The 1,153,433-nt window shown below is 36.5% G+C and overlaps 2 long non-coding RNA genes across 2 annotated transcripts; one reads left to right on the forward strand and one right to left on the reverse strand.

Moving 5' to 3' along the window:
- Window positions 1–47,470: 47,470 nt before the first annotated feature.
- Window positions 47,471–54,295, forward strand: LOC112981641 (uncharacterized). Its single transcript, XR_003258766.2, has 4 exons — window positions 47,471–47,800; window positions 50,606–50,652; window positions 51,466–51,670; window positions 54,075–54,295. It is a non-coding gene; the product is annotated as an uncharacterized LOC112981641 (long non-coding RNA).
- A 23,329-nt stretch (window positions 54,296–77,624) lies between these two features.
- Window positions 77,625–588,516, reverse strand: LOC135325021 (uncharacterized). The gene is made up of 7 exons (XR_010386241.1): window positions 588,448–588,516; window positions 588,098–588,205; window positions 327,141–327,213; window positions 271,822–271,929; window positions 186,900–186,943; window positions 80,631–80,679; window positions 77,625–77,711 (listed from the first exon to the last, which is right to left on the reverse strand). It is a non-coding gene; the product is annotated as an uncharacterized LOC135325021 (long non-coding RNA).
- Between the last annotated feature and the right edge of the window lie 564,917 nt (window positions 588,517–1,153,433).

A 1,153,433-nucleotide genomic window follows, 5' to 3' on the forward strand; every position in this document is an offset into this window, starting at 1 on the left:
CTTCAGGACATGAGAAATTTATTCACAACTCCAGTATGTGTGAAGGTTCCACCTGGCTCCTGCAAGTCACCAGTTTCTTTTTAATTTAAAAGCAAGAAAAGTGTAAAAACAAAACAAATCAGCCTGATCTTTCAAGTCTGGGCTTTGCTAGAAGCACTTGATGTAAATAACAAGCAATAGAGGAGCTGAAAAGTCTCCTTCCTCTTCTTCAAAAGCAATATTGACGGCATTTATGTGAAGACTTCTTTAAACTTAGCAGGAGTTCATTTTCTAAAGCAAACTCCATAAGCTGCTAATTTTTCTTATTTTAGTAAATCAACACCAGATTCCTGAGGAAAGAATATATTTTCAACAGGTGTTTAACCATAGGAGAGCACAAGCAGCCCTATAAAGCCTTATGAAACAGTGGCCTGAAACCAAGAAGATTTTTAAGGATGAAAGGTACTATTAAAAAAAATTGTTACCTACATTTTGGAGGCATTATGGGGAAGGTTCAAGAACAGAATAGCATTTCTGAGCCATATATCTGTGTGATCTTGTGAATACTACTCATCCAATTTTATCAGCAGAAAAGCTGGAAACAATTGCAATGGACAAGCATACACCAAACACAAAGAAAAAGCTTTAAATTAAAACTGAAAGCTTTGAATGGTAATACAACAACATTTTTTGATTGCCTATTTGATAAATCACTTGGAAGATGCCTAAGATTCTGTTTCAGTGATTCATAAGAGAACCTATTTAGCTGTTATGAAGCAAAATTCTGTAGTATTTCAAGATATCTGAACAGTCACTGCTTTAAAGCTATAGTCATAGAAAAAAAATTTATGGGCTGAAAAGTATTGCTACTAATTCTTGTTTTTGCATTTTATTTTAATATATAGTGACTCTTACCAAAAACACAATAAAAGTTTTGACATGGCTTTATATCACTAGAAAACAATAATCTATTTATTGAACAAGCTTTGAGAGATCTGTGATGTTTAATGAACATCTCTCCTTTAAGTCTTTCAGAAAAGAAAAGCAAAATTGGTCAAAACCAAAATTTGAATCCCATGTCATGGAAGAAGTCTTGGAAAGTTCCTGTTTTCCTCTATTTCAAATCAATTGCTGAAGTGGTACACACTCCAAAGCTTACTGGATCATTGACCAGTTTGGACAGTTTCCAGCACATGAGGAAGAAAAGCAGCTAATGTGGTCCAAGAACACAGAAAATAAAAGAAGTAGAAAAACAAAAATTAGAAGAAAGCTGAGAAGTTTCATAAATTGTCTGCTGCAATTTAAGATCCTTTTTCTAACACAGGAATATTATGAAAGGTGTGCTGAGGATGCTTATGGCAGCTAGAAAACTGAAGGTCTTGGCTTCTATAACAGAGTGTGTGGGTATATAACTAGGAGACTGAAAGAATTCCTCAGTTTATTAGTATAAAGTCTGCTGCTATTACTATTGTGTTTAGTTTTCATTTAGGCAAACACCCTTGCCATAAGAACTCTTTAAAGAGAAAATATAGCAAGATGTTGCTGTATTGTTTTTATAAAAGAGAACATGAGGCAGTCTAGTTACACGGCTTGTTATCATCTCCTTTGTATGGATAGACGGCCCTTTTTCAACCAAAACACTGCAATAAATCAGTTAATGATATTTACTCTAATCATATAGGCTTTAATCAAATGCAAGGACTTTTTTATTAGGTGGTCACAAAATGAAATAATACACGTATAGTAGCAAAGAATGAGAGGTGATTCAAGCTTGCCTTCTGACAAAAGGATCCTTTTTCCAGTAGACCTACAACAATCACACATTTTTAGTGGGAGAAGAAAGATCTCATTTTGAATGGGCCTTTTCTTTTACCATGTTACAAAGGTTGAGAAAACAGATTCTAAAAGAGTTTCAGCCTTGCCTTAAAATTCTGAATGGAGCAGAATATTTGTTTGTCTAGTGCAAAAGGAAGGTATCCTTGTCTGGCATCCTTCTCCCCCCTCCAAACGGTAGGCACGCAAAAATGAAATGTGATTTTTGCTAATGGTAGATGTGGGAAGTCATGCTGACAAATACATCCACATGGTAATTCCTTATCTAGCCTTATCTTCCAAGCTAATTACATAAGCTTTTTCATATTCTTTTTTCTTTTAAATCATGCCAATACTGCCAATACTGTCATTACAATGGACAAAATGCTAAGAGCACTGAACCCTCTCCTAGCCAAATGTGCAGCATTTGTAACAGATAACATAGCACTAATGTGAGAAAACCACAATGGTGTTCTTGAAGGAGTTCAAGATGTTAGACCATATGTTCATAGACATGGGATGTGCCTTGTCATGTAGGTCAGTCTGTTGCCAAGAATAGCACCATAGCCCACAGAAAATATGATCCAGAAGAACTGTGATTGACTAAAGGATACTGAGAGAGACAGGAACATTTCCAAAAACTCTGATAATTACTGGAGGTTCAAACACCAGGGAGTTTGAACTACATTAAGAAAATTCGGTAGCTGACTTAATAGAACTGCTTGGAAAGGAACTTAACAATATGCAGTTTCAGGTTTAATATGCAGCTAAAAAATGTAGGAAACTGTGTACCAACATTTCTGTCTATTTATATTAACAAAAACCTGCCATCTTTGTTCACACTGCTCTTCTATAACAATCTATTGCTTATTTCCAGGTTTCCACATTCAGCTAGGAATGTGAATAAACCTAAGAGTAAAAAGCATATTCTGTTTTAGGTGGTGGGATCCCATTGGGATTATTGATACAGGTAAGAGAGGCAAACATTCAAAAGAGAGCAAAAACTGTAAGAAGTCTTTATGAGTTATTCAGCTTAATAAGATCCTTCCTCAAACACATTTTCTTCTCTCTCCTTTTCACCTTCACTTTCCAAGACTTAATTTTCCTCAGACAGAAAGCATAAAGACCCCTAATTTCCATGAATGGAAATAATACTTAATGATACTTAATGAGCCATGATTTAGGGGGAGCAGGGCGGGGGGGGGGGGGGGGGGGCAAAAAGCCCCAAACCTCTAGAACTGGTTCCGTGGAGCTATATCTAGGGACTGTGGGAACGAAATGAGAACAGAGGTTATTTGATTAGTGATATCATCATGTTTCTGCCTTATTTTATTTTTTGGGATTATACCATATTTCTAAGAGAGTAAGGAATGTCTTACTAATAAGAATTTTGTCTTGTATTAAGGAAAAAAGACAGCAAAAAACAGAAAGAGATCATTCTGACAGCTTTTACAGAAGATACCACAATCCAGTGTAATTAAAAAAGAAAGGAAAATTTAATACAAATTAAAACAGTTTTAAAGCTGTTGTTGGACCATTCTGTTCTGACAGAATTATCATAGACATTTCTGGGTATCTGTACTGTTCTCCAAGAGGACAAAATTGTGTTGTGTATGTATACATGTATATGCATTTTAGCACAAACTGTAATATGAAAATTAAGCCAGAACTACCTGCAAAAGAAGAGTATGTATGTAGTCAATGCATTATTAAAAAATATTTAAGGGAATCTGCATAACATCTATAATACAGTAATCATAATGGTGTTTTTTTGAACATTTATAAAGAGGTACTAGTCTAACAACCTTCCACATTTGCAGAACTATTGCTGTGGACCAAAGAATAATTTTGCAGATGCCTATTGTTTTCCATTTAAATGCAGAAGATTTTTTTTCCCCCGAAATACCTTAAAAGTGTGAGTTTGATTTGTATGAAGAATTTTTTTCAACTTCTGTAAGCTACAATGCATAATAATACGTAGATGAAAAGAAATAACATCAGTTTGCAAAAAGCAAGTGAAATTTTAATTATTTACTACTATAGTACAATTGAAGGGCAGTTCCATTAGAACATTAAGAATCACTATCGTAATAAATGAAAATTGCATAAGAGGCATTAGATTTGATTTAAAAATACATTTTTGTTATCACTGAAACATACAAATTCTTCATAAAAATATATTTTTTTGATTTTGGTCCTGTTTGTCCTAATAAGTATGTTTTTGTCTTAGAAAGTTATCCATCTATACTTTTATTTGGAGCCATGTGAGAATTAGTCAGATTTAGAGGTCAACAACAACAACAAAAATCTAGGCTTAGAAATGGAAGCTGGATAAGCCCTGCATGTCATCAAGTTTGATATCAAAGGACATCAAAGAAAAACTCTGGGGATTTGTATTTCCCCCTCAAATCCAAATATATACAATTCCAAAATAATGGGACAACAATGTCCACAAGACTTTTTCAAAGCTGAATAAAACATTCTAAAAACTGAATCAGCATGGGTAACACTACGTATTTACAGATGAAGATATGTTTCTACTGATTTGCACATTGCCAGCTCAGATAAATGTATACCCGATGCACACAGTCACAGTTCAGAATTTTGTTCTTTTTCTTTCAAACAGCCTCATGCAGATTATCATTTTTATTGAAAAGAAGCAGAGTTTATGCATAAATTAATGACAAAGTTGTGGGAAATTTCGTCTACTTAGAGGACAAGAATGATGACAGTTTTTCTGACAGTATCTTGACTTGCAATCAATTCACAGGAGGATGAGATGACTTTAGATAGTGATTTTTGACTCCAAGGTCATTTTTTCTGTCACGATGGTTGTACAAGCTGTCCTACTACTTTGACCAATGACTTCTGAAACTGCTTGTCAAAGTTGGAATTTTAAGGACTGGTCAGAAACAGTTGCAATTCCCCTCTTCTCATCCAAGCCTGCAGAGATGAATTTGTGATGGGTTGTGGGGCTCCCCAGGAAACTAGAGCTATTATTCATATTCAGGGAGTGACAGTCTTAGCTAGTCTAGGAGCCAAAGCATGGAACCTATTACCTGTCTATAACGGAATAAGACCTTTATTGCTGCAGGAGTGGGATAGCTCTTTGAGCCTATACAGGGAGACTATGTTTAACACAAAATTCCTATATTGCCAAAAAACAGAGGAATTTGACATCAGCAGTCATGGTATTGCAGATCTTAATAAAATTAACCTTTTAAGGTTAATTATTAAAGTCATATTTGCATTGAAAATCCTTCTTTAATTCTGTGAAGACCTGATTCCAGAACCATGGATAAGCAAATCTCTGACTGAAAGAATTTAAGAAGGAAAGAAGTAAACCTTGTCCTTTGTTTTGATACAGATGTGTATGGTGGGTTCAGTCTTTTGTTTGAAACAAACACAGCATTTGTTACTTTCAACCAGAAAAGTAAAACCTGACCTTTGAGATGGACATAGCAATATAAAATAAAGTATTTGTTTGGATGGCTTCACTCCACCTATAGCTCCACTATACAGTCTTTCAGCCTGCCGCACCAAGACTGACTAGTTACTAAAACTTCTTTACTTAGCATTGGCTTTCAAGAAAGTCTCATCTCCTAACACACGAACACACGAATAAGTACTTCTGAGCTCCACTGTCCCCAGCGGACAGGTGTGTTGGCTCATCACCACGGATGTGAGTAGTCCAGCTAACGATGGCCAAATTCCAGCTCAACCTTGGGATCGGAATTAATAGACTGGGGAAGGGACTGATGCATTGCACATGGCATGCCAGGACTTGGAGCTCCCAGCACATAACAGTTGTTTGTTTCTCCGGGCCAGCACTGAATGGGAGCTGAGCCATTCAGAGGTATTGGAAAGGCCTAGAGAATGCATTAGATAGAGCGGGGATGCCGGTGAATAAAATGTGGCTGATAGGCTACCAAATCCCAAAAGATATCAGATGGTATTCTTAGCCCATCAGTAGAAAGTTGGAAGTCTGACAAATTGTTTTCCAAAATACAAGTATGTTATGCACCCTTCAGCCTAATTTTCCCTCGTATAAGTTACAAAAAAAACCACTACAGGCACTAAAATAGTCTAAGATTCTTTCTTGTTCATTTAAAAAAATCTAATGTACATCTACTGAAAGACAGAAACTCAGATCAGGCATTATCCGGGACCAGAGTGAAACCATTTTTTCAAACAGCCAACACACCCTATCTTTTTTCTAGTGGATGAGTAAGTAGGATGTACAATGTAACCTGAAGGTGAATAGATTGAAGATTTTGAAAAGAAAAGTGAGTTATCAAATCAAGAAGGAACTCTACCAGCAAATCCCTGTCTTGTTCTACTCTCTGCGCTCTCTGCAATTGCAAGGCATCGAAGAAAAAGTAACAGCTTCCTGCTTAGGCAAATCCCAGTCCATGGTCTTACAGTACACATAAAGACACTAAAATTTACTGGGCAACTAAAAGATAGGAAGACAGATCCAGAGACCCATGTGTGCTATTATGTGAGATTTCAAAATCTCACAATAAAAATAAACTTCGGAAACAAATTTTTACACATTCACTTAGGTGCTAGTGTCAAAGAAGATATTATAATGAAACAAGTTTCGCTTGGTAAAAATCTGTCTATAGCTATTTGTGATTGTTGTTACAACTGCCTTTATTTTTTCACATAAAACATTCTTATTTTTTCCTTATGGTGACTGAGCAGTAGGCACTATATGAAGTTCTCTCTTGCCAAAAGCTGTCAGCTCATATATTGATATGGTCAATGTTTCACACAATGTTTCAGCTCCATCAAGAAAAACAATTGTAATAAGAGAGCATACTTTATCTTCTAGAAAGAGGAAAACAAATAATTTCTCAAAGGCAAGCATATCTTTAGTTTTATATTACTCCAAAGATGATGAAATAACTTCATTTGTAAATTAATTAAATTGTAATTATAATCCTATTTACAGCACAGGAGAAAATGTTTTGGAAAATACATTCTATCTTATTTGTTATGCAAGCTATACAGACATTATGTATATACTATAGAATACTTTCAATACATATATGTAAAGAGGATACTTTATCTTGTTCTTACTGCTTTTTTCTTAGAGTATGCTTGCAAGTGTGTATTTTCATACATGGAATTTGATGTTTAGTCTATGATTTATTTATTCATAAGAGCTTACTTAAAATTTCCTGATGTAATGTATGTATAGCAAAGTTTCTTATTCACTTGTTTTTTTGCCTTTACTGTGTTGGTGTTGACAGAAATAATGAACTCTGCCATGTTTTTAAAGAGCTACTTCAGACCAAGAGAATAAGAGAAAAACCCTGTATGTATCAGTCAGTAGACTCCTGGTCTAACCAAATTATTAATTTACTATAATATATAAAAAGTATAACTCTCTTCTAGCTTGATATAGAATGAAATTACATGATACAGAAGTGGGAACAAAAGTTAAATTTCAGAATCGACCGTAGTCATACTTTGTTAAGCAGTAGTGGTAGAACACACATAGCACTCCAAATGTTCTATTCAGGAAATACAAAAACACGACAGAAGACATTTTCAATCTTTACACATTATGTGCAGCCTTGAGCAATAAGTTTCAGTGCTTCTGAATTGGTTCCTGCTGCTATCATTCTTTATGGTTTATAACGGATGATGGAAACACAATATAATCCAACAAACCTAAAAATAAAGACATCATAAAATAATAAAGTTATTAAATAGCCTAATCCAAGAGGCACAAAGGACTTTACAAACCAACTAGGGCAATAGTTCTTCTGCAATAGAGAAAAGGAAGAGAAGAGAAAGAAGAGAAAGAAGAGAAAGAAGAGAAGAGGAGATCTTGCTGCTAAACTGAAGGATTACATTCTCACTAATTTACTCCCAAAAATTTACATAAGCCAATTGCTTATAGATTCCAAGTGAAAGGAAAGTTCTTGATCACATGCAGAATATAGCATTTCCCAAATGCAGGGAAATCTACAACAGGATGTACATAAGAAAGATATTGATGTAATGCGTTGGATATATAAAAGATTTAAGGGCACTTGACCGGCACTGCAAACTACTTTCTTTTCATTCATAAATGGTAAGACAGTGCATGGTGTATGTCTGTACTACATATTCAGACAGCCTCACCATACTGGGTAGGGAAAATAAGGAAACATGACTGACAGCTGAGTAACCTTAGTAAGGTTACTCAGAGTTTGAAAATAGCAAGTGTCTTCAAAAGGCCTCACTGCCCCTGGGAGTAATTCCTCGACAGCATGCTGATTGAGGAATGAGCTTAATTCACAATTTGTCCAGCAGGAGTGCTGTTAGGGAGGAGGAGAAATTCATACCTTCCAGATTCCCATCAATATAAAACAAGACTTCAGTTAAACTATGAATATAGTTATGTTTTCCCCTTCTTCACACTTTTCCCACCCACCCTGCATCTATACCTATGTTATATTTTAATGGGTTGCTGTCAAATAACTTCATGAGATTAGGTAATATACTTGAAAAAATATCAAGGTTCAGTGGGTTTCTTCACTCAAATTCAATAAATACTAAACATGTTGAAGAAACAATCAGTTGCTCAGATAAATGAAGAATTCTTCTGAAGCGGAGGTTAGTGGCACAAATCAATAAACTGAAATATGCATTCTGTCTATATGTCAGTAATACAACATTCATAATTCAGGGAATATTTACCTTACAAATTGTAAACTGAAAGTAAAGCTACTGAAAAATATAAACTGAACACATGCAAATGTGGAACACTGGATTTTCAGAACTGGATAACTCAAATCTGTCTACTAAATCTTTACCTTAGAAAGTGCTGAGTTTCCACTAATTTCAAAGAAAATGAACCCATTTATATAGATATAAAAGTAAGGATCCCAAAATCTTATTTGGCAAAATCTTCCCATCACTTCACAATATCAAGATACAAGTGCACCTTAGTTTCTTACAGAACTTTCTTCTAGATTTTCTAATTCTGAAGGATATAAACTGAACACATGCAAATGTGGAACACTGGATTTTCAGAACTGGATAACTCAAATCTGTCTACTAAATCTTTACCTTAGAAAGTGCTGAGTTTCCACTAATTTCAAAGAAAATGAACCCATTTATATAGATATAAAAGTAAGGATCCCAAAATCTTATTTGGCAAAATCTTCCCATCACTTCACAATATCAAGATACAAGTGCACCTTAGTTTCTTACAGAACTTTCTTCTAGATTTTCTAATTCTGAAGGTGAAGTAGAAAAATCTACAAAAATTTCTGTTTTAGAAGCCTCAAAACTCCCAACAGTTCTATGCAACTAAGATCAACACTGGAGACCATTCAGCCATCTGCAAATATGCCAGTACTTTGCGTATGTGCAGCTGAGACATGCCTATGATTAAATAAAGCATGCACACGTACATGATTAAAATGTATGCACACAACTATATGTGTCTAACTGATCCAATACATTTCAATGGTCTGAACATGAGGTCTTTTTTTGCTTGTAAACAAAACTGAAGACTCTACTTCAAAAAAAATTAGAAAATATTTTTAAATAGAAAAGGTTATCTGTCAAGTGGCAATGATACATTAGCAACAATAAAACTCCACCAAAATACTGATTTACTCTTTGCCCAAAAGACATTCAAAAAATTAAGACTTTTTTTTCATAATAATAATGAGAGACACAAAAATAGACCCTGTCATCACTCCTGTTTCTAAAGGCAAGAATTTTTAGAGATTAAGAAAATGAGATTAAATATCTATATGTATAAAAAAGAATAGAAAGCAACAACTGTGTCACCAGGCACAAACCTTGGCTTTTGTAGATGTTTACATTATATAGTCCTTTCCATGGGCTTTTCTATCATGTCCTTAAACTAAACCTTGATTTTTTTTTCTAATGCTTAACAGTTTTGATCTTAGTATACTCTACTATTTTTACTTTTTTTAAAGTATATCCACACTTACATTTTATTCATGGCCAATTTCTCCATTTGTGTTTTTTTGCAATATTGCCATTCAAATTCAAATTGTTCTTTTCTCTCTCTAAACCTTATGCTGCCTAATGCAAAGTATTTAGAAAGATCAGCTATATCTACTCTTTAGAATCTTTCTATACAAGATAAACTAGACTCCAATTAGACCTCACCATCGAATTTAAAAAAAAAACAACTTGTTTTATAAAAAAGAACTAAAAAGTTGCAGATAAATCACTGATCTTGCAGAAGAAAATACACAGATAAACAAAAGAGCCCATAACAGTGAAAAAAAAAACCCAAAACAGAAAAACAAAGATATAGTTCCTTCTAAGAAACTCTGAATATTTATAGAAAATTGTAAAGCTAAATTTGCTCTGACTGAAACTCACATTTTATTTCATGAACTTATTTCTTCTGATAAATTAGTGGTCTCACCCAACACTAATAAGAACCTACTTCTCATATGAAATAACTATATATTATCTGTTAAGGTTTGTGAACTCCTCCCTTTCTTCATATTTTTTTTATTTTAAGAAAAAGAAGAAAGGAATAAAAAGCTTTTGTATACTCTGAAAAAAAAAAAAAAGCCCTCACTACCTGAACTGCATACTTACATCATAATGCTCCTCCCCAAATGTTTTCAATTCTTCTTGATGAAAATATGAAATATTGTGCTTTATAATTGTACTGTAATATATGCACATTCTGAAATATCAGTGCATCACAGATATGAGGGGAATCAAACTAGCTTGACTTAGGTAAATAACTTGACTCTTTGCTTTAGTATCTCTCCTCCCTTCTAGAGAGCAATATAGGACTTAACATCACCAATCCACAGCATGAGAGAGTTAAAATCTCCACTCACAAATACGGTAATGATAATAGGCACCATAAGGTAGGCCTCCTCTTGCAGTTCTGCTTATGTTGTTTGATTTTGAAACATTGCATCTTGTCATGGGCAAAGTTACGCCCAAGCCTGCAAAGAGAGTTTTTATGACTCATATGTGCAGAGCCCACTGCAGTAGAAGGTCCTAGAGCCTAAACTCATCTGTTCAGTTGTTCTGTTCCCTCCTGAGACCGCTAGCAGTCATTAATCACTATTAATACCTACAGTCAGCACCGAAAGAAAAGGGGAAAAAAATCCCAAGTCCAGAACAGTTCAAACTTTTCGGCAAGAGTGAAACAATGCTATATTACAGTTATACCCTGTTCTATCACCTCAGAATTATAACTCTTACATTCAGTCCAGATCTTTGAGATGTTCAAAATCCATGATGTCTGCAACTATCTTTCATTTTAAAACTTGCTTTTTAAAAATAAATCATAAGAAAACAACTAGCCTTTTTTTAATCCTAGCTCATCATGGAAAAAACACACGTGTTCTTATTAACACTGACAACTTCGGACATTGAGGACGTTCATGATCTCTGGCATATTTAAACTGTTTGTCTGAATTTATTGGGGTGTGCTCCTTTGTTTTCATGTAGGACTTCCCTGAGCTCTGGGTCATTATAACATTGCATTTTGGAGAAAATAGTTTGGGAGCCTTCACAGATTTTCTATGTTTTTTTCCTGTTTTCCACAGACCCATTGTTTTACTTCCATAAAACCACGTTATGGAAATCCCAACAAACAATAAAAGATCTTAGTGAGGGAACTACATAGCATACATAGAAAACCCTCGAAATGAAGCTAGAGCTCTGATTAAGAAATATGTCCTTTCAAAAACAGGTAAGTACTCCTTAAAAGGAAATGCATGTATCTGGATTTGCTAGTGTATATACAAGGGATCTTTCACTATGTTTAGATTGTTTCTATTAGTTCTGTCATTGGTGTAGTATAAACAAAGTCCAGGATATAAGCTAGACTCTTGAAAATACTCACTAGAAGGTTTTTTTTTTTTTTTAAAAAAAAAAGCAGAAATGTGATAAGTATTTAGAAAACTGTAGTATGAGAAGCCTAATTTGCAAGTGCTTATTACTATGAATATCTATTTTCAAATAAGATCCTTCTAATTTCAACTAGAATATGAAAAAGTATAGATATTCAGATTTGCGCATCATTGACCTTTGGTTACTTCTAGCTACAATGAACCAATCCACTTCACCTATCCATAAATCCTTAAATAGAAGTTCCTTTAAAGTACTGGTCAATTTTTGACAGTCTGGTATGATATGAGAGCGATAAAACAATGTTACATAAATATTGATTCCAGTTCCAATAAAAGTTGCAATTAACTTTTCAAATTTTTGAATAGGGGTAAAATTGAAATGTTGGCGACTATTAGAAGGGCTACTGCTTTCACTCATTTCTTCATCGAATGGCTCTGAAAGAAACCACACACCTTACTCTCTTTAAGAAGTCTTGATAAGAGATATAAACATTGTTAATTGCTCTGTAAAGTCACAGGCTTTAATCTTGAAGTCTGGTCCTTTCTGAACTCAGATTGGTATTGATGTTTACTGAATCAATCCATAATTTTCCATTATGTAAAAATCAATATCAATTTTCCATGACAACAGTGAATTTGTGTAAAACCTAGAGAGTTTCTTATACTGATCAAAACTTTCCTTTTGTCGGCCTATGCAAACTATGCAATGAGAGGAAGAGGAAGGAAGAAAGAACTAAGCAACTATAGATTTCAAGTTTCAAAATCATCAACAAAGGGTTAATTTTTGGACAGAGAAGGGATAGACAAGCAAGCTATATTTATTAAGTGATCGAGCATTACTGTGGCTTTTAATCATATTCGAGCTTCCTATAACGTAAGAGAATCTGATATATTAAGGCAAGAGTAAGCCTGATGTGTTCTTGGGAAAGCCTCACCTTAAAAGCTGGGACTAGTATATTTGGTTAAGTACATTTAAACTTTGTACTTAATTTATTGACTCTGAAAGTCTCTGTCTTTTTTTCCATTAAAAGAAATGCAAGTTGTTTATAGACATTAATGATGAATACTTGGATACCGTACTGCTGACTCCCTTGTTGTTCTCCAACTGCTTTATAGATGCGTGCTGCTGGCCATCAGTTGTTGACACCCAGGAGTATGTCAGTCAGAACCTCACTTTGCATTTATTCCTTTCTGTCATGGTGTGTCAAATACGCTGTTTCACAAAGCACTATTGAGGCTGACAGGAGCAGAGTGAAGTCTGTATTTTGCAGCCGGCAGGACTGAGGGCTGGAAGCTGTACGGCACAGCTACTTGAGCTGGATGGACCCTGGCGTGTCTGGGTTGGCACAAGGATGACGTCAGGGTGTATGGCTGTCTAGATGATTGAGAACGAATGTTAAGTGCTGTCATCATGTTGCATCAATCTTATATGATGGATTTTTTTTTTTCTCACAGATTTACTTTCCCTGAGTCCTTTTTTTTTTTTTTTTTTTTTGAGAATTTAGGTCTTATTAAGAAGTCTAAGTTTCTTATTCTCATAGATGCAGATGAAACTTTGCTATTGGGTTATGAGGACATGTAAAGAGCCCTGAAGAGGTACAAAAACATCCTGTATTTTATTGTGAAATCTAGTGTTTGTCCAGAGCACAGTAGTCTTTCTTGCCTTGAGATTAGGCAACACTGGTAGATGACCAGAGGTTGAAACATCTCTATGGTGGGCCCTTGGGCCACACATGACATAAATATAGATTGATTTTTCCTGAAAATGGCATTTCTTTGGGATCACAGCAGGCCTAAATGACTGAGCAGCCCAGCTGAGGTGTAGTATTCAGTTATCCTGACTTCTGTCCTCTCTGTCTGATGCTACTGCTTGCATGCTGCTGCCTCTTCTACCTTCAATGCAGAGGTCATCACTGGCTGCTTTTTCTCATGGGCAAAGTAACTGCAGATAGAAGTGCATCAAGACATAAATCCAGACTGTTTAATACAGAACTTCAACTGGAGCTAGAGGAGCATAGGTGATCCTGAGTGACATTGGACTGACCTGTGGGAGTGAGGAGAAGGTGAGGACTGACATTCCCTGGGAGAGGCTTGGCATTTTACAGCCTCATGCATTCAGTGCAGCTACAGAGGAAATTAACACTGAGGAGAGAACAGTGAGAGATACAGCTCTCTCTTTTTCTCAGGAAAGCCAATATGAGACAGGAAAACCATTTGCTTGGTAGTGTTACATATGGAAAAGAAAAAAAAAAAGTTTCTGTTAATCCTATAAAAGTAGGAATAAAAAATCAGTACTCTTGAGGGAAGAATAGACTTTTACTGCCAAAAGAAGACTTTCTTAGGACTGCGATGATGCTATTACAACTTGCAAACTGACAGTCAAGCTTGTAGAAGAGCTTATATTGACCCTGAAATGAATAGCATAATTTGAAAATTTGCTGATGCCTTTTCTCCGAACCTGTTTTACATGTCCTTCTGTGGATCTTTTATTCTATTGAATGATATCAAAAGAAAACCTTAAAATACAATCCCCTGGATCAGCCTAAGGGTTAAAAAAGTATTAAGTGCATTTTTGGGTTTGCATTGTTCGGTATTGTATACAAAATTTCTACCACATGCCCTAGCAAACAACAAAGCTGCTTCAAACCTGCAGAAAAACAGACTTCAAGTACATTTCAGAAGATCAATTATATTTCCTGTGGCATCATAACGAAAAGAGTACAACCAAGATAACATAGATAATCAATTTTCAACTTGATTGTTAACTATTCATTCTAGTATTGAAGCCAATGGCTTGCTTTTTCGACTTTATAAACTGTATTCTTGAACACCAAATTGTCAGCTAATAACTGTAATATGCACGTTTAGAGGGAGTGACAACTATCACCAACAAAACTAGAAAAATCTTTAAAAAGATATTCCTTGAAGAATTCCCATCTGAATTTTAGTTCATTTAAAGGTATTTCACAATTAAGTGGATGGTTAACGGCAGATTTGTATACACAGATTTGTATAGAAAGTTCACACACAACTTAAATCAAATGTAAAACCCACAGTATAAAGCGAATATCAAATCCAATTTATTACTGTCAGTAGTTAAACATTTAATAACTTCCTACAGAGAGATTTAGATCAATGCAATAGAAAAAAAAAACCCAAAACAGTGTGTATTGGTTCAAGACCAACCATCTGGCCAAGTACTTAGACTCTCTCTGTCCCCCTGGAACAAGAATGCCATTTTTAAAGTTCTTATCAGACTTCAGTGCTAGAAAGCAGGTGAAAAAGATAGGCGTCATTCCGCTCAAATTGTCAGTGCATCCTCTGTCCGTTCCCCGGGAAAAGATTTTCTCTGCATGTACAAAATGCGTTTCTTGCTTAACCAGTCGCAGTCTCTTTGGAGCTGCAGCACTTGAGGTGCAACTGGCTCTGACTGCGCTTGGCTTGGCCTCAGGGAGTCAGGGAGCTTACAGGACTACGAACGGATGCTGCCTCAGTGCGTGTGCTTCGTAATTGAAATACTGTCTGGAGTAATGAAAAAAAGGACTGCTAACTCTCTGGAGGGAGGGAAGCAAGCCTGCCTGCTTTCTGGCGGCCACCGAGGGGACTTGGCTACAGATGGGACTGGGCAGGAGGGAGAAGCATTCATATCTTTGCTGGAGTCATGCAAATCTGCCTGTGGATGAAACCTGCAGTATTCTTGAGAGCCTGCAGAACTACAGATTCTCAATCACTCAGAACTTCCTGAGTGGAGTGTATTACTGAATCACATTCATAAAAGATGTGCTTTTAATTACCATGGCTTTAAATCATCCTTTGTTTAGAATCAAACATGAATACATTGACAACTCAGAGATGCTAAATCTGCTGAATTGTCTTATACATAATTCTGCATTCATTTTTCAACCTTTTTTTAAGAATTCTGAAGTCTGAAAGAATATCTTATGAAAAGAGAAACCATCTGATAATGCATTAATGTAAGATTTCAAAATGTGTTCCAAAGGGGGAGGTGGTGATATAAAAAGTCAGCAGGGAACAGCAACACTTGCATCTCAGTTTGTTTATTTTTTCCTGAAGCTCACTTGATTTAGATGCAGCAGCCATGCTTATGCTGCTCTTTGCTCATTCACTTGTTCATTCATTGCCAACAAGGGGCAGATTCTCCAAAACTGAATATGTGGGACAAGTGCTGAAAATTCTATTGCATGCATTTGCTTGGCTGGAAATGTATGCATATGTGCAATGTAAAATTTAATGACTGTGCTAAATATTTAAGTGTTAGGAAAATACACCAACACCTGCCTCCTCCCATATAGTACTTGATGGCTTACATATTGCAATTCTTGTGTTTCCTAAAGCACTTTTTATAAATACTTTTTTAATCACAAAATAAAATTGAGCAATCGAGCATCTGAAGTAGCCAGCCTGGTTTTGCTTTCATTGGCTTTATGTAATTACTCCTGGTTTACTTTAAAGTCACAGTAGAAACAGGCCAATTACGTTTCATGATTTTCTCCTTTCTTTTTAGAACTATGAGTGGCTTACAAAAAAAGTAATGTGCTTTATGATATATATACAAAATGAAGGAAATTTACCTCAAACAAGAGTTACTAAATGTACAGATTAATAGTAGAGGGTGTAAACTGCACCAGTTCCATTATTATGAGTCCAGCTTCCTCCAAGAAAAGTCCTTTTAAGGAAGTTTGACTAAAATATCATGTTTATCTGTCCTGTCATCTTCAGTTTCAATTCATCATAACTACTGTAGAAAATATATCTTATAATATACTTAACTTCTCTTGCAACTTTATTTGCCATGACAGGAGAAAGACTTTGAAGAATGCCTACCTTCACATAAGATATGTTAGAAGGCTTTATGAATGGGTATGAAATTTACACCTATGCCAGTAAGCTTTGGTTCAAGGTAGAAGGAATGACAGTAGTTGCAATATGTTGATAACCAAAATGCATGAGGAAATGCATTTGTACACTCACAGTGATCCTCTTGACTCATAACCCATCAGAGAGAAAAATGAATTTTAAAAATGTTTACATTTAGACTGTGCATAATTAATAGATGGATCATACCATTTCAAAATGAAAAAAAAGAAATCACACTGAGAAGTCGTGAAATACTTGGAAGAAAACACTGTCCTTTCTGGAGAGCAGTATGGCACACTCGTTATTCATTTCTGTTTTATAAAAGAAGTGAATAGAATGTGGGAGAAGACAAGAAGGAAACCTGCAGCAGGGAGGTCCTAAGCACTTGTAGTATAGGGCCCATGTGGTCTTACATGGACAGGATTTCCTACTCCTTCAACTCCTTCCCCTGCACCACTCTGTTCACCCATTAGCCCTCACCACCTATCCACTGGACATCGCCTGGAAAGGCGCCCATTCCCACCATGTTGCCTTTGCCCATCCAAGCACACACATCAGACAGGGGAGGTGGTGGGGAGCAGCTCGTGCAGCACGGTGCAGCACGGTGCTGCGGTGGGGCAGCGTTCGCCGGTCCCACTCTGTGAGATCGTGCCCATGACACAATCCGACAGAGGCACAAGGCGGGAGGGTGTCAGTCACCTTTCTGCCTGCTTCCTACTAGAGATCTGCCTCTGCTTTTAGTGATGCAGCTTCAGAGCATTGCACTGAAGAGTGATGTCATGCTTGCACCATCCTCTCTAAAATTAGTATCTACCTTTCTCATCTTCATATATAAAATTATTCACAGAGAAGCATCCAACCTAATGTTTCAGCTTCCCATTAACCTGAGGTCAAAATGCCAGTTACCTTCATTCTTTCCACACCATCTTGTATGGCTGTATCAGGAAATTTGGACTAAAGTGTGTATACCGGCTATTTTACACATCATTTTTATGCCTTTCCTTCAGTCCTCCCTCTTTGCTCATGGTCAGTTGCTCGGCCGGAGCAGAGACATATGTGCCTCTGCTGTGATGGCATGCCACGACTCCTTTCCTGGTAGTCACCCGCCTGCGCCTTGTGCGTGGGACCACAGGAAAAGCCTGCCATCCTGGTTGCTGCGTTACCCAGACACTGGTTGGAAATTAACCAGTGGATGAGTATAACGCAAAAGCCTTAAACTCTGTGCATGAGCAAGTGCACAGTTCTTCATGAACATGCTATTGAAGCTGCTTACTGATGGTGAAGTTCTAACCCAAAAATATCAAACCCCCAAATTGTCTGTCCTGTGACTGATTAATTTGCCGCTACTAATCTGTTTGAGATCTATCTATTCTGGAAAAACAAAACAAAACAAAACAAAACAAAACAAAAATACTCTTATATTGCTGAATTCTCACTGCTTTTCAGAAACAAACCCACATGCAAAGATTTTTTTTTTTTTTTTTGACAGCCTTAGAAGAACGTAAAAAAATACTGGGGGGAAATGTTTAATGCAAAGAGTGTGTGATATTAACATGAGCAGGGTTCAAACAGATACCACTATACTTGTTGCAGTTTTGTATGTTCATCATCAACAAGGTATGGAAACTCTTAAGATGTAAAAAATAGCAGACTAAAGCTAAGTAAAAAAAAATCACAGTGAATGATCCTACTTAACATTTTCACTGTGCAGTGGAGAAAAAGTTTTACTCTATTGTTTTTTTTCTTTAGTCATCATTTTGGTCAGAGGTACTGGTACATCAGAAAGCAGTCTGACAATGCTAAGTCATATCCATTTATTTCATAGGAAGAATATATTTTAAAAAGAATATATTTTAAAAGAATTTGATATTGTGCAAAAGGTAAAACACTGAAACAGAATTAAATGTTATTCTAGCCACAAAATAGGCAAAAGGAACTAGAATAGTTTGATTTACTTCGACTTTTCATAAATCTGTAGCAATGATATGACACAGTTCAAAACTTTGTTTACATTAACACAACTGATTCTAAACCCCACAGCTGTTCTGTGCTGTAAGTAAAATGCAGGCAATTGCATGTGCTCTAATATGTTTAGGATTCTGCTGTGCTCCTGCTTATGGCTCCTAAATTCACTAAAGCCACAGTTCCTGAATGTTTCAGCTCATTACAGAGACAAATATCAGTCAGTGACAGGTAACTTTTCATTTCAACGCGCCTATGCCACTGACGTCTGTGCTTCGGAGATATTCCATTTTGCACCTGAAATTAGTTTCTGTGTTACAGCTACGACGAGTGATAAAAAAAAAGATACTGTAATTTAGATAAACCCCACTAAATGGCTCAACAGAAACAAAGCCGAAAATGAAGGTATAAATGGCTGAAGTGATTAAGACTGTCAAGTTCTCTTGGGTACTGCTAGCGAATGAAATAGCTGATGGATTATTATTTATCCTTGAATGTGAGTTTTGGGGATTTAATTAAAGATGTTCTATTATATTTTTCAAAGCCTATTTGAGGTTGTAAATCAAAAACTGCAATAACAGAATGTGCTACTGTTAATGGAAAAATGGATAACTAGGCACTTCAGAGATGTCCATCTTTGAAACTCTTTAATTTTGCTGCTTGGATTTTTTCTCTATAGAAGTCAAAGAAACAGGTGATTTGTGAATGTCAGACTTTTTCTGAAAAATGAATCTTTTCTAGCTACTGTGAATACAGCTTTGCTCACTGACCACTATTGTTACTGTAAAAAAGAATGTATTTAAGTTTATCCTAAAATAAATAAGAAAGGCTCCTTACATTACACAGATCTCCAACAGCTGCAAACAGGATAAAAAAGAAAAAAGAAAAAAAGAAAAAGGAAAAGATTAGTGAAAAAGAAAAGTTCCCAAAAACCCTAAAGTACTCATAGTAATGCAGTTCTTGAACATGTTTGGAATATACAAATACAACTGAAGCTACAGAGCACCATTCCAAAAGAAGCAGAACTGACCCACTTTCCAGTGAATTAGAAATAGAAATAAAACTTTTTGACCAAGTTTACAGATTAAAAATGACATTTTTCAGAGGGTATAAAAATGTACTCATCTGAAAAAGAATATGGCAAACAGCTGTCTAAATGCTGATGGTAAACTCCTCCTATTTAGCTTAGCTGAACTAAGCTAAAGCAAACAAACCATCCAGCATTTAGGTCCAAAAACCGATGACCCAGTTAAGGGGGGCTAGGTGTCCCCCTTTATAATTGTTGTGTTACACTGAAGAGTAGATCTCCAAATGCAGCTCATTTAGTTACCCACATGAAAGGAGTATGGGGAGTTTGTGTCTATTTTAAGAGGTCTACAAGTAGAAACAATGGAAAAACACAGCACTCGTAATTTTAGGGAAATACCGTCATGCTGTTCTGTTGTACCAATGAGTGATGGTAGGTAGGTTAACTGAGGTAAAAGAAGCTTCATATAAAAGTACCCTTGAGACCCCACAGGGGAGACTTATTGAGCCAAGTGGACCTCTGGTGGAGAACAAATTGGAGTCTCTTTCTTCCTACCGATCTGCAGGAGCTGGGCGAGGAAAGACCTCACGGCCTGAAATGCACCAAGCCCATCCCCATGAACTCAGACCATGCACACTGCAGCCCCCCTAGGACAGCCTGGACGATATTCTCCCCACGTCAGGAGCTGTGGTGCTGGGTCAAAAAGCTGGTGGGAAAAATTGTTGGAGTTTCCCTTGAGATCCAGGAGAGGTTCTAGAATTTTTCTCCTCCTCATATTTATCTTCTCTTGGACACCTCTTGTGCCTCCCAAATGGAGCAGAACCACAAAATCAGTGTAAAGACCAGGCTACATCACAGAGGAATTTAGCTGAATTAAAGATATGCCTTTAATGTCTGCAAATCTTCCTTTCCTCTTGTCAACCTGAAGATTGCATTGGCTACCAATGACTGCAGCCTGCACTGCTTTGGCAGCAGACAGTTCTGGAAAGGACATAAATGGAAATTCCTATGTATAATTCAATCCAACTGTCCCCAGATACTTTGGGCAGAGGAAAATGTTCATTTATGATAACGTTTGCTGACAATGAAGGGAGAGGCTACAAAAAAACCCAATATTCCGTATTTTGTGTATCTATCTTCTAAATCCTTATTTTTGGCAATAAACAAGCTGCTTTCTGCCTCAGTTTTCTAATTAGTAAAGTACTTAAAGTAAGACTCATTTATCTTTGTAATTTCAAAAACCACAGGGAAGAAACTCTGACTATACTGTAAGTTCTTAAACAAACATAACCTATGTAGGAGTAATTATTTGTCCAAACTTACAAAAAGATTAGCAAAATACATTGCATTAAATTGCTCTAATCAGAACCTGTCATTGCTTTTTTAAACTAAAAAAAACCCCAAAACTATATAGATAAGCTAATAAATTAGAGAAAATACAACGAAAAAAATGTAGGCCTCTATCTATCAAAATATTTCAACACACAAGCAGTCAAATTTTAACCAGAGACTACTGGCATACTTAAATTTAAAATCCTGTGTGATAGGAGCAAAATTTTTGCTATTTTGAAGAGTAAACTTTGACATATTTAATATTTGATATAAATAAAATGCCTTTTTTTGTATGGAAATAAAAGGCAATTTGTGGTGGTGATACCAGCTGGATTCTTGTTACAGTTTTAATTCTCATTATTTGATTGTGCAATAATACAATAGAAATCAGCACCAATAATGAAAGCTGATGCTTCCAGTTCACATGAAATGTACAAACTTATATTTAAAGTGGCTGACCAGTATTACAAGTGCTTGCTTCAGGAAGAAACCTAATGGAAAATTTTTCATTTGGAGAATGAAACAAATACCTGTGCTAATTTACACAAATGACATATGCCCCTCAAGTAGTTTTCCATAAATATCTTATGCCCCTTAGTATTACTGCAAAGAGCACAATCAAAGGAGGCTGTTCAGGGGAGGCAAAGAGTACACAGCACCTCAGGAGCTCTCAATCAGAGAGAGCAGGCTTTTGTGTTGACTCAAAATAGGTTCGCCGGCCTTATTTTTCTTGAACCATGAGGTGCCATCACAGATAAATAAAATCTAAAAAGGCTGCAGTCCTGTGAGTGCTCTTGGTGAAGACTTCCAGGTGCTGGCTATGTGTCACAACCCACTGGTGCTCGCACCAACCTCTTCACTTGGGTGGGACTGTGGGACCTGAAGGACATGGGGAAGAAACTAGTAACAGTGTAAACATAATTATTAATGAGGCTTTCCTATGTTAATTTGAACAACATAATTTGAACAAATTTGAAGAGTGTGTTAGTATTATTGCAACTTGACCAACAATAAGTCCTTTTTGTTTTTTTGACCAGACCTTTAAAATTTGTTATCAATTACCTCACAATAAATTTCTGTCTCATTATATATGGTGAGTTCCCTTTTGCCCGTGACAAGAGATCTAGGCCCAAAATGCAGAGGGAACTGGAATGCACTGTCAGCTGCTCCCTGGCACTCAGATGGAAAAAGAGCTAGCCAGCATAAACTGCTTGTCTCTCCTACAGCAAGTAATAGGATGCATGGAGCTCATCAGACTTTCAGGAAAAGATTAGTTAAGAAAAGGAAAAGATTTAGCATAGAGTGTGCATGTATATGGACCTTCATTTCATCTTCATGCTATCTGTAGTTTCCCTGCACCTTTGGGGTAAATTAATAACCACTTCTTTATTTTTAGGAAGCCAGGTTTAAGGCCCCTTGGCAGCCTCTCTTAGACCTGGAAGGAAAAGATTTGTAGATGATGTACATACATAACTTTTAAGGTCAGAATGACCCCTGAAACTTTGAGGTTCCTTCTGGGAGCTGAAAGAGATTAAAAGTGTCAGTTTTGCCCTCAAAGTGATACAATGGTTGGTCAAAAGATTTTGAAGTCCATCCAATGTATACCATTTAACAAGACTGATACTGTTAGAATTGTTTCTGTGATGTGTGATTACATCTTCCATGGCTTCTACAAACTCTAAATTAGATAGCATGAGCAACGAAAGAATTCTGAAAGAGGGCTGTTTTATATATATATATAGAAATAATTTTAAAAAAGAGCAAAAAAAAAAAACCCACAAGGAGCGCATAGTTGTTAGTGTACAGTGCAGGCTCCTACATTTTTCCTGAATCTCCTGTTATAACCTTGCAATAAATGTGAAGACACGTAGAAGAAGACTCAAGACATTTTCAGCTAAATTTTATTCATCTTTCATGGCGATATATTCTGAATACTGTTAAGATGCCCAGTGAACTGAAACAAGGTTACTCAAAGACTAGAGAATGTAATTATGAACAAATAGCTTTAATTCTGACTGAAACAAGAAGAGTTCCAGAGAAGTTTAACTATTCTATTACATATGCACCTGCCATGTAATCAGGTTAATTCATAGGACTTCTGTAAGACCTGAGCATTCTGACTTCTCAGAAGACTTTTTCACTTTCTGGGAATAGTATATTAGGAATTTAGGGTATGTTAAAAAAAAAAAAAAAAAAGGAAAGAAAGAAAGAAAGAAAAAAACAGAACACATGCTACATGTGAGCCTGCTAGCCAGAACAGTAAACAGCATGTAGTCAGTACTTCACAACTGCTTATTCATAACCTAGCAAAACATGAGCCATGTTGAAACAGAAAAACTAAGTATGCATAAAGTTATGGACTTTAGTCACAATCCTACCTTTTCCCATTTCTTTTACAATAGGGGTGAAGCCAATCTATTACAAAAAATCTTATAGTTGGTAAAAAACAGACAATGTTGAGGGAAAGGTAAACGACAAGCAGAGACAAGTATCAGATCAGATAAAAGATCCAAATTGTTTATGCATATAACATAATTTTGAAGACATACCTCCTTGATCTTGTTTTGCATGTTTGTGCTAGAAGACTCCTATGTTTTCCTTTGGTAAGTTTTGTGGTTGTTATTTTGGGGGGATTGCTTTGGTAAAAGATTAAGTTATTTTGCTTAGGAAGAAAAAAACATAACTAAACCTTGATATACTTATATGGCGGCTGGTTTCCTCCTTCCTAGTTTGGCCCCCTACTATAATCAGCAGTCTCTAGTGGTCATATTAGATCAATACGTGTTTATAAGCAAAGATTTTCCAACGTAAAAGGATGCTGTTACAGAAGCTATCACCTAAATGCAATTTTAATCTCTCAGAACCAGCCTAGCTATAGGCCATATCAGTAGCATAAAAATGGCAACTAGTTTCTCAAATGAACTATCTAAATGTGCATTAGTCTCCTTCAGGTACAACTCTCAGGGGCACTTAGTACTAGCTTAATGCTGCTCCGCTGAGCATGAGGATGTCTCCATGGGACCAGAGTTAAGGCAGACTTAAGCATTTTTGCCAAGCCCACCCTATAGCTTATTAAAAAATATGTTGCTGAAGCATACAGCAAACCCAAAGCACTGTGTAATAGAGAAATGGTTCACAGACTTTTAGGCCCTAGGGAACTTTTCTAATCATCTCGTCTGAACTCCTACATATCACCAAAGAATTCAATTCATTATTTCCTGCATGAAGCCCTTGTCTTCCAATTAAGCTATAGAAGTTTCTTTTTAGAAAAACCGCTGGTCTTGGTTGAAAGGCTACTGTCTGATAGAGAGTCTGCCCCAACCCTTAGTAAACTGTTCCAAGGTTTAATTTCCCCACAGGTCTGCTGGTAAGTAAACAGATTTGGCTGAAGTCTTTCACCGTCAGGTAGGTTCTCTAAAACACTCTAAATTGTGGACATTTCCCAGATAAGCTTCCTTTGCTAAAGGTATTGCTGCAAAATACCTTGTAAGCAACCATAATAGTATGTTGCTGGTTTATGACACCCCTTCCAGAATATGTAAGCAGACCAGTACACCATTGCAGCAACAAACAACCTGTTTAAAAAGTCTTGGTGTTACATGATGTTATATGATTTTACTCCACATGTGGTGTGATGCAATAGCTTTTATCAAGCATTATCTATAAAAAAGCTGCAAAATGAAATACAGCTGGTTTTTGTCTCACTGATGAGCAGAGACACTTCTGTTCCTGAAAGTTAAGTCCTCACTTTTGTTTAAAAACAAATATCAAAGATTATATTTTTTTTCCTTCCTAGTATGCACTTGTATATGAAACATGCATTATAGGGAAGGGAATTTATGCACAGACATTAAAAAAGACAAACAAACAAAAGAAAAAAACAAGAAAAAAATCGATTAATTGAGAGTCGACTGATTTAAAATACGTTTCTAAATGTGCCAAGATTTTCACAATGGCATCTGCATAAACTCTTAGGATGGTGGAAGCAGTTCTGTAGAGTCAGTAAGGATGTGCAAATGTCTTTTATAACATGCTATGCTTTTTAAATGAACATTGCATGCAAATATTGCCTGCAGAAATGCATTATATAAAAGAAGCCAGCTGCAAAGTCAGGGAATCAAAATTTAGGAAAAACCTGGATTAAGATTGCCAGTACGAATCTACTTTGAAATAGGTGTATAAGAGAGAGACCATCTTTTCCTTGACTAACTGTATAACTGGAGAAAATATAAAGATACCTTTGCATAGCCGAAGATATTCAGGTGCTTCCTTGTTTGCTTTTTTTTAAAAAGCATATCAGGTATGAAGAAAGATTCCATGCTTTAAAGGTTTTCTGTTTATTTCCATTTGTTATCAGCTGAGCTTAAAAAAGTTACTGTTCAGTATTTTATTTTTCCTTCGTATTTCACTGGCCTCAGTTACTGAACTTTACTCAAATTTTCCTCTGAAGGCAGAATTAGTAACTCTCCCATGGACTTTTCTGTGATGTTTTCATCGTAAGACCTTCGTTCTTTACTATCATTAATTAATTGATCTTCAGAATACCCATATGGGATGAGGCAGTATTATTGCCATTTCACACAAGGGAAGCCAAGGCAGAGAGATTACAGTCAAATTATAAAGTATCTGCTAATTTTTGGGTGCTCAATTTGTAATGCCCATGGGTTTATTTTTCAGAGTAATTAGAACTTTTTGCGCTGCATAGGCTCAGAACAGAGCTCCTACTAAACTTGGGGGTAGGTGAGCGTGCTCAGATTTCTGCAAATTAGACCCAAGTGTCTTGTGCTGTCAGTCAACAGATAAACAACACAGAATCAGTGACCTTTTCTGAAAAGTGTAATTAAAAGACATGCTCAGAAATGAAACATTTGATTATGCAGCTGAAAGCTATTTAAGACATATGTGTACACACATACTGTACCAGTGCCAAATTTAAGTTTTACAGAAAACTTAACAGACATTTCTTAAGTTTTGGGGCTCGACTTTACAACATGAATGATATATTTTAAATATTGTATTTTAAAAAGTATAAAATATATCTAAATCTGGAAGAAAACATCTGTGCCTGCCTTGCTTGCCTTTTACTCACAGATGTATTTCCTCTGAAGGCTTTCTAACTCTCAAATACTTTCAGAAGCTTTAGACAGCTGCTACATGTTTAAATTCAATCTAGGAACAAAACCCACTTCCTCTTCTTCCAAAGAAAGGAATAATTTTCTCCAGATTTACACATGGTTAATGTCAAGATTCAGACCTACATTTTTATATGTACAGATGCTTTTCTTTTCGCATTTAACAAGTTTTGTCTTAGAACATCTAGAAATTAAGCTGTTGCCATGAAGTTCTCTGCAAGCTCCTCAGATTGCATCTGCTAAAATCAGATTTATATATATATATTTAATTTATAAGAAAATTATTTAAAATTATTTTTGAAGATTTTATGTCTCACTTAAATTCCTGGGTAATTGGATCCACTGGGCTTACCTCTTTAACCAAGTTGTCAATATTGGTTTTGTCCTAGAATTTAGCAGGAAGAAAAGTAAGGTAACCTGGTAATTAAGGTAAAAAAGAAAGATCTGCTTTACAATTTAAACATTTATTTCAGGACTACATATAATTTTTCTGTACCTCAGATTTAACTAGTGCTTAGTATATGAGACTTGAACAGACTTCAGGAGGTGTTAAGTCTTAAGAATTTCACTGGCACAAATTTGGGATGTTGTACATATTTCACTTTCATGAGCAATTCACAGACTGTTGTTACCTTTGTAGATATGCAAAACTTCTATCAATTTTCCAGGTACTTCAAAAACTTAGATATTCCCAAGATGAAACTTTAGTTGCGTAAACAGGCATTTCCCAGTATTAAATAAAAATGAAAATGGAAATCCTGAGATGCGTTTCTTTATTTCTGAGCTTTCTGCCTAACTTAAAATACAGATAAAATTTGGAGATTCTGAGTATATCCTCATACAGAGCAAGACAGTGGGATAAACAGAGCATCAGCCTGTACATTCAGTCACATTGTACCTCTCCAGGTACAAATCCATGAATCTACTTCTTTAGCCTCCCTTGTCCTACACTGCTTTAATGTTTTAACAGGCTGTTTTGTCTTCCACATCCGGTATATCACTGTCGTATCCAATTTTATTTTTGCAAAGTTATTAATATTCAAAAGCTGCATATATGTCTATATCATGTCATATATGTCAGTATCTTAATGTTAACACTTGCAGCACATAAATATTATAGACATAAAATATATAAACAAATTAAAAGTAGGAGACACAAGAAAAGGAGGAAAGAAAGTTACAAAGCAGCTGCAAAGTTGCAATATTGAAAGGGGAGAACAGCTGCAAAAAACTGAACAAAAAAACAAAAGTGTGTTGGAGGTGGTTTTCTTTCCTGTGAACCACCTTGTGTCCAAATGCTCAAGGACACAGGCTTGGAGAGCCTTTGTTTATAGCCGAGGCAGTCTGAATGCATCCGAGCTATAGGGAAGTCTATTTGGGTTGTCAAGTTGCTCATACACAACTCATAGCACTGGAAACATAATGCAGTTTCTTTTTGATTAAAAAAATGTGACAGAAAATCTGTAATGTTGAAATATTTCAAGGGAATATATTTAACAAATAAATTTTATATAAAATGCATTTCAACATAAATAACGAATGACTAGCAGTTTCCAGAAATCAAATATATGCACATTAATAAACTGTGAAAGCATATTTTGATATAATTTAGAAATAAATCAATTTTCAGCTTTCTAACTTCGGGGATTTCTTTGCTAGAGCAATCTGAAAAATGGTTAGACTTAAAAGGAAAATATCAAAGCAATCATTTTTATAGACTATTTTTTTACAGATAATCAATAGAATTAAACAAGCATTTTTTCAGAAAATTAATTCTTTCCACCAAGATTATTTAATATAAACATGGAGGACATATGCCTACAGTGAAGCAATACTGAATAGTGATCAAAGTGATTACACTAGTATGGCAACTGATGTGGTACACAGAGAAATACATAGTAAGGTTAACTCAGATTCTAAGTGATAAGTTCATTTTCTCACCTAATGCATTGGTAACATCAACATATGAATATGAGATCGTGGGGTCACTGGGATATACACACTGAATTTGACTTGAAGTTTCAATTTCTATTTCAGGCCTTTTGGAATTATCAGAACAAAAATTATAGTGTTAAATGAAAGCTGAGCCTTTATTTTGCATGCATACCCCATATTTGTCACAACATATAGTTTTATAACATGGCTTCAGCCATACAACAAAGTACTTACTATCTAGAATGCAACACAGTAGGAAGTAGAAATCTGAACTTCTGCAGTGAGATTAGATTATATTGGCAGTCTACAGTCTCCAAAACACGAGATACTTTTAAGTTGATAACTAATCTACCTTCAATTGTAGAAACATTTAGAATCAGACTTTGCAGTCTTGATCCATCAGCAATTCATTCTGTTTTCAAGAAAATAATTTCCTTAATGATACATTGAAGTTTCTTTAATGATAAACATGTTAATTGGCATGATCTTACTGCTGGATTTACAATCCATCTGCAAATTCAAGTATTTTATTCACTGAAACACATCCAGCTATAAAACTCAGTTCATCATGGGTCAGAAAAAATATGGGCTTTATACAAGAGTGAAAACTGTCCATATACAAATGGACATATATACGTATAAAACGTATAAAATAATCATATTTTCAAAAGACTGTTCAATTCATGTGAGACTAGACAATTTCTTTGTGGTAAACACGTAATTTGTTACTATTTTACAATTTTCATACTGTCATCGTGGAGCCTTATATTTGCTCACTTTCTGCATGGGAAGTTAAGATCTGAGGTTCTCTTTATTTACTCTAGGTATATTAATAAGTGTAACTGCAATTTCAAATTACAAATTTCAAATTACACAGGACCTCTACACTGCATAATAAGCCAAACTAGATCAACGCAGCCCCCATCTTGTACAAATTATTCACAAAATGTTAGTCATGAAACGTTCGTTTTGGGGCTCGCATGAGGTTTACAGAAAGCTGGCCCTACCTTCTTCGCAGTGGCAAATATGAATATGTCAGAACTTTTTCTTTGCTTTAACACATTTTGACAGAAAGGACTTGCTGCTGTCCCTGTGCACCGAAGTTAAGAGATGTGTCAGGAACTTACATTTCTTACAGCAGGGACATCTCGAATGCTCCTATATATTATGTGAACTTTAATGTTCACATTAATTAAACATCACACTCTTCAATAGTCCTTTCTATTTGGCAAACAAAGAATAGGGATGAGGACAAGCCATTCTTAACAATGTGAAGTCTTTGACAATAACGTTGGCCCTTTGGTTGAAGCAAAAATTTATTCAACAAAGGAAAATAAAATGCCCTAAAGGTGAGCCTTAAACATAGTAAAGCTGAATAGTAAACAAAACTATGCATAGAAACTGCTTTCCTGGGCCTAGGCTTTATCCAGGTGAAAAATTATCACAAGGCAACCATAAGTAAGATTAATAACAATTTTATCATTGAGTTTATGGTCTAAGCAAGACTTTAATCCATTTCTCCAGATGTGGATGCATGGTATAGTAATTCAGCTCTAAAAATGACCTTCCCACAGCGGCCATCTGAAGGTACGATTGTCCCAGAAATAAAATTGAACAAGGAAGTCATACAGTATGAGCCTGTATTTTAACTCTGAATATCAAATGGCCATGAAGACTTCCTCACTAGCCTAAAGAAAATTACAGTAGCAAGTTTTTTATTTCCAATAACATATTGGGTATCTTTTCCATTCTATACCAGTATGGTTACACTGTGCAAAAAGTTAGGCTTACACAAACAAAACAGAACAAAACAAAACAAAACAAAAAACATAAAAACTTGCTGCTTCAAGGTAGAAAAATCTTGATATTTGCATAGCAGTGATAAGCACTTAAAGGATGCACTGAACATCCTTCTTAGCATCAAAAGCATGTCTACTTGGTAAGTTTAATACCTATCTATAATGCATTTTAGATATAATAAAATGTAATCTAGATATTGAAGGGGTGGAAATTGAAATCCTCACTTCTTGAAAACATATGAGGTACATATGCATATGTACATAGCATTTGCACATATCTGGGTGAATCTAATGAAAAGGTATTTATAACTATGCTTATGTGACTCTGTTCAATCAAGTTTCCACAAGTGTATTTTACAAGATCTTTTGTGAATATATGTTGATTTATATTTTAAAAGAAAAAAATATCACACAGATATACTGTGTGATTCTATCTACTGTGATTCATTTGTTTTTATGTATATGAGCATGTTCATACCAAAAGTAGTTTCACAGCCTATCCAGCGAAGGGTATTCACTGTTACCTGATGTGGAATGACAAGACAAACCTGCATGTAAAGTCTACTGGCAAATAAATCAGTCAAGTCTTTCAAAGGTCTATTCAGGCATAGTTCCCACTAAATACCTACTTAGAAAATAACTCCTGCAACATGTGAAATGACTGAACAATGGCACATAGAATGAATTCATACTAATGCTGAAAATTTGAAAAACATATTGAAAATGTGTTTTAAAGCCAAATCTACAGGTTCATAATACCTGCACTGAAAAGCAAAAAACCAAATGAACAAATAAACCCCCTTCCCAAAAAACCCTGTGATTTCACTAATAGTTAATATAAGCTGCACACCATAGAAACATAGTATCATTTTAAGAGGCTTTCATTTGTATTAGCTATACAGAATGAGAAGTCAGAAACTTCCACACAATTCTTAAAAAAATAAATTAGTCAAGCAAAACCTCTTTTTTGGCACATGAACATTCTTCTTTTCCCAGTTTGAGTGCACAGTGAAGAGCCACTAACTTTATAAAATAGAAATGAAGAGTTTAAATGTATCTTAAATGTTGATAATAGTAATCTATTACCATAATCTATTACACCAGATCTACATCTTCAGTGTGGAAAATCACTTACAACACTACAGTTTATGGGAAACCCAGAGAATAAACTTGTGATATGGCACTTCACATCGTGACTAAAGGACATACTAACCTATGCTGCTCACTATGTAAAAGGGATTAGTGATTACAAGGGATCTGGCTGCTTGTTTCACTGAATCTTAAGAAATCAAAAAGCACACACCTCTGAGGATTGAAGCAAATGGAAATAGTATTATTACTTAGGCGAACCAACCACAACATTTCTTTTGAGAATGGTAATGAAGTGGGGAATCATTCTTCCTGTATCAAGATTGAATTCAGAAAAAGAATTTCTACATTTAAACTCTGTCTACTTGAGACAAAACTGAAATAGACACTCCCTGTAGCATAATGCTTCACAGTTTTGCTTTTGATCCATTACCACCTGCTGCTACATATATTATCTCACAACTACTGGACAGGAACACTTAATATCACAGACAGCAAATTCAATTTCAAGAACATTGTTGTGGCAACAATGGTGAATAGAACAGCAAATGAGAATACGAAATACAGCAATTGGTAAATATTCTCTCTCTTTCAAGACAAAATTTGGCAGTTCCTTTGCTAAGTTACCCAAAGCTCTATCTCTTCTTCATAAGCTAAATACTAGGTCTGCTCTTTGTAATTTGTGTCTAAGTCTCCCAAAAGATTTTTAAAGGACATTGTTATATTTAATCTAGTGCCATAAATGAGCCAAAACACTGAGCTGCAGCTCTTGGAACTTATAACCAGAAAAAAAAAATCAATTGATCTGTACAATGCAGAAGAGAACATGGATTCCATATAGCTGCAATGCTCCACAGATATCAGAAACTTCTTCTAAGAAAACAGGACAGGGGTATAATAAGCACAAGGAAAGATGGTCAAAAGAACAATCGGTAGAAATAGCTGTGATTCCAAAGCCTCAGGCAGAAAGAGGATGATGTCTATTGAAGGAAAAGAGATATGTACATGGCAGAGAGGGAGAAAAGATTAGTGTAATTTTCTTAAGTTAGGCCAATCTTGAGGGAATGGAGACAGGACAATGAAAGGACACACAGAGTACTCCTTAATACTGAAGAGAAGAAATAGCTAAGACAGGTGTCAGGATTTTACATTGAGGACGAAAAGAATGCACTTGATTTATTAGGGAATTGGCACTGGAATAAAAGGAAAGAAGGGAAAAACAGTCTTAAGTTTCAAGCTCATGGTTTTTGGCAAATAAATTAGAATGGTGACAGAATTAGAGAAAAAGATGAAACAGCATGGAGCAGATCTTGTACGTATTCCACAGATGAAAGATGGGACATCCTGGAAAAGATCTCAAAAGGCTGGCATTATGGGATGCTATGCAGGAAATAAGAAATCAGAGGTGGAAAGGTATCTATGGTGCAATCAGCACAGAAATGGTAACTCAAGATTCAAGGAAGAGACTCGAGAGAGACGACCTGAACAACAAGCAGAGACCCCGTACTGTTAATTTGAAAAGGGATTAGTGGGAAACAGCCTCTCCCAGAAGGAAACACTGGTTAATACTCAATGATGTAATAAATATACATATAAATAGGTAACTTTTGAAGTCCTGGGATGAGTGTAGGGGGAAAGAAAAGAAGAAAGAGGGAAGACAGCCAAAAAATGAGGACATCGTCAGAAAGTTCAGTCAGATTGGTTGAGAGTGAGTCGTTTCCAGAGTGATTCAGAGAATCAGCATAACTTCTAGTGTCTTGAGTATCTCCCTGGAAGACCCTTTCATTTTTTCTATTCATGTAAAAGAATTGTGGAAAATTAACCCTGGGCCTTTACACAAGGAACATAATCACCCCATCTGCTGATTGCATAAAGAGAAAAGTTGGATTGCGGAATGTCAAAAACTGACCTATGGAAGCCAATTTCCAACTATATTTATATATATACACCTATTAATGTGAAATAAGAAAGAAACTCTTCCCACAGAACATTTACTTTCCCTCCCTTTCCTGAGCAGCTGCAATAGAAACATCAGTATATTACAATGTGAGTCAATGCAGTATGCAACGTTAAGGATAATAAGGCTACATTAATAATAATAATGCTATAATAATAGACTATGAGAGATCTCCTACGTCTCTGAATCTAATCGGCTGCCAGTGTAAGGACCTATGTTGCATATTAGCCCTCAGTTAACTAGTATATGTACTACAAAATCAAAATTATCAGGTTGCTTACACGGGTTTTATGAATATATAATATTGTATACAATATTGTAAAATAATCAGCAATTTCAGATGTAAGCATCCGTCACAGAACCTACAGTTAAGAAATTCTTTTTGGTATATTCTTCTCTATGAGTGCCCTTAGCCAAGTTACCTACAGGATTTATTGCTTTTTCAAGAGGAATTTTGACAGAAAGCATAGCAATCAACCCCCTCTGCTAGTCATCCAAATGGGATAGGGGCAGGAGAACATTCAGAGGCATGGACATTACTTGTTTAGTTGATGATAAAGCAATTGGGTGGCCAAGTTAGTGGCAGGAGGCATGCTGAAAGCATAAACTACGTGTATAAACCATTTAAATCATGCAAACACAAATACCTTCTCTTCGTAAGCTCATCTATAAGTTTAGAATGGGCAAACAAAGGAACACCAGTTTTTCATGCCTACTGGGTGATACTAACTACAATGAAATTAGCAGAAGAAATAAGAGGGGTTTTTAATAAAAATGTATTTTAGGTATGAAATTAAGTGGGAATTCTCTCAACAGTCATAAATGTATAAGCTGAGAAGTTTATTTCTAGTCTTTTAAATTGTACTGAGAAATGAAAAAAATTTAATGTGCTGAAATAAATTTTAAATAGCAGTAGATGGTTTTCATTTGATCTTTGCCATCTGAACCTACCCAAATTACAACCCTGATTTTGTGAAACAATAAGCATCTCTACATTCAGAAAGCATCAGCAAATGTACCAAGAACATCTGTTTCAATAAAATCAATAAAATTACTCATATATTTGAAGCTCTGAATATGCTTAAATGTTTTGCTAGGTTAGGGACAAAAATAAAAGACTGCAATAGGTATAATGTTCTCAGTGTTTTTTAAGCAGTGAAAAAAATATAAAAGTGCTTGACACAAAAACATATTTTTGGATCAAATTTGGTATAATATGGAAGAATAAAATAAATTAAAAAAAAGGCCAGTAGTTAGATCTTGATTTCAGAGGTGGAAACTTTGGGCAATTAGAGAAATTAACAAAAATTTAAATAAAGAGGAACCTTGGATCTCCTTAAAACAAGTCCCAGGTCTAATTCTGATTGAACATCAAACCTCAGTCTCTGGAAAAGATGCACTATTTTTCTGATTAGATAGATTTATATCTTCTTTTCAATCTCTAGTGGATACAATTCTGAAAGAAATGCATTCTCATTGATGCAAATTAATCATCAAAACACTTCTTCCTCTTATCTGCCTGTTCTCTGGCCACATGAATTGAATATACTTAGAGAGAACTTGTTCCTTGTGGAGTCAGGTGAACACAGGTCCTAATCTGTTTCATGAACTTGTTTTGCAAATATTATCCTATTTTCTCTTTCTATTTATAGGATTTTTAAAATTTCTTCCTTACTTTCACACTAGGTTTTAGCTGTTGCCCTTTAGTGACTTTCTCAGACATGTTCAAAGACAGCTGAACTCTGGCACTTAACTAAACTTGAGTCCAAAGGTTCAACACAATGTTTGTGATAACAAAGTTGTGAGTCGGAGGGACACATTCACATCAGAACATGCAGTTCAATGCCATCATAAATGTTCCTGTGAAATGTTAATATAATTCTGTTCAGCTACCATAGTTCAGTTTTTCTGAAAAATTTAAAAATGGTAACTGTGAGATGTGTGAGTTCGTATGACTTTTGTGCATCATTCTGTAAAATATTATTAACTCTTCATAGTTTTATAACTACAGAGGACAAATCATTCAATATCAGTGGTTTAATGAGTGTATTTTTGCTGGTGACTGTGCCATCATTCTTTGCTTTTAGGTGCACTTGAACTTTTAAAAGTTAATAACCTTGTAACTTCCATATATCATTGTGCTTTACGGTATTGGATATTAAACACTTATTTCAAATAAATGACTTCTGGTTCAGAAAAAGATTACTAATTACACAAAGTACTTTTACAGTAACATGGAGTTTACAGTCTTATAAAACTGTGATATTTGGAGGCTGTAATGTTTTCCTACAGAGCTACTTGACATTTGTTAATAGAGGAAGAAAGGTTAACTCAAAAAGAACTTAAAGGGAAGCCTAATGATAGGGAAATATATTTTTGCCAGGAATGCTTACTCTAAAATATTTTCACTTTTATGGCTTCATTCGTTTAAGAAAGATATCAAAGAAAAACATCAAGATAACTAGCAACTCTGTTTTGCAAGAGGTGAATTGCCCCTAGAATAAAAAGGTTTTGTGAGCTGAGCTGACTTGCTCAAGGCCGAGAAGAGTTAGAAATCTAAAATCTGAATTGGACTCTTTTTTCCCAAACCCGGGGGCATAGCTAGAGACTATCCTAAAAGCAATATGGATCTATCACATAGGAAGCCTATTCAATATGTTTCATTCAGCAGCAGTCTTTAAGACTACTAGGCTGTCTGTCTTTGCATGTATGGAGCTTTTTTTCTTTACTTATCTTTCCAGTGTTAAACACCGTGGCATCTTTAACTGATTTGAGGACTCAAGGGGAAGGAAGAAAGTGTTGAATAAACCAAGGAGAAACACACTTTTATCAGCATCATTTAAAAAGAAAATATATATATCATAAAGTTTGGGATATTTAAAGTATTTGGTCTTCTTACTGACTTCTCGAAAACAGTCTGGGAAAGAATGCTGCAACTGCACAGAGTTAAAAATAATAGAATAAATATTTAGGTATAACTGTATAATATTAGGTAAAACTTATATGCTACGCCTCTGCTGTATCAATTCATCTACTAAATCTTTTCAAGGAAGGTTTCAATATACTGATATATGCAACATTCAGTGGCTTTGTGGCAGAGCTATAAATACTTATGTAGAGAAAGGGGTAAGGGAGAGAATATTTGCAAGAACCAAGGATTATGGCACATCTGCAATCATCTACAACGTCAGCATTCATACAGTAAAAAGGATGATGATAAAAACCATACACCTGAGGGGAACACATTATCTAAGACTAGCATAAGCGGCATAAATGCTTCATTACCATGGAAATTGTGCACAGTACATGACAGCAGAGAAAGTCAGTTGAGACAGGCCATTTTAATTTTTATTGATAATATGATCACAGGTGTGCTTTTAATCATTTCACCACATTATGTTTCCCATCAACTGTCACTAGTAATTTCATATGACAAGCACGGTGCCCTTGTGACATTACAAATACCACCTAGAGTTACTTATAATGCCTGCTGACTGGGAAGCCACCCCTTCTGTGGTCAGAGCACAGCTCCAGAAAGTCAATGGATTAGTAAACTAAAGGTCATTCACCTTTCCATGATGCCCTGTGGCACTTGTTTTTTATGTAAAGTGTGGCTGAAGCAGGCAAAAGTTTTCAAAGTTTTCTCCCAGAGATACAGGAGATGATTCAGGAGATTCTTAACCGCAACAGATGTGGAACCAAATAACTCCAATATGCAGTGACATATCACTAAACTGAAAACCGGAATAGTCTTAATCCATAAAGCCAGCTGACTCCCAGATTCCTTGTGCTTTTAAGTTTCAGAAAATCCCAGTGCGTTGCATGCCCCAATTTTACGCTAACAAGACTGACTTGTCTGCAGTCTAGTTATATCCAATGATGTATGATTCAGGAAGAAGTATTCATAATAGTGAATAACTACTGCATTGTGAGGATGCAAACACACTGAAAGCAGTGTGTACTGCGTTTCATGTACTACTTTGCTCATGAATCACATGTATGTGTGTATAGTGCTTTTCTTCAGAAACTTCACATCCTGTGCTTCTTCACCCGGTACACTTAAGATAAGTCTTTTAGATTCAGGAGCTTTAAGGAGCAAATCTGTTGTAAAAATATGTCATAGTGTTGTCATATAGATCTTTTTTTCCAGTAGTCATGGTACCACTAAGATATCTATGCAGTTTTCAACAAAAAATACTACGGGGAAAGCTAAAGCATGAATTATACCTCAGTCTACTGTTGTCATCTATGAAATAAACAATTCCACCATAGTATATATGTTAAAATTCAGACCCTGTAGAGGGCTAAAATACTCATTTTAAGGGACACATGACGAAAAAAATCAACGCTTGTCTGACTCTGAGGTAGAGCTTCCTTTAAAAAATTTTTGATCTTCAGAATTAACTCAGTCAGGACTGCATAAACACTAATAAATGATCTATTGCAATATTTCTCTATAAAATGTTTTCACATTAATTTTGGAATACATTTTTTATCTACAAATGGTGTTTCTAAAGCAATTCTGTAAAACTCCAGTCTTGAAAGGAAAGGGGAATGCCACATTTATAGAGGACAATGTTGCTTGCCTATTAAAGGATCAAACTGAAGTCTGTAGAGATCCACCTGAGCCATCCAGTGTCACCTATTTGCTCTGAATTGTACTGAATGGTATAACTAAGACACTAAGTGATCAGAAAATCACTGACCCAGACCAGGTTGTTTCCCATAAAAAATGCTGCATGCATCTTGATTGCCATTTTTATGCCTGAAACCTCTTCTGCACTGAAAATAAACTGATTTTACTATTTTTAGCCTCCCGTATATCACAGAATTGGTTGTTAGGTAATACCTTAGGTAGATTTGATCCTGCTCAAATGAACTTATTCAAACTAATCTGGGAAATTTATCCAAACTTATTCAGTCTATTGACTGCATAGACTAGCCCTAGCAATCCTTAGCTAAATGACCATATATTATACATAAAACAGGCAGAAATTATATTCCTTTCTCATGCAGAAGTAGATTATAACTGATTTTGCCTTGTTCCAGAAATCTCTGTTTTCAGAGGTTAAGAAACTGACTTAACATAGAGAAATGTTTTTCAGTTTTACAAGATGTACTAATACTAAAATTTAGTAAAATTTTAATACCAAGTTGTAATTTAATACTAAAGTGTAATTTAATGTAATTAATTGAGCATTAGCTAATTAATGCTAATTGTAATTTAATACTAAAAATGTAATACTAACATTTAGTAGAATTTTATTTTAGTAGTGAAGGTCCTCTATGTGAAAGGTAATTAGAATAATATAATATTTTTATATATAATATATAATCATAATTAGAACTAATATTATGTTACTCAATAATATAAATGACGACACTTGATTTACTAACATCATACTCGAGCATTAAATCAAAAGCAAAATATAGCATCTACAGATAAAAATTCTTCAATGTCTGTTTTTAATATTACATGTGTTTTTGTTCAACCACTTTTTTGTTTTGTTTTGTTTTTCAACATCGTTCAAATGAACAATGAAATTTTATTGTAAATTCATATCCTTTTCAAAATAGCACAATAGGAATCTGATAATCTAATAAAAAAGCAATCAGAGGTATAGGTAACTGTAATTGCAGCAATTTAAAGAATACAGAAGTAAAATACTATTTTTCCTACTAGCTAACTGCATTACTCTGTAACAGTTGTAATGACACCAGAGATAACATGTTAGTATAATTTTTCCTTTCTTAAAATATTTTGCTTTAAGCTGACAGTTATAAAAATGGGAGCAGCAGGATTTACACAGTTCCATTTCAGAATATTCAAACATTTTTCATGTACTAAGAATTATTTCCCTTGAGAGAAGGATGAACAGAAGGAATATACTCTCTTCTGCTTCCTTTTTGCTAAACACAGGTGTCAACTGAAGTACCAACACGGTGAACAGAAGGGAAAAAAGCTTGGCTTCACAGAAGTAAATGGCAAATCTCCCGTTGTCTTTAACGGGTCAGGGTTTTTCTCAAACTATTTTTAAAATCACAGTTGCCAGAGTGTGAGACACCACTGAAGGGCCTACCTTCTCCTTTAGTATGAGATTAAAGCAGATTGGATGTACATGGTAGTCAGAGCAGAACATTGAACACTGCCACTTCATGGCAAAGTTAATATGCTGTAGAGTGAGGAGCTCTTCCAACCAAAAACAAATGCATAATTTGCTTCTTTCATTTGACATTGTCTCATAAATAAAAGATAAGAGAATGATGCATTATAGTTTGTAAACACTAGCTCCAAATAATAATCATTGATTGCTAATAAACTACAATGAAAACAGATTCATACAAACTACAAGTTGTACTGCAGCAATAAATATTTAGGAGGGCACTGTACATTAATAACAACTTTTATGCTGGTTATTTGGATATTAATTTATATTTGCATAGCTTTTGGCTAGAAAGCAATGGGAAAATATTTCTCCAACAGGTTGAAACAAATAAGCCTGTCAACCATTCACTTTTCTGCCATATCTTAAATTCAAAAAATTCCTGATTTGTCCTGAAAAATTACCCAGCTTGACAAATAAATGCAGAAGACTAGAAGTTAAAATTAAATGTAGTGTTATAAAAAATTAAAAGTATATTGTGACAGCCATTTAAAGTGGGTATTACATCAACACTGACAAAGTTTGCCTTGTTCCTTCATACTTACTGTTTTCAGAGGGCTATTTCTCCATTTTAGAAAAACAATACTAGTGATATTGGTTGGTATTAGACACTCCACGGAATGGTACAGTTTCTGGCAGCTGCGTGTGCTATAGTGAATCCCATTGTCTGAGCAGTTCAAGCACACATAATTACCACAGATGATGCAACTTCTACAGTAACTACAGTATTAGAATAAATGGGAGCATGGCAGCATGTGACCTGAGAACTCTCTGGCAGTACAAAGGTAAGTTTGCTTGTGGCGCACAGCTTTGTCTAAGTCTTTTTAAGATAGTTTCCAAGATTCTACTACATAAGTAGCAACAGATCAGCTTTCAGACTCTTTCTTTGTTTCCAAGACAATAGTTGCATGTTTTGTGGCTTATTAGAGTTGTTCATGATTGTCTTATCAGGTAGGGGAGTGGAGAGGAGATAGGACCCAGTGCACATGCAAAAATTTTCCTCCTCTGTACTTCCAGAAAAGAGATCCAGATAATGAAATTCAGAACTATAGGGTTGCTGTATTTCTATTGAATTTCTAAAAAATTATAGATCTTTGACTACTTTCCCTTTCCCATCTCCAACATTTCATCTTTCCCAGGACCTTCAGGTACAGTGCAGTTTACAAGGGGTGACCAGAAAGCCCCAGAGGCATGGCTTTCCTTCTCTTTGTGTCTTTTTATGGAAACCTCTTGGAACGCCTATAATGACGTTAAATCACACACTACCAAGAATATACATGATTCAGCTTAAATCCTAGTGATTACCCACTTGTGTAGGTTAACTTTAAGAAAGCCCATGACCTGTCACAATCACACCTATTAAGACTATATACCTTTTCAAAATCTTGGATATGTACACTACAAAAAACAACGAAAAAGCCCCCTCCTCCTCACAAATAAACCCAAATGAATAGAGATTCACTTCACGTGTATAATCAGTGCAACTGTCATAGCAAAATAATACCTTGTATTCCCCTGCTTACTTGCAGAGCAACAGAACCTGTAATGTAAGAAGAAAAAGTCTGCACAATTAGTTAGTGAATATATATATATATATGTTTATACACACACACACACACACACACACACACACACACACACAAACACAGTATCTTTTTAAAACTAGTATGCATACTTCTGGGACAATGTAAAAATGGATATCAAAGAAACTGAGCAGTGAAATATTCCACCCTTTCTGTCCATATGTCCCCCAAAACATTCGTAAAGTATAGTAAGTAATACATTGACATTAAATGAATATTGTCAGATTCAGCTAACTATCCAGCCTTTTCAGACTGGCAGTTGCCAGCCTCCCTTTCTAAGGGCTGGTGAATGTTTTAGTGATCAAAATGCTTTGGTTTTCATTTTGGAATATGTTCCAAAAAAAAAATATATGATGTAAATTTCTTGAGTTGCTCCTGTCTTATATGCAATACATATTGCTCTCCCTAGAAACAGAATAAACAACAATAAATAAGTATACGTGGAGAGCTTATACTTTTGTCATTACTACTGTGGCCTAAACAAGTCCTAACCATGGATCAGGACCAGTCTGCACTAGGACCTGGGGAAGTATGGAAGGAAGATAGACATGAAGATCTTAAATAATCAAGAAAAACCTACATTTCCCAACACAGAGGGCTCCCATTCTACATGGGCATTTCAGAAAGCTGGCTTCTTTTAATGATGTGTCTAGTTCTTTTCTATTTCAGATGAAATCATATGCAAGTCCATTCTATGTGTAAGAAATTATGCTTTCCAGACTTCAGACAAATGGTGATGATGATTCTAAACACAACATCCATAGCTATGTATTCATATCAATCACTTTCAGAGGTCTACAGTAGTTAAGAATAAAAAATAGACTTTCCATTTTTAATGACGACATCTGTATTAAAGAGCAACAAAAAACAACCCCTCAAACCTGAAATAACAACAACAGAAATAAAAAAGTCTTTTCTGATGGAAACTGAGCTGCCTATGGTGAGGCTCATTATGACTTCAAATTAGTGATCAAATTTTTCCTTTACAGGAGACTGATCCTATCACCATCTAAAACAACGAGACACTGTGTCCCTGATTTATTTCCCATTACATAGCAATACAGTGTATGACTAACACTTTCTCAAGATATACAGTGAAACACATTCAACTAGGAACTCCAACAATATAAAACAAAGTGTGTGACATCTACTGAAAAAAAATATAAGTGCTAGGGTCTTACTTAGTATAATAAATTCAGCACACATGGTCCTGCACTGATGCTTGTACCTCCCAGTACAAGACCAAGGAAAACATCTCCTAGCACATATTGTCATTTCCAGAATACACTATAGATATATAAAGAAAATGTTAGAAATTTTTCATATCTGTGAATAAGACTATGGAAAAGAAAACTATTCTCTTGAACCTTCATTGTAAGATGCAGAGAAATAAACCCACAGTGTTTGAAATCTAATAAATAACATTCCATTTAAAAAGCTAGTCATTTTCCAGCTTCCAGAAAATTTTAATTTGACCATGTGGTTACCATCATTCTCAAACTAGTCAATTTTAAGTGAGGACACCAAAGAACAAAGAGAGAGAAATGTAAGAACCTTACTGGAGACAAAGTGCCAGGATGCTATATAAAAACAGGCTTTGCAGACTTAATTCTCATTCTCCTGTATACTATGTCCATAGTATTATTTAAATCTCTTTTTCTTCACCCCGGTAACCAAAAGGGATTTGGTATATGAGGCAGGACAAAAGAGTACTAGCAATGCAGACATGCAGAACTGTAAAGATCTATATTCCTTGCAAGCCCTTTGAGCATGGGCATGAAGTTAGGTGCTTTTGATTCTCATTTGTAGAATTAAGACACATTTTACTCTTTTTCAGAAAGCAGGACAGAAAAGAAAGCGGGGCAGAGAGAGTATATTTTGGTTTGTACATTTTCACACACACACACACACACACACACACACACACACACACACACACACACACACACACACACACACACACACAGAGTCCAGATATCCTAGACATTTGTGATGTACTACTGATACTCAGTATCTGAATGCATGTAAAATGCACACATTTGATTAGAGCCAGAAAGATTTTCAATATGCATAATGACACAATAGAGTACATATCCAACAGGGAGATAAAGAACCATAAGTCACATAAGATATACTCATGTTAGCTATGAAAGTCATTTTCTCATGCAATGCTGATCAAAAACATATAGACAAAGAAAGTGAAAACTTCTGGAAAAAAAGCCTGATGCAAGTGACACCTCATTGCATAGTCTGTGGAAGAGAAGGAAAGAAACAAAATCACAACTTCACAACAGCTGCTTCAACCCTACAAATAAAATTAATTTAAATTAAGTACATAAATAACTTGCTATGCACATATCAACAGAATCAATAAGCAACAGACTCCTAATCACAACTGTCATTAAGATTTGCAGTGAAAGATAAGAATAAAGAGATAATTGCAATCAGAAAACATGCTAAGTGGAAATAAATTACAGTGGATTTTAAACAACATTAAAGAATGGGAATGTAACTGTGCAAACAATGTTCAACAAAAGTCAACCACACCATTTAAAATGCCAGGAAAAACACAAGCCTAACTGCATCTTCATCTCCTTGTCTATCACCACTGCTTTTCCAAAGTGTGAAATCCAAATTCCTTTTTCAGGCTGAATGGCATTGTCGCTTTGCTTATAAACAGAGACAAATGTAGACCTAGACCTGCCATCAGACTCAGACAGAGTTTCTGAAAGGGAAAAAAAAGTCCAAAGCTTTATAAGACTTTTTTATTCTACTCTACCATATCCTCAATTCTAGTTCTGCCATGGTAGATGTGATTTCTCTCAACTTTTCAAACTTTTCTTCCACACTACCTCCCAATTCCCTCTTTTGCTTTATTTTTGCCTTTCAAAGATCTTTCTGTAGTTCATCACAACATCACTGTTTGTTCCTTTTTGTCTTCTTTCTACCCAAAGTACACAGACTCCTCCTTTTTTCTGATTTTCCTTTTTCTATCCCTCCTTTCCATATTCCTCTTAGACTACTCTACCTCTAGCTGAAAAGGTTGCCATATATCTCTCCTACCTTTCCCCAAAGCTCTCACTTTTAATCTTTCACTACTGTGGTGGAGCTGGGACAAAAGGCATTCTTAAGGGGTATTCCATAGCAGAAACCCATGCATTAAAAAAAGGAAAATAGACAGGATTCCCAAATTCCAGGAGATGCAAAACTATTACTTAGAAAGCAATATAAACCATGTTTTAGATAAGATGATATGAAAAATATCTAAGGCCTTTTCCAAACTGATTTTCAGAAGTGGTTTGTTTTCCTTCTGTTCTTTACCCTGCTCCAATCTTTATTCAGTGAATCATTCCCACCATCTTCCTTTCAGTCTCTCCTCTCACTTTCTTCTCTCCTACTATGGCCCTTCCATCTTTATCTCCTTCCTGCACCAGACAATGTTAAACTAACTCTGTATTATCCCTCATTTTGCCTGTCCCACCAAATTATAATACATATCTTTACTTTATTTTATCTCAGAAATTAAGAAGTTGTCATTATTCCTTTTTAACTGACTTTTCCTCAACCATCACTCCTTTCCTTCTCTTGAATTCATAATGTTTTTCAACCCTAGTCTTTCACTAGGGTATCAATTGAGGATAGCTGACCAAAGGCAGTGAAGGACAGGACCCTTTGCTGGTAGTCATTCACTGTGCTCACAGCAGGCAAACTGAGGAGTCATCCACTCCCCTCCCATACCAGCCCAGATTCATGTCTACTCAGTTCCCTGCTCTTGTGTGAAAGCAACACAGGAAGACTATGTTAAGGGTCAGGCTGATTCTGGAATAAATATAGCTCAACATCAGGATGATAGTACACGTTTTTAACAGTTCCCTGTCCAGGCCAAAACTTTTCCCAAAATTATAGAGCTCATGGCAATAGCAAACTTTGATCTCAGCAAACAGCTCTGCTCTCCAGCAGTTGCCTAAAATGTCACCTGCATGTTTTCTTCACACCTTAAACTCCCAAAACAGCGAGGGGTTTGTGATTCCAAGAAAAAATAGGGCTGGTTCCCCTAATGGTTTATGCTTGAGGAGACAGTGACTTGTGACATAAACAACTGGGGTGAAATTCTGCCCTTGATTACTTATTGCCCAAGGAGTCTAATGACTTTAGTAGAAGATATGCCTGAGCATTCTAGGGTACAATTTGTTTCCTACTGTTTTGTGTTTACTGAGACTGAAGATTACTCTAGGGAAGATACAGTATGTGCAGCAGGGAAACTAATTATATCTGAAAAATATGTTGATGGATCAAGAATAAATAAGCAAAGAATTGTGTACATATTCCAGTAAAGAGCTTAAGCTAATGTAAATATATATATGCTTAGTTCAACAGTGTCGAAACCATAGCATGGTTGTGAGACTCAGCCAATATGTTATCATCCCGAACATGCTATCTATTAGGAACTTAAATGCTTCCAGCAGCTTGCAAATTATTCTAGCTTCTTGACACCAAATTTTGGATTAGGAAGTCAGAGACAAACTGTGACACTGAGTCAAGAAGTGATAGACAGAGCTACTGAAGAAGAAAGAGAGAAGCACTTTTCCCAGGTTGAATACCTCATCACAGTCTTGACATGAGGGTATACCCCCAAACATGACGATGCAAACCAAAATTTTTCTCAATGGGACACCACTGGCATAAAAACTGCAAGCATATCTTGATGTGTTTCTTTTTTCTTCTTGAAAAATTCTATACTGTAAATTGGTCTAATGTTTTTTTCATTTATGAATCAACAATACACCATTACTGATCTGTGACAAAATAAAATATAAGCTTCTGTATTTGTAAATGGCACCCATGTAACTTCTCTTAGAGCATGCATAGATGAAAATCTACTATTACGTACATTTATCAGCTATAGCTAGTCTGTCTGCCAACTAAAAGATTTAATAAAACCTTTCATCAGAGGAAAACTCAGACAAGCTAAACACTCCATCATAAACAAACAAACAGAAAAACAAAACCCCACACAAACTCAGTGTAAAGAGCTACTTTCTCAGTTCAGTGAGTGGAAAGCATGTTCCAAAGTTCCTGCTCTTTTCTGAGTCATCACAACTATATATAAATTACTCTCAGGTGAGCTCACTGTGGGAGAGAGTAAGAGAAGAGAGAGAGAGAGAGAGAGATGGAACAAAATGCAAAATGTGAATGTCAAAATTATTTACAACATTACATCATTTGAGACAAATATAGACTCTTACTGAGTTTACTTAACAAGAATAGATGTGATTTTCTTGAAATTTTGTATTAATCAAAAAAGGCAAGAAATGCCTTAATATATTGGTAAATTTCTTTCTGTGATTTGACTATGAACAGTTTTCTGCAAACATAGTGTGTAGACTTTGCTGACTACTTAAACTACACATAAATGACAATTTTTTTTGGGGGGGGGGAGTAGCTTAGCTAACTTTCAACAGGGAGAAATAATGATTCACAGCTTTTACTCACTGGATCTAGTAACATTCCCCCCAAAACACTATTAAAGAAACTGCTTGCAATCAGCCAGTCATAAGATAGATAGATTCCCCGGATGAGGTATAAGGAAAGGGCCTTTTTCTCCAGAAGTCTCAAAGCATATTCCAGAAAAGAGCAGCTGTAGCAATAGCATCGGAGCAGAGAATTTGCTGCATGGAATTGAAAAGTCACAAGCTAAAGAAGAAGAGTGAGGGGCAAATACAAAATAGGCAACCACGATGATTCAAAATTATCATGGGGTAAGGTATGAGATCCTACCCTTCAAACTGGAAAATTTGGCCTACCTAAGAAATTCCCTTTAGGAACCCTACTTAATCCGTTAATACTAATGCTTCCTGTGCAATGCACATGCCATAAATAACAGTCCTTCAAATATATGTGGACCATTATTGGTGTCAGAGGGAGAGTACTGTCAGACAATTGTGTCTGCAACACAATGACACACCTGGCTGCTATACAGTCTGTTTACTTCTGGTTTGGGACTTCAGTGATGTTATAAATATCTTTCTGCTGATGCTCACTGGTAATCAGTCAGGCCTCTGAGGAAGTAAATGTATTATAAAAGGGTTTATTTTATTTTATTTTTTTCCTGTGCCATGAACCGTCTTCATAAATACATGAGCTTAGTACATGTACAGTGCATGCTGACACACTATGTAGGTTTCCTCCATGTGCCTTCCATAAGAACCAGCATCTCTCAGGACTGGAAGAACTGAGAAGAGCTACCGCAGCTTGACCCTTTTAAGTAGCATCTCCAAAGAGGTGACCTCATTTCATGCCTAAAGTGGCTTTGTCAGAAAGTTAAAAAAAAAGAGATGAGGCCACGTTGTAGCTTTCAGTCAGACCATATCTGTACAACTGTAAAGTTTTATCCTCTGTTAGATGATAACATTGAACTCTAACCATAATAACTAAATCATTACCTATTGAATTACAAAATATGATATCAATATATTATAGAGGAATAGCTGTACACTTTGCTTTTGATTCAGAATGGAAGTGTCTCTTACTCCCACACTTCCAACACTCACACTTTGAAATATACGTGTGTGTTGAAGAATATGCACGATGCAGAAGCATTTCCAAAATGACTACTTTAACTGAAGTTATGAAATGCCACATAGGAAAATATGGAAGTACTTTGAAAAAAAAAAAAAAAAAAGAAAAGAAAAATAAAGCCTAATGCAAACCATCTGTTCTGGGGATGAAAGAAAATTAAGACTAAGCCAGAAATATCAGAAAATACTGCAGAACAACAACAATAATGATTAAGAAAAAAAAAACCATAAACCCCAAAATATTTACCTGAAGAAAAGGGAAAGAGGCAAGTTCAGTGTTTGTAGGTGCCAGTATAAATACTGCTTACTAAGTTGCCAGGCAACCACTGTCAAGCTCAGAATCTCACGATCAAATAACAGTACATTCAGTAGAGAAAAGTATACTGAAGAAAAATGAAACCATGGATTCAGTGTCGATTTACTGAAGAATGAGAAAGAAAAAAGGCTAACTGAAAATGAGCCTTCATTATTGGTGAAAAATCTTCAATCATGTCCATTGTTCTCTCTGGCAGGCTAGCTCTGACTATTAAATAGTATATTTTTATAAAATCACTACAGCATCCTGAAACTGGCAACATCAACCTACTATACAGGACAAAACTGTTTGGATTTTCAAAGGGGCTGGGGAGAACTGCTGATTTGCACAAAGGCATTTTTATCTTCAGGATCCCTGGATGCCCTGTGAACTTTAGGCAAGTTTAAAGGTAAGTAATACACCACACTGGATGGGGAACGGCATGTATAAATCTGTGTCTCAGTTTCACCTTCTGCAGAAAGAAGAGGATGTACCCTCAGACAGGATTCTTTAAAAACAGTTTAAAAATTGTTTCATTGTTAAACAAGCAGATGCCAGACTAGTATGTATTTTTTATTCATGAAACTGTACATTGATAAAACCTTAAGCTGTTTATCACTCGGCAACAACGTAGAGAAAGCTAAATTTATTAACCAGAAGAGAACAGATTTTTGCAATTTTTCCAGTATTTCAATCAACTCTAGCCACTTTTGAAATTGTAACTACTAGACAAGTTCTAAAACTTAAAGTTGTTTGGGGCTGTGTTTTAAAGGAGAAAACCTCATTTTTGTTGAAAAGCTTGCAGAACAACAAAAGCACAATACACATCTAATGTGTGTGTGTGTGTGTGTGTGTGTGTGTGTGTGCTGTTTTTTTTTTAAATAAAACATACTTGCAGTTTTTATTTTCCTGAAGAGATAGTTTCTTTACTTTTTTCTTGGTTTCATCACTCTTTTGCTGGAGTGAGTATGAATATCCTGTGTAATTTCATTGAATGGTTCACTCAGTTATGAGTATCTATGGGCTTTTTACTTAGGGAATGGGGAAGAAAGACTTTCATTTCAGTAGCCTCACACATTGTTTACCAATGAAATCTAAAGGAAACAAACAAATGAGAAACCCCTCTAGCTACTAAGAGCCAAAACATCCTTTGTTTGTACTTTATTTTTAATAATGTACTAATAGTAGAATCAAACTTTTTTTATATGGTGGGAATGCTTTAATCCTCTAAAAAAGCTGCTTACTTATACTGGTAGTGTTACAGATTTAATGTACTAGATACGGTTCATAATACATTTGCTTTTAGGTTATCTATTAAACAAAAAAATGACTTTCAGTACTGATTTCCAAATAAAGCATAGATAATCTTCTGTTGCACTTTCAGCATTAAAAATATAGGTCTTAATGCTTGTTTTTCCTCCTTAATGATCCTAACCATCAGCACAAGATGGAATTCCTGGTTACAGGCTCACTGGGTACTACTCCTAATGTACTACTACTACAGCTACTACTACTACTATTGAAGTATAAGGGAAATTTAAAGCAATACATATTTCTTAATGTAAATTAATTGAAGGAAATAAAAAACACAGTCAAACTAAAGCAGAAATCAAAGCAAATAAGAATAATGAATTAGTGCTTACATATATATATATTATTATGTTACAGCTCCACCAACTTATGTTAAAATACAAATCTTTACAATTATTCATCCAGATAAGTATTTAGTTAAATATAAAAATGGACAAAGTAAAATTTTAGTCCTCGAGAATTTGATTATTCAAATCAGTACTCTAAAGTTTTGAAATGCTTAGTGAAGAAAAGCAAGCTCAAACTTTAGCTCTACTTGACTAAAAATACCAGTAAGCAGATTGTGAGGACAATATGTTTCAAAGCACAGTGAATTTTAGAATCAAAACTGGAGTTTTGAAAAGTTGATAGAACACTGCGTTATAGTACAGAAATAATGTTAGAATATATGATAACCCTGTAGAGAACGTTATATAACTTTTTTTTGTGAGCCTATCAAGTAATTTATATATACTCCCCTTAGATTTCTATTTTTTAAATCTATTGATATAGTCCAGGACATATGAAATGATAAATTACTATAGATCTGACTGTATTTTTCTTATATTGCTTCTTTTAAAAATGGAAATCTAATGATCAATTCTCTGTATTGTGAAATCTTACAGCATGAAATTACAATTCATTTCTTGCAGAAAGGATTGGATGTGCATTCATATTAAATACAACAGTATAATTTGACAGATCTTACTCAGTTGCTTATTCAGTCTGTGATAATGTAAATTATAAATCATGTTTCTTTAGAATCCTGCACCAAATGATATTGCATATACGTCCATAAAAAGAGACAGATTTTTTAGGACCTGTTTAAGTCATGAACATCCTTTTAATACAGTAAGTTTTGAGACAACTAGCCTAGCTTTCAGTGCATCCCAGCATCTACAGTACCTTTCATTTGAGTTGGACTGTGTGAGCTATTGTTGGGCGCCAATTTTAAACTGATTGTTCTTTTTAAATGTACACAGACCTTTGGATTTATAGAAAGTCAAAATCATTGATGGGAAACATATTAAGTTACTACGGAAATTGGTTTGAAACTGGTATTCCTTGGTGCTGCAACTCTTTGCTTCATTACTAGCAGTACGAACAGAGAATGTAAAACCAGGAAAACTACTCCTAGATGCAACATGACATCCTGCTGATGTGAACATCTTTCAGCACAAGAAAAAGAGGTGGAAAGGATGAGGTACAAGAATGAAGCAGCAACTGCTGCATGAGAGAAGCAGAAGATTTAGAGAAGATGCAGGTTTGAAGGTAGCTTATTGACAAGACCTTAATCATGTCTTGGATGAATATTTTCCGGCCCTAGTGATGGTGTCTCCAGTACTTCTGGACCCAATAAAGCTCTTCTGCCAAGTAATGCTGTTATGTGTAACAATAAACATTTTTTCTGTAGGCCAGACATTGAAATTTGAAGCACTAGGAAAAAGATTACATTATTTAGAGTTATTATGAAAATATACAAGCAGATGCTGCCTTCTAAGTTGTTGGTCAGGGTCTCAGGTTTAATATTTTTCCCTAATTTATTGCAGGATTATTAAAAACAAATTCCACAGAGCTCTGTTACTAAACGAAAGTAAAGACTTGGAGCTATTCAGGCTTTTTTTCTTGTTCTTGTTTTAATTAGAAACGGCTCTGAGTTCTGAGATATTCACTGGATCTCTATCAACTCAGGTAAGTAGCAATTAAATATTTTTACTGCTAATTTATAGGAAATAGATTGGTAATTCCTCAAGTCCCTGATGTGTTCAATACCCAGCAGGGATGCCAAAGAGAACATATATAGAAGAAAGACTAAACAAATTTGAAGAATTGAATGAGAGACATTAACAGTAAAGTCCAAGAAATTTTTTTAATAGTAATCTCTGCATTGCAACTGCTCTGGTCATATGTGTAGGATGTTAGCCTTCAAAGATAGAATTGTAGATCCAAAGGGGATGTCAGGTAGTGAGTGGCATAGTCCATGACTCCAGTAAATCCAAATGATTTTATTCAGGCAAAGATTTGTCTAATTTTCTCTTAAAGGTCAAAAATACTCTATAATGTCTATACTGATATTTCAGTTCAGTCCCTTGGGAAAATTATGTTTCTCAGGGAAGATGTTTCCAAGCATACGAAAGAGAAGAAGTTGATTGGGAAAAGCTAACATAGATTTACCAGGGGATTTTCCAGAGGATTTATCACAACCGGCTCAGTGGATGAGGGAAGACCTGTGCAGCATCTAACTTGATTTTAGAAGTGTGTTTGACCCAGTTTCCTGCAGTATACTTGTTGGCAAGCTGGCAATATACTGGAGAGATGGAACACAAGATGGGTGGGGAATTGGTTAAATGTCTGAGCTTAAAGAGGCATGGTTAATGTCTCAAAGCCAATCTGACTGCCAGTCACAGGCAGATTTCCTCAGGGGTCTGGTACTGTGTTCAATATTTACTGTTCAATTTCTTTACAAGCAGTCTGGATGATGGGATTTAATTTGCCTTTTCCAAGTGAATGAAGACACCAGACTTGAGATACCACACAGAGACGTCAACAAGTGGGAGGACTGTATGAAGTTTAACAAAGATAAAAGTGAAGTTCTGCACCTGGGATGGAGTAGCTCAACTTCAAGCAACAGGACAGACTGAGGTCTGGCTGGCCAAGGAGCAGCTCTGCTGAGAAGTCCTGTCCTGTGCTGGTGGACAACAAGCTGAGTGTGAGTCCTCAGTGCACCTTGAAGCTGTGAAGGCAACCTGTGTCCTGGGCTGCATCAGCAAGATCATAGCCAGCAGACGAAGGGATATGACTATGCCACTCTACTCAGCACTTCACAAAATCGCAGAATGGTTGAAGCCTGCAGGCACCTCTGGAGTTCATCCGGTCCAATGCCCCCGCTCAAGCAGGGTCAGCTACAGCAAGTTGCTCAGGATCCTGTCTTGTCTGGGTGTGAAGACTCCACAACCTCTCCAGACAACCTGTTCCAGTGTTTGATCACCCTCACAGTACAAAAGTTTTTCTCATATATAACTGGAAGTTCATCTGTTTCAGTTTGTGCCCATTGTTCCTTGTCCTGGCATTGGTCACCACTGAGAATGTCTGGCTCCATCTCCTTCACCCCCTCCTCCCTGCCCCAGGTATTTATTCACATGGATAAGGTCCTCCTGAGACATCTTTTCTCCAGGCTAAACAACTCCAGCTCTATCAGTCTCTCCTCATATGACATAGGATCCAATCCCTTAATGACTTGTTAGGCTGCAGCTGGAATATTGTGTCCAACTCTGGTCCCACAGTTCAAGAGAGACACTGAAAGATCTAACAGTCCAGTGGAGGGTCACAAGTATGCTTAGGGGTTTGGAAAACTTGGCATATGAAGACTTAGGGTTTGTTCAGCCTGGAGAAGAGGAGGGGTGTGTGTGTGGAATTTAACCACAGTCTTCCAGTTTCTAGATGGTAGTTATAGAGATGTAGGTACTCTCTGCAGAACGACACATGGTGAAATGGCAGGGTGTCACAGACATAAGGAAAAAGTCTTCATTGGAAGAGCAATCAAACACTGGAAGAGGTTTCACAGAGAAGTGGTGGAATCTTCCTTCCTGGAAATATTCAAGAAGCAGTTTGACAGGACCCAGGATAACCTAAGGCCCTGCTTTCAACAGGCGGTAAGACCAAATGACCTCCAGCTGTCCCATCCAATCTAGACTTTTCAGTGATTCTGTGATATCCTCAGGATGTTTTTCCTCTGGATTACTGGAATGATAGTAGCAGAGTATAAGGAGCTGGGTTTGCCACCTATGCTCACATAGAACAGTTTCCTTCTCTACCACTGATCTAATTGATATGAAATGGCTTCCATTGCGTGCTCTGGATTTGACAGTGCTGACTATTTTTATGGTCACAAAACATTTCCCATTATAAAACATACCAGCAGTTGCTTGCAACTGGGCAAAAAAAAAAATTAAGAATTTGACGTAAACTTTTTTTCACTCTGTGCATTTCTCTCAGGAGGTGTTTTGGGGGGAATAATTCTAGTCAACACAGTTCAACTTTTCTAGAAAATAGAACAATTGCCAAAAGGTGAATTAAACACATTTACATTTATGTTAAAACATCCAGATGATCTGTTCTTCAAAGTGTGTTCAATCACCCAGCTGAAGGCATTAAAGACAGTCTGTATGTCAGGGATGTAACTTTGCTTGGTGTTGTGAAAATCCATTTAAATTTGGTCAATTTCTTTGATATTCAAATTTTTTTTCATAACGAAAGATGACTTCAATTTTAGCAGCAAAATCTTTGATGAACTTATTTCTCACTTAATTTCATACTTCATCCTGTCATGCTGCTAGCCCGGTCAGACCTATTACAAAGAGTTTGTTCTGCTTTGTTATTGAGAATTTGATCTTGTGACTTGAATAGCTTTTAAGTACAGCCATTGCTATAGTTATTGCATCAGACACTTTTACATTCAAAGTGAAACAATGATTTGTTACTCCAAGTAGCCAGCTGTTGTTAAGAGTAAACTTCAGAAAAGGGAGAAAGGAGTTCAGCCACTTCTCTGGCCTGGAACACCAAGCAAGGGACCCTGTGTATTGGTTTGCATTGGTTTTTATTTTTTTCTTTATTCATGACTGTATGATGGATATAGGGGCATATATAACTGTTCCAAATAAGTCAGCAAGCAACTGTTGACATCTATTTATGCTCAATGCAGGTATTATATTCAGCAATACTAACTTGGATCTTGAAAGCCGTATGATTCCATCTATATAGTGTCATACTTGAGGTAATAAGCCCTGCCTTTTTTTCCTCAGCTATTGTAAAATTTGCACTGTAAGTCAAATTTGTAGAACTGGTCTCTGCTGGAAGTTGTTACACACAACACATCTGACAAAAGCAATGCATGTTTAGATGGGATTTAACACCATTAATTTCCGGGAGGAGGAAGAGTTTCTTGAGGACTTAAACTTTTATCAGCTGAAAAAATTCAAATTGCTTTTGTTTAAAAGGCAGTAAATACTACTCTAAAGAACACTTATGTCTGAACTCAGAGCAGAAGGCTGTCAGCTCTGAAAGGCAAAACACTGGAGGTAATTAATTCTTTTTTTTTTTCTCTCTCTCTCCAGGAAAACTGAAGATAGAGCTACAGATTTGGCAACTTATAACAAATTTTAACTCATCAGACTTTTCTTCAACACTAGGAAAAACTTAAGTCTGTGTTTCTCATTTCAGTGCTTTGAAGATGAGGAATTTTTCCTATTTTGGTCAAAATAAAGTTTTGTTTAGGATATTTTAAAAAGGATAAAACATTTAAAATAAATACAGAACACTTCATTCAGAAGTTTAATTTCTCTCATTTTACTGTGAATTATCCAGAACTAATCAAACTTTAATTACATGGTTGCTGTTAAAAAATAGTATTTTTCCCTAGTTGATGCACTTCTTTGTGTTGGTTCTACCATTACCTGTTTAACAATAATCAGACAGGAAAATATGACTAACCACACATGAGCATCAATGCTGAAAGAATAAATGTGATCACATACACTGAAGAAACAAAAAAGAAACATTGTATGCATCTTAAAACTTTTCTTTTCTCAAATGAACAAAAGCTATTCATATACAATATATATTTATATACACTATACTTATGATTCAGTTCGAAAATTCTAAAGACACATTTCCTTTTATCAGAATTCTTACACAAGTATTATAGCTTCCAAAAGCTACCGAGAAAAAGGCACAGGGAAATGGTGCAAACATATGCATGATATACATTTGCATATGCATATTATATATGCATACACATAGATTAGTCCTCTCAGTTTACAGACAGATTTGCACTTATGAAAATTTACCTTTCTGTTGAGACCCGGTAACTGCAATGAAGTACCAAGGTTTGCCAAAATTGATGAAACTGCAGGAATTTCTCAGACTGAAATGAGGCTCCAAATTGGGAAGAGATTTGAAGGAGAATTGTATGTATTTTCCTTCACAGAAAACCACTAAAATGACTTTCCACTTCTAAAGTTATCATTCATTAGAATATAAACTACTTACTTAAATTAAATCATGATTTTTTTAAAAATAATTTCGGATATAAATTCAGATTTTCTGGAGGATGCAGGCTAAAACAAAAGAATTTTTTTTTTGGGGGGGGGGGGGAAACAACTGTTTTGTTCTTCCTAAGCCCATCTTTCCTTCAGCTGCTCTTTCCAGATCATTTCCAGATCATCACAATGACTTCCTGGACTGAGTGAATTTCAGGAAGTCCATTTTGTGTCTGTAGCTAACTACTTATTATCAGCTCAGCAGCTGACATCTCAGCGACAAAGGGAAGTGCGGGGTCTTGCGCCTGGGGAACGATGACGCCATGCACCAGCAAACGCTGGGGGCCTACCTGCTGGAAAGCCACTCTGCAGAGAAGGCCCTGGGGGTCATGGAGACCATAAGCCAGCAATGGGTCCTTGTGGCAAAGAAGGCCACCAGGGTCCTGGGTTGCATTAGGCAGAGCATTGCCAGCAGCTCAAGGGAGGTGATTCTTCCCTCTACTCACCTCTGGTGAGGCCATACCTGGAGTGCTGGGTCCAGTGCTGGGCTCCCCAGCACAAGGGAGATGTGGGCATACTGGAGCAAGTCCAGCAAAGGGCCATAAAGACGGTGAAGGGACTGGAGCATCGCTTGTACAAGGAAGGGCTGAGAGGACTGGGACTGTTCGGCCTGGAGAAAAGAAGACTGAGGGGGGATCTGATCAATGTGTGTAAATGTCTGAAGGGGGGGTGTCAAGAGGAAGGGGCCAGATTCTTCTCAGTAATGCCCAGCAACAGCATGAGAAGCAACAGCCACAAACTGAAACGCAGGGGAGTCCATCTGAACATGAGGAAAACCGTCCTTACTGTGAGGGTGACTGAGCACTGAAACAGGTTGCCCAGAGAGGTTGTGGAGTCTCCTTCCTTGGAGATATCCAAAAGCCGTCTGGACAGGATCCTGGGCAACCTGCTCCAGGTGACCCTGTCTGAGCAGGAGGTTGGACTGAATGATCTCCAGAGGGGCCTGCTGGCCTCGGTCACTCTGGGTTTTGTCTTCTAGGAGGTGGCACACATGCTGGAATACAACAATTAGAACAAGGCAAATCCACAGACTTTCTCTATGATGTCCACTTCAGTCTCTTTTTACTAAACTATACAAGGCCCATGCATGCACAGAAAACTGCAGGCAAATAAGAAATATCCCTTATATTTAGTCACAATAGATGGATAACTAAGAAATTCTGCAAGATAGACATATTTAATAATTTATATATTATTCATGTCAAAGCTCAAAACTGTTTTAACTGTAATTTCATTTTTGTAATGTTTGAGAAATTGATTGTACAGAGATGTTAAGCACAAAAAAAGGCATTTAAAATGTAAAGGAAATTACAAAAAAAAAAAAAAAAAAAAACACCCTCCACCACTAATAAAAACAAGCTATTATTCTTGTTTGTCTGTTCTTCCTTCCACCAGCTCCAAGCAAGCAAATGCATTTCAATTATAGCCTCTGGATTCTTTTATAGTGTCCTTTTCAATTAGCAAGAATGCAAACAAACAAGGATTCAGATTGCTTCTGTTCTGCTGCAGATGTATATTTCCTGTTACTCTCTTCCCACAGTGTTTTATTCTGTTTTTAGATGTATGATAGCATTGCAGCATTAGCTTTTTCCCCTTTGATCTAATAACTACTTAAAGTGTTCTGAGCGACTGACAGCATGTGCAATGACCTTCAGATAGAAAAGATACATTTTTAAAACAAGATTTATTTCAATGCAATTTGTCACACCTGATTCAATTTCCGTTGGTTCATATATACTTGCAAATCCTTTGCAGTATTAATGACATTATCTGTCTTAGTGCATTCATTGGCAATATGAAATCTTGTGTGCTTTGTGGGTCTGCTTTGAGAGTGTCCAGGTAGGTTGAACAAAATTTATTTGGTGGAATGAGAAGAAAGTAAATAGTCTGAATTAAATCATACCCATGCAGTAGCACCCAATATTTTCAAATTTGCAGTTATTTTATAACTAGTTAAAACCATAAGAATAAAAATTCAAATACAATTTTTAAACTGGTATTCCAGCTGTGTAGTTCTTTTCCTTAGCCACCGTTCTAGCCAGAAGTAAAAACAAAAGTAGAAACACTCTTTATATAAACAATCAAATGCAATCATGAGCTTCAATTTCACTCAGCAAACAGAAGTTTTAGCTATAAGTGATTTTTATAGGTCTGCAATCCATGGAAGTTTAATGTTAGCAAGTTAATGTATAAAAACATCTTGTAATTTCTTCATAAATTCAGCATAATTACTTAATTATATTGCTAATCTGGCTCAAAAAAATCAAGAAATAAGAAACCAACGTTTTTCAGTTAAAAAAAAAGTGAATTACAAATCTGAAAAAATTATAGGGCTATTGACTCATTAGCTAGAAAATTACAATTTTCTGATGAAATTTGCTTAGCAGTAAGATAACATCATCAAAGGAAAAAGAATGTCAAAAAAAATATATATTGTCTTTGTACTAATAAGGAAAGAAGATTCAGATCAAAGAAAGTATATACAGATTTAAGGTGAAAGCCACATTTACTGACCCAAGATGTAATAAACAGGATTGTATCTATCTATGGAAGAATAAAGCAAGCCAATTAAGACAAAAATTAACCCATTTTTTAAAACTAGCAAGTGTTAGGTCCACACAAAACCAAAAATATATATGATTTGAAAGGCTTTGTAAATCCATGGCTTTAACTTTTCTAGCCTTTCCATTAGATCTATCCAGCAGTCACATTACTCTAAGGTAAATGCTTAAGGTGAGCTCTCCCTGCACCAGTACAAATATTTCATGGATCTCTTTCTTCTTGAAAGACAGTCACCGATACCAAAGGCTTCATCAAGAAATGAGAATTCAGCTGCAAAGGTGTGTGAAGTAACATGCATGACACAAGTGCTTGGCATAGGTAATAAGTGTCATGGCTATTAAATATATACTTATTAATACATGCTATGCATGATAAATTGATTGATACTTCCTGCCTTTTTATCCTAGATTTGCTGCATTAGCTGGTTTGTCAAGTAATGTTATATTGCAGCAGCAAAGCTTAGGAATCAAATTGGATATTTTAAATTGAATTTTTCATCACTTAGATCTTATTTTAATCGATGTTTTTGCTTGATTTTAAAAATGTTTTTGTGTGAAAGAGAAAATGAAAAAAACCCCACATCCTGTACGCTTTTCTATTCCAAATATACACATATCCAAAGCCTATGAGAAAAGAATGAAAACTTCATTTTACGGAAAAAGTCCAGAGAGTGAGGCAAATGACTGGGGAGAGAAAACCCACGCCTGACATCAAATTGCTGTGCAGCTGTAAAATTACTGACTTCCCACATGCCTCAGTTTTGACTGAGACGAAATGTAGGAAATGACAGGGTGTCTTCCCTCTCTCAAGGCCAGCGGAGAATATGACAGATTTTTTGTCACAAAGAGAATTAAGGGAGGGGCCTGAGAAGATCAGACAGAAATTATAGCAAATGGGTGATATTTAGATTGGCATGGCATAGCCAAGAGGACTCTCATGATGAGAGACAACAGAGGTACAAAAATAATCCAATCCATTTTCTGAAAGAACAAGACAGACTGGAACAGTACAAAATGTGACTTCAAACATTAAAACAATTATGCTAATTCTAATTCAAGGAAGCTGCGATTTTAATGTATATACACACTTCGCATCTAAGACTTGAATATAAGATATGAACATCCCTCAAATCTTGTACCTCCTGCACATACAAACCCCCAAACAATGACTCATCCCACAAAGCATTTTCCTGCCAAAAGGGATGACGAGCAAACACACAAGGAATCACTTATTAACGGGAGGCGCTACCACTGTCTCCGAATCCTTTATATTCCTTGAGCTGAACTGGGATGAACCTTTTTGCTATCAGTTCATTTCTTCGTTAAATGCCGGGGAGCTGGGCCCTGGGAGATGATCCACTGTGTGCCCGAGCGGAGGCACCCATCACGTCTCCCGCGCGCCCGGTGCCGTCGTCGCCCCGGCCATCTGTTCTGGGCTAACTCTGTGCTGGTAGGTGCCTGCGCTCGGTGCTGATAATGCACCGCTATCGCGTGTCAAAGCCACAGGGCTCAGTGACATATCAGTGCTGCAACCTCCACCAAAAGCCCCTTCTCATTTAGCTGCTAATCTGCTGGTGCCCTGTGCGAACCTGGCAGCCCGGTTTCAGTTAAAACTTCCTTGCAGCAAGGGGAAAAAAAAAAAAGTCTGACGTGTGCCTTTGCCTTTTTGGGTAGCAGTCAAAGCAGGACGGACCTGAAAGGGTAGGGAAGAGACTGGAATATTTTCCAGTCTGTTAAATGTCAGATGCGTGTTTGTCAGACAGGAATTGAACAGGGGGTGCCTACACCTTTCAGGAGCTGTTTGTAGGAGAATAAGGGAAGGTTTGCTATCAAAATGAGAATTCTCCTGTGCAGCAAGACGTGCAGCAATGCACATACTTGTTTTGGGAAATTTTCCATTTTTCTGTGTTAATACTCATATCTACCATTATTAACAGAAGAATTGGAAGGGGTTAGGATGAATGCCAGTGCATTTAGTCCTTTCAGCAGCAAGAATAATAGTCTCAGTAGGTTTTCTAAAGCCATGCTGGCAAGTAATCAGTCTCTGCTTTTAAGTATTTTCTTTCACTTTTGCTGGTGTCTCAACACACTAACCTGCAACATCAAGTTTTTAGATTGTTATTTGCAAAAGAACAGTGTACTCTACTTCAGGGGATAAAAAGCTGATTTTGCTATTTTAGAGAGCACTTACAGTAATATCCACATAAAGCTGTTAAAAATTTTGGAAGTAACATTTCCCTTTAGGCAGGCAGCAAGTTTTCTGACAATTTGTCTCTTGGACAACTATTATGTATAAAGAGTGGTTATTTTTTTCTTCTTTTTTCACAGTAACTTCTACTTCCCTTGGTTCCCTTGAACACATTTTTCTTCAAAAAGCTGTTTCAGTGGATTGGCTGCATATCAAAATACTGTCCTCTATGTAGTCACATGAGTCAGCCTGCCATTACTTGATCGATCAAGACTTGGACCAATGAAAAATGGAACATACGGCCTATACCCCAGCAAAACTATGTAGAAAAATATAAATTTAGAATTAACATGGGCTAGGACAGGAAGGCTATTATTAATTTAGGTTACTGTAATGCAGATAGAAAGGCAAATATTTTAAAGTTTACTGTTATGCATTATTGTGTAATATCAGCATTTCCTAAAGAACAGAACAACTCGTACAATATTTATAATTTACAGGCAAATAAAAAGCAAATAGTTAAAGAAGCATATTCATACTTAATAGCTAAGTTTGCTATCTAATGCAAAATAACTCAAGCTCTTAGAAAGACTGAATAGCTATAATAACATATTTAATAACCAGTACCACACATTTTTCCCTCTGAAAGCATTTGCTAACTTATATTTAATTTTAAAACACAGAAATAAAATTGCTGTAGTTAGTAATGCATGAAATATTTAAAAATCTGGATCTAATAATTTGTGGTAATTTAACATTATCATTTTCTTCCTTTAAATACTTTTTGGGTATGTAAATTCATCATTCTGGGCAGCAAGATACAATAAAGTTTGCTTAATAAATTACTTCACCCCAACATTTTAGATGCAGGCTGTATACAATTGAATAGAGACCGATGCTGCTTAGATAATAGTTTCATTGTATATCTATAGTCTTGGGGCAAGTTTTATCATAGAAGCATCACATTCTGTGTCCAGTACTATCCACTGCTCCAGATTTGTTGAATACTGGTTTAATCTGTTCTCCAGAAGGAAATTTATCTTCATTGTTATCCTATCTGCATGACATAATACAACGTTCTTTGCTCAGGATTATATCAGAGAACAAACTGCGGACATTTGTAAAAACCTTTGAAGACATTATTTTGTACTGTTCTTGCTTTATGATCTACCAATTGTTCCTCTTTCTTCCCAAACTGCAATTTAATATTCACTTAGAAAATTAATATATCTCTACTTAGCAGTGCTTGAAAGTAGCCACAGTATTTATAATTGATAGGCATATATATGCATATCAGCACCTATGAACACGAATGTAATTTAGGACAAACCAAGGATATACACTTTAAAACAATTTAATTTTTTTAAAAATGCATCCCATATGTCTATTTGGTTACTTTATATGGTAAATTCAAGCATACTTGACAAGGCACATGAAGAGATACCCTGAACTGCATAATATGTTGGAAGAGGAGAGACTATAAATGTAGTGTGAAATTAGACCTAATTGCCCAGCTCCCGTGTTGTGAGAGGAAGAAACACTTGCAATACATAAAAGAAGTCCTTGGGTGTTTTGACATACAATGACTTTACTCAGATGTACAAGAGGCAGAAAATGCAGTTGAAGATTAGCTCATCCCAACACTGACCATGTGTACTCCAGCCACTTTTGTTGTTGTTGCTGTCGTTGTTGTTGTTGTTGTTGTTGTTGTTGCATGTCAATGGGGAACACAACTGCTGCAAAAGTACTTATAGAAATTCGATGGAAAATTTCCCTTAAACTGAATTTCCTTGAGCCAGTTAAGTTGGCTGAACTGCACTGAATTGTATAACAAGAAGACAATATGTTATGATGCAAGTCTGAGACCTACATAACGTTATGTCCTTCCTGTGTCACTTTATTCTGGTCACAATAATGAATGTTTTCAGACTCAAAGGGGGACATTTCATTTGGTATCAGTCAGAAGAAGCTCCGTTTCTGCCCTGTGTCTCTGAAGCTGTCTAGGTTTCAACAGCCATTAGGGCCTCTCTACTGCAGCAGGGGCAAGCTGTTGTGAAGAATCTTGCTGACCAGCCAGAGGATCAACTTTGTAAGAGGGGCACTGATTACACTTTTGGCTTCGCTCTTGGCTCTTCACAGTCTTAAATCACAGTTTACGTGTGGTTTTAGCAGAAGACCTAAGATGGAATCTTTTTCTCAATTTGAGTTATTCATAAGTTTGGGTACCATTTTTTGCCATCCAAGTTAGTGCAGTATTCAGTAAAAACAAAAACAAAAACAAAAACAACCCCCCCCCCATCATTTTCAAAGACTTATCGACAGGGTTTTAGTGGTCTACATGTGTAGACGAGAAATCTTCAGAGTTTTTTGGAGACAAAATTTCACGCTTCTGTCCACATGTATTCCTTTTTTCCTTTATTGTCTCCATGTCTGTTTGCAAATCCATTCTTATTTAATATCTGTTAATAATTTTAGCTGAGATTAAGGAGCGTTTTAAAAGGAGGAAGAGAATTCTAATAACAACTGAAGACAAGGACTTAAGGGAGGGTGTCACTACATTTTAGAATATGATAGATTCTGAGGATATTTTTGCAATTAACCATTTCCTTCATCTGATTTGCTATGAAAACTTATGCAGATTTTAAATCAGCTTATAAAGGTATATATTTATTATTGTTATAAGCTTTTCACAAGGGCAAATAATCATATTGTACTCATGGGGAAACTAAAGCACAGAAATTACAGAAACATACATTATCAGATTCAGGATAGATATCATGTCTTCATGATGATGGGAAATGGCTGTTCACTAGAGAATCTTATATCACTCAAACATACACAAGCTTGAGTTATACTCATTAGCTAAAGAAGGCCTCCTAAGTGCAGTTTAGCGATCTTTTCATGGCGGTATTTAAGACATAACTTTCCCAAGTTAGTTGTGAGCAAAAGTCATCATAAATGTCTTGGTGTGAAAACTAGTGACTAACACCCAGAATCACTAAATATTTTGGCTAAGTGTTGGAACACTGCCGAGAAGGCTGTGGAACCTCCAACCTTGGGGATTTTCAAAAGTCAAGATTAAAAAAGAAAAGGGAATAAGCCATGTTTTTGGATATTGTGCAATGACTTTACAGATGATGGCACCAGCAAATGTTTTCAGGACGAAAGCAACCCAGAACCTTCTGATCTACAGAAACCTCCGGTACCAAGAGGCTGAATCAATAAATAGGTTTTCCATATTTAATAAGACACAAGACTGTTTAATGCATAATTTGCCTTTCTTCATAACCTACTTTTCCAGAATTAGTTAGAACTGAACAAACTGCCACTGTCCACACCCTCAATACTCTAGTATTTTCCTACAACCAGTAAGTTCCCATATATTCACAGTTATGCAAATCAAGAAGGCGATATCTCAAAGGAAAGTTGGTTAGCTCTCTGCAAATCCAGGGCGCATATACTCCATGAGGAGTTTTTCTAGCCAGTTCCTTCTCAGTGCATATTTCTGTTCACATACAAGCTCAGAGTGCTTCACTCACATAATTCAACAACTCTGTGCTAAACTGGTAGAAAGCAGGAACGGAAAAGTGTGATAAGCGAAATGATAAACACCTAACAAAAGAAGCCTAAAAAAGAACTAGAGCTTTTTGAGTACTCATGCCAACATTCAATCACAAGCTAATGTTTTAGAAATAGGATCTCAAATATGCATTTATTGCATACTTCTAAATGTTATTTCATAAATGAAAAGAAAAAAACCCACAGTCCCAGAAGGAAAAAAAAGAAAAAAACTGTAAAATGCCCCCTTTTTTTAGGAGATAAAGGCATCAGGTGGCTGATTGTGCAATCTTATATAATTGACAAATGGAGTTCAAAACCATAAAGCCTCCAGCAAGGTGGTATAGCAGATAAAGGTCTAATCATTCATTTGGGAGAACACAGCTCGAATCTTATAACTTGTGATCCTGTATAAAATGTGCTACATCTCAGCTTCTTCTCAGAATCTCAGGTAATATAAAATTGTGTAACATGGTTTAGAGACCAAATTCTCTGTAGAGGGCATCAGATGAGAGCCCAACACCAGATGCTGTCGTTTATGTGAGAGACAGACAGTGAGAAAATATCTAGAAAGTAAACGCCTTAGTTATTGAATGCATTTTGGAGTACCTAAATATATCTCCCTGTCAGTCTACCTTTATTCCAACATGTAAACACATCCACTATACACATTCATCCTAATTTAAGCATCCTCAGTGATCAACATGACAAAGACCCACGTTTTTCTTTTGCTATCCACACTACATGTGGCAAAATGGAAAAGGTCGTCTTTGCTTGCTTGAAAGGATAAGACACATATTCCTTTCTCAAGTACATAAGGACAGCCCCAACAGCCCTTTTGCGCAGGTGGATTGCCCAGTTCTTGCTTTGTAGCACTGAACAACACTGCAGACATGCACATTATTATTCTGAAGCAGAACTTCTTAGCAAGTGACTTCTCATACTCAAGGTTATTTCCATTTAAATTTCTTTAGACTTGTTGAATTACCCATTGTGAATTTGGAATGTGACATAAGTTTCAATATGAGACCAAAGCTTTGTTCTGGCAATTTACTGCACTTCCTAATAAAACTGAGAAAATAATTTGCTGACAGCAAACTGGTGGCAGGTGTGTTTTAGTGTTGACAGCTGCATTTCTGACATGGATCACAGAGAAACTCTAGTGTTCATGCTAGAACATCTGGAACATTTGGTCAAATTTCAAGAGCTAATTTAGATGGGTTGTCTATTCTCATTTCACAAAATAAAGGGAAGTAGTATTTTGGTGCAGTGTTCATATTAGCATGAAAACAATTCATTAAAATATTATCTGAAAATACAGTAATGCACTTAACTAAAAGAGATGTATACTGTAAGAAGTAGTCAGTCAAATACCACTAGGTTAAAATATGTATTTACTATCACGTAGTGCCCAGAAGCACTTTTTGAGGTTGCTTTTAGGTAAAGCAGAGCAAAAAACCCCTAAAAAACGCATATAGTATATGGTATATAATATAGTATATAGTATATGAAATATCATATATAGTATGTGACATATAGTAGGTAGTTCATCTCTGAATTACACACATTTGTGAAGGCTGGGACTGTTTCTCAGCACAACAGTGACTAAAGTCATAGGACTCAAATTCCTTGGGGCATCTGTTGTTTTCTTTCAGTAGAAGCAATTAAAATAACAGAACACAATGAGAGAAAGAAATATCAAAAGCATGACTGAATGGCTACATGATAGGCAGTTTGTCATCCTTGAAGGCCACTAAAATGAGAGCAGGCTTCCCCAGATGCATAACTATGATACATTTACAGATCTGTGTATGCACACATGCACTAGTTTTTGCAAGAGGCATTAGAGTGAAACTGGTCGTGTGCAATGTTGCAGTACCAGGGCAAGGATGAAATGTTTAGCTGACTGCCTGAGCTGGGGAGGAAGTGTCCATCCAGCGTGGCACTGTGGAGTTTTCAGAAAGCTCTCCTGCTTCACATCAGGAGTTTCCAGAAGCTTTCAATTTTGTTTCCTTGTTTGTATTTTGCAAAATAACTCAGAGCGGCAGCGATATGCACCCACCCCTACCACACACAGCACCTATCAAACTGTAGCAAGAGTTTCCAAGCACCACTGTGTGTCTGTCTCTCTCTCCCCCTGCTCCAGGCTCCATCTCTTTCCAGCTGCTGCCACCTCTTGTTCGTTGCTCTGCTGCAAGGGCACCCACCACCCTGGAGGGTGGCAGCAGCTGCCAGGACTCCAGCACATTTTCCTTTACCTGGTATATAATAGGTAAGACTTTCTGCCTCACCGTGCCCTAGCCCTGCTAAGCAAAGGCTGGTGGTGGGAAACTCGGCTAGGGGAGTTACTCCCAGATCACAGCCCCGTTTTGGCACTTTGACGTAGTCACCACAGTGCTCTGCTATCTGGAGCGTTATCTTGTTTAGTCTAGACCTTCCTGACTGTTCTTTTGCGGTTGCAAAATAATCCCGAATACAGACTAACGGTCACCTAACTGCAGTGAATGTGGAGGGATTAAGAAAACACATTAAATGAAAGTAGAGCTGTAGGTAAATTTTCCTACAGAAGCATACATGTAACTAGGAAGACTAAAGAAGACAGCGTTTCTTTAAGAGACTTGTATAAATAAGGTCTACTTCATCACTATATATGAAGCACATTCAGTATTTTAAGGTGCATGTTTGAAGTGATTTGCATAAAAGCCATGAAACACTGCAACACTGTACCTACATCTGATAATAAAATCACTCAACAATTCAAGTATCAATTATTATAAATAAAGTAAATTCATTGATTGCTTAGCATATTCTGTGGTCATATTTACCATTAATGTGGTGCAGGACAGTACCATAGGAACCTTTAAATATTTTATATACATTTTGCATTCATCTGATGTTATTTTAAATGCTTGCAGTAAAAGCAACTGCAAACAAACAAAACAAAACAGAAACACCCCCCCTCTCAAGACCAAAACAAAATAAAACAAACAAAAATCTCTAGGTCATATGTAAACACAGGAGCAAGAATATCTTAAGAAAGAATGGTTAAGTGAGTTTAAATAGAAAGTAAATAATTCTCCCTAACTGTATAGGTTTTGCAGTGCAAAAGGCTAGGATGTTACAGACTTGATATTTTTGTGCCATTTTGAAAGCCTTGAAGGTTTGGCCTGAAAATGAGCTATAATATTTATTTAAGAAAGATTCCTAGTTGCTTAAATAATTAACTAGAATCTCAATGTGTTGTACTTTGTATTGAAGAAAACACAGGGAGCCACTGACATACTGACACACAGCCACTATGCCAATGGAGAGCTGGGTGCTGGGTGCCCTGCTCCCGCTCAGGGCAGGAGTGTGAGCTCTCCAGACAAAGCGGCTGCAGGGACAGAGAGTAAGTGACAGCTTCCTGGCTAGCCGTTACTGAGAACTGTGTAGTTATTTGCTCTTTGAAATTATTCTGCTTTTGAAGTTTTGCCTCCCATTACAGTCCTTTTTTGGGTCATTCTGTAAAGAAGCTACAAACATAATCTCAGTTGGAAAGCAAACATATCTTGATTAGATGACAAAGAAACAGATAAAAGGGTTAAATATGCCAGACTAACCAGAACTTTGCTTAATATTTATCACCATTTATCTGCCAGATACCATTTATGAGAAAATAGGCAACCAACCTGAAAGAATGGCCGGTGACAAGAAATTATTCATGAAACAATGCCTAGGGAAAGTATCACTAACATTCAGCAACACTACAAAGAATGCAAGAGAAAAGCCACTCAGAAACATACGGAAGGAAGAAAGATGAAAGGAGAACACAGCCATAAAAGCAATGCTGTCCAACTGCATTGTGAGTTTTCTCCATAACGAAGTCCTTTTGAACCTGCTAGGTGTGTGGTAATGACGAGGTGGAACCATGGGCCAGCAGGGGCACAAACACACAAGACTTGGACTATATGAAAAACTGAGGCATATGTTTCTTTTATTGATTAAATTTATTTTAATACATACTTAGCATAAATAAAACATTATTGAGGGGAATTAGAACTGCACTTGACAAATGTTTACTGTTCAGGACTTGTAAACAACAGACTGGGATTACTGAAAGGACTATCCAAGGGAAACAAGAAAGAAGCTCTAGCCTACTAATTCATGGCAATTTCAGCATTATTCTCGCTGTAATTAAGTAAAAAATATGTTAAATCTTGTAATTCTTCTGTTTGAAAAGGAGGTAGAATTCTTCAGTTTATCTCAAACCTATCCTTATCATTATGGCTTAGCGCCTCCCTTTTCAATGAATGGTGCACAACATTCTTCTAAAGTCATACTTCAGTTCCTGATAGACATTCTTAAAACTTACATAGAATAAGCACCAAAGCACAGAAAAGTCAAAGAATGAAAATGGAAGCAATCTATTAGAGCAGGGTCTTCCTTCCCTCCTCCAAAGAAAGGAGGAGGACACCTGTTTCATCCAAATTTCACATTTAGATACTCAAAAAGTTTACCCAGACATAACCAAGAACTGCCTAAATCCTGATTCCTCATTTAGGGCTAATTATTTGGGGGTGAAAAAAAATCCACACTAAACACTGAGTTATTTAATATAATTTCCCTTTGTTTAAATAACTAGTTATTTCTTTCTGCTGCTGCTGTTTGATTGATTCTCACCTGTTTCCTGCAGCATCGTTCCTTTCTAGTTTGTAATGTCAGTGACACCAGTGTTCTTAAGAAAGACAGAGAGCATTTATACACAGAAGCAGAAGAGAGTGAAAGAAACATACTGTAGCATTTACTACAGTTTCCCTGATATGCTTAAAGATGTTATGAAAGGTACAGGAGTGAAAAAGGATTAGTGCTGTTCCTTATACAGCGGTGGTAAGAATGCTTGTGTGTCTTCATGCAGAAATATATGTACTTCAGTGCAGACATGACAAATATGCTGTACATTCATTCCAAGAGAGTCTTCATGGTCTATAATAAGGAGAATACCATTTTCCAGCTGTTATTGGGCTGGGGGAGTTGTTTTACCATCTTTCACCCTATTCATGGACAGTTGTACGCAACATGCTTTGTGCACAAGGTACCATGCCAAATCTTATACTATCATTTTGCTGTGATGGATAACTGCAGTCGTGTGGCACATTGTTTATGACAGAATCATATACTAATGCGCAAGAACTGTAGTTAGTAAGATGTGGTTTGCTGTGTTGACTTACTGGTAAATTGCCTCCTAAATCCACACTTAATATGGTAACTAGTATAGCCCATATGAATCTGGAGGGTCACTCCTGCCTCCATATATTGTAACCTGAGCATTTATTTTCTGTTTGAATAAGCTTACAAGCCTGAAAAACACAGATAAACAAACAAAAACAACAACAAGAAAAACAAAACTAAAGGAGGAGTTTCTACTCCAGCTAACAAGGTACTTCTGGGGAACTGTCACTGCAGCACCAACATGTCAAACCTTTCTTAAGGAAAGAGGGCTGCCTGAGAGCAATAATGATCCATCAGACTGAGCTACCGAAGCAAGAACACAAATCAAAGTTATTCATTATAAATGTCTGTCCTATTTCTACAAAAGAGTAGATTTCTTGGGTTGGAAAGAAACATGGATATGGCATGACATAATCTCATTATGGTCTGATATATTTTTACATAAAGCACTTCCTGGGCTTTGTTTTTGTTTTGAAAAGGATTGGCAAATACTACATTGGCTCATTTGTCCCAGGGGAGAAAGTTACCACAACAGAAACAAGGGAAAAAGCATGTGCTTACAGAAATAGTAGGGAGGACAGTGGTCTTCTGTCTTGTGATCAGGACGTCTGTATCAGAGAAATGATATACATGACATCTGTCACAACCTGTATTTACATTTTGTTAGGTTTATCACCACTAATTGGTTCAGAAATAGCTAGGAAAATGAGCTGTATGTCTACTTAAATCTATAAGGAGGGGCAAACCTCAACCAACGCTCACCATGCTGCAGTTGAAGCAGCTCATTAAGAAGCCTTTGAGAAAGGGATGCACTCTCGTGTTGACTCTGCTTCATGGTTTTAGTTGGCAAGGAAGGAAGAGTCAAACTGAGGGCTCTAAAATCCTTTCAGAAACAAGCATCTTCTGTGGGAATACGTCTCCAGTCAACATACGCTTTCTCAGATTCAAACTCTCTTACTTTAGGGAAACAAAAAGAAGAAAAACTGTAGCAAAATATTTTACTACCGTATCTTTAGGTTTTTCTCAGGACCTTTAAAGATCCTTGCCCAGAATACATCAGTCACTGAAGCTAGCAAAGTTCTGCATTAAATCTGCCCCATGGACAGCTTGGAGGTCTCTAGACACATTAAATATTAAATGGTTAAATAAGTTCTCTGCATCCAGTAGTATTTGGGTATTTTTATCCCACTGTTTCCCTGTCCACAATAAAAACTAGAAGATAGTTCCAAAAAAACAGCAAAGCACTCTTGTGAGTTTTATACATCAAAACATCTAGAAAATGAAGAAATTACTTTAAAAAGCAGCAAGTTTTCCTCCCATGATTCCTGTTAATTATGTATGAATATCTAATTCAGATTAATTCTCAAGTGGGCAAATACTAGACAAACTGGACAAAAAAAAATACATTTTTTTTTTTAAATGTAGGTGAGAAAGTCTGTCCAGCTACATCTGGAGATGGTAGTGATTGACTCCATCCCGAGGGAAGAAAATCTCCAAAAGTATAGAATTATCCGCCATATGAAAGCAATCAGAGGAACTACAGAAATATAAAAAAAGTGATGCTAACGCCTAGCTCTTTTTAGTGCATTAAAGACAGATTCTGTGTGTGAAGTGTCTAGATATGGATAAGTATAAACAGAGCTGCAGTGTTATAGTCAAACACATATGTGCTGAATCTCAAAAAAAACGTAGCAAAACGTCTCATATTTTTCAGTCAGTGCTTCTCTAGAAATTAAACATGCTTTCAGTTATATGGGAAAGAAGAATATGAATTCAAGAGTTACCTCTATGGAGAGCTCCGAAAGAATGTAATTTGTAGGAACAACAAAAGGAGCTTGATAGAAATTAGAAAGGTTTGACGAAGTTGCTCTGAAGAGCGGAAGTGAATGAAAACCTTTACAAATGGTTTCAAAACCATCTGGCAGACTTTGAGAGAGAATTATATCCAACTATAAAATGCAACCTTTCAAGTCTAGTCTACAGGAATTATCCACAGGTAGATGTTGCACATTGCTGTAGCTATCGATGTTGCAGTGAAAGGAAAGCTATGCATTTTGGACGGTACTGACCTTTGGAATTCAAAATTACCAGCACAGGCTATGCCCACCAGAGTAGTGAAGCAGCCCCAAGGGGTGGGAAAGTATCACCATCCTGCCAAAGCTCTACGACAGGTCAGCAGTGGCTAGTACTGTCCGTGGACAGATATAGCCAAGGTATTAGGTGGAAATGTTGCCCTAGTCCCAAGTGTGCCCCAAAAGCAGACTCTGGTTAGTAGAGACTTTGAGAGTCTTAGTGACATGAAGGTCTCACACTGCCTCCAAGTCTCTTGCAAATTTGTTTGAACAGGCCACAATACAAATTCCAAATATGCTTTTCTGAAGAATAAATGGACATAGCTCCGCCAGACTCTTGCCAACAATGTGAATTTCACCAAACATGTATTGCACTCCTAGATCTTCATATATTATAAAAAGGGGGTATAGATGAAGGAGGTGGCTTCAGCATACCTCCTTGCATAGCAACGCAGAGTTGATATGAGCTGTTACCTTAAAACTAAAGAGAAGTATTTTTTTTGGCACAAAAGTAATGGAAGTGTAAATGATCTTCTGAGGATGTTCTAATTCTGCTGTTCTACAGCTCTCCTGTATAACTTAAACGTTTCCATTTCTCAGCCCAAAGATGAAAAAGCAAAAAGCAAGGGAAAGGATATCTCCTAATTGCCCTTTTGGTTTTATCTCAGTTTCAGATGGTTTCTTCAATAACTAGGACTTACAACCTGGGTTTCAGTTTGGGAGGGAGATGTTGCTTGCTTTCTCCCAAGACAGTCCCTCACAGAAGTTTCTCATGAATTACTTAGACACTGTTTGTTCATCACACAATTAACCTTGAAATTTTTGAGATTTGAAGACAGAAGAGATACATCCAAAATACAAAAACCTTCCCTAAATATGGTGGACAATACACACAAACATACAACAGTAGAGGCCTCAAAAATATATAAAAAACGCCCTTGATCTTATTGTGTAATAGTTCCAGTCTTTACTTTGTAACAAATTTTTCTACACAAAGGGATTACTGAGTTAGCTGATATTTCATTGTACAGTGTATATCACCTATTTGTAAGATTAATACGTTAGGAGGTCCATTTCATTTTTTGTCATTGCTGGAACTGATCAGCAAAGGGATTAAGTGGTTTCTGAGGGAAGGAAAATGAGTTAAATTATGACAGAAAGAATTTCTTATCTGGAATATGCCTATTTCTGTCTGTTTTAAGATGGCTGACCTCTACTATCTGCTGGAATTTTTCTATGAACTTTCACATATTTCCAGGTACCAAAATACCCCCCATCTGCTGCAGTGTCCCGATCCAATATCAGGGGAGGGGGGGGGGGTTCGTTATGATCCCAAGGACAAGGTGAAGATGCTAAAACCGGTCAAATATCGTACAACCTTTTAACTTTATTTTCCACGGAGTGGGGAGAAAGGGTGGGGAAAGGCGAAGGGGAGGAGAGAGAGAAAAAGAGAGAGAGAGAGAGAGAGAGAAAGGGATATCACCACCCGTGGATCCAGCGGCGCCCTGTTGGTCCTCTTCACCCTGGGTGTAAATTTTAGCGATGCGCGTGCAGTAATTACAACTCGAGCAGGGTCCGACCCTAGGTTCCTGCTGAAAAGTTCGGAGCCAAATCAAGGCAAATTAAAGAAATAAATTGTAATGACATGCGTGCAGTGGTTACAGCTCGAGTTGGGTGCCTCCGAAGAGGGACCCCAAGCAAAGAAATCCCTGGGCAATTATACTTTCCAATCTAAGCTCTCTGCCCTTCACGCAGTAGTTTGGACCAATAGTAATATCTAGGTCTGGGGTCTCCTGCTCCTTACTGGGTCCCTAGGTAGGTTGTTTACTGTTGTGGTTTCTGCTGACAGATGCGTTTTCGTTCTTCGGGTCTTGCCCTTATCTCTCAAGGCCCTGACAAATTATTACTTCCCCAGCAGTGATAGTAGGTGTTATTTCCCAAGGTCCAGACAAAGGGAATAAAATCTGGACCCCAAGATAGCCCAGACCCGCCCCCCCCAGTCAGCGTTGTTTTCGCAGCAAGAGGAGGCCCTGCTCCCCAGGGTCCCGGCGCCCAAGCAGGCCTCACTTCAAAGCCTTGACATCCTTCCTCCTGGAGCGTGAAGCATGGGAATGCAAACTGCTGGTAACCCCCTTGTCTTTCCTGCCTGCACCAGCTCTGGGGCCCTTTCTCACTGAACTAGGGAGTGCGGCCTAAGGCTTCAGCAAATTTAGCTACTCATGCTAAGCAAGTTTTATGGAAGTTGTGCTAAGCGGCAATAATTTACAGTCTGGGTCCCAAAGTCTCTGCCCCATCGTGGTCTGGTTCAGTGCAGGCTCGGTGTGTCCTGAATGGTCGCAGGGAGACCATGTCGGGGGTCACAGCAGCTCAGTCTTGTTCCCGCCGGGAACAGATGGCTTGTTCGGGGTTATGGCTTGCTTGCACCTTATGTACCAAGAAATGTTTAAGGAAAAGTTCACTCATCTGTCCGCCACGTGCAGTCCTCATTTTCTGAGGCACATGTTTCTTGAATATACTTGACTTGTATGTTCACGCCCTGCTGGTATTCAGGAATATATTAGTTTAATAAAATGAAGGCCAGTAATTATATGACACAACAGCGACGTATTTTTTGTGTAAAAAGGAGAATAATTGTCTAGAGAGTAAGAAAGTGGTCCAGAGAGAAGGAACACTTGAGAATAAAATTCTAATCTCAACTTCAGAAATGGCAGTCACTGCAGACTGGTATCTACCGATGAAAGTGGCAGTTTATTAATAATCTGTCATGTAGAGCTGACATATTGGATGCTGAATTTTGCTCAGCTACACAATGAAATCTTATCCATTTCATTTCCTCTAGTATTACCTTCTTTCCTCTGAAAGACTTTTAGAGGCTTAAATATTCTTTAAAGTTATTTTCTCAATGCAATTTATTTTTATTTTTCTTCTAATTCCTCATTATTGATAAGACAATTCAACAAAAACCTAATCTTGATCTTCCAGTATATCCATAGTCCAAATAAATAACAAGCTTCAGTCCAGATACAAAACCTTGATAAAACTGATAGGGTTATCAGCAGACAAAAGGACAAATCATAGTACATAAATTACTTCCTCTTGATATGGCAGGGGAAAAAAAAAAGACAAACAGAAAATTATATCCTAGAGGTTGCATGCACCCATGCAGATTGTGCATTCAGGCATGTGTTGCAAAGTCCTGTGTAATTTACCAGTATGCAAATATGACTGAGTTGGAAGGAGATGGAAGGAAGCAGCAGTACTAGAAGAAATTTCTTGGACTATGGAAATGATATAATTTCCACTTCACACATATTCACAAATATCTTTTCTAGCAAGTAGCCTTCCTTTTTACCCTCGTTCAGGGGTAAAGTTTAATTTTGAAATTAAATCAAAATTTCAAAGGGAATTTAATTCAGAATTGCAACATTCCCTGTGAATTTTCTGTAATATCAAGTGGATTTGATACATCATGAAACATGAGAAATCTTACTCAGCCTAGTTACTTATAAAGTCTAAAACCATTAATATTTCATATGATTTCAGTTTTTTTCATTCCCCTTTCCTGTTTTGCTGTTTCAGTATAACAGGGACCTGAGTGGAACTGGCAGCCTGACTGACAGAAGCTGGAGGCTATTCCAGAAGAGGAATTACCGAAACCTTTACAGCCATCCACTACCGGAAAAATCACGCTGAGCCAGCTGTATCTTTGCCCTGACTCAGAGTCCCAAAGTTTATGTTGTGTTCTTTAAAGTGTTTACAGCATCTTTGCTCTCTGGAAATAACTAATTAATTTTAATTGGTTTTCTGGATTAATATCACTTCAGACCCCCACCTTTTCAGGGCTAATATTGCATTTGGTTGTCTATAAGTTATTTTCTCCTAACTGAATAAAACCTCTGAAGTACTCAGCTAAGACCAGAGTTTACTGCAGTTATTGACCAAGTATATAGGAGAAAGTATTGCCATCTTTGCAAATGATGTTTTTTCCCTAGCTATATCTATGCCTATGGGAAAAATCATGTACTTCGGGGGACCCACTATCTCGGGTGAACTGGAAAAAAAGACTGTTTTTCCCTATGCAATTTTTCTGTGTCTATTTCTATACAATTCCCTACTGAATATGAAAAACTCAAAAAAAAAAAAAGAAAAAAAAAAGCAAAATCTCTTCCACAGTACTTGAATTGCCATTTTCTACACACACAAACACACAGACACAGACACACAGACGCACACATGCGCACACACAAAAGAATGAATCATTTCTGTGAAAGGCAGTGGGATTATGTTTGTACCTGTTATTGGGCCAAAGTTATGAACTATTGCGAAAAAGCTCATGTTGTTGAGACAAGGACTTGATATACAGGTCGCTGACATCAATAGCAACCTTTTCACTAGGTTTTGGGAAAAGAATCCAAGAAGAATAATTCTCAGTTATTTAAAAACTGCAAAATAGTTTAAATACATCATTGCATCATTTTAAAAAAAGAAAGCAAAAGGAAGAGTTAGGTTTAGTGAAGAAATTCTTCAAAATTTTCCCTGATGCAACGTTATCAATGACTTCAGTGAGGTTATATGAGTCATTAATTTTCTCTTGCAGCATTACGACATGCTACCATGATATCCTTTTGGTCTTGGAAAAATTCCTTCCTTCAGGGAGTTAACAGACTTCTGCATAAGCAAATGGAAAACTTTTTGCTATGCTGCATTTTAAATCATTTGTGTTTCAGACATTCAGTAATAATATTGAAGGCTGGATGAAAGAAATAATTTTGCCTTTAACTTATAATTTACATTTCCAATTCCACATGCTTTGTAAATGTGAGTAACTCTGAGGTTACGATAAGCAGATACTGACATGGCCTTTGAATATAAGGTAATAGCTTCAATTTTTTTCCCCTTTCCTGTAACCTGACAGCAACTAACAATAGTGTTTAGTGGGATGGCTGTGAATTATCAAAGATCAAAGATATGGCAGGGAATCAGTCTAAGAACAATTGCTAATAATCCATCGGTGATGGTAGCCTCGAGGGTGTCCATTACTAGTGATTTTTGTTTGTCAAGAAAGGCGTGCCTGTCTCCTATCGGATATCTTAAATAATGCGTTACACATTAATGCCTAATAATACATTAAAAGAAATCGATTCCAAAATTAATGCCTATTTGGCAGTATTACACCATCATTTCTTTCTTGATCGACTTTGTTTAGTTTCTAACAAATCATTATCTTTAGAATTTGCAACACTGCATGACAGGCCCGTCTCTTGGTCCACGCAAGGTCTGAAGGTAAGAAGTGATTTGTTCCCTGCATATTTAGCGCCATCCACCTGAAAATGAGATTCTAGCTGCCTTTTTTTATAAAGCTCATTTTAACTTCAGAAATAATCATACTCCCAAGAGATAGAGTGACATTCTTAGAGGTACAAAAGACAGAATATCATCAAGATTATATAGCATCATTCTAATGATAATTTGCCCTAGGCTGTAGCCATGGTAGGACTTTTTAATCAATACTTTCAGAGCATGCATACTAGAAAAGGTAAGCTGTCTTCAGTATAAAAGCATTTTTTTTTTTCAATTTCACAGACATTTTATGCAAGCTGGTTAACTTTTCATTAGTGTTATTCCTTAATCAAAAGTAAATTGGCGAATACATGGTGCTTCAAATAAAAGAAAAAAAAAATTTTTAAGGTGATATATTTTAATCTCTCAAAAGGACAGTAAGAGTTTCAGTAAGAGTAACTATTTTGTGAAAATCACGAAAGCAAAAAAAAAAACCCAAAAGGTTTTAAATTATTTATTATTTAAATTATTTAAATTAAGGATATAATCCTTAATTTACACATAACCTTTTACTTACACTGTGGCATGACCTGCAAAATGTGTAGTCATATACCATTTCACACCCTGGTGAATCTGCTACAAAGAGTATCAAAAGATAATTTTGCTGTCTTGGCTTTTTCTTTATTGTCACACTTATCATGCTTGAACTTTACAATAAAAGAGCAACTGGCTAAGCGCTTTCGCAGTGCTTTTAAGAAAATGTTGCCTGTCTCATTGAAAATATACATATTTCTGCATGTATTTCTACCTATAAAGCACATGCTTTCATATAAGGACCGAAAAAGGTCAAATACAGAGAGAAATCATAAAGATTTAAACACACACACTCATATATTTATATATGGGTGTGTTTGTGTCTATCTACCTATATAAGGATTAATAGTTAGTAGTAAAGATTTCCAAAAGTAGTGCTATACATGGTATTTAACAGTAGGGTTTTGCCAGTGAACATATAAACATATCTGAAGTCATACATCTGGCTGTTTGCATTATAGCATTCAGAGACATTTAGAAAAACAGCATTTAAAATGTATTTCTCTTGCAAATTTCATCTTTAAAAAGATTACATTATTATTTTAAATTAAAAAAAAAAGTTTTATGCCCGTTCTAAACCATATGATCTGACTCAGTAAAATACAGAAAACTGTTGTATTTCTTGGGATGATACATGCTGGGCAATTTTAGAGATCTGAGACCCAGAAAATGATTTTAAGTGCCAGCTAGTGGGAAAAGGCATTACAAGGTGAATATACAAGAAGACTGAAGACCACACCCTATGTCAAGTCCCTTCCTTGATATTGATTTCATTGACATAAAACAGTTGATATCACGATCACTCTGACAGGAGACAACTCTGATCAGTTATCAGGATCCTTTTAGTTTTTTAGCATCCTAGAAGTAAAGACATCCTTCAAAGCTGGTAGCCATAGCTGCATTTGTACACTGGCTTTCATGGACTCATCCCAAACCATACAAAAGACAGGCAGGAGACAGATTTTTCATTCTCTCTCCTTGCATATTTTTGTAACTTATCACAGCATCTATATGGCTATTAAGCAAAAACAAAATTGCTTTTGGCAATTAAGGCAAAGCATCTAAACTGGCTGTTTAACATCAATGTTCACATCTTCCAGAGAGATTAGAGACAGCTATAACTGGATCCATTGGTTCTGTATCATTTTGTCGTTTTTTTGATAAAGCATTCTTTAAAATGATGAAGTTGCTCCTAAGTCAAGGAAGAAGTTGAAAGCATTAATTTATTCAAGTAATGCTTTTTAAACAAATATATAATTTGATTTTATGTTTTTTAAAACATGATAAGATATATAAAATCAGTACTGTTGTTTCAAAAGTGCCAACATTCAAAAGTGCCAGATTCTTCCATCCCCCTTTTTTAATAAATATTTGTTATAAATAAGTAAATTAGGCATATCATAAGCATTCTTTTAAAATTCTGTCTCAACAGAGCACTATTTTGTGTAGGGGATCATACCTCAGACCTGATCCAAATTTCTCATGGATTCCTCAGTGCCTTATTAGCTGTCTGCATAATTCAATATTCTGCTTTACTCTTCCATATCATTTTTATGTGAACCTATTGTAGCTCAGGAAAATCATTAACAAGTCAGCTATAACTGAAGTTAGCTGTACATCGCCAGAGAAGAATCCCATGTCTCATTTACATCATTTAAACTTGGACAACTTATGCAAAGAATGAATTAAACTGTTTTTCCTTTTACTTTGAGTATCTTGGAAAGATTATGGAAAGATTATGGATTATGGAGTATAGGAAGTGTGCATCTTTCATTAGTAAACTCCTATGAGCTATATCTTTTAGTTGCTCCAGGTACATTTTTTCAAAACTTAATAAGAAATTCACATTAAACTTATGTGGTTGCAGTTTTCTTTCTATTGGACTTTCCTCAAAAGAAACTTTTAATTTCTGTCCTCTACTCTTTCATTGTTGTGGGTTTTTTTTTGTCTCATGTGAAAACATGTTTCACCATTATTTCATGATATTTAGCAATTAGTTAACGCAGTCATCTCAGCTAACACTTGATATCCCTAACTAAACTCAGTTAGCAACGCTTTAGTAAAACAAGTACTCTTTGTAAGCATGAGATACTCATTAATTTGTTATTGCTGAAACCCTGGAACTTCAAAACATGAGATATGGTTGTTTTTCTATACTTTTTTCTTCAAACATAAAACTTTACTGTATATGATATACATACACACATCCATTTTCATGTGTGTATATATATATTTTTATATTTGTGTGTGTGTGTATTATATAGCAGGAGTTACTGCAAAACATAGGACAGAATCTGTCACCATGAATTTCATATTAAGTGATATAATGGTATAGTAATAAGAATGTCCCAACAATTGCTCCAGTGTATTGTTATTAAACACTGTTAGTTTTTCATCAACAATTAGATGTTATCAAACCTAAAAGTGAAGATATCGATACAGCTATGAGTTTTGACAATACTCTAGGTTGCTTACCATTACAGTTCTACAACCGTTGGACCTTTACAGAATTTTGAATAAGCCACATATCCCTGCATGTACTCCAGTGTGTTTTACAAAGAGCTAGATTTGAGGGATTTGTAATCTGAAGGTAGATTAGAGCCTTATAACAGACACCCCTAAATCACCTGTGGGTCTGCTGGAAGTTTCTGTAACAGTGCTATGCAATGTGCCAAACAGCAATAATCAACTTTGCTCTGCAGAGATGATGAGCAAGAGAGCAAGAAAGAATTTTATGGGAAAATAAAGGAATTAGGAAGGAAACAAAGCCCACCAGAGCTGTTAAAATACTAAGAAAAACATTTTTGAGAGGTTTTAAATTGCTATTACTGAATTATAAATGTTAGGCTTTCACAAGCAGTTTCTGAAACAGAAACATGATTCAGGCCTCCACGGGCGCAGCACATTACCAAAGAAGTAATAAAAGATAACATTACGTCTGCTGTGATGCTTTTCGAACTGCAGCTTTCCCACCATCGGTGGGGCCACAGAAGAAGGCCGAGAGGTCTGTCCTCCCGGGCTCGGGGCGCCGCTCCGCAGGGGCACTGCCTGCCGCCTGGGCGTGCAGGGCGCGACAGCGATTTTGCGCTGAGCCAATGGAGTTGCCTCGTGAGCCTGACCTCAACTGCATGCTAACCATGTTGTCTCCTGTTATAAACAAGCACTTGACTTTGTTATGTTTAATATTACGAAACAAGCTTAAAATGCAGGAGAATAGTTTGCTAAACTGTTTAAGCTTGTTTGTCTTAATATCTTCTACTACATTAATTATTAACTGATTTCAGCCACATGCTAGAAGTCTATACCATTCATTCAAATGGATTTAAACAGAAGGTTTCCCAAAATGTTTAGTATAGCTAAAATACCAAACAACAAAGAAGCCCAAATATGAACTACATAAACCTCAAGATTCCAGTAATTTTAGTTTTTATTCCAATAGTTATGCGTCTTTCATTTTGCTTCCCAAAACTGAGACATTAAACTTGTGTTAAGAGGAAACCATTTTGATAAAACCCAAGACTTGCGATAAAGTGAGTTTTACTTTCTACTGCTGCTTGGCCCTTATTCACTGGCGAAAGATGCTTTCTTGCAAGGGATTTAATAGATAAAATTACAATTTATGTCTAGAGAACTTCTTCCATTTTTACAAATCATTGCCTCTCTGATTCATATTATCTATTTCAGTGTGAAATTATGCCAGCTTCTTGTATCTTATGATGATATTAATCCTAAAATGTAACACAGTCAAGTTACACAAATGTAACACCACCGAAGAAATACAGTAACATTAAAATCTCTTCACTTAAATTGAAAAACCCAGCTCTCAAACAATTTTGATTTTGGTTTCCTACTAAGAAGGGGAAAAAACCCAAAAACTAAAAATACCCTTTCAGCCCCACAATTCCTTGGAGGAAAAAAAAAAAAGAGAGAGAGAGAGAGAAATTAATGGCTGATATTACCAGCTGACATTATCATAGACTGGAAATGTTTGTTTGTTTCTTTATTTGTTTTTTTAACCGTGCTCCAGGAAACATATTCACATGGTGGAATACAGATTCTTACCTTAACCTCCAAATTAAGGCTAAAGAAATAACAGAAAATTATTACTCACCCTGAGCTTGCAGGTTTGGAACTCAATCAAAAATTCTCTATCCTGAGACCTGAAAAATAATAATAATAAAAAAAGCCCTCTGTCACCACTGACAATAAATAGCTATACATTAGGTATACAGTAAAATGGGAAAATGATTGTTCAGTACTTTAAGTAATTAACAAACACATATATTATCGGAAAATCAATTGACTTAAACATTAAATAGTACACTTTGAATGAAGCACATTATGTGTCAGAAAAGCAGCCCAATAAAAGCTTAAATTTTAAAGAGTAATAACTCTTTTTTTTTCCCTCAGTGATTGGACAAAAATTTAATTTTAAACTCACTCCTAGAACTGAGAATTTATGAATTTCCATGGAGACCAATAAACTCCAGATATCTGGATAAAAGAGGTTCAGACTGTGCACCACAGCAGTTCAAAGTATGACTTATTTGAACATAAATATCTCCTTTAGAAAATAAATTACTTCAGCCTTCAGAAGATACTAAAAAAAAGAATTTCAAGGTACATTTTAGGATTTTGGTTCTAAGAGTAGGAAATCAAAATAATAATAGATGATACATATTTCATGTCCAAAAGGAATAAAAACGTTCTGTGACAGCTGGTGAAAGAGCATCAGTGTACAAGCAAAAAAAATCTGACTAGGGTTTGTAAATCTGGTGATGTGAAAAGGGAATTTCTTCTAAAATAAAGAAAAAAAAGAGGAAGAAAATAGATTAGGACAACGAGCCTCCTTTATGAGCATCAAATACAAATGATTCATCATTGAATTAACATTCATTTCATGGAACTGGATGCATTTTTTTGTAATTGCTAAGATTTGTTAAATTTATCAATACTATAACCATGGTTATTCCATTAATAAGGCTTGAGGTTTCCCATTAGCTTAATAAGAACAATAAAAAATTGATTTTCCTGCAGCAAATTAGTTTCCAACTTTTTGTCTACTGGCATTTTTCTCTTTTCAATATAACATTAACGAAGATTAATGCTTAAAACCTAAAATCTGGCAAATACATATTAGAAAATACACACAGTCTAAAACATGCCTGAATGTACTATTGCTTAATTTTTGAATAATAGAAAAGGAGGATGCGTAATAAAAATTCAGCATAAAACTAACATTAAATTTATTTTGGTTTTATGCTAACCGTAATTAACACAAAAATGGAGTAGATTAAATGCTATAGTGGTAATCTGCATGCTTAGGATGAAGTTTGTATGTCTCTGTAATCTTTTTTTAAGATTATATAAAACATCCTATTAACAGATTATCCATTCAGTGCTTACAATGTTGCCAAGTTCCAGTAAGTTTCCACAGTGTTTGGCATAGATAAATTATTTTTCCTCTTTTGGTGGCTCAAGGAAGCACAGATTTTTTGCCAAAACATTTTACAGATGTTCAAGCCTGAGGGGAGAGAAAAACTGGGGCTTTCTTCAACTTCAAAAAAAAATGAGGTATAAATTTTCATTTTAAAAGTTTCTAATGTAAAGTTTTGAGCTGAACACTTAAAAACTGCAAATCACGTGGGTCCGGTAGAATCTCATCAGTGTTTCCTAGTTAGAAACTCCTCAGTGTCCCACACAGGAGCACAGTCAGACACAGGTGTCAGGACACTGAGCAGGCTGTGCTCTGTCACCACAAAAGCTATTATACTCTACTGACATTACATTTTTAGAGAGAAAAATAGAACAAAACGACTGTTATCTTAAGAGTTTAAAATACTCTTATCTCTCCAAATAAATTTTCCCAAGACATTCTTTTGTATTTTGTGACACCCTTCCATTTCCTTTTCTTATAAAAGTAGTAGTATATGATTATTAACAACAGTGCCACAATGCAGGTGAAAAATTACTTCCTAAACCAAATATACTTTGCAAGCAGTTTGTCTAAAAGATTGTAAATTCATCTGTTGTTTATATCTTTTTTTATTCTGTTATTTTGAATATGCAGGGAAAATTATTCCAGAGCATTTTGATATATATTAATCACATTAAAAACAAACAAACCAACAAACAAACCTTATTTAATTTGATTCAAGTCATTATAAAGACACTTTTATCCTAGAATAAGATTAGATTTAATAATATTGATAAGATTTTTAAAGCCAGCTACTAGAATGAAGGTACCCATACTTTCACCAAAATAATTGAAGAGGTGAATTATAAGTTGTAATAAAGCATTTAAAGTAAGTAAAAATAGCATATTAAACATATTGAGAGTTATGAGAGACAGGATGAAAAAACAGGGAAAGTAATCTCTAATTAGTGAGCTACATATCTGAACACAGACAGAACTCATACAGAAGTATGCAGCAACACAAATTGTTAGGTAAAGTCGCACAACTGTCAGGTAACCTAGCAAGTTCAACTACTACAAACTGAAAGGATTTGTGAAGAATTCAATTATTAGAGAAAAGAACGTAATTTTTATAGTGTGATGATTTCCTTTTGCTTCTATGAGGAAATTGTATGTATTTTTTACATAAAAAAATTAGCCATGCATATAGGTTAAAATTATTAGTTACATCTTCCTCTTCAGCATGTCATAAATGTTGCTTTTAGAAACACAATGGCAGGGGAGATAAACCATTTGCCCATTCTGGCTATTCCTTTCTAATGGTCACATATTACATCCCAACTCTATTTCAGTTCGTGTCATTTTTTATGAAGTATAAAAAATGATTGACAACAGACTCTTTTTTTTTTTTTTTAAGACATAGTCTGATAGCACAAATGGGACAAATTAAGAGATTATAAATGCCTTTTTTAAAAGTGACAGCTATGCCAGCTGTTTCACTCAGAGATCACACTATGTGAATGCCTAAATTTTCAATCCTATTTTTTTGGTGTGCATATAGGAGTTTTTATTTTTTTTTTAATTTGTCCAATGCATAGGAATGCTTTTGTAACACATATTTTTAACACTATAGATTATATTCTTTGCACACATCAAAACACATTTCAAAAGGAAAAAAACAAATTCCCCAAATCCCAAATGTGCTTTTCAAAAAAATATCTTGATCTTAAGCTAGAATGTTCTGCTCAGCAGTTCTGAACAGTCATTTAGGCAGATCACTGTCAGGGAAGGAAAAAAAAAAAGAAAGACAGAGAGGAACTCCCCCCCCCCCCCCCCCATGCTAATAATCATTTCCGGCTAGGAATACCAGATGAAAAAAATCTTGACAAGCTCCTTTTCAGGTAAAATATCCTAATCTGATATAAGTAGGAAAAAAATAAAGTAAAATAAGCAGACACTGTAATCATGAAGAAGAATGGATCTAGTAAATCCCATCAGCCAGCCACACTATGATTTTACTAGCTATTTTTGAGTATATCCCAATTTAGTTATAGTCTCTGTGTGACACTTCAGTTAAGATAGTCCTGATAAAAATTCAAGAACTTCAAAACACTACTGTTAAAACTGAATTCACCCAAACTCATTAGTTCTTTATGTGCCACATTGGGGAACTCCACAACCTGAACTTCACTTATATGGTTAACACTTTATTTCTTCTTATCACAACTGTTAAGAGATTTACCAAAAGTTTTTACCCAGTAAATGCTTTGTCTATTCGTAATAAATCTGAGTTCAGTAATTCACAAAATAGTGGTCTGTGGAGAATGGATGTCCGCCATTCCAGAGTTACATGCCATTGAAATTGGGTGCAAAAACATAAATCTTGTTAGCTTCACTTCAGACACTCTAATACTTACATAGAAAACTTCCACAGGCTTTAAACCAGGAAATTGTAGGCTAACAAGCCTCAAGCATAATCCTAGTTCTGTTGTGAACTAACATATTGATTTAGATAAGTCACAAAGTCTTTGTGTCCACACACTTTCCTCCTCTGTAAAAGAGTCTCAGGATTTCCAGTGTCTTTAACTCAAGTATTGTGAGGTTCAATTAACGTTTCTAATGTGCTTTGAGAGCACATTAGATGAAAAGTGCTGTTTTTTTGTACCTAGTACTATTTCTATGCACATAAAAATAAAATATCAATAAAATAGTTCATTATTTTGTCTTGCCAGTAGATTAATCATACTCTTGAGAAAACAGAAACTGTATTTCCTGAGAGTCATTTAGTTTTCATTTAAGTAAAAAGTGATTTATTCTCCAAGTCTCCAAACTCACACAAGTTGGGGCATTACTCAGCAACATTTAAATGTTTAGGTAATTCCCACTTTTTAGGATGTTGCTTCTGACAACTGTTAACTCTTTTAAGGATCTTTTTTTGAACTTCTTTAAAACTCACAAGACCTCTATTGTCTGCAATCATCAGAATTTTAGAGAACGCGCAGAAGGCTGTTTTCAGGTGATAATGCTTTATTGTAGTGACAACAATTAATTAAAACTTGGTCATAAGAATGACCATTAACTAACAAGATTATTGTATTTTCAGCTCATTTCTAATAGCCTCTATATTAAGCAAGACAGCTGCAATGACTGCGTCATGACTGAGTGCTGGACAGTACTAGTACATCATTCTTTCACCTGATCAGAAAAAAAAAAGAGATTAAAATTCTCCTTTCAATGCCTTTTTGCACTCTGACTTTAAACTACTTATAATAAATCAATGTAGAAAAACAAGCCCTACTAGTATGATGATGATCATCAAGACAAGCAAACATTCCAGTAGGAATACAATTTTCATCACCTAAATTTCCAATAATTCTCATTCCTTTTGTGTGAAGGCTGAACTAGCCACCAACAAGCAGATATTTCTTTCTCACTGACACTTAAATATGGTTACAGGAAAAAAACTTATCCTGAAAATTTTTTTTCAGTCCTATTTTGAATAGGCAAAGTTATTGGCAAATATCCTATGCATACCAAAAAGAAAGTAGAATTCAAAACTGAGAGTATTCCAAGTATTCTGTGACTGAGTAAGGGTTTTGTGACATTTCATTCAAGTAGAATTAATTTTTTGTCAGCAATTTCTCTTTCATTTTGTGTATGTCTAAAAATATTCTGCTGCTTTTGGAGAGGACAAGAACCCTCTCTCCCCATTTTCCTTAAAAATTGCTTGTATTTTTAGAGAAAGAGAATAATTTAAAAGAGGCAGTTGATTGTTTTATAGGTTATTCTGTCAACTAATCCCTCCATAACTGGAAACAGATTCAAGCACAACCTAAAGTAAGAGTGCATTCTGTTTAGGGCTGTTGCTGCAGTCATTTCAGCTGATAACTGTGTTCCCATTCATTTTGGAAGAATAGTCTAACTCTATCCCACTATGTTTGTATGTTTGATCCACGGACTTCAGTGATCACTGTTTCTAACTTTCAAACAGTAACTATTTCTCAAACTCTCTCTATTCCTGCTATCAAAATCTTTGTCAATCTGACCAATTTTGTTGAATGCTCTCAAAAATACTTTGCACCTGCTCAAAGTATCAGAAAGTTCCATGAAAATGTATAATTCCATTTTCTTAATCTTTGATGGAATGTTCTGGCCTATGGCAAATTATAGTCTTATGGAATATGTATATCTTTATGGAGATTTTCTTCATAATAAGTTACATAAACTTCTTGGCAGATACTTGCATAAAATAGCTCTTTTCCCTTTCTTTCCTTCTCACTATTTGCTCTACTGAAAAATCCAGCTCTGTTTCCAAAATATGACAGTTTAAGCTTCCCTAACACAGCATAGACCCAATATTTTACATGACATTACTATCAAATATTTTCTAGTAGAAGCTGGGTTTTTTCCTTTTTTCCTTTTTTTTCTTTTTTTTTTTTCCCCACATACTTTTCCTGTTTCGTTTTCTGAAGGGCTACCTCTGGACTTCAGAGCAGGTGCACTCTTGTTTACTGCCTGTGGGCATGGTCCCCAGGTGCACAATGTAGACTATATTCTCGTTATGAGGAGGAAACCTCATCATGCACTTTCCCCTCAAGAACTTGCCAAAAAAGTAAACTCAGGTACATTAAGAAGGCAGAGAAGGAATCATGATATGGTTTCCCATGATTTGGGAACTTAAATAGTTCCCAAATTTTGGATGATTAGGGAAACAGCAGTGTGGAGTCCATTACAAAATTAGCCTGTCCTGTAGTGGTTCAGGTAATTTTAGGCTGTGCCTATTTTTGTTTGTTTCTGCTCTCTAGCCAGTTATTTCTGTTTCGTATCTGTGCATTTTTTGGCCTTCTTTTTGTATGTGTTTTTGCTGCATGTTGCTGATTTTTGATAAACTATTCAGTCTGCTAAGATCACTGTAAATTCTAATCCTATCCTCTGGGGCACTTACAATTCTTCCCAGCTTTCTGTGAGCCACACATTTTTAAAGTTTATGCCTTCTTCCATCATTCAGATCTTTCTGTTTTTTAAACACTGAAAAGTAACAAGGCCAAAACAGACCCTGCAGGACCTCCCAGATGAAATGACTAAGAATGATTCCTTGTTAACTGAAAGCAATTTTTCAAACAGTTGGTGGTTACATCTGATCCATATTTTTTATTGGTCTGCTTAAAGGAATGTAATAGCAAAAAAAAGAGAGAGAGAAAAACTAAATAAAAAAGTCATATTTACTTCTTCCTCCTCACAGAAAAAAAATGCTTTAGTAATCCATAATAAATTTGCCTTTGGGAGACAAAGACATAAAAAACATTCCATAAAAAAAATTTCTTTTTCTGTAATTAGTAACATTTGAACAATTTGAGTTTTCCTCAAGCTGCAAAGACATTAGCATTTGCTTTCAGCACAAAATTGGTAATTAACAGACCAACACAATTTAAAAGTCAAAGTTGCAGGTGGCTTGCCACTTTAATTACACATCCCTTTGTAAGGGTTATCAATAAAGCATTATTACAGGTTGAGAATACATGCATAGGTATCAGAGTAGGAGTTATATTGTAAATATACACTCATTATTTCGTGGTAGCTTCTTTATGTGCCTGTGTTCATGGAACTGATTTAAAAAACAGAGCAAATTTAAACTAACATGACATAAATCCTTGTGTAGATACTCTATTTTATTTTCAATGTAAGAGTGGTTTAGTTTGGTTTAGTTTAAGATCTTCGATGTTTGAGTCAAGGTATATCAAAATGAGCAATTGCTACTAGGAAACTGAAATCAGAGGACCTGCACAGGTTCTGAACACAAAAGGGTTGAAGTCCGAGTGTATTTAGACAAAACCATGCTTTGTTTCTTCTCTTGGTCTACTGTGTGAATTTTCAAACTTGTAACTCTATAAGTGTGTATGAGGTAGGCGGGATAGCCAGTTATGTTGCCATCTTGATAACACACAGATAAAACTAAATTTGAGATTGTCAGTTTATTAATAAATAGTCATAATTACCTTTATAAGAACTGCACATGAATTCAGATGAACTGATAAGCATAATGAATGAAACTATTGAGATGAGGGTTTTTTTACACAGAAAACTGTTATTTTAAAAAGTGTAGGATATAATTTTATTAGAGGACAAACTACTCACAATTTAAAACTTTGTAGTGGAGAAATAACTGCTCAATGGAAGAACTGAACCCAACTATTTTAGGAACCAAAGGGGAGCTGTCCTAGCTCTTGGTAATAAGAAATGCCTGCCATACTCATAACTATCCAATAGATTTTACAGGAAATGCAACTTTGGAACCTCAGAACTGTCTTTTGTGTGTAACAGGAATGACTATTATTACTATGATTAAGTCAAGTAACGTGAGTTATTAATGCATCAGGACCTCTCTACCCACAGTATCATGAAATCCACTAAGTTCTCTAAAATAAAAATATGCAATTTGAATTTTTGATTTGAGCTTTCAGTTTACATTCTGATCAGGTTTTGAAGCTGTTCTTTACAGCTTCTACCACCAATTACAATAAGTCTTAAAAGTTAACTATGTAATAGAATTTCCCTCATGTAAAAGAAAATAGTTGTCACAACTTTTATGCATTTAATATTTTTCAAGCAAGTGTGAAACTTGATTGTGTTCAGAACCTTTTTGCCCTTTCTCTTAATGTCAAAATTATACTTTTGATGTGGTATTTCTGTGGCTGTTGACCTGTTTCCAATTGAATCAACCTGTCCATGAAGCAGAGACATGTACTTCAGGCAAGAAATAAGATCAGCATAATCTAGTGGATGACCATATAAGCAGGCCATCCCCCATCTCTGACTCTTCAAAATCTTGGGCTTCTCTTGTGAATACAATCATATCACTGAAATTTACATTCATGGCTAATTTGTCTCACAAGTTTTGCAACAACTAGGAAGCCAATGCCTGTAAAAAATGTAAAAACCTAAACTCATTCACCTTAAAACAAATCACCAAGGCCCCTACAAAAATCAGTTAGTATGTGGGAAAAAAACAGTATCAACAGCCACATTTAATTGTGTTGTCATCTTGATAAAAATAACCCACAATCTACACAGAAAGTTGACTTTGCACTGATTGTGTCCATCTACCAGTGACTGATATTTGCAATATTATGTACGCTATATCTTTTAGAGTTTCAACCATATTCAAGTATCCACTGGTCTACACATTTTTTAGAACTGCAAAACACTGAAGACTCAGGCAAACATCACCTCTACACATCCTCTACAAACATTAATAATTTTAAAAAGTAATATTATTTTAATAAGTAAAAAGAAAGAAAAAAAAAAGAAAGAAAAGCCTAGATCTTTGTCAGGAGGCACGCAACCAAGGCTTGGGATGATCAACAAAAGAGTAACAATATGACTTGGATATCCAAGGTATGAATCAAAGCTGAGTAAGTAAAAGATGGTCATGGATGAAAGTTGTGAATAACTGGTATAAAATCTAACTGATTCCACAATTTATAGAAACCACATGTAATGATGTTCTTTCATATGAATAGATATACCAACATTTCATACCAACTATTTCATTCCAGCACTACATTCTTCTCAAAACGAGAGAAAATAAAATCAACTCTGTATACAAAATTAGAATCTATGAATTCTCAGGAAAACACCTAAACTGCAATTTCACAGAAGGGTGAAGTCATATGATGTGATTAATGAAGCAGAAGAATCTTATCCTGTCAACTATATTAGTGCCATTCGTAATGATCCTTTATAAAAGTAGTTATTTTGGGATCACCACATATATTAATATATGACTTTGGTGGTTGCACATTCTTTTAATAACAGAACTGAGAAAACTTAGGAGTCTCCATTATTTTCTCCAGGGCCTCATCCTGCCTGGCACTATAATCCTAGCTGGTCCAATATGTAAAAAGTTAATTGAATTGTCTTGGTTGCTTCCAGTGAAAACTTGTTCCACATAACCAGAAGGGGAAAAAAAGCGAGAGAGAGAGCAAGAGAGAGAAAGGAAGGAAGGAAGGAAGGAAGGAAGGAAGGAAGGAAGGAAGGAAGGAAGGAACAGACACACAGAGAAACGTCAGCCAAAGATATTGGAAAATTATGAGGCCAAAATGAGTGCATTCTTTTTAAAGAATCCAAACTAAAGTATTTTAAAATCATTCAGATCTAAGCTTGAAGAAATATAATTTATACTAAAGACAATGCAATGATGTTGTCTTACACAATATATAATCTTTCAAAGGACACCATAGGACCATATATGTCCTATGTTTTATTACCATTTAAGATAGAAGAAAGATGAACCAATAATCCATAATGCAGCTATTAGGGGAGGATAAAAATCAGAACTGATCACAGGTGTACACCATGTAAGCAATTACTCTTGGGAGCACAAAAGTGACAAGAAACATCTATTTTATGGTATAACTTGATACTTCTCTGTAAAACTCTTATTTTACTCTAGGTTATAGCAAGAAATATTCCTTCTGTCAACTCAGTTTCTTGAGGTTTGCAACTGAGTAAGAAAAATGTATTTATGAAAATCTGTTTACTATGAGGTCTGAAACAAGAATTTGAACAGCTGGAATTATATTAGAGTCATTACTGTTTTTGGTTCCAGATACACTGGAGCTACTAAACAGCTAGAGTACTTTATATTTACAGGTGGCATCAGTATACTCAAAGTAACTGTTGAAAATATCTAGCAATGCTGTAGGATGCATGTCCTCTTTATTTAACTTACTAAAATTTGTTTTTTCTTTCTTTCTTTTTGGGGGTAAGTGAGACCATTCATCAAATCATATCATGAAAATATTTGATCTGCAGATGACTGTTTTGGGTGAAGGAAATACTGTAGTTAAAAGGAAAAGTAAAAAGGAACAGAACTGTGGACTATGGTAGTAATCACTGCTCATTATTCACAGCTGCCAACTTCAGAGTTTTTGGTGAGGCTTCCAGTCAGACCAATGCTTCAGAGCTCCCACTGGAAAACAGTAACGTACTTCTAATACAAAGAGGTTAATGATTTGTCCTTTACAATTTTACTTTACAGAATCTGGACGTCAAAGGTTGAAACCCTAGTTCATTTCAAGTATGCATGCGTCTGAGAAAACAATTTTGAAGAACGCAAATTTGAGAAACAGGCAGGTCTGTTTTCATCTTACAGAGATAAACAGAGAAAAGACTCAGGTTAAAAATAAATTGGCTACAGAGAAGTCCCACCCAATAATTTTTGCTGAAGAATTTCAATTACTGGGGGAAACAAACAAACAAAAAATACTTTGAGAAATATTTGGGCTTTATGCCTGCCATTTTATTATGAATTCATTTCTCTTAGTGAAAAAACTTCATCATTTGAATAACTACAACATACTACATAGACCTAGACAATCACACTTGGAGAGAAGAAAATGTGTTCTTAAGGTAAAACCATTTCATAACAGTATGCATTCTAAGGATTCATCCACTGTGACTGTCTCAAGCACCAACAGGTGCTAAGAAGCTGGTTGACAGTAGTGATGATTCATAAAATAATTACAACTTAGCATTTTTTGTCTCATTACATAGAGAGCTACATATAATGGCAGACTGTTCCATGAAAGTGGGACATGTTCTTTAAGTGTGTTTAAATGATTAACAATAATGAGATTTTAGACACAGCTGTAGATGATATATCATAACTGGATTTTATAATTTTGTCTTTTTGAGAATAACATTTATCATGACTACAAACTGACCTAGAACACTCATCTTATTTTATCAAATGTTCGTAAGAACAGGTAGAAACAGAGAACGATATTTTATGGAGTTGTTGCCAACAAGGCTTGGGAGACTGTTCTATCTGAGAGAAAATGATCTGTAGCCTCCTGACCAAAAGGGTTAGAGATCTGGAGGTTAATGCTCCAAGTTAGAAAAACGACTTAGCGTTGTATAAGCTTTGACATTTGAAAATCTGGTTTTGTTCTGGGACACAGAAACTTTCTTTTTAGTCTAGTGGTTAGTTTGTGGGAATAGCATGCAAGAAACAAGTTCATGTCATTGCTGCAGTCAACTTCATATATAAGTGAATGAGGCTTTGTTAGAGACTGACAGGTACAGAATGAGCGAGCTCACATCTCCGCTTTGTCCAGTTCAGAGTTACTTGCTATGAACAGAGACTCTAAATCCCACTGGGAAGGGCTTGAATTTGAGTCCCTCTTGTCCCTGACCTGTTCCTCAGGTGAGAAAGTAAATCTTTCTTGGTAACTCTGAACAAACATGCACTTTGAAAACCCACAAGTTGCTGTGCAGCAGAATACCTGTCTCCTGGACTCTCATAATTCATTATGTTTTTTTGTGGAAAATTAAACATATCACTCTTTGTAATCAATTGTATATTTCAGGTGTTTCGTGACAAGGAAGATTTTCTGTTCAGCTATCAGGGCTTTGGTCCTAGGCGTTTGTTGTCATCGAATGAGGACTACCTGAAGGCACTGCTCAGATAAAGGAGACCTGGACTATATTTGCCCAGCTTTAGCTGACTAGATAAATGAAATATGAACTGCATATCAAATAAGCAAAAGATGAAATTCATCCTATAACTGCTACAAAATTCATACTTTTGTAACACATCTGGTGTGGGAGGCCAGAAGGTGACAGAAACCCCAGACAACTGTGGTGACAACTGCTGATGGGCCTTAGATGGGGAGAAAGTCAAAGAGATTGGCTCAGAGCCAAGTCATTAGCAAGGCCATCAGTGGCATACCCTGACTGCCTAACATACACAGTAATAAATAATGAAAACATTAGTCCCTCAGAGCAGTGGACATATCCACAGGTATCCGACACCTCATCGAAGGCTGAGCCTGAGGTGGAGCCAGGATGCACCAGGGCTGGGCTGTCCAGATGGCTTGGACATGCTGGCCATTGGCAAAAGTGTCCTTTTTCTGTGGTCTCTAGTCCCGGGCCACAGTGGGCTGGAGCAGGGGCCTTGGTCTGGGTGAGTGCGAAGTGTGCGAGTCTGTCGTGGAATAGAAACCCGAGAAGAGAAATTGCTGTCCACTCGCTATAACCATCCTGCTGAGGAAATACGTGTCTGATGTATGTCACTGAGTGGTGCGGTTCTCTTCCTGCAGCCACACCACAAACGCTCCCTATGAAAGCACTAGGGAAAGACATGAAGCAAATAATCCATTTTTCAGATCTTCCTAAATAGTGAATGTTCTTTTAAACAGTCATGATTGCTGATGACGTCAAAGGTAGGTCAGGAAATGTCAATTGTGGGATGTTTATGCAATCATTGCCCTCACCTCTAGCCTTCATTTTGGCCTCAGATTAGCTAAATAGCTTTCTCTGTATTACCTCTTAGGAGTAGCCCATGGTTGTGACAATGATTATCTACACAGAAGTTACCCATATCTCTTGTGTCACACAAAGTGTGAAAATTACTTTGCAATCCATTATCCTTAAGTGCAAAGGAATGATCTCCTTTTTGTTACTACGGTTTCACACATGTGCATGGGACTATTATCCCAGGTCCTAACTTTAAGGAGTAGTCAAAAAGTAAAGTAAACTATTCCCGCTTTCTAAAAGACAGGCCAAATCTCTAGATTTGATACCAGACGAATGCCAAACAACTATCTTTGGTCACAAGAATTCATTTATATGTCTGTGGTTGCACTGTATCTAGCCCAGTGTATTTCTTCAGCTGTCAAGAAAGCTTCTAAACACTGCTGCAACATTAGTAACAGAGCTGACATTACAGATATCTCTAGTTAAAGGTAGTTTAAGGTAGTCAACTCTGAAAGATGTAACCACAGCAATGAAATCATAGGAAGCACAAAATCATAGAAACATTGAGTAATTTGGGTTGGAGGGGCTCACTGGAGGTTGTCTAGAAGTGCTCTTGGCAGGTTGCTCAAGGTCTTTTCTGGTAAGGTTTAAATATCTCCAAGGATGGAGGTTCCAGAGACATCTGGGCAACATGCAGCAAAAGTTCGATCACTCTCAAAGTGAAAAAGATTTTCAGTGTACTGAATCAGGATTTCCTGCGTTTATAACTGTGCCCTTCCTGCTCGGCCTCCACTGTCCACCTGTGGTAAGTTTGGCCTTTAGGTCGTTGTGGACACCAGCAAGGTGCCCCCGGAGCCGTCCCTTCCCCAGGCGACCGAGCTGCTGCCTGTTCCTCTCCCCAGGCGCCCTGTGCTCCAGCCCCGACCCCTCGCTGGCTCCAGGGACTCGCTGCAGGACGCCGGTGCCTGTCCTGTGCGGGGAGCCCCGTGCCGGGCGCAGCACCCAGGGCGGCCTCGCAGCTCCCGAATAGCGGGGCCGGAGCCTGCCCGGACCTGGACCTGCCAGCGGCACTGTGCTGCACAGCCCGGGCTGCGGTGGCATCTCTGCTGCCCGGGTGCTGCTGGCTTAGGCCAACCCGGCATCTTCAGGTCCCCCAGGGACCCCTTTTTGGTAGAGCTGCTGCCCAGCCACCAGCCCAGCCTGTCCCGCTGCAGGGTCTGTCTGTCCCTGGGGCTGGGTGCTGCGTTTGCTCATGTTGTATACTTTTGCTGATGCTTTGATTAAGATAGAAGTTAAATGATTAGTGCTTTACCTGGGAGACTGAATATAAGAATTTTCTTTTTATTGACACTATAACAATGCTCTCTTCCTGAGATATATAATTTTTATGTATTATATCTGAATATATGTCTTTTCATATACAGGGGACATTTAATATCTTCAGAAAGACTTATTCATGGATTTTTAACTTTTTATCAAAATCTACCTATTAGTCAATATTAAGTGATGTTTCTTGGCTTTAATTCACTCACCTTTCTGCTATTTTTTCCTTATTGAAAGGCTTGGATGATCAAATACCATATTTTCCTTCTCCTTTTCTTTTTTTTTAAGATCCAATAGAAAAAAGTGATACATTTTTGGCAACAGGTAAAGAGAAGCAAATATTCTTTTTTTTCCATCAAAATAGTATGCAGGACTTCAAATTCCTTTGTGTCTCCTGAGACTAGACACTCTGAATTTAATATTTGTAGAAATGTGGATCTTTAGATTGCATCTTAAAATACTGCACTTAAATACAAGCTTTTTCCCAGAGAGTATATTTGAAGAGAATGTAAATTTGAGAGCAAGAAGCAGTTGCCACAGAATGCATTCTGCAATATTTTTCCATCAGTTTAAATTAACAAATCATGGAAAATAGTTTCAGATAAAAAAGCATCATACAGATTCTTTTTTGAGATGTATTCCAAGAGACAACAATTGACAGAACATGTGGCAAATGTTGTGCTTTAGATATCTAACACCAAAACACACAGCCAAACTGGTGAAATAAATGTCTCTACACTTCACTTGTGTGATTTAATAATACCTTGACCTGCACTAGAAATCAACGACAGATGGCTGAAAAGTATTTTCCACTATCAATCTACAAGTTCTGTGGTAGATATCAAGGAACTAGGTGACAGAAAAGCTCTTAGGTGCATGTGCGTGTGTGAGAGAGAGGGAGAGAGAGAGTGAAAGACCCATTACAACACAATATAACACAACCGTTCACTGTAAACTGAGACAACATGTTTTCCATCAGAACTGTACAAGTAAGAAATGTTAGATCATTCTCAGGTCACAAACCAAAGAAAGAATTAAGAGTTCCTGGGTGCAAAAGAAAGAGCAAGCTACTTTGCACTTCTTTCTCTAGACAGCACACAGTCTTTTTTGCCCAGACAATCTTGGACACTGAAAATTTATTTTGGGAAAATAGCTTGGGAAGATGGGGCTTGGTCTTGTAACTATGCCCTTCAAGAACTTTTTATGAAAACTTTTTAGGTTTTTTTCTTTCTTTTTTTTATAGATACCCAACTAAAGGAATAAAGAAGCTAGCATGATGTAGTGCCCGCTCTGTGCCAAACCTGGTTCTGATTCACCATGTCATCTCACCAGACTGCTTAAATTTGTGTGTATCCTAGAATAAGCATATGACAGGCTTGTTTTCACTGTGAAAGAGTGCTTTCTGTGTGAATACTTACGTAGATCCTACAAAGTCACATAATTAAATATTGATAGGGGACTATGATGCTAAAATCTGACCATGGCTGGTGTTAACAGTATGCTGTAATTTGCATGACCACAGTTGCTTTTAATTAAAAAAATACTTTTATTTCTTTGCTGAAGAACAAAGCTCCAGTTCATTTACTAAATGCTATTGTGATAAGGGAGGCAGTATGGTCTCATGATTACATCACAGGAGAGCTAGATTCCTTGCTTTGCCACTGATCCATTGTTCACTATTAGAAAAGTCTTTTTTGTCTTTAAGTCTCCTCATCTATAAACTGGGAATAATGCCTATGCAATGACTTCCTAAGATCAATAGTTGTGAAGTGCTTTGTGCATATAAACACACAAGAAGTTCTAAGTATTACAATTATATTTTGTCAAAGCAGAGAGAAATTGTCCCTTCCAAATTCTGTTCATTAGCAGAGAAATCTCAAAAAACAGAAACAATTTAGAGAACACTTTTAAATATTTCTATTGCCATGGAGTTTGCAGAGAAAGCACTTAAAGAACTAACAATGATATTTATCTCCATAGAAGGCTCGGTAGCATTTTTAAATGGGAAATGGAGACCATATAATTTGACACAAATTACATACATATTGAGAACTAGCATAAACCCAAGGCGGGGGGGGGGGGGGGGAATGTTGCTTTACTAGAGAAAGAGGGTGACTGTTCTCTTGTGCACTTGTTTATTAATCCAGGGCACGAATCATGTTCATGTTACTAGATGAAAACAAACTCAGTCATGCAAATTTAGGACATACAGTGTCTTCTTAATTAGACATAGGCCAAAAAGAATAAGGTAAGATGACTGAACAATGTGTAGACTATTACAGAGAGATGATTCAGCTTCATGTCAAGCCAAAAACTTTTATAAAAACTAGTGAAACATTAGTTTGAGCTGAAATTATCCATTTACAGAAAAAAAAAAAAAAAAGATAAAAGATGCACACCCTACTACTGTACCATCATCCAGGTCAACAACATCTGCAATACATGTGCAACGATGCACAAGCGTTTTTGTGCAAATAACAGTCCTGCCAGTAAAGATGAACATATAGTTTCTTTATTCCATTTCTGTTTACTTGAGATTAAACAGCTACTACTTCCAAATTCCTTGTCAAAAGTATTCAACCTTTTTACACCAATCAGGTATTTCACTTGAACTCTCTCTTCGAAGATTTCATCATGCAACCCGTTTTTGGAACATTTTAGTTATGTACAACCAGGCTATCCTATGTTGATTTTAAATGTAAAATTAATACGTCTGATCTTCAAACATGACAGTTTTTTCATCATGTCTCACAACTCTGCGGTGGGGGGGGTTCATGGAGTTTTTCTGAGATGTTAGTTCTACTGTACTTTCTTCAGGAATTGACACAACGTACAGTGTTACAGATATCCATCTCATTTTAGAAGCTCTAACAAAGATGGCTGAAGTTTTCAGACATCCCTTTTTCAAAATCTTGAATTAAGTAGTTTGGTAATTGCCTGTTCCAAATTCAAAGCGGTTTGATTTAAAGCTCTCATTAAAAGGGGGGAATCTGATGACATAGCTCTTGTGTGCTATCATTTGAATCTGTAGTTTGCATAACTAATGGTTACATATCATACATGGTCTTTTAGAGTTTTTGTTTCCAAAAATTTGCTGCTTTTTACTTTTCTTCTGCTTATTGTGTAGCTATTAGAGTGAATTCTTTTTTGAGGTTGTACAACCTGAGGGTATCTCTTTCCAGCAAGAATAACATGTTTGGGTTTTTGGTTTGAATTTTTTATAAAGGCTCCTCATTTCTAATGGAATTATGGAAATTGATATAGGTTAACTGACAAAAGGAGCCTAAATAAAAATTTTCAGTTTTTTCAAGTCTTCTATCATCTCCTTCCAAACAACACCCCAGTGTAGGCTTTCATTTCCTCCCCCATTACACATACTGAGAACCAGTCTTTTCTGAGTATTTAAGAAAAGCTGCTGGATGGATAGTTTTCAGACCTTCCAGCTTTGAAGTGAACCTTAGAAAAGCTGAAGATATTCCCAAGGAAATTACTTCCAGTGACTTTAAGCATTACTGGTATCAGAATCACAGAGAAATCTGTCAATATTCTAAAAAATATAAATCGGCAATTAAACCAATAAGTGTATTAGAATCAGTATCAAGCACAAAAAATAGAAGATTTGAACACACCCACAAGGAGCATGAAGAATCAGCTGCTTCATAGTGTTGATATAGATATTCCCTACTTTAATTTAAATCCTTGTAGACACTAGAAACATGTAGATATATTTTTAAAATATCTTCACACTGTAGGACAAAACACTGTTTTTGGCGTGTTTCAGATAGAGAAGAGTAACGTAAATATAAACACAATATTTAATAATAATTCCTGTCTTAGAAGTTTCTACAATTCTCCTTTTGTCCCTATTTTGTCTGCAATTCACATGAAGAGCAAGATTACCAAATGGAGGCATCCACAGAGGCTATTCAGCTGTCCTAGGAAGAGGGGAAGGATGAATCAAAGAGCAGCACTCATCTGGCCATTGCTCTTTCCCTTGCGACTGTCCTATAAGTCTATTTCTCACTTTCCTCACTCTAGTTCTTTCTGGCAATTGTCTCACATCCCCCCACCTAATGATGCTTTTCAGTTTCACAAGTGTTGCTTGTTCAGTACCAGAGAAGTATCATGACTGAACATGATGTCAAATACAGTTGATAGATACTTTTATTATGAACACTTAATTATATCTAGGAATTAGGAGATTTTTCTTTTTTCAGATAAAAAGTGCAACGGATGTAGAAGGTCACCTCAAAAGTACCGTTCCCCCCTTCTACCCACCAGTTATTCTAGTTTAGGAAGTAGAGCCTAAGATGTGAGACTGCACCATTTTCTCCATTTACCTGTTTCCCTGTTATCTGTTTCATGATGTTTTACTTAGAGTTCATTCAGCCATTCCAATTTTTGCCGTGATCCAGTGCTCATATTGCATTAAGCAAATAAGAAAAAAACATAAATAAGCATCCAAAAGCAATTATGAAAATACACTTAGGCAATGGAAATGAGAGCCACGGGTGTGGTACTAAACTGTACTTCTGTAATTACAACATTTTAACTATAACATTATTTCCCTGGGATTTTTACATGTATGGTCCATAATTACTCCTCCTACTATTCCTCTCTTCCATCCAGTAATGTACAGAAACAGTACTCATTTTTAATGCATTACTTCAGAGATTCTTTATATTTCTTCAAATGCCTGCCATACATTCTGTTTATAGAAATGGAGGAACATTATAAAAAAGTTAACTTTTTTGCTGAAGGGAGTCAAAGGTTACAGTTAATACACAGGAATGGTTGCTCTCCTCACCCCATCACAGTCATCTCATATATCACTCGTGACTTTTGGCACATTTTTCTGGAAATAGAAAAATGTATGAGGTATGATTGATTTCCAATTCTTTCAGATGATACAGTGACAAATAAGAAGCCAGAGCAATTTCATCTAAGGTGTCTGTTAAATATCATAGGATTTAACTTGTTAGAGAACCAATACATTCCCACCCATCTAATACCTAAATTTATCTTTACACAGTGCTCATGTAATAGCAGACAACATGACATATATGTGTATTAGCAACTGATAAGTGAAGATTCTTCATATTTTTAGTATCGTGGTAGTCAATGTTGTGCCATAATTTCAGTTTTCATTACTATTCTTGTATGACTATACTTTAAATTTGATAAAATACAGCATGTGTATCATTTCCAAAAAATGCCTTCTTGGGAAGATTATGGTAAAATAAAAGAATTATCCATGGTTTTCCATGTTTTTTAATGCCTCTTCCTTTTTTAAGAGAAAGTGTGACTTCCACTATAACTACCACTGTCCACTGTGACTAACAGCATTTTAATTAATAAGTATTTCACTGCTTATAAGACAGCTTTAAACACTTTTTAACAAATAAAACATACATAAGAGCTTCACCCAAGAGGATGTAGTGCTTCTCCACATTATAAAAAGTTATGAACTCTGCTGTCCTTACAGATGCAAAATAGGAGACAGGCACTAACATGTGTAATGCGCATACATCAATGAATACTTAGTTCAATTTATATATATGTTTTAAGTTTTCCTAATAAAGTTTAATGAAACAAAATAATGAGGGGTGGGCAAGGGGAAGCAGCCAGCACCACCTGTATGAGATGATAATTCCAACTGGCAAATAAAAGTGCACAAAAGGGCATTTTTGCACCAGCACTAATAGTATACATTGTCCATCTGTTTCAGAGATGCACAAGAGTGAAGTAGAAACTAATAATAATAAAAAAATTCTTTACAGAAATGTCTGCAAAACAAAAAACATAATTTCTAAGAGCTTGCATCTCTTATACATCTGAAGCAAAAATTTCCTTTCCTTATAGCTGAATGGGAACTCTGTGGTGGAGATTAAAGCAACCAGTTCAGTTACTTATTCTGTACAGATTGTCTGATTAACTAAAGTTCAAAGTGGACTAATGCGAGAGTCAAGTAACCTGGAGGGAAACCTTCTTCTAAAAAGTTTCTTTTAACATTAACCTTCTTTTAACCAATCAAGGTCACATACCGAAAAAGAGTGTACTTTTGCACAAACATATTACAGAAAACCAAGATGAGATTTGCCTATTTATTTAAAGATACCTTTGGTTCAGTGATCAAAATATGAAATATCTGAAATTCTTCCAAATCCATTCACCTTATCCTCCAGGAATCCTGTCTAGGAACATTCTGAATTTGTATATAATAGCTTAAATTGTGCTTTATTTTTCCCCATAGTTTGAGCATCTTTTTAACTTAAAATAAATAAATAAATAATCCAAACTGTGATTAAAGTCCATATTCAGACCTCAGAAATTTCTTTTTCACTGAACTCCAAGTGCAGAGAGTTAAAGAATTCACATGTGAAACTCACACTTATAAACCTTCCGCATATTTCTGTGTTAGTGGATATTCTGTCTATGATAACTTTCCCACTGCACTATTTTATCTTTTTTGGCAAGTGAAGGCAAAAGCTAGTCTCTGTGATTAAATGTTCCCACAACATTTCTTAATAACATCACATAGGTAAGAGGAGAAAAGCACCTTAAGTGCCTTAACCTATCCTTAATCCAATCCAAACACTGGATTTGTTGTGAGCGTTTTCTTTTTTCCTTCTCTGATACAGGTTACTCTTAGAAAGATGGTCTCTCTACAACTTTGGAAAAACAGGCATGCATATATATATATATAAATATATAAATATAAAAATATAAAATAAATAAATAAATAAATAAATAAATAAATACATACATATATATATATATATATATGTATATACACACACACACACACACACACACACACACACCTTACCAGGAATCAGTATGTGACCAAAAAGACATATAAATTAATGAGAATAATTTAAATCACTGTGCTAATTGAAGACATCACAGCATCTCAGGAATGTGGGGGCAGATTTTTGCATTATGGTCAAGAAACATTGAGCATAGCCAACAGGAGACAGAAAGGTCACTGTGGTCATTGGTTGTGACTCCTTGCTGCCTGCACAGTGGATGTCACAGTCATGACACCTGAACTCATCATGAGTTAACTCCTCCAAACTCTTTCATATTGATGCAATCTACAATTTTATTATAAACAATTATACTAAGCTTTCTAGATATCATTATTCTAAAGTTAAACTCACGCGAACACAGTTTGAAAATACCATGTATCACACTCAACTATTTCTCTATAAATATGTTTTAAATTCTCAAAACATTAAGTGCAAAAGTAGCTACACACATTATTTTTACTGAAATGAAATGAAGTTTATGGAGTATTTCTGCTATGGAAAGAACCAGGTGGAAAAGGTCACTTCTTCATTCACTATGATAATATATAAATAGTTTTCTGCAGAAGCACTGAGCTATGCTAGTCCAAGCACACAACCACGTGACTCCATAGATAATCTTGCTGATTTTCTTCATTTTGTCCATTACTTCAAATATAAGAAATAGAAATCAAAAAATCCTTGGATTATGCCATGTTTTCTCATAAAGAATTGAGAGCAACAATATTTACATGCAAATACACCGCTGTGGAAGATTAGAATTTATCATTGGAATATCTACTTTACCTATTACTCTAGAAAATATATGAATTTTTTTCTTTGAGAGAGAATTCAATAAGTTTTTCCAGAAGCAATATTATCAGTATTATTTAAATGATTTAAAAATATGCTGTGCTAAAAGCAGACCATTATGTGTTATTAAACTGATGCAGCTAAACAATTTTTGCCTGTTTCTTTTCTTCCAACTGTCTTCCCTTTTTCAAAAATGTCCAAAGGAAATCATAAGTCAAAGAGCTGAATTTTGGGAAATCACAAAATTGGAACAGAATAGATATTTCAATGTTCTTTAAGTGCATGTTTCTAACTGATGAAACGTTTGTATGTGATGCATTATAGAATAATGGCCATTACTGATGGCCACTTATCCTTCTATGCAAAAAAAAAAAAAAAAAAAAAAAAAAAGAAAAGAAAGAAAAGACAAACCCTAGCAACCCTAGGAAAAAAAAAGAATTGTTTAAAAGTCCAGGAAATTCTGCTGTATTTCTGAGTAAAACATGGTAAAGGTCATCATGGATGGAAATATAAAAGTGGATGCTTCTAGCCAGGCAAATGTCAGTATTGTCAGCAATTTGTTTGTCAATAAGGCAGCTATTCTGCTTTGTAAAAGGACAGTATTCTGAATAAGAATTATGAAATGGCTTAACCAGTTAATATACTAAATGCTGTGAGTGATCAATGTCACATTGCACATTATATCATTTTAAGATAGTAGCAATTGCTACCTTGCAGTAAAAATAGAATTAAAAAAAAAAGCCGTCCTTAGGCCTTTAGTGCAAACTTACATCATAAGAAACATATTTTATGTTTTCTGGCAAGAATAGTACTGATAATACAGATAAGAATGTGGCTGATTTGTGATTAAAAAAAATCATAACATTATTAATGAGTCTAAAAGACTTTGGGACCTAATAAATCATCAATAAATTTGTAACTAAGAACAAGTGATACCCCAGTTATATCAGCTGTTACTCTTCTCATAATTAACTTCCATGAAATAAAGTTTTGCAGTATTTAAAGCCTGATATGTTTTATAATATCCAGTATAATGTTCATGCTCAGTGTCTGTAGCACACAGAAATGATCAGCTGGATTAAGAAGCTTGTGCAAAGACTGTAAATGTTTGCCCACATGAATTATCCTGTGACTCCAGCAAGAATACCCACAGAAATATGGATAAGTAAATGCAGGTGTATGCTGCGGATGTGGGCCATCCATTGTTTATAAGGTAAAAAATGCATTTGCTCATGGATTGTTTTGCAAATAACAGTTCTACTCAGCTTCTAGTTAGGCATAGCCATCTCCTGTAGTTACTAAGCATAGCTAAATGTATTTAAGAAGAGAAAGCATAGCTTCTCAGAGTTTGGCTGGTAGTCCTGTTCAGAAAATGCTTCATGCTTCTTGACGCTGTTGACATAGTTTTCTATTCTGAGTTTTTTGTCCTTCGCTTTGGTTCAGAAGTCTGACCATCTCCTAGTGACCACTGTGGCATGTCTTGTCTCATAGTACCTGATCTCCTCTGCAATTTGTTGTCCAGGCATCTGTTAAGATGCTAAGATTTATGTTTGCCTCATCATTTTTTTTCCATATGTAAGCTCCTTGATTCAACTATCAGTTGCTTATTGTCCTATGGAAAAAAATGATTAGGAATTGTTCTTTTGTAAGTTTCTTTCTCCCTCCTTCTTTTTCCACTTTTTGGGCAAAAGTAGTGAACATTTCAAAGTGAAAGGGGTGAAAAATTGTTTGGATACAGTATTCTGGATTCTTGTGTTTTATTACGCATTCTATTTGATTTACATTTTAGATTGCACATCAAGGACAATAATATTCAGCATGGGAGGTAAATATTTGAGGGTAAACAAACAAAATTCTATTTAAGCTCAAACCATACTATACTGCTCTGAGGATTAATAGGTTAATACAAGATTTAGTTACCAGATGGTAAAAAGAGATACGATTTATAAGTGAGTAGGTACCTAAAAAAAAGACTCAAATACAATGCAGTTTTCATAAAAATGGTTAGATCTCAATGCAAAAATATGAGAATCCAGACTGATACAGCATGCTATGACTCACACAGAAAACTAATAGGCCAAGCAATAATTCAGTAATAGCATATTTTAGGTTTTCAGAAGATATTACTCTCATGTACCACAAACAAGTAAGGAGACTTTCTAAAGCTGAACACAAAAAAAGAAAGAAATAATTTTAAAAAAGGCAAGTAACCTTTGCCTTCTTCATTAATTTAAAAGCCTTTGCATTTATAATACTTTGTCTTTTGAAACAGTGTTAAATGCATGAAAGCATTTTTTTTCTCCATATTTCTGGGGTCAGAAAGGATCAGAATTATCCAAAAGCACAAATGCTTGTTCTGGGAGTATTTCCAAGAAAGTAGACAGAAGTACAATGACTCTTACAAGTGGATTTTTGGATTTTTTTTGTTCTGTTTTGAGAGAGAGAGTTTTATTTTCCCATTCCGCTGACTAAAAATGGTCTGATTAGCTCTGAAAAAAAAACATGCTAAATTTTGCCCAGATCCCCAATTTTTGCATCACTTTTGGTGATGTGCTGAGATGCCTGTATTGTGAATACTTGATTTTATTTATGCAATTTATCTATATTGCTATATTAATAGCAAACATGGCTAAATACTGCAGTCTAATTCTTGTCATCCTGCTGAAAATAAGAGGCAACCAGTTTTTGTACTATTATCATGGTAAGTCAGTATTATCACACTTTCCATCTTGAAATTATAATAACATCTTACGAAGTACACATATCCTTAACACACAAAGGTAGTCTTGTAATACATAGGAATATGATTTTCTCCACAGTGGCACTGTCTGAAATTGAACTCAGGCTCTTGGGAATTTGGCAGTGCCTCTGCAGACTGTCTTTTATATATTTGATCTGAAAGAAAGGGGAAGGAGGGGAGCATCTCTTAGAAAGAGGCATGGAAGCTGTCATCTTGAATGTGTATCTACCTCACATTACCTTAATGAGAGAATTAGCCAGCTGGCCCAGAAGTTTGAAATTCAGTTAAGAACAGGAGCATCTCCTTCTCCTCTGGGCTTTTTTATTGCTGCTTTTCAAGCTTGTGTTATACAGTTTCACTTAACATTTTAGGTAGCTTTTAAATACCATTCTCACACCATGATAGCCTTCTGGTTTACTATTGGCTCTTAATTCATAAATTTCCTGATGGTTTGCTTATGCACATGTGTTATTTCTGTCTCTTCCAAAAAACAGCGCTAATTTAATAGGAAGCTATTATAGTATTTTTGAGCTGAAGAAATTCAACAGTTTTCACATCTTATGATTTCTTCTCTAATGGTTAGATAGGTGACTCTTTTTTTTTTCTTCCCAGTTTTCATCTTCATTCTTCAGCACCTCTTATTCCATTCAGGTTTTTGCACAAGGAGCAGAATGCAGATGTTTAGACTAAATCCGAACCCTCCTTCTCAAGCATTTCACAGTCCAGGAACAATGTGAAATCTGCTTTTCATTCCTGCATATTTCATCTTGATGATTGATGATTTCCACATCCCTGATGAGAAGGGCCTTTTCATGAGATTGAAAAGAGAGAAATTGTTTCTGAAAAAGCTTGCTGTAAACTCACGGAAGGCTTTATAGATTAAAATGAAGCCCTTGAATTGCTTACAGAAGCTAATCTGGAGTAAACTGAGGGCACAGAACACACAAGAAATACTCTCAGTAGTCTATCTATTAACAGCAAAGGAAATTATCTATGGTGTAGAAATTTGAGATTATCTGGTTTTGATAGTAAACTCTACCAAGGCAGAAACATACAAGAATATCAGAAATATATTAGAATATAGATGCAATCAGCCAGAGGGAGGTAGAAAGGGGTGAGAAGATTTTCTCATTACTATGTAAGTAATAACTATCACCTGTTCTGAAAGCCAGGCTGCTTGCTTAAGGTTTATTCTAATCCTTCTCCCATTGCCATAGCTTTCTAACCTTTCTTGTCTGCCTCACCAGATTAAACCACAACGATTTTCCTTAATAGGAACAACATCACACAATTTGGAAATGAGATAGATAAGCCTCATTGAAGTAGTTGTTAAAATGAAAGCTGTTCTTCATTTAATTTCACTGGTCTTGCAGTACAGAGGTATAAATTATGTGTATCTACCTTGACATTTTATTAAGCTTATATTAGGGAACCTCAAGCTGGTGAGCCTCACCTCTGTCCCTGGAAAAGTTATTGAGCATGTCTTCTTAGAAGCTATTTCCAGACACAAAAAGGACAAGAAGGTGAGTAGGAACAGTCAGCATGGATTTACCAAGCATAAATTATGACTAACTAACTTGACTGCCATCTGTAATGAGATGACTTGCTCTGTGGATAAGGAGAGAGTAGAGGATATTTTATAACTTAAATTTGACAAGACATTTGACAGAGTGTCCTATAATATTCTTATAGTCAACTCTGTGAGATATGGACTGGATAAGGGGAGATTAATGTGGGTGGAAAATTGGTTGGATGACCAGGCCAAAAGAGTTGTGATGAGTGATACGAAGTCCAACTGGAGGCCACTTACTAGTGGTGTATCTCAGGAATTGATTCTAGGGCAAATACTGTTTAATATTTTCCTCGATGGCATGAAGGCCAAACAGTGCTGAGAGGTCGACAGTGGAAAGAAGAGAGGGCAGGGACACAGAAAGCAGGAAGTCTGATTAAGCACAAGGAAAATGTTTTCACTATGAGGGTGGTCTAACACCGGCGCTAGTGTCATGCTCCAAGCTTGGACTAGACAGTCCTGACCAATCTACTTTAGCTGGACCTGCTTCGAACAGGGAGTTGGACTAGATGACCTCTAGAGGTCCCCTCCAACATATATTTCACTGTATATCATGTTTCTATCACTGTATGATTAACAAAGCTTCTGAATTTATAAGATCTATATTGTTTTATGGAATGAAACAAACTTTAAAAAATCTGAAACACTTTTGACTTTTGTACTTCTCCCACAATGTCCTGTTTTTAAATGACACACCTCCATAAGTCTAAACTGTCACTGTGCTCTTGCATTCTACCTTCCTCCATCAATCACAAACCTTTCTAATGCTATTCTGCTGCCTGTGCTTAGATCAGTTTTCCAGGTGTACTTTTCAACTTTGTGAAATGCTCCCAACGCTTCTAGTAAACTGTAGTTTTTGTCTTTTCTTTCATTAATTTTGTTTTCATAGGATCACAGGACAGTTCAGGCTGGCAGGCACCTCTGGAGGTCTCTAATCCAACGTCCCTCCCAAAGCAGGCTCAGCTGTGGGGGCAGCTTAAGTTGCTCAGGGCTTTACCCAGTCAGGGCTTGAAAACCTCCAAGGATGGATGTGGCACAACTTCTTTGGACTGGCTTGATGATAGCAACGTGTCTCCCTGGCACCCACTGGAGCCCCCAGTGCTCCTCCTGAGCCAGCTGTCCTGGCCCTGCCCCGCGTGGGCTGTGCCAAACCCAGTGGTGTCTCCCCGCCCCTGTGTCTGTGGGTGCTGGGGCTGCTGTGAGGTGCCCCAAGGCCACCACTGCTCCCAACAAGCCAGCCCCAACCCTGCAGCCTCTTCTCACAGCACTGAGCTCCTGTCCCCAACCATCTCGGTTGCCCCTGCTGAACTCACTCCAACTTATCCACACTTTTCTTGTATTGGGGGTGTCAAATGGGAGGCTTCCTGGGGAATGCCTGGCGAGACTGGGCAGAAGAAAGCACAGAGTACTTAACCTCGTCTGTGTCTGCTGTCACTAGATCACCCATCCCATTCAGCAGTGGGACTGCTTTTTCCTTGTTCATCCTTTTGCTACTAATGTAGCTGTAGAAGCTCTTGTTGCTCTTGATGTCCTTGGCCAGTTCAGAACCTAGACAAGCTTTGGTTTTCCTAACACCAACCCTGCATGCCAAAGCAATGTTTCTAAACCCCTCCTTTGTAGCTTGTCCCTGCTTCCACCTCCTGCATGCTGTCTTTTTCCATTAGAGCTCTGCCATGAGTTCCCCACTTAGCCAAGATAGGTCTGCTTGTCTTCCTGAGTATCAAGGTGGACTACTCATGCATCTGGAGGATGCTGTCCTTACAGCTCTGCCGGCTTCCCTGAGATCCGTTGCCCTTCAGAGCTGCCTTCCACAGGCTCCCATCTACCAGATCCCTGAATAAGCCAAAATCAACTTGCCTGTAGCCCTGCGTCTGTGCTCTTTCCTCAGTCTTCTCATGATCTTAAACTGTGTTAATATGTGGACACTACAGCCAAGACTACCACTGATTATCATGTCGCCAAACAGTTCTTCCTTGTTAGTGAATAGCAGATACAGCTGTGCATCACTTCTAGTTCATCCATCTAGTACCTGTATTAAAGTCATCCCCAATGCCCTCCAGAAATCTTGACTGCGTGCCTCCCACTGCGTGGCCCTTGCAGTAGATGTCAAGGAGGTTAAAGTTCCCTGTGAGAATGAGGGTTTGTGACCTAGAGAGTTTCTACAGCTCCTTAACAAAGGCTTCACCCACTTCCTCGCCCTGATTGAGTGGTCTGTAACATGCTCCCACCATGGCATCACCCTTGCTGGCCTGGACCCCCAGGCTCTCACCCCATCGCCAGCCCATACGGGAGCCCCACACATCTGAGCTGCTCCTTCACATCTGGGGCAGCCCCACTTCTCCTGTTCCCTGCCCATCTCTCCTGGAGAGCCCGTCTCTGTCCATCACTCACTCCAGTCGTGTGACCTGTCCTACCACGTGTCCCATTGCAGCAATGCCGTAGTTTTAGGGCTGTGCTAGCCGTCCCTGTTCTGTTTCCCAGGCTGCACGCATCTGCGTACCTGCACTGGAGCAGGCGTCCCTTCGCCCTGTTTTGCCATTTCTGAGGTCTCTCTCCCTTGTCCCCACCACCCGCACCCTTTACTTTCCACCCCACCCCTGTTTCCCCACATGACTCTGTGTCACCATCTCCCTTCCCATCTCACCCGGTTCAGGCTCTCCTCACCAGGCCATCTCCTGGCCGTGGTGCCCTTGCCCCACTGTGCCGGCTGCATCAACCACCCCCCAGCAGTCCTCCCTCCTCAAAGCAGGTCCTGCGGTCATCAAAGCCAAATCCCTGCCGTGGACGCCAGCTGTGCAACCGGCTGTTGATCCAGAAGGTAAGTTCACTCCTCCCCCAGCCCATCCACACCTCCACAGGAGCAGGGAGACACCACTGGGTGCTGGTCCCTTGCCCCAGAGCTGTGGGGTCATGCCCAATACCCCCAGGCCTTCCCAGCCGTAGAGGTGATGCCCACGAGGATGAGCAGCCAATGGCAGGATCCCAAGGGCTGGACAAGCCTCGGCAGCATCTCCAGGAGGTTCTGGACCTGAGCCCCCAGCCAGCAACAGACGTCCCCAGCAAGCACACTGGGGGCTGGGAGCCATGTCCTCCTCCACGTAGGTCCGGGTCGTGCTGTGGCCATGCCAGGTAGCAGCCCGGCTGGGCGCTGTGGTACATCCCCACTGCTGCTGCACTGGGGCATGGTGCTGCCACCAGGCTGCAGCTCCATGGTGCCAGACCCACCGCCGCCAGGGAGCTGCCTCCTGGACGGGCAGTTGTTCCACTCTTTACTTCTGCTCGGAGCAAAATCAGAACACATGCGGCGCACAGCCCACCACTGTTCACCTAAAATACCTCCTGTGCGAAACCTAATCAGTTTCTGTATTTGGAATAGTTGTCAGGCAGTGCTTTTATTAGGTTCTTGCCAAAGCAAAGAACTCCAGTAAAGTTCAGGATATTGTTGTAACGGAAGGGGCTCAGAACCAGAAAGAGACTGCCTGGATGAACCTTGGTGTTATCAGAAAATGTTTCGATAAGCTGAAGAAACACTGAACGTTTGTCTCATCCCTTCTCCATATAGGAACCTTAAATATTAAAAATGATTGCAAAGGAAGTGTTTCACAAACAAGTGGGTTCTTTATGTCAGCGTATGCTTATTAAGATTAGAGATGGTGACATTTTTTCCATCAAAATCTCTTTCACTGGAAAAAAATATGGAAAAGAACTGATTTCAGCAAATTACTGCTTTAAAGATGATGACAAAATATTTTGAAGTAATTAAAGACAAAATATTTTTATCTGGAACTTCATAGTTATTTTTTACTTTGATAGAAGTGATTTGTGAAATGTGTAATACAGTTTGGTATGAAAAATTAAAAACAAAACAAATGGTAAAATGAAGATTCTGAGAAGGAAAAGGTAACTCCCAGACCAGTCCATTGGAATGGCAACAATATTTCATACCAAACCTATAATAGGGCTTAATAGTTGATCACCAAGAAGATCCTAAATTTCCGTATTGGCAAGCACTGCAAATACACTTAAAGCCTTGCATTCTACTCACAGCAGTAGTACCCAAAAACTGCACTTGAAAGTTCTTTTTTATAAAACAAAAAATACTCTATCTTTACAATAGCTTTTTGTGTTTTGGCAACTTTGAAGACAGAGTGTTTTTCTCATATAAGCATACAGAAGAAGAAAATATCCCAGTGTCAGCAACATAATTTTTTAAATGTTTGCCAGTAGAATATGATTTACTGCAATACTGTACCTGATATATAAATATGATGGAGTGTTCTCCTTGAAGAATCTGTTTATATTCTTTCCTCTCACAGCCCTTCCTTCCTCATTTCTTTTTCTTTTTTTTTTTTTTTTGGTCTAACCACGTTTTTTTCACTAGTTGTTCTAGCAGAGAAAAACAAGCACCATCAGGAGACAATTTGTCACCTACAGGCTATAAAGGGAGATTAGAGGACTAGCTGGTAACTTTTAGATGAGGAAAATCCTATTCCACAGCAAAGAAATTCTGCCCTAGAATATTCAGTTATTTTAGTAATTTATAAGTAAATCATGACTTTACCTTAATGGAAACAAAGAATGCTGGAATTCTTTCTTTATAGTTAAATTTGTGACTGCTATGCTTCTGAACTGTTCTCATTTTGCTCTTGCTCTATGAAACCAGAAACATACCTAAGAAAATAATGATAGTGTTGATAAAAGGGGATTAATGAGTAAAATTGTGTGACTTGTCCAAAAAGAAACTAGACTAGCAATTTTCTCTCATACTAGAGAAACTGCCATAACATAGGTATAAACTTGCAAACAGATGTAACCTGGACAATTTTAGGACATCTTTTGAAGAGGAAATGCAATAGATGGTATCTCATTCCCTTCAGGGATCCCAGCATTCATCCGCCTGATGCTCAGCCTGATGGTCTCATTTACAGGACAAGTCGTAACCTACTGCTGGTTACATCTGCAGGTGCTCCAAACACAGCAGAGTTTCCTGGCTAATCCCTTCTCTTTAGATTTTTAGAAGGACAGAGTAGAAACTGAAATACTGAACAGGATGGCAATACTGGAAGTAATAAGATTAAAAAGAAAAAGAAAAAAATGGCTATTTGAGCCAATCACTTTCTGCAAGTTGCTTGGGCAGATTAGGACTTTTTTAATATTTACCCTTCAAATATGTGGTGCTAATAATCCATATACTGGAAAAAGTAATTTTTCTGTCTGCTACAATGCAAAGATAAATCAGCAATACACTCTCTGCTTCTTAAAGACTTTTTATTTTTATTTTTTAAGAAACTCTCCTTACACATCATATTTAATAGCTGTTGTGTAATTATTTCTGCAGACAAACATTTCAAGAAGACTAAGAGGAATGGTCCATGTGATACTGGCTACATTTTAATAACTTTTTATTTGCTTTTTAAAGATAAGTAGTGCCAGAGGACTGGAGAGTTGAAAAGATTGATAATGGGATGCAGACACTTTCATTAATGGGTCAGTGGTTCAAATCTACTCTAGGCCAAACATAACTGAAAATTAACACCTGATGGCAGACACTGAGTGGTGTGAAATGTATTAGTTATCAGTCAAGTCAGTGAGGAGGTTTCAAGATTACAAAAAATTACATTTTACTTTGTAAAATGACAATCAGTTGGCAGTGTGGGTATTATTAGGGTAACCAAATGTTGACTACTTGAGAGATTTTTCCACAGATCCTCCCAGTGAAGACAGCTGATAGAAAATCAGCATGTCAGCTTACTCTAATATAGCGAATGTATCCTTTTACATCTAAGAGATACCAACAGGCTCATTTTCAGCTGTTTGATAGACCTTTAATCAATGACAGGAGTTAAACCTTTTGGGGTCGGAGATTTTCATTTTCTTGTACATTATGTGTCACCCAAAGCAATAAAATCCTAGTGCATGTGTAAGGCTTCTGGGAGCTGTGAGAACACAAATACTTTCTAGTAGCTAAAACTACTTTTTCATCGTTTCCTGCAATATAAGAAATAGTGGTATCATAAAACTGTGTGATTCAAAATTCTTGTAGAGTCCCCAGGAGGATGAGTAATTACTATGGATGTTTAGGGGACGATCTAAGATTTTCATCGAAGTAGTGAGCTTGATTAACAGGGATAAGTGGACACCAGCAGAAAAATATGCTAATATTATCAAGACAACAAGTCTGATTCTTATCCCATTTATGTTTAATAATTCCGGTGGAATAAAATTCAAGTTGATAGAGATATGTGTGGAAATGGAAGAATAATTACAGTTCAGCTAAGTCTCATCAGTTGGTCACTAGAAATGCGAAAAATACAGAATTGTGTAGAAAGACAGTTCTAAAAAGCAGGCAAAAGTAAAGGGCCTGATACACTGTACTTTTAAGAGAATTTAAGTGTAAAGTGAAGCGTGTCTTAGAAGTGATGCAATTTTTTATATAGCAGACACTATTGACAGCTCAGGGTGGCTTGTCATGACATGATGGAAATGCTGTGTGTGTTGCCAAGAGTTTTCTGGATAGTGCTTTTTTTTTTTTTTTCTTTAAACACTATGTTTCTCTTGAGGGCATCGTTAAAGTGAGGCTTCGAAAGCCTTTTAGACAAGTGTCTCAAAACTGTGATCTTATTCGCATGCAGTAATGCTATAAGCAAAATACCATACGACTCTCCAGAGGGGAGAGAGGGGAGAGAGAGTGGGTGTTAGGGCAAAGCTTGATATTTTTGAATTATTACTGTTATGTCGGCTGTACTCAAGTTTAATTTCACCTGTTTAGTTCTCATTAAACCCATCATTCAGAGGTACTGTCTGCCAAGATAAATAGGTTCATTTTCTGCTTTTCATATTTTGTCACAAGAAGATATATATATCATGAAATGAAATAGTAATTTCAGAGTATGTCTTCGTAGGTGGAATATTTCAGCCTGCGTATATCTCCACAAGCCTAGTCTAGATCGGTTCTTAGCAAGAATAGAGAAGTATAAAGACCTTACTACTACCCACACTGTTTTTTATCAAGGAAACTTATTTTGCCTGTCAAGTAAGTTTTTTATTTAAAAGTAAGTTTTAAAGAAAGTATTTACTGTATCATTTTTAGGATGATAATGAGTTTTCCAGATTTCCACTTCTACTTCAGTGGTTGACTCTCTGAAGAGAGTGCCCAGAGACTATTCTGAAAAACTGGCATCTTATTTTCTGCTGAGGTTGGTATTTCTGAAAAAAGATTAGGCTTTGACTTCCCCTGTGCTGATACCTACAACACAGTTAGGGAGATGGAAATACTCCTCTAACTCTGCAAAACAGTATAGAAGAAAAGATAACAGGTTGTTTAAAGATGAGACAGCACAATTTGCAAACAATATTGCTGTCAGAGATGATCAGCACTCTAAAATCTAAAAAAGACTGTTTCATGGTTTCAATTTTTGCTTGCACATCCTCTGTTGTGAAAGAAATAGCATTTATGAAATCACATAAGAGGCCAAAATTTGAAGGGGCACATATTATCAACTAGTCTAATAACAGATCTTTGGAAGAAAACAGAAGAGTATTTTTCCTTCCTTCCTTCCTTCCTTCCTTCCTTTTTTTTTTCTTCCCCTCTGCTACCTGATCTAGTAAAAAGATACAAAATTTGCTGCATATGTTTAGATGCTCACAGCTTACCGGGTGATTACATACCATATAATCAGATTATATGTTATGATTTCCTTTCTACACTATATATAGCTATGTTGACTATAGTTCAATATATGCATACACATGTTAATTTTTAGTGGACAGAGAATGTGGGAGGTGTTAATAGAAATGCTTTTTAGGTTTGGGAGGAATGTGGGAGAGAACGAGAGAAGATAAACCCTATGCTTTTATATCCTGGCCTCTGTTTCTCCTGGAAAAGGCATATTCCCTGGACAGTAGTCAATAAAGCTGTCTTTTCTGACTACGCTGTTTAAAGAGAAAAAAAAATGACAGATGAATGAAAGTTGTTTGAAATAATAATTGCTAATAATACTCAAAAGTAGTTAAAAAGTGCCAATGTAAGGAAAGCATATGTTAGAATGAGAGATAAGTTGTGAGGAAAAAGAGAAGAGGAAGCTGGGCTATGAAATACACTTAAAGCCCATTACAGATACAGAGTATTTCTGGCTCCAGTGATAGTCCAGATACTAACAAAGTGCAAAACACCTGAGGAGCTTGTAATAATCTTTAAAGAGAGAAGCAGTACTGCAAGTGGACATGTTATATGAGTGGGAAGAGTAGAGATCACCATCCTCTTCTTCTGTCAAGGTAGCTAGGCTTCAACATTTGATTGGCGCCAAGTGGTTCTCAACAATGTAATTGTATAAAATATTCCCTAGAAACAGGTATTAGATATTAAGCCATACAAATGCCACAAGCTAGACTATGAAATCTCCTCTACTCTTCGAGACTGTAATTTTGTAGCAAGTGATATTATCAACTTACCTTTCTTTCTCCATTCCTGATATTTTAATAATCTACTTGTTTTGTTCGTTAGCTAAGGACTCGTTCTAAAACCAAATCACCCACACTTTGTATTCACACAGGGCTGATAGAGACATAAGACATAGACATTAATAGACCATTCATGAAGGGCAGTCTCTTGGGGTGTGATTACATAACAATCTCACTTCCAGTTTAAAAATGGGAGTTAGGACTGCAAAGAAATAGGACCAGGCAACTCAGCCAAAATTTGGGGGTCTTCTGTCCTTTCCCTGGAGTTAAGAAGGGATTTTTCCTCTGCAGGGAAAGGAAGTGCTAAAATACTCTCCTTTTTAAGAAGAGGGAGAGGCTTTCATGGTGGGGTAAGGAGGACACAAGTCATGAAGAGACTTTCCGTAATGTAGTTGCCCGTTTCCTTCAGTTGTCTTCATCCCACGGTATGTCTCCTGCCTGCTCACCTGCCCTCTTCTTTACCTTCTGCCTCTGCTGAAGGCCTGCATCTCCCCATACTGCTGAGCCCACTTCAAAAAAAGTTGAGTCCTACCCTGGGTTACCTTTTTATCTGAAAGTTTCAAACCAGACAGGCCCCGAGGAAAGGCAGGCAGCTGTGGTGTGGAGGAACGTGGCCATTACCTCTCAGCATCTGCACTAGTGGTCAAGGGGCTGGATTAAGAAACAGAAGTACTGACTCTTTTCCAGGCTGTCTGCTTTGCTCAGCAGTGTTAAGCAAAAGCAGTGGTAGAGGCTTTAGAAGTAAAACTAAAGTTTAACTATGCTTAAAAGTCTTTTTTGTTAGTGTTTCCAACTTAGTTTCCAAATGGATGTAAAACGAACAGTCCAGCTTTCTGGAACATGGATGGAAAAAGGAAAACTGGATTTGCAACACAGAGCAAAGTTTGCCAGAAATGGCCTCCAAGGCCAATAAACATGCAAACATCAGGAAGAAACAAAATATTTTAAAAGGAGTGTTGTGATCAGGAACGTACTGTCCAGATTGTACAGGACAGCATTCTCTCTCTGACAGATGTGACAAAGGACATTTTAGGGAAAAGACAAAATTAGGACAGTTATACAGAGATACTTTCCCCATATTGATATTACCCTCTTGGCACAGGATAATTTTTACCTAAAATACCGGTGAGTAGAACATGTAGATCATTGCACCTCCTAGCCCACTATAGTTCTTTCTTGTGTGAATTTGTTCAGTCACTTTTGGAATCTCTTTATATTTCTGACAGCTGCAATATCCTGTGATGATGAACTGATGACATGTTACAGGTTAGCCAGTACAATAGCCAGGCAATGACAGGTCTTTCTGAAGGGCATTAGAATGCAAAGTCTTAAGTGTCCACATCCCTTAAGAGGTGGTAACTCTTGAAGAAAGTTACAAGCATAATACATGCTAGCTGTCCTTAAGGCAGCATTTTTAAAGCAAAGTGCTTTAAAATGTCACCATGTGCACTAGCACAAAGCTAAAAGGCTTGTTTGCCTCAGGTCCTAAACAAAGGTTCTTTCAGAATTCCACATGGGCTCTGAATTTAATTCCATTTCAGGCTGACGGAGGGTTTAATGCTAATGTTGTAGATATGTAACTTGTTCCAGGCTGTTAAGATAGCATTAGGAGAGGGAGAGAGGCCAAAGGATTTGAACCTGTGATTTACATTTCACAAATGTGCTTTTATGGCACCTAGTATGAGCCCTGGATCTAAGAAAACTGAAATCCAAAAGCAGCAGGGTAACATCACCCTAAAGCTAGCTAATAATTACGATGGGAAACAATTCAAAGCTATGATTCAAATCAAAAAGACAAATGGTTTTGCTGGACAGCTACAAAATTCCTTTAATAATTGAAAAACATAAATGATAATGGCAAATTAATTAGGAAAGCCTTGTTTATTTTTGACAATTACATCTTAATATATATTTTGTAATTTTAAATACTTAGTTGAAAGAGTTTGCTTTAATTTTTGATATAAAAGACTGCTTTCCTTCTTTCAGACGTATCTTTTTCTTCCTTATTCTAAAAACAAATCTGTGACTTTTCTAGGTGTACCCCTGGTTACTTCTCCAGGTATTCTGTCTCTGCTTCTTCTTTTTCAGACACGTCCTTAAAACACAGATCTTCAGTCAAGTTTTCTTTTAGTTTATTATCAGTAACCTGCGTAGTATCTTTCTCAAATGTTAACCCTTGAGTAAGTTCTCAACAGTCATGTTTGTCTTGTTCAGGTCTTAGCTTTGCTAAGTGAAGACAGCTAAGGGTTGTGGGGAAAAGCTGGACATATATTTTAGTTGACATGAAACATCATCTGCCTGTAAGGTTGTTTCAGCCATCCGGAGGTCCATGGGAGTCCAAGAAGAGCTCTGCAGACACGGACATTTGTTCACCTGTCACTCACTGCAGGCTGATGGCTATGTAAAATATAAAGAATGTTTCTGGAGCCCCAGCATCAGTTTTTGGTAAAATATATAAGGTCATGATAATTACATCAGATGACCTCTGATATTAGTAATGACCTTTTTCCAATGATAGAAGCTATCAAAACACAGCTTTTTGATTTACTGCAATTTATTGCCTCTGTATTTTCATGCTCCTGTTCCACTACTGACTTTAATGATAGCTACCTTGCAGTGATGGTTAGAGTTCACCTTTCAGAGGCACTGAGCAACAGTATTTACTACTAGAATTTTTTGGAAAAAGAAAAATGTATCAGAAAACTCAAATCAGAAAAAAAGAAAAACATATATGTGCGCGTGCGCACACACACACACACACACATATGACAGCCCAGATGAACTGAAAGTATTTATTCACGAGGACATTAATTTTAGAAAGATATTTCCAGAAATATTTTTCCAGAAATAGGGAAATTTATGTTTCCTATTTGCTAAAATTGCCAGATTCTGAAACTATTAATAATGCTGCGGCTTTTTCTGTGGCAATATATTTGCCATAGGGGGAAAAGACATGAAATTTGCTTAAATACATGGCTTCCTCTTCCATCCATCAAAAACCGAACCAAACCAAACAAACAAACAAAATCCCCCAAGAATATAAGACAAGAATTAAAATATGGAATAATGTACTATAAGGATCTTCACAGCCAAAATGAGCATAATCGGGCAGTCACTCAGAACTTCCAGCAGTAAAACATCACTTCCTTTCTTCTTCTTTTCTCTCTAGTATACATAAAGACATAAATGAAGATGCAACATACATGAAGATAAAACATTCACTTCCAAATACATGTTTTATCCACTAGATTACCTATTATTAATATGTCTAACATGGTTTTATTTTCTGGCGCTCTCACAGACTTGCTGTGTAAAACTGAACAAGTCTTTAACTTTCCATGCCCAGCATTCCCTTCCTGAGGAAAATAGCTAATGCCATCTACCTTAAACTGATGTTATAAGTGTTATATTTATGATTTTCCACTATCTGATAGCCATGTACATTTCTTTTCCTGAAATGTAGTCCTTCCAAAAACTATGCAACTTTAATATTCTTTCTGTTAAACTGCCTTTTACTGATGTGTCAAAGAAAGGTCTGTGGACCAATGTCTACTTTAAATATTTATTACCATTTTCTTTTCCCCAATGTAGCTCTATGAATTACACAAGCAGTTTGGGGCAGTATGAATTTCTGTAAGGAAAACATACCTTTTAAGTTAATATTTTACAAAGACATTAAATTGCCAGATGCATAGTATTCAATGTGTACATTTTTTTGTTTTGTTTTGTTTTTTAAGATGTCAGTTTCATTAAGTATTTGCACATTCTGAATCTGGTATTTTTTTCTTTTTCTAAACGTGTTCATTGCTTATTTAGAAAAGTACATACAGAAGTTTAAATGAGTTAATGGTCTGGGTGTTAACTTTTTCCAGCTTCAAGTTAGACAACTAAAGAAATGATATGAAAAGTCACAAAATATACATTATTCTTTTATTTTACTGGAATCAATAAAAAAATTAAAGTCATGCTCTATGAAGACGTTTCCTTCTAATCAACTGTTATGATTTCCTCAGCAAGACTACATGTAAATTTCATCCATGTAAATAACATCCTTGAAACTTCTAAGATATATATGAACTTGATTCAGAATTCAAAGTGTTCTCTTAAAATATTGAACAGGAATAATTAAGAGAGACATTTTGTATGCCAATTAGAGTTCAAACTAGTTCACAATAGAGAAGACACAGCTTAACTACAGGACACTTAAACGCGGAAAAAAAAAGCAAAAAAACACAGCCAATAAAAGCTACAGTGACATAATGTCAGAAACTTGCAGTTGTTTCTTACAGAACTCAGAATTAAAATTTCACAGCTAGAAAAGATATATCCCAGATTTTATTTGCTCATAAAGTCATGTTGTCCTTCCCTGGTAAAAATAGAAAAGGGAAATAGACCAAAGCAAATTAGGCAAAGTAACAACCAAAACCTTCAAACAAAAATTTCATGTCTAGACAAAAAATTTCATGCATTGTGCAGAAAATTCTTCTGAAAAGTTTTAGTTTACACGGACTTTGGCACAGAATACGTTTTATTTGTACTTCATCACATTTTTAAGTATTTTACTTTTTTCCTCTCTCAGCTAGAGCAGGTAACTATTTCAAATAAAACAGTAAAAATCTGCTTGTTAATTTTTCATACACCATTAAATTATATGGCTTTTAGAACAGAACCGGGATGAAAGTAACAGGGCTTTAAAATTTAAAAAAACATGCTGAAGTGCATAGGAAACTTGTTAACACATTCATTTCAGTGGGAAAGAAAAATACGTGTGATTTTATTTTAGCCACACTATTTTTTTTCAATGAGCTTTATATTCTTTATCCAAGTATGACCAAAAAAACTTACAGGAAGGCCATAATTTACTGTAACACCTTCCTCCCTTTCCAGAGCAGAGGTGCCCTTGCAGTACCCCCACACCAGCCGTGCGGCTGTCACCAGTGTGGGTACATAAAAATAGCGGGAGTCCCACACAAGGGTTTCAATTTTGAAACAAATAGCTAACCCTTTTTATTATTATTATTATTTTGACCAGGTTTGGGTGTTACATTGATCTATGTCTTTCCCTTTCTGCTTCTACTGGGATCTAACACTAAAGAGCATTTGTGCATCCGGAGAGGGGTAACAGCCCCAGGGCTGAAGGAGGCACAGCTGCAGCGGTGGAAATCCAGTGTTTTCAGCACAGCTTTTAGTAAGGACTGGGATGTCAATACCCTTAGGTACTTCTGCATGTAAACAGCGTGCTCGTGAAGGGCAGCAGTCCTGTTGTTGCAAAGAGGTCAGAATTTGGGCTGAGTTAACAGGAAAAAAAGATATTCTGAGTTCACAGCAACACAGATCTGCTTGGGGGAGGTTCCAAAATTCATTTACTTTTCTGTGCCTTGAGGACTCTTTTCTGGCAAGATGTATGCTAACAGCTTGGTATAATTCACACCTCATTAGCAACAGCAGTCACGTGGTCTCTTCATCTTTTTTGTTCTCTCTCCCTGTACCTGTCCCACCCACTATAAATTAATGAAAAATTGAGAGAACGTGTCATTATAGATACGCAAGAATTAAAAATCTGGATTTATATGTCATGGAATATCAGTGTAAAGTTCCTCTTTCTTTACTAAGGTTCTTTCAAATTTAGCTTATGTGCTTGGACATATGCATTTTCAAATAAATATTTAGATAATAATTGTTTTCCTTAGAATGAATTTCCCTGTTTTCATCTTTTGCAAGCCAGAAACACCATGCCTACACAGACAACTACCTGTTTTAAGGATAGGTAATCATGAAACTAAAGTGCTCTAAAAGAAACTGATAGCAATAATTATTCTTAAGTGTTTCAATAAAAGGGTTTTCTTAATCAGGTTACTCCTACAAAAAGTTATCTGTGCTTCAACTGTTTGCACTATATGTTGTTTAATTAAATTAATTCAAATAGCACCCCTGTGCATAGGGAATGCAGTAATGGTAACTTGATTCTGTCACATCAAGATTACACTGAAGAAGCACAGAGACTACATGAACAATAATACAAAACGCTAAAGCTGTGGGGCAATCCTTTACTTTTTCAGCTGAAGATTAGCAATATCATGAACTCAACAAGCACGACAGAAAAGTGAGAGTTTTGTTGGACTTCTTGGACACAAATCTATAAGAAATTTCTAAAGTGATCTAAAAATGGTAACACCCAATTGTTATCAGTTCAGTGGAATGTATGCATTTAATTTCCTCAGGCTCCTTCTGTAGAAATTTAATGCAACCTGTACCTAAGTATTGGAGATATATCTAGACTGTAGCAAATGTCATCTTTCTAACTTTGTAGAAATATTAAATTATAAATACTCCAAAGAAACTTGAACAGTTAAAAAACTTGAAGTTTAAAAATGTCTCCAAACTTTTGGTCTATTGATGAGTGTGGTCAATTAAGCTCCTAAAAACCAGTCCTGCTAAGTAGATTTGAATTTGGGAACTATATTAATAGCTATCATATTAATAAGAGCAATATAAAATTCCTTAGTTGTGTCCAGCAACATAATTTTTATTCTATACCTGAAATAATCTGATGAAAAGATTAATTACTCATGACTTTCAATATAAAGTTAGTTATTGATAAAAGTAAGATTAACTATCTTGCATTTTCTTATCCTAATATAAACTGGGTATTTGTTATAATCTTTATTTGATTAAAAATAAACCAAAATTTATATTTTTACCTTTCTATTGCCTCCTAAATTGACTGCTGTCTTTATTCCTCATCTTGTAAGTCTATACACCCAGTATGATTCTTAGTGTGGGGAGTCTTTCAAAATAACTCCATTCAGTGTAATTTAGGACTATGTAATGGAACAACTAACACAAGTTGAGGGAATTAAGGGCATTTACAAATATGGGGGGAAAGGGAAGGAGTTCTAAGTTGCGATCTCATCAAGGTTACGTGTAGAGTACTGCTGGCTGCACACACAAGAAAAGAAACTTGACCCAAGATACAGAACTATTGTTTGTAATCTTAATGATTTGCATTAATCCTTTACTTTCATACCTCACAAAATTCAAAATAGAAATACATACAAAAGTCACCAATTAAACAACTATTACAGGATCCTGAACCCCTGTAACATACATTTTTAATAGAAGTTTTCAATACCTTCACCGGAAAGAAAGAAGAAAAAATTCTGTAAAAATAAGGGGTACAAAACAAGGACTTGAATTAAGGTTAGACTGGGAGACAAGAACAGTAGGCAAGCTAAAATATCTCTGTAGAATAATCAGCTGAGGTAGTTTATGGACTTCTGTTTTGACTGTCTGTACATCTTATGGTAAATTTATTGCTGTAAATACCATGGCAAATTGCACACATGTAAAGTAATTTTTACAGTCACATACCAAATTTCTCTAGGAATAACTGAAAAACATTTTTCAGGTCCATTTTCTTCATAATCATCTTACAGATACACCTAATTCAGCAGTAATACTACTTAGAACTTCTTCATATATTACCAAATCATCACAACATACTGTCTTTTGTCCTCTTCCATAGCAAAAAGAGACACAATTTTATTTCCTTGCATATAGCAATTACCTTACACAATAACAAAAACATATTGGCTTTCCACTTCTTTCTTGTCAATACAAGCATAGAAAGAAACTCCCTACCACACCCTGCCCCTAAGCTCAGGCCAACTCGGCTGTGGCTAATTTGAAGAACTACAGGTGCTGCAATAAGCACTCAACAGGAACTGACAGATTGTGGCTAATTTTGCAATGTGAAACACCTGAAGCACTTTAAAAAGCTTTTCTTCTTTTGGGTAGTTGCATGCATAGAAGCAAGGCAGTGTATGAAATGCTTCAATAAAATTTATGGAATCCACATTTTCAAAAACTCACTACCACAAATCCTTGTTTTTGTGAGCACATGCTGTTTGCCACTAGTAGTGTCACTCTGTGTATTACACTTGCATGGGCACAGTGTTATTTTATAGTAATTCATGAATGTAGTCACTAACTTCAATATCAGCATTTTAGGAAATAAGAGAGAATAGTTACCATACCCTCTAAAACCATCCCTTAGTTCCTGATCAGCATTCCTGTTAAGGATGTAATTTAACAATACGTTAATTCTAGCTCTCTCGTAGTATGTGCTCAAAAAAACCTGGTTCATAAAGTTTAAATTTAGTAAAATCTTATTCTGTCAGTTGAGATTTGCTATAAAAAAGGACTCAAATTAACATTATACTGGGCAACTTTACACAACTTGTGTTCTGAGGAGAGTGTAAGCTCTATATTCTTTTTTTTAGACTTTCCATATCATTTGCTCTGTCTAATCCAGTAGAAATGTGGTTTTGACACCTGGTCCACACTAAGTTTGTGATTTAAACAGGTAAAATACAAATACTGAAGAAAACAGTCTTGCACTGGAACAACAGAATTAACAAAACAAAATTAACAGCCTGGTGTGAATATGGTCCTACTTTATTTCCCTATTTCAAGCTCTGCCTCCCTCAACCCTTCCCACACAACTCTGGACAAGCTTTCATCTCCTGTTTCCAAATACTTCTCTCCTTCCTTTTCTCTCTTATCATAGACATTATTCTCCATTTATCCTGTTAATGCTGTATCCTGTCAGTACAAGAGGCCACTTTATCCCACCTCTTCAGAGTAGCTTGACCCTGCATCAGAGAGCACAGTGAAAAAACCTGGAGAACTGAGTATTTCCTGAGGTTTAGAGAAGCATGAGGAAAACTTGCAGCAACAGGTGTAGAAAGTGTGTCTTTTTCTTTAGACACGCCATCTGTGGTTTCAGAGTGAGCCTGCTATCCAGAACCTCCTCCTATTAGTAGATATCTCTGACATATCTTGCACAGAAATGAGCAAGGTTCAGGCTCTTTGAAAATGTGCCTGGAGAGAAGGGCTGGGATGCATTTCACCAGAGCAATGGGATAGTTAGAATATTTCACTGAGACATGGGTGTCCAAGACCATTAGAAAAAATATACGAAAGATTTTTAGGGAAGAACCTGAAATCTGAAACCTGGACCTCTGATTTAACCACAAGAAACAGCGTTTTCCCTTTCTTTCTATTCTGGGCCCTAAGAATATGGAATTATTTTTCGCACAGACGCACTGTTTCAATAGAAGGCAGGGGAGAGAAGCCTCTAAGCTATAATGTTGCACGTTATTTGGAGCTTCTCTTACAACAGCACTTTGAAACTGAGTCTCTTACGTCATGAGTGAGTGGTCTAATCATTTGGCAGTTCCATAAAAGAGATTGGCAATAATTTATCCCCTTTTTAAAGAGTATTTAAAAAGTTAATAAATTATAACACTTAATGGCTGTCTAAACTTCTCAGCAGGAACTTTTAATTCCATTATCATATGTGGTATGTGACCTCCTTTCTCTAAGTGATAAGACTTTCTAGTGTTTTAAAATTATCAAGTGGTAAAACTTTGGGGGCGGGGGGGAACTCTACAAAATATATTGGAAATCTTCTTACACAGAATTTGGCATAAGGCTTAAACCCAAGAACTATGCTGTCTTTGTGAAACATGATTTACAGCCATCAGTTTGCACATAAGGCTACTCTGACTGAAGAAACAGATTAAAAAACGTGATCTTAAATTTGAAATATAAAATGTGAGAACAAATGACTCACATATTCAGACAACTCTTTCCCAAGTACTAACAATACAGAATTCCTTTCCTTCTAGTGCGCATGTTCCCAGGAGCTTAGGTTTGAAGAGATGTTAATATAACCTTCACTGGGGTACTGAGGAATAGCATGGTCCTTTTATAGGTACGTGGCCGGAAGCAGTGGCAACTAGAAAACAGCCCCAGGCAGGGATAGTCAGACATAATTGAAGGTAAACCAAAATCTAATCTAACCAAAGAAAATGCTCATGGTTTCATTTTCATTTGGTAGCATAATTGTCCTACAAAATGTCCTGTTTTTTAACAAAATTAATTAAAACTTCTGCTCAGACAATCCTGAGTGATATTTCTGCATCAGCCGTACTTTCATTCACCTGAGTTCCAAACACATTATTTGACTGCAGTGGTATATCTGACACTGGGATTTTCCATCTTTATTAACAAGTGAAATCTGTTTTTGTATCCATATTCATATGATGTAAAACAGGGTTATTTCCCCTGTCTAAAAGCTCACCAAAAATTTCCTTGACTGAGTTCTAATATTTTCTAATTCCTAAATTAGGAATTTAAGAGATTTTGACACTGAGGCAAAAACAAACCAAATGGGTGACTTAGGCTGAATATTAAGATTTTACATCACCTTTGTCTTTATGTTAATTGTCTTTGAGGATGAGGTCTTGATTCACATCTCTGCTGCCTCTACTCAAACCGGAAGCAACAATATAGTGTTTATACCATCATTTTGTTGCTATGGAAATGATGGTGAAACCACAAATTCAGAATGATAATTTCACAGAAACATCTTTTGCACACACATATCTGTTATCTGGAACAGGAATGGAATATTTTAAAATGTAAACAGTGAACAAAAATGGGATTTAGTGCCTCTTAAGACTGAATTATTTTCCTAACAGTAGTAAAGACACATTTAAGTATCAGGCATCAGAGTGTGCAGTTCTACTCTTTCTGAAGCGATTTCTATTTTTTTATGATTAGCAATTCTATCTTTTACAATATATCATTTTCTATGTGGAGCACTTTTATTTTATGCAATTTAAAGAATAAGAGGAGAAGATCAAGAGTTTTCAAAATGTATTAAGACAAGTATATTACTTTCCTAGACTTATTTGGAAATCTGAGATTTAGTAAATATTGCTATAGAAACAGAACCAATTCCTAGACAGTCTTCAAAATACTTATTCTCTGAACTTTTTTGTTATATTTGTACTTACTCTAGGACTCCAGATAGTTGCCCATGGTCAACTATCAAACAGACACGCAAATAAGAGAGAATGGAATATTCTTTTCTCTTTGCTAACCTGGTATTGTTTAATTCTGTTCTTTATTAACATAGACAACATTTGAATTTATTATGTATGAAATTACTACCCTATTTTATGGCGTGATTTAGCTCTCAGTACAAGGTGGCTTTTGTCAATTTATTTGGACAAAGTAAATCTGAGAGAAGCCAACTGGCTGAAATGCAGGAAAGCAGCCCAGAATTGAGTCCTGGAAGTTGCTGACTGGAACAATAAAGGTAGCATTGTAATGAATGCCTGACAACACTTTTTTATAAAGACCAATTTAAACAAAGAAAGAGAATACCGTCAACACAAAGGATGGGTGTTACTTCTTTAGATAACTTTATAAATATATAATGGTAAGAAGGGGTTGCAGAGTGGTCCCTAAGCTAGTCTGTTGATGTTACTGAGAAAGTGCAGCTTCTTGAGTTGTTTTTGTTTCATCAAAATCATGATACTCTTGAGTGTTGGCAAGGAAATATGAGGTAATGAGAATGCAGTGAACATGCTTTTCATCAGCTGAAAATCTTTAATTGTAATTGCAGCATGTAATGGTGTAATTAGTTGTCTAAGTGACAGGATAGGCTTGAATCTTTCCTACTGTTTTTCAAAAAGACCATTAAGTTCCCAGAAACCTTTCTTTACACTACATGAGTGGCAGTGAAAGATTGAAGGAATTTTTTAACCCTTGAGTGTCTACAGTAATGGACTTAAGTATACAGAATCTCCAGAAAAACTCTGTGAAGACACAGTGAATTATCTGGGGATATTTGGATACCAAATCCTGTCCCAAAAATCTGTGAGCAGCATTAATTAGAACTGATAAGAGCAGCATTGAAAAGGGGGATGCAATGACTTGCCCAGGAAGCAGCAAAGGGGTAGTGTTTGGAGAGCATTCTTTAATACTCAGGAACAGTTAAGACTGATTATTCTTGACTGTTATCATGAAAAAGTGGTAATGAGATCAACACAGAACAAGCTAATGGAACATATCCTTTTTCACTCATTAAAAAAGCAGTCAGCCTTACTGCCCCACTTTACCGTATGATTTTATGGTAGGCCCAGTATCCTCAGTTCATAGTACTGTTGTTCTGTCTCTTGAATTTAAATTTAGCATTATGCTGTTGTGGGCACTACTGTGTGTTTCAATCAAGGATTTACTTTACATTCCCTGCTATATTCAAGAACGTGTTATGCAGGCTGGGCACTCCTTAGCATTTGCACCTCCTCGTTCCTCCGTAACTCCATCATCCTACTTCAGATGGAACTGGAGAGGAGGACGTGGGAACCACAACTCAGACTGCTGGATCAATAAGATATTATATTATATTATTATGTATATTATTAATATTTATACCTCATGACAAAAATAATTGATACTCTGCATAGAATTAAAAATCTTGAGGAAAAGGAATGAAGCTGCTGTTATTAATTTATTGAACACAGGTTAACATACAAAACTATGCACTTTTCAACTGTAAAAAAATGTTTAAATAGAACATTTGTTTAATCTTAGTTTAGTGCAATGTTAAATCAAAGGCAGAATTTTAATTACTGAATTAGTATTTGACTGGTATCTCTAATTTTGTGCTGGCACATCTTTTCATTTTATACCAAAAGCCTCAAAGATGATCTTTTACTCTGTTATAGGTTATGGCAGAGGTATAAACAAACAAACAAACAAATGAATACCATCCATACAGGCAAACAAGCATAGCATTCTGAGAATTCAAAGTTATGATAAACGCAGAATGCAACTTCTTCCACTAAACTGCTTCCTCTTTTTACAAGCAGAAAATCAGTCTAATTCCTCAATGTATTTAGACAGACAACAATTCTGGAAGCAAATAAGGTCTCTCTTCAACTCTGAACAGCTTAAAAGTCTTAGTAAACCATTTTAGCTATTTCATAATAGCGTTACCCATGCACACAACTCCCTGTGCATTTCAATAGTTTTCTATTACCTCCCAATCAGATTAGAAACGAAAAAATGAAAACTCTTACCATACACCTTTTTAAAAATAAGCATTTTAAGCTGGTATATTTTCCCCAAGTAAAATAACCTTTCTGAGGATCTTATAGCTCAGTATTCCAAAGTAACTATTACCTTTGTGTAAAAGCTGCTATAGGGACTCTTAGTAATTGTGCCAAAGTCATTAATTTTAACAGGCACATTTGTATATCACAAGGAAACGATTTTCAAAGCTCTCTCTTGAAAGTATTTTTTTTCTTTCTAATATAGATGTACATTAAAATATTTATTTTTAAGCTACAAGTTTGGTTGTTGAATATCATTAGGGATAATTACACTTTATTTCTGTCTGTTTGGAAAGATTTACTGTAATATTTTGAAACCTTTCACCTCACTAGTTAAGTGCTAATTGTTTCATTGTTTTATAATGGTACATGGAGCAGGAATTCAGTTTAAGTCTCTGCTAAATATTCTCTTTCACCACTCATTCCTGAATGTGCCAAAGTAAAAAAAAAAAAAAAAAAAAAGAAAAAAGAAAATGAAAAAAAAAAAGAAAAAAGGAAAGAAATTAAAAAAAGCTTTAAGGAAGAGTGGGGAATTTCTGTGTCAAAGGTTTTTATAAAAAAGATTATACACTTGAATGATTCTGGTTCTATTTTAACACGCCAACAAACTACAAGTCCCAATCTCCAGTAAAAAGGAACAAGATAGCTTTAAGTATGTAACTTCAGAAGTTGGAATCTGCATGTCACTTTTCCAAAGCATAGTTGGCTTGTGTTAAAGGACCATTTCTGCCAAGCTTTCAAATATCCAGGCCCTTAAATGGCATAAAACTTCGTAGCACTGCCAGTTAATGTATCTGTGACAGCTTACCCTTTTGGGGATAAGACCTTCAAAACTTCCATTGTATATGGATTAGCAGCCTGTAGAGGTCTAGCATGGCAGGATAGCCTGACCCACTCCTGTGAGCATTTTGGTTGGTTAATCTGTTTTGTCATAAATATTCAGACTATCACAATGTACATTAGAATTAACAAGCCAAACCTCCAAACCCAAACACCCCATATTTCCCTAATTTCTTTCCTCGATCCTTTTTTTTTTTCATTTCTGTGGCACTAGCAAGGTCTTTCTTTGGATTTCAGGCACTCTATTCTACAGTTTGTCACTGGTATTACGTGAGCAGTCTCTTGAATTATGCAGCATCCATTGCATTTCAGCAAATTCTATAGAGGTTTAGGGATTCACTACAGTTGGTTTCAGGACACAACTGGGAATTAAACAATTACTTTTCTAAAACCTTCCGCAATAAACATTCTTTTTCTCCATCAAAATGGAGAGTCCAATAGGACTTCTTATATGAATTGTGGCAGTGCTGGATTTCCCCTGTTTAGGCCGTATATAATTACTTAAGAAAACAGTGGCCGACTGAAGACTTCTTAATTTTAGTGGCTGGCAGAATTAACATGATGAACAGGCAGATGAGGGAGCATGCAGATATGTGAGACAATAATTGCAACAATATTTAGTTGTTGTCCCTTCCTTTTGAATTCTGTGTGTCTCATTTTGATAATCTCTTGATGTTCTCATTCAAAAGAAGTTAAAATCTTACAAGTACTTGTTCTACAGTGATCTGGAGACAGAAATTTATGAATCTGAGTAAAAGGCACTAGAGAGAAATAGACTATTACCATTTTCACAAGACTCTGATCTTTGTCTTAGACCTACATTTCTCCAAATAAAATAAATATGCCTATTGTAATAAAACTCAGGCATTTATTTTATAGTCAGGATACACTAATCTTGTGCAAGGTACTGTTACAGTTCAACTTTTAATTCTTATTGAAGTGTAATTGTTGCTGTCCCATCATTCCAGATTTTGGCTGTCAAAATGGCAAGCTTGACTTACATGACTACATCCCACAGTATAAAACCAGTATTTGACTGTGTTATAGCTGTATGGACTGAGGAAATTCATACTCCAAGAACCCAAAAGTTGCTCGGGATGAATAGTTCTGAGTATGACTGCAGATATTATATGGCAGTATATAAAATGGCTTCCTCACCTGCAGCTGAACTGTAAAGAAAAGATGAAATAACAATTGAGTTGGACTGAAGAATATGTCTTGAGTATGCTTTTTTGCCAATCTGGATGTTAGACAGGAAAATAAATATTTACCCACTGTCAAAAAGATATAATAACTCCTCTGTGAAATTTTCTTCTAAATTTACAAATCGATTTCCAGAAAGAAGCAGTCTTTTTAATCCACAGGTTTAGTTCTTGTGGGAAAGACTTGTGATATAAATGGTTTACCAAAATGAGTTAATTTCATTTTAACTAAAACTCTTTGACACATGTTCCACATATGTCATTACTACATTATTTTGGTGAAGAGTAAAAAGAAAACAAAATTTAAAAAGCATCTAAAACATGTCAGAGCAGTCTCATTTGGACATTTTCTGATGGAAGCTATATCAAATTGAAACATTTGCTATAATAGAATCATCTTCATGAAAACAGAATAGCTGAGGCGGGAAACCATCTCTCATGATTCCTAGTCAAAACACCCAACCCAAAGCACTGGGACAGGTTGTCCAGGATTGTGTCCAGTTAAAAGGGCTGTGTCAAAATCTCCAGGGATGTAGACTCCACAACCTCTCTAGGCAACCTTTTCCGGTGTTCAACCGCCCATTTCTGAGATGACGCTTTTTGGAACTGACAAAGGGTCAGTAACCCCACAATGGAAGGGGAGAACCCTTCTGGGATCAAAAAAACCTGCCAAGTATTTTATGTGGGTGATTTTAAAACACTTTTTGATGTTTTTATAATCATTATTTTCCTGCCCTTGCACCAAAGTTAAAGTCTATTTCTCACATGAGCATGCTCTGCATATTTCAGTCACTGAATATTCTGGAGAGGAACAGCTCATTTGGAAGGACCACAGCTGTGAGTGTACATTGGATTACTTTTCCTCCTCCACATTTTTCAAAGTATTGAAGATGTCCATGAAAAAGGTGTTCCACCTTCCTCAGTTCTTCCTATGATCTCTAGAGGACTATGCTCCAAATATAACATTAGGTAAAAGGAAAAGAAAAGAAAAAAACCCAAAAAATACAAAACCCCAAAGAGTCTGATCATACAGGATTCAGACGAAACATGCCAGATGTTCCTCTTCAGTTTTCCTCTGAGTGTTCTCTCCACACATCCACATGTGCACCAGCAAACCGGCCTCCACCCGTTGCTTCAGAGGAGTATGATTTTCCTACAATCTTATATCATATCTGCCAGCTCCAAGAGGATGTCTCAGATATGCCTAGAAGTCTAAAGGGACACTACATATGAATCCATTTCTCCTCCATATTTTAATCAAAATATGATTTGAGCATAACTCTGAATCAGACCTAAAGAGATACGGACAGTCTTTAGTGTGACTGATGGAAATATGAAGTGGTGGCTTTATAGATTTCTGCAGTATTATGCCTCCCTGGCAGGCCAGTGCAAGCTACTGTCATTTTACAGCACTTCTACTGCAGTCTCTGAGGATATGAGGTGAGAAACTAATTCACAGGCCTCTTGCTAAAGGGAAGTAGTGTTTAAAAAGATAAAAAGCTGTTTTAATTTCATGCCTTGGTGTTAAATATTTGGGAACTGCTTGAACTTTGAATACTATGTGTATGTAAAGAGAGACATTTGTTTAACACATAAAATAAAGCTTTTCTTTTATGTACACAGGATTTTGGAAACAAGGGCAAAGCACAGGTATGTTTACAGACTGTTTAATGGGTATGTGTCTGATCATCTAATGGAATAATCAGAGATCATTTGGGAAGATTGCCCAACTAGGTAGGTTAGGGCAGGGTGCTAACGTGCAGATCTTATATGGACAGAAGTACCTTCATACATAGCTTCCCAGCCAACATACCAAATGGTGGCTGTCACTGTGAGGTGCTGGCCTATCCCCACTGTACATGCAGGGAGGGTAGTCAGGGTTTTGGAAGGATACTAAAGCCTAAAAGTTAGTGTGGGTTTATTTGTTCTTTGGTTCTAAACAGCTTTAAAAATCTGGGCCTTTGTGGTTGAGGCATACCTGGGGAAAGCGGGTGAAGTAGTAAAAGCCTGCTGAGAAGGCAACTCAGTGGTATTCAAAGTGGAGGATATTTATATTGAATATGAATATAAAATATATTTCACATTCAGAACTCGTGAGTTTAGCCATCCCCATGAACAGTCACTATGCATTTCTGGACATCATTCAGTTTTCACATTTCACATTTACATTTAAGATTTATCCTTAAGAACTCAGGTGCTTGTAGAAAGTAACTTTCCTTTTCTGTTTGTTCTTGGCAGGGAAATTCCGTATTTCTTCATGATTCATGCAATGGCACTGTTAAAACCCAGACAAAATCATGTGGGTCCTATATATATCAACCATTATTGAGGTCAGATTTATCAACTTAACAAATTCTATCTATATATATCGAAAATACACAGTGATTACTGTGCAATTTTTCATTTTCTTCACGCAAGAGAAAAAATATAAAAACAGAACATTTATTGAATTACTATCTCAACACAATTAATTAAATTTTATGATGAACTAATCCCACACATCTGTCTTTGTTACACTTCATAATCACAGCTGAGATTTCATAATGCAATGAAGTATTTATGCATTTTTAAGCTCACAGTGAAGTATGATGCTTATTATTACTAATGATTATTCATTTTCTCTCATGTAAAATCACAAAAGGATAATATGGATTAGGATAAAAGATTATATCTAAAATTGCTTTTTCCTGACTGCAGGAAAGATGGATATCTACATCTAGATCCTATGCAGCTTAAATAAAACAGTCTTTATGAAGAGTACATTCACATAATTAGGGAACAGTAATAGCTCAGTCATTGATCTGATGAAGCACCTTTGTGCACCCACACAAAAGACGCTATCTATGCTTGCTGTAATACTCACTATTGTCTAAAAAGGGGAAAGAACTAACATAACACATTTCTTTTATGAAGTCCTGATTGAAGAAAACATCTTTCTTCAGAAGATAACATACAAACATGCTCAAATACTTTCTTAGACTAGCACCTGATCTAAGTGGTTTTTAAGTTTACGTTTTCTGTCATATTTACATTTTTCAGTTCCCAGGAACAGCTTCTAAATTACCCAAGGTTTTGCCAGGGAAACCCTGTTGAGAAATTTCTTTCCTTGGGTTTTTCTTGATTCTCTAATGCTGCTGGTGATACAGTTTAGATACTTCCTTCTGCTAGAACAAAAGACAATAAATTCAACTGTTCCTGACCAACATACATTTACTTAGGGTAAATCATGTCCAACTAACCCATCTATAATGAAGTAACTGGCTCTGTGGACAGTGGGAGAGCAGTGGATGTTGTTTATCCCAACTTTACACATGGACCTAGACATGGACTCCTACAGAATCATTAGAGTCAAATTCGTGAAATACGGACTGGATAAGAGGATTACAAAGTGGGTTAAAGATTGGCTGGGCCATTAGGTTCAAAAGGCTGTGATGAGCTGTACAAAGTCAAACTGGAGACTGGTTACTAGCGGCGTAACGTATCAGTGCTGGAGCTGGTATCGTGCAACATCTTCATTAGTGGCCTCAACAGTGGGATGGAGTGCACTGCAGCAAGTCTTGAACATGATCCCTAGCTGGGGGAGGAGCGGGCAGTGTCCTGGAAAACAGGGCTGCCATGCAGAGGCATGGGACAGCCTGGAGAAGTGGCGGACAGGAACCTCCTGGAGCCCGACATGAGCAAATGCAGTGCCCAGCCTCAGGGATGGACAGACCCTGCAGTGGGCACTGGCTGGGCCAGTGGCCAGGGAGCAGATCTGCCAAAAAGGGGTCCCTGGGGGAGCTGGGAATGCCAGGTTGGCCCTGAACCAGCAGTGCCCGGGCAGCAGAGATGCCGGCACAGCCTGGGCTGTGCAGCACAGTGCCGCTGGCAGGTCCAGGTCTGGGCGGGCTCTGGCGCTGCTATTTGAGAGCTGTGAGGCCACCCTGGGTGCTGCGCCTGGCGCAGGGCTCCCCGCACAGGACGGGCACACGTGGGCCTCAGGGAAGTGAGGAAGGGTGAGCTTCAGGGGGATCTCAGCAACCTAACGGGAAGGAGTCAATAGTACTGGATGACCTCTTGGAGGTGCACAGGCCAATAGACACAAGTTTGCAATGAACAAAATTCAAATTAGATATTAGGACAAATTTTTTACTATGAGTGGTCAGCCGCAGGAACAGGTGTCTCAATGTTGTAGACACTCAAAACACAACTAACAAGTTGCCTTCCAACCTGAATTATTCTGTCACTGTAATGTCATGAATTCTATTTCATTATTTTTGTCTCTCCCTTTTATCGTTACTGACCTTACCTATCTGATAACCTGCTTCCTCCTTTTTTTTTTTCCTGCAGTGCACCACAGTGTCCTCTCCACCTAGCACATTCATTGTTTCATTTAGAAAACAGATTCTACTTTTACATTTATCTATGCTTCTGGCTTATACTTTCTAGCATCTTTTGCCCCACAACTGATACTCCCACCACCTTAACTCTCTCTAAAGTTCACATCCATCCCTTGCTGCTTCCTTCTATTTCATGTCCCTACTTTGTAATTCTCTCCAGTCAACAGCGCTGTAACTGATACTCCTCACTTCTAGATTTCCCTGTTGCTGCTATCTGTCATTCACTGGTTTCGACTGGATACTACTTCTCTTTATAGCCTAAACACTTATCTTTAATGATTTGTATTTCTGTACTGATGCCTATATAACACCTTAGCTTGCTTTCCTTCTCACAAGCAGTGTCATTTCAATTCCTCTTTCCCAGCCAAAAGGACTATTTTCTGAGAATCTGTCTCTCTTTGAGCTTCATTTTCCTGACACTTTTTGGGGGGAGTGGGGGGTTGTTTGTTTGTCTCTTTGTTTTACTCACCTCCACCCATGGCTTCTCCGCCAAAGGCTCATGGCAGCATTCTAGTTCCTGCTTCTCCCTCATGTATTGTAGAGCCTCTTTAGTGGACTAGAATATTTACCTGCACTGTAGGTTTATTTTCCTCTTTCAGGTCTGTCATATTTCTCATTCTAGACTTCCAAGTGAACATCAGCTGTCTCTTCTCTACCTTGATTCTTTTCTCATTCTTATCCTACTTTTATTTCTCTTTTCTAAACTCATCTGCCTAACTTCTTCCAGGAAAACAAAAGGCAAAATATGACACTATCTTGCTCTTGCTTTCTCTTTCCATGTTTTTCTCCTCCTTCTTTTCTCCCTCCCTCCACTAATCTAAGTGATCTTTCTACCCCCTCTTCTTTGTTGTCTCTGCCCTCATCTGTATTTTCCTTATTTTTCTCACCTGCTCCTCAATGTCTTGCACTTCCATTATGCATGCTTAGTGTCTTCACGTTAAAAAAGTCCATCCTTCAACATTGCTTTATTTTCCACCTACTAGCTCCTTTTTTTCTTTTTCCATCTCTTCTCCACAGTTTTTCTTGACTTTCTCCAGTCACTGAGAGGCATGTGAAAACATTTGCAAATAATCTTTTATAGTCTCTTTTAATAACTTTGTATCTAAATCTTGGAAACAAGCTGCTACCCTCATCCTCTTTGACCAAGTAACACCATAGGAATAGTCAGGCATTCATTTTTCCTTTTCTTCCATGCCTTCTCTTGACTAATCGCTATTTCTATAATCCTTCCTTCCACCGCAGAGTTCTCATCACTCTGTCTGTCCACAGGGGTCCCAAAGTGCTTTCTAACCTTAGTACAGTTCTGTTTTTCCATTACAATTCCTATCTAGACAGTCTCATCCATAAACTCAACTACCATCATTAGGCAAAAAAGATCTAACTTTATCTCCCTATTCCAGGCCTGTCTGATTACATTGAAATTAAATCTCCTAGTCCATAGATAATGATCCTCACATCATAATCAACACTGCAAATAGAAACATCTTGGCTTCTTTCCTATATTTGAGCTCTGCACATTTCTCTTTTTCTCAGACATTCTGAGCACCATAATTATGTCTTTTGCTCTCTCCTTGCTTTAACTATTCACATGATGTCTAGGCTCTAAGATATATGCTCTTCTTTCTATTCATATGCAAACATTTTTATTCAGGCTGTCATCTCATATGCTGAAACCTTTATCTTGAACACTTCCATTGGTTCCCCTTCTCTCCTGTTATCACTTCAAACATTAACCACTTGTCTTCACTTTCAAAGTTCTTAACTGTTGATCATCTCTATGCAGTATCAGGAGGATATTTTCTACTTCTCATTGGCTCATGATGCTAATCCTCATCATCCTCTTATTAAATTTTCAAATAAACATCTTTCATGCTGTCATTCACACTTGGGAGGAATTCCCTGTAACCATCTTCAAAGCTAACTCATTATCTTTCTTTAAATTCCTCATTAAAACTCTGCTTTACTCTGATCACTAAAATCACCCACAATAATGCTTATAGTCTTGATGGGCTGTAATACCATCTGTCATGCTGACCGCTGTGGTCTCATTACTTCCCTGTGTTCGTCAGTGTGCCTTTATCCATATGTTGTCCATTGTGTTACAGCATTAGCTTTGAAGAGCACTGTCCATCTTTTGGTTCTGTGCTTGTACAGGACCCACCATAACGGGATTTCCATTCAGGACTCTCTTTTCTATGACTAATAAATATTTAATAAATACCCACCCTAAGAATAGCAAGAAAGCAACAAAAGTAGAAAAGTAACAGAAAATTAATCTTCATTTACTTATCCACATGACGGAACCCCACAGTGGTTCCAAGAATCGTCTCTAATGATGTACAGGAACAATAAGTGTAGGTAACCTGAACTGATTTATTTTGGTCCTCTGTAAGATAAATGCTGCACACTTTTTAAGTTTCAGAGAAGAAGAGAACTGTCCCAATTATTTCTCTTTTCTGCAGGAACAAAACTTAAATAATTTGATAAAGATTTCTGATTGTATCAGACACATTCATGGGAAGTTTTTGTCTTTGGAAATAATGCAATAATCTAATATTAAAACAAAACAAAACAAAACAAAACATTCAAAGTCAACTATAAATTGATAATAGTCAACTGAGATTTGGCTGTTGTTGCAGTCCTTGCCAACTCATTTGTTTTTCCTCCCTGTTAAGAACTGTCTTATTGTGAGCACCTCAGGGTCAGAAGCATTCATTTTTTATGTTTTTACAGGACTGAACATAATGTTCTGTTGTCAATTTAACCTTATGCAATCATACAGTTATAATGAAAATATAATTTTAAGGTTGTCAAAGAGTGAAGACAAGTCCAAGCCCTATTTCTGTAGTTCCTAAATTTGAGCAATTAATATAAAACTTAAATATTCTACTAATTTTTTTTGATGGAATAAGTATTACGCTTCACAGTACTTTGAAATCATTCCTCAGAAGGTTTTTTGATAACAAAATCATGCTCTATAAAGCCACTGCAACTTAAATGTAAATAAGAAAATGCATACAAAGGTATTTTTTCTTCTTGAAATAATAATGCATTGTAATTATAAAGGGTAAATGATTATACATGAGCACAGGCACTCATGTAACTTGTCACACTGCTCACTTGATGAGTTTGAAATGAAGGATTTTATTTTCTTCTGATGTGTGTATATAGCTTCAACCATACATCAATAGAAGAATGTGCCTTTAGACATAATGAAACACAAAATAAATTTTATGTTGTGTGTGGGGTGCAGATATGGAATCCTGACAATGGACTCTGGAATATATGATATTTTTTCACCAGACTCTCTCTCTCTTATAATCAAGCCTTTCATCTAGCATAAACTGCTTGCTTCCATGGCAGCTGTAAAATTAACTCTGAGGGTGGTACATTTTTACTGGCTGTCTTGCTCCACTTAGAATCCATTTTGTTTTGACTCACCCTTGATCATGCAGAGTGCACCCATTTGTGTTCTGGTTTTAAAAAACATACTTCTCATGAAACACTACTCTATTTTCTACTCTATTTTCTGCTCCAGCATATAGAAAACAAGTATTTTAATATATATACTGTTTTTAATGTAGAGTCTTTTTAAAAGAAGTTTTTTTAAAAAATTGTTTGTTTTTCTGGAGAATACAACTGTTCTCACCATCTTCTCTCACTAAATAGCAAGCTTCCTCATAACAGTTCCTTAGAAATACCTGGAGTGCTTGAGCTCATGCAGACACATGTACATATTTCGATGTGAAACTCCACATACTTGCTGTTAGCATAATGTTCTAACTACAGAAATTACCGCCGACTTGCAGATTTCAAAAACAAACACAAACTGTAACTTCGGTCCCACACTGCGTTAAAAATGTCCTGAGAATACTTATGAGAAAAAACAGAATAGATCAAAAATTTCAGCATACCTGAGTAGAATAAAAAGCAAAATAAAAATTACTCCTATTTCAGTCTTTAACATAGAAGATAATTTTATTTATTTTGCCTGTATCCTATAGCTGCATTGTAATTCCAAGAAAAACTAAATTTGAAAAATTAAAAATGATAATGATCATGCCATCATTCCATAGCTAGGGCCTAATCCAGTTGTAATCAACTACCAGAGCTGCTGCTCTGTTAAAAATCTTATCCTTTTGTGGTAAAGACTAACAACCATTCTAGCACAAAACTTTCCTCATCCATCAAGTGAATCAAACTTTCCAATCTGGGAAGCGACTTAAAAAGAAAAGACTCCTGGGCCTCCAGTTCTTTCTCCTAATAGTTGTCTGATTATTTGAATAGGAGATTAAGACAGAAATTTGATGCGTGAAAGTTATGAATAATATTCTTCCCTTTTCCCGAATATCTTGGTTATTGCTGTTTTCCAGTTTTGGTATTTTTATGATCTTTATATTTTAACAATAATTCAAGAGAGATAGAGTAATCATACGTCATAGTGGATTAACCAGTTTGCTGCACTGTTTAGCAACCTAGTCAGTAACCTCACTAAAGAGTTGAAGGACTAAGTAGGATCAGGATCTAAAAATTCCTCTGTTTACTGGATTTAGCTTAGTCTAAAATGGTTTAGGGGGGAGAACGAGGTCTTTTGTACATATTTCATAGATTTATAAAAGGTTCTTGATCTTTAAGTTTGCTGGACTGGTTGCTAGATTCCTATCATTGCTTTTAATCTTGCCTGAAATGAAAGTTAGAGGTCTTTTTTGCAGCCTAGGAAGAGTTTTAATCTAGTAAACATAGCAACAGCCTCTCTTAAGCCTTCTCTATTAAAAGATAGGAGGAAAGACGCGTTATTTCAGAGGATCAATGTCCAGAACATTCAGCCTTAAAAACGAATAACCACAACCTCATGCAGAAGTGAAAGGGGAATGGAAAAAAAGACTGCACTGTGTGATGTGCTTGTGGCATTCTGCCTTATTCATAGCACAGAGGGCACCAAACTGCAACATCCATACTCCCTCTAAAAGGAGTTGTGTGGGATACTCTGTCCCCTTCACTCAGTCAATAAGAGAGTAAGTATGCTGTTTAAAAGGCAGGGGAGGATCATAATGAAAATCAACATACACTGATGCCCAAAGCCATCAAAATTTAGTTTTTTCTTCGTAACCAATGAATGTGAAATAATGTACTTTCTTACAATTCACAGTTTAAAAAATATTTTTCACATCCCTAGTTCACCTTTGATCAACTCCTGTTGGTACCATTCTTGCAAAACTCCACTGATATCAGCAGGATTACACATGTGTAAAGGGGAAGAATTTATCCTCTTCTAGAAATAAATTGCATTTTTAGGCATTCTATCACAATTGGTCCTGATTTTTTTCTTCTTCTGTTTCTTCCTTCTAGGCTACTGTCTGTGCTATTTTACGCTACACTTTACAGTCCCTTTTTGAGTGCCAAGAAATCTATTAACATTTTGAAAAGAAGTCTTATTTGAATGGTGTTTAGCTAATTGGTATTACATACAAACTTTTTTTATTTTGGCTTTGATGTAGCCAGAATATTATAGACTTCAGTTAGAACATGATGAAAAAAGATTAGAGATACAGAATTGAAATCTCTCAAGGCCACTATCTTGGACAAAAGACTTCATCTGAAAATAATCTACTTGTGTCCCAATAATTCACTGTCAGGAAGGAACAGATTTTATTCAACTACGGGCTACATTATAACTGATTACTTGACAATACTGTCATGCAGCCCTGTAGGTTATGATCTTGAACTTTTACATTATTTTCTTCTCTCTAATTTCACCAGTTTTAGTGATAATATGTTAGTATGGAACTACACGGAAACATCTACAATTTCAAGCCAGTCATTTTTCTTATTGTTCAACTCAATCTAAAGAGAGTTATTAGGTAGCATATATTTTTCCTTTGGTAAATTTTTAGAACAAAGAAACAACACATTATTACATTTTTAAATCCTCTTGTGCTGGGAGAAAAGAGTAGTGCCTTTCCTTTAGAACAATATAAACAGAAAAAAACTACTGAACACACATCCTACAAACCAAAGAAGTGTCATAAGAGGAGCTGACCAATAGTCCCATTACCCAAGCTTTGACAGTGGCCTATTTCTGATATTTCTCAGAAAAGTGCAGTCTTAACCCCCCCATAAAGAACCTAATTGAGCATTGTTATATTAAGGGGTGGAAATTTCATCTCTATCCCAGTAAAATGGCCAGTTTATGCTTTGAGACAAGAAGATTGATATCCCTTGTAATTTTATCCTAGGTATTGAAACTGTAGATGTAATTTTTGCTCATAAAAGTGGCTAATACACTTTTGAATTTAAGCTATGTGTTTCAGCAACATCTTGTGACAGGATTCTCCCCAAATTAATTACATGTTGTGTAACTTGGTACTTTTCTTTTCTAATTTGTTAGTTTTAAATTTTTCGAAGTGTCCCTTTTCTCCTTGTGCAATGAGGAAGAATATAAATAAAAATGAGTGATTATAATAGCACTTGACATACTACTCATTAAAGTATGCTTTTCACATCACTTATCTTCTTATCAGTCTGACCCCATTTTTTTCCAATCTTCCTAATCTCTTCATCTTCAGGAACATCTCTACCTCTAATACTGTTTGTTTACTTTCTCTAAGAGAGACAGAATTATCATAATTAAATACTAAATCATAATATTAAAGACAATTTTTTTTACAAAGCGATTTCTAAATGTGGATAAAAAATATCATCTGACAAACATGTTGACATTAGACCTCATAATCACCAGCACAGAACTTGTTAAATTGAGGACTAGTTCTCTATCAATTGACATATATACTCTCTGTTGGTATTTTAGAATTTATGGAGAGTACTGGATTCTTCGATATAGATTTTTAATCTAGATTAACATATTGTTTGACTGTTGAACATGACTGCACTGTACTAATTGGAAATCTACTAGCAGACAAAACAAAATTCATACACTTTCCAAATACCAACACCTTCTTGTTAAGCACGTTGAATTTCATCTGCTGTCACGTTGCTAAGTATGCAGGTTGCTATGTCTTTTTGAAATGCATCTTTCCTTTCTTGTCCTTCTGTTAGAATCATTCTTCAGTCTGTGGTCACCTCCTTTTAACTGGGTGTATTAAACACCTTTTAAGACAAGAATTTTAATGCACTTCAATGTGAAAATCATTTCAAATTTTTTCCTCATTTATTCCTGTTTGCTTTTGAAAGTCATAAATGCACCTACGAGATGTATAGCACTGGACAAAATTCTGCTTTATACTATTTTATTTATAGAAAGCGTACATGAAAGCACAACTGTGAATCAACAAGCACTAATTGTGATGCATGTCTGTAATTGCAAATGAAATCATAGTTCACAGACACTTTTTGCCTCTATACATAATTTAATTGACTGAAACTGTAGATTGAAACAGTATGTTTTTTATACTCTAGCCTACAACTGATTCTTGATCTTAGGATTCACTTTTAAAACTATTACAACATTAACAAACTTAAACATTCCTCAGAATCCCCAATAAGAAAATTTTGGTCCAATCTTATATTACCAAAGGAAGAATTAAAGGAGATGGAGGATCTGGAAATTTGTTTCAAAACTAAACGTGTATGTTTCACTTTCATTTTCAAAAAAAAATCAGTATCCACTTTGGGATGAAGCATAACCTTTTAAAATAATTCACTAAAGATATTGAGATGCTGCCTTTAGTATTTGTGGTTAGGACTAAAAGTTATGCCCAACTTCTATTTTTCTCCTATATGATGGGAAGCCTGATCAAATGCATACTGGCAATTTTAGCAGGGCTAGAATATGGGACTAAGTCTTTTAAGCCAGATTTGAAATAATTTCCTCAATTCAAATTTAATTAAAACATTATGTATTCTCTCAAAAAAGCTACAAAATCATTTAAGCAAATTCAGATTTGCTAACAAAACTATTTATTAAAAATAATAATTGTTTTTAAAGAAGCATTTGTATTTCACTGAATGTTTTATAACAATAAATGAGTAATGAAAGCTGAAAGTTGTTCATTTTTTATACTCAAACTTTCTTTTTTAGTATAATATTATAAATGAAAGTAGTTTCCGCCAAACCTAAGGGGGAAAAAAGTAATTTCATGATTCATAGATTATTACTCTCCACCTATCTGCCGAGGGTTATCAACTAAATTTGATTGCACATTATTTGCACAATATTGGAATTGAAGACATAGCTACATGATTATCAAAAAAAGACCCAAACAAACAAAGCGTGCTTTCAATATTCAAATTTGAAGACAGTGACAAAATTTCTATAAGGAATGGTATTTCCAAAATAATTTTGCTACGTTATATAATTTATACAGTAAATACATGCTTTCCATTAACAGAAGCATTCTTAGCTATAAATAAGCAATATTAGGTGGAGCAAATCATCTATAGTGATAGCAACACTGTTGTATGCTGTTCTTTACAAGTTTTATGAAAGAAAAGCATTTTCTTACTCTGTTTAGTTATATAAATAGTATCAATATGAGGAGAATGAATACAGACTTTCCAAAACTATTTCAGTGCATGGTATTCTATGCAAAAGTGTCTACTTCTCCATAGAACACATGCACATCGTAAGCAGTGAGAACTTGAAGCTTATAGAAGGCAAAGACAATGAGATAGCTTTATAAATTATAATCTGCACACCATGAATTTTAGTTGATTTATGTTATCTCTTTATAATTAATTCACTGTGAAGACCTAGTAAATCCTACAGTTTCGATCTTTGATAATTTAAAGAATATTCTCCCATAGTATGCTTCTTGTATGACTATCACAATTCTTACTCTTTTCCAGCACAGTTATACACATGGCTGTAATATTCTTTCAATATATTTAAATAGGATAGCTTTGAAATCTATTGCCTTATCAACAACGAATGAATGAACGAATGAACGAACAAACTAATTAATTAATAAAGTAGAAGATTCCCGTGCACTGTATAGAAATAACACAATTCTTACTGCAGCTCAAGATGGCTCAATGAAACCAAACAGTTAATAATAAAAATAAAAGTAACATATTTTCCAGTATGGGTAACTACTTGCTATCTTTGTAACCTTTGAACTACGTATTGTTATCAGCTGCTCTGTCGCTCTTGAAAATATGCTCCCTCTAGCATATGCAGTTTACATAAATGTAAAATTGAGAAAGAATTGGAGCCTGAATACTTAAGGGTGCCTAGGACTGCTCTCTGCTCCCAAATGAAGCAGAACACAGGACAGATCCTACCAGCAGCACTGAAAAACCCATTCTATAATGGATAGAAAGGGCATACTAAATTTATTAACTGGAACCAATAACTCATGTATTAACTCATATGAGATGCAACTGAAGATATTAATATATGATTTCTTGAGGCATCATGACTTTGGTACTCACTTTGGAGTGGTGAGGAGTCATATTATAAATTTTGTCACAGAAGAACAGGAGTACAATTTAGGTTCAAGTCTGAGAAGAATTTTTGTTATTATAGCTATGCAGTCAATATGGTTTATATTTATATAGACATATGCTAGCAAAGAAAAAAAAAATAACGAGACCTAAAAAAATGTTGTGTTAGGATTGTCAAAATATCACCGTTTTAGGGCACTTACCAATTCTACGCAACCAAATAAAGTCTTCTTAGATACTGAGAAAAATGTTCCTATTCTGTTAAAAAATATATTACTTTCACTGTTCAGGCCTCTTATACATATGCCTTTGGTCAACCTCACTGTCATAAAAATCTTGTGCAACTGATTTCAATGTAACGTTAGACTTTTATGAGCTATGACACATTCCCAAAAGCTTTGCTACAACAAAGAGAGGGAGAAAATACATAACAAGATACAATTGTATAGATCACGTAGAAAATTGGTGAGTTGTAATGCTGAAGTGGAACAAGTGGAACAAATCATAGCTTTAATGCAATTGTCCCAAGATGTGTTTGAGGATCAATGGGCTTAACCTAGTGCTTTACTTACAACATACAGGAGAAAACTGCGGTGATCTGGAACTAAAACCACATTGCACCAAACTATCTATCAGTATTATTTCAAATGAGTTCTTTCTCATATAACTATGAATCTAGGAAAGAAATTTCCTGATTCATGTCCAACAACATCTGCTGTGAACTTATCAAGTAGCCAAAACACACATTTTAGAGCAAAGTAGACTGGTGTGTGACTGGGCACACAGATAGATATATAGTCAGTTTTAGTGAAAGAATACAAACTTATTTTGTAACTGCATTGTCTCATACATTTTTATATGCATGTTAGCTGTTCAACATTATGAAGTAATAGTGAAAATTTATGCTTTCTACTTGCATCTTTTGCCAAAAGCAGGTTTTTCTCTATTTTGATGCATCAGTTAAAACATGCATATAATAAAGCCATAAGAAAGAAAGACTGAAATGAATAATATCATTTATAGCAGCTACCTGCATTTTAAAGCTTCTGAAGCTATGCAATCCAAAAATAAATAAAAAAAGAGAGAGAGATTTTAGCTATATTTACTTGATTGGAATGTGTAACTTGAAGTTTTTCTTACACCATATATGAAGGTTGTTTATCATAATCTTTGTGAAGCAATGAATACACATACGGGAAGATACAGTGTTTCAAACTAAGTATAATAACATTAAAGAAAATAATCATCCTACCAGGCAGAATATGAAAAATGGCATTCTAAGAATTATACTCTTTACATAGAAATATAATAACCTGAAATTAATTGCATACCCAAAAGAAATAAACATCTGTTTCAACTCTAATATTCGTTATTTCTTCATTATCTATAATTTACTACTAGTAATAGTGCCAGTCAGTAATTTATGTCTATATGAACTCAAAAAGCAAACTTACACTCTTGTGAAAACAGCTAAGTGTTCCCTTGCTACATTAATTTAATCTGCTTTTACACATTTTTTCTCTCTCATAAAAGTAGTCATACTATTAATACAACTCTGCTAACGCTTAATTCGGTGAAGAATTTATACATACAAGCTATTGCAATTAACTATTCCAGGATTCAATGTACATAATGGGGGAAAAATACATGCTTGTTGGAGCATATTAGTTTAAATAAAATAGGCTGTAACATTCACAATATCATAAGCTCTGCCAGTTTGCTTCGCATTAGTTTATTGAACACTTCCATCGAAATTCAGGCAATTCTTTTTACTAGGGAAGAGCTGATCAATAAAAGAAAAAATATGAGCTGGTCAATAAAAGAAAAAATATATCTTTAATGCATGGATAGATAACTGGATTACTCCTAATGGGTTATGGGTCAAACCAAAGCTGCTTTTCAAAGACTCCTGAAGTCCATGTCATAAATTATTCAAGCAATCATTTTTACCTTTTGTTTTTTTCCTAAATAAGAAGGATTATTTCCTGGAAATCTTTTCTGAACTACTAACGTCTATCGTTCTGTAACTATAACACACAGGAATAACATGAACCTAAAAGGCTTCATCTGACAGTTAAAAAAAAAGTCACTGATTTCACTTGACATTTTTGTGAGTTTATAAGTTAGTAGGCATTCTAGTTAATGTAAAATAATTTTAATTTTAAGGGGAAAACTCCATGCCATTTAATTTCTATTTTTCTGGATTTTTCTGGAAAACCTCAGCAGTATGAAAAACGCTTGATGGTTCAATAATATTATAAAATTTTACTAAGTATTTGTACTTCAGTGGAGATTTTCAATGAATGCCAAGTTGAATGTACAGCTTTCATGGTAAGGACAAAAACATATTTTATTCCTTTTTAATGAGATATTACATCTAACAGCTGCAATGCAGTACCTATAAAAATGAAAAGCAATGACAAGTTTGGATCCACACAGCTGTCACTGAGCAGATGATTGACCACTATTACAGAGCACTAGAACAAGGGTAGCAAAGAGGTAACTTATCTTCTCCTCAGCTCGTTGGTAAAGGTATGCGGTGGTGGACACTCAATAAATAAGCACGTATTAGTGCATAGTCTTACATGCAAAATATGCTGTAGAATGAAGAATACAGGCCATTATTCTTGTTCCAAGCCACTGCCTTGTTAACAAAACAAGAATTTTGTCTGCTCTCCACCCCCCTTTCCACCATCTCTCCTTTGCTCTAAATGAGACTGGAATTCTGTGAAATAATTTTTATGTGATTTAATATTTATTAAAAATTGGGTTATAATCCAGTGGGGTTCTGGGGTGACAATTAATGTAGGAGATTCAACTTTTGTGGCTCTCAAAGTGGCAAATTATTCAAATATTTCTAGCATCCTGGTGGACAGAGATGCGTCTTCCCACGTTGACTGCACCCACCTTCCTTCAGAGAGGTGTTGTTGTTTTATAAATCCCGGGTTCTAGTGGTACTAACATATTTTCAATGGCACAGCAGAAATTTCAGTTTCTTAAATATCTCTAATACACAGAAAGAAAAAAAGGATTTTTATAAGTCATTTCAGTGGATAAGAAATATACTGAATCTCTTACAGTCATAGGTAAAATGAATGTAGAGTTTCCAAAAAAAAAAAAAAAACCTATTTCCTCTAACCAAACAAACATAACAACATCTCAAATCCTGTTAGATTAGATGAATAGATCACCGATCTGGAAATTTTTAGTTTGTTAGCAACCAATGATAACCTGAATACTTTCAGTAAGGTCAAATAGACACGAATCAAAACCAATAATATATACACTCGAAGTGGAAAGTACAAGTGAATTGATTGTTGAGAATAATTTATATAGGGAGATATAATTGTGTTTAAGAAAAGTTTACTATATGGCCCAAAAGCCCTGATTATGTGATAAAAAAAAAAAAAAAAAAAAAAAAAAAAAAAAAGACTCCAGAAAGAAACTAACTCTGTTTGAAAGTATCCTGGAGGTTATCTGCAAGTGTATCTGTAAATTTAAACTTAGTTTATGATCTGCGGTTTGCTCCTTCTGAGAAGGGGTAGTAGAATTAAGTGCTAGTTAGGTGGTTAAGAATTAAGTGGTAGCAGGCTATCAGCCTGCTTTCATAAAGTACCATGCTTTGTAGGTGGTAAACACTTCAAGACTTTACTTCAAACAAACAAAAAAAACCCAAAAAACTTTCAATGGACATCTGGTTTATAAATATTACTTACATCTCAGCCAGTTTTGTGGCATTTATTGTATTTATATTTGCTCTTTCTTTGTTCCAGAGGAAATCTGTTTAAGCTTTAAGCTCGTTTTAGACTTAAACTCCCAATAGCCAATAAAATAATAGAACTAGGTAAAGTCGATCATTTTAGCTAGTTTCCCCACAGGGAATCATAGATCTCCAAAGGATCAAAGGCTCCATTATCTTCATAATCTAAACTGGAAATTTTCATTAGCTATCTCCTTAAGGATTCCTCGCAAAAGCCTCCTGCTGATGCAACAATACAAAAGTTCTGTAAAATTTTTGTCCTATTGCTCTACAGTGGAGTTTGAAATCTCTCTGCTTCCAAGGGTCACACTGCTCACCCAGGGAATGCCATGGAGCCAGGGTGTGTGCGCAGTGAGGCTGGCGTGTAGGTTGTCCTCTGAAGCAATTGCCCATTCTGTACAAAAGAACTGTTTAGAATCTTATACTAAATCTTTAATCAGTGAAGTGGTGATTTGAAAGCCTGAATATTTGTTAGGGAACTGAAGGGACCTCCACATATTCCAGTGCAGATTGTCAGCAATGTATGAACACTTTTTGCTGAAACTTTGGAAGAGATATAATGCAAGTTTTAACTTGGAGAAAAATTTAGCAAAACAATAAGCAAATTAAAATGTGAGAAATCTAATAAAAATTTCTAATGATAAAGCTTAGCTACATACAGCATGTATTACTCGCAGCTGTATATTAATTTCAATTAATGGTATGCTTGCATGCACTTTTTAAAAGTTTTTGTTTATATTCCATTCTATTTCATTCAAAAAACCTCACCCTAACTGAACAGACTCTTTTCCTCTGAAAGCACATTATTAGTACATTACTATTTCAAAGTCCAAACACTATCTTAAGAAGAAGAGAGAGTGGTCAAGCATATGGGCTCTCTGGGACATATTGCGCTGTGTACTATCACCTATAAATATCATCTGTATTTACTAGATACCTGAATGTGAATAATAATAACTCTGTGCCCTAGAACTCATTGAAACACACAGTTTCTGTCAGTCTTCATGTACATGTCAAGAAGTCATTTCTAACAGAATCTACCCTAACATGGTTTCCCAACACAGTTCAAAAGTCACAAAAAATGCCAACTCCTTTTCTGCAAACTGACACTTCTTCCAGCATAACATTGACAAAAGCAGGAAGGCACAGACATCTAGGGAGTCAATATAGCAAAATAGATGAGGAAACTAGTGCAAACAGAGGCATCCCTATGATGCAGATATACGAGTCACGAGGTCACTTCTGAAATGCAACATGCTAACTTCAAAGACAACCCTTGAATATGAGGTTATTGTTTTTGTAAAAGTCAATATACATTTCTTTTTTCTTCCTTACAAATCTTTAGACGGATTTTAAATTAGGGAAACTTCAGTGAGATTATTTGAAATAACAGACATTCTGACAGACTTGTGTCTGATTTGAAGATATGGATTATTTTTATATTTAAATAATTCTGCAGGTGTTTAAGTACAGTTTCATCAGAACTATTTTTCAAGTTAAAATGTTGGAAAGACTGTGAATTCAGTGGTGCATGAAACTAAACAGATCAGCTCATGACATATATGCTACATGGAAATTTTTTTTTCCTCTTTTCTCTCCTAAGCAACACTAAACATCTGGCCCAGAGTCTTTGTCAGTGTTAACTAACACAATCCATGGAGCTTCCACAGGTGGCCATATGGCACCTTATTGATTATCATATATAATCGCTTAAGTGCTTGGTGAGGACATTGAATTCAGAAAAGCGAAGAAGATTTTTATGTTACTCCCACAAGTCTCTAGAAATGTATTTTCACATCTGTAATTATCTCGTCTTATATTTGAATGGAGTAAATAACATTCATTAATAAAGTATTTTAAGAGACTGTATATAAAATAATTTTAGATATTAGAGCTCAGATTAAATTTAGGAACTGAATCCCAAACAGTCTTTTATATTGCTGAGCTAAATTTAAATCCCTGTGAGCAAAATATTGCTCTCTGTGGTGCTGTCTTTTTCAGTTCAAGGATAATACAATATTAAGCACTATTTAGGGGAAGTTGTAGATCTCCACGAGGTCTGTTCTTCATTTTCCTCAGTCTTTATCATCTGTTTCATCTGCCTCTTAAAGTGAATGATTCTGATGAATTCAGGCTTTTATTATAGGCATTTTTGAATGCCTAGAGCCACAGTTATAGATGTGCAGTACAGTGACTCTTAAAAAATAATAGGCATTTTGTTTCTTGGGGAAAATGTAACTTGAAAAGGGCACAGTTTAAAAATTTCCTTTTCTCCTTTTGCTTGTAAGCTAACTCTTAATCATAGCAGCAAAGCTTATAGTAATGGAACATTAGGCATCCAGTGCCTTAGAGCAGTAGTTACAATTTGTGGGGCATATGGAGGAATCCTGGATAAAGGGTCACAAATGGGCAGCTCTTTCACTAAAAGGCTCGAATTGATGGTTGTTTTCAGGAGCTATCCAGAGGCCTGAGATTAGGTCATAACCATAGTCAGCCAATCAGGAGGAAGCAAGCGATCTCCCCTTTGTGCACTTGGCAAGTTTCAAAGCGCGTTGTAATTTCAAAACATCGTGTCTGAAACCCAAACCAACTTCCAGTCACTTATGAGGTTCAGAGACCGCATCAGGTAGATCAGCTTACTTTGCATGTGCTGCCCCCATAAGTATATGTACACTTGCATATACAAGCATATGTAAGTACATTCATACATACACAGTATATATAAAAATATTTTGCATTTGTGCATACAGACCTCAGAGACCAAATCCTTATTAATGCTAAACTCCTGCAAAACCTGTCGGCTCATATGCGAGCTGTTCACTTTCTCAGCAGGTAGACAAAAAATAATGACATATTTAAGGTTGCACATTTGAACAAAATAAGTTAATATACGTATTGATTTACAGTATATATTTACTAATTGACAGTGAAAAAGTGACAGCAGTGACACTGGAAAGAAACTTCATCACACCATTCATAAACTAGATTAAATTACTACCTGAAGCATAAGAAAGGCTAACCACTCTTTCTTTTACTGGTATTAGAGTACTAGCTTTTGTGTTCTGTTTGGTAAAATGCAAAGGCTTAAAATATGCACTAATATCTATTTTTTCTTGTTACCCCCTTTTTTTTTTGTTTGTTTGTCTGTTTTTTGTTTTCCTCAAAACAGCATTTGCATGGAAATAAGAAGACAGGAGAAACAATTGAAAAGTCCTGTTTAACCTTAACTGCCATACTGCTTTAGCAACAAGGACAATGAAAGTGATGAGAATAGTAGCTATCAAAGTATGTCAGAGGTCCTTTGACTTTAGGGGAAGCATGTCAGTTTGTACCAAAAGAGGACCAGATCTAAACATTTTACCATTTTATTGTTATCTTTGATTTCACAGGCTCTTCCAATGCTTTACAAACAATAAAATCACACTTATGAACATAAGTACCATTCTTTTGCAGTGAAATATGGATTAGTGTTAAAGTTTCCATTTTACACTGATGATAAGTAGAAGGCTTGAAAAAAGAGGAAGGCTTTTCCATGCATAACTACTGCATACTTAGGCAAAGGCAAGTCAAACTAGATTAAGTGGTCCAATATGTTCCTCTTCATGTATCACAAAAGTATGTATATTGTTCAGACATAAGACAATCTAAACTGTCATTATTTTTACTATCACGCACATCATGTCAAATACACAGATTGCAGTGTTAATCTTGATAGACAAAAGACTACTTCATTAGATATATTTATGCTCCAGGGACTCTTGTTTTAAATAGCAACTTCAGTCGAAACTAAGTGCTATATAACCAATGATCAAATTACCAGGTAACAACCACCTGTGTCAATTAAAACTCATCAAAATAATGGCAACTCTCTTAAAGGCAACTGATATGGCTTTTGAAGTTTTCATCAGATAGGAGGCAGAATCCAAACAAAAAGGACTGAATTCAGTGGAAAGCAGAGAACATTTCTATTTTACCAGCAAAACAAGCCGTGCGCTGTCAAATTGTGTACAATTATCTGGTAAAAGAGCTAAAAGTCTATTTATTCTATCTTGAACTTTATGTGCAAAATAAAAAATAAGAATAAAGCTGATCTGCTGAATTTTGACTGATTTTTGGTGAAATCAATAACAGCCTGCTGTTTAGGTTTTCTTTTTGAGTTTCTAAGCTTTTATCTAGCATATATTGTTGTGTCCTTTCTTTTTATAGATACAGAATAAATGAGTTAGACCAGTCTGCAGGTGAAATTATTTGTACTGTGGTGAATAAACAGAACCAAAGAGGATTGATTTGCCTTGGATTTTCTCTGTTCACTCGTATCCACAATATGTAAACATTGTAAGTATCTCTATGTTCCAAATAAAATAAAGATAAACTAAAAACCTCTAACAACTGAAATTATAAAAGAGCAAGAACTCCAGTAATAGCTTGTCATCACATATCTTCTAACAAAGCCCGCCCAGGAGAGGATAGTTTTTTATCCCTCCATCTGAGAGGAGGTCCCTCTGTGAGGTAGTGAGAGTTTACCTTTTCTTCTTCTTACATCTTCAGTATCCTTGAAGAAAACTAATCTCTGTAGTGTTATCCCTTTGCAACAGGAAACTCATTTTAATAACAAGAAGCTGCATGTCAAGTTTAGCAGTTACCTTAATTAAGGTCACCCGAAGATTGCTTTCTTTTTGCAGTATTGACTTTAAGGCTGAAGATAATTGGCTTATGATAACCAGCAGAGGGACGCCACTGAGAGGAGGTTAGCTGTACAGAGATACTTCAAGAACTAAGTTTTATAATTTTCAGTGGCAGTAACTTATATTCATGCCTGTTTGTTGTTATTATCATTCTGCACCTTAGCAAAGACGTCACCTTGAACTTTCTTCCTGATGATTACCCATTTTCTTTTCGTGACAATTGACAAGCTTGACAAGTTCGTTATACTGCCGAATTTATAATTTGCAGAAGACCTTACACCAAAGCACCTGGATAACAGCAAAGCAGCTGCATAATATGAAACTGGCACACTTTTTAATGCAAATCTTGTCTTAAGCCAGCTGCTGGCCCAGCAACAGAGTCTTTCACCCGTCATGGAGAAAAAGAATATAACAAGACACAAGGAATACTATGGCTTTGATTCCTATCTCTTTCACAACTTTCGCTCTGTCTAGCCTAACGGGTTTATTCTCAATTTATACCATTCAAATGAGGCCAAATAAAGCTTTCAGCCTGATCCTAAGGGCTGGCCCAGTTCTTCTTCCTGATAGATATTGTCTTCTACACATAAGAATGTAAAAAAAAAGAAAAAAAATCACTACATGCACACTGATAAACATAGAACTTATTTTCCAAAGTAGGCAACCTTATGCTATAAGTTACATGTGCTTGGTCAATGAACTTAGGACAACAGTCTAAATCAGAATTCATAAATGCACTCTGCTTTGAAAATACTGTAAGTGTTCTTATTCCGATTCCACAAAGTCCATATTGTTAACTTTTTGCAAGACATTCTTTGATGCAGCTCTGCCGTGAAGGCTTTGGATCTGAGGGAAAGAGAACTTATGGTACAAAGAGAAAGCAGAAAGTACTGGTAGATTCGTTTCTTCATGTACTATTTTCTCTAATGTACTATTTCAATACTCTATTATGTACCTTTTAATATTAATATGACCCTGAGATTTCAAAATTTCCTAAAAAAGAAAGCATGGGTATACTTGAGGTCCAGGATTAAAGTGTTGACATGATCAGCACAATGTGATATGCAATTGCATCCTTTTAATCAAAAAAGAAAGTAACCAACATTTTAAGAGAATTGGAAATATGTGATCAACATGAAATTGTCATCCCTGGAACTTATCCTGCAGACAGTACAAGAAGCCTAGCCATGGAAAAGCAAACAGAACAATGAGTAAAGAAAACTGTCAAGAATGGAGTCAAGGAAATTTCCTACTATCATCAGATCTAGCTGTATTCACAAATACAAATTTGTTGTCTTAGTGATGTGTTTGCTAGCTAACCTTACACATGCAGATATATGTATACTTGCAGAACACCATGGTTAAAAATAATAAAAATAAGCATCAAAAATATTCAGGGATCGAAAAATAAAGATACAGTTAGTGATCACTGAGTTTCTTTAATGACCTTCTTTATGTATGCCTTTGATTTGTTTTTTCTAAAGCACCCTTCAATTAATCTGAGTCCGCATTTTCTTGCCAGAGTTATAGACTAGGGAACTTGAATGCAACCTTCACCAGAGGGTCATGTCTGTGTCTGTTTAATGACAGACAAAATACAATTACGAAATATCAAACAAATGCTGGAGATCGAAAAGGAAGCAAAGGGATAAAGGGGCACAACTATTCACAAAGATTACCATTTTAGAACATTAATATTCATAACCATAAGGACATGTTTCACACGAATATAGGCCAAGCCTGATCTGCAAGACACAGATGGAGTACTCCAGTTTTTTTAGTCACTCCCTTTGATTCTAACGACATATGTTAGTAAGGGCAGAGGTGGTTGACTTTAATGCTGCTGAGTCCTGAATACAGACACTTAAAATGACAGAAAGTGTCTCTGCTTTTTAGGTTAATGGGAACATAATAGACCTCAATAAACCCTCCTTCCCATCAGCAAAGGCCAAGCTCACTAATGCAGCACACGAACAGAGTATTTACCAAGTTAGCAGGAGCTTGACTTAACCAAGGTCAGACAGGTTAAAGCTGCCTCTTTTGTGCCAAGGAGCAGCTAAAATATTCAGCATTTTAAAATGTTTAGAGGTTTTTTTTTTCTTTAAATGCTTATCTTTGCTCTGTAGGTAAACCTGTAGGTTATTAAGCCATTGAAACATGGTCTATTTTTGTAGATCTAAAGCACATCCTATTTAAAACAATATTTTCTTTCTTTTTTTTAACTTAAATATTGAATGGCTTGTGTAGCTATGTAATCCTAATCCCTAGAATTGTCTAATAGAATGCCTATTTAACAAAAGGAAGGTGTGACTGCAGCCTGTTCATGGTGGTCCTGTGCAATTTTTATCTACCTAATCAAGGCAGGCCAACTACGTGGAAAGACAGCTTTAGCACAATGTGGAAGCACTGCCTAGTTTGCATGCTTGAGGCTGCTGAAAAAGAATGATTTTGGCACTGCAATTTTCCTGCTACTTTTACCCATTGTAGGGGGATGAAGTGTGTGCAGGAATGCTGTAGTAACATCTCTGTTTCTCTTTGAAGGCTTACACCTAGTCTACGGCCGCCTGAGGAAAGAGCAGGGACCGAACGCGCGCATGGGGATTTGGTGCTGATGTGAAGTGCTAACACCTCCTCTTCTATCAGTGAAGGGATGGCAGACTGCCTCACCACGGAAACACAGCTCAATACTTGCAAAAAGTGTATGACCAGCCCATAGACCAGCACAGCCTTGTAGCAGCTTCCGAGACACTGGTAGAGGTTAGAGCTTAAAACCAATTTCTTAAGAAAAACAACCCTTTCTCCATGACTGAACCTCCCTTAACTATCATTCTTCCACTGATAACATAGCCATGTACACAATGAGTGATTGGAGGTCATTTGCTGCACTCAATTCTGCTCAGAGAAGAAATAACTTCTGCCCTATAAAGATGTAGATGTGGTTGAGGTCTAAAAACAAGGGGACCATTTTAGCTCATAAGTGAAATAATTCCATCACAGTTAAGAAGATGCTCCTCTGAAAACTTGTTCTGAAATTACAAATACGAATGGCAAGGAAAGAAGGATTCTGTTTCATTAATAAAAGGTTTAAATTTTCAGTTTTGCTCAGGATTGAAACAAAGTGAAGATATTTTACAATAAAAAGTGAATGAGTCCTCGTGCTCAAGATGGCAGTTGCCAAATGTATACATATGTATATATTTACACATATTCATGTACATGTATATGTGCATTCACAAAATACATATATGAACTATCAAAATAGCTTCTAAAATAATCCTTCAGCCTTCCAAATTATCCTAATTTACTCTGCGGAGTTGACCTTGATGTATTTTTGTCATTCCATCATTGTTTTCATCAAGCTTTATTTCTCATACTCTTGGAGACTACTGAAGGAGAGGCTGAAATACCACATGATTGAGGAGATGTTCCCTATACACTCCTGCTATAATTTCTCCAAAATTTTAGTTACTTTCTGAAGTTACAACATTTTCCTTGTGGTTCTCATTGTACAAAGCTTCATACATGCTGAAAATCTGAGTAATGAACGTAAATGAGAGTATTTATGGAAAGTCTGAAAGATACAGAAAAAGTTAAAACATGGTTGTTTATAAAAAAACAGCAAGTTACAGCAGTTAGAAAATTACGCAGAAGTAGAAGCAAGCACTTGCAAAATGAATGACTCATGAATGGGCAAAGGTGGGAATTTAGAAAGACTTACAATTTTGGGGAGATATGGTAAGGAAAGCTTATAAAACTAGTAGACCAAAAAAAATCTTTCACAATGAACTTTTTCTTTTTTCCTTTTTTTTTTCTTTTACAACTTATTAACCTATGTTATACTTTGCTTTCAAAATAACAAAATACAAATCATGAAGTCCTGGAAATTTTTCTCACATTTCTTGAAGTAGTTTCAATAAGGTTTCATCTATGGGAATGTTATTTATGACTGGATTATATTTTCCTTGTTTTCTCTTGTGAGCATAAGCAAAGTTTACATGACTTCTATTAATAAACATTTCTGTGTTCAATAACCCTTTCTTACCTCAGCAAAATCTCTGATGTCTTATATCTTACATATTCTTTCTTAAAGTACTATGCAATCCTGTTTTTGTTTCATATTTAACTACTTCATATTTGACTGTGCATTTTTCTTGTAACAGTATTGATTTTTATAATGTGTTCTGTTTTTATCTGTTTCTTCATTATTCATTCCATGACTAGGAGATCTTCTATAAAAATAGCATAACTGTGCCTTACTGTTCACAAATTCACTGAAATCACCAAGCAAAAGAAGTGATGGATTCTCCTCTTAAATTCCTCACACCAAGATTTTATGTATTTCTGAAAGGAATTCATTTGTCAAAAAAATCAGTGGGGGATTAAAAGAACTATGCTGTTGCTATATGGCACAATCAGATTAAGTGATAAAATGACCTAAATGATCTATTATGACCTAACTAATGTTAAGCAATCTTATACTGCAAAGTTTTAAAATATTTTTATTGAAGATGACTATTTATACTGAACATGACTTTTCAATGTATATTTTAATCATAGTCATCCTTATATGTATAAATGTATATATCCATATATTTCGTAGTTTAAAATTTCACATCTCAAAGAAAAAAAGGAATAATAAATATAACAATTCTCATTTTCCATTTCTAACACAAAGAAGGTCATAGAAGCAAGGCCTCTGTTTGCTATGAACCATGTTTCCTCTACTCTTTGAAATCTAAGGAACAATTAAAGTTGCAGCAGTTAAAAATTATCCATTAATTAGAGCTGGAAGCAAGCACCCATGAAATACAGGTGATAACCATAAATCAGAACAATTAGTCTGTCTAGAAAAGCAACATGATCAAATCAGAAACTCTCTACCAGCTGCTCATTTAATCTTAGGTTGCAGTGTTTTTCTGTTCTGAGGAGACAAATCTGTATGGGATGATGCTGAAATTTAACAACTATGCATCTCTCAAGGTTACTCCTTGCAAGAAAGTACAGACTGTGTTCCCACTCCTGCTAAGATTTTTGCGTATAAACATCTTTAAAATTGTGAGCAGTTTCAAAGAAGCAAAGCACATGAATAAAATTAAGATGTATTCAGGTTTTTGTAAGACTAAGTGAAACAAGTTAATGCAATCACACTTCCTAAATTCATTTAAATATATATCAATATTCAATGCTATGGTGAAATATAATGTAATCATTAGAAAGAATCATAAGTAAAAGCGAGAAATGAAAGCTAGAAGTAGATCACATTAATAATCATAATCATAATAATAAAAAGGGAGACCTTATGTGGATCCTCAAGACTCCTGCAGTGCCATTCATACATAGGAAAGGACAAAACTAGAGAGTCAAAGGAGCATATCCCTTTTATATCTTTACCCTAACTGCTGTGCCTACGATGGAAGGGGAGTTAGTGATGTGCCAAAAATTCTGTTAGCCTATTTGTTTTAGTAAATATCCACTCACCTTTCATTCAAAATCAATTCATCTTTTGTAGGTCTCTGTAAAAAATATTAAACAAAATCTTCAAGGAATACCTCAGATATTTATTTGCTTCAAAAAATTCAGAGAAAAATGGGAATTTCTCACAAAGAAATGACTTGGCCATAGGGTCTTTGAAGAGTACATTTATCCTTTCAAGGAAAAACAAAACAAAACAAAAAAATAAAAAAAAGAAAAGAAAGCAGAGTTTGGGCATATTTGGATTATGACTAATTATTAGCATGCTTACTTTTCCAGCTCCAAACTCAGTGAAACCTGTGGGTTTCAAAATAGAGACAGAGGCATCAGCCCACACTCTATTGCTATCACAATTCACTCATTAATGCTTTCTCTTCTCTCTGATTCTTTGAAAAAGAATGATAGAACAGAAAACTTCTGCTACATGCAAGAAAATAGGCAGGATACTGCAAGCCACCATCCATTAGAAGCCCTCTGAAATAAAACAATAAATGTATAATATTAAGTAATTATTTTTTCTTTTCAGCAAGACTCAGCAAGGTTGCAACTGTACTGCAGAGTAACCATTGGCTGGTACACTGATAGGAGATTATTAATCAAAGTGACTAGGATCATTTCAAAATCCAAACTGGAAGGAGTAAAAGAAAATCAGAGAATTCTAGGTAGCAAAATTACCCCCCATAGTCCTCTTAAATTATTTAAGATCAACAAAAGTTACAAATATATGAAAATGTCAGGACTGTTTGGATATAAATGGTTGGAAAAACACTGAGGGAAGGTTTGATGTAACAACCCTTAGCATCTTTGCTCTCCCAAAAAGGTGGTATATAATCAAAGGCAGAAATGCACCTAACTTCCTTCTACCATCATTTTCCAGTCTTGAAAGATAAAGACAATGATCTAAATAATCCTCAGAGTTTTTAGCGTCACAGGAAGAGCTATTTCTTTCATTTACTTTCAGTCAAACATTGCAGCATGCCAAATTATTGCTAGTAAAGCTGAGATCAGAATCTGATCCTAACTGAACAAAATCTGATAATAATTTATCAGAGGATGACAAATACTCATCCATGCTTCATCTAGAAAACACCAGTATAAATGCCAATACAGTCAGGTCAAGAGTAAAACTACTCTAACCAAGGTTTGTTGTATGTGTATTTCATTTACTAGAATATCATTCCATGTTGGTCAAAAGCAAAAGCTTTTCAATTAGTGGTGGCACTTCAGAATCACAATTGTCATAAGGGATCTGCAAATTCAGAGGATCTAGAAAAGGTAAAAAAGATATTCTACTATATATATATGTATTTTTTGTGTGTTGCTTCTTTTTCTTTTTCTCCTGGCAATCAGTTTGAACATTTATTTTTTATGGCACAGGAAGCCCTTTGTAAAGAGCTGGAAATCCATCTTACACACTCAGCTGTATCTTAGGTCAAGTACTGCTCAGTAAACATTCATAGAATTGCATATGACAGCTAATATTTCATAATAGCTTCTTCAGTTGTAGGCTGCCCATTCTTTAGTGCTGAACTACTATAACCGAATTAGTATTCAGCTGAATTTGGAAATGTATAATTATCCTTTTTACATGAAAATTAATTTAATTATGTGGGGAGCTGAGCAGAGGAGCCAAGGGTTGAAAGTTCATGCTTTAAGCTGAAGACAAAAATATTTTTAGAGGTTATGTACAGAAAAAGAAATATATCCCTGTATTTTAATTCACAACACTAATATGTACTTCAGTATCAGTATTAATAATCATAGAGATAAATAGTAACATCAGTCCACATAAATCCTGTTCAGTAGCTGATTGATTGTTGTGCAAAACAAATAGCAGCTCTCTGTACTTTGCCATCAGAAGCACAAAGTGATATAATTTGGTCCATGAAGCCTCATGATGTGTTTTTACTTTCAGGAAGAGGCAACACAATAAAATCTGAAGGCTGCAGCTTGCATAGCACATGGTAACACAATACACACTATTCTCTATTGCAACTGCACCTTCTGCAGCCACTTACCCCTGTGAAAACTGAGGTACAAAATGCTGCCAGATCAGAAGTGGAGTTTTTTTCCACCTACTTTGTAAGATAAATTGCTACATGATATACAATTGTGTATAATCAGGTCCATGATTACTTCTCTTTACAGGACAATATTGTCAGAGATGAGCAATTACTCAGAGTACAGTTCCAGGATAAGTTTTCTTCAGGAAAGAAGCCAATTTAAGAAGCTCCTTCTTGCCCCTGTGAAATGGGGCTGGCCTTCTGAATTTCACTGAATTGATTGTTTTCAGGGTAGTGCTTCATAGCTATCCCCAGGACATAAATGTAATAAAGCTTAAAAATGCATTAAATGCATAAATGTGATAAAGCTTAAAAAGTATTACTGTTAAAAATATTACTATTTTTTCCCCTGATCATTTCATCCATCTGGTTTACAGCCCATCCCACATACAACTGTTTTAGCACAATGAAAGGAGCAGCAAACTGAGATATGAAGACAGAAACCAATGAAGCAGTGGCAGAAGGAAAAACTTTTATACTGGCTCCCTCACCAAATTTCATTCTTTGCTTACCAGCAACATCACTGAAATAGTCCTACCAGAATTAGAGGAAAAGCTTGGGTAAGTAACTGCCTTTGCAAATTAGGATCTCATATTTTTCCCTGCAAAATCCTTTTAGTTCTTTAAGACATCAGCCTGAGCAAAATGCCACTATATAAAGCTGAAAAATCTACACCTAATGTAATAATCTTGCTGAACAAAGGAGATGTACCAAAGACCCTAAAACAGAATGGCAATAGTCCATCACACTTACCATGAAATATCAGGGATGATATGATGTAAAATTTGCAAATAAGGGAAGTAGTGAAAAAAGGTAATTCTTAATGTTCATAAAATCTTATTGCTTTTCTAACTTGCTTCAAACAAAATGGGAACATGACTTTTCTTATTTGTAATTTTTCAGTATACTTTGGGCTAGATATAGTACAAATACAGAGGATAAATTTCAAGATTCACAATGAATGCAATCAACAGCTTTGGTTAAGTATATAATCTGATGGACAGAAATCAGATAAAATTTTAATCAAACAGCTTCTCACATTGTGGTCTAAAGCTTTCTAGCCTAGGGCACATACTTCCTGGAAAAAAAAAAAGCATTGCTACTGAAGGGAACACTAAATGAGAAGGGAACTTTAAAAACATGGAAGCCTTGCCAGAAAGCTCTTTCCCTACACATTTTCGTCAACCAGTCCACCTGCTATTTTTCTAGCATAGCTTTCATTTCCATTAGTATAAATTCTATAATCTTCTTTCAGAACAGGACGGTTTGATCGTCACAAAGGTCCTAGGTCAGACAATCTGTCAAACAGGCAAAACCAAAACCCCAGACCTTCTCTATCTTATTCCAAAATTTTACATCTCAGTGCCACTTAAAAGGAGGTTCTACCCTCTTACCAGTTCCCTCCTTCCCCAGAGCTCGTGGTTTGAGTATTTATATGGTCAGTCTCTCAGTGCAGGAGAAAACTAATCCAGATGATCTTGAATTGTCTCTTTTTTCAGAGCTTTACAAAAATATGCCTCTACCACTGTTGTATTTGTAAGGATTGGCAGAAGAAGGTGACCTTGAGAAAGATATTCAGAGAAATTATATGATAGAGGAATTTATTTGGTCACTAGCTTTTATTCAGAGTGATGAATATTTAGTTATTGTATAGATACATCATTAAATAACAGACTGTTTTAATCTGATTCTAGTTGAGAAAATAAATAAAATCTCCTTGTACAGTAAGTAGAAAAAAGTGAAACTGAACACTATAGCATTTATCTCTCAGAAGGAAATCTTTCCGATCTGAGCTGTCTCTTTAATACAAGAACCACACAGAGATGCATTCAAAGAACAAAGCTGAGGATCTCTATTGTAAAGAAGGAAATGCCATCAGTAACTGTCTATATTGCACTACATATAGTTCCATGGGGAGTCATTGTATTTCCAAAAATAGAGATGATCTAAATTAAAAAAAATGCAAATTATTGTTAAAATTGTCATGTAAATTTCATTTCTTGTCCAGATTTTTTAATTATTATTATTTTTCAATAATCTTACAAAATATTATAAAATTTGCAATACTTTACCTTCTTTTGCAAATGCTTTACTTTATTTAAGGCAGAAACTGACACTTGTGTTTCAATGTTTATGCTGCTTTACCTGAATAGATGATGTAGATGCCATAGTGAGGGAACATAGGTCAATTTTCATAGGTCTTATTAAATACTTCTCTAGGTCTGAACAGAAATTGTTATTCTAAAAAGAAAATTCTACAGCAAGAAGTACTCTAATAGGATAGGATTACACACACATGCACACGCACACACACACGCACACACATGCATATACATATATGTAGGAGGAGCATCATTCTCCTTTATTTTATAAGGTACATTTAAAATGAATGCAACAGAGTCAGAAGAGCTGCCTAAAAATAAGGGATCTCAGTATTTGGGCTTTACATTTATGAATATGGGAACCAGATTAGCAGACGCTAGCATAAATTAAACATGATGACCTATGTATTAAGCCTGACTGGCTGACTAAAATGCAGTGGAACTTTATATTCCAACTCATTGCTAGAGAGATGCATTTCCCCAAGAAAATTTTACATATTGACAAGGATTATTTATTACTGTATGAAGTTCCTTCCTCTCTTGAAACCTAGCATGAGACGGCTGCATCTCATGTCGTCCTATATGGCTTATATACCAAAGAGAAATCCAATCGTAATTAAAACACATAAACATAATCATATATGTAACAAGTATTTGGGCTGGGAGATTTTCACCCCATTTGCAAGATAAGCTTGACGCTCTTCAGGAGCATATTGCAGGCATAAACAGCCAATCTTTCCTTGTGGCCGAAGACAGCTAAGCTGCAGAAAGAGGCTCTGGTCTGGGGAGGGTTTTGGATTCTGACAATCTGTTTGGTAGGTGAAACTTGCTCTCAAGAAACAATTTTACTTGCAACTAGCACCAGCGTTGAAATTTTTGCGAGAGTTTGTCAAGCCTTCACCAGCTATCTTTTCTGGCAATTTTTTAGAAGTCTTGTTGCTGTTGTTGTTGTTTGCTTTTTTTAAGAATATTTGGAAAACTGAGCAGATATTTAAATCCTCTTCTGGTGACAGCGTGCTAGTCAGAGGTCTTAGGGATTGCCTTTGTCTGTTTATGCCAGCTGTCTCAGAGCAGAGAAGGAAATCCATTAATTTAGTAGTAATTCTTTAGCTCATACAAAAGTGAGCATCATATCACAAAAAAACAGCGATGAAGTAAAAGAATAAGTGATATAAGCTAGATATTGAACAATAAAAAATAGAAGTAAAACTGATAAATTACTGTAAAACAAGGAAATTGTAATGAGCTATTTTGATTTATGATCTTCATTTTCATTTCACATAAGTAATCTATCTTAATACCAACTCAAAGCCTTGCCTCCGCTTTATTAAGTAATACATTTCACATTCCATGGCTTTAAAAAACAGAAAAAAAAAATAGGAGTATTTGGGTGATGTAGCGGATCATTTGCTTCAGATTAGCACAAGGTGAAATTTAAGCAACTTTCAAAGAGGTAAAGATATTACTATTGCTTTTTCAGTGTGTTTGACTTTAGCTGGAGCGTTAGTTCCAATATTGAAAATTATAATAGACAGATACAATGTATAGCATTATAAATACATCATAATATGACTATTACTTTCTCACCTTTGCATAGGCAAAGTGATAATTTCAGATAGATTCTATCAAAATGAATTCATGTGCTTGTGCACCAAGATCTTTTCTTGTGCTGACTGTGTAAATAACTTCAATTTTTACTTCAATACTTCAGTTTTACTTAAATGTCCAGAGTATATGCTACACGTATAAAACATTCTTCCTACTAAAAAAACATAATGGCTGAAGATGATTTGTTCACTGAGATTCACTATGCCACTTTTATTCCAGCCAATTCAAATCTCTTAATGAAACTGTTGCTTTAATAACTGTAATTTAAGGGACAAGTTCAGGCTACTGTTGTGCCCCCAGGCTGGGGAAAGCAAGGCAGAGGCAGTCTCTGGCCTTGGGGGTGTCAGATGATGGCTAGCAGTAGGCTGGAGAAGTCAAGAGAGGACCTGTGAAGCTCTCCCACAGATACACACATTGCTCACCATGGTAGCAAACTGCAAGGGTCTGATGACTACCTTTACAGTTTTTTTTTTTTTTTTTTTTTTTTTTTTTTTTTTTTTTTTTTTGCCTAGAGTGTTAAGGAATAGAAAACAAAAAGTAGCATAGAGGAGGAGTTTTAGTCAGGAACCACAGGTAGATTTTAGCTTCAGTGCCACAGATCCTTTTCAAAATACAATCAATACCTGAATTCAGAATGTTATTTATGACAAATGCTGAGAGACATAGGTTATTGAAAGATTACTAAGTTTTGGGGATGTGACCAAGACTATGGAATCACCAAATGCCATGGACTATTGCAGTGAATTTGTAAACACTGTGTACATCTTTATGAAGCTGATGGTGATTGTATTCTTGACCTGATAAGATGTTTTTTGAAGAAAATAAATTTAATGAGGATTGAATGCACTTTCCAGCACTGATCTAAGGCTGACAAAAATCTCATCCATGAAAGGCACATGGCTTTGGCCTAGTTAAAAAGCCCTAATGTTTCTGGCACTTTATAAAAATAACAAGTCTCGACCTGGAAAAGGGAAACATATCATGAAAACTAACAAACATAAGGTTGAGATATAGTCTTAGAATTTTCTGTTCATTCCACAATTTCTAAATGTCGAAAAATGTGTGGTTTTATGAGATTGAAGCTGTTTCATTTACTTACTTTTTTATTTTTATTGCAGAACAAAAAGAAAAAAAAACCCTTAAAGATGAAAAATAAAACTTTTTTTAATAAATACTAGAATGCATTTTGAAAAAAATGTTTTATCCAAAAAACCCTATATATTGAACTTTGAAAATATATAAACACAGCATTTTCTATTTATAAAAGCTATTAATTTCACTATTATTCCTTGCTAAAATGAAAATTTTAGTGAAACTGACACATTCCTATTGACTTCAATGGTACTGATAGGCAATCAGGAGCCTATATTTCATTGAGATCTCATATTTATTGCCAACATTTATGCTTTCCACTGAGAAATATTTTCTTTCCACAAGGTAATTTGTACTGATATTTTTTAAAGTTTATTTCTACTGGAAAACTCCTCTGTAATAACAAAAGGTTGAGTAGTTGACATTGAATTGATTCTGCTGAAGTGGCCAACTATAAATTTGAGTAAATCAATTTAAAAGGACTCCTTTTTTCCCATTTACCAGACAAATCAAACTCATAACTGGAAATAAGATGAATTCAGGAAACTATTCTTTTATTCTTTGGTTGGAATAATAAACATAGGAGATGAGACATATGACAAAGCTTATAGAGACTACAGGAAAGCCTTTTTCTAGTATAAAATACTGTGTGTAAAATTTTGGCTCTTCTGTAGTTAATTGAACAAAGCTATTGATTTCTGTGGCACCATTTCACAGAGACTGGAAAATGTCCTAGCAGACTACTGCTGAGACAATGTTTTTCCATTTTGGACATAAACTGGATACTTTCTTGTGTTAAAGTATGTTTTAGAATTTGCATTTTTTTATTTTTTATTGGTTTCTCACAGTGAAGTAAAATAAATTCCACATTCAGTAGTTCTGGGAGCAGGGAAAGCTTTATACATACTGCTTTAGTAGATGTAAGGACACTGTATATCATTTAAGCAGTCAGCACTCACAATTTTGTCAACTTCCAGACACCCAAAACATGGTCTTCTTTTAGTCTAGATATATGCCATAAGGACTAGTCATAAAAAGTCAATTATTCAAGTTTTATGTATACACTTAACAAGTACCATCAGCACAAATCTGAATAAGGTCACAAGATTTCTTAAAATGACTTACACTTACTGGGGGAGTGTATATGAACCCACTTATTTAACAAGAACTATGCAATATATTTTGATGGTTTGTCAAGACTTTCAGCACTAGTTGTATTGTCTCTAAAACATCTGGAAATAATACTATAATAAGCTAGAAAAATTCATCTTACCAAATTAGATACTATATTAGAAGAATATAATGAATAAATCTAAGAACAGCTTTTGAACTGCTGTCACAAATATGACTAATTAATCAGCTAAGACTGAAGCACCCAAGACTACCTGTAGAAGACTATCTACAGAAATGTATGTTTGACTTTCTCTTTTGAACATATGAGATTGCATTTTTAAAATTTTGTTTTGTTAACATAACCAGAATTCATGCAAGATTTCATTACAGGCTGCCTTGGGTTGGCAGCAGTAATGTAAAGATGTAATAGTCTCTTCTTTTTTTATTGTTATTATCCTTCTTGACTTTCCTTCCTATATCTGCATATTAGATGTTTCACCTGAACAGAAATTCCTGAATCAGTATTAAAGGAAACGCATAAATATTATTATCTTCCTAGCTCTTAGATTATTATAGCAGTGGAAGATGGCCTGCCATCAAAACAGCTTTAGAAATCATGCATTTGGTAGAAAGATGAAACCTCCAGTCATCTTGATGAGCTATTTATCTGAGTAAGAATGAAGGGCTCAATCGCTCTCCTCCTGTGGAAAAATTCTGGTGAAAAAAACACTGTATCATATATTAAAACAAAAATTCTTAAAATGACATTCATTCCTGCTCGATAGTTCTTCTGCCTTATAACTCTCAAGTGCATTGGAGAGGAAAACTTTCCACACAGATGTATAAGCTTTGGGAAGCACTCCCGATCTCTTCCTCTCTCACTATGCTGTTATAGCAATAAAGCTTCTTGTGCAGAAAGGTGTCCCAAGACTTCTCTCAAAGACTTTTCTAGCCTTAATGGAAAGGTTTGAAAGTCTCAAATTATACACAATTTTCCAACTATTCTTTTTTCAGACTTAAAAAGAAAACACATCCTTCCTCTATACTTGGCTTAGCCTTTACATACTTAACAGTTTTTGACCTCTCTAAAGGCTGCTGACCAGAGGGTGGCAGAGCCTAAGAAACATAATGCCACCAAGACATTTATCCTCTTCTTGCTTATGGGAGGTAAAAGCCACACACAGGTGTCGGAGACAGATGCAGGCCTGAGTGTCATCTTAAATAATTTCCTGTGAAACAGCAAATGGGGCAGAAAGAATTACTGTGGTTGCTGAACACCCTTCCTTTCTGCCAAGACCCGTTCCATCCATTTCCTCAGCCTCAGTTCCTCACAGCCAATGTTTTTTACGTAACTAAATTTTTATGATGAGATTTGTCATTTCTGTTTTGTTCTGGAAATTTAGCAGAAAAGCACAAGATTATTTCATTTGGCATTTTTGCACTGATTTACTGAAGTAAAATTTTGCACTGACTACTGAAGTAGCAGGGTCAGGGGACAGAGCAATGAAGGTGATGGGGAGGTGTAGAATAAGAGAAGGTGGAAGAGAGGGAGAGGAAGAGGTGGAGAAGAAAGGGCAAATATTTCCCATAGCGCTTCATTTGTGAAGTTTTTGCTAAGACTATACTTTTTTTAAGTACATAAAAGTGCTAAATGAGGCCATACGTTGGGAGTAGGACATCACAGTGACGCTTCATTTATGGAAGGGAAGGTCAGATGAATAAATTTAGTATGAAGTAGTTTTTCAGGCAAAATAGCTTCAGGCAAAAAGTGGCCATTCTCACTAGTGCTAAAGAACACCCAGAATCAACATGGAAAACTTGGAAATTGTTCAAGTTTACTTGCCACGGAGTATGACACGGGGGGTCAGGAATTAGAACATGAGCTCATAGCCTGGACACTTACTCTAGAGGCTGAAAATAATGGTACATAGGCCATATCCATGCCCTCTTTCACATTCCCTGCAATGAATTGTTCAAGAAGGAACTGCATGTGGACAGTGAAGACAGTTTTTGTGCTGTTAGAGACCTTTATTGCATTGGAATCTCTGATGAGATAAGATTCCAGTCTCTTTTGCATCAGTCTGACTCAAGCTGCCTCCAAGTAAGAAAAACAAAGAAAAATGTATCATTTAGCTACAACATATTGATATGGATAGTGAAAAGCAATTAGATATTGCACAGCGTTTGAAAAAAACAAGCATACAAAATGTATCCCCTTGTAAAGAAGGAAAAAACCTCCCAAAATAATACATTTATGCAAATAGTTTCACTCAAAAGTGAAACTATCTAAGAGTCATAGTATATGTCAGGTAAGACTTAAAAAAAATAGGTTTAAAAAGAATTTCCTGGATTTTTTTCGTTTTTCCCAAAGGCTGCACTCCACTGCCACCTGGTAACTAAAGGAATCTGTATGTGCCTATTCTGTGCTAACAGCTCTCTTACACAATATTAAAACAAATGAAAGTGTTCAAATATAATATTTATATGACTATGACAGAGCATAATACTTTTTTAGAATTATCTACATTAGGAAAACCTGTATTTGGGTCAAAAAATGCATTGTTATTTTGCTGATTGTGTGTGTGCGTGTGTGTATGTGTGTGTGTGTGTAAAAATATATATAAATTGCTTATATAGATATTTGTATACATTGTTATTCTGCTGATTGTTATATAAAATGCATTGTTATTTGCTGATTCATTATGCATATATACAATATCATTTAAGCATTTTATATGTGTATATATACACATCTATAAAAAGCAAAATAATACTTTTATGTAACAATCAGCAAAATAACAGTGCATTTGCATATATAAACTATGCATTTATTTCTCTCTCTATATATATATACATCTATCTGTATATAAGTATATATTTGGCAAGTACAGTTAAATGAAAGAGAAATGTGGGAGACCACTGGCAGACACAGCCCCAAACAAAGACAGAATAGGATATGTTGGAAAAGTTTCCCTTTAGTTGCACAGAAAGTAGGGACAATTATTCAATAATCTTCTGGCCCTGCAAGCTATAGACAATCTAGTGGATGACTAGAAGAACAAGACTGTTTGCCTTGCAGTGGATGGAAGCAATTATTCTTATAATGATAAACCATTCCTTTTGGATTATCAGACACTTCATTTATAAGAAAGAGATGAGAACATATGAACTGCTTGATATTGTCATCTGTAACACTCCCACAGGAGAGAATGTATATTCCAGAAGACCAAAAAAACCAATGACAAGAACAGCTATTTGCGGAAATAAAAGTTCATTTTTTTTTTATTTTCTGCAGATAAATCTTCAGTTGTCATGGAGGTCACAAATCGCAGCTTTATGAGGACAGAATGAGAAAAAAACCCTCATGCATTCACAATTTTGATATGCCTGCCACTCTGTGCGCTACTTCTATAAATTAATATCTTCAACAAACATATTAATTTTAAGCCTTGTGTTAGATAGTGATAAGGAACGAATAGCTATGAAAATTAATTAACTACACTTTGAAAAAGTATTCTGAGACAAAAGGATAGTCTCACTGTATTAGGATCAAATGTTATAATCCTGATTCCAAGCAGGGTGAATACAGTGAAAATTATTGAAAATTCCAAACCTCTCACTTCCTAATTTCCTACTCATTGTGATCTATGGTATTTTCTTATGTTTAATCCAGAAGTTCAAATACAGCAGGCAAAATGCTACACAAAAAAAAAGACATAGACAACTTTATGGTATAATGCAGTAACGTACAAAACCGAATTAGATAAAATATCAAAAATGTTACTATTGCATTTTGGTATGTTATTTATCTAGTGAAAATTGCTAACTTGCTAAGAAATATGTCATCCTAGGCACATTTCCATAAGGACTCTAAGCTGCTTTATGCCGTGCGAACATAACCCTCTGAGTATTAGATTCACATCTGGTGAAGCTAGCATTCATATCTGAGCATCCTTGAACTTTAGTATCTGTACTTCAGTTGGTCACCTTAGACCCCCAAAATGCATGGAATCAGCAATAAATATTGATCCATTTTTTCACAACACAAACACAATATTTGAGATATTCTGAACTTCATGCTCTATGAATTAAGAACTGGCAGAACAGCAATATCACTCTAACCCTGCTGTGAGAGCAGAGCTGAGGATCAAATCCTTTCTCATGCTAGATCCACAAACAAGGATGTGTGAAACAGGTCAAAATACATCATAAATTCTATTTCCCTTCACTGTAGATGTAAAAGCATTCTTTATCCAAAGGGCAGAATTGGGATCCTCAGTAGGTAATTAAGTAGTGTATTATAGATCTACACTTCTTTTCAAAGTAGAACAAAGGAAGGATATTCCACATTTCTGTGATGTGAAATTTCAGAGGGTTTTGAGGCACAAAAGCAGCAGGTGGCAGACACTGAAGCTCTGAAGTGAGGGAATAAGTGAGGCCACAGGCTTCTTCTCTGGAGCTGATTAAGATCTTGAGAGTGATGGAAAAATAAAATTAGCACAATGTTTGAATGACCCCAAGTCACAGCGATATGTTTCACCTGCATTTAATCCACATTTTGCTTGACATTTTCACTAGCCTGATACAGTATTATTCCTCCAAGAGTCACACTGTCTTCAGTCATTAATGTGAACAGAGTTAGACAGTTGGTGTGTGGGCTACTCACAACTGATTGTAATCTACCGAGCTAACGCATTAGGATATGCTCCTCTAAGACATAGTTACACCAGTGCTTCTTTTGGCAGCAAAACTGGTCTTGGAAATCTCTTTCTACCCCTAACTACAGGTATGAATTCCTGCCTCTATGGCATGCTGTATGCTGCCCCACCGATTGTGCTGGTGCAACTTCTGATGAACCATCCCCTGAGCAGGATCACAGAAATGATCCTGTTCAGGAAAAGTAAACATTCCCACCCTCAAAGCTTCCCCCATCCTGAACTGCTGCATTTCATACTTTTACACAGTAAGAATTGCAGGAGTTCTTTTACCACAAGCTCAGGAGAATCAGGGCATGGGCAGTTCAGTACCATTCAAGTGCTGGCTGCACTGTGGCCTTGATCAGGTCCTCAGGCTACTTGTTCTAGCACAGAAATGGAGAGAAAACCAAGGAAGAACAGAAATGTAGTCACAGCTACTGCAGAAAATTCAGCAACAATTCTGACATTATTAACATCTTCAGTATTCAGAGCTTATGATCTACTCTGACGTTCTTTTCCATATCATCCATCACAGACAGACATTAGAGAGGTGGAATTCAAAAACCCCAAACCCTTTGTGTTGCCTGAGGGTTGTTTTTTGTTGTTGTTGCTGTTGCTTTTGTTTTCTCTCAGTTTATTGCTGTTTCATTTTTAACATTTGAACTTGTGACTAAATAAACTTCTCAATACACACACGCATGCGCACACATACACACACACACGCACACACAGCACAAAGTCCAAAAACCTGGTGGGAAAGATTTCTTGAGGTTCCAGCCAGCTAGAAGCAAAAACAGCCTACAGCAACTTCTACAGCTCTGTGTTATACATGAAGTGGGGTAGATAAGGTGTAAAGTGAGATATAAGGAAAAGGAGATCAGAAAGATGAGAGTACTTGCTACTCATCTTCAGAATTTTTGCCTCTAATTCTACTATTTTTACCTTTGAAAGCTCTCCTTGCTTCTCTCATCGCTAATTGCTTACAACCAAATAAACACAAAGCTACATGTTTCTGATCCCATCTTTCCAGTCACAAAGAACAAAATTTAGAGATAGACATCTCAGCAAAAGATGGAGCTGCGCTAGATAACCTAGTGAACAGCATTGCCAGCTCTTTGATCAAGAGTGCGGAAAATTATTTTGTGTTTATGATTATCTTGCATTTTGTTTTGTTTCCTTCAGAAAGCTTCCTTAGATATAACAGAGACATTCTCTGTAATAATTTCTGCAAGGGAAGGAGTACAAGACTATGCTGGTATGTCCTTGTTCTACAAGCAGCAGATCCAGTTTGAAAGGTGAATGACACATTTTGATCATTAGCAGCTTTTTCCCAGCTCCCTTCCAGGTGGTTACTTCCACCTCAGTTGCTTCACATCAATTGCTTCTGTGGGTTTTTTTAGAACAGATCGTGAAATGACTTGAATTTTTTTAAAGTTCTAATTAAAAACAAGGAGGGGGTCTGTTTGTGTTTTAAAGACAGGTCATTTCAAACATCCGTTACAGGTTGATACACAAGCAATTGAACCATCACAGCTGAATCACTGCACATGACAGACGACTGGCAGGTGGAGCACCAGGAAGGTTACTTCTTAAAACGGAGTTATTGTTATCACAGTACATTTTTTTTATTTTTATTTTTTTTCCTTCTTATCATTCCTAACATAGAAGATCACCATGTAGTTTTCCAGTAGCTGTGGAAAGCAGATGTCAAACAGCCTAGCTACTGGTGAATTATATAGCTGTCTTTATGCAGCAGGTGGTCATTTCTCACCCTCTTTCCTTTTCTTTCTAGATTGATTCTCAGTTATGTCTGATGAGCATGGGTAGATATTGTAGTAACTTTAGTAACTGTGATTACTCACCATAAAAAAACAAAATACTATGTCTGCTTCAAAAAAACTTTAAGAAAATAGTTTAAAAACACCATTATAATAGCTACCTAGGACTGGAACAACAAAGTTATATCAGTCTATGTGATTTAAGAACCACATATTTTAATGCATTATAAACAATTAGAATTTTCAGCTTCTGGCTGTGGTTTTGTTATCAAGATCTCAACAGATGAACATTCTTGCTGCATAGTTAGGAGATAAGATTAAATTTATATGGTGAGATGAACTGCACTAGGGCTTAAATGACAGAGATGCTGTCCCCTGGTGCTGCTGATATGTGGAAGTTGATCACGTGCTGCACAGCAAAACATTTCAGCACTAATGATGAATAGGATGGTTTCTAAAACGATGCATCTTTTTCAAATGAACAAATACCATTAACAGCTAACTCAATACCCAGGCACTAAACTTGACAAAGACTTTTTGTGAGGTTTAGTTCTAACCGGACAGAACTAATGACAGCTACCTTGGCACCAGCATTCACAGAAGTGACAAAAAGCGGAAATGAACTTCAGAAGAACTACAGATCTGGATCAATATGGGTCAGACCAAACCCTTCTAGGAGCCTTCAGCTTTCAAAAATGCCCTCCTCACTGCCTTTCTGCATGTCAGCATTGCCACTTGCATGTCCTGGCTATCACTGATGGAGAAAAAATGTGGTTATCACCTTTCCTCTCCCAGCATCTGTCTTTATTACCAGGCCAGGTGACATTGGAGGGGTACACCCTTTCACCCCTAGGACAACCTGAAGGAAGTGCTGCAAAGCTGAGGTTTCACACAACTCCCTAAACATAGTTATTTCTAACTCATGAAGGAAATAATCTCAGCACTCATCCAACCAACATATGTGAGGCAAAAATTAATTCCTCTGACCATTCAGAAATCTACTACTTTTAATGGATCAACTCAGAATTTCTTTATTCACTGAGGGACAAAACTTCCTCCTTCTCCTTTGGTGACTGAGTGTGCACCTTTTATCTTGAAGCATCCCCTCCATATCAGTATGTGTATTTACCAGCAGAATTGATAAAAAAAGAAAATCTAAATGAGATAGGTTGGTATCATTTTTTCACTTTGTCTTAACTAAAGCCAAACAGGACACAATCAGTCACTTTGACATGAAAATGGGCTTTGGACAATTGACCATCCTCATCTTTCTTCCAGGAGTACTGTAAAAATCTGGCATACTCCTAAGGACGCAAACGTTGTTTACAGCTATACCTTCTCTTACCTCGTGAGTTGCTATGCCAGCCAGAAGTGCTCTCGTACTGTAATGCCTTTGTAGTGCCTAAACACACATTTAGATTTACATGAGTATCTCTGTCTTATAATACCTTGTCCCATGTGAACACGTCCTGAATTGCAAGCACTGGAGAACAAGTGCCATTTCTACTTCTAAACCTGAGTTCACAAATTAAGGGAAAAATGCAAAATAAATCATCTAGCAGGATATGAACTACTTAAAATCTATTTGACCCAAGAGAAACAGAAATTCTAAATGGTTTAGTACAGGGATAAAATCCAGAGAGTTATTTCCATACTACTGACAACTGTTTGAAGAACTAGCAGTGCTTTGTATGCATTATAAATTACTTGGAAGAAAAGTGATTCTCATTTTTCAGTATTCACTGCTCACAATTTAAGAAACAGGGTAGAATGATACAGCATCATAGTGACAAAACACTACAGATGATAAAATTAAACCAAATCAGAAAACTTAGAATTCTTGGAGTTAAGGTTGCATATCAGCATAATATTTAAAAATTGTATGTGTACCTTTTAAGGCAGCATTTACATTCAGACAAAACTTATCAGTCTTAACACTCTCCAAGACTTCTGTCTCCTTCTCTGCGCATCATTTCATTTTTTATGGCAACAAAAGGTCTTAAAAACTCCTCACAGTCACATGTAAGCATCAAACAGCTTAAATACTTATTTCAATAAGACAAAAGACTTGTTCGGATCTTAATCTTTGTAATGTAAACTATGGAAACAGAAACAGATATAATCCATCACATATTTCCTTTAGAAATAAAATTATTAATTAAACTAGACTCTTATGAAAACATTAAAGCAGTATGTTTTAACACTTTTTTTCTTAAATGATATATTTTTAAAGTTGTCATTTTGTTTTTAAACTGTAAGATCGGATAAATATGGTGCTTCCTACTGAAAAACTGAACAAGAATAGAAAATAACACTTTCTAATCAACCCTGTTCCTAGTATTCTACACTCAAGAGAAGCATCTGTCCTTTCTCAAAATGCTCCAGGTATTACAGTGTCCTGACATTTAATTCTCATGTATTTTTATCATCAGACCCATTATTTAATGAGGCACAAAATGCTGTGTAACATAATGTTACCTCCAATATTTTTCTCTTCATTCTAGAGTTTTTCACATCTTTTGTACATTGTTTGATGAAAATTCTTTATATTCTGACTGTTTGAGGAAACATCATATATTGCATCAGCTAAAAGATTTCCTCCACTGCTCTGGGAAATCTAATATTTTAGCTTTTGGGCATTTGAGTCATTAGGGAATTGCCATGTTCAGTACTCTGCAACAGATTCAGCCTTGCATAATTCAAAACAACTTCACACCATTTAAGGTAAATGGCCCGTGCAGGAACCTTTGTTTTTCTTATTTGTTCCTTCCCCTTCCTCATGGCTGGCTTTTTTAACCATTTTTTTCATTCTCTTTCCTCAGTTAACAGCAAAAGCTAAATTGGCTTCAACTGATTATCACAGAAAAATGACATTGTTAAAAACAATTCTGGAAAGTTACATATAGCTGTCACAGCTTTCTCTGAGTAACTTATCTCCATGCTAATTGCCTAAGACCCTGGCTGGAAACATTAGAGTTGGACAACTTCCACAGCCGAATGCAGTACCACCACAATAAGTTTGATATGCTTGCTGCTAAAGACGTGGATTCTGTCTGTGATTGTTTAGATAGAAAACAATCTTGGAGAATTATTATTATGGATTATTAGGCAAAAATTGAAATGAAAATTTTATCCTGGTTAGCAAGCAAAAACCATTCCTAAAAGGGTGTCCAAAAGAGAAGGAGGATGGAAGAGATCCCAAAGGAGTCTGGTCAAAGCAGTAAGTGAAAGTAAGAAATGAGACTATACTATGGATGGGCTAGCTGACCAAGCTTTTCCATTTCATTTTTGCGGTGCGAAACATTCAAAATCAGTCAGTAGTGAAATTAGAGATGCTTTAGAATTAAAAGTGTGTTAAAAATCAGGAGATCTATTACTGTTTGGTGATGATATTTTTTATTGTATAGCAGGAGCCAATCTTGCACTGAGTGACACAAGAGCTGACACTGACACTGACAGCAGGCCTTTTCTGTATCTGACTGCTATGTAACTGTAAGAGAAATTCAGACATGAATGTAGCCTGCTGTAAATTGTACTTGCCTTTTATCCACTTATCAAGCAAATTTCTCTACTTTATATATCTTTAGATTTTACTTGGAACTACATCCAGTTGAAAGAGGAGCAGAAAAAGATGATTGTAGCCCAGAAATACTCATTGAGTGTAGCTATTAACCGAGTGAAAGACAAAAAGATCCAAATCTATTTTGACTTTTTTTTTTAGCTTGGACCTCTAAATGTAGATTTTGGGGGGATATAAATTATATGCACAATTAAACTCCAGAGGCTAAATGAGAAGCCATGTGTAAGAGAATACAAATTTCATGTTAATAAGTAGCTATCATTACAGGAAAGTCTGAGGAAAAACCTGATGTAATTTGCATGCTGAAATAAGTTTAACAAATAAATATCTTATTAAATCTTTCATAATTTGTCTCTGAATTTTGCCTGTCCTAGTTTTTTGGACCTGAATTCCACCATTATTGTTAGCATACACATCAGAAAGAGAGCGCGATTTGCTAGAACATAAGTATCATTTATTGAAAAAAAGAAAAAAAAAGAAGATGAAAATGAGGAAATCACAGATGAATCAGTAAAATGTTAGTTAGAAGGGGATATGCTCTTGGAAACATTCTAAAGCACTTGGAGAAACACCTGGGAAAGCACAGTCTGATTTAGGATTGCTACTCAGGCGGGGGTGTTCATGCTTAATTGCACAGCATCCTTTGAAAAGATTTCTGTTATGATAGATAAGAGAAATTCTCCAGATTCTGTAAAATCAGTCTTTCAAAATGTGTCTGAGAAGGTTTCATGCCAGAGATGAGTGGCTAACATAAATAATAATGCATGTAACCAAATGTCCAGAAAGAGTATCCACTCTACTAGATATTACATATCCTCCTTCTCTTTGAATCCCGTCACCAATTTAAGATTATGAAGCATATGAAAGAGAAGGCAATAAAATGTAGATTCTCTTCTACTCAAGTGCTTTCACTCCTCTCAATTGTTAAATAGATCAAAAGTGAAGATAAGATTCCAGGAGAGACTTACAATTTAAATTGATGTCAGAAATGGGCAAACTCTCTCCTTTTAAGTTAAAGAAAGAGGTAGGTCTGAATTAAAGCAAATCTTCCATTTTATTAACAACTGCTGAAAAAAAGAGATTTGTACGTCCCTGTTTGGTTACCTTGTTTCTTATTTCCATATTTTTGGGGGAGCTCTGAGGCAAAAATTCTCTCTCCTGTATTTATTTTGTCAGATTTTGACAACCTTCTGCAGACACTAGAAGTAGCAAAACAGCACTGTAATTATCACTATTGCAGGTGGGATGTCATAGTATAGAGAGAACTTCAGAACTAGGGTTGTTGTATAACATTATTCTCTTAAATTAGTCCTAAAATAGCTATTCCTGTTTCAGACCATGACCAATCCAAGCTAAGATACCACTTTTCTAAATGTGCATAGCACTCAGCACAGTAAGACTGTATTCCCAAAATGAAGAGAGAACTGTTTTTGACAGAGAAAAGCTTAAAAAGAAAAAAAGTTTTTCAATTTACTTTAGGAAACTCTTTCTTTTGAAGCACATCCAGGTTGTCTCTGATGACAATAACAATTCTAATCATTTAACAAAATCTCAAGATTTTTTGGTGGGATGGGCATTTGTGTAATCACCTCAAATGTAGGAAAGTCATGATGTGTCATTATGCTTGTGCAGTCAGAACAACTGATCTTGTTTCACATAAATTGAGAGAAATTTAATGGGGAAAAAAACCAACACATGCCGCATGAGCTGTGAACAATGTGATTTCTTTAAAATTACTCTCAGTTGTGAATAACTTTGGGTACTACTAGGCCAGTGAAGAAGCTTTTGTTTTTCAGGGTGCTGTTTTGCTCCTCCTTCACTCCTTTGAAACCAGGGTCTCAGAAAGAGCAGCTAATCTGGAGCACTCCTGAGGCAAAGGAGAGAACAGTATTGACTGTCAAAATATCTTCAGCTGTAGAGGAGGCTGATTAAGAGTCCAGAGTTATCTCTGTGAGTGTTTACTGACATAAAGGAACTAACCAAACAGAGTGTTTGCATATAACTGTGTGAAGTAAGATCCATCGGGTTAGACAGTCTGGTATTTGTCTATATTTGGGAATGTTATTGAACTTAATACAAAGAAATATAAAGCCAAAGGTGTGCTTTTCTATACATTTTTATTGACTATTTTTTTTCAGATTTGTTTCTGGAGAGAGTTAAACAAAAATTTGGTTAATCTGGGAAAGAACTTGATTAAAAATGATAAAAAGTCATTGAGTACATAGTAGTCACATCTACAGATGTAGAATATATAATGGTTAGCCTTTTGTAGCTAGCATGATGGATGAGTCAGAAAACCAAAGTTGCAAAGACCACTCCACTCCACTTTGGGAGGACAGCAGCTGAAATATCAAGCCACTTTCACAGAGACAAAAAAGTTTTAGAGTATGTATAACATTCTTAAATAAGTTACCTTTCTTTTTCTGTAACATTTCCTTTCTTTTATATAAAGGTGTCACTGGAAACAAGCTGTCAGCTTTCTGATGGGCAGAACATTCAAGAAGTTTTTAGAATTCTTGTCCACACAATATTTTATACACATCGATAAACAAAATATCTCTAGGCTTATTGCTTATTTCACAGCAATACACGAAACTCATATAGCTAAGTGTTGGTTAAAACTCTCCTACTCAGTCTAAAAAGATATTTCTGTGTATCAGGGAGGATCTACTAGTAAGGTGAAAACCAATATGGACAAATTCCAGGCAATAGCCAATTTTCCAGAAATTAGTGTGGAAAGTTTTCTAAGTGACGAAAATGTGTAAATGCAACAGGCATTTGTAGAGTTTTACCTGTCTGTGGATGGTGTGAATCTGCCAATACAAGAGTCTTCTCACACTTCTGCTGTTTTCCTATCATTTTCCTCTCCTTTTTCACAGTCTGCCTTTTTCCTCTATTCTCCAGTAACTTCTCCGTGTGTGTGAGCAAGCCCTGTGCTCATTTTCCTCTTTTCTCAGAAAGCCCAGTTTAACTTTCACTGCCTTTTTCCATCTTTGCCTCCACTATACCTAATAATAATAGTAAATTAACAAAAAAACCCTTACAGCCCACTGTCAACTCAAAAGCAAACGAAATCTTGCTCCTGTGATAAGTAGCCTTTCCTCAAACTAACTGTTCGTGATCTGTTTATTCCTTTCTCTTGCAGCTGTCGCTCAGGGTTTCTTTGGCACTGGCACTGGTAATCGATGAAAGCCGTGGCCTGAGGACCTGGACCAGAAGCCATCTGACCTGCTTTGCCAAGAGGAGCCCAGCAGGCAGGAGGTCACGGCCGGCTCCAGGGCAGGAGGAGGTCCCTGCGAACCCAGGCAGGGTGGAGATGTAGCTCAGAAGGAGACAGGCAGGAGCCTTGCTCGAAGGGCAAGGGTGTCTGCAAAGCAAATAAGCAAGCACGCAGACACAATTTTATTCTGTTTACAGAAAAACTGAGTTCTCAAGAGATTCTTATCTATTCCAGGAACAAAGCAGGCGGGATCCTTTACTGATCAAAAGACTGCCCAAGGTGAGCTGTGGTAAACTAGATGGGATGGAAGGAAGGTCCTTAGAAACCTTTCCTGGCAGATGCTCGAAAACACATATTCATCATTCTAAAAATAAACAATATTTCATTCTGGTTCCCCCCACCCCAAATTAGATACCTTTTGACAACCTGAATTCTGTTATTGACATTTTAAAGGATTTGTCCATGCTATTTTACATTGAACTTACTTTAAGGTATGTTATGGAGTTAAATACATTCTCTGGATAAAGAAAAGTAGCACTGAAAGAAAGATGATACTTTCCAACACTCCTTTCTCTGGGCACCATTTCATTTTAGTTTCTAAATTCCCTGCATTGTCCCCAAATTCATATATATACTACACAACCCAGAAAACTGTAATCTAAGAGTTTTTCACTTGCTTATGGGACTTTAATGAAACAAAAGAAGTTCAGCCTTTCCTTTTTGGCAGAGCTTATTTTCCACCTTCAAAATGGAAAATTTTAACTGTTTTTTGCTGCTAAAAGTTAATCATACTAAATACCATATTTTGACTACCTATATTATGGCAAAACAACTGGAGCGTCTACAATAAGATTTCCTTTTCAATCTGTGGGAGTGGATATTGAAAGATGGACATATTGGAAGATACCTGTCTCTGCTTTATTTTTTTTTTAATTGTCATAAGTCATATTTTTTACTTCTTTGAATTTGTTCCTACTACATTAATGCTTCTTCCTATTTTTTCCCCTTCTTAAAAATTCTAATAGTCTTCAGCTTTACTGGCATTTATTTCCCTAAAGTAAATTCGTAGAGGATATTATAATGACACAAATAAAAAGGTTTTAATTTCCAAAAGCTATTAAAAAGCTGTCTCTAAAAAAAAAAGTGTTTGAAGTTCAAATGAAAGACAATATCTGAATAACACTAATCCCCAAGAGAACGCATGGCACCTGCCAGACACTGTAAAGGTTTTATAAATGTTGTCTTCTGCAAAGTCGACTGCAAACATCATAAGGCCTTTGGTAAATATGTCTACCAGCCTCTTTGTTTGAGCAGAAATATTGAACTTCCTACCATTATGATTATAAAGTAGAGAAGATTATTTTAGATTCTTTTAAAATATTTGATTAGTGGTCTCGCTCTTTTTCCTTGGGATCAAGTTTCAAATCACACATAGATTTAAGTGTTTGAAAAAAAAAAGCCCTTCCTTAGCAATACATGCCTGACAAAACAGTCTGTTTAGAAGGCATTTATGAGTAAACACATAGAAACAGTGAGGCTGGAAAAGAAAAAAATGATTTGTCTGGCTGATTCACAATATCACAACACACAGATAAAATTGTGCACTTCAGAAAAATAAAATTGTTATTTATATTGCATAATGCAAAATGTTTATCTCTTTGGCAGAAGCAAAATGTCACATTCAGTATGTGTACAATTATCTACTGATAACTGGATCAAATTAATTTTATCTGATTATTGTTTCAAGTATAATTTTTACAGTGTTAACTTTTTGTAAAGAACTCCAAAATAACAACACAGTAATGAAAATCAGCCAACAGCTCAGATCTCAAAATCAACACAGTTAAAAGTGTTTCAGTGAATTATATTAGGATATATGCTATGGATTTATAGAAAAATCATTATTAAGACAACAAAACCTCTACTATACTGACATAGTTTTGCCCCTTTGTTGCTATTATCACAAAACACTCAGAAAAGGGAACAATATAAAACCACTACCATTTGGATAATGACAAAAATTATATTGCCTTACTTTCTTCCTAATCAGTTCTAATTAATTTTCCTTTACACTGTTTGTTAACAGGAAGAAACACTAGCACAGACTTGCCACTACCTCAGGGAAAAAATAAAATAAAATCCAGATAAAAGCACTTCAGTTATATTTCTGACCTCCTCATATGCAAAATTCAGAGAGATTTCCAATGAGTATAAAAGTGGATTTGGATTTTTGGCCCTACCTAACACTCAGATTATCCAAAAATATTTGATTGGAAATGCTCTGAGTGTTAGAAAAGGAGAAAAAGAAAACTGTAGAAATCTTAGCTGCAGACAAGACTTGCTCTTGACTGCTGTCCTGGAGCCAGAGGAGGTGGCACAGCTCGCTGCCTGGACCCAGACATGGCACAGCGGAGCGCTGAGGGCAATCCCTCACCTCTTTTCTCCCACGATGCAATGACAGAAGGATATAGAAAACATTCATCATTCTGGGGATATACCAACTAAAGCAGAGATTTTTTTAGAAGTTTAGTGATTCACTTTTTCTTTCAGTGTTTGCTGCCTATCAGCCATCGCAGACAAAGCTGTGGCTTTCCTCAATCAAAGGGGATTTTGTCACAGACTACTATAGATCCGAGATTTCTGCCCTAAACCTGTAAAAGCAGAACTGGTTCCTCCCTCCCTTTCTGAGCAAGGCTTAGCCTGAAATGTTTTCACAAGCATATCTCATCTTATGAACTGCATGTAAATTTAGTAACAAAACAGTACTTATAAATTGTAGGAGTACAAACATACTGGAAAATTGTTTTGATTTTATATGTCCATTTCACATAATAGTCACATAATCCACGTAGTCCTCATAGCTGAGAGAGTTGCTAAAATAGAAATACAAGTGCTTGAAAAAGAAAGGTGTTTTGGAAATGCTTAAAAATTACAATTCAGTTTGGTTTTAGTAAATCTCCTGCATAGTCAGCCAAAGAAGGACAAGAATTTTTTGTTTGGGGGATCTTATTTTACGCCTTTCAAACAGGACTTAATATTTTATGAAAATTATTAGACTTCCATACCTGATGAAAATAACCATTTGCAGTGTTTAGTATGTTTAATGTGTAGAATTGATTGTGAAATACTCTTTTCGCTGGTTGTCTTTACATGGAAGTTGATAATGATATAGTAGCTATAGTATTTCACTTCTATGTTGCTCTGAGTTTTCATTAATGTATCAGCACTGACTACAGCTAAGGTGAGTCAAGACCAAAAGCTTTTAGCTTTATCATTATACTTTCTCCTTTTTAAATTGCTTTTGTATGAAGTGATGTATTGCCACAAGAAGATAAAATGCTGATGATAAGCTGCAACACTGTAACAACATATTTTTTATTTGCATTATGTTATGCAACAAAAGATTCCTCTCACTTGCTGACCTCAAATATAAAACTATATAAAAAGGGAAAAAGAAAACCTTTTCTTTGTTCATCTTTGTCTTTCTCGTTACATAGAATAAATGAGAGAAGTATTCACCTCAAATGGCAACAATTTTGGTTTAAGTCCCTTCTGAAATTTACCCCCAGAACTGACCTTCTGGATTTGCACATAATTACATACTACTGCCATCACTCTCTTAAGTCTCTAAAATATTACATTATTACTTAATATGTTAAACTGAATAATCAAGTAATTCATTAATAGAAGCACTGTAAAGCCATAGTAAATCAGCCACATCAAGCAAAGCTTGTAACACCTTCAGTACCAAAAAAATGCAAGAAAACGACGAGTCCAAACCCAAATGTATGTGTTCTGCTTCCAAAGTCAATATGTTAGAAAAACTGGTAAATGAAAACAGGCCTTTGAGAAAGAAGCATAAGCAGTTTACTTAATGGCTGTATTTTCCACCACAGAAAGATACTGATATGAATAATGAATTTAGCATCATCTGACATGTAAGTTTTTGAAGGTACTCTCGAGCTAGTTTCACTGCTACTCTGCACATGGTATGTTCCAGCAAAAATGAAGAACCTGGTGAATTAGTCATGTCTGGAAAGGACAGCTGATTGGGATTTTTTACATGGACATCAGCAGCTCATACTTAAAGAAAAGCTAAAGTAGAAAATTTGTTGTTGTTGCATATCAAGGTAGTGCTAACTGCCTGTAGGCTTGTCAACATGTGGGGTTTACAAAACTACCATAATGATAAAACCTCTTGCCATGTTGCCTGTCATATATCATAAAGCATTTAGGAATTCATGCCAATCAGTTAATATGCCTGAGCTCTTCTGTTTGTGCTTTTCAGCGAAGGAGGTTCCTATTGTGGAACTCAAAATTTTGCCTTTTTTCATTCATGTAGCATTTTACTACACATTTTTCAGTTTCTAGCACATTTAAGACTGAACGGGCTGTCTTACCATCTCCTTCATTTTCACTTGGAAATATCACTAATTTCTTTCTCCTAATGTGGCTGTGTTAATGAAAAGTATGAGAAATCCTGATGCAGGTGGATAAAACTAATGATGTCATATGCTTTGTCTAATAACAATCTAACAACAGATTCTGGACAACACTTTTTGGGATGAGCAATGCAGATTTGCTGACACTGCTTCTTTTTGAGAAATTGTCTTTTTTAGACTGGGCATTGTGTTATAAAGGAAAACAATTATCTGCACTTTATTATTTGCTTTATGTATTTTGTTTATGTAGATATATTTTGTATGTTTAAATTTGTTTTATATCACATTAATTATAATATTGTATACTATAGTTGTGATAGCACCTTTATCTTTTACTTACAAATAAAAAACATAAATATTCTCTCTTGCAGGCAAACACTTCTGCTGGCTTTGAAGAGGAAAGGAACCAGAAGTGAAGATGCTTTTTAACCCAACATTTTTTCAAATGTTAGCTGCCTTTGGTCAACAATAAGGTGTGATTTTATCAAAAGAATGACAGAGACGAAAGAGAGAGAATTTCCTGTCCTTATACATGCACTCCTTTTTTTAGGTACCTTTTAGCCCTGGTATTTTTAGAAGGATAAATTAGTATTGTTGCTAGAAAGAACGTCTATTATAGTATAATAAGGGGAATAGGACTTTGAAAACTATTAGATGTTCAGTGTCTACAAACTCTGAAGCCCTGGTCCAATTCAAAACCATATACAAAATAATGTTAATATGAAAATAGTATCTGCTTCTAGGCAATAGTGCTTAAACAAAACTTTCAAAAATGTATACGTTAAATTTCAATGGAGTTTTAGTGAATATCTTGTTCCATATTATCTTGTTTTAAGAATCTCTGACTGATAAATATTCAAAGCAAATATTAAACATTTTCCACTTGATGGGACAGAACAATACCATTTTAAAAGTTAATTTCAGCTCCCCTGGTTTTGTTTCTCTGGAAGAAGACATGGACCGTGTTTTGAAAGGAAGTTCATCACCCTTTTCTCCCATAATCTGAAACTAGTCTGTTTTTAAGCATCTTTTTTCCTTCTTTTATTATTAAATTTCTTTGGATTTAGGTGCAGTCCTGGATTAACCTGATGAACTACATTTTCAGTATGCAAAGACCATCATACAGCTGTTGTTGACATAATGTTAGCTTAACTCTGTAATCTGAACTGAGTGCAAAAACACGTTTATTCTAATGAAACCTCTGCTGGCACAAAACAGTAATCTGCAAATTTGCCGACCTATTTTTACCTATGTGGCATATGAACCGATACAAGTGAGATAGCAGCAGCAGCTTTTGCTCAGACACAGACACGGCTCAAATACGTTCCCCGTGGTCACTGCAAACCAGTGGATGTGGGCACTCTGTGCTTGGTCAGACCAGTGCGGCAGTGAGGGCTCGTCCTTGGCAAGTGCTGCTGTGACTGGTCTTTTGCTGCCCTGGGCACTCTTCCTTTGAAGACTAAACAGCATCATGTTTTTCAGGAATTTTTTTTTCCATTTTTTTTTCCAGCTCACACACATATTGCTGAATCAGAGAAGCTAAGAACAAGAGAGACTTATTTATTAATATGCTATTAGGTAAGGGAGATTTTTCAGTCTCAGCAACATGATTTATGTGTTCATCTTTTGTTTCCTGATTATTGTTAGTTTTGAAGCTGGTATCTTTGTAACACTTGTCTAGCACATTGCTGAAAGAACACTACAAACAAATACAGCTGTAATACATACATATCTGGAGTGGGTAAAATGTAGTAGGACATAAATACTCTACTGCACTTTGGTATTTGAGGCAAAATCCTGGTTTTAGGGCATAATGCTTTTGCATTTCCTTATGTGCTGGCCCTTTTTCCTCCTACCTGGCCAGAAAGAAAGACAAAATAATGTAAACTACATCCATGGAATCTTCTGTCTGAAAATGTCTTCATTTAGGAAAATATTAGCTCTCTTTCAAACATCTAAATATCCAGTTCAGACTTTGTTTATGAATTTCATTGCAACATAATAGCTTTAACAAAATAAAACAGCATTTTCTCTTTTTGGCTTGCTTCCTTCCTTTATGTTAACTCTGCTCGTCTACTGAAAATATCCTGAAACAAGACAGTGCTGAAGCAAGCAGGCAAGCAAGAAGGCACCAAAGTCTCAGTAGGCCTGAAAGCAGCACAGCTCCAAAGCCAGAGGGTTTATGCCAAATGGCTCTTAGAGCGCCTTGCGAATGTGACTGGAGGTATAGTATATGCTCACAAAACGCATCAATGATAGGGAAAAAATGAAACTCATTAACTGAGGTAATAAAGATTTATGCTCAGGCAGTGACGTGGTGAAAATTAATGCCACTCTGCTGAATGGAATGGAACTGCACCAGCTGAAATGAATTGAAGATACACCTCAAGTGACTTCCATGGCTGTAGGAGATTGCTTTTATGTTTGGGGAAAGGAAAAATGAAGGATTCTCCCAGGAGTCAGGCAGAGATGATCCATTCCTAGTATTGCTCCTAACTTCAGCCCACTACATCTTTCCTTGTGCAGCAAAGCAAAATTCATTCTCCTGGTTGGAGAACTGTTTCTTTAGGCACTGGGGCTGGTCCTTGGTCTGAAATCCAAGTCTTAAACTCATCAAGCCAATGGCAAATTCCAAGTGAGTTCATGTTTCTCATTTACAACTATAGTAACTTCATATTCTTCATACAGACACATTTTGTGGCATCTTTAACACACAAAAATAATGGTTAGCATCCATCACTGGAATGTAATGTCATATCCAGTATCTATAATACTGGAAAACAGTATTATTTACACCAAAATAATTCTGATGTTGTTTTTTATCCAATATAATCAAGATCCAATGTAGCAAAAACACTAGTCATTCTTCCAGTACCTTGTAGCTCACATGCACAAGCATGTCTGTTTATGTTCAAGCTACGGCATTGACTGTCACTGGCATTTGAGCCCATTTCTGTTGGGATAAATGAATGAAAAATGCTTCCATTTTAAATCTTATGAATTCACACGCTGTGTGATAGAGAGTCATAAATTCTGTATTATCCTTATGTACATTTTTACAATAAATAGTACTACAGAGACAACGGGCATTTCAGGTGTGGAGAAAGGAGACAGCTCGGTGGTTAATAGGTAAGCTGTAAAAATACAGGTAATTGTACACATAATCTTTTGGAAGACGTACATGAAAGAAAAGTCACTGATAAATGTCTAACCACTTTTTCTTTTTTAGTTATATATCTAAGGATAGCTCATCTTCCTTTGGGATGCAAAAGAGAAAATACCTAAGCTGTTTCTCTACCTGTAGATTTTTAGACACTTCTGAGAAATACAGCTCCTTAAATACTTGACATTAACTTACAAAAACCTTGCTGATATTAAAATTTGGTGTACTCAATATGACAATATTACACAGGAAGACCCCTGCTGAAATCAAGGTGAACTCTGAATAAACAGTGCAGGACTTGGTAAATAACAATCAGTGGGAGTGGCTTGCTATTTTTAAAATTCACGCACAAAGGACTCATTTAATGGAAACTCAAGACTCAGTATCTAGCTATTATTAAAAAAAAAAAAAAAATCAAGAACAAAGCATCGTTTTAACTTACTCTTCTCCAAGGCACATCCTGTTGTTGTGTCTCAGGACAGAGATCTGAAACAAAAAAAGAAAAACAATATTTAATATTACTAGTAATTAGATTCATTATCAAACACCATGTTTTTGTGCATACACAGGATTTTATCTGATGTCATGAATAGCCAGAAAGAATTATTATTCATGAACATTACAATATCTGACATATAACTGAAAAAGACAATTAGTGAATAAGAAAATGAAACTATGCATCTATAGTTCTTTCTTTTCCCTTTTTGGATATATCTAATGTTATAAATTTTTTTAAATTAATTTCACACCACATCAAATTAAAAAAATCTAAATTACAGTTTTCATAATTGCAAGTTTAAATGACAAATCATAAATGAAAGTATAAAATGATACACAATTCAATATGTGTACTATGGGCTACCCTTTCCAAATGTATACCTTTATAATTATTGAAACTTTTTGAAGCAATCGCTTTACAGATTTTTAATGATATTTAAGAACCAAATCAAATAGAAATGTTATAATGTACTTAAATGCACTGTTTGCAGGCTGCTTACAATATTCTATTAAATGTTATAAATTGTCTCCATTTTTTGGGGGAGAATAGAATTCTTGATTAATGATAATTAGAGAATGATAATAAGGGTACACTATTAGTAATAACTGCACTGTTCCTACACCTGAGTGCTTGAAACTGTTGCAATGAAAGCATTTGTATGTATAATTTCCGTATGCCACTCTATAAATATGCAACACAACAATAAAGTATGAAAACTTTATTAGATTGATTTGAGAATTGGCAATTTATCCATAAGTGGTTAGACTGCATGTGTTATTTATCTCTATATATCTATATTTATCCATACTAACATCTCAAGTGCATATCTCAAGATCTTCATATATTACAGGGCAGACATTCAAAAGCTTCAGAAAGCTTTGATTTTCCCCACTCTTTTTTTCTGTTGGTACAGGTATTTGCCTTGGTATACACCCATAGCAAGAAACTCATATACACAATGCTCACAAAAGGCTTCCAAAAAATGTTCCAAGTGCTTCCATTGGAGGGAAAAAAAAAAAAAAAAGTTTTTTTGGGGTCTTACATTGTGAGGAGTTCCAGATGTAAAGCTAACAAGAGATACTATTGAGAAGCTGAAATCCCCCATACTGGTGGCATAAAGATCTGGTTTTTATTCCTGCAGCAATTAGAAATGCTGAACCTAAGTATTCAAACAGAGGAAGATTGAATTCCACTTTTTGGACAGAGAAATAAATATTTTTTAAATCATTTGACTTTTATAGGTGATGAATACCTGAAATTAATCTGTGGTCAAGAGTTTTCAGATATATTCCTGGGAGTACAGACAAGTGGGCAGAGAGTAAATAACGGATTTAAATAACAAGTCAAAGGTGGAATCAGGATCACATTGCAAATAACATATGGACAATTTATGACATGACTGACTATTCAGTTTATGGCTTCATATATGCAGCTCTTTGTGTAAACAATTATTGAAAATTTGAGTTTCTCTGCCATAAAAGCTATTAAGAATCCAAAGGAATCTGACCAAGGGATAAAAATACATTTTTTTCCAATTTGTGTTCATGCTACTATTAGGCTCTGAATTCAGTTATTTCAGTAGTTTACCCCCACTTCAGTAACATTTTGACCCTTTTAAACTTTGTAAGTTTAAAGTTGTAATTAGCAGTGACCTTAAAGTAAGTTAGTTACTTCCTTCCCTCTTTAGATCTGTACAAAATAATCTAGGTACTTTAGAAACCTTCTGCAGCTGTCCTTTAAGAATAGTGACTGATCTTGTCACTTGTCAGATTTGTTGAAATGTTTCAAGCTAGGTTTGCTGATCAATATCTATATGGAGGACATGGGAAGGAGTACATCATATTCTGCAATAATTTTCTAGCTGACTTTAGAGATGGGGAATGTCTTTGAAGTGAAAGAAAAGGCTACTGAATTCTTTAGATTCAATAACCCCCTGCATTTCTTCTAAGTTGAAAATCTGTACAGATCAGTGAGAGCAGACAGGACTGTTTCAAAGTGTCTAATTCACAGTAGCTTAACAAGACAAATTAGAGGAGAGTACGAGTTTCTTTCACATGGCAAGTACAAAACTTAGGGACACCTTTCTCTAAACAGTGCAATATGCAATAGAGCATGGAGCATCTACACGTGAATACAGAAAATCATCCACCTCCTGGGGGCCGCAGCACTCAAGGGATGTCGTTTTGGCAGCTGAGAGACCAGAAATGCCTCCTAGTGAAAGAATTGCTCCCTTCTGCCACCCTTCCCAACCCAGTCTCCAAAACACCACAGCATCCTGAACACCGACTTTTGTACGGCATGCCTTTACTGCTTATAGCCAGAGGTATGTGACAATGCTCCGTGCAGATAATTTAGTAATTAGCTTCCAATAATAGTCCAACCTCTCCTCATCCCTGCCAGTTTTCCTAGACTTGAAGCTGAATTATGGTTTATCTGAAGGATTAATGTTTACATGAATTCCAGAAATAATGAGTTAGTGTCAAGAAAAGTGACAGGAATTATCTCAACAGAGATCACAGAATATGTTTTGAGCCTTCGTTGATCATGTAAGAAAACAAACTGGTTTCCTAGTAGCAACAGAGTGACCTACATGATATTTGGGCAATATGAATTAATTCCTTCTTACCTTACATACGTCAGTATCAATCAAAAACTAGGTCATGAAAGCCAATGTGTTACAATGATGAAAGTATGCACAGAAATTACAAAATTTCACACTGAAATAGCAAAGTGACTTGATTCACCCACTGAAGTCTATAAGAGAATCCTTGTCTTAAGACAATTTGTATTTGAGCAAAGAAAAATATGCATAAATATAGACTAACAATGGGAAAAACATAGCTCAATCTTTAAACATGTTTTCAAGTGGTTTGTGGCAACCTGTGACTGATGAGTTTAAATCTCATTTGCCTGAGTTTTGGGAAGGTTTTTGTGAATGAAAGGTGAGGGGCTGTCCACCCACTTCCTATCCAGCCAGAAAAAAATCTTTCCACCCATTCTGCCTGTTCAGGTATTACAGCCCGGTTGAGCTACTTCATATTTCTGCTCTCATGATCAGTGTGGAACCAAAAAAAAAGAGGTAGGATCTTTGTTCTTCAAGGAACACGCAGTATGATGATGCTCAGGAAAAAATATGTTTATTGAACAGCAGACCAGTCATGCTCTGAACACCAAAGCCTGTTTCTGACTCTTCCTATGACCATGACATACATCACATATAAAAGAAACTGTTATTCTGGATATTACACTGCTCTGTTTAAAATTTCTTCAGAAATTCAGGCACAGTTTTGCCTGGGTTTGTGTTATGCCATCTTTCGCTTTTGTTATAACACATGCCTAAACCCGAGGAATTTCAAGAGGAATTTCAGCACCTTAAAGATAGACATAGATTTGCAAAAAAACACCTAATCTTCTCACTCTCATCAATGTGATTTCCAATAGCACCTGTGCAAGTTGGGTGTCCAGGAGCTTTTCTATGTATGCTAATTCCTTTGAAAATACAGTCTGCAATCCTTTTCTCATAGTTCAAAATTAAAGACGTGTTGCCATTCCTAGACAGATGTTAATGATCTCAACAGCTATCCTGAGATTTATTATGGAAGCATCTTAATCAAGAGCCTCTGATCCTTCTGGTGGGACTAGGACTGATGTGAGACTTATGGTCTTAGCTATTACAGTACAGATGATGTGTGTGTGAATGGACATAAGGCCTCTGAGTAAACATTAGCTTTATTTATGGAATGGTATCTCTTAATAAAGTTGCAGCTGGAGGCCTTTAAACTAGATCTGACAATTACATACTTCCTTGTGCCAACTGTGAAGTGTCAGACAGAAGTATGCAATATTTACTGTTTCAGGCAAACAGTAGTGAAATGGAAAGGGGAGAAAAAAAAAACTCTATCAAAATTAAACCTCTCTTGAAAATACACTCAATTACTATCAAAAGGCTTAAAGTATTTAACCTTTAACGCATGAATATTTGCCTGGTATTGATTTATTAGGAATTACAAGCTAAGAAAACATGTGGTATTTCAGTTTGTTGATTGCCTTCAAGGATCTTCTTCTTTACAAAGGCCAGATAGCTAGGGAATACCTAATTCCTTGGAACAGCTTGTCAATTACAGGCAAATATATACAGTGAAAAAGCAGGAGGGTTTAGAGTAGGACAGTTAACCAAAGAATTATTCTGGATTTCAAAATCTTTCCACAAGCTGAGAATGAAGTGGCATTAGCAGAAAAAATGTGTACTTTAAAAGCACCTACATAATGTAAATAAAGAGAATAGCATTTTCCAAGACACTAGTGCATAAATATACAATTAATTCACAGCACAGGAAAAAAAAAAAAAAAAGGGCAAGGGGGGGAAGATAAATTCCAGTTGTTGTCTTTGGATACTATCTGAAAATTCTCACCTGCATTATGGTTAACTTCATGTCTATGTAAATGACTTTCCTTATGTCACAGTACGTATGAGAACACAATTTGTTTTCTTAAACTCTCTAGCTGGATGTAGAATTAGAACTGAAACAAATCACTTTTAGGTATAATATATTACTCTCCAAAATCCTCCTCATATATTATTGAAAAAAAAGGTAATTTTCAAGTATTGCTGTATCTTTGGAAAAACAGAAGATACATTCTCTTTCTCTTGCAGTTTAAGCACCTATTATTCAAGACAAGTATTTAACATTCAGTCAGAGATATTATGTCTTCAGTTATCTAAAGGATGTTCAGAACAAAATTAAACAGGTAAGAAAGTTCAATAAAATACTGTCTTTCTCCTCCCTTTTCTGATTCTAGAAATAGAAGAAACCACTGGAAGATCTTGTCAATATCATCACCTACCTTGACATACTGAACAAGAAAATAGCAGTAAGACTCCAGCTAAAACTTAATCAAGACTTGTATGACTCTTTTGTTGTGTAAAATAAACAAAATGACAGAAGTTGCTTTCGGTAGCTTTGTTTTTTGGTAGTCTTGAAATTCTATAAGGAAGAACCTAAGTTTAACTCCTTTTTTTCTACCTAAGCAATATTTAATAATTCTGCTTGGTCAAATTCCAACATTTTCCATTATTACCAGGCCCATAGAAAGATTATTAACATTTTCATTTACTAGCTTCATCAGTAGAATTTTCCAGATATTTTATACTGTTTTGCTATTTCAGCCTCAATTTGAACACAGCCTTAAAGCTAATGGTCCAGAGCTGAATAAGTCCACTGGGGCATGCAGATTAGGCACAAGTCACTGAGTTTGTTTATGTTTGCTACAGTTTGTGAAGAATTTCTTAGCCATAAAGAGGCAGAAACTTTAAGTAACAGTGAATGTTTCAACTCAGGAACAGTTATTTTTTAAAGAAAATGTGCAATTTTCTGTATGATCGTGCTATGTGTGGCTCCCATTTTACTCTTTATACATAGGCATTCACAGTCATACTTTTGACCTAACCAATGTGGTAGTTCTTCATCATATAGGCATTGCATCATATTCTTAAAAGCATGTTCTTTCAAAATCACTGCAGGAGTCTGCCGCAGCCGAAGAGAGTAGCTATATTAATATGCAATGACAGCAGTCTCAGAATTATGCCCAAACTGATTCATATTAGTTCATAAAAGAGCATCAGAACCTCTGATTGGGGTAGGGGTCAGAATACGTGTAAGTGGCCTGTATTACTTCTGGCAGCTGAATTGCATCTGTGAGTGATAAAATGGTAATTGTACCATATTATCAGCCTGCAGCACTGATAGTAACATGTCACACCACTACATTATTACATGGAAGGAAAGGTAATATCTGTCTTTGATTCCTTTTTAATTTTTACCACAGAAAATGTTGTCTGCACAAGACGTGTGATGTAAAATGCAAATGCTGGAACATTTCTAACATTTCTTCTATGCTATCTATCTTATAGATACCACAGTTATATCTTCGCACCTGCCTAATTTCTTTTCCTCCATGAGCTTTATTTTGTGCTTTGCCTTTATGGGAACCTACTGTAGTCTTCTCAACAAAACCACGCACAGCACACCCACATAACATCCACCAGTTATGTGATGTGTCCTCTTGCTTTCATCACGGGAAATTTATTGTTTCCTTCTCCTACAGTTACCCAGTTGCCTTCCCAGCTTCACTCCAGATCTTCAAGCCTATCTGTTTTCCAGTCTCAGATCTCAGGTCACTACTTGTCTCAGAGAAGAGCCATATAATACACTAATTTTTAGTACAGGGTTAAGGTTAATGTCAACATCTTCAGGTAAATTCCGTTACTGTCTTTGCATATCTGTCTCAGCTTGAGTCTTTCTGGAAGATGTAACCAATGAGCAGGCAATCCTAATTAAGGGAAGGATTGTTTACTGGTAGTAAACCATGTTAAAACATATCAAAGAAAAAGATACTAAGTGACCAGTGTTTAAACATTCTCAACTTCCCTTAAGTCTTACCATTTTCTGTACATGTAGAGGTACTCCATTGCTTTTGTTAGACCTGTCTTTGTATTTATGTCAGCCTGCTCTCTCAAAGAAAAGCTCACTGACAGCTTTACTTTTATCTGCCTCCCATCTGCCCCTTTTCTCCAGACAGACTTAACTATTCCAGTATTCGGTTCCTCTCTGGCTTCTCAGCTTTTGTAAAACAGCTGTGTAGTGTAACACATTAATCACTAGAAAAATGACCTTTTTTGTAAATGTCCCCAAGCATTTCTGTGCAAGGTGGCTTATTTAAATCTATTGTTTTGCCAGCAATCCAAAATAGCTTGACTGGTATTATCTCCTCAACTAGTTCACACTTTGCATTAGTAATACTCTTGGCAATGTACAATATCACTAAAAAGCTTTCACTTCTTCACAGAATCTTTTCTATTGCTAGTATTATTGCTACTTCCTTCTGAAGAAGTCCTTTGGAGGCAGCATGCCTCAGTCCCTTGAGGGGAGAGGAATTTTCTTCTCCACCTCTCAGCTGCAAACATTTCTCTGTCTGAAAAATTGTAGACTGAAGGTGATCACTTCTAAGGGATGCTTCTTCTGAACCTGAATGAATTTTGGTATTACATTAACATCTGTGGGGTTGGCTGTTTGGATTACTCGGCACAGAATGTGTCAAGGATGAGGAGAAGCCCCTTGCAGAATAAAAAAATGTATTTTTTTATGTTAATGAATTAAAACATAAATCTATTAAGAGATGTCCTTATTTGGAAGAGCATTCAGTAAAGAACTGGCCAAAGAACAAAAGCTTCCTTCAGTCAGCGTATAAGTGGCAATATGAGTAATAGTAAAGGGACAAAAAAAGCTGTCAAAACACTAATAGCAGGACTGTGCATGGAAAAAAATGTTTCCTACCAATGCTAGCTTTTAATGTTACAACCTCATTTTGTAAAACCACTCTTCAACAAATTACTGGGTTTGAGTTTAGATGGTCCATTACTTTAGGGTTTGTGCATAACACAACTTACGAAGCCCTGAAGAACAACTGTGCTGAAGGAAGTGCACTGATGACACTTCCTGCTGAGTTAGCTTTATTCTGATGTTGTCACGTAGTGGACTTTCTTCCAAAGAGGCTCTTCTTTTGTATGAAAGATTTAAGTGAAATGCTGATGATTTGTAGCACAACGACAGTCTCATTTCCCCTCTCCCTCAACATGAAAAAGAAAAGAAAGGAATGTATGTTAACCCTCTTATTCTGGACCCTTTCCAGTTTGGATAATTGCATTCTGTCTACCAACAATTCTCCTGCAGTTTCAATTAGATGCAATGTTCTTTTTCACTGTCCTAAACTGTTGTGCAGTATTGCTGTTCAGTGTTTAACAGCTGCCACATTTCACTCAGGAGGTGCTTGCATTTCAGTATTTAATGAGATGAGCCCTATAACAGGGTTTTCAATTAGCTTGCATTGTAAGTTTTAGGCTGCAATCTGTATCAGAAAAAGTAGATGCTGGGCAAAGGTAGGATTTCCTGGGAAAAGTTAAGTTAGCTTGGGAAAGAGTCTGTGGCCCTGTATAATATCAGGAGGCAGAGGATCCCTGAAAATCAGGGTTTCCATCTTTTCCACTGATATAGCCAGTAGGCTAGCAAATCATTCTCTCCACCTTCCTTTGTTTAGCTCACGAGATTTTTTGTATTCTGCACAAAACAGAACAACTTGTGCAGGGGAGGTTGGGAATGCCCTCAGCCCACAGCTATTAACATCTCCACTTCTCAGAGAAAGAACCACATGTGCACCTGAGCCCCCTTAGATGAAAAAGAGAGGTGGAGACAGCTTTATCGTATTGTGAGTGAATTTTCTCTGCCCCACTGGGGTGGGACAAGGAGGGAGGTGTGACCATCACTGCTACCTGTTGTTGTTAGGGAATTATCTCTGCTAAAAGAAAAGCACCAGAAATCTTCAGAATATGGTTTTGAGCAAAGAACTGAAAGAGATACCACCCTCCAGCAGTTGGGAAGGTATCTGAATGCTGGGGAAAGGTACAGTTTAAGAAATGCCTTTGTCCTTATTGATATCTATGGCTCAGCTGCAGGTGATTTCTCAGCATGTTGTTCTTTGCAGATTGCACTGCTTAGCTCTCCACACAACTGCAAGACGTACCTAAATCAAGCGTTGAATGCTATACACACATATTAAAAGACACATGGTACAAAGCGGAGTTCTCACTCAGTGCTGGGGACCCAGCATCCACACACTATAAAATTCAAGCTGTAGCCTGATGCTCAGCACTGAATGCCCACTAGCAGTTGGGGCATATTAGGTGCACTCTTGAAGCACATTTCCCACTTCAGCTTCGTCTGAAGGAAATCCAGTTCATGGCTCCTAGGCTGTCCCACAATGCAAACCAAAACATGGTCAGTGGAGACAGCCAGAAAGTTTGTCTCAGAAGCCCACTCTGATCCTAACTAAAAAGTTTATGTACACGCACTCTTTACTATTACCGTAACCAGTGTCTTTGTGAATCTTAAAGTAAACAAGGCTAGTTTTGCATTTGCAGATGCTGCAAATAAAAATGAAAGACAAATGAACAAGACATTCATCCAAAGATCTCTGTGCTTGCACAACTCTATAAAGAATATTTCTAGAATACTGTTGTTTCTCAGATGCTCAGCCATATGTCTCTAAAAATGTCTGCAAAGGAAGAAAGCCATAAAAGTAACACTGAGTTATTTATGATGTCAACAGATGACATGATGTAGCAAATTCAGTAAGAGCCCAACAATAGATAGATCTGCAAAGGTACCTATGCAAATTTTTGTAGCGAGATAAAGAAAGAATAGGTGTGATTATTCTTAAGCCAAATTATATGAAAAAAGTATGATAATCTGTATTCAAATCTCTTTTTAGTTTTAATCAGTTGCCTATCAATGTGCCTCTCTTCTAGCTTGCCTGATTTATTTCCCTTTATTAATTTTTAAGATGCATTGGCTCTAGAGAAAGGAATTATGGGAAGCTAGTGACAGAAGCTATGCAAACACACAGGTGTCAGATGTACAGACAGACATTTCTTGAAGTAGTGAGATACACATAATTTCTGAGTTTACCCGTCAATCTTGGCCAGATCTATCTTGGATCTTCATGAGCACCATGAGATAAAATTACAGAATATTTACTTGTGCAGCACCAACCACTATCCCTGAATGAAAATTCCTCTAGCAAGGAATTAATTTTTTCACCTTTTTGCTTTTCAGGCTGAGAAGCAGACAGCATTGTAAAAAATATGACAAAATACATATCAGAAAAATGAGTCTTCCCTGCATTCCTGTTTGATGCAAGTAATCCTGCATATAAAAAGTATTTCATAATATGTTCCATAAGGTTGAAATCTTCCATTCCTTTTTACTAATCACTTCACCTTTCAACAAGCTTTGTTAAACCACTGAATCATGACGAATGGTTCTTTACATGCTAGGATACTCAGTTCACACTGATGAACTAACAAATTAAAATGTAATATGAAATGATGACACTAAGAATATTAGGGACAGTCCTTCTGATGTGGGAAAGAATCCATAATTAGACCAAGACTTGCCCTTTAATTAAAACATTATCATACTGATAATGCGGAATGAAATGTAGTTTTGAGGAATTCAGTGAAATAACATTAAAATGACAAGGAAACTATCACATGTTTTTTGTCCTGAAGCAGCCATATTTCATTACCCAGTACTGAAGGTTAGAAAGCAATCAAGTGTGTTTTGCCATCCCCGTCTCAGGCTAAGGTAATTACTAGTCTGAGGGTTTCTCTCTCTTTCTCTCTTTATTTTTTTTTTTTTAACTGTGCTTGCCCAAGGGGAAAATGAACCACAATACTTATCAGCTCAATGCATACAGTAGTGATACTGAAGGCAACTGACCACGACTAGAGCCATAGGTTACTTCCAAACCCATTAGTGATTTAAAAAAAAAAAAAAAGGCTTGCAAATCTAGGCTATAGCTGAGTGATAACTGTAGAAAAGTCACAAAACATGACAACGTAATTTGCATTAATATTGGATCAAAAGGGCAAGTAACAGAGGTGAAGAGTTACCCATAAGGGGACTGAAAAAAGGCTTTCAAAAATAATAATAATGAAATTAAAATGCTTCAGTCATGTATTTATTTGCATTCAGTATGAATAAAATGATAATTTTAACTAAAAAACTTGCACACTAAGGTGAAAACTACCAAAAGAATATTTAAAAAAAAAGTGTGGAAAATAATTTTTAAAACTTCTGAATTTATCAGTAGGAGAATGACCTTAACTAATAAAACACTATCATTTCAGATTAAGGCTTGTAGATAGATAGAAACTTTTTAAATAACCTGTATTTTATATTTGGTTTTATTTATTATAGCCTTTTTAGTTCTGTTTTAGGTTCAGATTGTGTGCATGTGGTTTTAATAATTTTCACCATCTTTTTTTACCGTTCACAAAAATCTCCATATTTTCAGGTGTTAAAATTGTTTTATCTTTCTCCATTAATACCTTGTAGCTCTTTTAAGGTCTATATTAAAATTTCAGGAGGGGCCTATTTCTAAACTTATAAGCAAATACATTTATTTTTGTATTATATAAAAACTTGAGATGATGAATTTGATTAATTCTCTCCCTCTTCCAGTCAAATGCACAGGTCACTTTACAAAGGTGGAGGTAGAACTTTCTTGTGTCGTTGAACTTGAAAAAAGAAAACAGTCATTTAACCAGGAATAATATTTACCCAGCAATCATGCTTCCACATTGTCATTATTAGTTTAAACATTTTGATTTAAATAAGTATATATTTCTGATCTCCATCTTTTATTGAGTATTCATTTTTATCATAAAAATAGTATTAAAATGTGATATCCAAATATTAATGCTACAGGAATAACTGAGACTGACAATTTCAGCATATAGTGACTTCACTGAAGGATCAAACGCAAATTCCTGTGTGATGGAGAGCTCTTATTTCAAAAAAATCAACCTAGATTTCATGAAGTAATTGCAAAGTGAGTATTAAATACTGTAAAGTGTAGTGGCACAACATTTTTTTATAATGTCACCACTTACATCAAATATGAAACCTAAAATGAAGCTGTCCAAGACTTTTATAAATGCTGGTTGACAAGCTTCATGAATTAAATTAACAAATTCATTTAGAGTTGATGTAATAAAAAGTAGGTATGTGTGTTTATAAATGTTGCAGTCTTAACATTGCATCTCAGCATTTATTTCCTTTCTAGGAAGAATTAGAGAAAGCACTGGGTTCAGTGTCAACAGTTGGGCAACCTGCACTAGGTGACCCTGCTTGAGAGAGGGCGTTGGACCAGATGATCTCCACAGGCCCATGCCAGCCCCAACCATTCTGTGATTCTGTGAAACATTTACAAATAGAATAGAGATTTGTATTTTTCTACAGAGTATTATCATCTTTGTGTCTGAAGGGATGCAAGAATTGGATTTCTACTTCTGTTTAGAAAATAGGTGTCAGGAACATTAACATTTGGATGTCGAAGCGTTGCTTGTGCACCACTCAATTCAAATACTAGCTTTTTTGTTGTTTTCTAGTCCTTTCCATGTGTGAGAAAGTGTTTTCCCCTCCCGTACATTTCCCCCCCCCGAGTATTTTAAAGTGTAGGTAGGTTATATTCTGCACTTGTTTCTGAGGCAATTTCAGTCAAGATAGTAATAGACTTGATTTTTACTGGTTTTAGTCCAAAATCGCTGCATATTCATCTGTTCTAAGATAAGACTTTTCTTCCTTCTTTCGGAGGATATGTTCAGTCTTTACTCCAGATGCATGGTAAATGCTGGAAAAGCCTAATTAACAGCTGAGCATCCAGGAACATGAGCATAGTTCTCAGTCATGAAAGCTTGGGAGCCGAGATTGAAAATTCACTGGCTTTGATAATAAATACTAGCTTCTCTTTCGAAATACTGAAACACTGGCATAAGGTGTATTCTGTGTATAGGCAGCCTCCCCTTTATTCTTTCTCATGGTGCTCATGGACTTGCAGGGCAGCAGAGGCACGTGTATGTACAGATTCACTGAGCTATATAAAACTGTACATTTAATCTCAGTCCCTCAAACGAAAGGTCTTTCACCGAAGTCTGAACATGGGATTTTTTCTTGCTATCCTCTAAGTGTTGAGAACAGTGGATCTCAAATGCACAAGAACAGACAGAGCTAGGAAAGTGCTTTTTACTCTACTACCTCTTAGAGAACGGATATGGGACATGATCAGAAATCTTTTATTAGACTATCCTGCCAAAAAAAATCTGTACTGGCTGGTGTCCAGCTCTTCTTAGAGAAGCCCTATTATGTCAGACCAAAGCCCATCTAGCTAAATACTCAGATTTCAGCAGTGGGCAGTAGTAGAGATGAAGGCCAGGATATAAAAGCAGGGCATGGAGTGTTTCCCTGGTATACTTTCTTAGTTTCCAGTCTGCAATATTTAGGTTCATGCCAGCCTTTTATGTACAGTACAGGTGATAGAAGGCATCTCATTGTGTACCTATTTCAGTGTTAATTCTGAAATTGTATGTTAGTACAGTAAGAATTAATAAATATTAAGTTCTTGGTTCTCCCTCCTACTCCTTTTGAAATTAAAATAATACAAATGATATTAACATTAATATACAAATAAAACTGGGTTGTATGTCAAGTGTGAGCACACAGCCAAATATATGGGTCTGTTGTAAACTGCTCACATTGTAACTGAAATACTGACTGACCATTAAGTAAAAATATTATTTATTGTTTAATTGTTATATCATAAAATATTTCCCCTGTCTAATTATCTGTCCACCAAGATGTTGAACAGATTTTTTTTTTCTGTTTACAATAAAGTCTAGCATAGCCAGGTTTGTTTACCTATCCATTTGTGCATTAACAGTAGTTTTAATTCCATTTAAGAGTTTGAAAAACTGGGGTGCTAAATGGAAAACTAGCAACAGGGGGATAAACAGATGTAGGGATTATATGCAGTGAATGAGTTTGGCATTGAAGAATGAAGCTTAGTTTATCATAGAGAAGCACAAATAAATTTACCAATCTATGTTAGTTATTGACTTATGTTCCTTCTAGGAGTATAACATGGAGAAAACATGTAAGTCATAACATCACAAACCACATCAGCCTTAATAAATGTCAATTACCTCTCACTTATGGGAGGTTCATTGTAATTGATATTCCTATAGTTTTGTCATGTTAGCTGCTTGTCAAATAATTGTCCCAGAAGAAGGCCCAGGAAGGAACAGCTAATTTGTAGTACAAACACACTGTGAGTTCTACTGAAAACATTCTTTTTTTTCCCGAATAAGACAGTGGCGGATTTAGGAAGTACTGAGCAGCCACATGCTATTTTCCATTAAGCTACAACTATTTCAAACAAATCTCATTTAGACCCTAAATTTTGCCTCTGTCATCTTTTTAAAATATTGTGAATGGTCTCCACATTGCAAAATGATTTTAACACGTCCAATGCAAAAGATTCAGAAATGCATTTTGGAGTATTGTGATATTACAATAGTAAGACTGCCACAAGAACAAAGAGTTTTGTTTTGTGATATTTCTGTTCTCATTGTTCTGAGATTGTCATGAAGATGGATTCTATACAGTTTTCTGCTTTATTTTTGCAGCCTTTGTTATGAATATGGTCTGATTTTGTGCCAACCTTTGTCACTAGAATGAGAATCAGAATACATTATGAAAACTAAAATGTACCAAGCATTAAAATTCGGTGATAGCTCATTCTTGTGACAAACAGATCACAGAAAAAGAATGACACAAAATTAATCAATTATAGTGACAGTCTCACGATTGTAATAAGAATAGAAAGTGGCACTACATTTTGTACATTTACATAACTGAGGAATGCTTTAAAATTAACTCATTCAGATCTGAACATCTGTCTCTTTCCCTGAAAAAAACAGATCTGTGGTAATTTGACTAATGACCACGGATAGTGAAAATACTCTGAAATAAGAAAATTTACAAATTCCACTCATTTTTCAGTCATTCCCTAGCATTCTTATGATTTATTATTAAACATTATTTATATATTTTTCCTCTGAGAGAAAAAATAGTCCCACCAGCAGCTTCCCGGTATAGGTATATAGCTATAGTCTCTGAGAGAGTCTTTGAAATATAGACAAGAGAAAAAAAAAAAAAGAAAAGAAATGCTCCTATTCAGATTATCTCACCATTCTTTTGTGTCTCCTGACTAAAAAGAATACATCCAAAAGCAATTAATTGCAGGAATATTGGAAAGCATAAAGATATGGGGTTTTTTAGAAAATTCCCTTTGTCAAACTGTTGGCTCTGCCTTTTTTCCTGCGTATGAAGTAGAATTACCAAACTTCAGCAAAGAGCCTGGGTATATAAATCAAAGGCTGGGGCCTCATGATGGATTAACCCACTTAGGAACCCCATTTAGGCAGATTTTTAACAGCAGAAAACAACTGTAACACCCTTCGGAAGTCAACAGGAGCTTGACATAATCCACTGAGCTGTGGAAGCCGTGAAGAGCAGCACCCCGGGTGTCTTTGCTGTGACCAAGCTCAGCGAACACTGGGCAACTCAGACGATGGCAACATCTAGCTAATTAAGAAGAAACTCTCTGGTATGCAGGCTGCTGAAAGACTGCTGCTGGGAAGGACTGGGGGTTTGGGTAGGGATTTTTTCAGTACTTTTCTCAATACCTTGTGTTTTCCACTTGCCGAGGACAAGATGTTGCACGAGAGGGACCTGCTGATCTGACTCAGGTCACAGTGTTTCTGGCATCGGTGTAGGCCCTAATCATTACTCAGATATGTTTACATTTAAAACTGGTTTTGGACTGATGATTAAAATGATACAATATTCTTCCTGGCTCTATCCACATCTTTTATAAAAATCACAGAAAATGTAATGTTCCTTAGTTCCAGCGATCCAGTTTCATCACTAGATTTGTGACCGTGCAACTGTGAAATGTTACAGAGCTTTGCTTGTTAGCTGGAAATGTAACAACAAATAATAATGTTCTGGAGATTTCTCTCCTACTATTTGAATTCTTTCCCTCATAGAATAGTTATGTAAAGCTGAAGGTGGGATCTGATTTGAAATTAATCCTCTTTATGGATAAATGCGGTTGTCAGCTTATTGCAGTGGTCCATTTTCTCTTCATTAGAATTGTCTTACAGTGAACAAATTATACAAAGTAGGACTTTAATATAACAAAGCATTCTTATACCTTTGGAAGTAGATTCCTTTCCTTCTTCCCTCCAAAGTTCACACAACAAGCAAAGATACAACACTGCTCAGGGAAGTGTTGGATCCCAAGCAGTTATTACATAAATGGGCATAAATTCCAGATTTATTTATTTATAATAGTTCTGAATTAAGTAGAAGAAGAAAAAAAGGATTTATTACTAAAATTGTTCTTCCACCATTGATCATCTTCTTGTTAGGTCATTCACCAATACAGAGAGAGGGGAAAAAATATATATTATTTTTTATATCAGAAGTACTAAATGTGGTCAGGTACAGAATTTATTTTTGCCACATAATCATTAAAATTAATCTGAGCTGCATTTATTTTACTTTAAATACTTGTACAACATAATCGTCATGACAGTACTGTTGCTAAATCTGTTTTTAATCAAAAAATTATCCCAATAGTAGCCGTTAAAAATAATCTTTCCATCAGTGAAAGAGAGGAATAAAACACAGAATGGATCAGACAGGAATCATCTTATTCATTTGGAACCCCGGAAAAGTTTTAACTGAACATGTCCAGCCAAATTGTCCTGTTGCATTTCAGATGAGAAATGGAAGTCAAAACCATGTATTATTTTTCATCTCTCCCTATTTTTTTTTGGATTTTGGGGGATTTGGGGAGTTGTTGAGGGAACTCTTTAATAATTGTGGTGAATAAGATGATAGTTTGAAACTAAATTACTAAAAATTGAATTTCATTGGCTACTTCTTCATAATATAACATGCAAGTAATCATTTAAAGTAATAAATATACAATATTTAAAAAAAATCTTGGTTTTTCCAAATTCAGGAATTTTTTTTGTATGCTGTTGTAATTTGTTTGTGGATCAGTAAGCTATGACCTGATTTCTCATGTATCTCATGAGGAAAGATAAAGATGTTGCAAAAAGTGATTTGGATTTTGACAACAAAAAGTTAATGAGAGCTAGGGGGTGATCGTGTGTTCACCCTGATAATAGACTATTTTGTTTTTTATAGCATTAGGAACTAGTGTTAGAAAAGATTATTTCTTGGTTTGGTGAGTGAACTTAAATACAAGATTCACTTGCTCAATAAGAAGTTAAAATTAGGAGTTTTCCTATCTTCATACACAGACCTCCTAGCCAACGGCTTCGGGAGGGAAGTCTTCACCTTTAACAAATAAAGTATACAAAAAACCCCCCACAAAAGTGTAGGTGTTCTGTAAACTAGCTGGAAATAGATTATTTTTTTCTGAAACAGAAAAATGTAGTTAGAATTTTAATCTTTAAAATATGTAATACCAACTGATAGTCCATAATACACCCAACCGGCAGAGGAATACAAGTAATTGCTGCACAGATGCTGTTCTCCATTGTAAATTGAAAAGAGGAGGTATCTTTTATTTCGTTTGCTTTCTGGTTCAAATCAGTGCAGCTCTGAGCCCTGTATAACTATCTTTGAGTAAACACTTAACTGGTTGAGAATTAAACTTAAAATAAAAGGCAAAACTAATAATTTTCCACCAAAAATACCAGAAATTATCTATGTGTTTTGAGAAAATTACAACGGTATTTACTATGCATTATTTACTGTGTGTGCACTGTTGTTTTTTGTGTGATCCCAGGGTAGTTCATTAGGTTCTCAAGGATTCAGAGAGTTAAACACTTGAGCTTAATTTGCCCATGGGAAATAATATGCTAAATAATAGTATCATCCGATTAAACCTTCTCAGGCAAAACATGTGCTTGTTGGCCATAACATTCCAAATTAAAGTCCCACAACAAAATTAAAATTCAGTGTGATTACCTTAAATGATGATAATGTGCTTGTGGCATTTAGTCCACCGAAGCATAATATGGTGTCCTGAACATCGAAGTAAACCACTTGCCAACATTAATATTAAATTCAAGAGAAGGTGATTTCTGCTATTCTTAATACAATCACACTCTCTCAACACACATTAAGGAAAATGTTAAAACACCAAAAATGATAGAAATTTTCTAAACTTTTGGAATATCTGTTGGAATTCTTTTATTTAGGCTGAGAGCTCTCCCTCTGATGCATTAGTGGCTTACAGGGCTAGAGGAGTGCCTCATTATGAAGATTCATAGGATCTTCATATTTTGAACAGTGAGGAAGCGTTAACATTTTGGATTTTTGATTCAGGTTCAGTAACAATATTTTACTGCATAAACACCTCTGGACCTGTTATTACTCTGAGATGTCTTCCTTTTGTTTTCCTTGAAGATAGATAATGGTTTCTCCCTCTTGGCATTGCTGGGGCAAATTTGCTGCCACTCTTCCTCTTTGGCCCACACTTTCTGGAAAGGCAGTAATGAACTCACAGTTCCTCCACCAGAAATCCTGACAAACACTTCTCTCAGGGAAGAGGTAAATTTGTGTGCCCTGTCCTGTTGCCTTAGACAGAAATTTTCATGCTGTAAGACTGTTTTCTTGAATTTCTGCCCACTGGGATTAAAAGTGGGGTAGAAGTGTCTCAGTAAAAGGACCACAGAACATGGTAACAGCCTATTGTTACACTTCTGAAAACAGTATAAAAATTTTCGGGAGCTGGGAGACCTCTCTCTCCCTCTCTGACATTTCAAAAATCATTTTATGAGTAGTGATGTCATGAAATTTGAGCGGGAAATGGAACTTGCCAATTCCCTCATATGTATTTGGAAGTAGAAGTTGGCTGAGGCTTCTTAAGAAATGTATCTTGGGGAAAGTAAAATGTAGGACCAGAAGGGAGAGACAAAGAATAAAGGATGGATTAACTTCTGAGCACTGAGCAGCCTGAGAATGTTTGTAAATTTGCCATACTATACTGATAAAGATAGAAAAACAAATATTTAAACAGTCTTAATGGTGGTTGGCAGGTAAGGTGCTCGGGACTGAAGAACACGGTTAATAGTAAGTAGCTTATTGGATTTGCTCAGGGCTAGTGCTGTCCATGTTAGAATATAGCATTTTGGTAGCTGAACACAAATTAGGTTTGTTAGCATATTCCTAAATTATTCAGTATAGGCTTCTTGCTTTCTTTTTAACTATGATGGACTGAAGGAAGGATGGTGAGGAGTCTGAAAGCAAATGTCCCTTTTCTAAAAACACAGACAGAAATAGTCTGAGATCATTAATCAAACTAACTAACATTTCTTTTACCCCATACCTCCCCTTACCATACTGAGATTCCTTCTTTTTGTTTGTTTGTTTTGAAAACAGGAGTCTTTGGCAAGAAGGAACAAGAAGGAGAGATGTGGTCCAGTGCATGACCCTTGGTTTGATGATTTATTATACAGTTTTGGGACAGCCGGTGGGATGAAATTCAGGCTGGAAAGGCTGGACAGGCTTCCGGCACCGGAAGTCTACCAGTCCAAGAGATGTTACATGAAAAAAGAAATTTCTTTTATCATCCATGTGCTGAGTACACAAAACAGAAAAAAGTGAAAAGTCACATTGTGGAAACCCTTCTGCCCTGCACACCTGCCAACTCTTGTTCCCTTTTTCTCCCTCCAGCCTACCTGCTCCCAAAACACATAATGCTAGAAAACAAGTCTCAGGTGGTCCATTTGTGTGCTTGTGTGTAAGTACAGGGAAGAGAAGGATACATTTCTAAATACTGGTTTCTTTTAGACTTTGCTGGCTGTGGAAGGGAGGATGTCAGAAAAGGGCTTAGGAGTGCACAGAGAGTTGGGCTTTTAAATTGAGCTTGAATCTCCAAGAAACTCAGCCCAAAAGACCTCCAAAGCCAGGCAAAACAAAACAGTATTGTTCGCTGCAGTTCTATTCTCCTGTGAACCCCCTTGAGAGCTCAGCTTTTTTCTTTATATATATATATTTCTTCTTCTCTTTTTTCCCAGACATTTCTTTTTGTTATGACACTAGTCTCATCCTTTCTTTCTTCTCGTGGTAGCATAGTTCCTCAATAAGAAAAGTTAGCTGCTAAATGAAGTGCTATAATAGCTCAGACAGGGAAAAAAAATCTTAAATAGAGGAGAGAAATGAGGGAAGGTCTAAAATGGATAAAGTGGAAGGTAGAATAGAGAAAAAGATAGTGAGAGAGATGGATGAAATAGGAAGAAAAATCTGAAGAAACCTGAAAAGAAAAATGACCAAGCAAGACATATCTATGTTCCTTTATAAATCTAGAGGGTTACCCATTGTTGCTTAAATAGGACAAGTTGTTCACAGAGCTACAACACACTCTTCTCACCCCAGCGAGGATGAAAGAGGACAAAACTGATGAAGTGAGAGTAAAAGGGCTTGCAGAAGGTGGCGGCGAGAGTGATGGTTTTAGGCTTTAACCAACAAAGCCTGGTCGTTGCTGAGGGACCCGGCAGGTGCATATGGCCTTGCAGAGAGAGGAGCAGCTCGAGGGCTGCCGGAGCAGGAGAGACTCCAGCAACGCTGGGCAAGGCGCGGGGTCTCAGCCTGGCCGCAGATACTTCCCTAGTGCGCTCCAGACCTGTGTCTTGATGGAGGCAGGCTGCTACCCATTTTCAATTGCAATTTGAAGGGTTCAAGAGGGAATTGCCCTCATGAGGTGACAAAATCCCAGTGCAATCCTAACAGCAGCACTGTCTGGTTTTAAGCATCTAAGATTAATTCAGACATCTAAAGCACTGAGTAGCTTATGCACCACTAAATTGCTCATGGATTATATTCCTCTACTCTTTTGACTGAATTTATTTCTGACCAGTTCTAATCCTAACTGACCAAGAGAGCACTTTTTTTAATCTGATTTTAGCAGATTTATTTTTCTATTTGCTTGCTGTTTTTACTGATACCTAAACATTCCCTGAAATATAGAACTTACCAGTTAGATGGTAAACCAAAGAATTACTACTTATTAAGAAGGCACAATTGTTTTACAGGTAAAACACATGGATAATTATTTCTAATTGTTTTTAGTCTAATATTTTTAAGATGAATAAAAATTTTTACTACTGATACCTCTAAGAGCTTGTGCTGAGGATTTGTATAGCTCTGGCAAAATACAGTTTTTGGCAGCCTTTACTCTGGTAGCATACAAAGCTTTTTTTTTTCCTTGCCTGCTTGTTTGCCCTTTTTTTTTTTTTTTTTTTTTTTTTTTGCAGTGAATGAAAAGTTACTTTGTTTATAAATGACTATACTTTTATACTACCCCTCACATCAATGCAAATAAATTGTGAAGAAAATGAATATTAATTTCAGCAGTTCAGTAATGGAATACAAAAGCTGTTTTACAGATCTACATAAATGTTCAAAAAAGTGCTTAAATACAGACAAATGTCACCATGACAGTAGGCTGGCTTTACTTGCTTTTTGTAGCTTTGTGATTTGTATAAATCAGTTGGGCGAGAAAACTGCTAATCCAAAGGATTAATAGCAAAAAATTCACTGCAAATCTGGGACTGAACGAGGTTTTAAACATGATAATTTGACTTGAAAAAGTGAAGCCCATGATTATCAGTAATGTGTTGTAAAGAGAGGAAAACAATATATGCAGTTCTGAACATTAACTTGTCCTCATTTTTATTTAATGTAATTCTATGGGATATAAAGGACCTCCGGTTCTAACTCCAGGCCAACAAATTTTCCTTTGTTGAAATTCTCTGCACTTTGCAAGATGTGACTTTATAGTAATTATTTTGTAGAAGGAAAATCATCTCTAAAAAGACTTCATATGAATACGTGGTCTGTATCAAAATTGCATATTTGGTATTGATCCAAATTTTTCATTATCCATCTGCACGTTCGGAACTGAGTAGGAATGGCCAAATGCTTTCTATATGCGTATTTTTACTGCAGAAACAAGATCAAACCTATTGAATACATCCGAGAAGAACAGGCAGGGAGCTCTTCTCCATCTGCATTTTGGTGATACTCTTCATATTTTTTTGAAGATATTTTGAGAAGCTGTTGGGATGATGCACACTCTAAGCCTGTGAAGAATCCACTGAATTTTTCCACATCTGCTCTGACTAACCTTTAGTCTATGCCCAAGTAGGGTGCCAAGGGAATAGGATTTATAAGTTCAGGTTGTTTGAATGTGTTTCAGGTTTGGAATTGCTTTCATGTCTGTGTATGCGTGTGTGTGTATACGCACGTGCACGCGTGTGTGTGTGCGTGCGTGTGTGTGTGTGTGTGTGTGTGTGCATGCAATCTCTCTCCTAATGCTAAAGTTTTAAAATGATTTTACTTTAAGAAAAAAAAGAAAAAAAACATTCTTTTAGCAGTCTGTTTAAACTATGTAACATATTCATAACTGAATGTCTCATCCTGCTTCTGATTAATATTATGGAGACTGCATATTTAACATATTTTTGCATATTTTCGCTATGGCTTGCCAGAATCTCTCTTTGCTTAAAGTCAGGTACTAGTAAAGAAGATTTCATTTCTAGGATTTTCTGTCTTTTTAGTCACTAACCTAGGTTGTTTTATGTATATGTTTAAAGAAAAAAAGTTTCCTGTAAACACTGAAACTGTTGCCATACTATGTTCTCCTACCTTGGAAATCAGCCTAGAAATAATAGTTCCTTTTTCTTTCTCTGCTTCATTTAAAAATAGTTGCGACACTGCCACCTTATGGACAGACTAGATTCTAGATCTAAAAACTCATCCCCTTCGAGCTTGTTTCTTGCTACTTTGGAATTCATGTGGTTTCTACCTTATAAGCAAGGAATCTTACTTAAACCCCTCTGAGGTACAGTGAACATCCCGAAACTCAATTTAAACTAAAACATAGCTGCCTCACTGGCTTTGTGTCTTAAATTGAAAGAACTGAATACAAGCCAGCGTACCCAAGAACTTTAACATTGTGTGGACATTCAACATCTAATCTCACTTTTATTATAATACAAAAATATATGAAAGTCTTTAATCAATATCTGCTCTCCTTATGTGGTTCTATTTGCCATAAATTATGAAAAAAAACACTAAATGAAAGCCAAATCAATGAAATATGCCATTTTTATTCCCAGTGCATCCCTGCAACAGTGAGAAAGGAAAATATTGCATATACCCACTGTATGCACAAATCAAATTAGAAAGGTGACCCAATGCCATCTCTGGCAGCGTATGTGGTTTCAAATACATACAGATTCCTCAAACGCATGCAAAATTTCTTGAAATAAAATTTTGTATCACACTATTTAAACAATTAAATATGAAACACATGCCCACCAAAGCCAAAGCTGGATGTAAACAAGTAATTTACATTTACTTATTATATTAAGAATCATACCAGGTGACCCATCAATAACATAATAATCAGGTCATCCTAAGTATCCAATATTTTTGTTCCTTAAATCCTCTAGGCAAAATCCTTACAAATAAGTTTTTGGGGATCAACAGGATTCTTTAAGAAAGAGCAAGAATTGATCCAAAACAGTAGCAGGCAGTGAATGAGGGGATATTAAAATATAGATATTTTGCATCAAATAATATGTTTGAAAATTTTGATGGAAAAGTATGCAAACATTGCCTATGCATTTAATTCATTTGGGTATTTTTACTATTATTATTTGCAAAATTTTGTTTGTACAAGCCTATAAAAGTCCAGTCCATGGAAGTGGCTTTCATTGTCCTACAGTAATACTTTCTCTTTTCTTTTTTAAACAATAATTATTTCCAATATTTGCAAAGTATTTGCAAATGTTCTGCAAGCAGTATTTTAAACAGTGTTTTAAAACAGTGCTTTGAAAAAATAACATTTGTGAAGAGTATCTAAGCATGTCTGATAATTAAATCAATGTAACTGAAATGAAAGATTTCATCCTACCATTTGTATGATTTCAAATCTTTGACTTAGGCATCACATGAGATTTTTGACAATTACTCATTTGAAATTCACTGTCAGTCAGTATTCTCTGACATTTGCTTAACATGTATTCTCTTGCAAATATCCCTGCCAGGCAGTGCATTTGCTGAAATATTGTGGAAGTGAATTCAAAAAGATTTTAATAGACTTTTTTTTTTTCCTGCAGTATTCATCCAGATATAGTCAAAAGTGTATAAGCACGCAGAAAAATGCCAGTAGCAAAAACAGTCTTTTTCCCCCGATGGTTTTGTGTGTGTGTGTGTGTGTGTGTGTGTGTGTGTGTGTGTGTGTGTGTACATACACATATACATATATGCTTATATATAAATAAAGATAAAACAGCTGCTGAGTATAGTAGGAAAGTAGAAGATGGGATTTCTCATGAAAAAAATCAGTTAAAAAATACTACTAAAGAACAAAACAAAGAAAAAATATCCTGAAAGCGAATCTGTACTAGATTAAACAGCCCGAATATACCTCCATGAGAAAAAATTTCCCTGGCAACAGGACGACTTTTATGCCCCTTCCCCCATCTGATTGCTGCAATAGATGGAGGCTAATTGAAAAGATATAAGAAATAAGATATACTTTAAGTTGGTTGTACAGAGCTAGGAAAATTCATTCACATGGATTATGTTTGAAATGCTCAATTCTAATGTTTTTCTAAAAGTGAATATGAATATAATATATATAAATACATATGAACATATTTACTACTATGAGAGTATCTAATGTGTGTGCATAGTATAATCCTTTAGTAGCACTGAAAAAATCTATCTTCTTTATATTCTAAAGATAAGGAGTATTATTGTTTTGTTTACATAACATTGTGAATAATATGTAGCACAACTATTTACTTTTAAGAAAAGTCAATGGAATTAATCAAACTGTATCTTTGCTTGTGCTGAGAACCATTGAAGTGATAATTTGGGTGTTTATTTTGATTTTTCTTATTTTTATGAGACATCAGATTATATTTGCATAACTGGAAGAAAACTCAGTTAATGAGCTAAATTCCTAAAGAAGAACTGGTGGAAAACATTCATTGACTAAAGGAAATATGCCATACTTGCAGTCCAAGCAAGCTCAGCTCCTTTTTTTGATGGACGCTTCAAACTTATGTCCGAATACCGTAAATAATATTTACAGTTTGGAGACCCAAAACTGTATCTTGTTTTCTTTTTATACAGGACAGTCCACTGTTTTCTATAAATTCTGGTTATTTCAAGAGCCCAGACTGTTGTGTGCACTGAGCAAAAGAGGTACTAATTACAGAGGTCTGCATACTGAACACTAATTCCAAAATAAATAATCTGCTGTGTCCTATTCAGTTCTTGTGAGTAAGGTGAAAATGATTTACTTCCCCATGTAGTTGTCTCTGATGCTTTTTTTATAATCTTGTGTCATTGCCCTTTACCAGCAATGATTTTTTTTCTCAAAAACGCAGTATGGTAAACTACTATTACCATTCATATTTTACAAATGGAGAACAAATGCCCAGAGATTTAAATGCATGAAGTATATATATTTGGGGAAATTCAATATATAGGACCTAGAATGGACTTTTTAATGAGTACATAGAAATGCATACATAATTTCCCGGGCAATAAAACACCTCTAGGTCCTCAGTGTATTGATACAGTAGCTGAGGCATAATTTAGAATGAAAAGGGGACAGGACTTTTCTATTTGTTCAATCCTGGGAATATTCAATGCTTCCTTAAATTTACACCAGGAGTTCCAGCCCCGGTACCCAGGGAATGAATGAAAGGAACTATGCATCTCTGTTAACAGGGCAAAGCAGAGTAGCATTTCATATATAATGTTGTATAAACTTTATACACAGTTTATAAGGAATAGAGTCAATGTTCCCTCTCTAAACGTAGATCTCAAGAGTAAAGGAACATGCGTAACAATGTGACTAATACGGGAATTTGAATGAACAGCAAATCATATGCTGTTGCATGATATTGATGTAGACAAAATCCAAGATAGCCAGCTGTGGAAATTTTTGTTCAAGTAGTTTCCCAACAGCACATTGGAACATTTGGCGAAAGAAGAGATTAGATCCAGTTACTCAGGGGGGCATTCCAGTTTCTGATTAGTATGGGGTAAATAAAGTAGAGGAGCAAAGGAAAAGAGAAAAAGAAAACACTTTTCTTGTGATCCCTGCATTTAACTATCACACTTTTTTTTTTTTTTTTCCAGCAAATGAACAGGAGTCTTATGATAATAGCTTTGTTCACTATACAAGTTTAATAAGTATCAGAGTACACAGAATGAAATCTGTTTCCCACATAAGTGTTTCCTAACCTACTTTTCTGATTTTAACCTAATAAATATAACATTAAGGAGAAATTCTATTCTGAGAAGTAACATAGAAAAATGGTATCATGTGATTCCATGTTTACAACATCAATTATTTATAGATCACATTTTCTTGGTGCATAAAGGGATAATTTTCCCAACAGCTAACCTCTCAAACTCAACAAGAGCTTGGATTTTTTTTTCTTATATCAAATCTAGAAACAAACAAACAAACAAACAAAATATTCTATAGGAAAAAAATGGCATACATGGAAGTTGCATAATCATGAATAATCAAAGGCATCACTTTCCCCTTAGCATTTATCTGTCACACTCCTGCTTTTTCAGTCTGGTTGCATTCATCAGTCTTGTAGGTTCCTGTCCCCATTGCATTGATGAGGGTATCTGTGCTAGTCTAATCTCAGTAGTACAAGCAAAAGTAGTAGTGAAAAGTAAGTGTCACTAAATGCAGCAACCCCTTCCTTGAATCCTCAGGCTTCTGGCACATCCTGTCACTACTCCACTGCTATTGCTACTTCTTTTACTCAGTTTAAAATTGGAATTAGCATGGTTGAACTGCCCACTTTTACAATCTTTTGCCTGCAACTGATGAGCTGATCTTAGCTGTTAATGACAGTCTTCGATTTGATTAGTAGTAACAGTTATTAAACCTCCAGAACAAACTGGAGGTCGGTGGAGACTACAAGAGTGCAGATTTCATGTTTCCACATGGTCCATATGTAAGCTCAAAGGCCAACACGCAAGCAGGCAGCTTCATGAACAAATGCTGAAACTTCTAAACACAACCCCAGCCACAAGGAATGCAGTAATATAATTTAGGAAATGATAGAAAGCATAGATAAATGAAACAAAATTACCTTATAAGGAAAACCAAACCAAACCAAACCTAAAAGACTGCAAAAAACCTCACCAAACCCAAGCTCTCTTTGTAACATGACTTCTTACCTTAACTGTTTTTTATCTCTTTATATACTTTTAAATGTTTTCAGTAATGGGTTTACTTTGTTTTAGCCTTTTATCCATGGTATGAAATGAAAGTTGTGTGAGCGGAATCATTCTTGAAAAAATAGGAACCCGCTATATGATGCTTTTGATGCCACAACTAAGTAATTGAGAGTTACACAACTGGCCTCATAAATTATTTCCAGTCTATAATGACATATCTGAAGTTAATACATAACAAAAAACAGGATGGGACGTCAAAGGAGGATAATTAGGGATGCAAAAAGCAAAAGAAGCTTCATTTCTCTGCATCTGAGACAATTAACAGGGAAAAAGGGCCCTTCAAACAAAGGTTTGTATCTACTATATTTTAAGATCTAATATGGAAGCTGTAAATAAGCAAATTACCAACTGTCAGAAAAAATTTCACTATTAAATTAAATGAACATCCTTTAGGCAAGCTAACATTTTTTTAGCCTGCAGGCCAGTTCCACAATGAAATGCAGAGTATAAAAATGCATAAATAAGCGGTTAATTTCTTTTAAAGTTCATTCTCTATGTTTGTACTAATTTGAAAATCAACTGCCAAAGCCAAAGCACAGTGTTGGGAAGAATGCAGGGACAACATGATGAGTGACTTCCCTGTACAATACATGATTAAACAGATCCTTGTGCAGATTCTTGTGCTCTTTCTTTAGAGGTGATTTTACGTTGTAGAAAATCAGTTACAACACGTGTGCAGTGCGAAGGTCGAACTGTGGAGTGCTTTTATCAGGAATCCAAGGCAGATAAAAGCTACTCTGTGATTTATGTTTGTACACTGTATGAGATGTCAACTGTGAAATGTAACCTTGGTCAGCTTCTCAAACAAAACTGACTCGGAGGTGCCCTCCATGGACAAAACCACCACTTGTGCTCTGTAATTCATAAAAGATTGTGCTAAAAGTGTTTTACCTCACACTGCCTAGAAAAGGAGAACACTTAAAAGAGCACCTTCTTGCACTGTATTTTGAGCATGTCTATAGAGTGCAAAGGAGAGCGGAGAAGAGACACCTAAGTTGGCATCTATCGGCTCCTTTGTCTGGGTAGTGAATTGCTGCACTGCACAGAGATCTAAGGCAGGGCATAAAAAGCAGGATTCTGGGCTAATTATGCTGTCATATTTTGGCTACAGTTCACATAACTGGCAGAAGAAGAAAGCTCCATGTTTTCACCATATACTGACTTATGAAAATGAATTTTTGTAAAATCATATAAAAGTTACATGTTTCATGTGTTATTTTTCCTCATTCTCATCATACTGTGACCTATTTTGGAAAATGAGTGGGGTATAAACATTGTGTGGTGGAGCAGCAGAAAAGCCCATCATGTTGCTGAACTATCAATCTAGTCATCCAGCCACTGCAGTACTCTAACAGAAAACTCAAGCATATATGTAAAAAAAAAATATACCATTCCAAAGGATCAAGTTTCTTTTAAGTCCACAGCAGATGATTATCCTTACTTTCATAAATGTAAGGGTTTTTTAAGCATGACAGGCTTTTACACCCCTAACTCACATGACAGTGGATACCCTCAATTTTCCAGAAAAATATTTAATATCTCTTATTAGGTTCCCAGTATAGATATTAATATTCTAACACTGGACAAAGTGTTAGCAATGTAGTCATTACTGTGTTAACTGGGATGTGCTGCTTCAAGACCTCAAATTTTCCAGACTGTGCCAGACAGACCCAGAATCCTGAGACGGGCTTCCCAGCAACTCGTAAAATATTGAGCCACCTCTACTAAAATCCCAGCTATTTATAATTGAGGGGAAGGTGTATGGCTTAGATGTAAACATCCTCGAAATGATAGCTCTGAGAGTGAGGAGTTAATTTCAAGGCCATAGCTTGAAGTGAAAAGTGAGTGGGAAAAGGTAGCCAACACAGACAAATTATGATACCTTTCCCTGTAAAGGGGTCACCATCATTTATTTATCCAAAATGACTGCTGACATGGCTAGCTGCCTGGAACAATCTCCACTTTCATAGTTCTCTAGAACTCTTCAACCAAATATCACCAGAACTGTATTTTCTAGGAGGATGTGCTGGTCTTGTTCAAGAGACTTGTGCTCTTTTAGAGCAGTAATAGTACAAAATGTTAAACAGTGATTTGTACTCTGGATATAAGTCCAGACTGATGTATAAACATCAATCCTTCTTTGAAGTCAGCTTTTAAGTCAGCAAATAAACAGCTTCTAGTTGCGCAAAAATAATAACAGCCTAAAGTATTGTAGATAAAATCCCCTTAATTAATTTGCACTGCCCATAAAGATTGCTGTGTGAAATACAGATACTTGTTTCCCTCCTACAGGGTGTTTTTAGTGCTCTGTTGTATTTTGACAAATGTCATTATTTATTTCACTATTTAATGCAACCGAATATGATGACCAATGTTTTCCGTAATTACACAACAATTCTTCTTTGAAGAATATTTGGAAATATTCTCCACCTCTGGAGAGTCTTTCAAAAATAAACAAATTGCTGGAGTTTATTAAAAAGGCTTATACTCACATTTTCTACTGAGGCAAAGGATAACAGAGCAACTAAAGTAACATTATGAAAAAGACTTTTAGACAGAACTCCCATTTTCTTCAACATATATCTCAAGAAAACAAGCTTTAGAAACATTTTGTTTCTGGTGATTTTACCTGATTATAAAGTTCATTTACAGTACAAAAATAACAGTTTTTACTGAGGTCTGCATATAAAATTGTGATAAACAAAAACACTCAGCCAAATAATTTAAGCCAGGGCTTATCTAGAGGCTATTACGCATTTATAATAAACTATATGAAAGATTTACAAAGCCACAGGCTTATCTGAGACTGCTGTGAAATGCAGCTCTCTCCACTGGGTTTAATGCAGAGTCACGTGATGTGCTCAGAGGGGCAGACTTAAAGCTTGTTTGTAAACCATATCTTAAAAATACATAGTTTTACATTTATGTGAAGAAAGAACAGGGAATAATACTTCACATTAGCTGTAATTATGTCTCATAGTTAATACCCTATTAGATTACACAGACTTCATTTTTAACCCTTACTCCATTAGTTACATGAAATCCTTAATAGCAGCAGATTATGCCTTCAGAGTTGTAATTAGTGCATTTAGTCAGAAAACAAATTTTGAATTTTTTTCCCTGTATTTTGATGAACCTTCATAATATTACTCCTTTCAATCATTTTACAACAAGTTTTGCTTTTCTGTCTCGCTAACAGATCACATAGAGCTATCAGTTTTATTTTTTTGTGATTTTTAAAAGAACAATGACATTCGCAGTGACATAAAGGATTAAAATTCAGCTCTTCAAACTCACACTACATTGATATAAATAGTTGCTTACAGAACAGCGAGAGACAAATCAAACCATAGATTCCATCAGATTTCCACCTCCATTAACAGATTTTTGAAATTTTCCTAGTTCATTGACATAATAAGGTATGTTGGGAATAAATAAAAGATTTTAGGTGAGAACTTTCTCATTGGTATTTAGGATTACTTTATAAATAGAAAAATTTTCTAAAGTATTTTTTTCTCTTTTTCCTTGCTTTCTAGAAGGATAATTAAGGATGAAGGGACCACAGAAAAGTGGAAGTCCCCTTTTCACAAATCACCCTGGAAAATGTCTTCTGAGAGAATTTATAATTCTGTTTCTCATGCCAAAGCCTTTAAATGTTCCATTTCCTATAAGCAAAGCAAAGCTAGTATATGAGGGAGAAGAAAGAAAGTAGCAAATTTTTGTTATATGGGAAAGATACCATTTCGAAAACGTGCAAGGAAACAGACTTGTCGAGGAATAATGCACCAGTCTGTCACAATGGATATATTTTACGTTTGAAGATTTAGTTAGTGCTTTGTGGGCATGCCTTGTGGGTGTTTATGGAGCTGGAATTTTATCAGCCAACATTAGAGTAATGACTTACAAGCATTTGTACAAGAACACCTATAAGCACACTAGAACGGAGCCAGGAAGAGCATTTGGAAGGATTACTCCAGAAAGTGATGTCATGCAGAATTAAAACACAGGAAAATGGTATTAAAGAGAAAATTAGTGAATGTTTACAGAAACAGTGACCCAATGTGCTATTCAAATCTTACACTGCATAGATAATAAATCCAGCCATACAAACCTAAAAAATCTGGCTCTCACTAAAATCTGAATCAGCAAAACTAACAGCATGAGTCAGTGATCAGGATCTCTTCAATGATTCTGCTGAGGTGCAGGTCAGGCAGGGTCTTATACTTTAATTTTGGGTGTTAACAGCAGCAAAAACAAACCACATCAAAGGTAGGATGAGAGACGTTCTTTGGACTTAGATTCATACATTACTTGTGTGAATCAGCAAGTGGCTGTAGACAAACACCAAATTATTCCATGTAGCTTTTTTCATTACTACAGCAATAGAACCACTTCACAATTCCCCCCATACAATATAGCAATAATTATTTCATGATCAGAACTGTGTTTTCTTCCTCAGGTAATCATTACTGGGTGACACTTTGCAATGCTGAAGTAAATTCATCATTCCACACTGTGTGTCTCAAAAATTGTATGGGAACATCTATCTGTAGCAGACTGCCCTAGATCCTGGTAGAAATGTGCCTTCTCTAAAGGGAAGGCAACAGTGCACTAGATGAGATAAAGAGTTGTCTAGCATTTTCAGCCAATGGCTAAATTGTCTAAATCCAGAGGTTTTTGTTTGCAATGTTATAAGGCATTATTTATACCAAAGTTTGTCAAGAATTTTGAGTGGAAAATTATACTTTGCTATACTGCACTGTAGTACCGATATACCAAATACACAGTACTGACATAGCAGAGATAGGACAACACTTGTTCCTGACCAAGATTAATGTTCAACATAAGACAGAAGAGGATTCGGTTGAAAAGAAAGAATAGAGATAACATGTAAGATCCAACCAGATACATAGCAAATGCCTAGGTATCCTCATGAAATTTAGGCTATTACTATAGGCAATTGGACACAGTATTTATCACCATCACATGATCTTGAAGGGCTGGGAACTTCTGAGGTCAGCTGTTATCACGAGTTTTTTCAACAGCTTAGCCCTAAATCACATGAAAACTTTCCTAAGCAACAGCTAGCCCAGGAGAAATGAAGTTTCTCTCCAGCAAGAAGGCAAAACAGTAGCAGCAAGTTAGGATCTGGGAATTCATAAAAAAACAGTGTCTTTTGACATCTCTATGTATGAGATGCATGTAGTAAAAACACTTTCTGGCATCTGCCTATTAATAACCAAGCAAAAGGAATGTGAAGGGCACTTTTACTACTTTCCTGTAAAAATAGCACAGCTATACACAAGCATGCATATAGCAAAAGACGGAATGGTAAATAGGGCGGGTAGGGCACATTGCCAGATATATCCATCACAGCAATCTATATCCCTTAACTTAAAGAAACCATTAAATATAAATGCCCTAGCTGAAGCTTAGCCTGCTGGAAGAGCAGAAGCAGAAGGTTAACAGGTTATAACAACCAGTTCAAGGGTGATCAGGTGTCCTGGAGGTGACATCTTGCTAAAGCTCTTTGGACTGGATGCTGAATGTATTCCCATGGGAGTTCCCCTCTAGCTGATTAACAGGAATGGCATTATCAGTGTCCTTGGAGTAGATGGTGCATTCTGCCTGCTAAGGGAAAGTGGGAATTCTGCAGATATAATCAGAAGGAAAATTGATGGTGTGACAGTGCTGTCATGTGTTAAAGTAGCAAAGAATGTAAGAGAGAAAAACTAATAAAAACAAAATATGTTTGGTAGAGTGAATGATGGAATGCAGAAAGAGCATGGACCAACTAATAACTACACAGCTCATTCTTTAAAATAAGATTTAGATTTTAAAATACTTGGCAAATTGCTCTTTCCAAGCTATAGCTTTGCAAGCTAAAGGAGACTCTAGTCTCCTTTATGTTTCCGAATCTTGATAAATAATCCAAATATTCTGTAAGCATATGCTGGAATTTATACCACAGTTTTGTTTCAAAAAAATCCTAAATATATTTTCTTTTTGTAAAGACAGTGCATGATCTTATTTTCCTTTTCTGTACTCACTTTATAAATCATATTTTTAATGTTTTTACAGAAAAAGGGCCACTTAGTACAGCTTTGTTGCTGTTGGTCCAAACATGCAAAAAGAAAAGATCAGCCAACCAAACAAACATCATCAACATGCATTCTTCTTAATTTGCAAAATTATACAGTATATTTGATTTTTTTTCCCTTCTTGAGCACCATCTGCAGTATTTCAACCATGTAAAATGCCGTTTAGTGCCATAGGGGGACTTATATAATTTGCGTTGAGTTTCCCTGAGAGTAGTACAAATGGTTTATTATGACACATTTGATCAAGTTAACTCTTACTACCTCTTAAGACTAGCATCAAACACAGTGAGAAATCTTTAGTCTCACTGTAGTTTGGGCTAAGTTTAATGGAAAAAGCTAAGTTTTACAAAATGTATTGGGACTAAAACCTGAGGTAGTGGCAAGACCTCTGGACAACATAGCAGGCCACGATGCTAAGTCTTCCACAGACAAGATCTTATATCATAAGATCATCAAGATACAGGTAAATGTATATAATCTTCAGAATGGCATGGATTCAACTCATCTGGGCTAACGGGAACAATGATGATAATTTGTTACGAGAAAGCTCTTGAAGCAAAACTGAGCTATTAGTATGATGTGTCTCTCAAAAACAAACAAGGGTGATACCTGTACACAGAAGAATCTGTCAATGGCTATGCTAAAGTTTTCAATACCTTAATAAAAATTCAGATTAATGTGTATTTCTTCTGCTTTATGAATAGGCAGAGCACTATACACATGTCAAGCAGAATTATGTATCATCATGGTAGTAGTTCTGGTACTTTATGGTAGATTTTGATACTGAACCATGACTAGAACAGAACCCACAGAGAAGTTGTTCAATAGCTAGTAAGTACATTCACACTCAGTTCTCTTGGGTTTTTTTGTTCCCCCTCCTCTCCCTGGACTTTCGATGAAAGTCCTCTCTTCAGATGAAACCAGGATGAGCTAAAAATCTGTCTATTTAACAGGATACTTCTATACACTTTGAAGGACACAATTTTCTTAAATGAAACCTTAAACAGTAAGCTTTACAGTAAAGGCAAAGTTGAGGGCTGTTTTCTTTTGTATTGTTAGAGGATATCCACAGTGTACTATGTGCTTCTCAAAACATAGAAAAGACATTAAATATTTTCTCTTTTGAAACACCTGAACCCGGTAAGAAGCAATTTAAAGATTGTTCAATACCCCTTTTCCCTCTAACGGACCTAAGCATTAAATATTAGGTAATATAACAATAAGCTGGGAAGCAAATGATTTTCCTGATGCACAGAACTACATTCACATTGAAGAGCCACGAGCCTCTTCTCAGCTTTAGTGACTATATATGTAAAGTTACCAAGAGAGAGAACAGCAGGTATTAGATTGTCAGGGTCCCTCTTGAAAGTCGACACACTAGTTCCAAGCCACTGTGCAAAACCAATCCAAATACCAACTTTTACCCTCACCTTCTTCAATTCAGTAAACATCCTATACGGAGATACACATATGGGTCCCCCTTTCTCTATCAGACAACCTGTATTGGAAGGGAAAGCTTTTTTCCAGCAACTATTATTAAAAATGATATGTTCCTGTGAAAAGTTTCAGTTTCAACAAATATCAAATTTCCTCTGCAACCCCTCAAGGCCTCAGACAACAATAATACATAGTTTAAATTCTATGAAAGTTTTGGATGTAAAATGCTATAAACAAAAATTGTAAATTAAACTAAGCCCTGACCCAATCAACTTGCATATTCTTTACTAGAATTAGGTAAATGCTTTCCTGTTTATCTTCATCTGCCAGCAACTATCACTGTATCCATCATCGTGGCCCACATGATACAAGTTTTCTGATAAAAACAGCATTGGGAAGTTATATTATAGACAGGAAAGTATGATGGTCTGCATTTATAAAACAAAAGAATTATTTCTGCCTACATTACACCAAGTATGCTTGGAAATTCAGTCAGGCAGCATTCAAAAGTTTACTCCTTAGTTTATTTTTTCATTTAAAATCAAAACTTCCTAAAAAAAGATTTATTTCAAGACTAATACTTCTACTACCACAAGGACACTAAGCAAAAAATACAGCTGCATTCAGTGTAATTATATTTGTGCTATGCAAGATTAGTGAAACATATTTTCAGATACAGGAAATATTTTTGATAAAAACAGTAATCCAATTGTACCTTTAACCAAGAATTCATCTGATTTAAATCTGTTCCAAAGCTACTATTAACCAATTAACCAGTCCAACACCATTTACCCTATTCAGCCAACCTCCTTTGAAAGGCACAAGCACTGCATTTGAAAGGCACAAGCTAATTAAAATCTTCTCTGAAGTGCTAAGACAAAAATATGAGAAAGTATAGCACTATTGTTTAATATCAGCCTTATTTGATTGCTTAAGAAAACATATTTTTAATAAAATAATACTAGCCACAATTCTTCTAAGTTCTCTTTTTGATGCACCAGATCTTCCATCAAATCTGAATAATATAGGATGAATTCTCATTGATGCCTCCTTTGCTTCCAGCTGCAAGGTAAATGACATGTTATCTCTTACTGCTTTTCAATTAAATCTGTTCTGCACATGCATGAAGAATGCTCCTGTGAAAACATATTAGAGCTCATCTGTGTCTGCTTTGTTGGACTCGTAGGACAGGCTTTAGCATAACATGTAAAAGATGAGATTTTGTCTATGAAGGAGAGTAAAGAGAAACATGTCCTAATTGCAACATTTTAGTTAAAAATACAGACAAAACTCTAGAAAATCTTTTAACTGAAAAGATCAAAAGGCATAGCACTTGCATTCAACAGCCCTGTTATACACCAATCTGAGGTATTTCATCAAAATCATTACTACCAAGAACCCTAATGAACACTTTCCAGAAAAGTTTAAAAGGAGTGTCTTATACACTTTCAGTTGAGTGGAATTTTTCATTTTTCTTTCTCTCACATTTCAATCCTTTTCTGCACAGGGTTAGTTTTTGAAGAAATGTTTTTTGTTTTTGTTTTTTGTTTTTTTCTTATGATAGAGCCAGCTACATCTATTCTATTCCAACTGATGAAAGGAATAATGATTCTCCCTTTTTGCACTCCTCCAATTTTTTTTGTCCTGCAAGGTTTTTTGTTTTATATGTGTCTAGTTAAGTTCAAAATTACCTATGCTCACATAAATGTGATAGAAATTTATAAGTTGCAGGAACATAAAATTGTGAAATCTATCTTACTAGAGAGAATTGCCAACATAACTTTTTCTATTCTACACTTCACATTTCAACTCATTGTCATGTATTTTGAGCCACATTCGGACCACCACAGTTTGTGAGCTATAGAGAAGGAGCACTGAGCAGGAGACGTGACATGTAACTTTTCAGTTGAGGTTTACCTGTGACAAATCCATGTATACAGATTTACATGAGAAAGATGACTTATACATTCTTTGGACAAAGAAATGACAGAATAATTTTCAACAGCTACGCTGCACTCTGATTAAACAAAAGTTATTTAACAAGTTTACTTTTCCACTTATTTATTTATAGTATTTGTGAATGTCCATTAGAAACATCTTCAAATGTAATTACTGGCACTACTCTTTTTTTAGAAACATTAACATTATTTTACATTCATTAGCTCTGACATATGCTATCTGAATAAACCAAGGGCAGGCAGGACAATACAAAGGCCAATAATGCAGTTGTAGCACCTCAGAACTCATCAAGGGCTTCAAAATCCACCTCAGAAACTGAGAACATATTCAGCGGCTCAGAACATCACTGGCTATCCAGTGATGGTCTCTTTACTGTCTCAGATCTTCTAATAGAAATGTTCACGACAAGTTTTAAAGTGATTGTAAAATATGTGCAGTGGGCAACCAGACACCTAAATGACAGAACTGCTGATCTGCAGACTAGTTGGTTTACTGACTGTATCAGCTACTTTTCTGTTGAAATCAGGGTGATGGGGAGAAAGACACCACATTCTTAGGCATTTATCAATAATTTAATCTGGGTTACCAGGGCGTCCTCCCTCCATGTGACACTTCGAGGCTCTACCAAAAAGTGCTTGGAATACACATTCTGTCCACTAAAGAGGCAAACTACTGTCCAGGGAATTGAGATAATGTCACATTTGTAGAAAAGTGACCATGACAATCCTGCTGGTTTTAGTTAATTTTAGCTAAACATAGACTGCCTAATACAAGTGTTCATACAGTTATTAAGCACCATTGTCCTTTCTCTCCTAAGTGTTCCAACTCTGGAACCGTTTGTAAACTCTGCATGGTGTGACAAGTTGTAGCAAACCAAGGGTGGAGCAACTACTTCCATTGAGTTTGTAGGGGCTTGAGTTAAAAAGTAAACTGTATGCAGGTTAGCAAATATTTAGCATTGTTCTCCTTGTCACGGGGACTGCATAGAGAGCTCACAATAGTATAAACAACATTTCCTGACACATCAGGCCAAGCATAGTTGGGTGGGAGACTTAAGTATGAGAAGAGGCATCACACAAATTTTGTAAAATTTGAGACTGCAAAACATATCTTCAGACAAAGTAAAGTCAATAGGAAGTGCAAGCTCAGCAGCTCTCAACAGTTCTACACACAGCAGTGTTGAATGCCGCCTTACTACTTTGCCCAAACTGATTCAGTTCTTCAAAAATAATCCCTTACTACAGTTGGAAAAAAACATGCTGCCACATGGCATGGATTACAGCATTATTTGTTTTCTTACACCAGCACCATGTGTTCTTTCATTACTGTCAGCGTCCAAAAACACTTCAGTTACTGAAAAATAAATGAACTTGTAAGGAGTGATTGACCACATGAAATGTATATTTCATGTTGCTGTGACACAGAAAGTTCTTCCAACTTTTGTGAGGAATCAGCTTAAAAGTCTAACAGTAAGAGCAAAATAAAACATCATAACTAAGTATCAACAGAAGGTAAGTTTTTAAGAAAAACTAATTCTCTGAATACATATCTACTAAATATGTATCTTTAATAAGTAACATACTATCTTTTACACATGAAAATTACACCTATTCTTTTGTTAAGGAGAAGATTATTTTTGAAAGCCTTTTTTTTTTCCCTATGACATCTACTTTCAAGATGAGATCATATGAATACCAAAATCCAGGACTTTGTAAGCCATGATTATCTATAGCAATCTAAGCAATACATTTGTCATTCAGCTACAATTACTAGCTTGTCTGACCGAGGGAGTCACTGGCCTTGGGGCTGTGTCCTGCCAGGGGCTGCCTCTCAGGTCACAAGCCTTGTCTAGAGCCTTAAGCAGTCTTGCTTCAGAAAGGCTGGTTGTAGGATGCCAGGCCAAAAGATCAGCACTAGGACAAGTGTAGGAAAACGAGGTCATTGCTCTAATTGCGATCCATCCAAGCAGAGGAGAAGAATTTGAGAAACTGGGTAGTGGAAGTGGAAAATCTTGTCAACCATGATTCCCAAAACAGGGAGGCTTCTAGGCCGTGGGGAAGGACACTACCACCCCATTTAGAAACCTGTTCATCAGGACTGCTTCAGCTAGGGTTTCTGATTACAGGGCTGTCAGGCCTCCTTGCCATCAAAGACTGCAAGCACCAGTCCTTCAGGATGGCTTCCTTTAACTGAGAGATTTGGGAGATTTGGGAATGAGGCATTAGGTGTCTCCTTGTTACTAAGGTACTTGTTGCTGAGCACTTCTCGATGCTGAGTCAGAAGAACAGCTCTGTTTATCGTGGTGTTACTCAAAATAAATCTTCTAGATTCACCTCTGCTTCCCTTTACAGACTCCTCCCTGAGATTATTTATCTGCTGCTGAAAATATGCTACTCTCCTGGCATAGCTGACAACAACTGGTGGGAGCACAAATGTGAGGCAGAGCCCATAAAAAAGGCAGCAACTGATCTGCCAAATGTTTTGCAGTGTGGAAATGATACAGCCTCAGGAACTACCTTAAGAACACTGAGGATGTTTAATCACTCTCAGGGCTGTGGGATAAGGTTAAGAGGACAAGGAGTGCAGATGAGGAATGTAGATGTTACCCAACACGCTTACTCAAGGGCAAGGGCTTGTGGCCACCTCTGCTTTCTTTCCTTCCAGATACCTTGACTATCCTTGGTCAGACATTGGCTATTATCAAATTTCACAGGTCAGTCTTGTTTTCATGACAATGCAGGCACCAGTATCCCTGATGACATTAAAGATTGCTACTTGCATGCAGTCCTGTAAGTGTCAGGACTGACCATCTTATTCAAGAGCATTAGAAATGGAGCTGGAATTCCTCCTGTTTAGCCAACTTGTCAGTGTTCTTTTACATGACAGCAAAGTCAATGAAACTTAGAAATCTGTTTCCCCTTATTAAAATGTCCGGAAAAGAGCCATTACAGAGACTAGCTGCCAGACTGTACTCTGCATAGCATCTCAGTATAATCTCTGTTAATGGACAATTTGGAAAGGGACATGGAAACCACTAGCTCAGTCCAAATTTTCTGTGACACAGAAAATTTGCATTGCATTAAGGGAAAGGAAAGGAAGAATTTAATTTATGTATTTCCTCAGTCTTTCTCTCTTCATTTTTTACTGTCATTCTTCCTTTCTCACTCAGTTAAGATGAGGGATAGGCATACTATTTGCAATATCTATAGCTAATGAAACCAATAAGGTTTGTTGAAATTGCCCAGGTACAAGCACCAGTGCAGTTTTTATCACTGGTAACAAAGCATTGCAGTACTCCTAGCACCTTTTCTCTTACTAAAACTCCCACTATTAGTACGGATTTCATTATCTTTTTAAAATTATAGATATTTTACTGTAAATGTTAGCCCTTGAGAGTGTACAGTTGTTCAAAAAATAGATCAAGATTAATTATGATAGATTTTTAAATAAAATAAGATAATATTTTTAGAGATTTTATAGAAATTCTAATACTAGAACTTCAAGAACATAATAGAGTATTGGAAATGCTGATTGATGTCTGGAAGATTTAATGTGCATTTAGATAGAGTAGTGAGCCTCTCAACAGGACAACTACAATTCTATTTTAATCTTTCAGCAATTATTGAAATAAATCTCTGCATATAACAAAGCATGCCTGGTGTGAAAATACTTGTTAAACCATCCATACATCTTCAGCAATAGGATAGGTATGAGATCACTGCATTTCACAGAGTTTACTGTAGTAAATATTGTGCATCCTAAATGGAACTATTAGGTTTTTTTGGAAAAAAAAAATCTTTATAGATTTTATATTTATATTAACTTATATTATTATTTGTATTCATCGTGACTATTAAATATTCCTTACATTTGCTATGTTTTTACAAACACATCAGGAAAATAAAATATACAAATATAAGGATGTGATGCGAATCAATTAAATACAAGAAACTCAAGTGGTATTATTCATAGACTTCTAAAGAAAAAGCATTGAGAACCAAAGGCGAAATTAATCATCTGCATAACGGAGGATAATGTTAAAAAATACGTATATATATATATGTTTTGTTAAATATGAAATGAATTTAAGCTAATAAAGCTTAGATTTACCAGGTGGCTAAAAAGCAGTTTCCTGCTCCTTTCCTTCACTGTCAACTGTGGTGTAAACCCCAGCATTACACAAGATGACTGTGAAGATACAGTGTGATAAAGCCTGCATATGCCTCCATAAAGTACAAGTCTTGTTCACCTTGCTAATTGAAGCAATATCACTGAAATCAAAGAAGAAACAGAAAAAAACAGAATTTGCAGCCTGCAGTCCTCCAACAGATATTTGGAATTCCTTTTCTCATGGACTTCAGTCTTATTTATAACTGAGAGAACTGTGACTTGTTCTTATTTATATGACAACAGTGCCTAAAAACTGAATCAATGGCCTTTTATAGGAGGAAATTGTAGAAAAAGTAAATAGTTTCTGTCCTAGAAAAGCTTGTGAATAACAGATAGAATTAAAACCATGAAGAAAAGAGATGCTTAAGGAACATGGAAAGATTGACATGATAAAAGTAATTGGTTACAATTAAACACAACAATAAACCCCAGTGCATTGTGAGTATAAGCATGAAAGAAAGAAGCCTGTATTCATTGCCAGCATGACCAGAATATCATTCACCATAACGGTCTGCAGAATTTAGCCACTTGATGAACAAAACTGAATTTCCTTTGGCTAGCAGGCCATTTTTGCAAAAACTTATTTTTAGCCAGATTAAGTGGTAAAAACTGAGAAGCCATTCTAAATATGCCACTTCCAATGAAACATTTTAGTAAACAAGTGGACTCTCAACTCCAAGAATAATTTCTGGTGAGAGGTATCCTGCGGGGATCCCTCATCTCCTTGGATTCAGGAACTATTCAGATATTCTCTCTGCACTATTAGGGCACTATTATTGCAGTCCATTGCTAGCATTTTTTGTGTATATCCTAATTCTTAGGCTAGAGTTGCTCCCTTTTGCATATGTGAGCAAACTCTTATTATAGCAGAGACTGCAACTCCACCTCCTTGTGTCACTCCTGCAGTGCTCTGATCCCCAGATTACGGTGTCAGACTCCCTCCAGGTAGCCCAGTCATTATCCATGGAAATGTCTCACAAGATGGGCAAGGAAAGACAGAGATGAGTTGCACAGTTAAAAGGTAAGGAGTGGGATATGGACACAGCGCACTGGCAGTGCCCTTGCCGATCTTGGGTATCTGAGCAACTGACTGCACAAAGTTTCATAAGACCTTGACCTCTGCTTGATGGAAATGGAACAGTCTTCCCTTTTCAAAGAACGAGAAAATGGAATCTTCTCAAAATTTATAGTCTGATACCTATGCTGAAATGACTAATCATTTCTTAGTGTTTTCAGTTTAAAATGTTTAAGATTTTACTTTTCCTTTTCTAGGACAAGAAAGGCCCAGATACAAATTAGCTTGTATTAGAAAAATTTTGAAGGTAAATTAAGTCTTTAGCCTTTTATAAAACAGCATCCATAATCACTGCTCATAACACAACTGTTGCACATTTGACTATAGTGAAGCAAGCAGCAGGTATTTAAGGGATGGGACTGGTGAAAATGGAAGTTGCAAATAACTTTGGGCACAAATACTGAAGGGAACATTTTATAATATTCAGCAAATTGTAGACTATATTTCAATGAATGATTCAGAAAAGGAGAAAGATCAATGGAGAGCCTGAAAGCTGATCACATATAATAATGGATTTTTTCCAGAACATAGATCAGCAGACCTGATCTTTTAAATGAGCAGTATCTGCTTGCAGATGTGAAACATTCTCTGTAAGCTGTAAAATACACAAATATAAAAGTAGTGTGCACTCAGAAGTGACTTTTTTTGACTGAAAAACAGTATTAGCAAGTACAGCAAACTACATCATCAGAAACTACTTTGAGCAGAAACTTGGGTTCTCTGACAGTATGGAAAAACATCCGTAATGGAAGAAGGTATGCCATCTAATACAGACAAATTGCACCACAAAGAAGCAGTCAAATAACTGAAACCAAGCCAGTGGAGGATGCTATATGTGGCATGTAAAACTCATATTGTTCTGAAAGTTGTGGCAAAACCTCTGATCATCACTAACATATGGCAAATACCCGCAAGCACTGAGTATCAGTCATCCTCTTCAATGCTTTTTCAAGTATGGAAGCCACATAAAACATTCATGAATTTTCATACATATTTATAACCAAGTTATCTTCTCTTCACAGTGATAAGTTTGACTACAAATGTAAAAATAAACTTCACAGTAGTTTCCTCTCTTCTGCAGTCTTTTCCATGTGAAAAGGTGTTCACAGTGAGACTGAAAACTGTACTATCAAACTCACTGGAGTGCGCCAACATGTCAAAAGAATGTTCTTGCTTAAATATACGAAGGTTCTTAATTACTTGTGGACATTTCAGTGTCCTCCTGACCTTATGGATGTCTAAGATGTTGAAGTCATGAAAGGAAAAAATGGAAATAAAGATCAGGGGAAGGAAGAACAGATAAACCGCAAGGAGCAAGAGTGCATAGCTAAGGCCAACCCCCTCTCTGTGGGAACGCTGTGCTTCAGTTATATGCTATAAAATAGTGTAATTAAGAAAATAATGTTAATAAGTACTTGTAGCTATCTGCTTATTTCAAGCATGTAAAAAAATAAAAAGATATTAACTACATGACTCTTCTGGGTCCTTTCTTTTGACAGGCATTATTTCTTACACACATGGACAATGGTTATTATTGCGGTCCATTTCTATGGCTGGATATCATTTTAAGCAGATGCTATTTAGTGCTGAGACAGCTATTAAAACCAGCCATGCATGTAAGTGTTTCTGTGGATCGATTAGCCAAGACTGCTCACTGTACTGATGACTCTGTGACCTTTGCTATGAACTTCTTTCTCTTTTGCATGTCAAATTAGTGTTTAGAATACCTTCCTGACTATGTTGAGGGATTGTAGAGTCCAGCAAATAGCTGAACTCAGTCTCTGCTACCTTGCCTTTGCTGCTGCTGCTGTACTGGTGCCAAATATCGTAACGCTCCTAGAAAAATTTAGAAATCTAAAGACAATACATTTTCATCTCAGTCTACTTCTGTTCATATACCGCATATTCGTTGGTGTAGATGTAAGCTCTCTGTATAAATCATTTTACACTGAACAGGTTATAGATCCACAAATGACCAGCTCTGATTTACCATGGATTTTCAGAACACACCCAAAAAGCCTAATAGCACTGTATTTAAAGTGGTGTAACTGTAGTGCATGGCTTTTGGACTCTAGAAGCCATCATACCACTTTAGCAGTAGCACAAGAACAGTATAAATACAGGTTTTTTTCCTATGAAAACTGAGTAACTATAACAGGCAAAAATTATAAAATGCTTTTTTAAAGGTTCCTAAACACATACACACCATACAGACTTTTGCTTTTACCTCCTTCTTCAAGGAAGCAATAGAAGTGTAATTATATAAATTATCCTGCATGTTGGAAAGTTGCTTTTAAGAGCAGAAGGAAGACTAGGACATATATCATTTCCATATTGAGAATATCTTTAATTTAAGCTCTGATTCTGCACACTGATTTTGTCCACTCAATTTCCTGCACTAAAGAATCCAGTTACTGGACTGGCTTGTACAATAGGAATTTAAAGAAGGTCTAGTCCTTTGCATATACATAATTACCAAAGAAATCAGGGATGATATGCAAGGAATACAGAATTAGGTCCAATTGTTTTCTGAAATCTAGTTTCAAGAAGCTGGAATCAAAACTACTTACATTTGAATGCACATTGCTCTCCTAGATGACTGCTGGATCAGTCCTTATTGAACATTGAAACCATAACATAACATAACAAAAAGAATTCTTTTTAATATTTTGTTTTACAGCTTCCAGTACAAAGCCCTGTCTGAATAGAACAAAATTAAAGTTGGCTTGAAGTGAAGAAAATCTTGCAAAAGATGTAATATGTCACACACAGCATTAGACAGAATAATTCAGGTAGTAATAGGGAAGCCAAGTTGAAATCTATGATATTTAAAATACTAAGTGAGATATTCCCTATTCTTACACTCAGATGTCTGGGTGTTTTTTTTTTGTTTGTTTGTTTTCTTTTTTGTTTTTTTGTTTTTTTTGTTTTTGCAAAACTATCTATAATGTGACTATTATCCCATTTTTTAAAAGAAACTGTTAAATTAATGCTTCTTGTCAAGTGGAAAACCAGAATGAAAACAAGTCACCCCAAATACATATTAATTTTTTTGCTTTCTCTGAGAAATCTTTCTTTTTTTCTTTTTTGTACTGATGCATGTTAATTCACCATTATTCCTGTCAATGTGCCTTTGTATAAAACACTAGGAAATTTAAAAACATCCTGACAGGTATCACAGTTACACTGAGCAGGGACTAAATAAAACTCCCATTGCCTACCAGTTTCAGTCAAGCTTTCCATTTAAGAATAGTCTTCCTTTTTAAGCTTTATGAGAACCTAAGTATGCATATACACACATTGCACCTACAAAAGAATATCTGGAAGGGTCAGCTATCATTTTTAATGTTCTTTTAAACTATTTCTTCCTTTCCATTTTCATTATTTTCTACTGCCTTGAGTATTTTTACAATGAAAAAAAAAAATCAGATCCAGAAAAGTTTCTGTGTTTTGCTTTCATCAGCCAGAATGGCCTAACTATCCTTTCTGTCAACCACACTCTGTACTTGCCCAAGATCTTTCAAAGTAAGAGGTGTTGCTGGGCCAGAAAGTTTTCTGTGCAAAAAAATGTGGTAATGACTTTCATTTTAATGTCTCTGTGAAACTCTATAGAGCTAAAAGGAAGAGCTCTATGATACCAAACAAGAAAAAATCCAAGCTTGCCAGTGTTACATGGCCATAGTCTTTGAAGAATTCAGAATAAAATGTGACAGGTTTAATGCACAGTAAAATTATTCTGAACATTTTTAGAATTTATTATGGTTCTTTCTGGGGCCTATTATAAAGACTTGTAGTAACTAAAACCTCTCATTTTGCAGGTCCACGAATAAATAGAAAAGTCAGAGTAATACATTTATGTGTCTAATGCATTTCTAAATCAGCTTTTAATAATATCATATATCAGTATAAAGTACATGATATGACCTCAACTCTACTGAAAGATTTTATCAGTACTCCCTTGAGGTAACCTGCATAATTCACAGTTCTCCAGCAATGGAGACAAATCACAGTGCAATGGCTACAGGGGTCTCCATCTACACATAACACTAAATGGAGCTAACCTGAATCTTAATCTGACATTTTCAAAGGGTGAGAACTGTTTTGACTATTGTCCCCAACAGTAACTATTGGGACAGACCTTGACATAAAGCCAAATCTCTCCTCTGTTCTTATCCCTAGAGCTGATATAAGTAAAAATTGTTCCCAATCTATAGCATGAACAACCAGTATTGTGACAGTATACTTCCAAACAGTTGGCGATAATGTGTACCCAAAATTCCCAGGCAAATTGGTACACTATTGGCTACCCCTACTTCCACATTTCTATTCAGAGCAGTATTGAGATTTGCAAAGAGACCCCAGTCTGTCAACCCCACTTGACATGTTTTCTTCATGGAGTGCACACCAATTTGATCATTTTCATTCAGGGGAAATGAATCCACAGGCTCCAACCCAGGTGAGAAACAAATAGACTCAAAAGCTAAGAGGGATATAAAGGTTCAAATTGATGATAAGACCTTTGGACAATTTTGAACTGCATGCCTGGTGGCCGTGTTTAGTACAACGAAACAGATTATTCCTAGTCCTAAATACCCCTCTCTCACTCCAGGCCACATGCAGAGTAAAGGTAGAAGCCTCAGCACTAGCTTCTTCTATCTACTGATCCTCCCCTATTGCCCTGCATTGCAGTCTAGCACAGACATAGCCTTTCTACAACAGGATGTGAGACCATACTACAGTATGAATTAGGAGAAGAAAAATGTGTTTGCAGGACATCTAGTTGCTGCCAATACTAGTACATTTAACAGGAAACAACCATAGCTACTAGCAAAATTAACTAGCAATTTTCAGAAAATTCTTCATCAAACTGCATTAGAAATCTGTGCCATGTTTTGTAACTCTCATTATTTGTCATGTTTCTTCTGTTCTTAACAAGATTAATTAAAGAGAACACTGATATCATGCCCACATATTTTAGGATCAGAAATGACAAGTGATGTAGAATTTCTACGTCATTTTCCAACTCACTGTCCTTAATTTTGAGATTAGATACAATTAGGTTAATATTCAGGTAAGAAATAACCTTACCTTTTCCTTTTCCAGTCATTTATTTTGCCTATAATGAAAATATCACTCGCTTATTAATACTGGCATTGTCTTGATACTACACTTTACAATTCCCATTGACAGAGTCATATGGTCTGATCTGGCAAAAAAGAAACCTTTTATTTGGCCTCGTCAACTTTTAGTTCCTTGAATTCTAGCATCTGCCTTCCACAACACTTCAAAAACATAAACACTTGCAATAATTCCCTTAATCATCTAAGCATCCAGTAGAAGTATAATTTCTTTCTTTCAATCCTCCACAGATTGGCTGTTTTTAATCCCTTCTGTTTGAACAGCACTGTCTGTTTTAATATAATTTTGCTGCCATTGCTATAAAAGTTTTCTTTGAATTTTCTGTCATCTCTAACAGCCTGCCTGCAATATGTCATATCACCTCTTTTGAAATCTCGTCAGAAAATATGTGCTTTCTACCTCACATAGATCTTTCAATTTCTTTATCCTTCAGTTAGCATTCAGCATTTAGAGTTTTTATGAATACAGTTTTTAAGGAAAAAGAAAAAAAAAACCTTACATAAAATAAAGTAGAACTGATCTTGCTCTATGTCCATATCTCATATTGCATTTTTTATTCATTTCAAGTCCATGATATTGTGGAAAACCTGGTATCACAGTAATGACTCTAATAAATAAAGGAGGAGGTGGCCTGAAAGTCCAAGTGAAAGTAGAGTAACTGTGTTACTATATTCAGTTCTTAACTCTACTTTTAATCTGCTAAAGAACAAGCCAAGGTCACACTAAGAGGTGAAACACATACAAAGAGAAACAGAAAAAAAAATATAACGGTTGTTTTCTTGATTATTTCTGAGCGGTTTTATTGACACTGATTCACTGGTATAAAACTGTAGTAATGAAGAGTGGATCACTAGCTGCATGAGAATCTTAATGCTATATAAGATTAATTTCATTAATATTAGTATTTCCCAGACCTTTAATGTCTCATTAGTTATTCTACTATTAATAATATATATTGATCATGACAAAAAAATCATACTGAAATTTGTAAATGTGATTAATTATCATGGAATGCTACAAGAGTTTAAAAATACTCTGTAGTTTGACAGCAATAATTTGCACTTTTTGTAAACACATCTAGATAATTGTAACAGATTCCCTGTGCTGTAAATGTAATTTGCACCATTGTGTAATACATAGCAATATCTCTCTTTCTTCTAACATTTCTATAGACAAAACAAATAAAACAAACAGACAGCAGCAGCAACAACAAAGAACTATTAAACTATCCATAGCCAAACAGGGTGAAGAGGCAAAGTTGTTACACGGATCATCTACCCTTTTGCTACAGATGGACCAGAGTGCAGGCCCAGAAAAATAGTGTTGATCAGGCCAGTATATATTTTCCCAATCAATCGGAAGTCGAAAGCTGTGTCATATAAGTTTTGTGAGACTGGGTCATTTGACTGAAAGCTTATCTTCATGTCTTCAGAAAATTGACGCAGTAATCTTTTGCCATTTCCAAAGTTGCTTTTAAAAACCATTTAACATAACTTATAGACACAAATTCTCTCTCTCTAAAAAAGAAAATACTGTTTGATAGCATCTTATTTTCATATCATTCTCACACTTATAAAACCCAGTGACTTTCTACATAGGGTCAACTGCTAATGGAATAATGTAATCAGGCCTAGGGTGTGTGCACATAGTATTCAAACAGTGCAGATTAAGCTAGAATTGCACAAAATAAAGAGACTGCCTTTCTGGTAGAAATGAAAGCCAGATGGTCATATTAAGAAAGGCGCTTTTCATTCCCTAGTCAGAAAAATATTTTTGTTACTTCTGTTACTTTTTAAATTCTTTCAGAAGCAGTATAAATATTTTACAGATAGACTTCATGCAAAATGCAGCCTCAGAAATTTTTAAATTACCAAGATATGAGAAAAATTATGAATATACATTATTATGAATTTCATAGTACTCACATCCCCTCAAAACTACACTATCCATGTAAAATTTTCTATCTTAATGTATCCTCAGAAAAATAAATATATAAAAAGATTTATACTTTTTTACTTTTTAGTGAATAGCATATTTTGCCAGTTCTTGATATTCAATGAAATCTAGAAGAAGCACAATTCTGATTTTTTTCTTCATATGTTTTATCCCCTCTGCAGTTATGCATAAATTTTGTATTGTGTCTAATGCAGAAGCCTGTGACACCCATAAATTATAAATGTGCTACTTGGTGTATTTATCAAAAATTAACACACAAAATGCACAAATCATTGCAGTTATTAAAAACTAATAATCATTAATTAAGTTGCTTTGAAACAGAATATAAGTGTACAAAAATTATATAACTAATGACAGCATTTAAGTATTTTATAACACTGTTATGACATACTCAGATAGAATTTTACATAAGGATGGGGTCACCAAAGGAACAAAGGCATGTAGTTGCACATAAAAAGCGTCCGGGTATTAAAAGCTGCCAGACAAAGGCTAAGATAAGCAGAAGGGCCTGCCAACAGACAGGACATGAGAAGACACAATAGACAGTACATGTGAAGGGTGACTGCAAGACAAAAGAAAACAAGATAAGCACTCTCAGGAGCAGAGGATGTCTCCCCTTGGGGCAATAACGCAAAACTTCAGGCATAAGCCAGGAAAGCTGGAGAAGGAAGAAGACAGTTTTCCTCCTTGGCTTCTCTCAGCCCTATGGCCGATGGCCATGACGTGGGCGATGAGGGCCCCAAGGACCACGTGAGAAGTCCTGGCAGGTCCTTTGCAGCAATAGTCACTAGCACTGTCTATCTGGCTCTTGGGTGTTATATACTCACAACTACTTTAGAATATGATTGTGAAAGACTAAAAGATTTGTATATGCACTGCTGATGGTTAATACTGAATAAGAATTGACCACTTGCAGGAAGTGTGCTGCTCCTGAATAAATTTAGTAAAGCTTACTATATAAACCCGGCCTGATTTGTCAGTCTTCCATCACAGCTATCTTTAATTCCCTGATTTATTTACAGACATATATTCAGTTGCAACAGGATCATTAAACAAGAGATTTGATAACATTTAGGAAGCATTCAGTTTAAGAACCAGGATTCATGGTTGAGGTATTTTGCAGTTAATGAACAAAATCAGTTCTAAACTTTTCAAAGATTCATAGACACAGACATGCACAAATAACATATACCTTGTCTCTGATGATTTACAAAAATAATACTTCCATGAATTCAATACTAATCAATTTTAGATACATTGTAGAATTCTGTCCTTAAGGTTTTATTGCAGATTGAAGAACTTCAAAATATCTCTCACCGAAGTTTGATGAGATTTGTGCATTGTATCTAAATTGACAACTTGGGAATCTGAGAACCTAACTGATTATTTTGGGGGGGAGGGTGTGGAGAAAATAGAAGTTTTCTGCTCTGGAAATCTCTAGCATATTTTATATATTTTGTGATGGCTTATTGAATTGCTTAGGGGTTCTAATTCTCCATCCTCCCTACCCCAAAAGTGTTAGCAAAATGAAACTAAAAAATGAGTTTTTGAGTTTGAGTTTGAGTTAATGAAGCATTATTTCAGCTCTCAACTCCCTTTCACACTACTGCATGGTGAAGCATTCAGGGTGGATTCCATACCCTTGCCTTTTTACCAGTATGAAAAATAATGAAAGAAATATTAGAGTAGTCCAAACTAGCTGATGGATGTAGTAGTTTTCATTGTAATACAATGCCTGTTTGTCATGTGGCTGTACGGCTAGTGAGTATAAGTAGTACCTTGCTCCTAAAATAAATGATGGGAATCTAAAAGATCAGTTTGTCACACTTAGTCTTCTGCAAACAAGATAGATAAAAGGCTTGGGGCTTAGTTGTTTCTATACAAAGGCAGATTCATTTCATTTCAGCTGCTAGTTTACAAGTTAAAGAACATAGCAGAACTATACAAAAATATTTAGGTGATGTTGTTATGGGCAAAAGTGAGAACTGCTTCATTTTCCACATTTTTCCAGATGTTGGAAGAAGCAAGGAAGATTATTACAGAGTAAGAAATTATATTATCTCAAATTAACTCTTAGTATTAGATTATTCCACAGATGATGAATCCTGCAATTTGGGCAAAACTTCAACATTTTCAAGTTGTCACAGTTTGATCATGCTTACAGTTTTTTGCTTTTTGTTTTTAACACGGTGACTGCAAAGCAGACATCCAGGTATTTAAGGGGGATAGAGGGAACACAAGGCAATGTAAGACAATCCAAAAGTACAACAACAAAAGTAAAAGACAGAGCAATATATATGAAAGAAAAAATAGCGGTTTGACATGTGTGGAATCTGACTAGAACAAAAAGCAGTATCATATAAAAAAAATCCCAAAATAATATAAGCTAGACAGTAAAAATATAATTACATGATCATTGTCTTGACACATTTGTTTTATTTCACTGTTTGACAGAAGTAAAGCAAATAAAGATACAAAAACTAGTATATTATATCTACGTAATACAGAAATTTAAAACAAGAGGATGGGATCATGGTAGATTCAAGGTCTCAGGGTACAGAATCAGCATAAGAGAACATTTATACATTTTTTTTAATTTTTTATTTTCAAAAAATATTTACAACACAACTTCACTTGTCTTCTCCTTTTAAATCAAAGGGAACATTGAAGTTCTGCAACTAGCAACTTTTACTGAGGATAGATGGTTTGATCATGATGTTTCATACTCTCTTTTCTGTTTCTCCTAATCAGGAAAACAAAACTAAGAATGCAATCTCTCTGTAGATCACTTTTTAATTTTTTTAATAAATCTTATGTTTAATTCTATTAAGCTATACAAGTTTATAATAATTATGCTGGCTTTTTTTTAATAGTCAGATACCACATTTTTCCAGTGTCTTCAACAGGACAAAAAAAAAGAAAAGATTTTCCTAAATTCAGATAATGACTCAAATGAACTCTCTACAACTGGGATTTGCTATGCAAGCACATAGAATCAAAATTGATATCCTGTTATTCAGAGTTACTTTGCAATCTCTTCATTTCCTCCGAGGATAAGTCTAAAGTTATACTTTTCCTGATCTATACACTGCTTGCCATGATCCTGGTTCAAAGCAGCCAATGGGTAGGAAACATATGCAAAAGGACCTGGGAAAACTTTGTCATTAATATCAGCACAGCTTTCAGATCCTCCATAAAGTCACGCCATGGAAGGGACGTTGTGAAGTCACAGAAGACGGTTTCATAAGACATTTAAAACATTGTGAACATGACAATATGCTCATAAGACGTTGTCTATCTGAGATGATAATATGTTCCTTTAATCAGAACAATAAAAGATTTCAGATTATCAAAGAATTTTCTCTCACTTTCTGATGGGGAAGAGAAAGGAAAGGAATAAGCTGATAAAAGTGTGGAAAATTGTGCATTGGTATTGAACTGTGTGTATGGAGTAGGGAGCTGCTAAGAGCAAGCCCTGCTCCAGTTGTCATGTTGATAAATTAAACAAAGAGTGTGGATACTCTTGTGATGACATTTTAAGGTCATAAAAGAATTATGTAAAGAGCAGAAGTTTATTTTAAAGCGAACGAATGTTGTTCCTTATGATATAATGGTAAAACATACATACTTCACTAAACAGGATGGGTCTTTTTTCGGTAACATGGCATGCTGATTAACTTTACTGTAAAAATCATTGAGAGCATCATTTCCATACACTAACACTGATTCCACTGAAGTGATTAAGTAAAATGTTTGGTAAAGTAAGTATGAACAGATCCTTGGCCATAAACAAGCTTTCTTCAGATTTCCATGTTAGAAAGACCCCTGAACCACAACGAAAACACAGAATTATCCCAAAATAATTCTGTTCATTAAAGTTATGAAACAAAAATTTACTACTAAGGACTGGAATTTAATAATAAAAAATGTCACTTTAAAAGAGGTGAAATGAGTTAATAATTTGAACTATACTTACTAAATACTTTTACAGTTTTCAGAATGTGATTCATTTCAGATATCTAGATTTAATCTACATTAACATTTTTTTCTGTATGCAGCTAATATTTTAACTGCAAAATGTAATGGTGAGGCTGTATTCAAAAGCTGTGACAACTTTGGATAGTCAAAAAGAAAGTTTACCCCTTTAACTCAAAGCGTAAATGTAACTCAAGGTTGTCTCTTGAGTCTCACTCAGTCAAAAATAAAAATGCTTAGTCCAATGGTCCATATTAAACTTCATAAGGTTGCCTGATGCTTTATGATACTGTTTGCAATCACTAGGGAGGGAAGGCAGGGGGATAGCATTATCCATAGCCAAAAATGTTATTTGGATATGTCTGTCCCTTTGTTTTCTTTTGTAGAAAGATGTACTGTATTTATCAGCAAACTGAATTGTACAATGTTATTCCTTGTATTTTTATATTGCAATAAAATGAATGGTAGAAACAACTGTGAGCAGACAGATTATGATTATCTCTGGAATAAAATCGCACAAAATATGATCAGTTAACTGCATATGAATAGCCTTAAAAACTACTTAATGACAGAAATGTGTAGAACATAGTAAAAAATTAAATACATTCATATAAGACAAAAAATGTGAAAATCAATACAGGACAATCTTTCAACACTATAGGATACAAAGGGAGTAGTACAGGCATACAAAGATAATATAGTTGATTAATTCTAGCTCCTTTACCTGTGCTTATGGAAAATCTATAAATTAAAAAAAAATCTAATGTCTTCCATTTGTTCTAAATCTATTATATTAAAATCTTTAAAAGTTACTAGGTTAGAATGTCAAGGTGATGGAAATTCACTAATCTTTGAAGAGTTGCTTGTCAGAGTTCAAATTTGGCCAAAGCCTTTGAATGCAGGTTGTTTGCATTAAGTGCTTTTTTGTTTGGTTGGTTTTTTCCTTCCCAAATTAAATCATTAACCATAGATTTGCATATTTTTGTTTTTATGGCATCTTTTAGGCATGAAACAGTACATGTAAGAGCCATAACAGGTTATATTAACTGAAAGAAGTGTTTCTGCAAATGCAGTTCCCTAATATAGAGAAGTGTCAGATATGGTTTCCTAATGTACAGAAAGCTTCCCAAGAATGAACCCACCTCATTCTTTTGAATTGCTAAAATGTTTTTGCTTTCTTATTCTGGAAGATATTTTTCTTTAGAGGGAGCTGTTTTATAGTTTAAAGTCCAAATATTCCCATTTTGTCTCTGAATATAGCACAAGAGAAATTTTAGATGCCAGTTTAGCACAGCACCTGCAAAGTTTTGAGCTTTATACTATTTTCTTAAAGGCCACCAGCTGGTAATGTTTCTCAGCAGACCGTCTGCCAATGTAGACAGCCACAGTGCAGCAAATTCTGATTGTGCCCCCTTGCTCTGTTTCCAAAAATGTTCTTTAAATCCAGAGGGATGGCAAATAACTTGCTGTGCTAACTCTGCACTTGCACCTTTTTCCTAGCTATATTGAGCAATGCTGCTAATATAAAGGAAAGAGACCTGAGAACCTGTTTAAATTTTTCAGGTTTATATATGATTACTATATCTCGTTACAACTGTAAGTGGCTGTACAGTTCTAGTGTTACATGAAAGATATGTCATAGCCATGAGTTATCAACTAAGAGAATTTTAGGTCTATTAACCTCTCAGATAACTTGATTAGGCTTCCTGTATTTCAACTTCACCATTTGTGATTTATCGTCAAGGTGTGATAGATGATCTACGTGCAAATATTTTTAAAACACATGATAAAATAGTTCTTAAACATGAATTTAAACTATTCATTGTCATTTCTACTATTCATGTATCTTTCTAAAGTGAGCACGGTAAATGAGTATTAGTTAAATTCAAGTATATAATCTAGCTCAGCTGAGACAACCCCAGAATATAGGCCCCTTTCTTAGAATCTCTCACATCTTGGGACTTTCTTTTTCCCCAAATGCTGGAAATCCTTGTCAGTTAAGGGAAAGAAAAAGCGGCCCCACAGCACAGAACAACGATGATGCTGGACTTCTGTCCAAGGGCTATTCAAATGGATATTCCAGCAGGTAACAAGTGCAGGGGCCATGAGAAGTCAGGGAGAAGACAGATGATAATTTTTGCATTACTGAGAATTGATACCCTCTGCTGAAAACAGGCAAAAAAAAAAAAAAAAAAAAAAAGGGGAGAGAGAAAAAGAGGTATGAGAAGGCACAGTTCCAACTCCCATCTTGGCCAGAGCAGCTTTGCCTTGACATTCCTAAACATGTACGTTGTGTACAGTTGGACTTGGTAGATGACTGTGGAAGGGATGAGTCAAAGGAGGCACTAGCTGTGAATTCAGACAGGTTGCCCAGGTTGGTGCTGTGCTACTCCTGTGAGCTCCTGACAGTCACTGGAGCACACACAGCACTACCCCTTCACATATTCATAGCTCCATGTTTCCACACCTCCACTTTTAGCCCTGTCAGATATGTTCCGCCAGTCTGTCTGACATACCCGTTTTAATCCATGAAAGATTTCCTTAAATAACCAGACCCACTGTGGTCAGACATGAAGAAGACTGAAAACATTTTGGTGGACACAGGTTTGAGTTGAACCTGTGTTATTTGTTTATCATATTGGGTGACCCATCACTCTGTCAAAGATCACGCAGGCTATCTGATATCTTAGGGTGCCTTCTGTCTTGAACAGGGTCACTGGGAAGATATTTCCTGCCCTTGTGAGTTCATTCTTCAACCATTCTTACTAAACTGCAAGTGCTACTTGCAACTAACTGCCTGAGCAGGTTGAACGACATCCAGCTGATCTTCCACCAAGCTCATCCATACATACAGATGAAAACTTCTTTAAGTGCTTGTGCTCTAGGTGTTGCATCTCCTTTCCCTTTTGTTCTGTCCAGATACAAGATGATAATATGTTTTGGCTTTATAATAGTAAAGAAAATGGTTTCAGGATCATTCACTGGCTCTGAGACCTACCATCATGTAAAAGCCCATTACCAGACAACTGAAATATCCTGCATTCCAAAAGAGGCTAAATGCATTCGTGAAGCCTGTTAAGTATGAACCCTGCTTGTGCCAAATTCTGAACCATGCTGGCAGTTTGAAAGCATACTGTTGGCAAAGACAAAAACCATGCCAACTAATCTTCTAACAAGTTGACAGCACAGTCAGTTGCATTCTAGTGCCTAGGAACATTTGCTGCTGTTGTTTAATTTACTAGTGCAGTCTTATAGCAGGGAGCTGTGAGCATGATAATGATTAGGCTTGTTCATGATGCAGTCACCAAACGCATCTGAGAAACCCAGAACCAGAGAATCACAGAGGCCAGCAACCAGCTCTGGAGATCACCTAGTCCAACTGCCCTGCTCAGAACAGCGTCAGCCACAGCAGGTTGCTTTTGGCTGTGTCCAGTCAGATTTGGAATATCTCTAAAGACAGAGACTCTACCACCTCACTGGGAAACCTATTACAGTGCTTGGCAACACTCACCATTTTCTTATGTTAAATGGAATTTATCGTATTTCAGCTAGTGCCCCTGCTCTCTGCGCTGTTCACTGGAAACCACTGAGAAGAGCCTGGCTCCACCTTCTTTACTCTCATCCCCATAAAATGTTTATATACATGAATAAGATACCCCTGAGCTGTCTCTTCTCCAGGGCGAACGATCCCAGCTCCCCCAGCCCCTTCTTGTATGAGAAATCCTCCAAACTTTTAATCATTTCCATGGTCCTTTGCTGAATCTTCTCACATCTTCAAGCACCTGATAAGAAACTGCTCAGGGAGGGTAGGTCTGAACATCTTTCTTAACTTTTATCATGCTACATTGGGAGGTTTTTTCGAAGACATTGAATATTGGGCAGAAGCAAGCAGCTGAATCCACAGGCGACTTGGGCCTTTTAGATTATGTGGTGAAAAGCTCATCTGCACAAGCGCAAGGGAGCTGGGGGCAGAATGGTGAGGAAGGACCCATATAGCCCCCTGCCCAACTACTCCCACCCCATCACAGGAGGGCACTCGGCCTGCCAAGGGCTCATCTTCACAAGCATGTGGGAGTGCAGAGGTACAACAGGGGGTGGGCAAGGGAACCTGAATTACCTAGTCGGAAGAACAGACACCTTGTATGGATCTTTTAAGGCTGTCCCAGGGGAGCATCAGCCCCTGGGACCATGGTCCAGGGTGAAACCCATCCAGGTGAGTCAATGGGGGCAGCTCTCCGGAGCACCTCGCAGACTGAGGGGTCACTGCCTAGGGGTTTGGGACACGTTGCGGGATGCAGGGGAGGAGCATTTTGGGACTGCACAAGACTTGCTGTGGGATGTTTAGGGCAAGAAACGAAGGTGGAGAAATGGAGGGCTCCAGGTGATTTGGGGAGGAATAAGCATGGATAAACATAGGAATATGAGGATAAAAAGGGGGCTGTTTGCGTGTGAGCAGGGCTGGTCAGCAGGCTTGTCTGGCCATGCTCTGCGCCTGATGAGTGCAGTCTGCCCTGTCTTCTTGCTAATTGCCTTTCTGTTTTTGGAGGCGGGCGAACGATTTCGCTTCCACACACATGTGTGCGTGGAGGTCTGACTGCCAGGCAGCAGAGCGACCGTGGATTGCAGGGCCCCACGTTTCCGGCGCGGGCAGCTGGAGCAAGCGAGGGTGCGATGGAGAGGGGGCAACCATACCAGGGCGGACCGGCCGGCGAGCCTAGCACGGCCATTATAAACAGGTGCCAAATCCTTGTCATGATCACATCCAAAAGGATGTATGATCTTCAAGTTATACACTGAAAAAACTGATTCATTTACCAATCCTGACACTCTTACATTTCAGAGTTAGTCTTTATTGTGTTTCGACAGCCCTATGCTAAATAGTTTATTTGTCTTATCTATTGTCTGCATCATTCATTTAAAATACAGGTTCTTTCGTGTGGTCTGCTTCTTACTACGTTTTAGTTCTGTACTTTACATAAACAGAATCTGATCTTTCACCTGGGGCCTCTCGTTGCCACCATAACACAAAGAAGTAAGAAAAATAATGTATTCTGCTACAGATTTAATTAAAATTGCAGTTAAGAAGTAATACAGACAATTGGTAATATTTATTGCTTCCTCACATGTACATGCATGTTCCTCTGCATATACAATCAGACTTTCTTGCCTTTTATCTACAATAAAATTCTGCTTTTAATGTCACTATCACACAGTTTTTAAAACAAGATAAGCTTTTATGGTGTCTTTTGTGATCATTTTAAAATTCAGGATTGATGCCTCTGTATATTTCAGTTATAGTAAGCTCCTGATTACTCATAGGGCCCACAGAAATTTTTGAAGGAGAATTAAAGTGCTTTAGAGTTTGCTAGATATTGAGCATTCAGCCTGTCACTCACAGAGAGATGTAGACATGCCTGCCTTGTTCCTCGGCTGTTTATTTTGTTGTTTGTTTTGTTTTGTTTTGTTTTAAGGCTCTGTTAATGCTATGGAAACAGGGAAATAGTGATTACTGCAAGCTGCTCTTAAGTTTGGAAGGTTGATGTAATTCCTGAATAGTAGATTGGGGTAAAGCTACATGATAAATGCAGTTTATCACACTGTTCTGCAATCCATCATTAGGATATTCTTACATAAATTTGGACCACATATTAATATAGGTCTAAACAGACATTTTTGTTTAAGCGTTTAACTAAGTCCTTTTTATGTACAGCTTAAGTCATCCATTGCAGTCCTTTATGAAGCAGTGCTTTTTCACATGACTTTGTCATGTGAGATAGCTGCTGAGTTTTGTTCAAGGTTTTACAAATTTACACAAATACAATAGTTTTTGCTGTTTGCTACACTTTTCAGAGCTGCAAAAATCTGTAACACTGTAAGACATGGCTATAGGTTTTCAAAATATGCTAAACCATATTTTGGGGTCATACACAAAACTGAATTATAGACCTTTAAGAAGTCTTGAATCCTATGGGATATGTATTTAAGAAAAAAAAAAAAACTATTATGGAATGAATACAATTTTTTACAGTTTAAAATTCACACTTGTATAGAGAATTTAAAGAAACAAGCACAGCACCAAAACTGCAGTGTGAAGTATGGAATAATAAAATAAATGCAGGAACATGTAATGCTGTGACAAAAATAACCAATATCCATGCCCAATATTTGTGATATGATTTTTTCTAATAAAAAATTCAAGTCACTAAGGATCTGTTTGAACATCACATTAGCCACAGCCTAGTGTATGCACAAAGGCAAACAGTGAACAAACTGACAAAGCTAATAGTTTCAGAAGGCCATTATGTAATCAAGGGCCCTGAGTTTAATTTTTTAAAGGTGGGGTAGGTATAGAGGCATCATTCAGCTCAGAGGCGACTGATAGTCATTCTCTTCCCCTGATTTGTTATGTTGGTTTACTTGACTAAAATCTAGCCAGTAAAAATCCATATTTTGGCCTTTAGACATATGACTTACATTTAATGTTTTTTTTTTGTTGTTGTTGGTGGTGGGGTATTTTTTAACAAACACTGGGCCACTGATTTCAAGTGCTCAGAACTTAAAAATCAGTCTACATTATTTAGCCAAACAGTTAGTTTGTTTTAAGTGATTAATCTTAAATATCCAAGATGGCATATAGAATCAATAGCTTTAAAGTGGAGTATCTTATGTCAAGTATATCACCTCTCTCCATATATTACTTCAGGTATGGCTGGACTGGACAGATATGACAGAAAAAAATCTATTTAGTATATCAGTTAAGAATACCCTTCATCTGCAAGGTAAAGTAACAAAACTAACACAAACATGTACGGGCATGTACCCTACTAAATTAAAACGAATACTCAAGATTTCTACACAGTTTTATTCTCATGTTGGGTATTCTGTAGTTCAGTTTTGATTTATTCACTGTAGTTCTTTAAAGTTATAGCTAACCACTAAAATATTCAACGTTTCTGAAAGTAACTAAACGTAAGAATCAGCCCAGGGAAGCATATATTTAAATTGCTTTATTTAATGTTTACGCTAAACATCTTGAGACTTGTTTCTCCTTTTCTAGGGAGCTATTTCCTGTTCTTTGTCTTAGAGTTTGTACATATCATATGAATGTTTTGCATCAGTACAAGCACTATGAAGAATTTCAAAACATTCAAAACCTTTTACTAATTTCTTTTTTTTCACGTAATTACATTTATATTTCATATATATTAGCTAACTCTTTTTCACTGGGGATAGTATCTATCAAATTGTTACTCCAATCATCTAGGCATCAGGTTGCTTGTCGAAAGACATGATTCATATACAAGTCAATTTTCAGAGCCCAGTTGTCTTCCAATTCAGACATGAAATAGGGGCCTTTCTAGGAACTGCTTTGAGATGGATCACAGAGGGAATAAGAGATACTTAATTTCTCTGGGTTTTATATATATACATCATATTACAAGTGGGTTAATAGTAAATGAAGTTAATCTAGAGATTCTTGCAGGTTGTCCAGCTGATGTCAAGATACAACTCTTTATGAACATCATAGCATTTCAGAAGATACTGTATATTTTGTCTGGCTTTCTGCCCCAAAATTAACAAGATATTAATCTGGCCAGTGGCAAGTAATATATTTACATCTAGATCGATCAATGTTAAAACCAAAGCATGGATATCAATTAAAATAACCTGCTCTAATTCCTGAGAGAAATAGTGAGAGAGCTTATCAACTAAAATAAAGCATATGTGTCACTTCTAGATATGTAAACAGCTGTGCACACGGATGCAGAAATAGCTGGAGTCACTCATACAAACAAAACAAAAACAAATGGACCAAAATGCTTTGTAGCTGTAAAAAAACACAAAGGAAAATAATTGTCCAGTTTTAAAAGATGAAGAAAGACTGTCACAGAGAGAGAAAGTAACTTGCCTATGACGTTTAGCAGTGCAGTCTCCAAGACAAGAATCAAAACCAGTTTCAGGCAAGTTGCTATCCTGTATCCTACAGAGTCAATACACTACTGAACTATTAAAGGAGAGAGGCCTATCTGACAGCATTTTTTACAGTCTGCCTCCTGGGAACAACCATTTTCCTCTTTAGTCTTTTTGCAGAAATAAACAGCAGACCCAAATGCAAAGTTCAGCTTCTGCTTTTACAGACTGTAATAGTTTTTGATTGCTGATGCACGTACTTTGCTCATCATAAATTAAATAAGGGAGACAGATTTCTACCTGAAGAAGCATGTCTGTCAAATGTGTGGTTAGCATGGTGTTTTTCATAAAATTCTGCTATGGATGGCTAACATGCTGATTAATGGATTTTGAGGATGAGTTTGTAGTTGTGAAGGATAAGTACTCTTTCCAATTTAGCAACCAAAAAATTGTGAAGATTTTTCCTTCCTGCAAATGTATGCACATTTATTTAGGGCTGGTATATTAATAAATGACAACTGCTACAGAAAGTAGTCTAGCATTAAATTAAATACATTTCATGACCTGCTCACTCAAAATGCATTATCTTTCAATATATTATGCATGCAAATATAATATAATGACACTACCTAAATGACAATCTTAAAAGTCCCATGCAAAAATGAAAGCCTGTTTGTCTGATGAGTTAAAATAACCTTGAATTATTTTTTTAAAAAATCACCGTTTGATAATATTGTAGAATTGAGTAATCATTTTAGCACTTTTCTTCAAAGTCTTTTCTTTAAAGTGAAAGAACAAAGACTGCTTGACTATCCTTCAGAAAATATCAGCAAAGGATAATTGGGACATTTTGGTGCAAGTTATAGACCCCATCATAGAAAACAAATCTGTAATGGACCTTTTAAGCCATTTCTTGACCGAGTACTGTATTAACTATGTCATCCATGCTTTTTAAATCTTTTCTTACACATCTCAAGTTATGGAGATTCTACAGCCTGTGCAATCTATCTTTACCATTAAAAAGCTGTACTTTTGGTCTAATCTAAATCTTATATGTATTATAATTACTTCTGCTAGCCACTATGGACAAGAATAATCAACCAATTATTTTACAGCATTTCACTAGATATTTGAAGACTCATCATTTTGCCTCAGTTCTTTTACTAGACAACCCCAGTTATTTCAACCTACTGCCATTGATTAAATTTTCTGGACCTTTTATCTTCCTTTTTGCTTTTCTCTAGACCATTCAAGTGGTCACTTTTCTTTGTAAAGTGCAAGTTCCAGAGCTTAAGTCAGTAATTCAGATAGCTCTTCCTCACTGTGTATTGCTGGAGCTTTTTATTCCAAAGTGTAACTTTTTAAATGCATTCATGCTAAATTGCAATGTTATTTCTAACATTTGTCACAGTACTTTAATCCTGCACCCCAAAATTCCTGAAACCCCTCACAGCATGTTTTTATATGAAAAGTGATAGTCCATATTTTTAATTCCAGACTGCTGGTTGATTGTTTAAGAATACTTGACCTGTAACAGCCTCACAATGAAAGTCACTTGATATCTGTTTTGAAGATAAGTAACTGATAGCTATTCTTTGGGTAAGGTTACCCAACAATTTTTCATCTTTGCCATGAAACTTTCACTCAGACCACAATGTTCCCTACTTTAGCTTACAAAAATATCATGCAAGACAATGTCAAAAGCCTTAATAAACTGATGATACTGACATCTACTATTTTTCTTTTTCTGAAAGATCTGTTAGCCTGCTCTACAAGGAAACTAAGTTGGCTTGACGTAATATGCTTCTAATAAATTCAGGTTGGTTGTTTCTCATCTACTTGTTTTCCTTCAGGTGTGCATATACAGTTTGTTTTATCATCTATTCCATTTTTTTTTCCTGAAAACTGAAGCTAATGTGACATGCCTATAATTCTTCAGCTCCTCTTTCTTAAAGCCTGGAAATATATTCACCATTTTGAATCTTCTGGAATGTCCTCTGTATAGACCTTTGCAAAGAGAAGTGTTAATGAATATAAGAATGTTCAGATATTTGAAAATACCTATTTTTCCAAGTCGTTTCCAAGTGTTTTCCTCTTATTTTAGCCTGAGGGCTTATACCTATGTGTTCACGTTGTGTAACTACCCATGCAATTGACCTTCAGAAGGAAAAAAGTAGTGAACAATCCTACCTTCTCATTACTGTCTATCAATACCTTTTCTTCCCCCCCATTGATAGTGGACTAATATTCTTGTTTTTTCTCTTACTACTGATGAATTTACACAGTTATTTTTACTACCCTTCATATTCTTTACTAATTTTGTCTTATGCTGTGCCTTTGACTTTCTCATCATCAAGTTTTCCCTTTCTCTTATACTCATGTTGGCTTTTTATACGACATGCTTTTGTGCTCTGGTTCCACTTCCTATATGCTTCCCTCTTTTGCTCCTAGAGAGTAGGATTTGCCATTGTGACCCTTCCTACATTTTCCACCCCTTTTCACATCAGTGCATTTTCAGCTTCTTCCCTTAATAGGGTATCATAAAGGTTTTGGTTTTGCCTCACACAAGGTAAATAGACATTGCTTATCAGTGCCTTGAGTATACTGCAGTATTACTGGTATTACTTTAATTACTCTGAAATTATTAATACAAATTTAAGCCTAAGTAATCTGATACTTAGTTTTGATTTACCAAATCCTACAAAGTGATAAGCCTCAAAACTTTGAAAAACTGTATCAGCAGAAAATAAACAAACCATTCCAATAAAAAATAACTATTTATTAAGACCACATATCAAGACCAGGGGAGACAATGGAAGGCTTCTTTTTAATTTCAAGGAAGTCTGGTTCATGCACTGAAACTGAGATTGCTGAGGGAGCACAGTACAATGGCTGGAAATAAGTGCTTTTTAGAATTTACAGCCCTCACAGCTGGTGACTATATTCTCCTTCCCTACTGCTCCTAAACTAGAAGTCATCACTCTTCAGCACTGAGATTACTTTGATACCTTGGACTAGGAACAAACATAAAGTTTAGGAAAGCAGACTAGGAACTCTTCACACATAGTCAATTACCCTTATTATCTGGGCAGGGAAAGAAAATATTCAAGCATAAGAAACAGTGCGTTGTCATTATCCATAAATGGAGAAATGTCATAGTTCGGATGTTTGGATGTGATAATTTGGCCAATAAAACACACATATACTGACAAAACCACACATTTTCCTAGAAGAGCAATGGTTCTTGAAATTTTATGCCAATTATTCATTTTATCATAATAAGCTTTAACAAAGCTTTTTTTTTTTTTTTTCAATAAAAGTGTATCCTAAAATCTTAAGGAAATTGTTTTTAATAGGTTTTGCTGCCTAGACATTTAGGTATTTCAATAGTGCAAGCGATAAATTAAGTGATTGAGTAGTTTATTTCTAAGTTGAGAGAACTATGCAAAGCCATCAACATTTTTTATTTATTTCCATTGTAATAATGTACTTGTTTAGTAGTTGGGATACTTTTTTAAAAATGCAAGTTATCACTTCACATCATTTCTGAAACTGTACTGTGCCATATCTAATGACTATTTGGAAAACGAAGCAATCACATTTCAGCTAAATAAAAGTGTGCTAAAAAAAAAGCTATGGCAGTTTCTTTTTCTTTTTTTTAAGACAAACTAAAAAGCTTTCTCTATATATATCTTTTAAAAAACAAGTATATTTCAGTTATATTGCTTTCTAGGGAATTGCTATCTAACAATAATACTTTGCAAACCAGATTTAAATGAACTTTCCATATCCTTGTTTTTACAGCCTGCTCTATGCAACTGTACCTTTGCTCATGCATCAAGTCAACTTTATTGAGCCAGTAAGCACTGATTATTACAACACACAAAATAAAATTGTTCAATGTTGTCTAAGAAGTTTAATAATAGGAAGTGTAAAGAGAGGGGCAAGACAAATGATCAGGTAATAATCTGAGGCCTCACCAATATATCTTCAATGTACATAATAAGTAGTGGACAAAGCTAATAAAACAACACCCTAAGACAAATTAATCACTTTACAAGTTGTTCTTTAAATTAGAATTCAAAGGCAACGGTTGTATGATAGTCTTTATGCCTCACTCAATATAAACAGGACAATTCTTCTTTTGCAAATCTTATACTTCATATTAAATGACACAAGCCTTAAAAGCATATAAGCATTCATCAGTAATAGTTCAACCTTTACAGAAGGAAAGTGATACATAAGTGGAAAAATCCTAGACAGTATTCTGTATTTATATGTTAATCACTGTGTTAAGCATTTGTTATTCAGGGAGGAGCAAGGATCAGGCAGCGTTTGTAAAATCAGAACTGCTTAGAATCAACTCAGTCATCAGGAATTTGAAAACCCATATGTTAGTGATCACATTTAAATTATTCATTGTTTTTTATTTCTCCGTTTTATATTAAAAAAAAATCTTTGTCACATGGTTATAAAGTTACAGACCATACATATTCCTCTACTTACAAAGAGTCAGTCATCAGTAGAAAGGACAGACAACACAAGTTATAATGTACTGATGAATATAAGGAAAAGAGGTAATAGCAACAGAGATAGTGCAAGCATGAGCGCAGATTACAGGAATCAAACTACAGTCTCTGTACGACAAATCACAGTGGCAACAGTCCTAAATTGAATCTGTTTGTTCTGTTAAGTTTATTGTTGTTCCCTCAGCACTCAGGTGTCATAACTCAGATCCTCAGTATCATGTGATATAAACAATAATCAGTTTGATATACTTTGCCTGTACTGCCTTTACGACTCAAGTTTTCATTTCATTCAGTGCAACCACGAGGCTGAGAGAATTATTCTTTCAAAGAAAAGAAAAAAAAAAGAATCACAAAATCAATAGACTCTTGTAGATAGGAATAAATAATTATGCCAAATATTCCAAAAGTTGTCAACATTTGATGTCTTATAAATGTATACTTTCATTCAGGATTTGACAGGTGACTATGGGCCTTTGTAGTGACTTCACTGGGTTTCCAAGTTCTTAAAGAAACAAAAAAGACCAATAGTTAAAAGAGGGAGTAAGAATCAGTATTAGAAGTTTATAAATCAATAGCCAATATACTGATAGAATGAAAATCAACAGAAGAAAAAGACTCCTTTTTCTTGAACTGGTGTCAAAGGCTTATATTTAGCTTAAGATAATCAGATAGAAATACTAGTTTACTCCTTCCTTCCTTCCTTCCTTCCTTTCTTTTTTTTCTTCTTTTTTCTTTCCTTCTTTCTTTCTTTCTTTGGATCAGGACTTTTTGAATTAATTGCTTTGCAAATATTTTGTGAAGAAATGGAAAAAGAATATCTTATGTCTGAAGGCCTGTGCTGTGTACACATACTCGGTTTTTAAAGGCTGATAATAGGAGAAGTTCTGATGACATTATAAAGACCTTTCCTCAGGATAGCAGTGATTACCAGGATACCTAAAGCAGCTAGAAGAGAAAAGCCTGCAGAGTAGTAACCTCTAAAGAGAAAGGAGGAGTCAAGGGTCCGATAATATTTATATTTAGCTGTCAGATTCTCCTCATAATCCCAGATCATTATCCATCAGAAATCTCCCCCAGCTTCTTTTTTTTTTGATATAGGGATGAGAAGAATCAATAAAAGACCTTACAAATCAGAGTCTTATCCTGAAAGATAAATTTGTGAGCAGCATAAAACCTTCAGGTGGCTGTGTATTTGTGGAATTTTAAAGATGTGCCATAATTACATGCAGTCAAGTAAGGACATGTCTGCGTGTAGCATATCTGTTTTCCTGAATGATGATGCACACACATATATCAGACCTTTTTCACTAAGTGATTTACAGAGCACACTGTGGAAGGAAGTAAACAGAGGCCATGCTGCCATTATACATATATGTACAAAGACTGCACAAACAGTAATACTTATTTAGCTACAAACTTGCACGGTTTGCAGAACTTCACAGTTTACAATAAATGAAGATTTGTCACCTGAAATACATTTTTTAGAAATTCCACTCCTAATTTCTTTGTTTGTTTCATTCTACATGAAGCATGCATGGTTTCAAAATTGTTTAACAATTTTAATACTGCATTTCTTACACCATAACTCTCTGACCCCTTGACTTACAGAAGTATGTACGGAATAAGAAGAAAACATCTAGCTTCTGATTAGGATGGGTTCAGAATTCCGAACAGTATGAATAACAGACCATTATCATCTTGAATAGACAAAACAGGACAAAATGATAAAATAACAGTAAGCTCATATATTTGAAGGTCTATAACTATATGCCAAAAAAAAAAAAAAAAAAAGTTCAAATTCTGGATTACAGCTGAATTAAGATGAAAACCCTGAGAGTGTCAGGCAACTAACATTTGTTTTGGAAAATAAAAGGTTCCCAGACTCACAGGATATGAAAGGCACGGCAGTAGACAGTGGAGGATAGTGAGAATGAGGGAGGGACATAATGACCAAGTTATCATGATCATGCTATCAGTTTGTAGCTGAATGTCTGACCTACTTAAGAAGAGAGAAGCATAATTTGACTATGAGAAAGAATGAATTTAAACAGGCTTTCCTACAGAAGTCTTGTATGTTGCCCCAAATATATTACTGTTATTACTGATTTCAAGTATTATTATCAATTATAAAAGGCATGGTATATGCTTTATCTAGTAATCTGTGGGATTTATTCTACTTTATTCCTTGCGACAGCTTTATGATGATAGGATAAGTTCACGTGGACTTTGCATCCCATTTGAGACCACATTTTTGATATAGGATAGTATATTTTCTGTCTTTAGAAAGAAAAAAGTACAAAAAATATTCAGAAGCATTTTCTAAGTATGTGTATTTTTCATACTCAAATCTGAGTCATGAATTAACACAGAGCCAAAACACCAGCTGTTGCATTTATGAAAACTTTAATTCTATATTTTTGAAATGTAAGAAGTTAGTGGATAAATCCAACAGGTACAATATGTTCAACATGTCTGTTCTACAGCAATTTAATAGATTTCCAGTGATTTCTACATATGAATAACTGAAGCCAAAGTCACAGAAACAACAGCTGACTAATGTTACAAATCAAATGAGAGTGAATGGGCCATAGTAGTAGAAAATTATGCTAGCAGTGCCATGCAAACAAGAATAGCAATATACCATGGAACTCTCCTGTTTTTGGAAATCCTTATCAGCAAGCCACTTTGATTCAGCAAGTTCAGGTATCATTATCCTAGTAACTTCTTTAACATCCATTTTTTTCTTTCCCCCTCTGTAAACTCAGAATACTTATAGTGTTGTGAGAAAAAAAAAAAAAATCCTATCAATCTGCCTTCTTATTATTACTATACTGAACTAGGTTTTAAACTCCCAAAATGTACACATAAGTAACATTTAAAGGACAATTTCTGCCACAGAGATTTTAAAAATCATTTGGAAATATGTTTTTTGGTGATACTTCAGTATATTAATGTAAAAAATAGCATTTGAGTGGGAAAATGTCAAATAAAAATCTAATTAAAATGATAAATTACAGACACAGTCATATCTTTTAATTAAATCACATTGAAGAAGCTGATCCAAACTTAGTTAACTTTGAGGTGCCACAGTGGAAGTTCCCTAGATTAAGCAGAAGATCAAAGAAAGAATGGAACTGCACTGGCTAGTAAGTTACTTAAAAGCTGTTTTGATTAAAGAATGTTAGCTAATATTGAATTTAATTGTGTTAGAGGCAGCACCCCACTGATAATAAAGCTTGGAGATATAGTTAGCATGTCCTCTATAAGTTGTATCTACATTTGATTGAATTTATGCAGTTGTGACACAGATTTGCACTACAGAGACTTGGGGGAGGGGGGAATCTAACCTTAATTTCAAATTTATGCATTAGAAAAAAGCTTTTATTTAAAGAGAAAGAGAAGAAATAACAGGAAAAAAAAGAAAAGGCTTTCAGATTATAAATACTTTCATCTTTTTAACTTGATTTTATCACCAAGATTATCTGCTTGTTGACCATTTTTTTTGAAAACATTAAAACAAGGTAACCACTCAAAAATGAAATACATTTAGCACGAGAAAATACTCTCACTGGGCTTTCACCATTCTGATTTTCTGTAACAAACTGATGTTAAATTAGCTCAAATGTAAGCAGCGTATTTTTTCATTTTATTCACTATATAAGTATTTTATACTTATATACTTATAAGTATATCACTATAAAAGTGTTTTAAGAGCTGTGTAAGAAGAAATAATATTTTTATTAGACCTAGTGATAGAGCTGGAAAAAATCGACAAGCTTCATTTTATAGAATGGTAAGTTTTTACTTCTGTTTTGTCCTATCATATCTTAGCTTGCATCATCTGAAAATGAGTGATTGTATGAACATATCAGACCAAAAGATACCAAACTGATATCCAGGATTTTCACTTTGTAAAGAAGTGAGTGATATCTAAAGTCTCTTTCTCTCCCTCTCCATCCTAGGCTAAGTTTACTTAAAGTAGTCAGAGGAGTACACACTCCAGTCATTTCACTCCAGGCATTTCTTCATAGCTTTCTTGATATTACAGAGGACATTGATGCTATCTAGGCTTCTTCTTTTAGCGAGGACAGAAGATTGTTTCTCCACATATCCTAACTTCACTGGAGGAGCAGAGGGAATGACAAGAGAACCTCCTTTTTGGGGGTAAACTCAAGAGATGTCCACTGATGATGGGCAGGAGAAGCCCAGGTCCTCCTGGCTGTGAAGGCAGGGGAAGGTGGGGGTAACGAGCTGGCTACTCATTGTTCTTGCCTTAGAGGTCATGTTTACCATGTTATATGACTGAGATAAGGGGAATTTGGGTCCTTTCATGGTTTGGTTAGTAAATGCGGAAGGAGGGGAATACATCAAATATTGCAGACCTGGTTCCATCGCTGCTTCAGATTCGGTTCTAACATTGTGCTGGAAAGCTCTTCGGTCTGAGAGTAGCTCTGCTGATAGCTTAAGTCGTATTCAGTCTGAGTGAAGCACTCAGAGTAAGTTTCCTCTAGTTGTTCCTAGGACATTTTGTTTATCTCGTCTGCTTGCAGAGTAGCAATCACAGATTCATCCACACGCATCTCCCCAGTCTGCTAAAGGCCTGGGCAGACCTTTGTCTCAGGGCTAAGAATCCCTTCAAGCTTTGGAGATCAGTTTACTCTTTCCCCCCCCCCCATTTTGTATAATCTACCCTGAGTCCATTTGCACTTTCTGTAAGGCTAACTATGCAAAAATAACTTAAAAATCAAAAGCTAATCTTTGAAAACAATGCACAGGTCTTGTGCATGCCAGTAGTAAAAGGAATTCTATCATGACTATTAGCCCCTATCACTTTGCTTAACATCAAAGAAAATCTTTGTATAAAACTCAGAGACCAGGCTTTTTAATGTGTAAGAGGGCGGCAGACTCCATTCTTATTACAGTTTTTTAAAAGTAGCGCTTTAAAATAAAAAGGTATTAAAAGAGACATTCAATACAGAAAGTCATTAATAATCTCAGCAAGAATGTCTCATGCTCTTAAGAGCATCTTTCCTAGTATCTAGTGAATTATAAGCAAACCTTTCTTGAAATATTTTGTTGAACTTAGAGGAACTAGCCTCAACTGGCATTGCTGAAGGGGAAGACAACAGAGTAAGGAAGACGCTTGATTTCTTTTTTTTAAATTCTTTGTTATTTACCTTTCAGTTTCTGATAACTGATAGGAAATGGAACAGCAGGAAACACATTACAAATTTATTAACTGAGAGCTTTATTTCCTCTTTTTATTTCACCAGGTGTCCATAATCCATAGGGATTGATTCATTACTAAAAAATAAATTAATAATAATTTATGTTGTTAGAAATTTTATTCAATCTTTCAACATCACACTTTCTATTTACGTCACTTTATTTATAATATAATATACATTTTTTTAGAACTTCTACTAGAGTGGAAATTTCCATCTCAAGAGATTACAGTGTCTCTAATAACTCCTGTAAGATCAGTACTGTGTAAGGCTGACTGACATGAAAATTGTTTATTTTTGTTTTTCAACCTTTTTTTTTCCCAGAATCTTCACAGACTTAACTTTTGCCTCTACTATTTCTATATTGACCACTAAAAAACTAATTGATCTTCTGCTTCAGAATTCCTGCTGTTTCATGAGCTCTGTTACAATTCAACATAATCTATTTCCCACTGATGCTGGAAAACATAATAAGGTCACAGCAGGGAAGCTTTAGCTTCATTAAAGCACATTATAAAAAATAAAATGATCTAGGGTAAATTGTTTTTGTCCTTGTGGTACAGTTTGCATATATCCACATTAATCTGAGCATATAAAGCAGCAGTAAATTTGCTAGCCCTATTACATTACAAATGAGCGTCCTTATCTTTCATTTCACCATGGGAACCTCTAGTGGCAGATGGAGATGTCAATACTTCTTATTCCAGGGGATGTCTACCTTTGTTAGATAAAAAGATATCAAACCGCCCTGTAAGACCCAAAAAATCCTAGTCAATAAAAAGGTTTATTTCTGCCTCTAAACTGGTTTGAAGACTTTGCTTGTGTCCAGCAGATGCGCATGTCAGGATTATTTAAAGGAAATGAGCAAGCAAGGAAATGAATTGAAATTTTGATCCTCTGAGACTTCCATTTATCATGGAAACCCATAAGAGAGGGACTGTGCACAAGGATTTAAGATAGGGAATCAGTGATTGTTCTATTAATCTAGTTTAACTGATACTAAAATCTGACAGGGCAAATTACAAGTTGCAGGCAGTAAGGCTTATCAATTCATTACTACTTTCAAGGTTCTCCCTTCTCTCTTTCTCTTTTCCTGCAACTGCTGGCAAAGGATAGGCTTTTGCAGTTCAATTTTTCAGTTTATTTTTGACTGCTTTTAATTAAATTTGATGGCCTGCTTCTGCACCAGTGAAGTTATTGGAGTTGCAAAGCACTTTGCTGTTATAATGATGGCTCCCTTGATGTCTGTTCATTATTAACTGCTTTTCAAAAGTGCTTCTCTCAACTCTCATTTTATAAATATTTAAATAACTGTGAATTTCTATAACATAAATATCTGGGCACTGGAGATAGGAATTCTATTGCCTATTTAATAGGTTTTACATAGTAATATGATTTTTAAATAAAGTTATACATTATAATGTTAATTGGGAAAGTGTTGTCCCTAAATCATGTTGCTCGTAAGTCCCAGCACAAATTGTAGTAATATTTCAAAGCAGCAGTAATCGATGAATTAGTCAGTAGTTTATGAACTATTGCCTATGTGGATATATTTTTCACATATCTTAATTAATCAGAGCAACAGACTATTAAGTAAATAATACAAAGCAAAACAGAATACTTCTGATTCTTGCATTACAATGTTGAAATAATATTACTCAAATTGATTTCAATCCCTTCTGAAACAAATTTCTGCCTTTAATACAAAGTTACTGGGAATAAGATGGTAGGGCAAAGGAAAGGAAAGAGTTATTTAACTACTAATACTTTGGCGAACGTGAGGAAAGAGGCTGGTTACAACGCTAAATCTGGGGAAGAATTTAACAATCCTAGAATCTTCCGACAGACAGACTTTTAGCTCTTAAAACAAAAGACTTTTCTTTGTTGTTTAATGGGTCAGCTACTTGCCTCATCTCCTGTGAGCAGGGAGCCTTAAAGCAATATCATATTCCTCTAACCATCAAAGAACAGGATCTGCCCACCCTTTCTTATGCTGGAGTGCCTTGTTCTGCAAAGAGTTTCACTGACTTCACTGAAAATTCTCTCAAAGGACAGCTGTGTTCAGTATGACTAATAGAGGCACAATGTGGCATCGCGTTATTCAGTAGCAAAGAAATTTTGCCCTTTAAATGCAGGCGAAAAAAAGCAGAATAAAAGATAGGTTGCCAATGCAATTCTGGAAACTTACAGTTATCTTAGAATATTGTATTTTAGAAAACAGTTATTTTAACCTGTAAACTTGTGCCCCCCTCGGCAAAATGTGTAACTTCCTGTGGATTTTTGTATTACATAGAGCTGCAAGATCTGTAGTCACAACACCTGTGCAAGGAAGTACAGCATGTTTTTTGCTTCCGCACAGGCTGCTCTCTGTTCTTATTTATAATTTCTCCAGTGTTAGGGATTACCTGATGCTGCAAGCTCCTGCACTTAGCTCTTCACCTTACTAGTCATCTAAGTGAGCAATTTTACTTTCTATACCTTTAATGAAGCAAGACAATAACCGTATCTGAAACCAAGATGGAAATTATTATTGATTGGATCTATACATTATGCCACCAAAGTACACACATATACACTTTTGCCATCTACAGTAATTCTGAGGGCACCTCTACACAAACACACTCACAAAAATAAGTAAGAACCCTCCAAAAAGGTGAATTTAAGGTGCATCCAATTCCTCTAGAGATACTCTGAAATCACATGGCCTTGGCTGAATTAATTTCTTGGAGTTGTAAGTGTACATTGGGTGTGTTCCCACAATAACAGAAAATAAAAGGCAGACAAAGAAATTCTTCTACATGACAACTGGAGAAGGTAGTGAAATAGTTGTCCACTACCAGCACCTCTAGGAAGCCATAGGTTTGTGACTGTAGTACAGATAGGCATATTCATATTAGGTTTAATCCTGACAACTATTGTAAATGTCTGGCCTTAAGGATGTTGGTCCAGTCTAATAACACTCCTCCCTGCCACCTGCAATGTCCCTTCTGCATTTTTCAGGACTGTGGAAGAACTTTCAAATGAGTCAGTTCTCCTCTGTTCTTTCACCTTTTTCTAAATCTGAATATTTCCTGAAATATTAGAGAAGCAAAAGATGTGATACCCTTAATTGACTCTCATTACATAATTTCCTATTTTCGATACTGCTAATCTATAGCACCTTAGATTCCTCAGCAGATGGTATCCCATCTGTTACACACTAGTTTTCCAGAAATCTCATACTTCTGCAGGAAATCTGTCCATCATGACCCAGCTGTCCGTTTCTGCAAGAAAATGGCCAGTTTTCTGTCCCTTCTGACTCTACCACCTTCTACAGAAAACTATCTTAAACACTCTGAAGAATATAAATAAATTTGGGAACATTCTCACACATTAGTTACAGTTAGCTGGGAGTGTTTCTATTCTAAGCTCAAGCTGCTGTGTAGTGTTTTAAAGGAAGAAAAATCTCTCCTGGCCGTTCCCTACTAAAACAGCAACTTTACATTTGAGGCAACTGTAATGATTTTAAAGTTTCAAAGAATCAGCAAGTCTTCTTAATTACTTAATGGACGATTTTGTGTAAACAGCTGCTCTCTTTACAGCTAGCAGTGCACAGCCTTTCCGGTTAGACCAGAGAGGGACATATACTGCTGCGTCTCTTTTACTGTTTGATTAGCCCTACATAGCGAGCCTGGTCTCAGCAGTATGTCTGTGCGCGGTGGGTACAGGCCATGCAGGATGCGCACCTCGGTCTGGCTGGGCATGCCCAACGGGTTTGCCACGAGCTGTGTCCTTTGCGCGCCGGAGGAGTAGAAGACAGCATCCGTAGTGAGCCAAGGAAACTGCAGTCAGTGATGGCATGTGGCTCCACTGCCTTTGTGCAGTGGAGGTTAGGTAGCTATTACATCACTCCTCAGTCTCCTTTTTTGGCTGGATTATGTGAGGCCTAACCTTTGGAACCTGGAGCAGACACTTGTGTATCTGTCTAAGGATTATACCATGGTTTGCCACAAACTAAAAGCTCAGCTTACATCAAACCTTTCAGTGATGATGGAGCAAGATGACACTGAGCTGATCTGTCCTGAAAGAGCTGTGTTTTCAGTGGAAAACCTGAAACACATTGGCTTGGCATTAAGATTCATACAAACTTCAGAAAGAATCTCAAAAGACCCAGGCAAAACCAAAAAGACACATTAGCTCCGTTACTGCCCTCCTGGAATACTGCTGAGCTTTTCACAACCTTAGCAAATGTTTTGAGACTAGAGAGGGATCAGGTGCTATATTTACCACTAATATGCTTTGAAGCAATGAATGTTTAAACATGTGATTTTTGCTTTGGTAAGCAATGATGTGTTTGTGTGTGTATGGGCTGCTTGCCAGTCTGACTGGCACTGTTTGAATGGTAATGATTTATTAGAGAACAGGGAGTCAAATTTAAATTGTTTTTTAATGATAAATAAAACATCTAACTATAATGGTTTGGGAGTTTTTAAGACTGATCTAAGATAAAACAGAGAGAGTTATTCTAGTGCAATATTTGTTAGTATGTTTGATTTGTAACATTAAGATTTTTAACTGTGAACTGAAGAAGTTTTTTCCTATGAATTAATGAAAACATACTTTAACAAAGAAAGCTAACTAAACTTTCTTTTAGAAAGACTTAAATGAGCAGACATACTGCTGTGGGTAACACATTTATTTATATATGATAATAAGAATCAATACTAAGAGGAAAGAAAGAAACAACACAGTTGGTTTAAGACTATGAATTTTAGATTTCATTCTTTTGTGATGTAAATATTTGGGTCAAAGAGAGCTGTAAAAAGATAAGATATAGAGATAAGAATGTTAATTTTTATTTTGTATTCCAAGCAATTCAAACCATTTTGCTTCAAATGAAACATATTTGTTTATTTTAGAATATTTAGATGGAAGCCACACAATTTTGTGGTTACGGTATTTTAAAAGCCGAGGAATGAATAAATATTTTTGATTAAACACACTTCTCTGAATTTTTATAAAATGCATTACAGAAAAGTAAAAGGAGAAGCATATGTAAAATGTAAAACCTATGACAGAGAGCAGGAGTTTTCCAAAGGCAAAAGAGAGCATCACTTCCTTTCACAGTAAATGCAGACAGGTTGAAATAAAATAAAACTTTCTAAAATGCGTTGAATTATTCCATAATCATGTTTGCATCAATTCTGATATTTTTAAACCTCACAGGAAAGCAATCAGATTGGTAGAAATGAATAGATCACACTCATTTAATGCTAACATTCTATGTTAGAATTTTGTTGTTTGTTCCTCCTCTGCATTGCCTAAGCGCCAAATCAGAGAACACCAGCAGCCCAGAGAAGATCATCTCTCTCTCAGTTTCAATATTAACACTGTATCAGTCTTTAATTACTTGGACAAGCATTGGTAGATCAAGTCCCACTCACTTTGATGCAGTAAATACAGTTTCATCATTGTTAGTAACAGACCACAAATTTGTACTGATTTTGCAAGCACGCAAAACTAAGGACTGCCAGTCTTCTTTTCTGAGGTTGCTTTCACCTGCCTTAAACTTTCATTTAACTTTTTTAGGTGTAATATCATTTTTTCTCATGACCAGGTGGCTAGGCCTGATTTATTTTCTTTATTTTTTTTTCCTTTTGTAAAAAGTTCTATATAGAATGAAATGTCTCTGATTCTAACATAATGATGTAGTCAAGAGGAATACAGGCCTGGTATGATAAAAGAGGCCTTGAAAATGGGAACAGGTTGAAGTGTAGAGGAGTAGGGGTATGAGATCATCAGAAAAGGGGCACAGCCTTGCACTGAAGACCCCAAGGCTGTTAGAAACTCACAAATGTTCAGTTAAAGAAGTGCAGACTTGTGAGCTGGACAGAACCTATCTTAGGCATTGCAAAGACAATAAAGAACATATATTTACCGTGTGGATAATGGATCATGACCAACTCAGTTGCACCATGACTCAATTTAGTTGTAATGTGGGCTTGTAGAAGAAATAAGAAAAGGTCATGTTCATGTTTAGTAAATACAAAAATGATGCCATGTAGATGGTAGAGTGAGGAGGAAGAAGCTTTGCACATCAACATCATACTCCTCCCAACAAAGGACCCCAGGTGCTGTCAATTCTTTATACATGCCTCTCTACCCCGATCTGAAATCATCTATCTTAGGACCCACAGGGACTGTCAAAGAATATGCATGCTACCACAGGAAAAGGATACTAGGAGTGTGTGCATATCAGTTTTAACTGTATTGTTATTACAGAGACTTTTCCTATAATAGTATTTTTCCCTTATTTATTCATCTTTCCTTCTCTGTAATAATTAGGTATGGATTAGTAATAATTTTTTGTTAGACTAGATAAAGATTTCAATTAAATAACAATAAATTCTTGGCTTTGGAAACAAATGTGTTTCCTTTTTGCCCATAAGATTTTGACTATAATAACCTTCACTTTAGCACACTGGCCTAAAGACTACATGACCACATGTACTAACAGTTAGCTACTGGGATGTTCTGCATGAAGATGACAGATGCAGGATTTTACTGAGGACATGCACAGAGATTTTCAGGGGTAAATGACTGAAAAATCTGGCAGCCTTTGCTAGGAATGGAAGCAACACCAGATGATGGCCTTGTCAAATATCGCTCCATTCTCCACTGACAGAAGCAATAGTTTATCTTGAGGAAAGACCCGTACATTTTTAAAAAAATCACGGACAAAATAATATATTTTGTCCAAGCCACATCTAGGAAATGACTGAACAGTTTTAGCTAAAACTTAAACATTTGACTCAAGGCAAATACACAGCAGGAAAACTGTCAGGTGGAATGCTGAAGTTCGGCAAGTGAAAAGTGGCTGAAATCAGGGTTTTTCCATAAAATGGAAACTGAGCAATGCTTATATACATACATCTAATCATATGTAAACATACATCTAATTATAGGTAAAAAACATGCATCTAATCATATGTAAAAAATGTATTCCAGACTGGACTCTTAACAACAGAATAAGATTACATTAATATTAATTTCAGCTGTCGTTCTGTGCATGTTTTATATCTAAGGCTATCATACATATAAATACACTTATCTGGCTGTTAGCTATGTATTGCATATTATTTCAAATTAGGAGTGATGTTCATAGTCTTCACCCTATCAAACTGAGCAGACAGTTTCAACAGGAAGTGTTTCATTATAAGCACAGGGATTTCAAGCATGCCAGTACATGTCTACATGAAGTTCTTCTGAAATCGACAAAGCTATGAATAGATGACAATATCTGCCCAAATCCATAACGCAGCAAAAATCAGTCTAGAATATTACCTGACTTAACGTATACAGAAAACTCCTCAGATAAACTTCTTGTGATGTGCATCATATGAAATCCATATAGAGTTTAGCCTGATAATGATGCAAATTTGTACCATGTGTGGAAAATTCATATTCAGATTTTAACAAATGGTTTCAAAAGGTTTGTTTTCCCTTTTCTAATACAAAATTGTGCAGATGAGATAGAAAGGAATGGGCCTGGTTTACTTGTTTTGTGTATTATAGACGTCAAAAACACAGGCATCAAAGGACAAGTTGCTTATCAAGTCCATTCCTGTCTTTCTTCAGATCAGTCTTCTTCCTGTCTTTCCATAAATTCCCTATATAATACTGGGGAAAATATTTGTTCTTTATGTGCTTCAGTTTCACATCTGCTTAAGGGGAAGCATAGTTCCACTTCACGGGATTATGAAAACAGAAGTTGTGAGGCTCCTATGTATCTGGTAATTAGAGCCTGATATGCTGGAAAAGATTGTTCACATGCCGTTGCTGTTTGGTCTGCTCTTAGACTGCCCCAGTGAGTAGTTTGTATGTCTGGTATAGTTACTGTATAGCTACTGTTAACCATCAGCAAATTCTCTGTATTAAGTATGCAAAACTACTTAAAATTCTATCTCTGTAGATGCTCTGGTTTCAAACACTTTCAAGAATTTGTTATTTACATAAACATGCTATTATTCAGAAGATACTTTAAAAGTTATGTAAAGTGCTCTCAAGACTTAATTTTAATGCATTAACGGTCCTTAATTTAAGAGCTGCAGATAGGATTTTCATCATACTTAATGGGAATCAGCTTGTTGTTTTGCATATTTATAATTTTAAAATTTCTTCTTGATGACCAAATAGGGAATGGAACTTCATACTCTGCAACCAATATCATGTAAATAACAGCTGCAAAACTAGCAGTAAGAACTACTGCCCATACCCACTACTTGCATATTCAAAGGACCAGTAACTAGAGAAGAAGGAAGGTTCATCTTCCTTTGAGCCACTGTTTCTAACCTTAATCAATCAAGAGAGAAGCCATTAATACAATTTCTTTTTTCCTGTGTCTAAGGGAACTGTCAGTCCAGCTGGCCTCCAAAGTTAAAGAGCCCTCTTCACATATGTAACTTCAACACTTGTAAGACTTTATAAGATGAAGAGACAAGTTGTATGGGAAAGTGCAGAAGAATGTCGAGGAGATAGGCGATGGAAGCTAGCCAGACCCTTCCGTGGGAAAAGGAGCATCAGCAGGGCATGTTGACCCATAGTCACGTGGTTCAGCCTGTGCCAGGGTGGCGCTGCACCTGGGCTTTGAACCGAGAGTAACAATGAGCTCAACATGCTTACTGCGCATGTGTATAGTACATAAAAACTTCATCTAGTGCACCCCCCTACGGTGTTCCTCACCCTGGACCGACGCTCAGCGGTGCCAGGGATCCCCCGCTCCATTATTGCCTCGATCGGGAAAACGCCGGGGAACCCCGTTCAGACGCAGAGGTAATAAATGTTCCATATCGACCATCGTATGCCTTGTGTTTGTGTATCCGTCCCTGCGGGGAGTCCAGGCGGTGCCCCCACCTCACCCTTACACAAGTCATAGCTAATTCTACTTTGTTAAATTTTTCCTCCATATGGGACTTCATGTGATCTGCAAAAATATTAACCCAGTCCTTCAGAAACTATTAAAATTAGGCATAATCAGTTGTGATTAGATGATAACAAATGTGCTCTCTGGGAGAGGAATAGGAAACCTCATCCTATGGCTCCACTAAAATCTTGTGAAAACCTGATTCTGACATTATCCAGACCCAAAGCTCTAACTTTTCTTAGAGATAACAGCTGAAGCCACAGAGCAGAGCTCAAGATAAACGAGTTCCATTTCTGGCTTAACAAGGGACTCCTGGTGTCAAATGCTAACTTTTATGTGTCTTGTTTCCCAAATGTTAAGTGAATAAAGTAATGCTTCACTTTCTGTTGTCTTCTATCTACTATAACTGGGTAAAATAATGGCCTAAAATGGCCAAGACCAGCACGAAAGGACTCTGGTCTCAGGATATTTTGAACTGCTGTAGCATAATAGCTCTTGTTCTCATATCCTTAGTTTTACTGGGATTTATTTGTGGTCATTAAGACTGCAAGTGTTAAGCTAAGGTGGTAAATATGACAGAAATTTTACTTTTAATCTAAAAATATCTGTTGCTCTCGTACTCTTGCACTATGCTGCTGAAAGTACTTGTTAAAAATGTGACTATTAGGTTGCTCACTCTTCATCTGATTTCTTGCATCATTTATAAAAGGTTGCCAAGTCTGTTACAGTTTTGTCAGACAGTATGTTCAATTTTTCATTCCGTAAGAGTCTTTCACAGCATGTCAGGGATGTATTAGGAAGCATTTGAAACATATATGAAAACATGCCAATGTAGAAATGAATCTGGGATGTGCTTAGTTGTAGTCTGGAGCAATATGCAGTACTTTCACATTCTAGTGAAAACTTCTGATCATTTTACTTAAATTTGGAGAACTTTCTGAACAGACTGAAGTTACATTTTCCCTCAGAAAGGTTCTGCCTCATATCCAGGGTAAAATAAGGTCAGTATCTCACAGTAAGGAGATGTCTCTAAGTGCATCATCTCTATTCCTCCTCCAGTGTAGGAATTCCACAATTGAATCTCTGAAACCAAAGGGAGCAGAGTCAAGCTGATGAACTCTAACAGATCTGCACTTCTTGAATTAAAAGTCAAGCCTGTTAATGCATGGACTTTCTGTGTGTTTTTTAGTGTATGCTGTCACAAAATCATGGAACAATTTATTCTGGAAGAGACCTCTGGATGTCAACTAGTCTAAACCCCTGTGCAAAGCAAGGCCAGTTAGAGAAGATTGCTCAGGGCCATGTCCAGTCAGGTTTTGAATATCTTTGAATATCTTTAAGGATGGAGATTCCACAGCCTCTTTGGGCAACCTGTTCCCATTTTTGACCACCCTCACAGTCAATCTTTTTTTTTTTCTTATTTCTAATCAAAATTTTTGTATTCCTGTGTCTGTTTCCTCTTGTCCTTCCTCTGTGCACCTCTAAGAACAGACTGGGTCTACCTCCTCTACACCTTATGTCTCCTCTGCACCTTATGGCCTTTTCAGATCCCTATGAGTAGCAGCCCTACTCTCCCGCAGATTGACCTCTCCATGAATTTTTGGTATTGTCTGCGAGCTTTCCAAGAGTGAACTCCATTCCATCATCCAGGTCATTAAAGAAGTAGTCAAACAGTATTGGTCCTCTTATTGGTCCCTGCGGATCACTATTAATTCTTTGTCACCAGCTGGACTTTGTATCACTGATCACAATTTATTGAGTCCAGAAGTCCAGTCAGTTTGCACTCACATTATTTTGGGCTTATCTGGTCCATATTTCATCAGTCTTGCAACAAAGATACCATTGGAAATGGCATCAAAGGCCTCTACGAAGTCAAGGTGAACTTGACTTCAGAAAGGCCACATCCGCTGCAACTCTGCTTGTCCATAGTCTTCTCATCATCAAAGGCTATCAGGTTGGTTAAGTACAATTTGCATGGACCTGGATTCACCTTCTGAATTTGGTAATGATTGTTTATATCATCTAGAAAAATCTACGTGCTACAATCTACAGAACGGCTTTAAAACAATAAGATGCTGCCTACCTGCCTACATGGTTGTTGTGATATTTCTGTAATGTTTCTAAATTTATCATTTCAAATTAAATGAATAAATAAATAAAATAAAACCTCTATGAATGACTACGTCCTCAAAGGGATGTGCACACCATTCACATCTCAGGTCAAAAATTGAGGTTTTTTACCATCATTATATTTATTAGCTTTGATAATTTCATATAATCTTTCCCACCTGAAAAGTGTTGGATCATTTGACTCACCACATAAATATTTCTGTTGGATGAGAGATCATTTCTCAATATATAATTAAAGTGCCAAGCATCTAAATCAACTAAACATTATGAACATGCTTACTGTCTATGACTCCCTCCTTTTAATGTGAAATTGGGTGATAAGATTCTTCCTGCTTCCGGCATTACTTAGATGTTTCTCTAGTTTAGCAAGTTGTACAAAACACAGCACACTGCCCAATACAGCACTGTTGAGCCAAAGCTTGAAATTGCTTCCATGCTGCTAGCTTAGAAAAGTTCTTTGATCTTAAGATGAGCTTGCAAAATATGTAATTTTAACATGATGATGTAAAAAGAACTGATGAAGCATGCAATAATAAATAGTATGTTGATACAGAAGTACTGGTGCTAATTTTGCCTTGCAAAGGAGTCAAGAATACAAGTAACCTCCAATACATTTTTCTGCTTGAGAATTAGAACAATTCTTGATTTCTTTGACATCATAATATTAAAATATTGAATAAACAAATATCTAATGTCTTAAGCATTGTGATTTTGAATAGACAATAAAAACATAAATTTAAAAAGAAATATTCTTCCACCAAGCATTTTCAGTAGCTAAAATGTCAAAGTTTAGTAATTCAGGATTGCTTTCTTGATACCTGAAGATTGCTGATTCATGCCAGAAAACAGAAGAAAATGAATTGCCTTTTCTAGTTAACCTTTGACAGGAAACACTATTCCATTACAAGCACCAGTTGTAAAAGCTTAATAAAACAAAAGGAATTATGGGTAGAGCAGAAAAATAAAAAAAAAAAACTTGGGAAATCTGGCAATTAAAAAATCTACATCTATTAAGTAAGTCCACAAATCTCTGGAATATCTAGGCAATAGTTTCAGTCATTCTCTCTAGACTTAGAAGGGTTAATAAGGTAATATTATCTAACCTGAGATCTCTTGCATGAGATTTTCCCCCTTTAGGCATGTAATTTCACTCACGGCTGGCCATCGGTGAAGATATAAAAAACTTAGGGAATTACTGTCAACACTTAAGGGCTATTCTAGATACTCAGAACTCTAGGGAGCTCTACCGTGTACTCTGTATGAACATGATTTATTGGCATAGGATGGACCTCATTGTCATCCTTATTTCAGGATGCTGCTTTCTGTGAGTTCATCCCAAGACATCTAAGCATTTTCCTTCATCTTGCAGCTGTTTCACCTCTGTCTGTTAAAGACTGCTTACATCCAAAGGTCTGCATTGTATCTTGAGAATGGTGGAAAGTGAGGCTTTTAACAGAGCGCATTCCTCCACAGGTGCACTGCCATTACTGCTGGCAGAAGATAGCTCAGAGACCATTTCTCTTTCTAGTTTTTGCTAGGCTCCCATAGCAAATCATATTAGAATTATGATTTTGTAAGGCTGACTCCGGACTCAAGATATGTGAGACAGTTCTCTTTATTGCACCAAAATTTTAGTCATTTATGTTTTATCTAATATGCCACATTCTGTCCAAAGCAAATGAGGTCTTGTCTGTTAGTTGTTTCCCCTCATCCAGCAATCAAATATCAACAAAGAACTCTCCTTCATTATCAAAATAAAAGGACTTTTACGAGTTTTCAAGCATCTTTGGGCTATCCTGCTTCTTAATCAATTATCAGTAATAAATTTCTTTCAGGCTACAAGTTGTTTTTGTCTTTCAAAAATTCCTATAGATGTGGAACAAATAACACATGTACACATAATACAGGAGTTTCCTAAATGCAGCTATCAGTCATCAGATTGCTCTCACTCTTCCAGAAAGTTTCACATGTCATATATCAAACAGTCAGAGAAACTGATATTGCTAGTTAAAACTTCAAGTTTTTAAAGAAAAATAACCCTTCGCATCAATATTATTCTCAATTTGAATTATAATACACTGCATTAAATTCCTTTCCTGTCTATACATGATCAGATAAAAGATCACAAAGAAGATAAACACATTTTATTCTATACATTTGAGGACCTACGAAAAGTCATAGTTCTTTTAGTTTGTATAGTGTATGAGTCATGGTCTGTTTGGTTTGGCTAGCAGCGGATGAAGCAAAACAAACTTCAGGTTGTTTGAACAAAGCATCAGTTCAACTTTATCAGCTTTTCTAACAAACAGTTAGTGATTCAAGATTAACCCCACAAGAGAATGGAATTTGACTACTCTATTACACTGTCTCTACACAAATATATCTAACAAGATGTATTTTGAATAGCTTCCAAGCTGTCAACAACTGTAATTATAGAGCTAAGCGTTTGCTTCGAAGTGACTTTAGTATATTTCCATAGATTCAGTATTTTTTACAATATCATATCTTGCTTGTCACAGTGATATATGAGCATCTTTTACTCTCCCCACGACCATCTCTGTTTCTTCCGCCCTCTCCTTTTTCTCTTTTTTAAAGGCTAGTAGTATCCTGCAGGTTTCTTAGCAGTTGATCCAAGAGGACAATAGCCTTTTACTGAGAAATTACACTGTAACACATGTTAAAAAACATGTGCTGACAAACTAAAAACCATCCTGTATTTGTCTTTTCTGGGAGCTCTGATTTGCTATAAGCAAAAAGAATATGTTGACATTTACCAGTACCAATATAAGGAAAAATAAAATATTCTAAGTTGAACTGAAAGTGATAATGGAATTTGGTAATAATAAAAATCTGAGACTACAAGCATGAAATGTGTACACAGTTGGCACCTTCTGTGTATATTGTGACACATTTCTGTAAGTAGTGCTCTTAAGAAATTATTTCTCTGTATATGGAGCTCTTTTCATTCATGGCATTACTAATGTTCATCAACTTAGCTCCTACATGTGAAGGACAATTTGTGGGGCACCCTCAGAAAACATAGTTGGAGAAACAATACTTCTTTTTCTGTCCGTCATTTGTAATTCTCTCCCATGCTTTTTCTCCAAGAAAAACAATAGGAAAGGTCTGTTTAAATAATATAAAAATAATGGTCCTGACATTTTTTTTTGCCCAAATTTATCTTCTACACCAAACATATTACTATTTATCTGTATTTTCTTGATTGCTGAGCGTATGCATATACATTCATGTTTCAGAATTTTTACATTTATTTTTATAGTAATTTGGCATTACTTTCAGTGAATGCTTTCAATTGTCTAGAAAGGTAGATACATCAAAATGTGATGTTATTAAGTTTGCAAAATAACATTATAAAGTGTTTGAATTACATTCTGTTTTAAAGATGTGTTTAAATGGGAAACTCTGAATTCCACAGCATGGGGAACAAAAGTGCTTTACAATGTGTTATGAATTACATTTTTAATTTATTTTTATTGTTAGAAATCAGCAAACTTTGTAAATTTAGTCTTTAATGAAGTTCCAAAAGCGTAAAACTTCACTTACTTGGAGTTGAGGCTGATCAGCTCTTCCAGGGCTGGTGCCAACATTCTGTCAGTCAAACACTTAACTAGACGGCAAAGGGCCAGGAAAGCAGTTGCCTTTTATTTCCACCTGGAACAAAATATTGTATCAGCCACCTTTTTCATAGTCTTCCAAGTGCAGTAAGACATTCATTATGTTATCTGTGCCTGTCACATTAGCAGTTCACCAGAACACTCCTGCAAAGGGTTGAAGCATAAACTATTCCACTCTGTGATTTTCTCCTGAATGTGTAATATAACATATGTATAAATAAATTCTCTAAATGATACTTTATTTTATTATAATAATATCTAATAAAATGTATTATTATATTCATTTTCAATAGTTAAATTTAAATAAAATATTTATTTGCAAAAGTTATATATTTCTAAATATTGGTTCCAAGGAAACCAAATTAGAATATCTAACAGAAAATAGGGTTGTTTCAGAGCAAAGTATTTTAATACTACTCTAGTACTTTAAAACCTTAAGTCCGTATCCAAAGAGTAAAAAATGACATTTAATTAGGTCTTAGAATATTACCCATTTTTCTCCAATTTATTCACTGTATTCACCCATTACCCTTTGAATAAAAAATCTTCAAAATTATGAGAAATTCTTTTTAAAACAGAAGGTCAATCTTGTTTTCTGTCGTGTATAGTTGATGAAAAAATCCCTAACTTTTAGGCCACACTCTGTTATCTTTGAAAGGCCATGGAGATGAGGGGAAGTCCTGACTGACTGAAAAATCTACATATATTACATCCATCTACAAAAAAGAGTAAAAGGAGGATCCAGAAAACTATAGATCAGTTTCACTTTAGTCCCTGAGAAAATTTTGGAGCAGGTCCTCTTGAAAGCTATTTTCAGGCACAGGAAGGACAAGAAAAAGCCAACACAGATTTGCCAGTGGTAAGTCATGCTTAACCAACTTGACTGCTTACCAGTGAAATAGCTTGTTCAGTGGATGAAGGGAGATCTGTGAAAGCCATGTATTTTCTCATGCTTCACAGTAAAAGTTAATATTATTGATGATGAAATACAGAATTTCTCATTTCTTAAATAGCTATCTGATTATACAACCAGAGCCCCACAGCTTCCATACCATGGTAAATCAAAAAGAGCAGGGAGATGTATCATGGTGGTAGATGTAGAAGGAAGAATACAGTGGAAAAAAAAATCTTTGCTTAGATATATAATATTAAAATGTTCATAAAATGCATAATATTAAAATATTAAAATAGCGGTTTTACTCTGTCTTATTGACCATGTGATATCTCTGTAGTTGAAACTGAAACAGCACCAAGAAAACCTGAAGAGAAATCATCATCACATTATACCTCACAGCTGTACTACAACACACGGAATGCTCATCTACAGAGAGCAAAATTTTTCACAAACTCACTATCCTGAAAGAACAACTTTAAAGAGAGATTGTGTGCTATGCTAGTTCTGGAGACAGGATAGCAATGTTCATAAAATCACATATAAGATGTGGATCTTTATCCATCAATGTTCCTTGCTCTACAGGATACACAGCTTATAAATCAGTAGCAGGTTATAATAAGGTCAGATAAGAAGAACGATTAATATTATATAGTTGGCTCCTTAAACAAAATAAAGAAACACTGGTCATAGAGTCACTACAAGTATGACAAATTTTTGACCTTCTATTTATAGTGTAACCACCTGGGAGGACTACACGATGTTATGTATGAATGCTATTTTCTTGAAGATAAATGGTATACCTTTATTTCTTCAGAAAAAAAGTATATTTAAGGAGAATTCAGATGAAGATTACATAATAATAATGTAGAAACAAGTATTTTTGAAATGTTGTAATTATCCACTGGGGGGGGGGGGGGGGGGAAGAGCTTTGATTGTGAAGAATCCAGGAAACTTTGATCCTCTTTTGTATTGACATTGTGCAATATAATTTTCATGAAGGTATTTTAGTGTTAGTGTTTACAAATTAGAATAGACCAAATTTTAGATATAATTTTTTAAACTTTTTTTTAGATAGAAAGGTCAATTTCAGAACTTCATCCTTCCTTTCTCACAAGGCTCCAGTATGAATACCTAGCAAAATAATTCTATGTGAAGAATAAGAATTATGATTCAATGAGAATATGCTCTGCATCAATTATTAAGCATAATAAAGAATGCTGATTTCTTGGTGTATGTGCAAAACTCAACCTGAATTTACCACAGAGTTTCTACTGTGTCTTGCTAAGTCATAGTATTAATAACAGAAAATAGGGTATTGATATTTACCCAGATAGTGATTTACCCCTTCCAATAAACAAACAAACAAACAAAAGCTGCAGAATTTGAGACTGAAGAGCTAACACGTCTACATTTGAGTTTAGATGTCTATATTTGAGTTCAATTCTTGCAGTCCAAATTTAAATTATAATAAGAATATATAAACTCTAAGTACGCCATATGAAATTGCAAAGTGATCCAAAACCCATAAAATCTCAATGACCTAACTCTTGTCCTCTTACTAGAGAGTGAACGCACTGCTATATTATAAAGAACCAACATAATCCTGTAAAACTAATACGACATAATTTCCTAACAGCTGAAAGCTCATTCTAATCTGTTCTAATTCTAACATAAAGAGCTAACTCCTCATTCTAGGAATTATTATAATTGCTTAGAATGCAATATCTAAATTTTCTATTACATAGACATTTTGTAATTTCAGACTGAGATGATCAGTAAATTCGTTGTCTCAGAAGCCTTTTTCCACTCTTTCCTTCAATGTAATGAAGTTATGCCTACATAGGAATAGCCTTAAGCATGGATGAATATAGTTCAATAGGCTTACAGTGTTGAACATGGATACCTATCTGGAACAGAACTGGTCAAGATTTCTTTTTCCATCCATTGTAATGTTTTTGAATTTCGAAACTTCTTTATTTGCACAGGGAGCATTCCAAAAGCTTTTGAAAACTTTTGAAGAAAACCAACAATCTTTCCAAAACAAGATAATACACACATTTAAGGGTGTCTCCCTGACACTTTTAGATTGGTAAGGCAAATAGGCTGAATGCAGAAGAGAAGATGAAATCCCTCTGAACTGCTTCAGCCATAAACTCTGTCATGTCATATGTATGATATCAGAAGTTGGGTTTTGCAAATTAATATTTTCTAATGAAAAAGTCTTCTAAATTTCCAAACAGCTCTAACCCGGAATTCCCCAAGGAAAAGAGCAGACCAGGAGGCCTTTACTTAATTGTGACAATGAACTGTGTGCTGAAACACCATCTAGAGGCAGAAATGTCTTCTACCTTTTTTGACTTGGAGCTGAAAAAAAACCTCGTGTTTCAATGGAATGGTGAGAAGTTCTCCCACTCTTCGACTGCTGTAGGGAAATAAACTGCATGCATATTTTCAATTGCAATGAAGTAGCCCCTCTCTCTTAGACGCTCTTTTTCTTCTTAAATTCTTATGTTTTCTTTCAGTCTTTTCGTTCTCTGTCTTTACCTATGTTCTCTCTTTGTCTCTTTTCTCCTCTTGTTTCCTAGAACTCATTTTCCCTTTCCTGTATTCTCCACATCTCCACTTCTCAACCTCAGCAAAGCTATGAACACTCTCATCACCTTCTTACCAATCAGCCCAGCAATTTTCTTTTCTTTTCTCTGACACGGATATAGTTGGCCCAAAGTTATTTTTGCCCGTACTTTGCACTTGTTATCAGTTGGGAACAGAAGGAAACATCACTTCTGTTCCTGAATGAAAGCAGCAGATAAGCATGAAGCTTTGGGCTGTCTGCTATTTCTGTTAGCCACTACAGGAGCACAGTGCATTATTGTGTCTCTCTTCTATTATGTATGCTGAGATTCCCTGCCAGGAGGGCTAAGCCATTTACATTTTCTGAGAAAAGGGGCCCAAGCAGCCAGATGCCAATATATAGTTGACAGTGTTATAAAAAGGTTAAACTTCAGCATTGACATTTACATATATGCTTCTGGCCACAATGAATTCCAGTGTATTAAACTCAGCCTTATGACACTGCTGCACAAAGACAGAACCTAGCTACAAAGGCAAGGCTTGTAAGGAAAAAGTAATATCTCTCATTTGATCTGTTGATAAAACTGGAAAAAAAACAGACAAGATGATGGCACAAAAGCGTTTTTCGGCTCAAAGAATACAGGGAAGAAGAATTCAGTTTTGCTGTCAGATGAAGCACTGATAGTATGACTCATTTGAAAATTACTTATTAAAATAACAAGATATAATACTACCTCCGTCATCACAGAAATAATATACCAGCGATTACGCCCTCCTAATGAATGTTTACATAATACTCGTGTGATTTTTGAGGATGAGAAAGCACTTCCCAAGTATATTAGCAGCAAAAGTTGAAAGGCAAATGCTAAGTAAAAATGACATGATAGTCTTTCAGCTTCTATAAGTAGCTGTAATAACACTGAGTTCAGTGATTTCTAGGTTGATGACTTCCCTTTAAAGCAAACGAAAGCTTTTTCCTATTTCCCCTCATTCACACACGTGGTAAACAAGCCTACATTATATTGTTTGCCCATTTAATGCGTGAGGAAATATTCTTTCGGCTAATTATAACTAATCTTCATTTACTGTTATGTCAGCTTTTATAACTTCAAAATTTCATTTACAGTGCATCTTTTACCCGAGTTTTTGACCTATAACATATCTGGGGACAATTCATGTTTGTATTCTCTTTCATTACATGTGGACACACAGTATCAGGTTAATAAAACAAATAATGTGAGCACACATCATGCCTTTAATGAGTCTCCTTGAGTGTGAAGCTCTTTAAGAGTCCTTTTTTTTCTTTCAAAGGGACAGACTGTTTCTTACCCTTTAAATATAGTTAAATCTTCATTTATCTATGTACTTGAAAGTATCAAAACATTCACCATTGGATCATTTCTTACAGACATAATGCTGTTAATGAAAAAGAAGAAGAAAAAAGAAAAGAATGAAATAATAAAAAAAGGAAATTCAAGTTATTAAATGAAAACTCTTTAGTCCTCAAAGGTTTGTCTAGATTAGGTTTTTGAAGTTCTTCACCAATAATGCCATAAACACAGCAATGGTAAGAATCACTGCACAAGATATTGAAGTACAAATTTAATTTGTGTCCAGGCTTGAGCACTGTGGTCCAGTTTCTCAGTGTACAATGCTATCTTTTTAATCTAAAATCGTAAGCAACGATTGCAAGGAATTTCTTTTCTTGAAACATGTCACTCAACAGTGTAGGAGATTATTCTTGTCTCTTGCTGCCCTCCTAAGATGTGCATTGTGTGTCCTAGATGTGTTTTACTGACCACTCAAAACACATTTTCCAAGTTTTGTTGATCTAACAGGAAGGTTCTCATTAACTGCTTTCAGATAAGACTGCAGGTCTTCACCCCACAAGAGGTGTCACACTTGAGATTGGCAGAAACTTGACAAAAAGATGAGTTTTCAGCCAGGGCAACACAGAGAGAGGAAATCTCTTAAACATCTTCATGGACTATAAGAAGCTATTAAATATATTGATCCTTGTCTTAAGAACTTACTAGTAAGTGGGAACCCCATATTCTGCTTTTTTAGATCAGAAAAATTGGCTATTCTTTATTAGGTAAAAATAAAGATAAAGCCATTGTCTGAAGCACCTTGTGGTAAGAGCTGATTTCCAAGCACAATTCTTACTTCTCTGATCTTTTCCAAATTTTAATATTTTTGTTGACTGCTCAAAGTTATATTAACTAGTATTTTATATTGAAAGATTTTTTTTTACCATTTTCATTACAACAATGCAGAAGTAGTCATATTTATAAAAATCTGTCTGCCTGCTTTATTTTATTGGGTCCTAACTACATGATCCATTTAATTCATTTCAAGTTTTGTAGATTAATTATACTTTGGATATAATCCATCCAATTTCAATTTGGGCTCAGCACGGTTGTTTTATTTTGTTTTAGGTATTTTGAGTGGATGATAGAACAATTCAGGTTTATAATAGGAATCTGACAAAACCTTTGCAATGAAGAAATTCTCCTCATTCCTTAAACTAGTCATTTTTTGTTGTATGGGCAGCATCTCATTTTAAGAAAAAGAAAGCATGACAGTTATATCATTCTTTAGGAAAAAGAAGTAAGTTGGTGATGTTAGGAGAGGTGAAGCATTAGAATTTCCTTGAGGCTCATTATGCTTTTACTTAACTAGAATATGTTAGCTAATTAACTCGACCCCAAGTTTGCAATGTTTTTTCAAAATGAAACACATTTTTCACTTTTTTTTTTTTTTTGGTCTCAAATAGATAATCAATATTCAGGATTTTGCTGAGTTATTTTTATGACCTGATTTTAAATCTGTTGAGACATTAACAAAGGATTGTTTTCTAGTTCAAAAATATGCATCTGTATGCATCTATCTTTTCAGCAATATTGAGCCAGAGGGGCTATCTCTTAGCTTCTCTTTAGGCCACTGTCAAAACTACCTCCTTTTTAGGGTGGATTTTCTTTTGCTGTCTGTATGTCTTATGAGATACACTCACTAATTTCTTCATAATCCATAATTGCAGTAGTTTGCAGCGAAAGCCCTCAATTCACATGAAAACCTTTCACAGGCTTTATTTTGAGCATTGTATCCTGCACTAAAGAGTTTTGTTATTTGATGAACCCTTAGAAACAACCACTAAATATCTCACCTTGTTTAGACTAAAATAGTTAGTAGAAGTGCCAATCAAATAGAACCTGTTAGGTGAAATGAAGGACTCCTGGGGGTAAATTGCCATTACAGACAAAATTCCATCACTTACTCATGAACATCTTTAACGTTCTCAAACAAGTTTTCATGCCCTTTGAGTTTTTAACCTTAGATCTGTTGCAGCATTTGATTAAACAAACTTTTCTTTTTGTTCATTGCATAACTCTTTTAATTCCAAAGGGATTTAGGAGGCTTTGATAAGAAATTACTTTGAGGGGAATTACGGAAAAAAAAAAAAAAATCACACACAGATACATACGCACAAACCAGGCAGATTACCGTAATGGTGTTTAAATATCTTAGAAAAATGAAATTAGAATTAGGGCTTTACTCTTCAATACACAATCACATATACTTAAAGGCAAAATTTTTTAGAGAATATTGTGCTCCATTTCACAGTTCTCACTGATCTGATCTGATCTGATCAAGTAATGATCAGACTGACATCTCAAAATATAGAAATGTAAAACCAGATCAATCAGGATATGAAAGCTGATCAAATATTCCAAATGTATATTGTAAATTTCAGAGCATGTCCCAGCATCTCACAGCTAGGAGGAATTATGGATTACTTTAGAATTCTATTTCTAAATTCTGAATTCTAATTTCTTGGCGATAGAGTTGATTTTAGCAAGGTGTGGTTGTCACTAGCTATGCTCTACAGCTGTCTGCCCCCCAGCCAGAAATACCTGCCTGTGGCCCCTCTGCAGCCAGTCTTGCAGGTCAGGGAGCAAGCAGCTTCCATCCCATCCCGTCCCGTCCTGTCCCATCCCGTCCCATCACAGGTGCCGGACCGGGCTGGGCTCCGACCTTGGTCCCTCGCAGCACCCTGCAGCCAGCCGCAGCCCAGGCTGCTCTGGCCCCGGGGTGCAGGCTGCCAGCCTCTTGACGTGAGTGTCACAAGGGCTGCTAGCACCCTTTTTCTTACCAGCCATAGTTATAATGATTATACATGTTTGTCCTTGGCTAGGTCATAGCATGAAGGGAGGGACTGTGGGGACTCCTTCACGCCAGTCCTCTAATAGTGGTAGGACTTTTTTTTTTTTTTTTCAATGTGAATTATACCTAGATACCTCATTCAAAACTGAGCTCTCCTATGGCACTTCTTTTTCAGAAGTGATAGTTTTATATTTACTCTGACTATAAAATGCAGGGGCTGAAGAACCAGCCTTACATTACGACACTTCAGGGGCTTGATCTGCTTGCTTTGCTGTGAAGAAAATTAAGAAGATGACAGAAATCTTTCAAAGTCTCTACCAAACAGATTTGGGGAAATTTCCTATTTGAATAAAAATCTGGTAATCAGCATGACCTTGAGCATGTCATCAGATACATCAACAAAGTATCTAGGAAGTATCTTTGCGTCTGTTTTACCTGCCAATCTATAGTTGCAGCCAGTCTCCGATTCTTCAGAGGAGGAAGAGCAAAAACCGTGTCTAACCAATTGCTTATCAAGGAAATGTACTCCTTCACTCTGCTGATGACTGACTAAAGCTCTGAAGCATGAAATTTGATTTTGTTGCTACTTTAATGTATAGATGCAAGTGCTATGAACATAAAAATGTCAATGCAGGAAATCCTGTTTTCCCCAGTAGTCTTGAAAGATGATGAAAATGGGAAATCAGAGATTAAAAGATTTCAAGGTCCAATTGAACCAAGGCAGCCCTACATCCATAAAAGCCATACATAGAGGTTATATTTTTTTCTGGAGTAAAATATATCTTTGAAAGAGTTGTGTAATCAAACGATAGTAAGCTGCACTACTCTGCAATTATTTAACCATCTCACAACTAGGACATTTATTTCTTATTTTAATATTCTGCTTGTCTAAAAGCTGGCTCTCAACACCTGGATTTATGTTGAACTTTTGTCTTCAAAGCTGAGCAGCTGTCCTCTCCTTCCTATTGTACTTGTGTGCATATACATATATACTCATATAGGATTCGTCTTTCAATCTTCTCTCTGATTAAGTTAGACAACTTAGTCTTCAGAGATCTAGCATTTTAGGCTTGCTGTCCAGTTGCTGGATTCTATTTTCAGAATAAAAGTTATGTCTTCCATCCCTGACAAAAAGTCCCATCCTTAAGCCTCATGGCTGAGTGAAAAATCATCATTCATGTATGCTGCAGTTGGGTGCAGAGTCATTTCTTAAATAAATTGCCCTAATTTTAAATGTGGAGACATGTACAAGTTAATGCATATGGCACAAAAAATCACTGAAAAGTCTGAAAACTGCTCAGACAGCTATTGCAATAAAAAGTAATTTCAATTCATGTTAGAATACTACAGACCCTTTTTATTATGCTCATAACAGTGAACAAATTGCTTATAATTACTTACGAGGATAAGAAAGCAAATTAAATCCAACAATTCCTTTAGCAATCTTAACCTGCAGCCCTAGGGCCAGCTTTGCAGTTTGTAAGCAATGAAGTCTGCCAAGGTGAGATAGCTACAGAGATGGTGGATCCTTACAAAAGGGAGGAAAAACAAAATCAGAACAAACAAAATCAGAACAAAAAGATGAGAGACATAGCAGTTTCAGCATACTGCCAAAACCATATTTAGATCATATTTATTTACTAATGTGAGAGAAGTTTTTAAAAATAGTGTTTGTTACACACAAACAAAACACAAGTGTGTGACACATGAAAAAGAGGAAATAGCTGTGCACCTATGCACCTGAAGTAACTGCCTTCTAATTTGCTGGCATGTAGCATTAGGTGACAGGAGTCAAGGACAGCTGGCAAGGAATTCTCAGATAAAAGATGTTGTCACGGGAAATGAGCTTCGAGCAGAGAGTCACAGAATCATAAATAATTTAGGTGGGAAGGGCGCTCTGGAGTTGTCTTCTAGTCTGATCCTCCACTCAAACAGAGCCAGCTTAGACTGGGCTGCTCAGGTTGTCCCTCCTGATGATTTTTGGATGGAGGCGAAGCAGAGAGCTCCAGAGATACCAGCTCACAGAGCCTGATAACTATAAAAGCCTTGGATTTAGTAAAGTTTAAAATGTCTTACTAGAAACTGGTACCCTGTAAACCCTAGCAATTACAGAGGTGAAGGGAAACTGAGATCCTGCCAAAATCAATTTTGATTTCAAATTTTGAATGCAAAATTTTCTTCCTTTGAAAGTTTGGCAATTTCTGTAGTTCCACCTTTGATTTGAAAATGGAAGGCTCCCCTTGCCCTCCCTCTCCAATATCCTGTGCAGTCCAAGCTGTCTATTCAAAACTCACAATTTTTTTTGGTATTTTTTTCTGCTTGCACATACAACAACAAAAATGGACATGGTGTAAATTTCTCTGTATCTCTGATGCACATGAAACAAAAGATAAATGGGTAAGTTTTGCTTTTGAGGGCTATGTACAATCCAAGTGTTAAGAAAACATGTGAATTAAGGAACAACAAGACAGAAGAAAAAGGCAGTATATTCCCAGATGTGGATACTGTTATTTAAAGGTTCAGGCTTTAGGAGTGCAAGGAGACATTGACAGAGAAGGGTCCAGTGACTGTAAGACAATAGAGACCATTAAAAATTCGGGAAAAATCCCTACTGACTCCTTATGACATCTTTTTTTCCAGATGATTCTGTTTTTTCTCAAAGGGATGATATGATGCACAAATACTATAACAGATAATGTTATCTTAAACTTGGTTAGATCAGTTTAAGCTGGATACTCTAGATAACCAATATTTTGGATATTTTAGGACCTAAAAGAAGATCTGACCAATATATAATATCGAATGTGGCAGAATTCTATGAAATCTATGAAATCAGTGATGGTGGTACAAAGCATTGGGCATCGACCAGACGCGGCACTCACAGAGCTCAGCTCTGGCATACTCAGCAATGCCGAAGTGGCCACCAGACAGTAGTGGAGGCAGGCTGAAACCAGCCTGGGCCAAAGCAAGCCCAGCCAGGCCCTAAGACTCTTCACTCTCAAGCTCCTGCAAAGCCTGCTGGTAATGCCAAAAATCATATTTACTGGGCTATGGGGTCTGAAGGAAATATGTGCATTAGGCTTTAGAAATTCTTGTAAACATTTTCATTCAACCATTTCAGTTTATTTGCCATCAAACAAATACCGTTTGGGGGTTTGATAGGCCTATGTATCAAACCTAAAGTTTCAAGTGAATTTCAACTATTTTGCTTCTGAAAACACACAGTGAGATAATCCTGATGACAATTTTACCAAATCTTAGTGAATATCAGAGTAAGCATCCAAGTTCTTTGCATAAGGGTAATACTTGTTACAAAAAAATTCTAGTACTTCTGAATACATTGTTTACTTCTGAATACATTCACTATTCATCCTAGACAATTATGTGTATTTTACTTCCTCTTCAGTTCACAAAATATGTTCCTGGAACCTGCTTGTGAAATCTGGTCAGATGTACTGGGGTGCTCTAACCTCCCATTTGGAGAAATAATCTGTTAGTCTTGTTCAGAAGGCGTGTGGGCAGAGAAGGACGCCATGACCAATAAATCCCAATTTGGTTTCAGAAACTTTTACTGTACATAGTAAGTAAGCCCCAGTTAAACAATGGTTGTGCTATTTAAACAATAATTTCAATACACACACAAAAAGTGGGATAAATCAGTTTTCAAAATTGAAAAAGTTTCCATATAGGTGGATTTAATTAAGCTTGTTTCTTTCTATGACATCTTCCAAAAATAGTAAGGTTACTGGACTGTTATCCATTTATGTAACAATTAGGTAAGGAAGTGATCAATAAAATATACATTTATTACTTTTAAATGCCCTGTTCTGAAATTTCCTGACTTGTGGCCCATTAAATGTCACAGTAGTAGGCTTAGTATGTGCCTAACAGTACAGGTCTCAGCATCTGACTGGGTTTGCGATGGCCTGGGTCATTTTAGCTTAACAAGGTAAATATTGTCTAGTCTTCAAATGACCATTGCCAAACGTGCCTGAATCTTAGGACCCAAGGGGACATTGGAAGAGTGAGCCCTATACCAGAGAAAAAGGACTGATACTTGGAAAATCTTTTTGTGTAATAAAGTGAGACTTTCATGTGTTAATGAGATAATTTGGACTACTGAAATATTAACTGTGCTAACAATAAATAGTTGGCATCTTATATGTGATATGTTCCCTTTTGCCTATAGGAAGATTTGGAGGGTAAAAAATTGATGGAGAATGGGGACAGCTGGGCTAAGTCTTTAAGGGACTGCTGAAAATCTGAGAGAAAGCAGAGAACCGATGTTTGAAAATCTTCTGTTTCTCTTGAGGGGAGGTACTCAATAAATTATTTTTAAAAGTCTTTGGCCAAGGTACAGATATGCCTCAGATATGCTCCTTAAACCTCACAGGAGGAGAGGAAACATACAGTAACCCAGATCTCTAAGTCTTCTCTCTTACTGGAGGAAAAACACTTTGAATTTATGAGAGGGCTAATAAGTATAAGGGCTAAAAATCCCTATAAAGGGATCAGCCTTTCTGGCTGAAATACACAATATCAAAAAGCATATGAAGAAAAGCATCAAATAGCCCATGTAATGAATGAAAATAAGAAATTAAAAGACAACACAACTGTCTGTACACAAGTTGTGGAGGATGATCAAGGAACAGTCTGAGAACTACCCTAAAAGTGAAGGGTGCAGTTCACCAGGTTTGTAAAGAAAGTTAAAGCAGGATTAGGACAAAGGCTTTTTAAAGCACCTTATCAAGGGATGATGAGTCATGGGGTTAGGACACATGGTAGACCTAGATGACAATCTCCCCACAGAGGATTTTATAAGAGTAGTAGAAGGGTATGAGCCTTATGATTTTGTCCTTGAGGCACTGGAAATATTTAAAGCATATCCTATATCCCTCATCATTACTGCAGATATTGTAAAAAGAGTGAAGTGGAGATAGAAGGTGAAATGGGCAGAGCCCAGCAGAGTTATTAGGGAAGAAACAACCACTACTGAGAAGTTGACCTCAAAGCAATTAGAACCTTTAGCCTACCAATTAAGTCCTTCAACTAAAGGTATATTTATTGAATTGCTTCTTAAATTAGGAAAAAAAAAACAAAAAAAAAAACCCTGGCCTAACCATGAAAGAGGTTGCACAAGCATTTTCCAGTGCTTCTTACTGGGCAGCTGCAGAAGCTGAATTGAACATAGCCCCTGCAGTAGCAAATGGTTATTATAAGCGGATGTCTCACACTGCAAGAGTTTTAAAAGGAAAGCCATAAACAGAAAACCTGTATCATCAATTATGTCATCATAGGGTGAGCACAAGCCAAATGAAAAGCATAGGAAACTTATTAAGCTCTGTCTGTGGCTTTCTGTAGTGTAGAAATGGATGAGGCCCAAATTACAACAGGTAGCATTTAAACACCTTCATGTGAATAGCCTGGATCCAGCAGTGCATCTCCAAGTCTGAGGAGAGCACGGAATGGGGGAACAGCCTTGATAAAAGAAGCAGGAGTGGTCTGGAGGAAAATAAATTAAAATAAGCAAAAGGAAAAGCCCAGGGGAAGAATGACTTAGAGGTTGTACAATTGATCATTTTTGCTTGTTTATCTCCCAGTACCCTTCTGTAGGAGAAGTGGTAACAAGATGGGGTAAGATAAAAAGGAACAGCAAAAAGGAAAAGAAAAAAAATAGTTTGAAAGAGAGGAAAACTAACTGCCATAACTACTTATGCAGTCCTAATTACCTTGGAATAGAGTTAAAATTGAAAGCTAGAAGTTAACACTGCAATGCATGGTTTTAACTGATGTGTTAAAAAACTACATTTATTTTATAACTAAAGAGGAAAAAAGGGAACGGAAAAGATCTACATATAAGTGTAATGGCACTGTTTAAGTTAAAATATAAACTATCATCATTTTGTTATAAAGAAGGGATGGATTCAATAAAAATAAAACAAAAAGCAGAAGCTATAGTTCTCCTATTTTTAGGCCAAATTTCATAGCTGACATTAAAATTAAGACACTAACAGGATAAACCAATTAAAAAAAAAAAAAGAATCCCCTTTTAAGGGGTCCCCATCTTGAAAAAAGAGAACCTTTTCTCTCAGTGAGTTTGAGTGTATGATCTGTTAATCGTGGTCGTGATCACAGAATCACAGAATAGTCAAGGTTGGAAGGGACCTCTGGAGATCATCTAGTCCAAACACCCTGCTTAAGCAGGGTCACCTAGAACACATTGCCCAGGGTCCTGTCCAGATGGCTTTCGAATATCTCCAAGAAAGGAGACTCCACAACCTCTCTGGGCAACCTGTTCTGGTGCTCAGTCACGCTCACAGTAAAGGAGTTTTTTCTCACGTTCAGATGGACCTTCCTGTATTTCAGTTTGTGCCCATTTCCTTTCATCTTACCTCTGGACACCATTGACAAGAGTCTGGCCTCATCCCTCTACATCCTCCCTTCAGTTATTTAAGCGCATTGATAAGATTCCCCTCTCAGTCTTCTCTTCTCCAGGCTAAACAGTCCCAGCTCTCTCAGCCTTTCCTCATAGGAGGGATGTTCCAGTCCCTTAGTACCCTTCACTGGACTCACTCCAGTAGCTCCATGTTTCTAATGGGAAGCCCAGAACTGGACCCAGCACTCCAGGTGTGGCCTCACCAAGGCTGAGTGGAGGGGGAGGATTAACTCCCTCGACCTGCTGGCAGTGCTCTTCCCAATGCAACCCAGGATACCATTGGCCTTCTTGGTCACAAGCACATGTTGATGGTTCATGCTCAGCTTGTTGTCCACCAGGAATCCAGGTCCTTCTCTGCAAAACTGCTTTCTAGCAGGTCAGCCCCCGGCCCATCCTGGTGCATGAGGTTTACTCCTTCTTGGGGCAGGACTTTGCATTTCCCTTTCTTGAACTCCATGAGGTTCCTATCTGCCCATCTGTCCAGCCTGTTGAGGTCCTTCTGAATAGCAACTCAGCCCTCTGGCGTATCAGCCCCTCCTCCCAGTTTTGTATCATCGGCAAACTTGCTGAGGGTGCACTCTGTCCCTTCATCTAGGTCACTGATGAATAAGTCAAACAATATTGGACACAGTATTGACCCCTGAGGGACACCGCTAACTACAGGCCTAATCACAATCCTCAATTCACCTCACCGTCCTCATTTAGCCCACACTTCCTGAGCTTGCCCATGAGGATGTTATGGGAGACAGTGTCAAAAGCCCTGCTGAAGTCAAGGCAGACAACATCTACTGCTCTCTCCTCCTCTGCCCAGCCAGTCATCCCAACATAGAAGGCTGTCAGGTTCATCAAGCGTGATTTCTCCTTGGTGAATCCACGTTGACTACTCCTGATCACCTTCTTATTCTTCAGGTACTTAGAGGTGACATCGAGGATAAGCTGCTCCATCACCTTTCCAGGGATGGAGGTGAGGCCGACTGGCCTGTAGTTCTCTGGGTGCTCCTTGTCCTTTTTGAAGACTGGAGTGACACTGGCTTTCTTTCAGTCCTCAGGCACCTCTCCTGATCTCCATGACCTTTACGTAACTGAAGAATAGTCAGAGGGCATTATATTTTGATGAAACCTTGCCATCTGTGCTGTGTGCAAATTGTCAAGGCTCTGGGCCTGACCTTGCTGCCACTGGGAGCTCCCAATAACACCAGCTCCTGTGAAGCCTGGACATGTACCATGGAAAAGGAGGTCACGAGAATATTGGTGTCTGATGAATCAAAGTATGTGGCAAGAGTCTGGATGTCTTATCATCCATTCATTACCTTCTTTCCCTCTTTTCAAAAGGAAAAGCTAATTTTTAACCCGATGGTTCTCCTAATAAGCTAGATATAATGGTCTGTTTTCAAAATCCTCTTTGCTAACTTCAGCAGGGAATGAGTCAATATAAAGGAACTGAAATCATTTATGTAGTCTGGTCAGAACTTGTTACAAAGTGAACTGCATAGTCAGTATACTAGATGAATACCCAGAATCACCAGCTGCTTCACACTGTTTTCAGGTGTGGAATATGCTATGGATCACTAGGCTGTTGCTAGCCCATTGCTTAGCAATCTTCTCTTTTGTGTTGTATGTTAGCGCATTTCGAAATCTTTTTAAAGAGCAAGTGATATCCTGCCAAACTCCATGTAATAGCATGTCATCTAAACTGGGTAGGGAAGTTCAGTCTAAACATTCCAAATCTGCTAAAAGGCATATGGCATTAATTTAGCAATTCTAAAATGTGTGTGTGATGCTTAAATAATTTCAATGTAGTCATATCTACAGTCTACGCTTACTGAAAGCCATCTATTCATGGTTATATAGGTGCTGAGAGAGACGCTACAGTAGCCTGCGCACAGTATTGTGTAACCACCCACCTTTCATTTGGTTTTGAATGAAGTCCCATTCTGCTGGCAAACAGTCATCTTCAGATAATTATGATGGCCAGCCCCATATTCATCCAAAAGTCTATAATCCCTTGACTAAAAAAAAGGTGGAAGATAGAAATGCACGTCTGATCCAGACTGTAGTAGTGAAAATACATTTTTTTCTCTGCTGCCCAGTCATAATGTTTTCCCAGAATACAAAAGAAAGTAACAAACCATGAACAATCCCTTCTGTATCCTCCAAACTCTGGCATTGTTCCTTACTCTACCTTTTCTAATGTTATCTAAGTTAGTGTCAAGATTCCCAAGCTCATAGCACTTCAGTCACCTTCCCTAAGGGCTTTATCAAAGTCTAGCTTTCACTGAGGAATGTTTTTCTGATATTTCACTTCCACCGTTTTTCTCAGTTTAATTCAGTTACTATACTAAATTATTGGGCAATACACTGAAGGATCCTTAACATTTTTTACAGTTATGATTGTGCTCCTTATATAGTTATGGTTCCACAAATTCATCTTTTATTTGTTTCTTTGTAGTTTCCAAATCGCTTCTGTTACTCTCCATCTAACTGTTTTGTTTTGAGAATATCTTCTTGATGCTCAGTGCTGTGTTCTGACCTCCCATTGGGAGGAAACTTCACCCTGCATAACATGGCATCTCTTTGTACATAAGGAAGGATGGAGAAACAGAAGAGAGAGGTCACCTTCTAAGTTTTGTGCCAAGTCACAGTTTTATGTATATACTCTGGAAAAATACAATTAATCTTACTGAGATACTTTCAGATTTTAGAGGGCATCTTCCTGCAAGTAGAGTGGGAGATAGCAGAGTGCTGCAATCTGTGTAAGGTAGTGAGATCTTTGTAATATTCTACTTTTTTTTTTTTTTTTTTTTTTTTTTTTTTTTTTTTGGTTAACTGCTGTGTTCCCCACTGACTCAAATTTTAACATTCAAGCTATTTTTAGTGGGATTCCCCATTCAGGCATGCTTTCTTAGTTTGATTTGGAAGATAAGAGATTAGATTCATTTGAAATAAAGAGTCCAGTTAATCTGGTGGTGTGTTGTGTCTGTGGGGCTGACATTATTTACAAAGGTGTGTTAAACCAAGAAGTCATCTAAGGAAAAAGAGAAGTAACCGTTTTTCTCTCTTTTGATAACAGAGGAAGGAATAACAAGAGGATGAAAACTCTTTGTCAGTCTTTACACATTCTAGTCAACAGGTAATTTAGTTGTAGATCTTATATGTTTGCAGACACTTGGCTTTTATGATTCTGTACTAAATCTGGTTTCACATCAAATGTAATTTTTTGGGACTACTTTCAATGCATGGTCCAGTTATTAATGTTACCAAAGCTGTGTTATCATGGATACTGGCATTTGAACTTGCAGAAAAAGAAAGAAAAAAAATAAAAATAAGCAGCCAACTGTGTGAAGAAATTGTAACTGCAACAGTTTGAAGATAAGCCATATTTCTCCTTATTTGTTTTGCCTATGGTAATTTAATTAACAAAAAGATGAGTGCTAATTCAATCAATCTGGGCATTTCTGAAATTATAATAATATATTCTCAGTAGCCTAGGCAGCCGATATATACATTTATAATCTTTTTGGTCCTTAATGCAGAAGATGAATATAAACCCCAAAATATGAATCTGTAACGTTATAGGTGATGCTTATGTATTGCACATCCTTTCTGCTTAGATAAACACAGAGCAAAAGGGAAGTACAGTGTTATGACTACACTCAGATTTTCAGCAAAGAAGCCTGCACTATGTTACAGCAAATCAGATCTTAGAATGCACACTTGCCTCAGGCTTTAACACAAAGTATAAATCCTATGTCTTATACAATGCAAAACTCAGCCTTCTGTGTTGAACATTATGTTCTTAAATTGTTTCACTTCTGAACACTTTAAATTACAAGTAATAAAGAGATCAAAACTGATTTTTTCCTTAAGCAATTCAAATGCAATTCTGCTTGTTAAGTACGGTTCAAATCTACTTGGCTACATAAAACTAAAGAATCAAATATTCCATTGGGTCTTAGTCTCAAATCACTTTATACTCAATAAATAAAGGATTTGCTCAAATTTTCATCATAAATCAGGATTAGCATGCAATTTCCTTCTTCTCCTTACTAAAAAACTATTGTCAGACCCCCACAATGTACCTACAGGGCTATACTATTGAAATGTAATACAGAGTTAGCCAGCACTTGTTAAACCTAGTCATTGCACTTGTATTTTCAGAATCTCACTTACACCTTCCAGAATTCTGGCAGACAGAATTATTAATCTAGTGAGCAGAACAGGGTTTTCAGTATTTTGTTATCTGTTATTTCACTTTTGGTCAATTCAGCAGGTTATATTTTCTGTCAGCAAGACTAACTATGCACAACCATTCTCCAGAATTTCATGCTGCTTTTAACGATCTTTCACCAAATGATAACTTCACTTTTTCATTTTTGTCTTGCCAAAATACATCTAATTGTGGTTTCTTTCTAAATCTACTATTTTATTTGTCCACGAAGAAATACAGTGTATGCATGTGTGTGAATGTCACAGCACAAAACTATCAAGAGCCCTTTTACTTGAACAGTCATAGGAAAATCGTTCAATGTTCATGATCAGTATTATTTACTAGGTTTTTCTTTTTTTATGAGTCACAAGTTTTTCTAAGAAACTATTATGATTGTAATGATTTTTTTTTTCCTCTGAGATTTCTTAATGACAGCTAGGACAATCTGAAACCGTAGCCCACTGTATGATTTCTACCAGGACTGGTGTAAAGGCACTGGTACGGTGCTGCCCCAGGGCAGGGACACCCCAAGGAACTGCGGCTGTAGGGTGCACGTGACAGAAACCATCGACACACCACCACAACCTCCCACTCTGCCTGTCACCTTGCCAGAGGCATTTTGACATATTGACAGTAACCTGCCATGCAAATATAGAAAGTTGAGATTGGAGAGGGAAAAAACGTTTATATAACTGTTTATATGTCCATGCTTTGTTTTTCAGAATACCTGAATCAATGTTTGGAGGTTTGTGTTAGCTGTCTGTAAAACAAGTCAAATACAGTTTCCTGACTCTACACTGCTTTACACAGATCACATGTTTTTGAACATTTCTAATTCAGAATATTATTCTATCAGTAGTGGAAGCAGTGCTACTGACACCCTGTCATTCTTAATATATTTTATTAGACACTGTTAGTATTTAATTATAATCCATATTACAAAATACATTTCAAACATGGAAAAAATCATTTTAATAATAAAAAAATGGAAAGATAAATTGTCCAATACTGCTAAGTGATTGTTAGTAAATTTTGCAAATTAGTAAATTTCACCTTCATTGTGCGAAGAGCTTGTATTTCAAATGAGGAACTACAAAATATCCTAAATCCTAATCCTAAAAAAGATTTATACGGCACATGAATTTTGACCAAGGACTGTTTTTCTTTTTTTTTCTTTCTTTCTTTCTTTTCTTTTTTCTTTTTTTTTTCTGCTGCTAATTAACAAAATAATTACAAAATCTAATATTCTAAGAGCAGGGGTGTGTATGTGTGTGCTTACTCTCTGCTTTTTCTTTTAAGCTTGGATGAGTCTGAAAAACCAAATTTCACATTGTAAAACCCATTAAAGCTAAATTATAACAGGATAGAACAAATGGAATATATTAGAAATTCAAATAATCAGAGACACCGGGGTAGACAAAATATGTTTTCATCCAAAAATACAAAGTTTAAGTTGAACTGGCTCTAGAGTTTGTTATTCCTCCATGTTATGGGAAAGTGGAGAGGCATACCAGTGAAAGAAGAGCGTATTTCTAAGAGTCTGATCAAGTTTGCAAAAGTAACTGGTTGACCCAAGCACAGTGCAGTAATTACTGTGAGCTAGTATCTCTATGCAGCACTGTGGAAAGCAATGTAAACACACAAGTTTGAGTGTTAGTTCAAGTGCACCATATAATTTAAAATTGCCGTAATTGTCCTTTGACAAGCCTCCCTAAACTGGAATTCCTTTCTTTCTTTTCAGTCTCAAGTTTTCTTCAGCTCCAACAGTATAATACTCTTTCAATCACATCACTATATTTATTTTGTACTAAATACTTGCCTCTAAAAAGCACAGGAGAAGAGAATTTCTTTAAAGGCAATGAGTCTCCATTCAAGGCCAATATCATTATGTTTTATTTAACAACTGATACTTGCTTAACAAATACTTGGAGCTGCACTCCGAAATCCTCAGAGAAAATAAGTTCCTAAAAGCCTCGGACAATAAGACCACCAAAATAAACACTCCCTTCTGAACCAAAATTTTAAAGATCGGTTAAAATAAAGCAGCTGAATTACAGAATCTGACATGGTAACAGCAGCATTAGTACAGCAGCTTCCTGGGGAATTTAGTAGCACATTGTGAAACACCACACCGCCAACAAGCAATATTTAAAAACTAATTCAATAAAAGAATGCAAAAATGAAAAGAATTACTCAATTCTTGCCACAGATTTGTGTCAAGCACAAGGACAAGCTCTGCTCCCTGCTATTTCCCACACACCATCAATGCTGCTGAAGGAATTGCTGGACATCAGCTGCTTCAGTTCAAGAAACTACTGCTGCCTATTGAAATTAAACCAAGGAGGATTGAAAAACCGCTCTGTTGTGACCCTCTTGAAGGTACCGGTCAAGTCTGTGCACGTGTTTTCTACTTAAGAGTAAGAAATTGCACCACCAATTGCACTAACACTACTGTAGATGGTTAAATTCAGGGGGGAAGCCAAGATCATCCTAGTGTAGTGCAGAAAGAGCATTGCTAAAGTTTAGGCTAGAAGTTGAATGAAGGTGCCAGGGCAGATGAGGGGCAACTGCTCCCACACAGGAGATGGGGCTGAGGGCAAGCACAGCCAGGCCGGGCAGCACCTCCCCGACAAGGACCAGGACAAGGAGATGGTGGCCAGGTTGGCCTCAGGCACACTTGCAGTAACCGATAAGTCCATGGTACTTCAGGTCTTGTAGGAATTCAGTCTTATCCTAATTCTACAAAAACTCATGGACGTGTTCAGTTTCCCAGTATAGACAATGACCACCATGATCTTTATCTACAAAAGTTAATTTAAAATAGAAGTCAAAGGACAACTACAGCTCTATTTAAAATTCATTAAATGTGTATATGCACACACAAACATATATATATAATTGGTATTTGAGTTTGTGTATCTGTTTTGATATCTTTTAAATACTATCTCCTCTAATCACTATTAGTTTAATTTATAATTTCAACACTGTCTTGTTCTTTTTTACCTTCTATTGCCCTATTTGGAAATGCTGTTAATGTCTAAATGTCAAAATTGAGCGATTAGGAATATTCATTGTTTTGACTGAGGTGTGATCAATTTGAAATACTGTTTTAAGCTCTGTCTTCGGATTCTAGGAGACGTCTTCAAAAAATCAAGAACTTGCAGCTGATTTTGAACAGTAGTTCATTTTGAAATTCTAGATGAAGACTTATACTGTTGGCTTCTTGGGTATGAGTACCTTAAAATCCATAAAAGGGTGATAGAAATCCTGAGATTATTTCCTCTCAAAACATATGTGAATACATAATTGTAAAGTGTTATGCCTTCTCTATATACCTGCTGTACATCTTACCTAAACAAAAGAGGTATCTACTGATTGGGAACATCTTCTAGGTTATGGCTGGCATCTGTATCCATATCCTGCCATTCCAGAAACTAGTTTATGTGCTGTCGTGCTAGACTATAACTAGAATGCCCAATGCTAGCCAAGGGCTCTGTGGAAGAGGTGTCACTGTGCAAAGATCCAGAGATTAAAGGCCACACCACTCTCTGGAAAGGATGTCTATACATTGCAAGCTGGAGAAAACTAAGCAGAGACACATAGAAGGTTTTAGCACTACAGTCCTGAACGAAGCTAGCAGCTGAGTAATTGATTTCTGATAACTCCAGAAAAGTGTAAAGGACCACAGGGTGCAAGCACCTAATCACATCCGTTATGCGATTAGTATTTCTCTACCAGCTATATTTTTAGCTTAATTTATTAAAGGCCAGCCAAAGATAAAATGTGTGAGGAGTCTGAAGTGGCTGATATATTGGACAGGCAGCAAAGAGAATCTTATACTGTCACTGCTGACGATATATAAAGCTGATACATGAACAATTAGGAAAGTCAGTAATAGAGACTGTCAATACAACACTTTCCTCAAGCAGTAAAATCAATAGAGTAAAAAAAGCACTCTCTGACAGCACTAACTGATTTTATAATTTTCAGCCTCAAGAAGACCCCTGTCTCTCTCAGGAGTGGGAGCTGAAATGTGTTCCTAAATTTTCTTGGGAGGGCTACCGTTCTGCGAGCTACAAGAAAAACTCACCCCTGAGGAAAGCAGAAAGGTGTTATATGATTTTTTTTCCAAATAGGTAAACAATTAATAAGCCAGAAAGGCCAAAAGAAACAGATGGAAAAATGCAAGACACCAGTATTATACTTAATAATCACAGCAGAGTACCGTGCCAGCCAGCTTTTGTAAGTGAATAAATTTACTTTTGCCACAAAATCACATTACTACAAATGCAAAACACCTTACTAACTGACCAATTCCACTCCAGGAAGAGGATAATTTTATTCCATCCAGTTATGCAATCACAGGCCAATTTAAGGGACCCGTGCTTCATCTGTATTTCATACAGCTGTCTTGGATGTCTTCAGCATGTAACTGACCATTCCCTGTTGGGACTGCTTCACAAATCACATGAGCTCTGTGTACTTTCTTGAGTTGCAGAGGTCAAATTTTAATCCAAACAGCACCAGTGATTTAGATTTGGGCTCAGAATACATGAAATGTATAAGAATGAAGTAAGAAGTTTGATTCTGGATGAAAATTTATCTATGTTTACAGATCTTGTTGGATATTTCATTCCACTTGTCAGTGGTACCTCTCACATTCTGCATTAAACAAGAGGTCAGAGTCTACCCTATTTGCTTTTTCATATGAATGAATTTTGTACCAAAATGTTCTTATCTAACAGGAGGAGAAAAAAAATAAACAGATTCTCATACACTGAGATCATGATTATTTATTACTTGTACTGGAATATCTCATCTTTACTGCAAGGTACTGTAATCTATGGAAATTTATTGCTACTTATATTGAAAGCTTTTTTTGGTTAGAATTACGATATGCTTTAGTGATTCAAATCAGTTTTGGATGATTTTTAAAATGAACAATTTTTGTATGTAAATATGTTTTTTAATCTCTTGCTTCCTTTTTGAGGTCTGCAAGTGAACTAAATAGTCAATAAAATTACCTATTTGTTTAGGATTTCAGTTAAAAATAGAACTGTTGTGTCTTTACTCTTAAATATGGAAAAAAACTAAAAGGTAAGTTTGAAGAATTTGGAAACTCAGCACAATAGTGTTTCACAGAGAAACTTAAATTTTGTAACTCAGTTACTTCAGAATATAAGCTCTTAGATCTTTATAGAATGAAACAAATCTTGGATGTAGATTCATCTCTATAAAATGCAGAGCCATCAGGTTTGATGCCTCTGTGATAGCAATGCTGATACATGAGGAAAGGTGTCAGCAAGGATTTGGGCAGGAATCCAAGAGAAATACCAACAGAAAAATTTAGGACTGACTAGCAATGACCTATGGCAAAGAAAAATAAAAGCAAAATGAAGTAAGAACAGGTTCAAGAAGATGGAATTAAAATTTAAATGAGTCTTCTCTGCCATATGGGGTCCTGCATGTGGACTGAAGAGTCGAGAAGGAGTAGTTTGCTCTACAGGCAGTGTGAAAACTTCTTATTGTTGAGGGGAAATGGGAGATGGAAAATAAGTACCAGCAGCCAATGAAGCTGAGAATCAGGCCATTGTTCTTGAAAGACTATTTCACTGGACATTCACTGAAAGATTTTCAACACACTGTGAAGGTTCCTGACTCCTGCAGCATGATAGCAGCATAACTTGCAGGCCACAACACTCTTTCAGTGAAGCAGACATGCCTGATGAAGAATATCTTCATGGACTGTAATTCTTCCCAACAATCAGATAATTAAACAAAACACTTTATTTAACTGATCTGGGGTTTGGATGATTTCTTGTACAAGTTGGAAGATCAAAATCTGAAACTTTCAAGCCAAAGTCTGTTAAAAAAAAAAATTCTGTAAAGTGGATTGCCATCATGCCCCAAAATTAGATAAGCAAGGAAGAGGCAGAGTACAGATTAAAGAAAGGAAGAAATACTCATCTGCATGCTTCCATTATCAGAGCATCCTTGGAGACGACAATGCTACATTTCAGTGTTTCCTACAAATACTCTCAGTTGTTCCGTCTGCCATCATCTGTGTGGGCTGCCTTCCAGATGCAAGCGTGTGGGAAAGCGCAGTGTCTAAGCTTCGTGTTAGTCGGGGAGTTTTGCCAAAAGTCTGAAACTGATAACTGGGACAAGGGCCAACAAATTCTTGGCTTTTGATACGTGATTAGGTTTTTGGGGAACTAAGCCAAGGAAATCTTTATAGGACTCCTAGGGCAAATCCGCCGAATGTGTTCTCAATAATGCTCTCACTGTACTATCGAGATACGGTGAGGGCTGAATGCAGCAGTCCTTATCTTGGTGGAACTCCCTTGGACTTTTATGGAGGTTGTATCGAATAGAGAGTGTGGATTAATCTCTCATTGCTAATTTGAATGTAACATATGAGGTGAGAGGGTTTTCCTGTTAAGGTTTGTTTACAATGCCTCTTTTTCAAAAAGAACTTTGAGCTTGGTGTTTATCACAGTGAAATGAACTTAGACACAATTCTGTTTTTTTAAAATCATGAAGGCACTATTGTCTAAAACATATTTTTTTTTTACCTTCTGTACTTCAGAACTGTTATAATTTATTTAAGGGAATGTTAGTAGACAATAATATACTGGGTTCATGCACAGACAGCTCTCCTCATTTTCAGATTTTCCTGTGTTCCGTGGTATAGTTTACTGTGAAGACAGCCCTACTAGCATAAAAAGGATCCTAATAATGCTGTGACTGGCATTTCCACAGGAAAGTAAAACACATGAAGGATTTAGACCTTTCACCATAATGTGAATTGAAGAAAGCCTAAAATAATTAGTAATAGTTGATAAAGTATAAATTTTAAACCTGCATGGTGGAAATATTAAAGCAAAACTATTTAGTTGTGAAAAGTAATGTTCTTAGCTAAAATTGCTTTCACACTTTCACCAGTCAAAACAAGAGCTATCACCCAATTGACTTCCTGTGAAAGAAAAATGAGTCTTTCCTGTCCTTCAGCCTGCTTACCCAGCTTTTGCCTCATTTACTCTATGTTATCTTTACCTACTCCCTCATGGAAGACATTTTTCCTTTACAGAAAGTCCAGCTTCACCAGCAGCTTCATCCAGGATTTCCTCTGGTGCAGAGGAAACAGAATGAGTCATGGTTGCTCTCTGGCATTGCTCTATTTTTCAAAAAGAGGCACAGTTCTGATATGGCCAGTATAATAGTGCTAAAGGGCTTTGTACCGAGCTTTATCTGGGGAACTAGGTCTGGTTGCAACTAACAGCTGCTATGACGCTTCTGTTATTGAGTCATGAGATGCAGCAGCCCCTACCTGAACTTTTTACAGGTACTTACAGGAGAAGGTCACACAGCCTATTTTGCTCTTCTCATATCCCTCAATAAACACAGGCTGTCCAGGATGAGGAGCTGTTAATGTGGATCAAAACGTGTACATTCAAATTGTAAAGTTTAGAGAATTTGCATAACTCTGAATCTACTGCATAGGTCCAAGTCCTAAGGTAAAAATTACTTTTTCCTTCTTCACTTTTCATATTCTCTAAAGAATCTACTACCACACTGCTGTAAAAATAAAAGGTAGAATTTAACAGAGGGTCTAATAAGATAGCATACAATTCATAAGAAGATAATTTTTGAAATGTACCAGAGCAAATGTTTCTAAACAGTTTTGCATTTCTAGTCTACCTGAAATGCCTGATATGTAACAGTTTGCAAAGAAATTGCTAATCCATAAAATTTATGACTACAAATGGGTGGCATTTTCCAGATTACTATTTTACTACTGATAGCGTTTTGATTGTCATCATTTTGTCTTAGTCATTTGCCTATTTCTACCAAATTTGCCAAGAATCCAAAAAGTCATTTTTTTACTTCAACAAATTTTCTAAAATAAATATTTTGATATTTTTCCTTTGATATAATTAACTTTTTAATCTGCTCAAGGTGGAGAGGCTTTAGAGTCAAAAACCAAAGACAGAAAACAAAGTTATACATTCCATTTTACGTTAAAAATGTTTTAACAAACCCAAAGCACACTGTGGGAGAGAAAGTAAGGATTATTATTTTTTTTCATTATTTCACATCACACATATGTGAAAGTTTTGTGCTTTTAGTTCATTCAGTGAATGATTCATACAACTCTATAGATATCATATACTCAAGAGCAAATGGTACATTTGTTGACAAAGAGAAGGAGAAGGAAAGATTTAGGCAACACCTTTCTTATAAATCTTAGAAATAATGCAGGAAATAACCCGGAAAAAGAGATCATCTATTCACTCTGGCAGGACAAAGAGACAAGCATTCATGCTTTCTATCCTTTCCAAAGTGGAAGGAGCAGTGCTGTAGGAACATACAAGTTTAAAATCCAGTAAGAGCTACTTGATGCAGAATTGAGTAAATTGTCAGAAAAACATCACACCAGTATCTTTCCAGTAGCTTCTATACAGATCACCATCTTACCACTAGTCAGACTGATCACCTGGCATAACACTTAGTTTTCCCATTGACCTGGGAGTGTGACAGTAATGGAACATATAAGGAAAGTATCTTTTTTCTCTTTAACATGCTTAGATGGTTTCTTTGGGGGAGGGGGAGAGGGAGGAAATCACCGTCTTTTCTCCAAAAAGCAAGGAACTGGTGCTTTTCTTTGTGTCTTTTGATAATCATTAGTGCTGTACAACAAATTCGTCAGGGACACTATGTGTCCCACCTGTTAGCTGCGTAATCTATAGTAGAACCTTGTTATAAATGAGACAATTATCGTGCATTTTGAAAATATTGGTAAGGGTGAATTGACTACTTGCTGATACTTACACATTGGAAAGAGAGAAATGCAAAGAGCATTTCATTGTGTGAGACTTGACACTAAGAGTTCATCCTGCTTGTCCAGTACTATATCAAGCCAGCTCAGATTGATTCAGCTTCCCAAATACTTCATACATTCCAGTTCAAATCCCTCTTCTTCAGGAAATAGCTTCAGGCAAGCTTTCTTATATATAGATCTAGCAGCAGCAATGGAAAACTCTTGCCTCTAAATCCAAGGTTATATCTAGAAGGTGTCGTGACAATTTGTTTCTTCTGCAAAGAACCTACAGTACTGCAGCAGCAGTAGTAATAGGTTTCCTGAGATCTTTAGCAACAGCATTGACAAACTATCCTCTCATTAAAGTTTCCTCAGCCTAACTGTACCAGAAGAAAGGAGAAGGGAAAAGATCTGTTCACTCATCACTGACATGGAGATATGTTGTGATTACAGGAAAACATCTTGAGAGAAAAGAATTCAGCTCAAAGTTTCCAATTAACTACAAGAACAAAAGTAGATGCTGTTATTTGTAAAGACTGGAGCAGCAAAGATAATAAAGGAATGTACCTGTAATGATTTACTGGATGTCAAAGAAGCACCATCACTAAATTGAACATGTCCCCTAGCTAGTGTCGTGAAGCAATATAGCATGATATGTGGTAGTACATTCAAGGTCACCTGTTTGCTGCGTTGTTTACTCACTGAAATGTCAGGCTGAGGTGAATATCAGTGCATGTTAATTTATATCTATTTTAAATATGACTGGTGTGGATGATCTATATAAAATGCATTTGTCTTGAATGTATAAGATGTCAAACATTGCCAAAGTCTTCATGTATAAAAGCAGTTTCAGTGCAGAAGAGCTACCAAGTTCAAATATATTCAGAATATGCAGAAAAGAATTATAAGTTTTGTACCTCACTGTCTTAAATTAGCCCTGACATTTTACTCTAATCAGCTCTAACTTCCCATATCAAACACTACATTGCTTTAATCATACCATCACTATAAACAATTTAGTAAATCTTTAACTTTTGGTTCCATTTCCTTTTTCATGCATGGATTATTTAACTCTATACCAATGCATGAAATAAATCTTATCTTCCCTGTAGGATCTTTCTTTAATATACTGATTGCTAAGTGGAAGATAACTGCTTCACTGAAGCTCATTTTTCAGTTTTTCACAGCAGAAATGTTATTTACTGTAATAGGTAATGAAATCCAACAACATAGCTCTGGGGTAACATTAAACTGACAGATTTACAGTTACAGCATTTTCATTATAGGAGTGTCAACACTTTATTTCTTACAAGAGACATCAACAGCAAACTACAGCAATCACCTGCTTTCACCAACTCTTCTTTGAATCTGAAAATATCTCTCCTCCTAACATATTTGCTATTCATAACACCTATTGCCATATTCTACAATTAAAGCTTGATGGCATATTTCTGTAACCGTATGTAACTTCTGTAGAGGGCTTTAGGGAGTGAGAACAATGATGCTTCATTTTACATGTTTAGAACAACATAAAAATATAAGGTTCCAGATTAAATATCAGACCAGGAAACAGTTTATACATAGTAATATCAAGTTATTTGACATTGATCTATCTGCAAAATCTATTAAATTCAAATATTTTTAATCTTTTTTTTTTTGCCACTAGCAGGGTCAGAAAGTAAATCTTAGGTGAGTATTGCTATTACACATTCCAACTCTATAATCTTTATTGAATCAATAAGTTCAAAAATCACTGACTCGGCAATGATGCAGGTCAAGCTGCATTTCTGAGAGCAGGTGATAAAAGCAATTCAATTATGCTAGAGATAACGTTCTTCATTTTTCAAACCATATTAATAGGGCAATGAAGAACGTATTTCTAACCATTAGCAAATATAATATCTGAGTCTGCCAGTCATAAATATAGAACTATTTGTGCCTATATCCTAAAAAGTTTCATCTCTTTTCTAGGAAAATTGCTCTTCATTTGAAAAATGAGCAATTAAAATCTAGACACAGCCACAGAGAAAAGTACAGCTTGAAAGGATAGACTTTGCTTTTCCCAAATTGCCTCACCTCATCTTGACGCTTACATATTTTTTTCTGTAAGAAGATACTACAGTTATTAGCCTGACACATGCTTTCTCTGTGCCCCCTGGCTGCTCAAGCAGAAAAACCCATAAGAGGGGACATGGAGATTAACTTTGTGAGAGTCTTTTACATTTCTATAGAGCTAATTTTCTACAACTACTTTAAAAATAATCATATCTAGTATTCATTTCACCCAGAAATGAAATACAGCAACCTCCAGGGTGAAGGAGAGTAATTGCTTGCTACTACAAAGTAGTACTATGTGGTATTAGGAATAGGAAATAAAGAAAACAACTCAATATAATTGAAAATATTGTGGGAGTTCATAGGTGGAAAAAATGTAAATGGTCTTTTGAGATTTAAACAAAACTCTTGAGTTAACTTATATTTTGTTGAAATGTATCCTGAAGCCTTGTGGGTTTTTTTATTTGTTTGTCTGGGTTTTTTTTTTTCTGTCCCCCTTCCCTGCACCTCCCCATCCCCCAGAAGAATGTTTCCTAGGGCAAACTGTTTCAATTCTATTAATTTCTTCTGTAAAATTAAAAATTACTATTATATTTTGTAACATAAGGCTTTCCAATTCAGGTCTAGATTTTAGCTTGCATATTCTGGAGAAGGCCAGGATAAACAAGAGAAAATATTTGCAGTAAATACCGTTGTTTTCTCATGTTATGACATGAGACAGACGGGAATCACATATTGCACTTAGGTAAAAGTCTCTGCTTTACAATTTAAGGATTTTGTTTTCCAGTGAAATAAAGCTGCTGTCACAATATCTGGTCCTTCATATTATTTGATTCTACCCTGTTCTCAAAATTAAACCCTTTCACCAGTGATTTAAACCAAACAAGGACACAGTCCTTGATATTGTAGTTTGAAATTGGTGATTCCTTTGTTAAGAACTCTGTCTTCTACAACCTAAACTTCAAAATTAAATACCCTTGGAGGTTTCACTACATTATATAATAAGCAAATATTTGGACTACTAGATATAAAAAGAGGTAAAGAAAAAAATGTTCATGTTTCTAGAAATAGGAAGCAGCTGGTGATCACTACCGTGATTTATTCTTACCACTGTGAGTAAAATAGTGCTGATATTTCAATAATGAAAATCTTCAAAATGTTTTTACAGTTTAAAACACTTAAGAATGTGACAAATTAAAAATGAGTGTTTTAAATAAGATTCAGTATATTTTTGCTACCTGCAGTCAAGAAATAAAAGTAATCTGCTTTCCACAAGATGTAGGAGTAGACATTTGAGATCCATACACTGTGTTTTCTGACTTACTGTTCATGTTAATACTTTTATGTTGATAATAATTATAGCACTGAAGAGGAGTTTTTCATTAAAAAGTACTCTCCTCTCTTTCAAAAATATAAAAAGAAGCCTGCCCAAACACAAACATTTACATTCAACAGGAGTTTGATGCTTGTCTTCTGTGCTCTGGAAGTTTAGCCCTCAATTACCAATACCTGAGTTTCTAAAGGATGTCAAAACATTTATTTTCTCAGCTCCTACTGAAGGTCAATTACTGTTGGCAGCACAAAATCCAGGCCTTGTTTCCTTCCCAAATTTCACCCCCTTGATTACAAGCAGGAGAGAGACACAATCAGGGGTACAGGAAAATTTCCATATAACTTTTATTTATGAGCAAGCATCTTCCAGTTTTGACAGCATCCAAGTTAAAAAAGAATAGCCTGAAGTCCTTGACTACAAAAACAAAACAAAACAGAACAAAACAAAGTAAAACAAAAACAACAAAAAATCAGATAAAATATGAAGATTCTACAGGTGTTCACAGGTTGAACTCAACAAGCATTTTGTTGGGGTACACTCAATGATAGAAAGAAAGACGTCTATTCATTGTTTCCCATGATTTGATTTTAAATATTTTGAACCATATTTGGTACGAAAGCAGATCAAAATGTTGTGACTGGAAACCTGTAATCGTGTTCTCTGTCAATCACAAAGAAACTGCATATGTCAGTAGCTTGAATGCTACCTATAAAATATGTTTTACTAAAACCTAATATTGAGTAATCTTAATGGATAGCTTTACAACAGATCACTTCTGCAAAGCAGTTAAGAATTCAAAACTGTAACCTATGTCCCCAAGGCATAAGTTGATTAAAACAGAAAACAGTGGAGACAAAGTCCTCATTTTTCGAGTCTAGCTACTACACTACTGGAATCCAAAAGGATACTTGCCAGTATCTTGCATTTGGGTAAATTAGCTTGTGCATTTTGACTTTATTTTCTCTGTTTCTTAATTTAAAAGAGGAAGAGAAATAAATTCAGAAATAAGAAAAATCTAGAACTCTGGGGGGTCCGTAGGTCTAATTTCTAACATTAATACAAAGGGATTACTTGAAGTTTTGATCATCTTGGTCATTAATAGTTTAGCTGAGTGCAGGTTTAAAACTAAGAATCTTAGAAGCATCCTGTTTGTTGTGTTGTTTCTTCTTCTTTTTTTTTTTCAGTACATTTTCAGCATTGGTCAGGATATGATAAGATACTCCAGTATGGAAGACTCAATTATTATTGTTCATTTTATGAGGAGATTCTGAATTCATCAGTAAACATGAGTATCCTATATAATTCTACTTTGTAGTTTACTGATATTCTCCTTGGTCTAGGTATACTACTACCTATTTAAACCAGTGACTTTACTTTGTATGAATAATACTCATGGAATAAAATAGCTCAGATATGTTGTATAAAATCATTAAAATTTAAAAAGTACATTTTTCTTATATGTCACCTTACTAATTTTCTGCACAAATAAAATTTAATGATTTTGAGAAAAATATTCTTCATTTGAATAACTTTGCTTTTACAAATAAAATCAAACACAGCATAAAAACACATTTTTACTTTATTAAATAAAAATATAACATCAAAGATAATTAAATTATAAGATTACAAATCCCCTTGTATTGCTAACTCACAGAGAAGCTCAGTTACAGAAGCATACTCTCCAGTCTTTTATATTATACTACGTACTAGACTAAGATTTAAACTGTGAGCTCTGCTGCTATCTTTTAATTGTTCATATGGAGATTCTATCTCAGAAATAGTAGAAAATGTTTTAGCAGCTGAAATTTCAGGTTGATCAAAAGGAAAAAAAAAACCAAACAGAACAAACCAAACAGAAATTGAAAGAAAAACTAAATGTAGTACTAAATATTTTATCCACTCCCCCAAGTCATTTCAGTTCATTGTTTAAAAAAGCAAACCAAGGAAAATAAATGCACATATTTAGATATCCAAAAAAAAATGCCAAGAGAATAATTTGGTGGCCCTTTTTCTTTTTTTTTTTTTTAATTCTGCAGCACATTTTGACAAAGCATTGAGAAACCTAAACACGGAGAATATTTACTTTTGCTTGTTGTTTGTTTTTTATTTATTTGTTTCCTCATATGATTACATATTAAATCTGACACTCCTAAAAATGATTGTGCTATTGTAATGATCAACATCTCACAAGTGAATGAAGTTTCACTTTGTAGAAAATATTTGTATATTCATTAGGCTACTCTTATGGAAGTACTATATCCACTAAGTTATAGTGTAATTTTTCATGCACATGGAGCATGTGCAAAGATTTATTGATATCCAAAGAATAGCTTCAACAGGAGAAAACAAAGGACTCCAGTCTCAAAATATTATGTATCGTCTTGGTTGGTTTCTAGACTAAATCCATCTAGAGGTTGCATATACCGAATGACTGTCCTAAGACAACTAATTATTGGGCAGCAGGAAAGGTTTCTTTCTTCATCCATACTTCATTAACCAACAACTATTTCCCTCACCCTCCCAAAAAGAAACTATTTTGTGAATTTTAGACATCAATATGAACAGATGGGGAATGTCCAAATGCAATGATTTTTTTTTGGAAATAACTCTTTCCTTATCTTCAGAAGTGTAATTTCAGACATACTCTGCTCTGTATTTGTAGATGGTACCTGATTTTTCTTTAGGATTCCATAACGACATCTTAATTCTTTCTGGCCGGCATATTCAGTGTAACAGGTCATTTTTATTTCTGTCTGTCATCTTAGCCCCTTAAAAATTTTGTGATTATCAGAGAGATTGGCATCTTACTCCCTTGTCTTTTGCCCTTGCTTTACCATTGCACTGAAAACCAAGAAAAAACACGCGTACAAGCAAGGTAGGAAGACAAAATGTCTGACAGACAAGCTAGGAGAGATGGGAAGAGAACAATCATTTTGGTGAATCTGTGCCTCTAGCTGTCAGAAAAAAAAATATGTTACATGACCTAAGTGTAAAACAATTACACGCCAATGAAGATGACAGGAAAGGCACCACTCTTGAGTTAGTGAGTCACAGTCTCCCTTATTTCAGACAGGATCGTGTTTCCTGTGTCTTTTCCATTTTGACTTCCCATTCTCACTCCTGATAAGAACTGACAATGTTTCACCCATCTCTTTTCTATTTTGTATTCCACACTGTTGAGAAATTCTGTGTCATTCAGAAACACATGCATAATATTTTCTCCTGTTCTGTTACCTTCAGTTCTCTCCTTCCTCAACATTTCTCTGCTTGAAAAAGAAATTTGCTTTCCTCCCTTCATTCCTTTTAAAGTGAATTTATACCTGAGACTCTAGTAAGGAGCATACGTTGCCTAAAAGAATAAGTGAAGGCCTACATATTTTTGAATTGCGTAAATATTTTTATGGTATTTGTGATACAATATTTATTTTGAGATATATTGTTATGTTTCCATATGCAGGATTATAGATGCCATTTTTAATCAAAGTCTTCAAATGAAACAATTATTAAGAAAATAGTACTGATATCTGTCAAGGGCAGAAATCTAAAAATAGCCTTTATTTAATAGTTTGCTTTCTTTCGTATAGCAATGTCATTTCTGCAATTGTTCGGCATTCAGCAGTTGCATCTTGTCAAGCTAAAGTTTAGATCTTGTTGAAAAGTAGGTCAGCTTTTCTGTTCGGCTATTCCCCTAAGACTAGGTCTAGCAGCTGCATGGAAGTGCTTTATATATATTTTTAAAACTATGTGTTTAATATTTAACAGATTTGCTCATACATTGGCTCCAAATGTTAGATGAGTTCATTCTTTCTGTGTAATCTGAAGATCTAGTGATGTTATCTTAAAGAACCTATTTTTTACATAAAGTAATCATGTATCTGAACATAACCAAAGTAAGTGACCTCACCTGTCATTTTATTGCATAATAATTCCACTTGTTTTTGATTATCGGAATAAGAAACCATTTGATAAAGATTTTTTTTTTCCAGGAAGCAAGGAGAAAGGGGAGTTTTCACCCATGATTCATAAGTATTCCTCCAGGTCTTAGTTATGAAAAATACGTACATACCCAAGAAGACAGCTGTTTGTAATAAGGATCATTAGCCATGTTTACTGTATTGCAACTTTTGAAGACTTTGAAGACAGCTAACGACGGCAAAATCTTTAAAGATTCATAAAGTCAATTTTCATATTAATCAAGAGCCACAATATTTGTTTACACACTTGAATTTCTAGTATTCAAAAAATCAAACCAGAAAACTAGTCAGAAGAGTTTATTGTGACATTTGGAATCAAATGTTTTTCTATACAGTAACTAAAGCAAACAAGCTAAATATAACATATTTTTGTATTTTTTTAAAGTTCTTGTCTTTCTAGTCTGATCAGTGATAAAAAGCTCGGTTGAACCCCAAAACTGAATGCCACAAAATTTTTTTTTGCACACAAGGAATCAAAAAAACTTCAACTGCAAAAGTCAAAGACACCTTTGTATTTTATATAGACATGTTCACACACAGATCTTTAATGCCAGAATCAGATTTCAGATCTCAACTTCTGTAATTAACAGAGTTCCAATCTGGATTTTGGGTTCAGAGGCCTCAGTTGCAGATGTTTATTTAAAACAATTTAGCATAAACTTCAAAAATTAGTCAGCATAATATTTCTTTTTCTATTTTTTTCCCCCCCTGTCATTCAGCTCTACAGAGAGGAAACAGACATCTGCTAGGTAGCTGCTTATGAATTTCAATGGGGCAATTTACAGACCCTTGTTCATGACAGTTTTTGGTCTAAAAAAATTAAAACTTGAGCCACTGTATAGTGAGATACAGTGTGTCACATCCTGTTACATCACATGTTCAAATGACCTAAATATATTTTGTGGCATGGTGTACCCCAGTGAGATCCATTTGAAAACATTTTTCATGTAAATGACTTAGACTACATTAGCGTTTAAACACTGACCTGTATGGTTAGTAACACAGCTTAGTGGGTATTAGTGTAAATTATTTATGAATATACTTTTCAATAATACATTTTTCGGTTGGTTTCGTGACATTACACGTTTTTAGATCACATTTCATTTGCAGTAGTAATTTATTCACATGAATCCCACTATTCCTCTGAATAAAAGATCATCTCAGATCCTACAAAATTGTTTTACTGATCAGATTGTCTCTTAAAGATTTACTTCGGGGAATAATAGATTGCCCTATGAGGCTTCTATAAGGCGTATTTAGTTGCAAGCATAATATTTAGCTATAAGTACATTAAAGAGGACCAGATTTCTTTTCGGTGCTTAATAGACTTTTTAATATGACCTTTTTAGGCTTGAGTTGGAGTTGTAGAAAGACGATAACACTAAAACTCAGGCTGTTTATTTAAAAGTTTAATGTTACAATCTGGGGGAGGGGGAGGGGAGGGAAGGGCTGTTTCTTGTTATGTCCAGTTTCTTAGGTCAACAGTGATAGTGACAGAGAATAGGATAATGGCAAATTCAATCAATCAATGTAGTTGTAATGGAAAAAATTCTTACAAAATTTAACAACCTCAAATTCACTAGATCTGTGTGGACTTGTTTGCTGAAAGAACCCCTGTCAAAGACTATGGAAGGCTTTCAAATTGTTATTGTACTATAAAATATCCACTTCAGTGATATGCATAAGAAAATAAAATAGCACCACTGTACTGTACACTTTGTTAGTGTTTGCCTGACCTCTTAAACTAGACAGCAAATATTTCAAAGAATTTAATTTGAATGAAACTGAATGTCTTTTATTAAATCATCTGAGGATACATTAAAATAAATTATTCTTCATATTCTTTTAATCTTTTAACTCAGTTATCCTATGGGACATAAACTGCTTTAAAAGATACTTGTTCTGCAAAATATTAACTCAGTTTTAGGCTTACATTAGCACTTTTTTAAAAAATGCAAGCAATTAAGAAAATTAGTTGTCTAAAATATTTGCCATTGAAGTTCAAAAAATAAAATAATTTTCAGCTTTAACGAACTTGGATGATTGTTTGTTAAACTTTTCTCATTTGTGATATTTTATAAACTAAAGCACATAGCTCTTTCATTAAATTTCTGGAATTCTAGAATTGAATCTTCAGTGCTATTTCATTGACACATATTTGCTCTTTAGAACTGCACAAAAGTTATGACCTGCACACTGTTCTGAAACTCTGGCATGCTAGTAGGGTCTTTCCAAAATCAGTGCCTTTTTCAAAGAACATTTTGATTTACCTTGTTATAAAAATGAAATCAAAATGTATAAAAATAAACCCAAGCAGCTGCAAGTGATTTTAAAATTCAGTCCACTGAAAATCTATTAAAATTGCCATGAGTAATTTATATATTCACAAAGGTTATAAATACAGGCTTAATAATATACCAAGACCATTTGAACATTTGAAGATTTTCTCTGATTCCTATTATCCATAATTTGAAATTGAGTGAGAGCCTAGCCAGTCAATCCAGTCTTCAAAAGAATGTCAGTCAGAAGAAGAAGTATAGTTTCTACCCTGCACAGGATGGAACCTATGCATACTCTTATACAGTGCAGCTATCTTCCTTTACTGCAGGAAACTAAAACAAGAAAATGAGATCTTCAGCGTAAGCTTCTACCCCCCACCCAAATATATTCACCAGAACAAATAAAAAACCCAGTCCCAGGGGAGGATCACTCATTTTAGAAAACGAATTCAGCTAGTTGTTAGAAGAGTCACAGAGGGATCTGGAAATATCTTTTGCTTATGTAGAGCACTCCTAGCACTTGCCCTAACCACTGAGTGATGAGAAAAGACAAATCTCTTACTGTTGGAGCAGTTCTGTTTCGTATACCAATACATTAGGTCAGAGAGAAACTGGCACCAGGTCTTTTATCAGAAACAGCAGAGTTTTGAATCTAAATCCCTTGGGAAAGAGGATTATGAAAACCCCAGTGCTTCAGAAGTTCAGGCATCTCCCAGTCTCTCATGCATTTACATCAAAAATTCTGTTTTTACCCAACACACTTTTCAAGAAAAACTTTTGTCCAAACTGATTGTTTGTCATGTTCTTTAAGACAAACAAAAAAGTTGTGAAAAGCTGTGCCACTAGTTTTGACAGTTTTATCTGGTACATAGCATCAAGATTCATTAGGAAATTAAAGAAGGGGAAAAAAAGTGATCTGCTGTCTTCTGTTACAACATCGCAGAACTTCGCTCCCCATTTCAGCTAGAGCACTTGAGCTCAACCAATTGTCATCAATAAAAATGAGGAACAGTAATATCATAAAGAACTGCAACTTCTACAGAGTAAAGTTGCATTTGTACCCTCCTGCGGCTGAGCTACGCTGGAGCTATACTAACAGCTGCTACACCCTTTGATGTAAAAGCTCCGGAATTCATGGGACTTCAGATCCATCACTTTTTACTATCTCTAGCCCTCTGATAATTTTTGCCTTCTTTCCCACTCACCTGAAAAAAGAAAACGTGTCATTATCAGTTTTCCTGCACATGAACAGAAATCACAGTAACTACTGGAAAGGCACACTGCAGAAAGAAGATTCAGTAGAGAAGTAGGATCCTATTTACAATCATAGCAGAAGCTTAATCCATGTTTAAAAATGCAGATTAGCTGAGAGAAATTTAATCAATGCCTTCTGCTCATTCATGATAGTCAAAGACACAGTCTGCATCAGCGTGTAATTCAAAGGAGCTGGATAATTTCATAGTACAGTGAGGAAAACTGACTTGGCATAGTTGACTTATTGACACTAGCTATCCTCCTGCTGTCACTTTTAATTCTCTATAAACAATTGTCTCTAACATCCTCTGCTGCCACAGCCAATTCACACTCTGTGAATGATGGGGGGTCATCCAGGACCTTAGCATACATTTTCTTGTTTGGTATCTGAAAACTAAAGGATGAAACCAATGAAACAGAATGGCAGTTTTGAATTTGGCCTTGTAAAATAAAGATTTCTTTCCAAATATAATGTAGATAGTCATATTTCTCTAAAATAAAAAGGCATGAAAACATGTATTTTTTTTTCTAGTTGAAACACATTTGAATTGTACTTACATGTCTTCACCTAACATTTATAGCTAATGCAGGGCCAGCTATTTTATATCTGAAGTATTTGGGAGTGCTTTCCTTATAAATTTTCCTTATAAAACAAAGAAAATGAAATAACTTTCCTACAGAAAACCTAATACCATAGGACTGTGCTAGTTCATGAGTTTCAAAAGTATTAATACATTATCAAATTGATTTTTTTACATCAAGTAAGGCACACAGTAGTTTAAAACAGACAGCTAGCGAAATAAGTTTCTTTTTCTTAACAGTGCTTACTTACAATGGTAATAATGTCATGTATTTATAGCAACACAAAGCCTTATTTCAATGACTACAATCTCATTCTCCATCCTAATTCATCAGGTCTACATCCCAGTAAGCTGCTTCAAATCAATGGATGCACCCTGGATAGAAATTTTAGGAAAGATTCACAACTAGAAAAAACAAGGGGGTAATTCTTAGATAACAATTAAAAGCTGTATAAGTGAATAAAAGCTCTTTGGGGAAAGAGATTTAACACAAAAGGAGGCAACTCAAGGCATAAAGTAGAGCTCTCTCAGCATATATGCTCTAGAAATGTACAGATGATTTGCTGAAATCCTCATAAAGTGGAAATACCTTCATCTTGTAGAAAGACAAGCATATATCATTTCTTCATACATCTTTGTTATATCATTATGTGTTAATTTGTCCTAGAAACATTATTCTAATTTGCTTATTGAATCAAATATGCTTACCTACAGAAAAATTTAAGGGGACACAAGGTTTGAAGAGACAGTATGTCTTTTCTTTAGAAAGACGCCTAGAGTTTAACTGTAGCAGTAAGAGAGAGATCGGAACATGTTGTCTTCAAGACTCACTTGCAAAATGTACCAAGAAAGGAATCTACTACCCCTAAGACATAAGATTCTTATACGAATAAGAATCTGAAAGTAGCAGTCTTTGCTTGTGAAATTAAGAGTTTATTAGAGTGAAATAACCCTAGTAACCGCAAAAACCAGAAGCTGTCAATAATAGGCCTTATGCATGCTAGGAGAAACCTTATCTGGATTGGTTTCAGTGAAATGAATTTCTTGCTTTTTTGCAATACAGTTATGAAATGCTCTGTATTAAAAGTGATAAAAGTAGTGCATACAATACGGACACATGGAGGGAATTCAGTCTCTTTGGTCCACTCTGTATTTTGGTGTCTGGGAGTCTAGCCAAGTATAATTCTGAGGCAGCTGCCAAATCAGTGGAAAAATACCACAATCAAACATAGATAATTAGCAGCCCTCATCTTCTGGCAAGTCAAGATTTGTGAACTACTGCAACCAATTAAAGGTCCAAGAGCTTCTTATCCTGAAGGCAGCAGTTTTTTATTGGATAGAGAAAAGGAGCTGTGTTAAGCGATTCTCTTTTGCGTCTATTCTTATAATGCAATGTGTTCAAAGGTTTTATTTTCTGGGCCATGCACATTACCTAACAAATTCCACTATCTGTTATCTTTCTGTAATCAGGAATGCCATGCTGGATGTTGCATTGTAAGTGTTCTGCAAATACCAGACTTTGTTCATGCAGTTCTTTATGCTTAATTGTAGGACTGTATTATACCTTGTTGTGTTTGTTGTGATAAGCAAGGGAAGAAAACTGGATCTTAGGAATGTGGCTGGATCTTTATAAACCTGAGAAACCCAGCACGTATCAGTTCCCTTCCTTTCAGTGATAATACTACCACGATGTCCTTTCAGTGATAATACTACCACGATGTCCATTTCCTGCTTTCCCTGCACATCAATGCCCCTTATTTCATGCAGGTTTAAGGTTTTTTTCTTCTTTTTCTCCTTAACCTGTAAGGTGTCCCAATCTCTCCCTACAAAATCCTAAGGAAATTCTGTTCCTATCAACCACTCAACAATTCCTATCTGACCACTGGTATCAGAAGCCTAGAAAACCTGGAAAGACATTTCACACTGTAATTTTGTATGGGTCTTGCACTTGTGAAAAACCTCTCTCCAATCTAAGACCAGCCCAGAAAAGGACCACTGCCATCTTATTCACACATCACCCAGAAACAGATGTGGCCTAGCCCCAGAATGACAGGAGATTTGTGGCTCCCATGAACAGAATAATGCTGTTTTACATTGTCTACTATGTCTTTCAAGTACCCTTCTAGGTAGCCACCATTCCTTACTACAAGCTTAACTTGATGCATCTCTTTAATCTGAATTTTTTGGATTTGATTTTGATTTGATCAACAGTTTGCTGTTTACTTGTATGCAGGCCCATATTTTTGAGAAAAAGACAAAACCCTCACATATTTCCAAATTTCTTTTTGAATTTTGTATTCTTGAAACTGCAAGCTTTTTTAAACACCCATTGCAGTTTGCTCTGATTGAATTAAGTTTAAAAAATCCCTCAAATCTAGGGCTGAATTAAATACACTTGAAATATTAAAATGCCCCCCCCCCAATTTTCTCAAAAATCACTACCACATAAAAATGATGTACTTCAGAAAACTAAGAAATATGAGAATCATGTTTCCAATTTAAAATGCTCCAGGGTAATACTTTAATATCTTAAAGTTCAGAAAAGTTCAGTTTCAGACAGTTTTGATGGGTGGTCAAAATAAATTATAGAAGAACATTCTGTGGTGAAGTAGGATAGGTTTTGTATGGTTTACGTGAATTTTCGTAAATAAAACATTCATGCAGCATAATTGTATCCAAGCTTGAATTTTATATTCTTTGAAAACAGTCTGTTAATAATATTACATAAAAACATCACTAGAAATCCTGCTAATACTACATTAGAGGAAACAATACAGTTTAGCTTCTTTTTTTTTGTTTTATTTTGTTTTATTTTGTTTTGGAAAAGAGGACTAGCTGATCAGTGACAGTGTTTCAAGCTGTTAGCTTTGATTTCACATCCTGAAGGCAGAAGCTCACATCATTATAGAGGCATATAATTGCAAAAGATTGCTTGGTTGAATTGAATACTGTTAACCTGTTTCCAATTTTCTTGTCCTTGGGAGTGAAAGAAGTATTATATGCCACCTGTTGCATGTAATAGAAACTGTGGTGAACTTCACTATTCTTTGCTTGCCCTTCTGGAACTATTTCACATGAGATATAAAAAGTTTATTTTACAAGTTTATGAAATATTTAAATGTCTATTGCAACACACTATAATTTACATCACACAGAAAATTAAAGTGTGAATGAATCATTCAAGGTGGGCTCAAGTTAGCAAGTTTTCTTCATGTGACCTAATCACAGCCCAGAATGGTCCACACCTTTACAGATAATTTCCTAGTGGACTTTTGCCAACTTCTTCGCCTCCCAAGTACAAATATATTCAACTTGATGCAAACACTGGATATAAAGCTGCCTTTTCTGCCCCTAGATCCTTTGCTCCCATTATATATGATCTAAAACCAGGACACCATTGGGACTGAACTCTTCTAAACAATCTTTTGAGATCTGTGGGAAATGGTGGAAGGACAGACTGATATAATAGGGTGCTTTCCATGCTGCCCCATTTGATCCTGAGCTATATGATCTTGCGGGTAGCGGCTGCTTTAGCGTGGTGTGGAGCGGGTGCTGCGCAGAGGCTGATGCAGCTGTTTCACCATGGTAGAGCTGGTACAAGGTATTTCAAGGAGAAACAACAAACAGATGCAGACAACCACCATGGGTGTAAAAAAAAAGAAAATAGAAAAAGAAAAAAAAAACTTAAAATGAGAACAGATAAAGAAGATCTAAGCAGGATTTCATAATGCACCTGCAAGGAAGTGTTGGCAAAGGGCAGCTCTCAAGTAGTTTGTTTCTGACATACGCCAATTCAGTATGACATGGTATTTTAACAATCTTCAAATAAGTTAGGCAGTTAAAAATGCTAACAAACTGCATTGCAGAATCTTGGGGATTATTGTGCTTCTTGCACAAGCATTAAATTCTGAAATAAAAATAAAAGAAAAAAAAAGTGAAAGTACAAAAGAGATTTTAATGATCAGATAATGAAGATCCAGTTTCATCCTGGGGCTAGATGAATCTGTTAGAAGGGACCAGACTGCAATCTGGGCAAAAATCTCCATCAGAGAGAAAAAACCCTTGGCTATTGACAAAGCAATTAGAATTTGCAAAGCAGAGGAAGTCACCCAGATATTGAAGATGATGGGAGGAAGAAGATGTTCTGACACTGCAGACAGAACAGAGGACTCAGAAGATTAAATAAAACCTGAGACAGGAAAAGAACTAACAAAATGCACAGCTTGTGAGGAACAACACATTCCTTCATACACAAACTACAGGAAAAAAGTTCAGTCGCCTTCAGGTATTTTCCTATCAGAGTAATATGCTACTAGTACAAACATTGCAGCTCTCAGTGGAGAAGATGATTGGTTTCACTAGCTGATCCATGATACTCTGCAGTAAAGCTGCCATGGTGCTTTTAAAGCAGTGTCAAAATGTTTTCTCAGTTGAAAGAAAATGGAGTCACAGATATGGCTAATAGTCACTTACATATGTTAGAGGCTGATGTGTATATATCAGCATAAAAGTTCTGAATGAAGAAATCAAGCAAAATAAATGATATCCTTCACTACAGTGAAAGGATATGTATTTAAGATGGAGCTATGTAATTGCTGTAATTATGTTTTAACTTCCCATTGTGCTGCTAGTAAGACAAATAAATCACTGATTTTGAAAGATACAATTAATTCACATCCTGACAGCCTTGGTTCAGCTCAAAAGATTTAAAATTCCATACCTGCCTTTTGTGTCAATGAGTTGTCTCTAGGGAGTATAACTAATTTATTTGTGGTTGTTCTAGCATTATTCCTGTCTTGTACTAATCCTAAGATGTCGTAATTCAGTTAAGAAATTTCAGTTTCTGAAGCATCTGAGAGATGCTTCAGTTCACTAACATGCTCATTAGCAAACTAGAAAGAATTCTGAGGAGTACTTCCCCCTTCTCTGTATTCTTCTACATCCCCACAGTTTGCACCGGAAAACATACACTTCAGTAATAATCTCTTTGTAATGTGTATTTGTGGCACAGATAATTCTGTCGACGGTGAATTTTAGAATTTTGAAGCACTCATGTCTATTTAACAGGTACAACATCTGCCTGAAATGATCATACACAACTCTCAAACCAAATTGTTTCATTTTCAGACAATTCAAGGCACCATTCTGATCCCTTTTTCCTGCCCCCGGGTAGCTCTGTTTTTCTTTTGAAGCTGATGGTTGATCTACAAATGCACGTTGGACATTTGTTCACCATTCCCAAATATATGCAAGCTACTCCGAGCAATAGCTCTACTTCTGATAAGGCTGGTGATCTATTGCTGGACATTGGGATGTCCTGGTCAAATCGCCAAAGCTCTCATGCTCTACCCATGCAACATTTTTAGTCTGAGAAGCCAGGTGGTACATTGGTCCTAATCACTAGCATTCTAAATACTTCTATTTTACATATCATAATCTTAATGGAAACTGAAGGTTCTATTTTCCTGGACAGTATGGATGTGTGAAATATAAAGGTTGTAACTGGGCATCAGTTTTCTTTTTTTGTTGTTGTTTAATTTACACTCTTTTATTCAAAGCTGGAATGAAATTTCACATTATGATGAACCAACACATACTAGAATAGTGCTGTTAGAGTGACCTATATAATTTTAGTTTACTTTCTCTGAAAATTAATGTTTTTAAACCTCTTTTACTGAAAGATTTCAAAGTATATTATAAATAATATGAAATTTTCATTACATCCTTTTTCATATTAAACATAATACATTCCTTTTTTTTTTTAATTGAAAATTGGAAAAAAGAACTTTTCAGAACCATGCTGGCAGATGTCAGCATACATTGCCACTGAAGCCAAAAGGAATTCTCTCATCAGTTTGTTTTGAATCAGTCTCATAATAATTAGCTGCTTATCTACTATATGAAACTGGTTCCAGTAAAAATATTATTCATAATGATTTACTTCAATTTAAGAAAACTTTGATGTGCATCAAATAAATTCAAATGTTTTATCACTGTCCACAGTTTACTTAAACAGAACCAATATTCAAAACCCGCATTTATTTGATGCACATAACGCCAGAAAAAAAACACAAATGCATCATGATAGTGGAGTAATCTGAATTTCTGCATGCAGATTCTCAAGCTTGTTTAATATCAAACCTTATGTTTAAATTATGTTTCTCTCACCTAAATGAATTCAACATAAAAACTCACAACTGGGCATTTACATTTTTAAAGGAAGCCTTAAACATCCTCCCACTTGTAAAGATTAACAAGAAGGGAAAAAAACCACAATTCTCTTGCTTTTTCAATCCTACATCAAAGTGTTTCTCACTTCCTGCAAGAAAGAGAATTGCAAGCAATCATCTTCTTGATACGTGTAACTAACCAGCAACTACAATTTGTGACAGAATAATGCTTATCAAATGGACAGGCATAACCTGAGCACTCTTTAAGAGTCTGTCAGAGGTGCACATTGGCAAAGTTCTTGTTTCTAGTTTGATGAGAAATAACATGAATTACAGCTAACCATTTTTTTCATCTAAAACTTTTTATAAAGGAAGCTGTGGCCAAAGCTAAGTAAAGTAATCAGTATCCAATAAGCCTCTGTTAAAACAGTAAGAGTGCCTGCCTTCCCTTGGAAAGGCCAAGGAGTTATACCAGTCTTCATTTTAATGAACATCTGTAGTGAACTTAGCATTGTTAGACTGTGAAGCTGTTCTGGCTACTGTGAGCCAAATTACAGTTCTCAAATAATTATACATTAGAAACATTCATATTTGTGTGGAAGCTGGGGAGGTTTGGCAACACCTGTCTATTACAAAACTTTTTTTTTTTTTTACTTTTTAAAATTGCTATTCATAAGAGTTGAACAAGAACCAGATACACAAATTGAAGTATTTTTTTTTTTAGGAAGAAGAAATACATTGCATTCAAATAACTCATTTAGATAGGGAAGGAGAAGCAATCAAGTAAGTTCTGAGGTACACGATTTCTACATCAGATATTTTAACAGACACATCTTCAACTCCTCCCCATGTGAGACAGTGAAGAACAGGAAGACAGTTTAACCATACAGCAGTGCTCAGTACAAGCTCTGAGGATGCCAGCCAGCCTAACCTCCCGCACTTGGTTGTTTCCTCCCTAATAATCTATTAGTTACTCAGTTATTCTCTCTTTTTCACCAGTTTTTACCAACATCTTTTTTTTTTTCTTTTTTAACATTTGTTCTCACGAAAAGAATAGTTTCTTTTACACCAGCATTCTCTGAAAAAATATATTGTTTAAAAAACGGCTGTGCTCACATTAAATCCCCCAGTTTCTGCAGCTGGGGCATTCTGCAGCTGGTCAGTTTAGGCTCCTCCCTGACTTTTGTAAATGGATACAACTGCTACAGTAAGTTCAATGGTGTCAGCAGCACAGGCCACACCTGTGACACTGTTGGTGAATATTACTTTTAATAAGCTTTGATCACAGTGCAACCAAAAGCTTAACTCAGATATATGAATTACAGTTTCGTCTACCTTAGTCTTAAGAACTCTTTTTTTCAACAATTGATTTTTTGTTCATTACAAAGTTCAGTCTCACACAGGAATTTTGGAACTGCAACTCTGCTTGGGCTTGCTGAATTTCAAATGCTGCTGCCCTTATTGAAATGTTCTTACTTATTATTGTGTATTGAGCCTTCTTTCTTGTCACCCAGCAAATACATCTTGAAACAAACAAAAAAAAGAAGGAAAATTTTTGGGTTTGTATCTATGAAAAGAAAAAAGAAGACATTTGAAAAATATAGATATTTTTGCATCCCAGCTTCAAGACTAGAGTTAGAATTGCTGGAAATAGGCACTTTGGAAAACTGCTAGACCCTAACTCTAGTTATGCTGCAACCTGGAAGATGTTAGCAGGAGCGTTATGCATGGGAGATGCACAGCTTTATGCTCTAGAATATGCACAAACTACCAAGGCATTTTCCATAATTTACTTTTATGGCCTTCAATTTCAAATGAATTTTATGGACTTAATAGCTGGGGAAATTATTATGGGAAACAATAATTCAGAGTTGACCTTTTCTAAGCTACCTGCTATTGGATTGGTTTAGCTAGCAATGCCTTTAATTGAATTTGTCAGCAACAAAAATATGTGTGCTAACAGCTGCTGACTTACATTTTATAATTATTGTTATTACCTCAGATAAATATTTAAGCAGACAAAGAAACAGTGGGAGTAGAACAAAGTCACCTACAATAACACAAAGTGAACATGTCCATGGAGAAGTTGTTCTCAGTCATAATGCTCATTGTTCCTTCAGAAGTACACCCATGAATTAGCAGAACTTGCAACACATTATTTGCCATTTAGGGGAAAAAAAAAAAAACAACAGAAGTTATATATCAGATGATAGTGGCTAGTGACTAAATACTGCATCATTTCCTTATCTAGAGCTTCATTCTACCATCACATAGAAAACTTGAAAATTCAGGCTATAATCCTGCAAGTCCTGGCTCCTGCTCACAAACCCAATTTAACAATCAAAGCTCCAGAAAAATACAGAGATTGTTTTTGTGCAATGCACTGTAAAAGTAATGTCTAAGTTAAAAGCTTTTGAAACTCCAAAGCTCCCTAAAATAGGATTAAGCAACCAAAGTGATCCATTTATATAGAAAAAAATATAGAAAAATTAAATTTGCTTCCAAGTAATTTCAGTTCTTCTCAGTATTATAAAATCTCCTCAATATTATATTTTTAAAAAAAACAGTAATCTTGCAATGATCCTGCGAGGAGGAATTAATGGCTTATTATTTTTTTAGAAGTACCTTAGTGTTGTCAAATTGTACACTAAAGAGAGGAATCATGAAAGGCACCACTATCTTCTAGCCCTAATCAAAAGATTTGTGGAGAATAGACAAAACAGCAGTTTCTTTCAAATATCATTTCTCTTTTCCTTTATGACAAAGCCCGTACTTAGCATTTTTCTATTGCTGTTCCACCTAAATTCTTGCCAAAGATCCAGAAGAGACTATTCACCCATTCTGTATTGTTGCTAAAAATAAATATCTCTGAGGAAAGTGTACCACATCTTGTTAACCCAGGGGACTGAACACATTCAAAATTTTCTCTAACTTTAACTCACATTCCAAAATGAATTCCGGATCAGGCCTTCTGATTTTCTAGAAAGGACTCTTTTTCCTATTATCGTTATTGGAGCTTTTCACTTTGGAACTTACTGAATACTATAAATCTGATTATTAAGACATTAAAGCACTGTGTACTATTGGGAACATCTATTGCTGACTGTGTTTGGATAATGAGGGATTTATCAGAGGCATTAAGAAAAAAAGCCACCTACGTACCAGACAGCCTAGTTAGAGAGAAGCACTTTAATGGCTTTACTGGTTTATATGAATGAAAAATATTAACTGAAAAACAATCAGTGACAAATGTTTTAGAGTACAAATTGTATCCAAAGTTAATATTTTTTTCTAACATGCTTTTAAAATCACAAATCTTGTATTTTGATTAACCTTTGTAGTAAATTAGAAAAGCATGTTTCACCCTATCCAAATAATAATAATAAAAAATCTGTTACAGTGTTAGGATTGCCATCAACCTTACTGACATCTCATAAGTGTGATTTCTCATAATTTAAATAAGACACCTTCCACTTTAGGGAAATCCAATTATATTCTGTTGTCTGTAAAATAAAAGTTTATGTTTGAAAAGAGATTTTATTTAAAATATCCAAGTCATCTCCATGTTTTTCTTCACAGAGTAAGTGAATAAGAAGATAACAGAGCATCTCAGATGATCCTATGTTGCTCATGGAATGAACATAAGCTATATTGTCTGAGGCTTTTTAAGGCATGAAGAATAACAAAGAGCAAATCTAGAAAAGCAGTAAAATGATCCTGCAATTAGATGGCATTAATAATCCAAAGAAGAATTTGAGAACATTTTATTCTTTGCTTCTTAACTGTAACAATTCTCCAGCACTCCTTAACTACAGACTTTAAATTAATGGGAAGCTATAGAGGTGAAATTTGGTATTAAAAAATACTTATCCTATATAATTCCATGATGCAGCTTACATTATAGTCTTTATAATAAAAGATTATCTACTGTATAGCTGCTTTCAAAAATCTCTACTAATAGTGGATGTGTAATGGAAATTAGAAAACTACAGATATTAAAAACCTGTGCAGTAAGCTAAATGTCATGATGGTCTCAAATCTATCTGCTAGGGGTTTGTTTTACATTATGTCTGTGGAATTCATAACATAAACCATGTCATGCATCACAGTGATACATTTCATACAAATCCCTTCTTTTTATATGACAGCATGTTGCTTATCAGAAACGTATTTCATAACTCTGAAACATAACCCTGAAGAGAAACAGTAAAACTGAACATTTGTGCAGATAAGCATTTTTAATAAATGTCTTTTGCCAGGTACTTGGTATTATTCTCTACCTGAAAGTAGCTAAAACCAGAGGGACATGGTACTTGTCTCTAAGGATTTCTGGTAGAATATGGGTATGGGATCCTCAGGAGATCCAGATGTACTTTGGCATCCCTGTGGCATTCACCTGCCTAGCTTTAAGCAGAGAAAAGGCATTTTTATGTATACAAACTGTCATCTGTACAAGTCCAGGAGATGAGAAATGCAATGATCAATCAGCCAGACTAAGAAATTAAATATAACTAAAAAGATGTTGAAATCCAAAACAAGGAAAAAGACAAAGAAAATTAATGGATTTTTGTCTTTTTGGAAATCTTATCCATTAAGTCAACATAATAAATTTTGTGTACAACTTTTTCATGCTGGATTTCCATAAAAGTCAAAGTTGTGGCATCATTTTAACATGTATTTGCTGTCAGAGAACATCAATAGTGCTCATGTTCAATAAAAGAATAAATAAAATACATGTTAGACTGAGACATGTAGTGAGTGACCTGTAAAGCAGAAGACTTCATTAAATTTGTCAAAGACTTCCTAACATAAAAAGGGAAGAACTACACAATATAACACATTATCACATTTTAGAATTGCATACGATACAGTAATTTAATACTTAAATCTATAAATAAAACTTATGTTTAACAACTGCGCTAACACTGAGCAAAGTTTTCATACCTTTCTACTAGGAAATGCCTGCATCTAAGCCCCAAATACGCATTTAGAACATATCTAAATGCTTATTTATTATTGCTTCCTCTTGGAAAGGAGATGGATTGTCTCCCAAGATCTGACCAGGAAATAACGTACAAGAAATATGAGTGAACATAATTGTAGAATCCTGTTCACAAGCTAAGTATACATAACTGTTAGTTGTGGTGCTTGGAAGAATCACAAGAGCAGTATTGAGTGGTTAAGAAGTAGTGAAAAGTGCATTAGAATTCAAACCAAAAATGGGAAAGATAAATGAAAAAAGCAGTGTGCACTGCTTGGCTTCAGAAGTTAGATAACCTGTCTCAGAATATGCATAGAGTATAACTGATCTTCAGCTCTTCTCTGTGCTAGAGAGACTGCACCTTTCCCACATCACGTGGTAATTATTCAATCTCAGGACTACGTATAAAGTCTACTTTTGCCAAGAACAACCACGCCATTCTGTAATGCTGAAAGATATTACTAGTTACTAAAAACGGAAGTATATATTAGATAATTGCCTTTTGACTTGGAAAGCTCCTAATTTTGCAGCCAATTACCTATAATCTCCTCTAGTTTCATTCAACACTATGAAAATACTTGCTATAAGAAGTATAATATAGATGTGAAGTGATTAAAGCCAGTACAAAAAACATTCCAATTAACTAAGAAAAAACACTTTGGCAGTTTCTGTTTGAGTTTTTTAAATGTTTCTACAGCATGCTATTATCTACTAAGAATATTCTGAGGGAGAACAAGCTGTTTCACTACAAAGTTTAGATCAGTTCTGTACAACACAGCAAATCATGACCTAAATACAAAGGTGTTCTTTGGGAATAATTTCTTTTTCAGCACACGTGTGTGCCTGCATGCACACAAACACACACACACACATACACAAACTCTCTCAAAGCAATAATGTCATTCAAAACAGTACAAAACTTTAAAATGTATGTTGATAGATAATCCATATTTTACTTTACCTGATCCTAGCATTTAAAAAAAACTAGTGAATGCACTCACTTATTCATGGGCATATATTTATAAGATACACGTACCTACTGACATATATACAAAACAATAGGTCACACTAACAATATAGTGTCTGCAAAACCAGTAAATATATAGCTGACACTAACAGAATATATCTCAGAAGATTTTTATGAGGACAACACCAAGAGTAGACAGGAAAGTATTTATCTAGGTGCACATGCTTTTCTCAGTGATATACCTGCTGCTTTTCAGATGGACAGACCTTTGCTGAGGCCATAGGTGCAATGAAGAAAAGAAGCTACAATTTTTAGAAGAACAAAGACTCAGTATTAAAGAAAAAGAAACTGAACAGTACGAAAAAATACATGAGGAAATACTAAATTTCAACATCAAGGAAAAGACAAAAGAGAAAGGTAAGGCAAGGCAAGAGGATCCCAGAAATATACATAATCAATTCAATATTCCAGTTACGGGCTAGGCTAGCAAGCAATTCACAAACTGTATAGAATGAATAATCACACCCTTTGTTAGAGACTTTGCCTTGTATACCCAATCAAAGGAATGTCTTTCAATCTGACACAATTCATCTGAACAGTAAGCAGGAAACTACTTTGTATGCTAGGGAAATAAGAGTCCTGGGCAAAAATGACTGCCTGCTATTAGCATTGAATTCTCTCTGGAGATTTGGCTGAGCAGAATTGCTAAACATGGCAGCCTGCAAAACTTCAGTGAGGCTTTGGTTCTGCTGGATTTTTTTGTTACTTTCTCAGGGGAAGCCAGTTTGTGGCATTTAAAATGAGGCTGAACTATATACTGCAAAATATTCTGCAAATTAAAAAAAAAAAGAAAAGAAAAAAAAGCTAGAGAAGGCCATTCTGTCTAATTCTGGTTCTCAACAAATTCATTTACAATAAAAGAGAGAAAGTTGCATTAATAACCACAACTGTGTTGCATGAGTTCAGAATTACTTGGCCATGAAAGGTAAAAGTATACATGGAGAGACAAAGCAAAGCGTTCTTTCTTCCAGGCAGTATTATAAGCTTCTACGTCTTGTAACTCTACAGATCACCTTTTATGATTCAGCTCCTAAGACTGGGACACAGCTACTGAGAAACACCAAATTACATTATATATTTCCTTCCACTTCTGCTTGTTTAGTCTTGCATATCTGGAAGCTATACCAATATTATCTGGGTACAGCACGGATAAAGAATAGTTTCGATTTTATTCTACAGTAACTGCAAGCATTGGAAATGAAGGAAAATCTCTAGCATTCTCACAGATGCACTTTCAAAATGCCTAACATTTTATGAAGATTTGCTTGCTCTGTGCTGTAGCAAGCTTCTCTGCAGGTCCATTAGGTCTTTAGGAGAAATGGCAGCCATTCTTACCTTCAGCAAAGATATTTTTAGGAACACTACATATTTAATCAAAAGAAGGAAGTTCTTTTTCTCTCTAATTTTTAGCTTGATTAAGTGGTAGAGCGAATTTTATGCTGATGGTAAGTGGCTAGCTGCAGTGAATTCTCTAACCACAACAGCAATACCGCCTGAGCAAAAAAAAGCTCACATTTTCACTGGTTGCCTCATCCTCATCAGTTTTGAACCACAAAAGGGGCCTGCTTTCTGACATGAAGCGCCCTTAACTGTGTATAGACATCTGGGCTTTGATCCTTCTGTCATGATTGCAAGATGTGAACTTCTGTCAAAACATGCAATAGTTTTGTAACGTGTTTCTTTATCTTCACCATTTGAACTCACTCCAACATCATATTTCAGAGAACTAAACAACTGTCAAACTAAAATAACTTTCAAATTCAGGCAATCTAAACTAGCTTCAAAAATATGTCCTGAAGGTTAAAGCTTTAATATTCTAATTTCAGCTTGCCAAACTATTCAAGTGACATTGTTAGGAATTTTAATATACTGATCTTCTGCTCTGATTCAACATATCAAGTGCATCAAAATAGCTTTAATAACTACCTCCTTTCTTTCTATAATCAAGAGAAGTAAAATATTGTAGCTTCTTTGCCTCTACCTATATTTTCTACCTCTTAAACCACAAACGAATTAATTCTAAATAATGAAGAAAAATGTCTCTTCTTGGGTGTATCTTAATTATGTATCACTGAAAGCACTGCAGACACAACTCTGTTTAACAGGTCTACATATAAAATCCTAACATTGAATTCTGAGGGTTATGCTCTATTTTTCTGCACTGTCAAAATGCCTTCCTTAAGGAGAACAGCATATTAATAGTCCAAGGCTGAAATAGTGGCCACCAAGCTGACAAAAATAAAGCACTGAATTTCCAGTTAAATGAAATCTATTTCTGATTCTAAAGTGGTAAGTAACAGAAACAACCTCTAGTCATAACTTTAATAGTGTGGGTTTTTTTTTTTCTCTATTATGGAATTTTGCTAAATGCAAGACATAAAGTTCCCATAATTTCAATTTTTTTATAGAAGATGTCTAAAATAAAAACTGTATGGAGGTTGAAAATTGCGTATCATTGAGTATCCAATATTAGACCTGTAATTATAAAACCGATACAAAAGCTAAAACAACTAAAACTTAGCTATAATGTTGACTCTATTTATTTATTTTTTTTCTTTTTTTCTTTCCTTGGCTTTGTATTGTTAATGATTGCTTCAAGGAAATTTCTTGTGAATGATAAGGAGACAGGATGTTAGGCTAGGAAATTAGAAAAACAAAACTAAACAAAAAAACTTTGCATTCATGAACTGCAGTCTTCAAAAATATACAGTGAGCTGACTACAGAGATCAAGACTTTTTAAAATGTGAAATATAAACATTAATATTAATATTGAGAACATTAATTTGGGTAAAATACATCACTGTGTGGAAAATACTTGGACCTTACCGTAAGAAAAACCCAGATCAAGAGGATAATTTTATTGCTTTCAGAAAAAACAGTTTGCATTTTGGCTAGCTAAATTAAAGTTATTATACTTTAACCTGATCCTGATTTGTGAAGACAAGGAAAAAAAGAAAAAATAAAATAAAACTTTATATCAAGATGAAATTTTGTTTTTGAAAATATTCACTCAAATCAATAAACACTGGCTGTATGAAATCACTCTGCTTTTAGGCCAAGATGTAGTAGGTGGCAATATAGTTCAACAGTGTCACAAAAAGAAGGAACTCAGAACGCTGATCAGAACAAAGAGCTGTCTACTCTAAATAGATTGAGTGGATTAGGACCACTTCTGGATTAGGTGGTCTCTATTTTTAAAGTTAGAAGTAATTTCACCTGTTTATTTTGTAAATTCTCCACTTGTTAATGAGGAGAACAGAACGAAGCAAAGAACCATGCCAGGTCAGTGGTCCTGGCTCTGCAGTTAATGTGCACCACATAATGTCCTTTTCTATATTCATAGCAAATGAAATAACACACAACTTAATTCTTCTCAATATCCAGTACTTAGAAAGCTTTGTTTGAACACATTACATTCTGGAGCATTAACCTTTTTTATATAACCAGGACATATAACTGGAGCTGTAAAACTATTATTATAGTTTTATTAAGGGACAGATAGAAACATAGATAAAACACACACAAAAAAACATATCTAATGTGACAAAAGCCATTTAATTTCTCATGGAAAGATCAGGATTTCCATCTCTTATTACTGAAGTTCCAGCAGTAATGTAACTTTCAGTTTATTGGAAAACAAACAAAAAAAGAGCATTTGATTTTTGAAGAGTTTGACTAGTTACAGAGCTGGAGGTCAGAACGTATACTCAGGGCAGAGAAAGCACTAGAAATGAAAACACATAATTTTCTGAACCATGACTTAAAGTCATTGGGCCACTTCATTATTCAGAATTGTTCTGACTATTAGAAATACATGACAATCACTCCTGCTGTCTTAGCAGAGGGGAAAAAATAGACTAAAAGGGGGGGGGGGGGGAAACCTCCTTTAAAAAGCTCCCTTATCCCTAGAAATTCCTAGTCAGGTACTGTATGAGACTTATCAAGTTGCCACTAAGATCAACAAGCCATCATGATGTAATTTAGAGCTTCATAAAAGTCCCTCATCAAGGCAGCACTGACAGAGCACAGGCATCTCTTAAACCCGTCATTCAGGAGAAGAAAGTCTTCACAGTATAGTCCTACGGGAGTGGTGGGGCAGAAGAAAATTCTGAAAAAAGGCTGAAAAATGGACCACTGAATTCTTAAAACCAATCAATGTCAAGAATTGCTGAGTGATCCATGCTCTACCAAACTTGCCACTTTTACAATAATCAACCAGATTTCCAACCTAGGAAGATGCTGAGGATTTCTGGAAGACAGGCACTGCACATGTACAAAGCATCTGTACTGTTTAAATGATATAAAGTCAATCTGTTAACAGAACAAATCTGATGTGTCTGTGATTCCCGCATTAATTCAGTTGTAGACTTACTGTTTTTGGATTTGCCAAAAGGGGCAGTTTGTCAAACAGACTCCTCAACACTGAAGGAGATTTTTTACCAGTTACATTTGAAAATGACACTTGAACTGGTCAAAGCAAAAAATGTACAGCAACTTACCACCTCACCACAATGTCCTCACAGCACAACCAATGACTGGAGGATTAAAAGTGTAAGACTCCTCAGGTTTTCCCTGAAAAAAAAAAAAAAAAAAAAAAAAGATAAAACATTTTTCATGTGTATTCCTGCAATAATTCTAATAAATCTTGAAGGGATCAAGAACAAATAAAAGTTAGTTCACTGAAGGTAAGTAACTTCCACAAGTGACCGTCATTGTAAGGTAGCATAATAAAATGAATTTTTTAGAGTAGCTATGATGTAAAACAGTATAGTTCACAAAGTAAAAAAATAATGATCACATATTAAATAATATGAATTCCATTTTTTATTAAAGTGTTCATGCCAAGTAATTGTACATCTAACCACAGTGCCTTAATTATAAAAACTTCCTTATCATGTTACTCTGCTAAAGCAATTCTCTTTCAAAGTACTATCTTTAATATAAAAATCTGGTTTCACAAGCAAAGGTGTCCTATTAGCTCATGAAATACCAAGCAGTTATTAACAATACCTGCAGTGCTTCCACAGACCTGATGCTAATCAGACTGCTAAATTACTTAAACAGTTTGTGAAAACAGAATTGTCGCCTTGGCAAAAAGCTAACTGCCGACATATGTCAAACTAGCGTCAATCCCTAGCATGGTTGTCCATTCTAAGTCACTTATTTAATTCTTTCACATTAGAAGTCAGACTTACAAAGATTCTCTAATCTACATAAGCCAAAACTGGTGAAAGTGCTGAGTATGCACCAAATGCAGGAACCATCTTTACAGTGTACACTTGAATGTCTCTATAGGAAGATAAAATAAAAAAGCATCTTTCCTTTTATTTGTGCATATACTCATAACTTGCTTTTGGATGGATTTAATTATCCCCTTGCTTCAATTCACACAGCACTGATTTCATATTATTTGTAACTTAGGAGGAAAAGGTAATTGCTTTGTAATGATAGCATTTCCATAACCTGAAGATATTCCTTTCCAATATGACTTTTCCTTCTTTGTCTTTCTTCTTATTTTTGTTTTCTTTCTGTTCTGTTTTTGTGGAATGCATTGTCCTGTTGACCTTTCATTTTGGTTGCCAACTGTTTTGTCATATGCAAATAGTCTAGACAAATGATGGTCCACCTTTTCATCCAAAACAAAGGACTGATTGGTGTAGTGTGGAGAAAATCTTCCTTTATTTTTTTTTTTCCATCACTGTAGTAAACAGGAAATGTGAGCTTTTTGGTGAGGGTTAGGTTGGTAATTTGTTTGGGTTTTTGTTGTTATTGTTGTTGTTTTACAGTGCTTGAACATTCTCTAAAAATATTCAACAGTTGCTGTAATTTAATATCTCAGTTCTGCTTTTCTCAGAGTGTTTCCTGTGAAAGGGACCATGGCAGGCGCAAAAGACTGCGAGGAATAAATTAACATTTGTGGTTTCATGAATTGCATTTCAATAAAGTTATTTGATAAGTCTTCATTTAAATAATGTTCCAGACAGCATGAATCTCAGATTTCAACTTTCATCGACCGTTGTATTAATTTATTTATTCCTTCATCTGTACCATCACCGTATAGCATCTCCTGACATAATGCATTTGTCCTTCCCCCTTTCTTGCTTTCTAGCTCTTACATATCTACTGCTTTCCATTATTCATCTTTCCCTTCTTGATTGTTATGTACTTCAATACTTCTCAAGCTCAGATGTTCTCTTTTTTTTTTCTATTTTTCACTCTTTTTTCTTTTTTTCTTTTTTTTTAGTGAGTATCAATGGACTTAATCTGACCAGATAGTAAGCTTTCTCTCTATTCTTCACTTTAAATACTTCCTTTTCGCTTCTTCTGCTGCCTCTGGAATACCTGTTCCACTTAAAATACAGCTAAAAACAAAGCAACCAAAGCCGTAGCTTTTAGACTTTATCCGATAGTCTGCAATCTTGGAGACTTTAACCTACTAGACTCCTCTTTGCTCTCCAAAAAAGAATTTGAATAATTTGTTATTGATTTTTCCATTAGTTACCATTTCTAAGACTGTGTTGTGACTGTTCTAAAAATACATATTTGATACATACATTGTGATAGTAATAAAAAGGTAATAGCTCAGATACAAAAAGACTGTCAGCATTTTCTGTCCTTTGATTCCCTCTGAGATATAGTGGACATTTGCCACAGTTTCTAAATGTGCACAGCATACACCAAGAAGCTAATTTTTCACTATTGAAAAGTTAACCATAAAATAAGAAAACTAAGAACAGAAAACAAGGATTTTTTTTTTCCAAAAATACTGTAAGCAGAAGTGCTACTGCAAAGTATTTTATAATCTCAGTAAAAGTATTTTCTGTCATTCTATTGGATGTGATAGTTCTCTGCAAGGATGTTTAACAGTGTTGCGATTTTATTTCTGGCACTTAAGACTCTGTGTTTTTTCCTCCCACATACCAAACAGTGATTGATAAACAACTTCCACCCTTTTTTACATCTCATTGATGACATTCAGAAGTTGCAATATTGCTAATGATTCAGGAAAAATAAAAGGCAAAGAAGATACTGATCATGAAAGTTTCTCCCTAAAAAGTCTATTCCTGACATGTTTTAGGAGAAACAATCTCTAACTGAAAACATCAGCAGTTTTAGAGAGAATATATTTATTTGAAGTGCACTACACAAGGAAAGGTGTCAAAAATATGAGTTTTGTACTAAACATACTGCAATAGAATATAGAGTAAATTTGTCATAGTTGGTCTAGCTGGCCATCTGAAGTCTTTGTAATAAAAACCTACATTTCACATGCAAGATGTTTTTACAGACATTTTTCAAAGCAGGGACATAGCACTTCCTTACATACTTAATGGAAAATGTTTTTCAGGTAAAAATTGTTGACAGCATCACTGATATAGATGTTTACGAGCAGCATTACTTCCTGCTGTAGAGTTATTTTGTTATGTTTCTAACTGACGCAGAGCATTAGCTACCACTTTGGTAAGACTCTGACCTGCCAAGTGCAGACTGACTGGGGAAAGAGCAAATGATTTTCCATGATCAGCACAGTGTTCTAGTGTGATCAGTGAGAACACTTTCCCGTTATAAATATTTTACACTCCATCTACTGCGTATGCTGCATAGTAACTATGGTATTTTGCATGCCTGATAAATATGTTACAATATATTACAAGGGATTTGTTTTCATTTCAAATCCCCTGCCTTTTTCTTTAACACCCTGTTCATCCCTTTATTTGCCAAATAGTTGCTTCTTTTAAGGACAAAGATGCCTGAGCTGTTCTGAGAGCAAAGCAAATACATAAATTTTTTATTGTTTTGTCTTTGTTTCTGTTTTTCTAAAAATTATAAATATGTTACAACTTAGCTATACTGAAGAAAATGCCCGAAATAATGAAGCTGGAGCAATGCTTATTGATTCTTCAGATCTTTTTTTTGTGAGGGGGAAGACAACTAAAGAGATACCGAAAAAAAGACTTCAGACCTACTCCTTTCTGATGATACCCGTCCTGAAATAGGAAGAAGTTTCAAGAAAATTCCAACAAGATGTTGTGGCATAGTAGCGGCTTTAGAACAGTCTTTTTCTCTTGGTTTCAAACTTAAACATTATCCTGGGTTTTCGGATTTATGGAATCTAGAAGACCAAGTATGTAGAAATCTCATCACCAAGATTCATGAACATGCATAGAAAGAGAATATAACATGGCCTTGACTCAAACCCTGCTGAAATGAACAGGAATCATCCCTTGATCTCACTGGACTTTGGACTGGGCTTCCAGGCTAGTAATTTAATGAGGTATATGAATGAAAATCCAGAGTATATATGTTCTCAATTGTATCCTACCTAAATAACACTTTTATACTATCACAATGTAAGGAAACAAAAAAGTATTTTTGCAGGTTTCAGGGTTTTTAAAATCTTTTTTGTCTCCTTTCCCCAAAGGAAAATAACTTATGAAGTATTTGGGGCAAATCAAATCTTGATTTTCCAATGAAAAAACTCGCCCAGTTCTACTACAAAACTGAAATAAATGAGATTACACTGAAAATCTACGTTTCCACTTTAGAAGTACTAGAAGACTGTAAGAGAACACTCTGTCCATGAAGAACCTGTTTTGCAAAGTAAACTATACAAAATAATAAACAACAACAAAAAAAGTGTTTACAGTCTAAAGATTTGATAATGGCAAAACAGAAACATGTAGCTGCAAGAGTCATATTTCCAGCTACAGGTCAAAGTCAATATTTGCTGGCAAATGGTGTGATTTTGTTGTGATTTTCTTATTCTCATGTACCCTCAGATCACATCAAAATAAACTTAGATTCATGGATTTTCAACGTTCTTCCTTTGGCTCCGTGATTTTAGAGGTGTATATGGAGTTGCATTAGCATAATTATTGTCAAATAATTAGGCAAATAAAATGCTATGTTTTTGATCTCATGACTGGGTTTCTGGAATGTGCATCAAAATTTTGGGTGATAAGCACTAAGCTTTTAATAAAGAAGTTAAAAGATGAAATGTTCTATAAGAAATCTGCATATATCTATATCCTTGAAAAATCATGTCCATGCATATGTTTTTCTTAACAGGGTCTACGTTTTGATCCTGATGAAATTTTGATCTATCTTGAATTCCTTCCCTTTTCCATGCCTGAGAACAAATAGAAGACAAAGCCACTCATACGCGACAGCCATTGATCCCATGCCACTTCCTGCTCATGTTATACCTGTTCTGTGCAGAAGCAAGTGTGAGGCAGTTTGAAAACAGAAACCAAATTATTTATCTTCATAACAGGAGACAGAATTTATTAAGGCTGACAACATTCATATATTTATGGTAAATAGTCTCCCCATGCCATTTGCCTCACTTCCACCCTGACATTTGACATCTCCCCTACTCCCAATGTTCGAACTTATCTTAAGCCTAACTTGCTTAATTCATTGATTCTTCAACCCCATAGCACCAGATCAAACAGAGACAGTTTCATCTTCCTGAACTTTGCAACCTTTAATCGGCATTTAACTGTTACCCAAGAGATAACATAATCACTTCAAAATGTGCTCCAACCGTCTGAATGTCAAACTGAAAGTAAGATAAAACTATAAGCTGCTCATGGAAGTAAGCAATTGTGAAAACTTTCTGAATTATCACTTTAATGTGCTTCCTTTGTTACCGGTTCTTTCTTAGCAGTAAATGGAATTTTTGCACAGAGGAATTGATTAAAATTATTTATTGTATATTTTTTGTACAAGTTGGGTACTTTTGCTCAATGAATTATAATTTGCAAAAAAAAAATTACTCTGAGATCATAATTCTAAAACACATGCTTAGTTATGCTAGATGCATACAACTACACCTTTCTGGAACTTATAACTATAAAAACACCTGCAGAACACATGAACTTGATTACAAGCACCTGTTCAGATATAACTTCCTGCTCAGAAATTTATGCTTATACCACTTGTATTATGCAAGGAACACAAACTTATCCTTCTCCTTACCTTAAAACCAAGGGAAATAGTCTGAATAACTATTTGGTGACTTGTTTCTAAAATTCAGTTATTTAAAAATCTGTCAAATGAAATTTTTTTCAGAACAAATCAGTAATTTTGGTTTTGTGTTCTAAAAGATAACTTTATATTTATTTTTAAACTATTAAATAAGTATAGTTTATTTTTAAAATTAAAAACTTCAATGTAGTATGGCTTTCAGTATGATAAAGCGCATTTTCATTTTCTATATGAATAAGATTAATCTTTTTTTTTCCCAAAAATATATGGTCTCAAATCACTCCAACAGTGTTCAGCTGATTTCTCACTATTCAGGATTAAAAAAAAAAATACATTCATCAGATTTTAATATGTTAGTTATTAATTAAAAATGAAACCCAATACTTCCAAAAATCAGAGGAACAAAGTTCTGAAACACTATCCAGCATAGGAAGAGTGGGGAAGAGGGTAGCTACTTTTCAAGTAGCTTTTTTTTTGCTTTTCCCCCCCTTTTTTTTCTTTTTCTTGTAGAGGGTTTAAAATCAAAGAGCTAGACTCAATGGTCAAGAATTTTCAATGCTTTTGTTGCAGCGTGGTTACATTTTGGAGTGCAAACCACCACAAGGTACAGAAAAATGTATCATATCTTCCAAAGATGACTCCAGTCTTACTTTATGGTTCTAGACATACCGCACTGTTTCATAGTTGTGCCAAGTGTCTTATATACGTTATCTATGTTGAATGAGGAAAGATACCTCTCTGGCCCTGGGTGAACTGAAAATTACACATATTGCATTTTTGAAACTTTTCCATCTCCTCTTTTCTTGTCATAAGCTTTAAAAAAGATAGCCATAAACTCATAAAAGTCTACTGCTGGAGAGCAGCAAAGCAAGAAAATGAACTAGAAAGATCTCAGCTTGAGGTCTGAAAGGTGCCAACCATCTCCGAATGCTGGTTCCCTCTACTGGTGCCTCCTACTTGTAGGGGAAGAACTCATTATTCTGAACTGGTGTCTAAGTTTGCAGAAATTTTCTTCCTTGTTAAAAGTAAAAAGCTGTAAAGAAGTATAAACTGCAAGGGAAGCATATCAGCCTGTTTGGCACATTTATTTAATATGATCTTGCAAAGTCTTCAAACCTGGTGAAACATGGTAGTATATGACAATGGGCTGATCAATCATTTTGAAGTCAGGAGCATTTCAGTATAAGCTATATTTTCCACAGTGACGTCTGAAGCAGAGTGAATAGAAATAGGTAAATAATAAGACAGATATGTTGTCACTGCTGGAGGCTGAATGACACTATTCAAATAATTATCTTGAATACACATTTTAGCAGTTCTGTCTGTATGGCAGCAATTTCTTAGGCTGACCCTATACATCATTCAGTATGACCTTTATGTATACAAAAGTGTCAATTAATTTTTTTGTTAATTAATTTCAATTTTTTTTAGCTTAAGCTGCTTAATTAAGCATCATAGTAGAGGAGTCTTAATGATATGAGATGGACTAGTAAAATAATAGGATATGGATTAATAAAATGTGTATGTTCTATGCACCTTTCCACAACTCTTCTCTATTCTTACTCAATTTCTTTTAATACTTTAATTTTTTTAATTGTGTTCTACACAATTCTTATAAACACACGAAGATATTAAGGAAGTTCTTTGTCAATTGAATCATTTTTAACAGTACCCCTTGTTTCTCTATGCTATATGTTTTAGCTGCTTGTGTTTGTCTAATTTTGCTTGCTCCAAGTACAGGGGGTTTCACTAGTGGCACTTGAAAATTATTACCCTCTTCATTTTACCACCACTGAAAGACTTTCATGTTGTTCAATATCATTTCCCCTTCTGTTAATACCACTATTTGTCTTCAAGTATTTTTGAAAAACATACTCCCATCCAAAGGAAGTAAAATTAAAACCTAAAACATATTTAAAATAATCTGTTTAGTAAGTATGAGTGACCAGTTCACTTTAAATAGATCAATCTATCACCATTTTCCTAAAAAGTAATAAACTTAAAATAAAAAATAAAACTTAAAACTTTAAAAAACTTAATAAAATAAAAATAAAACAAAACAAAACAAAACAAAAGTAGTACTATAATACTTTCAGTATTGAGACGTAAAATGATAAATCAGGGAAAAATAAGTGAGGATGAATCATTGGAAAGTTGGGATAATGGGACAGAAGGAATTTAATATGACTAACTTCTCTCTGTATCTGGGGGATTTTATTTGCTTAATTACTTTTTCCTCAGGCACTGATTTTTTTCTACATACCTTTCCACGACTCTTCTCTATTCTTACCCAATTTATTTTAATACTTTAAATTTTAGGCCTCATTTACTTCTCATCCCAATATCATTAAGGATATCAGTATATCGGAATAGCTATGAGTCTAAATCACAGATGATAAAATCTGAAAAATTGCCAAGATCAAGAGCATACATGAATATTGTATGATAGTTCTGGAATCTCCATTATTTGGTTTCCTGCACTTTCGAGACAGAGAAATCTACCTTACCTAATATATGGCCATAGTTTTTTTTTTTTTTTAAATAAAACTAGGAAGAGAATAGTGGATTAAAGTGCTATAAATAGACTCATACTGCCGCCACCCCCCCCCCCAAAAAAAAAAAAAAAAGGATTAATAGGCTGGCCCCTGCTTCAGGAAAAAAAAAGAAAAGAAAAGAAAAGAAAAGAAAAGAAAAGAAAAGAAAAGAAAAGAAAAGAAAAGAAAAGAAAAGAAAAGAAAAGAAAAGAAAAGAAAAGAAAAGAAAAGAAAAGAAAAGAAAAGAAAAGAAAAGAAAAGAAAAGAAAAGAAAAGAAGACTGCTCAGAAAGTGCCTGTGATATTTTTACAGAAATCTCCCTCACAGAAAACTCTTGTATCTCCATCACATTTATTTCTTGCATCTGGGCATAAAGTATGAACGAGACTGTCACACCTCCTAAATCTTGCTTCTAAGTCAACATCACGCAGTGTTGCAAGTTCTGGGCAGAAAATACATGGGTCATGATCTGGCTTCCGGTAGATTTTGGGGATGAACCACAGCAGCCTGTTCTCTTAAACTCATCGCATGAGCACAGCCAGGCCTCTCGCAGCTCTGCCACCCAAATGAGGATGGCGGTCTTCTGCTGCTTCACTGAAATGCTGTGTAAAAACATTTACTGAAGAGTACTGTGGAACTGTGTGAACCTATGTGAACGCTATTCGCTTCAGTTTGACTTTATTAAAGTTAATTCTCTTGTGATTGTCCCTCTGTCTGCTTGATAATGAGTTTATTATTAGAGGAATGGAAATTGACATTTATTGTATGAGCTCATGCCTTAGGCAAGCAAAGCTAAGCACTGCTAGAGGACAGACGGTCCTACTGCCTTGCGCTTCTGCACTCTCCTCTCTCCCAGCGCTCCTCAGACACACAGTGAACCAGGGCTCATCTCTAATCCACAAAGAAGAAGAGACTGAATTTCTGCAAATTTACCTTTCTGCTGAAAGTCTGAGGGGTGTCACAGAAAATCGCAGAAACACATGGCTTGGGACTTCTCTTCCAACAGTGACTGGACTATACTTTTCCCTATAATGCCAAAATGCATCATCGGGTGTTTGTAAGTCACCACTTGGGACAGGAGAAAGAGCTCTTCAACAACTGGATGAACTGTCAGGATAAACAAGGTGTAGCCAAGCAAAATGTTTTTTCAAATGTGATCTTTATTTAGAAAATCTATTTGGCAAAGAGATCGTACTGTAAAAATTTGCTTAATAAGAGTGAATTTGACTCATTGACACAATATTCAGCATCTATGATATCTGTTAATCAGTCTCAAGATGTGTGAGTACACAGACTATATTTGCATTTTTTGATGAGGAATTGCAAAGTAAGCTGAAACAGAAAGAGTATAAAAATAATTATTGTTCAAATAAGTTTATAGTGCAACATTCCCTACCTAACCATTTACTTTTATTCAAGAATGAACACCAGGAGATGTGTCTTTTGCTCTAAAAAGAAGCAAAAATATCTTGACAACAAAAAATGCAAGTATACATAATGGAATGAGAATCAGGAATTTTCACATAGCTCAGATCTGAAGACTAATTTAGCTGGCACTGTTTACTTAGAAAACAAGAATATAAAATTCTGCAAACAGTCTGTAACAAAGATAGTATTTCTTCATTTCTGGAGACAGAGGGAAAGGATATCATAATGTAGATGTACAAGAAAGCTACTATTTTGATATATAGTGTATTTTAAAACATATTAATCTTATGAACACTTTCCTGATCCCCCATTCAAAGTCAGTCAAGGTCATTCAAAGTTACCCATGTATCAGTCCAGAAAATGGGCCATGAAGGTAAGAGTTTTATTTGCATTTAGAGATGTGGGAACAACCTACTAAGAACTCTTGCTTGCAGCTATCCCTGCCTAACCCCATTTTCACCAACAAACTGCAACAAAGCATCTCTCTTAGATTATGGCACAAGCAGGCAGACTTCCAAGAATGACTGTACAGGCAAATAAATCAGTGTTTCCCCTCCCGTAAAGTCATTCTCAACAGTATTGCTATTTAGAGACAGCACAGCAAAGAATAATATCAAGAAACATGGCATTGCCCCAGTGGGAATGTAGTAGCACAGGAAGCAAAATAGAGGGGTTTCATGTTGCTGTTTGGTAGAGATTTAAGCTCTAGTAAATAAGCCTCTGCGGACAGATAAAGTGAAAATGTGTTTAACCCTTTTTCACCTGTTAGAATGGCATCAGAGTAGTTTTACCTTGTGGTTGACAATGTTTACTGATTTCTGTTCCAGTGCTGCACCAAACCCAAACTGTAGAAATGACCACAGAGCTACTAAATTACAGAAAAATTTATTAGTAGGACAGATAGTAATGCCCTTCTCTCTTAAGAGAAATACTATTAGTAATATTAGTCATGCCTCAGAAAACATACTCTTATTCATGAGATGGAAGTTCTTGACAGGATCAGCCAATTAAAAACCTACCTCTCTGAATACTCTTTTGCTACAGTATGAGCAAAATAATGCCTGCAGCAGGATAGAGACAGTGCAGAGGTGTGTGGTGGTAATAATTTTTATTACAGTGAAAAAGAAAGTTTACACATCTTGACACTGAAATAGATAATCACAGTCTAGTAGAATTAGAATAAAATATTCCTGTTTTCACTGGGCTGCTGAGAGAGGAGCATTTGCCCAGGCTCCTTGCAGAGCCAGTGGCTGCCCCACAGCCAGGCTGTGGGGCTAGACCCCACAGAGAAAGAACTGAAAAGTTTTTCAACTATTTATTTTGGTCATGTATGAAGAATGAACTAAAAAATGGTCCCAGGAGCAGGACAGCAAGAAGTCATCCTATTTGTGCTGTAACTACTTTTTCACAAAGGCAGACACTGTGGTCTAAATCAAACATTTGAGATGTTACAGAACATGTTGACTATGGATGTATCTAGAAAGTTATATTCTGTAGAATACATATATATAAAACTTAAATGGACTGCAGTTACAATAGAAAATGCATTTTTTGCAAATTCAAATATGTAAAAGGAAAGATGAAGGTAATTATGATTTTATTTCCTTTGTGAAATATTCTAGAAAACATTCTTTTTTATTGACAAATTTTAATAAATCTGGTAGAAAGTCCTCAAGTACTGAAATGTGCTTTATCTTTTCGCTTTCTGTTGAGATTGTGCTAGGCTATAAAATGTTAAAATTCACATTTTCCTTTTTTTTCTTTCTTTCATTTTTTTACGAAAACTTGGACAGTTCAGTATGGTTAAATGTTACAAACATAAAGTGAGTTCCTCATCTCTTACAGAGCAGCCACAGCAGCATCCTAGTACCTTTGCAATATCTGTGATTTGCAAAAGAAGATAGGGTGAAATTGGTAGGCATTCCCCACTGGAAACACTCTTGGTTAGGGGGGAGAGAATTTGTATTGAACTGGGATCCAAATGTTACGTCTTTTAAGCCATTATGTAGTTGTGTATAAGTGGCTGTAATGAGTGAAACCAAAGCTCGTGAGGACAAGTGTACAGAAGAAAAGCCAAACCATCCTTCTACTTTTCCCTTTTTCTCACATCATGTCACCGCAGTGCCCTGTCTCTCCATCTCTTTCTGAATACAAAACAGTTCTGAAGAGACTTAATGTTGGTGATGTTAGACCATGGGTGATAATGGAGATCCAAAAGAAAAAGGGCTGGGAGTCCACCAAACTCTTCTGAAAATATGCAGGAAGTAAGGACATTTTTTTGGAAATAAAAAAACCCCCTTATGATTAAGTAGCAATAATTATGTGACAAAAAGAAAGTTAGAAAAGGCTATAACGGAGGTTGGCTATGCACTTTTAATGTTGTCTTTCTCATTATATATCCATTCCATATATAATATAGCCACAAAATAGTATGTCTTTACGTAAATGAAAGCTTTTTAACCATACTTTTATAAACTTTGCATTTTGCAATGTTAGTATTTTAATCATATTTGGTAATAAGATGAAATATTCCTGCAGCACAAAAGATGAAATATTCCTGCAGGAAATATCCTGCAGAAAAAACGCTTTTTAGTATTAAGGGTCATGTTGAAATCTGCATTATCGTTTCATTGGTTTAATGTAAATGCGACATCTTTTATCTCTCATATTTGTTAATAAAGACACTCAGAATAAGTTAGGATTCTCCTAGATTTCTGTTTCACTTGCCAATACTACTTACAAGTTCTTTAAATACCAAATCACAAAGAAATTTGTTGCAGTAGGAAGGATTAAGTTTTTGATCATGTTTCTTATATACAGTAGTATTTTAACTGTAGTGAGCTAGGTCTGTATCCTCAAAAGACCTATTCATGTATTAAGGTATAGTTAAACAAGGAGTTCCACTGTAGAGGGATTATTTGCATGATGAAGTTAAGCCTATTCATAGCTGAATAAGCTGTAGGATAGAGGCATAGGCAATTGCTGTCTCAGTAGTTGTACTGACTTTTCAGCAGGAGAAGAACAGAAGACACTAGAAGTCTTTCTTAAAAGAAGATTTAAAGCAAAATCATGACTATTTATGGGAAGCTGTATCATACACGGAATATGAGAGTTAATTGTCTTCTTTCTAAATATTAAAGTTGACAGTGTCCCTTAAACAGGGAGGTATTGTGGTCTTTTCTGATCAGAGCAAATGTCTGAGCTACAAATTCCTTTAGAGAGACTGCATGGATCCTGTCCAACACCACTCATACTATAAATGTGTAAAGCGAGCAGAACAGCTAGGAATGACAAGTTTACTGCTAGTAAATCTTTCAGGGGCTGAGTAACAGTCATATTAACATCAGCTTCTTGCAGCTTCAAATTATGTTAAGCAGTGGAACAATTTAGCTTAAATGTGATTTAAACTACAACTTCCATCCCTCTTTCTTTATCAGAATTATCAATGCAGTGAAGTAATCATGAATTTACGAGTTAGATGCTTCTTGTCTTAGGTACTTTCAGATAACTTTGGTGATACCTGTTGTGCTTGGTCTGTTTTCTCATTCTTGCCAATTGGAATTGAAAAAGAATAATCTGAGTAATTCAGCCGCCAGCTGAAATAAATAAATAAACGAAATCTTAAGAGGAGTTTCTGCTTAGGATGATTTCATGCTTTTAGTCATAACTTTTGGGGTAGGTGGAGATTTACTGCCATCTGGTGGGAGGATCACTTTCCTGACTGAGCTTCTAACAACAGTGTGAATGTTTATGTGTAAGTAAAGGAATGAAAGATTAAGACCTGTGTCCTTACAGGTGCAGTATATTTGGGTGCATAATGTCCGTGTAAGTATGATTATCTTAATGGCACCAAAAGCTTAAAACTGACGTTAATATGGACTTAAATGCACTTGTATACCAATGTCTGAGTGGAGACAGAAATATGATTTGGACCCTGCCATTGTCCCTGATTATGTGCTGAATTACATACACAGTCCTCACCATTTAGGTCCTGTGCACCTCAATTTCTCAAATCTAAAAGAAGCTCCGATGCAACAGATTCTTTGATTATGCTGGCCTCATTTACTCCATTTTATATACGTGTGTACATACATACATCATATATACATATTCCTCTTTCTTTTACTGTCAAGTCCATATTTGGCCTTTTCTTTGCAGAGTATCATCTTAGTTCCAGTCAAATATTCCTCTTTCATCTTTACTTCAATGTGTCTTAGAGAGACAATTTCATTCATTATTACATGTAAAAGCATTATTTTCGAAAAAAAAACATTTAGTAAAGGAAGAATGCCCGACGTATGTTATGGATAAGTAGCACAGACCTCACAGGAAATATTAATCTTTCTGCAAGTGTTGGGAGCTCCAACAATTTTTTTTTTTGTTTTGAAAAAAGCCAATTTCATTCTCTGTATGTCTCTCTTTAGGTAGACACTAAAATACACTTCAGCAGTTTGCACAGCAAAGTCTTGTTGACTCTGAATGCAGAGTCAGCAGTAACATGCAGCTTACATAGCCTTGGACAGTTTTCAACAGCTTTTTTATTTTCATTTTCAGATCTGTTTCAGTTATGTGTAGTACCAAACCCAGACAGCATTAAGTACCCCTTTCCAGTCAATGGCCCTTAAATGTCAATTTTACACTAGCTGGCTGACGACTACAAGACAGGCAAGCTTGCTGTTGAAAAGCTCAAGCTGAACTCTGGTGTGGACATCAGTACTCAAACTCACACATTTGCAAGTCTAAAACAAAATGTATACAGGCATATATACTCTACCAAGAATGAGAGAGAAAATTTCATGATTAGTCCTCTGATTATCTGCTCCTTTGAGACTGGTAGAACTATATTGATATTTTCACTACATTTCATTTGTTTAGAAATTAATGAAACTGAGAAGACATTGCAATGGAGGAAGGAGTAGAAATGGGACCAGGAAACAAAGCCAGCTGAATCACAAGGAAGAGAAACTAAGACTGAACAAAGAGCTGCAGGATCCGAGAGCTGTCTGGGCAAGGAAGGAAGCATAGAAATATACAGCTAAGTGCAGTGAGAGAGAAATAAGGAGAAAGGAGAATAAGGAAAGATCACAACATTTTGTCAAGAAAAACCTGACACTGAATGGGGATTGGAGAGGTGGAAATCTTTACTTAAAGTGAATACTGAGATAAAGTGCTGTGAACAGATGGGGATAAGGATAGCAGCACGGAAAAAGACAAGTGTCAGGAAATCAGGAGAAAGAAAAAGACAAAACTTTTAAAGTTGTTAATCTAAATACTTTCATATCAGAAATAAACATTCAGTCTGTAGACTATTTTAAGCCATGTGATCATAATAAAATGGAAGCTCTCAAAGCATGTTAGGTGTGTTTTTGCTCCCTTCACACTGTTGGCTACTGGGACCAGATATTGCAGCCTAGGTCAAAGGAGAGGTTGGTTGTGCGAGAAAAGACAAGACAATACAAGACAAAAGACAAGACAAGACAAGACAAGACAAGAGTTGAGTTGAATTGAATTGAGTTGAGTTGGTTGGCCTGTACAGAGTCACTCCCTGCTCAAAAAAAAAGCTAATAATACAGTATGCTGGGGTTCAGGTTGCTCTTCTTAAGCTCTAAAGTGAGGCAAGTGTTGAAAGATTTATAAAGTGTTTTTAATCAAAAGAGCTACCCTTTTCCACATAGCAACTAGATTTAATTCTTAGCAATGTGTTATTTATTAATGTTGTAATTACATAGTCACAGTCATGAACTAACGATAGATTGATTTCAGACTATAATGGCTGAAATATTTGCTGTACTAAGAAAATTTTCACCAGTTGTATCATAATTCAAATCACACAGTGAGGCATTTACTTCCTGCTGATCTGGGGGTTTAGATTTCTTATCTTTTGTGTCCTGTCACACTGGCTATTTCTAAGCTGCAAGCAGTAGTTGTTAAATTCATCATACTTAAATTCAGTGATTATTTATGGACCCCAGCTTTACCTTGGTCTCTAGGTCCAGCCTTTTTCATCCCGCTACCAACAGCTTTTGAAGAAAATAACATTCATAAGATATGCTGCAAGACCTCTTTAACATGCCTGTACACAGACACACTCCCATTTACTCACTTTATTCTATTGAGGCATATCTTTTCCCTCTGTATGACCTAGTTTCCAGGAAGTCCAAAATTTGCATATTTTTCTATAGTTGGCAGCTTCTTGTGTAATGAATTCTATACGTTGTTGCCTCTACAAGGCAACACTACCTTTCTCTAATTTCTGTTTGGAAAATTGCAGGGAGAAAAGCATTTCTCAAAATATGAGCTGTATCTTCATGACAAGAAATGTATGAGATAATGCTCAAGGAGCATACAAGCTAGGTGAAGCAACTATACTGATGTCAGTATGACACTGTACTTGGGCTAACTAGAGAGAAAGACATGAAAAGCAGAGACAACTTGTAATGAGGGAGCGTAGGAAGATGTATGAGAAATGAGATAAAGAAATCTGCGTGTAACCTTTATATTCAAAATTCCTACATTCAGGATAAATTGTTAACCTTAATTGTTACTATATTTTTCCAAAGTCCAGAAGATGTAACAGGAGATTATATGTCAGAGGTACACTTAGATGCAAACACATAACCAAATCCTTTTGTCTAGAAATGTCAAATGAGCAAGAGCTTTTGAAAAACACCTTCTCTATAATTTTACATAACATTGTACTGAATCTGTGACATGCTTTTACAAGAGTGAGACACTCACAGAATCAATTTAGGCAAAGTCATTCCTCTTAAATGAATGCAAAAAATGGACAAAGCACATTCAATCTATGATAGCATAAATAACTTGTCACTTCATCTTACACCGCAGTATAATACATTTTCATCTACTTCATTTGTCCAATCTATTCTGTGAGGTACTCAGACTTGTCAGAAGCCATGCATAAATTATTAAAAACAATATGATTCAACAGGAAGGCTGTTTTATTTCAGAGGAATAACCTTTTTAAATACAAATGTAAAAGCTAATGTATGTTTTTACTCTTAGGACCTGTTTCCCCTAAAGGGGATGTATCTCTAAACAGCACTCCTTTTGCTGTCTCCTCCTTCCTAACATAGTAGTTAAAGTAGTGCCTGGTAATACTTGTTACTGAAAAGTAACTTCAACTTACCTATCTCTAGTACACACTCTGATTTTTAGCCATCTTGTTTCAATGCTATTTACTGAGCAAGAGAAACTTGCTGATTTGCTATGGCCGCTAGTCTGTGCTGTTGTATAAGAAATCTATATTAAAGGTTATTTTTTAAAATACAGACATTTTTATTTTTGTGACTGTTGCATTATACCTGCTAAATATTTTGGGGCTGATTTAACTTTTTTTATTTTTCTCCCAGCATCTGCTATATCATTACAAGCGTGAATTAGAAAGTATACAATATGGCAAGTATCAAATATGTTTTAGTTCTGCTTTGATCTTTTAGCAGAAATAAAAATTTTATTTGGCTAACAGAAGTATTAAGTCTTCAAGATTTAAAGCCCTAGGTACTCTCTCTGACAATTACAATATGCAATGGGAAGAATAAATTTTTCTAATATAGAAGTTAATATAGAGAAGAAAAAAAAAGAAAGTGTGTAACAGCTAATGGAACAACTAATTTGTTTGTGAATGTTACAGGCAGTCTACACTTAAGTAGTCTTTCTAGATTGCGTAATGATTGGAGATAAAAGATTAAGATAAAGCTTCCAAACTATAATACAGATGTTCTAAAGGAGGAGGGAGGAGGGGAGTAAAACCATGAAGGATATGGCTAGTATATTTTTATGAGAACAAGTTAATCACACAGATAGAAACATTGTTGATACCCATATTGTATTAGCTTATTGGTAAGAGATGGTTTTTCTTCATCTCTTCAAAAACTGGTTCTTGTCACATAATAACACCAGATTTATAATTAAGACTATATAATTTTTTTGTTAATGAGACTTTTGGCTTTATTCTTTCCTTCTTTTTTTTTCATATGGAGAGATAGTAGCTGTATAAGAAAATAAAGCACCATTAAAAGTCACAAACATGAAGTATTATTTTCTCCTTTTAAAAACATAAATTTCATGCACTGCCATAAGGTAAAAGCTTTACTAATGACACCTTTAAGCAGTCTCCCAGAAGAAATGACCTACAGGTATTTTCTAGCAGTACATCCCCAGCTCTATCTACAGATAAAGATAATCCTTCCTTGATGCTATGGATTTTATGTCTCCAATATTTACACTCTAACACCATTTCCACTTCCCCCATAAGTTACTTTTGTCTGTGAAAAGTATAACCAGCAAATAAATGCATATCATCTATGATTTAATTTTTAGTTTTGAAAAAATCAAAAGTAAATATAACTAAGATAGTCATCTCAGCCAATATGTGCATTGAGCATATGCACTCCACTTATGCAGGACAATTAGACTTTTCTATGACATTAACATTTTGATTCATGTGTCACAGAAACACACTATCCCAGGAAGTTTATAATCCTGGACTGTCTATCTAGTTAAATTTGATACACTGTACAGTTCTCATATTTTTTTTTCTCACAACTACAGCTCTTCCTGCCACACAGAGCATTGCCTCAAGCACTTTAATAAACTCAAATTACAGGCATCCAATCTGAAACATTTTGCAGGTAATAAGCAGATTAAATATTCATGAAAATGGGTAATTCAGTTTTAAATATCCATGGACAGTTTGTTTCCATGGATGTTTTACTACCCATACATTGCTGGATGTGTTCTGAGCCAGAAAAGTGTTTAATCACTGTGTGGTAGCAAATACAATTTTGTGTGTGTCAATGCAAACTTGTCCTGCTTATGATTTGGATACTGTCTCCTGTTTAGCAGCCTTACTCATTTTCAGCATGTAACAGGAGCACATTTGAATCAGAATGCTAGAAAATTTTGAGGGCTTGGACCAAGCTTTCTGCTTTGCTTGGTCTTAAAAGAAATCCTTCACTTTTTTAATAAAGTTAGTCTAGATGAAGGAGCAGTTCTTTTTTCCTTCACTTTCAGGGCATATATATTTTGAGCTAATGAAAAATGGCAAAGTGGAGGATTCATAGATGTACATAAACAATACTGTGAGAAATTTTCTTTGCCACCAAGGAACCCATTTCATTTTATCAAATCTGAAATCCACAGTTACAGCCACTTCAACACTAATTCTGATTAACCTGTAATTGTACAGGAAGCTCATAAGATATGAAGTTACTGGACTTCTAAGGACTCAGCATACCGAGGTCCGAGACACTTCAGTTTCCTCTGAAGTAAAGGAGAGTGTAAGGCTTTCAATTCTGTATGAGGTCAAGACCTGGAGCACTATGGTAGAACAAAGAAAGAAAGGGTAATGAGAACTCCAATTTTATTTACCTTGACAGTCTATGTAATCCTAAACAAAACTAAGTTACAGAGGTGTACTTCTAAGTTACTTTAAAATGATAGACTATTATGTGCAAAATATGTGAAAAGCCCCCAATCATCTTTACAAGTATTTTAATTATAGGTTTGCTACATACTGATGACCCTTTAAATAATGTGACCATTATGTGATGTCAACCTTGCGAGGTAATAAAATTCATTCATTTAAGAAAGTATTCTTAATTTTAAGACATATGCCTGCAAAAAAGGTTAAAATTCATGTAGAGACAGCCCAGAACCTTGTTCATGGTAGTAGTTATATGTATTATAATGTAAGAGAGAGAATATGAATATATATAGTGCATTAATTTTCATGAATTTTCTCTGCAGGATAACAAATGAGTTTCCTGCACGCTGTACTTGTAAAAGAGAGACTGACAGGTGTTTGCTAATATTCTTTGAATGAAAATTAGTAATGCTACATTTCAATTCCTCTTCTTAACCATCAGCCTGTTTAGAAACCAAAGACTGTATTCAGCGAGCCCAATATCCACCCTGTGCCAGTTCTTTTCTGTTGGGTGATGAAAGTCAGCTCCCTACCTATCTGAGGACACTCTCTCAGTGCACAGACACAGGCAGGGACCTAAGTGGAAATTACTTTGTGTTTTATTAAAAAAGACCACAATATCACTTTTAACAAATTCATTATTACTCCAGGGCTCACAACTAGGAATGAGAAATAATCAAATCCATAATGCAGTGGCATGACAAGGGGACCAGATACCACACAGATTTTTCAAACTTCAGGTACCATGCTGTGTAAATTGTTGCCTTTATGCTATGCTTTTTTCACTCCAGCACTAACCTGCTTATTTTTCTGGGTATCACATTTTCTCATCACTAAACTGTTCTTTTTGAATCAAGTCCATCATAGGAAGCCCTCATGCCTGTGCACAACCCACTGCTAGATTCCAGGTCTTGATAGCTGATTACTAATGTTTAGCAGGTTTTTCAATATATTCAAAATTAGTTGTATGTCTTTTGCACTGCTCCAAGAGCAGGGAACAAGAGAAAAAGTACATTTCTGGGCATGAGGATGAACATCCACAGCTTATTATGGCATTCCTTCCTCAAGTATCATTAATGAAGAGGAAATCTTCTCCATTAAGCTGTGTTTTATTGCTTTGTTTTGTTACCAAAACTAAGAAGAAAAGAGTAGATTTTTAGTTATCATTTCTATAAGAGAGGTAATAAAACCGTTCCTGTAAAGCCACATATTATGCGGGGGTTCACAAACAGACATTAAATTCATTCCTCTAATATTTTTTTAAATAGTAATCACAATATAATCCAGAGACAAAAACTATGGGGATAACAACAGCAACAGGAAATGGATGAAAAAATCAAATTGATGCAAGGCAGAAATGGAGATAATACACTAGCTGCAGTGAAGTAAAGGAAAATATCCTATATATTTTATTGGAACAAAGATTCTGATCTTTGCCTTCAGGAAGCAGCTGTTTTGGAGGTTACTTGGAAAGGCTGAGACAGAGTGGGATGCAGGCAACACCGGTTTCAGGAACCAGAACTGACAGACTTAGTTTTTGAGATTAAAGAGTTAGAGCTAGGAGACTGGTGGCATTGCAGTTGTTCAGCATGCCTCCAAAAAAACAAGTTTATCTTGGATAGATCAGGGAAATGCATCCTTCCAACTGTGCCTGTACAGTGAAACAGCCCCCAGAACAGGTGCAAAGCAGCAGTTGCATAGTTGGCAGTAATATAATGCCTACATCTTGTCTGTTATTTCAGCTCTATGCAGCATAATAAATTATGTCAACATTACAGTGCTGTAAGTTGTGTTTGTAGGAGAAATATGTTTTCATTTTTCTGCAGAGGTAAAATAAAGTTTGGACTTACAGAGTCAGGTCTTCAGCAGATAGAAACTGACCTAATTCAAGGCACTTTTTCCAATTTAATTCTCCTGAGGTTTGGGACCATACGAGGTAGATCGAGATTAAATTCTGCCTTCATCATCAGTGCTCTTTTCTATTCTAGCTGGATGCACAGTGTAGACCTGATGCAACACTGAATGTTGAAGGCTTGGTAACATTAATACAGGATTGGAATCTGTTCGTTAATGACTTCTATATCTCTTGCAATATTAATTCCTTTTCACCTCCTTGACTCCTTTTTATCCATTTGTTCTAGTTTCTTGAGCTATTGTTCTTGCTGCTTGCCTTCTGTTAATCAGCATGTAGCTGGGAATGCTTGCCCTTTCTTACTAATATGTGCGATGTGCCCAGAATATGCAAGACCTAGTAACAAATCTGTGAAGACTGCTTTGCTGATAGAGAGAAGGTCCGGCACGCACACCACAGCCGAAGAATTCGTAATATGAAAATATGTTTCCTGGAGGGAATAGTGGAAGACGGCAAAAATCCATGGTCATTAGCGTGCCTAGTTAACAGTCTCGGAGTGATGGAAAAGTGCTGGCTGCCCGGGGCCTCGGAGGTCCCTGGCGCAGCATCCTGCCCTGAGCAGTGCAGCTCAGGAGGCACTGGGCTTCTCAACGCCGGGGCCGGGCACTTCTGAGGCCAGAGCTGGCAGCACCTCCCTGCACCCGGCGGGGCCTCCTTGGGAGCACCACGCAGAGGGGACAACCCTGTCCCGCTCAGGCCGGCCCCGCGAGCACAGCCCCGGGCCCTTGCTGCCAGGATACACTGTGGACTCATCATATTACAACTATGGCATCAAAACACTAGTATGGATATCTTCATCAGACTTTCCTACCACCTTCTTTTTCCCCTAAAAGCATTTATGTCTACCCTTCTGTTGTACAGAGAAATTTTAGTTTTTTATGCTACGTCAGTGACTTTGCAATGTTTCTTTTCCTATTGTGAAGGCTCAGAGGAGCAGGGCAAAGGCGAAGTGCCCAAGAAGCTCAGGGAAGGAGCCAGGCAGTGACTGACCACAGCCGTTGTAAAGAAGAGAGCTGACTTAACCTCAACGCAAAGGGGACCCAAAAGTTGCCTTTGTTTTAGAAAAATGGCTATATCTGCTGAGTAGATCATCTGGTTGTGTAAATGTTTCTCTCTGAGTTCATCAAAAGAGTGTGAATATCTCCCTGAGTTAGCCAGACCAGCCTGGGGAGAGTGTGTACCTGGCTCAGCCTGATGCAGGGTGTAAAAACTGCACAGCAGCCAAAAGATTTTCAAAGAGAGCAACGGGCTTGAACTGGCTGCGAACCATGTGTTGCTTCCCAGCAACCGGGGACACCCAAGTGGGGACCAGTAACGGAAATCACATATGTATTGTGATTGAACTGTATGTTGCAACTGCTAAATTGTGTAACTTACACTTGTATTGTGATTTCAGTATATTACTGCATCACTCTGCTAAATCAGAAAGCCATGCAATGACAAAAATCATGAAATAATTAGGTATTAAACATTACACCCTTAACTTGTAGTATATCTAAAAGAACCTGGTCAGAGAGTGTTGGACTCTAACACCTATGTTGAGGGACACTGTATTACTGCTCGTATCTCATGAACTCCATAATCCTTCTCCAAATATAAAGTTATAGTGACCTTCAGTCTCCTGTGTCACTTGTATTTTACTTTTCTCTGCTTCACTGTTACAAAATCATCCCTTCGAACATATAACAGATACTCTAAGGTTTTTTTTCCAGTTACCTACAACTGACATAATCATGCTATGATAATCATTTAGCTTGCTCAATTATTTATATTACTAGTGATTATTTACATAAAAAATCCAGTCTGTTCATGTTATGGTCATTTACTACGCAACAGCATGATCAAAATGAACAGCATCTGTTAAAATCCTCAGGAAAATACACACAGAATAATAATAATAATAAAAAGTCTCATTAGAACACAACACTGTATAAATTTAAAAATTCACCATAACACCACATAAAGCCACTGCTTTATATTATAAGCTCTAAAGAGTAGATGTGAAAAAAATGAAAGAGATGCAGGAGTAGGATTACCACTTATCTTAAATGAAACAGAAGAAATACACTCAGTGCCTGCTTTTCACAGAATTTTGATATAATTATGGGAAAAAAGGATCACACCAAAACTGAGGCCAAAACCTTTGATTAGTTAGGACCTAGAATTCACTCCAGTGAGAGTTCTACTACCCAAATACTTAGGAATTTGACATGGATATTGACAAAACCGGCCCAATATCCAAAGTAATCACAGAGATAGTACTACTATTTAATGTATCATCCTTGATTCCAGTCAAGCATGCTTGACTGGATGCTTGAAAGATGTTTCCAGGAACACATTTTGAAGAGTGTCACACACACCAAAAAAAAAAAAAAAAAAAAAAAAAAAAAAAATTGCACTATCACTTATCACTTATCACATTTACTCTGCTCATTTAAAGATATACATTGGAATATGACTATAGCAGACAAATTGTCTTATTTTTAGCTCCCATTTACAAAGTTTTATAGTGTTCCCTAAAATTGAAAAACAAGCTGTAAAGCCTTAAGAAGATCTTCTTAAAGGGCATTAGCCTTGCGTTTGTTGTTTTCCTCTCACTTCTATTTATTTTACACAAATGATTTATTTACGTTCATCACTGTGGAACAGAGTCTAGCTCACAGGGAACTTCCATTAATTATCCCAACGGAACATCACAAAAATGACACCAAAATGTAGGCAAGGAGGTGTCACAAGCATCCTGAAAGGGTGATTTGAGTGAATGGATTCTCATTAAATACTGGACAAACCCTCTGTGCATTTCAGTACTATCAGGGGACAGTCTTGACATTATTAAATACAAGGATGAAAATAAATACAGTAAGTTGAATACTCAAGTCATGAAAATGTTCTGAGTGTGAGTAAAGAAGACATTAGATTGAACATAAACATGCTTCAATGCTTTATTACATTTTCCTAACTATTTCTTCCTAAATATTTTTGGCATCTGTATTTTTATTTATACCTTCAGATCATCTGTATCAGCCATAAAATTACTCTCAGCCGTATGTGTGAAAATATTCTCAGTCTCTAACTATTTTTCTTAGGATTCTGGACTGTGCATGTACAAAATTCCATGGGGAAAGGCTATTTTCAGAAAATTGACTAGTTGCTCTAAATATGCAAGTGTGCTGAGCCTCAGGAAAATAAGACAAGTAGAAAAATGTGATTCCCTCAAAAAGGTATTGAAAAAAGGTTAGTTATTTTGTCCTTGGTTGTCTAACGGTCCCTATGATTCAGTATGCTGCTATGCAAGCATGCGGATCTGTCCATGCAGATTTTATTTCATAAAGTCTTAAAAAACTGTCAAGAAGCTTCAGGAACTGCATTTCTGTAGGCTTCATTCAAGTTAAACCCTCACTGAAGCTGACTTCCAGATGTGGATCTAAGAACTTAGAGGGTTTTTTTATGCTGTTCTTATTTATCCCAAGAGTTTAAAAAAAAAAAAATTGGATTAATAAATATATACTAAAAGCAGAACCACCTAAAAGAAAATCAATTAAAAATGTTATGTTTTAAAACACCATGACTTTCAGAGAGACAAAAAGTTCCCTCTTCATTCAAGGTTTAGAAATCTTCACAAAGCAGAATAAATACATTTCATCATCAATAGACTTACAATTTTAAAAATAATTGAAATTATTTATGAAACATACAATATTCTTGCAATATTAGAGGAAACCTGGAGAAGTTTTAGAGGCAGAAATGTCTGCTAATTTCTCAACATGTTGTGAAATGTTCACAAATTGACATACAGAATTTCACAGAAGAGTAAAACAACACATAAAGAAAAACCATGCCACTTTGTGGATCTACTTTCATAAGTGTGAAATTTTTGCATATGTCTTTAGTACACAAGGGCCGTGTAAATGGCATAAGCTGTTCTTTTTCCAGCATATATACAGAGGTGTTGATTGATTTGCTTGTGGTGAGTGAACTCTCTATTTTTGGCACATTCTGCAACCCACAAGAAGTTTGACAGTTTAAAAATCTATTTCATTATTTTGTTATTGATCACAGAGATTTTTGACGATTTTCTTTGTTTTGTTCATTCTGCCCTTCGCTGCACAAAAAAAGATTTCCTGGTAATTTATTCCTAATATCTCAGACCTTTAGAATGAGCTTGTCCATTGTAGGAAAGCTTGTCCAGCCAGTCATAATCCCCTTAAAAAAAAAAAAAAAAAAAAAAAAAAAGACAGATATTTTCTCAGTTTTTTTTTCTTTTTACTAGAAATGCAAAGAGTGGTGATGGCATACTCTGAAACTAACCTACTTACTAATATATCAGCTCTTTCAGCACAGAAGTAAACCATATTATTACAATATCACACCTTTGGAAAAAACAGTCATGACCATCATAAGAAAGGACAGGGAGAGGAAAAAAACAGAAATATCTGGGGGCTGGGAGAAAGGAGAACAAAGAAGGAGGCTCAACTTCATATTCCAGCAGTTTCCCTTCAGGAATTGACATACGGAGAAATGCCAGAGTTAGCCCGAGTATTCAAGGATGGAAAATTTAAAATTTTATCTTCTATGTGGTCTTTTAACACTTGGGCTGACAAATAAATGATTAGATCTTTTCTGACCAGCCAGTGTAGCAGACTTGCAATTTTTTTTTCTGGTTTGTTGAATGCTGATGTTTATCAAAGTGGACGATACTACTAATATTCTAACAGAAAAGAATGAAAAAATTCCAGGCATACAGCCTTTTAATGGATGCTTTTCCTTTGTTCCCAAAATCCTTACTCATTTTACTATGGCCAGCAGTTTTTATATGAATATCTGCTGTGCTAGCATTTAAAAGAGTTCTCATTCCCAGCAATACTGTCTGTCTAGTGACCAGACCAAAAATCTTTTTTGGCATAGCCTTCTACTGGAGGTACTTTTTCTTCAGACAAAATGAGTGAGCGTCGGTTTTTTTACCTTTAACTCAGCAGTTTCTAGTTTTCATTACAGTTTTCAAAAATCTTCCTTGTAGCCACTTGTAACCATGACTGACTTGGTATGTTACAAAAGAAAAAAAAAAAAAAAAGAAAAAGGACTATCAAGTTCCTTAGTAATTAACTTTGTTCAGACAGGTTTGGCAGAAGTTAAAATGACCAAATTCATACTTATGTACCTACTTTTATAAAATATGCCCATACCGTAAAACTTCAGAATTATCACTAAGGTCAATCTTCATTTTACCCAATACCAGCTATCGAAACATGGTTATCATTGAACAGATACTGTTTAATTTCTACAGTTCATGAGAAAATTATGACTGCCATTACTATACAGACGATTAAAACAGTATATGTAGTTCCTTACATTCTAATCAGTTTTCTCAGATCGTTTAACAAGTCAGTTTAGGGTTGGAGTACAGTCACATTTATTTGCCCTTTTCAAGGCCTCCAGACCACTTTGGCTTCTATGGGTAAATATGATCATGCTTTCTCTCAGCTTGACTGTATGCAGGCAGAGCAAGCAGACCTTTTTTATTATTATTCAGGTGCACAACTAGTCATGCATAGCATCTATCTTGTTTTTAGTTCACTACCACTTTTGTCGCTGAAGGGGGAACAGGTGGGTCAGAAATCTTCATTAAAACCAGTACGCATCAGTAGCTGGAGAAGCGAATACTCCATAGAGGAATTTCCAAATGAGCTAGTTGCTCTGTTCATGGCATCAATGGAAAGTTGATGCTTCTTCAAATATTATTGCTGTTTATTTCCTACTCTTTGGTTATCTGAACATCAAATGCTCCCTGAATTTGGGGGGAAAAAACAAACCAAAACAAAGAAACAAACAAAATAAAATTTGTGCATTCCCCCTGGTAAGCAACTGAAGAGATTCAAAGCTTTGTACTTTGGAAGGATCCCTTTTTCTCTCTCCTATGTTCCAGGAAAAAGAGTCTGCTGACCAATGCATCATTTAAAAAGTTGAACAACATTTTCCCAGGTGCAGACATATCTGCTTAACTTCCTTTCCCCCCACCCCCCATAGTGTGTCATTATTACTCAGTGCAAAAGGATCGTATTCTGCTACCATTTATAACCCAGATTGCACGCAAAAGTGCAGATAGCATGCCTTTAGTTTAAATCACAGAACTCAGCATTCCTGCTGTTCCTCCTCTGTTTAACAAACATATATATACACATTGATTTTTGTACTCACCCAATACCCAATTAATGCTCTGTTAAGATGGCCATCTGCAATGGCTTTACTTTTAGAATAATTCTATAACTTTTACCCTTAGGTAATTTACCTAAATTTATTTGCATTGTAGGTATGCTGATACTTGCCAATTTGTGACAATTTTCTGTAGGGTTCTCCCCTGGCCTTCGCCTCTGGACTTAGTTGATTCAGGATTTTGTTAGAAAACGAAAGCCAAAATATTCTTAATCCCTTTGCTGAGTTTCTTTTACATATTCTTTTATGGTAGTACTCTTTTATGAGACCTTGAAATGAACAAACCTGTTTTACAGCAGGAACCTCCACATTTTTTTCTTGTTCTTCAGGTTTTTGTTTCCCTATTTCTTTCCTTCACAACATCATAGCAAAAGACAGCTGCACCAAGTCTGCAGAACTGAAAATGAACACCCAGTTTGGGAGGGGTGAGGAAAGGGAAGGAAGAGAAAGGTGTAAATCCATTTGTGCCTCCTCCTGGCCTCTGACCCGGTAAATCCACAACAGACTCAGCTAAGCTTTGGGACTCTGGCTGGAAAAGCTGATTTGCTTTCTTGGCTTGCTCCGTATCCAGAGGTCTTCCTGATTTAACAGACATGCTTAGGGCATATTTGTGCACAGCATTACAACAGGTGTCTATTCCTATGAAGGTCGTTACAATACTGTATACTAAGCATCTAGGGAGTGCTGAATAGATTTTTAAAATGAGAAAAACTACAAATATGAATTTTTATTTACTTTCCCATTCATTCTTTAGGAACACTTTGTCATTATTTCAAACCTTAGAAGCAATAACAAGGTAAAATTAACCTATTTGCAGGTCTCTTCAAATCAGAGGAAAATATATGGCAATTAGATTATACAGGAAATCAGCTACAAGGCTAACTGTAGAATCTAGTGCGACTCCTTGTCACATTACATGATTCAATTCATCATCATTGGCATAAAAGAGCAGCTGCTTAAATTCTGCTTCTAACAAAATACGTGCTGGTAGAACATTGTATCTAACAACAAATTCCCATTGGTACCATTGTGCAAGTGAAATGAAAAAATCACTAGACAGCCATCAGGCTGTATGCCTAGAGATGGCACCAAGATCATGGTATGCATCAAGTTTGCCAGGCTTAAACAGTATTATTGATTTCATGTGAAATTCTCATTTCATTGAGCTGACACCAAATGTCTCCCTTAATGTAATTCTGAAAAATATGTTTCTGTTATGTTTACAAAGAGAGGCACATCTAGAAAATGTATAGATACCACTAAACAAAAAATTAATCCTAGTGTCCACATGGAAATCTGCAAACAATTTACCAAAGATGTTAAACATCAACAATATCAGTGGCATATATTTTTTTCCTCTTTAGTGCATATGTATCATGGGAGCAATCCTGTAGCCTTTAATTTATGCAGGGTGTCTAGCTGAAGTCAAAAGGATTTATGGGGTGAGAAATATCTACAGCAGTAAACTGCATTTATTGATAAATTTGCTGAAACTGAATTTAAAATCAGATGATAGAGTACCCGTGCTTTCATACCCAGACTTCTCACAAAATCCAGTGCTTGAATGGCAGCAATCCACTGTAAATACATATACATTTTTACTGTATTTAAACTAAAACTTTTGGAAAAAGGGTGAGCAGAAATTCTGCACAACAGTCCTTTTCCTAGCTCATGTTAAAATAAAATCCATTTACTATGCAAAGCAAAAAAGTCACTGTAAGCTTCTTTTATAACAACACAGTAAGGTAACTGGATTCAATTCTATCCCTGCTCCTAAAATTCCATTTTTTAAGAACTGCTCAGCTTCATCCTGGATCCTTTTTCTCCCTCGCCTTTTCTCTGGAGAGTCACTAACCTCTAATTTACACATAGGTAATATGACAAGATATCAGACATATGTGTAGGTAGAACCAGCTTAGTTCACTTGCATTCCTACTGAGTTCCTGCACAAATTTCTCCCTAGAATCCAAAGTACAGGTATGTCAGACATCACTGACAAACTTAGTTCTTCGTAACAATGGAGCAACACAATTTCAGAATTTACCTAATTCCCCTGAAGGCTATTTGCCTAATAGTCATGAAGACAATAGACTGGGAATATCAGGATGAAATTCAACATCACTTCAACAGCCTGAGTATTGCTGTGTATTTTTAAAATGAATAAAAGAACAGAGTTAATGGACAGACAAGTTGGAGGGGGGAGAGGGAAGGGAGGGGGATCATCAGAATTAATGTTTAAATATGATCTGAGTATTCAAAGATTTCTCTACCTGGAAGAGTCCATAATCTAATTCATGATAAAATGAGACATATCATTGTACCTTATATTAAATTACTAGCTTGACTGAATCGGAAGCAAGTATCAAATCTAAAAACGGATTACCTTTATCACTTTACAGCATGCTGAATTCCTTCATTATGTTGATATATGTAACATCTATATCACCAGACAAAGCAAAAGTACAGGTTTCCAGGAAGGCTTTCAACTTTCTTATTTCTTAATATATCATGTGCTCTTTAAAAGTTATTTATATTATTGATTGTTTTACAGAAAAACTTCTCTTTATGAATCATCAACATATCAATCCTTATATTTTCCTAGCTTGTTAATGACCAGCAAAGCAATGCAAAGCTACACCTGATCTCTAAAACAATTTGGACAAAACTGATGCAACTAACTTTGATATGCTTAAAATTGTACTTTATATTGTTTGGTTCAGCAGTAATTTTTATGAATTTTATGAATTATGAATCATAATTATGACTCATAGAATCATAAATTAAAATTTTCTAGAGCTCTGGTGATTGGAAGACAACAGTAAAAAGGCTTAATTAAACTGGTAGTTATTAAACTGTTCTTATAAAAATCAAGTGTTTTTTATTATTAAAACACAAAAAATACTTAAAAATACTTGCAGTTTTAGAAACTTACATATGAATACTTATGTTCTTGAATATAACACATTCAAAGATTAGGACACTGCTTGCTAGGTCACTCTCAATCGTCTTTGAAAGGACATGGAGAACAGGAGGGATGCCTGACGACTGGAAGAAGGCTAATGCCACTCCCATCTTTGAAAAGAGCAAGGAGCACCCAGGGAACTACAGGCCCATCAGCCTCACCTTCATCCCTGGAAAGATGATGGAGCAGCTCATCCTGGATGTCATCTCTAAGCACCTGAAGGATAAGAAGGCTGACTACAGCATGGATTCAGAAAGGGGAACTCAGGCTTAATCAACCTGAAAGTCTTCTATGATGGAATGACTGGCTGGGCGGATGAGGGGAGAGCAGTGGATGTTGTCTGCCTTTACTTCAGGAAGGTTTTTGACACTGTCTCCCATAACGTCCTCATGGGCAAGCTCAGGAAGTGTGGGCTAGCTGAAAGGCAGAGCTCAGAGGGTTGTGACGAGAGGCAATGGGCACAAACTGAAACAGAGGAAGGCCCATCTGAATGTGAGGAAAAACTTCTTTACTATGAGGGTGACTAAGCACGGGAACAGGTTGCCCAGAGAGGTTGTGGAGTCTCCATCCTTGAAGATATCCAAAAGCCATCTGGACAAAATACTTGGAAATGTGCTCTAGGTGACCCTGCTTGAGCAGGGGTTTTGGACTAGATAGTCTCCAGAGGTGCCTTCCAACCTTGACTGTTCTGTGATTCTCTTAAGATTTTTTTTCTCAATTTGGGAATGGAGATTAAACATTAGGTTAATGTTTAGAAATTTAATTTTGAGGAGTTAAAGTTCAATTTTTTTCACTTATCTTCCATCTGAGATTTTCTAAAATAGTTCCAGTTGAAATTTTGCTCCTCATCCCATTTATGGAGTTGTTTTCCAAGTAGGTTACCCAGTATTGGATGAATAATTTCTTAATTAAATATCTGTTTAGCTGCCAGCTGTCAGCTGTGCTTATCCTCTCTTCAGGATTGATGTTGAGGTTATAAACCTTACAAGAAATATTCTGTCTGCTGAATGTTCTAAAACTGCCATTGTCACAGATATCATGCTGTTAAAATATATTGTATGATCTCTACTTTTATTTGTTGTAGAATTTCATACAATGTTCTAAAAGCAAGTCGTGACATAAGTTTTAGACTTTTTTTTCAAAGTCATTTTTAAATAAACAGAATTTTAATTGTATTCATATATAAAAATAAGTATTATTTATCATTAATTCACGATTAGAATCAACCACTTTAAAATTTCTTATTTTGTTCATATTTCATTTTCAGAAAGAAGAGAAATCCTATTAAGGATTTGACTTCCGTATGAATCAAAGAGTTGCCGTTCACTGATACAGTTCAAATGTTTACTGGGATAAGTCACCTTGTTAATAGGTCCATTAAGTTTCAGTGGACCCATTACTTTGCTATCACTTTTTATTTTTAATAGAAATTCCTTCAAAATTTTCTCATTGTTTTCCATGAGTCAGAGAGCAGTGTTATCTGCATCCTGATGAAAAACATAATAATCCTTATATTCCTAACTAATTTTGTCATATGAAGATTTTCTGTGGAAAACATATATCAGCTACTCTTTTTTTTACACTAGCACAAAAGGCTAGGCTCCGGATACAGACTGCAAAAGACCTATACATAGGGAAAACTTCTATTAATACCAGAGCAGTTTTGCCTAAGGGCTGTAGGTCAGAACCTTATAGACAGCAGAAGATCTCTGTCTGCTTGTATCTCCAAGGTAATGCTTTTTACCTGCCAACGCATCCCTCAGTGTCTGCAAACCAAGCTGTGAACGTGCACTGGAAGTACTAAGACATTGCTGTCTGATGCTATAAGTGCAGAACTGGAGGCACATCTGAAGTGAGATAAAATTTAACTTTAATATATTTTTGTCAAATTTAAATATTTCATATGAAAAAGTTACTGCTCCAGAAAAGTCAGATTTTCAAAGGAGTCAGTTTCACAAAAAGCATGCTGGGGCAACATTTTTTTGAAACATTTCTTACACTTAGGAAAAAGAATACCTAGACTCCAAGTAAGGCTACTATCTTGTAGTTTGATATTTGAGGTTTTCTTCTCTGTGGTCAGACTAGCCAGTTCAGGCTCTTTCTGTAATTTGATAAAGAGGGAAACAGACTGATTGAAAATCAAATCCCTTAAAAATTAGAATTATGTGAGTTCTAATATGTGACAGATGATGACAAAGTCTACCACTCCTTAAGGAGAAATTCTTCCCTGTTCTAAAGGAAATTTATGCCCCAGTTTAAATTACCATTTCCAGGTTAGCATTAACTGTATAATGTGCTAGTGGAGCATAAAATAGAACAGGACTATTTAATTCTCACCTTTCTGCAGCCCAGTTATAGAGGTTGCAGATTAACTGTGCCATGTAACTGACTCGCTGTTTGACAGCTTTAGATTTGATTAGGCTTATTAGTTCAGCTGTACCTTAGCAGTTAGGAGTAGTGCTATGCAAACATGCAGAGCCTGCCCATGTCAATGTGATGTCCAAACTAATAATTCCTCTGCAACGCAGGACCCTGCAGGTAAGGAGCTACCACACGGCTCTAAAAAAGCAGAGTCTGAGAGACTGAACAGAACTGATAAAACCCGAACAACTTTTACACCGTATTCCACAGCACTTGTCTTAATAGCAGGATTCCCTCCCCCCACCTTTTTTTTTTCATTATTCAGTGCATTAGATCCTGCATGACTCCAGTCAAGAGAGTTTTCCAAGTTTCATACAGAAAATCAGAAACAAATAAAATCATTCAGAGAAAATGTATTGACTTTCGTCTTCTGCGATACATTGAATGTTCACAAAGATACTTTAATCTAATTTCCAGTTTCTGACATTAGTCAATCTTGTCACGTTATAAGGCATATCTATAACCATGTTTGGTTTATGTAAAACAAGAGTTTGCATGGCTTGATTTCTCAACAGGAACTGCAGTAAGAAATTAAAATAATGGGTCTTACAGCAGCAGACTACTGTGATGACAGTAAGCTAATTTTCAAGGCCTGAGAATTTCAAAAATGTTTTGACAACCAGCAGTGAAGCTTTCAAGCCAGTTCCACTGCCATAAAAAATGTCAGGATCTTTCTTTAATATGCATTCATAATCACAGACTTCTTCAGATGAGGGGAAATTAGCATTCTTGGTTTATTTTCCATTACAAAGATCTGTCTTTCTTTTTGTTTTTTTAAATATGGTTTAGTTCTATATTTACTTCAATGCTAAACAGAGTGAGGACTTTATAATCAAGTACTCCCATACTTAGATAATATGAGGGACTAGTAACATTTATGAGTACATTGTTACAAGCTGTATTCAACATGTAATTAGGCATCAACGTACCATATAGAAGATGAAATGCTGTAATTTCACGATGTTTTAGCCAGCAATATTTTGCTCAGTGAAATTTATATGGTTTCCTGCAAACAGTCATCCCTTTTACCAGCTTACTGACGTACATAGTGAGTCCTTTGGCTCATATTATCCATGTACATTAAAAAAATTAAAAGAAACAGCACTTAAATGTGCTTCGGAAGAACTTCAGTATGTTGAACAGTTACTGTCTGCTCTCTTTATTGTGAGTTTTGATTTTAGGAAAAAAAATGTAATACATAAAATGCTTTTCAAGAACTACTTTTATATAATAATAGCAATATGCAGAATATAAATGTAAGAAAACAGAAATTTATGAGAGTTACCATACTGATTTTGTGGATGCATTTAGCTAAGTACGGTCATTTCTCTGCTATTGCAAAACCTCTAGTATAAAACTATATTTCTGATTTTTGTAAGCAGAGGTGAAAACTGTACCTTAACCTACCATGTGAGGAAGCTGAAGTTGACTGCATGAGGACTCTGGGCTCCCCAGTTGAGATGCCTTTTCACTTCTTTAAAAAAAGATCTGATTATCTCTTCCCTAGAGACAAATTAGACCATGTGTATGAAACAGCACATTACACCACTCTTACTTTCTACCCTCAAATTCACAGTTGTTATGTACTCAGATACTGCGACGAGCATTGCCAGATGGACCCCTCGTGTGACCCAGAGGACATGTTAATATGGGAGGGAAGGAGAAAGACAATATGATTATATCACTCTTTGCTTCCTTTTCTCTTCCAGAGGGCAGACACAAGAGTTCACTAAGACAGTAAACCCTTACAGCTAAAGCCCTTTAACTGTTCATTCTAATGCTCAGTCCTCCCCCAGCTTCAAGGACAGAAATTCAGTTCTACTTTTATCAAATACAAACATGTCTAAATAGGTAAACTAAGGTTGTAACTTCACTTTGGGTAAGTGAAAAAAAAATAGATTTTTATTTCCTAAGGATAGAAAGCTTACTTTTATAATAACAAGAAGATGTTAATTAAAAAGCACAAAAACAAAACTAAAAAAAAAAAAAAAGACAAACCACTCAGTTATCTAAAGCAGTAAAAGTTCTTCAAATATGAAATACATTTTATTAAGACTTTGCAGAAAACTGCTGATGTCTTAAATCAACACCTCTTCACCTCCAGATGAGAATGCACAAATTTTGGTCCATCTTGATTATGAATAGGTAGTCCCTCATCCCACATTTGCTATAGTTGTTATTATTTTCAATTTAATAAATTTTATTAGAGTTTTCTTGCTCTGACTTGTATGCTGAAACCAAAGCATACCTCAGATGTAACTGTAACTCATATATAAAATAAGTGGTTTAGCTGACAATTGGTTAGTGTTTCATTTTTATACATATATATATATATATAGGACCACAGATGTTATGTAACTTGACTATCAAAAAGCATATTTAAATTAAACTTTTATTTTTGAAAAGGGCATAGATGAGCTTATTGATGGAATACACAATAATGGCACCCAGCTTAGAAATCATATTATGATTTAGTTCTATCTCTTTAAGGCTACAGTAAGGGGAATCAAATCAATAGGATCTGGCTGGTATGAGAGCAAGCCTGATCATGTTTCTCCACTAATACATATCTAAGGAAGTGCTCACACAGAAAAGGGAAAATTGTGAAAATGATACATCTTAAATTCTTATTGGCAGCTTTTCCAGTCACTTACGACAAATTGTGAGGAGGTCTAAATTATACTTTGATTTAAAATAATGCAAAGCTGTACAGCAGTATACACATTTTTTAAATATAATGACTTGGAGTCTTTATATACCTCACAGCTACTATTTATAGGAATATTTTTGGAGGATTTAAACAGCTGGAACATCATCCTCAAATTATATGGCCAGTATTTTCAATACTAAGAAACAGGACACACAAGTATTTGTCTGAAAACTCTCTGTAGTCTGTCATACGCTGCAGTCTGTGGTGTTGCATTTGATTAAACTTTCTTTGTGAGAAGATAAAAACAAACTGCAAACAAAAGTGAGATTCAGAAGCATTTTATGTTGAAAAATGATAATGCGGTGAATATATACCACTAAAAAAATATATTAATAGGAATTAAATGATATCAGTGTTATCATCATTGGTATTGAACTTGGTTAAAAAAGTTGAGATGTCAGTAAATTATCCTATTCTGGTAGTTCTTGGTGAAAATCTGGTTGAAGTGCATATTTGATGAACTCAGGAATACAGCTCTTACTGACTATGATCCACGATGTCAAAATTAATTGGACATTCTGGAAAAATACCAAAACCAAGCAGAGAAATAACTTATGGAGGCAAACATGAACTGTAACAAAATAGCACAGGAAGGCCATGGACCTTTTGGGTTACAGAGTCAGTCCCCTAGAATCAATAGGAGTCACAAAATATGAAGGCTTTCAGAAAACCACCAAGTGCCATCTAAAATAAAACTGTGCTTTTTGATGGCACTACTTTCTAATACAAGGCTGTTCCAGAATTTTATTGAGCTTCTTCTTATTTCCAGGCAAACTCAATTAATGGAAAATATTTTTGTTCTTTCTCTGACAGTACCCCATTGTTTAAATAGCTTTTCACCCAGTTTAATATTTGCTTTCACTTCACCCTTTTCCCCTAATTATTCACACACTCTATCCCATACTTTTATAGAGAGAAATGATGTCCTGCATTAGTTTCTGTTTTACACTGCACACTAGGTTAAGTTTTTTATTTTCTCTTTTAACATGAGCCAGGCTTACAGTCTTTCTGAGTTCTTCATTTTTAATACCATATACAATTAATTTTCTTAACTTTTTTCACCAATTTTGTTCTAGGGGAAAAATGAGGAAGTTAATCTTGAGTAGGAAGAAAATCTTTTCATTGTTATTGTTGTTTATTTTGTAAGTTTTCAAAATGCTCTCCTTTAAATAAAATTATCCACTATGGAATCAAGGAGTTTTTAGTTTAGAATAAATAGCAATTACTCCTCAACTCACATTTTATGCAATGTCTGATTAAAAGTACTGGTTTTCATTATTATTTTCACAAATATATTTTATATTTCACTATTAATATTAAGTAGTCACAGAAGAAAAAATGCTTTCTTGGAAGCTTTGCACAGAACATAAATATCATTTGACACAGTTATTTTTTTAAGAACCAAACACTAAGGAATAGAAAGCATAAAAATCAATCTACCCACCTACCAAACATAACTATCACTGAACTAAGCTATTAGTGGCTTGACTTAATGAAAGCAAATTGCTCAAGACAGTCTGAAAGTCTATTTTTCATGCAGAGTTCCCTTTCATGTTATGCACCATGCTGAAACATAATTGAAGATGACGAAATGGCATGAGAGATTTAGTCAATGTGAAATGCATGAGAGCTGCTACACATGATTTTGCTGCATTCCATATTTTTGGAATAAAAAATAAATTCATCCTCCAGAAGTTCTTTGAGATATTCATTTCAAAGAGTTCAGAAGTCGAATAACTTCAACTGGTATTAGACACTGGTTTGCTGAAAATATGTCTTTAAACTCAGTTGTTGGTATCATTATCATAAGTACATTTGAAAATAAATATCTTAAGTAATGCATTATTCTTAAATGTCTGTTTCCAGTCCACTAAGATAGAGGTGAAGGAATGGAAGGCATCACTCAGTAAAGGCCTTTGATGGAGATACAAGCTTTCTGGGCATTTGGACAGAGAGAATTTGATAATTACTTGAAAAAGAAAGAATTCCTCATACTCTAGGTGCATGGGGGGTCTTTATCTTGTGACAGAAGACCAAAGTCCAATTTTGTGCTCTGACTGATCTGGAGCAAGTGTCTGACACCTGAGCACACTGCATCAGGCAGAATGAGCATTTGCCTTTAGATCTCCCATTTTGCTAATCGCCAGGCTTTATTAGAGACTTGATCTCATTCCTCTTTCTTTTTTCCCTGCCTAATTTACCTGAGTTTCAACAAAATTTAATTTAAAATGGTCCAGCTAGCTTTATTGAGTAATTTTACTCTGTTAAGTAGTGTAAACATTAGTCTCATTCCTTTCTCCACAATTTGATTTCCCCAAAATCCACATGCAGCAGTATACAGTGAAAAGTCCTGAAAACTCAGAAATTTCCATGACACTTTGTTGCCATGCTCCTGAGAGCTCCTCCTCTATGCAGTATAAGCAGGACTCATAAAACCAGACCCAATATGAAAATATGCATTTAAAGGAAAAAAGGGGGAAAAAATCCTATTCAGAGTAGCTCTTAATTATGATAAAAATACCACCTGGTTTGAAGATCCTTAAAACTGATCTAACTTTTAAAATCAGTGCTGATTTATCTTTGCAGCATCATATTTCAGTAATGATTATATCTCCTAAACGTCCATCTGTTTTAAGAGATACTTAAAGGGCCATACGGCACTCACCTTATGCGACTACCACCACTGATTCAATGACATGACTTACAGAATTAAAATGAATAGCACTGCTGTTTCCATATTTATGTGCTGACTATTTATTTTTTCAAACTAAAAGTGGCTTAAGGTGCTGTATAATAATGGTAAATATACGGGTAATATACATTACATATATATAAATATACACACACGTGTGTGTGTGTGTGTGTGTGTGTGTGTGTGTTTCCTCAAAGAAGCAGTACTGAGCTACTATCTGATCTTTTCTCAAGCTGTTTTCAGCACCTTCTGCAGATTCACATTTTCTAAGCAGGAAAGCAACACTACTTGAATGTCTATACTGCTTTTTTTAAAAATAAGGACTGACTTTGGTTTCTATCTGTCTAGGAGCATGCTTCACTGGATAAAACTTCAAAGTCTAATTATTCACAGAGTGTCTTTGGCTTGTGGCAAGGACATGGCTTAGGTCGAACTCTTATGCTATCAGTGCTTTTTTGCCTATTAGTATAGCAGTATCAAGAACATATGGTTTAAAAAAATAAGGTTAGAAGAAGTTCATCCTCTCATAAAGCTCAGAAATCCCCAGATGGGGCTTACACACATGTATGTAATAGCACTGTGCAAATTCATGCTAAGTAAAAGAAGCATGAAGGTGATGTTTCCCTGGGTGATAATTTTTAGATCTTCCTTCTGTAAGTCTGCATGAATTCAGATTACTTCCTATGCAACAATATTATATTGAAGAAAACATCTTTGTGAAGCATGCTAATTTTCAGTGATTGCTTTCATTATATTGTAAGTGTGCTTAAAATGATTATGCTCTGCTTTAAATTATAATATGTCCTTCTAAGGCTAACCTGTAAGTTCAAGTTATTGAACTGAGTAAATAAAACCATTTAGATAGAAATTTATATGTACTAAAATTCAGTCTGATAATCACTGTAATCAGAAGTCCAGCTGAGGTCAAAGATAGCCCATACACAGCATGGCTACAAAACGGAAGAGAAGGATATTAAGAGTATCACAGCAGCATGTGATTATCTTAAATTCCATTGCTGATGAAATCCTTAGCAACTAAAGCAAAACCTGTTGATTTGAATCTTTTTATTTGAAAATATATGGTAGACACAATGAGGAAAAACAACAATGACAACAAAAAGGTATCCATTTTTGTTTGTTTGCTTGTTTGTGTGTTTTGTGTGTGTGTGTGGGGGGGGGGGGATTGACCAAAGCAAAAGACATGAATAGCATCATACAAAGATGCTAGGCATATTCACGACGAAATTCTGTGCAAAATTTCAAAGAGTACACAAGACAAAAACTAACTAGCAGAATAAACACAATAAGGTGAACAATGAAGTATGTAGACAAAGACAGTAAACAAAAGGAATTTATCAAACTGTTGAAAACTCATAGGCACACCATGGTACTTAAAAATAGGTCAAAATACAATAGAAAAGGAAAATGAAATTCACAATATTATTAAAAATATCAAGTAAGACAGACACAATTAAGAGCAAAACACCCTCCACTTAACCACATTTGTAACTGTGTCACCACTCCATGAGTTGAAGATAGATAAAATACATCATGGAACTTAGTTGAATAGTGGCATGTAGTTAATTAAAAGTAAAAATGAAAGACTAAAAACTTAAGAAAAATAAGCTAGTATTAATTTTTGTAAAACATAAGAAGAGCAAACAGAGAGAAAGATGATACAAGAACTTGGAAGATAATGTGTCAGGATGAAGAAGGAGCATTATTATGGCATACTAAATAAACAAAAGGCATATATGGATACACCAAAAAAAATATGACATTTTAACACAGATGCAAGAGCGTAAGATCGGACTTCTACAACACAAAAAATCTGTTTTAATGTCAGGTAATGCTGGTATGATGAAAATGTAAGTGAACCTTAGAATACGTTCCTTGTAAGATGAGCTTACTTTGCTATATTATTTATACCTAATAGTATGTTTAAGCTTCTCTTGCAGCCCAGGGAGATTAAAAAATATATTTTTAACAGAGGAACTAACATTCAACATCATTCTTATTCACTTGTTTTCAGTGTTGAGGCTTGATGTTCAGAATCCTATAGTGTCTGTCCATAAGCACCTACCTCTACCACCACCTACCTCTACTCATCTCTACCCTCAAACTGCAAGCACACAGGCTGGACAGCATGTTCAGAAGGGATCTGAATTTCTGGTACATTCCTGTGTCACCAAAGCTTTGTATTCCAGAGTGATGTCACAAAATCTGAGAGAATGGATGTCTGAGTGACTGTTTTCCTGATAAAAATCTTTTAATATGTCCAAACCAGAACAGCAATACAACAAATCTGTGATACCTTGACAAAATCATTGAATGCAGGAAAAAGGAAATGTTTCAATGATGTTCTGTAAAGACAGGTCTATATACTCAGCCTATTACGCAAAGTATATATAATGTAATGGAAATATAATGGGAAAAAAAAGGTGTTTCAGAAGGCAATAATCATCAGAAAATAAGGATAATATACAATCAACGTCAGTGAACAGCTGCAGTGGACCTGCAGTTGTGGGTGTCCTTTCTTCCTCCTTTGGGTACTAAGCTGTATTACAAGACAACTAATCAGTTGAAATAATTTCATTTTACTACTCTCTACAAGCAAAAAGTTGTATTTGGTCTAAATATGTTATACAAGCAGGAATGCAAGAGGAAGTGATCTGAACAATTATCACTGAGAAGACAGGCATTCATACTGCAAGCCCTATACTAAGATTCAGTACTCATATAAATTATTCAATGCTGAAAAAGGTGTGCACCCTTTTTCTCCCTCAACAGCAAAAGAAGAAATCTGTAGATTTTCCGAAGTAGAAAGAATGCAGAAAGATGCACACAATTCAAAAAGAAAAAAAAATAAAATAGATATTTAGATTATATAATTATATAATAGATTATCAAGAACAGTGTCAAAATAAAGACAGGTATGAAATAAAGAGGTACAAAAAAACATTATCGAATATGTTATGAAAGCAATAAAATATTAAATTAAGATGAAAAGTTATTAAAAATGGCACAGATGGCTATTAGAAGGAGGAAAAAGGATGATAGGTTTTACTTTCAAGAAGTAAAGAAAATATGATGGTCAGTTTGTCCTCATACTCTCGGAAGCGCAGTCCAAAGTCTCTGTGGTAAAAGAGTCTCATAGACACCTGTTGTTCAATGATGATTTTCAGTCTTTTTTTTTTATATTCTTAGCATCTCAACTTCCTTCATCCAAAAAAATCCTTATTCAAGATAGATATAATTTTCTTTTTTTAAATTTAACTTTGTATACAGAACCATTCCTTTTAAGTCATGCTTGTTGAAGATGTGTCTGTCTTTAGTTTCCTCTGAAATTACTCTAACTAGTCATTTTGTGCAGTTTTAAGGAAAACTAATATCTTGCCAATTGCAATTGAGGAATAACAGTGACATGCTACTTGTGGTAAAAATAAAAAGGAAACCTTGTCAGTTTGGTATTTTAGTGCCATGACAAACTCAATCTCATTTGAGCCATCTTTCATGCCAGCATGATTACAAGTGGCATGCTACTTCAAAACTGTATGCGTTTTTATAATTAAAAATAAACACAAACCTAGAACAGATTTTTTCAAACATATACTTTTCACTTTTCTGCACATGTATGTTTTCCATTATTCTACACTGTAAAAACAAGTCTCAATTTTATTACAGAAAAAAGAAAAAAAGAACAGATGGGCATGGGGAAAACATACATTTCCAAGTGATTGCTAGCTTAAATCCTGCAAGAAACATTTGGAGGTCTGCTTTTTTCCAGTTTCTGCTTTCTCACGGTTGTGAAGTGGGTCCATAACTAAGCTGCAAATGGCCCCGAAATAGCTGGTTTTCTCATGCAGGTGTCCCATGGGGGACTGCACGTCACAGCTGCCACTTCCATACCCAGCCACCAGTACAACAGAAGCAAAAGGCTATCAGAAATTGGGATGCAGCTGGCAAAGTACACCCAGGCTGGGAAAGTACACACAGGCTACCTGCATCTGTACCAGCAACAGAGAGGTTCAAGGACGCACACAAGGCATGACTTTGAGCACTTTAGCAACAAATACAGCAGGCTGAGCCTGGAATAAACCCTAAGAATCAGAGAGCTAAAATCTGCTCCCTAGCGTCTGTTAACTAACTTCTCCCCAGTCCACAGGCACTCACGTGGTAATCTGTGGTTGTAGGGACATTACACTGTGAAACAAAGGAGGAGAAGGAAGACATGTATCTCTGTCGTGCTTTTGCACCTGGAAGGTGAGAAAGAAAATGGTTTTGGATGCAGGAAAATGAAGCTCAATTGCTGTGCAAAACATCAAAATACGTCAGCAGTACAATGATGATCTAATAAGGACAAGGCTAATTGGCCACCACCTGGTTCACATGACTGATCCTGTTGATTTCAGTAGGACTGCTCTCACGAACGAGCCAATTATGATTTTGCTCCTACTGAGCACTCACATAGCACCAGGACCAAGTCTCTCAACATTTTCCAAAGCTGTTAAAAGTTTGTCTACAATTAGTCCTTTTTAATATGACCCCATATTCTCTGTCTTCAGGATACCAGTAATTTTTCCTAAAGCTATACTGGTAATCTCTGATAAAAGGATAGCCCCACCCTGAATAATCCATGCATGAATAGCAGGACAATAAACTTATTAGTCTAAAATAGCTAAAAGATGTTATCTCACTGCTTAGGATGATATAGTTTTGCTGTTACACATAGCAGTTTAGATAGAGATTCTACCACTGTGATCTCTGTCAGTTAATAGTACCTGAAATTTTCATCTTATTTTACTCATTGTACTGTTTTAATCATTTCCCTTGTATTAAATCTAGCATTGCATATTCAAATCATAAGACAGATTATTTATTTTTTAAAAAAAAAGCAGTACTTTTTTCTTTTCTTTCCTTTTTTTTTTTTTTTTTTTTTTTTTTTTTTTTTACAAAGTAAGGTCCTCTTTCTCCATTCTCTAGATGATTCTATCCTAAAATTTTAATAATACTCATTAATGACTGTGGTATAAAAATGGGACTTTCGTGCTCTTCTACATTACATTTATAGCTATGCCAAATGATTTTTAACAGAAATAATATTATTACAATAACTATCAAAGGAATAATGATTAGCCACTTAATGTAAAGTGTTGCCAACTTTTCATTCAATATTACAAAATTACATCGTTATTTATGCAATGTAAAACTTACATTATTACATTCTTGAATTAGATTAACAACGCACTAGCTGTGAAGATGCTGATATGCATGCCTTGCACAGAACTTAGCAAGGAAGGAACAAGGTCATTGCAGTTGTCTCACTCGTACAGTATTGTTTGCAAAACTGTCAGCTACTGTACATGGGTAAGCAGAATAACCTGGACCAGGCTGAACAGGTGGAGAAAGAATGTGTTTGGTGAAGAGAGGGAGTTTTTTCATACGTTAAGCCCCCACTACTATCTGTAGAGTTAGCTGGCACCCAATCTGCCTGCTACAGTCCTACACTGGTGAATTTTATTCTGTGACTATTACGGGGTATTAAATTCCATTCACATGATTGCAAGCTTAAAGCCTGAATTATTATAAACATATTATTAAGATTATATTGCCTTATTTTTTTTCTTTGAAATGTATCTGCATTCATTTTGCACAAGTGGAGGCATTAACTTCCAGGCATTAGTAATGAGTTATTGGCAGCCAGAATTTCACAGCAGAATACTCTCCCTCCCTTCCTCCCTCCATCCCTCCCTCCCTCTCTCTCTCTCTCTCTCTCTCTCTCTTTCTCCCCCCCCCCCCTTTTTTGATCACAAAGTAATGCATGGGCCTGCTTTTGGGGGACTGGCATTAACACTACAAATTGATCTAAAACAGACATACATGGCTGAAGTATCCTATGTTTCTGGGTGGTGGGGTCACAGAAATGATATCAGTGGAAACCGGACACACCTGGAAACTCTCTAGACAGTGAGGTTTTAACAACACCTGTAGCACTGTGCAAGAAGCTCTGTTTGAATTTGACCAAGCTGCTCTTGTTCTGCAGGCAAACCAAGAATGTCACTTCATAGTTACTGTTTCTAGACAGCGATCACCACCATTCAATCCATTTGTGCTCATATGAACATTCACATACCCAATCACTAACTAAAACTGAAAATTCTGAATCCATTAAAGTTAATGGGCATTTCTGACATCAGCTTTAGCAGACCCAGCATTTAACTTGAAAAAGATCAGTTTCTTAAATAGAAAAGGGGGGGAGAGAGGGGCGGGCGCAAGGGGGGGGGGGGACAGAGAGTAGGACACTGCGGACGTTTTTGCCTACATAACATGAACTTCCAGAGTGATTTGTTAATATTCTACGACACACTGTAAACTTTGCATAGTAATTATATTGTTCAATTTATGTTATACATTAAGTACATATAAGATAATCAAGTAGTGACTGTTTTTACCTCCCTCTCCTTACATGCTTTTAAAAACCTATATAGTGAAGACACAAATGAGGAAGAAACTTTTCCGTATAATTAAGAAGAAATACTGAAATATATAGTGCAAAAGGAAGCCTGAAAAAATCCTGTCTGTTTTAAAATGCAATAGAATGTAAACGACCTCAGAGCTGGAATTTGGGCATCATAAATGTGAGTGCTTATATAAAGCATATGCTGGCACAAAGAAACAGTTGCTATTTTTGTGTGTCTTACCCTTGGTCCAAGATGGGATTTTTTTTAGAAATATGCCCAAATGTCCTGTGTGTGCTAAATGCAGGTGAATTGACAAACTGACAAAGAGTAGGCAGGAGCAGAAATATTGTTACAGAATTTGTTAGTGAGATTTATGCATCTTCCGCACAGTGTGTTACAACTTTATCCTTCAATGTCTAAATGAACCAGCACAAGAAAATGATATTCCAAACTTTTTTCAGATAGCTTTCACAATCCTCATTTTACTTCACATTTTCACTAAAATTATTTGTTATAAATGTGCCACATCACATTATGCAACATTAATAAAATCAACCCCCCAAAATTAAGTTTTACTTGAGACATGCTTTACAAACATCAACTTAGAAACCAAACAGCCATGCACACTTAAAGCAAAACTAGCTCTCTGCCATTATTCTTTTGCCCTTCAAATAGCCCAACACAGCCCTTCACTAGTCCTTCATTTCTCTCTCTATCTCTCCTTTGTTTTTCCTACCTACTAGTTTCCCTTCCTACCCTGCAAATCTGCAAAGAAATTATATATTAACAAATCATTCCCAGTACCACAGTTAGTGAAAGGAAATAATATTCGTAACCTTGTGAATTTTGCATTATTTATAAAAATAAATAAAGAAAGAAAACAAAGTTATCAAATGACTTATGCTGTTCAATATGCCCATAAGACAATGGGACTTAATAAAACAAGTCACAGTACTAGCCCTGGGATACCTAAAATCGCTCTTTTGCAGGCATTATTCTCCTTTGAAAGGCTTTTGCACCACTGACCTTTCTGGGTCGAGTTATTTCTATAAATACATAAAAAAATCCATCTATATATAGAGGAACATGTGATTTCTTCTTATACTGAGTGGAGACCTCAGACAGTGACTGGAAGAATCCAGATTAGAAGACAATTTAGGCTTCCCACTGTCTGTGTGGGAAGCCTAAATTCATAAACTGGCTGCCTGGATTGCCACCAGAAGCAGCAGTAACATCTTGCTGCCCTCACTTCAGCCTCTGTTTTTTTGCCAGTACACCTGTTTGTACAACCATGTGGTGAACCCACCCGAAGAACAGGTCTAGCCAAAAAACTAATACGGTTAAAAAATAAAAAATAAAATAAAAAACTGTTTTTTAGTCAGATCATTTTCCTGATCCAATTCACTGCCAGCACGAGGGAGAGGAAGGGACGTAGCAGTCCAGGTAATGGTAAATTACTTCTTTCAGTGACAATGATGCTTTCAAGTGCTTGTTCACCAACAGCAGTGCTGAATGCCTAAATTAGTTGCTAAAACTGGACACTTGGGCTACATACACCTTCTTAGGTAGTGAGGACCAAAACAGCACTATCTGCAGAGAGAACCAGTTGGTGCTGAAGGCCTGAAATTCACACTAAACACATTTCACGGGTTTTGTTTATCTGTTTTCCCTTTGAATAAGCTCCAGGTGAGTCTCGCAGCCATGGCTGTCCATCTGCAGTTGGAGAACACGAGGTGCAGAAATTGAACCTGTTTCCCAGCCTAGTTTCACATGGAAGGAGTCCAGCCTGGGCTTGCTAAGACTCAAATGAAATGTGAACTAAAGTGATTGGGAGATTTGCTTCAGAAAACAGATCGCTGATGAGAGCAAAAATGCTAATGTAGCCATGCCCTTCCTTTCCTTTCCTTTCCTTATGATCGCGCTGATCAGCTGTATTAGTGTATAACTCACTGTAAATACTGAATGTATTTTTGACATATCCGCTGAATACATTCAGTCTTAAGATGATTTATCACAGATGTATTATTCCAATATTTAATAAAGGAAATTCTATCAGGAATATAAAAGCAAATTAAAGCTTCCTTCTTCTGGTCAAAGAATGGCAGTAGTGTGTCCAAGAAGTAATAATTTTTGTGGATTTACTGTGAGATGTAGCATTAAATCAAAAACTTAAAATATTATTTCAGCTCAGCAAAGCATTTTATTAACCATAAATGAAAGATTTTGAGTGTTTTCATTTTTTAAGAAAAAAAGATATTTTGAAATGGAAAGAAATTTTGATTGAAGAACAGTTATCACTCATTTTTAAAGTGTCAAAATAAAAATATTCACTTGATTTTTAGACTTATGTTTCCACTAAACTGAGAAACGCATTCATTAAATGTTTTATTCAGACAAGTCTGTTATTTTCCAGCAGAAAAAAACAAACAAACAAAAAAGAGAAACACTCAGCTCTAGTTTTAAAGCCCATAAAAAGCAGGAAAAGAGAAAAAAACCCAAACACTAACTAACACAATGCAGAGGTCCTGGAATATTAAAAAGGAAAAAAAGAGTCATGAAAACGATTCAATAAAAAAGCTGCTCCATCACAAAAAGACTAGGTAGGTAGAAATCTAGCTGGAGAATAAAACTACATAAAGGATTAGACACCATGCCTGTATATTCTTTTGATTTTTAGACACTTGTCAGTCTAATTAATTAATGCAGTTTGCTGACTAGACTGCCTATTCACCTAACTTGGGCAGTCAGCAAATAAGAAAACAAAATAAGCGTAGAATATAGCTACCTCTTTATAAGTTTCTAAGATCCTTTTTTTCCAACTTTTAACAATGCCAATACTCCATGAAATAATGTAAGCCCCAAAAGAATGCATAACCCCTTTGGTCTGCCCACATTTCATCCGAAAAAGAGAGATCTTCCACAACATAAACTGATCAACCTGGAAAATAATTCTTTGCATGACTTAAGGCATCAACGAACCATTACTCATACTATAAAATAGGGGAAAAAAAGGTGTGGCTCACAGCAGAAATAAATGGCTATGCAAGGACTTTGGCACATGCCAAAGAAACAGAAAAACAACTGAAAATCCATTATTTGGTATGTGAACCACTAAAAACAGATCATTAAGGAACGAATAATTTGAAAATATGGTCTTGCATAAATAACTGGGAACTAAAACCATCTGCAAGCTGAAAAATAAATAACCAGGCTGAGATTTTCAAAACTGCACATGAGATTTTAGTAGAAGCTGGATATCCAACCTTAATAGGCAGCTTTGGAAATTTTACTGGTTGTTTTTCCTGGCTTTCCTTTCCCCCCCCCCCCCTTTTTTTAAGGAGGGAGGAATGGCTCTTCTCTTATCTTACCTGTTTTTGTAACTTTAATATAAAACAGAGTGAGGTGGCTTCCTCCTACAAATTTATTAACTTCCATATGATTAATTTCAGCAGGAGATTCCTGATGTCTGTTTTATGAAACAGAATGTTCATAATGTAAAAAGCAGACAAGCAAATGTACAAGCTGATAAATACTCTCATCTTAAAAGAAGCAACAAAAGAAGTACTAATGCTCATTTGAACACAATACCAATAAAAACTTTTGTATTTCCTGTTTGCTATGGAGGTATCTTCCTTTCACGCATCATTTTAAAATCCAATAGGTAAAGCATAAAGCAAAGCACAGGAAATCAATACAGAGTACAATTCAGAGAAAGCACAGCTTTGGACAGCAGTTTTTATGTGAACTGACCAGGGCCAGCTTGTTAGAAACTAATAAAAGGATCTTAGTTTGTATCACATTTGCCATCAGGAGAATTTTCCTTTATTAATGCCACTGAAAGTCAAGCTTGCCAAATAATGTTATTTGTGGTCTACTGACAAAAACTTATTGTTACAACAAATGCATTCTCACTCATCATACTTACATGAAAGAGCTAATTTGGTGCTATCTAATCAGATCCTATCTAATAACCAGTTTAATTTGATGATCGGCAGAATAGACTTGGAAGCAGGGAAGAGGGGCACCTGCCAGAAAGATATGGAGAATAAAGGGAGAATATAGACCCTAAATTTTTGAGGAAAAGTTCAGTGGAGAAGAAGACCATAAGTGTTGTAACTGGCCAGACTTTTTCAGAAGATGTCCTTCTTAATATGGATGAGACGTGCAAGGAAATATCTCAGTGCAAGCAAAGAGACAGGCTCTGCTTATTCGGAGGAGAACCTCAGAAGTCTGTGAACACTGAATAAACTTAAAATGTCTTAATTTTTGTGAGGAAACAGACAAAATAAACATGAAAACAATCTTTCTATTCTGTCAGCATCTGTTCATTTTGTGAAATTATGTGTAACCTAAGAAGTGAATTTTTTTTCTAATCGTTTGTGAGCCTCTGCTTCCACATTCATCTTTCCCTAAAAAGGTAAGGTATCAATCCAGAGTGCCCAGTAGGCTTGAGCACTACTGAAGAATTCATTAAAGCTACCAGGATATCTAGAGACAGATGGAAAATGAGGAAGATGTTCTTCTCCTTGAGGACAACAGCTATTGACTGCAAATTCCTGAAGCATTAACAAATAAAAAAATTGTTTTTAGCACAAGCAGCCACAGGAATAGAAATATTCTCTTGTCCATTTAGGCCAAGGAAAGCTTAAGGACACCTGGGTCCTTATATGTGTTGTTCAAACACAGCAATTTCTTTGATTTGTCGGAGACTCTTACGAGGATTGTGACCCAGTGCTAGAATGATATCAGCGATTTCTCTTAGGAAGTAATGAAATCTTGTGTACTTGATAAACATGTTTTACAAAAGTAAACAACATGCTAACACACTAACAACAGCAACAACAAAGGTACAACCAAATCATCATCATTAGCTTACTTGGTGGAGACAAACAAGTATCCTAATCATCGAAAGCACTTAGGGACATAGCAGGCAGAACTAGAACTGTGAACTAATAAAGTGAATTAATATTTATGCCACTTACACCAGCTATCTTCTGTAAGCATGAACTACTGTGTTGTGGAAAGATTGGTACCATCAAAACTGTTTCTTGTCAATCATTTCAGGTCACAAAGAGTGCTTTTTTCCACAATTATATGGAATCTGTGGAAGTGACATGTCCCTTTAAGTCACAGAATCACAAAGTACTGTACAGGTGGGCATTTTTTTTTAAGAAATCCAGACATAAAATTATTCTTTTCTATTTCTGAATTGTAAATATAACTCTCCTCCCACATGAGAGATTTATATTATTTTAACATACTGAAATGCTGTCTTAAGCCAAATACATCTGTGAATATATTTCACAAACAAACAAATGAAAAGTCCTGTAATGGTAGTAAAGCAGAAAGATCCCAAATAAATTAGGAGTGGGGCTAGTGGCATGTGCTGAAAAACAAAGAAAAATAAATCAGCACAAAAAAACTTTTCACAAAATTGCAGACAACTGATTTGAGAGACCAAGAATAAGAAAATTTCAGTACATGGAAGTGACTAATCATACCACACAGGTATGCACCTAATCAATATGCATTTTTTGTATTTAAGCATTTTTTAATGTGTTTAAATCACATGCATACTTCTAATTCCTAATAGCAGCCATGTATACATTTATCTCAGACAGTTTACTCACATAAACCTATGAAAATCATATGAAATTAAACAAATACTTCAGAAGTATCACATCTTACCCAAGACCTTGTTCTTTTACCTAGTTTAAGAATTATTCCTGTTACGATATTTCTAAAAAACAAAGTTGTACGCTTGGCATGTATTGCTTGCCAAAGTAATTCTATTCTGTTTTCAGAGGATAGGTTATTCCTCTCTCTCTCTCTCTTTTAATGTGGCATGCTCTGATGCAGGATTGGCTTTCCGAGTACAGTTTTTAGTTGTCTTTGGCGTCAGGGCTGCTATCTCTTGTTACAATATCTTGGGCATAAAAGCATGATCACTGCTCTTATGGTTTTCTGTGGTCTCTTTTTAGTAATACGTGTATATGTAGGTGTGTAACATATTTTGCATACGATGACATGGGCAGAACGTCAGGGATGACACTATTCTTTTCTATTTCTCAATGACAAAATTTCCCTCACCATATAATTATGACTCTCTTTCCTGTTCAACACTATTCAAAAAATAAGCAAGTTGAAATGTCAGTTATTCTCTGTCTGAGAGCACAGGCATAGAAATGTGCAGAAATGTTGAGTTTACTTATTTATTTAAATTTCAACCACTCTTCAGAGCTGAAGCTTTAGTCAGACACCTTGTATGTAATGTCACTGGACTGACTTGCTTGTATTTGTTGATAAACACTAAATTAATCCAAACTTGCTTCAAAACAGCTGTGAAACACTCCAGAATAACCCTGCCTCTCGTCAATTTTGTATTTTCATTGGCAAGAGTAATTTCCAAAGCATATTATCTTACTGTCATCCAGAAAATTATGTTCTACACACGTATCCTGTTGAGCTTGGGAGCACTTCCTTTCAAATAGATGTCCCATTGTTTATAAAAGAAAAGAGAAGGTAAAGCATATATACTTAGAAATAGACCTAAATGATTCACCTTCAAAATGAGAACCAGTTTTAAGGTATGCAAACTCCACCTCTCTCAGTCTGATGTCAGAAAAGTTTTAGATTCAGGCAAGGAAACTATGGATGTAAATAAGCTGATTTGCATGTAATCTTTGTAAATTAAAATATGCCTATCATACTGCTTAGCTCTGCGCTCAGATGTTGAAAGATTAATGTCCTAAATGAACGTATAAACCCAAGTGTTTTTCAATTAAATTTTGTAATATTTTATTACTAAATACTAAATAGTAAGAAACTGCTAGAATTTATAAATACATTAAGCAAACAGACAGCAGATGGTATTATTTGTTAGAGGGCTGCAGTTATCTCTAGAGTTTACAAAGCTCCTGCATATTTTTTTTTCCCCAGATGTTCTTCATCTTCAGATTTGGAAAATAATTTTTATATGTAAAATAAAGACATGAAGAAAAAAAGATATAACGTATTTATGATAGACAGTATTGAAATATGTATTTGATAATAATACTAAGCTACTTAATGTATAAAAGAATTTAATACAAATAATTAGTGAACTCTGGATGCTTAGGAAACGCACCTCTACTGAGAAGAGGGTATCATCTGTAACTCATAAAATATTAAGCTAAAATGTATCCAGATGCATTTTTTCAGTTCTACAGAGTAACTTTTATGCCTGAAAAAAAAAACCCAAACAACCAAACAAAAAGCGCTCCATCTTTAGAGGAATATAATAGCGATCCTTTCTGGTTTCAGAGGGCTCATTCTAATGGTCTATCACTAATTCTCCAAAAACCAGATCAGCAGCACTAATGGGGCCTAACCACTTTCCACTAAATATAATGGAATTCTTTCCAATATTTCCTTTCTTGGTTAGTCCCTCTCTTCTTTGTCTAGACAGCATATTCACACAATTCATCATTTTTTACGAGAAGGAACTGTCGCTATTACCTAAGTGCCTCCCTAGAAAAAATAATAATATCTAGCTCTTTTCATCATTTGGTCTTAAAACATTTTCCAAATAAGCACAAGCATATACATACACACGCACTATAATTACTGTATACACACACACACACAAACTTTTCTGCCAAAATAGAAGAATTCTTAGCAGTTTGATGAGGAAAAAAAGGCAACACTGAATCTTATGCCTTATCAGTGAACACAGAGCCAGGTACTGATTTTTTTTATGTTCAGGTAATGGTACTTGACTCCAGAAAGGAGTTGCTAGGATTACTTTCTCTCATGTGAGAAAAGGTTTCAGACTCTGAAGGTGAATTGAGTGCTGACAATGCGCTCGGTACAATCTAGTCCTCAGAAAAAGTATATTAGTTGGCTGAGTTTTTCTGCTTTTATGGATGCGCAAAATGTGTGTTACAGGACACTCAGTCTGTGAAGAACTGTTTAGCTGTTTACTAATAGGAATCTACCTGTATTGGTCTGCATATTGACTGGATCATGCATTCACTTGTTTTATCTTTGATGTAGGTTGTTCTACCTTTGTTTTGTACAAATTCTTTTTCATAAGAACACCAATACTGAAAAGACCTACAGCAGCATTAAATTCATTAGTGATTTTATTAATTCAGCTAGTCACCAGGTACGATTCATCAGCTGTGCATACCTTTGTGTTCTATTTTTGCTAAATGCATCTTCTCTGGAATTTAAATTATGAAGAAAAAGTGGCTGACTAATCTGAATTTCTCAATTTATTCATGTTCAATAAAAAGCTATTCATCAGCTTAAACTCAGCTGTGAGTTCAAATCAAATTTAAACCACCTGGGAGTAAACAAAATTGCTCTTCCTCCCTAGAACGTCAGCTGTGGATAAAAATAACAAGCACATTTCCAAGGAGCTCAAGATTCTGAAACCTCTGTTTTTACCAACAGATTTTACTGAAATGATTTAACAATTAGAAAGAAGCACCTTGGGTGCATTTTACATTCAATATTTTGATCCATGATTAAATAGAACAAAAAGGAAAAACAGCAGTAAAATCTTATTCAGAGGTTGTAAATAGGCTTTTCTTTTCACTAGCACCAGTATTAACCAAATATTCTTTGCAAGCAATTTTTAGATTATATAGTCACATTTGCCTATTTATTTTGCAGCAACTTCTTCAACTTTCATCTTGCTATTTTTTCCCTTCCATTTACAAACCATCTCTGCAACTTTCCTTCAGAAGAAGAGAAGGGAACTATTAGAGTTATTTAAGAAGCCCAGTGGAGTATGAGGCCTTGGCTATAAAATATACATCTTAAAATAACTGCTCAACAGCTAGCTAAATGAAGTACACTTTTGCCTGACTTCTGCTTAAGTAATTCTGAGAAGACAGTTGTGTTTAAACCACAGGGAAAGATTCAAGTTAATCCTAAGGACCCTGGGAATAACTGTGTACAGTGACTGTTGGGGCCCATGGGGGAGGTTAGCTGTTGGTGCTTGAGCCCAGCTTAGATATGGGGTAACCGTGTAACCTGGGATCAGACTGGTTGGAAGCTGCTCTGTGGGGAAGAGCTGGCAGATGCTGCGGCAGTGGCGATGAGATTCCCTCACCACTTGGGAGCTGCTTTGGAGCTCAGGCCTTTGGACCCTGACCTGTGGACTTGACTTTGAGGCTTGACCTTGGACCTACTCCATCACTACAGACCTGACTGAAGACCATGGATCTCTTGACCCTGTCTACTGCCCCTGGAGCTGCTCTGCTGTCCTTGTCTGGGTGTCAGGGGACGGGCACAGCCCTACTCTCACCATTGGCTCCTGGCTTGCCCTCCTTTATAGAGCAGCAACTGTTGCTGGTCCAGGACAGTAAGCCATATTTTCACTCAGATTGTATATTATTTAACTCATGATGTCTTGTCAGATAAAGTACACTCCTTATTATGAGGTTTATTTCTGATAACAAGGGGGAAATTGTGTCATGAGAGTCATTCTCATCTTATCTGTAGCAAGTAATTAGTTATGTGTGTTACACTATAGGCTACTGGTGGCAACTAGAGGTCTTCAACTGAGCTGCTAGCACAGGAACTGCAGCTGAACATGACTGAACTGCAGGAGATTCTCCTCCCTGACCACATCCATTCTTGCATGACCAAGATGTTGTGTAAGATCCTCCCTTCTCCAGAAGGATGTGCCTGGCTCAGAGTTACAATTAAAAGAAGTAGCTTTCCTCTCTACTACCCCAGGGCTATCTTTTGTCAAAAACACAATGTATTGCACTGCACAGCAAAAAATGAACCAAGAGATGTGGCAGTTTTAACCTCTGTCTCAAACAGGGCAATGACTTGAGGAAAGAGCAGTATGTACGACTGAGAAGTTTATGCAAAAGTTGTTATGAGATGAAGAAGTTTTCTTTTCTTTTACTTTAACATTCATAAAAATCTTCTTGCTTGAAAACTCTTTGAACAAAAGGTGCCACCTGTAGGAGCAGCGAGCTAAGGAGATGTGTGTCTGAGGGTGTTCACAGCGCTATAGCACTTAAAGATCCTAGAGAGGGTCTCAAATCAATAGCCACTAAGACTTAGATACACTGACTTCTAGACCAGCAATATAAAAGACAGGAAGGGACAGAGTGGCAGAGAAAAATACCGCAATTTATCTATTAGGTAAATCGCAGAGCTAGGAGCAGAACTCTTGTGTTATTAAGTATAATTGGTCAAGAACTTCGATAAAACATTTTCTTTCACCCAGAAATGCCCAGTTTCATTCAAAATGAATTCTTTATCAAAAAGATAAGTTTCAGAGATAGTGAACTGGACAAGTCTCCCACAGAGATGATGCAATTATAGTCACAGGAGGGACAAATACACCTTGCAGACATGAGGTAGCTTAGTCATTGATGCCTTAATCACTTCCGAGATGCTTCCTAGGTGCTTTTGGCCCAGGTGGGCTTTCCTGCAGTGGTAATTCAAGCTCTGCTGTAACTACAGACTTAGTGAAATACCATAGTTAATGATGCTTAGTGTAAATTACAGACAGTTATAGTTAGTTAGATAGATAGATTTCTGCTAATTAAAAACGTAGCACCAGATGACATGCTAACACATACTCATGTTAGTATTGAGTGTTTCCAGTTGAGTAAATAGCAGCAGCTTTGGAAAAGAATCACATCAGTTCATCAGTATCAAGTCACAAAAACATGTGCGCGTTAATAATGTGTATGCATACGTATATATATAGATGCATCAGTGTCACTTTAATGACTGAACTTGGGAGAATTTTTAGCATCTAATTTATGCTACACCATTTATTCTGCTTATTTACTTGAGTGTTTTTATGACAAATTTAAATAGAAACCTAAATATTTATTAAGCTCTGTAAATTATCTCACTCATGTTCTTAAAAGCAGCCAATTCTTTATGACATTCAATTCTCCTAATCAGAAATTCAGAGAAAAAATGTTTTTAAAGGATTCTTTTTTTCCTTAAAGCTCCAGAATAACATTTTTTTGGAGCTATCTGCAAAGGACTAGTTAGTATGTGGATAATTTTGCATCAGAGTTTTCTAACAGCAGAGTCTTCTAAAAATACTTTGAAGGTAAAGCTGCTACTTCTAGATCTCATGCTGATGCTAGTTAGTAAATGGTAAAACACTTCTTAGCTTTCTCCTGCGTCTCTGAAGTTATTGCCATATGCACACTTGATAGCGCAAAGAGGGTTTACTAGAAAGCATGTACTGCATCAGCATTAACCTTCTTTCCAGTGAAGACCAAACTGAAGACCACTATATCATCCATCACCCATTTCTTGCTCTCCTCTTCTGTTTAGGAGAAAGAAAAAGATGCAAGAAGTTAACTAATTTAGGAACATTTACAGAGATGCTGGATGCCTCACTGGAAGATGTGATTTAATTCCCAGTGCAAGAGAGTTGAGGGACCTTCACTGCTAGTAGACTTTTCAAGGACAATGTTAATGTAATTCTGACGCTATTCATTCTATCTGATAAATCTGTTACTCCCATGTGACCACTTAATCCTGAAAATGCTTTTGCTTTGGTCAAATGACAGTATCAGTTCTATCCTTTTTATGTAATTTCTTTACATAGATTGTCTACTGCTACATTTCCCCAGTATATCTGTTTTGACAAGTAATGTAGAGAACCAATGAATTGCTGAGCTATCTTTTGACTACATTTTTTACACATATTAAAAATACTTGGGTTTTTTTCTCTCCAGGTGGTCCACATGAATTAATCATGAATTCAAAGTATTTTTATGAGTCCCTCTTTTCTCCCACTCTTCACTATTTTGTAGGAAAATGCAGCCAACTCATATCTGACCTAGACCTTAGTTTATTTTTCCTTTAAATACATCTACTTAGAGGTGAAGTCGTGGCTTTAGAGAACCACTGATCTACACATAATGTATCTATTTTCACAGACAATTCTGTCCTCCCTTCATCTTGGACGAATGAGACTGAAAATCATTATGCTTGTGTTTTGGGGTTTTATAAGCAAACCACACTATCCAGTAGGTGAGCAGATACATGCTTTCCCTCAAATCCATTGTTCTCAAAATGCATGTACCAATTATGTAAAAATTTAATAATCCAACACCCAGTATATCGAGTCCTCAGAATGATATGTCATAAAACCTGAAATAGAAAGGTGGACTTCAGCCATGATAGTAATGTATTAAAAATATAGAATTCATTAAAAATGTACATTAGGGAGAGCTTAAATATTTACAATAATGAATATGTTTTACTCCAATTTTGAATAATTCATCTGCATGTTTGCTGCTCCCGTGGGCAAGTATTCATAAAGTCTACTAAGGGTAACCATACTGTTATTGTCTCCAATAGCAACAGAGTCATGTATTGATCTCTTTGTAAAATCAAGTGAGTACTTTAAGTTTGTTTGTTTAAATGACAGAAGTATATCTATTTTTAAGTTTGTGGACTTAATGGAAATTTCTCTTTTGGGGATTGTTACTGTATCCAGACAGAAAAAGTGTTCTCACACCCTACCCAGAAGGAATACATGGCATCCAAAAATCTCAAAATCAAAATAAGATTTTCTTTCAGAGAATTTCTTGCTCTAGTGAAAGCTTTATCTAGCAAAGTGCTGTAGGTTTTAAGGAAGCTATGTGGAAAAGATGGCTGACAGGAATATTCTACATACATTACAATTCCTGCTATCAACACTGTCTCACGCATCCCAGTGTCCTGGTAGTCCAATGTGGCCTACCTTTCAGTATCTGCACTTGCTTTTTACCTGCACTGCATTTCATTATTAAGTTTCTTTTTAGCAGTGCTGTAGAAGACGACATGAATTTCCTGCTGTATTTTGTGCTTTGTGTAAATACAAAAAGCAGCATGTAAAACCTTCAAACTGGAAAAGCTAGAGCTAAAGAATAACAATATTTACTATAGAATATCACTTTAATGTGTACTTTTAAACTAAGAATAAAAATGTCTACTTTCAATAAAGTAGGCATGTTTCAACTTAAATTTCAAAGGGTAAACTCCTCTAAGCTCCAGCAAACTACATTCATAATATATTCAGTATAATATACCCATACAGATGCTCTGATGCTCATTACACAGGCAAAGCATACACTTAATGAAATGATTGGGCTATTTTACAATACTGCTCACACAGAAATATTACTTAATTTATTACTGAGGACCACTGCTGTGATATGCTTTAAGTATAGAATTGCAATGTTCATTCACTGCTACCTCCCAGGACTTTCTTTTTTGCTACAATGCATTCTCAAAAGGAGAACTATTTGATTAAAAACAAATAAATAAATAAAGTTTTTTGTTTGTTTGTTTTCCTCAGACATGTTTCAAAAAAACCTTGAAGCCTGAGGTATGCTTCCACATTCATTCTCCTTTCCCTGAATATTATAAACTATGCCTATTTAAAACATGCACACTGAAGTAGCATAGATTTATATTTGCTACATGCTTTTAATCAAATCCTTAGCTATGACTTCTGTAAAACAAAGTGTTAATCAAAGTTTATTGCTCTTTATGAATAATAGTCTTTCACACCTAACACAAGTTTATTGTTCACTGCATATTTACTGATAAATACACAATTTTTTTGTCTTTGACAGTATGGGATATTTCTGTCTATTCCTCCTTACTTTCTCTGGCTGTGGGCAGCTTCCTGCCGTAGTAGTTAGTAATCTCTCAGGTATGATGTTTGCTGGTCTGTGTGGTGAACTAATCAAGGAATTGATTTTGATTAAAAACAATTTGACAACAAGGAGAAGGAAAGACTAAACTGCTGTATCTTACGCTGCTACTGAAAGAAATGCTTTACCTGCCTTAATTAACCAACCTGGTTAGTGATAATTTGTTGAACATTTTCTGCTTTCAGTTGAGCACAATTGAGTAAAGCACTTGTTGACTCCTGGAACAGTACAAAATGATGGAGCCTAGCAGCGTGAAAGGAAACATGAACAAATAAGCCACTGTAAACACCTTTATTCAGAAGTTAAATGGAAATAAATGTACAAATGAAAAAGAAAGAAAACAACCACTGCACAGTAATGTAAAGCATAAAAAGCACATTATTTTAATAGAACTTTATGATGCCTTTTTACACCAGCTACAAAATCTGTCAAAAGCACCCATAAAACTAAACTACAAACTGCTTGTTATTTTTTCAACTACTTCTTGGAAATTAAACTTTTTGCTAACTACAGTTATATTGACTATTTTCCCTTATTTGTGGAAAATAAGCTCAAAACAAAGATTTTACTTTGAAGGAAATACGGAAGAGAAACATTACTTCATAGGAGGTGTCTCCTCATATGTAGTTATTTCTATTGTTCTTTTCCCAGGGGCTGTGGTTCCACAGTCCACTTAAACTCTTCTAAGATTAAGCTGAAAGTTGTGGTCCTGGTCTGTGTTCCCTGGTCCCCTAGCTACTTGCTTCTGGTTTTGTTTCTGGGCAGCAGGTTTATCTGATTCATATCTTATTTTTTGCTGCTGTTGTTATTGCCAACTCCAGGGACATAGTGGGAATGTGGAGTGGAGCTGGGAATAGAAGAGTAGCAACAACTGCTGTTTGATAGCAGCCAGGGCTAGAACCACTAAAGCTCAAAACTGAAAATTTTCATACATATATGCATACATACATATATATATTCTAGACAGGTGGTTACATATACGTATATTTGTACGTGCGAACCTAGGCAGCTAAGAATCTCTAACTGAGATTTCAAAAACTGACGGGTGATTTTAAATGCTCTGTTTGAGACACCTTTAAAAAATTCTGAATTATTAAAATGCTTACACCATTTATTTACAATTTTAAATTATATATGTGTATTCCATCTGAAATTCTTTTCCTCTTTAGCCTTGTAAACAGAGGTTGTAAAATAATGATACTTTTACATTATGGAAATCTGCGAGAGTTTGAAGAAAGAAGGCTGCCCATCTTGGGTAGGTTTGTTAGGGGATATTGGGAGGAAAGAATATTTAAGGAGATGGATGATGAGAGGAAGTGGTAGATTTTTGAAGTCATCTGAGGTTCTGAAAAAGTGATAGAAACTAACAAACACAGAGTGGCTGGTACTTAAACACATATGACAAAGTCATTTGCTAAATGAGTACCTTTGTACAGGGGAAGAATAAGGAAAAAAAGATGCTCATATATTGTCACACTTTCTTTTGAAGGAAGCTGAAGCTATGCATAATAAAATTTATGAAATAAGTACAAATTTAATTCTATACATTCAGTTTGAGATTTGTTCAGTGTTTACCAAATTTTATAGGAGAAGTAATCCAGATTGCGATACCTTTTAAATTAAACATCAAAATCTAACGTTGAAACAGTTCTAAAGCAACAGACTAATGACAAGGTATTTGTATATAACACAGGCTAATACTTTGGTCCAATAAATAACCAAATTCCATCAAACTAAAAGAAGCTAAAAAAGATAAAAAACCTCAAGGGTTCAAAGCTTCAGAAGCAGTTAGTGAAGTTTACCACAAAAATTTTTCTATACATTGCTATAAGTCTTATAAATCCCTAAAGTGATGAGAGCACAGTCAACGGACTTGTAGAAGAAGTGTCCTGATATTCTACATTTCATTTATGAGCTTTAATTTCATCTATATAAAAGTTTGTTCTTAGTATAGGAATGTGTCTACCTCAAACATTTGAAAGACTAGTACATCCAATAATTTTATTTTGCTGTCTTGATTTGCAAGAAACACTTCATATAAAGTTGTAATATAAAAGGGAATGCGACAAAACCATTTTGCTGCTTACAGTGTACTTGAATAAGGGATAAGGATTTCATTATCTTTTTTTGAAATTGCAGTCTTGTAAAAAAGACAAAAAATATCTATTGGGTAATAACGCGAACACAGCTTTGAAGATGTTGATTACACTAGAATTAACTCTTCCCTTGAGAAGGAGGGAGTCTTAGATACGCACAGGAGTCTAAGCGTCACATTTGGGAGGAAGGACACTTCTTTCAAATCATCATACTGAAAAAGGAGCAGTATATGTTTGTTATTTACACACTGTGGTCCCCATTTACGCACGTGGCCCTGTGGTAGTATGTACAATCCACAATCAGGGAGATTTTGGTTCAATAATTTGAGAGCCATCTGCTATATATTAACACTTCATTTGATGTGAAGTTAAGGGGCATACTCTGAGATTTTCAGTTTTCTGAGAGGTTCCTCTTTTTTATTTTCTACTTGCAATTTACCTTTAATAGTCCCTATTACTACTCAGCAAGGAACTCTAAATGACCAAAGGTGTTTGTGGAATATTCTTAATAAAATTAAAGGCAAGTAAAATACATGGTATTATTGTTCCACACCTTAGCTCATAAAAGAAAACAGGAATTTGCTCACTTCTTTGTAATTTTGTTTTTATTTTCAACTTGCAGCATCAAACAACCTATATTACTTACATCTCACCTCCCACATATGTCTGGCTATCTTCTCATCCTTACAATACTCAGACTGTAGCTCTTAAAGGATCTTGTATTTCAAGTTTTAGTTCTGAGTATTTCAGAAACAGAGTGATCAAGTAACAAACAAAATAGTGTTACTGAGATTCAGAAGACACAATGTAAGTTCAAGAGAGTAATCAGAGAAAGACCATCACTGAGGCCATATTAATTTGAGTAACAAATTTGCAGATGTATTCATTGGGATTTTCCCCCATGCGTAGTAAAACGCTAAGCTTGTCAGCTGTTAGATAGTGTAGTTTAATCTGTTCACCTCAGGCTACTCTATTATAATATAAAGAAAAGCCCATTTGAGAGAAAAATCAATCTGGAACCTGCAGCATTTTTTGGAATTTCAATGCCTGACAGTTTCTTAAATGTGAAAGTAAGGTAATCAGAAAAGTTGTATTTATATAGAAATTTATATTTACATATAAATATAGATATATTTACATCAACATTTTGGTGTTTGATATCAAAGAAAATGATTGACTTTTTTACTGAAGACTCAATAATTGTAATCTTGGCAAAAAAAATAAACGAACAAACTTGTCTATGCATCAAAGGATGATGAATGAGCTAAATATTTAGGTGCAAACTTTTTTTAAAAAAATCTTTTCTGCAAAACCAGAAAAACCACAAACCTGTGCCACTACCGTACCAGTGCTGACATAGGATTTACACCTAGAATGATTATCACTAACCTAAAAAAACACTTTAATGACACAAACTGGGAAAATATTACTTTTGTGTATGCACCATTTCAGAAATGTTTTACAGGCTTTTCCCTCAGCTTTTCAGATATAAGAGTCCTATCAGGCAGGGTTTAACAAAAGGAGATTAAAATCTTAAAAAGCTAATTTCAAAAAAACAATAATTAAGGTCTGAATACTAAGTGTGGTTTGTCATGATTACGTATTGTCAAAGAGTCTGTGTCCTTCTTAGGCTAAGAAGTAGTTGCATTAGTATCAATGAGACACTTTTAATTTCAAAATGGAATTTTCAAAGCTGAGAAAGTTTGTAAGATAAGATACAAAACCAAAACTAAATCTAACATACATATATGCGTTCGTGCACCAGTGTGAGTGTGGATGTGAATGTCTATGTATTTAAATTTACCGATGTAATTGTGAAACATATACTTTTATATTTGTAATAGGAAAAGAATTAATGTTAATATTTGCTTTGAAATAATATGTCATTGTAAATTGCATTGCCTAATGACATCTTTGATTTTGCTATCTTTCTGGAAAAAGTAAATGAACACATGTGTGACAACGAAACACTATCTGCAAACAAGTATGTTCAACATACCAGAAACATATAAGCAGCAATATTATACACAAGAGATTTCAGAATAGAAAGATATCAATCAGCTTTATGGCATTATATCATGAGAATAAAGTGAATTTCATGATAGTCATGAGAATAAAGAAAATTTTTCCTTTCTTATGAGAAAAAGTAAATCAGAGTTAAACATTTCTATACCAGTATGGTAACCAGTGTGCTTTGGTGGCTGTGGGAAGTAATGATGGGTGGTATTGAAAGACAGCAGGGAACAGGATTTTGATCTTTACCTTAAAGATAAAGCATAGCTACCCTCTGAAATATAGTTATGTATGATAACTGGCTTGGGCAATAGAACAAAAATGGTTTAACTGCAACTGTGGACAAGACTAAATTGTATCTGGCAAAATCAGCCATGGTTTCGATGTACATCTTGCAAAAATACAGTTAAAAAGATATTTTAATCATTCAGTATCATTAAGAAATCAGGATATGCAAATTAAGATATTAGAGCAAATGTGCAGTTATGTCCTCTTTAGCACTAACTGTTCCGACTATCAAGTGTCTGTTATCAGTCTGTAATCCATTCGGAGGACTTTTGACTTTCAGCTCCAGATCAATGCTAATTATTACTGTCTTTCATGCTCAAATGAGGTCAGCTCAGGAAAACACTATCAGATTCCTGTAAAATAGGCAAGTTTCCTATATAGGAAACAAGTATTCAAGAGATATATACAGAAACAAGTAAAAAGATTGTATAGTTGAGACTGATATGAAAAAGCAGAGATAATATTTCTAAAGAGAGAACTGAGATAACAGGGTTGTGCTACAAGATTTATATACTTAGAAAACTTATTTTCTGAAAGCTTTCAGCAGTTAAGGTATTTAGCTAGATTATTTCTTGAAAGAGCAGCATTCTTCAGGAAGAATGATGAGGACATCTCAAATTCCCATTTATTTGTTCCTCTGCATTATAACTGAACTTCAGAAAAATTCAGCTATTCTGTTAGAAAATTTTACAGTATTATTTTGTGCTTTGCTATGGGCTATGCAAATAGAACACTTTAATGACACTTTCTGTGTAATTTACATGACAAATTTCTTTATTATTATTATTATTCTCTTATTTTCTATATAAAGCCAGATTTTTATTCTATGCAAACTTCACCGTAATCAACAGGTATTCTTGTAGAATAAGGTAAAACAAACAAGCGAGAGAATGCTGCAGTAAAGTGTGCAGTACATTTTTAAGGTTCTTCCTGAACTCCAATGGTTTTATTTGATTTTGATTCTTCATAAGATTTTAATAAAATGCCAAAAGAACATCTAAGGAAGCACAGAAGATATCTGATCAGATTACTATAATACTGGTAATTTAGTTTAACAGGAAGTAAATTGTGTGATCTATGAAAATCAAGGTCATAATTATACAGAACATCTATCATCTTACAGCTTACGCTGCTAAACCAAGTTAATGATAACATATACCAAGTTTCTTTTTTTTATATATTGTTTTGCTAAAAAAGCAAATTTTCAGTTCATAAATAGCATCTTAATTCCAAATCACTGAATGCCATAAGAAAGCACTAACAGGAACTATTGAAGTACCAGGTCATTAATTATACTACAAAGATGTGATTTCCTTAAGTATATGATCATTTGTCTTTCAGACAATAAGCATTGCTACAAGATATGCAGGACAGATTTATCAGACAAATTTGTTTTCTGGGAAAGGTGACTGGTTTAATAAGGGATGAGACTCTAATAAGACATTAATTAATACAATTAAAAGCCATCCCTTATCAGGCATGTAAATTAAAACTCACACATATTGGCATCCCTCGTTAAGTAAGAAAACAAGGTAGGGTAAGGAGAACAAGAAATAGTAATGCGTTATCACAGAGACCTCACGAAGTTTAGGGCACCTGCTCCAGATGGCACTCTGTTCTCTTCCTTCTCGCAACAGGTATGTTTAGATGGTGTGCTGTGGCCTCTGGGTTTTTGCCTCGCGGTGTGGGTTCCCAGAGCCACTGGGCAGGTCTGGCAGTGGTGGCACCTTGAGGAGCTTATCAGGCTGCATGATGCAATCGTCCCCCTGGCTATTGCTTGGTCAGCAGTTAAGGGGCTGTTGCAACACCAGCTGCCTCAGTCCCTGAGCCTCAGTAGCTCTGTCTTCCACCACCCTTCATTTCAGCCTTTACCCGTCTGGAAGGCAGAGCCAGCTCATGCTAAGCTACCACGAGTTTCTGAAGTCTTGTGAACACCTGTGCAAATGGACTGACACCGTTGTGCCTAGGACACTCTTCTGATGCAATGTGGGACAAGAAATGTGGGTTTGAATTCCTTGAGGCAAAAAGGACTATCAGCCTGACTCTTATATTTTCCAGATCAATACATCATTCATGGCACTATTGGGTAGCTGCACTGTAACAGCGCTATTCTCACCCAAATTCTGTGCAGGGCCTGGCTCAGATTACGTTCCCTGAAGGCAGCTGGCAGATTAGGCTCTGGAAGGAAACACGTGAGGAAGCACCTACTTTAACAATTTTGATGAGATTTTGGGCATGAAGTAAATGTCTATTTGTTCGCTACTACCAAGACTTAGAAACATTCTTGCACACGCTCAGCATGAAACCTTTAGGAAATGAAGGGACTCAATGGGCAAAAACTCAAGCCAAGGCTCCAATTTCTGATTTACAAAAACAAAACAAAAAACCAAAAACTAAAAATAATATTTCACAGTTTTAAAGTTTCTTCTACCACCCAGATTAAAATGTAGATTGTATGCCACTAACACATACAATCAGTCCATGTGTAAGGACTCTCTGTTGCACATGGTAAGCTGCATTTATCATGAATTTTAAACTAGTTTATGTGCTGTATTATATCTTTTTCCTTGTTAAGTTCAAATATGATTTCTTAATTGAATTTACGTTTCCTTTTTATAGTTAGTTAGTTAATTTCACAAAGAACTGATCAAGCTTTATTTTAATTATATTTAAAATGGATCTTGTGGCTGACAGTGGCTGGTATTAATGACTCTTTGCTAGTTTACTTCCTGTTCATAAATCAAAACTGTAACACTACAGAGTTTTTTCTAAAAGTTAGTGACATTTTGGCTATAAGAAAAAATAATGGAATTAATGCTTTGCTTATGTCTCATACTTTGCATTCTATTTGATAATTGCTATTAATTACAAAGCATTTTTAGAGGTATTGTTGATTTAGAGTGGAACAGAAAATGCCTTCTTCTGCAAGATATTGCTCTGTAGATGTGCTAGATTTCTTGATATCTGCCTTTTGTAAAACATATTTTTATAACATCAGTAATTATATTTCATTTTTTAATGACTTAACTTCTGAAACTGGGGTGTGTCTAAAGGCCCACACTTCAGAGAATAATTAGCCCCAAGGGAGGAATTCTCAGCTCCCACATAGTGGAAGAAAACAGAGTCCTGAAATGTAATGCCTGCAATATTGCTAAACTAGTTTAAGCAGATCTTGATCTCAAAAGGTTTTGTAATCAATTTAGTTCTTCTACATATCCCTTATAACTGGAGTTCAAAAACACATAGAACATACACTATATTTTCCATATGCCATTTAAAAGGTCTACAAAAAGTTTCATTTTGTTTTCCTGAAGAAGGTGACAAATGCACATTACACTATGCACTGATTAGGTACGAAGTTTAAATTAGGCTGAATTGCCATGTAATATGCGAATCATTGTCTCTTTTTTCTCTTTTGAATATGAGATTACCAATTCAGCACTCATTCTGCTATCTTATACTTTATGACAGAACTACTGTAGAGTTAAAACACATTAAGTTATAGCCAAACTTACCTAATTTTTTGCAAATATTTTGCTTCTCTTTGTAAAGATAAATTATAAATGTTACCACCTTTCCAAACAGTTACGTAAACCTAGGTGAATGCTCAAAACTTTGCTAATGGTCACTTAGGTCTAACAATTCCTTTTCATGGGACTGGCTTCAGAGAGATTTTTTTATTCTTCATTCTATTCATTTTAATCCAAACGGTCTAGTTGTTTAAAAGTAGTCTGAAGGCTGGGCATTTTTATCAGAAAGAATTTTGGTCTCAGTAACAAGAAAGGAAGACAGTGCTCTTATTTTAGCAAAGAGGAAAAGAAGTGGATCTAGTGTAACCCAAAGCATGTTGCTAGTCAGTGATTTACACTGGGAAGAGAGGGAAGGGGTATTACACTTTAGTTTCAGACATTCTAGTGATTTCCAGATCTTATCTGACACACAAAAAATAAATCTTTCTGTTTAGTGTGTAATTCTTCTTTCCATATATGGCTGGTCAAATTATTAATGATTACCTTTTACAAGTTTCAAAGACTTAAAGGGAAATTTCACCTGTAGTGGATAACTGATTTTTATTTATTTTTTTAATAATGACTAAAAAGAGCTTCCCAATGTCTTCAGGTGGAGTTGGATTATTAGCAAAATTTGAAGGAGGCTATGAAAGGATATCAGTATTATAAATGTATGTTCATTCCAAAACAGATTTTTTTGTCTAACATGTATTTCTTAATGCAATAATAATTTAATTTATCTTCCATTATGCTGAGAAGTTGAGGTTTTTCGCTTGTAAAGCAATACATACTACAAATGAATTCTGCCAAAAGAAAAACCATGCCTTGTGGTGTCATTTTTCCTTCTTCCTTTTACTTATCTTTAATAATTAGAAGTCTTGCAGATTGCTAGTCTTGCAAGCACTTCTACTAAAGTGTACAAAAGTGCCTAGATTTGCAAATGTTTCTGAGAGAAAGATTTCTGTTTTATGAAAAAAAAAAAGATTTATATCTGAAATGTGAATCTGTTGGCGTTTATTTAACATTTTACTAACATAAAAGATGAGCAAGAAAGAAGAAAAAATGGAACTCTTAATCATGATTTTATTTAGAATATCAACTTGTTCAGATTTTACCTCTCTCTCTAGGTTTTGCTTGTAATTGATACACTTTCACAGATGGTCTTTAGTTGAACACAAAAATTGAGAACATTTTCATAGTCCAAATATTATCTAATCAGCATATCTCATTAGTTAAAACTCTTGTTTTGGTAGCTAGCTTTCAAACATATTTTGAACAGATCTTTTAATTGTACTTTAAATTGATTAAACTGTATGGCATCATCTGATCTAACATTTTAATCATACATGATTTCAATTAAATAGGAATTCAGGATATGAAAGTTACAAAGGTGCAAATCATAAGTGGTGAGGCTGAGGTGGGAGGGGGCCCAGACAGCAAATAGGGCCTTAACTGATTCAGTAGAAATTAGGCAGTTTTCTTCCTAGGGAAAAAAGTGGATGATTGGCCATGGAGGTGGATTCACGCAACAGCCCACACCTGGAGGGTCAGCACTGCCAGTGCTGTGGTGAGGAGAGCGTGGCAAAGTACCATTAGAGAGATTAGAAACAGGGATAAAAAGTGGGATGGGACACTAAAATGGGGCACAATGAAATTTGGGAAAATGGGCTGCAGAAGAAGCAAAATTTCCAATGCAAACAAATCATTTTTTTAGATTTTTTTTTAACGAGACCACTGTTAACCACCCTGCAAAGGCAGAGGAGTGGAGGGGCGCATGGGATGTGTGACAGGGAGCTGTAGGGTGAGCAGGGGAAGCCGGCCACATGTATAGGTGGTATCTATGCGCGGTGTGCATGTGTATATGCGTGCCTGTCGGGATTACATGCTCAGCCTCACCATCCGGGGCTGCAGAGGTGCAGCAGCCTCACCTCTACCAGGCTGCCAGACGCAGCACCTCCTAACGCCTTTCATATACAGACATGTGGAGAGACACTCACTGATTTATGTCTTATATGTGAGGAATGGAATTTAATAATTACAACTGCTCTGCTTTTACTCATCTGTTTAGTTTAACCACCTATTCAGTATTATTTCTCATCTATTTTGTATCTATATCTTTAGGTAAAATTGGGTTACGCTCTTGAAAATAAGATGTGCAAAAGACAGCATGGGAGACGCACACACAAAAATCTCTAGCTGCAAGGACAACAGAGTACAAACCTGAGGGGCTATCTAACACTGTCCTCCAACAGTGCACCAATGCTGACAGTGAAAACTCTAAATAATGCAGATTGCTTCATAGGCAGCTTCCAGGTCTCACGTCCTGAGTGATAACTTATGAACAACTAAAGACTATTTCCATCAGAAGAGCACTGACCTAACAATTACGTCTTTCAGACTGGCTAGCACTTAACTTTCCTAAAAAGACACAGAGACAGTTAATTTGACTAGATGATCTCCAAAGGTCCCTTCCAATCTCAACCATTCTGCGATTATCTGAATGCTGATAGCAGTTTCAGTTCTCCTCAAAATGTTAGCAAAAGCAACATTTCACAGAGTTGTCCTGAACACCTTTCGAAACCGAAAGACCCGGCAAGCTCATTAAGGAGCTCCCCCTCTGTCCCCCACTACGTGAGGGCCACCAGGATCCCTCCTGCAGGAGCACACCACTGACCTCCTGCAGGCAGCTCCCTCTGAATAAAGTGAAAATATCTCACAGACAAAACTATTCAGCTGTATTTGCAGAAGAAAAAGGGTTGGGTTTATGACGCTGCTGAATTTCCAAGACAAATAACCGAAGCTAAGCTAGGACTGAGAGGAGGAACATTATGTTCCAGTTCTATGGTCTTGAAAGAGAGAGAGAGAAAGAGAGGAAGAGAGAGAAAGAAACAGAGAGAGAGAGAGAAATATAGAAAGAGATATAGAACAAAATATAGAAATATAGAAACATAGAAATATAGAAATATAGAATAGAAGGAAATAGAGAAAGAAGAAAGAAGGAAGGAAATAGAGAAGGAAATAGAGAAGGAGAGAAAAAGAGAAGGCAAGAAAGAAAGAAAGAGAGAGAGAGGCAAGTCCTTCTGTACACATATTTTATCTATATCTACAAGTATCCTTAGCTGGAATCATTCGTCTGCACTGCTCTAGCTCCATTCCATACTCTCATCTGTCACAGGACTTCTTCATAGCATGGTGTTATATGAAGATCACTCAAACAAACAAAGAAAAAAATAATTTAGAAGCTGGGAGGTTAACAGTTGATGTGTGTTGCTGTCAAGACATAGTCCTAGTGTCTCAAAAAAGCTAAGTAGCTTTGCAGCTGGAAATCTTGATCAACTTACTTAAAGACAGGCCAAATGAATACCAGCTCATTACTGAAAAAGAATTCTTTGTCACAATATTCATGGTACTCATCATTGTAATCATGTTTCTGAAATACTTAAGGAAGGAGGAACTGAAGTGACGTGAGTGATATTAAAAAAAAAAATCTTTAGCAAATGAAAAGACCATTTGGAGTGCAACACAGACACAGAGAAATGAAAAGATATCCTGCCTTATTCTTTCAAATATATTAATATTACTTAATTTCACTTCCAACAGGAAGGTCAACAACAGTTTCCACCTGCTTATATTTATTTAAACTCTTAAAGTAATATTGGAAGCTAGATAAAATAATAGGACACTGAGCTAATGCATCAAAGCTTGTATATTCCAGATCTATATCTAGCCTTTTTCAGTAAGGCCTTCCAAGAAAGGCCAACAGCCTTCCTTTAGCAGAATGAATCATCCTTACCTTTTCAATTTAAATGAGAACTAGAGTTCTTCTAATCCCTTGCTGAAACATTGTAACAAGGTAATACATGTGTATTTATTCTATCTGGATTTTTTACAAAAACATTTGTGTCTAGGGACTCTATACAAAACAAATTAAAAAGAAATGGCCAAAGTTCACTTCCTCTGGAGTACTTTTTCCTGTTCATGCTAGCTGAGCAACGGAATAAAATATAAAGCTGGTTAATCTGGTGAGCGCTGATTTGCCTAACTTCAGGGAATTATTTTGATGCAGAAAACAGAAGTAGGAATGAGTTCTATAAGGGGGAATAGGTATATCAAGGAAGACAAGCTAGTAGCAGAATGTAATACAGTGTGGAATGCACTTGTCTATTCGAAGTAATATAACTGAAGTGTGATTGAAAGCTGGAGACAGAAAAGGAGAAACAAACAAGCCAACAAATCCTAGGAGACCTGAGCTATATTGGACAAAGAAAATTGATTGACGTGGTACTAGTCAATATATAACATGGGTACATGATTGCCCTAAATTCCAGGTGGTGTGGTTCACAAGAGCTGACAGAGCACTCATACTCCGGCACTTTTTACCTTGACTGTCAGTGTAATCTTCACCAATATATATTCGTATGTCATTAGCAAAACCTTCTAAAATCTCAATAATTGGCTGGTTGTTAATCATTAAAAGCTAAACACTTGCCCTAACTGTGCATACCACAAACCACTAATGTAAAACAATACCAAAACTAAATCCTTAAGCATCAACCAAATATAATTTCAAAACCCTGGTAGTTTTCTGCCTAAGTACAGGAATTAGCTTCCAAATTAAAAGATAAAATCCATAATGTTAAAGAGAAAAGGAATATTCCCAGGACTGACAGCAAAGTAAATATGACTTGTGGCTGAGTTAATTTTAGATCTGGGTTATTTATTAAGATGCAGTAGCATTGTGCTTTTTTAAGAAACAGATGCCTACAGCTGTTACTTAGACAGGAAGTTATTCTCTTGACTGACAGTTCACTCAGGTACTCTACTTTTCTTCCTATTTTATATATATATACATTCAGCCCACCGTGGGATGGCTCATAGTTGTGCAAAGGCTTTAAGAGGGCAATTCTATCCATGTCACATTTAAGGAGTTTGTGATTAGTAAGAAATAAAACCAATTTCCAGCATCTCTGAAAACTACCTGTTAGTGAAATCTTAACCTCTTTCCCAAGCATGACATGCAACAAAAGCCTTAGGTACCTTTAGGTAATACAAACAGAACTCCATTGTAATTCTAGCTCTCAGGGAACCCACTTGTTATTTGGCGGGATTTTGATTTGCAATTCTTTGATTTGGTGGCCTCCTATCTGGTTCATAATTCACACTCTCTTCCCTTTCCTTAGCAACAAATATTTTATTCCAATAGTAGGCCTTGCTGAAAACAAAAATAACTGCTAAAGGTTTATTTTTCTGTTCATCCTATTTCTTTTCTTCAGCACTTTTATGCCCATTTCTATTTTGTGTGAAAACAGGTACTCAGGTAACATCAGTCTGGATTCATTTGGCACGTCACAGTATTATACACTTTGGTATTTGTAACTGTTGCACTATAGATCATTTTGAACTTTCTATACAATTGCTGCACTGTTTCCTAAGGGTACACAAGTTACAGGACTGAATGTTGCATCTTGGAAGCTTAGCATGGTTGCAGAAATTTGCTCAATTTCTTTCAAAATATGCTCAGGTATCTGAAGGGACTATACAAATTAAACATCTAATTTTTCTTCTCTCTCTTTCAGTTGCAAACTTTAGGGAATTCATAATAGCCATACACACTATTTACTCTCTACTCATGTCAGTGAGAACAAAAAGCTTTCTCAAACTTAAAACTATTTTTCAAAATTTTTTCTTATCACAGTAGCAAGCCAATTGATGCAAATGAATAGTTTACTCCCTGTCACAGAATGGAAAGGGCAGTTAGGTGGTCCTTGCAGAAATGCCTGATATTTTTTACTATTTTTCCCCCCTTATGCTTTTTTTTACAACAATGCGATCTGCTGAAGGCAAAAAATGCTCAACTCATTCCACAGAAATCAGCAAGAAGCTTGCATACAGCAGCTATTTTCAAAACCAGTAACAGACTTGGAAAAGAATTTAACTAGGAGACATGAAAGTGAAGGTTGCCACATTCCACTGTCCATCCGAAGAGTTATTTTCTGTCCATCAGCTCATTTATTTGACACAAAGTTCTGAAACACACACACGCACTACATTTTAATGAAGAACAAAAGAAAACATACTCATTATTTTCCTCATTCCCCCTGCCTTCACTTCCTCCATCACACTCTCCAAACTGAAAACTTACATGTAAACTTAAATTATTTTTGAGATAAAATAGGAACGCACAACTTATGTTCCAGCTCTGCTCCCCTACAACTTATCTTGTTCTGCACATCACGCAAATTTCTATTCTTATTTTCCCCAGGGCTGAAGTCATACATGGGCTACATGTGATACCTCATGGATCATTTTGAAATTCTGAAATGTATTCCTAGCAATGATGCAAGAAGTACAAACTATCTTCTGGTATAACATTTTTTACTGCTAATCCATTTAAGAAAGAGTAAAAATCAGGGAATAGATGAGTTCTGTGGCATTTTTAAAACAACCAGAGTTCCATTTCTGCTTCTAACTCTAAGTAATAAATTCAAGGAAAAAAGAAAAAAATAATAATTTTGGCATTACTTTATTGCTTCAAGACCAAAAAAAAAAAAAAAAAGGTGATCTCTTAAAGGCCAAGTTTTCTGACAATCTTAAGAATAGTTTTGGAAGTGTTAAAATGCTATACTTCCATCTTTAATTAGTTAAAGGTGGATTAATGCTAGCATAATAACCCACTCTATTACTAGGAAAATCTTCATATCACAAATGATATATTTTCTTCCAAATAAAATGAACATAATAGATACATTATGATATTTTTGTCACTGAACAGCATGACCTTTGGTAACACTGATAAATTTAAACTAATGACAGAGAACTATCAGGATTGAACTTGTGCTGGAAAGCATCATATATGCATGGGTGAAATCTGTAAAGTGTCTGTATGGAACAGGCATCCATGCAATAAAGCCTGAACATACTCGTAAGAAAGAAATGGAGGCCTCCAAAAATGTTTGTATCCTCACCAGAATTGTATGGTGAGGACACTGCATAGTGACCGTTTTCCTTGGTAAATGTTATATTATTAATATTCTTTCCTTGTATCCACACACCTACAGAGCAGATATATGCATAAATAGAGCCTCAGCAGTTGCCAGCCATTAGCTTAAATATAAATCAGTGCTGTCAGGTTTCATGCTCCTCAATAACCAGAAACCCAAATACGCATGCATCATGTTCCTTGCTTCTGAGAAGAAATAAATTAGCTTGTAAAATTTTATAATTTATGACTGAATCATTATTCAGGTAACAAATGCACATATTTTTATTTTTTGACCCCGTAGAATGCTATAAAATACCTTCCACAACAATACAGATTTGCATTAACAAGGCTGACCTATCTATATATTCAAACCATGAAACCACGCCTTTTATTTCTTGAACCAATAGAGCCCCAGATTTCAATGTATTTATATGTTCACAACAGCAATTTTTGAAGTGAGGGAGAAAGCATCATGTCACAGACAGGGAAAAAAAATCAAGCATAGCCATTTTATTTTGTATCTTGTGTAAATACAAGAATGAAACAGATGCTTATTAATTAAGTGTAGGCAGGTGATGACAAGGCACAATGGCACATTGCACCAGCTGTGAAGGCTGCAGATGTTCTTCCCCCCCCCCCCCATCAGTCCATTTTCATATTATCGAGCAAACATTCCAAGTGTCAGAAATGGTGTCAAAACAAAATGATAGTGAGAAGTAAGAATTCATCACTGCTAAAACTTCAAAGTTTTACCTGCTTTACATTGCAATCACACCTTCAGGTGAGAGAGGGAGGTAGAGAGAAAGATTTAATAAGTTTCACAGCTATTTCAGTTAACTTATATCTGTTCCTGTTTTGCAGACACTGAATACCTAAGATATTTATGAACTAGTTATGCAAACAATATGTGAGCATGATAGACAGCACTGGTTTAAGATTGGAGGACACATGTGCTCCTATCTCCAGAAAAGGACACCACACTAAAAGTGTGCATTCAAAAACTTAGATAATTATTATTTATTTCTAATATTTTTGGTTTCTGTTTTAAGTTGGGGACTTAAAAAAGTCCCCAACAGCTTGGAGTGTTGCTGTTCTCCTTGCTTATGAGGTGGATGTATATTTTGGCCAAATGGAATTAACTAGTGTAATTTAAAGAAATAAAGAAGGTACTAAGAGCCAAATGCAACCATTCAAGATAGAAAAACATTGCCAATGCATTGCCTCTAAGACTTGAAATACAACATTGGAAACTATAAGGCACCAGTTAAGGGCACTGTTACGACTCTAAGAATATCCTGAAGTCCAGCATATGCAAGACTTTTTGGCCAGTTTAGTCTCATCATTCTATTCACGTTAATCACACATGAAATCAAAAAGAGGTAGTAAGACAGTACTTTTGATCATTTCAAGAGAAGATGTATTGTCAGAGTCATGTACACATAAAAAATATTTTTTAAATACTGTACCCATGATCATCTGATTCTCTTCAAAAGATACTGTGTTATACAGCATTCACTGACACCTTTTTTTTTCCTAGAACATTTCAGAGATTAAATGTTCCTCATTGGAAAGTTGGTTCTGTATAAATATTTACATTAACTGCAGTTAAAATTAAGATTACCTAGAAGAGCAAAATTAGATTGAATTATTTCTGAAAATCCTTTTTGCAATCAGCAGCACAAGAACATACCATACTAAATAGGTAAGAAAAATAACTTAATATAAATAAATAAATAATATCACACAACAGTTTATGTAGTATTACCTAATTTACTACCTAGCTCAGTTTCTAAGCTATTTTCTTCAGAAATTTTAAGTGGCTCATTAAGCTAACTTTCTGTAATTTTATTGCATTTGGACATCTAACCAAATGAGATTAAATCCCATTTTACATGCACAAAGGAATTTACTTAACTGACACTCTCCAATGGAAATAAAAGCTCCAATTAAGTAATCTTTTTGATTAGTAGAGACTCCAAAATGTACGTAGTCTTTTGGTAAGCAATTATTATTTATGCAATTCTTTAAAAGTAAGTAAGCTGCATATTAAGTAGAACCAGCTCACATTTTTTTTTTCTCAGTAAAAGGTCAATGTGTACACCTACAAACATGTATTTTGAGTTTTTCTGAAATTACTGCAAATTCAGATCAAATGGGCCAAACAAGTTTCTTTAAAAGTAAGGCTAGATTTGGTACAAAGCACGCAGGTGGCAGCCTCCTTCTAGGCCATTAGTTGATATGTACTTATGTACAAGATGAGTATCTTGTGTCTAAGAGAGTTAGATTCCGTTTTCTTCCTTGATTACTGTAACCGGCACAGGCAACTTTCATTTTCCAGGAATATGCATACTCTTCAGGTGTCTTTAAGGCTGAATATTCTGAATCTATCCCACCATTTTAAACAAGTAATCTTGTTTTTGCTGGTGTAGGGATCAGACAAAGGCTTTATAAGTTTCACATCTTCGGCTAATATCTTACTAACCAGGCTAGTGAGCCACACATCGTAAGAAAAAGTAAATATGCAAAGCAAAGAGCTTCAGTAGGGATACTGAGTGAGGCTGTCAGCAAGGCTCCTGAGCTGATGTCACACCGGAGTCACAACATCTGCGTTTCCCATTTCCTAGTCACCAAGCTTTCACATGTTTTAAGATGCAACTTCTTTTTACCTTTTCAGCTGAAAAAGCTTCATTTTACATAGAATATTTGTGCAAACTAGAAATACATCAAGTCGTAAGTTTACGAGTATCGCTTCTTGGAAAATCTAGTAAGGCATTGTCTTTGTCTGTAGACTCAAACCATCTCAAGGAGAAGACAATAACCCTGTTTTCTTTCAAGGAAGCATAAAATATCAGGCAGAAAAGATGGGGAGGAGAGGTGAAGGCCACTTCAGTTCCTGCCTCCGTCACTGAAGAGCTCTCAGCCCTCATCGCGGTGACCTCCCCAGCTGAGAGCCAAGGGCTGCGCAGACTAAACAGCATCAGTGCCAAGGCACTGTACACTCCTAGCTAGTTTGGCATGAGCTTATTAAGGACTAACCCCTTTGTATATGTAGTGGTAATGGCTGATAATAAGTACAAACTAACCATTAGCAGTGGGTGTTCTTAAGGAACATCAGCCCAGTAAAGTGCTGTTTCAAAGTTTGAAACTGGCCTGAAACTCATTAATTATTTAACCACCACAGTGATCTCTAATTCCCCAGCTGATATGTAAATGAATATCTGTGTGTGTGTAAATATGTGCATACACATACAGATATATTCATATATATTTGTGTGTATAGATTCTATATATTCCATTGCAATGAGAGATTAAAAAAAATCAGTAAATCAATGGTTTTGAGTTCATCTGACAGGATGGACATTCAAATATTGACATAGTCTTAAGAATAAGCACTAAGGTTATGTTCCATCATACAGAAGTTTGTGCCTAACACAGAGCACAGGGAATTCTGCTACTGAAGTGTACACTTTTCCTTTCCCCTTTTCTTCCACTTATTTTGTTTGTTTGTTTCCAGAAAAGGCGTTAATTTGAGGATTTGAGGATTAACAAAAATAAGGTGGTATTCTCAACCTTCTATTCCATGCATTTTCCTGTCAGAGAAAGACTGAGGTAAGAGCAATGGTCCTGCATAATTTGGCAACAGAGCTCCTTCAGGAGTCATAATGTCAGTGGCCAGCCTAATAATGTGGAGTACAAGAATTATGAAATTAATTACTCTTTATTCCTTCTTATCCTGATAAGCAAGCTAAATTGCTCTTTGTTTCTCTAGTGTTGGGAGAATCAGTAATCAAAAGGAAACACCTCGTATTTCTCCACAGAGGGAAAGGAAAAGAATAGCTTAATTGCTATGAAAAAACAAAAAAGAATAGAGAGAAACTTAATAGTAAGGTAACTCAAATGTAAAGAACTGCTATAATATCTCCGTTAAGAATTCCACAGCTCTGCTGCTGTAATGTGAAATATAGCACTTTATTGGGCTTTTATGTCAGACACTTTTAGGGAAGTTTATCCATTAGATCACCAACACTTTTTGTAGCTTTCTTTATCCTCCTTACAAAGTGTGAATGATTGGATGACTCAGATTATTATGGTACAGCAGCAGATGTGAATGATAAAGCTGTTTATCTCCACTGCTCTCTTAGGAACACAATAAAGTTATTACTGAAATTTCAAACAAAATGTAAGTCTCCCAAACCCTTTTCTAATAACTACTCTCTATAACACTATTTTGAAAGCTCTTGATAAAAGAGTGTTTAGTAGAGAAAGAATTATTTGTTGAGGAGTCACTGATACCAAAGATAAGCATTTAGAACTTCGCTTGCTGTAATGCCTTGTAAATTTAGTAGAAAAGCAGTATAGGGGAAAAAAATCTCTCTTAATCTCTCATTTTGTATTTGTATACACTAGATGGCACTGATAAAATATTGCTCAAATCACTAATCGTCTTGAAGTGTTTTTCTGTTATTCCTAAATACTATATTTCGGGATTAAAAAAGAACAAAAAAACAATGAATTAAGATAGCAACATTATTTTGCTATTTTCTTTAGCAAAGAGGAAAGGTAAAGGAGGAAAAGGAAATCATCTAGGATTGTCCCAAGATATCTCATAAGGCTGGTCGTCTCTGAATGCTGATTACAGCTTCCACTGTTCATTCCACAGCTCCCCTAAACACACCACAAGAGACTTAGCACCACCTTTTTTTCCAAATGGTAGTGGCCTAAATTTACACAGGACTGTAAAACCTGAGGGTTTTTGCATCTGTAGGGTGAGGTCTGCCTTAGGAAGGGATGATTTTCAGGGAGAGTTGTTGATGTTTCCCCATCAGCTTGATGAACCCAGCAAAGCCTTACACAGCCCTGGTGTACACTGGAGACCGTCACCTGTGGGCAAGGAGAGCTCTAGTCTCATGCCGTGCTCCCTCCGAGGGTGCTTGGAAAGGCTCAGGAGGCCGATCGCCACTACAGCCAGGCAGATGGGCTCTTAGAGGGTGACATGAGAGGAAGAGCCTGAGCCGGGTGCTCTGGGCTGCCCCATGGCAGAGCTCTCCAGCTCCGCATGCTGCAGAAAGGGCCTGAAGAGATGCACGTCACACACCTAAAGTTGGTTTCTGCAGCTGCTCCCCAAAGTATATATTTTTGCATATGTTTAACATGTTTGTCACAAGTAATTCCATTTAAGGAGGACGATTTGCAAGAATATTGCTAAGGATATGCACAAGCATTTCAAAGTCATTACCTATAGCATGGATTTTTCCTTATGTACTGAGGACAACCAAATATATTGTAATATGGTTTGTAGCAGATGTGTAATTAATGTTTTCTTTATAAATCTTTATTTTATACAATTGTAACAGAAATTTATTATAGGTTGAAACATGGTATGAGCCCCTAATTCTTGGGGGAGAAAAGGTAAGGACAAAACAATTAAGATCTCTTCTTTCCAAATGATTGTTTATACTTGTTTTAACTTAAATAATGAGTCCTGTTTTAGAAGCTGTATGTGGCAAGTAGTTATACCATGGTGTATCTAATAGCTTTTGTTTAATTAAAAGATGAAAAAAATCATCTGAGCTGTAACTCTTAGCAGTGAATGCTGCAGATATAAAATAGCTAATTTTAGAAAGCACCTGATTAAATATTCTCTCTAGCTATACAGAATTTCCTTTAAACACACAGAACCTATCTCTGGGTGAGGAATACATGTAATAACAACGAATTTTATTTAAAGTGCTGAAGTATACTGGCTAACTTTCACGTTTGAAATGATGTGATCAAAATGTGTTCTGGCAAGATTAGGCTTCCTTAAATTAATAATTGCATTATTAATCAGATCAATCAGATCTAGAGCTTTCACTAGTTAAACCTATTTCAAGATTGGCAGGCTAGTGTGTTCTAACATATATTTTGAACCCTTTGGCCTGTCACTTTTTTTTAACTTTAAGCACTGGATAGCTGTGAGTAACTCTTGTGGTTGACAAATTCCAGAAGACACAAGGCAAGAAATATATATATATCATATATTATTAAATTAAACTAAAAGATGGCAGCGATGCCTGCTCTTTTTAACTCCGGCATATAGTGTTTCTGCTTGTATAGACATTGGTCATAAAAGACATTTGCAAATGAAACCCTTCTGAGATTTTTTTAGTTAAAAACTTTCAAAAAATAAACTCTCCAGCTCAGATAAGTCAGTTAGGCAAACGGTATTCATTATCTTAGGCAACATGCTTTAATTTCGGCGCACAGAACATTGTCTCAGAAGCTTTGGCGTGAGCTAAGAATAACATTTCAGAGTCTTCATTTTGTATTCCTTGGCCTTCTGTAATTTAAGCAGATGCCTTAATATTATCTGGTCAAAAATACAATACAGAACAGTTCTTATACTCAGTACTGCATTTGAGAATGTTTCTTGTAAAATGAGTTAGGCTTCTATTTTTCCAATTTTCTTTCCAGCTTTGAGGATCTGGGTTCATTCAAACCTTGGCTCAGGTCACTTGTAAAAATAAATTTTATGTTCCCAATCTGCTTCTCACCCCTCTACTGGCACATGATTGACAGTAGCTTCTCTGGAAAGCCCAGAAGGGTAATGATAGAATTATGCGGAGATAGCTATGCTCACAGTAAAATTTGAAAATTTTATATATTTATTAATGATATGCAGTGAGCAAACTTTCTAGGGATACATCTAGGAATGCCATTCCCAAAGATAGAATATATCTCAGAAAGGACAATTACCCTTTGAGCTTCCTTCACACGGGGGTATTATGCAGTCTATGACATTCATCCCATGTAGTAGTCCTGCCACATATGCTTAAGAGATCAGTTACTCTAGGATGAAACAGCATGAAAAAACAGTAGTACATACATAAAATTAAAACAAAAGAAAAAAATTCAGTACAAGAATCCTTTGCAGGTTGTTGTCTATTATTCTTTTGCTCTGCTTCAGTACTCTAGATCTGGGGTGCTTCCACCAATTTTGGCTAGCTGATCCACAAATGAGTTTGGTCAAGTACTTTGGCAACTGCAGTCTTATTCCTATGACTATAACATAATCTGTTAAAAATATTACAGGAAACATAGTTCAGCATAGGCAAATGGATTTAAAAATTATAGTTATCTTTGCTGAAACTGACTTTAAAGTAATAGAAAAGGGATAGGCAGAATCTTGAGGAAAATATGCCATAATATTGCAGGTTCTCATATTTTACTTTCTAACCAGCTTAGAGTACTAAAAAGAATTCTTTTATCTGCCTTTTTTTTTTCCTTCACCCCATTCTACCTTCAATCGGACCTTCAACTGTACTGGACTTATGGCTGGTCTATCATATCAACAGTTTTATTGCTTCGCCTTACTATTCATAAATTGACCCAGCTGTGAAAACAACTGAAAAATTAAGCCATTCTCCTTGGTCCAATATTTCACTGACATTTTTGTACCCAGCACAGAAACAAAGACAGCAGAACTTCATGCACTTCAACTAGGGTGGGGAACTAGGCCATTTCCAAATGAGTGGTGTAAAAAAAATATGGCCATCAAGAAATGTTTTGTTTACCTTATTCATGAGTCAAAGCATGCTAATTTGTCCAGTCCTACTGCTAAGACAACCTTACAAGCAAATACATGTACCATCCAAGGACTAGTTCAACTGGAAAGAAGGATGGCTGAAATAGCAAGAAAGAGAAAAATAATAATCTTAAAACCAAAAACAAGCAGTAAAATAAAACAAACAACAAAATATTTAGCACTGGTTTTGCATAATGTGTCAGATCTTTTAATGTATATTTTATTTCAGTGTGAACAATGAATGCTTCAATAACTAAAATTGACAGGTATTCCACTACCACCAGAATAATTTTAGTGTTAGAAAAGTAAAGAGAATTCACAAAATGAGTTACTTTCAGGACTAGAGCTAGCACAAAGTAAGTTTCTGAGAGAAACCATGATTTAGAACAGTTCTCGCTATCTAGTTTTCAGTGCTAATTTTACATTTTGGCTGGACCATTTTCATTCTTGCCGTTGCTAGAGTCTGCTGAGTTTAAAACTTTGCTCACAAACTAGTTAAAAACTGTTTTCTTTTCTCACTTTCAGACCTCATAAGGTTATGTGAAAGGTAAACACTGAGTCATACAACTTGCAAGTATTATTCTGTGTTCCACATTCTGGAAGAAAGAACTGATCTGCAGTCTAGTATAGAGTTGTATACTATAGTATAAGCCAGGAGGTCCCAGAAGATCCCTATTTCAAAGCAGATCCTGCTGATTACAGCTGTGAGCACTTCAGTTTTGCATGATGGACAGATATATCTACTTGTCTCTTTCTGAAAGCTAATGAATATCTGTTGCTTTTGTGTGTTCAGAACCTCTGAAAGAACCAAACTATAAATGTCTTACATAGGCAACCCCAAAAATGCCCAAAATTGGTGAAGAGGAAATATTAAAAATATTTAGAATTTTCTTTGTATTATAATTGAAAGTTGAAGGTGAAAAGGATCAACAGGGCTATCCAAAGATAGACCAGTGATCTTCTGTGAAGAGTTTTGAGATTCCCTCTTGGACACTATTATTTTTATTGCAGTATACTGATAACCATTTTCTATGAAAAATATACAAAGATATTTTTAATTTTTAGACATTCACTTTTTTATGAAAAGGCTAATTTTTAGTAAACATAAAAGTCAGGAGATTTCATTAATTTACTTTTTACAGACTTCCAACTCTGGGCGATAATCACAAGAATATTGCACCTTGCACATTTTTTATAATGGTAGAGTCAATGAACCAGTACTGAAACAATGTTGCTGTGAATTTAATACTTAAGAATAAAAGAGAAAATCAAAAGGTAAACTCAAAGACCATTATGATGTGGATTCTATACAGCCTGTATTTCCTTCAAAAATGTATATATCACTTGACAAAATATTTTACATTGCTTTTAAACAAAATAGCAAGTATTCAGAACTACGTAATAGGAATTCCGTGTTTATACTCTGACAGTAATTCATTCAACACTTCAAAGTAATTTGATAAAAGAAAAAAAAATTAGTTTTGCTTAATTCATCTGATTTGCTAGTTTCACCATATAACTTATCATATATTAAATTCTAGTGAATCATACAAAGTCATCATATTAGATATCCTCTGTTGTCTACCTTATTTTTCCATAATTAGGAAAAGAATGTTCTAATCAATCTTTCTTGCTGTCATCTGCAATATTTGGTGATGTCTATTGCATACCAATATATGGTGCCATTACTTCCAAATTTTAAGCAGAAAACCATTAAAGTACAAGATACAAAGCTCTGAGTTAATTGAATGTTAAAAGTAATCAACTCCCACAAATTACAAAAGAGCTCCAAGAACTCAGATGAACTTAATGACAATTTTATAAAACGTTTAGATTTAGAACTATTGAGCTCAGAACTATTTTTCATTCATCTTTCTGTGGAAAGAAAAGAAACTTGGAATTTGCTTTTAAGGTTTAGCTGTTACTCAACAAAGGAACATTTCCCATCAGCTTTTGCTGATGACAAATCATGGATGTTTTGTCCAATTCAGTTGGGTCTTTGATATTTCTCGCATTCTTACAGCAATGTCAAATGATAGCTCTGGATTGGACAGTTTTGGTACTACTGATCTGATACCTACTTAAAAAAAAATTACCAAAAGAAAGAAAGAAGGAAAAAAATGGATTACTAATTAAAAAGGTCATATATACATTAAAAAGCAATGTTAAATTATATTTAATTAATAATTAACAGGTTAATTAATTAATTTAAATTAACAGATTTATTTATTATTAGACACAAGTGCTTAAAAAAAAAAAAAAAACCTTCTGCATACTTTGAACACTACAGTTTAGAGATTTTCAGAAGACAAGAGCCAATAGCTTGAATTAATAAATTATGAATTAGGAACTGAATTGATTTTTCAAAGTCTTAAGTGCTTAAGGAACTTAAGACATTTTTCAATACAGCACACAGACACACAAAGATACATTTTCAGAAGCATCTAGAATGCAGAAATATTTCATAATGCTATGCTGCTTATTTTCCATTGTTAGTTCTATTAGGTTGGAAAGTTTTATCTCAAAGGTATATATATTCCAACATTTGATTAAACTGAGATGGTATGCCAATATTATGCATTATAGATAATTTCAAGAGATATGAGAGGCTGTTTTAAACCATTAAGTGCATTCCTAGAATCAAAGAAAAAAGACTATGCACAAATTATTATTTGGAAAACAAAAAATCTGCCATTTAAATAACCTATTTAAAATATTACACATTGTGATATTTAATTAGCAGAGATTAACTGAAAAGAATTGATAAGGATCTGCATTAAAAATATACATTTTCATATTTTTTTTTCTGAGAGTAGTAGAGCATAACTTTAACCCTGTATGATAAAACCTGGATTTATGATGATTTGATTTTCTTAATCTTCATATATTCATACATTCTGTAATTGAATTCATTCTTTTAAATTTCTCAGTTAACATATATGGTATTTTGATTAATCAATATCATGAATTCATAGGAGTTTCTTCTTTAGCTTAAGTAGCAGCAAAGTTCAGTGAATATTTCAGAAGCTGGCATAACTGTCTGGGTGATTAAGTTGCTTAACAAATGCACTTGTTCTAAAACACACTTATTTTCTTGTTTCTATACATCTTCTAAAGAATTTATTTTTAAGTTAATATGCTAATAAACTAATTTTAGAGACAATGCAATATTAAATTATTTCATTTTATCTTAAAATACAAAGGCACTTTTTTTTTTTCTTTAACAGGAGATTAATTAGTTTGGAATGAAAGACTACCAAATTAGAGATCATCAGTTTAAACTGTATGCACAAAAACAGACTTGTCATTTACAGCTGAGATTGAAACTGTGAGAAATGTCTGCTGACTTTCAGATTAGAAAGGTGCAAATTGCTTACCTTAGCACTACATCAAAGAGTAAAATTTAGAGGAGTTTTAGTTTACAAATCTAAGACTTACTGTAATAAAATCCTCTGACTGAGGACTGGCAAAGCAGCTTCAATATTATATTAGGAGATTTTTTTTTTCCTTTTTTTTATTAATTAATGTTCTTCACTCTATTTTGCTTCTTTAAAAATTATGTCGAACCAAAAGCATTTTAAATTTCATTTGTATTATTTTCTTATTTTAAGTTACAATTGGTAGCACTCATCATAGATAGCAGTAGTTTTGTATCTCATAGTAGTAGTTTTGTTGTTATTAATCAAATGGTAAAAAAATCTAAACAAAACGTCAGATTAGAACTCCCCTGATCCGCAAATTTTCCAATGCCAAGTGCAATAGCAATCTTTCCCTTCTTTTTCCCTCAGAGATAGAAAAAATAGTTTCTATTAAGTTTCTGAGTTAAAGCACTCTGAGTTAAAACACTGAGTTAAAACACTCTCAATGAAAGTAGGATGGCATAAAAGAATTTACATTAGATTAAAATTCTTCCATATATTGATTTATCTGACAGTCTGTTTCCTAAGAGTAGATGTTGATATCTGCTGGAAGGGCAATACAGCTGGAACAAGCAATCCATGAGATTTCTGGAATTTACTGAAAATAGGTTCTTAATGGAAGTGATCAATGAACTGACAGGGAGAGCTCTGCTGGACCTGCTGCTCACAAACAAGGAAGAACTGGTGGAAGATGTGAAAGCTGAGGGCAGCCTGAGCTGCAGCAACCAGCAAGCTGCAGAGTTTAAGATCTTGAAGGAAGTCAGCAAGAAAAATGTCAGAGTTACAGCCGTGGACTTCAGAAGACCAGATTTTGGCCTGTTCAGGGACCTGTTTGGCAGGATCCCCTGAGAGACTGCCCTGGAGACCAAAGTGGCTGGGGAAAGATGGTTCATCTTCAAGGAGAGCCTTCTCAGAGCACAGGAATGGTCCTTTCAATGTGCAGAAGGCTGAGCAAGCATGGCAAAAGGATGACCAAGGAGATCCCAGCTGAGCTCCTACATGAAGAGGAAGTGCACAGAAGGTGGAAGTAGGAACAGGCTATTTGGGAAGCATATAAAGATGTTACCTGTGGGTGTAGGAATGGAGTTAGGAAAGTCAAAGCTCAGGTACAGCTGAAACAAGCATGGGAGGTGAAGGGCAACAACAAAAGTTTCTCAAACTTTTGTGAAGTAGGTAGTGAAACAAAGGCTAAGGAGAGCCTGTGCCCTCTGCTCAGTGGGGCAGGCAACCTACTGAGAAGGGACATGGGAAAGGCTGAAGTTTTCCATACCATTTTTGCCTTGTTTTTAACTGGTAAGGTCTGTCCTCAGGCCACTAGGTCCCTGAACCTCATAGCAGGATCTGGTGGAGTGAGGCACTACCTGAAGGAGAGGAAGATCAAGTGGGACCATATGGGATGTATCTGAAGGTGCTAAAAGAGATGGCCATGTCATGGGAAGGCCGCTCGCTATCATCTTTGAACAGTCATGGCAATTGCAGATGTTTCTGATGACTTGAAAAAAGGCAAACTCTACATTCACCTCCAAGAAGGGCAAGGAAGGTGAACAGAACTATATGCAGAGCAGTCTCACGTCTCTCTCTTGGAAAGTGATGGAGGAAATCAACCTCAAAGCCATTTCTAAACATGATGGACATGAAAATCATTGAGAGTAGCCATCACGGCTGGTTTTGTTTACCAAGAGCAAATATTGCCTGACCAACCTCATTGCTTTCTGTCATGAAGTGACTGGCACTGTGGGCAAAGGATACTGGATGTTGTATACCTTGACTTTAGCAAAGCCTTTGCAGTGAAGGCACAGCTGACATAGTGTCACATGGCCTCCTTATAACCAAACAGTTGAGACAGTGGGCGAGTAAGTGCACCAGGTGACTGGTGAGTGGAAAATTGGCTGGACTGCTGGGCTCAGTGGATTCTGATTGGTGATGCAAAGTCCTGCTGGTGACCAGTAACTAGTTAGGTCTCTCACGGATGAGTCCTGGCAACAATACTGCTTCATGTCTTCATTCATGACCTGGATGATGGGATGGAGTGCACTCTCTGCAAATTTGCTAGCTCAAAATCTGGAAGACAAAGCTGCTAGTCAGAGAGACCCGGAGAGGTTGGAGAAATGGGGCAAAGCGAGCCTTTTTGAGTTCAGCAAGTACAAATGCAAAGTCCTGGGGCTGGCCAGAAAGGGAGCAGCTCTTCTGAAGGTCCTGGGGACTCTGGTCGGCCCCAAGCCAGCAGCGCCCAGGCGGCAGAGATGCCACCGCAGCCCAGGCTGCACCAGCACGGTGCCTCTGGCAGGTCCAGGTCCAGGCGGGCTCTGGCCCTGCTACTTGGGAGCTGCAAGGCCGCCCTGGGTGCTGCACCCGGCGCGGGGATCCCTGCACAGGACGGGCGCCGGCGTCCTGCAGCGAGTCCACGGAGCCAGAGAGGGGTCAGGGCTGGAGCACAGGGCGCCCAGGGAGAGGAACAGGCAGCGGCGCTTGGTCACCCGGAGAAGGGACGGCTCCGGGGGCACCTTGCTGGTGTCCACAGCAACCTGATGGGAGGATGCAGAGAAGATGGAGACAGACTTTTCTTTGAGGCACACAGTGATAGGACAGCAGGTAACAGGCACAGGTGGCAGTAAGGGAAATTCCAGTTAGATACGAGGAGAGTATTTTTTTTACCATGAAGTTCTGTCAAACACTGGAATTGGGGCTGAGAAATTCTGTGGCATCTCCTTGGAGGTGCTCAAGTCTTGACTGAACACCTGACCTACTTATACCTCCTCTGAGCAGGATGTTGGACTAGATAACCTCTGGAGGTCCCTTCCAACCTAACTTATCCTGCTTCTACAATTCTGCATATACAGGGGTAGAAAAATAACACTACTCTTTTGTTTTGTAGGTTTGGTTCTTTCATACTGAGATCACAGGTGCAAAACATATGTATAAAATCATAACCACAATAGCAAATTCCATATTCAAAACCAGTTCATATCCAAATACAAAAATTGTGCATGCTATAATTCTATTATCAATATCTAGCTACAAGTTGCCAGAGTACCTGAGAAAATTTCGGGTTTTGTATTTATACTTTCTATGTCACCACTATAATGGAAAAGTTTAATGGAAGCCACACAACACAGAAGCAGGATGGACAAAACTAAGGTAAGAAAATTCAGCCTGAACATGGCTGAAGTCCACCACCTAGATAAACATTATCCATATTTTTTTTCCTACAACACTATTCTAGAATATCTTTTTTTACATAATTCAAACATAAAGTTGAAATAGAGAGTAAGCTTCTATTCATGATCATGAACATTTTTTATTTTGGTTTGTACAAGTAATATTCTTCCCTGTTTCCCTAGGTCCTTATTTCTGCTTTGATAAGATCCTACTAACATATTTATAAAAAAGTAATATAAAAACCTGTATGCATAAGGGTAAAAATAAACTAGCTTTCAAACTAGCTCTCCTACTGGCCAAGAAAGTTTTAATGCTTGGCTAGATGACTATACTTCTGATTAGGCTCAAATCCCAGTTTAAAAAACAAACAAACAAACAAACAACCTGTCCCAGTGTCCCAGAACTCTTTGAATAAATTGATTAGACTTAATGAACATGGACTATGCTTTGTTTTTTGTTTGTTTTTTAAAACCTAGAATTTCTAAAAGAAAAAAACACAAGAGTTATAGAAATATCCTTATTAATACTCTCTCACATTAATTTCCAGCAAAAAAACAATTGCCAAACCAATAGCAGTAAAAAATGACCAGCAGTTGAAAATAAGGTCTTCTAATGAAAAGCACTGGGCAAACCCAAAATAGTTTTCTTAATACGTATGAATATTTTAGGTAGAATTTATGTCACGAAGTATTATGATTTCTTCTGCAAATTCTAAAGAAAAACCGTAATGGCCTCAAAATGTATTAAAGCATACCAGTTTTTACAGCATATACAAAGCATACCAGCTCATTTTCAGCCAAGTTTAAAAAAAAAAAAAAGTCTTAACAGCGCATGAAATTTGTGCTTAACTCGGAATTATCTTTAGCCACTTCTAGCTCCCTGTCATAGATGGAGCAGTCCTACTCTTGGATTTGTAATTCTCAAGGCAGATCTCATTTTCTTTTATCATATGATGAAAAGAAACTGATGATGTCTTTACCAGTGATAGGAAACCACAAAAAAGAGAGGCAGGTAAAGTCTATGGATAATCTCAATGCTATAACACTGAGAAATGATGTTTGTGTTTGACTTTTTCACATATATTCAAGGGATGAAGTAGTTTATATGGGACACCACCTCTCACCAAATAAGGAGAATGTATAGATATATGTATATACATACATATATTCATACACATATATCACATTCAGATATACATGTGCACATATGTGCATGCAGACATATTTATCTATATTTCTATATTTTCTATTTAGATACAGGAATAGATGACCAGCCTCACTCCTCTCTCTCTTTTCTAAAAGCAAAGAAGAACAGAATACTAAATCAGATAGGAAACTAAGACCATTCTTGTCCCCACTCTCAGTCAAGATTTAAGAAAATATTACTGAGACCTAAGATCTTTTACCGTCATTCTGATTTGGAAGTGAATAAAAAGTACTAAGAAACTTTCAGTTTTTCAACATTACATCCTATTGTGGAAAAGTTCAGTCTAGGGAAAGGGTCTCCAACTGGAAGAAGTTAGTGTCAGTAAACAATAGAAATGTACTCAGGCGTAAACTGAAGTAAATCTATTCTCTAGTGTAACAACACAATCATGCAGTATTTATTAGTTATGATAATTGCTGTCCACAGTATTATCACACAAATATTCATGGTTTTCCTTTTACATACAAAACAGAACTATCCTACTGTTAAAATCCTAGCACATGTTTTGAAAGTAAAAATACAGGGAATTTTGTAAGTTATTTTAATCATTTGGTGAATTAGACCTGACTATTTTTTTCCTGTCTTATTTAACCATGTTATCCTTTATTTTAAGACAAAACAAAAAAGTCTATTTATTTTTGTCCTATTATCAAAATAAATTAAACATCTTCCCCTCTGCAGCGTACTCACTCACATTTCTTAAAGACAACATTAGTTTCAGTAAAAACAAAACAAAACTAAAAAAGCCTGTTATATCTTACAGTTTGTAGCGACTTGCTGAGGTATAAAATCATAATTGATCAAGTAAAATTGGAGCTGATGTAATGACATTACAGTTCAGTCCTCCACAGAAGTCACAGTGATAAGTAGACATTTCTATTGGCTGTAAAGCTTTTAAAATTCTGAAAAATGAAGACAGGAGTCAAATAAAGGGTGTCATGAAAAATTAGCAGGCAAAAATAAGGGTCAAATACTTTCTTGACAAGGGTAACATATATTGTTATTAAACTCCTGCTTACTTTATTCCAGCCTCACAAAATAGCTCACTTCGGATGAGTAGCAGATGTTACTACCTAGTAGATAAGAAAAAATAATACTATGACAGGATGTAGCTATAGTAGAAATCACCATGCGTGTTAGATTTTACTTTCTTACTTTAAACTAATATGGACTGCGTGATACTCTTTACCACTTGGTGCATATCATATTGAAACAGAAAGGAAACATGTCTTGATGGGGAAGAAAAAAAGAAAAAATAGTATATCAACTGGTCCGAGCTCCAAAGTAGGAGAAAGCTCCCAAATAATCTTTTTCCTTGCCAGGGCGGTATCCGTAACTTCATACAATCCAGTAGTCACTGCTGGAACTTCATCATTGATTCAGTTACAGTTTAGTTCATTAAATCAAAGGCAGATTGGAATTCAGAAGCAGAATTGTAATGGGGGTCACCATGGAGATTAATTTATTATCAGAGACTCTACAGACATTTTCCTTTGTTTCTATAGCCAGAATGTTTTTCAGGCATGGGCTTTATGGGGGAAATGATGTGGCAGGTGTTTGGAAGGGTCCTCTAACTTCAGTCATGATGGATAGCAAAAGAGTGCTTCTTGCAAAAAAAGGTAATACTCTCCTGGTGCACTCTTCTGTTTTCACTGCTAATACAACCTGGATAAACCTTTTCTAGAGTTATAGAATTTGTTACGGACTCTGCTGGATTACCAGCATTAGAGTTTATTTGCAGATATTGCACTGCCAATACACTTTTCAGAGATGCATATCATGAAGCACTGTTTCTGATTCCTATAGTTACAGTGGATTGGTCCATCTGCATGTGTGAAGTTTTTTTCGAACAAGTGAAAAAACTCTTTTTTACTTGTGAGAGTGATCAAACACTGGGACAGGTTGCCAGGGAGGCTGTGGAGCCTCCAAACTTGGAAATATTCACACTCTGACTGGACACAGCCCTGGGCAACCTGCTGCAGCTGATCCTGGTTGAGCAGGGGGCTGGACTGGTGACCTCCAGAGGTGCCTGCTGGCCTCAGCTACTCTGTTATTTTGTGAAATATACTATGTGAATTTTGTCCAATTTTCCCTCACTGAAGCAAAGTATACTGTTAAGGAGCTAACACCAGGGAGACAAATAATGTGTTTCAATGTCAAACGTACCTCAGTCCTCCCAGTCACTGCAAAAGTAGAACATAAGAACTGACACACTAGGTCAGATCAAAGCTCTAATGCAGCATTTCACTTCCAACTGCAAATGCTAAGAGATTGCAGAGAAAAAAAGGGGGGTGTGTGGTTTAGAGTCTAATTTTTCCCTGATGTACCATTTTACTAATGACAATTGACATTTAGGGACAAAGAATACAAAAAATTAAGAAAGCTGTACAGGAGAGTGCGGTTTGGAGTAGATTATCTGGGTTTTTTTTGTTACTTCTATGAAATATTACTAGTTGACAAAGTGTTTTTAATGTTGTACAATTTTCTATAACCTTTTTTTGAAATATTGGTGCAGAGTGCAGTGCAAACTGTTGAACTCACAAATTATTTAGGGAGACAGGGAAGCAACAGGGGTGTAAAGAACATTTGCTAAGAATGAGGGAAGTAAGTTTCAAACAGAAATTGTGGTAATTTTCTAGCAAAACAATTTTTTTTCTCATAAGTAATAATAGGTAGGAGAGGGGTGATCCAGTGGAAAATAAAATTAGGCCAGTGAATAAGGTGCTTCCCAAACAGAATTAAGAAGAAAGGAAAACAGGATTTCCACATGAGTTGTCAACATGCAAAATAAGAGTCCTTATCATCTATCTACTTTCAAATCTTCTTTACTGTCCCTTCCTGCCTCCCTTCTCCATACACTGTCTCTGTAACAATCTTCAAATGATCCTGCTTCTAACTCAACATACCCTTTAAAAAAAATCTCAACATTTGATGGCATGGAAAAAACCACTCCTGCAGTGCCAAGGTAATTGACAAGTCTTCAAAAGAAGAGGCTGCTGTTTCTGGACAAAAGCTAGTTTGAACAAGTAAAATAAGAGACTTTATTTTAAAAAAAACATCCGTAGATACAGGATGGCTAGGGCAGGAAACAAAATTGCGTAAGCAAAATGTATTCACGTGACAAACCTAAGATTAGATGTTGGCAGCTGTGTTAGATGTGTTTTTCTTTTCTTACACATTTCTTTGTTTTGGACCAATAAATTTAATTAATCTCAGGCCTACTGAGAGGTATTTTAGATGAACACAGAGTATAGAGGAGCTTTCAGGTTCAGTTCAGGACCCACAGTTATTTACAGTATTGTCCCTTTCACCATAAAAAATATTCCTTTAAAACCTGTAACAGAAAAGAGTTAAACTGTTTGGTAGGATAAACATATTTTTGTTTGAGGGTCCCTTACAACCGGCTTTTGTTGTTTCAGTCTGCCAAAATGGAACGTTATCAATGGGTGACACATTCCACATACTCAAAAATAATTTAAACTATTCTAAAGAAAATTTTAAAGTACAGAGGTTTGTACTTAAATTCATCACTATACATCTGGATTTTACAAGAAAAGATTTTCTTTTCCTATTTAGCTTATTTTCCATTTCCCACAACAAATTCTTACATTAACAACAACACACATTCTTATAAAATCAGGAAACAGGTCTTGAAATATTGCCTTATGCTTATACGAGAAGGCATATAACCATTTAAGAATAACTTGCTATCTCAGTAGTACATTATTACAGACTATCAAAAAGTAATGGAAACAAAGTTCTGCCAATTTTTTTGCGAGCGGGAGGGAAGAGCTGTAGCTCCTGATGAACTTACGCCATTACATCAAGAAGAAATAGTCATTGAGATTTCTAATATTATGTATGGCCTAGTAGTCTATAACTTCAGCTAAATTAGGGGGAAGACAGAGGAACAAATGAGATATTCCATAATTATGAAAACTATGTCAGAATCTTAGCTCTACCAGCATAGTTCACATATCCCCATATAGAAAAATAAACCAACCAACAAACAAAAAACTCCAAACCCAAAACAAAATAAAACAACAACACAAAAAAAACCAATATGGGAGTTAAAACCTTCACTTGACTCTTTTACTAGACTCATAGCTATTTCGAAAATCCCTTGAAGAACTGTGTTAACAATTTAAAGCTGGACCACAAACTGTTCAAAGAGCAAGCAAAGCACAGTGTTCTGTAAAAGCTTTTCCAGTCACGTTAACAATACAAAAAGTTTTGTCAGATCTTTGAACAGGAGAACTGATACATAAAATACAGACTTTTGCCAAGTAAGGAAAATTGTCTTCTGGGCAATATAGCTGAGAATACAATTTGAAAGACAAATGTTTAGTCACCACTTCTGAAAAAATTTTTTTTTTTTCCTTTCAGGATTCTAGCCTTTTAAATAGGCACTTATACTGAATCACTTTAAGATTTCCTAAAGAACAGTAGTAGTCTACTATAAATACAATGTTAAGAGCTCTAACTGTGAAATCTTCTCATTTGTTAAGTAACATCTAAAGCATTTCTGAACAGCAGTTGTTTTATACACCATTATAAATGTTCTAAAATTTGTTTAACTGTTATCTGAGTAAACAGTAGATCAAATTACTTTCAATTTACTTCTTGGATCAAGATCGGGTCTAGTGAAGAGTGGAATGAATACTAATTGTTTATCTCACAGCAATTACTAGAGTAAAGCTGAAATACATTTTAACAGCCTCAGCAGATTTCCTAATACGGTTTGCATGATCAAATAATTCCCATTAACAATTTGAACGTCTCATTATACAAAAACCTCAGTGCCTTCTTCAAATTCCGAAAAATGCAATCTTCTAGTGACTCTTTAGAGATCATTAAAAAGGATCCTTTGTTATCTTCATCTACCTGAACTTGAAAATACTTTTTGATATTGGTGTATTGGGATGTGTACTTAGGATGAACTCTGTAAATCCAAGAATAGTATTAGCAATTTTGACTGCTGATAAGTACATATCATTTTACAAAAACAAAAACAAAATCAGAAAAAAAATGGAAAAGGATGTGCATTGCTCTTTTCCAGTAAAATTTCTCTGTAGGAATAAAACTCTACTAATTCATTCAATGAAACAAATTTATTGTTTTTCACAGTTTTTCATGTGGAAATATATGACTGTTTACAACTAATACTCAAAAATGCACATCCATCCACAAAAGATGAAAGTGAAAAATGCAGACACCAGCAGCTATTAAAATAATTATCACGTATTTGTATTTAATTTGTATCTTCCTTTTCATGGATTGCCTATTACAAAACTTCTTTTATTTAAGAAACAGTAACAACAAGGAGAGTTGCCAAAGAAGACAGGTCACTGATGCTTTAGCAGTCAATGTTTCTGAACCCCTGTAATTTGCCACCTGCTTATACATTTTCGGAATACAATAATCATATATCTTATCCATGAAAGTCTTGTTCTTTCACCACAGGAGTCAAAGAAGCTCAGGTAAAGAATTCTTTATATATTTTAATACTGACTGGTTTACCAATATATGAATATTATATACTGGTTATTAATATTATATTACTTATTGGTTGGTTATAGGTAGTCTCTCTTGTCTTTCTGCATTATTCATGGCTTTTGCTTGATATCATTGATTTCAATGGATGATGGATCAGATCCATACAGGTCCAGGTAAAGACTGACTTTGAGGCTGGTGTTCTCATACTATCTCAAAGAAAGTGTGATGTAAACAAGATATACAATGAAAAATAACTATTCATTGAGAATCTCTAAAACAAACAAACAAAAAAAGCATATACTATAAGGCAAGAAAAACCTCTGAATAAATTTCAGAAATGCATTATTTCTGCTTATAAGAAATTAAACATAGAGCATCTGAGACATCAGAAGATCAGCTCTAGCAATTGAAGAATGCTTAGGAAGTAGTTCTGCATAATTTCCCTGTCTCCCAAGTTCCCAGATGATACTTCTAGGTGCTAGTTTTGCAGATTTTTTTTTTCTCTTTTTCAATCCATATTCCCATATTCTGCTCTAGCTGAATGTAGCTGGAGGAAAAAAATAAAAAATAAAAAATAAAACAGCTGAACTGCAGCTCATTATTTATGTGGATAACTATATTTTCATGGAAAAAAATGTTTATTATCCATATCAAGTAAAGAAAGTAAATGAAGAATTTCTACTGCAGAGTAGGATATGGTGAGTATTGCAGAAAAAGTCCAAAGTTTGTCTTTCAGTCAGAAGCTCGTTACTGTTTGGTGATGTTCTCTAATTCTAATAACACAGAAAAGCCTATAAACAAACACAGTAATGAAATAAAATGGGCTTACAAATGGATGATTTAAACATTTTAATGTTTGGAGAAAGATTAAGAGCTAAATAATTTTTTCCTGCTAAAACTAAACAGTAAAACTAATATACTTTCTTTTTTCTTATAATCTATTTCAGCTCCAAGTCCTGATGTATCTCAGAAAGATAGACATTAAATGCAAGATTAGCAATGGGCTAGTCTTTAGCAAAACAAACAGCAAAACATCCTACGAAACACCATTTTATCAAAAGTCACAGTTGTTTTGCTCATTCCACTAGCTGAGTATGAATGCTTATTTTCAGACCAACTTTGTTATGTATAAGTAGTAAAATAGTCAGTGTGGAAGCACAGGGACTTAAGGTCCCACTGTTCAACGGGACCTACAGACAATACTGGTGGGATATCCAGAAGTTTTAACAATGAGGTAACTTCCTTCCTCAGTAGAATGGCATAATTTGAAATAGTGATAGTTGTACTGAAAAGATTGGAACATTACACATTTTTCCAGGTAACCACACAGAGCATATCTTTCTGGTTCCTGTTCCTAGCAGGCCTAGGGTTGTCACACCACCAAATTTTGTTACGCGGTGCCTCCCAACCCATAAGTTTAGGAGAAAACAGGGAGAAGCACAGTAAGAATTTACAGTTGTCCAGTTGCCTGAGAAAAGCTCATTGCCTCAAGTCTGAGAAAAGCTTTTAAATAGCCATAAAGGGTTGGGAAGGTGATTCAAAAGTTAGCTGAGCAAAAACAGTAGCATCTACACCAAAACAATTCTCAAATCAAAAACATCAAAATGCTTCAACATTTGAAATCTATGAATCTTGAGAAATAAGGGAAGGGCTAGAGTCCATTAGCTCCATAGATGGATCTGAGGTTGTATAAATTAAACTTGTGTGGTATATTTTCTTCTACTCCACACTGGGAATTGCTATTAACATTAATTGGAGCTCTGTGCACAGATCAGAGTCAGAAGAGACCCCATGCTGCAGAAAACAAAATGTTCAGACATGAGGGGGAGGAGGAGGAAATCCCTTCTAATAACATTAGGAGCTCCTCATTACAAATTGAAAATTACAGACCAGCTGTTTTTAATTGATTTTCCAGACGGGATGTAAACTCAAAACACCAGCAGCATTCACACTAGCCAGGATACAGATTATAAAAGGTTATCTATCACTCATGGTTTAAGTAAAGGTCTGAATGCCATTACAAGGAAGCAGGAGGAATCCAACATTCAGATATGTCCCTTAATTCCAAATCATTTCCCTGTTCTGTTCTTTTTTTTTTCTTTCTTCTCTTTTCTCCACCTTCCTTGCTTTATTAATGCAGGAAAGAAAAGCATATTGCCAACTGCCTGTTGGCTTTGCTTTTCTGTTTTATGTATGCTTGTGTCCTAACCTTTTTCCTTTTATCTGTATTGTATACCTAAGTGTCAGAAGTACACAAGCTATATCCCCAGTTACTCTTTTTTGTCTGTTTCTCTACTAAATAACAAAAACAGACTGATATGTAATTGGAAGGGAAAATCAAAGGACTTCATTTCTGTCTTCTTAACAGCAAAATTGGATGCTTATGAGGTAAAGATGATTTAGTTGACTTCTTCTGTCTTGGTAGGATTTCCTTTTCTGTCTTCAAGAGGCCAATATATATTCACTTTCCCACTTTTTTCTGTAGTACTCTGAGAATCAATCCTCCCTAATTCTTTTCACTGAAAAGTAAAATCTGCAAAACGGATGACAACAAAATGCACACCTAAAACACAGGGTTAGACTGAGCCAGATGATAAGAAATAACACAAATTGCTTTGCACTGACAGAAACTGTGGTAAGCATCTGGCCCCTTCAAAGGCAACAAAGCTATTTTTTTATTGTCCTTGTTCATAATGCTCCAGAAGCTTTCTATTCATAACCTAGAGAAGAAGTAGCCATATAATGCTCCCCAAATAAATGCCTCATCTCTGCACCACTTCAACGTGCTTGTGCTCTGGTCTGTTGTCTTCCCTGAAAGCACTCATCTGGAGGAGGGAGAATCAATCCCATGTAAATGCCTAAATACACCCCCAAGCAGCTATGACAGCTATCCCAAAGCGTCTTGAGCTGGCCACAAATCCCTACACTGATAACAGCTTTACTGCATTGATGAGCCATGCATCATCAATGGGCTAGCATAAAAAAATTCACATCCTTTGGTAAAATCTGAAAATAAAAAGAACTGCTGTGTATGTATTCACACTTTTCTCTACCTAGCAGGAACCTGTCATGGCCACTAAGGAATAGGTTAAATGAATGTTACTAATACACAAAAGTTCTTCTCTCATTCTTTTCCAGATAAACATGACAGAGACCATCAAGGAGACATTATTCTTTTCTATACTAATTATGCCTCCTACTAAAAAGGTCATGTAAATCAATTTGCCACAATCTATTTAGGAATATCCTCATGGAATGAACAAAAAGTTCAAGGAGTTCACTCTTTCCTTCATATGAAAATATTACAGATGCCAGTTACTTCAGATTACCCGCTAGACTGAGATGGTAGTTCTTCTTGAGAATTTAGAAGTAACTTTATAATGATTCTCTGGAAGCATCATCAGGGCTGTTAAATTAATTATATGTATATTCTAATTTAATATTAGTGTTATTCACTTATATTGAAAAAATTACATGCAATTCTGTTATCTTTTTCATTTTTAAAATGACCTGTCCTGTTTTACCACACCATTTAATCACAACGAAGAGTTACAATCAGAATATACAGCAAGACAAAACAGAATTTTTTCCTTGAAGGTATTTGATGAAAAATTCCTACTTTTTCTATATAATTTTTCTATTTTTATTATGTTACATATTTTACTATAAATATGCATTTTGACTGTAAATGAAAATACCACATAATCTACCATATCTGCCTTCTTATTTTGGAAAGATGGCAAGTCATTAATATAGAAGGTTCAATAGATGTGATAATGTAATTTGAAAAGAGTATGTGTAATATAATTTTTATAATTGTGTTCACTTTTAACATCTCTTCTTGTCCTGTCATGCTCTATTCCAGATAAAAATGGCCTGCTGCCAACCTTGTGAATACAGGCAGAGAAATGAGAATTTTAAGAATGGCAAATAAGGAGGCCAGAGCACCAGGGAATTAGCTTCCTTAGTTTCCACACAGCTGAAGAATTCATTACTTTCAAAAAATTTGGAATGTGTACCTCAATATGTAGGAGAAGATGTGAACAGCACACAGTTTTACACACATACATCTTTGATCCTGGGCAGCACTGATTTCCCTGTCTCCTCCAGAGGTATCTGAGTAAGTCCAAGCTATGTGCTTTGGAGTCTTAAAATGCCTGAAAAACCCTGCCTACCTTTAAAAAAAATGAGAGGGCGAGAGGAGGGGGGAAAAAAAGGAAAAAAAAAGAAAAAGAAAAAAGAAAAGAGCAAGTTTTGGATGACAATCATTGTCCAGGACAGGAATTCTTCACTGAGAAAAGCTTTCATCCAATTTGGCACGCGCAAAGAGATACTCATTTTTGGACATTATTGAGCAAAATTCCTGTTGAGAATCTTCTATTTAGGCAGTCATCTGGCTTCTTGCTCCATGATACATTTCAGAAATATTTTCTCAAATATTTTTTTCTTACTAACTGACTGTGTATGAAGATTCAATCTCTCTCAACATTATGTCAAAACTGCTATACACAAATAGAGGGCAGGAAAAGATCACAGTTGAAGTTTCCTTCCTCTTTCTTCTTTGTTCCTATCAAAAAATCACAAAAAAACCCTCACCCTCCCCAATCAAAAAAGAAAATAAACTCTTGCAAATGAAGAGAGCTATGCTGCATCAAAAAAAAATCCAGCAGCCATAAATCTGATGTCCAGAAAAAAATCAAGAACAGAGCAAGCTGATATTATACTTCCCCTGAGTACTCTCTCAAGCCCTATCAGTTTTCTGCTCAGGTTTTTCCAGACAGATTTGTTTCTATATCTATTTAAGTACTCTTCATAGATTTGTCATCTCTTTTTTTCAAAATTTCCTCATATGGAAGTTGTTAAATGAGTTTGAGCATTTTTCTTGCCCTTTTCTGAACCTATTTAAGTTCTACTGTACACTTTTTGAGATGAGGGAACAAGAAGTCCAGGCAGTTTTTAAGGTGTAGATTTACTATAGGTTTACACAGAAACATAATCATCTTACCATGTTTCTGTTTTGGTTTTGGTCCCTCCCCACCCCCATTATTTTATAAATATCTCACATTCTGTAAAACTAATAGACCATTGTTCATCTGTATGCATAGGAAGAGATCACACACACAGAGCGCAGAGCTTTGCTGATCCCCTGAGCATATGTCAGAAACATTATTCTTCTTCTCTGGTATGATACAACACAAAAGAGAAGAGAAAAGAAAAGAAAAATCTCCCAAGTATCTGGCATCCTTTTTCCCTGATTACTGGATCATGTTTTGTTGAATATGTTTGAAATCACCCCAAGTTTTGTGATACTCTTCATTATGTCTAAGTTCTAATTTGCTCTACTATATACACAGACACACATATACTGGAAGAAGGTCTGTAAGCCCTTTAAAATCCTAAAACAGTATCTGTGGACTCACCAGAATGATAGAAACACCACTTAAGGTAAAGCTTATTACTCTATGTTTCACAAGAAAGGTGTCAAAAGCATTTCATTGCATTTGGGGAAAAGCCTAATGGGAAACGCCCACATCAGTCATTGGCATCCGAAGATAAATAACAGCAGCTGGGAACTATATATAATATTTTTATAAAATTGCCATGTAATTTCTGACCACGATATGTATGAATAAAGCACAAATATTCCAGACAGAAATCATTAGTGCAAATGAACTAGAAACCAAGTATCCAAAAAAAAAAAAAAAAAAAAATCATGTTTTGTTTATAAGCTGAAAAATCCTAATTACTCTGGAAAGAATAGTTCATATAACTGCAATGAAATATGGAAAGTTTACCTTTGTGTTGAATACAAACTAATTTGCAATACCTAAATACTAAAAGATCTGCTGATAATGATTCAAAGAATAAATGCTAAATAGGACTTTAACGTACTGTGGTGATTTTGCTTGCAATTTCAAATATATATTTGTACCTTAATTTATATGTTTTTTAAAAAACATATACATAACTATGCATATGTAAAGATTCTTGCTTTTTTTAAAAAAAAAGAAACAAAAAAAAGACCAAGGACATTGATCAGCTGAGAGACTCACAGTATCACTTATCTTCTATGATTAAAAAATTGCAGAAAATCTAATGAACTGGTTGAACATCTTTTTTTCCTCTCTTTAAGGTTTGTTACCATCTCAGATCTAGATCTTTTTCTCCACGATTTAAAAGAACACCTAAGTTATTTTTGTCATCAAACACCATGCTGAGGTCCTACTTCTACATGGAGATAACTATTTATTTATGTATTTATCCTAGGACAGTTCAGTGCTACGTGACCACAGACCTTCAATCATGGACACCTTAAAAAGGCAATATACTATGAATTGCCCTTTTTCTGTTCCAACACAATCTAAAATCAGGGGAATAGCCAAGCACGTAGTGAATTCTAAACACACTCTCTCTCCTTTTATTTCCCTTGTCTCCCCTCCCCCATATTATCAACATGACAGTCTAGTTCTACAATAATTTAACAGAAGCCTAAAAATGCATGGGTTTTTGAAAAGCACTACCCAAGGTATATGTAACACAATGCATCAGCAGGTTCTTTGAAAAATAAAACTTGGAAGTTAATTTGCGTTAATTGGGACAAACAAAGTTTTTTAGAAACAAAGTACTGGAAGTGTCAATCTCTGTATAGTATTGAGTAAAACTGAAAAAAATATTATCTTTTCTTTGGTCTTTAACAGAGAAAAAAGAAGATTGAGGAAAAGGAACAGCTGATTTGAAACAAAGTTAGAACTTCAGTAACTTTTATTAGCTCATCCTTAAGAAAAAACTCATACAGTGTTCTTGCATGTAATTGATCTCTGAGGGAACATAAATTGTATATACCTTTGGGGGGAAATACCTTGACAAAAGGGGTTATCTTCAAAATATATTCTTTAACAAAGCTTCTTGAAAGAATATCAACTCATTAAAGTTCTATGAGAAAAAAAACTGTCATATTTTAAAATAATATTTTTTCCTATTAATTTAAGGGCTTAAGAAAAAAATATGATGTTCCTAGAGCATTAAAATGATCCTGAGTAGAAGTAAATTTAAAAAAAAGGCCCCTAAACTGTCTTTCATCTCAATTAATGAGATTTAGAAATTGCAAATCTTCTTTTACTGTTCCCTCAAAGGTATATAAAAGACTTTTAACAAGAAACATATAGACTAAAAAAGAACATTTGGTCTGATATCCAGTAATAAGTACACATGCACAGAAAACTGATTCTACCTTTAAAGGATTAGATGAGAAAGTTTTACAGAGTGTGCATACAGAATGTAAATTCTTTTATATGTAAATCCTGTCTAGTTTTTTGATAATCTGAGAAAATCATGTGTGCTTAAGTATCTTTCTGCTGCAGTTCATCTACACAGTGCATCTACTATGTTAGATGCTTGGAAATAATAGCTAATACATCATGAAAATGCTAAGCATGTTTGCACTATTATCAAAACAATTTCAACTCTGTAGCCACCATGTGCTGCATGAAATCTGCTGTTTCTTCCAGTCTTTCAAAGACAAATTTCTGCACACTTGTGCCCCAGCCATTTTAATTTTTAATTTTAGATAAACCCTAAAACAATATCATTAAATCATCATTATCTCAGAATACTCCATGTCTCCAGATGTAAGGACAAATGATTTGACTGAGATAGAACATATCAGTGAGGAACAATATGAAACGATACAATTTAGAAGATATTCTTGTCAGACATAAAAAAAAGTGACTATATTAGTACAGTGGCTTACAAGTGAAGAATGAATTTGGAATTAATCTTGTGGAAGATCTGCAATTGTTTAGTCTATTGCGTACAGATTAGATTTGAAAACAAGCTTTGCCCTAACAAAATGAAGTGTGGTACTTCATAAGTCTCTAAGGATTCCACAAAACAAAGACTTTTAAAAACTACCTCTAGTCACTCTAACTCAGTCTTGCTCTACAGATGTTCTGTGGGGCAAATAGCATTTGCTACGCAAAAAAAAAAAAAAAAAAAAAAAAAAAAAAAAAAAAAAAAAACAACTAAATAGCTAAAATGTTTAGCTTCTTGCCAAATATTGTGAATGCATATATTCAAGAACATCAACTGATCTATTCATGCTTATCTAGCATAGGGAAAAAACAAATTGAGAGGTAACATCAAAGGAGTGGATATACTGGTCACGAGAATGAAACACCATCCACAGAAACTGCTATCTCAGAGGTTTTCTTCATAGACTAACAAGCTCCCTTCCAGCTTTTTGCTTTTGTTTATTTACTAATAAATCCTAGAAGTTGAGGAAAATCTTTTTTTACTATCCTAATTTTTGCCATCCTAATTCTTAAATCTCCAGTTTATTTATCTGCACATATCTCATCATCCCAATAAGAGAACTTCCTGAGAAATACAACTCTGCCAAGAAGTAATCTACGGTGGCAGTAATATGATTGCAGCACATCTCCATTTTCTATTTTACTGTGTGCTGAATAATGTAAAAACTGGATAATCATAACAGCTACTAGATTTCCTAAATAAACATAACAGAAATAAGTATATACTTAAAACAGAACTAGCATTTATGAAAAAAGTGTTAGCATAAGTGAATAGATAAATAAGAACATATTGAAATACATATGCTTTTATGAGGAAGGTGTTGAAGACTACATTAAGAAACCTAAAGGATGTGTTCATGATAATTGGACAATTAAAGAACACAGGCAAGACAAGGGAACTTTGATTAACTGAGTCCAGCTGTTCTAAAAAAAGAAGATTTTGGTCCCCATTGGATGAATTAGCTTTGGTCTGTCTATCCGATATTTGGCTTCCCTGAGTATAGATTATTTTGAAGCTCCAGATAAAAAGAAGACAAGATTTGTATGAAATTTGTTCAGAAAGTCTGGTTTTAGGAAGTCTGTTTTGTAGCTATTGGAACACTAGCTGAAGACAGATCTGTCCTGCTCACAGAAACACTCTGCTTTCAGGTTACCTCAACTTTAATCTGATCCTCCCTCCCTGCATTGCCCTCCCCCCCAAAAAAACACCCCCCAAAACCAAAACAAAGACTTTGCCTGAAGGGAACTGAAAACATTGAAAGTTTTGTTTGACTTATGTCTCCAATTGTCACCATCCTCAGACAAGTTACTTCGCTAGATAATTCTGTGTTCTATAATGAGATCTGAAAAAGAAATCATATTTCAGATGTACGCTAATCTGTTCTTTGCAATGGAAGTAATAGGGCCTAGACTGCATCTCATTGTGCAATTCCACAAGAGCGCTTGAAACGTCTCAAACTCTGTAAACTCAGATAATCAAAGTAAGCACAGGAATGAAAATTTGACAGAACTTCATAAATCAGAACTGTACGCTTGCTATCAGCCTTTATATTATCATGCTGCTTTTAGTAACACTATTAAAATGGTTACATTAAGTAGAAGACTTATTAAGCTTTTCCTGCAACAGACACACACACAAAAAGAGAATTCATGTTTGAAGGCAAACTACAGATTCCATTATAACAGTGCAAAGGAAAAGGAGAAGAGATTTGTTCATAGACTGCATCTCACAGACAAAGATCGATACCTGTTAGCATATGTACAGTCCCCAACTCAGGTCTATTTTTTTTCTTTTTTTTTTAATTCATTTATCTGTTTGTTTATTTTCAATAAGAGGCACCATGATGAACTCTTACAACCATAACAAATGACCAATAATGTGAACACTATCAGGTCTGATTCTAGTCCTGATTTTAATCTGATTACTATGTACCACAAAATACACAAAAGATAATCAGTTTGTGATAATCACCGTGGAAAGAAAGCGATAACATAGTGCCATTCACTATAGAGGGAATCACGTCACAGAAAGCTTACAGCGCCCACAAAATTGGAAGGTAGTCTGACTGCTGGGCACTGTCGCAGGTGCACTGATGAGCACAGGATCGCTCTCACGACTCAGCAATGTACAAAGCTTTAAGGTGATGACTTTCCTGAAAAACAATCACCTTGTCCCGACCACAGTTGCATAACTGAAATTTATCCATATCTTGCACTTTAGTAGATACTACATTGTGGAGGCACAGCAACGATAGCTCTCCGTATGGTAAACTGTACAATATGTCCTATGGTGATTCTGTTATTTAAGTTTAATGTTTTCATTTTTCTTCCTCTTCGCATTTAATTCAAGTGACAGCTATATCATGTAGCATTTATGTTGTATCTCAGAGCTAGATTTCTGAATGTTGAGAAAACTGACCACTAACCTATCAGAACTACAGCTATAGAATGATATATCATTTGAAAGACAAAAGAAAAAATAATATTATCAAAGAGTTATCAAAACTCAAAGTCAAGAGAAACAGTATAAACACTCTGCTAGCCTCTAATTTCTAATCTCTTCAACAATCTGTTCAAAATTGGACTAAAATATTATGTTTACTCTATTATTAATGTTTAGAGTGGGTGTTATTCAAACAGCTCTACTGATCCTATTTTATAAAATTATAAATGCTGCTCACAGTAAAGTTTTCAAGAGCATTTTTTCAGTATCTTCCACACAGTTCTTCAAGTCCCAGAGCAGACAACTATTTTCTTCTACAGAGTTTCATGTTTTGTATTTCTGAATAAATGCTGTTTTTCCTCTACCTGTGCATAAATGGCTAACTGCTTATTTTCCCAAAGAGGCATGTGAGCCAAACATGAAACTGAGTCAGCTTAAAATAATTCTGTGTGGTGGCGGGAGGTGGAGGGTGTTTGATTTTTTGCACAAAAGCAAAAATTAGGTTTCTTCTAGACAGTAAACTGCTGGAATTTGTGTGAAGCTCAGCCATTTATTAAGCTATTCAAAGGACTTATTCATGTAGTCTCCACTGACTCTGATGCTGGCATATATTTCTAGGTGGAAAAGTAGGTAGAAAAGGAAATGAAAACAGAGGCATATATCCACAGTTTTTGTGCCAGTCACCTAAAAGGCTGATGTTCTACAAGAGCTGATTATACCAGTTTGCTCCAGTCATCAGTCCTAAACTGCTTAACAGCATGTTGGCTACCAATAAGTACTTGTTCATAGCCATGGTAAAGACATCAGTTTACTCTGGGATTTCTGTCACAAAGTTTAGGAATAGCACCAATGCCACGGTGACATCAGCCAAATATGAATCACAAGCGAAAATGTTATAGGGGTTATCTTTGTCCCATAAGAAGAAGTCAGCCTTGCATATACATCCGAGCCCAGCACTACATCCTGTTTGTGTGACTTATTAACCTCCAGCAAAAAAAAAGTTCTTGAATCTCAGCAACTGTCTGAATATTTGCAATCAACAAATACTATTGCATGATTTTAGTACTTGCTTTTGTTATAGTATTAACTAAATGTAATTGCACTTATTCTCATCTAAAAGCCTTGCAAATGGTCGCTCTTGTGGCCATGAATTAAATGAATGGGTGAAGTGTATCCCAGTTGCTTTCTTTCATGTATTTCACAAACTTTAGAAGCAAACCATGCAAAAGTTGTTCTGTAATGGAAAATGGGCTTTGAAAATTTAAAAATGTATTCAAGACCTTTGGCATTTTTTCCAAAATGAATCCTAACTCAAAATTTTGATGCTTTCCCTGCTTCAGTCACAATAATGTCTGAAATGAAGAACATTGAGAGAAGTGTAGAAACAGATATATCATTTTTCTCAGTATCAGCTGTGTTCAGCCATGAGGATTATAGTAGCAACAGTACCACATTAACAATAATTATGCATACACATATATCACATCCTAAGTGTTTTTTTGGAAGCAACAAATCAACACTTGCTGGGTAAATGGTGGGTGGGAGGCAAGCTAAAGCTAACACAAAAAACAGATTCATAGAAAAACACACACATACGTGTGTTTTGAATAAACCTTATTTCATTATATAGTTAAGAAAATACATAGTAATGTTTCAGAATTTATGATTGAAAAGACGTATAGGCTTTAGAAGTAATGCTAGAGCCAAAATTAAGGAATAAGAAAAAGTGAGGGACTAGAATCTGTTTGTGTTGTGTTGATTTTTTCTTTCAAAGCCTTGACACCAAAGAATGAAAACTAGGTAACTAGCTATCTACAAATGCAAAGAAAAATAAAACAGATGAAAAGAACCAAGCGGGTAAAGATCACAGAAATCATCCTAAGTAAGCAGTCTTCTATCTTGGTGGAGGGCAGGGAGAAAAGAGGAAGGGTTTAAAAATAATAATTATTAAAATTCTGTTCCTGCAGCTATGAATTCTTTGAAAGCTGTGAGCACATCGAGTGATTCAGAAGTGGGCAATTATCTAGAAGACAAAATGGTTATAGATGTAGCTACTTTCTCCATTGACTGATACTTCTATGAAATAAAACTGGTTGGCTTAAATGTATGTATATTCTGCGTAGCTTCAATAGCAGTGCAAAATGCAAAGCTATAACAGGAATAAATGAATCTATATGTTATAGATGTTACATAAAAAGACTCAAAAGGATGCTGAGAATGCTATGCCCAGCACTTCAAAAATAATGCTAGACAAGAAAGCCATTGCTTTCTGCTACTTGTCAGGCTCTAAAATAATTCAGTGCTCAATTTCAGGCTCAAAAATGTCAGTGAAGAAAACCCCCTCAGACTATCCTAAAATAATCACCTAGGGAAATTCAGCAGGAACATAGAGACTGAAATGAAAGTCTTAGTCACTCTTAAGCTCTAGAATATCCAGTCTTTTCATCATGAGATCACGAGACTTTCAGGGCAGTCTTTCTCTGCTCAGTTCAGGATACAAACTTAAATCTGTCTCTGAAATCTTAGGTGGGTTTCCAGTTGCTAGAGTATTAGACCATCTGGACACCATGTCCTCACATGCTCCCACTTAACTGCTTACTCTTCAGCACTCAGTCTTCACTGTTTCTCTTTCTGCTTTATAGGTAACAGGAAGGGACCAAGAGAACAGGAACGACAGTCTTTGCCCCTGAATCTCCAGGCTGAAACATGCTGGTTCTGGACAGGCTGTTCAGAAGTTGGTTGCTATGTAGCAACACTTTTTCTACTAAGAAATTCTAGTTTTATTTCTATTTCTACATACATACATACATACATACATACATACATATATATATATATATATTTCAGGATGAAATTCTAGAACATTGTAAGAACTAAAATTATTCCTGGAATAATTTTTCTATGCTAGTGATGACAGGTAACCAACTTCTTTGTTGTTGGGAAATTAAAAAAAAAAAAAAAAAAAAAAAAGATTCAGATATCTGACATAGATGACTTCTGTCTAAATTATTCAAAGCTCACAAAGTTCTAAAGAAGCTAAAACTGTCACACCACCTCATCAACAGGCATTGCTATATTCACCTCAGCACAAGCCGGAATTACTCAGTGAAATAAAGACTGGGAAACAATGCTTACCTTGTAAGAAAAGGAAAAAAAAAGTGAAAATAATAGAAGCAAATAATGCAAATATGCTAGCTGAGTTAAAATAACAAAATAGTCAGAAAAGGTTTGAATAAGTCAGAAGTACCCAAGTAATTACTTTAATTGCACAGTCATAAAAAAAGGCATCATTGGCAGTTTTTTGTTTGAAGCATAAAAAATGCAATTTTCACCCTGAAAGGAAATTAATACTGTACAGAAAAAAAAATTTCAAAAGTTTCCTCCCTCTGAGATGTTCCACATATTACCAGACAACAACTAGTAGACAGGATTTTTGTGCTAAGTATAACCACATTATTTATTTCCTGGTATCTTCTCTCTTTATACAGTTTTTTATGTTTTCAATTTTATCATCATTAAATAAAAAACAAAACTGAACTGGGACTGTCATGGGACAAAAGAAGACAGTCATTGTTTATATAAATCATACAGTAGCTGTAATTTCTTAAGGTGTTAGTAAGAGGGAAAGCTCTTGAGATACTTTTTAATACAATTCTTAGGTTCAACAGAAGTGGTAAAAGGTGGTAGAGTGGTAAAATATGTTCAAATACCTCTCACAGAAAGCATCCTTAAGGCTAATCACTTTTTATACAGCTAAGACATTTGTAAGCCATCTGTTAAGTGCAAGAGTAATAGGCTGCTTTTCCAGTTTGTAGCGGCAGTAACTCTAGAAGCCTAAATGCAAAACACAGAGGCAAACCTGATGGAACGGATGAACAAATTTCAGCATAAATAAACTACATAACATACGAGTATTTAGAAGGCAGCAGTGTCCTACATGTCCATGCACAGTTTTAGTAGAAGACCTTTCCTTCCACTAGAAATGAGTGTATGAAATATCTAATACATAATTCCTCTACTTTGACACTTAAGACATATGCTGTTCAAAGGCTGAGCCTAGTAGACATAACAGACGTATTTCGGCAGAAATTTGGGGAATAAGAATGCAGAATTGAACTAACCAGGAAATACACAATGTTCTCGCTGAAAGAAACAACAAGAAATTAAACTGCGATTATCTCTTTTGGGAACCTACAAGAGGGTTGGTTAGCACAAAGCGAAAATACCCCTTCCACAGCTTAGGTTCAAATTTCCTTCCTCTTAGGCAAAAATTTTGCGAAACAAACAAAAAGCAGCCACTGACTCTGTCTTGAGATGCATCCTTAAATCTCTGGAGTCCCCCTGTGTCCTGGGAGCAGAAAATAGAGACACTTTTAGTGACTCCCAGGGAAAGGTTCTGAGTGGCTCTCCCAGTGTTTCATGTTCATTCATGTTTGTACGGAGGACAAAAGTGGTGCAGGTACATAATGTACATATTATCACAGTCATTATTCTGTGACTGCAGAATGTGACTTTCTCAAGGCTATGCTATTGATTAGCCATAATTTGTTAAATTTTGCTGTCAAACGTAGGTAAAGAAACTCAATGCCTTCATTTTAAATGACAGAAAAACATGTGTTCTCAGACTAAGTGGCACACCCGTGGTGGCACAAAATCAGTCAGAAGAAAAAGCACTGAAAAGCAGAGCAAAGCATTTCTTTGTCTTGCTGTGATAGCTGAAATCTCATAGTTCTTTGTATTACAGCTTGCATGATAATATTATACTGCCTTTTACAGATCTAAAATGCAGAGGTACACTTACCTGACTGCAGGGGAAAAGATCGGAAGCTTTTTCCTCCTATACGTTCCCAATTATCTGCCTGCATTTCAGGACTTCTGCAGTAAAGTGTCTGGCTTTTTCTGCCTCTCCTTCTCCAGCAGAATAATAGGGAGAGAAACTCAGAGATCTGAATCCTGTTGAGTGCCCTAACCTTTATGTGCATTCTTTTAGAACTGGGCTGTTCAGCATCATCCTGAGGAGCAAAAATATGCACTGTTATCTAAATGAATTAGCTCAGTTTTGCTAGTTCTCACTTGGTTATAGTGCAGCCAGATGACAAGGTTTCAAATGTGTTAACTTGTGTCATAAAAAGCGTTAAAGAGATTTTCAGTCACAAATGAGCTAGCAAAACAACTCTTTTGCCAGGGTTTTGTCCCAAATACGGACCTTAACAGTTGGGGGGGGGGGGGGGGGGGAGTCTGAGCCCAGGCCGACTGTTCAAATCTACACAGGCAAACTAGCCCAGGAACGTTTTCTGCAGGTACTCAAAGTCAAGTTAGTGGAACAGGCTTCTCAGTGGGAAAAGGCTGACAAGAAATCTAGCACTTCCTAATATATGTTCACATCTGGTTGCAAGCTACGTTCCCACTTTTTGTCTGTTATAAAATAAATAAGCATATCCCAGGGTTATTTCATAAAGCGAGGAATGAAATATAACTGGTAATATTGGGGACAGTTTAAGCTATTGGAAATATTATCATAAACAGCAGCCATAAATCTTTGTAATATCTGTGTATGCAGGATCTCAGCAACGATAAACAAACACAGAATCAGTACTAAAACAGGCTCAGGGAAGGTAACAGGTAAAAAACCTAAACCAGTTATACTGAAAGGTATAACTACAGCTACAAATAAATTGCTAGCCTCAGTTCCTTTGTTTCAGATGAAGAGCTTTGACTCTTCTCAAGAGAAATAATCTAGTACCTATTGTTTATAACTGAATATATTTAGCAGGCTGGTAATTTTCTACTGCACATTTCAGCAAAAGAACTGTCTAAGTTGCAAATACACAGTAGGATTTAGTAAAGACGCCCTGTTTAAGACTACTGATGTGGGCTTTAATTTCAAATACCCTTTTCAGGCTATTACTCAAGTCATGAGCGTGCCTGGATACATATATATATATATATATATATATATGATTACAAAAGGGATGATTATTCATGGCATCCCCATGCATTAGATAACTTAGGGTCCTGATTTCTCACTAGGTAATTTTGAACAGTCAATTTGGATAAATCAAGAGCACATGTTTTTGAGTAAACTGTTAGAAAAGACCTCAAACAAAAGGTGTTCACTTCTGGCCAGACCAGCATTATTTCTGTGAACACAGGAGTTAATGAAACCTGATTTATTTTCTGTTTATTTCCCAACAAACACTCTCCTGTTTTTACATCCACCAAAGGCGGTAAGCAATGCCACGCTGTTTTCTGATACGCGCTTGCCTGAAGTCTCTCTCTCCATGCAACAAGCACAGCTGCCCAGGGCATGTCTGAGAATGTGCGAAGGGGCAGGAGGGGACCACGAAACCTGGGGGCACCGGGCAAGAGGCACCCGGGACTGCCCCCGCTCCCCCCACCACAGCTTATAAACCTGTTTTAACTAAATCCTGGAGAAATCTGTCTTTCCATGGTATTTGTCTAAACTTGGCCTGGCTCAAAAGTTATTGGGGGCTGGGGAGATTGGGAAGACAGCATGACTACGTAAGGTTTATTTCTGCAGAAAACTGGGCAAAAAGGTCTCAAGGAATGATAAGAAACTTTTAAACTAACAAAGTAATAGCTCTTGCAGGTGAAATATATCTCATGCTACATAAGGTCACATTATGGCCATTAAACTACTTTAACAGTACTTTTATGGTAATTAGGTGCAGAACATTCGAGACAACTGTCCCTTAAACACAGTCAATTTCGCAGCTTACAGAGAAGGTTTAGTATATCTAAAGGGTAATGAAATGATCTAGTTCATTATTGACTTGCATAACATTCAAAAATCTTTTTTTTCCTCTCACCACCATAGTTTTCTGATATACGTAATACAAAATCATTTTTACATCATTTCATATCATATATTTATTTTATATCATATATTATTAAACCTCATGGTTTTGAGTTTAGTTACTTGAATAAATGAGTCTTTTGTCTGATTGTGGCTTTGGCCCTATTATTCATTGAAAGGCAAACATATTCACCTACACCAAAAATAATCGTCTGAGATAACATCTTTCAAAGATAGAAATAGATTGCACTGCATCACATTTCCATTAAAGACAGAATGAGAACAATATGATGTATTTTAAGTTGTGAATGTATATAGCTGAGCTAAAGTTGTGAGTTGCAACTGAGGCAAATAAAATTCCCGAGGTCATATTTTAAAACAGAATTTGAAGGAGAATAAAATTAGTTTCAATATCCACATTAAATTTTCTGGTATTTTGTCATTAAGTGTAGAAGACGATGCTGCACAGTTGGTGCAATTTCTATATTTCTGATGCAACACATGAAAAATGAACAAGGAAATTCACTAGCATGAAACACAGTGCATTGTTTGGTCTTCAATTCATTGGGAAAAAAAATAAACCCAGGTATCATATACTCACAAAACTGACTGGGTGCTATTTTAATATATTTTCTTACATAATATATTTTCTTACAACCTAAAATAACATATACTTTTTCATAAATACATAATGAAATTATAAAATTATAAAATATTTGATTTTTAGGCAAAGAAGAGATAAAAGGTGAAGAGGTTTTTGTTGTTTTTGGGTACCCTCTCCAAAACTGAAGTCAAATGGAATCAGCTGGATTTTACACTTTTGAAAAGGATCGCCCCCACCTTCACACCACCCCAGTCTTTAGCAGACTACTCCTAATTATGCTAGTGTGTTAAGTATGCTCCTTATATTACTTAAGAAATATAAACCAACTATAGAATAAGAAAGAAGTAGGCCAACCTGTATTTATAGGCAATTTTCTCTTGGAATCTGCTTTTACCCTTTCAGCATCTCCTTCACACCATTCCAATTTCAGCCAAACAGCTAAAAAACTGTGATTTTTTTCTTCAAGTTTATATATTTTATTCCTGTGACATTTGCAAGAATTAATTGCTGATGACAGCTCTCTCATCTCTCAGCATAATAAACCAACCAAGAAAGAATGTCTCAACTTACAGGTACTGTAATTTTAGCAAGAACAGGAAAAAACAGACTTGGTCTCATAACTCTTTATTGAAATACACTTTTGTCCACAGCTACATCTTTAGCAAACAGAATGCAGTTTTTCATCTGACAGCTGGATAGCAACAAAAGCTAACTATTACATTCCAAACCTGAATTCCCTTACCTCTGCATACTAATCATTATGAAATTTAAATTTGCTATATTGGCTAAACAACAGACTACATTTTACAAATATATTCACAAATTAGACTTATGCTTCTGTTCCGTGGAAATAACTGTTGTTTTATACCACTTTCTTAGGGGGAAAAAAAGAAAAACGCATATACGGATACAACTTTGATGACTAAGCCTACATAAAAATAAAAAGAATAAAAAATGTTCTAGAAAGCCTGTGATGACAGTTCATGGCTAATGCTCAAAATTTTTTTCTAGAGTTTACACCTTTTGTAGAAGCAAAGTCAGTCATATGTGATATTCTTAGAAAAGTGGATTAATGCAGAACGTAACTTGCAGCTCTTACAGAGGGTCCTGTAAAAGAGCTCTAAGTCCAGATCGCTTCAAGGAAACACGGTCATCTTATGCCAAAGCTTTATCCTCAAATTGTTCATCCTAAAAAAAATAAAGCTGTAAAGATGGTCTATCAAAATTAAAATGTATACAGAAATATGTGACTGCTATTAAACTAGATATGTGTTTTGCCAGTGCTGAGTCATTGATTTGAAAGGCAAAAGGTTAAAACTATAAATGTTGCATACAAAGGATGACTAAAATCTGCATTAAAATAATTCTCCAAAGGCAATCAGACTGTGCATTAACATGACTGCTGTGGTTACAATTTGAATGTTCTATTTAGGGTCAAAATAAAGCTATTTACGTAAACGTAGGAAGTGCAATATTATAGACTAACTGTTCTAAAAATATACAAATTCTCAACCAGAAATCTTTTCTTGTCATCTTTACTGCCTCAGCTGTTACAGTTCTTCAGATCCTAAGGTAGGAGAAACATTTGTCTCGATCCTAACAAGGCAAAAGAGAAAACAATTTTCTCAAGAGGAAATAAAGCAGCTGTTGGAAATGATGGTTAATTTTACCAGTCTGGGAAAGGGAAAAAAAAAAAAAAAAAGACAAGAGTTCAGTGAAGAAAGAACGTTCGCAAATTAAGGGAAGGTAGTCAGCTTCCCATTACAATAATTACTCAACACTCTTTTGATTAACAAGTGCATTTTGATGTATGTAATTTTAAAACCTGATGCAAGGTTCATATACTCTTGCAAGATGACATTCCACAACAAAGTCTATACAGCTTCAGCTATATGCAAATTTCACAATTACTTCAAACACTGAAAACATAATAAACAATGATGAAATGGGCTTGATCCTACGTTTTAGAGCACCTTACCAGATAAAGAGCTTTTACTTGTCACTGATAAAATGGTATGTACTGTTAGTAAGTATTTAAATCAACAGGACACTCCTTGAATGAGGCATCACCTGGTGATGAAGGATATAGGAAAGGCAGAGATATTGAACACTTTCTTTGTTTCAGCCTTCTGCTAAGACCAGCCTTCAGGAATCCCAGACCCTCAAGACCAGGGAGAAAGTCTGGAGAAAGGAAGATTTTCCCTTGGTGGAGGAGGATCAGGTTAGAGATCATTTGATGTCTTTGCAAGGCCACTCTCAATCAGCTTTGAAAGGACATGGAGAACTGGAGGGATGTCTGACGACTGGAAGAAGGCTAATGTCACTCCCATCTTCAAAAAGAGCAACAAGGAGCACTCAGGGAACTACAGGCCCGTCAGCCTCACCTTCATCCCTGGAAAGATGATGGAGCAGCTCCTCCTGGATGTTATCTCTAAGCACCAGAAGGATAAGAAGGTGATCGGGAGTAGTCAGCCTGGATTCAGAAAGGGGAAATCAGGCTTAATCAACCTGAAAGTCTTCTATGATGGAATGACTGGCTGGGTGGATGAGGGGAGAGCAGTGGATGTTGTCTGTCTTTACTTCAGGAAGGTTTTTGACACTGTCTCCCATAACATCCTCATGGGCAAGCTCAGGAAGTGTGGGCTAGATGAGAGGACAGTGAGGTGAATTGAGGGTTGTTATCAGTGAGGCAAAGTCTAGTTGGAGGCCTGTAGATAGTGGTGTCCCCTGGGGGTCAATACTGGGTCCAATATTGTTCAATTTATTCATCAATGACCTGGATGAAGGAACAGCATGCACCCTCAGGAAGTTTGCGGATGATATAAAACTGGGAACAGTGGCTGATACACCAGAGGGCTGAGCTGCCATTCAGAGACACCTCGACAGGCTGGAGAGTTGGGCAGAGAGGAACCTCATGAAGTTCAGTAAAAGGAAGTTCAAGGTCCTGTCGCTGGGGAGGAATAGCACCATGCACCAGGACAGACTGGTGCTGGGCTGACCTGCTGGAAAGCAGTGCTGTGGTGAAGGACCTGGGAGTTTTAGTGAACAACAAGTTGAGCATGAGCTATCAATGTGCCCTTGTGGCCAAGAAGGCCAATGATATCCTGGGTCGCATGAAGAAGAGCCTTGCCAGCAGGTGGAGGGAAGTGATCCTCCCCTCCACTCAGCCCTCGTGAGGCCACATCTGGAGTACTGTGGCCAGTTCTGGGCTCTCCAACACAAGAGAGACATGGAGCTGCTGGAGTGAGTCCAGTGAAGGGCCATTAAGGTGATGAAGGGACTGGAGCATCTCTCCTGTGAGGAAAGGCTGTGAGAGCTGGGACTGTTCAGCCTGGAGAAGAGAAGACTGAGGGGAGATGTTATACATATATTCAAATAACTGAGGGGAGGGTGTAAAGAGGATGAAGCCAGACTCTTCTCAGAGGCAATGGGCACAAACTGAGAAACAAGAAGGTCCATCTGAATGTGAGGAAAAAGCTTCTTTACTGTGCAGATGACTGAGCACTGAAACAGGTTGCTCAGAGAGGTTGTAGAGTCTCCATCCTTGGAGATATTCAAAAGCTGCCTAGATACAATCCTGGGCAACATGCTTTAGGTAACCCTGCTTGAGTAGGGGGGTTGGACTAGGTGATCTCCAGAGATCCCTTCCCACCTCAACCATTCTGTGGTTCTGTGTTTCTGCAAAATCAACAGGACATGCAATGCTAATAATAGATATACAAGATCTTGCAGAATTTAGCTTGCTTTTTCTTCTTCTTTTTTTTTTTTTTTGAAGATTATTATTCCACTATTTCTACAAAAACACTAAATAACCACCTTAAGATACCTTTACACTTCAAAACCTTACATGCTAAGGAACACATCTCTAAAAATTCAATGATAATTCAGTGTCAAAAAATTACGCAAATTTTGTTAGTGTAATCTGCCTGTTCCCCAAGAAGGTGAAACACTAACAATATTTCATAATGTCACTGAAGACTAAAATTCTAATGATTTTTTGGAAAAATATCTCTACTAACTAAGTGCTGTGCCTGGACATTCAAGAGATGGAGAAGGAGGATGAAAAGCAAAATTTTACAGATGGCTCTCAAAAAAACTGACTGTATTTTGATTTTGTGTGATATCTTTTGCACAAACCCAATTGATTCACTCACACCAAGTCAGGCATACCAGTATTTACCCTGGCATACAGAGTTAACTGCTACAGATCAGGCATTAGCTGTTAAAGCATCAAATACTGTCAGATGGCATAGATGAATATTTCGTCAGACACAGTACTCCAAGGAATCCTCATACAGGCAGAATGATTTGAAATTTAAAAGATGTACTCTAATGACCATACTCTAGTGATGCAGAATGAAACATAACTATAGTATTAAAAAAAAACAAACTTTTTTTCAGGTTTTTGGTACTTTCATTCTCCTGGAATATCACTGGATAAGCTCACCATTTCTGCATTCTTTTTCTCCTCTACAGCAGCAATGCCACTACAGGTAGTGAATTTCTGTAGCCTGTTGCCATAGGAAATTGTGGGTGCAAATGCCATCAGCAGGTTTAAAAAGGTAAGAGACAGCTATGGACAATGATAAAGAAATATTAATAGAATGGACAGAGATGTCCCTCTAACAACCCTAGTCAAATCCTGCGGCTGTTGCAGCAGCATGATGTGCGTGGGATACGGGGAGAGGTCAGACTGCCTCCACGTAGTATCTCCTGTGGTTGCAGTCAGACATAGAGCTTGGCCAGATGTAGCAGACCAAGATCATGGTTGCACTCATATTAGGTCAAAATATGCCCCAAAGTGTCAAACCAAATATTTTACTGAGATGACATTTCCACTACTAAAAGACACAGAGCAGATGGCAACTAACATCACAGCCCCCTTTCACACATGGAAAACAGAGGTACAGCTGGGAGGACCCACAGAGGGATAGGGGTGTGAGGGATGCTTGCAAGGTGGAGCCACCCTGTCATCCTCTCATGGGGCTTGGGGGCCAATCCAACAGACGGGCTCCAGCACGCGCCTTCCCTCTTGGATGCACTTGTGACTGTCCCTGCTTTCCCCTTCTCAGCTGTCCTGCCCTCCCTACCTCCCATTGTCATTAAGGGGTCTGATATACTGGATCTGACCCGCTACATACAAGGGCTTAGAAAGTTCTCCCTTTGGACTAAATGGCACAAGGTCTTATTGATGTTTCATATATCTTACCGTTTCAGCTAGGCAAAATTAATCCTGTTATACGAAAGTTTAGCACTGCCCTATGAGATTAAAAATAGCATAGTTGTGGCTTGTGGCTAGAGACCAATGCAGATGAAAGGATTAAAAGATCAGCTTCCCAGAGCTAAATGGACTCCTGTGAAATTTTGTGGGAAGGAGGATCCAAAGGTCTACAGAGACAGCTCTTTTGCTCTCTACCCCTTCCCCTCACCAATTCACAGAGACATCATCAGGAGTAAAGGACTAAGTCAAATACTTTGGTTGTAAATTGCAAGCCTTTGTAATGGCCACTGGAGCTAGCCTGAAAGTCTGTTGTTAATGAATGTTGATGCTCTCTAGCATTTCCATAAGTAAAAGTGCTGCCTCCCTTTAAAAATCCATATGAAGACTTTGGGCTAGAGAGCAACATGTACAACAAACTCCCACATATGTCCGGATCTTACTGTGGGATGTAAGTTCTAGGCACTGATATTTGAGAGATATTCTCACTGTTGCAGAACATTTCCATATGCTATTTTTGTCTGCTGACCTTCCATCTTTCTAATCTTTTCTTCTCCCTTCCCTTGCCTTCCCTTGCCTTCCCTTCCCCCTCCTCCCTTGCCTTCCCTTGCCTTCCCTTGCCTTCCTTCCCCTTCCCCTTCCCCTTCCCCTTCCCCTTCCCCTTCCCCTTCCCCTTCCCCTTCCCCTTCCCCTTCCCCTTCCCCTTCCCCTTCCCCTTCCCCTTCCCCTCAATTGAATTAGGGCAAACAGCAAATAGAAGTTTTTGTTTTGCTTTGTTTTGCCTTGTTTTGTTTCCTGGCTGTTTTTATATATTGGAAAAAATAATGTGTAACAGTTTTTTACATTTATGGCTAGTGCAAATATTCTAATATGAAGTGCACAACATAATTTTATATATGCCAAAGCAATGACACCTGAATAAAATGTGTTTCCTGAAAAATAAGCAGTTTTGTTCTATATCCTTAACTGATGCCAAATTCAAATCTCAGAAAATAAAAGATAAAAAAGATTGATAAGAATAATATATAAGAATAAGAATTTGCTGAAATTTTCCAATGTGGGAAGGAGCTTTATTCTCATATTTTTGTGTTATGGACTTGTGCAACCTTTTTCATGCTCAGAACCAGCTGAATATCCACAAAGTCAAAAAATCTGCAAAATATTAATTTTCTTAGAACTTGATAAAGCAATGCTTATCCAATCTACTGAAATCATGTGAACACAATTGCATCTATTGGTTCAAATCAATGTCAAGATTTCTGTCAAGGTTAATGAATGACATCATTTGACACAGTTTATAGGAATTATTATATCAGATACCATGGTTGTACATGGCTGCAGTGTAAAGTGCAGCTAAAAAGTAGGACACAAAGAGAAGAAAAAATAGCTTTAAAGGGGGAGTAGAGAGATGAAGTTTCTTAGAGTGGTTCATTTAATGTGTATTTCTCTTTTGTTACAATTGTTGAAGGGTAAATCTGATGTAATCCCAACTGTATTTTAGACTTCACAAATTGACAAAATTTAGTCTCAGCTACTCACAAGCCATACATATGCAACAAGCTTGGCTTTTTATATTTTCTTTGTGCTGTCCTTTCATGACATTGTGCATTAAAATGACTGCAGCTGTCACAGGAAAACCAAGCTCCCTTAAATCTTAAAAAAGACATGTTCAGCAATAGATGAAAACTACAGTGACAATTTCAAGAAAATTCAGATAGAAAAATAATAAGTTTTTTTCCTCTTAGCATGATTAATGGAGTAAATCTTATAGACAAGAAAAATGATGTTTCAATGCCTTGGCCTCTATTTTCATAGGGTGACCATTCTGTGGTCCATCACAGAATAAAAAATAGGAAGACTTATTAGATGCTTCCATCCCCTTGCTAATGCAGGTTTGTTCCCTACCTTGTATTTCCAAGTGCTTTGTCAACTGTAGCACCAAATGAATCAAATGACAGCCTTTCCACCACTTCCTTCAGGAGACTTTCCTACCTCTAATAGATTGTGCGAATATAAAAAATTTGCAAATATTCAGATTGAGTTTTTCATTTGCAGTGTTTAATTATGTTACTCATAACTAAATTTTACATAATTACAAAACTCTCCTCACTCCTTAATCTCTGCATATCGAAGTGCTTGAAAAATGACATCATGTTACATTTAGAAGTCTTCCAGCTGTCACACATATATTTAATCTTACACAAAGTACTTTTTCCTTTTTACTTATGTTCTGTCATTAATTTCTTCTTCATTTTGAAATCATTCAATATTCAAAGTGCTTCAGACAAACAAATTAAAAAAAAAGAAAAGACACAAAACTTGTAGGGCCCAGTTGTAGGCCCCTAGCCCTACAAGCTACCATAACAGTGAGAATGAGCCCTTTATCCAGTTTTTAGCATTTCTTTTTTTCCATTTTATATTTTTCCCAACTTAGTCCAGTAATATGTATTTAATAGTGTTGTAGTGCAGTGCAGTACAGTGCACTGTAATTACAGAGCAGTAATCTGTCTAAAACCCCTTATTTTCATGTATATATATATATCTCCACATATCTATGTCTAGAACTGCCTAAGACAATTTTGATTAACATTTCTAGCTGCTGAGGTAATTTGAAATATTTTGTTAGTCATTAGGTGAACACTTGAAACAGAAAAACAAACAAACAAAACCCATCCAGAAATGCACAGAAAGTATCTCTTCTTACTGTTACTTCACTGTGTTCTTTCTCACCTTTATTTTATTTCACTATTATATGGCATGCCTACCTTTTTTGTTAACTATTTCATGCCCATTTGCCTTAATTTCTGGTAAAAAGACTGATATAAAGTTAAAAGGAGGTAAGTGGAGACATTTTTTAAAAAAATGTGTACATAACTGTAAAGTTTTTGGTAGAGGAAAAACAAAGGAAGAATGCTATTTTTTAACTGAGAAACAAGTGACAAAGGCTCCACCAGATCCAGCTATGGAGACCTTGATAATTTAGAAGATGCATTCTCATAAAGATTTCATCATTTCAGCATTTTCTGTACTGCAGCTGCTAAGAAGCAAGGCCAGAATGCAGCATAAAAATATTATCAAAGTAGGTTACCTGTTCTTTAAACAAACAAAAAAATCCAGAGGAGCTTCTTATGTGATAAAGTAATTTAAGGAACAGGAAACTCATAAATAACAACTAGCAACTCTGATGTGCAAGTTCGATAATAAAGATACTTCTATAAGTCACAAGGGAGAGTTACAGGGATTAATGGATTAATCTCCCATCTGTAGTAAACAGTAGATGAAAGACTTTACCCTGATTAAAACATACACACACACACACACACACACACACACACACACACACACACACAGAGTCCCCTCCCCCCATATCACAGTGAAATCAAATTAATAACTTCTTAGATAAAAGTATCCTTCCAGGTAATTAGCAAAACATAAACAAGCTTCCATACAGAACAACTGAAGTGAAGGCAGCTATAAATAAGCATTCAAGCTGGGCTGGCCAGCTATGACACTCAAAGTGATCCCTTTATAGTTATTTTTTCCTTTTATTTATCTAGAGGTAGTTTTGTTTTATCTAGTTATAATCTGGATAATGGAACTATGATCGTATCTGGCAGTTTTCCTCCCACCCTTCTTCACCCTCAACCCACGCCGAACAACAACATATTGATCCTCAATGCCTGAGAATGCAAGAATGCCAAGTACTAATTAAAAATGTTAATAATAAGCTAATGTTATTAAAAAAAAAAAAGAGGACACAATCCCTAGAAGGCTCTCTTCTTCCTCCTGTTGTAATTAGAAACGGATTTTATAGTTTTCCAAGCAAACAGAGGAATTCTCTTTAAAGAATTCTTGTTAAAAGTATCATAAAAATATATCCTAGGCATAAAAATTGGATGAGTGGGTTGGTGAAAATAACTTCTTGTTACACCACAAGTCTTTTAATCTTGCAAGCCAATAATGCTCATGACCCTTTGCTATCTATCACATTCTTTGCAATTCAATAACTACTATGTCAAGCTTTTTTTTTCCTTTTAAATTTTTTATCACTTAAGAGACATTGTATCTCAACTGGGAGAGGTGATTGAATGTACACCAAGATTTAAATCACATTTTGCCTTCTGAAATGTACAATTTAACATTTTCAAGCTCGGAAGGTGTAGATGCTGTAAGACCCATTAGTGAGTAGTTTATTTGCTACATACATTCCAGTGAACCCCAATGACAGCACACACACTACTGAATTTCTGTGCTATCAGAGTTTGATTTTTGTATGAGTTTAGAAATGATGAATAAATGCAGCTACATTTCAAAATTCATTCAAACTGCATGTGAGTTTGAAATATCCCTTAGCCTGAGAGAGAAAAAAGGTGCTTTCTCACTCTCTTTCTCTCTCTCCCCTCTTCCTCCTCTGTGAGCCTTTAAGATTGTACAAATAGACTTAATTGTTCTATATAAAACTGTAATGAATTAGGAATGAATATCAAAGGAATACCTTTCCTGATGAATACTGTCAAAATGGAAGTGAAAGTTCAGCAAATGAGAGAAAGATAGATAAATAGATGGATAGATGGATAGATACATATATACATGCCTAGAATATGATCTGACAGTTTTAGAAGGCCTCTAATGGTATAAGATGGGCAACCTTTAAAAAGAGGAGATAAGAAGCCGCAGATAGAGAAAAACTGGATGAAAAGCTGCAGAAGGACAGGGTAAGCCTGCAAAGCAACTGCTTTTTATGATACTTCAGTTCCCTATAATAAATATCTTTATGGATGACTGCATGGCCCATCAGTGGAGATGACTAGATTGGCATTGCAGAATTTCATCTGCTCCCCCAGTTCCCAGCAGTCAGCACACTCTGTACCCTCACTGCCTACTTCACGGCCACATAAAGAAGTATCCTATTGGAAAACTCTTCACTATGAAGCCAATTTTCCCTCTTGCCAATGAGAATGATGCAGAGAATTGTGCTTTCATGAGGACTCGGTGGCTACAGAATAAGGATTTACCCCCGAGAAAAGAGAAGGAATCTGAGAATGATTAACCAGAAGTAACTAAAAGGGGGGGGGGGGGGGAGGGGGGTGAAGCACACCCTGAAGAAATGGAAACACATAAATAAAGTAATTCAGAGAAGTAGACAAAAAGCCTTTAATTTCTTTAGAATGATCTTAAAAATAACCTGCCTTGAGAGCTTCTGGTCTGAGACAAAATTCTTTTCTCTTTAGGAGCAGAAGGCATATTTTGAGTTATTCTTCTAGCAAAATTCTTCTATCAATCATATTAGTGACACACTGTATATACAGTGTCAGAGCCATCTCTGTTAAGACAAAGCCCTGCATCAATGACTTCTCAAGACCTATTTCAATAAAATCTTTTTTTTTTTTAATCTTTTTGTTTCTGTATTATAATTCCCTACAAATGAATGGTGTCCGGATACAGCAGTAGAGTCATCCACAGGTATGAGATAACTACATGATCCAAATTATTGACAGTATTGTTTGATTTACTCTACAGACATACAGAGCCTGAATGGTTAATATTCAGTATGATAAATCTATATATTGTCACAAAAGTAGTCCAGAGACCTTCCCTAAGTGAGCACTGAATATTACTGAAGTAGACAGTTAAAAAATAATAATGGCCTTGGATATACTGCAAGGTAAAGATGACCATGGCAAAGAATGAATAATGTTTCCCGGCACCAATAATTCCACCTCCTGAGAATTTACTCATACTCACTGTGAAAGTAGCCGTCTGATTTACAGTCAGACTGTCACAACATTTGCAAATTTCATTTTTATCTCCATTTCTTTTGAACATGCCATAGATATCCATGGACATATCAGAACACTTAATCGTTCTAATAGATAAGCACTTTGTGATACTTTTATGCAGTTGCATGTTTATATGACTGCATTTTTATATAGCAAGACAGCAGAGAATATGTATTGAAAGAAAATTATACATCTTTAACTTGCAAAACATAAGGCCAGTTGACAAATGCTTTCAAGCAAGCAACGAAGCAAGTTCATATTCTGCTAATCAGCTTTACTATTTCATGGTCATATCATAACTGTGAAGATTTCATTTATTATAATCTGCTGAATTTATATTCCTGATTTAGTAAGTCTTTAATACTCTTCTAATCCACTACAATGGCAAATATTTAAGTTTGAATTTAAGTAGTGTATCAAATGCCAACTCAAACCATCAAATTACATGTTTCCATCATATTCCCAAGTCAGTTCTTTTTCTAGCCCTAATCAAATAGCACTACATGTGCAGAATGAAGCAAAGTGGTTAAATTTTCTTTGATATGCAAAAGCCATCTCAGGAATACAGATGGAAAATATCCTGTGCTGACAAAATAAATATCTCAAGCGGAAACAATACATTCTGTACTATGAATTAATAGGTAAAGATCCTCATTATTTTTTCCCCTTTTCCCTGATTGAAAGACCTCAGGAATAGGTTCTTATAATGTCTCTTTGAACTTGTCCTTTCTGAACATTAGAAGAAGAATAGGTGTGCATTCATATACGGAAAAGCTCAGGTAAAACTCTGCTTTCTGTATGGGAATCCATATACCTTTACTAAAACAGTTGGGGGCGGGGGATCAATATCTGTTGGATATGTTTTTCAGGTGAAATTATACAACAGGTGTACATTTTGATCTGTAAGGAGAAATAAAAAAAAAAGTCTGATTAAAAAAAGATGTCCTAGTTTCTTACAGAACTTAGCATACAACATTTAATCAGCAATATTGTACATGGAACGTCATTTAACCAGCTAGTTATAATTCTTTATACCAAGTTTGAAAGACATTAAGCTTAAAAATACCATCTGAATGTTCATTGTGTTTGATGCTGGTGCAAAAGTATAATTATAAAAAAAACCCTTCAATTACATTTTTAGTAAAATATACCTAGTATTGCATTTATCATATTAGAAAGAAGGTTCACCATTTCAAGAAATTTTGAGGGAGGCAGAAAAGGGACATTACGTTCTTGGGAGATAAATGACTTGGAAAAATTTCAGAAAAGTAACCTACAGTGAAGTAGAGCACTGTACAATCCTTATATACAAAAACAGTATTAAAGAATGTTACAGTTGCAGTCAAGCACCTGTAAATTAAGACACCACTTCAGGCATTCAGATAGGATCCCTGCCCAATCTCATAGCACTCTCTTACCATCTGCTATCAACCCCTTGTCCCTGTCCCCTCAGACCCATCCTCCCCCATCTTGCATTTCTGAGACTCCTTCCTTTCCCAGTTGTACCAGACGCTTTCGTGATAAGACTAGATCTGATTTTTCCTTCATCAACTGGGTGAAAGGAAAGGTAACAAAGAAAGAACGCCGCTTCCAGCTGGTCCTTACAGTTTTTTACAGAAGGTTTTGTCTTGGTCTGGGTGGACAGGGTCCCCCTTGTCTTGTAGAGAACAGACTTATCAGTGAGATAGAGGTTTCAGGTATGTAGCAGCTTCATTGACTTTGGGTTCATTTTCATAGGCACAGCAAAAGCAAGAAGCTGCAACTACTATGTTGCCTTTACACCACAGTGTGGAAGCAGTAACAGTGCTCAGTAAAACACCTTTTTGAATATTTTAGTATGAGGAAAACTCCAGACTTGTTGCAGAGGAGATGACTAGGGAGCAAGGACTAGAACTGTCTGATTTAAAGTAGGGGAGGAGGAAGGGGCTAAATGCAGCAGTAATTCTGGAGGGCAGTGGGGGAGAGACGTTGAAGTGTACCAATTCTTTTTTTCCTCCTCACCAATAATATGCATTATACTCCAAAATAAAAACACAGATGGGAAACCTTACCAGACTTCTAGTAAATTCAAGCTTGCTAAGCCAGAAATGGAAAGCATGGAAATAATTTTCTTGAAAGGGTTACACAGTTTGGCAAAACAATGAGTAACTATGATGAACTAAAATAGGAGGCTTATAAAAGAAAGTTTGGGACAATAGACCTACACTTACGCAAGTAAAAGGAGACACTATAAGCACAGACAAATGAAAGCTTGTCTGAAGAGATAATTTGTTCAGAGTAGAAATAACTTCAAATGGACAATACTCCTGGCTTCTCCAGATAACCCCCAAAGAATAAAGTCACTGAATATCAGTATCAATAAAGAGAAAAGTGCTTCCGATCACACATTTTCCTTAGTAGCTGATTCACCCTCCCAACTCTTACACTGTCATTAGAGGGCAGGTAACTCCTGTCACATTTATGGTCTCTTTCCTTTTTGTGCTGTAATAGCATTTGTGAAACAAGAATAGCAACATTTCTTCACTAGGGCACTGTGGGACACAAATCATTAATAGCAGCAAAGTATGGTGGTATTTGCTAATGGAATGTAGTATAACAATACAAAGTGTTGTTGTAATGGGAAATGCATTACGGACTTCACGCTTAAGAGCCTTTTTGTATGTGTATTTAGGCAGCAATTTTGAAAACTGTTCCATTTTGTCTACCAGTAAACTGTTCGTGCTGTTTATGATTCAACCGAACTGGCAGAGTAAAATCTACCTAAGTTGAATAAGTCACAAAATACCGTTATGAAACTGGAGTCAAACATTTGATAGAACTTTGTCACAGTTTTCAAATACTTCGTCCAATTTCCTATTCCTTTCCAATGATCTAATCAAGCTCTAGGTGTCATAAACACCTACATCACCACTTTTTACAGTCACACAGAAAAACTGTTCCTGTGGCAGTAAATATTTGTTATGCATTTTTATGAGTCCACATTTTAGGGAGGAGAGGAGACAGTTCCAAAGCCAAGTCTGTGGTGGCTGGGTCTGTAGTAAGTCTTTAACTTACCAACAACAGCAACTAAATGCACTTACTCAGTGAGACAGAAAACAGATTGGTAAAACCTTCATGTGAATAGAATATATATATCAGGAAAAGGACTAACATAATAGTGAGAACAAGACATTTCAAAGGAAGTTACACCAAAAATGGCATTGCTTAAATTAAGAAAATAATCACTATTGTGTAATTTGGATGCAACCACATCACTGTCACTTACACAAGAATGAAGATGCAAGTAAAAGTTCAGGTGTTTTCCTCATCTTAGGAAACAGTGCTTTCTATTTGAAGGATAGCAGGAAATAGTCACTGAAGTTTTCTTGACACAGTAATTAAAACACCTTAAATCCCCGTACAGGCAAGAGTACATCAAACAAGAATAGTAAATAATTTTCAGCTGAGTTTATTATTTGTTTGAAGTCAACATTATCATTGGAATGATCTACACCCACACAGTACCTAAGCTAATACGTAGTTAATAGCCATGGCACTGTATACTGCTAGTTCCATTTCACACATTTCTTCCAAACATTCAGATTCTTCCCGAGACATTACTGCATTCACTGGCCTAATCTTCGCAGGGTGCACTGAAATAAGCATGCTTAAGCAGCACAGGAGGTGTGAATAAACCTTATTGGCATTTCCCTATGCTGCCATGGGGGTACTTCAATGGAGGTAAGGTACCTTTTCACCGGCAAACTTAACAGGACAACTGGAAAATATCATACAACACTTTTTTCCAGCAGCTTTTGTAGTAAAATCTCATAATATTTTATTATCAAAAACTGTACCCCCTCTCCCTCCAGGGACATACATTTTTGCACTACTTTATTCTTTAATTTTACTTCCAGCTCTTACACTGCTTCACTCTGATGATTTTGAAACTGCTGAATCTTTCAACTGCCTATTTTTATGTCGAGTGGTTATACTATCACTTGTGTTTATCTAAAACCTTTTAACCATCTACTCAATTTAAATACAACATTTTCATTAAAATGATAGCAAGTATTCCAAGTACGGTAATGCAATAATATATTTCATGTCTTTGAGCATTTTAGGCTACATTTCTTGCCTTCAAGTACTGGTAAATGTACTGCAAGTAATAAATCAACAATTCTATGAAGTCCTAAATTGAAGAAACAAGGTTTTGGACAACTGAATTTGTTGTAAGAGATTGAATGTGGGCATTACTCCATTTGCTAGCTTCATCTTCAAAGCCACTGTCATCATAGTCTATCACCACAGAGTACAGACTCACTATGCAGAGAACTGTCTCCATAAATGTTATCCCATGTTTAGTTCCCAGCTATTGCTCTCTTTCCGTCAGTTCCTGCGCCAGTCTCTGGCAGTGGACCACTCCTTCTCCCTGCTCTGTGCAGGACAGAGCTTCTCCAGTTCAGCCTCTTTGGAGATCCAGCTTTCCAGCTTTGGCCAACAGCTTTGTAGTCAGGGCTGGGATCAGCCCATCACTGTAAGCATGGTTGCTGTCTTTGAACCAGTGCTTAGTTATAGCTATAATAATGGAGTAATTTCTTTTCCTCTTTTGGCTCCATCACTTCTCAGGTCTCATTAGAGCTTTTATAAGCTTTAAGAATCTTCCCATTCTTTCATATCTCTTCTTAATCTAATGCCATAACAAACAACCTTTCACAGCCATACAGTCTTCATATTAAATGCATTTCACAATACTCCATGCCCCAAAATGGCTTGTATTGATTTGGTGTGTCAAATTCATCTCCGATAAAAACAAAAGCATACAAATGTGTCCAGTTTATTGAAACACAGGCTAAAAAGTATATAACAGCCTTTTCAACATATTGGTCAAGAGTTATTTTCATTCTAGGAATCAGTTTCTGACATGTAATTCAGGTCTGGATAAGTAAAATGTTTTAAGCAGTTCTATGCCATACCATTGCATCTCTAATACACAGATGACTTCTGGTAATATCTTATAGGAGGTTAAGAATAGCTTGTATTTAAAAGATTTTTATTTTTTCATAAAGTTTGCTCAAGAAACCCTATTCACATAGTTTTCCCTTGGAATACTTTCTAAAGGAGGACTAAAATAAGCTCATTTTAATGGTGATATTTTGCGAAATCTGTCCAAGATTCTAACACCCTATAAATAATAGTTATTCTTAATCCTTTATATTGCATTAGAGTGAGGTGGCATATGAATAGGATTATTTTTAGTATGGATAAATAGGTCTCACTCACTACTGCTTAAGTCAGCAGCACCTAGTGCTAAAAAAAAAAAAAAAAGGAAGAAAAAAAAAAACAGCTGGCTAAGTAGACTCTAAAATCCCAAGCTGTATTTATAACCTAGCCTCTCTAACTTATTAATTGATCTCTGTAGCTGTTGCCTCCTCCAAAAATATCAGTAAAGATCTGAGGTAAAAAGTTCTAGTTTTGTATAGTAACAGAATCTGGAAATATGGGTATACTCATAGTAGTATGACAAAACACAATTGTGAAACAATTGTAATCCTTTTGTGAATTTCTCAGGTTCAAAGAGCCTCCCAGGAATGATTCAGAAGAGGAAATCTGGAACACCAGGAAGAATAATTCGCATTGCGTAAGACTTCTGGGATAAAAAAAGATAGGACATTTTGATAAGCCTAAAGCAAAAAGGCCAGGCCTTTTAGCTAAAGGAGTTGGAATGGAACACCACAATTCATTTTGTGCAGGGTAGTAGCACAAATGTAGCAGCTTCTAGTCAGAAATAAAACCCATTAGCACATATGAAGGCAAAGCAGGGGTATAAACACTACCAGTATCTCTAAAAATTATATATTTGGCACAAGTTTAGTTCCAAACTAAAAGTAACTGAACTGAAAACAAAACCTTAACAACACTGGAACCCATATTAAGATTTCCAAGTACAATAGCTAGAAATACAGAATTTCATGACCCAGCCTCAAGGTAACACTAATATTTTAAAACCAGAGGCTGTTAAAAAAAACCAAAATCTTACTTATAAATAAGAATTATATGTATACTTTCAAAAAAAAAATAAAAAAGAAAACCTCAGGTAAAAAAGTTGAAGAAAAAGTAACTCAAAGCTGAGTTGAGTCATTGTCATTGAATTAATATATTAGCTATAATCCCATCTTTAAAAGGATGTCTTCTTTAAAATAAAACCTAGTACCAATGCTATGAACACATCTTGATTTGGTTTAGCTTGAAGATATTGATGAGCACCCAGTGACATTTAATAAAAGCAATCACTGAGGACTGAAATTGGGAATAAAAATCACAGTCCTTTCAAGAAAAGTGGTATGTATTCCTTCGGGTACAGTAAGCAAACCCTGAAAACACAATAGAAATCCTGCAAGAATTCTGTAAATAAATGGTACTGTACTGAGCTGTCCTGCTAATAAATATCCATTTCAGGTCAAATAAGACTGCCAAAACTGGATGTTGCAAATGACAAGAAACTATTTGGAGATCAGACATTAGATTAAGAAATAATTCAGTTTCCATTCCTTAAGTTTAATATTTTGCTGATTACCTCGCAAGAGCTGCCAGATATCTGTGGGATGACAAGCAGGCCGGAGATGCCCCTCTCTGGGCATTCGTCATGAATGACTTGTAAGCACACTCTGAGCGCTCAACGTTACAGCCCCTTTTTTGGCTGTAAAGCTCTCCTCCTTAACTTTCAAAGCACCGTGCTACTCCAGAGAATGTGTGTGGTTGGTATCCATTAATTTCATCTTTTATTTTTTCAGAAAGCAATTCTCTCATGCTACACCTATTTCTAACGCTTTATTCTCTATTGTCGTCTTGCTCTCCTTGAAAAGGGGAAGAACGACTGCTCATTTTAAAGGAACTGTATATATTTACAGTCTTTTTCAGTCCTTCTGCTAAGGTACTGAAATACCTACTTGTTACTAAAATGACCCCCAAAAGTACATTTTAGAAGAGGGCAGAATAAGTCCAGGTACATCGACATTCTGAAGCACACGTAAGCCATAAAGGTACTACACTTTCCATACAACCTTTTCTGAACTTTGCGCCCTGAGCCTGACAAAGCTTTGGAATGAGTAGTACCATAATTTGTATTCAGAGAGAGAGAATAAATAAATAAATAAATAAATTCCAGATATGTTTTATAAATTTTAATTATAAACCCATTCTTTGTACAAAAGCTACTGGTTGGTCTAGTCACACTTGCACTGCTTTGTTCTGAACATCACTGAAGGACAAGACTTGTTATGATAGTACTTGAACCACATTCTGGAGCTCTATTTTCTTGCTATCTAATTAAAAGTGAATTTATTTGACAATGCTTTTAAAATTAATATCAGAGTTTGTGGATTTTATAAACCTTACAAATATTATTGTTAGATCAGAAATGTTGGGCTCGGGGAAAAAACTTCAAAGCTTCTGAAATCAGCCATAAACACAACACACATTCATGGAAAGCTGCCAATGATGAATTTCACAGAATAGAACACTCTTAGAAAATTAGAGCAGGTGAAGTCTAGATAAATTTGCAAGTTTTCCCAAGAATTTCACTGCAGAGAGAACTTGCCCCATGAGAAAGTCCTATAGAGGACTTTATCTTACCCTTAGGACTACAAACTATTTGCTATTTCCATTATAAGAAAGAAAAATCTGCATTTCAATCCTAAAGGAGATGAAATAAATATGAAATAAATGAGCCAGGAACTATAACAGAAAGAACCTTAAGTGAATCAAAAGAAATATGCACAGTTATGTTGTCTGTCAGGGCCAGGAAAGTTTATATAGGCCTGTTTAACCCTTTTTTTTAAAAAAAAAAAAGAATTTTTTCGTCCGTTGTATACAGAAAACAGTAGAAAAGCTTCTGACTTTTAATTTCAAAGGCTGTTGAATTGTACTGCTAGTCACACTGTTATCACATTACTACAGGAGACAAAAGTAGACAACTGTTACTTTACAACAGAACACTAAGTATTACTTATTGAAGATATAGCTGAAAAGTACAGTAAAAGCTTTCATTATGTTGTAGTAATAGCCAAAGAATGTTTGTTAGTCAGAATAGCCTTTGGTTAGTTATAAGATATATATTATACACTTTACATATTCCAAGAACTATATACTCTTGACTGGAGAGATACCTTATTGAAAGCCAAAAAAACCCCCACATTCATTTCCTAGTTCAAATTTACTTCTCAAATTAGTTCCTCTATGCCCCAAGTTAGTGCTCAAAGTACTCCTCTTCCCTTTATTTACAAGGTAGTCATTAACATCTATGTTGACACAGAAGACTTTTTCATCTCAATAACCATTATGATCATAATTCCTACAGGAATGAAATTTTTTGGCTGACTGGCCACTGTAAATGGTGGTACAATTAAATAAGATGCCATCAGTCCAACTTAATTGCTTAAGTCTCTTTGCTCTCATCTATTAGTTCCCTGGAATCAATATATCTTAATGACTCTCTCATCTTCTTTTGATGATTTTTTTATTTTGTTGCCCAACTCTTCAGAAAGTCTGTTGTCTTTCCTGATAACATGTTTGACTTGTAAGCTAGATTCTCATAGCAATTAAACATTTCAGTATTTAATGTCTTACATTTCTGAATGATGTTATTTCTAACTTCAAGTTGGAGGGGAGTATATCAGATTTCCACCCTGAAGAACACATATTAAAAGCAGATGGAGTTAAAATAGGAACCATTTAAGTATCAACAGAGAAATGACAATACAAGACAGGCACATTCATAATGTTTGCCTATTAACTAACCCCCGCCCCACCTTACCTTTGTACCTTCCTTTCCTAGACATAAAATCAATCTTTTCCTAGACATAAAATCAATCTTATAACACCTGTCCTATCCCATTCAGATTAGACTAGCAATATGTATGTGTTTTTTCTTTTTCTTTTCCAATTCATAGTGCAAAATTAACAGGAACATGAAGAGGTAGAAAAGACTGTTTTCTTAAAAGATTCAATGCATTTATTACATTGTAATTTAATCCAGGATTCATGAGGGATTAATTTAACTATAGAGTGCAGAGATAGCAGGCAATGTTGCTTTATAGCTCAACTTTCTCTTTTTAATTATGTCTTGTATACCGTTTGGTGAATTTAGTTGCAAAATTCCATCCTCAGAATGTTCATGAACATACATTTTGGTTGCATCAGCTTAATCTCTTAAATCAGGTTGTTCCATCTTTTCCACACTGTCAGAACTGTAGCCACCAGGGGCCCAAAAATGCAGGAATAATCTGAAATGTGATATTGTGCAGGTCTGCTTATGTTAGGCCAATTTAGGCTAACGTCTGCATTTGGCATGGGCATGCATTGGGGTCAGTTTCAGAAAAGATTGCCTATATAAAGTCCTGGGGGTTTGTACTGGGACTCAATTTGTCCTGCGGTATTCCTAAAGGATTTGGAAAAGGGAGTGGAGAGAAGATATCAAAAGATACTAGTGGTACAAACAGACTGTAAGCAAAACTGAAACTGATAGGAAGTCTCACCAATGATCATGTCTTGTACAAATTATTTGGTGACAAAATGCCAGTGTCAATGCTCAAGAAATGTATGTAGGAGAAGACAATGCAAGACTATATGCCCAGCCACGGATTTTATATAGTATATAGTCACTCAGGAATGGTTTGGGGATTGGTGTTGAACACTTTCTGGTGGTCACACATTGAAAACTCTTCTAAAGTATTTTGTACCTCAACTACCGTGTGTAGTGCTTGTACTCCACGCTATTGAACACAATACAGTAGGATAGAAAAGATTGTAATTGTGATCAGAGGTACAAAACAGCTTCTGAATAAGCAGAGGCTCTTTGTCGTACAATAGTCCCTTAGAGATTCCTGCTACTACTCATCTTGTAAAATAGAAAACAGAAGTGTGTGCGACAAAATGCTATGAAATTATGAGTAGCACAGAGAAGGTAAGGAGGGAGTCATTGCTGACTATATTTTGTTGCCCAAGAATTGAAAGTGCTCAATAAAATTATCAGGCAGTATGCGTAAAAGCAAACAGAAGAAAGTACATTCTTCAAAGGACAAAGTATGTCCTTCAAAGGACATACTGGAAAAAGTATAAGAGTTTAGGTAAGGATCAGATAGGCATACGTGCTTCAGTAGACATTAAACACAATAGTGTAGATGGAACCGCTGGTTTATGGAGACCTCACCCTGTTAATGTCTGGAATAGCATGCTATTTTCACTCGTCTCATGTCTTGCACCTTTCTTTCTACACATCTTTTATTTACCACAGTCACAGACAGGTTCCTAGCAGAAAAGTACTTGTGATCTATTCATAATTGTCCATTTTCATGTTGTCTATTACTTGGCCCCACACAGAACAAACGGATAAATATTGTTGATTGGAAGATGAAATAATCTGATTTAAGCCTTAGGCAGATCTGTGTGGTCATCTCATCTAGACAATGTCAGTGGTGAGGTATTAATCTAAACAAAATTAGACTTTAGGACTTTTACAATAGGTTAATTTTGCTGTGAAAAAGACTCACACTGCCACCTGTTTCAAAGGTTCTAACACTGACAACTGTTGTGCTCCAGTCATCTGGAAGTGGAACAGAGTAACTACTGGTTCTGCTGGATTTTTTGTGAGATTTTATGCTCCATAAGTTCCTCAAGATAGTTTATGAGGATCTAATTCTTTTTCTTGTTTTCAAATATTAAAAGCTAACAATTGAGTAACAGTAAAAAAGTGGCATCTGACCTTTCAGACTACTTACAGTTGCCCTCATAAATCTCAACTTTTTTTGACTTAAATTATCTTCCATTTCTTCCTTGCAGTGAAAAAGAAATATGCTGTCCAAGATGCACCACACTGAGGACAAAAAACACATAATCGCTGTATGCTTTGTAATTTTTTTTTGCTTGCAGCTATTGTTCTGTTTCCTGCTGACACTGCATTTTAAATGCACTAATGATACAATTGTTCTTGAAAACTGCAGTGAAACAGGCACAACAAACACTTAATTGGTGCCTCTGATGAAACTGCATACACATCTTGATCTTGTTGTTGTTGTTGTTGTTGTTCTTAAAGAATGAGTGAGAGGGATTTGTTGCTATCAGGCCATATCAAATGTTCCGTAGCTTGCAAGATTTCATTCCTGCCTGCTTAATTAATGTCTGTAATATACCTGTCACTTATCGAGTATCCTGTGTAGTCATTGTGCTATAGTTACTGTTATGTATCACCCAATTTTGTATGCCCTGAGGGCAACTCAGTTTAGGGATTCTGCACAATTTTCTGTCAAGTTTACTCTCAGGTTCATTGCCATTCAAAATGTATCACAACAAAATACAGCTCTGTTATCAAAGTCCTTTTCCTCCCTCTGCCAGTTTTATATTTTCCTGGCTGCTCAGTTCCTCATGAAAATGGGTATATAATCGCCTTCTGCAGCTGTGCAGCCTGTTTGATTCTTGCTACATTTCCAAGGTTTCTTTAATAAATGCAATGAAAATAATTCCATTTGCATTACCTCTGTAGTACTATCATCCCAGTCATCTATAGTACATTATAAATTTATAAACAACTAGGAAACTATATTTCCTCTTTTCCCTTCTCTTATGAGCTTTCCTAGAAACAAATACATGTAGTCATTTAATACTGAGCTCTTCATTTCAACCAATACTCTGTAGGATCAAATATACTTTTTTTTTCTGTTTCTATTACATTATGTATCATTTCTCCAAGGTTTTGCCAGTCCTTCCCCTTCTCTATCCATACTCCTCCTCCATCCCCCCGACCTCCTTTGAAGTTTCTCATGCATAAAATGTCAGCAGGATTAACAGTTTTATAAATTTACCAGTTCTGCATCTACTCACATACTGTTACTGTCCCCTTTAAAAAAATATTCTGATTTTTCAACTAAGAACTGGTAGTATCAATACCTTGGTTAAAAAGGACTGGTATAACCCAAATGACTGAATTCCCATTAGGAGATTACAGAGAGATTAAGCTATGCCAATGTCCTGTCGCTACCCTGACATAATCTTTCATCATATAAGCCTAAGAGAATATATAACATGTGAATGAACTTAGTTTGATTCCAGATAGATATGTTTTTAATCTAACCTGTTTTAAGAAATTGCTTGAAAATCCTATTACATCTGTTCAATGAACATATGCACTTTTAAACCACAGGTGTAAGTATATATTTATTTTTTAAAAAAGCATTATCACACTGCCTTAAATAAGTACCTGGAGGTTTTTAAAGAGAGAAAGTATGAAAGCACAGATTCAGTTTTTGAAGTAGCATTAAAAAAAAATCTAACAGAAAATGCTATTGTATATCTTGCTGCCAAAATATCCACTTAACAGCTAACAGTCCTGTTTAGAGTCTTCAAAATTTATCAAATGAGGCCGGAATTCTTTCTGCCCTACTATTATGGCTTTGGTAGAGTGAACAGGAATGCACCCTAGGGAAGAAAGATGTTAGATACAATGTCTGCTTCTTTGATGGTCGCCCTGACCTATCAGGAAAAAAGTAGTCTTCCACATCTTTATTTTATTACCTTTTTTATGGACTTAATAAAGAACAAGTATTCTGTCCTGGGGAGATATTTAATGGCCTATCTAACTTCAAGAAATGCACCTGTTACCTCCTTTAGATGAGGAAGATTCAGAGAAATAAAAGACAGGGGGAAAAAAAAAGCTTTAAATGGAACTTGGAGTTATTCTCGGGAATAATGGTTTCATGACAACTTTTTGAAGGTAAATGATAGAAAGGGCCGTACATATGAAAGAAGCACCCAGGGGGGAAATTAGGGTGACATTCCCCCATTATGAAGCAGCCTAAAGAGGTCAGTATGATTGTTTTATCATTCAAGAATGGCTGCTTTGCATAGTTTGAAAATTTGTGCTTTCAAATACCTTCTAATCTTTCTATCAGGAGCAAAGCATGTCACAAGAATCTGCCTTTTCCTCAGAGACCTATTCTTTATGCAAATCTTGCACATTTTGGCAAGTGGAAGTGCTGGAAAAGTGCATCTGAGAAAGCACAACTCTAAATTTGACATGTTGGAAGAAAATTATGGATTTTAGATATTCACCTTTTCTGTAGAGAGGTTGATTTTTAGGGAATCATTATTTGCAAATTTCAGGTAGGAAACATTAACCTTCCAAAGTAAAGTAAACCTCCTTTCTACAATAATAATTCAAACTTTCTAAGCAGAATCACAGTTGAAAAGGGACCGATTTTCTCTTTTAGGATCAGTGAATCAGGAGAAAATATCACCAAAAGCATATCAAAATTCATGTATTTTGGTCCTTTAACTATTCCAGTTACTTTAGTGGAATTTTGATTTAGGATTATCACAGACTAATAGATTTATTTTAAAAAGGGAGTACATAAGGCTCAGAACAGTGCTTGATGCTAACAATAGAAAGAGTTTGCACATTTCAACAATGTCATCTAGTGGTTCACAGAGAATGTCTCAGCTAAAAGAGATGTATGTCTTAAATTTATATATAGTTGCATATATACGCACATACACACATATATACAGATATATATATATGCACATAAATACAAGTAACTCATGAGAGAAAGAAATATCTAGCTGCTGAAAGAATAAAAAATAATCTAGCTCATAAAGACTTCCAATTGTTAGTGGTGTTAAAATTCTCACAAGACAAAACTGAAAAATTTGGATATTTTACCTGGCTAGTAAGTCTGATGTTTAGTTTGCCAGCAACACTAACACCAGGTAACCTTCACTCTGAAAACCTACCCTCTAATCTACAGAAAGTGTACAGAATGCTTTAATTCTCATTTTCAAAACAGGAGAAAGGTTTAGCAGTGCAATACCATTCCTTCCATTGTAATTATCTTTTGTATTAAAATCTCATGCACTCTGAAAGTACAATACAATAGTGTTATATAGAGGCACCTGAAGATATCTTCCTCTATCTTGCTGTGTGGTGCTGAATATCATACAAGGTTTCATCCTTTTTTAGGTGAAATCTCTGAGAAAACATGAAATTTCATGCCGAAGTTATGTTTAGAATTTTAAACATGAAATTTCATGCTGAAGTTATGTTTAGAATTTTTCAGTCAAATGCCTGCCAGATGTTGAAAAAACACATAGAATAAATCAGCTCTTCAATTTAAAATTTTTTCTTTTGCAGGGCTAAAAAACCAATCAGCTACAGCAGAGCCCAGCTTTATATTTGTCATTTTTACTCATTTTGCACACTTTTATAGTGATATTTTGTATTTTTACTTGGGTTTTTCTTTGTTTGTTTGTTTGTTTGTTTATCAAATATACTGTCTTTTGGCCACTGGTCAACACAAATGCAGATTATATGGATCATACAATCTTTTTTCCCAGTAGAAAAAATACCCATAAAATTGGCGGCAAAAACTCAAGTGACTGAAAAATAAGTGAGGCAATAACTCTTACGAAAGTATCAGAGATGGCAAAGGGAAAGCAAAGAAACAAACAAAGCAACAGTCTGCTTCTCCAACAGAAAAGCTCCTGCCTATCTGAAACAGAGCTTTTTATTTGCTATATTGGAAGGACTAATAAAAGATATTATGTGCTCCTCAACATCTTGTCCTGGTTATGTCCTTGCAGACCTTCAAGGACCACATCAAAAACGCTATTGTTGTAACTAAAACATGGAAATTTAGTTCAGCAACTGCTCTTGTGCTTCTCAGGAGCTCAGCGGTCACAGTGCGTCACAGACTGCGGGGAACAGCTGGGCGCTGCGGTCACAGGGGAGAACAGACCGCGTCCATACGCCCACAGCGCTGCTGCGTGCCCCAGCTGACCTGCCTGGTTTCGCCTCTAATAGCAAACGTGTGTTGGCAAAATGGGGACAGGCGGTTTTGCAGAAAGCAGTATTGCATTGCACCTTTCTACAACTCCTCTACAATATAACACTGAATCGTAACGCCGCTTGTGCTTTAAGTTCATTGTTCGTAAGACAACTAAAGACAGTTATCTAAGGATAACCTTCCTAAAGATAACTTTTAGAAGTTCTGCCTTGCCATCATCCACCTCAGGGATATTTACACATATTTGGATAAAATGTGGATTAACACAGAAAATACATCAATATGGAAACCTCATCGTCCTGTTCATACCATCTCAAATGCCAGGTTGTTAAAGGATTTCCAGCTATTGTGTCTTTCCTTTTTGTTTTTCCTGACATTCTCAGTTTAGTCCAATTTAAGAAGCATAAAATTCTCTTTCATAATTATTTACCATGCTGCCATATCTTTTGCATAGTTATGAATGTCTGAACAGTGTAGAAACACTTGCAAAGCCAGAAAAAGCTAAATTTCCCACATAGAATTAGAATATTCATGAAAACTTTTACTGTTCTCTTGAAAGTATCCTCATTTGGTCATGGGTGAAGGTATTCTGAACTTGCAAATTGAATCAACAGAGTTTCATTAACATAACTACCTCTCCACATGAGACAAACATGTAACAATGTAAAAATCAGTGGTAAAAACAAATTGACAGCAAAGAACAAAACTAGATTACTTTATTAATCTTAGCGACAGTTCATTGATGTCCCAGTTATAGACAGTACAATTTCAACACTTCATAAAGGAATGATATTCTTAATCTTTAACAAAGTTTTGTGTCTTTTCTTTAGAGAAGCACATGAACACCTAGAATTATGAAAAGCTTTTCATAACCATATGCCTTGGATCATCTCATAGCAAGTATTGCTCTTTATTGACAATCACTTATTGATGATGTGGCAGACAGATGAATGAATTTTTTGCCTTAAACATTTCCTGGTGCTTGGGGTGCAGGCAGGCCACAACCCCGAACAAGCCATCTGTCCCTGGCGGAAACAGGACTGGGCTGCTGCGACCCCCGAGATGGTCTCCCTGCGACCACCCAGGACCCCTGCACTGAACGAGACCACAATCAGGCAGAGACTTTGGGACCTGGACTGTCTGTTTTTAGCACAACTTCTATAAAACGTGCTTGGCATGAGTGGCTAAATTTGCTGAAGCCTTAGGCCGCACTCCTAGTTCAGAGCACCAGAGCTGGTGCAGGCGGGAATGATAAGGGCGTTACCAGCAATTTGCATTCCTGTGCACTGCTGAAACAGTGCTAATTGCTGGAGTTACCACCTTCTTTGTCAGGACCTTGAGAGCTAATGGCTGGACTCAAGAACGGAGACACACCTGTCAGCAGAAACGGCAACAGTAAACGGCCTACCTAGGGACAGTGAGGAGACCCAATAAGGAGCAGGAGACCCCAGACCCAAATATTACTATTGGTCTGAACTACCACGTGAGGGGTGGGAAAACTTCATTTGAAAAAGCTGTAATTGCCGAGGGATTTCTTTGTTTGCTCCCTCTCTCTCGTCCCTGGCCCCTCGTCCTTCGTCGGAGGCCCCCAGCTTGAGCTGTGATTCAAACGGAGTCAGCGGAACATCATCGGCCTCGGCGTGGTGGTAGCTAGCTTCTCTCCTTTTCCAACTTTCTCTATCTTTTCCCCTTACCCTTGTTCTGTTCCCGTCTTCCCTTCGCCTCCCCTTTGCCTCTCCCCCCCCCCACACACACACCTTTTCTCCCCACTTCGTGGAAAATAAAGTTAAAAGGTTGTACGATATTTGACCAGTTTTAGGGTCTTAATCACGTCCTCGGGATCGTAACGAAACCCTCCCGATATTGGATCGGGACAGATGAAAAGGATGAACATCTGTACAGAATGTCTGGTCAACATAATGTTTGTTTTCTCAAGAATTGTGTGTTTTAGAGAATGCTCTCTGAGTCGTACTTGTTTTAAACAGTATGTTTTCTGAAAAATAAGAAGGATAGTAAACAAAAGAGGAATAAAAATCAGACCCTGACGCCAGTCTCAGAATATAAATTGCTTTAATGGATCAGGTCATTGGCTCAGCAAAACAGTTATCCTGTGTGGCTAACATCAGGTCTTGATTCCAAGAGCGAAAGAGGGGGAAGCATAATACATGTAGTGAACTGTGGAGAGCTGAGAGGAAAAAATGTCTTTAAATATGTTCTCTGCTAAATCTTATAACACAAATTTGGCATCTTTCATTAGTATATGTAAGTATCTCCCCTCTCTCCTCCCAAACAAACACTTTTTCTGAATGAGCAAAGCTGTTCAGGTGTCTTTCCTCTCACTATACAGATCTTGCAAAAGGCTTGCGTAGGACATATGCAATATGTTATATCCATAGATAATAATAAATAGCATTCAGAATAGAACCTTCAAAGAAAAAAAGTATTATATGTACCCTCACATATAATAAAATATCAGAATAAATATGAAGGAGAGTCTTTCCTATTTATCTTCTACTCCTTCATTGTCTCAAATGATCTCTTAAACACTTTCTAGACTGATCATCTGAATGCTGTGGGGAAAAAGGATTCATGGCCCAAACTCTGGAAAACTGTTTAAAAGTTCTAAAGTCATTGCAAAGCTTTTTGCCTAGTAGATATACGGGGAAACACTCCCTTAAAAATAAATAAATAAATAAAAATCCAGCCACAGTCTTCAGCATCCATGTGCAGAATTATCAGCACTGACACACAGGAGAAAAGGCAGAAGCCCAGCGAAGAGAAAAAGACTCTCATCTACGAGTGGAGAAACGGCAGCGTAACATTAAAGTCCTAGGTGTTGGTCTGCAACCACTGGTATTAATAAAGGGTGAAATTAGCAGCATTCATGGCAAATGAATGGCACAAGTGCTTGGAGGAACTTGCACATCAAGCTTTACACAGGCTGTACAAGAACGTATGAAGGCAGTAGGTGGCAGAATTTAGAAGCTGAAATAAAAGTGAATAATGTCAGGTAACTAATGAGAGATTGGTTCAGTCAAGCAAAAATTTTGCTGATACTAATGAGTTAGAGGAGGTGAGTATATTATATTTATATCTTACCTATATTTCTATTGTAGAACCACAAAAGATGCTACAGAACTGAACACCCAGATTAACTGCACCCATTAACTTATTTCCTCAAGTTCATACTTTGTTAAACATGGTTTACTATTACACTGTGCCTATAGTTTGTTATGTCTGGAATAACACTTATGAACAGTTACTTTCAGGCCTTAGTGTTTGTAAGTTTTAACTTAAGGAAACTTCTCAGAGGCTAGATTTTGTGTGCAAAGTGTTGTGCTTGATTTAGATACCCCATAAACAAATGCATGATGATCCATGAAATACGGTATTTTTTTGCACCTTTACTATACTACAGAGGACTGCTAGCATTTTTATTATCTAGAGACAATGAAGCAATGATAATTTTATTATAAAATAGTGTCTAATGCCTGAACAACTGTTTTACATGAATTTAACAAATACCTAAAACAGACTTATGTTCTGTTTTTCCCTTCTATGAAGTCATATCACAAATAGTTGAATATCTTGTTTTTACTGCCTTCATTATGATTGCTACCTTGTTATTAATAAGATTGTTTAAAAAAAAAAAAGAAGAATCAGCATTTCCCCATATTTTTCTTTATATTTCTTGGAGTTATTTTTGCATGAAAATCAATTATTCCAAATATATTCAAGTTGAAATATACATTCTTCTTTTATGGCTGCCTTATTGATAACATGCTACAGCATAGTACTTGGCCCTGAATAAAGTAGTAATGATGAACAAGATATGACCAGACTGAACTGGCAGATGAAAGCAGGCAGAAAGATTTCAGCAGCATCCCTGAAATACTTTTCTTTTCTAAATCAGAATTACACCAAATTCTATGCCACATCTCAGAATGAACACGGAATAGAACTGATCAAAAAGATTTATGAAACAGTTTTCTGTCAAATAATACTCTTAAAAGTCAAATCTCCCATAGAAATGTATTATCTGCAGTTACCTTTTTTCCTTAAGTATGATGAGCCTGATCCCTATATTTTTGGACTGTGTAAACGTTGTTTTCTTTAAAAAAGAAATGAAAAGAAATTACTGTAATAACTGTACTGTACTATACTGTACTATAACATAAAACTATTTTAAAATATGCAAATAGAATAATTGAAAAACAATAGAAGATTTCTATTCTGAGTATACAATACTCTTTCTATGCCTTATGTTCTGGATCATAAATCCATTGATGCCAAAACCATATTCTATCCACTCTATCATGCTTTTCTTGAGCGCTGACAGTATTTGAACATTTTTGGTCCTGTAACAAAACAATCCTGAATACAGATCTCATTCCACTAGAGGGCCAGGAAAACAATTCTGAAATTTCAGGATTGCTTTGTATAGAATAGAGGATGACACAATTCACAGATATCAAAAGGAAAAATGGAACAGAAAACTGCCTATACTGGAGCACTTAGAGGATTTTTTTTGTAAAAGAAATGAGAGAAGACCCAACATTCATCCTTTGAAAAATGCCTGCTAAAAGCTTAAGAATACCTTTAAGTCTATCAATAAATAATAAACATATAAAGCAGAACCACACACAATTTGAAATCCTAAAAATGTGGATAAAGTCACAGTAAATAAATTTCATATACACAGATGTCATACAAAAATCTCTAAAAAACAAAACATGAAAACCTACAGATAAACTGTGTCTGAACTTTTATTTGCCAGAATGCAACCCAGGTGACCCCAACCACTAATGTAAATGTGGCAGTTTACAAACTCTTCTAATACTCTATTTAATGAACAGCAGAAAAAGTGGGAACTAAATGACAGGTCCTGATATGCACCAAAGAATTGTTATGAGTTTTTCATTTCTTTGAAGATGTCAAATTTAGGAAAGGGACATTAAAGAGCTTTTACTAGAAAACCAAAATCAAAACCAAATAAGCTCAATATCCCATTGTTGTCAGACACCAAATCATTTTTTTGATCTAGAAATGCTAAAACAATTGGATTTTTTTTTTTCAAATCAGTATATGACTAAGAATTTTCTCCCAGAGGTGATTCTAAACAACTTCTGATAAAAGAAAAGATAATGGCAGATGTTCTGCTCTCAAAGACCCTGATGTGCAAGCTTTTGGACTTTTCTTCCTAAAAACAGTACGAGCTTTTTAGCAGCTGAGATATATTAGAACTGCATTGTTTGGAAGTCCTTTCAGTTTTATCTCCACCAAGAAAAACAAATAAATTGCAAAAGTTGTGATATGTGCGGTTTAACAAGTTTTTTCCAAATATTTATTATGGCACTTGAAGGTCATAGGAGGTAGTGTGCATCTCCAATATGCAATTTCATAGATTTCTGGGAGTCATCTGAGTTTCAGAAAGAAATGGGTCATCATAAATGCTCCAGTCAATCCTACAGATTTCATTATGATGAGATCACTACAAAGGATGGAGAGTTCCTTTATTTTTACAATTCATTTTTTCCAAAGGGATAACATCTCCTTGCAAAGAATTAAATTGCTTCTGCTAATAAACAAAAGTTTCCTGCTGAGTCCAGGGACATGAATCCAGAGTCTATCCTGATTTGACTGGTGGAGCTCAATTAACCTTCATTATAAATAATATCTGACAGATAATTTCATGCTTTTTATGTCAACATTTCATGGAAACTGTATTTTGCATTTTTACACTTGCATCTGAATGTCTTGCACCCTTTAATCAGGGAACGGAGCATCACGTGATTTGCATTAGCAAATATATGCAAATATTCATGATATGCAAATATCATGAATATTCATGACCAGTCCATGTACTTTTTGATACTTTGAATTTTATGCACTTGAAGTTTGATCTTCTCATATTTTTTAGGCAAAGAAAGAAAATGAGAGAGAGAAAAGGAAGAAAGGAAGGAAGGAAGGACAGATGGACAGACAAAAAGAAAACAGGCAAATGTGATCCAAGGGTAAGTGACTTAGACTTTTTTAAGGAATCCTTTATAGTAAGGCTGGAAAGTCTATGTGAAAATTTATAATACACTGTGGGTCTCTAGGACTTTGCACCATACTAATGTATTGTGAAGCAAATTTATACAAAGTGATTGTTTTACTGTATCCTGTCCTATTCATTCTAGACTATTCCATTTTTTACTTGGTCACGCATTTCACTGTGGACCTAACCAGAAAAAAATATAAATCTTTTATTTTTCTGTCATTTTTTTCTCCATCTGGTGTTTTACCAAAATCCACCCTACCCAGGTTTGCTGCAAGTAAATTCAGCCCTCTCACTCTGGTACATTGTCAAGTATTAATTATAGACTAAATAATTAGGACTTCAAGCTGCATAGCACAGATGTATGGACTGCCAGTATGACAATCTACAAATTGGTTCCAGTTGTTCCTCATACATTTCTACAACAGAACAGCAAAGAGCTACGCTAAGTACAGCCTCGAGATAAAAATATTTACCATTAATACTATTATTTGGTACTATTAATTAATAGTAATAACAAAAGGCAGAAGGAAAAACAACTGTAACTGGCTATTTGCAATTTGAGTATGAACATAACTAGGCATATTACAAAATTTTAAACATGAAAGAATGAAATAAATTATAATTTACAGAAACTACTAGGGAAGGCACTTGATCAGGTCAAACAGCAGAATTTCAATCATATAAAGTGGTCTTTCAAATAACTTAAATTTATACACAAAACACACACAAAGTGTTCAAGTATATAAATTTTTATATTAATTACATGTAACCATAGCAAAAATTTGGTAGTTTTTAACTCTTACAACATGTCGGCACTGAAAAGTTGTCTGGTTTATTAACCATTTTATTTTTAAAATTTTGGTGCCAAAAATTCATTATTTTTTATCTTAACTGGACTCAAATCTCCAAAATCTATGTTTTATAATTTAAAATAATTGAGTGTACTGTAGTAAAGTCAGTTTTGTAGAGTAATTAAACCTCTTTAACATAAATTAACTGTATAACTTATTTGCATAAATGGTGCTGTTAAGCAATTTCAGCGTACACAAAGGAGACACTGTGATTTCATCAAAAACTTAGTATGCTCAATACACAGAGATAAGGCTTATAATGTTAATACCGTTATCATGCTCCAGACTGTGATATAGCTGAGCTGAATTCATTTGAGGGTAGCGCTACAAATGGTACGAAGTCATAAGCATAATCTAACTGTAGTATGCCAACAGCAGTTCTGTGAATGAGCATCGAACTGAACGTCCCCAGCTTTTTCTCCTAAATCTCCCTTTAGTTTCAAAAGATGTGAGAAATATTCCACCTCCTTTCCCAGAATTCTGTTCTTCATTTTGCCTCAAACCATGATTTCCATTCCCTTCACCCTACCTATGAGCTCAAAAGAATCAGCACTAAGTCCCTGTCTCTGCCCTGTCATCTTAAAGGCTACGTGGCAGACTAAGTGCTGTTTGAAAAATAAACTGTATTGTCAATTCTCCGACTCAAAAAGCACATACTTCTTTGATAAAACTTAGGAACTCTGGAAGCGTTACTTGGAATAACTGAGCATATTTCCAAATATCAGAGGCTTTCAGCTTACCAATGGCACCAGCAGAAATATAGACCATTAAGATTAATTGATTCCAGTTCAATCAATTCTTGCTGTTGAAGCAAAATTACTCATTTGGGCACAGCCTTAGTCATGGTCATGTGAAAGTTTTTTCCATGGATCTTGGGACAAGAAAGAACTTCTCATAAATTTGCAAAGTGTAAAATCTTTCTTCCTTTTTGGTATTTTTTCTTTTTTTTTGGGGGGGGGGAAAGTTGTTCAGTCTAAAAAGAATCTCTGGTTAGACCACCACCTGTGATCTTTCTCACTCAGTATCCTTTAGCATATTTTACCCACACAGATTTTTATTTGTCCTTGTATATGTACCTAAACTCCTCTTTCAAGATGCCTTTACTTTCTGCTTTCCAGCTGTAATTCAGGTAAGATTGTTCTTGGATCTCTCAGAGAATATTAGACATTGTTTGGGAATTTTCTCTACAATTCTGTTTTTCTATATGGGATTAAAAAGTCCATAAATAAACTTTGTGAATAGAAAGGCTGTTAGTCATAATTATCAGCCATTAATCTATGTTAACCAAACAATCAAGTAATGAAAAAATAAGGACCTGTGCTGGGAAAAGATTTGCAGTACAGTTCTGGTGGGTCCCTATAGTCAGTGCTGAAATAATAATGTCATTTGTTTGCATCGTAGCTTTGCTAGATATCTTGAATTAGGTTTATTACTTAAAAAAAAAAAACACTTTTTGAAATTAGTATTGCAACAGGGTTAGTAACAACAAAAACGTAGTTCATTACTGTAAGAACAGATGGAAGATTATTACTGCATACTAGGCATTTAGGATTGCAGAAACGTGTTTGAGATAAGGACACTAACAGCATATACTTTTTTTTTTTAATCACCATGATAAAAACTGCAAGATGAATGAAGCAGAAGAATTTATAGATATTGATATTATCTAACCAGTGCTGAGTTTCTTAGAACAAGAAAATTAGAGTTCTGAAGAACAAATTGTATCTTCACATTGTAACCACCCAGAATATCTAGTGCATCGCCTGTTGACTGGGACCAACCTGGTGGTTTCTCAGCTGAAATACTGCAAAGCGGTTAAGTTCATCTTTTTCTTCCACTGCTTGCTAAAATTCTCTTATCCTTTAGCTAACGGACACATATGCTGTATATTATATTGAGGAAGTGGAGTGGTGCGAGAGAAATAAAGACAAGGACAGGGGAAGAGCAGAAGAAGTGCAAGTGAAAATCAGAGAAAGAGATCTGCTATATGTTTGCCACATTATGAAAGCAGTTTACTTACTGAAACCTCAATGTTTTCCACTCAGTTGCATTTGAGGCTCAAAATTCTTTTCATAAGATGGAAAATGACATGAAAGAAAGTCCTTGAAAGCATACTGTACATTAAGTTCTGGGAGGCAGCAAAGAACACTGGATCTGTGAAGCCTCGCTATATTAGTATTTTGCTGGAAATGCTCTGAATAAGTCAAATAATAGTTCTATTTGGTGAGCACTTCCTAATGCCATCTATTAAAACTTCAAAATCTGTCCCCACATTTTTCAGCTCCCCTGTTGCCGATTTAACATCAGGTATGACCGTGGTCTTGTGCTCTGGCCATTCCAAGAATATAACAATCTCTGTAGTTTCCGCAGAGAATAAAGAAACAAAGTTTTGGGTGGGATTCTGGGCACCTTGTATGAATGCCCCAGCTATATATTTCATCTTTCTAGTATTTCATCCTGAACACTAAAAGAATATCTAATTACACAACATAATGTTTATTTATATTGTTTACACAGACAACATCAGCGTATACGAAGTAAGAAAAATTCAGCAAGGCAAAAGTTCCCAGACCTGTGCTGTATGAACATATAACAGAGCAATAAAATCAATTAAAGATGAAATGCTATTTTCAGCTTTTTTGTTTTTGTTTGCTTGCTTGTTTCTGTTCATTCCTTCTACGTTTTAATTGAGCCCCGAACTCTGACATGTACATAATCGCATAGTCCTACTGTATGCATTACAACTCTTTACAGAAGTATCATACAACAAAAATAAACTGCAAGTTATGACAATAATATATACAAAGATGAGGGGCAGTGCTAACATATGTATACCAAAAAAGTGTCAATAATTTATTAAACCTGTGTCTGAGAACTGAAGAAATGCTTGCTTAACTCAAGATTATGAAAATATTGGAAATCTCACTTCATTTCCTCCAGGAAGTTGCAGATAGCTATACAATTCTACACTTTCGTCCTTCCAAAACATGTTTATTTAATACCAGGACAGACACTTACTTTGTCTGAAGACAGCAAAATTCACACTGTATTTTATCTTTAGTCTGTTTGGTACATCTTCCTTCTGTGTCTGCTCTTCTATGAAATGCAATTGCTTCTTATGTCAGCCTACAGTTAAAAATTCTAACATCTCCCTCAATCTGCCACAGGGATTCAGTTCTTTAGTCCAATTAAGAAAAGATTTGCTTTTCCACAAGTAAAAAGTTAAATCTGTGGCGTAACTAATTAATGATTAGTAATAATAAGTCTAAACTGTGGATTGAAATGTAAGATCTACAAAGCTGAATCAAGCAGCTGGCAGGACTGCAAGACATTGTTTAACTGAAATATGATCAAAAGTCTGTTCAAATCTTGCTTTAAAAATTCAAAGAAAGTTTGAACAATTTTCTTTTCATGCTTCTTTCTGCTTGCACACACATTTTCTGTTTTCTTAATTTAAATTTCAGCCTGGAAGCATAGAGGAAAAGCCAAATTAACATTAAAAAGGAACTTCCACCGTTGCCAACCCAATTCCCGTCTCCAGGCAGAAGAAGAAAATCTCACCCTCTGAACTGTAACCTCCTTATTTTGAGACTAATGCTTCTAAACATAAAAAGAGGACAGGTCTCTTCGTGAGAAGACGGACAAGATAAGCTGAGAGCAATTTATTTGAATTCAGTGCTGGGCACAGTTTAAAAATAAGAGGTCCAAACTCCTCAAAGCAAAGATAGCCTCAGTTTTCAGCAGCAGACTTCATTCCTGTGAGAAGATGCATTGACTAAACAGTATGTCAGTACAGAGGTTCCCCTTTAAAACTTGTTTTTTTTCCTTTTCACAGTACAGATGCACTTCAAAAGATTTACTTCAACGTTAGAGTTAATTGAGGAGAGTCTACCTCAAGCTATAGGTAACGTAAGTGGGAACTTGGCCCACTTAAGTGGTTGCTCTGTCAGTCTGAAATTGTGGTCTGCTGCTTGAAACCCACCTCTGTGTCTATTCAGAGACATATCTGGATCATGACATTTCCCCACTTTTTAATATAAAAAATATTAATTTTTTAGCAATTGATTTTTTAAGGATTAACTACAAGCACAATCCTGAACAATGTGAGAGAAACACTTTCCTTACTAGACAGAAACCAATAGTAGTATTCACTAGTTATCCGTCAAGTCATATATAGGTATATACCATGTTCCTTTCACCAGAAAAGGGACAGTCTGGCTAACAGGTGCAATGATAGGAAAAATCTCATGTACAAAAGCTAAACTGGGTGTCTCGTAAGTAATTTCTGTTTTGGAGATGGAACACCCTCTTGTCTGACTTAATGCGTTTGCTTGGCGGTCCTGTGTAAGACTAACCAAAACTGTCCTATACAATACCAGTAATGTACAAACAGTCATTTGCTACTCATACATACACATGAAGGAAAAATTATGTTCTAAAAGTTAGTTATTTTTAAAGCCTTTTTGGTGTGCCATATAAGAATGCTGTATTTGCTCTGATCTCTGTTTACCCTTTTCTTCCTCTGCATGTACCAACAGTGGTGTCTTCTTTACCACTGTGAGAAAACATTTTAGATATAAAAGCTGAACATTCAAGAGTTCCCACAGAGAAAGCAAAACTGGAGGGTAGTTTTCCCTACAGTGCTACACTTTTGCTTCCTAAGATATGAACATATAAGGATAGCCATCATACTGATATACACTGTATCATTGTCTCAGAAATATTAAGAAAAAATGTAGAGATACAAAAAAAAAGCCTCTAATAATTTCATTAGTTTATCGCATTAATCAACACTTGAGGAAAAAGTGAATAATTTATGTCTATAAAATGTGAGTTAGTTTTATTTTTGCCTGTGTGTTAGAAGTGAACCTCCTCTGCTGAATATTTTTAAGGAAATTAAAATAGTGTAGGCTTAAAGGTGGATTAAGTTCTATATAAAAGTACAGGATTTTAATGTAAATTATATAGTTATTAATGCAATGATAGCATTTAATTTAATACTACTTAAATACAGTCTTCCTAAGAATGATTTTGTTATCATTAGACTGTGTATATCTCTACAAGAAGATTCTAAAAACCATAGTTATTTCAGATAGGTCTAACCTTTATACAAATGCAAAATAATTTTAAATAAGAACACAGTAAACCTCGGACAGACATATTTTAGACCTTTTTTGGAATTCTAATAAAAAGATAGATGGTGAAGATCATGCTACAGAAATGTCTGGATTTTTAGACCTTTCATCAACACTAGGATCTGTAATTAAGTTAGCTATTTTCTTGAGCTTAAAAGGATTAGATAGCCAAAGGATGTAATTAAAAAATAAAGTACAAAGTGGTTGATTATCTTAACCCCAAAGTTGGCTTAAAATTATTATGTGAAGTATCTTTTGTGGCAAAAAGTATGCTTTTATACCTCTGAGGGAAACATGAAACTGAGCATTTTAGAATGTTTAACAGCTGTTTCCAACGAGCTGTGCAGTTGGTAAGTGTACAGAAAATATCCTTTTCCAAAATTCAGTAGCATACAAAAACAGCGACTTCAGACAGCTTGTTAGGATTGGTAGAATAGTATTAAATATGCAGTATCATGCAAATAAATCTATATTGTATAGTAACAACAGCTGGCATATCACAGCACACTGATAAAGCCAACTTTCTTCTAAGAAAACCCACTTTTCCAAAGCCTGCAGACTGCAAGTTCACTGTGTCACAAAGTTAAGGACATTTAGTAAATTACAAATCAATCTAAAGCATTCCATGCTCCAGATTTCACAGCTGTTTTGATTCTCTGTTACAAAGCTTCTTGTCTTGTGCCACGCAGGGAACACAGACTATCCATAGAATAGATTGAAATAAAAAAATATATATATTTGTTTTCTTTTCCAGAAATCTGAAACTTTACATGACCAATGAATGTCATTCACTGTGTTTCTTATATATTTATTGTCAGAAATGCTCAGTGGTTTTAACAGCATGGGATAAATTTGGCCTTACCAGTTCCATGATATGAAGGTCATACTCAGTTCTGGCTCTCCCTGTTCTAGCAAAGACTGCACAATTATGCCTGGCTTACCTCCACTCCTTCAATGTGGTCTGTCCTCAGCAGTTAATTTCAACACACATGTTCCTCAGCAATAGAGACTGTCAGAGAAACACGGTGAAATAGCTTAACAGTTAAATATCACAGAGAAATCTTCTTAACGAAGTGAGACGCACTCCTCTGAAAACAGAACGAATTTATAAACTTTTCATGACTTGTAGGAAGAAAGGGAGAAACTCTTAAGTTTACACATTTCTATCCTCTTTCTGTCAAACAAACTGGATATTCTGCTTTGACTAATCAGGATCTCTTGCTTCTCCGTGATCTAGAAGGAACTCTTCACAAGTAGTCTGTGACAAAGGCAGAAAGTCCAACAACAGGACATTACAAAACTTAAGATCAACCAATCCTAAGAGGACTAAAGAAGTTAGCTTTTCTTCTTCCTTTCTAAAGAGAACCTAGGACATATAGACCTAAGAGGCTGATTTTGATATCCAGAGAGATACTAAATCCAATTACTAAAAGCAGAATTAATATTTCAAGGATTAGGATGAAGTACACAAGAATAAATAACATCAGATCTATCTCCTTCTTGATAAGGTATCTGGCTTAATGCAGGTTTTTGTTTTTGTTTTTAAAGAAATGAATACTTCAGATGATAGTTTGACTTCAGTAAGTCCCACATGGCAGTTAGTTTACAAACAAATTAGATTAAATCTAATCTTCAAATGAAGAAACATGAACAACTTGCTAAAAAGCAAAATCCTAAGTTCTGTTCTCTTCTATGAACACCTTAATTTTAATTAAAACATACCAAAAAAAAAAAAAAAAAAGCTGTGAGGCTGGAGGACAGGATCAGTGTTCAGCATGACCTATATATATTGGAGAAAAGGTCCTAAACCCACTGAAAGGAGATCCATGGGTGAATAACCCAACCAATAAAGACAAGCACACAAAGTGCTACATTTATCAAGCAGAAATCAAGTACAGAATAGCAGATCAACTATTACACAGCAGAACTACTAAAAAGGTAGATTACAGTGGATCACAGACTAAAGCAGAATACCTCACCACTCCAAAATGGCAAATCACATTTAGGAGGTATTAGCCAGTCTCCTATATGTGAAATACAGGTGATAGCTATTCAGTTTTATTCTGCACTGTGAAAATTTCTTATGGGCACTTTCTGTACTATTTTTTAAGTGTTTTTTTTTTTTTTTTTTTTTTTTTTTTTTTTTGAGACAAAGCAGATGTAGACAGAATGCTGAAAGGTAGACATTATCTAGCCTGCCAGGAAAGCCTGAAGGAATTGATTTGGTGCAATCTAGAAGAGAGGAGTTCAGGTAATGCCAGATACCTCACCATCCTGCACAGGTATTAGGAACTTAATACTCCTCTATTTCTTCAACAATAAATAAGAACAAATAGGCTTACATTTTCTACAAAATAGTTACATTAGATTAGAATTAGGAAATTTGTTTCCTAAAGACAATGAAATGTTTGAGAAGACTTTTAAAAGACACACATTTTTCAATGGGAATCCCTGTACAACTGCTTTGCTACAGTGCAGAGGCTTGGATGGAAGGAGAGTCTCTCTCAAAATCATTACACTTGTACGGTCACACTGTAGAATTTCAGTGCTGTTTTCCTGTATTCTCAAATAAATCAGAATGCTATAGAAAAACAAACAAAAAAGAAAACCCAAAACAACAGACAGAAGGCATTGCTGTGGGACTGTGTAATGGCTTACATACTTTATATACGAAGTTCTGAATTCAAAAACCAATTCTGTGAACTTTACACTTTCTCTACACTAGGAGAAAGATATTTAATTCTAGCTAATCATTTGAGAACAGTTTGTGTGCAAGATTCAAAGAGCACCAATTCCATCAACTGCAGAAAAAAATTCTCTGAAGTATTTTACTCACATATAATTGCAGTTAGAGCCACTAAAGGTCCTTTTAACAAGGACTAAGTCTAACTCAGACATTGTGATATCATAGGTTTTACTGATTGTAAGAAAAGGCAAATATCTCTTCTCAAGTGCTACGATTTTGAAAGCAGAAGGAGATTGTTTATAATGATGACTATTAGCAGTCTCAGTTATGTTTTAGAAGTTAACCAAGAATCCACAGAAACCCACCCTATCCAGAATAGAGACATGGCTCCAGCGTGAGAATTTATTTATAACTACATTCTGTACTATCTCTGAGACAGAATAGAGAGAGAGAAAAGAAACAGAAGGTGTGGATTTTATACATGTAAATATATTAATCATCATGAATATCTTCTCTTACTTTGGAAGTCATAAAGCATAAGTTAGTAGACTGTCTACAGCAAACACAAATTTTACAGTATGCTATACAATATTGCAATATGGTATGCTACAACATAATGCACATTTATCTGGGTAAATGAAAATGAAACTTCTAATTCCTTGCAAGGTGAAGGAATACAAAATGCCAATTTATGAGCCAACATTCATGTATGGAGGGGTTCTTACATTCGTAGCCTGAACCAGTAATAATGCTACCTCACGTAGCTAGAAAGCTGCGCTCAAATTAACTATTAATGAAGTTTTAAAATAAATCATTTCTCCCCTACTTTTATGGCAACAGCATTTATACTGTATTGATTACATTAGAGTAAATGTAAAACTGAAATAAGAACATAGAGGTGTAAGCTATCACTTTCTTACAGAGACTGTTTATTCTTTAAGCTATTTCACATCACACTTTATTACTGAGTTGTTTTAAAAACAGACTATTATTGGAAACTGTATATATTGTTAGACTTTTTTTTCTTGCCGTGCTGCAAAGGAAATGGGCTTGACATATCTGAATATCAGTCAGTCTGCCCTTATCTTCTGCAGATACATTATAAGTACTTGCTTTCAAGATTTGTGAGCAATGGAAGCAGCAAAGCCTCTTAAGTTCACTTGTGCCTGTTCTTGGGTTCACTCACAGAAGGAGCCGGTAGGATCCATAAGGAAACTCGTTTGGGAAGAGATTGCATGACAAATACGATATGAAACTCAGAATTTCACAAAATAGCACAAAATGTGTAAATACATTTTAAAAAAGCAATTACAATGAAGACATGATCACTGCTACTCAGCTGAAAACACTGACATTTAAGATAAATTTGAAAGCTCCACTTAGTATGCAAACTTCATATAAGGGAATCAGTAGCACTTTCTCCAAAATTTAAGATAGGAATTGACTGTGAGCAAAAACAAGAGTGCTGAAAATGGCAAAATGATTGTCATTCTCAACGCTCTTCCCCAGTCACTTTTGAACCTAAAAACTATTGCTGCAAACAAGTTCAACACTGCTTCAATTTCACAATAGCAAGAAATCTTGAGTTCAACTCTGAGACTAAGAGTAATTGCTGGCATGTCATATAGAACTAAAAAAAACACGAGAATAATAGAATGCTAAAAAAAAAAAAAAATCAGTCCTTAATTTTAGAGCTGTGAAATGCCAATGGAGGAAAAAAAGTTTTTTCATTTTTGCAATATAATGGGCTAGAGTATTTACAGTACATACTTTTAATATTGTCTTAGAAATACGAGATTTTTAAAATAAATTACATCTAGAAGCAAAACAGGAAGAGGGGGGTTAAACGCACAGAAAAAATCTGACCCTGCAACTTACAAGTATGTCTGTTCTTTACCAAAACTTGCTAGTTTTTCCTTCCACCAAATACAACAATAGCTTTACTACTTTAAATGTAAGACTCTTACAGAAAACAGATTCCCCCTCCATATGCTTGCTTCTATCCAGCTAATTTCAGTTATTTCAGAGTTTCACAAGTCTCTTCATGATCCACCTTCGCCTTTCATACCCTTTTGGCTAATTACCTTATTTTAATTTGTGTCTGTACAATAACTTCCTTGAATGTTAGAAAGCCAAATTACCCATTAGAATGGATTATATTGCTTCATAAGCAATCTCTTCCATATTCCATCCAAGATAACCCCTAAAACCTATAAATTTCTTGTTTAATTTTACCAATACCTTCCAGAACTAGAATATGGATTTACACCACAACAATCCCAGGCAGACTGACCTAATGACCGATTACATTTAATAAACCAGGATTCAGAAATTCCTGTTTACTTTTCCGCTACCCCATTTGTAAAAACAGATTTATTTTTACAGAGGGGCTTCCTTCCTCGGAGCTCAGTGGATGCAGAAGAGTACATGTTCTCACTGAAAATTTGGAGACATAGATGATGCATGAGTATGGAAGTTTTTCTCTTTGCCTTTGTCTCTAGCTCCTTAGAGCAGAAGAGAAAATAGCAAAGATTGTCTTGGGAATATCACCTTTTAATCCCTGGGGAAACAGAGCTTAATTAATTACATCGGAGCTGAAGTGGAAGTGGGTCTAACTTAATTATACTTGGAAAAAAATGAGAATCAGAAACCCTCCTTCCCAGCTCTTCTCAGTTGAAACCTCTTGTTAGTAAGGAAAGAACATTCTCTCCAAATCTACTTCTGGAACAATTTCAGTATAGGAATACCCCTTTCCTGTATGTTGTACAACCAAGTTGTTTCTTCATGGTAATCAATAAACAAACTTCTACAATTCTTTAAAAAAAGTTGCATATGTTCAAATATTTTCACTTTTTCTTTTCTTTTTTACAAAAGATACTTACAGTGTGACTGGAAAGAGGAATATTCCAATGAAATGAAGGAAATGGGAATAAAACTATTTTTTTAAAGCAATTTAAATTAAAATTAAATTTTGGACTATACAAACCTTTATTATGAATAAATAAAATAATTTCATTATATGAATACATCTTATCCAGAAATGCTTTTAAAAAAAAAAAAGAAAGAAAAGTCAAATCATTAGAAATACTTTTCTACTTAAGGAAATTATGTTATAGAATGTCCTCATATGTAGCAAAACACTGAAATTCTGCCATTCAGTAAGGGCTTTATCCATTATTGCCTATTTGCTTGGTGTCTGGCAACTGGTGTAAAGACCACCCTGAATGCTAGACAGCATCTCATGGCCCAGCCTTACATACATTTGGTAGTATGGCTCTGGAGAGAATCAAACAGGCAATGCCTCCTTGCCCATAAAGAAAAGAGCTTTGAAATAGTAAAACTGAGTACAGCAAAGTATGCATTTAACTTATTTCAGTTGTAATCTCATGCTTACTTATCTTTCTCTTTTTGAAGAAAAATGGTTGCTAGTAAAAACACTTGTAAATTCTGTACAGTGCCACACTTCTCACCAATAACTAAAATACACATACATACATACCCACACATATGCATATACATATACAAATGCACACACATATACATATATAAGTGTGTGTGTGTATATATATATTTGTATTTCCATAAGCTTCCTTTAGCATAGAAAAATTCCTCGTACTAGCTTCTTAAAAACTAGTCATTATATATGGAACTTTCAGGCAAGACCAGAAAAAAAAAATCCAGATAGTTTTTTTTTTTTTTTTTTTTTTTTTTTTTTATGGCACTCATGCCAGGAGTAGAAACAGCCTGTCAAAGCTGGGGTTCATAAGAATCACTGATTTTTGTCCTCCTTACATGCAGATTTAACAGTATTTTTTGGTAGATAAGTAAGATAAAATTAATTTTTAAGTATTGAAAGCGTCACTCAACACTACTTTTTTTAAAAATAATTTATAATTAACAGTCTCCCATGTGGCTTTGATTCTCGTTGGTGTAGCCGTCATGCATATTTTATCCTGTATATAATGGAACCTGTGTTAACTTTACAGATAAGTATTGCATGCCTCCCGAAAAAACATAACAGCATTGGAACAACTTCCAGACAAAACACAAAGTTCAAATAAAAATGGATATGAAATGCAATTGTTCATTTCATTTTGGATTTCAAAGATTAAAAAGGTTCTGACAAAGCATTGTATTAAAATACAAGATACAAAGGTCAAAATAAAACCAAGATATTTTGAGTTTTCTTTCACAGGTAACAGAAAGATCCTTCCTTCTCAAAAAGAAGGAAAGAAAACAAACAAACAAACAAAACCTTTGTAAACTAAGGACCTATTTATAAAGTTAGAACTTTTCTAACCTGAGTACCACTCTCCATGGTCTTTGGTTGCCTCTCTTTCTTCCTTCTCCCGCACTTGTGCAACTTAGCCTGCTAAAGGAAGATAAGCTTCTAGGCCAGGAAAATCTTCTTTCTTTATGTTTATCCTAACTCTTGTAACATAAATGAAAGCTTCTGCAGCAAAATGTTACTTGACCTAAGCTACAGTTACCTGAAGTAATTTAAGAACATGATGTAAGACACAGATTTTAGAAACTCAGACAGTGAAGTTAATTAGTTTCACAAGGATGACTGTTCTTTATTGATTATTCCAGTGTATACTATATAAACAGACTTTTCCCAATCATGATGTCATTTAAACCCTGATGCCATTTTTACTCCTCTTATTTTCAGGAAAACATATCAAACATATTAAATTTTACACTAAATTCAAATTTAGGAAGTAACATTTAAGTTAAAATTTTAGATTAACTTGAATGTAGACAAGCACATGTTTCTTTTAGTTCTTGTGCCAATATCTAAATCTTTTACCACTATACAAAATGATATATGACATGCACAGAAAAGAAAGAACTTCAAAAACATGGTTGCATAATTGTTGTCTCTCTTAGTTCATAGAAAAAAGTAGCCATTTCTGGAAAGTTTGCTAATATCTTGTGTCTAAGGGAAGAGCAATTTACGCTCTAAATTCCCTGCTATCTTAATTATTAGAGAATTATTACAGTTGCATCATGTTCTCTTTGTACTGTACACATTTAGGTTACCATTATTCTCTCAATATTCCTAGATACTAACAGAGTATAGAACACGGAAGTTGTACCATATTTCATAGTGTTTTTTTAACCTACTCACAACACAGTAACAAAGAGCAAATGATAACGTTTGGTGACCTTTCATACTAGTAGTTTGATCTTTTGGACACTGAAATTGATTCTATTCGTCCTGGCATAGGGAAATCCAGGGTCACCCTTTGCACCATTGCTTGACAACCTGCGTGACACTAGCAGCAGGCTACATAGGAGTACTAATTTAAAAGACTTCAACAGGAGTACTATGGGGATTATCAGCAGAAGCAGATATGTTAGACAAACCTCCAGAACTAAAGACATTAAATATGGACTATTAAATTCATTAGCAAAACAAATCCATATATATGATTCATACTTAAAATACGGCCCCTTACTTCAACATGCTACTGTTTATACCTTCATAGGAAGAACAAACAGTATCAGAGGAAATATTCAGATATGAATTAAGGGATACAAGGGACCAGAATCTGCACGTTTTTAAACAATTCTCCTTTCATTCCAATCAACACAAATCTGAGGCAGATCAACAGCCCAAACTCATTCATGATATTAAATCTAAGATTATATAGATAATAACATATTTATTACATTTTCCATTACAAATTTTCCCATTTTCTTTGCACTTCAAAACCAATTTAACTCTGGACCAATTCCAGAGTGTAGATGTATTTTATACCTTACCCAAGAGAGTTTATACTTGTAAAAGTCATTCCTTTATAATTGCATCAGATTCCATTTGTAGCAATCCGGTTTCTCTACACATATTTTACTTTGTGTACATTAACATTTATAAAAAAATAATCTGAAGGCCAAAGAAATAAAGCTACAGAAATGCAGCCCCTCCTTTCCAAAACCTGAAGCCCTCTGAAGTACTCTTGGACATCTGCAAAGAAAGAGTATTCTAACATTCTACAGAAACGATATTCTGACATTTCAAAAAATCAGATGAACAACTTGTTCATCAAACTTGAGCTTTTAACATTTGTGTTGAAACAGTACTACAAGGGACAAGTTTGCACTCATTTACACTTGTGAGTTGTTTAAGCAATTCCATTCATACCAAGTGAACTAAGAGCTACTGTCTAGCTGTACATAATCAGTGAAATTTTGCCTGAGTTCTTAAAGTATTAAAAGATTTTTTTCAGGAAAATATGCATTTTATTTGTAATGATTGAGTTTATTCCTGTTATAGCTAAAGACAATTTCTATTAGCACTAACTCATGAGTTACTTTTGCTAAATAAGGAAGATCTCATAAAATCAGCCTTTTTTATTTTTTTCCACATTTAGTGATATATATATATATATATATATATATATATATATATATAGTGATATATATATTTCTAAACCAATTCTTTAAAATCAAATCCAATTCCAATTATCATGAGCACTTCTGGCATCCATTCATTTTTGAGACAAGAGGAAAAAGTCTGAAAAGCAAAAGAGCCACAAATATCTATAGCTCTTTCTATGATATGCTTTCCTAGAGAATAAAAGCCTGCCAGATCGTTTTTCCTTTTTAACAGGTTTTCCATTAAATTTAAGTAGGAGGTTTTAACATAGGAATTCATCTGAGATCTGTAATGAAAATGTGAAAATAAGTTGACTTAACTTTACAGCAATAAAATAAATTCTAATCCTGTCACATATTTTCCTGCAATTCAGTGTGGAAATACAAGTTAACATACTTTAGGAATATTTGGTAATATTTACTTTATCAGCACCATTTTTACATCATGCCATTACTTGCCTGCCAGCCATGAAAGAAAAGTGTGCAATTACAGCTGCAGGACATGGTAATTAAACCACTTTAAAAAACTGTCATCAAAATTACATTTCACAAGTCTTCTTTTTCAAAACTCAAAATAAATGTTTTTCCTGTGCTCTTAAAAGTATGAACTTCAAAAATCCAGAAAAAAATCTTAGCTTTTTCAATAGTGCTTCTTTGTTACCCCCACTTCTGACACGTAGCCCTGACTCTTCACTCTGTTTTACTAATGCAGAGACATTTATCTAGGGATAAATTCACTATGTTTTGAATTAGTTAAGAAGAACAACCTTTATCTTCTCACACAGATAACTCCTTACTGATTTTTAAGAAACAAACCAAATCAGTAAAAGATATCTTTGACAGGTATATATTTATTATCAAATGCTCACTACAAGATGTAATTGTTAAAATAAAGGTGAGTTTTGCTGTGATGAACTTTCATATCCCAAGACAGTTCTTCTACATTTATTTGGCTGTGTTTTAGGGTTGTTTTTGGTTTATTTCAGTTTATTTTTCTCCAGTTACAGACTCCATTTGGTACCAAAAGGCAGGTAGGAATAATGGGCAACAACAAGCAATAGTAACATTAGAAAAGCCACATATTAAGCTCTTCCACTCTTAAAGATGCCAAAAGGAATACTTTCTTAGGTTAGAGTATGAGAGAGAGGATCTGTTAAATAATAAGTAATTCTTCTTCTTTCCCCTAGCCCTGCCGATGGGGAGGCATTTAGCTTTAGCTAATTTAGCTTTAGCTTTGTTCAATAAACTCATTTTCCACTGTACTATCCTGAAGGCCTCCTTCTAATCAATTCACACTAAAAACAAAAGCAAAAAGACCCTTTCAAAGGAAACAGAAATTAAGGTCTATTTTATGGTTCTTATCCTACCCAGAAGAAAGTCACTCATGAAAAAAAAAGAAAAAAGGGAAAGGAAAAAAGAAAAGACCATGGTGCAGGTTTATGAACATAAAAAGTTATTTAATTTGTCATAAAGAAAAGGAAGCAATATTGAAAACTTTCCTTGAAGACCTTGATCTGACTCTTTTAATCCACTGCAGCTGAGTTCTCACACCCATTCTGCCAAGCCTCTGGCTTCAAACAGGACATGCATTGAGATGAATAGCTGCAGCACTGTTCAATCTGTCTCTGTATCCTAGAAACCTCTGGAGATGGTATTGCACTTGGTAAAGAGAGAAAAGCAACTGCAATGCAAGTCCACTCAGATCAACTTTTGGAGACAAGAGTCTAATTTTACTTTATGGCCTGGCAAATGGCAGTCTGCGTCGCAACTAGAAAAAAAGCAGGTTGTGTATCTGACACAGACTGTTTTTTTCTTAAGTATAAATTCAGCGTCAATGGGCACCACAGACTGGGTCCTTACTGAGCTTAACAGGTACAAGATTTTTTTTTTTTTTTTTTTGCTTCTCAAGCTTTTTCTTTTTTAAATTAAGATATCTTCAAAAAATGATGTGCATATATATGTTTGAAAGCATTTCTGAAAATGATTGTTTTTCCTGCATCTTAGACACACGGTAAAGTAGTCCCCCCCCATACTCAGAGGGCATAGATATTTCAGCTAGTGAAGAGGGAAAGGAGGAAAGGGAGATATTTGTTTTAGTTGTAGTTTCAAAAAAATATAAAGTATGTCCCCCTTTAATGTAACAGTAAAATAAACTATATTTAGACTGAAGATATAAAAACTCTGATTTTATTATAAAATTATATTTCAGTGAGATTTCTCAGAGTTCCAAAGAACATATAGAATTTTATGGTAGATTCAATACCAGAAGATGAATATATGGTATGTGTTATCAGGAGGATAAAGCTGAACTCGGACAAGTGAAATGTCATTTTATGAACAAAGAAGTCTGATAAATAGATAGGTTGATCAGATACCACTTCAGGGGTTTCTGTTTGCTGCCTACACAGCTTTTCCTTACCGGATGTGTGTTCTTCCTGAAATGAAAGGACTTATAATTGCCTGCTTCGCATAACTGAAAATTTTAGTATATGGAAACTTCATGAATATTATCTGTCTCCACTTCCAGTAATAAATATAGGAACTGCACAGTAGTGCTCCACTTTCCCATGTATTCCTCCAAGGGCACTACATCTGGGGCCAGATATTGACCAATTAAGTTTATTTAGCTTCTGTGGTAGAATATTTTTTTACCATTACCTGCTCTTTAGAAAGATCAGTTTAGAAGGAAGCATTTATGTATCATCTGAGATGGAGCTCCATGACTCCTTGGAGAAGTCTAAGAGTAAAATTTCTACTAGTTATGTTACTCTTTCCATGACTGCATGACAACACAGACTGAACTGCAGAGTGACTGAGAAAAAAAAAAGTGTTTAAGAAATTATTTTTGTTCTTGAGGGTACAACACACAGTATTTTCTGTATAGTGTCTGGCTTAATAATTGAAATAAACTGACACTATATATTATATTCCAGTGTAATTTATTCCATCAAACAAAGTAGATTTGACTCAAAACACTCATCTCCAGAGGGCCTAAAGGGGACAGAGACAACTTTTTTGTCCAACCAATTTATGCTGCACTCAAATAGTAACACATTTCAAATGACAGCATATGCTTACAGACTCCAAATTAAAACATGCATTATTCTGAAAGAGATTTATCAAGCAATTGACTTTGACTGACTGCTTTTGTTTGTTTATTTGTTTTCTTCTGTTTCTTTGACTATCCCCTTACTAAGTTTTCTGCAGATGTGCCCTGTGCCAAAAGGGTGAACTGCAATTGCAGTAAAGTTCTCTATAAATGTAGCTTCATAAGCTGTCAGAGAAATGATTTGGACGTGATAAACAGTCTCATGCCATTTCTACTGGTTCTGAAGAGGTATTTTCCGTTCAGGCCGTCTTATGTAGCATTGCTAAGAAAAAAAAAAAAGTGAGTTTTTGAAAATCAAATTCAAAATTAAGAGTAATAACTTACAAACTACCCAAAAGAAAGAAATTGAGTTACAGCATACTGAAATCCTCAAGATACATCACTTTGCTGACTGACTATTCAGAAATCTGAGTCTTACACATACTTTCAACAAAACTGCACACAGTGTTATGAATTTGCACTTGGAAGAAGTGCAAAGCTCACAGCGACTAAGGGGACGGATGGCCATAATAATAACCACAAATGCTTCCCTTACACCTCATTCTGACATCCGTAGTTTTGTAAATATAGCCACTTTCTACCAACATTCAGAACTGCAGATACTTAGTTTTGAGTCAACTGGGATATTTTCTCTCCAACAGTATGAGAGAGGTCATGCACTCTTCTCCACTTATTGACCGTATCTCCTTCAACAGATGCTGTATAACGCATGACAGTAACAAGATTTTTTTCATAGACCGTTCTCAAGTACTGGGAAGAGATGTCAGATGCTTTGCCATGAAAATTTAACACAGTATTGTTATGATAACAGGAATTTGGCTGACCAACATATTGACTTTATAAACTAGATGTGCTCTTAGGCATTCTGGAACTGGATAGCTGACAACATTACCTTTTGATGTCATTGTCAAAAAGAGCACTAGAGGATACTTCATTTATTATGCAACAATTCTTCTGGCAATGTGATCTGATCTAACATACTCCCTGACCTTTCTCATAGGAGGAGGCATTTGATTTCATTCCTTTAATCATTTTTGAGAAACTTTTAACACAGACAGAAGAGAAAAAGGTACTTGATACCACTTAAAGAATACGAAATACCGCAGGTCACGCACTAGCCTGTCTTCTATAAGAAAACATGTTATTTGTACATAAGGCTATTGTTAATTCTATTATGCGGCCATAATACTCCAACCTTTTCATACAGTTTGTAGCCTTTAGTACTAACAGCCTAAGAAAACCGATAAACGGCTTCTGGAAAACCATAAAAGCCTGAAAGATTTGTATCTCCAAACTAGGATGTCTTTTTTATTTTTATTTTTCCCCCATTTGGCTTCTTCAAGAGAATATTATCTCTTGAAGAATCCACAGAAGAGGAGTGGGACAAGAGGTTACACATAAGACTTGTTGTGTAAGAGTATCCAACACTTCCATGAATAAATATCAGTTATCTATATGCTAACTGCATCGAGATTTTTTTTGTATTCAGGTGAATTTCTGTGTCAGAAGAGTATTCCTGGTGATACTAGCTTTCAGAAGTTGAGAGCCTTGAAAAAGATTCACTGGGAGTTTTATAAGATTTAGAAGCAAAAGAATATTCCTGAAGCCCAAGGAATTTAAAAGTCAGGTTGCAATTTAAATTTGTGCAGTGTCTCTGGATCTCTGACGTCTCTGTCTGTCCCCCAGCCATCTATCACCAATGGGGTCTCTAAATAAAGAGGAAACTTCTGAGAATCTGTGTGCATGGCAATGTTGGTAAGTCACAGAGGCTGAGGGGTGAAATTATGGCATCAGATGTAGTAATTCAATGCAGCAATTAACCACAGCTATAAAACCAACATAGAAAAAGTATAAAAGACGTAAGAAGTACTGGACAGGGAAATGTATGAACGGGCAATCTTCTACCTAACTAAACAGAGGGTGTTTTCTATTTACTACCTATAGAAAGTCTACTTTCCTGAATTTACTTCATGACATTTTGGTTTGTTCTGAGAGAGAACTAGGACTTTTATTTACTGCAGTAAATTGGAAAACTTTTCTGGTCCCTTCTTTTTTCAGTACTAATCTTTGACCAGACCCCACTCTTTCCTATCAAAATGCAGCAGATTGTAGTGCAGGATTATCAGACAAATAGAAATGCACAAAGAGAATGAATTCTCATCTAAAAGGCAGAAGCTGAATTCATTCAGCATTTTGAGGGTATGTACCAAATCCCTTGGAAAAGGTATAGCATCTCCCTGCACCATACACCAAATTTCCTTTATAACAATTTATGAAAAGAATCAAACGATAGCTAGAGACATTAAATATCCTAACTGTTGAAAAGTATTCTGATTTTATTAAATAAAATCTTTCAAAAATGTTTCACACTTATTAGAATCTCCAAAATGGTTTGTAAATTTTAAAACGCACATTTGTGTTAATTAACCCCCACAAATTGTACTATGCTACAATTTGTGAATAGATTTGTCAGCAGCGGCTTACTGTCTATTCTTCTTCCCATGGACTAGGCTGTGCATCTCACTCTCATCCTCATCTGGCACCTCACTGTCAACTAGCACCACAACCTCTGCAGTTGTTTATCTTCCGTGATTCATAAGCATTACTACAATGAGTCATATCTCTTTCAGGTATGCATAAAATTTCTGAGCTTCTTCTCCAGCCCCAGAGAAATCCCAGACAAACACTGCACAGCCCATTACAGTTTCTCAATGCTGTGTTTTGACTCCTTCACGCTCAGTTATGTCCTCCCTTGAGCTGCTCCATAGCAAACTCTTTAAGAAAACACCAAATAAACCAGACATAACTGACTTCTCTAAACCAAGGCATAAACATTCAGTGCCTCCCAGACTTGTCTCTAGGAATGCCAAGTAGGAAAACTCATCCCCTTGGGCCTCTCTCCTTTTCTTGGAGTCCAGCACAAAAACTACTGTCTGTCATCTTCTCTGTTTTCTCTCTTTTCAGCACAGAACTTGAGTCAAAACTTTCCTAATCTTGAGAAGAGAAACCTGGCTGCTCTCCCAGGCAGACCTGATATTCACAGTTATTCAAAAAACATCCAGTGCATACAGGAACTCAGATTCAGCTTGATGGACACTATTAGTCCTCTTTCTGACAGCATAAATCTCACTCATCAGAAGATCTTGCTTCAAAGCTGCAACTGAAAAATGCATTTCATAAAATGAACTGGGGTTTCTTTAAAAAGGTCAAGTCTACATTTGCAAAACTTTAGTTTATGCACAAGAAACATAGATAATTGTTTTTCCTAAAACATCTGTTGATATGTAAAACACATATTCTGTTATCTAGTATAATCCTTGCCAGCTTGTTAAGACTGTGTATTTCCCATCAGAAAAAATATTTACTATATCAATTCTTTTAAAAAGTCTGCTAGTGAGGTACAGTATGAGCCTTAAATATTGATATTGAAGTTCACCACATAATGAAGACAGCCCTTGAAAAATCATGAACAGAAAAGAAGAGAGCATGGGCTGAATATTTTTACTGCCATTTTAAATAAAGAATAAAGCAGCAAGTAAGGGCCATGAAGCCATACCTATTCATCCCAAATCCTCATCACTTCTCTACACTTTCCCTGGCTTAGAAGCTCTTCATGGCCTGTTTAGAAGGCTCCAGCTTGAACCATGATACTCACTTGGTATTTTAAATCTCAGCATTTTTTGTTGGATTCAGAGGCAGGAGTATCAGCCCTTCTCTGTGTAATTCCAACATTAATATTTTCCTGACACTGCACTGAGGCTGTGTAAGCGTGTATGTCCTGCTAAAGGACAGAGTGTCATTAACTTCAGTGGAACTGCAAACTGGTGAAAAAGCTTGTGCAAGTTACATCATGGGATGTCCAGGGCTGATCCTGACAAAGTCCTACGAACATGTGCAGTTTTCTGCACACAGAGGATTAGTTGTGTATTAAGAACTACGTGTATATAAAAAGAATCACAGATGTATGACTGTAAGCAGTTTTTGTTTAAGGTAAAAGCCTCAATCTACGGTTTAATTTTGTTGTTGTTGTTGTTGTTTTAAATAGTTAAAAACCTCTAAATCACCACTATTTTTTTAAGTCATGGCTTTATTTTTTATTTTTTGCAAAGACAAAAACCAATCTTATTTATGGTGACAGTGAAACAGGAAAATATTTTTAGCTAAACTCCTTTTCTTCATAATTCTACAGCAAACTAAGCTGTAATTGCTCATGTTTTCTACTACGGGGAGAGCTAAGAGATAGAATGTGGCTAATAATTGTTGTATTTGTATTCTCTTTTTCAATTATATAAGTTAACTTAATGATAAATATGATTATAAAGTTGGTATTATGATATTAGGGCAGAATGAAAAAAAATAAACAGCATTTCTTAGCATTCCTTTGTGAATGAATGAAATAGAATAAAATATAATTTAAATTGAGAAAGTAATAGGATATAACACTGTTGTGATAATCAACATCCTCAGAAGGTTGTCAAACATGCAAGAAGGTTGATTTCATTTAACTGGATCATTTAAAATATACACAACAATTAGAGGCAGACTTTTTTTTTTTTTTTTTAAAGATCAACATCTTTAGATCACCTCTGGTGATCATCGAGTCTGATGCCCTGCTAGCAGCACAGCAAATTAGATGATGTTGCTCAAGCCCTGTCCAGTCAACTTACGAGTAAATATCCTTATATCTATCTTATATCTTATATATATGGAGATCTCACAACCTGTTTGGGTTCCTGCTCGCAAGCCTAACCACCTCACAGTGATGGGTTTTTTTCCCTATACCTAGTCAGAATTTCCCTGTTCACAGCTTGTGACTATTGCCTTTGGCCTTTTCACTGTAAATGTCTAAGAAGAGTCTAGCTCCATCTTCTATACACCTTCCTATCAGGTAGTTGAAGACCACGAGGTCTTCCCGCAAGTCTCTCTTCCCCAGGGTGACCCCTTTCTTTGCACACCATGTGCTCCAGTCTTCTGACCATCTTGGTAACCTTTCAGTGGACTCAGTCCACTATATCAATGTCTCTCTTCTACTGGTGAGCACCAAGGTGAGCACAGCACTCAAGGTACAGTCTTATACCAAAAAGAGGGGCACGATCACTTCCCTGGAGTGCAGGCTGCACTCTTGCTAGTGCAGTCCGGGATGGCCTTCTTTTGCCACTGGGGCACTCTGCTGGCTCATGGTCACCTTGTCCAGCAGGACCTCAGGGCCTTTTCTGCAAAACTGCTTTCCAGTCAGTCAGCCCGCAGCATGTACTGGTGCATAGTGTTATTTGTCCCCAGGTGCAGGACTTTGCACTTCCTTTTTTTTGTACTTCATGTGGTTGGCCCATTTCTCAAGTCTGTTGAGGTCCCTCTGATCCAGCATATCAACCACTTCCCTCCATTTCGATGTTGATAAAAACTTGCTGAGAGTGCACTTTCTCCTGTCATGCAGGTTGTTAATAAAAACGTTGAACAATACTTAACAATAACGTCCACCCATTCACTCTAGATTTCAGCAATTTGATTAAAAGGCACCATGTAAAAGGCCTTGCATCTAAACAAAATTCAGCCCTCTTCTCTTAAAAATCAAACCAGTTGTCTCGTCCCAGAAGGTGATGAGCTTGACCAGGCATGACTTGACCTTAATAAATCCATACTGACTGCTCCCAATCATCTTCTGGTACTTAATGTGCTTGTGGACATGTTTCTGAGGAGACTTGTTCCATAGTCTTTCTGGGGACTGAGTTGAGGCTGACCAGCCTTTAGTTCCCTGGATCTTCTTTCTTCTTGTTCCTGAAGATGGGTGTGACATTTATCTTTTTTTTTTTTTTTTTTTTCCTATCATCAGGGACCAGTACCAATCTGCTCAACCATGAGAAAAGCTGGATATTAAAACTTAATCTACTTAGAAAAGCTACTTTCCCAACAATCTCATTCATATGAATAAGTCATAATCCAGTAATGAAGTTGTTCTGACTGTTTGTCTAGGCTGACCAATCTGGACAATTATGTTCAAGTTTTCTTCTGCTTCAACTATATCTATTCTCATTCTAAGACGAAATAGAAGGACACATCTACTTGACCAAACCTCTTGGTCTTACACACTGTCATAACTATTAGCATGATCTCTTCAGATCAGTTCTTGGCATCTGCACATTTTCCTTCAGATTATTTAAAAAGGACAATAATACAGGGCAACACAGAAGCGGATTCTTGGGGAAAAAATAAACAAACAAATGGAATTATATAGTCAAAGCACTTCCCAAAGTGCTTCCCCAAAATGCATGCATCTGTGTATTGCTTTGTATGCATATCAATTAACTAGTTCAGAAACCTGTTCTTCTCAACTTCTTTGTATTTTCATGAAAAAAAGCAATCTGAGGGAAAAACAAACTGAGCATTTGCCTTGGATCCTTCTTGCTGAGCGAACAGAGAGAAGCCTAATTCTAGTATGAAGGCCATAACAGACTGAAGTTTTGCTCTGGAATCCCTCAAAATTATGCTTTGTGTTTTTACTTTCTTCACCACCTAGACTAATGGCTGTATCTACTTTTCATTATTAGAGAATCCAGTTTCTCCTCAGCTCTTATGTTTAGTATATTTTCATCTCTATGAAGATCTTCCTCTCTTCAAAAAAAGTCCTGTAATATCCCCATCAGAATTTTCCATACATTGCCTACTGATATTCAGACCAGATGAATGGCTGCTATGTCTTCCTTTGCAGTCTAATTTCTGTTCATTCTTAACTCCTCTATACACAGGTTATTTACTACCTTGTTTTCCTCTTGCTGTAATTGTTTAACAGACAGTACAGTTCTTAGAAGCACCAACCAGATATTTCAAAAGGGCTTCACTATCAGGATAATACCCTATCATTAGCATATCCAGTATGCCCAAGTGGTATCATTTCCCGATCACTTCAAATATACCAGAAAAACTGTAATGCTTGTGGAAAAGAAATTATTGCTCAGAAAATGTTCCTCATTGCGTCAAACTGTTTCTCTTCATGTTCAGCACATGCTCTAATTTAATGAAGTACAGACATTGCTAAAATTAAACTTCTACAAAGGTGAATCCAACAACAATATGAGCTATGTAGACAAAGCTTAACAACTGCTAACATGGCACAGTTAGCTAACATATTACATTAAGATGAACTTCATTTTCCATTTGATTGATAAGCTTACATTACAAGTGTAGTTTGCTTAGTGCACACAGTGGAGGGTAGAGATTAAATGAATATGTCCGTTAAGGAATGGAAAATTTGCTGTTACACTGCTAAAAATAAACAATAATGAAAGAACAGGGATTATACTAAAAATAGTCTGCAAAAAAACTATAAAACTAGCTATAAAATAAAACAAACAACAATATCTTTCCTTTTTATCTTTTGTTTCTGATTAATAAGGCGTCTTTCCAAATTGTACCTGTTGATATGTTTCAGAGCCAACATACTAGAAAGTCATAACCTAAAATTCAGCTTCTACTTGATTTCTCTGAGTAGTCAAATGCTTCCAACTTCACATCTCAGAGAATGACATGTCTATATGTAAACTCACTCAAGCTAGGCTTTCCCGTTAAAGTGAGCTGCTACTTCTGCACCCTGTAGCTGGGTACATTTGTTCTTGGAACATTTTCCTGTCACCCTTACTTTGCAATAACCCAGATCTGTTGATGAAGTTTGCCATCTTAGAAAGGATGTGGAGGAAACAGATGTTGCCTAAGGGGCAATACTTTGTAGAAGCATAATTTTTGGTTGTTGTTTTTCCACTTGTCCTACATTGTATTAAGTTACTCTTTCCCGGGTATTGTTAAAGATTTCTTTTTCTTATTTAAATAGCTGTTTAAGCACATGTAAAGAAATGCTCAGAAATAACCACAGTGAAATTATTACTTTTCTATAACCTAAATAAAAGTTCTATGAATCACCTTTCCAATGAAAAACAGAAGAACAGTTTAGGAATCATAAACCTGCGTAAATTTAATTTAGAAAAGACTGAAGGTATTTGTTCTGTGTTTCAGAGAGGAATCAAGATCTTATTATAAACAAAGTTTCATTAAAATACTCCATATATAAAAGCAACTATTGGTTCAAACTGCCTGTATTTTACCTAATCAAAAAACAAACAGACAAAAGCCCCTTCTGTTTTCCCAGATCTATCACTAAACAGAAGCAGATTTGAACAGCTGTCTGTCATATGGATTTTCATACTCTCAGGACCAAGATTTAAAGATCTCATCAGCAAAGGATTTCCATCCATTTTTGGAAAATCTAGTCCCATTTGACCATGCATTTAAATTTAAATCATTAGAAAGTCATAAGTGAAAGCTGACTCTCAAATCCTGTAATGTTGCTATGGGAGAAAGAAAATGTATTTCTCTGGTAATGCAAAGCTTCCTACAGCCCACTGCTAACAGAACAATATGGATGAATCCTCAATTTCTGAATCACGGTCAGGCTCCCTGCCAGTTGAATTCCTGAAATTCATAGATGTTTATATTGTTAAACATAGATGTTTAATGACAGTAACAATCACATGACAGCAAATAAAGTATATCAGAAATAAAAGAACAACATTTGGGCTACTTCTTGAATGAAGCTGAGGTATGATGAATTGTAAGAATGATAGAGGTTGCCTGAAAGGGAATGAATTTGCCATGGGTAATTTTTTGCTCATTTATCTCCTCTACTTCAACTAATAATTTTATTTTTTTACTTAAAAAAGAAAGTAAAAAAAGTCCTCATTGATGACAGATATATTATTAAGGAAAAAAAAAAAAAAGGAAGAGTAAAAAAAAGAAAAGATGTATTATTTCTTAAAGTGCTGAAACATTTTCCTAGATATTCTTGGCAGTTAAATATATAATGAGCTGCCTCAAAAAAATAACCTTATTCAGAGACAAAGCATGAATTAAGCACTGAACATTTCAAGTGTGTACAATGTCAATCAGTGCTACAGAAAGACAAAGACATTTCATCTCAGATTTTTCTGCATTGTGAAACTCATGTTTTTAGCATAGCAAGTCAATATACTATGTACAGGTATTTCGGGATGAGCAATAGATATATCATTATTATTTAGCATTATTTTCAGATCAAGAAGACAGAATTATTTACACAGATATAGTAGCAAATGCACCTATTCCCACCCTGTGTGTTAACATCACTGAAGCTGGTAAAAGGAAAATTCAGTTACAGTTTCCTTTTGGAATGTTTGTCATGACTACTATTTATTGGATTATCTTAAACAGGAATGTATCTCATCTTATTTTGAATATTGCATTTTCTCATTCATTTGATTACTAGGAGTATTCTGAATGCTGTATTGTCCTGGCAGAATATAATTTATATATTTTAATAACTTATTTTATAGCGTTGACAAAGTATAATTTGCTAGTTATAGCTTCTGTGCAGTGCTTTCACTGGTAATTCATTTAAGAAATAATTATATTCATATAGAAAGGCCTATATTATTAGTGCATAGGGCTGCATATACTTCTGTGCTTCATATCAAAACACAAGCAAAAAACTCAGTAAGAAAAAAGAGCAGCGGCTGAAAGTAGGGTTTTGTTTTTTTTTTTTAACCTAGATTTTAAATATATAGTTTTTTGTGGAGTTGCTGTCAATCTTAATATTTAAAGAATAAATCCTTTGAATTATCAGGCAGAGCATCACTCATTCATTAGAAAAATACAGTAAGAACACAAAATCATGTTCCTAAACGAAATATTACAAAAAGCTGGGAATAACAGCTATAAATGCAGCTAACATTCATTTAATCCTAATTATAACAGCACTTTCCTCTCTTTGCTATTTGAATATTCAGAGCTACTATTAGTTTGCCAGGAGCAGTTTTCATTTTCCACATATCTTCAGGACTCAATTAAATTATTCTGGGTACATTTTTTAGAGTTTTAAAACATTTACACTCTGAATATATAATTTTACTTATTCATGGAGTTTAAGACACTCATTAATGACATCTTCTAAAGCAGAAAGGGAGAGAAGATTAAGTAATGGGGTTGTTTTTCACTCAAATTATGAGACAAAGTAGAATACAGTGCATTATCCTTTCTACACAGCTTTTATTTGAAAAGAGCATTATAATGGTATGCTTGCAAGCTTTCAAGTCTTTAACCAGATGAAGCATTATAACTAGTAATACAAACTCACATTCAGGAATGGATAATATATAATTAGCACTTATATCTTCAGAACCTTGTGTAATTGTTAAATAATTAATCCCTACAATATGTCAGCAAATCTCTTCTGTGCTGTAGGTCCAAAGAATACCACTCAGTACTGGACCCCATCCTGGTTAAGGGATTTATAACGTAACTCTTACATCTGCCCTCCATACCAATTTCATCTTTCATGAAACAGGTATACCACAGAGTCAAAGAATGGTAGGGGCTGACAAGACACCAGCCAGTGCATCCCCTTGCAGCCCCATGGCAGGTAGCTCAGGACTGTATCCAGTCGAGGTATGAATACCTCCAAGGACAGAGACTGCACCACCTCTCTGGGAAACCTTTTCCAGGGTTTGATCACTCTTACAGTAAAAAAAAAGCTTGTCCTCATATCGAAATGGAATTTCCTGTATTTCAGTTGTGCCCAGTGCCTTTTCTCCACTCACCAGGCACCACTGAGAAGAGACTGGCTCTGTCTTCTTTATCTCCTGCCATCAGGTGTCTATCTATATACATGGATAAGATCCCCCTGAGCCTTCTCTTCTCAGGGTGAACACACTCATCTCTCTCAGCCTTTCCTCATGAGATGCTCCAACACCTTAACCACCTTTGTGTCCCGTCACTGGGCTCCAGCAGGTCCACATTTCTTTCGCACTGCAGAGCCCAGCGCAGGACCCAGCACTCCAGGTTTGTATCACCAGCGCTGAGTAGAAGGGAAGGATCACCTCCCTGGGCAACGTTCCTCTTCATGATGCTGTCCCGATCCAGTATCGGTAAGGTTTCGTTACGATCCCAAGGACGAGATTAAGACCCTAAAACCGGTCAAATGTTGTACAACCTTTTAACTTTATTTTCAACGGAGTGGGGAGAAAAGATGGGGAAAGGCGAAGGGGAGAGGGGAACAAGGGGAAGGGGAAAAGATAGAGAAAGTTGGAAAAGGAGAAAAGAAACTAGCTACCGCCACTCCGAGCCCAATGATGTTCCGCTGACTCCGCTCGAGATCTCCAGTCGTGGCAAACAACCCCCCCAGTCACCCAGTCTGCAGTTTTTATAGGTTCTTGCCCCCCCCGGGCGGTGCTGCCTCACTCCCCATGCAGATGAGCTGTCGTGCGCAGTCCGCCCTCTCGGGACCTTCCAGAAACGGGCTGGGGGCAGCTGGGGGTCTCCTGCTCATGCGCAGGTGGCAAATGTGTACGTGCAGTTTGTGCCAGACGTGCTGTTCCCCTAGAGGTGACCTTCTGCCCTTTTCGCGCCCTTTTTCCCCCGTGCAGGTGCACGGGGCTGTTCCCCTCGCAGACGGCTCCCGGGGCGCCGGTGCAGCGTTGCCCGACACACCTTGGCAGTAGCAGCTCTGCAGCAGCAGCAGCAATGTTGAGACAAAACTGCATTTAGTACCGGTTCTCTGCAGATGCCCAGGACACTGTTGGCCTTGTTTGCCACAAGGGCCCACTGCTGGCTCATGTTCAACTTGTGTCTTCTAGGATCCCAGGTCCTCCTCTGCAAAGCTGCTCTCCGGCTGGTCAGCCCCAGTCTGTCCCAGTGCATGGACTGAGCACAAATCTCTTAGTGCAGCAGTTTAGCCAGTTTTCAATCCTCCTCACGGTCCACTTATCCTGTCCACACTTCATCAGCTTGTTGATGAGGATTTTATGGGAGACGGTGTCAAAAGCTTTACTGAGGTCAAGGTAAACAACATCCACTGCTCTCCCCTCACCCACCAAGGTGATTGACCATAGTTCCCCCAATCTTCCCTCTTGCCCTTCTTGAAAGTGTGAGTGACTTTTGGTTTCTTCCAGTCCTTGGGAATCTCTGCTGATTACCATGACCCTTCAAAGAAAATCAAGAGTGGTCTCGCAATGACATTGCCATCAACCAGCTCCCTCAGCACTCGTGGCTGCATCCTATCTGATCCCATGGACTTGAGTATGTCCCGTTTGTCCATGTGTTCCCTAAAGTAAGCCTCCTCCACCAAGGGTAGGTCATCTTTGCTCCAGACTTTCCCTCTGGTCTCAGGGACCTGGGATTCCTGAAGGCCAGACTTCTCAGTAAAGGCTGAGGTGAAGAAGGCATCAAGACCATGGACTTCTTCCATTTCCTTTGTCACCAGCTGCCCTTCCCTATTTAGCAGCAAGTCCACATTTTCCCTAGTGTTCCTTTTGCTACTGATATACCTGTAGATATACCTGTAAATCCCCATTTTATAGAGTGGAAAATGGAAACCTAGCAAGGGACTATTGAAGGTCACAGAGAAAATTAGAATTCATGAGTCCTAGTGAATCCAAGAGCTGTGCTTGGGTCTACCAGTCAAGACTGTTGTTTTTCTACATGAAATCTTAATTTAATTTGTATAATCAAAGGGGGGGGGGAGGAAACAGCCATGAACATATTTATACTTTTTTTATGTCCAAGTGTACTCCTTAATAATAGCAGAGACTGTTTAAATGAAATGACAATCATCAAAGAGAACAAAATAAATCTGAATTAAATCTTTTCTGCAACTCAAAAAAGATTCATTTTTTCTTATGTCTATTTTTCTAACCAGATTTAACCAAATTCACAGAGTGAAATGAAAACAGATATACTCTTCAAAATGATTTCCATTTTTCCATGCACTGTTGTTCTTTCAGAAGCTCAGGCTGAAAATCAAAATGTTGAATGTTGTAAGAAAGATACTTAGTATATACATTCTGTGCTAAATATCTATTTGCCAAACTAGAAACAAGTGACAGCTGGTGGTGATCTTCTAAAATAGAAAGGGAAAAGGTCATTTCAGGCTTTATCCTCCAAGGTGTTAAGCACATGGTCTAAAAACTTTGTTGTATAAGTGAGACTCTGCTCAGCTCCTTGCCAATTAGATCTCTAGCAAGGCAATAATGACAACTTACTGGTGCCACTCTAAAGTATTCAAGTGCAAGACTATACTTTTGATCTTTAAAGCTCTTTGTTGCTGGTATTCATTCAGCCACAGAGGTCCACCACAAAGACCCTTGAATAATTAACTTTCATGTTCAGAATATGCTTGAGAATCTTGGCTGGAGAACTGACTCCAGAGGCCCCAGCTACTGCTGAGTAGCTACTGTTACTACTACTATTACATCTACATTTGCATCTACAGCCAACTATCTGGGTAAGCTGTGCCAGTGGTCTGCGCTTGCCATAGGTCTGAATTTCAACTTCCCAAAAGCATCATTTTTGTCCACTTAAAGCGTAGACGAGGTGATAATATTCCATTTAAGGAGTTTTACTCTGCATTTTTTCTGAAATACTGTATTTCCTTATGTAAACCCATGTTACTTCTGACCAAAAGATGCTCAGATCATGGACAAAATCAAATTTAATTGCAGTATATCCAGCTAGATTTCAAATATAATATTTCATATAGCATGTGAAAATATTTCATACTTTCCCATTTGCATTCTTTTCTATGGACAGAAAATACAAAGTAACTCTACAACTAATTGAATATCATAATAGTTGAATATCTCTAATTAATAATAACAAGGAATGAATGGTATCTCTAGAGCCTTGGATGCTTTTCTGTGATTGTTACAATTGATCTTTAATTGTTCCATCTAAAAATTAATTTCCTGTCTTCAGGATTATCTTCTCTGAAATACTTATGAATAGGATCCAGCTAACAGCTATTTTGACTAATTTCCCTGAAGATGGCCTGAAATTTTTCATATCACAACATTTGTCTCTGAAGAACTTTCCCTTTTTTTAGCAAAAACTTCACTCCAATATATACTTTCTAACATATTCTGTACTCATTTCTTTTGTTTCCCTCCATATTTGTTCATTCCTTCATGCAAAATTTCATGACACAAATACTGCAGAAAGTATGCAGGTAGTTTCTGCTAATCTATGTAGGCCACAAAGATTGTTAATGCACTCTTAGAAGATGACTCCTTGCTATATCCAAATTCTGTTAAAAGGAGCTGAACAGGATGTAGCCAAGCCAGTTATGATGTGGCTGTCTCAGCCACATTAGAGCAGCTTGAAAGATGTTCTGATTTATGCCAGCTAGCATAGTTTCTTAGTGGTCATGTGTCTTCTGCGATCCAAACACTGACCACTTTTTGTTTCCCTTTCCTTCAGCATCTTTTTTTCACTGGGCTTCACAAGAAAGAGGTTGAACAGGCAAATTCTTTTTGATTTCTCCTATCAGGTGTACTCTTCCTCCCCTTAATAACCACCCATCCCCAGGTAGCACATCAGAGTACCAGTAATCAGAAAAAGTGGCTACTTTTGCAAAGGAAATGCCTGGGGTGGGGGCATGGACATGCCTGGGATCTGTCTTTCATCATGTTTAAAAAAAAAGGAAAAAAGAAAAAAAGAAAGAAGAAGAAAAAGAGTAATTATAGCTGGGGTTAAAACAGACTGTACCAGATCCTTAACAGCAGAGGAGAGAGAAACTGCGGGAAAATGTTTCTATATACATTTTTTTAACCAAGTGTTACCTGCAACACTTCAAATAAGCTTTTACTTACATACTTCCTCCTCCAGTAAATAGCCAAATTTAGTATATATTTCAGCTTTGTCAAGTTCGCAGTTCAGTGAGAAATGCTAACAGTAACCTCATTTTTATAACAGTTTCTTCAACGAATCAGCCTATACATGTGATACATACCTCAGACACTTGGGGCATTAATTTACTGTTGCTGAACTCATAAAGCAAGTCCTTTTAATAAATATTATTTTCCTGTTTATCCCATGTACATATTTCAAGGCTTCTATCCAAAGCATGTTCAACAGCTTTGCTTCTCCTCATTAAGCACAAAACTTCCCCTTCTGGTACAGGCTCATCCATTTTCTTCTTAGGCTGTACTGTTCACAGATCAAAACACATAGACAATTTCAAGGGTCTGCAGATTTGGGGATTCAGCTCTTCTCATTATCTAAGAGTGGAAGAATGACATGATATTTGTTCAAAGATTTGAATGTTATGGTTTTGTTGGTTGAAAAGCCACAAAAATGTTTTGAAGATACAACTGATAGATGCAATGAAATCTGCTTTCCTGAGTTTAAAGGACACTTTCTCTTTGCTTCAGCATCTTCTTTCACTGGCCTTCACAGGAAGGAGATGAAGGAGGAAGTTCCTCTCACTAGCTGGGGCTGCTGGAGTTTTGATACGTTTACACTCATGTCAGTGAGGATAAATGCCACCTGATAAAAGGTGTTCTTATATCAGTAATTTAGAAGCATTTTTAACTAAGAGGTCTGTGATGTACTGAACATGAAAATGTATCGATATTCAAACACTCATACATATGTCCCATTTAACATGACAGGCAGAAATAATGTCTTATACCTTATACCCTAAATTTTGAAGCCATGTTCGTAGGAACCAGAATACATTGTCTAGCTAATAGTTCAGTATTTATGCATTTACTATTTAAGTCCATTCTATTATTTTCATTTGCTTCTGATGCTGTATTTCGAACATATAGCACAGAAGAATGCATAAAAGATTAATTCTGGTTCCAGAAATGTGATAGATTATCAAGACATAATTAAAGAATGTTATCCAAATTGCTAGTGTCACTAAGCCTTGCCTATAGCAGTGTCCATGATTAAAGAGTGGTACAGTATCTTGAGCAAATTTCTCCCACTCACTGCAAAAGCGGGGGCTTTCAGATGTGCAATACTGAAGGGAAAACAGTACCTAACTTTTAAATCCATACATCAGTTAGCTATTGATGTTACTATGCACTTCAAATGTCCTTATGATACAAGATGCATGATACTCCATAACTGCACAAATGTAAGGGAACATACAAACACATTGTCTTTTCCTTCACTAGTAGAGGAGTCTCAGAGCTTTTTGCCTGCAGGCATGAAAGGTAGGATTGGAGGAAACTGCAGAATGGGGTTTTTGCCCACACAAGAACAGATTTGCCTGTGACCAGTTTTGCAAAAGGGACCCATTTTGCATGTGAACAAGTTTTCCCTTTCAGCGTGGGCAGGAAGTACTGTAGCCAGTTCCATAAACTATTGGATTTTTCCCTGCAAGTTGCATATCTACCCTGTCTTTTGCAGTTACACATGAACTTGTTCTGCTTGAATTCAGAGATCACAGAGCAGTAGCTATCTCTCATCCAGAAACAGTATGACTATTAGGATGACAGTATGCTCAGACTAATAAACCTTGCTGAGAGACTGAACCTATTAACTTGAACAAAGTCTTTTGCTAGTACGGTCAATATAGCATTTGAATAAGAGCTTGTTTCCTGTCTGTTTGCGTTTATGAAATCTCTACATCTCCCAGGTACTGAGCCGTTTAGCCACCTTTCCACAGCCTGGGGAGTGCTCACTCCTGCTTATCTAAATCACTGATGGCTTCAGAGCACTTCCCAGTCTTGAATAAATTCATCCTGATACATTCCTGTTAGATAGACCAATGCTATGTGATACAACCAAAGGCATGTCTGTATCACACAGCGTGCTGTGGTGCAGACACACTCACGCCAGCTGTGTCCAAGCTGCCTTTTGAACTGGAAGCAGTAAGCTGACTCAGCGCAGCTCTAAACATGATTGAATTAGTCATGGCTATTACTTCTCAAATGCAGCTATACTGCATCTGGGACCCAGGCATATGTTGCTACATGGTGTTCTACTACTGAGTCACATACACGGACACTAAAATCCTACCAGACTTTGACAGGGCTCCTTTATTTGTGCTCTGTTAGCATTATGGTGCCTCCCCAAGATACACATCCAAGAAAGGAAATTAAGCACAGCAGTGCTCAGTGTTGTCACAACTAGTGTCTAGGTTTTCTGAGAGGGGAAAGAAAAGGAACAAAATCCATACACCTATATTAGGCATTCAAAGTGGCATTCATAATGAATTATCATCCCTAGTATCAACAAGAATAAAATTTCAGATTGCAAAGTAACTTTACTAATAAAAATGGGGGTGCCTGCCTTCAGTGCCTCTTAGGTGTTTATGCATTTGGGCGAACTTGTCAAGCTGATAAGGAAGGAAAAAGTTATTCCTGCACTCAGACTTCTTTCTTCAATGAGTTTTGACTTTTTTATGGCTTTGTTGTTGTTTTTAGACTCAGCCTTAAATGAGCAGCTCAGTTACAGCAAAAGCAGTCAATGAAGAAGTCTGAGTATCAGCACCATGACTGGAAGAAATGTGCTTTCCCCAATTTCTGAAAGCTAACTACAAAACTAAGGCTGTAAGCTAAAACCACTATTTCATTCTTCACTCTGGCTTCAGAAGCATACATGGTGTTTGGGCTTTGGCTGTTTTTTGCTTTTAGAGTAATCATTATTATCACTTAATTCCTTATTGCTCACATTGGTCAAACCATAGCAGCAATACAAGACAAAAAAATAAAGAGAGACTCAGGTATATATTTTTGCCCTTGATGGGGTCTAAAATCCTCACTTTGGAACTGCAGCCCTGAAATTTCATTCAGGTTGTATACTTTCTGTGGCGGTAAGAATTAATGCCTGTTTGGTTTCTGCATTGCAGTTGTTACATCAGTTACTGCTATGAATATATGAAATACACTCTCCAGTCCACTTCTGGAGATAGTGTACAAATAACACTGCGGCCTAACATAAAGTGCTTGTATACAAAAGAAGTTCCCTTTCTTGTGCCTGCTGAGCATTTCAAAGTTACAGAAGGTACCATGTATTCCACTTATTCATAGGACATAAGCCACAAATACATGCGGTATTATTTTGCATGAATATTGCTAAATTATTCCAGCTTCCAAATATGCAGAAATCCAGTGAAATTTTAAAAACTAAGGTCTGACTCTCCTGATTTTTGTAAAATGAATGTTCTTAGAATAATGCAAACATATAACTGTATAATGTTGTCCTCATATGGTAATAGCTTTGAAAGTGTGATGTCTAATTTTTAATGATACGAAGGTAAATGTGCTTGAATCAGCAAAACAAAAGCAGTTGCCCTCACCTGGGTCCCTTTTGAAACTTCGTAACAGCGATTCGATACAGTGGAAAAACAGAAGAGTGTTTTTAAGGCCAACATATTAACACCTACATTTTCTAGTTCAGTAGCCTTCACTATTTAACTTACAGGAATCCTTTACTCTTTTGGACTACTCAAGCAAATGGGTCTCAGTGTTCAATAAGTGAGGTATTATGCAAAAAAAAAAAAAAAAAAAAAAAAAAAAAAGACAACTATGGACAATCTCTGTGTCTGATAATGACAATCAGTTCCATGCTAGATCTTACGTTTTTTACTGTTTCTTAAGTATTTTTAAAACACCCCAATACATGTAAATATTCAGCTTTACATTGAAATGGTAAGTTTCAGATAATTAAAGTTATAAGAAAACTGTAGTGTACTGAGACCACAAAAATACATAGAAATAAATCCAATATGTCCACCATATTAAAATTCATTACAATGCTTTAGTTATTCACATATTTATACATTTCATATTTCAAAATTCAAATTGCAGAATCCTGAATCTCTCCTTAATTTTCTAATTATAAAATGCCTTTTTTAATGAACATTCTTACTGAGAAGGTTTGTTTGAAAAAAAAGAAACATTGTTCTTTTTCTATTAAGTTCATATTGTTCAATATGTATCTATATACACTAGTAGTAGGAAATGCAGCATGGTCAATCATGCTCCAAAACATTCCTGTGGACAAAAGTTACTTGGCTACACAGTGCATGTAACTTAATTCATGACATTGGTTTACAGCTCAATATTTTTAAAGAAAATTAAATAGGACATTGATTTTAAAAAACAAATCTGCACAATCACCTGAAAAGATCCCATATTCTAGTTCTTTATTATAAGAAAGCCATATAGAATGAGTTTGACAAAATAGACACAAAACTGCACAGATCAAAACATGATTATGGAAAGTGATTTTTCTTTCCTAGTGATTTTCACATTTTGAAAATTCTGTTCTCTTCTTGGCGGGGGGAGGCAGGGGGAAAGTTCTGCTAACTTTTGTTATACAAAATACTTTAAAGAAATAAATCCTGTGGATTCAGCTGTCTCAAATCAGTTTTTTTTTTATTTTTACATTATGCTGTTTTAAATCAACACTTATTTTTTCTCTTTTAAAACTATTGAATAAAATATTGATGAAGTAAGTCTGAAGTGGGAAACATGCTTCCATACTAACTTCGTAAGAAGTGTTAAGGTAGACACATGCACTTTTATAGAAAATAATGATCCTAAATAGGAAAATTTCAGGACAAAGCTTACTTGAATTAAGGTATGCTGAAGGATGCATTATAAAATTTCAATCCTGTAACTACTAGCAACATAGTTTAGTGAAATGCCACTAAAATTGAGTTAAAAAGTACATCAGGTAATTTAACATCAAAATCACACAAGCCCCTCTTCTTATTCCAGTACTAATATGATATGGACCAGAGAAATTTTCAGCATGGGGTACATTTAATTATAATAAATCTTACAGATGAACAACTATCTGTTCTGGGAGACAGAGACAGTGCCTAAAGACAAACAGATGTGCTGTACAGTTATTAGAGTGCATTTTAATTATTCATAAACACCTTGAACATAAATGAACCTATTGTCAAAAATGAGTTACAACTGGCTAATCTGGCAACTTTCAAGGAATTTCAGATATACTACTTTACACTAACTAATAATAAAGTTTAGGGTCAGATCTTGATGACAAGTTTACCATTTCTATTTTATGTGACTTTTATGCACTGAGGAAAAGATTTTATAAAAGCTTCGTGATATTTTAAAAGTACCTAAAATAGATGCAACAGCTAAACTGTGAGCAACACTGTAGCATTTTATGCAAAATTACTGTTTACGTGTGAATATGCTATGTAACTCACACAAAAGTTCAGTGTTAGAGTTTGAACATGGTATGGAATTTGCTAATGTATTATGTAAAAATAGTCATTAGGAAGGAGATAAATTTAGTTGAAAAAAATATAAATGGAATTTTCTGCTAACATATTCTCATTCTTACACAAAATGTAGCTGGAGATGGCTTCCATATGATCACACAAATCCCAGACTGATTAGAATGGCATTTTTCTTGAAAGTGATTAGGACCAAATGAATTAGCTTCTATATCTAAAAACTTATATAACTAATAACTTTGTGTGTCATATTATCTTTAATGATGCTGCATTTGGGACTTGAACTGTTCCTGTTTCTACTGGTTTTACATGTTGTAAATACAAGCAGACTTAGTGAATAAAGCACACTGAGAAAGCAAGATTTGACAATCTGTGGACTTCAGTTATTTGCCCATTTTGTCAAAACTGAATATAGATCAGAATTATTTGTCACTGCGATGAAATACATAAAAATCAGTTTATATCTTTTACCTGCTGTATGTAGAACAGGAGATGAATTCTTCCTCCTTTGAACAATCATGCCATACGGTTTTCTGTATGTCTATGTGTGTTTGTTCAATAACAGCTCCGTGTAAGCCCCATATTTCTCTCTTGAAAAAGCAACAACTAACATCTAAAAACATCTTCTCCTCCAATCATTCACATTAAATATTAATACATCACCGAAGCTGGCACATTATTTTTACTTTTGCTGTCAATATTGCTTGGACATTTTCCCCATTGTATATACAAACTGCCTATCTTATCCTATTTAATCACCCTTGGCAGCAAGATATAGCTCCCATTAGGTGAAAATTTACCGCTCGTACACACTTCTTTGTTAGCCACTGGAATCACAGCCTTCAGAGCAATGCATTTTTAACAAGACCTGAAAGCACGTCTAACAAATTAAGTTAGTCTTTGGTCTGGATGGCCTTAATAAAAGCAAAGAGTGTTACCAGCTAAGTTGTCAACAGAAACTTCTTTGTTTCTACATTTTTTCTCTCAAGCATTCTATGTGTTTCTATATAAAATACAGTCCAGTAAAAACTTCAAATATGGTCAAAGAGGCCTGTAATTCTGGAATTACTCTTTTAGATCTTTTCCCATCCTAAACATAGGTAGATATGCACTTTTTAAACTAATATACCACTACACAGCTATAAGAAGTAAAAATCATGAACATCCAGTGATACCACTGGGGGGTGAAAATTCACTTTGCTTAACACACAGTATATACCACTGTTAGGTAACAGAACGAGTCACATTTTAGCTATGGCTGCACTATACTACTACTTTCTTTGTTCATGTTAACCAAATTTTGAAATACTTTGATTATTTATGTGTGAATAAAAGTTCAAAGTTGAAAAGTGCTGTGCAACCAGAGCAGAAGGCACTCAGCATCTTCCAGGCTTGCGCTTTTAATATAACTGTAGTAGATTACAGGGTATAAAAACAAATCTGTTGTTGACTTTCCCAAAGCAATTTATTATTATTATTATTTTCAATAAATCATTCATGGCAACGTTAGCAAGAAAACACAGTGCAGAACTAGGGGATCAAATCAATTCATGACATTTCCTTCCACCCGTAAATAGAGCTAATTGCCTGGGAAGTATAGGTGTCATTTCTTGCTTGTGGCAAAGGTGTCCCAGCGTGGCTGTGCAGCCTTGGCGCAGAGATGCCTCCCAGAGGTCCCTGCCTGGCCACCCCTGCACCGGCCCTGCCTCGCTTAATGTGGGTGACTGTCCCTCTGCTGATGCCACTAAAACTAACCTGCTCATTTTTTGCTGAAGTGGATCACTTCAGATCTTCTACACTTCTGGGTATTAATAATTCATAGATTTCACTGCCATGTCTCTGACACTGTCCAGGAAGAAAGGCTCTGAGGGAAGATGAAAATAGCAACTGGCAATGATAGCTGTTAGTTGTTATTTTATGTCTTGAGGTCTCAGATCACTTTCTACTTAACTCCCTTTCCCCCGACAAACAGCTGTCTAATGCAGTTGTGGATGTTGTCATAGTCCACAAATAGCTGATCCCTGCTCCGCCTATGGTAGCCTCCCCGTCTTTCAGCAATGACTCCCATAGATCAGTTACACTCTCTTAAAAGCAGTATTTCATTTTATCATTTCACATGCTTTATTTCAAGTCTGCTAAAATGAAAAAGTATGAATATGAACTTCCAAACTACCCTCTCTTTACTACTCATTAGCTTGTGTACTTATATCTTTTATTTCTCTCAGAGACAGCTCAGTCTTTTAAACCTGTCCATACTTCTGTTAATTTCTTGTCAGTTTGAATATCCTATTACTGCTCTTTTTGATCTATGATAACCAGAAAAGAACACTACTATTTCAGCCCATTCACGAGTTAATGTCTCGAAACAAAGTATCATCAGATTTTGATTTTTGCCTTTCATTTTTTCTTAGTAGCAAAGTTTTCTTTACTAGAGCATTGAAATTTGAATTTTAGATTAAAGGTCATGGTTATAAAACTCAGTGTCAACCTTTGTTCTCTTAATAACTTTTGCTTGTTCTGTTACTTTAATAGAAATTCAAAATGAATATAAAACTGAAAAAATAAATCTTACACTTCATCCACAAAATATTCCAGAGTGTACTTCAGCCATACATTATAAAATATCTTTTTGAATTATCCATCTATTCCTATGCTTTCTTCTGTGATTAATGACCCTGTCACCAGAAGCAGGTTTAAAAGAACAACAGTTCTGTCTGTTTCAAGATAAAAGTTATGCAATCTCAGTACCAACACAATTGTTCCAGTAGGTTTACCCATTTACTGCTAAATTCTGCACTTTTCTTTTCTTTATCGCTAAGCTTTCCTACTCATTCAGCAGTAGGTTTCCTTTGGGAATGACCTATAGGATTTGACCCCAAAATTAGAATTTGAATGTGACAAGGAAATGGGAGGTAAATCTGCTATAGACATCTGGTTTATAAATAGTATATTAAAGTATATAGAAATCTTTTTAATAAGAGTTTAATCCCATAAAGAACCAATCATGACAGTCCTAATTATCAGGTGTAATTTTCATTTATAACTCTATCAAACAAACACTCATGGAACAGCATAAGGGTTAACGTTAATGGCAATGGGGAGTGAAAAGAATTCTCAAAGGGGGTCAAGCAATTATCCCTTCAAAAAACAGTTATGGTGAAACTTTATTTAATTCGGTAATATTAAGCTATAAATAAAATCACATAGGAGAGAATTGGGAAATTTTAAGATGTAAATAGAATTTATGACATACATTTTAAGATGTAAATACAATTTATGACATACATTTGAAGGAAATTTTCTATTATAGTATAAGAAATTTTTCCATTCAACTTTTTTATTATGAACTGTTTGTGACCCCATTTAAGGAAGATTTCACAAGAGATACTATCCTTGTCAGGATGAATTTGATTCAAGTGACAGTTGGTGTACACTGCAGTGACTTTAGCTTCTCTGTTGAAAGAAGTTAGCTTTGGAGATTTACAGTCAAAGATTGAATCTAGCAGCTCACCATAAACTCAATTTATCATCAGACATTACCTTATCACCGTGGAAAAAATATGCAGAAGGTTTCATTAATTCTTTGGCGTATGTGACTCGATTCTAACGATATATAGCTTCAACATGAACATTTCACTGTGGACTGACTTTATTACCCACAGCTCACATGAACATATGCCTATAACTCCTACTAAAGACAATAACAGCATCCCAAAACAGTTTTGCCTGCTAAGCCTCTAACCTAAAACAGCAACTTTATTTCATTACCCCGTTAATTGAAAGGCAGATTTGCATTATAATCAAACCCCTAAAGCCAGTATTAGCCAGGATTCAAAAAATTCCACAGAAGTTTCTTGAACTAGATAGAGTACTAATCAAATACAGCAGGATAAATGTCTCCTTGTTTGAATATTTTAGACAGGACACACCTATGATCCCAAGGTTCAGGTAAGCCCTTAAGGAAAACTCAAGAACACAGTTTGAAGCTCTCACAGCATTGTAAGTTTCAGTGATTCCTTTTGATTCCAAACATTGCTCCTAAAGATTTAGCTAAGGGGTTTCCATTCACTTAAACAGGAAATAAAAAAGTTATAGAGGTAAGAAAGATCTCTGCAATTGAGTTTCAGCTAGATATTTCTGTGAGGTAATTTCATCTATCAAATTCAAGAAAATCCACACACAGATTTCAGAACAAACAGAAAGTCTTAAAACATTTAGACACTGATTTATTCTGCAAAATTGAATATATCATTTTTTCTACAATGCTTACAAGCTGATTTGTTAAAATACATAAAAAAAAATCATTTTTTAATTTTATAAATTCAGCACCTAAGTATAGGTTTTTGTGTGTTCATAGCTAGTAACTGTTGGACATTCTTGGGAGACTGCTAGGGTACTACGTATGGTACTTTAAAAAGTTTCAGACTTTTCTACGAGAATCATCAGAAACAAACCATTACAGTAATTTTATTAATCAGCAACTTCCCGAGAAAAAAAATTTCATCAGAAAAATTCTGATCAGTATCACCTATTTAGAGAATCTGAAGTCAAGCAGGGGTAGATATAACAGACCCTGCATTTCAGCAATTCCATACTAGGTGTGGGCGAGATTATGCTATTTTCAGCCAAAGACAAGGCTGGTGAGCTGCTGATGTGTAAAATGGCTCCAATTTTTAAGTAAGCCACAGGCAATTAGGCATTAAACTGACACTGCCATACAATAGAATTTGGATGCTTCTTAAAAATGCCACCCCAAAACTGTCTGGCCATTAAGCAGCCATTTCATTTCATTTCATGCAAAATGAAATATGATTTGATTTCCCTCACATTTTCTGTAAATCTCTTATTCCTAAGTGTTCTGAGATACTCCAAATTTTGATTTCAAGATGGGAAATTAATCTAGCTATCATTTGGTTGTCTGCTGGGAAAGAGTAGGACTAAGAAGATTCAGTGCTCCAGTATATAAACTTTTACTTGACTAGATGATAGTATTATTTTTTCAAATTGTAAGTGGATCTCAACAGTAGAGTCTACCAGGAACATCACACAAGTCTTTTCATCCAAGTGGAGGGACCACTCACATTTTTTACCCCAGGTAATAGGTACCTATTTCCCTAATTATCAAAATGGCAATGTTGCAGCACAGATAGCAGCACTCTGCTTGAAAAAGGATTTAGAGCTTCTACTAAACTGATACCTTGTGGCTTTTCATAGGACATAATTCTCAGTGGACAGTAGGACTCAGGAATACTGCAAACAAGAAAAACCATTGTACGAACTCATCGCTTCACACAACAGTAAAAATAATAAAATAAAAAGACCACACAGAGTGTTTGCATTATGCATGTTTCCTATCTGCGTGTCAGTGCGCTTAGAATCAGGTCCCTGTCATCATGTGAAACACTACACAAAACGCACCTAAACAAGGTGCCTGCCCTGAAGGGTTTTTAAAAGAAAGAAAGAGTGAAAGAAATATGATAATTAAATGATAATTAAATTAAAAGCTGATACTTAGGTATGTTTTGCAAACTATGTTCAGAGGAGAAATATTCAGCAATTTTCTCTCCTCTTGGAAGGAACAGATGAAAATGACAAGGCATTTCACTAATACTCTAACCAAGGTTATTTTGTCTCTCCCATCCCTTGCCATATTTCTTACCAACAGAAAACAGCTGTCTATTGCTGTAGTGTCTCTTGCCTGTTGAGATAAGTGCCGTATGCAGAAGCTACCTCTATACATTACATCATGTTTATTTTAAGAAATCCTGTTATATTAGTTGCTAAAGTACTTATCATTATTGTAGTCTATTATTTCTGTACCAGATTGGTTGGTTAAAACCAGAAACACAATTGTTATTAAAAATAAGAATCTGATTTATATATGCATAAGGTATTTGTTGTCCTCTGTCCATTGCTTATGATTCTCTAACATGATGTATTTTTAGACCTTCATATATTTTTCCTGTTATAAAATTACTGATACAAATATTCAAAAGTATAATCATACAGCACTAAGCCTGTAACACTATATTTAAAAGCATAAATAAGATATTGACAGTGCTTATAGGAACCAGAGCACAGAAAGGAGGACTCCATCTTATACCCTTTACTTTTCTTTGAGGACACAAGTCACAGCAAAGCAGGGCCAATATCAGTTTTCCCAAACTGGCAATTAAATGCAATTGATGGATGGTCTCGTGGCTGAAGAAATACACTGAGATTCATGGATCATGAGTTCAGTTCCTGATTATACCACACTTTATCTTGACAGGAAAATTCAACCTATCTGTGAACAAATTCCTCTTTAGATGCAAACATTTTGTCTATCTGGAATACTTAGGCTGTTATTTCTTCAGTCACTAACAACTACTGAATTGAATCACCTCAGCTTTCCTCTGACACAATATAATAATGAAGATGGTAATTTTATTGTGGTCTGTAGGCTTATAAGCTCAAGTAAGAATAATGAATTAAAGCATCTTAATATTCATTGCTACTTTCTCTAATATACTGCAGTATGCATTGACCAGCACTGCATCATTAAAGCATAGCACAAACCTAAGTATACTAAAAACCCCTCATCAAATACAAGCCTTACAACAAACAAATCCAGCACACTCAGACTCAATACATACAGGTTATATAAAAGCATGAAAATACTTCCCAACATACAGAGAAAATATAAATCAGTTATGTGAGAATTAGAGGTAGTTTAATATTAAAAATAAGCTTAGATCTGTAATCTCTAAACAGATTTTAGCAGTCATCTGGTGGTCCCATTAGCTTATTTGCACCACAGGTTTTTTTTTTTTTCTTGTTGAACCATGAAAAACCTGAACTCCAGTTACTGTTATCTTCAGCGAATTCTGCCAGACTCCAACATCTTTCAAAGAAATTTCCCTTCCTTCCTTTCATGAGTGAGTGTTGCATAACTTTTTTCACTTTCAGCCCTCACTGGGCTGCAAATTGCTCACCTCTAGCTTACATTCATAGTCCTCTATCATCAAGTGAAAATGAGAAGTGAGAAGCTCTTACCTTCTACTTATCTGCAAGTCAGGGAAAGGCAGTATCACAGTCTTTTCCCTGCTTTGCCTTCTTCCTTATGGAAAGCAAGAGAAACTGGGGCAAAGTCACACTTTGGTCTTGGCTTTTCAATGGTGACAGGAGAGACCAGAGAAGGAAAGGCTGTTTTCTGTCTCTGCTTCTCTGCAGTCAGCACCAAAGAAGAATAATGCTCGTGGCCTTTTTCAGTCTCAGCAATGAAGCAAAGTGAAAGGGAGAAGCTTTGCACATTTTTCAGGTTATGTTTTGTGAACGGGGAATTTTGGATAAGCTTTCCTAAATAGGGATGACTACAAGGAAGGACTACAAAGTGCAACTGAAGTTGCAATGGTTAATTATTCTTTGTTCATGTACAGCCTGTTGGTTCTTCAGGGGTCCTATTTGGTTAGTTCTCCTTAAATTTTACCTCAGTATTTTTGAAGAAGTTCATGTTTCGAAGCTGTGTTCTAAACTTCAGTTAACCTAAATCTCACAAAGGTTTAACTTTGTGTCACTTTCGTAGAACAGAAGGACCTCACAGTACTTTCAATTATCAAAATCTAGTTAATCCACCCGTAATATAACTTCTTCTAGTGGGGACATTACCATTTTAAGAGCAGTCAGCTGTTTTAAGATCAAAACTTCAGTGAACATGTGTTCCTGGGAAAATTTGATTGGTTTGGTAGGATTTGTTTGCAGTAGTTGGAGACAACTTTTGAAGACACAAAGCCCTACACAGATCCTTATGTGCTTGGCAGAGAGCAGACATATAGAGATGCCATCAGCAATAGAGGAAACACTTTTCTTATACCAGTATATCTAATTTCAAGCACTGACAGGACTATTTTCTTCTAAAGCCAGATGAGTATATGAGAAGTAAAGGGCAGAATATATACAAGACTGTATTACTATCTGTCCAAGGGCTGCAGCTACCGTATTTTTCTTTCACAAGAAGCCCATAAATTTCCAAAGCTGTCTACAGTAATAGCTGTCTTATGCTTTAAAGATGCAATGGATGCCTCAAACTTTGAATGACAGACCATTTACAGAAATTGCTCTTAGTGATATTATACAACTACCCTGGAAACTTAGAAGCATTTTTCTGGAAAAGCCAATCCATTTCTGATGATTTTTGACACTCTAACTTGTACAAGAAAAAATAAATAAATAAAATAAAAGGGAATTGGGTGAAAAGTAAAGGTTTTATTTAAGCAATGAAATAAGGGTCATATTCTCCTGAATATAGCTCTATGATTTTGCAGAAGGGCTAGAGTGTTAAAGTCACCTGTTTAGCTAACAGAAGAATGTCAGCTACTCTGAACAGTTAGGCTTACTCAGAAAAATGTTCTAACGAAAATACAAGCTTTTTAGGAAACCAAGGTTAGTTTAAAAAGAGAAAAAAACTTGGAAAAATCACAATTTCTCAGCTTAGTTCTCACCTAAAAGCTTCAAGACTACTGATCAATAACGTAAGCTTGACAAAAGTATACACGAATATCAAAAGATTCTTCATGCTACTGAACTAAACCAACACTTATGCAACCAGTCTCTGAATGAAGACACACCCACATGTAGAGATAGCTCACCCAGATTTTAATGCTTGAGATGATCTCCATCCTTGTGATGGATGGAGATCTTGATGTAATCTTTAACACCTCAGGATCTGTAAAAGTACTACTTTTTAAAATTTTTTTACATCTGCAACGAATACAACTTACCATTGCCATTCACAAGCCAATTAAATATTTTAGCCTTTTAAAATATACATATATATTCCACCATCCTGTCCATTTTAAAAGGTTTAAGTTGCTGATAAAGAAGGAGATAAGTACAGGTAAGTGCATATTCTACTATCTAAGAAGAAAAAAAAATCTGAAAGTCATGCATTCTCGGGTATGGTAGCATTACCTCTGTAGAAATGAGCGTATTCATACTAATAGTGGAAACTTTCCCATTTCTAAGAACCATAATGATAACATAATTCAGTAAACTAGCCACTGTTGTAACTACAATGGGATGTACAATGTTCAAAATCAGAAATATCTAGTAACAAAACTTAGGTAGTGACTATAACTTTCCTCTTCCATTTTCCACTTACTTCCTTTTTCTACTTATAATGAGAAATGAGAGTTAAGTAACAGTTTTCCCCTAATAAAAAGATTTCAATTTGAGAACAAAGTTGTTTCTGAATAAATTAAATTCGGGAAGAAGGTAGTTTTCATGAGATGATTCATATGATTATTACATCATCATTAATTTATAGAAAACATTTATACTTATGACAAAATTTCAAGCTGAGAAGCAAGGCCTTTTCAAACGTATAGAAACATCAGTATTTTCCAGGATTTGAAGAAGTCATATATGAAATCTAACCATCATATGTTCAAATCTGCAGAGTAAAGAGCCCTGTAGGTCCAAGATAATGGTAAATGAGCCCCACATACTGTCTGAAAGTTGATCAATGGAAGTAATTAAAGAATAAATATATTTTTATTCCAAGAGTATCTTCAAAAACAATTGGGATAACTAAGGAGAAAGATGTTATCTTGCCAGACCACCCAGAGAGTTATGACCTGTTAAGAGTCTCAGAGAATGGTCAGTTAGACAATCATGCAAGTTAGCCCAGAACTTCTACTGAAAATCTTCTGCAAAGCATTTAAAAAGATTATTTTGATTGCTTTTTATACATTGTTTATCTTTTCCTAATTGTATCTTGGAGGTAAGACTGAGGAAGAGGCACTTAGTTTGACTTCAAGAGATCCTTATGCTTTTATGTTCTGTTAAAGAAATAGTTTACAGACAGCATGGCATGTGCGCTACTTTTTGTTGTTGAAAAAATCCTTATGTGTTCTATAATGAAATACAGGAATAAGTGGGAGGTGACAGAAAATGATTTCAAAGGATGATCCAGTGTCATATGGATGCCCAAGAGAACAGAAATTTCAATAAAATATAGTGAGACATTTATTACTAATTTACTTCTTAAATATTAAGAGTAAATTCAGCTCCAATATGACCTACTAACAGGAATGAGCTCCTTCTTTGACTAAAAGTGTTCATATGAAAGATAGTCTATTTAATAGCTGCTTAAAATAATTTCCATTATGACTGTAACCAAAACCTACACTAAATGTTTAATTAACTACAGAAGCAGTCAATTAAAAATATGAAATTAAAGTTACCCTCTCCCATAAATGTGATCCTGTTTTTATAAGCTACATGATGTAGTTAATGATTATACTCTGCTCTTGCTTTAGCCATGACATTTATAAAGTACACTTGAGATCACACGCAACACATATTAATTAGTACTATTCACTGTTATCGTTACATATATAAACTATTCAGTCCAATTTAAAAACAAATCTTTTTTTAATATTATTTTATATAGGCTTACCTTCAGTGGTTTATTGTTTAATTTGTAGAAACAGATTTTGCTAAGTAGGAACATAAATTATTTGTAATTCTATTCTTTGCACTTTGCATCCTGAACTCAGAAACTGTTTTAAAAACATGCTGAAATTCCTGTTGGCACACTCTCAGTTATAGCAAAAAATTCAACTTTCTGAAAAGTGACTCTCTCAGAAGAGAAAGCTTATTTTTCCTCGCTTAAATAACTGAACTTCTTAAAAAAGGGAAGAGAAATAATTCGTGTATGGATCTTCATTTCAGGCAGAATCAAAAGAAAGAAAAAGTTTAGTCATTTTTAGTATTTGTTTTTCAAATACAAAGATGGGGAGAAGAAATCTATAAAAATGAAGTTCTTTTAAACTTAAATTGAAGCACTGGAAAAGTATTTCTAATCTGAATCTATGAGAAGGACTACTGTTTGAAGGCTAATTATTGGGAAAAGGTTGGGAGTATCACAAATGTTCAGCTATGTGCCCCAACTCCTCCATGAAACACCGGACTTAAAAATTTTAAGTTCTTAAATATTTTAATTATTTTTAAGGATCAAGCACTACACTTGATCTTTAATTCATTATTTCTTAATGGACCAGCTCTGTCATGTCTCTCAGACTGTCTCTTTCATACATTCCACTTCAGTTAGAGTAGCAAAAATCCCAGCGGCCAAGCTCTCACTGGCCGAGAACAAGCAACAGGGCAATCCGCTAGCACCAGAGAGCCACAGTAGCTCACTCTCTTTCCCTTATAGTATAATCCATGCCCAATTTGTGAAGCTCTTACCTAAATAAGCACTCCTGTATATTTTCCTGAAAGGCAAGCATCTGCTGGTAAAGGGAATTTTTGGATGTATTACTTCCTATTTTAGTCAGAGGTTGAAATAAATATTACAAATGTAAACAGGACTTAGCTACTGGATTAATGCAGACATTATAAATGACAAAAAAAAGTCAAAGTCATGTATTTGCAGCAGAAAATTCTGAATAGTGACTCATCAATGCTCCTCAACTATGCCTATGTGGGACTGGGAATAATAAGAATATGATCTGTTTTCTTTGCCATTCATACCATGCCATTCATGTCATACCACAGAGAATGTCAAAAAAATGACCCAAATATATGTTTGGTTTTGTTTTTTATCATGATACACAACTTTTAAAGCATGGAACACAGGGAGCTCTATCTTGCTCACAGAGTTTTCACCAGAATGGTTGAATGGCAAAATTTGTAGGTCACAGATAAGCCATTCTGGGTTTAAACTCACCACCTGTGAAAGTTTCTGTATCCCATTATGAGAGTTCTGAGCAATTCTGTCTTGCTTTGGGGAGTTTGAAAAACACTGGTTTTAAAAAGAGACACTAGGGAACCTCACATAATGTTATGAAAATAATAGTTGCTCACAGTGCAATATCTGTGTTTCCATGCAGCGTAGTTTCCATGTGAATGCATTATGTGTAAATTATAATAATGCTTAGTGTTAATGTTATCTCTATGAAGATGGCTGTGACTCAAATATTAAAGAAGTAAATGAAAATTATATGAAAGAAAAGATTGTGAGCACATGTACAACATGTGTGTTAATATATTTTGAATAATTAAGTCAATCTTCCATTAGTTTAATTAAATTTTTTACACCTTCCTGATTAGACAGCTAGTTTAATGACTTCTTCCACACTTTGAGCTGTGAAGTGTGTTTATTAAAGTTCTGTAATGAGAAATAAAACATAAATCTGAAGAACACCTTTCAGGCAGAATAAAAGAAGAGTTGCCATGTTTAACCTGCAGAAAAAATAGCAAACAATTGAAGCTTTGCATAATTCATATTTAATATAAATATAATGTAATCATTATTAAATTGTGCAATTTCATAATAAAATATTAAAGAAATATTTGATAGACCAGTGTAAAAACAGTCACATTTAAAATGATATATGAAATATGCCCCACTTGTGTATTAGTTAACATATTGTTAAAGTATGAAATGATGCACTACATTCAGAAATTTCCTGATGTGTGCAGAGAAAGACGATTTTTTAAATGTTATCAGGATTCCAGTTTATCATTGGGCATAAAATGTACACCTTTGGAGAGCAGTTACTCTAATAACAAAACGTCTCAGATACCCCTCTGGAAAACAGTGCTGTGATGACATAAATGACAGCTACAAATGTATTCTCAACAGACTGAAAAGAAAGACATGAGTCCAATTTTACTAAAAGAGGCAGTTCTGAACACCCTATTAAGTTATACATGATAAAATGAGTAAGAGACAGCGTAGCTTTTGTAAATGGAATACATGCCTCACAAATTTTAATAGACTGCACTGAAAGGGTCAATAAACATGTAGACAAGAGAGAGACCCAGTCAATACAGGCTATTTGGGCTTCCGAAAGGTATTCAACAAGGTCTCTATTAATAAGTCTTGGAGAAAGTAAGATGTCACAGGATAAGACGGAAGGTCCTTGTACAAAGAAACAACTGGTTAAGGAGATACAATATAGAAGCAATGGTCATTTTTTAACAGTTGCCAGTGATGACTGTGTTCCTGCTGTGCTATTCAAAAAATTTATACATGATTTGCAAAAGGGAGTTAATTGCACAATGATGAAGTTTGCTGATGGTATTCAAGTATACAGAGTACTCAAGATGGGATCTAAGTTGCAGAAGCACCTCAAGAATCAAGTGACCTGACAGAAAAAAGAAATGAAATTCATCATATACAAATGTAAAATGACACACATGGGGGAAAAAATGTACAAACAATAAGCTAACTACTGCTATTCAGGAATAAGACCTTTGAGCTACTGTAGGCTTTCTATGAAAATATCAGCTCACTGCTCGGTAGTGGTCAAGAAAGCAGATTGAGTGGTAAGAATTATTAGGGAAGGAGGACTGAACAAAACATGCAACATCCTAATGCCACTGAATGAAACTGTGATATATATACTTCTTAAATAACATTTTCAATTTCTGTTGCATCCCTCTCAAAAGGAGTTTAATTGGCCTGGAAAAAGTACAGAGAATATTGATGAAGACTCCTGAAGAAGTGAAATAGCTCCTGTACAAGAAACAACTAAGCAGAATAGGACTTGAAAAGTAAGACCACGAAGCAGGGATATGCTGCAGAATAAGAAGTTATGTGCAACACAGAAAAATTAAGAGAGAAAAGTTGTTCCCTGTCTCTTCCCATACAAAACCAGAAAATTCCATGTAAAATGATCAGTTAGGTCAACAAACTGAGCTGCAAATGGTGAAAAAATGGGTGTATATTTTGAAGAAGTGCCAGCAATAAACCTGGATTTTCTTCATGGTTTTCCCCAGATGACTGCATCGGATATCGTCTTTACCAATTCTCCCAAAGGTCAGGCACCAACCCGGTCAAAACAGAATCTCACAGCCCTCTGCAGTAAGGGGAGTAGGAAATTAAGGAAACAAAACAGGAGAAATCAAATGATAATGGGAATGAAATGAAAGGAGGATGTGTGAAAAAGAATGAAGAAACAGGACCCGGGACTGAAGGATCTTTTATTTGGCTGGCCAGGTATGGTACACAGCAGCTCTCCTGTTTCTAGGCCCAAGAAATAAATGTCTTTTTAGGAATTTTTAAATTCCAAACACAATTTCTACCAGAAAGCAAAAACTGACTTTCTTAAGGTTTTATTAGTGAAGTGGTTCCATTTTATCTGCAACATATTTCAGGATGTCTCAGTGCCGTAGAGCTTGAGTTCATGTTTGTTCTAGACGTGTTCAACTGAGGGGTGAATGGCTATTCCAGGGACAGAGCTACTGATCAAGTAGTATGCACAACTCTAAATGCAGTCAGAGTAGCTTCTGCACAAACTATTCAGAATAATGAAAACACATTAACGCAATTCTGCCTTCCAAGTGGAACAGCGGGACCTTAGCTCAAAAAAAATGATGGTTGAAAAAACAATAGGAAGGATGAAAGTGATAAATATGTTTTTTAAAAAAGCGGTACTCCCAATAAGAGCTCAAACAAACTGCCTTCATTTTCAAAGAGGGGGGGAAAATCATTATATGATATCTCTTGGTTTTTTTCAGTTAACATTTCAGAAGCAATGTTCCTCCTATAAATTACAATAGTCCTTCCAAATTAAAAAAACCAATCAGCTAGTTTGGTTATCTACATTTGTCTTCATTTCTTGCTCCGCACTTCTACCTGTTTTCTTCTTCCTCTTTGTTTAAGGTTTTTAACATTTAGTGACTTACTAAAGAACGCACAGACATGCTACATGCTAGCATTAACTGAGTGATATATACTCAGAAGAACTGTATATTGAGAAGAATACTTCTCAGACAACCAAATAGTTTGGTAGCTCCATCTCTACTCTGTGGCTGTGCTGTGGCATTGTGTTTGGCTTTTGTCTTTCTCAGTGAATCCTTTCAACAGCAGTCACGCTCTCGCAGATGGCTTTGGGTTCAACAACTCTGCATTTTCTCTGTGAAAAATAACTCTACCTCACTAAAAAAAGATTTCCAAGGTCTACTTGTAAGAACACAAACACAAGAGCAATGCAAATCTCCTGTGCAGTCAAAAAAAAAAAAAAAAAAAAAAGAGAAAAATCTGTCTTCATAATAGGGTGGTAGTGAGCACACAGAAAATACAGCAGGAGGGGCATTCCTTGAAGCTAAGGGGAAAAAAAATATTGCAAACAAGTGCTCATTGATCAGACACTACCTATTCTGTGCATCAAATGAGGCAGGTTTCTGTGGAAAAAAATATAGCGTGGAAGTATACAATTAAATGACTACATAATACACACATATGAGGAGGCCAAAATAAGATATTGTAAGCAGTCTCATTTTTGTTACTTCCTTACTTTTGACTGCTTAATCTTTCAACCTTAACAGTGTTCTTTATATATAGATTTGCATTATTCTTTCCAGCATATGATAACCTTTGTACCATCTCCTATTAGCCAACATTTACAAATTAGCTTGATTGCAGTAGGGATAAAATACATAGAAAAACCATTAGTAGCTGCAGCTCGCAACCAACAATGTCTTGCAAGGAAAGCTGTAATCAGCAACAAGCTGAACCGCTGTTGGGAGTGTGTTGTGTGAACACAGTTCTGTGTTGCCATTTGAGATGCTCTAGATCATCTAAGAGACCTGTGTTGGTATCAAAGAGATGACACAGACCTATGGGACACCCATGCCTTTCTAGTGTGGCAGCATACCCTTAGGTCATCTAAAATGACCCATTTATTCATGTTTAGACCACAAAATCCAACTCTGCATGTCCAGAACTAAATCCACCTGCCCATCCTCCCCATCAAAGTAACATTCAGGAATGCAGTGTGCTGGTCAGCGTAGATCACAAGCATCTGCTATTTAAGCCTGTTGATGTGCTGTCCTTCTTAAAGGCAAACTCACAGTCATTAGTCCCTCCCTCCTACCTCCTCAATGTACTTCTGTACAATGGCGTTTAGCTCTCAAAGGTGCCATATACAGCAAGTGCTGTTATTCTGGGAAAGGACAGCACTTACTGTTTGCTGAACAGCATAACATTCTCATAAAACCTGATAAAAATCAACACAGGCAAAGAAAAGCAAACCAGCTGTCAAGTGGAAATAAACTGCATTTATTTATGATTTTGAAAATATAATTTTCCAACTAAAGACCTTGCCTATAATTCATTTTGTACAAAGCACACACAGAGCCACTTGAAGTGGCCCTTCCGGTTACTTGTTTGTCTTGGATTAATAGCTAACACCTCGACATCTGTAAGCCAACTACACCCAGGTATTTGTAGAAAGGATTGGCGGTTTATCCACCTGGTTTTACATTTGCATCTACTACTAATGTAGGATTCCCAAGGGAAATTAAATAATCTATAAACTGCTGTATGTAGAGGGAGGAAAAAAATACTCAAGAGAATAATAATACTTTTAAGCTACTTTGAGACCTATGAATCAAAGGCATTATTAATACGAGTGCAAAATGTTAATAATATTCCAGACGATCTATTTTATACTTGTATAAATAAAGTCTTGGATATTTTTCCATTTTTGTATTCATTAGAGATACTACCATTACAAATGTACAGCATACTGCAAACTTAGTTTAAACTATGTCCTTAAATATGACTATTTTTAATCAAAGCAGCAGCTAAAAGTTGAGAAGAGAAAGCTTGAGTTAATCACAAAAAGCCACAACTGGGAGTTAATATTCTTTCAGTAAACTTCACTCACATCTGTCGTATGGATGCTTTCTGAAACTCTTGCATTGTAACCTCCTAGAGAAGACTGTTCAGAAACTGTCCAGGTGAACTTTGATATCTAGATGTAATATATCCCTCTTGAGTGCTGAATACTTGGCTGAGACTGAACTGACAGTTCTACCTTAGTCACCTGCAGACCAGCCATGCTTCCAGACTTACAGAGGAGATAGGGGAAGGCAGACAGCAGAGGGGCTTCGAGCCTAAGGAGGTTCTCAGGGCAGGGAACTGCCCAAGATTTAACAAAACTACTTTTTATACTCATTACTCTTCTTAGGGTTTGGCAGGGCAATTGCTTATACAACTCTGCCTGAATTATCCCATTTTCAAATACCACCACATTGTTCAGGAGATGGGTTACAGCATTTCTCACACCCACTTCCTGTAACCACCATGTTTTAGCATGTACCATGCAAGAGAAATAACTGGATTTTGCACTAAGTTTATCTTTTTCAAACAAAAATAGTGGAATATACATTATGTTAGGATCCGAGGTCAGAACAAAGGTGTATTATCTAGTTAATGAGTTTCTGAATTTTTCTGTCCAGTCTGCACCTATCACATTTAAAGGGGGAAGAAATCTTGTTCCAGACTCATGTTCTCCTCCTCGCGACCAGAACACGTAACCTTCATGAACTCTCTTCACCTACCTTCCTCTTCAGCTTACGTCACTCTTCTAGCTGCAGACAGTTTAGATCACAGACACTTAACTGTCACATGATTTTAAGTTTCCCTATGATGACTGTAGGTTTTAGACACTAAGCCCACTTAGGCATACTCTATTTTAGTCTGAACATTTCTTAGCTAAGCATAAATTTGTATACCAGATGCCGCTTTATAATTAACACATTGGGATTTGGGAGCTGTAGATTTTTCTGGTTACAAACTTTCCATCAAACCGACATCTGTGATTTATGCTTCCAACTTGCTTTCAATACATTTACATAATCTGTTCAATATAAGCAGAGATCATACACTCTCCTTACATATTTAGAAATAGATTCCACAGAGAGAGCTAAGAACAAATCAAGGTATGGTTTACGCTTCTATTTCACAGTGATAGATATTTTGAAACACCTATAATCAATGCTTCATAGAACAAAAATAAATTCTGTTTCTCCCCAAGGGAGGAGAAAAAAAGAATATACCACTCACACAGAAAATACAGTACCCGAAAAAGGAAGTTCAGAAACTTAATAATTTATGGCCTTTCTCTGACATCTGAACGTTGCTTGCTGTTTTGCATTTCCCCATCTTTGGTTATGAGCATTGCAGGAAGTAGGCTCAGTTTGGGAAAGATTGGTAAAGCACAGCACATCCAAGTGGGGATCAGTAAGCAATGAACCGTGTTGACCACAGTGTTCAAAGGTCTTTTTCTCCTGCTTGGAACTGTGGTTTTCATTAGGACAATTTCTGTCTCTTATCTGTGGAGAAGGCAAGGACCTCCCCCAGACAACACTGGCCAGTAAAGCAGACTGATCATTTGCAGGGAAAGGTGGCTTGGAGCTCCACAGGGTCTCAGGCAGCACAAAGTGGGAGGAATCATTCAGGATAGAGCAGAAGAGCCTGAGGCGCCTTGCCTTCTCTTCTGCCCCCTCTTCTCTCCTGGCAGACACAGCAACGGCAGCAGACTCCCCGTGTGCTCCAAGGGGGATTGCTTTGCAGGGAAACAGATTTCTTCCTGTGCTCCCCGAATGCCCTGGACTCTACTAGCTCAGTCTGTCTAAACCAAATTGCCTTCAACTTTTGCTAAAAACATGTTTCTCTGGGTAAATTAAAGTATAAATTATGATATTAGGGTTCATTCCATTCTGTGAATATGCTAGGGACTTTTTCCATTGATGGCTGGACCCCTACTGACTAATAGGAATGTACCTACACACCCTATCTCCATCCCACATACAATATCTTAGAAATTGTCTCTAGATGTCTTAGGAAAGAATCAAATATTAGGAGAACATTACTATATTAAAGGGGACTGTGGGTTATTAAAAATTAAAATTGTTCAAGGCAATATGAGAACATTTGAAATATTATGACAGAAAGTGTGCATACATGGTTATCAAATATTATTGGAAATTAATACTTTCACAACCATAAGCAGGCTGCCTTTAATTAAAAAAATAGAAAAAAAGAAAAAAAAAACCCAATATTGCAGATGCTTTTACTTTCTGCTCCAAGCCAAATAATTCAATAAAAAAGAAAGAAATGAACTGAATCAGTTACATGAGACAAGATAAAATATATGAAGGAACAACATTGCTTTTGATTCTGAACAACACTGTAGAATGAGCCTCCAATGTTTCTTTTAAAAATATATTTTGATTAAAGCTTCCCAGCTGCCTGACAGAATACTTTACTCTGAGTATTATTTATTCTCCAAAATAAAGATAACTGCAACTTCATATTTTTAATTTTTCTAGAGAAGCTGTGCAGTGCAGGATACAGAAAAAAAAAAAAAAAAGGATGGAAGAAAGAAAGAAAGAAAAAAATGCCTAGGATAAATCTTTGTTAGAGGTCTAGTTCATTAAGTTTGTATCTACTAGTTTTGTTTGGAAAATAAATCACAGAATATGAGTATATATATTTACATATATACAGACATCTTCATACACACACACACACACACACACACTTGTCTCACTCAGACATGTAAAGGTACATGATTTCTGACTAGACATGAAAAGTGGGAAGATATTTTTTCTCCTCTTTTAACATCAGAGGTCAATATTTGTTTGCATTTCTACTAATGAATGTATATCCGTCCATGTGAATTTGTGTTAACTGATTACTATCCTAAGCAACCACAGGTACACGACAAACCATATTTCTTTTTCTGGATAAACTTAATTCACAGGGAGTATTCTGACTAATATCATATAGGAAAAAAACATTAATGTGAAGAAAGGTTATTTCTACTAGAAAAAATAGAAAACACTTGCTACAGCTAAAATCCAATATCTTTAAAAATGATTGATTACAGAGATATTAATATGCATTCTTATTCATTGAAAGTCAAAGGCAAAACTTTGTAATACAGGTCCCTGTTACGGTCTCCATAGAGAAACCCTGTGGCAGAGCTGGACCTTGCTGCCCACGGTCTCCACCAGGAGCAGAGCCTGGGCTGTGGCATGGAAAGCAGCCACAGATACAGCTGCAGCACAGTGTTGGCTTGGGGAATCGAGACGCTGGAGACTTACAAAGAGAGGGATGGCTTTTGGGAAGGCACACGGTCACCCACGACATTCCCAGGGCCTCACCCCACAAGCGCGTCAGCACGAGGCAGCATTCGCCATGTCCCACCTCGAGACAGGAACCCAAGGAGCCTGAGAGCCGTCGCTGGTGTGAAACGCTCTGGAACACAGCCCCTGCCACCCTTCCTGTCTTTAAGCCGCAACACTTTCCACCCGCGACACTTACGGTCACCCAGAGATGGTACAGATTTTACCCTCTCAAATGCTGTAAGTTGGGAGTCAGAGCTAGTAGAAGTTTGATCAAATAGCCTTCTCAAATTCAACACCCTTCTCTGGTAGTTTGTGTGTAGGGTTTCTCCTGACTGAACGGTACCCAACGAACTCTCTGAGCAGAATAACAGCTAGCTCAAGACCATTAAAATTCAGCGTGGCTTTGCATTACAATCAACATAGCATTAAAAATATACTAAGAATCAGCAATATTTAAGATTCAGCAAGCAATATGGTGCAATTGCCTTCCTAGCTCCAATAATTAGGTTTTTTTATTAATAGTTGCACATTAAAGGACTATTTGAAAGAATGGCCATGACCTCAGTTAATGGAAATGTGGCAAATGTGCTGCTCTGTTACAAACATACTTCATAATTTAGGCTAACCAACCTAGCTTCCCTGCTTTGCTACAATTAACTTATAACTGTTCCATGAGTTTAAGTTCATCTTCCTTGGTTCTGCTGAATATAACTCTATGCAACACCAGATTTTTACAGTATATAAAAGTCTCTCATTAAAAATAGAGTGAAAATGAAGTTTGAGAGCATAAAAACACAGAAATATGTGCTTTATTTCTTTTTGTTTGTTCAGAAAAAAATAGCTAAATAATATTGTCCAATGTATGACCAATAACACTACAAAAATAGAAAAAAAAGCTGAGTTCTACCAACATTAAAGCTGTTTTGGCAGTTTTCTTTTTTCTTCTGTAAATAAGGAAGGAATCTAAAGCCATCAATAATTTATTTTCCTCAATAAGCCAGGAGAAAGGGAAATGAAAGAAAACTTCCTGTTGGAAAAATACTCCAACACTCTTTGAAAATACTAATTTTAGACACTGAAAAACTTTAAATGACATATGTGCATGGAAAACATTTTACTGTGAATTACAGTGAATAATATATGAAATAAATGAGGAAAACAAAAGAGGGGAGGGCAATGAAAAGAAAGAAGAAAGGACTACACAGCAGCTTAAATCATTTTCAGTAAATATTTTGCATACTATCAATGTTTACCTCATTTTCCAACTGGAGCAATTTAAACCACACATCATACAATATACATAGAGATGCAATATCCATAATGTCTAAGTAAATTTCAAGAAGAGCACAGAGGGAATTAGAATAGACTGGATCCCATGAAATTAGTAATGAAATACCACTGTAATTTACTCTCATCAGACATTAGAGATGCCAAACTATTAGTAATATGTTATTGAATTGATACTAGACTTCAGAATAAAAAAAAAAAAGAAAAGAAAAATCCTCTTAATATTTCAGACGCAGTCGAAGAAATCTTGTTTAACACAATACCCCTCTCTCCAGGGTATTGTACAGACTTGTGCAGGCAATTATTTTGCCTAGAACTGTGCAAGACAGTAAACATTTCAGAGGTTTCCATGAGAGAAAAGTGGACACAGACAGAGATTAAGAAGAGAAGATCAGGGTAGGAAAAGTTAATGCTCTTTGTTCAGTGGTTTGTTTGGGTAGCAAGTTGGTGAGGACTGGTTAATATTACACCTTCCAGGTATTTGGTCTGAAGCTACAACATTTTTTATTTTTATTTTATATGCTACTAGGAACTGTTCAGGATGGCTGGGATAGTTCGTTGGGCTTATTGCTTTGGCTTCTGTTGTATGGGAGAGAATAGCTATGTGGTTAAAAAGCCCCTTAGAAACTAAACATAGTTAAGTGAACCAACTAGCCCTGATTTTAAAATGTTTTCAAGGTGTTTGAGGAAGCATCCTCATAAATAGGTGTCAGAGCTGTTTGCCCACTTTCAGATGTTACCATTTTCCACACTTCTACAACATACCGTCTGCAGATCTGGAAAATCCTCCCACGCTGAAATCTATGCATGTAAAGGGAAGCTGTAGACATGAATTTTTGCCTTGCCCTCATTTTCGGAACCTAAAGTTGCTCAGAGACCAATGGAGCACATTAATGAAAGTAGCATGTCTTGCCATTACAAGGCACTACTAAAAGAAGATATATTTCAGGTCATTCAACTCCAACTTAGAGGAGGGAAAAAAAAGGCAGAAAAGAGTAGCTCTAAGCTTGCTTCTGAAAAAGTGCAGTTACATGACTGGCAAAGGAAGAAGGCATATTTTATCATGGGAGTGCATTGTAATCCAGGGGAAAAAAGGAGGATAAAAACATTTGTGTTTTCTCTCATCTGCGTTTGCTATCATTCATCTATTTTTTTGTCCAAATGTGACAAAATGATTACTCATTTGCATGTAAATATGCCTGAAATTAAAATTTAAAATAGCTAACAAACCCTAAGGATCCAGCTATGATACAAGCACTACAAACAGTGTGTGCGCCCTGGCACAGACACATACACAGATCCTATACAGCTCGGTGTCCCTCACCACAGCTTCCAATTCTATTCTCACCTCAGAGACATGAGGGCTGAATAAATAAAGACACTGAATTAGACCACTAGAAAAAAATAACTTGTCCAAAGGAAGGCTTCAGATGTAACATAAAAAATGGGTCCCCTTGCTGAGTATAACTACATATAACTTTGGAAGGGATACACAAGTAGTATTTACTAATATCTGGAGTTTATAGAGACCACCAAGAATATGTCAATATCTTCATTTCATTTTTGTAGCATGCTAAAGAAATATTTCATTAGCTGTTTCTAAAAATAGCTATGAATACACCCATATACAACTGTGGAATATAGAGAATATATATTCAAAATGATTTTTAACTTGTGTAGGTATGTAAGCTTGCTTGACTACTTAAAAATACAGGCATTATTATTTGATGCAATAAATCTACACAATATATTTTTCTCAAAAAACAGCCTGAATGCAAGGGAATTCAAACTGATACAGAGCTGACTTATATTTGGATAATAGGTAAAGAAGCAGGAAATGTACCTTCTGAGAGCAACATTTAATAAAGTTAGGATACAGTGGTTTGCAGTCACATTTTCAACTTTCAGAGAATTTATTACTTAGATGATGACTGAAGATAAAGTTATTCTACTCTGTAAAACTAAATGCCACTGTGGAAAAAAAGGGGGAGGGGGGAGGAGGGAAAAATGTGGAAACAGGGTAGCTGAAAATTAGTCTAGCCAGCCTGCTATTATTCAGACATTCTGTCAAGTGAGATATATCCTTGCAGGCTGTTCAGTTCCTAAAGTAACATAACAATTTCAACTGGTAATACATAATAATAGGTAACTAAAAATTATGTCTTACATATTGTTGTAATCACATCTGTGAGTTTGTGTCGGGGAATGAAATGATTGAAATGTAAGTAGCACTTATATTTTAAACAACTATTTAGAAGAGGGGAGAAATTACCATCTTGTAAAAATCTGCACATCAAAGTTCTCTGAAAAAGCAAGGTCGATACCTTAGTGTCCATATGTCACGCTGCTAAATCAATTTAAATGACCCCTTCTTTACATTCTTCTCTCGCCTATGCAAGTGACTGGCACAAACCAAAGTACCATCAGGAAAACAACGTGTGTCCCTCTGTTAACTGATTGTGAATAGTCACATTTGTCTTATTAAACCATACAGAATAAGCAGAGATTTTTCTAGGAACCTGGAGATAAGGCACAACACTTTTCTGGTAACTACGTAAGCAAGTGATTTTCACAGCACTTTGCAGAACAACAGAAAATGAACTAATAATTCCTTATATGGATTCCTGACTAGAATTGAAAAGTCATATTTTCCTGAAACAGGTTCTTCTCATTTTTACAATTATCTTTGTATACTAGGCCATGCATTTCTGGCGTTGGCACAAAAGATTTAAGATGTCCGTTGTCTAAATACAATGTTTTAATCAAACAGTAAATGCAAAACTCCCAGGAAACATGGGCCTGTAAGGGCCTGCTAAAAATCTCAGGTCATTGTCAAATGCATTTGGAATTCTGTGTTCCTGCATAGAGTCTGATATTTTGGAAAGCTCCTTATTCTTTGTTCTCCTTGTAAGCCTTGCTTATTGTCTATATAAAAAGTAGTACCTGCAGTCATGGCATGCTTCTCTGAGTCGTTCTGTTAAACCAGACAGAAATCTGCAGCAGACTGGCAGTTGTTTTGTAGAAGTGGTCAGTCAGTGTACTGAGGGGATACAAGACCATTACAGTTTAGATTGTATTTTAACGTGAAAAGGATCCTGACTTCCCCTTAACAATTTGCCATTAATTGGTGTGAAATTCTAGAGAAGCAAATCTTCATTGGTGTACCTTTTGAACTGTCTGTATTTTTTCTGTGTGTTTCTTTTGCCTTCAAAAATACTAGTATCCCATGTATATCCTGTAGTATTTTCCCTCCTTAGCTCTCCAACCATTCATTCATTGGCAAATTTTATCAACTATCTACACAAAACTGAATAGCGGTCCTCCTTTATGCGCCAACAAAAGTTGATACAATGCTGAAGGGTGGCTTTTGGTTGAAGATCCAAAGTGCAGTGTGCAGTCCCCATGCAATAATACAGCCTCAACACTTGACCAGCCAGGGAGCAGCTCTGCTCAAAAGGGGTCACCAGGGACCTGGAGACGCCAGGTCGACCCGAGCCAGGAGCATCTGGGCAGCAGAGATGCCACCGCAGCCCGGCCTGTGCCAGCACAGTGCCGCCCGCAGGTCCAGGTCTGGGCAGGCTCCGGCCCCGCCATTCGGGAGCTGCGAGGCCACCCTGGGTGCTGCGTCCAGCACAGGGCTCCCCGCGCAGGATGGGGCGTCCTGCAGCGAGTCCCTGGAGCCAGCGAGGGGTCGGGGCTGGAGCACAGGGCGCCTGGGGAGAGGAACAGGCAGCAGCTCGGTCGCCTGGGGAAGGGGCGGCTCCGGGGGCACCTTGCTGGTGTCCACAACCCCCCGATGGGACGGAGAATACGGAGATAGAGACAGACTCTCTCAGAGGTTCACAGTTACAGGACAACAGGCAATAGTCACAAGTTGAAATTAAAAAAAAAAAAAGTCAGACTAGATGAAAAAAATTTTGTTTCACTGTGACAGTGTTCAAAAACAGGTAGAGATTGCCCAGGGAGGATGTGAGATGTCCATTCCTGGAGAGACTCAAAACTTTACCACCCAGAGCCATGAGCAACCCACTCTAACTGGAGGACCTTCTTTGGACTAGATCACTTCTACAACCCCTTCCAACCTAAATTTTTCTGCTTTTCTAGTCTAGTCTAGTCTACTCTACTCTACTCTATGTTTTTTTCTGTGTGTATATTTTTGGGCATTAACAACAGTTCTTATGTTCCTTAGCGTATAAGCTATTATAAGGAAACCCATTGCAAGCTACCAAATGAAAAACCAGGGCAACTCTGGTCCCAGACAGGTCATCATGTAGGCCTTTCATTTCACTTCCGTACGCAACCCATGGACAATTCTCCTCTCTACTTAGGAAGAAAGTTAGTAATGGCACCTCCATGAAGACATAAAAGATAGAAGATATTTAGATTAGTTTTGTTTTGTTATTCTGAAAAGGGTAAACTCTTCAAAGATATATTATTAAACAAAAAATTCACCCATATATGTATATATAATCTTTATATATAGATATAACACAGAATTTGTATTACATTGAAGCAAATGAAATAGCTTAGTGACAGTCTTGATTTTCGCAAGGTAACTATTTAAACAGAAACTGAGTGAATGAAATAATCCACTCATTATTATTTATCTGCAAAGTAGAGAGCAGCCTATATTTTTTCCCATTTTTAAGCACATTAAATGAGAAAGCGAAAAAAAAAAAAAAACTTTATTTAGGGTTGAGAAACAGGAATTCCACCTTTTAGCCTAGGATAAATGCTCTTCATAGTTTTGAAAGAGATTGCAAGCTGCAGAAAGGCAACTGGGAGTTGCCTATCAGTATTATTCAAAGAAGACATACAACAACTTCAACGAGTTCAAGTTAAAGAGAGCCACAACTGATACCATAATCGGATTCTCCACTGCACTGTACACATTTACACTTGCTGTATAAACTGAGAATAATTCCCTGCCAAATCAAAATGGTGGTGTTTTATATCTACTTTACACAAGGAAAAAAGAAAAGATTACAGGGGAAAGAAGAGGTACAGAAGAGGCTTTTGTTTCATAATAGCAGACTTTGGAACAATTTAAAAAGCTTTAAGACGTAGAACAAAGTAGTCCAGTTAAAAACAATGAGATTTAATGGTTGTACAGGAAAAGCACATAATAAAAAAGCAACTTACTGAAACACACAGACATTCACTGTGTAGCAGTCTCTGCAGACAGAACTGAAGCTGTACTTTTTAAATATTTTTGATGCATTAAGTTGTGTCCATAAATTAAGTCAGACCATGAACAATGAGTTTAGGATTCTCTTTTTTAGTAAATGGACCCTCCTAATGACAAACACCTGTTCTATGGATTTATCATGAATAATTAATGAAATCTAATGAAGATACTTCATCAAAACCTCACTGTAGGAGTAAAAAAGAGAAAAAAACAAAACAAAATAAAACATGACTTGTATGAATTTAATATTAGTAGAATCCATATTATCACATACAATGCATTTACTTGTATTCCTCCCTGAGTGAGGCATTACAAGCCAATAGCCATATTACCTCTCAGGGATCATGCTGTAATTGCTACAATTTACCACTGTACACTAATAGCTGGACTTACTTCACTAACACCTGCCTTTCCTGCCTGTGTTTTCGAGAAAGCATGCATATTTCCTGCTTGCCATGATGTATTGGGTAACAGTGACAAATCAGCTGTCCCAAGCAGCACTTAGCCTCCTAGCTCAGCAACTCTATGACTGTTCCCACTTCAACCCTTCTTTTTCTCAGTCATGCACTGCAGTCATAATGAAGTCATCCATCCTGCTGACAACAAAGAAGACCTTAACTCTTTGATACAAGTGTCAACCACAGAAGCTTTAAATCCGAGAAAGGCAGAAACACCTTTAATGCAACAGAAAGCATATTTTTCAGGCAGGCAGACTGATTTGCATGCATGCACACGCACGCATACACGCAGTCACTTGTATATCTACTATAATTTGTATGGAGAAAGCATCTGATGACACTGCGTAACAAAGGGGTTTTTTTAGCATGTCAGGGACGGCTGCACTTCTCAAAAGTGGTAAAACCTTCGTTGACTTCTGAAGGTTATCACAAAAGGGCTTCAACAAGACCTTTCAGTCATGCTGGTAAGTACACACTATGTACTAGCAAGAGAAAAGCATGGTAAAATGTTAGAATTTGACATGGATAAAAACTCTCCATTTTTCCGTTCAGGAGGACAGGTACTTCTGTTACTCCAAATACAACCACTCAGGGACCAAATAAGTATACATGCATATTTCTTTCCATTACTGTAGGCATTATTGCAGCCATTCTATGAGAAGAAAACCAAGACAACCAAAGTCTGGGCCTTTCTTCCCTCTGGGGTACCTGTTATGACAGTCTTTCTCAGGGGTAAGTACATCTTCATGCCTATAGTGTAAATAGCTTTTGTAACTACTGTAAATAGCTTTTGTAACTCCTGATTATTCTCCAAAAAGCAGGTGAAAGGGCAAAATGTGTTAACCCAAGAAGGCTAGTGATAGAGCTGGACAACAAAAAGCAATCTGATTTTACTTCTGGTCTGAAGCTCAAATAAGATGTTAATGTGCATTTGTATTATACTAGCAGCAAGAATAATTTCCCATTGTGCTGGAAAAAAGTACATGTATGATGGGGAACTGAGTCTTTCTCCACAGTCCTCAAAATCTTAAAATGCAAACAGACAGTCTAAACCACAGATTCAAGGGGTGTTTGACTTGAGTGGGACATACATAGCTGAGCCTGAGTAACTTACATCACATTACTCAGCAATTTCTGTCAAATGCACAGCTGAACTAGTGTCTTCTGGGCTCCCAACCAGTGCCCGAGCTACACAGGCATCCTTTTTCTTACCTGTCTAATTGCCAACATCTTCATAACTTGTCTGCAGACTCATTAGGTTAACATCTATGTTGCTTAATTTCATCTAAATAGTCAGCATCCACTCCACTTTGACAGTCCTTTTTCTATCTGCTAGTGTGTACTGGGATGACTTTATGACAGTATTTTGTTTCATTCTGTTTTACTTTCTCTCTCTAAGGGAACAGTGGTAGTACTGTTCATCCCAATTTGTTGAAGCCAGCGATTGCCATATACCTACCTTCTTTGTATCTGGTAAGAGAGAAACCCTTTGTTTACAATTTATTTAATGGTGAAAATATTTAAGGACTGTTCCTTTGTAGTAGATAGTAAATCTTATCTATTACTAACAAGTGCATATGACTTTTCTAGGAATCTATTCCACTTTCATTGACTCAAAAAGATAATCTGTTTCATTCTAACCGTGAAAAGGGTATTTATTACTTTTACCCTCACTAAAAAAAAAAAAAAAATCTGTGCTTGGGAAAGAGGTACATACTTCAGTCTACACTATTTTCACAGCAGATTAAAATCCTTGGTTATGCTCCCTGAAGATTTTTATTAAGCAAGACTTTTAACATGCTCAACAGAGTTCAGGTTTTGTAACAGCCCTTCATTAAGGCGGAGTTCAAAGCAGTGAGCCCTTTGCCTTATTACCAGAAAATGTGGGTAAGGGAGCTTTGGCTTTAACACAATGTTATCAAAAAAAAAAAAAAAAAAAAAAAGTCAAGATTAAGCCATGGGATATCCCCATAATTACTTTATCTACAATAAACCTAGACTTAATTGGAGAAACAGTGTGTGTCAGGCTTCCAATTTTTAAAATGCAGTTAATGAAGTAACAGGAAAAGATTACCCCATTCTCCATTTTCTCCTTATCTTCCTTTGACAGAGACAATAGTCTGAAGCAAATGACTTCATACTGAAGTTAAATTAAGATTTTTTAACTGGCCAGTAAAAAAAAAATATATTTCCTGGTGTCTTTTATACTCTTGTGTGATTTACTAGTTCCTCAGTGGTGTGAGAATCTGGCATTATTTAAATTAAATCAACCATACTTTTTTTTTTTTAATGTGAATAGTGTTCAGTAACTGGAAACATGATCATCAGAGTAAGAAATAATCATTTGAGGAAATAGGTTCAAGATTTCGACATCAAAGGCAAGAATTTAATCCACACTGAGTTGATTTAAAAATCAGAGCTAGTGGATGAGAAGTCCCAGCCGCTTTTTGGGTTTGGGGTATAGCTATGTCACTTCTGTTTGTTTTAAACTGTAGGTGTCATGCCTTGCCTATTTGACTTTCCATTAATTAGCATTATGATTTTTCAAAGGAAAGGCCAACTTTAAGAAAAAAATGATCCATGCGTATTTTTTTAAATAACTAGAGAAATTTCTGAGCCTGTTAAGAGAGAAGAAACTGAAGCAACTGCAATACTGATTTTTGTGAGAATAAATGGGAATTCAAACATCAAATTTTAGAGTTGTATTTTAAACTGGCAACCCTTAATTTTAGGGAAACAAAACGAAAATCTTCTGTCTCTTGTTCAGTAACAAATGTTTATTTTATCAGTATAATAAAACAACTTGAATGATAAGAATAGTGCAGATTAAAGAAATGAGGAAGCATTAATATAATCAAAACCTCTCTAGGGGCTACTGTCATTATCCATTAAAAGATAACTGACAAGTTCTTCTTAATTTGCTATTAATCTTCCATATTTCCTCCACAATTTAATACAGCAACATTTTATTTAATTAGTATGCTCATTATAAATGTTTGTCATAGTGGTTTAGTTGACACAAGTTGTCTAACACCGACTGTACAGATGGCAGAGTACCAGTGTCTAGTCTCAAAGGAACTATTTGACCACTGCAGTAAAAGAGCAATAAACAAAATAACAACATTGCAGCCCACTCCAGTTTATGTAGGCAGTCAGCCTTTTATTGCTGTAAAACCTTGAAATGGATGTATGAGCGCTGCTGCTATAAACAAAGAGTTGTTTACAGCTTTGGGATGGCAGATACCAATACTGGCCTAGAAGCTTCAGCAGCCTGAATGTCAGAAACTGACTAATGTGGAGAAACATACTGTGGCTTGTTTTATGGAGAATATGTTTTATAAACCTCAAGGGACAATTTATCACAAATTCATCCACTCTGCTGCAGATTGCTGCTTTAATGTTGAATACCCGATTTCAATCCACACATCAGCTTGAGCAAAGAAAGGAGGGGACTCAAAGGATATGCTAGTTTCTCTTCACTTCATCATGCTAATTCCTGAATTTCTTCACAGAAAAAATATTTTTAATGCCCTTTTTCCTATTTGTACAAACAAAATATCCTGTGATTTATGGCTAGCTTATTAGAAAAACTCAGATCTGGTTACTGCTGTATCCTATTTCAGTCCCTCCCATTTGTATGCTCTTGTACAAACTGCATGTATGCTATTTAATAATAATAAAAAACAGAGCTTTATGCTACTAATAGGCAGGAAAAAAAAATCTGTATTCTCATTTTGAAAAAGTATATAAAGAGTATAAAAGCGTATAAAGAGCAGAAAAAGAAAAGGGATTCTGCAGAGATAATTTTTCTTTTTATTGCCTTGTTAAATAGATTGTTGGTGGCTACTAAGTAGTAACTGTTTTTCTTCCATTCCTTGACAATAATGAGATGGGTGGCAACTATTACATTTTTTATTAGAATTTCCTTCACCTTTTCTCTTTGCACAATTTTTAACACACAATTCATATCAGACCAGTGAGGCAAAGTCACATGCAGAGCACTGCATGGAAAATTTACATTTAAATTTGGCACTAAAGCCTGGTTCCTTTCCACTAATACTGATCCACTAAATTGAGTAAAATGTCTGACAGAAAGTGAGAAGTAAGAGCAGACATCTAAGACTAATGTGACTTAAGTTAGGCTTCCAAGATAACAGTTTCAAAAGCACCTAAGGCAAGCTCCAAACCTGCAAAGCTTTTCTTTTATGACTGAATTGATACTCTAAACCTTGATTCACTGATGATAAGTCACTCCAGCTCTGTACTTTGGTTTGTAAGGTTTCTGTTAGAGTATTTTACATATTACATTTTACATTTTACGTAAGTTGCACAGTTTCAGTAGCATAACTTCATTCACATGCCTCCTTTCCTGGGAGAGTTACATAGTTTTTTTCAGTCTTCTAGATTTATAGATGAGACATTATTTGAACACTATGTCTGAGGGAATCTAAATTTTCAGTGAAGGTTTAGGCTGGACAGCCTTGTGTGGGCTAAATGTTTCCATGTGTTTGGCCTGCACTTCACAAGCCTTTGCCTATTTCTGAATCTGTGCATCTCTGAATCTGAAACTGGCTTTTGTGAAGAGGGGAAAATTATGTTCTCATCCTCAAAAATATTTTTGGAAAGACTTCTGGCCAAAAATGGATTTTCTGAATTATTTAAGTGTGTGTTTCCTAATGGAATGTAAGATTAGCTTTTGCAAGACAACCCATGGGCTCTATCCACAATATTCAGCATAAAGGAACATATGTGAAGGGATACACTTGTAGGTAGAACTTGTGTACCAGTCTGACTCACCACTCCTGTGAAGAAACTTCAAATTTTATTGGGGCTCAACAAGAGCGTCTCATATTCAATAACTCTATAAAGAAAACTTCACTGAGATATTGAATTATCTCAGTCTGAACATCCAGGAAGAACGCAACACAGACAGGATAGTCGCTTTCCCTGTATTTAATGCTGCCAATATAGACAATGAGACAAAATACAGAACAAAATGCATCGCAGTATACGGCTATTAAAACACTTAAAAGCTGGGGGAGGGAAACTTTTCATGTGAAGAGTATAGCACACAGCAAGAATTATGTCATCATAAGCTATATGAGATATTCATAAAAATAATTTAACACACATTCTATTCTGCTTTGGAAGCTGTATTCTATGGTTAAAAAGAAGAGCTCCAAAAGGGACAAAATTAATGAAACAACCAGTCAAATTCACAAAAGTGAATTTTAATTCAAAATACCAGTCAAGCATATAGCTGAAAGGACATTTTTAATGAAAAAGAGGCTTTTGAGAAAAAGAAAAGCTTTTGAAGTAATTGAGATGACAAACTGGTAACAAAGAACACAGAAAAGGTGGAGGTACTCAATGCCTTCTACACCTCAGTCTTTATTGGTGAGACTGGCTTTCAGGAATCCCAGGTCTCTGAGGCCAGAGGGAAAGTCTGGAGCAAAGAAGACATACCCTCAGTGGAGGAGGTTCCGGTTAGGGAACACATGGACAAATGGGACATACTCAAGCCTGTGCGATCTGATGGGATGCAGCCACGAGTGCTGAGGAAGTTGGCCGATGTCCTTGCAAAGCCAATTTTCTCTCAGTTATCACGACAACTAGGGGAGGTTCCTGAGGACAAGAAGAAAGCAAATGTCACTCCTGCCTTCAGGAAGGGCAAAAAGGATAATCTTGGGAGCTACAGGCTGGTCAGCCTCCCTTCAGCCCTGGGAAGGTCATGAAGTAACAAAGCCTCAATACTATTTCCAGACATGTGATGGACCAGAACGTGACTGGGAGTAGTCAGCACGGATTTACAAGAGCAAGTCATGCCTGACCAACCTGATAGCCTTCCACGATGAGATGACTGGCTCTGTGGATATTTCTTATCTGAACTTTAGTAAGGCTTTTGACACCATCTCCCATAACATCTTCACTGACAAGCTGGTGAAGAACAGACTACATGAGTGGACAGTGAAGTAGATAAAAAACTAGCTGCATTGCCAGCCTCAGAAGGTTGTAATAAATTGCAAAAAGTCCAAGTGGAGACCAGTCACTTGTCCCCCAGGGATCACTATTGCAACAAACACTGTTTGACCTCAGTGATGAGGTGATAAGACAGGGTGTATCTTCAGCAAGTTTGTGGATGATACAAAACCAGGAGGACAGGCCGATATGTCATACTGTTGTGCTGTCACTTAGAGGGACTCTGGCAGGCTGGAGAAAATGGGCAGAGAGGAACTTCATGAAGGCCAACAAAGGCTGCAGAGTCCTGCATCTAGGGAGAAATAACCCCATGCACCAATACAGACTGGGGGTTGACCATCTGGAAAGGAACTTGCAGAGAAGGACCTGGGAATCCTAGGGGACAGTAAGTCGACCAAAAGCCAACAATGTACCTTTTTGGCAAAGAACGTCAGTGGTATCCTGGCCTGAATTAGGACGAACATTGCAAGTAGCTCGAGGGAGGTGATCTTTCTGCTCTACTCAGCAATGACGAGACACACCTGGAGTGCTCGGTCCAGTGCTGGGACCCCTAATACAAATACACGAACCTGCTGGAGTCCAGCAAAGGACCGCTAAGATGACTAAGGGATTCATACAAGGAGAGGCTGGGAGAGCTGGGACTGTTTATACTGAAGAGGAGAATGATCGGGGGATCTTATTCATGTGTAAAAATACCTGATGGGGGGAAGGGATGTAAAAAGGACTGTCAGACTCTTCTCAGTGGCGCTCAGTGACAGGATGAGAAGCAATGGGCACAAACTGAAACACAGAAATTCCATGTGAACACAAGAAAACATCTGTTCACTCTGGGGGTGCTTGAACACTGGGACAGGCTGTCCAGAAAGGTTGTGGAGTCTCCATCCTTGGAGATATTCAAACTCTGACCGGACATAGTCCTGGGCAACCTGCTCTACCTTGCCCTGTTTGAGCTGGGGGGTTGGACCAGATGACCTCCAGAGGCCCCTGCCAAACTCAACTATTCTGTGATTCTGTAAGATCTACCTGAAGGCAAAGCTAATTTGTTTTTCAAATTGTGAATCTAGATTGTACTTAATAGACACATACATACTTACTAACAATAATGCAGAGAAATACACTATGTGCCAAACTCCACATTTCATTATCTTTAGAGAACCACACCAAAGATTAATTTAGGGATCATTTTCACTGAAGAACAAGACAGTTTTCCCTAATCATATTGTATCCTCTGTATTCACATTAAGACTCTATTTTTAATTAATAATCGCTAAATGACCTAGCCACATTTTTGTGGCTCCTTTTCTTTTTTTTTTCTTTCTTTCATCCTAAGTAAATTTAGCACTAATGGGAAAAGCTGAATGATAGCCTAGAAAAGGTCTGCTTAGCAATAATAGGATATTCTATATGAGCACAAGCTCTTTGATTTTCTACTTTGGCAGTGTTCAAGTCTCAAAATCAGTAAACAGCCTTCAGAGTCAACATGCCAGTGCCCCTCAAAGAGCTGACTTGGACTTTTTAGCTTAAGAAGGCTAAAATCAGAACAAGAATCAGGTTCATTTGCAAAGGGTATGATATGGACTTGTATAACTTACTGTTAACAAGCCAACACCTTGATTTAATGCAAAATAATGCAACCACATGGGGCAAAGCCTGCAGGAGCATATACCCTGTGCTCAGCAGGAGAAAAAAGGCATTTCTGCATTACCTGAAGCCATCCTATCTTGCTTTGGGAAACTGGTTGCCAGTCACTAAGGCTTTCCAGCAACGAAACCTAGAACTTATCTGCCCCAGCTTTTGCTGGTCAGACACAAAAGATTTCTAAAATTTTTGGCTGAAAGTTTGGTAAGTTCTTCAGATTTCAAAGGCAAAGGCACAGATAAAATCTAGGAACTATACCTCAGTTTGAGACATGCACAGAAGTGCCAAGATCTCCAAATTGCTCTCTCATAGCTTGCAGCTTCTCCTTAAGTTCACCATTCCTGTTTGCAAGAATGAGAAGTTGTGAATAGTGATGCATCCTGGATAGATAAATTTCTGCTGACCAGCCACCTCGCACAATGTATAATGACTCATGAGGCAGATTTTTGCTCACTGTTTGCAGCTGAATGGAGGGAGATGATGTCCTGGCTATGACTGTGGACGATCTGGCCTTGCACCAGAGGCAGATTTCTGAGCTTATGTGGGGGAGTTAGAGGAAAAAAAAATGTATTTGCAAGTGGACTCTTGGAAACATGATTTCTCGGAAGTAGCAGGGGTATTTTAGGATAGGGAGGTAACTTTCCTTGAAACTATTATGAGTCTAGACCCTGAGTTGCAGGTGGGAGTCTCTTTGCCAATGAAGCATATGACAGAAAAATGAACAACTTGGAAACTGACAACCCTAAACTACTACTATACCACAGCACCCTAGCTTGTCATAGATACACATATCATGCTGTCTTCTATACCTGATGCATACATAACCATAAGGTATGTGTTGGACCTATGTTTTTTGTCACTCAGAACATATCAAAGGTTCATATAATCTAAGACTCCAACAGATAGATACTCTGGTATCTATCTATAGATAGATACCATCCATTACTTTCCCCTCTGTCTAATCCAGCACCACGTTTACTCAATATTGTGGTTCACTGAAGAGATTTGCAGTACGTATCTATTAGTCTGGTGTGTCAAAGTAGATACAGTTATCTGAGTTAAAGGAGTAAAAGCCAATTCCCTTAGAAGAAAAGGAACAGCAAATTAACACTGGAAAAAGTTCAGGAAATCAGGATTGAATCTGTCATGGCCATGAAAAAAAAAAAAAAAAAAGTGGAGAAAAAAAGAGGAATGGTCTGTGAAGCTGTATAGCATAAGCATTTTCTTCACTTAGTTTTTGGTTACCCAGTGACAGAATACTAGGAACAATTATGTCGGGGTCTCCACATCAATCTTCAGGGCCTGCGAATTGTCCCACTATCCACTGTTCCATTATCCACTGCCATCACGGTATGTGAAACAATGCAGTGATCATCTGAGCATGGCAAGGAGCCATTTCTTACCAACTAAGCAAAAGAAGAGCAATGAGTGTACCCTCTGATGGGGAAACGAAAGCCAAGTGGCAAAAATCAAAACTTGGAGAAATAACTTAGTTTGCATGTTCTCTGCTTCGGTTACACAGCGTGAGAACAAGAATAAGGGTCTTAGTCAGGTTTTGGAGTTATAAGCTAGAAGACTATCTCAGTGTATTTAACCCTGGAAATCATGACATCAGCTCTGCTGCCTGATAAATACCCAGCACCAACATGTCCATTCCAGCTGGGAGAACAAGACCTTTTGTTCTAGTGGAAAACAGGTATGAAACCCAAATTCCATCTTTTTTTTAAGATAATAGGCTCTTAAACAAGTCTTTCAAAGTGATTTTGATTCACAGATCTTTTTATAGCAAGAACTCATGGCATTTAAGTCACTCTGATGCATGCTTATACACTGTTGTTGGAAAAGCCCTTTAAGCAACCTCTTTTGAAGCACCAACATTAAAGCATATATTCCACACTTTTTTTATCCTTCACTTTTGTTTTCATGGCCATGACAGGCAGATTCAGTCCTGGTTTCTTGGAATTTTTCCAGGTTTGGTTTGTCATTCCATCTTTTCTAAGGAAATCAGCTTGCACTCTTTTAGCTCAGCTCACTATTTTTTCTTCTTTGACAAACCAGACTAAGGCATTTCCCAGTCTCATTTTCAGCTCCAACATCTTAGAAAGGTGCCCCTCAAGGCTCTCAGCTTTCTAATCTTAGATCTTTCAATTTCTCCAAAAGTCTCTGCTGCTTTTTTTCAAGTCTAGCTGTTCAGGACTTTCCCATATATTCTTCTTTGCCTTTTTGGCAAATGCCAAGAAGGATCTCTTACTGTTTTCCCTGCCCCTTTAGTTTCTGTTAAGCATAATACAGGAAAAACATAAAATCATTTAAATTTTTACCTAAAACATTTACAAAAAGCAGTTAATTCATTAGGTGAAAACAAAATGTTGCTGAATTAGATTTCTATTGTTTAAAATCTAGATTTACACTTAGTGACTTCATTTACTTTGTTTGCAACTGAAATCAGTTGGGTAGTCTCCCACCAGCATTTAATAGATCCTTTTTCACATCACAAAAGCACTACACAATTTGGCACAGTTCTGAATGATTGGCAGTCTCTACTCAGGAGAGGCCAAGGAATGAAATGACAAGGAATGAAATGCCAAGGGTTTTGCAGGTCAGTGCTTTGGCAGAACTATATGGGAAAGCTTGTTTGGCTCTTTGGAAATGCTATAAGTTGCTTATATCCATGAAAAATAAAATGCAACCAAGTCTAGAAAGCTACTAAAACAAATTGCAGCAAGGAACTCCTTGACCAAAGGTGATGAGAGAAGGGAAAGTAAATTATTCTGAATCCATCCCCTCTGCTCCTTCCAGAAGTACAACCAAGTTTTGAAAGCTTCATAATGGGGAAAATATTCCAATTGCTGAAATGCTAATGTGTTGGCTGCATAATTTTCTAATCTGTTTATCATGAAATAATGTTACAGAGCAATGAATCAGCAGATGTGTAGGTAGAGCCTCAGATAATGGTTGTATAACTCTACTGCCTCAGCAGTGAGTGGGGAAAATCTCTGATCTCAAAAATCGCGAATTCCTAAATTACTACTAGTGATATTAGACAGGAAAAGTAAACAACAGTGATAATGGCAATTAATATTTTATGAACTTGATGTATTTTAGGGAACTGAGAGATGCTGTCGCTATGTATTTTTTCTGCTTGTGACACTGACCTGCTATTTGGATGATAGGAAGGCAATTTACAAGTCAGTTTTTACCATCTGCATAGCTGGATAACAATGCTTCTTTCTGTGAAGCATGTCTGTGGATGGAAAGCAGAGATATGTAAGTAATGTGAATGATGGATAAGAGTAGCCACCTTTTTAAAGGGCTTGGGCTCACTTTGAATGGCCGGTACCCTAGATTTTGATACATGTTCATCTTTGGTGAATGTGTATGGGATATGTGAAGTCATGTAGCCCAGTGAATATACTGTTGCCATTGTCATCAGAAGTCTACAGGCTTTGTATTCAGCTAAAAACACAAGCCTCAGGATTTGTAAGGCTTTGTCTGAACTCGTTTTGGACTGCCTACCATTCTGTTTTAGTTTGTTTAGCTGTAACAGCAACTGTCTAATGATCAGATGACTATAAAATAATTTGTTTTAGCTTTTGCTGAGCTTTGCGCAATTGTGTTGTGCAACTCTTATTGTTATTTAAATATCTGTAAGTAACAGATAGTAATAACAAGCAGTTACTCTACGTTGGATGAACTATCTAGCACCCTAAAATAAAAATGCAGGGTAGAGGAGTGCACATATGGCATAATAATGGTCCTTGAAAGTACAGGTACATGATGATACTGGATGACTCAAGCTATAAACAACTCAGCAATGGTCAATTAGCAGCCATTAAATAAATGTAGCTTCAGGAGCTGGGTAAAACAGAGTTTGGAGGATAACAAAGAGCGCAAACAAGTATCCAGCATATGAAAAACATATCATGTATAGTCAATCAGTTCATATAAAACCAATTCAGATACAATGTAGAATTGCAAACCAATGAAGAAAGAGCAAGTTAGTGGACTGAATGAGCAAACATGCAAAAACAACCCCAATGAGACCCCAAAACAGGAGGAAGGAACCTCCCAGATGAACACCCCACCTCTGCCAGCTGAGGGCTCTGGGTGATGACAACTCGCTCTGTGCTCCGCACCCCAGGGTGGGAGTCACTGGTCTGAGGGTCCAGCGGGGCAGTGAAGGAGGGATCGTGACACCGAACAAATGGAAAAATACTGCAAAGTTTGTATTTATCTTCTGTAATTGCATCATTAATGTGAATGAGCTGTAACAACTGGGTCATCTCAACAATAAGTGTTAATATCACCTTTAAGTACTCTCACAATAAATTTTTGGTTTTCCACAGAACATGTTCCTTTAGCCCATATAAATTTCACAAGCTGTAGTGCATCAGCTGGTGAAGAATGTAGACAACCTAGGCCACAATTTGGATGCAATAAATTGGTGGAGTTACAGGTAGTAGTCTATAATATTACAATTTACAGTAACATATGCAAAATTTCAGTTCAGGTAAGAGAATTTAGGTGTCCATCGTATTGTTTCTAATTAATGTGTCTAGTGTTGTATTCAAAGCCTATTATAAAATAGGAGCTAAAAATAAAAACAAGAACATGGCTAAATATTTTAGGAGAATACTGACTTGCTGTGTCACCTTAGACCATGCAACAGATCATGCTACATCTTTTTTTTTTTTTTTTTTTTTTTTTTAGGAACAATAGGAACAGTTAGGAACAATAGGAACAAAATCATATAACAATTCCAGTGAAAATAATAAATAAAATGAAACATCAAGCTAGACTGACAAGATTAATATTACACTCATCTCATCAACAAAAAATTTATAAGGCATTCAGGAGGAGGAACTGGGGGTCACCAGTTACAGAAAAAAGAATATTCTATAGGAACAAAGTCTTCATAATAGGAAATAGTAAAAGGCATATCAATGGAAAAAATGTGTCAATCATGAAGAAATAATGATATATATTTTTAAAATATCTTAAAAGGCATTATTAAATTTGTCGCAGTGTTTGCTGTGCTAAGGAGATTTGAAATCCTATTAAATCCCATAAAGTGGAAAGGTATATGTATCATTATAGACAATTGTAGTTTTATTTCAAAAAGTTATTAATTTGTAAATTATCATGTCCTAACATCACCTTAAAATTCAGCAATCTGTTGTCATCTTTTAAAATATTGAATGACTAGCAAATAATACTTCTGATCTACATAACCCACAGTAAAATATAGTTGCTGATATAATGACAAAATTTGCTTTATAAACACAGCTGCTCTGTACTAAGAATAACATCCTACTTCCAATCCCTTGTAACCCTGCATCAGCTTATCCTGTTTTATAAAATGGCATAAATTTTTTATTAGTTCACTGAAAGGATATGAAATATACTTTTCTACTTACTCTCCAGTCACTGCTTTGCTTTAATTGCTATGTAACGATTTAATGAAAACTGAAACACATAAATCTAAAGTTTTGGGGTTTGTTTTTTTTTTTTTTTTTTTTTAGGTGAAGGAAATACACTGTACATTAAAATGCTGTTTGCTAAACAGTGACCCTCACTGGAGTAGATAGCAGTACAGCACAAAAGCATCGACTTTCTGCAGGGTAAAATCTCTGATCACAAACTAACTTAGGTCAATGCAAGCTGTCCCCGTAACTGCAGTCACGGCAGTTCTGCCCCCCTTCCCACCAAAATGTAACCATATGAAATAGCATATGCTGACATTTGCATGAGTATTCTTTGTGATTTTATGTTACCCTATAATAAACAAAATCCAATCAATTACATATACCTATTTGCAGAAAGAATGTTGAAAAAAAATCAAAGAGGGACATGAATTTCTATGGATTTACTATAGTATAAATGGTGGAAGCATTTATCCCACATTGTCCACACTGTATATCTGCCTGCCATATGTTTTTATGCTATTTAGCAATCACAAACAGACTTTGTAAATGTGTCTCTGTAGGGTCTGCAAAAGAAACTGTACTTGTATATTTTTACCATACATTTCTCACAGCCTAAGAATAAAAACAAAAACAAAGGAAAAAAAAGCAGGCAAGTTACTGTATCATATTTCTGATACTGACACAGATGAGAAAAGAAAAATAAAAATCTTCACAAAACTAAAGTAGAAAAAAACATAGATATGAAAACGTACTACTAGATAGCTTATAAATATACCACTTGTAATGTAATGTCCTTTAAGTTTATCCCTTGAGTACCTTACTTAAAAACCCATTTGGCTGATGATGCCATGACTTAAATCTCTCCCAATCAAAGGGTAAAGTATTCCAACTCCTGTGAATTGTACTGCAACCAAAGGGAAAAAAAGGAATTATCGCTTATCATTCTGCCAACAGAATCCAATGTTTAAAAGCAGAGTATGATCCCTTTCTACTCCCAGAAACTCATCATAGCAGACTATGATGTTAAATTTCACAATTTCAAATAGAAGAATTGATATTATACTTTCATGGAAGGCATTTGTCTAGTCCTACACTAGAAGGAGAGGGGAAAACCTGAAATCATAAATATATCTCTATACAAAGAATATAATATCGAAAGACTAAAACCCTCACTCACTCATGCCATGTACAAACAAAGAGCAGAACAACAGTAAAATTCAGAAGAGGATTCAACATGCAAAACTCCTTCTCCTGGTGCAGTAATATCATTTCCATGAGTGTTAATGATGGGTGTGGAGAATTCTATCAGATTCTATCAGATTAAAACAAACAAACAATAAAAAGAGCACTGCATCCTGATACCCACTGTATTCACTTCAGCTGACAGAGTTACTTGAATGAAGATTGTCTTAGAATTTGTAGAAGATTTTGCTGCAGATTACAGATGTACAGGTACATACAGGGAAATAAATGTCCCATCAGGTTAGACAGTAAATATACATATGTAAACACACACACACAGACACACACAGACACACACACACGAGTTTTTAGTCATTACTATTAAATTAGTCACTAAGTTCTTAAATACACTGGCCAAGCAAGAATTTTGGATCTTCCTTCAAGCCAATTCTCCCCCTAACCATACGGCTTTGTTCAAAGTGCCCTACTGATGCCCCACCATCCCACTGTACAGATGAAAACATAACCACCATAACTACCATATTTATTTTTGAGAGTTTAAAAAAAATTCCTATGATATCTGTATACTACAGGGAATCTGCCAACGCTCTAAACAATACATTTCAACATGATTAGAGAGCCTTTGCAGGGGGGATGAAGTCAGAACAGCTCAGTGGAATAATGCAAATGATCTTTAGGACACTGTCAATGTGCATCAAAATGTTAGAGGGCAATGAACTGTGGATTCATAACCATTACATCACTTGGGAAACACAGAAAGCAAAGAAAGTTGCACCTGTTCCTGGATGTTTAAGAACACTGGCTTTTAGCTACTATTATGAATTTACAATGAAGCAAGACAGAACACTGAATACTCTCATTCTCTCCAGTCATTTGGATTATTTTTTTACACAGTAAAATCCCTCTCTCCCCTACAATCTGGATCAAGAGATTTTATCTTCTTGAGCTAGTTAACAGGTACTTCAATGTACAGATGAAACTATATTTTCAAAGTTACCATGAACTGCTAATCAAGATTTTTCCCTCAGTAAGAGTTATACAAATCACTCAGATTTTAGATCAAATCCAGTGCCACAATGCGAGACAATATCCAAATAAAAATTCTTTTGTTGCTTTTTTCTCTCTCAGCCTTTGGGGAGATAGGAGCTGGCAGTCACAATTTGGTTGCAGAAAAAGCAAAAACTTGCAAAAATACATTATTTTCAGCTACAGAAGGGAAAAAAGAGATAGCATTATAATCCAAATTTTCACTCAGTGATTTAACAAAAAAAAATGGATAGGTATTATCATCTCTATTTCGCAGACACTGAATTGTCCACAAACAGGGAATGCAGATATCCTAAAAAGGCACAGACACAGCATTCATCGTCTAAGTTTCTGTAATGGGCTTGTAAGGCAGTGTCAGTGATATAAATACATTTATCTGGATTTTCAGACCTTTTCTTGAACTCCTAAACCACACTAGAATGAAAATTCTCATCTAAGGCATTACAGTTATATGCACTGTACTCTAGGCAACCTATTTTTTCTGTCTCAGATTTCTTGCAAAACATTTGCATAAACAGAGATGTAGCTCTCCAGTAAGAAGTCTGATCAGTCTACTTATGACCTGAGTACATTTCTGAAGGGATAGAGTTATTCTCTAGGATTAGCAATAGTCTAGGAATTCTTTGCTTTTTTTAACCCATTTTCTTCCATGACATAAAGAATCATCTATTTTTGTAGCAGTTTTCCGCTACAAAATAGCAGAGTTTTTTAAGCAGTTTTTCAGACTCTCTGATTTCAGTAAAAATAAATGTTAATAGCTCTTTGCACACCTTTAGTAAAAATCATGTATCTTTTTTTATCCTTTGACAGTAGACACAATGAGGATAACACAGTCTTTTTACTAGGTGCAGAATAAGTACCAAATACAGGGTTCTGTTTTGCTTAATTCTAAATGAATTAAAACCAGTAAAAGCATTACAGAGATGATCACTTTGTTCATGAGAAATGCTAACACATCAAGAGAGTGTTTGAATTTTATTGATTTTCTAAGTGAAATACTGTTACCCAGGCCACATTGTTAAAGTCAACGTATACACAGAAGCCAGTTTAAGAAACTGATAAGAGATCAGCCAGACAGTTCAGTTCCAAATTCAAAAGAAAGTTTTATCTCAGAAGCCACTTAGTTTACCATATGTTGGTGGTTTCATACAAATTTGCATCCAAATGATGCTATATTCTGAATACACCCTGAACCTCAACAGCAAAGTATGATAATTCAGGCTTCCTTCATTTTCCAAGTGTCTCTTTATTATAAAACTGTGGGAAAATAACATTCAAACTGGACTGGCTATTCCTGTCCTGTATCTCAGCCATAACCACTCATTTTGGCATGAGAGTTCTTTACGACACTGTATTGCACTAACTGGCCCAACTTCTCTCATTCTTTTTCATCAGAGATCCACACCCTCCCAAACTTATTTCTTCTTCTCCTTAAAAAAAGCCTCTATTCCTTTCATTTCATTACTCATAATCCCCAGATCCTCCTCCTGGGGACTTGTTTTCTCTTGTATTTTTGTTGTACTCAGTTCACAAACTTTTTAAGGTAAAGAGTATGTATGTCTGTTTAATATTCTCTAATACACACACAGCAGAATTATATAAATTATATAAATATTTCATAGCAATATTACTGTATCAGTATTTTGAAACTCTTAATAATCATCAGTATCTGCACTGGCCCTTAACTCCCATGACCCCCACCCTCACCCTGATACAGGGTTTTTCAGGTGACTGGAATTCAGCAAATTACCTCTTTCTCACATAATGGGAAATTGTCTCCTACAGATAATAATTCTGAAAATTCTCATGAACACCATGGAACTTCTGTAAATCAAAGAAATATTCTAAAATTGCATTGCAATTGTTGCAAACTTATTAAAAGTTCTCAGCATGATTAGCTATATCTTTTTTTTTTCCCCCAGACTGGAGATTTTGCATTGGGAAAAGTAATTTTTTTCCTGATTTTTCTAAAAGTTAAGACCTATTTGTGCACAAAAATTCAAAGGCTATACCTAAACAAGAAAATGCAAATGGTACTAGTCTGCCTTACTGTTGCTGTAGGAAATATTTTTCCTTCATTATCTCTGCTCGAGTTATGAAAACTCTTCAGAATCCCTCATTAAAAATTAAGGACCATATGTTGGTTTTAGTGTGATCCCTATTTCTTCATAAGAGATGCCAGAACACTATCTGCTCATTTACACCTAACCATTTTATGATAAGAATGCAGGATTTATTTTACAAATAGCATTGATAGTTTGCAGTGCTGAAATGTGAAGTGCCAACAGAAGATTATTCTTTTGAATCTATGATCTTAATAGAACAATCATGTTACTTTTGTCTTCATAAATAAGTGTACTGGATGAATTAACAAGGGAAAGATTTGTAATTTGAAAGAAGAATACTGAGGCTAAATTCTTGGTGAAGGGGACGAAGTGATTCAGCATGCTCTTCAAGAAAACATCACCATCCAGTATGCAAAGTACATTCTATACAAAGTTGAAATAAGAACTACAATGCAGACTTACTGCAGCACTGTTAAATACCAGTCACCCTTTATTTCCATAGGAGGCAAATGCAATCAGCTGGGTGTTACAGACTGCAACATCCACCAACTCAATCTACATTTAGAATCAAAGATGAGTTTGACTTTTTTTCAGAACATATACTGCTGAAATATAGCACCATCGAAAACAATTGTCAGCATTTTTCAGGATTGACAAAAATGTCAGCAATTTTTCAAGAATTTCTCCATGCTTTGGAGAATTTTTCAATAAAGCAGATACAGCATCTTAAATTATTACTCTAATATCAAAACAGGAAAATTATCATAATAGCCTTTTTCTGACACACTCTCTGGGATTTTATTGAACAACTATTGCACCTTGAGGCACTGAAGGGTAAATGATAACAGAGTTGGGTGAAATCTAATGCTTCTGTGAGGGGTAAGCGCAGAGTTATGATAGGACACATTTTCAGGCATGACTTACTAAATATATGCTAGGCAACTGTAGGCTTCTGTGATATATTTTCTTTTCTAAATAGGTAACGACTGCCCTGCGTTCTTGTTTGCACTTGCTTTTTATTACTATTATTATTTTTTAATTCAGCCTGCATCCTATCCCCACAGATTCTTACTAGCCCTGCCTGTGGGTCTCTGCGGACTCTCGTCTGAGCCCAGCCATCATCGCGGAGCTTCTCTGCCTGTCCGTCTCGGGTATCGTGGGAATGCGCCCTCCACTCTGCCCTGTCTTGCCTCTGAGTCCTCTCTCAGCTCCCAGCTCCCCTTCTCCCACGCAGCAGCACCTGCCCTTGCTGCTCCCAGACACAGGTCCTTCTTTGGCTTTCCTGCTTCCCCAGTCCTATTTCCCATAGGCTTTAAGTGCATGGAGAGGAAAAAAGAAAAAGTGTTTCAGAGGTGTGGAGGCCTGGTCAACACACACTACAATCCAAGACTGTTGCAGTGAATAAACAGATGGCACTGATCTGGTTTGCAACACTTGCATTCAGAATTACAGTATTATCATTCCATCCAAGGGCTGTTTGTCACTGGGCTACAGAAAAGGAAAAGTAAGAACTGCATCATGCTTATTTATCTGAATCTTTCCCCTTCTAGGTCAGAATACTAGACTGAATAAGGAGGAAGAAAAAGAAGTGATTCAGAAATGAACATGCAGTTGATACATTTAAAATACCAAGCACCATATGTATTAATAAAATATATATATATAGCTGTAGATAAGACAACCTGTTACAATATAAAGCACATAAAAATGAATGTTTGAAGAGATGCAGTGAAAAGAAATACCAATTAGAATGTCAGTTGGAAGGTCAAGATATCAATTAAATGGTTAATGGGACATTTCTGAAAAAAATTGAAGACAGCTTCATTCTATAGATTCTTTTCAGAATAGGAACTAGTAAATAGTTCACAAAGATGAAGGAGCAAAAGAGTGTACATGGAGTAAGAATTCTGAAAATCACAGGCAGTAATAGTATTATTTATTTTTCTTTGGATATAAACTGCAACTTAACTGGCAACTATACTGTATCATAAATGTCAGCAATTAAAGACAGCCAGCCATTTTTGGCATACAACAGCCAGGAAGATGCAAAACTAACCCTAAAGCAATTAGTTCCTCTGTGGTGAGAAGCCTAATATGGCATAGAGCCACATTATCTCCTATGCCTTCTCTCTTCTGGTCTCCAGGATAGCAGATGTAGCTATGAGAAAAAGCAGAGTAAAGCCAACTTCTTTGCTACAGTGCCAGGTAAAGGAAACCTCAGAACATTTTTTGCTTTGCTTCTGTAGAATCTTCAGGTAAATGGTCAGACATTTTTCTTTGGACACTGGAAAGGGTTGTGCTTACTCGGAAGGGCTCTTTGGGCCTTCAGTTCCCCAGTTGTGTTAATTTTATACTCCAAACAGGATCTGGAACTGGTAGTCATTTCTTCCTGAAAACGGTGATGGTATGATCAGCAACTCAAGAGACACTTCTTCAGAACAGGATGTTCTTTGTTCTTCTATGGGACTCTAAGAACAGCCAAACTCAATGAGACGAAGGCGGACAACGGACCAGCTAGCACACTATACAAACTCTAAGAGCGGCTGTAAGTATCTCTTGGAAAGCGTATGAATAGGGCACTTCTGATACTATCTCATAATACTCTTCCAGCCTCCAAATATTTCCAGTTCATGTGATTTCCTGAGTGTGACATGAATTATGTAGCAGTAGTCTTTTTTAGTCATGCTTAGTTCTGAATAGTAATTCTTGTTTCGTTTTTACTTGAATATATATGTAAACTTTCTGCACTCATTTCATCCAGTGTACACATCCAATTTGCCCAACAGGCACAGGTCCAGAAGTCTATTAGCTTTTCCATGAAGAAGCACATCCTTTTGTTTTAACCCAATTTAGACATGCTTTGTATTTGACATCTCCTACTTGTCGCAATGGAAGAGACAGTGAACACTCTACTTTGTTCAACACCTATTTTCTAAGCTGAAGAGCCTAGTATTTGCAGCTATACCTAATACACTATGTACAATCCATACTTCTGATCCTCTGTTGCTCTTCTCTGAACCTTTTTTTTCTTTTTTTTTCTTTTGATACAAGCAACCAGAACTCCTCATGTATTCAAGCTGTGGCAAACCATGGAATCATGCACTGGTATAATTAAATTTGCTGCTCTATTCTTTATTCTTTTCATAATCTTTCCTAATACGTGATTTGTTTCTTTAACTGCTACCAAGCATTGATCTGTCATTTTTGTGGAACTATCTATCACAACTTCAAGGCCTTTTGCCTGAGAAATAATGACAAGCACTGAACCCATTACTGAATATGTGAAACTACTATCTCCAGCATTATGTATCACTTCTTTATGTTTCCTGACACTGAATTGTGCCTGCCATATAATTGCCCAGTCACTCAGTCCCATAAGGTTGTTCTGCTGTTCTTCACAGTCACCCCTCACCCTTATTATCTTCAGTAGCTTTGTAGAGTCAGAATTTATGAATGATTATGTTAAAATATATCAAAACAGATAGATAGCTATAGAACAAGTATGGTGACTTCTTGCACTGCAGAAACTTACCCTTTTAACCTTCTCTCTATTGTTTTTCTTCATGCAATTATTTATACACATCAGGAACTTCCTTTTTATTCCCTGAATGTTGTTTCCTTAAAAAGCATTTTTTAAGCATCCAGGTAGACTACAGCAACTTATTTATATGACTGACTGACTCCCTCCCAGACTTCCTCAAAATACTCCAAAGGATTTTAAAGTAAGGCTTCCCTTTACAGAAGGCTTATTGACTCTTTTTCAAGTAGATTATATTTATCCCATGTCCAATAATTGGATCCTTTAAAATAACTTCCACTACTTTGCCCGGGAGAGATGTCAGAGTCTAGAGTTCTCTGTGTTCTCTCCCTGGAACATCTTTCTGAAGACTGGCAACACATTTACTGCCTCACACTTCTCAAGGACCAAGGTGTTTTACAGGACGTTGTTAGTAATTCGGTTGTTTCAGTTCTCAGCTAGAATTCCTACATGCAACCTTCCTATCCTGGAGATAGGATTTAGAGCACAACACTCCTGACCAGCCCACACTACTGTCACTGAAATCCTCTCCCTTGCCAGCGCTGACTAGGTCCTCGAAGGAAAGCAATATCTCTTCTTCTCTGCTCAGGACTCCAGTCTTCTTAAGGGAATAGAGCACTGTGAACAGAAGCAAAAAGACAAACAAACACCCCCCATCACAGCCTGACTGGTGTAAACAGGCAAAAGTTAGAATAGCAAGTGAATTTGCATCATATTTTTTCTTTACCTGCCCCTCAAATTTTTTTTTCAGAAATTCTGAAAGTTCCTCAGCCCAGATAAACCTTATTTCTGGTTGCAGAATATGAAAAAGTGGATTGTCTTGGTGTAAAACTCTTCATTTGCTCTTTATAGCTCTAAGTCTGCAGGTTCCTGCCTGTGAGCTGACAGCACAGTCTTACCTTCTTTCTTGACGGATCTTTTTAAAGCTTTAGGACCCTCTTTGATCCTAAGATCTGTCTCTGGAAAAGGCAAATCTGTAGGTAGTTTCTTGCTATTACTACATTAAATCTGTTGAAATGTATTGTCCCAGTGTCTAATCTTTCTACAGATACACTTCTTGTTTGGTCTCCTCTTATATCATCCTTTTCAGTTAATCCCTTCATGTTAAAAATGGCAAAATAATTGCTTATTAGAGCAATTTAGCTTCGCAAGAGTTTAAGGTCAAAATGCACATCCAACAATAGGATTCATGTTATCTAACTTTGGATATCTATAGGATATACATAGCTAATCCCTGTAGGTTCCCTGTAGCTGGAAACAAATACGTACTTCTAAAGTTCAACTTATCTGACCAACTTCAGATGGTTCCTCATATAAATCAAAAACAAATAATGAGGGAAAAGTTATTATTTCTCTCTATTATAAAGGAACTGTTACCAGCTAAGGGTAGTTTACAATGCTGAAACACCTCACATCCAATAGAGGTGTTTTTCACTTTGTTTTTTCAATAGCTAGGTAATTCATTGTGTGTGTTACAGCATGAGCTATAGACTTAGTTGTCTTTTTACTTTTACTGAAGACAAGACAAATGAGAAATAATTTGTTTTAGTGTTGACCTCACAATTTCATTAGATTACTTGTTTTATTAATTTGGTAGCTTAATAATTATAAGATATTGATTTATTTATTGAATCCTAATTGTGACTTTAATTTGATCACTGTAAAGTTCTGTCTCTAGTCAGCGTAACAAAATTAGTATAAATTAGCTCAGTAATATCCCTGAATGCACACACACACACACACACACACACACACACACACACACACACACACACACTCCTTTCAACAGAAATCCAGACAAGGTATTCACAACTCATTTTTGTTGCATTGAACTGTAAAGTGACTGAGAAAATCAGACCAGTAATAAATTTGCAAGCCTTTCGACTCTGCTTTCAAGTTATTATTCAAATACAAGATCATGATAGAAGTTGTAGCCCATTCCTCAGTGCCAAGCGTAGAAAGCTAATAAGAGCAAATGGCGTGACCAAAGTACAAAGAAGCACTGTTGTCTGATTGCTGGGCAAAAAAGACTTACTCCCAAACTAATTCTAAGACAAAGACTATTGTATTATCTGGTGATCCAACTATGGCTGCTTATGCACTTTAAAACTCTTCACATTCATAGTCTGGATTTGTGATCTTTGAATTTAATACCACTTTATCACCAGCATTAATTAAAGCCTATGCTGATACAGTCTCCTCAGAAACACATCATTTTGAAGATTTTTGTAGGAATACAAACGGCCTCCGTGACAAGAAGAGAGGAATAACATATTAGACACATCTGTAAGATTTGCATAGTAAAGAGACTTGAGCTTATTGAATCTCAGCAATGATTTAAATCCACATATTGAAGGTTTTCTTAAAATCATTAGTCTTACTATGTCTACACAGTAGCAAGATTTCTTTATTTGTTGCACAAATAAGAGGGGGCTTATAATCAATATTCAGTGTCTGGGGTTGTTTTGCCTTTTCCTTTCTATTCTTGCTGTTTATTTTGCTAATTATTTTTGCATATTTTTTATCATTGAGACTTTCTGAAGAGCATGGAACAGATGGAAAGTTATGTACAGAAAAGAAATGTGTCAGCCATGTAAAATACTGCAGCCAATATAAATGCTCCTTTGACCAGCATTTGTTTTAAGGATTGTAATGCTACTGGTCTCTAATCCTTGGAGACAGCAGTTGCTTGGTGCCATGCATGATGCCATGCATCTTCAAAGCTAACTGGTTTCAGTGGTAGAAAAACACACACAAATGTCTCCCCAGGCCAGTTTTCCACAGGAGCTCAGCAGAATTTTGCAAACTCTCTCACTGCTGATGTTCCTGTCTGCCACATTCCTATGTAGGCAGTTCGCTCCTGGTCTCTCTTCCACACGGATTTGCATGACTTCACAGTTCTAATAGTTCATATACTGTTTGCAAAACAGCTACATCATGAGCCTGGGGAAGGGCAAGCGTAGAAGGAGAGGAAACACAGTTTCTATTCCTGTCTCTTTCACTTTTTTTTTTTTTTTTTTACCAAAATATCTAATTCACATATATTTTTACGTCCTAGATAAAAGATGGATGTATGTAACAGCTGTTTTTCTGTGTATGTGCCATCTTTCTCATCTGTTCAGTAAGGAACCTTTTGTGTTTGTCTTTGATAGCTGTCAATTTTTTTTATTTTATTTTTATGAGCTTCAAAAGTTTCTAACAAAAACCACAAGAGCCAAGCGCGGAGCATTATTACTACACCCTACAAAATGGCTGCCCTTCTGACAGGAGTTGTACAAAAAAACCATTCAACAACTGGCCACTTTCTCTCATCTCTTATTTTGCCTGCATAATTTCTCTAACAAACACCTTTTTCTACATGAAGAGAAACATGCACTACAAAATCTAAAGAAATATTTGAAGCAGTATCACTTCACCACCACAGGACCTCTATTTCTGACCACTAGAGTAGAAGCTGCCCTTTCCTTTAAGTGTTTGGACATTACAACCAACACTGATAGCAAAACGGTCTGTCTTCATGACAGGTCAATGAATCAAAATTTTCTAAGCTGCCATCTTGCTCCGCAGAATATAAGCTTACAGTCATCCTTTTCTTCCTAAATCCGGAGGCAATCAGAAAACTCAGAACAAGTGTAAATTGATTACTTGTTTGAAAAACATGAAATAACTATGCACTGCCCTATGTACTTCAATGCACTGTAAGGATAACAGTATTTATAACAATACAAAGGTATAGACCTGCTCAACTTTCTGTTAGTGGTATTTTATTTTTGGTATCATGCAGAGTTAATAAATGGGAGAGAACAATTGATTTTAATCAATCAGACCTTTGGATTAAATTAAAATGAAAGTCTTGGGAGGTATTTAAACTTAAGCTAGGAAAAGCCAGTCCTGCAAGACAACAGGAGGCATTCAAAGTCTACATCTCAGTATCACCTTCTTAGAGCAGAAAAAAGTCATATCAACTTGAGTGATAGATGAGGTAGGAAGTAACTGTTTTTAGCACTTATTACATCTATTCCATTGCATACACTGAGGTCCTGTTACACTGGTTGCACTTTGATCACAATTTAGAATTGTTTTTATTGTCTTCCTAAGGGCCAATAACATAACTTTTTAAAAAGTAAGTTCAAATCTCATATAGATCTCTGTGTGCATAATTACTGCGCCTATGACGTGCACAAGCCTCAGGAGAGCAAAGCCTGAGAAGTCCATCAAAAGCCACACAATCAAAGTTTGCATTTGTACAGTATCTTCTATGAACAGCTTCTCAGTGAGTAAAGCTTGGGATTCATGACTGCCATCTATTTCCTTCTTTTACTCTTCTACTTTCAAGTAAGTACTCTAGGAAAAAGAAAGAGCACCAGTGACACATGCTTTAAGTTTATAACAGTAATATTACTATACATTACTCCACCTGGTAAAGAAATAATTTAACTAAATAGATTTAACAAAGTTGTTTTATCTAAAAATCTAGTAAAGAATTAAGTGACAGCAAAAGTGTTATAAATTGGACTTTTAAGAGCACAGAAAACCTCTTTGCTGCTTGCATTTAATTTTTCAAGTATTACCATGTGAGTCAGATTTTTAGCAGCAATTCTATGAATAAGAATTAACTGCATTTGAAAAATAAAAGTGCTGTTACACTAAAGATACATACCCCCAAAAAAGCGTTCAGTTAATCTTTGATGGAGATAGAGACACCTAGGTCTTAATAAATCAGTTATAATTTCTGTTGTGTGCATACAAAGGAGAGATATTATAAATTGAGCAAAAGAGTGTAAATATTGCACAAAAATGTCTTTATGCCCACAAGTAAAATTTCAGAGTGAAGGAAGTAGTGAATATACATTATTGAACTTTTCAGCTGTTACTTAAATGGTGTTTGTTCACATTTTAAAGTAAGAAGCTTTGATTTTTGCTAATATCCTTTATTGTGCGTATCTATCTTCCCTGACACTAGCACAACAAATGATTTGGGACCTAATCATTTTGTCACTGGAAACGAATCAAATGTGTCTATGATTTTAATAGGATTCAATCTGTGATGTTTATTAGGTCAATTGTCATCATATTGTCAAGAGGTGAAGTACAAGACAATTAAGGACTTGTTTTTTGTTTCTCAACAATGGAAAAGTTTGAAGTGCGGAATTCTGCAGTTATTTCCCACCAGCCTTGCTATGTTCATTGTCAAATTCACACTGAAATGTGGCACTGAGGTTTAAAGCCTTGACACATATATCATGAACAGAACTGATGTGTTCTGAAAACTGCTAAAAGAAACATTGTTCTGAGACATTAAATGCAGATGCTAAAATGCACCTCTCAGTGTTTTCCTGCGAATAAATTCAAACCCTATAAGTACTAGTCATAAAAGAAACTATCTCATGCTCATGTATTTTTATCATACCAATATATGGCATACTATAAATCAGAAATCCTACCATAAATGTGTACTATACATTAACTCATTGGCTGTTTACTTATGTGGTCTGTTGCTGCTGGTGCTCATTGTGGGCCTCTCACTAGATAAGTTATTTCAGCACAAATTACGTATCTAAAAGACAGCATGACATCAGTATAAATCTATTCTGTGGATTCATCAGTGTAGGGCTTTTTAAAAAAAGTACTGATCACCTTTGATCTAATAGTCTGCCCAGCATAGTCACTACTTTCTACAGTAATATTTTGTTATCCATGGGAGCTACACAGGTACTCTTCTCAGCATTTCTTACTAGGTATTTACATGTGAACATAATGCTCTGTACTAACAGTGTAGTTACTCATCTGCTTTTTTTGGGCTCAGTCATTAGAAAGTTTGGCTATATTCTATACATATATACATTCACTATCATATTAAATTTCCATTTCTTTCCTTTTTAAAATAATAATTTCCATTTTAAAAAAAGTATCACAAAGTTAATCAGATTGAAAAAAAGATCATTGCCTAGCCTCTACCTAGCTGCTTGGCTTTTATATAGAATATAGGTGCTCTTCACCTTCCAAAATAAGGCCCACAACTGCCACCCCTCAGACCACTATCTTGAAGTGATGTCTATAGGTCCTTGCTGAAATTAGTATATCCAAGTGTGCAGTACTCTTCCAACAGCTGGATACTTGAATTAGAGTATCTTTCTAAAAAAGCCATACAAATTAAATTTATCCTTTCAACTACCAAGATTCCTCTCTATTTCATCTCTCCTCCCCCTGCATTAAATAACTTCATATCACTACAGAGAAGTAAAACTTCTGTGGATTGATTTCACACATAATAATTTATAACTACTGGGTGTATAATACATCAGGCATGTTATAGCTTAAATAAATTTACACTGCTTAAAAACAACCAAAAAAACTTCACTTAAAAATCACGAGTAGAAAGCAAGGTAATACAATACTTATTTAGATGTTCTCTCCCAAATTCTCTAGACTCTATCAATCAGAAGAGCTGTGTAATTTGACAGATGCAGAAGGGTGGCCTTTTCATTAGAAGAAGCTGTTATAGGTGGAATGGTCTTTCATAAGATCTACCTCTTCTGTGTCTCTGTAGAGCAACTCACTCAGCCCCAGATAAGCTCTTATCCGTGCCTGGCTCTAAGGCATCGGCAACTCCCACTGAAGTCCCTGAACTAGAGCTTCTCAAACAAAGAACTCAGCACATGCCCGAGTAGCACTTTCAACAAGAAGTTAAAGAAGCAAAAGTTATATAAAGTGTCTTAATACACATATTTCCAAGTAAGTATATTTTGGCAGTAGTAATACGTATCACAATAATGATAAATAAATCATGCAGTATATGAGCACAGTATATTTCTATTTTAACAGTAAGAGGAGAGAGCTGAGAGAATATGAAGTGACTTATTTTCAGTTTCTAACGTTCAGCTTTTTCTATTAGTGCAGCTAGAACTATTATTATTAATAGCGATCTGTATTACAGTAATGGCTACAGGTTAGAAACTATTGCCACTCATCCAAAAATGGTGTTACGGACTTAAAGAGCTTACTCATTTATGAAATTAGTCCTGGTTACAAGTACCTCTTAATGGACCAGACTGCCTTTTCTCATGGCAAAATCTCTTCCAGGGAAGAAGATTTTCAGAGAAATTCTGCATTCCTTCCTACACATGGCTTATTCAGAGACATACCACCCCGAGGTGCTAGATTTTCAGCACCACTTCTCACCTTCACTTAACAGGGATGACATACATTTCCCTAAGCTCCTACCTTAGCCTATTTTCCTACTGCAGCCACAAATCAATCACAAGATTCACTATGGAAGATAATTGTGGTGGGACATTTAATTAACATTTGGGGGAAGCCAATCTACTTTTCTGGGTGAAAGGAGAAATACTAGACTAGAAATACTAGAAAGCTCCTGAAGTGCACATGCCTCCTTTTGAGGGACGATGATTTATTCAGGTTACTTCTTACTGATACCAATGAGAATATCTGTGCATGATAAATTTAAAACTGTGTACTGTTCACAGCAGTGTGTGTCGCAGGCTTCTTTTGCCTTATTGAACACAAGTTAGACTGTCATCACATCACACAAAAATGACCATTTGTACATTTCCCTTTTATACTCATTACCTTTTTACTCTGGCAGGAAGGTCAGCTGCCTAGTTAGTCCATCAAACCTGGGCTCTGCACAGCATCCTTGGAAAGCCATAGCAAAATATTCTATTTACAAAGAATTAAAACCCCTGTGTAGATGGGATATTGCTTTCTGAATAGGCCTCTTCCCTGGTGCCTTGATTGTCTAAACTGATTTTTTATACCTATAAATTCAGCATGGACAAACTACTGTATAAAAGGGGTGACAATTAAAAACACTTCTCTTACTGTAAAACAGTGAACCCAAAGTACAGAATTCTGGGTTTTTGCTTTAAATAATAATAATAATAATAATAATAATAATAACCTTTAAATCTGTAATTGCCATGTGTGTCAGCTTGTGTTTGCCTTATCTGTCTGCCAGCAAGAGACAGTGACCACTTATAGTGATTACAAAGTACACCAAATGTAGTATATATGTCACCTCTCCACAAGGGCTTGTTGGCAGCTTTGATCGACTTCTTTTTGATTACACCACAATCACCTCATTCCACTTTAGCTACTCTCACTCTCACTGTCTCTCCAGGGGTTCAGATGTCATTGCTGTATACCTTAGCAGATGAATCAGTTTTCCTTCTGTTAAATCCTCTTCCTGGGAAGATGACTCTACTCATTGATTTTGACCAAAGACTGGTTTTTAAAAAGAGGCTTCTGACCTTTCAAATGATCAGATTAAGGTGGTTATTTTCACATTATTAAGTAATCAAGGAAGAAATACATTAAGAAAGAGTTTAGTTCACAGGCTGTTTTGCTGGCTTCTAAAAACTGTTGTGCACTGACAGCTAACCTAGATTCCATTTCTTCCTTTTCCTCTGAACCACAAGGGAACCTAAAATGCATTTTCACATTGCATTTTGCCTAAAGGCTCTCAGTAAAATTTAATTTTCTTACTGCATTGATTTTTCCATTATAAGTTGTAACAGTCTAATGATATCTCATAAGAATTTTTAGTGTCGAGAAAAAGCGATGTGAATGATTTAGCAATAGTAACTGCAAGTGCTAGAGGATTTATTCTTATTTTCTTAAGAATCTTCCATCTGTCTTTTTGATGGGCAGTTGTTGGAAAAGTCTATGTCATATCGTCATCCATCTGATGGCCTGCAGAAAGTTCTCTACCCTGTTTCTAAACGTCAATACATGATCCAGATTCCTCAAAACCTCTCCTCCCACTGCTAATTTCTAAAAATCAAAATAAAGCTTTCTAATTATGGAGCTGAATATGGTGCTTAAAAATTAATGGACCACATGGAAACAAACTAATTGAGAGACCCAAAATGTACAACGGCTCCTGTCTTCAAAGCTACATTACATTCACTGAAGGCTGGCATCTTATTCTAAATTACCCCAAATACTTCAAATTTGTCATGTTTTTCTTATTCTTGGCCAAAGAATACATCAAAGGAATATGACACGGTCCCTGGAAAAAGAAAGCTTGCAGGCTGACTCCTTCCTTCAAAACAATTGTATCATCACCAAAGCTGTAGAAACCATGTCTGAAAACAACTGGTGTGATAGACTATGAAACATGAAGGCAGTGCCAGAGCAAGTACAGCAGAGGTTTGAAAGAGTCCATATGTTCCAGAGCTACAAGACAGTATCTTTCTCATTTCACTTCAAAGATAAGATAAATAGATACATACATAGATGGATAGATAGATGTAAAGACCGTACATTACCTAGTAAAATTTTAGTAGGCTAAAGAGATTAAAAACTAGTGCCTATTTTTCTTAGTAAACAGTAGTTTGATTAGTATCTTCTATCAGTTTTTCTATTAATTGACAGAAGACTGGAAGAGCATCCAGTTACCTGTTTCCTGTATTTTTGCTTTCACACACAGCATCCACAAAAGTAACGAGATGAGCTTTATTACAGACGCTGGAAGCAACTGTAGGCACATCTCATATTGTAGTCAAGTCATCTGGGTTTTTCATGAGAGCATTTAACTCTTTTGAATCCTGGGAAATAAACTGAGCTGAAGAACACAAAGCTTACAGAAAAATAGGGCTTAAGTGTCCCATTACAATTCCCGTGAGGCACCTCGTCCACTTTATGAAATATTTTTTTGTCTGGATTTTTTTTTCCTAAAGCCCCTTTATATATAACAGATATTTTTCTTAACAGAAGCACTTCCCTTCCCCCTCCCCCTGAAACACAGTTTTTATGGTAAATGGTTGGCCAACACTATTTATTTGTGAAATGTAAATTCTGTGAAGTGTACTAGAACACTTACTTAACTGAAGCTTAACTGAATTAAACTCTGCCGCTGCTGAGTACCCATCTTTACCTTTCATAACAACAAAGGAACCTAAATAATGAAAAGGAGTCTGATATATTGTTTTAAATTCTGCACTTTGTGGCCCTATGAGCTTAAAACAAGCACTTGCCTCAGACTAATACGGTAAATGTAATATCATAATTAGGCTGAATATGTTCACTATCCTATGTAATGAATAGGCCTGCTACAACTCCTTTTTTATACATCATTGGACTGGCAAGTCTCGTTTGGAAAAGAGGCAGATATGGTCATGATGTTCTTACAGAGAAGATGCATCAAGGTTAGATTCTTTGTGGCTCAAATACTGCGGAAATATGTCTGATTCAATAATTTAGAAGATGGATTTTGCATGCTTTCATGATTTGTGGATTACTTTTTTAGCCATCACTATCTCTGTTGTGCACTAAAACTGTACATCAATACACCCACTCCATCAGAGAGGCTGATTCTGACATTCCAGACTTTATTTTTAAAACTGCCAGAGTTTTAGTCTGTCTCTAAATTGTGGGCAAGCTCATACTTACTGGGGAGGAGGGGGCAATACTTTATTGGTTGGTATTACTTTAATGTACAAATCAACCCTGTACTTAAGTGAAAAGCGACATTTTTAATTTAGGCCAAATTAAACCACTTTCTACTTCAGCCTCTGCTGTGATTTAGGCATGGATAGAATCATTCTGCTGTTGATGCAGAACAGACTTTGTACTAACAATAGACATCTTGAGATAGTGGGGAGAGTCTCACTTCTCCTCTCCACTTGAATCTAACTTACGGGACTAAAATAAATCAGTGTGCTAGCTCCTAACACAAGGGAAGAATCCCTACCAATGCGGTCTCACCATAAGCAATAAGATCAAGCAGCCTTAACGCCACACAGGAGCGTCCTACTTCCTCAGCCCTCCCATCAATATCCAGAAGGTTATTTTTTTCTTCTAAAGTGAAAGATTATCTCATACAGCTTAGGCTGTCCATACTGCCTGCGGCCAAAGGTCAGACTAGGGGAGTCGATCTCATCACCTTTCGAATTTGGCCTTCCCTATCCTCTCAAAACCCGCCAATAACAATACAAAAATCTTAGTCTGGGATCTCTCCTTTATGCCATAATACTGGCAATAAAAACAAGTCAGAGATTTGAGGTCTGTCTAAACAAACAATCAGCTTGGTGGGGATGTGTGCCAGATCATGGGTTTGTTCCTCGAGCTAGGGAGGAGGCACCTGCCTCTTCTTGTCCACGTGGCACAGTTAAGGACAGACATGGTGTTGTCTGTCTAAGGAAGAAAAATTCCCTAGCAAGAATGTAATTTTTCTCAGGTGCACAAGGAGGTGACATATAACTCTCTTCTCCAAAATAATGGGGGATGGGGTGAAGCAAAGGATTAGTGATTACTGAACCAAATTAAGAGAAAGAAGTAAAAATGTATATGTACAATATGTATACTGAGACTTTATGCCTAAGTACCTAAAACAAAAAAGGGTGAGTTCTAAAGCACCAAACACATGAACACTATCCTTGAAATATAAAGCAATGCATTCTAGTCAACTATAATGGGAAAATTGTTTGGGTAAAGACCATGCTCTGTATTAGTACATATCTTTGCAAAACAATCCATTACAATTGAGGAATCGTAGCAGCTCCCACCATGTCACAGAAATCTGTGCTTTCTAAGTATCTAGGTAGATGCTACAGGTCTCACACACATAGACAAGCCTTGTCTAAATTACAGGGCTACTTTATAAGACTAGTCTGATTTATAGGATATATAATGCTAGTACATTAAAGTGCAAAAAAACAGGAGAAAAGCTTGTAAGAGTTAAAAAAAAGCTAACCACTATCAATTTAGCACAACATTAAAACATCTGAAAATTACAATATGTACAGGGATATTCAAAAACAAAAGGAAAAATGGCAGAGTTTCCAGTTATGTTTTTTTGGTGTTTCTGCATATCCTATCACTCCTTTACACTACAGATCATTGTTAGTTGCCCAAGTATCTTACTTGCAGTTATTAGGTTCCTGAAAGTTTTCTGAAGGATACTGACAGAGAAACAGATAAGGGTAACATAAACCACCAATTTAGTTAAAGTGGCAGAACAAACACAGCAAAATCAAAAAGGGGTTCAGTACAACTTGCTCCTCCTTAAGTTATAATTCAAGCAAATTATTTTTAAAAGGCATCTTTCCTTACCTTGTTAAATAATTTCTGGCATGATAAGTATTAGTGTCTCTGCCTTAAAATAAGGAAACTCAGGAACAGGTTGACTGGGGCAGTTGTTCAAAAGCAGGATTACAGTTCAGCTCCCTTCATACACAACAGTCTAGTCCAGTTTCTTAAGGTGTTCTGAAATATGTTTAAGACTACAAAGAAATACTGTATTCACATACAGAAGTGCTGACCACAGAAATATCTAGTGAGGTTTTACTGGGGTCATCTCTACTAAGGCTTCTGCTGTTCTTAATTTTTATAAATTACCTAGATTGTTAAATTTGCTGATCATACAAAACTGGGAGGAAAACTGCGTACTTAGCAAGTAACAAGTGAAGTTTAAATGAATTCTGATTTTCTCTGTAACCAGGTTGACAAGCAGAAACTGAAATTTAATGTTGACAAATGTAAAGCAATAAAAGTTGAATACTAAAATAATAAACATGGGCATTTTATGAATTAATTTGTACAGAATCAGAAAAACTGGCAAAAAAATAGAATGATGGTGAATATTTTCTTTAAATATATCAGAGTAATTAAATATGTCAGGAAGCAATTTAAAATCCTGTAGAACTGCAAGCTACAAATGTAACACATGGCAAATGCATGTGGCAAGCTCTTCTTTGAATATTTCATAAACTTTTCATCAGAACATTTAAAATACATTTTTCCATACTTGATCATTACATAAAAAATAAAACGAGTCTGAGTTTAGAGGTAAGAGTTTGGAAAAAAATATGAAACATATACCTATTTCTTTACTTTAATAATAATATTTAATAATAATAATAATAATGTGCTCTAACTTAACAAAGCTTACAGTTTGTACCATGTGACAGGATCCTCTTGGATGAAAGGATTAACATGAATGTATCATAAGGAGCTCTAAAACTGCAACTCTTACTCTCAGCAGTTTGACCATGAATCAATACTGCAGCTGAGGATCATTAAGTCAAAAGTGATCTCACATGTCATTTTCAACTGATGATAAGTGCATTAAGACCATTATCTTTTGGCTACAATTTTAGCAGTTAAACCTGAATCACAAACATCTTTTTTATAAACACATTATTCTTTCCAGTGAATTTGAGTGTGCATGCTACCGTTGACAAAAACTTTCTCCATTTATAAACAAGCAATTTCTCCCAGTAATGTTGTGTGTTGTATTACTTGATTTTCAATTTAGCTGAATCAGCATCTTTAAATATAAGCAAAAGGTAAAGCATACTTGAGTACAGAATCTTTCCACTATCCTTCTTATTTAAGATGTTTGTCTTTGGGTTTTTTTGTTTTTTTTTGGGTTTTTTTTAAAGGGGGCTAGCAGTGGGGAGGAGGATAGCATAACCTTACTTAATAGAGAGTGGAAGACTGCACCTCATAACTCTAGAAGCAGCATAATAAAAATATGTTCTCTTTCAAGTAAGTGAAAAAAGTCACTGAACTAGAAACAAGTTTTCAGTATGCACTGATAACTTAAAATGATGGAGAAAATATTACAAGACTGTTGATATTTTATTTAAAACTCATATACTCAAACCTGGGATTTTCACTAAAACTTCTGGATAAATTTGGAGAGTTGGAAAATAATCATTAAGAAAAATATTTTAAGCACTGTCCTTCTTATTATGTACAGCTAATTTCTGCTCATTTGATTTATCTCTGCTTTTATAAACATATAAAAAAATCCTTCTATCCCAGAATCACTTGTATTACATTACCAGGGTAAGAAAAAATGTCTGTGTTTTCCAAATCCAAAGGGATACTTTTCACCTTCATTTACACAGAGAAAGGTATTTCTGGGAAGAAACAAGATTAAAACCTCTAACAATGGAAGTTTAAAAATTAAGAAGCAATGATTCCTAGATACATTAAGAACAGAACTGTTTCAAATAGGCTAATAAATTGTACCATATAATGGAATGGATCATTTCACCCAGATTCATAACTACACACCTTATGCAATCTGAATGAAAGCACTTTCAAGGATTGTAACTGACTTTATTATAAAAGGTTTAGGATTAATAGTGCTTATAGCTCAGTAATTGACTATTGCTTATTGACTGAATGGCAAGAATAGCAACTCCACTCAAACATTTTTAAAGTATTAATATTTAATTTTGAATTTTTAGATAACTTTTATTCTATCCAGCTAGCCTTTATTTTAAAAGTGCTGGATATAGAAATTATTATTAGAAATGGCTGTGTTTTGCCAGATATTTGATACATAATTGAAGTTCACTGACTAACAGATTAAGTTGAACGGATGGTTTACAATCTTCTAAGCTTGATCCACTTAACTCATAATCACTAGGTGGAAGACATCTTAGTGCTACAAGGTCACACCACCGCCAGAATTATTCATCTAACAAGGTATCGGAAATGCCCCACTTTTTAACAAGTCTTTGAAAGTAATGGATAAAATAGTTTCGTATCTCCATACTGAAGTCAGAATAAACTCTGTTCTGACAAACATTTTCAGCAGACTGTCAAATTAAAAGAAAAAATTTCCCTACTTTACCATTTGCACTTTAAAGAGGTAAACATACAAAGATTTTACTTTTACGCTGTCAAGGGAAAGGGGAAGGAAAAAAAAAACATTGTGTAGATATCTCTTTCAATGTCACAGAACAGCTTGGTTTAATTACTTAAATAATACTGTTTTTCATAATTTATAATTAAAACCATATGTCAAATTCAGCAGAAAAAGAAAATATCAATTTAATGATGTTCTACAGTTCTCATCATATATTTTTTAAAAGTTATCTTTGAAGACTAGTATAAGTAAGAACTTCAGCTGAAACTAAAATCTTAATTAGTACCTGAATTCCCATATATAAAGTAAGAGAATTATAATCTGTGTTCCCAAAGTAAAAGCCAGTGTTACCTAAGATTCTAGTTACAAACTGATGAATAGATACTTTAATATAAAAGCAGGTCAGTAATTTTTAAAAGTTAAACAAAACTTACTTTCTCCTGTAAACAAAGTATTCTGAGTGTAATTAAAAGTTAAAAAATAGATAATATCCAACTAAACACATACTCTCCAGACAAAAAGATGATGGGGTAAAACAAACAAACAACAACAACAAAACCCCCAAACTAAATAAGTGATATTATTTTATTCAGAATCTTCATCAATATATATACAGTTTTTGTCTTTGTGGGGGCTGTTCTGAGTTCCATATTACTTTCATTGAAGATAACAGGAAGTTTTGCTCTAGAATTAAATGTGGCTGGTTCCTGAACATTGGTGCTGTATTAGAAAAGCATCTGAAGTAGTTTGAAGGTTTCAAGTCATTACAATCTGAAACGTAGAAGAGCCCATAGTTCTGTTTAGAGCCTTTCTGTATTCAATATTCATGGCATGTTTCTTGAATAGTCAACCTGACTTCCACATATCCACAAAATACTAATCAGAACTTTGGCGTCATTCACAGGAATTAGAAAAAGTCTAAAAAAGCATTTGTGTTTAAAATGAAACTGCACACCAACAGATTTGATGTGACACTGGCTCATGACCACGCAGCTAGAGTTCACCCACAAGAAGTGAATAAATATTTCAGTGATAATAAATGTCATTTAAGAACATCTAATCTACTTTGACAAACAAATCATAAAGTCAATTTGCAGTCTCCTTAGTCTTTGCTCTTCTATATTGTCAAGAATTAAATTAATTGCAATTAATTAATTCTGTATAAATACTGAATCATTCAAGGACTTTCATCAGCAGGACTAAGGACTTGGTCCTCATTTCTGCTTGAGTATAAGGTCCAAAAGCTCATGGGCCTTTTCTTTTTTTTTTTTTTTTTTGGTTTGGTTTGATTTGGTTTTTGTTTCATTTGTTTGTCTCCCCTATGGTGTCTGCATTTGAAGAACAACTGGAGTGTTTCATGATGTAGACCAAGTAACCATAAAAATTAGTGTGTGCCTATCTAACTGGCTACCTGAAAAATCTTTACTTCTCTTCTCAAGTCAGATTTCCAGGCAGAGAACTGCTGGACTAGAGGACCAAATATTAAGACAGGTATTTATCACTGAAATTAAGTTTGTCTGAGGAACTGTTATCCTATTCAAATACTCTAAGAGGTTTCTGGCAGTAATTTCCATAATTAAGGTTATCCTCTTTTTATGGTCATCCTAGAGTTGAGCTGATGAGGAAGTGTGCACAAGGAAGACTTTATTCTCTTTCAGTGGTAGTTTCTATCCTTTTCTGGTAATCCTCCTTGGTGGTTTTGCAAGTTGAAGAGGATGATTTAACATAGCTATTAGCACATCTGAAATCCAGTTACTTTTCCAGTAAGGATTTTTAGACATATATTTCTATGAATACTTGAATACTTATGCTAAATTCATATGCCTTTACAATCATATTTTCTTACTGAAAAAGAACAGATTTTTCCTTTTTCTGTATTCTCTGCTGCTCCTGCTTGAAGGTAGTAAATGGACTGGATAAAGATCCAAACCTAAAAATACCTATGTAGGTAGTCATTATTATTCATTATTTCATTATTTATATGATTCTTCCCCCATATTTACAGGAAAGATACCCTCATCACGGTTATGTGTAGTACCAAAACTAACAATATGCGAAAGCAGTGAGGGTAGAATATGTGAACTTTTTTTTATACAGTCTCCTCCAATTCTGCTCCAGTTCACAGCATCTTTATTCTTACAATTCTAAGATTTTTCAGACAATAAAGGTAACTTAAAATACAAATTAATGATTCATTAATTAAGTCATATTTTAGGACAGTTTCATAATGTTTATGGATTTCCAGTTGCATGGATTCAGTAAGCCCTACACACAAAACAGAGGACACCAATTCTAGAACTATGTCACGTTTCTTGTACTAGTTCCTATTTTGAATGAAGAAAGAAATGATGACTAAATCTTGGGATATATTTCCCACCCCAAATGTAAGAACAGTATCAGGACACATGCAAACCTCTGAGAACACATATTCATCTTAAGGTATCTTTATTGAATGAAACAATATTTGTATGGTAGTTGAAATGAGTATTTGCAAACTAAAATATTTTACATTAAAATCTTCCTCTCACTGTTTAAAAAACCTTACATGAAGTGGTAAGCAATGTCATCTTAATATTCCATCAAAATCCCCCCAAAAAATATTTTAAAAATAATAAAGTTAAATTCAAAATTTTATTTAAAGTTACCACATTGTTGTAACACAGACGGAGGATATTATCTGTTCTACAACACCTCAGATCAAATATAGATGTTCCACATGCTTGTGTTGGTTTTTGTAAGACTGGTTATTTCATAAACTTTTATAAATCTCATCAATGTAAACGTTTGTATATTTTTGTTTAATTAACAAGCACTAGCCTTTCTTCATGAGACAAAATAGTCAAATAACCAAATCTTGATTAGTGGGCCAGGCAATGGAGTAATCAGAGACGCTGTCTGCAAACAAAGCAGTCAGCAATTCAGTACATACCTGTGACCACACTGCCTGCCTGCCTGCCATCTTCAAGGATGATAAAAAGCAATTGCTTTTACTTTGTAATGTTTTGAATAATTATTTCTGCAGTATTCTGCAGATTTTCCTGTTATTTTTGCCGTGTTCAGCTTTTTGTGGGAGTTCTCTTTAGGTCTGGGGTTTTTTGTTTCTCTTTCTCTCACTGCACTTGCAGTCTGAAAGAGGACACCTTAAGTATTCACATGCAATTTGGAGATCAGTTTGGAGACGTGTGTCAATACACGCACCACATACGCCTGAGAAAAAAAGAGGAAATCACTCGCTCAAGCTGAATTAACTTTAATTGACTACTTTGTTTTCCAGCTGGTGATGAACTGGTCTAAAAGAGGTATGTGAAAACGTATCCTGGCTAGCAGGCACTAACAAGACACTAGCAATGCTGGCTGGTCCCATCTGTCCTATGATTAACACTGAGCCTAGTCTCTTTCGGTAATAGTCAGATTCGCATATATGACATTAACTTATCTGGGTATTGTTGGTTCATCTCATTTTGTATGATAGCATCTGTGCTCTCCACTGCCACTATTTGATAAACATAACACAAAGAAAAGAATCGCTTAGTTCACACTGCTACCTTTAGTAATGATATGTGTTTCTATTACCCACTTGTTTTAGTTGCCACTTTTGAAATCTTTCCAATGATTACACAGCTAATAAATAAATAAATGTCTGCTATGTGTCAGCTTTTCCTGGAAAGCATATGTAAATATCATTTTAGCTCTTGCCATGCAAAAAAATAGCTACTGATCACCATGGAAAAGGTGTAATGTAAATAACTAATCATAAAATAATAGACACTTACCGCAGTTTCAGTTTAGATTATGTATCACAGAAACTGTGGAGGTTTCCTCTGTATTCTCACTGATTCTAAGACTCCAGTAAGGAGAATGGTGTTTCCAAACAATGTCCCCAAAGTGAGGAGCAAGGGTAATTATATCTCACTTTACAAGAGTGGCTATAAAACAGATATGCAGTTGAAGCAAAACTCACGTTTAACATTTGGGGGAAAATCATTATTCTGTTTCTCCTTCATTAATTTTCTCATGGTGTGCATTAGAATAATTTCCTTTTTCAGTGTATTTTGGGGATAAGATTTGCTTGTGTCTACTGGGATACTGACAATCTATATTGATCTGTGCAGTTGTAATCAGTCAAGATTTTAAAATAAATTACAAAACTGGTAAAAGGTCAAAAAAACAAACATGCAACCACGATAATAAAAACCCACACATGTTGGATCTACTGTATTATTAAAAAAAAAAGAGAGAGAGAGAGATTTGATTTCTGATCCCAAGAGGGAAAATATATATCTGTATCCCTTCCCTCATGTTCCTGTCCATTGCTTTCTCTATGAAATCTTTACTGATGGAAGACACAAACTGATACTTGTTAGAACAGTTTAACAGTTTAGCAGTTCCACGCTGTTCCCTAGTGGATATGTTTGCTTTATAAAACTGCCCAATCTGGCACTCCCTACCACTTCTGTTTTCTCATTTACAGCTGAAAATATACAGTGGTGCCTCCGTGGGCAAGTAAAGGGCTGCAGGGATTAAAAGAGATGCATTATGGGATTGAGGGAAATATAATCCAATTAACACTTCAGGTCCTGTTCCACTAGTGTCTGCACACATCTGTCATACTTGAAAGATGGATTTTTTTTTTCCGTATCAAGGAATAGACACTTACAAAACTGTTTAAACACCTTGTTTCCAAATTTTACCACTTTCCATTCCTACAGGGTGTCACTGAATAAAAATCAAATTACACTTACACATCTTTTTTTTCTTCTTCTTCTTCTCTATTTAGGCATCAAATCAAAAGTGTGTTTTACAAATGGAATGAAGTGTGTTCATATATGCACACACACACATATATATATAAAAATTTTATTTGTGTGTGTGTGTGTGTGTATTTTATATGAAAAGCATTTCTGTAAAAGGATGTTCAGAAAGATTTACATTCACTTTAAGTACTGTGACTATGGAAAAATCTCCCCGCCCCCAACACTTAATTCTTTAACTGGTTTGTTCTTAAGCTACCAGTCCAGGGAGAAAGTTCACAAGAGGAAATCTCTCAGAGCACCTTCCCACATCATTACCAACTTTGTCTGAAGGCAAGATAAACAAACACAACACGATAGCTTTTACACATTCTCACTGAGTTATCCTTCCTTCTTCTGACTTGTTCCAGACAGTGTTAGTGACATGGTCATCATATTTCAAAATTTCCACAGGAAAAAGGCATTTTTCATCTATGTTCTCAACCAGCTCTCAGCACAGACTGTTTTAATTTCAATCCACTGGATCTGTCATCATGGGACAGAGCACAGCCTTGCCTTTAAAACATGAGCTGCCTCCACTCTTGAAGGCTAAAGGAATAGAGGATTTAAAATCAGCTCTAGTTTCTCTGTAGACTTATTCCTGACTGCTATGGGTGCTTTTACAGGTGTCCTCTGGGAAAGAAGAGCTGCACAAAGTCCGGATTCAAGCTGATATGATGGAACACATTTTTATCTCAAAAATTCTTGAGGGCAGAGGGAGTTTGTGCGTCCGTCTTCACCTTAACCCAAGCAGTACAGTGTTGCCTGTTCTTCTCCTCAATTCAAACTTCTGCTGACATAAACCAAGGATAAAGAAGCTTTCTGACCAAGAACATGTGGTACTAATTACACATTCACCTTTTCTTTCTAAAAAAAAAAAAAAAAAAGGAAACAGCAGAGTAATGTTGTACAGTTAGACCGTGTTATTAAAAACAAACTTCCTCATTAAACATTATGAATTTCACAATTCCACCACACACAGTGATGAATTATTGCCATTTCCCACTGAGACAGATGTCCCAAAGGTATTAACAGAAAGTGTTACAGAATGAGAAGATGAAAGGGATACTGTACTTTCCATAACTTAAAATGTCCATTTAGTAGTTCAAACTGAATAAAACGGACATGATGAAACATTAAAATCACCAGATGTTCCCACATGTGTACCAAAAAACAAACACAACACAGCAAAAAATAAGGTGCAGAACTCATAACCAGCCAGAAGTCATAACCAGTAATATAATACTTCTCGCTCAACGAAATTTAGGTGAAGTATTATCAGATCAGTATTAACATTATTTTAGCCATGGTCATGTAGCAACTCTTTGGAAATTGCCATATCTGCTTGTGAGAACTGATACTTCAAATCATGTTTTGAGTCACCAGTAAGATTTAGCTGCTGCAGATAAGGAGGAAAGCTACTACCACAAGAAAGTCACCGCAAATCTTCTTCTGCAAGGTAACCTTTTCATCTTAGTTCTCTCCTAAGACTACTAAAGCACAACTTACTAGTAAAGCAGACAAATAAAAAAATAATTAAAAAGGGTATTAGTATGATATTTGCAAAGCATTACATTGTTCCTTCTGTTCCCATGTTGTCTCCTTGTGTACAGAGCAAGGGAAAATCTGTTTCCTCCAAAGCTTGCAGTGTGGCCTTGCTCTCACTCAACCCCAGAGCATTATCATAATTATTCTTATCATAATTATTATCCATCCTGGTCATTATCTCTAAAGTTCCATCTGGATCACAATTGTGCTATGATGCAGGCACAAAGGACATTGAACTTACGCTATGATACTGTACTACTTTTAGAGATACAGAGTCATACTAGATTATGAAAGTCTTGGTTTGGCATAATACAATTCACTTTTGTTCTGTTTTCCTAAACTAATAAAATCTAAGACAGGCAGCAAAACACTATAAACAGATGTGAAAGTTTGCAGGGGCTGGGATAACACCCTACAGGGATGGAATATTAGCTGAGGTCATGCATGGTGATAAGATGAGGCGAAACAATATAGATTAAGGTTACTAAGGTTTCCTTGGACTCTTTTTTTCCTGCTTATTAACTTTTTCCATTCCTTACGATCTTTATGATAACTTTTGAGGATCACTTCATCTTCTGTTTATTAAAAATGTGTATGGGCCACAAACAGGGTCTGTTCTCTTACCTTTCTAAACCTTGATGGACAGGCTTTAGACAGAGACCTCCATCTGTAGGAGTGGTTCCTGGTGGACACTGTTCCCAATACTCTTTATCAGGCAGAACACTTAGAATATCTTATGCAATGATCATTTAACTATAATATTCAAATAACCACAGCAAAAAATGCATATTCATGTATCTTAACATCATTTGCTTCAGACAAAAAAGTTTAAAAATTAAATCTGAATAGAATTACTACCACAAGATTTATCATATCAGCTCTGCTTATACTCCAAAATCAATAGGACTGACCTCAGAAGAAAATGTTGTTGCCAGTAATCATTAACAGTTGTGTAATGGTCAAGATGTCAACAATACAAAAACAAAAAAACCCACAGCTCATCTCAGTATAACTACACAGCTTGGCTCTCTAGGTCCATCTTTCCAACAAACAGAAAAATGTGACCTACCAAAGCAGCAAATAAGGGAACAGTAGTGTGAGTTTAAGCAGTTTATCAGCTTTGCAATGCCCTGGTGCCCACCTCTGAGGCACCAGGATACTGCTTGGACAGGAGGAAAACACACGGATTGGTTCTGTGGATTCTGTACAGTTAGTAGCACAATCTTTTGGACTTCAAGAATCTGTGTATAACCTATGAAAGGAAAAAAGACAAAGCAAATGAGCTTGTCTCAGAATATGAAGACAAGGATGATGTCACTTCAACACGCAGATGCATACAAGCATACACATACTGTGATAGGATTTCTAGGATGCCTCCAAAACATAATTAACAAAATTATGCTGATAGTTAAGCACCAGTGTTGATTAAGTGAGCTCTCTCCATTAGTTTCAGATGTAATTAGCATAACACGAAAAAAAAAAATCCATGCCTTTTGGAAAAAATAGGTGAAAAGGCAAAGTTATAGATACAACATAAGAACACGGATATGTACAATTCAGGTGCCTAAACACAGATAAATGTGTTATTTTGTATGTTCTTGGTTTTAGGAGAAATCTGCATGGAGATGCAGGTACAACACAAGAGAATCCCAGATCCTTCTGCTACCACCTGGCAGATGAGCAGATGCCTTAGGGCATCTAAAACAGCATGAGGTACCTACGTTTGGGCAACTGAATCTCACCCACAGTGATTAAGAAAAGTATCATGATTTGACACAGCACTAATGACCGCAATAATGGAACTTCTTTCCTCACTGAGGGTTTCTCACCATTCTCCTTACTTCTTCATTTTCTAGCCTCATTTTCTTTTATTTCCTCAAGCATCTTCTAGCATTCTTTTTTAATTTACAGAGGAATATACATTGCAGTATTTTTACAAAATCTTTTTTAATTAACTAAGAAACATTGAAACAAATGCCTCAATTCATGTCTTACTTTATTTGTTCAACACCGATGATGAATAACATTAACAAGACACTGAACAGGTTAAGATACAGGCTTTCCTCCTCCACCCTTTTAAGTTCTCAAGCTAATCAACACCTTGGGGGGGTTGTGGTGATGGGGGAAGGCAGAATATAATTTTTGTAACAGCTCTTGAGTTTTGTTCAAAGATATTGGCATACTTACTTCCTCCCAAAGTTCATAAATGTCTATCCTACTAATTCTGCTGCATTTTATCCACCCCAGGATATTATCATTAGTTCTTTATCTTTCATCCTGTATTAGTGTACATATGATATTTACATATCCTGGAGAGTTCCCTTCTCATTTTTATAATTTTTAGGAAAAGTGGTAAGGAGTCCTATCCCACTACCATACTTAAAAGGCTCATAACAACCAAGTCAGTAAAAAAGGGTCATTATCCTCAGGATAATTGAAAATGAAGAGAAACATGAGTTGTGAGGGTTTACCCAAGTCCCAGTTGATTTCAAAATACTAAATCAGGCATTTTTAACCATGTTCTGGCCTTCTCATTCGCTATGAAAGGGAGGAAGTTGGGGAAGGCTGGCCATGATGGGAAAGGCTGGACCATGGAGAGAGCTTCCTCCATGGTGAGAAAGGAAGATGAGCTTGAGCACATGCAGTAATTGGTTTGGATACTATCTAAATCGTGATCTTACATCGAACATGACAACGAGAACATCAAGAGATCTTCTTTCTGCACCTACAAACAAACGTACAGCTGATGAGGAAAAATGGGTGCTGTATACAGTGCAACCTGCTACTGTTACGCTTTCTGACGAATATAAAATTCACTTGTCTCTAACAATCATAGAATAGATAAGAAATAATCTATATGAGGTACTCAAAGGAAAGATTTTAAAATGAGTGAAATCATGCATTCTGACATTTACATTAGCAGAGCACCTTACTTCCTTACATTCATTTACATGGAACTTGATCAGAAAACGATTTGATTCCAGATTTTTTTTTCCCCCAGATTGCACAGAAATAAGAAACACACTTCCTGATCACTTTACTCCATACAATGGAATCCTGTAAGGAACCTGGTTTGTGCACCAAGTTGCATCCTTAAATGAATATTCAACAATAAACTGCATAGGAAGCCTGTTGCAATTTTTTCTAAAAAATACAGAAGAAAACAATTTGAGTGTGCTTCCAAACTACTTCTCTGTGATTCCACAGAGAGTACATTGCTGACAAACACTGCTGACCCAGTTTTCACTTGTCACTGAATAAATGGGTTTTGCGGAAGATCTATCATGGATGCAGGCAAAAGGTAACCAGTGCATGGTTACCTGTGTTTGGTGACCTACATATGTTTTGGTTGTTTATGTGGCTCTGCAGCCCACTACACATTTCCTAGCTGAGGAATTTGGCAAAAGAATCTCCAGCCTTATGAGCTGGACTGAGCTTCACCGAGGTTATTTTCACCTGAATTCTTACAGGATGCTTGTCCACAGTGACAAAAAGGAATCAAGTCAATCAAGTCAATCAAGGCCCATTTCACAGCCTGCACTATGACAAAAACAGGTGAATGCATTTGTGTAGCTTTTCAAGCCTTGCATTCCCAACTAATTGAAAAGCGGGACTGGTAAGTTGTGTAAAAGAACCATTATTATATTCTTTGCGCCCATATAGAGAAAGAATAGACTGGACAAATAACTATGCTTAAAACTGAGGAAGTGGCTAAATTATCCAAAAGAGAGCATAGGTTTTTACTACAGTAATATTTTCATTTTTTTCTTTTTTTTAAAAAAATACTCCACTTCACATGTTATTGATGCCAGCCCAAATCTACCACCGTTAAATTTGAAATTAAATTTGTGTTTTGCTGGGGACAATTTGCTTTCTTCAGGATTGGGATTAGTGTTGGATAAAAACTTTTCGTTAGCAATATTAGTATGTACAATATACCTACAAGTCATACTACCGGTTATTTCTGGTATATTATTTGAAATTCACTTTTATTATTTACCCATACATAAGCACCTACATATTTGCAGAGGATTAGAAAAAGAGTGCACTAAATTTGGAGCAGATAAGTATTTCTTCCTAAAGAGGGGGGTTTTTTTTGTATCTATCAAATATTTCTGCTATCATATGTAGAATATTTCAACATTAACAATTTAATGTTAATAAAGCTTCTTCCAGTATGCTTTCTCCCATCAGAGGAATTTTACAGTACTCAAATGATCTGACTTCTTTTATTATGAACTCTAAAATCCAAGCTATACAGCTGTTAAAAAGTCTGTTTCTATTTCTACTAATGCATGAGCATGATAACACTTCTCTCTTCTGGTCAAAACCCATAGTAATTAACAGCCAAAAAACCACACACTTCCGTAAGGAAAACCTACATGAGGATAAAATATCAGCTGTAATTTGGTGACCCTGTCATGATTTCTGATGAAGACAGTGCTCCTTACGTGTTTCTGGCTCTCTGAAGAAGTCTGAGGATGCTACCTGGCAACCTCATGGTTGCCATACGAAAAGGAAACCAAGTCCTGCAGATAGGGATGGCCTATATTTATTTTCTTCTTTGAACCTTTTCCTTTAAAAATGATATTTCCATTGATCTTTTCCTGATACCACATTGCAGCACCTTCTTTTCAATGCAAAGAAAAAAGGTTTTGAGTCAAACACCCTGTCCTGCTGGAATTTCTCTGTGATTTTAAACAAGATAGTACTTGATGATCACATCACATTATACTTATGCCCTACTACTCAAACGCTTCAGCAGATCAGGCATCATTCTGGTTTCCCTTTTTTTATTGCCGGCAATTTTATAGTCACCCAAATAAAAGTTATAGTGTGATTCTCCCTTGCACTTATGTGAAGGTATAGACTGTATGTTGTACTTTATCAGAAGCTGAATACAGAAATAGACTTAAGGTTAAAACAAAGTTTACCAAAATAATGCTTCCAGGGTGGAATTAAAAACTGTCTTGGAAATATTCTTCTATAACTCCTGTTCTTAAAAATAATTGTAATAATAATAATCATTAGACTTTAAATCAATGAGATGTTTGAAATGATTATAATGTTGAGGACTATATTTTTCCTAAAGACAGAAAAGGACCACTTCTGCGTAAAAGAGTGAGGAAAATACAGAGCTGAACATGAACTGCTTTGCATGCTGCCCTAGGTAGCACAGGGCCTGCTGAGACTCTATGTGTATGTCTTGCACTGCAAGGAAGGATACATTTTCAGGGTGTAGGAGAGGGAGAGAATGTGTCAAAGCTATAGCTATGTTACTTTGCCTGACATACTCCCACATTGGCTGTTAAAATGCTGCTTGAGAGTCTAAAAATCACTTTACTTTCAGACTAGAGTAGATGCAATTGTTCTCACGCAGTTACTTCTGCTGCAGTAACCCCGAGAATTACAGCTCCCGGAGGACTGGCTGGTGAACACTTCCCGCCTGCTGCCACCAGAGGACCTGTATTCAGGTGGCTCTCCTCGGATCAATCATCAGGCGGTAACTGTTCTGTCACCCGTGAGAGGCTCACCAGCCTGCAGGTTTCATGGTCACTCTGGAAATATGAAAGTTTGTCTTACTCATACCGTTTAAGTCGTAACTAAAGCGACCAAGCAGCCCCACAGCCCATTAAACCACGGGTCCTTTGGTTTACAGGCCGGGTCGGCAGCCTTACCGTAGTGTCTTTCCACCGGGAACACGAAGCGTAAGCGTTTAACATTCCTCTACTGGAAAGTGTTAAAAACATTTTGCAAATGAGATCGGTAATCTAAAACCAAATAAAGAGCAGTAGCTTGGAGGAAGAGTAATGTCTTGACGGCTGTTATGCACAGCTCACACTTCTCAAATTCAGGAACGGAGCCGAATGCACCATATGCACTAAAACGTCCACCTTACCTTTTGAAAAGCCTTCATCAAACACACAAAAAAGGAAGGGGTGTGGGGGGAGGGCACCCTAAACACACTTCCAGCTTTTCACACTGAGATGAGAATTAAGCACTGGACTGACTGCCATTGAGAATATTTTTCTAGCCCCAGTGCTGCAGAGGACTGGGCCTATAATATCTATGTTTCAACTCATGAGAAAATGAGCTCATGCTGCTCACAGCTGGAACAAATTCTGCACAGCATTCTTATGAAAAATCAAACTATTCTGAGCCTTCTTCATACTGCAAACATATACATCAAGAAATCGCCTTCTCCAAATACATCTGTAAATCCTTAATTTTACATTTCTGCACAATGCCTGTGCACAATCTAGAAAGACTAATTGTATTTTAGACAACTTTAAAGAAATTGAAAGGCATGCCTGTATTCAGCATAAATTTAAAACGTATTTGTATGTTGATAAATTTTACAGTTCTGCTGACAGAAATTTTTTAACACTGATTTTATGAACCAGATTCTACAGTCCCTATTCAGTTAAAAATCTTATTAAACTCAACTGGAGTTTAGACTTATGCACTGACACAAAATTGTTTTTTTACAAATGACAACCTAATTGATAGTAAAGATGTACAGAACATAAAAAAATTAGATGTCTTGCATGGCAATTTTCACACAACAAGGTATATTTAATAGAACAGAAATATAAGAAATAGCGCCCGTTCTGCCACTACTAATAACAAATGAAAATAGGTGCATCATTCAATCCTCATAATGATCATAAAAGTAGTAATTTCTCTGTAATTTTCCATTTACTGCTAGCTTTTCTACCATTCTTTTATACTGAAACTTATTAGAGAAGCTACCAGAACAGATAAATTGAAAATCAGACAGCATCTGATATCATTAAGAATTCTAAAAAAAAATTATGCATTCCTTTTTACCTGTGTTACCTGTGTGTGTGTGTGTGTGTGTGTGTGTGTCCTTTTTATTAAGTACATTCAATTCTTGTTTGAGAACTGGTTCATCCATGCCTGCTGCTTATGTCCTACTGGAATTTTAAATCCATCTGTTTGCTATTAAATATTTTCCACAGCAATCAAATATTATGTCCAAAAAATTATGGACCAAACGCACTCCTTGTTCAACCAGGTTGCAGTCAATACTCTGTGACCTTATTATCCTCATTCAGTTATCACTGTGGCATAAGAAAAAACAAAACAAAACACCTTGCTGACCTTATCAAAGTTTCTCTTAAGCTTATGGAGGCAAAACTCTAAGGCTAGAGGAATGAAGAGAAACATAAACAGTCTTTAAAAATCTCTTTGTATTAGTGACCTGATAACGTACATAAGGTAAAAAAGAGATAACACGCATACAGATATTCCCCAGCCCAAATACTTTCAAAGTGGAGATTTTCTTTTTTATTATTTTTTTTTATTATTATTTTTAAGAATGCCCTGAATGTTTTCCACAGTAAGTTTCCTTAAAATCCCTGGGACTACTGATAAGGAGAAAAATACTTTCCATGAATAGGATATAAAAACCCAACCCTAAAGTATAGATCATCTGCATAAATATCACTGTTAATTTAATATTTGCTGCCAAGAACATTTTGCTGCTTACAAGGTCTTCAAAGTGATACTAAATCAATTAGGCTTACTCTAAGTATGTGGGCTTCAGGTACCAATCTGTTTGCACATTAGGCAAACTTTGGACTGATAGAAAGTATCAGCAACCTTTCCCAAAATCCTCAGCTGGCCCGTTTCCCAATTTAGCCAATGATGTCTTAGTTTCTCCAACTCGCTATAGTATTTGGAAACTGTAGAATTAGCATACACACACATAGAAGTTATTAATGTTACATGAGTTAATAAGACACACAAACCAAGCAGATAAAAAACATCCATATATTATTTAATGTTTACCATATCCACTGTTTCAAAATACTTTCCTCAATCAAGCATCTTGTTTGTTTGCTTACTGTCAGCTTCTTCAATAAAACCACATGTAACAGATAATAATAGCCTGTCATCATTTTTCCATCACAGGTTATCATCACAAAGTTTGGTAGTACACTTATATACTATATGATTAATATTAAAGTAGACAATGCTACTTGACTTTATCAACTGAAAGCTAATGCAGGTATGTAGGAGTTTATTAGTAAGAGTTCCTACAGTAAGCACACGTTAGAGAAATTAATCATTCATTCCCTGCAGACTGCTTATATATTTCATCAGGCCATTATCTGATCTGAATAGTAAGAACAGTTGCATAATAAAACATATTACTGCTGACATATGCAACTTTATTCTATCAACTTTAAGATGTAACTATCTTCACAGCACAAGTTCTTTTTCGCAGCCCCCTGTTTGGTTTTTTTTTTTTAATTAGGTTGACCTGATTCAACATTCTTCTATATCAATAATTATGATCAAGATCGTACATACATATATGATCAGATATAATATGTACCAAACTTAATTGTCAGGATTTGACTCAGGTCATTTCCCCGTATTAGCAAGTAATAATTACAGCAAGAGTAGGTATGTGTCAAGTCATTTTTCATAAAGATACTGAAGTATTACTAGGAGAAATCCAAGATTTACAGAAATCCAGAAGTCAAATAATTGAGAGTATGCTCCACACTAATAAAGCCATAAGTATTCTGTGATTCAACCTAAGCCAAACATTGTATTACATAACTGATTATTCAAATATATTTTAATCTTTTCTTTTTTAAGGAAATTGCAAAAATAGACTCTTTATTTGGCATATTTGGCATAAGTATCACGTGCTTCATGTTTGGGGACCACCCAGCATAACTGCAAAGCTTAACCTAATAAACTTCTCTGTATGCAGTCTCAAAATACTTCATGCAAATTATCTGGATGTATTCTTTTAATGTTTTGCCCACAGGGAGTCTACCCCAGCAATAAGCCATATCAAAATGTTACCTACTCAAAGAAAGGGGAGAAGAAGAAGAAAGAAAGAAAAAAAAAAAGCACCACTTCCCCCCCGCCCCCGAAACCCACTTCATTTATTTTAAACTGAAAGATAAATTCACAGCACTGAAAGATAGGATGCCCTATTAAACTATCAGGTATGTTGTTCATTTCTTCTCTTCAAGTTCACAAGTTCATCAGACATTTTTTTCTGCCATAAACGTTGCCATCAATTACCCAGGGAGTGCTGTGATGCAACACTAAGTCACCCTGATTCACCACTTCAGAACTTGTAGTCTGCACTTTGCAATTATTACTAGCTTCAAGTTTATGAATACCTGAAAGCAACTCTGAATGTTGCTCTTCTCATACTGCAGATTTTAGTATTACTGCTTGTATCACAATCGCTTCCTAAAAAAAGTTCTAATTGGCTTTACTGTTGTTATAAAAACTCTTTTCCTCACTTTACAAAGAAAAGCATTTTATTTGGTGCTAATAAACTTTCACTTCTGAAGACAGCAACTGATTTTAAGTTACATCTGTAAAGGCAATGTTAATTTCACATGGAGATGCTTAATAAAACACATTTTTAAATACGTGTTTAATAGCTTCTTTTAACTCAAAATTAATGGCACTTAAGTGCATTCTGATTAGGTGAAAAGTAAAAACACAATTCATAAGAGATTTGAGTTGTCTAATCTATTTACAGTACCATATTTATTATTCTAGGCTTGTACTGTAAAATAACCAGATTTTGTCAAGAATTTGTAAAGAAGTAAGTTTCTGTTATTCAAATTCATATTGTCCCTACAATAGATGCAATAACACATGAAGAATTCGAATCCAAGTCCATTTGGCAGGAATAGGGAAAAAAAATGCTGAAATGTTATTGATTCCTTCCAGTACATTCAAAAAACCTGACTCAACTATATTCCTACTGACATAACACAAAGGTTTTATTTAGATATGAGCAAACATGAGCAAATATTTTCATTGTCATACTCCTCATCCTTATTTTCTCCCCTTACCTAGGAAGCAGTTAACTCTCAAATTCTAGTACTAGCTGTTTCCTACCAGAGATGCAGCAAATGTCGATAATAGGTCCACTGTCCCAAGGGAAATAACGCCTGCAAAAGTTCCCCTCCCCAGATGCAGATATATTTAGTGCTAAACAACATCTAAAATCAGGCATTTCATGACATACCTCTATCTCATCTTTGTACCTTTTCTCGTGTCTACAGCTCAGCCAACAAACCTCAATCCTACCGTACACGAGATCCTTTCAAATAAGTTTACCCTTTTGTTTCCCCAAGATCTCTCGCCTGTATTGAAAAAGTGCCATCAGTACTTTAGGATATGTCCTGGAAAAGCACTTAGAAAGCAAAACTGTTTTCTGGAACTGTCATCCTCATCCGAAGAACATAAAATAAATAAAAAAACAAACCCCACATTTTATACATAAAAAACTTCATAAAAAAATTAACAACTTTGGAGATCTGGACTAAAAAAGAACAGAGCTGACGGCAGACAAGGACATTTTCGGTATCTATAATCCACGCACATCTCACCTTAACCGAACGCCCTGTCACCTGGCGTTACTTCGCAGGTCACAACGCCCTAGACCCCTCCCGAAGGAGCATCTCTTTGTTTAGATTTTATCTGTGATTTACCACACGTCTGCACTCAGGCTAAGGTAGACATTACACAGTACCTGGCACAGACAGTTCCTTGACACAAGCGTTCACCTTCAGTCTTCTTTCCTCATAAAAGATAAGCAAAGCACTTCACGCACTTTTCCCCCCGCCAACAGTTCAAGTTACCACAGCCAAGTTCCTCTCTGACCGGGGCGCTTCGGCCTCGAGCAGAAACTCACGCATAGACAGACACACACGCGTGCCTGCGCGTGCATGTGTGTATATACACACAGAGAGAGAGAGGTGGTAAGAAAAGGGTCGGGGAGGAGCGGGGAGAGGAAGACCAGGCAGGGACACAAGCCAAGCGAGGAGTGTTTACTCACTAACGCAGTCCGCTCGGACCTCTTTGGAAACCTGAAGGAGTCCCCGCTTTCCTCTCCTGCCAGCCGGACGCCGGGTTGTGCTCCTAGTCCACACAGGCCCAGGGGGAACTGCAAAGAGAGAGAAGCACATGCCACATCAGGCAGCCGTGTTGTGGCGGGGTCCAGCGCCGCCGCTGCCCGCTCTTCGGGGGCATCCCCGCTGGCGAAGGAGTCATCCTCCCGCGGAGCAATTTTTGCTAATGAAAATCGGAATAAAAAAAGGGGGGAGAAGAAAAAGAAAAAAGCCCTCCCGAGGCTCCAGCGCCCTGAAATTTGCTCGGGGGGCAGGCGGGAGGGGAGAGGGAAGGTACCTGCAACTCTCTCCGATGAGGCCGGCGGAGAGAGCGAGCGAGCGAGGAGAGGAGGGAGGAGAGAGGGAGCGAGCGAGGGGTGGGGAGGAGGGGTGTGCGTGTGTGCGCGCGTGTGTGTGCGCGCCTGAGTGTGTGTGTGTGTGTGTGTGTGTGTGTGTGTGTGTGTGTGTGTGTGTGCGCGGCGCGGCGCGGTGCGGGGGGCAGCGGCGGCCCCGCTTTGCGCGCCAGGCACCGCGGGCGGCGGCGGGGCCGCTCCGCGCCGCTCCGCGCTCCCCCGGGCAGCGGCGCAGCCCCCTCGCCCGCCCGCCCGCTCACCTGCGTTTCCCTAACGAGCCACTCGATGGCTGGCGGCGGCGCCCCCCGCCCCCCGGCCCCGCCGCAACTTCGGCGGCCGCGCAGCGTGGCCGCGCCCCCGCGGAGCCCAGCCGGGGCGGGGGGGGGGGGGGCGCGGGGGGCCGCGCCGGCAGCTGCCCGCGCAACTTTGGGCCAGGCGGCGGCGGGGGGCTGCGCCGGCCCCGCGTGTGCGCGCCGCGGCCGCGCAGGGACCCGGGAGCGGGGCGCGCTCCGCCGCCCGCCTCCCCCCGCGGCGCCTCCTCCCGCCGCGCGGCCCGGCATGTGCGAGGGGAGCGGGCGACTCCGCGCTTTTAATAATAATAAGCCCCGTCCCCACCTTCCTCTCCTCCCTGGGAAGACGATTAATAATGCATTAAAATAATGCACCTTTAAAGCCACCGGCTGGCAATAATAAAATAAGAGTATTACCACCACTTAAGAGATCGCTGCTGTGGATGTGGTGGCGAGGCACGTTTTCCTACCATTCACGCCCAAGCGTGAGCACGAATTACGCTCCTGCTGTTCTTAAGTCCCTTTCCCCTGCCAAAGCAACTATCATCATCACCATCAAAGAGCAAGCCTCTCTCCAGAGCGGAGTGGAGACACCGAGTCCCCGGTGGCTGCTGTGGCTGGGCTGCACGGAGGGCGCCCCCCCCTTCCGCTCGCCCCAAAGCCAATCTCATCGCTTCTCCTCCTCTCCTGCTTATACCGGTGGGTTAAGCAAAGCATTTGGCCCTTTTAGTGTTTTCCCTTCCGTTCCTCCCCTGACGATAGTTTGTGTATTTTAAATAAAGATTTCATTCTGCCAACCCGCAGGAAGCTTTTAACAAGATGCAGCTGAGCGTGTCGATATCTTGTATCTTTTTACTGCTGCTCCGGCGTGTACATCAACTCCAAACTCATCTCTTTTCCTCCCCGCCTGCTCCTGTAGCATCTCGGCGGCGGCGGCGGCGGCGGCAGAGCGCTGCTCCCGGGGGCACTTTTACTTCGCCCTCGAAGTCTCTCCCCGCCACGAGGCGAGGCTGCGCCCCCGCCCCGGCGCTCCCGAAAGGCGCGGGGGGGACGGCCGCAACGCTGCCGGCCCCGCTGGACGGTGTCACCGGGGGCGGGGGGGTTGGGGGGTGGGGTGGGGAGAAGCGTTATTTCTGTTTAGATACTGTTCTGTTTGTGTGTGTGTGTGCGCTATTTTTAATTAAGATTTTTTGCCAGAAATAGATCCCATAGAGATTTAATTTGCGAAGGTATTTTTAATGCTGGTCAATACTGTCTTCCAAGAGGAACATTTGCAATCATTTGCTTCCCCACAACGATGCGCAAATGCTCTTCACAGACCTTAAACCGTTTATGAAAGACTGTAGAAGAGGGATGGTGTTAGTTGGGTTTCTGTGCCGCGTTTTGGGGTTTTTTTTTTAACTTTTCGCTTCATCTGCATTAAAATACAACTTAGTTCAGCATGCCTGTTACCGCCTATTGATTTCGATTTTTTCGAGAAGCGCTATATATATACATATATTTTTCCTTTCTTTTTTTCCCAGGGCTGTTTTGCACCAAGGTGATCGCTTCCCACGATACGCGCCCGCCAGCCCCCGGCGGAGGCTGCCGGCCCCCGGTCCCGGCCCCGAGCAGGAGGAGGCGCGGCCGGCGGCGCGGCCCCGCGGGACACCGCGGCCGGGCGGCCCGGGGCCGTGGGTGCTGCGCGAGGCCGCGGAGCGCCGCCGTCCGCGCGGGGCTGCGCCGCGGGGGGGGCCGCGGCCCCCGCCCCGGGCAGGGGAGAGCCGGGGGCTCCCGCTCCCGCAGGGGTGTGGGCGGATCACTTTCGCTGCGGAGTTCACCCTGCAGACCCTCAAACAGCTGCTCTTGCGCCCAGTCCTGAGCACCCCGAGCTGATTCTTTTTCCTTTTTTTTTTTTTTTTTTTTTTGGCTGAAGGTGTTTATTTATTTATTTAAGTTTCATTACAGATAAATTTGGCCTAGTTTGAAGCCTGAAGATTCAGAGGCTGGGAAAAGAAAAAACAAATTGATAACACACTAAGAGATTCTCCCCCACACACACCCCTCCCATTTTTGCAGAAGGGAGGCTGAACGTTGTGTCTGTTGTAAAAGGTATCTTTACTGGGACACAATGCAACAGAGCAAATGAAATATTTCCTCTTGTCCCCCCCCCCCCGCCCCCCCCCCCCACTTTGGTACATCACTTGTGAGTACTGATTTAATTTGTAACTAAGTATGTTATCACTAATGTCTGTAAAGTCTCTAATTTTATCCGCATACTAAAATATTGCTAAATGCAACAGAAAAAATAAGCATTCTGACATTTTAACACTACTTATCAATTTGAAATTATGTATCTTTCTTCCTTATGTTCCTTTTTGTATTCGTCTCTTTTTTCGAGTTAGACCTTTGATTTTTCTTAGATTTTTCCATTCCTACATATTACTGCAAGTATCTTCATAAGAAGGTAAATTCTACAGTTTGTGATATGTTGATATATATCACCTTTCTTGAGCATCAAAGTTCTGTGCAGCACAGTGCGTTCAGAGATCATCATTAATTATGTGCAGCCAGAATAAAGCGTTTATTCTGCATCCTGAGCATTATACTGTGCTTTATTAAGTTTGTGAAGGCTGGAATGTTTTCAACATTAGAAGGTGTTGCAAAGGTGTTTGGGTGAGAGCAACTGGGAGAAAATTCATGGGAGTGAAAAATTGCACAGAAGTAAGTACGAAATAAAAATAAACCAATGGTTCCAACCATTCACTTAAAATACAAAATATATCTTTTTATCACATAAAAAAGAAGAAAAATAAAAAAAATACAAACCGCTACTCCCTTCTCCCTTCCCTTCCCTCTCCCTCTCCCCTCAGGCTCACCATCTGCCAGATCCTATTATGTCATCTATGATCTGAAATAACTAAGTTTAACCTAGAAGCAACACCACACCTATATCCCACCAAGATACAGGAACAAGGGTGACTTGTGTATCTTCTTCTTTAAAAATTAGTCGTGTTAGTAAATAAGCTCTCTTATATACCATCTGCACTTCTCTTTGGACATACTCTATTTCATTTTCTTTTGGACTGCACTCCTTTGAAAAGTGTGGCTGAGGCTGGATATTTTAAAAATAGTGACAGTGGAGCTAGCGCAAATGAAAAGAGTAGAGTAGGAAAACCACAAATCCAAAAGTTTCAGGATGCAAAATATCACCTTATTTTGCTTCTACCTGTAGATGTCCATGAGCACATAAGCTTCTTTTTTTGACCAACTTGACTCCTCAGGCTAGTGCCTTCGGTGGACTCCAAAAGAAAACAGCAGACATTTTGGCATGTAGGATATTCATAACCACAAACAGGGGTCAAATCATCCAGTCCTAAAATGGAAGTCATGAGAGAGGAGGAACAGAAAATATAGGGGAAAAAACACCTCAAGAAACCCTTTTGGAAACTCCTGTTGAATACTTCTTTTCTGTGACAAGAGTATTAGCATCTTCTGGAAGGAACTGAAAAGATGATCCAGCAATTTGCAACCAGCTGGACGAAAAAAAAAGGACAATTGCTGCAAAGAACATATGCCTGTAGCCCTGATATTTTCACATCGTTAATCTGTGTGAAGCAGCTTCATCAGCACAAGCTCCCCAAAGCTGTACCTTTCTTATTCACACTTTCCAGAATTAAACACTTAAAGGGCAGAAGGAAAGCGTTCAAATGAACAATTAAGTAGTGCCTAGATTAATATAATTTTTCCAATAGTTATGTCATAAAGCAGACAAGTGGAGACATGACAGAGAATGGGTGATATATATTCATTTTTCTCACTGCACCCAAAACATAACTGCCCATCGTTCAGTCAGTCAGTGTCTATCTGTATGCCACATATATTCCAAACTTCCATAGGATGGGAGAAACTGGAAAGAATACCACAATTATACCTGTCTTTACTTTCTTATCAAATGAGGGAGATTTATCACTGAGAAGGTGTCTCCTACCTTTGGAACATAAGGTGGTTAAAGATGTACTTACTGAAATAAGATATGACTAGGTATGCATCCAAGAGCCAATAGTCTCATAGGAAATTATGGGCATTCCTCCTGGGAAGTGAGTGTAGCTCAGGGAGTATGATAAAGTGTATTAATAAGGAAAAACAGTATTTTGTTATGGAAGAGTCACATCAGTTATTTTAACCAATTGGTTCATTTATAGAAAAACAACAACAAGAAAATCTACACTGTCTCCAAGTGTTAGTTTCTTAAACTGCTTTTTTTTAATGCAGTCCTTATCTGGCAATAGTTTCATTAACAAAGCTTATAAAGAAAAAGAAATAATTCAGACTGAGATATTATATAAGATGTTCTTTATTGTCTTTTTTTTTTCCTTCTTTTGATCAAGAGGCTAAATGGGTCTTTGGATCCCTAGTACTGGGGAAGTATTTTTCCCTGTATGACTGAATGCCATCATTTTTCTTCATTATTCCTGACCTTTTACGTGTTACAGCCTCATTCTGAACAAAAGAATTGTATCTCTTTTTAATAACATCAGTTGGAAATCTCTAACATTTAAACTGTGGAGCCTGGGTCAGAGTACTTGGATCTGACAACCTAAAACTATTTCCCCTTGCACCCCTCTCCCCAAAACTCTCTTTAGGCACCTACGTTTGAATTTATAAAACTGCTCTTTCTTGTTTATCTCACTGGACCAACAAGTCTAAGGAAAAAAAAACTCTTCAGTATAATTATACTGAACATGCTTAGGTCTGGTTAGATATTTGCTTAATTTTAGCTGAGGACACAAAAAAGGGTTATAAACTTCACGTCCCTGGGTCAAAGTCAATTTCTACCCATTAGAGATCAACCTGAGAATAAATGTGAAGGCCTCTGTATTCTACATCAATATACGCTTATATTTTTATTCTTTTCACTGAAACATCTGGTGTTAGATTTGATAGCCTGTCTGACCTGACCATTTGTCTGACCAGTGTATCAATATCTTATGTTCACGTAAGTCCTGAAGACTCCCATAGATTTCAATGTGCATTAAAACATGTTGAAGTTTTATCAGACTGTCATCCGTTATGGATTTAGATTCTGCATTACAGCAATCAAATGAGTACAGCAATCAAATGAGACTTCTCTTCTATTGAAGAGAAAGTAAGGTTTTGCCATTGATTTAGGAGAAACAGGATTGGTCTCCAAATGAGAAACCTCATCGCTGTGCCCAAGAAGAGGACTTAGTAATAGTTTGACAAGTGTTTCATTAATCCACCCACTGACATTTTGGTTGAGCTTGGAGTGCGGGCAGAAAGTAGCTTAAGATATCTGATGTGAAAGAAAACAACAGTGTTGTTCTCACCTTAAAGCCTTTTTTTTTTTTTTTCACTAGTTCCTGCAGAATATATCTTGAACATGTGTTTTAGAACCTTCACTGAAAAGAAGTGAATTAGTAAAAATAAATTAAAATTATGAAGAAGAGACAATAGAGTGATACTTTGGGGGGAAAAAAAGATGACAGATGGCAGAACTCCTTGAGGCAGATAATGATGTACCTTGCAACAAGTTAAAAAAAAATCACAGTTCTCTTTGTGGTCCTTTAATAATGACTTTCAACTCTATTATACTAATGATTTGAAGATAGCAAAATCTTTGGTTGTGTCCCTGGTGGAGTGTGTGTCAGATAAGCATGTTATTTTTAATTGGTGAACTAACACAATATACCCTGAATTCTTTGTATATCAAAAAAAGCCTTCATGAAGCATGATATTTATTCCCCCTTCTTGAACCACCCATCTTCTTACTTTACCCTTTACTTTCAATGTTTAATGGGTATTACTTTAATTCTTGAAAAATGAAAATCAAAAATGTTACACCAAGCATATGCAGCTTAAAATGTTCTACATGTTTCATTTTTAAAATATATTCCTATTTTTAAAATATAATGAATAGAGATTAAAATCTTCAGCGAAAATAATTATTTTAGATAATCAAATAGAAGCTGTTTTTCTTTGTCAAAAATTGTGTCATAGTGGCTGGAAAATAAGCACGCTTATTCTATATAATTCAATTTTTTGATGGAAAGGGAATTCATTCTCAATTCTGTTCTTTTTTCCTGATGTCCAATTAGGTTTCAATAGTCTGTTTAAATTATGATTTATCCTCACTTTGGTGCTTTGCATTACCTCTTGCAACTATAATTGGAGGCAGAACTGTTTATTACACTCTGTCCTCCATTATACTTTCATTTCAGAAATATGTAGATAACTGCAGATAGGGGATTGTTCCCAAATTGTGGCATACTTCAGGTACCAACTCAACATAGTACTTAAACAAAAGAAGTACTTAAACAAATGAGTTCTTGGTTTCCACTGAAAAGTCAGTTTCTCTTTTTAATAACATCAGGTTGAAATTTTTAACATTTAAACCTTGGAGCCTAGGTCAGAGTACTTGGATCTGACAATTTCAGTTTCCACTGAAAGCACAGTAATTTTTAGCAACTGCCTATGTAATTCTATAGAATATTAGTTAAACTCTTCATAGAACAGAGTATGCAATATGAAAAGGAAAACAAAAGTTATGGTGTTTTTGGAGTCATCCCTTCATCTGTGGAGAAGCAAATGTGCTGAGGCACTGAGCACAGCCCAGTCTAATTTTTGAAGTGTGCTACAAGGTTTATAGTTCCGCACCACGAGGTAAAGATAAATGGAAACTTACGGCATTTCCTGTAAGCCCATACATGCAAAATGTAAAACAAACAAACCCCTCTCTGAATTCTTGAATAGATTTTGTACCAAACTATCAGTAGGATATTTCTTCTAACTCTAGATGCATCACTAAGACTATTAATAAGGATTTGACATGCAGAATCTGCATCTCTGAATATGACCAAGAAGAAAGAGACACAAATGTCAGGAAAAAAAAAAAAAGAAAAGAAAAAGAAGAAGAAAGAGCAAAGAAGATGGAAAAAAAAAGAAAAAGTATGTTCCCTTAGATTAATGTAACAGCCATTTCTTGTTTATGGAAATCACCTTCTTACAAAAACCTGTTTTCATGATTCAGCAGTCTAGAAGTCTATGATTTGTAATGCTAGACCTATCAGGAGCAAAGGGAAATTTGTGTCAAAGCGAAACTTTATTGTACGGGCGATAGATGAGAGGAATTGTATAGCTGAGGTCTGAATGATCAGTATTTTCAGCAATTTACTATGACATTAGGTAAGTGATACAGTTTTGCACAGCTATATAGTGCCAGTACTGGTGTTGGCAAGCATAATGATGGTGAAGCAACATTAAAGCCTATGGATGAACAAAATTAAATCTAAAGTGACACTGCTGTTGGGAAAATATTGTCTGAGAAAGCAATATTTTAAGAAGTGATGCAGATTTTGCATACTCAATAGAGTGGCTTCAAAGTTTTATAGGAAAAATACTATAATGATCTGTCAAAGAAAAATATATTTTAAAAATATTTTAAAGTCAAAAGTCATTAAGCAGTTCAAAAGATGGAGATGCCTTACTTTTCTGAACAAAGTTCCACACCAAAATTTCTTATCAACAATTCCCTCTGTAAGTATAATTGAAAACAAATATTAATAGTCTTTCAAAAGGTAAAAGCCATTAATGCACCCATACATTGTGATATTTTTCTTGATTGCCCCAGGCAAAATATTTTGTATTTTTTTTTAAATTATAAATTTATAGATTCATTCATGCCAACATCAAAATAGACTTTCCCACATGAATAGGCCATGACCTATTTAATAACTCTTTTCCATTAGCAATTAGTTCAAACCGGACTTTGAAATAGCTACAGATAAACACACCTCTAACTGTAACTCTTCCAAATCAATCTCTCCTAGACAGCTTTTACTGAAATCATGAATAAACATGTTTCGGTTAATAATACATAAAAAAAGAAGCAATATTCTTATCTATATTTACAAAAGAAATTGGAATTTAAACTACTGTGAAGAGAGAACTCCCTTACTTTCAGTGTATAGTATATTCAGTGTATATATTTCTGGGAAACTGGTGCATAGACCATGTCAGCGTCTCACAAATTTTATTGCACTTACACATTATTGACAAGGCACATTAATTATTGTCCTGTTCATCCAAAACCACCCACAGAAACTCAGGCAGATTCGTTTTTCTATCTGATATATTACAACATAATAAAGAAAAACTCTATTGTTATAGGAGTTATATATATTGTAACTATATATATATATATATATATATAATATATATATATATTGTTTTAGGTCTATTATTTCAGGTAACTTTGATAAGCCAAGACTTAAGATTTGTTTTTGTCTTCCCCTGTTGGATTTAGAATAGAAAACTCTCCAGAAATCCCCCTAGAATTTGCCAGATTGAATGAATCACAGATAAATTTGATCCCTCTGTGACAAAATTTCTGAGTGTGAAAAACAAACTGAAGCTGTAAAGAGCAGGAAGGGCTTAATGGGCAAATTAAGCACAAAGGATAAGGTCTAATTTCTGCTCTGATTTTTGCTACAGTAGCTCACATTTGACACCAGATGAGTCTTCCCTCTACTTGCTCTTTTGGTCTGTCTTATCTGTTTAGACTGTCTCCTACAGATGGGTATTTGTACTCACCCAGCACGATGGGCTTTTATCTGTTACTATAATAATACGGAGTCAGAGTAAAGCTACGAGCACCCCTTGACCTAGCAGATGTGATTAGAATTATAAATTGCAAAAATGTTTTTGTAAGAAATACAATGATTTTAATGTTCAGTCAGATTTGAACACTTAAACATATCTTTATAAATTCCTTGAGAAAGAACCTGGCAGATGTATGTTCCAGTCCTGCTCCACGGATGGTAAAGGGTAATAGCGCTCCCCGGTATTGTACAGCAAAACTCACTCACATAACAAGACCACTAGATTGCAACTAAAACAGTAGCTTCTAAGTCATTAGCTTGAAGTCCTAAACCTCAAGATATAATAAAGACAGCGCTTTCTTTACTCTTTTAAGCCCTTAATTATACTCTTATCTACACTAACTTCATTAGTGCTAGACAAGGTTTACAGTAGTTTTATGGACTCAGAGTTAGGCCCGTGAATGTTGCAGTATGAGCCCCTCCAATACCATAGGCTGAACTCCAGTGCTTCGAGTACTAAAATAAGGAGTTTTTTCTTCAAGCTGCATCGTGAGATTGAAGTACAATAAAATGGCTGCTTAAAGGAAACCAGAATCTCTGAACTGCTCAATGATCAGCTTGTTCAGAATGGAAAGAATCAATAACAGATAAAAATCCTCCAATTCCACCTAGCTAATATCATTAAAATAAATTAAATTTTGAAGAGTTTAAAGTGTGATGGAATGTTAATCTGATCCTGCACAGTCCCAGGAGCTGAGTCTTAAATGCTGCTTATATAATGCCAAAGAGACAGTGACCAAGGAGCTATTTCTTTTGGTAGTTTACGCAAATTACCTTCACAACAGAATACCTTCTTCTATCATGATACATTATTTATTTCACCATTAAAAACTTCAGCTCAGGGTCTTCTTGTGCCTCAGATAAGTAACAGAGCACTTGGCACAGCCCCAGAGAAGTTATCCCCATCCGATATGGCCAGGACAAGCCTCTTTGCCCCTCTCAGGCTGGCACTGGGACTGCTAGGCCCATGGCATCTGTGCATTTCAGCTTAAGTAAAGTAAAAAGAAAAATATAATCTCAGATATTGTCCACATGTAGATGCAGAATATGTAAACAGAATAACTTATTATTATTATTCAAAGTACAGAAATAACAATTATTACAAAATAAAAGTACTTTGTAACGATACATGGAAAATGCATAGATTTATCTTTCAGAGAAGGTGCATTTTCAGCTACTGCTCACAGGGAAACTGCTAGTTCTCTAGAATAATGATGAAGGGAAGCAAAATAATTACCAAGGTTATATCTTGCAGGTAGTTGTTCTGTAGATAATAAAAACCTTATAAATCCAGACACTTCCTGAATTTGTACAGAGCTGTGCCAACTTAATTCAGAAATCTCATCCGTATATTTAGGACTTTTATATTATTTTCTCAGGATGTCCCATATTTTGTTTGCTGGTACTTTTCAGTTGTCAATTAACTAGTTAAATTCTTTGTAGAAGCAGGTGGTGAGACTAAGTGTGTTTTCCTACAGTGACTTTTTGCCAGGGCTGTTAGGTGAGTCAGTTTCACTGACTGAACAGGCAATGTGCAACATACGCCACAAAGTATTTGCCAGGAGTCATTTCCCTAATCATTTCAGGAAGTTCAATAGCATTGGATTCCAACCCTTCTGGAATGCCAATAACTTCATTCACCTCCATCGTATTTACCTTTCTTTCCATTTGGCATCAGAAGACTTTAGCTGCATATATCAATATTCTCCCCATGGCATCTTGGCCTGATAATATATTTTCCAACTTTTTGGTTCTCAAATCAGTTTGGAAAATCCCATTACATAACTCTAATCCTCTTATTTATGCTTGGAACTGCTTCTTGAAAACTGTCTAACCTTTATTAAGAACATCTGTCTTTGCTGTCAGCTTTTGTTTCAGTCTCATGATCTCTGTTCTCGCAGTGAAGCATACAGGTGGACCCAAGGATGATGACATGGGAACACAGACTAATATTCAGTGACCTCAATTTCCAAATTGAAACTAAAGACCTGTCTTTGCTTCTGTGGGCCATTTCAACTTCAGGAACACTATCAATGGGTTTAAAAGTAGTCCTGCTGGTCCTTAAAACATGCCATAATTAGCTGCTTGAAGCTCTGTGCATTAGATGGCATTTATGAGGTAGATTAAACCACTAGTCTTTTTATAGTAAGGATATTATCATTTAGTTTGTCTATTAATCACAAGTAATGACACATCCAATGAGTACTTAATTGTATCTCCTTTTTTGGATGCCTATTAAACTGACCAGACATTTCATTTTCAGGAGGGCACAAAAAACTTGACCATCTACAAGAAACACAAGCGGTCAGGAAGACTACTGGAGGGTGACACAGGTATTAAATGGACCAACCAAAGGTAACACACAGCTGGGCCTGATACTCAGTTACCAGGAGGGACTTGCTGGGGACTTGACAATCAGTCGTAGTCTTGGATGCAGTGACCATGAAACAGCAGCCTTCAGGATCCATTTCAAGGGAGGGAGGGATGCAAATAGCTCAGGCTTTAGGACAGCAGATTTCAGCTTATCCAAGGACCTGGTATGGGTGGTACCATGGGAGGCAGCTCTGAAGGGCAAAGGAGGTCAGGAAAGCTTGCAGGTCTGTAAGGACAGCATCCTCACAACGCAGTGGTCCATCCGTTCACTCAGTTAAACAGATATATCAGGGGATCAGCTTAGCTAAACAAGGAATGCATGATAGGGCTCCAAAGCAAAAGAGCATCTTCCGTGGGGAAATCATGGAGTCAGTCCTCTTAGCTCAGAGGGTAGTGGGAGATGGACCATACTGGACTCCAGTAACAAGTGGGGTACTACAGCAGACCCCGCTTGTCCTGGGATCTGCCCTGTTAAGCATCTCTATCAGTGAGCCAGAGAAGCGAACATAGGGCATGATTGTTGAGTTTGCCATTGACACCAAACTGGGGAGACCATTTTGATATGTCTGAGGCTATCATGCAGGGGCACCTTGGCAGGCAGGAGGAATGGGCCTACAGGGGCCCACACGGGTTTAAGCCCTGACTGCCTACAGCCTTCAGTGACCTGGTCTGCTCCCATGGCTGAGCCTGCTTTGGGCAGGAGTGGACTAGTGACTTCCCGAGGTCCCTGCCAGCCTGACTTGTGCTGTGATCCTATGAATTTTAAGCCAAATATTGTGTTGTATGGAAGTAAAAGAGAAAAGTAAATACTTGGGAACATGGAAATACATGCACTTTTTGATTTAATTTTGGTAACACATATTCAATGCTAGAGGAATTACAATCAACCTTTCAGACAACCCTATGGAGTTATACTGCACTATTTACTAGTAGGAAAAAGAAACATCTCCTCTCCACTAGGTGATAAGTTAATACACATAAAGAATTATACTATTTTTTTTCAAATTTTATCTTATTTGAAATTAATGTTAGAGTTACTATTGCTAGTCAAATACTTAATCCTTAAAAAAAAAATCTAAAACTATAATAGAAATAGTTATTTACACTGGAAATCACTTTTGTTCAAAAGACGCATATGTGAAAATGCATATTTTCCAACAATTTGTTTTAGAGTAATAATAATAAAAAATATTACAAGGAATTATATAATTTAATGATATGACTAGAGACACCCTTGCCATTCAATACTACTCTTTTTTTGGGGGGGGGTATAAAATGTGTTAGGATTACGCTCGTAGCATTAACATCTATGAAATTCTGCAAATTAATTTTGTACTGTAATAACTATTTTAATCTTTTAGTTTTAAAAATTTTGCGCAACAGTTTGACAAAGAACACCTTCAAATATTTTGAAAATTTAGAATATTATATTTAGCCTAAGATTTTTTTAAATTGAATAAAATAATGCATATACCAATTTAATAGCATGAAAACTTATGTTTCATTGCAAAAAAATGGGCAAAGAATTTGTTTAGTATCTCGTCTTTGAAATCTGACTGTTTCATTTACAAAACATCAGACAGCTTTCTAAGCTCCATAACCTTCCTCCTGAAGACAGGAGGTTTTACTAAAACTATTCACCAGTAAAAACTCCCTGTTTCTCAGCATTCAGTTCTTCTGTGCAGAATGACTAAAATATCAATCTCAAATGGGCTTGAGAGAGTGGATAACTCTCTATTCCTATCAAAAGGAATTTATGCTTAAAAGTAGAAGTAGGCTCATTCCTCCCCAACCACCCCCTCTAGCAATGGGGGTTCAACAGCCCAAATCGCAGTCTTGCTAGAATGTGCTAGAAATCTCCTTCAGTTTCTGTTATCATGGCTGCACTGAAATGAATGACAATGGCGCTTTCTCAGTGTCGATGAACGTTTACTCTTAGTGATCTGTGCTACCGAAACTCAGCAGGACTGTGCGTGACCATGTCCTACCTAGCTCTGAGGAGCAACTCCACTGATGGGGAGCACAAAACCACTGCTATTCCTACCATTTTCTCTCAGCTACCATTGGAGGTAAAAATACGGCAGTAGGTATTGCTGTAGTACTGCTGGAGGTAGAAAGGGACTTTAATTTTTGTCACAGAATCATATACTCATATAGCAAGTTCTTTCTGTACCTCTGTTTACTCACCGGTGCCCAGAACAGCTGGAGCACTGCTGCGCTGTCTGGGAGTTACCAGTGTATGAATAGAAAACTCTCAGCAACAGTAAAAGAGTTAATCTGAACATATACCAAGAACACACCTAATGAGCAAGAGGTTGCCATATGTTTTCCTTAAAAGCACAGCCATGCTGTAAGGACTGTGGCCTTGTGGAAGCCAAAGGAATTTTCCACGTGGCTCAGGAGCAGCAGATCAGTCTTGTCATGCTTATGCTGGTGCCTGAAAACCCAGAGTACGCAGCTCGGGCCTTACAAAATCACTATATTCAGCTGATCCATATTTGTCAGACATAGCACAAATCCCTGCAGGCTTGCTGTGCTCCTGCCAGCCAAAATGAGCGCCAGAGACGCTCTGCCCCTAAACGTCATACCTACTCTTTTATTTCTGACCCAGCAAAAGAACAGCTCTACTCAACTAATGACACAAATAAAAACTCTGCTTTACAGCAGGCACCACAGCTCTCTGTCCCTGGTGATGAACGTCTCCTTTAGCTTGGGGGCCTGCCTACCTCTTGCCTGTCTCTGTCGAGATCTCCCTCCTGAGAAGCACCATCCTAACCCTCTCCCTTCCCTAGCAGCAGATAGCAAAGGTCTGTGATTCTGCCTACAGGGTATTGGGCCCCTGTAGTTGTTCCTAACACTTGTGCCTTGACTTTTCTTTCTTTTTTTCCTCCTCTCCCTCCTACAGCACATAGGCAGACCCTCTTCTGGGTCCTTCAGGATATCTTTTTGGTAGATGGGAGCAATGCAGACCTCATATTTCATTGCCAGTGCTGGCCCCCTCTATGACCCAGGAATGTCATCATTTGTGAAATGTTCATTCTTTTTGTAAATATTTTCTACGTTGAGCTCCATGAGTCCTCCAACAGGGACTTGGGTAGAGAGGGTAATGGAACCTTTATAAATAAAATTAGTATTAATTACTACCGTGATCATCTTTCATCTTTTGCTTCTCCCACTCCAACCCCTTTGGCTGTATGCCTGATTGTTCTTTTGAATACAGGTGTTTTCAGAAGCTTTATCTTCTACTTAAAAGATCTAAATAAATCTGGTCTTTTTTTTTAATACTGAAAAGGGAAGCTAGAAACAAAGCAAAACAAACGTAATCTAAGAGGAATTGAAACCTTGTTTATTTCCATTGGTATTTATACTGTGGTAAAAAAAAATCAGTATTGATATGAAAAGCATTATATATTATGAATCAATTTAAATTGCTCTTACAATATTAGTTTATAACACACTTGCTTTTTCACCTTTTCCTTCACATTAAGGATAGACTTACAGTTTACTATTTTATGTACATTATTGATGTTACTATGTTATTTACATGTTATCTTGAGAAAAATAGTAACTTACATACCTACATTTTAATTTATCTGATTAAATTAAATATCTATTTTCCACTATCTGAATATCCACTATTCAAGCAAATAAAAAGATATGCATTTTGTAAATACAATGTCAAAGAACATAATGCATCCTTCTCAGGAAGGTTCCTTTTTATACTAATCATTTTATATTATTTTCTTTCATGTGACACGATTTTGTCTTTAAAGACTTCTAGTACCCATGAAATTTAGGCACTCCCCCAGGATACTGTTATATATCAGAGAACCAAAGATGATCACTGGAAAATGTCTTTTAATACAGATTGTGGCATTACCAACTTCTAAACTGACCCATTCCAAAAAGTGAGTTCTGGGTGCAGGATTCCCGAATCCTGCATTCTGCATTCCTTCTGAATGTCCTGAAGCTGTGTCTTGGGATGATGAGCTTGGTAAGAATAGTTCATTATTTCTGCTTTGAAAATTGTCACAGCAAAGAAATGAAATAGCTTAGTGTTTGTTGGTTTGGTTCAAATTAGCATCAAATAAAAAAACACACACACACACAAACAAAAAAAGAAAGTAAAAGCTTTTATGCATTTTAAATTCAAACAGTACAATTGAAAAGGCTTTACACAATATGTAGATTATGCCAATTGCTAAGCGACCAGTTGTGAGTGAAAAGTGACTAAATTGCTACTCATTGGGCGATCTGAAAATCTGATAAGACTTCTTTACTTGTCTCAACAATAGAGCCACAGAAGGGATTTTAGAGGGAGATCATGGTGTGTCAGCTCTTGCAGATTCATTTTTACACAATATAGTCACGAACTTGGGACTCCCAGTCCTGCCTTCCATTGTGCTTCTCTGGGTACCTCCCCTTGGCTGGAGTTTCCGTGAAATACAACCCATAATAAATCCCATCTAAGCTAAAGCCTGGGCAACATGATAGACCCAGTCTTCCCACCAGTCTCCCATGGCCAAAAAATTCTTGGCTGCAAATTTAATGCAGGGAGAATTACTAGATCCTAAAGCTTGATCTTCAGCCCACTGACATCAACCAAATAGATCCAAATTGCCTCAACAAGTCATCCAAAGTCAAAAATAAGTACATGGTAGAGAAAGATGACTCTGATCGCTCTATTTCTGATTCTGTGATTTTACTGCAGAAAATTCCTTCTCCCTCTTTCAATGCCCTTTGTCATTCTTCAGAATTTAAAATTATTAGGCAGTTTAGAGAAACACATCATCTCTGGCTTCCTACAACTTACATGGACTAAAACAAAAACACATTTTAATTAGAACACTTGATTTAATTGGTGCTATGAATCTCTAGTTGCATTTGGCAATGAATCACAAATTAACATAATCTTTTTTTAGAACTTCACCACAGGTTTTCTGTTGTTATTTTTTTAAACCCACAAATTTTGCATTCCTCCCACCTCCTGCCCCCACATATGGTCTCTTAAGATTCTAAAATTGTACAAGTCTCCCTGACATGCATTACAACCCAGCTGTATTTAAACAGTTATGGCTTTTACTGACTGTTACTTTATATTATTCTGTGACTTTTTTTTTTAATCTCTCATAATACATTGCCTATTTCCCTGAGAAGGGTGTCGTATTGTCAAGAACAGGATTTGGTAAGTATCCATAGCCTTCCCGAAGCTGAACTTAATAATTTTAAGTATCTAGAGGTTGTCACCACGTCAGTCCTCTATATTTATCCCAAATCTGCGCCTTCACATTACAGTATTTCCCGTTCTATTTTTGTTTGCTAAACATGAAACTATAAGCACACTAACCAAATTCTTTCTCCTTAATTTCAGAATACTACTTTATTGTTTGGATCAATATATCACTCTCAGAAATCTGATATTAACAAAAGAGATGGAAAACATACCCTACAGTTAGATAGAAAACCCTGACAGGAGGTAGCAATTTTTTTTTCTAATTACATATGCAGCGTCAAAAAAGCACTGCTAGCACTTTACCACCACAGTGTTCATGCAGTCACATGTCAGAGTAAGTGTCGGTTTTAATGAATTTACAATTAACATGCAATTTTACTATTCCAACTCATGCTGGTATTAGTCTTTTTAATTGTGTAAGTTTAAAATATAATACTAGGTTACTGTCAAGGAGATGAAGCCCAACCTTACCCAAATGTAGAAAGATTTATAATCCCAATTAACATTTGAAATATATAGGGATAAGCTTACAAAATGTGAAGTGCCAGTTGCTAAAATCTGTGATCTGTTTCCCTAGATCTCATGATGCCATTTCTATAGCATATTGCCAGAGGCAATATGTCTATGAGTCAATTATATATCAACATTTATTTTTCAGTGACTCCCTTAGAGGACTAAGGAATTAACTATCTACATACATATATAGCTTCATCACCATAGAATCAAAGAGCCTCTAGAGTATTTAAAAATAGAAGAAACAGCAGATTTCCTTGTTCTTCCTCTCCCTCTCTCCCCTCCTTACCCTGCAACGGATATAGCTCACTTAGTTGTTTTTTTTTTTTTCCTTTTTTTTTCTGCAGGGGGGAGGGGGAGATGGGGCTGTTGTGCAGGTATGCCTGCATCTATGATAGAGAGAAAAGGTCTGTGTATGTCTTTTAGCAAAAATACCTTAGAGGAGGAAAACCATATACGATTTAGGGGGGAGGGGGTGGTTCTGGAAAGTGCTGTGCCTATGGCGATTCTCAGTATCTGTGGGAGTCAGGCTAGGTCCTGTTCCTGAGAGATTTCTGTCTTCTTTACTCACAAGTCTTCCCAAATTGATCAACAATTGCATAACTCCATTAGAAGATACCTGTATCTGAGGCAGAAAAGGCAGTAAAATACATGATTTCTCTGGGACCTAAGGACCAATGTCATGGCAGAGTCCGAAGTTTAGGATAGAAAGTTTGAGTCGCTAGTCAGTCAGGAAAAAACTACAGAGAAACAAGAAGACTGTGCAATTACAGTGATATTTGCTCCTTAAAATGTATCTGGCTTTCTCTTTGTGAATCAGTATGAAGCTTCAAAATCAATGTTATTTCACTTTTCTACCTGATGAGTCTGAAATAGTGGAGGATGAACATCAGGCACGTAAAGCTTATTTTGGTAAAGTCTATGACTAATGTACTAATACACAGAATGTTAACTGGCCATGGTTAAAGGATTTTTTTTGTCTCTAAAACTATGCAAAAATTTACAATAGCACTGAGAGGTCTCCAAGAAGCTGAGACACATTATTAACAGAGAAAGTTGCTGCAAAGAAACAAATTCTTCCCAAGAGGTCATTCTCTCTGGAATTTCACCCCTTTTTATCTCCTGTCAGCTTTGTTTAACAGCTTTTTTTTTTATGCAGCAGTGCCAGATACGTATTAAGAAAGCAGGATATGATATGATGGGGGTCCAGAGACAGGTGCTCGGTTGCTTACTGCTGCCATTTCACTATTAGACAGTAAACACCCCCCTGTCCCTACCAAACTAATTCCCATATATTATTAATCCCACTAATATCAGGAATTATGCTGTGTCAGGATTACAGAAGGTGTTTAATGGTAGGTTCGTAATCATGAATCACTAAATATCATGAGATATCACAGGATACCAAATGAGATACTGATAAATGCCATACTAAATGAACACTTATGCTTATATAGCAGTGCATGTTATGTTACAAGTCAAGATGCAAGTACAATATATCAGATATTTGAGCTATTAATATGTTCACCAATTTCTTGTTAAAAATATAACTCTAATTCTCTGAATAAAACAAAACTCATGTATGACTTCATATACTTCAGAAATAACGTCTCTTTTATTATCATGTTATGAGGGACATACCAGTCACCTTACTGTAATTATTGGCTTCCAGGTCTTGTTTACTTTAGAGTCTACCTTCAGAAAATGATAAAAGCAAACAGTGGGCATGGCTAGGGGGAAAAAAAAGAAAAAAATGAAAAAAGGAGAAACTTACTAAAACTTACAAATAACACATCAGGGAATACAGCAAAGTCTGCTTATCATAGTCATCTTACACATTCAAGGTCTCCTCCTTGGTCTGCTGATAAACCAGCTTATAGCACGAAAATTGACTCACAAGTTTATTACTAAATAACTGCAAGTTTTCTATTGAAAAAAGTGTGTTTGTCCTAGAGATAAAGGGAAAGACAGGGTCAAAAGCAAAGCATTATATATCAACTCTCCATTTCCAAATAAGCAGGAAACCTCCAGCAGTTGCTGCCAAAATCTGTTGCATGTTTTCATATGAAAACCTATGGTGCCATGAATGCTGTGTGGCATTTCACATAGCCCACTCATGAATGGGCCAGTTAGGATACTGCAAAACCCATAGGGGGGCCAGATGAACGTAATCTTCCATGTGTTTTTCCTGCAACACATTGACAGCCATCACCAGAGAACTGTAGGCTGGATTTCCTGTGCAAAACCATCTTCAGAGTAAACATCAATATGCACGTGCTCAGTGGCTTAACTGTTTCAGCCCACCTTCCTTTTCTGCACAGGTAATGGGGTACGTAAGTGACTGTGTGAGATATGAATAGAAACAACTCATGGATGATAGGAATTGGCAGCAGCTGATGTACACATGATGATAGTAACCAATTCACAGGAGCTAAAGGTTAGTGTGTGATAGTAGTAACAATCCTTGCATCATCTAGTCTGACTGGAGCTGTGAAAATAAAGGGGAAATTATACACTATAATAATGTTCTCTTATTTAAGAGGCTGTTCTACACGTATATGCAAGGAGAGTTGTGCCAGGATGCTGAACACCACTGAAAAATCTTCACGTTGATCCCCATGGCCTCAGTGAATTCTTGGACCACACTTTGTAATATAGCGTTAAAATATATCTTTTCTCAATAACCAAATACATATTTATGTAGGGTTAAGGATGAATAAGAAAAAACACAGTTAATTTACAAAATGGATCCTTGTCCTCTATCTTGTGAAACTTTATTCCCCTCAGTGTTGTTTTTCCACAATATTTTATGGCAACTGATATTTTTTCACATCAAATTCTGTGAAGGCCACTTATGTTTCCTTTATATTTAATAAAATGATATTTTTGCCTTAGCAAAATTTCAAGGACAAGTAGCACTACAATAAAGGTAATTTTAGTGTTTTTTTTTCGTCCGAGATGTTCTGCGCTGACCCACTTCAATACATGGCATAGGTACAGACAATTGAAGATACTGAAGGAAAACGATATAGCTTCTACCTCATAATAAAAGCCAACAAAGTAAGCTAAAAATTAAAAATTCACCACTAAAAGCTCTATTGAAATTTTGGCTGAAATCCAGGAAAAAATAAGTCTTTGCCACCAGTATGTAAAGTTCTATATGACACATTGCTGCTTCTGATGAAGCTGAGTGGGGGAAAAAAAAAAGAGAGAGAGAGGTGAATCTGAGAGTGTTTTTAATTTTGTAACTAGTATTTCACACAGCTGTAATGTAAACCTGGGCCACTCCATTACAGCTGCCTGCATTCACGCATAACCACCGACCACTTGTCTCACACAGTTTATAAAATGATCAGCATCCATCTTGTTTTCTTCCACTCCCTAACACAAACCATGCTTTTTACTGAAGAAGGTCTTGATTAATCTTATTTAATATGAAAGAAAATGTCTCCGTACTTTCCTGATCCCACAGCACTTCCTCCCCTGTGTACTGACGGCTATGTATGGTTGGTAGAGGGTATGGCCATTTAGTTAGGAGCCTTAGTGCTGGCTGGTCTCACTCTCTGGGTCTATTACCTAGCACTCACAGTACAAGGACCTGACTGCCAACTATTGTTCATGGAGAGTGTCTTTTGGGGTATGTTAAAGATAAATTGCCTCATCAAAGGACAACCTGCCAAAGAAACAACCTAAACAGCCAGATCTATCACTGTAGGAAGATTTAGCGAGAATACAACAAACGAGAGACACAGTAACAGGCATATTTAGCATTCAGAATAGGCCTCCCTGTTTCTGTCCCCAGTGAGCTTCAGCATGACTCAGTTGTAACACGGGAAAGAATAAAATCATGGCTTATGCTGACGTTTCTACTAGATTTCTGTTTTGTTAGTGTGGGGACACAGACAAACAGATTATCTTAATGACATCATAGTATTAGGTGTAATAAAGGTGATCCCGTGGTCCTATAGCGAAGGATGTCCTCAATCATCAGGGCTTCGTCTAATGCCCTTGTCATCTTTATAAAGCAGATGGGTGTATTTTGTTTCATGCTTCGTTCCGCTGTAGTAAATCACCGATGATTGATTGGAGGAAGCAGCCATGGAAAAAGTGAGCCAATAAAACTACTGACTGACAAAGAACAGATCCTCCTTGACCGTTGTTTTCACATGTCACCACCTTGCCTTTTCAATAGCTATACACTTTAATATTAACTTCATCAATCAAATGCTATCTTATATGAAAAAGCATACCTTACTAGATACAATAATTGTTATTTTAGAAGTTAAAAAAGTGCTAATTGATGGCATTACACGTTCTTATAATAGTCTGCACTATTATGACTTCAGAAGTCCTTTTTCTTCACACAGTGTTGAAAAACAATAAAAATGATAATGACCTTATACTCAAATTGTGAAATGATAGCTCTTACATGTCCTGATACTGTCTTTCAGTACTGTCTAGTTTTGATCAAGCTAAGCTATGCAAAAGAACATTATAAATGGCTTACTACCACCTTAAAACACAATTAACTGCCTAAAACTTTCATGTTACCCTGGGCCTATCATCATCAATACCAAGTTACAAAATATATGAACTGCCTGTCCTTGAACTGACCCAAGATCCATTTAGTTTAGTATCTTGTCTCCAAGAATAGTTGGTGTCATCTGCTGCAAAAGTTGTAAGATATCTAAGTACAGGACAGCTTGGCCACCTACATTTTTCCCTACAAGAACTAACCTGGATGACTGTCAGTGTTAGGGACTGGACCTTTATGCATAATGCCAAACTATTTGCGGTATCTCAGGTGCTAAAAAAGCCAATAAAAGCAATGAGACCTTGATATACAGCACATAGCCTATTTGCTTTACTGTCCTCTCTTTCTAAAGAAAAAAAAATGTTTCGGGGTTAAAGATACTGTATATGTGATATGGATGAACTATTAGAATTTAGTGCACAGAATTGAGTTTTCTCCCTTAGAGTTCTTTCCTCACTCTTTTTCCAAAATCTCCTTTAGCTGCTTCTGCACCAAACTATGTTAACCTTTAACTTTGTTAAAAAAGGAGTCTCCTTCCAAGTAAGAAGTAATGGAAAAATAGTGGCAAAGCTTTCTGAATGCATGTGTCCTAGGGAAAGAAAAAAAAAATACTTGTTCTGCTGGCCATGCCTCAGTTAAAACATTATTGCTCTTAAAGAATTAAAGTTGCGAAGGACATTAAAGTATGTTGGCGATGAACTAAAACCATCAGTGGCCTGCATAATCAGGCCTCCAGACTGCAGAGTTTTGCTAGATTAAACATTTTGCCTCAACAATGTGAAACAAATGTTTGGGAATATCATGCAGTATAATACCTCTTCAGTCCAGATGCCTCTCTTCCTCTTCTGTCAGTTGCTCCTGGCTACTCTTTCATTCTTTGTTTACTTTGTTATTTTAAAACAGAATTTTCATAATTCTTTTTATTTTCATTTTTCCTGGGGAAGCTAAGAAATGTGCTTTGTGCATAGCAGTGATGTTGATCTCCAAGAGACTGCAGGCCCAGTCAAATAAGAAAAAAAGATAATACAGCCGTGACCAAGTCTGAAGTACTTTTGCCTTACAACAGTTTTACATATGTATTTATCTGTGCATCCTGTCTTTTAAATATCCACAAATAATGAAGACAATAAAATTATTTTATCTTTTCAGAAGATCACATCACCAACCTATTATTTGACAAGAACTGGGGAAATTAGAAAATATTATTCTCTCAGTTTTCAGAAATAACTCAAGTTATTGTAAAAGGTTCCCCAAAGTGTCTCAAAGCATTAAAGGAGCTGTAGTCTTCTTTAACAGAGTAGGAGGTACACAAAGCTCAGCAAATGCAATAGCCACATTTGCAAATCCCCCATTTCCCTTTTTTTTTCATCTCAGCCAGGTATTTCCAGACTGAGGTGATAGAAAACACAAAAACCACTGTCAACAAATCTATGCTGTCTCTTCAGAAATAAAATTTTAAGTTTAATCAAGATAATCACATAGCTACTATTTTGGAAGCCCTGATAGTAAAAGAAGCTGGCTGAGGCTATAAAAATTTCATTATTTCAGTGATCTATGAAAATTATATTCTTCTAAAATTACCAAAATATTTAATAAAGTATAATTATTCAAAAAATTCTCTGCTGGAAAAAGAAAATCTATTAAAAATTCTAGTAGTATTGTGCACCATGCTTTGGTACATGGTGTCTGCTCCTATATACCTAGACAACACTATCTTATTGTCAGAGCATTCTGGTATAACAAACCCTTTCTATGATATTTAAGTAGTATACATAGGTGCTCATGTTTAGCAGGTTGTAAGACTATATGATTCTCAAAAGTTCTCAAAAAGTGCACAGTGTCAGGGAAAGGTGAAGGAACTCAGCATAGGTCATTTATTCAGAAGAAACAGCAAACAAAATCCTTTTTTCAGGAATAACTGTGGACTTCAAAGTTTTTAGCAAAGAGAGTTTTTGCCTTTAGTAAACTAAGTAATTCACATTCTTTCTAAATGCAAAGATTCAACTCTGTACAATAATACGGCATATTTAAGTGTCTTTTTGGTTATACAGATTTTAAAATTATCTATATTCATGTAAAATTATCTTCTATCAGAATAAATACATCCACATTAGGAGTTCCATGGATTGAAGGATGTAATTACTGAATTTACTACGTGTGGTAGATTTACAGGTCATCTGTGCAAAGAGATGCTAGGGGTCACCAGGGAGCATCTAGAAATTGCATAAAGTTTTTAAACTGTGATGCTTTGGCTCTAGAAATAAAAGCACACAAGCAAAAAAAAAGAAACACAAATAAATTTATGTCACCCTCCCTTCCCCCATAAATACTTTGCGTTTAACCAAGATCTACTGAAATAAAATAATTTAATTTAATAAAGTGATAGTAAAGAATGAAAATAAAAACAAGTAGACATGTTTTGAGAAAACTTCTTGTCTGGCTACAATAATTTGTGGCTTGATATCTGAAAAGGCAGATTAAGGAAACTGAGGGAGTTCCATTCTTTGAAAAAATCAGGCCATTGGCTTTCCTCTTTCTTGTTTCTGCATGTGGACGCTGTTAACAATGTGGGGAACACACTTAAATTTCAGTAGCCTGATAAGCATTAGAGGGTGATTGCTATCAGCCATCTCACAGTGTTAATAAGTTTCTTTGTAGATACTTGCTCTCCTCTACTCCTGAGTGAATGAATTTTCTAGAGATGTTTTCCAGCTTTAATTTTGGAAATGGCCTAAAGTTCTCAGGTACGATTTGTCCTGGTCAGCATTTCCCAGAAATTATGGAAATCAGTGTTTCCAGAAAGAGCTGAGAAGACCAATCGGCATTTTGTGGCAATTCATGTATATCCTTAATGCACACAAAATTACTTTAGCCTGGTCATAGTTATTCCTATTTCTTTACCATCTCTCTGTATTTTATCCTTCTATATGTGAAGGTAAGTGGATGCTGAAGCATCAAACCAACTTTTTTTCCCCTTTTTTCATAGAAAGGATTCATTAAATGTAGCATTAGCAGATAAAATGATGTATTATAATATTCTATACCTCAAGAGGGGGTGAAGGAAACCACTTATGCATGCTTTGATCATCTTCCTGTCCTCTTCCATCCCAACCAAAGAATATTTAAAATGTCATTTCTGCTATGCTTCCGAGTGCAGCCCTAGCATCATATAGAATAGCTGCTAAGATTAAAAAAAAAAAAAAAAAAAAAAGTAATACAACCAGATGGATAATTCAATTTCCAATTACAGGGAAATAAATACCTTGAAGCTCATAGAATTATAAAAATCGAAACAAAAAAGGAGAAAGAATAACAATGTACACCAATAGCAGTAATAATAATAATAATAATAATAATAATAATAATAATAATAATAATAATATACAACTAGTATAACAATGCTAGTACATTATATTACACAACTAGTATAACAAAATATAGAATTAAGAGTGGGTTGAACTAACAACTTTTTCTTTTTTAAGAACAGACAACTTTATTAGAAAATCTTCTAACCTTTTAAAGTTTTCTATCTTTTCATCAAAATATCAAAGCTTAAAAAAATCAGTTCTCATTTTAAAAAAAATCCCTTTTCCACCATTGAATAAAATAGAACAAAATATGTCTGAACATACAGTATTTTTCTTCCCTGTTCAATTGCTTTTTTTCAACTTTCCTGCTCCTAATCTGCAGCTTTTCAAGGTTCATATCCATCAAAAATGTTGAAAGTGACAAAAAGAAAAAAAACCACAAACCACTATGCCATATTTTTGTATATGATAGACAAAACAGGAGACCAGATAAAAATGAATCATAAAATTAAAACAAACAAACAAAAAAGCTCCCTATGTATTTTGCAGTAATAAAAATAAACCCTTATGAAACATTTCAGGGGGAAAAGTGCTTCTTCTTTTCTCCTCTTTCCCCCCAATAAATAAAAAATTATTCATATTGCTTCCCCTGGTTTATGAAACCTTTGGCTGCAGGTTTTTGAAAGACCCCAGATCGGCACATGACCATAGAACAAAGGCTGCCAAGCTCATTTTCAGACAGCTGCCTACAGCTAATCCATCTCCTTTGCAATAGTACTCCTTCTTTTTTTTTTTTTTTTAATTTTTTTGTACCTTAGAATGTGCCCAATTGCACAGATCTTGCTGCAAATCTTTTCAATTTGCCTTTCTCTCGTTAAGAGGTGTTATAATCAGCTATTAACTGCCCACCCCTCCTCAAGGCAATTTTTCTTTCAGAAAACAGGAGTTTTTGTGAAAACCAGAAACAATACGTCCCTTAAACAACACAGAACTGATTTTGACCTTGAGCAGTACATCACTATTCTCAGCAGAAATGTGCTGTGCTGTAAAGAGAAAAAAAAACCAAGCAGCTTTTTAACCTACAGGCATTTTTTTCACATTAATTGATCTTTCAAATCTGAGGCATATCAAGTACAAACAAATGGAATCAGCTAGAACAGAAGATCCTGTCTTCTTGTCTGATTTCGGACACTTGAGAATTTTTACTCTTTGCTATTAGTGAACTCAATCAAGATAGATAAGCAGCATTACACAAACTAAGGCGATACAGGGTTCATAATGACTAGCCTTCAAAGTAGAACGAGGGACACCATTTCTCAAGTTCTGTTCCCGACACGGTTTCTTTCCACAAATTCTATTTTCCTCTCCAGCTATGTTTTCTTAGTTATTTTTGATACAGTGGCTACTAGCATGCTTCCGTGACTGTTGGGGCTTAAGGATATAAGATACTTTCCCACTGTATGAAACAGTGGGAGACAGAAAGAAGGTGCAGGTAGATCTATGAAGTTTGCCTCGTTAAATTTCACTTGTCCTCCTCACAGAAGGAAGTGGTGGGGGTAAAAGATGGTGGGAAGTGAAGTGATGTCCTAGAGGGGTAGAACGTGACAGTGATTGAGCTTCAACTCCACTCTTTTATCACTGCCAGTACCACGCCCCTCGCCTCCCGTGTCCGTGCAGAAAAGCAGTCCAGATTGTCTCCATCACCTATAGTGCCTTTGTAGGAGACTATGCAGATGCAGATATTCCTCCTCAAACTGCTTTTCCTGAATAAGGAGCCCACAGAGCCAAACTGACAGGATTTTGATGAGCTCAGACTCCACCGCTCTTTTCCTCTGCTGCCTGGAATCTGGAGATCCTGACCCAGCACGTGTAGATAAGGCTGAGAGGATAATCCTCTCCGTTTTTGTTTTCTGTTACTCAGCTTTGTACTGGCTGATAACAATCTGACTTTAGAGCAAGTATAGCTGTTAAATGGCTGTAGGTGAGCTATTTTTTTATTTTTATTTTTAATATCATCACAATAGTTAGATGAAAAGAGAAAGTAAAAATGATATTTACAGGGTCATTTATTTTTTGATTACTGATTCTTTATATTTAAATATGAAAGAATGGTTTAGTACTGCTTTAATACTGATTTTGAATGTTTAGGGAAGTGGAATGAGGTAATTTTATCCTACTTGACAGTAATATAAAATTGGCAGCAAGTAATATAACTCAGGGATAATGTTTCCTGTAGCTGTCTGAAGCCCACCCAAATGCCATACTGCATATATGAATGAGCTAGGTATGGTATCTACTCACTGTTAGACTTGGCCACTGGTGTGTTCTTACCAGTTCATGCTCAGACCTGACACTGAATCTGACACTGATCATTTGAATCGATATTCCTAATTATCTTATTTATGTAAACTTTATTGGCAAAAATCTAATAAATAGGACTTATGATCTACAATGATGTCCATTTTTGCAAGCTGGTGTCCTCATACCTCGAATGATTGCTTAGAAATTTCCCCTTCCTTTTTCTGCGTCCTAGGAAACAGCTTCTGGAACTACTGCACTTGGTTCCCTTGCAAGAGCATCTGAAATGTAAGAACATGACAAAAATGGTTATTAAACTATTTTCCACCTGAATTTAAAGTCATTTTTTTCTCTTTGTTAATATTCAAAATGGATAAAGGAACAACATTTCAAGATTCTGGTTCCATAGGCAGCAACATGCGACATGCCACCTTTCATCAAACATATACATCTTTATATATAATACACACATATAGAAATATGTATACATATACAGAGCTTACAGTGTTACAGCAAAATGTTATAAGCAACCTCTAGTTCACATTTTGTTTATTTAAATGCTTTTAAACATAGCCAAGAGACCATATTATTATGGCCAACAAATACTCTTAGGCAATATAGTTCAAATTGTCCTGAAACTGTTAAACAGTAAAGGAAGTGCTCCACATTAAACTGTAGCTTAAATTCTGTTTAATATAGGTATCTAACTGAGGTAGTCATTCAATCTGTGCCCAGGACCCAGGAAATACTGTTAATTTTCTGGGTCTAACTAAAATCTATCCTTTCTCTAAACTTTTTCCTTTACCTGTGTCTGCTTCTTGAACTTAGGTTTTTCAGAGTATGGCAATACTACTTTGATAGTTTGGCGTCACAATCTTTGCTAAACTCATGAGCACAATAGCTTTCAGAAAGGAACTTAGAATGATCATTGTAATTCAATTTCAGGAGCTTACCCTGAGGACAGAATGGGGGAAAAAAAAGAAAAGAAAAAAATCTATAAATTAGACCGAATACAGAAGAATACAGAAGTATGGCACAGTATCCTAAAACCTGAATAACAGATAAATTGGCAAGTTCATTGGTGAGAATAACAATAGGCATCATCTTTAAGGAAACAGAAACAAGTTAATAATTCTCCTTTATGGTATGGCACAAGAAGTCTAGCAGAATTTACTGCTTTAAGAAGGAAAAAATGCAATCAAGATTCAGTTTCCTGAAGCTGGGCTTGCAAATTTGTCCTAATGCTCTGTTTGCAGGTGTCCTGTGAACACAACCTGTCATAACAGGATCTTACATCTCTGGCACCAGTGGCAACACAGAAACAGAAGAGAGAGAGAACTATGAAGGGGCACATGGAGTAGAAAATGGGCTGCCGACACTTCATTAAATTTATACAAAGTATTAGAGCCAGGTGTAATTTGCTAGTGGATAATTAATTTGATAAGACTGAGGTTTCATGGCTTTACGTGATCACAAGAACAGAGACAGACTAAATTTATCAGTTCAGTTGCCTACTGTCCCCAAATATATATATAACCTAATCACAGCAGCACTTCTCTGACAACTCTGGCATGTATTAGCTTTCAGTACAACTAAGAAGCAGTCTGTATTGTACCCTGTGTAAGGACTAACTCCTGAAAATCAAATTGAAGTATGCAGCTTGAGTATTCATTGAGAAACAGGAAAACGAAGAATAGAAAGCCATGATCTGAATTCTCATGGATTATTTATTCAGCCAGAGATATGGAGCCATTCTTATCTAGTCCCTAGCTACATCATTATCTAACATGTGCTAAAAGTGCTTTTGTGACAGTTAGTTTCAGATTGCATCCACATTTAACAACTGAATAATGAAGAACACTATTCAAGGATCATAGTCCTTGTTTACTGACCCCATGAGGACACTGAAATCTTATCCTTAGATGGCCAGTATCATATCCCCATTTGTTACTTGCTTATGTTCATTTTTAAACATTGTGCTTTTTAGCTAAAACAGACCATAGAAGAAATTTCAACCTCGATGTGTTGATTTCTTGAGTGACATCTCTCATTAGTCTATATTTTGGGGATTCAAACCATAGAAAGATAGAATAATATTATTGATTTTTTTGGGCAGGTTTTGGTGCTTTAGATTATGATAACCTCTTTGGCCAGAATAAATCATCTGTCTGGCACTGCTAGAGATTTTGTAGATTTATTTGTGTCACTGGTAGGTTATGGATACCAATGCTGAATTCTCTGGAATCTGGAACAGGATCAGTGGACAGAAGATCTTCAAGTATGTACCAGGTTATTTCCCAACAAATAAAAATTAAGAATGTGAAGTAGATGGAACAGCACAGCTCAGCCCTCCCCTGCCCCCTGAATTGCATTGTAATTCATAGTTGGTTTGTAAATAAGTGACTGAAAATAATAAATTGCATTTGAGGTCTGATCAAAATTAAAAAGTTCACTCTATTGACAGAATACACTAAACTAGCAAAGATAAGCAAACTTTATGATGAAACTGAAATAGTCAAGAGATGCAAAAGATGAAGATAAAAGAAGAGGCAGCATCTGATGTATTGGAACCTTAAAAATTACCATGACTAGGAAACCTTTTAAGTACAAAGATGATTAAAACTCAACATGGATCTGAAAAATGTTTTGTAGAACATAAGAATGAATTGCATCTGGGAATGAAATGATTAGTTCCTATGATTTAGAGAATGGATGTCTAAATTTTTAACAGAGAGGTCTTTCTTTTTTAATTGAAATTTGTCAGTATAGAATACTTTTAAAGAAATTGTCAACTTCTTTTGTTAAAAAGCTGTTATATTCAATAAGTGTTTCACTTTGTTCTTTTTCTTTTGTTTAAAAAAACCCCACTTTTTCGAATAGATCCTTTTTTTGGAAACTGTCAATTTTTCCACATACTTGTCCTATACATTTCTATGCAGACATCATTTTGCATATAAATGCTACTTTTCCATGTCTTTGTCAGTCTGGTCTATAATTCTATGCATTCAATTATTTAATGAAGTGGTGATGGAGACTTGTAGTCTTCTTCTCTTACTCCTTTGATGCACACATACAAAGTGTTTCGACGATACCTGACTACCTCACAGAGGTCCTGCTAGGCAGTTTCCTAGCCATTTAACTAGTAAAGAACACATTATACTGAGTTGTTATCTTCTAGATTTGTTTCATTTCTCCTCAGATTATTCCTTACTCTAAAGATTTATTAAACATAGATTAGCAGAATAATCACAGACAGTCTGACTTGAGATTTATTAACATAGTGTTTATCATAGTTCAACAATAATGGACAATATATTTAGAAGGGGTCGTAATTTCCCTAGATTAGAAAGGATAATTTGATTCAATCTCCTGTAAAAGGGCACAGAACTTCTTTTAGGCCATGACTGGTGGTTGGTAATACTGGAGTCATAGACTTCTAAATGTTCAGATCCGGTTAATCATATTTGATCTAATTCAAGGCATAAGCACTCAATCTGATTTTGAATGGGCATTGCCAAGTTATCTAATCACACAATAATATTTTTGTGCTGGTATAAAATAGTGGTGTATGATATCTGGCCTGCTGCCAAGGCATCCTCTGAACCTGGGGAGATGATACCTGTAGTACAGTGGAGACCTGTCGGAGGAATGTCCCCTGAGGTTATAGTCTTTGCTTCTGCAATTAGCCAGCATTACAGTGAACAGCTTAAAAAGGAACAGAACGGCCTGCATCATTGCTAGCTGGGGACACTTTTTTTATCCCAGGCTACGAAGCATAGTAGTCCGCAGCTACTGTGCGTGACCACACTAGCAGCAGAGATGTCTGTGAGATCCCAGGTGCTCCGTCTGCATGAAGTCCCATGTACCAGTGACCTATGTTGATTTTGACAGACCACTCACAGTGGTGGGCAGCAGATGTAGAATCAGCCCTGGCCAGGCTTGTCACCTGGTTCACCACGTTATTCACAGTCTCATTTTTCACAAGAAGAATGAGAGTTGATAGCATTGTTATGCTGTATATACACATACATTAAGTTATGCTGTACATGTAGGAAGGTCATCACGGATAGAGAATATTAGTATGAGAAAGACAGTTTTCTGGGAGATCTGTATGCAGCTATCTTGTATTTCGCATATTGGATAATCAACGTAAGAGGGCCACCAATTTTCAAGCAGAAGGCTCCCCTGGTCATTTGCGGATTACAACACTGATACTCACCTTTCCATTTCTGCTGCATCTGGAATTAGAAAGACAATGTCTGCTGCGAGACTTAGGGGGTTGTATCCAGCATGCATGAAGTTCTCAGCTCATGATAGGATTGTATTTGCTTGCTTGGTATTTTTCAAATAGTTTTACTGTTTCTGCCTTGACAAGGGACAATTCTTCTTTAAGAAGAAAATACATTTTTCTTATATACTGATGGCTCTTCTGACTCATCATGAACTCTGGATGATGTGGTATGGTGTGACAGTCTCAGCTTTTATGGTCTAGACTAATGCCTTATAAACTAACCACCTACTACTTCATACTTGGTTCATAAGGACCAATGAAATTATTAGGATAGCCATTCATAATTTTCATTTATACCTCTTCTACTATTTATGAAGCATCATCTATCCCCAGGTCTTAAACTAGTTATTGCATCAGCAGCTATCATATAATTGTGCAGTGTGTCTGCTGCATCCTCTGCAATGTTTGCAATAGCAGATGGGAGTAGGTTGGCAATGTGACTCTCAAACTATACCAGTGGCAACATCATCATCTGGGACTTGTTTAGCTACATGTGAGAGATGGAAGAGCCAAACCATGAGAGGCTCACTCTCAGCGTACTTTACAAAAACTTTTGATGTCAACTTTCTGTAACTTGTGGTTGTCTGCATAAATGAGGCAAGAATAAATAAAATCATTTTTTATACTCTTTCATTCTGCAGCCATTTCTGTTTAGCCCAGTACTTCCTTGCAGACTGGTTGCTGCCAGGGTGTCTCCATGCAAGAAAGGTCCAGTGTGCCTGTTCAAGTCTGGTGTCCAAACAGTGGACAAAAACAGTGGAATATTTGTTGCACAAAACATCTTAAGACAGGCTTACATGCATAAAGCTTTACTCATGTGTATCGCAGCTGATGGCACACATCAACCCTAAGCATGAAAGTTACTTTTGATTTAAAAAAAAGTAAAAAAAAAAAGTAAAAAAAGAAGTAAAAAAAAAAAGTAAAAGAAAAAGGAGAGAACAAGAAAAGAAGAAGGGAAAATTTTTTTCAGTGACAAACTAGGAAAAGCACTGGTGATATTCCTTTCCTGGGCATCCTCCTCAGGGTAGGAGATGGTGAGGGTATAGGTGAGGAAGACAATGATTTTTGCCATCCTTTTTCCTAATACTGTATGTTTTGCATTGAGATCCACTCAAACTTTCTGTTGATTGTTCATGTTTATGACAATATTCATGCTGAATAGGGTGTACTTACTCAGGCACAAACATCGCATGCTGATTGGTTGCCCTGCTCTTTTGCACTAATGTTTTGCAAATAATATGATTATTGCATAATATTAATAAGGTATTTTAAAAATAATATGATTAATATTATTGCATAATATTAATAAGGTATTTAAAAGACTACTATCTAATTATTTATCACTAAGTTTTGGGTTTCTCTCATATAAAGCAAAATCCAAAATCCAGACAGAGGAGGAGAAAAGGGGTGATTTCCACACCACTGGCACTTACTATGCACAAGAACCCACCATAACATAACAGTAACGGTACAGGGGGTTGCAGATGCAAGGTGTGAAAATAAGAGCACCAGTACAACATGGGAAAAGACCTGCACAAGGAAAACACTAGAAAATGCTGCCACAGCAGTTTGGGTCACAGGTTACAGAGCTACAGGGGAAAGGCAGGCTGCAGGTTTGGAAATGGAAATGCCCTTGCTGCTGCACAGGTTAAAGCACTTGAGGCTCTGTACAGAGCCTTTGGAAGGTACATGTGGGCCCAGCTGTGCAGATGGAGAGGTAGGGCCAAGTCTGAGGAAAAAGATCCAATGCAAGACAGGAAGTTCAAGGCAAAAGACTATGGATGGGAAATGCAAGCTGGTAAGCATTGAAAAGTGAGTAGTAGTACAGTTTCTATGTAGGTGAGCAATGGTAGCCTCTGCAGTGACCTAAGGGAATAATGAGGGGAAAAGGTCCAAGACGGTTTGGCAGAATACCCTGTGGTCCAACAACGGGAGATCTAACAATGCTTCAATGGTCACATGTGATTGGAAGAATAACTATACAGTCCGCTCAGTCTCTTTCACTTATGATGAAATTGCCCTCTGCTTTTAGGAATCTGCTTCATATCTGTGCATCTCAATTTCCCTGAAAAAAATCTTTATTGACCCTTTTAAACATCTCATTGTTCAAGTTTCCCATGATCTTTCCACCTTAAATTACTCTAGTTGCCCTTCTGTATTGTTTTCTGAATTGTTACATGATGCTTAACTCTTGCCAAACTATGCAGATGAGACTACAGTTGTGACAATTATTACATGTATTTAGGGATGTAGTCTATATGTACCAAACAAATGAACTATGCTATAAATGAGTATCAAAAGGGCAGCATATAGTCCAATAAGTAGGAATTCAAGACAAACAGAAAAAATCTGCAAAGGAAACACTCTTAAAACACAGCATTGTAATAGGAGTTGTATTACACAAGCAGTTTTTGCTTGATAATGTATATATATATATATTCATATTGGGGTGTGTGTGTGTTCATGTGTGTATGTTTGTGGGTGTATATGTATAGGTATGCATGTGTGTGTGTGTGTGTGTGTGTGCATTTTTTTCTCCAGGAATCGTACTTTCATAAAACTCCCCTCTTGGGGGATTTTTAATCTGTGTTTGTGATCCAGAAATGTAGTGAATGAAAATGTGTTACTCTGCCTGCCTCAACCCCATTGAATTCAGTGAGACTCTGTTTAGGAAGTAGTGGTCTTTTTGCACGTACCTTTGTGAAAGGTCACAGATGAAACAAGTCACAAATAATATAGACAAACACTAAGGTGGGTTGTTAGGGCAGAGTATGGCAGGAAGGACACCAGGTACTATAACAAAATACCATGCTGGCTTGTAGAACTAAATCTTTTCTCCTGAGAAGGAAAATATTTTTATTGTTCTTGACAATTATTTTCTTCTCTTTCACTGCACTCAAACATGTGTGTTGGCAAGTACCTATAAACAGTAGATGATGCAAAACTTCTAAGCCATAACTGGTTCTCTGAACATCTGCTGAAGTGGGTAACTGCTAAAACTATTACAATATTCACATAGCAAGTCAAAGATTTGTTGAATTTTAGAGATGAAAGCAAGAAAGGGAAAAAAAATCCTGACTATACGTGGTGGTCATTGGCTTCATTCCTGAAGCTACACCAGATTTCTACTAGGTGAGAATACTGTTCAGTGGAGATTAGTCCCTCTGACATAACTGAAGTTTCTTCGGAGCATCCATAGAGGAGTCAAGCTAAGGGCACTCCATTTTTTGTCAGCAGAGAAAAGCAAAAAAAAGAGGGATGAAGTGACATTTCAGAACTTTTTTTGCTGCCGCAGAGCTAAAAGTACCTTTTTGAGGTTTGACCCTTATGATTCATTACTCTCGTTCCTGGACGCTGCAAAACCTTCCGTCCTTTGTCTCAGTGATCGTATATTTATATTTAACCTAATTAGCAAAATCCTGAATTACCTTAAAAAGTTCCATCCTTATCAGGCCTATGCCAACAAAGCACAGTTCAATAACGCTGTTTCTTTTTAACAAATTCATTTGTTAAATTATTTTTGTTTTATTTTCACATAAATATTTTTAGTTAACTTGATAACTTCAAATATTTCTTCAGAAAAAACTTTCAAATTGTGTGATCATCATATCTACAAGTGATCACGCAGTAAAGGAAAAAGTGTTCTGAACAAGGAAGATCCAAAAATTTAACATTCCTACAAAGTTTATCAACATAATTAGGATGGATGGCCATATGCAGCAGCAAGAGAAATGACAGATAGGCGTTTTGCTAATTGAGGACTATATAGAGAATAAAGTAAGTGAACAAATTCTTGTTACAATATCAATGTGAGGGTGGAGAGGAAAAGCAGTATTTCATTAAAATGTGGAAAATAATATATTCCCATCACAGAGTCAGTCAATATAAATACAATCTTGCAAATTTAGGGAAAAAAAAGAACAGCAAGAAAACATGGCCTGAGGTTATGAGAAAGCGTGCTAATATGATTTACTTGCAATATCACATTTATAAGGTTCAGTCCTCTTTTATACAGAAGGGTTAAGAACATCATTCCACATGTCTGTAGCCCCACAAAATCTTTCCAGACAATTTCAGCAAGTTAGTTTATGACCTTGTCAGTGCACCAATCCAAAGAAGAATAGTTTATGGAAAAAAGAGTATCTTACATCCTCTGGCCAGATCTCCCCTGAAAATACAAATATGCCAGAAGATAGTGAAGAAAATATCAAACTCAGTACATTTAGACCATAAGAGCTCCTCACTAACCAGCATCAGGACAGGATTGCTCACAGGATGGCAGAACTGGAGGAGTACTAATTTTATTGTAAGGACACCCTGGGGTGGTTGGTCAGATGCGATTGTGTGTGCTGAGATCTTCTTGTGGGTGAAAAGAGTGTTTGAAAAATTGAATAATGCTGGACAGAATCTTCCATCACTAGGTCATTGCCTCTGGTCCTACTTTGGCTGGTAATGACCAAAACTATTTTAATAAGGGTGTTGCACAGTGACTTATGTGGAACAATTTGATACTGTAACTCCTGCTGTTTGTAGACAGAAATCCACATTAAAGAAAAGCCACCTTCTCAATTGCTCTTAATAGGCATCCTTGTTAGTAGCATCAGCAGTGAAACACAGGTCTGCATGGACACAGGCACTGAACTTTCTCATAATCCAGGACGGGTCTCTCAGGATCCTGGCTGAGACATATTGGTAAGAGAGGCCGACAGTGGTAACTTGGAGGATTAATTCATCACATTGTCAGAACAGCAGCTAGTGTAAAGCAGTAATGCTCTCTTAAGAAAGGAAAGAAGGAAGGAAAAAGATTGCTAATTTACAATCATATTTTCTGGTGTAAATCTTTTTCATTCATCAGTGTCAGATATTACCCGTGACAAGTACACATATGACCAGTGTACCTGAAAACAGATTTTAGAAAACTTTAACACTGTTCATCACAAAAACAATCAGTAAGATGCTATGTTTAGTACAGAGGAGGTAATGGTTGCATGTATGTCAGATCCTGACTTTCTAAAGCCCTTTGAGGTGCTGGAACTTAATATTAAATACCATTTGAGATGCAGAACATTCTTTGTTTACAATTCCTGAGGTTAAGAAGACAAACAGACAAGCAAGCAAGCAAGTATGTCTGTGTAGCACTAGTTCTCCATAGCAGCAGCACTTCGTAAATTGTTAGGATGTCTTTGATACTAGCATTGTTGCTGCTGTTGAATATACTGATGGTGCTTGTGCCTGGCCTTCCGCCCCAGGGAACCGTTCTGTCTTTAAATTACTGCTCCACGTCCACGAGACCTTCAGGGCGGAAGCAATGGCTGTAGCCTTCTTGTTAACACAGTCAGTCTTGCTTCATAACCTCATGGCTTTATCTGATTTGTCAGTTGAGAACATGGGTATCATTAAACATTGTCTCCCTTTGGTGCTTTCACACTCTAGATTTGCAAAAATGATTCCTTTCAAACTTCTGCAAAGTGCTATTGCCTGAAGTGTCAAAACCTGCGTGCCACGTAATAAATTGTGGCAAATAGTTGTGTCACCTCAAGTCAGTAACCCATTGGATTTCATAAGCTAAGCAGGCTTGCACTACGTTAGCACTTCAAATATGAAGCTTCCAGCAAAAAATCTAAGAGCTTTGCTGCTGACATTCCTCTTAGTCAGGAGAGAAACCAAGGTTTTTCAGGGCACTGTGTGAGCAAAGCAGCTGTTTTTTGAGCAGTGCAGAAGACTGACTTTTTGCTCATTCACAACAAGGAAAAAATCCTTGGAGTTTTTCACAAAACAGGATGACATCAATCATGTTGTCCCAACTAAATGTAGGAATGGAATTTCTCCTCTGCTTTCCTGTGCTATAACTGAACTATCCAACACAATAGTGTCTACTGCATGCTGCAGAGCTCTAGTAGGTGCTGTTAAACAGTTGCTGTGTTTTACTCTAGAGGTACCAGGTGATCAATTCCCACTTGGATAGATAATTAAGAATAGATAATTACCTGTGTCCCCTTTCCTTGATTAAAAAAAAAGGCTAAAAAAAAAAAAAAAGAATGTTAGCTGATGAATAGATGTTAGATATCTGTAATAGCAAAACTTACACAGAATAAACTCTTTATTAAAATGAGATGTAATGCTTACAGAAATCTCACTCAATGGACTTGAAAGTCATACAAGGATGGGTTTTACAGCAGGAAGAGAAGGGAGAAGCACGGCAATGGTAACAGAAATATGAGCAATAATATGATACTCAGTTTCGGCACACACAGATTACTTGATGTCAGTCCATTAATCAGAAATCCTATTCCATTTTTGCCTTATTACACCACAAAGTTAGCCTCTGTTTCAGAGAGCAGTCAGGGTGGAGGTGATATCTGCCCCCCTTAGTGATGTCTCCACTAATCCAATACAAGTACCTAGAAAAAGCAGATTGCTTTGCGTCATTCCCCCCCCCCCAGAAAAAACCCCAGCCAACCCCTCACTCCCCAAAAGTCCACCCTCCAAAAAAATGTTGTGCAGCATTTATAGTTGTCACTGGCATTACTCCAGCCATCAAAAATGACCAGCCCTGTTGATGATGTACCAGCTCCTAAGCTTATGTGCATTATCAGATCTTCTGCTTTTTGCGAGGTCATGTTTCACTTAATATAGTAACCTAGTAACTTTAAACAAGTCCTTTTGAAGCAGATCTCCACTGAGTCAAAGGACCTACACCTCTCTGTCAATCCATTCTCATCTTTTCATTGGTTTGCTGTTGCTGTGTAGGGTTTGCTCTCACGTCACTTATAAAATCTCCTAAAAACCTGTTAGGAAAAGAGAAAACAAAACAGGACATAAACCTCCGTAAAGAGCTTTTTTGCCATCATTTCTTCTCCTGAGTTCACCCTTGTACCTGTTCTTGTTTATAATTTATTTTACAAAGTAATCTAATTTTGATAAGAAAGCTCAGATCTCTGATCACTGACCTTTCTCGCTGTTTCCTTTACTTCAGGGAGAAGATGAAGCTACTGCTGCTTCCTGTATTACGACTGACAAACATTTTGAGATTCATCCAACTAACTGAAGACTTTGCAAGCCCATTTTATTTTTGCACTTTTTCTCCATTAAGTGATTCACTTAGCAATACAATCTGTTTTTCTAGCAAAAAAAAAAAAAAGAAGTGGAACACAATCTAGTGTTAGATACATAAGCATCCAGTTTCCCTATTAATCAGATCAACATGGAAAACCAAATACGATTCACATTAGTAAATAATGCATTTTATATATATATGCATGAACACAAATGGCTGATAAGTTGCACACAGATAATATTGTATCTCATTTTTCAAAATGGACTCATAGGTTGTAGGTGATTCCTTGTATCACATAAAGTTATAATACAACAGTTAGTAAGTATTGGTTATAATTTTTTTTTTTTTTTTTGGTGCCATATAGTGAACTAAGGGAAGGAGAAATGCAAAAAAAGAAAGAGAGAGAGAGAGAGAAAAATGCTCAGTTCAATGAATTTAGACATATGTGTATCATATCACTATTGCTATTTATTTTACACTGTTTATATATACTTCTTTTGTGTGATTTTTTCTTTTAGAACTTTTCATTCATATGATTTTTATTATACTACAAGTGATTAGTCAACAGAATTCTCTTACAAGATCCATATTTACATTAATATCCATGTAGCAAACTTAATTGAGCAACACAAGAGCTGTTGTTCTGTTATTGATGTCTTTGCTGCATCATGAAGGCAGCAATTTAGCACTAAGCTATAAATAGAAAAATACAGCGGATAGAACTGGCTGGTCTTGTGTTTTTAATATTCCCTTCTGGGTAAAGCATGACATAACCTAATTACAGCGGTAGAGATTTCACTGCAGGGAAAACTGTTGTTATTCCATTTGACAATCAAGTAATTATATTCTCTACTGGATGTTTTACTGGATGTTACTAATTTATTTAAAATTTAGGAAATTAAAACTTCAATAATGTCATTAATTTTTACGAAGACATTTTGGGGACAGTTTTTTTACCAGGTACTTGTCCATGTGCTTACCTAAGCAGAAGACAGGCGCTCTTGCCTACCACATCTGCACGCCCTACTCTGGGCAGGGACTCTGTCTCCAGTCCTCTCACTCTCCTCAGGCAATGCTGTGTCCGTTTAGTGCTGGCAGTCAGTTTTTAAAAACAGTAACTGACAAAAGTGATGACAGAGCTAGATACCTAGCAGAGTTAGTGGGGAGATAGCTGGATCCAAAATTTCCCATATGTCCATGGATGTTTCAGGAAACAGGGGTGGGATGAAGCACAATACCTGTATTTATTACGTTAGTTTTCCCTTACCTGCATGTAAGTTCTATACCGTCTTTCCTGATGACATTTACTGTAAGAAAACACAACCATATGATCATCTGAAGAGTGTAGTAGGTAAAATCTGTCAGTCTTCTCCTTCGTGAAGTGCAGAACTCCCCAGTCATGAACTTCAGTTTAGCTGGACTGCTCCTCAGGTGTTAATAGCTAAGAATAGCAGGTTATAAGTTTCATTTAGTGCATCAAATGCTGTCGTCACCCATAGTGCCTTATCATCCCCAAACTAGCATTATTTTTAAAAGATTACAGTATATACGATGTTAACAATAATAGAATGTTACATCTTCTGACAGAGAATTAGGAATAATCTTTATTACAAAAAAATAAAAAGCTGTATCTTAGCAGAAATTTAAATGCAAATTTCTAAATCTTATCAGTCCTAAAAAAGTATTTCCTTATCTGTGAACTACCTTCCTTGTAAATAAAGATTGACAGAAATATAAATCACTGCACTCCTCATTATGTAGCATTACAGACACACGAAAGGTTAAAGGGAAACACTGCAAGATTTGAAAATGCAGATCTCTGAAACAATTCTGCAACTGTTCTCTAAATGTCAGAGACCTAAAGAAAGGCAGCATGCTTCCTTGAATGTAAACATTGGAAAGAATTCTATTCAATTCCTTACACAACATGTCCACAGAAACTAATCATTATTTCTATGCTATGCATGCTCCATAGATGCATTTTGTTGTACAGATACAAGATTTTCAGTGGAATGAAAAAAAATAGAATCACAGATTCATACTTTAGGCTTTTGCCTTTGTCACTGTAACAAAATCCACATTACAGCTTGTAGCCAGTTGTCTAACATTAGGTGTATTTAGAGCTGTTAGTACTGACTATTTCTGTTTTTATCATGGCTCTTCCGGTTTAAATCTAGTCGAGACAAATTATACCTGGGCTGAGTTTGCAGTAGCTGGAGCACTTTATTGTACAATTCCTCTGATAGTTAGATTACACTTGCCTCGCTACTTCAGTATAAATGCAATTTGAGGGTCTTGTTGCTTGTTTCTGGTAAGTGTTGTGACTTGAAGATGAAAATATGCCATGCCGGCTAGTTGGTTCTACTTGAAAACGACATAGAACTGTCACTGCCAAGAGAGAAGAAAATATTTCATCATCCCTATTAAACTCCAAGGACTTAGAGATCTGCTGTGTTTACAAAGTTTCAAGCACTTTCTGTTCAGTAACTATGTATAACTTCAAAAACATGATTCTAGGCCCTCTTAAATATATATATATATATAATTATAGAATCGTTGTATCAAAACACAAAGATTTTTCTCAGCTAAAATGGAATCTTTTTTTTTGCCCAACATTAATATGAAAAAGCTTAAATACAGCCTCTGTAAAAGAAGAGGTGAGAATATACCTATTATAATAAAATTTCCTCTTCCTACAAACAAACAAACAAACTTTACCTTTCTGAACTTTCTAAAAGATAGCTTTGAACTTTATACACAGAAGAAGTAGGTGCTAAAAGGAAAACATCCATGCAAAGGCCTATCAAGTTTAACCAGAGATGCTCATGTCAGACTGCTTCTGTTGCTACTGAATCTGTAGCTATTGAATCTATTTCTTTTCTGTGTGTATTATGTTATTTCATTAAAAAAATAATAAAAAAGAAAAGCAAAAAACTACTCATCTGTGCTGTATGGACTAACTCACTAATGAAGGGAAGTGTCATAGCTGGTCCTATTAGAATTGCTTCATCTGCCCCATTTCTGTTCAAGCCCATAAACATGGCTGTATGTGGAGTAGTTCAGTAACTAGCTGAATCTCATTTTTATTCCCCCACTAACATGTTTGTGGATATACAAATGACACCAATTAACTCCAGTAGTAGCCTGGAATACAAATCCTTCACTAGAGAACCAGTATACGCAGACCTCATTATGCAAGTTAACAGACCTCGGAAAAAAAGTTCTCGGATAAAAATCCAGATAACTTTGTGGGAAAATTAAAGTTGTTTTAACCCCACACTGAGATCCCAAATACTCTTTGTGCTTATAAGAAGGCTAGACTAGGACAAAATAATAACTAGAATTGTGACTAGCTAGGCTGGAAGGATGCGGGGGGATATCAGTTTGGATGTTAGGGTGGAAGTGCCAAAATTATGCCTTACTGCCTTAAGCAAGGGGTGTCCATGTGAAATACCCCATGGCCATCTAATGCAAGGGTAGGGCATAGCACTGGCCGCCATCCCAAGTGGTCCTTTTCCCATTTTGTACCAGGACCTGTAGGGCAGCCATGATCTCAGACCTCGCTTGGGACTGAACCTTGCACCCCAGAACTAAGAGCAGAAGTCTTTTACTGCTGAGCTGGGAATTGAGGCCAAGTCGAGTAACAAAATTATCTACACAGTAATAACATCTTTCATGAACCGGATCAATGACACACGCAACACAGATACAGGTGGGTAAACATGCAAAACTAAGCAGAAATAAAAGTAGGATGAGAGGGTTGGAACAGAAATGGAAGATCTGGAGTTATTCCAATCCTTTCCCAGCCACATCATGATACTGTCAGGCAATATTATACCATCAACATCTATATCTCCACTCCATTCTTAAAGTTTATAGAAGTTTTGTTTGTTTCATAACATTGTGATATACTCAAATCATGCTAAATGGACTAAAGTCATCTTGAGACCATATGTATTATAATAATGTAAATAACAACAAAAGATTGTGATCCAGTATTCAGAGGGATTCTCCTTTTATGTATCTATTTTTCTTTGAATATACATACTGAACACCATGGAATTTAGTGATAATCATTCCTAAGCACTCACGTCTTTAAGGGGAGGTCTAATATTAATTCACTTCTGCTTCTTACACATTTATCACTCATGTAACATTTTTGTAATGTCCTAGCTATTACTGCTAAATTTGCTTGATAAAAGCTCTTTCTATCAAATGTATGATTTATACCGTATGTCAAAGGTGTGCTAGGGTTTTCTGCCGTATATTGGTAGCAGTGGTAAGATGTTTTTCGGTAAAAATGAGACTTATTGTTTCCCATTGCTTCATTGTATACATTAGTGTATTCAGTGTTGCCCTTTTTGACAGGACATAATTTACACACATTTTTGTGGCTTTGCAAGCTTAATCACTGACTGTGGAATAGGAATAAAAGTGTCCAAGTCATTTCATTTCAGCCACTGAAATGCTTGGATCAATAGTGACCGAGAATATACCACAAAAGGCTCTGCCTACTCATCTCTTGCCCATCTGTTTCCAAATTTTAAGTAAAAATGCTATTTAAATCACTCCCCCATCCTCTAACCTCTGAGGATAAGAAATATCTACTTAGATTCTCAGAGTAGCTCAAGTAGGCAAACAATAATATAGAAAGATGATTGTTGGTGGTTGTTTTTTTATTTTGTAAAGGTGATATTTTTAAGCAGGTACTTTTACATGAAAAAAAGAATTCAGTAAGAGTGGTCATGTTTTAACAGGTTTTTTACATTCCCAGGATTTCCAGAATTTTTCCCTCCATCGTTAACCACCAGCTCTTGCTAGCCAACCCTAATCGGGTTTTTGGTACTAATCATGTGTGCAAACTCCACAAAGAAGAATGTCTGACAAAATTAGAAGACAAGATCCTCAGAAAATCTAGCCAAACAGAGTATTTCCTAGCTGACCTACTTTTCCTCTGCTCTTTGTTGCTTTTTGTATCAAGTATTAATCTTTCTGTAGGGAGTTCTGGAGATGCATGATATAGGATCTTCAATATGATCCATGTGAAAAGAAAAATATAAAAATATATATATTTTTAATAATTTGAAGCATAAAGAATATTGTTAAATATCTTTTAAATAAGCAAATCTCCCTTAGCTAAAACAACTGGTAAGTACAGAGTGCATTGTTTCAGGAATAGCTAGTGAGAGGTCATCCACTGACACTGTCAAGGCACAACTTCAGAACAGACAAGAAGACTTGTTGTTTCGCAAACAGTGTAAAGTAGCAGTGGAACTCATTACCAATAGACGCTATAGAAGCAAAGGTATTTTCCACCACAAGTTGAAGGATAAAGTGATGTTCATCACCCTGTTGTGATAGAGAAGCATTATTGTCTTTGTGAAACCTCCAGCTCAGGAGGTCCTCAAACTGCTCATTGTTAGAAGTTAGGTGATGGAGAGATTAGCTCCTTTAATACTGAATCACACATCACCATCACTGATAACACCAGGCTGGCCTATATGCACAGGGTTGGTTTTCTTTTCTTAAGCTATCGTATGGGCGGTCAAGAGGCGGCTGCTCCAGTGGAGGAACTGGGGCCAAGTGAGAGCATGGCCAGGCCGGGCAATGCCTTCCCAACAAGGACCGGGGTGCTGGGCCCTCTAAATGCCTTGACTCAGCCCTCTGAGCACCTTAAGTCAGTCCGCTGAACTCCTTGGATGGAGCATGACCTCAAGATATTGACACCGACTTTCTCTTTATTAAGATGAACAAACCTCCACAAAGCAATGCAATCCTCTCTTTTCTCCCCAACCAAAGCATATTATGCCAGTGAATGACTTTTCATGGGTTTATATTTATACAGGTGAAGTGAAAACAGACAATCAAGTTAATCACTATTTTAATGACCTCAAGAGGTTGCCTAACTTCTTTCATCAAGCAGGTGGCCTTTCTTTTCCATAAAGGTATCATTAAAGCTGAAAGCATATGGGTTCAGGGGATTAACTTTAATATTCCTTACAGTGCATCATAAAACTATCACTCATAATTAAAAGCATTGAATAATATTTAATTAGAAAACAACTGGCAGGTCTCTCACAGGCATGCATGCACGCGCGCACACACACGCGCACACACACACACACACACACACACACACAGGAAAGAAGAGGAGGAGTTGATAATATCCAATTGTTTTCATGAACACAGAAAGAAAGACTTTTAATGCCAATTGAGCAAGCTGTAAGAGCTTCGATCATATTTATTGATGGTATACATTCAGGACACCAGCCTTTCTGAATTAAAAATATTTTATCTAAATGACAGAGAAAATTGATTATCAAGTATTTCTCAGTTTTATCCTGATTTTTATGGGCTTATGCTTTGGGAAGGAGCATAATTCTTATGTAAAAATACAATGGTAGAAGTGACAGGAAAAAAAAAAAAAACATAAACCCCTTACATTTCATCTGTACTCTGAGTCTGTCTTTATGTGAACTATTGGAAATTAAATCAATATCAGTAAGCAGGTACATATTTTAAGCAATCATACTTTTTTACCAGAAAATATGGAATTTTATTCTTTGTGAAATCTAAACAATGGTATTGATTATTCTTCTAATATGACTGCACAATAGAATTGTGTAGAATTTGAATATGTTTTGTAGGTCACAGCACTGTGTGCAAAAAGCTATTATGATAAGTTTTGATGCTGTTCTAAACTTTGAAAGTCCCAAATCTGTGCCCATTTCTGTAGTGAAAGAAATTACCACTTTTAATGTGATTTTTGTCTTCTAGTTAGAATAACATGGAAGTTCCCAAAATTTCATTATCTAGTCATGTTACAATGTGAATTTGGATACAGCAGCCCGTGGTTCATACTTCATCAGAACTAAAGGAACTTGAAAAAATGCCTGTAGAACTTTATCAGTGGGTGTTAGTGGGTATTTATTTAGCGGTATTATCCATCACTCAAAAAACAAAAAAAGCAAAATGAAAAAACCTCTCAGACAACTTTCCTGGAAATATTAAGCCTCAGAGTTAAATCAGTTGCCCCAGAAAAAAAAAAAAAAAAAAAATCAGAATAATAAGTTGCAAACAGGAGAAAAAAAAGAACAAATGGAAGAGGACCTAATATTCCTACTGACTTTGCGAACAACAACTAGATTTACATGACTAGAACTTTGTATTACAAAGGATCAATGCAGCCCCTAAGATTCAGAGACTAATTCTTACGCTGATCAAAGAACAAGTTTGAAAGAAAACACTGTGAAATAGAAAAGGATTTGGTAGAAGGAAGACCTTATAAGGCAGATACTAATGTATTATTCTTCAAGTTAGAACAAACCAGAAGGAGAATACTGGCTGATAATGAATTTTTTTTTCCTGAAGAAGGAGGTCAAAAGCATGCTAAGCTAATGAGAATAAGTCTTGGATCAAGAACTGGTCTTTTATGTACTGTTTGAGGTGTGTGTTGCTCAGAGACATTCATGTACAAGCGATGCTTCTTGAAAGATGAACTTCATACAAGATTGGTGTAGTGGTCAAACAAAAAAAAAGAGTAAATGATTTACCTTTTGAAAGCTTTAAAAAGAAAATTGGGAAGAAGTTTTAGAGTTCCTTGCATGCTTTCTATGCCAAACTTTAATATATCAGAGAACATAAATAAGTTCCATAAGAATAGAGCAAAGAAAAATTACATGGAGGGCAAAAATATAGATAGCAAGAATGAAATCCTAATTCTGAAATAAAGTTTCTTTTTTTTTCCCCCAAAAAGAAAAAAAAAGACTGAAATGTCTGAATGCTAACACCAGGACTTGGCAGCCTCAAAAGAAAAATAGAGAAACTAAATTTGGTAATGCAATATGTAAAATAGAGCACTATGAGAATAGCAAAATGCCTGACAATACTGTAATTTGAAAGTTTTGTGTTGTGCAGGATCTATAGAAACAAAGGTGAAGGTGAGGATGTGTGAGTCTAATTAGTGCTACAGCCATCCATAAAGAATAAGAGGAGATGCCATATATAAACCAGCACCACTCTGCTCAATTTGAAATAAAACTACAGAAAGGAATCTATTGAGAGAACCCTAGGATTGGGTTGGGTGATAGGTAAAATTCTGTAACTGTTACATCAAATAACTTTGTTTTGGTCTTTTCCATTATTATTATTGAGCAGACTTCAAAATAGATGTTCATTGTAGTAATGATATACCAAACAGTGGAATAAGTATATACCAGTGGAATCAGTCATTTCACCTGCCAGAATTTAACCTAAACAGGAGTAGCATTTTCCTGGGCCTGGCTGAGACCTGCAAGCATGCAGTCCATGTGAGAAAGCAAGGAGGGCTGGAACAGACTCACAGAAAGGTAACGGCCACAGCAATAGTTCAGGAAAGGAGAGCCTATCACGCCAGTGGAGAATAAAAGGGTTGGATTGCTCTTTATAATTTAGTAGCACTGCACCGATAAAAATGTGAAAATATTTTCATATTTCTTTGCCTAAAAAATAGCAGAAATAGTATAAAACAAAATCTGAAATAACCACATAGCTTTTTAAAGAACATTAGTTGCAAACTATATTTAAGAAAGGATTCTCCCCTCCCCAGTAGTTTTAAATAGTGGTATTTTTAAATAAGACCAAAATTCAGGGGAAAAAAATCTAAATAATCTCCACTGATCTTGAGTATTACTTATGGCACTCAGCACTGCTAATGCCTTGTGATATCAGAAAATCCCAGACCTTTCAGGTGCTGATTGTCTTCAGATTCTTCCCTAGGATGGCTGAATGCTTCCTGGTGACTGAGCTGCTAAAATAATCTGAACATTAGTTAATTCAGATTTTTCAAATCTGAGTTTAATTATGTGTGGTAGGAATTAAAGCACATCAAATATTCTTTCTCAGTTTCACCTAGCTACTGCCTTTTTCCCACCAAAAGAATTAAACAAAGATAAGCGCTTCTTAGTTCTTCTGGAAATGTATTACAGTGTATGACTTTTTCCCTTGGTGATCCTAAATCTTTTTTAATATGACTATCATGCTTCTTCCTTCTTTCTGCTGTCCAATGAAAGATTTTTGGTTATAGGAAGTCTGTGTACACTTAGAAGCCCTGTGCACAGAAACAAGAGGTGGGCAATGAAGTGCATAAGAATGTATTTAAAAGTTTGTAATTTTTTTCTACCTTTTCAGCCAATAGTCTTACATATGAGCAGCTTTAATCTGCGTTTATTATATTGATGCCTAAGGATTATCATGTGTATTTTTTTTGCATTCAGAGCTTTTGTCTCAAAGTTGATCCATTATTTAACTGCTATTTTAAAGCATTATTTTTCTAATTTTTGAGAAGTATGATGGACTGAAGGAATCTCTCCAGCTTCAATTGTTTTACCTTCCCAAAATGGATTTAGATTAAAAAAAAATATTATTTAGTGACGAATATTTCCTCTATTCTGCAGATGCAAAAACTGAAGTATAAGCAAAAACTGAAGTAAACCACATCCACAAGAAAATCTCTCAAATCAGCTCACCTCTTTTTAACCAATACTGTTCAATTCTATAATTAATCATCTCTCTCCTCTCTTCAGTGACTAATGTCTCTGTCTCTTTCTATAGACTATTAAATAATATAGCAGTGCAAAAAAGGTAATGAAAAATATTGTTAATAGCTTAGTTTTCTTTTAAATGTCAAAACAACATGTTAAAATGGTAGTAGGAAAATGAAAGATCTTATTAGAAATATTTTAAAGCTCTGAAAAGATCTTCCATTTGGAAAAGTTCTGGTTGCACTCACTAGGTAATCTTGTACATAAAAAACAACAACATAAAAATCAAAAGGAAAAACTAAAAAAAATTTTAAAAAACAAACAAAACCACAAACTAAATCTAGAAATACATAATCCAATAAGAATCAATGAGGGTTTTGGTTTATAACTTCTATTTCATTAATACTGAAAAATCAGCTAAAAAACAGTCAAAGCTGCAAGATTCAAGAAAAATACATACTATCTATTTTCAAGAAAAAAGAACCCTAAAATTTTTTGTATTTCAAGTTATATTCATCCTGACCTACTCCTTACGCTGATTATTTCTGACTAATTCTAGGCATTCAAGAATGCTTCTGTTTCTCACTTTACATTTTCTAGAAAAAGGCATTCTTTCTTTCATATTGCTTATCTCACATTTAACATAAAATTCTCATTGCAAGGTAAAGTTTCACAAATCAGAAAAAGCAGTAAGTTATTAAAATGTATCTGGTTAAGCTACTTCAGGTGGGATGATCTATATTTGTTCAATCATCAAATACTGGTGATTCAAATTTATCAATTTACAATACTTGCACTTCTGTTCTGTTTTTGCTATCTGCAATAAAGAATAACAATGCAAATATTTATCATATTTATCATATTCTGGGAGGAAAAGAAGTATAAAGTCTTTCATCTTCTTGCCTGATCACCTTCTTTTTCAGTATTATTGAAATCATTAAGAAAAACAGTTGAAATATTGTATACCTAATACTTTTTTTTCCTGTAAAGTACTCTTTAGTGTAGAGAATTATTTCTTCTCCTTCATTTAGTACTTCTTAGAGTTTCCTGTCAAAATCTTCTTTTGTTTACTATATGTTTATCAAGCTGATTTTTGTTTTGTTTTTTCTTTTCTCTGTATATATTTAATTATTTTTATACTTTTTCACCCAACAGAAAACTAACAAAACTTATAAAAAAAAATTTCAAATATTTCCTTTAAAGATATTCTTTCTTATCCCAAGCCAGGCAAAGAAGCAGATAATCAGAGCTGCTGTCAAAGGAGCACCTCAGGGGACTTCATTCCAACATTTTATTCTTCACTAAAATTTTGTACCAAAAAGAGAAAATTAACACCAAGAATTCTAGAGAAATACAAGAACTCTGAGTTCTTGCATGCCTCACCTGGATTTGCTGTCATTTGCTGTCACCGCTTCTCACTTCAGCACCCCATCAAACCTTTTGTTCTGTAACGGAAGTCTGTTATCAGATAGATACTGTTTCTTCATATATTGCTTTTTAAGGTTGAGCATGTCAAAGCCACTAAGGGGACTTCATGTGTAATTCTCATTTGTTTGAATGGGAGTCAAGAGAACAGTTAGTGGAAATTAATTAGCTAAAGAGAAATGGGTGTCCAAATCCCAGGTCTGTATTTCGAGATATAGCAAAGATTTCCAAAGCATATTTAATTCACTAGGCTTTATGAGATTTTTAAATTTTCTCATGATCTATCACATTTGCAAAGCAGAAAGTCATTTTACAGAACAGGTCTGGCAGAACTTCTTTCAATGTGTAAAATGTAAAAATGTGCTGGTGTGTTGATGTGAGTCAATCAGGACTGTATATTTTTATAGCAATAATGCTATTGAATACAACATTGAAATATACACACATAAACTTAGAAATATTTTAAGATAAATTTTCAGATCCGTCATCAAGAGAAATCAGAGCTCCATTTTCCTTTAACAATGTTTTCCAAAGTCTTCCAGAGGCATTCAGGCCTGGAGCAGAATATGGAATAGGAGATACGGTGGCGTGCTCTCTGCATGGAGAGTTCTTCCACCGCCGAGGGTGCAGACGGAGCAGATGTCTCTGGGGAGCAAGTGTGAACTGAAGAACTTCACTGCAATTAGTGGCATTTTGCATTTATAAAAAAAAATAGATTGGAGCATTGCTTTGTTTTGTTTTATAATGCTAGCAATAATATCAACTTGGCATGTTGATAAGGCTTTAAGAATTTCTTGCTCTAGCAGCCTTACATACATTTTTCTTAGGTCTTTTCCTTCTTTTTCATTATGTTGTTTTACATTTTTTTCTTTCACTTTTCATCTTCTTTCATTTTATTATTGAGATTTTCATTGTTTTTCTCTATTTGTTACATAATAAATTGTATCTAGGAAACACTGGCTGCTACATGTTCATTGTTGAAGAAAGGTTTAAGTTCTTCCAATTCTGCTATTATATTGTGTGCAAGGCCCATCTCAAACTGTTTCACCAATTTTTCTGACTCCTCAGTAAACTTATGAGATTAGGTCCATGTCTTTTTTTCGGTTTCTGAGGCATGTTTATTTTTTCTTTGACTTATGGACTTGATTTTGTATGTTTTCTCTGCAAGACATACTGATAATTTTCTTCTTTAAGGAATCAAGTCTTGCCTTTTTCTATGACTTCTGATCTTGTTCCGATGGAGCTCACTTGTGGAGATCTTAAATAAAGGTGAAAAGGTGGGCTCCAGCCACTATAACTTGCACCCTTTAAAAGGAACATGATTTTTTGTCTTGCACCCTTTAAAAGGAACATGATTTTTTGTCTGTTGCTAATTGCAGTAAACAGGGCAATCTATTCAATAAAACTTGAGCAAGGGTAAGTGATATCTAGACTACAGACGTTTCCAATCTACAGATGTTTTACTGACACAGTTAAAGAACCCATGTATTTTGGGGGATTAAACATAACCACAATAGCTGAATATTACTGTTCATAATGAGGTGCCCAGCCTGAAAGTCTTCTATGTGTTAGGGATTCTGTTTCCAAAAATAGTTTTGCTGCTCCTGTGCCTCCCAAAATTTCCACAAAGGCATGTCGTGGGTCTTACTCTGCCCTTTTTGAACAGAACATCTCAATTCAGCTAATCAGAGACTGCCTCAAGCCTGCATTAGTGATGCCTGTCTTCTTTGCTGTCTTTTTCATAGAGTGTGACCAAACTACATTTGTGCCACTAACTGTGGCTGCCGGAAAAACTTTGAACAGCCACTCTTCCCCACTCTTCTTCAAATAAATTCAATGTATCTACTATACAACCCAGGTGTCAGCCCAGTGTTTGAGAAGCCATTTCCATATGTTAATTGAAAGCCTTTAATGTAGGAATAAAACACATTCCATTTTAAAATTCATTTCCATGCTTCTTCAATGATTAAAATGTTTATTCTCTATGACTGCAGGTTCCTTACAGCATTGTAATATTTTAACATGGTAGAGCTCTTTCACTTCCAAATCCCTAAAAAAAAAAAAAAAAAAAAAAAAAAGTTCAGTGTTAAGAAAAAAAAAAAAAGCTGTTTCTCTTAAAAAATGTTTGAGTACCCTCTGTTGGGGTTGGATACTAATTTTGATAGATCTTGGAACATTTTTCACACAATAAATAGAAAAGTAATTATACATTTCTATAATGGGCTCAGTTAACAGGATAAATGATTCCCATTAAGGTCCATAAGGAGACTTTCATTCTGATCTGATCTGATACAGTTAACATAATTGTGTCACTTTTATTTACCTTTTGTGCTTCCAGCTTGTACTTATATGTGAAGAAGATAGTGTTGTACATTTTTAAAAAATTAGTGAAGCAAAAATGAAAGGATGAAACACTTCTGACTTGCATTGAGCAATTGTACTTCAAGGTCAGTCATGACAAAAGTCAGCAGCACTGTATGATTATCTTTATTATTGATCTACTAATACAAAATCAACTCTGACCTCGGAAGATCTCTCTCTGCAAACGAAGAGACACTGGCACTTTATTTCCAAAGATGGACTGAAGTTTCGACATTTCACTCTGAAATGAGATTAAAGATATCTGTATGCTTAGGTATCGAGAAAACTTTGCTAAAAGACACAGATTCTAGATGCCAGTGAAGTCAAACAGGCAGCTGCTGCTCTAGTCTGTTAATAAAATGTGATCAGTGATGAAAGCAGGGACTACTTATATCTTTTTTAAAGCAATTCAGTGTATAATTTTAATACTGATTCCTAGACTTGCTATTCTGTATTGCCCCCAAGTCTAGTACCATAGACTACAGGCAGTCTTAACAAATCACTCATATTTTTCACACCTTTGGTGTGTGTTAAAAATTTCCATTCCTTCCTGTTGAGACTGTAAGAATTTTAGGTAGTGCTACATAAGCACATTTTTAAATGCATACATCTTTCAGATATGTGGAAAAAGCTTAAAAAAAAGTCTTTCTCAAGGTCAATAATATTTACCTGTAAAGAAGTCCCTTCCCTGCCCTGAAAATCCCTCAAAAAGACATGGAGTTTCTGTTCACTCAGTATTTTAGATGCATAAAATCTCCAGCAGCTTTAAAAATAGAAGATAGTAAAACTGAACATAGATCAATATTCAAGTCAGATTACAATCTTATCCATCTGGCATTTCAACTCTTCAAAGACGGATGCTACCTCCAGTCAGATGAGCAGTGCCATGGGGCTGAGTGGGTTTCTCCGGTACACTGAACGGCACGTGGAGGCCACCTGGATTCGCTGGCCTCCTCTGCTCTGACACCGCACTGCCATACGAATGCAAGGGAGGGATGGGTGCTGTGCTGATGCCAAGAACTGCTGAGCTCCCAACTTCAGGCTGGTCTGGGGAATCCTTCATGGATGGTGGGGCCATCCCACACCAGCCCCGTCCTGGTGCCTCCTAGAGAGGTCTAGCCCTAAGGACTGTAGAGTCCCAACCTCATTTCCACGAGACCCCTGCTCTCCCTAAGTCTCAGCTGTGTAGGTTTAAAACGTGTGTGCTTTTAAACAGCACAGTGATACTTTCTCCCATGATCTGCCTTGTCTGCTTAGCCCCGTGCATTTTGACGTGGTTGTACAGGGCTTCGCACAGCGGGATTCCTAATTGGTTTCAGTGGGGATGCACAGACCTAGCGCAGCGGCGTGGCAGAGAAAAGCGTAAGCTGCCAAGAACAATCTCCCTCCCCACAGCCACAGGCACATGGTCCTGTGTATCAGCAAAGTCAGAGCACCGCTTTCTGGACGTGCTACCAAATTAATAAGACCTGACCAGGCAGAGTATATTGTCTTGGGCTGGGAGCCATATTAACAAGGCTACATTTCCAAGTAGTTTGAACAGTGGGATAGGTACTTCAGTACTTAGCGGCCAAGTACTTTGAAAGATTCTGTGCTGCATGAAGTAGACATGTCCCAAACCTTTCCATAATAGAAGTGCTAAACACAGTAAATAATCATATAAACATAGGAACACTGGTTACACTCCTGTTCCTATGTAATTAGTTACCCCTGGATATTTTTGCTTTGTTTTATTTTTAGTAAGAAAACCAGTCCTCTTGTCAAAATCACTAGTATTTTGTTTTTGTTTTTGTTTTTGTTTTTGTAAAAGTTATTCCATCTGCTTAATCTGTATAGTATAACTTCTCTAGTAAAACATAAGAAGCTAAGTATTGCACCAAAACCTGTGCAGCATTAATGTAATGTTTGTAATGTGCATTTCTCACCACCTACATATTTTCTAATGAGACTCAATTCTGTTTAGGAGTTAAAGCCATTTTAAATCAATATATATTATGAAACAGAAAAAAAATATTTTGAAAGGAACAAGAAGCACTTAGAATGACTACATGGATTTTATTCTTTTGAACCTCTTTATTATTTGACTGATTTTTTTTCCCTGCTGTACACATGCAAGCTCTCTTTCACCATATGGGTTTTTCATAATGAATAGTTGATTATGTGGCTCAGTTATAACAAACAGAGGGACTGTTACAACAGGAGAGGTTACAGCAAAACTTTTAGCTTACTAAATATGGAATTTTGTTTCCTTTCTGCTTTCTGTGAAAGTATGCAAAACTACAGGCAAAAATGTGCTGCAAATTTGATTAGGGTCATTTTTATATTGATCTTACATCAGTGCAACTTATTACTTCCCTTCCCTTCCCTTCCCTTCCCTTCCCTTCCCTTCCCTTCCCTTCCCTTCCCTTCCCTTCCCTTCCCTTCCCTTCCCTTCCCTTCCCTTCCCTTCCCTTCCCTTCCCTTCCCTTCCCTTCCCTTCCCTTCCCTTCCCTTCCCTTCCCTTCCCTTCCCTTCCCTTCCCTTCCCTTCCCTTCCCTTCCCTTCCCTTCCCTTCCCTTCCCTTCCCTTCCCTTCCCTTCCCTTCCCTTCCCTTCCCTTCCCTTCCCTTCCCTTCCCTTCCCTTCCCTTCCCTTCCCTTCCCTTCCCTTCCCTTCCCTTCCCTTCCCTTCCCTTCCCTTCCCTTCCCTTCCCTTCCCTTCCCTTCCCTTCCCTTCCCTTCCCTTCCCTTCCCTTCCCTTCCCTTCCCTTCCCTTCCCTTCCCTTCCCTTTTTTCCTTCCTCCCCTCTCCTCCTCTCTCCTCTCCTTTTCCATTTCCTTTTTTTCTTTTTTTCTCTTCCCCCCGCCCCCAGTGGGATTGTCTAACTATTTACCTGCAAAATATCAAGAATATGTTCTAATCTTACAGTTTTATTGTATGGGATGAAGTTCACATGTTCTGAAGATTTATACTAATGAAAATTGTCCAACACAACAGAAAATAATGGAAATTTGTGCTACAAATGCAACTGGTTGGTTTTACTTTGGCAAAATACATTTCTAGCATAAACAAATGATGCTTCAAATCAAAGCTTTTGTGGAAACATGTCCGCTCAGAAGAAACTGCAAAGGAGAATGGTTTCTCAAGTTAAGGCAAAAATTTCACTTCAAAACAGCAAAAAAGAGGCACTGACCTATGCTTATACCCATGCTAACCCTTGTTCTCTGGCTCATTTGATATTTATAATGGAACAAGGTCCAAAAGGACAGATTGTTTCAAAAGTCTCAATCAGACCTTGAATTTCAACTCTAGAGGTTCAGTGATTTGCTAAAAGAAACCACTCTTCAAAGTCCAAAATCATTTCTCAAAACAGAATTCCCATTTGCAGCCAGGTCTCATTTTTAGGTTTTCTACAGACAGCAAGAGCTGAAGCAAACTAGATGCAATTTCTTCCTTCTGACTAGTCAGAACACTTCCAAAACATGGCATGAGTGTCACACATATATTGGAAATAATTTGTTTCCTCAGACTCACATTTGTGAAAGGTCTTTCTTGGGATGTCAGGTTTATAAGAGCTTTGCCACAGCCTGCCCCTTCCCTGAAGAATTCCAAATTTGTTCCCCCCGACTAGAGGTATTAAAATGTTGCTATAAGCAGTAAGTACTCAAGAGCTGTACCAGCTGCATGGAGCTGATAAATAGAGCATCGATTTTTTTTTCCCCTCCAGTTACAACACCCTGAATAGAGGTGGAGCATCTCTAATGAGTCAGCTGATGAAAGAACAACTTTCTACAACAAAAAATTTCACAGGCAAGTCTAACTGGAAAAACACTTCTACCAAATCTTATGCCAATAATTTTGAGTATATGGAGAGAGTAACTCTATTTCTACCTGCTTAAAATTATTTCTATAAAACTTAGATACTTCAGTTGTATTCTGTTTATTTGTTTGTTTTTCTTTAAATTAAGTCCCTTCACTGACTAAAATAAAAGTTCTCAAATAGCTCAATAAGTAAGGAATACATCGTGCTCAGTACTTGTTAAATTATTCATGTAAGTAAGTCAAGAGCAAAAACCAACCCTTGTTTTTAAAGATCCTAGCGGATTACCAGCAGAAGAGCTGGCCTAGCTGTATAGCTTCTCAGTGAATGAGCAGTACCACAAAGCTGAAGATGTTAGTAATTTAATCTGACCTTTTCCCCTCAAGAACATAATGCTAAGAGCAAAACGACAGCAGCAGTGTGTAAATAGATCCAATCAATAAGACTCATGGTTTTAGGCAGTTCAGTCACAAAAATTGCGAACAGCAGGTCAAAATGTGTTAAATCCAACCTCCAACAAATGGATTCAGTTTTATAGGAATTCTTTCCATTTTATAATCTGTTATAGAAGAAATTTTTGACACTAATTGATCATAAAGTGATGTGTTGGCAAAAGACATTAAATTAAAGAAACAGTATATATATATGTGTGTGTGTGTGTGTGTGTGTGTGTATGTATATATATATATATTATTTATCAAAAAATAGGCCAAAACTTAACAAAGGTTATGGGTAGAGCTTTCTGCCTTGCAACTCAGCTTCAATGTCAATGATGATTTATTCTTCCAGTTATTCTATCCTGGTAAAGTTTATCACATATTCTGTGCAAAAATGCATGACGATCTGGTCTTCCTGGAAAGGGTAAGACCTGATGACCTTGATGTCACTGGGAAGAATTGTTTTACTTAGCAATGTAACAGATAGTGTAGAAGAATGACAGAAACAGCTGGATCCTCTCCCTCTCTCTTTTTAACATCCACAGGAAGTCCTATAAATTGACATAATTCAAAATGTACACTGCGAAGAATGTATTTTCCGATTCAGAAAAATTCAGTGTAATTATGTAAATACTGTGGCATTTGGAAGATATATTTGCATAGGTCAGCAACCATTTCAGCTAATATACAGTTAAGATAGGCGGTTAGCTGGAGTCATTTTATTCTCTTGTTCCTTTATAAAGACAGGTTACATGTCTACACATGCGTGGTGTTGCGTAAGGTTTTGTTTATTTCTTTGTTTGCTTGTTTTTTATTTTGGCCTTTATATGTTCGATACCAGATTTTTTTTGTCTAATGTATATGAAAAAGAAAGTGGAACTTGTTTATCTCAAGCTCTTGAAAAATATTAACAAATGTTACATGAAACAAGACCAATGCCATGTTCTAATTGCACCTAGTAGGGACTGATCCTAGCTTTCTTTCATAGTATGCACAGTAACTGGATGCTTGTGATACAGACTTGACTGCTACTGCATCAATTCTTTCATGGTTTCCCTAGCAGTGCTCTCACACGTGGCACGGTAAAGCTCAAAAGCCCACATAAAAGAAGTGAAAAAGACTAACTGACCACATGTAGCTAAACCTCTGACAGAGAATACTTCCATGCCGCATCTGACGATCCAGTCCTGAAGGACACAGGTGCACTATGTTTTCCAGAGCCTGTGTGCTATAAATTATGCCAGGCTGTAACCATGTAGGTAAAAGCCCATGGAGCAAACATCCTCTCTGCTGTCATTCAGGTTCCACAGCTGATCAAGCGTCACCTCAGCTCATCGCCTGCTCCGGGTGCAGACTTACTGAATCAATGAAAGGAAGAAAATCCTGCATCCTGAAAGCAAGACAAAGTGTTCACCATGCTGTTTTTCAGCCCCAGTGTGCTAATATCCAGAAGAAGAAGGAAAAAAAAAAAAAAAGGAAGAAAAAGGAAAATAATGTTAAAGCTACTCAAGAAAGGATACCAAAAGAAAAAAATAATGATTATAGTAATTATAAAATTTCTGTTGAAACCCATAACAAATGAAAGTTTGGCTATTTGGCTATTTTCTTGCTTGTTTTTAAGTTCTTTAAGTTTTTAAGTTCTTTTAAGCTTGTTTTTCTTTAAAAAAAAAAAAAAAAAGAAAGAAAAAAGAAAATCCCCAAAGCTTATACCAGTGACAATACTTAAACTTACTCATGCTCTTGACCACTAACTACCTTTGAAAGATATCCCAAACTCCATTTCTCTGGACATATACAACTGAACTGAAACACAGAAATGATCCACTCGAATCTTGGGCAGTAAGCCTATAGGCTTGGCCTTACCTACAAGAACCCAGAAAACATCGATCCTGAAACTGGAGTGTTACTAGACTAAAATCACGGGGCAGAACTGGTAGTAAACATAATGACAGCCCTACTGTTGAGCTTCACGTTCTAAGTCCCATGATCACAACTCCTGATTATTGTCTCTGTTGAGTCAACTTCTGAGTAAAACAAATTACATAAAGGTGCAGACCACTGTTACTTACTGAGGCCCCATGGAAGACGAGAAGAATGGCAAGTGACTCCTATTTAATGTCTTCTTTGAAAAAAAGAGGAAAAAGCAAAAAAAAAAAAGGAAAAAAAGAAAAAGGAAAAGAAAAAAAGAGCAGAGAAACTGAATTGATCTTAAATGGATAGACAACTCGACAACTCTCCCACTAATTATGTCCCCTTAGCCCCTATTTTATATACATTCCTTTTATCACTTAGGTTTTTAGTTATAAATCTATACCCTTCATATAGGATTTTAAAGCTCTCACAGAACTGTGCCCTTTCTTTAACCAAAGGAAAAGAGCTCTTATCACAGAGCTCTTTGTCCAGGTAATGATACTCCAAACGGGGCTTTTGACTTGCCCTTCTGTTTAAACATTTCTAAAATATCTCACCACACTTTCTTCCCTTACTCTGGCCTGCTCTCTGTTTGCGTGGTCACTGGCCCAAAACCATGCAGAAGCACCTAGATCATTCTTGGAATGTTGTTGGACTCCTGAGGGAGCAAAATGAGAGACGGGTGTATCTATATGTAGCAACCAACATGTAGGTTGCTGTACTCTAAGCTAAGGCTATCTGAATGGGAAAATATCCAGGACAGACCTGTAAACTTTGGGCACTGAAAAATGAGGGCAGGAAAGTCTGGAATCCAGTTGGAAAGTATTTTATTTTCTTTACCTTTCATGTCTTTTAGTGGTTTTTTTTTCATTGCTTCTATAGCTTAGAGAAATTGTGGGGGTCTTTGAAGGTATGTGTGTGGAGTGGGAGTTACATGCTCAAACATGAAACCAATATATTTCCAGCTGCTGAGCAATGCATACTCATGCCTATAAAAAAGGTTGCAACCTGTATTCACTCCAATTACTTCAGTACTGGTGTCATCATTTTATCTGAGTCAGTATGACAGTGTTTCTGCCAAAGACAGGTTGAATTGTCCAAGTCAGATTGTCCGTGACCGTGCACGATACAGAAAATAAACAACAACAAACAAACAAACAAGTAAACAAACAAGGTGAGAAGGACCCTGCTTGCAACAAAAATGGCCTTTTGGTTCACATTTCCATGTGCATCTCCATTCCTGAATTAATTTTCATAAATAAATACAAGTGGCTATGCAGGCTTTTTCAGAAGAAGCAACTGGCTATGCAGGCTTTTTCAGAAGAATGACATCTTTGGAAAAGATTCAAAGCAGAGAATCAAACATACTCTATATGCTGACAGAATGGCAAAAAAGATACTAGTATTTAATAAACCAGGTTACTTAATATTGTCTTTTCTCTGACACGGTCTTTCAATTCATGTACTACACACAACGACTGCACTCAAACTCCAACTCGCATACCCAGAATAAACATAAAAAGGAGGTATCTCTTAACAGGTACAATTATTTTAAAGAATTTTAAATATGTGCTTAAAGTTCTCCACAGCTTCTGAAACTTTTAGTATTTAAGTATATCAGAAAGAATGGTCAGATCAATTTACAGTTCATGGGATTCCCAATTCATGGGAGAAGTTTCAAAGGAAAAGCAGGAGAGTTACTATACCAGCTAGCCTTTTCCTAAACAATGAAAACATTACATTTGCTAGTTGATGATTCTAAAGTGCAATCTCTAAGGGAAATTTTTATTATCCTTGGATTAAAAATCACACAAGGTTGCTTAGACAAGATATCTTCCATGAAGAGACATTCTACAACAGAGTCCAAGGAATTTAAATTTTTTCTCTGTGGGAAGTATCACCTTGCCAGATTTATATCTTTGAATGTATTCAACATAAGTGAGGTCTGATTTTGGTGATGCAAATAGTCTTAAGCTCTAAGAAATCTATAGTTTTTAGAATTTTATTTATAACAATGTTTTCTTCTGTGGAATATTGTGATTTAAGATTAAATATGAAGATATACTGGCATACATATTTGCAATACTGAATACATGGAAGTTCTGTGCTTGATTTCTGAAGGTTGAGTAGTTTCACCTATATCAAAAGGACCAAAAGGAAGATTTTGAAAACCCAGCTGTGCCTGAAAATAAGTGTTTTCATCAAACTTGAGAACCAGCCACCACAAAAAACTGTAGACACCTCCCTGAAAGAAAATAATTTATGCAATGAGTATTGCAATGAGTACTCATAAAATCTTACAGGGGACAGTACCAAACTGCCTTAACAGAAATGTCAATTTGTAGCGAGACACAAAACAATGTGTAATGTGTTCTAGTGTCAATCATAAGATCTTACTGTATGTGACAAACTAGAACTATCAGTGATAAAATATGGTCCACTAATATTGATCATAAGTACTAAATACTAAATATTTCTCCTACGATGCTACTAAAGAAAAATATTTAATCCCCAAAGACTTATAGCAAACTCCTCCATTTCTTTCAGAGTTTAAAAACTACTGGGGGGGGGGAAAAATCCAGTCCCGTTGTATAATCATTTCACATCTTTTCATGCAAAGTTATCTTACTTCTTTTGCCTCTACGTCTGTCTTTCCTTGTACTATTTGATTTGATTTCAGCCATTGAATATTCAGCTTCACTTAATGTTCTTTTTTTCGCTACTTTGTTGCCTGTATTCCTCACAGGTGTGTACAGATATTTAAGTAATTTCTCTGTCCTCAATGAAATGTCAACCTGATCAGATATCAAAAAAAGAGAATGAACTCTCTCTCCAGATCCATCTCCTGAATGCAACTCATAATTTTATGAATTATTACCATATTATACACACATTATATATTTTATACATATATTGTCATATATATTCTGAAACCTCGTCATCTCTTTTCCAGAATGAAGAAGTCTAGCTTACTTCACCATGTCTTACATGATCATCTCTGTTGCCTCTCTCAGAACAACTTTTTCAATTTTGGTGCACCGCTTTTGAGATGAAGGGGATTGAAATAGAACATGAGATTCCCTTTCTGCATTAGCCCTGGCCTTTGGCTATACTAAACTTTTCTCCCCCTTCTGCTGGAACTAGTTTCCTCTCTGTTCCCTCATTATACTATACCTGGCCTGATTTTCTTCTCTAGTCTCAAGAGTTGGAGGTTTTTCTCTGATGGCTAGCCTTTCTCCATTGGGCAGAGTCTTGAATTGCTATTTACCTGAGGATATCAGTTTCCCAGCATTTCATTGTTAATCTTTTTTTGTATGCCATGGGTCTTGCATTCAATTAACTAAGCTATGTCACCTGTTCCTTCACTAGCTCTTTTAGTTTTCATCCATGCTGTCTCTCTCCCAGCTTACCTGAGGTACCTTCTGTATCCATGGACATTTACTGCCATTTTTCCTTTCGACCCTATAGCGCTTCCCTAAAAACCTTCAGTGGCTTTTATTACAGCTTTAAAGAAGAAAGGACAAATTCTTAAAGGTGACATTACACACAAATAATCTCTGCTCCCATTGGTCATTGGCCCTCTCTGATCTGTTGAGATTGACTGATGGACCTTCTGCTTGAATGAGATCTGGCGTCTACCTAAGGGCTGACTAGGAAGCTATGCACTGAAGATAATCAAGGGCAAACAGCCTCCAACAGACTTTCACTTGATGGGTCTCCATTCTCACCTCATGGCATGGTCCTCAGACAGAAGCTGAAGTACTCATTTGTTTCTCCTCAGAGGCAAATCCTGTTTGCTGACAGATTTGTTCTTAGCTAAGTTTTCTGCTTCCTCTGAGGTGTAATTTATCTATTAAACTGAGAAGTTATGAAATATAAGATGCTAGAGAAAAGGCTTTCATCTTATTTTCTCCTAACATTCTTCTAAATGAAAAATTTACAGTTTATTGCCTATCCAATATAAAAATATATTAATAAATATATTAATAGATAATTAGCACAAATTAGAATTCTCACAGATTTTTTATGAAATGCCTAGAATCACAGTAGGCCATTTAGTAGACTGTTCTTACAGTTTTAGGAAGACGAAGGCAAACTTAGAAACATTAGACACTGTATGGACCTCGAGAGTAATGAAAAATGCTTACAACCTGGAAAAAATGGGTCTGTATGCCAGCAGATTAGTTTTCCTTACATTAGCTGTTATGTGATTTAGGCTAATTTCTGTCACTGGTTTGTTAATAGATTTCTTTCTCCCATATGAGACAGAACTGACTTCAAGGTCTTAAACTCCTGCAGGCTGGTTTTGACCAAAGGTTACCATTTAGTGTTCTCAGAAACTCAAGCACTTGAAGCAAGTGCTCTTGGATTAGACAGATATACCCTGAGGGCTCAAGATCCTTTCTCTTACAATCTTTCATGTGCCTTTTGGCATCAGCCTCAGAATTACTCCTTACTATCCTACTTGGTGCAGACATAATACAGCTCTCTGTGGTCCCTCTAGCTCTATGTCTTTGTACTTAAGACAATAAGTACTTCTGCCAATATGTTAAAAAAAATACAAGAAAAAACAAAACAAGTAAAAGAAAAGAAAATTTTTGTCATTTTAAATTTAAGCAGCTCCATGATAGCTATATTAGAAATGTCAGCATTTAAGAGATCAAAATAAAGTTCAAGATAACATTTGTGTGTAATAATAAGAGGTATAAAAAAAAAGTTTTAAATGATAAGGAAAAAAGTAGATCTGGAGACAAAATCATAAATGTTTCACTTGTTTTAGTTATACAGAAATAATTTACTAAGATACATGTTATTGACAAAGTCCTTCCAAATTGACAATATTCTGAGCTTTTGTTTATGGATCCAAGTGTTATTGCCCAATATGTGCAAGAGTCATGTAAGTTATGACACCACACAGAGAATATGAAACCACCATTTTGCCTCACCAAGTTAAATGTCAAGGTGTCAAGCTGTTCTTTCAGTTTTCATTGGTAAACATAAATTATTGCTAATAGAACGTGCTGGTAAAATTTCTGAATAACAAATGTCTTTGAGAAGCCTTACTGCAAGAAGAGGCTTTATGACGCTTGAGTTAGTTTATGATATAAATATTTCCAAGATCTAGCTGCTTACAAGGCTGATTTTTAGATGTAAATAAACAAACAAATAAATAAATACAGACTTCAGGCACTTAACCAGTTGCAATTACAATCAAATAGACATTTGAAAACACATGGTTTTTGTTGCAACATTGCATTATTCCCTAACAACTCAACAGTGAAAAATGTTTGCTATACAAAACCAGAGCAAATATAATCTGTGGAATATATCCAAGTAGGATTTTTATTATTTGAATTTCTATTAATATTCAGTGTATTTTCCAACTACTATAACAAGAATAGTGAAAACCATTTAGGAGTATTTAAAATATACAAAGTGAGCACACAAACATTGACATGGTTGATATGCAATTAACATCTATGAATAATGTGCATGTATAAGAATAATGCATATTAAGCTTGTAGTGTACGATGTTTTCAAAGCTCTGAAGGACAGCTTTATCGTGAATGTTATGTGACTTCAGAAGCTATAGATAACTTCATTAGTTTCAGATCCTAATAAAGAAACAAAAGCAATCATTTTTCAGAAGAAACATGAACTATATGATGAAATCAAAATAAGATATTTTACAGATTACAAACAGTTTTCTCAGTCCATCAATGAGAATGAGCTTGGGAATATCTAACCACTCTGTGAATTTGGCATCACTTCTTGATAATGGAAACACACATTTTTATTTTGTTTTTGAGGCTGAATTTATAATCAAAGTGATTTTTCATTTCACAGCAGAGGATTACTCTTTTGTTTGAATGAATTTTGAACCACCATCATTAAAGCATGGTGCATAAGTCATCTTGTCATTTTGGTGTATAATTTTGTTCTAGACAAATGCATTCAAGTAAACCTAAAGTTTAAGATTAAATCCAAATGATAAAACAAAGCAGTAAAACCAGCTACTAGTTCTGGTAGTTCTACCAGAAGAAGAACTTCCCAGTCATTCTCAAATAGCATATAATAAATTTGAGACAAAACACAAGATCAAAATTAAATAAGCAAACAATAGTGAAAATATCAAATCTGGAAGCATGAGAAATGTAAATCCATATGCAATACAGCCTTCCTTTTATGCCCAGTTCACATATACCATACCAAAATCAGTCAAATCATTTGCCTGTTTCTAATACATTTGTGTTTGTGTGGTTAAATCCTCAAAATTTCCAGGTACATCATAAAATGTGGTATTACCTAAGTCCTGGATATAGTTTAGTAACACTGAACAGAGAAATGTTTTCGTCATGCAGGAGAAATAAAAGCAAAGAACCATATATTATTTTTACCTTTGGATTATATGATTTGAAGACTTTTTTTTTTTTTAATATCAGGCTTTGAAATCCAAAGCAAATTATTTCAGTGAAACATTTTTAGCTTTCCTTTTAAGATCTTGGTTGTTCCTTCTTCTTGAAAATAAATCTTTTGCATTACTTCAGAATTTTCCTAGAACTGGGAAACTTAGCCAACGATAACATTTTACTGCATTGACACTATCTCTAAAACAGACATCAAAGCACAAAAATCTTTTTAATTTTACTATATATTTCCTGTTGTAGATCAGGTGTTCTACTTATATAGTTTGTTTCTTATATACCCTACCACTCACTTTTCCTCGTGCAATGATTTCACTGTTACATGTTGGCTATACCTTTCATTTAGATATATCTTAGTGATGAAATAGGATGTTCATTATAAAAGAATACTTTGATCAAATGCTGTGATCACTGACAAGCTGAAAAAAGAAAAAGTCTTCAGAGACAAGAGATAAAGAGATGTCAAGCTTCTCCAGAGAAAATATTCTAACTGGGGAGTGTTGGGGTAGAGAAAGGAAAAAAAGGAAGACATTTCAACCTATTTACTGTTACAGTCAGAATGTATGGTTTGGACCAGGGAAAAACATAAAAGTAATCATAAAGTTATTCAATGGAAAGAGTTGAAGCTGTACATTGTCATTTAGTCTGAAAATGGGATAGCGTATTTCATATATAATTTATTGCTGGAGGGTCAGATATGGAAAAGTCATTCTCCATTTTTATGCTTCTTGGAATAAAAAAATCAAAATATGCTCATGTCTTGAACCAGTCAAGGTATTTGAGATGCTTCAGGTTGTCTTCACCGTTCTCCACAGAAAAGCTGAGCAAGAAAGCTTTAATAGGAGTAGAGGGGAGAACGCTTAACAGCATCTATGAACTTGACATAACCACTACCCCTGTTAGTCTATGAACCTTTTTTTTGAGGCTTGAGGAGCAATGAATTCATACACTCGTAACGTACACTTCCAAAACTAATATGCTAATAGTTGTACCCTGCACATTTCTGTGTTCTGCCTTTCCAGTTTGAAGTAACAGATGTAAGAGCACATGCAGACTTTGCATGTCACCTTGACCCAGACTCTCTCATAGCTACCATTAGCAGCAGGGAGGTGGAGGGGTGACCCCATAAATTTATCCCTTGTTGTTTATATTCCTTTTACTATGATGGTGGGGCTAATGATTTCGCAGAATATTTTTTTTTCTCTCTCCTTTCTCTTTCTCCCTCTCCCCCTCTCTCCTGCTCTCTCTCCCTCTCATTTAGTGAGTTACAAAGAGGTAAGGCCTGGGATTATAACAACTGAATTCATGATTGTTCATACCACTGTGAATGATAGTGTGTAATTTATACAGATCATCAGCAATCACTGAAGCCATTATAAAAGACGTTATTAATTTTTGAATACCATCACTGCACAAGCAAAGTGAAAGTGCTGTAAAATGTAAATAATAAAAAGAAGTTTGCAAATTTAATCCTATTCATACATTTTAGGATCTGCTGTATATGTTCAAGGGTCTTGACATGTACTCACTTTTAGGGGTTTGACACTTGAATTTATTCATTTTCATTATTTAAAAAATGGCATAATACACACAAAAGAACAAGGACAAGAGATAAAAGCACAGTGTGACATGGTAATTAATGTTAGGCTAACCTTGGGAAAAGTAGGGAATGTCAGTTTTCGCTGGGCATTGTAAAGATGAGGCTGCCTTTAGTCTCCAGATCTAGGGACAAGAAATCATGATTTGTTCCTTAGGAAGAGGGAAATTTATAAAAAACAAGCCTTCTTCCATCAGCTTCTGTGAAACATGAACTGATGCTGAATTACACTGACACTCATAGTAATAAAAGTCCTGATCCAAAACCCATAGAAATCAATAGTGGGATTGATTCAGGCACTGCCTGTCAGTTTGCATCATTGTAAAAGTTATGTCATTTGCAGCTTTCCCACCAAAGGAAGATTTTTAATTCATCAGACACAGGTACTGATTAGGTGGTCATGTGGCAGGCCACAAATATTTCAGTTTAGCTAGTGCATAGAAAGTGATTCCTATTAATATCAGAGGGTCTACTTTGCCTGCTTTCCTTTTTTAAATGCTCCTTTTATATGTCTAATATATGCCAGACAAAGAAACATGACAGCAGTTGCCTTAAGATACGTGAAATCTGCTCATCTTTAACCATTTTGCTTTTCTGCCTGATTTTATACAAAGTTTTAGACTCGATTACATATTTTAATGATTAAAACTTTTGGTACAGCAACCTTACTTTAAGTGTATGCAAAGCTCATTTCTCAACTGGGCTGTGCTATTCAATCTTTATGAGCAGGCTATTATTTAGCTAATTTTATGAAAACAAATTAGGACTTGATATCTTCTATAAACATCAAGAAGATGCACATCACATCTTTTGATTTTCCACTCACGATCATAACAGACTATGCACAGATTTTTCAGTATTCTTTCTATTGATGCTGAAGCAATTTTCATTATGTATTTTCAACACTGCAATGGGATTAGGTCCTCATTTTCTTACACGGTGCAAAACAGATGTTTTACAGAGTGCTAGTAAGTGGTAGGGAGAAAGGTAGCAGTAGGGCGGGAGTGCCCCACTGGTCAAAAATTGCTCAGTAGCAGGTGGGAATTTGTCCAATTTTGCACTAATTTTTTTAATCACACTGATATTCAGATACATTCCATTTTATATTTGTGCTAATAGGATAATAAATAATTGTTATTCAAGTGACATTTTGAACTCATATATCAAGGCACTTTTTGAAATCTGTTATTCATATCCATTCACATCCCTAGTGTCCTACCAATGCATATGGAATCTTACAATTACAGCTGCAAAATCATCCAGATCTAGGGAACTATTCACTGCTTAGTAAAAAATTGCCCCATAGTAAGAGAAGAAAACCTTATTTCTGGGAAAGGGGAAAGAATATGAAAGACGATATTAGATTTGACTGTCACCATGCTACGGCAGGATTTGAGTGAAATTGGCTGGGAAGGGCAAGCAAAGTATAACTGTGACTGTCAACATCTTCTACACAGAAGCAAATCAGAATTTTGGGGGCTAAAATAGGTGCTAAACTTACTTTACTTTCTGGACTAGGTTATAAGATGTAAGTTAAGCATTGCATAGCAGGGAGACATGGGACCTACCCACCATGGTGCTGAAGACAAGCTTCTTGGAAAATTCTAGAAGTGATAACATTCTCCATGTGCTGTATGGAAAGTTAAACAGAAAAGCACTGCAAATCTTAATGAAGAAAGAAGATTGATTTGATACTTCAACTTTCCAGAGAGATGCTGAGCTGAGATGAAGGTAAAAGTGGCAGAAGAAAAGTAAATAGATATACAGAATGAAATGAATTTCTTCAGGCTTTTATAAAGAAAGAAACAAACAAAAGCTTTTGAGGGAGAATGACTGTCTCTAATCAGGTATAAATTTATTCAATGACTTACACCATGCAGTTATAATCAGAATAACTGCAATGTAAACTAGCAAGCATTTCTTAACATCTCTGTTGTCTCAATCTATTCAGAATCCTGTCTGTTTATTGAGTAGTAAAATTCAATTGGATACTTACTCTTCCTCTCATCCCCACAGAGTAAGTGGGGCAAGCACTGAAAGAGCCCCAGCCTGTACTGGCTCATCCATCATCAACAAAATGGTAAATTAAAGTTACAATTGCAAGACCCTTCCCCAAACCCACCAAAACTTAATTTTCACATCCCATTGCAAAATTCTAAGAGTTAAACTCAGGATAACTTGATATTCTTTTATTTTTAAGTTAATTAACATGATAAGGAAATTGTGAAGATATAATGAATACAGTATATTCCCTTCATTCCTCTCCTCTGCCAAATCAGAAAAATTTCATCCAAATGTGTGTTAGCACATCCCCAAACCAGTGCTAACACAATATCAGTCGTTATGGAAGTCTATTCATAACAGTTTTAGACATGTGTCTTAAAGACAATGTCAAGGATCTAATTTAGGAATGAAAATTACTTTGAAAGTCACTGAAGTATATTGCAGCATCGTTAGTTCAGACTGTTTTAGTTAGCTGTCTGTGGTATCTGATATGAATTACCTTTATTTTGCTAAATTTTATTTTGCTTAAAAAAATCTAAAAGTCCATCTCACAACAAAAACTAGTATTATACATACTTTGTACATTTGAGTCCCAGTACATTATGATATCAACAGTTCTTTACCTGATAGAATTCCTATTTTATGCCTAATGTATATAGTGTACACTTACAAATGTGTACATTATGTATGCAATAGGTTATTTTTGTATATATATATATATATTTATAAAATACTCCGAAACATAAATAAGAAAAGAACTTGATAACGTGAAACTTTAGAAATAAGTAGCTGGAGTATGGAATATGTTTATGGTAAGGGCTTTTCTTCACAGCGGACGTCACTGAAAGAACAGAGGACTGTAAGCACAGACCAGGCTTGAAGGGATTTGTGACCACTTAATTCACAGGACTTGCTATTTCAGTAGTTTTTAAAGTTGCTATTTTTATTATTGTGCTGAAACCTGGTCTCTGATTTGTTCAGGAGTGATGCTGTACAAACACAACAAAAAAAATACATGACGAAACAAGATGTCATTCTCATCCTCCTACAGAGCATGTTAACATGTTTGTCCTCTTGTATATTTGCTGCTTTTAGGCAACACGGTGGAGAATTCTTTCAAATCCTGCTTTGTCTATCCACCCGCACATCACCTTGTTTGTCTCAATCAGACTTTCAATGCTAATGTATTAAGGACTCCAGTTATGTAAAGACGCACATATTTACTAAACTTAATTACTGTGAATTACTGTGAAATGACTATTGACTGTTTGTGGAAATCTGCAAAGCTGGCACTGTTGATTGCAAGGCCTAGAGCGGCTTCAGTTGTGCAGTGCATCACTTAGCCCAGTGATGCACAGTCCTTGTGAAGGATCCTGAGAATAAGAATGTGTTAATTTACAACATAAAACATAATCTTCATTTTGGTTTATCTGTGTAAGATCTTACAGTCTGCTAACATATGGGTACCAGAAAGTAAAATGCTTACACAACTAATTTTCTTCTGATTTCATCATTTGGCTAGTAGTCAACAGTAATATAATATAATGCAGATATTCAAAGTAATTTTACACCGCCTTCTATCATGCACAGTAAATTAAAATATTCCATTAACTAAACAAATTCGTGGTACCATAATTCAAACCACACTAAGTAAATCACTGTTAGTGAAAACAAAACTGTAATTCCATCACAGTGATGAAGCAGAGGCTAGAAATAGTAAGATATATCATATTTAATGGGCAGAGTATGATTATGAAACATACAGGTGTTTTCTGTTTTGGTTTTTTTTTGTCATTTTTTAGCTTGTTTATCTGAATTCCAGTCATATTACTTCTTTATAATTTGCATGCGGGTTAAAGGCATGATTAAAATTAATGAAGCCCTTTTTGGGGTTGTATTTTTCCAGTTCTATCACAAAGCAGGTTACTGATCAACTCTAAAACAGCTAACAGTTTAACAGAATCATATTCACCTCAGATGGAATGAAAGAAGACTGGTTACCAAACTGGTGAGGTTTGTACTGAAGATATTCTCCCTCTGTTCCAAGCAAGACCTACTTTATGCTCTGTAAAATAAACTTAATACAATACGCAGATGAGATAATAAACCATATAACAGGTAGATGAAGCAAAACAATATCCATGTGGTATTATTTTCTGTTTGTTTAAATTCACAGAGATGACAGCCTGCTGCACTCGGCTGAGCAGCATACTGATACAAGTTGCAGAATGATTTTTAGGTCGTTCTACAGATGTCTCTGTCAAGGTTATCTTAATACTGGAGAGCACATCCAAATGAATTAGCCAAGTTGAACATTTAGCTGGCCCATCCAACAGTAATCTTATTTGTCAAAGTATTCTTAATATATTGTAAGTTAGAATACCTAAACATACAAATAGACCAAACACAGTTTTTACTGTAATTATTTATCATTTTCTTCTGTGCAAGAATTTGCTCTCATAGAGGACTTAAGTATACTGGAAGACTGAAGCATACCTATGATCATGCCAAAAAAAAGTTGTTCCATCAAAGAGAGAATCTACTTCAGAGAAGAATTTTGGTGTAAACCTATGTTTTAGATATGATAAGTTACTAAAAACACTTATTTAGATTAGCAATCTGTTTAAAACATTTTGATGTATGTCCAAAGATCTTGTTGAAAATGTTTGGGATGAATCACCTCATTATTTTCCATATTTCTCTCATATTCTATTTAACTTATATGTGGATGCTGTTTGCATAACTATTGTGCTGGTGACAGATGAAAATGTCCAACCTTTCTTAATTTAAAAGCTGTTTTCACTCAGCTAGAACTGTGCCAGACTTTAATTATTAAAGCTAAACTTGCAATGTCAGGTATCAGCCTTAGAATGAATTATTTTCAGCCAATAAAGTCTTGCCACTTCTTAGAGCAGGACTAAGGGAAACAACTTTGCTTTGCCTATGTTATTGCAAACATTTTATTAATAAATTTAAGTATCAATAGAATTAAGACTTAAAATTTGGCATTAGGCTAGGAAGTTGCCTTTCAGTAGTCCTCTGTGAAAATCTTTTGACATATGTAAATTATAAGCCTCTCAAAATTCTGTTTGCAAATACCCATTAGAAATTTGCCATAACTGTGCAGCTGAATTCTCAGAAATTGACCAACCATGAGCAAGCACTGCAAACTTTCAGATCTAGCATATGAGCGCCACTTCCACAGATTGGCTAAGCGTTCTTCTCCGAAGGCAGTAATTAAGTGAACTTCTCCTCTGCCAATTACTAATTTTGCCAGCTGGGGGCCACTGATACATCAGGTTCAGGAATGCGGAGTTAGGAAACTCTTTCCTAAGAACTTCTCAAAGGTTTTTTTGGCTTTTTCATAGCCACTTGAGGAAAAACAGGAAGCCACCTGTTTGGGAGATATTTGGAAGGGTGAGGAGATGGACCTGGCATGGCAGTGGGAAGGGATGGTGGGACACTAAAGAGCGAGGGATTATGAAGTTGCATTTTCTGGGGAGAATCTGGAGAACACAGAATCAACAGTCTAGCTAACTACATAAATTTGCAAAATCACAGAATCCCTAAATCACTGAGGCTGGCAGACCGCTCTGGAGATCGTCTTGTCTACCCCTCCGCCCCGTCTCAAAGCAGGGTCAGCTACAACACGTTGCTTAGGATCATGTCCAGCTGGGGTTTGAATGTGTGTGGAGACTCCACAGCCTCTCTGAGCAACCTGTTTCAAGGTTTGACCACCCAGTAGAAAATATTTTTCTTATATTTCTTATATATGGATTTTCCTGTGTTTTGGTGCCTATTACCTGTTATCCTCCCATTGGGCACCACTGAGAATAATCCGGCTCTGTCTTCTTTACTCCCACCCCTCTGTCAAGCCTCTATAAACATTCGGATAAGATTCCCCTGAGCCTTCCCTTCTCCAGGCTAAGCAGTCCCGGGTCTCTCAGCATCTTCTCATATGTCAGATGCCCCAATCCCTCAACCAGCTTCATGGCCCTTCACTGGACTCACTCCAGAAGGTCCGTATCTCCCTTTTACTGGGGAGCCCAGCACTGGACCCAGCACTACAGGTGTGTCTCACCAGTGCTGAGCAGAGGGGAAGGATCACCTTCCTTGAGCTGCTGGCAACACTCTGCCTTATGCAGCTCTGGACACCACCAGCCTTCTTTGCACAAGGGCACACTGTTGGCTCATGGTCAACTTAGTGTTTGCTGGGATCCCCAGGTCCTTCTCTGCAGAGCTGCTTTCCAGCAGGTCAGCATCCAGTCTTTCCTGGTGCATGGTGTTATTTCTCCCCAGCTGTGGGAAAGTAAGAATGTGACACAGAAGCCAAGGCTCACAAATGTTAGCATTCTTCTGTCTTCAGGAAATAACTGCCGAACTTACTGACAATTTTCCACATATGACTGATGGACAAAAAGGTTGTTAATCTACTATTTTTAACTTTCTTGTTGTTTTTAAATAAGAAAAAAGTCAGTTTTCCACTAAATGTATAATTACAATAAAAACTTGTCATTTCTATACATGAAAATTAAACCATATTCATGAGTTGGTACTTCAGTTTAGCTATGCAAGTTTGAAACTGTAAGTGACTCATGCAAAAAAGTGCAGACCTAACACTAGCAAAGTTCTGATCTAGCTAGTGTGACATTAGGTGAGCTGACAGTTAAGCCTCATCAGTTCTTCTGCTCCCTCATTTTTCAAATGTTCTTCCTGCTTCCTCTCCACGTTCACCATTGCCTTTTTCCATGGCATCCCCCCTCCACCTTCATAGCTAAATCAGTATTTCCAAGTATTTCCAAGAACACTGGAATACAAAGGTTAGCTTACCTATAGTAACTCCAATCTATCAGATGCTAATCTTGAAATATGCATGATTAAAATAAATCTGAGAGTTAAAATTAATAAAGTAAATAAAAAAGCTCCAAAATAAAAAAAAAGTTATTCTCTAAATCTTATTAACAAACAATATAAAAATAAATGTAGTTTAAATAATGCAGCTCAGTGCACATAATAGAAGTATCCAGTGACACAGCTCATGATTCCAGGCATTTTTATTTTCACTGCCTTTTGTATCATTTTCAGTTCATTCATCTCCTTACCTGAAAGAGCCTTTATTTTTTTTCTTTGATGTTAGTCTACCTCAAAGTGCTCAGACATTATTTATTTTTGCATCATATATCACAATTTACTGTTACCAATAATAGTAGTTTTGGAATTAGACCTTGCCTGCATTATCCAGCCGCGACTGATGATGATGATGATGCATGGGTAAAAAAGAAAGTAGAACTGAATTTTCTTTAACCAAATGGACTCTGTTGGCTCAACAGTTGTGACAGCAGTTATGATTAACAGCTAGAATCTGGAAGGGTATTTACAGGGAATATGGGGTGGTCCACAGTGGATTTATAGCTGAAAAAGTATTATAAAATTAGATATAAATTACGTCGAAGAGGTTGGGATTTAACCCTTCTCATAAGGCAAATATCTTTTAGCTTAAAATTATTGTTGTGCATGGCCCTTTGCTTGTACAGAGGATTTATCATGCTTACAGCAGTTTATACAAAAACATTAAAACAACAACAACAACAACAAAAGAACAAGTGGGATATTTTTCAAAATCTTGTTATGGTATAATTCTGTGTGCATTTGACATAACTACATAGAATAACCTGCCAAAAAGGATATAATAGATCAGAGTAAAGGTGTAGGAGGTGGGAGGAGAAAAGATTCCCTTAGCATGCATGAAGCAGCTGCTAATTTAACTCTGTATAAATTAAGGCCTTATTAATTCATGTTTGCTCACAGGTAAATAAAAATGTATTAAGTATCACATCTAATATTATAATCTTTTTTTTTTTTTTCACTAATAGAAACAATCACACAGAGTTCTGATTACTCTGTAACAGCTCAGGCTAAAAGAGTGGCTGTTGTACTATACCTTCCACAGCAACCTTAAAATAGGAGAAAAGCTCCCTGCTCCTCGAGACCACCATTGAGAAATCAATATGAGACAGACTTTACTCAGTTCTCTGACCAGTTCAAGCTCAGGTCCTGTTTGAAACTGAGATCTATACATTGGCATGTGCTATGTTGATATTGTTGCATATGTAATTTTAGGAAATTACATGTGAAATGATTTGAGAGAGCAGGGAAGAGAAGACATTAGACACATCCTAAAAGGAAACTGGTTTGCAGATTGCGCTAGGCTGATCTTCAAGTAAAAGCAATGTTCTTGTGGACTCCTTAGAGGTCTCCAGCTGATTTTGAAAATGAGAAGCATGGCCAGAGGTGATAATATTGATTCTTCAAGTGCCATGTGAGGTATCCTACACATCCTTCCTACTCAAACAGATGGAATGTATCAGTAGTTGTTAGGCCTTTATTTCTTACAGGTAATTGTCTTTATTATTTTATAAGGTTTTAACAATGCATTGTGAATATGACCCCTTGCTCCAGTAACATAAACATTTCTCATTCTCTGAAAACAGAAGTATCATGTTTTCTTTCTGGAAAATACTATTATTATTTTTTTAAACACCTTCCTATCTTTACTGACATGCTAAAGAATTCAGGGGGCATCTATCACAATATATGATAGAAAGTAAGAAAATATGAGCTGCAGCAAGAGCCTAGAAGCACATATTGTCTTTCTCTTTTGTACAAATGTTACAGGTAAAATTTATAAATGCAGATTTTTTTTTTTAACGAAGTTTTATCTGTGAGATATAAACCATACATTGGGGTAGACAGGAGGAGGGAGACATTCACATCAGATTACAAAGTCTGAGCCATGGTTTAAAATTTTCTATCCACAATCGCCATTGCCAGGTGCTTGAATTAGGCTATTATTGTATTAGGCATTCTTGTAAGTTTTATGCTTGTCAGCTACAGAAAGATTAAGAGTATTATCCAAAGAAACAAAAGAATCTGGGTTTTGTCACAGAAATCCTTGCTGGCATTTTCATTCATCTGAATTTCTAGAACATGAATACACAATATTCATACTAGGGAGAAATATATATAGTATTTTGTTATAAAGCAATATAATTAAGTAATATTTAATTGTTCTGCCCACATAGACAAAATTGAGAACATTTCATTGTTTCTAAAGAAGGCTTATTTTCACATTCAGCTCCACCCTGAAGAATATGAATGTCTCATCCTACAATCCTGAGAAGTATTTACGAGCATTTTAACGTCAAGTGTATCTTTTCCTAATTTACTGTAATACAGCCAGTGGGTTCAGGTCCTGCAGGACTGACCTCCAGATATATTTGCTGGACAATGTTGACAAATTTTAAAAGCTGTATCAATAACAGGTATTTGGAAAACTAAGCTGAAGCTAATCTAAATAAATTCTTCTAAACCCCCAGTGAGTTCCTTCAATTGCTTGGGATTTGAATGCAAAGTATGTCAAGACTTTAAGCAATGAACTTTCACTTTCACGCTTCCTTCAAAAATATTGAAAAAATGTTTCCCCTTTTTCTTGTATTGCTATGCAATTTGTAGGCAGAATACATAAGGAAAGGCCAAGGAAAAGGCCAGATGCTATAATTTTTTTCAATGAAGAATAAAATTTTAGCTACTGATTCGCAGTTGGGAGTCTTCTTGAATACCGAATAAGAAAAATTACTTGTAGAGAAAATATATTCACCCATAAAGTGATTTCATACAGAACATTTGGAGAAACAATATTTAGCAGGATTGAGACCACTGCACAACAGTGAAATATGAAGATAGCTGCTATGGTTCAACTAACCATAGCAAGGTAGGCAGAAGCTTCATAATAGCTTCCTTTCAACCGGTAAATGTTCTGCAGAAGAGTAGCTCTCCAGCAGTATCAAGCTCTCAAATCAATGTAATATTAAAAGCCAGCAGAGAAGGTGTGTTCCAAGCAAAGTTATTATTTTCTCTGAACTGAAAACAATAGTGACGAAACCTCTGGAAGAGTGATTTCCCACAGCCTCCAGAATGTCACAACTTAATTCAAGCTAAGGCAGTCCCAGATTGATTATTCTGCTGTTTAGATTACTGCAGGCTTTGAACTCATTATGGGTAATAGCTAAGATGTAGCATGACGATAATCTGGCTAGATACTACTATGTGAGTGGGAATTCCCTTCTGTCTGTCTGAGGTGGCTTTAATTGTACTATAAGCAATTGAAGCAGCAGAAGAAATTACTGAAACAATAAAGTACTCTTTCAATACTTAAGGGGAAAAGATTGATGAATAAAACTATTGGACCACTAAAAGGAAAAATACCACATGGACAGGACATCACAGAAAAACTGAACAAGTCTTTATCCTCAGCTCTCTGATGGGAAATTGAGGTGAAATACTAGTAAAGAGAAATAACTGTCCAGGGAAGAATAGAAAAACAGAGTTCTTATTAAATATCTTAAAGGTTTTAATGTGTGGAAGTGAATACATTTACACAAAAAGTATGTAACCTTGAGAAAAACAATTAAATACCTACCTGATATTTTGAAAACTCCAATTTTCTGTTGGCATCCTGTAAAATTAGAAAAGTTTATGTTTCTCTTGAGTAACTGCCATGCAAAAGTACTGAAAATTCCTCTTCCATGGCACTAAACTCAGGTACAACTTCCTGAAATAGCACATTAAAGTTCTAGATTGTACCCTCCAATAATTTCAAAGACTGCTAGCCAAACATTGAAGTAAGTACAAGATAATTTACAGATGATCTAGAGATAGACCCTTAAATCTAGTAAATCTTGAAAAGTACTGTCTTCTTGTCAGTTCAGTACTGTACACCGGTACAGGTATGTAATACACATACATAAATACAATGACATACAACAAACAGCACAGCCTGAGTTATCACCAGACAGTCAAGATAACAGGTTTTACAGTTAGGCTGTGTGAGAAGGATTCAAGATCTGCCTATTTAAAAACATCTACAGAGTCCCCTCAGACAGAATCTTACACCCAGCAGATTTTATTTGCAGTGGACTGCAATAGTTGAGAGCCAGAGTTTTGACAGACCTTGTGCGCACCCTGAAAAAACAGCAGGAAAAAAAACAACCAAGGCCTAATCTCAGCCCCAAAGGATGCTCATTAAGTTTCGTCAAGTCAAATAAAGCGTGAATCATCATAAATGGATATGTAATTGCAGGAAAAAAAAAATCATAATGCCCAGAATAGGTCCTTCTGAAACTTGGACAAATGATTAAGTGGCCACAAGTGGCTTCACCTTCTGCATTGGCATCATGAGGGCAGGCTAGGTTAGTCCCTGCAATCAAGAGGCTTTTTTCCTAGAGTGATAAAGTGGTAAAAAGTTTCTAGAGTGCATGGTGAGGTAAAAACAGAGGAAGATGCTCTGGCTTCGTTTATCAGTGTTGTTAAACTGAAGCTGGAAGACACGTGCGTTGCAACCACTGGTGACAGCAAAAAAATTGAACGTGAATATGTAGTTTATCAGTTCTGAAGTGCCTGTACTCTTGCAAAGTGGATGTTGGTAGGTGGATACACTTCGTTCTTTTTATGTCTGCATTCCCTTGTAGCTGCCCTAGTGAGGAAGTTATTGTGATTTGATACTAACTTTGCAGATGCAGAAATAGAAGTTATCATCATAAAAATATCATCACTAAATGCTCTTGTGACTTGAATGGTGCAAGTATTTCTCTTACGATAAACTACATGCAGAGGACAGTAAGGGGACAGAAGGCACCCTACTGTGGTGCATAGCTGCCCCTTATTAAAGGATACGTTCTAACATATCAACATAAGTCCAGCTACAGACACCCAACTCCTGAAGATAAGCAATAACTGATAAATCCACCTCCTTTTTTTTCCTTCAGAGAAGCCAAAGTGGATTAACTCTCTCCATTCAGTAGTTTCTCAGGCAAAAACAGCCAAAAACCACATAGAGAGAAATAAGTTTTGGCATGGTTCAAACAGTCTGGAACACAGCGATTAAATTCTGAGCAAAGCTGCTCTTAGCAAAAACTACCAGAGTTCAGGTAAGGAGAGGAACTCAGCAAGGAAATATTTGAATGACTGGTTTGGGATACTACAAGCAAAGGTCACTGCACAAACAACAAAAGACCAATATTTTATATGTACAAGTATAGCAGCGAAATAATGCAGCAATTAAATTTAAGAGAAAACAAAATAATGCCTTGAAGAAACTGATGAAAGTCTTGTCATATGTGGCCCCAATGTGGGTAATTAAATTCAAACCATGCAAAGCATTGTTCAGCAGAAATATTTCCTTGCTAGAAACTTTAAGCAGGCTTTTCCCATCCTTAACCTCTAGCACATGAAATAAACTGGAGATTGTTAGATTACGCGATACAGAAGCATGTCGCCTCATGTGCAGGACTGTAGAAGAGTGGGCGCATCAGAGGAGGGTGCTCCAAATCCCACCCCAGAAATGGGCCCCATTTGGGCTGCCGGATTCACCAGCCCCCTAATAGAGGTTTAGGTGCCAAATGACTCTCCAAAAGTTCTGAGCTGAGAGAAATTATTTTGGAGCTTTTTTGGGCTGCACTTTAAGGCTTAAAATGGATACTAATATATAATCATTTATAGGAAAATAATTGCTAAACCTGGTGAAGCTACATAAAAAAAACCCTTATCATCCTCCACAATCTTCAAAACACTAAATGCGAAGGTGTAGTAACATGTAGAAACAAAACAAGCAGATCACTGATAACATCTTCCCAGCAACTCAAAAGGAAAATGAAGTACTATCATGCCCTTTCCACCACCTTTCTCATCTTTTATCCTGCTTGTTCTTATCTCCACTTTCCTCCCTATATCACAAGACTTCTTTATTTTTGCTTACATAAAACACAGCTTTGACCTTCCTGAGCACACAGTGACACTTTGAAAAATGGATCCATTTTGTCCAAATGAAGTATCTGATCACAAAATCCTTACTGAAGCAAAACTCCAATTGAAGTCAATGAGTTAGAAGAGTGAAGTGACCACTAAAATCAATGCAACCTTGTTTCAGTATGGACTACAGAGCTGCGACTAAACTACAGTCAAGTTTTCCCTATCTGCCCCTCTAACAACCCATCTTTTTCAGATTTCAAAATGCCAAAATGAATGAATCCTGTCTGCGATACTGCCTTCCCAACTGCACATTCAGGCTGTGAGTGGGACCTGCACTGGAGCACACTTGGAAATTCAAAAGCATACGGGAGAGAAAGGCTGCCAGCTTGGAGGAACTCAAGAAGTTTTACAGGTGAGTGAATTGCTAATTTCACTTGTAGCTATCATGATAAATGAGTGACATTTAGATCTTCTTGAGTATTACTCAAGAAAGTACTGTAAATTATGTATACTAGCCTTTTTTTGTTTCTTGATTGTAATATTGATGAATGTAACCAGACAGTAACTCAGATGTAAGGATTTGTGCCCTTTTCCTTCTCCCTTTTCCACCAGTACTTCTCCCACTTGATTTACTCCTGCAGAATTGTCCAGAAGTCTAGTGGCAGTGTCTGAAATGGTTTCTCTGTTATATACCACTTAATCTGTTAGTGGCAGACAGGAGTGTTTCAATTTGAAAGGTGTTTAAATTAAAAAAAAAAAAAAAAAAAAAAAAAAAAAAGAAGATCAGGATTTGCAAAGATGAAAATCCAATTTTTGTGTTTTAACCTAAAGAAACAGCTGAAGCTTTGTTTCTTTTTGCTGAACAGGATTTTAATTTCAGGAAGAATTTGCTGTGTGATTGAGTGGCAATTAAGTTCAGTAAGATCTGTTGGGCTTGAGTTATTAAAAAAAAAAAAAAAGGCTTAATCAATTACCCAAACAACTGATGGTCCTGTCAAATTGACAAGTAAGTTCATTGATCTTAAAGTTAAGCTGAACACAAATGAAGGACTGACAAAATAGTATGCATACTACGATGGAGAGACTATGAAAGATAAGTAATAATTGTGAAAGGACAGCAGATGCTCCATCATGAAAGGAGATTAAAAGGCTTCTCTATGATTCTATGATCCCAGTCAGAAGAAGGCCAGATCGAAAGACACCTTCAGACACCTGCAGCTTACCACAGAGGATACACAGAGCATATTGAAAGCTGAGCATTTTCTTAACCTTTTCATTTAGAGTGCCAGTAGAAATAAGGAAGGAAACCAAGAAATAAAAATAATAACCCCTCCCCACACACAAAACCAGTATATTCATATTTCATTCATTTTATGATACTTACATGGCAGGTGAGTAAACAAAGACTACTGCGCACTCATTAAACCTTTAGTTCTTCCTCATAGAGGTCCAGAAAGAGACTACTGTTGTGGATCCTTTCTATCTGTTTGCCCAGCTGTAGACATATTTGACCATTTTTAGGTTTCTTTTTAGTGAACCTTTCTAGTGTCAGATCCAGTTCCCCTGACTCCACTAGGAGTGAAACACACTGTTGCTTAGTATGTGCTGCAAGCAAAATTTGAGAAGAATTGAAATGCGAATTATTTGTTATGTACCAGTGCATGCATTCCTTTGGCTTACATGCCGTATAATGTGATTTGCACTCACAGTTCCAGATTATAGTGATGAAAATAGTACAAATATCATAGTTTCACAGGATGGTTAGGACCGATGAGGACCCTGGGAGGTCCCTAGTCCACCCCTGCCCCAAGCAGGCTCAGCTGTGGGGGCAGCCCACGTCGCTCAGGGCTTCACCACGTTGGGGCTGGACACCTTCAGAGGACGGAGATGACGTCACCTCCCTGGCCCGGCTCCATGGGGCAAGCATGCCTCACCATCATGCTGGAGCCCCTGGTGCCACCACCACTGGTGCCGGCTGTCCCAGCCCTGCCTCGTGCGGGTTGTGCCAAGCCCAGACGTGTCTCCCCAACCCCTGCCCGGACAAGCAGGACTCACCTCCGCAGCAGTGTGCTTAGCCCCCGTGCTCAGTGATTCACCGCGTTCTGTTGGGTGCTGTTTAAAGTAACTTTAAAAGCCTTAAGTTAGTTTGTATAAGATGCAGAAGAAAGACTTAAGACCTTAAATACAATGCTTATAGTAAGGACTTTAAAGAATTCATGCCACACAGAGCTATAAGAAAAAGCTGCTTCATAGGTCAAAATCATTTGGTATCAAACGGAATATTTAGTTTGATTTCAGACAAGATCAGTCTCTTTTACAGGCAGATTTAGAAACTCTAACTTGTTTAAAATGAAATGTAGCTTAAATTCAAAAAAATTTGAGTGAGACATTTACACTTTATATGTATGAGTGTTTGTAGCTTTAACATGCATGTCCTAATGATAACATTCTCTAAAAACCAATGCTAGTTTTTGCAATTTTCATGTTATTTAAATGTGGTTAAGTGTAAAATTACCTACATTGCAACATAATCACAGTTAGGATTTAATTTAAATGTAATATCAATCTACAGTTCTTCAGTAACCATACTTTTCCTGTTCTGCAAATGAGCAGTGAATCACTATCCTCCATTAAATATTTTTCCAGTAGAGTAGTGCAAGCCTCCAAGGAAGAGTGAAAATCTAGAATCAGTTAATGATGTGGAACATCCTGAATTTTCATTTCAAAGCTGCATTTCATCAGAAACTCATAGCCATTGAACATAAGCAAGGCCAATGAACCAAGATATCAGAATTAAAATAAATTATGATTGACATTTTCAGGTCTATGATAAATCCTTGCAAATTTAGTGAAGCTCCTCAGAGGGTGGAAGTCCATTAAGATAATGAAGAAGTTTGTGAACTGATAAAAATTAACAACACCTAATGCATTGTTGCTATTTTCATACTGTATACACTAGTATCGTAATACCTGCAAGTTCAGATCTTAGAATGACCTTTTCAGACTTTCAGGCTACTGAATAAAAAGGCAAAAGAAAACAAATAACTTTGTTGTGTTGTCTTACAGAAAAAAAATATGTTACAATTAAGTTTGTATTAATGAAATGTGTGACATTTTGGATAAAGCAGTAATTGGAATTAATAGTATGCTCTTTTCCACATGACTACCTAATTTTCTGTAAAGCTGAATTGTCAAGGATGAGTTTTGTAGGGAAAGAAAGCATTTCTATCATCATGACCCATTCAATACCAGAGTTATTTTTCCCAGCTTGGTGTTTTACACTGTTCATTTAATTTCTATATTATTCACAGGCAAGTACAAAACAGAAAGTCAAAAATTTGTTCTCTACTCCAGCAAGACTACAATTCGAGATCCTTAGACAGGATTTAGGTAGATATAGTAGATATGCTTAATATAATTAGTAGCTGTACCTCAGTATATCTTTAAGGATGAAATTATTCCCAGTGACTTCAAGAAGACTGTTCTTTTCTCTTTGAAAGATGCACAAGCATTTAAGGGGCTTTACTGGAAAAATTTATATGCAGGTGATCACATTATGCTAAATTATATAGACTCTTGTACGATGCCTCTTGAATTATGTGATGCATGTTTATGATTTTTAATAAATCATTTATATTCTATCCATTGATCCAGAAGCCTCTTTGCTATTCTACAATTAAAGGTAGAACTGGAGGAGGAGAAACTGCTTCAAATATTTTAATTTAAAAAAAATTCTGGGTTTCAACAAAATAAGTTGTGAAAGTGTTTGCAAGCACAAGTGAATAGCCATAAGAAATCTTAAATAACTCACTTTTTATTTCCTCTTGACTGATTCCATTTATTTGCATCTGGCTTAATGTCTGGGTGTCACTACAGAGAAGCAGGATATGAGTAGATAGGTGTTTTAGAAAAGCTGACCGTATTCTACTCTCCAGCATAAGCAGGGTATTCTGAGTGTATCTGGAACCCAAAAAAGGACGTGCTTCTGCAATGAGGTTCTGCAATCACAGAAAAAAATGTATACATGAGTGTGTGCACCTCTGCGTCTTCAGGTAAATCAATACAGAGCCGATATAGAATAGATATATTAATAGGACTTTGAAAAGAGGTGAAATACAGAGCATTGAAGCAAGATATTGACCGTTCCTGGTTTATAGGGTAGAAACTTATTCCAAGTATGGGAAGTAGTTGAATAGAAAGAGTGGAAGAGGAGAGGAGAGGAATAGATTGTTAGAGAAATAGTGCATGAACTGAGGGGAACAAGCTGAAACTGGAATGAAAAGGAAGGTGTGTCATAAGGTCTTGAGGATAAAATTAAGCCTTGGAATTGATGCACGTGTATACACATCCCATACGGTCAAGTGCTGAAACCCATCTACTTATCCAACTAGACCTGTTGGAAGGACAGATCATCTTCAGAGCATCATTTTGGTTATACTGAAGGATGGATGAAGAGAATAATAGCAATACTAAGAAACGCGAGGTTTCAGTTACTCAGGAAATACTCCAAGCCCTTCTTCAGGGTAGAAAGCACTTACTGTGCACACACATATTTGTGTATATCTGTTTTTGCTTGTCCAACTCCTAAAGAAAAATACCTATAAAGTAAAAGGGTGACATATATGGTGGTCACATCAATTATTCATGTCCATTTACATTTCCAGTAGGCAACTTATTTTCATCCCTGTCCTTTTGCTGGGGGGGGGGGGGGGGGGAATAATTAAAAAAAGAAAAAAGAAAAATCAAAAACTTTCTTTACTATAATATAATCCCGTGTCAAGATATGGAGAAAGGCAGTAATAGTGCAGTTCTGACAGGCTTGAGCTCAGCAAAGAGGAGATATGAGTGTGAAATTCCAATTTCAGAGACCTTTTTTAAGCATGATTTCTTTTAAACAACATTGGGAGACCTTTAAATCAGTGATATATAGGAAGGGTTCTTTATTCATTAAGTATGTACTTCATTGTACCTTTTTCAGGTATAGTAGTTAATCATAGTAGCTAAAGACTATCTTAAAAATGTTGGTTTCTTTGAAATGTGTGCACAGAGTTTTAACCTGATGCAATTTCAAAAGTAAAGTACACTGTATTACCCACATTCATTACTAGTCCATGCTGATGTGAAGAACAAGAGCCCTGAGGCCTTGCAGGAATCTATGTTTACAGTGTAAATCTGTGCAGCACTACTGCCAAATCATTAAGCCACCTTCAAACAGAAGTCCTAGCTGAGACAGGTGTTAGCACAGTAGGTACTGAGGGGAGGATAGGGGGAGTGTTAGACTCTGCGAAAGATAGATACTTTACAACTCAAATTATGAGCGGACTACTACAGACCTCCCTACAGCTGAGCAAGGCTGATGCCAGCCATTGATTTAATGCTTGCACGCACCAACCCTCACTAATTCAAAGAAGCAAGGTCATTTTAATTCACTTTGTCTGGTCTTTCTATTAAAGCAGCAAGTGCTCCAAGGAAGCCTGAAAGAATGTTAAGTATTGTGGTTACATTTTAGCCTATTTACAACAGTTGGAAGACAAGCTTCCTAATAGAACAGATGTTATAGACAAGTCCTTTGGCTTATGAAGCCATTGACACCATTACAAAATTGATTAAATACGGATTTATCTGTAATGCACTAAGTCATGAAAATAGATTCATTCATTCTTTCTTTCTGTGAGCTAAAACTCCAGGGCTTTAGAATCAAAGCTCCTTTGGTTTGTCATTCTTTTAGACATTTTCTTAAGAATATCTGCATATGAATTTGGTGTTCAAAAAAGAAGACACTAGTAATACTGACAGAAGCCAGATTTCTCTGCATTTTTCTGTACAGAGTACTTCTATTCTTATTAAAGCTCCCATCCTACTGCCCGGAAGATATCAGTCCATTGATATAAGGAGCATATCATTACTTGAAATATTGTCTGGAAATATAAATAGGACTAAATGGAGTGAAACTTATAAAGAGAGTAATTGGAATATATGTTAAAAACGTAACTTCTACTTTACTTTTTTTATGCCATGAAATCATCCACCAAGAGCTAGTAGCCCATAGGCTAAGGTTTCTAAAATATGACTGAACGTGATGCTACAAAATGGCATTGTAGGGATTAATTGTGCACTGGTAGGACAATAGAGTATGAGGCCTGAGAACAATTTTTTATCTTTAAAACATCTATGATACTCATTCTAATCTTCTCCAGATGTGTTTAATTGCATTTAATTATGTCAAAAAAGAGTTGGATTTGTCATGTGGGCCAATATCCACACAAAGATCAGAGAGGGCTACCAAACACATTTGTTACTGGAATCTACGCAGAATATTAATATTGCTTGAATTTTTGAAACTTTAAAAGGAAAAGAAGCCTGCTTTACAAAGAGACATGGTAAGGATGTTAAACAGGAGCAAAGTGACTTGGAGTGAATTATTGCCGTATTTGTTGGGCCAGATCCTGCTCTTCTTTACAGGAACAAGGAATGTGAGGTTACCTCCAAAGACAGCACAGAGGCTAGTGTACAGACCAAATTATACGTCACATTTTGGATTCATGCAAATCATGTCAATGTTCCTCTTCCTCCAGGCTTGGGAACACAGTGGCTGTGGTCTGCTTTCAGGTCAGCAAGTGTGCTGTAGTTTTAGTCCATATTTGCATTCTATATTGCATCTTTTTTTGTAGGATGTGAACAAAATACAGTGAGGACATGGCACAGAGAATTCCCATCTTGTAGAAGAGAGCAGCTTCTCTGTACAGTAGATAATGGGATACCAGCAGAAAGGCTGGGAGAGAGGAGAAAAAATGCATCACTCCAGCCCTGCCAAAAAAAGAAAACCCATAGCAACCCCTGCCCCCAAAACAGTAGGAAAGAGAGAAAAGAGACTTCTCTCAAAAACATCAGCCCTAGTTTTGGGACTTGCTTATTTTGTCTGGCAACTGAGCACAGGGTTTTTTTGTTTGGTTTGGTTTGGTTTTTTTCCTAGTTACTGTAACTACATATCTATATTGACTAAACAGAAAAAATATATATATCTTTGTAAAAAGGGATTTGATCACTTTGTGTAGGATCTTTTTCATTATTTGCTGTTGGAAGATTCAAGTTTTATATGTTGAATCTGATGGACTGCAATGCACAGACTGCTTCTGATGTACTAGGGGAAACCAGGAACAGTAGCTAGCATGACTACACCAGGGGAAAATTAATGTTGCATGTGGAAAAGCATTTAAATTTTAAAGAGGGATGTCAGTAAGAGTCCACAGAGGCATTTGTGGAAAGAACCTTATAAACTCATCTGATTACAAGACTCTCTCAGATGATATAATTGCTAATAATTGCTAGTTGCAGATCACAGTAGTTAAGAAGATTATTAAGACAGAGATAAGCTTAACCCTTCTCAAAGAAGACATGGAGGCATCTGGAATCTCTGTCCCAAAAGCAGTCTCCTCCTTTAAAACCAAATTGTGAAGCCTGAAATCTGGTTACCACAGACTCAGATAAACTTCTAAATGGTTAAAAGGTGAATTCTGCATCATGATTTTGATAGAAGCACCTGTAAAGTTCAGCAATTACTCTGCCATAGGAAATTCAATACCAAATTATCAAGCATTCCAACAGTTCTTAAACCAAACAGAACAGACATTTATGAAATGATCTACAAATAATTCACAGTACTCTGCTGTGCAGTTTTCTCCATAGAATATCTTTCATCTATCTCAAACTTTTTAGTTCCTCTCTTGCAGAGCCAGTGTATGGTCTAACTCCCCTTGCAGACAAGCACACTCAGGCTACAGTCTTGACAGGATGCCAGAATGCTGTAAGTAACTGACTATAAGAATGATAAATGCTGGAAGTGGAAAAGCTGGAAGTGAAAAATGTCAAGCCATCTAATCCCTTTTTCCATATCATTTCTCATAAAAAAATTACTAGCACAACCTATTTTCACTATTCCAAGCCGCATCTTCAAGAGTTTGATACAAGCCACATAGAGATCAAGTACAATCAGGAAACGCACTGTCCAGTTATTCACTGAACCACGGTCAGACTACAGTTAACATATTCTTTCTGCAGGATTCTTCCCCACTTTGTATTTATGGAGTTGATTATGCCTAAGTGTATTACTGTTCACTTTTGTCCATACTGAAATTCATTCAGTATTTTCCAGTCTATTCAGTTGGCCATGATTCTTTCAAATTTCAGCCTACTTGAATTTCTTTCCTCCTTAGTGTTATCTGCAGATTGTATTTTGTACCATCCAGCCTGGTGATGAAAATACCAGCTACTATTAAACATGTAGCAGATCAGATCTTCTTTTTGACAATAAACCATTGATTACTATTTTCCAGTATTATCTTTTCCCACAAAGTTTTGCACCCATTTTAGAGCTATATCATGGAGATGATATTTCTATTTCTTGCTTATGAAGAGATCATATGAGACAGTGTCAGAACATTTACTAATAAATCAAGATACATGACATCTACTGACTCTGTTTAGTCCAGAAGAGCTGGCAATCTGTCATACTGTTAATTCAGTTTTATTCCACCTCCTCTGCTTTTAAGTAATTCTTGGTGGCTATTACATGTTGCCTCTTTTAATTATTTACAAAAATTATTTACAAAAGTTTGCTCCAATATTTTTTCTAGGAACTGAAGTTAAGTTGAATGGGCTGTAACACTGCAGTGCTGTGCTTTGTGGGAAAGAGTTTTGCTACCAGTCCGGAGATTGCTTGAGCTAATTCTTTAATATGTGAAGAAGTTCATGAAGCCAAGTCAATATGAAATATCTGCTACTCTCCAGCTGTCCCAGAAACTATTCACCTTCATTACTGGTAGTACTTGCATAAGTCATCTGATATATTTGAATGTTTTAGCCTTGTATCCCAGTAAATACAGTGTCACCATCACTAGTAACAGGCCACAGCGTTTGAGCCTTTTTGACTACACAGGCTTCAGGACCTGTCAGTCTTTGTCTGAACTTGCCTTGGACTGCCTGGAGCTGTTCTAACTTGTTTAGCTGTGACAATTGCCTAGTGACCAGGTGACTATTACATAACTGTGTGGTGTTACACTTCCTGTTATTTATACGTCTGTAACTAGCTAATATATGTAAACTTTGGCATAGAAAAGATTTTTTTCTATTGGCATATAGAAGAAAATCATAGTAACGTGGAATTTCAAACCAAGTAGTATATGTTAGAAAAAAGTATTGAAAATACCCCAAGGGTATTTCCTAGAGTTAGGAAGAAGAACCCCTTACCATCAAAATCGTTACCAGCCTACCAGTGAAAGACTCAGGGTGCCAAAGACTGGCTGTAACACCTCCCCACCTCAGACTGAAGTCACTGACACCAGCACCCACATGGGCAGTGACGCAGCGGGCATAACACCACAGGAAAGCAGCAGTGTTTCGCTCACTAGGAAGTGTGAGTTTAGCAAAAGTAACTATTCTCACTGGCAACTCTTCTATAACAGTATGCTATTTTTTTTCCTGTCAGAATTGCATGTGTGCTAGTAATAATTCTGTTAGTCTAATTATTAGTCTAATCAGACTGCTATGATTTCAATTCAGCTAACTTTTGGCTTTGTATAAAAGGGGTGTTTCTTTGGCCCACAGACTGGAAAAGTTGTAGTCCAACAAATTGGTCGAGACTGCAGATAACTGAAACTGTAACTTGAATGAAATAAATGGTAGACAAAGTGAAACTTTTACTGCATTTTTGTGACCAGACTCCTGTGAAGGCTTTTTATGAGTATTAGCATACAGTGATCAGAGAGGACCAAGAATGAAGCTAACATATATTTTTCATGTGGTCTTTCTTTACTAATTAACAGTTTAAATCCTTCCCAGTTCTTCTGTTTCTATGAATATACTTACAGAATTATTTCTTACTGGCAAGATTAATAATGGATAGCTCATTTTATATGTTGGCCTTTCTGATTTTATCCTTACATGCTAATGTTTTTGGTTGAGATGACTGTTCTGGAAGTATCAGTATGCTGACAGAAGCAGATCTGGGACAGCAGAGATGGATTAATATCACTCCATAAATATCAGATAGGTCATATTAGGAATAAAGAAGAATAGCTTGGAACAGGCAATTTTAAGTGCTGTCGCTATAACTTATAGAAAACAGGAGTATACCTCAAGTGATAAAGAGCTAATCATGTTCTAGAGTACTTGCAACCTAATCTCTAATTTGAAAGTAGGTTTTCTCCTCTCCTCAACACTTTGCACTAGCAATAGGCAATAAACACAGAAAATATTCCTGTAGGAGTACATATACTCATTCAGTGCTATAAATATGAGCTCTGTGGCTACTTAGAGTTACGTTAAAAAATTGGCAACCTGTCACACACTTACAGGATGGTGAGAGTCACAGTAACAAGACCATGCAATCTCATTACAACTTTAATCTGATTAAAAATACTGTAAAATACAGGACCAGATTCTCATTTTCATACACTTCCACTGGGTTTGTCAGTAGAATGCATTGGCCCTGAATTAGAGTATTCTGGAAAGATCTATTAATAAATCTTTAATTCCATTCCAAAGCAAAGCAGTCCTTACAGACTCTGCACCAGTGACTTAGACAATGTAATTACAGACTGCCTTCCCCACTCCTTTTGCTTCTTTGTTACACTTAATATTTTAAATAGAGGGTTTTTTCATAGTTTGATTTACATCCTGTGGAATTTTATTGTGCTCACACAAATAAATGGTAACATGATTGTTCAAAGCTTCATAATGAAATCAGTATAAACATTGGGAAAAGAAAAAAAAAAAAAAGGAAAGATAGAGAGAGCAGTCCTATTTAAATAGCAAAGCCTGAAACACACAAATGAGTGTAACAAACACTCTGAAATCTGCTTTAAATGTATTTATTATTGATACACAACTGTGAATAAATACATTAGATCCTTCTAATACTCACATAGGACTTGCAAAGTCCCAATGCTTTAATGTACAGATAAGATTAGGATCATGGTAGATAAATTTGGCTTGATAATACTTTCTTAAATAGTGCCATCAGCTTTAAGGAGAATATTCTGGGCAATAAAATTAATACTTGTGTTTGCAGATTGGAGCAATAGCATGATTCATAATATATAACATGGCTTTCTGCACTGTTTTGATTTCTTTTAAGACAAGGCATGGAGGTAAGGGGAGCAAAACACATCCCTTTGATAACAGAATTTATGTGCAACAGTATTTTTGAAGCCTTCCAAGATGTTTTTTTTCCAGTTACACTTCATACAGACCTTTTCAGTCTACTTTGGTGAGTATCTTTAAAGATATCTGAGATAAGAAAATTATCAAGGAATAGCTAAGCACAGAAGATGGTGTCTCTTCATTTAAGGTTATAGTATCTGTTCATCCACAATGAGTGGATATTCATTATGGTAGGATGGAAAGCACCCTTTATGAGGAAGAGTGCTCTACTTCAGCATAACAGGTCCAGTGCTGAACGCAGAGATAGCAATGATCTGTGCCTGGCTGGGTCTCCCTTAACATAGAGATAAGGCAGAATTGTTATTTTCCAGAATGTTTCCAGAGTGTTTTGCTCCAAAACTCTGAGATGAACTTTGCTTTTTGTAGACCTAAAGCACAAAAACTGTCCTTAGAGAGAGAGAGAGAGAGAGTGAGAGCGGGAGAAAGCTCTTTAACAGTTTTATCCCTAGCTTTTCTAGCTAATATACTTTTTTTCCAGTAAGAGTGAGAAACATATAATTAATATTAAACAGGTAGTCTAACCTGATGACTTTGCTTGGGTACGATCCAAACTCTTCCAGCTTGCATACAGACTGCCTCTCTCTTTGCTTAAGTTTCTGAAACAATTAAGAAAGTAATTTATAAAGATACTGGAAACCATAGATTTTTCTGTCCACAATAAACATAGGTTGTGTTTCAGTAGGACCAATTGCTTATAAAATTGGATGATAAAAAAACTTTGTGTGACCAAATTATTTATTTGAAACTAAAACCAATTCAATCTCATGAATGCAACCTGGTATTTCCTCCTGCTCAATTTAAGCCCTTTCTTTCTGTACACCAGTGAATACTCTGTAACATCTCACTGCATTATAAGTATTTCTTTGCTTTTTTTTTTTGTTTGTTTATTTATTATTTTGTAAATTGGATAACATCAATAACTTTACACTGTCTAGGTGCTCACGAAGTAGCACAAGACATTTTGAGACATCTCAGCTGCTCAGGTGATTATGGCAGCAGTTTAAATATGTTCTCATGTGAATAAGCATGTTCTCATATATGCTCTGATATGTCACTGAGGGACTGCAGATACAGCAGTTTCCACTGAATACAAGCTTGTGAAAAGCCTGAGTTTACATCAGTAACTAAAAAGAATCTTACATGGACCTTTGTTCTCAAACTGCATAATTCTTTGAGAAAGCTTTGATATCTCTTACTCTCAAATACAGTCACAAAAATAAACTTACTCAGTGTAAGATTATGTCATGTATGGACCTTAGCAGCACAGTGAGGTCTTCTGAAACAAATTTTGAGGGTTTAAAGGAAACTTTTACACCTGCCGAAAAAAATACACAACTGAACTGCACTAGGTTCCAAGTGTCATGTACAAGTGTCGTTTATACAAACAACATTTGCAGGGAAGCTAGCTGGTCTAGAAAAAAATTAGCAAACTAATAGCTACTATAGGGAATAGCATGAGTATCAACACCCTGTCTCTATTCCATATTTCCAGTGAGATTAACAAGATGGCCATTTCTCTATTCAGCAGTAAACCTGCCTGCATACCTTCTAAAAAGCTAAGAACTACAGCATATGAATAGCACCAGTGCCCCTGGCGTTATCATTAACAACCATTATATTGCAGTGCTGCTGAGAGCTCCATCACCCCTGGCAGGTTCTCCTCCCTTCTCCTTGTTTCTTGGCTAAGTAGGTAAGTGTCTTGCTTTGATTGTCCACACAAAAGCAATATATGCACCAGAGACGTGAACACATGCTACTCATTTCTTTGGGGGGAAGTATTCTTCTAGCATGATAATTTGGTTTCTTCTAGCAGTGCCCTGGAAGCACCAGGCAGTACATTTGTACCTCCTTTTGTAAAGTCCTACACACATATAGCCTTAAATTTAAAGTATACTGGCAGAATATAGATTAAAAAAAAAAAAAAGAAACTGTTTATCACTCCGCACAAATTTATGTCTGCTCTACAATAGGCATCACTTTGCAGAAGCTGGAAAGTAACAATACATGTTTGCAGTGAATCAGAGGCAAAATATTCAGACTGGCAGTAAGCCTTTTGTTTGGGTGGAAATGGAACTTAAAAGCAATTAGCACTGAAAGGTAATTACCCTACCTAGAGAATTATTGATCTGACAGACCTGTCTTTTAGGATCATGCATCATATTTAAAATGAAATGTTTTGTCCAGCACCTCCAAGCAATCAATTAATGTAAATTATCTGCAATGCATTTGTAGAGCAAACTTTCCAAGGGAACACATCTACATAGGTTAATTTCACAACGGAGATGAAGCTTTCATGTTTATATGAACTGTGAAAAATAAGTAGAAAGCCAGAAAAACAAGAGATATAGACAGAATAAAAGTAATCAAAGAAACATTCTAGAAAAATGAGTATTCCCTGAATTTCCTTTGTTTGGAGACAAATAATTTGCTATTAAAATTATTACATGGGCTTATACATCATCGACTTTCTCTGGACTTTTTCTTTTTACTAGATGCAAGCTTTTCATTGATGCTTTGTGGTAAAGAAGCATCATTTCCATTTTATTAAAGGAAGAGCAAAACCACAAAGTGAAGTAGTCTTCCCAGATTTTCAAAAGGAATTTGTTTCATTTTCTGCTCTAATATTCCGAGCATTTTATCAAGTGACTAGAACACTTGAAATGTTTAAACTTTAGCTGGAGCAAAGACTCAAACTCAGGACTCCCTCTCCTTTCTTTATCCTATCTCTGGTTGAGGCTTTGGGCGGTTGAAAGGATGACCAGTTTCTAAGTCTCGATGAGTTTTATGTAGGAAGTAAGGACAGAGCTGCAGTTCTAGCAAAATGCATTTGGGACAAGCAGAGAAGCAGGTATCCAGATATGCAGGAAAAAAAAAAAAAAGTAGTTGGAAATGGAGGCAGGTGTGGATTTAGATATTTTTAATATAAGCAGAACTGCAGGAGGAAAAAAAATAAAAGTCTTGCATGCCCAGTTTAAGTCACACAAGGTGCTCATTAATAAGCTAGCAGTTTAACATAGATTCCCAGTTCCCAAGTGTGGTACATACAGTGATTTTAAGTTAAGATTTCCTTCCTGATGGAAAATCTATAGTTTTCTGAAAAAAGAATAAAAATAATTAAACAAACCAACAGAATTTCTTAACCACTATCAGGAACTATATATCTGTTTTATTTAATTTACAGTTTTACATGACTTTATTATATCGGTAAATATTCATATTTTAACATGATTAATTACAATAAAATACATAAACATGTATTTTCTTCCTCAGCATCTAGGCATCTTTATGAATTTCATCTGTTAAAACAATTGTACTTTATTAATTTCAAATAAAGTTATATCTTTAACTTAATGGAAGTTCCTGCAAATCCAAATTGCCTGTATTCAGATTGCCTGAATTCAGATTACCAATAATCAGTATTAGTGAAATTTGGCCAAAAGTTAGTAATTGCCTGTAAACACTCTCAAAAAATGTCTAAGTAAATGTTCTCTGTTATTACTTCAGTTAAGCATATTTGTGATTTATGCACAACACTGACCACATGAAAAGAAAACCCATCTGGTTAGAATCTGAGATTATCTTCAGTGTATTCCTAATAGATAAACTAGCTCCAAACAAGCAGAGCATGAAGGCAAAGCAATTAGGGCACCAGACTACATATACAAAAATTTAGAGTTTTACCTGTGCTCTAGAATCCTACTGCCAGTAGTTGCTTACCCACCCAGAAGTAAATGGGTATCTTATTATTCAGGCCAGAAAGTCAAAGGCAACTAGGCTGATATTAGTCACATCACATTTTATGTGCTGTTTGAAATAGAGATGAATGTGTCTTCAGCAAACTATTTCAAGTGCTCTGTGAGACTTTCAAGCCTTATTTCTTGCATGAAAAACACAAAAATCTTTTCAGATTTTCACTTCCACCCTAGAGTTTTATACAAGTACTGTACAGAAATAGAAAGCTATCGTTCTCTCCATATTGTCTGTAGATGTCTTCATTTTGAAGGAAAAAAAGATTTGATTTTCTATCAAAAATAAACCAAATTGACACTGATATATAATTGAACATGATTTATTTATTAAAGCCAAAATTCCCAAACAAGTGACTAATACATGATATATTAATCTATGCAAAGTCACTAGGATTTGAAAAAGAAAAAGGCCTATTGTAACTGGAGAAATTTTGAAATCAATAAAACTAAATAAAGATCATTTTATTGTCATGCTGAGTAAGGTTTGATTGAAATAAAATTCTGTTTTTGGTAAGATAATTATACACAGCAGTAAACCTGTTAATTTGAAAACTTTGGTTATACTACATTCACATGTGCCTTTTTCTCCCTTGAGTTATTATAAATGAATCTGTCATTCAATTTCGCTAGTATTTCCTTTTTTTTCCTAATAATACTGGGAGAAAGAGTAGTAAAAAGAAAACAATGTATAAATGTTCTATTTATAAAGGGTGGAGGAAATAAGCACATTAAAAAAGAATAAAAAATGGTGTCAGTTTCTGAGAAAGCAATCAAACAGTGGCATGCTTTTTACACAGTACTTCCTACTTTTATTACAAGAGTTGCATGGCTATCTCACACTAATCAATATGGGAGTATTGATCTAAATGGTAATATGACCTCCTGTCAATGAAGAGGAGTATGTTATGGAGCCTGCTATACTTCTGTAATCACACAGCTGTGTTTTGTTTTTCTGTTATGCCATCATAAAATGTGAAAAAAGTATTATCTGTAACCCTTGTGCTCTATACTACTACTATTAAATAAGAAAAGGATTCTCTAAAAATAAATATTATAGTATGCAACCTAAATAGGCCATCAAAAAAACGTGCCCTAGAGAATATCTTCAGTCTTGTCTGCACATACCCAAACTCTTTGTATGAGACCTTGTGATTGAGATTCTTGTGCAGGAGAAGAAAGTTAACAGTTCATTTTCCTTTACATACTGAAGTATCCTTTTATGTTAACCATTTTGTAAATTAAAGTATTTTAAAAACAATTTCCATAATGGATTTATTTGTCAAGCATTTTTGTCAACATTGGTTGAATCATGATCCATGTGAGTCACAGACATCATAAATAATATAAATTATGCCCCCAGCTCACTGTAATTGCACTGAAAATCAACTCTGCTATGGCTGTATATGCTATCGCATTCATAATATAACAACTAACAACAATTTTCTTCTCTGTAGAGCTCTTTATCCTATTGCTATAGTACTTAGCAAAACAAAAACTTAACAAAAAAAAACAAAGAAAAAGAAAAAAAACATAAAAAAGAGTAAAGAAAAAACATTGTCCCTGTGTGGAAACCTACACAGCCCAACAGGAACTGAATAATTCACAAGAGGCTGCTGGGGGAAGTGGGACAGTCATGAATAGAATGGGAGCCTGCTGATTCACGCTCACTCCCTGCAGCCACTAGCATATGATGCCTCTGAGTTTTGAGGGATGAAACAATGCAAAGTATCTTAGAGAAAAGTAGAAGAAACCAGGATACTCTTCCTTCATTCTCTATAATTTAATTAAAATATTATTATTTTTATTCATAATGCAGCAAGACCAGGAGATAAATATTTCATGAAAAGGGTTCTTAAAATATAGTGAAAAGTCTTTCAGGTGCTGTCAGGCTCCCTCACTTGTTAGCTTTCCTGAAAAGTGCTCAGTTAAACAAGATCTGTTATGCTCAAGGGATTAGCTCTACACCTGTATTATAATTCTTATTAGTTTTAAAAGGAATTACCTATGCCATAGAAGAATATATGTCAAAGTCTTGAAGTCTGTAGAAAAAATAAAGGCCCACTGCTTTAGTTAATGAAATTTAGCGTAGTGAAGAGGAGAAAAGGCAGAGGAAAGTACATACAAGAGGAGAAAGCAGAGACCCCACCAAACCAAGTGAAAAAGTAGAAAAAAGGGAAACAGACTGAAAGACAACTCTGTCAAAGACGTGTCTGGGGATAAATGAGGTAGTGAAGAGGTGACTAAAGGACTTGAGGACAAGGTTATTTAAAATGTGGTTGCAAATTTTTCATCTTGATGAAAATAAATGACATCATATGAATGTATATCATGTTTATAATATCACTTAATAGTTGCACAATGTAAGCAATATTTGCACATAGTTATATTCTGAGACATTTCTTAGTCCCACACTACTATCACTTTTCAGTCATCAGCTTGTTTAAAAACTGGCATTGAGGCAATATGTGTTTTTGTGTGGTTTACATGGAAAACCTGACCACTGAATAAAAAAGCAAGCAAGCAAACAAACAAACAAACAAAATTTCCACTGAAAACAAGGAGTACTGAGTGAAAACAAATCAATTTTCATTGAAAGATGACCTTAAGTCATGGAAGAGTGAAGAACATCTATTTCACAGCATTATTATGCAGCCAAACCAATCTCATGAATAAAAACAAAATCTGAAATCCTTCCTTTGAGAAGTTGCACAACATTGGTATGACCACTTTAGGTAGTATTGTTTCCCTCCTATATACAGCCATTCTTTCCTCCTAGTGTGTCTTCACGCTACCTGTTAACAGCCAAACACTTGTTAATCCTTACATTTCCTAGCACAGCAAGAGGTAAAACAGGCAGAACTCAAACCATGTAAATTTCCTGCCATTTACCACTACCATGCATTATTACTATTATTATTATTATTATTATTATTATTATTATTATTATTATCAGTCTTTCAGACTGAGCTCTCTGGCACTATCAGATGCAAGTAATAAATGCGCAGTTCTTGAAATAACAGAGCTTTAATATCTGTTTTAAATTTCCTAGACAACACTTACAATACAGTAAGTACAGTCTGATACCAGCTTGCCAATAGATTTTTTCTACATTCTTTTCATTCAGATTTATGAATAGTAAACCCAAAAAGAAAATGCCAAATATTAAAACAGACTTTTTTTTTTTTTTAAGATTGTCCTGTACTTCCTAAGAACTCATCAACCAGAATCCAGGTCAAATAGCTACTTTGTCTGTCCCTCCTATGTGCCAGCGCTAAATAATTTTAAACACATTTGGAGGCAACAAGCATGAGATAGGAACATCTGTCCAAGCTGCCCTCAAACCCTGGGTGTGAGCGAGTTCCTCTACTGCTAAATCATTTTTCAGCTTGACTCTGCTTTCCAGGAAGGCAGCTCTGGAACAAGATCTAACAAGCTGCTTCCTTGTCCCTTCTGTGCCACAGCCTGTTGATTAAAACAGTCTATAGCCTCCTCCTTTTTCCTATTCTCCTTCTCACTCAGTCATGCAAATTCCCCCTAGGAAAAAGCTAAAGGAACCTGAACTGGTGCAGTGCTGCCTGAAGTAGACTTCAACCCTAAAGCGCATGCCTGGTCAGGAGGTTTAGCAGAACTATATCTTCCTTGGAGAAGATTTGCCTCTTGTAGGATTCTTCACAAAAATAATAATAAAAAAGTCCCTTATAAGGATTGCTAAATTTCAACCTCAAAAGCTACTGTTATTTTCTTGCATATCGCATTATGGCTCAACCACTTGTTCTGAAGGGAAAAATCAGAGACACCTCAGTAACTTACCAACTGGAAATTCCTGCTTCTGTTGGGAATAGGTGATAGCCTTGAAATGAAAGAAGGTGTGCAGATGCAGACGGTGACACTGAAAACATTGCTGAGATTGTAAGCAGGGTAAAAAGATAAAATACATAAACAGTATACTCCAACTTAAAATTCAATTTAAAAGTCTGAAAGCTTAACTACCTATAATATGAGTTGTAAGAACAGAATTTCAGGACAACAAAATACAGCCTTAAAACTGCACATTCAAATGAGTTTGAATTCTTACTTATTTTACACATGTGGCTGTTTACAAGTACACTTTTCTCTATATCATGTACAAGCTCTAGCTTGTTGTTAATTACGGCACTCTAAATACTGAAAATCCAGAAAGACTAAACTGCACAAAAGACTTTATGATCTGCAGAAAGAATATAGAGACAAAAGCACTTTCTATTTGAGCAAGCATTATTTTCTCTATATTTCTCTTTACTAATCAGTATTCTAGTCTCCTGTTCCTGGAGGAGTTTGAAAATATACCAGCTCAAAGGACAAGAACGGCAGAATAAAGAATTGATGGTCAAGGTTATTTAAACAAATAAGTAGACTTTGTTTTATAACAGTTTCCATCCTTAAGAGTACCAGAGAGCAGTTTAGATAAGATTGGACCAGGCTTCCACAGACAGAAGATGGTACAGGTGCACTAAGTTCTTGTATAACAAAGGAGGTGGTAAGGAGGCCATGGAGGAAAACCTGAAGTAGCATTAGTAATTCTGAAGAGTTCACCAAGAGGAAGAACAGTATTTTGTTTAAATCCCATACTAACACTGATTCCCAGTGCTGGTAGGTGCAGGCAGCAGAAACAAGGCCTTGCTTCTGTGTTGCACTCTCATCCACAACTTGGATCCAGAGTGTGGGAAAGCACCAAAAATCCAGTGGCACCTGTCCAGTCCCATTAAATGAGAGCAAGACGCTGACAGGCTTGCAGAAGCAGCCTCCTAAATGCCTTCATGCATCAGGACAGCACTCAAAGCTGCATACCAAGGATAAAGCATATCTTCTTATGAGGAGGCTTCACTCTGCCCTCTCTCTGTTTTAGCTTAATTCATGGACCAATAATCTGTGCTAAATAAATTTGTGACAAGTGTCACAAGAGGAGACTATGCGGCTGTTCTAAGAGCCCGTGGACCCAAGTCGCTTCCGTGTGTCATGAAACAGATTTCCCTAAACCTATTTTTGTGGGAAGCGGCTGGACGGGGAGGCGAGGTGGCAGCTGCGGCGGCGGCAGGCCCAGCTGCTGGCTCTCGCCCGCACTCCAGCAAACCGCGGGAGGCTCGTGAGCGCCTGTTTCACAGCCAACCATCCGCAGCCAGGCAGTTGGCATTTCTGCTGCTACAAGGCAGAAGGGCCACATGTAGGGATACAACAAAGGTTATCATTATTTAGGCATACACAGGAGTTTCGGAGGGGTAGGAGAACCCAAGCAGAATTTGCCTACTAGTTACTTTATAATAAATGCATTTCTTCCCTAGATGCACACAACACGTACAAGGCCTAGACAGACTCTGATCCCTACATCTCCTATAGCTTCCTCCTTTTTTAGAGCCTTACTGTTTTATAGTGATACATTGAACACAAACACGACTGCAAGCTGAGGTTGTATTGTGTAGATCTAACTAACAAGAAGAAAAGAAAACCCTTTGCTGAAGCCGTTTAGGATCATATCCAACTTTTTTTTTTTTTTTTTTTTTTTTTCACATTTGCATCTGTTACTTATGCTTACAAGCCTCAGAGATCAAGTGCTATTGTATGCAGAACACCTACAACACAGTGAGTGACAAAGGGTCACGTACCTTTGTAGCCTAGATGAAATCCTGAAAAATGGCAGGATTTTTAGCAATGGCAAAACTGCTACTGACTTATTCTGCACCAATGTCATGCCATGCTCTCCAGTATGGGGCATTAATTTTACAGTGAAACGATGGTTTATTCTTTATGCCCAGTATTTTGTTTCCCTTTCTAATACATTTTTTCTAATCATTTCTTCCATCTAAGATAAAAACACAATGAAGATGCTTGAGTCAAAGATGACTGAAAAGATGATTGAAAATCAAATACACTAAATAAGCTGATTAAATGAAACTCCTTAGAAAAAAATTAACATGTCTGACCTGTACAGTGATGGAGGAGAGAAACCTATTGATGTACTTCATCTGCAGTTTCTCTTCATTTCAAATGTAATTTAATTACCAATAGTAATATTTCTAGAAATATTTTCCCTTAAACTATGAGAAAGTACTTGTCAATTGTACTCTCACTTTTCCTTTAGATAGCCTAGAGAAAGTGTGCTTATTTCCCAGATATTTTCATATGCTCAGTCCTGAAGTTTTCAGAATCTTATTTATAATATTTTGCATCACTAGACAACCACAGCAACAAGAGAAAAGTATATGAAATCAGACTCACACTCAGATATTGATTACTATCTTAGTTATCCATCAAGGATTTAGCATGCTGCCTGATGGAAAATGAGATGCAATTGTTTGATATTGATTGTAATGGGCTTGACATCAACTTGTAATACCAGAGGATGTGGGGGTTTTTGTTTGTTTGTTTGTTTTCAAGGAGGAGGTGTCAAAATAGTAAGTTATGGCTTTGTCTGAACAATCTGACATCTTCCCTAGCTAACTGATGAGGGCCTTTAAGTATATGTACTCATAATAAAGCTTTAAAATAGTAGAGAATTTTACCATATGAATAGAAATGTCTGTTAGGTTACTTTACAGTCTTTTCCATATGTTTCAATTAGCATCAAATTATATTCATCTCATTTAGCACAATTGCTAAGATTTTTATGTACCTCAAATTACAGTTTTATAAATGTGTATGCATACACACAATAGGTATATAATTGTTATATATTTGTGCACACACACATGATTCTATATACACTTACAATTACTGTATGTTACATACACATTATAGTTCAGCCACACATACACAGACACATTTATTAGTTATATAAATAAATAGTAAAAAATTAAAAGAACAAGAAAACTACAGATCAATCAATTGGTCTCCCTGAGAGAGAATTAGACAAATAAATTTAAATAAAGAGCAAGAGAAAGTGAAAAGGAGGGGAAGAAAAAGTTAAGTAAATATATCCTCAAACTTGTAACTGCCCTCCCCACCATCCTGTTATTAATTTAAATTTCCCAAGTTCCACAAAACATTGTTAGCCCTTTTTACAAAGCCAGCATTAATTTGTTTCCTTGGAGGAAAAAACTCCTGCATGTGTGCCTCAGTCAGTCATTTAGGACCTATGAAGAGTAAACGACCCGTGTTACACCTATTATGACAATTTAGTGTTTTCCTGTTTTTAAAGCATAACAAATGTTTTAAGTAATATCAGAAAGTTATTACGCTTCTACAAGTCCTACAGTTAGTTTAAATGTCTGATTTAAAAAAGCCCTACAGAATATGCTGTGCCTTTGTATGCAATATATTCTGTAGTATGCCAATGACTTCTTCACAGGATTTATGTCAGCCACACAATTTCATCAGGCAGAGCTGCAGGCAGGAGTATTTGTGCTGATGTAAATACCACAAAGGTTTTATTATGTGATGACCCAAGCAAATAGGTTTTCAAATTTCTTTCAAGCTTGAAAAGTAAACTTTACATAGGAATATAATTAAAAAAAGATTTCAAATATTTGCAAGTATGTATGCAGTTTACCAAGAGAAGTTTTCACATAAAATATGGAAGGCTGTCTTGATGCTGAAATACTGACTTGCAGTTTGACTGTTGATAAGCTACAGTACTCAGGCAACATAACCTTGATACACTTCAATTCCCTCATCTGTAAAATCTTACCCTCCTCGTGCAGTGTTGTGAAGCTGATTAAGCACTTGTGACCTTCTGATAAGTGTAAGCATTGTTAAAAGATAAATATTTATGGCTGTGAGACACATACATTTTTCTCTAGCTAACAGAATAATATCAGGATTAAGTTAATAATGTAACAGCAATAATATGTTTATTAAAATTCTGTTCAGGTAGATCTAAAGTGAAATAGCCTTCCTACAAGTGGATACGAAGTATATTTCAAAGCAGTTAGTCCGCAATGAATGGCATAAAAAGGATTAGATATTTTAAGGCTTTAAAAAGAAATAACATTTACAACAACCACCCTCCCAGGCACAGACCTCTTTTTAATGAATGTGAGTAGGGAAGAAACTCTGCAGATTGTTTTTTCTGTAATTGTCAGCTTCTGTATGTTATACTCTGCAACCCATATGTAAGCAATCAGCACTGCTGTTTGAGACAAAATGGGCAAGGTCTGCTGCTGGTCTAATCTAATACAACAATGTCTGTGTCCCTGTGAAAGGAAGAAGGTGAAGAAAAAGACTTTAAGCTACTCTGAAATACAACTTACGGTGACAAATGCATAACTAGCAAGTCAATAAACTATTCATGAAGAGAACAAAATGGAACAAAGCTACTTTAAAATAGTCACTGATATGACTGTGAAATGAAGAACTGGACATACCCACACGAGTGGTCAAATTTACCTGAACATCACTGGCAATAATAGCATATCTGTCTAACTATATGTGACAAAATATTCAAACCAAACTGTACAGCTATGTAGAGATTTGTAAGGCAAAAAGAAAGCTCCCCTTCAGTCTTTGTCTACCAACGTTATTATGTTTTCTTTCTAAACTGCCTTAGGTGATTTTACAGGATTCTGATGGTTAATACTTTGTTTTTCTTTTTTTTCTTCTTTTTTTTTCTTCTTCTATTTCAGCTGTTGCTCAATGTGTTAAGATGAATGTCCATCCTGAGGCACACAGTTTAATCAAAACTAGATATAAGGTTTCTTAGTAAATCAAAACCTACTTTGTCAGATTTTTTTCACTACCCCAATTAAAGTGCCTTTAAAGTTTCTTCCCCAGAAACTTACTAGACCAAATAAAAACTTATAGTCCCAGATCACTCTATTAATTTTGCCTCTCATGGATGACATCATCATAGGGATAAAACACAGAAGAGCTGTATTTTAAAGGTATTTTGTAATATATGATTGGCCAAATCAGATCATAGTCTTGCAGTTTAGGTGAAATAGGCAGAACTCTCCAATACATCAGAACTAGACAAGCAATACACAAAGTGTGTGACTTAACCTAGTGAACCACTTTTATCTTCAGAATGGAGAGAATTCACAAGTTTACAAGGACTGCGGAGCGTGATTCTGCAGCTGTTAAGGCTAGAGTATTCTTGAATCAAAAGCTTGTTTTGAACTGATTCAGTGACAGCTATGTGGAGAAAGACAAAAGGGTCAGTTTTGTCTGAACAGCACAAATCAGATATTACCTATTTACGTAGTTCAAAGCAGGGAGAACTCTTATCTTGCTAATGTAGTCATTTTCTCTAATAGCTGTTCTTGAGCTGTGGTCTAAAAAAGGAGTTTGTAAAGTCCATGTTTGGGCTGCTCAGAAATTAGTTTAACAAATCCATAACTATGAAGCACACAGCTAACTTTTCACAGTCTTAAGTCTACTGGCCTCACTGTCTTTTTAAACTGAAGTAAGATGAGTGGGATTTTTTTCTTCCCTGTTTTGTGGTAGGCATACAGAACTTTTTCCCTCTCCATATACACACATCAACTCCTTACATCTTCCTTTTCAGCTCCATTCAGCTATTTCAACCACTATGTCACTGCCATTCCTTCATTTTTCCATTCCTCCTAGAAGCTGATCAATAAAAACAGCCAGAAACAAAGGGCTGCCTTGTTCAGAAGGTGGCCTCTCTGCCACTGAGCAGGATCTGGCTGTGGGGCCACTACGTGTTCCTAGGAGGAGGAATTGACACCTACACTTTTCAAGAAAATGTTCCTATCAGTCTCTCCTCCTAAAGCTGTTCCTGTCTGTAGACAACATTTACTATTACAGAGCTCAAGAGAAAGAAAAAGTGAGAAAAAATATCCAAAAATTAGAGTGTTCATGTGGAAAGGTTGCAATTCAAATGCCCTCAGCCAGGCAGGAGTGGAAAGATGCTCCCATGCTCCAAGAGAAAACCCATCTCGATCTTTTTAAAAAGTGCTTGTCCATCATTGAAACACAATATGTTTCTGCTTGTGAATGTAGGCATTTTCAGAGCCACACTAACGCTTTGATCTCCATAAATTGCTTTCCCAAATCTCTGCAGTTCTGTATGAAACACTTTTCAGTTCATGCTAACTCTTCACCACAATTCGATATTAATACTGCAACTTCTCCATTCCATAACCAGCCATCCTCAACACTGCTTACTTGCAGTTTTGGCAATTCATACCCATCTTTAGGGCCTGGGGTCTGGGGAGTTATGCAAGCAATTACTGTTTGCAACCCCTTCTTTGGGATGAGAAGGGTGGGAATATGGAAGAAGCAGAAAAGAAGTTGTTTTTTTTTTTAATTACAACAAAAGTTTAAGGCTGAATGAGCAGAGTTGTAAAGCTTCTGTTACACTTTATGAGAGCATCTTGCTCAAAGTAACTTGCATTGTCAGTTTTCTTATGCACCAAATAAGTTGCATTATGAGATGGTCAGTAACTATTTGTGCTGAAATCATACTTAGATGTACATTCCCAGAGCAAGCAACTTTTCAGGGGCTGAGGACCAGACATAAGAGGAGAAATTTTTTTTTCACTGTTCTACTTATTTTCTTCAATTATTTTCCAAGTGAAAATGAAATATCTTATTTCTTCCATATTCTTAAAAAAAAATCCTTCTTTATCGAATTCCCTGTCTTTTGTCTCTATGAGAAGTGAAGGGAATACCCTTTGCACTATCAAGACACCATAAAAAACTGTAGATTTAAAGAGATTTTCTTTCTTTTTTTTGTTAAACTTTATTTCTGTTTAATCAAAGAATTTTAAGTGTATTTGGAAAGAAAATTAATGAATTTGAACATTTTCTAAAAATAATTAGATTCTAAGTCTGCATATAAAAATACAAATATATATGCAAGGAAATGAAAGTGCCATGGTGGTGATGGTCGTTGGGGTGGTGAAATGTACACTTCCTGCCTAAAACTTGCACCTTTTGCTAAATAGCAAAGGGAACGGAGGTCTTCGTGCCTTGTGAACATTAAAAATCCAGTGAGAGTCTCACAAGACTAAGCAGGGTTAGACCTGGACAAAATCCAATTTCTTAATTACATCCTGTTCACATAAGTAACTCCAACACTCAGGTTTTGTATTTATTTTTTATGCTGTTTTGGTTTTCTCTTTCTTTTTCCTTTTTTTTTTTTTCCTTTCTCTTTTTCAACCAGCTCATGTACTAGGAGTATTTAACAGCTACCACACTGTTCTCCATAGAAAGTACTTCACTTCACTTTCTGGAATGCTTTCCAACAAAACATATTGTGCACATGTAAGATATTCATCTTTAAGTGAGGAATGAATGACAGTAGTATCACACCAGCCATTCAGAAGGAAAGACAGGACATGAGAGAGGTTGTTTAATTAGCCATAATTTTATTAACTCATCTGGGAATTGCACATCCATAAATCATACAGCCCAGATAGTTATTTCTCCCTTAATAACTTCCCCTGATTGAGAGCTGCTATCAGCCTTTGTCCAGACCCCAGTGCTGTCCTGCTCTTAGAAAGGTTAAAGGTGCAAAAAGAAAGACAGATTTATTCCTTTCTTAACTGTGAGTTCAGCTCAAACTTCTGCTCATCAGCTTTCATTCTTTCTTCTTATTAAGGGGGTTGCATTCCCCTGAGCCTATTATGAAGCCAGGTTTATCAGGGGAATGTTCTGCCCACAATTCAAAATCCATAGTGGATACCTATCACTGGCTGATAAGTGACACTTTGAACTTGCAGCCAGGCAGGCTCTGTGACCTGATTGCAGGAGGTAGAAGTCACTACGCAGCCCTTGCAGACCAGGAGAGAGAAAATATTCCTCTTTGTATCAAGAAAGGCTGCTGGTAAAGCAGGGTCTTGATCTGATGCCAGAAGGAAGAATGATCTATCAGCAAAACTGAATTTTCCTGGGTAGGTTTTTGTCTTTCCTCCTCCTAGGACCCCAAAGGTAGGTAATGGGCTCGAACCCCTGCAATAACTGCTTTGTCTGTTGTCCTGTCTTGTCTCTTATTCTTGCTAATGGGGAGATTTTCAGAGGAGAGATTGAAAGGCTAGAGTTCGTACATTTTCTTATCAAAGAAGATTGTAATGCTTGATAAATGTGGTACACTCGGTTATGATTGTGCTCCATGCCACTATAATGGATTTGCAAGTAGAAGTGTAAGCTCATCTTCAGTATTACCTACCTGGACTCACAGCTACTTAGGCATTTCATAGCACTACCTACCCCAGTCAGAATGTCTTGATTTCCTTCTGTGTTCATTTCTTTTGATTAATAATTTTGTATGTATATGGATTTCCCAGCAGGCAGCATGCAGAATTTAGGAGAATCTTCTGAACTGCCCAAAGTGAAAAGATCATCTTAAACACTTCTTTGCAGTAAAACACTGGAAAGAACCAGTAATTCCATCTGCTTTTTCAACTTTGTTTTATAAAGAAGATAAAGAAGCTATGTGTTGTATGGACAAACTAAGGAATGAAAGCTGTTAGGGCAAAGACAAGTTTTTAAGTACTGATGGGCTTCAGATATGAGGCATGTTTATTGTAGATCAGCAACTGTGAGACCCAAATGGGTGGAGGTATGGTTAAGAAGAGAGGTTACCTAATGAGTCACCAAGCCTAACACTGAAAGCTGTCGTGCTCCTCCAGGGTTATTCAGCAGCTATGAGGGCTTTTTCTATACCAGCTTTTATGAGATGGACAATTCAAGTCCTCTCTCTCTAGACCAGGGGTTATGCTCTCCCAGTATTGGCACTCTGTGTGTGTTGTGGGGTAGCAGGGGAAGAGGCCACCTAGTACATATGTTCACCCAAGACCATGATGATATCAGATCATCAGTGAATAGATTCAGATGGATTTTGAGCATGTGCTACATCTATTTGTGCAACACCAGAGGTTCTCAAAACAGCTCCTGCTGTATTTCTATAAGTAGCTATATAAGCAACAGTGAAGTAATGATGAGAATGCTGTTTACTAAGCCAGTATGTTCAAATACTCAGCCATACTTCATTATTCCTGAGAAGAATTAGAGTTTTACATGTTAGTTCCATGATTACATGTCAGCTCTTTGTTTACCATTTTGAAAATGCGCAGTTGGCATTACTTCTTTGAGCATATATTTTATATGTATGTTTTGCTGAGTTTCCTAAAGAAATGAAACCTGTATATTCATAGTATTTTTCTGCCTGTCTATCAGTGTTTCATAACAGCTTTTTAATCTGTGGTTCAACTTCAGTCAAATATGATGAATAGATACATAACTTAAAGATATAAGGTTCCTACATGCTTCACTAAAAGTGAAGTAGGAAAATTATTAGCATCTCTCTGGAGAGAAAGACTGTAAGCATGAGTTTAGGTTTTATTAGACATAAAAGAATCCACAAAGCAACTCATGACGGTTGCTTATGAGATAAATTGATAAGAACAAAACTGATTCTGCAGGTCCTGCAACTACACAGTTTGTTTTTTTTTTAAAGATGATTATTCCCTTGTGTGTTTCTCAACCTCTAATTTATAGAGCTGATTAGATAAGACTCTTCTATCATGTGAAAACATTCTGTATTAGTGATTTTAGAGCAGGCCTATAGTTCCTGAGTGAATAATGGCACTATAGCTTGTTGTTTATATTAGAGCACAGAATCCTTGCAAATACACAAAGTAGTTTAACAAGAGTTCCTCTTGCAAGTTACATGCATATGATTATTGAATGAAACCGATGCTGGTCACTCCGTTATCTTTCCTTTGAAAGAAATATCCTTACCTTGCCCATTACTGTTGGACTTTCAAATGTTTTGGCAAAGATGTCACTGGGTGCTTGCCATACAAGAAAGGATATCATAAATGTTCACTCTTGACATCTTCATGCTTTCACTTTTCTTATATCATAAAGCACAGACCCATCATAAAACATTTGAAGATTACAATATAAAATATATTAATGATCCGGTAAATCTCAGCCACATTAACAAACACTGCTCTTGTTACAGAGAAATGAACAAGACAGAGATAAAAGTAAAATAAGAGAGAACTAATAGCCTAATTAACAAAACCATGGAAAATCAAAGCCACGGAAAATCGAAGCATATCACTTATGACACAATTGCTTTGTGCCTGATCCCCTATGTGCACACTGGAATTGTAAGTGTAAGCCAGTTATGGCAGTACTGCTCTCCTGTCTAATCAGCCATACTCAGAGACTTCAGGACTAAGGCAATACGAATTTCTCCCTTCTTCTAATTTCATGGTATTTAAATATCTTTATTTTTACAGATTATCTGTTCAGTTAGCATATGATTTTTTCTCCATGTAGACATTGAAAGGAGATTTTTAAAGAATCTCTTGGAAGGAGCTTAATGTCCTTACTTTCCTCCAAAAAAGTGGGTACAGATTTGACAGCAGTTTACAGAACTGCAAGCAGCCTCCTAATCTAGTCTCTCTTAGAACATTTCTGGTCTCAAGCTACAAAGATTATGGTGATGTGACACAGAATAGTTCTTTCATATGACTCCACATTGATCAAATCTGTATATTTTCATCAATGGAAGTTATGACAGAATTAGAAAAAGTGGATATAATTTAGACATCTAAATATCAATTTACCTTTTTAAAGCATTTTGCTTTAGAAAACTTTTCTTTCTAAGGAATTCAAAAGGAGAACTAATTTCAGTGAAGTGTTTTGTAGTATTTAGGGGAAAATTCCCTAAACTTAACTTCTAAATGAAACTCATAAAGGACAAAAATAAGAAATCTGTAGTATGAAAAAGTTGTTTTGCTATGAAAAATTCATCACTATCTACTTTTCATAAGCCAGTTTCTAAAGCCAAGTTGATCACATCCACAGTCTCTGGAATCTTCCCTTCATCCCATCATTTTTTTTTTAACATAAATAAATTAAAAAAAAAGGAGAGAGAGAGAAAGAAAGATGAAGGAGTTAAAATAGTGTTCATCAACTTTACATCCTCCATAATATCTACTCTAAGTATTTCAAAGTGTAGCCATTAGCTTTTTATTTCTCTCTGGGGCATGTTCTGATCTCAGTTAAAATGATTTCAAAGAGATCAGAATTAGACTCTGTCAGTTTTTTTCAAGGAACAAAAAAAGTAAATACAGGTTGGGGGGAGCTTGGAGGGGGTTAAAATTTAAAAGACATGTTCCCTTTTTATATTCACTTAATTATGTGTTGGGTTTCTCCTTCAGTGTCTTTATGTGTGTGTGTATATGTATATATATATTTATATTTGATATTTCAGTAAGAGTTCATTATCTGTGGGTAAGCTGCCCATGCATAAGCTCATTATAATTATAGCTGTACTGTTTTCAAGGGCATACTTTACAACTCTTAGTAAAGTGTTATAAGTCTGTCTGAAGACCACAATGCACATGAGAGTATGTCATGTAGAAGTGGAAGAGGAATTCTGATGGCTTTCGGAAATTCAACAATTATTTAATTTTTCTTTTAATGGTCTTTATTTTTTTGGAAAATTTAGTTTGCTGGAAACAAATAAATGAGCAAAACATTAAGAACAGAGTTCTGTTAATTATTTATGATTCATTTAACATGTGTGGTTAAACTGTCTGAGAGCCAAATTTTGCTCTCATTTAAACCATTATTACCCTAATGAATTCTGTTAAGTTGAACAGAATTATTATAGAATTATAGTTATGTAACAGAGCATGACTTGGCCCCAATCTTAGCAACGGTGTTAAGATGACTGCTGAAAATTCCATTTGTATTTCTGTCAGCTGATGCAAATTGAGCACTATGGAAATCAAATCATGTTAAACCCACTCACACCTATTGAGTATTTTTCCCCTGGTTTAAGCCACAAGGCTTCCTTTAAATTCTTGAAAACGTAGCTTGGAAAAATGCAGGTTTCAACTCAATTGGGTATCTGCATGATGTTTTTTTCCCAAGTATATCAGTGTCCTGCTGTGTACCAAAACCTCTCCATTTTTAGAAATACACAAGAATCAGGAAAGGGCAAGGCACACCTTAGAAGACTTAACATGGAAGTTCTTCATTTCATATCAGATCTCACATCCCTCCTGTGAAACAATTTTCTTGGCTTCTGTGATTTTGTCTTAGTTTAGTCTGCAGTGCATATCTTTGCCCTGCACATATGAATTCGTCCAACTCCTTTTTATTATTGTTAAATCTATTCTGAAACAGGCCCTGAACTTTTTTCTTTTTTTTTTTTAAGAAAGAACATGGCTCAGAAATCTAGCCTCAATATAGCTTGTGACAGTAAATATATTTACTTCTGTTCAACAGGCAAAGTTACAAGATAAATGTATAAAAAGGATAATAAAGAGCAAGTCTTTTCATAAACAGATATAAGTTCCTAACATATTGTGTTATTTCTTCTTTTAGCACTCTACTGACATTTTTCTAGCTGCAGTGTTTTGAACCATTTACCCTCTACAGTTGTTCTAATTATATCCATCAAATGTGATGCATGTTTAATAGGATTTTAATAGGACTGTGACTCCTTGTTTAGCAGCAAGTTTTACAGGAGTGTAATTTATTGTTGATAAAGTAGAGGAAGCCAGATCCACCTACTAAATAAGTGCTAAATCTGCATGCAAAAACTCATGTCTGGCATGACATTGCTGTTCAGAATGCAGATCCTTCTAAATCAAAGTGGAGGAGAGATTTGTAAATGTATAGAATGAGCAAGGAGCAGGTTTTCAAATGTTCAATACTTTCTTCTTCTTCTTCTTCTTCTTCTTCTTCTTCTTCTTCTTCTTCTTCTTCTTCTTCCTCCTCCTACTACTACTATTATGATTATTTGTAAAAAAAATGCATATATGTCTCACTTAAATTACATATAAATCACAGAGTTTTCACATTACCTTGAATGCCAGCAAACATACATTTTTGGAGGGGAGGGGGAAGTATTTATCAGCCATTGAGAACCTACTTTGTGAAATGTGTGTAACCTCAGTTGACCAAAGATAAAGCCTTTTTCAAAAGAAACATCTTGAATATGAATGATTGATGGACAGAACTTCCAAACAGTAGCAAAGAGGCAATCATCTACGCTGTCATCATTATGCATAACATGATAACTATGCCTAATGGTTCTGAGATACTCTCTGGAATAAGTGTGTCCTTAAAAAAAATCACACACACACATCAAAAACACAAAACAAAACAAAACAAAGCACAAAACCAAAAAGCAGAATGTGCAGCCACAAACCATACCACAAAAAACCAAGTAAAGAAAAAGAAATAGAAGTAAGAGAAAGAAGATTAGAAAACTGAAGTTACTGATCAAACTTGCACAACAAATCAGGATGGAGTAGAAATGTCGTATGAGTGTCCTGAATCTCAGACAAGACCCTACCCATCAGGCAATCTGCCTTCAAGAGAGCACAACTTTGAGTGCGTTTTGGAATCACCTGTCTTGTCTAGCTAAGTAAATAAACAAATATAGTTGAATAAGACCACGTGAATAACCAGTGTTCTCCTCAGTATTTGATCAGAAAATGTAAAAGACCACATTAAAATTAATCCATATATATTCGTTTTTCCTCTTTTTTTTTTTTTTTACATCATGTGAATGAGAAACACAAAAATTTCATAGTTCCATTATTATTATAGGGAAAAACAAACAAACGAACAAATAAAAACCTTTGTTTTGGAATTAAGTGATTAATGTTGGACAATTAGAAGAAAAGCAAAGCAAATAAAATTTCCTTCATCCAAAAGGTCAGCGGTGAAAAGTATATATTTTCAGAATGACAAATTCATTACCCTCCTTTCACTTAGGAGAATACTCCAGTCATCAAGCTATAGGATTTTCTGGAGTATCCAGCAGCTCTTTGTTTGTTTACACTGGAACAAGCAAAAGTACACTGTTAACTCACCTTTGGTGTTGCAGAGCTGCTAGATCTTGCTTTTCAGCATAGTGACTTTTCTCTAAAAAGCAGAACAGGTCCAAATGAACTATTGACTCACTTTTCGGTCCACTATAGTCTAATTACTCTGTCTTTTGAGAATTTGTGACTCACATTCAAATCATTTTCCTAACACATTTGTAGTTGGGATCTGATCCTAGCTCATTGATTTTCTGGGTAGAGAATGGCCTTTTATATGTTAACTGCTAAGTCTAATAAAAGGTTTTCAGAAATTTTTTCCTAAACTTTCAGAATCTAAAAATAACAAACATTTCTAAGTAACAGAAAACATATTTTTAGTAAGCAAAGCAGATAAAAAGAACAATATTTTCTCACAAGAGCCTCAGAATCTAGGGAGCATATTTTGCTTCTAAAAGACAGTGTCTTTATATTTTCTCAGGAAACTTAACAACTTGTTTGACTTTGAACTGGACTAAAATCAAATACCAGAAGAATAGCATTCTCAGTGAAACAAGTGAAAAAGGTAACTATGAGCTCTACAGAAGTTATGAATAAAATGCTTTGTACATGCAATATTCATGTATAAAAATATTTGGCTTTGAATTTCAAAAGCACTCAAGGGAGCTGGAGAACTGACTCCTTCAGGCACACTTGAACATGTCATTTTAATATTTTGGATGGGGAAAAAAGGGTGGGGGGAATATTCTTTATAGCTTCATGAGTATAGGGAAAATATTTAAATATATTCCAATTTGTGTTTTGGTCAAATAACAAAAAGATGAACAAAGTCTTTCAATTCCACTGCAATCATACTGTTGCTTATATTAGTATTTATATTAGAATTGAGAACATCCCAGTTTTTCACATCTACATTTATAGGGTTACTGCCATATCCCTTGGAAAATGTGTCAGTGTTGTTATAGGCATTAATATTATCAAATTCATATTTCCCTATTAAGGACACTAGTATGAAACACCAGCAAGCTTTCGTTATTAGCAGTTATTTGAATTTCAACAGATTATTTATTTATTTATTTTTGTGGCTTTATATGAGATTAAAGCCACCCTTTCAGTCTGGTGATTACTTTTCAGTAATTTATTTCACTGACCTCGTGGTTAAAGTAGATTTTGTCAGCATAGATCAGCAGCTTGCAATTAGGCTTGTGCTTAAATATTACACTGAATTACTGTCTTGATGAGATGCATAGCATTCACAGAAAGTATTCCTGGCAACAATGTATAACCTTTATTACCCACATCTTGTGCTACACTTAGTGTGAAATGCACATTCTCTGGCTCCGTTGCTCTAAGGAGTTCTGTTTGTTCTTCTTAAATAAGATCTGTATAGTGCTTTCAGTGTAAATCATCAGAATTTATGAGGTTGAGTCAGCTTCAGTTTCTCCAGACTTGAAAGCTAGTGTCTTAGGTATCTCTTACTAATAGGAAAATCTAGAAATGGTTGTCAGTGTTTGTAAAATGGCCTTCTCTTCCACTTACAAATAGTTTTGATAAGCAGTTGAGACTAAAATCATACACTAACCAGCTCTTAAAATGTGTTCTGCTATGTCTGAGAGCACAATTACATAGAAATCGTAACTTTTGTACAGAGATTAGTAATACTACTTAGAGTCACAAACATGCTAAATGTGAATTGAGGGCCAAAAGTAATAATGTATTTTCAGACAGTGACTGAATGCCAGCAGCACTATTTGAAGCATAAGTAAACTTTTCTCAAAGACCGTGGGAGCAAATATAACCATTTACAGTGTATTTTTTTCAGCAATATGCTGAATGAGTTTCTGGAGAGACAGAAAGTTGTCTTTTTTCCACTGACTGCATTGGCTGAAATTCATTTCACTGGCACAAACCTGACATTGCTAATCATTACATGGATGAAGAGACGCAACTTGGCAAGAGGAAAAATCACTCTTCAGTCCCCATGTACTGCTTCGATTAAAGGCTATAGCCTTTAGTGCCACCTGGAAAGGGTGTGAGGGCTACTTCCCCTATATTCAGACTGCGAGTAAATCATGGATCTAGACCCTGGACTGTGTAACTCAGATCAACTGTATATACTTCAAACATCAGGCCGGACAACTCAGTTCCTGACCGCAGGATGCATAATAAAGTCCTCTTTTTCAGGGCAGAACAGGACCAACATTTACTTACTCTGAATGGGTTGGTCTTCTAATGTCCTGGTGGCCATCACAATTTCATTGTTTTATTAAAATCATTCCAGAAAATACTTGAATAATCACTCAATCATTTCCCAGTTTGGTTATATAAAAGAGTTCATAGAATGAATAATAGTATTTAAGGCCAAAAGTACACCAAATAACACTGACTTTACTTTTCCCTTCAAGGCTAAGGTGAAAATGGAACAAGTAATAGGAATCAGAACTATTGAGAATTTCTGCAGTTTTCTAAGTTAATTGAGCAAAGTAGGTCACATTACATATTAAACAAACAACTTTTTTTCATCTTCTCCCTTACCTCCTCTCATTTCCTCCCATGGTTTTCAAAAGGAAGAAACTTATCTTCCCTCCCCCTCGCCCCTACCCCAAAAGGTATATCTGCACTCTGGAAACTTCCTGTGAATTATCAGACAAAATCAGTGTCATTTTAATGGCACTTGATTGCAAAATTGTACAGGAACTCCACCTGTGATATTTGAATACATCAAGCTATTTTAAAACTTTGTACAGGAATTGTTATGTAAGTTGAATCAGTGGGTTGTCTGATGTTGGGTTGCCTGTATGTGTACATACATGCATGCATATATACATACATGCATGCACATACATATGATTTTATATACATATATGCATATATAAAATACATATATATATCTGTAGTATAGAGATTGTGTGTGTGTGTATGCTTGCACACATGTGTATTTACCCACATACACAGACCCACAATGTTAGTATGACATTATTTACTGACCCAGTTACTCAAACTTGTCCCCATAACTATCATCATTCCAATCTGTGCAAGATTAAGGCAGAAGAACAACCCTGACTTTATTTCAATGAAGTCTAAATTCCAATTCTTTCTCCTACTCTAATGAATCTTTAAGGGGTACAACAAAGCTCTCTGGTTGTTTCCTCCATAGAAGAACTACTACTTAACTTGTTTGTTTGTTTGTTTGTTTGTGGGAGGAGGGAAGTAGGAAATTAGTAGCATATTCAATCAGAGTTTGTACAAGAAAATGAAATCCAGAAAGACTGAGTAAGAACATATTAACCAAAACATGAGGACTTTCAAAGGAGCTTGTCCTAAATATTTTAATAGTACATATTTTGTGAGACAGCTTTACAGAGGCAACTAAATGGGAAACAGTGCAGCACAGCTATCAAAAGTTAAAGGAAAAAAAAAAAGAAACAACTTCTTTCTTGTCATCAAGCCATGTAAAGTAGGAAGAAAAAAAAATCTTGCTATTACTTAAAACATCTGGGGAGAGAGTATTCAGACTGGACTGAAAGATGTGGAATCCTGAAAGATTACAGTATGAGCTAATGAAATATCAAGGCCTTTTTCCCCTCTTCCTTCCTGGTCTTCATCTGTTGAACAAGAATGTAAGAAAGGAAGAGCATGCAAATACAGAACAAAACCTTAAGAAAGCAGGAAGAATACTACTACACCATTTTACAAAAAGGTGTGCCTTTCTACAAAACAAGTAACAGATGGGAAGAGTACATACAGTAATGATAGAGGATTCTATGTCAGGGGCAGGGGGGAAGTATTCTGTGAAGATTTGCAGGAACTCATCTAAATCTGGTGCTATTCACTACTCTTATTTGATGATATGGAAGATGAAATGGAGAAAGCTCCTCACCACGGCTGAGCAGAAGGGAGGGATCACCCCTTCGACTTGCTGGCAATGCTCTGCCTAATGCAGCCCAGGAGGCTGGTGGCCTTCCTTGCCACAGGCCACATGGTGATCTTGTTGCCCTGGCCCCTCAGGCCTGCAGAGCTGCTCTCCAGCAGGTCAGCCCCCAGCCTGTACTGGTGCATGGGGTTCTTCCTCCCTAGGTGCAGGACCCTGCACTGCCCTGTGTTGAACTCCATGAGGTTCCTCTCTGTCCATCTCTCCAGCCTGTTGAGGTCCCTCTGAATGGCAGCACAGCCCTCTGGTGGATCAGCCACTCTTTCTGGTCACAAGTCTGTAAGCTTGTTCAGGGCGTATTTCAGGACAACTCCATGACATAGTTAATTCTGCTTTGTGGCTTCCAAATGTAGTAATGGGCCCCTTCATATCCCAAACTCAACATTTACGTGAACTGTCTGAACATAAAAGAATATCTAAAGCGACTGATCTGTTCTCTCCATTTACTGCAAAAATAACCTTTCCATTATTTTTATTTAGATGAAAGTTCTTTTAAATGCATATTCATATTCACTGATTATATTGTTATCAGAAAAAAATCATATAAAAATCTTAATCTGTGGTTCTGTTTTTGAAGTCTAATTACACTTTTTTTGAGTATATGCTGTAGAGGTCATTTTTAGTATGTGAAATTGCAAAAGGAATTATATTCAAATAATTTATTTTCACATAGCAGTCATTGTTGCATTGTAGATTTTTCAGCGGTCTGTTCAGTTATGACAAGCAGAGAAAAAGGAAGGAACCTGGAAGCTGTCAGTTGGAATTTACTGTGATTTGTTCTGGTCTCATTTCCACTTAGATAGGAAAGGGGTTCTGAAAAAATTCCGGTAGACAACTTTCAATTATGAGGTGATATTTTTTATTTTTTCCTCATTTTTGTTTGGATTGAAAACAGCAACTGTCTTTCATACTGCCAAAGGTTGACCCTGGAAACTTTAGATCTAATATCTAATCCATTCTCAATAGGAAATTTTTACTTTGCTAATTCTGTAGAGAGAAAGGGAAGAAACTGTTGGCTTTACAACAGTTCAATTACAACTATTTACATAATACTGTACTTCTGTAATGGCTTTGCTTAATGTAGCAGAGATCCTTTGTTAAAGCCCCAATTTCTCAAGTATCAGAGATTCACTCATGTAGTTTTGCACAAACATGCATCATCTGAAGAGCATAGAGGTGAGCTTGTAACAGCTCATCAGTAAGATATGAATATACGATAAAAAATCATACTGCATGACCTATACATCCAGTATTATGCAGAAAGCATGTGCTATAACATTCTCTTTAGTTCTGTCAAAAGGCAAAGCACTAAGCAATTTTAAACTGTTTAAATTTGCAAGATGTAGAGTAGAGCATTTATTAACTAAAAGCAATACAAGTTTATTTTGGATCAACACCATTTTCTGTCTACTTCAGGAAAGCTGACTAACATAGTTTCATGATACTCTATTGGCAAACAGAGTTCAACTGTAGAATGTTACATTATTAGAAGTTCCTCTTTTCTTCACAAACATGCCGCTGAGGCAACGCGTGGGTAAGATCAGTCGGAACTGGAAAAAAAGTATTCTAGTTGAGCTAAGTTTCTGTTGATAAGAATTGTTGCTTTGTGCCATTGTAACTTGTGCAGTAAATTTTGAGAATTTGAGACAAGTTGGGCAGTCGTGCAGTAAATCTCCTTCTCCCCTTCTCCCCTCCCTCGCACCACACTAAACCCACACGGTCTGGGACTGTAAAGATAGTCGGCCGTCCTTCGACAGTCTTAGCTGAGATTATAATCTCGTTTAGTCAAGGGCTTTATTCGTGTTAGCATTGTATTAAGAATGAAGTGCTGCCTCCCAGGTATTATCTTTGTACAGAGAATAAACAAAAACATAGCTGCCTATCTCACTTTGGAAAACATCTGTTATGGAAAATGCAAGGGAAAGACTCCCTCTTGTCCCTCTGCTTTATTCACTTTGTTATACTGTAAATGAGATAAATCAAGACCAGGCTCAGTCTTCTGCGTCCTTCTTCCAGACCATTTCTCACTCAACCTGCAGATGGAAATTACTGCTGCATGGACCTTGCTTTTCCCATTAGGTAGGGCTCACTGGTAGCTGCAATCATCACCTCAGTCTTTCAAATATAGGAAGTAGACAGAGTTTCTCTCTCTGGAAGGATAATGGAGAACACACACTTGGATCATGAAGCAGACTGTTCAGATTCTGGCAGTGTGGCTTTTAACAGTGTCCAGCATCTACCCTTGCATAGCTTGTGGGATGAGCATTGTCTGAGGCAGGAGTGGATTTCCTTCAGGTACGTAACACGTGCCGCAAACCCTTTGGAATCTCTTAAATTTTATAGCAACAAAAGATAAGAGATGTGTTTCAAAAAGGTATTAGAAAGCTGAATATAAAAGAGTTATTTAATATTCAGCCATCTGGAGAAGCCACAGTGAGGCATAAAGATGCTAAAATCAGTAATCTTTCCTTAGTGGAGTAGAAACATGAGGCTTACTTTGCAATAAATAAATAAATAAATACATTTAAAAAAAAAAAGAAAGAAAAAATAAAAGGAACCCTGTGTCCTAGGAGTACAGAAAAGACTTCATAAAGGATGGAGACACAGTACAACACTTGTGACTGTGATGTCAAATTATATATTTTTAGGAACAGGATTAGTCTAACATTTTGTCACAATATTTCATTTATAAATTCCATCTCGTCATAGCTTTAACAAACTTTTAGCACTTATCATATTATGCAGATATTGCTCTACAGTTTTTTCTATGTTTGCCAAGAAATCCAGTTCTTGTTCACATGCCTTATTGCCTAAAGAGAACATTAAAATAAACCGTTAAAATATCAAGATATTTGAGATACAGTAAATATTTGAAACGCTTAACAGGATTTTAGACACGCTTATTAGTAGTTTCTGCACTGAATTCATTATTATGCTTTCACAATATACTATTGCTTCTTTTGACTGAAGATAATGCAGTAGGTATTATACATACATAAATAAGATACTTAAGAAACTATCCACAGTATTAGCCATGCTCCAAGCCTGATCACTTTCAAAAAATTCCTTTGATTAAATAATATATTTATAAAACACACACACAATCTTTAGACAAAGGCAAAGAAAAGCTTGCATGGCTTAAGAATATCTCATTAACACATTTTTTGTATTCCACCTAATGCAGTCTGGACATATCACATCCACACTATCCCACACAGCCTGCCTTTGATTTCAGGAGCAATGGGACTGCTGTTAAATATTCACTTAGCTGCCCAAATCTATTACTGGTACAAGCACACAATTTTACAGTTTTGAAGCAACAGATTCCCTCCAGTATGAAATCTGATGCAGAAGGAAATGCTGAATAAAATAAATGCAGCCTCAATGTGGTGCATTACACTAAGTGCAAATGACGTGACTGAGCAGGGTACAGCTTAATGTAGCATGCTTTATCTGATCGAACAGGTAGCAAGCAGGGAACTTTGTCTTGCTCTTCTTCTCTCTCCTTTTTTTTTTTTTTTTTTACATCTATTCATTTGCATACATGTTTTGATCACCTAATTATTCTTTGACGGTAGTTTCAGTATTTAATACTCACTTAATGCAAGACATCGTTTCCTAATTTTTGTCTAGGCTTTAGGTATGCACTAACTGTTGAATAAGCTGTATATCAAAGCTGGAGATTATTCAGGAGAGAAAAGTAATTGCAGAACTGATTGCAAGAATAACATTTTGAGACTGGGAAGTGTGAACATTCTGAGAATAGATTTCCAAAAAAAAAACAATCCAAGCATAAGTAGAAAGAAAATAAGGGAATAGAATGTATTAAATAATGCAGTCTATCTTTCCATGGCAAATGCCGAGGAAGATGTACAGTACAGCTTTTCCTTAACCTGGTTCATTGATTCATTCGGAACTAGTCATATTGAAATAAGGCAGAGACAGGAAAAGTGCAAAGCATTGCATATTTTCTGATCCATACAACATTGTCACTGAAGTATTCTAGTTATTTATTTCATAATATGGGCATCTAAAACTATAGGCATATAAAAATATAAAAATAGAAATATATATACATCTATGGACATTTAAACATAGTCTGCTTCTATGTAGAACAGTCTTACTACAGAAATTCTAGGAAAAGATACATGTGAGCCATTTGAACATCCTTTACATTTGCCTGTGTTACTTTCATTAAAAAAAAAAAAAAAAAAAAAAAAAAAAAAGCTGCAGGCATTAACAGCACTGAAACAGAGATTGAGCATGCTACAATACTGCATATATGTGAAATGCCATCATAGAACTATCTATACGTATCTGCTAAGGATTGATTCTTTTACTCTTTTCTCTATTCTGTAGCTGGATGACCTCCTAGGTACAGTACTTCTCTGTATTTATGAACACGGTGCATTAATAAAAGACAGGACAGTCGCTAGTATAGTGACACTTTGTTTTGTTTTGTTTTGTTTTGTGTTGGAGAAAAGATATTCATAGATTTTTAAGGCCCAAATTCAACTTTCAGTTGCACTTATGCAATCTCAAGAGGCCAAAATCTTGGCAAGACTGGGAAAATGAATAATGGGAATATCACTGTCCCAATGAAAAGATGAAGGACATAAAGGATGCAAAATGTACTATTCTATGATACTAGCAAACTACAAACCAGTCCTGATCAGATATATTCCTAGGAATGGTTTATTGCCTACTTATACACTGCAGTAAATTCTGTTAGTCAGTGTAAAAGCCAGGATGATGTTTTAGTTGCTCCTCTGGACCAGTTTACACTGTCAGTCCCTTGGTTAGTAAGCTGGGGAGCAGAGAGGTATGAATGGACAGGTGTGACAGATCCGAGAAGTCATTTGGGAAGTATCATGCCTGACGCATTTTGAAGTAGAAGGATATTTTCCTATATGTAGGTGCTCTTCATTGCCACACTACACAAAATTAGTGTCCAGGAGGATGCAACAAGCACAAATTCAGGAAAGAAGGAGGGAAGGAGGATAGGGAGGAAGGGAGAAAGAAGGGGAGGAGGGAAGGAGAATGAAGAAGGGGAGAGGAGAGGAAGGGGGAAGGAAGGAAGGAAGGAAGGAGGAAAGAAGGGTAGAATGAAAGGGGAGAAAGGGAGAGGAGGAAAGAGGGAAGGGGGAGAAGTAAAGGCAGGGAGGATGGAAAGGAGGGAGGGAGGAAGAAAAGAAAGAAAATGAGGGTTGAGGAAGAAAAGGAAGAAAAGAGGGAAAGAAAAGATAGGAAGATGGTAAGCATCCTGCCTGGTATTCAAGTACCTGGTTTTATACCAGGCAGAGCATAAAATTATTATGTGTTTAGTCCTTTAATTGGCCAAAGCCACAACAACTGTCACCTTTTGTGAGAATCAGATTTCTTCCTCAAAACTTGTATCAGAGCATTGGCACCTGCATAGCGGTAGTAGTACCACCCTATCTTTATTTTAATCTACTTGATTTCCTCCCCCACACAGCTCTTTTTCCCTTTATTGGATCTGCCACACAAACTTTTCTGGCTATTGATTCAGTAGAGTATGCCAGTTCAGCATTGCAAGGTCACTCATAATTGCATCTAGACTGTTTTCTCTTCTTTTCCCTCCTCCCCTTCTTCTCTGATTCCTCCTCCTTTCTCTAAGAAAGGCAGTGGTTCTGAAAAGCAGCCATGCTGGCATACTGTGAACTGGAATTTTACCAGTAATAAACTGATTGTGATCATTGAGGGAAAAAAAATGGAAGCAGAAATTAAACCTATTCTGGAGCAGTAGTTTCTTTGCAAATTAGCCACTATAAAAGGAGAGGTAGAGGAAGGTCATTCCTTTCAGAAATAAAAGATGTCCAAATGGACTAGTCTGTAGTAAAATAAAAGCTAAGGCAGACAATGTTTTATAGGATCAAGGGCCTAAAAATTTCTCCCTTTGGGATTTTGTGATGTTAGTGTTTTGTACTTTTCTTTCAGCTACCGACAGGGATGGCATTTGCAGCTCCATGCCCTCTAGTCACATTCACACCTAAATGACAAAGTCAGACTTTATGCCTTTCTTCATTTTCTCTTCACATTCCACAATAACCTTACCATAGATCTGCAAAGAAGGAGAAGAGACATTTTCTTCCTTTTGCCCTCCAGTTATGTCTTGGGTTAGCAAGACAGCACACTGCAGACACACTAAATCCCAGCAGAACCAGCCGGCACTTTTGACTTTACTCCATTCATATTTAAAGCATTGGAGAAAAAATTCATGTGGTCTCAAGAATCTTAATACAGCCTGTAGGGGAAACACTGTCAGGAAAACACACTCTTCCAGCAATCCCACAGTTTTTAGGGCAAAGAGCAAGTGATCTCTAGGAACTTTATGTGGGGGCAGTCAGACCAGTGCCCAGAAGAAACTCACCTGCTGCTGCAGCAAACGACTTCTGGAGCAATCTGCACCGGAGTGGTACTGCCGGCCAGCCTCTCCACATGATCTGTAATTCAAGGCTTGGCCAGAAATACGAAGTGAGCAAGCTGCCATTGTGGCTTCTGGGGCAAAAGGGGGAAAATGTTTTTCTTGAGGTAACAAATATGCAACAGACATATCGGTTTTACACTCTATATTGGCAGGGTTTTGTATATATTAACTATCTAGTCTGTCATGTCATGGCTTGTACAATAAAAAGCCCTAAAACTCATGCATCATATTATAGCTTTTCTTTCTCCAGCACTCACTTTCATTCACTACTATCTCCAATAATAAAATAGTACTTGGGGAGTAAGCGTCTATGAATATGCCAGTTCATAACAAATATCCCTCCTCCTGCCCCACAGCAAATTCTAAATGGCTTGGAGCATACCAAAGTAAAGGTGTGTAGAAATATTATACTGGAAGTACCTTGTTTAGAAATGACATTTTAACTATAACAACAGGTAACTATATATATATTTAACTACATATAACAGGTGATAAGATATATCAATTATATTTTGCAGAATAGATCCTTGTTTCTTAAGGTTGTATTTACATTCTGAGAGAAAAAAAAAAATCTTCCAAGATCTATAGCATAGCCAAGCAACTAGCTGCACATCCTCCTTCCAAGCATATCTAGATCTCAAGATCTTTGCGTGCTGAGCACTGTGGCCACACTAGTTCTGTCCATCTGGCCATACTGGAGTGACAGAAGTGAAACAGGTCTTTTTCTGCCTAAGAGTTATCTCCTACACAGCAGTAAAATTTATTAACTACTCAGTACTAAATTCCATCTAGATGCAGACAAGAGCAAGCTAATCAAAAGCCAGATAGACCTCAACCTTGAGATTCATTGTACAGTAAATGTGAATCCATATTTCAGGTACACTTATTTTATTTTACACGCTTTATTTTATTCCATGAGCCAAGGGTTTGATCTCATCACTGTTAGTCCTATGCACATAAAACTTTATATCTGTCACCTCCGTGCCCATGTGTCCCATCTAGAGTTGTTTCCAGAAGAAACTCCTCTTCTATAAGATTGAGAAGAGCAGAATGTATGTAACAGACACAAGAACTGCTGCTTCTTATTTAATTTTGGTCTTTTACCAAATCATAACAAATACTGAGGCCTTACAGATTAACAGCCCAAGGAACAGGAAATCAGTGACAAGGATCCTAAGCATAGCATAAGCACAGATTCCTTTAGCCATAAATACAACCATCCTTCAATGAATGTGGTGAGCAACAGCCTCTCCCTTTCATCCTAGAATTAATTTCTGCTTACCAGAAGATAATCTTTTCTCCATAATTAACTTGACTGAGAGATGAAGATGATCAAACTACTCTACTTCTCACAGCTTTTCCTCTACAAGTTCTTGTATAACCAAAGACTAAAAACTTGCTCACGCATTTTCAATATTAGACACTCACGGTCCCACCTAATAACTCTTCCCATAAAAGTGTCTAGAACTAGATATTCTGTCAAGCTATTCAGATGCAATCCACAATTTCAGAAGCAAATTCAGATTCAAACAACACACATTCAAATATTTGAGAACATACAGAACCAGCTTTTTATTTTTCCTTGTTATTGAAGAGTTCATGCAAAACTTAGATTCATATTTTAAATTGAACATCTTGTCATCCAGGACATCATGAAGAAAACAATCAAATTTCATAGCCTAAGCCCTCCAATACAAATTCATGGAAATTAATATGTATCAGTTCATAAGAATGACTAAATGCCTGATTGTTTATCTAAACTTCTTACTTTTCTACTGTTGAAAAGCTAAAAATCAGCCTCTGTGAAACAGCTTTGGCTCATCAGTCATGAGACAGAATTAACATGCAGAGTTGTGTGGATTTTTTTTCATTAATGATGTATTAAATGATCTGAAAGTTTTAACTGACAGAAAGGTACAGCTTTTAATTCAGTTGAAGTTTCAGATAATTTCATGCATTAGCATGTTCATTATAGAGATATTCACAAATCATCAGTAAGGTTTCACAAAACTATGAATTTTGGTGAAAAATAGTTGCAAAATTTGAAGTAAAATAACAATAGTAGAAATATGGTGATGTTCTTTTTTACAAACTGAGAATCTATATGATTTCATATTTTTCATTTTGGAGTCACTTCCGCCCAGACAACAACATTACAAGGTGTGCTAGTGTATTAGGGAAGCACTGAAAACCAGAACAAATTAAGATGAAAGCAGAAAGATGTCCTGTGGCTAGTTGTTGTAAACCACTCAAAGAACCTATGTTAAAAGGGTTGAAAACCATCTATTTTCTTATTTAGTAGTAGTAATAATAGATCTTTTTCAGATTCTCTTGGCTTTCTGAGGTATAAAATGTCCTTCATTTTCATGCTTATATCAGTTTCAATTTTCCCCCATCATGTTTTCCTGAAGTATTTCCTACTGTACTGCTGAACAGCGATCAAGGTTTTCAAAGGTTCTGAAGCTTAATGAATAGCTGGCAGCAAATTTATGCAATACCAGGGAATTTCTGAAGGAATTTTTACCGGGTTTGTGACAGGTATGTCTGTGAGAGAGGGAGTGTTTTGCCTTTGGTCTAGTAGTTCAGATCCAGTCTAGACTAATAATCACCTACAGCTCTTTCTATCTGATGACTTTTGGCATACAGCATAAAAGTCCAGTTTATAGTAGTCAGACTTTCATATGAAAACAAACAAATCTGGTGGTAATTGCATGTTAGAGAAGCCAAATAATCAGCGACTATAAAGCACATTAAACCTTTTATTTTTTACTAGAGATCACTTACAGCAGCCAAAACAGATTTATTTTGAGACTAACTTTGATCTTTATATTGAGGTACTACATATTATTTTAGTCAAGCTAACACCAGAGTAACTGCAGACCTCGGTGTCGAATGAGCTAAATTAGACAGAGTGATGACCAGGTAGTACTAGGTGATCACATTTCTGCATATAGTTGGTTTCTGCATTTGCCTAAAATGCACCAAGTTCATTGCTTCCACCCGGTTTCAAACTACACCAGAACTTTCAAAACAATGTCAGATGGTAAAGAATTGTTAGAGAGAGATTTTTGCCATCAATCTGCAACATTTGATCAGCTATTACTCCATTAGATCTATAACATCTGATAGAGCAAACATGTCTTTCTTTTGGAAAGACATCCAGTGTGGATTTAAAATCAACAGCATTGAAGGTTGGCTCAGGCTTTTTAGGAATTGAATGGAACTATGCCCGTTTACCAGCAGGTGAAGAGATCTGGCTCTTAGAATATAATGTACCTTATTAAGAACAGAAACTTGAGGAACCTACACATGAATGTAAAACAGCCATTATTGCCTATGTAATTTTACTTAAGTTCTAAATGAGTCATTGTCATCGAAATGGTTGAATTCTCATTTACTTAGGAAGTGTTAGAAGCACACACTGTACAAAATATGTCTAAATTTACATGTTTTGTTGGTAAAAGGTAAAATTACCATAACGTACAGTGGAAAAGGGTAAGAAAAGTTTTCTCAGGAGAAAAAAAAATCATATCAGTCTCTATATTTATTGCCTACTCTGTGCTTAGATTAAACAGAAAAGTGTACTGAACTATGCAGACCTCAAACTCATTTCGCAAAGGTCAGTTTGTACTTTTTCCCCCCAGTACAGTTAGTCACAATTGCTATCAGGCAAGGCTGCATTTTAACCAGATACAAAATATTTCATATCATATTTCCAGTCCCCTGACCACTTACGAACTAGTATAGTTCCTTAACTACGGTCCCTTAGAAAACAGACTTAGAGATGTGACTGTGTAACCTGGTAAAATTGGAGAGCGAGGTTTTTACAACAACCTCATATATTATTAAGTAGAACATAAGCATGCCATCTGCAATCCAAGATGTCCACTTCTTAGTCATACACACAGGAGCTGGGGAGCTCCTGAGAACTCTCGGAAATCATTTCCTGGGAAATCATGGAAAGACCTAGAGGAGAGGCGCGGAGAGAGTAGAACATAGTTCTTGATGAATAGTCAATGAAAGCTGAATTTCTACTATGAATTGGAGCCAAGAGGGTTCATACAATTGAGTACAAAAACAGAGGACTAAGATATAGGCACAGAGTTACATTTTGCATGTGTTTATCACTGGGTTGTTTTGATTTAATATACTCATTTGAGGAAGGACATAAAATTGTTAAATGGTTAGAAGAGGAATCAGCAAAAATATTTTAGAATGGAAAACAGACATTTGAAATAGAAACCTAAAAAGCTCATTCCATTTTATATGCCAAAGAGAGGTATAAAAGTGATGTGATCACAAGCTACTAGTACCTGCAAGAGAAACAGAATTATGCAAATAAAAGCTTTTCACTTTGGCCTTGAAGGCTGTATCATAGACAAATTCAGAAGCACAAAAAATAGGGATGCTTTCTTTTCTTCTTGTTCATTTTTAGAAGAGGGTAGCCAGTGCTGGACCAATTTATAAGCAGTGGAACTTCCATTGCTTAAAATTTCTGTGTTAGTATTGAGGAGTTTTCTAAAAGGTATACTGTAGTCAAGCACAACTACTGATTTTCAGGAAGAAAGCAGTGCAGGAAAATCAGTTGACCTATGTTATGCAAGATATCAGATTGGTCAGTCAGTACATTAGATTCATATTAATTTATGTTCATCCACTTCTGTATTCATAAGGAAAAGATCACAGTGTTGACAGGTTTATGACAGGTCTTACTCTCTGCTCAACCCTCTGCTTTGATGCTTTGTTTGAAAAGATTGCCACACCTGTACTAATAAGCAAGCATTGGATGGTTAGTTATTTTTTGTGTTGAGACTTTCACTTAAACTTGTGCCACATTAGTTAGGTTTGTTAGCTACAGTTGATGGCTCTTGGCTTGTTAGCTACAGTTGATGACTCCTGGCATGCTCTGCTGTAAATAACTCAAAAGACATCTGACGATACTTCAGTATCTTCTACTGAGACAAAAATGCCCACAGTACCTTACAGTTAGGGTTACAGCATCAGTACAGAAATGATATCTACATCTAAACACACTAATCAATAAACTATCTTCCAAAGTGAAGGCAGGTTGCTTCCAAGTCAGCATACCGATGTACAGTGGAAGCATTTATCTGCTTCCTCGCTTTTACTTTGGTATTTTCCTTTTTTATTCTTTCATTTACTTTCCACAAGAATTTTATACTTTAAGCTCATGAAACACCAAAAAAGAAAAAAAAATCTATTCCGTTTTTCTCATTTAGTTTTCTAACAAAAAACTTTAACATCTCCTATAAAGCATGGAGAAGAAAGGACTTTTTTATTATATCATGCACTCATTACTTATACCATTTTATACTTATATCAAAGTATTTATTTCAATTTAAAATTTAGAAATGTTAATTATGAACCTCTTTAACAGAAGTAAAAAATAATTATTTCTTACTGTTATATAAATAAAGATGTTTTTAAGCTAAAGCCCTTATTAATTGAAAAAAAACATTACAACTGTGATTATGGAAACTATTAAGATTAATCACGAAGAAGAAGTTATATAAATCTTTAATTGAAAACTTTAATGTTCATTAAAACTATGCAACTTGGAAAGGGAAGGGTCTAAGTTCAGACAGATTTTTATGTATGCTTGAAAATGCCAATTCTGTTGCTTTTGATTGGAGTAGAAGTATTGAGAAGGCAACACAGGGAAAGCAGTGGTGGAAGAAAGGGATAAGGGAAAAGTATCTAATATATTGTGCTAGAAATGAAAAACAAGGGTCATTCTAGGGACTACCATTTGGCTAAATAGATGTTTGTAACAGCTCTGAGTCACTTGTTTAACAACTATGGTCGTAACCCAAAGCACAGAGTCATTAAAAAAGTTTGCAATTAAAAAAGACGCCATTTTGATTACCCAGTCCATCTGCCTGTCAGAGAAAGAGCAGTCCCAATTGCACTTACTCTGCAATTTTCTCCACTCTAGTGTTGCATGTCCAAAATGATGGAACTTCTACTGTCATCTATTTCACATAGCAAGAACCAAATCATCTAGTCTTCCTGTCTGTAGCACACTATTTTTATTAGTTTTGATTATGATCATACGCTTTTAAATACAAAGCACCACATTCTTGAAAAATCAATTTAGTATATGAGCAGGTATGTGGGAAAGGAGGGGAAGTGGAGGTGCATCACCCTATTATGTAAAGAAAACTTACACTATCTCTAGTATGAACCTGGGCTTAAAGATAGTTTAAAGACAATAAACAACTTATATTAATACAGCTAAGAAAAATATGTGCTAGCTATTTTACCTCTGATCTCATGAAAATCCACACATTGTAGTGATGGGCTTTTCTGCTGACCTCTCTCCTGTTTCATCGGTAGACTGTCACTTCTAGCTGTGCAAAAAGTGAACAGCGAGAGAAAGAGTGAGAGCAAAAGATACACACCTAAACACAGCTACATTTTAAAAACCAGTTCATTTCAAGAGCAAAAAGATTACAAGACAAACAAGACTTTTCTTCTACAATTTACATATGGACTCTTTAAAATAAGAGCTATAAGGCAGATACTGCATTCATATCTCTAAACTAGTATCTTGCCCAATACTAATGACACTTGATTGATCCTTGATCCATGGATAAATTCCTACATACCAGCCCATGATCTGTCCTCACACATCCATCTTATCTGTTTGACAGTACATAAACAGTGGATAGCAATAATCATGTGCCACACATACACAAAATTATCTTTCCTTTTCTTCTAAACTAGAATGTTTTGCTACAGTACAGTTATTCTGAGGGTGAAGAAATACAATACTAGCATCAAAGTTAAGACTTTATACTTAAAAGCTAGTGTTTCTGTTACTTTCAAAACTGATGCATCACTCCTTTCCTGTTTCACTCTCCCTACGTGTTTTCATGTAGTCTATCCCTCTTGATCTCTACCTTTTATATATCCCCAACCCTAAATTTTTGCTTCTAACAGGAAAAGAAAAAAAAAAAAAGGAAGGTTTCTACATGGAGGAGGCGCATTCTTCATTGTATGCTGAAGACTCCTAGAGGCTAGGAGGAGTCTGACTTGCGAAGAGGCATACTATTACAACTAAATACATGAATGTATGACTGTATGTCTGTGTATGCATAGAAGTTAGGACATTAGACATCCCCGTGATGCAGGTATTTTGTACACTGATAAATCAGGCCAGTTTTAAACTTCAAAACTGAACTTTACTAGACTGACAGTCATTAACAACACACGGGTTTTTAATAGTTTGTTCTTACACATTATCAGTCATTATCACTATAGCAGACTTTACAGAGACTTTAACAATCACATCCTACCTCAGCTAGTGTACAACACCACGTAGCTGAGTCCGTCTAGTTGGTACTGATGACTATGGTCACTGTGATGCCAGATCATTTAGATGTTAAGGTTGGGGTGATCATCTGATGCGAGGTGGTGGTATTACCTTCCAAGGCTGCAGCAAGTGTCTCATCCTCTTGCTCTGCTGCTCTTATTTTCTCTGCTGCTGCTTGTTTTCTCAGAGCAAAAATATATATATATATATATATTTTTCCAGCTTTTGTGATTGTGCTTTTTCAATGAACATCAGTGAATTGTCTATAGTCCTCTGTTTTCAGCTTGTGCCCTTATTTTCATGGTCTTTGCTTTTCACCCATACTTAAACCATGCATCATATCAAGCTCCTCTTCACAAAACAAATTTTCATAACAAGTTGATAACCAGCCTAGCAGGTCAGGACTGGGTCCCTGCACAGTTAGGCCTGAGGCATAGTTAGCATAAAGCCTGTGGCATCTTACTAGCAGTGGCAATACTATTTTTACCGGGCCACTGGTTGCAAAAGTAAAGTCATGCTACATTAGCGTGCTTATGTTTGTGGTCAAAACAAGATAATAGTAAAGCCTACTTTGTGGTGCTTTTACTTTTATGGATGCATCAGGTTTCTACTTTAGCTCTGTGAGTTGTTGCTGGCTAGTACTGTTCATTCAGACACAGGGTGCTTTATCTGGAATGTGTACGACATATTCAGGTAGCAGGTATTGTCATAATCCTAAGTTAGCTAATTAATGTACAGGATTTATTACTGTCTTGCAGCTGGTGTGTATAACAGGAGCTGCACATTTATAATAGGATTGAATGAAGGCAGGTGATTCCCAAACTCAGAAGTTATTCCGCATCCTTTCATGCAAGTCATTGAAGCATGCTTGGAAGATATGTAGAGGAAGAAGTGTCTGAGACAGATTACCAGGCAGCTAGAACTAATAGGAAACAAGAAAAGAGAGAGATGTTGCAATAAAACACAGTCCTAGGCCTGTCAGCAAAGACTGGAGTCTCAGAAGGAAAGGAAAGTCTAAAATTTAACACAGCAAGTTAAAGAAAAAATTCAGAAAAGGTAACATCATAAGAACAACATGATGCAATAGGTTGGGTGTGCAGGGCAAAACAGGTAGTATCAGAGAAGACAGATATTGTCCCGGTCAGCACTGCTCATGGTAGGTTAACTCAGAGGACCATCTTACTTGACACTCCAGAATATGTATAGTATTATACAACATAAAGCCTGCAAACTCTTATTCAGAGATCTTCAGTTACTGCACAGTACAATTCTTTTGAAAAAGTATGATTAATATTTTCATGACCTACAGGCCTAACAATATCAGATAGGATTGGGTTGGAGACTGTGTAATGTTTATACCCAAAGATATTAAAGTAGGCAATAGAAGCAATACAAAAAAAGGGAAATATGTAAGCACGGTGTGGTTAGCAAGGGTCAGGGCAGTAAAATTAAAAGTTGGAAGGCAGTGCCTCTGGTATTAGAAGTCCTTTGTGCTATCCCCAGAGCCTGCTGCTGAAACATTGAGAGATCTTGGGTAAGACAGTTATTCTCAATAAGGTCTATGCTCCTCATTCAAAGGCAAGGAGGAAGTTACACTTCTTTCTCAAATGCAATGAACACATCTGCCTCCTAAAAACTAACTGCAGAGAAATGATCAATAAGGCAAGCAGGAAGGCGTAGTGACATCTTCACTCTCTCAGCCAGTTTTAAATGCCCCCTTTCTGACTATCTACAGCTGGCTGATTAGCAGATATGATTTGAAACTCAGTTGTGACAAGATGTATACAGCTACATGTCTGCGCTAGAGAAGACCTAGTACTCTTCAAATACTAGTAGTTCTCCTTTCATAATGAAAAGCAAGTGTTAGGAAAAACAATTTTAACAGTATAGTTAGAGCACAGTTTACTTTTCAAAATACACAACCTTTTACAAGAAGGGGCAGGACAACAATGTATAGCAGCTCATTATTCTAGAAAGAAGGAACATCCAAGAGACAATAGCTCATTTAAATGCCAACTTTCAGACCTCATTTTGCATTATTGCCTTTTCCAACACATTCTATTCATCTTCAGTGGTTATAAACCATAGACAAGAGAAGCGGAGACTGGAAAGAAAAGATGATATACTGTAGGATAAGCCAAGAAAATGTGCAATTGTTTTCAGCTGCTTTATTTGGTTGGCTCATGGGAGATGGAGGAAGAGAGTGGGTGTGAAATACAGGAAAGCCTGAAGCAGTTTATTTCAGAGATCATCATGCTAGTGACCTCTGTCTGTACTCGTTGTTATGCGGCCTCCAGCATAGTTTTTGGAAAGCCAACAGCTATCGTGTGGAAATTCATTAACAAACCACTTAAGGTGCAAAGCATGTTGTATATGTCCATTCACCATGCTTCATTACACTAATTGTTTTGGTACTGCTACCAAATGAAAAAAAAAAGAAAAAAATCAGAAATACAAGCAAGCCAAGCTACACTGAAATTTGATTCTAACCTTCAACTGTTATGAGAGCTTTAAACTTTAGGAGAAACGGATTTTGGAAGACTGCTAAATGCAAGTTAGAGCTTAAGCTGCCTCACAAGTGTTGGCTTTGATACTTATTTTAGCATTTTTTTTTTCTCTCAGTACTTCAGTGTTGTGTCAACTGAATGTTTCACATTGGGTGTTTTAAATTTCCTTCTCACTGCTTGCCTTATAAACAGTGTTTTGCTTGTTTCAGTGGATGATCTTGCTGTGGTCATTAGTGCAAAATTTGTTTATTACCCTTTTGTAATTGAAAGTGGTTCTGAAAGGGCTCTGATCCAAAATCTTTTTGTATTATCAAGGGAAATATTCATACTGATTTGATTAAGATTAGGATCAGGTCATAAGTGGGCTTAAGCATCAAAAATTCCTCTTTGCTACTGTCTTTATCAGTAACGCTGTTACATCTGAGGTGTAATTATTATTATTATTATTATTAGGCAACCTAATAATGGCTCAGGTTGCCATTATTACAGCTAACCTCTGCTCTACTACCTACAGCTAAATTCCATCTCATGTATTATGCTTTGAGCACAGCCTTGCAAATATAGGAGGAAAAGTTTGATTGATATGTGACCTAGACATCAGAGGCACAATATTTTTGTGTCCTGTGGTTTCCAAACAACTATTAAAAAATAAAAAAACAATATTGTGTTTATAACTTGTGCTAATAGGAGCATCGTTTAAGGCTGAGCAAGTATCTGAAGTCACTTCAGCTCATATTGCATGAAGTGTGAAATAGAAAAACAGTGAATATTTCCAGTGCACAGAAAATTTAAAGACAACAATTTTCTAGTTACTTTCTACATACTTTCTAAATGTACAGGGCCTTCAGTTACTGCCAGACATTCTCAACAGACTAGGAAAAGTTTGAGAGGATATAAATCTAGTTGTGAAAAACTGCAATGTTTTATAATTAAATGTAGTTTTAAAAACATTGTAGGATTTAACATTCATAGTTCCCTGAGTACTTTTTACTCTAGTTTATCCAAAGTAAAAGTGAAAAGTTCTTGTGCTGATACCTGCCTACCATTGCAAGCTTGGAGCAGCAGCTGAAAGTAACCCTGACCTGATGGAGTAAGTGCAAAGATCTCTTATTTACAATTAAGTTAAAAATTCTATTGATGGAATTCAGATATAAGCCAGAAGATAGGTGAGTTCACTTTACCCCAGTGGATCTGCACTGGTAAAAAACAGAAACCCTCATTAATATCAGAATGTCTTTTGACTAAGAATGAGCCTTTCCACATTGCTTTCCTGACCACAGCCATATAAATCATTGTCTCTACCTTTTCCTTTCATGAGCACCTTCTCATTTCACTGTCCTAGTTAATTTTGTTGTTCAGAATTGGAAGAGGAAGAAAGTGTTTAATTTGTAACACCTCTTGTGCAAGTTCACTACAAGCTGCCTTAAAAGAGTAGTCACTTGAACCTGTTCTAGTAAAAGATGTTCAAACCTGCTGGCAAATACACAGCAAATTTATTTTCTGCCATCTCCCACAAGTGGCACCATTATTTTCCTTATTGTTATCCTTTATTAAGGATATATATTTTTTCTGCATGTGGAAAAGGCAAGAGAAAATAATTCAGGTGTTATTTTATATTTGTGCAAGTATAATCACATAGAAGTGGGAACAATGGATTTGAATTAAAAAAATGGATTTGAATAAAAAAATACATAAAAAGGCAGAAAAAAACCTAAATTGCAGCTCTGTGGCAGCAAGGGGACAGCAGTCTGGGATGGGGATGCGGAATAAATAACCCTGAACAAGTCATGCCACCATGAGAGGGGTCATGCCAGCCACCTGCCACCACGAAGGTCGTTGTCATCCCCCCAGCGAAGACCCAGGAGACCAGTAACTTGCTGTCCCCCATGCCCGCTCCCCCATCCTTCTTGGAAACTGCAGCTGCCGGTGTCAGGCGGTGCCGAGTCCAGCAGCCCGATTTGGCTCCTGCCCCCACATGCCCCCCTGCCCAGCCAGCGGGGAGGCTGAGCGCATATTCCTGGTAAGGACCTTACCATGCATGAGGGTTTTCTACCATATTCTTCTCTTCTTCATTTTTATAGTGTTATATAGGAAGTACTGCAGGCCTTGTGCTGCACTCCTGGGATATAATCACAATCCTGGCTTTCATTTGAAATTAAATGAAATATTTAGTTCCTCAGTCTCATGTGGGAAGTTTTAAAACAAGCAATGTATAAAGCCTTTTGCTCAGAGGGTAAGCACAAAGAACTGGAGGCATACTGGTGGTGTTTTAAGGGCAGCTAACTTGTTGATTTTGCCTCTCTCCAGCTTTCAAAAATACATGTTTCAAAAATGCAAATGAATGAGAATTTGGCTTTATGAAATCAACAAAACAGAAAGAAGAATACATTTTTTCCCCTCCGAACACAAGTATATTTTCATTGTAGTTACAATTGAATCTTAAGGACATTCTTTCTTTTTCTCATTTGAACAAAGTTGTTTCCTCATTAAATCCCACACTACTTAGAAAAGAATTCCTTGACCCTCAAAATATTTGGAAAAATGCAGCCTTTGAATAGGACAGATGTTTATGGGCATAGAGAGATATATTGTCTAGCCCTTTAAAATTCAAGCAAATGTCTTGCAGAGATTAGCAATGATTTCTACTGCTGAATTTCTGAGTAAAGGTAGTTGGGTGAGAATTTATTTGTTAGTTATTCTTGCTGGGATAAATACGCTCCAAGTGTCACAGAACACCCATGCAGAAATGCTTAGCCACTTCAAAGAACAGTGATGAAACATTTACTTAGAATTGCCACAATTCTGTCATTTGAGATTGTCCTGACCATAGCATTATTTAAAGTCTTTTTTTTAATGTGAAACCGTGAAGAATTTGAAATTGACTGTACTGAAAAGATCTGCTTAACTAAATGAGGTTAAAGGATGTCTGTGTTTCCTTGTAGCATTTCCATTTCCTTTTACAGAAATACAGTATATAGTGAGAATGCCTACTCCCAAAGACAAAACCACAAAGTTTAACAGGTGTTTTCTTCACTTAGTATTTTTGAATTGTGTACAGAGCAGAGGAATAACAGAAAAAATCAATAACTTATCCATTGTCCTCTAGATCTTTGTTCTGTAACCACAGCAGCAGAAATAGAAACAGAAACCCCATTCTAATCTCAGTGGGGAAATTCGCCTCTGCAAAGCTACTGCTGCTGCACCTTGACTACTGCCAGTATCTGAACCAGCTAATTTACAGTAGATGTGTAGGTGACATGTCTGAGTCACAATTGCTTGTAAGAACAACCACAGCATACGCTTCTCTCATTAAGCAGGGCAATGACCTGAGGATCTGGTGGGTATAAAATTAACAGGCAAGTGAAAACCAGTCCTCAAAATGCTGCTCATCTTGCAGATCAAAAGGACAATGTATGCACAGACGTTGAAACAGGAGACCAATAATTTCCATTAAACTTATGTAACAGGGAAGTTTGTGGATTCCCTAATCACGGACAAAAGTCTTAATCTGTTACTCTTTCCTGGTAGCTGTAGGTTGTTAACACTGTCTGCTGGGCACTGATGAGTGCTGGTAATCGGACTGTGTTGTTAACCTGACTGTGTGTTGTACCACTGCTTGGAGCTAATGTGTTTTCAAAGCTGCACAGTAGGAACACAGTGGGTACAAAGTAAAAGCAGTAATAAAAAATTGAACAGGCCTTAAGTGCTATGATTATTACTGTGGTCTAGTTTTTATCTGCTGTTTGGAAGGTCTATTTCTTGAATATCCTTTGTTAGAAAGTATTGATAGCTATATTAGCCTTATATTTTCTCTCCTGGCAACAGAATAGAGGAACATGCTGGCGGAGGGAGGAAGCATTCTAGGTATCCACAAGCTTTAGGTGGTTTTTAGTTACAGATGGATGAACAAGAGAAAAAGATAACCCTTTTAATCTACAGAAATCTATTAGAAAATACTTGTCTAATTTAATAACATTATTGCATCCATAAAAAATTCTGATATGGTCTCTGTAACAGAGAAATACCTGCATAAACAGATATGGAAGCACACTGGATCAGTCTTCAGTTTTTTCTCGCATCAAATTGTATATTGCAACAATAGTCTTGCGATGAAGTATTAGACCAAAAAGGGACCGCTAAAGTGCTTCAGGGAAGCAAATGAGGCAGACCCCAGCGCAGGGAAGGCGATAAGGATGGCATAACAATCTTTTGATTGATGTGTTGAGCAGCATAAGAGCCAGCTTGGAGAAAGGGGCTGGCAGGACCCCGGTGAGACCTGGCAATGCCGAGGGCGCAGCTGTGGCTGGGCGGTGCGGGTGCCGGTGCTGCGGGGCCGGTAGCAGTGAGCAGGGCCGGGCCACGGGTGCCAGGCAGCGGTGGTGCACACAGGGCCAACCCGAGCAGGGCAGGGGGTCCTGGCCTGGTCTCCCCTGCCCTCCCCTCACCACTGCTCAGTGCTCCCGGTCAGCGCCAGGCATTGCCGCCAGCCAGGGGCCAATACGGGAAAGACAGTGACATTATCCTCAAATGAGGCAGAACTGCAATTACATCTCACTGAGAGCAGCAGGACGTAGTTTTGGGGGAACTAAATTCACAATATTTTTACAGTTAAGTAGCAGCATGTAGTCTATTCAAACTTTAGTCAATGAAACATTAAGCTTTAATGTTCCCCTAGGGTTCCTTTTCATGCTCTGGTTTTAAGAGAACAGAGTACTCAACGATCAAGCAGTCTTGCCTTGACTGAGCGTGGTCCTTCTCACACACGTAACCATAGGCGGCCAAGATGATACAGAAGTCTGAATGCATGCTGTATGTTACTAGCAGTAGTCATAGGTGACTTCTTAGCTTTCATTTCCCAGTAAAGTGAGGACCTCAGGAGACCAGCGCCTCATTGTCCCCACCTCTGCTGCACCATCCTTCCCAAGGAAACCAGCACTGCCAGCCTTAGGACCCACGGAGGCATTGGAAAGGTGGGCCTAACACCAGAGAAAAGAAGCGTAGTCAGAAGTTTCTGTATGACACTTTTAACTGTGTTAGTAATGAGATTTTTCTGGGTTAATGAGATACTTTGGCCTACTGGGCTGTTGTAACATTAATCTGACCAACATATGCTCTTGACTCCATCTATGTGGCTTGTTCCCTCTTAGCTAAAGCAAGCTTCTGAGCGGAACGTACTTTCTGTCTCATGAAACATACTCTGGAGCATTATTGTATTGATAGCTGTATACAGGCTGCTCAGAACGACAGACCACCATTTGTAAACCACTTGACCTATATTAGGCTCAAAACTTGACACAGAGCTGAGGATTCCCCAAGATAAAAGACTGGAAGACAGTAATGATCCAAGTAAAGAGTATGCAGAAATAAACGCACTAATCCAGCAAAAAAGCATAATGAAGTTTAAAGGAATCTCAAGCTTGTGTTTTAAGACAGAAGTAAACTCCTTGTTTGAGATGAGAATGATAACAAAAATCAATCCAACCTTTTTTTCATTATATAATGAATATCTTTAGAATTTTTACACTTTACATTTTTAAAAGTATCTGCATCAAAAGCTGGAGAAGTACATAGGACCAGAGAAACTGTAGGTGTAATTTAGCTTGAGAACTCACTTGTTCTAGGGAAACAGACATTGCTTCTTTTATTTCTATGATTGGATAATTTTTTCTCAGCTGCTCATAAGCACAGGAAAGTCTTTTAATTCCTTCTTATTATTTGATTCCTTTATGTGTTTCAATTTATTTCTCAAATGCATTCTTTTCTTTGGATGTCACCATAAGTTATATTTTAATAATTTTAAAATAGCTCATAAAATAGCTCTGTTTTTTTAATTACTGCTACAAATTCAGTGAAGTCTCATAAATCAGCACATCGTATATCTCAGAGAAATATGCACCACTTTGTAAAGCATTTTGGGGAAAAAATAAGCCTCAGATGTCTAAAGTAATCTTACCAAAATGAAGAGGTTCTTCTTTAGTGTCTGTTCAACCCCAAGAGAACTGTATATTAGTACCGTTCTAGAAAACATTAGAAGTGATCTCTGATTAGTTACTTCAAGCTTTTTAATTCTATCTTTTTAATTACATTAGTCTCCACTGGAAGTCAAAGATATAGAAGGGATGCCAAGCAGGATTCAGTTGTTCATTCTTTAGCCCTATTCTAATTTAACTACATCAATATACAGTATATACTGATATGAATGAATATTTAAAAGATATAATTGAATCTTATTGATATTATGCAAGTTTACTGATTTTATTAGTGTTGTTTCAAGTAAATTCTCAAAATTGTAGCCACAAAAGACGTATTTTATAGAGGAGACTTCAAGAAAAAAAGAGACATCACAAAAATCTGCTGGTGGAAGAGGAAATATTTTGCCGTCTTACCCTGTGACTTTGTTGCAGATTTCCCTAGCATTGTAAAACATACTGCTGTTTTTATAAGCCTGTGTCCCTTAATTCCCATTAGTTACTATTACGATTGTTTGTACTTCTATTATTTATGAAAAACTTCCCCGCAAAGCATTTGGCCTTGATGAGGGGAGTCATTTTACTTTCAGCTTGAACAGTAACCATTCACATCTATGCAATTAAAGCAGAGTGTTTCAGTTTAACATCTCTAATACAAAAGATTGCTAAATGTGCCTCTTTCATTAGGGATCAGAACTATAGCAATAACCAAGAAGGCAATTTCAGCTGTGCTTCTACAGTATGAACTGTACCATTATCACAGAATCATCCCATATAGGGCCTGTAGCACTGCAGCTCTCGCACGCTGGGTGAAAAAAAAATGTGAGAGATGGCACCTTAGTAACAATCATTTTTGCACTTCTTGGGCTCGTGGCTAGATTGCACTTGACTTCATTTAGATCTCTTGCTGGTTTGTTTGTTTATTTACTCTTTTTTTTTCTTTTTTTAGTTTTAAATGTCCCACCTAACAGAATTCATCACTGCCATGCATCTATATCTTCAGCACTTTGTTTACTGTTTGAGAAACTAGTTTTGCTGGTTATTTACCATTATTCCAAATGAAGACACATTGTACATGTTTGTATCCTATTTGTTTATTTATTTATAGTAGGAAAAAAAATAGCTGATCCATCTTGAACAAATATATTCTGCTCATTGATATTTTGAGTAACCTTGCTGTGAATCCCAACACATGGATTCCCTCCCACTATCTCTTGTGACCAAACACTTACAGAAAAGCTTGGGAGAACTGACCTTAAGAATAAGATTTTTCATCTTTTCTCCTTTCAAGATACAGGTCCAGTACTTTCAGCGAATACTAGACCAAGGAATTCTTTTGGAAACAAGCAAAATCTTGAAATTTTGACACATCTTCTACTTACCACCTTGGTTAATGCAGATTAGCAAATACCATATTTACCACCATCTATATATTTTTGACACTTGTTCAGTGAAGAATAACTTAAAATACACATCCAAGGCTCTGCTGACATAAAAGTGCAAGCTGAGTCTACCAGACACACATTTATCTTATCAAATGATACATCCACAGTAGTGTAATAATGCCATTGTTAATCTGTTATTTGTGAAAAATGAAGTCCTGGCCCACAACAGCCTCAGTATCAAGTGTATATGAAACAAGGAGGAAAGGTGTACACCTGAAGGTGACTTAAGGACCCCTTTCAAAGCATAGCAGTGTCCTGAAAGTAGAAATAATCTGCAGGAGATGCTGAATCAGCCCATTTCTTACCTGTCCCACATGTTTTACTTTCATGAATTCTTACCTCCAATACACCTGAGGGTTTATAGAAGCTCAACTTCCTGTCAACAGTCACATCAGACCTGAATGCAGTTGGTAGAAAGTACAAATACAAATAGAAATAGTTCTGAATATTAAATTTATCCAAAAAGTCTGTTTATCCCCAAAAGACTGTTGTGTCAGTGTGAAACTATTAAGAAAAAAATATTTTGCTTAAATGCTAGTTGAGTGCTTTAACTTACAGCTATGATTTTTAACAGAAATCATAAAGGAATTTGAGCCTGTCTGTAGCACCCAATATTAGAGCAATCCAAATTATTCTGGAACTGGATGTTGTTATTCCATCAAGGGTTGGAATAAGTAGCTTACTGGGTATACGCTAGTAGCAAAGACCAGAAAACTGAGAAGGGTGCTAGAATCAGGGATATCCTCTGTAAAGCTGGACCTCTTCATCTGCCTTTCTTGGAACAACATGTCTATTAAAAAGCTTCAAGAATGAATGTTTCAGAGTGTTCTCTTGAAAAATGGAAACATCCTCATAACTAGTGATGCAAGTTTAGTCACTGAAAATACAGAGATATTTTTGTAACCTAGATTTCAAACACCTAACTCTTTGATGGTTACTCTAAGTGTAACTCAATTTACTCTGTATTCTTCCTTTAAAGTCAGTCTACTCACTTTCTCTCCAGTATTCAGAAGCACCTCTGAGGATTTAATTTAGGAACAAATATTTATTCAATCTCTATTCTGTGATGAGATCTTGATAGTCTAGCTCATCTCAAAAATTTTAGAGCTAGTGGTGGAGCCAAGCACAATCCAAAACCAGAAGAACGAGAACATTCTATAATGTACACACAAGGTCTTTATTATGTTTTAGACAGGTTTTAGATGTTTTATTAATTTCAAAAAGTCTTGAAATATTAATGTGTCTGCTTGCCATTGCTGGGACATCTTTATAAATGCTGTAGATTAGTGAAAAGCCTGGCTGATTTTTTTTTTTCTTTTCTGATACAAAACTCTGCACTTCTGCAGAAGCTTCCTTTAACTCATTTTTACATCTGATTAAATACAAAGTCCTGGAGAGTCCTATCATTTGCTTTGCCTACACAATCCTTTCTGTGTTCTGTTAAGCAAACTAATAAGCATCAAATGTTTCAAACACTTCTTCACAGCAATAGTTGTAGCATGTAAATTAAAGACATGAAATCCTCAGGAGTATACTTTGATTATTCTATTTCATCTTATACTTTAGTTTTCAAGGTTGTGCAGGAACATCAAATGACCCAAGAAATGAGAATTTAGGTCAATCAAGTTTATATTTGGCCAGATCTCTAGGATTTTGTGTGTGCCAAAAAATTACAAAATAAGATATAGTTAAAAATTAAATGAAATAAAGCAAAGATATTGAAATATCAGATAACAGAGAAATTAATGGAGTCAATGTACTCTTCCAGTGCATTATGTAGCTTGAAATATTCCCAGGCTATTTCCAAGATTATATCTTATGTTTTTAAATGAACCTAGGAACTCATTAGACTTTGGAAAGTTAAGTTACTTTCATGGAAGGAATATAAGCTTCTGTATATATACTTTTTAAAGGGAAGGTAAAGCTTTGAAATTACATTAAAAAGAATATCTGTCAAATTCACCTCTCCTTTCAAAACGTTAAGAGCTGCAGCTTCTTTGGTAGAAACCGTAAGGTGATGCTTTGCCCTAAATCACAACAATCTGTCTGAGTCTGGGTGAAAAAGTACAAACTGGATTGAGACTGTCATCTCAAGAGAAAGCTGGATCCCATCCCAAGCACAGAGTGGGACCATGCATACGTTGAACCTAAAAAGAAGCAAGTAACTCACTTCAGTGTAATGCTTTGGAAAGCTTTTAGGTGAAGGCACAGGTTATAACTTTGAATTGTTAAAACTTCATTTTTAGAGAACTTATGCTCAGCACCTGTCAGGCATCATGCATTCAAAGGTGGAACTGCAAAGACAGAGGTATCCACAAAGAAAGAAGTTAGCCAATATTAAATCTTGGTCAAAGTTAATATAAACCTAATTGATAAACCTAACTGAAAGCTTCTAGAAAATCACAATATTTTTACATTATTAGTAGTAATTTTTATTAGTATTTACATTTTTAGGAGTCTGGAAAAGGCAGTCATTCTGACTGGAGTCTAACACAGCTAATCAGCTTGGCTGATTTTATTATCTAATATCCTGACTTTACGTTCAATAACACCAATCCGAAATGCATAAGATCTTTTTCACTCATGACTTCTGCATTTCTAGAGACATTGACTCATCACATGAGCACAGATCAGCTCTCATATGGGTAGCTATCATTTCTAGAGATAGAAAATCATTCTAAATAAGAGAGACAAATGATCTACCTCCTATTTTGGCTCTTAATGTAGAGATATCCTCCAGACAACTTGTTCTTTGGCTGGAATGAAAGGTATAGTTAGTTACTTTGAGGATCTTGTCAGGTAGACAAAGCGTTTACCTGACTAAGCTGTACCTGGGTTTTAAAGCTTACCTGCATCTTACACAGTGTTTTCTCTACCAGCTTCCTTTAGGTGGTTCGTTCCTCTGTATCATGTCTGGAATGACTGTTATTCTGTGGTGACAAGTTATCTCCTGGCATCAGCAGCTCACACGGTTACATGACACATGTAGTGGTATATGAGGCACCCTGACACCTCAAAGTTGGCCATTCTGAATTTAAAAACTTTATGGACTATGTGTTTATGCTACTGTATGGTCACATGAAAGGAATGGCCTTTGTAGTTGTTGAGACTTAGCTTGACACTTCTTTTTTTCTTTTGATTTTCAAGGCCAGAATTCTGCATTCCTAATATTTATGAAATTGTACAACAAAATGGTAGCGTTTCTTCTGTTTATCTTTGTGGCAGTGCACATGCCAAATGCTGGGAAGAATGGCTAAGCATGTTAAGGGTGATAGAAAACTATATGGGCTACAAACAATGCAATTTTAAAGCTTTTCACTGGAAGAAGAAGCTTCCCTGAAGGCAATCTATGTTGGCAAGAGATGAGCAGCTAGATTTACTTATTGAATGACAGTAATTAGCAGCCTAAGCAGCATGTCTGTGGACAGAAAGAGAGAAAGAGAGAGAAAGAGAGAGAGAGAAAGAAAGAAGGAAAGAAAACAAAGGAAAGAAAGAAAGGGATAACAATAATAACTGAAATTGTTACTGCTAGAAGCTCTGCTACCAGTTTTGATTCCTGAACAATAATTTCTTTCCACACCAAAATGATGGAAAAGTCTGACTGGGGAAAATGACTTGCTTGCTAAAGGGCAAAAACATCTTGACAAACAGCAGAACAACATATAAACATAATTGTCTTTTTGATAGATTTTATCTACACTGAAAGACTAATAAATTGAGAGGGACCTATCAAGCACAGACAAGGAGATAATGATCAATCTCACCTGAAAGTCCTTTCAATTTTCTCATATTCAAATGGACTTAACACAGAACTTAATTTCCATCTAATATAATCTTTAAAAGGTACAGGATGCATAGTATTCAGAGAATTGTGGTATGCAGGCTATTTATACATTCCCCTCCTTTCTTTCCTGGAAATCTAAGTCCCAGTGGCTGTGCACTCATTTAATATACCTTATACCTCTGAATAGGTCTGTAAAACAACAAGTTCAAGGCTGGAGAAAAATTAGCCACACTTAAGTGTATAGTCAGAGCTCCTTGCATTCAGGGATCCTTTTTTGTGGAAAGACACACACGCACACACACACGCTCACATGGAAGTATAAAGCCAAATATCTAATTTAAGTACAAATCTTAAAGAAGTTTAAAAAACACTTTCCAGTACTGTTTCTAGTAGCTGGTAAAACCCAGGAACGTGGCACTGTCCAGCCTGACACTTCCAGGTCCTCCCTCATGGGACTGAGAGTTCCCATGGCCTCTTTAGTTTTTCAGGTGCCACAGATCATCTTACAGCTCCTGTTGACATTAAGCGAAGTTAGATGTAAAAAAGATAGAGTAATGGTGTAAGGCAGTGCTGGGAGGAAGAGAGAGTGTGAAGAAGTGTCTTATGTTCTTCTGAATTTTAGGACAATTCTGAAATTATTGGTTTTTAATATAGTAAAGAAATACAGAAATTTGAGAATCCAGGTAACCATGATTTACGGACAAAACTGTAATTGGTAGATATAACAAATAAAGCACATTTACAGCAGATCTTTAACAGCAGATCTTTAATCAGAATTTATCTATTTCAGAATCAGTGAAAAAAACATTAATTTTACTAAACATCACAGTACTCCTTGAAAAAGGGCTCTGGTTTCTAATTATATTCCATCATCTATGTAAATAAAAAACTGCTGCTAAGTCTGCCTATATAAATTCTCAACAGTCTCATGTATTTTTATTATTGGTGCTGATGGAAAATAAGGGAAGTAAGACATATTTACCTGCAAATAAGGCAGGTAGGCAAAGTGACTTTCAGACAAACTAATATTTCAAACATTTATTTGTTATAGCTTAATTATTCTTGATGAAGCACAGTTACTATCTATGAAAAATTCAAATAAAAAGATTTGAAGGAAAAAAATACAAATGTGGTAAATTAGTACAGGTCTGAGCTCCAGTAGAAGCCAATCATATTTATCTTCTTTCATCTGAGGTCACTTTTTCAATAACTAAGAAATAAGATGTTACCCAAACATATAGAGGACAAATCTAGAAAGAAAGAAAATGCATAATATGTTAATGAATAAAAGCATACAAACAATATACAATCATAAAGAGGAAAAGCATGACCTTGAAGTGTTTTGAAGACATTTCTATACACATGAATTTTTTCACATGTAACCCTTTTGTTTGATCGGCAGATTAAAATTCTACTGTAAAAAACAAAACAAAACAAAACATAAAGTATGACTGCAAGGAACTGGACCTGAATATCCCATGCTCTTGCACCTTTGGAGTGCTGCAAACATGCTGTATCACATGTGTTTGTACTCACATGCAGCATTCAAGCTAGCCTGTGCATTCACTATTGCTGTAATTGCCACTAATTTCTATTATCAATGTTTCTGTTAAACCTCCCAAAGCTCAGCTGGGCACATTCAGTTGTTTGATTTCGTCTTCCTACTTCCCCATGCCCTCTCAAGAAAAAAGAAAAAAAAATTCACTTAATTCTTACATAGATAGAGTAGAAAGGCAGTAAATTCCTGCAGGTTTAATCACCATCCACCTCTCAGCCTGCCTCCTTGCAGTGCTATCCAGCTGCTTTATTCCCACTCGCAGATCTGGCCTCCATTCCATATGCCTCCTCCAGACCATGCTCTCAGGGACTCTCCTTGCTGCCCACAAGCCCTCCACTGTGCCCTGAGAAGTGGAGCGCATCTTTTAATGGGGGACATTTCTAGCACAGCCAATAAGCAACATCCAGCTTTTATTTCTATCAGATATTTATTATAGAGGTAATACAGGCTGTGGCAAGTGATAAGAATGGCTCTATCTGAGTTAGAGTCAAATTTAAGGGCAGATATATATGTTGCCTCTTATGACTGATAGGCGAAGTTTCTCATGACTGTAATTCTGCAGTCACACTATATGTCTCAGTTGGTTTTCAAGAATATTTAAGAAAAATGTACTATTATTTGTGCAGCTCAGTAGTAAATCCCCCAGATTAACATTTTTACATGATTTTTTTCTAACCACGGGAAAGCATAAGATTTACACAATCTTACTGATTTTTCTGTATTAGTATAAGTATGAAGAACTGTACTGCAAATAGTAGAAGGAAGAAACAAGGACATTTAGAAGTGTTATGTGTACACTGTGTTAAAAGTAAAAAACTAGACATAAGCCTTGACATCCTCTGAATATTGTAAGACTAAATCGTAAAAACAAATTGTAAGTATGAGATACTCCGTTTTTGCATGCTCAGCATGCATGAAAAAGACAAAACGTATCTCTGGACTAACTAAAATGTTTCATTTTGTTTTTGGTTAACTGATCCCACTTCTTTTCCATTCAATGTTAATTACATTTTTTCCAAATTTTGGTATGCAAAGTATTGCTGTTTCAAAGTTATTTTTTAAGGTCAGAATGGGGCTTATTTTTCTAAATATTTTCAGCAGAGCTATTTGACACAAAATCACAAGTAGGTTTTCTTCTACCACTCCGAAACTGTGTATTTCAGCAACAGAAGTAGATAGCAATCACAGAAAATGGTCAGCTCTAATTTTAACAGCAGCAGTAGATAGTTTCAGTGCTCATACTCACATAATTGTCTGTAGAATGGAACTCATGGAAATCTTGCTTATTCCCTGCATACTATCTTTTTGCCTATTTCTACATTACATTTTACCTGCCATTCCATTTATAACCCCCCTTTAGTAGACCCTTTTACTAACCCAATTGAAAGGAAAGTAACAACCAGCTAACTAAAAGAAGACAGACTACTGAAACATTCAGTGTAGTATAATGGACAGTGATAGCACTGCCCAGCAGAACCTGAATCATTCCTTTATATTTATGGAGTTTTCCTATTCATTTCAGTTGGAAGACTGGCAGATAACATTGCTCTAACTACAAACCTACTTTGCCATCTAGCTGAACAAGCTGGATAATCCATGGTTTAGAATACATTTTATGCCTGGTTTACATTTAAGCTTTTGACTCCTATAGACACTAAGGAAAATAGGATAGTTCATCATGATTCTGTTCCTGAAGCAAAGATTGCAGGCCACAATGTCCATATGATGACAAGGCACATTATATCTTTAATAAAAAACCTTGATTCTTAAGTGGTAGAAACGTTTCTAAAAAATGTCACTGTCATCTCTTTTAATAAGTTTTGATGAATCATATCTACTTCTGAAGAAAGCTCACTATGTGAAGCTATGTCTAGAATATACCTTATCATTCCATACCATTATTCTTAAATAACTATGTCCTCCATTAAGTAGACACCAAAATACCTGATTAGTGCTCAGAATCAATATTATGACCTGATAAAGAAGGATCAGACTTTTTTTTAATATACGTATGTTATATGTTTACCTCAAGGAACCCTGCACTGAACACAGAATCCCATTAATTGGAGCTATTCATGATGGAAGGTATCACTTACTATCAACCAGAGATCAGAATTACACAGTGTTATTAACAGGATTACGTCTAACCACTCACTATCCTCAGATTCTTACAGGGACGAAGGCCAGTTATGAACAACACATTGAACTACTGAAAACCTGATGAGAAAGTCAATTTTGCAGTGACAACATTACTTTTGTCTTTAAGCATTAACAGGATTCACAAGTTTTCACCTGATTTTGTTAACACTGGTTCAAAAACAATGAATTAACAACACATCATCAGCGCCAGAAAACAGATTTTAATGTATTATTGAAGAACATCTATAAACAGATGGGTTTTGCCCTTGAACTTTGGTTCTAAAGGTCAGTGACAGCCATAGAAAGTGCCTGCCCTCACTTGCTTCATTAATCTTTGAATCACATCTGTTAAAGTGGCAAGATTTTTAAAACAACCTCCACAACACCAGAAAAATATTTATTTCTTAGAAGCAATGGGACAAATGTGAGTTGAAACAGAATTCATTGGATTTCTTTTTTGATTCTGGATTTCAGCTAAGTCTGATAGTATATTTCCAGCACTCAGAAGGGGTATAATATAGTCCTTTGGAGATTAAAACAAAGAAATAAAAATATATAATAACTTTTTTCTTGGTTGGTTGGTTGGCTTGGTTAGGCGTTTTTTTTTTTTTTTTCTTTTTTCTTTTTTTCTTTTTGCCACAGGCATGAACTGGAGCTGAGTAGTAAGAAAGTCTTGGCTTAAACCTGCTCTGATCTGAAAGGCTACCACATCAGTCTTCAGAGTTTTCTTAGGAGACATTTAATTTGCAGTTTTGAGAAAAACTCCTGATATTTCTTTCTTTGTAAGACAGACAGACAGACAAAACCCAAGAATTTGTCACTGTTGTTAGTGTTGGAAAAGTGTGGAGCAATTGGCCATACTGGACTTGACTTCTACTTAAGCAAGTTCCACAGAAAATTTTTGTGATGAACAAATTCAGGTTGTTCTAATGTTTTTGCTGGACTGATTAGGAGAATTGTTAGTTTTTCAAGGAGGAAGCATGCAAAATCTAGGAAGAGTGAGATGACTTAGCTACTGCTTATGCATTACTGTATGTTGTTTTATAGACTGACAGGAAGTGGTAAAGCCCCTTTTGGATGACCTTCATGTAGGTCTTCTGACCTTCATGCAACTGCAGTACAGCTAAGGTCAGTGCTCATGGGGCAAAAGGTTCTTCTAAAACTAAATGATACAATAAACCACATAGAAAGAGGCATAATAAACCAGATCTGTGGTTCATTGAATCCATTATCTTGTCTCAGTGGCCTGCAATAGTGGTTTCAGAGGAGTAGCAGGAAGATATACTGTTTATTTCTCAGAACTGTGGGCTGTAAAAGCTGGTTTTTACTCCTCTCTCTTCCCAAGAGCAGTCACTCTGTCATGCTGAGAGACTGAATAAAGTGCCTGGCCCACTGACATGGTCTGTAACATTTTATTGGATTTTATTCTTACTTTGCAATAAATATGTAATTAAGATGCTTTGTACTCAAGATGCTTTGGGTCAAACACTGTCTCAATTTGGCTTAAATAATCTGAGTGTAAAATTTAGTTTGAGTAGGTAGAATTTTCATATGGCTTAACTGTTTAACAAATGTAACACTTCTGGAGATATACCTTTTAACCATGGAAAGGATTATTCTAATCGCAAACCCAATACAACTTTGAGAAGAGAGCTGGACTCTTTTCTGGCAAGCAACATGAATAGAATACTAGTTTCATTTTCAAAATCTTTAGTGCCAGTGGAGATGTGTGAGCCAGAAAGAGAGTTTGACTTCCAAAACCCAGAGAGCATTTGAAAGTCTGAAAGCAGTCATAGAATGAGATAAAACTAAGTTTACTTGCAAAACAAACACATTTTATCTGGGAGCCATTGTGAGGTTCCAAGCATGCCTGTCATTATCATTGTTTACAGAATTAATTTGTAGAGTATAACTGCACCTCAAGTTTGTCTGTTCCATAACATAATACAGTGTTATGACAAGAAAGAGTAAATATCTTGGCTAATGATTGCACTCTTGAAAAAATACTTACACCAAAAGAGTTTACAGAATTTGCTAAAAAAAATTTCCTTGTGTACCATACGCCTTTTCTGTCTCCACTGTAGTTTTATTGGTAAACTGGAAAGAAATAAGCAAAGGCTAAACAATGTATTTGTTGGACTCATGCCTTTCCACGGTCTAATTTGGTAGGAGACTGAGCATAATCATACAATTGTCCCTTCTGTTTCTTTCAGAACATTTAGGGTAATAGTCATAACTGTGAGGAACAGGAAAATTGGTTGATGTTCCAATAGTTCATTTTGACATTTACAGACCTTATGGGTTAATGGTATCTGCTGGCTGCAGCATGTTTTGCAGTCTTTCCTATGGACTTCCATTAATAAAAAAATAAAAGACCTATCTCCACACAGCGTGTGACTGTCAGCACATTGCCCAAAATTCTTAGCTTTATTTCTGTGCAGTTCACTGCTGACTGCTTTTCAACACTTTGGGAGCTGGCGTCTAATTCCAGCTATTACCAGTTTTCTTCTTCTTGTGTCACATATTACTTTCACTGGTGAAATGCAAGCATTTTGACTGGAGACAGATAATTCATAATTCAGCACCAAACAGTAAGAAATACTTACCATAGTTTAATTTTTTAAAAAGTTTTGCAATTTTCTAATGCTTACTACAAAACAAGCACATGGCTGAAGTGTGACTCAAGCTGTGTAAGGAAAAGTCAGTCAAGCTCTTGCCTCCATTGGTGTATATAGGGCCAGTGCTCTGTTCTTTCCTGATGACTCTTGTACTAACACAGTTATCAACTTCTAATTCCAATTTAGGTAAGACTGGCTTTTGGTTCCCCTTGGAACCTACCCATTCCCATGAGTGAATGAAAACAGCATTTTTTTATAAGGTCATCAGTCTTCTTTAAGGTGACCCACAGAGGGTTTTTTTTAAAAAGAATAAGAAGATAATTAATATAATGTTTTATTTTGACATTCTTTTTTCTTGACATATAAAAATAAATTATAAAAGTGAGAGTATTTTTATTTGAATTGTTTTCTCCTTCCTGTTTGGTTTTAAGTGGTGAGTATCAACTCTGGTGCTCCCCAATATCATGGAGAAATTATATATTCGGAACACACATACATGAAGGAATGGGAAGGCAGAAATTGGATCATTTACCTTACAACTTAACAGTCATTTCTTCAGAGCGACCAATTAATCATTAAAGTTACAGTTCTTACCACTAATGTTTACAGACCCAGATCAGGGTGAGGGCTGATATTAAGCACAGACATCAAGGTAAGCACAATCCATGCCTTCTAAAGCTACTTTCCTAACTCTTTCAAGCTGCTTTCACCAGACATAATCAAAGCGGCTACATGTTAATGCATCGTGGCTGTTAAAGCATAGGACCAAGGCCTAAAGAAGCTGATTTTGTACTTCAATGTACATTCAGGTGGTCTATCACTGGTAAAAATCAGCATACTCATATGCATATAGCAAGCACCTACACCAAAACTGAGCTACGTGTTTGCCTCAAAGAATCTTCTCAGTTCTTGCTTAAACTGGAGCAGAGGTCCCTTTTGAACTAGAAAATTAGTTTTAATTAACTTAGAAACTCTGTGAAAACTGTCATCTAGAAAGGTAATTGCTGATTTTACAGAAGAAGCTGAGCAGTTTTGCAGGAGAGCAGAGATGGCAGCAACGGAGTTGGAACAAAAACAAAACAGAAACTGAAAAAAAAAAAAGAATCCATCCAGGAAACCAAATCTTCCCCAATGTAGAAACATTCTACTAAAAATTATTTGTCCTACACTATTAAACTTTCTCTACTTCATTATTTCTGTGACATCATTTAATTTTCTCATTCCCCTCTGATGGCTGGGACTTTCAGGTTAGATAGGCTTTGAATTTCTATTATAAAAGAAAAAAAAAAAAAGAAAAGTAAGAAAAAGCTAGGGTCTTCTCTTTTTTAAAATCCTGTATGACGTGTAGGGGTATAGGCAAGTTTTCTTTCATGCATGAACTTTAAATTATACAGGAATTTATTGATGAACTGCAAACAGAGAGAAAAACGTGTGTAGAGCCAGTCTGTTGGAAGCTGCTATCAGAGCTCTGACCACCTTCAAAGGGGTAGCTTAAGATTCTTAGTCACTTACTGTGGAGAGCTTCGCTGCGCAGGTATGAGGCCCATATTAGAGACTGTGAAATTACAGCTATGGTTTGACAGCCGGGATCACGTCAGTGCGGGACTTGCGGTGAAGGGAGAGAGAGACCAGGCAGGAGCCAGGGAACTCCAGTGACATGTATCATAAGTCAATTCATGCTGGTTGCTTTCTTTTAAAGTAAAATTGAAATAGCACTGCACCACAGACTGCAGATCCCTACGTGGCCAAGAAAAGGCTTCTGAAAGTGAAGTAACAGCAGTCACATAAAGGCTGTAGTTTCTAGGATAGGGGCAACTTCGCCCTCCTTGCCATTTCCAGATAAGTGACGTTTTACGTAAGTCACAGGTCCAAGTGACTTTTGAAACACAGAGCCGTCCCTTGTTTCTGTGCCTTAATAAGGGTTAAGCAGACCTTAATAAGGCTTGGCGTAGAAGAACGCTGAGCAGCTGTTAGAAAACAAAAACAACAATCTCTTCCCTGTCCCCCCCACCCCCCAAAAAACCAGTTTTTCACATCTCAAAGAAGAGGGAAACTGGTATGCAAAGCCTCAATCTCTCTTCCTGCTTTTATGCTCTTTGAGGTCCTTGTTACCCACAGCCATTTTTTTAAGCGTAGATCAGAATGATAAAAGAAATTTCCCACTGGCATGTTCTCAAAGAAACATAGATAACAAACATTCAGGAACCGGCTACTGATTTCTACTATTTCATGCACAGTCATTACAGTCTAAGTCTCAGCAAAGAAGACTGGAACAAATTTAGTCACATTTAATCCTGAATATTTCTTCCCTGAATTTTTGCCATATTGATTTGTAGCTTCATTTGACATTAATGTCAAATGTCTTTGTTTTATATAGCCCACTGAAAACCTAGCATATGGCAATAATTTTTGTCCTTTTCAGCCTCACCTGGATTTGAAGCAGTAAGCTGGAAGAAAGAGACAATATGCCCTACTGACCTATCCATTCTCTCCCAGACATTTGTCATTACCTTGGTTCAAAGCTTTACATTTCCTTATGTATATCGAACACATACTATAAAAGCATTTCAAATCAAGACAGACAAGGCCTTTACTTATTTAAATATCCACCAGACCACATAATGAGGAAAAAAGAAGTGCTAAGAATCATTTTATTTGTTCACTGCTTCTATAGCTTTTGAATAGATACCTGCAGTTCTGAAACAGCCATGCCACAAAAGGTTCAGCTGATCACCTCTTCTCTGTATTGTGTGCTGTGCTACAAGAGGATGCAGGAGACAAGGGAGAAAAATTCTTTGATCTGGGATTTTGCTTGATTTCCTTCTGCCCCCTTTCCCCCCCACCCCCCAGAAAAGGAAAAAAAAAAAAAAACACTCAGAAAAGCAATCTTAGACAATGCAAGATTAAAAACATGAAATGTTACTATTTTAGAAGATGATTCAGGGAATATTTACATGTTCTGTTCAGCTGTCTCCAAATACCACCCTTAAGAACACCCTTTTGAGTACTAAGGAGTGTTTGGAGATGCTATATCTGATTCAGCTGGAAAAAATCAGGACACCTTAATCTTTTGGCAATAACGTGAGGTGGAAGAAAAGGATGTGGCCATCATTTGTATGCACAGAATTGTATATATCATTTGTATATATAGAACTGCATTGTAGAATTTCCCAACATAGTAAACCACGTATAAGATGCCTTCTGTAATCCTAACATCCTGGACTAAATTGATCGTTTATATGTAGTTCAGAAAGCCACTGCAATGATGGCATTGCACAAGTCAGTGCAACAAGCCCAAGTTCATATTCCTCCAGTGCCAGTGGTCCCAGGGGAAGTGGTGCTGGCAGGGAAGGCTTTGCACAGCTTCGGTGGACTCACAATAGGCTGCTCCAAAGAAGCTTTGACAAGATAACAGATAAAGCCACAGAGAGACTCTCTGAGGTAGCAGCTATCCAGGGAAGCATGTCAAAGAGCAACACAAGGACTATCCAGGGGAACACAAGGAAACAAATGCTCAAGGGATCTTCATCAGTATAACCCCAGCCTGGAAAACCTAGCTTTTTTTTTAGATTTTGAGCTCTAGAACTGAACTTGAATCAGACTTTCTGCAAGTGAAGAGACTTCTTCCCCACTTCTTGTAGGCAAGAGGAAACTAACATTCAATCAATGAAATCACAACAGTGATCTTAGAAGGAATTCACAAGGGGTAAAAGAGTGAACCTGCATGTGACCTTTAAATCTCTCCTTTAACTGTCTCTACCTTAAGCAAGTTCTACCTTGGTTTAAAAATTCAATGTGCATTTGTAGCAGCTAATACTTGGTTTAAAAATTTGATATGCATTTGTAGCAACTAATAAATACTTGAGCAGTTTAATAAACATAGCAACAGTAAACACATATAGAAAGTTTCCCTCATTGCAGCAAATAGGATGTCATTACACATCTGAGTTCAGTTGCAATTGAATATCTGATCTATCTGACAGGAATTTCTAAGTACACTATTGATATGTTGCTGAAGGCAGTATGGCACTGGGTTGAAAGGACAGTAATATTGTGTCAATTTTTGACTTAAGTATGTAATCTAGTTTCTTACGATTCTTGTTCTTGCAGTGTACTTATGCCCGGGTAAAACTACTTCCCAGTACAAATGACCCACCTCCTCACTTACATGAGTACTACATGGGAGAAGTAGGGAGAGATTAACTATTTAAATATTATATCTAGCATATATTCATTTATTTTTCCCCATGACTTATGCTTCTCTTTTTCAACATCAGTTGCAATGGAGTATATTGAAGGCTTCTACAGTTTATTTATTCTAAATTCTTAAAATGTAAGAGGGGAAAAAGAAAGCAGGTCAACCAGTTCAATCAGTTTCAAAAAGGTATTTTAGGTTTGATTGGTTGTTTTCTTAATCCCGAAAAGAAAGGAATCAGCAATAATGTTCAGAAAGGCTCTATAGAGACAAGAATACCTTTAAGATGTATTTCAAAATGTATTTTGTTTACCACACAGTTTCAGTGTTTGATTTCATTGATATCAAATGTATAATTAATCGAAGGTGGAGGCAGTGTGGAGAATGGATGATGACCTTTTGAGGTTTTGCACGCAGCTTTAGTGCGTATGATCCTATATTTCCAAAATCATTGAGACATATGTAAGCTTGAGAAACTTCCATAAGAAAAGGTAAAGCAATTGTTCCCATAGAACTCTATCACTCCGGAAGCTGGCTTTTATAAAGAAAACCAAAACCACCTCCAAAGGATACCAGCTGCATTGTGGGACTAGACTAGAGTGGATCTTAAAACATGCAAAAATACTTTCTTGAAATGGAGAACTACATTCTTTATTCAGGATATTCTGTTCTGTAAAAAAAAAAGAAAAAGTAAAAATTGGCAAAAAGATTTATTATATTTGGCTTAAAATGAATTGTCCTATGAGAACACTGGCATCATATACCATCACTTTTATCTGATTCTCCTTCAAAGCAGGTAGTGGCTTCATAAAACTTTGTTGTATATTGTGTTTTTCATTTAGTAGTGCATTCTGAGCAAAGTCTCATGATGTTGAATAACTCCACTCCCTACTTTTAGCAAGATTTTAGCATCATTTGAATTTCATTTACAGGCAAACATCTGATGCATTATTCTTTTTATTTCACATAAGTCTTTATGTGATCTGTAAACTCTGATGTATATTTAAATTAGTGTCTCAATAACTACACATCTTTTTAAGTGTTGCTATATGTTAAGAAGCTTGAGGGGCCATTCACTTCCAGTAAAGTAGCGTTTATATTATTCTTCACTATCTCTCACTCTTTCTTTTCTTTTCTTTTCTTTTCTTTTCTTTTCTTTTCTTTTCTTTTCTTTTCTTTTCTTTTCTTTTCTTTTCTTTTCTTTTCTTTTCTTTTCTTTTCTTTTCTTTTTTTCTTTACTGAGGATGATGGGACAATTAACAGTATTAATATTTAGAAATCTTTCCTGATGTCTGAGTCAGTCCTTCTTCAAAATGAATAAAGCAGATCTTACTGCAAAGAAATTATAGACTCTCTGCAAACCCAGGCACATTTCTCACTACTAGCTACACAGTGAGCATATTTAAAAACTTTTATTGTCAGCAGTAGAAATTAGCCCCCACCAGCACACACAACCTACCCACCAGATTTTTAGGTTTCAAATTAGAGGTCTGTTTTCACTTCTTCTGGAGAGTTTCAGAAAGTAGCAAGCATCCCTTCCAGACTTTTGAAAACAACAAATATATAAAAATGTGCACATATTTACATACAAAAAGAAAATCCAGTAATATAAAGCAATTCAATCTGAAATACATAAGAAAAAACTAAAGAATGGACAAAAATCCCCCCAGAACTGCATGATATGGGTCTCTCACAAAAACGAATGTTAAGGTTAGAGAGCGAAATAGCCAAAGAGATTATTACCGCTGTGCTTGCTTTTTAGTTTATGTATGGTTCCACTCAAACTATAATATCACAGTCATACAGCTACAAATATCGTACATTACAAAATTTGAATGTTTTAAGTCAGGATAGAGAATATGAGTGGAAGAAGCAGAATCAAGATCAAAAGCTACACATTTTACTGTGTGGCAGACCGCCACAGATGAGAAAGAGGCAGGTTAGGTTTCTTGCAGCAGAAGTATTGTCATTCAGCTCACAAAAGCATTCTGAAAGAGGCCCATTTCAATAGCATCAGATTTTTTCTTCATCTTTTTAAAGCATTATTTCAATATTCTGCTTGCATAGGAAGGCTAATTGAAAACAGAGGAGGCATGAGAGAAAAAGCCAATTACACCATATTTAAGAAAGGATCTATGGATGATCTCTGAATCTACACAGCCATAAGTTTAAATTCAGCAATAGGTAAAAATATTGGAAATACTAGTCACCTGACATAGAGGGGGACATTTGTAGAGCTAGAATTTGATTAAAAATGGTAAGCACAAATTCACAAAAGAGAGGGATAGCAGCTAGAAACTTTAAAGAACTAACAAAGAATCACTTAGGAAAAATGAGTTTGTATTTTCAGGTGAGGTTTTGATACAGTTCCTCACAAAAACTAACCTACATGAAAACCTGATTTTTCTGAATGCCTTCTGTTTGTAAGGGGAAAAAATATATATATTGAAAAGCAATGTTCCTTTTCAGAAACCAGGAAAATCATAAAATAACTTCCTTCAGATTTAAGAGTGGCTCTACCTTTCAGTATCTGAGTGGAAATAACATATTCCTGTAATGCATCTGGCCTCTAGGACGCTGCCTTGGCTGTTAGATGCCAACAAGGGACAGGACACAACAAGTAAGCATAAATAATCAACTGTTCTTTCACACCTTTTTTTTCACACCAAAAAATAATTGAAACACAGTATATCACATTTTTTTTGTTGGTGTTGCTGTTTTTTGTTTGTTTGTTTCTATAGCAATATTTAGTAATAGCATTCACATAGGCTGAACTCTGCCTAGATGGACCATATGTTTGGAAGAGGTCAGTCTCAGATTATGGAGAAGGTGTCATTCTGGTGACCATAATTTAAAGAATACATAAATATTCCCTTATAGTACTACAGTCTTATAGTCTATGGTATAGACAAGTGCTGTTGGAATCATACACACTCTTTCTGTAATCTATTCTAATTTTTCAAAAATAGTTCCTCTGGTGCTTTCCATTCTGTAACTGCTCTTTCTGTACACAGTCCCTTCCCATACACATTCCATACAAGTCCTGTCCATACATCTTTCAAGGCAAGGCACAAGATGAGGTCAATCACTACTTTCCTGGCAAAAAGTGTTTTATCTCCAATAAACTGAACTACACCAGTACAACAGATCAATATAAATTAAGATTTTCCATGGGGGGGGGGGAAATATATATATATATATACAAACTTATATTTTTAAAAATGCAAGGTAGAATCAGCCCCTTAGTAGAGTGGAAAGGAGGAACGCAAATGAATAGAAAATTAAGTACTAAAAAATGGAAAACAAAATGCAATGCTGGAGACAATATTTTGGGAACGAGTTGGTAAATATATGTAACTCTTCAACCATTGTTTCTTTACTGCTATTCCTAACAACTACTGAACATCAAAAGTATTTTTTAAAAATCTTAGTGCAAGAAAGGAAATGAGTAGGGAAAAAAAACCCCACCAACAGCAACAAAATACGGCAATGAAAAGAGTAACACTATAAGTAAGCACTAGAGACATCTTTTTTCTTTTTTCTTTCCAGGGAAGAATCTATTTGTAGAATCTGCTATCCTATGATATTTAGTCTCTTATCACAAAAAGCAGAAAATATATATAATGCACACAAAAGCCGCAGCAGAGTGAAGTACTGTGCTGAAGACGTTTTAAAAACAAGACTGAAGACATACTCATTTGACACTTAAGAATCAGACACCATTATCCTGAAAAAGCAGAAGCCATAGGATAGAAATAAAAGTAGCATTAGACAGTAAGCTGCTATTTGAGAAGCCTCAAGAGAGCTTTTTTCACCTGGATTTTAGAAAGGTTCTCTTTGATATATAATCAAATACATAAACACACACACAGACACACACATAGATACATATATACATACATATACATACACATATAAAAATCTTTTCTTCCTCTCTATTTTTACAAACAGATGCATATCACAAACCCTCTCATTCTCTGGGGAGCAACTCTCATAATTGTGATGAACTACTCTCAGTTGTTCAGACCTCTTTTCAGACACTGTTATTGCATTCCCCCTCTGTTTTTGTGAGTTTTTTGTTAAGTTTTGTGTGAGGTCAGCTGAGTACAGGTTCAGCATCATTAGAAAAATCTTGGAGAGGGGAGAACTTGCGTGAAGGATAGACAACCTTCAGAACACGTTTCAGAGTCAGTTGATATAAATTGACCAAGAACCCTCTAGGTACAACAAAGCTAGGAAGATTTGAACCAGATGAGTACATTAGCCTAAACTTTAATACATTCTGGTTTCTCAGGTTGAAAGAAATGGGCCGCACATCTAGAAAACAGAGTTGAACTGTCTATCAGCCAGTTGTGGTTCAGTTATATACAGTAGAGCATGTTTCTGTTCCTAAAAGGAGCATTTATTCCCCATAGTTGTAGATACTGCTCCTGTGGCACCATTAGGATGCAAGTCAGGGAGAAAAGGGGCCCTATGGAATTTTTATCTTACTCCTAAATTGTTTTGGGATCATGCGGTATCTTGAAAGTATGGGAAAGTGCACTTGCAGTGCTTTTTTGCTAGGCAAGTAAGGGAAGCTTTCTCATCTCAAGGTTTTGTTTCAGTTATTCTTTTTTTTTTCTTTTTCTTTTTTTCCCCTTCCAATTTGAGAGGTCTATCATCTTCAGGTATGGATCACTTCTTTCAGTCTCTCTGGACAAGCCTCATTACAGTCTAATGATTAGTATTATTAGCCTCTTGTCTTTTTGAGACGGCCTTTGAAGAGACAGCTGCTAAAACAACATATGAAGTCTGACAACTGAACACCTCACACTGCAGTAGCTCCCAGGCAAAGGCTTAGACCTCCAAGTTTCTGGTGTCTTTACATAGCATTTATTTCCACTATTGAAAAGACTGAACCCTTTAATTTTATATTATTATATTATATATATGATTATATATTATATATAATATAATACATATATTTTTTATATATATTTATTATATATATATTATATTATATATAATATTATCCTGGTGTTGCTCAAAGGTAAGGCCCCAGTCTCACTCTTCATTCTGCATAGAGAAATCTCAGCTCAGACTCTTGATTTCTTCTTGCCTCATCTTTGTCCTGAACGGAATTACCTATCAAAATCCTTGTGCACAGTATATTTCTGCTTTTGAATTTAGTGATGTTTGGAGTGGAAAGGGTGCAATTTCCTGTCATAAATGCCTGGCATTAACTGCTTTCTGTGACTTTGTAGTAAGCAGATAGAAATATGAATGGTTATTAATGATTTTAAAGAAAATTCATAGTCTAGACCCCCATACTTAGATAGAGGAGGCAGTGATGCTCAAAGAAATGAATTACTTTTTAAAGATACTTTTCTGCACTTTCATCTTGGGATGGGTGGCAAAAACTTCTTTTTGGCAAAAAAATTAAAGAAAAAGAAAACAGTAAATCTGAAGGAAGATTAACAGTGAAAAAATCTATTCTTTCCTCCAGCAATCAATTAAGCTTTCTCTGAGATAAGCCTTCTAAATGACCACATGAACATCTCAGTGCTGCCATAGGTCTTAAATTTCCTGGCATTCTACCTTAAAGAGTAATGTCAAGTTATTACTTGATAATCTACATATTGGCAAAATCATTTCTATGAGGGGTAAAAGCTCCTCATAAAAATACTTCCAAAGCTAAAGCTTAGGAGGAGGAAGAGGTCTGTTTGTCTGTTTGGTTTTTTTTGACTTCTTTCTTTTTTCTGCTCTATTCCAAAGAAAAAGATTTTGAAAAGCATGGAGTTGCACAGAGGTTTAGATCTTTTATAGCTAATCTTGTGGACTGACTATGGTTGTACTCACCTAGAAAATCTATGGAACACACAAAATAAATTATAATTTTAAGTTATGACAGATTGGTAACGATAATAGAATATTTTCATATGAAAAGTAATGAAAATTGGGAGAAAATGTTGACAGTTATGGTAGAGTTGGCATCACTGGAGAGCTTTGCAAAACAGATTTGACAAAATTCTGTAATAACAAACTGCAGATTTGGGGGCATTTATAACTAATCTCCTATTCTCTGAAGATCAAAGTGCCTATTACTAGCCCCACTGCACAAAAAAAGTTGAGTATTTTAAAATCATATAATCGGGTTGCTTTAACTGTGAAATTTACTTGCCAGCTCTTTTTGCCTTCCTCTTGGTTAAAGTAAATGAACAAATTCTACATAGAAATTAGAACAAATGATTCTTCAGTTCCTACTCTGCCAGCATGTAAAGGCTCTTTGCTCCAAATAAAGCCTATGACTGGATGTCCTTTGGGAAAAGAAGAGGCCCTTACTAAAATATTTTTAGTCTTGGAGGGGACATTGCCAAAACTTTTCCCACTTAAGCGATAATTAACTCACCTGGGGTTTGTTTAACATGCCCACAGAGAATAAAGAAAAAGAGAGAGAGAGAGGGAGAGAAAGAAAGAAAAAGAAAGAGAAAGAAAGAAAGAGAAAGAAAACAACCAAAGGAAGCCTATTTTCTCTTTTTAAATGATGATACTTTGTTATAATCAAGTATGCTTTATATTTTATATATTTGGTCTTGAGTCCAAAAATGTATCTGAGAAAGCTTTTCTTTGTTGGTCTAAAGAGGAAAGAAGGTTAAAACACAGCATGGGACTCAAGGGACCGGCATTTATTTCTAAATTTATGCCACTCAATCTCATGCAATCGGTTCACCTGCATACACATTTGAATTTCCCCTTTCTGATCCGAAAAACTAATGATCTAACTGCTTTCTTATCTGAAAATAAAAAGGAAGAATTAAGACATTTTATTCAATCTTCAATAAAAAGAAAGACAGAATATGCAGAAAGAAACCAGTGTTTATTCCTACAGAACTCCTTTGAGTTAGGCAGAACCTCATTTAGGTTCAGTAGCCAGCTGAAGATGTTGTTGAAGAGAAGCTCACAGTAGCAGCTTCCTGCTAAACTGCCACACAGTCGATGCTTAGGTAGAACTGAACTCCATTCCCCCTTAAGAGAGCAATACAATTAATATAAAACACAATATACTTGCCAAAGAGATATTGCAAAGACCCAACTATATTTCCTGCATTTCAGCTTAATCTACATACAGAAGAATCATCCCTTCTCCCTAGCCTAATTCAGTTCTTGGAACAGATGCCACAGCTATAACCAAACCACATGGCTGTTGCAATTATAAAACCCACACAGGTGAAAGATTTTTTTTTCTTTTATTTTTTAAAGGAATGGTATCAAAATACCAGTTATTTAACAATAACAAATGGTCAAAAATTCTTTTTTCTTCCTCACTTGTGCTGCTTTTTAGCACAGACAGGATGAAAAATAAAGGCAGAGAAATATTCATGGACACTTAAAACAATTAAAACCTCAATGACCCCTCTTTGTGATTTAGATGATGTATCATAGTGTATTGTATTCAGATGTAGCAGTCATTACTTCACATTGTCATGCTAAAGATTTGGACACCTTCCCCTCCACCCTAAAAAACCCAACAACCCACAGTCCTGACAACATGACATATGTAATTCAGTGCTGCTAACATGCTGTTTTGCTTTGTGACACATTCATTCCTTAATAAAAGCTATTGTAATTAAGGCACATCATACTCCTGAATGATGTCATATTCAAGCTGAAAGCATGCAAAAGAATGATGTAATTGCACCTGAGAGTATGGATTTATTTTACTTTTTGAAATCTTACAGTCATTTCTACTAATGTTAGCTCATATAGTTAAAACAAACAGAACCTATGATTTGGGATTCTTTAACATTTGAAGACCAGTATTACAACCAGAATCTTAGCTTAAACCTCACTTCCAGGAGATGGTGCTCTGTAAAGAGTAAATAGCCTCAGGAAATTCTCATAGGGCAGAAAATTTCTGGGACAGAGAGTCTGAGTCTGGTCATATAATGTAACCTACATTACATCTATCTTTCTTTCTGTCTTTCTTTTTTTTTTTTTTTTTTTTTTTTTCCTACTGGTCCTTTTATATTTTGATTAAAGCAAATAATTCTTTGTAGATTTACATGAAATTAGGACCTGTCTGCTAAAATACCACCTCTTGTTTAGTCTTCATAGTAAACAAACTATTTGTAAACATAATATATTTGCTAACTATATGATCTCTATAATATGTGAGATGCAAAGATTTGAGGATTCGAGTTTTCAAATCTTTGAAGAGCTACCTCTTCTCAAAAACGTGTCTATGAGATGAGCAAACATAGACTGCATGTACTGTTCTGAAAACGTGTGAGTGAATCTGGGTAATGTTTAGAGCGATTTCTTAAAGAAATATTATGAATTAGGCACCAAGGTCCTACTGGGTAGTCACTGGGATTTGTGAGTCTGAAACCCATCTGTTATATTTTTATAATACTGTTCCCATTTTACAGTGGGTATAATTGAAATTGTGATGAGGTAAACCAGCACATCAAGACATCAGAGGTGTTGAAATTCAGGAGAAGTTGGCAAATAAATTTGTGACTGTTGCAAGAAAATTTTGAACTGGTGTGAGTTTCATAAACTCTATTGTATTAAGGGTAACAGCGTACTACTATCCGTCTTAACTTTTAAAAGTCTGGCACAGGTGTGGCCACTGAAATACCTAAACCTAAATACTTTGTCTCATAGGCTATCTGTAGTGCTTTATGTCTTGTGCAGACTACAGAGAAATATACAGCACCATAGGACATAATCCTACCAAAGGCATAGCCCGTGTCTTGGATAATATTTAATGTGAGGGCTTAAATGAAATAATGGCAAAGATTTCAGACAAAGTATATTGTCCATCGGCATAGAGAAGGGCTAGCTGAAGTTAAAATCAAAAGACTTCCTGAAAGAAAAGACAGAGGAAATAAATATTCAGCAAAGGCTTTAAATAGAAAAGGTAATGTCCTCCTCTAAGTAAGTTCCCCACCCTCAAAGTAAGCCAATAATAGTTATATGCCCGTAAAGGAAGAAGCAAGACTGCCCCATGTAACAGAGTGGCTGGAGTCAAGGCTGAGTACTGGCTGGGTCACCCAGCCTTGCTGAGCTTTGCCAGGGTTATTGGGGAAGTCTGAAAGCTGCGAGAAAGCATCCTTGTTTATGCATTATATGTAAACTAGACCTTCTTTTTATACTTTATTTACTCTTCCTAATGGATTCTTCCAAATTCTAGCTGACTTCAAATCTTACTTAGTAAGTTTTCTTTTGCTATAATGTTTCTCAAGTATGGGGAGACTCTAGACAATCTAGTGAGGTGGATTGGGATGAAGCTGAAAACCACAGGTTGCACCATTTCTCAGAGATGGCAAAGCCAGACAAATACATATATACATAAATACATATACATGCATAAATACACATACATATATATACATACATACATACATGCATACATATACATGCTTCAATATATATACATGGATACATACACATATACAAAAATTTACACTCACATATATAATCATGTATAGATGGACTTGAATACTGACTGGAACCAAGATCAGAAGAGTGTTTCCTATCAAGCTGATAAAAGCTGCTGAGGTGCTTGACACTTTTTTGCCTAGTGTCAGCACTGGGAACTAAGTAAGTTTCTGAAATACTAAGTTTCCTCAGGTCAGAACACAGAAGTTTACTTTCCATGAGAAACAGTTGGCTGAGAAGCACTCTGTGGCTGCTGGAAATCCCTGCAGTGGCCCACTAAAGATAACCCATGCTTTTTAGCGGTTCTTAAAACGGCCAGAGAAATCTTGACATAAAGGCCAGTATCAAACCCACTGAAACCGAGAGGAGAATTTAACTTAGTAGGCTGTAGGAAATGCTCCTCCTGAAAGTTAAAAAGCATACATTTTGGCTATTTTAACCAGAGAACATAGCTTCTTGCGCAGATAATTAAATTCTACCTGGGATCATATCAAAATTCTTCTCTAGACATTTGTTTTCTGCAGTGATCACCATATGTTTCCTTTTTTTCTGGAAAACAAGAAAAAGAGCGGGGGAAGCAAGATCACAGACTCTCTTGCTTTTATAGAAACTGACAAAAATATGATTTATTTTCTCATTAGCTTTAACAATGGTTTATTTATTTTGATTGTTACTGGTTTTTATTTGCATGCCTAGACTGATCGCCTTCACCAAGTCCTCAGTATGGCTAGCTCTATTATCTCTGTATTGTTTTGGGATCAGTAGCTACCGCATTGCCTCCTAGGCAAAACAGTGTCGGTCCCCACAGTGGCTTTTATGAACTTGATAGGAAACACTCTTTAGATCTTGGTTCCGTGGTAAATATTTAAGTAAGGTCATGCCTGTCAGTATATTCAGTGCCAAAGCTAGGACTCAAATTTCCTTCAACAACCCTCCCAAAATATGTTTATAACATCTGCAAAAATCCTTCCTGTGTAGTGGGCAAATAGAGCTGATGAAGCATAGGCCATGGAAAAGTATGATTGCCCCCAAACAATAACTTCCCTGAAAGCAACTGGTTCAGGATAAAAGACCAGAATACTGGAAATATGATGGACTGTGGTTTTTTTATACTTTAGATGATGTATCATGTGTGTCATAGGAATTACATCTTACATTTCACCTTTTTAAAGCTTTATAGTTGAGTATTTAGCCACAAACAGCTTGCGACTTGCTTCTGCATGTTTGACTGAAGTTAATGAAACTGCTACAAGCGGTTAATACTGTGCTTGACAGTGTTCACAGACCAGGCTCTTGTAAAGTAAGTTGTTCAGCAAACTGATACGGTGCCTGCTGAATTGCATCATACTGTTGTGGTTCTTCTCACATCAATCAACACACAATGCCTCGTGCTTTCTGTGATAGTCTATGGCTTTGATGTGATCCTGGTGAAGACAGCAGACAAAGCTATTAGCATAATGTGCTGTGACAAGCACACAACCAGTTGACCAAAAAGTCACAAATCATAGGTGATATGAACATAAAGAACTTTGTCTCCCATGAGGTCATGCATGACCGCTCTTCATACAATCTTGAAATGTTATAAAATATTTTTTATAGAACAGAGTATCCCAGAAGAGATATGACACTACTAGTCTTCTCCAGCTATGAATTTTTCACAGTTCAGTAGAAATCATGGAATAGGGTAGCATTGGTTCCCAAGCTAACTATAAAAGATTTTTATTTTCTCATATCTGCAAATGAAATAGAGATACCCACCCCCCCCCTTTTTTTCTGCTGGCCTTTGGTTAGTAGTGCTGGAGCACTAAAAATATATTAGTAATGGTAATTAGGAAATAATGTAATTTATTTTGTAAAGCAATATTCCAAGTTGTCAAAAGATTCAACAACAAGTGTTTTTTTAAAATTTTTTTAATGAGTCTGCTTACATGGGAAGGTAAAGGCCAGTTATATAATAGATCTATTTATATGCATGTTGTGAAAAACACATGGAAATAGGCATAAAGAGACATTAGGCCCTTCCAACAGCTTCAGCAAGCAAGAACCCATTTTCTTCTCATCCAGGACGGGCAAGACCACTGCCATGTTCAACATATTCTCCTATAGGTCATGTGTGTTGCTACTAGAGATGGTTAGTCTTTGCCTTCTGGAGGCTGCAGAAGTTTACTTTGATGCTATTAATAAACTTATTTTTTTCTCTCTCAAATAAAGGCTTGTCTCCACTAATTTCCAATCTTGTATGACCTGCTCGGTTGTCAGATATGACCACTGAAAGGATTTTATATTAACTGTACTCAGGAATGATTATCGTATATGCCAGAGACAGAGTATGAAAGGATTAATATTTGTATATTTTTCTCCTATTTGTGTAAGTTTAAAAATTATTTTATGGGAAATGTTTTTGCTTGGACTTTACACTTGCAAACGCAGAATACCAGTAAGAGCACAGCTTGAAGATCACTATTTTCTGTAACCTCTCCTCCTCCTACAAGAGTCAAAACTAGAAAGGAACCTGCAATGGAACAGGTGTAAGCGAATTATAAAGAAGGACTATTGGGTCAAAAAGCAGCTCAACTGGAAAGTTCTTAACTACTTAAGCTACTTAAGTGCTTAAATACCAGCTAAAGTATAGAGGGGAGTGGTGAGGTAACAAAGGGCATTGATGAGTTTCTGGACACACTCTGAAATAACTGTTTACAATTGATAACAGTCTCACTGACAAATTCTTAATTATAAAAGTAAGACTGACTGACAGTCATGAGCAAGCTAAAAATTAGCAATCAAGGAGTCTTTTATCTAGTAGGCCATTCTGAGAAAACCTGTCTCACCTAACTACTGTTCTATGGGAACATGGCATCACAAGGCTGGTGCTTACCTATATGTGACACTGAAGAGTCCACCACTGCCAAAAGCAAGAAAAACCCAGACCAGCTGTCTATGAAAGCCAGATCAAGTTGGAGGCAAATAGACTTGTACAAACTAAATTATTCACATTAAAAAATAAATTATGATGAGGATATTTAAGAGTCCTAATAAAGTCAATGATTAATATGATACTGAGGTGAGGAAATATTTATACTTGAAGTTACCAGTTGATAGTTACCAGTGGAAAGTCCCCAGATAAGTTTTCTCTAGTAGGTTTTAATATGACAAGGCTATTCTGCTTTCTTAAACATTATTTAGTATGAATGGAAGAGGAAGGGATTAACTTTAAGGACTTGACTACAATTTTCATCATCTTTTGTGACTCCAAGAGAAAGTTGAGCCTTGATCATTCTTATGGTGATGACTTCCTGACAAACTAGATCAAAGAGAACAAAAGGGCAACAGTCTAAACAGCCCACAGCTAAGCCCTGTGCAACACCTAAAATAACTGTCTCAAGTTCTTCCAACGCAAATATTTTTTTGTCTTCCTTTTTTTTTTTTTTTTTTTTTTTTCTGGTTTGCTAAGTATTTTTCCCCTTTTGTTTGCTATCCATTAAGAGCCTGGCTGAGCCAGCAGCATTCCTGTGCAACATTACTGTGGAACAATAGCTAGATAAACTTGAAACAGGCCTATACCTGCAAACTTTTACCATGTCTCATGATGTGATCTGATTCCATATCCATATCACTCCAACAGTCGTGGTCCAATTAGGAATAACAGAGCATTTCATAAGGGCAGAGATGGTGTTGGCAATGTTGGTTCTGGTACATCCTAACTCTTTAGTCATTGACTCTGCAACTTTGATAAGCTGCTTTTTAATGCATAGACTGTGTGTTTAGATGTTAAATGTGGAACAAAAGGCTAGGGAAATTTTTGAGGACCATCCTCGAGATCAGTACTAATGAGAACGTTTGAAGCAGAAAGATGCCCCATAGAAAGACCTTGTAGAACGAGAAATGATTGTAAAATGAGAAACAGCAGGAGATTCTTGGGTGGTGGAACCTGCTCTGTCCATGCTTTTCAGGGCCCTGGATGTAAAGGGATGATGGATGGGTTTGCTGCCCAGCAGTCTCCTGTGTCTCATGAAGAAAGGGATAGGAAAGCAAAGAGCTTCCTTTTCTCTGCCAGAAAGAAGCCTCTGGCCCCATGCAACCCAGAACAAGGATTTGGTATTCCCTCTGCTCCTTGTGAGCAGGAAATGGGCAGGAACAAATTTCTGTCATTCACTGCTGAGTGTTCACCAGCCAACTAGCTGATGTACATTGGGGAAATATTTCACACCGTTTGAGAGGTGCAACTGTATGACTGAGTTCCTAATTAGCAGTCCAACTTATTTCTTCATTTTTTTCTGCATCTGCTTGTAATCTCTCATCAACATACTTATCTTCTGTATGCCAGTTGCCATAACAACTCCATACTTTGATCTCTTCCATCATTGTTTTCATGGTAATGGTTTTCAGCTTAAATCTAGATTGCAGCCTTCCAGGCTTGCTCAGATGCTGTTGATTCATTCCATTCTTTGCTGAGGAGAATAATGACCTCTCCTGTTTGGCCAGAGATGAAGGTGGTGATTTGGCACAGGCCTATTAAAAAATAGCAGTGGAACCTGTACAAACACACCTCCTTGAAAGAAAATGAAATACAGAATCCCTTTCAAGAGACTTTGGCATGTTTAGTCTGAATCCAGTTCTGAGCTGTTGGTTATTACAGGGAGAGAAAACAAATATTGAAACTATGAAAAAGTATTGATGTAATTTCTTCAACACTTGACTTGAAATATTCATGCTGGAGCTTGATGTCTTTATTAAAAAATACAATCTAATCTAAACACAAATTATAGAGCCTGAAAAGTTGTGGTTGGAGTTGGAGAGCAGGTCAGTGAGTTACCCACCCATTAGGTAAGAGATTTGTAACAGTACCTTGTGACTTAGTGAAATAAATGAATGAGCATTTATAAGCTCAAATCTTTCCAAGGCAAATAAAAACACTGGCTATAACACCTTCTCCCTGCGGTCCCACTGACTTCAACATAAGCAAGACCAAAACCATGTCCAGTTCTATCTCCTTGGAACATTACAGCCTGAGTTTTGGCACAACCCGCCCTCTCTTTCTCTATTTAAATGAGTAATTGTCCTTTAAGTAATCACTAATTATTACCCTGAAGACTCATTGCTGTAGAAAAACTTTTTTTTTTTGAGCAACCACTAACAGATGTCCCTTTATTGAAATTGACTTGGGAGAATAACAGTGGCAATGTAACAGTTAAGGGATGTGTAGGAGTATTATTACAAACAAAAATAATTAAAGTAGCATCAACAAATAGAACAGGTCCTTTAGCATTATTTGTAAGAGAATAAGGGGCAATTATTGGCAACCTTGTAAGAGCTGCACAACTTGACAATGCAAGTGGCAGTGTTCTTTATCTGAACTGTATGGGTGTAAGTGCTTGTTGTTTGTGTTTTTGCTTTTTAACTGGCCCAGAGAGAGAGGGAGAGAGAGAAACAGATTCCATTTAACTCAAACAAATCTATGTTTTGTTTTTTAATTAGATCTTGTATTGCAGTGCAATACTGCAGTTACAGACCTATTGCTGTAGAAAAAAATGGGAAAAAAATTCTGAGCACCAGTGCCACTTTCATCTAAACAGCTTTATTGCTTAGTATGCTGCAGTAATTCTCTCAGATGAAAAAGAGCACTTTTTTTGCAAAGCCTTTTGATTTTGATGTATTTCAGCCAACATAATATCACAAATATGAGCAAATGTTCTATATGAAAACTGTATGACCAATTTGCATTTGTGCCAAACAATCATTTAATCCTGCATTGGCTAAATCCTGACATCGTTGTTCTAATACAGAAAGGATCATTTTAAAAGGAAATGGAATATAGTTTATCAGCTAGAGACAATCTTTTTCTGTGTGAAATGGATGTTTAAAATGAAGTTCTCATTTCCATATATAAGGGGTTGAAAAAAAGCTTGATTTTCAGAAGAGCTCTCAACAGCTCTTATGAAAGTAAAAATAAGGCTACTTATTTATATGCTCAAATAAGTATACAGGATTCTAGTTAGAGGCATAATTTTAGAATTCTTTTAATGAGGCACAACTGAGAGTGACAGAAGTGGATATTTCTAGTCTATATTAACAATAAAATCTTCATTTCAGGTCTATACCTTCTTTGTTGTTACATTTTTTAATTCCTTCATGTACCAGAACTGAACAGATACAAACTAAAAGTTCATTGACATTACTGCTGCACAATCCTAGTAGATATTTAAACTGATATATTAAAAAATCAACTAAAATGTTTTAATTTACTTTTTTGTGGAAAAGTTTTGCTCCTTTTCAACTGTTCTGTCAAGAATCTTTTGATCACCTTTTTCATTAATTTTTAACCAGTTTCAGTAGCAAACACACGGCACATCTACCCTATGGTTTTGAAACATTGTTCAATTATAGATTATGTAGGTTAATGAGCTCCTTTTTTTCACATGTTACTCCCTTACACATCAACAACATGAAATATCTCCATCAAGAAACAAGTGAGAGATCTATAGTAGGTCTCATTCATTGTTATAAACTGTAATTTTGTCTTCTCTTGCGTTGTACAGCAAAATTGCTTCTCCTGGAAAAGTTCTCTCTTAGTAATGTCTCTTGCTTCTACACACCTACAGAGGTAGCGCCCTCCTTTAGAAGGCAGCTTTTACTCTTTTAGGAATCTATAATTCTTTTAGCAGTTACAGACTTAGCTCCTATTTCTTCTGCTAGTGATAAGCAATATAACCAAGACAGTAGTGCATGTGGTCCTGGCAGACCTATTACAGCCATAGTAACACCTGCACTATGTGCATTCCTCCTCTAGCATCAGAGGAATTGCCTTGGATATTTGCAGATCCACACACTGTTAGAAAAAGGATTCCCCATCCTCCTCTGGATTCCTCCCCCTTTCTCCCCCTTCCCCCCAGCTATTATTTCAGTTTGGAAAAAAAGTGTTTAAAAATGTTTTCTCATCCAAATCTCAACTATATATCTTCTGAAAAAAATGCTACTTTTAGATGTTTATTGTGCTGTATAAAGAGGTATCAGAAACATGGTTTGATTTACATAAGTGTTGTCAACTTACAATACTTGAGATGTTTTTATGACAGCATCAAGAATTCATAGCTCTGGCACACTTCAGCTTTTTAATGTCTTACACACAATACTTTCAAACTAAATGCATGTGAGCATGAAAAACTCATTTTAATCAGCTGTGGGGACAGTGAAGTTTGAAAAGAAATGGAACTGCTTTTTTCATGCATTTTTATAGGTACAGCTTATCTACAAATCCTGTTCTCATGGAAAACTGATGCTGGCTGCTCTTTTGTGTTGTTCTCTTTATGTAGATTAACTAAACCTGGATTCACTGATAAGAACCTAAAAAGCCAGTATTTGCCAGCATCTTCAATGTACTCAAATAACTACTTTTCTCCTAAACATGGTGATCTAGATTAGTTTTGCTGTAAGGATGACAAAATAGAACCAAAATAAAAATTCTATCACTTTGCATTTCCAATGTGTTTATCAAATCCTGCAGTCGCACCCAGGTTCTGCAAACACTTATGTATACTCTTACAATAAAAATAAACCTATTAGTGACTAAAACACTGCATAATCTAAGACACAAATCTTTAGATTTTAGGCTTGCCTTTTCTCTATTGTAACACAAAGAGCTGCTAACAAATAAAACCTCAATATAGCAAAACATTAAAGCATAAGCTTCAGAAACAAGGCAGGTTCTGCTGTCAGAGAAAAGTGAAGTACAGCAGACACAGGGATTACTGGAGAGACCTGGACCCACAGAAATCCCAGGGATCAGATGGACTGCATCCAAGAGCTCTGAGCGAGCTGGCCCATGTCCTCACCAGGCTGCTCTCTATCATCTTTGAAAGACCATGGAGGCTGGGGCAAGACAGTGTATGACTGGGCAAGGGCAAATGTTACACTCATCTTCTAGAAAGGGTGAAACCACAAGCCAGAGGGTACAGACTGTCAGACTCACTTTGGTCCCTGGGGAAAATCATGAAACAAGTCCCTTCGGAGCGCATTTCTGGGTACATGAAGGAGAAGGTCATTTATGAAGGGTAAATCATGCCTGACTGACCTGATTGCCATCTGTGATAAATGGGCTGAATTTTTCAAAGAGGAGAGAACAGTGGATGCCATTTACCTCAACTGTAGTAAGGCTTTTGATATCATCTCCTATAATATTCTTGCATCAAAGTCAGGACAGTCGGGATGGCTCAACAACTGGATGTTTAAAAAAAAACTCGTTGGATGGCTGGGCTTGGAGGGCAGTAGTTAATGGTCATATTCTACCAAGACGCCTCTGACACAGGGACAGGGGTACCCCAGGGGTCTACCCTGGGGCCTGTCCTGCTAAACACCACACCAGCGACATGGAGAAGGAGACCAAATGAATGCAACTTCAGCATGTTTTCAGATGCCACCAAACTAGGGGGAGAGCTCTATGTGCTGGAGGGCAAAGCTGCCATCCCAGGGCCGGGTGGGTGATGAAGGGGCCAGCAGGACTCTGGGGAGACCCAGAGAGGACCAGGGTGAGGGCACAGCCATGGCTGGGCTGAACCGGGAGGCGCTGGGGGAGGCAGTGGTGGCTTGGAGAGGTGCTGCCAGCTCCGGCCTCAGAGGTCCTTGGCCCTGGCAGGCGGAAGCCCGGTGCCACCTGGGTTGCCCCATGGCCACCCCTGCTTGGGGCAGGGGTGATCCTGTAATCATACAGTCACATCCTGATAACATCAGGAACAGATCTCATGTTCCCTGGGACAGCTGTTGGGCACAGTATTGAAGACTTACTGCTGTCTCCCTTAAGAAAAGCCAGGGGAGAGCATAACCCCAGTTTCCTCACCCCAGTTTGATTAGGAGTGTGGCATACATGTCTGGCATATAAGTTATACATATGTGGCAGCACTAATGAAGTTTGCCTTGAGAATTTCCTTCTTCATCGTAGGATCTCTTCTGCCACATGAGTAAACACATCCTCATCTGCTTTGCTGAATTAAAGACCTTTCAACAATCAAGTCCTATCTATCTACCTGATCATCCTACCATTTCTGAATACCCTGTGAGAAAATATTTTCAGAAGTTAAAAAAAGAAAGAAAAAAGAAAAGAAACAATAAAAATAAGCTAAATACAAGTAGTCACCTTTATATATTGCTTTTATATGCTACAATCAGTAATAAGACATAAAACACACAAATACATTATATGGCTGCTGTATGTCACTGCAAATGCATCAGAAGTGGATCTGCGTTTCCCTTCTCTTTTTAAACATAGGTAAACATTTTTGTTCCCTTTCCCCAACAGTACCCTTCAAGAGTTCAGCAAAGACCAGTTGTTTCCATGTGACCTTCACTCCCTTTGAAAGGATCTATTATGTGTATTTTATTTCGTGAGAAGTGAACACATTCTAAATTAAGAGTGGCTTTTAACAATAAGAGATAGAGGAAAATAGTCTTTCTGGATATTTCATTTTCAAAGATTCATTCCAAAATGTCACACTGGGAAATGAGAGTTTTGGCCAGACAAATGAAGCATAAGATTAATGATAAGACTTACGGGGGGAAATCCTGCCCTTAACAGATGTGTCCACTTGGATGATATGGCTAGGGGAAGCAAAGCAAGTGGTGCCAGACACTTCTCTGGCAATAAAGGCATCCCAGTAATGCAGGCTGGCGAGACTAGGAGATATGCTGCTGAACATAAAATACAACACAAGCTGACAGAGATCCTGCTCAGTTGTGCAGGGTCAGTGCACTGATTCCTTTACCCTCTTCCCTTTGATACTTATCCAGCCTAATCACACAGTGAAAAGAAGAAATTGGTCATTTTTGTGAAGATTCCTCCAAAGAGAGTGAGAATGATCAGAAAGAAGAAACTCTCTTAACAAGCATCTAGAAACAGTGTAGACTGAGCCTGTAGATAGAGGTTCACCAGCTTTCTTCCATGGGACATCAACTACCAGCTTTAGTATGAAGGAGTGGGCTTACATGACAACTTGACTTACCTGAAGTTACTAAGAACATTTTTAGAACGCACATGTAGGAAGAAAAGTCTGTAGGTTTAGAACTAATGTTAATAAAGGTACTGAAAATGTGTAATAATGTTGCTCTTACAGGAGGAATAAAAATAATTTGATTAAGAATAAGAAATAAAGTGCAGGAAGAACATGATTCCATTTGATAGATATTGATTTCATTTAGATTTGCTAAGTAGGGATAATTGGGTGGGTGTTGTGAATAATATTAGAAGAAATGAATAACAAGGGCATGTGTTAAAGATGTAATTTTAATGAATAGAATAAGATTGCATTTTAATGACTAGATGAAATGAATAGAATTAGGAAAGACCTTGTGTAGTTTTCTCTTTGAGCTTAGCCCCGGTATCCTGGACATACAGTTGAAGTGTAAAATGACATAACTAGACTTCTCAGTAACCCGACTGATGTGGTAAATTTGGTCAATTATTTTAATTAGGAAAGGAAACTCTATACTTCAGTATCTACATAAAGACTAGATGATGGCTCAAGGATCAGAAAAGCCAATGTCCACTTTTAATAAAGGCTGTTACTAAAATCAGTTGTCCCAACATATACTGTATAGTGGTTTAACTCATATGACCAATCATAAAATGGCTTGTCATGCAATCACCAGTGTTTCACAGAAGTACAGTTCAGTCTGGTAGAATTTTCCCATATGGCTTTATCTGCACTCTGCATGGCCTTAGTGTTCTCGGTTTGCATTCCAGGATCACTAAAATTCGTCTTCAAATGTATATGTACATTTGGGAATAAAAAGGAGTAATAACATCTGAGAAAGAAAAAATAAATAAAAAGACCCACTGTATGTAGTGACTTGCTTCAGACTAAAAAAAAAAATCAATTATAAACTCTATAAAATCTCTACTTTAGCAGTGACACGTGGATTTATCTGTCTAATCCAGATGTAACACACTTCAGACACGCAGTGGTGATAGTGTTGTCTTCTCAGCTGTCACATGCCATGTTGCATGAGGCAGTAGTAATTAGAAGTCATTGTTTCTGTAAGAAATTCACACCTGCCCACAGGAACATGAATGTGTTCTCTATGAAGAAGATAAGCATATCACTATATCACAGATAAGTTGTTTGCTAGTATGATATGATTTTATTTAATTGTCACTGCATTTCTCAAAAACCTAATTTTAAAGAAGAACCATGTAAAAGAAAAACAGTATATGACTGTTTTCTTTAAATGTAAAATAATTCAATTTTTTAATAATTATCACTACCCATTCATTTCTCCTGCACTATATCCTCATTTCACAAAGAGATTGCTTTTATTTCGCCTTCATGTCCATAGCTTGTCAACACTGCAGATTCCTCTGAAAAGGCAGATTCTTATTCATATTGTACAGCTAACATAGACTTCAAGGAAACACTTTCAAAATCCTACAGAAGTTATGGGAATCCTGATTTTAACCATTTAAATTTAATAATTTAAATATTCACCAACTAATGGAAATAGCTAAGTAATTATCTTTGAAGTGGGATGTGGAGATTAGATAAATTTTTGTTTTAAACTCCACCTGAGAAGGTGAGATTAGCTTTTGTTTGAGTTCTCATGTATTCTGATTTAGTGTTAACCCTTTCTCATGAATTCCCCAGATCCAAGCACTGATCTACAGGCAGTTTAGAAGTAACATAATTTACTAGAGCTCCTTCATGTAAAAATGACCTTAGAATTCTTGTGTTAGTGTGATCAATATAGTTAAAGCTGAGGTTGGCAACCATCTTCAGCATGAGGGCATTTGTCATGGTGACTGAAATAGATTATATTTCCCTTGTGCCTAACTCTTCTGTTTTTGGAAGAATCATGTATATTTTAGGTGTTAGAGCATATGAAGTTGCTTTTCAGCTCCTTCTAAACTAGCAGAACTTGAAGGTTATGCTGTCTCATTGAAAAAAAACCTAAAAACAACAACAAAAAACCCTTAGTTTTATCCAAAAATCTCTGATTATACTGTGAGATATAAGAAATTAAAGGTCTAAAAACAGGTAACACATACGTAAACATTTGTAATGTAGGGCTAACATTTTTGAGAATGCCTCAGTGGGGGAAAAACACATCCCATTTTTTGAAGTGATTTAGATATTACTAGAAAGAACAAAATAATGACCCTATGATTTTTTCCTTAGTTAGAACCTAGTTAGTATTATATACCAAGAACAATGTGAATAGAAAGATTTTTTTCAACATTTATCTAGATTAAGAAGTATTTCATGTTTTCCAGATGTGAAGAGTTATGAAGTCTGTGTCTTCACATTGCAAGTATATGTAGCATCTCCCAGCTGAAAACTGTGATTTTCTATGAAAAAGAGAGAGAAAGTAAATCAAGATGCTACATTAAGGTTATGGAGAGTTCTTATTACAATATTATTCCTCGTTTTGCAATCTATTCATTTTTGAAGGATGACTTGTTACTGGTAGTTCATGCATTTATGTTCTCTAAACACTTCACTCTTCACTCTTTCCAACCCTGAAGCAGCTTACAGAAAAGGTTCTGGTTAACACAGAAGCCCATCTCTTTAGTATAATGGAGGAGAGAAATGACATTACATGAAGACTCCACACCTGACATAGGCATTATGTTCATTACTGGATTCACCAAGAAATTCTAGTGCTGGCTTAGTCTTTTTTTTTTTTTTTTTTTTTTTTTTTTTTAAGATTGCACAATTTCTTCTTCTGCTTCTTCTTCTTCTTCTTCTTGTTAATAAACAACTAGGATCTAAGTTGCAAGAAATTAAATGAAAGCAAAAAAATAATAATTTGAATGTATTTCTCTCAATGCCAAGTGAAATCAATGCAACTACATTTTTTTTCTGTGTTCATTAGATTGCACTGAAAATTTACCACAACATTTGACTTGAATTTAACAGAGGTAAAACCAAGCATTATTTTCAGAAGTTAAAAAAAAACAAATCAAATAAACAAACAAATGAATATCAAACAAGCTGATAGATTGTAAAATCGCTTAGCATGTATTGAGAGAGGTCAGTTTTTTCTGTAGTACACATTTGTTACTTGTACATTACTAGACAGACATTTCACATAGTCTGATAGTATTTTTCATACAACAATTGGAGAAATGATTCTCCTTTCAAAACTTCTGCCAGTTTTACCATAGACTTATAAATATTATTTTTTACCCTTGAGAATTTAGTGGCTCATGTTCCCTGAAGAATGTTTTAGCTCACATCAGTTTGCATGCATACATGCGTGCATGCATGTGTATGTGTACGTATGTGTGTATGTAGGGATTGCTATCCATTTATTTCTAGTTATAATGACATGCACTTTGAAGATGACTGTGCCAAAATTTGCCTATTGTTTCGTGCACTGCAATAGATAAGAATAGCTTCTTGTTTGTTTTTAAACTGATGTTTCGACCCTGATATTAAAAACAACTAAAAAAGAGAAACAGAGAAAAACATGGATGAGTGGGTATGGTTGTGGACTGGTGTTGCGGAACAACCGATTATCTTACAGTCCCGGACCGTGTGGGTTTCGTGTGGCTTGAGGGAGGGGAAGAGGGGAAGAACGAGATTTACTGCACGACTCCACAACTTGTCTCAAAGACCAAAATTTACTGCACAAGTTACAATGGTACAAAGCAACAATTCTTACCGACAGAAACTTAGCTCAACTAGAATACTTATTTTCCAGTTCCAATTGATTTTACCCAAGCGTTGCCTCAGTGGCCAATGTGCAGTCAATCCCAGGGCAGTAACTGAGACAGGGTGTCCCCGTCCCGAGGGGATCCACAAGTTGGCAGACTGCTGTCACCGCCAAGAGCCCCAGACGGCCTCCGGGGCCAACCTGCCTGTACCACGTAGGGGAAGGTGGAGGTGGAGCTGGGAAGCCAGCTGCAGTTGTCTGCACGCAGCCGCGGTCCCTAGCTCTTGGCTGCTGCAGGGTTCAACTCTCCTCTGTCACTGGTCGTTGTTATCATGATTGCACCCACAGACATGGGGTGGAGGGGTGGCCGAACACCCCCAAGGGCAGGCTAGCTGCCTTGAGCACTCCTCAGCGCTGCAGAAAGGAGTTTCAGTGACTGTGAATGACTGCTTTACTCTTCCAGGGGTGGTGCCAAGGAGAGATCCCATAGCTGAGGTAAGAAGGAATTAATTCCAGTCCACAATGATTAGCACCGCCCCAGCAGTGAAAGCAGGTGTTGTCTCTCAAGGTCCTGATGCCCAAGCAGGCCTTATCTCAAAGCCTTGACATCCTCCCTTTCGGAGTGTGAGGCACAGGAATGCAAACTGCCTGTAACTGGCACCAGATGGGGGTGTGTGGGGAGAAGCTGGGAGCATGCCCTGATGGCTAGGAAATGCACAGCAGCTTGCAGCTCTGCTTCTGTCCACATGACCTTGAACTGGTCACATCTGCTCTTCTGTCTTTGTCTTCTGCTGCACTTGGCTTGTCTCATGTATTTTGGTTGCAAGCTCTTGGGAGCAAAAATTGTTGCTTGCTCACTCTCAAAGGGTAGCATCACTCTTGGGAAGCTGATGCAATCCTGTTTCCTTAAAAATAAAGGCATGCAGACTGCAATAAATATTGCCACTGGAAACAGTCTTTATCCATTCCTACAGCATTGAATTTCAGTGCTGACACACTCCAGTGAAAGCCCTTTAATGACTGACTCTTCCATCAAAACTGCTAGCCAAATCATGTTTTCCAATATTTCTTTCTGTGTGAACTAAAATACATCCCTACATTTTTCTTCTATTGAGAGACAAGGGACTTCTCGTCACCAACAAACTATTCTCTAAGATTTGGGGTACTTACTCATCTAAATGACTTTTAATAATATTGGAAACCCATGAAGCTTGTTACTTCCACTCTAGGACTTAATGTTTCTCTTACAGGCCATAAGAGTTATTTCCAGAGGGGGAGAGAGAGAGAGAGAGAGAGAGAGAGAGAGAGAGAGAGAGAGAGAAGGAAAGTTCCACACTCCAAGTTAAGAAGTATTAAGTCCTTTAATCAGATGATTAGTTTCTCTGAATACCCCTGACCTTCATTAGGAAATCATATGTCCGTATGTATATACCTTCAGTTTGCAGCTTTGTGTGTACTTATCCACATACTTAGCTTTGATGTTAATAACATAGATATAAGCAAATTGTACAAGAGCATCAATCCAGAGTTAAAAAAAGGTCAAAACAAGGGTTTTTTTCCTTTTTTTTAATGGAAATACAGTAGAATGGCTCCAGAAAGAAATATGTGTTTATCAGGCTGAAATATAATGAGCTGCTCCACAGAACAATGCACTTATATGCAACCTGAAGAGACTATGAACTATTAGCTTCAAGGATGCATCTCCATCAAGATTTGCAGCACTCAGACTGGAGATGAAAAAGACCACTAAAGAACTGGAGGGGTGAGAGGGTGGAGGGGATGAGGAGAGACTCATCATAAATGTTAGTTACAGATGACATTAAAAGATTTTTCAGTAAGAAAAATTGCTTGTGAGGTAGCTCTGAGGTAGTTCTCCCTTGTGTTTAGAAGACAGACTTGTTCTCTAGTTGTAGGATGTTTCAGTTACGTAGGGAAATATTTTGAATCTCAGCCTTGAACAATACCCAACAGCACACTTTTTGAAAATACATATTTACAAATAAGGAAAGCCATCTTTCAGAGTAAATTCATTCAGCCTCCTGGATTAAGTCGATTTACATAAGCATTGTGGAGAGGAGAATTACCCCCTGGCATTAAACCCAATCTCCACAGATGGTCTTTTTGATCTGTTAATCAGATTTCCTGTATCCTTAGACAATATCTTAATTGCTTATGCCCTCAAATAAAAAAATAGAAAAAGAGAGAGAGAGAAAGAGAGAGAAATATATTCAATTATCCTTAAAGAGAGAGGTATAACCATTTAAATGATTTTCACAATACAGTGAATGTATATTCACCCTAAGTCACCTGGGCACAAGAATAGTTACATTTAATAACAAAAAATATACTCTAAGTTTCATGTATTTTTTTCACTACTGCATTTTCTGTATAAGTTCTAGATCAAAAGTTCTCAGGAATAATATCAATACTCAAAAAGCTTTCTTACATGAGTTTTCCAAAGTATATGGAAAACTGTGGTAAAGTTTGTATACTGAATGCGACACTATTCCATGCGGCTTTCTGAAAGCTTTTCATTACTACCATTGTGCTATGTTTGAACACAGCACAAAATCTGCTGGTTCTGCCGCTACTGCTTCAGTAACATCATCAAAGATTTGTGACTTTTTTTCTCCCCTACAAAAAAGAGACAAGTACCATTGGTCCACCACTTATTCTAGTATTCATACCTTTATGGCAAGAGAAGACGCAGGACACAGGCTCCCATATTTCCACTCTTCCTATTTAGCCGTGAGACCATTTCTTCTGTGTATGCTAACTGAAAGGTCTTTAGCTACTTGATTTGGAACTTTGGAAAAAAGAGATATTAACATATCTCTTCAACAATCAGTTACTATTTGGCTATCGTAGCCTGGTTCCTTCATCTTTCTCTGGAGTTCTGTAATCTGTAGAAGTTCCAACAAACCTAACGGTAAGGACAACCTCTGCATTCTTACTGATAATTTCACTGTAATGATAAATTTATGCATGGAAAGAGTCATACAGGAAGGACAGAACACGACTATTTCATTTAGAAACAAGTGAAACAGCCTATGTGCCTGGTAGCTTGTAAAGAAATTGATTCAGTAACCATAACTACACTGTATACACCTGTTTATAATGCTGATTTCAAACTGTAGAGCAGATGCCAACATTAGAGTACATACTTTTAAATGCAGGAATGTATCTGCCAACTCTGGCATTATCCAGACATACTTTTCATATCACAGTCCTTAAAGTCTTAAGCCTCCTGAGCCTCAGGATGACATAATAGCTATGATTAGGTAAGAACAATGTAGTCATAACAAATCATGTGGGCTACAGCTTTACCCCACTGTTAGTTCTAAAATGAGATTATTACACACAGAAATATGCATTATTTGAACATTAATCGCTGTATTTTTCTATTATAATGAGTGTGTGTGTGTGTGTGTGTGTGTTCAAATCTAAACAGGAACAGCACAAGAACTGACTTAGTCTTTAGAGAAAAAATCCAAAATTGAACCAAAGACCCCAAACTGAAAAATGATGTGAGAGGACTATTTCTATCTAAACTTTATGGAGTTAAAGCAAAGGATATACAGCAATTAACTCCTTGGGTCACTGAATAAGTATCAGATATCTGTTAGGATTGATAAATATCAGGCTAACATTAACCTTTAGCTAGACTGTAGAGGCCAGTGAAATACCAGCCAGTGGCCCTTCCACACTTTCTTCTCTGTAAGAAAGAAAGTGCGGAATCTCTGGCCATTTTTCCAGTCATCTCAGCAAATCTCTCACAAGCATCTTACATAAATCTTGACCTATGCTGCTCGAGAAGAAAGAAAACAACATGTGTAGATGTTAAATCTGGGCCTGATACATTGACATTCATACAATTGCCCTTATCTACTGACATTTATTCTTAGCAAAAATAATAGCACCAGCACAGCAGTGATACTATGCAATAAATAATTAACCAATAAGGTAAGCCTCACCTTCCAAAACATACAAATATTTCACAAGCTTCTTGTGTATCCTGAAGGACCAATAAGTCTGATCTTATTTTTACACCAAATAATTGAGTTAATATAATAGTTCAAACAGAATCTGTGTATAATGTATACAGCTGACATACTCAGAAGCACACGCTAGAGATACTTCAATATCTCTTTAGATTAGTTAGTTACTGAAACAGTATTTTGTCTGTTAATTTACAAAACTAAGTATGATCACACTGATCCTTGCTGGAGGCATATTGGTTTTACTTCTTATTTCATACTTCTCCTCCTAAAACTACAATTAACACAATCATAATAATGTTGTTTGGTCATCAAGGAGGTATTTTTATGCTTAGTGAACATAAGTTGTCACTGTGCTCTGCTGGTTGCAGTGCACTTTTGCTGTTGTCATTGACACCAAGACTCAAATTGACTGAGCTGAGTGGAAAGCCCATATACAGTACTCAATAAATCCTAAAAACATGGATACTTTTTAGAGATCTGCTTGGAACTGTTCAGTCAGTTAAAGATCTTGCAGGAGGACACTTCTTAATTTGCCTCAATAATTGCTTCCACACCTTACCTCAGCTCTCTCACACATCATTTTCTTTTTGTCTCTGATTCCTGAGCTTTTTTCTTTTTTTTTTCCCCCTCATTTTTACCTTTTGTGTTGGCTTGCCCTATGGAAATGCATGTGCCAACAGTAGTGTGGCTGGTGTTTGAGATTCAGATAGTACATCTGTCTAAAACTTCTCTAATATCTGGTCTATATAATCTTTTGCACACACAGTTTGTGTCAGGACATAAGAGTTTTTAGTTTGTTAACCATGCCAAAGTTTTTGGTTATGGAAAATTTTAGCTATAAATGTATAAAAAGAAGAATATTATTCTCTACTAAAGTCGATAGACTAAGATTTATAAAATGACAGCAGATTTCTCTAGTATCCTATTTATTTATCCCAAATTAAATTGTATGAGTCTTTTTTTAATTACTTTTTGTTGAGGATATGCATATTTGTGGGCTATGAAAACTATGGTACTTTTTCCTCTGCCCTTATGCAAAAAAACCCATCTTTTCTGCCTCAGTAAAAGAAAAAAGATGTTACACTCTTTAATTTACTAGCCTGCAAAGACATTTGTTATTAAGTGTTTGGTGTCCTAATCCCGCACACAAAAAATAATAAACCAATTAATTATTTAAGTAGTGAATCATTTGAGATGCTGGCAAGAAATATTGCTGTCATATGGCCAAATGATGATATGTACACTGCTTAGTCTGAAAAATGTGAAGCAGCACCTGTCATGCTTTCACTTTTCAGCCATCCCACTAATTCTATTGAAAAAATAAAGAAATTGAATGTTGTGGCTAGATAGCCCAATATCTTGGATGTCATTGATTGTACAACGCAAACACATATATATTTAGAATTCTAACACATAGTAAGGAGGTGTATGGCAACAGTCTAATATGAGTAAATGGAAAAATTAGAATGCCAACTTTATCATCACCAAGTGGTAAACAATCAAGATGCCAGCTGTGATGCATTCACTTTTTTCTGTACAGGCCACATAGCCAATATACTCAAGCAGACTGAAACTGGTTGAAGTGGCTGAAGAACGTTTGAGGCTCTTTTTCAAGTTTTGCAAAATGTTAGTACCCACACACATTTAATACTGATTTAAGCTTGGGGAGACCAGTGAAACCCTGAATACTTTTTCTAAGGCTCATAAAAGTAATTTAAAAAATAGAGGCAAATTCCTAAGAAATTGATTAAATTTTGCACCATTATAGTTTCTAACCCTTAGAAAGAAATAACCTTCATTCACTTAGGCATCTCTAATTTTGGTGTACAGACTTAGTATAAATAATGCCAAGAGTCAGTTCAAAAGAGCTATACCATTTTACAAAACTGAAGTTCTAGTACAGGAATTTATGCAAAATTCTTATATTAATGATTAATACCCAAATCCTCAAGGGCAAATGGACATCTCTCTGATTCTCTGTGGTGAGTGTGCTTGTGTCAATAATTACACCATCATCCAATGGTCGAAACTAGCTGTGCCTAGATCAGCTGTCAATGATGACGGCCTCGAGAAGTGGCGACACAGGACATGGTGTGTGGGAGTACAGGCTTGGGGCAATAAAAAAAGGGTCCCAGGGTCACCTATGAGAAACTTGCCAGTATTCAGATAAGGAAATGCAGACCTAGAACTGGACAAAATCCATTAAATGGGCAGCAAAGAGGAAAGAGAAATAGTACCTGACATACATAAAAGGCACCATATATAATAAAATTAGATGTAACATAACCTGTCAAGGTGGGATAAAAATGTGTAAAAGTGTGCTAGAAAACAAATTAGAATGACCTCAAGCAGATCCTAAAGTGAGGAGGAAAAAATACACATCAACATCATATTCCTTGTCAAAGGAGTGGGGATGATGACACCTTTCTGCACACTCCTTCTTCCTCCCTACTCCTCTGCATAACCACATTGCCCCCAAGACCCCCAGAAAGGCAGTGGAAAAGTGAGTGTAACATTAGGAAAGGGGCGGGGGAGACTAGGAAGTATGCATATAGCAAATTTAACTATATGGTTATTATTTAATTTTGTTCTTTATAGTAGTCTTCATTTCTCTGTTTCCTTTTTCTTTCTTTTTTTTTCTGTAATAATTAGATCTGGACTAATATTGGTTCTTGAAGCAGTCTCTCAGTTTGGATTTATATATAAAATGTGTTTTGCTTTTGCTTATGACAGGCTGGGGCTGTGACTGAGTGCAGGGCATCATGAGGAAGGAGGCACTTGAGCCCAGCCTGGCTGCTGCACCCATGATAGGACAGGACGGGATGCGACAACACCAGTGACACACCAGGCCCTCATAGAAGCAATAGCAGCACCAGTCCATCCTTGCAGCTGGTTTGAGCTATCTGACAGTGTTTTGTTTAGCATTTTTTTTTACTAATTTCATTTATTATTGCTTTACTAATTTTAGCTGACAAAATGATATTTAAACAAGAATTTGAATTAATCAAGGGCTTGCATATTTCTGCAGCGTGGCCATGCCCACATTAATAAACCAGCTTTCCCAACACACCCTAACAACATTTGGGGGTCAGTGTGTGCGCAGGAGGCACCAAAAGTATTGAGAGCTGCAACTGATCCTTGTGCTCCAGCACCACGGCTGCCTGCCGCAAATTGGTGAGAAGATGGGCAAGGTAAGGCTGCCCCTGTGACACAGGGTGTTTTGGAAAACTTATGCTGGTAGATAAGCTTTCTGTTAACATCCAGTTTGGTTTTGATTTTCCTTTAAAGAAAAAAAATAGAAATTTGTCTTTCTATATGAACAGAATGGAAGTGTTACAGTGTATTGGTAAGAAGACAGGGACAAAAGGGTTGATGGTGAACAGGTGTTATGTTTGTTCTGTAGGGAAAAAAGGAAAAAAAACCATATTAGTTCACTGCCTTCTTTACCATTTCAAGTGGTAAGGTTAAGCAAGACAATAGTGTTTAAAAAAAGAAAATCTAAGCTTTATTTTAAGAGATGACATATGAAATCGGAATAGAAATGAAAGAAAAAAAACAGTGCTTTTTTGATAGCTTAGTGACATTTATTTGTCCTGTTCTTCCAGCACTCAATTTTTTCCTATCATTTCTATCCCCTTAGTTTTACCTCTTTGTTCTTTTATATGCATTTTTTTCTCTTATTAATAGTCCACCATTCGGTTTGCCTTGCCTTGCCTTTGACTGCCGAGAAAGTCTGCAGCCAGTTAGAGGAAGTTTACCTTGTCCATAGCTTCAATTAGATTTCTACATGTCTCCATTAAAGTGAATAAGGTAATGATTTGAATGGGAAGGGAGAGTACCTGCTAGGCTATATGATATATATATATATTCTACAGAAATTCTGAAATCAGTAAGAGAATGTTTTTTCACTAGTACTGGTTTATTATTACCTTATTATGAAGATCTGTAAGGGTGCTCAACTACTGATGGTGGATATTATCAGTGTTACTCTATCTCGAGCATGGCAGAATTGTGTTTCTTAAAAGGGGAGCACAGGTTCATTTTCTACTCAAAATTCCCAGTTCCTGACAACCTCTGAGCTGGTATCTAAACATCTGTTCCTGTGCAAGATTATTAAAAAGACTATGTTGAAATAAACTTTAAAGTGCATGTATCTGTACATTTCATCTCCCATTATAATGTAAGATTTTTTGTTGCACAGGACATTCTCTGGTTTCATGACTGTTGCTGGTTTAAGATTAGGTGTGAGAAATTCAAATGCCTGTGTACTCACTCATAGCATTTTTTTTTTAAGTGGACAAGAAAAAAATATTTTGCTGCTCTAGTTCTGCAATGACGCCAGTACTGCATTTTCAATTAATAGCAAGAACAGAAATCTCCCAGGTTAGATTTTTTTTATGCTTTGTGTTTAAATCCAAATAAATCAAATATTATTTTGACTTGAATTTACTTCTGGGTAAACCCAAATATAATGGTGGTCATGCTTATGTTTCTCATGAGTTTCTTTTGCCTCAGGGAGCCAATTATGGTGCCAAAAGTAAAAAGCAGTCTGGTTTTGTCATGGTATTCCCACTATCCAGTAACTGAATTACTTTGACAACATAGGATATCACATTATTTTGGTCTCCTAAATGGCTCCCTGTGGCACTGAAAAAAAATCCATGAGAAACATAGAAAGCAAAAATAAATAAATAAATGAACAAATAAATAAATAAATAAATAAAGTTCAGATTCATTCAACTTTGTGTTTTTGAAGAAGAGAGACGCTTCAGAAAAAGTTATCAGAGCTGTATTTATCCCAAGATCCTGTTGTTTTGTTTTTATTCTGTTAGCTGGCAGCACTCGTTCATTTCAAGATATTGCGAGATCCCATAATTTCAGAACTTTTCATAATGCAATAACTTCAGAATTTTCGTGATGCAATAATAGCTGCTATGCCACTGCAGGTGAAGCGAACTTGAATTAATCTGCTCTGTTTGATTTAAGGACTGTAGCATGTTTTTGTAGTTAGAGTCAAAATTTATTCAATATTCAGAAAAAGAGAAATAACGAGCCGCTAAACAGAGTAGGCGCTGTCTATTATTTTCACAGAATCACAGAGCGGTCGAGGTTGGAAGGTACCTCTGGAGATCATCTAGTCCAACCCCCCTCCTCAAGCAGGGTCAACCGCTTTTTCTGTTTTGCACCTATGTACTACAATAGGCAGTATTTACTTTGGATTATACAGCATTGCATTAACTCTGTAGCTGGATGAGGAAAAAGAAGTAAGATTATTTTAAGAGACTACAGATTTTCTACCACAGTGAGTGCATTTGGAGGTGAAAAAGCTGGATGCAAAATCAAGCATGAAATGATATGTTGGTGCATTAACATACCTGATATTTGTTTGCTTACTTGTCTTTGTTTCCAAACTCAGCTAAGACAGACAAAGCTAAGTCAGAAATATTATTTGTCAGAGGAATTCACATGGAAAAGGCTGAGATTTCCAATGCCCTCTTTTAGTGCTTTCTGCATTTTTCTAAGGAAGAAATGAGCTCTGAAGTAGTAACATGATGTGACAAAAGCCATAATTATCCATGGCTATTTCCTTATCACACAACTTTATTTACATACGGGACATACGATATTCTTTCAAGATACATTCTTTCAGGAAGCATCAGTGAATTTTTGATTATTTTCCATCTATTTTTTATACAATATAGGAGTCTTTTACACCGTAGGAGTGAAGTCTTTTCTCCAGAAAATGCCACTCTGAAATACTGAGATCAAACGTAACTGGCAGTGTAGGTATGAACAGAAGGCTATTTCTAACAAATTAGGTGCTGCAGATTTGTTCTAACTGTTCTTCAATGTTATATTTTTATCTGTGTGTTTTCCTTTAGTTATATTGTAGAAATATCCTCAGAAACAAAAAACTCTACCTCTTCAGAGGATGTGAAAGCCAAAGTTTCAACTCAAAGAACTCATGAATGTCAAGAAGGGATTTTGCAAAAGGAAACTAACACAACTTTTAAAAAAAATATGCCTTGACTATATCATTATAATTGCCATCCCATTCTTTTTCTACTGCTCTGCAGACTTCCCTCCATTTTTTTCCAGATCATTTAGAATTACAAACTGTGCAGAGAGAGGGACAGTTGATGCGTAATAGCAGGATAAGGTTTCAAAGTTGCAGTCTCATGCAGAAGAATATAATGTCCTGCCTTAAAAAAAAATAAAAATAAAAATAAAAATAAAAACCACACACATTTTAATTCCTTTTCGTTCAAAGTAGCACACCCTTTCTTTGCATCTCGACATGCACACCTCAAAGTGTGATGCTTCTACCAATAGTAGATAATCTATCCTTTAATCGTGATATATAGTTAATGTAGAAGATCCTGGGGAATTGTTTCCCCTTGGAACGCAGCAGGGTAGCAGCAGGCACGTCAGATACACTGCAGAAGAAGATCAGTAAGAAGCAACTTCCATATAATGGTTTATTCCCTAATACTATCCTGTGATTAGCTCCAGAGTATGTTCTTACATAAGGGTGAATACGTTTTTGAATAAATGTGATACTGAGATGTACACAGTGTGTACAATTTTTTTTTCCAGAGAACTTGTATTAATTTTTACTCTTCCCACAATTCTAAAATGTGCAATAAGTCCTGTTTACTGTACCTTAGTTACAAAGCAGTAACAAACAATAACACAAAATAAATTTGAGATGGCTTTTAGAAAAGCGAAGTCATTAATTATTCTGCTCTGCATTGTGTATTAGGAAGTTTTACACTATACTGTATTATAGAATAGCTTTACTCAATAGGATATTTGACAATATCAGTGTATTAATGTTGTATAAGAAATTTAAATTTACACTTTTTCTTCCAGTTACACACTGTCTGTAGCAGTGGTTCAAAACCAGAATTTTAAAAGTCATCGGCAAATATTTCTGACATTATTTTCACCTACCTGAAAATAATAAATGTGGTATTTGAACATTTAACTACACAGATTCTCTGGGGGAAGAACACAACCTTTTTGTTTTCATACTTTAATTTCTTCCCCTGTATTTTTTTGCTCCACCTAGTTGTTGTTTCACATCTTTGCAGCTGTGTTTATGGGTTTTTGTTTTTTTTGTTTTTAAATGTATGTATCTCATGATAGCAATGACAACTGGGATTCTTTCGCTATTTCAAATAACTGAGCAATGAAATTGATTCATACCTTTTCAGGACAAAGCAAAAAGGAAACAGGAAAGGAAAAAAAAGAGAGTAAATGCAACAAAATAAGCTTTCAGATGGAACAGTAAGAAGAGAGAGAATTTAAACACCCTCCACGAATCTCAGCTGCTTCACAAATAATGTAACAGGGTTTTCATGTTCAGTTGATTTTGTGCTAAATACTCAGGTTTCTTGTAATCATATTTTATAATGAGAAAATTTCCAAAAGATGTAAAAATAAGATCAAATCATATCTGTTAGAACTATACTATATCTTCTGGATCTGAAACTGAAAATCAAAGTTAGTTTATTTTTTATCCTGTCAAATAGGAGGGTTGTTATTTTTAAGTTGTGCACTTCCATGGACTTCAGTTTGCCTCTTTTTCCTGAGCGCTACTAATCCTTTTCTTCTGATTTCTTACCTTACCTCTGCAGTGATATATTTTAGGCTCTTATGCCTTCTCTATAACTCTTATGCTTCACTCTTAAAAAAAAAAAAAAAAAAAAAAAAAAAAAAAAGAAAGGAAAAAGAAAAAAAGGTAGACTTTGACAATAGCTTTATTCTTTGCCAATCTTCACCTTACATCTATTTCTATCCATAGTCATACTCATACTCTTTCTCTTCATCCACATCTTCATCCACAAACCTTCCCACAGTTTCTAATCTTCTCCTCTTTCTGCCCCCAGGAAAAGAAGTTCCTGCCTGTCCTATCTTTGTGCAAAATTCCTGTGACAAAATACATAGTCCCTCAGAGTCAAATGGCATATCTCACAAATACTTAGAAAACTAGTTTATGTTCCCATTTCAGCAAGAGACTGAAAACTGTGCAAAGGAAGTTATATTTGAGGTATTTCTGTAATATATATAATATTGACAATATAAGTAAGAATAAGATCACTGTATTCAGTTTTTGATTATGAATTCACTGGCTTAAGAATGACAGATTGACAGTTTCATAGGCTGATAATTATAATTTTACTTAGTATGGATATTTCCAGAGTTTTTTGGTATTTTCTGGAGGAAAAAAAAAACGTAATTATTTGCTCTGCCTCTGTTCATAAAGTGTTCTTTTGTCAGGCCATTACTAATTTGTTAAGAAAGGTGAGGATGATGAGGAAAAAGTTTTCCTGTTAAAAATGGAAGCAGTGCCTCTACTTCTCTCTACTTTCTTCTCTACAGCAGAAGGCTTCTGGAGGGGACCAAATGCAGGATGAAAAGGAAATGGCACAGAAAAGAAAACCCAGAGCTCTGAGTAAACTGAAAGCAGTGCCGGTTGGAGAATCACATTGCTGAGAGGACAGATGGGAAACTGCGTTGGTCTGAAAATGGGCAAGAAGTGAACACACAAACACATTTTGAAAAATTCCTCTTTTTGTGGTATGGGGTGTCTCATTGTAAGAGCTTTATGAATTGAGGTAACATTCAGTCAGATCTGCTAAAATGATAACTTTATTACTTAGCTCAGAGTTAAACCATGAGGTATCTATTTATCTTCATCTGCTTTTCCTCTCTGTACTAATTGGTTCATCTTCTCCATTTTCTAACTAAAGAAGAGATAAACAGAGTAACACAGCACATCAGAACTAAGGTTGACAAAGACCCCTGCAGTATTGAAAGCCAACTTTATGCCAGTACTTTGTAAAATATTATACAAAAACTGCTGTGTCATAAAATTAGTTTTGCAGATTCAAACCAATAAATGTGAAACCTCATTTGGTGTATTTGTATGTACATGAATATGCGCGTGTATTTATATATCTGTATCTTTACTCACATTTTTAAGAATGTATATCTTTAAAAGGGATATGATATTTAGATATACTTTTTTCTTAGATTCTGTCAATTTCTACAATAACTAAAATGAAAAATTGAAATGAAGTAAGCTTAGAAAATAAATAAATAAATACATACATACATAATAAAAACAAGAAGATATAGTCTGTTTAAGACACTGGGTGTCTGGTTCTGCAGTTCGCTGTAGTTTCTTGGGATTTCCTCTCTCTTTTCTCTAATGCAAGCTAAGCACTCTGCAAAAGGTTAAAGGAAATCCAGCATCACCATGTGCACTGGAATATAAAGGTAACTACTTGGGATCAGTCATCCCCTGTTTGGTATTTATTACATAATTTTTAAAGGGGTTCATGTGTGAGGAAATTCCTCTCCATAAAGAACTTCTACAGCTAGGAAGTCTTGACTGGACTGGAGTGATGGACATTTGTTTCACTACAGATTTCCCTTTACCTTTCTCCATGTACTTTGTCCTTCAATATCCTCTCTCCTTCTTTGCAGAAAAGTTGGGGGCACAGATGCTGTAAGCCTTGCTATGCAAGGTTTTGTCCAGCAGTGTGTCTTAGCAGAGGAGGAATTGGTCACTGACCACATTCTTCACTCTCCACAGTGCAGCTACATCATACATGAAGTGCAAAATGTGTAGGACAGAATATATATCTGAATATTTTAGTTCAAGATTTTTGTGTCTCAGAGAAAGCAGTAAGCCATTCAGTATGTTTAGAAGAATTGTGTGTATGTGTGCATGTGTGTAAGTGTGTCAGTACATATTTTTGAAAGGATGGAGCTCGGAAAAAATACTGAGGCATTATAGGCAGATTTTTTTTTTTCGCAGAGACAGTTGAAATGTTGTTCTGTAATTAACAAATTTGAGAATTGATAGGTATTATGAATTTACTTTAGGTGACTGTCTATCTCACAATCATGTTTACTTATACAGCACATATAGCAAAGGTCAGACTGTCCATGACCATAAACATTTTATAGACATTTATACTTGTGAAAAAATCAACTGAAATCCATAGCATCTGCTTTTAGAGTTTCATACGTACTTTGCTTGGTTGCAATTGAGTTTGAAAACTCAGTGTGACAAAGAGACTGTGCATAGTATCTATATGTCAACATTATGTATGTGCCACCACTAAAATGTATGCACATACAAATGGACATGTAAGAGTTTTTCATATTTCTATGACATAATTATGATGAGTCATTTATGTTAAAGCTGTTTTAATTTTGTCTTTCTGGACACTATAGACTATAGATGGGTATATATTGAAAGAATGTACACAGAGAAGAGAAATCATTTCAGAAAGAACTGCAGTAGCCTGTATCCTTTCTAAGTCACTATTATATTAACTTTTTGGAAAGATTCCATTCATAGTATTTATTTTTCACTAAAACTCTGATTCCTGACAAAATAGTTTACTGACACTAAAACAAAAATAAAAAGCATACATAAAATAACCTTGAAAAGCCCAGGATCGTAACATTAGCATCAGAAATATTTTAAATAGTTTCAGATTTTATTTCTGGTATTGAATCAGTTTGCAGTTTATGTAATTTTTACCTACACAATATATAATTTTGTATTTCCAGTAAGAATTTTATCCTTAGCTGATTTTCTCTAACAAAGGAGCCTTTAGGATAACAAAAGTCTACCAAAAAACAAAAAAACAAACACTTGAAACAAACTAAAATAAATGTTAGCCATTCGTATGTTTCAAGGCATTATTATTATTAGGATTGTTAGGAAATAGGAAAGGTTAAGCTGATCTCTAACATTTGCACAGCAACAGCACATCTGTGCATCTAGGTGTTGATAAAGACAGATGGTACACTGAGTAACAGCTGCTGATGTAAAACATGCAACATGCAATGCAGGAGTTGAAAAGCAATCATTTGGGCCAGATCAAAATACTAAGGTAAGACTGCATGTATCACAATGTGTCAAGATTAATTGCTTTTCTAAAATTAGAACCACCGAATCCTGAAATAGCATGAGCCGATGCACATCAGAACGGCTTTGAACAATGCACTCCTCAAAATGGAGGCATTCAAGCGTTCTGTCGAGAATCATTAGTCCTTAGCGTCTGGATACTGCACAGCAAGTTAAACACCATGACTGGAAGACTGATAGGAGGACACGGACTTGGGGTGGGGAGCAATGTTTAGAGGCTTGGCTTTGTTGCTGCCTCCTCAGGCGCTGACTGAACAGCTTGCATAAGGAAAGGCATGCTGTACGAGAGACCCAGCACTACCAGTGGGGGAACCTTAATACATTTTTAAATGCCAGTATGAGGAAATTCCTCCCTTGAGCTAAAAGCAAGATGTGAAATGGTTCCTTATTTGCCAAAGGTGTTATTACACTGGTGAGGACAGAGATGATTATTCTGGTTAGACTGAAAAGCAATGGACTGATACGGTCAAGACAATTACTTCAGTGAGGTTGAGTTTAGAAACCCAAGTTCTTATTGTTCACAGAGTTGGAGATCAGGAAAACATGGCATTGTGATAGCCCCAGGGACTACTGCTGTCATAACAATTGTATTTCTGCTCTGGAGGGAAGGAGGCAATTTGGTCCAATTCGGTAGTTAGATCAAATGGGGATACGGACTCCCTTAGTATGTACCTCTTCCCATTAGAAGCCTTCAATAGAAGTCTTCAGGTATTGTCAGATGTACGGTACCCTGCTATTCACTTACAAATGGCCTAATGGGGTGTTCCCAACATGATAAAGTGACAAATCACAAAAGTGCCAATTAAAACGGAACACTTATTGTGTCAAACATTTAACAGTAATGTTAAGCTCTTTTAAAAATAAAAGGTATTATAAAAGCTTTATATGCAGAGCTTCCTCTTCACAGTATTGCCTCCTGGTAACAGAGGGGTTCTTGCAAGTCTGAATATAATTGAAAATCTTTTGCTTTATCATTTTCATGTCTTCAAATTCCAATGATTCCAATTGAGGGTATTCTTCATCTGATAAAACTGGGTCCCGATTACTGTCTTAGGGCAACTTTGTTATATGTAATTGGGATTTACTGAAAATTTTAAGCCTCAACATAATCTTTCTTATATCCACCCAAACAACCACCACACCACACCCCCTCAAAAATGAAGGTGTAAAATGAAATAAAGGTAGAGCAGAAATGTTTCTACTATTCACTGTGAGGATGAAAGCATGAGGTATCAGACAAAACAGATTAAAAATCTGCCTTAATGAGACCTTCTCCTTTCTCCTCTCCCTGTTTGCCAATCTGTAGGTTATTGGTCTGGATAAAGTTCAGATGTGAATCTTTCTTTATTGTCATAGAATAGCCTTTTTTTTTTTCTTTTTTCTTTAACCAAATTATTTTCTAGCTTTGTGATGAGAAGTCTGTATCACACTGGACAAGTTAGTGATCTTTAATGCCAGTCTAGGGTAGCATAACAGAGAAGAATAAAAGCAAACTTTACTAGCCATGGGTCCCATGTTTTTTGAGTCAGCTTCTAGATGGTCTCCAAGAGTCACATGGAAATTCTCATAAAAGGAAATGTTCCTGCTTTCTGTCTGACCAGAAAGCCTTTTTCCAGAAAATGTCACCATTTCTCTTGCTATTGATGTTTTCAACCTCCTTGCCATTAGTACCCACAATAATAGTTTTACAGCTCACCAACACATTTGTGCTACAGCCTGTTACATGAACAATTCAAATTACAGAATTCTAAACTTGCATCCATGTTTGCCCTTTCTATTTGTTTTAATCACTGATTTACCATTGAGGTAAGCCTTCCCTGCTCTCCTTAACTTCTTTTATTAAGAGCTTAGGTGCAGCAGGATGTTTATTACAGACATTACAATTGTTATGCACTAATCTTACATACTGTATTATTAGCAGTAACAGGGCACAACAGAGTGGAGCCTTCACCTGAATTTGTTTCCTTTTAAGGATTTTAGTTAAAACCTTAAGTGCAGATTTTCATTGCAGTGTGTGTGGGTTTAGCCACGCAATTCCCATTAATATTAAAAGGAATCATGCAGCTAAGTCCCTGCACGCCACATTGAAAATACTCCTTAATGTTATTTTAATGAAGATTCTTTTATGAGTAAATTATTTCAGAGTAGCTGAGCAGTTATTATCTTCCTCAGTTTCTAGTGATCGCCCACAGGGTAAGTGTTCTCTAATATTATGTTGCAGCCTCCGTGCCTTTGCCAAGTTGTTATGGGACCTTTCTAGTTATAAATGATTTTCATTGCATTGTGCAATTAGAAACTAGCCAACAGAGTAAAGCAGCAAAACTTGTTTTTGGCTGCAAGTTGGAGCTGCCCCTGGGAGTCTTTAATTTATGCTCTGTCCTTTTTGTATAATGTTCAAGGGTTTTTTGAAATATGCCCAGTTTGTTCCTTAGAGGGTGATACATTTCTCTCTTTCTTGAGGTTCATTCCACCTTCTTTGTGCTTTACTCATCTTTCAAGGTTGTGCTGGATAGTTAGTCATATGCAAAATGTCAGTATAAGCCTGTAATGAATCTTGGAACTTGAGATTTACCAGTTTTCATATACTCACTATTTGGTTTTGAAAGCTGACAATTGTATCCAGATATCCACTACATAGTAAGTCTATGTGAGCTCTCCATTATTCCTTTTATACATAAACAAATTATATTCCTTTGAACTACTTCGTTTATACATAAAGGAGAGCACCATTACAAACCTGCCCACATGCATGTTTCTCTCCTGTTCCCCTTTCCCCCCCACAAAAATAAAGCATTTTATTCTTATCTCTTTGTGTTGTAGAAGTGCAGGGCCAAATCCTGTAGCTTGTTAAAGACTACCAGTGGTTCTTATTGAGAAAAATGTTGATTAGATAGATAACAAACATATAAATCTTGATGACATGAATTTGCAGAAAGTTTTTTTTTTTTTTTTCTTAAGAGTGTGATGAAATAAAAATTGCTGCTGAGGCCAAACTCATTAGCTGGTTCTAGTAGCGAACCAACCTTTTTACTTGGTTCTAGAAAACAACTTCTCTTTTGTCAGTTCTGGTGCATTTCTTGTTTCTCTCTGCTGAATTCATCCATTTAACCAGACCACAGGTCTCAACCTTGGTTAATATTAATTCTGTGATCTACAACAATGAAAATGTTCTTCTATGGGTAAGAACATTGCATCACTTTTATAATTTATATAAATTTCTGTAAAACTAGCCAGTATGGATGGAATTACTTTGAAAATCATGAAACTGTAAAAGTAGGGAGCTGCACTATTCCAGTGGGGTCTGTGTGTGTGTGTGTGTGTGTGTGTGTGTGTGTGTGTGTGTGTGTGTGTGTGTGTGTTCGTTTTTCCAACTTGTATCAGGCATCAGGTTCATCAGGCTGATCTCTAGAGCAGGTCAAAAAGCCTCTCCTAGGGATTTTATGAGTATTCCTCCCAGGGATCAATATAATCAGATCATTTAAACTGTGGTCTATTGTAATCAAGAAAATCAAGACAACCTTTTACCATCTTCTTGCGTCCCTCAGTGTGATCCCACATAAGTGGTTTCTTTGAGATCATGTCCTCAGGGTGGAGAGGGTTTAGCTTGTGAATATATGAAAACTGATTAACTTCTATTGACACTGGGTGATCTCACAAATTTGCTTCTTGCTGCTTACTAATAAGGAGTTCATGTGATGTGTCACAGCCTATGACAATAGTAATGAGCATTAATCAAATTATCTGCCCCCAATTGACTTCGTATCCTATTACGCCAAAGGAAGCAATGTACAGACTCAAACAGTTCAAAAGCACTTTTTCATTAGCCTTAAGAAATAAAAACTAGGTTAATAATTTAGTAAATCCAGTTTTTTTTCTTAGTGATTGGAAACTCTTAGATATGTGTCACACATATTTCAGCATCAAATAACAAGTAAAACATGCATTTTGTTTCAATATATATTAAATGCAAGTTAAACACTGTTTTTGAAAAGTGTTCTAAAATTGGGTAGACATTTCCAAAGGCATTTTAATTATAAAATTTATGTTTCATTCATTCCAGTCAAGTGTGTATAAATGAACATTAAGTCTGACTTCACAGGCTGTATTAATTTCAGGTCCTCTATCTCCTTTCCTTCGTCTCCTCTATTGATTTCTGAAAAAGAGAATGATATTTGATTAGAATTAATGTGTATACTCCAGCCAATTTTGATATTTCATTTGCAACTTGCTTCATGTAATGCCCTACTCCTTTGATCTAATAATAAAAATGTGTCAGTATATTCTCATTATAGAAGCAAGGTAAAGCAGTCCAGGACTCCTGGGGACAGTAGGACTACAGTATCTGAATTTAAAATTGCTAAGCTACACCCCTAATACTTTGCAAGTTGTATGCTGTATAATTACTTTATCCCTTTAGCAATGACACAAATAAGAATTTAGAGATTAGATAAATTAAATAGTAATTATGACAATTTTCAAAAAAAAAAATCTTGTTTTTAACTTTACACTAAATAGATGTAAGTCTCTTAAAGCATCAGAAAGTGTAAAAAGCTGTCTGGCAGAAGCCAGGAAATAGAATGAAGATTGCATGTGCTGAATTTGTATATTCAAATGATGGCCTAAATTTCCAGCCTAATACACCACTGATTTGCCTATTATTACTTCTTCTGGCACTCATGCTTAATTTCACTGCAGGCTATGGAGAAAAATCAAATTGAGGTTAATAGAAATTTTGTCTAATACTGCCTAAAAGACGAAGTACTTACATCGCAAAATTCCTATGCTGCATATTTACCTTCTTATATCCATTGTGGCATTAAAATATAATTTTCAAACTGAAGGGGAGAAAACACCCACACAGAGGATCTATAGGTATGAAGAGAAAGAAAACTGCCTAATTTCCTTGAATTCTGTTGTAATGAGTGAGGAACTTAGCATTAGAAATTACCATGCCTTCAAAGTATGGCCACTTCATCCCTGGATAAGTATATGCAATATTCAAAAAAATATTGTTAACTTCCAAGTGAGAGAAGAGATATGTGTGCAGCAAAGTGACAGAAGCAAAGGAAAAGAGCTAGTTCCAAAGAAAGGAAGCAATCTATGCCTAAATCTATCATATCCATGCTACTGCTATCCTAGGGATTGTTGTTGCGGGCAATGCCTGCCAGAAGGATAAAGCACATCAATGCACCCTGGTTCCAGTCTCATTTGTTTTGTTTTGTTTTGTTTTTTACTTCCCTTGGAAAATATATAGCCCTTTATTCAGTCTTGAACTGAGTTAAACATGATGCAGTTAGTGGTAGTCCTATGCAGATGTATTGATCTATTGGATTAATACCAAGAGGCCAAATTTGTTCTAGCTGTGTTTTGTTTAAAGACCTTTTCCCACTTTGGCATCGGTAAAGCTAGCTTTACACAAAAATGCCAGTCTTTCTGTTTAGTCCTCTATTTACATATGATTAATATTTTGTATTGAATGCTTCTTAAAAAAAAAAAGAACAGAAAAAGAAGGAAATGAATGAAGAGAATACATTTGTCCATGTGTAACTTCAGTTATATCAGTCAAAAGAAATGCTGAAAGTAAACAGACAAACAGCAGGCAGATGAATTTTTACTTAATATAATGCAGGGGTAATGCCTTCAGCCATGACAACTCATGCTGTTATTTTGCTGAATGGCATATTTGTTACTGAACTGCAGATTCTGACATAGGAACTACAACAACTCCTTTCACTGGAGAAACTTTGTGCTAGTCCCAGCTCTCAGCTTTGGAGTGCTAATGTTATTATAACATCTGCTGTACATACCCAGGCATTCACTTGCCAGCCTTGTGAAGGTCACTGTTGTAGCCTTGTTTGTAAAATTTTGTAGAAGGTAATCATGGCTGAAGTAAAAATTAACAGAGTTGGTTTGACTCATAAATGTGTGTTTTGTTTTGTTCTGTTTTTTGATAAAATGTGCTGCTATATTGTAAAATACTGTATTTTGAATATATAATATGATTTCTTAATGTAACGATCAAGCTTTTAAGATATTTAAAGTGCAAGAAGATATCATCTGGGTCTGTTCTTCATATAACAGAAGTTTCAGTATGCTGGATGGACAACATCGGTGTATAAATAGTACTACTTTATTTTTCTCATGTTAGCCATGTATCTGTACTGCACACACTCGGAACCTGGCAAAAAACATTTTCCTTTACATACAACAGTCTTTAAGATTAAGAAAAACTGCCCTGTTCTACACAAGGATTAAATCATGTTTTTCAAAGTAGAGTGAAAATAAACAGAGTTCTTTATTCATTTCAGAAAGGCAGGCTCTTACACACCCTTTCTCTGCCTTGAATTTTGTGGGTGAGTAACATAAGTGCCATATTGTTAAGTACATTTATACTCTTCTCTTTTCTCTCTTAGTTTTGAATTTCCACTTCATTAGATGATATGCCCCATTAATTAGTAAAACTAACTAAATGAATGATGCAATTAAAAAAAAAAAAAGAACATTCAGAAACTTCTGAATCTAATACGACATCCTAACAAGGACCTAGTGTTTATCTAACAAGAACCTCTAGCTGTAGTTACTGGACACTGTAGCTCTGTTGACACTAATGTAACACTGCAGCTTGATGCAAAATGACTTGTAAAACGATAAAATGAATTAAACTCTAAACTGTTTTTTCCTCATATACACACAAATCCATCCAAATTATACTCCTCAAAAGCATAAAGAAAACACTCTGTGCTACAGTTATAAGAACCATAGGATTTCATTCCTTGAGTGACCCCATAGATATAAAACAAGGAGCATGTGTCAGCAGAAGAGGAAACTCAGAGCTTCAAGGTGAGATATGCAACAGTTCTGTATAATTGTTGAACAAATAAGTACAGCTTCTAAAAGGAGAATCATAGATGCTTCGGTTGCAAAGGATTTTTGGAGATTGTGTAGTCCAACTAGACACTTGGGGAAGGCCTACTGCCAAGAGTAGATAGTCATCCAGGTCTTTGTCTTGAAAGTCTCCAGGACAGGGATTGCAAACCTCTCTGGGTGGCTTCTTCCAGTGCTGCACTACTCTCTTCTCTCCCTTCTCTCCTCCCTCCCCCCACCTTTATGTACAGACCGAAGTTCTCCAGAAAAAAACTTGTAGCCACAGAACCTTATGCTACCATCTGCCACTACCTAAAATTGTTCCACTCCACCATCTTCATAACATCCTTTGAAGTACTTGAAGGTCTGCAGGCTGCCATTATTTCACCTCCTACTCTTGGCCTCTTCACCAGATTAAACTAGCCTGGCCCCCTCAAAACTACCTTATAAGTCATTTGACCTTGGTAGCCTCTACTGAACACTCTCCAGTTTTAATTGTTCCTTCAGCTGGATGTGGGACACAGAACTGGGCAAAGTATTCCAGGTGAGACCTCACCAAATAGAAGAGAACAATCAGTTCCTGAAATCTGTTGGTCACACAACAGATTAATTTTAAGCTAAATTTTTGCTATGCTTTATTAAACATGAAAGCACACTGGTGAGTCATCCAGAACTTGATATCCACTGTAACCTACAAATGTTTTTTGACAGGGATAAGTCAGACAGACAGTTCACAGCCTGTATTGGTGTATGGTGTTATTTTGCTCCAGGTGCAGGTTCCTTAGCTTTTTCTTGAACATCAGGAATTTTTGTTCTGCTCTGGTTCTGCTACTGACTCAGTCCACAAGCTGCTCAAGGTTCCTCTGAATTGAAGCCATTCATTCATGTTATTCATGTTCAGCCACCATTTCATGTGCCAGCCACCTCTCCTGAACTAGGATCATGCATCAAGCTGCTGAAGGAAAATTCTGTTTTACCACTGAGACAGCTGATGAAGTTAATACACAATATCTTCCCCACTACTGAGGCACTCAGCTTAATACTGGCTTTCAAGCCACTGATCACTTCCTTCTTAGTTCAGGGCTCCAGAGAGTCGTCAACCAGTCTAAGAGTTTGTCCATGCAGTCCATGCCACCTCTGCTTCCAAAACTGAATGCTGTGCAGAATACTGTCAAAAGAATTAATAAAAATAAATGTATATTACCTATAACACTATCCTCTTATCCACTGAGCTGCACATTTAACCACAGAAGGCAAATAGGCTGTTTAAGTGTGATTGCAACATAGTAAAACAGTGTTAACTATTCCTTATTATCTTCACTTTCTGGAGGTGCTGGAAATGAAACTTTCCAGAAGCAAAGTGAGGCACACTGGCCATTTGCCCCATAAATTATCCAGGGATGCAGATCCCATTAGCTTTTTCCAGTTGTCGTGTGCCCAATCAACATGATTTTTCAGAGATTATAGCAGTCTTGCAATCACACCCCCATTCTTTCAGCACACTCAGGTGAATCTCTTCTGGCCCCAAAAATCTGGCAACTTCAAACTTCTCTAAGTAGCCTCTTACTGTTGCTCCTCACTGGTGACTGTCCTTCTCAAACCATGTTGCTCTTCCCTCTTTTTGTCTTCAAGACCCAAAGGTGTTCTTCAGTTATTATCCCCCCCTGAATTCTTTGTACTTGTCAAAACATCAAAATATCTGTTGTTTGTTGCTGTTGTTTTACTTTGTTTTGTTCTGTTTTAGAAAACTGGTATAAATGTTCTCTATTCTGACAGTAATAATCAGTACTGATGAAATCACATAATGATGAGGTAAGGTTCTGTAGTTAGTTCGAAACTGCCCACAGACAGAAAAGAATGGATATAGGAACATAAATATAGCTAATCATAAAAAGGTTCATATGTAAGATGCAGATGAGAATGCATGTTAGGAATTGTAGTGTTTGCCTGTACTAATCATCTACAGATAGGGGCAAAAGAAGACAGAAAAAGAACAAAAACAAAAACAAATCTCCCAGCGACATAGATGAAGACATCATTTTAGCAAATATTTCAAATATCTACAGCAGAGTTCAGAAGAAAAAGCTATTTGAACAACCACCCTGTTAAACAATGAAATTTGATAGTAGCATATGCAACATGATGTGGACTTTGAAGGCACATGACTAAGTTTTAAATGAAATATGAGTTTTCTAGAAAGAGAACAAAATGTCACTGTAGCTAGCTCAATAAAAACCTCTGTTCATATGAAGTGGTAGCTAAAAAAAGGCAAACAAAATGATAAAAGATTAAGCAAGTGGTTCTGCGAATAGCACAGCTTATGAAAATCAGTTTCTGAGGGCTTTCATGAACAATCTTTGACTATTGGCATGATTCTCATAGGGTGTTTCATAATGCATCTGAGTTCACACTGAAGACTTCTTCTTACTACAGGCAATATCTTATTCTGCCCGAAAACTATTTCATAAAACTAATGGAACTGATTTATATTTGAGACATCTCTTACTGTCAAATGTGATTGAAACTACTGTGGCCAAAGCACAGGCCTGTCCTGTGATACCTCTAAATTAAAAATGTGCTAAGCAAGATACAATTAATTTTGCTTGCTTTGAATCTTTAGCACCTGAAGAGTACTAAAACAAAGCAACTGAAAACAGCATATGAATATTTTGTAACACTGACACGGCATAACCAGATACAATATATAAGCATTTCACATAGGTGTGTGAGCCATGAGATCAGGTGAGATGCAAAGAAAGATGGGTTTAGGGAGTAGGCTGGGTGTGCATGAGAAGCATTCAAATAACAGAAAGTTACCTGAGAAAGGATAAGACAAGGATAAGGGACTGCAGACAGGCTGAACGTCCTGCTGAATATATACGAAGGATGACTGGCAAAATCAGAAAACAAGAAAAGCGGTGTTGAAAGGAGAGAGCAAAACAGAGTGAAAACAGGCTTGCAGAGCAAGGATGGACAAGAAAGCAGATCAGCACCCTTAGTTTCTCCATGCCTCATCGAACAGCTCTCCAGCCTGATCACCATGACCTATGACTACCAAGAGGTCCACCAAAGACCACCTCTAACAATGTAACACCACCTCCATAGTACTGTGTGCCACCAGCTACTTTAGAATAGGAGTGTTAAAGACTGGAAGTTTTGTGCTCACAGTAATGATGATTAATCATGTGTTAGAACTAATCATTAGCCCTAAGTGTGTTGTTAATAAATGAATTTAGTAAAGTTTTGATTCAAAGTTCAAAGATAGCCTAATTTGTCAGTCTTCTAAGCACTCCTATCTCTAGGAGTTCAAAGAGAGCAGATCTCTAATTCCCTGATATATCTATATCTAGCTATATCTATATCTAGATCATCTACACATATCTATATCGTCTATATTTATATAATCTACATCTATTCATATCATCTATATCTATATGATCTAAATGATCTATTTCTAATCTTTATCTATATTTATCTATATCTGTATCTATAGCTATATCCACATTTTCAGTTGCAACACCAGTGAACAGGTGCTTGTACTTGGAGAGGGAGGGAAAAAGGGCATAGATTGACAAGCTGATAAACAGTATGAGCACAAAAACCTCACTTATTTGGGATATTAGGCTAAAATATGCAATGAGAAGCATTCCTGGTCTGAATGTTTTATTTCTTTTTTATTTTAATATGACTACATAACTTAGAAAAATTCATAGATGCTTATTTTTTACTTGTTCTTTATGATTTGGGTACACAAAGTTCAGTTTTTAAAACATTTTAGAGTTTCCAGCTTTATAGAAAAGAGCTTGTAGAGCTTTTATATATATATATATGTATGTATATACATATATATGTATGTATGTATGTATAAAAAACATATTCAGTCATGGGAGTCTTTACTGGACTCTTGCATTCAGCTTCTTCACAAATCTGATAATTTTAACATTTGTGAAATGTTATGTCCAAAAAATAAATCTGCAAAAAAATGGATCCCCAAGAACTTGCTTTAACCAGTTATTCTTCAAGTACGTAGAAATGGTCTCTCTGTCATGTGTTCCCTCTTGCTATGTTTACATTTAGACAACTGATCAAACAAGAATGTTGTTAATATACCCAAGAAAGCATATGCGGAATGTAACACTGATCATATTTTTAACTTGTGTTACTTAGTTGCGTTTAAACATGAGACTTAGGCCACATCATCTAGATACTTTTAAAAATTTGTCCATTACCTTTTCTTCAGGCAGTTTAGATTTGAATGCTGAGGATCTACATTTTGGCTGAGTAATCTACAAAATAAAGCCCAGAGATTTGGGGCAGGGCAGGGGATTACAAATTTTGTGAATACAGAGGAAGAACATAGTTTTCTAAGCATGTACTGATGGGGAGAAGGAGGAAAAGGGAGAGAAAAGAAAGAAAGAAAAGAGAGGAAGAGAAAAAGACAGAAAGACAGAAAGAGAGAAAAGTATGGCCCAAAAATAAATGACCCACCTAACGACCCAAAACAGAAGTATTTGTTTTGTTACATGTCATTCTTTTCCATAGAGCTGTTACTGTTTGGGAACACATTTTATACATCCTTCAAAACTGTTAAGTAAACCAATCATATCATCTACTGACAAAGCTATTTGCAGACATTCAAACAATGATTTTCCTCCAGAGATTAATAAATATTAATATATAACTTGATTACAATAATGCATTATTATTAATAACAGTTGTCATAGTTGCAAAACAACTGGTAAGTTCTGACTAACACTAATAGATATTTCATTGTCCTCTTTACTGACTATCCCTGAAGACCATATGTTAAGCAATGAAGCTGGTTTGTGTTTTCTCTTTCTTGAAGCCCTATGCCTTTTCTTCTTTCTCAAAAAGGCAGCAGGCATTCTCAGGACGGCCAGGTGTCATATATTGGGTTTGCCACATTTAATGACCCCCCCCAGAGTGTCACACCTGTCTACAGCCCAACTTGTTTAATGTACCTTGTCCTGAGTAATAACAACGAAGTGATTGCATGTTTCCAAAACATGGCTCTTTATCAAGTAAAGTCTTTCCACAGATGCTGGAATTGCAGCTAGCATTGGGACTATGGACTTGTTTTCCATAAAGGCTTCTCCTCTGTATTCTCTTCCCCTTTCTTCAACTGCCATGCAGGTTGTCACATTTTCCGCTTTTCTCTAGCGCTTTTTTTCCAGCTCTTTTGTCCTGTTAAAGGTGTCTCTTTTATTATTTTTTGTGCTAGTGTATGGTAATCTTCTGGGACCAGAACTCTGTAGTTTGAAACACCCACACTGGCATAACCTTTACTGCTATCCTATTCTGGCCAGTAATCAAGTCTAGAAAGACATTCTCCAGTGAAACTCTTCATTAGAAAGTGCAAGTTCATCAAGTCTGAAATGTTTCTTCTAACCTGTGGTAGAATGAATTTGTTGATGAAATAAAAGTTCAGGTGGAATCCTATCTGAATTTCTGATGGATATCTCCCGTGCCAAAGTATTGAAAGCTGCAGATCAAACATAATAAAGGGAGATAATAAAAAGAAATAATTTGATCTGGAAACCATGTTTTCAGATCTGTTTCAAACCTGATCAATTTGAACTCCCAAACTGGGAACTTTCTTGTTTGTATTGTTGTGATTGGAAAAGATAAACTTTCTTCTTCCTCCCTTCCCCCTCCCCTCCCCTCCTCTTCCCTTCCCTCCCTTCTCTCCTCTCCCCTTTCCTCCCCATTTTCTTTATTTTTCTTTTCTGATATTTCTTTTGACTTATCTGGGTCCAGCCAGCTAATGACTGTAGCTCCAAATTTTCTTGGTCTTGACCTTGTTACTGTCTGTCTAGATGTATTCTTGCCCTTTATGTCTCTCTCTGATATTGTGCTGCACTTGCTTGTTTTGTTTTCCTTCTATCTTTTGCCTGTGGTTGGTAAATTTGAGCTGTGTCGCATTGTAAGCTGGACTGTTGTTTTCTGTTGCTCCATTCTATTGCTACCATTTCTCCTCTGAGTTGTAGCAGACTTTATTCATTATACATATATTTCAGAGAAAATATATTGTTATTTTCAGTGTTATCTATCCTGAAATGGGCTGCAATATGATTGCCAGGAGAATCTTGTTTGATGTGCACTATGGTGCTCCTGGAAGAAGTGAAGTGTCCCAGACTTTATAACATGCACTGTTGGCTTTGGTTGAGACTTTCTTGGTGGATGTCTTGCCAAATGACTATCTACCAAAAAGGGCCTGTTAATTTATAATAACTGTGTAGTTAAATAGCTCTTTTCATTAAATATTAATACGAAATAAAATAAAAAACCCCATATTCCTTCACAACCTTTTAGGATGATCAGGCTGAGTTTTTGTGGTGTGCTAAAGAGCCTTCTGTCCCCATACTTTTCTCATACCTTACTTTCCCATATCATTCTCTGTTGAACATCCAGCTTATGTTACTGTTACATTCTTGGTTCATTTCTCATGCCTTAGTCCCCAGAGTACAAAGGATGGGTCCTTCTCATGAAACTGCATCTGAGATCTGTTGTGTTTACTTCCAATTCCCTTTAAAGCAAAATCCTGCCCCAATGCCCAGAGTTAATATCTCACCTTAAGGTTATGAATAAGCTCCTCACTGTTTGGCCGTACTGGAAGGATTGCTTTATAGTACCTGATTTTGTCTAGCAATTTTCTGAATAACCTGTCACCTGCCGCTGGAAGTGTAAAAATATTGTAGTGTGGTAACAGTGGCATGGTTTCCATGGCAAAGCCATAGGCATCTGTTCTACATGGTTATCCTCCAAAACCAGTGATTTTCATGGGTTTTGTCTTTCTATCACATCAAAAAAGACATCTGTTTATACCATTTTAGGTTGCATGAACCCAAAAGTAATATACTATCTCACTAGCTTATGTTCAAGGGTTGTTGCAGCTTAACTTTATGGTTTCAAATTCACTCTTTCTCAGCCTCTCCTTCTCCTGTAATAAGGATGTCAAGAATTGCAATTTGATGTCTACAGCTTCCTTCACCAACCAATGAGGTCACATTGGATATCTATTGGCATTCACACCTGCCAAAAAGTGAGCAAAAGGTGTCAGAGGCTGGGTAGCTCAGCTATGTTAGTATGCCAGATTTCACTCTCGATGGCACAAGTGGCAAACAGCTCTGCTCCAAATAAATCTGATTGTCTCTCTTCCCTCACCAGCAACATGTAGTGATTTCTTTCCATTATGTTGTTCAGGGGTTGTTAGTCAATACGCATCCTCAGTGCATAACACGTCCCAGCTTTCCGTAACTTTCGATCACGGATTGCTGGCAAATTCTGCCTATCTGTCATCACACTTTCAATAGTGCATACAGTAGAGCTGAGGCTGGAATTGCTTTCTTAGTTTTTCTGCTTCTGCCCTGCTTTTTGAATTTCTTTAGTGAGGGCCTGTTACATGTTTTGTTCCTGTGGCTGTTCATGTTTTAATCCTTTCCCTGGACAGTTCAGCTGTGCTTGCTGTATGGTTTTTATTCAGAGCATACAGTAGAGCATATGTCTATGAATGATCAAGCTCCACAGTTTTCTTTCAGGTGGTTGAGACTGCTAGAAGGCTCATTTTTCCACTGAGCTTCCAGCAAAGGCCTCCTTTCCCAGCAAACACAGGGACCTTCCTCCTCTTTCAATGACCAGCACGGTTCTTCTGAATAATTTCCTTACCAGACCACTATATAGCCAAATAGGGAGGACAAAAAGGAAAAGAAGAAGAGCATATACAATGTATGTCAAATTTTCTAAGGTTATTAAAGCTGCAAAACTTTAACTGGAAGCAGGATTGCTCCAAGTGATGTGCTGTTTGCTGCTAGGAGAATTTACTCCAGATGGTTTACAAACCTGAGGTTTTTTGCAATTCAATCATTTTGAGGTTGTATTCAGAACAAGTCTTAAACATACATTAATTGTAGACATTAATAAAATAACTTTGCTATTATTCAATCAAATATATTAGTCAGAAAATATTCTTACCAATGTCTGGCTGCTGGTGCAACCAGACAAATAATGTTCAGCAGCTCAGTTACTGAATAGGGGCAAAAATTAATTGCATAATATATTCACCAAATGTATTCAACAAATATTTTTGCACATTAAATTGGTTCTAATCAAAATTCTTAGTCTTGAATTCTGTTGCTTAAGTCCTTTTATTACTCAGTTGTTTTAGTCTGCACTCCCTCAGGGAAAGTTAAATAAATCCTACAGTCATCTCTCTTTTCACAGTCCCTTGATTGTTTCTCCTTTTAAGTGGTAAAAGCAAGATTTAGTTCATGAATATTAACGATAAGTTTTGTATTCTGCTTTCCTTATTCTGATTCAGGCAGCAGGTAAGTTTAAAAGCCTCCTTTATCATTTCTTTTATAACTATTCCACACTACAACTAGTTACATTCAGGTCAGACTCTCCTTTCAAGTCCCAATTAGCTTGAGATGGTCACTTGAATTGTGTCGTTGCTTTATAAATCTGTTTTAAGTAAGTTTGTAAAGCCTGATCCAGCTCCAGTTGTTTTTGATTGATGAGTGCTTCTGGATACAGAGCATAGTAAAACGTCACAAATGACTGCAAAAGAAAGAGCTTATACAAATATGTGGAAAAGCTGTAATTTAAAAGTTGAAGCAAGGCAATTTATAACACAAACATCTCTCTGTTTGTCTCATTAAACGTTACAGGAAAACTTCTTTTTAAAATTGTTTCTTTATATAAAACAAATTCACTATAGTATAATTAACATAACATAATTAATAGGATACATAAAGTCCTCAGTATGGATGTGAATACTAAAAATATTGTGAAAAATGTTCTGCATAACAATTTGCTCTATATTTAGTAAAATTTCATTAGTGTGCATATGTGTCAGCTAAATAATCTGCATACTTAAAAGCCCCTAAGTACTCATAAACGTGATCTACTGTAATGCCTCTAGTGATTAAAAAGCAAAACTATATTAAAATACTGTTAAAGATTTTGCCGAAACCTGTCAAAAGCCAGAAGGTCCAGAGTTGTGGGAAGAACATTCTCCATTCTACTATCCTGAGGTGGCTGCAAACAAACTGCCTAATAGAGAATTTTGGAACAGTTTGTGGTCTAACATCCATTCTTCTACGAATGTGGGAGATCATATGGAATGAACAAATCCAAAGGTGTAGAGGATTCTCACATCTGTAAATGTTTTGCACTTGGATCTGAAACCATCATGCAGCAAAACTATGATGATGACCAGTGCCTCTGGATGGAACTGAAACTCGAATATTGAATCACACTAACAGTATTTTTTCTGGCAGTATTTAAGCACAGCTAGATCAATTACAAATGGAAAATAAAACACAACTTTGCACTTGATGCAAGGTTTTTGCCTTTCCATCCAGAAATATCATAAACCATTTTGATCTATGAACACGTTCCATTTTGGTCCATGAACTGCACTTCTGTCTGACACAACTTTTTTGGAGCTTTTTGTAAAAAAAAGGAGAGAAGAGACTGGATTACTCTAAGGAGAGAGCATACTTTGAGAATATTTTGAAGTGTCCACTGCTGATATTTAATGCTTTGGCCTAGACCTATAGCTATTTATTAGTAAGACTAAATATTCCATGCCATTCTTACAGGCTAGCAATTTACATTCTGTACAGCTCTAATAAAATTCTATTTGCTGAATGCTTCTGCAGTTGCTTAAAACAGAAAAGATCAGGTGCTAGCCAATAACCATCAAACATTTCTCGTACTTTACATTTTCTTCCTGTTCTTATGGCTGTGCTGGTGCTGGTGCTGGAGATGTTGTCACAGAAGAGAGAAGAGAAGATGTCCTGGCACTGTACTCTAAAGAGAAGAGCAGAGACATGAACCAATAACCTGCAAGTAGCACTGTACTGAATTTTTAAAATAAAGTTTGCTTTCAAAATTACTTGAGCTTGACTCATGAGGATGTTGTATCGGATTCAGTTAATGTCAGCATGTCACTTTTCATTCTGTGATGTGGAATGTTAACATAATTGGGTATCACGCATCATATTGTTAGTGCAAATGGAAAGAAAAATATAAAAGAGTCATCTTTCCATCAAAAATACTTTAACAAGCAAAAAAGCAGAACAGAATTTGCTTTTTAGTAATGGATTGAAGACAAAATAAACTTCTGAAACTGTACAATCCTCTTGTAGGTAACATGGACTTTTAATGCACAGCACAAGAACATAAAATGAGGGGGGTGTTAGAATCCTTGTGCATCTCTAATGAAGCAATAATGGTTTTAGCATGCTGTTTTACAAGGCAATAATCCAGTTGTGGGCTGCATAAATTACAAAGCAAAATGCAAATAAACCAGGATTTCAGATGAAGCATTGCGAGAATTCTATTAGCATTATTATGTTATGAGTACTTTAAAGAAAGCTTTTTTGAAATAATGTTTTAAAAAACAAGCAGTTACCAAGTGAAATAAATGGGAGATCATGTGAAAAGAGAGATCAGTGGATTAGAGAAAAGGCAATGATGCTTATTTAAGGGCAAATAGGTTTTGCTGCTCTCAAGGTGAATGAACAGATGAGGTCTAGCAGATAAAAGTGTAATAATAGGGATAAAATTTACAGTCTGATAGTTATTTTCAAGTATATATCTGAGAAAGGGTTGCAACTTTTCAGATTACTTGTACCTATATTAAGGCCATAAATATATAAGCTTTCCAGGATTAAGAATTCTGACCACTGAAGGAATTTTATTTCATAAATTTACATGAGGCTTTTTTCTCCTCTCCCTTTTTCCAGTTGCTCATTGGAGTAAAATAGGATTTAAAACCTTCACAGTTTGATAAAATGGGATTGTCATTTTCTGGCCAGCTGAATGAGAAATAATTGGCACTGTTGAATTCAGAAAGTGAGTCCAAACAAGATCATCTGAACATTTTCAAGCAGTCATTAATCTTTCTTTGGAAATTAGTTTCCTCCCCAAAAAAGCAGTAACTACATGAAGTTTACAGTGCAAACCAAGGCTTCAGTAAGGCACAACACTGAAAAATACACTATATTGAAAATGTATTTAGATACTGTGGTGATAAGGAAATGAGAAAAATCAATACAGCATAGAACAGAAAATAATCCTGAATCAGCAAATGGGTAAACAAGATGATTTTTCTTTTTTTTTTCTTTTTTTTTTATTTTGATGTCTAAGTTATTATTGTGATAATCTAAAAGCATTAGGAATAAATGTTGAGAGCATTTCCATAAACATACTTTTTCTCCACTGCAGAATGAATGTATCTATATTAATGGAACTAGTGCATAATATTCAATTTTCTGATTATGCACTCCTGCAGATTACATATATACACTTTTTAGAAAGTCTACATTAGCTTTATAACTAGAAAACTCAATAATTTTTATCTGTTTTAAAATAAGCTTCTCACATTTCTACAAAGCTTATCCTGTTCTGTTTATCCAAACCCACTTGCTGTTTTCTAGGCTTTTACCCTAAGAGTAGGAAGAACAGAAAAAAATCAAAACTGCCTGTGGGTAGACCTTCCTCCATCCTGCATGTTTGCAGTAGCCCCCCAAAGAAAGGAGAAAGAAGGAGGAAGCAGGCTTTACACAGTATTTCCCCAAAGACAGCAAAGCTGGACAGGGTAACGGGGTGAAAAGCACGTGCCAGGACAAAACCAGCCATGGAGTAACTCCTCTGAGGATGCTCCAGCAGGAATACTTCTGCTTACATCAGCTGTTGTATTGTGTTATAGGCAAAGAGGTGATCCCTCAGATCATCTGATCCCAAACCACATAATGCTTTATACAATAAAGTCTTAGGGAAGGAAAGATTTTTTTTTATGATTGTATCACCTAGGACTAAGAAAATTTGGGTTCAGTTCACAGCTTTGCCAGAGACTACCCATGCAACTTCCCACAACGTGTCTGTTCTCAGCCTTTAAAAGGGAAGTAATTAGCCTTGCCTCAATCCCAAGGAATCAAAATACATGAATGCTACTGAAGGTCTACATAAATACTTACACAGACTGGACCAGTTCTTCAAAGTCCTCCTCTAATGATGCTAAACCAAGACATATTTCCACAAATACATAAAAGACATAAATTATATTTATAAAGAACATATAAATAAGTAGAATTATCAGCCCAGTTCTAAGACACTGGACACACAGACTGGATGTTGTGTGAATATTCTTCCATCCCAGACTTTGGTTTTATAGTTCTCTTGAATAATAAACAGTCTGAGATTCTTCAGGAACTCATTCTGAGGCTTTTTACTAGTTGTTTCTTTGTCTTTAGAAAACCCTTCATTTTTTCTGAACTCATATCAGTAATGCTCACCCTGCCTGTGAGGAAGGATGCATTACAAAATACTTGATAGTTCTGCTTCTGGCTCTCTCACCCTAACAACAATGATACACTATACAATTATACATAAACAAATCCAACCGATATGCAGATAAAGTCTCCTTTGGTGATTTGTTACAAGCCTCATAACAACATGATATTTGGTTTTCCAGTGTAGATAACCCTCTATTATCAAAATTCCTTTACTCATACTCTTGTATCCTTTACTCAAAATTCCTTTCACTCATATATTACCTACACATACACTTTAGGCTGACTTCCTTCTCATATCAAAGGAATTAAACAGCAATTGAGGTTGTGAATATGTTTGTAATCTTGATTTGACTACCTAAGAGGCTTTCTACCTTTCTCTTAATGTAACTTTTGTCACTATGTTATTGCTAACTGTGACTGTACAACACCAGCACTAGTCAGAGGACTATCAAGGTGTTCCCAAAATCTGTTTTCCAAAGGAGAGGTTCTGAAGCCCCTGAGTGTTTATGTGCAAGAGACATGAAAGTCCAAGTGCCCTTTCTGACTGACATTTTACCTTAATTTCTTCCCATATCATTTCCTTGATTTACAAGGTGCTGGTTATGTATTTGCCAAAGGCTCTGCATTAGTTGTTCATAAAATAAATGTGCAGGGCTTTGTTATAGCAAAAAGGGAAGATATCCACTGGACATATTTTTCTACACTAACAGTGACTGGTTAGTATAAAAGGCCACCTGTGTCTTCATATACAGTTTGCTTTCATTTAAGATCCATAATTTTTTATATATCTTAATCATCCAGTAATTTAAAAAGGTAAACGTGTTACTTCATGTGAGAAACACTGTTCAAGGTATTTTTTTGGTTACCTGAAGAAACTTCTTCCTATGCTTTTTTCAAGTCCATCAGCCACTACCAAAGGACAAGTATACATGCTGTATTCAATAACATACCAAATACTTTGATCTATATTACTACAGCCTCTCTGAAACAGTACATTCACACACAATTGGCATAAGGGGAAGGCGAAGCATGCTAGGAAACAGAGCAAATGGGCCCATCCTGGTGAAAAAAGGCTGTCAGAACAACAGAGTAGCTAGGGTTGGAAGGGATCTCTGGAGATCATCTAGTCCAACCACCCCTGCTCAAGCAGGGTCAAATACAGCAGGCTCTCCAGAACCATGTCCAGTTGGGTTTTGAATATCTCCAAGGATGGAGACTCCACAGCCTCTCTGGGGCAACCTGTCCCTGTGCTCGGTCACCCTCACAGTGAAGAAGGGGCTTCTTTTCTTGAAGTGGAATTTCCTGTGTTTCAGTTTGTGCCCATTGCCTCTCATTCTGTCACTGGTCACCACTGAGAAGAATCAGAGCCTTTCTTCTTTACACCCCCCTATCAGGAAAGATCCCCTCCTAGTCTTCTCTCCTCCAGGCAGTACCAGCTGTCTCAGCCTCTCCTTGCGTGACAGATGTTTCAGTCTCTTAACCATCTTTTTGGCTCCACACTGGTTTGACACCAGCAAATCCATGTCTCCCTTGTACTGGGGAGCCCAGCACTGGATGCAGCACTCCAGATACGGCCTCACCAGTAGAGGGGAGAGACCTCCTCTGACCTGCTGGCAATGCTCTGCCTAATGTGGCCCAGGAGGCTGATGGCCTGCTTTGCCACAAGAGCACATTGCTGGGTCAACTTGTCCACCAGGACCCTTAGGGTCTTCTCCGCAAAGATGCTCTCCAGCTGGTCAGCCCTTAGCCTGTCCTGGTGCAACAAGTTATTCCTCCCCAGGGCAAGACTTTGCTCTTCTCTTTGTTGAACTTCCTGAGGTTCCTCTCTGCCCAAATCTGCAACCTGTCAAGGTTCCTCTGAATGACAGCACAGCCCTCTGGTGCATCAGCCACTCCTCCTGGCTTGGTGTCATCTATAAACTTGCTAAGGGTGCATTTGGTCCAATTGTCCAGGTCATTAACGAAGGTGTTAAACAGTATTGGCCCCACTATTGACCCCAGGGGGACATCACTAGTGACTGGCCTCCAGCCGGACTCTGTGACACTGATCACAATCCTCTGAGCCTGCCAATTCAGCCAGTTTTCAATCCACCTCACTGTCTGCTCATCTCGCCCGTCTTTCATCAGCTTGTCCAGGTATCTTATGGGAAACAGCATCAAGGGCCTTACTAAAGTCAAGGTAAACAACATCCACTGCTGTCCACTTACTCAACAAGCCAGTCATATCATTGTGGATCAGGCCAGTCACCTCCTAGTACTATAAAAGATAGAAACACTACAGAACTCATTTTCCAAAGCTCTATTTTCTTCAAAAATATTTAGTTAAAATGAACCTACAGTTCCTTTAATGCATTACGGCTACACTTTAAAGCTTATCTTTAATTTTGAGGCAGGAAATTTATTTATTTCAGGACTTAATTACAACCTGTTAACAGGAATTACTATTATTTTAAATACTGGCAAAAGGTCCATTTCTCTAACTCTAAATAGTGTGTGTTGTCCCTAGTACAATCACAGGGAAATTTAAAAATTGTAAAAGAGCAAAAAATGAAACAAGCCGCTTCTAAAAACATCAGTAATTCTAAAACTGCAGAGGTGTCAAGGGGGACTACAAGTTCTGAAAGAAGGTGAATATGGATAAAATAGTTCCAATTATTTCTCAACACTTAAGAAATTTCTCAGAATTTTCCAACAGAGTTTGGATATGAAGAACTCTGAGAGGAACAGTTTTGAGAAAGTGCATGGGGAAGAGCAAAGAGGTGTATATATATTATATTGTATTTTTTGGAATCTCATCAATTTACACCAACTGAGATTCTGACATATATTCAGATTGAGCAAAAAATTTCATTATGTTCTTACAGATCTACAAATACAGAAAATTATTCTCAAAGTTAAAGTAATCTGTCCGGAACTGAAGGGATATCTGCATATAAGTACATATTTGCTGAACATCTTTCATTAACTGTGCATTAAATAAATATACAGAGCTTTATTATAATGCAAAAGTAAGATTTTCCTCTATTAGAGAACACTGCTACAGTATTTTACCATTGCAGTATTCCAGACATTCAGGTGTCAAGAAGTCCTGTTGGTATCTAAGGCAGCCCCTATAATGCTTTTTATATAATCTCCACATACCAAAGTAATGATTATGTTTCTGGGCATTATCCTTACTGCTGCAAATGTGAAATAGCAATGCCAGAAATCAAATAATTTTTGAAATGTGAAAACTTAATAAATCGGACTATTCTGACCAGCACCCCAAATTTTCTGTATTTGGTTGCAGTAAAGAAAAGATTCCACGAAGCTGAAGTGTTCCGGTGGTGGCTGATATTTTATCTCCTTTGTGATAAAATCTGCAGACCCCATCAACTCTGAGGTTCTTATAAAATTCTCTTACAAATATGATGGACCCTATTTTTCCAAATGGAAATGAAAAGCAGATGTCCCATTGCACCCTGCTGTCCTTCTACTTGCATACACTTTCTACCAAGAAAATTAGAGAATTAGAAAATTCTTTACCACAGAAATAGCACTATTCTTGCAGCGTCTAAGATGTGGTGAGTATTTTAGAGAACATATAAAAGTTATAGTCTCTGTCCCAAGAAACTTACAGTCTAGCTTTAGACTTGCAAGCATAAAAGTAAAGAAAGGAAGAAAGAGAAAGCTTTAATACTGCAGTTCAGAAATGTCTGTTAGGGAAACTATATGGTTTCTGAAACTGGCACAAGACAGAAACAAGGCTAATTACCCAGGTTTAACACTGTACTGATGTAGCTGTACTGCTTCTGTGATTTGTGCTAGTTCAGTATCTCAGCATATCAATGTTATCCCATATAAATATATCAGTTCAGGTGGAGATGGTACGTGTATTTTTAGCACAATACTTCATTGTGCCGCATGAATATATCCTACAGCTTGATGCTTTGTTAACAAAAATCACTTTTCAGACAGAAAAAAGTGCTTCCTCCATGTATTTCAGCAGGGCTATAGAAGGAGAGCTCCCTCAGTGTCAAATGTGCTGATGGTACTAAGAACTTCATTCTTAATATCTATCCCAAGATGATCTTTCCTTGAGTACAAGCCTTATCTAAGATAAATTAATGGAGCAGAAAAGGGGAAAAGGTCACCAAAGTGACATCCCACCCTTCCTGCCAAAATGTGTTGTTTACAGTTCTGTAGTTGATTTACAGCATGATCTCTGCTGACAGTGGGAAAAGGTCAAGAGGTCTCAGGTCTGACCCTTTAATATCCTTTTTTTGGAGTAATGCTAAGGCTAGTAAGTAGCCATAAAAACATATTTCAGTGACATCTGTGGGGTTTGTGGAACGGATGTGATTCTGGTAAACGGACAAGGATTGCCTTTTGAACATTTTCTAGTGCAGGAAGGTCTGGGCAGATGGGAACCTCCTGGAGCTCAACACACACAAATGCAAAGCCGGCCTCTGGGATGGACGGACGCTGCGGTGGGACAGCTGGGCCGGTGGCCGGGGAGCAGCTCTACCAGAAAGGGGTCCCCGGGGGCCCTGGGGACGCCAGGTCAGCCCGAGCCAGCAGCACCCGGGCAGCAGAGATGCCACCACAGCCCGGGCTGCACCAGCACGGTGCTGCTGGCAGGTCCAGGTCCAGGCAGGCTCCAGCCCCGCTATCTGAAAGCTGCGAGGCCGCCCTGGGTGCTGCGCCCGGCATGGGGCTCCCCGCACAGGACAGGCACCGGCATCCTGCGGCGAGTCCATGGACCCAGCGAGGGGTCGGGGCTGGAGCACAGGGCGCCCAGGGAGAGGCCAAGGGAGTTGAAGTAATTCAGAATTCTCTTCTCAGAAAAGAAGTTTTCAGGAAAGATCTTGTCACTGTCTTCCAGTGGCAGCAGAGAAGAGAGAAAATGCAGGTAGACTGCCCATAAGGTCAGCAGGCAACAAAAAATTCCAGTGAGATACTATGACTCGTTCCTTCCTTCCTTCCTTCCTTCCTTCCTAGTTACCTAGCTACCTACCTCTTAATGGATGAGGGTAATCAAACACTGGAAAAGGTTGTCCAGAGAGGTTGTGGGGTCCCCACCCTTGGAGTTTCCTCAACTGGACGTTAGCAACCTGACCTAGCTGACTTGCTTTGAGAAGGAGGTTGGACTGGATGAACTCCAGGGGTGTTTTCTAACCTAAGCTATTCCACACTTGTATCACTTTATGACACCTCTGCAGCGGTGGGGAAAGCAGGTGGAGGAGACAACTGGAGATCTACCAACCTTGATGAAAATTTGGGTAATTACCCCTGGGTAATGAGCTGGTAGGCCTTTCTGTTACACATTCATTATGAGATCCTGGGCCTAAGAACTTCGTAGTGGTGACCCTGTCAGATTTATAATTCTAGTTTTTCTCTTCTGAAAATAGGGGATATTTGCTTCTTTCTCTATGTATAAAAACTTTGATATGCATGGATGAGATAAGTGGTCTTAGCAGTTCACTTGATTACTCCAATTAAAATACTGTATGAGCAAGCGTTTTTACCTCTGCAGGCTTGAATATGTGAGTACATGGTAATATAAGGAAAACTTTTGGCAGCTCCTTGTAGGACAAAATCTCTTTCCTGTTGATAATAAGTATTTCCTGGATTTGATAAATTCGAGAATTCAGGTAAGACAGAGATTGCTTTAGTCATTTTTTCCCCTTATATCAAACACTAAAATAAATTGTATTATTCTCTTTGCTGCAGTTTTCTTTTATGCAACCAAATTATACTAGCTGCAGAAAATAAATATGGATAATTTGATTGCATATTGTTTTCATCAAATAATGAAAATAAAACAAAACTGTGAAGAGACAAAGAAACAGATCAAGATAAGTTTAGGATAATTATTTTTTTCTCAAAATCCATAAATGTAGCCACTTTCAAGACAAGACTATTTTTAAGTGTAAAAAAAAGATTCCAAACATTTTCAAATATTAAGAAAAAGCCAGACAATTTTTAGATGGAGTTTTTAGATGAAATGTGACAGAAGTTTGAAATGCTGGTTCTAGTTCATAATGAGAAAGGTCAGGAGGAGGAAGCTTTTTCTGGAATGCGGAAAAGATGACTGACTAATAATACCATTGCTACTTGATATTTCTGGTTAAGGGATTTTGGGATATACCATATATTTGTAGTTTCCAGTTTGAGCACTGCTGAAAGTTGGTGAAGATTATTGCAGTAAGTCTATAGAAAGTTTCCATATCCGCAAGGCTGAAATAATTTATTACATGTATACTGTGAGTATATAAACCTCAGATGTGAACATTGCACTCACATACGTACAGTGTGTGAAAAATTCAGCAAAGAAAGGAACTGCTAGTGTTTGCAGATTCTGATATGACATTAAAAGCTTGCTTCTCTTTGTGATGAATGTATAAAGCAACAAGAATCAAGATAGAGCAGATGATTTATGCAGCTGCTACAGCAAGTGCTTCAATCACATTTATTCGTCATTTTACAGCAATTCACATGTGGATAACATTGAGATTTACATGCTGAACTGCCAGTTTTTTAGGAGTTTTTTCAACTTATGAACATCTAATATAAATTGAAGACCTTTCAGAAAATGTAATTATTTTTCTGCCAAATGATAGATTATATAGATGGTATTTTATTACGAACTTCATATACCAGTTCAAATAGCAACTTTAACTGCTTTAATTCATTTGTTTTTGCTTCAAGTTTAGAATGCCCTATAAAAGGATTCTTGTGAATAAATAAATAAATAAATAAATTTCTAGCAATAAAATACCCAGGATTAAAGTAGAGGTAGCTATCGAGTCACAGGATGAGAACACTGGTGATAAAACACAAGAGAAAGTCTTTGTCGTTTAAACATAAGAAACCCATAAGATTCCAAATACTGCACTCTTGCTCAAACAAAGCACCCCAAGGAAAAGAGGAATCTACTCTTTTGAGCAAAAGAAGTCCAATTTGACCCAGCTTATAGAGGGTCATGCTCCTTCTTGTGCTGCTTTACAATTACATTATATATAAAAAAAGGGGTGTGTGGGGGAAAGCTTTGGCTTTTTTTGGACAAATCTGCCAAATGGCTTCTAAAGTCCTCCATATATTGGCAATCATGTACATACAAGTTACATTGCTTTACACCATGCCAGCCAGTGGTCAATAATGAATGATCTAAGTAAATATAAGCTGGCAGAAATGGACATGCTGAATAACCAGTACATTTTATCTGAGTAGCCATTGCCTTCGTACAATTAAAAACTCAAATATGTGCCATATTTTGAAATGACCTTTGGCAATTTGTCATGGTTCTGGATGTCAGAAGGAACTTTCCTCTCTGTGTGACTGTAGCAGTTTTAACTTTTAATTCTGCAGTCTGAGAGAACCTGGAATCACTATTTAAGGTTAGCCAGGATACGTGGTAGTAAAAAATTCTATAATGTAATAAGAAGAACATTTTTGCAGAAATGGTTGTTGTACAATGAAAGCTTCATGAGTTGTAAAGCCAATGAACATTCCTCCTTTTTGAAGGATCATTCTGCAATGTATATGCATTCATAAAATGAATTTAATATCGAAGCAGCTGCATAGAATTCCTTTAAATATGGAGATAATGGATTTTAGTGAATATACATAGCTCTCTGCATTGTCAGATCTAGCTCAATCCATGTTTTGAGTTCAATCTCATAACAGTCTTATCAAGTAAATATAGTAAATAAAATCAAGCATTGCCATAATTTTATTATTTCTGAGATGCAGGCAGGAAGATCAAGAGCCTACTACCAAAGGTTCTCAAACCTCCAAATCTCACCAAAGACTTTTGAGTCAAAGACCAAGCACAACAGCACATGAGAAGATTGTAATAGGCAGAGCAATAGCATTCAGATCTCTAAATATAGACCAGTATGTGAATATTGTCTTTCTGACCATCATCCATTCTTCCTTTCATATATCTTTGCCAAATTTCCTTTCTTATTAAACTGAATCAGCTTAAAAAAATGAGACAGTGCAACAGGTATCCTAAACCAAGATATATTTGCAGTAAGACTTTGAAAGACAGGTTACCTTCAGTGAACAAGTTACAGCTATTTCACAAGTTTAATGCTGATAAAAATTTGCAATAGTCAAGAGGAAAACTAGACAATAAAAACAATAGCAATATTATAGCTATCATTGATGTAATAAGACATTTCAATGATTGCAGAAAACTGACTGTGAACAAGTCAGGGTTTATTTACTTCAGATATTAACAACATTTTAAACAAGGATGTTTCCGAAAAATCTAACATCATAGCTTGGAAATTGGCTGTATAATTATGTAGATTATGTTTATGAAGGACTTATTAAAAGGAACACTTTTGTATCTAAGCATGTAATGAATAGAAAGTTTAAACTGCTTAGTATTCGATCCAGGAAAATCCCTTCTATCCAACAGAGACAGCTTTTTATGGTGTGCCAGAACTGGGATATGGATTTATCTTTCAAATAGACACTCATCCACCTCTGTGATAAGGATCCAAGTACTGGGTCTGTCTCTCACACAATATAATTCTCAGTAGTAAAATTAAAGGGAGAGAAAATTACATGATGTAATTTTTTTTTTCCTCTAGAGTGTCAAGAAAGGATTTTTCCAGAGAGAAATGAGCTCTCTCATCCCATCCTCAGACCTTCTTGATTCCTCAGGACCATCAGGAATCCTGTAACCAGGATGCTCAGAATATCCTTCATCCCTAAAAGCATGATTTCACCATCAAGGATCTCTCAAAAAGAATTACAGTAAATAAAATGTTTCTAATCTCGAAAGGCAGTAAGGTATCACATGACATTACTTTCCTCAGGAAATCTCTGAGGTTCTGGAATGAAGATGCTCTTTTTCTCCTTATTCTATCACACAGAACTATTATGTACATCCAGACAATAAAAAACTGAGAGAAGAGTTGGGTGGTAACATAAGGACAGCTGTCCCAACTGTCATCCTATTCAGGTGCACAGGCAAGGAAAATGCTAACCAGATGATATTCCTGATTTTTTTTTTTTTTTTTTGTATTTGTGCAGTCTGTTGCAGAAATTTTCTATAAGATATACAGATTTCTGTAGAAGTGTTCTTACCAAAAAAAAAAAAAAAAAAAAAAAAGTTACTGTCTGGGGCACAGTAACTGAATGAGATCTGCAAGCCTACAGCTGCTGACTTCTGGCAGGGCACTCTGAAGCCTTCTGACCAAAGCCTGCATTTTTTTGAATCAATATACCTATTGCAACATAGATTTTCACCTGCCCCCCTTCGGTGTGTGGGTCTGTCAAAGTCCATGTTATATTATCCTTCCCAAAATAGCCTAGGGAGGTAGACAGTGTTGAGGCAAGGAGTTGAGAAAGCAGATGTAAGTTAAGTTACAAGGAAGCTACATAGACAGAAAAACTTTTTTTCAGTGTTCTTATGAAGCATAGTATCTCATGCACTTTTAATATATTCCTTTCTGTTTTATTTCTAGAAACAATTAGTTTTGCAACATTTAAAGCAAGGTGTAACTATACAATATAAGCAAACCTCCCTTGGCAAGGTATAATTCAAGTATTAGTGCCCATGCTTATCCCCAGTTAGATTACACCAGAAAAAGCAGACAGTTTTGCCATTGTTTTAATTATATTACCTGACAGGCTTGATAATGTTTTGTCTAGTATTTTCCTGTATTATAGTTTAAAGAATGGATTTTAAACATGAAGAGTTTAGTTCTCTTGAGTGAAATGCAGATCAAACTCATAACGTGATGAAAACTACTGTATAGAAAATAAACCTCATACCTAGGCTACAACTGTTTCCCCAGGCACATAAGCAGTATTTTTTCTATTTCTTTTCTCCTCTTGTTTTAAATATGTATCCAAGTTGAGATGCACTACAGTAAACCACCAAATACAATTGAATCACTGATGCAGACTGAAACAAAGACAGGGGAGGAAACCACATTTTTCCTATGTTTTTGTTATTATGCAAGTGAAAGACTTAACATCTGAGGTTAGATGAACTAGATAATTAGATGCTGATAACAATTCCATAGATTTCTTCACCCTTAAATAAAAATTTATAAGGGTAAAACATGTAAGCATTTACTACCACAAAGATTGCAGACTGTGATACAGAGAAGATAACAACAATAATTTTCTGCTTAGTTTTAGCAAGTGTTTCTGGGCTTCTAAATCCTTATTTTGTGATTACTAAATTAACTTACCTTATTTTGCTCACAGGATACAAGAGTTTAAGTTTCTGGCTATTTCCAAAAACTTACCATGTTCATAAGGAAAACATTGTGAGTGTCATTTTAATATTTTAGTCAAATAACTATTATCAGTAATTTAAGCTATAGTTTATTTTCTAATTCATGACAATCTTTTATACCTGAGAGAACTTTCCTTGAGTTTTTACTTATCTGTTTTGCTGCTGATGTAGTTTACCACTGAGTTCGGTTAAACCAATAAAACCAAACCTAACAAACAAACAAACAAACAAAACACAGAATTGCCATGGGCAAATTAGCAGTCAAGTGAAGACAGGGGTGATTTGTACCACATCTCAAGTAGTGCAGACAATAAATAAATCTGTCTTTTACCATTTAATTATCTTTTTGCAGTGGTTAAAAATTCTGTAACTGAAGCACTCCACAGTGACATGGTACTTAAAAATCTTCCCAGACCACTAAGATTCCAAGACTGCTGCAGAGGAAGCATGAGTGGAAGAGAATATAGCCATTTAACTGCCAGAAAAATAATTTAAACAAGCCATTTGATGCTCACTTCTTCATATTAAGCTTATAGCTAGAATAATCCAGGCTTTGTGTGCTTTTGTTGCAGTTCCTGCTGGCAGACTTTTTTCTTTCAGTTGCCCTTAATGTAACACTGCTTAGAGTACCAATGCCTGAAAACCAAGGGGAATTTCAGTCATCGGTAGAGTATATATAGCTTTGAGTTCCAGCACTAAGCAGCCAAAAATGGAGTTTAGAAAGTAGCAATTATATATATATACACACATATATTTGTACGTATATGTATATGTATGTATGTATATTATTAGCACTGGAATATATATATGCATATTTTATGAATTAAGGTAGATTCAAATGCAAAAAGTAGCCAGGCTTTCCTCTAGCTTCAATGGACAATGACTGCAGTTCGTGTAGGTAAATGCAGGCTGATTTTAAACCAGGTAGGTCAGTTTTCCAGCTTGGGTCAAACCATAAAATCATGGAACTCCATGGGTTTTGGTATCCGTGGATAGCCTACACACATCTCACTGAGCTCTGTGTAAAGTACATGCTCTAGCATTGACTAAAGACTGGATAATACATGCCTGTCTTTGATGCTGGATACTGTATGTCTTTGTTCCTGTGAAGATTGACAGCTCCCTCTGCTGTTCTCATTGTAAGGTGCTCAGAATAAAGTCTCAGTGTGTAATTTTCCTGCACACAATGTTGGGCTCTCACAGTTTGTCAATTAATGGCCATCAAGCTGGCATGCTTTCAAACATTGGCTGGCATTCAGATGCCTGATGGCACCTTTAGGACACCTGCTTAGACGACCAATCCACTTCAAAACAGAGCTTGATAGTGTTATTAAAGCAAGGCATGAGAATCAAAACCTTTTTCCTTTTTTTTTTTTTTTTAAGCTTTCTATTTCTGTTTGTACCCGTCTGGTCTGTTTACCACAGATGCAGGCTTATGAAAGCTGTGCTGGTTGGCAATTGAAGCCTGACTTAAGGAACTGATATTGCAGTACTGCATAGATACCTCTGTACAAATCTCTATATCATTCTACTCATCACTCTCTTCAAACCTGGAAATATGTTGCTTCCTTTCTGATTTTCACCTCATCTTTAAAATGTTTTTCATGTTTCAGCAGTGCATGGAGCTAGATCGGTAAAGGTGTCTATTTCCCCTTTATTTTTCTGCCTTTTAGGTGACAGTTGCTTATTCTTTACGATAGAATATACTGGGTAAGCTGAAGCCCCTACTCTCTATAAGAAAGAAGAAAAAGAGTGTATTGCAAGTTCTCTGGCTTTTTTAAACAGTAAAAAATGTATGCCAGAAAAAGCTTCTTGGGGCTGAAATTATCTGTGAAAGTTTGCACAGTACTGAGCACAACAGAGCCACTATATTCATGGGTAATTTCTGTATCCTAACAAAACCTAAATATATCGTAAATAAAGCAGTTTCATGAATTTAAATTTTATGCATGTGGCAAATTTTCTTCTTTTTTTTTTCTTAGCAAACACTCCTCTGATTATACATAATAAATTTGAAAATTGCTGGGTGTTTAAGTATCATACAAAGCATAGCTGAACCCAAATCACCCTTTTACAGCCCCAAAGCCAATTCAACCCATGTTGTTAATGCCAGGTAGGCCAATTATATAGTAGGGATAGGATTTTCTGTAGAAAGATTTAGAAATAAAAGTTCCATCTTCTGTAAATAGACACTAAGAATGTAGGGCAGCTTTTTGGAACAGCAGGGTCTGAACCACTCTTTTCATGGCCCAATTTATTCTTTCCTTACCTCGTCATGCAGAGTCATTCATGAAGATGTTCCTGCTCTTTGTCCCAGTAAGAAGACTGTCTTGTAATACTGCCAGGACCCAGTAAAATTTCTATGATTTTGTTGGCTGTACTGAAGATAAAAAAACATAACGTAATGCCAAGTACAGTATAGAGGAAGCAGTTATTGCCTTCCTGCCTCACTGTCTCGCTGAATGAGGCCTAGTCCATCTCGTTCTTTTAGGATGCACGTTTGCACTCCAAAGGTATTGTTCACTAGACCATTGTCCAAAGACACTTTGCACAGTAACTGAAGCAAGGTCATTCTGAAATTTTCTTCTTAATTTTTCTGTCAGAGATGTAACCCTTTCATTCATGTACTGAGAAACACTAGCCCCACATCTCTGTTTCAGCCATAGGCTTCTACAGTCAAATCATAGTGCATTGACAGAAATGGCTCCCTAGAGGGCTGAGATCTCCACCAGGTTTCTTGTTGTGACCCACTTCAGATAGCTTTGCCAGGACAAAGAAATGCTAAGTATGTTAAACATTTATCTGCCAACCGTAGAGATTATTGCTTTTGAAAGATATTTATGGCCAAGCTCTGTACTATAGTATTTAATAAAGCTATTTTTTTTCTGAGTACAGCTACGGTTTTTCAAGCAGATATTCTCACTCCAACTGCTACTCCGTGAAGCTCTATCAAAAACGCCAAGTTAGTTCTCATCTCTAGTGCAATCTTTCCTTTCTTTGAGGAGAAGGATAATCAATGAAAGCCAAAACCCTTTGCCATTTGCATTGCAAAAGGAAGAGATATTACAATTCTCATTAAACCAAAGCAAAGCTGCTTTAATGAAAAAGGAATTTATTTTGCTTTGCTGATGCATCTAACTTGTACTTTGTGAGTATGACTTTTGGGCAAAGGATTTATTTTTATCAATAATTTTAATTATTTCTGCAGATGTTAAAAAATGCTACATTAACCAAATAGTTGCACTCTCAGAAGAAAATAAAAAATACCTGCTTCACTCTGCAGCAGAAATCATGAATATTACCTTACGTTTGATAGATTCTTTGTGTCTGTACTGTGAGTGTACATGGATAGTCACTCATATATGCAGATTCTTTACTGGTGGCACTGCATAATTCCCTTCCTTGCTTTATTGTTTTGTAGACATCCCTTGTATAGAGCTGTACAGTGTAAGCTCAAGCTGTGGGATGGCTCATTTCTGAACCAGTGCCTGATCCAATTAAAATGACACTTTACATATTCAGGAAAGCTGATCAGAAATGGTGTCAGGAATATGTAATACAGATATGACTTTCTGAATCACTGTCTTCCCCAAATTTTAACTGATAATGTAATAAGTGGATGTGATGCTATTATAGCTTGTACTAGACTTTACTATTCATTTACACTATCTGTGGTATAGTGATCTTAAGCCGTCTGTCTCCTTCAAATGAAAGGAAGACATGCATAGATCTCTTTCACTCTCTATTTCACTGTATCTCCCATGAATTCAAATTTTACATCACATTACTGAGTTTTGCATAGATTTTTTTTCCTGTTATATCCTCCTGGGATCGCACGTAATAAATTATAAGTTTCCATTAGAGTAGACAGGATATGAAGCAGTGCTTCTATATGCTGATTACCCACTTACTTACACAAATAATACTGAGTAGTTCTAAGCCATAAGTGAGAGAATTACATCTGTCTGGTGCACCTTCTGTACCCCAAAATGCACCAACTGTCAACTCTAATGGAAAGTTTTGCTTACTGTGTTTTTGTGGTATTTACTGATATTTCCACAGTATCTATGTGTCTCTGTTCCCCTTTTTCAGTATTAAATACTGATCTACTAGATAATTTTATTTTCTCTTTTACATGCTTTTGTTTCTCCCTGCATGTCGGGATATCAGTCTGAGCTTTTTGTTTATCGTTAATAGGGCACTGAATAGTCATTTTTCAAGTAGGCATTGCTAGCAGTTCCTTTCTTCTCAAAAATATACATATGAAGCATGAAGTACTGTATCAGCTCCTGTCTGTTCATCAGTCCTTAGTTTATCATTATTGCTGTGTTACTATTACAGGATAATCCTTATTTCTATTCCACATTGTAACTCCCATCAAGCCTTAGGGTCAGGATAAGCTACCCATTAATCATGCTCTTACAGGAACCTAACAAATCCTCTTTAATTTGGATCTGCTTCAGTTACACTTGTTTTGTTAAATGTTAGATAGCCAATTACACATGCATAATGCTGAAACCCTTTGCAGCTCTTTATTAGCATAAACTTATTTGAAATCATGTTGCATTTGAGACCTCCAACAGAGACATCATGTAAAAGTAAATGGGGACAACGGATGTGGTATAGCATTAGTACTTTGTTTCTCAGTAATTTTCTTCAGATGTATAAGAATAAACGTATTAACACAATGGATTATACAAATACTGTCCTCCACATAGTGCTCTTTTCTTTAATTTGGATGGCTTTTCCAATTACCCCTGTGGAATATTCCCACATTTATACTCCTTTTCTAACAGAGATAGCTGTGTGCACATATGCATTGACATCCATGCCTTACTTTCTATAACTTTTATTTCCAAAGTTATAGTAGTCCATGGGTGTGTAGTGAAGAGCAGCATCTTCCCTAATTTCCTCCCATTTGTTTATATGAATATTGTTATAATTATGTCAACAAAGCTGATTCAAATGCAGCCTCAAGGGAACCAGAACAGTGGCAGGAAGTGTTTCAAGGAGGGAAGGGGCCAATTCTGAAGCACAAGTCCTTCCTTCAAGGGACATCCACTCCTCATGGACTCTTGCAAGCTACAGCATCCTCCTGGAAGATGGAGCAGAACACCGTCTACTTGATATAGTGATCTCAGATTTCTGCTTCTCAAAAATGACATACTCTTCATATACAGAGGAACAGAGGATTGTGACAAGTAAGGGATAAGTGATAAGTAGTGTCCAGTGTCCTCCATGGAAAGTGAGGGTGGGGGACCCATTCTGATGGTCCACCCTGCTGCTGCACACAGGTCTGTCAGACTACTACTGCCGTCTCTTCCTGACATTTGGTACAAAACTCATGGTTGTGCCCACCTCCGTTCCTTCCCCCTTTCCCCATCAGGTATCTGTACGGCAACCTCTTGGCAAGCCTACAGACAAAATACTAAATTGGCCATATGATATACAAAGTTGAAATACTTGTTTCAGAGGCAGAAGAGAGATTCAGGAAAAATGGAGAGCTAGTGTCCATCACTTGCCTTCAGCAGTTTATGAAATGGACAAGGCTCAACAGGAGTAAAAAGATTCAGTGTATGTGGAAATGCATCAGCTTTTCCCCTGCAAGTCTCTGAAGTACATATTTCTCCTTGCTTGAGTGCAGCGCTAGTAGCCCTGCACTGCCAACAAGAAGCAGCACTGGCCAAAAGGCAAATTTTGTGTTTGTAGAAGTTTTAATTTGAAAAAAAGAGAATTTGTGAGGATGTAATAATCTGCAGTAATTCATAACTGCATCATAGGAAACAACCACAACAACCAACAAAATTTACTGCATATACTAAAATTTAATGAACTTGTCTATGACAGAGGGTGAAAAAGGCTATGTTAAGTGAATTTGGACATTTTCTATAGCAAAAGAGTGCATGCTTAAGTGCTGTAATATTAATATTCATTTACAAAGCAGAAAAAGGTTAATTTAATACAGCAAGATTTTCTTCTTCAGTTAATGGATGTTTAACTAGGAATTGCTGACACTAGCAAAAATTAACAGGGGATGTAAGTTTCATAATACTACTGTGAATGTCGAGTCTGACATCTGTATTAATACATAATCTGTGATCACTAGGAAGAGAAAAAGAAAAACTAGAGATTGTGATGTTTTTATATGTAAAATGGGGCCCTTACCCTTTACAATTTTTTAAATGTTATAGCAATTGTGAAAACTCTGCAACCTACAGGAAGACTTTTTAAAATAATGAAAAGCCCATAAAGCTGAATTTTGTCCTCAGTTAAGCTTTTTACTTATTGTATTCATTTTTTTGTAACCAAACTCTACAGAAAATGAAGAGATCAAAGTGCAGTCATCAAAGACATAGTTCAAAAATGCTGTTTATTAAAGCCCCACATTCCAATTGGAGCAAAGACTCAGGAAAACTGTCCTGAAGAAAAGCAGAACGGAAGAGGGACATTATTCCTTCAAGCAGATGAGAGAATAAAGATTCAGAGCTTTATACATCCCTCAGGAGGGCTAGTTACAGAAAGGAAGTGTTAGATGCTCCTTCGACAAATATGGACTAGTGCAATGGCTAGTAATGGAGAAACAGCCTTCTGAGTGACCCATTTTTGTGACAACGAGATTTGGTACTGTGGAGAGTACAATGTTAGATTTTGTTCTGATTTGCAGGCCAGAAGTACCTATTGGAGAGAAAATGGGAAGGAAGATCTGAACTATAAGTTCCCAAGGTTTTTTCTTTAGAGTGTTCAGTGAAATGAACAAAATCCCTGCATAGCTTTAGTGAGCCTTGGATCCTTGCTGTTGTTGTTGTTGCTGTTGTTTTCCTTCTCTGAAAGCCTTGCAAGATAACAACTCCCAGTCTGGGAGAAAGGCTGAAATGGTTGTTTCAGGAACATGCTGCTTCTTGCCAGGAAAGTGTATTTAAAAACTATCACTATACATCCACTTCCTCCTTCCCATATCAAGTTAACACAGTTTCATTTAATAAGAGATTAAATTTTGTGAGATTAGGTTCAATTCTTCCCCTTTCCTGCAGATTATTGGCAGTACATTTAAAAACAGATTTCAGAAGTCACCTAGGCTCTTATCAAAAGAGCCTTAGGAATGTAAGTTCTAAGGACTTTCTCTTAAAAGGATTTTCATTAATGATAGAGATGCTAAATTTTCAATCCTTTTAATATATTCTGTAAATTTCATTAAGAATTCCAGTTTAAATTCTGGAAATAAGGATACTTTTTCCTTCCTCCTTTCCTGTCTTCCTATGACAATTTGAAGATTCTGTCTATGCACAATTTATTAATTTGTGGTAATTTTATGAAAATTGCCTCAATGTGCAGTGAGCTGGCCAGAGACTGACGAGGACCCTGACATATGTCACCTATTCCCACTGGAAGAAGCTTCAAAGCAAACTGAAGAAATCATTAGATTTAGCTATGCTCTGAATATTGAAAAGCAGAGATATAAATAGGAACAAAGGCTCTTGGATTGAGAGGGAGATTTATTTGGCTTAAAGAAAAATTAACTATAAGGGACATTGGCCAAAGGAGATAGAGTAAATCACATGTTCCAGAGGAGAAATTGTTAGCAGAAATATCTTTGAATAACGAAAAGTTGGTTAATTTCTGAAGACTATAGTAACATGCTTAAAAAAATAGAGGCTATGCGTGATATGTTCCAATAATATGTATAGATATGTAAATTTGTGTTATTTTAAGCTTTAAAGAAGTTTGACTTTCGACATATTGGCAAAGTCTCTGTGCTTTGTGTTTAGATTTGTAAGAGTTTTACAAGATGTCTATTAGGATAAATTATGGGTCTGTCATTTTTCCTGCATGTTAAAAACAGCATGTTGAAATTCTGATAGAAGGGAACCTCCCAGCTTTTACCCAAGAAAATATGAGCAAAATCATAGGTTTTAGCCAAGGGAGGCAACAGGAATATAGTGGATCCAGTGTGGATCCAGTGTGTTGATACCACTGAGGCAGGATGATGGGGAGAGGAAGCTGGACAAGAGAAGTGACATTTAGATATTAGAATGGTAAGATTTGTTTCACAGAGATTATTTTATGCACTCTTTTTGTATAGGACTTAACACAATGTATTGGGGTTTTTTTAGAGTAGCTAAATTTCTAAAACTAACTTAAACTAGAGAACAAATTTCTAATTTACTATATGTTGCATCTCCTTTTGCATTCCAGTATCTTAGAATGATACTGGAAGACCAGATTTTGCAGACAAAATGAATGGAATTTGGGGGATTTGGGGAGAGTTATAATTTTATTTCATTTTCTTTTATTCTAGCATGCTGATATGAAGAATAAGATTTGCATTGTCAGAAGTAAAAACAGCCATTCACTAGAAAGCGTTAATTAGAATCTCCAAGAAACTAAAGAAAAATACTGTCCTTTGTAAATTTGTGTCTCAATACAGACACACCATATGTCTGGAAAGAATCTGAAAAAAGAGTTTATTTCACAAACAAACAAAAATATAAAATGTTTAGCTGGAAAAAATAGTCATTTCATCAGGACAATTAAATGTTAAAGTCTCCAAATACATTGTTTATTTCCATTGTGTGATGAAATATTTCCAGTATACCTTTTTAAGAATCTGGTACTTATGTACTTAACATTATATAGTTCTTTAAAATGTATCTATTATAACGACATACAAGGCTTCAGCCTAAAACCTGTGACCCATACTGTTACAGGCTTTAGAGCACATAAGAGACATTCTTCTATCATCTTCTTTATGCTTATATATTTATCCCTATATATTCAGTGTTAAAGATGAGAAACAAGATAAAATAAGCTAGTTAGGACCTGGCCAAAGACACAAAGTTTGATGAATACACAATACAGTTTGCTATGTGACTTGCCACTGTGAGTTTGCAGTGCTCTTCAGCTATCTTGGCACTGATGTGCCTAAAAGCAGGTTTTAAGAAGTCAGGGAGCATACAAATAGCTGCACAGGGACAAATTAGGTTTCTATGCAGTCTGAAGTTGTGTCTCACACAAAGGCCAAAAGTGGTGTGTAGGAAAGAGCAGGAATAAGGCAACTAGAGGTGACATTTCCCACAGAAACCCTCCCGATCTCCAGCAAATTTAATCTGAGGGACACTCTAAGTCAGACATTTTTAGAAAGTTTCAGAGGATTTCTATTCCACCAATCCATTCAGTCTTTCTTTGAACCCATGCCAGCAATCAGCATGCAGCTGTGACATGTCCTGTGGCAGGAAGTTCTGCTGTGCTTCCGCCAGAGGTGCAAAAAAGACCACCTCTTTTCCCTGGATTGAATTAATTCCTACCAGCTTCATTGGATGCACCTTGGTTTTTGCTGCCAAAGGGGAGAGTAATCCATGTTTGCTCTGCCTGTGCCTTTCGTATTTTTGTAGACCTCTGTCATAACTGACCTTACATGTCTTTCCTCCAGGCTGAATACCCAAGATTATTTGATTTTCCCCATGTGGAAGTCTTTCCAAACCTCTGACCATCCTTGGTTTTGGGGGGTTCTGTTTTTATTTTGTTTTGATTTCCTCTGGAACTTTTTCTGTTCTATTGAGGCATTTTTCAGAAGAGCAAACAAGTACTGCACAGAGTATTCAAGAGGCAGGAGAAACACAAATTTAAATATGTAATGTTCTCTGTTTTGTTTCCAGTTTTTCCTAATAGTTATTACTATGTAATTTGCTTTTTTGATCTCTAGTGCTCACTAAAGCTTACTTTTAGTAAGTTTACTTAATGAACAATTTATCACACTGCCAAGGTTTGTTTGTGTAAAAATGGTAAGTCTGAGTTACTCTGAGTTGTTGTGGTACTAAATAAAATTTTAGGACTTTTTTTGGCAAGTCTATCACACTGCAACTTTATTTTCAAACCTTTTAATTTCACAAAGTTCTACTGCAATTCTTCACAGTCAGCCATGTCTTTTATTCAGCTTATTCTGAAGAAATTAGTATGATCAGAAAACTTTTACTTTTCCAGAATGCAATGATAGGTTGAACAGAGTAACTCCCAACACAGATCCCTGAAGAACTCCACTGGTGACACCTTCCCCTTCTGAGCCTTTTTCCCTATTTTCAGTTTCCTATCTTTTAAGTAATTATTTAAAACAATTTTCTCACACCCTGCCATGGCTACTTACTTTCCCCGGTAATCTTTGGTGAGGTAGGAGGTCATAAACCTTCTGGAAATCTAAGTGGTGTACCCTTAGGCCTTTTTTTTTTTGGCTTTTAGAAAAATCCAATAGAGCTGATAGTGGAATCTCTTGTACAAAAGTCGCGTGGACTCCTCCTAAAGAGATTATGCTTATACAAGTACCCTTATTTGCTGTATGTCATAATTTTGATTAATTTGTGAATTTCGGGCATCAGGCTTCATAGTTTCCTGACCTATCTTAGAACTTTTTGTTTGTTTTTTGTTTGTTTGTTTGTTTGTTTGACATCTCATTTGTGCTTTTCAATCCTCGTGGACCATGGTAGTTTTAAGAACTTACACAGCATTAAGCAAAACACAGTCTAGTGTCATGTCATAAAGGAGATCAAATGATTTTGCCTGCTTGTATTTTTTCACATTAAAGTATTCTTTGATTAGAAGTTTTATTCCATATTTTTTATCGGGTGCAGATGATATGCACAATTTAGTACTGTTCATAAGTGAGAAAAAAGTGCTGGGTAGCTAGCCTCTGTGAGTTACAATGTGCGTTATTATCTAGCCATTTTTTGCCCTTTTCTTTACTACAGTGATGGTGCTGTGAAGTGGCATAAAGTATTAACTTTGTAATATCAGTCCAGTGTACCTATCAATTGTAATTATGAAGACAAGTATTACAGGATAGCCTTAAAATGAAATAATGAGAGGCATTTTTGTTCATCTCAGCAGTATAGGAAATGATACAAGATGATTAGAGGTAATTATTTACTGAGAGAATACGACACCACAATTACTAACCCCCCCCCCCAAAAAAAAAAAAAACCAGATGATCCCCCAGCTTTTTTTTGGATAAACTGTTCTCTTAATTCTTTTATAAAACAGAAGAATTCTGATAGCCTTCCTACAGATGAGATTTACTGCTTCAGACTATATATTCTTGATGTGATATTTTTCTTTCATCTAGTTTCCTTCACTCATCATGGGATACAGAGTTGCTTCATTTATGATAAACATTTTCAAAATTTTCACTTGTTTCAGAATTTTCATCCAATTATTGTTTATTATTTCTGAATATTATTACAGGATATTATGCCCTCGGAACATGAGAGAAACAACAATTTGGAAAGATAAATGTTTTCTAACAGGAATTCATGAAAAAATAACTCTCAGGTGAAGTTTATGCTATCATTTTCATGTATTACTCATGCATCTTAGTCATCAGCTTGTGAACATCCAGAGAGAAAAAGGTGTGTATAGAGAAAGAGAAAATAGTTACAGTTAAAGCCCAAGTGTCTGATATGCTGTAATGAAATAAAAAGTGAGAGATATTACTGGATTTGAGAAGCACTGAAAGTGAATATTTCAAATTAAATTCCTTGCTAATATAACTCCAATGGATTTGGTGGAATTACTTTTTCAGATAATTTGTCTGTTAACAAATCTACTTTCAGTAGGAATGGAACTAAACTACAGAATAAAATTACAAAACATTTTTAATACCCACAAATGTGTAGTACTTACACAAATTAAGAGTTAAATTCTTGGGGTCAGTTTTGTTTTGCAATTGAACTAAAGATCTGAATTTATTTTAAGAAACATATTCAGGAGGAATATTATAATAAAAACACATATTTTACAGTTAAAAGACAAAAAAAAACAAAAAAAACAAGACTTTCCAAACTGCTAATAAAATCCCACTTAAAACAAACAATCCCCTCGGTGTCCTCAATCAGTCCTGGGTTAAAAAGCATTTTAATCCATAATTTCCTACTTATCTAACTTTACCCTTTACTTACACCAAGTATCAGCTGATACTACACAATGTCTTTTGATATAGCAGAGAAGCTGCATGGGTTGGTTTATTCCAGCATCAGACTTGTTCCCTAGAAGTCACCACAAAGCTTCCTGAATTTGAAACGTACTCCTTGATCGCTGGCCAAACACTGCAAGGTGCAATATATGCCTTAGGGCTCAAAACTTTTTATACAATAAGGACTGTTCTGTGTGAAACATATATAAAACCCACTTGTATGTGCATATGTATATATGCAAACAGGTCATTCAAAAAAGCACAGCATAGCTCACACCAATTTTTGTGTTTAGTGAAGACTGTGAGAAACAAAATGACTCCACAGATCACAGATGATAGGTAGACAAATCACTCTGTAGTCCAATGGCATTTAATGCTCACCAAAGTCTGCAGAGACTATTATGAAGAGAGTTGCGTAAAAGTTACAGCAAGTTCTGTGAGGTCCAACCTGCTCACACATAGGTACTTCTTTGTTAAAACTGGAGGTTAAATAAACTTATTAATTTGGAATAGCATGTGTTTCTCATGTTCTTAGTAGTAGTTGGGGCCATATATTACAAGGCAAATAATTGACCCCAAAGCACAAGAGAGAAACATGTCAACTTCTTTTTAGTATTTCACTCTCACAACTATAAAATATTCTAGACAGGTTCTGCTTTTCTCACTTTTAGTGATGGATAAGTGACCTTAAATGGAGTTGTGCATAACTCAGCTTCTTCATTTCATTATGCTTTATTGTGAAACTCATTTGATTTGTTTTCACAAGAGGGGAGAAGGAAAGAGGCAGGGGAGTAGATTCACAGTTTTGACCCAGTTAGTTTTGACCCCAAGATTCAGACTTCTCTTTCCTGCCAAAATGGAGGGCCATTTATATAATGTAAAGTATAGTATTGTAAAAGTGATATTTACCATACATATGGATACATGCAGTTTATATACATGTATCTGGTTCAAACTTTGGATGATCACTGGGAAGCAATGTAATACTAAGATGTATAGATTTAATTATTTTTTGTAAGAAGACCAGATATTTGACATCTTACATCCAAAGCAAGACATGGATAATGCTGTTAAGATTATGTGGCAGGACTATATGCAAAAATGTGTCATTCAGAGCATGGCGAAAATGGTATGCACCTTATAGAAAACAGCCTGATGAAGAAGTGCAAGAAAAGGTGAAAAATAATGCATTTATAGTAACAGAGAGCATGCTGCAGAATAAGTGACAAAAATTCGAATGAGAATTAAAAAGAAAAAGTAATAAAGCAAAGACAGTGCATTAATAAGAGCAGTGCAGATATTTGATAATAACAGTCCAAAAATCTATTCTTAACAGTAAAAAAGAAAGAGCAAAGGTAAGACAAAATCAAACAGGGCGTAAGGTACATTTCAAAAATATTTGAGAACTGATGATTTTTGTACCAAATACATACAGTTTTGAATGACATCATATGTTGTAATTTGCCCTTGAATCATGCCAGAAGACTACATAACTACTAAGAAGACATGCTTCAGATGTTATCACAGAAAGATACCAGAGAAATCTATATGTAATATTTTTGGTTGTTTCTATTTAATTAGTATACTGTAAAATAAAATTTAAGAAAAAAAATGTTAAAGAGAGAAACATAGTGTTAATGAGATTCAAACAATAAAGTTATGACGGATGCAGATAAAAGGAAAATGCCAGTTTCTCTGCATTTTAATCAGCCAGATCACAGTTTTGATGAACATGCCAGAGGGACTGTTTTGTGCTCTGCTTCCACAGTGAGTGAAAGGAAACAAAATGAGCAGTTTTATATTGAACAGTTAGTGACAGATGATGCATCCCATGGGATTAACATTAGAACAATGGAGAAGATGATATCTACCTAGCTAAGAAAGTGCTTCAAGATCATTCCTTGAAAAGCCAGATATTTAAGTGCAAAATATTAATAATGTTTGCTAACACCTTTAAATAAAATATCCTCTATTGTTATTTTAAATCTATCCTAATTTTATGTGGTGAGTTTTTTACGTGATTAATTAACTAGAAAACATGAATAGAAAGATATGAGTGTTTATGATCATCGTTTTGTCACTCCTTCCTGAATATACCAGTTCGTCCATAGCAAAGATTTCAGATTCTCACAAGCAGGAAAAAAACTCTTATTCTATTATGACATAGACTAATATGGATGTGAACTGTAGGGATTTGTTTTCAACTTTAATTAAATGTTTGATAAGTTTTTAGGAATAAAAACTGCTTACATAATAGTTTTCAAAAAATAAATAGCATATCATTATCCAGTGGGAATAACTCCATTCACTCTCACAGACATTGGTTGTCATATAAATGCTAGAATATATTCTAAAGCAGCATTTGCAAGAAAATACAAACTATTGAAAAAATTCAGGTGAAAATATAAAGGTGAATTATTTATCACCAGAAAGGGATCATTTATATATTTAATCTGGAATTAGCAATTAGGCCCAATTACGTATTGATAATTTTACTTGGCCAATCACATGCTTAATAAATAAAATTAATAGATCTGAACACTTGGAATACTGATCACACAAATGCAGTGAACAGCAATGCTAGTAAAAACTCTAATACTGAGAAGTACATTAGGAAAAAACCTGAATTATTACAAGAGTAGTTCAGTGGCTTTTTTGTATAAAGGTGATGGAGGGCTTTGAACACGACAAAGTTACCTTTGTACACAGCACTGGGAAAACACTATTGAAATAGCTGTTTTTGTTATTGGCATATTTTAAACATAGCATGAAAACATGATAAGAAGAATTGTTACAGGAATGATATGAAACCTGCTTTACAGTAAGATACTTAGGGAAAACACTAACATATTTTTTAGCTTTTTAGTCTTTCAGGCACACATAATAAAAAAGCCACTTCACCCATCATCAGTGTGGTGCTGCTTCTGAGGTAAAATACGACTTTTTTTAACAATATAAAAAGTATTGCAAATCCATCCTGCCTAATGGTTTTGGCATGCAATCAACCAGTTTGCAGATGAAATTGCAGGAGGAATATCCTCCTGAAGTTTAAAACTTTAAGATGAGAGGTATGTCTAAGACTATCTGAAATTATGTGTAATTTTGTAAACAGCTCAAGTTCTCTGTGTACCCGAATGGAAGGTTTCACACGTGTCAATATAATGGAGATTATTTTACCTCCCTACCTTACAGGCATGCTGTAATGCTAAAATATAGTCCCAAAGGAATGCATAGCAGATTACAGAAAAATTCTAACCAATCACTTCCCTGAAGACATTTCTAGTAGGTTTCAACTTTAATGTTTTTAGTTAAGATTCTTGAAGCACTTTGACATCTAAACCATTGAAGGTAGTGTAGAAATACAAGGTGTTAGATAGCCAAATTGTAAATATATACACCGATCTTTAACTCAGGCTTCAGAGATAACACAATTATTATATGGATAAAACATATCATTGTACCCTGAAGAAAGGAGAAGAGCAGGTTCCGTGCAAAATCAAAAGGACAGGGAACATTAAGGCAGTAGTGAAGATAAACAGTGAAATCTGACTGTAGATAATGTTTATGGGAAGATACAGTTGTTTGGATGTGTTCTGAGGAACATGGAAGTCAGGCCAAATATACTGAAAATGGCTACAAATAAAAATATTTTCGTCTGTTTTAATTCAGCATAATTTGACAAAATATTAAATAAAATTCAGTATTGATTTCAGTTCTAGCAAGCTCAGCCTCAGGCAAAAAGAAGAAAATTTTCAGGCTTGCAACATGTTCTTTGAGATATTACAAATTACCAAGAGAGATCATAACCTTGTTCATATGTCTCATTTGAAAGATGGCCTCTCTGGTTGCATAGTGACTAGGGCCTGGCTTGCTTGCTGATTGAGAAGGAAGTATACCACTATCTGCATCACCTACACAGCTGAGAGGGTTGTAGGAACTGAAATAATAAAACGGGTTGACCTGCAAGAGCTAATAAGGCAGAAAAAAATACGACTCCCATAAATTACAATACATTTCTGGTGACTTTCTGAACAAACCCCAACAGGATAGTTCCACTTCCGTAAGGCTGTTGTTGATATGACTAGGTAGAATCGCTGAACTTATCAGAGGTCTTTAAGGCTTTTCCTTCCCCCCCTCCTCCCCATGCTATTTAAAAAAAAAAAAAAAAAAAAAAAACCTTAAAAATGTAATCATTAAGGAAGATTGGGTCAAAAGGTTATTTTCAGTGTGATTCTTATAAAAACATGTTTTTCTGCTCAAAACTATGCCATAGTTTTCCAATATAAAATAAAAAAGGAAAACAGATTACTTTGGTATTTATGAATTAGTAATCCTGTTTCTCATTAGAGGGGATACTGAATCATTACTTTTAAAATATTATAAGCAGATGGGTAATCACCATGGCAACTAAAGACGATATCAAGTTAAACAATTAACAAGAATTCCTTGTTAGTGTCCATGTTAGTTAGTTAGGTATTCCTACACCTTCTCATTCTTTACCTACTGATGGATTAAACAATATGGCACCTTAGAATTATGACTATGAGAAGCAAAGAAGATTGTTAACTAAATTTTTATTGTTTATGTGAGAGTACAACTTTGAAAAACAGAAACAGATTTTGGGTAACAACCCTTTCTCAAAGAAATATGCATAGGGAAGATTTGAAAATCTTAAAAAAGGCAATGTCTGAAAATATACTTAACATTTACAATTTTAGTCAGATCAGAATCGGACAGTCTTACACTGTGGTCCTACAATACAAATTCCCAGCATTATATCATTAAGCAAATTTACAAGTGATTATGAGTATAGCTGGGACCTCCCGGATGGACTGAGGAATAATGAAATGAAGAATAGACAGGTACTCATACACCTCTGGGGGGGAAAAAAAAAAAAAAGTGGATGGGGAAAAGGTGAACTTTTTATGTTACAAGGAAACTGAGTTAATGATTCATAGCCTATGAAACAAAGCCTTTTGCTCAAAATAAAATAAAAATTATTTTATTTATACATATAGATGTATATATGTATATGACTATATTCAAACTATGCATATGCGTATATATGCATATATAGATATATAGCCTAGCACTGCTGAGAGATTTCTACAGTAATACTGCTCAGATTGGTGCCCAGAACTTTTTTTGAAATACCATCCTGCTTAGAGCAGGTGTAGGAAAAACAGTTAAACAAACAAACAACTTTTTTAACTAATTGGCCGGAAGGATCACTTAAATAAGGTAAATTATAAACAGATACATACATATAGCAATATTATCAGCAATTCTTCCAAATACTAAAGCAGAATGCAATATGAAGGTAGAGCTTTACCTTTTCACTGATAGGGAATTTGTACTCCTGTGGTTTCTCTCTTAGGCATAACCTTTAAAAATGGAGAAACTCAGACATGCTGGACAACCAGCTCCATGTCAGCACACACACGCACACACTTCCTTCTGAGTCAATAAGTATTCAGGCTACTGCTTGCATTATCTATTTCACTCTGATGGATTAGCAAAATGTTACTATTCCAAGCTCAATACACTTTTGTTTCACTAGCCTAGTTAAAAGCACCGCTGAACAGTAAATTGTACTGTCTACAGGGAAAGAGTCTTAGAAAAATGAAGCCAGAACTACTGCAGTGAATCGTTCAGGTTCTTTTCCTCAGCAACCTTAAGAAATATCCTGAAATTAAAAAGTGTCTTTCATCTCAAAGGAATCTTTACTTAAGAGCGGGTGATTTAGTTCCTATGAATTGTTATCATGAATATTACTGGTGGGTTTCAAATCTGCTAGAAAGACTGCACAGTTTTGGAAATATTACTGAAGCAAATCAGTTTCTGAGTCAGATGAGTCCCCATTTGCTCAGATACAATACCCTTTTTCTTAAGTGGACTCTCCAGACCTCCCCCAGAGAAACTGTCACATCTACTAGAAGACATAGGATTGTTTGACAACAAACCGTGAATGATTTCTGAGGAATTAGCAATAACCATATGTGGGCACTCCACTGATAACTGCTATTACTGTCTGAGTCAGGAAAAAAGGCACACGCGTACAAGAGCTTCCTCCCTTCCCATTTCTCAAGTGCCTTCTCTCACTGCAGTCTGAGGAGGTGTTCTCACAGTCACTTCGGAAAGTTGCAAGCACCCTGACTTAAATCATCTCTCTCCTGCTTTCTGGAGTGCCTCACTGCAGGTCTACTTATAAAGCACCTTTTCAAAGAAGCTGCCTCCCAAGCATTTTATGGAAGTTTCCATTCTCTCTCCACTCCTGCTGACAATTTTGATATGCAGATATGCTTAAAAAAATTAAAATTTATCACTGCAAATGAAAAAAAATAAATAAATACCCCCCCACACACATACCTAATCCGAAATTAAGTCCCTTCAGACTCTTTAATATCAATGGTCTGAAGGTCGACTCCTCCACATTTCCAGTTTGCCCCTGAACTCCTGGTCAGAAAGAGATTAATGTCTTTGTTAGGCCAGGAAATCACCAAAGCCTGCTGGGAGGGAATTCCCTTTGACAGAAGGGATCTGCAGGGCAGGGAAAGAATCATATTCCTTGTGAGCGTTGAGCTCTACAATATCTGTATCTCTTCTCTCTTTTTTCTGTCCTAGTGAATATTTTATTTTTCAATGTAAAGTGGAACATTCCTAAAAGGAGGAATTTCCAGTCCTGATAATCATGTAGAATAGCTCTGGAAAGGTGTTTAACGTATTAACCTAAACTAAACAACTCAGCTCCATACATATTTTATAATAGGCATCATCTCCAAAATCTTTGATAAATTTGTTACTTTATTTTGGAAAGGCTATAAGTGTTCCGCATTCTTGGGCTGTAATAAAACTGGACACAACTAAGGCCTTAACAGCAACAGTCTCAGTATAAAATCTTCATGTATATTTCAGATAACATTTCAGGATAACATTTGCTTTTTTGCAGCAGTTTGATATTGTGGTTTCAAATTCAACAAAGCTGTTTTTGACACTCCATAAATATTATTCTTTTCCTTTCTGTCTTTAAAGCTAGATATCTAGTCACTCTTCATGATTTGGGATGTCTCAGGTGCAGAACTTCACAATAATCTTCATCTACTTACCATACATTTATGTCAATATTTAAACATCATTATGAAGTAATGTTCTTTAAATGATTGCTGCCTGTCCTAGCTTCATATGGTTAGTAAATTCAACAATCATGCTTTCTTAGTTATATAGAAACAGACCCAGCATAGACCCTGTGAAACCTTACACGTTTTGTCAGTTTGCCAGTGAAACACTGGTAAGTTTAAGAAATCTCTCTCAATTAAGACTGCTCAAACCCTTTCTGTTTTTATAAGATAAATTTGATATAGTAAGATCAGCATTAAACATAACAATAAGCAAACTGGAGAATTCTAGGCCAGCTTTCCTGAGTTTCAAATGAGCACTTGACTCCCTCAAAGGATATTACAGACGCATAGGGATACAAGATGGGTCAGACCTAATGAGCACAGACGTCTTCTTTTCTGAGAGCTATTGGATGACTAAGTGCAGTAAACTTTTGATTTCAGGCCAATTCTTTTTTAATCTCTATCTTTAGGTAGATCTCCAGTTATTGGTATCAGATAAGCATAAAGAGAATAAAGTATGGAAGCTCAAAGCAACTGTGTGGTGCATGCAATGTGCATAAATCCATACTTCCACACACGCCACTGTGCATCTATAATAAGCACCTCTTCCCAGGACCATATTCATTTACTCTTGCCTGGTTATAACTTTTGCGTTTGTATATCATGAAAGTACACAGTAAATATTATTACGCTTAACCTCCTCTTAATAAAAACTGTCCTAGCTGTTTCAGCTATAGGCAGAAAAGATAGTGGCTCTACTGGCATAGCCTTTTAGACTGCGTCAACAGAGTGCTGTGTTGAGACCCCAGGATATTTCCACTTTATTGTCTGCTTCCCCATGTCACCAATTGCTCTCGTAGCAGAAGCCGTGGAACTGAACAATGGACAATCCCTTAAGTTTATTGTCGGTTTCTGCCTGCCTGTGGACCTCGGCTTCTCCCATATCAGTGCTGTTGCTTGGAAATCTGCTGCACCCAAAGGAGAGAAGAATATGCTTTAGCCTGTTTGTAAATTGATGTTTCTCATAAGATACTGGCACACTGCAATGTGCAACAGCTTGTGTAGCTGGAGAAGGAATGAATGCCCAAAGTCTGCCTTGATTCAGATGGATCGCTCTCAGCAATATTAGTCTAGGCTTCCAGTTCATGTTCAAATGCTTAGGATTCGGTGAGCTGAATGGGACGCCTGGAAATCAGTGTGCCTGTTTAGTACTGTTAGAATCAGCTGAAAATAAGGTTAACACCTGAATACAAGCAAGTCTAGTAAGGTGAGTAAATTATTCTGGACCCCACTACTTACATCATTCCTAATCAAATTTAAACAATACATATTCACAATAGTGCTTCATCTGAGTCATCTCCATTTTATGAAATCCAGCCATGAACAGTTTGCACCTTCATAAAATTTCTGAAATGCCGATACACCTGTACTTTTATATTAAATATATGTTTTAGTTTATATACACTATAAATTCATCTGGCATCCCACCCAAGGTGAAATTTAACACTTGTAAGTAGATATTGAACAGTAGCTACCACAGGGAACAGATAGACCAGCTTGAATCAATTTCCTGTTTTCCAGTGTACTATATGATAGTCTAGAGTCTATATTTAATATATTTTCTTTGACAAACAAACTTGACAGTCCAAAAAAAAAGCAAAACCAAAACAAATCCTAAAGCTACATCTCTTGTTTTAACAGTTTCTCTCTACAGTTCTTTCTTTCTTTTTCTTTTTTCTTTTTTTTTTTTTTTCAAAAATAGGCTAGTTAGAACAGCACGTTTCCTCTGACTAACCACTGTTTTAGCTGCAACACTTTGAGATGCAAGTTGTCACAATCTGTCTCATTGTGGGCTAAGTTTCTGGATGGGCAGGATTTCAAAACCAAGATACAGTTGAGCCAGATGGATACCTTGCAATCCAGACTGAAAAACAGGCACTGTATAGTCAGTTTTCCACCTGTTCTAACCTCCTTCCTGCCTGATCTTGCTCAGTTTGCAGAAAGTAACCCGTCACTTTTTTTCACCCAGTAAAGCAGAAGTTCATTGTGTATGGGTAACTGGCCACCTCCTTTCCACTGGTAACATGTTTTGTGACTTTACCTGAGCTTTTGTTCAGTGGTCTATGCTCTTAAAATCTTTGTTTGTTTGTTTGTGTGTTTGTTTTGCCAATGATAATTCTTTTATTGTTTTCAACGGGAACATAGCATATTAGACACACATTTTTAGGTGTCACATAGTTCAACAACCTGCAGTATATGGACCAGGGTCAGAAAGAAACATTAAATACAGCACAGAAGAAGAAAATGCAAATATAGCACCCAAAGATGTATCTGTGACCAGCTCTCCCGTGCTTTAGCTATTAGTCCTGGAAAATGGAGGGTGTTCAGTTAGGATTTATTTCTAATCTTCATTCCATTTGTTCTTATTTCATTTCCTTTTTACAGTCAGCACTTTGAATGTTTTTCTTTTACATGCTGTAGTAGATTTTAGAATTTTCTTATGGCCAATTTTCAGTCTGTCACCAGTCCAACAACCAAATTTCCGTAACTGATTCCACTAAGCTTTATCGAACTGGTTTCATAACCGTTAATTCATTTTTATCCTATAGGTTTCAGACTGCTCTTATGTCACATGTTATCTATTAGTCTAACTGTAGGCTTTCTGTTGTTTGCCCAGTTCCACTGTCATACCTGGTATATATTGATTTTTGTGATCCATAAATCTTAAAAATCAAGTTAATGAATTAACAAAAACAGAACAAACAAAAAATATCAAGCGCATTCCTAAATTTGAAAAATACATATTGGCCTCCTTGAAAAAATACAATTTTATTTTCAAGTATCCTAATGTCTACAAAATAGCACAATTCATTTAATATGTATTTGGCAGGTCTTAAGGAAGTTCTGTCCTCCACTGAGTCAAAGTAGGTTGCTTACTTACTAATACAAGCCAATTTCCTTGTCTGAATAAGTAAAGGATGACTCTTTACCTAGCGGGGCTCTTTCAGGCATGTCACTACTTCTACAGTGCATTCTAGGTTGCCATGAAACACCAGACAACATTTCTAAAGTTTTACAGACTGAGAGTCGGTTTGTATATACTCATACTTCACCCCATTACCTCAAGTAAATAGTTTGCAGACCTTGTTAGAGATGGTTAGATTTGAATCATGACTTTCACCGTGGGATTTCAGTTGGCAAAATGTGTGAAATGAGCCATTTCTTGCCTAACAGTGGACACCAATGTCTACTTCATAACCCTGCTCTATTCAATATGTTTCATTTATTCTGGACAATTTACCTCTTTCCTCGCCACAGCTTTCTAGTGGTTCTATACTAGATCAAGAAAAAAGAACATATTGTAAACATGCTTACTCACAGGCACACTTCAAACATGTCAGTAAATAAAACTGCTCCTCAATGTGACTCACTTTAGATGGGTATTCTCCAACAGCATGGCTAGAATAGAAAGTTTTTTCTTCCTGAAGAGACTGACATGTGAACAAACCCAAAACAGACAAACATAATTCCAGTTCAAGAATAAAGGCATGATATTCTTGACCCTTGAAGAATTTGGAGCTCAGGAGTGCCTGAATAATGCTTCAAACTTCGTCTTTCTCTTTTCTGCTTTAGTAAAAAAACAAAACAAAACAAAACAAAACAAAAAACTTGCTAATTTCATGAAAGTACTAAGCTTTAAAACTTTTCTATTTTCCCCATATTTGCAAAATAAGACTGTATTCATCAAAAAATATTGGGGGGGGGTGAGAGAAGCTTTGCTGTTAATTTTTCATGGTAATGAATGATTAGGTATTTCATACTTTTGCAATATACACATTCACTGACCTTAGCTGACTTTACAAAGAAACCATTCACAGTCTTCCGTATTTCTATAGTCCCTCTAAATTTAGTCCCCAACAATTGGTTGGTTCATTTTAGAATCTTTTTTTTTGGGGGGGGGAAGAGATGGGTAGTGTTTTTCATGCAGGTGTTGGGTATATTTACAGAAGAAGATAGGAAAAATATGCTGGGGGCAGGAGGTGGGGGTCCTTCTGCATTTACTGAACAATTTTACCTCTGGGACCCTTGGTGAATATTCACTTTCTGAAGCTGTATTCCTGACAGGAATGCTTGCATAGCTTACTCCTGAACTGTGCTTCACTGTTTTGATGTTTCAAACACAAAAGCAACTAGATGACATTGCCCATTCATCATTTGTTTGCTGAAGTTGAAATTCACTCCAATGCTTAGAGCCAGAACAAGGCTTATTCATCACTTAGGTGTCACACAGGCTTCATTCTTGCTTTGGTTCAATCAGTTCATACAAAACTCTACATTCTAGTTCCACAGACTCATTTCCTCAAATTCTTCATAGTAAGGCCCAATATCTAGAAGGAATATCCACAGGATGCTATTTCAAATCCAACTCACCAATGTCACCTCTGCAAAGTCAGTCTCACTCAACCTGAGTTACATTAGCAACACTGCTGACACGCTCAGAAACTGAATCTGGTGACTCTGAGCTGTATTTTTTCATCTATAAGAAAACAAAAACAAATAAAAAACAAAATAAAAACAAAACAAAACAAAAAACAAACAAAATAAACAGGAAGACTGTTTATCTCCGTGCATGATGTATACTCTATTTGGCTTGTCCCCATACATTTACACTGCTGTGTATCATCCTTCTAGGTGCTCTATTTTTCTTCTTTTTGTTTTATTTCTACAATATTTTCATAAATCAAAGTATCAGAGTCACTTTCAGGAGACATACTCTCTACCGTCAAACTCAAGGACTTGTGAAAGTCAGATATACAGAGTATTGATTCACAGAAAAGTTTAACCACTACAATGGATTTCTAACTTATTAAGAGTCTTACTTTCCCAGGACGAATGAATATTTGTATTCTTTTCCTAATTATAAATTTAGCAACTTACTAATACTTTTCATTAACGTTTATTTTTATTTATTTTATTATTGAGATGACTGTAAGAAGTCATCTCAAGTTTGACTATTAGAAGTCATCTTAAGTCAATGTCTATTTTAGTTTCACTCTGCTCTGAAGATGTTAAAAATTTCAGAAGAGTCCTATTGGGACATGATGATGGATGGCCAGTATTTCTGTTTATTTGACGCTTTGAGAAATGCAAGCATTTCTTTGGAAACTTAATCCATTTCTGTTTTCAGAGGCTAAGAGGCTAAACTTTTGTGCCTGAACAGAGAAGTTATATTAATACAAGTGAATCACTTTTTAAGATAACAGGATCTGTAGTAGCCTATCCATGAACATTTTAAAATAACAATGACTAAATTTTAAATTTTAAGCACAATTATTTTAGCATGTAAGAAACACAAAAATGTTATTAAAAAAGAACTATAAATAGAACTTCAAATTTTCTGCCTACATAAAATATATTGAGTATTTTAGAAAACAGAAAATATGACAATAAAGAAGAATTAAAGAGATAATTCAACATAATCGTTACTAGAGCTTTTGGCCCAATGCCTGCTCCCAAATCTAATGGCATAAATCAGCTGACAACTTGGAGCTTAGATTCTGCTTCTTCAAGAAACCTGGCTGCTATGGCATATTTGCAATTTACTCTAACCTTTCCTAGTGCACTAGTTGTGTCTAGCTATTTCTAGATGTTTCATTAGTGAAAAAGGCTAGAACAGTTGCACATGAATGAGTAGCATAAACTGTCTGAACTACACCATCTCATTATACCTAAAAGCAGTCCCGTCAAAACAGGAAGTCTGGGCCTTCAGCATGGTAATCTGTCTGAGAAATATTTCAGGGGAAACTGGGTACGAGCACAGGCCACAGTCATCCAATTTTGCTTCCAGATGCTAATACAGAAATATTCATCATGATAGAATATTGTTAGAATAATTTTAGTGTTTCCCCAAAACCCCAAAACCCAATGGGAGTTTACTGCATTCTTGCAATCTCTTGCATAAAAACTACTTAAAACAAGCAAATTCAGCATTGGCTTTTGGTTGTCTAAATAGCCAGTGTCCACAACAGATATACAAACTTGTAACAAAAGTACTGGAAATAATGCTTCAGGAGGGGGCAGGAAGAAGAGATGGAAGGAAATATTTTGGATAGACTTGAGTGTGATGGAATTACTGCTCCTATTACAGAGAGACTCCGAGGTTCGGAGGTTTCAAAGCCTGAAAAATAATTTCTGCTATCATATTGAACACTTCTAAGTACAAACCAGTTTAATGAGCAGTTATGAAAATAAAAACATACAATTTATTTAATACATCAGGAAAGAGGTCATTGAAAAGGCAGCAGGTCACCCTTTTGGGGTGGGTGACACATGGGGAAGAAAAAAAGAAAAAGTATTGTACTATATATGTGTTGGCACCAAGCCTCCATCAGATAAAGGCTTGTTCCCTGAGTTAACAGGGCCAGAACGACCAGAAAGGAAGCAGAAGTGGAGAAAAGAGGCCATGCACCTATAAAGAGCTGAGAGCTATACCCCAGGTTCCAATAAGAACATGCATTTTATTTTATTTTTTTTAATGAAGTTGACTTGGCCAAGTTGGGTAATTTATATAAGGGAATTAGTTTTCTGCCTCTTCAGTCACTCATTTTTGCATCCCAGGGGAAGAAACCACTTGTAGCAATGCTATCACTAAATTAACTGCTAGAGCACACATAAAATCATGCTAAGGAATATTCCCTGTCCAGTGCTATTTATTTCATCAGCACGGCATGTAGTAAAAATAAATAAATAAACAAATAAATAAATATAAAGGATAAATGGTTCTTCCAAAATGTAAGGCACCTCTAGACATACAACTGAAACTTAAGAGGAAAAATAGAACAATACGACAAAGAAAGTGAAGAGATCTTTTTTTGTTTGTTTCTCTTGGCTGAGTTTCAAACAGCTTTCTGTACTGGTTACATTTGTTATTGGTTTATTTTCCTGTGATTTGTGATTTAAGCTTGCTGAACCAGTGATTTACCTAAAAGCATCTTTAACAAACCTGTTGAAGCCTTGTTTCCTGCAGTGATGCACGCGAAAGACAAAAACAATGTAAAAAGTCACAATATAGGTTTCAAGCTTCTTGCCTCCTTGTTCTAATATTTTAAAAGAGGTCATAGCAAATATGTATAATAACGCAGAAAATTTGTATAACAACTATAACTCCTATTAAATTTTAATTTTAATAGAAGCGAATTAATTTTAATTTACTTCCCTCTCAGACTTTACACTGAAGGTGGCTATTATTAAAGGCAAATTACAAAGCATGTTTTTTCTTTCAGTACTTGTGATGAAATAGTTTGAGCTACGTTGTCCACTTCCTCCCTGCCACTCTACTCACTGTCTGTGTGGATGGTAGAAGTGAGGAGTCAGAAAACTTTAGGTTCTGTGTCCCACCATTTTAGTAAAGCTGCAGCCTGACATCATTTCATGTATCACAACATTTAGAGCTACCAAAGTCTCTGGGCAGAGGGAGATGAGTGACAATTAAAAACTTGAAACATTGGTATGTTTTTCAACAAGAAGCAGAAAGTATATTTCTACAATAACACAAGTTCACTGTTTAAAATGTTCTTTTCCTGTGGCTTGCCCATAGCATTTGCTAGCCCATAGCATTTACTCTAGAAAGGATCATTTCTTGCGGTCTGTTCCTGCTCCATGCAAGAGCAGTGGTTCAGTAGTGCAATATCAGAAGTTATTTTAAATTTTATGATTCATCTGAAGAGAAGGTCATAGTTTTTAGTAGAATAAATGGTAGTCAGGAAATCTAGTAGCACTGAAGTGCTAGGAGAAGATTCAGTGAAATTCATAGTCCATTTACTGCACACACACATACCTGTCTTCTGTGTGTGTTTTAGAGCATCACAATGTCTATGCCTCTGAAAGCTTTGGGACTCTGACAGTCAAAGATATTTTAAAGTCTGCAAGTGTCAGAAGAACATCATCTAGGTTCAGCTAAAACAGGAGTAGATGGTAAAATATGTATAGAGGTGCACATGCTGCTACACAAGGGATGCTTATTTCAAAATGGACGGAAGACGAGAAAGCTCTTGGCTGGCAGGGGCATGCAAGGTGCTTTACAGAAATGACATGCTTGTAGTCTGCTGGGTAATATGGGTCAGATACCTCTCGCAGTTTATTGAGTATTCCTGTGCACTTTGGTTCTGAGGACAGATAGTGACATGTTAAGCTTGCCAGATGTAAGGCACAGCCAGCCAGGGCTGTAATGAGAGCTGGGAGCCGGAGTGCCTGTGAAAATGAGAGAGCGTTTATCTTTTGGGACAAAAAGAAAGGAAAGGAAAGGGAATCAGGAGAAATCCAGCCACTCTCAGAGAATAACGGAAGGGCACATTTCTTTGCTACTCAGGAAACATAATAGGGCATCACTGTGAACCATCACATAGGAATGACTGCATTATTTGCTGGACTAACAGTGGACTGATGTCTCACTCTCATGCACAGATGGCATGTAAGAGTGTCCAAGTTCACTTACACACATGTGCACACACACACATCCTGTATCTAACGCAGGGTATATATATAAACACTTGTTGACTCTTTGCTTTGGGGTCTATCATTCTAAGTCTGACCAGCTTCTGAGCCCTTTCAATATCCGAAATCTCAGCATTGCACCTGCCTCTGATCTACAGACTGACATTCCCAAGGCACATATTTGCCTTGCGTAAGATTCCCTGGCCAGCTTCTTTGGCTCTCCGACAGATTAAACATCCATGTCAAAGACTCAGTTTTCTGTCCCAGGACACAGGATGGACATTCCACACAGTCATATGTTGCACAGAACTACAAAACAAATTGTTCCTTGCTGGGTTTCAGAAAACAGATCTAGACAATACTAACCTTAACTATACACTTTTTCTGCTTCAGTGCAGATAGAAAGTCATTTAAATGTACGAATGAATTTTATAAAGAAGCTAATGTTACCCTAAGCAGGTGGTTTCTCTTTCCTAGTTCAGCTTGAGATGGCAGTGGTCATTCCTCTACTAAAAAACAAAAACAAACAAAAAATCCTTTTGCCTACCATGAAAACACAGCAATTATTTTTACTCAAGATTCACGTTTCTATGAGTTTCTCTGCCTTAACCAGTAACTTTGGTTTTGAAAGTTACCAAAGATATCTTTGTTCTGCATTTTCCCAACACCAACTGACGTTTTTCTACAGAAGGGCAGAAAACACTGATTCTCCTTGCTTAAGCCAAGTGACTTGCTGAAATTTCTCCATCTGATTGCATAAGCACTAAGATCTCATAAGTCACCACAGTCTCTGGTTTGGGAAAAGAAAAAGGAAAAGAAATTTTAAAACAAGGAGTTACCTTTTGCATTCCATGATTTAAAAGCTGTGGAGATAGATATTTGCTCAAATTACTGGAAACTTTACCAAGACCCAGATATGGCTATACTTATGTCTTTGGAAACTGGATTCACACTTTCTCGCTTCATTCTTTCTTACACTAGGATCAAGGAAAATAAATCAATACCTGTTTGGATATGAAACACAAATTAAACAGTTTATCCTTCTTTTTGTTAGGAAAAGATTAATAAAGAATAAATGGCAATTAACACCTATCTCTGTTTGTAAAGTGGGTAATTACAAGATGTTTCAAAATATTTTTATTTGTTCCCTTGGTGTGAAATAAAGAACATCTTTACTGAAGTTACGACAAAAATGTTTGATAGTATTTCATGCTGATCAAGGCTGCAGTAATTATGCATTTTTCCACAACTTCCAAGAAATTACAAACAATTAGCAACTTAACTATATATTGCATATAAATAAATCTGCATCTTAATACCTATCCAAATCTCTGGAAGTCATGTTTTAGGAAAAGCATTTTGACATTGAAAAAGGAGCAGTATTAATGTATGAGAAGCATTATTATGCCTACTAGCATGAGCACAGCCTCCCTCTTTTGTTTTCTCTCTCACTTGAAAATGTCTCTGTGCAACATTCACCAGATCTTCCCCTAGAGATGTTTCTGACACATTTTAATTGATCCCAATACATTTTAATTGATCCTGATACATTTTAATGCATGCATTTTCTCAATATCTCTTTGCTTCCTACCATATTTGGAAGGAAAATTCTCTGTGACCTATTTTTCTTGCCACAATTATTCCTATACTGACAGCCATTTTGGATGGAAAAAGGTTAGTTTGAGAACATACATTTTTGTGTGTGGTCATTGAATACATATACAAGGTTGTTTAGCTCCAAAATGCCTCAGAACTCTGGAATTCATTAGCAAAATCCAGCTGAGTGATTTCAAGTAACGTGAGATTTCTAGTTGGGGAAAAGACCAACAGTCCTGTATGTGTCAAATCAAAAGCCTGATGATAAAATTCCCCATCTCCTGATAACCATGTCTGACAGTAAATTAGAAGTTATGCGCTCTATTCTTCTGAAAATGCATGGTATAGTTTATAATAGAGGCAGAGGACTTGCAAGCAGGGTGTACTACCATACTCCATTGATTTTGCTGACAAGAAGGGATGCAGGTGCTTCATTGATAGGCAACTCTCTCTGTTTTTAAACAAAAATGTGTGTGTGTGTGTGTGTGTGTGTGTGTGTGTATTTATTTATTTTCTCTTTCTAGTTAAACCATTAGCTGAAGACTGGTTTCAAAGTTTGTGATTCTCATTTGAACAGAGGTAGTTTTCTTTCACTCAGAACAGCAATAACACTCATTATGAACAGCATCAAATTCACTTTATTCTGGACTGCAGGCATGAAAGGGCGATTTGCAATTCAGTTTTGTATTGTCCTGTGGCAATCTCTCCCTCCTAAAAAAACAAGGGCTTGTATGGGAAAGGCTCCTTAGTCATTGGTGTTAAAGTGAAAGCAGAATAAAAAATTAACCTGTCAGAAAAGGAAAACAGCAGCAAAAAATGTCCATGACAACAGTGTATTTGCTATGCTGGCTCAATATATTCTTATTCCAGACCACATTGACCTTACTGAAGAATGATCTTCACCAGTTTCTATGACACTTTGCCAGGTCTGAGCTTTAACTAGGGAGGAGGATATTACTGATTTAGATTCCAGAATATTCAGTCAGTCTGTTTCACTCTGCATTACCCTGCATACACTGCATCTAATCTGTTACTTTGGAAGGGCCTGCAGCTGCTGTTAAGTGATTTATCTCAAGTAACCTCTGTGCTATGACAGCTGTGAGATAGTAGATAGTCCCAGTAGTGATAAGAGCAGCCATACTCAGCACAAAGTGCACAGCTACACATTTCTGTCAAAGTAGGGTTTGCCAAATAAAATTTATAACACTATGATTAATCAGACAATTTTTTTTTCCCATACACTATATTCATTAAGAGAGCAATGCAACCTCCAGCTCCCTCTGGGGTAATTGTTTTCCTGTAGATGGGCATGAACTTTTTAAACATATTCACAAAGAAAGAAAAGTGTCCTTTGTTTTTGTGATTAAAAACTTGACATTTAAAAGCAGAGGTTTGTATTAGGAAAATAGATCTTAATTTACAGCCTCCAAATGAACCAAACCAATGTGCAATTAAGCCCTATTAGCTGGAATCCTCAAGGTCTGTAATATCTGAATATTTTGTTTCCAACTACAAATCATTTTGTATATAGCTTATATCCCATGACCATTTTAAGACAAACTTTATACCATAAAATCTTTAAATGGTATTAAAGGGGGAAATATATATATGTATATATATATGTGGGGGGGGATCTCAGTATGTGATTTTAAAAAGAATGTGATGATGAGAATACATTATAAATTTCCCATGTTCTTTCCTCCAAAATGATTAAAAAATAGTCAAGGGGTCAAGTTTTAAATATGCCTGAATTCCCAAAGGGCAGAGTTATCGCTGGCTGAGTTGAAATGAATATGAGTAAGGGATGGCTTACAGTTAATGCTACTCCAGCAACTGAACCTTTCAATCTGTGCTTTCCCCTCATCTAGCTGTACTGAATAGAATCCATTCCATTAAAACTAAGTAGATCTTGTTCAGGTTTCTCGAAGGCATGTCTTCAGTGGTATAAACTGTCAAATTATACTATACTCTGCATCGATGGCTTAATATTATTGAGAAATGAGCTGAAGTTATACTGAAGCCTTTCTAGCACATGATTATTTTGGCCTTGACTTGAATCTCTACCCTCACTCAGAGAGCTGATATTTAAGCTAAGGAAGGAATGCTTGCATATATTTTTAAGCCTCCTACTGAATACCAGCCTTCCCTGGTTTCAAACTTTGTTGATGTCTTAAGCAAAAATTCTGAGTCAGGAAACATTAAGTCTATCTCAGTTTAAGTTTAGTACAATTCTAGGTTCAGCCTCAGTGAGGTGCTTTTACCTATTGGCACAGTGAGGAGTGGCTCAAAGTCTGAAAAACTAAGACAAGGGAGCAGAGTTCACAGGTCTTCTGTATGTCCATACGTCTCCTGTAGAGTGAACTGAAAAGAGCCATGCATATCAACATAGCCAAGGTATTCAATGAAGTATGCCTAAACTACAAAGGGAGACAAGTGTTTGATATCCTCTCTCTGTCCTGGATTTAAACATCCTCGTGGTAGGCATCTATATGAAAAAAGATTTTGCAACCTAAAACTGCTTCTCAGACTTAGATATCTTTCTCACATCTTAGGAAATAGATCCCACAGCCGTCATGTCAACCTTAGTAGCCTCAAAACCTTTGTGTTCCCAGGCCTGAGCTTTAAGGTGTATGAGGATGCAGTTTCTTTTGTGCATTCTGCATGGACCTATTTGTAGCAATGAACATTTTTGTCACAAAACTATGAAAATGTCCCAGAGTGCCAGGCTGCCACAGATCAGTATTTATTTCATTCTCATTAATGTGTATATTAAAAAAGTTGTAATAAATCTCTTTCAACTGCAGTTCTAGTAAAAGAAGTGATTGTATGTGTATACTCTCCTGCATGAAAATGTACGCAAAGCAGATGGAAACACACAAGTACACTTAAACAAATGAATTGGCATTAATTATTGAAATCTAAAGCTGTCTATCAATGAAAATCTTTTAAAAGTGAAGGTGTTTTAACTTTAGACAGCTGAAGCTTCCTTGTTTGTCATCTCTATGCCACCCATCAAAAAAAAAAAAAAAAAAAAAAAAAAGATTCTGACACTTAGCTTTTAAGCAAGCTTGTGGATGATACTTTTAAAGTTATGTTGAACCACACACTACCAAATGAAAAATAACTGAAGAAGTAATGCTGCACAGACAGCACTGTGGTTTGAGTGACTGGCTTCTAACAGGTTTTCTCTTAAATCTATAAAAACTTAATGTAAAATGAAAATATGTATATATAAACCCCTTCAGTTAGCTGAAGACTATGAGTCCTCTTTGCTAACAGATGCCTCTGGTTCAATTAGCCTTGATGTAATAGCAGTTCAGGACACACATCAAATTTGTTTGTGTACATTCAGGTGATTAAAGTCCTTAACCACAGAATTTCTGTGTTGTGTGGCAGTAGTAAAGGAGGTTGTCCTGTTTTTTTTTTTTTTAATTGAACTGTTATCTGTCAAAACCCACTAGATGCCATCCAAAAATGCAGTACCTTTCCTTTCCTCATGTACACGTCTTTAAGTTTACCTAAAGTGAATTGTTTTAAAGAAGCTCTACCATAAATTACAGCTGACAGTGGAGGTGATTAAAGCACATAGTTTGATTGCATGCATTAATCTCTACTACTTTTCTCGAGTCTAATTTAATTACACACAGGTGTACATTTCTTTTTAATTTATTAGCTTTGTCAGTAACCAGTTGCACTGTGTGCTACTGCTTGCAAAAGGTGAACACAGATACATCTGTGGACAAATTGGACAGTAAACTGCAAAATAAAAAACATTAAGTGCCACAGCCCTCCCTCAGTTATTCACCAGTACTGTTAAATCAACAAGTGAAATGAGGCTATTTATATTCCTGAGAAGAATTGTCAGATTTCCTTACTGAGACTAGTCTGCTAACCCAGGAAGCAGCGGCTGAGAAGACTTAATCCTTTTGTGTTGTAGAAACAGCAGTTGCTGTTGGAATATCCTGTCATTAACAATGCTTTTTATATTCTTTAACAAACTTTTGGCATTTGACTGTTGTTGAGATTACAGTGTTATTTCTTCCTCCTCATCAGGTGAATGTGAATGGTGATGCTAATTTTAGTAGACTAAGCTCAGGACCTTGATTTTCAGCATACCCAGCATTATAGGTTTCATATACAAACTAGACACATTTTCTCAAAGTTTCTTTGTAACCCAGACTTGCATGATTTCTCAGTTTTTATATAGGTAGCACTGTCAGCTATACATTTCTAATATATTTACAAGTAATGCTTGCAAGATTCTCTACTCAGAAGTACGGTTCTGATTAGTCTTTTGTATTTAATATTGGATAGCATCATAAGGATCAATATCTTTCATTTACAACATGCCTGACTAAAAGATTGCCCTTTGCTTCTTCGTGCATTCTATTCATTCGATAGTATGGAAAAGGAGGGGTTTTGTTTGTCCTTTTTTAATAAGCAATAAAATACATTTTAACTGTGGTGAAACAAAAGGAGGAACAGATGTTGGTGTTATTGATTATGTCCACATTGGCATGGATGAGCAAAAGAAACAAAACCTGAAGAAATGCACCAATAGGTGAGGAACTGTCAACAGCTCTGCAATAAGCTCTATTTCCACTGAGTTAGTTCATAAAATTTGGTACTGTGAAGCCTCTCAACTGAATGAATTTCTGACAGAGGAATGAGTACATAAATAAGACAGTGAATTGTACAGTAGATATCATTATTAGATCTGTTTACTGAATACACCCAAATAAACCAGTTGCTTATCACAGACGTATTTAATGATTGGACTTGTTGGCAGGCAGAAATAAGCCTTCCCATGGAGTAATTATGTTGCACTTCCTGGCTATTAATTTAAGATAGTATTTTCAATATAATGCATGTGCATTATTACTGTTGTTGAATGATAAGTGCAATAGCTCAGGGTCCCTAAGAAACAATGATAGAACTAATCATAGCTTGCAAATGAGTGCATGATTGCATTTTATGCTGTGCTAAACTTCAGGAAGGAATACCGAGCTTTACTCTGAAGCAACGCACACAAAAGGACAGTGAGAAAGCTTTCAGTTTGCAAATTACATGCCATCTATATGGCATATCTAGCAGGTGGAGAGTGCTATGACCCTATTTTATTTATTTACTTGCTATTTATTTATTTATTTGCTTATTTATTTATTCATTTGTTCATTTATTTTTACTATTGGTTTTCTGTATTACAGACATACAGTGGAGCCTACCCTAAAACTAAAGCTGTCATTACTTTCCAAAAGACTTGAGACTGAAAAACAAGACTTTGGTTGAGTAATAGCAACTCCAGAGGAGTGGATAGCAGGCTAGTCCCCATGCAATGCTAAAGGCAAATCCCATGTCAAGGGGGATAGTGCAGAGGAAGGTGACATGAGGCCAACAGTGGTTAATGCTGGACATCCAAAACATAGAAAATCCTGATCAAAGCCAACCTGAAGGAGCTTGTTTAGCTTTGATGGTCCAGTTACATGGAAGAGGACCTCTGAATTCAAACCAAAATGGAAAGTATCAAAAAGGCTAGCATGATGAATGCTACCGTTCTCAAACTGAGAAATACTGCAAGAGAAATAGTAATAACAACATCCCAGATTAATCCTCATTTCTATATTTTTCTTCAATTACCACTTCATGCAGAAAATTACCAGTTGCATTCAATGGCAAAATAATGCATTGCTTACTCATGAATGCCTTCAGTAACTTATCAATTTACAGAAATAACCTTTCAATTTATGATATTGAGAGATGTATTTAAACCTACATGAACAAGAAATTAAAGTAAAAATGGAGAAATTGATCAGAATAGCTCTTACAAAACAGTGTATTCTACAGTAGCTATTCTCATCAATTTCTCCATGAATCCTGAAACTATAAAGCCACAATTTTAATCCATCATAGGTGAAGTGGGTTTTTATGTGGATACATTATGCAGACTGTATCTTTTGTGGAATAAATAAATAAAGTTTTCACTATTCAGAGATCCTTTCTCTATCTCTTTTTCCTTTCTTCTATGTACACATGGGTTACTCAGAAGATCTTGGTTTTTTGATACTAGGGTTAACTAAAGACAAATAATTAATCACAATAGTGGAAATAAAGGAACAGAAAAAGATACAGATTTTTATTCAATTCTCTTGAAAAGTCATATTTTTCATATGTTGCAAACATACTGAAAGAAAAATATACAAAGACTACTCATTTGAGTTATATAGTTGTGAGTTTTTAGGCATGATTACCTAGTTTCTCCCCCCCATAAAGGTTACACAAAATCTATGAAGTCCAGAAAGAATGGAAACCTTATCCTTCAGGTATTAAAACAGAATACCAGTCAAGAGACAGGAGGAACAGTATTTTGTTGGAACAGGTTATTGCCTTTTTACCTAAGATGGGGTTAACTGCACTTACTTTATCTACCTTCTGAGGAAATAACTATTCCTCATAGTCAAGAGTCAGATTAAGAATGCTTAGTCTAATTTAAGTTCTTCTGCCTTCTACATGCCACAGACATTTAAACACCATAATAAATAAATTTTGTCCTGCAAGAGTATTTCCTATATTAATTACTACTCAGAAGTAATATTTATTTTGGGAGAAAATGATTTAACATTTAGAAGAGTAAAAATTTATTTCAAACTGAAATTTTAAAATAGGAGGAAGTGGAGGCCATGCAACCATTCTAGCATAGACTTGCTAGTATAGCAGTCCATCCATTTAGTCCTCCCTAAATTAAGACAGTCTGAGCATCCTTGTTCTGCCTGAGTGCAAAGTCAGCTTCTTTTGTCTGACTTGGTGATAGAGTGGAGTAGCAGCATTCATCCACCTAACTTATACAGCTGCACTATGAGTGTGAAAACTTCCAGCGAAAGATCAACAACAGTAAGGAGGTAAGGGTGACTAGCAACATAAAGGGTTTAAACTAAACATACAGAAGGAATAATTGCTTAACTTAGCAAGTCTCTTGTCACTTCTCTGTTAAAACAGAAAAGAAAGAAAAAAAGTTTTTTTTTTTTTTTTAGGAGAAATCTATTTCAAAGTAAAGGAGATAAATCCTATGTAATTTAGACCTTGGACAATATTAAGACTGAGGCTAGGATGCTTCTTGTCTTCCAGGTCTTTCTTGCATCCCAGCCCTATGCAACTTCATATATCATTAATAACAGAAACAAGGATGTGCTGTGATGTCTGAACACACTGATTTGCAGTCAGTTTCAATTTGTAAGAAGTCTTTCCCCAGACCAGAAACAAGTTCCTCCTCTTAAAAAGGTGTACTTTTAAATCATCCCACTAATTGCATGCACTGCCTTTTTGGAGACACTTTGTAATGGAAATTGATTTGAACAGAATGGATGCAGTACCCTCCCATAGAAACGGAGGCCTAATCTCCATGACTGAAGAAGAGCAAGGTTCATATTAAGCATGAAACATTCTGCCTGGCTCTAATCAAGGTACAACATCTATGCAAAAGGTACAATTAACAAGATACAGGCTCATTAAGATGTTTCTTTTTTAGCTCCTCACAGTGACTTCTGAGAAAATGATGTTTCTACTTCAGTATTTTTTTTTAAGCTGATCCACAGGGGAGTATGGCATCTGCTTAATTTTCAGGATCCCTAGTTGTTAGAGGATGCTTTTGTTTTCAAATCACTGCATTCTCAAGCATGTTGTGCACTGAAAGCTGAAAACATGCAAACTGGAAATTGACATGCTCTACAGAAGCCTGAGACAGAGTGTTTCTCTGCTTAGTAGCTCAGGCAGAACGTGTAATTATTTTCACATCTTCCAGGAGCAGTAGCTTTAGTGTGAGATTGTCTTAACGTTGTGAGCTTGCAGGACCAGAAAAGCATTCTGGCTCTGTCATTCAGAGCCAGCTTAGTGAAATTTGTTAGATTTACTTTCAAATTGAACAAGAGATTATTGAACAATTCTATCCATGTAGAAAACAATTATGTTATAGTTAAATTTGCCATAAGGTTTTCTGACTTCATCTCTTTATTTTTGTACTTGACAGGCTTTTTTCAAGGAGGGAAAGTATCACTGCAGGGGTCAGGCAGTAGTTTAGTTGCTGCCTTTTAGACCCTTTCTTAATTAATACAATTGTTTACATAATTTACAGAATGGCATCAGCCAACTTTTTGAGAAAACATGTTTATGGAGTTATGCTGTAGATGAATGCAAACTGGGAACAGCAAAAATTCTATGATATGTTAGTTTCTGACGGAGAATGCAAAGATGACAATTTCTAAAGAAAAACTTCTTGCCGACAGATTTTTTAAATTACTAAATTTCTCTATATTGCTATCTACAGCCTCTCTTCCTAAATATTCACATCTATGGAGGGAATTTTTATCCTTCATGCTATCCTTTGATGAAAGAAATTACCATCTAAATTTTACAGATAGGAAACTGAGGCAAATGGTTGTTTCAAGATTACAGTCAGAAAGGGAGTTAGACACTGCAATTGTCAGCATTGTAATGTTGTTTTAATATCACAGGGTTTATCTTTTTGATGTTTATCCTTCAGAAACTGTCATTCTGAAATAGCTAAGTCAATCATGAAGTGCACATAAATAATGAATACAGAGAATTATATATTGGTTCCTATTACATGAAGAATAAGGAACTACCTCAGTAGTATAAAGGAAAAACATAGGACATGAGTCATAAGTCTCTTCACTTCCTAGGCACTTGATAGCCTCCAAAATCTTTTTTTTTTTTTTTTTTTTTTTAATATAGGCAAGTGACTAGAAAGATGCTTTGAAGACTGTATTGTTTTATATGTATTTCATGAAAATTTTGCCAATGTCCCAAATATTTGTGAATTTTAGCTTAAATTATTTGCTCAGAGTGTCTCTGAAAATGAGAAGCTTAACAAATGTAGTACCCTACAGTATTCAATGTATTTTCACATAGCAACTTTATATCCAAATTGCTGACAGATGAATAAGACAGGTTGACCATAATTAGGGTGGAAAACTGAGCCTCTGGGATGGATGGACCCTGCAGCAGGCACTGGCTGGGTGAGTGGCTGGGGAGCAGCTCTGCTGAAGAGGGGTCCTTGGGGGCCCTGGGGACGCCAGGTCAGCCCGAGCCAGCAGCACCCGGGCAGCAGAGACGCCACCACAGCCCGGGCTGCACCAGCACGGTGCTGCTGGCAGGTCCAGGTCCGAGCGGGCTCCAGCTCCGCTATTCGGGAGCTGCGAGGCCGCCCTGGGTGCTGCACCCGGTGCAGGGCTCCCCGCACAGGACGGGCGCTGGTGTCCTGCGGCGAGTCCACGGAGCCAGCGAGGGGTCGGGGCTGGAGCACAGGGCACCCGGGGAGAGGAACAGGCAGTGGTGCTCGTTTAGCCTGAAGTAACGAAGGCTGAGGGGAGATGTTATTGCTATCTTCAGTTGTCTGACAGGGAGGTGAAGAAAAGGTGCTTGGCAAAAGGAAGACAGACAACATACAATGGCTACAAAAGGGAAATTCCAGTAGGTAGCAAGAGAAAATTTTTCACATTAAAGCAGCTGGACACTAGAACAGGTTACTCAGAAAGGTTGTGTAATCTGCATGCTTGGAGATACTCAAAACTCAACTGGATGAGGCTCTGCACAGCATGATCTTGTCCACCTTGCTTTGAGCAGGTGACTACCAGAAGTCCTTTTCAAAGTATATTACTCCATGGTTCTATAATACTAAAAAATTATTTACACTGTTGACACTGTTGACACTGTGGATGATGATTCCTTGTCAAGATCAGTATTGCCTGCTTCTCATTTCTCCTTCTTTTCTTTGAGTTATGAGTCAAATGGATTAGCTGAAACTAACTAATCACAGTCAAATTTTAAGCTGTTTCATTTTGAAATGAACAGGATCATGAGGAGAAAACTGTTACAGTCAGTAGTATTCTTGGTGGGGAGGAGATAGCACCAGTTGTTTCCTGACAGTACCCAGTAAAACTGCCTGCAATATAGTTGGGGGACAAGAGTGACAAAACCTCTGTTCCCAGGCCAGGGTCGTATGTGAAGGACAGACACAGCATTACCAGCATCCATAGCTTCTTTGTTCACTTACTGATCTGTGACTAAAAAACTCCACTGTAATCTTCTGTTTTGACCCGCACAAGGCAGGAACAGATTTTTTTTTTCACAAAGTGTCTCTGGAGGGCAGTTATTTCATGGCAGGCTTCAATCAGGTTGCATCTACATTTGATGTACACAGAATGATTTTGTTAAAACATTAGGTCACCAGATCTCCCCCACACACTGCTTTTCATCGTCTTTCAAAAGCTTCTTGCATTGTACAAACATCCATCTAGGGATGACATCAGTGACCATACAGATCACTAATTTCCTTACTCTTTACCATCATTAAATAGTAAGAAAAGAACTTCTTTTGGAGATGCAGTTTGTCCAGTTCAGATCACCTTTTCAATGTGATGAGGTTCATTTCACGATCTACGTTCTCAGACACTCCTGCCTGAATCTTAGAAGCTCAATGTCACCCTATTCAGGGTGTTTTCTAATCCTGTGGCCCCATAATGAAAAATACAACTGCTTTTTGAAATGGAATAAAATACATTTATATTTCAATATCTAGTCTCCTGATATGAATGAAGTAGACAAGAACTGTATATCATGGTGCAAGTTTATGATTTTAGGTATCTTGTCTTGACACTATCTTTTTAAATGATTAAATGATTAAAGAATTCAGGTCAGTCTATCTTCTCATTGCAAAAATAAGAACACATTTAAAAAGCAATCAAACTTCTGTGTAAACCTTCCAGTCTGAAAGCATTTATGTCCATTTCGTAAGGCATGTGCTGTGAAAAATCCTACCTAGACTAAGATGTCAAAATCACTGTACAATATAAAATTTGTTCCCCAAGTTACAATTAAGCACTCCACTCATTGGTGTATTGACAGCTCGACTGAAATAAGACCACATAGACTCTTGATTCCTGTGATTACCTCTGGGCAGTCCCTTTGCTACATACTTTCAAAATACTGCCAGACATTAATCAAACCAAATCATGTCAAGGAGCTTTTGAAGTATCATAAAACAGATGAACTTGAAAAATTCAGTATTTTGTGAGGATATGAGGCTTTAAAGGATTAAAGGATATTTGGCAGACAGAGAAATGAAAGACAAATGGATAAGTCTGCAGTGGGGGAAACAACACCACCAACAAAAAAAAGCAAATAAACAAACAAAGCCCCCTCAATTAAAAAAAAAGAAAAAGAAAAAGAAACTGGTTTGTCTTTCTTACTATCTATCCAGGCAAATATTATTATTAATTTTTTTTTCACTTCCAACAGTTTTGATTTGGGGAAGCTTTTCTTTGAGCAGTCTTGTACTCTGTATGTTATGATTATTCAAATGTAAGACAACAGTGGAAGAAATATGGCCACTGTAATTAATAGTTTAACTCACTGTGAGAGAGAGTTTTCAATATTAATGATCAATTGGGACTTTTATTTCTGTTTCAGGGGAAGCATATGTTGGTTGTTGAATTTTGCTGCTAGAAGCTGAAAGATTGGACCGTTTGTGCATGCTCTCACTCTCTCTTTCTTTCTTACTGGGAACAGGTTAATGAAAGGAAAGCAACAATGGGATCACTGTCATCTCCATAAATCAAAATGCGATACAGAAAAGTTTGCTTCAGGGTACTTCATTACTTATTTGGTTGAATGAAAAATGCATAGTGTCAAACACAAGACCTAAATCACCTTGTGTTCAAGTGTCTTTTCTCCTTACCAATCAACAGCCTATGAAATGGAAGAAAGGATGCGAGAAATATCTGCTGGGAATTATCTCTGGTAGAAGTCTGTTTTCCCTAGTGGATTTGCACAACAGTTAAGTAACATTTTTGAGCATTTCCCTTTTCCTATGCAGAGCTTCCTTCAAAGCTTTGGCATAGCATTGTTCTTACTTTATAGCAAAGGATGAACCTCTTGTGATTTGAAGCTGCTGACATCTTCTCTTAGAAGGCCTGTGATGGAGATTATTTTGCATCGCAAAGAGAGTCCATATTCATTATAATTTCTACTAAAGGCTGCATCACTGTCTGTGGGCTTATATAAGAATTTAAAAATTCAAACTGCTCATAGGAAGAGCATTTCATGCACATAATAAACCGTATCTATAAAGGGAAAAATACATAACAGTTTAGAGCCACTGGTTATTTTTCATCCACATTTATAGAAAACCAATAGATTATCTTTTCTGGGGGAAGTGAAAAGATTAGAGTACAGAAAGATATATCCATTTAAGGATACACTCTTATCATAAGAAATCCAACAGTATTTTTTACCTAATTCATCACAACCTTTCCCTGTGTTTTTACATTGTTTAAATTGAATGGTATTACATTCTGCCTCCTCATCGCTTCTAACAAATACTTCATCTCATGAAAAGTTAGCAGAAAAAATGTTTGTTCTTACCACCTGCAGATGGCATCAGTTGTTGGTGGTCTGCAGCAAATCATCTTCCCACATAGATTTTGTCATGTTTTAAAGACCATCCAAAGTCCTCCCCCATAGGCCTTATTTTGAGATACAAGGTATGAAGCTAAACATCCAGCATGAACAGGTAAATTATTTTAAACAAAAGGAAAACCAGAACAAGCCAAAAGATTATCTTGTTATGCTTAGCCATTTCTTAACTAATGCTTTGTGAATATGATATAGAAATAGGATTATTCCCCTTCCTATACTGTAAACTTATTGAAGCAACAGCTAATGTAAATCAAGCTATGAAATGTATTTTTAAAATTGATTCAATATTTTTGAATTGAGGAGGTAATTTCTGTCTCATTTTGTTCTGAAATAAATGTAACCTAACAGGCACCATCCACCATCAAAACTTTACTGCAAATCACTGCTTATCATCAAGCTATTAAAACTACACTTCAATATAGCATTTGTTAGAGGTAAAGAAAAGACTAGTCTGTCCAGATACTGCTATTTCCAATTCTTTTTAAGTTTCTTACAGAAAGTAAGTTCCCAATAGACTTTATATAGTGAAATGACAATTGTAGGTTATCATAAGTGGAGATTTTCAACTCACCAGAAATTTAATGCAAAACATTTCTTCAGCCTGACAGCATAGTGTGAAATTCTACATGTCTTAGCTTTTATAACAATTGCTTACAGGATACCTGCTCATCTGTAATTTTGTCCATTTTAGTTTCCTTCCTTTCTCTTGTCCATCTCAGAGGCCTCTAGAACACAAGAAATAAGAAAGCAACAATGAGAACAATGCAAGAGACAGAATAAATAAATAAATGATACAAGTCTACATGTTTTTATTCTAATAAAATGTTTATGCTAATAATAAAATGTCATGATAGTCAAAACAGTTGTAATCATAGCATCATACAGATGTATTAAAATACCTCTGTTTCCCACTACTATGTGAAACATCAACTAGGCAGAGGAAGTTAAATCAAACATGTTTTAATTTGTCCAAACCCTCAATTTGTTTTGTACTTCAACATTTTCTGACAGACTAAATATGTCATCACTTCTTGACCTGAGCAATTAATCCAGATTCTAATATAAAGATATGTTGACAGTGGAATAGCTGTGTCACTAGATAATACAGACCACAATCAATTTTGGATGAAGTCTTCCTTCCCCATCAGCAGAGGAGATACCAAGTAACAGGAAGGATTTACTTTGCTTGTGGCATGAACTATATCACATATAGCAGAAAGCTTAAAAGTCTTAATTGTCCAAATCACAAAGCTGCTTCTATGCCTTGTAATTCCTTAATTTCTCCCTCTGTCTGTTCCTACTCTTTTTTTGGGGGGTGAGAGGGGTATTTCCATTATACGCCTATCACATTATCACAGAGTCACTGAGGCTGGCAGGATCGAATAGTCCAAACCCCTGCTCAAATAGGATCAGTTGCAGCAAACTGCTCAGTGCTGTGTCCAGATGGGGCATGAATATCTCCAAAGATGGAGACTCCACCTCTTCTCTGGGCAACCTGTCCCAGTGTTCAACTAGCCTCACAGTGAAGGGTTTTCTTGTGTTCAAGTGGAGTTTCCTGCATTTCAGTTTGTGCCCATTGCCTCCTGTTCTGTCACTAGGCACCACTGAGAAGAGTCTGGCCCTATCCTCTTTACACCCTCCCATCAGGTATTTATAAACATTAATAAAGATGCCCCTGAGCCTTCTCTGCTTCAGGCTGAACTGTCCCAGCTGTGTCAGCCTCTACTTGCATGACAGATGCTCCAGTCCTTAACCATCTTTGTGTCTCCTCACTGGCCTTGCTCCAATATGTTGATGTCTTCCTTGCACTGGGGAGCCCAGCACTGGACCCAGTACTCCAGGTGTGGCCTCATCTGTGCTGAGCAGAGAGGAAAGATCACCTCCGTTCACCTGCAGGCAATGCTCTGTCTAATGCAGCTCAGGAGGCTCTTGGTGGCAGTGGCCACAAGGGCACATTGCTGGCTCATGGCCACCTTGTTGTCCACGGGGATCCTCAGGGCCTTTTCTGCCAACCTGCTCTCCAGCAGGTCAGCCCCCAGCCGGTCTTGGTGCATGGGGTTATTCCTCCCTAGGTGCAGGAATTTGCACTTCTCTGTGTTGAACTCCATGAGGTTCCTCTCTGCCCACCTCTCCAGCCTGTCGAGGTCCCTCTGAGTGGCAGCACAGCCCTCTGGTGTATCAGCCACACCTTCCAGTTACCTTCTTTATCATATGGTCAACTGCTTAAAATATAATCAGTGACTTCATCTCAGGCACTGCTATAATAACTCTTATAGAAACTTCTGGAATCACGCAGTTCAGCTTCTACTTAAGCACATGAGCTTGTGTTTTCACTCGTGACTATTGCAGTTTCAGCTGTCTCATTACACAAAGACGTTAAATGGCTGCTGCTAGTTTACACTGACAGAAAGACAGCTGTTATGCTACCGACTCTGATGGAATCTAACCCAACTCATTCCAAATGAGAATCCACTGTTTTGCAGGACTTTAAAATGTAATTGTATCTTCTGCACAAGTCTGTTGAGAGCGACATTAAAAATCTTGGATCTAAATGTGTTTCCACTGAATTTAATGGGCGTCTTACCATTAGTTCCACCAGAGTAGGTAAGCCAGTGATAAGTGCTATGGAAAAATCCTGCTATATGTGATTTTAAAATATTCATAACTCACACAAATTGAAAGGAATTTTCTTCTGAAGGAAATATTTTTTGTCGTTTCTAAGTGAAGGCTTTAGTTTCCTCAAAATTCAATGTTAAACCAGAAAGCTTTGCACAGCTGTAGGGATGCTCAGAATGCAACCATTTGTTTTATAATTTTTTTTTAGTTATGCTTAAGAATAAACACCTTTTCAGCAATTTTTCAAAACAAAATAAGCAAAAACTCTCAAAACAGAAGTTTTAGATAAAATATGATATGGAATTTGTGCATGAAAGCAGTTTAGAAATCTTTATCTGGGTAAAGTGAAATTTATACCTCTCTACAACATATATACAAATAAATTTTGGGAACACATTCAAAGTGCAGTTACAATTTCCTTCTCTATTCTACACAATTTTCAGAGGAAACCTATTGGAAATCCACCATGTGCCAATCTATTACTGATACACAATCATCTCTTAAAACTTTTAAAAGTTGCTTATACAATATATGTTAAACACATAAAAACAATGTAAATAAAAAATTAATTAGAAAATTGATAAATTCTAAATGCTCCCATTTTTTTTTAGACTTGAAGCAAGGATGCCAAACTCAAATTTTAAAAGCATTGTGCTTAAAATTTTCTCAGGTACGAGAGTATCTTCACTCTTAATATGTGAAGATTTGAGCAGTATCTCAGTACCTTAGTTGATATGCTGATAATATACTCTGATGGTTACTCATTGACAGGAAAACAAAGCAGAATCACCAGCTCCTTTGTTCTTTTGTGTCAGTGGAAGGAGTCTGCCTATTTTCCACCAGAAATAAGCTGAGCACCAAATACTTGTCTTATTCAACCTGTTATTCACAGGCATTTTTATAAGAACCATATTTATTGCATTAGAGGTAGTACAGAATTTTAGTTTATGAAATATGAAAGAAATCCTCAAAGGCTGTAGGTGCATACTCTGCATTCAGAGGTTTGTTTTGTACTTTTTACTTTTTACTGTTGTCCAGGAGAGTAGTGAAGAATATATTTCTCTAAGTTTATGATTACCAGCCTTCACTTTATTGTACTGAGGCCTCGCAGTCTCTTCGTTCCCCACCTTTGATACTCATTACAGGTGTCTAGAGCAGGGCTATGGCAGTAGTAATACTCTTTTTCTCCGATCCCTCCCAAAGCTTTCTCAAAGAAGGTTGCCCTTCACTGATTCTTCCCACTCTTCTGAGCATTTATCCTGAAGATGTTTTAAAAGTGCCTTTTACTAATAGAATATGACATATGTGCGAGTGAAAGGATTTTGTTGTTCCACATACCGTGTTTCCAGGATCCGGCTTATTCTTTTGTGCCTGCAGTAGTTAGTTTCCTGTATGTTGCCTAAAACCCAACCAAAACAAAACCCTTTCTTGTTTCTCATAAACAAAATTTTAAACTGTTACAGACAGTTTATGGAAAATGCTGTTGACTTTATTTATATGTTAGAGAGGCAGATATAAGCAGCACTCCACACTTAAAAATTCTAAAGCAATAATTTTTTCTACAACTTGAAGTTTTGAAGAGTAACTTAGGGTATGCAACCTATGCTCATGTGATATTGCAAAACTATTCAATATTTTTCCCTCCCTCTTTCCTTGCCTCTCTGCTTATCTCAGTCTGGTAGTCTTGCCATTTGGAAGTATCTTGATTGACTGATATAAGGCATGGAAGAATATGACAAAGGAAGTCTTCAGCTGCCTTCATGTCAGTATCTTTTCCAGGCTGTATTAAAAAGACTCAGGTATAGACAATTGAATGGGATCCATAAGCTACATTTTCACTTTTATTTGCATTTTAAGAAGTTTTGCATTTGCAAAAGTAATATCTGCCTTTAAAGTATCTTATTCCCTTTCATTTTGATGATTTAGCATGGGTCCCAGGCCTCCCCCTTCCTCCTTTTAGCACTCTTGAAGTGCAACAGCTGAGCAAATGCATATCTGTTGTGCTTTGTCAATTAGGAATCAAAACTTGGATATACAGTAGGTGATAATTGAGATGTCTTTGTGTAAACTGGAAAACAACAAGTTCTCTCTTCAGAATTCAATAAACACCTCAGCCTCCTTTAAATGCAGAACCAGTTTTGTCTCTTTTATATTCTGATGCCATGTTGATTATTGTTTACATTGAAGCTTTTGCAAAACAACCAAAGTCTCTTTTTTTGAAAACTAGGTATCTTTCAATGGAAAAAAGAGAAGATTGCTTGAAGCTGACCACTCTCTTGTGTATTACTTGGGAATGAGAATCCACAAAGTTGAGATATTTTAGGTGTCAGCAGATTAAAACACTGCCGCTGCCTAAAGCTAGTGAGACACAAGATTGCAATATATATTGTAATGTATGGACAATGAATTCTATCACTATCAGAAATGTTCAAAGGGGCATATAAAATGGAAAGATTCATTGTAGTTTCAGACAAGGGAGGATGCAGAAAATAAATAATAGCTGTACTCAGCTGTGGTCTAGAGTGATATGTACATGCCACAAAGAGCACCCACTGCTGCCAGCCAGTCAGTGCCAGCCTTTTTTCTTTGACCAGATAGATTTAACTGCATTGAAAAATCTTTAAGTTATCAGCTAGTAGGTGACCGGTCACATGAAACAGATGTGCACAACTTTTTAGCAGAATTTTCTCCTGACACGTAGGTGAATTTTTCTTCAAAAAAAAGTGGCAACTTCTTGTCTTAATTCTTGTTCCAATTACAGGCGTCACACTTGATGAAAGCCCTTCTCTTCTCTGTTTGGTGCTCGCATATGTAATATCCTCACACTATGTTCTTTCAGATAGCTTTACCTATGCACATGTAATCTTATAATCTCTTCTCCAGAAGAAAGCTCTAAACATTTTTAGTGTATTCTATTGGGCATGTTAGCATTTATCAGTCTTTATCAGGTATGAACTGTCCAGAACTAAGCACAATATTTCAAGTGTGGTCCAGAGCAACATCTCTCTAAATAAGTCTTATTTCAGGTTCTACAACTAGAAACTGCATTGGTCACTTTCTGTTTCAATTCTCACTCAGAAGGTCTTTCTCATTTTCCATTTATCAAGCCTTTCATGGTCATACTTGTATATCCTAAGCCGAAGTTGGTACTGGCCTCATGATAAAAGTGTAACTTGTATGCAATACTTTGAACACACATATACATGGGCAAGGACGCATCAATTTCAGACACCTTTCTGTTTGCTGCGTTTTCAGTTACGTGACATGTTTATGAATATTCTTCATCTAAGTTACTCTCAGCTGCCACTTATGTCTAAGCCATACTGCATACCACTTTAAATTCAAACTCTAACTGTACTAATTTGGTGGATACATTTGTTCACCTCATGAATTGTATGTGAAATGATGAACTTCCCTTCTACCTTGCCAGAGATGTTTTGTATGCTTGGCCCTTTACTGTAACATTCTCCACTTCCTTTTAACCTTGTGGTTTTTTGATACTGGGTTTCAGCAGCTGTCTGAATCCATTTAATACCCCTGCAGAGAGAGGCTGCCTCACTCCAGCACTGCTTCTGGAGTGTAATGCTACTGCTTTTGCCGATTTGGCTCTACGGCTCTGCTGCTCTCTCAGTCAGTTCAGCTCACTAACTCCTCGGAGAACTAAACTAGTAGGGAAAAGAAAAATAGAACACAACAACAACAACAACAAACAAAAAAACCCTTCTGGTTTATTGAGCTGAACTGACTTGATAGTATATTTTCCAGTGCTATAATCACAGCAAGTGAAGCAGAGGTTGGGACAGTGGTGAGTGGAAAGTGGTGAAAAGGGTAAGTGATCACCTTTTCCATCTTCAAGGAACACTTGGCTTCATCGCAGTAGTCTCACCTTAGCGTTGGATTGAAAAGGTGTTATCCCACATCTGAGATTAGGGGTTAAAAGGAAATGATTCTTCACCTAAAAGCAAATATGCTATATAACCGCCTAGTTCTTCCTAAGAAGAACTAATTTAATAGATACAGGCTGCCCTGTTTATGGCTTTATTACTCCCCAGTCAAAGAACTAGCAAAAATGACCAGATGTTCCCAGAGGATAGGAATGACCTCACTTGAGGAAACATTGTCAGAATGAGGGGAGCCACACCAGGAACTTGCTTACGCAAAGATTAAAGGACAAATGTAAAGCCAGAGGAGTACTGCATTTACATATTTTAAGTGACTTTTTGTGTCTGGTCTATTAAGTAACGCTGTATTTTTTCCAGACCTCTGTGCACATCTTTTCTCTATCAGAATGCACTCATTTGCTCAGACCTGTTTGCTCAGACATTGCACCTGGGAAACTAAGTTGTAGACAGAAAGCCTACAAAAAACAAAAGCAATTTTGGAAAGAATTTGCACAAAACATTAGAAATTTGAAAAGGTTATACCATGCACTGTAGGATATGCATTTCCTCCATGGATTCCAAATACCAGGAGGATTATTCCACTCAATAGAATAGTTTCTTGAGACCTCAGTGAGACCTCACTTGATGCACTGACAATGTTTAAACATCCTACGAAGGGTCTGTTAGCTAAAAAGGTCTTAGTAACCAGCTACTGCATCATCTCACAAGACTCTGGGAATGCCCAGAAAAGGAGGCTGGTCAAATTCTCTTCCTTAAGTCACACCACCATTATCATCTTTAATAAACCTGGATAACAGCTTTCCATTATTCTGATTAGACATGATGATGTTTCAGGCTTGCTGCAGAGAAAAGAAAAAAAATACTAACTGAAGGAAAAAACCCATCAACTAATTCTACACAGGAAAATTCCTGCTACTAAGTTATACAGACATATATGTGACAGGCAGATCCCTTTGAATAACGAAATAAAAAATATATATAAAAAAGCACATGAAGTCTTCTGAATATAAAGATATGAAGATCTTCTGAAAATGTGTTAGGCCACACCTGATTCGAGAGGTAGAGCTAACAGGAGGACAGACATAAGAAAATCAAAGAATGCCAAGATTTTAGGAGAACAGTCAACTGTGGTAAAGATAACTTAAAGATGATGCTTGCTGTGGCCTATGGGTAGGAATATGTTATCTGATACCAGTAATTTTAGAGGAATGTATTAGACTGAAGGAACACTGGAACATCCAGAATGGAACTGTGCTGAAAATAATTGAAATAATTTGGAATTCATGAATATCTTGTGTATATAGCACCTACAAGAGATTTTGCATGTTTAGTTTCTGGAATCTATGAGCCTAAAGAATTCACCTCAATTGGTTTTGCTCTTGTGTAGATTTAAATCAAAGATCAGTCTCTCATTAACTTTTATGATATGGAATTTTTGTCTTTTGCAGTTTTGAATATTATGAAATAGCCTGTGCACAAAAGATAATGATGCATATGCCAACAACAAGATCAGATAAAATAAGGGAATCTCGACTGAGATTCGCTATTCGCTGATTTATATTTTATATCTAATCACATGTTCATACTGATGGGGGTGGGGGAGGGAGAAAAGAAAACCAAACTCCAACAGTGAAATGACTTTGATCAATTTGACTGTATAGTTCAGTAAATTTTGACAGAAAGCCAGAAAAAATGGCCTAAACACCTGTGCCATATGGACACAGAAAGGCTGCTGTGGACCATATGCTGAGAAAATGGTCCAGGAAGGCTTCCCATGCGTTGAATGGACAGCATCAGGAACTGTGCAAAAAGATAGTCTATCAAACACAGCCACATAGCCCAGAATTATCATCATTTGAACTAAATGCTGAAACAGCTAATAATCTGGAGTGTATTGCCCAGTAGGGAAGCCAAGCATATCTAGCCAAATGGTGTCAGTGTTCATAATTCATACCCTTTAATTGCAAAGTATCGATGCAGTTGAAGTCACATATAAATAACAACTTTAAAACTAAAATCAACCACACAGACGCTAAATAACCAACAACCTCCCTACAAATTATGCAAACTATAAAATATTGGCAGGGTTCCTTGGGGGGTTGGGGGGAGGCTGAAAGAAGAAAGGTAAACAATTCTGATGCAAAGACTGCCAGCCGATATGCAATTTTTGAAAATGCAAGCAATCTGTTCTATTCAAATGCAACTGAAAAAGCAAAATAAACTTCTTTTCTTTAAATATAGTGTGTTCTTGTTCAGGAAGCATCAGGCAAGCATTCAGTGCAGAGTGAATTTACATGGAAAAAAGGGTAATTCATATCTATTTTAACATGATAACACTTAGAAAGAAAAGGCCTATCTTGAGAAAAACAGCAAAGGCACAGAACTTCAGTTAGGACTGTACCATTTTCTTATTTGTTTCTTTTTTTTTAATTGCAAATTAAATTTATGATTTACTTTTATATTGTACTGCAATAGTTATAGTACTGGTATTATCTGAGTAAGCTTACTAATTTAGAAGCCCTTAGAAGAAATAATTAGCATGGAACTAAGGTGATGGGTTTTCATGTGGGAGATTCATCCACAGTACATTCCCTCACAAAGCTTCCTCATACAAAAAAGCACTATGCCCATGAAGTTATTCTTTAAATAGAGCCATTCCTCCCTCTGCTCTTTTGTAGCAATCTGTGCGCAAAACAAAACAAAATGAAAACAAAATAAAATACACACGCACAGAGACCTTAACATCCTCATGCTTCAGAAGTAGAGTTAGTATTAGCACCTGAATGAACCTTGCAAGGAAGGGAAGGACCATACATCTGCTCACAGGCATTATAAACTGTCCTTAGTAAAAAAACATGGTTAATAGTCTAAAATTTAAACAAACCTATAGAAAGATAGCCAGTCTCTTTCTTTTCTATATTCAGATGCAGCTTTTTAATTGTCTTATGCTATTGCGACTTGATGTTCCTCTAGTAGAGTCAGTCAGAGCCTTGCCTTTGATCCACGTGAAGGAAAGCTGAAACTCTAACTCACTTTATACTTGTTAAATCAAAGAGTTTATAACAGAAGAAAGGCAGCCTAATAGAAGCAAAAATTACGGAAGGTTGTTGTAGGCTTCTGTGCCTCTTCGATTACCTAAATCCACAGAAAAGTGCTTAAGTGGTACCCCAGAAACAAAGTAGCCTTCTCTTTCATGGATTATACTGAAACTCTCAAACTGAGCTAGACACAGAAGCTGCGCTCATGGTTAAATCCTCGAAGCACAAATTTTCACCCATTTTCAAAAGGTAAGTGAATATCACCAGTTTTGATAACTAAAAAGGAATTTCCTCTATTTTCATACATGCTTGAAAATACAGGCTATCTTAGACTGCTATAGCTACACACCCTAAATGTTAGGTAGTATCAAATTTGTGCAAACTTAGTTTGGTAATCTTAGCTGAGCATTCTTGTGAGATTTCTTACAGAAAATTTTCTTAATAGACTTTAAATGGCTGCAGGACTACATACTCTTGCAGCCCCCTGCTCCTATTGGTTCCAGCCAAATATGAAAGCAAGATGAAAAGCTCATGAAAAGAGTCATAGCTCTACTTCTGGCCTCTAAAAAAAGGCTCTGTGTAGGTTTAATTCTACTTCTAGAAGAAAATGAGGGGTAAAGAAAGAAACGTAACCAATTCTTCCATTGCAGCTAAGAGACTAAATGAGAGAGAAGAGTAAAGAAGCACATTTTCAAGTATGGCAAAACTGAAGAATGGCAAGGAAATGATCTTAAAGCTCATTCAAGAGACTGACAGATTTAAAAAGCATCTCTGTGGTCCTGCTGAAAAGCAGGGCTTTTTTCACACCATGGAAAAAGATGGAAAACTGTGATATGGTATTCAGCATAAAGACATTGAACTTTTTAAAGGAGGAAAAAGAAACCATTGTTTTTATTGTTCAAACCACTTTGGGCATTTAATTTTTTTGTTTGTTTGCTTTAAATGGTAAATTAATTTTGTCTTTCAGCAGTATTTACTGTGTAAGTATTGCCTGAAACCGGAGGTGCTTTGATATATAAAATGTAGGTAAATATGTGGTACATATGAGGGATGCCTTTCATGGCATTGATATTAAACTCCATCTTCTTGTTTACCCATGAACCTATCGCTGCCTTACATATTTGGTGGCAAAATGACCTTTGAATTGTACTAACCAGATCTTCAGTTACTAGAAGTAATTGAAGTACTACAGGTAACTCTTTCATGATGAGAATTGGTGAAATTCTCATAAGAATATCTTTTGCCACTCTCTTATTATTAATCCACATTAAGTCTACTCTCTGTCTTACACAGAAAAAAATAGAGTTTTGCTTATTTTTCAAAGATTATCTATGCATAGAATATTCTGCTATTTGCCTCTTACTATTTCTCTCACTTACCTGCCCAGGCAGGCTCCTGAGAAAGCAAAATTAGCATCACCTGTAATGCAAACAAATGATGTCTAAAGAATTCTGTATCTGTTCATAGACGTGATCACTCAGGGGCACTGTGAATATCTGGTTACAGGCACAGCTCCAAAGATCCTGATGCAGAGTAAAGTCCATCTCCTGCAGGCCGTGTAAGGCCTGAGACCCAGATCCAGAAAAAATAGTTGAATGACCAACTCTAACCTGAAACCTATAGAGTTGCACATATAAATCTGAGTCAGGTCAGATTTACTTCATGATTCATTAAGTTTAGTGATCATTATATGCCACAGCTCCTTCCTTCAGAAACATTAATGAGGAAACGTCTTTTCATTTGGTACAGAAATAATAATTTTATCCTCTGCCAATGTGTGGATGATTATGGAGGGAACGGAAATGTATTTGCTTTGATTAGGATGATGCCAAAGGGAAAGTGTCTAAAAACCCACTCACCTCATGTTATTAAGTAGTAGAAGGAAACTCATAAATCACTATTCATTTTGAATCACATAAAATAATCATGTCTAATTGGGACTTTATTACTTTATTATTCATCTTGTTTTATTGGGAGCAGTCCAAACTACTAAGTCATAATATATAGTCTATCACAGAACAGTCTGCTATGTGCTAGCACATCTTTTGGTTTCAACAATTTCCTTCCTGCTTTTTGCCTTTGCATATTAGAGCCTTTTATTTAAAAATAAATCACTGAAAAAGCACTTCTCCCGTGGAAAATGATAATAATGTGTTCTGGAAGTGAATCTGGTTTAAGTTCCTTCTTCTTTGGACTTGTAAGATTGTGCAATGTTTGCAGAAAACTGTTTTTTCCCACTAATTGTTTTTAATGCTTTAGAATCCAGGACTGAGAATATTTATTTGTGTGGACTCTTTATCCTGAAGTTACAGTTAATCAGTTAATTTTGCACTCATTATTATTAATGCTATGACAAATGATTTCCCAGGCTTCTTTAGAGAAAACTTGGCTGATGTATCCACTTGCCTGTGTCTGTTTTCGCTTGTGATGAGGGCTAAGGCTCTTTCCTTTTTTCTTCAGTCACCCTTGACTTCTGCCACTGTGCCTGAAGCCCTTAATTTCTGCTAAGAACCCTAACTCTGTGAATACAGTTTTTCCTCCATATTACAATTAAATAGACCATTTCTGACTGACAGCCCTCATACACTTTTTAAAAAGCTGGCCTACATGTGCTGAAGCTCAGTGATCCTTTTGAAGTCTATTCCTCATGATCACTGAGAGCTTTTTCTTCTTAAAATAAATGTTTTGTCATTCTTTCAGTCATCGGTTACAAATTATTTGCTCCACACAGATTTTCTTGAGCAGCACAAATGACAAAAAGGGAGAAGATGCAACAGAAGTGCTCAATAACTTTCAGCTAAAAAGGACAATAAGCACTATTTCAGCATTTACAATGGAAACTGACAATAATCCCCATTAAATCCACTCAATAGAAATGCAGAAAGTAGTTTGGGCCAGATTCACAATTGATATAAAATTGGCAGAGCTTCACTGAAGTCAGTGGAGCTATGCTGAATTACATCACCTAAGCATTTGGTTTCCTGGTTGGAGGGAATGTAAAGTATTTTAATCTTAAAATAATAATGGACGGTTCTTTCTTCAAAAGGGACAATAGCTTTTCTATAAAAATGTTCTACCATTTTATCTAATATGTGCCAGATGCGTCAATCATGTGAAATGCTCTAACTTATAAAGAGAATCAAATAAGATACTGAAAAGAGAGTAGAATAGCCAGCTGTAGAGCAAAATATAGTTGTCCACTGAGAAACTTAGACTAATGGGTTTCTATAACTGAAGTGTGTTTGGTCAGTATGAGAGATGTTACAAAAATGAAATGAAAGAAACTGCAGAACTGTAGGCATGTAGAAAACAGCTGTCTTAAAATCAATTAATGATTGAAAAATGAAATTATGAGGTAAGACATAAACTTCTTAGTTATGGTTAATTTGCTGCTGTATGTAGCAATCATATGCTACATTAAGTAATCGAGTGCATTCAATGTCATTTAAAGCAAAGATATAGAAGTTGCTTTTAAATTAAGCATAAAGCTGAAACTACGATGTGTTTTAAATACACCTTCAGAAAATCTCACATTGAGAAAGATCACAACAAGGCAGACTGAATGTGCTATAAAGTGAAATCTGTAAGTACATTTATTAGTTAAAATACTTACCTGACCTTCCATGTTAACACAAATGACTCACTGCATCTGAATTTCTAGGAGTAGAATAGTAACAAACATTTCCTGGAACACTGTGTAGCTGGGCCTATCTTGGAGTGGTTAGAAAACTACTACAAAGCCAGGAACTTAGATACAAATGTACACTTGAAAAACGTTTGTTATTCCTTGACCAGTCTGTGCATGCTATAAGATGTTTACGATGTTCATCACATGAGCACTGATCTGGTAGAACTGTGAAAACATACTGTGAAAACACAGTATTGGACATAAATGGCAGGGTTTCAACAGCAGGTGGCTTCAGGGGTGGTCTGTGTTGAGGAGGTCCACGAATTGCCCTGTGTCTGTCACGGCTGATTGCAATCAGCTTTGAAACAGAAGGAAACAGCCCAACATGCGCCAAAACTTCCACCAGTCAGAGGAGCACATTTCAGCCACTGCTGAAACCTATCTGAGAAAGGGCAGCAGCCACCAGGGGAGGAGAAACATGAGGGGACATGTGAGGACATGAGGGGAGACACAGCAGGGGACACAACAGGGGCAGGCGAGCAGAACTGTGAAGAAACAAGTCTGGAGGAATGAAATGGAAGGGGCAAGTAGAAGGGGACATTGCTGGGGAGATGGCTGCAGGTGGCCTCTTGGAAGGAGGCGCTGCACACTGGAGGGGGGACACCTCTGAGGGGCTGAGACCCATGCATAAGCCACACTGGGGAAAGGACACCCCTGAGGGACCGCAGCCGTGGGGGACCCACACTGGCAGGGACACTCCTGCAGAGCCTGTGGAAATCAGCTTGTTTTCTTCCTTAGGGTTTATTCTACAATTTAACTTCATAACAGAATCCTGTTTCAGTCAGCTGGGACTGATAAATATACTTAAGAATCTCACTAAAGTTATCAAAAAAATAGCTCCCAAAGAAACTGCTCGGGCTTCCTTCTCGTTTCCCAGAAAGTCAAGATACTGCTTAGTTTTGTGACTTCTGTATACACTTGGAAAAGCATTCTTTAAAATTCTGAGGGCTGAGATAGTTAAGGAAAACTTCCAGACAGAGGATGTATTATTATTGCTATTACCAAATCATTATTATTACTTTTGTTATTGGTATCATTATCATCACTATTATCATTACCTACTTCTTTTCATTTTTGAAGTTATATTGGGCTTCAGCAGTGTGAAGCTGGCACCTTGGGCTGGTTTTCAGCTCAGTTCTTTTACTGGCAGGTCATTGTAACTGAAGTCATCACGACTGAAGGAATCAGTGAGACAAAACTCTGGGCTATTCTTACCTGAGGTCAATATTTTATGGGAAAAAAACTTCTGTAAGGTGCATGTTACATTTATTGAACTGTCACCCAGTTATGATCAAAATAAAGTAGCATAGAAATATTTCATTTTGCTATTTCACATCACTGCATCTGTGCATCCTAGGAATCAAAGCTATTAATTTATTAGCAAAAGCTTTTAGTGCAGTCAGTGCCACAAGACAAAACAATATGTTATGGTGTTTCATACTACCAAAAGCTGTGAGCTAAATTCTAGTTCTGAAATCATCATTGTGGGTGATAAGGTTAAGAGACAAGAAAAAATTGGTTCGATTTTCAGAGAAAAGATGAGCATATAATTCTGAGAGTTAGAAATATCTGGCATTAGATTACAAATGAGTAAATTTGTTATGGAAGTCAGTGATTGAAAGAACCAGCAAATCAGGATGTCATTTTACAGCAGCTATGCTTCTCCCTTCTCTCCCTTCCTCCTAGCACACTCAAAGGCTGGCAGGAAGAAGTTTGAATGACCACCAATTCAACCTTTCCCCTTTGGGGTCATTTGATCATATTATAGAGGGTAAAGATAGTAAGAAAATGACAGCATGGAAAACAAATGACGCATGTATCTGTTACTATATCCAAAGGATAAAATGACAGAATAAGAGTTAGCATGTGTGAGAGAAAAAGGAGGAGAATCATGACAGGTGCAGCTAGAAAGAGAGGGAAGGATTTGGGCCTTGTAGTGGACTCTGACTTAACAGTCATGGCTGGTTTAGAAGTACGGGGGAGAATAAGTAGCAGAGGTTTCCAGCTTCCTTATTTAAGCTAGGAATTTAAGCACTTAACCTGAGCAACTAATCTTTGTAAGGCAGTTAGGGATCATCTGCACAGTGGACTGCAGTGTGACAGTGAGACGCGTTAGCCAGCACAGCTCTACAAGGTGTCTAGCTGTGACAACATGAAGCTTCTCAGCAAGATTAATGAGAGTGTGCAGTCTATGTTGCTACTCCTACACTGCTTTTGGTGCCGAGGCTGGTATGTATGACTAGTTCAGCTACGTGCATAATGCATTGTAGTCTGAAGTAGAGAGACCTTGAGAGTGTGTATGCAGGGAACAATGATGATGACAATGATTTAAAAGCAGCTCAGAATGTTAGGGTTAATTCAAAATGTAAGGCCAGCTGAGAAAAGACGGTCTTTTCTTATGCTTGCACAATCCCTAGCAGAAAGAAGGCCTTAGTTCAATGTGATTAGCAAGCGTATGAAAGTAAAATAAACACAGTCATACTAGCGATGACTTTCTTTTGAGCTCTTATGCAGATATGAATCTTCTACTATGTTGTTATGGAAAATGTGAGTAGTCTGTACATGAGCAACTCCTTAGTATAAAAACCCTTAGAAACATGACGCTACCGAGATCACTGTGTGTGTTAACGTATTCTTCATTTTCTCACAGTTAAAACTCTGAGATTCCTTTGTCCTAAAGTTACTCCCAAAAAAGACAGAGGCTCAGAATACACCTTTTTAGGCCACATAATCTTAGCAAGAACCTTTGCCATATTTAAAATTCTGGAATGGAAACAAAAGATTATGATGCAATTAAATTTGGTAAGGACCTAGGAAATAGATACAGGGAGAAATATAATAAAATTCTACTCTCAGGACAAGATAGAAGTATCTTACCCAAGATTTTTGCAAGAAATACTTGTCAGCTTACCTCTCATTAATAGTCCTATTTAAGTAGACAAAATTTGATACAAATGGAAAAAAAAAAAAAGGAAGAAGAAGAAGAAGAAGAAGAAGAAGAAGAAGAAGAAGAAGAAGAAGAAGAAGAAGAAGAAGAAGAAGAAGAAGAAGAAGAAGAAGAAGAAGAAGAAGAAGAAGAAGAAGAAGAAGAAGAAGAAGAAGAAGAAGAAGAAGAAGAAGAAGAAGAAGAAGAAGAAGAAGAAGAAGAAGAAGAAGAAGAAGAAGAAGAAGAAGAAGAAGAAGAAGAAGAAGAAGAAGAAGAAGAAGAAGAAGAAGAAGAAGAAGAAGAAGAAGAAGAAGAAGAAGAAGAAGAAGAAGAAGAAGAAGAAGAAGAAGAAGAAGAAGAAGAAGAAGAAGAAGAAGAAGAAGAAGAAGAAGAAGAAGAAGAAGAAGAAGAAGAAGAAGAAGAAGAAGAAGAAGAAGAAGAAGAAGAAGAAGAAGAAGAGGAAGAGGAAGAGGAAGAGGAAGAAGAAGAAGAAGAAGAGGAAGAAGAAGAGGAAGAAGAAGAAGAAGAAGAAGAAAGAAGAAGAAGAAGAAGAGGAAGAAGAAGAAGAAGAGGAAGAAGAAGAAAGAAGAAGAAGAAGAAGAAGAAGAAGAAGAAGAGGAAGAGGAAGAAGAGGAAGAAGAGGAAGAGGAAGAAGAGGAAGAAGAGGAAGAAGAAGTCCCCAAAACCAACCAAACAAAAAACACTCTGATCTGCTTAGGCAATTCATTTCAATAGTGAGCACTTATTTTAGTGCTAGTTCACTGCCTTTTCACTCTGGGTGCTGGATATCATGGAAATGGCTGCCAGGAGAGATGCAGTAAGGTAATTTGCACATGAGCAGTAAATTTAACACATATGGGATACACCTGTTGTACTGTTGTCAGACCAGACCACATTTCAAGATCTGACCACTAGTTTTTGATTTGCCTTTTTTACCTCACATAGTTATCTGGAAGACTTCAATTTCTTGCTACTACTGGGCAAAAGGGGAACAGTAAGTCATGCATTTATACATAACTGCTTTATTCTGAATATTATAAATGTTCTAAGCAACTCATGTACATAAAGCACTACTGAACTGTGGAATCCCAAGAGGCAAGTACCATTATACAGTGCAAGCTACAAGATTGCTCACAGGAACCCAACCATTATTACAGACACTTAGGATGATGGTAGTTTGTGAACAAAGGCTTTTACATGTTTGGTGTGTGTGTATATATATATATGTATATATATGTATATATATATATATATATGTGTGTGTGTGTATATATATATATGTAAGTTCCATTAGTGTCAGGAGTCACCTTAGTTTTTTAAAAAAAAACAAACAAAACCTCAAGCCAACACCATAAATTCAGTAAATCATGCCCAAATATGAAGCAGGCCTCGTAGGTATTTTCAAGACAAAACTTCTGTCCCTACATCCCCTTACCCATTGTCTATTTACCTTCATTCAAATCTACTTTGAAAGCTTCAAAGCCAAGAAAAATGTTGTGCAGTAGCAGTTGAGAACTTTAAAGTGTTTTTTATCTATCTTAAGGCGAATCTAAGAGATCAGTTTAAAAACAGCCTTAAGCTAATCAAATGAAAGTACTGTAGATGTTACTTAAATGCAGCTATTCAGAGCTAGTGCACTCAATGCCAGGTAGTTCTAAGGTATTAACAGTTTCTTCATGCTAAGTGCCATGTATTTCCCACTTAATTAATGATGCAGAGACCAACTTTAAATCATTTCTGTACTCATCTGGTGTCAAAAAATATTATTATCATTAATCAAAAAAGAAAGCACATTTATAGTGCAAATTCATGCAGCAGTAGTATATGAAATTAAAAATCTTGCATGATTTCATTTCAAAGATGGCATTCATAGTGCATCCTAATTCTTCAATAAATATGAAATAGGTTATGAACAGTTTGGGAAAATTAGTCATCATCACCCAATCAGAGGAGCTGACAACTTCAATTTAATTTAGGTAGTTGAGACCTACTGATGAAGTAGGGGTGTCATTCTATTGAATTCTGATATAACACTTGACATGAAGCACTGGCACCACCTGTGAAATCCCTGCCCTGCCATTTAGAAAGCCAAATGAGTAATTCAACACTTCCTATTTAAAAATATATCTTTTTTTTTTTTTTTTCCTAGTATGAAGCCAATTTTAAAATGAAAAAGGCTATCATCTCTTCTTGGTTGCTGGTAGTTTGTAAGTAGGTCTCAATAAATTTTTATTACTGTTCAGTGAGACAATTATATATTTTCTGAAGTCATTACTTGTACCTGTGGTACGAGAATCATATTTTCTCCTTGGCGAAATGTAACACAAAATCCTTTTTAGAAAAATGTAGAAATCCAATAGGCAAAAAGCATCTTCTGCATACCACTTGCTGCACTGAAATCAGAGAAGCCGCACAGAGGAGTAGTTTTGACCCTTAATAAGACAATTGTTTATATTTTACAAACAGAATACTTGCTTACAAAATCCAGCTAAACAACATCCTAGGTCATAACATAATAAAAAACAACAACAACAACATAACAAAAAACCCCACACTTAAAAGAGCAAGCAAATTACCAAAGGCATTAAATTTCAGATCTTCCCAGTTCACAAATTATTCATATTATGCAATATTATCAACAAAGAACAGTCTCAACTCTGACTTGTAGGCTTAGGAAGAGGCTGTGAAATTTCACTAGGTAAAAAGAGTGTTGTGTTTCTCTCTCTGTCAATCTTGACACAAAGTGAAGATTAACCATATTTTCCTTCTCCATTTCCTCCTTTTCAAAGCACTTTGCATTGGTATGATAAAATGAAAAAATTAGTTGAAAATGAACATATGTTCAAGTAAATTCAGTCAAAATTTTAGTCAAAAGTGGCCAGGTAGGATTTGTATTCCTGATGTGAACTCTGTAATCCATTCTCATAACAACTGCAGGCCAAGAAGACAGCCACAGAAGCAAGAATGTGAAACACATCTAAATATTTTCATAAGGACTTATTTCTGGTACACCTGTTTCTTTCATGAGTCAATATATTATTCTGCAAGACCCGTGCTGTTCTGTGTTATTGCTTGGCCTGCAGTATCTTGAATTCTTTTTTTGAGTGACTAATATAACATTCAAGTATGGCTACTTCGGCATATCACCAAATCGCAGCAGAGAAGCTTTCTCATTGGAATTCTCTTTCTCAAATTCAATCAACATGGGAGTAAGAAGGGGCATAATACCCCACTCTTTTGGTATAGTTGTGGGCAGGGGAAACAGTAGGACTCTATCTTTATGAAGCTATCATACCACAAACCTGGGAAGGTCTCTTTGCTGGAAATATATACACAAGCCTGCAAACAATGTTTTTCCAATGTCAGAGCTTAAAACTGTAAAAATAAAATGTATAAAAAGTGAAATTAAGCAGACAAAGATGTAAAAACAGACTCAGTATATTCTAAAGCATTTGTTTTTAAATTCATTTTTGCCATGGATTTGTGTAAAGACCAAAAAAAAAGACAATTTTTAGTGCATTTACTCCTTTTTACTAGATGATAAAGCTCAGACTTCAGCATGGGGGCGATGACTGACATGACATCACTGGATGAAACATCATTGCCATGGTGGGACTTTAGTTTGCAGGAAAAATAGTAGTCTGCAAGTGAGATTTTTGTGCTCTTAATTCAGTAAATTAAAGTAATAGAAAATTATAACACTGACTTGCTCACAGGTTATCAACATCATATAGTAGAGCTACATGTATGGTATTCAGAATTACTTCAACATTCAGTTGGTTGCAAGGCGGTAAAATATGCTACTGCTACCGTAATTAGCCAGTATGTTAGAACTCATTTAGTTATAGCATACACTAGATGAAAAAGCATTTGCAATTTCAGCTGATTCTGCAGCTGTTTTGTAGCACTAGTATTTTTGTCCTCTTCCAAGAAGTCAGGTGGCCCCTCCTCTAAAGGCTGGAGAAAGTACCCTTCTCTTGGAATAAAGTGTGCTTAGGTCACACTTGCCCTCCCATTTTTGTCCCAGAGGTTGAGAAATCTGACATCTGACACTGAGATTATTTGTGCGGCAGAACTTGAATTAGATTTTTCCAAAATGAATGATTAATGTATAAGAGCATGCAATTTAATACTATTTTTTCCTCCACAAGCATCTTGGAACCTGTTTTCAGCAACTGATTTAACATATAAATTGGCCAAACTTGGCAAAAGTCAGGAATATTTAACAGGATACAGATGGTACAGCAGAAAGCAATATCCAGAGATTTGGGTGACTTGAGTGCTCTCTAACCCTCCACCAGCTGCTTTGGCTCAAGTCTGAATAAAGACCTTTTAAGAATCAATAAGAGTATCTTATGTTGTGCCTAAGCATTGCCCACCCAACCAAACTGACACCAAAAACAAAAGCAACCATATGGTTATAAGTATATTAGTAAAAGGGACACTACAGCTTGATACTTAAGATTAAATATGTTAATTTAATATCACCAATTGCTTTCACATCATTAATTTCCATCAGCCATCCAACACAAAGAAGTATACTTTGTATTTTCTCCAGGTTTTCAATTTTAATGGTAGCAGAAAATAAGACAGACAGCAAATGCCTGGGGCCAGAGGAAAATGGAAGAGACACTCAATTTCTTTCTTTACAAACCATAATAAAATCACAGTCAATAGATTTTAGTTATTGGAATCATAAAACAACACTAGCTGCAGTTAACAATTAAGTCCTTTGGGGCTGTAAGTGCTCTATATGGTGTTTTCAGCTTGTAATGAATGATTACTAATTATAGGGCTCAGATTATATTGTAGGCATTTAAGTGTTGCTATCCCAATATAATATAGCAGAGAACCTTAAGCAATGTCTTTTTTTTTTCCCCCAGCAGCCTACATTTGATAAATTGATCTTCTTGCTCCTAATAAACGCTAAAACATAAGTGATGGAGTGGATTCCAATTGAAAATGGATTCCTAGGGCATTAACTGCTGAAGGCAATATCCTAACAATACTCCATGCTTTCCTTTAGCATTGGCTTGTTATTATACTCACAGAGGCATTCAGCGGTGTATGTCACAGATAGTATTACTGACACAGTTCAGACTATGTACAGTTGGCTACCGTAGAACCCATTTTCACACAAAACTACTGTCAAATAATACCAAAATAAATCTACTCTGTCACAACAGTACTGTTAGTCATGACCATTCAAAAAAACATTGTTGAATCACCCATAGGTATATATTAATTAAGTGAAATTGCATTACTGCATTAATTTAAAATTGCAACTTTTCATCTAAAAGAGCTGTAAAATTTCCTACATTTAAAATAATATGAGATTTTGAAATGAAACATGTCTTTCACCTGGTATCCAAAAGAGAACTCAATCTTCCCTATTGTCTAACGCCTGGATCAGGAGACTGTGCTGACATTGTTTTTGCCATCTTTCGTATTGCCATTCTAGTCCATTACTATCCCTTCCTCCACCCTTGTTACCTTTAAATTAGTCTATAGTGTTCTGCCTTCTGCTGGCTCCCACCAACTATTTCCCTCATCTCTGATGGTCTCCTACCACTCACATTCCCCCTTTTCATTCGTCAGCCAGGGACACCTCTGTACTGCTGAAACCCTCATTGCCCCTTTCAGCCTCCACCTCTGTCCTGTTACCACAATCTTTATTTATGTTACAGCAGCACGCTGAGCTCTGGAGAATGCTTAGTTACAAGACATACTTCTGGATCTCTCTCTTTAGAGTTTAAAAGACATGCCTGTGTGCTAGGGATGCAGAGTAGGAAGTTAACCACTCAGGGAGGCACAGATGTTGCTGGCTAATTACTTGCATGCCCTGATATCAGTGCATTCCCCGCAGCCTCCGTACGTGTCTTTTACACCTTAAAATTTTGCTAACTAGTTTCCCAACCTTGGAAAACAGAGAGCAGCCAAATTCCATGGAGATAGTTTAGTTTCAGTTCCTCTGGAAATGGGTAGCTGTCTTCACTAGAGGTGGCTTCACTTCTGAATACACAGATCAGAGAAAATAGCAACCATTTCATCAAGACTGGGACTCAGCCCTTTTAGATACAATGAGAGAGTTTTAGTCTTAGAATGTTTTTAAAACTCATTTCAAAGAATGTGGGCTATCATAAGAATTAAAGCAAAAAAAAAAAAAGCAATATCAGAACATGGTGAAGTTTTAAGTATAATTATGATAAAACAACATTAAGGCTGCACTCTTGCATTAATCAGACATCAAGATATGAGGTACTGAAACCAAGATTTGACTCGCATGATTTGCTGAGTAATTTTTCTCTGGCATGTATCAGACAGTGTTTGCTGGGAGGTGGGATAAGATATTACTTCTTGAGAATCATCTACTACTTCTAGGTCTGAGGGCTCAGATATTAGATGGAATGAAGATCTTAGTATAAACTGAGATAAGGCTGGCAAAAGTTTAAGTTTTCAAATTCTGTTGTTTTTCTCCTCTCCTCCCTTCAAGTAACTAACAATATTGCATTAATTTCAACATAGTAATAATTCAGAGACATAAAGGGCTCCTTGGATACAGTGGTCTGGTTGTTGTGTGTCTGCTGCTGGACTTGTGCTTGTCACAATATCCTGAAGTTTACTCTGGTGGAGAGACAGGAATGAGAATGTGCAAGAGCCTGGAAAATGAGCTTGTATGATGTATGCCGTCTGTTTTCTATATTCACTGTCAGAGCTAGTAGTATCTCCCACTGAGTACACTTCTCCATCTTTTGAAAAAATCATCCTAAGATGCTTTATGTTTTTCTCCAGGTAATCTATTGGTTTTTTTCACCGCTAATACTCACCATCAAGGCCAGTGGCGTCAACCCTTCTATCTTTTTACCTCAAACACAATGGTGTAAACGCAGCACTCATTCAATTCTGAAATGGATAAGTCAATAACAATCTTTTCTGTAGCTATACATTTATGCTCAATAACAACAAATCTTCACCAAAGTGAAAGAAGCTTCAAAATACAAATATGCTAATTTAAATGACTGAATAGGGAAGAAACACTTACTGTTAACTGCCTAGGGTGAAATTAAATAATCAAAAGATGTGTCTGCAGGTTTTGATTTGGTGAGTATGGTATTTGATGCATGACACAAACTATCAGGTCTTTCTCAGGTGTACAAACCGTGTGTGAAATCCCAGCAGAATCACAGAGCCATGTGGGTAGGAAGGGACCTCCAGAGGTGACCTACCTCAGACCTCTGCTCAGAGTAGGTCCAGCTAGAGCAGGTTGCTCAGGGCCATGTGCCAGCTTTGAGTATGTCCAAGGATCCCCGGAGCCGTCCTTTCCCCAGGCGACCGAGCTGCTGCCTGTTCCTCTCCCCAGGCGCCCTGTGCTCCAGCCCCGACCCCTCGCTGGCTCCGTGGACTCGCCGCAGGATGCCGGTGCCTGTCCTGTGCGGGGAGCCCCGTGCCGGGTGCAGCACCCAGGGCGGCCTCGCAGCTCCCAGATGGTGGGGCCAGAGCCTGCCCAGACCTGGACCTGCCAGCAGCACCGTGCTGGTGCAGCCCGGGCTGTGGTGGCATCTCTGGTGCCTGGGTGGTGCTGGCTCGGGCTGACCTGGCACTGCCAGGGAACCCAGGGAGCTCTTTTTGGTCACCAGCCACCGGCCCAGCCTGTCTCACTGCAGGGTCCTTCTGTCCCTGTGGCTGGGCCCTGCGTTTGCTCATGTTGGGCTCCAGGAGGTTCCCTTCTGCCACGTCTCCAGTCTCACCAGGTCCCTCTGCATTGCTGCCCTCTTGCATACCAATTACTTCCCCCAGCCTGGTATCAGATTTGCTGGAAGTGTATTCTGTCATATCCTCCTGGTCATTCACAAAGACATGAAGCTTTATCAGTCCTAGAATCAACCTCCGAGTTACACCATCAGTAACCAGCAACGATTTGGACTTTGCCCCCCTGATGACAACCCTTTGAGCCCAACGGTCCACCAATTTTTCATTCATCTTATTGTCCACTTATCAAGTCTATATCTCACCAATTTGGATATAACATATAATCAAACTAATGAAGAAAAAGTTATAAGATTTTTAGTACTTTATACATCTGTTTAGACCCAGACTCTTCTCTCATCACCAGATTTAAACAGTGTACATATGCTTACATATTTAAATACAGGTGTAAACAGATGAAATATATCATAAAGTTGTAAAAAGTACGTTTTAATAAGTAGACAGGTACTCCTTGGCAGAAGGGACCATATTTGCCAAAGGAATTCTGATCAGTCACCCAAAAATACTGTGAGTCTTAACTCACATTTGTGGTGAGATGCCATCACCTAACCACAAACATCTAATGGCATTTGAAATGTCAATATGAGACATCTGTAGGAGCTACAGGTAGCCTGGGCTTTTCTGGGTGGCAGCTGAAAGGCAGGCAAGACTTCCTACAATTTCTAAAAGGGAATAGTTTGGTTTGGTTTCGGTTTGGTTTCAGTCAGAATCCCAAATACTACCTGGTGTAGCTGAAAGTAAACATCTTTCAGATCTTAGTACCACCTGCCTCATTTTTTTCTGATCCTCTCTTTGTTGGAAGGTCGCTATAGCCTGGTTGGTCAATCATCCTTTGAAAAGATTATTTGATACACACACAGATGTCTGCCAGGGTTTGAGAGTTTACCTGGGTCAGTCTACTTTAATGGTACAGCTGAAAGAAGTCAAGAAGTCTATGAAGTTCTAGGTCATGTCAAAATACTGCAGAAATCACCATTTTGATCCAAAGAACTTCACTCCACTGCAAAGCTATAGGGCTGTAAGCTGGGCTTTCTATGCAGTGTATTAAAAAAATCACTTATAGTTAGCAGTCCTGCTGCCAGAGGTTTGTCCAACCCAAGGGCAGGACTTTGTGTTTGCTTTTGTTAGCAGTAGTTCCCTGCAACCAAAACATCTAAACCCCATGTTAACTGAAGACACTGACTGGGCCAAACCTCATTGTTCCCCTGTTGAAACCCCACGATTAAATCCTGCTTGCAGAAGCTCTTTGTCTGCATTAGCAATTCTGTGGATCCCTGTTTTGTGCCTGGTACATCTCCAGCAGTAGCAAAACCATATGTGGGAGGGATCTAGTCATCTTTATGACATGATTTGTATCAACCTGCTCAGGACAAAGTCAGGCAACAGAAACATCAAAAATGCCCAAGGACTCTTTGGATCACAATTGTTGTCATTAACGGTTGCTGGTGAGTTATTGGTCTTGAATTTCCTAGTGAAAATGAGGCCCTTTTAAAGTGGTGTGGATAAGAGTTCATTCATGTCGACACCACCACTTCAAACATTGACAACACAGCTGCAACTGCCAACAGGTACAAATTATGCTTTTATAGAGAAGAATTATTAAAAAAAGGTAAGAAAATACTTTTCTGATTTCTTTACATCATTCATTATATATTGAAAACATCTCTTTGCTATCTTTATTTTCTCCTTCTCAGCATCTGTTAAATCAGGATCCACTTAAAGGAATATTTCTTTCATTTTCCTCTCTTTTCTGTTCTTTTCTCTGTAACTCTTTTGATCTTATTCCCAACTTAGCCTTCTCATCTGTAGCCTTTATCTCTTTCTTTGTCAACTTAACTGCTGTCCCTCCGCTTCTCAATTGTGTTCCTCTTGATCTGGCCTCACTTTATCTGGGCTCTTTTTCCTATAACCACCAGTAATATATTCCACTTTGTTTTCAGCTGAAGAAAAGCACCCCATCATTTTCCCCTCCCCTTGATCCCCTTGATTAAAATTTTTTTAGTGAGTGAAATAACTTGATATTTTGTCTTTTTTTTACCATCCTTCAAAATAGAGCTAAAAAGAGTCCCTTGTGATAAGCCGATGTAAGCTAACATCACTATACAACTAACAGTTCTGCAGACTGAAAGTGTGACTTTGGACTACTTTTTTCTGCTCCCATATGAACAGTATTTTCCTCTTTTTATAACTGGCTATTGCTATGTCCCCTGTAGATTAGCTTATAGACAGACAAATTTAAGATTTTGATAGTATTTTTTAAAATATTGCCATTATTTTCTTGTTAATATCAAAAATATTAAAGAGCAAGCATGTGCTGAAGGATACGTAAATGTTCCAGCTAAACCACTGTGGGAAACCTGTTACTTTGAGCCTAGTCAGTGTTGTTTCCAGAACAATGGGAAGGTCAGATGCTTTTTTTTTTTTAAAGTTTACTCAAGATGTGCAAAGCTGTGGCTGCCAGATCAGCTGCACTTTTGTACAGTACAAAAACCCTACATTTTGCCTGATGTACAAATGTCTGTGCAAGACTGAATGAAACTAAATATTCACAATTGACTAGAATAAAATAATAATAATAATAATAATAATTAAACTAGTCAGCTGAAAACTTTCAGGAGGTCATTGTGGTCAGATATAATTTGTCAAATGGCCGTGGAGATTTAATAAATACATATGGTAGATAAAACTACTGGTATTCACCACACATAGTAGTATTAGTATCATATTAGATATGCTAATTTGGTACAATTAACTTTTTGTAATTGCTTTAAAGACCTTGTCTAACTGGGCAGAATTGACGGAATAACTGAAGAAGTGTAAAACTAGAGGCAAGTCTTCAAGAAACTGATTACACTGACTGTACACAATGAATATTTTTCTAGTGGGGTTTTTGCCAGGTTTTTTTTCCTCTCTCTCTCTTTTTTTAATATTTCTTTTGTGAAGAGTTCCCAAAGGGATTCATATTTCTGAATAATTTGTGATTTTTTTTCATTCTTCCAGAGAGTTTTGGTAATGGAAAACCATTATTCAAGTTAAATGTTTGTTTTTCAGTCTTCTGCTCTCAATTAGAGCTAAGAGATGCAATTGAAAACATTTTGGAGGGAGGGGGAGGAAAGACAGTAAATAAAAACAGAGCGCAGTTTACAATTGTATATTGAAATTAAGGAATCTATTTGCAAATTTTGTGCTTCATTGCCCAACATATGCTGATACAGACAAAAAGAGCTAGTAAAGACACTAACCCAGTAACAGGTTCTGGAGAAACTGTCCAAGTGACAGAATCCTAGAGATCAGTTACTTAAGAAGAATAAAAAACACTGTGTCCTACTATGAAACTGAAATGGTGTGAACTACATTAATCAGATCTGATGCAATGATAATTTATTCAACCAAAAAGGAAATACAGTTATTGAAGAAAGGGAGTCAGGGGAATTAGTTTATGCTTTTCCATAGCACCTCAGAACCTAACTGTTAATTAGATTCTTAATGGGAAGTTAAGAGCCATAACTGCTTCCCCCCCCCCCCCCCCCCCCGTCTCCCAATCTCTGGTAGAGCCTTCACATTCACTTCTGCATTGCCTCTATCAGTTATTGCTCCACTAGTCGTGCAGTGTTTTCATTCCACCTGTGGAGGTTGCATCAAAAGAGATCATTAGAACTATTTTACTGCCATGTGACTGACCTCAGAAATGAATAAAATCATCTAAGAGAAATATCCTGACTGGAGGCATAAACTTAACTTCAGAAACAGGGAGAGCTCATTTAGCTTCTAAGTACCTACTTGAAGCATCTATTCATCTTTGCAAAACCAGAAGACTAACATGTATATTCTTATGAAAAAAAAAAAAAAAGCCATGCAAAACTAGCAACAATCACATTTCTTATCTATTATTAACATTATTTTTAACATTTATAATTAATGTAGTAGCACCTTGTGGCTTAGTCCCTGCTGAGCTAGTCACTACACAAACATATGGGGAGAGTCAGTCCTGAATATTAAATACTAATAACATAAAAGTATCCATACCTAGAATAATAGATGCAAAAATACTACAAGAACAGAAGAAAAAAATAATTTTGATATTTATAGTTTTGTTGCTGTTTAATTTAAGACACACTTTTTAAAAGAGAAGATGTTTTGTGGGAAAGTGGTGATTATTTTGCTTGGAAATAAATTTGGAAGTAACTTTGCTGTTAAAAAATTTGTACAGATCTCAAGCTCCATATGAAATTATTTGCTATATAAAATAGCACAGAAAGTAAAATATAAAACATAACACAGAAAGCATGTCAGCATCTATGAACTGAAACAGTCAGTCATACCTCAAGAGTCTAACTGAACCTTGAACTGAAGTTCCAGAAAAAGTTAAGCTAAGATGACTTATTTCCATAAAATTTCTAACCTGGAAATCCAAATTATTCCAAGGGGCCCATTTAGGAGAAGAGCTCACTGAACAATGGGAAAAAAAGCATTCACAACATACTTTGAATTCTGAGAAACTTATCAGACTTCCTTTTTCCACTTTTTTTTTCTTTCTTTCTTTTTTGGCATAGTCAGGTTCTATTTGCAAGCAAATAGAGGCTAACAAATTTGTTATTTACTTCTTCATTTGTTATTAGGTCATCCAGGTCAAAAAAGAGAAGCCTTAAGCAACAAAAAAGGTAAGGTATACTTTTTTGAAGTCTTTCTATAATAAGTTACTAGTCTCAGTCCTCTTGGCTATATCTACACACACTTTAACAAAGAATTGCAAGAATGATTGTGCAGCTGATCTGCTTCCAGACACATGCAGCTGCCTTGAAGACAGATGACGAACAGGCTGCCAGTGCATAACTGGCACTTGCAAAGTTATCTATTGTCATAGGGGTAAGCCTGGGCATGCGGCACACTGTATATTCCAGAGGGTCTCAGGAACTGTGCTTAAAGGTTTGTTGTCCAGGAAAACTCAGTACAGACTTAGCCACAAACTTTCAATACTGGCACTCTGGAGGAATATCAGAAATTTAGAAAATTTCACTGAAGAGGAACATCGTGAACTGTGAGCATTCAACAAATTCACTGAATAATCAGAGAACAAAATTCACAGCCATGAAAGAGAATGATCTCTAAAAGGTAATACAAACATCTACAGAAAGCTAAGTTATTTTTCACAATGAACTACTGGATCAGGTCTGGTAAGAAATTGCACCTGACGATTTTTATGTTGGACAATAAAGAATATATCATAAAGTAACTTCCTCCAGTAGCCTTCAGAAAATTGAACAGCTTCTTCATTCCAAAACAAAATGTATATTAACACTTCAGTTTCCAAGCAACTTAAATTGCTGTTTTCTATTATGAAGCTACTGTTCCTTACTCTAGAAGCAACTGTGATTTGTCCGTCAAGGCTGCAAATCTTGTACATGACATAAATAGTTGAGGTGGCTTATGTCCCTCTGAAACTACACGTGTTATGGCACTGTGTGGTATCTCAATGTTTGCTGTAAAACTGCATAAAGTATTTCCCAGGAGAAACAGAAAAATCACCGTTATAATAAGTCTGTATTTTCATTATTGCTGTTTCATTCTTAAGTGTTTACTGTTGAAGAGCAGGGAATAAGACAATAGATTAACTTGCTTATTTGGCAGGAAACCATCTGATATGTTGATTCATGGTAAGATCAAGAGGCTGCATCGTTAGATCTCATACTTCCAGCATACTTTTACTCTTAGTATTTTAACAGGTGTAATTGGGTAGCTCACACTCCAAATGATTTACTCTTCACATGCTACATAAAAATTTCACCTGAGAGACATAAAGGTACAGCCGTTTAGATGTCAGCTTACACAGTAGGATAAACCTCATTTCAGACAAAGGCATGCTGCATTTCTATTGAAAGAACAGGCAAGACCACTCTCCCCATCCTTGTGAGTGCAGCATGGCAAATAACAGGAATTCACAGTTCAAAGAAAAATTCTTGTTTCCCTAGCAATCCACCTGGAATGCAAACAACTCTCTGTTTCTTGAGCTTATTCTGTTGGCTCTTCCCTTGCTCATTTCTGCCATTGTTCCTGTCTAGAGGGGCAAGTGCAGACTATGGTTTAGACACACGTGAGATGTGCATCTGGAATTATTGTATAGGTGGAATACCTTGGGGAGCTGAACGATATACCACACCACTGAGCTGTAACATCTAATTATTGCCCATGGCACAAATTGAACTGAATCGGTCACCTCTTCTATAATGCTGCTTTATTCATTGCTTCTGTTAAATGTCCAGTTGTCAATTACTTAGAAGCTGATGGATGCCTCCATTCATCAGCCATTTGAAAGGAATATTTATTTGGAAGAAACGGATAAGTCTGGGATTTTAAAAATACAATGCTGAGGGGGAAGAACTGTGTCTCTTTTATAGACTACAGAATACACCTGAAAAATGATATGGTTAACCATCTATTTGACACCATTATTAAAAATAAAAATAAAAAATTCCACGTTTCTGCACTTCTTTCCATCCTTTCCTCCAGAATAAAATATCCATATCAAAGCAGTTTGTTTGGAGTCCTTTGCTCTTTTGAAAGATTGCCCTTCTCTCCCTATAATCTCCTTCCTGCAATGCACTGTAAGCATCAATTTAATATAATTAGTATGTGAGAGATATATCTAAAACTTCTAGTAAGAAATATATGCATCATGTTATTTACTGTATGTTTGGCTTATATTCACAAACAAGACAGGTGTGACACATGGTAAAACAGCATGATACAACAGTTCTATTCTTATTTTCTGACAACTTCTTAAATTCCTCTAGCCAGAAGTCACAACTATGCTTACTTAGTAGTGGAATAGTAACCAAAATCAGCAGGCAACACTTTTGAATAAAATATTTCTGTTCTAGCATAGCTACCTCTTACAGTGAACAATTGCTTTATCCTGGAACAGGTAGGATTTTTGGTTACTATATCCTTTTTAAAGCTTGCCTTTTCATCCTTGTGCAATTTTTATTTTAAATTAGTTAAAATACATTGCAGCCACCTGCTCTCCTTCAATCACCTGGACTCTGCCAAAGAATGTTCCTTTAATTAGAAGGATTAAACGACTGGTGCACTGGCCAATGAAATGAAAACCTCTTAAAAATGCAATTCTGAACTGGTGTCTATTTACCTCTTTAACCAGATTATTCCCTTATTAGGTGTACTTTGAAGGTTATGTGCATTTACTGAGAAAAAGAAAAAGCCGAAGTCTTATTTCTAACTTAGAAGGTTCTGGTTTAGTGGGAGTGTTACAAACCCCACCACAAAGTCTGAAAAATTTCCATAATGAAAGAACTGAGAAAGCACTTCTTAAACTCTGGTACCAGATTGTAGCTGAGACTGCAAGAGTCTTTATACAATGCTTCCACAAGCTACAGCATGAGGCTACAAACCTAACACATAGCACATTAATTACATAAGAAAATTTTACTTGCAGTGATCTTTTTTTGGCATAACTTTATTTTTAATGAGGATAAAAGTTTCAAGTTGTTTCAAAGCCTGTGTATTTCACTTTCCAGTCTTACTTCACATTCGCACTGCACTGAACTAAGATGATAAAATCCTTCTACCTTTTACTGGAGAATCTTTCATCCGCAGTTCAAAATATGCTTTGCAAAGAATTAAGAAAACACCCCTGTGAGAGTGGAAAATACTAAGGATCATCAGAAAGCCTAAAATATCTCTGCAAAAAGCAGGTTTTCGTTGGTTGGCTTCTTTTATACTGATATTGGTAAAGCTAAAGCCTCATAGTAAATATGTGCCTGTGAATAAATGAGTGAATGAATGATGTCTCAGTAAAAATTCAAGTCTCCATCTGGTGAAACCAGGACATTGAGATGTATTTGAGAAGCCAGCTAAAAAGAGAAGGTTAAATGAGGATGGCTCATAAACATCAAGGACATTGAGCAGAGTGGAAGAGATCTATGGAGAGGACCCAAAGTGGATGAGAAAGATTGTGAAGGATCAGACTCAGACCAGCAAGAGCCAGGTGTATGAACACAAAGTTCCTCATTTCAGCAAAGCATTAAAAAACTTATTTATTATGTGGAACCCTAGTATTTACTAAACAATTTATCACAAGCAGTGAAAAAACAAAAACATAGAGAAGGTATCATCATGTACTATTTCCACTGGAGACCTAAATTTTATTAGCTAGATCAACAAAGACTGTCAAAGAAGCTGTGATGACATTTCCTTACCCTGTCATCCTACCACCACTCAGTGCTGATTGCATCAGCTTGGATGTGCTAAAGAGTTCAGCTATTCTCTCTGAATTCCCCTACCTCTGTGAAAAGCATCCCAAGAGCCTTACAACAAGGCTGGATGTTTTCACTTTCTCCTTATGTCACTTTTACACTTTACAAAATAATTAAATATTTATGGGCATGAAAAGAGAAAGAAGTATTCTCCAGCCTAGAGGTTAGGACTCTCATTTGGGAACTGGGATAGTCAGATTTTATTCCCTGATCCACACATGTTTAATTATTCATGCAAAGTGAAGCAGTGTGTGAATGGAAGTAATTGAGAACACCCCACCTCAGAGACCCATAAACCACGATGGTTAGGGTACTTTCCTGTGATGCAGTTAAAATCTCCTCAGAGGAAGGAACTGAATCTCCTGTTTCTTTCCTCAGTTTCATAAATCTCTTTCTTTCTGTTTGTTATGATTCCAAACACAAAACATTCTGTGTAGAATCAAATGTTTTCTTAGACAGCAATCACTATTTTTTGTTTTACATTTAGTGAAAAAAATGAATTAAGCCAAATTCATCAGCATTTTTTGCCTCACTTTTTGTTTTTGTTTGTTTAGCTGCTAAACACACACACTCTCAAATCAATTATTTGCAGAATGTTATTTCAATCTCTTCTTTATTTTCTTTCAAACTGATGGTGATGCTTTTACACTTAGGCCTGAAAATCCCCAATACTAACAATGCAAATTAGGAGACAAAAGATATAGCATATAAATGAATTAAAGAAAACCTCTGTGAAGCTACCCAGTTGGGTCAAAAAGTTCTGCTTAAAGAACTTGAAAGTATGACAGCAGAACCGGCATGAGTGTAGGATTTACTGACTTTGCTACTGAGTCAGGTCTTGGTGCAAGCCAATTACCTCCAGATAGTCCCTTCCTCAGTTCTTTCCCTCTAAAAAAAATTTGCAATTTGAAAGACACTTAGTATTAATGCAATATTTGAAGTTTAGATTCTAGAGGAAGGCTTTTAATGTGAATATTGATGGTTGCTAGTTAAAAATTCACTTTCCATGATTATTTTGCAAATCAAATGAATCATAAAAAATATTTGGAAGATCTTTCAATTAATTCATTCATTAAAATAATTGTGGAAAGTACATTTAATGAAAATAAATGCAGTAGAGATTTATTTGAAATCACAGTGTTAGATATACATTTGTTTTAAAGAAAAATATAATTATGAATTCACCCAGCCCCCTAAAAGTTTCAACAAACTCTAAAAGTAAAGTTTTCTCTGACAATTCAGAATATATAATGTTTTCTATTCCTTTCCTGTGGAATTTTTTCATACTGCTCTTTTTTTTTTTTTTTTTTTTATGTATTGCCATAAAATATACATACACACAATATGACTAAGTTAGCACTGCTAGTTCAGTTTTGACCTTACCTATTTTTCATTCATACACTTGATCTTGCAGTACAACAGTGTATTTATATGTTTGGTAGATGTTGATATGGCACTACACATTTTCTTTTAGAAGTATAGATTCCTTCTGTCGTGACTGTTTGTACTAAAGGAGCCTCGAATAACAGCACCTGATAATTGTACCAACTGCAGCTGTGATTGACCAATAAAACCCTACAGTGGAAGAAGACTCAGAGGAGATGGGCAAGGGCGAGGTGCCCATGAAGCTCAGGGGTAAGGTAGGGTGTGACTCATTAACCACAGCTGTGGCCCAGACAGCTGACTTTATCTCAGCACAAAAGGTGACCCTTTTTTTTTTTTTTTTTTTTTTTTTTTTTTTTTTAGATAAGCAGCTGTATCTGTTGAGTGGATCAACTGGTTTAAACGTTTCTTCCTGAGTTAATCAAAAGAATGTGAATGTCTCACTGAGTTAGCCAGACCAGCATGGGGAAAGAGCATACATGGCTCAGCCCCACATAGAGTATAAAACCTGAACAACTAAAAAAAGAATTTGGAAGAGAGCAATGGGCCTCAGCTAGCTTCAACCCACATTTTCCTTCCCAGTGCCTGGGGATGCCCACAGTCATGATGGTCAGCATGTATGGAGGCTGGTAATGGCAATCACATGGGTGTTGTGATTGCATTGTGTTTTGCAATTGCTATATTTTGCTAAGTGTATATACTTGTATTGTCATTTCGGCATATTGCCATATCATTCTGTAAATCAAAAATCCTGTGTAACATCAAATATCTTCAAAGAAAACATATATTAGACATTACACTTTTTGTGTGTGGACCATCTAAAGGAATGTGGTCAGAGAGTACTGGACTCTGACAGTAACTCACATATGTAGTTAATAAACAAAGTCTTACAATATACAAAAGAAAACCAAAAGAGGTAATTGAAACTCAATTTGTAAGTGGTAAACTGAGGCACAAAAACAATCTTGTGGCAAAGAGCCACCTAGGTTCGAGTCAGATTTTTGAGAGATCAGATTCTGTGGCTGGTTGCATTGAAACCCTCACCTGGCTGACTGTGAAATATATGGCCTGTTTTTCTGAACAGTTCAGCACCCAAGGAATTAGAAAATGCCTCATTCCTTATTCTGCAGCTCAACTGTGTAAGCCAAACTTTATGAAAATCTATCTTTATTCAAGAATTCTGACTACTATGTCAAATCCATCACCAAGTCACTTTGCACAAGGTCACATAGGAAGTCCATCAAAGCGCAAGGAACTGAACCTAAATCTCTAGAATCTTAGTGCATTAGTAGAACCAGGAAATGATCCTTTTAATACATTGGAAAGGATTCATTTATATATGATACTTCTTTTGGCATGCACAGAAGTGCAGGGAAAGCACATCATAATAAACTACTCTCACTGAATGCATTATCTAGCAGGGAGGCAGTGAAAAAGAAGAGAAGAAAAATCAGAAGAGAGAAGTTACTTCAGCATTTTTTAAAGAAATTATGCGTCCAATTTTTATTTTAGATTCAATTTGCCTTTACAAGTTGGGGTGAGGAAAGTGATCTTTCTTGTTTGTTTTCTAAGAGATGTGCTAAATGGCCAGGAAATACAGAACACACTGGAGAGTTTGGAGACCTCTTAATTCATAGCCCTGGTGTACAGTAAATCTATTCCCTTAACAGGTTTATTTCTTTTCTCCAACAGGATTTCACCTAATGGATGGCATGGATATAAGATGGTGACTGTATGGTGAGTGATGTTACAAGGGGCAAGACTTATCACTGTGATGAAAAGTAAAGAGGAGCAGCACTTTATAAATAAGTGCTTTGTAGAGAAAATGGGGTTTAAACCAAACACTTTTTTTTCATATTTGCACACAAACATATTGCTATGAGGGACATAGACTTACAGCATTGCCTTGATCCCAGCAGCTGTCTTCATTCTTCCCCATCAACTCCAGCCTTGTGTTCATTCTGGTTCTGGGTGGGGGAAGAAAATTTAGTGAGTTAGTAGCCTTGACACTGTAGTGATGTGCATAAATTGCTCTGAATATAGTCACCCATTCTTGTGAATACTGCAAAGGTGTGACCCACACCCAACCCAAATTCAAGGTTAGCTAAATCTCAGTTTAACTGACACGTTCTTGGGGCATTTGTACCCAGTATGAACAAAGACAGGGTGTAAGGATAAGCTGGGTGGACAAGGCAAACGTGACATTTTTTTTCTGTTTTTTTTTTTTTTTTTTTTTGCCTTAACACTACAAAGAAAGCTCTGGATGTGAACACAGTATAAACCAAAACTAGGATGTCTGCCTCCATGTGCAAACAGCATGAAACTGATTCAGGACTGTGAACTCTCCACCCCCTATTTTTCTCCCTGAAACATCATTCCAGTGCTAATGCTTCAATGTCTGTAGTATTAACTATGCTGAGGCTATATATATATATGTTTTTTCTTTTCTTTTCTTTTCTTTTTTTCAGGTGAAAGAAGAAAGGTGATATGAGTGATGCCATTAAAAGTTACAGTTTAGGACTGGCTGCAGGGAAGAATTTCAGAAGAAAACAGACAGAAATAACCACAGAAAAGAGAAAGAGGAAAAAAAGAGGATAAAGGGTAATGGTGGACTGAAGAGAGACAAATACTCTTCACAGATACTGTCAGATACTGAATGTGGCATTGAGGTTGCAATTAGATACTGGGTCATTTCAGGAGCGGCATTCTCCCCTTTTGTGCAGCTGATACTAGCAGGAGATTCTCTGTGGTCTGAAGGGACTATCAAATCCTGAATTTCATGTTCTAGACAGCAGCCAAATTTGGAAGTCAGCCCTGTCCCCAAATAAAGTTTTATATCTTGCTCTTGCTCAGGGACAACCACAATAATGTAATTAATTCATGACTAGAGTCAGGATAAACAGTTACCCTGCCTGCCGCTGGCCCTGCTCAGGTCCATGGGGCTGCACCCGCTGTGGAGGGCACTGCCTGCCCACCATGCCTGGTGTTGGCATCAGCTTGGCCACCCAGCCCCTGCAGAGCAGCCCAGCCTACTGCTTTCTGGAAAAGTGGGATTTAAAACTTGTCTGCTTTTGCTTAACCACATGAAAGTTAACACTAAATTGCTTTTTTTCTTTTTTCTTTTTTCCAACTTGGAATGTGTCTCAATCAATCTTCAAGTAAGTGTTGCTTTTGTTAATTTTTCACAGCTGACTTCAGCCCGATGAAGAACCTTATGAAATCTGAAACCACTGTGGCAGCTCTCACATCAAATGTCCTCTTTGAAGGTCCCTCTGTGAAGAGGGGCTTAACTGAAACATAAGCAAGACAATCCTAATTCCCAAATTCTGACAGTAAGGGCAGGCACATGCTCAACCAGATTATTCAGACTTTTGGAGGGTGATGAAAATAAAATCATATTATCCAAAGACAGAATACAAAGATGACTGAAAGAAATCTGTATAACCTCAGTAGAAATGGACAAGGGGTGAAGCTAATTCATAGGACCTAATGTTTTCATTAGTTTCCTATCACTGCTCAGTTCAGTACTACTTGCCTTTGATAACACATGATACGAACAAGAATGGACAAAACTGCGAAGCTGCTGTGGCTACTGGGGATTTACTGACATGTTACCTAACCCCAGACTAAATGATGTGACATGTATCCACAGGAATCTTGTTAATACAAGCCTATCAATAGCAGAGCTATACCAGTGTTAGCAGCAGCAATAGGTACATTCCCCAAACTCCCATTTATGGATATGGTCATGAGGTGAATTCAGTCAGAGAAAAATGAGCAATAATTCCATAGTTTTAGCACTACAGTGCCTTTAACTCCAGGATCTCAAACAAGAACTCATACACTTTGCAAATCTAATTTAATCAAGCCCAACAACTTCATAACAGAGCTCTAAGGTACACCAATATCATTTTAGCCATCACCCACACACAACAACTGTCAGTCGGTAAACCAGATTAATTCTTCGGCACAAGTTTAAAACAGAAAAACAAGAACCAGTGAGGAAAAACAGACAAACAAACAAAAGGAGAAGGAAAGTTTCCACCTTCTCCCCTCCGTCTGGTCACCATTTGCTGGATCAAAAAATGAGAACACCTATTTGTATTGATACCATGTCCCCCTTCTCCTTATCAGTTGCTGCCCTTTCACTGGTAGTACGGTATATTCTCTCAAATAATCCTATCCTGTCAGAGATCAATATTGAACACTATTCCAGGTGTAATGCTAAGTAGTGAGGAGATTGTAGAACAGGGACCTGGAATATTCACAGGAGCACAGCAAAAGGGCAAGGCTGGTAGCATTCACCATTACAACTATTGGCAGAGGGGCGATACAGACATCATTATGTTCCAAATATTTACACCACACACCGGATCAATGAAAAGAATTTTCCTGGCCTTTTCAGCAGCTTTAGTTATATAAATTAGTTGACCTTGTCTGGTCATGACCCTTTAATCTCTCTTTTCCACATGGGAAATTCTGTGAGAAATATCTTCTTCAATAGATATAAATTGTTGAAAATTTTAAAAGAAAGATCATTCTTCTGCAAAGCGTTAAATATGGAACATTCAGAAAAGTACAGGAAGAACAAATAGGTTTAGTAAAATGAGTATCATATCTTGCAGACTTGGGAGAAAAAAGGATCGTAATGGGCAAGACCTCACAAATCCCTTATCTCACTTTCATTAAAATACCTTTCTTCCACTGAGCCACCAGATGAGAACGGGGTTGACAGTCTGGGCCTTCAAGTCACTTTTTTTCCTATCTGCAGCTTCAATTCTGTCAACAATCTTTAGGTTCTTTCCTAATAATATTCCACAAAATTATAGGCCACATGCAAACATTCTGGAACTGCATCAAAGTATAGGTGAGAGGTCCCTCACAAAAAGCATTGAAATATTGACCTAAAGAGTATTACCTTTAACTTAACTTGTGGGAGAAAAGCTTTGACATATGTCCTTTTCCCATCTCCTCAGCCCTGACTCCATGAAAATTAGCTTTTTGCAAAGGAGCAGAGATTTTCCCTCATGTAGCCTGTTGAGGAGGCTGAGAAACCCTGAATACCAGGCACTGTGTGGTTATATGAGCTCTCTGGCTGGTCTTGGCAAAAGAGAGGGTAGCATGCCTATTCAAAGACCAATGCCTGTGGCAGTAATTTCTCCTTCTCACAAGTAGATGATAGAGAGCTTTCTTCCAGCAAAAATTCTGTCATTAGGGCTTATGTTATTATTAAGCCCCATTGGCAATCTTATCTTTAGACCTGCTGGAGAACAAACCAAACAAAGCACTCTGCTATTTCTCTACATCTTAAAGGTAATCATAGATTTCCGTTAAATGTAGGTATATTTCATAAAGAATTTTTGGATACACAATAAGCCAGTGAACTCCTCCTGCTACTCCATCATGTTTTATTTATTGCACTTATGCTATATTGGAAAGGGAATGCATAAGGCAAGAGACAGTTAAACTTGTTTCACTGTTTCATTTGGCTAAACATGCATTCTTTTAGATTTTATCCCTTATTTTTCCTGTTTCTTTTTTGTTGTTGGTTTTTTTTAATGACTTAATAACCTGTGAAATCTGTTCCTTACATCCAGCCTACTGAGGGGCTGTTTCAATTCAGAGCGTTAACCTTCCTCCTGGACTAGGGTCCTGCTGGCACAGCTTCTATATAGGCGAATCATTCACCAGTAACAATACTACCAGCGTTGTCCAAATCCCTTGCCTTTGAGCAGTAGACCTGGTGGACACCATAGCAATACGGAAAAACAACTGTTCAACCTAAGAAAAGGTACATTGGTAGTAAAGGCCCTCATTGAAGAGACTGAATATTGACAGATATTTGTGAAGTTAAAGACAGAAAAGGAAACCTCTCCTAAAGCATAAGTTAGCTGCAAGCCAGGAAGGATGCCACAGGTTATCTCCATAAAGCTTTCCGTTGAGGTAGAAACTACAAACTTAGATTAAGCTGATGTCAGAAATCAGCTGAAATCCTGATCTCTGAATTCTTTCTTTAGCTTATTGCCTGGACCTCAATGCTGTTGTTTATTTCTCTATCTAAATGTTCTGTGTTCGTGGTAAGTGGGAGGAACTGTTAGCTTATGTGTCCTGAGCACAGTAGGGTTTTTACATTATAGAAAAAAAACATACTTGGTACATATTTGAATTCAGATCTTAGGTTCAGCTGAGAGTTGTTTTATGAACAGTGGTCTCCAATGATTTGTGTCATGACTTCCTAACCCTCTCTTCTTCAGAGTAACTCCTCTTCTCCTCTCATCCTCATTGTGTACAATAGTCTTATTTTCTTTAAACAATCCCTCTAGGATATCCCGAGACCTCTTTCATGTCTCCTAGCTTTCATCAGCAAAAAATGTCGCAGGCTTTCTCTTGTGCAGAACAATGCTTTGGTCTATTGGCTGGCTGAGAAACACCTGCAGACTGACCAGCCTATTGACTTCCTGTGCAGGCTACTTTTGAGCAATCCAAGCTAAATTTCAGTGCTTCTACTGGCTAGTCAGAGAGTATGGTTCAATGTTACTGTAAACAGAAAGCAAATACTGCAAACACTCTTGTTGATGCAGATAGGATTGTGCATTTTCCCTTGTTAAAGTGCAGGGAGGTTTGTTAATACAGGGTTTGTTATTCCAGAACTCATGCATAGTCTGTACAGACTGTAAGGTCAGAGAGCGTTTTTTTTTCAAATGCCAACTGATTAGTTAGCTAATTGCTTTCAAAAAGCAGTATTCAAATCTTAATTCTACCCATGTAGAGAAAAGGGACTTTAAAATAATAATAAAAATTTCTAGGTGATTTTACAATAAGGAATTACTTTAAAAATAGTATCTTTTACTGGAAATTAATAGGATACATTGTATAAGGTGAAATAAAGTGAAATTCTTCATAAGCCAGTATAGAAGTTAGCCAGTGCAGTATATCTCTACTTAAACCACTGCAATTAAAAAAGGAATCAAACACAATACAAATTACTTAAGAAAATTTCTGTTGATCAATACATTTACAGTATAGTTTTTAAAGCTAGCATTTATAACAACCCTTTGCAAACTCAAAGTCAAGAATCTCCCCCAGGGATTTTTGGTTTTTTGGTTTTTTTTTTTTTTTTTTCCTTTTCAATGTGATGCACAGCTGTATTTATTTTGAACTTAGTGTCTAGGAAGGAGGTGAAAGTAGCATTAGTATTTGCTTTTAAACAAACTCTAGGTATCTGATAACATTTTATTTCCACTGGATCCCAGAAACTTTGTTAAATAAATTAATAATGTTTATTGCAGCAGAATATCTTTACTTTTGTCCCATACTATCAGCGCTGATGTAATACACTAGAAATATCCTTTTTCTAGTTGGATCACTGGTTTATTAAGTTGGCTCCTGATGGAGGATTAGTGAAGCAAGTCCACTGTATGGCTTCCAAAGCCCCATGTCAAGACATAGGTCGTTCCATATTACCAGGTTCCATCAAGCCTGTTTTTCAACAGGAATATATTCATGCCTTTTATAGCAGACTAAGTAACATGCAATGTTTGCTGTTGGCTTGTGCTTCATTTAATAGACTCAAAGTTTCAGAGATTCAGTTCAAACACAGATCCATGACTTCTGTTTGAAATATCTTCACATCAGTAAGTTGAAATAGCAACATATAGGTAAAAACAGGAAACGCAGTTAAAAAGGAAGGTTTCGTCCCTTCAGGTAACCTGTTTGGAAATGATTCTACTAAGCTTAGGAAAGACCAGTCCTGCGGAGGCTTCAATATACAGATATTGTTTTTACACAGCTGCCAGATCTGGCAAACTTTAATAGCAGAGTCTGTGTCCAAAACACTGTGCTGAAAAGTCCTTGGGACCATCTTGCTTCAAAATGTCCTGCAGCATATCCCTGAGACTAATATTGAAGGATCTGCTTCTGCTGGCTCCCTTCTTCTATTTGTGAAGGTACAGAAAATTTTTTGTCTTGTGGGAAGTGGGTATTGGACATCTAAGAAAAGAAAAATATTGAAAGGTGTAAGGCATTGCATTTGTGCAGGTGGCTCACAATTCTTTTCCATTTACTTTCCCATGCAAGCAAGAAAGTTCTTACACTAAATCTATCATTGCAGTATCTCTGCAGCTTCCAAGTTTACAGCTGGATAAGATTACCGTTATTTGTCAAATGAAATTTCTCTGCATTACTCCATTCTGTGACAGAGAGTAAGTAGGAAGAACTGGAATTTTTAATGCTTTCTACTAATATTTTAAAAAGCAAGGTCAGAAAGGAGATTTGGGATTTTATTTTAAGGTGGAGAGATTTGTTGTCATAATAAGTCCTGTGGGAGTGAATTCTAGTATTAGACCGTCTTAAAACAGTACCAAGTCCTTGTAGACTCTACAGATGAGCTTCATCCTAAAATTAGCTAAGTATTGGAGATTTCAAAATTCCAGTGAACAGTCTTTCTTTTATGCTTTTCCTGCCTCCTCAAAATTCACAAGAATATTACATGGACAGTGAGAAGTTGTTGTACAAACATTGCGTGCCATGAAAGCATGTATGTCATAAGCAGCCTGAGATGGCAGAATGCATTATTTAAAGAAGCAGCATGCTTCACTGCGTCGTTTCCAGCCCAGACAGAACTAGAAAGTATTACTGATTTCAAAAGACCGCATGTTCATGTTTTCTACCATAAGCATTTCAGATAGCTTGTACACATAAGTATACACATAAGCATCTAAAATAACTTTGTACTGCTTTTTTAGAATAAACTTATTTTCTTCTATCACATGCCAAGTTGGAAGAAAAATAAAGCAAGACAAATTGCTGAGTTTTACATTCCTCTGTAGCATCAGATCTCCCTACAACATGGATTACTTGAAAACATCACACCTATCCTCCCATTTTCACATGGATGACATTTGGAAAACAGACAAATTCTTAGTTGCTTTCCTTGTCTTCATGGCACTCAATAGTATGGGCTTGACCTACCTAAAAATAATCTAATGCCCTATGGTGAGCCCTGGGATCAGCAGTTCTGCTGCCCTGGCACAGAGGAACTTTGCACTCTAGGAATAAATCATGTCTCATGCTGGTAGAGAGCTTCTCCTAGGACTTGAGGACCAAGGGGACCCTCACCATCATCTGTTCCAGGCACAAGGCACATTTCTTTCTTTGTTTCTGACTTCTAATATGAATCCATAGTAGCATATTTTTGAACAGTCCCTGCAAAGAGAGGAAGGAAAAAAAAATAATAACACTCCACTGTACATGCTTCTCTCTTTGGGAATAAAAATGAGAGAACAAATAAATACATGACAGATGTTAGCCACAGTACTTAATGTGCTATGGGAAGGCACTTAAATGCTTTGGTGATCCTAGACAGAACTGAACCTGAATGGAATGAGACAGACATTGAGCAAAAATGCTGGGCTCCCACAGAAAAAAAACTATAGAATGACCAGGAGCACAGGGCTAAGCAGTTCAGAAAAGCAGGCTTTACTTTGCTAAAATGGCTTTAATACCTCAGTCATGTTCTAGATCTTTTGTAAATTTCCTTTTCTACACTCTCAGGCCCATAATTATCAGTTTACTCATAAATATAATGTAGAAATCTCACTAAAACTTCTCACAAACTGAGCCAGACGCAGTCTTTTAACATGCAGTATATCTATATGATGGGTTGCAAGAACGTATCAGGTGCTAACTTTAGCCAGTTGGGAAAAGGCAGCCATTTCTTTATTGAAGCTAGTACATCATCAAGTTATTCATCTTATCTGTAGTGTCCTTTCTTGCCTTTAGGTCTCAGAAAAATGTAAATCAAAAGCCTTTTGAGTTATGGTTCCTGATGATTCACAAGGTAATCTTGCAAACACAGCAGGGAAATATACGATTTGCAAATTGCTTAAATGACATCTTTGCTATTACCTTAAATTATTGTTGCAGTAGATCTCATTTTACAATATTTCAGCTTGATTATATTTAAAACTTTACCTTTCTCAAGATAAATACACTACCTCCTATTTGCATACTTTTATTTTGTTAAAACTTTATGCTTACTGAAGGAGACTCTTTTATTTCTAAATGACCTAAAGTTCATTTCTTTATGTTAACATCGATGTGTATATTAAACTATTTCTAAATCCTTAAGTAATGTAATTTCTTTTATAGAATTATAGTAGGATTTGCTTGAGAATTAACATTTCCAAATTGCTAAAGATTCCAGCTTCAGAGTAACTCTGAATTAAGCATAACATTTACCTATGCATCTACAGAGTACTTTTTTCCTCTTCCTAAAAGCAAAAAACAATTTTATTAATTTTCACACTCCTTGGACTTATAATCTGAAAATATATATCACCTTTCAGTTCATAATAGAAAATGCTGAAAAGATGCAATTAACAATTACTGTTTTTAATTTTGCTGTGCAAAAATTCAGTGAAAACTCAGGGAAGAGACAGCTATATATAGCCAAATAATACTTCCTTCCTGTCACACTTTTTTTTTTGGGGGGGGGGAGGGGGGAGAGGCAGAGGAGCAGCGGGCAGAACAGCTGATAGCTTTGACCACCAGAAAACCTAGGGAACAATTTTATTCTGTTTTCTCTGTTACATGCATGATACTTGAAATGATTTGAGAGTGTAAAAGGGTAAAGCTGACCTCATTATGTAGATCTGGATCTGCCTGAATTGTAGCAACTTGAAAAAAAAGGCTAATAATCAAGATACATATATATATATATATATATAAAGACAATCAGAAAGTGCAGTGAGAAGCCGTGAGAGTTCTTGTAAAGAACAGTATGCATTCAGTCTATGAAGACTGGCTTGATAACTTTCAAATACCAGTATTTTTAATGATTTATATATTCTCTATATGTAATACATATGTATATATATTTAAAAGGAGTAATGTATTTAGTATGCCACATGCATTTCCACAGATCTATTTTTCTGCTTTTTATTACAATTTGCATAAGAAATCATAGCTCAAGCAATAACATTCATAATATTTTTGGTTTAATAATAATAACAACAAAATTTAATTTCAATATTTTATATTTTATCATTGTTTTATAGTTAATGTGTATTATTAAAATATCTGTTTATATTTTATTAAATATTAATATTTGGGTCTATTAATAATAGTTGGATTTAATGTTAACTTTAGGTGATATGATTTCTATTTTCCGATGAGCCTTCTTGTCACCTTGTTACTAGATCTTTTTCAGCGTTTCCTTATGACAGCTGTAAACCTGAAAAAGGGAATGAAATCGATAGTCTAAATTCTAAGTCCAGTGAACGCAGTAAGAAAAGAAAAACAAAAAGCAAAAAACTGTTCCAATTCTTGTCCAACTCATTTGAAATCTGACTGGCTTCTGCGAGAACACACCAGCACTATGTCGTATCTGGCTGCGCCGCGGAGCTGCATGATTAGCTGCACCTGTGCAGTCCCGAAGGCAAGAACTTGGCTTACAGAGGAGGATCGCTAGTCAGCAACTGCCTCAGTGTCTGCAGGTGCCATTTTATGTCATCCTCTGTGCAATGACTTTCAACTGGGGTCTTGAATTAGACACCTTTTAGTATGTTCCTGCAATCCACTTCAGACAGAAAAATGCAGGAATAGTTATTTGTAAATAATATTTTGCAATCAGGAAAATATAACGGCTTGATTAAAGTCACCAAAAGACCAGGCACTGTATCTTTCATCCGATGGATGGCACTCACTATTAAATATGACATTATAGAATTAAAAGACTGCTCCATGATATTTTAATCTTGATTCCCTCAAAACTTTTCCAGCACTCCCCACAGGGAAACATCAGACTGCCAGAACAACATGACTGCCAGAAAATAACATGTGGAGTATGCTGGGATTTCCTTTTTTAACCGGGATGATTAAGAGAACTTTTAATATGAAATGTATAATATGAGGTGATGATAAACTGGTTTCTATTGCAGGAATGCATATTCCAACATTTGTTTCAGAGAAAAAACTGCATTTAGGTCTTTTTTTTTCTTTTTTTTTTGGTCTGCCCTCCTGGCCCCCGCTGGACTGATGCAACATAATGTGTCCTAAGAAGAAAGTTTACTTTTCAAATGCTTCTTGGTAGTGCTTAACATAGTCACAGTAGTCAATAAGAGGGTTACATGCTTGTTCAAGAGGGATAAATGTTACTTCTACTTCTGTTAATGTAAATGTTACTTCTAGTCTCCCGTTCCCAAGCAGAAGCACTTAACTGTAGAGATCTACAAGTGAAAACATATCCAGTAATTGCCCACAGACATCCTGTGGATGGTGTCGCTCACTTCACAACTTCGAGTGATCTCTCGGTAACGAGGAGTGCAGCAGGCAGACCGGGGGACCGCTCCAGTGGGGTTACTGGAGACAACTTGTCAGGCGACGCAGTGTTAGCTGCAGGCGTCTCCAAATACCTGGCATTCAGTCAAAAGCACTTTGAACTCTAAGTTCTGTTATCACTTTCGCAAGCAGAAACTTTGGGGAGTGATGTCTAAGAACAAGAAAAATCTGAGTTCCTCTGCACAAATGTCACTTCTAATGGAAAGCCTCATACATAAGGCTGTTTCTGTAGGATTCGTTTCTATGAATAATATGCAAGCCCATAGAACAAAGTACTATACTAGAGGCCGTGACATATTCTGGATAACTCTTAGAGTAGTAAGAATTGCATTAAAACTATTATTTTACCAAAAAGAAAAAAAATATTCTGAGTGGTGTTTGTCTGCATTTATGAAAACTAATAGGCTATGAAGTTATCCACTCGTCCTGTTGTTTTCAGCAAGCCTGTTATGAATACTGATTGTGTAAAAGAAAACACAAAAGCCAATGAATTTCAAGCAGCTGGAATATTTCTTTTTCGTGGACTCTGGAACCTAAAGTTGGGTGAATATCAAGAAATATTCCCATAATTTTTAACATAAAAAAGATTTTTTTTTTCAGCTGTGTTCTCTCTTTATGAAAAGGAGAGTGAATGTTATTTACTTGCATGTATGTGCAAGAAAAACAATGTTAGGCTGCAGACAGACTGTCAGGTAAGTGTAGCCAGACTAGTAAATTACACACCACGAGCTGCTGTGTTTTTGCTATATTTTGTAATGCAAGAAACAGTGCCTGGCACAGTGATACCTTAAAACCTTTAACAGATTGCTTATAAACAAATCTCTAATACAAGAGGATACATGCAGGAAATTTGTTTGGAGGGGAATCTAAGCTGGGTTTTTTTTGTTTCTTTGTTTTTTTTAATACTAGGATTATCACTTCTCCTAAATTTTCTAGGAATGCTGATTAGGGCAGGTCTTGTGTGATCAAGCAAAAGGTTTAATTGTAAACATTCCAGCTGGGAAGGAAATTCATTATTTTTAACAAAAGAAACTAAACTGATATATTTACTCTTTTAGACTAAAGACGCCATGATCATGCAAATGATTCTGGGTCTTCTCTTACTGTATTCTCTGCTTTAAAAGAAAGAAAGAAAAAATGAAACCCTGCACTATTAGTAGCAAATGTGAGGCCTGAATGGAGGAAATAGGCAAGACAAGAAGGAATTCTACTTCCACTGGAAATGGCCAGCATTTGAACTGTTTCTGTGGACTTTCTGCTCTGTTTGAATACAGAGTGCCAAGCTGTAAGTGCTAAGGAAAGAAAGAAATGGTGATAATAGCTATGTTAAAATTGAAGTCTGTACGCAGCAGAATGTGTGTTAATAAACCAGATTGTTAAACTGCTCAGACTGCAGACAATACTTTGTATAAACATAGCCCTTGATTTTGAGTAGTGATATGCGTGGTGATCAGATTTTCTATATCCGAAACCTGTAATCTAAAGCTGAAAAGCTGCAGATGATTGGTTTCAGTTTCTAACAGGAAAATGTCCATCTCCTAATTGAACAGATTTTTTTTTCCCAGCTGTAAGATACTGAAGCTCTCCAAGAAGATTCAACAAGTCATTTGAAAAGTTAAGTGCAAACAGAAAACTTCAGAACAGAAAAAGGTGGGGCGAGGGGAATACAGCACGTGTATGGGGTTGGTTGTCATTGATGCTTGCAGGAGAACTGGGACTGAGAGAAGCTTTCAGCAGTCATGCAGAGATATTGGAGTTTCTGTCCCCACACCTGCACAAGGCAATCCTCAGCCTTCTGTGGAGTATATAACTGGCCATCCATAACAGAGACAATTTCACAAATTTCAGAAAGTCTATAGAAAATTTAAGTATTGCTGGGGATGGCTTGACTACTAAGCTAGAAAGTGTAACTGCAGCTAGAAGGTCAGTTCTAACTACTCAAACATTCCCTCTTGAATATATTTCGAAGTACAGAGATCAAGACAATAAAATAGAGATGTCTATATTTATGATTTAGATTTTTGTGGGTCAGATGCACTGCAAGTGCAGAGGATTAAAAAAAAAAACAAAAAAGAAAGAAAAAAGATGTGTTAAGGAAACATTATAAACCAACCTCAAAAGGTCCAGAAGGTTAGCAGTGAAAAAGCACATACAAAGAGAAAACATGCTGCAGAGACTAAGACCCCTTCCATGATCAGAGCTCCACATGCTTTTGGCCCTAGATCTGGGACTCCTCTTGCTAGCATATGGTCCTCCTCTGGAGCTTCAGCAACTCCAGAAGCAGCAACGGTGCTAATTTCTTTTGAAGTTTTTTTCCTGTCATGTTATACAAATACGTAACTTGGCAGAGACTACTGCAAAGTACCTGGAGAAGCAGCCAGAGCCGTAACTAGTATTTCACTTTCCACAGAATTGAAAAAGGGCAGAGAAGATCAAGCCAAAGAATGGAGTATGTAATGCAGTATTTACATGAGATTTGTTCTGTCACTTTTTAGTCTTAACAGCCAGATTAGGTGCTTATATTTCACAGATGAATTCTTCCTTCTCCATCCTCATCTCTTTTATGGATTCAAGTCCGTTGTCATATGGTTTATTCTGATCACGGGGAGGCATGTGATAATCTCAGAAAAATTATGATAACAGTACAAATGCAAATCAAAGGTGCCATCACAGTAGCATTTTCTGTCTACTGTATTTTGCAAAGTGAAGAACTAGCCTCATTAGGAAGGTTAGATTACTGGGGCTAAACTTTGAAAAGGACTGGTTTGACATTCACTGTCTTCATGGATAGACTAAAAGAAGGACACTTAGCTTTTGCATCTAAACAGAGAGTGAGCTAAATACCCCTTCCCACTATACTGCATTCTTCTATAAGGAAGTGGGAAAATAATTCTGACCACTAAGAGTCTGGGAGGTAGTGAACATATCCAACAAAGGACATTAATCTAACCTGGTTGTTACTGACCTGGAGGATAGTCTTAGACTTCAGGGAATCTTCTTTACACCAGGTTCTGTTTGGTGACTAGGAAGGAGCTAACAGTTATTTTCAGTGAAAACCTCAGCTTGGTGAGGCTTGCTTGCCTTCTGCAACAACACTCTCAGAATTTGCCTGAGCAGATAGACAGCTGCTAGGGCCTGACTCCTTGCACGGTGTAGCCTCTCTACAGCAGATGTACAAGCCGTCTGAAAACCTGGCGCGCTCTGCTGTTTCTGGATAAAAGCATGGGGCGCATCTAGTTCCCTTCTTACCCTCCGAGTGAGTAAAGGACATTGCTCAGCCCGTCTGTGAAACGTTCCTGTACTGTCTGGTGTGGGTAAACCTAGTAAAGAGCAGACGTGGTAAAAGGAGGTGGTATCCCCCGAGATGTGTTAAACACACTCTGGCTGCCTCTAGCAAGCAAAGGCTTGCTGAGTTCAAATTGGAGGTTTTTCCTCTGTCTCTAGCAAGCCTTATTTTAAGGCATGGGAACACACAGTGGCTGTAGGGAAAGCAGAAAGATGAATTGCCTGGGACTCCAGCAGGCTCACTAAGCACCTTTGGATGTGAAATGAACTAATATCGCCTCTTCATGAATCTGTAATATATTCCCTTAAGCACCAGAGCATACATAGCATTTACCATGAACATCGAGAAACCCTAGCCCTTGACACGGATTCGACCCAATGCTTTCAGCAAATGCCTTGCATCTGTAACATGCAGCTTCAGCAGCTTGATTCTGCTGCTATTGAAGGAGATGCTACATTTTAAAAGTGAACACGTGCTCACATGCACTGCTTAACTGCATACAACTGACCTCCGATATATGCATGCACATTAGATTGGAGCAATAGCAAACCTGTAATCTAGTTGCAAAACAGCAAGTAAACTTCAGATGTGAGCCCGGCCCAGCTGCGGGCAAAAAAGCACATCAAATAGCACAAGCAAACAAACAAACAAGCAAAAAACAACTACCAGTTGTTTTTGACCATTAGCATGCTAAAAGACACTGGAACACAGACATATCATCAGCCTGTTTCTGTGCATGTGGAAATGATAAGTAAAGTGAGTGATACAAGAAGAAGCAGGCTTGAGGAAAACAAAGCAGGGAAAATTCCTCTGTGATCTCAATGCATAATGAGCTGAAACCAATCAGAAGTAGCATATTTATATCAGTGTTTTGGTTACGACTTTTGTTTCTGAGAACACAGTTAAATCCATTGTAAAATGTAAAAGCATTCGTACGTTGATTTAAAATCCTGAACTGAAGGTGCTTACCTTACTGAAATGTCTCTGTGTACCAGAGGATGAAATCCTGATTAGAGCGTAATTTTGAACTGACAAAAACAGTGACTTAAGTAAAGACTTCCTTTTATGGGACATTTCTCCCATAAGCCCAGAATGCTCAGGTATATGCAGGTCCAAGCCATGTAATTAGTATTTACACTATAACTGCTGCCTCTGGCAAGACTCTCCAGACCACTGACCCCATGCATTTATTTTACACAGTATCTCACTTCAGGTTGAGTCTTCCACACAATGAAATATTTCAACAGTTTTTTGATGTGGAGTCCTTAAATGATTATTGCAGCTTGAAGTTTGTTGTTCATTACTATACCATTATAACCACACTTATTTTTCCAACAGAACATATATTTCTTCATTACCTTGCTTTTCTACCTCATTTTTTTTAATAGATACTTATTAAAATATTTTAAAAACTTATATCTCAGATGCTTGACAGGTATCAAGCCTTTTTCCTCTGAAGCGAAGAAAGATCAAAGTCATATGGCTCTGTGAAAAATTACCCAGTTACAAATGGTGCCTTATGTGTGTGCAGAGGATTTCACTGTGGTCTCTAGAGAACAGCACATAACATACCTTATGGGTGTGGGTGTGTGTGTGAGAGAGAGAGAGGGAGAGGGAGAGGGAGAGGGAAAAGGTGAGAGAGAGTCTGAGGGAGGAGGAAAATCCTGGACTTTTTCCAGTATGAAGAATTCTTCCAGTATGAAGAAGGAAGAAAGCAAGACAGTTATGAAAGGGGAAGGAAGGGTAATGGTCAAACTTTCTTGGTGTAAATGTTTCCTTTTTTATGGACTTCTGTTGATCTATGATGATTTTCATCGGCTGAGGATGAGATCCTGTATTTGCATTTCCTGAAAAGGTTGTTAGTTATCGCTGCAATAATTAAGAGGCACTAGGAATTAAAGAGGATTTAAAATGACAACACAAAACTATTGAATCAGCATATTTGATCAGTGTATTTTCAGGAGCAGAAAACACTTCCTAACTCTCTTGGATTTCCAAAAGATTCAGCCCAGTTTCTGCTTCTCTCCGCTTGACAGTAATCAGGGATCTGCAGCAGATATGTCTCAGCATCTCCGCAGACCCAGATGAGGTTCCAAGAAGGGGATGTCAGAGATGTGCTGCAGGAAAGAAGACAATCGTATAGGTGACAAGAAGGTTATGATAAACTACTTTTCTTTTCCATGGTGCCCATGGGATAGAGAAAAACTTCAGTCACCTCTAAAGCATACAGCATGGCAAAAAAATTAAGCAGATTTACATACCATAAGTTTTTTGAGGTTTTCCAGGAGAATAAAAGGACTTAGATAGATAAGTCAGTTTGGATTTTTGTACCTCTGTCCTTCAAGCTTTTTGGGAAACTGCATCCCTAAAACTTCAGAGAGCTGGATTTCAGAGGTAGATTTACCAACATATTTCTGTACCTTATACAGGTATGCACGAAATTTGCTGACATCAGATAATTAAGATAAAAAAGTGAGCTCATATACAGATCTTAGTGCAAAATGTTGCTGAGGATGTTGCTGGCTGCCTGGAAACTCCCACATCTACAATGAATTGGAATTAAATGGAATACACATTGTAACACATCTTATTAAATACAAAACTCTTGTTAATGCAGCACTAGCATGTGAATGTATTTGACAAAACCAAGACAATCCACATTAATACTGTCACTTTGTTTGTAGCTCACCTCACCCTTGTGAAGAGGTGATATACTGGTTTGTCAGGATTCTATGCAGTCCCTTTCTATTACTCTAATACATGTGATTTTTTTCAACATTGCATTTTTTTTCATTTTAGTACTACTCTATTACACTATTTTCCTATCAAGAGTTAGCTAAAACTCATTACATTGATTGTTGCTTAGTCAACCAAAAACACCTAAGCCATCTCCTTGAACTACTCTTTATGTCAATAATCTCTACCCTATGGCTACCGCATATTAGAATTTGATTATTGTTCATCTCTCTGTGCTTAAGTGTAATGAAGTGTGTAATTTCCCTGGAACCATCCACTGAGCCTTAAGGTGTGAATCAATTTCATATGGTCCACCTCTGTCACACTGCAATTCCAAAAGCATACTTATCATAGCCATGAAATGCAGAAGGAAAAAGGATACAGTATGGTTAGGTTTGTAACACCCTTGAGCATTTTTTGTCCCATGCAGTCTGTTCAGATCAATGCTGAAACTGTTTACTAGGCAGCACCTGTTCATACATAATCCTAATATTCTATCTACTCATAACAATCCCCATAAGTTATCAAACAAAGTCATTTAACAAAAATGAACATCTTACACTCTTGTTGCTGAAGCTTGAAGTTACTTCTGTGGGGAATATATCTAATTCTTTTCTAGCCCTAAGTTTTTTTTGTGTTTTCTGTAGTAATAATCAATATTTGACTAGAAACAAGGGAATTAGATGAACTCTGTGTTTTTCTTCACTTCTGTTGCTTTAATAATTCTGTTTTTGTTTTCCTCCCCACCCTGTACTAAGAAACACCTTTTTGTAATGAGATGCTCTACAAGTGGTGCATCGGATGAGGAAAATGGGTTGGTAGAGAATCTTAGGAACATTGTACTATACCTGTGTTGTTTTTTCTTATCTATAGGTTGATCCAAACTTTCTGAGATCTCAAACCCAAGAATGTAACTTATGGAACATAACCATAAACCTTTGCTGATCACACATATACGCAGAACTGTCCGAACCGCACTTCGTAATCCTCCAAGACTCTGTTCCAGGATACAATGACTTCATAGCAAAAACCTGAACGAGTTCGTCTGTTATTTTTTTCTTTTTCTTTCCCCCTGCAATAGCTTGTCATTAAATAATATTCTCCACAAAGGAGACATTCTGACAGAGACTGGGGTTCACACAATACAGATGCAGATAAGCCAGTCTGGCTGCTATTTTTTGAGCAGTTTTCTTCTTCTCCACACATCTGATTGCTAATGGTCTCTTCAAAACGGTAACATACTTTTAAGTTATCATAGAGAATCAGACAGAATTGGAATTTAGCTGCATATGTTCAGAAATACGACATTTCTGTTTGCTTTTAAAATTCAAATTGGACTCACGACCAGAACACATTAGCTATTTAGAGTGCAAAATAAATTCCTGCTTTGAGTTCTAAAATGGAAGTACAGTTGAAAAATCAGACAGTTCCTGATTAAGAGTAGATGGGTTAAATGACATATTTTCTGCACCCAGAGTTAAGGGTATTGACTTACAGCTTTTGGTGCTGCTATGGTTACCTCCAATTCACAGATGGTTTTTTGCAAGGTTGTATCAATACAATAATGTCATGTTTTACATAAGAAAGACTATTACTCCCTCTGCTACAGGTGTGTAGACAGTGAAGAGATCTAGAGACAGGAATTATTCTCCTGATAGACATCCTTTTCACTACCTGCTCATTAATAATAAATAAATACATAAAGCTGAATCATTACCCCACTAACACAAATGGGATAAAATATTTAAATATCCTGCTAATTAAAAGGATACTTTGTGTTCTATTTTTAAGTATATATTTTTATTTTAGTATAATAAAACAGGCTTATAAAGAGAAAAAAATAATTATATAGCTTGAGTATACTTTTTTATTTAAAAAGTATCCTTCTGAAGTGTGTACTAGGGCAGATACAGGACAACAACCAAATTAAATGCATTATTGGACTAAGACTTCATGTTATTTACAGGATATTGCTGTTTGACCAATGCTATACTTTAGATTTTGAGGAATCAAGGCACTCTAATATTTTGTAAGAGAATGGCTTGATTCTGGAAAATGAAATAAAATTTTTGGATAAAACCCAAACCAACTGAATTTACGGATTTTTCTTTCTCGTAATCATATACTACCTGACCAAAGAGAGAGCTGTTGCTAAGCAACATCATTCCCCTTTTCCCCTTGTTCAGTTTCATGCTCAAACAAAAGCTCACTGAACAAGTGGCCTAGCCAAAGAACACTAAAAAGTGAAAAGCCAGTATATTAAGCATCAGCAATTTCCACCCTGTTCTGCACCCTCACAGAACCCAAGTTTGGGGATTTTCCTACGTCAAGCAGAGAGCACTGAGGAAAGCATGTCACAATGCACACTTCGTGTACTCTTTGCCATTTTATGCATCATTTTCAAATATGAAAGAAGCCATTGGCTTCTTTTGTACAAACCACAGGACCCATTTGTGACACTGGATCTACCTAAAGACAAATTTCCTCTCCAGAAATGCTCCTGATGTGGGGATTTTTGTCACAATGTGAGGGGCTACTGCAGAAATGATCTTGACTACGTGTGTATGAAAAGTAGACACTCTTTTAAGACTCAAGCAGCTGTTTCCATGTCTCCTAGATCCTCACTGTCGCAAGTGCTTAAGAATTAAGTGCCATAAACAAACACAGCTTTTGTAATCCAGTGACTGAGAGATGAACAAATTAAGCTAGCGTGTTTTCTCCACATCATATTTCAAGTGGATCATATCATCCTTCACTCTGCTGCATTCAACTCCTTTTGCTACTAGACATTGCTTGAAAACCTGGGGTACATGACAGGCGTAAGATTCTGGAGTCAATTTTTGCATTCGCTTTTTTTTTAAAGTTTTTAACTGCTTCCTTTTCATGCTAGTGAATATGATACCTTTGCCAAGACCTGTACATTCACTCATCTGATTATTTGGAGAACAACCACTAAACAGCCGCCTTTCTCTTCTGGGTATCGGTACAGCTAAGGCATGACCAGTGTCTCTCCATCTGTCTCCAGCACAGGACACATGCTTTGGTGCGAGATTATAGCAGAGCATTATAGTCACTACGGCTGTAGTAAGCTGGAGTCTTCACCCAAGGGAACCAGTGTCAGAGGTAGCACAAACAGCGCTCTACCCCAGGAGCCTGAGAGCCAGCACGTAAGCTTTTGTTTTGCAAGATCAGTAGGTCTGTCCGCTTGCATTTTCCAAGGGGAAAACAGGATACAAGGGCGGTGACTAAGATAATGGGACAACTGGTCTAAAGCAAAAGCTGACGCTACAGAAGAGAGAGAAAGCTAAGTAAAAACTATGCTTAGGACCAACTCCAAATGAAAAGCTCATATGCAGCAAAAAGTGCTGAAAAATATATTGTGGCTAACATATTGTTTAACTATTTACAGTTCCAAACCAATTCCAGGAATCCTGGAGTATCCAGTAGGGCTCACAGGAAGAATCTGAAAATATTTTTTTTTTACAGGAATTTATTTTTCAAGTGATCGTTTCACTATTAGCTTCTACAAGACAAGTTACTTGATTCCCTCGGAATCACTGTTGTAAATGTTATATTTTGTGTTTTGGCAGAAAAGTGTAGGAGCAACACTGAGTGCATTTTCAAGCTCACGTATGCAATTTAAATATTTTCCACAATTATTCAAAAATATAACTGATTATTGACTTTTTATCAGACTTTGTTTTGGGGACTGATATCTTCTTTTAAGATAATGGGTAATATTTAGGGAAATAATAATTTCCTAATTTTATATGACTTGAAAAATTTAATCAAATCAGAATTATATTTTGACAACACAAAACACTAGCAAATTCACAACCATTTTTATCAGCTTTATCTCATTAACAAGATGTGAGAGAAATAAATGAGCAAGTTAAACACTGATTTTTTTTTTAAGTATGTTTTATCTAAATTATCATCTAACACATGAAAAAGCCAATAGCTTGCTGAAATTCTCATGATGGCTATGGCTATATGGAAAGTTCATTATTAGAAGCTTGAGTGTGTTGGCTGTTAATATAGTGTAAGGTTAAATTTACCTATACCTGATTAGGACTGACTCAATTATTCATTGTCTTTAGCTTATTTGAGAAACTAGCTTTTATATTTGTTCACAAATATGGCATGACTTCATTCATGATTTACTATTGCTTGACCAGTTATTTGCATTAAAAAAAAGAGTTCTGGCCTGCAGCTCATTTGTCAACTATTCAGTATGAATATTTTATATTCAATGCAGCTGGCCTCAGAAATTTCATTATTCTATTTTGTGATTTGATGACGTGATGCTTCCCAAACTTTAAAAAAAACCCAACTTCTTTCTACATTTATGAATTTTCTATGAAAAAAGCTGTGATTTAACAAATACAATTAGTATTTCATATTGGTCAGTGATTTTTTCCTTCTAAATAAATAATTTTGATGTGAAGCATGATCAAAGACTTTAACAGAAATAAGTTGGTTTGAGTTGCATAAAAAATACCCATTTTTTCTCCATTTGCATGGTATTTTGTACAAGAGGTTGATAATCGTATAAAGTCTGAAAATGATTAGAATGATACTGAATTTGTGACCTTTCCTAGATAAAAATAACCCTTGCACAATGGTAGCTCATGTAACAACTGGGAAGCAAAATGGAAAGAAAACAGAAGCAAAACGCAAATTTCTAAAGCAATGGATTATTCTCTTCAGTAAATGTGGAGCCCATCTCTTCCTTCTCTCTGCTTCTCAACAACAATTCATCTTGAAGAGGCTGTCGCATCAGGAGTATTGCTTCGCTTTAAGTATGCACTCATGTCAATGTTTATTCCAAATTATGGAAGAGAAACAATGGAAGAGGATAGAAGATTTTTATAAAAGAATTAATTGCACAGTGTGATATTTAAGTCATGCATTATTGAAGTTGTATTTCCCAAGGGGCTAACCGTTTTAAGTAATTAGCAACTGGTTTGTTAGTTTTCCATCCTAAGGCAATGCTGACAATGGGTAGCTATCTAAAAAAGGATCTGCTTGCCACAGTAGTAGCAGTTTCCAGAGACATTATTATGAAGACTTAATAAATAGTTTACTGTAATGATATTTCATTTTTGAAGAGTTTGGGTAAGTAACATGAGGGTGGTGCAGCCATTAGAAACCAGCTGTGATAGAAAATTAGTTATGTTTATTAGCGTTTAGGAACTAATTTTCTAGCACTCAGAGCAGAGAATACTTTCCATCTGACAAATCATCAATAAGTCCTGTGGCTTCCCCTTCCCTGCTGCTACATGGCATTTTGTTCTCTTCCAGTGGCCTAAAGGTCTCATTTTTAAACCACCAAGACTATCACTAGTGAGCAGGATGCTCAGACCCTACGACCCAGAGTCAGCTCTCAGGCCTCTACCCTTCCCAGTCTAGTAACACAGGGCTGAAGGAGCAGCAAGGGGTGCAGATAAGCCTCTTCTATTCAAAAGCAATTCCACATTTTAAAGACTGATATGATTAATCAAAACAGCAGTAGATATGCAAGTCATCTGTTCTTGAAATTTCTTTTTGGCAGCCCAATGGGTGAAACAATCAATTGAATGAAAAGCAGCACACCAAGAGAGAAGGGCAACAATAGCCTGTAGCAGAATTAACTTGTTTAGGCATGCTTAAATATCCACCTACACTTTTATCATAAAAAAAGAACACATGGTAATATCATTTGCCACTATATATGGCAAAATTAATCAAGACACCAATATCATAACAGGAAATCAATACAATGAAAATTTCTAAGCATTCTAACAATGTAATATTTTTTGTCTGTTAATGGTCGTGGTCTAAATAAATCTGCAGTCTAACTGGGGTTCCTTCACAAGACTTACATCAGCCTTTAAGTCAGCTATTAATCTGTGATATTATAGTGTGTTTAGAAAGCCATTGGCTCCCTATTTTGTACAAGATTTTTAGTTTAAGTGAAGGCCAACACACTTAAGGATAAATGGGACAGCAAAGAGCAGAAAATAATAGTGAGGTTAATTGGTACTGGAGATAGGTATTCATCAACATACCCAGGACACTGGATAGTGCTGCATCTTTTTCATGTGTCATTCAAAAATGTTTGTTCCAGTAACAGTTTTATTTGTGGAAAGTATATGTCCTCATAGAGTCTTACAGAAATAAATATTTATGTATATCTACAAATATTGCTTTCTATGAGTGCTTGTATCATGTACTCTTTCTGCTTCCTCAAAGTTTCTTGTATCCAGTGAGGGACAATGGTATTGCTATCGCCAGACAGCAATACCGGAGAGATTAGGAAATATAAATTATAAATAGCATAGCAAATAATTCATGAATGATCCATTGGCTCGAATTTGTGTGCATAAAGCAGTGGAATAACTTTTTGTAATCTTTTCAAATGCACTGAGAGGTTTTGAAGATAGTTCACATACAATTTGTTAATAGCAAATTGAACTAATTTTGTTAAATAGATTGCTCATATCGAAGAGTGCATCTAACACTGATAACTGTCTGTAATCTTTTCGCTGTGATTAAAACAGTCACTATCAAAGGAGCCTATAAACTAATTTGCGGATAAAAAGCAACTTCAAATTTACACTCTTTCAAGACACACCTGTGCTGCAGAAAAGGTCTTATTGTGAATAGTTTTTCAGTACTGGATGTCAAGGATTAAGTTGTTCAGGACTATTTTCCCTTCTATCCAGCAGCTAAAAAGGAGGAATATCTTTTCTATCACTCTTGGAGACACCAGTTCTCAAATTCTCCTGCCATATGTGCTGGGAACTTTTTTATATATATTTTTTTATTTTACATAATCATCCAGTTTCATTAAGGGGAATCTGCCATCTGCCTAACCCTTTGCTGTATATCCTACTGTTTCACTTTGAAGGGATTGGCTTCATTTTGATATGTTGACATAATTCTGTATTTGGAGGCTTGGAAGGGGTTACTTCGATCACCAGGGGAAACTGCACGTAACCCTTTTGACTTGGGCAGTCTTATGGTCATGAAGCTTGGCTTAGGTCTTTTTTCATTAAGAGTGGTAATGCCATAATAACCAAGCACTCCTAAAATACCTGCAAAAACATATCAAATAATGAGTTTCTGACTCTCTCACCTGCAGTTAAAAGAGAGACAGACCTAGATACATTTAGAAAGATGTCTTTCATGTAAAAAATGTTTCATCAAAACACTGACTTTATTTTCAATTAATAATGGAGTCTGGCAATTCATAGGAGTCATTGTATAATTTGTGCCTCAAAGACGTACAGCTTTGTAGATTGTTTTCTGCCTTAGAATACCGTATCAAAAAGCTGAACTTGAGGATGATACGTTAGTGAGTACTGAGGTAATAAATGCCGCGGATTCAAGCAACCTTGCTTACTCACTGATTTGTTGACTTAGAAAACAGACCACTTCAAAACAAAGCCCAACATCTTGCCCACAGCTCCTCTTCTGTGTTATTGGTGAAGATAAATGCATTCTTTCTCACACATTTACTAACTTTAGTGAAGCCAGGTGGGAGCTGAAGAGGGTAATTCTGCAGGTGTATCCATCTGCCCCATGGCTGTCCGTGAACATGTGCTCTGCAAAGGGCAGCACAGGGGTAACTTCAGGAGGGTTTAGAGGTGCCTAAACCTTCACATGTATTAGAGGTTCCTAGGCTAGCCGTGGGAATAACAAAGCAGGTCTCTGACTACCCATGGTCCCGAAGCATCACTCCTGCAGCTGAGGCATTTGGATACCGGAGTTTCTGTGATTGATTTCTGTGATTGATTTCTTATGAAAAAGCTTTCTCTTCCACTCTGGAGATAACCTAGGCTGATCATACTAACTCACAGAAAGTGAAAAAGGTCTATCATCCCAACCCTTGTGCTTGTGTGGAAGGAGGGGTGCCTCGGTCATCTAATGCTGTTATAAGCAACCATGTTACTAGGTGGTTTATACCAGAAAAAATTGCAAAAAATATCCATTCTGCACATTTCCTTTCCCACAGACATAAACATCAATTGAGTGAGCTAGCAGAAGGTACAGTGACAGCCTGGATGTGCCAAGGATATGCTTCGAGTTTGGTACTTTAATATCACCAAGCACAGAGGCCCTCATTTTCAATCGCCCCATATAAATAACAACAGATTGCCAGTGGAATCTTTTTACACACTTAGGTGTCTCACTCCCCTTTCATTTTGCTGAGAATTAGGGACCTACATGTTTTTTTCTGAAATTCCATGAGCACCTACATGCTTTTGTAAATCTGCCCCCAAATTCTTCAAGGTCTGGCTCTCCACAGGTTCCCCAGAACAGGTAGGACTTCTAAGAAATTTTATATGTATTTATTCAACACTTACTGAAAGAAGATGATCCAGCAGTCCCTCAGGCAGCTCAAGAGGCACTCCTGTACAGCCATCCAAAATGCAAAATCATCCTGATATAACCCTTCTGCATTTGTTTCTCAGCCTGCAGGTCTGTGGCATTCTTCCCTGACAGATAATGATGCCCTATTCTCCTGCTGAGCAGGATCTTACATGTAAGAGGTTCTCAGGAAAGCCTTTAGAAACGGGCTGTTTTCTTGTGCAGGGGATCATGTTCTACAATTCTGATCAGATAGAAGTGAAACACTGGAGGAAGCAGAACTCTGTTAGACTCCCTGGCTCTGAGTAATCGCGAAGAGCCAATGGTGCCAGGAAAAAATCACATGAAAAGAAATACTTTGAGGAGAGGAATGGAGCTGTGAAAACCTCACCAGAGTTGGAAGGCTCCAGAAGCTCAGAGGACAACTGGAGAAGGTTTAAACAGCACTCAACTTTTGGGTACAGACATATGATTGCAAAACAAGAGAGCTATCAGAGTTTTAAAAAGCTGCAACATATCAACTGTTCATTGATTGTGTGCTCCAAGCTCATGCAAACGGAAAGTAAAATGTGTTAGCTTCACAGTAGTTAGAAGTAAAAAAACCTCACCTTCCCTGTTTACATGAACCATGCAAATGCTTTGAGAAACTCTTTGTGGTTATTTACAGTGGCATGTTTTCATTCCATTTGGAAAGCGTTAGAGACATGCATATGGTCAATAAAAAACAGCTCAGCTGTATCAATGAGTGGCCACATGTATTTATCATCCTGCTATAACCCAGGTTATCTATCTATCTATATCCTCAACTGGTAAGCAATTGCACCCGGGGGGGGCGGGGGGGGGGGGAAATCAGGTGGTAATTTACGATTTTATAATGTCAGATCTGAAAGCTCCTGTTAATTTTTTTATAATTTCCCCAGTTACTGCAAGCAGAGAAACTAATTATGAAATTAAAACTTGGCTATTTGAGGAAGACTTCACTCCACAGGTAAGCTAAACATGTGAGAGAATGAAGAAAGAGGATAAAAAAAAGAAGAAAAAAAAGAAAAAAATATGGTGCAAAAGGAGGGAGTGAAGAGCTTAACTTGCAGTTGTGAACCTAATCAGATCCTAGGCTGAAACCCCAGGACTAGACCTTGCCCAGAAACTGGGACTTACGGTCCGAGAGACACAAGGGAAACACACACACTTTTTAATAATCTACTAGTCAGGTTCTACTTTGAATCATTTGACACCATCTGTGTCAAAAAAACACTTTGCTCACTGCCAGTCAGGTGGAATTCAAAAAATGGTAAATCTAAGACTCCTCAATCCCGAGAGGCCAACTTTGGTACCTGTTTGCTGTTTGCATTCAGCAGTTGCTTAGCAGCCCAAACTAGGCGATGAGTTCAACTATAAAAGTGATTTTCAACATTCCTGATGGGGAGCAGGTAAACCTAAAACTGCAAAGCCAGCTTTGGCATTTCTCAGGGATAACCATTTATCTCCTGCTTTTCTGTAGGCCAGTGAATGATGCTACCCATCAGTTTCATGCATAGGTGTAATTTTCTGCTTCTGCAGGTTAAGTCCAACCAGCAACTACAATACTTCTCAAGCTACAGTTTCATGGGATTTGGTTTTCCAAGACAAATAGAATAACAAACAAGCTTTCTGGTAATTTTTATCCCTAAAAGCCTAACAAGCAATCTGCTCAAAGCCAGCCCAGGCTGCCTGAAGTCCTTATTTCGAGCTGGGCAAATGAGGAACTGGCTGTGGAATTTTGCTTGAATAGTTTTCAAAATATGGAAATAATTAAAAAAAAAAATAACAGAAGATAACTACACAACAGGGGCATCAGATGGCTCATGGGTGCAGGTAAGGGTCTTCAGATATTAGCACTTAAAAAGAAAACTGAAATAAAAAAACTAAAAAAGTGTACATAAGAGCAAGACACAAAAGACAATGGAGAGATTTTTAAAAGTTTTTCCATCTGTTTTATGTTTCTGGCTGGTTTCCAGGCTTTAAATAGGACATCTGGATGAAAAGTAAAAAAGTTAAAAGTGCCCTGCTTTTTATTCTTTATTTAGAAAAGTAAGAAAAAAAAAGTTTAAAATAAGAAGGTAACAGTGGAAGCAATGTTATCTACTGATAGCAAGACAGAACCAAGTGTCTTAAGGCTACCTTCTTTTTACAGTGTATTGAACCAGGAAATACAGGGTAAAGATTTTACATTTAATAGGTGGTGCTATGCTCATTTGAGATTTTCTCAGAGATTTTAAGGAAAAAGGAAATTATATGTACATATATTGCTACAGACTTTAAAAAGAAAACTATGATGGATTTAAAATGGAAAAAGTGTCAATCTCCTGCAGATTATTCCTTGAGCTGGACAAAGTAAGGAAATGTTGAATGATTACAAGACACTTTTTTGCATCAAGGTGATTAATGGTCACCTAATAGCTTTCACTTTCATGAACTTAATGTCCTCAAAACCAAAAAAAGGGTTTGTGTTTTAAGACAAAAAGATTAAGTTTTAATGACACACCCAAAATATTCTTTTCTGGAAAGGATTCAGCCACTAGCCACATATCCTATGCACAGGAGCTTCATAAGATGTGCTAAATAGCAATACAATAATAGCACAGTAGCTACTGTTGTGTCTATACATTGTCTAACACCTGAGGGCTAGAGGATTCAGCCCCCTCAGCTGTGGTTCTCATCCAGATTAAGAAAGCTTTTCATAATTCCATGGTTTAGCAGCCAGAAAAAATGATAAAAAGCTGAAGGAGAAGGTCTTATTCCAGCATTCAGGAGAGTCCAAATGAGTCTCCTAGGTAGAAAGGTTAAAAAAACGTAAAAAGTAGCAAAATTGTTCCTCAGGGAAAATTCAGTCAGTATCTTCTACATTAACCCCATCTCTGCTTGAAAGCACCTATTTCTACATTAACCCCATCTCTGCTTGAAAGCACCTATTGCATAAAACCCTTATCTACTCAGCATTTGCTTCTTTCATATAAATATTATCTGTCAGTCATCAGTATTGTCCACAGAGAGGGAAAGCAGCATTGTTCCGATGACCAGTGTTTAGTATTTCAGATCATAACATATTTGGCCACCTTTCAAAAGTAGACAGTCTAAAATACAGTTTTCTGATAATTGTTCTAGAAAGATGACACTCATGGATTCACAGCCTATTACCCTCCAAACTCAGGACAGCAAGCGTCCTGAGCTGCTTCCACTCCTGACATCTACCACTGCCATAGGCAGAGGAATTGTAAGTAAGGTGCAGCATCAGTGGATGGATCAAGAGGCATCAACTTCTGATGTCTCTATTCTACGAAGATGTGCAAATTTCAGCTTATTGCTGCCATATACACCTTCCAGATCTATTAAGAGAATAAGGACACATGCCAAACTGTAATTCAGAATTGCCAAGAATCCATAAGACTGACTTAGGACTAGGAATTGCCATCAGGGCTGTGATCCCCGTCTTTACTTGAAATCAAAGAACCATATGCACAACAAAAAAGAAAATAAAATGGATTGCAATCTGGAGATGAGGAAAGTTTCATAAAAGAAAATATATACAATATTTACAGGAAAAATTGATTGCACCTAAGATCCATTTCAATATGTATCCAAATATCTAAGAAACACACAGGTCACATGAAAAGACAAATGTACTCCAGTCAGAATCACTGGAGATGATGTGGTGAAGCAGGTGTGTTGCTACAATTACCCAGACTCCTTGATGAATGAGGACTGTGTGCTCTTGAGATGCCTGCAGGAGGATAATAATGTTTCAGTCACTGGGACATCAGCAGTAAAGAGGCGACTAGAGTAGAGCATTTAAACTGCGACACTTGAGTTTTGTGAGGATTTCCTTCAGTGTCTGCAGTGAAGTGTGGAAGTAACATTTTAGATTACAGTACAGGAAGAACACTAAACATCCAATGCATATCTATTCTAACAATAGGGAGAATAAGCTCTTTTATAGAGATCTAGCAGAGAAAGCAGACTCTCTGCTCAGATTTTATATGAAGAAACAGGTGCAGCCTAGAGGATATAATTCCCTGGAAGCTGTGTCCTTGGCAGCTTGCACACTAGCATCTATGACTTGGATGCCTGCGGTCAAGGACTAGCGGGCACAGAGGTGAAAATGTTGAGACTACTTTCATGCTTCTAACAAGTATCAGACACCTGGCTTTATGTCTGCTCAGGTGTCCAACAGCATCCACGATGCTGATAAAGCTGACAGCCCAAGGACTTCCCTTGTTCATTCCTGTGCGATACTGTATTTGCCTAGCTAGGTGTCACACGGCACTGTGCTGAACTGACCGCAGTTTCTCTCTGTTTCACTGGGGCTTTGGTGGTGTTTCTGTTTTAAATGAGTGTGACTTAAGGAGCTGGCTACACAGGGACCCAACTTTGTTTAGCGAGCTTCTTTACAGGATAGGCATCTTGGTATCTGTGCATGCACCAACAGAGCTACTGGCTCTATAAAGCAAATTAATGTTTGAGGAAAGTGTCATTTAAGTGCCTTTTAGGCAGATGCCTTTGAAACAGTTATCTTTTCTGGGAGCCTTTTCTCACATTTACAAATTCTATATATTATTCATTTATAGAGAGGTAGCAACACTTCTCAGTCCTACATAGTGGGAGGCTAAGTTACTTCCAGTATGGCAAATCTATTTTTGTTAGTTTCCTGGGTTGCACCTCACACCCGATCAGCTTAGACAGTGTTTAAAATCCTTTACTAGTTTACTGCCTGTGATCTACAGGATCTGAATTTCCCTGGTGTTATGTAATATCATAGCAACTCAGCATTAGTTGTACTAATTCAAATCCCCTTAACAAAGGAGTTCTTTCTCTTCTCCGTACAGCTTTTACTTGATATACTTCTCTAGTGTCAGCATTAGACAGTCCAATTCAGTGCTAGGAGCAGTGTATTTAGAAGACATATAGTAAAATCTTCGTTTTGTCTTGGCATGTGGAGTCAGTTTCTTCTAAGCCTTTTTATGGAGAAACTTTGGTTCCACAGTCAGTGAAAACTAGATAGAAGTTACAGAGAAATCTGGTGCATACTTTGTTTGCAAGTCAAACTATAATACCAAGAGAGGGAGGGTCGAAACATTAGAGGTTGTTTGGAAACAAAATGTTGTTTCAGTTTAGTAATAAATCCTGTTAGAAACAAATCTCAAGTAAGCTGGTAACAGTGGTTTCAAACTCCAGAAAAGTTTTTAAATTGCTCCCTGGTTTGTGTTTAAGGAATTTGGTATGAAACCATCCCTCATTTAAGCTGAAGACAATGATTTGAATGCATATACCGCAGCATCTGAGAAATAAGATTGAGCATCAGGTTTTCTATGATTTGTTTTGTTAGTTCATTCAGTGCCTATGTCTCACTGTTTGATGTAAATGTGAAAGCCATTACTTTACTCCTGTAAGATTAGTATCCTCTCTGAGAATGAAGCAAACTCTCTTCCTCTTTAAATGATCATTTCAAGCAGCAATGGTAAAAGTTGCAGTAAAATATGGCCTGGACACTTCTAATATTTATTTGTTTCATTGCAGAAGCAATCTGTTGGATACCTTCCCCAGAAGCAGAAACTAGTTCAGCTAATAGTTCCTTCCAGTATTTCAGAACTGATTGATTTTATAAAATAGCAGCATGTCCCTAATCTTTCAACTGCCATAGGGTACTACGAGGAGAACCTAAAATTGTCACCCACATTGCTCGATTTGCTGACAGTGACTAAGGCTGTATCACCAACTGAAAAAGTTAAGAACTATGCTTTCCAGTGGTCTAACAAAAATGTCAACAACACAGAAATTATTTCTTTCCACGATAAGAAAAACAGCTGGAACCAAATCCTACAAACAGCATAGCACAGCCTTCACTGTTTTTGCATTTGACCATTTCTCTCTATTTAACTATTTCCCTATATACCAAGTTTCTTGTGTACAGAGAAGGTAGCTGCTAGTATTCAGAGTGAGAATAAAAACAGTCTTAGAGTTTGAAGAAATTCAAATTAGATGTTTGGTATGGATGTATCTCTAATATCAACAAGAATACAAAATTCCCTCATGGAGAAATGGAGAACTCTTGCTATTCAGTACTCTTTCTCCTATATTCTGTTGGACATAGCCTTTATTATTATTTTTTTTTTTTTTTTTAGGAAAAGAAATCTAGATAACAATCTCCTTCAGTCTTCAGTGCTTCACAGAAATATTCCTATACAGTATTTCAAATTCTTTAGCCATATTCTCTGCGTTCTACGGGAAATATTGTTGCAAATATAATCGTCCCAAGACAATAGGATCAACTTCTATTATGGTGTAAATTAATAAAACTTTAATTGATGTCATTTTAAATCATTTTTGAGGGCAGACTAGAACAAAACAAAACATATTGTAAAATCTTTTTTTTCTTTTGTGCCTTCCTCTATTTGGGGGTCAAAACTAAAGCTCTAATTCTAACTAGGTAAAACAGCAAAACCAAGCCAAGAATAGAATTCAGGTTGCCTCATTCAATGGCAGCTCCTAACCACTAAAAGACCTTTTATGACTGAGTCTAAAGCCTCAGTCATGACAACAGTAGATAAAGAAAGAAAATAATCAGAATATGCTTACACAGAAAAATGTAAAAAGTAGAGGAAATAAACAAGGAGAGGCAAATGTAGAGTGAAGCAGCCAGAGGCCAGTAAAGGAGAAAGTTATAAGGAAATAACAATAAGAACCACATCTGCATGGGGGAATGGCACCTGGAGGCCAGAAGTGTAAGGGAGAAATCTGTCTCGGTTCAGACAGACAAGAGGTGAAGATCTGGAGCTGGTAAGCTCCTTACTAATCCAGACTCTCAATGCAACAGATATTTTGCGGGAGGTACTCTGAGCATAGGAAGAAAAAGAAAAAAAAAAAAAAGAAGAAGAAAAGAAAAGGACTACAGGTTAGGAACAGGGCTCTGGATAGCAGAAGCAGCAACTCTTTGCATGGAATTTGAAGAGAGAATTGATGAGTTAAAAAACAAGACTAGATGGCTCACAGCCAGACCACAAAAAAGCCCTAGGATCTAAAAGAAGCTATAGGTGATGGGCATCCGGTAGTAAGAGACCACATGTGTCTCCTTTAGGCTTATCCAAGTCCAGTTAAGAGGCAATTAGGTAAATTAGTTAGGTTAATTAATTGCCTCTTTCCTAGCAAAATTTTCAGTGCTGCAAAAAATTGCACAAGTTACTTTGGCGTGATGTGGTGTGATTTGCCTAATTCCAAAAAATCTTGAGGTTCCCCTCAGTTAACTTTATTGATGGTTTCAAGTACCTCAGGCCCACTCCCATCCCTCTAACTACCTGCTACCACACAGATACATCTCTTCCAGATAGGATCTTCAATTTTCTCCCTTTACTTCTCTTCTTTGACAGGCTTCTGAAGGCATATATGGGGGGGGGGGGGGGGAGAACAGTTCTGACTTTTTTTTTACTTAATACTTTTCCAATAGTGTATGATTACAGTCATATCTAGAAATAAATTTACTTAAATATATCTATTCTGTAGAGAAATTCCTAGCTGACAAATTTTTTGATTAAACTGCGTATGTTTAGTCTTTTCTTATTAATGTTGGTATAATTCTCCCAGCTTTATACATACACTGTGTACAGATAAGTTTAATATTATGCTTAATCTTGTTTTCTGTGATAACATGTTAAATTGGTGTTTCTAGAACCAAGCATGCTGGGATTTAAGAGAAAACTAAAGCTAAATAGATATTTTGTATCAGTGTCTGTGGCTCTACATGTTCTGCACATTAAAAACTAAGTTGAAAACAAATGAGAAAATTGAACATCTGTAAAGACAGAAAGAAATGGAGAGGGATGAGGAAGGAAAGAGTATATGAAGTCTTACATCCTGCTGCTCAGTCAAGAGTACTTACAGGGAGCAGAGGGAAGAATTAATGGGTCTGCAGCTGCCCCCTTCACACTATTCAGAAGAGTTTCTGGGTTTCCGAGTAACACAGCATAGTCCCTGCTATGCTTCCTCTCTCCTTTACACCTCTATAACTACTCAGTAGGCAAAATGAGTAGACCCAAGTCTCACAGCAGTCGAGTAGTCTGGGCACACACAGGCAGAAGCTACTAATTTTCAGGCTGTTCAGGCTAGTGCATCCAGTATTAAGCAAAGGTGAACACAGATATATGAGATGCCTCTTTTGAACTTCAGTAAACTTAGGCACTAATATGCTGTTTGGATCTGGCCCTTGGCCATTGAAATAAACTCTCTTTTACTTTGAAAACATTCATCACTTTTTGCCAGAAAAGTAAGACTCTTTTTGTCTTCCACTGCCGCTAGGCAGCACAGAATACATGCAAAGTCATAGCTTAAAATATCAGATGCAATTTACAGCTTTAACATATATATTTTTTTTCCCTCCAAATGATAGAAGCATTTTTCTTCCTTCACTAACCCCTCTTAAGGGTTATTACTCAGAAAACATCCTAGCAGAGAGCAAGCGCCATCCTGCAGTAGCTGTCATTTAAGGCAGTTTGACAGTTTGTGGATTTGCTTGGTTTCTTTCATCAGATAAACCTGGTACGTGATGTCAGACATTTGGGTCACATCATTTGCAAAGTGTAAATTTGACAGACCTGCAAGAGAGCTGGTACATAGGCCTTGTAACACAGCTATACAACAGTGTGTAATTTCAATTTTAGATACACGATGAAGTCTCAAAAAATATTGCATAGTTCTTGTCAATGTGTGTGTGTGTGTGTGTGTGTGTGTGTGTGTGTGTGTGTGTGTGTTTGTGCGTGTCTTCAAAAATACTATACTAAATTTCCTATGCTGTGTTCTGAAGAAGTCACAGAACTGTAACCAACACCTTCCAACCTCATATTTATTCTCAGTTACCTAAAAACTGCATGCAGGTCACGAGGTGTGAAAACATTCAGATAATTATAAGTTATGTTTGTACTTCAAGCTGCTTCCAATTTGTTCCTGATCCATGGAAGAATTAACATGAGAAAAAGGAATTCCTCATCTCTACAGCTCTAGTTAATTCCCCCTCCTCACATTTATACCTTCACTTAGAAATTCTGCATTAAGATACTTAAAGTGTCCTCAGTCTAGACTTGCCATTTTTCTTGTTTCCCAGCCCTGTGACAGTGTACCTGAAGAGCAGATCAAAGATCTGAAAGCTATTGTTTTCCACTAACACTTAAAATTTATTTTTGTGTTTTTAATACCAATAAGCCTGCCAGAAACAATCTTTGTAGATGCCTACATGATTCATAATCTAAAATATGTTGCCTTGTTACTCATCCAGTGCAGACTGAGCCCGCTGCCTCCCTTCCCCCCAAAATAGAAAATCATTTCAAATCTTGAATTTATTTTTCCTGAAACCAGCCTACTCTTTGCATTTTTTGTACATAATCTAATGGCCCTCAATGTTTTCTGGAAAGCAGATTTTACAGAAAACCAGTGGCAGTATTCTGCAGAAACAGAGTACCCATTTCTTCACTTAGCCCTATTAAAGGTCTCAAGATTTTGGTGGTATAGCTTAGGATTTGCAAGCTTGTGGTAGAAAAGCTAGGGAGGGGGGATCTGCACAAAAGCAAACCTCTTGCTCTCGTTGCACTTTTGTGAGAAGAGTTGTCACAGAAACAGAACACTATTATAAAGTGTTATAAGGAACTACCATCTCATACAGAGTATGAATATGAACTCATTTTATGTGATTATTAAGACCAGTAAGGGTAGCATGATTTGCCTTGTTTTGTTTTCCAGTTCTTGGGAAACCATATTGGCAGGATGGCTAACTCCATCCTGAGATAGTCATGCAGGCGTAGGGGAAGCTCTGTGAGTCTCAGTCCTTGGTTGGTATAAACCAGGGCTGATGCCAGCTTCCCACTTACATGAAAAACATAACACCAAACCACCAAAAAAACAGACCCAAACCTTTTCTTTTTTTTTTTCCTATTTTCCTTTTCTAATTCTGTCTTTTAAGCTCCTATTCTGAAAAAATACAAGTTAATCCACTGGGAGTCATAGAAAGACAGAGGTTGTTAACTCTCATGTATCTTTTTTATTTCTTCTGCAGATATCTTTAGATATTTTAAGGATGCTTAAGGATAGAACATTCTGGCACTTGGAGGTGAAATTAATTGTCCAAAGTCACCTGTCTAGTTTAGGGCAAAGCTGGGAAGATGAAGATGAACCTAATTTATTATCCACTAAATTTACCTCCCGTTTTACAGTTCATCCATTAACATACAGTATTAATTCTAATATATGCTGAGAGTAACATAAAATATTACATAATAGACCATTTATTTAATCATTTCCATGTTTTTGAAGGCATCAGTAGCAGCAGCCCTCTACCCCTCAGTCTAATGAGCAGCATTCATTTTCAGTAAGGCAATCGTTAGAGTGCGTTGGAATATCAGTCGTGCAAAGACAACTAAGCATTAGAATCGGAAAAGTTTGACACAGTGTGAATTGATTTTTCTCCTTAACATTTTGAGACCAACAAAGATAAAAGGTGACCTCATAAAAGGTGACCTCACAGAAAAAGTTGGATTCAAAAATGGAGAAAAAACAACTTAGCATTTTGTTAAAATTAAAATCATGCAAAAGGTAGGTGCTTGTGTAATTCTGGGCATTACAATAGCAACTTTCCTTTGTGGTTTTATGCTACTGGAGTGCCCTCTGTCTTTTAATGATGCTATATGCACTTAATTATCCCATGAGATACATTGGTTTTTGTTTCTTCAGAATCAGGACAGTTTTTCGAACCGAAGCAGTGTTCCTTATGAGTTCTTCCTGTGAACTGGGATTTGTTTCATGTCTTCTTGTATAGATGCATGGGTTATTCAAGCCATTTGCCCATGAGCTATTAGTAAAATTCTATTTTTTTTTTTCTTTCACAGCCTAAATGTACCCTTTTCAATAACTGTGATGAACTATACAGACTGAAAATCAAATTTCACTGGTAGTGGTAAATTAAAAAATACCAGGTGCTTTATTAATATAGTCAAAGGATCAATTCAGCTGAAAAACATGCTGATGTTCAAAGGCATTATTACATTAATTAACACTTAGTAATTAACACCATTAACATTTTATCCAGGAATCTTCAAGTTGTTCAGTATATTTCAGAAATACCTACCACACAGGCCAGTATCACAATCAATATACTGAGTATTTTGAATTCTAGTCTCAGACACTCCAGTTGTAAGAGTTAGGCAGTATAATTATTGAAGATGTACAGCAACTGGATAGATAAACTGGTTGTGGCACTAAACATGTTCCCAGTGAAGGAGAGAGTCTCACTGATACATACAGAAAGGAAAAAGTTAGAAAAGGCAGTGCTGAAAATACCTTAAAATGGCAATATTCTAAAAATATTGATGCACAGAGCCTTTCCATGAAGGAGGAGGTTTGAATTTTCTTTAAAAAACATATGGCCCACTTTTGGTTGAAAAGACTGTTAGTGTGTCAAAATGCTGTGTGCTGCTTTGTGTAAGCTCTGTACTGTGTATGTACCATACAGAGGTGACATGCACCACATGACACCAGTTATTATGCTGTCCTTTCATGAGAATTCATTGCTTTTTTTCCCCCACCCTTTTCACTCTTCCATTTCTTCAGTATTACAGCATCACCCAAGAGGGCTCTAAATGATGCATGGCTAGAACAAAGGCGAGGGAATCTAGGGCACTGCCACAAGACTGCACAGCCGTAGTTTCTGCTTTAGCATGTAACAATGCAGAGTATTAAACATTTACACATCTGCTTGATATCAAAATTGCTTATCTTGTACTTTTTTAATAATAACTCCTTTGATTTTACTGTAGCATGCAATCTGCTCTTAGCAGGAAAGATATGCGAAAGAAATGTTCCCAGGCTCAGCTAATCTTTTCCCACAGAGAGGTAATGTATATATATTAAAAACAGGAAGAGACAGTGAAGAAATGTAGACATAAAGCTGTTTCAAGATACAGAAAATATGTTTCTTCTCCTTCTCCTTCTCCAAAATTTGATTACATATGACTGTTTTGGATAATTGCGCAGACAGAGGAAAATAGCACAAGATTCGGCAGGTACAGTGGTTAAGCTTAAACTATCGCTTATAGAATTTTTTTGTTTCCTAGAACACCTATTTTTAGCATCATTAAACAATATACATTGTACAACATCTCAAACAATAGGAAATGATCTCTTTAGCAGTGGTGTTCATTAATTGTTCCTATGCATCATGAAATAAAATAGTGACAAAGGAATATTTGAAAACTACCACTTCAAAAGTTCACTGCACCAAAGTGGCACAAAATTTTCAATACTGTCCCAGCAAAACTCACAAGGTCAGTTATTTGTCTGGCAAATCCGCGCTAAGATGACAGAGGAAGTGGCAATGATGATTTAGCTCTCGGTTTCCCTCTCTGTGTGATAGTAATGAACTAATGGTATCACACATTACTGTGAGGAACTGCACTGAGACAGGCAGTTATTTTGGAACAGTTAGTAGCTGAAATTTGTCAGCCAGGAGATCCATGATGCTTTTCTGTCAAAATATAGATGCTATCCAGGATGGAATTTGTCTATAGGATTGAAATTAATCGCACGTAACCTCTCCAGACTCCTCTTTGGTATAGCAGTGTAGTCAGGTATAACAGATACTGCTTTTTACCCTAACTTTTTACCTCGGACAACTGTGAACTCTTTAGCCGTTGCAGTGCACTATTCAAGGATCCGCAGGATGCCATACCTGATCAATAGATAGAAGTGGTCAATAGATACAAGATAGGCACAGGCTTGCAAAATGCTTTTCTCCTGACAGTTTTCCACTGATGTGGTGAAGAGGCCAGTGGTGCAGCAGGGCTTCTGGCCTGAGGCCCATGAAGATGGGCTGACCTCCTCCTTCCTAGCGGGAAAGCCATGTGCACCATGAAGGGATTGCACCCACTGAGAGGCTTCGCGAATAGATACCTGCAGATCTCATCTGGAGGAGAGATTTTCTTCCTTCCCAGTACCGTACAATAAAAGCATTAAACTTTTCCAAGGAATTAAAAGTTGGGTTACAATGACATGATGTCTCTTCTGGATACACCTAAAGATTCCCATTGACTCAAAGGTCTTCAGGTGCATTACAGGGCAAAACAGGGCAATACAATGAGAATGTCTTTCAGATCCACCGCAGCTTAGGGAAATTGATTTAAGTCAATTCATTCAATTCAAACTATTAGTCTCAAATCCAAGGAAAGAAAACAAAATCAATATGGCCATTTGAGAAGCTGGTGATGCTTCTGATTCTAAAACCCTTGATTCGGGGATATTAGAATACACATCTAGTACCTATTGAAGTATGTGGAATGGTCATTAATATGATGCACTACAGTTAGCCCTATCAGGATTTTTGTATTTTTAAGAGGTCTTTAGAATTTTATTTCACTGAGCCTATTAAAAGGTGCCCGTTTAAAAGGATGATGCTAAAAAGTCATTTTAGTACTGAAATTATGGTTAAAATCCTCTCCTGTAACGAGCTTTTCTGGGCAAACATGCTAAACTGACTAATGATTAAGACTAAACTGATTATGCAATATATATGTATTTCCATGTACTGGAAAAAGTCCTGATCAGATTAGAAGACTGTGATTGACACATATTACATTAAAACGTCTATGAACTTAAGATTTATTACAAAACAAAGATATTTTGAAAAGCAATCAAAATTTCACCAACTTACCAAAGTTCCCAAAGCCTGGGATCTTTTAAAAAACAGATTTTTTGACTGTTCTTGCTAAAACAGAATAACATCACAATTGCAGTCAATTAAAAACAAAACAAAACAAAACAAAACAGTGTGCTTAAAAAAAGCATGTCATTTTACCACAAAGCTTGCTATATTGCCCTTTCCAACAAAACTGCGGCAACTCCCTGGCTTTAGTTGACTTATTCCTGCTCATCCAGCTGCAATAACAGAGAAACAGGCCAAGTATCTGTGACAAAAAATCTTCAAAGTCATTCATGCTTTCCTTACAATGAGTGCCACTATATCACTTTAAAGTAAGGCCAAATATTCCCTCTCTCTTTTTTTTTCCCCCTAGGAAAAAGATCTTCTAGTCATAGACACCCCCTTCCCCTTCATTTTACATGAATGCAAAAGAACCTTTCTTACTACAGTCAGAAAGGAAATTCAATTTACTTGAAGCACGTACTAGACTTTCTTCTCTTAAATTACATGGGTATGCTTTTTAATTATAAAGACCTTTCAGAAGTGAGTGTGGAAGCCTGCTCGCAAGAAAAGTCCGTGGTTAACTCTCTGATTTCCTCTATTGCTAGAAGGGAAAAATGTGTATTTTTTACTCGGACTAGGTGAACTGTCAAAAATCTGCATTTAAATGGAGTGTCTTTAGAACTGTTTATGCAACAGAGCTCAGGGCTACTGGCTTCCTTGAGTGTCAGGAAGTAGAGGTACTTTATTTTATATAGTTCATTTGTGCTGCTGCTCTTGGATATGAGGCAAGCTAGGTAAAAATTAGAACTCTGCAGGAAGGAAGGCTGAGAGGCATATAAATACAAACTCAAAATGAGTTACCTAAAAGGCTCATCAAAGGTCTGCAAGTGTAACTGGTTGTTCAAAATCTTCTAATTACAATTAGAAAAAAGTCTTACAAATTCTGAACAGACGAAGAGCTGGTTTTGCATAAGGCTGCATACTTCCATCTTTATGATTCAGTTAATTATTTGTAGTTTGTTGCCTTTCTGGAAAGGCAGAGCAATGAGACCTGGTTTGACTGAATTAAATTCAGTGAGAGATAACACAGTAAGAAAATCTGTAATTGCTTGCATCCTCATTATTTTTTGTTAAAATAACAAAACCAGTAAGCACCCTTAGCTGTTTAATTTCATGTCAGCAACACAGAATGATTCCTGAGTGACGTGAGGCCCATTGCTGCGCGGAGGCAGGGCAGGGCTCCTAACTCAGTACCACTCCTGGGATTCACTGGCAAGTAATGACAGCTGAGTACAAAAACGGATGTGGCTGAGAAAAGGATGGTGCAAGAGTATACATGGCAAATAGCAGGAAGAAAATGAAGCTTCGAGGTCTTTGAAGGAAAGGTGTGGACATGATACAGCAGACAAGACAAAAGCAGTGACAAATTCCAGTGGGAAGCGTAGCAGTGGTCAAGCTGACAAGGAAGGAATGGGATTTTAGTTGCTGATTTATCTTTATCTTTCATAAATGTATATTGATGATGCCATCACCATGTAGAAGCCATTTGCCAACTGGATCTTGCAATCTAACTGATTTGGGGATTTCTCTGTTTCAAAACTCAAAAAAAGTTTCATTTAAATATTTATTAAAGAATTTGATTTTGATTTAACAGAGGTGTTTTTGAAGGTCAGGTACTTTGAACAAGGAACCAGAAAGGATGAATTTCAGAGATGTCACAATATTGCACTCTTATTAAAGGTTGCATTTCATCTTCATCCTTCCAGTGACACTCCATTTCAAATGTTATCTTTATTACTAACTGAAAGGGTAAAAATACTGAGTTTAAAATATGCTCTGAATCTATTTTGTCAAAGAAAACTAGGTATTCAGTCAGCTGGAAAACACTTTCAATTTGTCCAGCACACAAACAAAAGTTGGAATTATTGTACAGATTTACTCTCCATCTACCCAAAGTCTTTTCATACTTGAGGCTGCACACTGACCCTCTTGGGAATTATGAATTGTATAAAAATTAACACATAAATATGTAAGAAAAGATCTTCTACCGGTCGTTGGCAAGACAGCTAAATATACAAAACACAGTGCTGAACAAAGTGATGAAAAGAGATGAAAAATGGAAAGAAAATTGCAGTAAATGCATGAAGGCAACAACTAACACCTTTAATGAAATGAGTTGAGCTGCACTGCGGTAGTCTGTCCTAGCTGAGTTTTCCCAAAAGCTTTTCCCATTCCCATTTCCAGTGGATCTGTCTGCTGTATAGTCTGAGGGAAGGATAGCTCGAGTCAAGCCCAAAGTGGGAATGAAGTAGAGACAAAGATAGAGGGAGCTTTACATTTCAGTGAGGCCAGACTTGCCGTGGATGCCGAGGACCATATAAGCTGCAGAGGAGCTAACAGGGCTGTGTGATCTGTTGCTGCCACACAAGACCAACGCTCCTGGTGCATGAGATTAGACAATGTTCTTTCTTTCTTCTTGCAAAACTGTGGTTGATTTCTTGATTTTAATCCTCCAGATAAGCTTTTCCTTGCTCACAAAGAGTGCGAGAATTTTGAAAGAGTCTGTGTCCTTTTTTGTCCTAGCAAGTTTCACTTTGCACTGTGTTGCATTAGTTCATTATCTGCTCATGCTCCACATGGATCATATACATGCTGATATTTATTGACCCAGATTTTGACTGCCCTTCCCACATGCCATGTTTGTTTCATTAGGAACACTAATTTCACTGCATGTTTTGGAATAATCGCTTTTCTCAGTGTCACTCCCATTTCCACATCACTGTGTTGTTATGAAATCTTGACTCTAAAACCAATTACCTCTCTTTCCCTGGACCCTGCTCACTCTTATCTGTGCTAAAGAGCTTTCATTTTTCCTCTGCTCCATTCTTTGCTTCATTTTTTTATACATAAATATAGATATATATTTTATATATTTTATTTATATTTATATTTTTATTACAAATGTAAGGATATATCCTTATATATCAGCACACAAACTTTCCCTATAGCTTCTTGAGCACTGCTTGATTTCATGTTGCCACTTTCTGCTCGTGCATCTATTTGGTGGTTTGACCCACTAAAAAGAAGACAGAGGGGCAACCATCAAAGGCCTTTCATCAGGGACAAACCTAGGGACTTATAAACTAAAAATACAAGACCCCTTCAAACAGCTATTGTTATTATTAGCAACCGAAGCACATCTAGCCACTACTTACAAGAATATGATTCCTTCTATAGTGTGCCAAACAAACTCTGGATTGCAACAGTTACATGAAGCCTCCACAAGTCCAAAACAGTTGTAATCCAGTCTTCTGAGTCTAGCTTAGGGCTCTTTTCTCCCATTTGCATGACTTTTTCTTAGTTTTCCAATTAAAAAGAACCATGAGCACTAATTAGTCCCTTGATTCCTACTAATATAGCACTACTGGCTTCTTGTTCAGATTTTGGGTTTCCTTTGCAGCATTTTTCTTCAGGTATCTCAGAAGTGTCCCCAAATAGGCCTATCGTGCAAGTTCCACAGTACTTTCTTCAGATTTTTTTTATAGATATGGATACGAGCATGACCAAGGAGACTAATTACTTTAGCAAGCCAGATCCCAAGACTGTTGTTCCTCCAGAATAGGCCCTGGGCCAGGCTCTGCCTGGCACAGTTACCGGAAGAGAGGAATAGATACTACCAGTATTCACTTCCTACACACTTCCTCCTGCAAGGATCAGACAACATTCAAGATCCTGGATTAGCAAGATTCAGAGCATGGGCTTAGTTCCGAATGCTGATTTGCTGGCATGCAGCAATGGCTGACTGACTCGGGATGCTGCCCTAGCTCTGCTGCTGACTTGCAGTGTGGCCTTGGGCAAATCAACTCACATCTCTGTGCTTCTACCACCCCTCCGATGGGGATGGTGTTTTCAGGAGTAAACAAATCCAAGGCCATAACTACCCACTTTCTACTTGGTCCATTTGGACTACAAACACAGGTGGAGAACACGTCTTGATATGCAGCTATCCACAGTATTCACTCCAACTGGGTATTCATCCCATTGACAGCCCCTACAAAACCACTGTGATCCAACTGATAGTCATCCACTCATTGCCTAAGTGACCCTTTGCAATTTTCCACTCAGGATTTTCATCTGTCTACCCAGCAGCCTCGAGAGTGGAGCTAGCAGCATATTTTATTTCACTACATGGATGGATGTAATCCTAAAGTGACTTTGTGAAAAACGATGCATGTGCTACAAACCTGGAGAAATACTGCTGCTTCTAAGTGCAGGTAGAAGAGGAAAATTACCTGTGGGTACAATGAATTCTGCTACTACTTATGGGTTCAGGCAGAAGCAAGTAGTCTATTACCATACTGGCAGAGTCATCAGTCCTGTAGCAAAAGAGAGTAAGGAAAATCACTGAAAATAAACTAATGTCAACTTTAAAATGCTATATCTTTTATTTCTGGGTTTTTTTTCCTGTTTTTGATGGTGCTGAGTTTTTTGGGGGGATTTAGTACATGTGTAGTTTATAAAGGAAAGAAATTGATCCAGCTGAATATTCCCGTCTTCCTTTATGTAATTAAAGGAATCTATTGACTTCTCTGTTCAGGGCAAAATGAAATATAGAAGCATGGGACAATCATTCCTTCTCCATTATGAAAATATCTGGCACAGACACAGGTTTGCAGGATATACAGGTGGAAGATGTGGTGACTAATTCACCTTGCATCCTCTGTGACTGGAAACTTGAATGTCTGGCTGTCACAAATAGCTTATTTAAGGGAAAGAAGGCAGAGCGCATACTTATGTTCAGCTTGGTGCAGACTCTAGTGAGACATCAGGGGAAGGGTATGAGTTAATGACAGATAAAGCTGCACACATTCCCATAGGAAACGAGAGAACAATTCTTTGACTACTGTGAGTGTACTCTTCCTGGGAGCAGACAGAGTAATAACAAAACCACAAATACAGTTATTCAGGTGTGCAGTTTGCAAAGAGCAAGATTGTTCTTTGCAACCCAAGCAAAGAAAGAAAGTTGGCTGAGCTAGCCAGAAAGTTTCCTGTAGTTTTTATTTCTATACCCTCCTTGCTTTCTCCCTATTTGCTTTTTTCCCTTAGTGATTTTTAGTTGTAAAACTTGGAGCCAGATCCAAAACTTTTATCCTAATCTTCAGTGCCACCTTAGGAAAAGAGCTGTCTGCATGCTTATACACTCTTCTAAGACGATGGAAAGTCAAGCTGAATTAGAAGGACTCCTATGACAAAGAACAGTTTCATTTAAAAAAAAAAAAAAAAACTAAACATTTCGGTTTGACCACAATAGAACTAGAATCTTGCATTGCAAGATTTGAAAGACAAATCCATTTTTCTAAAATGACTGTACTAAGAAAGAAGTTGTGATCAAGAAGTCCACAGTTATTTTTTCTTTTCTTACAACAAAGAACTTGAAAATATAAAGCTTTTAAAGAGAAAAAAGCTGAGCATGTGTTTCTCTCCTCCTTCTCCCCACCATAAATATCCATTCTCCTGATGCACCATACCTAACATTTGTTTAACTTCTTTTATGTGCATTCTCCTCCTTTCAAGCCATGTGGAATACAAGCTTTTAATTGTTGAAAGTTACTTCATTTTCAGAAGGTAAAATATCGCTCAGTCGTAAATAGCAGTAAAAAAAAAAAAAAAAAAGGCTATCGAAATCTGAGCTGCCTTGTTAACTCAGTATTTCTTGAAACCTGCACTGGAGTATATCCATGCAGATAGATTAGCAGTTTTTCAAATATTTATTAAAGTAGTCTCTTCTTTTCATATTCTTATGAGATAATTACTGCACCTATAACCTTCACCATTTGCAATGCAGGGTAGGAAAGGAGCTTGCCTTAGTAATATCTTTAAGTTCTTGATTTGATTCTGCATAATCTGATTTTTATACACTGTGCACAAATTGTAGCCACTTCATCAATGTCTCATTATTTTTCTCTTAAAAATGCAATGGCAGTGATTAATTTCTGAAGACCAGTAAACAAAAACCTAGCCTTGGAAATGATTAAAGCTCAGCTGTAAAATGTGTGCATGCACGTACTAAGCAAATACTGTTATTACAAAGTCAAATACTGCTGGAAAAAAGAATGTCCAGGTGGAAGGGAACATGCTACAAGAGCAGAACCAGTGTTCATTACAGTGGTCTTTCTGAGAGGAATTTCGTCCCCAGCTATACGTAAATACGACCCATATAGATGAAATAACCTTTTCTGGAGCAACGTTGAGAAGTATCTGTAAGAATAAATAACTTGTGATTAACTTGATGCAACTCTACACTCATATAAAAGAATTTCACACAGGTTTTTGCACAGGTGTTCTACTTCAGTATACATACTACATTAAGTAACCATACTTTAATTTGTTAACGTAAAAGGCGGTCCTAGACAAATGGGTCTTATAAGGCTGTGTGTACCTCTTGATTCTCACTCTGAACTGAATATTTTGAAATGTAGTACTCTAGATCTTGGTAGTGCCAGTAGTACTTGAGTAACTATCATGATCAATTTAAAGACTGGCTTTAAAAACCTATCAGATTGCTTCTCTACCATTCCACAGCTAGTAATTCAATATCATGGTCCAAAAGTTTGTAAGACAGAGTGATTATGAACCCAACATCCCATTTGATTCAATACAGTCATGAGCAAGCAGGAGCTGAAGGAGTCATAGGTACTCTGACAATACTTTAGGCAACGAAGTATCCAACAATTAAGACCCTGAAGAGTGTGAAGGTACCAAGGAGAAAAAGGACTGAAGGCATTTAAGGAAAAGTAGTTGTTCTGAGTCCCAAGGGTAATGTTCTGCACAGGAACAAATTGTGCTGAGGAGAGGAAAGTGGAAAAACACAGCTTTTCTGAAAAAAGCAAAGAACTCTAGTAACTTGCGTCTGTTCCAAAGGCTGCAGAAAACTTGGCCTTTACACTCAAAGGCCTTTACAAGCCATTGTATAAGTTGTGCACAAAGTTCCTAGTCAAAGTTAATAGTATCTAGCAAGTTATGGATTAAACAAATCTGTGTTAAATCTTTTGATTTTTGTGTTCAGTGATCTATACTGTCACAGAGAATGTAACAAATCAAGAACTTGTACTTTTTTTTGAAAAAAGTCAGTGTTTGAGAAGATATTGAGAATACAATAAATTAGAATAGGAAATTACTTTTTTTCTCTCATTCCAAGATTTCTGTATTTTGTCTTCTGATTTATTCTACTAGACAACATTGACATTAAAAATCAAGAAGCAATATTCTGAACTATGTTTTAAAATAAAAAACATTCTGCTGTACAATAATATTGGCAAGAGATATTTTCTAATAATGTATATTTGTAAAATTCTAGAATTTGACCTAAAAAAAGAAAGAAATATTATACCACTACATTGCTATTACATTTAGATCTGTCATTCCATTCTCATTTATTATCATTATTACTTTCAAAGGAACGCATGATCATTAAAAAAACTTTGAAAAAATAGAGATAAACACCTGATAATGTCTCACAAATATTAGGTGATTGTGTAGGATTTAAAGCCTTGTGATGAATCTTGTAGTTCAGGCCTACCTTCAATTGCAGAGTGGTGCCTTTTAAATACATATGGCAATCAGCATCAGGGACCGAAAGAAAAAGTCATTTTCAAATGGCATTGAGAGAATACGTTTTAATAGGAAGCTTTTAAAATGTGTTGATCAGCTTCTCTGCTAAAAAATCAATAGGAAAAATGACTTTATCAGGTATCATACAACTACATTCATTTTGCCCACTATTTTGGGGTTTAACGCGTTTTATTGCATTCCAGTGGTCAGTTATATAAGGTAATAATTAAATTAAGTGAATTCATGATGGATCACTAAAATCACCAAGTATTAATCCAAAGCTTCATACAGAAGAGTAAGTTTCAGTATGGGTATTTTGTTCAGAGTACTTAGGACTGTAGGCTCACAGGGAGCATTCAAAGTACTTTGCAACACAGCTGCTCAGGCACAATACACCCACTCACACATTCTACAGAAGGGATTTTTTGGGTTTCCCCCCTCCCATCTCCCTCTCTTTAATTTGTTCTAAGAAGTAATTAGTTCCAATTAGTCATCATGAGGCTTGTTACCACAGTTTAAGTCAAAGACTAAAAAAACCCCAAACCATACAGATCGTATAGGAATGAATTATTGAGTATTTTGTACCAGCTCCTGTGTAATAGATTTGAAAATTCTAGGCTGAAATGCAGAGACTGGGATTCAGCTTTCTTGTAGAAGTGCATAACTTGAACATCAGGCAGGTTATTACTTTTTTCCATTGGGAATGAGTCCTTTTCCCTAGTCAAAGATTCAATAAAGAACCCCCCGAAGACGTATGTGGCATGTTTACAAAGAGGTGTGAGCTTTATGAAAAAAACAAAACATACTATATATATGTGTGTGTGTGTGTGTGTGTCTGTGTGTGTGTATGAATATATGTTGTATATATATATATTGTGCTTGACACAAGTAGAGAAGTATTCTGAATACAGTGAGATTTAGATCACTAATGATATAAATGCTGTCTCCTTCAGACTGTTCATCTGAACTGGAAGTTAAAGGGATAGAAGGCAATCTGTGATGCCCTTTGTAGGAGTTTTGGGGCAAGCCAGCTAGCTGATTTTTAGCTTCATTGAGACTGTCCTACAGATTCAGCCTTTCAGGTAATCTTCTCTGTGATTTCCACGTAGTCTTACAGAGGGTGACTGGCAATATTTTGACTGTGCAGCCTTACATTTCTCCAGAGGAGGCTTGGACCATTGTCTTTTGTTAGTAGGATTAAATCAGGGAGCTTAGCTTTCCTTAATAACCTTTGGGCACACAGCATTACCTTATTTTAGGAATTCCTTAAAGTCCTCAGGCCACAGGATGAGAAACAGTATCCTAGAAGTTATTACAGGAATGAGCAAAAGGTCCTCAGATCCTTCAGTGGTTTTATACAAGAAATTTTAGCTTTGCATACTGAAACTGCAACTATGTTGCCTGGGCCTTGCTTAGGGGATTATAATCAGAGAGTCTCTAAGAACACCTAAGAGCTCTCAGACAAATATCCTTTCGATAATAGACTTGATTTGTGTACCCACAAATCTCCCTATTGTTGGAAAACTGCATCTGCTTCTCGGGGGAAGACAGTGAAATTGCTCTGCGCGTTCCATCTGCAAATGGTGATCCATCCTGCGGGTGCGAGCGCACAGCAACGCTCAGCCTGCACCCTAATGAGTCCCGGATCAATAGCTGTGACATCCCACTTTCAATATTAGTGAGTCTGGCCCTTGAGCTGCTGCTTTATTTACACTGTCTTAAGCAATGCCACTGTCATAGGACTGGCAACAATCAATATTTCATTAGTAAAACCTTCAGCTTATTCTGACCGGTCAAGAAACCCGAAGGTTTGCGTATTGAGAATACATTTTTAAAAACAATTTCTATGACTTGATACCTCGATTTTTGATCTACTCAGCATAAGATAGTTACATTTTTAACTGCCCAACAGGAGGGCTTAATGCCTAATCTTCAAGAATTATGAATATTGCGAACTTTAGATGACATCAGTGACAGGCACAGGTATCTAAGGCATCTCATGCTGCAAGATCAAAATGAAACAAAAACAAAAAACAGTCCTTCTAGAAAAGTTCTATGTAAAAAAAAAAGCCGTCTAAATTAGCAAGCATTTAAATGCATATCTGTACATTTATTTGGATATCAGCACGTAAAACTGAAAGATAAAGATGCAAATCTCAGTAAGTTTTCACTCATAATATAGTCTTGTTTCATTGCTTCTCTGCTTTTCATTCACTATAAGAATTGTATTTTGTGTTAATCTTGGAATAATAAAGCCAGTGAAGCCATAACTACTGCTTTTGTTTTTAACATTCTCTTAAAGAGCTGTTATCTACATTACTTGCTTTATGAGTTCCAAATTGAAAACTTCTTTCCAAAACAAAAACACATTTCCATATTTCAGATTCCTAAGCTTTTCAATTCTAAACAAGTGTATCAATGCTACAATTATTTACTCAAAAATGTCCAGTTAATCCTATTAAAACTGAAATACTATCTCAGAAAAAAAGTAAAACCAAAAGTAACTGCAAACAGCAGTTTGCAACTTAAATCAGGAAAGTGGTTCCATCCTTCTTTAAATTAAAGGAAAGTTAGTCACTTTTGTCATCTATTAGTGGATAACCACAAATGCTGATTGGTCAAGCGTGGAACAGAAGTAAGAAAAGGGGTTGTAAGGAGATAATACTCCTAAGGGAGCAGTTCTGACAAACATGAGGAGCCCAAAACAATGAAAGGGATTGATTTGAAACACCAGTAGCAGTGCTACACAGGAAAGAATAAAAAACAAACAAAAAAATCCAGTAATAAGATGCAGTACAGCATGTTAAAACAGAAGCAAAGAATTTGTTCTAGGGTGAGAAAAAGATTCACAATTCCATAAAGAATAACAATTTTATGTTGAAAATATGGGAAAAATACACAATCATAGAACCTGTTCCCTAAACCAATTATTCTTAATGAAAAATGTATTAGACTGTTCTCTAAGAAAATAAATGAGAAAAACAGAGAAGCCTAACATCTGCTAGATTTAAGTGATACTTTACAATTCTTGTAAGGGGAGGCTACATAAGGATATGTCATTTGGAATAGAGGCAGTGTATGTTCAAAATAAGCTCACAACGAAAAACCTAACTGAAGAAACTTAATAGAGATGACCATTTCCTGTACATGATGAGTATATGGAGTATGGAATTAATATCTAAGACAAATCAGTTAGTTAGAATGAAGCATACTCTTTGGAGAACAGGGAAACATTCGACAATATAGCCCTTAATGCTCTCTTTCTCCAATGAGGAGTAATGCCTGGGGTATGAGGTAGCAAGGTTCCCTTCCGTAGATAATGAAAATTGTTTTCTTTACAAACCAGAAAGTGAATGAGACAATAATTGAAGCAAAATAGATAGCTCTAATTCCTTATCCTGAAAGATCAGCTCTGATATCCAGTAACAAACTTTGCACGTGTATTTCCAAGACTTTCACATGCAGTTTTAATAAAGACATAGAAAGCAACGAAGTATTATGAGAAAAGGTATTTCAGTGATATCATGAAGCACATGTAAATGTTGTTTCAGTGTCTAATAGCTAACAACTAATGTTAGGTCTTTATTGACAAATAGCCCTTTGAAAGAAAAGTTAGACTAAGTAGTCTGATTGGTACCCTGGGCTGGATTTCATTACAAACTCATATGTGAGATACTTACTTTTGAAATTCCCAGCCTGGCCTGGAAACAATTGTCAGTACTTCTCTGAAAGAGACTGTACTAGGGATAATGCAGTTTTGGCTCTGCCTTATTTACTTGCCTCTGCCCCATTTATTTTTCCTGACTGGCCTCCTGTGTTCCCTTCACACAAGGACTCTAATCTGACGTTGCCATACACAAGGCATGAAATAAGATGATTATTAATTTCTTTGCCTTCCTCAGCTCTGATAACGGGAATCAAAGGTCCAAGGAATCACGATCTGATCCTAGAAGAGTAGCCAGATTTCTGGGAGCAGTTAGGCTAGATGACAAGCTATGGTGTTGCGACTGCAGTTTTTCTGCTGCAGTGAAAAAGAAATCTATGTGATTTGATGCATATCACTTCTGTTTAAAATAGCAGAGTTAATGTAAAAATTGAAATAAATGATTATATTTTGGGGGGAAAATGTTGTCATATCATTGTCCATTATTCTTTTAATCATCAAACAATCCAAGGTAATTTTTCAATTTATTTATGGGGATTAGAATTATGGTTGGAATCAAAGAATAATAATCTGTTTAGGATTAGAATATTTGCCTTAAATACTGTTGTTAGAAACTTCTTCAATAATAATATATGAAAAAAATCATTTATATCATGTTTTTTTTTTACCAAAATGAGTGCACAGCTTATTGAAATCATCTCTCTTTTACTTTCTTTTTTTTTCCCCAACAGCATTCTAATGAGCCAAATTCTTGACTAATCTATTGAGTACTTTAATGAGAGTTGTGAGCACAAATGGGTGCTTTGTGGACATCAGAAGACTTCAGATAAGTAAGCCTTATATTCAAAATGGAAATATTCATGAAGAGATATAAATGGCATGCATCTGGTGAAGTTAAATTTTAGATCTTCATTTCATTTCAGAATTATCTCCAGGAAAGCATATCAAGCCCTTCCTACCACAGGTAATGAATGATACAGTCCTTAGCCCTGGTTGATACAGCATTTACTCATATATTTAACTATTAGAATATATGCAAATACTGCCAGCTTTAAAGGGATTTATATCTGCTCAAAGTGCTTGGCTGAATCAGGGCCCAAGTTGAAAACACGTCTCTCTGGGTTATTACACACACAGCCTCAGTATGAAAGAAATCATGTGGCAACCAATGTATTCGCCCTTTTCTGTTTCACATGACTTGTATCTTTAATCATCAACACTCACTAATGCTTGTCAGTATCAAAGAGTGATCCACGGGGCATGGCAGCTCAGAGAAGCAACCATCTCTAACATCAGCTTAACTCATTTTTCCCCATACATAGCTTTAAAAGGGATTCACCCTGCTTCACAGATCAAAATTGAGCTGCTAATACTGTGATTAGGATTTTTGAATGGTCTTGTAACACAGGTTCTTGAGTGCAGGCAAATCTACTCCCTATCCATTTTTGAACAAGCCTGTGCTGTCTTTGATGTATGAATGCTCTTGTAAATAAATTATAAACTAAATAAATGATAAGATTGCCTACCACACAAAGCCAGTGTCTATTCTTTTTCCTCTCTGTGACCTACTTTTTTGCTCTGTTTTATAAGCATATTCTACCGTAATTCCTTTCTCTCTTCTGCTCATTTACATTCTATTTGCATGGTAATTTTTTCTCACATGGACTATTTATTTTAAGTTATGTCCCATTTTTCTATTGAAATGTATATTTAGTATCTGATTTTGTATGACACTATCAGAACATATTGAAAGACCATGGCTACTTTAGCATGATTATTCTCAAGACCTTAATCAAAAACTAACGTGGCAATGCAATGTTTTCTAGGGCATACAAATATTAGAAGTTAACCATAAATGTTTATATATCCTGCTAAACTGATGTAATGACACCCCAGATACATTTAATTACTCATAATTTAGCTCTGCAAAAATGTTGCAGGTTTTAATTAAGAACTCCACATGTGATGACTTGTTAGAGAAGAACAATATAAAGCCATTGGACTATGTATATAATCCATAAATAAGGCAAATATGGTCAAATATAGGAGTAAGCATTAGCACCTGTATACTATAGATTTAACTCCTTTGGGCTTATATCGCCTTTATATTGATGTGAAAGAAAATTATCCCTTTGTGATACAAACTATATCAGTGTAAGGCATGAGTTACAATAGTGTGATAATAATTCACAGGCCATATTACTGCGTACAGTACACTAAAGTCTCTCCAAAATGAAGGAATAATTACCCTCCACAGGTTACAAACATACAGCATGTGGCAACCCTTCCTTGCCAGATGAGTTTGCTTAATAGAAGACAGAGTGAACACACTGTAGTTTTGAAGGTTATTATGAAGTAAATATATAAATGCACATTTAACATTTGGGTTGAAAAGAGTATAGTTTGTGCCTCTTCATTTTTCTGCAATTCAGCGGGAGATTAGATATCTCCTTTTAGTAGACTCCTTTAGATTAGGGTAGCTTTTAAACAAAGGTTTTCCTCAGCACATAGTGGGTGTGTCCGCAGTTTCATAGACTATGCGTTTGAATAGCCTTTATCTTCATCTTAAATAATGCTTACTGATGTTATCCAAACATAAGCCTAGTTGATTTTCAGTGGCCTGACAAATTTTTAATGGTCCAACAGTATAATTACAAATGAACTATGATACAGATATTTTGATATGAAGATATCATTCATGGGTTAGTTGGCTTTGAGTCTAAAACATTAAAATATTTCCAAATCTCAGAAGATTTAAGAGAAAAAAAACCTTTTAAAAAGGATTTTTAAGAGGAAAAATTCTAGCAAAAAAGATCTAGCCAAACTATAATATTTTTCCACTTTCTTAACATTGTTTACCTCTTTAAAAAGAACTGCTTTTACATATTTAATCCTTTAAGTTCACATACATCTTTTTATTCACCTTGACTCAGTATAGATTTTTCCTCTTGGAAAGTTTGTACTGCTTCAGAGAAGAAGACCCCTTTTTAGACATTGCGTGCTGCCATAAAACATTTCTTTTAAACTGCTACTTTTCTGCATAGTGTTGACCTCATTTTTAACAGCTCCTACATATTGCAGAGTTTTTTCATTATCTCACAGACAATCAGCAAGTCTGCAGACTCCCTCCTGTGTGCCTGCATAACACCCTTCAGAAGCCATGCAGAAGAGACATGGTTAATTTCAGTCCTATGTAACACTGCAGCACTGTGAACCATCCTTGCTAATAGCTCATCGCAGGAGGAAGTGGCAGTACTGCACAGTATAATGATGAATTATTGTAACAAGATGGAAAAAAATTGGTGTCACCACTATATGTTTCACAGCCGCAGTCCTTGAAAACACAGAAATATAGACAAGGCGCTGCTGTAGTGCGTGTGACACTGTACACTGCAAAAGGCCGTGCTGTTCCCCGCCCCCTCCCTCCCCCTTAGAGCTGCTCCATCACCTTTATACTTCCCGGGCAAGATGATGTCTCACTGTAGCAGTTCACAGCAACTGCAGTCGCTGTGTTCACAATACAGTGCACCAAAAACATTTGTTTCCAATTAGATTCCATTAAAGAGGCAAAGGATTATTATCAGGCTTGCTACTATCAAGATGCGTGCAGAAAAGCCTATTAGAAAATTTGTTTACAGCAGAGGGAGCTCCGTGCAGCAGTAAGAGAGGTACCATTTTTCTGCCCTCTGAAAGAGGAGCCTTTGAAAAATATTTGAGGATAATGAAGTGACCACGAATCACATTAATTCCTCAGACATGCAAGCTTCTACAGATATTTCAAATCATCAACAGACATAATGGGCCTTAAAACAAGGAGCTAGATATTTTGTCTAGCAATTCTGTTAAAGGATTAAGCCTGAACTCATTTAGACAGTATTTCTAGTTGGAATGTAAAATTGGCTCTATTCTTGGGGATTTATTGCAAGCCAGCTCTGCATGTGAGCAAGATTTCTACAAACTCCTTAACTATTTTCCTAATTCTGCTTCTACTGAAATTAACAGGAAATCTTCCTTTGATAGCCATGGAAATAAGGCCAGACCAAGATAAAATGGTACAATTTGACTTTTTAAGAATACTATTCCAACTTTTTATAGTGGTTTTCATCTTTCACAGCTGGTTTAATAAATGAAATTTAAGAAGGCCTTAAAATATTGTTTTCATGAAATAACTGGATGGCGTAAAATTATTTTAACTTCTACTACCAAAAACAAAAAAGAAGAAGAAGAAAAAGAAAAAGAAAAAGTAGTAGTCATTAAGTGATGAACAACCTCATTGTTACATTCCAGGGTAAAAAGAAACTAAGGAGGATCTCTGTTTAAAGTACTTGCCTTACATTGCAATGTAATGCTACCCTGCTCCAGGCTACCCTGCTCATTCTCCTGTTCTTTATAAAAAGATTGCTGAATCCTAGGTGTGAGCAAACATATGTATTCATCCCTGAATTGTAAACAGTATTTGAAGATAAAACATACTGATATATCTGATTTGGTTTGATTTAGTCTTTCTGAGACCTTCATTCTGCCTACGCAAAATTCCTTGTCTGCAATTTCTTCGCTAGTAAGAGTCACAGATATTTGTATAGTAGACAGGTAAACAAAGAGATAGCTACACAACACACATTTTTTTATGAGAATGATGAGAACATCTTGGTAAATATGATTCATCCAACTACAATGAGCAGAAGCATTTCACAGCTGCTTGCATGAAGATATCATCACTGGGTTCTGCAGGTTTAAGAGCAACAAGAAGTGATCAGTAACTAGCAGGAAGAACCTGATGGTTTCAGGCTCATAAAGACTTGAGACATGCTGTTGCTTTCCATTCCTAGTTCTTTCTATATAATCTTTTGTTCTGTAGATAATTCCGTATTTTGGATTGCTAATTTCCCTTGATGCTGAAATCTACTAATCACTTTAACTTCAGGTACTAGAATAAGAACTCAAGCTGTTCTTTAATACCAAGAAAGATCTAGAGCAATGGTAAGGATGACCACAGTCTCCTTGCATAGATGTGAAATAATATATACCTGTAGACAAATGGGATTTGGGGAGGGGACACGGGGAGTTTGCATTTTTGTTTTAAAAAGCTCCTTTACTAGTCTTTATGCATGAGGAAACTGGTACAAAATTACACTAATAATTTCTTTGAGGATCTCACAAAGGTCCATCATCAGGGCACTCAGCTTATATCTTTTGCTTTTAACAGCAGGACCTTTCTTTGATAACCTAGCACCTATGTGAGTAAATTAGTCATATACTATTAAGATTTTTTGCCTGATCCTTCTCCCTTCCCATTCTAATGTACTTCAGTCTGTTTGCTTTTATAATTGTCTTCTCCTTGCTTCTTTTTCTGCATCATCTTCCAACTCTGTTTTTCAGCATTAATGGACTAACCCTGGAAATTTCATACCCACCCAAACGAATTGCCAGTATTGATCTGCATTGAAAGTTCGTACATCATGTCACCTCAGTGACTACTGTATTCCCAAAATAATAACCAGCTACATTTGCCCAGGAAGCATTTTTATGTTTAGTGGCAGATAGAAGCTTTAAATACAATTCTTTACAGACTGTGATACTCTTCTGTGATACATCTACAGACAACATATCTGCCTGAAAAACTTTCCAGCTATATTCCAAGATCTGCAGTGTTACAATATACAACTACTGCACTCTATAATGTTTTTCAGTTACCAAACCCCTTCCCAAAGCTGTTCTTTTCTTTTTTTTTAATAACCTGGAAAATGGAAGGGACCTTTCTAAAGTTCTATATACAACAGGGATTATGGTTGCTTATTGTCTGCGTGTTATACGGGGCAGCAGGAAGATACTACTGAAAATATTTTCCATGTTATTTGAGACTTAATAGTGGTAAACACGTTTGAAGAGAAATATAGTATATCTTATTGAGAGGTACTAAGAGTGGATATGGTTCACACCGGATGAAGGACAAAGTGGTGAGAGGCAAGGCAAAGGACAAAAGAAGAAAACGAGACACATGGTATAAAACCACCACCATAGACACTCCCTGCATTCCAGATGCTCAGTTATAGTTAAACAGAAGAGGCAAGTGGAGCTAAAAGGATTTGACCTTGATGGAGGTCAAATTCCTTGAGAACCAAAGCAGTGGCAGCTTTCAAAATATTCACAGATGTAGCTGATGTAGGATGTGTGCGGCCAAAGGAAGAGTCTGCTCTGGCCTTACTTAATGAAGAGGGCTCTGAGACAGGTTAAACAGACTTAAAGGGATAAAAGTTGTATAACAGTCTAGCACATAGGACATCATTGCAGTAATCTTCAAGCTTTTTGCCAAAACAAGATAGCACAACTCCAGGAATAGCTTTATCTGTTATAAATAGTGCTAAGCAAGTAGCACTAAGGATATCTCACTTCCATAAATTCTGAATTCTTCTCAAATAATTTTTGTCTGTTTCAAAGCACCTGTAGCGCAAACATTAAGGTAAGTTACTGATTCCAGCCTTGTGATCCTGTTTAGTCCTTTGTGTTGATAAGATTCATAGTTACTAACTTGAGATGACCAAACTACTCACAACAATTTCATCAGAAAGTTTCATTTCTTTTTATCACATCAAGGTTATATATTTGTCATTTCCTTGTACACACTTGTCACACAAAAGTCACTTGTGACATTGCTCCTTTGGGAATGCCAAACTGTGGAGATATTGGTGTGCTGGATCAATCCCTGCCAACATATCATGTACGCTTGAGTTTTATACTGTGAGTAGCCATATTTAAATGCACAGAATGATAAATGCTTAGAATAAATGGTACAAGTAAGAATTTTCAAAGCCATGGTCATCCTGCAAGTTTGTGTTGCCTGATTGATTGTGTGTCATCCTTAGAGCCAAAATTTTGATTTAAATACTTAATTATATGCATACAATTTGCTGTAATGAGTCTACAATATTCCCTTTAAGCAAAGCTTATTATAAAATTCATACAATTCTTTCACCAGCCTGGAATTAAGCAGAATTGATGAATTATGGATACTGTTAAGAAGTCACATTTCACTCTGGTTCTCTAAATAAGGTAAATTTTCAGGAATTCTTCTACTTGACTGACCTTTCTGATTTTAATGACTTTCAGAGTTAACCTTCCCATTTTAAATTGATTGAAATTGTCTTCATTTCTACTGAATGATTAAATAAAACACCCCAGAAAGTTAGCTGAGTTCTTTTTTCACACGCTCACAAAAAACTTCTGAATAGAAGATATATGGCTCTATTTTTCACACAAAACTTTTCCCAGAGTTCTATTGCCAACTTTGTTTAATTATCACTTGGCAGTGACAGATCCCAGCTGTTACATGCCAGTACTACACACAGATTGAACTATTCAGCATATATGGACATTATACTATTTTTGTCAGGCAAATGATCAGAAGAATATGTAAATATTGGAAAAAAATGTATTTTTATAAGCATTTCTGCAGAGAAGAGTGAACTGTCTAATCCTAAACAATAATGTTAATCTCCTCAACAGAAAATAAATGATAAGTTGAAACAAAATCATCCTAAAACTTAAATCTGTAAAGCGAACATACAGACTTCCATACAAGCCTGGTGGAAATTGATCAATGTCACAAGAAAGCTTATGTTGTTGCTAATAGTGCTGTGTATGTGACTTGCAAATAAGATACCGTTCCTCAGCATTATTAATTCAGCCATCTTTCATGACTATGTCATTCAAAATGAGTATAGAAAATACTTCTAAAGACTAGTGAAAAGGTTTTAGCTTCCTTCTTCATTATACTAATTCCCAGAGTTTATTTTGTTACTGAAGACTCCCCAGCTCCTGCCAGCCCCAGGATCTTATCAACCTGTTCTACATTCAGGTCTTCTGCTTTGCTGCGCATCGTGCTGTTAGTAGACAAGCAGGCTGGCTACCTCAGAAATCTGTGTTAAGGAGTTCCCCGACGATGTGTATTACACACAGCACTGTTGTTAGGGGGGTATTTATGGGCTTCTAAGTCAATAACTGAATCCAGGCTCCATATGCCAAATATAACCCTGCACCAGCTGGTGGAAAAGCTGTTTCTCTCCCTCTCAGGGAGCTCTGGGTAAAATATTCATGGCTTGAAAGGCAGCCTTGGAAATTATTGCTTTTGTAAATGGGCAGAAAATTTTATTTTATGTTTAGAAGATAAAAGAAGCCCTGTAAGTTTATGTTCTCTTTTTCGAATACTAGCTTAACTGACATGGTCATTCTCTACTTTAGAGAGACTCATGTCGTTCCTCAAGAAACAGCCTCTTTTTTCTTCCTAATATGTGAAATAAACATCTGTATGGAATCAAAGTATTCTGATTAAAGTACAAAAGGCCAATATTCAGGCCAGATTTAGCTATGGGTGAATCTCTGAGTTCATACAGTGTTCAGATCTGTAGACACCTCAGCAGAAATGTTTAATATCTATTAGATCACTACAAGCCAGGAGGATCAAAGACTATTACTCTGTGTGTGTGTGTGTGTGTGTGTCTGTGTGTCTGTGTGTGTGTGTGTCTGTGTGTGTGTCTGTTTTGAGGCCTTAGTTGCTCAAACAGACTCCAAAGAACACCAATTATTATCCCACAGAGAGGTAGCTCTGTTTGTGCTCAATATCAGGTGCTAAGATGTGTTGCTTATTTGACCAGTGAAAACTTGAGGCCAGTGCAAGGTTTGTGAATTTTTTTAACACTCCCTTTTCCCTCTTGCTATTTAAAAGAGCATCTAATTATACGATGAGAGCATTCATCTAGGGAATAAATAAAAGCTTATGACTTCAAATTACATTGTATGTTCCTAGCCAGAAATACTGCAAGGTCAAATTACATAGTAATTGTTGTTTGGGTGCCTGGCAAAGGAAAAGATGGAAATAGAAGAAAACAAGGGACAAAAAAAAGAAAAAGGAAAACAGGAAAACAGGAAAATGGGAAAATGGGGAAACGGGAAAGGGAAAGGAAAAGGGAAAGGGAAAGGGAAAGGAAGAGGGAACAGGAAGAATTATTCAGAACAGATCTTGAGTTTTCCTGTTAACTTTATTCTTAACTTAAACTCAGTTGGAACAAAATAAGAAAAGCATTTTATACACCAGCAAAGTGAGGTAAGAAGACTCAAAAATTTGATGTGGGCATTCATTTTCTTCACATATCTATATATTTATATATCTATATGTTGAGAGAGAGATTTTGTAAAAAAAAGAAATGGTCATGCAAGAGAAAAACAATTATTTTGGGACAGAATAGTTTTAGTTCTGCAAAACTGTTGATTCTCCATCTGTGTCTTACATATGTTTATTGTCAAGGAATGGCAGAATGTCCCCTGGATCATATTTTGAAAGTTCTCACATATATTTTTGCTATCCAATCTCAGCAAAGCAAAAATAATTAAAGCTTTGAGAGGCCTGATCTTTATGTAATTTCAGAATTCTCTTAAACCCAAAATGCAAACAATTCACCCCAATGAGGTATTAAAAATAGTTGTTCTGGAATCTTAAAACAACATCAGATAAGATGCACACACAGTAAAAAAAGAGCAAAGATACAATATTATACATTATAACATTATATGAATGTCCTTGTATAATTCTTTAAGGGCCCAATGATTCAGTCCAGTTGGAAGCTCTGTTCTCAGCTCTAATTATTACTATTAAGAGGCCTCATTTCATTTTGTTGCACATAAGGTAGTTATGTTAATGCTAAATTATATTTATATACACTGTGAATCCTTGAAGTAAAGTTGTAAGCATACTTCAAACCATAAAACAATATAAGGTTCTGTTTACCTACCAGTGAATCCAAATTACTCTTGTGTCAGAAAGTAAAAACACACAAATATTATACAAGTATTCACAGATAAAAACAAACAAACAAACAAACAAACAAACTCCTAGGACAGAACTTCCCAAGCTTTTTCTAGAACCAAGGTAAATATAGAGTTCCAGAACTACTACTTGACACCATTTCACCTTGTTGTGAGGCTATGTTGTGGTTTCAAGGGGAAAAAAATCCCTTCTGTGGAGCATCTCCCTTCTGCACACCACAGACTGCAGTGCCACTTTACATACAGGATAGCAATTGTGAGACACACCTTAAAATAAAATAAAATAAAATAAAATAAAATAAAATAAAATAAAACAAAATAAAATAAAATAATAAAATAAAATAAAATAAAATAAAATAATAATAATAATAATAAAAAAACAGCAGCCATTGTCATACGATGTGAATACAAATGTTTCCAGCTGCCACTATGCCACTGGTGGCAGGTGACTGTGTAGCTGCTTCCTTCTAGGTGTTGAGGTAGAAGGATGCTCCCTTGTCCATCATGAACTGTCTCGCATATGGTCTCAAACTGTCTTCAGTCCAAAAGAGATGGAGTGACAAGATCTTGCTTTTTACACAACATAGGTGCAGTGGGCTGGTTTTTGGTTGAAATTAGTATAATCCCTGTAAACCAAGCTTCACAGCTGGCAGGTCTGAGGCAATGGTAGTAAGCAGCTGGGGCAGTAGCTTCTTGAGTTGGCATGACTGTAACTGGAAGCTGATACATGCCTACAGCCTTCCTCAGCTGAAATCACATGGAGGAATTTCAAGAAGCCAAAATGGTAGAAACTGGCCAGAGGAAAGGATGCAAGCTCCCTGGAAGCTCAAAGAACACCATTACTGAGACAAAATGCTCTTGCCAAAAGGAACTTTCAGTCCAAATTAGAAATGAAGGAAAAGGGGTGGATGTGGCAAAACGAGAGGGAAGCACAAAACAACAATGAACAAACAATGAATTAGCACAGTAAATAATGGCTGAAAGCTGTCTAACTACTGTCAATGTTCTCAGACAGACATTTACTCTAGGATTCATATTTTTCACTGCAGACCTGAATTCCTCAGATGCTGTGCTGCATTCATAATTAATTATGGATGCAGTCCTTATTATTTAAATATTTGTCTGCACTCATAGTGCCTTTGTCCTTTTGATAAAAGCTGGGGATACAATAAAGGATGAGTAATTAGCTGAAATGATAAAGATAATGGGGTTGCGTAAAGCACCCTTAAAATTCAGACCCACCTGTCTACAACAGATACGATTCAATGTGCCAGATGAGAACCAAAGTGATTGCCAAGGATCATTAGCTTCAACCTTGCTGAATCTATGTGACCCACACTATGGAAATTAAGTCTTGAAAATGATTGACTGAATCTTGCTCTGTATCACTAGCACTAGCAGTGATGTTATATCCTTTTGGGATAGTATAGCATTGCCTCAGTAATCCTAAGTAAAAGTCTGGCATCTTGGCAAAAGCGATGGGTATTGTCTGAATCCCTTCTCTATGGTCAATGGTAATTGAAGTTCTGCTGTATGCTTCCAGAGTGATATGAGATGCTTTTTTGTGAGCCTTTGAGTCAAAGTCTGCCACTCGGAAATTATTTAGCCAAAACAAAGCACATTGTCTGAGAAGTAGGAATTTTGTCCACTAAGGCATTTCAAAGACATACGTCAGTTAAATTACTCTAAGATCTCACAGGAGCTCAATCCATGTAGCATGTTCCTTTCTGAGTGTGCCTCCTGATAGGTATTTCTGCAAAACAATTGGCATCTATATGCCATTGGAAAAAGAGACAAACAAAATATCCCGCAGCTTTTATAATAGCATTTGGCTTTACTGATTTGAATTTGGAAGTTTGTCAAAGGATATTTTTAAATATCAGTGTCTTTATCATAGAGAACCAAATGCTTAACAATGTTCTCCAAAACTTGCAATTCTGTCCTTAAAAGTGACCTTAGAGTAGGAGATGAAATGCTCTAGCCTCCAGACAATGAGCATCTTTGTTAGAAGATGATTCATCTGAAAACAAATTACAAAGGATTTAGGAATAAAATTGATTCTGTATGATGGTGAAGATTGAAAAAATTCAGAAATGCTTCCTTGAAAAGACTTTAACAAAAGTTCACTTTTGCATGTTGTGATGTTTAATATTGTAGAAGATCTGTCTGACAGCCCGTGGCACCTTTTTTCTGAAAAAGTGTCTGCCCCTAATCTTTAACTTTATCTCTGTGTTCTATTTTCCCCAATTTTTCCTTTTATTTTCTTTCATTTGCCTTGGAGAAACTCAAAACATGAAGAAAATAATAATTACAAATGATAAAAAAGAGCTGAAGTAAGGATTTTTAAAGAAGGTTTTGGGTAGAAGTTCTCGTGAATTCCCCTGAGCATATCCACACAGAAGAAAATAATTAAAATAAAGACCATTTTTATAAAAATGACTTTTGAAATTAAGAGGGGAAGAGGATTATGATTCAAGTCCATTACATATGTATCTACTCTACAGGGCAGAAATTCAGAAATAGATATACAAGTCAAGAGGTAAACAATGAGGACTAGATATGCGTCTATTTCTGTGGAAACTGCAAAGTCAAGAATGATATCATTTACCCAAGGCAACAGGATTTTGTTGTTATTGTTGCTTGAAGCTAGAACTCTTTCAGAGGAAAGTTGCTGAAGTCTGAAATATTGATTTTCATTTTCATCTTCCAGCTATGGATTAAACACACCATAAATATACCTGGTAAGATCAATGATCTTGATTCAAATTTTAGGAATAATTTTTATCTTCTATACATTTTACTGGATTATCTAGATTATATTGGATACATTTGAAAAATGACAATTTTTAAAGGCATATTCATATCTGTATTCTGAAAGTTGCTTCTGAAAAGAAATTCCCTTTGAAAGAATTCTGTTTTATTGGCATATTAAAAATATTGTTATAGGCTAATGTTGAAAATTTAGACTGCTACTTTAAATCAAGGATGATCTACAGTACTGTGGGAGGTCAAGCCCTGTTCAGTCTTCCCTTTTGTAACAAATCAAAGTGCCACTTTAAGTACTTACGGAGTATTATTAACCAAAGAAAACCACATGGGATGTTGGAAGATTTGTAGAAGTCAGCAGCAGGAGCACTATCCAAGCAAATAGTCAAACACATTACATCAGAGGACAGAGCTAATGCAGCAGAAGAATAAAATCCGCAAGATAAATAACTGCATATAGTATTTGGTTCCATAATAATGCTTTGTTTTCTTAGGTTTACTTTTTTGTTTTAAAAGAAGAAGAGAGAAAGTCTCTCTATGGGAAATCCTGTTAGAGCGCACTGTTATCCTGCCTGATACACTTCTTGTAGCAATAAATAGGTAGAGGTACCTATCATCTTAAGAATGGGAAAAGGTAAATAAAAAATAGTAACAATAGAAAGAGAGAGAGAAAGAGAAAGCAAAAGAGAAAGAAAAATAAAGTGAAAGAGAAGTGAAGGAAAGGGAAAATGAAAGTGAAAACAAAAGGAAAAGGAAAGGGAAAGGGAAAGGAAAAAAAATATTATTAAATAGTTAGAGATTCAAGAACCATTTGGCAAACTTAACATTATTGTAGAAGATACTTAAGATCCATGAAATTAGGCTGAATCAGTCTATTAGGTTGTCCCATGATCAGATACCGTATATTAACGGGGTACTTTTTGAAGGCATTAAAGGTCTTTATAGAAGACTAGGGAACAATTTCATTATAGATAGGTAAAAGGACCTGTTGTTACATCTCATGACTTGCACTTTAATGGTCTGGGATTAATTTCTGTCTATTACTTCTTTGCTGAATTCAGGGACAGCACTTAGTTTTCTTTGCCTCGTTTTTCTACCTGCAATTTTCTTCCAAGTTTATGTCTGTCTTAGTTACTTAAGACCATAGTCCTGAAAAAACATGGTTAAATCTGTTACCATGAGCACTTCTACTGACTTCAATTCATTTTTTGAGGATAAACTCTTTTGACTGTAAATGCTTCAAGATTATGCTGCTTTCTAACGCTATCTTCAGTATCCTGGAAAATGCGACCTTTCTTTTTTGCTACTGTTGTAATAGAAAACATTGATTATAATGTTTTAACAGAACAATACAGAACTTCTGCAGGATGTGATACTAGCTTGTTAATACTAGCAAGTATTAAATGGGAGCAGAGGGAGTGAATTTATGAAGGAGGACTGAAAAATGGAGATGGCATTTGAAAAGGTGAAGAAGGCCTATACTAAAGTTTAACAGTAATTGCTGAAGTATGTGAACAAAGAAGTACAAAGGTCTGAGGCCACTAATGAAAGGGCAAACCATAGTCTTATCATCACCATCACACCAAGAATAGTGCTATTTCTATTTCTAGAATATTCTTATTTCTGGCTCCATGATGTTTTTCTTGGTACTAAAGCTAAATGAGTCCCAATACTGGAAACATCTTGTGAGCCATTTAGATAGTTCATTTATTAGCTATTTAAGTTTAGGTTGTGAAGTTCAGTTTAGTGTCACATTTTTTTTTAATGATACATTGAAGGTAAAAATCTAGTAAAATTATAACATTGAATATTTTGCCTTTTGTCTTTTCACAGGTGCAATGTCAACAATTTTGGATATTTTGGCAATAATTTGGGGTGATAAAAAGATGAATTTCTTCAAGGATATCTTCTGCAAATGTCCTGAATAGTTTTGCAAATGTTATTGTAGAAAAGGAGGTGAAATAAAAGCTCTCTGAATATTTGACCATGTGTTTGGTGTAGCCCATTATCCACACAGAAGTGGCAGAGCTGGAGCAGTCCTCCCTTACTTTCTGCCCTGTGCAGTGCACCACTGGACAAGGTGTGAACTGCCAGGGAGCTAGAAGACTGTTCCTTGCGTATCCCCTTCAAATCTCCTAAAGACCTTGTCCTACAGAGAATGTGTTAGTGTAGCAGCATCCCCCTTATGACTCCCATTTGGAAATGGGAGGTTTGATAAGCAGAGGGACCAGTTCTGCAGTCAAATCCAACCCTTCTGTGGCACAAATAAGTTGAAACCTGCTGAACAATTTAGCCATGACTCACTCTTAAATGATGGTGCTAATCGCTGACCACCATAATTATCCAGTTCCGCATGCTCTCCATGAAGGAAGGAAGTTGTTGACATACTCTAGGGAAATTTCTAATTAAAAATTCAAGATAGACATTATTTTAAGTAAACTCATATTAATCAAAGTGTTCATGGGCAAATAATAAACCACAGTTCAGTACATATCGTGCTGTTACATGCGTAGATCTGCATCCGACTTGATTATTGCTTCCTATAATAGATCCCACCTGACATGATGCTGCTTTAAACATCTGCCTTTTTATACGTAGATTTGTGGGGGGGTTTAATACTGAAAGAATGATGACTAAAAGAAGCACTCACCTTTACTTATCCTGCTGATTCTTGCCGTACTTTGTCCAAAGCCTCCTTCCAAATACATACCAGATTCCAAGATGTTTAGGACCCTCACAGCTGTTGTTAAACAGGAACTGGTCATAAAGGTTTTACTATTCCTTCTCTATACTATTCCAGATCAGCATCGTGTCGATTATTAAAGGGTTATTGGTTACTTGAAGTGTGTGTTTGTTGATGATAGTGTTGTCTTTTTTCTGCTTTGAGAAAGGAATAAATGTGTTCATATATCCTGTCTGGTCTTTTATTGCTCTCTAAGCATCCAAGAATTGCCTTGCTAGTTTGTGATTCATGTTGCAATGTATGTAATCTGAGAAGCCTCAAAATATAGCTGTAAATAGGATAGATTAAAGCCACTTGTTCTTTTATGATGTTACAGATTCAAAAATCGGTATTCCATGACTGATGTTCTCTCCCTCCACCAAGATTAATATTTTAAAATGCTTTGTGGAATATTTAAAATAAAAAGTTTTAAAGTGATAATAACATTTGAAATCATATAAGGTGGTAAAAATGTGTTTGGTCTTTTTTGTAGATGACCTACCCAACTCAGAAATAAGGAGTTCAATCCATCTATCACTCTTAATAATTTCAAATGGCTTGAATTAAAGGGGTAATATTCAGTAGTGCCAACATACTAAGCCTGTTAGGAACTTCTGCTTTTAGCTATATGTTTCATTCTGGTAGTATTTTACAAGGAAATTGTTAGACTGAGAAGAAGAGGTCAAGACTACACATATCATTGTTTCAGACTTACTGGATTTTACCCTATAATCAAGGTTGAGCATAAATACCTACTCTACATTTTTAAATAATAGGGATAACAGTAACTATATTAAATAAAATAAAATAAAATCTTACGTAGAAAAACTTTACCCCTTTCCTGCCCTCCCCCTAAAGTGTGTCTTTAATTATTTAATTATCTTTAATTATTTGAGGTTTGACTATGCTGGAGATTTCTGTATGTAAAAGATCCTCTAGTATACAGACTTCTTCTGCCAAACATTGCTCCTTCTTAGCTGTATTTGTCACATGACTGTTCTTGGGAGAGGGGAGAGAGACAATAGCATTCCCTGAAACCATTAGAAGTGCACTGTAGTTTCAACTTGGTGCCATCTTTCCTGAGGACAATCTCAAAAAATATTACCATTTGATAGCTACACTGGACCTTATTTCTGACTAAGAACATCTGGAATTTGACTGTATGGGGAGGAAATGTAAAGGACAGTGTATGCCTTTAGCACACACCTCTGGGAAGAATGACAGATTAGGAGAGTTTGCCTGGACAGCATAGAGTATAGTCTTAACTACAAGTGGATGATGATTTAACACCATACAATCATGTTTCTACATTGCAGCATCCAGATCTAGCAAGCTCTGAAATAAGGAAATGATATAGCCTCATCATGCTTTATAGATAGACATATATATTGCCTGAATGGTGATATGGCAATCGGTTTTCTGAAACTTTTTTTTTTTTTCAGGCAGCTACTTTCCATAATGTTGTTTTGGTTGTCTACTTTTGTCCTACTGAGTGCTAAATGTATTCTCTTCCCTTGCAAAGAAAAATAAAAAACTAATTTCCTCTACCCCTATTTCCAGATCTGTTATATTTTTTCATTATTTATTTATTACAATGTATTATCCATAAACAACAAAAAAAATCTTCAGTGCTACTGACTTTGACATAATTAAAAGCACAACCACATTAGAGATGCTGCCCGCAACTTTCCTATCCCCAACCTAGAGAATATCCTATTGCAGATTAAATCAAAGTTAAACAGTAACAAACTGCCTACAAATATGTGTCCTTGTCATAGCCCTTCAATAATTGTTTGAAAAATAGATACATAATTGCTTTTTAAAATTGGAACTGGAAAGAGGCTGAGGGCTGTTTGCTAAACACCTTAAACTGTGTATTACTTAACCTATGAAATGACATCATCATCTTACTGTTGCCTGAGTTTTCTTTACTTGTTCTTCTCCTCTTGCTGTTGCAGTTTCTTTAAATGTGTGCTTGCAAGTTTCCTACTAAGAACAGAACAGTGCTTCAAACCAGTAAAACCGGCTGTGTCCTAGTATGTACTATGCATAGGCTAAAAAGTCTCCAAACAGCACAATTTTAAAGTTAAGATAAACTTAACTAAGAAAGCATTACAAACAAATTGCAGTAGTTGTCTCCATTTTACCAAGAATATCTCTCAGAATATATCTTCTGTATATGGACATTTCTGAGCCATCTTTGATTTTCTGTATTTTGCAGTTTTCTTCTACATGTTTTCAACTTGATATCCAGCTACTTTGGAAATCATTTGTCTGCTGCACATTTTCTTCTATATTTTGCCATGTGCTTTGGCTCATCAAAGTCCAAAAACAACATTTTATTTTTTTCCTTTCACAGCCCTGTTTTATAGTCCAGAATTTCAAACATATCATGAAGCATTTCTGTAATTAAGGGATGATGTTATTAGGAGGCATTTCCTTGCTGATGTGTGGAAGAGCGGTCCCTGTGTTGCCTAATCAAAGCCAGAGGAAAAAATGCCAGGCCCTCCGGACTAGGTAAGTAAGTTAGACATGACCATGATGGAAACAATGAGCTTATTGCTTTGCCCCAAATTACAGTGACCCAGAACAGGACTGACCACAGATACCCCCGATCAGCACTGGTGATCAGCACTCATGATTTGGTACCCCTTGGATTCCCTTTTATACCCTTTTTTGCTTTTCTAAGTTCTTCGTCTTTACCACCTTCATCACTTTTCCCCCAAATAATTCATCCTTGTTTACTCTTACTACTTTTTACTCTTACTACTTTTTTTGCTGATTTCATACCTTTTTTTGTTACCTTTGTAATCTCCCCTTAGTCAGTGATCTCTTAAGCCCCTACACCCTTTTATCTTATAATTACAAGATCCTGCAGTTTCTTACACCATTTTCTTACTAGTGTAGCGAGGTGGCCAGAGTTAGTCATCTGCTGGGACATCACTTATTCTGTGATATCAGGAATATCTGACAGTTTCTCACACTGCTATCTTGTTAGTGTAGCCATATGGTTAGTGTAAGCCATTTGACTATATACTTCAACATTTCTTGTGGATGTGACAAAGTCTCTGGTACAATGCTTTGCTGTCTGCCAGAGCCTGCAGCAGCTGCTGGAAGAGGTGTTTTGCAGTTGGCCCTCCCATAGTTTGGTCTTCTGGTTTCTATGCTATCATCTGTGAAAAGCAAAATGAGGAGTGGAAAAGCAAAGTGAAGAGTGGAGGACAGTAGTCACAGACAGTTGCTTGTAGGAGACAAGTGACTTTCAATGGCATTTCTTCTCTGTTTTATAATTCTGCTTCCCAGCAGAATTCCTTGGGATAAAACATCTGCAAGTCAGTCACTCTGCATGTTTCTGGGTAATTTGCAGGTAGTCATGGTCGTAATTCAGTTAGCACAGAATCCTCTTTTTGCATGGGTACTTCTGCTGACAGGGGTGGATCACAGCTACGATTCTTTGCAAATCTGTTTATTAAGAGCTTTTTTGTTCATTCGTTTGTTGTTCTGGAGGTAGAGAACCAGTTATAAACCCCATTATCTCATGTACTACTGGTGTTAGCCTTGGTAACGGCCGCACATCACCAAGACAAGCTCTGTAAATATCCTAACTGGTATCAGTGGTAGGAACATCAGGAAAGTCAGTGAGAAATAACTTCTCCATAATATCTGTATTTCTCTTCAACACCTGGAAGAGCTCTTGAAGGAAATGTTAGCTTAGTATCACAGCAATGTATCTGTACAGCTCTGGGATTTGCACCTCTGCAGTGATTTGAACGAGGAGCAGTCCATGTCTCTTTGCAGTTTTCTGTCTAGACTTGCTCTTAAAATTTCATTCAAGGGATAAACAATTAAAAAAAATCTGTATATGTCTTACAGAATTTTCTTTGCTAAGCATTAATGCATAATACTTTATTTTGTGGGTGACAGTATGTTAGGAACAAAAAATAATGAAAAACCATTTTGTAACTGTAAATATACATGATATGTTCATGCACAATAATTGCAGTGCTGGCAAAAGCAATAACAAGCATTTATGGCAAAGTTAATAGCAGAAATAGTAGAAAGTAAATGGCTGCTAAATTATAGTAAATTTAGCTGAAGGTATTGTCATATAGTTTATGCCTTAAGTCCGGTCAGAGGAAAGAACTGAGAAACCTCGTAAAGAAAATAATGATCAGAAGTCTCTTAAAAAACAATACCAATCTATCTATGAGAAATTAATGGCTGCATACAATTAACTCTATTAGGTTGTTCATACAGGTGTACGAGAAATAAAATTATGAAAAATTCCTGCCAAATAGTACTGAGGGGCAGGGAGGATCTTTTATTCTGGGACTTTAGAAAGACACAAGAAGGAATTTATTAGTAAGTGAAATGCTTCTGCTGTCTTCCAGGAAAGAGGATTTAGGATTTTATTGTTTTGTTTTGCTTTGCTTTATTTTTTATCTACAACCTGTTTGCAATTAGTTTGTTGATGGATCCATGAAAAAAATTAATTAACAGACCAACGAGATCAACAATTCATTCATAGCAATGACATAGGAGAAGAGCAGGCCTGCGAGAGTCTGGAACACACCTGTCTAGTCACTAACCTGAAGTTGCATACCAGCAAGCACACAAGTGATTTTGGTTTTAAAGAGAATGGGATAACAGTTCCTCTAGGATAAAGCAAAATATTTACATCTTCTGGTGTAGTCAAAATTTAATGAAATTAGACTTCAGTATTTGCCAACTAAATGCCAAAGAATTAGTCCCATGCAAGCCAGAGGTCCACTAATTTACCACGTGAAGTCTTCTTACAGTGTGTTCCAAAACCAGTTATTTGTCTTGATTTTTTATGCAATGCAGTGATATTTGGGATAAACCGCACCCGCATTGTTCTGGTGTAACTTGAGATGTCCTTCCAAAGAAACAAGTGCTGCAGCCTTCACACTACACACATTAGCCCAACAAGGCTAAGTCTGCATGAGAGATCAATAATTTTTTTAACTCAGCTGGAATCTTTCCTTTCACCCTAAGAACTTAACACTATGGTGTATTAAAATACTTGTGGTAACAATGTCAGACAGCATGCTGATATCTTTATTCATCCAACAATAAGATGCCCACGCTAACCAAGTGCAGTCAGACTGGTTTTCTGCAGCCAAACCATTAATTTGAGTAAAATTCAGCAATACTGGTTCCTCATAGCTTATCATCTAGGTTACCCTTTATTTTTACTCCCTGTACAGTAAGTGCTGACTCAGAATCACACCAGCCAAATACAGTGCAAATCTGGCTGCTGGCTACGGTTATGCTGAAAAGCTGACATTATATTGCATATATATTTTATGTTTACTAATAGAATACATTATGACTATTTCAGTAGACTTGATTTGTAGCAAAGCTTAATAAATGCTAGGACCTTTGCCATCCATCCACAGCTTTAGAGAAATTGTGTGTACTGGGAGGTAACTGCATGTCTTCATAAATAACCTTATAAAAGTTAAAAGTCAGCGTTTGCTATAGTGGCTAAAATAAAATCTTGCTAGTGTAGTGCTGCAGTGTTGTAAGGTTAACTGCACTCTTTCCAATGTGAAGCTAAAATTAGCCCTGTAGTTTTATATTGGCAGAAGAGCTGAGCAATCTATGGATAACTTTAAGGCATTTTACACAGTCTGCTGGATTCAGTACCTGCAGAAGTCAGAGTTTATTCTAGAACTGACATGTTGTTTTTCTGAAGCATCCCATTTCATGGGTGGCAGATCACATTGCAATGTGTTGGTTATGACAGTTCACCATCTTGCATTGTGATATGTCAGCATATGGTAGAAAGCAGCATTTCATCACATGAATTGTTATAATGTGTCCTGAAACATAGTATGAAGGGAAGCTTACTGGCAGATCTCTTACCTATCAAGCGCTAGTATCTGATCTGTAATCAAACAGAAAGATGCGAGCAGACGGTACCATGGTTCATCAAGCAGTATAATTATTTTTCAATAGCCAGGCACACCTCTTGAATGAATGAAGTGTTTTTCTTTTTTCCCTAGATTTTCATTTTTGACTATGAGTATCAAAAGTGATAGCTAATGGCATAAATATTCCTCTGGATTGTTTATAGTATTAATATAATTAGTAGCATCATTCATAATGGTCAGGTTTAGCATGCAACAGCGATAGTCTTGCCATTAAGACACACTAATGAAGCACTAAACAAAACATGAAGAACACTATTTTCAAAGGTGGCTGAAAACATCTGCTTAACTGTATACATGTGGATTTCTGTAAAAGCACCCTTTACGATGTGTTAGTGTCAGATATTGTGAACTACTCCATTATGACACAACTATATTTTATGACTTCTGTCTTTCCTGACATCAGTACTGTGTGTGTGTGTGTGTGTATACACATATATACATACACACACATACATGCACATACACATATACATAGCAAAACCTAGGTTTCAGTTAGCACTGCAAATTATAGATCACTACAAGACCTCTGCCCAAAAAGGTGTTGGTGTTGGTGTTGGTGTTGGTGTTGGTGTTGGTGTTGGTGTTGGTGTTGGTGTTGGTGTTGGGGTGTGTGGGTGTGTGGGTGTGTGGGGTGTGTGTGTGTGTGTGTGTGTGTGTGTGTGTGTGTGTGTGTGTGTGTGTGTGTGTGTGTGTGTGTGTGTGTGTGTGTGTGTGTGTGTACACATATACAGACATGTACATATATGATCTATAATTTGCTGTGCTAACTGAAGCCTGGGTTTTGTTATTCTTAGGCAGAAAATTGAATAATTATGCCACAGGTGGTCCTGTTTAAATCAATCCAATTACTTGGGAGAGAAAGCAGCCACACACCCCCAGTAAGCATAAGGGAAGCAACATAATCCAGCCGTGAGTGAGTAGCTGCTTAGTACTATTTTTAGAAGCCCTACTAATTGCTCATATTATTATAGCACATATCAGACCCAACTTATGCTGGAGTTACTCTTCAGTAAGCACCAGTTTCTCTGGTTAGGAGCTCAGGAACTGAGTGGACATAAAAGTCAAAGGATGAAAGAAAAAATGGTAGTACCCTCCTGATTTTGCAAATCGTAGAAACCTGTGCCTACACTCACAAATGATGTATGTGGCAAAGAGAGAAGTTCGCCTTAGGTCTTCTGAACCTTGTACACAAAAATACTCTTTCTTGTGCTGAGAGAGAAGACTGCATGTCTTTATAAAACCAGTTTACATCCAGTGTAAACTGGCACTAACAAAATGTCATTAACAGCTGAAATTTCCTTAGTGGCCTATGTTAAATGACTGGAGGGAAGAGTTCTTTGTGGGCAGATGTCCACAACACAAAAGCATCATTATTATCTCCATTCGGCACCCTTTTTTGTCAGTCTTAGCCCAGGATTTGGCTGAAGATAAGACCTCTCCTCAGAAAAGAAATTGCTCATGCTGAAGTATCTGGGGGGGGGGGGAGGGGGGCAGATTCTCATTTCTGCCTCCTGATCTGTACCTGTCCCATCACTGTGTGGGAAACATCAGCCCACAGCTTTATAAATAATGTTCTGCTGCCTAATGATATTTAAAATGATGTTAAGCACCACTCATGCATGATGAAACTGTGGAAAATTAACCTTCCCTGCCAAAGCATTACAGGGCTGAGTTCTGCCACCTTTTGACATGCATGAGGAAGGCATTTCAACAAGAGTAAGTGTGAAAATATGAGGCATGAAATGTTCAGCTAAAATGGATATTGTCAATGTATAAATAATTAACAGCATCCTGTAGATTAATGACTGCTCATGCACCTGTTGCTTTTTGGCAGCTATCAGCAAAACACTGCAGCAGTTTTGAAAGAAACTAACCATTGTGTATTCTTTGACAAAATGTCACCAGTCCTACAGTATAAAGCAAGCCAATCAATCTAATCTGCAAGGGTCTTTTAGATTTTGATTAGTTTGCAGACTGAGAGCTTTATTTTTTTTTTCACATTTGGGGAAAAATAACAGCTGATTTCCCCTCCATCCAAGCATCTTGATCTCTGCAGTCATAGCAGAGCCAGCTGCACGATACCAATTTTCACATGAGGATCAGTGAGCCAGAAAAAAAAAATGAAAAAAAAAAAGTACTGTGCTTCCAAGTTTATGCCACTGGGGTCCTAAGCTGGTCAGCTGCAGAGAACTGCTTAATAGGCAGGAAAAAGGTTAACTACCTCTGTCAAGTCTCTCAAGAGGCAGAGGTTGCATACTTTTGCAGTTAGGGCAAGGGATAATTAAGCATGCCTGTAAAAGCTTAAGGGACATTCTGTGCCAGTTGTATTTGTTAGGTGGTGTATTCCTTCTCCATGTTTATTTGTTTCTCTTTCAATGTCTGCAGATGGAGAAAGATGAAGCAGTAAGATCACACGTATGATATACTACTGCATTGCCCATATATCATTGCAAATTCATGGCTTTTCTCAGTGGCCTGCAGTGTCGCATGTATCTCATCAGGACTTTTATTCCTTAGGCAAGTGATGTCCTAGAAAGATGCTATAAAAAAAAAGTTGCATGTTTGTATAAATATTTGAAATTAATTATTATATTGGTATCACACATACCTCAGGTGAGATCCTGTCTGCTCTTACAAAGTGAGCAGTATCATGTAAAAGAAATATCCAAAGAACCATGAACTACTCTATGATATGGTGCTGGTGATTTGATAAGGAAGAAGTGAACAGAGAAGGAGGAGTGACAAGAAGACAAGGCCTGGCTAAGAAAGCTGAAGAATCACTGCTAAGAGGCCATTGTCTGGTCCAGGTTATTATTGTTTGGGACCTCACACTGCAACACCAGCAACTGTGATAGGCTCTTTAAAAAACCTGTGCTGTGCCCATAGAGATGCTTAAGGTGCTAGTTTGCTACAGAACACACTTCCGAGGGTGCAATAAAATTCAAGAACTTGGCAGCATTTGGGATCCTGGATAATTTTCAGAGGGTGGATGTCACTGAGCCATCTCAGTCATTGGCTTGAAGTATTGGAAGAAAAAGATGCATGACTTTCAGTCACTGTGCAACTACGGATGTTGAGAGATATCACACACTTAACCACTGAGCCATTAAAAGAAGAAATTCTAAATATTCTCAAAAATAATACGGTGAAAAAAAGCAATGTCTATAATATGTCACCTAATTGCTGAGGAAAAGTTTCTCAGTTTTCCTAGTTTATATATATACACAGAGCTGAAAGAATCGGTCCTAGTAAGCACACCAAATCTGTTGCTTTTTATTCAAAAACAGAATATAAAACCTTTTGTTTTCCTAAAACTTCGTGTTAACTGTTTTCTTCTTCACTATACTTAGTAAACTTCTGTGAAGTAAACACCTGGTAAACACCTGTGACAGTCCTCCCTTAAGTGGCTGCATTTCTGATGCAGAAATTATCTTATTCTCCTGTTCTTAGGGCCACAGTTTTACTTGAATCTACCCAAAGGGCAGAATTCAAAATATAATATAAGAACAGAACTCTGTAATTCTTTGAAATTAGAAAAGCTGTTGTAATGGCAGGTGGTATTAGAAAATACAAGTTATTTTAATAGAGTCCCCATATTCAAAGATTTTGTGCAATATAATTTTTTTTAAAAAAAAAGCTAATACATCTATTTGATTGCAAGGAATCAAATTCTAGCTCTCATTTCTCAAAGAAACGGCAGCAGTGACCTTCGCCATGAATAATGAGAAGAGGAATGAGACCTAGTATTTCTTAGAAGAGGCTACACAGTATGTGACCTTCCTCTGTTGCCATTCAAATCAATTATAACACATCCACTAATTTTCATGGGAGGAAAATTGTGTTTATGTAGTTACTGCACAACAGTTAAAAGCCGCGGGGTAGGGTGAACACAGATTTTATTTGAGATGCTAAATTTGGCTGTAAGGCTTGTGGGAGAGTACAAAGCCTATACCTTTTGGCCAGGATGTTATTTCTTCTGGCGCAAAATTACTTTGTCTAAGTTAGATTTGACTTGTGACCATATAATATGGAGGTGTTTGAAAAGGTCTGTCTTCCAACATATTATACTGCTCTGCAAGGATGTTCAAAATATCTCTAGGTAAGGTACCTCAGACATTCAAAATAGTTCAACTTTGTTAGAGTAGCACTCTGCTTTGGCTACCACAGACACCTGAAGAGCTTTTTACAATGCTTTATTTTGGGTTGGGGTGGTATGGATAAGTCCCATTTTCAAAAGTGTCTTAAGCCCTTTATAGCCTAAGTGCTCTTGAAACTTCTAACATATTTCTTTTTTATTGAGAAAAAAAAAAAAAAAAAGTGTGTCTTGACTACAAGGTGTTTTGCAGTTCTTATTCTTCTTTTTTTTTCTTTTTCCCCAGATATATTAAATATGTATAATCATTACAGGTAATTTAGTCTAGTACATGCTTCTGGCACATAGAAAACATCTATTTAAATTACTGTGAAGAAAAAAAATAACTTAAAAAGAGCAGTCAATACACTACTGATTAGGTCTTTTCTTAAGGTCATTTCCAGCAGATCAGAAATGTTTCCATTATGAAAAGCCATACGGAATTTAAAATGAACTAGAGCACCTGAAGTTAGCAAAAGCAACAGCTCAGAGAAGGGGTTGTTGGAAAAAGGACAGAGCAAGACATAGATGTTTGAGCTGATGTAACCACAGTGAGTAATAAAAAGCTGAGCAACAGACTGATTCATGAAAATCTATTTTGGGGAAAATGTCATATGTGCAAGCAACTTCATGGAAGTTAATGCAAAAGGCATCTTCTTCTATACCTTAATTTAAAAAATATTCTTTTCTGTGAAGAATATTCTTTCTCAAGCTATAGCAAAAGTGGGTGACCTACTTATATGAATTCTCTATGTCTTATTATCCGAGTATTTAGGAGAGTAATACTGAAGAAAGGAGATAAGTGAGTAGTTGGAAGTCTAATAATTTGGTGAATTTCTTGTAACAGGAGAGTAAGAGCTTCTGATATCATCACTTCTGAGGAAACTGTGTTGTTTACTAAAAGAAAACCGGAGTGAAAGTAGGTAGAGCTGGTTATTCCACTTTAATTGAAAGGCTCGTCCTGATGTGTTTTATTTGTCCCATGGCTCACTAACACTGGCCTAACTGAACTGCACTTCCATAATCTCTTCGCTGTGAGTAAGAATTAGTTCTGTGAAGGCTTAAAACAGAAAAAAAAAATGCAAACCAGATTTTAAATAATATTGCAAAGTGTTGTTTACAAAGACTTCATCCACAAATTCTCGCAGCAAGCATGTAATTATTCTGCTAGATGCAGTATACAGTGTCATTTTAAAAGTAAATAACACCAGCATTCAGGAAAATCAAATAAATGTAATAATAGTAATTGCTCTACGAATTTTATAATTTACCAGCTGCGTATTTCTGACACTTTAAGTTCTATTTCTTATATGTTTTGAACTGATACACCTGCATGTGTATAAAAAAGAGATGTTTATACATACTTTCAGATATCCAATAATTTGAGCTGCCTGTGCAACAAGTTCCACAAGAAAACTATGAAGGAATGTAGGCAAAGTTCAAGGGGAATAAAAATGTATGAGTTTCAAGCTAGAATTCAGAGGTCTGCAATGCTGTAAATGATGGCAGTTAGATTTCTTAAGCAAAAAAAAGACAGTAGCAATGCAAATACACTGAGGATAATATGCTAATGCACTTCCTTATGTGTGATAGTATCTTATTCTATCAATAATCACAATGACCTCAATGGAGCTGATCATGGAACAAAATACAGTTGACTGTGCAAAAGGTGACATACACTTTGGAGTTGTGTCCAAACTATATAGATTGCAATGTTGGCAACATTTCTCTGATGCACTGACCAAGATCTTGCAAGTCAGATGTTCATTTTTTCATACATCAGATATCTAGTTCATCTGGAAATTACCCGAATGATAAAAAGCTTTCTTATCAATGAATGGATCACAGTTTCTGAGCCAGAGATTTGAAGCCACTGTCTACCTTAAAGTGCTTTTGTCTCTTCAGATTTGTAGGAATTTCAGAAATTCTCCTGGAGGCAGAAAATGGACCTTTATGCAAATGAATCTCCCTTCTAGTTCATAACATCTTCTTGTTTAATTTATGGAGGTTAGAGACCCGTGGCCATTAAAAAATGGAGCTCTACAGCTAATATCCTCATAGTATAGATCAAATATTGTGGAAGGTAGTTATATACTTAACTCCCTAATACATGGACCTGGATAGGCATATCTCAAATCCCATCAGACAACTTTTTTTTCTTTTTTTTTTAATCAGAACTCTCACTGGTACCTACCTCCCAAGAATTGTTTTCACTTTTACTGTAGGCACAACATGTTCTTTCAAATTTTTTAAGTCTTAAAAAGAGGTAATTATTTTAAGCCATACTCATTTCCTGGACAACTCAGGGACTCAAATGCAGGATAAGTTATTCTGTCCAATATGTGGTGGTAACACAATACCACACAATATGCCCAGAAGTACGTTAAGACCAGTAAGTCCAGACATTAAAAGCAGCCATAGAATCACAAGTTTATATGAAGAGATTGTATATGTGTTAAAATATCCTTCCAATCAGTCTCTGGTCTTCACTAAAAATGCTAGAGATTAGTCAAGCTTGTGACAGAATAAGCATGCTCAGAAATGGAGAGAAAAATTGTTACTGCTCTGAGATTTCCCTATAACTGATACTGCAGTTTGCTGTTTAGGTATAAGATTATAAAGCAACATTAACAGCCATTGCAAGATGGAGATCAAGAACAATAAACACCATTCAAAAGTATTTCCTGCTCAGTATAATTTCCAGAATTGTATTTCGGTCCTCTTGTGTCTATTTGGTTGAATTTGAGTTGATTATTTAGTTTTTATAGGTCTCAAGGAGGCTATGAAAGAAATATTAGAAAACCAAAGTTTTGTATTGAAGAACAGAGGTAGGTTTATTGTATTTTTCATTGTATTATATTTTACTTTTCTTTGCAAATAATTTTTAAGCTTTATTCAGAAGGTATTATAAAACATCTAAAACATGTTTTGATGCTGAGAACTTTTATATAACAAATACTTTTTTTATTTATGACAGAAAATATTTATCTTTAAGATAATAGCTTGTTTTGAACAAACACACAGATGAATGTTTTGTAAAGCATACACATTTCAGTTCTCAAAGCTAAGAGCTAGTGAATGTATTTTAAAACAAGTGCTTTTAAGCCATTATGGTTAAATAAGTTTTTCTGAATCAAGAATGAAGTCCATAAAATTCAAACTTTTACAATTTCTTTCATATAGCTTTCCCAGTGCCTTGTAGTTGATATGCTACCATACCAGTTAATAAAAACTTGTGATTTTACAGCTTCCATGTAGATGGATCACTGAGAAGAAGGTAGCCACTGAGAAAGAAATGAATGTTTTCCATCAATGCTTCTTGTCTAATACTACTGCTGGAGAGAATTTCAAGAAATATTTTTCAAGGTAAACTTTTTACTGATTGCAAATTGAGCTTTGTCACTGATTATTAAAATTCTCTTTTTAAAGTGCCTTAAGAATCTACTATCAGATAGTCAAGATCCTGTTTCAAGTCAAGATTTCACTTAACTTACACACTGACTTTGAGAATATCCACATGACTGAACAGTTTGCATGTTTGATATCCAGCTTTACATATTTGAGTTTAGATTGCAAGAGCTCTTGAATTTATACAGAAAGGCTTTTTTTTCAGAATAAAATTCTGAAAGATAAGAAAGAAAGATATTGTTTTTCTCAGAGTTAACTTCTCTAAACATGCTACTTGGTTATAATTTCAATAGGCCTGTGCTTTAGTCAAATACATTAATAGCACGTTTGATCTCTTTTACAGTCTTAAAGATGAAGTATATTAAGCAAAATGGAGTGTATAAATATTTATGCTTATTGTAGTTCCCTGATATTAGTAATTTATTATCTCATAAGATACAGGTCATGCATGTAACCATTAATTATTTATTAAAGGACCCTCCTGAAGAGCGGCTAATGGCAATGTTTGAAACAAGCCAGAGTATATTAATAAACTTCAAAATCCTAGAAAACTGTATTTCTAAGTGTTTCCACTTCATAAATTATAATTTTTTGTTTCATTATAGTTAATGTAGCAAATTCTGAAATTCTTTCATATTTATTAACCCCTGCACCCTTCCCTGTTGGCGACTGAAAAAAGATAAAAAAACAAGCCTCGCTCTGCCTGGAAAGTTACAGATTGCTTATTTCCCGTTGTCCAAGTCTAAATCGTTTCTAATTTACATCAATGGAGACCTTTAATTATTCCCTGAATTATCACTTTACAAAAGCATGTGCCAAAATCTGCTCTCTTTGATGCTGATTGGTGCAAAATGTGGAATTTACAAACCATTAAGAAGTCTTTCCATGGCATGCCCTGCAATTAAGAAGAAGTCAAGCAATAATAAAACCCAATTAACTCTCTGTCTGCATTAAAAATTTTCATCTCATGGTCAGAAAAAAGAATACAAAGTCAAGGTTAGTAGTGTGGCAGGGGTGAGCTTTGAGAGTAGTAAGGGCAAGCACAAAAGTGTAAAGGACAAGGAGGGAATGCAGAACAGCAGTCTTCTGTCTCCACTAGCATATCATTTCTTATCTTCTTTGGCCATTTTAATTAACACGTAAATAAATTCTCTGATAGATTTAATACTAAGTCACAATTGTGAGGTGTAGGCAGAAATAAAATCCAATGCAGCAAATTTGTAACTTGTAAAAAAAAAAAAATCTTTATTGCCTAGCCAACCACAGTAGATCTTTTTTCTTCTTCCTGAAGGGAGAGATTGCTGTTCAGAAAAAGATTTAAACTTTAGCCCCCACATATTAAGCGGAATTAATGATCTATTTGCTTAGGTGCCATATATTACCTCTAGTTTATCCATCCACTGGGTAAACGGTAGGCATTACTTGGTCACAATGATAGATTTGAATGCAGGCTGGTGCATCAATCAGTGCTGGCAACTGATTAGTTGTTTGTGTCTTTGACAAGCTCTTCCATCTCACTGAATGAAAGCTTGCTGATTGCTCTCACTTCCCTCCACATTCATTGCCCTCCACTGCCACTATATTATATGGTTAATGCTGATGGTGGAAATCCTCCTTGACAGCTAACAGTGAATTTCTCCCATTCCCTTATTATTACATCCACGCTATTCCATGTTCCTTGAGGGACTAGAATGTCTAAGTGAGGTGGTCAACAGCATCAGGTATACATAGGGTTTGCACAGTGAGACCGCGTGCTGCTGATGAGAAAGGTTATGTGTACGAGGGAAGTAAAAAGAGGTTTCATAATGGCAAGATATGTGCCTGATTGGTCACAAGCTGAGATCTAAGGTTGTTGGCTAGGAGCAGATTATGCGTAAAAAGATAAAATTCCTAGGAATCTCACAGCAGGACTGTGATGCAGCAGGGTAGCTGCACAAGATGTGAAAGCCACAAATGGGAAATTCAGTTTCTTCTAGTGGCCAGAGGCAAAATTCAGGAATCTTGGCTGAAATGTTCAAAGCTGTTCAGAGGACTTAGTTGATTCCTACTAACTAATATAATAATAATAATAATAATAAAAATAAAAATAATGATAAATATAATAATATTTAAATAAATAGTCTCAACTTTTGACAGTAACAGTAACAACTCCGGTATCACTACTGTATCATATTGATGCTTTTCTGCAACAGATGGAGAGAGTATATTAGCTGAAGTATTTGAGGAAGTACAGAAAATATGAGTGTTGACTTTCTTGACATCCAGCAATGTCTGGCATAGGTTTGACATATGTGATTAAGTATTAGGAGGACCAGATCACCAGTAATCAAGATCTGTGATGCTTTAATCAGTCCTGAAGTACACACTGAGGACAGAATGACAGCAACAGGCTCTGAAGAGTCATTTGCTGCTTATAATAGGAGGTTTATATATATGCGTGTGTGTGTGTGTATGTGTGTGCACGCACATGTGTGTGTGCCTGTGTGTGTATTTACACATATATTAGATAATAGTGAGTCTTGTTTGAGATAAAATTTGGACTTTTTTCACATTTCCTAAGACAATCTTTTCAAGTAGGTTTGAGATCCAAAATACTGAATATTGTATTAAATATAAAAAAGTATGTCATAATTATGGATATATTATGTGAAAGAAATGGGTATGCTCCTGTAAATAGCTGAATACCTATGTAAAGCAAGCCATAAAAATCTAGAAATAAGCTTCACAACATCTCTCAGCTCCAGATGTCATAACACTGTGAGTAAAGTGAACAACATTCAATTTATGAAGGGGGAAAGCTGAACAAGGAAAGAAAAAAAAGTTGAGAGAACCACCCCATATGTGTAAAACCTTGGAAATATCATATGAGTTTCAAGATAACTAAATAATAATTTAATGTAGGGTCAGTACCAAATCCACATTTCTGCCTTCACCAGGGAATGGATACAGATGGAAAATATAGCTGTCATTAATGTTTCTTGTTATTCCAGGCACATGTAAGAAAACAAGCCTTGTTCTTGGTTCACTTCTGTAGCTGGGAAGCATTCTCTTTCCTTGATTGTACTCTGATTGTCCTACCAGCCATCCTGGAAGGATGGATCTCTGGAAAGTGAGAATTATCTGATGGTAGTTTCTGATTTACCACAGCTCTTTTTAATATATTAGATCATTGCATGCTACATAGCCCTTCAGACTAGATTTTCTAGCTAGCTGATGAATTTATGCAGACATTTAGTATGATGAGACAGTTGGACAGAGTCATTTGCTCTGGTTCGTGTGGGGTTTGACATAGGGTCAGGAAAGTAAACCTTATGACTGCAAGAGCTTTGGAATATCAGAGCCCATTTGGTAAAGAAACAAAGCAATAGACACTGACAGGATCAGTATTGCAGCAGAGTGAGTTATGGTCAGAAAGTTATCTGCTCTTCTGCTGTATCCATTTTTGCACAGCATTAAATAAATAAAGACAACAGTCCATGCCTTTCATATTTGCTGTGTTTTATTACCCAGCCACAGTCCAGGAATACAGACTTTGTGTATTACTGTTTTTATTAGATTTATCTTTAAAGAAATCATGCCAATGGATGTATACCAGCCATTATTTTCCACACACATGTATATTGTATATTCCAGATCTCAATCATCCTTTTTAGATCTACTGAAAGGTCAGGAAATCCTTGAATTCTGCAGCTAATATGCACAGTCTTAAACTGATACAACCACTACACGTTTTGCACATTTCCTGTGGACACTTTAATCCATTCAGGCTCAGGTCTCAGCTTCTGTGAAAACTGCTATGACTTTTTCTAATAGGAAAAAAAAAGTGTACTTCTAGTAGTCGTTTCATATTCCATTCCACAGCAGCAGCAAAGACTGGCATCTGCTTTCCTTGCTTTGATGCTCAGCTCTGACATTGCTTTTTAGTACTCCTGTATGAACCTTTGAAAATGTTTGAGGAGACGAGCACAGTTTTTGAAGCTGGGGGAGATACGTGTGCATATTGGAACAGCTTCAGCATCATCATTTATTGTAAGAAGTAATTATTCATTGTTTTCACAATAGTTAACAATTGCCTAAGACATTAAATACATGCAGTATATTACTACTTATACTGTACTACGTGCACTGCACTGTATTATGTTGGAAGCTGGATGTCTAAACCTTACTATTCCAGGTACTATACAAAAGCGGCAAGATGAAAGAGAAGGGAGAGAGACAGTACATGCCCTAAAGAATCTGTATTTTAAATTACAGAGTAACCATAGTATAGTTATTTAAAAACAATTTTTATTACAATTTTATAAAAAAAATCTTTTTTATTTTTTCCAGAAAAAAAAATCTCTAAAGAAATAGTTAACACACAAAGAGCCTAGGTACCTATAAACCTTTGGCGTGGAAATTCCCTAAAAATACCAAGAACACGATTATCTTTATCTGGAATATGAGTATGCCTGTGAAATGAAGTAATTATTAGAGTTAGTTTAACAGCACATTGGAGGTAATTTTAGTGTTACCTGTTGTCTAATGTTTGCAGATTAATAATGACAGAGTCTTTCCATGTGCAGCAGAAGCTGCTGCATCAGTTGTGCAGGCCTGGCACTGAGTTCTCCACACTCTTTGTATCCACTCTGAATACACTATCCTTCTCTGTTATATCTTATAAAAAAGGAACAGTTATGAGTTTGATCTTGGGTTTCATTTTGGGTAATATTGAAATTATATTTATCATTTTTATTGGCTCTACCCAGCTTAGGCTTTAAAAGTGTAAGTACAAAGCACAGAATTTATGTGTTTCCTCTTGAGTCACTGTATAAACTCACTATCAATCTATACTTATTAACTTATTTTTATGGAGTGCTGAATGCTGTCATAAGGTCAAGATATCTTGGTGATAGTACTTAACTTCATCAAGCAAATACTCAACTGTTGTTGAGGAGCATTGTAGAGCATCAGGAACTGGAATGAGAGATATTAAGAATGGAAATTCTTCAAGTTTTCACACATCTTTTTATTATTTTTGTGCTCTATTAAGAACAATCAGAAAGCCTTGTATTATCACCAGAAGATAAACAATAATTTATATTGTTACAGCTGAAAAAGAAGAGATATGTCATTATTTTAAAGGTTTAACGTAAAAGGTCAATGCAACTTTTAGGAACTACTATTACTTTCACCAGCTGAGTAACAAGCCAATGTTTTGTTATGACCTTGGTATCTAAAAGCAACTTTAAGAAAACACTTCTAGTTCATGTACAAAACTGAACAAGTCTGCGAATTATGCTGAGTGTGACTGTATTTTCACCTCTAATTTCTGTTTGCTCTCAGCCACTACAAATAGAATTTTTATAATTTGTGGGGCAAAAAAATGAATATCAAATGACTAGATCTCTTCTCTGCAGGACAAAGTACAACATCTAAATCTTAGTTCAAAAGCATCATAATGACAATTTGTTTTGACAGAAATGGTATGGAGATACTATACACTATTAATGTTTCTTCTCTCTTTGGGAGAACTGGCTGCAGACACAGGTTTACATAGGTTTACATTCTACTTAAAGTTAAGTAAACTGCAATATGTTTCAGTGGTCTCTGTCTCTATCCATTAGTGCCTTGACTGAAGCTGTTTCTCGACCTTTCACAGTGGTCGTATGCCTTTAGAAACTGATTATTTCTGAGGTAGAGATACAAGCATTGAAAAGCAGTGAACCCAATCTCACTCCTGCGAAAATCACTAGAAATGCTGCCCCTGAGTTCACTGGAAGTAACATTAGCACCACTGAGTAGTCACATGTGCTAATGAACCCTGATAATGGATTATGCCATGAGTTATTTGGGATACCATTTTAAACAGATGTGGTAATTGAAACTCCTTATGTGTTAATTTACAGCAGTGATGAACATGTCTGCTAGTGCATGTCAAAATGTGGCATAGTCAGAGTGCTGTTGCAAGCTTTATTAAGTAGATTGTAGCTATTTTGCGTGAATGACAGATTTTTTTCCTTTAATAATTCTGAGAATGGCAAAAAAATATATATTTATATTATGAAATTTCTTTCCAAAAGTAAACCAGCATCACAAATGGGAATAAAAAATAGCCAAGACAAATTATCTTGTTTATAGTGTAACCAGTAAGTTATTGTATGTAATGGAAGTAAAGAACTGCTAAAAAATTATCCCCATGTTTTTACTCAGGACAATCTTGCCACTGTCTCTTTCAATCTCTGATGTAAATAAACCAAACTGGAATACAGCTACCCTTTTGGCCCAGATCTCCACATAGATTCTGGAATATTTGTCATGAGGAAACTTACTGATTTCAGTGGAATTATTTGTCTGAGTAAAGACTATTTTTGCTAAGGCATCTACTTCTAGCTGTAGCTTGTGTTATTTTCCTAGCCAGGAACAAATCACAGGCAACTACAGTACTCACCTCCCTGCTCCTTCAAACACAGGGATACCTCATTTACCATTGGTCTGAGACATACTGTCAATCAAACACATTGCAATGCCTAAACTGATCTTTTTTAAATCCTCCAGCTTGTCAGATAACCAGCTGTGCTGATGTCAGAATTGTCAGGAGGTGTCCACAACAAAAAGATTATATTTCAAAACAGGAGCTTTGTATGCAAACTGCATTAAATAAAGAAACACAAAATAGGTGTCTAAACAAGTCTCTCCATATCTTTCTCTTTCTTATGCTTTAACAATTTTTTACATTAAAAAAGCCTCTCATGCTGATAAAGATGCTAAAATTTATTATATCATTAACAAGGTAAAACTGTCAAAATTCTAAAATATGTATTTTTCTTAAGAAATATACTCCTCAGAAAACATCTTCTCTGTTCCAAAGACAGTATAGTCTAAATTTGACATCACACCACTTTAAAAAGCAGATAATTGACAAGGAGAAAGTGGGGAAGGGAGAGATGATGAGGATAAAATACATCCTCTAGGGCGCATACTAGTGATTTTGAAGCTTTTTGTACAATTAAAGTCTTCACATCTCTTTCAGTTATAAAAGAACAGATGGCAGGTGTCATTTGATGGGGGTATTTGAAAATGGTGAGGGATATGCTGTGGTAGCTAGTTTTAGGAGAAGCACCAATTGCCATACAGAAGATCAGCGTAAGGAAAAAAAGTATAAAGATTGGTTTTACTGATACAGCAGAAGTCATCAGAAACACAGAAAAGTAGAACAGGTCAGAGGAATCACAGTAAGCTGTGAAATATCTGGACTGGTTGAACAAAAACCCTCCCACCTTCACCCCACTCCAAAAAAAGATAAAAGGTTGAGCACACAATAAACAGTCCAGAGAGAGCATTCAAAGCACAATCAAAAGGATTCATTTTGCTCCCCTGTTCATAGCATGTAGCAATTTAGCAATAGCTACATGCTATGAACAGGGGAGCAAAAAAGTGCTAAATATTCAGCAGTTGTCATTGATGACTGATTTCATGGGGCATCTTTCTTGACACCATCAACAACAGTCAAAGCTCCCCAGAGCCATGGCCTGTTTTCATCAGGGTTAAGAGAAGGGCAGAGCCTGCTGATACTCTTCTGCAAGGTCATGTTTCTATGAAGATTAGCCTTATGTAAATCATCTCATCCTAAAATTGTACCTGGAGCACAGCTGAAATTGGCTGCAATTTATATTGTTTCAAAAAGGGTTATAGAATTTGAAGAAATTCAGAGAAAAGCCATAGAAGCAAGCAAGTGCAGAATCCCGTGTCTTCTGCCTATGCAGTAGATTCTATGTACCTTCTAAGTGCCACCTAATAGATGTGCTAAAGCACTCTAATTCAGTTCCCTCTTAAACCTTTCTTCATATAGTGTCAGCTTTCCAAAAAGTTGACTTCAGTCAACAGTTTGGCTTTCTAAAGTTGGCACTGTTATGTCTGAATCATTGTTTTCCATAAATAAATAAATAAATAAAAATCTTTAAGAAATCAGCTTGATTGTTAGTGACTCATTTAGCTGAGCTTTACAGAAGCAACAATTATTTTCATTCATGCTTCCACAAAAGGCTGAATTTTGCTTTAGAGTAAGTGTAACGTAGAAGCATACAAACACTGAACATCAGACTGAACAGGCCGGGTTCAGATGAATCCAATTTACCTTGCAACAGTTTCTTATGTGAAACAATGACTAAACTCCCAGTTAAAACCATAACATTACATACGATGAATATCTGTGCCTCATTCTCAGAGTATAAATCCTACATTCAGTGAATAACTGCATGTTTGCTCTAAATTCTAGTGTCATGAAATTACTTTACCTGGAGCAGTCGATGGACTCCATTACCAGAACCCAGCTTTGTCTGCCGTTTTCAAACCCTGTGGGACTACACGCTGTTTGTGAGGGCACTGCCTGAGCTGCGGTCACCCTTGGCCCCCAGCTCACCTTTTCTTTCCTATCCGGCTGCTCGTTGACGCTCTTGTTATGCTCTTCATGCTCCAGCACCACCAAATACATTGGTGACCCTTTGCTGGACTCTCCCTAGTACATCCAGGTCACTCCACACTGAGGAGCTCAGAACTGGACACAGCACTCCAGATGTGGTCTAACCAGCACTGAGGGGAAGGATCAACTCCTTCGATCTGCTGGTGATGCACTTCCTAATGCAGCGCAGGAGAGTGCTGGCCACCTTTTCTGCAAGGACATATTGCTGGCTCATGGTCACTTGGTTGTCCACCACCAGGACCCCAAGGCCTTTTCTTCTAACCTGCTCTCCAACTGGTTGGACCCTAGCCTGTCCTGCTGCATGGGATTATTTCTCCCCAGGTGTAGGACCCTGCACTTGCCTTTGTTGAACTTCATGAGGTTCCTGTCTGCCTATTTCTCTAGTCTTTCAAGATTCTTCTGAATATCAGCACAACCATCTGGGTTATTAGCCACTGCAATTTTGTATTATTCAAAACCTTTCTGAGGGTGCACTCTGTCCCACTCTCCAGGTCATCAGTGACAATGTTAAAAGGTATTGGCTGCAGTGTCAACCGCAGGGTTTACCACTAGCAACAGACCTCCATCTGAACTTCATGCCTCTGAAGATAGGAGTGACATTTGCTTTCTTCTAGTGCTCAGGAAACTCTTCCAGGTGCCACGACCTTTCAAAGACAGTTGAGAATTTCCTTCCAATTACATCAGTCAGCTCCCTTTGGTGCATACTATCAGGTCCCATGCACTTGTGTGCATCAGGTTTGTTTAACTGTTCCATGACTTGATCCTCCCCTACCAAAAATAAGTCTTTTCTTGCACCGGGCTTTCCCAGAAGTCTCAGGGGCCTGGAATTGCTGAAAGCCTATCTTGCCAGTAAAAACACACAGTCAAAACTGATACGATCTCAGTCTCCTCAGCCATATTGCCAGTGCTCAAAAGGAAAAGCAGTCAGGGTAGTAGTTTGAAGGCTGGAGAAGCCTCATCAGTTCCTTCATGATGTGCCTGACCTGAGACACTAGCAAGAAGCAAATGTCCCCCAACAGCAGGTCAGGGAGCCAAGAGGCCTCTGGCCCACAGTGGGGAGCCTCCCAACATGATTTCTTGCCCATCCTCCTGGCTCCACTGCGATGCTCAAGTGCTAAGGTCAAACAAAGCTTGGAGGCTTCATTGGACACAGAGCTCATCTACAGCTAGGAACTTGGACCTGCACTGTAGGTGCAGGTTCACAGGCAGAGTAGGAGCTGTCCTCCTCATGCTGGAGCTCACCAGGTCCCAGCCTTTGCCACACCAGGAGTCTCCACTTCTCAGACCAGTAAGTACAGGCTTGGCCTGCCCCTCCTCGGCACAGCTGGGGGTCCCAGCTCTTGCAGCTGCAGGGATCTCAGAGAAGACCACCTCCTTTTCATCATCCCTGATGCTATGTAGTTTTCTGAAGTCCACCTGCAGCTCTATTACTTAGCAGCATGGGCTCTCCACCAGCATACACCTCCTGCAAGTGAGGAGACCATCATACCCAGCCCCAGGCATCACTGCAGGCCCAGGTCTGCAGAGTTTCATCTTCCCTCCTAAGCTCAGGCTGCGCTGAGGTGCCTGATGTGTCCAGGGAAATTGCCCCAGTGTGTACTGGGGACCCTGTCCCGCACGGTTTCACCACCTCAGCAGAGTTTCTGTCCTCCTTCTGTGTGCCCTTCTGTGCATATTGCTGCATCTCTTCACTGTCTCTGTAAGCGGCTGTGCTGTGGGTAGTCCTTCACTCTCCCAGACCCTGCTAGGAGGCTTGTGACTTTGGACGCCTGAGGACAAACACTACTGGTTAAAACCAAGGCAAAAATGGTATGGAGAACTTCAGCCTTTTGCATGTCCCATGTCAGGAGTTTGCCTACCACACTGAACAGTGGGCACAAGCTTCTCTTAGCCTTTGATTCACTGAAAATATACTTGCAGAAATTTTCCTTTTTGCAGTTCACCTCCCGTGCTTGTTTTGGTTCTAGCTGAGCTTTGACTTTCGTAACTGCATTCCTCCACCCATGAGCAGCACCTTTACATGCCTCCCAAATAGCCTGTCCCTGCTTCCACCATCTGTGCATGTCCTTTTCATGTTGGAGCTGAGTCAGGATTTTCTTGTTCACCCACGCTGGCCTTCTGCCATGCTTGCTCATCATTCTTGCACTCTGAGGAGGCTCTCCTCAAAGATGAACCAGCCACTTTGGCCTCCAGGGCAGTCTCTCATAGTATCCTGCCAAGTGGGTCCCTGATCAGGCCAAAATCTGCTCTTCTGACGTCCAGGGCTGTAATTCTGATTTTTTTCTTGCCAGCTTCCACCAGGATCCTAAACTATACAAAGTGCTGGTTGCTGCAGCTCAGGCTGCCCTTGGCTTTCTCATCTTCCACCTGTTCTTCCTTGTTTGTGAACGACAGCTCCAACAGGGATCTCCCTGTCAGTTCATTGATCACTTCCATCAAGAAATTGTTTTCAATACATTCCAGAAATCTCCTGAACTGCTTGCTCCACTTGTATAGCCCTTCCAGTAGATATTGATTAAAGTCACTTAGGAGTACCATGGGCTGTAGTAGTGAAATTTTCTCCACTTGCCTAAAGAAGGCTTTATTTGCCTCCTCTTCTTGATTAGAGGGTCTGTAGCAGACAGCTGCTACAAAATAACCCATGCTGCTCTGTTCTCTAACCCAAAAGCTCTTTTCTGGCTCATCACCTGTCCCAAACTGAAGCTCCCTGCATTCAAGCCACTGCTTTGCGTAGGGTGCAAGCCTGCCCACTCTGACTCCTGAAGAGCCTGTGTCTGTCCACCATAGCGCTCCAATGTGAGCCATCCAACCATGTTAGCATAACCCCATGAGGTCACAGCTCTACAAATGTGCACAGTCTTCTAATTTCTTCTACTTGTTCCCTGTGTTACATACATTGGTGCATGGGCATATGACAAGAGTTACAAGTCATGCTGCTTTTACAGGGAAGCGTGAGCGCTTCCCTGATTATGGTGCTCCTGACACCTTGTTCTGTCCCTTGCATCAATGTGTCTCTGGGCTCTGGGAACCTTCTCTTGGTATACCTAATTTAAGCCCTCCTCTGTAGGTTAGCAAGTCCCTTGCAAAGACATTCCTGCCTCATTTAGTCAGATGAATCTCATCCCTTCCCAGCAGTCTTCATTCCTCAAAGAGGGTCCTGTGGTAATAGAAGCCAAAATCCTGCCTACCAAACCAACCACACAGCCAGGTGTTGGCCTACCAAATGAGTCCACTTCTGCTGAGGTCTGTCCCCCACACTGGAAGGACTGGCAGCACCTGAGCCCCCATGCCCTTGACCCGCACCCCCAGACATATAGTCACTCTTGATACACCCCAGGTTTCACCTGGCCACATCATTGGTTCCTCCATGCCAGGTAAGTCATTACCCAGCCAATTTCCCATCTAAAAACAGCCAGTCATGAAAAAATATCTACTTTCCAAGCTGAAGTGCTTAACCAACTAGTCAGAGGCATGTCAGCCTCTAAAAAGCTGCATCAGCTGCTTGAGTGGTTTCTCGTGGACAGATCTCCAGGTAGAAAACATAGCACGGGTATACCAGCCTTCACCAAGACAGAACAAATATGCCATTGTACACTCATTTACATTAAATACAGAAATATTTTACTCCAATTTAAGACAGCACAGGTAAAAAGAAGGGGGCTTTGGTCACCAATCTAAGGATATCTTTTTTTTTTTTTTTTTTTTTTTAACTTCTGACCATGCACACCTTGGAGCCTACTACTTTTTTTTTCCTAGTATTTACTGCTGCAAATCTAATTTTGTTATAGTTTCAGAGTCCCCAGTCTATTCCTCTATTCCTTCTCTGTAAAATCCGGCCTTCCCTCAGCCGACTCACCCTTCTAGAAGCCAGTGCTAGGAATGATTTATACCTTGTACACGTCCTTTAGCTTATGCTGCCTGTAAGTGAAGCTTACAGTATACTGTATGCAGGCTAGATACAACTGAATACAGTTATGCAATTATCAAACATATTTTTAAATACATAAAGTATGCTTACAGGTATTAGGCGTAACTGATAACCACTGGTATCCATGAGCCAACCAGATACCTCCTGGGAACCTAATCCTAGGCTGGGAAGTCTGCTGTGGCTCATGTGGAACAGATGTAAGCAGCTCACTGCTCTTCTATTGAACATTAGGTAATAGAACTTAATTTTCACCCTTAAGAAATACAGATGCAACTGTCAAACTTGCTTTTGTGTGGTTCAGATATTTCACATTATTTTAAGTAATAATTAGTAAATGTCCATTCTAAGTTACTTTGATGTTAGAAACACCATGAAGTTAGCTGTGAATAAGAATGACAGCCTTCACTACCTGAATTTAATTCAGTAGATTTAACTCTTGTGCCTAAGGGCTTTAAACAACTGCTTCACCGCTTAAGAGGCTCTTTGTTTTCTATGTTTTCTCTTCTTCCAGAGGAGATTTTGTTTTCAATATCTATGTTCTAGCCAAAAAGACTGAAAAGAGAATATGCCCTATAATGGTTAAGTGTCAAAGCACATCCGTGAAATTCAGCTGAAACTAGATAGTTTCCTGTTTAAGAACCAACAGTAATTTCATTATTTAGGTGATGTATAATACAAAGGCTTACCCTGAGAAGCTTTTGACCGGATTTTAGAATTCAAAATTCAAACAGTAAGAGAAAAAGCAATAGATTCCCAAGGTTATATGGTGGGTCTACAGGAACCGTTGCTGCTTCTTTTTTCCTCTTATATATGCATCTGTCTCAGACTTTCCTGTAGTTTCCTCAGACTGAGTAGGTAGGATCAATAGGCAAGGGAGGTGAGAAGTTGGTGGAGCTGTGGAAAGAATAGGGGGATCAATTACTTACCACTTTTACCTTCTCTGAGAAAACTTAGGACTGGATTGGTGAAAATTATGTGTTCTTTCTGAGAAGTCTCTAGTGTTTTGTCTTAGTCTTTGATGTATTTTTCTCCTTAGCTTCCCCTTCACTTTTACTCATGTCCTACTTATACTCAAAGAAGGTTTTTAGACAATGGGGAAGGGTGCAGGAGCTGTGTAAAAGTGCTGCTTATCCAAAAGAGTGACCGAAGGCTGCTCTTCTGTAGCTCCTATTCTTTTTACTCCTGCTGCTAGATACTCACGCTCAAAGAAGCTTTAAAGGAAGATCCTAGTTTGTACTGGAAACTCTCTGGTGGCAAAAAGTGGTATTGGAAATTACTGTGTCATAGCTAGTACTAGTGTGCAATATTTACACTAGCATACTGACAGCTTGGACCTTAACCACTAGAGCTAATTGTCCATTTTTCTTAGTAGGCTATACCTATATACCTAAACCTATGTCTGTCAGCATGCATAAACTGGTCCTTGCTGTTCATTGATTCCAGTCCTTTTATTTTAAGCCTAGTCAATATCTGAGAATTAAGGAGAATTAGGGAAGTAGAAATAAAAAGTGGAAAACATCTTCTCTTTTGCAGTAAAAATTGTTCACATTTATTCCTGGTACAGACTGAAGATCAAAGAACTACCAAAATAATAAATGAGACAGTATTTACATACATAGCAGCACAGTAAAGGATAGCAATGTGATCAGTTCTTCATAGCCATTTCTGAAGCAGTGGTGCCAGTGAAGCTAGCTGATTTTTTGTTGTTGTTGCTGTCTTTTACACACTTTAAGAACAGCTTTACGTGTGCTACCAGTTATGTGCAGCTTCATTAGGTGATTACACAGCTGTATATCAGCAGCTGGCCATTTGTGTGACTAACCCTGGGGCCTCAGGTATCATCCTGTACTTGAGTTTTCAGGGTCTCTGCTATCCTGTGTGTCAGAGGCCCCTGCTGTGTCTCTACAGGTCATTGCTACACACACTCTTATTCTTAGGTTATTGGTAATTTGCTCTACATAATACACAACTCACAGTATAAGCACAGATATGTAGACACACGTACATGTAGATATAGAAAACTTTCTCAACTCCTTTTCTTTCTTAAATATTCATTTTTATATTTATATATATTACATACTTTATTAATATACTATATTACTATATATATTTAATATTTCTATGTATTTATATTTTCTTAAATATAAATATTCTTTAATATAATTTCTTTTCTTCTCTATAATTACAGCAGTTTTACTGGTGGGGATAAGCTTTGGTTCCGCTCAGTTTATAACAATCCTTCTCTCCTGTCAGAGCAGCAGGGACTCTGAGACTTCACTCCTTCTCTTTTAATCTCATTTCCTCCAAGTTCAATGTTTGTAGCTAGGAGCCTGGCCAAGTCCAGCCTAATATCAGTTCCAGAAGAAAAAAAACAAAAAAAACAAAAAAAACTTCTGTCTCCAAATCATTTCAGCCTTTCTCATTCTCTCAAAAAAATCCAAAGTCTGTCTTATTTATTGGGATTTGAAATAGCTGACAAATTCATTTGGAGAGCTGCAATAACACATTTGACTAATTTGGGCTTTTTTTTTTTTCTTTTGATCTTGGAAGAACTTGTGCCATTCTTCCTTTGGCAGAATGGATAAATGAACTGCATTTTGAGCTTCTTTTCTAAGCACAGATCCCTCATTGCCTCTCTTTTCTTTTTTTCCTGTGAATCAAGAGCCAGTTCCCCAGGACCTCCCCTTCAGCCAAAGCAGGGTTCTCAGACTTACTCTATTCCTTTCAATTTTTTATTTTCTTTTCCTCTGGGTCTGATGTCCAGTCCTCATTACAGTCAAACATAGCTACATTTGCAAGTGTTAGCTCCTTCCTGGCTTGGTCTTGGGTAGAACCAAAGTGAGGTATCATGCACTGTCTTATATAATGTGTATAGAGAAGGTTCCTTTCTGCTGTGTGTCTTTAGTCCACACAGCTTTAACCCTCATAGACAGCATTCTGAGGCTTCATCTTGCTCATCAGACATCATCATCTTTCCATATTTTGCTGTTGGCTTTAGAGCTTTAGAGGAGTCTTACCAGGAAAGCAGGCAGATTTATCCACTAGTGCACCAATAATCAAATCTCATAATCAAGAATAACCCAATTAAGAAAAAAAAATAGAAAAGATGAAACAAGCTTCTAATTTTTTTAATTGTATATAAAAATACAACCGCTTTCCCACAATCGGCTTGTGATACTGCTAAAAATAGAATTCATACAAAAAATAGTTACAGTAGGACTATTTACATTTTCAGATAGTGAGCCTAAGAGCATTTAGATGAAATTAATTTAGAGTGGTGTGCACCCTGGAACATTTATGTCCAATAAATGAACATGAAAAGGTGTCAGAGCCTTTTGGAAACTAGCCCATTAGGGTTACAGGCATCCACATAGGTGAGATAACCAATCACTAACGAAATAACAGGAGACAGAAAGGGATTTACTACTAACTAGCTGGGGGCGGGGGGGAGGGGTGGGGAGGGAAGACAAGGGCCTAGTTTGAGGTTCAGTTCTACTTTCTTTCTTTCCTTTTTTGTTCTGTATCTCATTTAAGCCTTTTAAAATAATGATGTAGAGAGATCAGCAGTACCATGAGGCTTTTAAACTTAAAACACAACCTATCCATGTCTCCCTGTCTTTCAACACACATCAAGTCAGATGGAGCAAAATAGATGTACGCTGATGACCCAGCAGCTCTAATATGTAATCTTTGCTTGTGTGACTCCTTTCTCCCCTTACCTGGCTACTTTTTTCTCTTTCATTTTCCTCACCTAGCCCCTCCAATCATTTTTAATTTTTCTCAGGAAAACCTCCTGTTAGGAATGTCAATGCAAAATGGCTAAAGGCTGCTTTCATAGTTACTGTTTGTCTCCATCCTGCTCAGCTGAACTATTGTCATTTGTGCTGTCCTGCCCCTTTCTCTTGCCCAGAGCATCAGACCAAAATGCATGAAATAATCACTTCTCCCTCTCTCATGTATCTTCACTTAATTGTATGCTTGCAAACCAGCCTCAGGAAGCATAATATGATTTGGGAAAACCGTGTTCCGTCTTTAAAACTTATCCCCTATTGATAGGTCCTGTAAAGACAGAACCACAAGATTAGGAGCTCAATAAATTTATTCAGCAGGCTGCTGCGCTCTGCCTTTAAAAAGGAAGCTGAGAATGCAACACTTCAGTCATAACTCAAACTGCGATGGTTAGAAAATGAAACAAACCAAATGCATGAAGATACTTCTGCTATGAAAAGAATTCAGTAAGAAATTTTCACTTGGGGAATAGCAAGCTAGGACAAAGCTTTTCTTTGAAATTTTTAGCTGGAGGAGAGGAGGAGAGATGCCAGTATCGACCAGAAATATGAGCCAAAAACGTAAGATAATGTAATAAAAAGATAACAATCGTTAGTCCTCTGCTTCTCTAAGATCCCAGATAACAATCTAGTTATCTATGCATTATCAGTGCCCTGGGGGCCTCACTTTACTGTAATACAGTATATTAGGCTGCTGCAAGAGAAGGGAGGTAGGAGTGTTGGGTAAGTGATAGAGAGGCAAGCCTCTGTGGAAATACAGAATTTCTAGATGGATAGATCTATACTCAGGAAGACCCTTAGATCTCACTTTTCATATACATGCAAGATTCTTTCTTTTCTTCTCTGGCTGAAGGGATAGTAAGGGAAAATTATTCAAAATAATCCCTCTTGCTTTGAAAGACCTCCCAAGGATTTTTGCACAGGCACGTATACCCTGGGGTATAGTAAATTTACAGCTCTTTCACCTTCCCATGGGTTACAAATATAAAAATAGATAAAACTCACAGGATTTGATGGAAGAAAAGGATATTTGTCACATTTTGCATTTGCTGCATTATTTGCTGTGTTCACTGTATAAAGATACCTAGGCTTCATAATTGAAAATCCTGGTAAAATACAGTAAAAAGGTACCCAAATATTTACACTAGTCTGCAGCTCCACAGAAATACTGAAGGGCTAGCTGTCATTGCCTCCAAACAGACATCAGCTGAACATTTTTCTGACTGCTTTATGACTCAGTTGACTCTCGGCTGTGCTGCCTTGCTCCACGGCAGTTGGCTGCCTGGTGCCTCTGACTCCAGGCTCTGAGGCACGTGGCAGCAGTCACAGGCTAACTCAAGTCATGTTGACTTCTGCACTACCGGAGGCAGAGTACAGATGGAACATTTAACATAATTAGGTTCACAATAATTAAAAAAAAAAAAAAAAAAAAAAAAAGTGGAGTTGCATATTAAAGGGAAAACATTAAATGTCTACAAGCATGTTATAGATGAATTTAATCTGATAAATAAAAGAAAAACTGTTTATGACTGAAGGTAAAAATGAACACAAGTCATTTCTTTCCCGTCACTAGCCTTTCTCTCTTACTTTTCATTGTTGGGCTTCTTGTAGACAGTACCGTATCTTCTCTGCTGACTTGAAACACTTTTTTTTTGGTGGATGGTAGCCAAAGAGGCTCAAGCATCTATCCCCATTTGAGGACCTTTCTTTGCCTAGCCTTGTTATAATTACTTACTTTGTTAAAATAATATTTGCATAAAAAATGGTCTAACATTCAGAATATTTTGCCATTACAAAAATATGTTATTTTTTCTGACATAGGAAATATCTGTTTACATTTTAGTGGTGTAGGATTATATTCAACTCAGAAAATTACAGCATTACTGTTGAAAAGCACCACAGTGTTGAAATGTTAGGATGTACTTGAGAGAACCACTACAGTACTCTGAGCAATTTATGCCAGACCTCAGTGTGTTTGTTCAGATGGCAGCATTTAAATATTTTCAGTTTTGAGAGATATTGCTTCAGTACTCAGTTTTAAAGATAAACAGTCTTCTTCAATATCTACCAAATCTTTCCACATGAATGAAATGTGGTAAGTGGGATATCACAAAGGCAAAAATAGCCAGCCTATTTAAGACTTCTTGTGAGAAGAGTAGATAGATTTAGGGAATTTTCTGAGGTCTTAATCCTGAAAAATGCATGAATTCTATAGCAAGAACTGACAGAAATTTCCTAAACATTTTTTTCTCTCTCTCTACATGCAAAATGAGAATTCAAAACATGCTTCTAATCTATGGAATTAGAAGGGAGGCTGGAAGGACCTGTGAATCACTGATTTTCTAAAATAGGTATCACGTTAAAAAGGCAAATGTGCATGTAATGAAGCATGTACAGCCATTGAAGATATTTATCCAATATGCTCCATATTTAAGTCATTATACAGAAAAACTTTAGCTATCAGATATTTGAAACATTATATCTTGTTTCTGAGTTTGTAAGCTCTAATTCTATTGACAAGTACGGTTTTTCTCTCAGCATTTCTCTGCATTCATCTGCTAAACACGGCAGTTTGTGCTGTGCGTCCCAATCAAAGCAGTATTGGATATACTTCAGCCTGTATGCTTCTCTATAGTGACTAAGCCATAACGGAAGACAACTGTTTGCAAAATATGTTTTCTGTAAATGTTTTAAAGCATGAATACTTTTTTTTTTCTTTCCTAAACATGGTTGACCAAATGACAACTTAACAGTGATGATGTAGATTCTTTTTTGGGGGGTAGGGAGGAATTAATTCATTAATTAGAAAATTAGAATCCGAGTTAGAAATATGAGAACAGAGAATATGTGGAATACAAACCACAGTCACCTCCAAAAGTGTGCCAGTACTGCAGTTGTTACCTCAGAACATGCAGCATTTGTTACACTGAGCTGATCAGCAGATCATCTCAGAATTGAGAAGCAAAATCAAAAGACATTTTCTCTTGAGGAAAATCTTCACTCCTTCTATGGCATTACATCATCTTACACAAGAACTACTAGGCCTTTGTGTGATTTACTGATTTTTTTTTCAACCAATATGCTCAACAACTTAAACTTGGCAAAACAGAGCATAACTCATGACATTGACATAACTCTAATATGTTAGCCTATTACACTTTTCAGCTTCCCTAAGAGAGAGAGAGAAAGAGGGAGAGAGAGAGAGAGAGAGACTTCAGGGGGGAAAAAAATGTATGGTTGGTCTTCCTATTTTTTATTGTTATTTTTTACCTTTCTTTGACATATGTACTTATTTCACAGTGCAAGATAAGACATAAAAATGTGCTTTGAGCAAAATAATGGCTTAAAACAGTTTTAGGTTACATAACGTAGGAAGAAAAGGACTCCAGCAGAAAACATTGTTTGGAATGGACTTTAGACTTTTTATAGAATTTTGACATAACTTTGCCATCTTTCATTTCACTATTGTGGAAGGTATTTGCTTGTTTTTAATGGTCTACAGTAAATCTACATTGCACATTCTTCTCTGAGATGAGGAGATATCTCTGTGACTCCTCATTTCTGCAAGTATTCTCAGTCTTTTTCTTTCAACATTGTGTTCGAATTGAAGAGAAAAAAAGGCTTTTTTCCCCCCTATAAGTATATTTCCCTTGCTGATATATTAAAAATAGGAATTTTCATTGAAAGCCAGCACTTTCAATCAGGGAGTACTGCTGCAATGAGAATTTAATTTGGGAGTTTCATGTTTTCAATTTTGACCATTCAGTCTGACCAGATTATGTCTCCAGAAACCTTTCAGCTTTTGAATGTTTTCTTTATTGACAATAAGGTACTTCTGTCTTGGGAATATAATCTTTTTTATGAAAAATTTTTTTCTGACAAGAAAATTATTGCCTCCCACAAACTTGGGGTAATGACTCACGCCCTATGAATTTCTTTCATACATAACATCTGGCTCTCTTGACCTATGCTGAATGTCATTAACCTCCATCAGCTGAAAATTTTGTTTTAGCCATTCGTATCACACAACAAAACAACAACAAAAAAGAACTATTATATTTAATTTTATGTGAAACTGCTTTGTATTGTAGGGGTTCACTATATATTATCCTGAACACTTTAGTGCATTCTATCCTGAACAGCAGTGACCATTTGGAAAAGCAGTCCTCAGAGTGCTGATATATTTGAAAGGTGAGATATTTGTTCTCATTTTAAAACATAATATGCCAATCTGTTGAAATAGCATTTTGCTGTGACTTTCTGCTTTTTGTGTTTCCTTATCTCAAGCATTAATTTTATAATTAGAAACTAGAAATTATCTGAAGTCTGAGTAAGAGTTGTCAAATACACAAGTTCTACTTACAGACAAAGTTTGTGAAAAGAGAAAAAAGCACAGGAAAATCTTCCTGGAAATTACTGTGGCTAAGGTATTATACTTCTAGATCCACATACAAGGAAATTGGCATTAGAGTAAAATGTTATGGAGCCCAAGAGGACATTTACGGATAGCCTTGGACTGTGGCTACAGGTCTCAGTATTCATTGTCAATAAGATTTGCTGTAGCAATTTGAGAAAAGTCAGTATCTTTTCACACTACAATTTAAAATCTACCTATGACTTTCACCTGCTCCCTGCCTTGTTCCTTTATATCCAGGCATTCACCATTCATGCTAGTTCTTCTCTGTCTGACAATTTTTTTCACTTATTTATTTGGTATTGCATTTAATAAACTTCTGAAAACACACATATATAATTTTTGAATAGTGGTGAACATCTAAAGCATTGAAATCATCTTCTTCTGCCCTCCTGATTTGTTTCTCTACAATAGATTTGTTTCTCTAAAATAGAAGATCTTTGATTGCTTTTCATATTTTCATAAAGTTCTCTTCCAGCTTATGTTTGCTCTTTCATTCACCTATTTCTCTACCCACTACATGCTACCCAATTTCTTCTCCTTGCTTTTGCCATTGTCATATGCTATTACAGCAGTGGTAGCAATAGGATCTGGAAAGAATCCCTAAAATCAATAGAGCTAAGAGAGAGGCAGAAATGACCCTTAGTTTGCAAGCTTAATGAACGAGAGTGGCTTGGCATTCTCACTAGAGATATACCCAGCAAAGCAACACAGTTTAGAGAGAAAGATAAACAATTATTTTTTATCTTCTTTCTAATGTGTTTAATTTGAGACGGTGGTAGAACATCCATAAATAGATATGAAATAAAAAGAGACTATGAATAATAAATGATTATAATAATGCAGACAAAGAATCTTCTCTACATTTTTGCTGAGTAGCAGCTTTGCTCTACATTAGTTAAAATTTTACTGGTCTTTTCCTCCATTCACGATTTACCTGGAAGTGTGGTTAGCACCTTTATGTAACTGTGGCATATCCTTCTACACACCTTCCTGAATTTACAAATAATCTATGTCCTGGTAATTGTTGAAAACTTTGGAAAAATATTCATATTTCCCTTTAGATGTCATGAATGCCTCTGCAGACATTATAGTCTACTGGTAAACTTGGCTTGTGCCTGTCAAAAATAGTCATAATTGTGTATTTTTGTCTGCCCATATTGGGAGCAGATGGAAGGCAAGGCAAGGCAAGGCACAGCAAGACAAGGACAGAAACAGGTATTGCTATTTTGTCCTGCACTTATAATAAAAGGAAGTGAAATTAAAAGTGCTACACTAGATTGAAATAGAAATGTTAACTTTATTTTAATATATTCAGAATCAATTACAATTTTCCCAAGACAGATTATTAAAACTGCTTGAACTATATAAACAGTTCAAGGGAACTGCTAGTTCATGTGAAATCATGTGAGTCGTTTATTTTGTCAAAGGATTTTGCAAAAACCCTGGAGGGATTAATACATAGGTGCTGACCAGTGGATAAAAATACTAATTGAGAAAACAAGGACAAAATCTTAGATGCTCATTATCTAAAAGTGTCATTTTATGCAGGATTCAACTAAGACGACCTTTCCACAGAAACCAGAGCAGAAATAGCTGGTATGAATTCTATATATTCTGTAATCACTCTCAGACATTGTCTAAGAGCCCCTAACAAATAGTTATTATGAAGTCTTTTCATTTAATTGATCTTATTATTAAAAATATGTAGAACCCCACTGACTGCAGAAAGAAAATTATTCAAATTGCCTTTGTCATTATTTGTACGCCTATACAGTGCAAAAGCATTATACTGGTAAATTATATTCTAATGAAATTTAAACAAGGAGGACCTAAATCATGAAATTACATTCTAATTATAATCTCAAACAGGGAACTTGTATAATTAAGAAAACCACTTTTCTTTTTTTTTTTGTTTATGTACCTCAGTGGTGCCATGACTGATTAAATAGTGAACATGGTAGATTAAGAGCAGTATTTTTTTTTACAGCTGAAGATTGAATTCTGCCTTGGGGGTGAGACCTTCCTTGTGTTCCTACATGCTCAAACATAGATCTTCTGCAAAGATGTACAAAAAAAGGCCTAGGAGTTTACAGAGTCAGTATTACAGGCAGGTGGTATAATTTGCTATGCTGGAGTAGGCTAGCAGAAAGTTACTCACCCAATGAAAGGAATATTAAGAAAACAAATGAAAGGAGCATTATGGTCGAGGTCCTCTGAACAGCTCAAGCTTGCAAAGGTTCAAGCTCCATGGATGCTCTGCATGGCCGTGGGCTGCAGCAAGGGCTACAGCACAGCATACGCGTTTATGTGAATCAAGAGACACAGTGAAACAACAAAAAAATGTTCCGAGTAATGCGCCTTGTTCATAACATTTAAAGCAATCTTTGCAACTTTAAAGCTGGCTTAACCACATTGGCCATTAATAATGGAGAAAGTGTCAAATAACAAGTGTTAGCGTGGTGTACAAAACTGGAGCTCTGCTCAAAACACATGAGCCTGGCATAAGCCCGGCACATCTGGCGAGGGGGGGAGTTGAAAAAGGCAGCCACAAAAGGCAACATTCTACTGTCCACAAATAGTTCGAGGAATAATGAGGTCTCTTCTGAAACCTGCTTCTCAATTAGCCAGTTCAAAGGATTTTTTTTTAATATTCTAGAAGTTTTAAATTGCAACCATACTATAGAGAGAAAAACATTTATATTTGCTCTGTAGGAATCTGATGTTCGCACTGCAAGACTTCAAAGACCCCAGGAATGTATGAAGCAATCTTTTTTTTTTTTTTTTTTTTTGTCTTGTACAATACAAATTGGAAATACAGTTTTACTTCTTTAGCAAGCTAGAAAGTTTGGGTTTGATTGTTATTGCCTGATTATATTGCTTAAATACCCATGAGTATCATTAGTAGTGATAATATAATAAATACAGTGGCTCTAAAAATAGTATTTCTGTAGGAGTACTGGAATGTTTCTGTTTCCAGTACAAAAAACAGTGAGCTTACATGTGCTGGGTTCGCTAAGAGAATTTTTGCTAGCAGCTTCACATTTGAAACATCTGTCTCTGGAAACAACAACATCCTCTTGAACTTCCTTCTGAACTATACCGAAGTATATTTGTGTGCTTTGTGGTTTCCTATACTGCTGTACCAGAGAACAGACATTAGAAATGAAGTTCCTGAGAGCTGTGCATAGAAGCCAAAGATCTTGTATCACTTTACGTAGGCCACACCCTGATCAAAAACCCTATTTCAATCACAGTGAAATGTTGTCTGCACTAAGCAGAATGTTAGACTTAGGTCAAAAACGGCAGAAATCTACTTGCTTCTCAGTAGGGTATATCAATATTCACGGATTTTTTTTTTTTTTTTTTTTTATCTTCTATGGCTGGATTGCCACTGGTATCTCTATCAACTTATTTAGAGGATGTTCAATACTCTTTGCCCTTTGCTGTAATATATCCCTTATGTCTTTAAACTATGAACCAGCATCCATTAGAATATATTTGTATTCATGCAAGTTCATTTGTGAAGGGTTACAAAAGCCTGTCTTATTGTTTTATTGTTAGAAGAGTGTAGATTAGGAAAAAAACAAAACGAGCAGAGAATTAAGAAGATATTGTCCATTATTAATTATTAAATTTATAGTAACAACGTACTATGGACACTATATTTGTTTGTACATCAGACAATGACCCTGAGAATGTGTTAGAGGTGCTTTATCAATCAAAAATAGATAGCAAAATGCTCAAGATACAAAAATAATCGCAACCTTCAATTAGAATTATTTTTTTATATATTTATAACAACCAGTGATTCTGAGCTGAGACGAAGTATTTCAGCATGATGAAATATAAACTAGTCCTGTATTTAAACTTCGTTTTCTAAAAATCAGACTACCTTTAACCACATCGACAAAGAACAGCCACATAGGTGTTGGGTCAAGCACAATACGTAGCACCTTTCCAAATGCAGTTCTGTTGAAATCATAACAATCTATATTTGAAACATTGTGTAATATGGAGAAGCAGAGCCTGTCCCCTTTGAATTCAACCTGGAATTCTATAGGCTTATTTTTTGTCTTTTTCTCTTTTACAGTTCTCTCTCACAATCATCTTTAGAGAAAAATAAGCCCATTTGTTGATCTCCGAATTCAGAACTCTCTTCTGTATTATTTTCACATTTATGCAAGTAGAAAAGGTGAATTTTAAAGTGTTGAACATCAACTCATATATATATATATATATATATATATGTATATTTAAGGAGTCTAGAGAACAAGAAAGGATATTTTAATAACTGTCTCAGAATAGCAGTTCAGAGGTGTGACTCTTACTTTCTAATCACATGGTGCTTTTTCCTATGTTTTATGTGACACCTCTTTTTCCTAAAGGAGAAGAAAACAGTCTTTAAATGGATTCTACTTGCAAGGAAGAAGGATAATCCCTTTCAGTGACAATATATAGATCTGATACATTGTTCAGAATACTTCATCTTTTAAATCCCTTACTAAAAAACTAGGTTACAGAACACCTGAACAAACTTCTACTCAGGCTGTGTTGTTCCTGTAATATATGTATGTTACAGAGTCAGTTGTTTTGAGAAGATGATCATGCCTGTTTCAAATTTGTAGATCATACAAGGGGAAAAGTGTTCTGTTTAATGGTAAATCTGTTTTACTGACTCTTTGACTTTTGCCCACCTGGTTCTGGCATTTGTAGAGCATTTACAACTTGAAACTGAAGACTACTATCAACCATTCCATAGAAATTGTGAAGTGGAATAGCAAACAAGCAGTTATATACATCTTTGAAACGACACAGTAGAATAAAATAGTATGGAGAGATTAGAACAAAATAGGCAAAAAATAGCATCCTTGAACTGTGCAGATCCCTGTGGAGATAATAAATACTTTTTAATGGCTAAGAATGTCTAATTGTCTTAGACATTCAAGGTCTCATTCTCGAAAGATATGCAAGAAGGTTTAAGAATTTTCTTAATTAGCCAGAATATTTTCTGTAATAAACTACCAACTACAAAGGTAAACATAGTTGCATAGATAAATTATTAATTGTATGCAATTAATATACTAACATTAAATAAATGCAATAAGATTTTGTATTAATATTGATATCCCTTCTTGTTCCCAAGATATTTTAGAATACCCAAAGTTAAGGTCGAATAGCACTGTTCTAAATAAATGGTCAAAATACTTAATTATAAAAGGGGTTGTTAACAAAAACAGAAGAAAAAGGCACTGGTATTTGGAGTATTGTGTGATGATATCCACATTACTGTCTCTCTTCTCTGTGGGTTGTTTCTATTTCCTGCCCATGCTGCCACAGAATTTAACAGTCTCAATTTCTGAGATGCTATAGCAGTAGCCAAAACATTGACAGCAGCAGCCCATGGGATTCAAATCAATCTGACTTTGTCTCAGTCTTCCTATCCTGCTCCTAACTGAATATCCTGCCTTCTATTTCTTTGAAGAGTACTGACTTACTAGCTATCACCCGTTATCTCTCTTTTGGATACTTAGACTTTTTCTTTTGCCAATATTTTTCAAGTAGTATAACATCATTTGTTTTTGTGGGGTTTTTTTTCCATCTGACATAGTAAAATCTTTTCAGATATTGAATGAGAGCTTAGACTGAGCTCTCAGACTATGAGTACCTCAGAAGGGTGACTTAGTATTCATACTGTTTTTAAAATATCATACATAACTGTAATAAAATAGAAAGAAAAGAGAAAAAGAAATGAAAATAAAAATCTGAAAAACAGAAATATAGGATAACAGGCCAGGTCCTCAGCAACTATAAAACAGCATAACCTACCTACCAAAAGACAGAGACTTGTTCATCAACTTTTATACTGGCTGTAAATTCATTTCTTCACCATAATAAATAATATAATCTGAGATATATGAACAAGTATACTTTTTTAGGAGACCTTTTGTTTGGCATGGTTCAATTAGCAGGATTTCTGTTCTGTTCCCCATACTTTCCACCAGGGAACCCTAATGATCAGTAAAACTGCGACACCATTCCATGTTCACATATCAGCTTGCATATTTATGAGGATATGTTTCCCCAAAGAAACACTCCTGAATACTAACAAATGTACAGTACAGTCACTGTACCAGAGCACTTGGGCCTTTCCAGCTTGCCTTCTTGGTACTTGACGCAATCGCACTTTAGGATCACAGAATCTCAACCTGCTGCAGTGTTTGACCATCTTCACTTAAAAAAAAAAAAAAAAAAAAAAAAAAAAAAAAAAAAATCTTCTTTTTACACAGAAGAAAACTTCCTTTCTTTCAGTATATCAACCACTTCTCCCAGTTTTGTACCATCTGAAAACTTGCTGAGGGTGCATTCTTTCCTGTCCTCCAGGTCATTAATGAAGATGTTAAAAAGTATTTGACCCAGTATCTACTGCAAGGGAATACTACAGGTCTCCAGCTGTGATGCTGACCGCAATCCTCTGAGCCCTGAAGACTCTTTTCAGTCTAGCTCGCTGACCACTTATCCAGTTCATACTTCATCAGTTTGTCTGTGAGGATACTATAGGACAGTGTTGAAAGTCTTCCTAAATTTAAGATAAACAACATCAACTGCTCTACCCTCATCCACCAAGCTAGTCATCTCATCATAGGAGGCTAGTCAGGTATGATTTCCCCTTCATAAATCTATACCATTTCCCTTCATAAATCCAATCCATTGAGGATCTTCTTGTCCTCAATATGTTTGGAAACGGTTTCCAGGAAGATTTGCTCCATCACTGTCCCAGGGATTAAGCTGAAGCTTGTGGGTCTGCAGGTCTCCAGATCCTCCTTCTTGCCTTTCTTGAAGAGAGGAGTAGTATTTGTTTTCTTAAGGTCCTCAGAAACCTACCCCAATCACAATGACCAAAAATAATTGAGAGTGGCCTTGCAATGACATCAGTCAGCTCCCTCAGCTCTCATGGGCACATTACATAAGGGCTCATGGACTTGTGGACATCCAGTTTGTTGAACTTTTCCCTCATCAAGTTCTCCTCCACCAAAGGTTAGCATTCCTTGCTTCCTTATTTTCCCATTGGTCTCAGGGGGCTGAGACGACTGAAGGCCAGTTTTACTAGTAAAGATGGAGGTGAAGAAGATATTGAGTACCCTACATTTTCCATGTTCTTTGCCACCAGCTCCACTGCCCTGTTCATCAGTGGGCCCACTTTTTTCCCTTGTCTGTCTTTTGCTGCTGACATTTCTTTAAAAGCCTTTCCCTTTGCCTTTCTCATTCCTTAGCAGATCCAGGTCCAAGTGGGCTTTGTTTTTCTTAATCCCAGCCCTACTTGCTCAGACAGTGTGTCTATATTTCTCCTGCATTACCCGCCACCACTTCCACTTTTTGTATAATTCCTTTCTGTGTCTGAGGTTTGTTAAGGGCTCTTTGCACTTCGATGCCAGCTTTCTAAACCTTGGACTGGTTTTCTGCTGTCAGGAGGATGGAGTGTTCCTGAGCCTGGAGGAGGTGATCTTTAAAAATCAGCCAGCTCTCCTGCACCCCTCTTCTTTCTGCCATGTCTCTAGACAGTCTACCATGACATACTTCCAAACAGGTTTCTGAACAAAATCTGTTCTCCCGAAGTCTAGGATTCTCTCAGGATGCTGAACTCCATTATCTCATGGTCACTGCAGTCAAGGCGGACCCCAGGCTTCACATCACTGACCTGTTCTTCCTTGCTTGTAATTATGAGCCTCAGCAGAATATTTCCCCTTCACTGGCTTCTTGATCACTCATGTTAGGAAGTCACCATCAGTGCACTCCAGAAACTTCACAGATTGCTTGTGCCCTGCTGTGCTGTCCCTCCAGCAGATATTGGGGTTGTTAAAGTCCTCCATGAGAACTGGGGTCTGCAAAAGTGAGTCTTCTTCCAGTTGTCTGGAGAAGGCCTTGTCTACTACTTCTTGATTAAGCAGTCAGCAACCACACCGTCACCTACATTGATGTTCCTGCTAATCCTCATCCACAAACTCTCGACTGGCTTATCAACCATTCCCAGGCACAACTCTATGAATTGCTGCTGCTCTTGCACATGAATTATTTAGATCACTTACACTAAAGTGCCCTCTTGTCTTCAAAAGACTGACATTGAAAGATCAAAATACTTATGAACACGAAGAAAAACAACACCTTTGTTTTTCTGTAGTATGGCATGGTATATTGACAATATCGTTTGGGTAGAAGTTCACTGTATGGAGAAATGATCTTATTTGGCTTTTGTTTTCCTTTATATACTAGGTTTTTAGTATAGATCAATGAGAAGGAATGATACTTTCTAAATTATAGCAAAAAGTGGGTAAATGAAATCACTCAGAATTACTTTACTTTCATATATTGCCAAAACAAATATCTGTTTTGGCTCATTAAATGAAAAAAAAAAAGAAACTCACAGATAATAATATTATCATTCTATCCTGCCTGAGCAGAGCCATCCTTCATAGTTTGTCATGCTGTACAAGCATATAAAAAAATATAGTTCTTGGTTGCTGTACGTGTTGCCTCAAATATGCAGAGATACACAAAATATTTAGAAATAGCTTGTTCCTAACACTGAGCTTTGAAGAAAGTAATCACTGTTTCTATTCATGGTGTATCATTTCCAGGTTCAATAGCCAGCTTCTACCACCTGTCCAGTTCTCCCCGTGGACCTGACAAATGCATTGCATTTTTGCCATTTATGAATCCACATGAGTTGAGAAAATGTTAACATTTTGAGAACATTAGAGCACTCAAGCCTCTGTGATTTTTTTTCCCCCAGAATCTATATCAAGAAAATTTGACTTACTATAATTTAAAAAATGGAAAATGCTTTTAAGGAAAAGTATGCACATAGTGGCCAAACATTATAATCTGTGTTACAGTGTAAGGGAGTCTGAACAATACATGGTCTTGTGTTGAAACCAGCAGACAAGCAAAAAAAAACCCTGGTAGAGATAGTGATTCTCATCTTTAGGAAGACCTTTCCCGTTCATTCTTGTTCTCTTTGTCAGCAAAACTCTTCTTGAATCAAAGCGGAAATCAATGCGAGTTTTGCTTATATTAAGACTGTGTGAAAGGTGTTTGCATATATGATGGAGAACACTGAGTTTACTAGCTTCCAGAGTAAAGCTCACCAGCTAGATCTATGTGCTGGGCATGACATATTTTGGTAATGACATGGATTACAGTTAAGTGTATCTTAGGGAAGGCTAGTTTAATCATTATCCACATCTTTAGGCAAGCTTCAATCATTCAAAAACATTCAGACCAACTATGTGTTAACTCTTCTAAAGGTTTCCTTGGTAAGCAAATGATGGACATACCAATGCCATACAATGGAAAAAATAGCAAGTTTCAATGTTGCTGACATTTTTTTTTTTTGTTTATGTGCCTTTAAATTCTGATAGTTTGAATCATTTTGAATGAAAGTATAGCCTACTGTACACTGAAACAAGTGATTTGGTACTTTTAGGACTTTCTACTGCTTTCTAAGCTCTTAGTAATTATGTGGTACTTAGTAAGGAGGCTAGATAAGCCATAAATATAGATTTTCAATCAAAACGAAGGAAATCAAGCCTGCATAACTCATAAGATAAAGTGTTTCAGGCATTAACGAGTTATACTGCTGCTTTATGAGTGAGATTAAAAAAGAACAAAACATAAATGAAAAACAAGACATCACTAACTCCCACTGGAAATGTTAACATAGCAGTTGATAACATATATATTGCATTTTAATTAAGCTGTGAGCTATGGATGTTTTGCTACTGTTTTTGAAATAATCTTTTAGAATATTGTCCTACAGGATTTTTACAGCAGGATAAAAATTTTTGGCTAGCATGAATGCTGATTGCCTATGGACTATGGACTAGATGCTTTGTCTAATCCAAAATAAAATCTTCACATTGCTGGTATTCAGAAAAATATAAATATTTCCACATTTTAACCTGATTCAAGTCAGGGAAAAATTCTGATTATTCATGTCAAAACCATCCCTGAGAAATACACACACACACACACACACACACACACACACACACACACACACACACACTCTTTATGTACACATATACATACACATAAAACATTATATATATATTTTAAATATACATATAATATATTTATGTGTGTGTACTTTACACAGCAAACTGTGCAGTTGCTGAATGTACAGTGCTCACTGAACTGTGACTTTTTTCTGTTTTAGTTAAACAGAAATAATCCTGGTTAAGGTAATAAGATATAAAATAAAATACATTTTTTTAAAAACATGCTGACATCCTAGCCATGGACATGGTGATTATTTAATTGCTGGAGTGCCTGCCAAATAAATTAATGCTTGCTACATTTTGTTTTACTCATTGAAAATGGTTTCTGGAAGAAGCATGAGCGGAAGGAAAACACTTAAAGAAATACCAATGCAAATGAATGCATTTCTTTCCAGTTCAAGATGACTGAGCAGGCCATGTAAAGAGGAGTAAAATGTCCTTTCCTTCTATATTTAGGTGTAAAATCACAACACAGCTGGGATGGCAATCGGACAAAACCATCAATTTCTTTGAACGTGGGTGAGAGGAGATGGGAGAGGTCTCCTTCTGGTTCTCCTTACGAAGCACTAACCACAGTACTACACCGTCAGAGGAGGCAATTTCTTGCTGGCCAGTATCTGCCTCAGCTTTAAGCCCTCTGGTTAGAGCCAGGATAAAATCTGGCTGGGGGGGCGGGGGGGGGGGGGGCTGTCGTGCAGTAAATCCTGACTCCAAGGACCCAGCTGGGCTGAAGGCAGGTCATGTCAGAGACTCCTGGGGGGTAAGAGGAGCCGAGCCGAGCACCCTGCCACGGGAGCACCGGCAGCAGTGCAGCGCGCAGGGATGTCCTCAGAGTGCAGCGGTCACCTGAGGGCCTACACCCTGTGGCTGTGAATGTAAAACAGGACAGATGTGAGATTTTTGCAAAGGTGACTTAGCATCAGGTTCCTCGTTTGTTACTGGGAATTCTTCTAGCTGAAGCACATATTGTCCCTTGAGAGGGGGACACTGGATGGAGAACTGTTATCTGAAGTTAGGTATGTGTCTGTGAGCTGTCAGTAGTCAAGATTACCTTATCCTTACATTTTGAAGACTGCAACACATGTGGCATACCCCTTGTAAAAGAGAAGTGGTATTGGCACACGCATATCCCTGCAGTCATCTGCCATATGGTTTGCCATTGTGTATTACCTTCTTGTACGAGTATTTTGGTCGCCTCGTTGGTAAATATCAATTGTTAGATTTAAAATATCATAAGCGGTGACTCCTAATATGAATGTGATTAATTTATGTTTCTCTGTTAAATAAGTGTATGCAGAAAAGAACACACTTCATGTACCTCGACAAGCTGTAAACAGTGTACAATGGTGAGAAAAATAACTATGATTCTGCTTGTCTGCAAAGAAAAGGAACAACTCCAAGGTGATAACCATAATTTAAGCTCCTAAAATAGTGTTGTAAAGATTAAAAAAAGATAAAATAAAAAGCTGAAAAGCAAAAAGACAAGACTGACGAGGTTGGTTGGGACTGTCTGAGAACCTCAATGTGAAAAATCAAAAGCCAAATAAAAGCCAGTCTTTGTGCATTTCTGTCATAATTAGATACAGGTTAGATAAGGCTATAACCTGAAGTTGACAATAACTACATTAAAAACTGACTGTGTCCAAGCAATATAGTGACTAATAACATATTTTATATATTCTTTTTCTTTTAGTTATTTATACATTACTGAAGGACTGTTTCATTAGTTATGGAACTGGTAGGATTGGTGAACTGGCTTGGAAGGGAGAGAAAAGCTGTGGTCAGAGTCTATTTCTCATCAGGGTTTTGCTATTTCAGATATTAGGTTCACGTCAAAGTCTTCTCTGTAGCGATGATCTAAGCTAAGGTGCCAATCTTCACAGCAAATCCTGTGATACAGACACCTAAAAGTAGACTAAAAGCAATAACTCATTTTAGGTAAGCTAATGGGAGGTATGACCTTTGGTTTCTTCTGGCCTGTATTCAACTTATATTGGTAGTTAAGACTTGGAAAGATACAGACCTTAAAAATGCCGTCCTCTGGTTCATCCAGTCAAAATCAATACATATTTAAAGTAACATTTTGCTCTGTTTTGGGCTTACAAACTGACACAAAATTTTTCCCACAGTCTGTTTAATATGAGTCTTGGAAAGAACCCTTTTCTGGGCATTTGAGTTCTCTGCGAATGCTAGAAAAATGTATAATGATAATGTCAAATGATTGAATAGATAGCAGGGAAATCCAGGCACTAAAGTTGTCTTTCTAATCCCTTTGCTTTCCTGCTAAGCACCCGCTTTCTGGTGAGAAGGATTCCATTTAAATTGCTCTACTTCCTCTACCTATGTATTAATCTCTAAATGATACATTATTGTTGAGAGCTCTCAGTGCTTCATATTACAGACTGTTTGTCATACTCTATTTAAAATCAAGCTATTAGTAGCCGTAGGGGCATTTCATTTTCCAGTATCTTAATTGACATATTTTGAGGTTTATGAGTGCGTATTTTATATATAAAACTGATCATCGTATTACATGTTGTAAATGTTTCATGGAAAGATGCATGCTTTCTTTAATATATAAAGTACAATATCCTTGGAGAGGGAGAAACAGAAAGTAAAGATTACTGCTTACAATTCATGATTTTTACTAAGTCTCTGTCTATGCTTCTTGTTATCATCACATATGAAATGTTATGATAATTATTAATAACAGCATATATAAGAACTCTGGTCTTCAGTTTAAATGCATCAAAAGGGACACTAATCAATTCTATAATAACCAATTCCTAAAATGAACAAAAGATTTTATAATGCCATCCAATTTTATTGAAGAGAAGTCATGCCAGCATATAGGTTTAAATGAATGAAAACATTTTTAAGTACACCTTTCAGTAAAATTTCAGTAAAATATGTAAGCTATAGTTTGGCAAATAAGAAATAGCATGTGCCTGTTCTCGCAAAAGAGAAATCAGTGTTCATATAATAAATGAAAGATTTCCAGAAGAGTTGGACAACATTCCAAACTGTTTTTGAAAGTGCAATTTTCTGCTATTTCTGGTTATTTGGAAAACAGTATATAATCAAGGAGGAAGGCAGGAAGGGGAAACCAATTACTTAATTTTTATATTCCTTAGATTGTCAGTTATTTTTCAATTTACCAAAGGGTGAAAAAAAGACCAATTCGGAAAGTCCAAATGTTTATGAATCTATTCATTGGCATTGTATTTTAAAAGGAATTTTGTTAACCAGAATAGAAGTACAAGGGAAAGGACCTGATGTCTACACAATGCAAGTTTTGAGTATTTTAAACATAGTATGGCCCCATGCACAAAATTCCTGGTAATGATTGGAGTTTATTATGTATACATATTCCTGGAGCACATCATCTGGTTTATTTTCATCCCAAAGGATTCCAGGTATGTGCTCCGAGACCACTCTACAGAGTAAAACAGAGCATGATGTGTGGGAATAATCAAAAAATGCCCTGAGAAGATAAAATCTTAGACTTCTGTGTTGCATTGAAACTTACCACCTAGGTTGCCTACATTGTCCTGCAGTTGTTACAATTAAATTTTAGCAGCTCGTCCTCAAGGGCAAGGGTATCAACTGTTCAATTTATATGGATTAAAGAAACACACCTTATGTGAAAAGCCAAGAATTTATTGTTAGTGTAATTATAGTCTTAATGGTCCAATCAAAGAATAATTAGTTCAGTAACAATGATACTAAGACTTATAGTTCACATTGTCCAATTATTTCAGTTTATTCCTACTTTTCAATTGCTCCTCTGGGTCATAATGTCAAAAGCACCATGATTTTTCAGAAGGAGTAAGGGGAGGGCAAAGAGGGAAAATTACGGTGAGTTCTTTCATTTGTTCCACATTATATACAAATTTACTGAACATAGTTTTGCTCATGATGGAGACTTATTCTTTGTTCCCTTTGATATATTTAAAACTGGTTCTACCCAGCTGCCACAGTTACTTTCCTTTAAAGATCAGTAATTGATCACTTGTGATTCATGTTTGTGGTCTTGTTGCTTCTGGTATTTGGGTCTCTGCTTGCATTTTCAAGGCCTCTACAGTCATCTCATGCTTACTTTTTGGGGTCTCTATTACAATATTCTGTTTATCTCCGGTAGCCTCCAAGCCCTGCTTTCTCAGTGTACAGTTTCAGTATGAGAAAGTTTAGGATGGTTTGTTTTACTTCAGTGTAAATTGGCAGTTCTTATTTCAGAAATTTATTTAATGCTTCAATTCCAGATTAATTTTTATTTATTACATATTAACACTGGAGACTAGATTTTCTGTTGGGGTAAAGTGGCACTATTTTGTTGGCTGAAATTTAATTCAGAATTTTTCTACATAGTTTTTCTATATACCAATTATTGTCTGACACAAGTGTCAGTCACATTGGAAGTTGTCATATCAGCCTGCGTGCTTTTAGAAATAACACTTAAAAATGATAAAGAATAATAATAAAAACTTTACCTTGTGTTTTTTAGTTATGAAATCAGGGCAAATTAAATGAAAATTGACTACAATATGACGAAATATGATGAAGGTATGCGGGTAGAGGGAGGTGTCTCTGTGCAGCAATCTTTGGAAGGGTTCCATATGTACCTCTGAAAAGTCTGCATGGTCCTGAAGTTTTTGAGTTCTCCTGAAACATGGAAGTTTGAACATATCTATTTTCCATCTAAAATAAAGACAAGAATAGAATTATCAGGCCATTATCACTTCAAACCTATCACTTCAAGAACTGTTGTACTTTATAGATAAGTTTGCACAGCACAGCAAGGCTTGTGATGATACCGATTTTCTTGGTATAGCTAATAATTCAGCCTAACCTGCATCATGCACAGCCATAACAACAAGCAGGGAGAAAATGTCTCACAGCCCATGCTAAAAACACAAAAGATGGTAAAAAAAATAAAAATAAATAAATAAAAAATTCCAGCGTAGGCAACTGTGACTATGGTTTTTCAATCTGCAGAGATTCCAAACTCTTTCCACTAACTTTATAGTAAAATCCTCTTTCATTTAACTTGTAGGGATCAGAGTGTCTAGTTATTTCCCATTGTTTATGTATCATTTCTTTCTATTGGAAGCTCATGGTGTGTTATTGTGTCACTGTTCATATTTGAATTTTCCCTATCTTACATATAGTCTTGCCTAAATAATCATTTCACATTAACTCATGTTAATGTATGCATATGCAGAACTTGAAGTTAGAAGGATTTGTAGTGTTATACTAATTATGTAGGACTCCTAGATCATGCACTGTTCACATTCTATACTTAAAGTATTCATATACAGTGTCTATGCAAATGTTGTGGGTTTATAGCAGCAAAGTCCAATGTAAAAGAAAGGCTCTGACTACATTTTTTTAAATAAAGTGACTCTTTCCTTCTTTACATATAAGAAGGAATGATGAATATAATTATTATTCCCCATTAATCATACAAAAGTATTAATGTTATTTAGTCTTATTAATATGGGACACTTGTATAATTGCCTCAGTGACACCATATACCCCAGAAAGATAATTAAGATTGGCTTGGTTGTCATTTGCTTGCAGTGTTAATATTTAACCTGGATTAGATTAGATGAGCCCAGTTTCAAATACATTGCTGCTTTCAAAGACAAGAATGGGATTTAACCATAGACCTCACCAAGAACTAGTTCTAAAGATATTGCAAGATTGTCATTTAATTTATTCCGTGGCTGGTGCATGGGTTGACTGCAGCCTTCGGTCATCCATGACTGCAATAAGAACTACCTTCATAATTATTTTGGCGGGGTGGGGTGGGGGGAGTATTTAAGGAGATCTATGACCTTGCCATGTGGCTGTGATGCGAAAACTGTAACTGAAAGTAAGTCACCTTGTAAATGAGGAAAGGACCTTTCAGGGGACAAGAGTGATCTCTGTGTATTATACTCTGTCAAGCTGCAAGCATAAACTGCCATCAGCAACCACTCTTTGTCAGAGCTTTTGATGCTTCTTTGAGGCCCTCTTACCCTTGCAGTGGGAACTGAAAATAAACATATTGACAGCAGTGAAGTAACCAAAAATTCATAGTATGAAGCTTTTTTTTAAAACAAAACCACACACAAACATATAAAGAGCTAACCAAAAAAAAAAAAGAGGTGGGGGAGAAGAAAAGCAAAATTTCTCATTATGACTTTTTCTTTAAAACGGAAGAGCTGCATGCTCCTAGAAAGAGGCCCAAAGGGAGACCAGCAGTGAAGGTACTACTATAGATAATGTTCCACCTATGAAAATCCTTGACTCAGCTTCTTGTTCATGTAATAATGTCATGAAAGGTTTCCCTAAACTTTACCATAGTCTTGGAGTCAATCTTGTAATATCTCCCAAATCACCTGCCAGGTGCAGAGTGTTCCCAACTCCCACTGATCTCATGTTGGTTCATAGCTACATAGACGAGGCCACCGAATTTCATTTGCCAAAATAATGTTACAAAATTATACACACACTTCCCACATTCCCTTTTAAAAAGGGATCTGTAAGGCCAAGAGCTCCCATATATGTTCCAAATATGGAAATCACCAGCTGCTGTGTTGATTCATCGGAATCAGCTTCACAACAAATTAATTCTCTGGTGTGCAGTAATGGTACTGTTGAATCCAATGGCAAAACTCCTATTCGCTTCAGAAGAACTCAGAATTCAAACAGCGATGCTCAGACTGCCCTTCCTCTATTCCTAAAATATGACATGCATTTCACATTGCTTTTGGAAAGTGAAAATAAATATGTAACCTCCAAGTAGACTGATTAATAGGAATTGTATATAAAATCTCTGCATAACATATTATGTTGGTAGGCCCATACAGTATTCGACTGTAATAGGTGAAGGAAAAAGGATTATTTTAAGACTTACAATTTAAGCTGCATTTGATATCTTTGATAACAACATCCCATTGCCTTTTGTAATGGGGCACATTTAAATATATGATGTTTACAAATCAAAAACACATCCTGCATATCTCTCCTTAGGTGGTTTTATTATTAATACTTTGTGCACAGAGCTAGCTGTTTTATGACAGCTTTAGCAGTAATATGTCTGAGTAAAATTGGATCTGACATGCTGAATTGTGTAGATGCAGAACCGTAGTCTGGCAGTTATTCGTTTGCCCATTAACAAAAGTTTATAAAGTGACAGGATGGAAGCAACAGCACTGGGAAAGATAAATAGCACTGTAGAAAAGGTAGCAGAAAGGGAGGAGTAACATAGTATTATTCAGTACTGTCTTTAATTGGAAGCCCCTCACCTCAGTTATTTAATTATTTAGAAAGAGAAATGAGCTGAAATTTCTTTCCTTGGAATACTAATTTCCATAACCTAACCTGGATGCTTATAAAAGACAATAATCTTTATTGTTTGGATTCCTATCTCTTTGTGCTTCTATACACAATTAACAGGTAGAGGGACAATTTGTTGTTTTAGTGGTAAATGGTGGTAAAGATTTTGTGGAAAAAGCAATATACATAGAAAACCATATAAATGAAAATTACTTCCTGTGTCAAAACACTCTACTGTTCACCATTCTATTGTTTTAATGGACCTACACACGTGCAAAAATCTGAATTGATGATAGAGGTTCATGCTTTCAAAAATACCTAGCATACTTTAATGTCATAATGCTATTAAAGGTCAAACGAATTTGTCATCTAATTCTCCCAGAATCCCTTTGCTGACTTCTGGGAAACTTTAATTTTTCATAGAAGAGGATCAACTTTCTAATACACTTCAGTGGTGTTATTTTGCAGTTTTAGGCTGTCATTGAAGAAAGAGGTAGCATTCATACAGCAGGTGGAAGACAGGCACGTGTATCTTCTTTACTAAATGCGTGCTAAGGACTTGAAGAACAATATTAAATATCTAGATTTTTACAAATATTTGTCATGACTGGCATGCCTAATACTCACTCAGATTCACTTTTACCATTCTTAATAAGAGGCTGGGAATTAGGATACCATGCATTCATTAAAATTCTATAAATCCAAACTAAATCACATTTTATCTCTTTGATAAATGAGCTCCATAATCACATATTCAAGAGACGAGAATAATTTCAAAACTGTTAGTAGAGAAATAGGTATCATGGGCATGCTGAAAAAATGAACAATAGTAAAATCCTTCTTTCTTCTTTTAATCATGAAAAGAACTTAATTTCTTATGAATATAACCCTTGGAAAATATACCAGAAAGACTTGGCACAGCTTATCTAAGCAGTGAGGAAGGGACTGTTTCCAGTATGAGTAGCTTGGAAAAACAAGTAAAGCTCATTAAACAATTTCTCATTAGGAGAAAAAGGTGTGTGTATACATACATACATACATACGGAGGGAAACCATGTGTATGTATGTATCGATATATATTCTTACACAAACACACAATATGCGTACATACACACACACTGCCTTAGTCATCACATTTTTCATGCTCATATTTAATGAGTTTCATTATTCATTTTGATGGCTACTGCATAGACAAGCTACATATATATGCGAGGACACAAATCTTAATTTCCATAATACCAGAAGTTTATTCTTTTTTTAATTGTAAGTTGTTTTGTTTTATGACTGAAAAAAGAATCTCTTCAGATGTCTTTTCATGGTACAATAAGACAAGGACAGGTCAAATTCACAAGGAATGGAGACGGATATGTGTAACCTTATATTTCGTTTCACGAATTTTGTGATCTGATCTTGATTTCGGTTAACATATTTGTTCCGTATACGGTCATGAAACCTTAGGTACAAGCTGCTATTCCTGGCATTCTTCTGGGAGTGAGACTGAACACCCAAATAGCAGAATATATGCCATATATCCTACTGCTGCACTGCCTCAGGTTCTGATTTCTGGGTTTTGTTTGCTTTTTTTTCTTTTTTTTCCTCCCCAATTTTCCAACACTTGTTCATTTAATAGAGACACCTTATCTCTCACACTGCCACAATATGCTCAGTTCTCTATACATCCAATTCACACGTAAGCCTATTCCTGCTTCCTTCTAGATTGTGTGTGAGATGCAAAAAAATCCGACCTGGACTGCTCATTAAGATCCCCACATATTCCTCTTTTCAGGTCTTTTAGTCAAATATCAGATCTGAAGTCAAATAAATCCATCTATGATAGTCATGAAAGAAATATTGCCAATATGATTATACATATATGTATGTAGAGGAGTCATGTATTACTTTGTTTATTAAGTTCCTTTGATCTTCATGTATTACTGTTTTTTGTTTGTTTGTTTGTTTGTTCTTACATACAGCATACAGGTCTTTGTTCACATTAAAGTGCTTAGCAGCTAGGATTAATACCTATTCTCTTGACACATTTAGATTCCAGATCAGATTTAGTTTTAGATTATACCTTGGCCATTCTTAGCTAGGTAGGGAATAAGGCATTTCCTTTTACACACAATTCTACTAGTTATACGTCTGTCTAAGAAACAGGTGACTATGGGTACCTGGATCCTAAATTTTGGATCTGGTGGAGATCCTTGTCTGTGTTTAGAAGCCTGATAATGAAGTTGCAAGAAGTAAAGTGGGTGTTTTTAATGTTGTTTTTCCCAAGCAAATTGTTAGGAGAGAAGAAGGACAGCAAACTGTGCTTTTCCAAGCATATTGTCCCTTCTGCAGCAAGAAAGAAGAAGCAAATACATTTCACCTTTGAGAAACAATATCTCTTGTGAATTATGCCTGGCAGCACTCTGAAGGTAATACCCACAGGTCAAGCACTGTCTTTTCTTTGGTGATTACCTCTTTTCTCTAAAACATAAGGGTAAAAAAAAAAAAAAAATCACAAATCCTCCTAAATGTCTGATCTGTCTACAACCTTAGATCAAGATGCATATTTTGTGGATTTGAATATTTTGTTGGCTTCTTTTTTACTGTATTTCAAATTCCCTTTGATTTCAAAAAAATCTTCTCACCCTTTAATAGGCCCCTTCTACCTGAAGCTGGAAAAAGAAGCAATATTAGTCACAGAAATTAATATCAATATATCTTTCTACAGGCCAACTGCTGAGACAGTAACACTTACAGGCCACTGCTAGTGCCAGAAGAAATACTGATTTTCTCTGTGAGCTTGAAGATCAATATCTCAAAAAAAACCCCTGCCAATTAAATGATGCTAAACAAAGCAGCAGGTTGCACGTTGTCAGACATCTTGTTAACTTTAGAGGTGTGTTAAGCTTGTGATAAAGTCAGAAGAGAAACATAGTAGAAAGTCTCTCATTAAGTCTCCATCATGAACTCATACTTGAAAGACTACAAGGTAAATTTTCTCATGTCTATTAAGCTGCTTGAAGGGATCATTAAGAAAAGGATTTCTCCTAAAGAGTGGGATCAATTAGAGTTGGCCTGGCATAAGATTTAGACTCATTAGAGCACAAATGCTTTCTTCCTTTGCAAGTACTTCCTGCAAGAATTAAGCTCTGTATACTATAAAATAGTAATTCCAGCAAATGTGGGAGACCTAAGAACCGAAAATAAACCAGAAGATATATCAAAATATATATAAAGATATATCAAGATTTTTTTCCTGTCCTAAATGTTCTATATATCATTTTGTTCAGAAATAGTCTACTGTATTTAGAAACTGCGTTTGTTTGTACATCGACCTACCAAAAGATGGAATCATAAGTTTCCAGTTTTCAGAAAAGATACCAATAGTATTAACAAGGGATTTTCTATCTGAATAGTTTATAAAGGAAAACTATCCCTTAAGATAATCAAAATTTCCTGGATGAAGAGCAAAAGTAAGATTTTCCTTCACATTTCTGAACAACACAAAAGCTGTCGTTGTAACATCTTGGGATGGTCCAGTTTCAAAAGGTCAAGTTTCTGCTTCCAACCGCTTGGGTATTTGACCTACTTTACAAACTACTAACTTAAAAAAAGAAAAAGTCATAATGTTTTCACCTTTGACAAAAGTACCAAAATGTCTCTAATGCAGTGTTAGAAGTATCTAGGTTTTTTTGGTTTATTTTCCCAAACAGTTCAGCCTGAGGCAGAGAAGAAGCAGAGAAACTTTCATATGAAGTGATTATTGCTTAGGAAAATTGCGAAGAGTTATAAACAGGATTTATCATGGACCACATTAGGCAATTTTACTATACACATTAGTGACAGTTCCCTTGTACTAAAGTATTTATTTTGCCTCAGATTATATGTTTCTGAAACTTCTGAACAATTTCATTGGATGACAGCAATTGCTTGTTTCTTTGCTTGCCTCGCTATATGATCATAGTTCTTTTCAAAAGTTTAATGCTCTATAAAGAAACAAAAAGAGTGGTGTCCTTTCAATGGTCAAATGCTATTTCTATAGAAAGCACTATGCCATTGGGCCATATAAACTGGATTCATCATAGATTTTACTGTCAGTGAAACTTCAAAGACGCTGCAGGTCACTGCCTGACACTAAGAATCTTTAAACTGTCCAGCTAATGTCTCTAACTAATGGCTAATACTTGTCTCTAAGGACGTACTGCTGGGTACCAGAGTGCTCCCCGCTGCCAAGCACACACTTGTTCCTGCCTGCGTGTACACTTGGTTCAGAAAGACCGTGGGCACAGAGACAAGATGGGAGCTGCAGTATGTTCCAGCCAGATTCTCTGAGAAATTCTCAGTTTAAATCGGGAATTCTCAGCCAGAATCTCAGAGTACGCTGAGATGCACAAAGTGCAGCCAGTCTGTTCAGATGCGCGTTAGCACAGGGGGGTTTTGCCATGCATTCTGCCCTCCTGAAGGGAAGCCCCTGCTCTCCAACCTCTCCTTCCTTCCCTATCCCCCCACCCCAGTGAAAATACTCATCATTTTTATATGAGTATGAAATCTTCTTAGATTAAAAATCAAAACAAAACAAAACAAATTACTGATTGACAAGCAGTTTAGCATTGTATCATGCGTGATCATGTTGATAATGCTTTCATCTTTCTTGCCTAGATTTTAAGAAAAAATCTCATGAGGACATATTATCCAAAGAAATTCTGAGATAGTTTAAATCTGGACAGGCCCAAAGTACATGACCAGGATAAAACACTTTCCTTACAGACTTTTCAGTAGATTGGCTTGCATCCTATATAAAACCAAATAAGCATTCACTTTTAACAAGTTACTAGTCATTCTTTAATTCTTTTTTTTTTTTTTTTTTAAGACATCTTGATTTTATGTGCAACAGTTAGGTTGTTTCTCCTGTAGCCTAGGATTCTTTTTCTACACAAGTGAAAGAAACGCAAAATGGCAGCAAACACATCAGAATTTATTGCATGCATGGAGACTAGCACCTTAACTATTAGGGAGAGAAAGATAATAGTTTAAAGGAATGAAAACAATCTTTGGAAAAATCATTTCGCTATTAAATTAAAATTTAATGTCTACCATGATCTTTTTTTTTCTGTATTAGTTTAACTAATGGGAGATGAACTACAGTCAGTGGAAAATATCCAGTATGGGACTCATGGCAAAATATATATATGTGTATATATATATATACACACATAAAAAACTAATTTGTTCCTATTTTCTTATTTCAGATCAGCTGTCCCCTTAATAAAGTTGAAACTTTTGCTATTAGAGTTTTCAGAATAAGTAAACTGAAGTGAACAGAAAAAAAATTGTGTTCTTTTTAATATTCTTTCACAATCTTTTTTTTTTCTTATTTTCTTAGATTTTTAGCAAGAAGTAAGAGTATTCTTACAGAAGACTTCAAAAGTATCTGGAAAATTCCATGCTCTTAGGATTTTAAACCTAAGACTTACTGGTTAAACTTTGAGGTTACGTAAAGCCTTGAGCAAGGATTTTCCCATAAAGTGCATCAGCATAGGAATATTCCCAGAAGAAAAAGTAACCCTGACACACCTTTTAGTCATATTTATTTCTTGCCTTCCTCCTTCTTTTCAGGAAGTGGAAATGGACTGCTGAACCATATGTGGCCCATGTCACCAATAATTTGCTGTTCTTCAGCTGAATACTAACACAGACACTAAAAAACCACTCAGAAAGTGGACTGGTTACCAAAGTGTTGCTGGTTCCTACCTACCCACTCTGCGCAAAGGCTGACTGAGGTGGGCTTGGTTTTGGACTCAAAATCTCACCCTTAATAATTTCCTTCCCGTATCCAGTTTCTCTTATTAAAATGGATGACTGTGCATTTTAAGTTCGTTGACAATGAGACACAGCTATATGTTCAAAAAAGCACAAATACTGTGCATTTTAATGACTTAGAAGCTACAGTGGAAGGAGAAAAAATCTTTCTGTGATGAGTAGATAGTATATATTTCCTGTGAGTTGTGGCTGTATAGGGAGAGGCAAAAGAATGAACAGGAGGTGGGAAAATGATTGGATCATTTCTATTAAATTACATTCAATTTAACAAGAACAGGTGCTACATCAAAAGTTCAGCAGAACTGAATCAGTTTTTTTGCAGATAATGAGCATGGTTTTCATGGAGATTTTGAAGAAATCAGACCTGGACACTCATCTGCTGATCTTTACTTCAAATGATTTAAATTTGCTATGCAGAAAGATCCAAAACAAAAGTAATTTGTTTATAAAATTTATCAAAGAGCACACATACAAAACAATCTTATTAACATAATGAAAGGAATGCTTGTAGAATAAATTCTGGGGACAGCCTGCAAAGGGGCACAGATGGAATTTTTTGTCCCCCATTTGAAATGTGATGAAATAAAGGATAAAAGCTGTGTGAAACTATCCACTCTTATACATCATGCTGCAAGTCAACTGAGAGCTAGGTGTTCAGGCACTTCTTGAATTGGAAAAAAATATATGAGCTGCAGCATGCTGTTTATGTCACCAGCGAGCTTGAGCGAACAAGTCCCTTTAGGCTTGTACGTAGTAGATCAGAAGGTGTCACTCAGTAGCAGATTTTTTCTTCAAACCGAAAATGAGAAGAAAAAGAAAGATGACATCAGTGAGGAAAAGGATGATAAGAGATGTGGTGTGCACTTTATTGTTCTTTTTATACCATTATAGCACCCAAAGGCACCAATAAGAGAAAGTTCCTGTTATGCCTAGGCTGTGCAAACACACAAGAAAACTTTGTGTTTGCCCCGTAACGCACAATTTAGAAAGCTGAAAAACATTGCTTCTTTATGATTCTTAGTATGTTTTCTTCATTCTTTGACTGCCTTCATTTCTCAGCTCTTTTGATTCTCCCTTTTTTAAAGACCTGTACTTAAAACATCTAATAAATGGCTTTCCTTTCATCTCTTCTCCCCCGAAGACTTTGTTAGCAATTGAATAAAACAAAAACCCCAAAGTTCTAGTAACCAAACAGTCTTGAAGAATTCCCAGTACCTTAAATGTCCTATCCACTAGGACAATAACTATGTAAAATATGTAATTTCTTGCTTCAGAAAAATCAAAAGCTGGATATCAGGAATAAGTTTTCATTTTGCACAGATTTGCATAAGTAGGTGCCTTTGTGGAATGAATGTATGTGTTTGTTTTTTGTGGGTTTTGTGTTTTTTTGTTTTCCCCAGAGTTTCTTTAATTCTGGCCTACTCAAGTAAATACTTACTGAGTGTCATTGACAATTGTTTGTCTCCAACAAAATAAACCATTTATTCTTGTATCTAATGCAACTGCTTTTATCATAGCTTAAATTTTGAAATTTCTGAAGAATGCATGTAACCAAATAGGTCATCCAGGCTTCCTTCATAATCGACAGAGAGAAATGGGCATTTCACATTCCCTGCTTTACACTGAGGTTTCTTGTTAGTGGTCTGGACTCCATCTATTATCAATAAAGAGAAACAGGCACTTCAAGACTGCAATTCATTTAATCCTAATGTAGGTATGTAACACAGATGAATTACTTCCTCAGAGTGCATATTTCTCTGTACTGACTACAAAGGGACTCCAAATAGCTCTTTCAGTTGTGGGTATCAAAACAGTAGATTCTCACATTTAGGAGAATTCAGTTCCCCCCTAGTTTTCTGTAAATTGTGACAAAACCTTTCCCTGTCAATGTACAGATTACAGATTTTCTCATTCATAGAAAGTGGTCTTATTGTTTCTTTTGTAATCTCTAGAGTTTTTAAACCAGGATGAATTTTTTTTACTAGAAAGAAAACAGAAAATGTTCATAGATGCTTTTCACTGTGAGGAGTTTAGGAGTTTTTAAAGAATATTAAAATCCTGGATATGTCTACTGTCAAGTCTCACATTATGAGATTAGTTCACTGCAGAAAAGCCTTTCCCATGAGCATTATTCAACTGTGTTTCTGTGAAATTTTATCCAGATTTTATGGTTAACTGACTTTTACCAAAGACAGAAGAAACAAAAAATAGCCATTCTGATTGCATCAGAATGGTTTCACTTTCTTCACAGAGACACCTGAAGGATGGAAATACAACTGCATCCTGCCATAGTCATTTCTTGCACATATATGTTCTGATTTAACTACCTCTTTTCTTTCTTTTCTGGTATAGTTTACTTCCTCCATGAATATCTTACTCCCTTCTATCCTGCACGCACCTGTGTTTACAGGTACCCCAAGTACTGCAATGGACCTCTGGTCATTAAGTCTTCATAGTTGCCATTAGAGTACAGCCGATATCTCACAGCGGCAGTGAAGCTGGCCTGCTGTTTTGATTTAAAAGTCGACAGCAAGCCCTTTGTGTACTCATCTGAAACTGGTCTAAAAATTTCCCTATGGAAATTTCTGTTGCCATAAAATTTCTTATCAAATTCCTATAGGTACTTTTTAATGCATGGATACTTTCCTTGTCTTTTTTTAGGGTAAACAGAAAGGAGAGTGAGGCAGAATGGTGACAGAGAAGAAAATGAAATAGGTCTATTCTAGAATAATATAGAATATTTTAAAATTCAGCAACACAAGAAATTTCTGAATCCGATTGTATTTCAGTGATTAATCTTGAATTTGGAATTATTCTTTTTATTATATTTTCCATTTTTATTTCCCATTTTAATGTTAACTGGCATAGGCTGCCTTCCAATTTCTTCAAAATTGGATTGGATAATACTTTTTAAAAGGTATTTTTTTCTGCATAAAAATACAGTTAGTGTTTTCCCCTTAGTCATGGAGGTATTGCTCTCACTATTTTACTTTAACTTTTTTTCTTTTTTCCCACTAGTATGCAAACCACTCATTCCTTGAGTACAGTGTCCAGAAATAGCCTGTAGGCTGAATCTATTGTTTCTGAGGTGTTCTGCTTTGCCCTTCAGCCTTCATTTGAGAATATTTTCTCATAGATTTAAAATCTGCCCTTTTAAAGTTCACCATCTCTTTCCTGTACCCTTGACTTGTCACAGTCCATTGAGGGTTTTTTTTTTTTTTGGTGGTTTCAATAAAGACAATTTAAGTACCATCAATGATATCTATATAATGTTTTTTTATGAAAATGCCAAAAATGTGTGCAGGTCACAATACCTGCTTATCAGTTCCCTCTCCTTATGTATTTCTATTCACTTCCTATACTTTGTCTCTCCGTTGGTGCCGAGCCTGGGCTGGGGAGCCAAGGGCCACCCGGCGCAGCCAGGGCAGTGCTGGCCAGGCACCACGTGGGGCTGGTATCTCACCAGGGCACCCGCCAGCAGCATCAGGTCCTGGCCGCTGGTGCACTGGCTCAAACACGGCTCCCAGGCCAAGGTGCCCCAGCCCCAGGAGTTTTCTCATGCAGCTCTGCCTTGCAGCTTTGCGGTTCCCACAAAACTCGTGTCCAAAATTACCCAGCTCTGCCATGTCAAAGCGGACCATAAATCGAGGTAGCTAAAAGCGTGGGGTGCAGAGGACGCTAAATGGCTTGTTGGTGTGAACAGGGCCCCAACACAGATAAATTCATAAGATCTTTCTACTCTTCTTGTCTGTCCTCTACAGTCTTCATCCGTGTCCTGCCTGCAGTATACTACTCACATCCAAGCATGAGATCATGGCTTTTCTATTTCTTCACCTCACAACTATATTTGAAGACTTCAAGGCCTGCTAAGAAATAAAAATAGAAAACAAATGACTATGAGATATGCAAACAGTAGATTATTAGAACAAGTTATATCTGCAAGATATTTTACGAAAATTAATGCAATTTCCTAGTGAAGTGGCTTATTTTCCTCTTATTTTTCTAAAAATTAGTCACTTTTTCCAGAAATTTCACTTTTCCTATATAGAAGATTGCAATGTTCCCCATATATTGTTCTTTTACAGTCATTATGATATTTTCTACATTAAATACCAAAAGGTCTGGCATAGTGTTGAGACAAGTTACAATTTAGGGTCACTTTGGTAAGGAACCTGAGGTATAATTTATGTGTGAGAAATTACAAGGTACAATGAACATCTACAGCTAACAACTCCTGTTTCATAAATATTTAGTTGTCGCCTAGAGTATGTTTAGCCTAGATAAATTTGATATACTAAAGTGTCTTCATTTAAAAAGAGAAGAGAAAAGGACTTAGGTAGATATGCTCTGATCATATTTAGCTGGAAATATGTTTACATACAAGTGATACAAGTAAGAAATGGCATATGTAGGACAAACACCAAAACTCCTCCAGATAAGGTGATTTCCACTGCCACAATAAAGCTGAGCCAATAGATATTGCTTTTTCTTTTCCTGAAGACATGAAAGCTTAAATTATGATGCAAGAAATTTCACCTGGGAATGTGTCTTAATGAATAGCCTTTGATACTGATAAAAGGGTAGCTTATGAAAACTTAATACACAAAGTTATTAGCACAAGACTTTAGTACAAATTCTTAACCATGCTTGTGTGGCATTCACAGCATTTGCTGGGAAGTCACACTGTTTTTCACAGTATTTTATGCATTGGCTAAGTGTAGACATACCTTTGAAAGCTTTGGTGCTATACTAAACTGCATCTAAAAATTTCCAGCTCAGATATGCTACTTTTCTGTCAGGCTTTTCCTTCAAGTGAAGAGGCAAAAATAGGTCTATATCAGCCATAGCCACTTTTAGTCATAGAAGCACCCTCTGTTTGCATGCATGTATATACATACATATATGAGTCTTCAGGCACATAGCACAATGAAATTTCCTCAAAAATATATGACTGTTATACCTAATAATAATTTTATTATCAGTTCCAGACAAGAATGAGCACACCCTATGCTTTACAAGCTGAACTATATTGGAAGAAACAAGCCACAACTAAGCTCAAAATGTAATTAATATAGGCAGCTAAAATGGCTGTGTGCAAAACTGATGTTTATGTTAAATCTATCATTTTTTCAGCATTTAAACTTAATGGGCTATAGGAAAATCAGCTGAAGGTGTAATCATTTGTAGGTTACTGCTGTTTTTATCAAATCTGTCTTCTTGTCATGATAAATGTCTTGGCTTCCACCTAAACAGAACATGCACCATAAACTCCTTCCAAATGATTGTAGATAAAAAAGATGGAAGAATACTCCTGAAATAGTATATTATAGTTGCTGTCCATTTGGCGCTTAGCTGAGTTCAGATTGATTGTTTACAAGGATTAATTTTAGCATCCATCTTTGCAAATCTGTATTCCTTGTCATGCAATTAGAAAGGAAAAAAAAATACTACAGTAAACTCCTCACTACAGTCTAAACTACAGTCCAGAAAGTTAACTATTGAGAGATATTTCTGAACAGAGTGTCTTCCTCTCAGCCTGCTCAGGGCCTACCAAAGCTAGACAATGAACTAATTCAGTCAGAAATCAGTTCAGCAAGAATATTTGCTTACAGCTAGTCCGTATTTGGTTTGTGAGTCTGCTAACCATCCTATATCAAGAATGTCTCTGTTTTCTCAGAATTTTTAGATAAGTGATGTCATTTGCATCTTAAGTTTCAACAAGTATTAATCAGGGTAAAGTGTTGACTTTTTTGGAGAGAAAACTGTTTATGCTCATAGGGTCTGATTCTGTTTCCTTTAATCGTAGAAACACACCAACACACGCTGCCTTAATTACAAGGTTAAACAGGTTTCTCAAATTCTGAGTTTTGATGTCTCACCCAATCCTCCACAGCACTGAGAAGCTGTTCCTTGAATAAGTGTTGGAGGAAAGTGAGAAGGCTGTGGGGAATGTGCATTTGCAAATATGTCTTAGGGGAGGGGAACTGAACATAATTCCTGTATTAACATAAATAAGCTTAGAAGAAGCATACAGCCACGAGCTATGTGACACTTACGAGTGCCGGGAGGTGGGCTTGGTGCCTCGCTTGGGGCTGGGAGCTGTACTTCAGGGGAAGCAAAAAGAACCTCGAGCCACTGACAGGGTGCAATAACTAACACCAGCAGCATATGTTCAGGGATCTTTTTGGATTTGATGTGGGCTTTTGACTTCTGCAAAGGGGTCAGATAGTAAATATCATCCACCCACCCAGGAGTATTTGGAAGTAAAGCATCTTTGAATTAAATTATGTTAGTTTTAATGTGGTTTTCTATTGCTGAAGAATATTGTAGTACTACAGAATCTTCAAAACAGCAATCATAATTCTAGGACAGAAACTTAATTGAGCTGTGGCAGCTAATCCCAAACGAGGTCCTGTCTATATGTTGACTTCAACAGATCTCAAAACATATCCTGCTTTTTATTAATTACTTGGACATATTCTTCTTATAGCAGTTGTTTTTTTTTTTTTTTTTTTAAGATGAACAGAGTCAGGAAGCCAGGCCATTACACTCCTATACTACCAAATGAAAGTCATCCTTCCTTTTTTGAAGCATATTTAATCATAATCCCAAAACATCATGCAATACAGATGACAAGCATGCTCTGCTATTCTAAGTGAAGCCATATGCAATTCAGACTTTTTGTAGAACTCCCAGTATACTATCTTCAAATGTTATTTTGAGCTTGGAAACACAAAGCACTTTGCATTTAAATTAAATATTATTGCACAGGGAGACAACATACGTTGAATATTTCTAGTTTATCGTGGAAAAACTGTTGGGTTATGTGATACAGAAGCATGTCTGCCCCTGCGTGGGAGCACAGAGGAGCTGTGGCCAGTGAGGACCCCGCACCGTGCCAGGAGAGGGTTTGTCCCATGCAGGCCCATTTCCGTGCCCCGTGGGGGGACCCCAAATCCTGTCCTTCTTCCTAGGTTGCCCCATGGGAGCCACCTGCCCCACAGGATGAGGACCCCACCAGCCTCATGGGGAGGGCTTGTGGGTGAGCAGGTGAAGTGTAGGTGGGGAGCTGGAGAGGGAATGGATGTGTGTGTATGTATATATGTGTATGTGTACATATGTATTGTTTATATGTGTGTGTCTGTGTGCCTATTGGGAATAGCTCAGCCTTGCTACTGCCCGGACTGGGAAGCAGGGAGCTGTGTCCATCTTGTCTCTATCAGGCAGCTGGATTCAACACCCCCTGACAAAAACCAGAGGTGCTTAGCTCCTACCCACAGAGTATTACATCTGGCATTTATACAAAAATAGCATAGCTGGCCAATGCTGTGACCATATTTGTTTACAGCTAATATAGAATTTTATAATATATTAATTTATCAAGATTTATATTTTTTGCAGAAAAGAAGTGTTTTGTTGTTTGTTTGTTTGTTTAATATATCAAGTGTGCTTCATAAACTTGGCTTAGGGCCAAGTTCCTACACCTCCCCACAATCTTCAGGTACTTTGTGGAAAGGTTGGACTGTGTCAGATCTTAGACTGCCAAGATCCTAGGCTATCACTGGCCTCCCAAGGTTCCCAAAATGCCATTTTCCTATATGCAAAGTGCCAGGGTGGCTACATGTGAAGTGGGGAACCTGGTTGCACTCAGGCGCTTCAGATGTAAATGAGCTGGTGGTCACATCTTAATTCACATCAGAGCAAAACTGGGGTATGCACCGACCTGTTTCAAAGGCCCTGGTTTCCACAGAAAGCAGATTTGGGTGTATGTTGCAGATTGGAGCTGTCCACCCTCCATAAATCACAGCCATGACAATCAGAGAGTCGGGTTTCATGCTATGCTGCAACACACACCTACAACAGTGCTACATGCAAATTATGACAGAATATTTTTTTCAAGAGTAGCAAAAGCTCTCTGAATTTCTAATATAGGAATAAGAAGTGCCAAGTTATTTTGAATAAAGTATAGCATTTGGCCCCAAATCTTAGTTTAAAAAAATGCTGAATCTTCCCTTTAAAGGGGTATGCTCGGTCCGGAAGACACAGAAGTACAAAAAGGATTCAGAGGACAACAGATACTTAAATATTACCATTTCCTTTGTGAAAGCACTAAGAAAAAGAGGGTAAGATACTGAGAAAGCAGCAGAAGTTCTTTTTATTCTGACTTGAACCTCCTGAAAGTCTATGTTAGCAGGGAGTGGGGGAATAAAAAGTTATAGCATAGACATTCAAACCACCTAATGGACACAGTAAATTTGGTATCACTAGGTTTCAAGCTGTTGCATCACCTAAATCAGTCTTTATATGGAAAAGTGCCCACAGAGTCAAATTATATAACAAGCAGAAAGATGAAGCCAAAAAGTGGAGAAATAATAGTGCATCTGCTATGGAAGTAAATATAGTACCAGAGATGATATTGATGATGACATCCCTATTTTATTTAGTAGACAAAATTTAGATTAAGAATGGAAAATTAGAATAGTATGTGTCTGTTTTTATCACATCACCCACCGGCAAAATGTTGCCCTAGGCAATGAGTGTGCAGTTACTAATTTTAGTGTTTGCTTGTGGCTCAACCCAACTCATAGCCAGGGTTCACTTAAAAACTGCAGCTTTCATATATAATTATTATATGTATCTATGTATGTATATTTATAGATATTTATGTATCTATACATAGACATGCATATCTATTTATAAGGTAGATATATATTTGCAGAGTATGCGTTATACATATGTCTTTATATATATACACAGACACACACATATATATAGATGTATGCAAATAAGTATTTTTGTAAACATCTGTGGACATATGAGAGCTGACACAGAAATCTCTCCTAAAACACATCCTACCCAAATGTCAGAAGCTCCATACATTTAACCCTGTACCATTTGAATCAACCCTTATGTGACAATGAAAAAAAGCTTGCACTTGTGCATGTTCTTGTCAAAAGCTAGCTGAATCCACCAGGCCTGCAATTATCAGCCAAGAAACCATACAATGTTGTTTATGATAATGCATATATTTGCCTTGCAATGGCTTGGACTGCAGCACAATTTTTATCAAGTTTTCTTCCCATAATGATCATATGGCATATACTCTTCCATCAGAAGCACAAGAAGAGAAGTCTAGAAGAATTTTGCAGTATTTCCTCTGTAATGCTTGTGTTGTGTACAGCTCTACCAGCTGGACCCACAACTCTTTACCTCATTTGAGGTTACAATCAATGCACCTTCATGCTTATTTTGTGCATTCCCTTTATGTTGCTAGCAGCAACCTCCACAACTGCAGTCCCTTTTAAAGACAGCTTTGAAATGTAGTCAATTGGGACCTAAAATACTAATTCTGTAATGCTAAGTCTATATTAGTTTTCTCCACAATTGTTCACACAGCTGGTGTGAGAAAATTTACAAAGCCAAGTACCCCAGTAGTATTGTTAGAATGTTCTTTTTGTTGTATTGGCAGAAAATGTGTGATGCACCAAGTAAATCCGCAATGGTCTATGTCCCAAGAAAGTCAGATTCCGAAAGCCAGAAGACCATACTAGGAGGTAAACAGCAATCATTTCTGTACAGATTAAAACAGTTTATCACAGGCAGCACAGCAGGGAAAAAAAAATTGTGTAATTCTACATTCTATAAGTGGACAAGTGCAATTTTTTATAATACAAACCCATATTATATGTCTGGATGAAAAAGCAACCATAAATTTCTTACCAATCTACCCTATTAGAAAGCATCATCATCTGCTGTGGACTCTGCTCCCTCTGATATATGACAAGTGCATCTAAATTTTCTGTCCTAACATCTACCCAAATACTTACTGACATATTTATCAACAAAATTCAACATTATTATAAGAAGCTATTTTTTTCATACATTTATAGCAAAAGTCTATTCAATTTAATATTTAGGAGATTTAGGAGATCTAATCTAACAAGTTGTCCAGTGAGGAACAGAGATTTAAAATCCTAAATACTTGCTGAAACCTTCTACAGTCTACATATTTTTATTTGTATAAAGGCTCAAAAAAGTGTGTGAGTCCGTATGTGATTCTTAATGCCAAAATGAACTAGAAGCTAAGGGCTGGCCTATAAAAGTTGCTCACGTAGGACAGCACTTGCTTGAAAGGAGTGGCTTTAATGGAACTGCTTGCGTCAGTAAGTGCTTATCAGCATGAGCTAGGGCTCCACAATCTGGCCCTTTAAAGAAAATTGCTTCTCTGAGTTTCAGGTGGCACATTATGCAAGCCTGTACTGCAGCACCTGCAGTGCATGATATAGAACAACATATGCTTGTCTTATGGCACCATTTATTCAGAAATAGCACACAACACATCTGATGCTAAACAGAACAAAACACATCAACACATTTGTTTTCAGAACAACCAACTATTTTAAGCCCATGAGTTTTTCTTGAGTTTGGTGGGGTTTTTGATTGCTTGTTTGGGGGAGAGAGAAGATGTTCCTTGCATTTTTTAGAACATTTGCTACAAAGTGACACTCTAATCAAATCAAATAAAACGTTTGGGTAAAGTAAGATTTTCTGGAAACTTTCAGGACATCATTAATGATTATAAAACTAAAAGGATATGCTTTCCTTAGGTGTTAACATCAAAATTAGCAGCAGAAAATACTGTGTCTGTATTTAAAATGTTGATTGTGACTGTTCTTTTTTCTGAAGTTGATTGTTGATAAAACCCAAATCCAGTTATGATTTGTGGTTTCAGTGATTTCCTATAATAAACAGAGAAAGATCCAAAATCTCACAGAAGCCATATAGAGATTCCTAGGAACTGCTAGGCACACTGTCAGCATGTAATTCAAGAAAGGGTAAAGGAGTATGTGTGTGAATTATTTAAAACCAAAAGAGAGAAGAGAGGCCAGAAGTTATCTGTATTGCTGTTCATGAACCAAACCCCAGAGTAATGTAAAGGCCAGCTGAGCTGGCAGTAGCAGGACCAGAAAGTATATTTAAATATTCTGACACTGAAAGGTCTTTGGCATGGCAGTGAACTGCAAAGAAGTGTGTATGTAGCAGTGAAATTGGTGATAGCTACCACCTGACTCTCCTACTAGACATAAGACCTCACTTGTGTGAGATGAGGCAAGACAGCGCTACCTTGCAATTCAATAATCAATGAAAGAACTCGTCATCTGTTTCAGTGAGTCCAAGAAAAGGAAATACTACGAGGAACAGATTCTGGATGGAGCAGGAGGTTGCACTAACAGACAGACAGAGCTGTGATCTAGGCAGCCGATTATAAAAGAGAGACAGAAAGGAGGACAGCCTAAGCGCCACGGATGAGACTCTTTAGAGAGGGTTGCGTTCCCTTTGCTCTGTATAGAATACTTTTCTACAAAGTCTAACTGATTCCAGCCAAATCATACCAGATTGCTTCCCCACATTTGCTTTCACCTACAGTCCATGACTCAAGGGTTCAGATGTGAGGACCTAAAGGCTAGTTTTTTGAAGCACAGCTTTGGCACCTCAGCTCAGCTCTGTCTTAAGAAGTTGTTGTTGAGCTTTGGAGGTGTATGTGAGCTAAGACAAGTTTTCTCATGCAACATGAGAAAAGTAGAAACAAATGACCAAAACTGCTGAGTCAGCTATACGTAGTAAATCCTTGGCTAAAAAGAAACATAGTGAAGTTAAAAGGTGTAAGTCCAAGAATAAAAAGAACAAAGTTGGAATATGATGACAACACAGCAAGGTGAGGAAAGAGTCCATTCCAGGATTAAGAGGCCAGACTTCTCCACCTTATTTGCAGATGTAAGCAGATGATGTCACTGAGTGCATGTGTGAGGACTCACAAGCTTTCTAATGCTTAATCCAATAACAAATTAGCCCTTGCTAGCAATAAAAAAATTGTTATGTACTCATAAATTATCAATAACACTGATTTCAGAGTTTCTTCATATGATAAAAGATGTCCAAACACAAGTCACTTGGTAGAGAAAGGGTCATTCTTCTGCCAAAGACGAATAGCAACAAAAAACTTTCAATGTTATCATAGTGAAATATCCAGTGTGTGTAAACAATTTACTTATCAGGTTCAAGCAAAGTTGCTTTGGGATGTTGAGTAAATCTAAAGATTTTCCTTCATTATTGTTTTCAGTATAGGCAGTCTACGAAAACTATTGTGTCATGGTCTAAGACTCAGCTGTGCTATTATTTTTAGGTAAGGCCATCCTACTACTTTGTCTGTCTTCATTCTGCAGTGTCAGTGTCTTCTCTAATACATCCATCTAGGCTGATATCTGCATATGAGCATAGACTTGTGAAATTATTGGGCTTTGTGACAATTGTTTCCCACTTTAGCTATACACTTCACAATTTTCGTGAAGTGATGGCAGCTCCAAGGAATTTAAATCATACTGCTTTTTTTTTCCCTCAGTAACTCTTATAATGATATTTAATGCTATACTACATGCTTGACAATGTCTGCGTTAGCAGCTGCAATTTCAGCATGATTTTCACAAAAACAATAAGACAACTGCATATCTAGGAAAGCTATTGGTTTATTGGTATATTGGGGAGAGAATAAGACACAACAGTGTTGCTAAACAATTTCAAAATGCAATTTTAAAATACCCAAGTTCTTGTGAAGTGGAAGTTAAAGGTTTCATAATTTTCACACTCACACTCAGCTGCGATAAGAGTATCAGAGAAAAATCATGAAATGAAATTTGTTCATTAAGAAAAAAAAATGGAAATGAGATTAAGCACATCCCTCAAATATGCAAAATAGTGCTTTGATTTATATGCACTCTTCAGACCTCTGGGTCTTCAGCTTGAATAAGAATATGTTTTGTGTTTTATCTTTTTCATAACATTTTTAATGAGGAATCAAAGTATTTACCTAAGAATTCCTCTATAAAAAAATGTTTTTTCTACCTAAGCACAGATTTGTGTGTGCCAGTAGTAGAATCTAAGCACTTGATCCTCCACACTAAAATCAGTGGCAAGCTGTTCCTGGTTTCTGATGCTCTTACATAATTCCAGGTAACCCCCACTGCCATCACAGACTCCTTCCCTCTTATTTTACAGTTATATTATCTGCCACATAAAAGGGAGCATGTAAGAAAGATTCTTGTCCCATCACATACTCTTGAGAGATATTCCAGACTGCACTGATCAGTAATCAAGTATTGAAATGCTGTCCAGAAACTCCTTCCCTTTAGCTCACACAGAGAATGCAGTCATGCTGCAGAAGGAGTCTGAAGAACTTTGAGCTACAAGAAGCTTCCAGTCCCTAACCAGAAATGGGTCCTGGCCTGCAGATCAAAAACGTGGCGTACACTAATTAGGAAGAGTCTTTCCTATTGTTGCTGTTGTTGTGGTTGCTGCTGTCTTTTTAAAATCATTTAGATACCATGATAATTAAACGTTTAAATTTTATGATATTTAAAAACTGGTATTTTGATCAGTTAAAAACAAAATTAAGATATATTTAAATATTTAAAAGAACAGAACATTTTAGCAAATATGAAAGCAATGAGCAGTCTTTGTATGATCATTTGCTTCTGTTGTTTCTACTGAGATGGGTTCACAACAACTTGACATTTCATCCCTAATATTGGATGGATGCAATATAATACGAAGCAACTAGCAGATGTAATCTCCTATGAATCTAAGGAAACAGGTATCATTACGTACACAGAGCATTTTGCTTCAGGTCTTGTTTCACAACGACAGTCAAGACCAAGATAAAGGACTGCGAATACAAGTTATATTTGGAGTTTAGGAATCAATCAGGGGTAACATGCAAATCGTTCTCATTCAGTGGGCTTGGCTCTGAGGAGTTTTAATGAGGTTTTATCTCCAAAGAGTTGAAATTTCACACGACCAGCCATTTATGAAACATTTTCACCAGCTTGGGGAACTTCTGAGGAATATAATCAGACTACAGGGCTTTTGATTTGCACCATTCTTAGTGAATATACATTTTTTCCACTAAAGATGGGAACTGATAGCTCTTCAGAAGATCTTTGATCTCTCTGAATCATTGTATCACAGCTCAGTTTTTTAATTCTTGTGAACCGCCTAAGCTAATAATTCAGATCAGTATGATGAATAATGCTCGCCTATCATGTATTTAACTTGCTTTAATGAAAAAGAAAAGGATCTTAATTTCTCATATTCGGAACTCTCATGGATCTTGACAGTGATAGTCAAGTTATCTGGCGTCATTAATTCCGTAGTGCTTTTTCTACTAGTAGAATTGCATTGAGACAGTCTCAGTACAGGAAAAAAAATACACAACTCTTCTTTGTGTAGTAGGTGATCCTGTGTTTTGACATACCTTTGTATAAGTATTGGAACAGTTCAAGAACACCTAATGATGTGGTCAGTCTGGGTTGGTATCCCCTACAGTACACTGACAAACAACGTTGGTCTGTACAGTTATGTCTTGTAGTAGTTGCTTATACCTAAAGCTTCATAAAATGAACAAATAGATATAGATTCTTATCTGAATCTGACAGCTGAAGTTCTTTTTTAATGCTAACTGTGTGCAGGCTGCCACTAGGTGATGGATTAGCTGAGGTTCAGAAGCAGTATGCCATATCAGAGCTCTCAGTGCAGTGCAGTGTGAGATGACCTCTTGCAGAATTTAAAGTGTTTAATACTGAATGGTACCTTACAGTCTTTCTTTTCCCCTTCCAAGTTAGGGAGAAAGAAGCCCCTGAAAAAGAAACAGCTAGAAAGCCATACATGCAAATCTCATACAATGAAAGAACCAAAACCAGTTCACATTGCTCTTGCAACTGTTTATATCCTTCTAAAGCTTCTCAGCATTTCCAAAAAAAGTGTAAATAAGTGGGACATAGTATAAACAAGAATCAGGCTCTAGATGTATCAAGTTAACTTATAATTTATAAGGACCCCTGAAATTAATATCAACATGTCAGAAGATGAGAAAAAGAGCTGGAAAAGAATTGAAGACCATGTTTTGAATTGTCAGAAGGCAGATATCTGCAGACACATCCACTGCTGTAAGAACAATATAAGTGCTTTGCTAGTCATCCACTGAGTTTCCTCTGAGATGGTGACTGCAGAGGGTCATCTCTGGAAATTAATAAAAGCTCTATAATCAGCAAACTTGTTTGCCTTATTCTATTCTTTCTCCAGATCCAATACTTGGTAAATGTATTTTTCTCTTCTTTACCATACTATATATTTTATAGTATTCATACATTCCTCCATTGCTCACAGCAAAATAAAAAGGTGGAGTTACATATCTTGCTTGCATTGTAATTTGAGACATTAGAAAAAGTACTTTTGGGGATCTGACAGAATGACCACACTTTCTGTAGTTTGGTTTAAATTTGCAATGTCATTTGCAGTGGCTAAAATTTCCATAGACCAGTTCAGAGCAAATGTGGATAGCCAGAGCCTCAGAAAAGGTATGCCATTTTATCCTGAAACTGAGTTATCCTACAATATCTTGTTCTTAGGTTTGTTCTTGTGAAAGACCAGACTCCTCTGATTTCCTAAATGCAAAATCATGCCAAACCAACCAAATCAACAAACAAAAAGAAACCCTGTCCTTTGCTTCTTTTGAGTATGATAATCTGCTACCTAGAAAAGAATGCCATGATATCATAACAAAATTTGTGCCTCCAGATTTACACTTTCCATTTGTCTCATCAGGTCTGAATATCACAGGTATTTTGTGCAAGATGGGAGATTAGAGGGTGTGAGATTACCAAAGCAAAGATTTCCTTACACTTAATGCACCACAGAGTGTTGTAATCCCAGTCCCGGTTCTTCTGCCAAGGATGGCTTGGGCCAATAATTCCAAAGTATCTCCATGATGAAGTGCTATGTTGAATTTGACTAACATATACAATATTTTCAAAGATCACTTAAGGTATGGTGAAACACTATTGAGTCATTACAATGGTCACTTTCTTTCCTGTCCTGTTACCTGAAGCATGAACTTCAAGTAGCGTTCAAAAAGAACAACCCAGAATTTTTTCTTCCCTTGCGTTCTGTTGTCCAGAAGCAATAATCCACATTACGTGGGCAGCGCCAATTCCCTCATTCACATTTGACAGTACTCTTTGCCTGGCATCTGTATAATATCAGAGCTCTTAAGGAATGGTTTATAGGACACACATTTTTCTTTCGCAACAGAAATATCACTAGCCTACATATCCTCCGTGGTGTCTAAGTGCTTGCTTGATGCCTCTGTGCGCTCTTCAGCTGTCAGCTAGATTCATAGCCCTTGCTGTACTTTGTCTAAAATCTTGTTCTAACTTTCTCCAATATAAAGGCAAAGGCTCTTCAGAAAAGGGTCATTTGATGAGCTGAAGGTCATCTGATTGTATAAAAGATTAACTGTTTGAGGAATTTCTTGGGATTTTGCTTTGGGGGTGGGAGTTCTCAGTTGCATGAACAAGAAGTCATTTGCTTCTGAAATGTAGTTAGATGTATACGTGTATCTCTTGAAGTGTGCTGTTCTAAACATTTTGAGTGTCCTGTCTCTAAGTTTTCTGGTTACTTTAGTGCTATTGTACCTTTTTTATAGCATCTATATATGTCAGTAGTGCCTGGTTCACATACACACACAAGAATACACAAACATGCCGTAGTTTTTCATAGATTCCTAGCAACTGTTAAATATTAGGAAATGGGAATCAGCCCAAAGTTGGAACTGTAGCAGATTGGTACACGGAGAATGGAATAAAGTACCTCTGAACACTGTATCAATGTAAATAAAATAAACGCATATAATTTACAAGAAATCCTGTCAGACAGCCCAATCCTTTGAGATTTCAACCATTAAGCAGAATTTGCTTATGTTGGTTATTTGAAGAGAGACTCAGAGAATTAGCTAGCAGTAGGTTATAGAGCATGATGCTAGTTGAAGAAATGTTCTCGAGTCAACAGTCTTCTGGAAATGGGCTCAGTGAGCTGTGAGTGATAAAATTGTCCTCTTCAGGCTGAGTAGCCATGAATATTTGTCATAATAAGACTATAACATAACATTAGATATCTTAATCTGAAACACTTGAATAATTCTAAGCCAAAAAGTGGTTAAATGTGGGACAGCAACATATTTGTGTTCAGGGTAGAACATATACAGAGTATGTGAGAGTATAATTTGAAAGTTTAGAGGCCTAATACTAGCAGATAAACCGTGAATAAAACACAATATTCATTTCTGATGGTCTTAATGCACTTTTAATATATCTATATCTCAGCAGATGTACAAATGCACTTGGTTTATAAATGGAAGCCATGACACTGTAAGCAAAAATGTCTGTGAAATTTCATACACTGCTCTGCAGTCAGCTTTACTAATTTTTTCTGCATTTTCAGGTGATCACACTTTACCTGCTACCATTAGCTGCAATAAAGCATTCCATTTTATCAAGTAAGCACTAATTCTCACATTTCTCCCTAGAAATTACTTTGCTTTAGTAACTGATTAGTGAGTGATCTGTTGTGTATACTTGTGAAGGACTTTGGGTGCTTTAAACTGAGCCATGATTCAAAATATAAGACACTATTTGAATAATAAAGGAAAGTAGAGAGTACCTCTGGCCTTGTTCTTGTACCTATGTATCTGTAAGGTAATTGTACCTACGTATTTGTAACATAAATTCATCTTAGCATTTTATTTCCAAGCTGTTTTCCTGTGTTTCCTCACCATTCAGCACGTATGTCTTGTTCCCTGCTGCTCCAAATACTGTGGCTTATCATGTAATTTTGAGGTTTAAAAATGACTCCAGTATATGTGGAGAAGAAGAATTCTTTGCATTTTTTAAAGCCATTTATTATAAGCATTATTCTGATTTAAATGCAAGGTTTTGTTTTTGTTTTTTTTTTAATTAGTGTGTTTATTATACTTAAAATAATACATCAGTACTACCACTGTCTTTAGTCTGTATAATTGGGAAAAAAGAACCCATTTCTGGTGTGTTACCTGATTTGTCACTGGCTGACACATGTTATTTTCCACTTTACTGGGAGATAAAACAATCTCTTTGAGGCCAGGCAAGTTGTCACTTCCAGTTACTCTGGGTGAGTATGACATGGCATGCAAAAGTGCACACCATGTTGTTAGAGCAAGAAAAATAATGGGTATCACCACTGTAATTGCTGATAAAAATTTGGTGTTTGATACTTAAATCAATTACCTTCCAAAGATACATTATGCCATAGTCCTCTGTAGGAAGAATCTAATATGGCCTACTGACCTATAGTCAGTCAACATAAATAAAGAATAATGAGTCTTTACAGAGAAAAATTAGACAAGTACAGTATGTATCTCTAACTTTAAATCCATATAATGACTTTCAAGAGTGAAAATTGTATATGAAATCAATGATCAATGATAAAGGTAAAAAGTGTCATTACATATGTGATAATTACATATGACAATGATAACTGCAGTCTTTACAAGGAAAAGATATTAGCGCTACTTGTGAAAATTGAAATGGGTGGAAAGGTGGAGATGATAATCAGCATGAGAGGGGAAATACTGAACGTTATAGGGAGAAAAGAATCATTTATGTGCTTTTTAATTTTAAAAATCCAAAAGATCATAATGAGAACAAACTCCTGACTGAGAATGCTGGAGAGGGTATACAATAAGAAAGGTGATCCGTAGGGATCATTTAGCTGTGAGAAGAGAAGAAACTAACCCAAGAATGACTTAGCATATTTAGGGCACTGCAGAGCTCTGTGTGGGAAGCAGAGTGAAACAGCACCAAACAGTTTTAGCAGAGGAGATCAGAAGGACACTTTTTATTTATTTCTTAGCCTTCTTTTGGGCAAAATCTTGAAAAGCTGGTTCAAGATGGAGTCTAGAAGGCATTAAAAAAGAATGGTATAATAAATGGCAATCAGCAAAGGCCCAGACTCAAGGTAGCTAAGCCAAGCACAGCCTAATCCTAAAGCTGTGAAGGGCTGGGGCAGAACAAGGGGAAGGGGAACGGCAGCTCGATCCCTCTGAAGCAAGTCCTCAGCCTCCCTTTGGGCCACCGCAGCAGCGCCCACAGCCAGCCAGAGCGAGTGCCTGGAGACGAGAGGAGGCAGGATGAGGGTTCTGCGGCTGCTCCCTGAAGGTCCTTCTTGCCACCTTCGTGCCTCACCGCACGCTCACAAGAGAGTCTGTCTGACGCAGGCTGTCCATTTAACCGTGGGTGTCGGTGGAGCACTGTTAGGAAGATAAGCAGCTGTCTCCCCACTGCAGACACATCTCAGCATGTGGAGCTGGTGCTGGGATTTGAACAGACTTGATCCAACACAAGATTTTTATGGATAATAGGTCTCTTGAGATAAAACTTTATAACCTTTGATGAGATTACCACTCCAACTGCCAGTTACCTATAAGCAGAATATACTCAGGCTCTTCAAAAATCATCTAACTTCTTCCATTCAAAGTTGTTCTTCAAAATGGTTGTAGTAGACAAAATCAGGGAGGTGCATTAATCTCATTAAAAAGCTTTAAGAATGTCAAAAGCTAACTGAAAATAGAGCTTCAATGAGTAAATTAAAAAACACCTATATTCCTGATCTAATTCTATTCAATATATTTACTAACGTCACAGCATCAGACCTTAAACAAGTTCTGATTAAGTTATCCGTTAATACTGAAATAGGTGCAATGGCAAACAACAATGAAGACCAGTCAGTTCTCTGATCACACTGTAAATTAAACCACAAATATTTGAATACAATGAGTGCAGGCCATACATGTAGAAGTACAGGTCACAACTGTTGCATGAAAGAATAGATTACAAAAGAAGATTAGAAGGTACTTATTTTAAAGTCTAAATAAGACTAAATTCAATTTCCTAAGAGTAGCTCACTAACCTTTAATATTCTGTAATGTTTTCCTACTATGGAATTGGTTGTTAAAATGAGTATACTTCAAACTGAAGAACACCTTTAATTCATTTTTTTCTGAAATGGTGTAAATCATCAGGTAATGTCAGTTATTCCTTATAGTCTTCCTCCTGATATATGCTTTCACCATAATTGAAGCTATTTAGCAACATTTCCTTTTGCTCTTCAGTTGGAATATTATTTTATAGTTACATTCATTTCCCAAATGGAATATCTATCCCTGCCTTCCATAAAAACAAATAAACAAGTAAAAATTCCAGTTTTGGGGCCATTATAAAGTTTCTTCTTCTGAAATGTCAGACAATAGACATTAGTTAAAGAAAGACCAATAAATCACTGGTGCCTATACATCTAATGTATATACAGACTCAGCCAGCTGTCAGTGCAGCAGGTAATCTCAGCTGAGCTGACCTATTTCTTTGTTATTGTAAAACTCCTGTTTCCTTCTCCACTAATTATATCGTTAGACACTGTTCATGCTTGCTAAATATATATATAGTTCCAGCTGTATAAATATCTGTGTGTATATCTACATGTATACAAACATATACATATATATTTACATATATATAAATAAAAGTGCGTGTGTGCATGCATGTGTGTGTGTGTGTGTGTGCACACACAAGTGCATGACTGTCTGAGTCATCCAGTTTTTATTTTGTTTTGACCTGGTTACCTATCCTGCACTTCTGTTTTATTTCCCATTTCTTCACTGGTTTCTTTAATGACAAAACTTTATGTATCGTGCTGAAAACTCAGGAAATTTGTGGAAAAAAAGAGAAAGCATTCTGTGCACTGATGGTTTAAAACTTGTCAGACAAGACATTTTTATTTTGGTTCATAATAAGAAGATATTTGTGATTCTGATACAATTTAGAGTAGGAAGAAGAGCTAACATGCAACTGCTGGAATCTAAGATGAGGAATTCGACTATTTTGTTATAATCTTAGCTTTTCCACTGACTTTAGTCTTATAGATGTTCGGATATAACAGCATATGCATACTGTTATATCTCACAAGGATAGAATAAGTTCATTTTTGAAAAAATGCTTTGTGAAGCATTCACAGTCTAGCCCAGAATGAGACGTCTTTAATGGTTATTTTAGCTTCAGAATACCTGTGTTTGATCACAGTACACTGCAGAGGTGAAATAGAGGAGAAAGCGAATGAGCAGGAAATATGGCATGTTCTATAAAAGTGTGTGTTCTGAGGTCACAGTATCTCTGATTTTGTATAGAAGTATTTGTTTCTTCCTTCTTTCTTTTTGCCTGTCCCATTTTGGAGACAAAATCTGTGTGGGACACAGAGAAGCAAGAGTGCAGAAATTTCTTTTTCTTTTTTTTTTTCTTCTTTCTTTTTCTTTTTTTCTTTTTTTTTTTTTTTTAGAATAACAGTGTATTTGTACCTGGTTCTGTAGAGAGGATGTGGGTGTGGGTGTTCAAACAGGCCCAATTTTATCTTAAAATAGGATCTGGGGCAATGATATTCTCTACACTCCTCCTAGTATGAAAGTCATCCTCTTTGTCAGAAGATGCCTCTTCAAGGGGAACAGATGGTATGAGCTGAACTGCGTGGAAGAAGTGTTTATGCTTTCTCACCACACCTAGAAGCATTGCACCTAAGGTACAATGGTGTTGTAACTTCTGAGAAGGGAGAGTCTTAAGTAACCTCCTAAAGAGGGACATGATTTTTGCTTACTAGGCATGACAACTATGGGCTAAAATTTCTACTGTAGCTCTGCTGTTGTTGCACACTAACAGAACAACTTTTTAAATATCTGTTATTGCAAATAAATGATTTCATATACTTTTTCCAGCTCCCATGGGTGTTTTTTAGTTCCTACATACCTCAGCAGTCTATGAGAAACTTATCTTAGTTCAACTAAAGGCCTTCACAGGCTCTTACTTTATCTTCCACCAGACTCAGTGGAAAGAGTACAGGGACATTACAGTGCCTTTGAGTGTCCCTCTAGCAGCGCCTGCCTTTACTGAGCAGATATGGAAACTAGGCTTCTGCCTAGCCTTGCATGTTTGCACATAGACTGGTACTGAATAAACTCTTGGGACTTCTGTGACAGGATCTGTATAAACATTTGCTGGCTTTCCACTGTCTGGGCCCTGCGTGATGTGTTTGGAAAGGGGATATTTGTTTGCCCTAGCGCTAACTGCTGCTCATTGAGTCAAGTGGAAATTTCTGCAGGGAGGCAAAAACTCCATCTTTTCATGTAGGAGAGTGAGGCAGGTGGAGGGGAAAGAAGTGAAATTGAGAAGGAGCTTACAGCATAAATAAGGATGGTGAAACCCACTGTGCACTGTGCAGAAGTTTTCCTAGCAACTTTGCTGCAGCCCATGAAGATGCTAGAAGCTGTTGGACTGGAAGGCATGACTAGAGGGAAAGATCAACCCTAGACAGGGTTGTCCTTTTCTTGGTTTTGTCCTAACAAGACACAGCTTCAGAATCTGAAAGCCTTTTCTGCATTTTTGCGCTTTCAGGAAAAGGTATCTCAAAGCTATGGCTTGTCAGAGGTCCCACCGTCAATTTAAACTGCCCGTTTCCCCTAAAAGATTTTGAACTATGTATATTTTTGCATCTTTCTCTCAAATTATTACTTTCCTATATCAGTGAGCCACATGACTAATATTGGTAACACTATCACTTAGAAATAAGGGCTTACGTCTATTGTCAGATCTGATCATTTGTTAGGCAAGCTGGAAAGCCTGATCTTGTGTAAAATAAGACTTGTCGAGACAGAACCACTAAGCATTTCTAGGAGGTCAGTAAAACTAATTCCACTTAAAAGAATGTGCAGGTGGTCTCATGCAAAACACAAGTAGCACAAAGAATGCCTTTCTTTCTAATTATGCTTACCCGGAATACTTCCACTTAGCAATGAGAGAAAATTCACCTTAAAATTAGAGGAATTCAATTAATCTACACTATTAGATCAACTGCCTTCTGGATTATTTGCCTCTATAAACAGTATGAGAAAGAAGCCAAGAAAAAAATTCTTGTTGTGGTCACCAGTGACAGCAAGTTCAAGAGGTCTAGTGGAAGGTTATGCTGTGTCTCATGAAAATGCCTACACGCTTTTCCTCATGATAGATTTTCTGTTAAAATGAGGAAGTATGATTTGAAGTGATTCACACATTAACTTAGCCCCTTAGTTTATCTAGTCCGAACTAACATTTTGACCTGGACCGTTAGCACCAGGACACCGATGCAAGCTCTGCAGACCTGACTAAACAATTCTGTCTGTTGTAATAGCAAGTAATTTACATAGCGAAAGTACAGAAAAGGTTGTCTAGAACGCCGTGTCTTTTCATCTCTGAAGTAACAGTCTTAATAAGTACATTCCACTGTCAATATCTTAACATTTATCTTTTTTAATGTAAAATCAATACTGTAATGTAAGCTAATTACTCTCAACATTAAGTTGCAAATGTATTTCTATTGGTCTGGAAAGAAAAGTAAACACAAGACAAGGCAGCTTCTTTATTATTGTAAATTACACCAATGTATTTTTTACCCACTTGTAAAAATCCATTAAAAAAGAGTTTGTTTGAACATCCAGACACTTTTAGAAAAGGAGCCAAATTAAATATAGTTATGATAGTAATAGTTTAACTTACACAAAGCCTGTCATCTACCAGGGTTCCAGGAATCTGTGTCTTTGGTTTGATTTTAGGAATACATGTCCTTTCATTATCTTCCAATGACCACTAGGGTCATTAGAGATAATCATCTTGGCATGATTTAGCTTCAAAAAAATCGTGTTGCTTTAAATCTGCAAAGCAATTATGGATGTATCTAACTTACATAGGCACTGCATACAGATATCATTTTGTGTGCTACTGAAATAAAACAATATCTGCTATGAAATGCCAACTTTTTCACAGTAAATGAAGTAAGATTAATTACTGTAAAACACACAATGCTAAATTTATCTTTAGGGTAAGCAAGATAAAGAGATTGTTGGAGTTACACCCAAATATCCCATTTAGTTTCAAATTAGCATAGGCTATCCAGATGAAACTATATGTAGGCAAAATCTAATTCCCTTAAATTAATTTTGAACAGGTGGATGGTGAAAAAATATTTTTATGTTAAACACCAAATGGAAAGATTTTCTAACTACCACTATCTTATTTTGTTCTGCTAAACAATACTAAGAGGATGACCTTTACTGGTCATCAGAATAAGCATTTACAATGCTAGAGCTAAAAGAACACTGTCAAATGAAAAGCTTGTCATTTTCAGATAATGAGAGAGTATTTTATTTTTAATTTGTGCTACAGTGTTGCTTAAAGTGTCTAACCAAGATGGAAATCAAATTGTGCCAGGAGTGTACAAGCACAAAGGAGAAGCAGTTACTGCCCTAGAAAGCCTAGCGATCTAAACAGAAAAATCAGGCAAACAGCAAGATGGAATATCTACCTACTCAGAGGCATCTTCCTGCATGTTCTCATTGCTCCCCCCACACTCTTTTTAAACAGAAACAGGATTGATTTTGACAGTATGCCTTTCAAATACAGCAGCATGATGAAACAGTGAAACACTCATAACACCATGAACTGAAAGAAAGACAGGATTGCCACTTACCACGGCAATAAGCAGGCAATGTCGTAGCAAAATAGTATTTCCTTACTTACATACAGCTTTTTTTTTATTTATTTAGTTACATGAAAATCAAGATACACATAAGCTCAAAGCCTAGGAGCACAGACTTCAGACAATTTAGCAGAAAAAAAGATTCTTCTCCCTTAAGGATTTTCTCCCACCTGTAGCTGATACCTTCACCTCTACACATGCCTTCCCTCCCTCAAATCCAAGTCCAAGTGCTCCTGAAGAAAACAAATTTGATAGCACTCCCTTGTTTTTTGTTTGTCTTTTTGGTGTATGGGCTATTTCAAAGCTCTGAGACACTGCCAGAAAGCATTTCACTGGTAGCATCATCTTCATTATAGAAATTGTGTGTGTCTTTCCTATATGTGTTTTGAAGGAAAGCTGAGAATATAGCCTTCTCCATTCCTCTAGCGAGCTGTTAATCATGAGAATACTCCTGAATGCACAACAGAGTGCTTACTAATGGGAATAAAGAATTCACTATGTGTCTCTATGAAAGTAGTATTGCTGTAGATTACTAGAAATGCATGGTAGCAAGGCTGAGCATAAATCTTGAGCAGATATTTTACAAAATATGTACAACTGAGGCAGTTTTCCATTAGCATAGTTTCTGTGACACCCTGGTATCACTGCGGGAGCACAGGGTCAAATGCTGCTCCCCATAATGATGACGTAAATCAGGAGTAACTGTCGTTGAACTCTGAGCAAAATCAACACACAGGAGAGTGGAAGGAGCCCCATCATTACTGCGGCACCCTCTGAAACGATCCTGTTCAATTCACATGCAGAGTGTGTACCGGTATTGCTGCAGAACAAAGGGTGTGTGTGTGTGGCAGGTAACATCGCAGGGCTGAGCACTGAGGATTATGCTGGTGATTTAGACCACAGCAAATACACACTCAGAAATATCAAGCTTAAATTATATAAGGTGCCTAGCCAAACTGATGAAATGTGTTTTACACCCCTACAAAAAGCTGGGGAATTTAATTCAATCACTAGGAAAAGCAAATAGATCAAGTGAGTGCCTTCCCATTAGCTGTGCAATGCTTGACAGAAATAGGACAGCAGAGAACAGTTTTTTCTAGGTGCACATGGGGTTCTGTTGATGTCATCTGAATTTTATTCTGCACTGCTTATGCACTGTTGCCTGGAGGAGCCCTGCAGTCTTGAGGTAAATACAGTAACTTAAAGCTTTTTCACTGAGCATATTCCTCCCAGTCTATTATAAAGATGATGGGCTCCTTTTTCAGGCTATGGAGTAAGGTTCTAACCAAATACTACTGCAAAATTAACACAATAAATAAATAACAGTCAACCGGTCAGTTGGATCCCCCCACCCCAATATATTTCCAAAACTATTAAAAATTCACTGTAGTAAAATAATAGAGAAGAAGATGAAGAGTACTTCAAAGTCAGTGCTTATCATGCTTATTAACAGCTCTGTGCCTATGAACTCATTTATAAGGAGAACTTACCTTATCCTAGGCTGAATTACTGCCTACTAAACACCCTTGCTTCCTCACAACACAGTTTCTTCACAGAAACAGTTAGTTAGAAATCACATTATTTGCAGTCCTGTTTGATGCAGCAGTAAATTCACATTGCTGTATATTATATTATAGGTTCATGTGGTTAAATCTATGCTTGGTGCTATTTTGGTGGTTTTCTACATTTCTTCTCCCAGTGTTGTCTTCCAGACCTGGTGGTCTGTTTAACAGGGTAATTGCCTATTAGCCTTTCAAAACCATGGTGAACCTGTGCTAGCTGGATGTTATGGTCATATTCCAATGAGGATGCAGTAGCAGATTTGTTCAGTCTGAATCTGTTTATTCGTGAAATCAGCACAGACAGGATTTTAGCCTCCACTTAGGTTTGGCCTTGTGCTAGATTCCTGTGGGGAAGCTCTGTTATTTTTTTCCAGTCAGAGGCGAAGGATCAGAGAAACCTGAAGTCCAACCATAACTTTCCAGAAGAATAATAAAGACATTACTGAGTAACTATTGAATATCTTTGTCTTACCTTTCTTTCATAAATGTTCCACTGAACCCAACACAAAGCTTTAATAGTAGTCTGTTCCACCTACCTATTCTGTGGTCCATTTTTTCCTCTCAGTGATCTTTGTCTCCAGCTCCTGATTACCTTCAAAATGTCTCTGAATCACACCCTTTGGCCAAACTTCCTTATTGTTAGTTATCCTTAATTGGAAGGTATACCCTACAATTCTTTTTTTCTGTCATTAAGCAGCTGTTCTAGAGAATTTTCAGAATTTTTTTTTTAATACCGATTGTTTCTAAAGAGTCCAGAGTAAGTCAGAAAAACATGAAGGTCAAACCACTAAAGCAAACAAAAGACTCAGTGAACCTAAGGTCATTTATTGTTACTCTGGTCAAATGAAACAAGTTGACTTTTAAGCTGGTGTTTTTCTTTGTGTTTTTTATTCAAAAGGTTGTCAATATATCAGCACAGTTCTTTCTCTGTTTCCATGCCTTATTCAGACGGCTTGTATCAAGATAGCATCCCCAGGTCTGCCTCTTATTTTTCCAAGAGTTTGTGTCTGAAATGAGGATTTTGTAAAGAAAGCTGTGTTTCATTTTGCTTTCTCTGATAAAGCCAGAAATCGCTTGATTTATCTTTTTGTGTGTGATGTCATTATGAAGAAGAAATAGAAAGCTTTAGTAGCCTCACACAACACTTCACAGCTCCTTCAGCATGGTAAAATTCAGTCATTCAGTAGCCAAGCCCATTCACTAAGAGGCTTTTCTTGGCCAAAAAAATTTGTTGATATTCTTTCCTGTCTTCATCAGCCTGTGCCTTAAAGCCATGTCTGACACAGGAAAAAAGCAGTGCCTCTTTTGAATCTTAGGAAACCCAGCTTTCCCTCAAAATTATATCCAAATAAACATTGTTCTCTTTGTCACAAAGAATACAGGCTTATTTTTTCCCCCATAATTTGTTTATTTAAAGAGGAATAAATGATGAAAGAATAAGGTACAATCTATAAAGCTTCAGCTTCCTGAACGATGAGGAGTGAAATATCAAATACCTTTCCCTGCTTAAAGCGCCACATCTTTTCAAAACTTTCCCAGAAATCTCCCTGGCTCTAAATTTTCTTCAGTCGTGTTCTCAACCTGTTCAGGAAGTATTTGGCTTTCTATTTCTTCCATGTTTTTTTTTCAGTGATCCTTTCAGTCTTCCTCTCTGTTTCTCACACACGTACATATACGTCTCTACTCAGAATTAAAAAAAAAAGAAAAAAAACCCAAAACCAGCAAAGTCTAACCACCCACATACACCTTTATTTTAGACAGTGACATGTGCCTGTGCTTTTGGTGGTGGCTGCTACTTTTCTTAACGGAATTCATAAATGGCTTGTTACAGCTATCTTAAATAAAGGGTGATGGTTGCTCTTACCTACTGCAGTGACTGTGCATCCAGCCTGAAACTTTACTTAAATCTTACATTTACTGTCACATAATTGAATGAAACATTTTTCTGTTGTTGTTGTTGTTTTGTTTTTCCCTGAAGAAATTTCCACAGCCTGTATTAAAGACCTTTTCTTCCATATATATGCATCTGAAAATATGTATTCAGGAAAATCGTGAGATCCACCATGCCTGATTTCTTCTATTTATTCAAAAAGTAGGCACCATAGCTAATACCTACAAGGTCTCCAGACAGGGACATATTTGAAAATTTGACACTTTGCTTTTGTTATCTAAATGTTAGCAGCAGGCACACAGAGGCATGTGTAAGTAAAAATATGCACTGACACAACAGAGCTAAGAAAAACAAGCAAGTTGGAAAAATATAACCTTTTTCTCTTCCTTCACACATTTAAGAATTAAGTACAGAGAGTTAGGACAGATTTGTGTTAAGTAAGCAGCTAGTCATGCAACTTATTCTCTTTCACAGATTCACTTAGAGACTTACATATGTTTATTTAAAATATAGCCTATTCTTTCTTTAAAGATTATTTGCATTATAGAAGAATATAGATAAAAAGTTCCTTCTGTTGTATATTTTAAATATGGACAAACATTCCCTCCTCTGATCCATTTATACTGTCAGAAAAAATGTTCTCTGTCCTGATGAGTTTAAGCTGTAAAGGAATAGGAAAGTCAAATAATGGAGACAAAGGGAGCATTATCCACATTTTACAGTCAGGAAACTAGAGCAGAAAGATTTGTCTCCTTTGCACCCAGATGCTGCTGCCTTCAACACAGAGATTCAGGGTGAAAATCTCATAATAAACTAAGAAAGCTTGTTTTCCAACCCACAGGCAGAGGCTGAAACAGAGCACCCATTTAGTTTTACTAGGCTCCCATTGGATGTTGTTTAATAATGAAGATTTTGTAACACGGACACTGTGAAACAGAAAAGGAACAAAAACTACAGAATTTTCTTCATACACGCTATCTAACTGCCATCAAAGAGTAGTGATTCAAACCCTGCCAGCTATGGCTGCACTTGAACTAATGACTTAGAAGTGAAAAAGACTCTACAGTCTATTACTAATCTCCTGAGTCATCTGGGCTTTCAACCCTTTTTTAAAGCTATATTTACTGGGATCAGAACAGTTGCCCTTCTTAGAATAGATTTTATGCTGCAGCCTATAGACCAGAGTTCAAGAGTCTTCCATTTATAAAGGAATAACTCATAGTGTTCCTGTACAGTCACTTTCTGACAGCAGGGCAAAAAACTCACCTATTCAAGTAATAGGATGTAATTAAAATTTCAGCCTACCCTGTTAGACATCTCAGCTATCTATGAAATGCACCAGGAAAGTTGAGTGTCTTCTACTTTATCTTATCTCTGTGTTTATTTATTTAGTTTTTTATATTTATCACATATACATATACACATAGCTAAAAAGGAAGAAAAAACCCACTCGCTACATTTTTATTATTCTGTTGGTTATTGTAACAAAAGAGATAATGATGTTTTGAGAGAGAAATAAAGAAATACAAAAGAAGAAGAGACCATTTGCAATGATCAGTTATTTTCTTCACAGTTACCAGCCTTTTAGAAAGATAATGGCAATTTCTTTCACATGGCAGGATACTGGAATATGCTTTTCTATTTTCTTTCTTCTGAACTTCAGAGGTATTATCTATGCTCCTGAAGTATTTGACAATGAGAATAACTGTTGGACATGGATTTAAAAGACAAGTCAGACTATGTCACGGTCCTCATATCTCTTTTGAAGGTCATACTGCATGTTTTCAAGCACGTGTGTATGTTTGTGCAGTGACATGGGTGAGTGATCGTGCAAAAGAAAATATCTAAATTCCAATGCTGAAATCCGGTGTTGGACTTAGAGCAGAATAGGACACAGCTGCAGGGGCAGTTGCACAGGTTCAGACAGCTCTTCTGTGATAGAGAAGCAGCGAACAGAAGCATTTTTACTTGACTGTACTTCACACAGCATATGACAAATTCAGATTTTAATTTTAGCACAGAAAGAAGAATGCATTCTAGCATCTAATAGCTATAACTGAGAATATGCTGTCATACAAAAAGTTGCATGAAGAGAAAAAATAACATTGCCTACTAGCAGCGTGAACAGTTCGCTTGGCATGAGCCTGTCCCAGCTTCTAGAAATATTCAGTTCTTACTAGGCATGTAGTAGCCTCTGTAGTCCTAGCACAGACACAAGCATTCTTGTATCATACTAACATTCTGTCATTTTATTTGTATAGTCGTTTCCATGGTCATAACTGGTATTTATCCTTACATAAGTTTGACAGGCACCTAGAAAAAAGCTGCACAGTTGCTAAGTGTTATCACAGCAATTGCTCTTCTCTTTTAGTAAGTACACTAACATATTGTGTTGGAGCACTGCTCCTTTGAGAGTTGGAGAAAGTTGCCAAAATCAGGAAAGTGCAACGAAAGACAGAGGAAAAAGGTTTTATGTGTGTGTGTGTGTGTATATATGTTCCCAGTTGTTTCCAGCTTTCACAGCATCATCACGTAGATAGTCATTGTGTCTTAGACTGCCACCCAAGTCCAAGCACCCAGACTACCATACCCTCGTTGCAAGTATTATTTGAGAATAAGGAGCTATTGTCTTTTTCTTTGTCTGGAGTGGTGAAGTTGCTATGGGTATTTGTATTGAGAAGGTCTAGGGTTCTTCCCCAATTCTTTATGACAGATGTTGTCTATTCATCACAGAGAATAATGAAAAAGGAACTGCAGGATAAGCAGCATGCAAGTTATTTAACTTACATCCTCTCTGTGATGTACCATCCTGAGTTTTAATGTAGCCTATGTTGTAACCTAGACCTTCATCTTGGTAAACTAGACAGGATTTAAAGAACTTTTATGTTCTGCTCAGAGCTCCTTTATTTGGATGAAAAGGAAGAATAGATAAACAAGAACTAGAATTAACTATGCAGTAAAGATACGCAATCTCTAGGAAAATCTACAAAAAGTGAATTATTGTGTTAAGTGAACTCCTAAGTGGTTTCAAAAATGTGTTTTCTATAAATATCTGCTACTATAAACACGAATTATTGTACCTTCCCCCCACCTCCCCAACTTATTTTCAGCCTCAAGATGTTTTAGTCATTTATAAAACAGGCTAGAGCTCTAACTTTCATGTAAGAATAGCTATTCATCTGAAAAAAAGAAAAATCTATTTGCAACTACTATTCCTCCAACAGTCACAACAATAAGTTCCAGTGCATGAACATCATCACTTCAAGAGTGTAAGAGCTCTCCAGCATTTACAATTTTCTTAGAAGGACAATATTCTTAGGAAATTCAAAATTCAATCCAATGGAAAAAGGGAGCAAACAATGATGGTACAATCTAGCATTTTCCAAACCATCATCTAACCAGGTTAGGACTTTTGGTATCTTTGGGTTCATTCTTTTTAGTTTCCTGTGTTTGTAGAACAAATAGTAGTTTCTGTTTCTTGAAGAATGGATGTTACCAAAAGAAGACTGTTCTCATGATCTGAAATGCCTGCACTTGAAAATCATTTAATGTAAAAATGAAAAATTGCCCAGACCTTTAAAGTGCTGGATGAAGATCTAATACTCCACCTCACAACACTGGGCTCTTGTGGGGTCTCAAAAGTTAATAAACACAACATGCTGTACAAAAATCAAGGATGAAAAAAACTCCAAGAAACTATTTCTAGGACTATTTAGAGCAGGCAGTCTATAGATACCTAATTAAAAGAGGGCATAAATGCATCCAGAGATGTATCTACAGTGGCTAAAACATATTATTTTAAGTTATAGCTCAAACATTCTTGACCTATTTATTCACACAGTGCCATAATGACTCTAAGCCTGGAATACAATAATAAAAGAAGAGAATAGAGGGGTAGGTATAATTTACTGAGTCAGTTCCCTTATGGTTTGGGAAGTGAGGGGCCTTATTCCATTTGACTTTTTTCCCAGTCTCTCCTGTTACTTACAGAAGTTTCGTACTAGCTAGATGATTTTAAATTATATTTCAAGACTAATTCTGTAAAACTTCTTTCATATTTTATGGATCTACAATTTTATGAGCGCCCTAAATGCCACAAACTACAAAGATGGCATAGTATTTTGATGGAAAGTATTGCTGGGCACCAGGGTGAAACTTTCCTTACTTGCCTGGATATTGGAACCTACTCATACTTCTATTTCTCCTTAAATAACACCAACTTCCTTAACAGTTTTATTGGATTAATAGAACTTTATTCAGGGTATTCAAATTAATATAGATCTTGATTATTTAAATATTCTTTTCTTCAGGAATCTCCTCATGAGTTATATACTATGCAGCATTTTTAGTGATTGTTCAGCTAAATTAAAGCAAATGAACCTACGTACAGACTCAGGACAGTCCTACAGTCCCTAATCAAAAGGTTCTTATAAGGAATGCAACAGGAAATAAAAAAGACAGGACAGAAAATGAAGAATATACATTGTTCTGCCCAGTTACACCAAGAGATTATTTTTCACAGAAAAATAAAATCTTCTAATTTTCATATATTTGAAAGGAAACTGGAAAATGAACAATACAAGCCAAACAGTAAGATAGAGCAAGGATAAAACTATTTAAAGGAGCAATTTTATGATATAAGTGCTTCTGACAATTTACACAGTGCAAAACAAAACAAGAAAAGTACCAGCAGTCAGCTCTTTAGGGAAAGATCAGTTTCAGTCATTCCTGACAAAATTGGACTGGTGCTTGGTTTTAACTACTTACCTTCTTTAACCATATGAAATGTAAAAGGAATAATAAATAGATTCTTAATAATATAAAATAAGAATCTTCATGCAATATCTTTTCTGACAGTATGCTTATAAAACTACCCTTAAAAACACTTCTACTAAGTTGAGATTTCAGGGGAGGAAGATTCTATTGGATGCTTTGAGCAGAAATCACGGGTACTGGATAGAGAACCTAATATAGATTTGTTTCATTATGGTGTTTGGAATAGTTATGTTTTGCTATAAAGTTTATATGATTATTTTTCAGTTAAAATTGTTTTGTACTCTGTGAAGGTTTCCTGAAAAATCTCAGGTGCATTTTATTCTTATTGACTCCAATATGCTGAGTCCTTCAAACAAACTGTATTTATCACTGTGCACCAGAGCCAGGGATTTCTATAACGTTATGTAAACTTCCTGGTCAGGAAAAAGGACCTCCTCTGCCCAGGTAAGCAGTGTGTACTCAACATGAAAGAGGGACATACTGTATCTCTAGCTATTACATGTTGTGTGAGATTTATACAAAAATGTTGTTCCTACACCACATCAAATTATTTCAGAAATATCTCATAGGCAGATCATTTGACTTTGGTAATAATATTCATTATAAATTAATTCCTGCAGATTTTTTTTTTCAAATAAGCCAATATTTAATTCAGTGTAAATGTTTGCATTTTAACTTAATATTGAAAATCATTCCCTAAAACTACCCTGGCCTGATTTGTTCTCCTGGCTATATCTGCCATGAATATACTGTGCAGCATAATTACCAAGCAGCACGCCTTTCTCACTATAGCTTTCTAGTGTTGTAAGATGACTGTATGTTTCTGCAACTGAAAATCTAAACACTAGTGGAGAACCGCAGACTCCAGAGTTATTTTGCTAGCATTAGTTACCTCTGTTCTAATAGATAGAATGTTCTTCATATTGTTCTTATTCAGACATTGTCCAATTAACCTCTGGAAGTGCAGTGTCAAACCCAGAAAAAAAAAATGCTAGTACCTTTCAAAAACTCAGTACTCAATGTTTACTGTTCTTTTTTTTTATTTTCTTTTTTTTCACCAGTATGCTATAACTGAAATTATTTCTTTATGCTAGTGTATTAGAATAATATAAACTTTACATTAAATAAACTTTCAAAAAACCTTTATTTTGTTTAGATACAGTGACATATACCTTCAGGGACTCATAGGTAGAAAGGCCTATGGGAGACTTTACAAAAAATGAATAAAAACTCTGAAAACCAAGGGCTTAAACTGATGCAATAAAGTTGCTTGTAGATACATTAATGTTACCCATGGAGAACTAGGTCTTTACATCTTCTCAAAAAGCTTTGATGCAGAATCATAGAAATTTTGGTCTTTTTTTAAGATAAGGAAAAAAAATCCATGCAGTTTAATCTACTTGAAAATTATTTAACCTTTTGGGGGGGATTGGGGGGAGGAATTTTCATTAATTTTCATCGCTATGCCTGAATTTCACTCAGAAAAGTACTGAGCAAATGTTGTTGGTTTTAACTACATTCTGACATCTTCACAAGGGAAATGAAACGGTGTTGTATCAATGGCTCCCAGCTATGGAACAACCTGTTGCTTCATTTGAACAATGCAATCGGGTTTCCTTGAATTAATTTCCCTTACCCCAGAGGCCTGCTGGCTTGTATGACAACATCAAGCTACTCCAGGCTGATGACTCATTCTTAAAATCTTGCGATACTTTACTTAATCTTACTGTAATATTTGAAGGAAATTAAGCTCTACCATAAGAAGTCGTCTCCAAGAACAATGGCCACTATTCATAGTCTTCCACATTTTTTTTGTTTTCCAGAGTGGACATGAGCATGTGAATATGCCCTGTGCCCTTACTCACATATTAGCTTACTGAACTGAGTGTCTTTACAAGATGGGACAAGCACAAGCCCATTCCCCATCTGTATGGGCAAACTGGAATACACTGTCATGCTCAGGGCAAAGGAATCCCACATAATAAACATTTTTAAGCTGTTTGGTTGTGGAAAGGTTGAAGAAGAGACGTGAGCTGTACTGGTATAGTCGGGCAGTGCTTACTCTGAGGCTGGACTTCTATTCTGTGCTAATTTTCCTATAATAATACACAAGCAGGAGCAAATTCACAGTCCAGGTTCAACTGCTGGTTGCCTACTCCACCAGCAGTTGAACCTGCTGCTGAAATGCAGCCGGGACCTGTTAACCATATCTATGGCTCAACACAGACTAGAAGTATGTAATGTGCGTCCCAGCTGGTCCTGGGAACAAGTAGTTTTTGCATTCTCAGTGTAGCCCCTGTGGATGGGGTTTGTCTCACAAATAAATGTCCTTCCTGGCTAATGTAACATTTTGCTTTCAGTGTCAATGAAAATCCAATATATGTCGTTACTTAAAATACTCAGAGGGGCTGAGTCAGGATAACAGGGGCAGTAGCCTTACTTAGAGCTCCAGGGGGAAGTGTTTTAGTGGCATGGCCCAGAAGTGCAAATGGCTAATGAATGAGCCATAAAAAGTAGCATCCATTTCTGAATATGACACTCATTTAGAGGTGCAAAAAAACAACTTTCCTTTCTTCTTTTTCTATTTTCAAAAATTTCTGAGACAGCTTCTCCTGTGGAAGGCAAACTGGCAACAGGACACACAATTCTAACAAAGAGAAAAGGTACAAAAATGAAAGTATTGTTTTCATAATTCTGCTTTTTGCTGAGGTATCATTAACTCAGCTTTTTATACGTGAGCCTATTTGTCCAGTGAAAATCATGTGATGTGTTGAAATGTAGCTAGAATCCATGTACTCAAGAATGACAGTATTGAAAAAAAAGATCATATTCTACTTTTGTTTTGAGCCTAGCATGTTTTAGTGAAAGACAGCATTTGCTTTGAACTCTGATCCACCTCTGCTCTCTCAGGAATTCAGAGTGCTGCCTAGCAAGAGCTGAACCAGCACATTTTCCTGGACCATCTTGATGTTACTGTACTTTCTTGGACCAGCCTCTTCCCTCTGAGCTGAGAAAAACTTTCCCAGAGGGTTTCCTTTGGAGTGCAGGGTTGCATGGACAGGTTTTTTTGGATAGAGAAAGAAGGATTGCAATTTATCTCTTTTTTGACTCCTTTTCTCTTTTGTACTGATGAGCCCTATAAGGAAGTAGAGGCCTTTGCTTAACAGTACTCTCCTTTGCCATTTGTACTATAGCCGCTGAACACTGAACCCCTCACACCGCAACACAAGAAAGCATGAGCAAAGGACTGACGTGAACATCGCTGAATGCACAGACCCAGTATAAACTTTATCTTCATCAAAAATGTGAAATTACTGGAAATTTATACATACAAGTAGTTAGATTTTCTTGTCAACCCCCGTCTGTAGAACCTCACTCACATTGCTGTAAACTCTGTCACTGTATAGTGCTTTATTCCTATTATTTCCATGCGAGGAATTTCCTTTCCTTTTCTAATATCCTGTCAGTGCCCCTTGAAGTGATTTTTTTTAATTTGCTTTAGTAATACCATAAAGATCTCTTGACTCTTGTGTTTTGTCATAAAATCAGCTTTTTCCACCCAGCTGGTGCTGAATGAGAACCTCTGGCTTATACAGGTTGCATGTGTTAATAGCTTGAAGCTTCCTCCTGTTTATAAACTACATGCTGAAAGCTAAGAAAAAAGATAAAGAAATAAGTATGAGGAAAGGAAGGAAGCTTGGTTTGATACTATTCTAGATGTTGAGGGAACAGATTATGACCATGGTACCTGCAGAAACAGTGTGTTGCTAGAAATAAGGGGCGTATCAATGTTTTCATCTTGCAGTCAAGCAAGCAGGAGAAAATGGCATTCTAAAATTGGAGTGTAGAAATACAATGTCCCATCAAATATTATGAAATTTGGACTCCCTATTAGGATCTCATTAGACCATGAAGCCTAATGAAGTCTAAAATGTAGATTTGCACAATCTGAATACAAGTGAAAACCAAAACCAAAAGAGCAAGAAAGAGATTGAGTTACACTATAGTGAACACAGAGTCACAAAGATACTCAGCTTTTTGGTGAAATACATTTGTGCACATATATATGTCTGTATGGTTCTGGATTTGCCTGGGAAAGAAGATGTGATTTTTGGTGAAAAGAAACTGAAGATTAATAACAGAATTTCAAGTGTGTGTGTGTGTGTGTGTGTGTGTGTGTGCATGAACATTTGTTTATTTAATTTTGCATCCATGGGGAAATACAAGGGAATACTTTGCAAACAGGTCATGGTTGATGAATCATACGCATCCTCATCTGATACATAATGTAATTCGATATTTATTGCCATTGTCAGCATAATCAATACATACCAGCTCCAAGTGACATACAGAGAGACAGCATTAGTATAATGAAATGAATTTTGATCAGCAAAGCCATAGCAAGTCTGCTCTCATGCAGTGAAAATTCACTAAGGTATCCAGGCAGGAAGTAAAAAAAATAACATCTAGGCAGTCAAATGGGCAGTTTATTCTTTCTGAGGTATGACCTTCTCTTCTCTGTTTTTGCCTGTTCCCCCCTGGACTTCATAACAAACCTGAGAATTCAACTACAACAAGCTGTGAAAGCCCAGTTTTATTACTGTCTTATGTCACCTGTGAAACGTTGATTTTCTCACAAAATGATGTTGTTTTCATATTGTTATAGAAATTGGTCTTCTGTTAAGGGCTTTTAGAAAATGGTATCTTATCTAGTAATACTGAAACTCTTAGAGTAAATTCTCAGTATTAAAAATAAATTCATAATCTTATAAAATATTAAAAATATATATATTCCTAGGCATGAACAGTAATTATGCCATTAAGAAATGATGAATCATGTAATGGCCTTATATGGGCCTATTCCAGCTAACCAAGAATCTGTGATATCAGGATGGTAGGGACTCAACAGATTTCCCAAATCCACCAGTATGCTGAGCCCAACCTCCCTTCAGATGGTTTTGGCTGCATGTGTGCCAGACCAGCCCCTCACTCCGCAGCTTAAATGCAGCAGCTTGAATGCTGCATTTAAGCTCAAGTCCTCACCTAGTTCTTTTGCAATAGCCACATTGCAGGTGTGCCAGTAAAGGACTGGGAACCTGATCTTCAGGCTTGGCTTCTTAGTAGGACCTGAGACCTGCAGTTATGACTTGTCTGTCTTGACTCATCCAGTCGCCAGCACCGGAGCAGCTCTGCAACCTTGCTCATGTACAGAGGGACTATGCCCTCATGCAGGGGCACTGCCCTGCCTGCCCTGCTGTCCCCTGGGCTCCCGGCTCATCTTCCCTCCTGGAGCAGCCCACGCTTGCTGCTCCCTGACAAAGTTAATAAATCTTATATAGACTTTTTCATTTGCAGACCTTGAAGTATTTTACAAATTAGGTCATCGTCACTGTCTTCCCTTTTTCATCTGGGGAAATAAAAAAAGATGAAATGGCTTACTCAAGGACATGACCCAAACCAGCAGAAGAGAATATTTTCTCCTAACTCCACATTCATGCCCATCAATTTCTGTGGCACAGAGTTAGGATCAATTTGAATAATGTTCATAGCACCAGTAACAATCTTTCCCACTTTGCATCCTTCCATAGCATGCTGAAGAAAAATGCTTCTTAAAAAGGCCCTGGGATCTGCACAATATCTTCAGTGCCATCTACAAATCTTTGTTATTTGATCCATTTTAACTCGGAAAGGGAGAACTCTAAGAGCCAATCAAGCTTCTTCTATAGAATCTCTATCTGCTACAATTCTGCCCTATATCAAGAGTATCTCATCAGGAGGGCAGAGTAGCCTTTGTGAATATTATTGTGAAGGATGACGTTAGGAAAACTGACATAGATAAAGAGTCAGCCAAGCCAATGAGACACTGTCCTGTCTCTAAAATTGCTCTTTGAGGGCAAAACCAATCGACTCACCAGACAAAACCCCTCAGAATAATGTAATAACTAAACTGTACTTTGATTACTGTTTTAATGCTTTTAGGTTCAGAGAATAGATAGCTTTTAATATTTATAATGGACCTGACACTATTCTAGCTTGCTATCCAGTTCAATTGTCTGCATATATCAATCATTTGTCTTAGGGTAACTATTTGACTTTGATTTATACAGTTTCAATAGAACAAAATGACTTACTTAATTTTTGTCTTCTTTTCAGAGTTTTTCATTACCAAGAGCATTTTCCTCAACTAGAATCCAGCTTATATAGCAGTAAGCAGCAGGATTAATTTCCTGAGCTCTATTAGGAATTTTGTCTCTTGTTATTATGTTCTTTGAAATTATCTCCTATGATTTTAAGTGCTGAAATACATAGCTATTCTTTATATATTACAAAAAAAACACACTCTATGATAAAATAATGCTAAAGTTGCTAAATTGGTCACTCAAAAGTCAGGGATCATAATATAAAATTTGCCTCTGTAGCTCCTTTGCATGTAAATCTAATGAGAATCTCTAACTATGTCATACTACACTGTTGTCACAGGAGGACTTTGGCTCATTCAGTGTCTAGGTCAGACAGCCCACAGTTAACGAGCAGCTATTTATGTATTTACTCTTTTTGTTGCTTAGCCCCATGTCTTATTTATGAAACACTGCTCAGACTGTGTTCTAAAATCCAGAATTATTCATTCCCTCATTGGCTGTGCTATGAGTGGAACACAATCAGTCATTATAATTTTTTCTTTAAAAAAGAAGTGGGTCTGGCTGTAGGCACAAGCAGTCTAAAAGGCTGCTGAGGAGCCCTGGGAATGGCTTTCCCTGTCTTCTTCTTTCTATCACCTCCCCCATTTCCAATTTATTGGGTATTCACCTTTCTGTGGGAATTCCCCCTGTGAAAGCTCTTACCCTGCAACAGATGTAAGCTTGTTAGTTAATTTTCTTTTATGTAGGACTAAAGCAGCCTGAATTTTCTTATATTGTCAAGGTGCAGTGACAAGCTTTGGGAAGCAGAGGACATAGGGGACATTTATGTTTAAGAAATGTACATTAAAAAAAAAAGAATCATAAGGGTATTGGACAGGACAAAGTTATTGGATAAATATATAGCAAATTTTCAGAGGGAGTGAGTAGACAGACTTACTCTTTTTAGAATAATTTAAGTCTTGCTTTTAAATTATACTTAGAAAAGTTTATTGTCTGAACTGCCCATTAAAGTAAGTGTTTAATTAAAACCATTTTACAGATGGAGACAAGACACACAAAGATCTTTACTTAAAAAAAAAGAAAATCTCTAATCCAAGCCTTTCTCCCCCCCCCCCCCCCGAATTTTTAGATCTATGTAAAACCAGCTTACCTGTTTACATCTGGAATTGTTTGTATCAGATTCCAAATATCTTGTGTTTTGTATATTAGAAAACTATAGAATGTGAGAACTGACGGAGAAAAATCCAAGCTCAATGGGAGATTTCAAAAAATAATATTTTTGTAAGCAGGTCATTAAGATGATCAGCAGCAATATTATTATAACATCTATTGCTCTTTATGCTGTCTATTAGGTTTATTGTTCATTAATACACTAACTATATATTCTGGAATTTTTTTTGGCTCAAGGAATATTATTTGCCTCTGAAAATCTAAGCTAGTCCCAAATTAACTTTGATGTGCCAAGAGAAACAAATGCTTGAATGTAAGTATGTGTGAAGAGTGATCTATTTTATGAGTGAAGCAGACATTTTTATGGAGCTACTGCTGACAATCAAGCATGCCAAATTTCAACTTAATGTGAGGTGCAGTTATTGAGATACAAGCATCTGAAAGGCAGTGCTACGTAGATCTCACAGTTCAGCCTTATCACAGAGTGAGTTCCATCACTTTATAATGTGATATAGATGATCCTTGATTGAGTAGAAGCACGTAATTCAATTGAAGAGTTCTGCTGACACAAGAGCAGTCTTCAGGTGATTTATGAATGGAAGCAGAACATCTCACCAGAATTACAATCTCAGTATTCAGTTTGGAATGGGTTTGCAATATACATGATTATCTCCATTCTAGAAAAGAAAACAAAACAAAAAGTTGGGAAAATAAAGAAAGCAGGTAGAGAACAAAATCTGCAAATTCAAACTATGTAGGAAAGTATTTGGAAATAGAAGTACTGTAGATACTGTGAAGTTACAGGACTATATTATCATCTGGAAAATATCAAATATCTGTACCAATATTATTTCAAGGACTGCATTTCCATTTCATTGCTGTTTTGAAGCTGTTTTTCATTTTGAATAGGGACACAATTTGAACATATCTAAATTCTAAATAAAGGTGCTATTGCAAGAGCTTATTTTTTCACAAAATTGTCTAGTTTCAGCTATTTTAATATTTTTATAATATACATTTTCTTCTTTATAGAATTTTGAAGTGAATTTTGAAGTTTTAAGTGATTAGATTTTTTTTTGTTTTTCTAAATCAAAAAGCTGTGGAAATTTAGACCACTTCATAATACATATCAGGTTTATCTGACAAGCCTTTCCATTATAAAGATGGTCCATAAAAGTGTTCCTTACCAGCTTTAATTTAAGAGCAGTGGTCCAATAAAGTAATGCTTTCCTGACCATTCACTGGCTGAAAAAACCAGCAACTTTTCCTGTGCAGACTTTGGAGAACACAATATGTGGAAAACAGCAGTGATAATGAGGCTAAATTTCCCTCTATCATAACCTGTTTGTGACTCTACCCAGGCTTGAGGACTCTGAATGAGTCAGATCCTGTCCCACCTAGAAACACAGGTTTCCCAGCAAGTGTGGGCCTTTGGAAGTGTCCACACAAAGTGGCCAGGTGGCCTGGGTCTGCATGCAGCATAAATCTGAGCTCAGCCAGAGCATTTGTGAGAACCTAAGAGTTCATAATTGCTTTCAGGTCTAACATTTTAGCATTAGCTTCAGACAATAGATGCATAACAGAAGTAGCTAGAAGCAACTCTGTGAAATAGTGCACCAATTCCTTCTCTGAGCTACCATTTCTCCTCAGTTCCTTTTGGCACTGAGGGAATGGATGTTCTATTGGTATATAAGATAGCAAGTAGTTTCTTTCATCTCCTGTCACAAATGGGGTAGGCAAGTCAAAGTTTGGTCTAATTCATACCTGTTCTCTGGCTACATTTTATAAATAGAGCCAATCAATCAATTTTGCTTCTTACTTCATCAGTCACAGTTCATGTTCATACTGTGATGATTTATGACAATCAGCAAATGAGAGCACAATTTTGGAAATTACTGCTTTTGTAACATTACTGTATATTGTATCATGAAATAATACCAGCTTTCTACCTTATCTCCACTTGAAATCCAACAAATTGTATTGAATTGCTAGGGTAGACCACATTGTACAGAACAATTGAAATTAGAATGAACTGAACTATACCACAGAAACAAAAGGAAATTTGTACTTACAGATTCAGCACCTGCTGTCATTATTTGTGCAACAAATCACATTGCATTCATGAGGTGAATATAGTTCAGCTGACATTGGAAAAAGAATGAGAGAATCAGGAAAAGAAAGTAACAAATAAGGAAAATTAAAGAACCCAGGAGGCAAACCAGCAGGCGACAACAAAGAAAGTATCTACTACACACTCAAACATTTAAAAATAATTTTATTGAAAACCATTCAACAGTAAACCAGCAAGGTCTTGTCATGAACTGTATAAGCAGGCGGAATTTAATCCACTGGCTTTATAGCACGTGTGATCAGGCCTTATATTACTTTCACATATTGCTCACACCTTAAGAAAAAAAAAGAAAGTTACGTCCCAAGAGCATTATCAACAGATGTTGCCATAGAAATCAGAGAATCTCATAGTTGTGGAAGATGGCAGGCACCTCAGGAAATCGTCTAGTCCAACACCCTTGCTCAGAGTGGGGCCAGCCCCAGCAGTTGCTCAGTCATGTGTCCAGTCAGGGTCTGAATATCTCCAAGGATGGAGACACCACAATCTCTTCAGGCAATCCTTTTCAGCAAGGGTAAATCCTCCTTGCACCAGACTTTCCCATGGGGCTCAGGGACCTGGGTTTCCAGAGCTGCAGATCTACATCCTCTCTGGGGAGCGTGGGCAAGGTCAAGGCCTCTGGTGTTACACACCGGAGGCACGGGGATAGTTCCTCCTTAGGCTATTACAAAACTTACATTTTAGTGATACATTGGGTTGAAGGCACAGAAATAAGAGATAAAGATCTTTATTTGTTTTCTTGTTTAAGTATGTTAAATTTCTCTCAGCTCAAGATTAAAGCAAACAAATCTACAGTACCTAACCAGCAATAATTATAATTATAGCATGGAAAATTTACTGCACTTGCTAAAGCACACACCTTGGAGTATTTGTATCTGTACTGTACATGGCATTGTGAAATGGAAATAACAGAATTTAGAATGGGCCTTCCTCCCGTAAAATCTACCAAAAATTTTGACTCTTGAAACAATCTTATGCCTTCCAAAGGCAAATATAAAGCTCTTTTTCATGATTTTTTCCACAAATCTTTCAAAAATGAAGGTTGAGCTAACTGTATGAAGTGATCTCAAATGGAGGTAGATTTTGGGGGGGGGGGGAGGAAGGAAAAGCACACAAATGTGCCTCCTCAGTGCTGTGTCCCAAGTCAATAAGGGGGTGAAATATTAACGAGTAACTTGAAGAGTGTCATTTCTGGCACCTCGCTCTGTCCGTCAGGGCTCCAGTTTGCCCTGCCAGTATGTCCTATGCCTGAGTGCGGCTGGGGCTAGCAAAGGAAGAACGCCAGCAGAGCAAGGGTGTGGGATGTTCCTTGTTCGTTTGTTTTGCTGGTTTTTTGGGGGTTTTTTAAGTGGATGCAGAGCAAAGGAGCCTGACATTATGAAATTCAAAAATTCTATTGATTTTTTTTAAGGTTTTGGATTAAATTGATCAATTTGGATACCTCCAGTCAGAAGATTTATTATGTGGAATTGGAGAAAGATCAAGAAGTCAGTAAAATCACGTTTCAGTTTGAGCCTACAGTGGATAATTAGACTGATATGCATTTCATCTTATACAAGTTACATGTGAGTAAATATCTAAAACTCTATTTCTAGCATCTTTAAGCTCAGTACTATAAAATAAAATGAAGAAGCTAGTAATTACATTTTCCAAAGTATACCTACAAGCCACAGACTCATATGGATTTCTTCATTTCTTGTTCTTAGCAATAAAATGAGACATGGAGCTTTAAATCCCAGCAGAGCTGCAGTACAGTTTAGGGGAGGAAATGTGTTCTGAAAGCAGTGTACTAATAAGATCCCACTTTGCTGACTCTCTTTCCAGTTTTCTTTACAAAAGGGGATGTTCTCAGAAGCTCTCTGAATAGATGAGAAATGAATAATCTGAAGAACAAAAACACAACAGCTAAGCCTCTGAAATAGATTAGGAGGCTGCTGTTCTGCAGTACTTACCTCTGCCTTGGTAGGCATCATTAATGGTGCTGTAAGGATAAAGCTGCCATCCTTTTTATTGTCTGAGAGGTTTGTTTTTCCAAAAACCTTGAGGTGACACTTCTAACAAAAACAAGGCTCTTAACACCACTGCTGTCACTCTCTTCTGTTTGGTTTATTTCTTTTGTGTTTGGAGTTTCAGCCTGTAACTATTTCTTCCACTTCCCCTCTTTAGCTGTTGTGTAATGTTGCTGCTAAACTTCCCTTAACTATTTATTACACAGGGTTGCAGTTTTGGGGTACAAAACAGTATTCACCAGCTGCACAGAAGATCATGTCACCTCCGATTCATGTCATTCCTGGTAACATGTTGATCAAGTAAAAGAGTAAGAAAGTGCTGGAGCAGACTTTAATGACAGTAATAGAGGGCACTGTTTTGCTTCTTGCCTTACTGCGTTCTGGTGTCTTACATTTTAGCATTAGTTTTCCCTGTACCTTTGGTAATCATCAGCACCCTCCTACTTTAAAATGAACAGATAGATAGACACACTTAATCTAAATCAATGACTCTGTGACTACCAGTATATATGAATTCAATTTCAACCTTCTGAACATTGATGATGGTAAATCTCAGAAAGCAAATGTGGCTGAAGCAAATTAAGTTAAGCAATACTTTATGGGAAAAAACAAAAAAATTGATCAGCTCTGCTCCACATGATTTTTCTAATCATAATGATTGCTTCAAGAGTTAGAGCCTCACTGACTGCAGATTTGGATTGGGCCTTTAAGACTCCTCCAGTTATGGCTGCAATGAGAATATACAGATGGTCAAGAAGCAGAAGGTCATGTAGAGACCTGGTTGGGGATTATTTCCTAAGGATTATTCATTCCTTATGAATTATCCCCAATGCCTTTTCCTGGCTAGCATCACACACACATACCAAAGGGAAAGGGGAAAAAAAAAAAAAAAAAGAAAAAAAAAGGAGTTTCCCCTGCTCACACTAGGAAGTAGTCCAAAATGAATCTTCAGAGTTTTAGAATTTCAGTTCTGCATCTGAGCCAAATGGTCACATCACGATGTTTTATGTTACTAAGCCCAAAAGTTACCTGATATACAATGACATTATGGATCTTATTGATTAACTGTTTACTAAGCTAAATAACAGTCGTAGTAGTTTACTCCACACTCCAGAAATGAAGAATTGGAGACATGAAAATAAAGGATAAAATCTACAACAAAATGATCAATTCATTATTTTATGCTAATTAGGACTGTCTATCAGGAACTGATAGAAAATGGACAGAAAGAAACTTTCTAGTATGTTTTTTCTTCTCTTCCTGTACATTTTACCATTATAAGTACCACTTAGTCGCTGTTTTCACACTGTAAGTTAACTCGATTGTGAATTTGCACCCTTGCATGCCGATTATGTATTTTATATAGCAATTTTTGCGTGATATAAATTAAATATCAGTAGAATATGGTTTTGTTAAAAAATGCATTTTACTCATTACTGACTGTTTTCTAATTTCTATGATGGTTACATTTTGCATTCTTGAAAAACTGTGACAATCTACACATTAACAAATGATATACAGCAATTAATTTTAGCAATTATATGAGGTAGTATTTGTAATTATGAGCATTTATATTCAGGAATATTATTGTAGCAAATAACTATCTGCTACTGCTTTATTGAACAAAAAATATAGGATACATTTTGTAAAGCTATTTCCGAAGTAGAAGTTCCAAAATCATGATTAGTGGAGGCCTGATACCATACCAGAACAGGAGCAGTTTCAACACCTTTTCCATAACACTCACCATTTTTTTGTGCACAGGGCAAATTTTTAGTGTGCATTAATAAATACTAAACCATTACTTTGCCATAGCTTCAGCTGCCCGTGGGAATGCCATGTGGAAAAGCCAGAGATGTATGCCAAGGAACAAGTACTCACGCCAAAAGTTCAAAATAAAATCATGTATATAAGGCATAGCTGTTCAATGAACATTTTGTGCTTTGGAGTCCTCCAGATTAGCAGGCAAATCCTGAGGAGAATGTTATACTCATTTTATATACCTGCCAGTACTATCAGATTGGAAAGTGAACTAACCCGAGCAGAGGTATTTTAGAAAAAGTATACTGCAGGTATTGAACTCCATATCAACAGATAAAATATGGGTAACTACCAGGATTTTAAGCCTTCTTTTCCATATTTTTATCTTACCGTCTCCTATATGTTAAGTTTCTCAACTTTCTTCTCCTTCCCCTGCTTTATAGCCTTTCCATTTTGGTTTTAACACATTGCCACAACCGGGTTTTAATTTTGGTGTGTGCCATTTGGAAATTGATGAAAATAACTAACAAGACACAAACTTTTATAGAAAAAAAGTACAGTGGCACAAATCATCTGCAGATGAGGGATTCTGCAATACACTTTCAATTGAAATTCTTTATAGATGATTGTGATGAGTGATAGTATGACTGAGAAGACATCCATCCACCAATTTTGGCACTCTTTTTTCAAAGATGATGTTCTAAGAAAAAGACAAAGTGCCACTCATTCAGCATTTCTTTGTTTCCCCCCCCCCAATATACTCCTGTATAGCACCTTTATTGGCATTTAAAGTTTTTACACTTTTCTCTTGTTTCCACCATGTGTCACTACAGCCTAAACATCTCCTCTCATGCCTGTGCATGACTGATAGAGGATCAGTTAAAATGCTAGATCAGTAGAAGAGTGCCTTGAAATCAAGAAACTGAACTGCTAATAGTTTACCTACTACACACATATATACACACGCACACAAAGACTCAACAAAACCCGACTCTGCATACCCCCATTGTGTTTTGTTCTCTGCTTAGATATTCTGAAGCCATCTACCCATCTTTCTATTCACCCCTTCCACCTCAAGGAAATTCAAACATAGTAAAGAGAAGGGAAACTCTTTAGGGCTACTGGGGAATCTTTAGAAGACACAGACTTTGAATTCTATATTTAAATTCATTAACTTCTAAATTGGCAGTGTTTCCATTCTTGTTACACACTCTGACACAAAGGCCTTCAGTTTTCTATTTGCTTTGCGTACTTTTTCATGCGAATAAGTCACCATAATTTTTAGACCTTATGTATAACTTTATCACTTCAGTAGTTTTTATGTTGATTGGGAAGCACTTAAATTCCACGCTCCACTGACTAGACAGCTTGTAAACAGGGAAAAAAGTGCAACGACCAATGAATCATGGGTAAATTATTGATCTAAAGGTCGAAGTGGGAAAACATTGCAGTATTAGTGCTTGTATATATGAGTGACTCAAGTTATGACATCTTAGTCTTATGTGCAAGATTATCAATGACAGAGCATTAACTTATGACTCAGACTCTGGTGTTATGAAGAATTAGAACACAGTCTAACATTTGCTCCTAAACACAATCTAACGTTTTGTTCTTCTCCAGTTTTTGAGGATCTGATTATCAGCAAGTTTTGGGTGCTGTTAAGTAACATCAACAGCTGTTCTGCTCACTATTTCGCTTGTTCCCACTGTCCTCTTCTCTGTCAGTTTCAACCATTTTTCATGTCTTGTCTTAAAATACAAGGTAAGATTCTTAAAGAAAGGATGCTGTCTTCTTCTGTTTTCAGATTAAATAGCATTATGGCACCCTGACACTGATCATCATCTCTGGATGGCATCACAGCACAATCAGCCACTACAGTTACAGCACAGAAGGTATTTATCACATCCAGACCAGGTCAGAAGTAAATGTCTGTAGCCCCATCTCACACATGGTAACGCATGCAAGAAAAAGGTACAAACCTGTAATCAAATTGAAAAGCTCAAGATGAGAAAATCTTGCAGTTTGTGTTGGTACTAGGGCTCTACTCTGCTCTACAGACTCTAGAGGCTCTTGTGCAGTGTCACATTTCAGCAGATGACAACAGTCCTAGCTCAGAAATGACAAATCAGCTGAACAGAGGAACTACCCCCTTTTAAATTGAACACAAGTTTATGTATGAAAGATGACAGAAACTGAAATGTCTCATTTTCAAGCAATTTGACTTGACCTTTCTTTTCAGCTCCTTCTACCTGATTCTCTGTTGTCATAAGGATAATTAGTAAGTGATTTGCTTCTTAGTCCTCTACACAGAGAGTATATGATCTCTGGATGTTTTATCCTTTATCAGCCTAACTCATCTCATGTACAAAATGTCTCTTTTAGACATCTCTAATGCTGTAGTCAGAGATGGTTCTTCAGATTTCAAAAGCTATAGTCCCTCCCACTCCTAGTGCTTTTGTTCTCTTGCAAGTGTATATTATGCTTTTAGCTCTTTCAGTGTATGTCTAAAATGATGGGAGGGTGGCCAACTGCTCTGTAACAGATCATTAACCTGAGTGACAGGTTTTGTGCTAACTTGCTTTTCTATCACAACATCGTTCTCCCTTCTTTGGGTAGCCGTGCCTATGTCTTGTAAATAGTAGGATTCTTGTTGATTACTCAGTTTTCACAGAGGTGTAGCACAGCCACCCACACCTTTACAAGTTTAGCAAGCTGAATAGAAACCTATGAAGTGAAATGACTGAAACCTATATTTGATGAAAAAACTCTCATGTAATATTAATAAACTTCATACTTTTTGAGTGTCAGGAAAGTAAACATTTATATAGAGATAGCTAAAAGATTCAGTTTCACTTATGCTTGACTCCACAGTCTTCCATTTTCTTCCTAAGAGAAGAAATACATAACAACAACCTCACCAAAATATAACTAAATAGAATGAAATCTTCTCCCAGCATCTTGCTGAGGGTATTTTACTTACAAAACTGGGTTGGTTTAGTTTAAATTATACTTTGATCTTTATCTGTAGCCAAACAGCAAAGGCAAAAAAGCTTCTGTTGAAGCATGCCAGAATATTGTAGCAACATAAGAAGGACCAGGTTGTGCATCTGAGGGCATCCTTACAAGAAGTTAATTTGTACAGATGTTAGTTACTACAGAAAATAGTCAGGTAGTAACCCTGACCACATCCTGTAGAATCTCATAGACTCAGGTAACATTCTGTATAAACAAATCCCTTAAATCATTGCTCCAGAGGCACTCTGCCCCTAAGCACAAGCTTTTTGACTGCTCTGATTTTCTTGTCTCTCTAAAGGATGCAGACTTCCAGTAGATACTGATCTAAATACTATTGCTCCAGTGCTTTGTAAGGCATTTGATAAGCAGAGTGCTGACTATCAAATTCAGCAAAGAGCTCACAGTGTCCTAAAGGAATTTCTAAGGAAAGACCTTAAAAAAATCAGGATTTTAATTAAAGAATTAGGCCAACACTGCACTTAACTTTTTTGGCATTCTGGTCTCAGCTCCTCACTGCATTTTGCTTCTTTTACACATTGCTAACTTTCCAGAGTTATTTTCTTAGTGACCTGACTTGATCTGGTAAATAAATATTTCAGGAATATTTATTTACTTTTATTTCTCCACTTTATTTCTATTCATCTGTTATCTACTCTGCAAAGTACATTATATCATCGTAAAAAATGTGCAAAGTTTTCCCTGGTGAAAATGAGCAAATTAAACATATTTTAGAATACAAAATATCCAGCATGTCCAGTCAGTCACAGAAAATAATGTAACCCGGCTTTACTTTGTGCATTAACAATTATTTTGCTGATAAGCAAACTATAAGATAGTGACCTTGTTAGCATTAGATACGCAATTTCATTTATAAGAAATGACTTTGTTTTATTTTATTTTTTCCTTTAAACACAGTATTTCTCTACTATATGTGAAGAAATTAAAACACCTTTTTTATAGTTTGATTTTGAATGAATTCTCCCTTACTGTACCTCTTGAGTCTGCATACATGAAATACAGAAGCACCAGATCACCACCCCAGAATTATCCTTAAAACTGTTGGTCAGTTACTCCTAATCCTGGAGTTTACTCCTGGATAGTTTGTTCCTAAATCCTTGGTATGTTAATATATTTGATATTAAAATTTTGAGGGTGCAAACAACTTTTTTTCTGGGAATTTCCGTACTGGGTTAGCGTTGAGCACATTGATTATCTCAAACCTCAGCCTTCTCTCTGTCCGACATGCCTCAGAGATTGATCTGGATAGCAGGTATAGCACAATGGACCTGCTTAGAAACCCAGCCAAGAAAGTACCTCCAGACCCTTTAACTCTCAATTCCCCTGGAAACCCGGCTTGAAAGACTTTTATCTGAAAGGCTGTAAACCCCTCTATTTCCCACCAGCATGCTGCAGTCACCATTTTTATGCCACTATTCAGAGAACTTTGTCAGCACCAACTAAATGACACTGCTTTCTTTTTTGTGAATGAAACATTCCCTGACCCAGAAAGACCGAGGTTCTGCCACTGAGCAGTTTGGGGAAGAGAAAGGGATGGAAACCAAGGGACCACTCCTGAATCTAATGAACAGTTAGTGTTTAAACCCCTTTATTATTATTATTATTATTATTTTAATTGGAGTGGGATCTGAAACTTGAACTCCTTTCCATTGTTACACTTCAGAAAAAGTGTTTAAATTAGTGATTAGTGCAGGAGGTTGACCACATCTTTAATACTAAATTCTTGGAGGTGCTTTACAGTCATTACATGTATAATTCATAGGAGAAACTTACTTTTCATTTCTAGAATAACATTTATCAAACAGTTTTTTATCTTGATTTTTTTTTCTTGTCTCAACCTAATTAAAAAGTTCCTTATCTCAGTTCACAATAGCCTTCTACTGGAAGCAAAAGTCACCGAGAAAAGAAGTTATTCAGAGTAATGTGGTTAAAGCACACTAGTTTCTGTAGCCAAGAGCACTGAAGAAAGTGTCACATCTAGGCAGCTTGGACTCCCCAGCCCAGACAGGCACGATTGCTCTTCAGTGAACTGTGAGCAGCCCTTGGCTGAGATCCAGCACAGTTTGCACTCATGTTCCCAGACTCACAGCACGGCACGAGAACATAAAAACAGCCATATTGGGTCACATCCTGCTTCCAGCAGAGGTCAAAAGCAGACAGCTAGAGAAGATAATAGCTGATGGGAAAAGCAAATAATACCAGGTTAACCAATTTGCTTCTTTATCTGGTGTAGGCGCTGCTGTAGACAGCATAGCGATACTGGAGCAAAGCTGATTTTAATCTTTTCTGAGGTTCTGGTAGGAGATCCTTGTTCAGCCCCTACATCCAGGGACGGGAGATGCCTTTTAGGTTAGAGAAACCACGAATTACTTGAACAGGGAGAATGTGAGAGAATTTCTCTAGCGAAAACATTACCCGGTTTAGGGCTGAAGTTTTCTCACTACAGAAAAGACTTCATGGAAGCTTTGGGCCTTAAACTGTCTCAGATGTCATTGCCCTCCTCTGCCGTTGAGTCAATACTGAAGCTGTGCTACTGACACAGCTAATGGCAGCTCTTGGAGGCCACCAGAAGCTTTCATTTTATTTTTTTTATTTTATTTTATTTTATTTTATTTTATTTTATTATTATTTTTTTTTTTAATTTCAGGACATTCAGTAGAGGGCCATCATGCAGTCTCCTCCTCCTCTTCCTCCCTCCAGCTCACTCATTTCCACAGCCCATTAAGTCTTCATTTCCATCCCCCACATCAGCCTCTGCTACACTATGGAGGACCATGTACAGCATTCTTGAAAATCCGTCATACAACAGCAAAAAATAGCATCTAGGGGTTGCTGTTAGTGAGTAAATATGGGCAACTCTAAATCAGCATAACCTGGGCCGTGGAACCAGCCTGGCTGCCTGACCACCATTTCAGGAACCGAGTGCCTCGTAATGTATTTCCCCCTTGCATTCAGCATTGTCTGAGAGCTTCCTCTTTGTTCCTAGTTATCGGAAACATGACATTTGATCTTCACACACCTGTCCGGCATGGATCCATGCTAACTGATGCATCGTTTAAGCTGAGATGTTACCCAGTGCTACATATTTCACTGGCTTTTCTTCCTATTATAGAATCTCTCTCAGGTAATTTAGGCCATGAACTCCATTTAGAAAAAAAATGGGGTGGAGGGGGGAGGAAAGGGTGCAGTGATTACAAAAGAAAAAAAAAGGAAGAAGAAACAGAAAAAGAAATGCTATCTTAAATTAAGACATAATCTAAATTGAATCCTTAGTGTGACTATCCTACTTTTTCTGCCTAAATAGTTTACAGAACCCAAGTGAATTGAAACCTTATAATTAATTACATCAAGAGTGGCCATAGGCAAAAAAAAGAAAAATACATTTAAACAATCCCTTATGTCTCAACTATTTTATAAGCATAAATGCTGGGTATTAACTGTGTATATATGTGTTAGAAGCTACACTGGAAACTAATATTTAATCAGCTTATGCATTAAAAATTTAAGATTAATCTGATAATACAAAATATGCTTTAACTAGTACTGCAAAAAAGCCCAAAGGACAGAAGCTTTTCAGAGTGAAATTGGGTCCCCAGTTAAACTATATTTTGATACAGATACCTGAATCAATATAACATTTGTACTTTTTTATTAGACATCATGAGGATATAAAGAATGTGGGAAGGTTGGAGCTCATGATGTTATATTCCAGATAAACCCATTATAATTTGCTGAGCCTCAGTAGCGAGAATGGATGATAATGCTGATGATGACAGTGAAATGAATGAGAAGTGAAGCTGAATGAGTTTGGCTGGGACACTTATTAGTGCTTGGTGAAAGGTCAGCGTAATATTCAAAACCTTTATTTAAGTGTATAGTAATATTCTTTTTGCTAGGGAATAAATTCCCAGATAAATGGCCAGTGAATCAATAATTGCTCCAATCTGAGGCCTGAGAGTTCATTAATCATGAACCATTTATCTCCTTCCATACTCTCCCATTAAAAAAAAAAAAAAAAAAAAAAAAAAAAAACTTAATTAAATTTCATGTAGCCTCCTTAGTTTGTGGTATTATCAGCATGCACCAACAAATCACAACATTGAAGGAAAAGCATATCTGTAAGCGTACATAAAGATGGCTATCTAAGGAAAGACTCAATATTTTATTGTGTCTAAACTAACCTTTAGAAATAAACAAAATTAATAATGTATTAATAGACTGCAGAATAAACAGCATGTATTAAGGAATTATTCCTGAAAACACTGATAACATTTAAGGAGTGAATACTATGGCAATCATTACATAAATATTCAGCAGTATCTGTGTAGCAATCAGCTTAGCCTTCACAGAAGACCTTATTTAGGAAACCTTATTTAGGAACTTTTAAAGTTTCCTATTTAGGAACTTATTCCTTATTTAGGAACTTATTTACATCAAAGAGTAAGATATTTTCAGATTTTTTTTACCTTTATTCTTGACTGAAATATCATCAAATAAAGAAAAAAATAGAATTTTAATCATCACCGAAGATCATCCTGTCTTTAGCACTGTTTGAAACTCAGAAATAAAATGACTAACAAACAGCGCCTGCAGGAAAAACATTCAGAAATTTAAGGAAAGCAGACACTTTAAATTTTCATAGCTATCTATGCAACAGTCAAGAACTTAGATGTAGGAGTTCTACATTGCACTTTGTCTGCTCAGATTAGTGAGCATGAAGGAGGGGATTGGTGGACATGATTATTAAAATACTATATCTGCCAAAATAAAAAAGAGTTTCTCTCAGTCTCCACTGTTTGAACATCATATTTAATTTGTGAATTTGCAGAAAAACATTTCTGTTTCATCCTTACAGTAAGAAGAAAAAATGACTGGGAAAAGGTATTCCTTTGTCCACCCATTTATGCACTGGGAAAAACATTTCACAAATGTGGAAAGCACAGAGTCGATCAACTCCTCTTCCTAAAGAGATATCATTCACAACTCCTACATTTTAGAAATCTACTATATAGTAGGTAATGTATTTTCTGGGAAGTGTGCTCACTCTCTCTTCTATACTTCCCTCCAGACAGCCTGATATTATAGATATTTTTTCCCCTCTTTCAGTCCATCAAATTCCTTTTTCTTTAAAAACCATATAAGAATTCACTTTTTCCACAGTTTTCAAAAAGGTGAATTTTCTAATAAATAATCTATAATAATAAATACAATGCAGTTAAAACATATTGTGTGTAATCTACAAGATCTTTTAGCATGAAGAAATTCACACAACTGATGTGTATCAGTTGTGCTTTTTTGTAGGTCCCAACATTCAATAACATTTTAGCTGACATCATTGACATAATCACCACAAGCTGATTCATTTTCTACAGATGTCACAGAAATGGTTGGTTTTGCAAAATGATGATTTGAAGATGATTATAGCAGTCTTAGTTTAATTTCATTTGCATGCTAGCATAAAGAAATGAGCTGCAGTATATGAAAGCATCTCAGTGCCATACTTTTTTTTTTTTTTCCTCAAAGGATAGCTCTTTTGTGAAAACATTCAATTCATTATATTTTGTCAAGAAGTAGGACAAAGTTTCCTAGGGGGAAATATCCTCTCTAAAGAAATGTTAGTTCCTCAGAAAAAGTAAGGGAAATTACAAAGAAGCCTCAGAGGATACCATATGCTTTGCAATCTCCTTAGAAATGTGAAGGAAACATTCTTCACCATGCTAAAGAGGTTGCTTGAAGGTTGAATGTGTGTCTACATTCATTAGTTAAATAATCCAGGCAATCCTAATGTTGCAAATTTGGACCCACTTTCAATAAGAAAGTGTTCCCAACACAAAGCTCTTCAGTGATGTGCAATTCCAGTTGCTTTTATGTGGGGTAAAAAGGAATTACCTGTTTAAAGGAATTTTGATGTTATTTTTAAACTAGTGTACAATGGTGTCAAACGTCCTTCATGCAAGCAGACTTTCAGGGTTTTTAGGCTGAGAAAAAACAGTTTTCACTGCTAGAAGATATTATTCCTTATTGATTGATTGATTGATTGATTCTAGATTTAAGTCAGTTCCTCAGATTTAATGCTATTCAAATTTCTTGAGATACTTCTGTTCAATGATAGAAAAACAAACAAACAAATTCAAGAGTAGTACTGTTAATAAGAGGCAGTTGCTCCTTAAAAAAAAATAGATTTTTTTGTAGTGGGGTACACATGTACCCAGATGCTTTCTCTGTCTCAGTGGTATAGCCCTAGTTAGCAAGTTGCGAAATATTGGACAAGAGAAGCGTGCTTTTCTCATTTAAAATGCATTAAGGCAACCACCTGGCCTGAGGCTTTGGGAGCACAGAGTATATGTGCACTGAGAAACAGGTTACCTTAGTGCAAGAGGAGTGACACACTTAAGCGGTTATAGCACTTTTGGTGTCTGAGCTATCTCACTGGGCCCCGCCGTGGGTATCTGTGCGGCTTGTGTTGTGCCAGGGAGACATATCCACTGTGCTGCACTGTTGATAAACATTTTGCCCAGTCATTTAAATAGCAATATTTCACATATCTACCAAATGTTTTCAATTGAATTTATTGGTCCCCTACAGTTATCTGCCACCTGTCACCGTATACCACCATACTACTCAGAAATAAAACTGTTTCTGAAGTGCCTCTGAGAAATCCTAGCAGCAGCAAGTATCTCTGGATATTTTAGTGTCATGACGCTCCTGTATCATGGATGGGGCAAAGATTACTGAAAAATTCATTCTAGTCCTCTATTGTTATTAAATAGCGTCCTTTCACAACAAGATAATGAAGGTTATTTGTTTTACTTTACTGGTTTCTGATTTTCTTTCATCCATCATCATTTCTGACAGTTGCTGACGTACAGCATGCATGGTTCTTGGTGAGAAAAGCTTTGGCCAAAAGGGTTGGAAAACATCAGACAAGCCTGTCATTCTGTTATTTTGTTAATTAAATATGTTCTGTCTCTAACTTCCTTTACTTGTGACTAAACACACAATCAGTTACACTGACAGGCAACAAATGTCTATTTGTTTAAATTTTTGAGCAAAAAATAATGCTAAAAGGAGGGCAACTATTCTCGAAATACAGGAAGGAAGAACATGGGTAGAAATCTTTAACAGGGTTGCTGGAGGGAATCAAGGAATAGAGGAAGATACCCATATTTAAAGCAACAAAATTGTCTGATTTAATTGAGATCACATGATTTCCTTTCCTGATCCCTCTCCTTTTTTTTTTTTTTTTTTTTCCTTCTTCGTTTTAATACCACTTTGGCTTTGCTTAATGGGTGGATGTAGATCACTAGGAAGAGAGATTTCAATGAAGCTGTGAATACCATCCTCAGGAGTCCACAACAAGCACATAAACAACACAGATTCTGCTCAGTCTTTAATCTAGCAGACAAAAGCATAAGAACAAGTGGAATAAGCAGACTTTCAAGAAATCATGAGACCTTGAGAAAGTAGAAATAAAGGGTAAATTTTAACAGTGGGAAGAATTAGCCATTAGAATAGTTTACCATGAAAGAGTGGCATCACCATTGCTTGAACTCTTTAATGAAAAAAGGGGTGTTTCTTTGAAAGAGATTTTTTTTCCAAACATAAAATTGTTAGACTCAATGCAGAAAGTCTATCTGTGATTCTTATGCAAAATGTTAGACTAAATGAACATATTCTTAGGCTTATTAATAATATGAAAACATTCAACTATATGGATATGATATAGTACCAGAGTCTGATGGGAACAAGAGTCAGTTAGATTTATCTTGTATACATCTGTATTCTTTGAAAGGAAGTAGAGTGGTAGGAAATATTTAGCTGCTTATACACCTAACATACAGACCACGTCGGCTTACCTGATTTCTACCAGAAATAGGAAAACAGTTCAACAAGTCATGACATTTTTACCCTGTTAAAAACATTCACTAGAAATCTTGAGTTAATTTTGTTTATTTCAATTTGCATTTTTAATTCTATTTTTTATTTCATCTTCCCTTTTCCTTCTCTTTATCTTTTCCCACCAGTCTAACAGAATTAAGTATATATTGATTTTTATAATTCTCCCCCATTTAATTCCTTCTGTGTTTTTAACTTGGCATTTTTCCAAACTTCCTCACCTTTGAAATGTAACATTTTGAAAACTAGGGAATGATACAACTTGAAAGAGGGGAGGACAAATATAAAAGTCATAACTGTATAAAAATTTATGGACACTACTAATTATCCACATACATTGGCACAAGAAGGGAGGAAAAAAAGTTAAGAGAGAGGAGGAGAATGTGAAAATGTGAAATTCCAAAATTTTGAAGAACTGAAATATACCACAAAAATATTAAGCAAAAAGAAGGCACACATTTGTGTGCTCTCTCAGCCTTTTGAAATGGAAACTTATTCATGTTTTCCATGTAGTTTTTTTTTTTTTTGCACCCTCTAATATCTGTAATATTTTGCTTGCATATTTTAATGTACATGATATCCATATATGATGAATGCTGTGTATTCCCTTGAAGAAGATCTTCATATCTTCAGCAGCAAAGACAAAGTCAATTTTCTTGGCTCAATAGATTCAATCCTACTTGTCCTTCAAAGGAAGGATCAGGTCAGGGAGAACAGGAGTTGTGACATGATGCACATCAGATGGGAAGGAAGATGCTTCTGCTTCTGCTTTTATTGCCAAACTAGACTGTTATTTATTGTAGACGTCTCAGTTAACAATGTTTTCCTCAGACTGTGTTGAGTGAGATGAATTTTGTGTATTGCACATCCAGCTTAGGTTTAGTGGGGAGACAGTAAAAACATGCTATCTATAACTCTTTTGGAGAATTCCATGCTGGGAATTTAAGCTATATTCCTTAGTCTGTGCATAAAGATTTGCTTGTTGTACGCGCCTTTCCCCACTTGCGTGGGGAACACAACCGTCAGATTAACTATATATCTAAATAGTTCTTCAGCAAACCAAAACACACTGAGCTAACAAAGCTAGAGTGCAGTATAGGACACTGCCTTATATGTCAAGTTCTGGATAGATAGATGTGGATAAGATATGCCATTGCCAACATTTGATTTGTGCACAAAATATCAATAAGTATACCACAGGTCTCCTAATGGACATAAAAAGCCCAGAAAAACTAAGCAATATCTAAAGGACAAAAAAAAATGTAGGTGATGTAAAAGTAAAGGCATTTTAAGTTAGGTTTTTAAACAGAGATTAGAGAAAAGCAAAACTTAAGTTAAAGGATGAGCTAAACAGAAGACCAAGTCCATTCATAAACCATTCTGTACACCAAAAACAATGAAAAAAGATTGGAAATCTAATGAAATGCTGTATGTTGTCTGCTTACTAGCTGTAAATACAAAATACTTTGCAACCAAGGATTGCAGTTCTAGACAACTCATTACAAATTTTTTGTTTGCTTTGCCATTTATTAAATATATTATGATGTGGTTACTACAGTCTGCAGCTGTGAAGTATCTGCCTGGTTATCCTGGCCTCCTTTAAGAATTTCACATATAAATCACGGATTAAACTTTTACAAAAACCATGGTGTTAGACAGTGGGCATGTGTCTTTGTTTGAAGCTATAGGCAGGGGAAAATGAAAGAAGGTGAAAAAAATTAGCAATAAGCCTTTTACATGCTGGATGTTACATTAGCCAGAGACCCTGCAGGCTGACTTAGAAAACCTCTGTGAAAATAGTATACAGAAGTGGCAGGATGAAAAAAAGAGAATGAAAAGGAGCAAGGAAAATAGTATATTATGCTGTAACTCTGTTTCCTGACAAAAGTAGAAGTACTGAAGAACTTCTTCTATACCTTATAAATATATTTCAACTCTGTTTTGTAAGTAGATTCTTAAGCATAGCTTGCGGTCTTAGAAAAGGCAAAATCTACACTGAATGTAAGATCTACAACAGTGTTTTCTCTGATAGGTAATTTATTAATTTGTGTATTTTAAACCACTTTAAAAAGTCCTTGCTCATTTAGCAAATATTTACAGGGTAAGAATTTGAATAGTGGAGGGGATGAACATACACTTATAATATAGAGAGTCCAGAAGAGTAATTTTGTTCCCAGAGCCAAATATACCATAATGATAGGCAAGAGTAGCAGAGAAAATTCATCTGGCTTCTAGACTAGTAGAAGACACAAGAAAAGACTTTTCATTGATGAAAAAATATATTTTTTTCTGAAGATTTAAGAACTAGTAAGGAAAACCAGTTGAGCTAAAAGCCCAGTGAACAGTGTTCATTGATGCTGAAGGTTGTAACTGACCTTTGGTTAACCCCGAAGCTTGCTAAACTGAAGTTTGGTTAATTGGGGTTGCTGAACAGCTAGAGAGAGCTCAGAGTTAAGCATTAACCTCAAGTGACTGAAATAAGAAAGCTTGCTCTTCTTCATCTTTTTCCTGCAAAGTACTGAGTGGAGATTTTTCACCAGAACCACAAAACTCCAGATGAGACCTGTGGATGTGTGTGTACATGTAGAATGAACAAGGTGATTTAAATGTAATTGCTACAAGCGAGAAAATATTATTTGATAACAGATGTATATACAAATCTTTTTTCTCCTAATAATTATTTCAGGTTGAAAAAGATTACTAAAAGTACATACAGAACCATAATTCTTTCTAGCAGAAGAGATGAAACCTGAGCTAATATTCCATGGCATCAGATCTCTTCTATTTAGGAACTGTGTGAGCTGCAGTTTCTTTCACCTAATGGAAGTTTTGGAAGACCTTCTTTGTGTTGATGCATACTGAACGTGCGAGTTACTCCTGGTCACACATACACAGATTTCTTTTGGTGACCATATAAAGGTCAAGCTTTACCTTTGCATTTTCTTAGTTTGCTAATTTTTTTTTTCCTTCTCAGGTTTTTGAAAAAACAGGACCAGTGTAGCATATTGGTGTCTGTGCAAGACCAGAGAAAAAGTCCCTCAAGGAAGTAATAGACTTTTTTTTCTTTTTTTCCCAATAAATAACATAATGTAATGCCATAACACACTTACCCACTGCAAACTGGTTTTAAAAATGTCATGGTTAAAGGTATGGTAGAAAATTTTTTGTAACATGTATACCTTAACAGTAAGAGTTGTAAGCATTGAGCATTATAGCCATAGCTTATATACAGTTTGAGTTCTTTCCTAGGAACATTTAATGACACAAGGTATCAGCAGCAGTTGATTTACCATAGTACCATTTCTTCATCTATTTGCACCAACCTGACCCTGCATGCAGGGTATGCAGCACACACTCGTGCTCACTTCTGTTTGCATAACCAGCATCTGACACTGATGCCGTTTACCAGAGAGTAACTAAATGTTGGGCCAAAGAAAATCCTATGAATTTGTGTTCAGGATCCCACATCTGCTTCCACAGCTTCCTACCTTGCTCTGCCATGGCTTTCAGCCCAAGCATTTGTAGCTCTTCGCCTGCTGTTTATCTGACCTTCTCGCTGCAGTTTCCTACTAGCTCTACACTCACACTTTTAGCAGTCCCTCGGTGTATATATAAATATGTATATGCAAGAAGTATCTGATTTCTGGATGTCCTGTTAGGTGGGATCATGAAGTTCATTGACAGTCATCTGTTAAATACTATATTGAGGTAACAATCTGTATGTACTTTAACAGTTTTGAATATATGCTCCCCAGAACTGTCAGCACTAGTGCATTAAAATCCATACTCCTTCACCTTAGCAAACATTTGCTGATTTTTTCACAAGCTCGATCTACATTTTCATTGACACGTGGCTACTGTGAGTGAAATCTCCACTGACAGCGCTGGCTTTCAGAAAAGGAAACAGACAATGTTTGCAAACCTAGATGCACCAGCCAAGGAGGAAATCCATATTTAGATAGACAATAACTCTACAGGAAGGTTTGTTTTTTCAGAGATGCTGATCACTGAAATAAATAGCAATAGGAGCTAACCCTCTCCCACCCTCATCCCCGCCCCAAAATTAGACTGGTTTTGAGATGTCTTAACAGGAATGTAACTGCTTAACTTAATGTCTTTTCTGTAGTTAGATCTCAGCAAAAGTCAAAGTTTGTCTTTGCAGGGCTCATACAAATATTTTATTCTTTTCTTTTTTCTTTCTTTCTTTCTTTTTTTTTTAATGTCGATTTGCACCCTCCCTCTCATTTTTCAGTTTGAGTCTCAGGTTCAGATAAACACAGCCTCTCAAAGCAAAACTGCTGAACTTCACCTGATTTCAAGTTGAAACCTTGAAAATCTTCATATTTCATACTATGAAAAATCTTAGTGTGACCCACTTTCAAGACAATTAATTAATCAAAAGAAAAAAAAAGTGGTGTTTTTGTCCCCCCACCACACACACAATGTTAAGGTTAATCAGAAGTACATTTCTTAATTAATTTTAACCTGTGGAGCTCAGGGAGGTTTGGGGACATCCTTTCTTCTGGGTATCCTGGTATTTTTTTCAGCATGCATTGTTAGCCTCCCTGATTTTCTGTAAGGGTCTCTTTTTTTCCACTAAATATGCTGAGGTTACAGTAGCTGCAAAGTGGAAATGTTATGGGCCTCATAATTTCTTTTGACAAGCCTCATTGATTTCAATGCTACATGGTCATTAATATCTCCTAATCCAGGTGTAATTGATTAGCAGTTAGAGCTATTTTTCTGTTTGGTTAAAAAACTGGCCATCCTCATCAGAAAGCTTTGATATCATTAATTCTGCTCTGCTGCTTTAAAGGAAATTAATAATCAATTTTCCTTCTGCTCTCTTTAATTTACACTGTAATAAGGACAAAATAGTCTACTTAGCAAGGCTAAGAAATTATGTGGTAAAATAGATTCTTCAGCATTAACTGGAAACTTCTCATTTATGGCTCTGAGTTTAAAAACAGAGAAGAAAGGATCAGTGCACTTTAAATCAACTGTAGAATCAATTATGCAAAATCCTGCAAGTGCCCTCCTCATTCCCAGCACACTTTCATAACAATTATATCGATCTTAGAGGCACATCTGTAAACAAAAGTCTTTTGGTATAATCATATTCACACTTGACCTTTGGGGGACCACTACTAAATCCTTCCAACTGCCAGCACTGTCTAGTAGGAAAGCATGTCTTCAGATTCAGTGCCTGAATTGTGCAATAGTCTTTAGCAAAACTGATTTCAGTGTGAGCATTTTGGCTTCATATCGTACATTCGGCTGTACAACATAAAGACCCTGGAATAGCTTTGCAGGCAGAAAACAGTGTCATTTTATCACTGTGTCAGCCTCATGTCCGCAACACATCAAGGAAAAGGGAAGTAATCTGATATTTAGTATCTGAAGCGCTTGTGCACTAATGGCTGAGGACTGATTAAAAAATGAGGTCTTAACCTACACTAGATACCTTAATCTTTCTGAATAATGATTTTGGGGGTTTTTTGGTCTCTCTCTTTGATACTTTACTGATATTTTGTAACTATGCCAAGTGCTACAGACCAGCCATTGAACTGGTGCTTCTGTGCCTGTTGTGATAGGAATGGAGTCTACCCGGCAATCTGCAACCAGCAAGTCTCTGCGCTAATTAGTAAATCACATTGTTAATACCTTAAGCCTGGCTATTGAGTGGAAAACTGCATACCATGCTGCCCCCTGCTGTAGTATAACAAGCTCGATGTCATATATGCCTAACATTACCTAGACGAAGATATCACTTAGATGTGAAGAAAACAAACCACTCAACAGTGGTTTGTGTGAATTTACAACTCAGTTATTTTTTAGCTCGTGCCTTCTTAAAAATCATATTGATAGCAACTCATTAATTGCCAGGCTGGCTGATTGTAAGACATAGTTTGATTTCAGTAGCATAATATAGGGTAATAGTGACACTCAGAATTTATAACTGAAATCTTTTCCTTATTTTGTTTTCTTCACTGAAATACTAAAAAGAATCTTTAAAAAAGGTTATTTCTCACTACAGAAAAAAAATCAGTAGGTCATTGTTTATGATGTTAGTTTATCAAAGTACTGAATACTAAATACAGGATTCTATACATAGCATGTATGATAGTAAATCATATGCTAAAGATAGTTGTTGTGCTATTGATTTTCTGGAGACACAGATACTAAGTGATACTAGATAGAGATAATGATCTAAAATCAATCGCTGACTAAAATTTGATTTATCGCTCACATATCCAGTACTTACAAGTAAAGACTATGCTTGGAGAGAAGGACCTTATAGGATTATTTTTATTACTTTTTATTACCATTCTGAAATCAAATCATATAATAATTATGACTTATCTTTCCCATACTACCTGCCAAAATGTTTAGCCAGTAGTTTAGCGTACAACTGGTGCAAGTTTCTGCCACTCTAGCTTGAAAGCAGTCTTTCTGTCCACTTTGGAAACAAGAAGGATCGTGAAGAAGGAAGATAATAGTTAACAGGAATGGGCCACAGTTTATCTGAATTTCCAAATGCTGCCAAAAACATCCTGAAAATGGTTTAAGCTAAACAATGATATAATACCGTCTGACACGAGAGGATGGAAAACAGATAAATGAGCAGAGACCCAGATCTGAAGGGCTGTTGGAGAACACACCTCACGCCAGCTTGACGCCGGGGCAGGGAGGGAGGGAGGGAGCGGTGGCCCATGCCCGTGGCACATGCTCCCCGGGGCACTGGCTGTCCCCACGCCACCCACCATCACGTTGGTGCTCTCCCTGGCTCCTTCTCGCTGCGCTTTTTTGGGAGAGTAGCCTCCAGAAACACCCTGCAGCGCGGCACGTACTTGTTTTTGTTAAGCTAGCACTTTCTCGTTCAGAGCTAACACACCTTGAAATTTGAGTGAGATCTTTCCAGGCAGCACCGCCACTTCAATGCACCCCGAAGCGTGGCATAGCTGCCTTTTTCTGGGTGGACTTTGCCAGCCCTTTGTGCCTCACTGGAGCTTGTGCCCATCTGCTTCCCTCCACTCTGCTTAGTGGAGGGGAACATATGGCCCTAAGCACCTGACTCTAATTTCTTGCCACACCTTCAATTACATTGCCATATGCTCTAGTATCACACTGTAATTGCTGAGACTTGGTGCTAGAAATACAAAAGGGGCATTTCACAAGCCAACAGGTTTACTTCATGTATATAATAAAGCAGAAACATCTGTCATCATAGTGTCCTTAAATAATCTGCTGACTTTCTTTGCACATGATCTGTTCATTTTAAGTATTTAAAATCCTGTGGTCCTTCTTTGCTAGTTATTTCTCTCCTGATCACCTTAAAGCAAGCAAGCAAACAAACAAACAAATCCCCTTTTTTCACATCGCTTTGTTACCTCAAATTATCTCAGTACCCCACTATTCTCCATGGGAACCTTTCTGGGTCCCTGTTACTGGGGAGAAGGTACATCAGAGGAGGCAGAGAATGATGCAACCATTTAATTTTACAAGGATTTTATATTCTTGGGAATGCTTTGCTGATTTAACTACATTACATTGCTGCCTAACTGAGAAGAGCTAAAACCCACTGTTTTTGCTGTAATAAGTAGGACAGTACTCCCTGTGATATTTCTGCATTGCAAGCATATGGTTGCAGTTTAGAAAATCTACTGAAAGAACATTTGTGAAATGTGCAGGCACTCTGGCTTTCTATTATTCATGGTGACAGTATAAAAGCATCCCCCTCCCCTAACTCATGTTTAGCACTGTCTGGCATTTTGTTTTTTCTTTCTTTTCTTTCCTTTTCTTTCCTTTTTTTAAATGGATTTTAATGATCAAAAGAACAACTTAATTAAACATAGAAAATGAAGACGTCTTATAAATTAAACCATAACCCTCTGAAAAACACTATGTGTGGATACCAGAGCACAGGTTCAGTTGTTAGATTACTGTGAGCACACAAAACAGGTGACAGTCCAAAGAGCAGTCATGTCGGGCACAAGCCAGGCAATATGCAACCAGACAAGCATTCATTTTTTTAAAAGAGTAGTTTGTCTAAACTAAGGCTTTCCATACAAATACATGTACCTGTTTCAACAGTGAGTTGTCTGGCATCAGAGGTGAAAATTCAGAGGACAAACGGAGGGCAATGTACGTGACACTAGGCCATAGTTTTTAGGTCCTTTTCAGCCATGCTCTTACACATAAACTTAATTTATTCCTGACAGGCATTATCAACATGACATTAGTAGGTCAGCAGGTCAATGATCTTTCTAATTCTTAATCTTACACTGAGATGTCAATCTTGTTGTTGAGATGTCATTATTATAGAGTTACTGTGATTCCCTACTATGGCAGCTCTAAGCGTTTCCTATTACCACTACTTGATAAGACTATTTGCTGGTTCAGTCCAGAACTACTCATTTGTAGCTGCTTGTTGCAGCAAGATGTCTGCTTAAATTAGAAAACTGACTGCTTATTCATTTGACGTCTGAACTGCTGCCCTCTGCTGCTCCACCTTTGTAGGTTTCAGCAAATCATCCTTTATGGTGGGAAGACAAGGCTTTTTTTGCCAGCCCATTAGCTGTTGCATAGGCTGCGAGAGTTATCCAGTCTCAGGGACAGTATTTTGTAATGGGCTAACATGCCAGTTAGGGATCTCTTACAGATTCTGTTGCTTTCATCTTCAATTTCTTTGTTGCTTCTTTTAGTGGTTCTGCTGAATCATTGCTTTGTGAGCAGGCAGTTCCCACCTAGAGCTGAATAATTTCAATTTCATAGCCTATTATCTGAGCATAGAGTGCCATGTGTACTATCATGTACAAGATGTGTCTTCAGTGTCCAGATGCCCATCCTTGTGACTTCCAGAAAGCCTTTATTCACTGAAACTATGCCACAAATGTACAGTGGAAAAATATTTCCTGTCAGTAGAAATTTACTTCATGAGACTTCAGTGCCAATTTTATTTTTGATTGCTATCTGATTTTTACTTCACTTCTTACTTGTATGTGCTAAACTAGTTCTCTTTGCCTGCTTAAGAGACATACCTCCTGGCTCAACTTATCCATGCCGCTTCTCCTGGGCCCGAAGCATGAATCCCTCTCATAATGCAAACACCTAAGTCTGTGGGGATTATTTTTTGGTCTCCTGTAAACAAAATCCTATTTTGCACACATGGCTCATTTCTCAGTCGGTAGTAAACTCTAGTGGTACATACTCTTTGCAATCTGGCCATCCCTGGAGAATGAATTATTTTATTGTCTTCAGCATGCCTCCTGCTCGGTAATTTGCTGGATGGCCTGGCACCTCTTATTAGAGATGTGAAGATCCTGTATCTTGTTGATAGACCCTACTCCCAATCCACACAGCCATCTGTGACATACTCTGGAAGTTCTGCCTTGCTCACAGTGCAATGTCACAGCATTGCTGACATACCTGGGCAGCATCCGCTCCGCCGAACAGATCGCTGACAGTCCCATAGCGTGAATTATGGTCACTCGGATATAGTTTCTTCATTATGATCTTTAATAGTTTGTGATGAGACTGGCAACCCCCCAGTGCCAAAAGAAGAACTGATAAATTTGTGCCATTCCCAAGAGCCTTTAAGGATGTCTCTTCTCTAGGTATAAGTGACACAAAATTTGCAAGAACCCAGCACTACAGCTCCCTGTCTGGGATTTCATGAATTTGTTTTCACTTATGCCTCGATGAAGATGGAAAAGGAGAAAAGATTTTTATGACAGCTCAGAAACGCCATTCTTAACAGTGATTGTTGCATTTTTCCAGTGGCTTAGATAATTTACATGTGATCACATACTGCCCAAGAAACTTTTCTGGATCCAACATCAAACACAGTCCAGTGAGGGCAAACACAGCCTCACCTTGAACAGGAAGGAGGAGAGCAGGAACTCCACCTGTGCCCCCAGCCTGCACAGGTGGAGGCTGTCTGAGCTCAGCCGCAGAGGAGCCTCCTCACCGGAGGGCACTGGGCCCAGTGCGAGGCCACCACGATGGTGGCGAGGAGCCAGGTCTCACAGCCCTGGGGACAGCAGGGTTGCTCTGGCGCATCATAGCTGCAAGAGGATGCTGCAGTCACTGGTCCTCAAACGATCCAAGGCGCAAGTGATTCCCTGATCACATTTGATTAGAAAAGTAGCCAGCATATAACTTTTCCTCAAGCATTTTTTTTAATAAAAAAATAAAATAAAATAAAGTCAAAATAAACACAAAATGCTTTCACTGATTCAGCTCAGAGCAAGAACTCCTTTGTCTGTTCTTTTCCTACTTAAGGAATAAGCTTTTTTGGGGTAGCGTTTGCTTCTTTCTCTTCGAAGTGCCTAATGCAAAAGGACACTGATCTTTTTTGGATTCTTCATGCACACCTGTGTATAAACAGTTGTGAAATTATACTGGATACAATTACAATGTCAGCTATCAGCTCCATGAGGTTCCTAAAACAAAAATGCAAAGGTGCGCAATTACATCTAATAAATATACTTAGTATTTCACAAAACACTATATATAATTGCACCTATATTTAACAACATCTAGGACAAACCTGGCATAACGGTGATTGTTTAGAGTTGTGGCATTTTGTTCTCAGTGCCTCTTTCCAATGTTGTATATAAGGACACCTTGGATAAAATTATATTAATATAAATGTTACTTATAAATCCACATTATTGGCAGTACCTGAACTCCAGGCAAGATGATGCATTATTTTGCATAACCTTCAATAGTTACATAAATCATCTTCAGCTTTTACAAAATCAGTAGTAAGATTTATTATCTAGACTAGATAAGTTTCATTGTACTTGGTCAGTTCTAGTGAATTGGTTGATTAACCTTTTGTTTCTCATGAAAAATGCATATCAGGTTCAACTGCCAACATTCACCATAATTTGCAGTGGCATCTGGGCAGGTAATCTGTAAGTTCAGCTTTTATATTTTTCACGGTAGCTTTTATGTGGACCCTTAAGATCATGCCACTTCCTTTAGTCCATGAATTTCAGTGCTAGCTTTGCACAAATAAAATAAAAAGGTCTGGGTCTTTTAGCTGACATACTGGAGTCAGTGCTTCTTGCCTGAAGAATACCTTTCCTTTAGCGATTCAAAGCATTGTGTCTTTTACAGTATTAAAGATTCAACAGAATTCTCATTTAATTAACTGTGCTTTTGATTAAGTTCTTTTTTTCCTATGCTGCCTTGTGCTGTTAGGGTGGGTGGAGGTGGAGGAGGGGGTATTAGTGCTGATAGTGCTCTGGAGTGCTTGTACTAAGGAAATATTTAAATCAAAGTAATGATTTACTGTTCTCTATCCACTAAATCCCACAATATGGCAAGAAGAAGGGGAAGTGCATTAAAGAAGACCAACACAATGGCTTTTAAAAAGTGCTGGAGACAGGCCTATCCTCTGCTGTACAGAGCTGTATTTTGGCCAAAAGATATGCTGTATTTTCCCAAATGAAAATTGGAATATTGAACTAGAAGAATGACAGCAAATCTGTGACCACATTAGTCATTCTATCAAAGATGGAAAAATCTAAAAAGAAAAATCACGATTGCCAAAGAAACCAAACCCATGCCTCAGCAGTTACAAATGGCCCGTGCCGTTTACTCCGTGGTCCCTACTCAACGTGTCCCAGCCACGCACGTGTCATTCAGCCGTTCGACCGCAGTCGAGGAAGACCTTTTGCGCCAGGGCACCTACCTAATCAGTCTGTGGAGGCACCGTACTCCGTCTGTTCAGTTCACCTGCGTGGAGGAAGGCACAGCAGGTATATTCGAAGTACTACTACAAACTGCACAGCCAGTGGTGGAGATACCAATCTCTTCTAACAAATGAGTATTGTGGGAAATTTTAATGCGGCAGCAGCACGTAATCATTCACATTTATACCCTGCTGTTTAATGGTGACATATATCACAGTTTCATCTATAAGAAGCTCATGCAGTCACTCAGAAGTCAGATGATGGAAGAGAATGGGGGATAAGGAGCAGAGCTCTGATCAGTTATTGTAGTTCACATGTTATTTTTAAAAGATTCTGATTGTTTTCTGTGGGGCCTTATCGCTCTGTTTTGATTGCATGTTATGGAGGAAATGTAGCGTTCTATTTACATTCATCCTGTACTGATGATGATGCGATGGGATAAAGGTACAACCAAAAACGATTCCTGGAAAAGTGCCATGTTTTAACTTAATATAATCCATAAATCATCTGCCAAGCAACTCCACAATTCGGCAACAGTAATAGTTCTGCATGTATGTAAGTAGTGCAAAAGAAAGTTTACCCTACAATGCCTTCATGGCCATCATCTTTTTTGTCTCTCATTTCTCTTGTGGAATCCAAATTTGTGTGAGCTATGCCGGCACCTGTTTTCAGAGAAGACTATGTTTTAAAAGAAACATCTTATATGGAATACGGAAGGTGCATGGAAAATACAGTGTTTTGCCTGATACTATTCTTCCCAGAAAAACAACACCTAAGCCAATAGACTGGTATTCCTGAATATTCAGTGTCTTGTGGATAAATTCTTTACAACACATACACTTCAAGGGGAAAATTTACTATTGAAATCAAAACAATTGGATACTCTAGTTCTGCCTGAAGTAATAAGTAGAGATTTTTTTTTTCTTGAGAGAGATATGTTTCATAATCAAGTACAATTTTTAATCATAACTTGGTATTTGAAATATATGTATTTTAACTGTAACTCTAAAATATATATATGTAAGAGTAACTGTATTGAATTAATGAAAATTAGATTTATAACAATAAGGAACAGGAAATCACAACACATGGTCACTTACAATATTCTGTCATACACACCTGAAATAGATCAGCTGAATTGTGACTGGGGAAAAATTTGATTTTTCCTATCATATCATATGATCATCATATGATATGATATTATATGATCATATGATATGATATGAATATCATATGATATGATATTATCTTGCGTTGAGAAAGGCAGGGACATGATAAGTCATGACCTTGCTTTGACACTATGCTCCTGCTGAGCGTAGAGATCAGTAGGACCTATGAGCCTGGGGCCACTTTCTCACGGAAAGGACACCAGTCATTCGGTGAACCCACCTTTGATCTGCATTTGCCAAGCGCAAGAGAATTCTGCGTGTAATTCTTGCCCCCATGGTATAGCAGCACTCAGAATTAAGAGGAGAAGGGGAAAGCACCCGGTTTATGGCACACTTCTCCTCGTTTCCCCACTCGCAGCGCTGCCTGTGTATAATTCACTAGGGAAAGAGCCAGGGTGCCTGTTCTCTTTAAGCTCTGGCTTTTAAGTGCTCTACCTGCCTTGCCTTGGTGCAAGGTTGGCACCGAGATTCGGCACTGATCTAAAACTGAACTAATCACCAGCCAGTGTTGCTCCGGGTTAGACCAGATGATGGGGAATATTGTGTCACTTGTGTCCCTCGGAGGCAGGGCTCCACTTTTGGGCGAGGAGCTCCCCTGCAGAGGTGGTGGTGCTGAGCTTTGCTGTCCTAAGCGGGGCCTCTGCCGCGGAGGGCGCACGCCGTCCCCTCGTGTGCGTGTGCCTGCAGCTGCCCTGACTTCAGCAGGTGCAGCTTGTTCCCACGCTCGCGGCACCCTCTCGCGTACATGCACGGTCCAGTCAGCTCCCTAAGAAATGAGTACAGGAATAACAGCTGAGATATTAAAGTTGACTCATAAAATATTAATAATTCATAGATATTTCTAAAATTTTTACTGACTGTTTTCTTTAATGACAGTTTAAAGCATTCTGTTGTCATACTCGTAGCCACCTACAGCACACTGCTTGTATCTGTAACGTTTCTTTATATAAATAAATTATATATATAGATATAAAACCTTTGATTGGACTCTTAGAAATCATTCTGAAGCAGAAACTTATTTTATACTGTTATCAAATAAGGTTTTGTTTCATTTAAGACAATGCTTCATTTTCACCTGAGCGTTAAACCATCGCTTCTTGCTTTGTGAATATCATGTGACAGAGAAGCATGTTCTCCAATGACTTGCTCTGATGAGCACTGAGACAGACTGCATCTCATTTTAAGGAGACTGAGTCTTCATAAGCTTTTTTTTTTTTCTTCTTTCTCTAAATGAAGTGTTTCCCATGCTTGTGTTCTGATTTTTTTTCTGTCTTTTTTAAGGAAGTTTGCTTAATAAATTGCTCCGGTTTTGTTTTTTCACATCCTCTGCAGGGGAGTAACTAAATAAAATTGAGATAAAAAAATGACAAATAATAAAAGAAGAACTAAGCAAAATCCTGCTTTCTGACATACAAGCTTATGTGTTACCAAACCAGCTATGTATAAACTTGTAAATACAGTAACCATGTTTACAGAAAAAGGAAATATCTGTGAAAAATAAAACGCATAAAATGCAAGAACTTCAAAAAATGTTTGCTTATGACAATTTTTTATGACAGGTAAATGACTTCAGAAATTATTTTTCTTAGCTCCTGAACAGAGATTTATGGCAAAGGCAAAATGATTCCCTCCTCTCCTTCCTCCTCCTTCTTAGAAGAGTGAAATTATCTATTTGATTGGTCACTAGGTACTAAAAGAAAACACATGCTTTAGGAGGATGTTTTGGAAAAAAAGACCAAAAGTTCAGGAACTTTTTTGACTTTTAACTTATCTTAGGCTCCCTCCTGCATAAATCATTGGAAAACCACACTGACAACTATTGAAAAAAATTATAAAAGATGAGAGGAAAGAATAGAAGAGAGATAAGGAGGTCACTGAAATTTAGCTAGTTCCATTGCACTGAATTGTATTTTTGAGCTGCGCTGTTACTCTGTAAAGAAGCTGGAACAGAGGGAGAAAGCCATGCAACCCCATACTGATCTGACTGAAGCCTAAAAGAGACAAAAAAGTTTTTCATAGCAATAACAAAATAGTCTTAGAAGGATTTATTACAAAATGAAAATCACTTTTTGGACTACCACATTTATATATAGCTGTAAATACCAAGTCAGCTGAGAACGACCTGATGGTACTCCACTGATCAGTAAAAAATCAGTAGGAGTTAGGTACATTGGTGGTCACACAGTTAGGCATATAATAGGCACATTGTGTCTCCTCAAAATCTTTAGAGTCATTCCTCACAGTGAAACTGGGACATTGAATGACAGCAATTGACCATTTTAGAATGAGGAAATGAGCTTGCAGCTTGCAAATCCTTGTACACAGTCTAATTTTCCTATGCCAGAGTATGGACAAGAGCCAAAACAAGACTCATTATAAGAATTTTCAGAGATCTTCTAGATGGTTTTCTCAGTCAGATGCTCCCAATGCCACGTACCTATCTTTGTTCTTCTTTTGTGAAAGAAAAAGAAAATGCTGCTCTGAGAATCTAAAATTACATGTTTTGCAAGTTAATAAAAAAAGTCTTGCAAATAATTTATTGCTAACCTTACAATACCTTAATTACAGGAGTAATGGAAATAAATGACTTAAATGACTCCAAAAAAGAAAAGCTGCTGTTGGAAAAATCAACAAAATGATTATTTGATTGAAAATTATTTAGAACGATAATACTTCATTAGACACTTTGAACCTCAATTTTTTCTTTACTGTTATTTCTTGTAAGAAAGTAATTGTGCAGCTAATAATACATTTGTCACTCCTGTTAGCAGACAGAGATTAGCATGCCATTATAAAACAGCATGTCCTATATCAATAAACCATTGGCTTCATATTAGAAATACTGTTAAGTAATGTTCATCAACAAAAATAGCATGGGTTAATTGGAAGTAAAACTGTAAACTAGAGAAGTTTATAACCAGGGGCATGCCACAATAAAGAGGTCTAAGTTTTGTAAAAAGAATGCTGTCTTGTTAATCACAACTAGACAAGGCGTTGTGTCAAAGTAAATTTACAGAGTTTCTGGAGATGACATAGGATCCAGAACTAGGCAACACAAAGGATCTAAGTGGAGCCCTAGAAAAAGCAAAAGGCATAGAAATTATCACATATAGCTGTGGGGACTTGTAATAAAATAGAGAATGTTTTCTCTCCGGTATGAACTAATGTTTCAAAAACTGGGAAAGCAAATAGTGTGAGGCTATGTTTACAGATTTTCATAGAGCAGATAGCAATAAAAAGCAAAAAAAAAAAATGTGATAAGGAATAACTTGGCATTAAATTCACTTTGCCTGTTTTCTGTGGTTCATTTACAGAAAATGACTGTAGTCCCAGGGTAACTTAGTCCTTTAATCCATATGTATGTCAGTTTCTCATGAATGAAGTAGCACAAAGTAGTCAGAAGCAAGTAGTCAAACACCAGTGAGCATATGCTGCTGTTTTAAAGAGAGTGAAATTAATTTTTTGTTTGTTTGTTTGTTTCCCATAACAAAAAGGATGAAACAGCTATCCAGGAAACAGGATGGAGCACCAGACTACACTCTGCGCACAAAGCACGTGGGGTCAAAGTGAGGTGTATTTATTGGTGCCCAAAATACTGTATCCCACCCATATCAGTTTCTTTACATAAAGGTAACGCATCATTCCAAGGTTTATACAGTTGCTAAATTTGCACTGCTAATATTGCAATGTAACCAGAGACTGTAATTTCAAGGTCTTCAGAAAACTGCAGGTTCAGTGCTTTAATCTAGCTACTGTCCTCCACTAACTGTAGTTCTTTTCCACCACCACCACCCCACCCCCCAGCCCTTAGTAGCACTTTTTCTGTTCTGGCTGAGAAGACATTGTTTCTGTGACTGACCCTTCAAATTCCAGTGAAAGTACCACACTACCAATGAATTAGGTTAAAGGGCTCAGTATCTTTTTTTCAATTAAATGCACACATTAAGTAAATTGATAATTCATTTTTTCCAGGATTTCTTCAAGGAACACACATTTAGTGGTTTGAACACTTTGAGATCCTTCGTATGCTATACACTTGGACTAAGCAGTAGGCTGCAAGATGGAAAAAACCCCTTCACACTGTAACCCTGTTTCTGTTATCTGTTCCCTTAAAATCCTGTGCCTGGGTGTGCCTTGTCTCAAACGCAGCCATGACTTTGTGTCTCTCCCCAGAGGCCAGTGTATTGGAGCTGGTGCTTAGGTGGTTAGTTTCACCTTTGTTTTGTGCATGTATTTGATGCTTGGAGCCAGCCACATGAAATGCCTGCTCATTTCTACTGCTTCTGTCGTGCCAGTGTTGCTCAGACTCCTCTTCCTTCCCTCTATGGCCTGGTCTCAACACGGGGATGCAGATCACTTGGTGTCATAAGCAAAGGCTGAAGCAAAGGCATAACCAAAGAGCCCATCCCTTTGTTAGGCTGAAATTGTCCTTGGGGAGAGAGGTGTTTTTTTCCCCAACCGAGTACACTGTGCTCACCTAAGTGTACACTCAACAGAGATTTCTCTATGTTTCTTTTGAACAACTCGGATCAGACTGCTAACACCCTTGTGCCCAGAAAACAGATGGAATTGCATCATTGCAAGCAGCACAGCCAGCAGCTCTTTTTCAGGGTGAAAATATCTCTGTTCCTGGTCTGCCATGGTTCTTAATATAAATATAGGTTGTTGGCTTTCGTCTGTGCTGCTTATTCTCCTGAGGCACTGTTGTAGCTCTAGTTGCTTCCAAGGTTGAGACACTCCAGGAATAGTGCTTTACTTGTGATTCCTTTCACTCTTTAAATGCTTGATCTTAGATCTCTGAGTTTTACAATACCACAATAGCTTGGAAAGATTGTTAACTTTCCTATAAATCAGCTGGCTTCTTCTCATTTTGATTTCTCTGTGTCCAGCTGGAGTACCTGAGAAGTTAAAAGCTGCTCAGGAATCTTCACTGGAAAATATCTCACATTTCCAAATGTGCATGCAAATCCCAATTTCTTCAAAATATATGTATTAATATCTGTTTTTCCTTCTGTTTCTCTTATTTGAAGCGAAGAACACTATTTCCCTGTAGTCTTGTCTTAGTATTCTTCTGAATCAGCTGTAGAAATGTCAGACATACACTTCACATTTTTAAACTAGATTCCCTAATGACATAAGTTTTATTCAATTTTGCTGTCTGTCTGTTAGTCCTTCTGTCTAATACTTTTAAATTTTGGCCAATTCCAAACATATTAAGCAGAGGGGTACTGTCTAGAAAATATATCAATTTTCTATAGGTTTAATGAAGAGCAGTGGTCACTTCAGAGTGAGGGATGCATATTAATACCCTCACTAAGGGAAAAAGCTGCAATATCAACTCAAGGTATTGTCTGGCTTGCCAGCTGGCCAGGCAGTTCTCTTACTAATCAGCCAAACAGCATGTATGTGGCTCCAAACCAGCTACAATACATGCTGCTTCTTGCCCATATGTAGCACAAACTACATTCTTGGTACATTCTTTTCCATGTTTATCCCATGTTGTGGTCCACTCTGAAAAACAGGCCAGGTCCCGGGTGGTGGCCAGGGACCTCAGACGAGTTCACAGTGACCAGGCAGGTCTGAGGTGCAGAAGCAAAGGCCCGTCAGCGAGGTGAGGTCCGGAGCAGCCAGGTGAGGCACACTGGCAGCCCCAGGCAACAGCCTGAGCCCAGATACTGAATACTGAAACCGTATGCAGAGCCCTCTCTGCTGGAGATGGTGCTTAACCCAGCACAGAACGGAGTTATCAGTGCCTTTTCCTTGTTTTCATCTCCTTGTGATAACAATTTAAAGTTAGGCTGCTGCACAGAATATAGAGTGAAAAGAGGACCTCTAGGGCAGTGCCCCAGCAATATTGATTGAACAACAATATCTGTTTAGACTAGCTGAGAAACTGGTTTAACAACTGAACTTCAGATGAGATGACTCTTCCCTAAGTGGTTCCTTTGAAGCATACATTTTGGTGGAGCCACATGAGAGTGTTACTTATTTCTCGGCCCTGAACATTTGGGTGAGAAAATGAAACCTTCTCTCCCACAAATGAGAATGAATGTCTTTCCCGTTTCCTAGTTCCACAAAAACATGGGTTGCTTTTACGTTTTCTTTTACTTTTGGCAGTGAAAGTAATGTGCTGACATCACCTTGACAACGGGGGAAAGGTGACCATGTTTCCCGTGTTATGATATTGGTTACAGAACTGTGTAACACAGCTGCATTTGTCAATGGGTTTGAAATGCTTGTTACGATTAAAACAAAGCTTTAAGCATCCCACCAAGATGGGATGAAAAGATGCTGGGCTGACATTAACGTTTAGGCAGTCAAAAGAATCAGGATGAGACAGTTAGGAAAGGTGAGGATGGTGAAGGATAGAGCTCTACTGAGGTATATGAATTAAGTAAGCATTGAAATCTCAAAGGTGGTAAAGGCTTTCCTGGGACTTAATTATTTGTAGAAACCTTTATTGTGTGTCTTTCTTTTGCCCTATTGGAAGATGTCATTGGTCATAAGACTAACAGGTCTACCAAGTTAAAAATATTACTCTGGTCTGCTTTTTCAAGCACTAATTTCTTCTGTAAATGGTGACATCTGATAAAGCTCATTTCCCTTATATGCAGAATGTTAGAGGAAGGTGGTGAAACATGCACCGTGTAAGGGCAATAATAGCACTATAGTTCATGGTTAACCTTGAATGAGTGTGATGATAGCTGAACATTTGGAGACAGATTTTTTCCCCTTGTTGGTCTGTTTTGTTTCTGTCAATGTTAAGGTCTTTAGACTGTGTAAAATTTAAAAGTACAAATAAATATGGTAGCAAAGGAATCTTCAGCAGCTCTTTGTTTGGAATTAAAATATCACTTGTGATGTCACAAATGATCACCAACTCTTTTTTGTTTTGTTTTGTTTTGTTTTAATCTGTGAAACATTGTTTTAGGCAATATTGATTAAGGGTGTTTCACAAAATTTGTTGCCAGATTGGGAAAAAATCCAGATTAGTATGCATTTAAGACAGGACAGCTTTGCTTTGGCATGAGGATCATCACTTATGATATCATTTGTATGTGTACACAGTCTTTCACCTGAGCAATATTAAAGAAAACTTCACGAATCCTTCTTTCATTCACTTGCACAAACATAGGTAGACTGGAAATGATCAGGAAGAAAGTTACAGCAACAAAATCAGCTCTTTCAGTACCGCTTTTAAGGTGAACAAAGGGTTAACAGCAATCTTACACTGAAACATTTTCACTGTTCCATATAAAAAACATTTTTGTAGTTACATATTCTGGGTAATTTCCTGTAAGTATAAATGTATCTGTGAGCAATCATACAGAAATAAAAGAGACTTTCTTTGATAATCTTCCTAATAGACTGTGGTAGACAATTTGAAGTAGCATGAGATTGCCATAGTGCTTTAAAATCTCAGGTACTCTTTTTCATTGCAAAAAGCTTGTGGATCAAAGAAGACTCAGTGCCCCAGACTAAAGAGCATGAAAACACACACTTCTATCTTTTTTCTTCTTCTTCTTCTTCTTCTTTTTTTTTTTTTTTTTTGGGGGGGGGCAGGTTTAAAAACTATAAAAAGATCTCATTATTGAAGGAAACTCAAACTCAGTGTAACTCCTTGAACAAGGCAATTTAATACTACACAAAATTGTAGATGAACAAAAAACAGGGAGAGGCATTTGGAGTAAATACATACCTTCTGTTCGGATGGTTGGGAGGGCTGGGGGTTTTTTTGCTTTTTTGGAAAAACTCAAAACAGTATGAGAGCACTTTGGAATGGAAAGAGAAGAGAAAAGAATAATTTTACTAAATGCATCCTGAAAAATCTTTCTGTTACTTATGAAAGCAACTGCTATCCAGAGTGTGTGTGTGTGTGTGTGTGCACACACACATGTGCATGTGTGTGTGTGTGTCTCTGTGTCTGTGTCTGTGTGTATGTCCATGTGTACTGTGGAAAGGGAAAAAATGAAAGAAATGACCTTGCTCAGGATTCAGTCCAGACCCCTCTGCCTTCTAATTCGGTTGCTCTAACAGCTAATGTATTAAACCTGATGCATTTCTGAGAAAATATCTTTATCAGACTGCCCCACTCTTTAGATTAAAAAGCTTTTAATAAAAGCTTCAATGGCCCACTCATATATTACTTAAGTATATAGCAGAAACATTTGCAACATTAATGTATTCGCTATTCAATCTTCTTGGCTTTAATTAGCCATCTTGGAGTTTGGGCATCACTCTCTGATTAAAAAGCATTTGCTAAAATGGGAAGAGGGAGGGAGGGAGGGAAAAATCCTCTTGGTAACCCTGTTTCCATACTCACAATTTCTTCTTATGTTAATCAGATCTTTTCAGTATGTGTTGACTACACTGAAGATAAAAGATACCAAAACAGGCCAGGCAGAAGGCAACATTAACAAAAAAAAAAGAAAAAAAAAAAAAAATTTAATTAGCATCTATTTTTTGCAAGCCTGTTTGATATCCACATTTAGATACTTACCATCACTTTAAATCTATTACATCTCCGTTAAGTCTGCACCAAGCTGTCAGCTACATTGATTTATTCTTTACTTGCTTAAATTTTAAAATTATTTTGCTAAATGTGAGTAGTTATTTGTGAGCAGTATTTTTGTTTGAAGTCCAAGTCCCATACATTAATTAAGCTTGAGGGCAAGGACAGAGCCCTTATTAAACAGAACAAAAAAAAACACTTTTTGGCCGCCAGTTAGCATGTTATCTATTTTAAAACAGTGCTCTTTAGATGAAATATATCATTGAAACTATTCTGTGTGCTTGTTAATAGCCATGGTCCTCAACTGAAAAAAACTAAGTGGATCAAAAGGCATCCTGGAGGATTTAAAATTAACGGGAGGTTTCTGTACACTAAAATAAGGAAGGTGTTTCATCCATGACACCAAATGTGCTCAAGTGTCTGTTTTCCAACATATCAAATATTGTACTGAATTTATAACTTAAAGCAAATACAAAAGTTTCAACAGATATCTGAGGCCTTTCAGCATTAAAGAGTATGTATGGTTCTTGACTAAGTTTCTGAAGAGATGAAAAGACAGAGACGAAATGTGGCTTGCATCAGCTGTCTCATATTCACTGGCCATGCACTTGATGAGGTCATAAACATACGGTCAGTGATTACTGAATCTCACTTTTGGAGCAAGGACAATCTAGATTCTGTAAAATGCTTCTTCAGCTAACTCTGTGCCCACATACACACATGTACGAAGAGCGCTTCAGTCACTGTAAGGCTCCATTCCTTGGGACGCTGTATTCAGACGTACAGCACCTTGCCATTTATCTCCAGGCCTTGGCTTAGCACTACATAAAATAAAAGTCAATGGATGAGTTTTCACTAAAAAATGAGTATTATTTAAACAGGAAAATGATTTTTTTGCTAGAACTTTTGGCTAATATTCTTTTTTAATCAACTATTTAAAACTGATTTTAAACTACTTTTGTCCTGATTCTTTCTCTCAGCTCTTTGTATGTTTGTTTGTTTTTAACAGGGTAATGTATCATATTTTCCTATTATCCACTATATTTATAAAATAGGAAATCGTAGGCTAGAAAAATAAAAATATTTTAACTTTTTATTTTATAATAATATTTAATATTAATAACAATATTCTATTTTATATTTTAGCTAATATTTTAAATTTTTGAAAGCAGTAAATGCTAACCAATAAGGGTGTCAGTCTATTGCCTAGTCTTTATAATTTTTGGCCATATATAAATTCTCTGACATGTCATCTGTGCTAGTGGCAGAGCCAGCTGCGATTAGAATAGGTCAAAGCAAAAAGACATATAGATAAAACAGCTTATGAAATACAGATTTTCTCTCTACCGTACTTGCTTTTAACACCTAGGGAAAGACAAATGTCTCCATGTTTGGTGGTAGAGATTGTCCAGCTGATCACTTGATGTTCCTTTCATTTTCACCAAAAACCTTCAGTAGTTTGTGCATTTGGATGGTGTGGGAGAGGAAGCTGTTGTTTATTTTTTCAATTAGTCTTTATTTAAAGCATTCAGTGAAATCCATTTTCAATTTGTATTTTGTTATAAATAGAAGAAAGGATTTTACTTTGACATATGCCATGTTAAACCTTCAGCTATCATGTATTGTTTGTTCAGTTACCATGATTTGGTTATTTTTGTAAAATTATTTGGGCACCACAAGTAATGTGGAACATCACCACAAAAATTGCAGTAGGGAAACTGGAAAACAACTAGTCTCCAAGATGTTTAAAAGAAGAAAACTTTAAAATTCTTGAGTTCATCAGTTTAGAAAATCCAGAACAAGACGAATTTGTGCTCTGAATTCCAATTATATTTCAAGCTTGAAAGGACGAGAAGTGTAGAGAGGGCATTACCTCCACTGGACTCAAAAAAAAATTTTCTGAGTCCTAGCAGGTGTAAATCACGCAGTATAATTTAGAATAATTTTTATCTTCCCAGGTTGACTACTGATTTAAATAATACTATGTTAATTATTGTCTTTTTATACCTCAATTTCATATTGTCAAAGGATTACCTTCCTTTTCATAGGATGTGTCAAAACACGTGGGAAAACAGCATAATTTAAACAATTTGGTACTGTTCATGGTGACCAAAAGACATGCATTTCATTGGATAGCGGCTCCATTATATCAACCCAAAACAAAATTAATTAATTTGCTTTTGTGGTACCCAGGGATGACTAAGCAGCATAATCCTTTTTATCGGCACACAACTTTAAAGACTTATTTTGGAAAATAGTTATAGCAGGTTGTGTTCTGCTCACTCTCTGGCTTTTATTCCGAACAACTCAACAAAAAGAAAGCTCTAATCTTTTTTAACTTAAGGCTCTTGCACACCAGTGTAAGAGAGATTCACACTGGGCACAAAATCAAGTCATATTTCCAAATGGTTTAAATACATTTTAACCAGTGATTAAACCACTGCTCATGTAAATTTGAATCAATGCTAATGGATAAGTAGTGGCACCAAACAGATATAAATAACAGCAGTAGGCCAAATTTTCTACTGACTTGTAATCTTTGCAGTTGCTTTGCAAATGCAATGTCGCACAGCATCAGGTTATATTAATTGCTGCACTTATATCAGAAATAGTATTTATTTATACATAAACAAAAGAAGTAAATAAAATTTTATCTATGCTGTAAAACAAGTAGTGACATTTTCACAGTCCCTCAGCATGTGTGTAAATCACTGCTCAAAATGCCATGCAGAGGAAAGCCTAACCAAAGAGTTCAGACCTGACTCCCTAATACATTCATATAACACAGGTAGCACAAATGGTCTTTCAGGTGGTAGGTAATTTGCATCTTTCTGAAAACCCTTCTTCATCGTGAAAAAACTGCTGGCATCCTTACAAAAGTAAGGATGGAATTCTAAATATATAACAGCAGCCACTCCTTACCTCAGAAGACCAGTGCACCTTCATCATATCTTCATACCGAGAGATTTTGAAACACTTGTTGACTGGGACGTGTCTTCTCATTTAATGCTTATTATTAATTCAACCGTACCATCACAGGAAAACTTTGTTTTTGATTTTACCTTTCTGGAGTTGCTCAGATGCTTCAGTGATTGCCTGGGGCCAATACTATTTCCTGAGGTGGTATGTAACGATGGTGACAGTGTCTCCTGTTTTCTATGAAATGACTGTGGCGGACAGATGAGTGAACTTTTGCCTTAAACATTTCTTGGTACATAAGGTGCAAGCAAACCAAAACCCCAAACAAGCCATCTGTTCCCAGCGGAAACAGGACTGAGCTGCTGCGACCCCTGAAATGGTCTCCCTGCGACCATTCGGGACACACCGAGCCTGCGCTGAACCGGACCATGATCGGGCAGAGACTTTGGGACCTGGACTGCAAAATACTGCCGCTTAGCACAACTTTTATAAAAGTTGCTTAGCATGAGTAGCTAAATTTGCTGAAGCCTTAGGCCGCACTCCCTAGTTCAGTGAGAAAGGGCCCCAGAGCTGGTGCAGACTGGAAAGATAAGGGAGTTACCAGCAGTTTGCATTCCTATGCGTCACACTCCGGGAGGGAGGATGTCAAGGCTTTGAAATAAGGCCTGCTTGGGCGCCAGGACCCTGAGAAACAAAGCCTCCCCTCACTGCTGAAACAGTGTTAATTAGGGGGGTCTGGATTGTATCCTCTTCATCAGGACCTTGGAAGATAACACTGTAAGTGCTAATTGCTGGAACAACACCTGTTTGTCAAGGCCCTGAGAAAGAAGGGCAGAGTAAAGATAACAATGATGAGACCCAATAAGGGAGCAGGAGACCCCAGACCCAAAGATTACTATTGGTCTGAACTGCCGCATGAGGGGAGGGAAACTTAATTTGAAAAAAGCTATAATTGCCCAGGGATTTCTTTGCTTGGGGTCCCTCTTCGGAGGCACCCAACTCGAGCTGTAACTACTGCACGCGTGTCATTACAATTTATTTATTTAATTTGCCTTGATTTGGCTCCAAACTTTTCAGCGGGAACCTAGGGTCGGACCCTGCTCGAGTTGTAATTACTGCACGCGCATTGCTAAAATTTACACCCAGGGTGAAGAGGACCAACGGGACGCCGCTGGATCCACGGGTGGTGATATCTCTTTCTCTCCCCCCCTTTTTCTCTCTCTCTCTTTCTCTCTCTCTCTCCTCCCCTTTGCCTTTCCCCACCTTTATTCCCCACTCTGTGGAAAATAAAGTTAAAAGGTTGTACGATATTTGACCGGTTTTAGCGTCTTAATCTCGTCCTTGGGATCGTAACGAAACCCTCCCGATATTGGATCGGGACAATGACGTATTGTATACAGAAAAAGAAAATGTAGTTTCAAGCCTAGAAAGCTAATTCTTCATATTGTCATATTGTGAGGAATGGTCAGAAACTGATGATCACATATCAAAACTCACCTAACAGGCTTTGGGTCAGCTATGCCTAACTGCTACTTACTGGTAAGCAGAGCAGCGACATTCTGCACAGACACTGAAACTCTAAAAAATAATTCATAATAAACAGCAATTGTTTTCATTCTGGGAGCATATTATTCTCTTTAGACAACTGTAATGCCCTTCTTATGTAGGACCTGCCAAAATTCCTTAAAATAGTAAATACTAATCTCTACAAACTGGACTCAAGTGAGATTGTTAAAACTTCATCAAATTTAGTATCTTGTTCTGATCATGTGATATCTACTCTCTCTCCTATTGGTGTATTAATTGTTTAGTCTTTTTTTTTTTTAGTTTTATTCCTAATCATATATAGATTAGCACTTTTGTTTTTATGGTAGTATTAAAGACATTTGTATTAGGTACTGTTATCTGTAACAGTTATTTATGTGCATTTAATGTTCGACAATTTCTATTTATGCAGATTGATGATGAATGGTCAGACCAATCATGTGGCAGTTTACCTATTCCCTATTGGACAGTATTTCCATGTTCAGGAGCTTATTTTGCTTCCTAAATAGGCACTTTAGTACAATGGGATGCACATAGAGGTGAGTTGAAATGTGATTTTTACATGAAATTTTTGAAATAGCCTTTGGGGAAAAAGTCAGCCTAACAATGTGCAAATGGAGTGAGCACAGGCTAATATCCTTTATCAGCTGAAGAAAAAGAAAAATTGAGTCCTGATTCTGGAATGAGCTCCATATGGGCAGATGCCAGCTCCCACACAGATATCCAAAGTTGATCTGCTCCTGTGGTGATTGCAGCAGCATTGGCACCATAATGCATAATTTGAGGATGTTTGCTTAACTCTCATATGGAGCCACAGTTCCTTAAATATATAATTGAAAAAAATATATTTACCTATTAGAATCTTTATAGAAACAGGAATTTCATACACAGAATAGGCTGACTTAGCATTCTGTATTGAATACTGAAAACAAACAAACAGAAAATCAAACTGTTTTCATGAGCAGAACTGCCAAATTTTGCTCATATTGACTTTCAAGGGCCATATTTCTCTTTATTTGCAATTATTTAAACACCTGCTGTGAAGAGTTGGTTGAAACATGAAATATGTTGAAGTTGTTTCTATTTCACAAGGTTTGAAAAAGCAATGTGTTTTCACCTGAGGGAACATGTCTTGTTCATCTGTTTTGGTTTTTTTTTTTTTTTCCAAAAGATATTATTTTCTTTCAGACTTCAAAATCTCCTTTTTTTCATTTTCCTCCTCTTTTTACTTTTCCCTGTTTTGCCAATAAATATAATAAAATGAGGAGTGTCTAGTTTTTAAATATTTGTTTCATCTTTTTCTTTCTTTCTTTTTTCCCCCCATATTTTACCCCTTGGATGCTTACATTCTACTTATGGAAATATTTTGAAATGAATAAGAAAAAAAAAAACAGTTAAGCTTCATATCTATCATGATCAAACGTTTCAAACTGATCAAACTTAAAGCTATAGAGTTTCATTTTTTCTCTTTTGTAAAGTGGGACAGTTTGATTTTTCACTTTTCCGATCTTCTATTTTCCTATATTTCAAATAAATATTATCCAAGGCACATTATTTTTTCTATGGATATGAACATAATTCTTGTTTATGAATTCAAAAAAATTGACTTGCAAGCCTGTAGAGGTTGTTGTATGGTTGTTCTTTTACTTTGTATTATTCAGTCCCTTTGTTCAACACTACTATTGATGCCTGCCTGAGATATTAAACTCTCATCCGGCATCCCCAGGGTGAAGGGCATGGATGGTCTTATGCAAACAAGGAGAATGATAGCTACTGGCGCTTTTGGGGAGGGTTGTGGGAGATTTTTATTTCCCCCTCCCCTTTTTTTTCCTTTTCTTTTTTCTCACAGAAGCTTTTATTATACCTGCAGATAGCAATTTGGGATTTTCCTGTCCCCTACCCTGGAGGAACAGCAATGATTTGCAGTGGTGCAAAGAGACTTTTTTAATGGTTCACAGTGTGTTTTGGACCCTTTCCTGACCACACCCTACCAAGCCAAACTGTGATACACAGCCTAAGAAAAACTGATGAAACACTATAATTTCTACTTAACTTATCTAGATACAGAAAATCCTAATGCAATCTCAGCTGTGTCTAAGAATAGATGAAAGTTGAAAGTGATCTGAACTAGCAGTTCTTTTCTACAGTATTTGGCACATTAAATCAACCAAAATTTAGGTAAATGCATTGCAATTTATAGAGGCTATGAAAATGGCTTACCCTTACCTCTCCCTGGAGTGGCATATGTGTTATGACATTGCAAAGGGTTTGTAAAAACTGGTGAGCTACTGCAGATATTTATTCTTTGAACTCCATATGTCTCCCTGAGAAGGGAATTAAGATTCCTTGTATCTTGCATCAAGGTGATTTTTTAAACAAATTTTCTGATTCAATTAATATTTTTAAGGGAAAATGATGGATTGAGCACACTGCAGGGAGCTCCATACTTCTTATCCTGTTTCCTTCCTAATCATACAAAATGGAGGTTCAGAGCTGTCATATTTACTTTGTAATCAGGCACCAAGTGTCAGACTATGATTCAGGTCTAGTTCGAATATTTTCCATTATTCACCTTATTTAATAAACTGTCACTTGGCAGAGGGAATGATAAGCTTTCACACAATGAATCAAAGGAATGCTGTGCCTTCTTCCTTTATTATGCATGCTACATTTGAAGCTAATGAAGCATAACCTCTGAGCCGATATTTTTATAGATGAAAAAGACATCATGTTACATATTCTATTTATTTCATCAGCTTCTCTGTAGCCAACACAAAACACAATGATTGCCTTGCACTTCACAGCTGACAGTTGATGGGCATTCTTGCTGATGTCTTATCTAATAGTTTTCTATTCTCTGCCTATCTAAGGTACTAACTAGGAATGAAAGAACAGGGAAAAAATGGGTGGAGAATAATGACATATTTAATTAGGAATTACAGTGAGAATAGTCCTGACGAATCTTTTTCTGTACTTTCATTTTTTCCCCTCCATATATAGCCTAGAAGCAATTATTATTCTCTCCCCCACCTTTTTAATTTTTTTAAGAACTGTAGCATCAGCTAGCTTTGTTTCTATGGCGCTCTTACGACTGTGAACTAAAAAAAAAAAAAAGAAAAAAAAAGATTATAAGTTCAGGTAAAACTTCACAACAGCATGCAAGATTGTTTTACTGATTAAAAGAAATAAGAAGGAATAATACTTCACATAACAACAGCAGAATACTCTTCACTATACTAGTATCAGATCAAGAATATAGTTTAAGCAGATTGTACTTTAAGGCATGTATTTTACTGTACTGTGTTATTATATGATCTATTTGTGAAGAAAAAAACCCACATTTTTAAATGTAAATTTCCACCCTTGATAATATCTAAAATATTGAGTATTTTTGATGGCCTCTGCACTGATGTTATAAAGACATGCATTTTGCTAGACAGAAATGCGTAAAAGCTATAACCACATTCTAATTAATAGAACATCCACAGTTCTTAAAACCAGAAGGAAATACCTCACATATTTTTAAAGAAGTTTCTGATTCTCACCTAGGGTGCCCTGGGAACTCTACAGGCATTTGCTAAAGCTTTAATTTCTTTGATTTTCGAAAATAGGGAGGTATGATTAATCTGTCTAGAAATATACGGTAACTAACTTGCATTTTGAATCCTCCACTCTTTTCTGCTAGAAATCAGTTCCAACAAGAGGGCTTTCCCCACAAGCAATACTTGTCAATGAATTCAAATAGCACTTAAATAAAGAAAGTGCACTAACAAAAACTGGGGAAGGTGAAGGCAGTGTACCATTTGGACAATTTCTCTGTCCAATAGTGGAAATCCTGCTGCAAGATTTTATGGGTGATGAAAGCTTGCACACTTTCAAAAGTTACTGAATAAACTCAAGGGAGAGGAAACCACTGATTTTTTGATTGGCTTTTAAACCCCGAGGTGACAAATTTTTATGTCAGGCTGGGAGAGCACCCTGGAGAGGTGCTACTGCAGGTTTGCCCTGTTCTTGGGCACTTGCCCTTGGCCACCATTTTTTCCTATTGCCCTTCCCAATAGAGAAAGACAACCAAAATCCTCAGCCTGTGCTCCCCTCCACAAAGACTAATGAGGAGATGAAAGAAAAATTAAATGATCACAGGAGACAAAAAGAATTAAAAAGAGTGGGGGAGGAAGGAAGGCTTTGAAAGGCTAGAGGGGCAAAAACAAGAAATGGGGGAGAACACTGAACAAAGCTTTCTTGTCAGCTCTTGTTGCTCCCTGAAGGTGTTTAAGGGCGCACAGTGGTATGTCTACCCAGAGGCACAATAGGCTCCTAAGTCACTGCGATTCCCCCATCATGTTTCATCCTTCCAGTGCTTGGTTCAAATGAGATTGTCGAGGAGGTCTCACAGTGTGGTGGGTGATGGGAATAATCTAAACGAGGACATGGACTGCACCTGGCACACAAGAGGCATAGGTGTGTCAGGGGGTTCTGGTCAACCTCCCAGGACTGCTGATGCTTGGGAATGCTGTTTTAGATATTTAATTGGAAAGAGATTAGGATTGCCTAAGGAAACAGCTCCAGAATTTCCTGCCTCTGCAGCCAGAGGGCTCTGCCCATGCAATAACAAAATTAGACTGGGCTGATTCCTCTTCTCCTGTTGGGCACTGTTGGAGTAGACACTGGAGAGATGGACCTTTGAACTGACCCGGTATGGTCATGCTTGTAGCCATAAGACAACTCATACCAGGAAATGTCAGCAGAAGTGAGCATCAAAGAACATTTGTAGTGAAGGAAGTATACCGTTATTTGTAGACCTGGGGTTAAACAGTGTTTCATCCATATTTTCTAGTGGCTGCTCTCTTTTAGGGCAAATATGTTGAAGGTAGAGTATAGACTCGGAGCTCCTTCTTCAGTGGCGAACTAAAAGTGTTGATTCTCCAACTTTTTGAGGTGGAATGGGATCTCAAGTTATCCAGAGCTTTGAGGTAAATTCTCTCCCCTCCCCCCATCCCAAACACACACAACTGCAACATTCATAAGCCTTCTAATGCTACATTTCAGCAGAATACAAATTAGAGTAAGGTAACTTTTCAAAGAAGGAACAATTCAGATCTGGTGAGTGAGACAGATTGAAAATAAAGATCTGAAAACAAATCTCCGCTTTGCCAATTTTATGCTTGCAATGTAGATTTTCCTTCTGCTCTTGCTTCTCACAAATCTTGCACAATAATGGTGCTTTTCTTGGGTTGCCGCAAACTCCAGTCATTTCCCTTTTCTTCCTGTTTCTGTCTTTTGGAGTCTCACAGGGCCTCTGAGCTCTGTGTGTTTGCTTCATCTTTGCCCCTTGCATTGTCCCATCCTTTTTCCAGGAGCTGTGCATATATTACACAGAATCATACGAGCTACAGTTTCAACAACGTCAAACAAGCTGCTAGCTTTACAAAACCAAGTTGCATAGAGATGTTTCAAGCCATATCATTTCAAATTTCAGTATATGAGGTAAGAAAATCAAAAATATTCTCTAATAATGATTATTTTTTCTGGTAGAAAGTAACGCTTTGGAAGCTCTATACCCTGATCTGGATATATAGTATCTCCATGGTTATAAATAATTATAACTCTCTAACAACATCTCTGTCTCACTATTGATAAATGTCTAAACAAAGAGTTTGAGAGAGAAATAGGGGGATGTTTAATTTCGCCAACAAGTGAAAATGTCATTCTTTTTAGGGTTAATTTTAGTCTTCTTATTCAACAGTAGTCACAAAAATATTATTTTGATCCTTGTAAACAGATACAAACATTAGAGAATAATGGATAGAAGCAATAGTAAAGTCATGAAGGTCAGGGCAGCATTTTATATTTCTGCAACACATGTAACTTCCTGATAGTTTTGCTAATCTAATTTTAACAAGTAATCTCTTGCTAAGGCCTCAGGGGCTTGAACTGTGGTCTATTACATGTGTAAATCAATACTCTGCACAAATCATAATAGGAATAAAAACACATTTGTTTTACTGTTAGTGTCTGAGGAACTGTCACAGGCAGACTGTCATCACCACTTTAGCCACTTTTCTGAAGAAAAGATTTTTCTTTCTGTCCAGTCTACTAGATGAAGCTGGCTGTAAAAGACAAAGCTGACTGAAAAGAAATGTGTTGAGATAACTATTTTGCTATATGCTATGTCATTACAGAAATACATAAAGTATCGGTGCAGATTTATCATTAAATTCTGAATGTGAGAAACTGAAAACAGATATGGAGATTTCACAAAACATAGACTGTGAGCAAGGTCTGACAGATATTAACCTTTGGGTAGCTATGCCCACTGACTCAAAGTGCAGTGTTCCCTGACCACATGATGAACTACGATGTTCAGACCTTGTGCTAACACTTCTACACTTAAATAATTGAATAATTAGGGTCACAGACAGTAAGAGAGTGATGGCACTGATTTCTTTTTTATAAATGTTCTTTTAGTGAATCTACTATAATGTGATTTCTGATAGTATTTTTGGCATTTTTTTCTCGAAATCGTATTTTATAAGCCTGCCTATCAAGGGGCTTGGCTTTGTGCTTCTTTGATTCTAAATGCAAAAACATATATATATGTAGGATTCAAACTAAGCTTAGCATCAGTCTGTCTTAAATTCTAGCTGATACCAGGAAAATACTTTTTTGAGGTCACTGAAATATTTCACAGCAGATTCCTTGGCCTTCTGTTTAAAATTGTCATTACACCTTAGTAGCAATATAATCCATGGAAAGCTTCAGGCAATACTGATGATAACACCAGGTGGATTCTCGGATTTCTAATCGACACATTAACATTTTAATGTAAGCGAGTGAATAGATTTTCAAGTGCAGTTGTTTTAAACTTTCTGCTGAATCACAAATCCTGCCAGTCTTGTAGCAGATTTATAAGCAACATAACAAATTTATAACTGCTTCCCAGGATTTATAAGATATTAATTAATGTGATTCAGAATTCATGTCAGTGTGGCCACTGCTTTGCATAAATCAATTATAAGGTTTAATTAAATCTAGGAACATAAGCTGATTTCTGAATCCAATTTTTTGGGGTGCTGGAATTAAAGATTGATAGATCAGAGCCAAGGTAGTTAATTTACAAGCTGATGTAGACTAACAAATTGACAAAAAAAGATAAGGCGTTTGAGGTTATTTATTGGACTAAGCAGTGTCCCATAGAATTTTGTACAAACAAGGCTACTTCTCCATAATGAGAGGTTAAGTAGCAAATTTACGAACAATTAATATAGTTAAATCACATTGCATATTATCAATTACTATTAAAATATTTATTTTCCTGATATAAATAATGAGTGAAATAACAGAAAGTGCAAAAGTAAATCCATTTTTGTAGAGCTTAAGAACAACTACAATGGGATCAAACCTTTCCTCCCATAACAAACACAGAGAGGAGAAAAGAAGGAAAGAAACAATAAAATAGAGATGGGAAAGCAATAACTAAGCAATAACTTAGTGTAATCTTCCAAACCTAATTTTCTACAGATGAATTAATCATATAAGGTCAAGAGCCTAGGCTGGATATAAAGGCAGGGTGTACTTCCCCATTCCCAGGTACAGATGCACATCACAGCCATATTCCTGCTCTCCATGGTGCCGAGGTCCAGTCTGTGCTCGATGTAGCTGTCCTTCCCAGGAACTTGTCTTTGCAGAGCGGAAACCCGGAGAGCAGAGCGGGTCGACCTCTTATGTCCAGACGCAGTCACAGAGATCTAAAACAAAATGCAATTGTCACTTGTGTTCCACAGTCTTCCAGTTATGAAGGCTTTCCAGCTGAAAGCTGTTGTACTCGTCCATGTAGCGCTAACTTCTGTTTCGGACTGCTTTTCACAGCAGTCCCAGGACCAATACAACTGCTGGGAAAGCTGAATGTGTATGCGTAAGCTAGTATGCATAGGGAAGGCAGGAACACAGCAGGAGAGGAAGAGCTCGGTTTCCGTGCAACCGCTGATTCTTGGGCAGCTCCGGTTGCAGACTACCCTTCCAACATGGATAAACCTCTCCTTCTCAGAGAGAAGACCTGGGATTTTAATAAGCATTTTTTGATAGTTTGTTTTAAATGTTAAAAATTTAATGTTTAAATGTTCTGTTAATCAGAAAAACTGAGTTGTAGCTAAAATTTGAAACCTCTGAGAGAAACTAGTGACACAGTTTCACGGTGGATTTCCTCCTCCCTTCCTTCCTCCCTCGCTCTCTCCTGCCCTCCTTTCCTTCCTTCTTTCCTTCTTTTCCATTTATTTAGAAAAGGCATCATGCATGTAGGAACAACACTATGTACAAGCAGCCTCCCTAAGAGAGTCTTCAAACTAAGTCTTCTAGCCTAAGAAATAAACCATCTAACTCTGCACCTCCCCAGGATACACAGATACACTGCAAAACTTTCTCACATCTTACTTGATTCTACTCCAGAGCACAGTCTGTGTATTTCAAATATAAAAAACACTTTTAGCTCCATCCTGTCTTCCAGGCCATATAGTCTTGGCAGATATCTGCAAGCACGAGCCTTTCTTCTCTGTTTGCAGATGGTTTTAATACACAAAAGGGCTACAGTCAAATACTTTATGCACCCCAAATATATACGGAAGACTGCTTCCAAGATCATAGCGGGGTACCATAAATGTCTCTTTGCAACATCTCCTGTTTCACTTCTTGGGGGAATAGTAGTTGAAAAAGCCTACCTAAATTTCCCTTACTAAAAGAAATGGATATGGCTTTTCCCAGTTCATTCTTTAAATTTCTGTATAGTGTTGATATGGTTGCCATATTCCAGAGTGGTTTGATTTCAGTGAGAGCAGAAATTTAATGAGCAAATGATCTAATTTGGAAAACATATTAAGTCCATTAAGACTTTATGATAAAATAAACTATGGAAATATACATTATTTCCTCACTGAGCCTATCTTCCTTTGGGCAGTAGATAGACGTGGCGATACTACAGTAATGATATTCTCTTCACTTCTGATGAATTCACTAAAAGCCTCTACAGGCCTTTCTGTCTCAGGGATGAAAAAAATTCTCTTCTCGAGCTGCTAACCTTCGAGCAGATTGCAAGTACATACAGTGGAAGAAGCTGTGTGTCAGGCCCAAATCTTCGACCAGCCTTTCCCAAGAGCCTGTCATCTCTTGTCAGTTGCCTATGTTTGTTATGTTGTGAGAAAGTGACAAATCCCCATTGTTCCCTGCTAATGGGATAATGTGGTGCCCTAATATTGGGTGAATAATAGTGTAGAAATGCCAAAATGGTGAAAAGGGAGGCAAAGGATGTTTATATTATCTGAAAACTAGTGTTTTCACATCTTTCAAAACATTTAGTGAAATCTATTTTCAATAGCTTTCTGCTCTCCAGAGTCACTATTTACTTGCTGGTGAAGATGCTTTCTTACAGACAATAAAAATCAAAACAAGTCAGTCATGAGCTCAATAATTCCATGAGCTAAACAAACAATAGAGGTGGTTAACTCCAAAGTTTACTAGTGAGCATTTAATGACAATTGCCCTCTTCTGGAATAATATACTTAGTTCTTACTTGAAATTAAAAGCTAAAATATCCCAACGACAGGCTTGTTGGTATCTCAGTAAACTTTGTTCATTGACTGATAAGCTGCTTTCTCTCTCTTGTTTTACAATGACCACAAACGACTTTTGTGTGGTTTTGTTTCTTTAAGTAAAGGATTTGGTTTTTTTCATTCTCTAACCCCATCCTATACCAACGAGTCAATAAAAACAGCCTGAATGACTTTGCAATAACAAACTAGAGAATGACTAATGAAGGAAACCAAGCCATAGTCAGGAAGGGGATTTTAGGATTATGTTCACACAGTGTTATACTCAGCAAAGAAGAAAAAGCTCACATTCTGGGATTGAAATTCAATAAGACTTATGTTTTTAGTTCCTTGTTTGAGGCATACAAACCATTATACTTATAGAATCATTTAAAATGTTAGTATGCTATGCACTGAGGCTGGAATGACCCAGTGTAATTAGGTTCAGGTCATTCCTAGTAGAAGTCCAGTGAATTCCAAGGTAGCACTGCCTAAACGTGGATGCATCTGATGTAAATGCGTAGCTTTCTGCTGGCTGTTGGTGCCCCAGCCCAGTTCCCAAATCAGAAGCCCCACCGCCCACTCCAGGGGAAGATTTTGGGTACACTCAGCCAGGAGGCTGAAGAAGATATTTGTGCTAACAGACACAAATTTTGGAGGTCTAGATTTTCTAAACTCATGGTTAGTCAGAGTTAAGCATTGAAAGCACAAATGTATTTTTGCCCAGACAACAATTCTATACATATTTGGTTATTTTGAGTGAGGATGAAATCACAGCCATGGGGCAAAGCTGGGAAGCTCTGGATGCTGCTGATGAGGCACTGTCCTCTTCTGTGAACAAATGTTAAGGAGGAACAGGGATTTTCAAGAGCACAGCTCACATTGGCTGTGAGATTATAACAAAAGTCTAAAGTATCCATATTTTCTTAAATGCATTTTTTTAGGAGCTGCTGAATCCTGTAGCCTGGTAGCTGCACAGCTACTGCAGGTACATATGTTCAGTGGCAAGACTGAGCATGTATTCCCAACAGGAACACTCACACAATACACTATGTATCTTTTATATATATATATACACACTATATATTTTATATATATATATTTATAAATATATATATTTATATATATTTATGTATGTTCATACACACAAACATATGCATATATATGCATATGCATATATGCATATATACAGATATATCTATATACATATAGGCAGAAAGTGGTCATGCATACATGAACGACACTAACAGCCTGATCTTGTTCCCTTCTCTGGCTGATCAGGAAGAAAGTTCATACATTTCATGTATATACATGACACAAATCCCTCCAGCAGTTGGTCTTTGATATACATCTATCCAGTAGCTGGTCCTGGATGCCCTGGTCTCCTGGTTGGCACACTCACACACGCACACACACATGTACATCTCTCCAGTAGCAGATCCAGACCGACAGCCTTGCCAGAGGCCGATCTCCAGACTCTGGTCTCTCTGCTATGAACCGATGGTCTGTCCAGCAGTCAACTCTCAGAAACCTTCGTCTCGCCAGTATCCAGCCCAGTCTCAGAGCTGCTCCAATTTGTGGCTCCCAGACCTCTGACAAGCTTGCTGGCCAGCCTGGCTTTCTGTTTGCTAGCGATTACACATGCTGACACAAACGCTCACAGGCAGGGAGCACACAGCCCAGTGGCCCCAGCTTCTGGCACCTCAACATCCCATGCACGCGTGCACGCAGACTGGTGAGCCCCTTGCCTGGGAATAGGTGGAAACAGAGCTCAGGGAGAAGGCAGGACCAGCGCAGCCCCACAAGCACACTGACCAGCACCTCTGCACACCCAAACAGACCTTTTATCCCCTTATCCCTCTGTGTTCCCAAGCTCATTCTCTCCAAAGGACCTCAATCCCTGCCTTTCACTGCCTCTGGTTCCTCCCTTAAACACCCTATAACAAGCCTTGCACAATCCCAACAAGCTCTTCCCTGCTCCCTGTAGCGAGTCCCATACCCCTCTCAGCAGCAACCCCCACGGTCTCTGTGGCGGTCTGGGGACCTGCTCTGGATTCTGCAAAGACTTTTCTCTTATAGGAAACTTTCCTTCACTTTGAGTTAGTTCCAACAGACTCCAGCAAAGATGCTACATTTGAAGATATTTTCTTTTCATGACATCATGACAGATTTCAAAATTAAAACTGGATGTCCATACCACATGGACACACATGTCCATGTCACAAAAGAAAGAGCCTTTTTATTACTGTCTCTAGAAATCAAAAGAAATTGTTTAATCCCTATTTATCTTATGACTCATTTCTAAAAGCTCTTACTCTCTCTTGAAACCATTCCTGAGCTTGCTCTAGTCTGGCTCATTGACTTTTTCTTCCATGATCTTCCCATGCTCTTGCTGAGACCCCTTGAAGCCTTGCCTGACCTACAGTCAGTATTATCTCGCTCATCGTGTCTATGAAACATTGTTATTTTTGTAGTTCTAAGTATTTTTTCCTGATTTTTTTCATTCCTTCTATTCATGTATTTGCCATTTGTGTTTCCTATGAGCTTTAGAAGATGAAAGACCACATTATTCATATCTGTGGGTCTGATTCACCATTTGCATTTTCTCCAAGATAAAGTACAAGTGACTATGCTTTTATTTTTATGTGATTTGTGGGGTGTGTGTGTGTGTGTCTATTTATTTATTTTTTACTGGACTTCATCTTTATAAGTGATTATAAAATATCCAAGACCTTGGGGAACAAAGTCCCCATGTGTCTTGTTTTAAAATTGATTATCTTGGAGGTCTAAAGTGCAATAAGAATTTGTTGTCTTTCAGCAGTGGTAATACAGATGTTGGTAGTTCCCCGAAATTATCACAGCACATCACACAGATCACTTGCCTTTCTAATTTCAAGTCCCAGTTTAGAAACTAGAAGCTGCAAAAGCTTTGCAGTTAAATGGTTAAAATCATTTGGATATGAGTGAATTGAACCTTTTCCTCCATCCCTCTGTTCTTGGAAATAGCTCAACTATTTTTTGCTGAAAGTTCTAGAGAAATTCCAGACTTAACAGTTATCTTGATACTATTACAGGCAACAGAAAACTATGTCTTGTGGCTGGGGTTTTTTTCGGGGGGGAGGGTGTTTTTCTTCTTCTTTTTCTTTTTTTCTTAAATCATGGAAGTGTTAGTTGACAACAGGCATAGTTACCCAGGGCAGCTCTGTCTAGAGTGTTTACAGGTGTCACCAACATTGATAAAGTGCATAAAAACTGAGATTATCAATGAAATGATCTGGTTAGAAAGCTTTCCTTGAAATGTGAGCTATTAAAAAAAGCACAGACTATCTGTTGTCTGCCATTATCACCCTCAGTCACTGCAGATAACAGCAAAAATAATGACTAGAAAATAAAAAGATTGATTCACACACTGGTACGATTTTTTTTCCCCACTTGTACTTCTATTTTTAGAGCAATCATCAGTTGCAGCTATGAAAACTGCCATTAAGTTTTGTCCATGGTTATCGTAAAAGAGGGTGGAGGGTTTAATATTTGGTTCCTATGAAATCTGTATTTACATGTAGTGCAATTTCCGCCTTATGAACAGCAATCTGACTGTCTGGGCTAATACAGATTCTGACATGTATGAGTTTGCCGCATAGCAGAAGGCCAGCAGATTCTGTGAACGGTTATCCTTTGTTTAAAGGAAAGTTTGCTCTGTACTTCACAAGGTATTAGATAACTATTATGTCACTACGCATATGTTGTTAGCATTATAAATCAACATTTTGCAAAAAAGGTCAATGCATTCAATAATAGGGCTGCTAATCTTGCTGAAGAATGTCAGGGAAGTTAACGTCAGGATTCAGCTGGAGACAGACTTGGTACAAATGTCTAAAGGTGGGTAAAAAATAAAACAATATGGCACATATGCAGAATAAATGAACTAAATATAGCTTTGTATTAGAAAAAGTACACTCAGATCAGCAAACCAAGAATATTCTGAACTTCTAAGTACGGAAGAGAATAATGGATTGTGTTAGTCATTACACACACGTGACTGTTAAAATCTCTTATACTTATTTTGAATCTAGCTTCCTGCTTATCAAACAGTAGATTTACCTTGATTCCACTGAATGCTTCAATATTCATAAGCTCATTTATGTTAGGTGCCTTTTGATCCAAGAAACTAATTTTTGATATTTTTATGAATATATTCTCATTGTTGTGCCTTGAGCAGGTCATTTAAAATTGCTGAAATCTGGCTAACAAAACTTTCAATCTAAAACATGCAAAATGTGTGATGTCTCATCAATACTAAAAATAAAACAACCTAAACATTCAACAATAAAAATATAATATCATAAATAACTTCACATCATTTATAAGAGTTAGATAGACTCAGCACTTCTCTTTGCATAATTTTGACATCTGCTGCATGGGCTTTACAAGCATTTGATCATTTCTAATATAAGATTGTTGTGACAAGACATTCAATTGGTCAGAGCCTCACCCAGCTTTTCTTTAGAATCAGCACAATCAAGAGACATCAAAAGGAATGCATATATCTTTGTGTGTGTGCATCTATATGCATAGATACGTATATGTATATGTATATACATGCGTATATATGTATATACACACAAAGACACACACACATACATACACATTCTCACATATACACACATATATGACCTGATCTAAGATAAATCCTTAATTAAAGACAACTCAGATCAGCTGGTAAAGGCAAATTAAAACAAAAAGCCTGAAAGTAGTCTCCTTCTGCTCTTTGCAATCTTGTTCCTCTCTTGTGCGAAAGCAAGAAGCATTGTTTTGCTTAGTTTTAGCAACTTCCGTACAGTTCCTTCTGGATCTTCAGCACGGTCTTCTCCGGTCCATTTCATGGCCTGGCTGAGAGCCTGTTCCTGCTGCCGGTGGCCTTCCTGCCCCTCCGGCAGCCTCCCAGCGTGAGCCCCGCTGCGGCCCTAAGGCAGCTCCCTCCTGCCCGCCTGCCAGAAGCTCCTTGCAGGTGCTCCCTCGGGTGCATGCGCAGTTGCTCTGGCTGGGAGAGAGGAATGACATTTCTCTTCTAGAAGGCCACAGACTACAGCAGCCTGGGGAAAGTATGTGGACAGTGCTCATTTCTGCTAACTGTAAAAGATAAAACAGCCAGTGCTGCTACTATAAAGTGTGATTAAAAAAATAAAAGCAAATAATTCCCACCATCCATCACAGCTATGTATACTCAAAATATAAACAGAGGTATAGGATGCAGTGACCTTAAACTGATCATCACACAAATCATTGGAAGCCTAGTCCTGGATTTCAATTGTGCAGAGGTTAATTCCATCATTTATAAACTCCAGAGATGAAAAATTTTAGTTTTGATTTTGAATTTATCAAAATGGGAGTGATTTCGTATGCAGCTTAATTTGAAGAAAAATTTTAGTTGAAAGGTTCAGACTCAGATTCTACCAACCAAAATTCAAGGACAAAAGTGTTCACGCTCCATTGCTATGGATAAGGATCACATGTTATTCCAGCAGTGTCCTCTCAGACTTAAGGTGGGTGGTTCCTAACTCCAGCTCTTCTTCAATATTATTAAAGGGGGAAAAAATCTAGCTTAATGTACTAAATGTAGACTAGGGAGGTGGGGGCATTTATTCGTTTTTAATTTAAAATGCAACATTAATTTAGAATGCATTTTAAAAATAATTATGAATGGAAAAGTAATTTTTTTCAGAGCAATATTAACCTAATGAAGTTTCCATTGTGCATGCTTTTTTTAAAAAAAATAAATTTATTTAAGAACAAAAAAACTTGTTATAAACTCACTGTATATGGTAACTGTGCAATGGTGCCAAAGAAATTGTGCTTCCATGTTTCCTGACATCTTTTTAAATGCAACTGTGTAAGGCACATTCTGTACACTTTTGTGTATAATTTATACAACAGTTTGTTTGGTTTTCTAAATTTCAAAGTATTTCTTTAAATACACAAAAAATGATTTCAGTTCCTTAGAAATACTTAAGTTTAAGTACTTTTCTATTAAGGATGAAAATATAAACTCCAGAAATGTTCAACTTTGCCTCTCACATATGTTATTTCAGAGCTTTCTCTTTTTTTTTCTTTTTCCGAATTGACATTCAATTAAAATGTTGAAATATTTACTTTTCATCCCATATGATTACAATATCAGTATTTCACATAAGATATAAATTCCATTTTCTGGTTAGGTCAAGACTTTGAAAAATTCAGAAGTTTCAGGTGAAAAAAAGCACACTGCTTTTTATAAGATTTTCAGTCAGATATGCCACTAAAGTGAACTTGAATAGCTTGTCTGAGCTATTATTTTTATTGGTTTCACTTCTACCAGCTGGATAACTGGCTCAAGATGTTAAAGACCTAAATGAATTCTAGCATATGTATATTTTTTATAGAACTTCATTTTTGTGCAAATGGAAATTGTCTAGTTTCTGGCAACTTCACTTTCACATATTCCATACATATATCCTGAAAGCTGAGCCATCAACCAGCAGAAAAATCAAGTGTTTGCTCAAGTGTGCCCACATTACAGACAATTTTATCAAAACCATTTTTTATCTCCAACATGGGCAGTGATCTGCTGGCTCCTTCCTAAATTGTGTTAGCTTTTGACCCTGGACCACGGAGATTATCCTTAATAGACACAAGGCTCTCCTTTTCGAAGAAGAAGGCTCTCCTTTCCTCTTTTACCTTTGCTGTGGATATTTGAGTTTCAGCTTCCAGAGCTGACAATAAGAAGTAGCTTTTTACTCTGTGGACTCTGTTCTGTGGCAAGGAGAGCTATCAGTTAAATAACATTTTTCTACCGACATAACTCTTCTTCTTACTGCTACTACTGCCCTAGGAAGTGACTGACTGCTACATCTACAACCAAGAGACTAGGCTTAAGGGGCAAACCCTGTTAATACTGCAATAAATGGAAGTCTTATCATTCACTCCAGTGGGAGCAGCTGCAGATCTCAAGTTTATGTGGGGAAACTTTATTGTTACTTAATTTTAAATTTATGCCTGTAGGTAGTCTGTTCTCATATAAAGCATTGATTTCACACATTCGTACATACTACTGTCAACAGATTGACAAACCTAAAGAGTGAGCTTGCTAACAAAGTCTTTTTGCCTGTTCTCTTTGTTAAAATTTCTGCAGGAGTTAATATTTTTTTTTGTACTTTCAAATATCATCATTTTTTGTTCTTGTCTTGCTGATACTAAATGCACATATTTCATATTTACCACACTTAGACTCTGAAAATAATATGCAGTATTTATCAAAGGGTGGAAATATTCCTTGAAAAGCCTATTTTCTCTGTTCATTTTTAATTTTGCAATGACATTGCCTCTGCTGATATTGATCAGGATTACTTTCTTGATGAAAAAATAGGCTGATCAAAACCTTGTTCCCTGTACTAGGCTTACAGTAATAGATTGAAACATGAGTTAAAAACCTCATATTTTAGAATAGCTTAAATTCTACGCTCACAGAAGTTAGATTACACATTGTCAGAGGGATGTTTTTCGTCCAGCTTTTAGGGAATGAGATATACCCTATGTGTGCAATCTCCTACAGTTTCTCTGAAAACAAGGAAGAATTGTATTTGCTTGTGCCATTCTTATTCAGTTGCTTGTCTTCTGGCAAACAGAAGAAAATAGTGAGCGCATACAACTATGAAAAAGCCCATAGCAGCAGGCAAAACCCCAAAGGCACCGAAGAAGAAAACATGAGGTTGTAGCTATCATGGTTCAAAATGTTGCTGAAACTTCAGCCATTATTAGCTCCCCAGCTGAAAAACCCTGTTTAAGTTCCTCCTTTCTCAGGCTAAAAACATATACTTTGTCAATTCTTGTTCTTGAGGAACTTGTAATTATTATGGAGAGAAATAAATGTTTTACTGCTGTGGAACTGAGGCACAGAAATGTGTGCACAATATACACAACAGTATGCGCAGAAACAAAGATTTCATACTATGCTTTCAATAACATAAAAATGTAACTTTTAATCACAGTGTTGTAAAATTTCACTAGAGCAAGGAATCCCAGCATATTTTTTTCAAAGTGTTAAAATTTAATGAAAAACGAAAGCTTTTTTTACCATTAAATATCATTGATTCTTTCTCCTATTAAATTCAACAGCATCTGTCCAGTGAAACAAGTCTGTCCAGAAAAACAAGTCTGTTGCTGTGGAAACTTATGGATGGAACTTGTGGAAACTAATAACTTGGCTGGAAGTTGTTTTCTCCTCCTTCTATGCAGCCAGAAATCTAAAAGTCTTAGAAAAAGTCAGCCCCAAGGCAGCAAACTTTTTGTGGGAAGACAGATACCAGAGTAGTACCCCTGAAGTACAGAATTCTCCTCACTGCACGGAAAGTTTAATGCCTTCTATCAAATAGTTTGGGTATCCAGCGGATTTGTGCAGTATACAGAAAAACACTACAAAAGGGAGCAAGAACTTGTACAAAATGGCTTATGTCTGATGATGAAGAGATGCTAAAAGAGAGAATAAGCATTCATTCTACAGAGGCTTAGTCTGATATCACTGTGGTGCTGTGCAAAACAGCCTGCTACAGAAAAAGGGAGCTGGGATGGCTGAGAGCGATAAAAAACATAACATGATTAATGCATTTTTACAGTCCTAAGTGGGCAATAGACCCAGCAGGGAAACGCCATAAAAGTGCAGTACAAGGTTCAGTTACTGATTAGACAGTAGTAAACAGGCAGGTATGTCACCATATGATAGGAAGCTATTACGGGAGATGATTCTATTTAATTTCCTTTTATGTTTTATTAAAATGTTCCATAGGCAATAAAGCAGATATTATTACATGAGAGACTTTAAACTGCTCTGATCTCACAGGTAAACATGTGTTTGAGTCAATGTGATTTGAGACATTTTAAATTATGTCTTCTTTTTCTGACTATGTTTTCTTAGGTAGAACTATAATGATTTTCTACCTATGTGAAATGCTTTTTTGATATTCATCATGCAAGTATGAGGCTAGCTCTGCCAGCTAACTCCCAAGCTCCTCAAGGAAGGGATTGTGCCATATGTCATGCCTTTCACAGTAAGGAACACATTGTTGCAGTAGAGTAAATAATAATATATTGGGTGCCATGATGAGTATCATATTTTTTCAACCTGAATATCTTCTGTGTTTATCTAATTTCAGCAATGAGAATATACTATGAGCGGAATGGCAAAGCTAAGACTGCTGAGTGATCTAAAGTTTAGATAAGATTTAATTCAAGCTACTTTTGAGTACACCGCAAAAAGGCATTTTAATTTAAAAACTCTATTGTTCTAGATTATGGTTTCTTGAATTTCTTCTTAACATGGAACAGTGAAATAAATACCATTAAAAGGCAATAGAGTACTGTAAATAATTTTATGTAAAACAAGGAGGCACTAGATGTTTCAGGAAGAATGATCTAATCACCAAATTGCAGAGGCTGTCAGGCCCCTCTGAAGGCTGCCTAGCCTCATGCCCTGGCTCAAAGCAGGGTCAGCCATAGCAGGCTCTCCAGAACCATGTCCAGTCGGATTTTGAATTTGTCCAAGCATGGAGATTCCACCTCTTCTCTGGGCAGCCTGTCCCAGTGTTCAACCAACCTCACAGTGAAGAAGGGTTTTCTCGTGCTCAGGTGGAGTTTCCTGTGTTTCAGCTTGTGCCATTGCCTTTCTTCCTGTCACTGGGCACAACAGAGAAGAGTCTGGCCTCTTTACACCCTCCCATCAGATATTTATGTGCACTGATAAGATACCCCCCCTCAGTCTTCTCTTTTCCAGGCTGAACAGTCCCAGCTCTCTCAGCCTTTCCTCAGAGGAGAGATGCTCCAGGCCCTTAGTACCCTCCTCTGAACTCACTCCAGTAGCTCCATGTCTCTCTCGTATAGCGGATCCCAGCACTGGACCCAGCACTCCAGATGCAGCCCTGCCAGGGCTGAGCAGAGGGGAAGGATCACCTCCCTGCACCTGCTGGCAAAGCTCTGCCTGATGCAGCCCAGGATACCATCAGCCTTCTTGGCCACAAGGGCACGTTGCTGGCTTGTGGTCACCTTGCTGTCCACCAGGACACACAGGTCCTTCTCTGCTCACCTGAGGCTTCCAGCTTGCTCTCAGTTTTGTTTATTGATGTAGCTTTTATGGTGTATATCACACCTTTTCTTTGACATCTGTAAGGCAGTTTCAAATACCTCCCAAAGCTGAATGAAGAGCAGTCTCAAGAGATAATCTGGTCTCTCTCTTACACTGGTTTATGGAAGCCCAGCTTCCTTGCAACAAATTTATTTTAAAGCAGAAATAAGTCTCTTGCTTTATTCTCTATAAAACAGGAGATGGTATGGTCAAGTGTACTTATCCTTCTTGATTACTGTTAATATCATTAGTTCAAGGCTATTTTTGTGACTATTGCTTTCCTCACATTGCAGCTTCCCCAAAAAATACTTAACAGTACAAAGCTTTCATTTTAAAGGAGTGACATGAATCAAGCCTTGAGTATTAACTGTGGTGGCTTCCTAGGTTCCACAATATTAAGATTTGTTTCATATGTTCACATCCCATACTTATAAAACTCTTTCTTTATATTTTCCTCTTGTAGCAGAAATACAATAATACTAAACTATCTATCCCATTCAGGAAAAAAAAAACAGAAATGAATTATTTATGCCTGCTTAACAAATAGTAAGAAATATTGGTTGGAAATTGTATTTTTTGCTCCCTGAAAAGAAAGAGACCTATTATTAGGACCACATACATTTCTGTTCTCCATGGAACACTGTAGAATATCTCCTCATTCTCTAGATGAGGACGTATAGGGCTAATTTGTTTGTTTGTTTGTTACCTATTTTGGGCAAGACACTTTATCATGAATCAGTCCTTGTCTTTAAGACTCCAGGAAAGATGTGGAATATTTCCTGGGAAGCACTTTCACATTTGAGAACATTTTCTCAGTCAATGTGATAAATTAGCTATGAAAAATCACAGTCAAAATAAATGGAAAACAAAGACTTTTGGTTTGTGTAAATATATGTGAACAATTGTGGATTACTTACTGTAACTACTGACAAATCACACAACTGCATATTAAAAAAAGGTTTTACTGCCTATTTTACATATGCAAGACAGAATATTTGGAGAAATACTTATGTGATCTCCCACTGCCCCACCAGAAATAGTATTTTTGCCTGTACAAGTAACTATTCTCAAGGCAAATTTGTGGGGGGTTTTGTTTTTTTGTTTTCGTCTGCCATTGCTAAATATCTGGAGATGGCTGAAGTTCAGTTTTAAATTTACATAGAGTTACATAGAAGATAATATATTTCTATGTAGTTCCATCTGAGGCTCAAGATTACCCATAGAAAAGAGAAATAGAAATCATTTCTTGTTAAATTTCCAAACATGCCATCATAAAAATAGCATACAAGATTTTAAAAGATAGGTATCAGCATAGTGAATGGAGTCATGGTAATTTGTATGAACTGAAGATCTGACATTTTTTGTCTCTAATGAATTTGACAGGATTAAATTCCATTTATACTGAAATACATCAATAACATACTGAATGAATGTTATGTAATAAGCCAGTAACTAGTATACATGTGTGGATAAGAAAGGCTGGAGTAAGACAAGACATCCATGTGTAAAGAGGTAGGTGTGAACAGCAGAATAATTTGTTTATCTTTTTGTCCTAATTTTGTTTTCTGTCCCTTCTACTTCCCTCTGTCTGTTCCATTCCATTCCATTCATACTAATGGCTTAGCTCATTTTTTGTTCTTATCACTCGTCAGACTTCTTCATCTACTCTTTATTTTTACTTCTGATCTCCTGCTGTTGCTGTTTCATGGTCTTTTCTTTGCATGGCACCAGAATAAAATTGCCTTATTTTTCATCTCAGTTTAGCCTGCTTAGAGGCTAACTAAGGTAATTGTTCAAGATAAACCAAATGAAAAACTAAATATGAAAAAAAAATCCAGTGGTGGAACGAGATATAACTGGTTTATTAAAAGTATCATTAATTTGTAGAAGAAAAGAGTAGGCTCCTTATTGAATAAGCACAACACACATATTCGTGGAACTAAAGGAGAGATCACCTACAGACACTCTATGGTAATTACTTAGAGGGGTGGCTGTATAAGCCAGTATTTTTCCCTTCATTTCTTTACCTTTAAAATGATGGTTTCAGCATGGGCTGCCACCAAGCAGGACATTTCTCGCTGTATTGATGCCACCAGTAATACCAAAGGTAAGCTACAAAGATATTCTCATTGGGGAGCAATTCAGGTAGGGAAAATCAATTTTTATCAGACTAAGCTGAAGCTGACTTCTCCCATCCTACAGTGCAGAAAAAGTTTTTCTCTTGTTTGTTTTTTCATCATAAAACCAAACAAAGTCTGTTTCACACAGAGGCAAAAGGAAAGAGAGAGGGGAAACGAAAAAAAGTGTGCCTGCTAATGCTGGTGTCATATGGATTGAAAAGGCTCATTGTAACCCATATACTCTTACACACACTGAACGTACCTGATATGAGCCCCTGCTTTAATAAAGTGGTTGGTTATGGCTGTCCAGACAAGAAGAATGAGCACAGATTGGGAAAAAGGAAGCAGGATGACTGGGTCACAAAGGGAAATTCAGAGAAGTTTCACAGACGGCTGGCATTTTGACTCAGCGAGGCCTAGAGAGCTCTGCACTATACTGTCACTGCCAAAGGAAAGTAAAATACAATTTTGGAGAGTCATGTTCAGGCGATGGCCCAGATGTTGACCTGGTTCAATTTCCTATCCATTCACACAGCGAAGACATAAAGCTGTCTTTTAACCATGTTGATACATCTTCATTGAGTGCCCAGCCAGGAATACTGTAACTCTTATCCTTCTGCTTATCCTTGGGTGCTTAGTGCAGTTTTGACAGATAGGATTCATCAGAGACAGACATTTACCAAACCCAGAGATGTTGCTCTGTACTGAAGACACAATCAAGCCAGACATAAATCCTGCACTTAGGCAGAAAGAACCTTCACTTGCCCTTGAAATTGTTTTTAAGGCCACATTGAATTAGGAGGCTTAACAGAGCTGAGCATCCATTCTGAAAAGAGCAGATGCACTGATTACTAGCTGTTTGCTCCATTTCACTGGGCTCTCAGAGAAATCAATGACAGACATATCCATGACTCCAACTATGGTGCATTCAATTTCAATGTGGAAGAGGCACCCGAGTGCATTATTTCGGTTTTGATGTCAGATTTTATACTTGCATTTTCCAGGCTGATCAGGTTTCAGATTCCCCATTGTCCATCTTGAAAAATGCTGTTTCTTGTTTCTCTTTATTAATAAGACCATTCTCTTCAGCATTTTTGAAAAGATGAGTCAGGAATGTTGATTTCTCTTGTTTCTGTCTGCAAGGAGCTGTCATTATGGAGAAGTGACTCAGCTACTGTACACTCTAGTTGTTTACATGACCAGGCTGCAGATGCCGGACAAACTGAAAGCGCTATTCTTACCCAAGACTGGGTTTTGTAGCACCTTACCCCCAACTCTTTTCCCCCATAGCAGTAGCAAATAATTCACACTGCAGATCCTTCTGAGGACATGTGTCTGAAAATAATCCTTTTCTTTCCTACCTGCTGTTCCATCTGCAGGCCAGTAGTCCGTGTGCCTGTGCATCACAGCAGGAGCAAAGAAAGTGCCAGTGATTTTGCTGTGGTAGCTTTCAGGTAGCTTTACCAAAGTTTACTAAGGCTTTGATGTTCAGCAGCGTGGAAGAGGTCCTACTAGTAAACATAAGCAGGGAGACCTTGACTCTTATGTGCTGTGTCTTTTCCAAGCCCTCTCTCTGCTAGCCTACATACAAGCGTGTTTGCAATGCTCCCTGCATTTTCAGTGGCTGCATCTGGCAGTTCAAGCAATGAGAGGAAAGCAGGAGATAACATTCAATTTCACTTAGAACCATTTGCTGTGTAACTGCACATCAGCTTTGTTGCAAGAGATACCTAAAGTAATTAACACCATGCTTGGATCTTATCAGAGATGTACTACTATGACTTCCAGGGAAGTTGTATCTCGGGAATTCAGACACAGTATATGGAATGGTTGTTTGCTGTAAACTTAGTTTTCCATGAAAAGTTCTGATGAAGTATTTTTCATTAGACACACTCTCATTTACTTTCCTGTACAGGAGCTTCAATTAATCCTTTTGGGTAATAAAGTTCATCATCCCTACATATACTTTCTTTTTTCCTTTCTAAATGTTGCTTTTTCTCATACACTCTAATGAAAATAGATTTTTTTTTTCCAGCTGTCCCAAGCACACGGAATAGATTTAATAGGTTTAACTGAAAGGATTACTATAAGTCTTATGTAAGCTGGACATAAAAAATTTAAAGCAAACTGCCACCTTGTCACAAAAATCAAATAATGGAGAAAAATCACTATTGTCAGTTCTGAAGCATATTTTGCAAAGGAGGTAAGTTTATATGTATAATACAATATGTTTGTGTTTTGCAACAAATATGAGATCAGGTAAACTACAACTACAGATATTTTCAATTTTCCACTAAACACAATTATATTAATTATGTAGCTAGCTCATTATTCTTAGAGAGTAGAAGAAAGCAAAATTCACATACATTTCCTAGTGGAGCATATTCTGTTTGTTTGTTTCAGATAAGTGACAGAAAAGTGCCACATTAGATTCACCACTAAGTTAACAAAAAAAGAAGAAGAAGAGAGAATGGAAAAAAGCAGCCGTCTAGAATCAAGTGCCCATAGATTTTCCTAAAAGCTATTCACTACATTGATACCTCTTGGGCTTATTCAAGCATGTTGTGATTGAACCTTCTGTTAAACATGAAGTTAAAAATCAAGAGACACAGTCTGGAATGGCGCAGAAATGGGGAAACTTTATAAAACCTTCACTTTACTGCTGCACAGCAGAGCAGTGGTGAGAGATTTATATGACAAAAGCGTGCAAGACCATCAAAAGATTGTGGGTAAACCCTGAACACCAGATTTGGTTATTGAAAGTATATGTGGCATCTGGCACTGTAAATATGAAATTTAGCAATGACAATAGGGAGATGTGGGGTTGGGGGTGTTTTTCTGCGCCTTTCAATAAGGGTTTGGGGGTTTTTTTTTGGTCCAATTTGCCCTTAACCTTTCATGCGAAGACCAGGATTAGGTCTTTTTTTGTTGTTGTTTCTTTATTTTTAATCTTGGGGGGGAGGGGGGGCTGAATTCCCTTCAGACCTCTGCTACGGCCTTCATCTCCTGCCAGAAAATTCCCTCTCAAGAAACGCTCCGAGCCCCAGAGAAGGCAGCGCCTCGGTGGGAAGCTCCATCCCACCCTCACTCAGATGATCGGAGGAGACCTGGGCTGAGCCGGAGCGTGACAAGGGCAGTCAGCAGAGGCAAGCTCTTGGCAAGGTTCACCGATTTTTCTGCAAGCTGCCTGCTCTCCAGCAGATCACAGACCATATGTTCAGCACAGGCTTTCCCTGCTCCAGGCTGCAGCCACTACTCTTGCTACTAAGGGACCTGCTGCAGCAGCTCAGGATGCAGTTTCCCCTTTACTGGCAATTGTTTAATGATCCCTACAGCTTTTTTGGGGAAAAAAACTGAACTAGCAGTTCTCTGTGCATTAAGGAAACAAAGCAGGAGGTCACTACATTTGGTAACCTCTACAGTAAATGCTGACAAGATGAAACTTTTTATCCTTGCAGTAAATGCTGTCAAGACGTATCTTTTTATCCTTCTGTGAAGGGCAAGTACCTTGTCTCTAATAATTACACATGCAAATATAAAAGCTTTAGAATTAGCATAATATCAAACAGCATTGAAAAACATTTATCCATGCAAAAATCTGTTCCTTTTGATTGGCATTTTCCACTCTGACATTTTGCTTTGGAGGCCCTAGTTTGTGATATTCTTTAGAGATGTGAAGGCCACAGACACATGACGGTCCCATGGATTCTGCTACCATCGTTACACCATATTCGAAAAGGAAGCGTGACTCAGTATAATAATAGTTGATACAGTGCTGGTGACCATCAGCACATTTGGGGTGAGTTTTGTGTATATACGCATCAGTGTCTGGTCTTTGGTCTCCCTTCTGTTGAAGAGGCTGGTTTTAGTCATTATTAAATGAAATTACTCAGGAATGGGCTTCCAAAGTCATGTGCAAGTGTTGCCAGACACGTGCACAGACAGGAGCTGCTGCAATGGCTGCCACTCTATATTTACAGTGAATGTAAATGTTTCAGTGAGTGAAAATCATGTACTGTACCTACCATTAAGTCCTAGCAAAGTGTTTGGTATAAATACGAGGTTTGAGTCATGCCATTTCCACTAACTTTAACAGTAAAAAGAGAAAACTAGAGGCCAGTGCAGCACTCTGAGAACAGAAACAGCAAATATCATGACGTCTGATCTAGCTGAACTAACCTGGAAACAGGAGCAATTTCTAAGTAGGCACAGTAGCACTGAAGTAATTGGTGGCACATAAATGGCAAGCTGTTCACCCCATTCAGCCTTTCGCTTGTCTTAACATACTCTTTGTCCTTCCTGGAATGTAGTATAACTTGTTCAGATAAGAGAAAAAGCAAATAGGATGTATAGCAGTTGATCAAAAGTGGTCTGCAGCAATTAACTTCTGCATCTGTACTTCACTGTTGCAAAAAATTCACTTTTATGTTTCCATTCCTGAACTGTGTGTTTAGTTTTCCTCATTTGTTCAGAACACGGAAAGCTGTCTGTGAGAAAAAAACATATCTTTTCTTTAAGCCATGTTTTTAGAGCTCCTTTCTACCCTCACCAAAGAAAATCTAGTGATTGTAATGCCACACAGATTCCTCTGGAACTCAGACAACTCATCATTACCTAGAACACTTCATAGTTATTTCAAAGTATTTCTGTCCAGAAAGTCACTCGTTGTCTGAGGAAGGGGGGGGTGGGGGGGGTTAAAAGCTTATTAAGTGCCAGTTATTAGTGACATAGTTCCTGGGTATGAAGTAGCACTTCTTGAAGTTAAAGACCCAAGACTCTTTTCCTTATATTATGTTATGAGGCTGACACCTACCATCAGCTGTGGAAGAGTATTCTTTTTCTAAGACTTGTTAATTTAAATTATGTAAATTAATTGGCTGAAGTTTGAGAATAGATTGCAAAATTCTGTCGTTTGGATTTCTTTATTAGTAGGAAAGTCAGGTGTTGAAATTTTTTAAAGCTGTGTTATTCTATTCTCTGTTGGTATAGCGTGGGCAGATTCTCACTTGTTAATTATACAGAGTGCATGGAAAAAGGATGAAAAAAATCCTAAATTGGAGAAAAGAATAAAACACTTTTCACTGGCATGTACTTCAGTGTTTGTCCACATGTAAATATGGGACCAATTTCTTAAATGAATATCGTTCATACCATGATCACACCTGCAGTTTTCTTAACCCTAGCCATTATTATATGACAGAAATACTAAGACATTATTTTTTAACCAGAAATAGCAGTTCCTAGATACAGCGTCAGTAGACCACAAACACCAGATTCTCCTAGCTGAATGAAATAAGAAAAAGATTGCAGGTATATTAATTATTGGTGCATCTCTGAAAAACATGAATATTCCCCACATTTCTCTAAGGAAATGATTAGTTGAAAAGCTGCATTAAAAGCCAGAAAAAAATATCAATATTATTTCTGTGAACTGTGCAGTTAATAATTAGGTCAAAACTTGTCTTCATTTATTATTGTTCTCTTCATTTCCATGACTGACCTCAATATAGTCATATGAACTTATCTGCATATGAGATACACAGCCAAGTCCTGCAGAACAGGTTATGAATATTCAGTTCTGTTGGGAATAATTTTATATTTGTTTGTTTTTGTTGTTGTTTGTTTGTTTTCAAACAAAAAAAGCCTACCTTTTAAAAATATCCTACTTTATGCCACTTAATTTTCACAAGCTGTTTAGTTTTTGCAGTGCATTCAAATTGACTTATAGTCAGTTAGACTTCTTTGTTCTTACGAACTTCGACAGCCAACTTAGTAGCACCATTTGAACTTAGGTTTTTCATCTACACAGAAATAATCTATAACTGAAATCATAAATTAAAAAAATCAGCTACTAATTTTTATATTTTCATTTTATAAACAACTTCAAAATGACTTTTTAAAATTGCAGATCGAGATGAGTAGGTGAAAAAGGGACTGAAACACACAAATGTAAATGTTCATCACCACAACAAACACAAAAATGCAATGAGGAGCTATCAAAGGAATTTCTAACATGAGTAGCTGTGAGTAAAGAATAGCCTCTTATATCGAGAAATATATATGTATCAGGCAAAACAGCCACAACCTGGATTTATTCACCAATGAAGTGAAGCGTAGGCATTGTGGACAGGCTTTCAAATGCACTTAATGGCAGCCTAACAGTGTTCCCATGAAACTTAATGAGAGGTTTAATAGAAAATTACACTAAATTAATGGGGCTGAGCCAACACTCATCTTTTTATAAGGCTTATCATTTTAGCCTTGTTGTGCAGGGAAGACTTATTTTAACCCAAAACAGAAATGTGTGTAAAAAGATTTCTATTCAGAATGAACACATAAACTAAATCTTCCATATCATAAACAGCAGATAGGAGTGAAGTAAACTAGAAGTTTTGCTGAGGAGAGAAAGTACTGAAAGTGAAGCATTCACAAGAATCAGGTAAAGACCTTTTCAAAATAAGCAGGAAGAAAATAAATAAACTTTATATCAGCCACAAGTAATTAAACAAAAAGCAAAGACTAGAAAGAAGCAGGAATTATTACTGGAAGAAAGCTACAAAACCAGGCAACAGTAAAGAAGAATAGGAAACATAATAGAAAACAGTAAAAATTGCACTCATGGTATTTTCTAATACCTGTTGAACAGGCAATCCGAGTTTTAAAACAAAGCTAAATGTTCAACACAAATGTTTTGTCAGTCTTCTCCTAGGCACTTAGAAGCTGGCCATCCCAAGAAAATGAAATATTCACAGCCAAATGTTTCCATTGCATACCCTGAATCAAATAGCAAAGCCACATGACTAATTGAGCAAGACCTCAATAGTTGTCTTGACCAGATAAAACACTGTCAACAGATTGCTGGTTAGCTCCTCACAGATGACAGAAAGGAGCCCACAGGATGGAGGACACTTTCATGTGCCTCATTAAACCTTTTTGATATAGCACCTTCAATACACCTGCTGCAATTTTATTAAATCAATTAAACTACTAGTATATGGACACGTCTGTTACATTCAGCACAATCATTAGCAGGTGTTTTCAGCTTGGACATGCCTAGCAATTTTGGCTGCAGTTGAAAGTTTAAGCATAATAGTAACTAATACACAGATTCACAAAGTAATGTTATTGCTCTGAGCCATGATGACACCAAGTAGTTTTAAGAAAAATATCTCTACAAAGGTGAAAGATTCTCTTTTACTCTTGATTAGGTCCATGAATTGTTGTGATAATATGCAACATTTTCTAAGTTGATCAAATATCTTTAGTGTAAACAAAATTGCATATTCTGATTAAACCACTTACAGCACACAGTATGCAAGCAGAAATGGTCTTCCTTGTGCCACACCTTTAGTTTGAGAGGCTGTATATCCATAGCACAGTTCAGTCACAATAACCTAACCAGAGGGCACTTCATTCCCACTGCTAGTCCTTCCAAACAGGTGTGCAGTTTTAAGAAGCACATATGCACCTGAGACAATAATCAGAAGAACTTAAATTGGTAGGAAAGGAAGGAGGTTGGTGAGAGGCAGGGATTTTCTGTATTTGCTAGGGAGTGTTTAGTTCAGTCTAGGACTATCATAGGTTCACAGAACAATTTGGGCTGGTGTGGACCTCAGGAGGTCCCTAGTGCAGTCCTGCCCCAAGCAGGCTCAGCTGTTGGGGCAGTTTAGGTGGCTCCAGGCTTCACCCCACTGGGGCTGGGCACTCTCTGAGGACAGAGCTAGCAGCACCTCCCTGGCTGGGCTGCATGGGAAAATGTTTTTTGCTGTTGCTGCTGGAGCCCCTGGTGCTGCCCCTGGTGCCAGCTGTCATGGTCCTGACCCATGTGGGCTGCACCAAGCTGGCAGCATCTCCCTGACCTCTGTTGGGGGGCCCAAAACAAGAATTATCTGGATGGTAACAGGTTAGGGAATAGGAGGTGACAGGGTAGGTTATAGCATTACAAAGCTTGCGATCATGAAGGTCCTACAGAGAGTTATATATACTTGATTCACCCAACAACACAGCAGCATAGACCTCCAGGTATGTGAATGAGGCTAGTCTCTATTTACACCAGTGCAATGACACTGATTTTAGGAAAGCTTACCCCAAATCATACTGACAAATGTGAAGAAAACAAACTCAGTCCACAGCTATCATTTCATTAAGTAGATGTAGCAGCAAGAATGGTTGTAAATTGTCCAGCTACAGTACAGCTATCAGCTGCAACTTGGTTAATGCAAGGAGAAGAAGCTACATTAGATTTGGCAGAACTATCTTGCACTGCAAACTCCTTTTTCATTGCCTTTTTTTTTTTTTTTTAGATTTTCTCTGTTCTTACTGTGCCTACTATGCCTAGAGGGATGTATATATTCTCAGAAGAAATCTGTTTTCAGAATCCATTCAAGAGAAGTTCAGAAGACTGGATCTTTGGTAAAATGTGGAAATGGAAATACTGTCAGTATGTCTGAATATAATTTCCATATGAATCCTTGCATTTATATCTTACCAGGCAGAAGCAAATGAGACCAACTTTTTCTGGTTTTCATTAAAGTATGCATAAGTGCTTTTTCTATACAGCAGACTTCAATGGGCATTGAGCTGTTGCTTATTCAGTCCTATGGCAGTCATCTCTCCATCGTCCAGGCTCATTATAGACCACAGGGAGATAGTTAAGTGTCAATGAATACACTCAGCTTAGCAATGCATAGAATAACTTCATCAAAACTGCCACAGAGAGGCATAGGCCTTGTTTATGTTCTTATGGGGTTTTTTTTATGACTTTGTAGGAATACAACAGAAGTAAGCATCTTCTTTTGTTCATGTTACACAATATCAGTCAGGATGTTCATTGATAACCATGTGAGTAACATGTCTCATATTGGATGGTATTTGACTTATGCCATGCTTAATCTGGCAGCTTTATCCCCAAAGGAAGCAATTGTGTACACCTGGATCTCTGCTAACTTATAGCTTGATGGGTTACAGCATAATCTGCTAATGAGCTGCTGTAAATAATTTGAAGGAATATCAAGCTACAATTTGTACACATCTTTCTAGCTGGAAATGACTCAAATATGTCAGCAGGTGAGAAGAACTGTTGAATCAAAATGTAGGGTGCCTAAGGAAACACTGCTCTAAGGCCAGGTCCTAATCAGTAAATTGATCAGAGGCATAAGCCTATGTTAAGAATCCCTGAAGACCAAGAGTAGCTTCTTCAAAGCATATCTCACTGGCATTTGCTGATCTTGTTTATGCTTACACTTGTCTTGCTGGAAGAAAAAAATCTTTAAAAGGAAAAAAACATGGGAAAAGAATTCAGAGATCTGGGTCTCCATGTGTTCAGCCCTTCTACAAAAGCTAAAATTCTCGAAAAAGATAAACATCTAGGAGCTCCCACTGAGAACAATTTGCACTTATGAATCTAACCATTTATTGAGGCTGCTGGATGCTGAAACCATTGGAAAAATCCAGTCCAGGAACGATTCTGCTTCCTTTGAAAAACAAACATCCAAAAAGGTTCTGTTCAAAGTAGTTAGTAAGAAAAAAATAGCATGTCCAGTCTGCATCTCCTACAGGGTTTTACTTAATTTTATTTTTTAAGCACCTTAATTCTAAAACAAGGAAATTAAGTTAAAATTTGATGTTGGGGGGCTACTGGGTTTAGTTTATTATTATTATTATTTCAATTAGAATAGATTTATAAAATTTTAATTCATTTACATCAGGCCTGAAACACTAAATTTGTACTTGTTGTGAGACTAAAAAATGTTAGTGTTGCAGGGATGGGTGAGTTATACATTCTGCAGTTACATATTTATGGTTTAACACAACCTTACCAGTCAGATGGCAATATATAAAAGAGCTTGGTTACGATCCATAAGAGATTAGCATAAATTTTATAAATAAGGGTAGAGATTTTTTAAATGTGGAGGTCTGAAATGTTGTTCATAAAATCATATTAAGATGCTTTTGACTGACTTTAAAAAGGAACCAAATGATAAGTTGCTCATAAGCCCCTAAAAAAAATCTCCAGATCACTTAGACTTACACAAACTTTTAAACATCTGTGTTCATGCTTTTCAACATTTGCTTAAAATTACTATCGTTTAACTCCTACAGAGAGTTCAGCCATGGTTTTGCCACAGCTCTTTTCTGGGGGAGAGGAAGTTTTGGCAGTGTCCTGGGAGGGCACAGGGAGAGCGCTGTGACTGAAGCATCTCTGATCTCCACACTTGACAGTAACCAATATGCTGCTGTGTCACATCCATTCATAAATATACCCCACTAGTCTGGTTTCCTGACCACATTGAAAGACAGTAGTCAGGACTGACATTATTTTCTGCTTTTCCTACACAAGGATTTGACATCCTTGCAGAACCAGCTTATCCTTTTGCTACTTCTGCAGCACTTTGCAGTGAAAACAGTATTTCAACATAGATTCAGGGCCTAACCTTCTATTCTGTTTTTTAACCAAATAGATGTGTTTGAGAGGGAATAAGTACATTTTGATCATCAGGCAACTTGTAAATTTAAGAGGAAATTGTTGCTACAGTGTTCATTATACCTTTAAATATTGGACCTGGACTCCATATTACTGAAACACACTGGGAAGATCAATCCACTGCTATTAAATATTTTCAGTGAAATGAAACAGATTCCAACTTCTTTTTTCAGTATCACATCTTCATATCTCTTTCTTATCCTCCTTTTTGTTTACATATATTAGGGTTCACTTATTCTTCAATACAGTAATGGAGAATATAGGGTCAGGATTTTCAAATGGTCAAGGTTATTTCTGAACCCTGTATGATACAGGGCACCTTTTCCAAGTTGAGTTTGGTAAGTGGCTCATCCGCTCTCACCACATCCAGGTGCGCAGCATTTGGTGAACCGAGGCAGCTTCTGCATCTAGACAGAAGTGCCAGAATGAGGGGCTTGGTACAGCCGATGGTATTTGGGCTGCCCAGTCTAATGCCCCACAGACGCACCAAACCATCCCCACCCTCCAGCTCGCAGCCAGGGTAAAGCACCGACAGGGTACCAACGTTTCTGGAAGACTGAGCAGACTCACCATCTATGTGAAGAATTTTACTCTGCTTTGAACTAAAAATTAGTGACGTGCCTGACCTACTGAGCTAGGCCAGGCAGTAGGTTGGCATGTCACCACTTGGTCCTGCTGTCTCACCAGAGGGCAGAGGACCTCGCAGGGCTCGCACCCTGCTACAGCGCCCCAGAGAGCACAGATGTGGGCTCAGGGGGACCACTGGATGGGTCTCCCCTGGCCATGCTATGCTCGAACAGCCGACAGGGCAGACAAGCAAAGCCGTCCCCGCTCCCGTAGTAGACATGCCGTGTTGTGCAGTTAACGTGTGGCTGACCTGTTCCCCCAGGCAGGCAGGAGCCACGTCACTGGTGGTCGTCAGGACTGCCGCCATGGCCATACACTGAAATATTGCCACGGGGCCAATGGCTTGAGGGAGGACTGGGATGCCTTTTTACAAACCAGTTGGGTCCCCCCTTTACTGCCAAAGATCAAAAGGATACTTCGACAGAGCGGAGGCAGCTACTACTCACCACCATCACACCTGGGACAGCTGTGCCCTTAGTTGCCCTGGCAGGGGTGTCTGGTGGGACCACAATGAGGTGTCACAGCCGATTCGAGTCTAGCTGGTAACTAAGAGAGTCATAGTTACTCCCCTATGCTTTCTGTTTGCTACTTGGATAGGCCATTTATTGTGAATTAAAAAACAAAAACAAAAACAAAACACTTTTGTCTTCCAGAAGGTTGAAAGCTTTTGTGCGTTTTAAAGCATCCCCAGCCTGACCATATTTTTATGAATCACTTCAAGGATGAAATTACAGCCTATCTGCTATGTGATAAGCTCTTGATTCCATTAGGGTGGGGACTAATCATGAATCATCTGCTTATGATTAAAGCTCTTAGTAAGTGTACTTAGAATTTCCAATTGAGCTGTTTCTTCAGGATTGAAATGCCATTGTTGATGTCTGTGTCTAATAAGGTCACAGTTCAGCTCCTTCTGGACTACAGCCCTCATTAGAAAATCAGTATATATAATTCAGTTTAATTGGCTAATATGGTTCATGCTGTTGATGCTGCTAGCTCATAATCTGTCACCATCATCCAGCTGTTAAATGTAATTTCAGCATTATGCCTAATTTAATGTTTTTCACATTTTCATTCTGAAATGTTCATTCACACAAAATCATCACTTCAAACCAGCTTGCACATCTTTTGTAATTTATAGTTAAAAATTGGGTGTTTCCTAACTAAAAATTTAGACACATTAACTGAGAAAATATTTGAGTAACTACGATTTAAGTATTTTCATGTTTACTTGTTTACAGAAAGTGCTATCAACATGTAAACTTAAATTGCCAGGGATGCACAGAAAGGCAATATTCAAAACATTTTAAGCATTCATGTACAACTATTGTGAAACTCATTATGAAGGGTTATTTTGGAATTGCAGAGCCATAGAGGTATAGAGAGTTAGTATTTAAATCAATAGCAAGGAGTAATCACCTCATATACAGAAACACAATCTTCAGATCTACTGTAAAAGACTGCAACATATCCTTATTAAATTCCCTCTCTGAGGAAGTCAGTGCAGAATTTGATCTATACTACCTACTATATTTTTTTTTTCTAAGAGAAGGGTATACAGAATTATCTAGAAGTCTTGCAGTTTACGTGATATTAATCTAGTTTTAGTCAAAATCACTAAATCTCACTTGAAATCCCATTAGGTTAATCACACAAATTTTTTTCAGCTAGGAAATGACAGAATGACTTTTCATCTCTAGGGTTAGAGCATTTCTGAAAGATACATGGATTTTAAGTTACAAGAAACAAAAAAAGATCAAATTGCTTAAATACTTTGAAGCCTGTGAAGCTAGTTAGATTAAACTCTTTAGGGATTCTGGCCCCAACACTGGGTTCAGTCCAAGTATTCTTTAAAATTATTGGGGGGTTGGGTTTTTTTTGTTTTTGTTTTTTTAATGGACCTACTTGTTCCAGTCACTGATAGATTTTCTATTTAGGAGCGCCTGGAAAGGATTATGGGAAGATGTAGAGTTACACATTTTAAAAACAAATATTTAGTAAAGCATTCCAGAATTCCTCTGTACTGTTGGATACTACGATAGATCGAACCAATTGGATTCCATAGAAATAGCTTTTTACATCAAATATTTGACAGCACAATGGAAAACTTTTATGGAAGTTCTCAGAACTTTTTTTCTTTTTTGGTAGCTATGATTATTTTAAAACTAAATTTTCAATAATTTGCACAGAAATCTAATATTTCCTGTCTTTTTAACGCTTCAGCTCCATAGTTGCCATCACATGCTCCTCTTACCCCTTTGCTCTGGCTCATCTGTCAGACATGATCATTGATTCAGAGAAATTTAGCAACTTAGCCCATTTAGGTCACTTCACTATGTCCCTTAAAAAAAGAAAAAGAAAGAAAAAAAGCAATCTGAGATAATAAGAAGTAACACTGTATTGAAGAAATGTGATTAGAAAAAGAAAAAATGCAGATCATTGTTAAATGGTCATGTTGTGTGTACCCTTTAAATTTTGCTAATAATAAAAATATTTTTAATTCATCCCTCAGTGTGTATGTGAGAAAATCAAACATGATTTTAGGCTTTGACTTTTCATTATATAGCAAAGAGATCTTATTTGAATTCCATGTGTATTTACAAAATGTGGATTTAGCAGTCCAACTTTCGTATGTCAAAAAAAGTTACAAAATAGCTAATGCTTTTAAATGCCCACTGCACTTAAGCATTCCCAACTTATCCTTTTTTGGCAGAAATGTAAGTTTCCAGCCCACTGTTCATACCACACATTACTAAACAAACATATTGGTATGAACAATTGAATAGGTTCAAAATGGTTGCTTTATTTTTTCTTTTCCCTACAGATATCTGAGGTTAATTAATTATTATAATGTTTGACCAGGATAATTTTTTTCTGTGATTCATATTCTTATGCATAAAATAATACTACTCTGAACTGATGCAGCAATTTAATTTTCAGAATCAAGTGGCATTAATTTATATAGTCTGCCTATGATGACAGAAGTACTACTATCCTCTTCTTATTGAAAAGAAAGATTTCTGTTAATAAAAAGAAGCTTTTAAATGATTATAGACTACAACCATAATTAAATGCTGAAAACATAGACCTTAATATGCTATAACAGTTAACTCACAAGTCTCTTTTCACAGATAACTTTCACTAGATCCTACCTAACAGCAGAGATATCATGGTGGCATACATTGGTGAGGATTTCACTGCTTGTGGTAGTAATATGTTATTAAATAAGATCCTACTATTCCTATTTTATTTCTAGACAAGAATCAGCTTTAAGTAACACAGAAGACAGAATCCTTGACTTTTAGTTCCTTTGTTCCCAGTCCTTACATCTATCCCTCTGAATTTCTTACATATTTACAGCAAAAGTGCTATGTGTGTAAAAACACGCTTAACACTGACTCAGAAAACACTTGAACATAACTTGTTAGAAATAAAGAATGCTGTGACAACAACATGGAAGCATAATAACAGGACATCAATGACATTTTCATCAGAGACCATAGACAAGATATTTCTCAGATGTGAAACTCTTAGGAAAGAGACAAAGAAGATCCATATGTTTACTATGCTGAGGTAAAAAAAAAAAAAAAAAAAAGAAAAAGAAAAGAAAAGAAAAAAAAAGAACTTTTGGAAAAGATTTGGGACTTAACAATTATTCTTTCGATATATATGGAAGGAAGGAAGGAGGGAGGGAGGGAGGAAGAGAGGGAGGGAGGGAAGAAAGGAAGGAAGGAAAAAACATCTGTCAGGAAGGGCAGTAGTTGTAACTTTATCATAAGAAATCCTTTTTTGCTACTTAAAATATATAAGTAACATTATGTCAAAGTTATGTAAAGTATAAGTAATAAAAGAAAAAATCACTTATGTCAATTATGTGCCTTAATTAAATTTTAAAAGTACATAAATTATTTCAAAAATGGCCCAAAAATGAATAAAATTTAAATTCCCAATATTTTAAACAACATTTTACGTCTTGACAATTTCACCAAATTTAAATCAGAATACCTCTCTCTGAAGCTTCTCAGAGCTATCAGAATGGAGATATTTAATAAAAATAAGTCTTGATGTATGCTGAAGGAAGTGTACTTGTTATTTCAAAAATCTTGTAAGGCAAATTGAACATATATGAACTAGAACTGGAATTACACAATTCAAAGTGTTTTTATCCAAATCACTTGGATAACTCATTTAAAGGAAAAAATGCAAGAAAATATTGGATTTTTTCCCTCTCTTTCTCTCTTTCTTCGACCAACAGATAGCTTCGGTTGTGATAAATTAATGTATTTTAAAAGAAATGGTCTTTGGACTTTCAGCTTCTATGTGAAAGTTCTTTATATGATGTTAAACAGACTTAGGATGTTAGTTCCTCCATCAATGTCACAAATGCAATTGGTATCAATGTATACTGACAGAAAGCATCTTCCTAAAAAATATGTAATTTTTAGTTGCACTGGTAAGTCTCTATTTGTTCTAAATATGAATGGTGGAAAATAATATGGAAATTCCTAACTTTTTCAGACCTTCTATTTGACCCTCAGACTGCTCTCAGCAAAGTCTAGGCCACAATCTACCCTTTACACAACACCCAGCAAACAAAAATATCCCAAAATTCAATCAAATAAATGGAAATATTGTCTTGAGCTCTGTAGACCTTCAAATGATCACTGTGAGCCACCTTCAAGGATGTTTCAATAAAGAAAATACTTGCTTATTTTTGAAGATATCTGATTTAAACTCAGACAAAAGGAATCAATGTGAGATCTTATATTTAAGAATCTCTGCCTTATTGTCAGAACATGCTAGTTTCTCCAGTGTTGAATTTCAATCCCTTTCTGCACTCTTGATCAACAATTTTAGAGACCAAAATCACTGTCAGTTGGTTACTATTGGTAAATCATTAGTAACTGTGACAATTATACAATTAACCTACTCTATAATTAGTGAATTATGGTCCTTAATTGTAGATTTGTTATGTTCTGCAAATATTTTGTAAGAATTCTTGTCTTTACATTATCCAAATATGCCAAGAGAGTTTGTGGGTGTGGGTGTGTGTCTGTGCTGTTTACTTCATGTCTGACGATTTTAGCGCAGTTATTTGTGCTTATGACAGTGGTATAGAAGAAGTTAATACTCTGCAATAGATGGGTCCCCAGGTTTTCGAAGGAGTGGATTCTGGACACTGAGATGACAGTTTTTAGAGAAGATAAAATAGCAGGTGGAGATAGAAATAGATTTCCAGCATGAGGTGGATGTTGCTATGGCTTCAGGCATTCACAGCATGCAAACTGTACAAAGTTACCATCTGTTCTATTGATCTATTGAGGAATAGGATATGATTAGCTTTAATATCTCTTCAACTAGCTCTCTCTTCACTTTTCTAGACTACAGCTTCCCATTACAAATGTAAATGAATTTGCCCTGGACAAGGTTCTGCTGTGCACAGCAATGCAATGTATACACACTCCGATGGAGGTGCACTTCTGGTTCACTGGAGACTGGCAGGGGAGAGAGGGCAGAGGAGTTTGGATTTTTTTTTTCTCTCTCTTCCCTGAGCTTCTCCAGGGGTGTTTTACTTCAGGTGGCTGATTTGCTGAGAGCTGAAAAAGTCACAGTGCTGAGACCAGATATATGAAGTTACAGTCTTCTTTAAACAATAAAACATGTCATGAATTCACTGCAGAAATTTAGTGGGAGACCTGAAATAGAATCAGAGGCACAGTTTGTGAAAGCGTGCAAGTATGACACAAAGCCCTGTGTAGTGGGAACACCTGCAGAAGATCTGGCGAGGAGTCAGTGACTGGCAGAGGACGTGGTAGCAGCCCCAGCGTGTGAAACTACGCACTGACCAGATTCCCACCAGGACCAGGCAGGCATATTCTGCTTTGTCAACAACGTCTAGCTGCTTCCCAGGCAGTAGCTGCTCAAGGTTAGCACAGCCGAAATAGATAACGAAATAGTTCTAGTAGATTTAGAGGGTGCTTAGGAACAAGGAGTCGAGCCCCACCCATGCATCCGACCTGTGTGTCCTGCCTGTGCACCCGACCCGTACCTCCAGCAGCCTCCTATTGGCGACCCCTCCTCCCCATGAACTCTGTGGTGTAAGTAAGTGCTTTATTAAATCTGTCCTGTTTAACCCCTTACGAACCTTGAGTGTCTGTCTCCACTCGTATCCAACCCTCTTTTTGCCTGTCTTGTGGTCACATGTGGGGCAGTCGGCAGGATACCGGTGTGGAGATGTCTCTTTGGGGGCGAAAGGACAAGGGGGAGAGCATGAGCCGCATTCCCAGGTGGCCGCTGCGGGTCAGTGGACACCCACGGCTCACAAGCTGGTGGGGTGGATTGTCCCCACAGAACAGCTGGAGCTAGAGTGAGCTGAGGGTTTCCCCAGAGCGGCTCGTGGAACTGGTTTCCAACTGGAAAAAGTCAGGCTGCCAGGGTGAAAAGCAGCAGGGGATCTGGGGTGGATCCTACTGACTGCACTCTGCATCCTGGAGGAGGTGAGTTAGGCACCAGCGAGTTAGGCAGTTGGAAAGTGATCTTGAAACCACTAAAGAGGCTCGACAAATGACCCAGGAGGCTGCAACTGCAACTGCGGATCGAGACGAGAAGCTGGAGCACCAATGTGCTGTTATGGACAGCTGCTTTGCAAAGTGCTGGTGGCGACAGCAGGGGTGGCGAGAGGTCCTTTCCCTGGCACTGCGTGCACTGGTGTGAAAAGTGGATTGGGATCTGGAAACCTGGGATGGAAACGTCTGGGACTCCAAAGAGCCCCCCAGCTCAGAGTGAGACATAGAGTATGAGGGGGAGGCAGCTGCCCAGCTGGTGGCAGAGCAGTGGCCTTCCAGACTGAATGCAGCCCATCTGCAACACATCAAAACTACTTGTGACTTTAAAGCATCAGAGCTGGAGCAGGATGTGCAGGGGCACTACAGGCAGCAGCCCCGTGAAGGGCTGTTAGAGGGGCTGTTAAGGCTATGGGACGATGGGGCAGAGGTGGTCCATTTTGCTAGAAAGAAGCTTGGTAGGATGAGGGTCTGCCCCAGGATCCCCGGCTGTGCAACACCCTCCACACGCTGCAGCAGCAAAACCGAAATGTTTCCCCTCCCTAACAAAGCGAGTGCTGGTCACAGCGCAGTTAACCTGGTCGACTGCCATGGACATCGATGATGGGCTCACTGGGTGGACTGCTATCACAGCAGGGATAAACCAGCTGTGGCAATTGGGAATGTTGTCTGGAATTTATTCCCCTGAGTTTACGGGACCATATCAGATTCCCATGGACAAAACCATCCGGACTAAGATGCTGTGAACCCCCCCCCCCCATCTTAAAGCAATGGCGCTCCCTATGATCGGGGTGGGACCAGAACGGTGGGGGAAGCCACAGCTCTGCTATCTCAGTTAGCAGAGGCGTCCTCTGTTAGCAGAGATAGGAAGTTGGGAAACAGGAGGATAATCGTGAAAAAGAAAAAAAGCAGTGAGTCGCAGTACTGTATCCTGAGACCTGCTGTGAGCCAGCGTGGCATGGGGGGAGGTGCCTGGTGAACCCAGCATGGAGCTGCTCCAGTGGTGGCTGCAGCTGCAGCCAGAGCAGCACACACAGCCCTCGGGGGTGGGGGAGCATGGAGAGCAGCCTGGAGAGCACGGGGCGGGGGGGGGGGGGACTCACAACAGCCGCCGCCGCCCCACCAGCAGCATGTACAGAGGGGCAGCTGCCAGCAGCACAAAAACAGGCCGGGCAGCGTTGCCCCAGCTATACTCGCTCAGCTCCACACCGGTTGCAGACCAAAATGTGTTATATCTGCAGAGGGCCGAAGCCTGGGGAGGTGTGGCAAACTGGTTATATTGGACCCTTACCAGAGAGCCAACAGCACTGATATGTCCTCACTGCTGTAGATGCCTGCCCTGGTCTATTGTACACACACTCCTGTGCTGCAGCTACCCAGGCTCACACCATGAAGGCATTAAAAGACTTGATTGGGTTACGTGGTTCCCTGGTGGAAGTCCAAAGTGATTAGGGCACTCGTTTCACAGGGAATGACATTCAAAATTGGGCCGGAGAGTGAGAAGTAGCCTGGACACATTACATACCCTACCATCTGCAAAGGGCACGTATGATGGAGCAAATGAACAGGCTTTTCACAGAGCAGCTGCACAAACTGTCCTCTACTGGTACCCTTATGGGTTGGAGCAAAAACATTCATCAGGCAACTGCCTGCCTCAATGACCACCCACCAAATGGCTCTACCCCATATGCTTGTTTCCAAGGGGAATGCATCGAGCGGCCGCGTGCGCTTAGAGTGCAGTGGCTGCACTCCCAAGCCTGCCTCCCCATGCGAGCCATGCCTGGGAGTGCGGGGTTGGACCTGCAATTGCCACACAAAGAAATAACCGTGGAACTGGAGAGCCGTCATCTTGTGAGTATGGGGTTGACCATCACCATACCTCAAGGGTATTATGGTTGCGTGGTGCCCTGTAACAGTTTAGCTCTCCAGAAGGGGGGTCATCGAGGCAGGAGTCATTAACTCAGACTGCCTTGAGGAGGCGAAGGTCGTGGTCCATTACACCTGATCCCAACCCCTGCAATGTGCAGAGGGAGCCCAAATAGCCCAACTGATATATAAGCAGATAAGGATCCCCACTGTCCAGGAAACAGATTCCTTGTAGCCCAGCAACAAGATGTTTCAAGTCTACAGGGCATGCTGTGTGGGTGCATGATCTGGCTAAATCTGAACAGTCAGAAGGGCAAATCATTGCTGGTGGTCCAGGAGACACTCACCTGGGACTAATCAAAGGGGAAATTGTCCCAGTCTATGTCTCCTCTAGGAGACTCTTGCCCAGAGAACCTTGGCCTGATGAATATGCTGAGTGGAGCAGCGACATCGCTACTCTCCAACCCAGCACTGTACCCTGACGGCAGCTGGGACACCCACGGAACTGTGGTGAGCACTTTGAACCCAACATCCACAAGATAAAGAGCCTACTTCAAGTACTACACAATGTAAAGTCCGAAGAATTAGTGAGGGACAGCCTCTGGCAGTGGCTGTCATCATGGATGTCGAATTTAGGACCATGGGGAAAATGCATTATGCTCATGGTCTTACGGGATGATTGGTTTTGTGTGCATACATGCTATAATTTACTTTATATTTATATATATGTATATTCACTATGATTTAGTTTTTTGTACACCTTAGCTGTTTAGTTAGACTAATACCTGAAAGGCATGTCTGAAACTTATCTGCAAACTGGGGGCACTGATACCACATCTCTGTCAGTCAGGGGGTGGAGTGTAGTGAGAACACCTGCGGAAGACCTGGCGAGGAGTCAGTGACTGGCAGAGGACGTGGTAGCAGCCCCAGCGTGTGAAACTACACACTGATCAAATTCCCACTAGGGCCAGGCAGGCATACTCCGTTTTGTCAACAATGTCTAGCTGCTTCCCAGGCAGTAGCTGCTGAAGGTTAGCACAGCCAAGGTAAGGAAATAGTTCTAGTAGATTTAAGGGGTCCTTAGGAACAAGGAGTCGAACAGTCCCACTCATGAATCTGACCAGTACCTCCAGCAGCCTCCCATCGGCAACCCCTACTCGCAGTTCCCGGGGCTCCCCATGCAGTCTGTAGTGTAAGTAAGTCCTTTATTAAATCTGTCCTGTTTAACCCCTTGAGTGTCTCTCTCCGCTCGTATCTGACCCTCCCTTGCCCGCCTTGTGGTCACAGCCCAAATATCAGTTACAACTGTAGGGCAACTTATTTTTAAAATTGGTAAGGACTGGATCAAACAGAAATCCATATTCTAGCATTTGAGATAAGCAATAGGTCTGAAAAACAAATATGTGCAGTTGCAATTCAGCTTTCTGCTGTATTTGATAAGGCCATAGGCTGAGGATAGCCTGCTGTTCTTTAGCCTTCTGATGTAAAAAGCAACATCATATAATGTTGTCATCTGCCATTTGGATGAACATTGTTCTTCATATTTCCAAGAGCTGGGTGAATCTAGACTATTTCATTACAGTCCTTTACACTTTAGTAAAATACAGCAACTTTACTGATTGAATAATATGGGACTGTACCATTTGAGGTGCGAGAGACTGCTGCATGTCCTGGAGGATGCCACTCAAAACTAATTTCAGGGCTAAGAAATAATTACAACAACTAGGCAAGCTGAGGGAGTTGAGAAGCAACAACAGACGTTGGAAAGGAGTCCTTTATCCCCTTCACCAACTGTTCCTTCATCAGATATACCAGTAAAGAAATGGCAGCTCTTTTTCCAGGCTCTTGATGAGCCTCACTGGCAGCCAACATGTGGACACAGTACTTGTGATAAACCAAAAACAGGCAGCTTCCTGCTGAGTAGCTGCTTCTATGTAGCAGATACCAACAATGATGTCACTATGTATTCTCACTGATGTATTATGAAACGTACTTTAGGAGTCCACATGCATGATCTGAATGGTGATGACAAGAATGCATTCCTACATCTCCCAGTAACCACAGTCTCACTGCAGTCAGCTATATGCATTATATTCAAACTATTTCAAGATTGACACCAATATCTCAAAATTGGGGTCACTGACACCTCAAAATTTTCCAGGTATGACTGGTTTATCTTGAACTAAGCCTAAGTCAAGAAATCCCAGTAATGTTTACAGGACTGAGGAAACTGAGCAGCTCTACAAGGTCAAGAAGATACTAAAATCTCTAGGAAGGTTAAGGAAATCGCAGGCATTTTGGTAAATGACCATTTGTTGACATAATCATAATCTATTCCCCTGTCAATGAGATCCACTTTGATTATTTGTTTCAAGAAGGCTTATTTACCTTGAAAGTGGTATTCATCCTGATAAAATCACAGATCGGACCATCTGCAGAATGACCAGACATACTAACATCTTCGTGCTGAACAGGCATCTAGGCATGATAAGTGCTTTATGCCTTTTGTATGCTGCAGCTCAGGACTTCTGCATAAATGTTTACACCACAGCACAGACTGCAGTGGGAACTAGTGGAAATAAATAAATAAATAAACAAACAAAGACGGAAATTCTTTCCTTCACTTCCAGTTCAGTCATTTCCATTTCAGGCAAACCATCAGGTGTCTGAGTAATATGTCATTATATAGTCTGGGAACTGCCCTGATCAAATAGCAGAATAACAAGATGAGATCCACACTATAACTTTGACAAAGAGTGTACAACAGAGAGAAATAGTATAGTCATGTAGAAAAAGGATATTAGAGATCACTTGTATATGACAATATTTTCAAGATTTCACTAACAGTCAGAAACTAGTTGATATACTTTCTTGTCAAAATATCTCTGCTCCCTCATTGTACTAGCACTGAATCAAATGATTTATATGACAGGATACCCTTTTACAATCTTTCATGCACCTAGACGCCCTGTCAAGATACCTGCTGCTCAAAAAAAGTGACCAATAGCTAAAGAAATAGTGGCATGTGCAGAACTGGTCATGATTTCACTACCAGCAGCAGATCAGAATATTTGGTCACCCTCGAAAACTTATCTAAAATGTCTGCAGCTTGCTGGTTTTCTCAGAAAGGACAGCCTTGCAGGAATGCCTTATTATAAGATATAATTAAGATGCCCAGTAGAGAGACTGGACTGCTGATTAAGCAATAGGTCTTGCTAAGTCTTATGAACATACAGGTTGCAGTTCTCCAAAGCCTAATATTCTCTCAAATTCTCTCAAAGTACGGGCATCAGCACATCACTAGACACAACACTTGCATTTGCCATGATGTTTGGTGTCCAGATTTTCATCTCAGTCCAGTCAGTCATAGTGATTATTTTCCCAGTGTTCGAACCTGTTGTTCAACCTAAAACATTTGACATGACAGTGCAGGCTCGCTGGCTCATCCTAACAGGAACCAGGAATGTATATCTGGTGAAATCTTCGCTGGGACAGGATCTGTACAGCTAAGTTTCATTTTCTTAAAGCTAGAAGCTGGTTTCTCAAAATAGGAAAATGGATAATAGTGCTCTTTTCTGAATACTCCAGACCAGTTACAGTACAAACCTCTTCATTTGCAAGAGCAGATACAGGGCAAAAGAAAGAGAAGCCTGACGGCTTCCCGCTTGACTTTTACAGAAAGTGTGAAAATCCATTGTACTAGCTTTATGAGGGCTTAATAAAATCCCTTGCAGAGATTAGAAATGCAAAGACACACTTACTTAAAATAAAATGCACCTCACATTTTCTCAATACTGGCACCTCTCCATAATAAAAATATAAAATGGTTATAGCTGGCCAGATAAAAGCCTCATGTTTGCTAGCCATCCCTGAGTAGCTAGTAACAGAAAGAGCATAAAAAAGGGCAAATACAGAATCATATTTCCTCTGGCATATTGTCTCTTTCAACATTTCTCAGAACAAACATTTTAGCCGTCTCATTGTGTTCAATAATGCTTGCTAGATATTTTTTTATTAACCTGCAATAATCACTTTTTAACACACTTCTACTTTTGTCAGATATAAGATCTTTCTTTATGAAAACAGTATTTCTTTTTCTTTTTTAATCCTTTTCTCCAATAATTTTAGTTGCTACCACCTAAGTCTTGCTTTACGAGATACAGCAGATACTCATTCTTTATTTGCCTTTTCCATGTCATTCATGATTCCATGTATCTTTACAATGTTTTTCACTCACTCTTCCCTCTTTTTTCTGGAAGATTCAGTTCCTTCAGTCTTTCTTGTTAGCTTTTCTTGTGCTTATCCTATTTCTATTACATTCTCTTTAAAAAGGGCCAAACCAGAAATGCACATACTTCTGAAGATGCAGGAACACAACAAATTTATGAGATGACAGAATTTATTTTTGTCCTCTTCTAGTAACCTCCTACCTTCTATTAGCCATTTTGACTGCCCCTTAACACCAATATGACATTTTTAGAGAATGTTTAATTGCAAGATCTCATCTGAACATGGTATTAGCTAATTTTGATCCTGTCTTAATCCTGTTTTTCAAAAAATATAACTCATGGATTATTTGACAGTCTGTAAACATACAGTGAAGTCTTGAACAATTCTCTTGTGCAGTGGTTACTCAATTTGTAAGAATCCCCTCCTTTTAACGGAAATGCCTTTGCTGAGACTGAAATCATCCTATGCTTTCCTCAAGGCCCATCCTTCTTAGCTTTTTTTCTTTACAGCAGAAACAGCAGCCACAGAACTTCATAAACCTTTGCAAATACTAAAGCAGAACAAGATAAAACAACTAGCATGAAGCTGCAAGGTCACTTTCCTTTGCTTCTTCTAAGTGGAAAAAGAACTGTTTTTCATGGCCCAAAAGCAGGCATAAAATTTCTAGTAGGTACTGTCTCAAAATATTCAGTAGTTTCTGGAGAAGAAAACAGCAATGAGATGGGAAAAACTCTGAAGTATTGCTCTGAAAAACAGTGTGACACCAACACTACTGGGTAATAGCATGTCCCCCAAAATTATTGCTGTTAATGCCTGTTCTCTTGAGCTTGTACCTCTTAGATAGCTATTTCCATCCATTGATCAAGATCCAGTGTCTTCAATCAGCTTTCTGTTTTATCTTTATCAGTGTACGTTGCATTTATTCTTCTTCCTACCAGGAGTGTGTATGCTGATTAAAACTTCTACCTGATGACATTAAGTGTTGAACTATTTTTTGAAGATTGTGTTTTAAGACTTTGCTTAAAGACTCAAAGACTCATCTTGCAAAGTATTAATCAAACAGTCTTACCCCTGAGCTCAGACAACTAGACCAGGCCCCTAAAGGCACAATCTTGACTTCACTTGAAGATAAGGTCAAAACTTTCTTTAAGGAGTCTAGGGGGGGAAAAAAAAAGTTTATCCAGACAGAAATGAAAAGTTTTGTTAAGACTTCTTCAACAATATAAATCACTTTCTAAATGAAAGATTGTATTTAAAGAAAATGTCTAAGTACTTGCTTAAAAATATATAACAGTAAAGCATTTAACTTTCCTTGAAAAGATAAAAACTGTATGTTCTGAAACTTTCAAAATTATTCCTTTACTTTCAAAAAAAGATCATTCTGAACTTGCTACAAATTAACATGTAGATTGGGTATCTGAAAATACCTTTTAAAGCAAGTTTACTGTTAAAAAAAAAGAAAAAAAATAACATCTTCAGGATAGATGCATTCATTTTTTTCTATTCATTTTTAAACAAATATTCAGGAATAAAAGGTGAGGTAGATAGATAGATGATAGGTGAATTTAGGCCCAAGCATTTAGTCATATTCTTTAATCAAATACATAAAAGCCAAGAGCCCTTTTCCAAATAATATAAGGTTCATTCAAGAAACTTTTGAAAACAAACTTCTCCTTAATGTATTTGGCATCCTATTCACTACTGTTAAAAGTAGCTTATTAAGTGCCTTTAGAACATATAATTAATAGCTTTTTATTTAAGGAAAAAATTCCACAACTAATTGTTCTACTTTAAATCAATGCACAGTGTGTATTGTGTTTTCTTTAATAAATGAGACCATGCAAATACAGTCTTGACATTTTTGAAATATTCATAGAATTATAGAATCACAGAATTGCTGAGGCTAGCAGGCACCTCTAGATATGTGGTCTAACTCCTCTGCTCACAGCAGTGTCATCCAGAGCAGGTTGCTCAGGACTGTGTCCAGTCAGATTTTGAGTATCTCAAAGGACAGAGACTCCACAATCTGTCTGGACAACATGTTCCAGGGTTTGACCACCAGAAAAAAGGAAAAGGGGGGAGGGAGGGGAGTTCTCCTGCTGAAATGAAAAACCACTTGCTTCTTGTCCTGTCACTGGGAACCACAGAGAAGAGTGGTCCTCTATGTTTTTCACTCATCCCCAGTCAGATATCTGCACACATAGATAGGATACCCTGACCCTTCTCTTCTCCAGGCTGAACAGTTCCTGCTCTCTCAGCCTCTCCCCATATGAAAAATGCTTCAGTCCCTCAACCACCTTTGCAGCCTTTCACTGGACTTGCCCCAGTAGGTCCATTTTTCCCTTGTACTGGGAGCCAAGCACTGGAGCCAGTACTCCAGGAGTGGCCTCACCATTGCTGAGCAGACGTGAAGGATCACCTCCCTCCACCTGCTGGCAATGCTCCATCTGATGAAGCCCAGGAGACTGGCGGCTTTCTTTGCCACAAGTGCCCAGCACCATGGACTCCCCGCATCTTTTCTACAAAGTCCGCTTTTCTGGAGGAAGAAGAGCAGGCCACGATAGTTCCACAACCGCGTATGGACTGGAAAGGGAAGCCACAGAACTAGGCAACTCTGTTGATATGAAAAGTATGCCCAGAGGCTCTCTGTATAAAACATAAAGTTGAATATTTGTACAGAGCAGAGACATAGACTAAGCTTCTCACACCCAGTATTTTGTGCTTTTATTTCTCCCTTAGCAGATTCACAGTTAAGCCATCTTCTACAAATACCCATGAATACTTGGCAGCAGGTTTTCTCAAGTTGGAAAGCCATAAAAAATCCCCTCATGAATCTCTTTATTCACAGAAGAGTAGGCACACTAAGCATTATAGATAAAATACATATACTTGAGGATGACTAAATCCATGAAGTTTACTCTCTTTCCCTTGCAAAAAGGACAAGAAGTCACTCATAGTTACTATCCACAGAGAACACAAATTGTTTTATGGGGGAAAAAAAAAGCTGCAGAAGAAGAAGCATCAGAAAAATGAAAAAGAACTTTCTTCAGGAATGAACGATATAAGTTTGACAGAGGTCAAACTGTTTGCAACCTGTCAGATGAAATTTAACAACACCATTCTCTCCTCTGGGACAGAATGGAAACTGATAAATACAAATTTGTCTAGAGTTTGATTCTGTTATCATTTACACTAGGAAAAAGTCAGTAGAGACTCTGTTTTAGCTAGAGATTATACAGTACAGCCAAGTTTCTGCTTTCTTTCTGAAAAGTGAGGAGAGGGAAAAGGAATCTTTCCGCTACCTTCTGAGTGAAGGGGACACAGTCTGCCAAGGAACATGAACAGGCTTCTGGGGCCAGAGAAACTGAGGCAATTGCTGTTTTTGAGCAGACACCTCTCACCAAAGAGTTTGTATGCTATTGAGAGTAAGGCATGGCTGGATGACATTAGGAAGAAGTGATAATATGTGGCAAAACTGACTAGGTCAGGGATATAGTGCATATAATGTTTTATTACATTTACTTCATCAGGCTGGAAACTTGAAGAAATAAAATTTTCCATATGTTTTTCATTCTCTCTTGGGAATACCGTGAAGTGGATTCATATAGTGGGATAGTAGTAGGGCAAAGAAAAAATCTGAGAGCAAAGAAGATATTCCTCTTCTGCTCCTTGCCTGTGTGCTCACACACAATCTGGTGCCACTGGCTGAAAATCTTTGGGACATACAAGTACGCTCTCAATGTCTTTTGCATCACTTCCTCCTCACAAACACCACCTCACAGGATCTTTTCCCTCAAAACATTAACAGCCACGAGAACATACCTTTAGCCGATGAATTCTCACTGCTGTTCTACACATTTGAACTGCAGGACACCTGACTGAGGAACTGGGACGTCCTCCTGCCTCTCTGCACGCACCCAAAGTGTTTCAGCTGCTTCCTCACCCACACACAAACTGAAATCAAGCAAACTCTGAACTCCATGGTTTGTTAGCAGGCACCTGCAGACACCCTGGACTGCACAGTATGTACAGCACTGCAGGTGTGTGGTCATTTCCCACTGTTTCAGCTATTACTTAACACAATATTTACTGATGCCACAGAAATCTCCTTCACTGCCCTGCTAAAGGTGTATTTGGTTGCATAAGCATGATACTTCTAGGTACTACTGTTGCAGCAGTACCCTGTACTTGGATAAGGTTAATTTCCTCTTCCCTTTTTGTGAACAAGCCAAGACACAGCAGCAGGAAAAAGATCTTAATGAGGCTGTTCTTCTGTCTTTTATTTCACATGAAATGACAAATATCTGTTTATTACTTACTGTCAAAAGTTCTTATTTTATTGATGAGCATCATGTAAAAGAAGATGCACTGAATTACAAACCAGGAGCTGTAAATTGCCCATGACCTATTTAAACCTAATGCTGTGAACTGAAGAGGGAAGCTAGAGAAAGATTTTGAAAGTCCCTTTGCAGAGTGTCCCCTTTCTACCCATGACCAAATAACAAGCAGAGAGAGCAACCATCAGATGAATAACACAGCTACTGAGTCCTGAACCCATATGACTACCCGTTACATAATAGTATAGTCTGAAGAGAAGGCCAATACAGAAAGAAGGACAATACTGAAACAGAGAGAAAAAGTAAGAGGTATGTGAGAAATGTTGCTTTTCCTTTTTTTCTATGTGACTGCTATGTTTAAAGACAAGAAAGTGGCATTTACAGCTTTCAAATCTCTCACTTCATCTCCAAGTTAACTCTTGCAGTTCTTCAACTTCTCTCTGATATTCCTGTTTGATTTTCTGACATGCAGTTATAATTGCACATCAGAGCTCTTCTTGTCTTCTCCTCAAAATCTTCCCCACTCTATCCTTCTCTGCCTAGTAATGGACAATTCTGCCAAGCTAATGATGGATGACCTGTCCACATCTTTCTCTGATCTCTCTTTCTGATGCTGCTAAGCTGACTGCTAATTATACATATGTTGGCTGCCATTTCTCTCTCTCTCTCTCTCTCTCTCTCTATATATATATATATATATATATATATATATATGTTTTCTCTCTCTCTCTCTCTCTCTCTCTCTCTGTGTCTCTCTCTCCACTTCAACTTTAAAGAATATTTGGACTTTTGGTATGTCTCCTACAAATTGTTTCACTCAGACTAGTGTTGCTTTACTCTGCCTCTGAGGTTCTTTCAAAACTATTATTGAATGTTCTGCATTTCTCATTTTTTCACATACCTTATCTTATTTGATCCTTCCTGTTGCTTCTTAGTATTCAGTACATCAAACTCAACTTCTCATTTTGAGGAGAAAGGGCTATCTTTTATATTGCATTTTACATTTTCATTTGACCTCACTTGAAGTTACTTTACAAGTGCCTTCAACTCCTTCTCCCACTCACATCTCAACACCTCTCTTCACAGTGTCTTCTTCACAGCGGGAAGGTCTTCCTCAGTGCAGAAAGACACTCCACCTGCTTCTCCTAATTATTCTCCATAAACATTCTTCCTCTTTCATCTCTTTTAACTTAATGCCTCCAGATAATCAACCTAAACTATTCTATTTTGCTTGCATAACTGTAGCACCTTTTCTATTTTGATATTTTGATATTTGAGCATCTTCTGACATCTCTTGCCCATTAAACAGAAGAATTAAACTGCAGGATGCTGATGAGAGAATTAAAAGACAATACTAACTATTCAACCTTTTGCCAAGACCCATATGTTCAGCCCTTCAACATTTGCACTTGGCTCAGTCCTTCTCTACTATTATCTCTTTTTTTTTTTTTTTTTTTTTTTTGGTTTAATAGTGCTGTAATAAATTTATTTTAGTTATAAGCCCTTGACTCAGAATTCTCAGTAATCATCTCTTAAGAACACTTAAGAGAACAATCAGGTATCAGATTATAAACTCTCAGTTAAAATATGAAGAGTGGCTACTGGACTATAAATTATGTGCATAAATTAGAACCAAATTATTTTATGGAGCTTTAGAAACTAACACAAGTTTTAACCTGTGTCACAGCTTTATTTATTGTCTACAGTATACCAGATCGAAAGAGCAATTTATACCATATTTGAATGCCTCTCAGGGAAATGGGCCTCCCACTGTTTTCTGTCAAAGAAGAGATGACCTTCAGCAGTCTGTAACTTATTCACTGGACTGCTTCAGCATGTGTTATCAGTATCTAAAGCCATTGTGAATCTTCTTCCTTTAAGAAAGTGCTTTTAAAATCCCCTCCCCATCTCCTTTATCCCTTAGATCCCTTAGATTTTGTATATTGCTATCTCACATGCATTTCAACCCCTAAACTTTATAATTTAACTTTTTTTCTGAGATTATTTAGTAATATGCTGTTGGAAATCCTCAGTTGCTTGAAGAATTAATTATTTTGTGATTTGGTTTCTTGCTGACAGTAACTTCTGTGGTTTTAGTTTTAAAATGCATACCATTACTGTTCCACAGTAGAAGTAGTATGCTCTCAAAGGATAAACTCTGGCATGGAAAGTCGGTGGCTGGCAGGGTGGAGAGGAAGTGGCAAAACAGTACCGGACTTTAATGATTTAAATTCAAAGATACTATGGCAACTTACTATGAGTCTACTGATGATTAGCTTTAATGGCCTTGAGGGAGATACCGATTTTCATGCTTTCCTCTCTACTGAAAAGTGTCAGAAAGAAAAAAAGTGACAACAGGAGATGGAAAGAAAGTATAACAAGACAGAAAATACAGAAACGGCACAGCAAGCATATATATAAAAAAATGTGCACAGTAAATGAGGCATCAAAAAGTTGGTTCCAAACACACTCCTAGAAAATCTGTCAGTGCTTCATAGGTGTCAGGTTTCTGCTTTGCAGGTTGCTCTGTTATTCTGCAAGTGTAAGGAAGGAACAAGGAAGAGAGAATGGGGGCATTGTCCTGGACTGAATGGGGATGATTTTCCCAGAGAAGGCAGTTGCTTGACTGGCTGCACAGATGAGTCACAGAGGTGCCATATCCACGGATTTTATGGATAAAGATCCAAGCAACTTAACAGCTTGATCCTAATGAATGTCAGAGGTCCATACAGTACTACCTTCTTTACCTCAGATCTAGAAGTGGAATTAATTTTTAGTATCTATGTAAAGAACTAACAAGCAGCCCATTCAGAAAGTAAAATCTGGACTGCATGAGTTAATGAATTTACACATATTAAGTACATTAGGCTTAAAGGTAATAGTAAGTCATCATCGAAGTTGGTGTCAGAAAGCAAGACTGCTGCCTTAAAGATGACAGCATGACAAAGATCCTGCAGAGAGACAGCAGTCTGTCTTCAAACATCATCTTTATATTCTGCACAGTTGGATTATTTCTCCCTTATTTTACAAATTATGTTTTAATTAAATTACACTTTTTTCCTAAGAATAAACATATTTCAAAAATACTTGACTTTTTCAAAGGTATATTAAGTTTGCCCCAAAAGTAGCCTAAGCAACTGAATTTCAATCTAGCTTGCTGTCTTAGCTCACAGCTCAAGAGAGCTGGTTCACCTTGTTCCTTTACAGAAAGTTTTATCAGATCCTTTTTCTTAGTTCCTAATATGTAGAATGTTTATAATAAAAAGAATAATAATGAATAAATTCATCAACATGTGTGATGTATTCTAAATTTTTAGATCTAAATTTTTAGATCCTGTCAGTAACAATGGTGTTTTATTGGCTGATACAATAGCTGATTTCTTTACTGACATGCACCCGAGCAAGAAGAAAAGGATGAAAGTGGCACAAGCTCTTCTTTCCAATTAAAAATCCTAGTCATTTGTTTAAATTATGCCAAAAATAACTAGAGGTTAATAATAGGGTGAATTCTTAATTGCAATTCTTTCTTGCCTCCTGGCACAGACAATATTCACTGTTTTACTTTAATTTGCTACATTAAATTAAATTCTTTGTCTTCAGTCCAGAATGGTCTCTATGTTTGTTTAATGACACTGGCTTCTCCTATCCAGAGATATTTGGCTTACATTAAGAGAAGCGATTATATAGTTCACCCTCTGCTCCCTTAGCAACTATTTAGGTGCCTGTCAACATGAACACACTGTTCCCAACCAGCTAGTAGGTAAAATAAACCATGAGTCAGATTCTCTTCTCACTTACCATGATGCAAATCAGGAATATTTTTGTTGAAGTCAGTGAAACTACATTTCTGTAAAAAGAAACAGTCTAAAAGAGAAGAAATGGTCTGACATTTATCTAGTTGCATAGTTGTGCCTTTTACACACAAGATTAATTCTGTTTTAGAAGTAGAGCTCTTTCATGGTTTAAATGGCATCCCCATGATTTTTCTTTTCAAAGGGATGTCTAAAAAATATCTGTCCGAGACAAAAACTGCTCCTCAGTTACACATATATGTCTGCACAGTGCATGACATGAGAGAACTGTGTTCTCATCCAGGATCTCCAACAGTACATTTAATAGACTGGCCAATAATAGGCACAATCTAATCTATCAAAAATATAAGGTAAAATACTTTACAGCTTTTGAGGAGAGCTTTACCATTACAGAAGTCTCAAAACACCCCATCAATAGCTACTCAGAAAAGTTTTCAAATAGTCAGAATTGTTTTGAAAAGTTTGCAAAAAAGCTCTACCAGTTCTTTTGAAGACCTAATTTGGCGGAAAAAAACCCTAACTATAGCTAATTTTATATGTGTTTTCACAGTTCCATTAGAGGACATTAAGCAATTGGAATGTTTCCATGTTTTAACTAAAATATTGTTTATGCCAATGTTATTTTACAGGTTGAATCACTGTGTTAAGGGAAGAAAAGAGTTTAGAAAGCAGTGTGTTAGACTCTGTTGCCTCGAAGCAACTGGATTTGATTAATTGTCTCAGCATTACTGATGAAAACAAATGCCTATAGGGATCCCAGTAATCTGAACAAGAATGTCATGTGAAGGGTTTTGTCAGTTTATAGGCAGGAGTCAGACCTAACTCCATGAGGGAAAGAAGGTTTGGCTCACTGTTTTTGATCTGGATTTGATGGCAAATCATTAGTGGTCTGGATTACATATATCATGGCATATTTGACAAATGGCAGAGATGCTTGTTTTATTTGCTTGTGGTTTAGTGTGTTTTCTATGAAGTGTTTATTCTGTTGGAAAAAGGGACAGCTGAACAGCCCAAAGTGCCTCTTCACCTTCTCACTGACCACAAAGAAACATCTGGTGGAGAGAAATCCCTTCCCTCTGGCCAGCTGAACATGATCAGACAGTACAGCTTCAGAGAAAGACAGCACTCAGACTTCTCAGAGGCACATGGCATGCTTGCAGGAGGAATGTGACCCAGTGTCAAGCCTCAGGTATGACAGAAAAAAGGCAGTTTTCCTAGGGAACCAGAGTGGACTGGGAAGGTGTCAACCAGGAAACCACTGAAAGATGCCAGACTGCACAGCAGGAACAGAGAGAAGGACCAGCCCTGCAGGGACAGAGCAGGCAGGGAGCATGGTGCTGGTTTTCAAACCTCCTTTTCAGCTTGCTCTGAGGCAGCACTTAGGCATCGGCACTCTTTCAAAGTTATTCTATTTTGATTTAGTATTAAAACATTCAAATAAAGCATACATTTAGAAATGCGAGGTTTTCCTCTGGCATATTCATTTCAGTTAAAAATAAATAAATAAATAACAGAAGGAATAACAGCTCCACATTGAGGATCAGGGGGTCCCATCACAATATAGATCAGCAAGGGCTTTATGAAGAAACAAATCAATCATCTTAACAGTTTTCCAAGGCTTGGGAGACATGTCTTCAAAGCTCTGCATCACCACAGACTTCTTTTGTATCTAATGGCAAATCACAAAGCTTCTTTGTTCTTCAGGTCTGCATCTTTAAAGGAAGAACAAGGAGAAATTTCCTCCCCTCTCACATAAATTTGCATTTGTTACAGTTTGAGGATCTTACAGCAGTAGGAACCACATTAATATCTTAAAATGGGCAGGAGGAGAGAGGTGCAACTGGAGCTGGAGAGAACGGATGGGACTAGGAAGTGCAAACAGAGGAACACGTGCACTGACTAAAGGACCATAAACTTGTGAATATTGCCTTGTCTGTGAAACGATGATTAAGTATTTGCAAATAGCTTCGGTTTCAAAGCTCATAAAGTGCAACTTTTCATAGGAAACAGGTTGATTTTGCAAATCACCAAGAGAAGCTATTTTAATCAGAAATAGTGTGAACAACACAAATATGACTATTCTCCTGAGTGCTATCACATCCCACTCGTTAGTGCAGACTCTGCCAAAATAAGATGTGTTTTATGAACTGGAAAATGCTAAGTCCATGTTAAGTTTTCTATAAGAAATTAAGTCCCTGATTAGCCATTGCGACTAGTACAAGTACTTGGCTGTTAGTTCCCTTACTGTTCATTGCTTTCAATATAAAATCTACTCTTATCATTACTCCCTACTTGTATTACCGCAGTACCAAAAGTTCCAGTTCTGGACCTAGACCTCATAAAACTGAACATTACATGAACATTACACAAAAAGATGAACTGTCCCCAAAGAGTTTCCATTCTAAATGTAAAACATCAGACTGGAAACAAAGGATATGTCCAAATAGTCAGTTTTCAGACAAATTTAGTTCATTCTGAGAGGATCCTACTTGGAAGCTGCAGGCAAGTGGAAAGCAATTGGTGGATAGTATAAAAGACAACAGAAAGAAAGAGGGCAATAATGAATTGTTCAGATTTTTCCATCTCTGATTTTTCTATTTTGGCAAGAAATTAATAAAAAGAATTTTAATGTGCAGTTAGGATTAGCATGAGGTGAATATTGCGCATGTTGGAAAAGCTTCTGTGTACTTACAATGGACCTTTTATTACTGATATCCAATAAGTTGTTAAAGAAACCTGTGAGGGACAGTAAAATTGAAAACTAACTTCAAAAACACACAAAGATGCTTTCATATCAACTTTGAACTAGGAATCTGCACTCCATAAACACTGAACTGTTAAGAGGTCAGCCCCATCATGAGAAAAGTGTAAGGCAGTGATTGTGGAAGCCTGTAGTCGGCAGGCTGTATCTGTCTCTTGAAAGGAATAGGAGGTAATAACTCATTTCTGTATTGGAGTTGGTGGAGCTGGGGGAAGTGCCAAGAGTAAGCAAGGAACTATACATATGGCCTTTTCATTTAGGTACTTGCATATCTATATGCTATTTATTTTCAACAAAAAAATGTGTCTTTGTATGTTATTACTGTACATAATCTCCAAGAAGAAAACTATGTAGGTAAGTGGTCATTCCAGATAATGACATCAGTCATCTGGATTCTGAGTTGGATCACAGCTAGATCACTTGACCCTCCTTGCAGTCTTTGAACAGAGAGAAATGGGATGACTGGAAGGGGATTTTAAGGGTGTAGCCTAGTCAGGGACCATAAAGCTCACAAGTTCTGTTTAGCAAAGTCTGTCTTCAAGAAATGCTGATCAGAGGCTCCAGAGCACTTCTTACAGGAAGGTATCAGCAGTAATATTTTGTTTACTGTCAGGGAGACCCTGAACAGAATAATGTCTGAAGTTCAGACCTGGTGCCATGCAGAATATGCCTACTGAAGTAACCAAAAATATTTGAGGATGTCTAAAGCAGAAAGCTTAACATCATCAGTTTCCCATTTAGGAAGTTCTGCTTTAGTTCTGCTTTCTGTAAGACAAGTTTTAATTAATGGGATCCAATATTCTCATCGCTATTCAGCACCACTATCCTAAAGTACATCATATAGTCTATTTTACTAAAGTAGCTACCAGTTCTCCAAGTTCACTTCACCCCCATATATTTATATATAAAATAAAGTAAATATAAATGTATATATAAAATTTGGCACAAATTGTTGACAGCATCACTAGCACATTTTGGTATAGTTCCATATTGTGATGGTGATATTATCTGCTTCTTGGATTTCTCTTCCCTGGTTCTGCAGTACAAACTACAGTTTAGAGTGCCATTCTGTACAGCTATGAGAATAACTGAACTTACACTTAAAGAACAAAAACCCAAATGTTATGGAACCAGAGTCTTTGCCTTAAGCACTGCTGATCATGCTGATTGTCAAATTTGTGAATAATTAAATTTTCTGTTTGTAAGGCAGGGAGAATGTTAACAATCTTCCTTAAAAAAAAAAAAAAAAAAAAAAAAAAAAAAAAAGTGAGATAGAAATGCTAGTGAAGATAGCAAATACCAGTAGTACCTCAATCCCAAACAAAGCAGATAAAGGGTGAACAGCCATTCTGTTGCCACTCATATAAAGCTCTTTCATATTTATTTTTCATGCATATTCTAACAAAAAAGAATCACTGAAAAGAATGTGCATAAAATGCTTTAAATAACTTTTACAAATTCTCAAAGGCAAGTAAGTTTTGATTTGAGAAAGGCAAGTACTGCTCCAGAAAATATGTTCTTAGAATTACGTCTATTCACAAACAGTACCACATGATTCATGTAGTAAATCAAAAGTACCTAATAAGACTGAATTGAATACACAAATACTTCCAATAAACTGCTCACAGCCTATAGGTCTAGAATTATTCAGAGTTATTTTTACCCACAATTTGCTCATGGGCTTGTTTTCCACTAAAAGAGAGGGATTAATTTGTCAATTATTCACTTAACTCTAGTTCCTTAGGTGGCTATTGTTTGTGTAATACATGTAATACTATTAGTCAGATATAAATAAGAGACTATTGTTCTGAAATCTTCCCAGTGGAGAAGTAGATAACAGGCTACTTCATTTGAAGGAGACAGCTTAGAACCATATTATCTTCTGGAAAATGTTGTTACATACTAAGATGAAAACTCATTACGATGACTTGGAAAAATAGAATCCTTAAAGCCTTATGCTGTGAACCAATTTTCTGCACCCTATTGAAGATGACCACCTAAATCTTGCCTGCAGACAGTACAAAGCATGTGCTGTGCAAGTATTCATAGGCAGAATGCTACTCCTCATATTCTTTTGAATAGACAAAAAAAAATGTATCATGCAATTTAGAGGAACATCTGCTAGCATAGATATAAAACCATATATTATTTGTCTGGTTAGTGATCAATTCGGAGTACAATTTGACCTCTGTATAGAAAATTGCCAGGTTTTTTATGGTATTTTTATGTATATTAGCTAAGGTGTAACTGGAGCATCTACATTAGTGTTTTGTTAACTATTTATTATTTGTAGCTTGCAAACTCAATTCCATTTGTATTAAATGCAATCAGAAGATAGACTGTATTGTCTAATGGAAGTTCTGAACACTGTATCAGGCTAGAACCAGTCAGAAGCAAAACATCCAAGACACATACAGTATAGATGTCAGATCCTCAGTATCAGCCACTACAGATCTACTCTTATTTCCTACTTGCTAATGTAGGCATAACCAGACACGGCCTCCTGTAGATGATATACACCTCAGAATTAATTTAGAGTAAGGAACAGCAGCTGCTATGTCTGATGTTGAACTGAAAATGATGCCTTATTTCTTTATCTCCAGAAACTACTCTAATTTGGCTTAGAGGCACCATTTGGAGAAGATTTTAAACAGCAAGGCAGGACTTCACCGGCCCCAAAGGTAGTGAAGTATAGGAATCGAGCAGTGTACTCTCCAGGCAGACAAATAATAGTGCTGTAGTTGGGTGTACTGTTGAACATATGGGATGTAAGAGTCTCCCATAAGGAAGGTGACTGTATGGGAACAAAAATGATGTGTTTGCTTTAATCTGTTTTACCAAACGTGGCTGCAGCTTGCAGGACTGCATGAGCTAAAATGCTGTCAAAAGGACTGTGCCTTCATGGCAATTCTCTAATGCTCATCCATGTCTATGCAGATCATCTGAAGAGGTGTATGTTTATTTCAGAGCCTGACATTGCTTTGGCCCTATTGGCTCTGGGCAAGAACCACGTAAATTTCATAAGAAATTTCATCTTTTCTTTCCACAAAGTAGACAGCATGGAAAGTTCTGGCTTCACCACAAATGAAGCCAGGTAAGTTGGAACTAAACAGTTAATACAGGTGAAAACTCCCTTAACAAACCTATTAATAAACTTTTGTGTTGTGCCTGTATTTATTAGTCTTACCTGGTTTAGTACCTAGATCTCTGAAAGCATATATATTTTTGATAATTTCTTATAAGGCTGTGCATATACTTTTGGAGGAAATGGTTGAATTATTATATTTCTGTATCCACAGTACCTTTAAATGTATTGCTCAACTTAACATGGTTTCTCTGCTGTGATCACCCAGTGCTTTCTCACGTAGACTTCTGCGCTGCACACAAACGTGTCGACAATGCAAAATCCTTGACCAAGAACTGTTCAGATGGATTCCACCTCTCCGTCTTTTAAAGTAAAACTTCAAAAGAGCTTCAAAAGAGGTGAAGAAACTGCTGCAGGTTTCTAGTCAGTAGCTGTGCAATGTAGGTTAAAGGCTACATGCATTTTAATAAGTATTTATTGTACTCCTGCAGCCATGCCTAACACTTTTTTCTTTCTCTTTCTCTCTTTCTTTTAAGGTGTCATTTGTTAATCCTGAAATCATTTTTCTATCTTAATAGAACACTTAAATGTTCTCCATAAAAGGATTGTTGTGAGCAGATGTGCTGTGAATCAAAGATACTGTCCCTGACCTATAGTACCGTATCACAGGCCTTACCTCCTAATGCACAAGGAGATCTGGTTACCATGGCTATAATTACCATAATTTTATACCTATTAATTTTGTCTGTAGCATTCATTTCCATAAACTATGATTTGAAACAAAAACAGCAGCTTCATTTTGTTGCTGGCAAGAACAAAATTATTACAAAACTTGTAAATGTCACTCTCTTTCCTTTTTTGCTGAATCCCTCCAAACACTTTCCTTCTTATTAAAATTCAAACAGCTGTGAAATGGCCAGACGGCAAGAAGATGAAAGCAAATGTGAAGCGACCTTCATCCATGCTGAACAAATAGTATATTATAAACAGACTTTCCTGCTGAAGTTACACAAAGCAAATTAAGAAATACCTAAGGCTATAATTTACTAAAAAAATGTTTCCTAAATTTCTGACAGTTTCATTTAACTGACTAATTAAATTTGCTTGTAGGCATTGCAGTGAAGGAGTCTTATAACTAAACTGTCATTTGGAAAGAAAGTGAACATGACTTTTTCAGGTAATATATTTGTTATGATCTAGGTGTCCTACTAAATATGTGACTGGTACCAAATAGTGACACTTTATTGAATCAAATAAGAATGCTAGGCTGTAGTTAAAGCACACATACTACAAGTCATACCAGACAGATTATCCAAATACATATTGCCAGGGAAAGTAGGTGTTCAGGAACAGAAATTTTCATGTAGAGGTGTAATTTTTATAGGACTAGTATAAAAGATGTTCAGATCACCCACATCTGATCCTCATATATAAATATAAATCAGTATATTCCCACTGAAAAGAATACTGTTTAATCCAACTTTGCTAGCTAACGTACACTATAATCAAATATTATAATCAGAATTTATTATCTCCCTAATCAGAACAAAGTCTGTATCTCTCCACAGTGAATAATTTGGTCTATGTGAAACGTAGCTTCCAGGAATTCCATAAACAAAAAGCCTTCAACCAAAAAGACATTGTTTGAATAAAAAAACCATCTTTCTTGTGTACATTACAACACACACATATGCACAAGAAATGAAAGAATTACTAGAACAAACAATAAGATCCATTCTTTACACAGCTCCTGTATTTAAGAATAAATAAGTTACAACGCCTTCATCATTCCACTGAAGCTGACTACAGAAACATCTAAGCAATTTTGCAAGCGTGAACTCTACAGGTGCTTCAGAGAAATTTACCATGAAACAGCCTACAGTCTTGTATAATTATAATCCAGATGAAATCTTGGATAATGGTCAAAATATTGCTTTTTTTTCTCTTCATTTCTTTGGAAACAGTTTAGTATCTTGCCATGTAACAGAGAAAGCACCTGACAAAGTTTAATAATTGCTTTCTTTCATTATATGTAATTGTGTTTTTCCCTTCAGAAAAAGACATTTAAAGAGAAAATGTTGAGAGCTGCAATTATGTGATTATTTTACAAAACAGCAGTTCCTTATAGTCTGTGGCTGAGTCAGAATTTCTGTGTACCCAAGGCTGCTCACAACAGACTG

Source organism: Dromaius novaehollandiae, chromosome Z (genome assembly GCF_036370855.1).
Source record: "Dromaius novaehollandiae isolate bDroNov1 chromosome Z, bDroNov1.hap1, whole genome shotgun sequence".
Taxonomy (NCBI): Eukaryota; Metazoa; Chordata; class Aves; order Casuariiformes; family Dromaiidae; genus Dromaius; species Dromaius novaehollandiae.